The sequence below is a fragment of the Argiope bruennichi genome, chromosome 3 (assembly GCF_947563725.1).
Source record: "Argiope bruennichi chromosome 3, qqArgBrue1.1, whole genome shotgun sequence".
NCBI classification, from domain to species: domain Eukaryota; kingdom Metazoa; phylum Arthropoda; class Arachnida; order Araneae; family Araneidae; genus Argiope; species Argiope bruennichi.
Window position 1 is genome coordinate 17,931,075 of NC_079153.1, and position 1,090,102 is coordinate 19,021,176.

Below are 1,090,102 nucleotides of genomic sequence, written 5' to 3' on the forward strand. Positions count from 1 at the left end.
TCTTTTGTTAGATGGGCTTACATTAGTTTAAAAAGCGTATAATATCCATTTTATGCCTTGTATGTACACTATTAAATGCAATATAGATTATAATACTTAAGAATTTAAACAAAATACGTTTTATTTTATAATTTAACCAATAATTGATTACTGAGAAACAATATGTATTTCGAATTCTGGGAAATCTGTAAAGTAAAAATTCATCAAAATCATAATGTTGAATTTTTTTGACAATTGCAATATTTTCTTTTTTGCACACTTCGTACATAGAAAGATAAAAATGCAAATGTTGTAATCTTCGATACCATATCACCAATATTGGAGGAGTTTATAGTTCGTTTCAATTCATTTTTAAACTACGCCGGAGTGGGTGAGTCATTCCAATAAAATCGATCGAATTTCCGGTCAAAAATGTTACCATTCTTTTGTTAGATGGGCTTACATTAGTTTAAAAAGCGTATAATATACATTTTATGCCTTGTATGTACATTATTAAATGCAATATAGATTATAATGCTTAAGAATTTAAACAAAATACGTTTTATTTTATAATTTAACCAATAATTGATTACTGAGAAACAATATGTATTTCGAATTCTGGGAAATCTGTAAAGTAAAAATTCATCAAAATCATAATGTTGAATTTTTTTGACAATTGCAATATTTTCTTTTTTGCACACTTCGTACATAGAAAGATAAAAATGCAAATGTTGTAATCTTCGATACCATATCACCAATATTGGAGGAGTTTATAGTTCGTTTCAATTCATTTTTAAACTACGCCGGAGTGGGTGAGTCATTCCAATAAAATCGATCGAATTTCCGGTTAAAAATGTTACCATTCTTTTGTTAGATGGGCTTACATTAGTTTAAAAAGCGTATAATATCCATTTTATGCCTTGTATGTACATTATTAAATGCAATATAGATTATAATACTTAAGAATTTAAACAAAATACGTTTTATTTTATAATTTAACCAATAATTGATTACTGAGAAACAATATGTATTTCGAATTCTGGGAAATCTGTAAAGTAAAAATTCATCAAAATCATAATGTTGAATTTTTTTGACAATTGCAATATTTTCTTTTTTGCACACTTCGTACATAGAAAGATAAAAATGCAAATGTTGTAATCTTCGATACCATATCACCAATATTGGAGGAGTTTATAGTTCGTTTCAATTCATTTTTAAACTACGCCGGAGTGGGTGAGTCATTCCAATAAAATCGATCGAATTTCCGGTTAAAAATGTTACCATTCTTTTGTTAGATGGGCTTACATTAGTTTAAAAAGCGTATAATATCCATTTTATGCCTTGTATGTACATTATTAAATGCAATATAGATTATAATACTTAAGAATTTAAACAAAATACGTTTTATTTTATAATTTAACCAATAATTGATTACTGAGAAACAATATGTATTTCGAATTCTGGGAAATCTGTAAAGTAAAAATTCATCAAAATCATAATGTTGAATTTTTTTGACAATTGCAATATTTTCTTTTTTGCACACTTCGTACATAGAAAGATAAAAATGCAAATGTTGTAATCTTCGATACCATATCACCAATATTGGAGGAGTTTATAGTTCGTTTCAATTCATTTTTAAACTACGCCGGAGTGGGTGAGTCATTCCAATAAAATCGATCGAATTTCCGGTTAAAAATGTTACCATTCTTTTGTTAGATGGGCTTACATTAGTTTAAAAAGCGTATAATATCCATTTTATGCCTTGTATGTACATTATTAAATGCAATATAGATTATAATACTTAAGAATTTAAACAAAATACGTTTTATTTTATAATTTAACAAATAATTGATTACTGAGAAACAATATGTATTTCGAATTCTGGGAAATTTGTAAAGTAAAAATTCATCAAAATCATAATGTTGAATTTTTTTGACAATTGCAATATTTTCTTTTTTGCACACTTCGTACATAGAAAGATAAAAAATTTTTTTTTTTATTTCGCTAATAACGAAATTGGTTAAAGTTTTAGAGCATCCTTGGTTTACAAGCTAATTCTAAAGCATTTTGAAATGATTATTTTTTTTATTTAAAATAATATAATTGATTATTATTTGTACATGAATTTCTTTCCCAGTTACATTCTTGTGGTAAACGCTGGTTGATAAACTGGTAATAATTGGGCTAATAATAACCAAATTCTTATGCCGAAAATAATATTTTTTAGTTATTTCCATGCATTAATAATCATGAATGAAATAATCGAAAAATTAAAATCCTATTTCACAGAAACCCTTTGCAGACTTAAATACTTAAAATATAAATTTGTGTAGCTTAAATTTTTTTAAATATATTTTTGCATGAATAAATTTATTAGCATGCCAATCTATCCAATTACTGATCAATCAATAAAATAAAATCAATATATCAATAAAAAAATTGGTCCCCGATTAGTAAGCGTAATCGTAATAACAGTCGTAATATTAGAGTTCAAATTTTTATATACAGTGGTGGCCAAAAGTGTGGACATTTTTTGAAAGTTTCATGTTTTTCAACTTTGCGTGCTTGTAGAATATATTAATTTGCATTTAAATACAAATGTTTATATATAAAATTGAAGGTAATTTAATGTAGAATGTAATAACAAAAACAGTATTACAATATCTGTATTACAAAAAAGTTACTCTCATTTTAGTTATATCTATCTTAGATTTGCATTTTTTTAAAGTGATACTTACACAATCAATACTTATTAGGATAACCCTTATTTTTTTAAGACAGTTTCACAGCGTCTTTTCATCGAGTGAACGAGTGTTTGGAGTTCATCTTTCGTAATCGGATGGTGCCAAGAATCAATTATAGATTCAATAAGTTGTCTTTTATTGGATGGACGTTTTTTTCGTACAAGAATTTTCAAACGTCGCCACAAATTTTCAATTGGGTTGAGATCAGGGCTGTTTCCGGGCCATGGTAATACATCTATGCCTTTATTTTGAAACCATGCTTTGCATACTTTTGCTGTGTGACATGGAGCTGAATCCTGCTGAAAAATAAATGGTGCTTTGTTGGAGAAGAAATCCCTGATGGAAGGTATCAATTTTGGTTCCAGGACAGTTTCGTTGTATTTTTTGGCATTCAGGATGCCATCAATCACTTGAATTTGGTCCACACCATCTGCAGACATACATGCCCAAATCACGGCATTTGATGTTGCTTTTATAGTTGCTTCAATGCAATCAGGATGAAGCGCTTCACCTACTCTACCATCTGCCTATTTTCTTCCATCACTACCAAAGAGCAATATTTTAGTCTCATCGCTCCAGATTACTTGCTTCCATTGATTGTCTGACCATTTAATGTGTTCTTTTGCCCACTTAACTCGTTTTTCGAGTTGCTTTTGATTTAAATATGGTTTTTTCCTTGGAATTCTAGCTTGTAGTCCAAATCCTGATAACCTTCTTCTTATTGTTCTTGAAATTACTGCAATACACGCTGCATTCATTTCACATCTAATGACTTCTGATTAAATTTTTCTATCTTGAAGGTATAGCCGTTTAATTTTTCTATCGGCAGTAGCACTTGTGCATATTTTTCGGCCTGATTTGGTCTTATTTTCCACTGATTTCGTTTTTTCATTACGTAAACAGAACTTTCGTACACCAGAACAAATCACTTAGAAACCAACTTGTCTAGCAATTTCATCATAAGAGAGGCCATTTTCTCTCAATATGACAATTAGGCTTCTTTTTGTCGATGTCCAATCAGTTCTTCTTGTTGGTGACATTGTTTAAAATTAGTTTAATTAAAAAAAGATTTAAAATATTCAAAAATAGCAATATTCTATTTAATTGTACTAGTATGCCTCATTTTGCAAAATATTTCCACAACAATAACTCTTTTACCATGCAAATAACCTAAACTATAGTTAGACACATTTGATGGGTCCTCAGAACAGTGTTTATGATTGGCTAGTACGCTTTTATTACAAAACACGTCATTATTCAAAACGATTTGTGTTTGTTTGTTCTACTAAAAGGAGCGTAAGTTTTTTTATAATACAGATATTGTAATACTGTTTTTGTTATTAAATTCTACATTAAATTACCTTCAATTTAATATATAAACATTTGTATTTAAGTGAAAAGTAATATATTCTACAAGCAAGCAAAGTTGAAAAACATGAAACTTTCAAAAACTTTCCACACTTTTGGCCACCACTGTATGTTTTACCATAACTTCTATCTTATTTTTATCCGACTGAAATAGTTGTTCTGCATAAATGAAGCATACTTTTCTTATATGGACATTCAGATTCTCATTTTTTTGACTTATATAACAAATAAATTTCAAAATTAGATTTCTTTTTGAATTTCGGTTGAATAAAAATAAAAATAAATCTACAAATATCAAATATTTCATATTTAGAGTAGTTATTTGAAATAAGGCATTGTAAAATCTATTTGTTAAGGGAGTACTTGAACTCAAAGTTCCTACATCTCAGTACTTAACAATGCTGGGAAAGAATACAAATACAGTTACATGATTGAACTAGTGCTTTATTATGTAAGGAATGCGTCAACACTTTATTTTATTCCAAAAGGCAATCGTACTTTTAACCAAAAAAACGTAAATTTCATTTCATATGTCACTACTCACTGTTCAATTCTGAAAATTCTGTTGACAAGTAAGCTATTTCTTCAGCCGACAACTTATTTGTAAGCAGGCAGATTTATTTTACAAATCAGCTTAGAAGTAGTTTCTAGGTTTTCAACGGAATCTAAACTGCTTTGCGATACTAGGAATTTATTTCGTAAAAGCATCCTCAAACAGATTGGTGGAATGCTGTGAGTAAAAACCACATGGATATCGGCGATTTGAAAGAGTTTTGAATCTCCTTTCCATTAGTGGAATCCCTATTTATAACTTATTTTTAAAGTTATGAGTTGCAAGTTTCCTTTGAGTTGCCGTAGAGTATGAATGAAGTAGTATGAAATTTAAAAGAGAGACCGGCGATACCTGTCATTCAGGCATTCCTCGATCATCTTCTGTTTCCTGATATTATTAGTATTTCCGTGAGTTTCGTTTTGAGATTAGAGTGCAAAAGTAGAATTCTTTTAATCCATATTTTGTTCTTTCATAAACAGTTAAAGAACTTTTCTCTGTTTCCAGTTATATTTTCTCAAATTTTGAAAATAGTTTTATATATTTAATGCATTTATCAGAATAAATTTTTTTAAATGAGATGTGATTTTCCATTTTTTTTTTTCATTTAAAGATAATTTCAGTTCGTAGAAATCGTTCGTTAGAAACTGTTAAAAGTATTAGTACTAGAAACTGGTGAAAAAACTTTTTAGAATCAAACGAACGGTCACTGAAAATTTATGTTAGTTTGATATGACCATTCGTCATTGCATTGATTCTAAGCACAGAAATATGAAGAACTCCTCCATTATGTTCCATTCCGCAATCGAATTTTTTACTTTGAGATATATTTTATACAATTATAAATTTTTTTTGACAGCAAAACTTTGTCTGATTTTATATTTTGCTATGGAGAAATAGCCTTAGAGAATAAAAAAGGAAGTTTTAATTTTTCCAAATCATCAAGCACATGTCGACCAAAAACGTTGTAATTTTTATAAAACATATTATAAAGAGTAATAATTTTAGAAACAATACCGATGCGAAACAATCTGTATGCATAAAACGCTACCGTACGTGGCACAGAAATCGCCCTTATTTCATTGTGCCGAAAAGCAATAGTTAAGTGCGATCAAGTTATTATATAGACATTACAGACTATTTCACTGAACATTTTTATTAGCTGCACTTAATTCAGATAATTTTTGTAGCTGGAAAATATTAATACAAGTACTAATCATAAGCCGCACTCATTAAATTGGTTTCAAAGGGAAAATTGTATGTTTCTAAACATGCTATATAAATTATTAGATGAGATACGTATTTCATAAATTATCAGCAATAAACAGACTATAAAGCCAGCTATTGGAATAATTTTGTTATTCAATTAAATATCTTAAGAAATAAGTTATTTTGAGAGTTGAAAGTAACACAGTAGACTTATAAACTGACCCCGAATAATATGTGTCACTATTGTTCGTTACTTAAAAAGAGGTCATGTGAATATTTTTTTTCTACTTTATACTATAAATTTATAAATAAACATAGAAAATAATTTCAATAAGAAAGTGAATATGTTTTCAACTTTATGTTATAAATTTATAAATAATCACACAAAATAATTCATATCCGTATAATTGCATTAAAAATACATGCACTACAATTCAAGTAAATTAAGTAATTATATGCTAAAAATGATAAGAAATTATACATTTTCTTAATTATTCTAGAGTAATAAATTTAAAATAAAAAAAATAAAACTTTTTTAATTTTCTATAAATACTAAATGCCAAACATTAACTACAAATACATTGAAAAACATAAACATTCAAAATATTGTCAAGTAATATTTTTAGTTTTGTCCATTAAAGCATACAGACTCAGATAGACGGAAATTGCAAAAATAGATTCTGCCCTGCTCTGAATGCTAAGAACGATTTCTATTTAAAGCGCCTTCGTATTAAAAACTGATGGGATGTTGATAGGGGGAACAAATTGAAAAACTCCTCTTACGCTTAGGTGAATTAAAGATTAACCGCACAACCTTTTGATTTTTTCACGAATATATTTGCTCTTGACTCACCAAGTCTTAGATCATGAGAGCATCTATTAGATTATTAAACGGCATTCCTGTAGAAGTCCGTGCTTCTCAAATCAATGAAAAGGGAACTCGGGTAATAGGATTTTGCATAACCGTTTATGGCCATATTATTTTATATACAAGGAGAACTGTCTATTCTTAAATCTGAATATATAAATTTGATCTTTGACATGATATTACCTATAGCTTATTTATTTTGAAATAATGTTAAGCGTATTATATCCATAATAGCCTCTTTTGGTTACCAGGTTATTCGATTAGAGTATTGATTTTTTAAAACTATTAAATATGTTCGGAATTATTTTTTTTATTTTGAAAAACACTGTAAAATAGTTGTATTTTTTAACATTTGTATAAAATATGTTAAAGGGCATCTTTAAAATCAAAACTTATTAATAAAATAACAAACGGTTTTTTAAAATCGATTGGAGAAAAAAATGGGAGGGATAATAAAAAGGAAATATGATAAAAACTTTCACGTTTAGAATTTCACCAAGTGATTTGTTCAGTGTGTTATAGATAATTTAAGAAATATATTATTTAGTTCTTCCTTTAAAGATTAAGCTGTATTTCTGAGTTTCGACTGATCAATGGCGTGAAAGGTTTTCATTGTGAGTAGTATTAAAACAATTATAGAATACTTTTAAAAGAAAGTATTGCTTATTCTCTTGTTCAGGATTTGTAGGAAAAAAATTGAGAAATTGTTGTACGAAACTTGAATAAATGATATGCATTGAATTTTAAATTATGATATTTATCTTAAGAAAATTCTACCAAAATTTAGAATTTGTGAAAATAGCGTTTGAATTTCCTAATAGCATTAACACGGGCATTACGCAGATATAAAAATCAATCCCAAGTAATAATTATAGAAACCAAATTCAAGCAAATAAATCCGAAGTAAAGTGATTGGTACTAAAAAATAATAACATTCTTAATATTTACTATTATAAAAACCAATTACTTTCGATTATAATTTTAATAATTTATTTCTGAGTAACTTTTAATTGAGAAGAATATTGTTTTCTATTTCACTTCAATTTTTTTTCTGAAACTCGAAATAGTAAAAAGTTGTCTAAAATGATTATTCAAAATTAGATGTGAAGATGTCTCATACTTTGTGTTATAAACTTCTTGATATCAGCAATGTTATTCAATATCTCAATGGCCAATTATTAAACAAAAGGATCTGTATTTGAATCTCAAGGTAAAGTCAAAAAAGTAGTAATTACAGAAACGACAAAACAATCATAAAAGTCTTTCATTTACTTTAAAAATAATCAAGAAATGCTGTATGAAAGTAAAAGAACTATTTAACATTTTCTCGCCTGTAATTTAATTTAATTTTTTTAAATATCAGGAAACTATTTTATGCAATATTGGGAACAGTATTATACAATATTTGAATTTAATATTCATTAATATAACAAATTTTAAATTTTACATTTTATGAATACTGTAAAATAACTTTACACAATATTGTTTTTTTACCATATTTTACAATATCGGTGGGCTAGTAAAGAAAAAAAAAACATTTGAAATCCTACATATTCAATAGAGTCTCATAGTGTATCATCCATGGGCTCAATTCAGGAGCTCTCGACCTTCCTTAATCGAAAATGAGCCAGCCACCACCCCCCGATATATTTTGAAAACTTAGCTATGTTTGAAGTTCATGAATATATCTATATCTGAAGCTTTATTTTAATATTGATGCTTAGAATGCTACATACTATGTTTTGTTTTAATTTACAATAAAATGAAATGGGTGAATGAAGAGTATGTGGAGGTCGAAGATACAAAAGATCTAAATTCCATGTTGCAAAATGATTATAGGAATACGAAATAAACTATGACGCAATAAATTACAATAAAGCAAAACTTAGAAAAAGAATATACATATAGATGAAAGACATGGAGATTCAAAAATATAAAGGGCAGACGATAATTTGAACAACAGAAATACAAATTCCAATTCTTTTATGTTATATAAATTACACCATAACCATACAAATATTTCAAAATCAAAAAAAAAAAAAAAAAATGAAAATTCTATGCAACATTAATATGAAATGTAATTCATGATTATAGACCAAATACATGTAAATAGATTTATTCGTTCTCAAATTTATTTAAAATATTATCCTTGTTTTTTCCAGTTTAATTAACAATTCAGCCTCTGATAGTAAATCATTCAGAAGAATTGGAACAAAACCAAACTACTTAGTTTTCCTTTTTTTCACTTCAGTTTCCGCTGATGGAGACGAAAAATTGAAAAAAAAAATCAGCAAACGATTGAAAAACAAAGAAAAGATTTTCATTGAATTTTTATTCGTTGAAGAAAAACTGTTTTTCATTAGAAAAATGAAATAAACTATTGCAATTAATCTAGCTTCAGAAACTAAAATCTCACTACATTCCTGCATAGGAAACTAAAAAAAAGCTGCTAACGGCAGTTTGTAGGGGGAAAAAACCGTATTCTGTTCTGACGCATAAAAAAACAAACTCGAATTAAATTTCAATACCTAAGATATTTTAAATATTTTTATATAAATATTTTTTTTATCAATCTTATAAATTAAGTAATGAAAGATTGCAAAAATACTTTTAACACGTTACGTATCCGAATTTTAGAATTCCGTGAATTAATTATGAAATTCAAACATAACTAAATTGCTTTAAAAAGGACGAAAGAGATTCATTTTATTATATTGGAGTCGGAATCTTTTGTATGAAATGCAAGATATTGTAAAAGATAAACATAAAATAAATAGAACGGTGATTACTTCCGATATAATTTAGCAGAATGCCTTATCATTAAAATTTACATCCGTATCTATCTGAGAACAAAAATAAATCCAGGGGAATTCAAATTTAATATAAATAATAATAATAGCAATTTATTGACGAACAAAGAGTGAAGAAAAAAATATACGACTGAAATAAGAATACTTTAACGAATAATACAGTTCCAAAGATTTATTTCACGTATGCACGTAAACTGAATTGGAACTGAAATGTTGTCAGCTAAGGAGTCGAAATTCCTTTTAGGATTATAAATAAGGGAAAAAAAAAGAAGGTAAATCGCGACTATAAATAAATGATGTAATTTCTTTGATCCAAAAAATATCGGCCTTGATAAATCAAGAAAATATCTCGAAAAAAAATCAAATGTTTCTACCATTTTGGGTTGAAAATCCAATAAATGATATAATTGATTAAAAAAAATACAAAAATACACAAAATTAAAACATTTTTAATTTTGTGTTTCAAGATTACTATATTAAATGATATTAGATATTATCATTGAATATATTCCCGATATTAGGAAAACTTTGTGATATATTGCACTCAGTTAAATAATCTTGAAAATGGTTTTTGAAATTTTGAAAATTAATTAATACCTTTAATTAGAATTTAATTTAAATTCCTAAAATAAATGGACTTCTGTCATGAAATTCTATATTTCATCGAGACTTCTTTTAAGGCTTAAACGTATTTCTATTATTTTACGACACAAAGGTTTAAATCATGATAATGGAATCTTGGGCAACTTTTTACATACAACTGATAAATAAGAAGTATATATTTAAATTAATAAGAAGCATATGAAATTTGTTTATATTGATTGCACATCCGAGGCTCGTGCTTTTTTCAATAGATACTCCCACCCATATGAGTTTGGGAATCAAGGAGATTTTCTAAGCACTTTCGAAAGTTATATCAGCATACAATTTCTTAATTATCATCCTCTAAGTGTGCTCCTTTTTTGTATATAAATCCGTGACTGATCAAAAGGTATTGGCATTGTGGTTCTTGACAGGGATGGAATTTTTTTTTAATATTTGAAAGAAAGAATCTGGCATTTCTGAATTCAAACTATTTTAGAAATCAGAGAGTTAATCTCAATACTGATGTCATCTAGCCTTATTTCTTTTTGAATAAAATGAAGGAATAAAACTTAGAGCATTACCGAACATTTCAGTACAGAGAATTTTAAATCATTTGACAGGAAATTTTGTACTTGATAAAAGAAATATATTCCGGTTGCATGAAGTGAAAGAAAAAGAGTTTTCTGCTTTGGGAAACATTTTTTGTTGAGAAACGTATAAATGAAAGAAAACCTGTGGTTTCCAAAATGAGTTTATTTCCTGATTTCGAATTTTTAGATTCCAATTGAACAGGAAATTATGAATTACTCCTTTTCACGTCTAATTTTTTGAAACTTTTAAGAAACTATAATTACAATCGTGTGTTAACAGTCGAGTTTTCGAATAAGATATGAGAATTACTATTATTTTCCTGATAAATATTCTGATAACTCACAGTTACAGCACTTAAGTTCAGAAATACATATGTGCAAGAAAAGTAGTTGAAGAAAAATATTATTATTCCAAAGGACATAATAGTAATTATAAAAATTTACATATTGCAGAAATTTATTTTTAAAAATAAAACCATGTGAAGTGTTGGAGTTAAAATATTGGAACTTGCTCCGGTAATAAAACTTGCAACCTCAATTTATTCTTTTCTTTTCATTTTCTTGCATCAAAAGAATATTCGAAAGCATGGATGTATTTTTTCAAAAATATTTCTGTTCATAAATGTGGAGATTAAAGCCTCAACTTCAAATGATTGAACAATTCTATTATCAATTTCTGAAATCATACCTATACTAAGAATCTGAAAAGTCATTTTTCTGAAAATTCGAGACTTTTAAAGATAAGTTATAATATTGTCTTTTAAAACAATCAAATTGTATCAACTTTCTTAGACTATGGTAGATAAAGAGATAATTTTTCAAATAATATCCTTTTACGTCTTTCAGAAAATGAATGAATGGAAAAAAAAATTGCTTCGTTATTAAATTCTGTTTTAACGTAATTCGTTCGACAGGATTTCAAATGTCATTGAAGATAAAAACCATAGCAAATAAATCAATAAATTCACTAGCGGAACTCAGTCATATACTGCTGTTGTCAGATTTGAGTATATTTGTGGATAAAATGAGTACAATTGAAAGTTTGTTCTAAATATGTAACATTGTTTTAGATATCAATGTATAATATAATATTATTTTAATGTAATTCGTTCGGCATGCATGCAAGCTGAACACTGAAGGATAAAAATCTTAGATAATAATAAAACAAAATGAAATTTTAATATCAAATATTGAATTCAGTTAAAATTAGATACCTACATATACACATTTATTTTCATGTTTTGCATTAATTAGTGTTCTATTCAACTGTTACTAATTGTAATTACTGTTGTATTCAACTTAAAGTTCATTGAAATGTTCTTGAATGCACAATGTTTTTGGTTATTCCATTTGAGATATATTCAAACAATTTCTATGGTTTTCTATATGAGAGCACGCTAGTCCGTAATTGTTTGTCAAAAAACATATATTGTCTAAACTTCATCCATAAACTTGCTGTATTTTACCTTGTAATTAACTTCACTTCATAATGTAGCAAGATCATGACAATTAATATAACAAAGCATTCAAAAGAATGAGTATTACGGAACTTACCAAAATTTAACTGTCACTTTAGAAAAGTCAGGATGTAAATGCTCACATGCTTACATCTATGTACGAAAATATTTCTTACTTTTTGAGTCACAATGTGAGAAGCACTGCTTCGTTAAGCCATCGTTGCTACTATTAATAGTATATTTGTTTGCCCCTAACTTTCTTTCTATTGGTCATATCGAGGATTGTAATAGCTTTAAATATATTCAGGACAATATGGACCATTTTTCAAAAATCCACCTATAAATCGGTGCAATTAGTTTTCAATTTATAAATAACTTACACATGAACTTAGGCTATTAAGTATACATTGTAATTGGCAAAGTCGTTTAAATTCAAAACAGCGTCTCGTATTGTCAAGGAAGAAACGTGCATCTATAGTAAAATATAACGCATACCATTGTGAAATTGAAAAATGCACTCACCGATATTATGTTACTTTTTTATGGTTTATGCAGCGGTCGAGTAAAATTATAGTAAAGAAAATTATTAATAAAAACAGCAATTAAAAAAAATCAGGAAAGTGATTTTAGAGGGGAAGTCTGAAGATATATTTTTCCAATTTTGGGATGAACCATTTATTAAGTTGCAGAAAACTCATCATTTAAATCGTAAATATCTCCACCAATTTTGCACATAACTCTAAAATACGTTTTCCCCTGTTTATATTATGGAATAAAGCACAGGACTTTTTGGTCGATCTCATTATTTCTTTTAGTTATATTTTGTAACTTTTTCCTTTCGCCACTAGTAGCTCTACAATTTGTCTTAATAAAATCAACATATTTACTTTACTGTGGGATACACGTTATTTCCTGGATAAAGGAGACGCCATTTCGAATTTATAGCTTTTTAAATGACTTTACCCATTATAAAATGTACATGCAGACATTAGATGACGCCGACACCATTTGACTCGCATCCTATATCTAATCATGTGATCTCTTCGCTGATAAATAATAGAGAAGAGTCATATAATTAGATAAAAGGCAGGAATCACGGGCATGAGTCACAGTGCGAACGCGTTAACATACTAAAGCAAGTCCTTAAACTTGGAATGTACAACTTTTATTCGAAAAACACCAATGTCATTTTGTAACGTCAAAAGATAGTACGTCTTTACTAGCCAGAAATTTATATGAGTGTTTTAATCAGGATACACCAATGGAATCAGGAACTAACAACTATTTTATGGATTCCAGATTTATCATAGCAAGCTTTAACTACCGATCGTTTCAGCAAACAGTTGCCTATCTCTTATGGGCGATTTTACTTCGGCGATAAGCAGTGAGTTAGAAAGATGATTTGCTTTTAGGAATTCTTTGATTGCCAGCGTATTTTTGATTCTTTTTTAATGTTGATTTTCGATCTCTTTCTGCTCTATCGTATTGTAATGTCTTGATCTAGACTGATCAAATAAGAAGCAGAATTCTCAGACAATTCTTTATTTTACAGCCCTATATATACAAAAGAACAACTTGTTCTAATATCGGTTAAATAAATAGTTATTTACATCTGTAGTAGGAGACACAACAGTCGAAGTCGAAGGTTTTCTTGAAACTCAGTTGGTTCTCGGACTCCGAACTCGTGGGCGTAGTCCAACAGTCTGCCTGCAATTCGTTTCTTCTTCCTAAAAAAATCTCCACACTTTATTTCGGCGACTTTATCTCAGCTTCTTAATTTACATTGGTCATTTGAGCTCTCTTTCGGCCAATCCGGGTTCAGCAATATGCTCCATCAGCGGCGCCAGTGGGTCGTGGGAAAGTCCTTTCACAATGAGAAACATCTAGTATCCAGATGTTTGGACGCCCCTTTCTCTTTGACGGTGCTATCAATATCTCTTGGACGAGGAATTCCACCATGTGGTCTTTCACTGTAGTCGCTAATGAACAGATGCGAGACCACCCAGGTGAAAAGATCCACCATCTGGCTATCTCGAGGAGTTTAGTAAGTAACAGCGACGACACAGCTGGCTGTAAATGTCTTATCAGTACTGGGAAACGGGGAATGTTACAGTATATAAAGTATAGAGGAAATATTGTAATCGTCAAAAGATTCGAACTGGAGATTTTGATGAATCTCCATCTTACAAAACTCACTGAGTACGAAAAATACATTTTTGTAATTAAGTCTACATGTCTATCTATCTGTCAACGAATAAAAAACTTTGAGTGAGACGGTTGAAATTTGGTATATGAAATCATCACAAAATTTGTAGATTTCTATCAAATATCCATTCAAAGGAAATCTGTCTGTTTGAGTACAAATGAAATCGACAATTCCAGAACACAAAAATATAAGTGCACCATATATGCCCCAAGTCCGCCAAATGGTTGATCGTCTGTCAATCAGAATTTTCGTTTTAAAGAATAAAATTCACTTTATTATCTTGCAATTATAACTATAGGGCTGTGTCAAATTTCGCTGTCAATAAGCATGCAAAAAAGATGTCCAAAATATACATTCTCGCGAGAGATTCAGTAAAAATGCTAGATTCCCGCCAAATGTTTATGTTTCGTAATTATCGTTTACCAATGCCACGCAAGGCAATCGTGGAATTACCCAGAATTCAATATTTTATGCAGAGGAAGGAGAATAAGAACTTTATTGGAGGTATACGAGAAGGTTTCGAGGACACCATTCCTACGATTTACTCTATATCTTGATGCTTTTTAAACGCTAATTTGTTTTAATTCGAAATTTTAGTAATTTTGTATTATATTATTTAATAAAAAAATAAGCATTTCTTTCAACACTTTTCCTCTTATTTGTGTTTCGGTGTAATCAGTCAATTAGCGCATGCTCAAAAAATGGGAATTTTTTCGATGTGAAAACAGATATTAAGTTCTTGTGTGTACGAAGAATGTGAAATTTCTTTTAAATCGTGAAGGTGGTTGGTTCATGTACTATCAGACAAATATTTGCAAATGACAGCATTTCCCCGCCATATTTGCAAAATATTTGCAATTTTAGAATATATATTTACATTAAAATATATTAGAAATTCCACTAAATTAAGAAATAAATATATCTCTTTACATTTAGAAGATTGAAGTGGGAAACTTAGCGTATGCATTGATGAATGTAAGAGTAATTGTTTAAGCAAAGTAGGTAAATATAAAACGCTTTTTTGTTAAATGACTCTCACGCTATAAAGACACAAAAAAATTTAATTTTTTAACTTTTTATTATCGACCTCCACAATACTCTAAGTGTCTTCATACGATTTTACACTTTATTTAAAGAAACTTTGTAATAATAAATATATATCTAGGTTTAATATTAAGGGAAAAGCTGCTGATCAACTTTTGGAAAAACCGGTATATGCATGATTATTGTCTGAAAATTTTATTATTATATATTTATAGCATAGTAGTAGAAAATGTTGACAGTTCTTATGATTTAAGCAGAGAAATTTTATATAAAAAACAGTTTTATGTATAAAATAGGTTATTTTTTTATTGGCTTATTTATATACGATATCCCTTTTAGACATAATGCAAACTTCTTAGTGATTTTTTTTTCTGTCTTCAACAATTTCAGAGGATAAATTGCTAGAACAAATCTATTTAATAATCTCATAGATCTCATTAGGATTTATACCTTGGCTAAATGGGTGAATATATTCATTAATATAATAAATATATTCACTCTTTATTCAAAACAGAATATAAGAACTGCAGACCAATCATTCATTTCCTGAAGGCTGTAAATGGATTTTCTATTTTGCCTCTAATAAATATCCCATCAGTTTTTGCATGAATATGGTTTAGGAAAAACCATCCTTTGCATTAAATAAATAGATCATGAAATATTTTTAGTCATCCTAATTCTATTTTTTTTACTTATAATTCCATTCAAAGTTAAAAATTTAGACGGTCGCCTGAAAAGATTAAAAATATGCGTTCTTTTTGAAGAATTTCAATTTACTATGTTTAGGCTCCAATAATATTAATAAATCGGGAAGAAATATATTTTCATATCTATCAATTATAATTTCTTTGATAAATCAAACACTATTTTCAATCACTTATTAATATTAATATATATTTTTTAATCCATATTTTAGAATGGGCTCCAAAATTATTTTCGTTTTTTCCTAAATTTTACAAGGAATGGGATAAGAAAACAGTCTTGATAATAAGTGCGGTCTCTATGGCGATATCTTTAGTTGTACCATCTATTGCCAATAATTTTAATGTTTTTATGCCATAAAAGATTTCATATCAAGCACAATATTAATTGTTTATCATATTTTCCTATGATATAATTTTAATTACCTTGCATTTCTCTTCTTCCTGAGTTACTGCTTTCATATATTAGTCGTTCCATATCTCTCTCTCTCTCTCTCTCTCTCTCTATATATATATATATATATATATATATATATATATATATATATATATATACATACATGTGTAAATATATACATTGATTGAAAAAAATCCGAACACTAAAAAAAATTATTGTAGAGTAATGAAATTTGGACAATGCATTTGTCTAGTTAACAAGTTTAATTAATTAAATTTTTAAAATCACAGGTTAATTTAAGCCCAAGAAAATGGGTTTCAAATGTGAAATGCTGTTACATTAATAGCCGGTGTAACCTCCAGAATTTTGAATGCAAGCCTGCAAACGTGCATGCATTGTGTTATATAGGTGACAAATGTCCCTTTGTGGTATGAAGTTCCATGCTTGTTGTAAATGTTCTGTCAATACTGGGACGGTCAGTGCCGACTATGGATGATGCTGGAGTTGTCGTTCAATGATATCTCATATGTGCTCGACTGAAGACAGATCTGGTGATCTCGCAGATGATCAAGCTAACACGTCCACATTCTGTAGAGCACGTTGCGTTACAACAGCGGTGTGAGGGCGAGAGTTATCCTGTTGGAAAACTCTCCATTGAATGCTATTCATGAGTGGCAGCACTACAGGTTGAATTATTAGATTCACGTACAAATTTGCAGTCAGTGTATTTGAGATAATCACGAGAGTGCTCCTGCTGTCATAGGAAATTGCTCCACAGACCGTGACATTAGATGTAGGCTCAGTGTGTCTAGACCGCAGACTGTTTGATTGTAGGCTTTCCTCTGGCCTCATTCTGACCAACACGCGGTCATCGCTGGCACCAAGGCAGAACATGCTTTCATCTGATAACATAACATATCTCCATTTCGTCTTCCATTGAGCCCTGGCTTGATACCACTGGAGTCGCAAATGGCAATGGCTTGGAGTCAGTGGAATGAACGTTACAGGATGCTTGGATCGGAGCGTCCTTGAAGTAATCGATTTCTAACAGTTCTTTGTGTCACTGTGATACCAACTGTAGCTCGAATTTCTGCCTCAGACGCAGCACAATGAGCCACAGCCTTACATTAATAAGGCGGTCTTTCCTCTCAGTAGTGCCCCGTGTCGGTCCGGAACCCGGTCTTCTCGAAACAGTACCATTCTTTGACTACTTCTCCCAACAATCATGCACAGTGGATACATTCCGGCCAAGACTTTCTGCAATATCGCGGAAAGAAAATCCATCTTCTCGTAGCCATATTACATGACCTCGTTCAAACTCGGTGAGCTGTTGATAATGGCTTCTTCGTCTTCTAAAAGGCATTTTTGGCTAACATCAACTAAATACATCAAATTTCAAAGATAAATAACGCTCACGAACTTCACAGCACGCATTTAAAGCAAATCTGATTTGCATGTTCTGAGCGGCGCTAATAGCGCCAGACTTACCTCCAAGTGCGAAATTTGAATCATATATATATATATATATATATATATATGATACGAAAAATCTTCCAGATTTGCGCATTAACCAATTGGTTTTGATTTCATCGTATCAAGGGTGAGATTTAAATAATAAGCACTGTTAATAAGAATTCTGGAGTGAAAGCTCTCCTTCTTGATCACTACATGTTACATTATAGGATAGTGGTATAGTAGAGGATAGCGGTATAGTAGAGGATAGCGGTAGTCTGAATCAGTACGTGATAGGCCATGGAGGAAACAACCTTACAAAGTATGATTTCTTCATCAGAACAATGTCCTAGACTACAATTAAAAATCTGTTAAATCATTTTTAGTCAAGTATGGGTAGTAGACGAATATTAGTAGAATTTTCGTTGCAGTAGACGAATTCTTTTGATCTGATCTAGTACCGTGTGATTCAACTTATTTGTGAAGATATTCTCTAGACAGGTCACACCATGATTTCTGCAGGGCAGTCCACAAAGCCTGGGGGAGTGCGAGGTGGTGGAGATCTCCTAAGGACAGCTCGTTGGAAAACATCCCAGATATGCTCGATTTTTTTCATGCCAGAGGAATTAGATGGCCAAGAGAAGAAACGAAATTCAGAAGAGTGCTCCTCAAGCCACTCGGTAGCTACCGTGGACTTGTGGGGTAGCGCATTATCCTTTTAAAATTGTCCACGTCCATCGGAATGCGCACAGAACATGAATGGATACAGGCGATCAGAAAGGATGTTAACGTACCGCTGATCTGCCATGGTCGAGTCTAGACGTATCAACGGTCCCATTTCATAGCAATTGCATAAGCTTGAACATTTCCTTCTAGGCATGAGAGATACATGGATTCATGGAGTTTTCTCCGCACCCGTACACAGCCATCCACCCGATACAGTTGGAAACGTGACTAATCAGATCATAAAACGTTTTTCCAATCATTTAGTGTCCAATGACAGTGTTGGCGAGCCCAGGCAAGGCGCGGAGCTTCATGCTGTTGAATCAATAATGGTATGAAAATCCAAATTTCATCACTACTTGAAAAATGCTGCACCCATCTCTCGTGCGTTGACGATTAGTCCCCTTTAAAAATCACTTTAACTTGATAATCTGTCATTTTAGTTACAAGAATATATACCTCGGACAAGGATTTCTCTGCCACCATAACTATCGATTTCTTTTACTTAGGAGGGATGATTGCGAGCTTCTCGATCTTTCCAGATGAAGATTCGACGAGTGTCACTCTGTGTGGTAAATCTCGACTCATCACTGAAAAGAACATGCCCCCATTCTTGCTGCGCCCAAGACTGATGTGTTCGGCACCAGAAAAATCGTGCTTTTCTGTTGGATGCAATAAATGGGAAGCACTCAACTGGTCGCCGGGCATAAAGGGCCCTCTCTGCGAGGCGTCTGTATACTGTTTGTCTGTAAATTCTTATTCCAGACGCAACAGAAAGGTCACGATCAAGTTTAGGAGCCTTTGTCAGCCTATACCGTCGTGCGCTTAATGCCAGATAGCGATCCTGTGCAGGCGTCATTGCTCTGTGACAGCCTTGGCAGGCCTTCCTGGTTGCAGTACCACTTGTTTGGAATTGATTCCACAACCTGAATAACACTTTCAGCTCCACTTGTAACCATCGAGCCACCTACGCCTGAGATTGCCCTGCTTGAAACCTGCCAACGGCTCTCCATCTCGAGGAATCGTCTAAACGATTATGAGAATTCATTCTCACTGGAAACAGGTTAAATTTTTTGTTTTAATGAATTATTTACAAAATTGCAGGAAAAAATCCCAGATGCCTAAACGATCTTATTTCAGTAGTTCCTCAAAAACTAATGCTAAACAGCATTTTTTTCCCACAACAAAGATTAATATCGTGTTACCGGTTATTCACAATATACAAAATATAATTTGTTAAAATTTTACTGGTAGCTATTTAGAATTACTTTGAAAAACATGTTTGTTACCTTAATTTTGGACATGAGTGCATATATATATATATATATATATATATATATATATATATATATATGTGTGTGTGTGTGTGTAATTTCTAGTGGAAGAAATATGAAGACAAGAAAACATAATGATAAAATATTTTTTTTTATTTGAAATTTTGCTTTAGTTGACCCTATGTAATAATGTTTTAAGATAAAAGGAAGTAGTTTTGTTTAGTTTGAATAAAAATGACAACAACAAAAAATTAGAAAACTTCATTATGTTAATAATCGTTTTGTTTATCGAAATAGGGTACCGAATAACAATTGCTATTTCAACTCCCTAGTGCTGCAAGGGGATTTAATGTTCATTAAAATTCAGTGTTATTAAATCTTTGAAAGAATAAAAAGAAACTGAAAATTAATAAGATATAATTATGTTGTTAAAGTAAAAAGAACTCCAATGGAAAGAAATGGTTTTGCTAACATAGTAAAAGAAAGCCTTGAATATAGAGAAAAAGAAATAAAATAAAATTGAAATTATTCGATAATGCAGAAAAGTTTAAAAAAAATCGAAACATGTTTGAAAATTTTAAAAATAATTCTATTTCGAATAAAGTATTTCCATCTCTAGGGATCGCCGCTTTAAAAGTCTACAATTGTTGGGTAGCGCACTTTACTATCGTCATTTTATTACCTTCCAAGAAAAAAGTTTGCCATGCCAAAATATCGAAATCGTACATTTTTCAATAAACGGTCCCATTTTGATTTGCCGCTGTTATTTGCTTGTTGCTCTGGCAATGCATCATGAATAAATAAGCGACAATTTTTGTTTTGTTTTATAAAATGTGAAAGGCAACTAACGGACGAGTGAATAAATATCATGAAAGTATAAAAGGGAATACTTTGAAAGAAAAATAGTCCATATTCGCATTCAAAAAGAAAACAAAAATATATATCCCAAAAATCAATTAGTCCGCCAGCTTTGATTTACATTTTATATGGTATCTATAATCCAGATTGTAAAATCATGATTCTAAGATTATGAAGAATTTTGAAGATATGACACCCATTGCTCTGACAGAAAAGTCAAAAAATCATTTTATGCACTTTACTCCGTGTGGTAATTGGTGGCCTAATATTTAAGAACGTTTAAATGATTAAAAATTCTTTTGGATTACACTAGCGATCTGCTGTTCGCCACTCATGTTAATAGTATCAAATAATTTATGCCAACCATCTTGAGATGATTTCAGTTGAGGCGTCGGAATTCACTATGCTTAGGGTGAGTTTTGGACACTCCATCTTTCATGACTGTCCAGATGTTAAAACTAGCGAACTTGAATAATTGGATAGAGATTATTGATTGATTTTTCCAATTATTTTAAATATATAGATTCATTTTAATTTCATATTCAAAAAGTTACTTTACAAAATCCGATGCAAAAATTAAAAAAAAAAAAAAAAAAATTGATTTTCATTTTAGTTAAGGATTCGTTTTCAACGCTTTTACTTGAACTATTAAAATAAATTTAAATTATTAAACTGTATGTTTGATGTTTAAATTTTATTTTAAAAATTCATAAATATACTCTATTTGCATAACCAGCTTTTGATAGTTAAATTTTGCATTATTTACACAATTAGCTCTTGATTGTAGAATTTTGAAAAAAGAAAGAAAAAGGAAATGAAAATAATTTTGTGCATTAATTTTATGAAGATAAATCTATTTGATGAAAATAATGGATGAGCAATAAAAAATTTCGAGGTAGCATTTAATTTATTCAATTGATGAATTTTAAATTTAAAAAACTTTCCAGTTGTATAAATCAGATTGTTATCAATTTTCGTAAGTTATAACAATGGAGTTTAAGTTATAAATTAAAATATAAAGATGTCCATATTTTACTTTATTGTATACTTAATACAGAGAAAGTATAGCAATTGTCAAAAAATTAAAACTAGAGATTTTAACGAATAATCTCGTTTTAGATCTCTCTGAGTTCGAAAACACATTTTTTGGGAAAATGACCGTCAGTCTAGGATAAAGTTACCTCAAAATCTCTTTGAATTAGATGGTAGAAATTGCACATTTCTATCAAATTTATACTAAAATATGTTCAAAGGAAGTCCATCAGTCTAGTATAAATCTGTCTAATATAAGTTAACATGATAGCTATTAAACGAAAAAAACTAGTAAGATGAAATTCTGTACGCAGATTTAACATTATAGCGTAGACACTTATCAAATTTTGAGTTAAAACCAATAGCGAGTTGACCGTCTTTCGGTCTGTACTATTAGAAACATATAAACGGGGCTCATTCAAAAACACAATGACTTAAACATATCAAATTAGGCGTGAGATTTTATGACCACAAGTGCAATTTTGTGACAAATCTTTGCTTCAATCGATCGAGAAAAACGTGTTTAAAGCAGAAATTCACGTTTCGAATAATGTTAGCCACATGTCAGGGATTCATCGCCAAATAACTCGCCAAGGATAACACAACAGATTCAGTAAAAATGCTAAATATATAACAAGATATATAAAATAACTATATATGTTTTGATTAATTTAAGTTTTTTCATTCGTTTTTCATCTCATTTCCTTGTTAATATTAAGTAAAAGTTTAGAGAGGCTGTATCGATTAAATTTTCATTATGCTTCTTTCAAAGTGACTGTCATGTAAGTTTAAAATGTTGTGCTAACCTTTATAAAGCAAAATTTCATATTGTTGCCGAAAAATCCAGAACTGTAGTATCCTGTAGGTTGTATAGTGAAAAAAAGTCAGCCAGTTCAGAAACAAATGATGACGCTTTATTCTACTCAAATATATAACAGCAAAACAAAGCCGAAATGCACATAAGAATAGCATTTTTAGAAAACAGCGGCACAATTTGTAACAGACAATTGCAACGGCATAAAGCTCTCAGAAAGAATTCTCTGAAGAGACTTCGTTCAACTACTCTCTTGAGCTCAACTCAACTAATAACCTCTACTAACTTGACTACTGATCCTGTCTTTCGGGATTCTATAGACTTCATGACAGGGCATCGAATGTTCTATATCAAACGGCGGAGCTCAAATCTTAATGAGGCAGCCGCCAAAATGTTCCAATATTTTGAGTACTTCATTTTTTGTCACCAAATTTGTCCTCAAGTTGCTAAATGGCCGCCCTGGATTATATACATTGATTCTACATCTATTGAGGAGCCAATTTTATATCTACAAAACTATCGCCGACACTAGGACACTTACTTAATAGCGAAGCAATATTACAAATTCATAAAAATATTATTATTTAAGTCTATTATATTATCATTAAGCCGATAATTTCATTCTTGATTACTAAAAGCATTATTTATTCTTTCGAAGATAATTTATATTATCTATAATTTAAGTCTATTATATTATCATTAAGCCGATAATTTCATTTTTGATTACTAAAAGCATTATTTATTCTTTCGAAGATAATTTATATTATCTATAATTTAAGTCTATTATATTATCATTAAGCCGATAATTTCATTTTTGATTACTAAAAGCATTATTTATTCTTTCGAAGATAATTTATATTATCTATAATTTAAGTCTATTATATTATCATTAAGCCGATAATTTCATTCTTGATTACTAAAAGCATTATTTATTCTTTCGAAGATAATTTATATTATCTATAATTTAAGTCTATTATATTATCATTAAGCCGATAATTTCATTTTTGATTACTAAAAGCATTATTTATTCTTTCGAAGATAATTTATAGCACTAAATCTTATCTTTATTCTTATTAATTTACTTTATGATACCTGACAAAAATCCTTTAATCTACCATGTTTTAATATTCCTTTCCTAACTAACGATATGGATATTTAATGACAAATTAGTTGAAGGAGAAAATATTCTTTGCATGCGAAGGAAAAGGTTTCACAGCTTGAAGTTGATGAATAATTTGAAGAATCTTGAGATATATCCATTTTTCTGAAATTAAAACGTAGTTTATAACTTTTAGAAAGAAAATAACTTTTAACTCAGGAGTTTTCAAAATATCGTGTTAGTTCCGTTTAAAAGATTTTATTTTGTTACAAAGTAGAGATCTAAAATTAATTCAGAAATTGAAAGTTATCTGCAAATATGCAAAGGAAGATTAATCATAGGATTAACTTCTAAATAGAGTGTTAAATTTTATTCCTATTAGATATAATGTTTTTTATTTCTAAAAGATTTTCAGATCAATTTAATAGGAAAGATTAGATATATTTTCTCATTATGTGTGCTTCTCAGAGGTGCTTCCGAGTTCCCTACATGAACCTGTATTGTGTTCTCGTCTTTATTATTGCAATGGGACGCGGTGGCCTGGGGGTCTCGGCTTCGGAATCGGAGGGTTTTAGGTTCGAGACCCGATTCCACCGAAGAACCGTCGTGTAAGGGCGTCTGTTGCACGTTAAATACGTCCTGACTAAACGTTCTCCCGCTGGTGTGGTGTGCTGTGGAGAGGGAGGTGCCAGCTCAGGTGTCGTCCTCGTCATCTGACCGCGGATCAAAATGACGAGGTCCGTCCCAAAATAGCCCTAGTGTTGCTTCAAACGAGATATAACTAAACTAAACTAACTTATTATTGTAAGTTTAATGGCTTATTTCACTGCATGTTTGAATAAGCAACTAAAATAAAATCTGATGTAAATGATCAAGAATTAAAAAAAAAATAATCTGAATTTGTATGCTTTGATATATTTGTGTTGAAAATATCTTTAATTTTGAAAAGTACACAGTGGGCAAAGAAATAAAATATTTCTTCTTAGAAAAATACAAAAAAAATCTCCAGTTTCATAACAACGCAAAAATTTGAGAATTAAGCGTCAGAATATGGGTAAACACTTGATGGAATCAAAAATAATTATTAATAAAAATATATCACAAATTTTTCACTGCATGTATAAAGATGTTTGTTTTATTTATAAATTTTTATATGAATCTATAGTTTACGTCTCATCTTGCTGATATTTGGGATAAGTTTTTCAATTCAAGAGAAAGATCAATGTCAATTTTTCCAAAATATAGTCTAAAAATTAATTTAAATATTAGTTAACCTTTTACTTGGTAAATGGTGAAATGCTGTAGAAAAATATTTTTGAGATGCACATACTGTGTAAATGGGTAATTATAGTATATTTAAGTGTTTTTGGAAATTTATTTAAATTAATTAATTCTTAGACATATTTTTTAACTAATTTATACATTTTATATACATTTTTATTTGTACACATTTTATATATTTTTTTTATTTATTTTACTTATTATAATTATAATTTAATGAAACATTAAATAACTTTAAAAGAATAATTTTCAAAAATCCCTAACGAAATTACCGATGTTTTAAATAGAAAAAATTAATTTGCTGTTGAAAAGCTAAGGAAATTCATACACATCATTAAATAAAAAGGAATTTCTAAAATTTTAAGATCAAGCCGGAAAACTTCAAACCAATAGTTTCTTCTTTATGTTAATTCATCGCAACTTTAGATCAAATTTTATTTATAAATATATTCATTTCGACAGACGATTTATTAGCGCAAAAATTTTTCAAATCATTTTGCAGTCAAAATTTCGGATTCTGTATTGAACTTCATCCAGTGACATCATAAATCAACTATCTTGAAAGCTAATAATGCAAACTAAGTAACTATGAAATCTGAAACTAATAATTATCTGAGAAAGTTTTTAGTTTTATGGCGAAACTCCATAATTAGTGTTTACCTAATCCAGGCTTCTTAAATTATGAGTTACCACTCAAAGTGGGATTATGATGAAAAATATTGGCATCGACAAGTTTCTAATAGGGTTTTCTTTTAAGGAAAATAATTAAAAATTTATCGCACCCTAAAGGATTTTATTAAAATTGTTAAATAATTTTCAATAATTGCATTTTTTACCAATAATGCTTAATTTTCTTGTTTATTTCCAAAGAATCTTTTAGGTTTAAAGGAAGTAACATTCTTTTTTTCTGAAAAAGAGCTACAAGTGAAAAACTTAAGATCATATGTAGCAAAATTCATGTAATTAGGATTTTCGGATGACACACTTGTTTAAGTAAGAGGTGGAAATGAAAAAATAAAAAATAGAAAGAGCTAATATTTTTGTAAGTGCTTCTAGCCGGCTTTGGCGAATAGCATGTTCGTCCGTAATATTGGTTGTCCTTTTGTCAAACTATTAAGATGGAGAGTATATTTAGTAAGTATATTTAGAATGTCCCATGTTATATCACGAGACCAAAAAATTTAAATTATATGATACTTTTAATTCTATAGCTTCTATTCTTTTTCAATCAGCAATCAATTAGAAAAATATTAAGGCAATTGAAAACTGTATTATTAAATGTGAATTTCATACGCGTCCCATGAAAATGGGGCGAAATTCAAAACAATTTTTTTCTTTTTCAAAATTTAGGTTTTCGAAATTGTGACAGGTGTTTTCTATTTGGTGAGGAAATATTTTTTTTCTTACTTGAAAGAAAGAAAAACGGCCTGTGATTTTATAGGAAAATAGAAGAAAAACTCTACCGTCCAAAATGTGCTGTTTGCGCATTTGTGAACACGAACCTTTGGTATAACTTGTCTTGTATTCTATGATGATTTAAGAATTGAATTCTTCCTAACCCCATAATTTATTTTTTATGACTATGATTAAGTTTCTCAAATATGATGTGATTAAAGATATCAAAAACTAACTCGTAAAATTTGTAAATAAATAAAACATGTAACTTTTTAAAATGTATCTTTGTGAGACAATTAATTTTATGTATCAGAAATGCGAAATAAAACATATCTGTTGATACATAAATTCTTCTATTTCTGATCTTCGTGAAAAGTATTGAATATTTAGATACGCGATTTTATATTAGTTCTCTAGTAATTGCCTATTTCCGAAAAGATTTCTAGTAAATTTTAAAAACCTGTTTTCCTGTATGTTTATTATTGCATTTTTAGCATGTGGTGGAAGTGAAATAATTTTCATAAAAGTTGTAAATAAAAAAAGTAGTTTCTAAATTATAAGAAAATTTAATAAAAACAATTTCTAAATTCTGATTGAAATTGTTGAGGATTCATGCAAATTCTTATTATGTTTATAAATAGCACATTATATTTTTAAACAATTATAATCGTATTATTTAATAATAAATCTTCTATATATTTTTTTCAGTTTTAGAGATTTACTGTAATAGTTTAGTTTACAGTATAGTTTATTTTAATTTTAGTTTTATAAAATTTTGATTGAATAGCTTCGATATCAGTAAATATATCCATGTTGTGAATTAAAATACGTGAAAACATTTAATATCTAAAAAAGTACTAACATAAAGAATTATTATTTATCCTTTATGTGTAAGGCAAATAAAGGAAGGCGCTCGTCTAAAACAGTTGATACAAAGTCCATTTGAACATTTTAAAAATTATTTTTCTGAAAAATACGTGTATAGATGCAGTCAATAGACAAAAAATTAATTTTCAAATGATTTATAAAATATATTTCGATTATAAAGGATATTGTCATTTTTCAAAACATAACGTTCTATCCAAAGTATTTTTTGCTATCTTTTAAGAGAATTCCAAGAATCACTCTATTTCTATGCTCTCACGGTTCTCTCTCTCTCAAAAAAAAAGGTCAAATTATCCATCGATCCCTATCCAAAGGTGACCAAATTGTCATAATCAATTCAAAGGTGTTCAAATTGTGCAATGGAACTGCTCCCCCCCCCGGAACACATCATTGTTTCGCTCGTACAATATGATATATTTCAATTGATGCTTAAATTCAGCGTTATTATGCGAAGAATAAGTCTTTATATCCATAATGAACTTTTATATCCATAAATGAAATGCACATATCTTTAAATTTAAATTCACTGTATTTTGCTTACACTTCTACAGGTAAGAAATTTGATGTCGGTTTTTATTGAATGGATTACCCCGAGTTCTGTTGAAAACCTGGATACGACTTCTAAGCCGATTAGTTGAATGTATCTACCCATCTCAAAATAATTTACTGACTGAATTGTTACTTAATCTCTAAATCCTGTTTAGGGCAATATTTCAGGGATTTTCGGAGAGCGCAGTAATTTATATCCTTTTGATGGCAATGCGTGGATCCGGAAGTGGATTGGTAATTGCTGGATGAAATGATTTTGTGCGATCGAAACTGCGATTGCTCTTGGAGTAAAACATAGTGCTGCTATGACAGATGATTAATTCTAAATAAATCATTTTCATTAAAATTGTTTAGTATTATTCAACTTATTGATGAATGTAATCGGTTTAATCGATTGAAAACTGGAAAAGAAAATTTGTTTCTGAAATTTATCTGGAATACACTTTAGAAAACTGAGATTCTTTAGACCAGACCGATTAACATAAACAGGATTCATACTGTTGAATAAAAACGTGACACCGAAAATAAACGATCTCCACCCTGCCTTAGCATCCAGAGAAGTTGAATGACGAATTAGGGAGTAATGTTACTTTTCTATTATATTTCAAAATTTTCTTTCATTGCTAATAAATTACCCCTACCTTACCTTAGCATCCGGAGAAGTTATATGGTGACTGAAAGAATAAAGTTATTTTTCCATTAATATTCTTTAATAATTTTCTTTCATTTATAATCCTCCAACGAACATTAAAATTTGTAATATTTAGCTCTACAATGAAATAAAATATTTCATGTCTATAATTTTACAGAAATATAAAAAAAAGAGAAAATTATTACTTTTTTTCAACGAAATTATCTCTTATTCTTACGAAGCAATTCATCGATAGAGAAGTTTCGAGAAATAATCTGATAGAAACCAGATTAACTATGCAGAGAGCAGAGAATGTATTAATTAAATAATTGAATAAATGATACTAATATTCCGATGAATGAAATTGCGAATGTCACTTTATAATTTTTTTTAAAGCATCTTCTATCACGGGCAATAAATAATCAAGCAAAATCAAAGAAAAAAATATAAAATTGTATACTATCGTAAATTTCACGTTATCATGTGAGAACATTGTTATTTTTAAATCATTGATTGTCTTAACTAATTTAAGAGAAATAATCTGACAGAAACCAGATTAACTATGCAGAGAGCAGAGAATGTATTAATTAAATAATTGAATAAATGATACTAATATTCCGATGAATGAAATTGCGAATGTCACTTTATTTCTTTTTAAAGCATCTTCTATCACGGGCAATAAATAATCAAGCAAAATCAAAGAAAAAAAATATAAAATTGTAATCTACTATCGTAAATTTCATGTTATCATGTGAGAACATTGTTATTTTTAAATTATTGATTGTTTTAACTAATTTAAGAGAAATAATCTGACAGAAACCAGATTAACTATGCAGAGAGCAGAGAATGTATTAATTAAATAATTGAATAAATGATACTAATATTCCGATGAATGAAATTGCGAATGTCACTTTATAATTTTTTTTTAAAGCATCTTCTATCACGGGCAATAAATAATCAAGCAAAATCAAAGAAAAAAATATAAAATTGTATACTATCGTAAATTTCACGTTATCATGTGAGAACATTGTTATTTTTAAATCATTGATTGTCTTAACTAATTTAAGTCATTAACCAGTTTAGCCAGTTAGAAACAATCACATGACTATCAGATTACGAATGCGTCGATATTTAGAGAAACGATGGTTTTTTTCATCTCAATATCGATCATGCTCAGTATCGTGAAAATACGGTTTAAACTAGTTGGAATGATCACGTGACTATTATATTGCGCAATCGTTAATTTTTAGTGTTTAGAAAAGAGTTTTTTTTTCTCAAAATATTCAAAGCTGCAAAACGATTTGAAGATGGGCATGTATTTTATTAAACAATTAAAACTTAGTGATATCGTTTCCTGTAATGACATGAGTTGCACTCGTACGGAAAAGCATTATTTTCCTGATACTCTGCACACTTTCCAAAGAAATGAGAAAAATAAGGTATTCGTCAATATACATATGCAAATGGCATAAAAAATTTCTAAAATGTAGCAATCTTTAAAGAGTAGTTGGCAAAAATTTCACTACAAGATGGATTCAAATACTTCAAACGTTTACACAGAGTAAGAATCGAATTAGAACAACTCGAAACTCTTGTTTTTCAGTATTTATTCTGTAAAAATGGCTTATTAGATTGAAGAAAGTGAGAACAACAATCCTTCCGACTGCTGTGTTTATTTTTTATAATCTTCACTTCCAAAACCGATGAAATTTCTCTTTAAAAGAAAAGCTTCATCTTTTTTTCCTTGAAAAGAATAAATAAATAAACAAACAAAGGAAGAAAAAATAACAACAGTGTCTTTCTCACCACTTGTGATGTTGCCTTTTTCTTCGTATGTGTATTGTCTCTTGTTCAATTATTATTCAAAAAAAAATTGTGCTTGCGATGCATTTTTTTTATCAAAAGAAGCCGCTTGCTCAAAATACTTCGTAAAAAATAATGAATTTCTTTGTTTAGCTAAAGTTAGGGTTTTAGTATGAGGGACTGCTTCATCTTTAAAATTGTTTTGTCTTTCGCTGAAAGTGAAGTCTTTTTGACTTCGATCGTTTCTGAAAAAAAATTAAATTTATTTTTAAAGTAGTAATGTTTGAATGATGTTTCTGTTTTTCTCAAAAGATGTTCGTAACAAACAGGACACAGTTTTAGAAAATATTTAAAACTGTTAAAAAAAGTAAAACTATTGAAAGCTCTTTTGATTTTCTGTCAACCAACTGATTTTTGTTTGACGTTTCCTATACTTTCATCAGTTATTTACATATGTATGTAAACATCCGATCAAACAAAGCAACTTTTTTTTTCCTTTTATAAAAAGTGAAATTATAAAGTGTTTTATGTCTAAGCTTTCTTAAAAGAGGTATTTAAAATTCTTTTACTATACAAATAAATATTTAATAACTGCTTGTTTAAACATAAAAATTTTCGCAAAAAAATTAATCTCAAGGTTTTGAATAAAATTTAGGGTTTATTATACCTAATTCCTTTTTGAAATTCACAATTCTAACTCGAAATATTTATGATAATATTATCATATTAAATAAATATCATTATTTATTTTATCATCTATATTTTATAAATAATATTTTGCATCATTTGTATATTCAAATTTATAATTCATTCAGTTACATCAAAATAATTCAAAATGCGATGTGTTAATATCAAATTTGAAACAAAATTCCTCAAGAAAATCTTAAACATTAAATATTTTTGATTCGTACTTTCACTAATTTTTTCAAAAATCAGATATTTACATTGAACAGATAGCTGAATATTTTCAATGTAAATTAATGGTAAAAATCCGCTGCATAAGTCATTGTCCAGTAAATTATAAAAATCATATTAAAATTAAAGGAAAAAAATTGCAAAGAAATACAATTTTTATTAAAAAAATCTTTTTTTTTATTATTAGAATTTTCTATAAATAGTTTTATGAAATAATATGTTCTGAAGTTATTAAGAGAAAAAATGTTAAAATGTGAATTAAGTTTTACTTTATTCAGAAATATGACCAAAATTCTGGAAAGTCCTATCTTAGAAATACTCAATATCTGAAACATAACTTTAAACCGAATTTGGTAGCTTAAACGAAATTTGGTCCAATAGTTTGGCCTGCAAAACATTGTGGATCGTTTTTGTGTTAAATATCGAGCAATTAATGAACAGTGGATCAACTAGAAACATTATCATGTTAAAGACAACTTAAAATAAAATGGAAATAGATGCCAAAATTATTAATTAAAATATACTGATTCGGCGCTTATGATAATCAGTAATATATATTTTTTAATTTTAAGGAATTTTTAGTGCAAAAAAATACGATATTATTAGACTATCTAAACTAAAATTAACTTTCGCATAAAACCCTTCCTTTTGATTTTATATTGAATAATCCTGAATTATTTTAAGAATGAACAACTAAAAAAAAGTTTAATAGTCCTATTAACTTCTTTCTTCTGATATCAAAAGTATATTTGATCGATTGTTAGGGTATTTTATTTACAAACGTCTGATTATTTCTTAGAATTTATTTTTCTTATTTCCCGCTCAGATCCAACTTGTTGGAATATTATAGTGTTATATGAAATGATCCATATAGAAAAGATTGTTACTTATGAAAACATCAGACATTTATTAATTCTTAGTATCTGATATTACTAAGTTGTTCATCTAAATATTAATTTGTGTAAAAAGGTGTTGCTGCTGTTCTAATTAATACTTCCTTTTCATTTTAACATAAAGAGCAATGTTCATATTTATTGCTTTTTTTACTATCTACTTTATTATTTATTTACTTATTTTTTACTATTAATTTTATCTACTATTTTAATTGGAGATTCAAACAGTTTGTACTATAACATTCTATCTGTTATTCTTCAGTTTTTTTATTTCTTTACTTAAATGGCAATTTTTTCGTTGTCTTTAGAGATAAAAAAGCACCTTATTTGATCTCCATGCAATTATAAAGCAGGCATTTTCTCAGCAAAAATAATTACCATCATTTAATTTTTATAAACCGTACAATGAGTAGTTTTGATACAGAAATTTTCATGCAATAGTTTATCTACTCTTTGAATTTGAGGATTAATTAAATCTAAATATTTAATCTAACTACTTAATTATATTTTAATAAATCTACATATTATAGTACAGTTTTCTTGATTTCTTTTCTTAAACGGTTGCACATATCAGAAGGTATACATGAATTCAAAAATAAAATAATATCCAGCAAATCTTCGTTGTCTTTAGAAATTTAAGAAACTCCTTATTTGAGCATGCAATTAAAAAGGTGAAATTTCCTCAGCAAATATAAATACCATCATTAAATTTTTATAACCCGTACAATAAGCGTTTTTGATGCAGAAAGTTTTATGTAATAGTTTATCGATTACTTTAATTTGAAGATTCAAATAATCTGTATTTCAATAAAACCCTCTATTATTCTGCAGTTTTCTTGTTTCTTTTCTTAAACGGTTGCACATATCAGTAGGTACATGAATTCAAAACTGAAATAATATCCAACAAATATCCGTTAACTTTAGAGATATAAAAAACACTTTATTTGACCTCCACGCAATTATAAAGGTGGAATTTTCTCAGCAACAATAATTACCATCATTTAATTTTAATAAACCTTAGAATAAGTGCTTTTGACTTAGAAAATTTCATACAATAATTTTATACATACATATAGAAAAAGGAATTGATTGTAATCATCTTCGAATCAATGACAAATATATTAGATAATTTTCATGCAATAGTTTTAATAAATTTGTTAGATAATTTTCATACAATTGTCTTAATAAATTTATTGATAATTTTCACACAACAATTTTAATAAATTTATTAGATGATTTTAATACAATAGTTTTAATAAAATTATTAGATAATTTTCAAACAATAGTTTTAATAAATTTATTGATAATTTTCATACAAAAGTTTTAATAAATTTTTTAGACAATTTTCATAAAATAGTTTTAATAAATTTACTAGACAATTTTCATACAATAGTTTTAATAAATTTATTAGAAAATTTTCATACAATGGTTTTACACATAGATATAGATAAACGAATTAATTACAACCATATCTTTAAAACGATGATACATTTATTAGACAATTCCACCTATGATACAATTTGGTGTCTGCAGAACTATTCTGCATCTTAACTTCAAATAGATTTATTGATTGGGCCACCAAATTCGGATACAGCTGTGGCAATTTTACGCTCAAACTCACGCCGAAAAGGAAACTTTCTACCACCGCCAGGGAAAAGTCAGCTCCGAACCAACAGAAGCGAGAGTTCTCACAGGTTTTTTTCCCCTTGTCGGTGCATTCTTAATTTTCTCAGCCAAGGTGGTTTTCCGATAAAAAGCAATTTTATTCTACATTCGTTTCCTACACGATGCTAAACTTTGATCGAACGTTCGATGCTATAGGAAGGCATTAAGTGTTATGATAAGAAATTAATTAAAATGTTTCAGATGTTCATATAAAGTGAACAAGCATGGGTCAGTAGTTATTAATTAACTTTGGAATTATAAATGTACCGTTAGATGAGGTATATATAATGTGTTATCTAGTAAAATTAATCTAGAAAATTTGTTTGATTCGATGTTTGACATTGATCACGAGATGCAACCTGATAATATTAAGTCTTGAAATGTGTAAAAGGTATTTTTTTTTTTACTGAAGTTTGATAGTAAACATATCCTTGATATACAGTATGGTTATATTCATATGAAACGAAATTTGTGATACGAAGTTACATACAGTAGTAATGGTACGACCTCGAAATCGAAATTCAGCACACAGAATGGTTTGTTACTCTAATGGATAATCCATATGTCTATAAATCATAAGAGAAAAATAATTCATTTTAGTGAGTGAAAGAATGAAAAATGCAACCCTGTTTTTCATTCTACAGCAGCGAATTTTCAATCAATTAATTTATATTAAAAATATGCTATTACAAATCTGATTTTTATTCGCTGAGCAAACAGTCTCATAGTAAGGAGGAGAGATTTGATAACCGTGTTTTGATGACAAATTTCTCGACCATTTGGTTACTTCCACAACAGAAATAACTTTCAAAAATGGAGGAATTTTAGTGATATTTTTAACAGGATAAGAGATACCGAAACTCTTCTAGAAAATTCCATGCTCTGTTAAAAAACAATATAAACACGAGGAAGTATTTTCTGCTGTATCTTTACTACTTTTAATAATGATTTCCTATTTGCCTGTATATTGTAATGTATGTAGCTTGTTTTGGTGCTGCCTTTGTGTACGCTTTAGTTTTGTTTTGTTGCCTCACGTTTCATGTTTTTTTTTTTTTTTTTTTTTTTTTTTTGTAGAATAAAACATCTTTACCGTCATTGAGTTTATAGGACTTTTTGCACTGTTCACACACCGGAAGTAATTCTATAACAATACCGAGAAGTAAAATATGAAAATATCCAAGTATTCTACTGATGTATTTTTCGAAAATGACAACTGTTTTTCCGAGAAATATCAGAAGCAACATTGTTTCATTCCAATTTCGATGCTGAAGAATTCAAAATGTCGAAATCAAAATTATTAATCCATCCTTTTTTATATTGTATATAAATTTTCATTGGAAGTCATAAAATAGGCGAATGAGAAATTTTCTGTAGCATAAAAAATTATTTTAAAGTTTTTCGAAAACTAATACTCATAGAAGGATATATTCAAATATAATTTTCTCAATTAATTTGTGGAAATTAATCTACAAAATAAATTTGAAATTTAAGAAAAACAATTTTCAAATAGGAGTTTTTCATGAGTTCATATGCGAATGGAGAGATATAAAAAAGCAATTACAACCATTTTTCGATGATCCTACGTTTTCGAATTTGTTTAATTTAAAAAAGATATGCAGATATATATCTGGAAAATTTAACTTGCATAACACGTGATAAAGTGGGTTTCGAAAGTTTCATTCGAATTAAAAATATTTTCTCCTAATTTACACTATTTTAAAATTTAATCCCCAACTGTTTAAATTATTTTGTAACTGAGCAGCTAATTTTATTGGTGTTTTGTAGCATCTACAGTTTTTTAATTTAAAAAAAAATTCTTCTTAGATTTACAACCTTTAATTTAAATGCAAAACATCAATGTTCAAACTTTCCTATTCCCTTTCCACTTTTTCTGACCCTGTTCGGGAGAAAAAATAATGGCCCGATTTACTTAAACCAACAACTTGGAGATAAAAAAAATACTGTTTCATTTTTTTTTCATAGATTACATTACAACTCAGATTATTAGACGAATTTTAGCCTCAGGATTCGCATTAGAATGAAATAATTCTTGTCCGTATTTGAGATGAAATCAAAATTTCCTTTTGCGTAAGTTGGTTAGTATTTTATATATTATTATAATAAAATATATAATTTCCATGCTCATGATATGTCTAAAATTAGAAATATGGTACCTTTTTTGGCATATAATCAGTTCTGAAAATTGTGAGTTTTGACCTTAGTTTTTTTCTAACAATTAAATAATGCATTTAAATTTATATTTAAAAAAAATATTTTTTTTTTTTAAATTTGCTAAACGCAATTAACAAAATTTATCATTCCTAATTGTTTAGAAGTTTGTAACGAATGCTGATAAAAGTAGTAAATATCGATGGCATGCCCTCCCCCCGCCCAAATACCCTCAAGATTTCCTCAGCTTTAACTTTCCCGTTTACGTTGCATAGAGAAAATCTAGCAATTGCCAAAAAATTCGAACACGAGTGTTTGACTAATCTCCACGTTTTAAACCTCGAAAAATACAATTTTGGAAAATATTCGTCCGTATGGGGCAAAGATAACTTAAAACTGCTTTGAGCTAGATAGATGAAATTTGGTATGCAGTCTTTATAAAAAATTTTCAGATTTCTATAAAATTGTGAGTAAAATCTTTTCAGAGGAAGTCTGTCTGCCCGGCTGTTCGAATATAAGTTAATACTATAAATACAAAACGATGAGAGCTAGATAGATAAGATTGGGTTCACGGATTTAATATCTATAATGTAGACACTTGTCAAATTTTTAATTATATGCAACCATGTGTTTACTGTTTATCGGTCTGTACTTTCAGAAACATGTAAAGGCGATTATTCAAAAAAGCGATGACTTAATTATACCAAATTTAGTACGGAGTTTCTTGACTAAAGAGCAGGTTTGTTTTAGACTTTTGTTTCAATTGGTTGAAAAAAAGATGTCTAAAACACAAATTCCTTATTTGGATACTATTAACGCATGCCAGGGATTAATTGACGCCAAATAACTCGCCAAGGATTACACGCTTGATTCAGTAATTCTAAATCCATGTCAAAAGTTAATATTACGTAACTACTGTACGCGAATGCCATGTAAGGCGTTTTCTGGCATGGCAAGCTTATTAAAGAGGTTAAAAAATTTTTGGAGAGACCTCTCCCGCTGATTTACTTCTTGTTTTCATCTCTTAAATGAAAAAAAAAATAATGATTGCTAAATTTTTATTCGTTGCCAAACATTTTAAGTATTTTTTTTTTAAATTTTTAATTTTGAGTTTCAAGGTTAGACTATTGAAAATTTCGAATAAGATTACGATTAAATTTAGCATAAAGATATGAATTAAATTGTATTAAAAATAATAATCTTCTTCAAAATAATATTATTGGAGTAAAAAAAGGATTGGTATGTGAAATTTTTTCCTTCACCAAAATTGTTGTCCATAGCATATATAAAATGTTGCGTATCTTTATTTGAAATTTGACTTAAATATCTAAAAGTTGTCGAATGCGTTCCGTTTCAAATGAGACCTTTCTTATATTTTAATCATGAAATCCCTTTTTCAGTAATAAAAAAGTTTTAAAATGTCTGAATAAATTGAAAAAAAGTAACTCTGAAAATAATAATTTTTCTGAATATAGTATTAGTTTTGTAAAAAAAAAAAAAAAAAAAAAAAAAAAGATGTAATATGAAATATTTTTTATTATTTCTCTTCTCATCATCAAAAAATAAATTTTAAGGAATTTTTTTTTCTTTTGGTGGAAATGAAATCTATACTTTTTAAAAGGGATGAAAAAATAGAATTTCCACTCGATGTATAAGAAAAACGATGGCGCATAAAAATGGAAAAAAAAAAAATAATAAATGCTCTGCACTTTCAAAAAGTTGAGTGATTTTTAAAAGAAAAAGAAACTAAACTTCATTCTTTTCCAAGTTTTTCCATCTTGAGAGTGAAATCACATAGCAGAGGGATATTTAACTCCAAAAAAATTGCAAACTAAAGGAAAAGTGTCTTTGCAAGTCGTGCGATAAAAAGTTTTCTGTGGAAAATGCAGCTAAAAACAACTTCCCATTTCTGTAAGTAAACGAAATGTGGCTTGAGGAAAACTGCGCTTTAAGAAAGTGACTCATGCTTTTTCTTTATAGTTGAGTGTTTATTTTTTAAAGAATATCTTTAACCACTCACTTAAAACTTCATTTCAATGACCCTAATTGAAGGAAGTGTTTTGTGGCGTACTGATTTCTTTCATTTAATAGAAAACTATTTCGAGTACAATTTCAGATTTCACCATGAATAATTTCCGGATGAATTTTTATGATTAGGTTTGTAATATGAAAATGAAAAAAAAAATAAAAAAATACTGCAATATGTCTTAGTTTCTTTTAAAATTGAAAATAAGATATTCTGACTTTAATATACTTATTACAATATTCCAATAATTATTTAAAGGATTGTTCGAATTCATTATTTTTTAAATTTTCCAAAACATGTATTGAAATTGTTGATATGATAGAAACATGACATATCTTTTAACGTCATTTTAAAATCTTGGGAAAAAATTACAAGTTGAATTAGACGAATATCAACACTTAGTTATTTTTTTATTACGAAAATCTATAGTAAATCAGGTTATAAATGAGCGCAGTGTCATGCTACAAGCACTAATTGTTTCCATTCCGATATTCCGGACGAATGTGGCGAATTTTGACCATCAAATACTTCCACACTCATTAATAATTGTTTCTCCAATTGTAACAAAGTGTTTTATGGATAATGCTCTTAATAATGAAAAATGTAATGAGCATTGTTTTGATTTTGAATGCAAATTCTTTGGTTTCTAATGAATTTTTTACTACATATTTTCGGTTTTTTAGCACAGTTTTTGTGATGACATGCATGGATTTAATTTTAGCATAATTCAGAATGGTTCGAATTCCCCATTTGTTGATGTTTAAAGAATCTGTATTCGTTCATTGTAAAGTACAAGGATTTTTTTTGTGATGAAATCGTGCATCCTTCGAACAAATTTATGTTTAAATATATCTTGACTTTGAATGGCAATCCACAAAGTTTCACACTTTTTTGTTGAATGGTTGTGAACTGATGGCAGATGTGAAAAAATGTCTTTAATGATTCATAAAATTAATAATTAATTAAATTTTTTTTTAAATCTCAAAATTGGTCGAGCTTCAAAACTTTTTTAGAAATCTTTTTTTTTTTTTTTTTTTTTTTTTACGAATATTTGGTTTGAATTGGTTTGGAATAATTACGTAACTATTGTAGTGCGCAATCGTTAATAATCGTTGTGTAACCATTTTTGCCAATTAGAAAAACTGAAAAAATTATATATTATTATCTTTATAATATATATATATGGAATGACATTTTAAACTCTTAATTTAAATCAAATTAATTTCCAAAGCTTTACCTTAATTTAGCCAATGGTAAGTTCATTCTCTTATTTCTCGATTCAATTCCACTTTTAATACAATTGAAGCTGTGTAAAAATTACTGCTCAATCAATCTACGTATCAAATGAAAGTGATCCCTTCGGTGTCTTTGCCAAGGTGTCAAAGATCAAAACGTGTTTTCAATTGGCGAGTGGCTGGAAATCCCATGTTATATAAGACTAGTGATCATTTGGTTCGCTCTCTCTTTCATACTTCTGGTTTTGTGCGAGCTGCGCCTTCTTGTAAATAATCATGATTGCCTCCGAGAGAGAATAAAACGAAATTAAAAATCCAAAATGTCTATTCACTGCTTCAAACCTGCATACTGCTTCAACAATAATATATATATATATATATATATATATATATATATATATATATATATATATATATATATATATATATATATATATATATATATATATATACTTTTTGCTACCTCTCCTAGTTTTTTCTGTTGATTCCAGGTTTTCTTCTTTGTGCTTCTTTGGGCGATAACTTCTTACGACTCTGCTCCTTATTGGCCACATAGGAGAATAGGGAACATGTCGGACATTCGCTCCAAGTTGTAACTTTTTGTTGGCAATAAGTCACATTTTCTAATAACCCTAAAAGCGAAAAATTGATGCCTGAAGAGCGATAAATCGTCAATTTTCTGTTTGTGCGTGTTGTGGCCTCAAAAACATCAAACAAAACACCATCATATTTACACATAATAGAAAAAAGCTTAATAAATGAACAACGCACCTAATGCTTGTTAAAAAAATTACTCTTGTCTTTCATGTATTTCTATTGGATTGATTGGTTACAAATAGGTATATACTTGAAGTAGAAATGTCCAATGATGGATTTAGTTTAGTTATATTATTGTCTAGCTTGGAAGTAACACGAGGGCTATTTTAGGTCAAACCTCGTAATTTTGAACAGCGGTCATATAACACGAATGACATCTAAGCTTTCCATTCCTTCCAAGATTTTCGCTCTACATCAACGGCAAGACGTTCAGCCCATGACGTGAGACTTAAGATGGTCCAGGTCGGCATACACGACAGTTTCTTAATGGAATTGGATCTCGGACTTGAAACCCTCCGTACCAGCAGTCTAGATTTTTATACTAGGCCATCGCAACTCAATTCAATGATAAGATAATGCAACATTTATTCCAACTTGGAAAGAGTATCTCTGTCTAAGGGAAGTAGAATCCGAATCATATTAATTTAAATTTAAGGTGCCTATAAATTATCCATCTGATAACGGTTATGAATCATAATAATGGATCAAGAATTTTATTTAGAAATTCAAAGATTTTCATTAATCAATCCATTCAGTATGAACATTATTAGCTGCAACTCTGTTCTCCAATTTCCTCCATACGTTGTTAACTATTCAAGAAGTCATAGTTGCTGTTTCTGTGGCAATGTCTTAATTTTTTGATGTCTATGAAACTCTGTGGCATATACTTAACCTTTAAAGTATCCCCAGGAAAGGAAGTAATTTGATATCGAAAAAAGTGGAAGCCATGAAAAGTCATTTGTCCCAACCTATTCAGCAATCTGGAAATGGTTCATCAAGGAACTTCCACACATGATACTTAGATGCGAAGCAACATGTCCTATATTTCGAAACTCTTTTAGTTATCTTTCATTAATTACTCCATTGACAAAATAGTATTAATTTTTCGTCCGAATCACCTCTGAGCTGTATTCGGAATTTTTGTTTCCGATTACCAGAGAACACACATCGATTTTACAATGCATTTCTCCGTTTTGTTGGTAATAAATAACACAAGTTTATTACTACAATTCGTAGAAAGGGCAATGATGAAATTCATGGAAATAACGATTACATTAATGTAAATAATTACTTCATATGCTATAAAATTGAGATTTAATTTAACTTTGTAATACGGTGAATAATGAAAAGTCTCATTGTATGATAATAGTTCAAGTGGGTATAAATTGACTTATCAATTCTCAAAATAAAATTAAAATGTTATCCAATTGACAGTTTTTTCCGTTAGTTAATTAGCAGCCCTACCTCAGGGAACAAAGCACTGTGAAGAATCGAAGCAAAAAATTCAATTCGCTTTTCTCTTTCTTTTCATTTCAGGTTCCGTCCGTGAAGGCGAAAACTGGGAGAAATCCACGGGCACTTAAAAAACTCGAGGAAAGAATTCTTTTTTTTTTCAATTGGTTGAAAAAAATTCTTCCGACTTTCTTCAAAAAGGTTGGAAAAAATATCAAAGCAGCTAATCTTGACTTGGCAAACTAAATCAATCTACTACAATCCGGGAGCGATAAAATTAGTACAAGTTGTTCATGAAAGAAAAAAAAAAATGATTGTTCTATTCTGTTGAACAGACTGTGGAAGCCAAATTACATTTCGTTGCCAAGAGCCTTTCGGCGATTTTTTTTCTTGCATTATTTTAAATTAAATCTTAAAGGTAAGTCGAACTATTTCAATGAACTTTTCTTTGAATTAATTCAGAAATTTAAATATATTTAAATGGCTGACAAATGATGAAAAATGAATGAAATCACTTAGTATTACAATTTCTAAGGACAAATAATGAATAATCGTGAAAAACAAATATGAACAATGAAAATGATCACGAAAAATAATGACAGAATAGATTGTATAATGTCCTTCCTCTTAATGACCACTTAATATGGAATATGGTCAGTCGAAGAGCATAAAAAATTCCAAAAGTCTCTTAAATGTTAACATGTTACAGATAAAGAAGGAATTTGGAACGTCCCACAATATCTCTTATTTTACAATTTTGCTCGTCTATTTTTAGATAAATATAAAGCATTGGGTACAGAAAAGTTTTGACCATTCAACGGATGACATTTGACTTCAAACATTCGAGAATATTTCCTGCTAAAAATTATTACCATTAATCATCTGAATCCTCTTATCATCACACAAAAATGATTGGATGGGGAATTATTTTAAGAGAATTCACTGTTCCACTTTTAGAACATGGATATCTCAAACAGATTCAGTAAAACGGAAACTTCATTTTAAACTGAACATTCATTATTGATAATTGAGATATTTCCTCTTTCTGAATGGTAATACAGATAAATTTGAAAGATATTGTGATATGCAAGTTCTCCTGGAAGTATATGTAGTACATGCATCTTTACCACTTTTACTGGAAGTATATGAAGTACATTATCATTTTTACTGGATGTAATTTTACCAAGTACATTGTGTAAAAGATACATGCACTTGGCAAATCTTGATTGTTTTATAATTATATAAGATCAATGTTCTTAAGTTTTTTGAAATAAATGCTCTTCAGTTCTCAGAGATTAATTTCTTTAGCGCAGATTATAGTAGTCTGAAATTAGGTCAAAAACAGAAAATATATTTTTTATTTTCTATCACACTCGGATGCAACTTATTGGAAAGAAATTTGATTAAATTCTTAAAAATTTTAAATGAGACATTGAAAATGTTTAATATGTTTAAAACCTTATTTCAAAATTCTATAAGTAATTTTAGAACGTCAAAAAAAATAAATCTTATAGAACCCAAATAATACGAATAATTTGAAAACCATTCTAAGTAAGTGAAGGTGCATCTAGTAAAAGATACATGCACTTAGTAAATCATGCTTGTTTTATAATTATATGAGATAGAATATCTTTGGTTCTGTGAAATAAATGTACTTTAGTTCCATGAGATTAATGTTCTTTGGCGTAGATCAAAGTAGCTTCAAATAAAGTCGGTAAAAGAATATCTATTATTGATTTTCTGTACTACCAGGATACAATTTTTTAGAAAGAAATGAGTTTAAGTTTTTAACAATTTTAAATGAGACATGGAGAACATTTTTATATTGTTATAACTTTATTTATATATGCTATAAGCCTTTTTAGAACATAGAAAAAAATCTTATAGAATAGAAAAATCTGTTATCTGAGTAATTAAAATATTTGCTCAAATAAGAGAATTTTTAAACGCCTTTTGAAAAGGTGTTCACTGCTTGTTTAATCAATAATTAAGTGAATTTTATATTTTTGTTTAAAGGGAAAAGCACATGTCAAATAAAAACGCAATAAATAAAAAGAGCGCAAAAGGTATCGAATAGAATTTATTTTGGCATAAAAAATAGCTGATGCATCATTAATATTTCATTACTTTCCATTCTTTTTAAATAGCTTTTTAGAGACGTCTTTTTTTATAACGAATTATATTTTAGGTTTAAAAAAATTTCTTTGAAGTTAGAAGTTTTCAAAGCTCTTTTACGGTTTTCGGGAACATCATCATAATCAAAAATTTTCATTTTGAACAAAAAGGAGAAACAGTTTAAAAATTTAAACAAACTTCCATTCAGAAATTTTGAACTCAGACTAAACAAAGAAATCCATTATTTTTACGATGTAGCTTGAAGAAGCGGTCGTTTCTCTTAAGAAGCCGCATCTCAATGGCACAATTATTTTCTTTTAGAATAAAACTTTTACAAGGATCCGAAGGATCCAGCGATCTGTTACACATCAGAAGAAAAAAATAAATGTATCGCTGAGAACAATATTACAGGTAAAGAAGAGGGATGTTTTTTTTTTTTTTTTTTTTTTTTTTTTTTTCGCAGAAGGAGGTAGGGATGCGGCTTTTTTTAAGAGATATTTCATTGGGTTTGAAATCAAAGATTATAAAGTTTAGAAAATAAACCATGTTCTCATATTTTTCAATCCGATAAGCCTCTTCCATACAGTGAAAAAATCTGTGTCATAATTTCGAATTCTTTTTATTCAACTGTGGAACTGCAGATATATTTAAGCCTTTTTCTCCCAATTGATAGGATAATTTTATAGAACTTTCTTTTATTAAAACGGTTGACTTTATATATTTGAATTTTTTTTAAAATCATATTTATATTTATCATTTATATTTTTTTCTAGAGAATTTTTTCTTTTCTTTGGCACGCTTTCCGAGCAGATTGAGAGGAATTCCTTCAGTTCGCAAGCTCGTTTACCATTTAAATATGACGATTTAATAGGAAGTAAAATTAATAAAATTCCACTATATGATAAAGTATGATAAATTCTATTTGTTTACATTATGTATGTTTCAAGAAACGTCTATTTTTTTTATAAAGGAATAAAGGCAGAATTGCTATTATTTTACCATATGTTGAAGTGAGACCTGTCACATTCATTTATTATTAAACATTTCTAACAAAGATATTTGTCTTAATGAAATTCATTGTCGGATAATTGAAGTCACCATAAAAATATAAATGTGCATGTCCGGTTTCTAAATTGCCCTATTCTGCCCTCTGTTATTCAGGTATGTATACGGAATTGTAACAAATTCACAATAATAAAGATCTCGATGAGGATAAATAACATCTAAAATATGTTTCAGTTTTAAAACTCTGCAGAACGAAAAGCGGCTTCATCAGTTTAAATTAAATATCTTGTTTAAACCATAAAACGTTTAATGATATATATTTTCTAATGATATTTTAAAATTATATTTACAATACCATTTTCTTTAATTCATTTCGTTTCAGCAAAGGATCGAATCGATATTATTAATCGGAAGTAATATCTAGTTGTGTATATTCATAAATATATTTCAGTTAAACCAAATTCTAAGTAATAATTATATTTTTTATCTTTCCACCTCTGGATTAAGTTAACTTTTAAAATTCTGACTTGCATAGACTTTTGATGCACACGGGCGAAAAATAACTGCTGGCTTCACTAAAATTCAGAAATTCCCTTCTGAAGTTATATAAGCAGAAAAGATACTCTCAATGCCTGCTTTTCTTATTTTCTTTTTATCTTCTTATCCGCTTCACAGAGTTTTCTGGTTATGGCTCTTACAAAAAAGTCTTAATAATGGATAAAAACTGAGCTCTCTCTGTTGTATCGAGAAAAATGAAAAAAAAAAAATAGTATTAAAGAATTCCTGTTCTGCTTCTTAAATCGCAAAAATGTTTTACACACACGCGCACGCACGCACAAGATATGTAGATGTTTCTATTTTATTAATCAAAATTTTATATTTTTACTATTTTTCCGTATAAAGAAAATTTGTTTAACAAAAAGTCGTAAATAACGTTTTAAATCTTAGAAATGAAAACAAATAATGATATTTACCGATTCTCTTTATTAACTTTAACATGCGCTTTAAACTACAAAAAAGTTTGCAATATGATTTTATGCATTTTTAATAAAAGGGACGTACTTTTCTTTATAAATTTTAAACTATTCTGAAAGTTACATTATCAAGAATATTATGAAGACCAAAATATTTGCAATATTGTTTGAAACGATGGGCTTCTTCCTATCGTTTTAAATGCAGCAAGCACAAACTTGGCTATTCCGACCCACCACAAAAGCTAAGTATTTAATCGGTATGACCGGACCGCAACTACAGCATTGAAGGAAATAAAGGTTAAATCTTAAGAGTCATCACCTTTCCCTTGGGAAATACATCCCGTCATCGGTAAGAGGTAACTAACCTCCACCATTCTCGTACTGACTCGGATGGCGACAATGAATCACTATGCCAGAAGCTTCTCATCATGATATTTGAGGTGCCTCCCCGGTGGGAGTTCAAATGCAGAAAGTTTTTCTTTATTTACAGACTTTATAAATTATTCACTATCAATTTTATTACTCTATGCATTGTCTTTTGTAACACATTGTAATATGTCATGCTCCGTCTCTAAGTTAGCAGTCACTATGCTTTCATCAGGATGGAAGAAAGTTAAATATCTCTGTCCCTCTGATAATACAGAAAAGGCACGTATGACCATTGCAAAGGATATAGATTTTTTTTTTTAACTTTCATGAATGAAAAGTAGAGAAACATTGAAAAAAAAAAAGGTTATAAAATTTTTGTTTGTAATATTTTGACCAATGTGTTAATAAACTCCTGTGATATTGCTGCTTATTTTAAATATTTTATATATGTGGGTGTGATGGATTTTAATGTGTCAGTCTACTTGGATTAGCTTAATCGTTTTATTTCTTGATTAACAAAGATGATTATGATGATTTTTACAAATATAACTTGATACGAATTCAGTGACGAGGAAGAAATTTATATTACATGGAGATGGGCAGTTGATGTTCAAATTATCATTCCCACGTACTCGTGGTGCACTAGGCCACGTACTCGTAGCACATGGAGATGAGCAGTTGATGGCCAAATTATCATTTCCACGTACTCGTGGTACAATAGGTCACGTACTCGTGGTACATGGAGATGGGCAGTTGATGTTCAAATTATCATTCCCACGTACTCGTGGTACACTAGGCCACGTATTCGTGGTACATGGAGATGGGTAGTTGATGGCCAAATTATCATTTCCACGTACTCGTGTTATACTAGGCTACGTACTAGTGGTACATGGAGATGGGTAGTTGATTTTCAAATTATCATTCTCACGAACTCGTGGTACACTAGGCACTTGTAGAGGAATTCTTCTACGCAAGAATTCCAGTTGCGGTTTTCCCAGAGGATCATCTGATTCTCGAGCTCCACTTGAACCCTTCTCCGCTGACGTCTCGCTCTGAACTAAATCTGGCTGGTAGCTATCATCGAAAGAATGAAGAACGCTCTCTCGTAGAATTAAATGGCCAAATATATGCTACGGTAAATGTAATAAATGGTGATTATGTATTAATTACCGATAACAATTCATAATCATCGATGAGTTTAGGGGTAATTATAAATAATTACAGATAATTATACATAATCATTGGATTAATCACAATTACTACTTAAAAATATATACTATAAAACATATGAAACAGAATAAAATCTTTGAAACTCTTTCTGAGGATTTATTTGCTTTTGTTATTTTTCCTATTGCTTTTTTTCCTACATTTCTAGTTTTTTAACCATAATTAACCAAATAAACATCACCTTAAAACAAGTGTTTTCTGTTCGGTATATCATATAAGAACGCTCTAAACACCACTTTCTAAGAATAAAATATTTCGGCAGAGATTATCCAAATTTGGAAGATATAATTGATTAACCTTACTATATTAATGTATTTTCATTTTTACTTGACATCCATTTCATGCATACTATTTAATTTCTATTTTCTCTTTACTTTGCATCTCGTTACTGTTTTTAATGAGTAATGTATTTTTTGTTATTGTATTTGAATGAATAATGTAATTTATTTTGTATTTTAAGTGAAAAGGAGTTTGGCACAACTTGCGCTCAACTTGGCCCTTGCGCCATAACAAATCAATCAATCAAAACAAATAAGCCGTAGCACTCTTAATTGTTAAAAACAGACTCAATTATTATTCCTCGAGTCTTTCTCAGGACATGGTTAACTAACTAATCTAATAATTATCTATTAATCTACTTTATATTTTGATTTTTTTCTCATAATGAAGCAAAATATTGACACTCAATAGAAATTTTCATAAAAATATAAAGTAACTTTCGTAATCAAGCATGACAATATTAATGTATCAGAAATAATGTGAAGATCTCGTATTTAAACATATTTTTCATTGCTTAGTTAAATAAAATGGTTTGAATTTATTTTCTAAATATCACTAAAAATAATTGGAAGCAATATAAAAATACACTTTTTAGAATTTTTTAATTACTATCATATTTTTTCTTTAGATTAAATTAATATTTCTCTTCAAATAAATCAACGCTCATTCAAATATGTTAAAAAGAGTCAGTTTTTAAGTGCATATTTTAGATAATCTTCAAAAACATATTTTAAAAAAATTTCCATTGGTAGAATAAGAAAATATATGAACAAATACCGGATAACTCTGATTTAATTTCCTGATTTGGTTAAAATATTAAGAGCTTATAAGCTATTGCTTCATTCCAACAAATATTATTGGTGATTCTATGATCAATGTTCTAAATTCACCAAGTTTAACGAATTTAATATCTAAAAAACTGAGCTTTGCTTGGCAGTTTTTTTTTGTTTGGAAAATCGTGTTCTTTTTAAGAAGATATTTAGATACGAATCATATATTAGTTACATATGAATATTTTTCAATCTTACCTACATGTTAAACATGTTGTTCGAAAGTAACAATCGCGGCTCGAACCGAGGACCAGCAAAACACATGCCATTAATGTTGTATTGACCTCTATATGGCATTGCCCACACTTCGAAACGGAAGCTGAACTTACTTGTTCTAATAGTTAGTTATAAAATTTTGTGTGTGTAAAATCGCATATTTTCTGGAAATACATCTATATGGCTAAATTTAAAAAGCAAAACCTTATCTAAATATAAAATTCGATCCAAATCGTTCGGGACATTTCCGAGTACTCGAAATAAATAAATTTATTTAAATAATTAATTAATTATTAATAATTATTAATTTAATTTAATAATTATGAATTCTTGTAAATTTATTTAAATTAATTTATACGATAAATCTACATATTATTTGCAAAAAAAAAAAAAGTAAATTTTTTCCAAAGTGATGTTAATTGATGCCTTATACAATCATTAAAATATTGCACTAAAAAACACTTAGATATTGCATAACAATCGAATGCGTAAGTTATTTAGCGAAGGGAAGATAATATTCTATTAATCAGCTTATTTCAACATATTGAGGAGAGTTAAAACTGCTTTGCAATGTGTGGAAATTCCAAAAGGACTTCCAGTGATTCGAAAGAGGTTCGCCCCTCCTTTCCATTAGTGGAAACACGATTTAGAAATTCTTCACATAAAAGCATCGAATGCCAGCATCCGTTAAGCGTGCGTCATAGTGTTTGAATGCAATAGTAAAAGGTTTAAAGACAGACGAGCACTTCATTTCTTAAAAACCCTGTGCATCTTGATATTGTTAGAATTTTTTAAAAATTCAGCAGAAGATTACTAAAATTTAATTTTTTAAACTATATTTTGATCACTAATGAATATGTATGTATATTCAAAGAAGTTTTCAGGTTCAAAGAACTGCTTATAAAATTTATTAATCTTATATCACTTATTCGAAAACTTTTATGTCCAATTTATTTATGTTATTTAAAATTGCCTTCTACTCTGTATTTATGAAAATCTTTGCATATTTGTGACTCTTTAAATTTAATTATGTATTTATTATCTTTGAATAAATGCTTGACTTACGGAGTATTGCGGATGTAAAAATAATAGAGGTTGAAGGTAACAAAATTTATTTTTTTTCAGAAGTTATTCTTTTATTTCTAGAAATAAAGCTTCATCGAAAACATGAAAATCTATGGTGGCAGCAAGCTTCAGATTCTGTAGGTTAAAATACATATTCTACATATAGAATAACACATATGTAAACCGATTCAAATATAACACATATAATAATATATCGCATGTAATGATATAACACATGTAGAAACAGATTAAAATAGATATATTCATTTTATTATACTGGTTGCTCACTTTAATCGTGGTCCAATAGCTGATTTCTAAATCGGTAAAAATATATGCTCATTTGGGAAAATATTCGAAATAATGTAATTAAAATTAAACGTTATGTTTGTGAGTCAATAAATATTTATTTGAAAAATTTGATGTCAAAGTTTTTTTTTATCAATTCCCCGATTTTATTCGATGAATTTAGGAAAATATTTTTGACACACTAAAATTTTTTATTCAAAAAGAATTCCTTTCTTCTGCTGCTGAAACTGACCGAGTTATAATGCTTTGAAATTCTTTATTTAGGTAATTTTAACCATTTCTTTTCCAATTTTCAGTTTAGTTCCGAAGTACGTCTTTCTCTTCAAATTAACTTAAAATATTAAGAACCACATTTAACTACTCGGTAAGTTTCGATTTCAAAATAATATATATATTTTGTTGAAAAAGGTAATGTGTCAAGAATCTATACATAGTATAAAATGAAGTCTCCTGAAAGCGTCTGTATGTTTGAAATAGAAAAACTCGAGAAATACCTAATTGATGTTGTAGATATTTATACCATTTTGTAGGACATTTATTGGGATGTGTTTTAGTACAATGAAGTCAAATCAAAATAAAAAAAGGAGTTTTATAATTTCCATATTAATTATATTCCTACTACTATTCGCGCATGTGTAAAACAGCAGTATCTGTGCTTTGCACTTAACTGCGCAAATATCAGCAGATGTGGCATGCATATGCGATACATTTCTTTGTTTACGTCTGATTTTAAACAGCGATTCAAAATTCATTGTGTCCTAAAACAAATTAACTGATATTTGAGATATTTGTACCATTTTGTAAGGCATTTATTGGGGGAAAACCCCAGGACAAACATTTCACATTGCTGGAATTAACTTTCTAGCGAAGAATGTTTTTCTCGTGGACAAAATTATGTGGCACTTTCTAGAGTTACATCCAAACAAAATCTTTTTGTCTTGCAGCAGGAGGAAAAACAGCCAATATAGTTTACAAAGAAATATTATGAAGCAAGCTGAATTTTATTTTCATATAAAATTAAACAGATTTGATAAACAAGTGTGGAACAGTGGGTACAATGAGTTATTTTTATACTTTTAAAACATATTTTCTTTTGCATATTTTTAGCGCATTGTTTTGTCTATGAACATATCATATTTTTGCCTTTTTAAAAGTCAAAATATTTCTCAATGTGTGCTATAAAAATTGTTTTGTAGTTATTTTTGATGGTTTCTAATTATATTTTTATGTTTTTTTTGATGCTGCGTGACATGCCCTTGTCATATCGGGTGGAAGCTAGACATACGTTTAAAGCAGATTTTTCCTCTTGGTGTTATGCCACGTGCAACGCTGTGCAGGCGCTGCTAGTATTTTATAAAATGTGAATAATAGAACTCTGATTAATTTAAACATCTTAATTTTTTGAGAAATAGGTTTATTGACTCGAACAATATAAAATATGGTGCCTTCCGTCCTTCAAAAACTTTTTCCAACTGAGATCATATGCTAATTTATAATGAAGTATAACCATTAGTAATAATAATCACAGAAATAATAAGATTAATCATATTACCTGTTCAACAACATTCATAAGCAGCTGAATCACAATGGAACTCTTACACGTGGCAATTTAATTGATATGTTAGATATTATCAAAGAATTATATTATTAAATAATTGGTGAAAAAGTAACATTAGTTAAAGGCCACGTTAACACAATATTTCGTCATCTAACGTTTTTCTTGGAATATGTGAAAAGTTTCCTATTTTGATCGAATATCGTGTGCTTCATATTTCTGTCACATCTGACTTTATTTTTTTGCCTTAATATAGGATGAGCACACGTTATTAAAGGAGTTCAAACGTTGAAACACGAAGGACAAAAATCAGAGTTATAATGCATTAATATGTTTTATGATCTCCATTGAATGGAATTTCTAAGAATTTCATATGCATTATCCAAAACGCTCGATAATTTATATATGAGCAAAAAAATATAAAATATTTATAAAATACTTATAAAAAAGCAAAAAACAACGACAACGAAAAATGTTTTTACAGATCTATGAATATTTTCTCTGCTCAGATTCCTTGGAGAGAACAGAGATTTACATATATTTTTGATGGATGCCAGATCACTGATAGCGATATTTGCGGTATATTTGATAACAAAAGTGAAGGTTCTAGAAAATAGAAGAGTTATGGTGATACCTCTATTATGAGCCAAGAATCGAGTATCCTTATAGAAAATTCTGTAATCTATTGGTAAACTATAAAAGCTATTCTATTGGGGAGCTATAAACTTTTTCCTTATAACTGCAATCTGATCGTTTATCACTGTTGTTACTGAAAATGGTGTTGTCATTTGCGTGTGTGCTGTTGCACTTTTTTAGTGTTGCTTTTTGAATACGCTTCGACTGTGCTTTCTTGTTGAATGAAGAGTCATTTTCCATTGTCTAATGCGTCGCATTTCATTCCCGGTACACCTACGAATAGTTTCCTCTCAATATTTATTCAGCATTGAATCTCCAGTCAAGTACTGCTAAGCATTTCCTTTGCTATTCTGTAAACTATCTTTGTGATTTATAGTTTTAAGTCATTATTTTGCTAATTTCTTGTTACGCGTGCCCTCATTCTTACAAATTATATATAAAAAAGATTTTTTTAAAGGCTAGATGGGGTATTGCACAATCCAAGGATTTCAATCTCCTCTATAATCCCTTGTTCTACAAATATTTACTGCAATTATTATTAGACAGTTAAGTTCCAATGTGGTTACTAAAATATAAGAACTACACTCACTTTAACCCTTTCTAGGACCCTTTGAAGTATGCTTCCCACCAAATTTATCAATCTTTGTATGAATTTATTTATGTAGGTTGGCATCAGTTCTGACAATTTTTTTTTTTAGAAAGACAGAAACTTAGATGCTTTAATTCTTTATTTTACACAAAATGATGTGCCTTGATTTGATACTTAATTATTAATTAACCAAATTAAAGTTATCTAATAAGCTAAATGAATCCCTTTCCTTATTCTAATTTCAAGCCTAAAAATATTTTAACATAATATGACTAGAAAAAAATGGCACTTCAAAGGGTTAAAGAAAGGCAACAATTTTGTTCTTCAACGTGTTTGTTGGTACACTTTTTTGTTTTCTTGTACTTTCAACACTCTGTTTTCTTGTACTTTCAACACTCTGTTTTCTTGTACTTTCAACACTCTGTTTTCTTGTACTTTCAACTTTGAAATGCGCTCAATAATTTCATATCAACTTATAAATAAGAGTACGCTTTTATTGATTGTCTGTATGCTATTGTTCAATGTGAAGTGAAATAGAAAAATATTTTCAATAAATTATCATTTCTATGAAGTTCCAGTGCTATTAATTTTAAAGAGCACCACAGATTCTCCATTCTTCATGTCATATTGTAAACTATGGGACAGTTATAAAAAATATTTCGCTTTCAGTGAAAAATAAGTTCAAAATTAATATAATATTAATGCAAGATTTAGGCATCTATCTCTAGGGGATCTTGAATATATGTGTGTTGTATCTTATATTTTAGTCATGAAGCCACTTTGCAGTTTCAAAATCTCTTTAAAAATCTAAAAGTAAAGAGCTATTGATTCAGGAAAAAAAAAATTGGATTTCAAGGCAGATTTCTTTTCCAAGCGAATAAATTCTGTATTTTTTAGAAGTGTTACTTTTTGGCGAAAATAGAATCCGCTGCTGTTGAAATTTAAGAAAAAATATGTTTGGTCATAATGTATAAAAGAAAGATGGTGAAGGCATACGCAAATACATACTTGGTACTTTCAAAAAGCTCTTAATTTTTTAAAAAGGACAAATAAAAACTAACGTTTCTTTAATTATTTTGGGAAAGTAGGGATTTTTCGAGAAAAGAAACCGAGGCAAAAAAGAGAAATAAACTATAAAAAAACTGAAGATTTCAAGAAAGCAGAAATATTTTTTTGTTGTAAAAAGGCTGTGGAAACAAGTTTTTATTTGTGTAAATTAACCATTTTCAATGGAAGGTTAACCCGACTAAGAGACTTCGACTTAAGGCATTTTGAACATCTTGTTATAAAAATGAGTACATCTCATTTCTTTGAAAATTGTTATTTAAACAATTGACATTTTATTTAAATAACACTGAATGAAAATAGTTGTTTTGTGGTATAAGCGTTTTGCTACTTCACAGCAAACTTTAGAGAAATTTTTTTTTAAAAATTATTCTAATCTAATGTGTCATGAAGAGTCTTCTGTAAATGTGCTTCAAATGAGCTATTTCTTTGTATTCTTTTTAATTCAAATATTATTTTAAGATGTGAAATATTTTGATAAAGTTTCTAATCTGTACATTTAAAAAAAAAAACTGGAAGTAAAAATAACATTTTAACTTAAATATGCAGAAATACGTTTTCTTAAACACAGAACATGAGATATTTCTAAATTTACTTTTATGCAATGCATTGAAATTGTGATATATATATATCTAATAATATAAGGCAACTAGAAGTAGCTCCAAAAGGAACACGGTGTATTATTTTGCGATATACAGTGAAACAGAAGACGGAAAAAACATATTTTTAAAACGGTCTAGATAATGCAGATAATGAAGACTACATATAGGTAATGAAGAGAACATATAGAAGACGGCGAAACATTTTATTTTAAAAACGGTCTAGATAATGTAGGTAATGAAGAATACATATAGAAGACGGGCAGAACTTTATATTTTCAAAACGATATAGATAATTAATGAGGAGTATATATAGGTAATAAAGAGTTCATATAAAAGACAGTCAAAACGTTATATTTTCAAAAATGGTTTAGATAATATAGGTAATTAAGAGTACATATACATTGTATTATTTGAAAGTTTAAGAAACATCATCACTCATACATAACAACTCAATATTCAAACAGTAAATTGTTACAGAAATTGGAAAACACACATATAAGGCAAAACCGCTTATTAAATCGTGACTAAAAGCGAAATAGCCCACTTTCATTGGATTTTAGTGCTAATCATTTAAATTTCTATCTGCAGCCGAAATACGTCAAACCGTTTCGAATACTAAGATGGCTTGCACGCCAGTCACATCTTGAGAATTCGAAACTTCACATTAAATGATTGCGAACATCCAGATGTTTTCAAAAGACGCTCCCATCTATGCACCGTCACAGTGATACGTGTAACTCTGCAAATGTTCTGAATTTAAACTAGTTGCTGTGAAATGGTGGAGGTTTATATGTTCTCTCAGCTTATTAAGTCACATTTCCTTTTGTAGTTCTGGTTTGTTTTTACACCAGAATTCAATATGTTTCATTGTTTTTTACTATCTATCTGATGTGTTTAAAAGTTTATACGTTTAATTTTCCGTCATCTTTAAAGACAAATTGAATAATAATAAGCACAATTTTGATTTGAAATGATCCCTCTGATAGAGTATTGATATTATGTATGAAATAATTATTGTGAATTATCATTAAAATTAACAAACCAACAGAAAAATGTAGAATTGGCAAGAATTTATTTATTAATGTGTAACAAAATTTCCATTCATGCCGAGAAACTCATTAATAAAAAATATGTAATGTAAGCTCATTAGAAAACGTAGATGACATTCTTTTTCATAGATTTTTAAACGTTTTTTTTTTGTAGTTTAGATATTCAAGTTCATCTAAAGCTCCAAGCTATAACACTATTTTTTACCAAATAGAATTACTGAGATGATTTAATAGAATGCGACAAGAATTAGAAAGAGAAATAAATACCTATGCCGATAGACTATCAATCTTTAAAAAAATAGTAACAAAATTTCCATAAAAAAATAACAATAAAAAAAATTTAAATTTTAAAAAAATAGTAGAATAATTTCCCTAGAAAACTTCTTGGTAATTTAATGAGAGATTCTTAATATGGGGAAAGAATTCCCAATAGTGCCATATTTGGGAAAGGGAAATGTTGAGAAAAAGACTGGGTAGTTAGATACAAAAAATTTGGCGACACTGAGCCAAACATATGATAGATAATATAGACAAAAATGATTAGCTTTACTTTATGTACAAAGATAACTGAATTTTCTATAAGTATGCATTTATTTTCCTTTTGGATTATACAGTAGAGGGACATTTTTTATATAGATGTTTTGGTTCAAATATTCTTAATTTTGATGTTTTGATTATGACTCAGTTGGGAAGTCATGTTTACTATAATTTTAAATGATTTATCTATGCAACTACAGCAATTATGTTAGAGAAACAATTTTACACATTTGATTCAAGTTAGAGGAATGTAATTTTCGAGCGAAAATGTAAGGCAAATGTTAATTTTTATATACATATTATCTAAACATGGATGATTCTCTATGGGTAACAAATTGTTCTACATTTTTTTTTTGCCCTTTCCTTTACCTGTACAAATATAAATTTCATGTTTCTATGTACAAAAGGGATGGTGATTTTTTATTTCTGAATTTAGAATGGTTCATCGTAAATGCAAAAGAAAACATTTACTTTAGAATTCAGTGTAGAAACGCTGGCACATGCGAATATCTGAATATAATTACATAATTCTCTCAACATGGCATGAAATAAATTTGCTAATCAAGCATATTATTGGTTCACCCTTCGACTGATTGAAAGTTGCAGATTTAACATAATAAATCAACGAGAGGGATCCTCAATCCTCATCAATTTTTCTCATTTTCTAATAAAAGAGTTAAGCGCACACTCATTGTGCTTAAAATTATGGACTTTGGGGAAATTGATGAATATTATGATTGATTACATTTTAATTTTTATGGTCCCATGCATAAGAGTTATGTGTCGGTACTTGTGTATTAGTTGCATGGCATTGGCAAATAATAGACAGAAATATAGATCATTGTTGTGAATCTGGTTTACGATTTTTAGCGATTTCTATTGGCGGTTAATTACTGGTACGCATTTAATACACAAGTACCAGAAAATCAAGATGCCATTTGGATTCCCCCAAATCAACTGAAGCCAACTTTTGACGTAGAACTGCAGCTATAGTCATAATATTTACTAAATTTAATTTTTTAAGTCATTGCGTTTTTGAATTATCGCCTCTACAAGCACGCAAAAGCCCTGACCGAAAGAAGGTAATTTCTTGATAGATTTTGTTACAAATTTGATAAACACCAATATTTAAAATGGCAAAATTGTGCACCATATTTTTTCTATCTAGCTCTTTACGTTTCATAAATATCTTGTTCAGGTAACCAGAAGCGTGTTCATGTAACAAACGCCATTCGTCTTGCACAAGGAGGTTTAGAATAATCAGTAATCATAAGAGTCAATGAGGTTTAGAGTAATCAGTAATCCTATGAGTCAATGAGGTTTAGAGTAATCAGTAATCCTAAGAGTCAAAGAGGTTTAGAGTAATCAGTAATCATAAGAGTCAAGGAGGTTTAGAGTGATCATGATTAGTGTGTTCATAAGCAGACAGATATAATTCCCACAATGTGTCTTTCGGACTCAGGGAGATCTGAAAATATGTCCATTTTCGAGTTCGATACTTTATAAGAGAATTAAAAAAATGAAGATAAATTCGAGAAATTGTGAACAATTCCGACATTTTCAAGAAATAGGGCACTTCCCAAAGAAAAAAAAAATAAAATTCACTCGAATCATTATCTTCGAGATTATCAGCACGAAAGATCTATTTCAGATTATGCTGTGACAGCAAGCTTCGTTTTAAATGGAATTAAACAAAGGGAAAAAAATTGAGATTTGTTTTGCTTCTAGCATCTAATGAATGCAGAGAGAGTAACTTAATTTTCTTGACCATACATTTTTTGAAAAAATGATTTCAAAAATCTTGAAAACGCAACTACTTTTAGATAGCAATAAAAAATTATGATTTAGTGATTTAAAATTTAGAAAAGTTAGACGTGTACATCAACAATAAATAAATAATTATGAAAAGAAAAACATTCTTATAACTGCTTAAGAAAATATTAAATGAATAATATGATGTTGAAGCAACATTTTATTTAGCAAGAGAAAAAACAAATCAACTGAACAGAATTTAGATGTAAACTCATTTTCTGTGAACTTTGAAGAAGAATACTTTATAACGAAATGATAAAATAATATAAATGATTATAAAATGTAATACATCAGAAATTAGCAAAATTTAAAAATATAAATTTGTCTATCTTTATTTTAAAGAAAGACAAATATAAAATTGTCTATCTTTATTAAAACACATCATAAATTTAAAACGTGTTTTCCTTAGAATATCTATATTCTTCTTGTGTGGATCCTTTAATATTACTTCCATCAGAAAATAATTTTAAGACATTTATTACCGATGATCAGGATCTACTAACGAAAATTACAACTACTTTTAATTCATTTTCCTGATATTTGTCTTCCTCAATAATTATACACATTGGTTTTAAAAATAGAGATTTTATTGGAAGATACTTGGTACAAAAAGCAAAATTCTTAATTTCCTGTTCAGCTGGAAGTTAAAAACTCACAGATGTGGAGTAAGCTCATTTTAAATTTTTTTTTCACCTAAATCTTTTTCTACAAAAACTTCGAGTTTTTTCTTTCTTTCGAATAATCAGAGAGTATTTTTCTTTGCTAGCAGAAATACTTTTTTAGTTTCAAAATCCTAAATATTGAAAAGTAAGATGATACTCCGATTTTCGTCTTTTTTTTTTCATACTGGACATATAAAGAAATCACATATGATGACTTCAGCTATAGGATTAAATACAACGTGGTAACTTTCTTATTCACTGAATATTGAAAAAAAAAAAAAAAAAAAAAAAAAAAGGATTAACGTAGGTTAGTGTTTTGGCAAGGTTGCCAAATTTGGCGAGTACTCGCTATGCAACAAAGTCTTATGTTTTTACCTGTAAACCATTGAAAAAACCTGACTAGTACTTAGCAAACAACAAATCATTGCTAAAATAAAGGTTAGTGAATTATTTCATTATTTTCGCATGTTTTCTCATTTGGAAAGATGACTCTTTATTGCTGTGATAATAAAATATATTTTTAAAATTCTTTATTGGGTTCCAAATAATAATTATTTATTTAATTTTTTGATCTTGATCTAAACCATTCAGTTTCCCTTATAATAGAATTTCTGTAGTTGGGAACAGTTGGCATTTTAGAAGTGAAGGTTATCAAGAATTTCCGATTCTTTATCGTGTATCTTTCTCTGCTATGCTGATTGTCTGACGTTTAAATTTGATATAATGCTACAGGAATCTATACATATTGAATAATATAATACATAATGACCCTCTCTTAAAAATAAAGACAAGTATTGGTTTGTACACACGTGTTGGCGTACCGTAGGACAGACGGTTTGACTTAAATATATATATGACTTACATCTATCTATATACATAAAGGGTGTTACAAAATTAACGCAAGATTTGAATTTGCCACCGTTCATGCAGTAAAGTGTTGACAAACTTTTTTAAACAGCTGATAGTTTAGGGTTAGTAAAAATAGAGTGTCACATGATAGAACAACGTGTTTTCATTGTTAAACAATATTTCAAAAATACTGAAAGTCTGGAGGCCACAGTTCGAAAATTTGAGAACTTTTCCCCTAGATTGTGTGATTTAGCACTTTTGAATTTCTTTTTATGAGGTTATTTGAAGTCAAAAGTCGATGCCAACAAACCCACAAGAACAGGTACATTGAAGGAGGAAAATCAATGCTGCATCAACGAAATTCAGCCACACTTGTGCAAAACGGTCATGGAAAATTTCGAGTAAAGAGTGCGTATATATACCAGCAAAGCCATGAAGGCCATTTACTTTATGTGTTATTCCATACATAACCCCATCCTGTGTATTTTAAGATTAAATAAAAATATAAAAATTTAAAGAAAAAATGTATGCTTTATTTAATTCAAATCCTGCTTTAACAATTACTGCGTTAATCGTATAACGCACCTTTTTTACTAACCCTAAACTATCAGCTGTCAAAGGTTTTTTAATAGTATTGTCAGCACGAATTTTAATAGTCAACTGCACAGCATGAATGATAGCAAATTCAAATTTTGCGTTAATTTTCGGGCAACCTTTATATGAAATTCGCGTTATTTTCTTTATTGTTGAAAGGAAAAAACGAAATTTTATTTATCATCTCAACATTTTACTTAATAAAAAAGTAAGTGAATATAAGTACCATGAAACTCAACCTGAAGTTTGAATGCAGAATACAAAGACTGTGGCATCTTTAATAGCACTTTGTTACGATGAAATTCGGTACATTTTAAATTTTCATGCAAAGATTAAGTAAAAAATATTCTTTTGAAATCCTGATCCCCAAGATTTTGTTTGATTTTAATTAATTACAATTAAAATGCCGGGTGAAAAATCTGATCATCAAAGTTTGAACTATTTGCTATCAATGCGTCCTGCAAAATTAAAAAAAAATATTTTATTATATCATGTTGAAAGTTGGACAATTTTACTTGTATGAAATATCTGAAAACTCATAATGTTAACCAATATCAGTTTATTAAAAACAATCGCTTGCTCTACATTTAAAATAATTATTTTATCGAATTCTACATTAACATGTTCACAGCCATGATGAATCCCTAGGATTCGGAGCGCTATCTATTGAGATACTTAATTTTTTCATGTTTTAATTATAGAAAAGACTTGAATATCTAATTAGATATTGGTTGGGAATCACAGGTGATTCAGATAGTTGAAAGTGTGTTAAAATAAGGATATATAAACTAAGAATGTGCATGTTTTACTACCATCAAAATTTGCACTTAATGATAATCTTTGCCGTCATCCAAATACAGGAGACATGCCAGTCAATGTGTTAAAAGAGTAATGCAAAATACGTTTACCGAGATTCCATTTGTACGGTTGTAGAAAAATAATTTTTTTGCATATTCAGACTTCAATAATTTTGAGCTCTATGAAAAGAATTGCAATGGATAATTCTATCTGAAAAATTCATTTTAAGATAACAATACGAAATAAGCAAAAAAATGAAATAAAATATTAGAAGAAAAACAAACAAAAAACATGTTATCCTGTGTGGCTTTCAAAGGTATTTTTGATTCTTTCCTCATCTTCAAAGATCGCAAATTCCTAAGTGACCGACAAATCTTTATTTAACTGTAGTGTTTGGAAGTAGAACCTGCAATCCTTGGAATATAATTTTTAGAATTCTTCAGAAATCTGTTCATCGAATCGTGTGTATCAGTGATGTCAAAATAAAATTTGTGATGGAAATTTCAGCTATTTTATTAAGTTAATTTTCTGTACAGCTTCATACTGCAGTTGTTGACGATAAGTGGAACTATAATTTAGGATAAATTGAAATTCCATGGTCAGAATTATTTGTTACAAATTTGGTTACATTTGGTCAAACTATTTCTTAGAAAGCAGTGCCAAAAGTGATGCCTTAAGGATATTTTGAGTTGTTATAAGAGTATCATTAACCTAATTTATGCTCCTGATGTGACTTCCAAGAATGCATTTTACGTCCTGTGCTTTCCTTGTAGCTCATCAAACCAAGTCCCCAGATTTATTAAGTATATTGTAGAAACATATTGTTACGAAATTACCGGGGTTTGTTTGCATAATGGGAGTTATATGGTGTGGAGAACGCTCAATCAGCAGGCGGCAGTAGAAAATGAAACAACGACGTTTATTTACACGAAGACACACAGGACAGCACAAGATGACAACTATATACAGCATAGAAGGCGATTATCTTTAGCCGAGACGTGCAGCATACAACAAGACTCTACTGCTGACAGTAGCGCACAGCTTAGTTCAGCACTAGCTCCGTCGCTGCTCTGCTAATCTCTGGAAGACTCCTTCTTCACAGTCGATTCCGACTACACTTACTCGAGTACTCTAGCAGCTGCGGCTGACTCCTTTTATAGGTCTCAGCAGGCGGGGCTAGAAGCTTCTCAACCAATCAGGAACGTTCGAGGCGTATCTCGGTTCCTACTGGACGGATCGGGAAAATTCTCGATGTTTCGGGTATAATCTATTTTGGCGCCAAAGTCGCCAAATTCGTCGCCAAGTCGCTAAATGGTCGACAAGTTTGTCTCCAAGCTCTGGGACCTCCTATGGAACCAACTATGCTGGGAAGCCGCATCACAGATCAATATATATTTAAATTATGATTTAATATCAATAAATATTTAGAGTTTTTCATTTTTAATTAATAAGACTGTTACTTATTTTTAAACTTTTATCTGTCACTTTATCACCAATTTATTATATAATATTATTATTATTTAAAACAGAATGTACCTACATCTATCACATGACCCAAGGACGTTACATCTCGCTACTTCAAACAGTAATGGAACTTTAACTGAATCGGAAAATTTAATTTGAAGCTATGTAGTATTCACTTTCTTACCTAACTTAATTTTTTATTCACTAATGCGTACCGATATATTGTATAAGCATCAAGCTTTAATTTATTTTCTGATAAAAAGGGCCGCATTTGTTGTTATGAGGGCCGTTATTATATTCCGACTGTTTTCTTTTTAATGTATCGTGTAATTTTATTACAGAGAGCTAAATATTGCAATGAAAAGATGATCACTCCGGAATAATAGAAAAGATAATTTTTTTAAAAATATTCACAATTTTTATCTGCTATTTCTGATGAAATTAGAAGCTAAATTCTCTTTCATTATAAATGCAGTTAATAAGATGACAATACCTTTCAGATTATTAAAATTTAAGATAAAAATTTTTAATTTCATTTTCGTATGTGCATTAAAGATACAGATTTATGAAATTTAAATATGAGTTACTTCATTATAAAGAGAAAAATAAAACCTGCAGTCTCTTTTTTAACTAGTGAATCATTACAATCCAAGAAGACTGCTTTAGAGAAGAAATATTGATTTTGCTTTACACCAATTTCAAATTATTTTTTTATTGCTGTCACATTCTGTGTGAAGAGATTTTTTTCGTTTTTAGAACTGAATAAAAATATAATCTTTTTAGAGCTTTTTATTTTATCTTATTGACAGTTAATCCTCGAGAGATAAATCAGAAAAAAAAAAGAATCAGATGAAAAAAGAAAAGAATTCAACTCATTTTTCTTTCTTTTCTCATGTGATTGATACAGATGAGAAATCAAACTCTAAAAACAATTTTTTTCCCACGAAAAAAAGTTTTTTTTTAACATTTTTTTTTCATAAGATAAAAAACTGCTCTAATCTCACTCCACAGACTGAATCAATCTACTACAATACTGGGTGGAAAACTTTAGAAAAACAAATAATGATTGTTCTTGAAGGTAAAATATCGCAACGCTACTAATCTGAGGCAATGGTTCAAATGATAAAATTAACTTTTAACTCTAGAGATATTACAGTAAATGTTTTCATTCATTCTTTTAAATGCATTTTTGTATAATTTAATTTCGATTTATCAAATGATGGACAAATCAATCGAATTATTTTTTCTATTGCAATTGCTGAACACCTGTGATGAAAACACTAAATAAAAGATTTGTAAGCTTTGGGAAAATAAATTACATGGTTTTTATCTAGAAGCAATGAGAAATTGCGATTTTTGTAACGATAATTTCAAGGATTTTAAAATCCTTTTTAATATTTCATAACAACTAGATGACTGGCAGAAAATCAAGAATCTCATCTGTTTTTCAACTATTTTCGACTAAAAATATTTTGATAATAATTATATTAACTTATACAATAAAACTGCCCTTACATTTCTGACACTTATAACTTCTAGCATTAATTTGTTTTATAATGGGCTTAGTGATCATTTATAGATTGGAATATGATAAAATATACACGATAATGTCCTATGGAATGTGCAGACATTGAGTTTTCTTCATTTTCATAGCCGACACCCCCCCCCCCCCCCGCTGAACGAAGCAGTATCGACAGGATTTGTTGGGCCGACTGCTACCTTTAGCACAGTCCATCCCTAATACTGGCAAATTCTAGAAACTGGCAACGTTTTTGATGCGGTTGACCCTTGCCCACAGATGGTCAATCTCTGACCTTCCTTCGCATCTTCCCCTACACCTATCATCCTGTTTTATCTGCAGCAAGTCAACACTTTGAGAATTCCTTCTCAAAATTCTCTGTATTCCGCCAAATGTGCGTCGCACAACAAAAGAAAGACAAACACTTTTAAATAATTGGCAAAAAGTGTCAATTTTTAACATTTTTTCTTTCAGTATTTTAAGATTTCAGTATTCTGGCACCATTAATACTGAACTTAAATCATTATTTTCAAATTTTAGGTTCTTCCTTAGTTCTAACACTTCTAGATATTCTTTTAAATAATGGTTAACAGTTCCAATTCCTCCACAGATGCACTTATTTTCCTACATTCTTCCAAATCTTGGGAATATATGCAGGAAATCTTCCATGTCCTCCTGCAATTTGGATGATCACAGGATGGTATCTGCTCATTTCTATTTCTGGGTTAGGAATAAAGTCATAAGTTACTCTTCTTTTTTTCAACATATACCATCTGTCAAATCATTGTAGCTTTATTTCTTCTCTTAATTCCTATTTTAAGACACTATTTGATTTGGAGACAATAATTGCATTTTTTGATCTATCAAAAAATATGATCAAAAGTTATTTGAGAAATTAAATTCTAGAACTAGACTCAAATTATTACTCAAGGGACAGATTATTATATAACTAGACATTAAAGGATAAGGAAAGATTGGTACAGGATTTCGGAAATGAGGGTTATGGATTATGTGACGTCATACAAATAAAAATGGACAACCGAAATTACACCATTACAGCTAACATATTTTAAGACTTGATCCTTCAGGAATAGATGAAGCCTATGACATATAAAGTACCTGTGACAAATATGAACTTTGTAATATCAGCTTTATAAATCGATCATATATCAAATTCTATTTCAAAATTTTAAGCCACATTCTAAAATCTAAACTAAGCATCTATAATTAATATAGAATGAATTTTCATTTATCTTTGAATGATAAAATCCTATTAGTGTTGGTGTCCTACAGGACGAACCGCTTGCTCTAGAAAAATTGTGGTCATCAGTACTTGAATATGGTCTTCAGAAGGACTTTTAAAGTTTTTAAATTAATTAAACATAACCTTTATTTTCTCCCATGAGAGTTCTGGAAAATATTTTTGAAAGAAAATCGTCATTACATCTTTTTAGATTTAAAAAAATTGTCTTTTAAAATTGCCTTTGATTACCACTTTAATATCCGGGAAATGTTATCTTGAATATTAAAAATTTATAAACAATTATTCATTTCATAATTTTTAACAAATATTTTTATGATTGCACAAAAATTGAAATCCCTACCATTATTTAATTAAATATTTAATTGCATGATTATCTTTCATTGCTGAAAATTAAAAAAAAGATTATACTAATTATCTCTGCAATTTACTTGCGAAGTCGGAAAATGAATGTACATTGCTGCAAAAGACAACGAACAATTAGAAATACACCATTCAGATACTTAAGTTTTTATTGACAAGTGGTGTCAAATATTTGAGAAGATTCATGTACATAATAAACATAACAGGTGTATAAAAGATTAAGAAGTAATAGAGTTTTCATTATAATTTAATGCTGAAGAAATTTTGTTAGGGAAATCAGAAGTATCAAGTATAAAATTTAATTAAATTAATGTAAACACAACAAACATTTCCAGCGAATCAGCTGATCTAAAAATAAATGTATGTCGAACACTTTTCAGGTTTTTTCGAAAGACCTATTTATGTTCTAGCACCCATTAAAAATCTTTTTCACAGAAAGCAAAATAATTTTTAAACATCTAATTTAAATAATCCCGAGATAGAGATTGTTCCAATATTTACTTATTCTGCTAAATAAGAAGAGGTTTTAAGCTTGTTTAAAGAAAGAAATCTTGTTTACACATTGATTAGTACCAACTCCAAAAAACGTAACAAACATCAAAGGGAAGTCAATTTAGCAAAGAAAATAGAGCTACGAATTCAGTAAATTCCATGGTTTTTAAATGCTTTATAAAACTTTTCCTTTTTCTTTTTTTTTTGTCACGAATTCCATTACAGATAAAAAGAGACAAAGCGTTTTAAAAATAAAGTTTTAGAACACTTTCTTTTTTTTCAGAGACGAACATATTCAAAAGATTTCATTTTATTTTTAAAAAATTGTTTTTTAAAAGAAAGAAGACCACCCTGCAAATGTGTTGAGCTCCAGCTGAACAAAGAAATTCATTACTTTTTACGACGCGTTTTGAGAAAGTGGAATTCTTTTGATAAGAAACGCTACGCCGACTCAGTTTGTTGAATGAAAATTTAACGGGAGACAATACACATCTGAAAATGAAAAATGTAGTACTAAGAATAACATCGCAGGTGGTCAAAAGAGATACTGTTTTTACAAGGATGGGAGGACGAGGCTTTTCTCTTAAGGAGATATTTCATCGGTTTTGGAAAGAAAGATTATAAAGAATAAACACAGAGAACAGAGAGAAATGCTATGCCCTCTCTTTCTTCAATCTGATAAGCATTTTTACAAAATAAAAAAAAATGTGTGTCAAAGTTACGAGTTGTTTTTATTCGATTTCAAAAAAATAAATATATTTGAGGTTTTATGACCAAATACCTGGAAGTATTTTGTTTTGTTTTATTTTCAAACTAGGGGAATTTTTTTGAATTTTCCACTATTTATCTGATTTTTTATCAAACACATATGCGCAAAAACATCCTCGAAACTACTGCATATTGTTACAAATCTAAAATAGATCGTTCTGCCCAGTAAGGAAGATAGTTTCAGTGATATTTAATTCTATCCGCAATTGATATTGATATCATTACAATACTTCATGCTTGGTCACAAAAGTTTATGCGATTTGGGCCATATATCTCTTAGGATCCAAGATACGAGATCTTTCTGGAAGCTTCTATTCTGTGTCTAAATAGAAAGTATATCAACGAATATGAACACGAGAGTGAGTCAAATTAGTGATTTCTTCTTCGTAATGTTGATAGCAGTAAATAGGAGTCATTGCTATTTTTGGTTTGCTTGTGTATTTTTGATTTATATTTAGTGTGTCTTTGCGTACGCTTCTGCTGTGTGTTGTTGTTTGTATTTATGTGGAATTCAGTAAGGTATTCGGTATCGGAATTGGTGAACTTTTCCCCATATACTCATCGGTCGAATTATTATGACAATTTTTTCTCTTAATCAGAAGGGATTAAAGGAAATTCTGTATTCCATATATGTATTTAGTTATTTTCATTTATTTATCTTCATGATAATGAAATATGCAAAAACATATATAAACATATATAAATTAAACCTTAAACATTCATTTTGTTAAACTTTAAATACATTTTTATAAAATTGTTCCTTTGTGCAAAAATATTAAATTTAATAGCATGCTTTGGATTTGCTGGAAATATTTTTCTGTGGAAAATAGCAAGTCAACTATTTGATAGATATTGCGAAAGAATAAATTTACTTAAATATTGAATATTAAATAGATAAAGCTCGAACCTTCGCCGGAAAGAAAAGATGATGATTCAATACATAGTCTTAAATTAGAACCTTTGACCAAAACAACGGTCATTATAATCCTTTAAATTCAACTACTTGCTTAAAGTAGCGTTGGTATGTTGTCTTTGCTGTCTATTCATTTGATCAGATAAAAATATAATAACGTTTGACATAAATTGCAATTTGCTTCGCTGAGATTTTACTTGTACTTATTCATCGGCGCACTAAAAATTTTAGATAGATGAAATGCGGATATCATATAGAAAAGCTTTTATTTAAAAAATTAAGTCATATTTCACTGTTATTTGATAAAACATTTCTCTATTAATTTGGAATTGATTCATAATTATTACATCAATGTATTTCACCTAAGCAAAGAGCATGGATTGAAAATTAAGTTTGAGATGGAATTTAGTGTTATGGTAATATACTTGTAAGATATTCTGTCAAAAATATATAAATGTCAATTCAAGAAAATAGCCTTCAAACTTTTAGCAGAGCTTATGTAGTAATTTGTTGCCGTTGCTTAGCAACCGAACTGTGCAGTTACCAAAATATCCACTTCGCATACGCGAGGTTAAGTTCAATTATCAATTCGCTTTTTTTTAAAAATTTTTATCCAAATTATTTTAATTGAGTTAATGATATACAAACAGCTTTAATTATTATATGATTAATTTTTATTGAACGCCTATTATATAAATATGTATTCTACTAATAAATGAATTGTAATTTAACTTTGAAACAGGAAATAATTATAAATAAGGACACGATTTTTCTTTTTCTTTCAAAATTATTTAAATTATATATTATATCAGTAAATCAAAATTATATAAAGACAACCTTCAAAGTTTTCGTTTGGCGCCCATGATTTCAGAATTTGATGTTGGATTCATTTTAAAAAATTAAAAAAGTTATTTAAATTATCATTTTATAAATATTTGCAATTTCTATTATCCATTTTCTATGCAAAAATCAGTTACGTAATATGTGAATTATAACGATGTTTTAAATTTAGCTCTAAAATAATTATAAAAAAATAATTAAAATTTATATTATATTTCTATCTACTATCTTAAAAGTTTTTAAGTTTGTATTTAACTTTTAAACAGAAAATAATATTAAATAAGAACACGTTTTTTCATTTTCTTTCAAAATTATTTAAATTATATATAATATCAGTGAATCAAAATTATATCAATGACAAAGAAAAACCTTCAAAGTTTTCGCTTGGCGTCCATATTTTCAGGATTTGGATTCATTTTTAAAAATTAAAAAGTTATTTAAATTATCATTTTATAAATATTTGCAATTCCTGTAATCCATTTTCTATGCAAAAAATCTTTTTCATAATACGTGAATTATAACGATAATTTAAATTTCACAGTAAAATAGTTATGAATAAATAGTTAAAATTTCTTTTATCATATTAAAAGTTTTTAATTTTTCACTTCATTGGCGACAATTATTTGTTCTAATTTGCTAACAATATTTGTCTTTGAAATTGTAGACAAGAGTTTGAAATTGTAGACAAAGTTAAAATCAAATCTAAAATAAAATGTGCTAGTTGTATCGCGTAGGAAATCATTTTCTTTATTTTCTTTGGAATTTTTCATACAGCTATAATTTCCATCGTGATTAAATTTTCTTCAGAAGTAATGTGACATTAAATAACATTTTTTTTAAAAAAATTTTTGTCATATCATTTGAAAATTGATCTGAGTAAAAGACAACAACGTCAATAAATAGTAAATGATATAACGAGATATTTGTATGCGGTTATCGAATAGAATAAAAATATATGATATAGCTGTTTGTTTTATGAATCAGAGACTATAACTTAAGAATGATTTCACGCCGCAAAGGGGTGATATGCAGAGCATAAAATGAGTCCATTTCTTAAGTTTATTCCTTTTTCTTGTCTCTCTCTTTTTCTTATCACTTTGATTTCTACAATTTAATTTTAATTCAAAACATTAAAATTATTAAATTATTTAAAAACTTTAAAAATTACTTAGTTACATTTTACTTATTATTCGTGGATGTTACGACATCCAAAATTGTTGTTAATTGGGATTTGCTGTTCTACTTATATAAATTCAAGCATATATTCTTTCTTCTTTTATTCCATCTCTATTTTCATGAAATTCTCCCCTCTCTAGCGCATGCGTAATGACTTCGTGTTTGAGTGCAGACCGTACCTACTTGCTAACATAGTATAGTAGAAGAATTTTTGTTTTGGAATCATCTTATTTATATTGATTGATTTCTTAGTTTATTTACATTTTGAAATTATAAACAAACATTTTTCGCTAAACATTTTTTTTATTTAATTTATTTCATGTTTGAATAAATAAAATTTTCTTGATAGCTCTTTTCTCTCTCTACCAGATTTGTTAGAAATATGAAATTTTATAGAATTAAATATTCACGACGATAGTGCAATAGTTTTTTGAATCAAAATTAAATATTAGTTAATCTTTAATTATAATAAATTTTGACTCCGTTCCATTGGTACGTCCTACATCTTTATATATTTACATCCCTTGATCTTATAAAACACAATTAATATTTCAAACTTCAATTTATTATGGAATAAAGGATCCATTTAATAAATAATTGTGTCAATTAATCTCTTATCCATTAAATATTAACGTAAAGAAAAATTCATTAATGGAAAGTGTTTTCATTTTCATTTTATTTAATTTATTATAATTGAACAGAAATTTTCATCCGTCATAACTCTTATTAATTAACTTTTATTTAGTCTTCATAATTGAAACCCATACCCTTAATTACATCTGAACCCTTAGTTACGTATAGAATTAATTACGTCTGAATGATGGGTTATTTGGCACCTGATTAGTGTCAAATGAAGAATTTTCAATCTAACTCCGAAAACAAGTTTGTTGGCATCTACTTTGTAAATAAAAATTTGGATTTTTTGGATTGGACGTACCAAATTCTTGAAGCAGATCGATTGCCGTGCATTGAAAATTGTAATTAAATTTCTTTTTAAATATCATTAAAGCACGCATCAACTTCAGATGAGGAATTATTTTTAGAATTCTTCAAATAATTTATTAACTTGAAACCTCAAAATACTCTTTTCTGCTGGGAAGCATTCAAATGTCGATGACAATTTAATTTTCTATTAAATATCGATATTCTTCGTCAAATAAGATTTATTGCAAAACGATGAATTAGAGATTTTTGATAGGCGTACTAAAAATTCTTCAAGAATAAAAATGTACTTAGACTTATTATAGAAATTAAATAATTCTATCAATAACCAAAAGAAAAATGCAATTTTTGTCAACTATTTAAAATTAATTCCCTATTAAGATAAAATAAGAGAGGAAAATATAAAATCTAATTTTCTCCCTTGCGGATATATTGATTTTATATTTTAAACAGGATATATTAGTTAGCACTGAGTTTTTAAGATATTTATAACGTTACATTTTGATTATCTCAAATAAAATATATTTCAATAATCAAATATATTCAATAAAATTTATCTCAAATAAAATATATTAAAATATATTTCAAATAAAAAAGTGCATTCTAATAGCAAAACCTACGTTTCTTGTATAAAACACTATAAAAGTTTTGTCATCTCTACTTATAATAAAGATGTGTGTGTGTGTCTGCCTGTCTGTCTGTCTTGGCGCTCTACTTGTCAGAACATTTGATCTAAAACTGCAAACATATCATATATATATGTTTAGATTTTTTAAATTAAAAATTAAAAGAAAATTCGATATTTTAATACAACAGTTTAAGAAATTATTAGTTAATTAATAGTTAAAAATATTAAAGCAAAAAATAATTTTTACTGCAGTTTAAATTCCAATACACACACACACACACATATACATATTCAATAATTCCACTTTTTGGCTGTATATAGTGTTTTCAATTTGTGATCAATTTTTACCAAATATTTTAAACTTATTTTATTACATTACATTTCATTGTCGAAGGGAAACTCACATCTAGGGATTGCAATACCGGTATACCGGGATACCGAATACCGGTATTTCGAGCCATTTGTACAATTTCGTAATACCGGTATTCACAAGTTTAAATACCGGTTTTTCGGTATTTACTAGAAATTTTTAAAATTGTCTCCTCTATATGTTCAGTAATCGCGAAACATAGCAAAATAGTATACGTTTTTGTTTTTATGTCTCCCTAATGGGCGAAATTAATTAGCTAATTAATGGCTTAATTAATTGCTTAAATCTAAATTAGCGAAACATGGATTATCCCTGAAAGAAAATATTGTAAAGGAATTGTCTCTTGAACAAAAATTAGAATTAGCGATAAGTAAAAAAAAATTTAAACGAACCAAAATACAATACAGAAATCAGCTATATCCAAAATCATCCGACGAGAAATCGATTTATTTTATTTGAAGATAAGGTATTTAGAGATAAATACTTGGAAAAAGTATATCGCGCATTGCTAACAGTACCACCAACTAGCGTAGGTGCCGAAACAGCGTTTTCGACAACTGGTAATTTTTACATAAAATTACTTTTCAGGCTTAATGACAGTACAATTAATGCATTATGTTTTTTAAGATCACATTTCAAAACTTTGTAATAGTACCACAGACTGAATAGTGATATTTACACTTTTTTTGTGATTTAAATAAATAAGATGTTTCTTTACTTTTTTGTGATTATATACTGTTATAATTTATAAGTTACAAATTATTTTTTGTGACATTTACACACTATAACAAAACTGGCAAATAAAACAAAGAAACACATGCGTTTTCTTTCTTTTTCTAAAATTTCTAATACCGGTATTAAAACCGGTATCCCGGTATTAAGATTTAAAAAATACCGAATACCGGTATTGATATTTTGGTCCGGTATTGCAATCCCTACTCACATCGTTTTCAACGTTGCTGCTAAAATTTAATTCTGGATTTTCATCCATTGTTGGAGATTGGCTTTATTTTCAGTGTTAAGTAAATTTCAATACAACGTATGCTTTTAACAAAATTGTTGAAATCTTGAAATATTAAAAATTAAGATTTAATTTAAGAATAAAACAATTATGATTTTTTTTAAATGTGTTAACATTTTTAAGCATTACTTCCCTTCCCTGTGATATAATTGGATGTATTAAGGTATAGAGAAATACACAGCAGAATGAACTATAATTTCCGATACTTCTAAAACCTTATAATAAATACTTTAATTAGGAAATCCTGAAAACAAAGACAGAAAATATTTAATCGAAATTTTTTAGTAACCATTTACTCAGCGAAACCACTGCTCACCAAAGGCGTCTAGTTTATAATGAAAATTACATGATATAGATCATACTCTGAATGACGGCCTATTATTTATGACCATTTACTATTAAATAATAATTAATTATTTACTATTATAGAAGTTTAGTTACAATGAGGTAAAATCGATCTTGTGTGTCTAACATAGTTTGACTTATTTTATTTTTTGTGTTTTTCATATTACAAATAAAAATAAATAATTCTAGAATAAAAAATTAAAGGTTGATAAAATAAATAATTCTATATTTGCATCAAGGTATCAGAATATAAAATGTGTTAGTTTTGTATATTTATTTCAATTAATCTCGAAGTCTGTTATGATATTCTTCGACTACAAATGCTTGAATGAGACCTACCTTCAACTATGATCACTTGAAAAATATTTTAAGAAATTTCAGTTTATAATAATTGCATTGTGGATATTATAAAGTTTTCTTATTGCAGAAAAAATTATTAATTTTCAAGTAAAATTCGTTATATGCCAACGGGACTGGTCAGCCTAAAACTGTCCCGCATACTCAGTGTTATCCCAGAGAACGCCTTGCATGGCACTGGCATACAATAGTCACGAAATATTAACATTTGGCGTGAATTTAATATTTTTACTGGATCTATCGTGAGAACCTTGGCGAATTTTTTGACGGTTATTCTCAGGCATGTGGATAATAATTACCGAAAATAGAATTTTCGTTTTAGATGCGTTTTCCCAAGCGAATTGAAACCAAAATGTGACACAGAATTATAATTATAGTCACAACATCACATACTAAATTTGATATATTTAAATCAGGGAGTAATCACATTTGTATGCTTATGGAAGTATTGATGGCGAAACTGTCAGATCATTGATATATTTGGCTCAAGAATATGATGGTAGCTCTACTCCTTAGGTGTTAAATCTGTATAACGAATTTTATGCAACAAACTTTTTTCGATTTGTAGCTATCGTGTTTACTAATATTCGAACAGAAGGACGGAAAGATTTTTTTAAAAATATTTTTCTTAAAATTTGATAGCAATTTACAAATTTTGTGTCAAGACCTTATACAAAATTTTATTCATCTAGGTCAAATTATTTTTGAGTTATCTTTATACCAGACAGATAGATAGATAGACAGACATTGGCCAAAAATGAGATTTTTGAACTTGGAGGGAAATCGAAAATTAAGAGAATCGTCAAAATCTCGATTTCGAAGCTTTTTTGACGATTTTAATATTTCTTGTATAGTTAGTATAAGAGAAAGTAAAAAGATAATTTTATGTACTCGGTAAAATTCTAATATTTCAAGATTCAGTTCATTACAGTTTCAAATATAATGAAATAGAATACAAATACGATTGAGATATCAAGTAAAAACGTTGGGTATTATTTTAGAGAAAATCTATATTAGAAATGATTGGTTGTATTTTATCATTTGTATTTGAAAATGATAATTCTATCCAACCGAAATCAGACGTTGTGAATGTATATCTCAATGCATATCTTAATTTTTGAATCTGCGTTCTAAATGACTTTGATGAAAAGCTTTAGCTTTCTTTCATTTATTTAGAATAGGAGAGTGATCGACAAGATCTAGATATCTGAGTTCAGAAATCTACATCTGGATATCTGAGTATTAGTATTAAAGATAAAGCCACCAGATAAAACAAATACTCCATAAATAGCTATTCAGCTGACAGTAATTCTATTTTCAGCAAACTCGATTTTCACTCACGTCAAAGGCTATTAATTGATTCTAAAGAGCTATAAATCGCTGTTGCATTCGTAAAATCTTAAAATATTGCACTAACAGGATTTATAGATTAGGTAACAATTGTAATTAAAAATTTAGATATTGCACTAAACAGGATTTGTAGATTAAGGAAACCATTCAGTCGGTATTTGGAAATGATCAGATATTATTTTACTAATCGGCTTCCAAATTACGTCCAGGTATTCAACAGAGCCTAAGCTGCTTTGTAACACTGGAGAATTCGTTCCATAAAAGCATCCTCAAATGGTTTGTCTTGAGCACTTTCAGTAAAATTTGAATGCACATTGCGATGAATAGAAAGAATGTTACTTTCTCTTCCATTAATGGGATCACGCTTTAAAACTTATACTTCGAAGAAAATCATCGTATTTCGAGCATCTATTCATTTTCAAAGGACATTGGGTTTCTCGATGTAATTAGAATTTCGAATTAAGGTATATATTTGAAATATATTGAATATTTATGCATTTTTAATCATTTGCTACTTTTTCGTATACGATGTATAGTGAAAGTTTTGCAACTGTCAAAAAATTCGAACTCGAGATTTTGACGAATCTCCAAGACTTTGAGCTCCCTGAGTTCGGAAAATACATTTTTGGAATATGTCCGTCTGTCTGTGACAAAAATAGCTCAAACTCGCTTTGAGCCAGATGAATGGAATTTGGTATATACCAAATTTGTAGATTTCTATCAAGTTTTGAGCAAATTCCATTCAGAGGAAGTCTGTCTGTCTCATTGTTTCATTACATTTAACACGATAACTATACAATAACAAGAGGTAGATAAATAAAACTCGGTGAACAGATTTAACGTCTATAGCATAGACAGGTATCAAAATTTGACCCCATAATTGGTTGACCGTCAGTCGGTATGTATTTTCAGAAATATGTAAACTTGATAACTTAATAAAAGATTGACTTAAATATTTCAACTTTGGCATTGCATTTTGTAGCTACTAGCTTAGTTTTGTGCCAAATTTTTGTTTCAATCGGTTGGGAAAAATGTGTCTAAAACACTAATACTATTAACGGCATGTCGGGGATTAATCGCCAAAGGCTCTTCAAGGATGATAAGATAGATTCAATAAAAATGCTACATTCACGCCAAAGGTTATTTCGTGACTATTTTGCGCCAATATCATGCAAGGCACACTCTGGGATAACACTTTTATTTAAGAATATGTGTGAAAATATTGAGGAGACTACACCGTTGCTTGAATAGGGAATTTCATTTCATACTTAAACTATGAGACATTCTAATTTTTCCAAAACTGAGTTTTATTGTTTGATGAACAGCCGGTTCTAGACAATTTAAATAAATTATTTGCAATTTGTAGTAATAATTTACAACTCCATTAATTAACCAAACGAAAGTTTGAATTAATTGCAACTGTACAAACATTAAATGAAGCATTTCAAAAAATTGATTCTGCTATTTGTTTTTATTTGACAATTGTCATTCGATATTAAGTAATAAGAAAGATTTATTTTGTATAACATCAGCTAAGATTGTGTTACGTTCAATATTTTTTTTTTTACCGATATAGACTTTTGTATCCCTAATTAGAGTTACTAAGATTGCTTGTATCATCGATTAAATTGTCACCATCTGATAATCACACCATCTTACTTCGAAATCTGAATTCCATCAGGAACGATTACAGAATATTTACCATTTGAATATAAATCTTTTGGAAGGTTAATAGTTTTGCATTATTGGGTGGACAATGAACGACCCACTTTCAATTTTGCTCCTTGGGCTGCAATGCAGTTCTTTAAAGAGCTATAATGACTGAAATACTTCTGAAAACTGAAGGAGGAAATTTTTTTGGTATGATTATTGTCTGAGTTTTTGCCAAGTACTGGAAAACGATATTAAACTTTCAAAACTTCGCTATCTTTATTGGTTACAGACAATAGCGACAAAAAACTTTCAGGTTTGCAATAAAAATTTGTTAAAATTTTATTTGGCGTATATAATTATAAATCTTAAATCAATTCCCTTATTATTTTTTTTTCGATTTTACATATTTATTTAATCAGAATTCAAATATAAAAGTATTTTTTTCTGATAATTCATACGAACCAAAATTTGAAGAATCCAGAAAAAGTTTTAAAAAATATCAAGCTCGCATTTGATTTAAATAATCCAAAAAATATATTAAATCTTGGTTCTGAAATTAAAAATAATAAAAAAATCGTGATAAAAAAGAGAAAAAAAAATAACTGAGTTTTATTATTCCTTGTGACAAATTATATTACGAATTCTTATCACTGTATTGCGTTTTAAGTTTAAAATATCATTTAATATCATATGTAAACCGTTACTTTGAATAAACTTGAATACAGATCTATCAGAGATGAAATAAATGCGCAACTTTTTATGCAGCTTTCAAATATATATGGCAATCCTAATGTCAGTTTTTTTTATTTCCTTAAAGAAGAATTATTTAAAATGATCTAATTTTAACTGTATCATTTAAAAAATGTATCATGATTTAAAAAAATTACGCAGTATGGCCACACTGAGACTTGTCCCATTAAATCAAATCAAACCAAATTCATATACGGCAAATGAAATCAAGAGTCAAAGTTAGTATATAATTTTTCATAATGCCAGTACAACACATTTTCGACATCAAATAGGCGTAAATTCGATGATGGTGCCTAAAAAATGCCGAATGGTATTTTAAAACAAAAAATTACATATTAAAAATTTCATGAAACGAGAAATTATCATAATAACCAAATTTAGTTTAAAAAATTGTTTCAAAATTTTTGTTTCATAAGTTTTATTTAGTTGAATATGGATATTCCGTTTTTCATTTTTATTGAAATGAGAGGATTTGACGGAACTGAGAGCAAAACGTGAATTTCTTCAAGGAACAAACATAGGACATGAACAATTACGATTGTTGAATTTCAAACAATAAGAATCAAATAGATAAATATTGTCCACTTCGCAAAACAATACGAAATCAATTATTATTGGGAGATTTCTTATAAAATCCCTTTCATATAAAAATCAATAAATTGTTGATTAGAAAAAAAAATTAAAAATACTTAATCATAAGTTTAACTGAATAATAAGTTTAACTGAATAATAAGTTTAACTGAATAATAAGTTTAACTTAATCATAAGTTTAACTTGCCCTGCCATCTCCTTTCGATTTTTTAAGAATATATTTGAATGAAAATGAGCTGTCAAGTTTTAAATTCTAAGACCTTCTAAGAGATTATTAAAGAGCATTCTTATAAGCACTTCTGTCATTCAAATCGATCAGAAAAAATAGGAAAAGTTCTTAGCCTTTTGCATGAAGTATAATGTTATGCTACAAAAAATTATATATGTTATGCTACAAATAATTAAAGCGGTAATTTAGTTCAAAATTTCAATTATCAATTTTCCTTTGTGATTTCGTCCTTGAAGATCTAATAGTTTAGTTATTTTAATATTTTAAAAATTGTAATATAAAAATTTCTGATTTAAGTATTAAATTCCATAATTCTAGCACATTCAATCATTCCTTTTTTTTTTTTTACTTTCTTGTATGCGAAATATAGAAGAATTATTGTAATCCTCAAAATATTCGAACTCACGATTTTGAGGAGTTTCCACATTTTATACTTCCCTGAGGCTGTAAAGCATATCTTTGGAATTTTAGTTGTCTGTCTGTCTGTGAATTTAATAACTAAAAAGGCTTTGAACTAATCTTTAGAAATTTAGTATATGGAATTATGGCCAACTTTCTAGGTTTTTTGTTTTCAAATTTTAAACAAAATTCCATTTACAGGAAGTCTGGCTGCTCGAATATAAGTGAACTGAATTACTACAAAACGACAGCTAGATAAATAAAACTTGGTTCGCAGGTTTAGAATCTAAAATATACATATCTATCAAATTTTGAACCAAATTCGTCGCATGATTGATCGTCTACTGAAATGTAATTTCCATGGCCACAACACTCATAAACGGAAACGTAATTGGTCTGTAAACGAAATCACTCATAAACGGAGTAATTTCCATCAAAGAAATTCGGTATATTATACTGTGACTACAACTATAGTTTTATATCAAATTTTGATGTCAATCGTCCGCTAGAAAGGCTACTAAAATACATATTCTAGCGATAGATTAAGTAAAAATGCTAGATTCAGGCCAAAGATATATATTTCGTAACTATTTTTCACCAATGTCATGCAAGGTAATCGCGGTTTTACCCAAGATGCACAATTTTATGTGGTGGAAGGGGAAAGAGACTTTAATTGAAGAAGAGCAAGCGAGAAAGTACCGGGAGGGGGCAAATACTTCCGCTGTTTCTTAAAATAAACAGCATAAATAGTGGAAGTTTATCTAATCATATAGATGCTTTATTAGACCATATTTCATATTTAAATATTCTTTATATTTCTTCATTTCATGAATTAACAAAAAATGAAGATGATACTTTTGGTTTATGATTTTATAATGAAAGAGGTGCGCTTGCAGGATATATTGCTCCAAACGATTTTTTGCTTTTCTGGAATATTTAACATGAAAACAGTTTCAAAGCTAGAACGGTTCTTAGAAATCATTTATAAAAGGGTAACAAAATAAAAAAAGCTATAATGAAAACACAGCACTGAGTTTTAATTATCAAAAGTTGGTAAGATTTTGTAGCGTTTTAAAGCGTTAAGCAAGTATGAGGCCACATTAGAGCGTTACTCAGGGCCATTGATGCCCTTGAAAAGAATTACATTGACAGGCGCTTCTGAAAAATATTTAATTAATTTTAAAAGTTTTTTCTTGAATTGAAGATAAATTTTCTTTAATTCTTTATTTCTTTTACGTACTTTTTTTATTTTGTATTATATGAATATCTAATATTAATGTTATAAATTAAAATATTTTGATAAAAGTAACTGGTATCAAAGTACCTTGTCTAATGCAATATAGTAATACAGCAATTAATTCCATCACGTGGTACATTCATTAAGCACCTTAGGTCTTGCCAAAGTAATTAAAATACAGAATAAAATGATATAAAAATTATTTCAATTTAATCCATTTGTTACTTAAATTTCTAAAATGCGGCATATTATAAGATTTATTTCAGATTCGCTTCCAATGTAAAATAAAAGAATGACGTAAATTGAAGTGTACATAAAAGTCTTTTGTTTCTGAAACGAAATAGGTACATTGTAAATACCTAATTTTTACTTTTATTCCGTTTGATTTGGAGAGATAGTTTAACAATGTCGACTTTTAGAACCTAGATAACGCATTTTAGGGAAAAAATACATTTTTATAGAAAATCCATTAGTTCAGAAACTTTAATGTTGATTAAATCGTTTTCTTTTTCCTTTTGAACATGCTATTTATCTTTATATTTAGAGTAGAGTAAGATATTTTGTAATTTTTTAAATTTTTTGAAGCATATTTTCGCGTAGCTCTTTTACTGAGCAGGTGTATATCATTAAAGAACAGAAACAAGTTAAAAAATCTTTTATTCTAATTAAATCTTTTTTTTTCCAAAATGGAATGCAATGCTCTGTCGGCTATGCATTTTTTTTTATGTATGCTTTGATATATTCTATAAATTTAAGCTCCAAATTTAAAATTTCTCTATCTCTAAAGTCCTTGTTGCTTGTTCATACCACTCACCGCTATCTTTTTGCTGAATGAATCTTTTATGCAAGAATACTGGAGATTGTTTATTCTTTGTTCGTCTGATGGAATAACATTCATTTTTCAAAATTTATTTTTATTTTTCAGTCCCTTTCCTAGCTTTTGGTTTTTTTGTGTGTTGTGGATACAGCTGGAATTCTGAGGTTTTCTCCTTCTTATCTATTCGGAAATAATGGCTTTATGAAAAGTAAGTCGAGTATTCTTCTCAAATTATATCAAACTTGTGGCCTATAATAGATAATTTTACAGCTCAACGATTATAATAAAATATAGGATTTTTTTTAAACTTTTTCTGTTTAATGTTTGAATTTATTAATTATATTCAAGAATAAAATTTTAAATGGAAATACATCGGATCAAAAATACACGGAAATATACAAGTCTCTGAACAGAATTTGAGTATTTTAAATCTTTGACGGAAAACCTTCAATTTTCTTTCAAGATGCAGAATCAGTATTTTGTTCAGCTATAATTCTGTAAATTTGGAATGCTTGAATTTTACAAATATTTGCTAGAAAAAGTTTGGCAAAACAGGAAAATTTGCATATAAAATTATTTTGATCTTTAGAATTACTTATTGGTGCGAACAATTATTTGCCTTTTCAGAAGGAAATATATGTCCTGTCATATCTAGAATTAATAATGGTCACATTAGATCTGTATTGCAATGAATATGTACGGAAAGGAAAGATAACAAATGAGAATAGACATCGAATTTCAGAAAAAAAACCCTTTTTACCATTGCATTTGTTTGTGTTTTTTACACTGAATTTTCGAGAACATTTAAGTTTGCATAAACATTGATTTATATAATTTTGTCGGATTACTGAGATTTGATGCTAGTATTTGAGTTTGATATCATAACTGCAGAGAGTGTGATGGATTTTCCAATGGGCAAATGAGTATGTAAAGTTTCTAGGATTGGGAAATTTTTTAACTTTGAATATCCCATCTTTTCACATTAAAATTACATTTCTGAAATTGCCGTAGTTCTTATTTTGGAGGTAGGATAAGGAGCTGTAGGATTTGTGGGTGAACAATTCTCCAAAATCGCTTAGTGTCGATTCTTTGGTCAAAAGAACACGATTCAGTTTTGTTGCGTCCAAGAAGGTAGTATCTGGAAAACAGACTCTTTTCTGAAGTCTTTGAGAGGAAAAGCATATTCCTGGTGACCTTGAAAACTCACATGTCTAATACTCAACACCTCTTTCAGATTAGGGTCCACTTAATATGCATTCTGATGTTCATCTTCACTATTTGAAGACATTATATCTCTGCAGTTGTTGTTGAAAACTTTTGCAAACATAACCGATTTTCAACTTGATACAACATCGTTTTGGCATAAGATAATAATTCATGAAAAAGGAAAGATACTTAATGACGACAAAAAAAAAATCTCACGTGTGCAAAGTGTCTTTTCGATACTGTGCCTTATAATAAAAGCATTTAGAATTATTTTTTGGCATGTTCATCTAAAAAGTCATCCCTAAAGTTTTATATTTATATTATTATGATGAATGGTTGTGGCTGAAGAGAAGAACTTTAATGATTCTAAAAAAGAAAGCTTTAAAAAAAGAAGAATATACATTTAATGCTGATCTGTTAAAAATATAGTTTACGTTTGTCCTTCAAATATTTGTAACAGATTGAAAGATTATAAAGGTAGAGCTATTCTTGAACAATTGAAGTAGAATATTCCAAAGACTAGATAAATATGCCCTGTTATTACATTAAGAGGGCATATTTCAACATAAGAGAAGTAGAATCAGAATCATATTCCTTCATTTGCATTTAACGTACAAGATGTCCATAAATTATTCAACTGATAAAGGTTATAAATCATACAAAAATGAAATAGGGGAATTTATTTCGCATTTCATTTTTTATTAATCAATTCAGCATTTGATGCAGAGATCATATCAAGTCTGTTCTCCCCTTTCCTCCACAAATTGTTGAATATTCGCAGAGTCATAGTTGCTGTTTCTGTGGCAATTGAATTTCTTAATTTTTTGACGCAATAAAAATTCAGCGGCATAAAATTGGTCTTTCAAATATACTCAGGAATGGAAGTCGATTGATTTTTTATCGGAAAATTATGGAAGCCGTGAAACTCATTTGTTTCTGCCTATCCATCGACTTGGGAATTTTTTATCAAGGAACTCACACATAGGTACCTGGATGCAAAACATAGCTTGTATTTGTAAACTCTTTTGACTAGCTTTTAATTGATTGCTTCATCGACAAAATTTTATTAAATTCATATCTAAATCATCTCTCGACTAAGTACTATTTCAATTCATGACATCATTTTTTTTGTAATAAGCAAGTTCATAACTGCCTTTCGTAGAAAGAACAATAAATTAATGCGTAGAAATAAATATCACAAGCGTATAAATAATGACTTCACACTTTGTGTTTTAATTTTATTTTATTTCTGGCTGAATAATGCAAAGTCACATTGTATAATAATATTCAAGTGGGTATAAATTAACTTATTAATTCTCAAAATAGCATTAAAATGTTATCCAATTGACAATTTTTTTTCTTTAGTTAATTAACAGTCCAGCCTCCAGGAACAAATCACTGCGAAGAATCGAAGCAAAAAAATACAATTCACTTTTCTCTTTCTTTTCATTTCAGTTCCCGACGGTGAAGACGAAAACTGAGAGAAATCCATGGGCACTTAAAATCTTAAGAAAAGAATTCTTTTTTCTTCAATTCGTTGAAAAAAATTCCTCCAACTTTCTTCAAAAAAGTAGAAAAAGAATCAAAGCAGCTAATCTTGACTTGGCAAACTAAATCAATGTACTGCAATCCCGAAGCGATAAAATTAGTACAAGTTGTTCATGAAGAAAAGAAAAAATATATTGTTCTATTTTGTTGAACAGACTCAGGAAGCCAAATTACATTTCATTGCCAACAGCAAGCATTTCAGTGATTTTTTCTTGCATTATTTTAATTTAAATCTTAAGGTAAATCGAACTATTGCATTGCAACTTTTCTTTAAATTAATTCTGAAATTCAAATACATCCCAATGGCTTACAATTTATGAAAAATTGGATTAGTATCGCCGTTTTTTTCGTGACTAATAATGAATAATTGCGAAAAGCAATCATGGACAATGAAAATGATCACGAAAAATAATTAAAGAATAGAAGGAACAGTGATCACTTACTTGTTGACTAATTAATATTGAATATAGTCAGTCGAAGAGAATAAACCTCTCAAAATCCTCTTAAATGCTAAAATGTTATAGAAAAAGAAAAAATTTGGAAACGTTTTAAGAATAACTATTATTTTACTATTTTGCTCCTCCATTTTAAGATAAATATAAAACAAAGGGTACAGAATGTTTTTTGACATGGATGACGATTGACTTAAAACAGCTTAGATCATTTTCTGATTGAGATTATTATCATTAATTATCTGTATCCTCTTATCATCATAAAAAAAATATGAGTGTTCTAAGATAATTCCTTGTTCTACTTTTAGAACCTCTATATCTTAAACATGTTTAGAAAAATGGAAATTTATTAGGCATAATTTAGATAATTCACCTTTCTGAATGGTAATACAGAAAAATTTGGTACCATGCTGTTGTTGTTTCTTATAGCACTTGCCACGAAGACAGCGATTTAAGCCGGAAGGGGGGAAGTCTTTTGTTTTTATAGTAGCGCCAACTAGGACCAGCAGTACGCCTTTCCTGCTCATGCATCACTCATTTGCTTACACAACCAATTTTTTACAGGAGGGCACATTCACACGCCTCACAGATAGAACAACCATGCCCAAACCGGGACTCGAACCCGGGACGCCCAGATCACGAGGAAGGGGCGCTACCCCTATGCTAGGATACCAGCTCTACTCGGATGTAAGTTATTGGAAAGCCATGAGATTAAATTCTTAAAAATTTTAAATGAGACATTGAGAACAATTAATATTTTTAGAGCTTTATTTTGATTTCCTATAAGCGTTTTTAGAATATCATAGAAAAAGCTTAAAGAACAGAAAATTCTGTCATTTGAGCAAATAAAATATTTGCTCAGATGACAGAATTTTAAAAATCTTTTTCAAAAGGTGTTCATTGCCTATTCTATTAAAGTTCATATGAACTTTGTATTTTTGTTTGAAGGGAAAAGCTCATGTCTAATAAAAAAATTAATTAAACTCAGAAAGTATCAAAGAGAATTTACTTTTCTGTAAAAAATAAATACATTTAATTAATATTTTGGTTACATTAATATTTTAGTTGCTTTCTATTCTTTTCTAAATGCTTTTTAGAGCTGTCATTTTCTTATAACTAATTTCATTTTAGGTTAAAAAAAGAAGAAAAAAAAAAGGCTTCTTTGAAGTATGAAATTTTTAAAGCTCTTTTGCGTTTTCGGGAACGTAATCGTAATCAAAAGTTTTCATTTTGAACAAAAGGAAAAACGGTTTAAAAATTTAAACAAACTTTCATGCAAAATTAAAACTAAATGCTTAAACTAATTTTAAAAAAATCCATTATTTTTAAGCGTTTCTCTTAAGAAGGCGCATCTCAATGGCACAATTATTTTCTTTTCGAATAAAACTTTTACAAGGGACAATACATATTCGAAAATAAAAAAAATAAAAAAAAAATGCATCGCTCAGAACAGTATTACAGAAAGTGAAGGGGGACGTTGCTTTTTTTTTTCGAGGAAGGGGGTGGGGATGCGGCTTTTCTTTTGAAGAGATATTTCATCGGTTTTGAAATCAAAGATTATAAAGTTTAGAAAATAAACCATGTTCTCACATTTTTCAATCCGGTAAACCTTTTTCAAACAGTAAAAGAAATGTATCAGAGTTTAGAGTTCTTGGTATTAGATTTTGGAATTGCAGAAATATTTAAGCCTTTTTTTTTCTCGATTGATAGTCATGTCTTTATAAATCTTCATATATCGATCAGATCTTCTGAAACAGTTTTCTTATAAAAATGCTTTTTGTATTATCTTAAGACTTAAAAGAAATTACATTTTTAATGATATAAATTTCATGTACGAAATTTTTTTATTTAAATATAATAATATTTTTAATTCAACTGTATATACTATCTGAAATAATGTTTTTAAGTGCTATGATAGAATTCAAACTCTCAATCAAATTATTCAAGCTTTTGCCTATATTTCAATTCGTAGTAGAATTTTCACTTCACTTTTATATCGTAATATTGTAATTTGCAGTAAACTGTTTTAATTGAATTTATGTATTTTAATAGTATCAAATCACAAGGTGAAATGTTTTTTTAAAGAAATGCATCCATATTAATAATTTAACAGTCTGAATCTTGGCTAAATCTAATCTTGGCGAACGAACTGGTTGCCAAAGGCGGCTAGTTATAAATATTTTAATGAATGAAATTCATTCACGAAGAATTGAAGAAAATTTAAAAATATAAATATGCACCTCAAGTCACTAAATTCTCATGTGCTGCCCCATGTTATTCCGTTATGATGTGGAAGGAACACTAAGCAATTCCCAAAAATAAAGTTTTGCTGCGAAACAGTGATATTTGAACCACAATCCTGTTTCAAAGTTCAGCTGAGTGATAAGCGATTTTATCAATTTAAATTAAATTCCCTATTTAAACCATAAAAAGTCGAATTCAGCCCCTAAATACATTTTCCAACGATATTTTTAAATTATATTTACAATATTCTTTTCTCTGATTCCTTTGGTTTCTGAAAATAATTGAATAAATAATCGAAATTAATACCTAGTTGTGTATATTTATAAACATATATTATAGTTTCTACTAATTTTAATTTTGAAATTAATTATTTTTTAATCTTTCCAATTCATGATTATTTTAACTTCTGGTTTACATAGGCTTTCAATTCCCACGGGAGATAAGTAATTGCTAACTTCATTAAAATACAGAAAAAACTTCATTTTGAAGTTATATAAGATGAAAACATATATGTCTATGTATATATAACATATAAATATAGACATATAAACATATATGTCTGTTTTTTTCTTTTAATTCGTTTCTCGGAGTTTTCCCGTTATAGCTCTTACAAAGAAATTTTAGTAATGGATAAGCTTGAGGTTCTTTCCGTTACAGCGAGAAAAATGAAAAATATAGTTAAAGAATTCCACGTCTGCTTCTCTGTAAATAGTAAAACTCTTTTTCATATACGTAATATGTGTAAATATTTTCTTATATGTGTTTACAGTTGAGTCCTTATAATCAAACTCTCCTAAACCTTACTACTACTATTTTTATAAAGAGAATTTGTTTAATGGAAATTGGTAAATTAAGTTTTAAAAATAAGAAATGAAAACAAACAGATAATTTTACCTATTTCTTTGTTAAATTTAACATATATCTTTTGAACAACAAACGAGTCTGTAATATTGCTTTATGTGGCTGTCATAAAATGAAAATATTTTTCTTACTAAAATTTAAAACTTTCGTGAAGATTATATTATGAAGAAGATTATGAAAAACATATTCTTTTAAATATTTTCTTAAAACGATGAGCTCCCTGTATCCTTTCATGTGCTGTAAGCGTTACTTCTTGTACAGACTTCTTTTTGAACCAATCATTATCATTTTTATTATTCTCTGTTCTTGTCTTCCTAACTTTTTGTGGCACATTCCAATGTGTCATTAAAGTGGAGAAAAAAAATCTTCGAAAAGTATCTATAACCTCCAATAATGAAGGGAAATCGTGTTATGTCATTGCAATAGATATGAAAGATTTATTTTTTGAACTCGGATTTTATGAAAAGTCGAGAAATGTTGTAAAAATTAGTTATAAATATTTGGTAAATAAAAATTTTCTTCCGTTGTATGGTTATGTAAAAAAATATGAAAATTTCATCAAAGTGTGCGAGTCAGCAGATAAATTTGTCTAACAGAATTTTATATCTATATACGTATAATAATTTTATATCTATATATTTAATCTTTACATTCATTCCTATTCTTATAAAAGTTTTATTTGTAATATTTTGATCATTGTATTAATAATTTTCTGTTTTATCGTTGATTTTTTAATCATTTTTTATTATATATACGTTATAAAGTATAGGTAACAGACTTTATTTTATTCTTCTGTGAATTGATCCCATTGATAATTTTACATTATGTTTCCTACATTTCTGACTTTTAAATCATAACTTCACTTCAAAAGTAGTAATTCTTAATTGTTAGAAAATATTATATTCCATGAGTCGTTCTCAAGATATTGTAGATTATTTATTCTAATAATTATCTTTTAGTATACCCTGTATTTTGACTTCTTTCTGATGACAAAGCAAATTATTGATACTCAAAAGAAACTCAAAATAAAAATTAAAAAGTGACTTTTATTGGAAAGCAAGGCGATATTCATGTATTAGAAATTATATGAAGTTCACGTATTTAAATATTTTTCATTGCTTAGTTAAATATAATCAGTTCAATTTATTTCCAAATATCAGTAAAAAAATTGTAATTAATAAAGAAAAAAACAAATTAAAAAATATTTGGTAATAATCATATTTTTCTTTAGATTAAAAAATTATTTTCTTCAAATCAATCAATATTCTCATTATATTATCACATATATTAAAAGAATTCAATTTTTAAGTTAACATTTTTGATAATTATCAAAAATATACTTTAAAACATTTCTGTTTCTTGAATAAGAAAATATATTAATACGTACTGGAGAAATCCGTTTTAATCTCCTGATTTGGATAAACTATTAATAACTTATAAGCTATTGCTTCATTTTAACAAACAAAAGAAATAACAATTCTATCACCAATTTTAACTCATTTAATAGCTGAAAAACCCAATGACACTCGGACTTTTTTTGTAAAATCGTGTTTTTTCGGAGAAAATATTTTGGTACGAATCACATACTGATTACATAAGAATATTTTTCAATCTTTTCTACATATAAACTGATAATTTAAATTTAAAAAAAACATGAGTGCACTTAATTTAACATGTTATTCGAAACACTCTACTATATTACAGCATTTATTTTATAGTTTATCTATGATTACGCATATTTTTGAACTTGTGCTCGGTTTTACCATGGTGATATTTGGGTCCGAGATGGCGCTATATGACATTGTCAGCATGAGAGCAGATAGAAAAAGACTCTAATAGTTCGTTATAATTTTTTTTTTTTTTTTGTGTGTGTGTGTGTAAAATTCTGCGTTTTTATCAGAAAGAAACCTATACAGATAGATATAAAAATATGAAATATAAATAAACATATAAAAAATTAAAGCAAAAAGCACGACTTGAACCGAGGAGCCGCAATACAGCATCATGCATGTTTTTCTGCTCCCTATACTGCTCATACTTCGAAGCGGAAGTTGAATATAGTTGTTCTAACAGTTTGTTATATATAAAAAATGTGTGTGTGCGAGTGTGTAAAATCACGTTTTTCCAGGAAAGACACCTATATAGATAAACTTAAAAAGCAAAGTATTATCTAAATAAATAATTTGATCCGAATCGTTAGAACCGATTCCGAGATACACGGAATAAATAAATTTATGTAAATCCCGGAATTGCTTGTTTAAAGCTATAAGATAAATTTACAAATTACTCACTAAAAATGGTATATTTTTCTCCAGTGACATTGTGGTGAAACTTATAAGCCAGATAACAACTTCCGGGCCATGGTGATCCTTTTTGTCTAGTAGTCTTGTTACTCGGCAACAAACCCCAATATTTCGAGTTCATGCCCACCCAATACAACTTCCTCAACATCAATTTCTGCCTTATTCATCAGTCTTTAAAATATTGCACTACACAGCACTTAACTATTGCATAACAATCTAGTCTGAAAGTTATTTGACGTTGTAAAAATATGTTTACAACGTCAAATCGGCTTATTTCCATATATTAAGGAGAGTTAAAACATATTCGCCCCTCCTTTCCATTAGTGGAAACACGATTTAGAAATTCTTCATATAAAAGCATCGAATGCCAGCATCCGTTGAGCGTGCTTGTAATGTTTGAATGAGGATTATAATTTTTAAAGACAAACGAGCACTTCATTCCTTCATTCATTTCTTAAGAACGATAGACTTTCTGATATTTTTAGAATTTTCAAAAAAACAAATAAATGAATAAATATAAAATCAGCAGACGATTACTAAAATTTAATTTTTTAAAACTGTATTTTTTTCCCACTTATGTGCATGTATTTGTGTTCAAAAAAATTTTCTGATTCAAAAAAAATTGCCTATAAAATTTATTAATCTATGTCTCTTACTCGTAAACTTTTTTATATGTCCAATTTATTTATATGATTTAAAATTGTCTTGCACTCTGTATTAGTATGAAAATTCTTGCAAATATTTGAAATATTTAAATCAAATTATAATTTATTATTGAATAAATGTTTGACTAACTTTTAGTTATTGCCAAAGTGAAAATAATGTAGGGCTTATTTTTTAAAAAAAATAACCGAAAAAACGTTTTATTTCAGAAGCTATTCGTTCATTTCTAGAAATAAAAAGTCTCCATCGAAACCATTAAAGTCTATTTTTGCAGCAAATTTGAGTATCTGTCGGATATAATACATATAACACGTATAGAATAATACATGTATAAGCAGATTGAAATATAACACATATAATAGTATCACATGAAATAATATAATACATGTGGAAACAGATTCACTTTCAGATATTCATTTTGCTATACTGGTTGTCCACTTTAATCGTGGCACAATAGCTAATTTCTAAATCGTTAGAAAGAGGTATTTATATCCATTTGCAAAAAATATTTGAAATAACATAATTCTTATTATATTTTATGTTATACGAGTCAATAAATAATTGTTTGATAAATTTGATGTCAAAGTTTTTTAGACGGATTCAGGTAAATAATTCTGATGCAGCAAAATTTCCATCAAAAAGAGTTATTTTTTCTGTGGTGAAACTGACCGAGTTATGATGCTTCGAAAATCTTCCTTTAGGTAATTTTGACCATTTCTATTCTCATCTTTAGTTTAGTTTCGAAGCACGTCTTTCTCTTCATATTAACTGAAAATATTAAGATCCAAATTTCCACAACTTGGTAAGCTTTGAGTACAGAATAATGAATGAGTATTGTTGAAAAAGTTAATGTACCAAAAATATTTTATAAAAATATGAGTAATAGGACTCTGATTAATAATTCTATATACAAATTTAATATATTAATTTCTTGAGAAATAAGTTTATTGCTTCCAAACAATAAAAAATATAATGCCAAATCTCTTCCTATCATATACCAATTTATATTGGATTAAAAATTAAATATTATACCTCGATTAGTAATAAAGCAACCCATTCAACAGCATTCACAGCTGAATCACACTGGAATTCTGAAACGTGGCAATTTAATTAGAAAGATTTAATTCCAAAAAATTTTAATATCAAATAATTGGGTAAATAAAGAAGCATTATTAAATGTGACTTTAAATCACAATATCATGCTATTTACCGTTCTTCTCGAAAGTGTTTTGAAAGGTTTCTTATTTTGATTGAATATCGTATACTTCATATTTTTGTCACCTTTGAATTCATTGTTTTGAATAATATTTAGGATAAGCAAGAATTATTAAGGAGTTCAAACACTGAACATTCGAAGGACAGGGTTATAATATTTTTACACGTTTTATGATTTTTCATGAAAAGGAATTTAAAAGAGTTTCATATTCATTACCTGGAACGTTCGATACTTTATATATGAGAATATAACTTAAAATATTTATAAAATAATTGTCAAAAAAATAAAAAACAATAACAAAGATTTTTTTTAATGATCTGTAAAATTTCTCCCTATTTAAATTCATTACAAGGAACAAAGATTTACGGATACTTTTAATGGATGTTAGATGAATGACATCCATTCATTGTGATAGATTTGGTAACAAAAATAAATGTTCTAGAAAATACAAGAATTATGGTGATACCTCTATTAGAAGCCGAGATTCGAGAATCCTTTTAAAAAATTTAAATATATCTTATTGTGAATATATAGAAAAAGAAGTGATTACTCCAGAAATGAACTTTTTCTTGGAGTATTATTCATAGTTACCCTCAAAACATTTATCATTACGGTTATTGAAAATGGTCTTGACTTTTGGGTGTATGCTGTTGAAATTTCGAAGTGCTATCTTTGTGTAAGCTTCGGCTGTATTTTTACTGCCTGCGCTTTCTAGTCGAACGAAGAGTCATTAACCATTCACAAATCTTTCATACTTCGTTCAACGCATAAAAACCTAATAGTTTTCGTACCAATATTTAGTCGATATTGAGCCTTAAGTCAAGTACTGCTAAGAATTTCAGTTGTTACGCTATAAACTGTTATAGTGATTTATTGTTTTAGGTCATTAACTTCGTAAATTTTTGCAAGATGTGCTCTTGAAACTTAAAAAAAAAAATCATTAAAAAAATCTTAAGGCTAGTTGAGAGATTGAGCAAGCAGAAGAAAGAAGAATTCAATCTCCTCGGCTAATCTATCATTCACCAAATATTTACAGCAATTAATATTAGACAATTATTCTCCAATGTAGTCACTAAAAATAATTGAACTATTCTCTATTTAAAGCAAAGCAACTTTAGTTTGTTCTTCATTGGGTTTTTTTAATTACATTTTTATGTTCTTCGTACATTTAACTTTGATATTTGCCACAGTTCTTTCAAATAAACTTATAAATGAAAAAAGCACGCACTTTTATCGATTGTCTAGTAATACATTGTTTATTACAACATGATTTGACGGACCTTTGGAAATTAACAACAATAATTAGAAAAAGTGAAGTGATGTAGAAACAAATTTTCAGCAAATAATTATAATTTTTATGAAGATTCAGTATTAATTAAAAAAAAAATTCTTTGCACTTTATATCATATTGTAAACTGTGGAATAAATGTAAAATATATTTCGATTTTAGCGCAAAAGAAGAAGATATAAAAATGTGACATTAATGCAAGGTTTAGATGTCTATCTCAAGAAGATCTTGAATATATTTTTAATGCTAGCTACATCTATATTTTAGTCATGAGACTTCTTTGCAGTTTTAAAATCTCTTTAAAAAATCTAAAAGTAAAGAGCTATTTATTCAGAAAAAAAAATCGATGCAGATTTCTTCTCCTCAGCCAACAAGATCTATATTTTTTGAAAGTGTTACTTTTTGGTGAAAATAGAGTACGCCGCTCTTAAAATAGACTAAAAAGTATATATTGTCACCATGTATGAAAGAAAGACGATTAATGCATACGCAAAATACATACTTGGCACTTTTATAAAAACTATTAAGGATTTTTAGTTTTAAAAGAAAAAAATAAAAAATAAAATAAACTACACACACAAAAAATTCGAATTGGGGGGAGGGGTTGCGAGAAGAAATGCAAACAAAAAGTAAAATTAAACCTGTAAAAACTATAGATTTCAATAAGATTTCAAAAGCAACTTTGTAACAGAAGAAATAGTTTTTTTTTCTGTAAAAATATTGTGAAAACAAGTTTTTATTTCTGAAAGTGAGTGATTTTTAATGCAGGCATAACTGGACTAAAAGAATTCGTCTTAAAACAATTTAAAAACTTTTTATCGGATAGAGTATTGATATTATGTATGAAATAATTATTGTGAGCTATCATCAAAATTAACAAACCGACAGAAACATGTAGAATTTTTGGAAGAATTTATTTATTTCTGCGTAATGAAATTTTTATTCGTGCCAAGAAACCCATTAATAAAAAATATGTAATGTAATCTCATTAATAAACGTAGATAGTATTCTTCTATATAGAATTCTTTTTTTTAGTTTCTTTTCAAATATTCATCTAAAGTTTCCACCCATAATCCTATTTTCTACCAAATAGTTTTACTGAAATGATTTAATAGGAGGTTACAAGAATTAGAATACGGAGAAATGAATACTGATGCCGACAGACTATCAAATCTTTTTAAAAAAATAGTGGAATAATTTTACCAGAAAACTTCTTGGTAATTTAATGAGAGATTCTAAATTTAGCACAAGAAAGTTAGACGGGAGAAAAGATAAAATTTCGAACTAAGTTGGAGAAACTTATAATTAGTTCTATACAAATCCCAAATGGCGCCATATTTGAGAAAAAGGTAATATTGAGAGAGGGACTAGATAGTTAGGTTTACTGGTTTTAACAACCAAATTTGGCGACGATACGCCAAATATATGGAGGCTAATATGGATAAATATGGCTAACTTTACCTTACATACAATGATCGCCAAATTTACCTTTATTTATTGTTTAGAATATCTAGAAGAAGGACATTATTTACGAAGTTGTTTCGCCTCAAATTTTTCTAATTTTGCTATTTCGTTTTTGCCCCAAGTCTGAAGTCATGTGTACTATAATTTTAGATACTTTATGTTTGCAACTACAGTATTATAATAGGAACTCAATTTTTGACACTTTGGTATACTTCGTGATTAGAAATATAGACGTAGATAAATTTGCCGCGGAGAAATGTAATATTAGTGGAAAGGTAAGACAACTTTTATTTTGTTTATGCATAATCTTTAAACTTGGATGATTCTTTACTGTTAATAAATTGCGCAACAATTCGTTTCTCTTGCCTTTATTTGTGCAAAAACAAAGTATCTCTCTTTTTTCTACAACATGGACAGATATATTTTTATTTCAGAATTTAGAGAAACTAATTATAAATGCAAATAGGAACATTCTTTAGAAATTCAACTATATTCTATATAGAAATTTTGTCTTATGTAACTCTTTGAATAGGAGTGCATAATTCACTCTTCGTAATTTCAAATCAATTTCCTAATCATACACTTTATTGATCACACACTTTGATTGATTGAAAGTTGGAGTTTCAACTTAATAAACTAGCGACGGTGATCTTCCCTAATCTTTCACACATTTTCTCTGATAAAGGTGTTATCCACTTTCCCATTGCGTGTTAAATTATGAACCTTGGGAAACCGATGAACCATGTGATTCCTCACATTTTAATTTTTACGGCACCACACAGGACAGTCAGTTATGTACCGTTACAAGTGTATTAACTGCATGGCGCTCTCAAACAATAGTTATGAAATATTGAACTTTGTAGTGAGTCTGGGTTACGAGTTTTGACAATTTCTGTTGGCGATAAATTACTGGTCGTTTAATTCCTAAGTACCAGAAAGATAAGATGTACTTTGTGCGCTTTTACCCAATCGACCATCAAAATTTGACACAGAACTGTATTTATAGTCATAAGATCACATACTAAATTTTATTTATTTAAGTCAATGCGTTTTTGAAACATCACCTTTGCAAGCGCGCAAAAACACAGACCGATAAACAGTAATTTCTTGATGGATTTGATTCCAAATTTGATAAAGTCCAATATTTAAAATGACAAACCTATTCACCAGAATTTATCTTTCTAGTTCTTTATGTTTGATAATTATAACGTTCAGTTGTAAACAAACAACCAGATAGACATACTTAATTTACAGGATTATAAATTTAACAGGAGTTTGTTCAAATTTTGATAGAAACTCACAAATTTGATGTAAAGTTCATATATCAAATTCCATTGGCCTTTCTCAAAGAGGATTTTTGTTAACTCTTTCGTAGGCAGACAGATATAATTCCCCAAAAGTGTTTTTCGGAATCAGAGAGACTTGAAAATACTTCAAAATCTCGAGATCTTCGACGATCATAATATTTTCTCTATGTATACTGCATGCGAGAAAGCAAAAATGGAAGAAAGATTTGAAAATACATCAAAATCTCGAGTTCGAATTTTTGTTGATCTTAATTCTTTCTTTTGTATACTTTATACAAGAAAATAAATAAAAGAAAGATAAGTTAGAGGAATTGTGAACCTTCATTGCACCTTCAAGAAGTAGTGCAACTCCGAAGAAGAAAATATAATTCACTCAAATCATTATTTCCGAAATGATCGGCAAGGAATATCGTTTGCAGCATGTGCTGTAAAAAAAAGCATCGTTTTCACTAGAATTAAGCGATAAAAAGAGAAAGAAATTGAGATTTGTTTTGTTTCTTGTATCTAATGAATGAAGAAAGTAACTTAATTTTCATAATTCCGAATTTCTTGGAAAACTTATTTAAAAAATCTTGAACACACAGCAATTTCTAGATAACTATAAAAATAGTATCAGCACTAATTTAATAGAATAATGATTTTTTTAGAATTATGAATCGGCATTTTTAGTGATTTAAAAATTTAGGAAAGTTTGACTAATACATCAGTATTCAATAAATAACTATGAAAAGAAAAAAAAATCTTATAACTGTTTTGATGAATATTAAATGAATAATACGATGGTGAAACAAATCATATTTAGCGCGAAGAAAAATAAACCAACTGAACATGATTTAGATGTAAGCTTATTTTCTGTGAACTTTGCTAAAGAATACAGTGCAATAAAAAGACAATAAATTATAAATACCTATAAAATGCAATACAATAGAAATTCTTAAAATTTAGAAATATTAATTTGTTTATTATTCTTTTAAGATATATTTAGGTTCATAAATTTATAATGTGTTTTTTAATAACTATATTTTTCTTGTGATAATTCTTTAATATTATTTTCATCAGAAAATAAATTTCAATCATCAATTACAAATGACCAGCCTCTGTGAAAGAAAATTACAATAATTTTTAATTCATTTTCCTGATATTTGCATTCCACAATAATTATACACATTGGCTTTAAAAATGGAGATTTTATTGGAAAATATTTTTTACTGAAAGGCAAAAATTCTAATTCCCTGTTCATATAGAAGTTAAAAATTTGCACATCTGAAACAAGTTCATTCTAAAAAGAATTTTTCTTTCAACTAAATCTTTTACCACGAAAATATTGCGTTTTTTTTTTCTTTCTTTCGAATAGTGAGAGAACATTTCCTCTTTCTAGAAGAAACTCATTTTAAGTTTTAAAATCTTAAATATTGAAAAGTAAGATGATGCTATGATTTTCGCCTTTCTTTTCATTCTGGACATATAAAGAAATGACGTATGATGACGTCAGCTATAGGATTAAATCTTATGTGGTAACTTTCTTATTCATTGTATATTTAAAAAAAGGGTTAACATAGGTTAATAGTTTGGTAAGGTTGCCAAATTTGGCTATTGCTCGCTATGGAACAAATTCTTATGTTTCTACTCGTTAGAAAAATAAAAAATACAGACTAGTATAAAGAAAACCACTAATCATTGATAAAATAAAAGTTAGTGAGTAAAAAGTTAGTTATTATTTTAGCATGTTTTCTCATTTAGAAAGGTGACACATTATCACTATCGTTTTAAGGTATAATTTTAATTATTCTTTATTGGGTTCTAACAATTATTATTAATTTTTATATTTTTAATCTTCTTCGAAACCATTCAATATTTCTTATGATAGGGTCCCTGCAGGTTGAGAACAGTTAAAATTCTAGAACGGAAGGGTAATGAAGTGCATTCGATTCTTGGTCACGTTTCTTCTGATTGACGGACGTTTAAATTCGATGCAATGTTACACGAATTTATACATATTGAATAACATAATGTATTATGAATCTCTCCTAAAAATAAAGGCGTGTCTTTGTGCGCTTGTGTTGGTGTTCCATAGGCCCCACGTTCTGTAGTAAAACTATCAAATTTGGCTATGGAAATGAAAATTTTTTTCGAGGAAAGTGTTGTGCATATCGGAACGATTTTGTTTGAAATTTTTATTAATTCAAAATTAAAAAGATTTTGACATTTTCTCTTAATAACTTTTTATGTTATTAATGCACAAAAACGAATTTTATACATTTTAAAATAAACAATTCTTAATATTGTCTTTTAAAACATCTTATTTGAATGAAGTATAAGAAAATTGTGGTTCTAAATACATAAGTTTAATTTTCAGGCAAATTTTCCTTGAATTTCCTATTATATATATACGTAATGATATCTTTATGTCTTTTGATCGAATTTAATTTCCTGATCCAATTCCTACATTTTTATTTAACTAATCCAACACGCTCTCCAGAAAATTGTAAATTCATCAAGTTGTAACACTGTGGATGGAAGGGATGAAAATCTTTAAAGCTTAGCACATTATTTTAAAGATACCTATATTTCCCTTACTTAAATCGACAAGTATCAAAGAAATCCCTATCAAAATCTCAATATAAAATCACTAAGAGAAAAATTTCTGTCTCTTTTGCACTTTAATAGCGATGTAAACGGACGCTAGTTCCATCATTGCTTCTAGTACATAATATGAATGCCGGATGGAATAAACCGAAATTAAAAATTCAAAAGTGACTTCTACGTGGCCCCGCATATGCTACAAAATATGTTTTTCACACACACACACACACACATACACATTGTATAATTTTCAATAACACATTTTATTGTTGAAAGCAAATTAGTATTTATTTCTTCATTGTTGAAAGCAAAAGCAAAATTTTGTTTATTACCTGCACATTTTTTTTTTTTATGTATCGAGTAATTTTATCACAGATAAATTACAACAAAGAAAAGATGAGAACCCTGGAATAATAATAAAGACAGAGATAATAGAAAAGATCGGCTTGTTTTAATATATACATTTTTTAATGATATGTCTGCTTTTTCTGATTAAATTACGAGCTAAATTCTTTTCTATTATAGATGCAATTTAGAGGTAGTCTGCTATTTTAATATCTTTCAGATAATTAAAATTTAATATAAACATTTTAAAATATATTTTCATATGTGTATAAGACATATGGATTTAGAAGATATGAATATAAATTATTTCATGATAAAGAAATAAATAAACCTTGCTGTATCTTTCCAAATTAGTGAAACACTTCAATCCAATGAGATTGATTTAGTTGAGAAACATTAATTCTGCGTTATACAAATTTAAAATGAATTTGTAATTATTGCCACATTCTGTGTAAAATGACTTTTCTGTTTTTAGAGCAGAATAAAAATATAATTCTTTTACAATGTAATTTTATTTTATATTATTGACAGTTAATTCTCGAGAGATAAATCCCCGAAAAAGGATCGGAGGGAAAAGGGGAAAATTTTTGTTTTGTTTCTCTTCTTTAGTGATTGATATAGACGAGAAATCAAGAAATGATCAAACTCTAAAAACTTAAGAAAACAGCTTTTTTCATTTCACGAAAAAAACGTTTTCTTTCGACATTTTTTTTTTTACAAAAGAGAAAAGTTTTCTCTAATCTTACTTCACAAGCTGAGTCAATCTATTGCAATTTTGGATGGAAAACTTTAGAAAATAATGATTGTTATTAAAGGTAAAATATCTCAACTCTACTAATCTGAGGGAATGACTGAAATGATAAAGTTTTATGCAAAAGAGTATAAAAGTAAATGTTTTCATTAATTGTTCTAAATTTAATGTTATAGTATGACGACAATTTTTTAATGTATTTTTATTTATTTTAATCCCAATTTTTCAAATATTGGAAAAATTAATCGAATTATCTTTTTTCTATTACAATTGTTGAACACTTGTAACGAAAATTCTAAATAATAGATTTGTAAGCTTTTAGAGAATAAATTGCATGGTTTGCATCGAGAAACAATGAAAATTTTAATTATTGTCGAGAATGTTTTCAAAGATTTAAAAACCTGTTGAAATATCTCAAAAGAACTAGATGGCTGGCAAAAAATTCAAAAAGCTCATATGTTTTTCAACAAAAACATTTCGATAATAATTATGTTAGCTTATGGAATAACGCTGCACTTATAATCTAATGCCTATAACTGTCAGGGCTATTTTACCAGTTTAGTAGCTTGGAAATCATTTATCTATTGGAATACGATAACATATACGTTATTATCCTATGGAATGACATTGGCTCTAAAAAATTATCGAAATTTATTTAAAAAATTATGCACTAGAACATGATTGCTAGATGAAGAAAGAAATTAGAAAACAGAAGACTATGTAGAGGTGGCAGGATAGATGGATAATGGTTGTTCAAAGGAAGCATGACATATAAATTCATATCGGAACCAAAAATTATTAAAAGAATATTTTCTTCGATAATAGTGCAAATTATATCGGGACGAGGAAGATTTACTGAATACTTCTACAAATTCGGAAAGAGGCAATATTACATAATGTGGGGAAATAGTCTGAGTCCAGCCCTATATAACAGCATGCGTCGAACTCAATGAAATCAGAGGAAGACTCATCATGGATAATAATTTTAACACCATGTGACAATGCCCTTTAAATTAAAAAAAAAGAACATAAAAAGAAATGATGGAAAAGATTTCTAGTTTTTTACCAACAGTTTGAAGATTCTTTGAACTTTTGTTGGCTGTTGCTTTCTTATGCAAAAATTTGGATAGTTAATGAGCATGACAGCCAGTCACAATAATCCCTGTTTATTCGGCTATGGTAACAGGGTGATGGTTTTAATTAAAAAAACCATGATTTTTAACTACAAAAGGCATTGCTGTGAGGTAGATTCTTATATATGTAGATATTAAAAGAGAAGGAAAGATTGGTACAGGATTGCGGAAATGATAGTTATTAATTTTGTGAACCACCAATGAACAGCAATGGACTGCCAGAATTACGCCATTAGAGCGAATAAATTTCCAGCCACTTGACATATATCACATTTCAGGACTTAATCCTTCAGGGATAGACGAAGTATATGACATATGAAGTACCTGTCACCAAGATACATTTTGTAGTATCTATTTTACAAATTATTATCTGAATAATTAAATCATAACTTGTGTCTGAGTGTTGGTGCTCTATAAGTCGAGCTGTTTATTCTAGGACTCCCAAATGTGGCATATATGCCTGTGAGTGTATGAATATGCCTTTAGAGTGACCTTTTTTTAAAATTTCGATTAATTAAAAATGTTTTGGAGTTTTTTCGATGTTTTGGAGTTTTTTAAATGGGAAATCTGGAAAGTATTATTGATATAAAATTGTAATTACATCATTTTGGATTTAAAAAAAATTTCTACGATACCAGTTTAATTGCTGGTAAATATTATTCTGAATATTAATAACTTATAAAAACTTTTAACTTTATTACTTTTTTTCCATAATTTTTAACAATTATTATTATTATTGCACAGAACAAGTCATTGTCATAATTTAGTTAAATATTTAATTGCATGACTCTTTCATTATTGAAAGCTACGAAAGACTCTATTAATTATCTCTGCAATTTATATGAGAAATAAGAAAAATGAATTTACATTGCAACAAAAGACAACGAGCAATTAGAAATACATTATCCAGACACTTAAGTTTTTAAATACATTATCCAGACACTTAAGTTTTTAACGGTACGTGGTTTGAACTATTTGAGGAAGTTTCATGCATATACTAGACAGAACAGGTATTGAAAAAAAGGTTGGGGCTGTAGTGTGCATTTTTAAAAATAATAAACTAATTAGAGTTCATTGTTTAAAGACAGCTTCTTATAATTATGTTTTCAAGGCTGAGATGATGGCAATTAATTTTTCTGATATTTGGCATTCAATTTGCCAGCTGGGCTTTGGTAAACTGTGTCAATATTGACATTTTTACTGATAACTTTTCATCAATAGAAATTTTAAAGAGAAATAAATATAATTCGAAATTTATTAATGATATTAAATGAAACATGATTAAGGAGAAGAGTTGGTAGACTTATCCCGAGTGAAAGCACATGCCGATATCCCGAGTAATGAGTTGGCCGACCATCATGCCAAGCCTGAAACAACCGAAGAAGAAATAATTGCAATTCCAGCCTGTTATTCCTATTTAAAGACCAAATTTTAAAAAATTGTTTTGGATAAATGACAACGATACTGGAATAGCTCAAACAAAACCGTAAGAGTCAGAAAGCTGATTTTAATTTATTAACACATAATAAATATTTATTATTTTTTGTATGGGCATGGTCCTTTTCCTTTTTATTTACATAGATTGTATATAATAAATCGTCCGTGCTGAATCTGCGGGGGTCTGACCACTTCAGTTTTGAATGTACACTCACCAGTTCATATCACCTCACCTGCCCCTCTAAGGAATCCAAACCTCACTGGTTTCTTAGTATATTCAGGAACGAGGCTTCGCTGAGGATAATGGGGAAGACTTATGAAATATCGAGAGATATTTATGAAGAAATTCAGAGGAGCCTGGGATGATGGGGTGGGCCCTGGGTTGTTTGCAGTCTTGTTTCAATTTATACTTTACTTATATAATTATTCTGGCATAACTTCTAGTTGTTTTTTTTATGTAGGATTATAGTTGTGAAATTTTCTTGTACGTTTCTGCTCATATTCATGATTTACCTTTCTAGTGGTGCTTTTTTTAAGTCTTTGTCATTTTAAATCTGAAATGTATTTTCACTTTGTATTTATGTCCTTCATTTATTACTCACTTTATATAATAGGTTCACTTGATATTTTAGGTATTGGTACGTTGTTTGATGTTACTGTACAGTATAATATATCTTCCCTCTTTTTGACATTGTGATATTATTTTTATGTTCATGTGTGTTACTGCTTTCTCTAAGTAATTTTCAGTTTAGTCTCTTAAATCCAGAATGAGTTTGCTTACTATTTCATTTAAATATTTCATTTTTTCAATTGAACTATAATTTATATCTTTAATTAAAACCCATATTTTGGCGATAATTGTAAGCTTCTCAATAAATAAATAATGGTCCTCTCCCCGACGACCTTCAAGGTCCTACACCGTTTCGGATAGGCAGATCGTCGTGGGGCAGACCAAGAACCGTACCACAAAGATATTAAAATAGCACAGTTTTCATTACAATTTGATATTTAAAAATTCTTTATTAGGTACATCAGAAACAACAAATTATGTATGCGAAATTTAAAGGAATTAATGTAGACACAATCAATATCTCTAGAGAACCAGCTGGTACATAAAGAAGACTGAAAATAAATATATATCACATACTTTTCAGGCTTTTTTCAAAAGTTTCACCTATGTTCAAACAATCATTAAGAAATATTTTCACAAAAAGCTAAATAATTTTTAAATATCTAATTTAAGTAATCCCGAGATACAGATTGTTTCAATATTTACTCATTCTGATAAATAAGAAGAGGATTTAAGCTTGTTTAAAGAAAGAAATCTTGTTTACACATCTATTAGTAACAACTCCAAAAAACATAACAGACATCAAAGAGAAGTCAATTTAGCAAGGAAAATATCAGCTACGGTTTGGGTAATTTCCATGGTTTTTAAATGCTTTATAAAACTTTTTTTTTGTCACAAATTCCATTACGGATAAAAAGAGACAAAGAATTAAAAAAATGAAGTTTCCAAACACTTTCTTTTTAAAGAAACGAACATAGTCAAAGGATTTTATTTTTATAAAAAATATTTTTTAAAAGAAAGAAGACCATCATGCAAAAGTGTTGAGCTCCAGCTGAACAAAGCAATTCATTACTTTTTACGACATATTTTGAGAAAGTGGAATTCTTTTGATAAGAAACGCTACGCCGACTCAGTTTGTTGAATGAAAATTTAACGGTAGACAATACACATCTGAAAATGAAAAATGTAGTACTAAGAATAACATCGCAGGTGGTCAAAAGAGATACTGTTTTTACAAGGATGAGAGGACGAGGTTTTTCTCTTAAGGATATATTTCATCGGTTTTGGAAGGTAAGATTATAAAGAATAAACACAGAGAAGAGAAAGAAAAGCTATGTTCTCTTTTTCTTCAATCTGATAAGCCAGTTATACAAAATAAAAAGTGTGTGTCAAAGTTTCCAGTTGTTTTTATTCGATTTTGTAAAAGTAAAAATATTTGAGGTTTCATGATACCAAATATCTAGGAAAATTTTATTTTATATTATTTTGAAATGAGGGGAATTTTTTGAATTTTCCACTTCCCACAACATCCCTTAATCAACTGCATGTTGTTACAAATCTAAAATAAATCGCTCTGGACAGAAAGAACGATAGTTCCAGAGATATTTTAGTGGAACCTGGAATTAATATTGATGTCACATTAATACTTCGCGCTTGGAAACAAACGTGGAGGTCATTTGTGCCATATATCGGTTAGGATCCAAGATACGAAATCTTTTTAGAATCTTCTATATTGTTTATATACAGAAAATATATAGCGGATATACACACGATAGTGAGTCGAATCTTCTTTCTTCGTAGTGTTGATAGCAGTTAATAGGAATGATTGCTATTTTCAATTTTCGTTTGTGTGTTTTATTTCTAATAAGTTCTGCCTTTTTTCGCTTCGGCTCTGTTCAGGATTTGTGTTTCATGTGGAATAAAGTAAAGTATCCGGTATTGGGTTTGTTGAACTTTTCCCTATGTACTCAATGGAAGAATTTTCATGACAATTTTCTCTCTTATCAGTAAGGGCGAAATGCAATTCTGTATTCCATACGTGTGTTTAGTTATTTCCATTTATTTATCCCCATGATAACGAAATCTGCAAAAATATAAACATACAAGAGATTATAGCTTTGGCATTCATTGCATTAAACTTTAAATATATTTTATGAAAATTTGTTCCTTACAGAAAATTATTAAATTCAGTATCATTCGTTCCGTTTGCTGGAATTTCTTTTCTATGGAAAATAGGAAATCAACTTACTGATAAATATTGCAAAAGAATAAACCTAGTTGAATTTCAAATACCAAATACATAAAGCTCGGTTCTTCGCTGGAAAGAAAAGCAGGTGTTTCAACAGAGAGTTTTAAATGGGAACCTCCGACCAAAACATCTTCATTATAATTTTTTGTTGTTTATTTCTCTGTTGTTTATTCATTTCAGAAGATAAAAATGTTATAAAGTGCTACATAAACAACAATTTGATTCGTTGAAAGTTTATCTGTATTTATTCACGGGCGTTATATATAAAAAGTTTATGTAGAAAGAATACGTATTTCACTAAGAAAAGTTTTTTAAAAAATGTGGATGGATTTGGAATCAATATATAATAATAATTACATCAGAAATCTGGACCGCGGTGTCCTGGTGGTAAGGTCTCGTCTTCGAAGCCTTCAGGTTCGAGATCCGATTCCACCGAAGAACCATCGTGTAAGCAGGTCTGATGCACTCTAAATTTGCCGGCGTCAAACGTCCTCCTGTTGGTGCGTTGTGTAATTTTGCAGCGAGGGGTTGCTAACTGAGGTGTTCGTTCTCGTCATCTGCCCGTTGTTCAAAATTGCGAGGTACGTCCCAAAATATCCCTAGGTGTTGCTTTAAAAGGGGGTGTTAATGTAATTAAACTAAAAACTACATCAGTATTGTAGATGATTTCGCTTATCAAACGAAAAGCATGCATAAAAAAAATGAGTTTGGAATGGAATTTAGTATTATTGTAATGTACTATTAGGTTATTAATTCACAAATATATTAAAACATGATCTCCAATCAATTCCAAGAAAATGGATTTCTAACATTTAGCAGAACTTATGTACTTGTAAGTTGTTGCTGTTGCTTAGCAGTTGAACTGCGCAGCAATGACTTCACATCCTCGAGGTTAGGGTTCAATCCTCAATTCGTTTTAATAATTTATTCGGTATTATTTCATTAAATCAATGATTTATAAACAGTATTGACTATTATGTTACTGATTTTTATTGCGGGAATATTATATAAATATTTATTCTACTAATACGTGAAATATAATTTAACTTTTAAACAGAAAAATAGTTATAAGTAAGTATGCGTTTTTCATTTTCGTTCAAATTTACTTAAATTACATATTATATCAATAAATCAAAATTATAAAATTATATCAGTAGCAAAAAAAAAAAAAAAAAAAAAAAATCTTCAAAGTTTTTGTTTGGCGTCTTTGAGTTCACGGTTTGAAAGATTAATTAAAAAAATTAAATAGTTATTTCAAATTATCACTTTATAAATAGTTTTAATTAGTGTTATTCATTTTCTATGCAAAACTTATCAACATAATACATTAATTATACCAATAATTTAATTTTTATCTGTAAAATAATTATAAATAAATAATTTAAATTTCTATTCTCATCTTAAAAGTTTTTAATTTTTGGACTTAAATAGGGATAATTATTTTTCTAATTTACTAACCTGTATTTATCTCGGAAATTATAGACAAAACAGTTGATAATTTATTAAACATATAGACAATCCTTCTCGATATTTATTAATCGAATGAAATTTTTGAAATAAGAAAGAGCTGAGTACTGAATCTTTACCTAGTAGACAAGAGGCATGTTAGCTAACGACAACTCTGAGAGGCTTGCCACCACTTATTTACATTTAAGTTATGACAAAAGTGTGAAGCCTTTTTTCTCGAATTTGATTGGTTATTCAGCTTTAATATTTTAATAAATGCATATCCTAAAGATATATTGCCGCTATAGAAAATTTCATTTCGGAAAATGTCCGTCCTATAAGCTTCCTTTATAGGTATTAAGGAGTTTAAATAGTAAAAGTTAAAATTAAATCTAAAATAATATGCACTGGTTATATTATATAGAAAATTATTTTCTTTGATTTCTCTTGAGTTTTTCACATAGCTCTAATTTCAATCGCGAATAAATTTTTTCAGAAGTAATGAGACATTAATTAACATTATTTACGATAGCTATTTTAATCATAAGGGCCGGGATAGCCTGGTTAGTAGGGCGTTGGATTCGCGTCCCTTTGTTGCGAATTCGTACCCCGCCGGCCGAAGACCCCCCACGTGCGTGGTGGCTCACGCGCGTATAAATCTATAGTGGTCACAAAGTCCTCCATGTCGAGAGTAATACCACTGGAGGTACTGCATCAGGGGTGATCGTTCTCTGATTCAGGTCTAAATTACGATCTGTGGATGAGTGAATGAAATGCGTGAATGAAGTCCGCACCGTAAAAAGGGTGGTGACGTGTGTGTAGCTAGGTCGTTCGCTTGGCCCTAGATGGCGCTACTGAAAAAAACAAGAGACGTATCCTTGGTTTAAACTACAAATGACTTCTTAAAGTCAGTGGGCTTGTCTAGACAAGAGCCATTAGAAACAACAACAACAGCATTTTAATCAAAAATTAATCAGAATAGACAACAACAACGGCAACAAATAGTAAATGATATAAGAAGAAAGTTGTATGCTGTTGTCGAATAGAATATAAATATCTCGGGTGAATGCTTATTTTATAAATACGAGACTATAACTTAAGAAAAATTTTGTGTGCCAAAGGAGTGATACGAGGTGCATAAAATGAGACCATTTCTTGAGTTTTTTACTTTTTCATTTTTTTCCTCCCTCTCTCTTTTTTTTATCACTTTTATTGGTAAAATTTTATTTTAATTCGAAACTAATACGATTATTGTTCGTATAGCTAGTTAAATTTTACACACAACTCGGGATTGTTACGTCTTTCAAAAATGTTATTAATAGGGCTTTTCTGTATTAATAGATAAATTTAAACATCTCTTTTTTCCCCTTTTTCACCCAGGTTTTTGTAAAATTCTACACCCTATGGCGCATGCGCAAATGTATGTAATGATATCGTATCTGAGAGTAGAAAGTACACACTTGCTACAACGGTACTGTAAAAAAAACTAAATTTTTGTTTTGAAATTATTACATTTATATAGATTTACTTCTTATTTTATTTATATTTCTCAATTACAAACCAGCATTTTCAACTATACATTTTTATTTAATTTGAGTTATTTCATTTATAAAGAAAATTTTCTTCATAGACAGATTCTTTCTAGATAGATAGATAGATAGATAGATTTCTTTTCTTGATCATTTTACTCTCTACCGGATTTGTTAGAAATTTGAAATTTTATAGAATTGCATATTCTCGAAGACAATACATTAATAACTTATTCACTAAAATTAAATATCAGTTAATATTTAATTATGATAAATTTTGACTCCGTTCCATTGGTACTTCTTACATCTTCATATACTTACATCTCTACTTCTCATAAAATGCAATTTATATTTCAAACTTCTGAGGCATTATGGTATTAAAACATCCCTTAAATATGTAATTAAGTGTCAATTAACCCCTCATCTACAAAATATTCACTTAAATAAAAATTCATTAATGGAAAGTGTTTCTATTTTCATTTAATTCGATTTAATATAATTGAAATGAAATTTCCATACATCATAACTCGTAGTAACTCTTCCTAATTGAAACTCATGTCCTTAATTACGCCTGAACCCTTAGTTAAGTATGGAATTAATTACGTCTGAATGATGGGTTATTTGGCACCTGATTAGTGTCAACCGAAGAATTTTCAATTTAACTCTGAAAACGAGTTTGCTATCATCTACTTTGTAAATAAAATTTTGATTTTTACTTTGCTTCAAGGCCAAATTCTTGAAGCAGATCGAATACCGTGTATCGATAAATTGTAATTAAACTTCTTTTTAAATGCCTTTAAAGCATGCATCAACTTCAAATGAAGAATTAGTTTTAGAATTCTTCAAATAATTCATTAATTTGAAGCCTCAAAATATTCTTTTCTGGCTGGAAGCATTTATACGTCGAGATCAAATTAATTTGTTATTAAATATCAATATTCTTCGTGAAATAAGATTTATTTGAAAACAATCAATTAAATATTTTGACAGGCATAGTAAAAATTTCGCAAGAGTAAGTATTTTATTTAGAATTATGCTAGTAAGTAAATAATTCTAACAGTAACCGAAAGAAAAATACAAGTTTCGTCAGATGTTTAAAATAATTGATCTGTAAATAAAAAGGAAATAAAATAAAAGATGAAAATATAAATTCGAATTAACTCCCGTCGGATACATTGTTTTTATATTTTAAACAGGATATATTCGTTTTTACTGAATTTTTAACATATTTATAATGAAAATTAACATTTTGATTATGTGCTCCACTGTATATTAAATATAACACTTTTAATAATTCGTAATATATGATTTAAAAAATCTGCTGGATCCCAACTATATAGAGGTTCATATAAAAGCACAAAGAAAACCCATGTTTATTGCAGAAAATATCATGTTATGCAATAATTACTAATAAAAATATGTGTGTGTCTGTGTATGTGTGAGTGCTTGTTTCTTGGGCTTTATACGAGAGACCATTTCATCTAAAGCTACAAACTTGCCACATATATAGATTGATTTCTTAAATTAAAATTTATACAAAAATTGCCTTTTTAAAGCAAATACAGCACAAAAATGAATTCTGCATCATCATAAAGGTCAAAAAATTATATTGTCAATAATACCGATGAAATATTACAACACAAAAATTATATTTTCCATAATACCAATTTTTTGCTATATATATATATATATAGTTTTCTACTTTTAATCAATTTTTAGCAAATACTTTAAACATATTTTACTACAGTACATCTCATTGTTGAAGTGAAACTCAAATAGATTTCAATATTTCTACTAAAACTCCATCCTGGTTTTTCATCCATTGTTGAAAATTTGCTTTATTTTCAATGCTGAATAAGTTTCAACATAAGGTATGCTTTTAATAAAACTTTTGAAATTTTGTTGAATTTCCTATCTAATAATTCCGTAATTACGTCAAGGTATCGGAATATAAGAATGTAATAGTTTTGCATATTTATTTTGATTCTTTTTTGGTGTGTCTTATAAAGTTCTTTGATTGCAAATGGTTAAATGAGCTCTACCTTCAACTATAATCACTTTTCAGATGTTGAAAACAATTCTGCTAATAATGGCAACTTGCTAATATTGTTAATGTTTTTTCTTTCATAATGTAAAGAAAATTATTCATGTCCAAATAAATTTTACAATAAAAGGACAGCATTTATATATTTCTGTAAAGTTTTCACTTTCCAAAAATTTATTTCATTACATTTTCAAATATAATGAAATAGAATACAATTTACTACCGAAATATGAAGTTAAAAAATTAAATATGATTTTGATGGAAATTTATAGTTTCCACTAAACTTTAGATTGCTTTCTACTGGAATGATAATTCTATCCAACTTCAATCAGACGTTGTGAAAGTATATCTCAAAGCTTTGAATTTTTGAATGGGCATAATATATGACATTGGTGAAAAGCTTTTGTTTTCGGTTTATTTATTTGGAATAAGAAGAGTCACCAACAGGATCCGGATACCTGAACTTTAGTTCAAGTAGAAGAATGAAAGATAAAGCCATCAGATAAAGCCGCTATGTCATAAATGATTATTCATTTGATACTAATTCTGTTTTCAGCTTACGCTATTTTCACTAATATCAAAGGTTTGATTCCAAAGAGGTATAAATTGCTATTTCATTCGTAAAACCTTAAAATATTGCTCTAACAGGATTTATAGATTAGGTAACAATTGCGATTAAAAATTTAGATATTGCACTAAACAGGATTTGTAGATTAAGGAAACCATTCAGTCGGTATTTGGAAATGATCAGATATTATTTTACTAATCGGCTTTCAAATTGCGCCCAGGTATTCAACACAGCCTAAGCTGCTTTGTAACACTGGAGAATTCGTTTCATAAAAGCATCCTCAAATGGTTTGTCTTGAGCACTTCCAGTAAAATTTGAATGCACTCTGCGATGAATCGAAAGAATGTTACTTTCCCTTCCATTAATGGAAACCCGATTTATTACTTATATTTCTCAGAAAATCTCCGAATTTTGAACATCTAGTGAGCGTGTGGGACATAATGTATAAATGAAGTAATAAGAGACTTTAAAGGCAGACGAGCGTTTTCTTTGTAGTATTCATTTTTAAAGAACATTAGGCATTTCGATTTCAAAATAAGTTCTATATTTGCAATGCATTGGATTTTTATGCATTTTTAATAATTTTTTACTTTTCGTGCACGATATATGTGAAGAGAGAAAATATTTTAACTGTCCAAAAATTCTAAATCGAGATTTTGACAAATCCAAACGATTTGAAGCTTCCTGAATTTTAAAAACACATTTTTGGAGATTGTCTGTCTGTCTGTGACAAAGATAACGGAAAACGCTTTGAGTTAGGCAGATTAAATTTGGTATATGGTCTTTACGCCGAATTTGTAGATTTTTATCAAATTTTGTGCAAAATCCAATCGGAAGAAATCTATCTTTCTCGTAGTTTGAATGTTAGCTAACACGATAATTACAAAACGAAGAAAACTAAATGGATAAAATTCGGAATAAAGATTTAACATCTATGATTAAACATTTGTCAAATTTTGAGCCAATTTCAATAAGTGATTGACCGACTGTTGATCTGCAATTTTATAAACATATAAACTCGATAACTCAAAACCGCAATGACTTAAAATTATGAAATATGGTATGATTTTTTTGTCATCACAAGTGCAGTTTTGTGTCAAATTTTTGTTTTAGACCAGCGTTTCTCAACCTTTCAGTATTCGTGGTCCAGTTTTCAATCATCATTTTACATCCCCCCCCCGCTTACAATATATTGAGTATTTTGGATTCTGTTTTAAATTATTTTTAACCAACTGCCAAAACAAGAGTAAAAGCGAGTCAACGTTGACGAGAAACCATATCTTGCATTTTCGACAAGCGAGCGGTGAACAGATGAAGCGAATGACAGCGGAGAAAATTTAAATATTATATTTGAAATGAAAACCAAACAGGGAGATAACGTAAAAGAATATGAAAGTTGGAAAATTCGTAAATGAAAGTTAACCTAGACAGGGTGAGCTAAATTTAGAAATCGGGAATACATTTTTTCGAACAATAAAAGAAATAAAACAGAAGCATGACAAAACAAAAGTGAAAAAAATAAGCAATATTTGTGGAAGGGAATCCTCACGACTAATGCCGTCTCGAGCATGCGTGGTGCAAGTGTTTTCTCATAGGAAGAAGGAAAATGTTCGATAACGCAAGTTTCAATTCCAGCCAGTCTCATTCGAGTCGATCCTTTTATCGCTACCGAATCTATCGTGAATGTGTATGTTATATATATTTTCGTGTTAATTGCAATTCACCATATTAAATATTCATGGCAGTAGATTTATGCAGACTCTTGAATAAATTTTTAAGCGGAAGTAAGCAAGCATTAGACGATAGACAAGCATTAGCAAGTACACAGACGAGCGTGGTTCCGAAAATAAAATCAAGGAAATATTCTCAAGAATACTTAAATTTTGGGTTTACCAGTACTGAAGTAAATAAAGAAGAATGGCCCCTCTGTATAATTTGCTCAAAAATGATAGCCGCAGATAGCATGAAACCAAATAAACTTAAACGACATTTGGAAACGCTTCATAGTGAGTACGTCAAAAAGCCAGAGAATTCTTCGAATTAAAATTAAAATCATATAAAAAGCAAAAAATCATTTTTTAAAGAATCTTTGTCTGTGAATAAAAAAGCTTTAATTGCATCTTACAAAGTTTCATATAAAATAGCCATATGCAAAAAAAATCCTCACACCATTGGTGAAGACCTTATTTTGCCAGCAGAAATTAAGATTGTAGAAACTATGTTTGGAGATAATTTTTCAAAACAATTGCAGTCCATACATCTTTCAAATGATACTGTTGCTCGTCGAATTGGTGATATAGCTGAAAATGTACAGTGTCAGCTTTTCTCCAAGTTGCACGACAAATTATTTTCAATACAGCTTGACGAAGCAACATATAGTAATAAAGATGCTCATTTAATTCCTATCTTCGAATTTGTGATAATATGTCAGTAGTAGATCTACTTTTCTGCAAACCAATAGAACTCAAAACATCAGCGCTCGCATTATTTGCTATTTTAAAAGATTTTATGAGCGAGGCAAACAGAATGGAAAAATTACGTCGGAATATGCATCGATGGTGCTCGTTGAATGTCCGAAAGATTCCAAGGTATACAAGCACTTGTAAAACAAAACTCGCCTCAGTGCACACATTGCATGATCCACAGAGAAGCTTTGGCTTCGAAAGAAATGAGTCCTGGTTTGAATATTGTGTTAACTACGGTTGTAACCGTAGTAAATTATATAAAAATGAGACCCCTGAGATCAAGAATCTTTTCCGCACTTTGTAAAGACATGGGTTCAGTACATTCAGCGTTTCTATTTTATTGCGAGGCAAGATGGTCATCACGTGGGAAATTTTTACAACGTGTTTATGAATTTGTTAAAAAAAGAAATTGCCCTTTTCCTAGAAGAAGAAAACAGACAAGAGGCCGAGAATTTTCTCGATGGTTTATTTGTGATGAAATTGAGGTACTTGGTCGAAATATTCGAGAAATTAAATAGCTTGAATCTTCAACTCCAGGGTGCAAATACACATATAATGGATACGAGTGATAAAGTTAATGCTTTTTGTAGAAAATTGAAATTGTGGAGCAGAAATTTAAAGCAAAAAACCTAACAATGTTTGCAAATGTGGATGATTGTACTAAAACTTATAAGGCTGAAGAAGAACATGTAAAAGTTGTTTTTGTAACCATTGAAAATCATTTAGCCACGCTGGCAAAGAATTTTAAAAAGTATTTTCATGCTGATGATAAACTGATAGCAAGTTACGAGTGGATTAGGGATCCATTTCATAAGACTTCGGAAGGACTCTCAATTGATGAGGAAGAAAAATTCATAGACTTCACGACAAGTGGCGAAACTAAAAGACAATTTAATAATAAATCAATATTTGAAATTTGGGCAGCAGTAAGGATGATTTTTCTGCACTAAAAACAAGGACATTTCACATTCTATTACCATTCAACATCCTACCTTTGTGAAACTGGATTTTCTGCTGTGGCTTCTTTGAAAACAAAATATAGAAACAGAACTGAGAGTGGCTATTTCTAATACTAAGCCTTCCTTCGAAAAAATTTGCTCTGCAAGACAGGCCCAAGAAAATCACTAATAATTATTAAATTTGTTTTTAATTTAGTATGTTTTGATTTAGTAAGTTGTTTTACTTTAATAAGTTAGAAAAGAAAATACATTTCGACATATTTAATATGTGCATGTGTGCTTTCCTTTCAGTCAGTTAATCATTTTTTTAAAATAATATTTTCTCCTGTATATTCTCGCGCTCCCTAGGGGGGCGCGCCCCACAGGTTGAGAATCGCCGTTTTATACTGATGGAAAAAAAGTGTCTAAAACACAAATTCGATTTTCAAATACTTTTAACTTTTAACCAGGGAATAATCGAAAAAAAAAAAAAACTCGCCAAGGATGATACGATAGAATTATAAACAGACGGCAAAAGGTTAATATTTTGTAACTATTGCAGGCGAATGTCATGCAAGGCGTTTTCTGAGATAATGCCTTTATTAGAGAGCACTCGAGAATTTTTTGGGTGATCACTTCTGCTGATTTAATTAGAAATTTCATTTCACACTTAAACCAGCATATATTCCAATTTTTCAAAAGCTGTGTTTAAATTTTGATGAAAAGTTAGCCCTATGCAATTTATATCAATTATTTGCAATTTTTAATAATATTTTACAGCTCCATTAATTTTCACTTTCAATAGCGTTCCTCGGGCTACAATTCAGTTCGTTAAACAGCTACAACGATTAAAATGCTACTAAAAACTGAAGGGAGACATTTTATTTATAAGATTTAAGATTAATTTCTGTTTTTCCATCAAGAATGTAAAAAAATCAGGGCGAACTTTCAAAAATTCGCTATCTTAGTTATTACAGGCAGTAGTGACAAACAGTTTTTAAATTTGTAACATAAAGTTGTCAAGATTTTATTCAGCGCCCTTTTAAATCGCCTTAAAAATGTACTGTTGGCGAAAGGACATTAATATTAAATTTATCTTGTTTTTAATTGATTTATCAAAATTTCGAATGCCTTCCTATCGATGGAATTGTATTTTTGATTTTGGGTATTTATTTAATAGGAAGCTATGAGCCAAAAATTTGAAAAATATGGAAAAAGTGACAATTTATAAAGCTAGTATTTGATTTAAATAATCTGAGAAATAAAACAAGACAAAAATAACATTAAATCTTGGATCTGAAATTAGAACTAATGAACAAATCCAGATAAAAAAAAGAGAAAAAAATTAGGAATTACTACATTCTTTATGCGAACATACGATTACTACTATGTTTTTTATGCGGAACTACATTACGAATTTTTATCATGGTATTGTGTCTTAATTTAAAAATATCATTCAATAGGACGAACCCTTACTTTGAATGAACTTGAATATTCGACCTATGATAGATGAAATCAACATGCCTTCTTCTATGCAGCTTTTATAAATGGCAAATGAATTCGATAATCAAAGAGGAATATAATTTTTCAATATGGCCGCACATCATTATCATTTAAACATTAAATTGGCTCAAATTCGTTGATTTCCGCTTGCCAAGAAGATGCCATATGGTATATTTAAAGCAAGAAACTTCAAAATAAAAATTTAACGAAACGAAAAATTATCAGAGCAATCACTTTTAATTTAAAAAAATCGTTTGACGGTTCATGTTTGATATTTTACTTAAAATAAACTTTACTTTAACTTTCACTTTAAATAACGTCTCTCTCTCTCTCTCGCGTTATATAGCCAATTCCTTTCATTCTATTATTAATAAAAGACGTTTTATATATATATATATATATATATATATATAACGTCTTTTATTGAAAATAGAATGAAGTGACGGAATTGACTACATAATGAGAATTATTTCGATGAATAAACAGAAGACATGAAAAATTACCATTGATGGCTTTGAAACAGTAAGAATCAAATAGATAAACACTGCCCACTTATCAAAAGAATACGAAATCAATTAGTGTTGGAAGATTTCTTATAAAATCACTTTCATATAAAAATCAATAAATTATTCATTAGAAAAATTAAAAAGAAAAAATACTTCATAATAAGTTTAGCTGAATTCAGGAATGCCCTGCAAACTCCTTTCAACTTATTTTTACGAATATACTTGAATGAAAACGTGCTGTCAAGCTTAAAATTCTGAGGTTGTCTAAGAGATTATTAAACAGCATTCATTAAACAGGAGCTTCTTCCATTCAAATCGATCAGAACAGAAAGGGAAAAATTCCTAGACTTTTGCATAATGTATTAGAAATGTACGTTACAAACAAATAATTAAGGCAGTAGCTTATTTCAAAACTTTGATTATCAATTTCCCTTTGAGATCTTTTACTTCAATGGCCAATAGTTTAGTTTTGGCTTAATATCTTAGAAAAAGTGTCATAAAATTTTCCAGTAATGCATTCAATTCAACCTTTCCAATTCATTTAATAATTTTTTATTATTTTAATCTTTACTCTGCTTTTCAAACTTTCTAGAGGCTGAAAGGCTCATTTTTGGAATTATAACTGTCCATCTGTCTGCGAACACGATAACTCAAAAAAAAAAAAACTTTGTGCTGGACATTAGAAATTTAATATATGAAATGATGGCAAAATTTATAGATTTAAACAAAAATGTAAACTGTACTCTTTGGCTGTAAACTTAATATGTATTTCTAATAATTATTCTAATTTGGTTGTTCGTATATACCTAAATGCAGTTATCCATGAACGGAATGGCTTCAAGCACAGAAATTCAGTATGTTATATTACGACTACAATTATAGTTTTGTGCCAAATTTTGATGTCAATCGGCTAGTAAAAAATGCATCTTATGTGCATATTCTCGCCATAGATTCAATAAAAATGCTAGATTCATGGCCAAAGATCTATATTGCTAACTATTGTTCATCAATGCTAGGCACGTTAATTGAAGTCTTACCCAATATCCCCAATTTTGTGCGGTAGAGGGGCAATTAACTTTAACAGAAGAATATGCGAGAAAGGTTTGGGGAGATCACTTCCTCTGGTTCTTGAATATAAAGAACATAAAAGAATATAAAGAACATAAGTTTCTCTAATCGTATAGACGCTTTTCAAGCGATTTCATATTTAAGTTTTTCTTTACCATTCTTCATTTCACGAAGCTAATGAAAATGTAGGTGATGTTTTCGGTTCATAATTTTGTAATGAAAGAGGCAAATAACAGGATATATTGCTACAAAAAAATTTTTCCTTTCTGAAATATTTAACATGAAAACAGTTTCAAAGTTCAAACGGTTCGAAGAAAACATTTATAAAAGGGTAGCAAAATAATAATAATAAAAAAGCTATACTATAAACGAAATATTTACTTACAAAATTGTTAATACCAAATATAAAAGCACAAAAATTTGTTAGATTGTTCCTGGTTTAGAGCGATAAGCAAGTATGCGGCAGTATTAGAGCGTTGTTAAGGGTGTGGGGAATTGAATTGAGCGAGGGTAGAACCTGGGACCTTGTGGTGCGCAGCCGAGTAACATGACCACAATACAAAAAGAAGTGCCCGTGTAGCGTAGCTGTTAACTGGCTTATAAGCTATTCACCACCAGGGCCATTTATTACCTTGAAAAGAATTACATTGACAGACGCTTCTGAAAAATATCTAATTAGCTTTAAACATTTTTTTAAAAATTCAAGATAAGTTTTCTTTAAATCTTTATTTCTTTTATTTTCTTTTTCTTATTTTGTATTATGTGAATATCTAACATTAATATTATAAATTGAAATATTTTAATATAACTAGCTTTCGTCAAAGTGCCTTGCTAATTCAATTGTTTGAAAAAAAAAGTAATTAATTCCATCACGTGGTATATTCATTAATCAGTTTCAGGCCTTTCCAAAGTAATTAAAAGGAAGTATAAAATGGCATAAAAATTATTTCTATTTAATCAATTTATTACTTAAATTTCTAAAATGTAATGTATAATAAGATTTATTTCAGAAACACTTCCAATGAAAAATAAGTGAAAAAAGAATGATATAGCTAGAAGTAGCTAGATAAATCTTGTGTTTCTGAACCGAAAAAGTTACAATGCAAATATCTAATTTTTACATTTATTGTATTTGATTTGGGAAGAGAACCTAATGATGTCAGCTTTTAGAACTTAGATGAGGTAGTTTCGGGGGAAAATATATTCTTTATATAAAACCCATTAGTTCAGAAACTTTAATGCTCTTTAAGTTTTTTTTTCTCCTTTTTAACATACTATTTATCTTTAGATTTAGATTAATGTAAAATATTTTGCAATTCTTTAAATTTATTGAAGCGTATTGTTCCGCTTAGCTCTCTTACCGAGCAGAACAGAAAACATTAAAGACAGCATTAAAGAACAGAAACGAATTAAAAAATCTTTTATTCTAATGAAAACGATTTTTTTCTAAAATGGAATGCAGTGCTATGTCACCTATACATTTTTTTATATATGTTTTGATGTTTTCTACAAATTTAAGTTCGAAATTTTAAATTTATTTTTCTTTAAAATCCTTTTTGTTTGTTACTTTTTCGTATACCACTCACTGATATCGTTCCACTGAATGAATCTTTTGTGCAAGAATACTGAACGTTGTTTATTCTTTTGTTCGTATGATGAAGGAGCAGGCATTTTTCAACATTTATTTTTATTTTTCAGCCTCTTTTCTGGTGGAGTCTTTATTGTGTTGTGAATACAGCTGAAATTTCGAACATTTCTTCTCATCAGTTCGCAGCTTATGGTTGTGTATTTTTCTCAAACTACACCAAACATTATTACATTTTACAGATCAACAATTATAACAACTTTTTTTGGCTTTTGTTGTTTAATTTTTGAAATTATTAATAATATTCTAGAAAAAATAGATTTTGAATGGAAATGCAGTGTATCAAAATTGCTCGAACAAATTAAAAGTCTCAAAACTGAATTTGAGGATTCTAAATCTTCAAGGGAAACGCTTCATTTTCATTCAATTTTTTTTCTAGCGATACAAAATCAGTATTTAATTCGGTTGTAATTCTGTAAAGTTGAATATAATTCTGCAACTTCTTCAATTTTTACAAATATTTGTCAAAAAAAGAAGTTTTGCAACACTCGAAAATTTGGATATAAAATTATAACTTTGTTTATAAGTAATCATTAGTTCGAGAAACTGTTTTCATTTTTAGAAGGAAATAAATCATTCCTATCATATCTATAGTTACTAACACTCAGATCAACTTTGCAATTAATATCTATTCATTGGAAAAATGATGGAAGAGGGGAAACGTCAACTTTTAGAAAGAAAATATTTTTACCATTTATATTATTCTCTTTTATACATAATTTTCAAAAACACTTAAATTTGCATAAAAGTTGAATTAAATTTATATAATTTTTTGGCATATAGAGACTTGGTTCTAACATTTATATCTGATATCCTTATTGCAGAGAATGTAAAATTATCCTTTTCAATGAGAAAGAAAAAAAGAAGTTTCTTGGATAGGAAAATTCTTTTGTAGACGGTACTGGGAAACCTTTTAGATGCATACAATTCAAACTTTTGGGGTATACAATTCAACTGATCATTTAATAATATTATTGTTATTGATATATTGTAATACAAATAATACTGAGTGTATCATAAATGTTCAGAAGAATTTTTAAGCAAAAGAAATAAAACAGTTCAAATGAATGCATTTACTATCTTATATGAATATGGAATACCTATTAGCTCATATTATGTCATATTATGTAAAGCATTCATGACAAAAAACAATCAACAGTGATTGGCCGGTGTATTTTCAATTGTGTAGATTCCCTGATTTTTTTCTACAATCAACACTTGAAAAACAACAAGGCCAAACTTTTAGCATTAAATAAATTCTTAATATGTCATACATCTCTTCTTAAGCTTTATGATATACATCTTCCCTTGAAATCAAATATGAAAATAGAACATTTGATGATTGTTGCAAACATATGAGCAAGATATTTTGCTCAAAATGATGAATTGTAAAAAGTATGAAATAATAAATTCTAATTTAAAAATTTGTTATAAATCAGTAGATAAAAATTGCTGAGATTAAAAATATTTGAATGATTTTTGATGGCTTCAAAGTTACTTATAACAGAAAATTATAAAATTTTCACATGTATGGACAAAATATGATATCGAATTTTACAATAAAATTACATTATTAAAAAGGGCCAATTCAAAAATTCAAAATAGTCAATGTTTTTTTATTTTAAAATCCTATATCTGTAATAGATAAAATTGTTCATATCACTATATACAAACCACATATTGAATACTAATAATTTATAGATATACTTGATTTTTTCTTTGACAAAAATTATATTACATTTCTGATCAAAATATGATATAGAATTTTACATTAAAATTATATTTTAAAAACGACTAATCTGAAAATTAAAAATAGTAAATATACTTTATTTTAAATTCGTATGTTTGTAATGGATAAAATTGCTCATATTATTATGCAGGAACCGCATAGTGTATACTGATATATTGATCATAGTGATACTCTTTGATTTTTTTCTATTACAAAAATTATATTTAAATAATAACTTATTTACTGATTTTTTTCTTTAGTGAAACACTGTTAGTAACATTTTGAAGATATGTTTAAAACTTTCGTCTTTTCCTATGATACCCTTAGATATATAATTAATTAGAAACTAAGAATTATTTTAATGACTATCTATATTGTATTAATCTATTCTTTATATAAAAGCTGTTTCCAGCTACTTAATAATATGTTAAATATTTAATTATTTCACCTAAACATTGGCATTAAACATTCTACTTCTAAAAATGCTGCAACAGCAGTCATTTAACAAATAAAATATGGCCGTCATATATTATTCTGACTTCGAATATTTGATATTACTATGGAAGTTCCTTTTCCGTCATTAATAAAGATCCCATTTCCTCTTTTATCTCAAATGTCATATTTCTGCAAATACATCAAAGAAGATTATTTTGAGAGCTTTTGTAACTATTGTAGTTGAACTAATATTTTAACAAATTTTACAGAAACTCTGTTAATGCGCATCTGTTACAGCTATTTATTTGCGTCACTGAGATGTCATGAAAGTTGTTTCGTGCCTTAAAATGACAATCGGTGAATATAATTTTAGAAAATGTTAACCATGCAATAGGAATAGAAGGAAAAACAGAAGTAAAGATTTTGATGAATAGTTGCACGGCATTTGCATTGTCAGAAATGCTTTCTAAACATTCTGACATATGCTTGCTAAACAACTTAATTAACATTTAACTTGTTTTCTCGGTATTTCTGGCAGTTTGAAAAGAAATTACTTTGCTTTGAATTGCATGATGTTTGAAAAAGTATTAATATCTTTTGCCATACTTTTCCTTACACCATATCATGAATAAAAATGGTATTCAGTTTTTTCCCGAATAAAGGTTAATTTATATTAGAACGGCCGAAGTTTACACAAAATTTGATAGAACGAATTTCAACAGTCTAGCTCAATGCGTTTTTGAATTGTCACAGACAGACGGACATTTTCCAAAAATGTGTTTTTCGATTTCAGGGAGGTTGAAACATGAAAATTCATCAAAAACTCGAGCCCGAATTTTTTCAACGATTACTATTCTTTCTCTATACTTTGTATACCAGAAAGTAAAATGTATCAATTAGATATTTAATAAAACACCTAAGCATTACCTGGAGTCGAGCCTAATCACTCTGCTGCTACAACATCCTCTTCAAACTATTTTACCAAATCGAGCATCTTTCTAAAAATTTATGCGTTTCCATATTTTAAACAATCATATAAAAAGCTCTCTTGTAAAAAAAAAACATTTAAATTTGCTCACTTTGCAGTAATACATATTCTTATTCATTTAAATATTTAATGTTCTGTTACAATAATAAAGCTATTTAATATTCGACTAGAATATTAAATATTCTGCTAGAGTATTAAATATTAAATATTCTATTTCGCCTTAGTATCATTGTCATTCTGAGAATAAATATTTTAACACTTATCCTCTTACAATATTCATTTTTTTCCATTTTCTATTAGCGCCGTAAAGACAGAGTGTTTAAAAGCTTTTTATTTTAATTTCATCTGTTTTTATACAGTGTTATTTATTTTTTTAATTTTTAATTTATTTAAAATGAATGATTATATAAGTATTAGGAAATCTTAAAATTACTGTTTTTCTGAATGCCAATATATATGAAATCTATATTTCGTTAAACTGGTTTATTAATTCGTAATTAGACGTTTTAAAGATATCATGTTGCCATCGGGAACGAATAATTCCATGTCATTTCGGAACACTATCAAATGAAGAAGGGAATAAAATATCGATGATAAAATTCACCCTTTAAAAAAACGAAATCAGTTAAAAGTGCTTAATAAAAGACCGTTTATAGTTAAAATCGTTTCAAAACTGTTTTCAAATTGATTTACATGGTATTTCGGAAAAGAGTGTTAGAAAATCTCCGAAAATTGAAAATAAGTTTTCTTTATATTCTTCTTTTGACTTTTTACCATATTATCAATTAAAGATATAACTCATAAAGTGACTCAAGGGTGATTCACTCTGTCCATTATGCAATCAAATACTTTTACTTGCACCAATAAAAAACTGTTTGAGAACCAAAATGAATGACCAATTTTAAAATTATACACCGACATAAGAAATTTGATATTGTTTTGGAGTAGATAGTTATCTATTTAATGATTTTATATTAAATTTTTCCATTTTTGACTATGTTTTAAATCTTTTAATATTTTATAAGTTTAAGACTAACTCATTGTGTCTGTATTTGTATTATGCAATATGCATGATTAAGAAATATGCAAAACGTTTTGTAGCAAGATCGATGGACCTGCAACAACCAAATTTGGCACACTGCTACTCTTGGGTAGTAAATGCCTACTTAGAAAGAGATACTAAAATTATAATTATTTTCATACCCTCGCATACCAAGTATATAGAAAATATTGAAATTGTCAAACAATTGAAACACGAAATTTTGACTAATCCCCAAGTTTGAGATCTACCCGAATTCTAAAAACACATTTTGTCATTCTCTCTGATAGTTAGTTGGCATATCTGTCTGTTTTTGAATGCAATAATTCAAAAATTCTTTGAGCTAGAGATACAAAATTTGATATATGGTCTTCAAGCTAAATTTTTGGATTATTATTAGATTTTGAAAGAAATTCTTTCAGAATAAGTCTGTCTGCATGACTGTCTACAATGACTACAAAACGCAAAAATCTAAATAAATAAAATTTGGTAGGCAGGTTTAACATCTAAAATGAAGATTATTATTATTAAATGTTGAACTAAATCTTACAAAGGGTTGATCGCTTTCGGTATTTTTGTATGCATGCAAACACATTTATTTAAGGTGCACGTACACACTTGACATTTTTTTTTTAAATTTTAACTTTAAAAATCCAGTTTTTTCACAGTAGGTCATTAATATATGTTTAAACTCATTTCAGTGAGAAAAAAAATCATATTACATTAATTATTAATTAATTAAATAATATTTAATGAGCTAATTAGCCTATTTTTTGAAACGTGATATCTTAAATTCTAATTTGTACAGACACATAATTCTACTTGGAAATGATGCCTAATATGAGTCTTCATGTTGTCTGCCTCTATCAAGGTATAAAAAGATATAGTTTTTTTTAAACAATTTTTTCATCAACAATGAATAGAAAAGGCAAGATTTCTTCTGTCATTTTAACATTTAAATAGCTATAAAAAATTTATTTCTATACATATAACTTTGATTGAGGCACAAAACATCCGCTATATCATACAGATTATTTTGATATATAAATAACTCCATTTCGTTCATTTCTTGTTGAGTTATGATTGTTTGAATGAAGCAACATAGTTGAAAAATATCATTCTTCATAAAATGAGTTTTAAAAACACCGTAACTAGAGTTTTTAATGAAAGCACCTCAAGAAAAATAATTATAGCTCGAGAAATATTTCGAATATTGACGACATCTTGGTATCGTTTGAAAGCTAAAGGATCAGACAACATTATTAAGCAATAAAAAAATATTCGATATTTAGAACGATTTTCGAAGTTTCAAATGTGTATATACACCTTAAATAAATAGAATTTGAAATATGTTCTTGTCACTATTATATCAAATTTTGTCATAAATATATAAGAAAAGAACAGACAAAATACTTATTAGATTTTATGATATTTGAGCAGGCGCTGCATGTCAGAGATTAATTGCCAAAAAGTTGCATAAAATCGCTCGATTTATTTATTTAGTAAAAGTGTTAAATTCACCCCAAACATTCTATTTCTTGTCAATGCTATAGAAGAGATTCACGGTCTTATCCGATATCCACAATTTTAATGAGGGGAAGAAGATAACACATTTATAAGAGCATACAAGAAAGGTTTTGGGAAATAACTTCCACTGGTTTGTAATATATAATCAAAATATCATTATAATTTCAATTTTCTCTTAAGAATTTTCGGAATATATGATGCCACATAAATCAATGATTAGACCATTTAAAAAAAATAAAGTTTAAACATTTCAGATGTGACATTTTTTTTACGTGATTTTCTTCCTCTATATTTAATAAATGTTCCTAAAATTTTAAATATATTTCACATTAATATTTTCTATTATTTTAATTGCTCCCCGTATTCGCTGTATTAAACAAATTCTTCCTGTCAATATTATAGTTCCTGAAATTAAAATTAAATTTAAAAAATAATATAAAGATAGATGAATTAATCCTAAGTTAGAATCCTAATCCTAATCCGAACAGAAATAAATCCTCATATTAATTCTTAATTGTTCCAATTTTCTTTCAATTGACAGCAATGAAGCTGAATTTTTAATATTTTCAATAAGCATAAGAGAAAATAACAATCCGCAACCCGGTCAATAACGTAAAACTGACAAACAATTGAGAATGTATGACATCATTTTCTTCATCTTAATGGAAACGAGCCATTCTATGCATGTCATGCGTTTATCAATAGTACTAGTCACCTTTGGCGGCTACCTTTTTCCCCTAAAAGTTATTGATTTTATAGACTGTTAAAAGATTAATATGAATTACCTTTATTTGAAATTTTCTCATTATTATTAATCACTTTTAAATTTTGTTACTTGATATGACTGTAAAACCTTAATTGCACCAATAATTAGCGTGAATTAAGTTCAGCTATAAAAATTCTTCAAGTAACAATTTGTTTACATTTGATCGTTGCCATTTGGCAATAAATAATAAGAATGCGCTTTTAACATGTAGATTAATTTTCTTTCTTATATATATAATTAATTACAGTATACATTTGAATATTTTTTGTATCAGTTATCTCATTTAAACTCAATGACAACATGAACATAAATAAAATTTGGATAAGTATGGCTTTAGTACTCTTACTAGTTTCATAGAATAATAAAGAAACTTTTCAAGAATTTCAGCCAAGAAGTAACAGGGTGCTATTGTAATATATGTTACAAAAAAGTATCTATTTCGATCATCGGATATTTTACAAAATTTGATACAAATTTGCAATATTAGTCATGGGATCGTATGCAAAATTCTATCCATTTCTAGAATTTTGAAGTATTGTATTTATATATATATAGAAATATTTATACATACTATATAGTATAATATTATATATATATATATATATATATACATAGGAAAAAACAGATTGGCAAATATTATTCCTATAATGGCATTGGTGGACTCGAGACATATATTAGATTGCCCATTTTAAATAACATTTCGATGTCCCTTTTTTTACAATGCTTTCTCTGTCTATTGTTAGCTAGTTTGTAGCATTTCAATTTATATGGCATATTCGAAAATATTCAGTTTGTATATAAAACTCGGTTTAAAGAGGTAAGTTTTGGCTCCTGTAGGATTAAATGCAAATGTACAGAATAAATAAAAATCAAATTCAAGAATTATTTTTTACTAATTATATATTTTTAAAATGTATCTCCGTTTTATCTTCTTAATAATTTTGATATTCATAAACAAAATTCAAAAGAGTTTTTTTCCCTCATATATTGTTAATTTTTAAGTCATAGAATTGAATTTACAGCTGTATTAAAGTGATTTCTTTTTCATTGTGTGAACCTGAATTTTCAGAAATAAAGTAAATAAGCTTGCTAAATTAAATTGCGTTAAACATTTCTTTTTATATAAATTTTCATAAAAATTATGGAAAATTTTCTGACGACCTTAACACTTTTAATAAGTGCTTTAAAATTTCAATACCAAGTGTAACAACTTTTTAACTGCTATTTATTTTTTGTTAACTGTAATTCAGTTTTTGGCTATTGCTTAATTTTTGTAGAATGCGTGTTTTTTAAGTAAATTTTTCATAATCTATTCCGTTAAGTGGCGAATGTTTTTTTGTCATTCTAATCTCGCCATGGATAGGTCGCCGTTTGAATATTAAATGATTGCTCAAAAGTTTGAGAGAATTTAAATTTTTGGAATCAAAAAGTCGATAACTTTTGTTAATTCCATCTTATAATATTTTAATTTCAACTATATCCTATTCTTTTTCTCTGAAGCTAGTACTGATGTTATGAAAGTAGGTTTTTTTTTTCTGCACCAAGGTAATCGTGAATTCTATTGCTCCGTGGCTCTTATCTGTTGTGTCTATAATTACCCTGTGAATAGCATTATTCCATTTTAGCATGATTTGTTGTTGGTAGGTTTATCGATATAGATGAAGGACAAGAACAGGTGTTCTTTCAGTTGTTTTTAAAAGGACAGCAGATCTTATCCTTTTAATGACTTGAGAAGGGAGAATCGTTTTGCTGTTCATCCGTTAAATTTCTCACCTTCCATATAAATAATGAATTTCGCTTAAACGTGTTTTAAAAATTATTAAAAAAATATTTAAATTCTGACAAGTATTTTACTAGATCATAATACTTTTGCATGATGTGGTAATTAATTTCATATATTTAGTACTAGCCGTCTTTGGGGACCAGGTAGCTCAAAGTGAATATTGTTTGTGTTATTTCTAATTGTCAAGGAAATTTATGCATAACTTAATATTTTTGATTCTACCTCAAAAATATATTTAAATATTACAGTTATTTTAATTTAAAACCTTGTTCTGTTAACTGTGTATATGAATCATCCTGAAAAAGTCAAATCCCATGACGTCACAATGGCATTAAAAACGTAATTTTCCGGGAAATGTGTCTTCTACCTTTAACAGTATTTCAACTTATTCATCTTGTGTAAACTATGCAGATATTAAGCGTAATTCCTCTTTCCTAACTTATAACAAGGAAGAAATATCATGTGATAGAAGGAAGAAATATCATGTGATTAAGTTTGACGAAATAAGAAAACGAGATAGTGAAAACTGAAATAACGTGGGATTTCAGTTTAACAAGGATACCTGTTGTTATATTTATCCAAAAAAATCACCTTTAAAAATTGCTAATTTCCATAAATAATTTACACGACATTTCGTGCTATTCAAATGTCAATTAAATTTTTTTAAAATAATGTTAAATTTATTTCTGTGAAAATTATATTTTCGGAAGTTATCGCAGAATAACGCGTTTCTCCTACAATTTTTAATTTTTTGGGAATTTCGTACAATTTTTAATTAATTAAAACACCATTCAAAATTTCAAAAATATCGTTCCAACATGTACATTCCCGTCTTCGAAAATATATTTAGATCAAATTCGATAGACTGACAGTTTACCCTGGAGAGCACCAACACATACACGCTTACTTCTTTATTAGTAGAAAAGATGAATTGCGAATGACTCTTTATAGAGTCTATGCTTCCTGACCCGATTCCACCTAGAACCAACTTCGTATAACTGTCGTTGCTGAATCCATTGACACTCAAATACTCTTCTATAGGTGTAGTATAGAAACTTGGAAAGTCTCTTCGATACAAGTGTCTTCCTCGTTTGTCTGACCTTGGTTCAAAGTTACGTGGTCAATCCAAAAACAGCGCTGATGTTGCTTCTTAATAGTGCCCGAAGCAAATTAACTAAAGAAGAAAATGACATACATAACGAAATGCCTCGTCTTTTTGTAAATCATACAACTTTCTAATTCTGTTTCTAATAAATTTTCAGAAATAGAATACTTTTAAGATTCAAAAAAATTATTCCTCACTAGCCGCATTAAAATTATTAGAACATAGCTGGCTTGTTTCTGATTTTTGGCGAAAAGCGTCAAACTTGCTTTAATAATTCACAAGTTACCCATTTTTTTCTTTCATGGCAAGATTCGCTGACTAATAAAAGGCCCCCCTTCCTTCCCATCTTGCGCGTGAAGGTGGGGGTGGACCATGCGTGCGCACGCGAGATGCGCGGGACCATTCACGAGTGGGTTAGGATTCAACAGAGCTTCCGTTCATTCGACTAGCAACGTGTGTTCCAAACGGAAGTCTTCTGCCACCCTCTGGGGTCTTACCTGTCTGCACACCGATGTGAAAGACTTCTGATCTTTTTCGGCGATATTCTCCCATCCCGGTTGCGAGGAAGAAATTATCATTTCTTGGAAATTGGGAGAGATAAGTCGAGTTTTCTCTCATGATTGGATGTCGTAGAAGGGTACTTAAAGTACTTTTTATATTTCTCTTACAAGTTGGAATCGCAACTCTCACAGGTAGGACGATAGTTTCTTCAAAAGTAGTTTCTTTTAGATATATTTATTCAATAATATTATTAGTAAAAAAATATTTGAAAATGAAAAGTCATCCTTATTTTATCAAGAGCATTTTGAAGAGTTTCGCTATTTTTTGATACTTCCGAAAACTTTAGTATAAGAGGCATATAGGATGTCTTATATTTCACTTATTGGTTAATGTAAACTTTTGACTTTTTCTAATTTGAAATTTGAAGTTTAAAACGTTGATAGGGTCCCAGTTCAATCTCCGATTAAAGTTTCAATAAATTTAATTCACTAATGTATTTAATGTGAAATAGTACATAGTTGTACTGCGTCTTATCAGCAGGAACTTTAAAGGATTCATAAAGATCATAGACAAAATATGGAAAAGACAATTCTCTATAAAAATAAATAGTTACAAAATGACTAATCACTTAATTTATATTTAAAAAATGAAGATAGGTAATTAATTTATGATTAATTACAAAAAAAAAATATCTTAAATGAACTACTTTTCCAGGTTTCCGAAAGTCGTATCACAAATAATTGTTCATTATTTTGGAATTCAATTAATTTTACTTTGATACATGGTTTTACTCGTATTAATTTCTAATCGTGAGAACACCACAAAAGGTTTTTTTTCCCAAAGGATGCATAATATAGCCATTCCTTTCTTAAGATTTTGACTGGCATATGAATCACCACAGGTTTACACTTGCTGTCTAATAGCACCAAATCATATACCTAATTAGAAGACTGCTCTTCTACTATAGCTAAGAGATACCAAAGGAGGTGTCATCTAATTAGATAGATGGTTTAAATATCAGGTGTCAGTAGACAGTGAACGCATTGTTCGTAATGTATCTCATACGCAATGTATGTAATGTATCTCATACGCAATGTATGTAATGTATCTCATACGCAATGTATGTAATGTATCTCATACGCAATGTATGTAATGTATCTCATACGCAATGTATGTAATGTATCTCATAGAGAATATGTTCGTAATGTATCTCATAGAGAATATGTTCGTAATGTATCTCATATGCATAAGGATATACGTATCAGATTGATCATCTACGAAGAAAGAGTCCTATAAAAAAGCAACGATCTAACTTATACTACCCGAAGGTCAGTTCACGCTGACTCATTCTTAGTTTCCTAGTTCTGAAAATTTTACTTTTAAATATACGATTCCATTCGCATTAACTTGTAATACACAAATGTGTCCGAAATATATTTATTCAAAACGATTTGATTCGTTTTCTTTAAACGGTACTTATTTGAAATAAAATGAAAAATATGGATTTTGTTAGAGAGAAAATACGATTTTTTCCTCATAAAATTCCATCAAAACTGTATCGCCTCATATTTTCAAATATCGCCACGGCATTTTTATACTCAACTATCGTCTGACCGAATATCACTGCCATCTATTTCAAATGTAAAAGAATATTGTATCTATATAAAGTAACGAATTATTATTTCTCTATATAAGATAGAATATTGCAGTATCTCTAGGCAAAACAGCATTTCTTATTATGTATTTCTTCTTTATCATATCGGAATGGAGACTAGAGTTACAGTAGTTATATTACGGCGACTTATAGAACGGAATAGAGAATGTAGTTGAAAGCGAATACGGGTTTACGTTTTTTCTAACTATGTCGAAAACTTTAGTTGTTGATGTGAAAAACAAAGTAATTTTTATAAATCTACTTAAAAATATTAACTTCATATTTTAAATTAAACAATTTTAATTAAAACAATCATGACTTCATCTTATTTACGAAGTTATAGGTTTCAATTTGAAGCCATGAAGTTTTTGTATATTAATTTAATTAAGGAAAATAATGATTATAGTCTTAGACTAGAGTAATTAATTGTAAATAATTTTGGTTATAAAGAGTCCTTTAGAACTGTAATTTTTAATTTAATTTAATGTAATGTAATTTAATTTAATTGTAAAATTTTAAAGTTACGGAAAATTATTTATTTAATTATTACATAATATTGAATAATCTAAATTTTTTTCTGAAGGAATTACATTCAAAAAGCATATATTTGTCAAAAAATAGAACTAAAATCTAATAGTGAATAAATGAACTGTTTTACAGCATGTTATTTTTATAGTATTTTTTTTCATAAATTAAAATTTAATCTGCCATAAACATTAATCGCTTAACTGTTTTGCCCGAGCGCCATGCTTGCATCGATTTATTGAATTTTGATAGTTGTAAGCAAAATAAACCATTCATAAAATTTATAATTCAATATTAAAATTACTCCGAATACATAGATAAGTCAAATATTCAATGGGTTTCTATTTGAATTAAAATAAGAAAATATTCCCAACATAGGAGATGTCATCCTATTAGATAGTAATGAGAATAAAACTGTTAAGTGGTTAAAATTTTATACATAAATTTCATCAAATTAATGAGGTTCTGAAAAGTTTTATAAATCCTTAGTCGTGGCAACACATTCCAAACCAGAAATTGCCATTTAACTGGATAGTAGAGAAAATTAAGTGACAAAACTTCATTTTGATTTAATTATTCTGTACTAGCTTTGAATCTTCTCGGAGACTATTATGGTAATCTAAAAATAATGGAAAGAGGTAATTTATTTCAAGAATAGGGGAAATAAAGCGTTAAAATTTTATTTCAAGATCCAGATTTGTGAACGAAATTTTATACATTTAATTACTGTTAAACGTTATGATTGGAAAAAAAATTTGAAACGTTTTCTAAAATAGTTCATACGGGTTGATGTTCACAAATGTAAATAGCATTAAAGGTCTCGGAAGATCAAAATCTTGGCTTTTTATAATATTTAGGCAAAACTGGTATTATGAAAAAATATTAATCCGAAACTAATTTGCTAGCTGAAAAAAATATTATAGGATTTATTTTCATTCCGATACAAAATGACACGAATACTATTAAGTTTAATTTCTTCAATTCAATTTAACCAGATAACTTCGGAAACTTCGATCTCTTCGGAAAATGCGCACCGAAATTGTGTAGCAAAACTTTAATGATGTCACTACTTATTACTTCTGACGAATGAATTAGTTATAACACAAAATGTTACGGTATACTTGTCAAAAACAGTTAACTGTTTAAAATCTTGTTTCAAGATACAGATTTGTGATCGAAATCTGATACATTTAATACATATTAAAAGCTATGCATGAAAAGTTTTCTAAAATAGTTCATGCAGGATGATTCCCTCAAATGTAAATAGCATTATTCGTCTTGAAAAATCAAAATCTTGGATTTTAATTATATTTATATGAAATTAGTAATATGAAGAGAAAAAAACAGCCTTTTCAAGAAATATTGTTCCGAAGCTAATTTGTTAGCTGAAAAGAATATTATAGGATTTATTTTCATTGTGATACAAAATGACATGAATGCTTTTATATTTAATTTCTGCAATTCAATTTAACCATTTAACTGTTTCGACCTCTTCTGAAATTGCGTATCTAAATTGTGCCGCAAAAATTTAGCGATGACGAGTACACTCGTCAAACATGTATCAGTAATATGAAATTACGTTGTAATGAAATGACTTTTATTTTTTTATTTCAATAATCACATTTATTTATTTATTTAAAATAACATATATTTTTTGCATATGAACCATAAAAATTGCCCCCACTTTAAAACATATAAAAAGGCTTCAAACGTATCCTCATCCCGATTTTTATTACTAGACATGTCGCTTATTGAATAGTCGCAATGGTTTATATTTATGGTTGCTTCCGGGATGACTAATATACCATGGAGATACATTTAAGATAAAAAATTCATATTATAAACGACTTTTCTTGGTAATAATTATTTATAATCTTGTGTTCTCTATTTGTTCCTTTGATTTCGACTTAACCTCAAAATATTTTAAGCATCTTGAAATTTAGGAATATGTTTGAGATTTTATTAAAATTGTAATTCAAATTGCAAATTGTCACTAATTATTACTCCTGACAGATAAACGAACACAAAATAGTGTAATTTTTCCATGACGTGTATACTCGTCAAAAACGGTAAACTGGTTTAAAATAAATTTTTAATCCAATTTTACAACTCTTAAAATTCTTATTCAGCGCGAAAATGTCAAGGAAAAAACACACCTTGTTTTTGAATTGCAAAACAGAGAGTTAATTATAGAATTTTATGCTTTATCAAATATTTCCCCAAATAAAGTTAAAATAATATTAATACAAAAAGGTTTAGAGTTCGATGTCAGACGATAATAACAGTGCTCTCAGATTTTCTATGAGAAGTAAATCAAATACTCTTCTTAAAAACGAAACGGAAATGAATGCTCCGTTCTTCCTTTTTGTTGAATGTTCTCTCAAAAGAATGTCTTTCGTAATCTAGATTGAAAATAAGAATCAGAGAAAAATATGTTTTATAGTATTTCAAATAATTTTTCAAATATTCGGATCAGAATTCGATACATTTTGTCGTTATTAAATTCTTCAAAACGAATTCATTTTTATTATTAGAAGTATTCATTCTGTTATCGGAAATATGATAAAGTGTGTAAGAAAATATTTTATGATTTCAAGCAATATATATAGAATAGTTGTCTTTTTGTGCGAACTTGATATTTTATACAAAAAGGAATGTACTGAAGTAAGGTGAATTATTTGTTTCTATCTTATATTTTATATAAAAGAAAATGTAATTTATTTAATGGAAATGTTTTTAAAGAATTTTCAAGTATTTTTTTATATAATTATTGATAAAACAATGTCTTGTAAAGATTTCAAGTCTAGTAATTATTTTAATATAATAAACAACATTTTTGTTAAGAGTATACTGATTAAATTTATAAGAGAAAAGTTGTTATTCCATAAGTTTCTATGCGATAAAAAATAATTTTCGCTTTCCTGACTATAATGCGCTATCTTTATTATTTTTGAATAGCACAAAATAATTTTGACAGAAATTAAAACACAAGGAAAAGATTTGGAAAGAGAGTATGATATAAAACCTATTGCGAAATTTTTAGTTGGGTCAGTTAGATATTTCAGATCAAATGGAATAAATTTATGAGCATAAAATTGTATTAAGTGATTTTTATTGTTTGGTAAACCATAGAACTTTACACATTTAAAAATAAAACCTTTACCTATTGAAAATTTATAAAAGTTTCATCCTTTTTGCTCTTTGTTTCATATCAATTGCTAATATTATAAAAAAAAATAATAAAAAAAAAACTTAGCAATAAAGAAAAGAATAAAGTTTGTAAGGGACATAATACCCAATTTAGAACTAATGAAATTGATTCAAATAATTACGTTGAACCCTCTAACAGGCACAATATTTGAATGCCCATTTACTTGACAATTACTTTAGTGATTATAGTGACCAACAGTATGATCAGATAGTAAATTTTCTAAACGAATATGTCTATATGAAGTTGTGAAGAAATTTGAATTCCTATATATTTTTCTCTTTAAAATAGACAGTATTTATTCATATTGTTTTTGAATTTTTCCATTCCTCTATTTAAATATTACAATGCAAAAAGTTATCGTACAAAATATAAAAAAAGCCTTTATGATTGATGTTCAATACAATCGAGTATCTATAACTATTTAGGGTATTTATAATGATATACATTCATTTAGCTTATACATCCGATTCCTAAACGACCGGGTCACCTCGAAAAAAAACCTAGTTATTACGATCATTTACAAATAGCAACATTGGATCTTGAGTTAACACCACAATTAAGGAAGACGTCCCGTCATGGAGATGTGGTCATAAAAACCACGCTGTCCTTATAGCATTTTCTAGGAAGGCAATATCTCACTTAATCGACGACTCCTCGTCTATTACAATATTTTTGGATGCCCTTCTTCCGGAGGAACGGATGTTCTCAGTAATAAGTAAAGAGTTACACCTGCCCTGTCTAGGCAACCGGAGCTTATTTAAAGGGAAATTGATGCGGTAGCTATAAGGGTATAGAAATTTAAAGCCTAATGACCATCACAATGTATGGGCCTGCCACTCCTGCAAAAGATTCGTTTCGTTATCGAAGAGGAGGATATCAACCTTGCATCATCACCACATACCCAAGAGAAGCGAAAACCCGCTTAGCTATCCAACGTCTTCTTATTCATATTTTCATGGTGCCGCCTTTCTTGGGAGAGGGATGTTCTAGATAATCATATATGATTACTCCCACTATTATTCCTTGCCATCAGATGGTGAGTAATTGACCGAAACGCCGCGAATTGCAATATGATGGATTTTATGGTCAATGCATAGTAGCCCATATTATTCACAACATTTGCATTATCACCTCATACAGAATAAGCCATTCTTAATTTATTCATAAGAGTATTATTGATTTCACCAGCATAGGGAGCAGGGCCAATCTTAGGAGATACGGAGCATTCGCATTTCAGACGCTAGGTCATCCCCTTTAGTGAAGTAGAACTAGGATGTTGATACTTCTAAAGCTACCACGAAATCTATAACAGGACGAAATCTCCTTTTTATTTTTAAATATACAAGTGCAATCTTACAGAATTCAGAACATTTGGAAGAACATCGTACACTTTTGAAATTGGATATAAAGAAATTAAAAGGTAGTTAGATCTTCTAGTCCGAAATACATTCTCAAGCTATGTTCGAAAAGAATGCTCGATTCTTTTATCGTGGTTTTATTTTTAAAACTCATTTTTATTACTGTGATAAAGGGGTGCAGAAGAAATGTAATTAATGCTCTGCATGTTGGAGTATGAATTCGGTAACATAAAACAGTGAAAACTATTGTTGCAAAATATAAATTTATTAAAAAACACTGTAAGAAAATAAAATTGGTATTAATGAAAAGCTAAGGATAAATTTTATAACTAAAACAATAAAATATATGTTTATAAAATAAAGTTGAAATATCATCAAAAAATTAAAATTAAAGAAATATTGTACAAAAATAATCTTTATGTCATTACAAAATATTTCTATTTCATTTTAAAATGAAGCAAAATAGTTCCATCCAATAATTATATACTCTGAAGTTATAGAGAAAATCATTACTTTTTTGATCAATTTTTAATCAAATATTTATTAAAAAGTTTGAGCAATATTTTCTTCTTGAATACTTATTACTCTCAGTGTAATTTTTTCAAAATTTGGGAGTTCTAAGTCCAACGGGTTTCCCCTTTGAGCGGATTAAATATTATTTTCATCAAGAACTATTTTATTACTATGATATTATGCCAAAGGTCCTTATTTACAAATAGTATTCTGCTTATGAACCTTATTATATTAAAATAAAAATTATTTTTATTGAAAAATCGTGTATTGTTCCTTTACTTGCATTTAACATTTAATGAAATATTGTATGAAGATGCCGTTTCTGACCTTGCATTAATATTCGGATACCTCCTGCAGTCTCTAGATGGGTGTTAAATCCTTTGGGTCAAATTTCTTCCTGTTGGTGTGGTCCAAAAATTTGGAGAGGGAATACCGGCTCAGGTGTCGTCCTCATTATTTGACTACAGTTCAAAACTACGAGGTCCAACCAAAAATAGCCTTAGTATTGTTCAGAAACTCTTAGCAATGCAGGGAATTAATTTAGTTAAAATACTTTCAACATTCAGTGCAATACGATAAATATTTAATCTGCAATCTACTCTTATCAAAATTAAATGGATTTAATCGTGATTATTTTCATCAAGCTGATAAAGTCACAAAAAATAGAAAAGAAAAAAAATGTTTCAAGGCTGAATGCTTTATTTCTTTTAAGTTAAAAATCCCTCCAAATATAATCTTATTTCTCTGAAACAAATTTCTTTTCTTCTTGGGAAAGTGAGAAAGATATCGATAGATAAACGTTTGGTTTTTAATTTTATATCATGTGCAAATGAAATAATGAGCTTATGAGAAAGAAGAATAACTTCATTGCTTCTGATTCTAAATCATTTAATTTGGTAAGAAAGTCGTGGCTTAATAAATCAATTCATCTATCAGAATAAAAAAGGAACTTAATTGTATCGTATATTACCGAGAAAAATCTAATAAATTAATAAAAATATCATGACACACACATGAAATTGTAAATATTTTTATCTTCTTTAGATAAAATTAAATAATTTTGGAAATAATTGCCACGGATATTCCAATGGAATAAATTTTTCTAGAATTGCGAGAAATGTATGCAGAAACGTGAAAATAATTGTATTTTTGCTAGAATTAAAATGATATGAAATTATGATCATCCGGGACAGTTTGGGTTTTGGTTGGTTGTGGTTTTATTGCATAAGTACTAGATTTGGCTAAGCTGTGCCAAGTAAATAGCAAAAAATGTGTTTAAAAAATTCTAAACATAAGAGTAATTAAAGTTATTTAAGATTGTGCTATGAAAAAACAACAACAAAAACAACAGGCAAGTTAAAATCCAAATCACGATAATAATCTATTGTGGCAATTTCCGAAGTTGAATTAAAAATATCAAACAATTTCTACATTTTGACATTAAGGATGAATAGAAACTTTAACCTGGACCCAGACTTGAAATAGGAACTACTTCAACTTATGGAAAATATATTATCGCTTTATCACTGACGGTAGTTTGTAAACAACAGAAATTATGGTATAAGATCTTGATTTAACTAAGGTACGCCAAATAAATGACAAAATATGTGTTTCAAAATTATCAAACATAAAAGGAATCGAAACGATTTAAAATAGTGTCATGAAAAAGCAGCAGATAAATTAAAATCGAACAATGATAACCTAATAAGGCTATTTACAAAAGTTAAGTTAAAAATTTTAAATACATTCAGCGTTTAGTTGTTGAAACTAGTGATGGATAGAAGGCCAAACTCGGACAAAGCCATAATAAGATCGAAGCTTTTCAAATTTATTCAAAACATATTATCGCTTTACCATAGAGAGTAGTTTTAAAAGACATTTAATAAAATTACAGCGCTGAGCTATTATTATTCATGAAATGCGTTTCGTTAACCATATACTCTAATGGTAATTCGGAAAGTAAATACCATTTCGCGCTAGGGCAAAATATCGGTTATTTTAGTTATGACATTTCTATTGCACTATAACCTGGTTTTCAATCGGCATTGTTGAAAGTAACTAGAAGGCTATGTTGCAGTTTACTCTTTCGCTATATCTATTAAAAACACTAGCCACAATAGAAATCCCAGTCAAATTTTAACAGCTTATAGTTATAAAATTTTGTGCTCTATGTCTTTTTCAGCAGCATTGAATCATGAACTTTGTAATGTTTACGGTATCTAGATGCAGCATCCAAAAACTAGCGCTGGAGTCGTGCTGAATTTTGAGGTCATGGTTTCAAAGTATTTTGAGGTAATTCTATTATAATGTTTTTCATGATACACCTGAACACCAGATTTAGCACCGAGTGCTTATCTCTTTATCTCTTATGAATCCGTTACATGCATCGCAGCACTTCGACGCTGACAAGGCTATCCACGGTTCTTTATAATACAGTGTAATTTCACTGCAGCAATTTTTCTACATTTTCGTTTACGCAGTTTAAAGTATTGTAATCGTCAAAAAATTTGAACTCAAAATAAAGGCGAATCCTCTTTCTTGACCTTCCTGTGTTAAAAACATTTTTAGAAGATGTCTGAACTCAAACGCTTTGAGCTAAGCGGATGAAATTTTGTATACTGTTTTGATTCCAAATTTCTAGATTTATGTCAGATTTAGAATAGATTCCAATTTGAGGAAGTCTGTTTGTCCGACTGTTCGGATATACAGTAGACTCCCGATTATCCGCGCCTGCCGCACTAAGTGTTTGTTTTTGCTTCCAAGCAAAGAGAAAATGCTTCCAAAGCAAGAAGCAAACACAAACGACTGATTTCTTCAAAAAGGTGTAGTTTTACAGTTAGGCTTTTGTAATTACATAATACATTACAGTATTAAAACAGTACATATGTATTAATTTTTCTGTGTATCCTTGACGCCTCTCGTAAGTACAAAGCACTTTTCTTTTTTCATTAACAAAATGCATTTTAGGTTAGTTTTGAGTGATATACTAAATTATTAAGCGTTAGTTAAACATTTCCTGCTGTTTATTTTATGTTTTATTGTACATAACACGATTTTTCAAAAGTTGGAATGACTGTTTTCTCTTTTGCTATACCCGTTTTTAGCTTTTTTCGGATTATCGGCGATTTTTGTCATCCGCGGATAATCGGGAGTGTACTGCAATTTAACATGATAACTCCAAAACAAAGGAAGATAGGCGGATATAATTCGATACACAGATATAATATCTATACTGTAGATACCCAATAAATTGTGAGCAAACTCCAATGAAAGTCGACTGTATGTCAGTACATTTAGAAAAATATAAATGTTATAATAAAAAAAAGAGTTAAATTTTATATAGAATTTTATGACTACATGTGTAGCTTTGTTTCAATCGGCTGGGTAAAACGCATCTAAAACAAAATTTGATTTTCAGATACTTTTAACCCCACTCTAGTGTTTAATCGTTAATAAACTCACCAAAGATCACGCGCTAGATTCAGTAAAAATGTTGAATTTATGCCAAAGGTTTAAATTTCGTAACTATTGTATGCCAATGTTATGCAAAGCATTCTCCGGGAGAATACATTTATTAAAGAGCGTGCGAGAAAGCTTTGAGGAAACTACTACCACTGCGTTTGAAGAAGTTTTAAACTTTGTAAAATTTTATGGTTGGTGCCCCAGTTTGAATACTGATTTAATCGAAACCTTTTATTTATTTTTTTAAATTTTCAAATGTATAAAACGAAAGATCTATAACTTTGAGTGTCTGTTATTGAACACTAAATCATGTATTCTTCCTAAATTTTCCTTATTCTTACGATAAAATCTTGAAGACGAAAATTTTCATTATCAGATTTTTTAATATTAAATTTTCATTCCTTCTTACTCACTGGTGGTTTCTATGAGAAGTTTCAAGTACTTTTAGTGCTTCATAATTGAACGGAATCTACCGGACTTAATGGGCACCTTATATGACCAAGACATTTCAAAGTCTGGTAATGAGTGTGCTAAGCAGAAAAACGCATCAGTCATTTCAAGAAAAATATTATTTCTTTTTATTTCCAATTTTATGCTGACAGCCCTTTTGACTCAAGCCCTGCGATGACGATCTAATAAGAAGGAAAAAGATATCTTTCAAAAAATAATCTGAATAGCATTATGAAGTTGCCTTAATTCGAGGAATGTACTGTACGTGAATACGTTGCAAATGAGAAACAAGGCATCGAGAGCTCTGTAAAAATTTCCATCTTCATTTGAATTTATTATTTCCTCCTGCGAAACATCTGATGTTTCAGAGAAAAGATAATTTCATTCAATTGTTTCATTTCTCACCTGAAAAGGGTGCTTTTCGAAATTTTCTTTTTCATATTTCTGACATTCAGATCATTAATTGTGACAAAGGTGATAAATCATCTGCTGTCTCTACCATTTATTTCAATATGCTTTTGTTTTTCTTTCCTTTGTTTTTTTTTCTCGTTTGCTTATTTTTCTGGAATTTTTTTTCTTTTGATCTTTAAGACGAAATGTTAGAATGGAATGATTTATTATCTTCGGTTTCAAGAATTCAAATTATATTCATTTGATAGATGGAAGACCCTTTATATTTGGATTTGTGTATTGTTTCTAAAAATGTATAAATTTATATAACATTTGCAGATCTTTAAAAAACGCATTGCAGTTCTCAAAAAGTATAAATAAAACAATGTCCTTTCCGAGTAGAAATAACTCACAAAAATTGAATTTCATAAAATGAAAAGAAGTTGCTATCTATTATATATTTGCTATATATTTATGCTATATATTAATATTCAAAAAGGAGTAATCCGTGACACATACTCACAAAACGAATAATACACTTTCATACTCTCTTTATTGGCAATTGCTGACATCAACTTTCTCATATTCTGATATGATAAGGCAAGTTTTATATATCATAATAGGGCGCAGAAAATTAAGTCTGATTCATTTTCTTGTACGATTAGTCCAAATTTTTTCAGACCTACAATGTTCTCTCAACATATACCAAATTTATTCAGGTCTCTATTGTTCGGTGAACATACACTGCATTTTTTCAGGCCTATAATGTTCGGCGAGCATATACCAAATTTTTTCAGGTCTACAATGTTCGGTGAACATGCACTGAATTTTTTCAGGTCTATAATGTTCGGAGAGCATATACCAACTTTTTTCAAGTCTACAATGTTCGGTGAACATGCACTGAATTTTTTCAGGTCTATAATGTTCGGAGAGCATGTACAAACTTTTTTCAAGTCTACAATGTTCGGTGAACATGCACTGAATTTTTTCGGGCTTATAATGTTCGGCGAGCATATACCAACTTTTTTCAAGTCTACAATGTTCGGTGAACATGCACTGAATTTTTTCAGGTCTATAATGTTCGGAGAGCATATACCAACTTTTTTCAAGTCTACAATGTTCGGTGAACATGCACTGAATTTTTTCAGGTCTATAATGTTCGGAGAGCATATACCAACTTTTTTCAAGTCTACAATGTTCGGTGAACATGCACTGAATTTTTTCAGGTCTATAATGTTCGGAGAGCATGTACCAACTTTTTTCAAGTCTACAATGTTCGGTGAACATGCACTGAATTTTTTCAGGTCTATAATGTTCGGAGAGCATATACCAAAATTTTTCAGGTCTACAATGTTCGGTGAACATGCACTGAATTTTTTCAGGTCTATAATGTTCGGAGAGCATATACCAACTTTTTTCAAGTCTACAATGTTCGGTGAACATGCACTGAATTTTTTTAGGTCTATAATGTTCGGAGAGCATATACCAAAATTTTTCAGGTCTACAATGTTCGGCGAACATACACTAAATTTTTTTCAGGTCTACAATCTTCGGTGGACAAATACCAAATTTCATTTTTCTTTTATTTCGACTATTTCTTTAAATTCTTATAATGAAAATGAATATTTAAGATGATTTTGGCTCTCTACAGGCCAGATAATTTGACTTTGAGCTATAAACCTGAACAAATAAATTTCGGAAGTTTTGAATGCGCACTTCAGAACAATTCTTTTTGTAATTTTATTTTAATAAATTATGCAAAATTTTGGCGTATTTCTGCGATAATTTCCAAAACTATTTAGCATAAAATTAATTTTCACATGATTTTACGATTCAAAAAATTATATTTTAAAACTATTAATTTTTAACCACTGTATTTTATCCATATTTTTAATTAATTTTCAAAAATATTTTAAATCTGCTTTTCAGCAATATATTTTATATAATCCAGAATTCATAATTCATCCGAACATATAATAATTCAAACTATATAAAACTATTGTGTCCAAATTTTTTCAACTTTGCAATGTTCGGTCACAAGACCATACACCAAATCTCATTTATCTAAACCTATAATCGAATATGTATTTTGAGTGACCTTTTTTAGAATATTTGAAACCAATAGTTGCAATACAGAATTGCAATTTCAAGATCAAATTTCATTTATTTAAGTTACTTCCCATTTGAGTTCTTTTGTTCATGTACTAACAAATATGCATATCAATAGACGAACTGAGTTCAAAATTTGATGCATATCTAATTTTTTATGATTAATCTATATGCCTTCCTTCATCCATCTAGTTATTAACGTTTATAAATTATAGTATTTACATGGATAATATTACTGAAAAATTCTTCCATTTGATGTATGGTGAAAAATTCAATGGCCTCTGCAACGGAAAAGAATAATTTATTCTGCCTGAAAACACAAAATACAGGTAACAGAAAACTGACTAAGAGTGCACAATTTAACCCTTGGAAAAATCAATAACAAGAAGCAGAAAATTGTTATTAAACAACAGAAATAATGTTCACGGCTGAGATAGAACTAACTTGAAATCAACGCTCCAAAGGCAGACTTTGTTCAACTACTCGCTTACTCTGTTTATCTAAATTTTATAAACTTTCGGAAAGGACAAAGAATCTTTTAGAAGAATATGGTATCTTCTCTTCTAATCAATGCAGTCTTAAAATTTCAATAAAACTTTCATTTTTGTTTCGAAATTCCTTAACAAGTTTGTCGCCAATTCGCGGCATCCACTATAATATCTGTAAAATTCTCTTCTTTATAATGAAGTTTAACTGTGCAGCGAAGCAACATTTGTAACAATATACGTGGACACGATTTTCTACTACATCGTGTCCACGTGTAGTAGAAAATCGTGTTTCTACAACTATATACTACAGACACGATTTTCTGTAGATAAATTTGGTTCCGAATTTAATAGAATTCTTCAAGTTTCGTGAAAAATGCCAGGTTTAGTGAAAACAATTTCAATCACATGTCTCTTTGCATTATTGAGTTATTACTTACACTGACCTATAGTTAAAAAATATACTTTTGAAAATGTATTTTTCGAACTGGTATATCTCTAAAACGCGCAGATTTTTCAAAATTTCAAAATCTAATTCGTTGATATCCACATTATTTTCTCTTGGCATAATATATTTACAACCATTGTATATATCTTTCTTTTTCATACATTCGAAAACGAGAAAAAAATAGCGATACATTATTTAAAGAAGTTCGAAGATCATATCCTTCTGTTTAAGTATTCTTGCCAAAGAAAATGTTCTGATAATAATTTTAGTTTATGTCTGTCTGAATACTAGATAGGTCTTTGAAAAAAGGGTAAAACTGGCGCTGTCTTCGCTACATCTCTACAGAAAAGATCCGCAAGAGCTAAATCTGGTGAAGTAAGTGGACACGGTAATTAAATTAGGACCAGGTAATAAAGTAAAATGCTGTCTTTTAGATAAAATTAATTGGGCATCTCAGACCTACGTCGTTTAGGTGATTCTTCTTTTTTAAGGTATATCACATTAAAATTGGTAAAATAAAAATATAATTTTATTTCGTTTTATCCTTTTATTTTATTGTACTGAATAGACTTTTAACGTTTTAAATTTGTGAAAATATTTAGTTTTATTTATGACAGTGAAGGAAGTATAGATATAAAGGAAAACTCCAAATGTCTTTTTCTTTTTTTGCAGTTTTATGGAATGAGAGTATTTTTATTATTTATACTTAATTATCGTTACGATTTTAATAAAACTGCCTACGCAGTTTCCAAGAAATAAAATAAACAAAAGAGAAATTTAATCATATTATCAAATATTGCAATTTAGAAAAATATTACTGTTATTAGTTTTTTTCTTGAAAAGAATCCATTGAGTCTATTTCAGATATTTTTATTATTATAAATATTACTAAGGTTTCTAAAAAAATTATGAAAGCCAAATTTTTATTAAAAAATAAAAGCTTTTGCTGTAACTGTAAGTTTTAATTAAAAAGCTAATTAATTGCTCTAAAAATGTAAAAGCTCTAAATAAATGGGTTTTTTCATAATCGAAGTATGGGAAATAAATGTATTGTAATTTCGAATAATAGGAACTCGTGATATTTATGAATCTTCACACGAAAAGAAATCTCAAAAATCTCTAAAGAACATAATTTGTGAATACTATAATTTAAAAATGGTTTTACTTAGATAGGTGAAATTCGGTGCTGATATTTGTTTTACGTCAATTCGTGCAAAATGCTTGACAGAAATTTTAGACCCCGGGGGGCACCTCGAAATGAGGATGAGAGGCTTCCAGCATGGTGGTTGGATCTCGCCACCCTGGAGGGTACACTAATAATGTGGGGGATCTGACTCCTCCCATCGATGACGGGACGCACTTCCTACGGGGAGGGTTGCACCGTGGCCGGTGAGGGCCCTTAGAACTCAACCACAGTTCTCGCCAATGTTACTGTTGGGGCGGTTCGGTCATTCAGTTTTATAGTTTAAATCCGTGTGCCTTCGTGGTGGGTCGGAGAGTTAGATGGTTGACTTGACAGAAATTTTTCTATCTGTTTGAATGCAAATAGACACGATATTACATATTGTAAATAAGTATACAAATAAGGTTTGAACAAATGTCTATCCTCACAAATATAGGTCCCAATCAAATTCTGAACACAATTCACTAGTGAATTAACCGTCTATCCATCTGTACATTTGCAGATATGTAAACGCCATAGTTCAAATTTGGTATACAATCATGCTGTCAAAATTACAATTTAGTAACAAAATTTGGGTTTTAAATTTCAAGTTCAGAAAGATTCAAATTCTTAAAGATTTACAAAATTATAATAAACTTTCTTTACCGTATTACGAAGTACAAAAGGCTCATATACGGAATTCTGAAAATATAAATCCGGGTATTCGTGGTATTCACTATTCTGTTCGAAGTCGATCATTTTTATAAATAGGATAGGATAACACTTTTGTCAGAGAGTATATGGAATAATAATTGAGATAAGAAGATTTAAAATTGTAACATACCTTCTTCAAACGATGCGTTAAAAATGCTGTTGTCATTTTGACTCTGGGGAACAAATTTGTGACGTACAATGTGTTAGATTTGTAATTTTCATCCTTTGACGCTTTTTATTGTTTGAACAGATTGCCATTTAAATATTGCGACACTAATATATTCAATGTATATTTACATGTTTGTTAACTGTTTTATACTACGGAAATAATTTCAAAAGAATAATATGTTTTAAAGCATTGCTTCTCACTTGTAAGCTTGAACTTGTCTAGACTTATTAATTTCATGAAAAGGATTGGATTGAGAATTGTGGAATTGTAAATGTTATTTGCACACATTATGTCCTCTTCCGATTTTATAATTTAGTTAATTCAATGATGTCTGTGAAATCAGAGATTCTGGAAATTTTTCTAAAAGTATTCAGTCACTCAAATCAATACAAATTTGCAACCCTTGAAGGAACAATTGCCAGTTCATTGTTATGTATATATGTCTCCATGCCTCTCAAATATATGGACATTAGTTCACTATTCTGATTTGTGCCTTAATTGTCTGAGGTAGTTCCTTGCAAATATTTAATGATCTAAACATGTTTTTCATATCAGAAATTATTACTTTCTCAAATTCGGAATGATTTTCAGAAATTATTATTACTTTTACTAGATTGTTATGATAAATTATTGTTAGCTTATCTTTAATCCAAGAATACAGAAATATTATGACCATTCATGCAGACGATTTAAATATTATTCAATAAATAATTCATTTTGAAAGTTGGCTTATTTTATTAAAGTAGAAATCAAACAGAATAGTTAATATTTATTAAAATACTTTTCATACACGTTTTCGTAAATTTTTATTTTTAAAATGAAAAATGGGTTAATTTTTATTTTTAAAATAAAAAATGTGTTACTAAGTACCCCTTAGCGACTAATATTTTAATCTGATCTCTTAATTGTTTCAAGCAACCTCTACTAATAACAAAACAGAAAGTGTGTATGTACTGTTCCTCTATAAATTAGACAGACTGTTTAGCTTAAATTTATCAAAACTTGCACATATGAGCGAGTTTTTTGAAAATTTTTATTAGAATTTTAATTAAAAATGAAACGACATTTTATTGGTTTTCCTGGAAAAAATAATAACACAAAATTAAGGTTTAAATTATTTTTAAATTTAAAAAATTGTCTTTTTAAATTATACTAATTTAATTACAACAAACAGTTTTCCTCAGTTTTATTTTTTAAAGAGTTTTTTGCATTATTTTCAACAATATATTTTATAATTGTAATAAAAATCAAATCGTTTTCATTGTTTCATATAATATTTGATTCGTGTGATTTTGTTTTTTTAAAGCTACGGAAGAAGGGTTCTATTTTATATCTATGTTGTTTACATGCGAAATAAGAAAGTGAAATTATAGTACTGAGAAAGGTAGAAGATAGATTTTTTTTTACCATTACATTTTTGATAAAACTACAAGGTCATGGGACTCGACTCCATTAAAACGGTTCCTCTATACAATGAACAGAACAGGTGCGATATTACTGAAATAATCCGGCTTTTATGTCTATTATGTATCAAACTTTAAAATGTTTTCATGGTGGAGTTATGAACATTATGGTACGCATAAGAAAACCCCACTGATAATCTAGAAGAACAAACTGGTCACCAAAGGTGGCTAATCTATAATAGAAATAAAGTACACAATCTCTCTCTTTTTTTTAAATTCCTATTATCACAATTCCACAGCAGGATAGTTGTTCTCATCGACACATCAACTTTTCCATGATATAATAGCTAAAAACATTCATAATGCTGAAATATGTAAAAGAAAAGCATAATAAACAAATAAAGAATAAATCTCAAATTTAATAGAATACTGATTCAAAATTGGCGATGACGTGTTTGATGTTATTGTCATCAAAATGTGATCACAATAGCATCAAAAGTCATTATTTTGCAAGGCAAATATAATGACAAATAGGACATTATATGAATAACAGATCTTCCGAACTTTTTAAATTAAATGTTTAAATGATTAATATGAAAGCGATAAGTACTTTAAATATTTGTATGCTTTTTGTATTTTATTTCACTTGTGTTGCATGATTTATACAGTATAATTTCCTTTACTTTGCAATATATCAATAACTCGAAAAGTATTGCTCTTTACTTTTTTACCTGCTTCATCTAAGGCAGAAGTTATTATTATTATTATTATTTTTATGTGTATGATCATTCTAGAAGTTCTTTGAGTTTCGGATCATCCTGTATAGCTAATGAGGTGGATCAGATATATAGGTTCGTTAATGATATAGTTTTGCTAGTAAATGGGTCTCAGCAAAAATTGCTGTACTATTACAGTTGAAGGAATATATTCTTAAAGGGTTTACAGACCGAAATATTTATCCATAAACGTGATGTATGAGGACGAAAATATATGAAGGTTGATATGATTCTAAATTGTGATAGAATAGTTATAGAAGAGGAAAAACAAAGGATATCCCAATGCACTGTATATCGCTTTTTGAAGCTGTATTGTGACTTATGGCACTTTACAGGACAGCTGATAATTATCTATGAGTGATTTAAGCCGAATGAGCGTTCTTGTTTTTTTCAGTAGCACCAACTAGGACCAAGGACAGGAGTTAGTTACTTCATGCGCCACATTCGCTTGCACAACCCCTTTTTTACAGGGGGGCACATTCATACACCTCATAAATAGAACACAGAAGAAGGACAACCATGCCCGAACCGGGACGCCCAAATCACGGGAAAGACGCGCTAACCCTATATTACGACGACGGTCCTTTTTGAATTATTAAAAAAAAAAACGTAAGAGTTTGCATTTATTTTATGTTATAATTCCCAATATGATCCTAAGGAATCGAAGAACTTTACGTCTTAACTTAAATGCAAAATTTTTAATTATATATTCGCACCGTTTTCTGATATTTCACAAAATTAACGCAAATGACAAAATATCTATAACCTACAATCAACATTTAGCATTGCTAATCTAATATATTGTCAAGGTATATTTTTATGTGAATTTAAACTTATGTGAATTTATGTGAATTTAAATAGAACATATTAACAAATGATTAAATAGAATTTAAAACCATATTGGAACTAAGAAATTTATATCTCTAGATTATCTAAAAATACTTTGGCTATAAAAGTGCTTGACTTCTTAAATCACTACTCCGTGGTATTCATCAGTTAGTTTTATTAACCTGACGTTTTGTTGAGTCAGTATTTATTTTAGGTATGAAAAAAAATTCACTCACGCCATAAAATGGAAGTACATTAAACTGAATATTCCCCTCTATTTTGACTCACACTTCAGCAAAGTAGATTATTTACAGCCCAAAAGTAAACTTAATAAAAATCATTGATGTAGTCCGTCCTTGATTTTTAAAAGACCCATTGAAATTATCCGTACGCAAAATTCTCCTTTCATTGTTTCTTATATTGTTGCAAACCATCTGGAATTCTTGAGGAAACTGTTCGCTGTAAATGTAATTCATTGTTCATCTTTGGGAAGTTCCGAGCTGTAAATACGCCCCGTAAATTTTACTGCCTCCAATTGCTCATTCATGCAGAGGTTTTATGAACGTTTCGCAGTCCACCGAGGGATGCAGTTTGTTTGGTCTTAAAGGCGCGAGGACCGGCAACGATTTGATTGGAGCGAAGAAATGCCTCGAATTGTTGCAATCGGTTTCGCCTGCAGCTGGGGATGGATTTCGCTTACTCTATGAATGCAGCTAGTGGCAGATTTGCAATTTTTGCAAATGAAGGTTCCCCTAAAGGAATAAAAAGAATTTAAATTGCATATTTTTACAACCACAAATATAATTTGTAGGGATAGAGTGTTAAATTATTTTTCTTCTGCATAATATTATATAGTTTGCTGAAATATGTTATTATATTTTTGGAAACATGAGATTTATTGAATATTAATTTTACAACCAAAAATATTATTTGTAGGAATAGATTGTTAAATCATTTTTTTTTTTTTTTTTTTTTTTGCATAACATAATATATTTCTCTTTGAGAATTATTGTACATTATTTTTACAACCACAAAAATTATTTGTACGGATAAAATGTAAAATTATTTTGCTTTTAAATAACATTAAATAGCTCGATGAAATATGTTATAGTATTTTTGAAAGCGTCAGAGTTATTGAATATTATTTCGAATATTTTGTAGTAAGGACTTTTGGTCTCTGTTATGGTGTCAATTGTTATTCAAGATTGTTTTAGTTTTATCAATGTAATAATAAATATCAAGCCTAAGAATGAATAATGTTTCGGTTTATTGTAATTAGTGAATGTAACTACTGTAAACGAGTAATTAGTATTTTAGATCAATCATTCCGTAATTCACATATTATAACTTCAAAGTCATAAATATTATTACGGAACTTTCTCCACTAAGTCGACGGGTTCGTTTGTAGTGGGTATAAGGTATAAAACAATCAACAAACAGCAAATGAAGTTTAAGCACGCAAACATAGACAACAAATCACTGCCGAGACGCACGCAAGCACTGCACATCAGTACATTGAGTACAAACAGCAGCCCACGAGTAATAATCGGTAGCTAACAACAATCACAGCACACAAAGCAACCAGACGGAATTCAGCAGAAAGAGAAAATATACATAGTTAGTCTCTACAGTTTCTCCAAACACCTGCAATACTCCATTGTCTCCTCACTTTAGCTGTATCCAAACAACGACTCACTACTACACGACTGACTACTCTACACACGATTCGATGCTGCTTCCATAAGAAATTCCAAGGCTCGGCACAGCTCAATTCACCAATTACTTGGGTTTCACTGAACGCTTGAGCTTCGCTGAACTGATGCAACAAATTCGCCGTTGACTCGCTATGCGACTCCAACCCTCTCGACAACTCTATACATGACTATCTTCAGCTTGGACTGCCAGCCCTTTATAGTATCCGGAACAAGACAGAAAATGCTCTGGAACTATCAAGCATATCTGGGTTCCTATTGGCTGTACCTCCAAAATTCTTGAAGATTCCAGCATCATCCATTTTGTCGCCAAAGTCCCAAATTCGTCGCCAAGTTGCCCGGTTTGTGTCAAGTCTGGTGGTTACTGATCAGACATACGATCAGCCTGCAATAGAGCTGGTCGTAAAACGGTTTTCAATACGATGGAACTATCCGTGCTGGGAAGCAATATTACAGATCCATAACAATATAATGCAACGATATTTTTAATGAAATTTTATAAAACTTTAATCAATATTCATTTTAATTCGTGAATTAAGATGATAGGTTCTTTGTACTGATTTAAAATACTATATTGCACTTCGAATTATAACAGAATTAAAACAACAAATTTTTCTTGAAATTTTTTTTTGCATATATCAAAATTAAATGGAAAAGATTACACCTTTCACTATATCTATTGAGAGGAGTCTTCTTAAAAAGTTTAAAATACAAACATATAAAGGAACTGTAATTTATTTATGTCATATGTATATATAAAAATAAATCTGTAGCTGTTACTAATGTGTTCGAACAATCGAAACAATCAAAGACAAAGTAAGTATCAATTATATTTCTATAATTGATACTTACTGAACCATCGTTGGAAGAAACACCTTCAAGATTTTTTATTCTGAAATTACGTAAAGTATCAGCTGAAATCTTCTTCTCATCTGCATTTCATAGTTATTTTTCAAAAGCTAATTATTTCACTCACTGCTACACCAAAAAAGTAAGATTCGTAAAAAGAAATACATCATAAAATGTTTTTTAATGTACACATTGGTTGCCATTATGTTGTTTAAGAAAATGAAAAAGTTATACCTCTCTTATTTATGAAAATGTTTCAATGGGAATATCACAGGTACTAGATTAAATATGGATTCTAAAAAAGTTTTTGTCTGAATTTAATCCTTTTTTAACTAAAGTATAAGCTATTTAATTTTTTTAAATACCAATAAGTTCTTTTATTGTATAATCTTTTTTTATTTCTTAAATCCATGCAAAAGTTAAGTTACGTTAGAAAATAAATTTCTATATTACTGCTTGTTAAGACATCGCAGATCTTTACTTTCTCGTATATGTAGTAAAGAGAAAGCATAAATAATAGCAATCGTCAAAAAATTCGATCTCGTGATTTTGACGAATCTCTGCATTTTAGAATTCTCTGAGTTCGAAAAACTATTTTTTGGAAAATGTCTATCGGTCTATCTGTCTGTGACAAAGATAACTCAAGAACTGTTTCACTTAGACGGATGATATTTGGTATACGGCTTTGATATCAAATTTATAGATATCTATCAAATTTGGTATACGGCTTTCATAATAAATTTGTAGATATATATGAAATTTGGTATACGGTTTTGATACCAAATTTATAGAAATCTATCAAATTTGGTATACGGTTTTGATAATAAATTTGTAGAAATCTATCAAATTTGGTATACGTTATTGATACCAAATTTGATATATATCTACAAATTTGGTATCAATAACGTATACCAAATTTGATAGACTAAAACGGTTAATAGATAGACGGCTGAAATTTTGTATACGGTTTTGATATCAAATTTGTAGATGTCTATCAAATTTGGTATACGGCTTTGATAATAAATTTGTAGATATATATATATCAAATTTTGTATACGATTTTGATACCAAATTTGTAGAAATCTATCAAATTTGGTATACGGTTTTGATATCAAATTTATAGATGTCTATCAAATTTGGTATATGGCTTTGATAATAAATTTGTAGATATATATCAAATTTGGTATATGGTTTTGATACCAAATTTGTAGATATCTATCAAATTTGGTATACGGCTTTGATAATAAATTTGTAGATATATATCAAATTTGGTATATGGTTTTGATACCAAATTTGTAGAAATCTATCAAATTCGGTATACGGTTTTGATTCAAAGTTTGTAGAAATCTATCAAATTCGGTATACGGTTTTGATATCAAATTTGTAGACTTCTATCAAACTTTCAGCAAAATCTTCTTTGAAGAAGTCTGTCTGTTCGACTATTCGAATACAGTTTAACACGATAATTATAGTTCTTAATAGATAAGATTCAATGCAAATAATTAACATTTATAGTCTAGACACTTATCAAATTTTAAGCGAAATCCAAAAAAAGACTGACTGTCTGTCGGTGTGTACTATTGGAAACATATAAATGCAAAAATGAAATGACTTAAATATAATAAATCTGGTAAGTGATTTTGTGATTACGAATGTAGTTTTGTGTCAAATCCTTGTTTCAACCGTTTTGGTAAAACGCATCCAAAACTAAAATTCAATTCTCGAGCATTACTAAACATATGCCAGGGATTAATTACCAAGAAAACCACCAAGAATGACACGATAGAGTCAATAAAAATTCTAAATTCATTCCAAAGATTGATATTTCTTAATTATTGTACACCAATGTTATGCAAAGCGTTATCTGACATGAAATCTTTAATAGAGTATATGCGAGAAAGCCTTGCGGAGACACACCCTCTTGTTTAATTCAACGACTAAAATTGAAATATTTCTTAATAGCTATATATATTTCTTCTGTTTAACTTATAATCGGTGGGAACAAAAGAGATTTAAGATCCAATTGCCATTTTTATCCATTTAGCCACCAAATTATCAATTTTAATATTCACATTTCTTTCATAACCTGTGTTGTGTACCTTCTGATCAATTACGGTGGTATAAATCCCCGTTCCCGGTTGATTGTTTGCCCTCTCTCCTTTCTGACAGCCTGCACAATGCCTCACTGTCCGCCTGCGTTTCAATCAAAGGTAGGGAACGATTATTAATGAGAACAGGCTTTTGTCTGGCTAGGCTCATATCAGATTGAGATAAATGAACTTTTACTGTGATGGATGATTTTCCTTTCTTTCTGTCGGATCGGATACTTCATTCCATTTGTGGAGGGCCTTTGGTTCGTTCGTGTGAAATGATGAGTTCCGTTGATTGAATCTCTTTAGAGATATGCATCGATGAAGTGATCAACTATCCATTCAGAATCAATTGCAAGAATGATGTCATCATTTGAATGATGAAACAGCTCCACGTGTTTATTGGCAAGGAGATGTCACAGAGGTGGCATAGGAAGAAAGTGGATAGATGTTACGAATCAGCTGGTTTTTTATATCTAAAAAAATATTCCAGATTTTGTGTTTTTTTGTAGTAAATGGTTTTTGATATAATTTTTTTTATTTTCTCGTATATTCAATCTCGTTTTCTTTTGTAGTATAGAAAAAGTATAATAAACATAAAAAAAGTCGAATTCAAAATTTTGACGAATCTTCCATTTTCAAACCTCCCTGACTTCAAAAAACACATTTTTAGGATGTTCCTGTCTGTCTATCTGTCTGTCTGTCTGTGACCAAGATAACTCAAACACTCTTTGAGCTGCACGGACGAAATCTACTATATGGCTTTTAAACATGATTTGTAGACTATCAAATTTCGACCAATATCTCGTCAGAGGAAGTCAACTATCTGTTCGGCTTTTCGAATATAAAATAACACTATGACTACAAAACGAAGAGAAGTAGATATACAAAATTTGGTACATAGATTTAACATCTATATTTCAGACACTTACCAAATTTCGAGCTTAATCCAAGAAGAGGTTGACTGCCTGTCGATTGCACTGCCTGTCGAAGAGCATGTATTAAATAATACATGCTCTTCTTAATTGTCAGTGACATTTTACTAAATGGAATACGATTCATTATTTTGCTTCAGTATACTCTGAATTAAAAAATTATACACGTTTTTTCCGAAAACAAAGCATATTTTAATACTAAAATGTGTGATCCTTTTAAGAAAAATTAATGATCAGTCTGTTTTTTTGTTAAAATTTTTTCAGAAAATGGAAATGTGGAAAAAATTTTCTATTGTAAATTTAAAATATGTTAAATAAAAATATTTTCCAAGTTCTACTGTTTTTACAGCGATAATACATAAAATTCGTTCAAAACTTTAATAATGAACGTTTGTATCTAAGATATTTAATGAGGTATTATTTTAGAAATTTATAATAAATTCTAAGAGATTTGGAAGAAATAATCTCCGTTATTAATATCTCTATATTTAATTAAATAATTCATCGAGAGAAAAGCCTTATTTATCAATAAATAAAACATTGTATTGGATACCTATCAGTTGAATAACTATACATTTTATTTAATTAGAATAATTTTACTTTCTCGTATCGTAGTATAGAGAAAGTGTAGTAATTATCAGAAAATTCGAAGTCTATATTTTGACGAATCTCCACGTTTTAGACCTCCTTGAGTTCGAAAAACACATTTTTAGAAAATGTCCGCCAGTCTTTCTGGACAAAAATAACACGAAAATGCTTTGAGCTAGACGGTTGAAATTTGGTATACAGTCTTTACATTAAATTTTGCCGATTTCTATAAAATTTTGAGTAAAATCTGTTCAGACGAAGCCCGTCTGCCTGGCTGTTCGAATATAAATTAACACGATAACTACAAAACGAAGAGAGCTTGATAGAAATTTTTTTTTATACAGATTTAACATCTTTAATGAAAACACCTGTCAAAATTTGAGTCAAAACCATATAAGGGTTGACAGTCTGCCAGTCTATACTTTCAGAAAAATTTAGACGCGTTCATTCAAAAATGCATAGACCTAAATACATCATATTTGGTATGGGATTTTGTGACTACAAGTGCATTTTTTGTGTCAAATTTTTGTTTCAATCGGCTGAGAAAAATGAGTCTAAAATATAAATTCGATTTTCAGATACTATTAAATGCATGCCAAGGATTAATTGCCAAAAACACTTTCCAGGGATGAAACCATATTGTATGCCAGTGTAATGTAACTATTGTACGTCAGTATAATGAAAGGAAAATTTTGGTATGACAAGTTAATTAGAGAGTATACGAGGAAGATGTTGGGAGACAACTCGTATTGGTCAATATTTCATTTATTGGTAGTCGTTTGAAAGGAGTTATTTTGTTTCTGAAAGTGATTTTAAACAATTTATAATGACTACAATTGATGCATTTTACATGATTTCATTATTAATAAGTTTTATATAAGTTTAACATGATTTCAATACAATACGGTCTGGCCTGTTCAATAGTTTAACATGATAAGTATACATGATTTCATTATTATAAGTTTTATAACTCAAACTATATTTTCTTTATAACTACAGTTTCAAATCATCTATAAAATAAAAAAAATATACATATGAAATGCTATACCAGAATGAATTATTTACCCAAATTCATTGAAAAATGAATTAAAATGCTATAGCAGAATGAATTCTTTGCTCAAAATTATAGAAAAATGAATTAAAAGGCTATGCCAAAATAAATTCTTCTCTCAAATTTATAAGAAAATGAATTAAAATTCTATATCAAAATGAATTATTTACTCAAATTCATTGAAAAATAAAATAAAATGCTATAGCAAAATGAATTTTTTACTCAAATTCATAGAAAAATGAATTAAAATGCTATGCCAAAATAAATTCTTCACTCAAATTTATAAGAAAATGAATTAAAATTCTATATCAAAATGAATTATTTACTCAAATTCATTGAAAAATGAATTAAAATGCTATAGCAAAATGAATTCTTTACTCAAATTCATAGAAAAATGAACTAAAATGCTATGCCAAAATAAATTCTCCCAAATTTATAAGAAAATGAATTAAAATTCTATATCAAAATGAATTATTTACTCAAATTCATTGAAAAATGAATTAAAATGCTATATCAAAATGAATTCTTTACTCAAATTCATAGAAAAATGAATTAAAATGCTATGCCAAAATAAATACTTCACTCAAATTTGTAAGAAAATGAATTAAAATTCTATATCAAAATGAATTATTTACTCAAATTCATTGAAAAAGGAATTAAAATGCTATAGCAAAATAAATTCTTTGCTCAAAATTATAGAAAAATGAATTAAAATTCTATGCCAAAATAAATTCTTTACTCAAATTCATAGAAAAAAGAATTTAACTATCCGTTTATAAAATGACTTCTCTGTTTATTTTACAACTAAATTTGAGAGATAATCAAAAAATAAAGATATGCATGTTATATTGTCAATGTTATAGCCAGTTGGGACAAATAAAAGTAATAATTTTATTTTATTTTTCTAAACCTTATAAAGCACAACGAACGCACTTTTCCAAGAAATAAATATACAAGAAAATATTTTTGAAGAATTTTTCTATTCTTAGCAGAAAAGCTAATCATTCAAATGAGGATAAAAAAGGCTGAGCTCGCTTTCCCATATATTTCGCATTATAAAAAATAATAAGCTATTCTTCGGCGTATGGGCGGTAAAAGGAAGATGGGACAGCTAGGGAAAAGGAAAAAAAGAACTTCTAACTCTCTCGCGCGCTTTTTTTCGCCCATTTTACGCCCGTCATTAAGGTAAAGTGATTCGATTTTCAGCCCCCTCCCTTTTTGCTCCAACCCCCACCCCATCATAGAGAAAAGGAAGAAGCTATTATTAATGATCTCTTCTTTCACTTTCAATTTCTTTTGTCTTCTTCGTCGAAATGTTCTTCATCGTTTCCCGCCGAAAGATAGAGTTACTTCTCTGAACTAAAAAAAGAAAGAAAGAAAGAAAAAGAAATAAAATTCAAAAAGTTTATATGAATCATAAAATAAACACAATAAAAGCATAAAAAAATAAAATGGTGAAATAGATTTTTTTTTTGAGACAATGATTAGGTTTATCAGTAGCTGAATTTTAAAAGCTTCCATCGATATATCTGACTATTTTTGTGAATCGAATATAAAGTTAATCGATTTTGAATTATAGCTTCTCTTGTTATATTCGCTGGCGAAGTCATTACGGTTTCAGTGACAAGAACCGTTGCGCGAAGGTGGATATTCGAAAGTAAGAATCTCGAAATCGCGCTTAAATGAAGTTAATATATTTTTGACCTTTCGAAACGTTGCGATTGTTTCATGTGAAATTTCTTAGTTTCAGAATTTGCAATGGATTTTCCTTTCGTATTCAATCGGTTTTATTTAAAATCGTTTGTTGAGGAGAATTGAAGTCTGTAAAGCATATAGGATTGAAATAATTTCGTTCGCAGAGAAATAATAATCATGAAAATGTTAATGTATATGTATTATCTTTAGAAATAATAATTGGAAATAATTTTTATTTAAAAGCGTTTTTTCATAGGAAGTAAAATCTGTGAAATAAAGGGCTGAAATTATTTAATTATCAGATATGTCGTTATAAAGTCGTTAAATTATATGTCGTTTAAAAAGATAAAGCAATTAATTATTATTGTTATTAATTGGATTCCTATTATCGAATTCTTTCAAACTCTATAATTTACTTATTTTCATAAATAAATAAATAAAAACTAAACGAGCTAATTTCTGGTGTTTTAAACATAATGGCAAACTAAAAGTTGTAGTAGTAATATTATAAGGGCATCCATACATACACAAAATATCAACTTTATGGCCAGTTATGAGACGATATTGGCCTCTTTTCAAATCGATTTCACAACTGTTTTTATTTATCACCGTGCTTGAAATGCAAGACATAAACAAACTTTGAAAGATTTAGAATTTTAGAAACTATGTAGTTAAATTTTCGAGCAATTATTAATGTAATTATAGCATTTTATTAAATAATACTTCTATATCATCGATACAATACTTATTTCTTTCAGTTTCTGAAATTTCATTGCAGAATATGTATGAAAATAAAATGTAATTATTGGTTATTTTATTATATCTTAGGTCAATATTTTACAATAATCAAAATTAAATCAAAATATCCGCCTATTATTTTAGTACTTAATTTTTAGAGAATTATTAAGGCAATTCCTAATTTTAATTTTGCTCCAAAAGAAATTGTCTCTAATTTGAATGTTTCAACGTTTATTTTGGAGTTTTGCCCTTTCACTTTGAACTGGATTTGAGTCCCAGGAAAGATTTTTTCTGCTATGGATTTATTTGGGCTTCTGTTTAACACTTGAAATGCCAAAAGAAGTTTCTGATAATAATGGAGTTAATTGATTTCAAGATCAAATAACATTCTAACAAACGATTCTCGAGAATTATTACCTTTCAATGGCAATAATAAACCTTAAAAAAATTGGTAATTCTGAATTCCAGATTATCATGCGCGACTATGAAAATTTGTATGGTTGCGAAATTCATTACTTTGTAGACAAACTTGATGGAACATCCATATATTTTCTTATTAGTTCATTATAACATGAAATCTATGACTAAATCCTGACCAACACACTGCAAATTGGCATGGCTAGGTATTATTAGTTTAGGAAGTATAAAAATATAATGAAGAGTTACGTCACTGCTATTTCTGCGTTGAAAAATATATCTTCAGTATGCAGGTAAAATTGAATCTTCCCAAAAGAAGATGAAGCATGAATTAATGTTTCTTGATAACCTGATTGCATTTATCGAAAGGATTATTATCTGTAAATTGCGACATGTCTGTCGGGAAAACAAAAGGAAGATAAATAAAACGAATGTAAAAGGAATCCATTGAAAGAATTCCAATTCAAAGATCACTGTGGCAATAAACTTTAGATCAATGGCAAAAGCGGAAATAAAACGCGAAAAAAAACCCCGTGAAATGTGGCGATGGACGCATTAATTGTTTATCAGGGGATGACATTATGAAAGTAGCATCAAAGCTGTTCATCAATTGCCATCATCAGTGTTCATCATCATCAATTGGCGTTAATATTGCCGCATTGAAAAGAGCCAGGCGACTATACATGGCCGAATGGACATAGCACTGATCTCATAATCAAGGGATTGCGAGTTCGAATCTCACGATTCACAGTTTGTGTAAATATTTAATTAAATGATTTTATGTTTTTCTTTATTTCATGTTCCAGCAGATTCTGGATATTTCTTTAGTTTACCAGACAAGTGTTCAGACACTGTCTCCAGAAAAGCATTCTGGAACTTTCCCTGCTAGTATAAAAGCAGAAGATCTGTCAGTCACTGTGTTCTCAGTTCAGAGTTGAGTTAATAAATTGGTTTAGCTCTACTTCTTGTGTGTGTCATTGCGTTCCACACTAAAGTATCTACGTGACAATATTAATTTGATCCCTTATGAGGGATTAAAGCTTCGATAGCTCAGTTTTCTGCTTTGCATTTTTATTTTCAACACCACTATTTATATTTATATCTATTTCAATATCGTTTTCATTTGTTAGAACAGAAACTTGTGCTATCTTAAATAATGAAGTAGAATGCAATATCCGAAACAAATCTAATAAATGTTATCGAGTGAATTTAATTAAACATTTATATTAAACTAATATCTTAGCATAATCCATAAAAACATTTTCGTCTTAATTAGCGAGGGAAAGGAAAAAAGTATGACATTTGGGAAATTCTCAAAGGGTACGGGAGGAAGTAAAAAATAAAAACCGTTATTGTATACAAGGTTGTAAGAGAATATAAATTACAAAATATTTTACACCTGCATTTAATTTTCCTAGATAATTTCTCACAATAGCCCTATCCAAATACTTTAGTATTCAAAATACATATTCGTCTCTTTTGAACATTTGTGAACTCCAGTTCGAAAAAAGAGCCCATCGGGGACTCAGATCTCTGTTCACTTTAATATATTCAGGTTGATCTTTAACTAATTTAATATAATTCTCCTTACATTTCAGCACAGAATTTAATTATCTTTGACCGGTCAAATATCCCAGATCCTCGAAAATAGTCCACGGAGAGCAATACTCTTCTAATTAGTATTCGGAGCAGTCCTCGGGGGTTAACTTAAGGGCAAATCTAGTTAACCTAAGCTGCCCGTCACTTGTTATCAAGTTCTAAGGAAAGGTGAAAATACCTTTACAGGTTTAGGAGGTTAGCTACTGCGTTATAGTTAACAAATCGTTTGTAGTCTTGGAAGTGTGTTCAAAAACTTTTAGAATAAAAATGGGAAGCTTGTTTCTCACGAGAACTATTCATTGTCTGCAAGTATATTGTAATCTTTACTAATAATAAAGATGGATATGTGTGCACTTGTGGTGTGTTGTGGTACTTTATAGACCAGATTGCTTGACCTATAGTTATTAGATTTCGTACATATATATGTAGGAGGGTGGGAATGTATACTTTAAGGTGATTTTTTAATTTTTTTTTATTTATTTTAAAAATTAAGCTGAATTTGGGGATTTTTTCCGCAATAACTTGAGAATATATTTACATGTAATAATCAATTTTACCCTATTTCAAAATGTTATAAATTCTCTTTCAATCTTATTTAATATTAATGCAATTTTTTTAAATAATTTTTGTCAATTACATTTTTTTGCCTGATTTCCGACAATAGATTACATTGTTGCTATGAGTTACGAACCATTTTCATTGTTTCATGAAATATTTAATCGCGGGATATTTTTCCGCTATTGAAAGTTATGGAAAAAGGATTCTATTTAATATTTGTATTTTATGGGACAAATAAAAAATGGAGCTACAATATCGCGAAAGATAGATTAACCATGATGTGGGATGTTACGATGCTGTTTCCATGGGAAAGATTCAATGCACAGAAATTAAGTAAGACAAATGAAATAATACTACTTTAAGATCAGATAACATTTTGGAATCTTGGACATGAAGTTACTTCGAAATGTCTTATCTGAAATCAGATGTAACCAATATTCCCGACGAACTAACTTGTGAAGAATAAAAAAAAGTGATATTATAACATCAGGAAAGCTAGATTACTGTAGACTACATTTTTAATAGTACTATGATGTCATGGGAATTGATTCTGTTAGGATAAACATTGAACTGAACAGTTATCTGGCAATTAAAATTTAACGGCTTTAATTTTTGTCCTGAATTGACACCTAAAAATATTTTCCAGGAGATAGTAGGGGTATAGTACAAATTTACATATGTATAGTAAATAACTGAATCTCGAAACCAGTAATAAAATATTTTTATAAAGTGTTTCCGATTTATGAATTGGAGATTCTTAGCAAATTATATAATTTGTGAAGTTAAAAAAAAAATTTAAAAAAAGAGCAATGACACCTATTTTATCCTATTCAATGAATAGGATAAAACATTCTTATTTTAATAAATAATTTTATGAAGGCTCTCATTTATTATCCGTTGGATAATTATTATACAGATTTCTACTTTAAAACGAAATAAACTCAAATAGAACAAAATCGAGTGTAAACAATGAAAAAAGGTTATTGTACAAATGATTTTTTACTTACTTATTTATACTTTTATCTTTTATTAGAATCTAAAACCTTTTCAATTTTTTAAACTTTTGAATTCTTTTCCAAAAATAAAGAACCCCCGGGGGGCACGTCGAAAAGTGGAAGAGATGCTTCCGGTATGGTGGTTGGATATCGCCACCGTGGAGGGTGGCACACAAAAGAGATGGGGGATCTGGCTCCTTTCCATCGATGACGGGACGTAATTCCTTCAGGAAGGATTGTGATCGGTGATAGCTCTTAGGACTCAACCACAGTTTCCGACAGTGTTGCTGTTGCGGCGGTCTGGTCATTCAGTATTATTTATTCGTATGCCTTCGAGTAGGTCGGAGAGTCAGTGATATTGTCACGTAGATACTTTAGTGTGGAACGCAATGACACACACATAAGAAGTAGAGCTAAACCAATTTATTAACTCAACTCTGAACTGATAACACAGTGTCTGGCAAATATCCTGCTTTCATACTAGCAGGGAAAGTTCCATAATACTTTTCTGGAGGCAGTAAGAAAAGTCCAGAACACTTTGGTAAACTAAAGGAAGGTCCAGTATCTTCTGGAACATGAAATAAAGGGAAACATAAAAACAAGGAATAAACTATTTACACAAACTGTGAATCGCATTGTCTCAAGCGGGATTCGAACTCGCAATCTCTCGATTATGAGATCAGTGCTATGGCCATTCGGCCATGGAGAATCGACTGTCTCTTTTCAATGCGGCAATATGACTTACTGAAAATAAAGACTAATGAATATATGTGTGCGTATGTTGTCGCTCTACACACAACCTGACCTGCAATTGCCAAATTTGGCACAAATAGCATTTGGAAGGGAAGAATGTGCACAATGGATTGTTTTTTTTTTTTTTTTGTAATTTTAAATAGATTTTTATATATTTAAAAATTGAGCTTTATTTTGTCGTTTCTTTCCACAACAAATTAAGAAAATATAAATTTTACATAGATTTCCAAAATTTAAAACATTTTCTATTTAATGACACTATTTTTATAGTCGTATAAATTTCTCGAGATTTTAGCGGGTTTTTTTTCCCTAACTTCTAACAATGGATTACAATTATCGCCTTGAAATTCAGATCGTTTTAATTATTTCAGCAAATGTTGATAGCGGAATTTTATTCCGTTGCTGAAAGCTGAAAAATATATTTTCTTGATTTTTGTTTGATTTATAAGACAAATAAAAAAGTTAAAATACTGCAAAGTTTAAAAGGCACACGCACGCACGTATACACATACATGCACACACACACACGCGCGTGCTTGCACATGCACACACACACACTTATATACATTTATATCAATACCTTAAAATGCAGGTAGAAATAAAATTTTTACATTATTCCACTTCGTTTAAGTAATATTTATTCTTTAGTTTTAACTATCAAAGCATAAATAAATGCCTGAGAAATATTTTACAGTTCGACAAATAGTTAAACCAGTCATCGTCAAATGAAATTGAATAATAACAATATTTATTTTATAAGGCTATGAATCACACAAAGCTTCTCAACCGAATAAAAATGTTCACGAGTTTTAACAATTTAGCAAACCAAGATGATTTAATCATCCGGGAATTCAAATCATATTATCGCCAAAAAGAAAGCGAGAAATTGATAATAAAAAATATAAATATTGACAATGATTTCATTGCAGATGTATAAAAAGAATTGCAGACAAATAAAGTTTTCAGCGTCATTTCTGCATAAAAATTCAAAATTCAATTATAATTTGTCTCTCAGGTTAAAAAAAAATATGGAATGAATTACCATGTGGAATTATGGAGATGAAATAATCACAAACATATATAAACATTAGATGGAATAATGACAGATATTATTTTACTTTAGAAGAAGTAATAAAAATTCATGAATGTCATTTAAAGATATTATTTCAATAATTCGGATTCTACCGTTTCTAATAGCATTGCATTTATATATTACGAGGAATTTTTATCATAGATAGTCACTTTTCGATTCAAGTTTTATAGACAGGATTCAAAGTCAGGTTATGTAAAAAAAAAAAAAAAAAATCTACCTTGCTTCATTATGAAAAGGCAACAGAGTTCATTCACATGATGCCGTGCGATTATATAATTCATTCTCTGATTCGCCTGCGTCCTGGCATAGGGGTAACGGCGTCTTACCCGTCATCTGGGTGTCCCGGTTCGGGCATGGTTGTTCTTCGTCCGTGTGCTATTTGTGAGGTGTGTGAATGTGCCTCCCTGTAAAAAGGGGTTGTGCAAGCGAATGTGTGACGCATGAAGTAGCTAGTCGTACTCTTGGCCCTAGTTGACGCTACTGAAAAAACAAGAGACGCTCACTCGGCTTAAATCACTGACAGATAACTGTCTTACAAAGTGCCATTAATCACAACACACAATAACATTCTCTCATTCTGAAACTCCCCACGCTTTTGCGCATGCACCAGGTGGTGTCAAGAAAGAGCTAAAAAAGAAAGTGATAAAAAAGTGATATTTCAATTTAATAATTGGGTGAACCTAGAGTATTCGCAGAATTTATGTGGTCTAACAGTCGCTCATCTTTTTGGGTGCTACCTTTTACCTAAATACAAATGTCCAAAAATGTTAGGTTCAGGATCCTAAAGCGAACATTCCATAGAATCCAAAAAAATATTTTTGAGATGCTATTATCACGAATAAGATATTTTTTCTATAATTCTCTTTTTCGTGGGATGGGAGTAAAAAAAAGTATAAGGGCAATTTATGAGAAGAAAAATTATGTCCTTGATTCCTCAAGACTTTTGTCATGAATCAAGTTGTCATAGATAATGGAGTCATACGTATATCATGGGCGCGTCATACAAATTGTAACTGCAAATTTCCATGCTTTGAGGAATGGTATCAGTCTTTTTATTCCCTGCGTTGTACGCATGGGCTACAAACTGCAATTGGTTCTATGTATTTTATGCATATCTTGTGAGCATGATTTGCTTTCGTTGTAGATCTTCTTTTCATGCAGTATACTAAATCTTCTTGAAGAAGAAACAAAATACTCTTGTAAAAAAATCATATAAAGTTTTTTCTTGAAATTTAATATTTATATGCAGTTTATTCTCTTAATATTTGATTTATTCATAGATTAACAATCTTACTACCGAGAATATAAGTTGATGCTACTGAAATTAAGGCATGATTTCTTTTATCCAAGTCACATTTTTTGAGATTTCTATATGAATTATACTATATAATTTTACTAATACTATATTAATTATTACTATATAATTTTTCAAATAGTGGAGTATGATGTCATGCATAAAGTAAGCTAGCATTTTTTAAAGAAATCATATAACCCACACACCCACATATGCCCATGAAGAGTGGAACGGTGTCTTTCTTATCGTAGCCCAATAACTATTAGAGATGGACATATAATTCCAGCTGTAAAAAGGCTTTAAAAGACGAAAAGAATTATAATTTATGCTCATTGTATCAATAAATGCAGTTATGAATTCTTATCGATTCCCCTGTACAAAAGTCATATTTCGAGAAAAAAATCTTGATATCCTAAGACATAGCGATAAAAAATCGCATTATTTTATGACTAAAATTGGATGAGTTATTACTATTTAATCTAAATGAATATCGTATATAAATTTATTTTAAGCTAAAATTTGAGCAAAGAAGATAACAATATTAATTTCAATTTGCAAATCTCTCCTTAAAATATTTCCCTGACTAGAAGTTTTGTTGTAATTTTTTTCTAAAATATAGTCATTTTCATTGTTTTATAATTAAATCAGTTTTAGTAGCAGGAAAATTTATTTCTGTGTAACATTTTATAATCTCCAGAATATTTTCTTAGATATGACCGATGAGCTAAGGGAGATGTTTAAAAAGTTAGATATCGAAACTTTTTGAGAAGTATACAAACAACGCAAAATTTGATTACTAATATATTGAAGGCATTTTTCTAATCCATTTCTAACGTTTCAGAAATTAGTTACTCGACTAAGAGCAAACACTCTTCATATGATTCTTCTCAATTATATGAATGGTACATTTCTCATGAAAAATAATAATAAAGGCATTTTTTATAGTCACTGTACATCCACATTTTCTTCAAAAGCAATGCTCATTGGTTAATTGAATTATGGTGAATCTTCAGAAGTCTAGATTCTAATATTAGGTACCAAAATTGTCAGTAAAATGCACATCAAATTGTAACAAAATTTTTTTTAATAAGTCATCCAGAGAATATAGTGATATAATATATTGTCTTCTAGTTTAACTATGAATAAAATATATTTAAAAATAAATAATTTCACTTAAAATTACAATTCTTAAAATTTAAATGAATGTCAAATTAAAGAAAGAAACTATCAAATGAGTGTCATGACAATTTATGGTTTTAAAGCAAGGAATTTATTTGAAGTTCAAAAGTTTTAACAGATCTTACTGGGCACAGGCAACTGGGAAAGACGTTGAAAATTATTACAATGAATTCATTTTAAAATACGTAGTAACACAAAGGACTTTTAATATGCATAAAACTTTAGTAATTTATATAAATCATTCTCCTTAAGTTGCTCCCAAAAATACTTTATTTATAAGATTTGAAAATATTTACTGGCTTGATATTTCACTTCACAGATAAACAAACGACTGACTGTTCATACTTTAGGTTTTCTTTGAGACAATCAAAAGATCTTGAATGAATTTTCATGTAGTATAAGCTACTAAAACATTTTGGCAATTCAGTTTTCTTCAGAGAATTAAATATGGAATTCAAATGCATTGTTAAATAGTCTCAAATTGATGGAAGAGAACGAATTTAATATGCAAATGAATCATTTGAAGAAATCTTTAAAAGACATTCAAGAAGGCAGAGAATTTATTTGTTTCCGATATCTCAATCTACTCGCATATTGTATTTTAGGTGAGGTATTGTGAACATGAATATAACCTTAATGAGATATCTCTGACCGAAGTTTATTTTTTGACTTGTGATTATACTAATTTTTTCATTGTAAATTAAATATTTTAGAAAATTCTTTGACACATTTATGCATTGATTATTTACGTATTTGCGAGTATGTTGCGTATCTTATACTTTTGTTTTCATCGCTCTTTTTTTAAGTTTAGTTAATTTCTTAGTGTATTTTGTTTGTGTATTTGTCTTCATTTTTCATTTATCAACTTTCAAACAAATTACGTTCTGTACTGATGAAATGTAAAATCCTCATAATAAATTTAATTTAGGAACTTAATTAATTTATGAAATTGCCTTTTTTTATGATGATTTTGCTAAGACGTCATATTATAAATTTTTTTATTTACAAATCCAAATGACATTTTTTAGATTTACTTTATATACCTTGAATGTCTTAGCTTGGATTTAAATAATTTTAATTTTTACATTCACTTGATTATTGAATTTCTTTTCTAATTATTTCCAAAGTCAATAAAAATTGGGTTTCAAAGCCAACAAATTCTATTCTGCGATTATGCAAGCTTAGTATGAATATAAATTCATGCTAAAATAATATCCATATATACATAGGTAAGCTATATAGACACCAAAATAGATATTTCACAGTGACAGTTGTATATATTACTGCATTAGCTTTTACGCAGAAGCTACGTTGAAACAGTTATTACTGGTATAAGAGGGATCTGATCAAAGTTGTTTCTAATTTGAAATCAAAGATTTTGCACTCAGTCATTGGAAATCCAAATTAAATCTCTTCGGTATGACAGCAATGTGGAGATGTTTCAAACGCAGCTGCTAGAAGACTAGTTTAGAAAAGTTGTATTCACATAAATCAATTCTATTTAAAATGTGTTAAATTATGGTCCATGATGCTGCTTCCTATAGGATATTTTATCTTAAAATCTTATATAATTTTTTGTGCCTGAAAATAGAATTGTTCCTGTATAAATTAATTTTAATTTAAATTATTCTACTAGTAAAAGCGAATATATGTGCACATATTAGGTGCTCTGTAAAATAAACATCTGAACATGCAATTATCACATTGACTACAAACATAGTTCAAAGAATATCAATAAACTATATTCTTTGTAGAATTTTATTTCGGTATTTCAATAAAATTATTAATTAATTAGAATTATATTTAGTATAATTTCAAAAATTATTAATGAGTTAAAAAATAACGAACGTTTTAAATTTTAGCAATAGCCAAGGAATACATTACAGAAAAATTGTTCTTACAAAGCTAAATGGTAAATTAGCTGGGTAAGAAAATTACCGAAATAATAATTATTAATTGAAAAATTATAATAATAATTAACTTAATTACCAATTTGAAAATGGTAATTTTGCTAGTACCTTTTATTTTAATACTAATAAATATATGTTTGCATATGTTGGGGTTCTATAAAACAAACATTTGAGCAAACATACACCATATTTATTTCAATTATAATTCAAAAAATATCGATGAACTATATTTTTTGTAGAATTTTTATTTCGATATTTTAGTAAAATTATTAATTAATTAAAATTATATTTAATACTATTTCGACAAATATTAATGTGTGTTTAAAAGTAACTAAATTTTTAAATTTTGACAATAGCCAAGGGGTACGCTACTGAAAAATAATTCTTACATATCTAAATGGTAAATTAACTGTGTAAGAATATCAAAATAATAATAATTAATTGCAAAATTATAATAATAGTTAGCAAAATTACCAATTTAAAAATGGTAATGAGTAAAATGTTATTCTAATACTAACAAATACATGTGTGCAAATGTTGGGGTTCGATAAAACAGACATTTGAACAAAGATAACATATTTACTTTAAACATAATTTTAAAAAAAATATCGATGAACTATATTTTTTGTAGAATTTTATTTTGATATTTCAGTAAAAGTATTAATTAATTATAATTATATTTGATATAATATCAACAAATATTAATGTGTTTAAAAGTAAGGAAATGTGTACATTTTGAGAACCAAGGAGTACGCTACTGAAAAATAATTCTTACATATCTAAATGGTTAATTAACTGTGTAAGAAGATCAAAATAATAATAATTAATTGCGAAATTATAATAGTTAGAAAAATTACCTATTTAAAAATGGTAATGAGTAAAATGTTATTCTAATATTAATAAATATATGTGTGCAAATGTTGAGGTTCTATAAAACAGACATTTGAACAAAGATAACATATTTACTTTAAACATAATTTAAAAAAATATCGATGAACTATATCTTTTGTAGAATTTTATTTTGATATTTCAGTAAAAGTATTAATTAATTATAATTGTATTTGATATAATATCAACAAATATTAATGTGTTTAAAAGTAACGAAATGTGTACATTTTGAGAACCAAGGAGTACGCTACTGAAAAATAATTCTTACACATCTAAATGGTAAATTAGCTGTGTAAGAAAAAGATCAAAATAATAATAATTAGTTACAAAATTATAATAATAGTTAGCAAAATTACCAATTTAAAAATGGTAATGAATAAAATGTTATTCTAATACTAATAAATACAAATGTGTACAAATGTTGGGGTTCGATAAAACAGACATTTGAACAAACAGATACCATATTTATTTCAAACATAGTTAAAAAATAATCGATGAAATATATTTTTTGTATAATTTATTTTCGATATTTTAATAAAATTGTTGATTAATATAAACAAATATTAATGAGTTAAAATGTAACGAAATTTTTAAATTTTGATAGTAGCGAAAAAAAAAGTTCCTTCACAGCTTGAAATTTAAAAAAATATTTATTTTACAAATACAATTTTTATTATCGCGCTAATTTCAGTTCTAGTTCCAGGGTCTTTAGTGAAAACAGAAATGTAAATAACATTAAAGTTACAAATAAAATCAATTTAATGAAGGTACTATTTTTAATCCTTTTTTTTTACTTTAGACAGAGAAACTCATATGACATGTTGTTTACCTCAACTGGTTATAATTAGGAATATTTTACGTTCTTCTGTTGTCAAACAATCAATCTCTAATTTCTGGCGGAATATAATCCCTTGCTGCCTGAAACAATGATTAATCCCAAAAAATTCGCCTGTCAAAGCCGATCATAAGCACATTTGGGAAGAAACAACAAAAGCCTCCCCCAATTATGAAGACTGACACTGACAAAAACATGAACCGATGGGAAAAATTGAGAGGCTTCACGATTATAGGACACAGGAAACTATAAGCACATCCCTAGGAGGATTGCATTACTATGTTGCGCTTGGCCTCAAAATTTCTCAAGGGACTTCGGGAGACACTGCAGTACTAGCATCATATTAAAAATAAATATCTTGTTTAGTAGCACTACAATAGGTCTTAGCATCTGCTATGGTGTATTAGTAGCTTCTGGCTTGTTTTTGCTAGCTGGTTTCTTTACTCAGACAGCCAGCTGTCTCGCATAGGAGTTAAGGAGTTAAATATTAACGGCTCTATTACCGATTATCTCCTACGGAATATCTTAATAAATAATTCTTCTGAGGAAGTTTATGTGGATCACTTTCGACCATATAACTCAGTACTTTTTAACAAATCATTGATAATTGAGTTAAAAACAAGCATAAATAGTCTCCCCAAAACTTTCTGTAATAAAGATGAGAACGCCTTGAATGGTATTGGCGTATAATGTTATGAAATATTAAACTTTTGTATGAATTTAGCAATTTTTGCTGAATCTATTGAGTGCGTTGTTTGTTGTTATCCTTGGTGAGTTGTTTGGCGATTAACACCTGGCTTGCTTTTAATAGTATCTGAGAACTGAATTTGTGTTTTTGCTGAATCTATTGAGTAATCCTTGGCGAGTTGTTTGGCGATTAAACCCTGACTTGCTTTTAATAATATCCGAGAATTGAATTTGTGTCCTTGCTAAATATATTGTGTAATCCTTGGCGAGTTGTTTGACGATTTACCTTTGGCTTGTTTTTAATAGTATCCTAGAACTGAATTTAAGTTTTAGACCCGTTTTTTCCAACCAATTGAAACTATAATTTGACACAAAACTGCTCTTGTAGTCACAAAATCACTTACAAAATTTAATATGTTTAAGTCATTACGTTTTTGAGTTATCGCGTTTACATGTTTATATTAGTTACATGTTAGAAAGTATAGACTGACACACTGTCATTCCCTTGTTGGATTTGGCTCAAAATTTGAAATGTGTCTTGACCCCAGATAGCAGTTCTATCTTATTTATCTAGCTAGCTCTCTTGGTTTTGTAGTTATTGTGTTAAATTATATTCGAACAGCCGGACAGACAGACTTCCTCTGAGAAGATTTTGCTCAAAATCTGATAGAAATCTACAAATTTGGTGTAAAAACCTATACCAAATTTTATCCATCTAGATGAAGTCGTTTCTGAGTTATCTTTGTCACAGACAGACAGATAGTTTTTAAAAATGTGTTTTACAAATCTCTGTATGGTCTAAAACATGAATAATCGTCAAAATACCGAGTTCGAATTTCTTGATTGCAAAACTTTCTCTATATTTTGTACACGTGAAAACAAAAAAGTAAGTTTTGATATCCATAAACATACTATGTTGATAAATTTTCTGAAAGTATTATTAAAAAAAAACTCTCTGGAAATTATTGAGTGTTGGTAATCTGACGAAATGAGCTTAATTGTAAAAATATGGGTTGCTTATTCAAAGTTTTTCTTATCTGTCTCATCCAGCCTATTTTTCTTTGTTTTTCAGTATCTAAAAACTGAGTATATGTTTTAATCCTAATTTATATGCAATTCTTAGATAGACCGCAAAATTTCATGAAATACAGAAAATTATCTTGATCTTACGGATTATCTTGAATGCAAAGTTCAAGAGTCATAGCTAGGGATTGCAATACCGGTGTACCGGGATACCGAATACCGGTATTTCGAGCCATTTGTACAATTTTGTAATACCGGTATTCACAAGTTTAAATACCGGTATTTCGGTATTTACTAGAAATTTTTAAATTGTCTCCACCATATGTTCAGGTATCGCGAACATAGCAAAATAGTATACTTTTTTGTTTTTATGTCTCCATAACGGGCGAAATTAATTAGCTAATTAATGACTTAATTAATTGCTTAAATCTAAATTAGCGAAACATGGATTATCCCTGAAAGAAAATATTCAATCCTTAACGACTGATGGAGCAACAATTATGAAAAAAGTTAAAAAGTTGATTGGTGCAAATCAGCAGTTGTGCTATGCACATGGAATTCAAGTAGGAGTAATAGATGTATTATACCAAAAAAATAAAGAACAGAAGAATCCAAATACTGTGGATATAGAAATTTCGGATTCCAACTTTGAAAAGAGTAAGAGTGAGAGTGATATTGACAATGAAGATAATGACAATGTAATTGTTGAAGAAGATATTGCTAATGAGGATGAAATATTAACCTATCAAGAATTGCTGCCTATAATTTATAAAGTTCAAAAAATTGTTATTTAAACGTTCCCCTATAAAAAGGATATTTTACTAAAATATATACTAACTGAAAATAAAACAGAATATATGTTAATATTAGATTCTAAAACACGTTGCAATAGTTTACTCCTAATGATGGAACGATTTATAAAACTGAGAAGTCCAATCCAAAACGCAATAATCGACTTAAACCTGTAAATTAATTTTTCAGATAGTGAATTCGACTTAATATTCAGATCTATATCATCTCTACTTCCAATAAAACTGACTATTGAGGCATTGTGTCGGAGAGATTCTAATTTATTAACAGCTAATGCAACAATAAATTTCATGTTGCAGTCACTGAAAGAACAGCACACATCACTATCTGAAGAATTATATATTACATTGAAAAATCGGACAGAAGAAAGGTATACCGAAATAGAAAATGTCTTACGGTATTTACATAATTACAATGATTTTAAAAATGAAAATGAAAAAGAAGAAAAGAAAATAACCAATTCAAATCTGATTAAGTTTAGAGTAAATTTTCTTAAAATTTTTTACCCACAACCCTATCCACATTCAGAAGAATTCGATTCAATTATCGAAGATTATGATGTCACTACTGTCGATAGTGAAAAGGAATTGTCTCTTGAACAAAAATTAGAATTAGCGATAAATAAAAAAATTTCAACGAACCAAAATACAATACAGAAATCAGCTATATCCAAAACCATCCGACGAGAAGATTTATTTGAAGATGAGGGATTTAGAGGTAAATATTTGGAAAAAGTATATTGCGTATTGCTAACAGTACCATCAACTAGCGGAGATGCCGAAAGAGCGTTTTCGACAGATGGTAATTTTTACACAAAATTACTTTTCAGGCTTAATGACAGTACAATTAATGCATTATATTTTTTAAGATCACATTTCAAAAAGTTGTAATAGTACCCCAGACTGAATAGTGATATTTACACTTTTTTGTGATTTAAATAAATAAGATGTTTCTTTACTTTTTTGTGATTATATACTGTTATAATTTATAAGTTACAAATTATTTTTGTGATATTTACACTCTCTAACAAAACTGGCAAATAAAACAAAGAAACACCTGTGTTTTCTTTCTTTTTCTAAAATTTCTAATACGGGTATTAAGATTTAATACCGGTATTGAACTTTTGGTTCGGTATTGCAATCCCTAGTCATAGCATAAATAAATGGGCTCTTTATTTCGTTATCAGAATAAAACACAGCATTGGGTTGTTTCAGGTGCTAATAGGTCATACGGTTTGATATACACTGCGATTTTTCTGTTTGAGATACGTTGTTTTTTATTAATGATACAAATCCCATTTATACTAGCGTTACAGACTATTTTTTATGTTTGTATATAAAGATTTTCAAATCGTAAAAGCTTTTAGTTGTTCTAATTTAGAGTGCAAACTAATATCACCATAATTCTATATTTCAATTGCTTTGGATATAATTCGTTTAATTTAACCTTTCTTTGTTAAATTGTCTTCTATTTTAAAGATATTTGCCCTTTATGAATAAATGTAAGAAGTATTTACAATTCTAACATAAATATTGGGACACATATTAAAATCTATTCCTTCGTTTAATTTTTCAAAGCTTTTCATTATAACACTACTAGAAACTGTAAATTTCACTGACTGGTTATTTTAAAAGCACATTTGCTTGCATATTTTATGAAACGTAAACTTAAAAAAGTGAATGGCAAATGAAAACCAATTAATAAATTATAAAACAATGGTTATAAGGATTCATACATATAAAGATTCATCAATAATAAATAATAAACTTTTTTATTGTTGCCATTTTCTGTTTATGAATACTACTCCTTTAAGTGAATCTATTTATGATTTTAAATTCTCCTCAGTACTTTCATAAAATGCCAATAACTTAATCACACAATAATGTATCATTCTCAAACCAGATCTTTGGTTAATAACAATAGTAATAAAAAAAGAATTACTTCTTACTGTTTCCATTTCCAGTAGCATTGAAAAAAGAATTCCCATTCCAAGAAATGGGAATTCATTTCAATCTCCATGAAGAAATTCCAAGAAATGGGAATTTCAACATCTCCAAGAAGATGTTCACAAAGCAATTAAATTTCAAATAAAAACCAATTATTAAATTAGAGACTAGAATCAAGGATTCATACAAATACAAACTCACCAATAATAAAAAAAATAATGCATTTTTGTTATTTTTGCCATTCTTTTTTTATAATTACAGTGTCTCGTTCAAGAGTATCCATTTATAACCCTAAATCATCCCAATATTTTCATAAATAAAAAAAATTAAATACTTCAATCATACAAACAATTACACTGAATCGTTCTCAAACTAACGCTTTGAGTAGTAACAATAACAAAAATAAAATACATTTTACTGTCACCATTCCGTAATTGCATTGAAGAAAGGATTCCTATTTCTTGGAGGAGTAATCAAAGAAATTAAATTTCAAATAAAAAAACCAATTAATAAATTATAAAACACTGGAAATAAGGATTCTTACAAATATAGATTCACCAGTAATAAAAAATACATTTTTGCAACTGTTGCCATTTTCTTTTAATAATTACCAATTCTTTTAAAAATTTACATTTACGGCCCTAAATTATACCACTATTTTCATAAATTAACAATTTTAATAATTTTATCACATAAACAATTATAAGAAATTATTCTGAAACAAGATCTTTGAGTAGTAACAATAATAATAATAATAAAAAATATTTCTTACTGTTGCCATTCCATATTATTAATTACACTCTCTTCCAAGGAAATTGTTTTGAAATAAGGATTCCCATTCTTGGAGGAGTTGCCAAAGCACCCGTAAAAGTTTCTCCGGTGTCCTAAAATAGTTTCGGATAACTCTGCTGACGGCAGCTGTTCATTTGAAGAGCCGTTTTCTTTCTTATTTTTGTGTTTCAACTTTCAACATCTTACTTTTCGAGCTCTTTCTTTAATATCGGTTTCCATTAGTCGAGGTCGGCCCACAGAAGGTTTTTATTTTGCTTGAAATAAAGCTCTTTTTATGGCACTGAAAAGGCGCCTCTTTAATAAAAGACACAGTGATGTGAGGTCTGGTTAAGAACAAAAAATAACACACATTAGTTTTTGAGATAGTTTCAAATTTCTGAGAGATGCTTCAGTTTATTATATATAAGAGTAACTTGTGTATTAATTTGAAAGAAATTCAAGATTTTTCCTGTAAAAATTTGACTAAACAGTATAAAATAAAAGGTGATTTCTATTCGTATGTTGTAGAATCCAGATTATTTTACTCTCTAAAAATTCAAGATTTCTGAGCAAGTTAAATACAGAAACCTAGCACTAGCTTTGTTTTAAGAGAAATAAAACGTCATCAACAATTAGCAGTTTAAATAATGTGCTGATTGAACAATGATAATTGTTCTAACTTAACCAAAATTCTTTATAGTCAGTCAAACATTATATTCTTCGATTTCTTTTTCATGTTCCGCATGGTTTAATAGGTGTGCTTTAGTTTTGTTCGCATAATATGTGGGTTAAATGAAAGGTCACTATATAGATAAAAACGTTAGACCTGGTATTTTCAATTTTAAAAAGTTAGCAAAATACACACACACACACACACAGACACACACACACACACACAGACACACACACACACACACACACACACACACACACACACACACACACACACACACACACACACACACACGCACACACACACACACACACACACACACGCACGCACTATTCTTCAGAATAAATTAATATAGAGATTGCCTTGGTAATATTTTTAGAATTAGATGTGTCATGATGTTTAATTGAAAATTATTGTTGAAAAAATTTTACAAATAGTATTTTAAAAATTTGGGGTGAAATATTTATAGTGGTTTGTAAAATAAAAAGGGAATAAATATAAAGATCAGGATTTTCTGAATTAAATAAGATGCGCTCTTCTTAATTGTCGATGACATTTTATTAAATTAAATTCGATTCATTTCTCTACATCATCACAATATCTCTCTTCCTCACACATTTACACACACACACACACACACACACGTATACATGTTAATGATATCTTCATGATATCTATTAATCTAATTTAAATCCAAATTAATTTCCTTTTTTTAATCTTAAATTAGCCTATATTACTTTACTATAAAATCTTCACTTATTTCCTGATCCAAATCCCAATTTTCTGGTTAATTGTTTATAACATCTGCTCTAAAAGAGTTGATGATTTTGTAATTCTCACTCCGTAACTGAAGGGATAAAATATTCATAACGCTCATGGTATTCCTTGTGGTATTACGTGGTATTTGGAAATAAAAATAATTTCATTTTAAAAAAATCGGAGCGAAATTTTCGAAAATAAATATTTCTATTTAATTGCGTGTTACATAGAAGAGAATAATTTGTAAAAATTCCTTGGATATTATATTATTTTTTTAATTCTACATTGGTAAAAAATAAACACTCAGTGTAATCGAAAAATTCCTTTTTACTATTCTATCAATCAGAATTGGTAGACCGAAAAAATATTTATATTCCAAACGTTTTTTTTTTTCTCTTTAAAATAAAATAATATCGTAACCATCGAAATAGAAAAAATACTGTGAAAAATTAAATTACAATAAAAAAAATCTTATTTTTTTTAGTGGATGAATATCGAAAAACTTTAAGTAATAGTATTAGTGAATATAACAATCATTGTTAAATGCGTTCAGGCTTAGTAATTGAAACAACATAATACCTTAAAATTGGTTCCCTTTAATTGTTTTTAAAAATCATCCATTACGATATAATTATAAATAAATAAAAAAAGACTAGGATTATTTTTTTCTTTGAGCGAATTCTGATCGATAAAAAAATGCTTCCAAACATCTTTTGACGACCATACTTTTTTTCAACAAAATCGTTTTTTTTCAGTAATAATGACGATATAAGATATTTTTTACCTGTTATTCACTTTTATGCAACACGTACTTAAGGAAAATTTCAAAAATTTCAAGAATTTTTGAAGATTGACGATAATTTATTATCCTCTATTATTTTGCATTTTTTAAAATTTACTCTTGATTCAGTTAGGTTATCATAATGCTCGACCACTCATTTTAAAGGTGTTTTAAATACCAATAATTTTTTATTTGATTCTTTTAAAGTATTAATAATTTTTTATATAAACACGAAAAACTAATAAATTTAATTCCCCCACTCCTTATCTGATAACATATTCGGGTACAAGCTTAAAAACCTTTTAGATAGTCAACTCAAAAATTTAAACGAATAAAATTTCTGTTTTGTACATTTTTCTAGTCCAATTCGAATGCACTATATAATAATGTGTACAAATAGCTTAAATGTATAATTAGTACACCGGATGGTAAAAGTAAGACTAAACAAAATATTACTACAGAAATCAGCAGCAAGAATTCATGGAACAGCCATTTTTTTAGGTAAGTGTTCGGAACTGACAGTACATGTTCTTCGTGGATATTTATTATAAAGCGTTACCAAAAATAATAAATGGAAGAGTTTTTAATTTTTCTTGGCAAAGACTGAATAAAGGCTGAATAAAAAAAAGAATGATCATTCTCGGCAAAAAAAAAAAAAAATGACCATAACATTTTTTAATATATTCCAAAGTTTGAATCTCACTGGATCTCTGGAATATATAATAGAGTTCCTAATGAGAATGAAAAAAGGAAGAGCAAAAATAATCATCATTTTTCATTTGCGAATATGAAAGCCTCGAAGAATTTTGATAAAAATTTGAATAATTACAAAAAATAAAAAAAATCATTAACTATTCTTAAAGATTTTGAGATGAAAATGCATATGGGATTATTTCATCTTCGAACACTTTTTCAATAGAAATGTTTTCTTTTTGTTAAAAACTTTAAAAATATCAAAAAAAAAAATGTATCTCAAATTTATGTAATACTTACTGATGTACTTACTCATGGTTGATCTAATTTAAAATTTATATATTCAAATTAATGTATTCAATTCAATCAAAATAATTCAATGTCAATATTTTTAATGTAAAAACTACTTTGATATAAAGTATTATACCATACAAATTATTTTATCGTCTGAAAAATGTTTTCAATTAAATTGATTATATTAGTTTAAGCAGACGATTTTTTTAAAAAATGACCTCTTTGGGACAATAAGTAAATTATTTCCTTTTTCATTTATAAAAAAAGATAAGAATAGAACAATTTAGTAGTTGCAACTGATTTTCATTGTTAACTGTCTGTTTTCAAACTTTTATTAACATTCTCCTAAAATTTTGTTAATATATTCTCGCAGTGATTTTTCATTTGCATTATTGCTATTTAACATTAAAAAAATATTTCACTTGTCTACAGCAGTTTTAATAAACTGTTGCATACAAATATTGTTTTGCTTTTCTTGAAACTTGACGGATGTCCATGATGCTTTTTAGGTATTGAAATCCTTATTTCACATTTCTCATCAGTCTAGGGTGGTTACTTTTTCTCAATTACAATATAACTTATTTAAGAAGATGTAAGTAAAGGTAAGGGGACATTTTAATAACTGCAATTTTCTTACAATTAAATAAGATTTAGAATTATTTGGAAACAAGTAAAAAAGCTACCAAAAATATTTAAAAAATAAAACATAAATATCAAGAAATAAAGCTGAAGTAATTTAAAGTCTTTTCCTTGTAGGAATGGAGTACAAAAATTTCCTTACTATAAAATATTCGGAATCTATTTTAATATTAAATTTTGAAAAATTAAAAAATCTGAGAGTTAAACTAAGAAGTGTAATTTATGTGTTCTTAAATTTTTATAGCATATATCTTGTGGGAAATTTTTTAAAAAAAATTATAATGACTGAATTAAAGTTATTTTTAATACTTGAATCCGAATTCCTATAGTTGAGTTCCTTAAACCCTAGTATACTCACCTAAGGACAAATTATCATAAATGCAACATTTTTATTATAGCTAGATAAAGAAATAAATTTGTTACCCATTTTATTATCGTCTTTAGAATCTTTGAAAACTTTTCTTACTGGGAAATATCACAATTTAAATAGCATCCTTTACATAATTTTCTTTCTTTACAAACCGTTTATCTGTTGGAAAAAAAAAAAGAATTCGAGAATTTCGAACAACTTGCCTCATCCTGAAGGAGATAGAGAGAGAGAGAAAGAAAAAAAATTATCAACTGTTGCTTGGGGCTACGTAAGTTAGAAGCCGAGGAAAGGCTGCTCAAAATCAATGACTAAATGAAACTCAGAAGGAGAAAGAAAAGATAAAAGAGAAGGAGTATCCAAGAAGGAGGAAAAAAAAAAAGAAGAAGTAAACAAAAATCTTGGAATTGTTTTGTTATCCAGGGGTAAGCAAGAGCTGCGTGGAACGCGTAAACACTATCTCTTTCTCAGCGTAATGTTTGAGGGTTGTACTACAGTTGTTTTGTTGGAGATTAACCTGTTGTAAAAGTTAAAGCAGGATCATGGTAGTTAAGAGCGTATCATTTTTGAGGAAGAAAAAAAAAATCAGCACGGCGAAGCAAAATTGTTTTGTTTTCTTATTTAGAGGTTGTTACGCAGTTTGGAACCAATTGTCATTATATGGAATTTTGTTTTATAGCTCTTATTAGCCCCAACATGAAAAAAAAAATGAGTGAGCTTTAATTATTTGCGTAACTCTCTGTTTAAACTGCTATATTTAATTTTAAAACAACGTAGTTCTGGGATTTTTTTTTTTTTTTGCTAATACTTTTAAAAGAATCATGAATTGGTTTCCGATTAAGTGATTTTTCAATTTTTCAGTCTTTTTTCTCGTTTTTATTGAAGATTCCGTTTTGTACTACGAGAACATTCCAAGTAATTAGTTTAGGTTAGAATTTTTTTGCGTTCTTTTTTTTCTATTGAATTCTTTTTTAACCACCACTTTCGATGATTAACTTGTACTTTCGGAGTGTTCTAATTGTTTTGTTCAGGGAACTCGTCTTAAGTTTATACTGTATTGTAAAAACTCAAGCATGAAAAAAAAAAAGCAATGATTTGAAATAATGTATTCTTTTCCCTATAGGTAGAAAAAAACATTTACAATTTACTTACATTTACAATTTACTTCCTCATGTCTATTACCTATAACAAAAAAATATAATAAATAAATAACTTTTATCATTATTTATATATACTTGTCATCTCAAGTGACCAGCTTGTTCGAGGTTGACATGGGCTATATTTGACTTCATTAAAGCCGTGTTATTTAAATAGTCTTACTTAAATTTTATTTATTGTGTAAATGAATCGTTTTAATAGTGACAGTCGCATAATATTATAGAGCTATTATAAACCTGCAATGCATCTATCTTCTAAATTTTGCAATATTGTAAAGCTGTAGCATCTCTTTTCCTCCGTGATCAGAGAGCGCCCCCTTGTGGCGTTTTACAGAAGACAAATAGTTGAACGGCAGACCTGCATCCTGAGGTCGACTTTTTCCCTATGCGCAACCCTTGCGCCAACGCCGCATATTTTCGGCTGGAAACTGTGGAATCTCTCCACCATCCTGTTTTCTTTAACCTAATTTTCTATGTGTGTCTGTAATAATAATAAATGTTTGTAAATTATGTATTGTAGCTGTGTTTGTGGAAATTGAAAATAGTGTATTTAAAACCGGGCAGTTCCTTAGAAAATGACAACACACCCACTATAACTCGTTTTTTTTTTATTTGTCTTGTAAATTGTTCGGATAATGAATAGAATCCTTCTTCTATAGTTACAAACAATGTTAAAAAAATATCAGGCGATTGAATATTTGATGAAACAATAAAAACGGTTTGGATTTCAGGGCAACGATTTAATCTAATGTTAGTAATTTATAATAAAATTACAAAACATTTTTCTTTAAAAATTGTCAGTATTCTTAGAAACTATGCATGATTATAACATGGTATCATTAAACAGACAAATTTTTAAATTTTTCAAATGGTGTAAAATTCAATTTTATGTGATAATATTTTTGAAAGTGATCGCCAAAAACAAAACAAAAAATATTTCCATTTAATTTCATTTTCAAAAAAAAGTCCATTTTCATTATTAGCTAAGATAGATATATTGATACATTTATGCATTTTAAAATAATTTATTTGTAACAGTGTTTTTATTCAATAATCCTCAAAATCATGTAGTGTCCAAGGAAATAAAAATTGATTTTTAGATTTTTCTTGCAAAATATTCTCTTTACAAGAAATATAAAACAATAGATTTTTAACAAAATTTTAGAGATTAAAGGCTTACCAGAAGACAATTCATATATTTAAATTTAGTTATTTGTTAAAATGCAAATACAAACATAAATTAATACATTTGAAAGCCATTTCTCTTTTTTTAAATCTCTCTTGTAAAGAAAAATATGGTTTGAAGTTGATTACGGAATTCAATTAGGAACAAAATTAAGTTACTTTGTGATGATTTATGTATCCCGCAAATGCAAATTATGATTACAGAACAATTGCAATGCGACATTGCAAAAACAAAATACTATGATCTGCAACTCATTAACAATTTTAAAAAATACACTAGATTTCAGCAAAAAAGATTTTTGTAATAGTTAAAGTTTAACTATGGCAAATACTAACTATTACTGTTCAAATTAAATTCCAAATTTCATTTGTGACAAGAGAAAAATAATGAAATGCACTGTGTAATGAATAGGACAGTTTAAAACTAAAGTAGTAAGAGTGTGACTTAAAATTTGAAACTTAAAATTACTTTGCTGTGGAAACTATTAAAACCACGTTGAAAAAAAAGTTATTTAATTGAACATTTAACGACTATTAACCCCGCCAATCCAGCTGCTTGTTAAAGGCATTGAGTAGATAATAAAGAAGTATACGTTTATAAAGTATCTTTGATGGGATCAAGAAATACTGCGAATTGTGATGAAAAAGCACATAATTTATAGAATTTGGAGCTTGTTTTTGTTTTGTATCAAGGCTATTTTTTTGTTTTTGTTTTGTTGTTGTCTAATCCCCTCAGACGACACAATGGCTCATCAAGAATAATGTTGCATTTGACTATAGATAAATCTTCCATGATTCCTTCAAATTTACAGATAGCAATGCGACTTTGTTTTATAGTACCTATTTAGCTCTGTTTGTCGTGTAAATGAGCCTTTCTAACGGATACTGGTCCCATGACATCATAGAGCTATTAAAAACATAAACGTGCGGTTCTAAATTTCGCAGTACCATAGTTCAACTTTTTTATTCGTTTTATAAACTACATAGATATTAAAATTCTACTTCTTTAACATCCCTCAATGGAAGAAAATGATATGATTTAATATTTAATTGAAAAATATAAACGATTTGATTTTTAAGGTAACAATGACCAGGGTTTAAGGATATTGTTGGAAACTAGGCAGAAAATATTTTTAAAAAAATTCCGAAATTCTTTAAAAAAATGCACTACTGTTTAACTGGCATCATTAAAATGACATCTTAAAATTTGAAACGGTATAAAATTCATATTTGTGAAGTAATATTTTCGAAAATTACTGCTCAAATTCCCATCTCTGTGGTAATTACATATTAAATGTAATTACCACATATTATTAACAGGTTAAATTATCAGGTTACCACATATAATTAAAAACAGGTAAAATGATCCAATCATTTCACATATGCACATTCATCTTTATTACTAGTAGAGATAACATAAATTTTGATATGTATCACACTAAACTAATGATTTAGTTCCTTTTTAAAAAATCATACAACTGCATTATAAAAATCGCAGAATTTTTAAAATATTTCCCAGACGTAGATGCATTATACTAATTTCCAACTGAATAAACAAAAGGTCTCATCTGACTGAATAATCAGAAATGTGTTTAGAGCTTTCGAATGACTCGTGAATTCAGATATTTGAAATTATCATCGAAATTGGGAGATCCATTCGTGATTGCTCCATTTGGATAATATATCTTCTCATAGCTTGTTCCTCATTACACACTGCCTGTCAAGACATCACATTCCTGTATGTCAACAACCAGCTTATATTACAGATTTCTCCCCATGGTCTGTTTTTCTCAGATGAAGAATTTGTCTGGTATGTAAAGATTCTAAAGTTCACAATAAGAAATGATGAAGTTTCTGGAAGAGGTGTCAGAAGGCGATTGGAAGTTTAGGATTACATCTTTGTATGAATGATGACGAAAATATTAACTTGCTTTCATCAAATAAGTAGTATCTCGCTGTATTTGTCCTTCAGTAATAAAATGAGATCGACAGAAGTATTTTAGAAATTGATTGAAAATAGTAGGGTCTGCTTTTTGATTTCGAGTTTTACTTACAATAAAGTTTTATAGATTATTTTAAACTACTTTTGGTCCGCTCAATTTTTAAATATAACATATGTGATTTTATTGTAATATTGTTATAAACGTAATAAACTGGTGATTATCCATAATCGCTTATAGGTAAGTGTAATAAATTATAGACTATTTATCAGATTTATCAGTTATCTTATGAAATCCACAACTCAAATTCCACAACGTTTAACAAAATTCTTTCATTTTGCGCTGTATTTTTCGATAACCTTTACGATATATATTATATAACTTATGCTATTATTTCTTATAAATATAAGAAGATATCTAATGAAAATAAAATACGAAAAGGCTACTTTAATTTCTTAAATTCAGATATTTAAGTAAGTTGTATTAGTCTTCATGACGTTCTTCTCCTTCTTAACAACGAAACGTGTTCTCGTTATTTGATGAAATAGCGAATAAGTTTTGAATTGCAGACCGACAATGTAATCTGTAGTTAAATACTAGACAAAAAAATAATTTTATAAAGTTTTAAAAATTCAGAAAAATTGGCAATATTTATTAAATTGGTATCATAAAAAAATACATTTTTTTTTGAAATTTTGAAACCGAGTAAAATTTGTTTCTTTGCCGTAATATTTTCGTATGTTATCCGGGGAAAGCGTCAAAATTTCAATTCAGTTATCCAAAAGTCAAAATTCAATTCAATTGAAATTTTCATTACTAAATTCTAATTAAAATTTCAAAAATTGCAACTCTGAACTCTGATGTGCATATTATCACCCTCCAAGATATATATATATGCCGAAATTGGTAGCACAGATCAATCATTCTATTATGTTGAAAACAAACATTCATAAACACATCCATGTATATACAGACACACATAAATATTATCAGATTTATTTGTAGATATGTTCTCAACTTCTACTAATAATAAAGATGAATGTGTGGGTATATTTGGAGTTCTATAGGATATCTTGTCACATCCAGAATTACAAATTTAGAACAAATATACTTTCGAAAATGGGGATTTAAAATTTAGGACTGCTTCTAAAGTTTTAATTAATGAAAAATTAAACGACATTTTGGGGTTTCATATCATAATTTTCAAAAATATTACAGCCCAAAATCGATTCTCCCTCCACTTATAATTCTGAAAAATTATCTTTCAAATAATATCAATTCAACAGTCTTTAAAATTCCTCCGAATTTTGGCAATATTTAAATATAGTTTTTACTTAATTTTCATCATTAAATTTTAGTTTTGCAATGAAATTCAAAATGTCTTAATCGTCCCATCAAATATTTAGTGGTTTCTTTTTTTTCCATTGTTGAAATCTAAGAAAGAAGAATTCTTTTTCTATTTGCCACGTATTTTACATGAAGGATAAGAAATTAAAACTATGGTATAACCGTGTAAGTTAGAAGATAAGAGAATCAAATTATTTATAGCTCTATGATGACGTGGGACTTAACTCTATTAGGATGTTTCATTTACACAATATTTAGAAGAGCGGTTTGTTTTACTAAACTAACAAGACTAATTTCTGTCACAGTTTGACTCTTTAAAGTACTTTTATAAGGGATCTTGAATATTAAGTTATGTAGAGGAATTTTTTAATTGAGATTAAATACATTCGAACTCTAATAGAACTAATTGGTCGCCAAAGGCCGCTAGAGTTTCACATAATTTTTGTTAATTTGAATTTTTTTAGGCACCTTACATCCTTTTCTGTTGTTTCAGCTGATAGCTATTACAGTTTTAACTAATATAATCCTGCATAGTACTAAATATGAACAAACTAATATAATCCTGTATATTTAAAAAGTCACAATAAAAAATGAATCAAATCAAATATCTGTTTCAAATCACATAATGAAATAATCTTGTTGGCATCGTCACATAATTTTATTTAGTAACGTGACAGAATATTCCTCCAAAATATTTGTTTAAAAATAAACATGTCATGAATAACATTACTCTCCAGAAATGCGTCGTCGGAAATTTTCATAACTCTGGAAAATTATCCTGTACGCGGAAACTCCGAATAAATGCTCGTATTGATTTAATTACCGCATTTCTTAAAGTTTATATCTGAGAACGAGTCTACCCCCGCGAATTGATTATGCAAACTATATGCAATATGTAGATACAATTTTCGGAAGGCGAGGGAATAAATTATTTAGTATGTCACAATAATATCTCTCGCTCCGGGTAACTGTTCTGCCTTTAATGTATTTTATTCAAATTTAAATGACTTTGACATTAATAGCTTACATGGGCTAAAATAACATTTTGCGGCTGGACTTAAAATTGCTAGAAGAAGATAATGTCGGATATTAGTATACACAAACTTAGTTTTAGGTGTGTGCATTACGCATTTTGAGTAATTAGAATCACTCATTCACTTTTCGAAGTTGTTTACATGTCAGATTCCGTATTCCTTTCAAGTTTGTTTTACTTTGAACAAAGTTTACTTCGAGTTGGAAAACACAAGTAATATCTCCATGGTTATTGTGATCAAAAAGTTTGATTCCATAAGTTAATTTAACTATTCGGTTTCTGCATTTATATCCATATTTTGAATGCATTAAAACTATTCATATTTGACAACTTTTATTTCAAAATAATGACGCATGTGGTTAAAGTTGAAGAAATAAATGCTTTGATTAAATTTCATATGACTTATATTTAGTTTCTCATATAAAGAGCCTATAAAAAGATGATATTGTAACCGTTAAAAAGTTCGAACTCGAAATTTGGAGACATGTCTACGGTTCAGATCCTCCACTGAAAGAAAAAGATATCATTTCAGAAATTATGTCTGTCTGACTGCAGACACAATGATTCAAAAACACTCTACTTTACAGAGATGAAATTTGTTATGTGGATTTAATACTACATTGTTAGATTTCTTTCAAATTTTGAATGAACTCCATGAGGAAATCTGTCTTTCCGACCGTCCGAGTACATGAATAATATCATGAGTACCGAGTAATATCACGATGACAACAAAACACAAAGATCTAGATGGGTAACATAATTGTATATAAATTGGTATATTGGTATATAAATTTATCATCAAAAGAGATTTGTATTAAATTTGAAACCAAATCCATCAAGGGGTTGGCAGTCCATTAATATGTTCTGTTGCGTGTCTCTAATGATTATTCAAACAAGTAACAGCTTGGATAAATTAAATTTGTTTCCAGTTTTTAGCATCTTATCAAATTTTTAGCCAAAGGAGGTTGACTGTCTGAAGATCTGTAATTTTGCTTTAATTTAATTTAATAATCCAGAAACGCAATGAAATAAATGAAATTTGCTGTATGGTCTTTTGCCTACAATTGTCGTTTCATGCCAAATTTTGGCTACAGTCAGTGGAAAATATTCGACTTTTTGATATTTGTGTTTTAACCGCATGCCATCGATAAATCGCCAAAGTTCGCACAATATAGTTGGTAAAAATGCTAGATTCAAGCCAAAGATCAATATTTCATAACAGTTCCCGGCAATGACATGCATAAGCAACGGTTTTCTTTATTATGCAGCTCTAACTTTCATATGTAGAGCTTAGAAAATAAAAATCTGAGCCCTTATGACACTCACGGCTTGGCCCAAGCTCCACAATTTTAAACTGAGGGAAAAGGGCACACCTTTATCAGAAATAGTATGGGCGATAATTTTGATAAGACCATTTCCGCTGGTTTAGTTTAGTATTTTGTTTAGTCAATTATTTTCGAATTTAGACTAAATATTTCTCCATTTATTATTATTATTAAGTTATACTGTGTGTCTATGTCTATTCCAGTTTTCTGACCTAGTCATTGATTGGTTTTTGATGGCTGAGCGCTTCAAAAGCTGAATTTAATCTAAATTTATCAAGATTCATTTGTCACTCAGATATGTGTCTATCATAAATTCTAGAAACCTACGGAGATATATTAATCCTTAAATTCAAGACTTGATTGGCTTCGTTAATTTGATATATATATTAGTTTATAAGACGGTGAATATTCCCACCTCTATTTTTATTTTTATTTTACTCATGTAAATGAGTTGTAAATGAATCTAGCCTTTACTACTTCTATCGCCTGTGTCCCCGGAATAAATAACTAGTATATATAATAAAGATAGAGAAGGCAAACCATCGAAGGTCAAAGCAGTTACCCCTCCTTCCGATTCTCATGTGTAGTGACGTAGTATGTTACGTTTTGAGCCTTTGAATTTAATGTAGAATGTAATAAGTGCCAGTGATTGGACGTTTTCCAGTGATTGGACGCTTAACTATAATTTTGTTTGCATATCAAATTTCGTAGATTTACTCCAAAAATTAATGCCTCGGTATGAAGAATTATCCGTTGAAACTTGTAACGCTATTTTGACGTCTAATTTGTTTTATGTATGAGAATAAAATTTTACCGAAATAATAATTATTGTGGGATCATAAGCTTTACGTTTTATTCATATTTTTTAACTTGTCCCCATATTTGATGCGCCGAGGGAAGATGTAACATCAACATCATCCAGCAAAGATAAAACGAAAGATTTCTATTAAGTGAAATTAAGAGTTTGATAAAAGACAGATGGAGAAATTTCTAATGACTAAGAATGTTATTAAACTGCGGATCCATATTGCAATTTATTATATTCTCATTTCATATGACAGTTGGAAGTTATATCTATCATTTTTCTTTCATCACTTTTTTTTTAATATTTGGCAATGCGTTTTCTTCTTTTAATTGCTCACTATTTTATCAGGTTTTAATAATTAATTTTAGTTTTCGGAATTATTATGAATAGGAAGATCCCACAGTAAGAAACAAAGATTAGTAGAAGAGGTAATACGATGGAAGACAAGACAAAAATAATGGACGAAAATTATTCATGTAATTATTAATTTAGAGCTTTATTAAAAGTATATTTTCAAAAGTTAGGGAGCGGAAGTCTATAGATTCCTAATATTCTCACTTCAGTTGTAAGTTATTGCTGATATTTTCTTTCAGAATTGTTTTTATTTTGTAGTTGGCATTGTATTTTTGTCGATCTATGAACCACTATTTGTTTTAAACCGATTTTAGTGATTAGTTTTGATTTGAATTTTCATGAACGTTATGGATGGAGAAGATCCCCCGATAAGTATACAAAATTTTTATTGTAACTATATATTTACATCTAAAGTGCACTACACACATATATATTTAATTTCTTAAGCACTCACTATATGTGCATAAGATATTGTACTAAAATTTTCTTTTCTTAATCTGTGACAATGATATACAAAATATTGTTAATAGACATACAGCTGATAATGAGCAACTCTTCTAGTATTTGCAGTATTTATGATAACCCTGCGTATCAAAATTCGTCCGTACAGTTCTGTACATTTTTGAATCATCTATTTTACATGCATACATACATGCATTGATGGATTTCGACTCAATTTTGATAGAAATCGGCAAAATTAATGATTCATGGCAAATTTCATTGTTCTAGTTCAATGCAGATAAGAGTTCATATAAAGCCTTAATTCCAACTAATGGTCACCTCAAATCATTCTCGCGTATTCTTTAAACAAGTTCAATCCTCCAACATAAAATTAAGAGCCTTTGATAAGATCACAGATTCCTTGCATGCCATTACTAAAAAATAGTTACGAAATATAGATTTTTAGCGTAAATCTAACATTTTTACGGAATCTATTGTGCGATTATGTGTTTTGAAGATCAAATAAAATCAAAATTTGACTTAGAACTACAGTTACAATCACAAAATCATACCGAATTTCATTGATTTGAGGCATTTCGTTTATGAATTTATTAAGATTACATGTATACGAAAGCACAGACGGACAGATGGTTCGCAATTGGACAGCTTTGGTTCCAGATTTGATAAGGATCTATAGTTTAGATGTTAAACCTGTGTGCCAAATTTTGTCTATTTAATTCCTGTGTTTTAGAGACATCAAATTCATTTGTAATCAAACAGCTAGACAGATTCCTTGTGATTGAATTTCATTTCAAATTTGACAGAAATTCATACCAAATTTCATTCGTCTAGTTCATAGGGCTTTTGACTTATTGTATTTACAGACGACAGATAAACTAAAAAAAAAATATTTTTTGACCTTAGGGAAAGCTGAAACACAAAGATTCGTCAAAATCCTGAAATTGACTTTTTTGTCAATTACAATAATTTGTATTTAGTAGAAAAAGTAAAAAGCAAATAAACATTAATCCAGAGGGCCGGGATTACCTGGTTAGTAGGGCGTTGGATTCGCATTCCTTGGGTTATAAGTTCGAACCCCGCCGGCAGAAGACTAACCGTGTAGGTGGTGGCTGGAGCTCGTATAAATCTGCTGTGGCTTCAAAGTCCTCCATGTTGAGACAATATCTCTGGGGGTCCTGGTTCAGAGGTGATCGTTCTCTGATGCAGGTCTAAATTACGAGCTGAGGATGAGTGAATGAAATGCATGAATGAACTCCGCCCCATAAATAGCGTTGTGGCGCATGAATAGCTAAATTTTACGCTTGGCCCTAGATGGCACTGCTGAAAATAGAGGCGCTCTTTTGGCTTAAACTCGCTGAGCTCGTCAGCAGGCTTGTCTATTACAAGTACGATACGAAACAATAACAACACATTAATCGATATCTGATGCCTATCATGTGCGCACTTGTCAAATTATCGTATTTTTATTCTTATCTGTTTCATTTACAACTTTAACAAAACTCTTACGTCAGTTAAAATGTTAGTTAAAAGATAAAAACGTGATGCTTGAAACATTAAAATCATTTTAATTATCTTTAATATTTTTACGATATTTTCAAATTTTATAATTACATAACTTTTCCCAAATGACAAACTGTGTCTGATTGTTATTGACTCAAAACCATGACCAAACATTATTAAAAATCTGTATGCATGCTTCACTCGATTAACCTTTTTATACCGACACACCACCCACCGGTCATTCTTTGAACAGAGTCTTTTAAAATAGAAAATCTTTTTTTCAAAATTTGATCTGCCCATTTCTATGAATATTAATGAGATATCTTTTGACAAGGCTCTGCTAAACGGCTGCATCGAGAGGCAGGAAACGCTTTCAATGCCCCACTTTTTGAAAGAAAGGCAGTCTAGATCATTACTTTACTTTTAACTCTGCGTTTGACGCAACCATAAAATAAACATCTCATTTGGGAAATGCTTTGGCGAGTTTTGTTTCTTCACCAAAAAGCGCACAGGGAGCCGGAAAATTGATGAATGGTCCTGCCAGACGCTATTGGCAACTTGCGGCTGCTTTTATTTCACGTGTGCACAGGGTGTAGCCGCGAGACTCGACAGATAATTCAGAATGGCTTTTCAGGTGGCTCGATTTGAAACATTAAATATTCAATTTCAGGGAAGTTAGAAATTTCAGCAAGTGGTCGAAAATGTTGGAGAGGATAAAAGGTTTATTTGTATTTTATGAAGGCATTGAAATACTGAATGATTTTTTATTAATTCAAATATATGCCATTTCGCTCGACTCTTTAATTTTCTGAAGTTAAGTTTGGTTTAGTTTAGTTATACTGATGCCCCATTTTAAAACAGCATTAGGGCTTCTTTGGGACGGACATCGTCATTTTGTACCGCTGTCAGATGACAAAGATGGCAAGTGAGCTGTAGGCCCCTTCTGCAAACTGTCGAACCACGCCAGTGAACGGACGGATTTAGCGTGTGCCAGACCCTATTATACGACTGTTCTTCGGCGGGCCTCGAACTTGAAACCTTCCGTTTCCGAAGCCCAGATTTTACTCCCAGGCCACTGCAATCCGCATTAGATTTTCTATAATTTAAGTATAGAAGAAGAATAGTAATAGTCAAAAGACTCGAACTGGAGTGTTTGGCATATCTCCATGTTTCAAATGCCCGTTATTTCGAAAAACACATTTTCGGTATTATGTCTGTGAACAGGATGACTCAAAAAAGTTTTGAGCTAGACAAATGGAATTACATTTGAACCTGCAGATTTCTGTCAAATTCTGAGCGAAATTCACTCACAGGAAGTTAGCCTGTCTGGTTGTTTGAGTATAAATGAACTTGACAGCTACAAAATGCAAAGAGTTAGGTAGAGAAATTTTGGTGAACTGCTTTATCAACTATAAGGTAGAAGAACATTAGAAAGTAAATTTCGAGACAAAATTTTTTAATATTAATGCTTAGAAAAAGGATTTAAACTTCTTGAAATCTGAATGATTCTGTAATATGAATTCGTTCAAGGTCGGGATTTGAGTTTATTTTAAAAGTAAAATTTACATTTCTGCAACCATAAAGGGGTTAAAGATAATTATTTGTTGAAGATATATACGTTTAGATATTTTTATTTGGTTAAAATATTAAAAAATAGAATATATGAAATAGAAAAATTATTAAAAAGACTTTAATAAATGTATTAAGAAGTAAAAAAAAATATCAAAAAAAAAAAGACGAGAGGCAAACAATAGTCTGAAATAGACATTACGTAATCTAATATGTAAATTTGAATCAGGGTATTTGTCGAAAGAATTCGAATATAATGTCAAGTAAGTAAATTAAAATTGGGCAACTAAATTGTAATTGGAATGTAATATTTTTTCATGTTTTTTATGTTTATATTATGGGTTTTTTTTTTCATTTTTTAATGTAATAAACATGTAAGAATTTTTATAATAACTTTGTTTCTCTAGATATTCTAAAATAACTTTTTTTATGTATCTTGTATTATAACGATTCTTATTTAAATTCTGAAATAGACAGAGATGACTTAATAAGTCAATTAAAGTTGATTTTGCATTTATAATGTTGAACTGATATAATCATTTTCTAAGATTTCATACGATAATGCATTCATAAGAAGGTATAAAAATTGAAACTGGTGATGTCACTATCCGGTTTCTATTTTTTTTATGTTTTTGTATCAGATCTATGATTAAATGAAAATATATTATAAATAACATACCTTAAAAGACTTTACTTTATAAAAAATGCATTTTTTTTATATTGAATCAAATTCTCATAATCATTTCCTGTTATATTTATACCTCGTTTATAAAATAAAAGGTGCAGTAAAAACTCATTAAAAGGTTTGCTTCCAAAAATAACTTATTAGCTTTCCTTGGTTTCTAGATGCAAGACTTAACACTAAAAAGTTTTGAATACCATTAATAGACATTCCAAATACCCTCTTTTTAACACCTTACGGAACTAATTTCCATAACGGCTGTAATAATTTTAAAATTTCCTTTATTGTACATTTTTTTTTACAGAATTTTAGAAGAGAGACATTAAACTAGAAAAGAATTTTAAAAATAAACCAATGCTAATTCAGAAGCGGAAAGAAAGCACAGCTGCGAATTTCTGCCGCTTTATTCAGAAATCCACTCTTTGCCTTCGCGACATTCTGGTTGCCATTAGCCGGAGGAAAAAAAGAAGCGTAACTGTCGTCTGCTGCAAGAATAATAACGAAAAAAAGAAAAAGGAAGAAAAACAAACAAAAAAAAATCTCTGTGTTCTTACAACTCTCTCATCTTCAGAAGAATGGGGGAAAGGAAATCGAGTCTCGCTTTCAACACAAAACGATCTTTTGTTTCAAAAAATTCGATTGGAACACGGTAGACAAAAGAAAACTGATTCCCGGGCTTTTCAGTGTGGGTGTTCGGCGGCGGTTAGATGATTGTTCGAGTTCTTTATTTTCGTTATCTTTCCTTATAACGTTTAAAAGGCATTTCGGAAATAGCTGCTAATTTATCAAGGGTTCCGAAAACTGCAACCGTTTACAGTTGGAGGAAAAGTATAAATAACGGGAAAAAAAATGCGTTTGAGTGTAATAAAAGTAGGGTAATTGAGTTTATTGATTGCCTGTGCATTCATCATCTTTGAGCAACTGGTTCTGCTCATGAATCATTATGACTTTTACTTTCGTTCTGGCAAAACCGTTTTATGCGTCGTTGCTTAATAAGAGGTTGAAACAAAGGAAGAATTTGCGGCACTGATTTGTCATTAACTAAGTAAAATACAATATACACGGTTTCAGTTAATTTTTGAAAACGAATAAAAAGAATTATGCTTCACTGGGTTTCTTTTTTCAATCGAATACTTCAGAACAGTTATTGTTAAAAGATTTCCGATAATTGTATTGTGATTTTAATTTCTTTTTTATTTTATTGAAAGGTTAATCATATCAGAAATCTCATTTAGGAAATGAACTGTCCATTGATTTTTTTTTCTGTTTCCAGATTTTACTAAGACATGCTTTTCTATAATTCCTTTAAATTGTTTTTAGTTACAGCTTAATCAAATTGATGAATGGAACATTTAATTCAGAATACTTGTGTTACAAAAGATTAATTTAATATATTTAAGAGTGAAAGGGAAATAATTTGATTTAAATATTTTATGGATTAAGTATATTTGAATTAAAACTATATTGCTTTCATTTTAATCTATTCCCTAAAGATTGACTATTGCGTGTCTTTATTTAGAAATCAAATAAAATTGCCGAAATACTTTCATAAGATACTTTATTTTCCCTTTCAGTTTTTAGAATGACTATTTTTTAAGCAGGCTCTATTAATAAAAACATCATCTAAATTTTATTAACATTCGTATAAATTATCTGATATTTTGAAAGATGTAAATATATATATATATATATATATATTGTAGTGAAATGAATATCATTATGATCCGTGCAGAGGAAGCAACAGGCGTATATTTTCCGGAACATTTAATTAATGATCACATTTCGCACAAAACAAACACAAACACGAAAAGACAAGACAAGGCATTAACGCGAGCACCTTAACAGAATAGCATATCATATCCTTATCATTAGAATCGCAGTGCACTATGGGATGCTTACCTAATCGGGTATCATCATATATTATCCAAAAGAGAAGATAAAATAATGCAACTGCTACAATATTACTTTATTTCTTAAAATAAACGAATATTCTCATAAGATTTACTGTTAAAGTTTAAAAACGCTTGGAAGATAAATAAGCTATAATTGTTTAATATAGTTTTTAATTCAAAATTATGGTCAATTTAACTGTAAAAATGAATAAGATAAATAAATAATATGCATTACATATTTCTGTATTTATGTGGATGATATAGAAAAACATCTTTCATAGGAGCTTTAAAAGAGATGTCCATTCCGACCGTTTACATGCATTGTTGGATTTATTCGGATATGTATTCCATATCCCGCCATATGAAACTGGATACGGAATATGAATTTTTCTTATCCGATACGGAATATGAAACTGGTTTACAGGTACCTCTGAAGATTGGATACCTTCTCTATATCGAAAATGTCTCCTTGAGCTAATGCCGTGAAGATACATATTGAATGCAATTTGACATTATGTGATTATTTTTTCTCTCTTGTATACGTATACTTTCTTGTATTGAGAAAGTAAAGTAATCGTCAAAAAATTCAAATTCGACATTTTTGCGAATTTTCACATTTTAGACATTTCTGAATTCGAAAAACATATTTTTGTCGAAAAAGTCCGACTGTCTGCCTGCGATAAAGACAGCGCCAAAATACTTTGTGTCAGTTGGTTGAAATTTGATATACTATCTTTACTCTAAATTTGCAGATTTTTATTAAATTTCGTGTGAAACCTGTTCAAAATTAGTCAGACTATTCGAGTATAAGTTGTTGTTGTTTATAATGGCACTTGCCATGGACAAGCTTCGCTGACGAAGTCAGGGATTTTAAGCCAAGGGAGCGTCTCTTGTTTTAGTAGCTCCAATTAGGGCCAAGAGTACGTCTTAGCTACTCACGCATCACATTCGCTTGCACAACCCCTTTTTGCAGGGGGGGGGGCACATTTACACCTCGCACAGATATAACAGGAAGAACAACCATGCCCGGACCGGGACTCGAACCCAGGACGCCCAGGTCACGGGGAAGACGCGCTACCCCTATGCCAGGAAACCGGCTCCAGTATACGTTAACACGATAATTACAGAACGAATAGAGCTAGATAGATAAAATTGGATACAACGATTTAGCATCTATAGTTTAGACGCCCATGAAATTTTGAGCCAAATCTAAATACGGACTGTCTGTCGGTCTGTACTTTCAGAAATATGTAAATGCGATCATTCAAAAACGCAATGGCTTAAACATATCAAATTTGGTATGAGATTTTATGACTATAAGTGCAGTTTTGTATCAAATATTTGTTTCAATTGATTGAGAAAAAATGTCTGAAACATAAATTTAATTTTTGGATACTAATTAAAGCATGCCAGGGATTAATCTTCAAATAACTCGCCAAGGACGACTCGATAATTCAGAAAAAAGTACTAAATTCACTTTAAAAGGTAATATTTCGTAACGACCGTACACCAATGCCATGTAAGGAATCTTTGGCTTGACAAGTATATTAAAGCGTATATGAGAAATTTAGGTGATATCACTCTCGCTTGTTTTGTTATTGATATTTTACGCAGCTTTCTATTTTTTATTAAGAAATGAACATAGCCTGCCCCTATACATAACTTTTCGCATTTTTTTTTCTGTTTAGAATTTAAAGAAAAATAATCACTATCGTTTCTCCCTATCATGCAATGACAAGTGTGACTCGAGCATCGAATTATTAAATTCTTAGTTTCAAATATGCAATTAACTCCAAATAGTAAATAATTTAAAAGGCAGATATCTAATTCTAATTTACTAAATGAATACGCTACAAAATTTCTTCTTATTATTATAAGATATAAAATCATAATAATAAATGCCCAAATTAGGATGTGTCATCTAATTAGGAAGTAAAGCAAATTCTTAGATCAAGAAGATAATGAAAAAAAAAGTAAATGTATTTGCTTTATTTGTAATTGAATGCTTCTGTCAAAACTAAATTTTGCTAATTTTTATATTACAATGAGGCACTTGCAAGGCAATAGAGCAATTTTTTTAACTATACAAAGCCAAGGATGATATAAATATTAGTTCAAAGATATTCTGTAATTAAGTAGTTTAATAAAATAGAAAAGAATTCCATTTTATAAATGCACACAAGCTTATTTCCTCTCAAAACAAATTAGTTTCTTCTCTACGTAATAAATTATAATAAGAAATTGTAAATAAGCAATTACGTAGGCTTCGAAAAAAATCACTGGAAAATAATTAATGTAATTAAAAATCAATTGCTTATTCAAATATTTTAATACATTTTTTTTTCTTTTCTATTGGTGGACAAATAATTAATTATCAAATAGCTAAAGCGACCTTGGGATTCAATGTAGCGAGTTCCAGACTTCCATCAATTAATGAGTATTTACGCAATGCCACCAAAATAATGAAAATTTTTTGATTTTATTACCAACGGAAGAACGAAGAAAAAGGCGGGAAATGATAGATGCCAGATTTAGCTTCTTATCAGGCGAAGTAATTAATTATTTTCACGCAGGGAAATATGAAATTCTTATGCACTTCTATTAAGATGATTAAAATCTAATAAATTTCAGCGACGGCAAGAAGTCCATAAGCATTCAGAACGTGCTGCGTGAAATTTTAAATTATTTTTAGAATCTTATTTTCAACCAATAATGGCTTTTCTTTATGAAATATGTAACAAAATATTCTAATTTACTTAATGGAATATAAGTAACGGATGAATTGATGGCGAAGAATTTGTAACATTAATTTATATTTGCTATTTTCTAGGATGTAGTTTAAGGAATTCAACGGAAATTGTCCTGCTTTAAATTAATGAACGTTGCTTAAAATGAATTTTATGTTGCAATGAAACAAAAGCAATAAATCCTAGATTTAGATTGTGTCTTTTGTAACTTATTATTAACCCAATTGTCTTTGACGATTTGTCTGGTGGGAGTATTGGTTGTATTTATTTTCAGTTAAATCATTTGGATATAACTTCATATCCATGATTCCGTCGAATTCTCAGGATAAAATATATGTTATTTTAATTGTCTTGCATATGTTTTATTTATTGAGTGCATGAATATATATCAATTCCATGACGTCACAATTCTATTAAAAACATATGTGGTTCTTTTATTTTCTAAACAACTCTATAGTACCTTTACTTTTTTTTGTTTGCATTGGAAACTGTGCAGATACAAAACAGGATTCTCCTTTAGCTTTCAAAAATTGAAAAAAAAAAAAAAAAAACTCATACGATTAAATATTTGTTGAATCAATGAAAACGGTTTGAATTTTAGGACATTTGTTTAAAAGTATGCAAGAAAAAAAAATTTTTTAGAAATTTTCTGAATCCAGAAAAAAATATGTACATTTATTAAATTAATATCATTAAAAAGACGATTTTTTAAATTTTGAAACAGTGTAAAATTCCTTTTTGAATTATAATATATTCGGAAATTAGCATGCAATAATTTCGGTATTCAATTTAATATTAATTTAATTAGAATTGTCATTAAAATATAAAAAAAACAAATTTTCATTATTTAAGGAATATATGTGCTAAATTTGGAAGCTGTCAGTTAAACGGTCTAAATTGTAAAACTCCTTTAAATACACATACAACTAGCCGCTTTTGGTAACCAGCTGGTTTGCTAGAAAGGAAGTCATTAAAATTTTCAGTTGAATATTTCATGTAGTTTGCTCTTGATTTCTTCATCGACAGAATATTTTTAATTTCATATTTTGTTGTTCATGTAGTAATACGTATTATTATAAAAAAAATTACACCATCCCTTTTATTGTGACATGTATCTCCCCAAATTTCTGTCATCTCATCTACAATTCGAACTTTAATTCGAAAAACGAATATGTTCAAATTTCAACGAATGCTAAAATTTTCTTGATGAAAATAAAAATTCTTATTTGAAATATGAGAACAAATTGTAAAATAATTCAGGATTTAAATATTTTACATAATACAGAATAATTTTCCTAATTTGGGTAATAATTCAGACGATTATTTAATAAAAATTCTCTGATTCAACAAAATATTCAGTACACTGAAATAGAAAAACAATTTCAATTTATTTTTATGCATCCAATTATAATATGTTAAAATGTGAAATGCTTAAAAATGGATGCACTTAAAATAAATTGTTTACAAAATAAGCAGCCTTATTTCTAAAGCTAATCCTTATTTGCAAGTTCAACAAATTTTAAAAGTAAATTAAAAGCATACTTTAAATAGAAATCTATTTATAATGGGATAGTAAGCAGTGATTTCATTCTTTAATTATTAACAGGAAAAAATGCCAATATTAAACAATATTACCAACAATAAAAACTATTTGGGTTTTTACTTCAACAATAAATTATAATATTAATGTAAAACACGATTAAAATTTATTTAAAATATGATAAAAACTGGGAAAAAATTGGTATTGTGAAGATAATAATTTTTTTTAGATGACATAGTAATTATTTTTAAACTGCAATACTTTCGTAAGTTACTATAGGAAAGTACCATAATATTTAATTAATTCAATTACCATAATAATTAAATCTCGTAATATTTAATTAATTCAGATTCTAACCATAATTTCAAACTTATCTCTAGAAGTGCTCATATTCGCCTTCCAAAATATATGCTTGTCAAATTTAGTAGCTTTAGTTCAAATGATTTGGTCTATGGAGCTTAACAAACATACTCTGCTTTATTTTTAGTTGGGATAGATAAGATAGGATTTAGAGATAGAGATATGTAATAATCAGTTTAACATTGTTGTTTTGAGTATTTAGTTTTATTTATAAATAAAAAGCTTTATATAACTTTTTAATGAAAATAACTGATATTTATGGTTATTAAAATTCATTTAACAATTTATTATTAAAAAATAACAAAAACAATAACAACAATATATGCATTTTTAAGGCAGTATTTGTTGATATCTCTATCAACAATAAAAATGAATATGTGTGATGAAAGTCGAAAGATCGCAACATTTGACTTACAGCTAGCGAATTTAGCACAAATATACTTTGGAGAGGAGAAATATGCCTTTCGTAGACAATTCTTTTTAATAGGTTTTTAATTAATTAAAAACTAGGTTGACTTATAGTGATTTTATACAAAACTTCCGAAACTATAGTCGCATAAAAATAAATCTTGTAAAAATTGTTTTTTTATTTTTTGATGATGCAGATTTAATAGTACTATAAAGTTTTCATGAATTTTGGAAATTTTTTTTAAAAAATATTTTAAGAATTTAATAGCATATATTATAAAGATAAATTTAAAAAAGAATTTCTCTAGTTCCTGGATCATCTGTATTCTAGCCATAAGAATGAAAGCGAATTTAATTCTACTTTATAGCGTTTATATTTTTAAGACAGAGTTGTCATGTCCTAACTTTAAAATTAGGAACTAATCCTCTCAGAATAAATTTTTAAAAGGTATTTTCATGATGTTCATCTGAAAAGATAATATATCGCAAGATTATTTGTTGCCAACAAAGGCATTCTTTGACAGTTTTCTTATTATATTCAAAGATTTTCCCAAATAATTATGATTCTCAAAATTGATGCCCTGTAAAACTAATTCATATGAATAGTTAATTTAATATATTTTTCAAAATCAAAATATGACCTCGTTATTACATGACATTTTGAGAAACAACTAGATGAATAAAATATTCCTTAGAAAACAAATTCAATTTCACAATCAAATTTAAAGATTTATGGAAGCAATTATTGATTTTGTTCTAGAAGAAACTATTTTCTTGTTTTCAAAGGAAATGAGCAAAACCAGTGGCATGGAAAATGAAATTATGAGAGGAAAGATGAAAAGGTTCTTTACTCATTTCCTTCATGAAGTTCAATTTCTAGTTCGTACTTCTATCGAGAAAAGTAATACAAAGTTGACTAAAGGAAAGTTTATTAAAAAGAAAACTATTCCATAAGCAAGCAAATTTCGTTTTAATTTGTTGTTTTCGACTTTTATTAATGTTGTAAAATTGTAATTTAAAGTTCGTATGCTTAGTTTCTTATGCTCAACATTAGATATTCTGCTTTTCATGGAATTATAAGGAATTTAATCATTAATATTCGCTCAAGTTTTGAGAATTAGAATTATATGAATTACTGCATTTGTGTGAAAAGTTTGCTTAACAAAATGGCATCGGCTCCAACCTCCAGTGACAAATATATATATATAAAGTCATTAACATATATGTTACAAAAATCACTGTTAATACTTATTGTTGAACAATAAGTATTAACAGCGCATTAAGTATTATAGCGCATAAGTATTACATTTGGCAACAGTCAAATGCAAATAAACCCTTGTACAATTTTCAGACTAATTCGTTGTGCGTTTTTACATTGAATTTAACATTTATCTTAATTAATTAATTAATTAATATGTAAAATATTATTAGAAATGTTCTGGAGAGGGCTCACCATGTCACCATAAAGTACTTTCAGTTAGAAGAATGAAACTAAAAGAAATTAAGAAGTGAGCTTCAAATAAGAAGTTCTATCAAGTTTAAAATTTAACTGTTACCATATAGGTAATCTCTATGATTTGCCTACTGAAATTTATGTTTATATCTTTCAAAACAAATATCTTACTAAAATAGTCTTTATATTATCTTAATACTCAAATGTTTACATTTTTAATAATGACAATTTCATTTCCTTAGAAATTTTCTCTTAATTTTAGTAATTTGATACACGATTCGTGATGATTTTTAAATACTATGATTTAATTCAAATTCTTTCATCAAAACTTTTAATCATATACTTCTGCATATCTTTTCATATATAATAAAATATTTATTTCCGCTTTTATTTCACAATGCATACATTTTTTATTTGTAGTAAACTGATTAAAGTGGATTCATATTATTTCCGTCATATAAAAGATCAAAGTAAAAATTAAAAAAAAAAAATGCATTCTTTATTAATCATAGTAGCAGCTTAAAAAGTCAATACTCTGGTCGCCAAAGGCGATTAGTTACTTTAATTACACTGAAATGCCCTGCTAGTCTAAGTTTAACAAGTAAACTCATGGTTTAATTAAACACTAGAATGCGTTATTTAAAAATGAGTGATCGTTTTTTGTTTAAAAAAAAGGAAAAATATTGTCTAAAAAATTAAGAATAAGCATTAGTTAAAAATTAATTAACTAATTGTCATTGTTTCTAATTGCCCTTATCATGGACAAGCCGCTGACGAAGTCAGTGATTTTAAGGTGTATGTACACACTTGAAACTTCGAAAATAGTTCAAAATATCAAATATTTTTTATTGCTTAATAATGTTCTCTGATCCTTTAGCTTTCAAACGATACCAAGATGTTGTCAATATTCGAAATATTTCTCGAGTTATAATTATTTTTCTTGAGGTGCTTTCGTTAAAAATTCTAGTTACGGTGTTTTTAAAACTCATTTTATGAAGAATGATATTTTTCCATTATGTTACTTCATTCAAACAATCATAACTCAACAGGAAATTAACCAAATCCAGTTATTTATATATCAAAATAATCTGAATGAATTTGCGGATGTTTTGTGTCTTAATCAAAGTTATATTTATAGAAATAAATTTTTAATAGATGTATAAAAGTTAAAAATACAGAAAAAATCTCGCTTTTTCTATTCATCATTGATGAAAAAATTGTTTAAAAAAAACTATACATTTTTATAACTTGTTTGAGGCAGACAACATGAAGACTAATATTAGGCATCATTTCCAACTAGAATTGTGTGTCTGTACAAATTAGAATTTAGGGTATCATGTTTCAAAAAATAGGCTAATTGACTCATTAAATATTAATTAATTAATTAATAATTAGTGTAATATGGTTTTTTCTCACTGAAATGAGTTTAAACATATATTAATAACCTACTGTAAAAAAACTGATTTTTAAAGTTAAAATTGAAAAAAAAAAAATCTTCCAGTGTGTACGTACACCTTAAGCCGAGACAGCATCTCTTGTTTTTCATTAGCGCCATCTAGGGCCAAGAGTACGTCTTATCTACTCACGCGTCACAACCCTTTTGACGGGGCGGACATCATTCATGCATTTCATTCACTCATCCACAGATCGTAATTTAGACCTGAATCAGAGAACGATCACCCCTGATCCAGTACCCCCAGTGGCATTACTCTCGACATGGAGGACTTTCTGACCACGACAGATTTATACGTGCACCAGTCACCACACCCACAATTAATTAATTGATAAACTCAAGTTTATTTCATATGAAATTTGCAAATTTTTTGGAATAATATTAATTTCCCTGGATCGTCACTCTTTAGTGAAGGAGTAGTGATCAATGGATGATTTACACCCAATCGCACATAATATAATTCCATTTTAATCATGGAATAATGAAGATTTGTGGAGCACAATGAATACATAGCACCATCGTGAATGCATTGCACGCACGACAAGACAACAATCTGGGACACGCACGACAAGACAACAATATGGACAAAAAAGTGTTCAAATTAAGAGTGTATGTAGATTGTATAGTTCTATGGGGGGGAAATCAAGTAAATTTTAGTTAAATATATTTTTATTTTTACTTAATAAGTAAGCACATTTTTACTTAATAAATAATACAGTTGCTAAAAAATTGACTATTTTTTCTTGGTACCATGACTGGCGTATTAAATTAAAAATTTTGCGACAAGGAGCTCAGAGTTTTACCACCCCTTTCATAAAATGTGATTTTGCTCTTCATCTGGGTAAATCTCAGCTGCAAAATCAGCGAATTTTAATTTTTCGCTTACTTTGTGTAAGTTAAAAGCACTTTGTCTTCTTTTAGCTGTTTCTGCTTTTAATATTCGTTGCTATTATAGGATTCAGCTCTTTATTATTTGCATTTTGATAATCATTCTCGATGGATTCTTTGACCTTTATTTATATTTAAAAACCCTTTTCTGCCAATAGCTTTCTTAATGTGTATGTTTCTTCGATTACATTTTCAGTATGGTCATATGGCTGGGATTTTACCAGATTCTTTTGCAATGTGTATTGATTTCTTCCATTTCATTTTTAATATGGCAATGGAACCTAAATTTTCAGTTTCTTCGGTAATGTGTATAATTTCTTCGCTTCATTTTCAATATCGCTCCTTGGCTATCATTCTTTCAATTGTTTTTGTAATGTTAAAAGATTTTTTGACTTCACTTTCATTGCGGTAGCCTTGTCGTTATTCTGCCGGGTCCTGTATCTGAATGAAATTCAAGGTCTGGATATATCAAATGAGAATTAAAAAAAAATGCGACAGTGTGTGTGCGCGTGAAACCGCATTCTGCATATCCTCGCTTATACTTGAGTAATATTTACTATGCATCTAAAAAATCCAAAACATGTCTATTTTGAACAATCCATTATGGTACTGTTTTTTTCTTGGATTCTAAAACTTTAAACGCTTTTGCGCCATTTATCAGGAAGAATTTGTCTTGTCAAAAAAAGGGATGAAAGGAAAGTTAAAAGGAGGAGACATTTACATTTAGAAGAGTGAATTCAGATTATTCACGGAAGAAATCTTACTAACCGTTCGTCTTCTTACGTACCACCCTTAGCGAAGTGCTAGTCTCGGAATCCTGAAACGAACAGTAAGTAACTTTGTAATTGAAGTTCATATTCATTTGAATTCATATTGCTAATTATTGATTGACATTTATATTATATATATATATATATATATATTTAAATCAAGCTCTCATATTTTTATAAGAATATTATTATAATCTTTTAATTTTTATGCACTTGAAACAAAATGCCTCTCAAAATACACTATAGACTTGATATGAAATCATATGTAAAATGAGGTATTATTACATAAAAGTTAGTTAACTTCTTTTATCATTAATTAGGACTCTGTATCGAAGAATATTTTTAAATATCGGATTTAAAATTATCCAGATAAGTTTGTACGTTGGTTTGCATTTACATTATAATGTATCTTCAAAGGTGTTATCAAAATTATCTTATAAGAATATATAAGTTATGAAAATAGGATACAATGGGCAAAATGGAAACACCACTGCTTTGATACAGGTTAAAATATATTATTAGATGTATAATTAGTAAGTTTAAGGATTTATTTTCATATATTTCTAATTTTGCTAACAATAATCGTCTTTGCCAGAACTTACTTGATTTTAATTTGTTAAGGTAAGGTATCTCTGTTAATATCCTCTAGTTTAAACTTCCGGAGCAGTCTCCTCAAAATTTTCTCGCATACTCTCTAATAAAGGCGTTATCTTAAAGAACGTCTTGTTCGTACCAAGTTGGCGTACATTTACAGTACAGTTGGCGTACAGTTATGAAATATTTAACCTTTGGCATGAGTAACAATTTTACTGAATGTATTAAGTGAACCTTGGCGTGTTTTTCCGCGATTAATTCGTGGCATGTGGCTAATTGTATCCGAAACTCGAATTCGTATTTTAGATGCGTTTTCACAAAACGATTGAAACTTAAATTCTACCACCAGAACTACACTTATAGTGACAAAATCATGCAACAAATATGATACACTTAAGTCCATGAGATTTTGAGTAATCGCGTTTACATGTTTCTGAAAGTACAGATAGACAGACAGCTAACCCTTTTGCTGGATTTGACTCAAAATTTAAAAGGAGTTTACATTGTAGCTCTTAAATCTTTGTACCGAATTTTAGTCATCTCGCTCTTTTTGTTTTGTAGTTATCGTGTTGAATTATATTTAAATAGCCAGAAAAACAAGCTTCATTTGAACGGGTATTCTTCAAAATGTGTTAGAAATTTACAACTTTGATGTAAAGACCACATACCTAATTTCATCGGATTAGCACAAAGTGTTTTTGAGTTATTTTTATCATGGACAAACAGATGCAGAAATATTGCCCAAAAATATATATTTTCGAACTCAGGCAGGTCTGAAACGCGGAGATTCGTCAAAATCTCGAATTCGAATTTTTTTGTAAATTTCAATTCTTTCTCTTTAAGACACAGAAGACAAACTAAGAATCTATATAATTTATTTTGAAATACATAGGCAATAGTCACAAAAAGGCGAAGAAAATAAGATAGAAAATTTCCTTCCGAAGTAGATTTAGTTAGTTTCATTATTTCACATAAAAACTGTATGAAATGTGAACATCTGATGATGTTACTACTTCGTCCAAACTGGCAATGCAGATTTCAAGTGGAAAACAAAATCAAAATACTTTAAAATAATTGGCAGTTTCCCACAAAAGTTTTCCAGGACTAGGACTTCTGAAGTTCACTTTCCCGAAGAGTGCACTTCCTCTATTACTTTTATCAATGGAAAACAGTTCCTCAGGACTTGAGAAATTTTGGCTAATGAAAAAGAATGGAGGACAAAGTTTCTGTAATATGTTGCTTCCAAAGAAAGTCTTGAGCAGTCACAAAAAGTGAATAAATCAAGATTTTGTTTCTTCCCCGCACGTTGGAGAAGGCAAACCCCTTTTAAGGAAGATGAACATAAATTCCTTATCTCAAAGAAACAGCTTGCTTTCTGTTTTTCATAAAACTTGGGTCTCCGATCGGACCCTTAAAGAAAAAGCGCCCTTCGCTTTTTGGAGCCATAAAATAATGGACGACACTTCTCTACTCAATAGTTACTTGCAAGAATTTGATTACGTGGCGGTAAGTATCGAGAAATTTGCTGCTGAATCTTTGGTCTGATCAATGAAGTATAAATTATATTTTCATGGGAATTATTTAGGGGGAAATTTGAATATCTTTTTCGAGTCAGTTTTTGAAATAAATAAATAAAGACAGATCTCTAACAAAGTTTAAATTTTATTTGAAAATGCAGGATGTTAATAAATGAGTATCTCAATTTAGCAGGTTTCTTAAAAGAAAACAAATCACTTGTTGCTTATCTGAATTCAAAAATAATAGTTTAAAGTTTAAATTGAATATAAGTTAAATATGAGCTTCTTCAGAAATACGAAGGATATCGAAAGATAGCGATAATTCACCTCCAAATTTTTTCTGTTTGTCTGGTGTGAAGCTTTGAAAAGATGCAGATATACGTGAATGTCGATGCTCGATTTTGTTTCTGGATCTATATCAAACAACAGGACTCATGATCTATATCAAACAATAGGACTCATGATCTATATCAAACAACAAGACTATTTATCTATATCAAACAACAGGACTATGGATCTATATCAAACAGCAGGACTATGGATCTGTATCAAACAACAGGACTATGGATCTACCTCAAATAACAGGACTATGGATCTGTATCAAACAACAAGACTATTTATCTACATCAAACAACAGGACTATGGATCTACCTCAAATAACAGGACTATGGATCTGTATCAAACAACAGGACTATGGATCTGTATCAAACAACAAGGCTATGGATCTGTATCAAACAACAGGACTATGGATCTACCTCAAATAACAGGACTATGGATCTACCTCAAATAACAGGACTATGGATCTGTATCAAACAACAGGACTATGGATCTGTATCAAACAACAGGACTATGGATCTACCTCAAATAACAGGACTATGGATCTGTATCAAACAACAGGACTATGGATCTGTATCAAACAACAAGACTATGGATCTGTATCAAACAACAGGACTATGGATCTACCTCAAATAACAGGACTATGGATCTGTATCAAACAACAAGACTATTTATCTACATCAAACAACAGGACTATGGATCTACCTCAAATAACAGGACTATGGATCTGTATCAAACAACAGGACTATGGATCTGTATCAAACAACAAGGCTATGGATCTGTATCAAACAACAGGACTATGGATTTATGTCAAACAACAGGTGTTTATTCCATAGCTACTAATTGACGTTGAGGAACTTAAGATATGTTCATCTGTTGGTCACTGTATTAGAGATCACACATCAGTGAAAAACTATGGGATAAAATATTGTGTTACTTTGATATTTTTGGCGGTACTTGTAATGAATATTTATAATTGTGTTGATTTTAAATTTTCAACTTTATTTGCAATTTTGAATAAACAATAAAATTATACTGTGTTTTCTTTTTAACGTTTCTGGAAATTTGGTGTATTCATTTACAATACATTCGTACAATACATTCTGTACTGTACGAAAGATTATTATTGTTAAACGTTTCTTCTTGAGTATATTGTACGACGTTTTAAAGTTTATAAAATTTATGATAATATTTTTTGCACCAACATTTCATTGTCATAATTAGCTAAGGACTAGATTAGGCACAGAAACAGTAAAAGTTTAGAACTAAACAAAAAAAAAAGCTGTAGGTAACCTATTCAGGACTAAAACAGTACGCAAATAAATGTATGTGAAAACTCTGCTCATTACGTTGATTATTTTGGGAGTGTTCCAACAGCTAGAACACGGCGCACTAGAGCTGTAAAAGGGGCAGCTAAATGAACATTGTAGTTAGAAAATGTGCAAAATATCTTGCGTATGAAGGTGAAAAATAGATGTAGAGAAAATTTAACTTGATGGAGGATGTTCTACAAGCAGACTTGCTCAGAGTTGCTTAATGCGATTTTAATACTTCGAAAAGACAGTAGATCAATCTGTACCATTTCCGCCGTTGTTCCATTAAAACTAAATACAATAAAAAGAATTGGACACTGTGAAGCAAAGCATTGAAAGACAGATTTTTTAATTTGAAAATGATGTTAAAATCCTTTTTGCGTATTTATAAAGTTATCGAGGAAAACTATAAAATCTCTTTTAATTTTTAATTATTCAAAGTTTTAATTAAAATTTAAAAAAAACATTCCAATGTTTATCTATATCGATTTTTTTAGTTATTGACCAAACGATTCATCCTTCAGAATTGTCCAAAATACGTGTATTCTTTTTTTTCTTCAAAAAATATATAAGTTTATAATGATTATCTCTTTTAATCTCATTTACTTTTTTAATTAGATTGGTCTAAAAATTTGATTTTAATTTTATCATCTTTTGTTTTGACATATACAAAAAAATGTTTTTAACACATTGTATTTTACATTAAAAAAATGACTGATCTAGTAAAAATAATGTTTTTAAAACATTTTGTTTTATTCAAAATGGCTTTCCGAATTTATTTCGAACTAGTCACGTTTTACGAACAATTGGTTCGCCGTTAATATTGAGCATATTACTTTCAGTTCGATCTTTTAAATATAACTTCATGTCCATGATTATATGAAAGTGTCAGACATCCTAACCCTATCATTTTAACTATCTTACACTTGTACTATTCTAAACATGTTCTGGCCTTGAATATTTTCATGAATGCTCTGACATCATAGCGATTTAGAAACTGAAATGTATGACGCAGTCCCTCCAGAATTTTAGGAATATATTAATTTGTCCAGATGCCCTGTTAATTGAATATATGAATCGCTCTAATGGAAAATAGTCTGATGATGCCATTAGTTCTATTAAAAATATAAATGCCCAGTTCATCTCTCTTCTAATTTTTACAGTGTTGAAAAATTACTTTTTTGTTCACTTGGCAAACTATATAGAAAAATATTTTTTCTTTGGCTTTAAACAATGAAAGAAAATCACGTATTGAATTTCAGGGTAATAATGTAATGTATTACTGGAATTAAAGGGAAAAAATTTAAAAAAATGCCAACATTGACGAAACTTTTCACGACTATTGAACTGGTAACATTAACATTCGATTTCTAAGAATTTTGAAGTGTATAAAATGTATATTTATGGTAATATTATATTCCATGCAATAATCGGCAAAAAGCCATTTAGCTTAATTTTTAGTTAATTAAAAGACCAAATTAAAATTTAAAAACTTGAAAGGCATATTACTACTTTGCTAAGTATATATATGCCATGCTTGATAGCTATAGATAAAATGGCGTGTGTGTTGACTTGCAGAGCATCAACACACGAGCAGATGTGCACATTTATATATATGTGCACGCACGCATGCACGCAAACATCCATATTCACAATCACAGATGTGCATGCATGCACACGCACATCTTTACTATCACTAGGAGTAGGGACAGAAATACATATTTACATACTATAAATGTAAAATATTTAAAAGAGAAAAATATTTGTACTTTCGTTTAATCATAAAATAAATTTTAGCCTCAAGGAATTCGTAAGTATTCTTGGACCTGTATCTCGGTTAAGACTGACTGATAGCAGCTCACACTACTCGATGGCACTGTTCATTCTGGTTGTTGGCCTACTGTCTTTGCTATAGCTTGTGGTTCTTCTTGCGTACAGCCGACCACCCCGCCACCACTGAACGTAGCAGTATCGACAGGATTTGTTGTGCCTTGTCTTTGCTATAGCGCGCGCAATTTCATAAGAAATTTGCAATAATTTTTGCTTTCTCTGAGGAGGTAAACATTTCTAGTTATGTTTCAATAAAGTTTTCAAATCGAGCAGATAGCGCAATTGCGTATCTGCCCGATAACACGGTCCGGAATTAAATAGTTATTGAAAAACGCAGAACCACTTTCGATTTAGGGCAAAAAATGTATCCTTAAAACTGTAATTGTGTATCCAGTACTCTTTGATTTAATAAAGTACAGTACTAATAAAATTTCATATTAGTACCATATTAGAGTATTATAAAAAATATTAAAAGTATCGAAATACTTTCAATTTATAGCTAAAAAAATTTCTTTGGAACAGTAATTATGTTATTATAAAAATATTAAAAGTATCGAAATTCTTTCAATTTATAGCTAAAAAAATTTCCTTTGAACAGTAATTATGTTACACTTTGGTGTAATAAAGTAAGACATCAATAAAATTTATTCAACTTATTTGAATATCATATAAATTTACTAAATAAACTGGTCGACTTTTATAAAATTATTTCATTTTTGCATTATGTAAACATTATTCTTGTAAAACTTTCAAAAATCTCAAAATTTTAAATATTAGAAAGAGAAACTACATTGCATTTTATTCCCAACAATTTTTTTTTCTTGAAATACTTTTGAAGTATTCAGTTACTGGAAACAGATTAAAAAAAAAAGAAACGTGGAATTACGTTCTTCGAAGAATTTTAAACACCGCAAAACTCCCAAAGAGGATAAAAAGAACTTGTTTTACCTTCTTCATAAAATTTACTTTTTCACTACGACCGATTGAACTACTTAATATTTCAAAAAAGGAAATAGTTTGAAAACTCTCTTCGAACTAGAGGCGCTTTTATTCGTACAGAAGTTTGTTGCTTCAGCATTTAAAAAAAGATCAGAGCAATGTTTATTGCAGGAAAAGGCCCACCACTGTGAACTGAATGATTCAGGATGGAATTCCTAGTAAAAAGCTTTAAAATGACGACAACTCGTTTATTTTTTGTATTTTTCTTTGGGCTGTATTTTCTTTATTTGCTAGAAATACGAGTGGGGTTTCCATGAGTTCAATCTCTTTCCTGTCGTAGAAGAAAAACGAAAAACATCTAAACCCATCTCCCAGTTTTAAAGCATTCCACAGTTGGAAGTACATGAGAGTCAATATGAAACTATGCTTTGGTTCTTGCTCTCTTTAGTATTGGATAAATTTATAGAGTCGTATTTTAACATTTTGTTTAAAAGTTGAAAATAATATTGGTTCTCTTTGTTTTTAAGTATTATCTGATGAGGTGTGCAAAAATCATTGCTATATTAAAACCAAAAATTAAAAATAATGTTTGTGATTTTTCTATAAGAATTGTGTCATAAGTTATTCGAATATGTTATGCAAAAACATATTGCTATACAAAACGAAAAATTAAAAATATATTGTCTTTTATTTAAATATACAAGCCTTTTTTGAAAATATCTGCAATATTTTGTACATGTATAGAAGTTACTTGGGAGTTGCTCTTATTTAAACTAACATATGTACTTCAAAATTCAGAGTTTTTATTGAAAAAATAATCAAAAATTTAACTTTTTTCTCAAAAATTTCTCATCATATCACTCCATTTTAAATTCAAAATATAATGTTTTATTCATGTTACATTTATTTCCATACTATTGTTTTCTCTAATTTAAATAAATTTTATATTTTAAGTACATTTTATATATAAAAAACATTTTGCACTGTTTTATTTATTGGATTTATTTTCAAGCATATAGTGGTGAGTTGTGCAATGTTTATTGATTCAAGAACCAGGTTCCGTTTAAGCCGAGGACTCCGAGATAAGCACATTCTGACGATTGAATTTCGCTAAGGGTGATACGCAGAAAGATGAGAGGTTAATGCGCTTCCTAATTCTGTGAATACTTTGCATTCACCTTATAGTCTAAATGTAAAGATCTCCTCCTTTCATCTTTCCAACCACCTTTCTTCTTCTTTTATTGATGAAATAAACGTCTCCTGACGCATGCTCAAAAGCGCGCAGGATTTCCAAATCTAAGACTGAATCCTATGTATATATCATTCCAACATGTGTGTTGTGATGACATTAAACACATTTTTCATACAAATGATTTCTGTTATATCAATGGCTAATTTAGGAAACAAAATAAAAACTGATGATTCAATTCGGAAATATTATCATGCTAAAATAGTTTGGATTATAAGTTAGATTCCCTTTTAAATTTTGCTTTTGCTTTTTATGTCAAAGCATAGAAATGCCCTTAAATCGTTTGGTTTTAAGGACATTTCTATACTTTGCCTCACTTCTATGCCAGTATGGCATAGAAGTGAAATTATTACACTTAAGATAAATTTACTTTATCAGTGGAAACCCCCGGGGGAGCACCTCGAAATGAGGATGAGATGCTCCCGGTATGGTGGTTGGATCTCTCCACCTTGGAGGGTACACAAAAAGGTGGAGGATCTGGCTCCTCCTATCAATGACGGGATGTACTTCCTTCGGAAAGGGTTGTACCGTGGCCGGTGAAAGTCAATAGGACTCAACCACAGTTCCCGCCAATGTTGCAGTTGCGGCGGTCCGGTCATTCAGTACTTTTATTCGTGTGCCTTCGGGCGAGTCAGTGAGTCAGTGATATGATTTACTTTATCAGAGGAAGCGCAGTGGATCCCACTGGGGACACCTCAGTTATGAGGATGAGATACTTCCGGTATAGTAATTGATTCTCGCCATCTGTGTGGGTTAAAAAATGGTGTTGGGTATGTCTCGTCATAGATGGCGGCATATACCTCCCCCGGGAGAAAAAGTTCCATGACTTTGGCTCTTAGGACTCAACCACAATTCCTATTAATTTGTCTCGGCTTTCCTGTTATTCAGATTTGTCCGTGCCTCAGGATGAATCGGAGTAGTCACCTTGTGATTGTGTATATATATATATATATATATATATATATATATATATATATATATATATATATATATATATATATATATATATATATATATATATATATAGTTTTATATATATATATATATATATATATATAGTTTTATATATATATATATATATATATATAGTTTTATATATATATATAGAGAGAGTTTTAATATCATATAGGACAAGCAGGAAGTAACGTTAAGCCACATCGCAACACGTAGTTAAATTAAATGGATATTTGCAAAACAGTTTAACTATCTAAGGCATCATTGAAATTCATTCCTACATGTAAAAAGTTTTTAACCAAGAGTTTTGTATTTAAAAAAATTATATATAACTGAGCGAATTTTCTTATACATTTTCTACTGATAATATAGTTCATTCCCTTCATTCATTTACAAAATTCTTCATATTTAAACTAATTATAAAAATTGAAGATCCACTGATCCAACTTCATCAATTCACTGTTTCAAAACACAAGCCACTATTTCGACTTCATCAATTCACTGTTTCAAAACACCAGCCATTGTTTCGACTTCATCAATTCACTGTTTCAAAACATCAGCCATTGTTTCGACTTCATCAATTCACTGTTTCAAAACACCAGCCATTGTTTCGACTTCATCAATTCACTGTTTCAAAACACCAGCCATTGTTTCGACTTCATCAATTCACTGTTTCAAAACTCCAACCGTTGGTCAGATTTTACCAATATATTGGTTCAAAACTCCAACCATTGGATCGAGTTCATCAATTCATTGTTTCAAACACTAACCACTAATTCGACTTCATCAATTCACTGTTTCAAAACACCAGCCATTGTTTCGACTTCATCAATTCACTGTTTCAAAACACCAGCCATTGTTTCGACTTCATCAATTTACTGTTTCAAAACTCCAACAGTTGGTCAGATTTTACCAATATACTGGTTCAAAACACCAGCCATTGTTTCGACTTCATCAATTCACTGTTTCAAAACACCAGCCATTGTTTCGAGTTCATCAATTCATTGTTTCAAACACTAACCACTAATTCGACTTCATCAATTCACTGTTTCAAAATTCCAACCACTGATCCAACTTCATCAATTCATTGTTTCAAAACACCGACCTCTAATTCGAATTCATCAATTCATTCAATGTTTCAAAACTCCAAGCGCTGATAAGATTTCACAAATTCAGTGTTTCAAAACTCCAACCACTGTTCCGATTTCATCGATTTTAATTTCATATGAAAGCCTAGGGCATGTAAATAAATCAAAATTGTCGTCTCTACATTTTTGAGAGAAATTTCGTAAACTCTACTTTCCTGCATATTCTTTATGATAAAAAGTAATGGAATAGTTCCTCAGTACTTATTACTGAATTAATTACACCAGTTTGTATTTACTATGAAAGATCATAGTGACTAAATGGGATATATCTTTCACGGTGCTCTAGTTTCAAGAGCTATTAAAAAATAAAAATTTGAAACACTCCCCAATTTTACCAACTAGAGTGATTTTGCTAATTAATTTCCCTGCTTTGTCATATATCTAGAGGCAGGAACACTGTTGTGAGAGTATAAACTAATTTTTGTTTTGTTATGATAAGATATAGCTAATTAAAGTGGTTGAAATGGCTAAATTCATACTATTAGTGTAATATGCCAACAGTTTGCTGACGAAAATAGCTAAACATTAATTTTAATATATTAAAATCATGTAGTAAATTATTTATGTATTAGAAAAAAAAATATCAATACTTTTGAGAGTACAATTTAAAGCTTCAAAAATCTAAAATAAAGACATGGTTTAAATAACTTAAAGGCTGAAATAGGTTAGTAAATGGTAAAATTGTCTCGGAGATTAAAATGCAGGCAAGGGAAAATGGCCGTTAGAAAGTCAAACTAATAACTAAATCGTGAATACTTTCCAAAAGTAATAAATTAGAGTTTCCTGCAGTCTAACTAATGAGTAATCAGTTAATGGCGAAATGAAAACTATTGCAATTAAAGCACAAATAAATTGTGGTTTGTTTCCATTTAGTTGGATGCTTTAACATAGGATGAAGACTTTGAGCCATTTGCCCTAAACATAACCACTTAACGATTACAACGATCTAACGACCATAATTATGTTCCCTGTGCATTTAACGCAACAATTCGTTTAAATATTTGAACAATCCATAAATTTTCAGTAAAATATGTATAAAGTTATTTCAAAATTAATTAAGAAATGATGCGTAAATTACTTCTTTAATTACATTTAAAATTTGTCCAGGCAATAAGCATTAGGATTATTTATGGTAAAATTATAGCTCTTGTGTTATTATAGCCATTTAATTGTAAGGAGAAAGCTATAATACCATTTGATCTATAAAGTTAATTTATGCTTGTTTGATATATATAAATTGTGTTTAGGGAATTTAAATTTGGATTGAATGCGGGACATCTTGAATTTATAGCCTGAACATCTGCTAAGTTTTTAATACTTATTTCAGACAAAACCGTTTGCTGCTTTAAGTATTCTTTTTCTGTTTTTGTTTTATATATTTTTTTGTATTGTTATATAATTCTTGTATTGGAATATTTAAACCTTCATAACTTTATTGGTTCTTAAATGTTTTTAAATATATTTAATGTCGTTTTTTGTTTCTATTCGTGACATTTGAGTAATAATCATTAGAATAATCTTTAAATCTATATTATAAAATGATTTATTTAAGTATTTTATTAGATTTTAATTTAATTTTTAATGAATATAAGCAATAGTGTTTAGGGAAAAAATTATTAACTCAAAGGGGAACATTTGTGTGTGGTCATGAGAAGCGCTTTTCCTCTTTTTGCCTTATATATATTTGATAGCTTAGAATTATTATATGAAATGTTAGAAAATATTTTCATGATATCATTTTTTTTTCTAGTAATATAATAGCAACAACTGAGGATTAACAAATTTTTGGTATTCAGAAAGTTAATGTAGCATTATAGCTCAATCTAAGAGTCTAAATGATGATTATATATGGAATACAATATTAGGTACATGTTAAAAATGTTAAATGGCATGCGTAGTACTTTTTGACTTGAGAATGTAGGATCACATGAGGAATGTTTCGACAAAATATTTTTCAAAAATATTATATTCATGAATTTTTCCTTTGAAAATGCATTTTTATAATTTTAATATCCGATTGCAAAAAAGTGCAATATCTCTTTGCATATAATTTATTTTTCCTTTTTTAGAGCTTTTTCCCCTATAATATACCTACGAACCTCTAGGTACTCTGTAAGTTGAATGAGTTTAGTATAGTTATATTAATGTCCCCTTTTTAAAGCAACACTAGGGTTATTTTGAGACGGACCTTGTAGTTTTGAACCACGGTCAGATGACGATTACGACACCTGAGTTGGCACCCCCTCTCTAAATTTCAACCCTACACCAGCGGAAGGCCGTTTGGCCCCTATATATTTATTTAACGTGCACTAAGCTCACTTGCAAGACGAATCGGGTCTCGAACCTGAAACACTCCAGATAAGAAGCCGAGACCTTGCCATCTGACCACTATGGAAGGATGAATGAACAAGCTCAGAAAGACTTAGTATGGGAAAGTGTTGACAAAGGTAGCTGCTAAGATACCATTCCCGTCATTTTTAATGGCCATTTGAGGCCATTTAAAAATCACGAAGTCCTTCTAAAAATATATTTATTGTTTGCCCAAAAATAGGGTGTTATTCGAAGTCGAAATAAACATAGTGGTTTTGTTTTCGTCTAGAATTTAAATAACGGTTCTTTGACTCCTATTCAGTTCATTTGCTTTGATCAGAAGTTTAACTATCAAATATTTACTGTCTATTCAAACTTTACGTCGGCGATTTGACTTTCGAGAGATAAATATTTATCCTTTATTCGGATCTTGTTTTTTCACTTGCAAAGTTTAGACAGCTTCTTTACGTTTAAAGAACTCATCGTGGTATCAAAGGATCATTCCTCAGACTTTTGCTGGTAATTTACATAAGTGACTTTCTTCTTTTAACTCCTTATCCATTAATTGACGCTTTTAGTTATTAAGAAAACAGAACTTTTGAAATTTTTTCTTAGTTTACCAACTACTAACATACGAAATTGTTGTATGATAATTTTCCATTGCAAAAACGCAATTAAATTAAATATTTAAAACGGAGTTTGGACTCCTAATTTGATGTTTTGCTATCACTATTATTAAAAAGTTAATTAATTTATATTAGCATTTTATTGTTGACATTTTTTTTAAATATGTAGCATTAAATCACCAATGCCATTTGGTGGTTACAGCTTTATCTTTAATAAAAAAGTTCGACTGCCTTAAAAAAAGATTCAATTACAGCACACCGCATTAATTTACCTATTAAAATGCTATTTTCTATTTTGAACTTGTAAGTTTACTCTTTTCTCATCTAGTTATTGAATTGGAAACATTTAATACACCTTTTAACTTGATAATAATCCTACTGCTGCCCGATAATGTATGAGGAATTTTTATCAAAACTTCTGTGGGAATTACAAGAGATTTCATAACCAAGTTGTGGAAGAAAAAGGCCATTAATATTAGTAATACTTGTATGCTATTATTATATCAAAATTCCAAGAATTTGTTTCTTTAAAGTCCCTTCTATTCCTTTTTTGATTGTGATAGTTTCAAATTTTTGTCAGTAATTTGGAATTAATGATATTTGTGACATTATCCTTTTTTAATTCTAATTCTTTCTAATAGGAATAAACAAATTATCTTCGTATAAATGCTGTAGTTATGCTTTTTTTTTTATTTTTAACAGAATTAAATGGTTTCTAACTGAAATGGATTGAGAAAACTTGAATTAAGTACTGAAATGGATTCTGAGAAAAATAGGAAAATTGCTAAAAAAAATCTTCAGCCACACTGCCTTAAGATAATCCGGTATTCCCCGAAATTTTAAATTTTAAATTGAAAAGTTAAAATAATTTTTTTTGAAAAACTTAAAGAGGATAAATAATATTATCAGTTACTAATTTCCCCACATTTTTAATTTGATTTTTTTTTAAATATTAGCCCCATTACATTCAGGTTCCTTAAATTTTAACATTTAACATATGTTAAAATTTAATAGCGCTTTTTCAAGATTGAAAAAAAAAAATTAAAAGAGATTTCTAAATGAAATATGAGTCACTCCATTGAAATGTAACTCCAATCGCGGCAGTGAGCTTTAATATAACTAGTTGCATATTAAAGATCAGCCCAGTAAGAGCTATATTACATGATGTACTGAGTTTTATAACGCAATGAATCAATTATCAGAATTTAAGTCGAGCATCTATTTGATAGCAGCTTTTGAATAGATTCTAAACTTCACTAACAGAAGAAGAAAAATGAATTTTAATATAACTCAATTTATTTTAATATAAACACTAAGTACCTGCATATAACGCAATTAAAGGTATGCAAAATGTATGTTAATATATGCTTTTATTATCTCTTAATTCAATTATTTCCAATTTCAATCATAATTATTTGTAGTGAAATTCTACAGAAGGGGTTTTTTCTTGTTATCTCTACTAATAGTAAAGATTAAAAAAATGATATGTATATAAAGTGTACGTTAGCACACACGCACACAGGTGGACAAGGTCGCGTAGGCAGGTGGTAAGGCTCGGATTCGATCTCGGGGAACCCAAGTTTGGGACTTCATTCAACTGAAGAACCACCGTGTAAGTGGGTCTTTGTACATTAAATCCGTCGAGACCAAAGGTCCTCCAATTGGTGTAGTACGGAAGTTTGGAGAAGGGAGTGCCAACTCTTGTGTCGTCCTCGTTATCTGATCGCAATTCAAAATTACTAGCCGAGACCCTAAATAGTCATTGTGTTGCTTTTAAACGGGGAGTTAATAAAACCAATTTACTACAAAAAAAATAGCTAAACACGCACGGGGGCTTCATCACGATATGGTGCTAACTCACAAATCCAGACTGGTGTCAATTATCAATCAAAATATCACCGTCCTTTACAACTTATTCCCTAGATCAAATTCCCATGCGAGTTCTTCCTTGAATGAAGAATTTCCTTAAGACGAAACGATTCTAGCTTTCTTAAAAAGCGACTGGTGTACAACGAAGGCTAGTGGTGTTTTGTAGTAGGCATTTACATTTTTTATACGCATTTCGGCAAAAATATGCAATCGCCCATGGATTTACACCAAAACAAATACTAAATAAACGGGCTCTTTTTATTTATCCCTCTAGAATAAAATAAATTCCGATTATATATAATTTTTTTTATTCAAGTTCAATCTTAAACTAACTTTAAGATGAAGTTTCACCGCATTTCTCCCCAATACCCGTTGTACAGACTCGTGCAAATAATGTTGAAAACTACATTTAAGATTCGGCTTTAATTCTTCAAGTCTAAAATAAATTGAGTTATAGCTTTTTTATCACAACTGCATTTTACTCAAGATATATTTCAGTATAATGTGGCATATATATATAATATTATAGACTAGTAGACTCAGGTGACCAATTGGTTCTCCGAGAAAATTGGTTATATTTGATTTTATAATTCCATGTTCATGTCCTTTTTATAATTCCATTGGTTCATTGGTCCTTTTTATAATTCCATGTTCATGTCCTTTTTATAATTCCATTGGTTCATTGGTCCTTTTTATAATTCCATGTTCATGATTCCGCCAAATTTTGTGACATTACTAAATCCGTGTTACTTTAACTGCCTTAGTTAAGTTTTATTTATCATGTGCATGAACCTTTATTCTGATTATAACAACATACCACTATTAGAAATGTGAATATTTGGTTCATCTATCTTCTAAATTTCGCGATGTTGTATTTCACTTTTTTAATTGTTTTGTAGACTACATATATATTAAATAGAATCTTTCGCCTTTTTTATTTCAACAATGGAATAAAATACGTAATTAAATCTTTGAAATAATGGAAACGGTTTGAATTTCAGAGCAAAGATGTAGTCAATTGTGGTAAATCGGGCAATATATATATATATATATATATATATATATATATATATATATATATATATATATATATATATATATATATATAATTGTTAAAATTCAGCAAAATGTTGAAGGATTATTAAATTGGTACGATAAGAAAACAATTTTTAAAATTTTGGAATGGTGTAAAATTTATTTTTGAGTAATATTACAGAAAATTCAGCTTAATTTTTAATGAATTAACATTTCAAATAAATAACTTCGAATTCACATTCTCGTAGCCCAAGGCATTCATTTGTCTTATTGGTTGTTATGTTGCAAACAGTCTGACATTCAGAACACCATTACAAACACACACGCAGTCGCCTTTATTATTAGTATAGATATATAATTTTTAATTGAAGGATGGTTTTGATTCTAAAAATCATGATAAAAACAAATATGCAGAAATTTTACAAAGTTGCTGATTGTTTGGACCGTTGAAATAGGTACATTCCTGTACGGAATCTGCCTGGAAAGGAGATGTGACATAAAATGTAGAAAAACCACCTGTCAGAAAAAAAAGGAGATTTTGCTCCACTATACGCAAAATACTCTGGAAAGGTGAAATAATACTTCTGAAATCTCTGTAGAAAAAGCAATTCCATGCTATAAATCCAGTGCAATTGCACATCGAGGGGAGGGAGGAGACGAATCAAAAATACATTTCTCGATTCTTCTTATCTGTTGCCTTTATTCAGGGAAACTTCCCATTCTCTTTCCCATCCAGGTCTCTCGGCTTCGCGATACGCGCTGTCTCGTTTTTATGAAGCGGGAAAACCTGGACAGTCGCATGAATTTGCTGTTACTGTAATGTGAACCATATAACCATTGTGTTCGATAGTAAAACGGAGTTTTTGATAGTTTTGTCCTTCCATTGGAGAGAGGGGGGATTCCCTGTCCATTATCAGTTTTCGGAGAGTCTCGTTTGAAGGCGTTGTATTTAAAAGTGGTGTAATTCTGTATTTTTTAAACATAATTTAATAACACTTCCATTAACGAATATCTCCATAATACATGTTGTAAATGATATTGTTGACTGTTTTATGTGTAAAAGAAACTTTGGAGCTCTTGCAAGAAACAAATGGTTTAATTTTCAAAAATTTCTAACATTTAAAATTGTTCTGTTTTTTTATCTAATCTGTCTGTTAGAAATCTAATATAACATCATTGAATTTATTTGCTAATTAATACAGAAACATGTTAATTGTTTCCTATAATACTGACGAGAGAAATTAGCAGCGAATTAAACTTGATTAGTAAATATATTGTTGTATATTTATACTCTTATTTTACTTACCGACAAATAAATTTAATTTAGTGTTATGATTTAAAGGATGAGATCAATTTCTTAACAATTAACAATTTAATATTAGATTGTCACATAGATGTACATATTTGGCAATTTTGTATTATGGCATAGGAAATATAGTATGCCTAGGAAATATTGCCTATATAGAAAGCCTAGGAAATGTGTGCAATATGAATCGTTTCATACATTTCCGGCTAGTTTTAGACATTAATACAATGCCTAGGCATTCTATAGAATGTCGAATTTCATACTTTTCCGGTAATACATATATGTATATAAAAACGCTAATGTACGTGGCACAGAAATCGTTTTTATTACTTATTACAGAATAGCAACAGTGAAATAAAAACAAACTATCGTACGAATTTCAGACTGCTTCAGTGAATGATTTTACAGCTGCATTGAATGCATCCCTTCGAACAGAGCTGCAAAATATTATTGGAAATGTTCTCAATTGGCGTAGTCGTGTCACCTCGTCGAAATCATGAAACAGGCTTCAAACAGAAAGTTTAATGGAGTGTAAAAATGGACTAGTTATCTCAAAAAATTGTATTTGAATTATACTCTACAATTTACCTTCTTAACGACATTGATTTCATTTCTATACAGTTCCCCCCTTAGTAATATTTTTATTTCAATTTGATACACTTTCCGTAATAGTGTTTTAAAATATTATGACCGAATTCTAAACAGTCATCCAGTTGTATGTTTTTGCCAATTATTAACTCAGTAATAAAAGTTTCCCTTCCTCTTTTATTTCATAATGTATATACTTTTTTAATTTCCAGTAAATTGATTCAATTGAAGTCATATTTTTCAGTTTTATCAAGTAGTTAGGTGAACTAAAAATACATTCTACATTACTCACTTAACATACTAAAATATAAATAATCTGATCTTAAAAAATGGTCTTTTATTATTTTAAGATTCAAATAGGATTTTCACTTCTACTTTTATTTCTTAATATGTATGCTATTTAATTAGCAGCCGGCGGCCTGGCACAGGGGTAGCGAGTCTTCCTTTGATCTTGGCGTCCCGGTTCGGGTATTGTTCTTCTTCTGTGTTCTATCTGTGAGATGTGTGAATGTCCCCCCCCCCATGTAAAAAGGAATTGTGCAAGCGAATGTGACGCATGAAGTAGCTAACTTGTACTTTTGACCCTAGTCGGCGCTATTTAAAAAACAAGAAATGCTCACTCAGCTTAAATCGCTTACAGATAACTGTCATCGGGCTCGTAAAGTGTCATAAGTCACAGCACAACTATCATTTAGCAGAGAAAATTCATGAATTTCAGTCATATTAAAGAACAAGGAAAAATTGTCTTTAAAAACACATTCCATATAAATCACCTAACAATCTAAAAAATAATTATTTTTGATGAACCAATGGGTCGTCAAAGGTGGCCTAGTTCCTTATAATAATTTTAAATACAGAATAATGGATAAACCCTTATTTCTCATATAATGTTACTGCAATGTTACTTTTCTATTTTATATAAACTTTCATGTTATACCTAATTTTCATGTGACTATTCACCACTATGCTTAAAATACAGAAATATCACCTTAAAGATCCTACGAAACTCATCTTACTTCTCCACGTCACACATTTTCCCACTCCAGCTCTATTCTTAATGTCTTAAATCAGACAGCTTGGGCACTTAAATTACTCCCTCCAGCTGCGTGAACCCAACTTCACAACTTCAACGACCTCCCCTCGTCATTATCAAAGTTTTCGAATCAAGACATTCCCAACACCCTCTCCAACAAGCCAGCACCACAGTAATAAAGTTAATTTAAGCACTCGCGGCTAAATCCACACACACAACTGTCGGATCTTTCAATCCTGTTCACATTCTTTACTGGAAATCCGGCAGAGATCCATTTAAAGGGTGCCTCGTCCGCAGATTGCCGGACACATCGATGCGGTGACAGGCAGTCCGGAATCCGGGGATCATTACAGCAGAGGGTTGACTATCGAAGGAAGGAGTTTGGAGAAAATTCTGTAATAATAACTGATGAGCCATGACGGAAAATCCGCCGCCCGTGAAGCTGTAGTTTCCCTTTTCTATGTGATAAACTCCGAAATCAGTGATCTCTTGACGCGTCTGTCCGTGCTATTCAGAGACACAGTGGTATATTATATTCAACTATCGAAGCTGGTATAAAGTAGTGGGTCGGATTTAAAGTACTGATATTTCATATTTCAAGTTACTATTAGACTCTAAATCTTAATCTTGATTCCTTTGATTGATATTCAATAACAGAAGTTTCTTGAATTAAAAAATCACTTGGGATTCTGGAAAATATAAAGTTTACATTTAAATATATTCTTTTACATGATTTGCAAATTATTATATTTATTTTCTCTTGTAACACAGAAGATTCTTGAATTAAAAAAAATCTTTTGGGATTCTGGAAAATATAAAGCTTACTTTTAAGTATATTATTTTACCCTATTTATAAGTTATTATTTTTATTTTCTCTTGTAACACAGAAGATTCTTGAAATAAAAAAAAATCTTTTGGGATTCTGGAAAATATAAAGCTTACTTTTTAGTATATTCTTTTACCTGATTTGGAAGTTATTATTTTTATTTTCTCTTGTAACACAGAAGATTCTTGAATTAAAATAAAATCTTTTGGAATTCTGAAAAATATAAAGCTTACTTTTAAGTATATTATTTTACCCTATTTATAAGTTATTATTTTTATTTTCTCTTGTAACACAGAAGATTCTTGAATTAAAAAAAATCTTTTGGGATTCTGGAAAATATAAAGCTTACTTTTAAGTATATTATTTTACCCTATTTATAAGTTATTATTTTTATTTTCTCTTGTAACACAGAAGATTCTTGAAATAAAAAAAAATCTTTTGGGATTCTGGAAAATATAAAGCTTACTTTTAAGTATATTATTTTACCCTATTTATAAGTTATTATTTTTATTTTCTCTTGTAACACAGAAGATTCTTGAATTAAAAAAAATCTTTTGGGATTCTGGAAAATATAAAGCTTACTTTTAAGTATATTATTTTACCCTATTTATAAGTTATTATTTTTATTTTCTCTTGTAACACAGAAGATTCTTGAAATAAAAAAAAATCTTTTGGGATTCTGGAAAATATAAAGCTTACTTTTTAGTATATTCTTTTACCTGATTTGGAAGTTATTATTTTTATTTTCTCTTGTAACACAGAAGATTCTTGAATTAAAATAAAATCTTTTGGAATTCTGAAAAATATAAAGCTTACTTTTAAGTATATTATTTTACCCTATTTATAAGTTATTATTTTTATTTTCTCTTGTAACACAGAAGATTCTTGAAATAAAAAAAAATCTTTTGGGATTCTGGAAAATATAAAGCTTAATTTTAAGTATATTCTTTTACCTGATTTGGAAGTTATTATTTTTATTTTCTCTTATATGAATTATAAAAAAAGACAGTTCTTCATGTTTCCTACAGATATCGTTACGTATAAATCTATTGATTACAGTCGTCTGAAACTTTATACAAAAATATTTATAGATATTATTTATCTGTTGAACTTATTTTTATTTTTTTTACGAAATAGTATCAATCTTTAAAGGTTGTTTATCATAAAAAATATCATACACATGTATATTTTAGATTTTCAGGTTACACGACATTCATCATTTTTTGAAATTTTTATTATTAGCATATTTAAATAAAAATAAGATCATTGTAATTATTATACCTGTAAATATTAATACATTATAATAATAATACATTACATTAATTTTGGATTGATTTTACACATAATTATTTATTTTCTGAGCTTACCGATTTGTGATTATGAACTTGAAACCTTTTGTATCATAATACATATTTGACTTGCCATAAAAAACAAATACTTTACGAAAAAATATTTTTTAGTGTTTTATAATTAAAATAAATCATTCGTTCTATATATTCTAAATTTTTTATGAGATATAAAATTTACTGTCGAAAATAGTCCAATTTATTTTTAATTGAAATTTCGGCAGTTTTCCTTGTCGAGAGTGTCTCAAATATCTTTACAGATTTGCAATTACTTTTATTTTCTATTATGCGAAATGTAAAAAATAGACAATATTGTAATTATTAAAGAAACTACAATCTTGACATTTTTTATGAATTTTCAGGTTTTAGTTCGAAAATTATTATTTGAAAATATGTCTCTCTTTTATTTCAATAGCTGAAAAGCAGAATTCATTTGTTGAATCAAATTTGATATCTATGTTGATATCAAATTTATAAATATCTATCCACATCCCAGCTTTTAGTTTGAAAACAAATTATTTGGCATTATTTCGACTTGCATGAAAGATCGCAGAATCACATTTGATTCGCAGCAATTTTTAGAGAAAATTCACGAAATGATTGACTCTTTGTGGATATGTTTATTTGTTTTTGTATCAGTTCAATTACACAAAAATGTAATAAGCAAGAAAAATTCTATTAGATATGTTTAAATCTCTGTATCAGGACTGAGGACTTATGTGACCTGTGTGTTACTGAAAATATTTCTTCTTCAATGATGTTCCCCCTCACCAAGCAATTTACTTTCCTAAACATTCTGGAAGGGTTACAAATTTTAAATTCTGTTAGAATTTTAAATTGTGTTTTGTTGAAATATAAAGAGAATTTAATAAATTTAAAATCTGGAGTAGAGAACAAAACCTCCGATTTTTATTAATTATTCATAAATCATTATTCTTTAAAGTTAATAAACGAAAGTGGAAGAGTAAAGTTTGATAGGAAATCATAAATTAGGCGAATTTTAAAATTCAAGATTAAATTTTTAAATTTTCCTGTTGATTTCATAAGAGCCTTATCTTTAATTCACGTAGGAGACAATTCATTTGAGTTACAGATTTGCGACAAGTAAAATTTCATATACTATCTGAAACATAATTGCATTTTGTCTTAAATTGTGTTCTTTAATCTGTTAAGAGTAGATTACGAATATGACCCGTCATTAGGCAGATTGGAGCTTTGCCTTAAGCCCCGTTCCGACGGCCCGTGTGCGTCTTGAGACAGGCGTCCTCTTTCCCCTCCCTTGTGCTTTCCCGGGGTTCTTTGATACTTGTTAATTTTACCAATAGTTTGCGGGAAGCTCCCGATCGACGTCCACAGGTGGAGGTGGTCCTACAATGGGTTCGATGGCAGATTTACGACTATATGCGTTTAGGAACGGGTTGTTGGAATAGGGCTTTATTTTTACAATACAATCCTTCCTTGAAGGCATTTCAGACATGAAGATTAGAAGCTTTCGATATAATGGTTAGTTCTAGCCACCCTGAAGGATTCAGAAATAATATGAGGTCAACTTTGCCTTACCGATGTCGGAACGTTCCTTCAACCGGAGAGGTTGTATCGTGGTCTGTGAAGGCACTGAACTCAATCGTAGTTCAGAGCCTTCCACATCCAATCATTCAATATTGCCATTAGACGGATCAGAGTAGCTATCTACGATTACTCCAGCAACTCGCCTGATATATATAATAATCAAACTACATCCCCCCCCTCCAATACTTTTTAAGCTATACTATTATTCTCTTTTAACAGCAGTTTTACCATTTTCAGTGTTCTCAAAAATCACATCATTTGATTTCATGCATTAATTACTTATATGACTTTGTGTTTGTCTAGCATCATCCAAATAGCTTATTCCCTATAGAAAAGGTTTTTCTTACTGTTGACCGATTTTGTCAAAAATTTTGACATATATCTGAAATTTCAAATTGTGAAGGTATCATATATCTTTCCTCTATAAACCTGCGGCTTTGAGGTATAGTGTTTAAATAAACACAAACGGGCAGACAAGCATGTATTTGATTGATTTGTTTCAAAATTAGATCTATAATTTGAGAGTTAAGACTATTTTCTAAATTCTGTCCATTTATCTTGCAGCATCTCCGCGTTATGGTGATAATGTACACACAAATAGACAGACGGATAGTTTAGCCATATATAATTTACACAAATCTACGATTTGGCTACAGGCTGAATTTCCTCAACCTAATTAGGTGTCTGAATTACTGTGTTCAGATATATATAGACAATTAGGCTTATAGATTCCGCTGATTGATTTCGGCTAAAATTTGATACAAGTTTAGTACAATTAAACCCCAACCACATTTCAGGTTTCATTTAAGCAACATATCGTATTTTTGACTGTGTTGATTTGGTGGTAAAGTCTCGGCTACGAGACCCGGAAACCGGAATCCATCAAATATCCTTTGTATATATGAATATAGTGCACGTTGTAGCTCAGCCCAAAGAACAAATATATTACCAAAAATGTTGTGCGGAAACTTTGAGAGAGAGAGAATGTTTAAGTGTCAAGCGTGTTACTTGATAGACTTTCAAAAAGTTGATCCAAGAATCTTCGTAACGCTTCAAAATCAAACATTAATAAAATTTATTAATGTTTGTTAAAAAATAATTCTAAAAAACTGGGCACATAAAAATTTGTCCAGATGCTGCATATATTTATATTTATTCATCACTTTAAATGTGGTAAAAATAATAATGCATTCCATTTCCATTAGGAAGATTAATGCATATAATGGATATTAATGCATAATGCATATATTATGCATTAATGCATATATTAAAACTATTACTGTGGTTTTAAAATCAATGGCAAATCGAGGGTTAAAAATAGTTTATTGACGGAATGATGAGAATGAAATTATGTCTGAAATATTTCATTGGAATGACTACAACCAATATCCACGGATAACTAGATGGTGATAGTTACTAATAAGTTGGAAATACGGACAATAATGGCCTAGTTGTGGAATTTGATTTTGAAATCGTGTATTGTGTATTGAAAGCCTGGTGAATAAAGTCTGATGTACAATAAAATCTACGGTTTCAAATTTCTTCATGATTGTGTGGTGTAGAGGTTTGGACAATGTGAGCTGATTCAGATCACTTTTTAATCGCTTTTTAAAATCGCGTCAACTTTAAAATAATCCTTGAATTGTTTTGATTGCTGTAGTCTTCTCAATGAAACTAAACCAATCTTTACAAATTTTGGAATTAGTTTTGTCTTTTTTAAAATTTTACCTCTACATCTATCTTCAAAAGTTAATAAAATTCTAAAAGTTTTGAACTGGAAATATATTAATTTTTATAGAATAGAAAATTTTTTTACAAAATTGTTATTATTATTTTTTAATTAAAAAAAACTTTATTATATTACTATTTTTAATACAATGGACATTACTGTAGGTAAATCCTTATAATATATGCAAATAATTTATTTCCTTTTAAATTTAATTGAACATAAATCACACATTTTCAAAGTTCAGTTAAATTTTAAAAATTTTGAACTGAAAATACATTTTTTTTATTCAATCGAAAAAATACAAAATTGATATTATTATTATTATTTAATTTTAGATTAACTTTATTTTCGCACTGCTTTAAAAACATTGACGATTATTGTAGTTAATAGTACTTAAACGTGTGTTCTTTTTCATTACAATGAGTTCCCATCTCCATAAAATAAAATATCCGCCGAAAAACTCTTTTTATAGCTTCCCAAGCTGTCGCAAAGAAAATGCATGGAAGGCATAAAGGATATTAAATAAAAGTTTGTCTCAAATATTTATGGAGAATTTTATGTTTCAATATTATTCAAAACTAAATTGATACTAAATAAAAAAAAAAAATGTTTGTGTTTTATGAAGTGCATACGATTCTTTGGAACATTTAAATAATTTTGTTAATTATAATAGCTAACAGAAGAAGATAAGAAGAATATTCTTAATAAAATTTAAAAAAAAATTTCGATACTCTTTTTGCAGAAAGTTTTCTGAGTTATGTTCGATACTTTGCCTATGAGGTAAGGGAAAGTTACTGTTCATCTTATAAATAAAGTTAAAAAGTCATTAATGTGTAACTGAGAGGTAACTCCGTCGTAATTTTATGAATAAAATTGTTACTAAATGAAGTGGAAATAATATTCAGAGAAAAAATTATGAAGCTGCTGATTGCATTTTTAAGGAAGAAATTAGGAAGAAATTCTTTTTTATTTTATGTTAATCTTAGTAGAGTTTTTTTTAAAAAAAAAAACAAGGTTAAAAGTTCACATAAATTTTTTTGATTTAATTTTTTTCACATAAATTCGTTTTGATTAGCAGTGTGGATATTATTTGTTAAATTATTACGTAATGTTTTAGAATTTACACAAATTTATGCATAATCTTCTTTATTATAGAAAAAAATATTTTTAATTTATTCAGTGTATTAATATGAAAAGCATTTTACGTACAGAAATGAACTTACTAATAAATACATAAAATTTAAAATGTTTTTAAACACACTTTTATTAGGCCTCATTCTCAGATTTTTTTTTTTTTTCTGATTCTAAATCTGATGATCTCTTGCTTCTTAAAATTATTAATAAAGAAAGCATTCGCATTGAATCAATTTTAGAAGCTTAGAATTTTTGCCATTCGCATAGAAATTTTAGTAGCTTAGAATATAGTAGTTTAGAATGTTATATAAATTTAACACTTATTTATTTTGCCTATTCACGGAATAAGAAAAAGAAATAAGTATATTGTTACGAATCTGTGATGCGGCTTCCCAGCATAGTTGGTTCCATAGGAGGTTCCGGAGCTTGGCAACAAACTTGGAGACTTGGCGACGAATTTGGTGACTTTGGCTCCAAAATAGATTATACCCGAAACATCGAGAATTTTCCCGAACCGTCCAGTAGGAACCGAGATACGCCTCGAACATTCCTGTTTCGTTGAGAGGCTTCTAGACCCGCCTTCTGAGACCTATAAAAGGAGCAGCCTGCTCCTCTACTGCAGCTGCCGGGGTCGTCGTGAATTGAGTAGAAGTGGTAGTCGGAAGCGACAGAGAAGAGTAGTCGGGATCGACGGGGAAGAGTAGTCGGAAGCGACAGGGAAGAGTAGTCAGAATCGATGGTAAAGATATGGCCTTCCAGAGATAAGCGGAGCAGCGACGGAGTGAAGCTAGTGCTGAACTGAGCTGTGCGCTACTGTCTGCAGTAGAGTCTTATTGTGTGCTGCTGTTATATGCTGCACTTCTCGGCTGAAGATAATCGTCTTCTACGCTGTATATAGTTGTCGTCCTTGTGCTGTTCTGTGTGTCTTCGTGTAAATAAACGTCGCTGTTTTATTTTCTACTGCCGCCTGATGATTGAGCGTTCTCCACACCATATAACTCCCACTATCCAAACGAACCCTGGAAATTTCGTAGCAATATTAAAGCAATATAATCGATTGAAAATTGTTTATTACTTGAACCACCCAGTAACAATCATGTTTCTTGATCATATATATATCTATTATATATAGCTTCAGTAGGTAACACCATTATTTCTGTCATTTTTCCTTTCCTTCTTTTCGTTTAAGATGATAGAAAAAGGGTGTAAGTTATCAAAATGATTTGTAAACTTTCCTCGTAAATTAATGTAATTTTTTTTTTAATTTCTCATTAATTTGGATATGCACTCCTTTGAACTGTTATCCAGAATGGATGGGTTATTCTGAATAACAAAACTCCCACACAGAGCATTATTAACTTATGTTAAATTAATAATGACTTATTATTAACTTAATTATAACTCCCATTATTAACTTAATTTATAAATTTCTATATAATGTATTTTCTTTTTAACAAAGTTTTTAAGTGGAATGATGAAGCTCTGTTCAATATATATTCGACTGTAGTTATTAAGACAGTGCAGAATTGGTACAGGAATTGATGTATTTGAGTTGCCTTTCATTATCTTATTTAAATCGTCACATATTCAGAATTGAAGGAATGGAATTTATAAGGAAGAAGAGTCAATGCGCTCAATTTTAATGAAAGGGAAAAGCGCCACGTTATTTGAATTAAGGCCACTGCCATGAATTAAACTTTTGGTACATAAATGTATTTTATTTCCCTTTTGGATGTAATAAGCAATCTTCGACCTTTATTATTATTTTATTTCATACAAAAATATAAAAGGTGCCAGAAAGATGTAAGCGTGTCCAATAAAAGTTTTTTTCTTAATATATTTTATAATTAAAGTATATAAAATTCTTGCGAAATGTAATGTACGAATAAGATTCCCTTTAGTATCGAAAAAGGTAAATTCCATTAAAAAATTGATATAATTTTACATTATTATTTTTTGCAGAATGTTTCTAAACAATTTTATTCAGTATGATTTGTTTCATATTTGTAAAGATGTAACAGTGTGAACGACTTTTCACTCATTTTCTGATGCACAGAATTTTAATTTTATCAATTTCTACTGTATACCCTTCTACTCAAGCCATTTTTTTAAGCGAAAAAGTTTTGTTAATAACTTTAAAAGCTTAGGTGAGCAAATAACTCGAATTAATTTTTAAACATTTTAAAACTATTTTTCATTTTATATTCCACTTTTGATGCGAGTAAAATAGACTCTATTACATGGGAGCTTAATGAACCATGATATGATCGTGAAAACGTTTAGATGAAAACAAGTTTTTAGGACAAATGAGTGAATTCAGTACTATGGTTCAGTAGCCAAAGTTCAAATTTTTTTGGCGATTGCTAGACAAATATAGAAATATTAGAAGTTTGCTATTATTTGAAAAAAAAAAAAAAAACAAGATGGACAACTTTGTTTTAAAATAATTATTTCAAAAAAATGTTAACAAAAAGTGACTAGGAATTTCTTGCTTTTATAGACAATGACAGTAAATCAATCCATACAGTCTTCAGCCCTTTATAAAAAATAAGTAGATGTTAAAATACTGATAAATAAGCTATGCTTTATGGTTTAAATACAGAGCAATGATTCAGCCAGACAGGATATATCGAATGACTATAGCAATGTACCATCGAACAATGTGTTACCAGGGTTATGCAAAATGAACCAATCAGTATTGAGGAAGAGAACATCAGACTGGAGCATAGTTAACCCTTTCTAAGGCCGTGGGAAGTATGATTCCCACCAAATTTATCAATTTTGTATGAAATTATGTAGGTTGGCATAAGTTCTGACAATTTTTTAAGAAAAGACAGAAACTTAGATACTTCAGTTCTTTATCTCACACAAAATGATGTGTCCTGGTTTGTCACTTAATTATTAATTGACCTAATTAATTAATTAATCAAATAAAATTTATCTAATAAGCTAAATGAATCCCTTTTCTTATTCTAATTTCAAGCCTAAAAATATTTAAACATAATATGACTAGAAAAAAATGGCCCTTTAAAGGGTTAAATCACAGTTCAGCACTTAGACAAATTGAAGTTCATCTTGATTATTTAGAACACCAAAAAAAATCATTAATAATGCTAACATAATCCTGAAAAAACTAAACAAAATTATTCATCAGTAGGCTATAGAAAGTCATCAGGCTATTCATTTTTATTTAAGAACGAATAATAACGAATGAAGTAATTACTAATTTTTTTTAATGCTGTAGCTTCTTATTTAATTTCGAACATTACATCACGCAAGAATTTTCTGTGCTTTAATTATAAAATTATTTAAGAAGAAAACTTTTATTAGACACGCTTACGTCTTTCTGGCATATTTTATATTTCTGTATGAAATAAAATAATAATAAAGGTCGAAGATTGCTTATTACATCTAAATGCGAAGTAAAATACATTTGTGTACCAAAAGTTTAATTCATGGCGATGGCCTTAATTCAAAGAGCATGGTGCCTTTCCCTTTCATCAAAATGACGCACATTGATTCTATTTAATTTCAAATTCCATTCCGTTAATTCTGAATATGTAACGATTTATATAACATAATGAAATGTAACTAAAATCGATCAATTCTACATTATATTAATAACTACAGTCGAATTTCTATTGAACATAGCTTCATCTTTCCACGTAAAAACTTTATTAAAAAGAAAAATGTTCGCATAAATATTTGTAAATTAAGTTATAAAAGTGTCAGTGAAATAAAAAAGGATAGATATTAATTGCTAAAATTAAATGTTGATTAGATGTTCGTTCAATCGATATTTTACATTATATCATATACTACAGAGTCCATTCCATATCGTTTCATTGGAAAAATCCCATATGTTGCAATTATCCAATATTTGCTGCAAAGTTTCATTTTTGTAGTCAATATTTTCCCCATACAGATTTATTATTATGAAATTTTATGCAACCAATAATGTCTCAAACAAATCAAGAAACAACTACACCATTTATTTAACAATATGCTTTTTCGCGAATAATTACTTGCATGCAAATTTCTTTCATGGGAATTTTTTTTAAAAAAAATCATCCTCACATTCGCAAATATAAACATTAAACATGAATAAAATTTCACAGATTAATATTTGTTTTTTTATTATAAAGAAATATGCCTATAATTTAAATAAATTTCTTTAATCCATTCTCAGAAACTATCACAGTCTGTCAGAAAAGTTAAATGAGTTTTGGAAAAGTTCGATGTTTTAAAGTAAAAAGTGAAAGAGACATGTATATAATTAAAAGAAATTTTTCCAATTCCTGGTCAGAAACGGGTCTGACCTGTCAAAATAGTCGAAAAATAATTTTGAAAATGATTTAGCTTGTAGTACAAAAAGTAAAGAAGTCTCATGCATATATACTTTTATTATGAACTGATATAATTATAATTAAAATAATTTCTTAAGCCTCATTTTAGAAACGTTTTATGAACAATTTAAAAAATTAAATGAATTCTGGAAAAGAATTGGTATTCTTAAAAGTTTTTCTTCTTTTTTCCCCCATGATTCCCTTGTTATTGCTTGGCATGAATGAGAACTATAGAGGAAATAATTTTAAATTTTGGAAAGAGAATCTTTTAATCAAAACGAAAAACATTGCATGCAAAAAGTTTTAATTTCATGCTTCCAAAAAGGTTTGAAATATTTTTCAATTTACATATATAAATTTGGAAAGAAAATCTTTTAATTAAAATGAAGAACACTGTATGAAAAATGGTTTAACCCGCAATTGGAGACATGTATTTCCTCACGTAACTAGACGCTTGGAAATAAAACGTCTCCATTGTTATTTTCTTTTTTTGTCTTTTGTAAACAACATTGTAATTTATTTTGGAAGCATAATACATTCTGGAAATCATGCAATTACAAAAATATTTAAAATGTTAAATATTAAATGTTGAAAAGATATTATAAGAAAAACCTAAACAATTTTAATGAGTATTTACTTCGTTAAATACAACGGAATTACACTAATGTTAATAACTGTTAGAATTTAAAAAACAAAAATGAAGAATATAATATTTTAAAATATTATTTTAAGAATATTTCGTTATTCTTCTTGCATTATCCAAATTAAAAGGAGTTTTAGAGACGTGGAATCAATGACTCTACAAATAACAATAAAAACTTTGAAAAAGAATAACTCGGTTATACGCACGTGTTCATATTTTAGATTTTTGCCAACATATCGCTGAAAGAACAACTTGAATATACTGAGGAGATGATTGTGTTCAAGGACCAATTACCACGTGATAATCAGAACTGATGAACAACGCAGAATCATTTTGACTCATGTCTCCAGTTGCGGAATAGCTACATGCTTACAAACAAGTTTGCAATATTTTTAAATTTGAAGACTTAAATTTTGAAAGAGAATCTTCTAATTAAAATGAAGAACACTGCATGCAAAATGGTTTAATTTTTAAATAGAATATCAGTCATATTTTTTACTGATTTAAATTTATGATGCACCAACGAATCAAAATTTTGAAACAACCAAAATTTATCGACTCGAATCCTTTATGTAATATCAAGAAGAAATCTTTCACATCCCTTTTTCCATCGTCGTTCGATACGCGTCATCATATACCACTTTAAACCGTCCCGACAACCTTCGAAATATACACAAAAAGACGAAGGGAAATGATGACTGTGATGATGATCATCATCATCAAGAGAGAGTGATGGATTGAGGAGACAGCGACGGGATATGTTTTTGTTATCGTAGAGAATGTGGTTGACGTCCCAATGGCCCTTCCATTTATAATACTCGCGTCTGAATTATCCGCGCACACTCCACTGAATCGCTGTCTTTTTTCCCCACTTTATTTGGGGGCGGAGTGGAGGCAAAATGTGTAAAGCATTGATCGGCAGCATCAGTTGTCGATTCCGGTTGGAAAGATAGATAAAAGAGAGATGCCGGTTTTTTATTTTCTCCTCTTCTGGTCGAGAGTCTTCAGATCTCGAAATAAACTGGTTTGCTGAATTTCCGTGGGAAAAGAAAAAAAAGCATCAATAATGATGATTGGTTGAAAGAATATTTTTGATAAAATGTGTTTTGATTATTGGATGACAATGGAAAAATTGTTCTTTTTTTACCCATTGATTGTGGGAGTTTAAAGAGTGGCTTAGTTTAACTATATTTACGTCCCGTTTTTAAAGCAACATTAGGGCTATTTTGGGATGAACAAGTAATTTTGAACCGTGGTCCGACGACAAGGAAGATACCTGATTATACCCCTCTTCACTCTTCCACGCCATGCGAGCGGGAGGACGTTTGATTCAGACAGATTTAACGTGCACCAGGCGCTCGTATACGACGATTCTTCGGTGGAAGCGGGCCACCACCTTAGCGGGCGAGACCTTACCACCACGGCCATTCTGGAAGAGCGATATTAAATCATATTTTTTCAAGAAAATACAATGTTCGTATGCATCCATGGATATGTATAAAACAACAGAAATTCGATGAATATAGATATTTTAAATTTTAAGCTTAACTATTTCAGGAAATGGAATGATTTTAAAGTAAATTAGAGACAATTTTTACAATAATGATAATAAGAACTCAGAAATAATTGAGGCCAAACATCAATTAGAGTTTAAAAACCTATAACGAATGAATGTGAGAATATCCGTTTTCATAGAAAAGATGGAAATAAAACGGGATTCTTTTGAATATGAAACCATCATTTATTTTTAAAAACCAATAATTGGCAAAAGAATGAATGTAAAAATATCCTTTGCACAGAAAAGATGGATATGAAGCCGGATTTTATTGATTATGAAACTGTAATTTATGTTTACAAGAAACTTACTGAACTCTTTACTGAAACTGTTTACAAGAAAATTCCATAATTGCTTTGCTCTTTTATTATCTAATTAAATATATCGTGTTTTTCGCTTATGGACTTTTACTGACTTAATTAAAAATATGCATGATACATGAGGTGTTTGTGAATTATGTGTACTTTTTATGTTGAATTATAACGTCTCTGAATGATTTAATTTCGGCTAAAAAGTTTGGGAAACGATAATTCGATGCTCCTATAGTCATAGGAGCATCGAATTATCGCTTTCCAAACTTATTAGCTGAAATGGTATGATGACTAAGAAGTTTAATCGCCATCTTTTTCGGCTATTGGCAGACCACTTCATTACATCTGATAAGATATTAATCATATTATACGTTAGCAAATGTTCAATGTGCCGTCTTCCATTCAAAGATATAGCTGTGAGAGCATAATCCTCACCTTCTAATATCAGTAGACAAGTGGAAGAACATGAAGTATATCTTTCCTGCTCATATCTTATCACGTTATTCAATATTACGAAAAATGAGATTCCTCGTTTGACAACTGAACTCTTAAATGGCAAATGACGACACTGAATATTTTTGTCATTATTTTCAGACCAGTGTTTTATCTAATAAATTTTACATTCACTTGCTGGTTATTTGTACATTACACTATCAATAAATTTTGGATTCAGGTAAAATAATTATGGTTTTATTTCCATCCTACCTGAGGAAACGACATCTTACAGTATTCAATCGCTCTCAAATTTATCAAAATTTCTGAATGAACCTGTTTCTTCATAAACTGAATGCTTAGATTAACTTACTGCATTTTGAAATTATTATAGATCAATCAATTATTCACATCAATCAAAATTGCACTTAATGCTTTAATGAAAATATGGTATATCTTCTAAAGAGTTCTGAAAGGCAAGAAACTTATTTCCATTTGTATGCCACTGCTCTCAAGCCAATATTTTATCTGATGTAACTTAGTGCTCTGCCACCTGGTGGTTATTTGTAAATTCTACCATCAATAAATTTCAATTTTAAGAAAATTAATTATGATTTAATTTTCCATCCTCCCTTAGAACCATTTTGAAGCTACTCTAGATATATATTGGAATAAACCTTTCTATTCTGACTCTTACCAAAAGAGAGAAAATATGGACCCATAGTGACTCCATTTTTCAGAATAGCAAGTCATAACCAGACAAAGATATTTAAAAGACTGCGGGAAGTAGAGCGTGTAAAAAGCTCGAATCCTCTGAATATCTTTGTCATTCAGTTTCTCAGTCTTAGACATTTAAGCTGAGTCTACGTCAGAAGATACTTCCACTACCGCTGTCTGAAGATTCGCAAGAAATATTTTGAGGCAGAATATGTTACGGAATAAATATTTTGGAGCAAAGAAATAGTTTGGCCTCCTTAATATGAATCACTACTACTGCGGGTGAAGCTCTCATTCTTCCGTTCTGGGAGCTTTTATTATCCTCTTTGAAATTAAGTGAGGTTACTTTGATTAATAATTAACACGAATTAATTTAATTATAGTAATGACCAGGTTGTAAGCAGCTCTTTGGGTATTCTGAGTCTGATATCATAATTTTGATACACCGTTAAATAACGAAAATGACCTGGTACCCTTCCATACCATCGGAAAGATGTCACGTCCTAGCGTATATTTAATAAACGCTAGGATACATACATTATAGATCAGTAGTGGACGGGTTTCGTACTTGAAATCATTTGACCTTACGCTAAGCATCTATGGTCAAGAATCAAGTGAGACAAATGGTATACGAGCCCCTAGCGAATGGTCCGTACAATAAATAAAATTTGGCAGAAATTTTATTTATTGTACGAATAATCATATTTTATTCTCAAAAAGAAACTTTACCGAAATTTACAGCTTTTCTTATACAATTTTTATGGTTCATTCGTGGTATCAGATTGAGGTGAAAGCTTATAAGCCAGTTAACAACTACGCTATGCGAGCAATTGCTTTTGTATTGTGGCCATGTTACTGGACTGCGAATCACAAGGTCCCATGTTCTATCCTCGCCCATTCCAAACCCCTACATTGGTGACCTCGGACATGTTCCTTCAACCTTCGTACAGCTGTTGTGGCGCCATCTAACCACAGCAAACGAAAGTCGCCAAATTCACTTTATGCAGCAACACGAAGTCGTCAGACTCACTTGACGCAGCAATGCAAAAAGGCCGCAGCAACCGAAAGTCGTCAGACTCCACTTGACGCAGCATCAGCATCCACTCGCCCACAAACGCTCGCCATAACGCTTGGTGCTACTCAAAATGGGTACAAGCGCATTAGAATAAACAGCTAATAATCACCACTCAATAGCCATATCGCTCGTCTCAACTCCGACTCACTGGAAGGAGAGTCCGTGATGAAAGCTTATAAGCCAGTTAACAACTACGCTATGAGAGCACTTGCTTTTGTATTGTGGCCATGTTACCGGACTGTGAACCACAAAGTCCCCGGTTCTATTCTCGCTCATAATAATCTTCTACAAGATGTTCACGGCTCTTCCAGTCGCATTGGTAATTCAAGTAAAATTTTTTTATCTTCTGTCCAATGTTTAAAGAATATATGATATGTATACAGCAAATAATTTTAAAAATAGCAAACGTTTATAAATATTAAGGCAAAAATATAAATTTTAAATAAATATAATATTTGAGAACTGAATTTAGAAGAATCATTGTCAATAAGGGCTGATTATGCTCTGTTTCCAATGAGAAAAACCAGTAAAAACAAATAAATTATTGTAGAGATTTTTTTTCTATGCTTTACCTTATAACTGAAATCGGTAAATACCAACTTTTTTTAAATAATCTGAGCTGATTATTAATTCATCTGCTCACATAAAATCTGCTCAATAATTGCATAATTCAATCCATTATTAATCTATTCAAATAATCGACGAAATAAATAAGGATTAAATAAAAGAGCATTTTATATATTAGTAACTGTATGGGAAAAAAATTGAAGGCTATTGCGATCAACTTCATTTCGTAGATTTGTTACTTACATTTTCAGCGAATCATAATGAAATCTTTAACCGAATTTTCTTGGGATTTCTAAATATATTGCAATGAGAAATTTATAGCTTTGACATGACATGAAAAGCAGAAAAATTTAAATTATGAAAATTAATAGAAATAAACAAACATCACATCTTTCCCCTTATTTTGAAGTGTTTATGAACATAAAGGAAAATATGACAGAAAGCCATTTATTAATATTCTTATTACTTTCTCCGGCAGTAAAGCTCACTTTTGTTCTAGCGTCTGTAATGAGTCTAATGATGAGTTCTTTGAAACAAAATCGATTACTTATAATTTAGAAAACTATTCTCTCACGCTCGTTTAATAGCCCTACATTCAATCTATTCTCAGTTTAAAAACTGGGAAACATCGAGAGTATTTTTCATGCGAAAGTTGAGATAAGACTTTCTAAGGATGATATGAATAATAACACATCCTGAACGCTGAGTGTTTCGATTTCTATTGAGTTTAATGACTGCATTTAACTCCTGAGTTTGAAAGAGCCCAAAAAATGTTAATCAGCATAAAACTGCGCTTAAACTTTGCAGAACATAAAAGAAGAAAAATGTATTATGTTTCGTGGTGGGTGGCGGTTTACTTGGATATTTATTTTGGAACATTCTTGAATCTTAATTATATTTTAGAACAAAGAGGGTTTAAGGCAAAATATTTTTAAATATTTAGACCGTATTCGTTCAGTCTCAGAGAGATCATATAAACCCAGCAAGAATATCTCCTCAAACCTTTTTCGCATATTCTCTCATAAAAGTTTTATATTAGAGAACGCCTTGCTTGGCACTGGCGTATAGTAATTAAAAAACACTAATGTTTTGCAGGAATTTAGCATTTTTGCTGCATCCAATGTATGATCCTTGGCAAATGTTTTGGTGATGAATCCCTGGTATGCTGTTAATGATATCCGAAAATCGAGTTTGTATTTTAGATCTGTTTTCTTCAACCAATCGAAACAAAAGTTTGACACAAAAATACAATTGTAGTTATAAAATCGTACATCAAATTTGTTATAATTAAGTCACTGCATTTTTGAGTTATCGCGTTTGCATGTTTCTGGAAGTAAAGACGGATAGAGGGACAATCCCTCGTTGGATTTGACTCAAAATCTGATAAATGTCTACGCCATAGATTTTAAATCTGTGTACCAAAATTTATCCATCTGTTTAGCAGTTACTGTGTTAACTTATAACTGAACATCAGGACAGACATACTTTCTCTGAACGGAATTTGGTCAAATTTTGATAGAAATCTACACATTTGGTATAAAAACCGGTTACCAAATTGCATCCTTCTAGCTCAAAGCGTGATTTCAGTATTCTTTATTATCGACAATCAGACGTATATTTTACAGAAATGTGTTTTACGACTTAAGCAAGTGTTTGGGGTTTTAACGGGTATTAAACAAAATATATTATTTATTAAACACAAATGAGATAGATGATGATGATGATGTTGTGTCCGCCTTACCACGGAAAGGGGGTGCAGTAGCTTCTGAGGGTAAAGACCCCTGAGCACCCGAGGGCAGAAGTCTGACTTCTAGCTCATATGAAGATGAAACTCACACATTTTCTTGCACAGCCCCTTTTTATAGGGGGCACTTTCACACAACTCACACATAGTACACAGATGAAGAACAACCATGCCCGAACCGGGATTCGAACCTGGGACGCCCAGATCACGGGGAAGATGCTCTACCCATATGCCAGGACGCCGGCTATAAAACTATTTATCAAATTAAAATAAAAACAAAATGAATCAAGAAATATTTTAGCATTTGGTGCACAGTTTATAAGGGGGGGGGCATATTCACGCATCTCACAGACAGAAAACAGATAAGAAACAACCATGCCCGAACCAGGACTCGAACCCAGGACGCCCAGATCACGGGCAAGACGCGCTGACAATATGTCAGGTCACCGGTTAAGAGATTGATGTTATGTAGGAAAGAAATTATTTATAAATTGAATTCGAATATTTAATAGAGAACTTGACCAAATCGGTTACATTAATTTTTTTTTGTTACATACAAATTTATATAATGTAATTTTATGACCTTCAAAAATGGGAGAGACAAGAAGGTTAGTGAGGAAAATATTATCATTCATTGTTAATCCTCGCCAATAGTAGCAGGAAACTAAAACGACCCTTACATCTATGAAAGAATAGTAAAAAATCGTAAGGAATCGTACCACTTGATCAAACATTTTGTTATAATTTGAGAGAAAACTAGATAAAGGGTACAAGAGGGAGCCTTTGGTGCCATCTATCAGACTCATCTTTGACTCAGCCTTATATTTCATTACTTGTTAAAATAAAACTATTGTTACAAATCTGCCATTTTGCTTCTCAGCACAACTAGTGTCATCGTAAGAAAGATCATTGTACGATCTGTCCTGTGCGTGCTGAGCGGGTGCCGCGTCAATGAACTCAGAGCGTGGCGATCATTTGGCGACGAATTTGGCGATTTTGGCGACAAAATGGATAATGCTGGAAAGTTCGAGAACTTTCATGATCCATCCACTAAGAACCGAGATACACCAAGGTACAGCCTGATTGGTCTGAAGATTCTAGTCATGTGTAGGAAGTCGTGTGTGAGAGAGTCGGAGTCGCCGACAAGTAAAAGATTTGAGAGGATTAGCTCAAATCTTTTAGCTCAATCAATTAGCTCAAAACAGCAAGCAAGCTGCTGAACTAGCGATAAATGCGCTGAGTTATTACGATTAATTGACGGTATTTGTAGTAGAAAATTTTTTGTAACAGTATGTATATAAGATTAATGTGGGCTTTCAGCGCTCGTGAAAGGTATTAAATATTGATAGTATTAACACTGAGTTCTTGGTTTATTTTACAATGCTACCAGTAGGCTTTCAGTAATGGATATCATATCAAACACTCATACAACTTTTTTCAAATTCTTGTACTTTTTAAATATGATGTTGATCTTCATTTCAATCCCATATATTTTGTGTTTTCTTACATTAGCAGCGTTACCTTCCTATATCCTTCGTCACGTACCTCCAGCGGTAAACTTATTACTGGTAAAAAAAGGCCCTCTATTCTTAGCCATAAAACTCAAGTTTATGACCATTAAATGTAATTATCTTTTCAAATAAACGATGTAAGTAATTTGATAACAGTCATTTCGGAAAGCGAAGCCCTTCGTCCTCATCTATGAAAGTCACAAAACTTTATTCTTCTCTTCTCCTTTAATGAACTCTAAGGTAATCAATTGCTTAAAAACAACATTTAAGCTATAGATTTTTGATAGTCTATGATTCCATAAGCTCGTTCTTTTGTTCTTGTCATTTCACTAGAAATATTCCATTTTCTCTATAATTTTTCGGTTGTTCATCTACATTGCATTATTTGGATGATTCGAAGTTATATTTGAAGAGAATAGATTTAAAAACAAAGTATATGAGACTGAGTTTGGTTATAAAAGTTTTTTCTTTTAATATTGAAATAAAAGACTAAACTTTGGAACAAATTTCAAAAATCTTTAAAAAACTGAAAATGAATTCACAATTAGTCAAAAATAAAATTTTCATAAAAAATATACCCCCAGATATTCTTGAGAAACATAAAATTAATTTTTTTAAAATAAAATAATGGCGATATTTCTTTTGTGTAGAATTATCCAAGAGTAGTCAATAAAAAAATCATTTAAATTTATTTTTTAGACTGTAAAGGTGATTAACTATAAATTTTAAGGGTACATCAAGTAAACAGAAACGAGTCATTTTTGAATGCACCATTGGGTAGACAACGCAAAAGAATGCCGCAATACCAGGGCCCAAAGCCTTTATCGAATATTCACTAATAAAGATGATATACTGATATAAAATTGTGGATCTTGAACAAGATTGTGAAAGCCTTGAGTGCTGAATTTTTTATTTTTAAACTTGAAAGTTATGTTCTTCGCACTATAGCAAAGAAAAACGAAACTTGTGTATTAACTGCATACCGTTGATGAGCAAAAATGATGAAAGATCAAACTTTGGCGTGAATCCAGTGTTTTTACAAAATGTAACGTCTGATTTTTAGCAATTAATAGTTGACACAGGTGCTAAAAAATGGAATACGTATTTTTGGAAGTTTTTTTTTTCCCTACTAAATGAAACGAAAATTGACGTAGAACTGCAATTATAGTTACAAAATCACATATCAAATTACATTTAAATGTATGAGAAAATAAAGATTGAGAAAAAGTAAACTCCGAGGCGAGTTTCATTTCAAATTCGATACAAATGTACATTTCAAATAAAAACTTTGCGCAAACCAAATTATATACATCTGGCGTTTTCTGTTTTATAATTATAAGCCAGGCACATAAACTATCTCTGAATGGATTAAATTTAAATTTGAATATAAATTTATAGATTTAGTGTAGTTTATTTGATGTTTGTCCTTAGTATATCAATTGGTTTAGCTTAAAGTCGTTTTGTGGTTCGTGATCACAGACACACAAACAAACAGAAGTCCAAAAATGTGTTTTTAAGACTTAGAGATGTCTGAAACAGAAAGATTCTCAAAATCTCGAGCTTCACTTTTTTTTTTTTTTTTGATGATTACAATGCTTTCTCCTTTTCATACTTCATATATGTGAAAGCAAAAATTTACAATAACACAGAATCCCAGTTGCATGTACAAGAATATCATCCACGTCTTCTGACTACTACTTTAAAGGTTTATTATTGAAATTGTATCTTATATATTATTATTAACAATTGTATCCTACTTACCTTTACCAACTTATAATTTTTTTGTTCCTTTAATTAGGTTGCTGTCCCATTAAGAATGTTTATTCTAATTATAATGTGTTAATTGTGTACACATTGTGTGTAGCCATTAAATACGCATTAATTATGATTGCAATTCTTTTCTTACATTTAATTCATTGGCAAAATCCTCTTGTGCAGCTGTAAAGGTATCTTTTTTCTATTTTCGCCTTCTTAATGATATCCTTCCTTGTCTAATTAGTGTTTGTATGCTGTACTCTGTTTGAAATTGCTGGGAGAGCATTTCAAATTCATTTATATATATATATAGAGAGAGAGAGTATTTCGAAAACGGTTCTAACGATTTGGATCAAATTTCATATTTAGACGAGGTTTTGCTTTTTAAGTTTATTTATGTAGGTGTCTTTCATAAAAAATGCCATTTCACACACACAAATTCTTTTTCTAATTAAATATTGACATGTGGCTATGCATGACCTGCATAAGCGTATCAGAGATAGATTAGTGTTAGGATTTCCATACATTTTTCTCATGTTCCCTAGTTTCCAATTCATTTAGATTTCGCTTATGACTTTAAACGTGCCATAAGATAGGATTTACTTATGATTTTGCAAAAAAAAAAAAAAAAATGCCGAGCGAGGCTTGATCTCACAGGTACTTTTTTTTACATTGAAATTAGATAATTATTGCATTGATGGGAAACTCGTGAAATATTAAACAGATATATTTAAATTAATAGACAATTATATTCAAATTAATAGAGAAAATTTAAAAAAATTAGATTAGATAAATAATGGATTAAAAAATGGTTCTTGATAATTTTTTTTTTCAATTTTCCAAATCTATTTTTTTAAAGAATTCACTATACCATCCTTTACTGAGGATTGTTTATATTCAACTTGATTAATTTTTCATCATCATTAAATTCCAATTGTAGATTTGCTTTTTTCTTCATGCAAATCAATATTTATCCGGTTATAAAAATTAATGCCCTTTTTATTTCTCTCCTCTTCATATCTATATATTTTTAGTGATACGAATTTGAGTTCCAGAAAGTTGGATTTCTTCAATTTCTGATAATGTTCGGAGTATGAAAGGGCAAAAATATTTATATGCCCATTACACTGTTTAAATAACCAAAGGGTTATAGTTGTAGGGCATGAAGCGGTGTTGTGTGTGTCCGGCTGTTCGAATATAAGATAGCATGATAATTGCAAAACGAAGAGAACTAGATAGATAGCATTTGGTACTCAGATTAAAAATACATAATGTAAACTCTTGTCAAATTTTGAAGCAAATCCAACGATGAGGATTCACTTCATTGCCTGCCGATGTATACAGTAACATGTAAATGCGATAATTCAAAACAGCAGTGACTTAAATATAGCAAATTTGGCATGGAATTTTTGACTTTACGTCACAAGTACAGTTTTGCGTCAAATTTTTGTTTCAATCGGTTGAGAGAAAAGTGTTAAAAACACAAATTCCAGTTTTGGAACTATTAACGCCTCCCAGGATTTAATCGCCAAATAACTAGCCAAGGATGATATGGTAAATTCAGTAAAGATGCTAAATTCAAGCAAAAAGTTAATATTTCCTAACTATTGTACCTCAAAGTCACGTAAGGCGTTTTTGGCAAGCCAAGTTTATTAGAAAATATTCAAAAATTTTTTGGAAAGGGGGGAGGTCACTTCCGCTGTTTAAAAGAATTTAGAAACATCATTTGAAGTATGTGACATTTTTAAAGTTAATGAATCGATAAGAATTCTCTCAATACTGGAAGCAATCACTATGTTAAAATACACAAATTAATACATTCATTTTTTTCCATAGAAATACGCCTTCGCTAATTTAAATATGTGTTGTTGTTTTTTCATTTTATTAGTTTAAACAAAGTAATCGAAGCAGTAACATGTCCTTGTACATTCGAGTTTTTTCCCCAGTGTAAATAAAACATAACATGTAATAAGCGAAAATCTAGGGAATTTAAGTGAAAAAGATCATACTCATAATTTTAGCTAGTTAAACACTTGTCAGAAAAAATGCTTTATTAGCTACTTGCCCTATCCAAAAAATTATCTGGTTGAGTTATTAGCAAATATGAAGTGTGCAATTACCTGTCAGTTTTGAAACATTTTTTTCGTCGATTTTTTTTTTGTTTGTATTAATAGACCGAGCAAAGACAATTATGTTTTCACCTTTCTTTTACGAACTCATAGCGACTCTATTTGCTAATTACAAACTGTCTCTCAAAATTAACTTTCAGAGAGTACTTAAGTTTTTCATAAAAAATTATACACATTTTTTCTCTTTTTTTTTTTTTTTTTTTTTTCAAAGATGATGAGAGAAAAAGTTTATTAAACCCTTATAAGTGTAAGAGCTTAAGTCAATATCAATAAAGTGTGTTAAGAGCTTCTTGATGTATGAAAGAATATTAGAGATTTGAACATGACAAATTCTATATATAGAGGGATTTTTAGTTATATACCACGAAACTAATTACAATTTAAAAAAATAATTTACTTTGTTTTATAGAAACTCTTAGAAAATTATTTCTGGTGGATTATGTATTAGAAACTAATATAAATTACTGCTTACTCAATAAGAATTTTAAAAATAGAAATTATTTTGGTTTAAGAAAAAAATAATCAATAACTAGTACTTGACGAGAAACTCTATATTTCGTATTTCTTATAGAACTAGAGGAAATATTAAATGGAAGAAAATTCTAACTTTCTATATTTTGCTACTGGGGAGTAACAATAGATTTGAAATGCAAATAATTTCTTTCTTAAGAATTTAAATCTAATTTCAGTTCATATTGCCGCATTGAAGAAAGACAGTCGAATCTCCCTGGCCGAATGGTCATGGCACTGGTCTCATGATCGAGAGATCTGGATTCAAATCCCGTAGAGACAATGCGATTAATAGTATATGTAAATACTTATACCTTGATTTTATGTTTATTTCATGTTCCAGAAGATACTGGACATTTCTTTAGTTTACCAGACAAGTGTTCTGGACTTTTCTACTGTCTCCAGATGAGTATTCTGGAACTTTCTCTGCTAGTACAAAAGCAGAAGATCTGTCAGTTACTGTGTTCAGAGTTCAGTTAATAAATTGTTTTAGCTCTAGCTCTTGTGTGTGTGTGTGTGTGTGTGTGTGTGTGTGTGTGTGTGTGTGTGTGTGTGTCATTGAGTTATATACTATAGTTCTACGTGACAATATCAACCATATATATATATATATATATATATATATTTAAATGAAAAAAGTAAAGTACCTTTTTTAGCAAAAGGTCTTATGAATAAGATGATAATGATCGGAGATTTCACCTTAGAATTTTAGTAACCATGTTTTGACACTTTCTTTTATTTCTCTTGGCTTTTAACCGGAAATATGAAGTATTAAATGCTTAAATAATCTGTTTATATTGTTAAAGAGGAATAACACATAAATATTGATTTGATACTAAGAAACTAATAAAACTGAAAGGTAATTCAGTAATAATAAGATACATTGCGATGGTGTAACAATAAAAAATTCGCATCGCAATATCGAAAATCAAATAAATAATATCAACTTAAAATTTTCAGTATTATTCTAGAGAAACCAATAAAACATAGCAAAAGTACATCTTTTCATTTGCAAATTCTTGTAAATATGCATACAGCGAGTGAATTTGTATTTGGAAAGAATGTCCTTTATCATCACTATCAGATATAAACAACCTCATCTTTATAAACTGATGCGAATCATAACGTACTAAATGGACTGGTCAGTACAACCATCAAGCAACTGACAAATGGATATTACCAAATCTCTAGGGTATCATTTCACGTTGTGAAAAAGACTGTAAAGGCAAAGATTTATATGGTCTTGACCGCTAAATCCCTCGATATGTACTAAAATTGAATTTCTAGCGGTGCAGACAGCAAATAAAATAACCTGGAAAGTTACTTGAAATGAGAATCGTTCATAAAATCTGTCGTTCTGATATTTGTATAAATAAAGTATTGAATTTAGACATATAAATGGGCAAACATAAGGATATTTAAAGGCTGCCTATATCTCCGAAACTCTTTTGAAATTTTTTAGTTCATATTTCTACTGAATAAACGAGCATGTAGTATAAGATAAAACATATAGCATCTATGTAGTGCTGTATGTACATTATTACATTTTTTTCTTCATAATCAATAAAATTGTTGCAGCGTTCATTGGATTTTTAAACCATTTATTAAAATAAATGGTTTAAAGGTCAGATTCATATTGGACTGTTTTTTATTTACTTTTTTTGTTATAATCTTCTAAGACAAAATGACAATAGATAATAAAAATTTTTTACTTTTTTTTGAAAAACTAAACATTTAAGTACAGTTTTTCTTTTAGCCAAGGGTTTACTTTATGATAGAGCCACTTGTGTGTAAGACAAATGTGTATTATTAGTAGCCTTTCGCGACCACCTCGTTCGTCGGAGATATAGATAAGATTTAATTTCACTTAAGTCGTCGAGACATAAATTCCTATCTACGATTCCATTAAACAATCAAACATTAAATTTGTGTCACTTTAATTGTCTTTTATACATTCTGTTCATTATGCATATGTATCATTTTATTGGATATTAGCCCTATGACATCATCAAGCTATAAAAAACATAAATGTCCAATCATCGTTCTTCAATCTTTCATGGTAATTGCGTTTTCATTTGTTATATAAACTGAACAGATACTAAATTGAATCCTTCCGCTTTAACTTCAAACAAAGAAAAAACTGATCAAATATTTGATGAAACAATGAAAATATTTTGAGACTCTATCAGGCCTGATAGAGTACGCACGCACGCACACACACACATGTTATCTTTATTAGTGGTAGTGATAATGTTGCAAATGTATTCTTTAATATCTTGCTTATTTTACTCTATTTATATAATATAGAAAATGGGCACTCCTCTATTTACCGACGAGTGTTCAATTCTTCTCTAAAGAATTATTTTGAATCGGCTGTTTATCTCGGTTGGCTTTACATTCTTGTTAACCAACTGCTGAGCTAAAAATTATTTGTACTATAAGAAAGAAGAAAGAAATGAAATTAATAACTATGACTTTTCAATTTTATTTATAAGTTTGCTACGCTGCTACCTATGTATGTGTGATAATTTTTTCGTCATGTACCAAATTGTAGGTTATAAGATGCAACAGTATTTTGTAAGTTTAACAAAGGTAGATAAGTTATGATGAAAAGAATACAAAACACAAATATATCGAATTTGAAATCATCCCTCAATTTAAAGTGTTTCTTTATAAACATTTTATTTATAAAATGTATATATATAAATTATTATTTATAAATTATTTACAAATACTGAATTCAGAAAATGATTCGTTTAAATCAAATTAATCTGTATGGCAGCTAAATTACATGATATCAAAACAAGCAATAAACTGTTATGAAAAACAAACCTTAATGTCTGAGTAAACCTTTAAAAATAAGAAAACTAACAAAAAAACATATTCAGGAAACTATTCCGCTGATGCATGAATGAGACAGTAATGTCCATGTAAGGTCTCCAGTATCCATGGTAACTCGGAAGAAGTGCTAGAAAAGAAATCGGATATCTGTGTGTTATCGGTCTGTCAAATATTCAGTTGCACGATGCTCAACAGTTGCCATGGAGATCGCAACCACCGGCAAGATTTCTGCCTCTCTCTTCCTTGTTCTTGATTTTTTTTTGTACTGTTTGTTATTTTCTTGGACATCATTTGCTACCGACGCGGTTGTGTCCATTGTTATCTTCCCTTCGCTTATTTTGTTTTGGTGGCAAACAAAAAGATAAAAAAGAGAGAAGTGGTCAAATGATATACGGATTGCATAACAAAAAAGTGCTACGGGCCTTTTGATATCTTTATGAGTATTCTAGTAAGATGATAAAATGAATCAATTAATTGTATAGAAATACTTTTATACTCTGATATAGTTAATGAATAGATGTTAAGAGAATAACTTTTATGCTTTTATTTTTACTAGCTCAATAATGACCAAGGAAATTATGTCATATAATGAAATACCGTCTGCTTTTCTTTAAGAATATATTATATTCAAATAGTTCATAATCTACAATTTTTCAAAATGAGGCTTTTACATAGTTATATTGAAATACATCATATTTTTTACTAGCTTTTGAAAAATATTGGTTTTATTAAACCATTTTTACGTTGATACTATATAAATTGTTAAAAATGAATAGGATGTTTGAATTTGAAAATTATTGTGTATGCATCTTTTTTTTTTTTTTTTTATTTGTGCCTCATAGGCCTACTTTCGCATTTATATTTGGAAACGAAACAGAAAAAAAAACTGTTTATAGTATTGTATAAACAGTTTCTTTATAACCTGTATATCTTTATAACCTGAATCATGAGCTCTGTATCAACTAGTATATAAGTTAACAAGTCGTCTAGTGCAAAACATTTTAAAGAACTGTTTAGTTAAATGTTTAATTAGCAAGTGAAATAAAGGATGTCCCAAAATTAACGCAAGATTTGAATTTGCTAACATTCGTGCAATAAAGTGTTGCCAACCCTATTAAAAAAATTTCACATCTGATAGTTTAGGATTAATAAAAATGGAACGCTACACAATAGAATCATGTTTTCATTTTTGAACAATGCTTCTATAACTAAGACAGTCTCGTGGCCACAGTCGGAAATCGGAGAATTGTCCCCCTAGATCGTATAATTTAACGCCATTGGAATTCTTTTTATGGAGTTATTTGATATCAAAGGTCTATGCCAACAAGCCCACAAGCACGCTTGCATTGAAGGACTAAATTCAGCCGCATTTATGCACAATTGCCATGGGGAATCTCGGCAAAAGAGTGCGTATGTGACAGTCAAGTCGTAGAGGCCATTTGCCTTATGTATTCCATACATAACCTTATCCTGTGTACTTACGATTCAATAAAAATATAACAATTTAAAGAAAAAAATGTGTATATTATTTAATTCAAATCTTGCGCTAACACATTGCTCTATCGTGTAACACTCCATTTTTACTAATCCTAAATTATAAGCTGTCAAATGGTTTTTTTATAGGGTTGCCAACACTTCACTGCACGAATGATGGTAAATTCAAATCTTGCGTTAATTTCGGAACAACCTTTATATGTTCTGGCAATTAAATCCTTCAGAAAAAATTCTTATTATATCAGTTGATGAATTATTCCGTCAAAAAATCAAATATATTATCAATCGGTATTATTTTTATATCAATTAGCAAAGAGTATGTCTTGATTATTTGGAATATTTGTTATAGAAAAATTATAAAAAAATATCATTTGAATTCACTAAATACTAAAATGTGACAAGCTTTAATATAGAATATTTTCATTATCAATCTTGAGTGAATCTTACTGACCTTAAATAATTTTTGCTAAAAATCGACAGAAGTTTTTAAAATGATTTATTATTAATTTTCTAACTTCAAATTATAAATTTTTATTATTATTATGCCAGTTAGTAATGAGGAAAAAGTAGAAAATTATTGAAAAATTTCAATTGGATTAACGAAATACTAAAATTTACTAAATACTAAAGTGTGACATATTTTAGAATAGAAAAATGTTTTAATATAACTGTTGGGGGAATTCTGAATCTATAAAATTCTAACAGCCTTTAAATAATCTTCGCTGAAAACCGAGGAGGATTTTTAAAATGATTTATAATTATTTTTCACACTTCCTGACTTCTTGTTGACATATAATTGAAACATTAGCACCCCATTCAACTCACCTTCACAAAGAAGAATCGACCCTCCCCCATCCAGACGGGGCGGTTTCATCCACCTACCTACTCCAGAAGTCACGTGACTAACGACCTCCCACCTTATCGCACCTGCAGCAGAAGAGAAAATTTTAAACTGTTTCGCTTCTCCAACGTTCACTGTCTGGGACACAAAATTAAAACATCCATAACTCCACCAACCCCTTTAAAGCAAGATTACGAAGTCCATCCATTAGACGCTGCCTCTCCCACCAAAAAGCGACCCAGCACATAATTAATGGTGGCGGATAAACATTTCGCGCAGTCCGAGACGATGTTATGACAAGTTTCACCTTAGCTCATTAAAAGAGTTAATTTGAAGATGTTATAGATTGCTCAATAAGTGATATTCTCGAACCCCTGTGCGTAGGAGGGGGGGGGGGGACGTGAAAAGCAGCAACAAGAAACACACGAAGAAATTAGCTGCTAATGAACGACTGGTAATTGGGTGTAAGATTACACATTTCAGATTTAATTGCACATTAGTCGATAATGCTTTCCTGGGTGAGTGAATAGTAACAGGGGATTATGCACTTTGAATGGTATTAGTTATGTAATGAAAAGATAATTTTTCTTGGTGAAGAAATTATTTCGTATCGCAGAAGGCATAAGTGAATATTTTAATTATGTGAGAATGAATGAAACTATTAATAAGTGTGTGATTTCTGGGACTCATTTTATACCAGTTGATGTACCTAGAATTACTGGCAACTAAATGCTTCCATGTACAATATAATATCATGTAGTCCATGTATCATGTGTACAATATAATTTCATGTACAATATAATATCATGTATCATGTAGTACAATATAATATCATGTATCATGTAGTACAATATAATATCATGTATAATAATTTGAACTTAAAAACACATTTTCCAGAATATATTTTAATAAGCAGAATCTTTTTAATCGTCTGCATTTTATTAAAATTAAAATACTCAATGAAGTAGAGGATTTTTAAAACTACCAATAGCTAATTTTCATCATATATTATTAATAATATATTAATACTTCAATTGTTTTATCTGAATATTAATTCTGAAAATTTTGAAGTACGAAAATGGTTGCCTTCGTTTGCACGATTGCTTTAACTCTTTAAAGGGCCGTTTTTTCTAGTCATATTATGTTAAAATATTTTTAGGCTTGAAATTAGAATAAGAAAAGGGATATTCATTTAGCTTATTAGATAAATTTAATTTGATTAATTAATTAATTTGGTTAATTAATAATTAAGTAACAAATCAAGACACATCATTTTGTCTGCGATAAAGAACTGTAGCATCTAAGTTTCTGACTTACTAAAAAAATGTGTCAGAACTGATGCCAACCTACATAATTTCATACAAAGATTGATAAATTGGGTGCGAAGCATACTTCCCACGGCCTTAGAAAGAGTTAATATTAGTTTTTAACATGATTAAATCACTACTTGAAAACCGATATAAGCATTGCCAAAAGTCGCGTTAAAATAAAAGAGAAATTTAAGCAATTATTAGTAAAATATTTCGGAGCATGAGAAAGACAGTATCATAGTTAATTTCTAATTAATTGAAAATCTCTGGAACGTTGGCGACATTTTTCTTTATCTTGTTTTATATAATAAGAGTACAAAATTTGGTTGAATTTTGTCCAATTATTTAGTTTGATTATTTGGGTAAGATGCAGAACATAGAAAAATGTATACATATATAGTTGCAATGACTCTTACTTATGTTAAGATTAATGTATTATGAAATTGCTGAAATAGCATTTATTTCTCATTTTGTAAAAGTGCACATTGGACTGAAGTGTTTGCTATATTGATCTAAGGGCTATACTTTACTTTAAAAAATAGCAGAAAAAAAATTGAAAATTAGTATTACATTAATGAAATTATTTATACCATGAATAGGTGGTAGCATTTCTCATCTAATTATATGGGTGTAAGGATTTATTTAATTTCATTTCTGCATCAACTTTACAATTACGATTGGATGATTTCGAATTGGATATTATTTATAATATTTAAACGAACAATTGAAGTTAATTAATTTCTTGCTTCTGTTATTAAAAGTATTAAAAAATATTGCATCACTGCAAATTTGAGGACAATATTAAAATTGTTCATTTTTTAAAAATCATAAACTCTTGGTTACTTCAGCTTTTAATGTATCTAAAATTGATGTCTTGTTATGCAAGAGATACTTTAACTGCGCAAACTATTCGGCTGAAGGTGATGAAAATATAAATATGAAAAAATATGAACTAAATTCAGTTATAACATTATTTTTTATCTTGCACCGTGTTTGCAAAAATGACATGTGTAAAAAATGTCATTTATAGAATCAGTACCAAAGATATATCGTATTAATTAAAATCGGTCATTTCAAAATTGGCTAATAATGGTTATTACGACCATCAATCATCAATTTTTTTTTTACTCAGATCTATACAAATTTCATCTCAGTATTTTTATTTTCAATTTTACAATGTAAAATTCTGCTTAGGTATACTTCTGTTAGGCATATTGTGAAAGCATAAATTCACTCTTAAATGTAAAAATAGTGTAGCAATTCGGATACACACAACTACATTCGATTTATAAAATTTATATTGCACTTTATTTACTAAAAATTTCATTAATTTTTAATACTTTCGAGTTATTATATGTTGCTTAGGATTTATATTTAAGTATGTTTGAGTCTTGCTATGCTTGTAAATTCGGCTGATAAACTATTGTCAAAATCTAAAATTGCCCATTCTTCTTCAGATCATAGTTTTCTGAAAACCAATTTAAATCGAGATAATAGATGAGCATTTCCATTAAAGAAAGCGATTCAATCAATGTTTAAGTATTTTTGAATCAATCTTTTCTTAAGTTTTCAGTCTTTCCTACACTCTGGAGAGTATTGGGTACAAACGCGATTTTTAATACGTTTTTAATATATAAGGAAAAACTTTGAACAAACGCTGTTTCAATATTGTTTTGAAATTTCATCTTTGTAACGGCATAATGTGATTTTTAATAATTTAATTGATTGTTCTGTGTTCTAAACAACACGTCAAATCTGAAAATTTCGAAATATTCTATTCCACACCTGTTCTTTCTCTATAAACTGTAGGTTTAAAAAATTGTTAGAAAGTTAAACAGCCATACGATAGGTGGTTGAATGAGTTAAAGAAATTTATGTATGTATCGAGTTCGAAAGTTGGTTCAGTGGCATCCAATTAAACATGTCAAAATGGTGCAAATCAAATACTCGAATTTAGTATAAAATATTTATTTTTCTGGACAAAGACGAAACACATTAATGTTTAACACCAGGCAAACATTAAGACAATTAGATTTTCAATTGCTTTTTCAGCTCAAAATAACAATATTCACAATCGAATATATTTATGTACAAAGCACGCATCAAAATAGATCCCGATCCTATCATTCTTAAGTTCAACTGAACATATTTTTACATTTCTTCTTCACTGGCAATCTCACGAGCGCAGGTGAGGAGAAAGAGGAGTGCCAAACTTGGCGGGTTATCGCCAAGCTGTTATCGTCAAACTTGGCAAATTCACTTTTTTCACACGGTAATGTGGTAAGCTAGGCAATGTGATAGAAATTAAAACTTTAAATTAGCCATTGATGTTCCAAATCGCATGCTCTACAGATGGCAGTCTTAATCATCTGAAGTTACTTTTGATGCATTTCTTTCATTGGATTCAATCTTTTTGAATGTTTTCTTTGCACAGAATTGCGTAAATACATGTAGAAAAGGCTTCAAATGTTAGAGATATAGGAGTGTCATGGGCGTTGCCGTTATTGGTAATGACATTAATGTTGTAGCCCCTTTGACCAAAGGGTGATGTATATTGCAATAACTGGAAATGGAAATGAAAGGTTTCATTTCCTGATGATTGCTTTAAAATTTTCTTCTCATCGCTGTTTATAAGAGGAAGTTGTAGTCATTTACATTCGACTCAATTGTTTTGAATGCTATGCAAATCTTCCGGTAGATAATCGTAATTGAATACGATAAACTGAATAATGTTAAACAAAGTTCTATCCAATAAGAAAACGCAAAGCACAGGTAGAAAAAAAAACAAAAGCAAGGCGTGCACAGATAACAGCACATGTATAAACCCAGAATACAAAAAGGCCGAAAACAGCAATAGTGCTCAAAGTGATGAAAGAGAACGTGCTTCACTATCAACACACTAAAGTGGGAATTGAAACTCGTGTGAGCACCTTCGGTTTTTACAGTGCCCCAAATGGATATCGAATTTTCTAGACCTTTTAATCGAATTTTTCAAGTTTATAATTCCCATGTTTTCTATAATCAACTTGTCGTCGAAGTCACCAAATTCGTTGCCAAGTTTGTCACTAATGCCCTAGGTTATGAATCTAGTGTCCATTCAGCGTTCATTAATGGTATCTATTAATCTTTTTTTTCAGCTATGAGATTAACATTTCAGGAAAGCAATTTTACAATATGTATACGAAGTATTGTATATTGCAATATGTGTACGAAGATTTACTGATTTAAGCCTAATGCGTTTTGTATCCGTAATACAGAGAAAGTATTGTAATCGTCGAAAAAATTCCAACTCGAGATTTTGACACATTTTCACATTTTAAACCTCCCTGAGTTCGATAAACGCATTTTTGGAAAATGCCTGTCCGTCTGACTCTCTGTAACAAAGATAACTCAAAAATGTTTTCATCTAGACTGATGAAATTCGGTATACAGACTACAAATTTGGTTAACCAAATTTGTAGATTTCTATAGAATTTTCAGCCCAATCCTGTCTGTGGAAATCTGTTATAAGTCACAAATATAACTATAAAACGAAGAGAGCTAGATGGGTAAGATTTGGTCCACAGAATTAACATCTACAATCTAGATACTTTTCAAATTTTGAGTCAAATACAACAAGGAATTGACCGTCTGTCTGTCCTTTCAGAGACAAGTAAATATGATAATTCAAAGATGACTTAATGGCATAAATACATATAATTTGGTATGGTATTTTGTGACTACAAATATAGTTTTGTGTCAAATTGTTGTTTGAATCGGTTGCGAAAAATGCCTCTAAAATTCAAATTCTATTAACGAATTGCATTCCCTGCTCATTCCCTGCTAGACTATCTTTGGGATGATACCTTTATTTGAGGGTATGCAAGAAAGTTTTTCGGAGACCCCTCCAACTGCTTTGTTTATAAATTCAGAAGAATTATAATCATTATAAAAAGCAAGAATAAGAGTAAGTAATATTTCATATTCCATTGCATAAAATAAAATATATTTTGCGTATTCATTATATAAATTCTATTTTTTTTTATTCGAGGGATCAAATATATATTTTGTTACATTTACAACTGAAATAGAAAGGAGGTAAGAGGAAATTGGTAAGAGGAAAATATCATAAATAAACAAAAGTTTTCGAGATGCAAAATTATTGTGATTTCTTTTTCTTATATAAATATCAAAATTTCAATTAAAAAAATATATATATCCAGAAATAAATTCATCGCTTTTTCTTTTTCACAATCTGAAATTCAAATTTTCTATCACTTGTCTTATTTGCTTCTATTTTTGAATCTTATTCCTTAACTCAACAAATTCGAAATTAAATTATGTGCATTGTGATTTATCGTGGCCAAAATTTAATCTCAAAAACCATAAATATTCAAAATGAAATTTTGTAAGGAAAGCAATCTACTTAAGTAAATTTGGAAGTATTATGATTAAAAATTTAATTGTATTTTTGATTCGGTTGTGTGATGAATGATTTTACAGCCATTCGCATTATTGGTTTTCAGCTTATTTGATGCTTTTTAGTTACACAATAAATATGAAGGATATTGGGAAAATGAAGGTCAAAGATTCAGAACAACGATTTGATGCGGAATCATTATTTTTAGCCTTCATAATGAAAAATCGTTGCTATCAATTTTACTTTCTACATTTACAACACTTATATATATATTGCTCCGTCCTAGATATTCACGGGCGATACATAAAAGTGTTATAACGATACATTTGATAATATAGATTATGATACCCAAAATCCTGAATATGCATGCTAATATAACTGTTCATTTTTGATATCGAGGTAACTAAAAATTCATTATTTGATTAAATAATGAAATTTTTATGATAAATATTGATTATATAGCAAGATTTGTACGTGTGAAGTGATCAAAAGTATATTTGTGAAGTTAAATAACTGTGTTGAATGTTGTCGTATATCCCCCCCCCCTTCAATTTATATTATTGATACGTATTTAATTACTTATTAAGAAACAATGCAACGTATTCAGATCTGGGAATATTTGATCCATGTTCATTTCCTAATGTATAAAACAGACTCGTCTGATAACGCAGAACTCATATGCCACATCTACCAAGAGGCCGCGGTGGCCTGGTGGTAAGGTCTCGGCTTCGGAACCGGAGGGTTTCAGGTTCGAGACCCGATTCCACCGAAGAACCGTCGTGTAAGGGGGTCAGTTGCACGTTAAATCCGTCCTGACCAAACGTCCTTCCGCTGGTGTGGTGTGGAGAGGAGGTGCCAGCTCAGGTGTCGTCCTCGTCATCTGACCGCGGTTGAAAATTACGAGGTTCGTCCCAAAATAGCCTAAGTGTTGCTTCAAACGGGACTTTAATATAACTAAACCAAACAAAACCAAGCCACATCTACCAACAGGTAAGACCCAATCGTATTTCATGCAGATCATTAGAAATTAGCGATTAAAGTAGCCTCCGATTTGCAAACTAGCGCGAGTAGTCTTTCCAAAATATTCTTACACGCTCTCTAATAAAAATATTATTCAATTCCTTCGCATAAAATTTTGAACCTTGGTTAAGGCCGCAAATACCTTGCATAGCATTAGTGATGGATCATTGCGAAATATAGATCTTTGGGCTTGAATTTAGCATTTTTATTGAATCTCTCGCGAGGATATGTACAGGATGGCCATAAAATAACTTTCTCTGATAGGCGACATCTGCAGCTAAAATTAATGAACAAAATGAAACCATATTTCATATACAGACAGTGGAAGGTATGAAAAGATAAATTCCACAGAAAAAAAATAGTACCAAAGTTGCCGTTATTGGAAATATTGGTGCTGTGAGAGTAAATTTATGAAAGAATTCGTGAAATTCACAGAAAACAATCATCAACATTAGTGTCTACTGGATGCTAAGCAATATTGTCAATACGCTGATCTTCTCTGTGTACAATATATTGCATACGGTGTATGACTTTCTCTACTGCTGCGTGTAAACTGTCAGTTTAGATGTTCGCAACAGCCCGTCTTTTGTTCAGTTTCGAGACATGCAGTCTCGCGACCGGCTAAACTACGGATTTCAGGAATCCTTACAGCCACATGGAGTGATGTCCGGGAAACGAGGCAGTCATTTCGTCCCTTCTACAGTCTGTATTTGAAATCTGGTTTCATTTGGTTCATTCGTTTTAGCTGCACATGTCGCTAAACAAGGAGAGTTATGGTATAGTAACCCTATATTTTGAAAGACTTTTTGACAATCCATTGGCACTTTAGTTTGACACGAAACTGCAGTTGCAGCTAAAAGATAACATACCAATTTTCACTGATTTAAGTCAATGAATTTATGAGTAACTGCTTTTACATGCATACGAAAGTTCAGATAGGAAGAAAGTCAACCGTTTGATGGATTTGATTCAAAAGTTGATACATATCTGTATTTTAGATGCCAAATTTGTATATTAAATTTGTGTTTATATATCAAGCTTTATCTATTTTGCTGTTTGTGTTTTGCAGATATTAAATCCATCTACAGTTTGTCAAAAACGTATTGGAGCACACTACAAATTCACAGATTTTTATCATAATATTTTGCTTAAATGTACAAATGATACCAAAACAAAGATTGGAACAATTATATTGATATATACAAATTATAATAATTCTAATAAAACTCTTATTTTAATGCAGTTGAGATTATAATTCAAAATAAAAAAAAATCAAGCAAAAAAATGTGCTTGAAAAGTATTGGGACACTTACCAATAAATTAAGAAAAATAAAATCCAACTTTATGCAAACTTTAATTTTAATAGTTTGTTGGGCCGTCCCTGCCTTTTATGACCTCTCGTAATCTGGATCAAGTATTTGCAGATTGATCCACCGATTTTGGCCCACTTTTCGACCAAATGTTTTCTTAAATCCTGCTTCTCAGAAATTTGAGGTTCATATAGTTTTTGCTGCAAATAATTATGCACATGCCCAATGGGATTAAGGTCTGCACTTTGTGCATAAGTCTTAATAATACGAGAGTGGTGGAGGACCCACAACTTCCAAATATCAGCCGTATGTTTCGGTTCATTATCCGTATGTTTCGGTTCATTATCTTTATGCAACTTAAAATGTCTTGAGATTCCCAGCTTGCTTGCACTTTGCTTAAAATTTCACTTGAGAATGTCAAGAGAGTTATATTTATTCATTGTACCATCAATAAAATGTAAGTTCCAGACACCAGTTCTTGCCATACAACCCCAGACTAATTGATTGACACCTCCTGATTTGACAGCAGGCTTTAAAGTTTTGACATGCATTGCTGTATTTGGTTTCTGCCAAACTTTTTGTTTGTCATTCGATTCGAAAATGTTTTATTTGCTTTCATTAACAAAAGTTACATTTTCCAAAAATTCTTTGGGCTTTTTTATAGATTTTAGCAAGAACCAGTCTAGTTTGTCGACTTGCTTTGCTGGTGTAGAGCTTTCTTTGAGGAACTCTGCCATGTTATTTATGTTTTCTTAAAACGTTTCTTACAGTTTCTGAATTTACAGATTTTCCGAACTTACTTTTACATTGCAGAGTCAATTTTACTGCATCAGTTTTTTTGGATTAAAGTGAGCTTGTTTGACAATCCACTTCTTTTCACGTTCATTGAATATCCTTGGACGCCCTGATCTTTGCTCATTTTCAACACTAGTTGTTTTTGAACCTGTAAATAATGTTAAAAATAATTGACTTGCCCTATTTCAAAATATGTTCCATACAACTAACAGATTATCCATTTTTCCTATGATATTACATGATTTTGCACATTAACTGATATAACTTTGTTTCTCGCCGTTTTTCAGTAAGCGATTTTATCTGTTGAAACGTTTATGTTTAAAATTATAATCTAAGAAAATCGTAGTAAATTCAGATCTATTGGCGGGCTATATATTTGTTGAATTTTTCATTTCAAAAGTGTCCCAATACGTTTTTGACTCCTGTTTGCCTTTGGATTATCTTTGAAAAGCTAGATCAAATTATGATTCTAAAATACCAATGAAATTTTCCTTATAAACCGTGCATCAAATGCTAAAATATTTCTTGATTCATTTTGTTTTTATTTTAATTTGATAAATAGTTTTATAGCCGGCGTCCTGGCATATGGGTAGCGCATCTTCCCCGTGATCTGGGCGTCCCAGGTTCGAATCCCGGTTCGGGCATGGTTATTCTTCATCTGTGTACTATCTGTGAGTTGTGTGAATGTGCCCCCTGTAAAAAAGGGTTGTGCAAGCGAATGTGTGAGTTTCATCTTCATATGAGCTAGAAGTCAGAATTCTGCCCTCGGGTTCTCAGGGGTATTTACCCTCAGAAGCTACTGCACCCCCTTTCCGTGGACACGGACACGACATCATCATCAATAGTTTTATAAACAGCCTTGTAGTTATTCGTGCCAAGTGTCCCAATACTTTTTCGAGTAACTGTATATTTTCGAACAGCAGACTGATAGGCTTTCTGCCATTGCATCTTAAACAAAATTTAATAGAAATCTACGAATTTGTACAAACACATACACCATATTTCATTCATCAAGCTCAAAGTATTTTTGGGCCATTGTACCAAACAGAGAGACAGAAATCATGAGGCCTAAAATGTGTTTTTCTGTCTCAACTTGCTATGAAATATGGAGATTCGTCAAAATATAGGTTCGAATGTTTCGAAGATTATAATACTATATTTAGTAAAGAAGAAAGTGAAAAAATGAATTAAAAGCAAGCAAGAAGGTTAAAATAAACATTTTATATTTTATATCTGAGCAACATATTTTAAAATGTTTTTTATAAATTTTTTAAAATTATCTTTTATATTATCTTTCTCTTAATAAAACATAAGCTCAAACTCAAGCGCATGATTAAATGAAAGATTTCTTAGAAGCTTCTCACCTGAAAGATTAAATTTTATTCAAACTTTCGGAGAAATCAATATTCCCGTTCTGAATCCCGAGCGTCCCAAATATGGAAACTAGTTCTAGAATTGCAGTTTAAAAAGTTCGTAAGTATAGTTTTCGAAACTTTTTCCACTCAGCAGTTAATAGCTGCTGCAGGGAAGGTGGCGTCAATAACCTGGCGTTGGAATAGCTCTTCCGGTTTCGGCTTTCTTTAAAAAACAAACAAACAGATAATGCTACCTACCTCATGAAATTTCAAAATAAAAAAGAACATGTAACTTAAAAGATTTTTTCAAAAGAAAGAGAATCGGGTATCATGAAGTTTTAGCATAGTTTATATATTTCAATTTATTTTTTATGAAGCATTTTTTTTTTAACATAAGGATTAACTATATGGATTGTGTGAAATTTTTATAAATAAAAAAAAAACTCTATGAAAAAATACTCCGCTTTAATTATTACTGACGTACGTCATACTTTTTGGTTTCTAGTAAACAAAAAGTAAAACAAAGTATATTGTAAGAGAAACGAAGTAAGAGAAAGTATTGTATTCCTCAAAAAATTCTAATTTTAGATTTTGACTAATCTCCACGTTTAGAACCTCTATGAGTTCGAAAAACACATTTTTTTCTGTCCGTCTGTCTGTCCATGGCAATGGTAACTCAAGAAAGATTTGAGATAGGCGAATGAAATTTGGTATACGGTTTTTATTTCAAATATGTAGATTATTATCAAATTCTGAACGAAATTTGTTCACAGAAAATCTGTCTGTCCGACTGGTCGAATGAAATTAACACGATAACTACAAAAAGAAGAGAGTTTGAGAGATAAAATTCAGTACACAGATTTAGCATCTATAGTGTAAGTCAACCATCTAACTCTCCGACCAGCCACGAAGGCAAATCATAAAAACTGAATGACCGGACTGCCGCAACAGCAACATTGGCGAGAACTGTGGTTGAGTCCTAAGGGCCATCACCGGCCACGGTACAATCCTCCACGAAGGAAGTACGTCCCGTCATCGATGGGAGGAATCAGATCCCCCACCTATTAGTGTACCCTCCAGGGTGGCGAGATCCAACCACCATGCCGGAAGCATCTCATCCTCATTTCGAGGTGCCCCCCGGAGGGTAGCATCTATGGTGTAGACATTTGTCAACGTTTCATCCAAATCCAACAAGAAGTTAACCGTCTGTCGATCTGTACTTTCAGAAACATGTAAAGGCGCTAACTCAAAATCACAGTGACTTGAATCTATCGAATTTTGTGACTACAAGGGCCGTTTTGGTTCAAACTTTTGTTTCAATCGGTTGGGAAAAAAGCGTCTCAGACAGAATTTCAAGTGTCTGGTATACAATTAACCTTACGTCTAGGATAAATCGCCAATAACTTTGCCAAGGATGAAATGATAGATTCAGTAAAAATACAAAATCACGCCAAAAGTTTATATTCGGTAAAAATTGTCCACCAATAATATGCAAAGTGTTCTCTGGTATAAGAGAATTTGGATCTTAGAGAGTATGCAAGAAAGTCGTGGAAGACCATTCAAAGCTGATTTTTTTCCTTTCATTTTACTTGTTCGTTGAAAGTCTTATGGAAAAATAAATAAATAAATAGGAATTAAACCGAAGACACAAGACTTTAAAATAATCTGAAAGTGAGGTGAGTTTTGCGAACTCTACGTACTATTAGACTCAAAAAAAGAAGTTCGATTGCCCTGTGATTCGATTTACAAAGACATTTAATTACATGATTTAGATTTAAAAAAATATCACAATTTATGCCCATCTAACCGTTCTATAATATTTTTAACAAGTTATAGCAGCAAATGAAAGGGGAAAACAATTTTATTTCTTATTTTCTCGTATACGAAGTAGAGAGGAAGTATTGCAATCGTTAAGAAATCGGAACTCCAGATTTTGACGAGTCTCCAAGTTTCAAACCTCTCTGGATTTTTTTAAAAAAGCATTATTTTTGCTTTATGCCTCTCTGTTGTCGAACACGATAACTAAAATGCGTCAAACGATAGACGGACAAAATTAGCTATATGAACTTAAGATCCAATTTGTTGATTTCTAACAAATTTTGAACGAAATAAATTCACAAGAAGTCTGTTTACTTGCTTGTTCAAATACAAACGACGCCAAGAACTACAAAAAGTGTAAGACCAGTATAAAGAAAATGAGGTATTCCGGTTTAACATCTAAAATACACATTCTTATCAACCACTTTTAGTTAAATTCTAAAGATTTAAAAAAATTGATTTTCTCTCAATTTAACATTATTAAAAAATTTGTAATAACATTATTTCTTATATTGAATCAACAAAAAAAAAATAACTTAATAAAAACTTAACTTTTGATGATAAATCAAAACTATTGCAATAAAGAAATTTTAATAACAGTGGGTTTATCCATTTTCTAACGAATATTCTTATAATTTCACTGCCTCAGATATGCTTTCCAGTTTATTCTTTTTTTGTTTTTATTGAACTTAATAGATGGCACCGAGATCGTTTAATTTATTTCATTTGATGACGAGATACTTTCAATAAGCATTGTAGGCGTTTTCATCTTTAAGCGTGGGAAAGTTGAATTTAGATTTGTATAATTGTCTGAAGTAATAAGATCAATTTTCTTCATAAACTTCTCAAGTATATTTAGATTCAACTGGTATGTTATTTACTTTTATATCTAATTGATGTTTTTGTTTTTATAGTTTGATAATTGTCATATAGTGGTTTGTGGTTTGGTTTGTTTTGATTCGATTTTGTTATGGGTTTGCTTCGATTCGAAATTTGTTATAATATTTTGTTTATTATTATCTAATTTGAATGTAATTGTTTTATTGCTATTAATTCTTGTTTTTGCTTTAAAAAAAAACTCAATTTCTTACAATTTTCGGGTCACGAGAGGTCAGTATTTGGACGAAAGTCAGACCATTCGCAGAAAAAATTCCTTGGTTTGAATTCCAGCTTGAGAGTGAACCTTGATAAAGTCTTCAGAACTAATTCATCAATCCCTTCGTTTTTATTCAATTTTATTCATTTTTTTTGCAATTTAAATTTAATAATCATTTCTAATTTGGTTAAATTGATTCTTTTTTTAGATGTAGCAGCCATTGGCCAGCTCTAAACACAACATATCTTTCTTTTAATAGTTTTTGACTCGGGAAATACTTATTTTATGTTCGTTTCATAAATATTGTTTTCATTTTATCGTTTGTAATTTTCAAATTTGAACCAAATCCATCAGATGGGGCATGTGTACTTTCGGTCAGTGTACGTGTGTATAAACGGATCGCTGAGTGCTTTCACATACATGCAAACGCAATGGTAGATAACTGAAATGTGGTCTCTTTTCTTGGGACTACAACTGTAGTTCGGTTGATTACAATCAGTCTGTAAAAAAGTTGTCAAAATGCATATTAAACTATTTATTCAAGAAAAATGTTAAATTCAAGCCAAAAATCAATATCTGTAACTGCTTCTCGCCGATACTCCGCAAAGCTTTCTTGGCCTCCTCGACGATTTTTTTTTTTTTTTTTTTTTTTTTGCCGGTGGATGGAGATAATATCTTTATCAGAAAGTAAGTAGAAAGATTTGGGGAGGGGGACGACTCCTGCTGCTTTTATATTGCAATATGTCAATGTGATAATTAAATAAGAAAATCAAACTGAAAACATCTCTAATTTATTCTAGGTTATTACATTAATATTAGCTAGAAGACAGCATTTCAGAAAAATACGTAGGCATGTCTGTTGCTGTGCAAGTTTTTTTAATTATTTTTTTATCTGTGATCATTTGTACTTCAATAAAGTTTTGTTAAGCCATGAGATCTTTAGTCTCTCCAAAGTAATATGATTTATCACCAAAACGGTCATTCCATCAAATTCTGAAAGATTAAATTTTGTTTATTAGTATAGATAATGAATTAGACTGTCACGTTAATATTAGATAGATTCCTTAAAGGAAGACTAGTTACTGCAATAGTTCTCATGACCAGTCTTTAGAAAATTTCTGCAGTTCTTTATCGATCATGGTCCCTAGAATCCAAAACCAACCTTTGTTCAAACGTTATTAATACGTATAAGTGTTTTCCTATGCGATCTTGTGAGTAAAATAACTAGAGTAAATTTGTTTCGATTTTAGCTGGCTTGGGATATGTTGTAAGAAATGTAAAAACCTCTGAGGACTTCATAGATGGGTTATCTATCTCAAAGGGGGGTGGGGGTGGGTGGAAATGTTCAGGGAAATGGAAATGTTCAGGTTCAGGTGGAAATGTCAGGGGGTGAAATGTTCAGGGAAATGGAAATGTTCAGGTTCAGGTGGAAATGTCAGGGGGTGAAATGTTCAGGGAAATGGAAATGTTCAAGTTCAGGTGGAAATGTCAGGGGGTGAAATGTTCAGGGAAATGGAAATGTTCAGGTTCAGGGTGAAATGTTCAGGGGGTGAAATTTTCATTTTGCTATAATTTCCTTAATATTATAGAATGAAAAATAAATCAAATCAACCTCTTAATAAGACAAATAACTTTTTCTGTGTAAAGTTTTTGATAGTTGCAATTGCTTCGAAGTGAAGGGCTAAAAATTGATTTTCAAAACTTCTAATTTTGACTGGTTCTAATGTCAAAAACTTAAATTGCAGTTAAGAAAAAAATGAAATGAAATTTCTGCTTTTAATTCATTTCCATACTTTTAAATTGTTTAAATGCATATGAACTAAAAATTAAAAGCTTGAATAAAAATAATTAAATAAAAATAAAGAGCATATAGATTTAATGGAAATATTATGTAAATCTGATCAACTTACAAATTTTCAAAAGCTACGTGTTATATAGTTCTTTTGAACATATATAAATTTAAAGATATTTCGTTATTATTATTTTTTTTATTTGATGGTCCTTTGGTTTGATGTTTGCCGTGTTAAGAGAGCACATTGTATTATAAATATTGTAATGAAAGAAAACAACCATTATAGTTTTAACAGAAGTATGAGTACATTTATTAGCGACAAAATAGTGATTAATATCCAAAAAAAGATCTCCAAGATGTTATTCTATTGACAACGTTCTTTAATGACAGGTGGTTAAGTCTAACGTTCGCCAACGGCATGTAATCAATTAACAAGTACCAAAGAATATTTTTTTTTAAAGTGAAGATAAATTTCCTTTTACTCCAATTAATAGTTATAACTGAGATATTCAAATGCGCAAAATATGAGATCTTCCAATATTAAGATAAGATGATTTTTTTCTCCAGTATGAATGAAAAATCAAACGATGAGTTATCATTTCCTATCATAAAATGTTATTGTTTGCATTTACTTGAAAGCATAATAGCAAACGATAGTTATTTTCTTCATATAAGTTAAAAATAAAGCGATACACTTTCAATTCTTGCTGACTAATACAAACTTTCGGTATACTTAAACACTTCAAAATTTTTCCATAATATAAACTTCTTAACAAGATCAGATTTGTATTTTGCTTTTATTATATTTGCACTTAGATATTATTTATTTTGAAATAAATACTAAATTGTGTGATAACAATAAAAATATTACTTACGATTGCTTTAATATGGGATTTTTTTTTTTTTTTTTACTTTATTGTATACGAAATATTAAAGTATTGTAATAGTCAAAAAATTGAAACTCGAGATTTTGACGAAATTCTTCGTTTCAGACTTCCCTGAATGAGTATCCGAGAAACATATGGGGCCGCGGTGGTCTGGTAGTAAGGTCTCGGCTTCGGAACTGGAGGGTTTCAGGTTCGTGACCCGATTCCCCCGAAGAACAGTCGTGTAAGGGGGTCAGTTGCACGTTAAATCTGTCATGATAAAACGTCCTCCCGCTGGTGTGGTGTGGAGAGGGGGGTGCCAGCTCAGGTGTCGTCCTCGTCATCTGACCGCGGTTCAAAATGACGAGGTCCGTCCCAAAATAGCCCTAGTGTTGCTTTAAAAAGGGGCGTTAATATAACTAAACCAAACCAAAACCGAGAAACATATTTTTTGGCATTATGTCTGTCCGTCAGCAGACATAATGCCAAATAATGTATATCTGTCTGAGAACACGATGACTTAAAAACGCTTTTAAATAGACTGTACATGGATTTGCAACCAAATTTCTTGATTTCTATCAAATTGAACAAAATCCATTCACAGGAAGTCGGTCTGCCTGGCTCAATACAAATGAATTCGATAAATGCAAAATGCATACAGCTATGTAAATAAAATTTGGTACACAGGTTTAGCTTCCGAAATATAAATTTAACTCAAATTTTGAACCAATCCATCTAGTAGATGACCATCTATTGGTCCGTATTTACTCGTGTAGGTACGCGGTCATTAATAAATTCAATAACTTAAATCAATGAAATTCTGTATGTTGTCGTGTGGCAACAATTGTAGTTCCCTGTCAAATTTTGGTGGGAATGGGTGTGAAGAAACATGACCCGAACACACATTTTGTTGACAGATTCATTAAAAATGCTAGATTGATGCCAAAGATCTGTATTTTGTAACGGTATTTCATTAAAGTCAAACTGTGTATTGGCGGGTTTACCCATGGTCAACAATTGGGGGAGGGGGAGAGATTATTTGATGAGTATCTGAGAATGTTTTCAGGAGACCATTCCCGCTGGTTTTGTATGAAGATTGAAAGGAATTTGAAAAGAGTAACTTAGATAATAAGAATTTGCCTTTGTTTTCAAGTTTACGGTGAGGAATTTTTTTAACTGCTTTTTTAATTTAACTGAGAATTTAATAAATACCATAAGCGTTAAAATTAAAGTTTTATAAAAGTGAAATATCTGCAAATAAATTTAATGAAGTTTTAAAAACACATTTTTATTACTGTATTAAAAATTATAGTTTATTATTTTAATTATTTGCGGTTTTTTAATCTTTAATTTAATAATTCTTTATCAAAATTTTTTTGAATATGATTATCAGATGATGCCACGAGTGGGAATCAAAATTTAGTTATGTAAACCTTTTGATTTATAATAAAATTTTGAAAATTATTTAAAAACTTCAGTGCCTTAAAGGTTTAAAAATGTATAAATATTGCTTGTATACCAGGAAGTGAGAGCATAAACGATTACAAAATTCCCTATTCACAAATATGAAACATGTCAAATGAACTAAAATTGTTTTGGTAAAAAATTAACTATTCTTTTATTCTTTATTTTAAACTAGCCGCCTTTGGCGACCAGCCGGTTCGCCAATCTTAATGCTCGTTAAAATTTTAATAGTTAAAATTTTATTTAACTATTAAAATTTTAATTTATGTGATTCCTACTTTAATAGCTTCTTCATTAAAATATTTCAAAATTTCAAATTTCAATTCATTCATAATATTATAAAGACCTTCAGTCATAACGTAATCTGTATCTCTCTAATTTTCTGTTAGCTCCCGTAGAATTTATGCTTTACATTAAATAAAAGTGTAAATGATTAATCTGCAATTAATATAATAATATTTTTTACTGAAACAAAGCATTTTTTTTAATAATATGATTACTGATAATAGAATCACAGAGCTTTTAAATTTTATGGGCACTAAAGAATATCTTTCTTAATTTATGTATTATCTCAAGAATTTGTCAACAAAATTTTCTCAGATTCATCATGAACAGATCGATTCATTAACAATGTTTAATTTTAAATGCATCAAACACTAAGAAAATAAAATGAATCGTTTAAAATAATCGGTCGAAAACAGGTGTAAAAAAACTATTTAAAAAACGATGTACTTAAAACTATAAGCATATATAAAAAATATATATAACTAACATAAATACAATTTAATTACAAAAGCATGCAACGAACCTAAAAATAATTTAAATCATTGAAAACAGGTTAAAAAAAACTACTTAAAAAACGATGTACTTAAAACTATAAGCATATACAAAAAATATATAACTAACATAAATACAATTTACTTACAAAAGCATGCAACTAACCTAAAAATAATTTAAATCGTCCGTTTATAATGGTTGTCATGGCAACAATCGGAACAGAATGCGCATGCGTGAATTTTCTTCGCCAATTACGGTAACGCAAATGCGTGAATTTTTCTACGCCAGTTGGGGTAACGCTATGCAGATTATACATTTTTAATTTCCTTTATTCTGTGTTATTTTAATTCAGAAGTACTTCAGAATGAATCTGAAACATGGATTAATTAACAATCTTTAATTTTAAATGCATAAAACATTAAGAAAATAAACAGAATCGTTTGAAATAATCCGACGAAAAACGTTAACCCTAGCGTCATTTCTGTTGGGAGAAAAAAAAAACTGAACTCTTACTCATTTGGCGGTGGGAAAAATGAAAGATTTTTTTGGCGGAGAAGTTGGCGGTGGGGAAAATGGAAGATTTTTTTGGTGGGAAAGTTAGTTTTTAATTAATAATTAAAATTCTAATTAAAATTTCAAAAAAAGGGACCCCAGGTGCACATTCCCGACCGCTAAGGTATACATGTACCAAATTTGATAGCTGTATGTCAAATGACCTTGCCTGTAGAGCGCCAACACACACACATTGAGCTTTATTATAAGTATAGATTATGTGTTGTTTTTCATTTTCCGATAGGAATTTACTCCAGTTTTGGTGGCCACAAGGCAAAGACTAGAAGTAAGTTTATTAAAAATGTAGATTAAGAAATATTTTTGTTGAATTCCTAGCCATAGGATTATATTTGCGCCAATTTCTGGTTCGAAGAGATCTTTCAGTCATTTATAAGCTTGATAAATCATTTATCTAATTTGGTTTCTCGTAAGGAATATTAATAACGCAATATGCATCATTTAATTCTTCAGTAATAAAAAGAATAAAATCCCCAAGATTAATTGTTTTCGCTTCAGATGCTTCAAATGACAAGACAAGTCACAAGGATAAGAGTTAATCATATCAGGCCAAATGAAAGAAAGATACATGGATGATCAAATCTATTGAATGCTTAAATATCAACTGTGTATGATTATTTTATCGCCATATCCTTCTTATTGTTGACAATTAAATTATTTTTGGAAATTCTTTGATAAAACGATTTATCTTATGGATAAATTTTGAGTAATGTTTATGCATTTTTTTTTATTTCCGTGTTTATTAGAAAAAAAAATTACACATAAACATCAATTAGTTTTATTATATATAATATGTGTGTGTGTGTCTCGAAAAATTGCTAGCTGATATACTTTGAATAAGTCGGAATTAAATACTTTCATGTATAATATTCATAATATAAAAATTTATTTTGTATAAATTAAAATAAGGCACAAAATAATTTTACCATATCACACCAATTGGTCAACTATTCTCGGGTTTTATCACTTTGCATGACACTGCCGTACAATAGATACGAAATATTAATCACTGGTTTGAATTTAGCATTCATACTGCAATTATTAGGGTTTATACAAAACCCGACTTTTTGAAAAACCGGTTTTCGAATTTAATATTTCTATATAACCTGTTTTATCCGATTTCTGAATTTTTTGTCAAATAAAATAGAAGAAAAACATAGAAGGAGAACAAATACTTTATTTAATTTATATAAAATAATAAAAAACGAAATCAACATCAAATTCAAAATATATATAAAAAATTATTAATACATATACATATACTTACACAAAATAACACATATACATATACTTACACAAAATAACGAAAATTCAAACAAAAATTTCAAATAATATTAATACTATTTTCACAAAATTTAATTTCTCCTAAGAAAATGAGATTTAAAAAAAACATAAAATATCCACTAAGTGGTGGCTAAAACTTGTTCTTATTTTGGACACAATATTGCCTGAAATTGAAAATACTCTTTCACTAGCTACTGAGCTTGGTTTTAGTTTTTGAGGCATCAAATAACAAATCTAAGTTTTTTTGTTCTTTTATTCGTTGCCTCAAATAATGAAAATTGAGCTTTCAGTGTCTTTGGATTTGTAAGTTTTCCTTTAGGTTCTTATAGAAACTTATGAATTTATTTTTCCATGGCTTCTTTTAAAAAAACATTAATGAGTAGTTTCTTTGATTTGTTCTTTATCAGAATCGGTTTCCACATAAGGATTTGGAAACATTCTAGACAATATCTTTCCAGATAATAATTTCAGTTTTTTAAGCTAATAAAAGTACGCTAGATTTCACCGCTGAACTAGAAATATTTTGTGGATATTGCAAATACAGTAAAAGAATTGTTAATTCTACTTGTGTTCTTTCTTGAATTCGTTCTTCTAAAACATATAATAATTTCAAACTTATTTCAGTGTTTACCATTTTTTGTTCATTTAGCAGAAATTCAAATATGCCTTCACATGTTAATAAATTGAACTGTTTCTTGATGTAAAGACCGATAAATGGTCAACCTCTTGTTGGATTTGACTCAAATTTGGTGAGTATTTACACTTGGAATGTTAAATACGTGCACCGAGTTTTATCTATATAGTCTCTTCGTTTTATCGTTATAATTTCAACTTTGTCGGACAGACAGATTTCTCTGACAGGATTTCAGTCAAAATTTGATAGAAATCTGGTTTTAAAATTTTGGTGTAAGGATCGTATACCACTTTTCATCAATCTAGATCAAAGTGTTTTTTTATTTATCTTTGTCACATACGAATAGATTCATCAAATTTTTGACGATTACAATTCTTTCTCTATTCCTTGCGTACGAGAAAATAAATAGTAAGTTAGAAACAATTTGAAATATTAATGAAGTTTGCATTAGCAATGAACTTTTATTAAGGAATAAGATATGATCTTTCTAACAATTTCTTTATTAAAGTATAATTTATTAGTATTTAATAAAACATTAATTTGTGAACGGCATCATTTTATGACCATAGTAAATTGTTCGTGAATGTTGTATTTGAAAATAACACTCTCGACTGTTCTCCTGAAATCGCCAGGACATTTTTACCTTGGTAAATTGATTTTTTTTTGAAAAAAATTCAGTGGTAGGGTTGTTGAATTATGTTCTGTAATAGGTTATCTGCGATTTATACTTTTCATTGGTTTATGATACTAAATTTTTAGTTTCTTGAAATAAAGCAACAGGGGACAATACTGTAGTTATTTTGTTAAGTCGAATATCTAGTTTAGAAATCATTCCATTCTTGACATTTTATTGATAGAATGTTCAATTAATAGAATATATTTTAAAGCAAATAACTCGTCGATGTTTAATTCACTTTTGAGTTAGTACGTATGATTAACGGCAGTAATTAGTGCAATGTGTGAATCTAGGCTACATATTGAAATATTCATTCAACGAAAGATCATAGTGTATGTAGAACTGGTGAGTGTTCCAATTTTGGTTCATTACTCGATTATAATTTGAACGAAACTGATAATGAAATTTGAACGAGATTTCAAAATGCTCAGTGTTATAGATCAATGTTTTCCGTATTAACTGAAACATCTTTCGGATACTCGATATTTAATATGCATTTAAACAGTCAAAATATCCGACATCACAATCAAATGATTATGAAAGACATAGTTTTCGAATAAAATCACCTGAATATCCCGATATTCTATATGATTATCGATGAGTGTATTGCAAAGGTTTTATTCTTTTTTTCCTTTTTTTTTCTTTAATTTTTCATAAATGAAGTACTAAAAGAGAATCTCTGACATTTGAATAGCTGACACCTCCGAGTACGAAAACACATTTTGGAAATATTTGTCTGAATACAATAACTAAAGCTTGATTCAGACAAATAAAAACCTGGTGTCGGGTGTTTACATTATATGAGTAAATTTTTGTCGTAGTTAGGGTTGCATGTATTTTGTTGCGACTCCATTTATTGCAATGTTTTAGAAAAATAATTTTATTTACAATTTAACTGAAGAAATTAAACATTTGATTTTTACTATGTGCTTCATCGAGGCAGAACTGCGAATACGTTCCGAAGAGAAGAAGAGAGAATAGCTTTTTTAGAAGCATGCCCGGATGATGAACGGTGCGTTAAGTACGTCACACACAGCCTTAAAGGAGCCTGTAGTTAGAGATATCTGATGTGATTTATGATGGATACATATGATTTATGATAGGTATATATGATTTATGTGATTGATGATATAGGCATTCTCTACATTTTTAACACATCTTATATAAAAAACCAACAATATGAAATTTGTCGGTTTATTCTAATAAAGTGACGATAACTACAAGATATAAAGCGAAATATGGATAAAACTTGATGCATAACTTTAATATTTAAAATGTAGAATCGTATTAAATTTGAATGGATCTGTAGTGACTGTCTGTCGGTCCGTATTTTTCAGTGTGACGACTTAAAAACGTAACAGCGTAAAAAAATAAATTTTGATATGCAATTCTTTTTGTTAAACTTGTAAATTGAGCAATCGTGATAAGCTTGCTGATGGACCGATTTTAATTAGGAGAATGAAGGGATACCACTTTTATTAAGGAATATTCACAAAAGTTCTAGGAAGATTGCTTCAGTTGGTCAGATGAATTTATCTTCTTAGTAGTAGTATAGTGCCCAATGTTGTTAATAATTGCAGCCAATTTCAGTTCAGTATCGGTGCCTGTATATTCATGTTGTCTTGAAGTAAAGTGAGATCCCAATTTTTGTATTTACTTTTAATATTCAAGATTACAAGAGTCGTTTTTAAGATGTATTTGTATTTTTTAAGTGTTTTGCAACTACTGAAACTATGGTTATATTTTTCATTCAATTTATCTTTTTTATCTTGAATAAAATAGATTATACTTCTTTAATTGAAAAAATCTATAAAGGACATAAAAAAAATTGGTTTGCATGGTAAACCTAAAACTAATGATTATCGCTCCAAGGATTAGCTCAGCAAAGACCCTTCACAAAAATCAGATAAGAAAAGTATCTATTCTTTTCACTCTCCGTATGATGGAGTGTATCAGAACCAATACAAATTGTTCGTAAAAAAGCCGAAAACTGACTTAGGAATCGAAACTGTTGCCATGGTGTACAAACCTTATTTGTTTTATTCGCTTTTTTCTTTGTGTCCTCCAAAACTTCAGTCTTTTATTGTGACAATATTGAACGACTCTTTACGAAGTCGACGGCATTCAAAGAACACTCACTAGGGGGAGCTTTTGTGCTTTTGTTTTCAAGAAGAAAACATCCTTTTTTCTCTCTTTTCAGTATTTGCTTTTCTGTTTTTCTTTCCACTAGATATATCTTCGGAATACTTGCTTTTCCAACGAATCTTTTTATGGTCGTTTGTTTATTTATTTAAAGTGAGCATCACAGAAAAAAAATGAATACTATTCTCCAGTGATGTTGATGATTTTTTTCCTTGCTCTTAACAGCTCGGTTTTCAAGAGTAATAAATATCATTTGGTTTTGTTAACTGAAATACTCTTTTTCGAAAAGTTTCTGATAGAGTATCAGTTAATTTTTGATACTTTATCATAAATGTTACTTTCATATATTAATAGTAAAGCTTCGGTTCATTTTAAATATATATGAAAAAAAAGTATTTACTGAAAAAGTACTTATTGCAAAAGTATTTACTTTGTTTTTTGTTTTGGTTCTGTGAATATCAGTTTTTCAGATTTGAATGATGAAATTTCATTTTCGTTTCATATCGCGATTTAGCACAATATTTCTTGATGACAAATGACATTTTTTGTTTCCTTTGAAGTAAAGAATTTACTTAATATAACGAATTAAAAGATAATGCATATATACTGATTTCCTCTTTTTTAAAAGCGATAACTTGGATTACAAGACTCTATAGTTTGTTAATGATAAAAGGGAAATTTGTTGCTTTTCATGAACTAAAAAAATAAAATAAACAATTTTTAATTATAAATATTTTATAAAATAAACATTTTATTTTACTGATAATAGTTTATAAAGACAATAGCTTTTTAAGTCTTTCAGAAAATATTTTTTGTAATGAAAAGCTATTTAAAATGACGGAAAACTACATTTTAAAAGACTTAAATCAGAAAAAAATAAATTTCATGATGTATAAAAACAACGTTGCTAAAATGTTTAAATAAAGAATAAAATCATCTTAAACGCAAAATAACTATTAGCTTCCGGGCGATTGGACCAATTTCTGTTTTGACTCAACTAATTTCATAGGCATCATACGGTGGAGGAGACAAAAAAACGTACCTCAAAAGACATTCTTATTAGATGAAAATGATGTTTAAGAATTAAAAGAATTGCTTTTTTTCTTTTTCTTGTGCAAGCAATATTTTAAAGGAAACCATTGGAGTGATAGAAACATTCTACCTCGGTATTTAAATGAAGCGCCTCTCTTTAAACATATTTGTTTTGAAATCAAACTTTTTTGTCGTTCTGTGAATATTATAGCTACAAAACTAAAAAAAAAAAAAAAAAAAAAAAAAAAAACTTCTGGTATGAATTTTAATATTTGATAAAAACACCAGAATGGCAGATTTCTGAACTATTTTGGACGAAATACCTCCGTGAAAAAGTATGTCTATCCGTACACTCAAATGTGAGTCTTATAACTCGAAGAAACAAATAACCAGATATATAAAAGTTTATATATGGTGTTATTATCAGGATATTGGATCTGTATTAAAATTCAGGATGAATCCTTCTGCGTGTATAAATCAGTCAATGGAATAACTTATAAACGCAATGACTTATTTGAACGAAGATTAGTACAAGGTCATGTCATCAAAACTGTTGAAGTGCATCAAACTGTGGATCCAATAGAAGAAAAAATAAAATGTCTAAAATAGCATTGCCTTTGTTTTTTTCTATTTCTAAATCCTTTACCTGAGAACTTAAAAAAATAATCAAAACCATTCTAATTCTGTCTCAATTGTTTTTAATTGTCCCGTTTCCTCTTAAGGCCAATTTTGACTATTGATTTACAAGACCATAGTTTTATAACTGATTGGATTATTATATCATAAGATGTACTGAGCATGATATCTAACACTTGCAGATTGGTTGATAATAAATCATCATACCCTTAACCATCTTTCGGTTTCTAAGTCATCAAATGAATTACAAAATTTTTGTATTGCACGCATTGACTCCAAGAAAATCCAAATAATTTCCACCATTATTTCCTCCAATGTCATCCCGACAGATATGAAATTGATACAGCAGGAAATAACACATTTTGTTTTGAATATTTTGTCAAACCAATGGGAATAACTGCCTTCCGACTTCCGTATATTAACTCAACTTCTAGGATAGAGGAAGAAACTGAAAGTGGAATGACGCTCTTACTTTCCACATACGGATCTTTACCCAAAATTTCACGCAGATTTACAATATTGTTGATAGTATGACTTACTGAATTTCATTTGTCAAAAATCATTTTCCTTTTACTTTCTCATACTTGAAATATAGTAGTATTGTAATCATTAAAAAAAATAATTCGAGGTTTTGACGAATCTCCACATTTTAGACCTCCCTGAGACAAACTTTTATGCATGATGTCAGTCTAACTTTGAGCAATATAATTCAGAAATATTTTGGGCTAGACGGATGAAATTTGCTATAAAGACTTACAACCAAATTTGGGGCTATAGGCCGAATTTTAAATAAAATCCATTCGCAGAAAATATATCTGGCTGGCTGTTCGAGTACAAGTGAAATGGAGAGCTACAAAACGTACTATTCTAGTTGAATAAAATTTGGTCTACAATTTTAGCATCTAAAATATAGATATCAAGTTCTGAATCAAATCCGTCACACGGTTGGCTGTCTGTCAATACTTTCTTTTGCATACAAAAGCTACAACTCAAAAGCTCAGAGACTTGCAAGTCTAAATTCGGAAAGCACAATTAACAGGATTGTGTAAATCTTTTAAAATAATGTAAGTTATAAGTCTATCAAAATGGGAAATCTAAAAACAATTTACAAGGATACCATTAGAATTTTAGCAACCATTTATCCCGGCGAACCAACTGATTGCCAAAGATATTAATATAACTAACCTCATCAGAGAGGGGTTTTTTTAATGTTAAAAAGAGGCGGTTCTTATTTTATTATTCAAATGATGATAAGGACTAATTCTTATTGGATCATATTACTTTTATTATATGGTTATTCTAATTTAATTGGTCAACAAACAAGGGGGAGTAGTGTCGCCAAAACTTTCTTTTATATTCCCTAATATATTTTTTATCCCAGAAAACACATTGCATAGCATTAGCGTCAATAGTTACGAAATATTTACTTTGGCGTGAATATAGCACTTTCATTGAATTTATCATATCACTGATGGCGTATTATTTCGTGCTTAGCCCTGATATGCCTTTAATATAATTCCAAAATCGAATTTGTGTTTCAGACGAATTTTTCACAACCCATTGAAACAAACATTTGACCAAAAAAAAAAAAAAACCTATAGTTGCAGTCACAAAATGCTATACCAAATTTGATATAATTATATCATTGCGTCTTTGAATTTTTATGTTTACATGTTTCTGAAAATAAAGACCGACAGACAGTCGATGCCTAGTTGGATTTGGCTCAAAATTTGTAAGATGACTATTATAGATGCTAGTCCTGTGTATCGAATTTTCTCAATCTAGTTGTCTTCCTTTTGTAGTTATCGTGGTAAATTATATTCGAACAGTGAGACATAATGATTTCCACAGAGCGGATTCTGCTCAAAATTTGACAGAAAACTAAAAATTTGGTATAAAGACCGTATACCAAATTTTTTCCGTCTAGACCAAAGCGGTATTGAGTTATCTTTGCCACAGCCAGACAGGCAAATGGACAATTTTCGAAAATAAATAACGGACAATTTTCAACTGACAATTTCAATTTTTTAAATTCAGGGGGGCCTAAAACGAAGATCCGTTAAAATCTCCAGTTCGAATTTTTGACGATTACTATACTTTCTCTATATTACGTTTATGAGAAAATAAAAATGAATATATTCTTCTGAATCTTTAACCAATAGTTTTAGGTACTTTTATAATTGTAATCACGTACATTGATGGAGAAATAAAGTATATATACACTCGCCAGCATTCTTAAAGAGGTTGCAGGCATCTCAAGAAATATCATTCCAGATGACTGTTATTTATTTCTCATTCTAAATATTTCTCTTTAACTATAGCAAAGAATAATACATTTCTTATCTTCCGATGCTTTCAACATTTCGCAACCACGCGCTGTTCTCTCCAGACGGCATCGGAATTCCCAGAAAAGATTGGCAGAACTTTCAAGAAAGGGCACATCCGTTCTGCTCTCTTTGTTCTTTCGTTTAATAACTCTACAGGGATGGGGTGGGCTTCGGTGTCAGGAAGGTCAGGCAGATGAATCCTGACTAATGAGACGTGGGAGGCATTCAACAGGAAATTACCGTCGCTAATAACTGAGCAGTCAGGAAGAAGCCCTGAAGACGCTGCTGCCTTAATCAGCTTTTGCCAAACAGCGCATTCTAATGGAGGCGCGAAGAAAAAAGGAAGGCTTTCTGAGTTGCTTTCGGGCCATGACTTCATCATTAGTCAATTGGGAAAGAATAGTTGATGCATCTGCGCATGCGTTTAGGCTTGTTTGTTGTTCTAAGCCAGTCATTGAATTGCCTTTGTTTTAATTAATGGGAAATTACTTTTAGACATTCAACTAGAACCTTAAGAAAAATAAATATATATTGCTGATAATTTTATAAATTTTCATATAAATTTGATTGTGTGAAAAAGAAAAAAAAAATGGAATTGAGTACATTTTTGGAATCTGTATTTCCTTTTTTATACGAAATTGTAGGTTTTTTTTTTTTTTTTTTTTTTTTTTTTTGTTCTTACTGGGTGACCTTGTAATTGTTGGTCAAATTTCAATTCAATTAACCGTATTTGTATCAAACAATTATCATTGGGGAGAGGATTTCTATAAATTCGATGGACGAAATCTTGTTTTAAAACAAAATTTTTCATTATTGTGAAAAAATTCAAACAAAGAAGAGATATTTAAGAGACAAACTATTTTTATCAATTAAAATATCATACCATCCTATGAAAAAAGTTTCAAATGTTGCATCTAATTCTTTCATAAATTAAAATATTAAACGTGTAAAGTTCGAGAAGAATTGAAATAAGAGGTTATCATTTTGTAAGTTAAAGTAAAAGAAAATTGAAACAATTTTTTTAATTAATCACTCACAAATATTATAATTCAAAGTACAATTTGTTGATAATGCTTTCTTAAATAGTAAAAATATTGTTAAATATTTTAAAATAATTCTGTCATTGAATTTCGTGTATCGAAAAATGCACACGCGTGCGCACACACACACTGAAACTTATTCGCTACTTTTCTTTTTAACTTGGACCAATTTTGATGCTTTTAATGTTGAATATTTATGATTATATCATAAAATCTTCGTTTTTTTAATACAGATTTTAGAATTCTATCGATTATTAATTTTAAAATACTTTTATTAGCCATAAAAAATGTTATGGTCTTGAACATATAGTTATATTGTTGGTTTCTAGCTATTGAAAGCAAATTTCTGGCTGTTATGTAAAATCTGTAATGTTCCATTATTTTAAATAAAGTATTACAATATGATCATTAAAAAAGCTAGCTATTCTTTTAGTAATATAATTTATCTTCATATGCTAAGAAAGTACGCTAATTGAAATTGACTATTCCTACTATTTGTACGAAATATTCCTAAACTGTGTGTTGTAACAAGCTCTTGAATTTATATGCATCTTTCTACAATTAGCAATAAAGTGATGCAGGGTTAAAATCTTCATTAAAATTTACAATGTAATCTTTTTTACAAAATTATATTTAATGATAAATTACTTTTTTTCCCATCATAAAAGTTCTTTTTTTTTTCCTCTTACAAAACATTTTCATCATATCAGGATATCTAAGGTTTGCTAAAGAAATTAAGCAGAATATGGTGAATTTTTTATTGACCTCCCATGTAAAAACTTCTACTTACACTGCTAATTTCTAAAAATTCTATTCATTTAAATTAACTTCCTCAGGTTTATGGATTTGTATGAAAAAGATAGTATAATTTGGTTTTTACATTCCTTTCCGTTGATCCGCTAACAGCTTTGCATCCTTTCTCGTGGATTCGAATTATCTCTCGGAAACAATGAGTACTATTCATTTCTGAAAAATTCATTCCATTGAGAATGATTGCTAGAGATTCATTATCTATAAAGTGAGTCGCAACATTTAAAAGTCTTGGAATTAATAATTTGTGCTAGTAAAATGTAAAATGTTATTTTTTTTATTTCTATAAAGTTATCTATATCAATAATAGTGAATGCGCGCGCGTGTTGGAGCTCTGCAGATCCGACCATTTGACCTATAGCTACCATATTTGACACACGCATATCTTGGAGGATGAAAACCTGCACACTGAACGATTTTTTGCAATCTTAATTAAAAATTAAGCTGAAGCTGACGTTTTCCCTTGAAAACTTTTGGAAATATATTGCACAAAAATTTACACCGAAAAAAATATCTTGTTAATAATATTAATTTAATAGTCATGCGAATTTTTACTGAATGTTGGAAACTTTTTAAAAATATTTTTTTCGCTAATTTTCAACAGCAGATTACATTATTGTTCTAAATTCAAATCGTTTTCATTATTTCATTAAATGTTGTATCACTTGATTTTCTTCCATTTTTGAGAGATAAAGAAGAAATATACTGTTTTATATCTGTGACGTTCAAAAAACGAGAAAAAAAAATGTAGTTACAATATTGCGAAATTTAGGAGATACTTGAATCGTATATTTACCTTTATAATAAATCTATGATATTATGGGACTGTATTCAATAGAATGGTTCATGTACACGATAGACAGAAATAAGAATTAGAATAAAACGACTTTAACGTCAATAAATTTGGCAGAATCTTGAACATGGAGTTATAAGAAAACGATTTATTTGAAATCAAATATAACCAATATTCCAGGTGAACCAGTTGATCACTAAGTCGGTAATATGCTTATTCCATACAGTAGAACAGTTTGTTTATCCAAATGCCTCCATGTAAGCTTACAACACCACTCTTTTATCTTTTGAATTTATTCCATAACTTTCTGAGCATGCCCAAAAAATGACCTTTTCTTCCTTGATTTTCTCCCACGTTGCCTTCTGGCATTTAATTTATTTTTCTAACTTCGAAAAGCTAAGAAGTAATGAAATTGCCATCCTGCGTCGAACAACTTAATTTCTGCTATTATAAGAAGAGCCTTCATCGATGTACCTTGCGGGGGTGTTGACAATCCAGCTCCAGAAGACAATAGGATCTCGGACATAGTTTGGCGATAAAGAAATCCTCTGAGTAAATGCTTCTGGGCAGAAAAAAAAGACAATACAAACAAAGAATCAGAAAGTAAACGACAGAGGCAGACGTCTTAGCACTTTCGGGGCGCTGATGATTTGCGAGGGCTTTTGTCTTTTCGAATGATATTAGAAACGTGTTTTCGATGGGGGTGTGTTGTCAATCTTTTCTTCGGCTGAAAAGCGAGAAAGGGGACTTCAAATTAATCTTCTTGCCATTACGGTCATTTAATTTAGAGAGCTTTGCCTTGATCAAACAAAGTTTGGAGGAACTTATGACCTGATTAATTGCTTTCGGCAGACGATTCCGAAATGCTTCCAACTGCAGTTTCGGTAATTGTTTGTTTGAGCAAAAGACGACGGATATTGATCAAATAGGATTCCGAGATTAGAAGCGTTTGAAAAGAGCTTAAGAAATCGCTTTTGATTGAAACTCATTTGTGCCTCTTAAATTCATTTTGAAAATTATTGAATTTATTCCCTAGTTTTTGTAAAATGTTTTTAAAATGCTTTTCATAGCAATGCATATAAACTTATTGACGGATATAAGGTGATATAATTATAACATCAAAATCAAATAAACAAAAATTGAAATCTGCTATCGCAAATTTCAAGTTATCATGTGAGAACATTATTTTTTTAAGTCACGTGGTATAATTCGACAGAAAAAACATCATGTTCACACTTGACTCATATTTCGAAATTACCCTATTAAGAAAAGCGATGATTTTTGACCATCTCAAAATCAATCGAGTTCAAAATATTTTTTCTCGAGACCAAAATGTTTTCGTAAATAACCGGTTTATACCGCTTTGAAATAATCACGTGATTATCAGATTATCGATATTTAGAAAACGATGTTTTTAATAACAAAATAATTCGAGCTCCAGAAATTTTTGACATCTAGAAAAATTAAAAATTTATTTATGCATATAGCTTTTGATACCTGCCCTCACAGTTTCGCATCCATTCTAATTTTTTTCTCTGTTTCTTCAGGCGATAACTTCTTATTGCTCTGCCCTTCATTAGTCAGATAGGATATTCAGGTACATGACTGACATTCGTGCCAAGTTATAACTTTTTGTAGGTGATAAATTGCCAAATCCGACAACTTTATATATAATCTTCTAATAACCATAAAAGCGAAAAAAATGGTGCCTCAAAAGCGATAAATTGCCATTTTTCTCCCCGTGCATTTTGAGGCTTCAGAAACCCCAAAACAAAACATGTTCTCACTTGATAAAAGTAAGTTTAGGCATTGCTCAAGTAAATACACGAGAAGTAAAAGATGTTTTTGAAAGAAAATGGAAAATTGAATCTTTATTCTTTAAATGAAGAAGTTGTATCAACCACTCAGTAATTTTCAGCTGAGCTTTTATTGAGGAAAGATGTTTTATCCGTCTCATTTAAAAAAAAAATGTTGTGCTTTGAAGTAGAATAGTTTTTTTTTCTGCATTGGATTATTTCATTCTATAATCCTGATAACATGAAGCAATACTATAACTATATGAAGTTCTCTTTTTGTCAAGTAATGTTGGACAACTCTGATTTATCCAGATAGTAGCATACTGATGAAAAAATTCAATTGCTTCAATTCAAACTTCTGTAACGTTCAAGTCATATCTACTTTTTCAATACTATAACGTTCAGTCTATTTCTATAACGTTCAGTCATATCCGACGTATTGATAACTATGACGAAACTGTTTGTATTAAATGAAGATAATTGTGTCATTATATAAATCATTAAGAGAAAATAATAAGGTTCATAACAGCAGCCTTCTGATTGAGGACAATCAGAAATTGTAAAACAGAAACACACATATATAGCATATATATAGATGTTAAAATGAAATATGTACACAAATAGAAATTAGTTCCATGTATATGATCTTCCAAGTTAAGTAATTAAAAAAGGAAACAGATTCAATCTATTCTTCAAAAACTAAGAATAGGCTCCAATTCGTATGTATTATGGAAGTACTTAGTTTAAGAAATCAAACAATTAACAGGTCATTGGTGGCATAATTATAATGTCTCGGTTTAGGTGCCGGAAGCCTTCAGGTTCAAAGATTGATTCCTTTAAATATATTTTGTGTATAGTTCAGCAACGGATTGTAAAACCCTCCGCGTTTTTGTGCATGCGTTAGGATGGGTTTAATTCTTCAAAATAGGGGTGAAAGGAAACATGAAAGGAGGAGATATTTACATTTACTAGTATATAATAGGGAAAATCCAAGGTCAAAAGGAATACCGGAAATGCACTCATCGTTCCGCGTCTCACCCCTTAAGGTGTATGTACACACTTAAAACTTGGAAAATTGTTCAAAATATCGAATATTTTTTTATTGCTTAATAATGTTGTCTCATCCTTTAGCTTTCAAACGATACCAAGATGTTGTCCATATTCGAAATATTTCTCGAGTTATAATTTTTCTTGAGGAGCTTTCATTAAAAACTCTAGTTACGGTGTTTTTAAAACTGATTTTATGAAGAATGGTATTTTCCCACTCTGTTGCTTCATTCAAACAATCATAACTGAACAAGAAATGAACCAAATACAGTTATTTATATATCAAAATAATCTGTATGGAATAGCGGATGTTTTGTGCCTCAATCAAAGTTATATTTATAGAAATAAATTTTTTATAGCTATTTAAATGTTAAAATGACAGAAAAAATCTCGCTTTTTCTATTCATTGTTGATGAAAAAATTGTTTAAAAAAACTATAAATTTTTATAACTTGATTGAGGCAGACAACATGAAGACTAATATTAGGCATCATTTCCAACTAGAATTATGTGTCTGTGCAAATTAGAATTTAAGATATCATGTTTCAAAAAATAGGCTAATTAGCTCATTAAATATTATTTAATTAATTAATAATTAGTATAATATGGCGTTTTCTCACTGAAATGAGTTTAAACATATATTAATGACCTACTATAAAAAAACTGAACTTTTAAAGTTAAAATTAAAAAAAAAAATCTTCAAGTGTGGACGTACACCTTAATGAGATGGAGTCGTCGAAATGTGGTCATCTCAGAATCCGTTGACGAACTATATGTAGGCTTGATGCATGTGAAATCTGACGTTGTCCTACCTGTATCAGGGGTTAAAGAGTAATGGCAATAGGCGCGGGATTGTTTCGAATATACTGCATCCCCAGAGTTGGTGAAAGGGTTTGGGCGTCACTTAAGAGGAAGCCATTTCGGAGAATTGGCTAGGGATTGTGATAATCAAGGCAGCAGTCGACCTCGACAAATTCTGTCGCTGATGCTTTGTTCAGTGGTGAGGTGAGATAGGCTGTACTCAAATGTAAAAGTGATTGGAATTTCATCCAAACCGACAACTAAATTGGTACTGTTTCAAATAGTCTGTCTTCTGCAACACTGGCAACAAGTTGGAGATAACGCCAATATTATCGAATAATTATAAACATTTCAAAGAAGTAACTTGATTTTGTCTGCTATTATACTGTCTTTATTGAATTCCAACTCTTGCATATAGGCCTAATATGTAAAATTTTATAAAATATACATTTTTCTTAAAAATCTAATAAGAGCTGGTTATAATGTTTTATGCATTAAAATACATTTAACAATGAAAACATTTTCTAAGAAATTTTTAGTAGACCTTAAGTTTTTACAATATTTCTAATTTTATATTAAAGGTTGAAGCATCTTGCTTACTCTCAATGCAAGACGCAATTTTAATTCTCGAAATCTTCTGTAGATGACAGGATTCCGTTTTCGAAAAATGAAATCTCATATTAAATTCATGGAAGCAGGAATATAATCTTTTAAACATAGAAATAAACATTGTTATAAAGCTTCCTACTTCAATATCTGCTGATATTTTTCTAATATTTATAAACAGCTACTGAAGCTTAGCTTATAATATTACTTTTTAAATTTTGGTATAATGTTCCTAAATCAAATCGCAATTTCACCGCAACGTTCGTTTAAGTCTTGTAAGATTTCACTCAATTTGGGGAAACTCGCTCTCAAAATCAATTACGTTGCCTCATAATGGGGCAATTTAATCCATTTCCGAAAGAGTAATGTCGTAAGATAAACGTTTATGGTTATGAGTATAATAAGTTTGAAATCGAAAATCAGCGAAACTAGAGTCTTCCCGATAGGAAAAGCGTCCCGTACAGATCTATCTGTCCATTACAGAACCGCGCATTATGGATTGGGTATTAACATAATTGGCTCCAAGACAGCAAAGGGAAGATGGAACGGCGCTTTATATGCAATGCAGACTTAGTGATTTCCTATTAAAGTATATTTCAATTTCACTATTATTTTGGGCTCAGTCTTTAAACAAAAAGATGTTTAGTTCAAGAATGATTCGAATGTAGTCTTTTTAATGATTTTTAAAGTGATTTTAGAATCGCATCGTCGAGTCTTCAGATTTCAAAATGCCTTTCGTTTATAGCATAGCATACCATCATTAGAAACTATTATTCTCTCTTGATAGGAGCTGTAATGAACGTTGAAGTGTTATGCAGTTAGGAGAATAAATTATTCTACAATTCTGCTGATTCTATTGCAGTTTTCAAATTAATGTTATTGATCTAGAAATACTTATCTGCTTATATATGATACTCGAGAATAACCATTAGATAATCTAGTTTATGCTCTGTCCTGAACTGGAATTTAAGATAATGAATTTGTTCAAGTTTGATACCCATTCTTGACAAGGAATGCCGTCTCGTTATGCATAATGATAATGTCTGTACCATTTTTAATCCAATTCTATTTTGTGATGTTGGAATGCTGTGAATTTGGAATAATATTGCGTAGCGTATTAATGTATCGAAAGAATTTCAATAATCCTAAAATTCAGTAATAATAAATTCTAATTACTGCAATAGTCCCTAGAAATGTCCATTGCTATTAATTTTTAAATTTCAAATCTAGATTGAAATATATCAGATTGATTCGATATATCGAAAATACCTCAACTACCACTACATAAAGAAATATGAATCGAACAATTTTCTACCGTAAATAATAATTTCACACTAAGGACCAAATTTTTGAATTCTATTTTTCACTTACTGTTGCACATATATTTTGATGTTATTGGATAATAATTATTTTTAAACTTAGTGTAACTTGACGAAATCAAAAATTTATATTTTTTGTTTATGAATATTCGATTTCAGGATTATATGTTTCATGTGGTAATGGATCATTATTTAGGAAAAGGATTCCCAACCAAGTAAGGATCTATAATTTTACTACGATGGAGGTCAACTCTGCTCTGTTGGTTCGATCTTTATTTAAGAACCTGAGAATTCCTGATTTTCAATTCAATTTCTCTCTAAATATATCATATATTTGCCTTGGCGTCGGTTGGGTTTGAATTTAAGAAATTTGAAATGGAAACTCAGATTCCAATTTAATAATCACATATTAGTAATTTCGCGTTCCATTAAAATTCGAATTCATTAAAACTGCCTTTTCAAAGATGGCGAGTAACGATCTTTCAAAGTCGAGGATAAGTATTTGAATCCGAATTAAAAAAGTATTGATGTCGAACAATTTTTTACATTAGTGATAAAACTTCATGAATTAATCAATTGACGAAACGTGTTTCGTGAAGAAAGAACAAAAAGAGTAACCATTGAATTTTTATGTCAAGGACTTCTCTGTTTATTATTTTGTGTTCTCTTTTATAAAATTTTTTGTATTAAAACTTATTAAGTTGAATCATGAAGACTCATTACTTTTAGAAAAACAGTTTAATCATTATATGTACAATGACATTTACAATACGAACTTCTTTCATGAATCAAATGCGGAAGTTTCTTATTTAGGTTTTCAGGCCTTGTAACCAAATGGTTCTGAACAAACAATTATCTCAAAGAATTATTGATTGTTCTGTCTTTGTCAATTATCTTGAAACTGTTAAATATTATTTAATTTTACCATTTTTGAAAATTAAAGAAGAGGTTTTTAATTATTTTTACATATTTTCTTCATTAAATCAAAGTAAATAGCAAGTTCGTCTTCAGGCACAAATTTTTAAAAAGAAAATTTACTTTTTGTATCAAGATGCATATATAAGACATAAATTTAAGAATAATAAAAATAAAGTTTTAAACTAGTGTGGGAAAAGGCAACGATTAATAAGAAAATATATTTATTATAATTAAAGGACAAAACATTACTATACTAACATAAAACATATAAAGATACATGAGCGTAAGCTGTACGTCTTACAGATTCACAACCCAACTCTCGCCTGCCAATTATGGCGGGAAAGCATCATATGATTAATGTCCAACATGGCGTCATACAAGATACGAGATCTATCAGAACTTCCCACACTAGTTTTGGTTTTCACATATACGTAGTATAAAGAAAGTGTAGCAATCGTCAAAAAATTTGACGAATTTCCACATTTCAGACTTCTCTGCGTTCGAAAAACACATTTTTATATAATATTTGTCTGTCTGTCTGTAACAAGGGTGACATAAAAACGCCTTGAGTTATATAGATGAAATTTGGTATGTAGTCTTTACACCAAATTTGCAGATTTCTGTAAAATATAGAGTAAATTCTGAGAAGAAATCTGTCTGTCCAGCTGTTCGAATATAAGTGAACAGGATAATTATAAAACAAAGAAAGAAAACTAGATAGATAAAATTCATTACACAAATTTAATATTTATAATATAAACACTCATCAAATTTTGATTCAAATCCAACTAGGGGTTCATCGTCTGGCGGTCTGTACTTTCAGAATTCCATGAGCAATAAAATCCATGAATCAAATAAATTAAATGTGGTGTGAGATTTTGGGAATACAAGTGCAGTTTTGTGTCAAATTTTTATTAAACAGTTGAGAAAACATGTCTAAAAGACAAATTATACTTTTTGGTTACTATTAACGCATACCAGGAAATAATCGCCAAATAACCCGCCAAGAGTGACACGGAAGATTAAGTAAAAAGGCTAAACTCACGCCAAAAAATATTTCGTAACTACTGTATGCATTCTCTGGGATGAAGTTTATTAAAATGTATGCGAGAAGGCTTTGGGAGACCCCCCCTCCTCGCTGTTTTATAATCATTTCTTCATAAATATTAGACATTCAACTTAAATGAAAATTATTGAATTCTGTAGTCATTGCTTTCTTTCCCAGAAAATAACGTTCAGAAAATAATTCATTAGCATTTAAATTAGTGCAAAGCTTCCATTATGGTAGGCTTACTGTCATGAGAAGATTAATTTTTGATTTGAAAATTATTATTATTTTTTTTTAATTTCTATATTATTATAGAAACGATGCAAGATTTAATTTTATCACAAATGGGACTAAACTATTCAGCATTGCTAAAAATAATTTAGCTCATACATTATTAAAATAATAAAATAAATCTTCTGAGGTGTTTTAGCACCATCTGGGGATACCATGTAACCATGAAAAAAAGGAGAGATAATGTCTTAAGAAAAAATATACACGAGAAATAGCCATTATATTTGCATATTAAAAGCTAATAATATCGATTGGTTTTTGTTAAACCAGTAAGAAGTGCTTCATCTAGTGAAAAAATAAATGAATGAAAAAAAAAAAATAATTGAAGAACTTTTTAACCAGAATTCTCTTTCTAAAGCGCCGAAAATAGATAGTTCACTCTTTAACATTCACTTGATTGATGGAAACCTTTTATGTTTATTTCTGAATGCCACGGAGAAATTCCCTCTGGAGTTTCCCCCAGATGGATGAAAGGGAGGTTGTTTAGATTGAAACGGGTTTTATTTCATTTCCTTCTTTCTTCCAAAGTTCTCAAATTCATTTTCTTGATTTCACCAATCTCGCCTCTCTTCTTTTAACAATTTTTTAAACAAGAATCTGTACTTAGAAACCGCATTAAGCGTTCGGCCGTTAATGAGTTTGCATTCCATTAATAATGTTTCTAATCCCCGGCGTTAAAATTAATAAAAAAATAAAGAAGAAAGAAAGAAATGAATTCTTTTCCCTTTATGAATTTGTTGGAGATATTCGAAATAAAAAGCTATTGGAACAATTAGCGATCTTTCAAAGTGCTTACATAAATGTTAAGAAGAATTCTTTGGCTTATTCGGCGGAACTTTGCTTAGAAATTAAACGAATTAATTTTCCGTGTTCGATTTTATCGCGGAAATCCCATTAGTTGGTATTTTCCTATTAGTTTAAATCAAAGACTTTTAATTTTATAAAGTAAGTTCAAAATTCAATAAAAATTTAAAGGTAAAAGCCTTCAGTAAATTGCAATTTTAGATGCCGTAATAGTGTCCTTCTATATCGGCATCTAAAATCTTTATATTAAATTATTTTGTTGCCAACGCTTTGCTAACTTTTTTAATATGCGCATTCTATGATGTAGAGTTGATAAATTTTTATCACGTGATAACATATTGTTTTTGTTTGAGGGTTTTGAAGCCTCAAAATGCAAGGGCAGAAAATTGGTGATTTATCACTTTTGAGACATGCATTTTTCGTTCTTAGTGTTAATAGAAAATGATAAAGTCACATTTGGTTACTTATCTTCAACAAAGGGTTACAACATGGCCATGAATATCCGCCATTTACCCGATTCTACAGTTAGGTAGGTAAAGGGCAGGGTCGTAAGAAGTTTTCTTCCGAATAAACACAGAAGAAAATGGCAGCTTGGAGAGGTATCGAAAGTTAAATAATATATATATAATATATATTCAATTCTTCTAGCTGGCAAATAGTTTTGGAGTTCGAATAATTTTGAAATAGAAAATGGCGGTGTTTTTTTTTTTTTCAAGTATCAACGCATGCGTAATCTGATAGTCATGTGATTGTTTCAACCGGTTTTAAGTAGTTTTTCACGAAAAAAAATTCAGACCTCGAGAAAAAAAAAATTAGAACTCGATTCATTTTGAGATGGTCCAAAACCAATGCTCTTTTAAATGGTGGTGATTGCGAAATATGAGAACATATGTTTCTGTCGCCTTGATACCAAGAGACTTAAAAAAAAATAGTCTCGTATGATAACTTGAAATTTTCGATAGTAGATTTCAATTTTATTACATATTTACCTCAAAAATGTATCTTCTATATTTAACGTAATTCAATACAAAATGGCAAAAATTCTGCGAATTATTTCACGTAGCATGTTTATTTATTTGAATTGGAATGGAATTTATACCTCTTGAAGGAGGAGGAAGCCTGAAGCTAGAAAACTTTTTGCTAGTCAAAGTTGAATTGTTTCATATTACTATTGAAAATAACTTCTTAGAATTATTCAGAATTTCATGAAATAGCGTACAAAATAATACTATATCTTAAATTTAATAGTAAATCTTTAAGTATGAAATAAAACTGAACTTCATTATAAGTAAATGTTTATGTGAATAATAACTAAAAAAAAAAAAAAAAAGAATTGCTAGAATTTTTTTTTATCCAGATGCGTAAACAGAATTCTGAATAATGAATTTTCTGAATAAAAAGTAGTAAATAGTTCTTCGCTTCATATTTAATAAATTTAATTTTATAAATTTCAAGATATGATACATGAGATATTGAATAGAAACTTTTTCCAAGTCAGAATTAGCTAAGGCATACCAAAGTTAGTAGCAAAAAGTAAATTTTATTATTATTTTTATATTCACTCTAAGATGATAAAAAGCTTTATACTAAAAATAGTAAAATAAATAGTAAAAAATAAAAATAAATAAAATTTTAATTATCTTTTTTTATGAGGCTTATAATAATTTAATTTTTTCGCACAGAAAAAACGATTAAAGAATATCGTCTGAGAATTTTTTTTCTTATTCTATTGCATGTCTACTAAATTCTATTACTGATACTAAGCCATTCTATTTTAAGATAATATAGCATAATTAGGTTAATTTGATGAATCTGAGAATTTTAAATAACAAACTTGAAATAATTTTATTTGAAGTAACTGCAATCAATGTGAATTACCAAAGATAATATCGTGCGCCTATGTTCGATTTTGGCTCTAATCATTTTAAAAAGTAGTCTGTCATATTTTTGCAGTGCGAAACATTGAATAATGTCCAAACTTCTGTATTGTTTGAAATTTTCTCTAACCACCAAATTAGACAATTGTGTTTCCCTAAAGGACATAATGTAGGTGAGAAAAGGCAAATGGCTAATCATTTTCTTTATAAAAAATGAAAAAATGATACAGAGACAAGCCTGTGTTTATTTAGTTCGCAAAGATGGTGCAGAATCTCATTGAAATATCCCATTTTTTTTTGGGGGGGGGATAAATAAGTCAGCAAGTGTGATTAGTTTGTTGCCAAATGTCAGTGAGATTCTGTGAAATATCCAATTCTTTTTTAATGCCAATAAATCAGTAGCTGGCAATAAATGAGTTGCTAAAATGACCTGCTTTAAAAATTCAATACTAATTTTTATATCTTTATCTTTGAATTTCTGAGGCAAATTTCTCTTGTTGCATTTGCATTAGCCTCTAAATGCTCCAGTTACAATTGTCTCAAAGGCATATATTTGGTGAAGAAAGCAATTTTGTTCTCAATAGAGTCTCAACTGACATTCTGATTCTTCAACTGACAAATGCGTTTATTTGGCTCGCTATGATGGTACAGAATCTTTCTGAAACAATCAATTCTTTTTGGGGGGTAAATAAGTCAGGGAGTATCGATAAATTTGTAGCTAAAATGTCCTTTTGTAAAACTGCTCACTAATTTTTACATATTTATCTTTGAATTTCAGAGGCAAATTTCCGTTGTTGCATTTGCTTTTGAACAGAATTCTTGCACTGAGAGAGAAAATTAGACAATTGCACACATCTGTATGAACAGAAGAATGGTGTGAGACTGCATTCAATAATAGTTCCTGCTGCATGCCAATCAAAATTTGAAACTTAAAAAAGCTTTTCTTAAAAAGCCATTAAAATCAGTTTACATAAAATATCTGATAGAAATTTTAATCACTATCAAACCCAGCAAACGAGCTAAAGGCGATTTGTAATTATAAAACATATTTCTTAAAAATTCCTCAAAATAGCAAAATAATGAGTCAAGAAATTTGTTTTCCATACATTAACAAAGCTGCATTTTTAAATATTGGTTTTAATAAATTTATTTTTATTACTCGATTGTTTTACAATCTGTTAACCGGCGTAAGTGTCAAATTCAGAAAATGGTAGTATAAGAAATTTTGTAGTTCTTTTTCCTTTCATTCTGAAATAATCTTGAAGTAGCCTTAAGGTAATATTGCGGAAGAGGTGTTTGATGTGCACTCACCTTTCACTTTTAACTTAGTGTTTTTTCATCATCACCATGACAGATTTATTAAATGATCTTTTTAAACATGTCATCAAGAAATGAAGATTTTCCATACTAAAAAGAAATCAAGTCATTGACTGACATTTAATAACATATCTAAACATTATTTCTGAATAATAAATTAAAATTGCTTTTTTTTATATGGAATTTGTTTGAGATAGTTAAGAGAAATATTAATTTATAGTTATGGAAAATGGGATGATTCAGGAAGTTGTTTTGTTTAAGAGAGTATATATTCTGAAAAAAGAACTAAAATGAGTTTTCAAATCCCAAAATTTATACTCGAGAGGGAGGATGAATTTTCTTAATTTATTCTTCTTACAATACATAAAACTTTCTGAATCCACACTTAATGCCATTTTTATATAAAATTTTCAGTTTCATTAAAATTAAATTTTTGTAATTTTATAGAAACATATATATATTTATATTATATTATTTTATATATTATATTATTTGAATTTTTATATTATATATTTTATAGCTCCACATTAAGGCAATAACTGTAATTCATAAACTTTGATGTTCAGAAAATGAACATTTTTTTAATGGAATCGTAATCTTGTTAATTTACTGAAAGGATCCGTAATTTAGATATTTTAACTGGACGTTGAATGATTTCAACATGCTTTTTATCATGCGAGGACATGATGTTGTTTTGGTTAGGAGGATTTTGAAGCTCGAAATCGCGTAGGCAATGAATAAAGCATAAATGGCAATTTTCCTCATAATCTTTAATCGCATATATTCTTTTTACTTGCTTTTACCAGTATTGCATTATTATTATGTATGCTTCTTTGAAAGCAGATGTTTTTTTAAAAGGTTGACCTGCCTTTACCAGTATTGCTTTATTGTTATGTATGCTTCTTTGACAGCAGATGCGTTTTTAAAAATTTGCCGTAGAACTATGACATCATAGCTATTATTTCATCTAAAAATCGATCGAGCTCCAAAACTTTGCTTGCCAGCTAGAAAAATTGGAAATGAAAGTTTAAAAAAATTATATATATATATGAGAGAGAGAAAGATACTGATAGAGAAGTCTCGTAATTGTTTCAAACCGGTTTAAACTAGTTAATGACTGACTTAAATTAAAACAAATAATAACTTAAAGTATAATAATGTTCTCACATGATAACTTGAAATTTGCGTCGTAGATTTAATTTTAATTTTTTTTATTAATTTCATTTTAATTTTCCTTTTAATTGAATTTATTTATTTCTATTTTATTAATCATTATTTGCAGTTTTTTGAAAAATTGGTGAGTTATATAACATAAATTCAATAAAACACAAAATGGCAAATCTAAGCAAACCGCAAACAAGATATTCATTTTGATGTCTAAATTTAACAAATAAATGTTGGATTAAAAAAGGTGGATAAAACAGAATTAAATGAAGGATAATTGTTTAATCGCTCCATATATCTATAATATAATTCATTATATAAACTTTAAATAAAGGTTTTTAAATAAATAAAATTTTATTCATTAATTTAATCTGCAATTAAGATTTAAATATTTTCAAATTATATATTCTCATTTTTTTTTAGGTTTTATTTATATAAATTTCTGAGAGTAATTTTTTTTTATGGAAGTTATATTGTTTTTATTTATATTGTCTCTGAAATAAAATATTTTATGAAATAATAATTTATTTATATTATAAATCAATGGTAAGGTTTAATGCTTCAAAATCAAAGTGGTAGTTAGTCAATTTATTATCGATCAAACTATTCTGAAAAAAAAATTATTTTGCATCAAAAATATATTTAACATTACTATGTTTTCAAAAATTTGTAAATGAATGCAGATTTTCGGTTTAAAAAAATTGGAACATTTTTTTTTCCTGCTTCATTTTTCTACGCATTTATCAATTTCATTTTCTGCTGTTTATTATTATTTTTGTAATCTGCGGTAAAGGCACATAAAAAAGTTCTGATGCTGATATTTAAAAGGTTAGTATTCAAGTATTTACCCAGTTTTTTTTCTTTTCGATTTCTCACCATGATCTTTATAAAAAAAATAGACTTCCTGTAAATTGGTAAAAGGATTTTCAGAAAATGCTTTTGGACTTTGTGTTTCTTTAAAATGAGAGTGTATGATTGCTACACAGATAGGAATGAAGAGATGTAACTCCTATTTGCAGCAGCTGATTTAATAATATATGAAATGTTATAAAAACAAAGAATTTAAATGGATACATATGTATTAATTACAGTTCTATGTCCTAATACTCAATCACATTAAATAAATGAAAATACTTGGATACAAGATATTAGATATTTATTTATTTTATATATTTAAAATAATTTAGAAAATTAAAGAATTAACTCCATTAAAAACACTACTACACGATATTCTTTGCATGTAAAAGTACTACTACTCTATATTATAAATATATATATATTCTTTGTGGAGAAAATACACGTTAAAAATCTCCAATCCCAACCATTATATCGATATTCCGCTTTTCATTTCATTTGAAATCCAAAACGTGGTGAGCAATCTAAGTTTTTGCCACCTGTCCTATATTTTCAAGACACATCGCAGAGTAAAGCCTTAATTTAACAGATGAAAGACTTAACAGATCACAATTTCAGGATCTGGCCCGATTTCGCCAATTTGAGGGCATATTTAACTAAGCAGAATGCTGCCAGACTTTTGCAATTGCATAATAAAAAATAAGCTTTCGTTTGGTATGATAATATATACTTCATGGAAGTCGGTCATCAACATTAAATTAACATGCTTGAGTAATCTATGATTCTAACCTACTATATAATTGAAACCGAACCATCTAATTAGAAGATCCCTTCTCAATTATAATTAGAAGATAAAAAAAGTCATCCAATTGGATGGATGGTCCAAAAGCAGAAGCGTGAGATTGAACGTTTTATACAATAGAACAAGGAACAAGTCTTTATAATATCAGACACAACCTAATAAAATATTTTATTATGTAAATATTTTCTTAAGATAAGTGGCCATAGTTTAGAAATAGAATGGTTTTACTTTAAAGTCAATACATTATAATTTGATGCATCTCAAATTTTATACAATCATTTCTAAAGAAGTAAGAATTTTATTAAAAAGAATAAAGAGCTAAAATATTCAAAGTATACAAGAAGAATTTAAAATTAAAGAATACAAAAATTAGCGTTTATTTATTTTTAGGAATGATATAATAAAAGTAAGTCAAAGTTTTAAAAGTTTTCGTAAGTTTTTCTTTCACTGCCATTTTTTTAACTTTAAAAGAAACTGAATGAATGTAAAAAAAAATTATTTACAAATAAAAATTAACTTTTTTGGCTAAATAAGTGTCCGTGGTTCATAAAAAATGTAACAAACGATAAATAAACATATAAAATGTGTTATATCAACAGAATGGATTTACAAATAAAAAACAAACGATTATATCGTTTGCGAAATCTTGAAAACACTGTTTTAACAGTGCATTCAACTTCAGCAACATTCTTCCACTTAAAAGAATTGCTCTGACAATTCTAGAAAAGATCGTTTCAACGAAACACGGATTTAGCATAGCAAACAGCAGAAGATGAAATTTGATTATTCCACAAACCAAATTTCCTTCTAAGTGTTTGTTTTTAAACACTTCTCTAGGTAATAGTTGAAAACAAAACTATAGCATTAAAATACTATTTACATAAAACAGAAAAAAAAATGGCGAAAGTATGTTCCGGATTCAACAGTCTAGAGTAGACAGAGGACACTAATTAGAACTCGAAATAGAAACAGAGGACAAGCATGAGAATGGGAGGAATTATTTTCAACAATAAAAATAAAAGCCTTTTGTAATCAGTAAAGTAAACGGAATGTTTGGAATTCCTGCCATTGTTTTGAGCAGAAGACCGAATGAATTGCAACTTTCTTTGTGTGTCGAGAAATAAGTTCTTTCAGAGTAGTGGGGACAATCCGGAAACGATGTTTAATTAATTTCTCTTGGGAAATATTTGACGAGGAACATTTCGGCACTCGGTGACTTGAGGGAATCCGGCCACTCCCGCCTTTAATATTGCGAGAAATTAATAGATAGCAATTGGGCATCGTTTTTTGATTGCATTTTTTTTATTAACCTTGAGATAACAATTTTTTCTACTCTTAAGACACGAGCATTATCTGATTTTCTTATTAATATCTTTCAATGTTTATTAATATCAGTGCAGTGGATGATTGGAAGCGAAGAATAATTATAATGAAAGCAACTTTCATTTAATTAATCTTATCGTTTGAAATAAGAACATTGTTTGCTCGTATTATTTGATTATGGTACAGTAATTTTATCTTAATTCCTTGCATTCTTAACCTAAAGCCTAAATACAGATTCTCCTGACTTTGAATTCCTAAAAATTCCGTTTATAAATATTTTTGTTAAAATTTTGGAATTAAATTATTCGAATTTCAAAAAAAAATCTTTTTAAATTATATATATGCAATGGGAAAAGGGGAACATTAAATATCAAAATAGATACATAATCATAACTTTTTGTGTACTGTTACCTCCTTTATTTCGACTCTGAAAGTTAACATCTTTCAAGTGGTGATATAATACACTCATGTCCAAAATTAAGGTCACAAACATAAAATCTGCAAAAAATGAAAAACTATTCACTGTGTTTCCACGAAATTTGGCACAGAGGTACACTACAATAGAAGAAAGAACATAGACACATAACAACATTGAAAAGATTTTAATTGGGGACTAAGAAACAGGGTATATCAAAAAGTGTTACATTGTGAATCAGAGATAAAGCATTTATCTTGGGAAAAGCCTGTCTAATATGGAGTGTGACCACCGTCCCTGCTATAAAGGCTTCACAACGAACTTTCATACTGTTTATGAGGGTGTCAATAAATGCTTGGGGCAACAAAGCCCATTCTTCCAAAAGCGCGGCTTTTAACTCTTGGAGGGTATTAGGAGGGGGCTTACGCAGTGCCATGGCTCTTCCGAGACCATCCCAAACATGTTCAATAGGATTGTGATCCGGAGACCTCGAGGGCTAGTCCATACGTCGAATATCCTCTTCCTCAAGAAAATCAACGATCTGGGCTGTATGTGGACGCGCGTTATCGTCAATAAATATGAAGTCTGGGCCAAAAGCACCCAGGAACAACCTCACATAGGCTTCAAAGATCTCATCTCTATACAGGTGTGCATTGACAGTACCCACATCCAAGACGTGCAGTGGTGTACGACTGCCCAAAATTATGCCCCCCCCCCAGGTAAAGATTCCTCTGCCATCAAATCTGTCGATTTCTTTTACGTAGGAGGGATGATAGCGAGCTCCTCGCTCATTCCAGATGAAGATTTGACGAGTGTCACTCTGTGTGGTAAATCTTGACTCATCACTGAAAAAAAACATGCCCCCATTCTTGCTGTGTAAGGCATCACAAGAACCGGGCATAAAGGGTCCTCTCTGCTAGACGTGTGTATACTGTTTGTCTGGAAATTCTTATTCCAGACGCAGCAGCAAGGTCAAGAGCAAGTTGAGGATTCGCTGTCAGCCTATGCCGTCGTGCGCTTAATGCCAAATAGCGATCCTGTGTAGGCGTCTTTGTTTTGTGACGGTCTTGGCCGGCCTTCCTGGTTACAGTACCACTTGTTTGGAATTGATTCCACAACTGGATACCATTTTCGGTGCCACTTGTAACCATCGAGCCACTTCCACTTGAGACTGCCCAGCTTCAAACCTGCCAACGGCTCTCCATCTCAATGAATCGTCTAAACGATTATGAGATTGGGCCGCGGTGGCTTGGTGGTAAGGTCTCGGCTTTGGAACCGGAGGGTTGCAGGTTCGAGACCCGATTCCACCGAAGAACCGTCGTGTAAGGGGGTCTGTTGCACCTTAAATCCGTCATGACCAAACGTCCTCCCGCTGGTGTGGTGTGGTGTGGTGTGGAGAGGGGGGTGCCAGCTCAGGTGTCGTCCTCGTCATCTGACTGCGGTTCAAAATTACGAGGTCCGTCCCAAAATAGCCCTAGTGTTGCTTCAAACGGGACGTTAATATAACCAAACCAAACGATTATGAGAACTCATTCTCACTGGAAATATGTTAATTTTTTTATTTTAATTCAATATTCACAAAATTGCAGACAAAAATCCCAGATTTCTAAAATGTGTAATTTCTGTGGTTCCTCAAAAACTTATGCTAAATAACATTTTTTCCCACACCAATGGGTAATATCGTGTTACCGGTACTTCACAATATATAAAATATAATTTGTTTAAATTTTACTGGTAGCCATTTAGAATTACTTCGAAAAACGTTTTTGTGACCTTAATTTTGGACATGAGTGTATATGCGTATAAAAATTGAAACTTGTTAAAGTATGTGAAGTTTTTGAAAACGCTCTAAATTAAGTATTTTCAAATTTTTGAATAAAAAAGATTGAAAATAAATTCCATTAAACCAAAATTATTAATTAATTGATAAAAGTATTTTAAAAAATTGTAAAAAGGTTTATATTTGGCTAAAGAAATGTATAAAGGAAAAATATTGTAGTTCAAAGATTTACTAAAAGATTTGCTTAAAATTTTAATATAGCTTAAGGCGTACATTATCTAATTCTTGAAATTAAAAGTAATCTATATTTCTATCCAACTTGTAAATTTTAGAGATCAACTCATAAATAACACGAAATTTTCGATTTCTTTTTTCCCATTCTGAAGCTTTAAAATAACTAAAAAATATTTATAAATCAATACATTGCTTATTCCACAATTCAGGAACTACAGAACATATTGAGAAATTTTATACCAAATTTGAACAAAGAAAAATATGCATTAATTTTTAATTGATGAGGTGTTTCGTATGAAAATTCTACCAAAGGTTAGAATTCGATAAAATGCATTTAAAGAATTGCGATTAAGTGAGCTTTGCAATGAAAAAGGTCATAGGTCAGGTGACTCGCTATCATCCAATTACTAGTGAATAAAACGCAATTACATAAAAATTATAATAGAGAGAAAAATCATTTTTCACATCATTTGATATGAGGCATAATTCCTGAAACTTCTGAAATAGCTTTAAGCCTTATTTGAGAAATAGAGAAAACGAAAGAAAAAAATATCAATTTCAGTTAGTTGAAAATTACATTTGCATATATTATGGAAATTATTCCTATCATTTACTTTTGAATTTTCTTCCATTACGGATAACTTTTCTTATCTTTTCAATGCAACAAAAATGCCATCATTTATCTCCGGGCTGATGTTTTTTCTCCATTCGAGATATAAGCAAGAAATGAAATTATTAAATGATGGATCATCGATGTTGCCATTTCCAGAATAGAAATATTCAGATTTTTTTGACAAGTTTCTATTTTATGAATCGTGAATATATCACCCATGATGCATGATGTTATCAAAATATAACCTCTATGATATATCTAGACGTTTATAGACTTTCTTTGAAAAATTAAGATGAAGAAATGGTTTTATAGAGACAAAGCATTAGATGAATCGGGTATTTCGAGGAAATGAACTTTACTGAAGCATTTTATGCAATAAAACGAATGTAACTGTTTAATTTGAATTCTATCTAAAAACAGAATAAATAGATTTAAAAATATTTTTAATTACAGGTAATTTACTTTCGTATGGAATATATTCAAGAATTATATTTAATTATATTCAAGAGATATTATAGAATTAATAACTAATATTTAGGATATGTTTTTTTAATTTAAGGAATCTTATATTCATAAGTCCTTAGAACTGTTTATTATGTTTTGCATCGTTTTAAAGAAACTGTATTTATTTTTATTTATTCCATTTATATCCAGTAACATCAGTGAGATAAATAAAAGACAAAAGACTTTTGAAGTCATATCTATCAAAAACGAAATGAAACAATAGTTTTTTTATTTAAAAATCAATATTGATTTATGTAGGAACTTTATAAACTTGCATCACAGGAAATTGCTCTGAAACAGTAAATCTCTGTTCAACAGATTGAATACTAGAAAAGGAAATTATAGATCCTCGACAATTTCCATAATAAATGAATAAATCAGATATTATATACGCCACTCATGAATAGCAAAATCTAGCATTGCAAGATTTTTGATATTGATATCATCCCTTTCACAATATATCTTATCATTCTAATTGATCCATTGCAATCCAATCCCTCGCTTGATTTAATCTGGCTTATCTCTCATTTGATTCAGTAATTCGAATTAAATATAAAATACAATAAAAACCATATAAAAATATAATAAAGACTAAAAATATAAAATGCAGTTAAAATAATTTTCAGTTAGCGAAATATGAATTTTATAGAAAAATGAAATAAATAATTTTCTTGTTTAAATTTTTGGATAAGAAATTAATTCAATAATTTAAATTCTTTTTACATAAAGTTTATTTTCATGTAAAAATTTCTATTGTCTGTTTACTTGAATTCATTATTATTTCTACTCACTTGAGGTAGATTATATGGGACACCTCAGATATGGGAAGGAGAAATTACTTTTATAAAGTTTGCTTCATTGCATTTTTTGGTTGGTATAATAATAATATAGGATCGAGTGACTCTCACTCTGATGATGAGTCACAACTCTCTGCGAAAGGTTAACACATGAGTCGTGTTGTAATAAGGGACTATAATGCGTTTACCACTCAAACCATTTTAATTTTCGTAGAGATTCGGTCATTCAAGTTTACACAAATGATTTTACCACAAATGATGATGATCCTTTGCAGTTATTTGAATTCAGAAACCGAGAAATAAAATTGCTTTCAGCCATGAAGGCTTAGCAGTGTTCATAAACTGTTAAAATGTAATTTACAAATTAATATTTAAATTGTTTAATAACATGATAAATATGTTGAATAATGATAAGAATTGTAAGATATAACATAACATCCCTTCATGTCCCTGATATTATAGCATTTATGGCAATTTAAATAGTATTGCGGGCATTAAGTGTAAGATCTACTAGAAAACCCTAAATGTGTTTCCGACTACGCGTCTGTCTGCTGACGGTTCCTTTATAGTCAAAGAAGAAATGGGAGAGGGTGAGGGTTTAATATTTTTCATGAGCCTATCAAAAGTAATCTCCGAAAAGCTGGATTATTCAATACAATACTAATTTTAAATGTTAAAATTGAATTGTAACAATATCACTCTGGTATAAAACAATGTATAAAAATATTCATGGGCTAAACTTAACGGTATGTAAAATACATAAAAAGAAGCCTTTTTTGTATAGCAATATGAGTCGAAGATGTAACATTTTGACTGAAAAAGCAAGAAATGTCGAGGAAATGAAAAAGAAAACCCTCTTTATTCACATAATATATTTAGAGCAGACGATGTACAAAGTTAATGATGTATCTTAGATAAAGATCAATTTTTTGGGAAGAAAAAATATTAAATATTTATGGAAATTTATTTAGTTCCCATTATCAAATCATTCGTAAAAAACTCTATTGACTTTGAATGCCATTCCGCGAGCGTTAAGAGAATATTTTTGCGTGATGGAGCGGTTTACGCTCTCTGCAAAAGTAGATATGAATCTTTTGTGCGGGGCTGTACAAAATACAAAGAAAAAAAAAAGATGCTACTGTATATATATGTGTTACCTACCCTTAAAGTTTGGCAATCACGGATACCCTATATAAATATGAATATGCAAAATGACAAAAATAAGGATGAGTTACATTTAAACAGTAAGAAGAAAGAAAAGAAACACAAACACAACACACGCAAAATAGATTAATGATTGAAAAATTCAAGCCTTCAATAGATAGAAAACTGGTTTTAATGGGGGGGAGGAAGGAAAAAAGTAACAACAAAGAAGAACAGTTGAAAAAATGGGAGAGAGAGGAGAGAAATTAACCCATAACCATAAGCTGTGCTGATATTCGGGGTATTTAACCTTACCTGGCAGAATAGAATTCATAGTTCTAGACTTTTGATTCAGCTGAATTTTATAAGTTTTGTGCGGGTCTAGAGAATTTATTTAACCTTAATATAAGAAAACAGTTTGATGAGTAATATATAAATAAGGCTTTGTTTTATAAAGGGTGTCCCTAAATTAACGCAAGATTTGAATTTGCCACCATTCGTGCAATAAAGTGTTGGCAACGCTATTTAAAAAACCATTTGATAGCTGATAGTTTAAGGTTAGTAAAAAGGAGAGTTATACGATAGAAAAACGTTCTTTGATTTTTGAACAATATTTAAAAAATAATGAAAGTATGTCGGCACAGTTCGAAAATTTGAGAATTGGCCCTCTAGATTGCGTGATTTAATACCATTGATTTCATTTTATGCGGTTATTTGAAGCCAACAAACTCGCAAGCACGCGTGCATTGAAGGAAGAATTTCAACTCTTCATCAACAAAATTCAGCCACATTTATGCAAAATGATCATGGATAATTTTGAAAAAAGAGTGCGTATGTGACAGCAAAGTCGTAGAGGCTATTTGCGCTATGTGTTATTCCATGCATAACCCTATCCTGTGTCCTTTACGATTCAATGAAAATATAACAATTTAAAGAAAAAGAAACTGTTTTTTTTTATTATTTAATTCAAATTTTGCGATAACACGTTGTTCTATCGTGTAAGCACTATTTTTACTAATCCAGAACTATCAGCTGCCAATTTTTTTCTTAGGGTTGCCAGCATTTTACGGCACGAATAATAGCCAATTTAAATTTTTACTTGACACCCTTTATATACGATGTATAGATTAAAAATGAAATTAGTTATATTAAAGATAATTTAAGGCCACTCATTAAAACTTACATACAAGTTTTAGGGATTTGAGGAATTCCAAGTTTCAATTTGGGGTAGTTTTAAAAAATAAGATAAATGCTGAAAGCAGCTTTTAATAATATTGTAAATTTTATGTATTTTTTCACAACAAAATCGTACATGTAAGTTACCTAGTCGTGATATTTACTTATCCGTCAAACTGTTCCATGAAGAATAACAAAGGAATGGATACTTTCCACGAGGTAACTCTCTGGAAACTGCTGATGCGGAAGAGAACGTTCGCAAGTTTGACAAACAGCGTCTAGCACGGTATTAATCAATCGCATTCGCAGGCCCCGGCGGCTAAATGCGGGGAAAATGAGGATAAAACTCCTTTTCTCCTTAACAAGTTGATTTCCCATTTCTCATCGGAAGTGGCAAATCTAATCGATAACTTTTCCCGCCTGTCGTCTGTCAGCAGCCTTCTTCTCGCTTGCCAAACACTTTCGAACCCTTTCACGAGAGCGTCAATTCTCTGATTGGGAGAATTTCTCAATCGATGAATATTCAAATAGAAATAGAAATCAGTCCATTAGGGACAAAATGGCGAATAACTTTTTTGTGTGTCGGAATGGGGAGGATTTAAGTGCTATATTGGGCCAGGTGATAAAAACTGCTAAAAAATCGGTGAAGCAATAACTTCTTCAAGAAATGCTTGCTTGCCAAACAGTTTCGAATCCCTTCCAAATAGCGTCAATTCCTCGATTGGAAAGGGTTCGGTTTTATGTGTTTTATTGGGTCGCTTGCCAAACACTTTCGAATCATTGTACGAGAGTGTCAATTCTTTGATTGAGAATGATTGGGAAAATTTTCTAATCGTTGAATATTCAAATAGAAGTAGAAATCGGTACATTAGGGACGAAGTGACGAATAATATTTTTGTGTATTGGGGGAGTTGGGAAGATTTAACTATTTTGGATTGTTGAAACAATAATTTCTTCTGGAGAAGCTAGTTTGCCAAACTTCTTCTAATAGTTCCATGATATCGTTAATTCTTTGATTGGGAAGGTTTGGGATAGTTGATGAATATTGCAATAAAAATAGTAATCAATATATTAGACAAAATTAAGGATAATTTTTTGTAGCGGCGAGTGGGAAGGATTTAAGTGTTTTATCGGGTCAAATTATTAATATTGCTAATAGATTGGTGAAACAATATCTTCAAGAGAGGTTTGCTTCCCAAACATTTTCGAATTCTTTCACAAAAGCTTCAATTCTTTGATTCGAAAGGAATGGATCTTATGCGTTTTATTAGATCACGTTATAAAGATAAATTGTTGAAATAAAGCCGTCTTCAAGAAACGTCGGATTTTCAAACACATTTAAACCTTTTGACGGGAATTTTAATACTTTTATTCGAAAGGATTGGGATAATTTTTCAATCGACGAATATTCCAGTAAATATACAATTTGCTTTTATCTAAAACATTTCATATTAGTAATACAAGAAAGGAGATATTTGCAGGATATAAATTCACGTACAAATATTTTATGATAATACTCAATATTATAAATTTTATTAGATTAAAATGATAGAAAATTAAATCATCCCAATTTGAGATCGAATAAATCTTAATTATCTTAGAATTAGCATAATGTTGCTCATGGAGTGCATGCTAGTATTTTACGAAAGACAGAAATCAAAAGCATCGTGAACATTATGATGAGTACTGAATGAAAAGATGGATTCATCATGTAAAAGATTAAAATTTATTGTTTAAAAATCAGCGAAATTGGCCCCCTGAAATGCCAACTCTTTAATAACTTTAATTATAATGATAACAATTTTAATAACTTTATTTATTTTTATGTATTTTTCTCTCCGCATATAATTGTGGACCTTGGATAAGGCTGCAAACCCTTTGAGTGCTCAAAAATTTAATAGGAGAGTCACCAATATAATAATTTTGAGCTACAGAGCACAGAAAAGAGATCCGAATATATGTTTTAGATTTTTTTTTCTTATCGAATAAAATCAAAATATGACTTAGTAATACTTCTGTAACAAGATAACATACCAAATTTATTTAAGTGAGTGCGCTTTTAAATTATCATTCTTTATTTACATGCGAAAATATAAACGGACAGACAGTCAACCATTTTACAGAACTGACTTCCAATTTGACAAAGATCTATATTTTAGATTCTAAAATTGTATTAAAATTTCCTTTCCCTAATTCATTGTGTTTTTGATTTATGACTTATACATACATGCGATAATATAAACAGAAAGTTGATCAATCCTTGCCGAGATTGGTTCAAAATTTGATTCGTATCTATTCGTTGGTGTTAAACATGTTAGTCGAAATGTATCTATGTAGTTATTTTCGCATCACAGTAATCATGTCCATTTGTATTCGTCATCCGGTCAGACAGAATTCCTGTGAATGCATCTAATTCAGAATTTCGTGGAAATCGCTAAATGAACGGATGATCACTAAATGGACGGATAAAAATCAAATGAACGGATTATCACCAAATGAACAGATAATCATCAAATTAACGGATAATCCCCAAATGAACGAAACGGAAAGATAAAAAAACGACCTAAATTTGAAATAACAATTTCTATCCGTTTAACTAAAAGCCTTTTTCAGTTATCGTATTCTCAACGAGACATACAGTGGCTCCCAAAATTGAGTATACACTATACTCTTTCTTCTTTAATTTTATTCTTTTTGATCTTAACATTCCTATTTATGGCTAATATTTATAAGAACGACAAAATATACATTAACAAAAGTATTAGGCTAAAAAACAAAGCGGAGGAATCAATAATATTTTTATTACAGTAATTTTTATTTCAAACTTACAAATTCCAAAGTCACAAAATTGAGTATACACCTTATAAAATATGCGACTTGACTACCATTATTTATTTCAAATGAATAAGTAAAATATTTTTTGTTACTCTAATTGGCAATCATTGATTTCCAAGCCAAAACAAACGTTTTGGTTATCATAATGAGCTCCAGAAATGAAACAAATGTTGAAATTCAGAAACTTGTTATTCGATTGTCTGAAGATAATAAATCTCTACTAGAAATTGCAAGGGAAATTCAACGCAGTCACAGATGCATTCAAAAAATTATCCAGAAGTATAAAATGTATGGACAAATTGCTAACAAACTTGGAAGAGGAAGAAAAGAAATCCTCAGTGCCACGACCAAGAGAAGAGTTATTCGAGAGTTAGCTTACAATCCTAAGGTGAGTGCTACAAAAATTGCTACATCTACTTCAAGAACAATTGGAAAGTGTGTTTCTGCAGAAAAAAATCGAAGAGTGATTTGAAAAGCAAATTATAATGGTCGCGTAGCCAGAACAAAACCATTCATTTCCAAAGTAAATCGAGAGAAAAGAATTTCATTTGCTAAAAGTCATATTTCAAAGCCTCCTGACTTTTGGAATCAAGTGATATTCAGTGACGAAATTAAGTTCAATGTTTTTGGTAGTGATGGTCGATGTTATGTTTGGAGAAAGCCCAATTCTGAACTTCTTCCTAAAAACACCAATCATTCTGTCAAGCATGGAGGTGGTTCACTTCTTATATGGGGCTGTATGTCTGCAAAAGGAGTGGGAAATTTAGTTTTAATTGATGGAGTCATGGACAAAATTAAATATTTGGATATGATGAAGAACAATTTAAAACAAAGGGCCCAGAATTTGGGTTTAGAGTCAAGTTTTCTGTTTCAACAAAATAATGACCCGAAACATACAGCTAAAATAGTTCAGTTATGGTTATTGTATAATTGTAAAATGCAAATACACACCCCTCCTCAATCTCCAGATCTCAATGTGATTGAAAATTTGTGGGCACAGTTAGGAAAATGAGTTCGAAAACACGATATTAGGGGCAAGGGACACTTAAAAAGAGTATTACAAGAAGAATGGGTGAAAATATCCGGTGAAACAACTCAATCTCTTGCAACTCAATGCCACACCGTTTACAAGCTGTTCTAAATGCAAAAGGATATGCAACAAAATATTAATTTATCTTTTTCTCTTTTTGTTGACAGATTTTGCTAGATGTATACTCAATTTTGCGTCTTTGGAATTTGTAACTTTGACATAAAAATTATTATAATAAAAATATTATTGATTCCTCCGTTTTGTTTTTCAGCCTAATACTTTTGTTAATGTATATTTTGTCATTCTTATAAATATTAGCCATAAATAGGAATGTTAAGATCAAAAAGAATAAAATTAAAGAGGAAAGAGTATAGTGTATACTCAATTTTGGGAGCCACTGTAATTCCAGAAACATGTTTTACTAATCCATGGGGATCTAAAACGTAAAAATTCATCAAAATTTCAATTTCGAATTTTTTTTAATAGATTGCAATACTCGCTCTGAATATACTTTGTATACGAGAAAATAAAAATGGTGATTTTTAAAATTATTTGTTTTCTAATCTTCCATTGTTTTAGTGAAGTAAAAATCTACGAGACTTCAGTCTTGTCTCCTATGAATTAATAAATGATCGAGATAAATGGCTCGAGTTTTTGTTGTAAATCTTAGTGACAACACCGATACATCAAGTAAAGCAAATAAATTTAGCGCCTAATCATTTGTCTTCTTCACTGATTGTTTGAATTGGAGAACAGGCAGAGACACTGAACTCATAGATCTTTGTCTATTCTCGGGAATTAAAATTTTATTTTTTCTCAAACATTTCCCAGTACTGTTGTTTACTGAATCTAGAGATTTTTTCTCTAAGAGAAGGGATTTCAATTCCCTTTTCGCCGTTGTTTGCAAGCCGCTAGGGACAACTGGATATTCCTAATTTGTTTATTTAGAGAATCGTGCGTTTGCTATTAAATAGTTATATTTTAAATGCTCTATGTTTATTTCAAAAAAATTTCGATATGACATTCCAGACAAACTGATTAATGATCATTAAAGATAAAACTCATATGTTGAAACGCGACTTATAACAAAATGTAGAAATTGTATTTCAAATGTAAAAATGTAATTACATGTTTAATATCGGCATAAAAATATTTTTTCTTCTATCTTTATAATCAGCATTTTTTTAATTACTAATTGAATTTAACTGCCCGCTTATTTCCCCGCAATATTGCGTTTTCTTAATATTTAACCATTAATATGGATAGTAATTAGTTAAATATCAACTTATTATTGAATGACTGATAAATAAGAATTTCATGAAATCAGTCTGCTACAAATTAGTTTGTGTTTCCAAAGTAAAAAGTATATATTCTATGAAACATAACCGAAAGTGAAAATTTTATATAAAAGCAAAAGTCAAAAGAAAGGATTTTTTTTGTCTTAATTTTAATATTGATAAAAGTGCGCAATCGAATAATTTAATGGGACTTTGAAAATGGCTTAAGTTCCTTAAGATCAATGAAACAATTGTTCCGATTAAATTCAAGGATCCATCATAATTAGAAAACAAATTGTACACGAATTAAATTATTTTTAAAAAAAGAATTGTTTTATTTATGTTTTCTGATAGTGTAAAAATCATTTTTGAGAGCTAATATTTTGAAAGATATGGATAATAATATCAAAAACTTATGTTTTAATTAATCAATTTTAATTTAAATACTTTGGCTTTGAAAATTTGGCAGTGATCTTGAATGTGTATCGAAGAGCACATGTGGCTAATTACATCAAACTCGGATAAAAGTGAAATTGTATAAAAAAAAAACATAAAAATTTATCTGTAAGCATATAAATAAACTATTTAATAATAATCATTGCATTTTCTTTATCACAATGATTGAAGATATCTTTATAAATAAATTACTTTCTTGTATACATAGTACAGAGTATCTTTAAAAAAAATTCGAAGCTGTCAACTATCGGTCTGTATTTTCAGAAACATGTTAATGCAATAACTCGTGTGACATTTTGTGATTTTTTTGTAGTTTGTCAAATTTGTGTTTCAATTGGTTGTGAAAGACGCGTCTAAGTTACAAATTCAATTGTCGAATACTATCGAATACAACCTGATGCAGAGATTAATCGGCAAAAAATTTGTCAAGGATGACACGGTAGATACAGTAAAAATGCTAAACTCACGCTAAAAGTAGATATTTCGTGACTTTTTTTTTTTTTTTTTGCCTTTATTATAGAGTATGCGAGAAAGTTTTAGTAAGACCTCTCCTGCTGGGTTTTGCTTCTATGTACGATAAATTTGTGTATTCTTGTCCTCTATATCCAACATTATTTCATTTTATTGTGAAATTTTCTTATTTTTTTTCAAGGAAAGTGCACATTGACGTAACACTGAGTGACTCCATTATTTTCTGATATTTCAACACCTTTTTCATGGTAACAATAACATGAAAAAGACCCAGAAAATGCATTTTTTTTATTTAACACCATATCAATAATATAAAACAATTTTTGATGTATAAAAATTCTTTTTTAAAGTTTGGCCCATTAAAAAAATGAATCTTTTGCGAATTGAACTGAAATGAGAAAAACGGATAATAATTTTTGTTTATTTATGATTTTTAAGGTCGGAAACAAAAGGTAGATAATTTTCGAATGGAAATTTTACTAACTGGTTGAAACTGGAAATTTATTCTACATGTTATGAAAATTGCAGACTTCTTCGATCTTCTGCGATTAGTTAAAAATTAAGTAAGAATGTAATCTAAACTTTTTGCATAAAATAAATAAAATCATTTTGACCAAAAAAATCTGGGTCATTTATATTAACCTTGTTTTATTTTCAGAACATTTTTTCTAAAACACATTCCATGTAATAACGTAAAGTCAACGCAACTGCCAACATTTTTTTTTCAAAATTTTTTTATCCCTCCCCCCGTATGCCAGATAAAGATCAGTTTCTTGGTGAAACTTTAAAAGAAGAAAGGTTACTTTCCCAGGAGGGTTCCTTCAAGTCCAGAATGGTTTTAGATGTCACTTCTAGGATATTCTTTTCAGGTTGAATGCTCTTTTTTTACAGTCCTTGTTTCACTTTCCATAAAACTTGGTGGAAAATGTCTTGTCAATGTATAGGTAGACATTTTTTTTTCTTTTGGAATTCTTATTTCTTATAGTGTCACACTTTAGAAGGATTCACCCTTTGTTTGAGTTTTAAAATTCCCTTTTTCTTCAGTTTCTTTCTCATTTTTCAACACTCATCTTTTCTTCCAAGTTATCACTTATTTTATGTGTTTCAATTTCAGGCATTTTGGCATGCTCTAAACGTTTCATACATTTCCATTAACTGTACATGATGAAAAGGTCCTTGTACTGTAAAAATGTAAAATTATTAAAATTCATTTTTATTGTTTCAGTTCTTAAAGTCTGCTTTTTATAAATTCAAAATAGCCAAAACAAATAAAGAAAAAGGAATTATTATACGCACATCGTTTTATGTGCAGTTTTCTTACAACATTGTATATTTTAAGATTATTCCTGCATCTCTAAAGCATTCTTTTCTGCTTTAAAAATTTCTTGGAATTCTTTAAAACGTACTTTCGTTTCCTTTAATTTTAATATAAAGCGTTATTGTAAAACATTCTCCAAATTTACTCTGGTCTAATTTTTGCATTTTCTGAAATTTATAATGAATTTTATGAATAATAGTGGTATACATATTTCCTTTTTTTTTCTGTATTACTTTGGAAAAATGGTCTCTAATTGGGTTTGACCCAATTATTAACTGTTCTGAACCTATTTAATTTTCAAGGGATAATTTTATTACCGCGAAAATATCATATAGCTCTATTTTGAAACAATAAGAATCATTATATCATTTAGCAAGATTAGTTTTGAAACATTAGTTCAACTTATTATCCGAAAATTTCCATCTCATGTTCTATTGAATTAGCTATCTTATCGAACAGATAATTAACTGCAGATTAGGTGACATCAAGACCGATCTCACTAAACCTTGTCTTAAGTAATGTTATAAATGTTTTCTTTTGAAATTTGATATATGGTGCTTTACAGAAGGGGACGTAGTAATTTCTTATACCTACAAAGGACATCCTTCGAATTCGAAATTAACCAGTTCATCAAAAGACGAAAATTCTCCGAGATTTGCTGCTATTTATTCACTCCATTGTTTCGTTTGCGAAGATCAAGGTTTAGTAAGACAGATGAGGAAACATTTCGGGAATGGAAAGCTGAATTTTCATATTTCTATGATGTTTCCTTCAACTCAGAAATTAATTAGTTCATCAAAAGGTGCAGGTTTTTGTTGTCGGCCTTCACTTGTTTGATTTATGTTCATTCCCTCGGATCATCTGAGAAGATAAAGTATTGTCAAAGTAGATGATGCATCATTTTGGAAATGGGACGTCGAATTTTCATATTCTTTCAGTGATTCTCCTTCATTTTAGATATTAATTAATTAATCATAGAAAGTGGATTCTTTGGAACACTATCAACATCTTTGGTTTATGTTCACTCCATCTTTCCGTTTACAGAGATTAAAAAAAAATGTCTGGATAAATAATGGATCCTATTGGAAAAAAGGCGTCAAACTTTCACATTCCTATTAGAGTTATGAATGGAATGAGTGAATTTCGTATAATTTCTAAATAAGTCAACTCATTATAGGATGCAGGTTTATTTTTTATATGTCTCTACATGTTTGGTTTGTTCATTCCAACATTCCGTCTACGCAGATAATATATGGGCAGTTGGATGACAGATCTTTACGGAAATGGTACATCATATTTTCATGTTCTTTCAATGACCCTCTTTTAATTTAAACCTTATTTCATCGTAGAATGTGGATTCTTTGCTACCACTATCCACATGTTTGGTTCATGCCCAGTCCATCGCTCCATTTACGGAAATAAAGTTTTGGCTGTATGGATCCTATCGGAAATGAAATGCCAAACTTTCAAATTCAAACAATGGATTTCTTGTAATTTCTAAACAAATCAGATCATCATAGGATACATGTTTCTCCTTTAACTGTCGCCTTATGTTCGGTTTATGTCCATTTCAACGTTCCGTTTACCAGAAAAAAGAATTGGCAAGGTTGATGATGGATCTTTTCGGAAATGGGACATCGAATTTTCATATTCTTTCAATGCCCTTCTTTCAATTCAGACATTAACTCATCATAGAATGTGGACTATTTGTGGCCACTATCCATGTATTTGGTTTATGTTCATTCCATAGTTCCACTTACAGAGATAAAAAAAAAATGGATGAGTGGATGATGTATCCCATAGGAAATGAGACGCCAAATTTTCAAATTCCTACTTAGTTTTCTTATAACATAGTTTATCTTATTATAAGAATTATATATTTATTTCTTATTACAGTTTTCTTATAACTTCTAAAAGAATCGGTTCATCATAGGATGCAGGTTTTCTTTTTTCACTTCTTCCACATGTTTGGTTTATGTCCATTCCCTCAGATCATCTGCAGAGATAAAGAATTGTAAAGATAAATATTGCATTATCCAAGAATGGGACTTTGAATTTTCATATTCTTTTCATGATCCTCCTTCATTTCAGACGTTAATTAATCATAGAATATAGATTCTTTGTGATCACTATCTATATATTTGGTATACGTTCACTACATCGTTCCCATTACCGAAATAAAAAAAAAGAATAATTGGGTGGATGAGGGATCTTATCGTAAATGAGACGTCGAAATTTCAAATTAATATAATAAATATCGTATAATTTCTAAATAAATTAACTCATTATAGGATGCAGGTTTCTTTCTTACATGTCTCTACATGTCCAGTTTGTTAATTCCAGTGCTCCATTTACGGAGATAATGTTTTGACAGGTAGATGATGGATCTTTTCGGAAATGCTACATTGTATTTTCATATTCTTTCAATGGCCCTTATTTAATTTAAACATTAAATCATCATAGAATGGAGATTTTTGTGACCATTATCCACTTGTTTGGTTTATTTTTACTCCATTGTTACGTTTACGGAGAAAAAATTGGCTGAGTAGATGATGGATCCTATCGGAAATGAGATATCGAATTTTCAAATTAATACAATAAGTTTTATATATTTTTTAAATAAATCAGTTCATCACAGTTTGCAGGATTTGTTTTTACCTGTCTACACACGTTGGTTTATGTTCACTCCAATATTCCGTTTACGGAAATAAAGATTTTGGATATTTTCAAAAATGGGGCGTCGAATTTTTCTGATCCTACAATGAGCTTAAATGAACTTGATCCTTAATGAGTTCATCTTAAGAAATGGGTCCCTCATTTCCTATCTCCACATGTTTGGTTTATGTTCACACTATGGTTGAATTTGCTGCAATCCAAATGCTCCAGATCTCGAATCGATGGACTGCTCAATGGTAAAAGCCTTTCGTTTAACGAAGCTGACGTTAGAAAACATACAGTCTTAGTATGCTTAAAACAAAAGATTCCAGGCACTAATTATAAATATTAGAAAAGTCCTTCATGAAGGGAGGCATGGTATTATCAGTGACCAAGGGAGGTATACTTCAAGTTCCTTCCACAAGCCATTATAGTATTGATCGCAATTTTTTTTTCTTTCCCTTCCATCAGTAGCATTTCTTTAGTCCGAGAGAATCTTGTGCAATCAAAAACTTGATCATACCTGTTGACTCCAGGTAGATTAATAACAATAAATTTGAAGCAAAAAATAAATAAACAGCTCTTTTAGGGATAATTTGCATATTTTATAATAAATTTGTTAAGAAATGGCCCCATATTTTTGATTTATATGAATAATCTTGCTCCGAGCTGTAACGAGAAGATTTGAATCTCTAACTTAAATTAAAGAAAAATAATAATGTTTCAAGTTTATCGTCTATTTTTTTAAAAATTTATCCTTAATTATTGAGCAGTGATAAATTTGGTTTCATGATTTAAATTAAATATCATCGCAAATTCAGTAATTAAGTTTAAAGAAAATATTGCTGTAAAATAAACATACAAATTTTCACTAATTTTATTTATATAAAAAATTGTACAAAAATGAATTTAGTATTACCGGAAAGTTTAATTTTAGGATTTTGAAGTGATGCAAAAAGTGTTTATTCCCAAAATATTCTACACAGTTTTGAAAAAAACCTGTTAACATTTTGATTGATTTTAATTATAAATCTAATAAGATTTTGAAAGTCATTTATTATAGAGAATTCCATGCGAAGACTGTTGATTCTAAATTCAACGATCTTTCCTGCAAATAGATTTGAGCAATTTTTTTTCCTGATACATGTCACAATTTGCAAGCAATATCCTATTCCATAAATATTATTATGATAATGTCAAGTTCACATATTGTTTCGTATTTCAAAATTAATTCCACTTAAAACATTCAAATTCAGGAAACTCTATTCTTCGACATTATTTAAACTTTCAAAATGAAAATCGCACACTCAGACAAAACTGCCATTTAAATATCAAATTTCATTCTTAAACTAGACCACGAAATGAAAGGAAACGACAACCCTCGAACCAGCGTCATTCTTTTTCACTTCTTTCCGCTCTTTTCCAAAGTTGGAACCCCGTGAAAGAGATTAAAAAAGTTTTAACTTCACAAACGACTCCTTGAAGCGTGTTCTGTAAATATCGCCGGGAACAGAATGGAAAAAGGCTCGTGAATGGTTCGATGCGATTGACGTAAGCAGCACGCTAGCGAATCCCTTCAAATCAAACGATCAGAACTTTTCGACTTCTAGGCGGAGTGTTCGACAATGAAAACGGAAGAAAGTCGTTACGGAAAGGGTTTAGTTGTTTCTTTTATTTTTCTTTTTTTTCCCTCGCTGCTAGTAAAGCCATTTCAATGGAATTCTCAAGAATTTCTTTTTTCCTTCTGGCTCATTTCTTATTCTCGATGTCTCGACTCTGATTTGGAATTGATACGTGTTTGTAGTGAAGTAGGCTTCTCTCAGATGGAATTACTCAGGGACTTCCGCTTTAAACAATTTTTTTTTGCAGTAAAGTATTTTTTCTACCTCTTTTATGTTGAAAATCTTGCTTTACTTAGCAAAGGGAATTCTAAAGTTACCTGAAGAGTTTATTCTTATTTATGATACTCAGCAATAGAATCAAAGGGCTTCTCTTAACACCGTTTCGGTTTCGAGATAAAAGCTGAAGATTTTAAATCTGCAAAGAGCAGAAAATAAACAAGAATGTATTATAAATACTGCATGGACCAAGAGATGATTTTTACTGCAGTCGAATCTTAATTGATGGTATTACAGAAATTACTTTATGTATTACTAACAAAAGAATGGTTACATTTTTAAATATACTATTAATAAATTTTTGCTTTTGTTTTACCAGTTATATCCAGATTTTTTTTTTTAATTTTTATGTCTCAGAATTGCATAACGTTTTTAAAATTAAGTCAGTATAAAAAACAAAGGTTGAACGGAAAAAAGCTGACATGTTTTAAACGAATAAAAATGTATTACAACGGATAGAATTATTTTTTATCAGTATTTAATTTTAAATCGGCCATTTTTTTTAAATTTGAATTAAGAATTTTCTAATATAACGAACTGATATTTCGGGTGTACCAATTATTCTTTTCTTCTTCTTTTAAAATACAATTCGTTATGGAAGCATTTTAATTATTCTATAATTAAATGAAGATAAATCGTGGAGTAATTTTGAAGGCTTCTAACTCTTTATTGGGCATAACTTTGGGGCATCGACATAAAAAATGGGGGGGGGGTCATATAATGATAAACTGATCGTGTAAATATTAAAATATCTAAAGTTCTCAGATTTTCCGTTTAATTTATGATATAAAGGGTGGTAAATAAACTTACCAAAGATGGTTCAAGGGAAACTGAAAGTGGTAAGCATACTTACTACTGAGTGTTAAGGGCAAAAATATCATCGAAGGTTCACGGATAAATATATTTACAACTTAATTTTAAATAATTTAAAGGAAATTTGTTCAATAATTTTAGTTAGAAGTTATGGAATTGCTTGGAATTCCATTCATTGTCTTACGTTAAAATTTGAAATTCATTTTTCATTTGATTGGACGGCTAGGCGGATCGTTATGTTGCATTCTAATGCAACTTTATTAATAACGTCATAGTCACGTTTTGACATAAGAAATAAACTAAAATATCATAAACAACAGTTTTCAAATAATCAACACATCAAAAATGAAGTTAAAATATGCATAAAATCATTAACAGGAAGATTTCAAGTTTTAAGAAACTCCAAGTGTGTCAACAATTTTTGTTCATTTTGAAAAATGAATATCGAATTTAAATTAAATTCAATAACAAATACTGATAATTAAATATAAGAATATCTTAAACACAAGAAATGCAACATTTGTCATGCACTTTCACGTAAAATGTAATGTCGATACGAATACTTACCGTTTACTGGCAGTGGTAAATATCGAGTACTTATCAATTTCGGATTTAAATGATATTTAACTACAGACTTAATGCATTTCTGGGTTATAAATGTTACACAATCAAATATTAAGCATCTCACTATCCTATTTGCCATTTTAAAATATTTTTTGATGCCTCATAAAGCATATTTTGCAGATGGTATAAAGGTTTACATTTGAGTGCATAAGTATATACAAATATTCCTAGGTGTTCAAAGAACATATAGACCGAGATGCAGTATTTGTGAATAACAGCCAAGAAGAGAAAGTTTGTAGCAATGAATTTCATTTTAAGCATTCTTTTCTTCCGCAAACTATAATAAAGAAGATATTTTGTTTGACATGTAACAAATGGTGATGTTTGGCTATTCAATGTCATCCATCTTTCATTTTTTTCAAAATATCAATAATCGGAAGATTTATAAAAGATCTGATAATTGTGCTCCTACCGCTAAATCTTTCTTCAATTCACGACCCCCTAATTTTCACATCCTATTAGAATACTTGCCCTTATATGTTTTATATCGATTGCGAAAAGCCATATATTCATGAATCACACAGTCTTTTTTATCTATGTTTATGTGCTTTCAATTCAAAAGAGCAGTACCACGACTGTAACAACTTATTCGACTGTAACAACTTATTTTATAACTGTAACAACTTATTCCAGTCTAAATGTTTAAACGTGCTACTTGTGAAAAACTAACCACCCAATACCCAATCAATGGCTTAGTCCATTAATCTTTGTCTATTAAGTGCTGGACCCTCTCAGGGGCGGCGATTAGGTGGTGAGTGGACTCCGCACCCGCATAATCCCAACCACTAATCGCCCCATTCCTCTTCCGGGCATGTTTTTACCAGAGAACTTCCGCTAATCTTCAACCCTCCATCTTCGTTAATGCGTCGACATCTTTCTATTAAAGAGTGCACGCTCTTCTTCTTTTTATGTATCTCCCTTCTGCGTCTCTTTTCTTTCTTTCTCGTCTTGACTGATGAAAGGAAAAGAAGTGCAAGAGGTGGAAATGATTTTCGGCTTCGAATTTCTTCTTGGAAAAAAAAGGGGGAAGGAGTGAAAAAGTAGCCAAGGAGGAGGAAGTGCAGGAGGAGGGATCTAATCAAAACTCGGTGGCGAGGAGGGAGTAGTTTGTTTCTTGAATGTGGAGGGTGTATTTTTAGAAAAGCGCTTAGTAGATAGTATGAGAAAGTTCGGGACTTTTAGTTGAGTCTGGAAGGAGTGCTTGAATGAAATAACATGCTGTTAGATTATTCGCATCATTGTATTTCCATTCAAGATACAAAAGAAATGATGTTGCGAAAAAAAATTGTATTTTATTGTAGAGATTTTATATTAAAAGTATAATGGTAAATTCAGTTGAGTGAGTCTATAGATAAATATTGTTTTTGAAATAGTGTGCAGTTTTTTCCTCAAGATATTTTTAGTTACCAATTAATAATGGTTACTTTTATCTAGCATTGGATAGGTAATTATCATTATTTCTTATAATATGAGAAGATTCCCTAGAGTATATCTTGAGGGTAACTTATGCTATTCATTTGACTTTGAAGGAAGAACTAAATAATTTATTTTGGTAGAATATAAATATGGGGGTTAACAAATATTCTAAAATAATTTTTTAAAGTATTCTTATTTCTTTCAATATGGTGCCACTGAAAATATCTGCAGTGAAGCCACAAATACAGTTCAAAAAGCAAATATATTAATTTGCCATGACAAGCTCTTATCAAGTAAAAAAAGGGTTTTAATGACTAAACCTGATACAAATTAAAGCATTGAAATTATTTTTATTCAGTGTCTGATGAGTCTAAAATCCTGACATAAAGACGTTTTGGGGGATCCAAACTGTTTTAATTTATATAAATTCTATAATTAAAATCTGCATGTTTCTAAATTTTGATATCTAATTTTAAAAGAAAAAAAATGTTGCCACTTTAGTGAATTATGATAAATTCATGAAAAATTTACCTTCTACTATAATTTTTATAGTTTACCTAAAATATATTTTATAAATTTATTGAAAATTCAATAAACCTTTTACTAATTAAACTGAAAACAGTTTTAATAGCATAGCCCTAATTAAATGTCACATTATATTTTGGATATTTTGATTTTAGTTTCAGTTCATTTGAAAACATAAAAGTTATTTCAGGCGCTCAAGTGGGTTCCAAATGTGTTTTTTTAACATTATTTATTAACTTAAATATCAAACATTGCGCTTTCACTGCAGGAATCTTTCTGTGCGAGTCTTCTAAGGTGATTCGTTTATTTATCATTTAGACTATTTTGTACACTTGTTACTTTCTCATGTAAAAATTATTTAGAAAGACAGTATTGTAATCGTTGAAAAATTCGAACTTCAAATTTCGATAAATATTCATATTTTCTGACCTCCCGGGTTCGTAAAAAAGTTATTGGAACGATGCCAGACTGTTATTCAATGAACGCGATGATTCGGAAAACGCACTGAGTTAAGTGGATTTGATATATAATCTTTCTATTAAATGTGTAGATTTTTACCTCATTTTGTACGAAATTCATTCAAAGGAATTCTGTCTGTCCGTCAATTTTAATATAAAATAATTTAATAACTGCAAAATGAAGAGATCTAGATGAACAAAATTTGATAAATAGGTTTAACATCTAAAATGCAAGTACCCAATTACGTAGTGTGTATATGGAGAAAGAGTAAGTATACATAGTATAGAGAAAGTATAATCATCAAAAAATTCGAATCAGAAAAATTGGATAATACCTAATAATTCGATAATAAAATTGGAAGAATACCTAAATCCGAAAACACTATTTTGGAAAATTCCGTCTAACTACCTGTGACAAAGATATGCCAAAAACGCTTTAAGCTAGATAAATAATATTTGGTATACTATCTACACACCGAATTTATGGTTTCTATCAAATTAAAAAAAAAAGTTGAGAGGAATTCTGCATGAAGAGGAAACGTGTTGTTTGAATATAAGTTAACATGATATTTACTAAAGAAAGAGAGCTAAATAAATAGCACATTTAACATCTATAGTGAATTCTGCATGAAGAGGAAACGTGTTGTTTGAATATAAGTTAACATGATATTTACGAAAGAAAGAGAGCTAAATAAATAGCACATTTAACATCTATAGTGAAGACACGCATCAAATTTTGAGCCAAATATAATGAAAGTTTGACCGTCTGTTAGTAATCTCCTTTAGAAACATATAAAAGGGATAGCTGAAGCATTCATTGACTTAAATTTATTAAATTTGGTATGGAATTTTATGACAACAATACCATATGAAATCGATTGGGGAAAAACGCATCTAATACATAAATTCGATTTACTGATTCTATTAACCACATGCCAGCGATTAATTGCCAAATAAATAGCCAAGGATGATATGATAAATTCAATAAAAGTGCTAAATTCGCAACAAAGGTTAATATTTTGTAACTATTGTATGCTAACGCTATGGAAGGTGTTCTCTGGTATAAACCTTTGTTAGATTGTATACTGGAAAGTTTTGGCGAGACCTCTCCTATTAGTTGTATATGCTATCATTGTTACATCATCATTATTTTAGTATGCTATGGAAGGTGCTCTCTGGTATAAGCCTTTGTTAGATTGTATACTGGAAAGTTTTGGAGAGACCTCTCCTACTAGTTGTATATACTATCATTGTTACACCATCATTATTTTAGTATGCTATGGAAGGTGCTCTCTGGTATAAGCCTTTGTTAGATTGTATACTGGAAAGTTTTGGAGAGACCTCTCCTACTAGTTGTATATGCTATCATTGTTACACCATAATATTTTAGTATGCTATGGAAGGTGCTCTCTGGTATAAGCCTTTGTTAGATTGTATACTGGAAAGTTTTGGAGAGACCTCTCCTACTAGTTGTATATGCTATCATTGTTACACCATCATTATTTTAGTATGCTATGGAAGGTGCTCTCTGGTATAAGCCTTTGTTAGATTGTATACTGGAAAGTTTTGGAGAGACCTCTCCTACTAGTTGTATATACTATCATTGTTACACCATCATTATTTTAGTATGCTATGGAAGGTGCTCTCTGGTATAAACCTTTGTTAGATTGTATACTGGAAAGTTTTGGAGAGACCTCTCCTACTAGTTGTATATGCTATCATTGTTACACCATCATTATTTTAGTATGCTATGGAAGGTGCTCTCTGGTATAAGCCTTTGTTAGATTGTATACTGGAAAGTTTTGGAGAGACCTCTCCTACTAGTTGTATATACTATCATTGTTACACCATCATTATTTTAGTATGCTATGGAAGGTGCTCTCTGGTATAAGCCTTTGTTAGATTGTATACTGGAAAGTTTTGGCGAGACCTCTCCTACTAGTTGTATATGCTATCATTGTTACACCATCATTATTTTAGTATGCGTTATCGTAGCTTTCCCATTAATATTTTGTATACGTTATCGCATCTATAATTGAAAAATTTCTAGTAATAATATGAAGAAAATGAAATAAAATCTAAAACATTATTATGTTGCGAAGTCTCAGATTAGAGGTTCGAATTTCCTGTCGATAATTTTTGCTAAATCTCTAAAAGGTTTTTAATTTTAAAATTTAAAAAAGAAAATGGTCTGTTTAATGTTATAAACATTTTAATTATATATTTTTTCTTCTGAATTATACAATATTTTTAAAACCTATGTGCATGCGAAGTCAACTTTTCTGATACAGTAGATGGCCTACCTAAAGAAGAACATGCAATTTCGATAGGATAATAGCAACAAGTATGTCCCATCAGGACAATTATTTTCCATTGTCTCGGCAACGTTGTCTTAACTATTCACATTAGGACAATACCGGGACAATTTCAAAAAGACAACAACTGCGAGTAATAGTTAACTTCTCATATGAAAGCGCCTTAAAAGTATGGCTTGAGTTTGTACATTCCATTGAAATTTGCTTCAGTTTAAGTGAAGACAGCAAAATTTCGATTTGTATAAGGTAATAAATACAACAGTCATACTCAATGAAAAGATCACTGATCAATTTACATGCTCTTATGTTCAAAAAAATTGAAATAACTAAACTTACATATAAAATTGAAATTCTAGATGGTGAAAATAAAGCTTATAATAAAAAAAATATTTGTTACGTCTGTAGATAACTCCTGTCTGTTTATTATAGTGCACTTTTTGCACTTATCCTTTGGTCATTTACAAGAAATTATTAGTTTCTACATAAATTTCACGGTAGCGTCATCATCAAAGTGTGATCCGATTTTCCCCTATAACGGAAGTAGTAATTTGTCATCTTCTATTCCTTTCAATTACTTTAGAAATGAAGAATAAAATAAATAGGACGCTGTGTGATCAAGATGGCATTAACATATTTCATGCATCAAGCGAATGATTCTTATTAAATTGTTTGATAAATATAAAAGTAAAATATTTTATATAACTCTTTTATATTTAAAATAATAGGTTTAATACCAATAAATGGAATTTATTTGTAACAAGTGTTTAATTCTATTGTCATTCATCGGTCGTCAACCTTTAGTTCCGTTTTTTCTTGCAAAATAAAAATTGTTTCCAGACAGACATAATGCTCTTCTTTTTTCAAAGGCAAAGCATTTTTACTGGCCATTGAAAAAAATAAACATTTTATTTTTATTTTTTAAGAAACTCTGTGATTGCTAATACAAAGAAAACGCACTTCTTTACAATATATCGAATTTGTGTTTTTAATACAGGATTAGAAAATTGAGTATTTATAAATAATAATGGTATTATTACTTTTTATATGGGAAGAGATATTTTTGTTTAATAGCAATCAATGGAAAGTTGATAGGTTTATATTGGAATAAAAGTTGTAATTGATTTCATTAATGTGTAAATAACGTTTTTAAACTAGCATAACTTTTTTATCATGGATGTTTTGTTGGAATATTAATTCTATACATTTTACAATCAGAACTGTAAAATGTATAGTAAGAATAGAAGGCAGAATTAATTGTACAGTAATAAATATTATGTTCTTATTCTTCTGATTGTACAGTAAGAATTAGAAGAATAAAACTAAAAGTAATTTAAAGAAACTATAAATTCTTAACAATAGTTGATTTTCTTTTTTAAACAATTTCCACTTTTCAATATTTAATTAATAATTCATTATTATAAATATTATGGCAACTCGAAACATTTTATCTTACATACATTTTCGTTTCTTCATCTATTAAGACTCAAAATCTGGTGAATATAATCGATTAATTGAATACCGAAAATATTATTATGGTGTTAACAAAAGTACAATAATTTATAATCTGAAGCAATTCAAGAAGTAAGAGAAAAATCAATTAAGAAATTATACCTTAATAAAAGAGAGAAAACCAAGTTATATAAATTGTATTAAAATGTTATTAGTCAAAGTTTTAATTTAAATATTAATTAATATCGTATTGCCCTGCCCCATAAATAATGTATTCAACTAAAGAAATGTTTCCAGTATCTATTTTGCTTCACATTTTGGAGCATTCATTATACTTCATAAAATATTGAGAAATGTTTTTACTTTTTCAGTTCTGGCGAAAAAAAGAAACTCATTATAGGATTCATCGTCTGCTTACTTTTTGCACACTTAGCAGCTCTAAAGAAAAGAGACAGCCCATATTTCCCATCCATCTTATGGTTCAGAATTTTTCAACCTTTTGAAAAAATCGGGGTTTTAATTAAGCTTGACTCTGAATAAGAAAAGTTTTGGAACACAGAAAAAAGGAAAAGGATTTCCAATGTAAAAAAAAAAAAAAAAATTCGTATCAATTAGGGGCCACTGTAGAAAGAACAAGAAATTGAATTATATCTATGGACACAAGAGAAACTGGAAAATATTAAAAAGAAGATGAAGTTGTAAATTAGATTTATAAATCAAAAAATACTCAATAACACCATTGTTGTTTTCTATTTTTAACTTCTGAATTTTTTAAGATTATTTCCCAATCGTATTGTTCTGTGATTGCCATTTTTTTGGCATTGTTTTGTCTATTAAATCCATAATTTTCCAAACAAATCTTTCTATAACGCTTATAATTTGTTTTATGTTCTGTCGAGATTGTAACTTGGGAGGAATATTTGTATTTATTGTTCTGGAGAATATTAACATATTTTTAAACTTTTTAATGAAATTTTTTTTATTTGGATAGCATCAGTCAATATATTGTTTTTAAAATCACAATTTTTAATACCAATATTGAAACAAAAGTTTTTTAAATAGTTAAAACAAGAATTTTAAATATTAAACAGAAGTTTTTTCAGCTATATATGGCACAATAAAATGTTTATAGGATTTAATGAATTTGTAAATAGAAAGAAATAGTATCTTTTCTTACAGAAATATACAGAATGTTTTTCGAAATTCTGCTCATATTTATTTAAAACTCTGTACTGCTGTAATATATTTTAGATGTGTGAAAATATTCATACATATGAAATTAATTTTAAAATATCTATTAGCAAATTTTATTGAAATGAGTAGAAAAATTAATTGGACATTTAATTAAGAAATATAATCAGAAATTTTGTTTTGTCATGTCATGTCACTGTTATGTCATGCAATTCGCGTTTAAAAGCCCTACCTACCTTGAAGTCTTAAGTAGAATAGGGAAAGAACAGTTTATAAAAGAATATTTTTAAAGTTATGACAAATTTTAAAATTTGTGAAATAAGAATGTTTTTTTTTAACTTAAAGATTCAGCTAGGAGTGCAAACTGTAACCAACTCTGTTTGATATTTGTGATAAAAATGATGAATTTTCCATGATTTGAAAAAGGGATCACCTAAAATTGAAAAATGTGTCCTGAAATCCTCCCCTCCCCCCTCCTGCCCCCGAGTGTGGTTTTTTTTTCTCCATATTTTTTATTGTTATTTTTGTTTAGTTTCTTCATTGGTTAAGTTTCACTTCATCATTGCTTCATTCGGAAAAATTATAGGATAATAACTGAGAATATTATTTCAATTTCAGAAGAACCCTTTTTTCAAGTCACGCAAAATCATAATATTAATTACAAATATCTCTGAAAAAATGCTTGCTATCTAGATAACTGCATGAATGCTTTTCCGTGTTTTTATTATGCGTTTATTTCCTGTGATCGTATTACGCTGTATAGCGTAATTTTTCTAATTGTATTTTTTGCTCATCCTTATTTTATGAATTTATAAACGTAATTTTTAATAGAAATTAATTAAAATACTATACATTAATAAAGAATTTGAAGTAATAAAGGAAATAAATTTCTGCGTTTATCTTACAAATTTCTTATCCTGGCTGAAAAAAAAATTCCAAAATACTTGAACTCTGATCTAAAAGAAAATTCAATTCTTGTTTTGTACCAAACTCTCCAAAATAATAAAGGAAATTTCTGCGTTTATCTTACAAATTTCTTATCCTGGCTGAAAAAAAAATTCCAAAATACTTGAACTCTGATCTAAAAGAAAATTCAATTCTTGTTTTGTACCAAACTCTCCAAAATAATAAAGGAAATTTCTGCGTTTATCTTACAAATTTCTTATCCTGGCTGAAAAAAAAATTCCAAAATACTTGAACTCTGATCTAAAAGAAAATTCAATTCTTGTTTTGTACCAAACTCTCCAAAATAATAAAGGAAATTTCTGCGTTTATCTTACAAATTTCTTATCCTGGCTGAAAAAAAAATTCCAAAATACTTGAACTCTGATCTAAAAGAAAATTCAATTCTTGTTTTGTACCAAACTCTCCAAAATAATAAAGGAAATTTCTGCGTTTATCTTACAAATTTCTTATCCTGGCTGAAAAAAAAATTCCAAAATACTTGAACTCTGATCTAAAAAAAAATTCAATTCTTGTTTTGTACCAAACTCTCCAAAATAATAAAGGAAATTTCTCCGTTTATCTTACAAATTTCTTATCCTGGCTGAAAAAAAAAATTCCAAAATACTTGAACTCTGATCTAAAAGAAAATTCAATTCTTGTTTTGTACCAAACTTTCCAAAATAATAAAGGAAATTTCTGCGTTTATCTTACAAATTTCTTATCCTGGCTGAAAAAAAAATTCCAAAATACTTGAACTCTGATCTAAAAGAAAATTCAATTCTTGTTTTGTACCAAACTCTCCAAAATAATAAAGGAAATTTCTGCGTTTATCTTACAAATTTCTTATCCTGGCTGAAAAAAAAATTCCAAAATACTTGAACTCTGATCTAAAAGAAAATTCAATTCTTGTTTTGTACCAAACTCTCCAAAATAATAAAGGAAATTTCTGCGTTTATCTTACAAATTTCTTATCCTGGCTGAAAAAAAAATTCCAAAATACTTGAACTCTGATCTAAAAGAAAATTCAATTCTTGTTTTGTACCAAACTCTCCAAAATAATAAAGGAAATTTCTGCGTTTATCTTACAAATTTCTTATCCTGGCTGAAAAAAAAATTCCAAAATACTTGAACTCTGATCTAAAAAAAAATTCAATTCTTGTTTTGTACCAAACTCTCCAAAATAATAAAGGAAATTTCTGCGTTTATCTTACAAATTTCTTATCCTGGCTGAAAAAAAAATTCCAAAATACTTGAACTCTGATCTAAAAGAAAATTCAATTCTTGTTTTGTACCAAACTCTCCAAAATAATAAAGGAAATTTCTGCGTTTATCTTACAAATTTCTTATCCTGGCTGAAAAAAAAATTCCAAAATACTTGAACTCTGATCTAAAAGAAAATTCAATTCTTGTTATGTACCAAACTCTCCAAAATATATCTTGAATCTTCCTCAAGCTTTTTTTTCTAAAATTCTTCGAGTATGGCATTATACGCAAGACTGAATTTATTTCGTGACTATCTATAGAAAAAAAAAAAAAAAAAACAGGAAACTGATATCATAACCCTACTATATACTATAAACAAAAGGAAAGGATTTTACGTACCCAAACAGCCAACAACAGCCATACCACATCCTATACTTATATCCGGAGGCTGCAGAAAATCCTTCGTCCTTTACAGCCTGCGTGTTCCATTAATTTCTCTCCAAACAATGGGATCCCTTTCGTTGGATCAACGCCTCCCCACAAGTAAACTTTATTGGTGTGTCAAAAGCTCCACCCCTCCCACTACCCTGGTGGAGAATTAATCTCCTAACAATACATTAGCTGGGAATGTGAGAGAAAAGAGTTGGATTTCTTTCCCTTTTCCTTTCGATAAGCAAATATCTGCAGTCCTGGAATTTGCTGGAAGGCTCAGCCGAAATACCGATGGAGACAGCAGTGGCATTGGAAATGGCTGGAGAAGTGCCTGAAGGGATGCAGCCTGCCCTATGCTTACAGATTATGACTGCCTGACTGAGATTGAGAATTGATTATTGTTGTATCTTTGGAATGTTTTCTTTAGGTAGTTTGTTTACTGCTCTAGGAATTGCACTTCTCTCTTTATAGTAGAGCATTGTTGCGTGGGCTGTTATAAAAAATAGAATTCTTATTTTAAAACTGGTTGTAGACAGAGACATGTTTTATGTAGAGTTATAAGGTAGTTTTGAAAGTATGAGAAATGTATCTTTGACTAATAGTGTTTCAAGATGTTGTAACATGTTTATACATTAAAATACTGCCTTTTGTAATGAATATACAGCACTAGCTTTTGTATATCCCTTTCCATAAGATGCAAAATAATATAGTTTGAATTTATGTGTATTTTTGTAAAATCCCGTAAATAACTTATATCGTTTAAACTTCTATAACAGAAAAGTATACTCAAATATTTTTTGCTAATAATAAACGCAAAAGAGGGATTCCCGCCCTATTATAGCGTTTAGGGTAAGCTGAAGGACTCTGTAAGCACTCGTTATAGACTCTGGCATGAGCTATAGTTTCAGACAATCGATAACGCTCGTAATAACGTAGTTTCACGCTCGATAACGGCAATTGCCGTTATCGAGCGCGGTACAATCCCTTTTGTAGGAAGTGTGTTCATCGCGTGAATACACTGAATAGGCTGAGAAATTCCTGGGAATTTTATTAATAATAAAAAATAATGTGTATATTGGCGTTTTATAGGCAGATTTTTAGCCTTAGAGCTACAAAATGCAGAGTTACTATAATTTAGGAAGAGGCATGTTTAAAGTACATATTTTTATTTTATATTTCTATTGTATCTTGGAGTAATCCCTTTGAAATAAATCTCCGGAGCAGTTCTTTTTATAATATCATGGCATTTTATTTGATAAAGAGATATTTTCTTTAAACTTCAATTAATTAAGTACTGAGCAAGATTTTGGTGCTTTTTTAAGCTAATATCCAACAATATTTTTGAAGAAAAATATTCCATCTATTTGAAAGTTATGACATGAATGAATTTTATTTCTATATATTTTTTTTAAAATAATATAACACGTTTTTAAAAATATATGTAGCAATAATATTTTTCATTGTAGCCATGAAATTCATATGGTTTTCAGTGTTTCATCAAATATTAGCTTTCGAACTCCAGAAATCGACATAGACGTAGATTCTACCAGAGATAGACGAGTCATTTTGACTGGTCCTGTAAATTTAGAGTTAAGTCCCATGTTTTTCTTCGATTAAATATATATATATATATAATATGAAATAATCTAAACGTGTTCTTTTGCATTGTGTTAATGGATTTTTTTCTTTCTGACTATAATATATCGTTTATATTTTGCGTGGAATCTATAAACGTAGCCAAATGAGATTCTAACATATTATGAAATACACTGAAGTAACAAGAGTCATGGGATAGCAATCTATAAATATACAGATAGCAGCAGTATAGCATATAAAATATATAAATCAACAGTGCACCGGTAAGGATTGTATTTGTATTCAAATGAATTGTGGGAAAAGGTTTTTGATGCGATTATGGATCTACAACATACTCTGAACGCAGAATAGTAGTTGAGGTAGACGCATAGGAGATTCATTGTGAAAATTAAAAAATTCACCACTTCGAGATACACAATATCAACAGTGTGCCGAGAATACCTAATACCTTATTTCAGGAATAACCTCCTACCATGTACAACGCAATGGCCGACAGCCTGCACTTAATAACCGAGTCCAGAGACGTGTATGTCAGTGCTAATATGCAAGCAACACTGTTTCGATCAGCGGGAACCAATGTGCAGAATATGATAGACGTGTCCATTCGAACAGTGCAACGAAATGTGGATTTAATGGGTTATGGCAGCAAAAGACCGATTCGAGTGTCTTTCTAACAATACCGGCAATACTTTCTAATCACCGGCAGGGCCTCTGATGGATTCATGACCATATCAAATGGACTCTACCAGATAGTAAAACTTTATGGCTTGGTCAGAGAAATCACGCTTTCGTTTGGTAAAAGCTGATGGTAGACATAGACCCAAATTGTCAACAAGGCACTGTGCAAGCTGGTGGTCCAGAATGGTGTGCGTAGATTTTTACTTAGAATGCACTGAGTCCTCTGATCCAATTGAACTAACCACCAACAGGAAATGGATATATATGTTCAGCTATTTGGAGACCATTTGCTGCTCTTCATGTATTTCATGTACCCAAACAGTAATGGAGTTTTTATGGATGGCAGTGCCTCATATCATCGGGTCACATCTATTCGCGATTGGTTTGAAGATCATTTTATGCAATTCCAGCTGCTGATTTGCTCACCTATATCGTCTTACACGAATCCCATCAAACATTTATGGGACCAAATCGAGAGGTTGGTTCTTACACAAAACTTTCACCGGCCACATTTTCGCAATTATGGAAGTCTATAGAAGCAGCATGATTCAGTGTTTCTGAAGGAGACTTCCAACGACTTATTGAGTCCATACCACATCGAGCTGGCGCTCTTCTCCGGGCCAAAAGAGGTTCGATATGTTATTAGAAAGTAGCACGTGATATTTGTCACTTCAGTATAAAATTAGATTGTAAATGACTGCACTGACTTTCTTTAGTCTATTAAACAGCGTTCTTTAATCATTTATTAATCTTTTAAACATGTTCATATAATAAACGTAAATTGTACTACACTTATTTTATGCTGGAATGAACAACAAATGAGGAATAAGAAAGTGAAGTTTCAGGAAATTTTGAATCTATTCATAAGGAAAGTTCATGTAGTCAAAGAGCAGAGCCAAGCGTATGGTAATTAAAATGATATATTTTAAATAACATTTTACCTGCGGAACCATCAAAACCAAGTTATACATAAGAATTAATCCAAGACAAATTCAACCAGTATTTCAAGCTAAGAGACGTTGCCAACAGCGGATAGTAAGTCAAAGCTTATGAATTATTTTTGGAAAGCATTTAAGACATTCAATATAACAGCCTCTTGAGTTAGATTTGAGCTTGAATCTAAACACAAATTGTACAATTTTTGTAATAAGTAGATTAAAAGTAAATATATAATAATTTTAATTTTACGGTTTCCAATCGAATTTATAAGAAACGAGAGATAATAAAACAATAGGGAAAAGAATTTAATTGCTAAACTAACAATAATTAAATCAGCAATTCGATGTGACACATTTTTCTCGGTTCTTACAGTAGAACATATCTGATGTAAAATATCTGGAACAGCTACATGCCGATAAATCCATAAAAAATTTATTCCTGTCTTATAAAATGTATTTAATTTTTCTTTTGTCATAGTTCATGAAAAATTATGAGAATTATGCAAAAGTTATAAGGTATTACCATTAATGATAAAAATGCGTGATCTACAATTTAAAACGGAAACTTTTTCTTTCTTTTTTTTTTTAATTCTAACCTTAAGCACGCAATTCTTTTTCTTATAAAAATATATATTATAAATGAATCAATTGTTAAGCAGGTAATATCCTTCAAGAACACTTGTTATATATCACTAATGGTCCAAGAAAAAGTATAATTCGGTAAAACACCAAACGATAAAAAAAATTAAAAAAAAAATCTTTTTAATTTATAACAAGAAAAAAAAAGAGTCATCTTCATTAAATAAATTACTTATTGAGAAATTTTTGAATCGTGAAAATAATGTCTTCTTTTAGATTTTCCTTCCAATGTTCCCTTTTCTTTTTTTAAATTCTCTTGAGATAACGAAGAAATAGAAATGCTTTTTTTTTCCCTTTTGAAGCAAATCTGGAAAATTTTCAAATGGAGCCAATAAAAATTGTCACGCAAACAATGATAATTTATTCGAATATCCATTCTTCTCGTTTATCATTCGAGTTATTTTATTTCTTCCCGTGTTTCAATTTAATTTCATTGAATTGTTTGAATACATAAAACATAAAATGTGAGATATTTGATTTAAAAAATGACAAGAATAGTTCAGTAACTTTAACCTAAAAATAGTTATTACTTCGAAAAAATTTTAATACCAGGTTTTTTTTAGGAGAGACGTTATTTTTATCATTTTGACATTTCAAAAGTTCCTTACATTCTGTTATACCTTCCCATTTCTAGAATAATTGCTTTAATTGCGAAAATTGTATTGTTTTAATTATTTCAAGAGTCAAATAAGAATGTCCCAAGTCCTTTCCTTTACTAAAAGGTAGATTTTGGCTTTTAGGTAGAAAAAAGGCAAAGGGGAAAAATATGGATTTATTTATTTCGTATTTTCCTAAATGACTCGAAACCCATCCTAAAAATGATTAATCTGTAAGTTGTAGAACCTGAATGTCTGCGCAATATGAATACCATCATTATATACGAAGATCTATCTTTAAGTAAAGCACATAATGTTAAACATAATAATAAAACCAGTGGCACCGGTCTTCCAAAAACTGTCTTTCATACTCTCTAATAAACTTGACTGGTCCGAGAACGCTTAGTCCATGGAACTGACGAGCAATAGCTACGAAGTATTAACTTTGCAGTGAGTTTAGCATTTTTACTGGATCTGTCGTGTGCTCCTTGGCGAATTTTTGGTGATTAATCCATATTATGCGGATAATAGTATCCGAAAAATCGAAATTGCGTTTTAGATACTTTTTTCCCAAAGCGATTGAAACACAACTTAGACTCAAAACTATACTTGTTGTAGTTACAAAACCTGATATTAAGTTTGATTTATTTGGGGCATTGACTTATGTTTACGTGTTTCTGAATGCACAGAGAAACAGATGGTGAACCCTTTGTTGTATTCGGCACAAAATTTTATATATGTCTACAAAGTAGATGTTAAATCTGTGCACTGAATTTTATCTTAGTTCTTTTCGTTTTGCAGTTATCGTATTAAATTACATTTGAACAGTTGAACAGACATACTTACTGTAATGGATTTAGCTCCAAATTTGACAGATATCTACAAATTTGGTGTAAATAACTATATCAAATTTCGTATGTCTAGCTCAAAGCGTTTTTGAGTTAACATGTCATAGACAGACAGATAGGCACACTGTTCCAAAAATGTGTTTTTCCATCTCAAGCGGATCAAAAGCATAGGTATTCGTCAAATTCCCGAGTTCGGATTTTTTGATGATTTATTTTTTTTCCGTACTACGTATACGAGAAAGTAAAAATGCAATGAATAATAAAATGAAAATATCGTTAATTTTTTTTTTTTTATTTTTCGATATATTTTTAAACATTTGCCTTAGAGCTGGATGATAGATAGTAGTTATTTAATTTAATTAATCAGTTTGTCGATTGGAACAGATTCACTCTAATCAGGCCCACTGATTGTTTGCCTCATAATTTTGAGCTTTATTTGCTTCTGACGTCATGCATTCGCAAAATCTCATCAATTCAGAACAAGGAACATCTACGCATATATAGGTCTTAAGATATAGTCATCAAAAAACGAATTGTAAGAAACGATCTGCTTAAAACCGAAATTCATATTCAACGTGTGATGATCCACTTCCTATCGGCAGTCAAACGCGGATAATAAATATCGTATTAGTTATCAAGGAGTCCATCTTGTATGCAGTCCCCTCTAACAACCGTATTAAATCGCACGGAAATAATGAAACTCTGTTGCACGGGAGTGTTTCCGGAAAAAAAAAGGCTATTCTATGCTAATCCCGGCTTGTTTCTTTCACGATAAACATGGCCAAAGAACTAACCCCTGCTAGAAAGAATGAACAGCAAAGCTATTTTGCGGAAGCGTAGGTGTTCTTAATCAAGGATTATAGCTAAGCTGGTCTCGTAAAAGAACAAGAAAAGGACTGCGTCAAACTTCGCTTTAATGGAAGATGTAATCCTGAGGTAAGTTAGAGGGAAAAATAAACCCCGCAGGAGGAAGTGCTCAAAACGATGACGATATGCAGTGTTGCATTTATTTCCTGAATTTTTCCCGAAATAATTTGGGATCAACTGTACATGATTGCGAGCAGCCAGAACCGGGATTTTTTCATGATTTTAATGAGAATTTTCTGAGTAAAGTAAGCTGATCTTTTCTAAAGATTGTTTCTAAAGCTTATAATAAAAATAAAAAGTTGATATTAATACTTATTTTTTTAAAGTTTTTGTCAGTAAAGTATATAGGGAACATACTATTATCGTAAGAGATTGCTGACTTGATTTTTGATGAAAGTTTGTGCTTTAAGCCTCTCATTCCTGGGATCTTTTCGGTTCTAGCACCTCAGAATACTGAAACGGCTGAGTTTATATTTCAAAGATAAGAAATAATCAGCACCCCCACCAAAAACCCCAAAGGGGTTGTTATACAAGAAAGATATCCCTTAGCTATTAAGCAAATGTATGATTCTTCGAGTGTTCTTAGAAAGTTCCCTCTTCCCGAAACCCAACTGGGAGAGCGTCTGTAACGGACAAAGCATGCAAGACGGGTAATTCAATCAATCACACTTAAGGGAGGAGGATGAATTTTATTGTAATATCCGTTTCATTTTCGAATTCTTTTAATCCTTAAACTCCTTCTGTTCACCAAAAGTATTCCCGGTTTTACTGACAAACTTACCTTTTAAGAGATTTTATATTATCTTTGCCAAATGCAGAAAGATTAGGAAATAAGAGGGTTGGTACGATAGCATGATTAGTTAATACTTTCCTATCCATGCAGATATCTCTTACGAATTACAAGAAATATATAATTCATAGTCATATTTCTGATAACACATACAATTGAGATAAACAATTTTGTTATAATAATAACCATAATTAATTTACCATAAAATTTGGTTTAAAATACCTCTCAGAAAATTGGACAGCATTACAAAACGATTGAAAATTGATGAAACCATATTCAGTCACCTGCTGTTAGGATAATATGCACTTTTATGCTCAAATGGCAACTATTTTTTATCCATTTTGCATATTCTTGTAAACTGTTTTTATTTTGCTTTACAGAGATGAATATTTTTTTAGGTATCTTATATGAATCCGGACAATTTTCTTTTCAAAACTTCTGATGCTAAGTGATTCATTTTATCAAAAATGTAGGGTTCTGTAATTAAATTTAAACATCGTAGACATGCTTTCTGCTATGAACATCCTTGCATTATTATTGTCTCGTTTCTCTCATTATAATGGCTTCTTCATTTCAGGTATTTGGATTTGGCCCACATTTCATATTTAGATTTTATCATTAATTGATATAAATATTTTAATACAATGAGCTTGAAGCAGATTAGACAAAAGTAGAGTATCCCTCTCCCCTCCCCCCAAAACGCGAACAAACTCAACTCGACACTCTGTCTGTGGCATTTGAATTCGAGATGCTTTTGGTGAACAAAGAAGAAAAAAATCATAAACCCAGGGAAGAAATAATCCTTTTTTCAAATCTTAACAAATTTGTTTCGTTTTCCTTAATACGATGGTTTCTATATTTTTAGATATTTGGACTTAGTTCATATTTTAGATTTAGATTTTATTATGATTTGATACGTTTTAAAACAGTGAGTATGGTATGGCTCAAATGAAGGTAGATTCGTGTTAATTTGAGTTTTTTTCGAGAGCAAAAAAAAAAATCAACACTCTATTTGTTAAACAGAATTGTTTGTGTTTGAATGTCACAAACAAAGAAAAAAATTATAATAAACCTAAAAAAAGAAATACACCTTTTTTCGAATCATAACAAATTTAGCAAATTTAGTTTTGTTTCTTTCATTATAGTGATTTCTACATTTTCAGGCATTTGAATTTCTTTCCCATTCCATGTTTACATTTTATTTGAAATTGATTCGTTTTAATACGATGAGCTTTCTTGGAAAATGATATATTTGAGCCCCCCCCCAAAAAAAATAAACGCGAACAAACTCAAATTTAACTCTCTGTTCGTCAAAATCATACTTTTTAGTACAAATGCCACAAACAAAGAAGAAAACAAAATTCATAACAAACCCAAAGAAGAAATATCCCTTTTTTCGAACCGTAACAAATCGAGTTCTGAGCGGCCCCAAATCCCGCAAACAGGGAACGCAAACAACGTGACAACACAGAGGCGAGAAATATTACTCGTAATAGCGACATTACGAATTCCAGAACCTGCTTGGAAAAACGACGCGCCGTGATATATAGTTTCCAATAACAGGCCCAAAAGAAACTGAATCTATAAGAACCTATTTCTTGATAACATATCCTTCTCCGATAAAAGAGGAAGGAAAAAATCTCTATGATATGCACCCCTGGATGTCGAGCTCAGTAGGAAACCTCCTACTACAACTTTTCCAAGGGTTTCGAGGTGAGAATAAAAAGTCGAAAAAGATTCGACAAGGTAAAGCCGCAGACCCAATTTCGAAATGTAAAAAGTTATATTTTTGGTCAGATGGGAGCTGGGAATTCCAAGTTTTCATCTTTAACTTGTGTTTTCATCCATCTAGCAGTATTTGTGTGCGCGGTCAGCGGGGATGTTGATTTCAAAGGAAAATGCGATATTTAAAGGGATTCCAGAAACGTTCTTGAAAGAAACATGAAAAGTGGCAGCAAATAGAATCTGGAAGATCAAGAATTCGTCTTTTTTTCAGTTTAAAATCCAAGAAGTACCAAACAATGAGTGTATAACGGCTGTTTATTTGTTTCTGAAAATTATGAGAAACTAATCAAATTTTTGAGATAAACAAAGGAAAATTATTTGCTGAAAAAGTATACAAAACTCTACAAAATCTTTTATTTCAATTTGTTTTTACAACTTAACAAATGTTTAAAAGCGAGTTCGTCATTTAAATCTATATTTACAAACTATTCATTTCCATGTATTATTTCATAGGGATATAAAAAATCTGTAATGACAAATATCCATTGAAAGCTTAATACTAATAGTGTTGAAAAATTGAAACAGAAATACATCAGTTTTACAGCTATTTGGCTTCTCCAACCTCAATTATTATCAGTATTTATCGGGAATAAAATTAAATTTGTAAGAAATAAATAATTCTGATAAATTTTTTAAAGAAGAATTGCACCAAAGTGTACATTTATATTCTTCTAATTACATTAATGCTAAAATTGGTAGCTGAAAGTCAATGGTCTATCGCAAAGATTTCCAACGCACACACGCAAACACACACACACATACACATATATAAGTTCTCAAATCTCAAAAATATCTTATTATTCTAACTTCAACTTATTATTCTATATTCAAGTATAACTAGAAACTTTTTAGAAGGAAAAGCTAGAAACGAATTATTTTGGAAAGTGGATGCATAGGATGTCCTTATCATGTCCCATGGGTTTTTGAAAACTTTGAAGCATTTTTTTTTCGAGTTATTGAAGAATAAAAGAGAAATTTGAAGTACAGGGTAGTTATAATTAAACTTCCCTTATAAACATCATCATACAGCGCAAACGGGTGAATGGATTGCAATGAAATTTAGTATATAGACTATACACAAGATGCGCTCACGAAATTTGGAATTTTTTTTTAGCTCTAGTTTAAAATATCCACCAGAAGGTGCCTTTTCCTCAAAAACATTAAATTTAACACAATAAATGACCAAAACGGAATACAGAACCAATATTAACATTTATTGACTAATTTCTGATCACTTTGTCATCGAACCGCTTTAAGTAAAGGTAAGGAAAAAGTAACAGTACACTGTTTGAAAAAAAAAGTTTAGTTTGCATAAACAAGAACAGATTAGGACGAAATTTCACAAGACGAGCAGTTGTTAATCGTGTCCAGGATGATGTAGGGGAAGGTGCTCTATATAACCACCCTAATGCACCTGCCAAATTTCAATGTCGATGGACAGTGTGTTCAACAGCAGATCGTAACAGATCAGTTGTGATTCTTCGGACATGAAGCGTTATGGTGGTTCTTTAAGTCAATCAACGTCGCAAAATCGTCGCAACAAGATACCATCATCATTACAGCTGGAAACATCGTCATAAAACATGACAACGACTGCAAACATTTCTTACCCTAACTTATTTTGAAAAAAGCTTCCACTTCTTCGCAAGTATACAAATCTCGGCATTTTTTCCTAGAATTGGCGGTTTTTCCCGGTTTTACATTTTATCACTCATAATTCTTGTTCTGGAATGTTAATACTGTTTCTGTATTCCGTTTTGGTCTTTTACTGTGTTAAATGTAATGTTTTTTCCGGACAAGATGCCCTCTGGTGAACATTTTAGAACTGTTTTTTTTTTCTTCGAAATTCCGTGAGAACACCTGGCCTATATACCAAATTTCACTTCAATCCGCTTGAGTTGTAGGATGCTGTTTATAGGGGAATTTTAATTATAACCACCCTGTATTACGTATCAGAAATTAAGGCAGAATTAATGAACATTCACCTATTACGATATTTCGGACATCGAATAATAATACAATATAAAATATCGAATTTTAAGATTTTTTTTGTTAGTAAAATATAAGAGAAAACTTTTAAAGATTTTGCTTATTAGATTAGCTTAAAGTATAAAAATTAGCCCTTCTATTACATTTATTGAAATGTCAACTGTCTTGTCTTGTAGTTCTTGAGAACAAGTACTGCGAAACAAAGCACTTAGGCAAACACGTACGAAGAACAGTGAATAAAAAAAATAACAAAATATTCAAGAGTTAGGAAATTAAAACATTTTTTTGAAGATTTGAAATGAAAGGGAGACTTTATATATCCCTAACGTCAATGAAACACTTTCAAAAGGGTAACAATTCACTTGCTGACTAAGCAACTGGCAATAAACAAAACGCAAGAGGAGTATTTAAAAAAAGTAAAACAAAAGAATTTCTCCTTTTTTTTTTTCTTCCCACGCACTTCTTGTTACATTTTTTTTTGTTTGCATTAAATTTCCTACTTCTTACAAAAACACAAGAAAATGAAATCCTATGATCCTCAGAGCTCCGGACTGAGAAATGCGCGGAATTATATTTGTAACTCGATTTTTTTTTTTGCATTATCCTTTGTTTTCTGTTTATATCTAACTGAGTTTGCTTCTCCTAAATTCTCTTATGTAACGTTATAATAAAGATAAATATATTTCATACTAAAAAAAATTTAAGAATTCCGAGAAATTCTATTTTTTGATGACGTAAGCTGTGAGCCCTTCTAAGAATTTTAATTTCTGACACGGACAAAGCAAAAGAAAAAAAACGCCATGAGAGCAAATACGTTCTTCTTGACTTTTTAATATATTTTCGAGAGATGAGATTAAATAACAGCAAGCTCATATTGTTTTGTCAAAATCTTTTCATATACAAAGAAAGTGCATATCTATAATTTTCTGCATTGCTGTATTTGAGGGGTATTCGGCTAAGAATTATTTATTTATCTCTTTAGAAAAGATAATCACTAACTCTTATCTTGGAACTATTGACAGGACAATTAATCGAGAAGTATTATTTGTAAGAAATCAAATTCTTCTTAAAGTTACTTAAGGAATTCTTTTTAAGAGAAAGAATAAATTTCCTTAGATTTTTCATACTAGGAAAAAGTAAATAGCTGCAAAATGTTCGGTAGGCTCTCATTTTTTATCACAAAATTTCAACATTATGCATCTATTCATTTAAATAATATATTTAATTAAATTTTTATTTATATTTCCCTCAGTTTCTCTATAAAAAGTTTCGACATACTTTCACCGCCTTCATTTTTTTTCTTCGCTCTGGTGCTTTAGTGCATCAATCGACTTTCTGAAAGCATTGTATATTCTAATGTAATTAGAGCAATAGATTTTTTTATAAACAAAAATTAATTTATGGTTAATTTAGAAAATTATTTTACAAAAGTTTCGATTGATTTAAATGCAAAATTATCTTTGCTTTTATGCGTGATAACGTATAATCAGTTTCATATAAATAGATATGGAATAATAATGCATTTAACAATATATTTTTGTGATAAATAGGAATATTAAAAAACAAGTAATATATAAAAAAAATTAAGTAACAGAATTACAGACGATATTTAATAGAATTACAATATTAAGTTGCAAAATAGAGCTTGGCGACAAACTTGGCGACCATTTGGCGACATGGTGATGGATTAGGCGACTTTGGCGACCGAATAGAAATTACATGACAAATTTAATGAATTAATTAATATTTGAAAAAAACTGTATTAACATCAAGTGTCATCTACTACAAGTTTAATAATTGCATTTGAACTTGGGTGGATGAATGAAAAGTATTTTATTAATGATTGAAAATTTGAACAAGATATATGTAGAGTGTGAGCTAATAGTAGGAACTGAATGAATGAATTCAAGATTGCAATATTAAATCAATTTCTCAAATTTTAGAACTAATATTGAATCCTAATTAGTAATTTCATTATTAAAGCCAAGAATAGACTTATAATTCAGCAAATGCTCTTATAAAGTTGCACTTTTTAAAACTACAAGGATATCCCATATATTTTTTACACAAATATACCTAGTTTCCAATATATATATATATATATATATATATATATATATATATATATATATATATATATATATACTTTCTTGCATGTAAAGCAAAGAAAAAGTTTTGTAAGTTTTATATTTTGACAAATTTTCGCGTTTAAGCCTACCTAAGCCCTAAAATTAAGGGAAGCATAAATTCGCAGTTACATTATTAATGTAACTGCGAAAACATTAAGGGAAATGGGTTTTCAACTATACGGATAAAATTTGGCACATGGTATCTAATCAAAATTTGCAGATACCTATAAATTTGAACAAAATCCATGGAGACGAAGAGTTGCTGTATCAATTAAAGTTAATGAATTAACTAAATGGGAAAAAATTGATATACAATTTTAACAACTAAAGTGCAGATATTTTTAAAATTTAGAATTAAATCCCTCAATGAGTTAACCGTCTGTGATTCTATAGATTTGCATTCATGTAAAATCAATAACTCAAAAACGTAGTGATTAAATGTATGAAAGTTTGTATGTCATAATTTCAACTGCAGTTCTGTGTTAAATATTGGTGTCAAATATTTGGAAAATAAATTCGTTCTTTCTTATGCTTGTATTTTATTCAAAATTATTTTTCAAATTGGAATACAATTGAAAATAAATTTACTTGATGAAATAATTTATGAAAAGTATTTGAAATATAAATTTCTTTTTATTATTTAATTTCCATAAAACTAATTATGAGTGAAAACTTTATGAGAATCGGCATTACTTAGAGATAAAAATTTATTGAAAAATATTATTTCAGTAAGTCATTTGTTTTTAAATAAACAAAGACAGCACGAAATTAATATCTTTAAATAAAACTGTTATTTTTGGATTTCTTTATCAATAATTTTGTATTTGACAATTTTATCGAAATACCATTTGAATATAAAAAAAAATATCTTGATACAATTTTTCTTTAAACATATTTTTAATATTCTAATTTATAAATTTATAATTATTAATCTTTAATTTCTTATGGTTCATACTCTTCTTTGCGTCCTTTGTGGGAGATAGACAATAAGCAATATTTTTAATATATATTATGTTAAATGGGCTCATTTTGTCCTACTTTTCTACGAAGAGTTATTAGCCAAATCGGTGTTATGAAGGATAATAATGTTATCAAATATGATAAATTTTAATTCACTTTAAATAATTTATTAAAATAGATTCTTTTGATATTGTACAACTCCCTCAGTGTACTTTCCACTCATCAGAACCAAAGTATAAGTCAAGAGCTATTATTTATATGGCAGTAGATTCATTTTGTACCATTTTTACTTCGTTGATACAGGTGAGAGGATCTAAAATTTGGATCGACTGCGTACAACTTATAAAGGGTATGTTTTGTAGATTACTTTTAGCTTTTATTATTAAGGCAAAAAATATTGGCACAATTTTGATCTTTCATATTATATTGTTTACATGATTTCTTTATTTTTATGTCTTTATTAAAACGCATATATATTTGCGGGGGTTAAACATAAGTTATTTGAATTTACCACAGTAACTCTGTGATTCAAAAGCAAACTATTAGAATTCAAAAATTCAGATTCGAAATTTTGTTGAATCTCCATCACATCACCGATTCTTCATTCCAAGCTCATCGAATAAAAAATAATCTTTTTTGCAATAATATCCTTCCGTTTATTAACACGATAAACTCAAATCCATAATGAAATAAAATCATTACATCAGATATATTGTCCCCGCGCTGAAAAATTGGAATTCTATAGAATATCGAGAATTAATTTATAAATAGGGAATTAGAATATCTATCGTTGTACAGAAGAATACTTAATTCAAAAATATAGCAAGATTATTGAATGATATTTGGTAGATTATCCTAAAGTCCGTATTATATTGTTTAAATGTTTTCTATATTTTTATTTCTTTATTAAAACATTTGCTTAACTGTAAAGATGAAAGAAAATTAAGTTATTTGAAGTTACCACAATAATTCTATGATTCAAAAACAAACTATTAGAATCTCAAAATTTAGATTCGAAATTTTTTTGAATGTTTCTCGTCTCAACAAATTTAGCTCACCGAATTCGAAATAAATCGTTTTGCTGCATTGTCTGTAAACACGATAAACTCAAAACATCAATGAACTAGAATATTTAAATTTGATATATTGTCTCCACACTGAAAAAATAGAGTTGTATAGAATTTCGAGAAGTATTTCTAAATCTGAAATTAGAATATCTTTCCATGTATATAAGAATACCTTATTCAAATGTATAGCAAGATCAATGATGATATCTGGTATATATTATCTTAAAATCAATGTTGAATATCAGCATTAAACTTTCGACAAATCGTCACACTGTATCGTGTACCTTATCGATCTTGTCGAATATGAACACAATAATTGAAATCATATTAAGTTAAAATGAATAAAATTGAATACCAGGTCGCCATTCCGAATTCAAGTTCGATCCAATAGTTAGAACCAAGTACGTGCCAGGAAGTAGACATATTTTACAGTATTCATTTCTCAAAGCTCGTAATATTGCGTATTTAATCCTATCTCTGTTTCTGCTAATAATGAAGAATGTGTGTGTCTGTGTGTCGGTCCTCTACAGGTCCTATATATACACGTTTGTGTGTGTGTAAAATTGAACCCCGAAGTGATTGTTTTGAAGTTTTAATGAATTAAACATTAAACGAATTTTAGCATTTATCCATCATATCATTCGAAAATATTACAGTACAAAAAAAATTTAGATTTACAAATTCAAAATTTTGTCTTTCCGAATGATATGAATTTTGTAGTCCCATGAATTTTGTAGTCCCCCCTTTTTTAATTAGTTAAAAATATTTTAAACGTATTTGATTACAAACTGAAATAAGTGAAACGTTTTTGAAGTGAAATTTAAATATTTTCATTTTTTTTTGTACTTACATTTCTTCCTAACTTTTCTTCCACTCTTTCTGATGATCACATTAATATTCAGCTGATTTTCTTGTGTTGAAAGTAAATTTCAGTAAAAAGTATGTTTATATAAAAAAAATTGAGATTTTGTTATTCTTTCTCTCAAAGTTTTTCAAAATGTAGCAATGGTAAGATTTATTTAAGAGCAATTTCTTTGTTAAATATTGCTTCTTTTTTCTAAGTTATAAATGGGTATATAATAATATAGAATAAAAATTATGAAAATATGAAATTCAGAAATTTATTACCAATGAAGCCATTATAATACAGGTACACAAAATATTCAATTAAATTTTTTAATATATGAATTCCAGTGAACCAACTAGTTCTCAAAGACGGCAATACAGAAATAAGGGTACCAGGCACTCATCGTTTTTAAATAAATTGAGAGAAATTTATAAAGAAAAATATAGCTAAATCATCGCCTTACCTATAAATTGCATCTGTAGATTATATTGTTATTCTGAAATTCTTTTTATTATTTTTCAAAATATTTAATCCAACTTAATATATTCTGATAGAACGCAGTTCTTTCATTGAACAATAAATTTGTCAAACAATAGTTTGAATGTAGAAATGAAAATTAGAATTGCTATGGAAATAAAAGCATCCGTCTGTTCTTCTAATTTACTTCAAGAATTTCAATGGGGTAAAAATCTTCCAAGGAAATTACTGTTAACAATAGCGTAATTTCGAATGTTTGCTAACGGCGCTAAATGAATGTCTTAGAACTTTCCTTGAACAATGGCAATCGGTGCAAGCCAATTTAAACCCCCAATTACTAAGACAGGAAATAACAGCTCTTATATGCAAAACAGTTCAATGTGTTTTTAACAGATTTGTAGTTCATTTGAATAAGATATTTAATTGAGCTGCCATTTAAAAATTGTCTTTATTCAATTTATATACAATATGTGCCATTCAATTTATTTTTATTATTCCATTTAAATATAATTCATTTGTCAGAATTTGCGCAAAAAGATGATTTTTTTTCGTTCAAATTTTTGTCTATTTCGTCATTTTGGTTTGTTTCATTTACAGTAATGAAGGAAAAATGAATGACGACCAAATTATTCATATAATAGATATTTGATCCATATAATTTTTTTCTCAATATATTTCATCAAACTATAAAGTATTAAATGAAGGGTTAATATTATTTCCCAAGTGCTATAAATGGTTGGCAAATGTGATTTGGCTTAAAATAATATAATTAATCGATCAGAGATTTATCATAGATTTTAATTGATTCTGATTCCTTTTTGAATAAATTAAATAAATATACCAGCTTTTTCACATATTTATATATAATAATAATACCTCTCCACTCTAATCATTCCACAACAGTTAATTTTTAATTATTTAAAGATCATATACTCTCAAAAAGAAAGATATATAAATAATGCTGAGAGTTATGTATCATACTGTTTTGTGAATAAATGTATTGCTGAAAATATTAGGTAATCTAAATTTCTTAATAGTTTTATTAACCAGCTTTTAAAACTGATAATATTTGTAGCTTACAAAAAAACTTTCGAATAAAATAAACATCTGATTATCGAGAAAAGGCAAAATGTACAGTAATATATGTATCTTTCTGTGGATCGTTTGCAGAGAGCAACTCAAGATTTTTATACAATTATACTTACAATTTATTTAAAAAAATAATTTAATGATTATATTTCGGTTAATTTTTATTATGATACTGTGGAGATCATGGTAAAAATTCGAACAATATCTTAATGCGCCATGCTTAATCAAAAGTGCTCATATTGAAATCTTTTTAATAAAGCTGGCTAACTTTTCTCTAGCTCTAATAATAACAGAAAAGATTGTGTATTAGATATTGATCTTAAGCTGCCAAATTTGCGCAAATGGACTATATAGGATGGGAGTGTGTACCTAAAAGACATTCTTTTAAAATGTTAATTAATTAAACATATATCAAAATTTTAGCGTCTTTCAGTAATAATTTTGAAAAACAATATTGAACAAAAATTATTTTTATACCAGTTTAAATTTCAAAAAGATTACATTTCTAATAATACCTATTTAAAAACCATGCAATTTTTTTCAGAAATTTTGACAATTAAAAAAACAAAACATTGCAGCATAATTTTCAACAATAATTTTCTTTCTTGGAATGAAAATTAAAACCGTTCTCACTTCGTCATCAAATGTTTAATCATGTTATTTTCTTCCGAGGTTGAAATATAAAGAAGGAAAATTTTGTTTATTACCTGCTAAAATTGCATGGGGAAATTTTATAAGAATGAAGAATGATTCTTCATTCTTATAAAATAATCTTCATAATAAAGAATGAAGAGAAATTGCTTAAATTAGAATGCCAAAAAAGATAACATCTCTACTAACAAAAAAAGATATTATGTGAGCATCTGTGTTTTGGACCTCGAGAACTACATATTTCTCTATTAGAAAATACATTTCTTACAAATTTGTGCTTTTAATGGCACAGTGATGACATGGAATTTGAGCCAATTAGGAAAATTCTTTTAATACAATGAACAGAGCAGGTGTAAGGTTTTTAATAACAATACAGCTTTTTATATCACAATTAGAAATTTAAAAACCATTTGGTGAAGAAACCACAAACATATATGTTGCATATGCATAACAGATTTAGTTAAAACAGGATATTGCTGATAATTTAATGGTATAAGTTGGTTTCCAAAGGCGTCTAGTTTTGTACATTTTTTAGAATGTCCTTTTATTTATTAACTTAATTGAATCTTGAAATCATATAAAGTTTTAATGAACTATTTGTACATCTGCTTGGAAAAGAAGAAAAAATTCTCTTATTCCTAGGCTGCTACTTCCTGTAATAAGCTCTTACAAATATTTTAACCAAAGTATAAAATATATTTTATAATATTAAATTAAACCATAGATATTTGAATTTTATTAATTGTTATTTGCTTGACTGTTATTTATCTTAAATTGCAACAAGTTTTGTAAAGCTGTCAGTTTGGGAGTGACATATAAAACCCAGCTGAAATAATTGAATTTTTTTCAAAAGTCATGCTTGATTTGACGTATTTTTAATAAGGATTTATTGATGCAAGTGATGAAAATAAGTGTATAAAAGCGAAAAAAAACTTTATAAGATTGGTAGAAAAGAAATTATATAATGAAATAAAATAAACGTTAAAAAATAAATCACAAAAGGCAATTTAAAAATATCTAAAAAAATTCTTACCGTAGCTTAATTTTCACTTAAAAGCATTTATTAATAGGTCTTGTCAAAAAGCAAATTCTAAGCTAATTAAAATAATTCAACCGTGTAAATCCACAGGCCGTGAATTTCTATCGAAGCTTATGGGAAAGTGCTTTATTTTGCTCGATATTTTCTTTTCTTTTCAATCTAAGTGTTAAATCTTAATCTAAAAGAAAATATTCTCACAACATTTCCTCTGGATTTTTTTCTTCTTTTCTATCTTTTTTTAAATTCATTTCACGGTTTTGTGCCTTAACTTTTCTAGAAGCTGTTACCCAAACTTCAATCTGTTGCCAGTTTCTTTTTCTATATTTGCTATCGTTTCCAAAAATATTTTCAACTGAATTATCGTTTTCTGAAGTAGAATTTAAAGCGATGTGATTCTTAATAATAAGAATACAAATGATAGAAATCACAGAGTTATAGATTCGAGAATGGCAACCGCCGTAATCAGACGATATGATAAGATTTTTGATATTGGTTAACATTCTTCATTGAAAGATATCAACGATTTTAGAGTCGAAGTTTTTAAATCTGTATGTTCTTAGGTCATGCACTTTCAGGTCACAAATTAATTTTCTGAAAATTTAATTTATTAGACTCTGAAAATAATTATGTACTTAGAGAGAATATTTGATTTCCTATATCAAATTGATTAATGCGAATATTCAGTTTTTAATTTTTGGAAGAAAATATTTTTCTATTTTATATAAGGCGAATTTTTTTTTTTTTTTTTACAATGCTTTATTTGTTTGAAACATATTTTAAGAAATGGTATTTTTTAGGGTTTTTTTTTTTCGATTTTAATATGTATTAAGATGTTTATTTTTATTATTGAATTATGAAATTTTAATACCACCAGCTTAACAACTTACATACACATTATTAATGAAAAATTTAAATAATTGTTAAAACATTCATGTGTTTACAATTTCTGGAATTTTTAGTTTAGTGTTGACTTAAGCTTCAATAAAAAATTAAAGAAATTTTGTAAGTGCTGAAAATATTTTTTTTTTTTCAAAAAATATGCAACTTATTGCTTAAAAAGTTGAAAAAAAAAATATGTAAAAATGATGCGATAGTACTATAGTGATACGAAATAATGATAATTATTTCGTATATTTATTATGTATTGCAGAATAGTACATATTATTGATACTAAAATTTTACTCACATGATGCATAGTATATATGTTTTCCCTTCAAAGTATTTTTAAGACTTTTTTTGAATTTTCGATGCATTTAAAAAGAATTTTATACCTCAACACTGGATTATTTTATTTTTACGGTATATTATACAGGGTGTCTCAAAACACTTGACCGCGGCTTTTATTCCTGAAATATTGAGACATATATTGTTAATAACAAAGTTGCGTAAAAAAGGGTGCAGATTGCTATGAAATCTATAAAAGTTTTCAGGAGATTAAACTTTAAAAAATACAAAATTTAAAATTTTATAGAACCCCGTACAAAAAAAATTCCTAATGAGTAAAATGTGCCACATCCATTAATAAAGTCATGTATGAAATTTTAGCATTTTATCACAAAAAGTCTCAACGATATGAAATTACATGAATGCTGACTTAAACAACTTTTCGATGCCTGGATATGAATTCGGAAAGAAAAAAAATCATGTCGGATGTTCGTGTTTTAGCAGTTGTACACAAATTAACAAAGAAAGTAATTATTGAATAAATAAATAATAATTTTACTATTTGTTTGTTCAAAGGTATTAAAAATTTGTAGAAATAATAACTTAAAGGAAAGATTACATAACGTATAGGAAAGAATTTTTGTATGGGGTCCGTATAAAAATTTAAATTTTGTATTTTTTGAAGTTTAATCCCTTGAAAATTTTAACCGATTTCATAACATTTTGCGCCTTTTTTTACTCAAATTTGTAATTTACAGTATATGTCTACGATCAATATTTAAGGAATAAAAGCCGCGATCAAGGTTTTTGAATCACCCTATATAACAATGCAGAAATATCGACTTTGCATTTTTGCTTTTTTTATTAAGCATGCAAAGAGAAAATATTGTAATCATCGAAATTCTCACCTGAAGATTCTGAGGAATCTCCATATTTCAAACTTCTCTGAGATATAAAATCACATTATTGAAATTATATTTGTCTTTATATCTGTTTTTAAAAAGAATCATTCCAAAGTGCTTTGAATTTTGTTGTCTGCTTTTTTATTTTTACCAAATTCGTAGATTTTGATCCAAGTTTGGACAATGTCCATCAATAAGAAGTTTATTTGTTTTTTCGAGTGCGTTTTGAATGCTATAAGTAAGTGAAAAATAAATAAAGAGCTGAATAAATGAAATTTATTGCGCAGTTTATCATTAAATTGCAGTCTTGAATCAAATTTCGAAGCAAATGTATGCAAATGTGTTAAATTAAAGACACAAAGACTTGGATAAATGAAATATGATGTATGATTTCTCCAATTCTATGTCAAATATTAATTTCATTAGTTGGAAAAAAAAACTGAGAAATGCATATTCAATTTTCTTCCCTATACTTTAAAATGCAAAATAATTTTTTTTGTACTCTATATGGCGAGTGGAACAAGGTTGGAACACTCCGGCTATGTTGTCAACCCTCTGTCTTGTTCTGGTCTCTTTTTTCCAAGTTCATAAACCTTCATTAAGCTTGGCAACTGCTATGTAAGAGTAGTGAGGAAATAACAATTTATTAGGAAATATACGAAAACGTTTTAGGGAGATTACTCGTACTGGTTTTATAATGTATTTAAAAATAAATTAAAAAATACTTAAATCATATATTAGGTATGTTGTATGTAATACTGTATCCTGTTTATATCGATAAAAACTTAATACAAAATTCTCAAGGCATGATTTTTAGTTTTTACTTTACAGAAAGAATCGAATTGGAAATTATTTTGAATACGAAAAAAAAGAATGTTGTTTGAATTAACGAGATTAAAAGATATTCTATCAATGCATTATCTGCAAGATCAAACAGATAATTTGTTGAGTATTTTTAATGCATATTCCTCGAATCTTTATTCTAAACCAATTTCTCAAGAAAATATTTGAACAAAAAAGTTATCGCGTAGAGGAATTTTTATTCTCCGAAATATGTCTGAGAAATGTTTCTGCTCATATTAGATAATATTTTATGAACAGATATGTTTACAAGAATCTGTTCGATATATTATATCTGTTCGATATAAATGTAATCTTTTCATTCTTCGGAATGATATGTAGATTTACTTTCCATTATCTTTTCCAATTTCATTGCCAGCAATCAAATATCCGTTGAGTGGGTGGTGGGTGGTCTCATAACAAAAATATCGTTTGTTCTAAAGGAAAATATATATCAATTTGATTGTTCAATCGTCGTTATAATGAACTTTTAAAATATCCTTTAAAACGATAGTTGTAAATTACAACTATATATAAAACACTCAATAAAATATTTTTTGTGATGAAGTACTTTAAATCTAATTCCAAGCACGATGATTAGAATAATTTTGCTCATATATATTATTGTTTAAATGGTAATTTTTTCTGTTAATTTTTACTCATTTCAAGATTTTTTTAAATGGTAAATTCACACAAAACGAAGCAACTACATATAAGTTTATCGAAATAGGTGCTTTTTTTTGCAGGTACATCATAAAACTTTGTTATAATGACGTTAACATAGATTTTCAAATCACATTCAATAGAATTCATGTTTTGTTCTAAACTATTGGAAAATAATTTCAAATCATTGTAATAAAAGTATTTAATATAATGAAAACTTCAATCAAAGAAAAACATAATTTATAAATTCATAAATGAGATTTAAGATACAATTGTTGCTATTCTTGTAGTACTGAAAACTATTATCTGGTCCAAAATTGATGGTTCTTATTAATTTCTTAACAAACGATACCCTTAGAAACAGTAATTACACCAATAGCCTAATTTGTAACACTTTCGACTATAGTTGTAGGTCTTTTCCAAAATAACATTTTTTTTTTTATCTTCATAGTAAAAACAAAAATTTGTGCTCAAATGATAGTGGGACTGAGATTATTTGGAACTATATTTCTCAACATATAAACATAGAAAAAGGCTTCATTTTCAAATAGATTTTAAGATCTAGAAAGAAAATATACACACACCTTTTGTTTATAACTATCTACACTTGGCATTTACTAATCAAAGTCGTATTATTTTAATAGCCTTACACCTGTTCTCTCTATTGTGCATACAAACTTGCCTAACTGTATCAAGCTTCATGACATGGAAGTGGTATAAAAAGCATAGTCTTGAAGATAATTTATATTTTAACTATGACAGTACTGGTAACTAACTAAAAGACTATAATTAAATTTCTAATTTAATTTAATTTTTTCTAATGAAAAATGCATGTATATTAGATGAAATCTTTCTCATTTAGCTATCAACAATGGAAGAAAAGTGCGCAATTAAATATTTGATGAAGAAATGAAAGCGGTTTGAATTCAAATTTAATTATGAAATATACTGTTAAAAATATATTGCAAAAATATTATTAAAAATTGCAAAATTTTGTAAATATCGCGGGGCATTTAATGGTTAATTGTAAAGATAAATTTTAAAATTTGAAATTGAGTAAACAACATTTTTTGCTTGGTATATTTAGTTTTCCGGTTATCTACAGAAATGGTGAATGTGGTGTCAATTATCTTTTTCACTTCCAGAAAGCTGAACCAATGGAAAAGATTTGACAAATTCCTATATAATATAGAACATATAGATAATATCTTTTGTTTGGGAATGGTGCATTCTTCATGAAGTACCGTACTTTCAATGTAAAGACCTTAATCAATGCAACATGACGGAACTTATTTTAAAATTTAAAAGGATAAGTTCTGTCGCCCATGTAAGCAAGTCAGAATTCCAATTGGTCCATCTTCCTGAAAACGGAGAAGAGATTAGTCTTTATTTTCACAACTTGAGCTCAATATATTACTCAGTATAAAATAAATGATGGATCGCATCAAGTGCCTGATAATGTTTATAGTTAGTCGTTTCTGATATATTAAACACTTTTGAGTTTTTAAATGCATTGAAGGTTTAAAAATTGCATATTTAGGTTTGCAGTTTAAACTTCTGTAGATGGCACCCAATTGTTTTAACTTTTCTTTACTGATCGACGGCACCACCAAAGCCTAAACTCTTATTGGAAGCCAAATTTTTACAATCAATTATTTAGTATATTGTTTATTCAATTGAAACTAAAGCAAGCCAACATTTTTCTTTTTATGAAATCCCTGTGAACCAATGTACCACAAATGGAATGACCATATTGATTTTACTGTTCCTTTCTTCTAAAAACAATATACAAACTGTCAAAATTCTGATTTTCTTTTTAACTATAACTTTTCCCACTTAAAAAATATGACAAACTTCGTTTAAAAAATAACACGTAACAAAGCATTAACATGTGATAGCATTCGTGGCGTTTCTATTACTTTCGACATTTTTATTTGCAGATCCATTAAAATACTTGACCCAAATTAGATGAAATTACCAATAATATATTCTTTGAAATGGTATGGGAGGAAGCAAATACACTTTACTGGCAATCTGTTCCAAGAAAGCAAGGTAATGTGAACAGCAAAGCATGGCGTTTCGAGATCATTAACTGAGGCATCATCCCTGGAACACAAAGCTGGATTCTAAGACGCTGCCATATATATCTTCTCTGCCTTATTTTAACCATTTGATTACATTGGAAAAGAAAGACCAGGTTTCCCCCAAAAGCTGTTGGAGTAAATATTCATTAGCCCTTCCTGATCGTTTTATTCTTCCCAAATGAGAGTGGAAACCACAAAATTCGGCGCCTTTCCCATAAAAGGCGGGAAGTTTTCAGTGGACGAGGGGAAAAAAATGGCGGAAGACTTTGACGTTCTTCTAACTCTTTCCATTAATCTCCATAATTAAGTCCCAAATTACCCCCGCCACTAGATTTGCGCTTTGTTATCGAGGTAACACGGCCTCCACATAATGAAATCTCGCGGTAATTAAGACTTTGAATAAGATTGTTGATCATGCTGCTGCTCGCTGCTGCCAACCAGAAAATCCACTAATCTCGGAACAACATGGAGGTTTCCAGTAATTGGGTTAGATACCTCCTTTTTGTTATTAGTTTTTGCATCCACTTTTCTTTTGCGGAAACCAGTGCCCTGTGTTACTCTGTTTATTACTCCCAAGCTAATTCAATGGTTTGTTCCACAAGTTCTTTTTGTTTGGATGGTTTCACTTCCGTTTCCCGCCTGTTTCTTTTAATAATGCTAGACTCTTTTTTTTAATCTTACTTCCGCTAATCTGTCTTTGAGAATCCTACTAATAAGCCTTACATGAATACTAGTTTTGATTTTGTTAAAAATTAATAAAGTAAAGTCAGGGTTTTCAGGTTAGTGATTTGGACGAAAATGTAAATATTTGGCTGATTTTCTTTAAGAAGTTGTAAAGATTATTTTAATTTTTTAAAACAATATAACTTTTTATTTTATCTTAAATTGAATTTCTTGATTTTATTTCTATCAATATCTAATATAGTAGTCAAAATTAAGTGTTTCGAACTTTTATTCTGAAACATGTTGATTTTCTGTATTTTGCTTTCATGTCACCCTCCATATAAACACAATGGAAAACCATTTTTAATGAATAGTCTTGCTTTTCTACTTTCTAGCAAGAATTTATTTAGGATTCAAATTACATGTGTTGAAACTTGGAAAATTCTTGTTAAAATTTCAGGGCATAAAAATTATAATTCCGATTATTTTTTTTCTTTAAAAATTATTTACTAAAATCTTAATGATGTTATTTAAAAGGCTTTTAATTTCAATTTTTCTTTTGTAAAATATTATGAATGAATAAAATTGGCATAAGTCTTAAATTAGTTAAAATTGCGAATTTAAATTAAAATTTTTTGTTTTATGAAAATTTTTACTTACCAAAATAGAGTTTATATTAAAATAAGATAAGTTAATTTAATATTTTTTAAAAGTAAATTTCTAAGAGTTATTTAATGGCCCGGAAGAATTTCTCAAAATATCAATATAATGTCATAAGTTAAAACGAGAATACTTTGTCAAAATTCTTTTACTCTAACTAGACACTGAGTTTATCATTCGGATATATAGCTAAACATTTTTTAAAAATAAAATGAAAAGATTCAATAATAAAATGCTGTTTCATTTGGATGAAAATTCCAATTGCAAAATACATTTTATTAAAAGATATTGAAATTAAATTACTGTAACTTTGCATTTATCTGTTGAAACTAATAATGTCAATCTATGCCTCTTTTCTTTTGCATTTATCATTATCCTAACTTTTATTCTAAATACAACTGTGATTTCCCTAAACTTTAAAGCAAATGATGGTATTTTCATGAAAAATGTTAACTTAACGATGATTTATTAGTAATATTATCTTCATTTGATAAAAAAAAATGACATACATCATCATGCATATTAATTTGGTGTATTGTAGAAGTAAGATAACAGAAACAAAGAATAAAAAATTAGCATTAAAAATTAAAATTTTAATCGTTTTCTGTTGAATGTTGTGTTTATATTCATAAGACAAAATATTAAACTATTGAAACAGAATACTAGAACGGAGCAGATTATTAAAAGCAAACTATTTAAATATATAGGTCAAACTATTTGAATCTATCTTGAAAATATCTATCCAATTTTTAGGGTTAATTTGTTTATTATTCTTACAGCATGAATTTCGAATAACGAAGTAAAAGATAATTAGCGAGTCCATCAATATTTTAATTTAAAATATCCCACCAGGGTCCAAATAAATATTGTAACAAATAAGATGTTTTTCAATAGGCATTCCTTCTAGAAAACTAGAGGCTATAACAGTATAATGTGCCGACGTGACCTAGATAACATTTATTTGATCCCCAACTTTTGATTACGATTCCACCAGTTTATTTGCTTCAATCTAAAGTCCATCGCCTTTCTTTTATTTTTTTTATCGGAACATCTTTCCAAAATCGCCTCATCTTCAACAGACCACTGGAGGGCGAAATGGAACATACCTTCATCTATCTCACAAAGCAAGACATAATCCATCAGTTTATCCATCGTCGTTCCAGATAGTCCTCATTTCTAAAGCCGCCGGCACAAATTGAAATTTGGCTGGAAAATCTCTGAATCTTCTCTTGCTTCTGCAGCTTCTTTTGAAAACTTCTTATCACCACCCGAGCGGATCGATGCTTTCACAATAACCCCCACCCCCCATCCCATCATTCCAGCACCCCCCAAAGCAATAACATTGATTCCCACTTCCTGAACTTGCATCGTCTTGGCCTTGTTGCCGGTTCTGTCTGATTGAGTATCGATCTTCGCGGCCCTATTTCATAATTGGCCAAACAAACAGGAGAGACCCCCCCGGATTAAAGCCCCTGTTATCCCCATTCCGCTAGTAATTTACTTTCATCAATTCCTTCTTAGAAGATCTGCTTTAATGAAGAAGCGATCCTTCCTGCAGAAGATCGATTTTCATTCCAAGACACGGTTGGGATTAAGATGGATTGTTCAGCAACAAGTCTCTACTAAGGATTGAGTTTCAAATTTGCTTCAGGCGTTGAGTTATGAGAGTGTTGGGAATCGCGAGAAGTGCATTAAGGGATTCGCTCAGGATTTCGTAGTTGCTATTGTGGCAATTTGTAAAAGTGATATTCAAGCAATTAATATTGGATTACTCGTTGGCCAATAAAGGCATTTAAAAGTGTCTCTCAATAATTTTAAAACAAATGCTTCTGAATCAACGTTTACAAATATTTACAAATGTTATGTTTGCAATCCTTTAATAATTATTCTTTGCTTAAACATGTTTTCCCGAAATAAGGAAAAATGCTTATTTATTTAATAGTGATATGGAAAAGTGTCTACAACAATGGTAAAAAATCTTTACAATATTATAGACTATCACAATTTCACGTTATTGTATATTTTTATACAATATTGTATAATATTGTATAATATTATATAGTTCATACCCCTAGTAGCATATAAGTATTGTACAATATTGTATGACATTGATCTATATACGCAATATTGTTTAACATTATAGAATATTGTTTAACATTATAGAATATTGTTTAACATTATAGAATATTGCTTAACCTTATAGAATATTGCTTAACCATTATAGAAAATTGTTTAACATTATAGAATATTGTTTAACATTATAGAATATTGCTTAATCCTATAGAATATTGTTTAACATTATAGAATATTGTTCAACATTATAGAATATTGTTCAACATTATAGAATATTGTTCAACATTATAGAATATTGTTCAACATTATAGAATATGGTTTAACATTATAGAATATGGTTCAACATTATAGAATATTGTTCAACATTATAGAATATGGTTTAACATTATAGAATATGGTTCAACATTATAGAATATTGTTCAACATTATAGAATATGGTTTAACATTATAGAATATTGTTTAATATCATGTAATATCGCACAATGTTGAACAATATTGTACGACAGGCTGTGCTACCTGGGAATGGCGTATAATACGTGGAATGTGAAAATTCATTTAAAAATAGGTTTGCAAATAAAAATTCATCCGTTGAAATAATGTCTTGGGTATCTAAATTCATTTTTTAAAGATACTTTGAAATTATTTTACAATTAGAACAAATAATTTTATTTATAATTTCTGATTATTGAAAGCATATTTATAATATGTGGTAGTTGAAAAGTGTTAACTATTTAAATTTGCTTTAAAGTTTATTTTGAATTTATGTTTATTCTTTCCCCTTTTATATCGAAAACTATATCTAATATAATTTCAATAAATTAAATAAACAACCGAATATCACATAGGAATTTAATAAAGAATAAATACAAATTGAAAAAGTATAGACACATGTTGTCTACTCTTCAGGCATTGCAGAAATATAAGTTTATCGTACTAAGAACAATAATATTTGTTTTAATTATTAAGTCATAAGCTTAGCATACCCAAACGTTTACAGAAAATGTCGGATATGAAATTTTTTTTCTCATAAAGATTAATATATGTCGGTATATATAATACTTTATTTTAAATCATTACAAGCTAAAATAAATTATTTGTATGTTTAAAATGAAATTGTAATTTTTCTGTCTAAACAAAACTTTCTATACTCTTCTAAACACAGTATCATTAAGTATCATTCAAAATAATATCGTTTGCATTCTTATTAATATATTGTTAATCCATTCTATATTTACAGATTATCCAATGTCGGATCAGCCAATTATCAGCATATATTTACATCACATGTTAGAAAAAGATAATTTCTTAACGGAAATGCTCGTGTTTTAATCATATCGCAGATAATTTATGTTTATTATATAAACTATTGTGAAAAATTTAATCGATTTTAGAAATGCTAAAAGAGTACAGTTTTATGTTCTATGATAGATGCTGTTGTTGCTACAATGTTACTAAGTCGGCATAATTTTAGAATTAAGATAAATAGCAGAGATTATTACAAACTGCGTTGCTTCCATAATAATTTGAAAAAATTTGTTTTGATTATTGAATATATTATTATAACGCTTACGCTTTTAAATAAAACACTTTTTTGAATATATTTCTAAATACAAGGTGATTCAATTATATTGAAAAGGATAAAAAGAAAATGTTTTACATCGTCAAAATTTTTAAACATAATTTGAAAGCTTTTTTTAACCTATTAACTGGTTATGAAAAAATATTTCAATGCAAAACGAATTGAATATCCGGTTAACAGGTTATTCATATTTGTTTACAATTACACCCATATTCGTATACCATATTTGTTTACAATCACACCCATATTCGTATACCATATTTGTTTACAATCACACCCATATTCATATACCATGTTTATTTACAACATTACCCATAATTGTGTATCATATTCGTTTGAAATTCTTTCTTATTTATTAGAAGACAAGTTCCCATTCTCACTTTGTAGTAAAGGAATGACATTCAATTCACAAATAAATAAATTGTTTTATATATATATATATATATATATATATATATATATATATATATATATATATATATATATTTGAAACTCAAATATTTCAACGACCTTAGTTAATGGCAAGCAAAGAATGCAATATCAAGAAAATAAGATAGAAGAGGTAATATTCTCCATATCCATTATTTTCTTTAATATATTTGATATCAATATTTTGAAAGATAAGATATTGTAAAATTAATTTAATTTTATCAATATTTAGCTAAACTTTTTATAAATATAATTAATAACTTCATTTTTTAAATCTTTACAAAAAATTAAATTTTAATCAATTTTTGAGATCAACTTTTCTTCATTTCATAATTAAGAATAAGAATATCACTGTCATTGAGGTTAAATAATTATTCAACTCATCGAATATTTATTATTCTTTAAATTTCAGAAGAGAATTTTAGCCACTATCCTAAATATTTAAGAGGGTACACCACTATTCTACGCATTCCTTCCCGTGTTTCTGTAAACAACATGATTAGTCTAGTTTGTCAAATTAGAAGAAGAAACTCTTTACTCAACAAGCCTGAAACACCTTTAAGCGACTGTTAATTACGCTTTTTACGCAAAAAAATTGACTTAAAAACTCATTAGAGTAATTATTCTTTTTTTACCTCCTTTACATTTTCTAGTTTGTCTTTCTAATTTGTGTTATGTGATGAAGTGAATAAATGCCATGTAACTGTCAGCGAATTTTGATCTCGTAAATCTGAAGAAATTTTAGATTTCAATTCTGCGTGTGAGATGAAACAAGGTTTCGTATTCTGTATATAAAAATGATAATTTGAAAATACACATAGCTAGGCGGATAAAATTTAGTGGTTAATTGTGTATTCGATAATCTAACCAGTGATAGCATTTTCTCTGCAATTATCTTATATATGTTCTAATAAAGGTATTATCTCTGTACCGACAATATAATCATAAATTGACTACCCTGAGTCTCATGGATAAAACTAAATGACCACCGTGACAGCAATACTGTTGAGTTCTAAATGTCATTACTGGCCACGGTACAACCCTTCCCATAGGAAGTATGCCCCGTCATTGATAGGAGGTAGCCCCGCCCCCATACTTTTTCCTGTACACACCAGGATAAAGAGAACCAATTTCTATGCTGGAAGGTTTTTATCCTCATATTTGAGATTCCTTCAAATGAGAGTTACCCGACAGCATGAGATTATAAATCTTGACAAGGCCGCGAATCCCTTATTTACATAATTTTACTTTAAGCTTCCGAACATCCGAGTTGTGTGCTTCGCAATATATTAAAGATAATTGGGAATCATTAATCGCTTTCCACTGGCGAACAATAATTGCAAGAAGAATCTATTATCGCTAGAATTTTGGCTAAATTTTGTGATTAATACCTCGCAGTCAAATCAATTAATACCTGAGTATCAGAAAACCGAATAAATAGTTTGGAATTAATTCTCCCCCAGATGAAGTCAAAATTTGATAAAGAACTGTAATTATTGCATGCGAGTCGAGCAGGATTTGTCTAACTAATCTAGAAGGATATTGTATCGTTCCTCTAAGTTATTGGTGAGCAATAGAAAACACTGCGCAGTGCCGTCTGTGCTTAAAATAGTGACGATAATGTTGAAAATTTTTAATTGCCATTTCCTGTTAAAATCGAGGTAATAATGAATCGCATGAAATTATTCAAGAAAGATCGAATAACTGAAGCAGACTCAAATAAATATTGAAAATTGGGCAAGTTTTAAAATATCAACAGGAAACAGTGGTGTTTTCCATGATCAGTAAGCATATCGATGAATATTTTAATTATAACACACATTAATAGAATAATTTGTGTTATAATAAAATAACTATCTATACGAAACAGCTTTATGCAGTCTTTTTGAAATAAAAAAAAATAAAATAAAAAAAAACTGAAAAGGAATAAAATATCTTAGATTAAATTTGTAAGGAAATGCTTTAAAACGTGTTTGAACTAAAGTTCAACACATTATGTCGCATATCTATAGTTACCGGTACCTTATAACATATTTCTGAAAAATACCTTTTAGTCCATTAAATTGAAAAACATAATCCTCTCTTATATATTCCTGCATGATTCACAATAGAATTTTCGAAAAAATAGGATAAAATACGCTCCGCTACTGTGGTCCGAAATATGGTAGATTTATTCTTTTCAAATGCCTTTCATGTTTACTACAATAAATGCTATAGTGAGTAACTCCATTTAAGTCTTTTTCTGCATTCTATTTTAAAATTTCAGTATTTTGTAGAAAATAAGATGACTGAATAAATATTTTAAAATAGTAAAAATATATTTTGCTTTACTTTTAGTTAGAAGCATGCCATATATGTATGTATATAGTTACTGTAAGAGAAATTACGCTTGAGCGAAAAAAAAAATTATTTCTGAAAATATTGTATTAGTATAGAGCTTCTCGACTTTACAGTATACCTCTATACAATGACGAGTCTTGAATTTATATATAAAAAAAACAAATTATCAAGTAAGCATCTTAAAAGTGCCTTCTTTCCTATCAATTGATTCAGTTCTGCCATTTAATATTGATACTATTTATTGCGATGTTTTTACTGTTTTAATATATTTATTCATTTATCATATTTTCAACAAAATAATACTCTATTTTTAACATAATAATAATCTTTACTATTGCTTTCATGCGTTCTCACAATTAAGTAGAGAGTTTACTGGTACCTTATTGGATGCTGATTGAACTCCAAATCAATGATCCTCAGCTTTAGTAACAAATTTGGCGACAAAAGGCTTTCTAATGCACTAAAATTTCAGCATTATCTCTATTAGAAATTAAGATTGCAGGTATTCTACAGAATTTGATACTCTGTTTCGGCAATTATGAAAACGCAAGCGAAACTATAAAATTTCAGAGAGTAAGTCGAGTGAATTTTCTTTTTAATTTTTATTGCGGAATGAATTCTCTACCTGCAATTGTCTATGTTGTATATTTCTGAAAATGTTGTCTTTGTGTACATTTATGTCGTATTTTGTTTCATGTATTTTGTAAAATGAAGCGTTATTGAGTTAGCTAGTAAATATCCATTTTTGAACTAACTGGATTTTTTACCGTCCATTCATCGTTCTTTAAAATTATAGGTATGTAATTATAGTGCAAACATATTACTTTTATTCTTTTATCTTATGGCATCTTTCAGTTATCGTTTCTAAATGTACATGAACAAACTAGGCAACAACCAAGGCATTTTAATTTTGCCTGCAGAAAATCAACTACCTGAGGGATCTTTAGCCTTACATTTTCGGTATATATCTTTAAAACAGTTCTAAATTCTTGCTTCGATAAAAATTTCGCCTATACTAACAGGATGCTGTTATTGAAAGAAGGGTAGGCATAGGTACTCAACATAATTCTAATTTCAGGATCTTGTTGATTCTGGTGTACAGTTTATCTTGGGATCTGTGGGGAAAGAAAATCCAACGTCCGTTAAAGGGGGCAAGAGCGCTTTCCGAAGGCTAAAGTTCCCGTGCAATTGCATAAACAGAGAAATAACTTGCTATACTAACAGATTAATTTTTATTTTCTGAAGTGCTATAGAATTTTTAAGGGAATCGTCCAATAGGTGAATGGTGAAAGATATCTAGCACGATGGAAAATGGAAGATGGTCCTTTATGCCACGAATGTCTACAAAAAAAAAAAGCTTAGGCTATAAATCTATAGGCATAATGCACACAAAAATGAGCATTAAAGACACTAATAAGTTGCTGTTGGGAAACAATAATAGGGAAAACAAAAAACACCGGAGAGCTTGCTCTGTAATCATCACTACAAAGAGAGAAGAGCGTTTCATCTTTTTTAGTTTTCTGATTGAGTTTGAAATGTTAGAGAACCATACTTTGGATCATAATAAAGTTATAACGATAATTCTCGCATTTTTCAAAATCTTCATTTCTTGAGCCATTGTTTCAAAATAGTCGCCAATTTTTTAAAATATCAACTTGGGGGGGGAGGCATTTACTTTTCATTAATTAAGAATATTTCCAAATAATGAGTCTAACATTGCAGGAAAGAAATATTACAGATTAGTTGCAGTGCTTGGTAGCTAACCTGTAGAAAATATGGTTTATACAAAACCCGACTTTTTGAAGAACCGGTTTTCGAATTTAATATTTCCAAAAAACCGGTTTTATCCGGTTTCCAAATTTTTGTCAAAAAATAGAATAGGGAAAAATATTTTATTTAATTTATATAAAATAACAACAAAAAAAACAATCAATATCACACTCAAAATATTAAAATAATAATAATAATAATAAGATTACATATACATATTACTTACACAAAATAACGAAAACTCAAACAAAAATTTCAAATAATATTAATATTATTTTAGCTAATTTTAATTTCTCCTAAGAAAATAGGATTTAAAAAAATTTATAAAATATCCACTGAGCGGTGGCTAAAACCTATTGTTATTTTGGACACAGTACTGACTGAAATTGAAAATACACTTTCACTTGCTACTGAGCTTCATTTAAAGTTTCCAAGGCGTCAAATAACAAATCTAAGTTTTTTCTTTTTTTATTCATTGCCTCAAATAATGACAATTCAGCTTTCAGTGTCTTTGGATTTGTAAGTTTTCCTTTAGGTTCTTATAGAAACTTATGAATTGATTTTTCCATGGCTTCTTTTAAAAAAACATTAATGAGTAGTTTCTTTGATTTTTCTTCATGAGAATCGGTTTTCACATAATGATTTGGAAATATTCTAGACAATATATTTCCAGATAACTTAATGATTTCGGTTTTTTGAAGATAATAAAAGTAGACTAGATTTCTTCGCTGAACTAGAAATGTTTTATGGATTTTGCAAATACAGTAAAAGAGTTGCTAATTCTACTTGTCTTCTTTCTTGAATTCGTTCTTCTAAAGCACATAAAAATTTCAAACTTATTTCAGAGTTTACATTTTTTTAGTTCATTTAACAGAAATTGAAATATACCTTCACATGTTAATAATTTGGCATATCGTCGCTCTAAGCCCTCAGCTGCTGAACGATTCGGTCCAGCCGATAAAATTCATTTTTTTGAAGAAGAAGAGGAGGATGAATATCCAGGCTTTCTTGAAAAACCTGTTTTCTTAGTTAAAAAACCGGTTTTTAAACAAGGGTTTGTAAAACCGTCAAGCCCTAGTAGAAAATTCATTTATTTGAATTAGTTGGGATATTATTAAAAAAGTTTGTACTAAATCTTAAAGTTCAAAAATTTGAAATCATTCATCATTACTGAAGCAACAATTTTATGATCACAACTGATTTTATTTTATCAAAAACGTTAATTAGATGACCGTAAGTTTGAATTTGCTGTTTATAGTTTGACAATTACAATACCTCTTAGAATACTTCGTATCTACAAATGTAAAAAAAAAAAAACAATAAATACTTCAACAGCAGATATTTTTATTCCTATTACGTCTACATTAACAAAAATATGGTTGAAGAGTCATTAAAATTAATACTTAAATCGTAAATTTTACCAATCGGTCTACATTTTGAGTTTCTTGATTGCTCCGGAAATTAATTCTTTTCTTTGAAATTATCTTCCCATTCTCTTGATCTGAACCGTATTTCTGTGAAAATATCTTTACAATTTACATTTTTAATACAATTCAACATAAACACACTGTAATGGCCCAGTTAAGGAAATATTCCTGTGGTCTTTGCAACTCATTTTGTGAAATATCTCGCAGTCCAAAATCAAGAATCTGTTTAAAAACACTAAACCACACTTTGCAGAAATTCCAGCCTTCCAACTCATTAATAAAGAAGCTGTTAACATAATCTTGTTTTTTAAAAAATGCATCATTTTTCAAGTGAAATGGAACCTGAAGGAGACTTATTAAATCTAAAGAGATTAGTAACAGCAAAACTCTCCTGGAAAATGGCATGGAAAATGCAACCTCAATTGAAATCTGTCAAAATAAGTAATATAGATGGGGTGAAATACGAAAAAGAAAAGTAAAGGTGAACCAACACGTTTCAAGGATTCTTTCTAATACGTTCAGGAGACCGTTCCGTTCTCTGCAAAAGCATATTTGCTTAAGCATCGATACATTACAAACTAAACACGAAAACCTGAGGATTTTTTGAAGAAATATTTACATAGAACTCTCATTTGTTCGGGTAACGAAAAGGTTGCTTTTCGAGCATTGCATAGATGAAAAATTTTTCCAGACGTTTTATTTCCTCGAGAGTAGAAATGAAAAATTTTTGACAAATTTTCAAAATGATATTGGGAGTAAATATATTTCTTATGCACTTAATTAATGTTTTCGAAAAGTTAGAAATTATTTTAAGTCGACATTTTTGTGACAGTACCTCAATTAATTTTTCAAAAATGTGCCTCTTTTATTTTAAATTTTTATTTTGTTTTAAATATACCTGAGGGATAAATATTGATTTTTAATCCTATTTAGCTAGATCTAGAACAAATGTAGGTGAGCCTATTTGATAGATCTTTGAACCGAATTTTGGACTTTTGATAAATATTCAAAAAATACTTTTTATAAAACTTTATATAATTAGCATGTGCATATTTTTAGCTGCTTAAGATTTTAAAAAGGACTAAATAATTTATTTTTCTATGAGAATTAGTGAACAGAAAAATCTAATTAATTAACAATAATCAAAAATATATCTGACAAACAATTATGCATGTATTTGTGTTTGATAATTGTTAATTTAATATTGCCTTTTTGCATCAAATTTCGTTAAATTCGTTTATAACTTAGTATAATAATTTGGATCTGTGTAGTCAAAGTATGTGAATTTATACTCTCACGGTCTGTTTTTGTTCCTTAAATATCAGCATTTAATGCAAGAACCATATATTCCTCAGGGGAAAAATATGCGCCCGTGGTCATTATTATTTGACAAAATTCATACGGAAATGTACAGCGAAAACTGCAATACATTTGATATCGGAAAAAGATACTTTATTTCACAATAAAACGGGAAATACATGAAACAAAACACAGCCAACGTGCACACAAAGTCAATTCTTATCGAATGTACAATCAAATATCAAATGGTTACTAAACAACTGCAATAGTACAAATCGCTCAGAGGGTAACTAGAAAACTCTTTCTCCGGTTAACATTCCAAATGGAGAATCCACACCGATTCGCTCTAGCCTACTTTTTATATGTTTTCTAACAGAGAATCAGAAAATCAAGACAGAATTTAAGAATTTGCTTCTTAATAGAGATATCGCCGCAATTCTTGTATTTTCTAGAATCTTCATTTTCGTCGCCATAATGTCACCATTAATTTTTGTCAGCCAATATGATTCAAGTCTATTCCGAGTCAATTTAAATATCGGTATATCTATCTTTCTTACTATGAGATTATGGAAAAAAGCAGTTTCATAGATCCGTAACCACATATGCCAGAGCTACTTCAATAGGGTACAAGCAAATAGAAATACTGGATTGTACTTACAAGTTTACTAATCCATGATGTGCAGAATACCAAAAGAACATTGTTATATTCGCATCAGGAAAATTTTTATTCATCGTTAGGCTTATTTACATTTTGTTCAGATTTACTTCTAGTAAAACCTACTTTAATATGACTGTGTTAATAAGTGATGTCACATATTGCATTGCTGACCAATAGTATTTGAAGCACATTTGAGTCTTTACATTTTTTTTTTTTTTTTGAGATTAACAGAAATATAGTAGGAATATTTTAATGCAGCTACCTAAATTTTATCTAGGAAGAAAATTAGCAATTTTTCATCAGTCTGTATCTTTTAGATTATTGCACATGGTTTGTTTTATATACTATAGGATATGACAAACAACTTAGAATTTTTTAAAAACCGGCTTTAAAAATTGCTGAGTATACCTTCAAACATTGAGCACTTGATAGTTTTTCGCATCATATGATCGGTGCTTCTAGTATTAAGAGGCCGAACAATTGCGAGGGAAGATTATCCACTTTTACGGCCGTATCAAAAGTAGTTTCGGATAATTTAGCAAATCGTTCTTTCGCAAGAGTTCACAGTTATACAGCACGTCAATTACAGTTCATTAATATATACTTTTTTACGTATCATTTTTTTAAAAAAATTAACAAATTAAAGCAAATCTATCATTTTATTGAATCAAATATTCGCCATATCTTTAACAGAAACCTTTGTTTCTGCAATGGACTTTTATTTGACTCAAAACGTGAATGAAATGGGCCGTCAATAAAGCTGTTAGTCAATTAGAATAAAATTATTTCACTATAAACTTTCATTTATGATGATCAGTATAATGATACAGTTATTATTTTTTATTTCATATCCGTGAAATAAATTGACACAGAATTAATAAAAATATTTAGCAGTTACCTTGTGCTGAATAACTGGTATGACCTTCAATGTTTTTTTATTAATTCTTTGACGAACAAGAAAAGAAGCTTTAGATATTCTGTAAATTTTACTGACTCAAATTTGTATCCTTTTATAACAATAATTTTAAACATCATCCTTGCCTGAATTCAGTCTGTAAACTATTCTATTTTTAGATATTTTTATCGTTACATCTTGCCATTTTCGAAAGATATATTTAAACTACTGAAAAATAATGAAGAAAGGTCTTTGTACGATCGTGAGTAATTATTAAACACATGATAAAATTAATCAAATACCGTCAGTCAAGACTGACACACATCAATTATTGCATCTTTAAGAGAAAACCAGTTTCTGCTCGACGAAGTTTCTTGAGAAAACTAACTAACTTTTCCGTAATAGCCGCTTTAACAGAAATCGCAGAGGGCCTTTAAACTTCATAACAGACCATGCTTTCGGCATCGTGGGACGGAGCACCTCTCCCATCTCCCCTTGCCAGACAATCTTTTGGCAGGACCTCCCCCTCGTTGGCACCCTAATGGATGAGCGCCCCGTCGGAAGGCAAGTGCTCTGACAAACACTCCTTCATTAACAGAGGTCCCTAATAATGACAAAGTAGCAGCAGTAATTACTCTTTTGACATGGTGCGTGCTTTCGCCAGCGACTTCCTGGAAAATTAGGAGCCCATATATCTTGCTTTAATAACAACCCCGCAGGACAGGTGTAGAAATGTACTTTCAACTACCCCCTTTAATTGGTAATGGTTGGAGGTGAACTAATACTTGCACCATTAGCGCTTAGGCGATCTTTTGTTACACGATTAAATAGATTGGGGCAGAATTCTGGTGAATTGATATTTGCTTTAACAATAGGAAATGGTATATATCTTCGTGCATTATATATTTTTAATCTCTATGTGATTTGCAATGTGCGCACTATTTTGGTGAATTTTATTTCCCCATATTCCAATTGCACTTAAAGAAAATATTAATATTGTTAAAAAAATTCAATGAAGAGATGATGATGATAGAGAGAGATTTGATGACAGTCATTTCCTTGTTGGATTTTGCTCAAAATGTGACACTGCAAATGTTAAATCTATTTACCGAATTTTATCTATTTAGCTATCTTTGTTTTATTTATCGTATAAACTTATATTCCGACGCATTTACTCTGAAAAAATTTACTCACAATTTGATAGAAATCTGCAAATTTAGTGTAAAGACCGTTTACCAAATTTCACCCATCCAGCTCAAAGCGTTTTTGAATTATCATTGTTATAGACACACAGACAGGCGGACATTCTCCAAAATTGTGTTTTTCGAACTCAGATCTGAAACGTGGAGATTCGTCTAAATCTCAAGTTCGATTTTTTTATGTCTCGAATACTTTCTACTATACTTTCTGCAGACTATGGATACGAGAAAGTAAAAAGTAAAAAAATAACAAAATTCGGTATGTGATCTTGTTAACAAAATTGCAATTATGTGTCAAAGTTTTGATTTAATCAATCGAAAAAAGCTCAATCAACATGCATATATGATTTTTTTATAATACAATGCTGCATAAAAGTGTCATGCTTGGGCCTCTGAAAGTAAAATTCTGAGTATTCGTGGCATTCCCTGCTTCACTCAAGATTAACAATTTTTGGAAGGGGAAAGGGGTGTAAGTGACTTCTTAATCTAGAAAGTTTCGGAATGAGAACTTTTACCGGTAAATTCCTTTAATATAAAATTCACAAAGATGAGAATCATAATGCTCGAAAAAAAAACGAATCCAAGTTTTGATGAATTTCAATGTTTTAATCTTCTCTAATTCGAAAAACTATTTCTGGAATCAATTTAGTTTATCTGACCATCATAATTAAAGAAATGAAGCTGGCCAGAGGAAGGAAAAGAAATATGTAGTCTTCAAAACACCAGACAGATTTTGAATTTTGACCAAAGTTCGATCTTTTTACGTTGATGCTGGTGAATATGCTTCATTACAATCGTTATGATTTATACGAATGAAGTTTTGAACCTTTTTACATCATCTGGAATAAGCATCAAATTTAATCCTTCATTGGATGTTGGTTTATTTATTTGAGTTTAATTGAATTTGGTGATTCAAAGACGTAACACATTATATGAATCTTTGCAAAAAAATTCGTAGTCCTCATCAGATATTGAGTTTAATAATTGAATGAAAGGAATCCAGACATTATGCTCTTCAATATCCCGCAAAATTCAAATGATGCGCTATATGAATGAATCTTTACGTCAAAATTCATAACTTATATCCGATGTTGATTCCACTCAAGGAAAAAAAAATGAACGATGAAGTTCCAAAACATTTAAACCACTATATAGACTGAACTTACGCAGATTAAGATTTGGGGTTATAAATGAACCAATCGGATAAACAGTGATCCAACCAGCAAACCAGACCAATCCCTCTTAGCAGGTGGTGGGATTATCTTCCGATAAAGCGCACGTATGGTCCAGGAAATCCAAGTACAAAATCTTTACGTGATGTTTTTCATATACCACGAAGTTCAGAACAAAACATGCCATACTGTATTATTATCAGAAAAAGACGATGGGGAACCAAACCCATCGACTTCTCTGACCTCCTTAATGAGAAATGCACGTATTCAATATTTTGCTTTTTTAGCGAGAGAATCAGAAAGTACACTGTATAATTTTTTTTCCTGCAGATATTTTAATATCAATCTCTTACTGATGTGATATGCTATGATATTACGTTGATGTTGTAGCCCCTAAATATTTAAGATTTCATTTCCTGCAAGGATAAATTCTATTTTCTTATCTCATTGGCATGCAGGTGTATGAAGATGTTCTATTGTATCATCTCAATTGTGACCGAATTGCAATTTTGTTCCCATTTTTAGCGCTGACCCAACCAAGACTAATGATCTCCTCTGTACACAATTCCCTGTGTTGTATGTCATCTAAAAGTTTGATTTCGAGATTTTGAGGAATTTTTACATTTTAGAACTCTTTGAAAAACACATTTTTGATATTTCTTCTATCTCTCTCTGTCTACCTGCTAAAAAGATAACTGAAAAATGCAATGATTTAGAACGTTGAATTTGAAATATAAAACTAACATAAGATTTGTAGATTGTAAATCAGATATGCAACATTCCGTCGAAGATGTGCATTTCTGTATGTCTGTTCGTAAGCGTGTGAACTCGATAATTCGAAAGCGAACTGTATGGATGAAATTTAATATACAATATTTTAATTAAAAATGCATGAGCACATTAAATATTTTTCTGTTGAAAATCTTCCTATATATTCATTTATTTAAATCTGTCTACAGGATAATGTTTGTCTGTCCATGCAATAGCAGATATAAAATGCTGTAACTCAAATGCAGCTGCTAGGATTACTCATATTTTATATGCAATTTTGTGTCAAACACTGTGGATTTGTGTCAAAATTTGGATCCTATTCAGTTGAACAAAATTCCTCTCGTCAAGCGGGAAGGCCAAGGTAGATTCGGGCACATCTGAGTTACTATCAGGGAACTGAAAATGTTGATATTAGAAACAGTCAATATTAGAGCACAAAAATCATCTTTCGGCCCCTACATTCTAATATATTGCAATTGTCGGAAAATGTTAAAAACAAACGTTCTTTGTCTTAACGAGGCGTTAATTTGGCTAATTGAAATATTAAGAAAGTTATAGCGAAATAAAAATTTCATCCCCTATCATTTCTACCTCCTTTGAGCAAAATGGCCTATGACGAACTTTTTTTTCAAAAGGTATATATATATATATATATATATATATATATATATATATATATATATATATATATATCTTTTGAAACAAAACTTCGTTTTGGGTTCTTGGACCATGACTGGTGAAGAATTGCAGAACATTTCAAAAGACTTGTCATGAGAACCATTGCAATAGTAGTCTTCCTGTAGGAATATACCTAAAAAGGACGTCTGAAGTTCATATTCTGTTTTCTTTATTGTACTACAAAATTTTATACTCTATGTATTACATTATAATATTGGTATTCGGGTGAAGATGAAGATTTTTCACGATCTTGGAAGATTTGCTATCTCTCCCCCATTTCTACCCCTATAATACTTTGGAAGAATGCAGAGTTCTATAAAGGGAATCGAAAAGAAGACGATATGTTATCGATGCTTACATGAAGGTCTAGAGGAACATACTTCCCGTAAATTCTACTCCTATGCGTCATTTCGCTTCTCATTTGGAAAACCACTCCCGCCGGTTCTAAACTTGCTAGCATATTTTCCAATAAACTTTTCGTGCCAGAGAACGCCTTACGAAGCCCTGGCGTACATTAGTTACAAAATGTTAACTTTTGGCTTGAATTGAGCATTTTTACTGAATCTATAGTGTCACCCTTGGCTGGTTTTTGACAATTAATCCTTGGCATGAGTTAATTGTATCCAAAATTTGAATTTGTGTTTTAGATACGTTTTCTGGAACCGAATGAAACAAAAATTTGACACAAATCTATATTTGTAGTCAATAAATTGCATGCATTATTTTATAAATTTAATCATTGCATTTCTTTAATTATTTTCTTTATATGTTTCTGAAAGCACAGAGTCAACTCGTAGTTGGATTTGGCTGAAAATGTGAAAGGTTTCTACTCTATAGATATTAAATCTGTGTACCGAATTTCATCTTTCTAGTTCTCTTAATTATAAATTCGTGTTAACTTATATTCCAACGATCATTCAGACGGACTACCTCTGAACAGTTTAATCAACTGTAATAGAAATCTGCAAATTTTGTGCAAAGGCGGTATATTAAATTTTGTGTAGCTCAAAACATGTTTGTCACAGATAAATAGACAAACATTTTCTAGAAATCTGTATTTTGGACTCAAGGAGTTATCTAAAACATGGAGACTCGACAAAATCTAGAGTTCGAATTTTTAGACGAATACTATACTTAATCTATACTACGTATACAAGAAAGTGAAAATAAATTTGTAAATTACATATTTATAATTGATCATTTCAAGCGATTTAACGATGTTTACATATTACACTAGAACCGATGTTATTGGGTCCAAGAATTACTGACGGAACCTCTGCAATATTACGAAATCCATGAAATGCTTTCAGATAAATAAAAAAAGAGGGTGTTTCAAAATAAAATAAATGGAAAAATTTCCTTTTTTTTCCCAAACAAATTGAAATCTTTTATTCAAGGAAAATCAGTCTTTAAATTAATTTCTTTTATTGCGTGTTCAACTTTTTGTGATTTCCTTACTTTTTTTAATTAAGTTTTTAATGGCAGAGAACATGAGTTATGCGAATCTTTTCTTTTTTTCGTAATTTTTTGTTCTTTAAAAAACATCCAAACAATGCGATTTATTACACAAAAAAACTAATTTATGAATACAAGCGGAAAAAAAATGCATTTCTTTTATTAATTTCTTTCAGTGTTTTTTATTATCTTTTCGATTATTTTCAGAAAAATGAAACTCTTTAAGTTCTCGCTAAGAACGCTTTGAATAGGTATAGAAAATATTTACTTAAATATCCTTTAGCTTAATAATATGCAAAATGACGGGAAAAAATAACAATTTTAATTAATAAGAACTTTTAAATAAAGTTCATTTTAAGTTAGTAATTAAAACGAAAATTTTAATTAATTCGGCGCCTAGAAAAAGTACTTCAGCCAACAACAAAAAAAAGTAACAGCACAAATTCGGATTTTTAAACACGATTTTTTAGAGCTAGAAACTATGCCTTTATGTTTCACAGATGCTTGAATAATCCTCATTAATTTTCTATATGAAGTTAAAAGTAGCAAAGTTAATAAACATGGTTTAGGTTTTAATAATAGTTTGGTAAAAAAAAAAAAAGAACTGATTGATATGACGCTTTCTTATACCACAACAAATTATTAAAAAAAGAAAATGAACACCGATAGTTACAGTAAAAAAAAATCAACGCTGCCATCAATTATCGAATGAAAAATCTTTCGCCTTAGATTTTGGTTTTTTCTTTTTTAAATAATAAAAATTAAATTGGAAGTTTTGAAAAACTTGCTCGTTAAGTCATTTTCAAACTGCTAAATGAAAAGATATATCTTATGAGATGTCTAAAATGAAACGCTTATAATTAAAATTTCCTTGTAACTGATATGCATTTTAACGAAATATAAAAATTTTAAAAATGCGCTGGATGATGTTGTACAAAATTGATTCTAATTAAGTGTAATGAAACATACCAAATAGACGATTTGTAATTTTTTTAATTAAACCTTTTATTTTAACACCATATTCTTATTAGTTACGTTGCATTTTAATGAGATGAAAAATTGGTTGCAGTTTTACACATGATAATCAAATGGAAAGGTGATTTTTGTGATTTGTTACCTAAAAACAAAACAAAACAAAAAATAAATTAATTAGAAATGAGTTTTAAAAACAAATTTCTATTAGTGTATTCGTTTTTACTACAGCAGATTTATTTAATTTTAATTATTTTAAATATTACTTCGCAAACTTGCTACAATGTGACGTCATTAGTACGAAATCAAATTTAGTTTAATTAAAGGTAAAAGTTTAATTAAAAAATACAATATGTACAACAATTTAGCAGATTCGCATCAGAGCACGCCCGGATTAGTAAAAGTGTCGAATAAATAAAAGTTTGTTTAAAAACTTATTTTAGTGACGTAACTTATATTTATTGCGCAAATTATCAGAAATTTATACCTGTAATTTTACTATTTGCAATAAATACTATAAAATATAATTCAAAGTAAATAAAAGCCTACTATTTATCATTTCAAAGTCGTTCTGTTGCAGATTTGTTTACCCTTTAACGCCTTTTACTCATCTTTCTGTTAAAACAGGAAAAAATTATTGATTGGTAGAATAGCGAATTGTTAAGTCTCTTATAATCATCGAGAATATTCAAATATACAAAATTTCATAGATATAATATAACTTACTTAGCTAGTTTAACATGTTTATTGCCATGACTTACAATTGCAATTCTATCATCTAATTGGATACTATATGTGCATCACAGTTGAATTACGCGATATCCAAATATAATGGAATTCCAATCCAGATTTGAAAATTTTCAAAAAGGTAGTTAACTTCCAACCTCAAAACTATATAAATTTGGCTAAATTTTTGATATTAATGTTACGAAACTTTAGCAAGATGCTTTCTCGAAACATATGTACTGAACTAGCAAAGGGGAGAGCTTTCAGTTTTAATTCTTGAAGCCTCTTCCGCCTTCATGAGAACGGAAGTTGAGATGATATAAACTTGCTTATTTCTGAAGATGTTTAAATTTTTATTCATTCAACCTTTTCTTTATTTTTGTCAATCTTTATTTTTTAAACTTGCTTTCCGAATTTTTTTAGCTATATTCTAAATAATTTACTATAATTAAATAAAAAAATTAGTAAAAACAAATTATTTAAAAAAATAATTACTAATTTTATATTTCTAGAATATTAATTATAATATAATGCAGTTAAAATAAAATTAAAGCGTAAGATACATAACTGAGAAATAATTTATAAAGATTAATTAATAGAAAAGTGTTATGTCGTTCCCCATTATTATTATTATTTTGATGATTAGAAAAAGTATCGTCTGCTATTCATGTTGTACGAGTAATAGCAATAAGAATGGCTTAAAGCATTTTTTGGAATTTAATGAATTATATTTATTTAATATTTATGTATTCCCTTTACGTGATCTTTATTTATATATGGCTTTTAGACTACAAAAGATTCAGAGAAAATCTACACATTAGTTGTTTTTTAGCCTTTTGAAACCCGTATGAACGAAAGAAAAGGAAAATGTCTCTCTCAAATAGTTCCTCTTATCTAAACATTGAAAAATAAAATTTCCTACAGTGTGTGGGAGTACTTATTTTTGTTTTCTTATTGACATAAGGAACAAAATTACTACATTTTTTTTAGTAAAATAAGAAAAGAGAATAAATTTTTCAATAGGTTGAATAGTAATAGATGCCTTCTTTGTTGAAAAAGTGAAATTCTAATTTTTTTAGGGGCGCAACATTTGTCCTGTAATGGAAAGCTTAATAGCAGTATAAGTGAAATTCTGATTCTTTAGTGATGCAGTTATTTTACCTGTAATGGAAAGCTGAATACAGAGTAAGCTCAATGTCTTCAAGTTAATAATGAGCACTTGAGATTAAATTACAGTAATCTTAAGCAATATCTGTACCTTAAAATAGCAAATTAAATTAAAGACAATTGTTTGCAAAGCATGTTCAGCGTAACGTCCACCATTTTCTGAAAGCAAGTTAAATCGCTTTACTGCATTCTCAACAGTAGTCTTAGCATATCAGGAGGAATGTTAAGCACATGTCGGTGTATCGCTTCTTTCAGTTCCTCCAAATTGTTCAGATTATCACCATAAACAGTGCTTTTTGAGATAACACACATTAAATAGGCTTTGCAAGCACGTTTCAGAAATGATTAAACACATTTGTCTTCATGTTCTATTTTGTTTAACAATATTGCCTACAGCGCCATTTCTGGCCTGGTTTCAAAAGGTTTTGAACTTTTTTTTGCCGGAAAAGAAATTCCCGTGTTCTCCTTTAAACTATTACCAAGTTTGATAACATTTGGTTCAGTAGTTTTCCTTTTATGACCATTTCAAAGTAGAACTTGAATTATAACCACCCTGTATTTCATTGAAACAATGTGTACTAATGGTTCAATTAAATTGATAAGAAGGCACAGATTAACAAGAGAAGTTTTCTTTTCGTACCATCTGTAACCAGATCTATCTTATAAACTATTTAAATATCAACTTGAAAACTATTCGGGATAGTCTCATCTTTTATTTATTACTAAATATTGAATATTAAATTATTGAAAAGAGAAACGTTAGTGTGACATATAGAATTTCAGAAAAATAATTTCTGAAGAAATCTCTTGCCCAAAAATTTTTGCCATAAAAATTGATAACCTAGTTATAGTAAATAATAGTAGATTAGTATGGCAGTTCCTTATTGAATTCATTTATGTAAATTTGTATTATGTCTAATATAGACATTTGTATTATGTTCATAAGTATTAACGATTTAATGATGGTGACTTTGAGCATCCATAATTTTTATTTAACTTGGAATAACTTCTACTTTTTAGGAATTTTTTGCTACATAGAACAAATCATCACTTTTAGAAATCATGTAAAAATAACTAAGATAAAATAGGTAAATTGTTTATAATTCCACATTTTGTACATATATAGGTTGGTATACTATATATAAATTGTATCATAAGACATGTATAATGGAAACATTCTTTAAAATTTCGGAGGACAGATCCTAGGATCTAGACCTACTAAATTTGGCATTTTGAGAAAGAAGTACTCACTAAGAATGGTTTTGACATTAATTTTTTCTTTAAAAAATTAATGAAATTGGCCTTTTCATTTCGTCAATTGGATGATATTATTTATAGAAAATGTATTACATTATTTTAAAATTTAAAAAAATACCTTTTTAATATTACCAGATTTATTTTGATGCATTTTTTTACTTAAATAATTTTTAAATATACTTTTAGTCTATATATATCATAATATTTTTCATTGTTTTAATTACTGTATGTATACTGAAAAGCGTTTAGCAATCGCTTGGTAATTGGTTATCTATACATATTATAAAAACTCGAAAAATACTTAATTGACATTGGAGATATTTGTACCATTTTGTAGGGCATTTATTGGGGAAGGATTTAGTATATTAAAGTCATATCAAAACAAAAAAAGTGTTTTATACTTTCAATTTTAATTATTTTCTTACTACGATTCGCGCATGCGTAAAACAGCAATACCTGCGCTTGCATTTATCTGCGCATGTGCGAAAATCTCAAATAAATTGCTCATTCGCAAGTTGGAAGAGCTGTGGTATACATATACGATATATTTCTTTGTTTGCGTCTGATTTTAAGCAGCGATTCAAAATTCATTATGCCCCCCCCCTCCAAAAAAAAAAGGGAAATCCAACCTTTTCTGGAGCACATTAAATGCCAAAGCGCTTCATTTGTTGCGTGATAATGAAAAGGTAGAGGAAAGAAACGGTCGGTTAGCGAATATCAGAAAAAGAATATCCATACATAGAGAAGCAGTGTCTTCTGTTGAACGAAGTAACCGTGTCTCTTTAAATGGCACTGTAATTGAATTACAGAGACAGAATGAATCAGACTTCAGTTTAAAGCCAATTTCTCGTATTGGATGGTACGCCTCGGGGAACGCTGTGCAGGTACTTCTAATACGTAATAATTCGAAATTTTAGAAATGAAACAAAGGTAAATGAATAAGCCTAATGCATCATTTCGATTTAATGTTCTGGACTCGAAGTTAAAATTTTCTCTATGTATTTTATGTTGCTAAGAAGTGTTATTTTTAAAAACTAACAATTACTTTGTGTATTACTTATTTCTTTATTTCGTCCCCAGATGTGGACGACGGGCCGGACATTTGCCCCCGCGATCGAGATGAAGCGGCATCCAAAGGACGGCAGTGTCTACGCAAATGCAAAAACGATGCCGATTGCATTAGTACTCGGAAAAGATGCCTGTGCGATGGGTTGTGCGGTTGGAGCTGTGTCAGACCAGGTAAAACTCTTCTCAATATCAAATTTAACTTAATGTTTTTGGGAACAGCATTTGTTTTCAGCATTTTAAGATGAACTGATTACGACAGTCTAAAATAACTGAAGTTTCTATTCTCAGTTACTTCTTTCAGTTACGGAGATTGGATATTTAATTGTGGTCACTATGTAATCGACACCAATACAACACGGATAGCACTATTTTGAGATACTTATAGTTTGTTGACATAATCATTAAAAAATATGTTCAGTACATCTACATATAGAAGTTGTAGAATACTTGAAGCAGTCCCTGTTTCGGGTTCACATGGAGTGGTTTATCGTTAACTAGCCACCTTTGGCGACCAGCCGGTTTGCCAATCCTAATGCTAGTTAAAATTTTCAATTAAATATTTTATGTAACTTGTCTTTCAATAGCTTCGTCATCAAAATATTTTTAAGCTTCAATGTCTGATAGTCTTTTTATTTTAACATTAAATTTCAACTTTAAATTAAAGTGGAGATGATTAAACTGTAATTAAAATAAAACACACTTTTTTGGGGGAACAAAGTATTTTTTTTTTTTAATATGAGTATTGAAAATAGAGTTGTTCAGCATTTAAGTCTTATACGCTTAACAGAATAATATACAAAATTCATGTAATATCTCAAGAATTATTCAACAAAAGTTTCTCAGATTCATCATAAAATTCAGTTTTTAGTTTTATTTCAAAGGGATTTAAATGACGTGAATAATAGTATTTTATTTTGTTTCGGTCTGTAAATATACTTCAAAAAATTGAGATGTCCAAATTTTATGCAGTTTTTTAGTCCTAAGGAAACATGTTCTGCGAAATTTTACATTCTTAATACTTCAACTTTTAAATAAATAAATGAAGGTTTCTATATCTTCTATCAAATCTGATTGAGTTATGAAGTTTTGAATCTTTTGAATCCTTAAATTTTAGTCCCCCTTTCGCAAAATAGAAGAAATCTCGTTATATATATATATATATATATATATATATATATATATATATATATATATATATATATATATATATATATATATATATATATATAACCAATCTTAAGTAAGAAAAAGTTTGAAAACGAAACTAAAATGAAAACAAAACAAAAAAAGTTTCGAAATCGCAACTAAAATTTATAACCTATTTAAACTAAAACCAAAAAATAACTTCATAGTATTTAGAGAGCGCAATTGCAGCTACTTCTAAAACACAGATGAATTGATACAAAAGTATTAGAATCAAGTTAATAGGAAAATCAAAAAAACAAATAAAAATTAAACCAAAAAAATTATAAAAAATATAAAAAAAGAATCCGACCTGAAGATTTTTTCAAGGGTCACCCTCAGGCAGGCATTCAAAGAAAGGGATTTTTTCTGTGAGGAAATACAGACATTATCTAATAATGATTAGTCGGGACCCGAAAATCCCCTGAAATTATGCTCAAGAGATATACCATTTTAACAGAAAGGAAATATAAAACAACAAATTAGAAGAAAGATTTCCTTTCTGTTAAAATGCTATATCTCTTGAGCATTTTCGGGTCACGAGGAATCATTATTAGACAATGTCTGTATTTCCTCACAGAAAAAAATCCCTTTCTTTGAATCCCTGCCTGAGGGTGACCCTTGAAAAAGTCTTCAGGCCGGATTCTTTTTTTATATTTTTTATAATTTTTTTGGTTTAATTTTTATTTGATTTTTTGTTTTTCCTATTAACTTGATTCTAATACTTTTGCATATATATATATATATATATATATATATATATATATATATATATATATATATATATTGACTGAAGAATTAAGCTTTCAATCCGAATTCAAATTTAAAAAAAATAATTTATGTTTCATCATCAAAATCGTATTTAATTTTTTCTGTTTGTTTTTTTAAATAAAAATTAAATTAATGAGTTATCAAAGGAGTAAATTTTCTTGTTTCTGTACTTAAATTTAGTATTTCTTTTAGAACTTAAAATTGCCTATTTACGATTACTTACTTACTGCCTATTTACGATTTATATTATTAAAGAATTATACTTGGGAACAAATAAATTCAGAGAAACTTAATTAGTTAACGCAGAAATGCCATTGAATTTCCTTGAATTTATGTTTTGCTTCAAATTAATTTCTAAGCATCTAAGTATTTTTATATAAAAATTAATTTTAAATATTGAAAACATTTTAAATTTGCCTTGAAGAAAATCCCATGAAAATAATATTAATTCATACCAAGGGATTTTTAAATAAAAAAATTAAAGGCTATGATTTATTTGAATGAAAATGTAAATTAAATTTTTCTAAGCCATCTTTATATTAAAATTCAAACATTAATGGAAGTAAAAGGTTAAAAAATGATCTACCTTTATAAAATAACGCAGCAAAACAAGAAAAATCTTTTTTTTTTACTTTAATTAAGCTTAAAAAACCTATTTCTAACGAATTAAAATTCTCGTATTCATCCGTTTAATTAATTTACTTCCCGAAAAAAAAACTTCTTGAAGTTTCTTCAGACATTCTAATACAATTAACCTTTTCCGAGTAAACTAATTGAATGACATAAAAAAGGTACAAAAAATGTGCTCAAAAGAAAACACAAGAGAAATTTAAAAGTAAACATTTAACCTCAAATACAATTAAACTGTAACCATTTTAAAATTTACATCAAGCGTATTTGTAATTCAAAAAAAAAAACTGTTTTAAATAAAACAGAATGATGTAATCGAATGTTTCGATGATTTTGTGAAAACACGTCTGCAAATTTTTTTTCGTTTTTTTCGGTTTTTTTTATTTATGCAAATCGATAGAATAAATTAAATGCTAGATCAAAGAAAAACATTTCGTTATCTGTTGCATAAACATATTCATACGATAAATTATATAATTATTATATATCCATTACAAAGATATAATAACATTATATATTTATTTACTAAAATATATTTATGATTTTAAGAAATCTTAGAACATTTTAGTTACAGATTAAATCAATTTTTTTTAAAGTTTTTGTAATAAGGAAAAAGAAATGGATATTTCAGTATTTTAAAACTTATTAAAATTTGGAATATGTGACATTGTATATTATCCCTTTATGTATTTATCTAACTTCTTAATAAAAAAAAATATTCTGAATTGAATATTGCTCTATTGGAATATTTTCTATAAGGGTGTAATAACTCTGTAACACTGTAATAATTCAATAAAAACGTAACTATTATGTAGGATCATTATGATTCTATAACAAGGTAATAGCTACGTAAGATTGTAATAATTCTATAAAAATGTCATCATTTTGTAGGACTGTAATGATTCTATAAGTATGTAATCATTTTGTAGGACTATAATAATTCTATATGAACGCAATCATCTTGTAGGAATGCAATAATTCTATAAGACCATAATGACTCTGTAGGGATTGTCTTAATTCTACAAGTTTGTTATCACTCTGTAGGATCATAAAAATTCTATAAGAGCGCACTAACTCTATAGGACTGTAATAATTCTATAACAGCGTAATTATTCCGTAGGACTGAAATAATTTTATAAGAGCGTAATCATTTTGTAAGACTGTAATAATTCTAAAAGAATGAAATCATTTTGTAGGACTGTAATAATTTTATGTGATCATAGTAACTCCGTAGGACTGTAATACTTCTATACGAATTTAATCATTTTGTAGGACTGTAATAATTCTATACGAATGTAATCATTTTGTAGGACTTTAATAATTCTAAAAGAGCGTAATAACTTTATAGGAACGTAAAGAGCGCAAAGCCTCGGTAAGATCGTAATAAATCTATAAGAGCATAATAATTCTTCAAAACTGTAATAATTCTATAAGATTGTATCGGAATAACTCTCTAGTAATGCGAAAGAAACCTAGTATTTTCAAGTGTGCCCATACACGTTTTGCTTCTTAAATTAATAGCTTTTTAGACTTAATTTTAACTTTGAATATTAAAATTTGGCAATTCAATGTATATGTTAATAAGATGCAAAGAGTATTTCGCTACAAGGAGCTAAAAATGATACATTTTGAAAGGATCGGTACTAAAATATGCATGTATGATTTTTTTAAAAATTGTTATTGGTCGTTAGTGAACTTTGATCAATTTCTTAGATTTTTGGGGTTATATATTATTTGAAAATTGTTGCGTGTGGCATTCAAGGTACAGCGTGTTCGATTAAAAATCCCTCTGAAAGCTCTACAAAGCACATTGTGTGACCTAGTGTTACCTAATTAGGTAGGTAAATACTTCTTACACCAAAAGATGTGTTCTGTCCAAACTTTTTTCCATACTCTATAATAAAGATGTTACCCTTTCCATTTGTATAAATTTAGGAATTTTGGCCAAGACCATTAATGCCATGCGTGCTCAGACATAATATTTTCGCACATGTGAGTTGTGTGTGTCATGTTAATAAATAAAAACGATACCTGTATAGTAATTGCAAGTTGCTGGTGAACAAAGATTAAGAAAGATAAATTTTGGCATGAATCTAGTGTGCGATCCCTGGCGTTTAATCGTGATAAACATACGATGAATGAACAATAGCGTATCGCGAAAAACATCTTTATTCCACATTCGAAGCATGAAAACGATAAAAAGTTTTCACTATGGTGACATATCTACCAAACAAATGTAGTCAAATTAAATAATATATGTTTTGGTCTCCCGAATTGTGTCTAAAATTTAATTTTTTTTTTGTCAAAAATGTAAATTTTTAATTTTAAAAAAATAAATAGAAAGCAAATTTTCATTTCCGAATAAAAATATGAGAAAATTTAGAGTAGCAAAAGTTTACTGTGACATTTTTAAGGTCAAGTCTCCCAAACTAGAAGAAAGATTATCAATAAATTGTAAATAACTGATCTTCGTAGAATAAAAAGTCATTTACAATTTCCTTTACTTTATTTTATTTTTTTATAAACAAATAAAAACTATTTTAGAATAGAAATGGGTTTACTATACCAATCTTATTATTATTATTATTATTATTTTGCTATTTTTATGGAATTGAGCCTTTTTATTAGTGTAATAAATAAAAATAATTTTTATTAAAAAGATAACAAATACTATTCAATAGTCATAAATATTATATATTTTATCCTAAAATCTTATTTCATGTTCATTCTGAAGTGCTGTTGCCAGTGTGAAGTAATATTTTCTTTCATACTTGAAATTAATTTTCTGTCCAACAATCTTGATGTAACGGACCTGTATTATTGTTTAATATGTCAAAAAATATTATAGGCTTTTAAAATCTATTCCAGAATTCTTTGTACTGCTTGTTTAGTCTATGGTATATTTCTTGTGTATGGCTATTCCTGTTTGAAACTCTAGCTCTTGTGAGACATGATTTCATTACAAGTATAGCCAAATCTTATGCTGCTAATTAAAGAAGTCCTTTGCCTCAAAGTTAACATAGGGTGGTTTGATGTTCCTTTTTGTTCTTCAGTTTGTTCCCAAAGCTTTTTGTATTTTTTTTTGTTTGTTTGCCAGGCATCTAATAGTTTCTCGAGAATGAAACAACATGCACCAAAGGAATGTTATGGGTGTACCATAAAAGCTTTTCTCTGTACAGTTTGATTGAACAATAGACCTGTATACTAATACTATGTTCGAAGTTCTTGAAGCATCGTATTATCTTAAAAATGATTTGCGATGTATAAATAATTCTAGAATAGCATTTTATAGTAATTAAAGAGGAAGTGAAAAAAACCATGACAAACACCATCTAATTTCTTTTTCTTACTTCCTCGTATACGATATATAGGGAAAGCATTGTAATAGGGAAAATTTTCAACGAGATTTTATCAAATCTTGATTCTTTAAACCTCCCATCATGTTAGTTTAGAGACCGAAAAAGGCATTTTTGGTATTATGCCTATCTGTCTGTGTGTGCATTAGCTCTTCGTACGCATTGAAATAGGCTACTGAATTCGAAGAAATAATTCTGAATAGAAGCAATTTTTGATATTTTAAAACTGATTTATTTCATCCCAGGAGGCATACGTACAAGAAGTGATGATAAAATAAGAATCCATTTTCATCTTGATACAAGTACAAAAGAGGCATAAATTTTTCCCTTCAGTGATTTTACTTAAGATTTCTTTGACACATGAAGATTTAGGATAGGGAAATTTTGGTATCTTTAAAGGAATGAGCTAAACATTAAAGATTTTTATCCCTTCTTTCGAAGCTTGAGAATCTGCTGAAAGTTGCAATTTTATAGAGCGCGTGTTGAATTGATTAAATAAAGAGAGAAACTGGATCAGAGAACATTTTAATTAAAGAGCATTTTAGAATGATGTTAATATGGGTTAAAAATTAGGAAATTAATTAGGATTCAATTTAGATTTTAAAATATCATCACACACACATACACACACACACACACACACACACACACACACACACACACACACACACACACACACACACACACACACACACACACATATATATATATATATATATATATATATATATATATATATATATATATATATATATATATATAACATGATAAACTACGCATAAAATGTTACATATCTAAATGTTGTACTCGCTTATACTCAGAGAGACAGACAAACTTCCTGCTATTAGAATTTCGTTCAAAATTCAACACAAAAATAGAAATTTTTAGTTCAAACCACATACTAAATCTCATCTATTGAGTGTAAAGTATTTTTGAGCTATTGTGTTCAGAGATAGACAGTCAGTGCGACGCATAGAAGGACAGGCAGACAGACAAGTATAATTCAGAACATATACTTTCGATTTCAAATTTTCCAATAAGGAAAGTTTCGGAAGATTTTAAATTCAACCATTTTGACGATCACAATATTTTCACTACACAAATTTCATACAGGTGGAAGTAACTACTCATGAAGGATTGCGATGCATTTCATAACATCAATTGATGTTCCAACATGTTTTGGATATCATGGTAAGAAAGTGATAAAAAGGGTTTTTTTTTTCTCACGCTGTAGAGAATCCATCAATAATTCATGAATATATTCTTCATTAACTGATTCTAAAGTAGGGTTTACACTTAACCAACAATTCATAAAGTAAGACCACACATGGTACCCATGGAGCAACTATACAATAGCAAGCACTTGTCCCGTCTAGACATTGACGTGCTTTTGTCCTCTCTTTCAGCACATACGAAATCTAATTTCTTCTGACTTATTGGAATCTTATAATTGGCTGAGTGTAAACCCACCTTAAATCCTGCACAAGTTGACATCGAAATAAATAAAATTATTCAAATGAAAAAGGAGAATAACGATGCAAGATTGATTGCAGTGAATTCATTTTCTTTCACTGGCAAATTAATTCCTTGATGCTTACAGAACATATAAAGTACAATAGAAAGACAGCTTATCCCAGGTTTTTTTTTATTTATTGAAAAATACTTTACACCAGCGTTTTCGTGATTTTATCAAATCCCACGATTATACTTTTTCTGCGAATATGAGAGTTACTTTGCTTTCGAAAGAACCTTTTCGAAACTCAAGAGGCTCTTGAAACTTATGTATGTTCCTAACTGACCCTTTCATTTTGGCTTTTGAGTTTCATTCCAAGAATATATTTTCGAATCAATTGGAAAAAAACCCTTCAAAAACTTCTCTGCAGTCGGTTTATTTAACTAAAAGCAGACCTGTAAAAGGCAATTCTAAACATCGATTTCCGACTTGGAATTTACGAACCGTTCGCAATTTCCCTTCCGTTTCGATTTTCGATCCCGAGATCAGGTGACGAAATGGAAATAAATGGCTGCCCATTAAAGAAAGTTTCCTTTTCGTAAAAATCCCTCCCCGCTCTCCGAATCTATACCAGAAGAGCCGAACCTCCTTAATACGTTTTTCCATCTGCATATAACTTGCACAAACAAGACGTGCAAACTGAAAGCAGTGGCGATTGTGATTTGCGAAAATTGAAAACTTTTAGAGAAAGTATCATTTGAGGAAACTTAGCATAGAACTGTTCTTTTCAAAAGTGCAAATTGTTTCTACTAATGTATCCTGTCGCATCTGATGGGTCTTTTGCAAAACAAGAAAGAAAGAGACGTCGGAATGTAATTGACCATTTATTGTTGGGGGTATGCAAATAAATCGATGAATTTGATACCTCAATCGATTTATCTGCTTTGCTTTTTACATTCAATACATTCGCTTATTTTTTATGTAAAGTGTGTTCTTCAAGTTATTAAATTATTATTATTACTTTGATTTTTATTATTCCATTATATATTTTAAACGCATAAAATTAATTCCCTTGCCATCAGAAAAAACATAACTTCACATGTCACCTAAGATTTGACTCCTGTTATCAAGCGCTTTGTTGTGACGCCTTGCAGTAGAAATCTTCTGTAATATATTATTTGAGATTGTCACTATTATCGTAACTAAAGTAAGAAATTGAGAAGTTCTTCTGCTTAGCTTACCAACCATCTTAATCTTTGGAAATTTAGCCTCTTTAGCGATCAAATGGCATATTAAAGTGAATTCCAATCTTTAACATTACAAATATCAACGAATACTTTTGGCAGATTTATGTGATGCATTGTTTGGATTGCCAATCATCTTAATCTTTGGTGATTTGACATCCTTTTAACGATCAAATAGCACATTAAATTCCAGTCCGTAATATTACAAGCATCAAACAGTAAATCCGCAAAAATTTAGTTCGATGTACTTGACTTGTGTAAGAACTGATTTCAGTTCTATTTTGCGGTATGTTCTGGATTATTTTATATACAGAATATTTGATATCAGATAAGAGGAACCCTTTTCAATACAGAAATCCTTATTATTCCATTTATTGTCATAGGAATTTATTGATTTGATTTTTATTAGCGCTGTCTGCAGACAGGTGCTTTAATTCCAATTGCGTAATTTGACAGACATCAATAAATTAAAAGAACCAATTTTAAAATTTTGTTCGATTCTTTTACCAAAGTTGTCTGCAGACCGGCGCTTTAATTCCAACTGTTTAATATAACAATAAATGAATTTTAAAAAACTAGTTTTAAAATGTTATTCAGTTTGAAACAGTCTAACATTTAATTAAATGTTCTTTTGCTAAGTTTATAAAAATTCCATTACATAACAATTATATGCATGCATTGCTTAATACCATCAAATAAATTTTCTTTTGTGAGACAAAAATGATTTCGTATTTCGATACTTTTTCAGTTTTAAAAACATTTGAAAATTCAGTCGCTGAAGTAATTTTAAATAATTTTCCAACAAAACAAAAGAGAAATTAATTTTTTTCGTAACTGAAAAATCATTCAATAAAGAACGATTTTAATTTCCAAAGTATAAATAGCAAAAGTTAAAAAAAAAAACTGTGATTAACAAACCCTGTTTCCGCAATTAAATTCAAAGAATATATTTTATTCGCAAATTAGGATTATGTCTAGCTATATTTTAAATATAAAAGATTTTATAGGATTTATTTAATCTTTCTAAACCTGACTATGTTTTAAATATCAAGTTTTATGAGATATTTCCATAATTCTTTACCTTTTTATTAATGGAATTTCAGAAAATTTTATATTTATTATTTTTATTAAATGCATTATTTCTTTCAACACCCATTTAGATTAGAGACTCTATTAAAAATATTCTTTATTTTTTGTCTACATTTCTCTTTTATTCAATATATTGCATTTGAAAGAAAGAGTTTATCTATTTAGATACTGTAAGCAAAACATAAGACGACATTTCTAATAAATTACATAGGTGTATTATAAAAATATTTTAAAATTGATGTCCTAAAATATAAATAATATTTAATTATCTTTTTTTGAATTGTTAATAGTTACTGCTTATACCGGGAAAACAATACAAGATTTTTAAATTACAGCAATTTTATTTCTGTTTTTGTGTATGCAACTGTTTTTCTATAAAACAAATTTCAATTTTTTATAACTACACAAATTTCTTCTGACTAAATAAATAAAGACCCAGATATTAATTTATGTGGGTTTAAACGCAAAATGTTTGTTGAAAATTGCTTTTATTGTTATGATAAATATGCTGCTGCTTTAATTTTAAAGAATATTACCATGCTTAAAATGCTGTGCATAAAAATATTTACCATACTTTTTTGATGTTCACATTATACAAATAATTAAAATCAAAAACCTTTTTACAAATATATGAAGAAATGTAGATGATTGTTTAATAATAAATTAGATTTATTAATTCAAATCTACTAGTAGCTCAAAAGAATAATGAGCTTGTTTTAAAAAGTTATCATTATACATTCAAGGGATATTCGAAAATAATTTATTTAAAAATATCTAAGAATTGTTGGATTAGATCTACAATTTTTGTGATAACCATATCATATTTACATAAGCAGAAAACCAATATTCTCAAACATGGAGACTTCCGCATAAAACATTTTAAAAAGAGATAATTCTAAATATGAAGATTTATCAAAATCACTTGATTTAATTTTTTTTATTATTATAGTATTTCCATAATTTCTATTTTATAGACAAAGTTAAAAGAAATTTCCTAATAGTGTTAATGATCACCTAGAGACAAGTATTTCGAAGAGGTCAGTTTCAGTTAGTGTACTCTTTCAAAGCTATATAAGGTTTTATTTGTTGGTGAACTTTACAATTTCGAATCGTTTTCAAATAACAGCACTTGAGTCTATAACCTTTTTCTACATTACATCAACAAGTGATTACTAGTGTCTATGTTTGTAATTTTTACTGAACTCCGTTTGCATGGCGGTTTTTAGAGGAACTGGGTATCGAACCTCATATTTCCATTACGAAGCTATGATTTTGCTTCCAGATGACTTTTGTCCGTTCTAATCTCATTTCCATACTTTTTATATACACAATCCCACTAAGCATATTATAAAATAGTTATATTTACTTTAAATACATATTGCTTATGCTAAAATATATTAAATCCAAAGAATAATTCTACCAAAATCCATGGGCACTATGTAAAATTTTAGCCAGTTGACTTCACCTACAATTTTATATATTTAATTACTGAAATAATCTATCTACTTTATAATGTATTTATCCATATCTTGATAAATTAATTTTTTTTCTACGAATGGAGCAAAGGAAAAATAATCTCATTGATATTATTTTGATTTGAAACATCAACAATTCAAACATCTAAACGGAAATTTTCTACAATACAAGAAATAGATTATATTAACTAATATTTTAAAATTGTTGCAATTTGTCTGCAGACATTTCATTACCAAAACTATTTTCTTTTCATGTGAATAAAATTTGTGATATATTATTATGATTGATGTTTCAATCAAGTTTAATCCAAAGGAAGAATATATTCATTTATGTTTTATCGCATATTACGTAATATTTTCTCATGTATCTTAAATTACTGTCTTGCATAAGATCATATCTACCAGTGAGATCGTAAAATTTGTCTCTGGGCTGAAACTTTAATTTAATAAATAATTAAAATAAATTATATAGCAGAATTAAAACAGAACAGTGCCTGCGGGTATTAAGTAATAAAATGTGAGAAATATTTTGATATTCTTGTCCATAAATTTGATGATTTTTTCTGAATTGAAAGCTGTTTGTTGAACTGTATCATTTTTAAGTTAAAATCATCATGAAACTTGCAATAATTCTAATGAAGTCATAAATATAATAATAAATATGTCTCTAAATAATCTAATTCTTATCTCCAAATTGCTACAAATATATGGCAGACTAAAAAAAATGAAAAAGAAAATACATATTTGCCCTCTAATGGCAGACGATATTTTAAATCTCATCTCCAGAATTTCTTAAAATTCTTTGTTTATTACAATCCATACAAATATTTACTCGTAGAAAATCAGATTTCCTATGAAATTTTGAGATGGAATGGATATTTTTTGCATATTTTGAGTATTTTATGAATATTTTTTGCATTTTTTTATCTGTGTGAATTTTAAATTGTATTATTTTCTATTTATTTTTTTTAAATTAGATTTTGTTACACGAGACATAATTTAAAGGTGATTCGAATCTCTAGTTCGAAGCTTTGGGATATGGTAATGTTCAAAATCTGATTAATCTATATTTATTTTATTGCATACGTTATTTTAATTTTAATTACATAGCAATAATAACATGCACAGAGAAAGTATATTTAATACCATCGGACCCATGGGAATATAAATCTAATAATTCTGTAATGGATTTAGATTTTAGGGCTCATATCCGCATTTATATACGCGAAAAGTTTGATTGTGTAAAATATCCTTAAAATATTTTCCAATATATATTAAAATTAGAAAATAAAACTGATGTGATTAAAAAACCTTTTTTACATATAATGTGAGGTTATAGAGTTTTTCAGTGGAATTTGAATTACAATTTTGCAGTGGAATTTGAAATAAAATATACTGCGGTTATGGTGAAAAAAAATGTTAAAATTTTTATTTATTTATTTAATATAGATGGTAAACCGATTAAATAATTATTAATTTATCAGACACATTGGTAAATCGATTTTTTGCGAAATATCAAATATTATTTTCATTTAATGTTCTTAATTAATATACTATCATCTTCTTAAAATCGTTTGAAATTTTGTTTATTAGTTCATTCTTTGAGAACTTACACTGATTTTTACATTTGCATTTGAATGCGTTTTAATGCTATTTTACATTTTTAAATGCAATTTCTTCGCAATTTTCGCATATTCCAAAATTTGGTAGAACTTTTTCACGATTATTCCAATAATACGATTTTAACGATTTAAATCTGATGCATAGTTTTTCTTTTGGAAGCATTTTATGGTTGTTTCAATGCTTCACAGTTCGAAAACAATTGAAATTTTTATGTTATCTGTCGGTTGAACACCACCATTTAAATTCTATAATAGAAATACTGCTATATTCGCTATAGAAATACTGCTAATGTTTTAGTTCTAGAACTAGATAATATATTTCTTTTGCTATCTGCAAGTGAATATACTGCATTTATGAATAATTTCAATTTTTCCGCGTTCTAAGAATAAATGATTTCTAATCACTCGAACTCAAACTCCACTTCTGAGTTGCGATTTTTTTTTTCTCTTGACGCTCTCTTTCCACGTGCTAAAACAAAAAATGCCTTCTCTGCAAAATTTGTTCCTAAAACTATAAAACTTAAAAATCTTTCGCTCTGAATCTTTTCACTACTTTCTACCTTCTTGTTTTCGCTGCACTAACGCTTGGTCTTGATTCTAACAGAGAACGTTTCAAGGGCATTTTAAAAATTGAAATTTTTTATTAATTATGAAGAAGAATAAAATGTCAAAATGTGATTTCCAGCAAACCTCGTCCTCTCTTCCCTTTTAAAAAAGGGGAATCATATGTATTTAAAAGCATTGTTTATATAGATACAAGCTTAACTCCTTGACCTGTTTAGATAGCGTATCCTATCTGGGAAATTTTTCGTTATCTTAATTCCTGTAGAATTTAAGATATTAAAATGTTTCTAAATGAATTTTGCACTCTAAATTTTTCTATACTTTCATATAACTGCAGATTTGAAATAAAATATTCTGTAATTCGGTGAAAATATTCAGTCGCTCCAGTCAGACTCATCTTTCTATGAAAGAATTTAAGCATTGTCTCTGAGTCTTCTTTTTATGTCACTGTGGTTACGTTTGCATTGTTATTGTGATATCGCAAAAATGGATTTTATGCTTCAGTTTGAAATGAATCAAGAGGAGTGGTATCCTCCGAACTTTCTCTCAAACTCTACTATGAGTGTCAACTAAGAGGAACACCGTGGAAACCACAAGTGCTCAGATTGTTATTTTCAGAGTCCTGTCTTTTGAGTTTTGTATCCTTTTTTCGTCCATTGAAACCAAAATTTGAAATATAATTCTAATTCTAATTACTAGATCATATGTCAAAATTGTTTTATGTAAGTTATTGTGTTTTTGAGCTGTAGTATTTACATGTATGCTAAGGTACAGACCGATAAGCGGCAAACCCACGTTCTGTATCGGACCAAATTTCAATACAGATTTACACTTTAGATGGTAAGCATGCGAACATTTTCATTTGTCTAGCTCTTGATGTTTTGTGATTATTGTGTTCATTTGTATTCCGGAAGCCGAACAAACAGTTTTCCGTGAATGGATTTTCTTCAAAATTTGATTAAAATCTAGATTGAATCAAAATTTGATTGAAATTTTGATCAAATTTTCATTTGATCAAAATTTGATAGAAAATTGAAATCTAATCCATTTGTATAAGCATCATGTTAACAAATTTCATTTCTCTATTTTAAAAAGGTTTTGAGTGAATTGTGTTCGAAAAAAAAAAAAAAAAAAAAAACGACGTAATTCGAAAAAAAAATTGTTTTTTGAACACACGGATGTCTGAAACTTTCTTGTACGAGAGAGGATAGAGATTCATTGTAGTGTGACGATTTGATATGAGCGAGGATAGAACCTGGGATCTTGTGGTTCGCAGCCCAGTAACGTGACCACAATACAAAAGCAATTGCTCGGGTAGCGTAGCTGTTAACTGACTTATAAGCTTTTACTACAGTAGATTCATCCAAATTTCTGTTTCGAATAAGTTGAAGATTATGATACTTTACCTCTTATACGTAATATCTATACACTTTTTTTTACTGTTTTGTATACTTTAAACGATGCATTTTTAATTTGTTGCCGTAGAAATAATTTGTGATTATTCAGTGAATTTTTAAAATCCATCGAAATGTAAATATTATTGATTTGGAAGATTTTAAAGTGAAAAGATGAGTTTCAATATTCTTTTACAAAACTTTTGATATTATTTCTTGAAAAATGAATCGATGTTTTATTGATAAAATGTAAAATCACAGAAAAAAATGTCATAAAAATCATTAAAAACAAAAAAGAATAAAATACGAGAAATAAACTGATTTTTTTTTATTTTGTTAAATATTTTCAAGTAAATTACTCACATTATATTTAAAAATATCTATAAGTATTTTATTCATTTTTTATTTCAAAATTATACCATTAACTACGAACCATAAATATCATAGAAAACACAAAAAAAGTTTTTTTTATATATTTCTATCTTCCGTATTTATATTTGATATATTTGTAATGTATTTTAAATACTTCTTATTTAAAATAAATCTAAAATCATTTTCTACCAAGCATTTTTTAAAGTATTATTTAAAAAAACACTTACCTTTATATCTCATGATTTAGTACTTCATCTTGAGCCGTAGTTTCATCCTCTTGTCATGTAGGAAACAAGAAATGTGCATTACTAAACATAACACTGAAACAAAACTGTCACATTCTATTTCTACAAAACTTTCACAACTGGGATTTAGCGTCACTGAGCATTCGGTCTCTTGGCAAATACAAAAATATTTCCACAATTTTTTTTTCTTTTGTTTCTTCCAAAGAAAATGTTACATTTTCTCATTCCCTCCACATCAATGGGACATCTTGCCTATGTGTCAGTGAAAAAAAAAAAACTTATTTTTCTTACAGAGCTTAGTATCTCCACCGCAATCTCTGGAACAAAAGGGGCATGCACGAAAGTACAAACATTAACGAAACAAATGCCAAAAAAATGGCCAAACTTAAAGTATATTTTTGACATTACTTAAAAGCAGGGGAAAGTTTACTTTCAGAACGTTTTGACTGACAAAGCTTTAAAAGCTCCGGAGATTTCAAAGAAGCCACTAATGGAACATACGTGATCCACGTCCTTCAATAACTGGAGACTAGTGCACGAAAATTGAATTCCCTTTTCGCATTTTTTCTGAATATTTTAAAAGTTGGAGGGTAAACTGCAACCGTGCTTCCACCAATACCATTTTTTTCTTTTTCTGCAGCGGTAGAATTAGGCAGCATGGGGATAGATGGAAAGGTAATCTAATAGTAGGCCGAAACGAAGTTTGAGATTTCCACGCGGGAAAGCACACGTAGTATCACTGGAATTTGAAAACCATTTTTTTATCGTCCTCTCTCTATCTCTATAAGTTCTCTATCGATTTATCTATCTTTCAGTCTATCTGTCACCAAAATCGGTTTTCAAATTCCACCTTTCCCTTTTCCTTTGCAACATCGTATATTTCCTTGAAAACGTGAAACTTTTTCTAAAAAAAGTTATATTGGCAGCATTGAATCTAAAATTCATAGATGAATAAAGCTCTTTAAATGATTTTTTTTAAACTCCAATGAATCGTATTTGGAAATATTTACTTGGATTTCTGAATGTTCAAAGCATTTAATGGTTAGAGATTTTTTATTTATTCTATACTCTTTTAAGACGAAATTTTATTTGCGAATTGAAAACTAAATCAAATCATAAATGTTGAATTTGATCAGAAAATGGCATTTGATAAGTTTATTACAAGTGAATAAAATATAAGTATTGCACAGTTGGTAGTTTCTTTATAGAGATAGCAATGCAGGTAAAAACGCAACTTTAAGAACACATGATTCATTTAAGAAGTTTCACTGTACCCTTTCGGCAATATATTAATATCATTTCTTTTGAGAAAGAATTCTAAAGTTATTTCTTCAATTACCTTTCTACTTGTTATGATCTTTAGAGAGAAGAGGATACTATTCCTTAAGAACTTATAATATATTTTGTTCTTCGTTTGTAGAAATATCAGATATTCAGCTTACCATTTAGGATTAATCCAATCAAAACATTGAAATAAAATGAATATCGAAGCGAAATTCCATTTAAATTGAAAGGGGAAATGTAAACTTTTATTTATTGTTCACATTAGTATTCCTGAAACATTTTTCAAAGATTTCAGAAAATAATTTCAAAGACTTTCTGAGATTTTTCAAAAATTAAAAAATTACCAGCTTTTTACTTACATAGTTATATAAATAACTGCAAATTAAATGTAAGGTTCTTTCATTGTGAACTAGATTGGGATTCAATATAAAATACAAAACAATCTGCTTGTTATTACTCTTTCCTAAATAAAATAATATGGAGCTCTCCATTAATAACTTCAACGAAATTCTAAAAATGCATGCAGAATAACTGTATCAATAATAATGTACACAATTGTTTTTGTTTTAAAAAGTTTCCTTAAATAAAGTCCTTAAGTCTTTTACATACATAAAATTATAATGCAAATTATCTACATTTTACTAATGATGACGAAAAAAAAGAAATTCAGTAATTCCATTTAGTTAATAAATTTATCGCTGCATTTATATTTGTTTAAAATCATATATATGAAGCAAAATAAGTTAAATAAAAGTAAAAAAAATGCATTTGAAAATGTTATATAACTATAAAATAAATCTGAGTATCTTAAATTGTGCCTGCATATATGTGTATGGAAGGGTGTAGGAGGATCTATCGATGGCAGAGTTTCAGAATCGAAATCGAAGGATTCAGTTGCAAAGTTTGATTTTACGAAGATTGGCTCGTGATCTGACTCATCTTATGTTAGTCCAAGTGAAAAATTCCTTCTGAAAGTGTAGGATGAAAGTTTGAAAATATACATTCTAATTCTGACATTATCTTCCTAATATGATTATTATTCGAAATTGTAAATTGTATGTATCTACAAATAGCTCTCCTGTAATTTCAAAATGTGACGTTAATTTAAAATTTTAAATAAAAATAATAATTTTCGAGCTTTGTATCGTAAAATTTCAAAATAGCTACGATGATTTACCAAAATCATTTCTTGAAACAAAAATTTTTTAAAAAAATATTATTAACAGTTATTACGAAAAATAGCATTTTGAAGTAGTAAATACTTATAAATAATATGAAATTCCCAAACTCCATCGAGTGGAAAAAATCGATGGAGTTCAAAGAAAAATTGGCATAGATAATCAGGATCCAAAATGATGATATTGTATATAATTTTACATAATAATTACAAAATAGATATCAAGTCTCATTTTCACCCCGCGTTTTAAAATATTGTTGAAAGTTACTACTCCAAAATAATTCTCAAGTAACATATTGTTATAGCCAAATTCTTATCGTCATAATTTTTTTACAATAGTAAATAAATGGAAGGGAAATGTTCACTATATCCTTATAAATCATAAAAGTTGTCATTAAGAATAGAATAAATTGAATCTCACATATATTCTAAAAACCGAGTATGTTTAACAATGTTCAGAGAAAATATCTTTATTTTTATTTTCAAGTAAGGAGTTAGTATCTGCGTCTTCTTTTGATTTTCCATTTTCATACATATTCTTGTCTTCTCTCACCTTCGATAGTTGTACAAAACAGTACAAAGAGAATGATCATGGAATCAAGGAAAAATGTATGCTGGTGCAGAATCTGTTCTATTTTGATACAGAAAACAAGTTTATTTGAATATATTCAATGTCATAGTCATGAGAATATACAATTTTATGTATATTGACTGCTAAACTCTGGCAAGTACACATTTTAAGTCATATTACTTTTTTTTTCACTTTCTCATATGAAAAGTACACTGAGAGAAAGCACTTAATAGTCAGAACTCTTATGCTCGAATTTTTTGTGACTGTCCATGTTTCAAACTTCCACATTTTTGAAATTAGTTCGTCTGTCACTCTATCTGTTTGTGAACAAGAAAAACTCAAAAACAATTTGAGATTTATTATAAAATTTCATACATGGACATATTTTTTTTCAAACTGTACCAAATCCAATTCTGTCTTTCTAATTGCCCCAATTATCCGAAAGTTTAGACGAAAACTATAAAAAAAACACAGATTAATAGATAAAATTGAAAACACAAAATAAGCACCTAAAGTTCTTGATCTATATTGTTGTATTCTTGTAAAAGACTAATCAAACATCTAGACTATAACCTTTGTTTTATTTAACATTTTAAAGTTGGCAACAAGAACATTATTATTGCAGAATTTTATCCGACGATAAATACAGCGATGTTTCAGCTCTTAATTGAGTATTAATGTGTATACATAAATCTCAGCTACTAATATTATAAATATTCTTATTAAATTATTTAAAATATTAAGTTAAAATAAACAAGTTTTGTGCAGAGGTGAGATAAAATCTTTATTAGAGAGTGTACGAGAAAGTTCTGGGGAAACCATTCCTGCTAATTTACAATTCAGAACAGAATTATGTAGTACGAGTTAATAAAATGTTTCACATAGTGGCCCAATTTATTTCTGAACTCTGAGTCCACGAATCCCTCTATGTAGCATTACGGTAAACATTATCAAGAATGTAAATGACTTTATATTGTAGCAACTTCTTTTAAAAGCTGTTTATGCAACTCATATAACCGCCAATCAAACTATGATTGATGGCATGATCACGATTTGCAGACAAATATCTAAATGTTATAATTCAATTTAAAATTCCAGAATTATATTCTTAAAATTATTACTGATTTCATGTAATTCAATGTTGAATCTGAGCTTGGTTATATAACTTTCTCATTTGCTACATTTTAATAACTGTATTCAAAACTAGCATTTTTCTAGAATATCTTCTTATTATTTAATTACTCTGAAATACTTGAGCTTTGAAGTTGTTGCTGTGACTTATGGCGTTATTAAAAGACCACTGACAGTTATCTGTCAACTATTTAAGCCGAGTAAGTGTCACTTGTTTTTTCAATAGCGCCAACTAGGGCCAAGAGTACGACTTAGCTACTTCATAATTCCTTTTTACAAGGGGGGGGGCACATTCACACATCTCACAGATAGAACTCAAAAGAAAAACAACCATGCCCGAACCATGTCTCGAACCCGGGACGCCCAGATCACGGGGAAGACACTTGAGCTTTGTTTTCACTACTTTGAAATATGTTGAGAAATTAATAAGCTTTCAAAACTAATGACTAAATTTGAGGAAAACTATTCTTTCTATTAAGATGTTGCTTATGTTCATACTTATGTTAATATACTGACCTCTTAATTAGAAATATATCCTTTTGAGATAGTTCACTAGTATTTCAATACTTTAAAAGAATAAGAGGTTGTTGATTTTTATCTTTTAAGTTATTTGCTACATTCCTTTAATTTAAATTTAAATATTGAAAATTCTTTAATTTGAAGCGTGAATAAGATTGTATGCCGAGGATTTAAAATAGATTTTTTTTATCTCTTAAATGCTATCTTTAGTACAAATATGAAATCGCTGCACTTGACAAGCAATTCGTTTTCTTAAAAATAAGAAAATTTATAGTTAACTGAGAACATATATAACGTCTCGATACGTTGTAAGCTGATATTTGCTGGAACTTACAATTTTCTTTTGACAAAAAAAAAACCGTCGCATGCTCTAGTAAATATCTAACTATTTAGAAATAAACTTAGGAGAACGAAAAGATTTTCTTGCTTTACTGTACAAAATTCAAGAGAAAGATCAAAGATTTTCTAACGGATTACAGTAACTTTTACTCGACAGATTTTGCAGCTTCTTTTCAAACTCAAAGAGATTTTTTTTTCATTTTCAGTTGTTAATCTTCTTATAAAAAAGTATTAATTCTAGTTAGAAAGTCTCATATTTCCTTTGAAACTGAGTTTCCGGTTTTAGCAGAACTGACTTTTCCCTATGAAAAAATCAATGCATATGTTTTATATTTTGAAACTTCTATTTTAATATGCAGAATATTTAGATTTATTTATATTTCAAAAGAGGCTGAAATAAGATCGTTTTTCAACACGTTTGTAGAAAAATCCTTTTCTGCAGCTTTTTTTAATTATAATTTGGTATGCTTATTGATTAATTTCGCATACAACCAAAGTAGTATGTGCAATACACAAATGATTATCTTTATTCGTTTAGCAAATTATAATCTCAAGGTCATTTCATTAATTTGAAAATCAAATTATACAAATAAACGTCAACTTACTGAAAGTTTGGTAAAATAAATTTATGTATTCGTTTGGTTTGGTACGTTGATTCAAACGTCACTTTACAAACCAAACATAATTTAGGAATCATGTGTGCATCAATTCCGTTTTCTAGATACATTTCCAATGCATACATGATGCTTGATCTGAATATTATGTCCAAATACCTATTTGTGGATTCAATAGTGTACCAATTCATATGATTTATTTTCAATAAATACTACATTACACCTCATCTGTTCATCCTGCATTGGACGTAATATTCAGATCAAGTATCATGTAAGGACCAATTTAAGATATTAAGGTTTCAAAAAGAGTCAACTGTAAGGATCAATTTAAAGGTATTAAGGTTTCATATGCTTTTCCTTATCATATTATGGTTATTTTCAATGAATATAGTACATCCGATCTACCATGTTGCGCTAATTTAAAGGTATAAGTGGTTCATATGTACTCCAATATTGTTGTCACGTAGAACTATAGTATAGAACTCAATGACACACACAAGAGGTAGAGCTAAACCAATTTATTGACTGAACTCTGAAGTGAGAATACAGTAACTGACAAATCTTCTGCTTTTATACAAGCAAAGAAAGTTCCAGAATACTCTTCTGGAGACAGTAAGAAAAGTCCAGAACACTTGTCCGGTAAACTAAAGAAATGTCCGGTATCTTCTGGAACATGAAATAAAGGAAAACATAAAATCGAGGTATGAAGTATTTACATATACTATTAATCGCATTGTCTCTAGCGGGATTCGAACTCAGGTCTCTTGATCATGAGACCAGTGCCATGACCATTCGGCCATGGAGATTCAACTGTCTTTCTTCAATGTGGCAACAGGCTTTTCCTTATCATATTATGGTTATTCTCAATGAATATAGTACATCCGATCTACCATGTTGCGCTAATTTAAAGGTATAAGTGGTTCATATGTACTCCAATATTGTACACATGACAAATTTCCAATGGTTATATAAGAGTTGGTCTGCCATACTAGCCATTTAAAAATATTAAATATTCCAATGTGCACCATATAATCGTTTTCATTTTTTTTCCTTTTTAGTTAATCCACTTCATTTTTATTTTGACAGCTTAAAAGAAGATCTTTAAAATTATATATATTGCTCCTAATAGAGTTTTCAGCCAATTTAGACAATTACTGTCAAATTCTTAAATATCAGAAAATGTTGACTGTTTTAAATTGTATTTCTGCTGTAAAATCTTGAATTCACTGTTCATTAAGGGTGCCGGTTTGAATTTAAATAAAATTACCCAATAAAGGAGGAATATTTGCATTAAAGAAAATATTTTTCATGTATTATTTACAAAACATAATAAAGTTAGCTATGAAGTATCATCTTCTATTTGTAGGAATGCCTATTCAATGCGCCAATGAATACAAATATTATGGAACTTCTATTTATAAAAGCAATTACAATGTTACAAGAAAAGAAATCCATTACAATATGCATAAATAAGTCAATATTATATTCCAAATTAGCAACATAAAACCGAAATGGAAACAAAAAGATCAGTAGCACAAGATACAGAGAAGCTAATAAGCTAAAAATAGTGTATTGATATGAAGAAAAGAATAAATATGTAATAAGACGCTTTGAAAGAAGAAATCTTAATTCTGAAAGTTACTTTTATTATTTTATATATTTCATTAGTACTTTCAACAAAACATAAGAAACTGAAATATTATTTTGCTTATTATAAATTAATACTTCTATTGTCACTTCAGTTTCGTGTTTAAATACATCGATTGATACAAAATATTTTTTTTATAAAATTTAGGAATCTTTAGTGTCCAAATAGACATCGAGATTTTAGAATGTTGTCAAAAAAATGTCTTACCCTCATGCATTTGACAACTATTATTCTAAAGATAAAAGAAGAAAACACTTCTTCAAAGGTATTAGTTTTACAATCATAGGAGCTAATATAAAAATTACTGCCAGTTCCATACTAGTTTCGGACCTGTTACTGATATTTTTATTTCTAAAAATGGATTTGAAATCATAGAACAACTCATTTGATGTAAAAATATCTTGATATTTTTTGAACGGCGAACAAATAAATCGTATTTTACTTTTTAATTTGAAAATTAGATTTAAGAAATTAAATATATGAAGAAGATATAGTCCATTAAATTATTTATACTAAGAATTAAACAAGCCCATATGCATATTTACAACATTATGTTCAATATACATTTTTTTTTTTTTAAATAGGAACTTAAGAGAATGTTTAAACTTATAAATTGTAACAATTCATTTCATATTCTCTAAAATAAAAGGTAAAGATAAAAATCCGAAGTATTAACTATTTCTTTTAAATCTAGCTGTGCAATATACTTTTTTTTATTTGTTTGAATTAATGTTGACTGTATGATAAAAAAAAATCTAACTTCTCAGTAGATATAATATGCGTTATAAATTTGTATGCTGTTTATTTTTAAAAAATTCTTTTTTTAAAACTATTTAGCATTCTATTCTAGTAAATTATTAAATAACGATGACATTTTCTAATGTTTAGATTATAAACAACAGAGGCTAAAGATAAGAAGATGGAAAACTCCGAATTCACTCTTATTCACTATATACGACGCGAAATCCTTAAATTCAAAAATAGAAATGATTTAGGCAATTAGAAGAAAATCCGAGTTTATTTGCGATAGCGTAATTGGAGCATATTCACTTTAATGACACAATCTCTCCAAACAACTAGAGTATTTTATTGTATTTCTTTTTGATAAATGCAAAATTAGAGAAAATTCTGGTATTTTATTCTCAAATTATTATACGGAGACATTTAGTCATTAAATTGTGAGAAAAGAATCATTTTTAAATTTCGTTTCTCTGTTTATTTTTATTTAAATAATGAATGTAACATTATTTCACGAACATATTTATTTTATCTTCACTGGCGTGTAATGAGTCAATAATGGTTATTATTTTTTAATCTATTCTGACTGAAATAATATTTGATAAAATTGCTATGCGATTGAAGCGAGTTATCATATTGTATTGACAGAAATTCGGAAGTTAAATATCTGTAAACAAAAAGAGATATTGCGATGGAAATTAAAGACTTGAGATATTGTAATGAAAAGATGGATTTTTTTTCAATGTTAAATAAAACATTTAGTATCGCATATCTCCAGTATTCCATAGCGAATGAAACTGATATTGCAGTTCTTTCTAAAATTCATTCATTCACCTGTGTTTAATGGCAAACAGACTGTGTTTCCTAACCATCATAATCTCCTTCTTTGGAACCAAATATATCATGTTCTGTTCACCTAACAGCTAATATTTAATTTTTCATGTAATCACCATATAGATAGTCTGAATTTTCCTTAATAGCATATGTATATTATATATATTTGATGTCTAAATTAAATGCTAATACATAAAATTATTCGTAATTGATTATGTCTTTAAACATATTATACAATGGCTTGACAAGCGAGAAGGTACTTTCCTGTTTCTTAGCAGAACTTCTCATTTTGAAAGGTTCATTAAAAATTTAACAATTAAGGTTGTAGATTAAATTTTAGGGTTTCTTTTCTATTTCTCCATAGAAGGCTTCTAACATCTTCACATCTTCCAAAACAAGATGAGAAATAAAACAAATGGGCGAATAATCTAGTTTCTTTCTTTTTTCTTTTTGTTGAAGTATGGCATGTAGTGTTTATTTTAGTAGTACAACAAAAAAAATTTATTATGTATTTTTTTTGTCTTAATTAAGTTTAAAATTACAAAATGCAAAAATGTTTAATTTCAGATTTAAAAGTTAGATCTAAGAATGATAAATAACTATTGAGCAATCTATCTGATAGTTTATTCAAAAATTCTATTCATTTCTGCCGGTTTACTATAGTTGACCTATTCGACGAAGGACATTGAAATGCTATTGCTTACTTTCAAAATTAACTATTTTCTGGAATATAGTGCTTTTGCCATTATGTACATCTTTTCAGCTTCAATAATGGTTTAATTGATTTTGTATTGTGCTGGTATAATTGATTGGTTCAATTGATTCAATTCTATTGAATCAATTCAGTATATCATCAAACCATTAATAAGTTTTTATAAAAGTGTTACCAAAACTTACAACTTTAGTTTCAAAGCATTAATTAATGTTTCACCTATATAGATAATTAAGTAAATGTGTTTATATATATATATATATATATATATATATATATATATATGGATAGATAGATCAATATGCAGATAAGAATTTGGTGTTAAATGTGACGCAGATGTATCCTTTGGATATTAAGATAATTTACGAATTTCTTCCGATTAGCTAAATTATATTATTAAATTATTATGTTTGCAGACAGATAAGAAGTCATAGTTCCGATAATGCTGCTTGTGGGCATAAAATGTGTTCAAACATGGAATAGTTTATCTTGAGCTTGTAGAATTACTCGAAAATTCACTGTTACCTGAAGAAAAATAAGGTCATTTTATTCAAATATTTGTTGGTTAAATAACAAACCTCAAAATAAAGATGAAATATAAGACACATCATATGGCTATGGTTAAGTAGTTATTAACATATGCAATTAAAAAAATAGAAAGTACAATACAACGCCAAAATGGGACAAAGTTGTCTATAGTGACTTTCCACAAGAAGGTCTAAAACCTCTTGTTTATAAAATAGCAAGTGCGAATTTTTTGAAGTTCAAAGTTGTTTTACATATACGAGAAAGTATAAGATGCTTAGCTGCCGTTGAAAATTCCGTTTTTATCCTTGGTGAATAAGAGGCAAAATAGATAAATAAATAAAAAGATTGTAATCCAGGGAGAAATAATTCTATAATTCATTTATTTAAATCAGTTATTTTTATTTGGCCGACAATTAGTTACTAAATTTGATTTCGAAAATAGAAAATGCCATATATAGGTGAAATATAGTTCAAAGATTTAAACTCAAACAAAAAGTTTAAATGAAACAATAATAGAAAATTTATCAGAAAATCAGGATTCGATGCAATAGATGTATAGTGGGAAAGTTTAAGAGGTATAGTAGTACACTCCGACCTTTATTCAACACGTGAACATGAACAAACAAATAATAAAACTCAACCAAACCATACACAAGAACTGAAATTGCCAAGAGCAGGAGCACACAAGCAACAAATCGGTAATAAGTAACCGTAACATCGAAAGCGTTAAGACAAAGAATCAGCAGAAGAGAGATTTCACACAACTATTCACTCTTCTCGACTCATCTGCTAGTTATAGGGGAGAGATTCCGCATGGCTAATCACAGCTCTTGATACTCCAATGATTTCCATTGATTACTGGCTTGTGATGAACTCTGCTACCAACTGCTCCTCTACTCAATATAGACTGACTTTCGCCTTCGTCTCTCGGATTTTTATAGCTTCCGTGATAAGACAAAGAAGGTTCTAGAAAGTTTTTCATAACTCGCGCCCTAATGGGTCTATCGCTAAGATTCCTGCTATTTCTGGAATTTTTGATTTTGTCATCAAAGTCGCAAAATTCGTCGCAAAGTAGTCTTCAAGGTAATAGTCACTGCACCCATTCAACAACCGTTATTATTTCTGTAAAACCATCTTTCTTACCAGAAGATTCGTTGAATAAGGTAGCAGGATTATAGATTTAGGATACTTTTTTTAATAAATTAGATAATTTTATAATTCCTATTATTTAACTTTACCGAATTGATGAATATGACATACTATCTATAAAAAACTTTAAAATTTAAGTTATCTGCAAAGAAATACTTATTATTTCCAACCTTATTGTTCATTCTTTATCTAAAATTCAGATATAAAGAATATTGATAAGAAATGGTTTGATGGATTTGGTCTTAGATATACATTGCTTTCTAATTCTAATTTTTGTTTCTTCTTGAAGTAATTATTCATTAATAGCTAATAATTAATTATAATTTTGAATTAATAATTAACTTAGAAATAGGAGTAATCTCCAACAATATATAGTTGGCGTTAAAATAAAAAATAAAATAAAAAAAACACAGCAGGAGTGTCCCCCATAAACTTTCTCGCAACAAAAATGTTATCTAGAGCATGATTTGCATAGCACAATAGTTAGAAAATATTAACTTTTAGCGGGAATTTAGCAATTTTACTGAATCCATCGTGTCAATCTCGGCGAATTTTTTGGCGATTAATCACCGACATACATTTGATAATGTCCGAAAACCATTTTTATGTTTTAAACTCGTCTATTCCACCCAATTGAAACAAAAAGTTTGATCCAAAACTACATTTGTAGTCATAAAATCCTGCGCCAAATTTGATATATTAAAATAATTCCATTACATGTTTCCATGTTTTTACATTCCATCTCGTTTACATGTTACTAAACATACCAACCAATAAGCAATCAAAGTCTTGTTGGATTTGGCTCAAAATTGAACAGGTGTCTACATTATAGATGCTAATTCTTCGTACCAAATTTTATCCCTCTAGTTGTATTCGTTTAGTAGTGTTAATTTATGTTCGAACAGCCAGGGAGACAGATTTCCTCTGAACGGATTTTGCACAAAATCTGACGGAAATTTACAAATTTGATGCAACTTTCATCCGTCGACCTCCAAGTGTTTTATGAATTACCTTTGTTAAAGACAGACAGATTTTCCAAAAATGTGTTTTTCGAACTCGGAGAGATCAAAGTCGTGAATATTCATCAAAATCTTCCATTTGAAGTTTTTGATGATTAATATACTATAAAGTAAGAAGTATAAAAATAGCATTTTGTTTCATTTATTATTTTTCAAAAAATTGCTATCATTACAAGATACTGTATATTTTTGCTTAAAATAACTTTAATTTTTATAAATAACAAAATGTTATTTAACAGGATGTCAGAAACCTCTTTCATGAAAAATAACGCGTTAAAAATTTTATTAATTTATGTGATTTCGCCGTACTTTAAAAATTAAGAAAAAATTCTAAGATCTTCAAGCAGTAAATCCTTTAGGCGTTGGCTGTTTATTCATTCTCTTCTAAATTTAGAGCGAGCTTAAATTAAAATATTCAGCTTTGCTTCAAAATTACCATAATTAAGCATTCTTCGAAGCAAAGGAGGTCTAATTATAACTCTTCAAGTCCTATAATGAATGTGGATTTGAATATTGGATTAAAAACTGCAACTTTGTTTGCAAATTAAAATTTCCTTAAGTGTCAATCATTCCATGAAGTAGCTTAATACATAAATTCAATTATCATTTTTTGTAATAGAAAATTTATAGAGAATGTAATATATAGTTCGAAAAACTCTTTTAATATTGTAAATTACTTTGATATATAAATGTTTCAAATAGAATTTTTTTTTTCTAATTCCTTGTAAAGATCTGGTGGGGGTCACTTAAATATTATTAACCCTAACTAAAAAAATAGAAATTCCTAAAAATAGATTTTAGAAACACATTTTTAAAAGTATAAGCAAACTTAAAACTTCATTTATATTATTTTCCTTTTCAATCTAAAAATTAAAATTCATTACTATGAAAACTATGAAATTCCGAACTTAAATTTTCCTTATATTTTTCATCAGATGGCGCCAATCGTTTGGAATCAATGTTTAAATATATAAATTGATTACCTTATAATTAAGTTGCGAAAATCAAGAATACAAAAGTTTACAAAATTTCAGAGTTGTAAAGCATCAGGTAATGAATGAAAAGCTGATTATCGTCGTGCTTTTAAGAATATAAAGAACAAATAAATAGAGTTTAAGGTGTATAATTACAAAGAAATAACTATGTATTAAAACTTAATAGTCATTATTATCATCTATCTGTAACTAATTTCCTAAACCGAAGAAAACGCCAGTGATTGCTTGTGGTATTTTCAATTATTTATAAAAGAATAATACGGATATCCGGTTTCACAGGAAATCTTTCAGATCTTATAATGTTAAACCCACTATTTGGAATAAAATATTTTCGTATAATGTTATTTGGAAGTTTTATTTGTGGCAAGTTGATAGGAGTCATCCTCGTCACTTGATCAAAGTACAAAATTACCTTTAAGAAATAAATAAAATTCTATTTTCACGGGTTTCCTTTCTGTGTACAATACATACCCCATGTATGGCAAATGCAATGATTAGTATCGCTTGATATGGATTGGTGTCCTGCATGTGGATCTCTTATCTCAAGAAAATGCATTGTATCTGTTCTTTTGTAAGCCACGTACCTTGTACCACGTTGTTCATTTATCACTTCCACAATGAACCAATTATCGAGAATTCTCTTTCTTTGAATAGACTCTGAAATTGTATGGTACTACAAAAGAAGTTCTAAAGAATCTTTTAGAAAATATATAACTAAGCCACAGTAATAAATAGACAAAATAAGCAATTGCCTACTGGGTTCACAAATTTAAGGTGAACAGCTCGTGAAATTTGTTTTATTGTGTGCTTGCATTTAATTATAAAAGTCAAACAATTGAACTTATTTAATTAAAATCAAGTAGAAATTAATATTTGATAATCATTCTCGAACATTAATAATTAATCAATATCTGCGAATTTCATTTTTGCTATTTTATAATTAAAAATGGTAATAGTACTTTATAATTTAAAAAAAGTTCGAAACTATTATGAAATATTAATTATATTATGATAAGGAATGTTTTGACAATTTTTACTATCTTGTTTAAAATTAATTTTAAATTTCAGTTCTAACCGATATATTGATACCAGCAATTTAGAAAGCGATCTGCAACTATATGTTTTACCATCTCAGTTTGCCATCATTTGATGCTTGAAACTTCTTATATAAAGATTAAATTAATATCGATTAAGAAAATATTTATTCAAATTTTGCAGGGGAAATGACTTTTAGAGGGCTTGTCCTGATAATTAGTATGCGATTACTCACTTTTCACACAATGTACAAAAAAATTGAGTAAAATTTAAGTCGATGAATCTTCTTGTTTTAGAACCCCTCAATCGGAAATATCTATTTGTGCAATTATTTATGTTGGGTTTCATTTATATTAGCTCAATAACTATAAAACGCTAAGCATTAGATAAAAACAATGTCGAATATTTCTCCTGTGTATATCAAACATATATTAATATTTGAATACAATCGACGCTTTACTACATCCCGGGAGGCACGAATTATGAACAAGCAGAAGCGACGAGCACAACACGGAACGATGATGAAATGTCGAAATGTGGAAACGCTGATGAAAATTGTATCCCTGTGAATATAAACTGTCAGATTTTAATAGGCATTTATAACACAATCCACAATCACAAGTAAGGAAGTAAGGGAATCACAGGGACTTTTTAAAAAGAATGTGCTTAGATGGACAGTAAGTAGTTTATCCCTTCACTCGGAGTGTGGGAACTGCTGACTAAAGCATTTTCCCAGAGCTTCTGTTGCATTAATTAACTAGAAAAAGCGGAATGGGATCAGGAAATAAAAGAATATTTTGGAATGAAGTTAATATGGGAAAAATTTAAGACAAAACTTTGGAAATTAATTCAGTTTAAATTAGATTTTAAAATATCATCATATATAAAGTTTCTTTAAAGATAGGAAAAAAGGCACAATAATTAAAAAATTATCAATTAAAAGAAAATGTTACTTTGAAATTTGAGAATGTATAAAATACTTTCCTCGGCTAATGATTTTCATAATTATCGTTAGAAAACATAAAACTTTGAGAAAAAAAACCCAGTTATCTACGTTATTCATAATAATAATTTTTGATAATTTTAAATATTTTTATTAATCTAATTTGAGAATATTTTGTTCATAATATTATACTATTTTCTACTCATAATTAGAAATATCATGCTTATGTTGAAGAAAATGGGAAAAAGGGAAGAAAGAACATTTAAATTTTTTCTTTAATGCTAGGTTTTGTGTCTTTAAAAAAAAATCTATCGAACTTGGGAATATGTTTTTCAGTAATCTATAGCAACAAAATCGATTTTTTTTCACTTTGTGCTTATATGTGTCACCCGTTGTACATTTAGTTGGTTGTATGGTTAGTTTTAATTCGAATGCAGCAGAAGCATAAGTGATGATAAATTGTTTATTAAAAGGCGCGAAGTAGAACTGCCTAAGAGTTATCTGTATATTGACCCCATTCCAATTGGCCGTTTACAATGAGCAAAAAATGCATTATAGTTCTCGTAGGCTTCAACCAAATAGTTCCATCAATTTTATTTCCTCATTGATTCAAGAGGTTTAACTCTTTATATACGAAAACACTTCACATGCCCGTTTAATGAAGTTACGGAACCAGCCTGAGTCGCCTGGATATCCCTACTAAATCCCTTTCCTTTTCGTTAAATGGGATAGATTGAATACCTGTGGAGCTTGCTTTGCTCTCTAGAGACACTCGTCTAGATCGATTTAGAAGATAGGAGGTTTCGTAGGAATACTCAAAGGATGTCCGAGCATACATTTGCTTAACAGCTATCACTTAAGTGGGTCATCTTTTGTATATCATCCCCTTAAGAACACAGTCTGACATTGGTGATTTTGAGAAAAGGGAGGAGATTTTTTCTTACCTTTGAAAAACAAACTGTGACGTTCCAATATTCTGAAGTACCTGAACTAAAATTATCTTAGGATTGAAAGAGTTATCTTAAAGTTAACAGCTTCGCAATATTATTAATGAAGGATACTTAATAATGAATCGAAATTCGAATAAAAATCCAAATAGTTACAGAATTCCTCAAATTATACCAAACTACTTTAAATCTGGATGCTTATTACATCTGAACTATAATTTTATATTTAAAATGGGCAGCAGGTGGTTACTGTTTTATAACAAAAAGGATCCAATTACTTAAAGTTGAAACAAAAGGAAAATCTCCATTTTATTTTAGTGCACAATTTTACCTCCAAATTAAAATCAATAACATTCTAAATTGTTATAAACATATTTTTGTAGATCACCCAATAATTTACCAAAATCGCTTTGAGGGCATACAATAATAATAATAAGTTAAGTTAAATTAATGTTCGATTTTAAAGCAAATTAAAAACATTCTGCAACAGTTCACGTAACTATGCAACAGGTAAATTTTGCAACATTTTACGTAATTATGAAGAAGAATCAGATGACATGGGCAAATCCTCCCACTGTCTATTAGCGACAGCTTATTACGTATATGATCCTTGAATCGGGATTTAATGTTACTGGATCCAAATTACTGAGGAATTGTGATGATTTCGATATTTCAAAGTGAAATCCTATGTTTTCAGAACTAAGACATTATCACCAATACTGCAGCCTCAATGATGATTCTAAAAGCCAGAAATAAATTAAAATATTGTAAATATACATCGGCTAAATATATATGGAAATATTCGTAGAATTTAGCGATTTATTATATAATGGCCCATATTAAAGAATTAATTTGTAAGAACAACTTTCTAGTATCTATCATCTTTCCGCCTTGTTTTGGGTTCAGATATCTCAAATAATTTTAAATTCTGACTATTTGTTTTTTAGTATATATTTTCAAACGCATCACCTGCAAAAACTATCTCATCTAACCTGTCTTTAAGGACAAGAAATTTCATGAGCACAGAACAACAGATCAAACCCATTTCAATCTTCTTCAATCCAAAACAGCTCTATGGAATTGACACTTTAATAATAGAGAAACCATGAAGTGGTGTCCCATTTTGGGCATCCACCATCTTCCAGCAACTAAAACACAATTCAAACGTATGGCTCATACGTACAAACAGCGCCGGCACCGTTAGGGGGCTCAAGCAGGGGCGCGCATGCATCTCCTCTAATGTGATAGTTGTTTACGCCGGCCGCCCTGGCTTCGACAGGTGATCCAGATCTGGGCCGACTAATGGTCATCCCCAATCGTGCCGATTGCAATTACCGCTCCAACGGAAGGGGGCACAATTGCGCAATTATGTCGTTTCGTTTCACATCATTTTGCAGTAGCATCGATCGCTGCGCATGTGCAATTCATCTTTGAACCCTGTCATCATTTACTCGGCGGGTTGGATTGAATTGTAAAGTGATAGACTAATTAATGGGGATTGCTTTCAGGTGCTGCATGGGGCGGGTTGTTATTTGTATGATTATTCAGTTCAAAAATAGATCGGAAGGGATATTTCATGCCGTAGTGATTGCAATTTTGTCGGTGTTCTTGTGCATCAGTCGTGCAAAACGAGTTACTGTATTCTCTTTCCAATTTATATACTTTTATTGACTGTTTACAATAGGGTACTATTTGGGATTCTGATGATATGTTTCACTATTTTAAGCATGGAAGGAGTTGCATAACTTACCTGAAGGAAACGAACTTGACATCACAACGCAATGTAATCGAATTTGGTGACAGGTTATTTGCTTGCAACCGAATGACAACTGTGTTACATGAAATTACACATGGCGATTTAGATCCCATTTAGTCTTGTATATTTAAAAAAATCCAAGAGTCAAGGATTCGAGATGGTTAAAATGACTTGGAACTCCTAAATATTGCTTTTTATAGAGGTCTCTCTTAGCTCTTATATGTAGAGGCAGACTATATCTTTGGAAGATTTTTAAAGGAAAATTGAAGCACAACTCTGTTTCTCTTGGAGAAAATCAAAAAAGGCGTACTGCAGCCCGACCGACAACAGAGAGCAATTCGATGTTACAGCCTACAATTCATTAAAAAATGTTCGTTAAGATTATAATCAGAGGCTGAAGCTCATGACCGTATCTTTATAGCCATTTATCCATTAAAAGGATGATGGACATGAAATTGAGTATAAAAGATCGAGTAATTTATGAAGGAAAAATGCTCAGTTTTCTCTTAAGAACATACAGTTCTCTTTGAACTTTTTTTCAAGAGGTAATTATTTTTCGGATCGGCAGATTCCGGAAATATTTTAGATACATGCACTTGGAAAAGAACTCTTTTTTGTATCTTTTTGAGCATTGGCGATGCCTTTTTCTCTTCTACTTTCTCTGATATTTGCAATCGTAATCTCATGCTAATATAGTAATTATTACAAAATAACTAGCCACATTCGTCAACCAGCTATTTCTCCAGTAATTAAGGTTTGATAATATAGTATTTAATAGTAATTCATTAATTATCAAACTATATTATTTATTATTTTAATAATATTAAATATTAATAGCTACAGGTTAATGAACCATCAGGTAAATTAGGTTAGCTATCAGGTTAATAAACTATAGCTCATTATATTAAAGTTCTAAAGTAAATTATTCTTTCACAATATACATAGCATATTATAATTTAGCTATGCTAACATAATTCGCAAAATCCGTCCAGTTGTTGAGGCCCAGGGGACATTCTGTTTTGTTCTCCGCACAGTGCTGCAGCCATTTTGTAAGTTCTCTCGAAAATGGATAGTAGGGGAAGGCAGACGATATTGATGATTGATTTAGGGGCTATGAACGTTCGCCTAAAATAACCAGCGAAAATTCTCTTCCCCAAATTTTCTCTCATGGTTTTTAATAATTTTTTATGCCAAAGAAACGCCTTACATGATACTGTTCGTACAATAGTTACAAAATATTAATTTTTGACGTGAATTTTTACTGAATTTATCGTGTTATCCTTGGAAAGTTATTTGGTGATTATTTCCTGGCATGCGATAATAATATCCAAAAATTGAATTTATGTTTTAAATATATTTTTGTCACCTGTTTGAAACAAAAATTTGACACAAAACTGCACTTGTAGTCACAAACTTTCGTGCCGAATTTAATATATTTGAGTTATTTCGGTTTTTGAATTTACCACGTTTGCATGATTCTGAAGCCGGCGTCCTTGCATAAGGGTAGCGCATCTTCCCCGGGATCTGGGCGTCCCGGGTTCGAATCCCGGTTCGGGCATGGTTGTTCTTCGTCTGTGTTCTATCTGTGAATGTGCCCCCATGTAAAAAGGGGTTGTGCAAGCGAATGTGTGAGTTTCATCTTCATATCAGCTAGAAGTCAGACTTCTGCCCTCGGGTGCTGAGGGGTCTTTACCTTCAGAAGCTACTGCACCCCTTTTTCCGTGGTAACGCGGACATGACATCAATCATCATGATTCTGAAAGTACAGATCGATGGTCAGTAAACCTATAGAGGAATTTGGCTTGCAATTTAACAATTGTCTACACTATGAACGTTAAATCTGTGTACTGAATTTTATCTAACTAGTTCTCTTCGTTTTGTTATTATTGTGTTTACTTATATTCGAATAGCCAAACAGCCGGACTTCCTCTGAACAAATTTTACTCAAAATTTGATAGAAATCAACAAATTTGTTTTAATCGTTTATCTCAAAGCGTTTTTGAGTTATTTTTGTCACAGACAGACCGAAGGACATTTTTCAAAAATGTACTTATCAAACTCAGGAAGGTATAAAACGTGTAGATTCGTCAAAATCTCGAGTTCGAATTTTCTGACGATTACAATACTTTCTCTAAACTTCGTATACAATAAAGTAAAAACAGGTAAATAGGACCAGTGGCTGAAGCTGTTGAATTAGCTCTATGGCGTTTGTTAGTTGTTCGAAATATATCAATATTTGAATCTTCATTATTTTCATTATTGTTTTAATTGCTTGTATAAATTTATTTAAGAATCTTTAAAAATTTCAGAATTAATTGGTGGAAGAGACTGTGTAAAAGTTATATGGATTGCAGGTAATACACTAATGATCTTTGAATAATCAAATTCACTAAACCTCTAAACAACTTTTTCTGGCAACTTGTTTATTGAACAAAGGGCTGTCGGTAAAATGCGATGCTCCAGTAAAAGATAAAAATGAAAGAAATTCAAGTAGACATGTGAAAAAAAGTATTAAACCATCCTCATTACTGAAAACAAATGATATAATCTGCAACAAATATTTAAAACGAAAAAAATGTGCAGTGAAAATATAAAACTTCTAATATGTAGCCATCTAAAGAAAATGATTACAAAAACCTGTTAATGAATTTTCATTATAGTAAACTAAGCCAGAATAACAAAATGAAGCTATTTCTTCAACTGGAAAAATAATACTTAAATTTTTACAACACATTTTCTTTTGTATTTTTCAACGAATAGAATAACTTTATTTTTCTTGCATCATAATATCTTATCAAATTAAACGATTGTCTATTTTTTATTTACATTGAAAAATAAACTGACAGGTTGATTTGAACTATGATAAACCATTTTCTTTTTTATTATAAAAGCAATCTCTCTCTCAGAAAAAAAAAGATACAGGATTTTTCTTTATTTTCTTTAATTGATTAAATGTATATATATATATATATATATATATATATATATATATATATATATATATATATATATATATATATATATATATATATTTAAGTCTTTAGGTTCTAGGATATTTTAATATTTTATATTCTTTGTTCACGTTTGCTCAATATATTAACTATCTATCTTTATTAATTAGCTTTTCAGTTAATTTTGGTCATATTTTTAAATGCGTTGTACCTAATGAGGGCTTTATATTTTTAGTAGCAGCATAACTTGACAGAAATTAATAAAGAAGCTTATTTTTATGCTAAATCATATTTTCCTCAGACATTTAGAGAAAGGGAATAATGTTCCAGAATTCAATAATAAAATCGAATTGTTTCTTGCGAATTTTGATAGCAAGTTCTACACTAAAACTGTCAATTTTCAATTAGCACATAATAAATTTATAACAATGAGTTCTCTATATCTAAAAGCTTGTTTTTCTACCTCAATTTCTTACTTTCTCGCGAAGAATATAAAGAGAAAATACTGTAAAAGTCGAAAAATTCGAATGCAAAATTTTGAGGAATCTTCATGTTTTAAATCTTCGAGTCTGAGAAACACATTTTTGACATTATGCCTGTTTATGAATACAAAACATTTAAAACGCTTTGAGGTATATTGAAGAAATTTGGTGTGGGTTCTTTACGCCACATTTGTATATTTCTATCAAATTTTGAACGAAATTCATTCATAGAAAATCGGACTGTCTAAGAGTAAGTGAAAACGGTCACAACAAAGCATAAAGATTTCGACGGATAAAATTTTATACACTTTTTTAGCATCTAAATAAAAGATCCGTTTAAAATTTTGAACGAAATATATCAAGGAGTTAGTCGCCTGTCTGTTTATATATGCACATGCATGTAAACATTATAACTGAAAAAGGCAATAACTTAAATAGTGGAATTTGGCATGTTATTTTGTGAATACAATTGTATTCGAATATCCATTTCCGGTTTCAGTCTTTTGAATAAAATGATACCAAAATGCTTTTAAAACGCTCTCTGTGCGGAAATCAAAATAAAGATCTAAGCACCCGAAGTATTCACGCTTTGACCATGATCCACAATTTTTAAACGGATGAAGGAAGGTGATAGCAACTTTATTAGGGAGTATTAGAGAAAATTGCCAGAAGATCACTCCAGAGGGTTATTCAACAGCTGTGTTAAAACCTATTGAGTAACTTTTTTTCTCACTCCGATATAACTTTCAGGATCTAAAACTTGACACAAGTAGGTGAGATGATGTACATAAGCAATTCCTTATTGATGATTATTGTTGATTTAGAAGATATGACAAAAGGCAATAAGTACCAAAAATAAACTTATGTATCTAAATTTTGTTAATACCAAGATTTTCAACCTGTGATGAGATGTAATATGTCCAACATATTCTTAGATGTCGAGAGGCACTTTTGTACAATCTATTAACTTTCCATTTGCCTTATTTAAGGATTTCTGCGGATTGGCAATCAATCCATTTTCTATTGCATCCTGCGTTTTTTTTAAAATTTAGTGTTTATTTTTACGATTAAAAAATTGTATTATATATTATTATCGTGTAACATATAATATCAGTTCACTTTGTTTGAAAAATATTTGAACTTATTTGAAAACATCTCATCTAAATAGTGATTTTTAAAAAATTACGCAGTCAGAGGGTTAAGTTATAAGGAATCTGCTGTTCATTAGCAATTTATCAATTATTTAGTACAGATGACCAGGAGCGCCAGTCCTATCAGTTGTATGAATTCAATCCGTTGACCAAATGAATGCCTAAATTTGGCCAAAACATTTTTCACTCTCTTGAAAAATATTATTTGGGCATTTACTATATTTTCTATTCCCTATTATTAGTTAATAAATAATTCTATATAAGCCCTGTTTGTATTTGGTATTTGGTTATACTATTTAGTTTAAACTTACATTATTGTCTAACATATTTGCTATTTATTTAAAATTGCCCCATAATCTTAATCTTTGTAAAATGGATATTATTGATAACATTTTTTTACTCTTACTATAATTAAAGAACCTTAATATCATCAGGTGTTAAAATCTATGAACATTTTAATCTATTAAATATATCACGTAATTTTGGAATAATATCACAATTTATATACTTGCAATATTGGCTTTGATATCATTACGAAATATTGTACGTGTCAATGGAGATCCTCTCTCTTGGCTAACAATCCTAAAGCAAACTGTTAGTATTCAGAATCTGCTCTGCAAGAAGAAGAAAAAAAAAAAAAAAAAAAAAAAAAGAAAAGAAAGAATAGGCAATATCTATCGCATTTCTTCCCTGAGCGAAAACTAATGGCATCGCAAGAGCGCGGATTTTTGCGGAATAATATTCTCGCATTTTATTGGTTGCGAGAACGTCAGACGATATTCACATATTTTTTTTTCAGGAATTCTATCTAGGACGATAGCTAATAGGAGTAGTTTTTCGTCTGCTAAACTGATCTTGGAATCTTTTCTTTTATCAATTAAAGAGAAAGAACAAGACATTCAATTATATGGGCTGATTATTTGCTGATAGAAAGGAGATAAATGTGTCGGAGATTTATTTGTATTACGTTAAAGAAAAAATGTGGAAAATATCAAAGTTAAGGAAATATGTTGCTAAAATGATGAAATAAATATAAAAAAATAAATATTATAATAATTATCTTGCCAAAGTTTTGTAACTCATTTCTTAAATCCGTTGAAAGTTTTCTTTTTTCATTTATCCTGCAATGAATAATTTATCATCATCATGTAGCAGATATTTATATATTCTTTCTTCAATAAAGTTTATTGGTGTATTTCAAACTGAGATAAAATATGAATTCACAAATAATTTAAATGGTTATGTTAAGTTCATATTTGTATTCTTATTTAATTACAATTTAGAATCTCATGGCAATGCATCATCTTTAAAATCGTCCGGTATTTTTTAAAGTTATGTCTTTATAGAAATTTTAGTGTTTATTAGATATTTAATTTACGCTTAGTGAAAAATTTCCTCTTCGAATAAAAGACAATTTAACCCTTAACTAGGGACGTGTGGTCTGTGATACCGCTAGCGATGGATTTTCGGTCACTCCAATTCTGTTTTTAGCTGAATTGAATGGATTTACCCTGTAGCTTCCGGTTTTGTGACCTTCAATACACGTGCACTTTTTCAACCGATTTCAGCGGAGGTTTTTTAAAATAATTCAGTTATTTCTTTGAGCGCGGTGTCTAAGACCGCACCTCCCTGTTAGTGTCCCAGTGATAAACAAGGCTTAGCAGATTGCGCTAAAACGTGGGCTCCGAAATATCATCCAATTAACTTATCTTATTATAAAGCCGTGCTCCAGACACTTTTAAATGAAGGAGAAAGTGAATTTAGTGATAAGGATAATTGCACAGAAGAGTTTTTTGATAATAGTTCGCATTCAACTGATTCTGATATGTATGTTCAAACATAATTAATTTTTCTAGCGATAATGTATTTTGAAAAATTTATAAAATATATTAATATACCAAGAAATATATATACAGAATTTATAGGTTGATTTTTATACTAGTTCTTAACCTGTATGCTTAAAATGCCCTAGGAAACCGTGCTATGAAAGTCACACAAGCCGATAAAAGAAAAGGACCAATTTTACCCATTATTATTTTTTTTTAATTTTTTATATAATTGTTGAATTTTGCATTATATTGTCTTCTATATACCTTCATATACTATAAAAATAAATATATTTAAAAAAATAAAAAGGAATATGTTTTTTCAAAAATATTATTTTTTGTAACATGTAATTTGAGAAGAAAATGTATGTTCCAAAGCATTTACTTTTTTCAATGATAATATATTTTAAAAACTTCTAAAACATATCTATATATCAAGAAAAATATCTACAAAATATATTGGCAGTTTTTCATACTAATACATTTATTAGAAAATTTGAGTGTAAATAAAATGCGGTCTCGTAGACCGCACCTGCCCAGTCAAGTCCTAAAATTTCACTTCCCCAGTTAAGGGTAAATTATCAATGACTAGCGATTTCATAATTTAATTCGTTATTCATCATATCTCCATTAATTTTAAACGTTCAAATGTTATCGTTTAAATTTGGAAGAAAATCAATTATACAAAGAAAAATATTTTATCGAGAAATAATCCACTTGCAACAATTCAAATATTTGGATTCTTAATTGAAAACTTATAATATTAATTTCAATTAGGATTAAACAAAAATTATTAGTTTCTCGGCTTAAAACTAATATTATCAATTGTTGTTATGATCGAATATGCATTGTTAGTACTCAGAGAATATGAGAAGTTTTGGCTATAAATTAAACTGCATTTAGGTCTGGGAAGTTTTGGTGTCATCGAAGTACGCTTATTTCTGGTCACTGGGACTACGGGAATTAATAATTTTTGGACATGATTTTAGGAATAAGATGATACCACTGATTCCAAAGAAGATCATTGCTATATTCAGCTGCAGAAGTATATGTACCAAACAATAGAAGATAATCAGTACTTCTTTGGACAGGGTATAACTTTGCAATATTGATTAACATAGTAAAATCTTTGCGTGATGTCTTTGTACCGCTGGAGCACTCGATCATATATGGAATATGCAAAAATGTTTAAAATTCTAAGGGCTGGCAAGGTTCAACTACTGGTGAATGCATCATCCAAACTGTTTCTGGCACTATTTGAAGGATGACTTAATAAAAAAATTTGGTGGGTTTGGCTTTTCAGATCTTTATAACCATCTTTGCTTTATTATATCATCTCAAGACCTATACAGAAAAAAATTTTATTCTTGTTCAGTTTTTACAGTTTAATTATAATTTTTTTTAGAATATGGTATTAAAATAATTACTCAACCAGCGAGGGTGGTGTCGATACTATCTAATAAAAATATTATCTTAGGGAACGCCTTGCATGGCATTGACATTTAATAGTCACAGTATATTAACCTTTGCGGGAATGAAACATTTTTACTGATTCTATCATACCATCTTTGACGATTTACTGGGCCATTCATTAATCCCTGAGATGTGGTTATTAGTATCTAAAAATATATGTTTTTCAGATGTGTTTTTATCAACTGGTTGAAACAAAAATTTAACGCAAAACTTCATTCGTAGCCGTAAATTCCCAGACTAAATGCAAAATTTGACATTTTTGCATTTTAAAGTTATCGTATTAACATGCTTCAGACGGTGAACCCCTTATTAGAATTAGCTCAAAATTTGTTAAGTGTCTACAATATGAATAATAAATCTGTGCACCGAATTTTATCGGTAAAAATCTGCAAATTTGATGTAAAGACCGCATACCAAATTTCATCAGTATGGCTTTAAGTGTTTCGAGTTTTCTTTGTCACAGACATACGAACATTTTCTAAAAATGCGCTTCAGGAATGTCAAATAAGTGGTGATTTTTGAAATATTGAGTTCGACTTATTTTGAAGATTACAATACTTTCTGTATAAGTATGCTATAAAGCAAAATAATAATAAAAAAATAGAAAAAAATCATTTTATAAAAATTATGGATTATTTTGAATTTCAGTTAAATGACGCTTCCTCATAAAGCATTGGGTTTATAATCTTTTGTAAGATGGTATTAGCTTTTTTTTAATGCAATCATATTTTCTTTTCTAAATAATACCAACACAACATTAAGTGCAGACAACACTAAAGAAACTCTGTCAGCTTCCCCATAAAAGGACAGTTGCTTGGAATTAGCCAGGCCATTCCCGTTTCCGAATACCTCATAACCCCCCCCCCCTTTTGGGAGAACTTGTTGGAACTAGTAAGAAAACAATGGGGCTGAAATGCTTCCTCTGGCCCCGTTCACGTCAGCATAAACATCGAAAAATAGCTTTCGGAATCTTTTCTCCCGGCATTTTTTGCTACATCACTCTGCGAACTCAAACGCTCCCGCCTGTGATCAATGGCCATCTATAAAGGATCAAAGAACTCTCGTAAAAAAGCATAAAAATCTGAAAATTCGCATAAAATATCAATAGGCAGGAGCATGATGAAAAGCTTCCTCTTATCGCTTTTAGAACCCGTTCGGCATTCATATCGGCAAATATGTTGCATAGAGTTTCTTGTTTCTCGGCGCATAAAAACAATTTTTCATTCGTAAAAAGGAAAAACCATAAAAAGGAAAGCCCTCTTTTAAGTAGAAATATTTTCCGCTCGGTATTCTTCAACGTCGACACAGCAGCCCGCAAAAGATTTGTTTGGGCTATCGCAGTCGAAAAGTTATAAAACGCTGTTGCCATGGGCCGTAACATAACTTGGGAACTTAATTCCGCCTCTTAGCGAGCAGACGACACTAGTTGCGCAAAAGAAGACATTAAATGGTGGGCCAAACGACTTTTATTGCGACGGAGTGGGACCGTTCCATAATCCCCGATAGTGTCGTTACCTTACTCCCATAAGTCAACGCTCTGGGAAGCTGAGATTTTACATTTTAGAGCTGTAGCGTACACTACGGAAAGCCAACATGGCGGAAAATGTTCGAAGTCTATAAAGAGAGTGTTAACAAACTTCCGATTCTTTTTGGAGTAAATTTGTTAACGCTACTCTGGTATTTAATTCTTAACTTGTTTTTCTTTTTCTTGAATATTATCTCCAAGCTGAAGTTTAACATATTTCTTTGATGAATATTAACTTAGAAATATCGTGTATTTGCCACAAGATTTAAATCAGTGTTTTAATTCCTGTTCTTATTAATTTCATTTTCAAAAAAGGATTATTATTGCTTTTAATTATTATTTGTTTAATTTCTCCTTTGTAATTTTTCTTGTTGGTTTAATTTCCTGAAAGTATAATATCGTGATATTATATCCATACTAATATAGTGATACTATTTAAAGGAATATATAGCATTAATTAAGCATGGTATTTTATTTAATAAACTCCATCTATATATAAAAGGTGTCCCAAAATTAATTCAAGATTTGAATTTGCCACCATTCGTGCAATAAAGTGTTGGCAGCACTACAAACCTATTTGAGAGCTGATAGTTAAGAGTTAATAAAAATGAAGCGTAACGCGAATGAACAACGTGTTGACGCAAGAATTGAATTAAATAAAAAACACGGGTTTCTTTTCTTTAAATTTTTATCCTTTTTATTGAATCGTAAAGTACACAGGATAGGCTTATGTATGGAATAATATAAGCAAATGACCACCAATGGCCATTTGTTGGCATATACGCAATCTGTTGTAGAAATTTTTCGTTGCCATTTTATATAAATGTGGCTGAATTTCGTTAAATTTGTTTCCTTCAATGCGCGCGTGCTTTTTGGCTTGTTGACATAGACCTCTTTGACTTCAAATAACCCCAATGACATAGACCCCCTTCAAATAACCCCCAAAAAGAAATCCAATGGTGTTAAATCCCGCGATATAGGGGGCCAATTCTCAAATTTTTTAACTATGGACGACCGACTTTCATTATTTTTTTAAATATTGTTCAACAATTTTAGCAGGTTATTCTATCGTGTAACGTTCGATTTTTACTAACACTAAACTATCAGCTGTCAAATGGTTTTTTAATAGATTGCCAACACTTAGCGGCAACCCTTTTAAACGAATGGTGGCAAATTCAAATCTTACGTTTAATTATGGGACACCCTTTGTTAAGTGTTAGCATATGTGGCACAGAAATCACGCTTATTCCTTATTGTTGAAGGACAACAGTGAAATGTAAAAACAATGTTCATCTAATATTTTACAACTACATGGTGTCTAATGTTTCGCTTAGCTAATTAATAGTGGCGTGTCAGTTAATCGATTAATTAATAGACAAGACACCAAAAAGTACATATAGTCAGAGGATAGGAAATATAATATAAATCTAGAAAGACATTTTAAACAGATAATTTAATGAGCAAAAATAGGCTTAACTATCATCAGATAATCATAAATAATCCTTACGACTTGACTGCGAAAATTGATATTTATATATTTAAAAACAATTATGTTATAAAAATAGTTTTTGCATTATCTTATTATGAAAACAATATCATTAAATTAATTGTAAATACTTTTGTTTTAATATTTACCGATATAATTTTTTAATCAATTTGATATACTATCGATAAAAATTTTTATAAATACTATATTGGAATTCAAACTCATTTATGGAAACAATAAATTGCGGGTTTTTATCAATCATTAACTCAGTAGCGAGATTTTCACTTCCGTTTTTATTTCCTAATGTGTTTACTTTTTAATTTGAAATAAACTTATTTAATTGAATTCGTATTTCTCATTGGATTTAAATTGCAATATTAAATGTTTTTTTAAATGCATTCTATAATAATCATTTAATGGCCTATAAAATCAAAAATCTAGGCGAACAAACTAGTAACTGAATATAGCTAGTATATATTTAAGAAATATATTCTACTTAATTTAATTAGAATATATTTCTTAAATATATACTAATTTATTTCATTAATATTTCGATGCATTTATTATTTAAGTAAAGCAACAGGCAACATGTTGAAAATTTCCCTAAAATCAATTCATCTTACATATTCACTTTAATAAAGTAAATCGCTACGTACCTTTGAGCGGATTGTCTGATGCTTTTGGTATTTCAATTACAGTACCCTTTAACATCAAATTCCACTATCAAAATGATTTCAGATTTCTCATTATTAAAATATAATATCATAAATGCACAAGCATCAAGATTTAATTCATTCTGTCTAGATGTCCTTTTCCCATTGGAAATGGCATAGTTTACTTTCCATTAAAAAAAGTACTCTTCTAATATTCAGGCAGTTTAAAATTAAATATCGCATAGCATCTTCGCATGGTTTTTATTGAAATAAACGAGTCATTTTTAACGATACAACGAGAAATATTATTAGCGTCACTTTTATCATTCTAAAATATTTAAATTCCCAAAATGCTCCTCTTTTTTTGCATTCTTCCCTCCAATTTATGCATTCACGTTAAGTCGTGTCTCTATAATTTACATTTCCCTTATTCTGTTCCTTGCATTTACCATTCTAAAAGACTCGTGGAGACCCAAAATGGAAAAGGCGTTATTTTCTGCAGACAAATAGAATTTACTGTAATTCTACCTACCACTTTTAACGTTAAAATGGTTATCTGAAGAATTCCGTTCTCGTTCCCTTAAAAAAAGCTGCCAGCAACCTTATTTTCTGTGTCCCGGTCTCTTTATATTTTATTTATCTTTTGCACCTTTTTTTTTCAGTGGCGTTTATTCCTTTTATTTCGAGAAATATATTTCTTTTGTGCATAATTTATTCGTCGTTTCTTTTGCATTTGGAAGAGAGGTTCGTCTCGGTGCATTCGTTTTCGTTTTAAAGCATAACCAGGGAATATATCAAAGTCTCATGTAGAATTATGTGAAATTTTGATCAGGATTCTTGTCATTCATTCTTTTTAACGATGAATTTTGAAGAATTGCTATCTATAAATTTCTTCGTTTAATATGTACGATAAAAATATTTTTAATTAAAAACGTTTTTTATCAGTTATTTAGTAAATTAGTTTAGTTTAGTTATATTAACGTCCCGTTTTAAAGCGACATTAAGGACAAACATTGTAATTTTGAAGCGCTGTCAGATGACGAGAATGACACCTGAGCTGATACCCCCTCCCTAAACCTCCACACCACACCAGGGGGAGGACATTTGGTCCCGACGGATTTAACGAGCACCAGACTCTATTACACGACGTTCTTCGGTGGAATAGGTTCTCCAACCTAAAACCTTCCGATTCCGAAGAACTTTCCACTAGGCCACCGTAGCTCTAATTAGTAATTACTAGCCGCCTTTGGTGATCAGTTTGTTCGCCCAGATTGACTTTTTAGGCTATTAAATAATTAATAAAGAAAGCATTAAATAATTGTTCATCCTATTATTTAATACGGTTAAAAATAAATTCTAACAAATAGTTTTCTGAAAGTTAAAAAGTATATATTATGAAATAAAAGTGGAAATGAAAATCATTTTTCGAACCTAATGATTGGCAAAAACACATGATTGAATTTTTTGACGAATGAGTTTGAAGTCCACCATAACATTTAACCCATAACTGCAGACGGGAGTCAAAATGACTCCGTGTTGTTCCGTGTCTCTGATTATCACGTGGTATTTTGTCTTGGAATACAATCATCACCTCAATGCCTTCAAGTTGCGCTTTCAGCAGTATGTTGGCAAAAGTCTAACAATGAACACGTGCGTATAAATGAGTATTTTTTTTCAAAGCTCTTGTTCTTATTTATGGAGTCATTGACTCCACATCTGTGAAACTGCTTTTAATTTTAATAATGCAAAAAGAATAAAGAAATATTCTTGAAATAATATTTTTAAAATATTGTATTCTTTTTTCTTGTTAAATTCTAATAGTTATTAACATTAGTTAATTCCCTAATATCTATACGAAGTAAATACTCATTAAAAGATTGTTTAGGTTTTTCTTATGGTATCTTTCCAACGTTTAATAATATAGCATTTAAGATTTTTAATATTAACATTTTTGGTAACTACTTGATTTCCAGAATTTATTGTGTTTCTAAAATAAAATCCGATGCCGTTTAGAAAAGACAAAAATAACAATGAAGTCATTTTGACTCCATGTCTCTGGTTACGGGTTCAAGGCGTTGCAAATAATGTATCAAATTGAGCTGAAAATATTATTAAAATCAAGCGATTATAATTAGAATTGCAATCACAAGGATCATATGCTGAATTTCGTTGATTTAATTATTTCAGTTTATGAATTATTGCATTTACGCGCGAAAATATAGACTGATAGAATGTCAACTGTTCGACGGAATTTGTTCGAAATTTGATACATGACTTTATTTCAGATACTAAACCTCCACGCCAAATTGTGTCTACCTTTGTCTTCCTATGAATGAATTTTATTAAAAAACATTAAAAAACTGAGAGGTATCTACAAATGTGGTCAAAATACCATACACCAAATTTCAATAGTTTTTCTCAAAGCTTTATTGAGCTTCGTGTTCACAGAAAGGCATAATACTAAAAATATGTTTTGTGGACAGTGGTATGAAACGATGTGATTCATCAAAATCTCAAGTTCGAATCTTTTGAGGATTAAAATACTTCCTCTATATTTCGTATATATAAGAAAGTAAAAACCATATCAATACACAGTGCGCACAAAATTAATTGCTTTCTTCCTCCAATTCATATCTTTCATCCTTGCAATGATGTGCCGTAAGCTGCTGAATCATTGCTGAACTTTATGATGAAACTCAGAATGATGAGAAATAAAGGGTGTCCCAAAGCAACAAAGAACAAGGACAGCGTGTTAACGCAAGATTTGAATTTAATGAAAAACACAGTTTATTCTTTAAATTGTTATATTTTTATTGAATCCTAAAATACATAGGATAGGGTTATATATAGTAAAACACATAGTGCAAATAAACTTCACGGCGTTGTTGGCATATTCCCGCTCTTTTGTTGAAATTTTCCATGACCAGTTTGCACAAATGTGGCTTAATTTCGTTGATACAGTATTGAATTTCCATCTTAAACGTACGCGTGCTTGTGAGCATGTTGACATAAACCTTTGAATTCAAATAATCCCATAAAAATAAATCAAATGATGTTAAATCACACGATCTAGGAGGCCAATTCTCAAATTTTCGAAATGTGACTGCCAGACTTTTATTTTGTGAAATATCGTTCAACAATGAAAACATGTTGTTCTATCATGTAATGCTCCATTTTTATTAACCCTAAACTATTAGTGATTAGATGGTTCCTTATTGGTGGAAAATTCAAATCGCGTTAATTTTGGGACACCATTTATAATTATATCAGAGATGGTTTAAAATGTCTTTCAATAATATAGTAAAAACTGTATCTCGATAAACTACTATGCCAATGCTATAATTTTAAATTATAATAAATTAAAACTAATTTAATATTATCAATTTATTTATTTATGTTTCCAATGCTTAAGATACATGCAGCAAATCACTTGTGCAATTATTTCTAGTCGACAGAAAATTTAGTTTACTCAAATGATGAGATCTCTTTACGAACAGATCTTTCTTCATTTCTTCCAACAAAAATAAACATTTTTTTTTATATATAAATCGTTTGTTAGTAGATTAAAAGAAGAAAAAGGTAATCTCAATGAAAAAAAATGTTTTTAAAGAACAAAGATATACATTCGCGTGGATATACATGAATTCTGGAAACTATTTGTAACTTATAATCAAAACTATTAATCTATATTTTGTAAAAGGAAATCCATTTCCAGTGCTTAAAATAATACTTCACCTCTAAGAGATTTAGTTATATCTACACTAAATACACATAAAAAATAAATAAGAATACTATAAAATTTTCACAGTGAATTGCCAATTGGAAAAGTATGAGATCAAACATTTATTTAATCTTTTCGCTTGACATCAAAAGAGAAAAATAAAGAAATAGTGCTTAGTAAAATATTTACGGAAGCAAACATTTTATAAGAGCAGACAAAGTGAAAGTAAAATCCTTTTAAAATTGAAAGGATTTTAAATTTTAAATAGACGTTTTACATTTAATAAGTTAACAAATATTTTCGTAACATAAAAGGGTTAGTTCACTGAAGTGAATGGTTTACTTAAAATTAATTCTGTTCAAGATATCTAGAACTTATTTAAATATCATTGCTTAGTTACTTAGTTTACTTAAAATTAATTCTGTTCAAGATATCTAGAACTTATTTAAATATCATTGCTTAGTTACTTAACAAAATGCAAATAAAAAGTGTCTAAAGCAAAGACTAAAAATAAGTAAAGCGTTTTCCTTTAACATATTTTGTTAGATTATAAGAGTTTATTATCTAGTTCAATAAGTAAGATTTATATCAATCAGAAAATATGTTTTCATTTATACAGTGATATATTGAATCCATAAATTTATTTCATTGTTTTGAAAATAGATTTCGTGTTGAAGATTTCCTCAACTAAATAATGGATATTTCATATAATATTATACTAAAATAATGATTTATATAAATTTCAATGCTATATTTTTAGAGCATTGAAACACTTCTTTTTCCAATTGAGAATTTTATGGATACGCGGCTCCTTTTTTTAAAATTTTTATTAATTTAAGCAGAAGGAAACACATGGGGCTCCAAGGCCCTAAGGATTTAAAAATATACCAGTGGAAATCGTGTTTTTAGAGGGAAAACTCCAGATTTACAATAACTGAATTCCAGATCGTTTGTAAATTAACATCAGCTATTTCGAGAATTTCCCATTAAAAAAATCCCAGAAAACAAATATTTGGTCATAGAACCCAATGCACTTAGAGCATTTCTATATTTGATTGCTTAGGAAACGATTACAACTAAATATTATTTTGAATTCAGTAACCTAATTTTGTTCTTTAACTAACAAATAATGATTTACGCTTATGTCTCTTATATCTTTTGTATTTTTCAGCTTTTAAAGCGCAATATTCCTGAAAGTTCTTTTAAAGACTTCACGCTATAAATATTTTAGAAACGAGAATAATAAATGTGATATTTATGTGACGAGCTGATTTTTCTATTTTATATATTGCGCTTTCGTGAAACGAATGTTTTTTGAATCATAAATATAATTTTCATTAAAATTTGTTAAGAAGAAAATCTCCGGACCAGTAAAGCCCAACGCCCAATCTTAAGAATGTACTAGAAACGCAAGTAACCGTAAGTCTAAGGCCATACATAAATGATATTTATCCCGTCAAGTTCTATCATCAGCAAGTGATGAAGTAAATGGAAGAAGCTTTTGATCCTTTCAGCCCACATCCACTTTAATAATGTATCAATGTTTTGAACCATGATTTTATACCATTTGTTATGATCTAATTGCTTAGAAAGTAAGTGGGAAAGAATTTGATCCTTTCAGAACCAAGCCCTTTTTACTATATCTATGTTTCTCTATTGATGCCCTTTAATTAAGCCAATAGGTTTCATTTGCTTAGAAGTGAATAATAGTGAGCACAATGGTTAGAAGAACCAATAGTGAACACAATGATTAGAAGAACCAATAGTGAACACAATGGTTAGAAGAACCAATAGTGAACACAATGGTTAGAAGAACCAATAGTGAACACAATGGTTAGAAGAACCAGTAGTGAACACAATGGTTAGAAGAACCAATTGTGAACACAATGGTTAGAAGAACCAATAGTGAACACAATGGTTAGAAGAACCAATAGTGAACACAATGATTAGAAGAACCAATAGTGAACACAATGGTTAGAAGAACCAATAGTGAACACAATGGTTAGAAGAACCAATAGTGAACACAATGGTTAGAAGAACCAATAGTGAACATAATGGTTAGTTTGAAATGACCAATAGTGAACATAATAGTTAGTTAGAAATGACCAAAAGTGAACATAATGTTTAGTTAGAAATGACCAACAATGAACATAATAGTTAGAAGTGTCCAATAGTGATCATAATGGTTAGTTAGAAGAGAACACAATGGTGTAGTTTGTTTATTCTAAATTTAAAGGACAATATAGTTTGAATAATGAGTTTACCATTAGGGACGCCTCTTAAATAAGCACTGTAGTATTACAAAATCCCAGGAATTTTCAGTGTTTAAATATAATCACTAATTTATTTAATTTTGTATGAGATACTTATAGTCACTAACAAAAGCAATTCATTTTCAAATTCCAGTCATCAATGAAATGTAGAGAAAAAGCGTAAATAATTAGTTCTTCGTTTAATGAAAATTTCTCAACTTTCAAGCATTATTCAAGACAGTGCATCATTCCTACGTTTCATTTATTTATTTGTTAATTTTGATTGTTAAAATTAACAACAGACAGACAAGAAGATGTAGATTAATTTTTCAGGGAAGTTCCTTTAAAAACAATTAAATTTATATTTATTTTTAGGAACAGTAAACAAACCCTTGCTTTAGGTGAATAATAATGCATCGAATTGATTTACAAATGCGAAAGTTTAACCTAGCCGATATCAACTGCATCCCTATTGCAGTAAACAGCATATTTGATTTACTGCAAGATTCTATAGGTAAATAGGTGCAGATAGAAATATGATTCCAGACATAATAAAAGGAAAATTTTAAGCGTTTTGTCGAGGAGAGTAATTTTTTATGAACTTAAAATTTGATAACAAATATGTTTTTTTTTTTATAAATGTTCATTATATAAAAAACATATTTGTTATATTTTTTTTTCAAAAATAAATAAATAAATAATTTTTTAAAAATTAATAAATAAATTTCGCATTTTTATTTTTTATCAGTTATTTGATTTAACTTTCCACTTACAATATTTGAAATAAAATACGAAAATATGTTTTGAAGTTTAATATATAATTAAAATCAATGTAAAGTTAGAAATTACTTCGCTAAAACTTCTTTATTTCAAAAGTGAACGTCTAATTATTATGTTTCGTTAACTAATAACTAAATTGATTAGAAAACACAAAGTTGATGATATATTGCCTGAGTCATTACTAATTAGATGAAAAAAAAATATATCAGTTAGATAAGGGAAAACAAATAACGGGCGGGAAAAAAAATCCGAAAAAACTTTAAAAATTCATAAAACCCGTAATATGAAGCAAAATAAAAAATGATTTGAAGATTTAGCATCGATAATTCAAGGGTTTCTTTTAGGTAAGAAAATAATAATAATAATAATTCAAAAAACTCTTGCCTCTTAAAGCTTGTTCTTAAAGCATGCCTCTTAAAGCTTGTTCAGCGATTTGAGGAAACTAGATCGCTGGAAGATCGTTTAAGTTTCGGACTACCAAGTCTAATGCAGACACGTTCGGAGCGTGTTGCAGCCGAAATGGAAACATTAGCTTCCGAAACCGCGGCATGGACTAGCAGTGCACGAGAAGATGGCAGATGCTTCGTATTACCACCATCCTCGATTCGCAACATTCTCCATGGAGTTCTTAATCAGTATCAAATCAAATTATAGTCTTGTCATGAGCTTTTAGTATCGGATACTGTAGAAAGAGATGCGCCGGCGTCCTGGCATAGGGGTAGCGCTTCTTCCCCGTGATCTGGGGTTCCTGGGTTCGAGCCCAGGTTCGGGTATGGTTGTTCTTCACCTGTTCTATCTGTGAGATGCGTGAATGTGCCCCCCTTTGAAAAGGGGTTGTGCAAGCGAATGTGATGCGTGAGTAGCTAAGACGTACTCTTGGCCCTAGTTGGCGCTACTAAAAAAACGCAAGAGACGCTCCCTCGGCTTAAAATCGCTGACTTCGTCAGCGAGCTTGTCCATGGCAAGTGCCATTATAAACAACAACAACAACAACAGAAAGAGATGCATTTGAGAGGTGGACACTCTCCAAAATTGAATAAGATCCATCCTGAGTCTTTAATATCTTGTGGACAGATGAATCTCACTTCCACTCCCTGGCGACATTAGTACACATAACTGTCGCCTCTGGGCGGTGTTAATTCCACGAGTGTAGGCTGAAAAACCATTGCATTCCCTCAACCCTTCTTCTTTGAAAAAGTGTCCGGTAAATGGGTGGAAAACAATGCTGTCAATGTTAAGCGTTATTTAACGCTTCTGCAGAAAATGATTGTTCCATGTTTGTTTGAAAAAGATACGCTTCCTGGTATTACGTTAATGCAAGATGAAGCAATGAGTCATACTGCTATTCCAGTCAAGGAATTCCCGATACAGACGTTCGGGGAAGAGAGAATCATTAGTAGATGTTGCAAATTTATATGGCCTTCTAGGTCACCAGCAGACTTTTGACTATGGAGAAATTTAAAATCTATGATATATCGATCCCGTCCATCCAATTTGTCGGAATTGAAAGATTCAATCCGCTGAGAGATGCCATGTATCCAGCCGGAAATGTTGCACTCTGCCGTTGCTGGATTTGTGACACGCCTGTAATGGGTAACCACTTGTGGTGGTGGATATGTTGATAACGTATTGCAATAATAAATGATTTGATAACGTTATTTTTGTTATTTGCGTTTCTATTACTTCACTTATGTGCGAAACAGCACCTATGGGCAGTTTTTTGAATTAATTATTTTTTCTTACCTAAAAAAATCCCGTGACTTATCAATGCTAAATCTACAAAATGTTTTTTATTTTGCTTAATTTTAAGGATTTTAGGAATTTTTAAAGTTCTTACTTGACCTTTTGCCCACCCGGTATATCGTTTCGTTATGTTGAGATAAAAAAAGGGACAAGTTTTGATTGTTTTCACATTGCAATCAGTTAATGAAATCGTTTAATTTTACTTCTTCGTTCTGAAATATAATACATTTTTATGCTTTCCGTACGTTTAGTAGCGAATTGCAATTGGAAGATGAGACTTGATTAGAAATGAATGATACAAATTATTACTTTTTTACGCAATAAAGTAAAGAATACCTTAATTTTATTATTTACATTTTATAATTCTGTGATAAATAGTGTTAAGAAATGATATTTTCACATTTCTAAAACTCTTTACTTATAAAATAATTAGACATACATCTTTCGTTTTCTTCTTTTAGAAAATACCTATGCATTATGAAAGGCACACATTGTTAAATCACTTCACTGAATAATATGATTGACTTTTTTTAATAAAAGAAAACCTTCCATTTCCTTTATTGTTTTTTTATTTTCTAAATACTAAAAAACAAGTTATGTATGAACACTGAATAAATACTTTTTTTTTAATTATTTGAAAAGCAAACTTAATTTCCGGTATGGAAAAATTCCAATTTTACCTTCCTTTTTCTTTTATTCTGACCTTTTTATTAAACCTAATAAAGTTCCGGAAAATCGCATTCATAATTTTTTGAATTAAGACATCTTAAAGTTAAAAGAAAAGTGCCTTCCTTTAGTATTTCTTTTATTCCTCGGATCTGTACCTAGAGGGTTTCTATTTTCAAACCTCCTGAAACAGATCGTTTGTAGAGACGAAAAAAGAAGTGAAGCGAAGAAATAACATTTGTCAAATTCAATCGACCTGAATCAAAAGTTAATCTTTAACTAAAGCAAAAAAAGAGGAAAAATTTGAAGCCAGAGAAATATTTTTCTATTTTATATAACAAAGACGCAATACACTTTCTTTCCCTTTTATTTCGCTCAGAAACCGCGTCTTTTATTTGATTTCTTCTTTTACATCACGAGAATATTTTCTCGTTGAGAAAGATAAAGATACTCAAAAATGACAGTCGAAATTAGTTTTCGAGACAATGTTTTCAAAATGTTGATGGTCTTCGCTTTCCTGGCTTAAAATTATTTTTCGAGTTATAAACAAATAGTTGTATTTTCTTAATGTTTTTTTTAAAATTATTTTCTAAATTTATAGAATAAAATATACATTTTATGATTTTTAAAAGAATTGAATATATTCTAATATTTAATAAAAAAGACATCTGAAGGAAATTTAAATCATGGAAAGCAGCACTTGAAACAGTTTTGAAACAAAGAAGTTTTACTTGCATGTTATAGAAAAACAGAAACGTCCTCTTATAAGGAAAAGTACTAGAAAGCACTTTTTCTTTTTTTACCCTTCAAATAATTGAAAGATACGGTGTGTGGTCTCTTTCAACCATCCATGGAATTATTTTTTTTCACACTTTAGCATTATAATCGTAAAAGAATTAAAAGTAATCTCAAAAAAATTATCCCTACCCTGCTAATGCATCTGGGTTAATTGAATGACCATCGTCACGATAGATTTTCCTCCTATTCCTTTGCAATCTATTTAACCATAACATATCGGGTAACTAATTGAACTAAAGAGTAATAATGAAAAAATTTTCCCTACCCTACAAAAGTATCTAGATTAATTGGACAACCGTCATTGCGACAATTCGGTGGTGAGAATTACAGTTTCGACTTAATTGTCATCAAAAATCATCACGGTAAGTATTAATTGCAAGAGGTATTTCCAATCACTAGAATGGAGCAAAATACACACCTTAAGTTATTATACTCACTAGAGAAGCAAGAACCAACCACTAAGCAACAGCTTCAGCACTTAATGTATACATGATAGGATGAAAGAGTATAATAATCAACTAACTTATTAGAGTAGCGACAAATTTCGTTCAATGAAGGATACCCTGATAATTTGTTTGGAAAAACAGTTGAAACCAACCATAAACTATGATTTTAAAGAATCTACTGTTTGCATAACGTCTCTATTGCTCATATGAAAAAAATAATAAAAATTTTGCAGTAAAAATATGGGAAAACTAAAATGTTTTTACATCAATTTATTCATTTATGTTTCTTAAGCTTTGTTTATGTTTTCCTTTCTTCTTATTCTTCTTAAGGCTTAAGATGCATGCAACGAATCATTTGCGCAATTATTTCTAGTGGACAGAAAAAATGATTCACTCAAGTGATGATCTCCTTTTCCGAATAGATGCTTGTTCATTTCTTCCAGTAAAAGTGAACATTTTCTATGTGGGAAATGTTAGTAGTAATAGAAGGAAGAAAAGACAGATAATATTGAATAGAAAATATTGTCTTCAAGGAAGAGAACAGAAGATATACTTTCGGACGAATATGCATGAATTCTTAAAATTGTTTGAAACTTAGAATTGAAATGTAAGTGATAAATTTTATGTAAGTGATAAGTTTTGTCAGTGAAGACTTGAAACCCTGATCATTTGTCCGGAAAAATGAATGAAACCAACCCATAAACTAAGATTTAAAAAACTACTGTTTGTTTAGTGTCTATATTGCCCATATTAAAAAGAATAATAAGGCTTCAACTTTTCAAAACTTATATTTATCAGTAAAAATAAAATATTTCTTAAATAAAGTGAGAATCCGTGTTAAAAATATGGGAAATTAAGTGTGTGCGTGCGTGCGTGGAGTTCGTGTGCGTGTGCGTGTATGTGTGTGTGTGTGTGTGTGTGTGTGTGCGTGTGCGTGTGCGTGTGCGTGTGCGTGCGTGCGCGCGCGCGCGTGTGTGTGTGTGTGTGTGTGTGTGTGTGTGTAACTTAAAATTAATGGGCACCTAATTTTCTTACATGTAGTACTTTTCTATTAACTTTAAATCAAATAAAAGAAAAGCGAAGTTCTTAATGAAAATTATTATCTGATATATCATTAGAATCAATCGTATTTAGATTTTTAATTTTTATTTGTAAATGATGGTATCGGATTTCTAAGAAATATGTTGCATTTCCTAAGGCGGCTCATCAAGGAATCTTTTGAAGATTCCTTTTTCATCACAAGAATTACGTTTTTCCTGCTTATCCTTGGTACTTTGGTAGGAATCTCGGTTGGTGTCACCGCCAAAATATCTCTAGAAAACAGCAAACGGTTCTCTCCGTTTTTTGAGTGGACACACCAAACCCCTAGCCTTCCAACACAGACGGAGGATATTTGCTGAATGTCCTTGGTGCAAGGCAGATCAAGCCTCCCCCAATCACATTCTTAAATGTTTAAATTTTACAATTTTTGAGATTTTAAGGGATCAGCTATGGTTTTTGTACTTTTTAGAGATCTTTGGTTTCATGGAGGTGGTATAGCGCAGCTATATCACCTGGGATTAGAAACAACAACAACAACAACGTTTTTCTCTCATTCTTCTGTTCAAAGAAATTCTCTAGTAGAAAAGAATAGAACTTTTCTATACATATTCTATCTTAATATTAACCAAGCTTCTTCCAACTGAAAATTCAATCATTTAACAGCAAGTATGAACCTGAGTGATTTATCTCCTGAGATGCAGCTTATGTGTTCATAATTGCTACATTATTTAGAGATCTTGACCACTATACTTCTGCCTATCTTATAGCAAAGCAGCAGACGTGGTTATGTCCAAAACGTTCTCGCATATTTTCTAATAAATGTGTCATCCCAGACAACGCCTTGCATGACCCTAACGTTCAATATTAACTTCTGGCGGGAATTTTGCATTTTTACTGTCATCCTTGGCGAGTTATTTGGCGTCGATTAATCCCTGGCTTGCCGTTAATAGCATCCGAAAATTGAATTTGGGTGTTTTACACGTTTGCCTCAACCGATTGGATAAAAGATTTTACATAAAGACTTACAGTCATAAAATACCATACTAAACTTACATATTTTTAAGTCATTGTGTCTTTGAATTATCACGTGTACATGTTTCTGAAAGTACAGACCGAAAGGATGGTCAACCCTTTGTTGGATTAGTCTGAAACCTAGATATGTGTTTAAAATACAGATGATAAATGTACCAAATCTTACCTATCTAGCTCTCTTTGTTTTGTAGTTATCGTGTTAACTTATATTTGAACAGCCGCAATTCGTTTGAACAGATTTTGCTCAAAATTTGATGGGAATTTGAAAATATAGAGTAAAAACCGTATCCCAAATTTCAATCAGCTAGCTCAAAATCGTTTTGGTGTTATCTTTGTCACAACAGACAGATAGACATTTGCCGAAAAATGCGTTTTTCGAACACAGGGATGTCTGAAACTACGTATACAAGAAAGTAAAAAAATTTATTTCACCAAATGCAGAGGAAAAAAAATTATTTATCTTGTACCAAAATAATAGATTCTTGGCCCGAATAATGAAGAATATGAAGCTTCTGCAAAAATGGAGACTAAGATAATATTGACTTTAAATATCTTCAAGAGCGCTAAAATTTCCATTGTGTACTTTGTCAGTACACGTTGTATACTAGCTTCTTTTTCTTCAGTTCAACTCTTTGGGACAATGTGGGTTAAACACTGGCCTGCCCATTTAGCTTTTTATCCATGATGGGATATTTTAACCCACCTCGAAAAGGAGACATTAGCATAGTCATACAATTCAATACTTTATTTAATCCTTAACTGGGGAGGTGAAATTTTATGACTTAACTGGGGTGGTGCGGTCTACGAGACCGCATTTCATTACACTCAAATTAAATTTTCTAATGAATATGTTAGTATGAAAAACTGCCAATATATTTTGCAAATATTTTTCTTGATATATAGATATGTTTTAGAAATTTTTCAAAATATATTATCATTGAAAAAAGTAAATGCGTTGGAACATACATTTTCTTCTCAAATTACATGTTACAATAAATAATATTCTTGAAAAAACATATTACTTTTTACTTTTTAAATCATATTTATTTTTACAGTATATGAAGGTATATTGAAGACAATATAATGTAAAATTCAACAATTGTATGAAAAATAAAAAATAAAAATTACAATGGGTAAAATTGGCCTTTTTTTAACAGCTTGTGTGACTTTCATGGCATGGTTTTCTAGGGCATTTTAAACATACAAGTTAGGAACTAGTATAAAAATCAAGCTATAAATTCTGTATATATATGTCTTGGTATATTAATATATTTTATAAATTTTTCAAAATACATTATCACTAGAAAAATTAATTATGTTTGAGCATACATATCAGAATCAGTTCAATGCGAACTTCATCGAAAAACTCTTCTGTACAATTATCCTTATTACTAAAATCACTTTCTGCTTCATTTAAAAGTGCCTGGAGAACTGCTTTATAATAGGATTAGTAAATTGGATGATATTACGGGGTCCAAGTTTTAGCGCCATCTGCTAAGCCTTGTTTATCACTGGGACACTATCAGTGAGAGACCGCACTGAAAGAAATAGCTGAATTATTTTTAAAAGCATCCGCTGAAATTGGTTGAAAAAGTGCACGTGTATTGAAGGTCACAAAACAGGAAGCTACAGAGTCAATTCATTCAATTGAGCTAAAAATAGAATAGGGGTGACCGAAAATCCATCGCTACCGGTCTCACAGACCTCACATCCTCAGTTAAGGGTTAAAGTTTTTTCATTCAATTGGCAATGTTGTTGGCAATACCGTTGGCACCAAAATTAGACACATCAAAATGCATTAGTATGTTATTTGTGCTGCTGTAATTAGGGTTGGCGCATTGTGCAATGCAATGTTTTCTTTTTGTCGTTCACAACGGTATATGTTTTTATTATTATTATTATTATTATAGATGAATAATTTGTTTTATAAAATCCTGTTATCTGATGCTTCACTAATTTTGAAGCTGTGAAGTGGTAGGATTATATATGTTTCCACTTATAAAAAAAATAGACTAATTGAAATGTTATTCTTTTTTCTTATTTTGGATTATGCTTTATATTAAATAATGAAAATGAATGACTTTTCTAGTATATTTATAGTAAAAAAATTGGGTAACTAGCTATTTAATTTTCTTTAGAATCGTGTATCTCAAGGAATTAAACATTGATCTTTATATATATATACTTCCTTCTGTTGATGTAATAGTAATAATAATATCCAAAACAAAAGATACTTTTGTAGAAACAGTCAAAAACAGAAAAATCACCGAAATAAAAATCAAAAGGCCATTTTTAATAAGCATCAATCAACACAACTTAAACGTTCATTGTTAATGTCTTACATAATAGACATTATCTCAACAGAATTTTTTAGAGCAAATGTTATTAGACTATCATTTAGCCGAATCTCTTAATAAACAAGTATCAGTCTTTACCTTCAACAAATTACTTCCTAAATAATAGCGCATTTTGAAGCCATATATCACTTTGTTATTGCCTGAAATCCGAAAGACAAAGAAGAAAAAAACGACCATTACATATTTTTCTGCACATAATCGCCCTCCTACGTAACCTCCAAGATCCATTTCTTCCACAAATGACTCTCGGACAGTAGTAAATTATGAAATCTCATTTCCGATAAAACCCTTCCGAACTGCCGAATTATGAACTTTGCCACTTGCACCAATTACTCAAACCCCCATCTATTCCTGGGACGATTGTTTGTTTTCCTTTATCTCGTAAGTCATATAATTTCCTCTTCTCCTTGCCCACTTTATGGACTTAACTGTCACCGTGGACGATGTTTCCTATCAGACGAAGACAGAAATGTCAGGGGTGACCGGCCGGCTCAACGCCCCTTCGGAACAAGATTGATATTTATCGTTGCAGTTGATTTTTATTTCTCCGGATTGTACCAGAGTGCAGTAGACAGCGACATTAAGTTTTCTGGGTAAAAATAAAACAATGGATAACGTCCGAATTGTTTTGTTGTTCTATGCCTGTTTGGGATGTGTTCGAGTTCGTTATCTTTATAGCAACAATTTGTCCACCTGTCTTGTGTTCTGATGTACTAAAACGTAGAAAACAGATTTTTGTACTTGATTTTTCCGGCAGGAATTATAGAACTCTTTTGATGAGTGGTATTGTTTAATGGTATGGTAGATGATTTCTTCTTGCAATATATTTTATGGAACGTTCAATATCAGTTTCAGGCACCTAATCTTTTGTAAATAGAAATGAAAGCAAATCGATGAATGGCACTGCAAGTGAATGCAGGGCCAACATTTAGCCAATAGAATCATTTGCACCTAATAGGACCCCAGTGTATGTGTATTTCATGCTCAGAGTAATTTATCTAGTTCTATCCTTTGAGGACGTTCTCTTTCTCAGGTGAAATGCCAGTATTTCATTTACAAAATCATGATAAATATGTTCAGAAATAATTATTGAAATTAAACTATTAAAGTAATGAAATAAAATCATGCCTTTCTTATTCCGGTAACATTTATTGATTGGATATATGTCTTTGTTGTTGTTGTTTCTTAAGGCACTTGCCATGGACAAGCCCGCTGTTACGAAGACAATGATTTTAAGCCAGTGGGGGAGCGTCTCTTGTTTTTATAATAGCGCCATCTAGGGCCAAGAGAACGACTTAGCGACACACACGCCACAACCCTTTTTAAGGGATGGACTTCATTCATTCATCCACAGATCGTAATTTAGACCCGAATCAGAGAATGCTCACCCCTGATCCAGTACCCCCAGTGGTATTACTCTCGACATGGAGGTCTTTGTGACCACGACAGATTCATACGCGAGTCAGCCACCAAGCACGAGGGGAATCTTCACCCGGCGGGGTTCGAATCCAACATTCTACTAACCAGGCCCTTTGGAAATATGTGATTTAATGATGCCTTCAAATGGCAATATTTGAGAGAATTTTCTAGATTATGCTATGTCAATATCTGTTTAAATTATGTACCATTAAACATCTAGTTTATTTTTATCTCAATCAAACAGTTTCCAGATAATGATCTCTTCCCATTTATTATATTATTGAAATTATTAAGATTCACAATAATGAGTTAATAAGTGGAGAAATGACAAGGTTTTATTTATCAATGGCAATAAGATTACATATACCCACGATAAATTTCTATTATATGTTTTATGGGAGCTTGAACTCACCACTGAAAACAAAAAGTTGTTTGCTAAGAATCATTTGGATAAACAAATTCTATATTATAATTATTCAAATAACAATCATCCTTTAAGGTATCCGACTACGTTGAAAACACTGGTTATCGACCACATTGGCGAATTTTTTTTTTATTATTATTTCTTGTAGTTCAGACTTTCCTCTTTCCAAAATAGTATTTTCTAGAAAAAGGAAGGTCTGACCTATCATCCAGGAGAATTTTAAAGAAAAATTTTAGCTAAAAAATTATTTAACTTCGATTTTCTCAAACTTTAATTTTCATAAAAATTATAAACCGTTAACATGATATCTCAAAAACCAATAGAGGTATTTACATAAAAATTTCAGCGTGTGTTTTAAATAATATGGACAATGAAATGAAGATACTTTTTCATTTATAGGTGTTTTTAGAAAAATTAATTTGTAAATTTATAGAAAAAAATGTATATATACGTATATTTTTACCCATAATTTCTTTGTATCTCAAAATGTTTCTTAGATTTTGTTTCATTTCATTCATCATTATATTCTATAACTTGTGTACAAAGAAAAATAAAATTGCTGCATTACAATTTTGTGTAGAATGTTAACCGTTTTGGTTAAATTTCATTAAAATTTACTACTGATTTTTCTATTTCTCAAAATATATTATATTTCCAAATAGTTTTTTTTTTATTATTTTTTGTATTTATAGTGTTTATAATTGACAATACATCTAAAAACCATAAATAGTTTTAAAAAAATCCAATTGTTCAAAAATGTTCCTTTGAACGTAGTCGGTTACCTTAAAATAGTATTTTATGATCATCAAATACGGAAAAATATCTGATGGATATATATTTGCTGTTAGATTCTTAAAAGATCATTTATATTTCTTACTGATTCCAAAGTGTTCAGCAAAATTCATTATATTATCAGAGATTTATGAGTCCGTGAAAGAATGTAACTGTGCTATATTTCTGTAGCTTTTATCAAAATCTATTATCTGCCCTTCCATATTTCGAAGTTCATGAAGAGTTTTTCATGATTCTTCTTAAATAATGTCTGGGATCTCAATAATGTCTGGGAAGTTCGATTACTCTGCATTATAATTGATTGAAGTTCATGATGATTCTTTCATGTAATGATTCTTATTATATAATGATTGGGATGTTACTTCCTTGGGAAAATTGATTATCCTTCATTATGACTCATTGAAGTTCATGACGATGCTTTCATAATTCATGTTATGTAAGGACTGGGATGTTACTTCCTTGGGAAACGCGTTATGACTGATTTAATCACTGAAAAGGTTTTCAAAATTAAAGTGTCGCAAATCTTCCTGCGCTTCTCAGCGTAGTTTAAAGGAACACGGTTTAAAGTTTATAACTGTGTAAAAAAGTCCACTTTTGTGCAAAAATATGATTTTTTAAATTTAATATTCTTAATGTTTGAATAGTGTTTTTGTGGGAAAGTAAAGACTTTTTATTTGTATTTATATATATTTTAATGCTATTTTACATCTTTAAAAGCTATTTTCTGAAATTCCTATCTTTGACGTAACTTCCTTACGATAAACCTCATAAATAAAAATCTAATGCATATTATTTGTTCAAATTTAGAGTAATAATTTCCCAATATGTTTTTGTATTTTCTGAAGCAGAGAATAAGTAATCTGTTCATTTAGAAATATTCTATAGTTGTTTCAAAGCTTCACAATGTGAAATTGTTTTCTAAATTATTGCTATTTATCAAATTTAACATTAAAAGAATGGATTGAAATACATTTTCTTTTTTAGATCAGGAACTAGGTTACATGTTTCTTAAGCTATCTACAAAATTTTAAGCGAAGTATTTGACAAACATCCAAACTAAAAGGATTTGCTTAATATTTTTTAACTAAAAAAGTTATTCTTTTCTGATTTCCTAAGAAACTTTTTACTACTGAATTGGTATATTTTGGTTTAATACATGTTTTATCGATCTTATTCATGCAAAAATTCAATATTAAAATTATTTTTGGGCGTGTTTTTTTTTTTTCAATCCTCACCGCGTGATAAGTCTGTACGTTAGTAAGTGATGTTTTAAGTACAAATTGACTCTTATGGACGTAGGAAAAAATGCGCTAGATTCCCTTCAGGACTCAAAATTGTATTCTTGTATTACGCTTGAACTTGATTTGAGAGACGATTGACACGCTGAGGCGTCGAGCTTTCGGGATGAAATGTTTTTTGTCAGATAAATTATTAATCTTAGTTTGTTTCAAAAATTTGGTCCGATACATTATATTGTCTCTCTTTCTCTAAGGTCATAATTGGGATGCAAAAGTTTCTGTGAATCTTTTTAGTTTCATTAATATCAACAGAAGTACGTGTTAGCGAATGGAAATCGAATCACGTGCTCCTTTTGAAGTGGATAGTCATAATTATTCTTTTCGTTTGGAATATAATCTTGTGATAAACATTCTAGCAATGGAAATCTAGTGATAATTTCTGTACTTTCAATGATAGAAAAATATACTTTGCATTTTTATTATTTTATATTACATAAAAAGTATTTTAGCTATCTTTTTACTGTTGTTGAAAATAAGATAATTATTAACACATATTTAAAAGATGTTTCATTTTTTATGTAAATGGTACATTTTATGTACTTTTATGTGGCTCTTTTCATATTTTTATGCACAAGCAAGAGAACGATCCACAAGCAGACGTAATTTAGTTAGAGAAAATGTCCCAGCTTGTATGCTTGTATGATCAGTAGGCACAGCTTCCTGTGAAAGCACTTCTTTCAGCTTCTATTCGCCCCAAAGGGAGTCAGAAAAAAGTAATAGAAACTTGCTTTAAATTTCGGTTCCTTTAAGAAACAAAAAGTAATAAAGATTTTAGAATCACACTGGAATCTTATAAAGAAACGTACAGCATAATTTAATAAGAAAATACATTTATTAGCTTGAAGCAATTTTGCATTATAGAAAAATGAGCTACCCCCAAATTTCGGGCCTCGTAATTGATACATTTATTTATACAAAATTGATACATTTATTTATACAAAATTGATACATCTATTTATACAAAATTGATACATCTATTTATACAAAATTGATACATCTATTTATACAAGATTGATACATCTATTTATACAAAATTGATATATTCATTTATACAAAATTGATACATTTATTTATACAAAATTGATACATTTATTTATACAAAATTGATACATTTATTTATACAAAATTGATACATTTATTTATACAAAATTGATATATTCATTTATACAAAATTGATACATTTATTTATACAAAATTGATACATTTATTTATACAAAATTGATGCATTTATTTATAAAAAATTGATACTTTTTATAAAAAATTGATACATCTTTTTATACAAAATTGATACATTTATTTATACAAAATTTATTGAACGTCAAAAAAAAATAACAATTTCAGCTATGCTGGCAACTGTTAGATTAGTTGACGATGACCTTAATTTCAGCAACAGGTAAGCAAATTAACAGTTATGTCTACTGAGCCACTCGAAGGGTGGAAATGTGCACCCCATAGCTGTTTTTTTTCAACTTTAAATACTTAATAATTTTTCGAAACTTTCACATTTTTCCGCATTTATTTTTGTACTTCTTAATTTTTTTAATAATATAAGTTTAATTAGCAGGCATTTATTTCTGAAATTAATAGATTTCATTGTTACAATGAAGTTAAAACTAGTGTCCGTATTTTTCTCATGCTTTTTTTCTATTGTTGAAAGTTAAGGAAGAAATATTTTCTTCATTATTTGAGCGGTTTCCTTAGAATAGAAAATGATTGGAAATTAAACTGAGATTAGGAAATAACATTAAATTTACAACAAAAGACAAAAAAATTTTAATTACTCAGATACTTAAGTTATTATTGCACTCTTTGTATAAGCGTTCGATTTCATCAACATTTAAACTAATGCTTCCAAATTTTATTAATATTTATCCCAGTATTATACTTAAAGAAAGACTATTTAAGGATACATGAACATTAATTTGTACACGAGAATTTTAATTGGAATTAAATACAATCAAAATTCTCAATGAATTATGCTCACTAAAGACGACAAGTCGACAATAAGTATAAATTCATCTATGTAACATTTTCGTTTTCCAATTATTTAATCATTTTTAATAAATAAATTTTCCTCGATTTTTTTTGATAACCATAATATTGCCACATTATATTTGTTTCTTATTACTTTATCGAATCAAATTTTAATTAAATAATTATCTTTATAATTACATTTTATTATTTAGCTCCAAATTCATTTTTGAATTTATTTTTGACGATTCCTTAAACTCATTTGTAAAAAATCGTTTGGTTTTCGATGAAGATTACTCGATATTAATTTTTCTTTTTTTACACACAACCATATTGATGTTTTTATTACAAAAATAAAAACTCGAAATCTTATTATTCGCCGAAATTTATGCGTATATATTGTAAAAAACCCCAAGAATTTTTTGAAAAATGGTACCCCTTTCAATTACATTATTTCGAGATTCAAAATGAAAAGTTTCTCTCGGGATAACATAGGATTCGAATTCTTCACCTGATTTATTTATTCGCAGTCGAAAAGGAATTTTAAATTTACTAGTAATCGAGCTTTCCTCTCCTCCGTGCTAGATTGATATTCAATTTTCTTACTGAGCACCTGACACCGGTGATAAATTTCATTCTTGTTTTCTGTTAGCTCTACAAAAATGCTGCAATGGCTGGAATTGCAATCGAACATGAAACAATCGCAACGTACTATTGAAAACGAAGAACAAATTCCCGGAGTGTTTGGGTTATGAAAGTTCGCACATTGGATAAAATGTTGTTTTGATTTGTAATTTCGTTTATTAACTGCGCTATTTTTTTGCTCTGTCGAACTTCGGAGTAATGCAAAAGCGAATAAAAACAATCAAAGTGAAGCGTTGTTCCAAAAGAAATAGTACATTCTATATATATGAATTCATAATTAACTGTTGATTTATCGTGTCCATTTATGTATTAACCCTTTTGACTACTATGTCTCGTCTGATTGTAATTGTGCAAATGTTCGTTTCCACATTTTTATTGGATAATGATTGTTATAAAAACCGCAAAATAGCAAAAGGTTTCACATTAATTCTTAGGAATTGTAATAAATCTATAAATATTTATGAGATTTGGATGCAATAAAAGGAATAATATTCACTTATGTATAATAATTTATGTCTTTAATTTTCAGAGAGCAAAGGACTAACTAGTAAAATCATTTCTTTAGTGCCAATGAAAAGCGATATCAAATATTATGTTTATTTATACTTAAACATCAAATCTTAACTAATAGATGATTTTATCTATTAACTTATAAACCCTTATAAAAGACCTTCCTTGAACATTTTCGTGTACACCATAATGAAAGTGTTATTTGTTCCTCTACGGAATTAAAATTGGGAAAAGTGGACAAGACCTTGAGGTTTAAGTACTCAGATTTTTATTACTCTCGAAATTGGAGACCAAAATAAGACGTAAAGAATGCGTTTTCTGTTGATTTACAGCAAACTCTAATACGAATGTATAATTTTTAAATGCTTACAATATTTTACATACTTTCATATAAGACAAAATAGAAAGTCCCAATGTTTTTCATTATTTTTATGATTAATAATATAAATCATTTAATTTTTAATTTATAACAATGACGTCATGTTAATTTAGTTTTAAAATTTTATATTATATTAGATAAAGGAACGAAAGAATAAGATAATTAACGGTGAGATAACTCACGTAGTTCTCTTTGTCAACACACCATGATGTCTCGTAAATTAACTCAACTATTTAAAAACAGCTGGAGAAATCTGCTTCAATTTCCAATAAGAAATCTATCAAGATTTTTCAACAGATATTTTGCTGAAAAGATCTATTCTACACGCCTTTGGCTAATACTTTGTTTTCAGACAAGCTTATTTCTTTAATTTAATAAAAATTCGCCAGTGGAAAAAGGCACAGATCCAATTCAGAATAGAAGTTACTGTTTTTCGGACTAAAATATTATATCTTCACTCTAAAATAATTAAGATTGTGTGTTCTACTCATCTGTATATATACGTTTCTTTCCCAAGTTATGTACATTGTGGAAGGTCGAAGTAAGCCGGCTAGGTGGTGGTAGGAGACGGAGGGGGATCTTAGGCAATGCAAGGTTAGAGTACCTTCAATCCATTCTAAATTCTAAAAATCTGAACTTTTTTTAGTAAATTTAATAAATTTATATATAAGCAAATTTTTAGTAATAAAATTACTACAAACTTAAATTAAGGGGAAAAAACTTTTAATTTCTGAATTCATTCAAGAGAACTGAATGTATGTCTCATTATAAAAAAAAATTAAATGCAAATTTAAAAGATATTTTTACTAAAATAGAAAATAAAAATTACAAAAAATTTTAATGCATTCTAATAGACAAATAAAAAATTTGGTTCTGAAATTTAAATTTGAATTCATTTTGATTCATTATATTCGAGTACATGGGCAACAACATCTTAAGAAGATAAAAAATAAAATTATGTTATGAAAGATTAGAAAAAATAATTATAAAATCAGATAACAATGAAAATAACCCAAAAATAATTTCCAGGCCTTGGGACCCCTAATCATTAACATATATCCCGTGCTTGATATTCCCATCCTAGCATCTCGCAGAAATAAGAAATTTCAAAATGAATCAATTTCAATAAAAAAATTTGCTTGATTATTAAGTACAATTACAATATAAATTATAATTCAAAGTCTGATCGATGTTACAGATGTTTTTTTTTTTAATTTTATTTTCTTATATACGAAGTTTAGAGAAAGTATTGAAATCGTCAAAAAATTCGAACTCCAAAATTTGACATATCTCCCGCATTTCAAACCACCCTGTGTTCCAAAAATAAATTTGTGGCATTATACCTATCTCTTTGTGAGAAAAATAAGTTAAAAATATTTTTAAATAAATGGGCGAAATGTGTAAATGATGACACGATTTGTAGATTTCCGTTATATTTTGAATAAAATCTATTTTCAGGATGTATGTGTCTTTGGTTATTCAATTACAAACGGACTCTATATCACAAAATGCATAGAACAAAGTGGATAAAATTTGGTACACAGGTGTAGGATCTAAAGTGTAGATTATTATCAAATTTTGAACCAATCTCTCAAAGAATGAATCGTACTTGTGTATGAATTCACATAAATACAATAACCTACATAAGCAATGACTTAATTCAAAGAAATATGGTATGTTATCTTGTGAAAACAACTGTAATCTTAAATTAAATTTTGGCATCAATCGGCTGGCAAAAAAGTTATTTAAAATATATATTTCAGCGTTAGATTCAGTAAAAATGTTATATTCATGCGATAAATGAAGTAAAAAGGTAGATTCACGCCAGAGATCCATAGTTCCTCAATGTCATGCTAATAATTCGTGATCTTACCCAAGGACCATGATGTTTGGCTGAAAACACGGAATGAATCCTTAATTGGAGAGTTTGCGAGAATGCTTCTGGGAGACCAATCTCGCTTGTTTGGATCTACAAATAGCGAAATATTAGAAGATTGGTTCATTTCGCACTAGCCAAGCTGATTATTATAAGTTCAGATTCCTTAATACGAATGGTGATCCTCTTAGCTCCGATTACTATGTAGCAAAAAACATGGGAGGCTTTGAAATATTTATACATCTATCTATAACATAGTTACAGCAATTCTACAGACTTTCCAGAAAGCAAGAAAGCGAATTTGCGAGGAACGTGCGGAAATGCCTAGCCATAGGCACGTAGGGTGTGCAGATTTATGGAGACTCCTTTTTCAAACCGGGTAGTCCCAAAATATCGACAAGGGGCCAATCCTTTACAAGAACCGAGGAGTCACGTGGCCACTCTTTCGGATTGTTTTCTTTAGAATCTTCCCGTGCTTTATTCTGGGAGAATTCACTCCCCCGAGGGCAATTGCCCCTCTTCGAGATGGGCCCCACTAAAGGCTTGGAAAGAAGTTTACGAAAGCAAAAATGTAAAGATCACGTCTTGAAGTTAAGCCATTAAATGAACTTGGTCGCTTCCTTTTTTTTTTTAGTCTTTTCGTGGTGGCAACATGTTCTCTTTTTGTTCCGCCTAAATTTTTGCAGCTGTAATGTTTTGAATGAATATTTTAGATTGAAAACTGTTTTCCTTTAGATCACGTTCCATTGCCAAATACATGATTAATTAGAATTGTTGCTTGCAGATAGCTTCATGATTCTACGTAATGCATTGCTAATTAGGAAGTGTGTATTCGATTATTGCCTACCATTTTCACTTCCGAATTCCTGAGGGTCGACTTTTAATATTTTAATTAACTTAATTCTAAAATGCAGTATGATAAAATATCATTATTATTGAAATATTGTCGATAATACATTATGAAACACTCAATAAAATAAATAAAAAACCTTGCAACTAAAACAGTGTGAATTCGATTATTGTCTATTTTCATTCCAAAATTCACAGAAAGTCTTCCAATATCTTAGTTAATTTCATTCTAAAATAATCCTTAAATATCATTATTGATATTATCTTACTGAAGCTACATTCTAAACCCATTAATCGAATAAATAAAAACAGCAATTGCAATTAAAATTGATTCATAATGTTTTAGTCCTATTAATCCCAAACTTCTTTATACATTGCGGTCCACTTTTTAGAAACCGAATCTTTGCGATCCATTTATTATTCTGTATGTAAATTCTGGATAGATAGATATATATGCATTCAAAACATAGTAGCAGTATATTTGAAATTTACACGTTACCCACCTGTTGATTACAACCCATAATTCGGAAACATTATTATAATATATATATATATATAGAGAGAGAGAGAGAGAAAGAGAGAGAGAGAGAGATAATATAAATTATTGGTGTTTAATTAAAAAATTTATTTGCTCAACCTCATCATATAGAAGATAAGATAATAAGCAAGAAACATAAAATGAAATCCATAAAATTAAAAACGCATCTTTGCTTTTGTGACAATGAAGAAAAAGAATTTTGGCTCTAGAATATTTATCGAGAGTAAATAATATTTTTTATAAAAATGTCATCAATATTTAAATAATAAAAAAGTACTTGCCTTTTAAGAAATACTATTTAAATACTGCAATTTAATTGATTATAAATGTTAGTTATTCAATTTTTCCTACTAATGTTAACAGCGAAGTAACATGATATAAATGTATACCAAAATTATGAAAATGGTGAAGGACATGTTATATTAACTTTACAATCGTAGATTCTATGTAAACAGTGCATAAAACTGAATTTCATGTATAATTGATTTCTTTTCATGCATAATTCATTTCTTTTCTGTAGTATGGGCATTCAATATTTCCTTGGTATGTTTCTTGTAATTCTTTATAATAGTATATTCCTTTCAATGGTATCTTTGAGAAGTGTTCAAAGCTTTTACTAGTATCGAAGTGTTAGCGCGATTCCTTTTCAGAAAGTTTATACTTCTTATCTTTGCTCTTTTATTGAACTTTAAAAAACTTTTTTTTATTTATTTTAGCTCTCTGATCTACGGCTACTGAAAGTGTTCACCATACGTTTTAGTTTACTTCCTGAACTTTGACCATCATTGCCAAGCTCTTTGAAACGATATATTACATCAGATACAGTTTGCCTAGGCACAATAAGCAAACGAACGACTTTATGCTGTTCGTTTTCCAACTTTAAAATAGCATATATTTTGAGTGGCATTGTAAAAAGGTCAAAAATCAGTACATAAACTAAAAGATGCATTATAAAATATGTTATAATTGAAGTGGCAGACAAAAAGAAATGTGCAAAAATTAAAAAGAAGTTAATTAACTTCTAGTCTATGTTGTAATAACTTTATTCGAGTTTTTGTGCCAAACCCTGTATACCAAATTGCTCCGAAATTCTAAATAATAATTAATTTATCCAATTGCAATTCGATGCGATTTATTTATTTATTTTTGAAAAAAAATACAATATGTATCTCACTGATCCCATTACTCTCCTTTCTTTGCAATGGAAACTACCAATAAACATCACAAAGAAGAAGAAAAAAGGAATTTCCCGAAGTCTGTAAATAACCGACAAAAAGTTCGGGTTCTCGAGGAATCCCATTAAAGGCGAGAGAAACCTTCCGTTCACAGATAAAACGATCCACAAAACAATCCGTCGTTTGCTGGGGACGGCGGCGGAGAGGTTTTCTGTTACACTCAACTTCCCTTCCACTTCCCGTAATTGCTGCAAATACCGACCACCCTGGGAGTCGGCGGACAACAATTGACTCGCTCCCCAGGATCTAAATTCCATTGTTTTACCATCAGACATTCTCCGACGGAAGGAAAACAGTGAATCCGGAGCGCATCCTCTAGAGGGGTGGAGAGAGGGATGTGGAGGGAAGTCCGGCCGGTGACCTGTGGATGATAGGACGGAGAGAGGATGGAACGGTTTTATCTTTCCTGGAATGATGATCGGATATAAATTTTGCCCCAGTCTTACACTTGTTTTTGTTCTGCAAATCTTTCTACGCAGGGGGACTTTAATTCATACGGTGAATCGGGAGAACTTATGAATGCCTTCAAAGAGGTTAATTTTAGTGATGATCTCTTGTTTCTAATTAGTTTTATAAAATGAATTCGGGGACTGATGTCAAAACAGCGGAATTTCTATTAGTTTTATTTCAGGTCGAAATTTTAAGGCAAATTATTGCAACTGTTAAAGTGAGAAATATTGTTTTCTTCTCAATTATTAAGTACCTTATTGTTTGACAACCGATACTAAAACCTTCTGCGCTTTTGCGCAAGCGTTAGGATTAGTTTAATTCGTCAAAATAGGTGTGAGAGAAAACAGGAAAGAAGGGGATGTTTACATTTAACAATAAAATAAACTCGGATTACTCGCGGACTGAATTGAAATAATACGCTCAGAAACGACACGATATTCATATACACGTGGGGGAAAAAATTGAACAAAAAAGTCCTTAATAGGGCGAAAATCAAGGTCAAAGAATGACCAAGAATTCAGGAAATGGGTTCAACCTTCCGTGTCTCTCCCTTTAATGAAATAGAATCGTCCAGTTCGTTTAATCCTTTAAACGAACAATGGACCGATTCTTGTATGTATGTGTATATATATATATAATATATATATATATACACACACACACACACACATATATATATATATATATATATATATATATATATATATATATATATATATATATATATATATATACACACACACACACACACACATATATATATATATATACATACACACACACACACACACACACATATATATATATATATATATATATATATATATATATATATATATATATATACACACATATATATATATATATATATATACACACACATATATATATATATATATATACACACACATATATATATATATATATATATATATATATATATATATATATATACACACACACATATATATATATATACATACACACACACACACACACACACACATATATATATATATATATATATATATATATATATATATATCCTCACTTTTTACATTTCCACGGACACGACAAAAACATCTATATAGGTGTCTTCTCTGAAAAAACATACATACGCACACACACATAAAATTTTACTATTAACTAAGAATAAGTATATTCAACTTCCGCTTCGAAATATAGGTAATGCAGTGTTAATGATCAGAGAAACACGAATGGCGCGTGTGTTGCAGGTCTTCGGTACGAGTCTCGCCTTTTTGTATTATTTTTTTTTTACTTACGAATTAATATTCAATATTTTTGCTTTTTAAGTTTATCGATATAGGTGCCTTTTTTGAAAAAACGCCATTTTTCATAAAAGAATCATTTTTATAACTAACCATTAGGGCCTTTTTCTATCTGCTCTTATGCTGACAAAGTAATCTAACTCCATCTCTGACCCGATTTCAGAATGGGGTAAAATTTTATTTACCGATGGGGTAAACCGAGTGTAAGTTCAAAAATATAAGTAATGATAGATAAACTGCAAAATAAATACTGTGATACAGCAGATTGTTTTAAACAACCTGTTAAACAAAGTAAATTCATGATTTTTTTTTTATTTAAATGACTAGTTTATATGTATTTAAGATTGAAAAATATTCATATGCAATCGGTATGTGATTCGTTTCTAAATATTTTATCCAAAAATAAAATTTTACAAAGAAAAAGAACAAAACTGCAGAGTTAAGCTTGGTCTTAAAGATGTTATACAATAATGTGATACAACTATAAAAATTACTAAGACAATCTATTTTTTATTATAAAACCAAGTTAAATCAAATTAACGGAAGAAATGTCCCAAAACTTAATACCACTAAAAAATAAAATTCCTTATACTTTTGTTTTTGCAAATTGGGTATTATCATCAAATTAAAATGATTTAAAAGATTTTGTAAAACTAAAATAAGTAGATCAGTCAATACATGTTCCACCAGTCAATTCTAACGATTTTTTCTACAAATAAGAGAGGGAAAATATACGCTAGAATATGTGGTGAATGTCTAACATTCAAATGAAATGCTATCGACAAACATTGCCAAAAGGAAAAAGGAATATTACAAGAAAAAGTAAGCGGCACTTTATGTGCATGAATTTCGAAGAGGCTGCTTTCTGTTTTTATTTTCATACCACCAAAACTGTCGAATAAATTCGCAGCTAAGACTGCCGCCTTTATTGAAAGCTCGAGGCCATTTCAGCCCCTTGTAAATATTTGTTTGTTTTACACATCGTTGCAAATCATCACACGAGATTCTTTGTATGTTGATTCGATCACGTTGTTATCATTTCGGAATTGTTAGTCACAGCCTGGAGGGTGACAGTCATGAAGTTTTCTTTGGGATTGTACCTCATCCAGTGTTACTAATGTTACTTTAACGAATTTTATTTGAAAAAAAAAAACCACGACTAATCATTTGTATTTCAATTAGCTTTTTCAGAAAATTTGATTATTTATAATATTAAGACAAGAAACGGTCTAATGATTATTTAATTAGTACTAGTTTCGATAAATGATTTGCAGATCGTTTCGTTTGATTTCGTTTACTGAAGAAAAAGACAATTGTCATTTATATACAAAGTTAAATAAACCCAGATAAATATGTTTATTTTGTAAGTAAAATCTTCATGATTCTTCTAATTCTAATAAAGACGAGATTCTAATAACTCGTCCTTTTTTTTTCAACCAAAATATAGCATTGTGTTAGCTAAACAATTGAATTATCACATTGATAGAACGGAATTATCAAATTTAAATGTTCTGTTGAATTACGAATTTTAAATTTTTATACAGGACCTTTGTTCTCAGAGTCATATTTAATAAAATATTCTAGAAACTCTATAATTTAAATAAAAGTCGTTCCACTCGTTTGTATGTAAAACTGATTGAGTCGTAAAAATTTGAATGTCTCTGATCTATAAAAACTCGCAATTTTAGACCATTCCATCAACCGCCTTGAAGAAAATACTCCAATCAGAGCTGGACGTTTCCCAAGAATGGCTGTCTAAAATAATGAAATTATTTTGTCCAAAAATAATGATATTCAAAGCTTTATAACTCGGTTAGACTTGATCGCAGAAGTCTGAAACATTAGATTGTCAGGATAATTTTCCTAAATATTTTATAAGATCGAGAGTCAGTATAAAATTTAGACTTCATAATCGTTTTCAAAAGAATATTAATTGCTTGAAATGAAATGAAATATTATTTATTGCATTTAAATATTTTGAAAGAAAGGTAAAACTGAATTTTATGATGAATCAGAGGCCATGTTATTGATCAGTTCTTTGAAATGTTGCATAAATTACAGAAAAAAAAATATTGTGTGGTACATATAAGATTATAATGTTGAAGAATTCAGTTTTCTACAGTCTTAATTTTAAAAAATATATTTGATTTCAACAAAATGGTTTTCATATTTATTGAAGTTTTATCCCTTGCATTTCAATATAGAATTTAAATCCTACAGGAACTGACCTCCAATTAGAGATAAAGTATAGGACAATGAACACAATATCATAAGGCTTCTATAATAATACGAGTTATGTGACTATAAAAATTTGTAGCTTATAAATATTTGCTGAAGAAGCCATTAAAAGACCAAGATACATAAACATTTAATTGAAAATTTTTGTTTTATTCTTGACGAATCAACTGGTCTCCAAAGGGGGCTAATTATATATATATATATATATATATATATATATATATATATATATATATTGCTCTTGCGATAGCATGGGTTTAATTCAACAAAATAGGGGTAAGAGGAAGAATGAAATGAGATGTTTAAATTTAGCAATAAAGTTTATTCCAGAAATGCGCCCATCCTTCTGCGTATCACCTCTTAGTTAGATAAAATCGTCGAAATGTGGTCGTCTCAGGATATTGAAATGAACAATATATATTGTTACGAAATTTTTTGGGTTCGTTTGGATAGTGGAAGTTATATGGTGTGGAGAACGCTCAATCACCAGGCGGCAGTAGAAAATAAAACAACGACGTTTATTTACACGAAGACACACAGGACAGCACAAGACGACAACTATATACAGCACAGAATACGATTATCTTCAGCCGAGACGTGCAGCATACACAGCAGCATACAAAACAGCAGCATACAACAGATTCTACTGCTGACAGTAGCACACAGCTTAGTTTAGCACTAGCTTCACTCCGTCGCTGCTCCGCTTATCTGTGAAAGGCCAGTTCTTTACTGTCGGTTCCGACTACGACGACGACTCCGATCTGGTTCACCACGACGACTACTGTTTCGCTTCCGACTACTCTCCGACTCCACTGGTACGCAACTCAATTCACCACTGGTTCACAACTACGGTGACTCCACTGTTCCACAGCTACTCTCTCTGTAAGACTCGTTCTTCCCCGTCGATCCCGACGACTCTCGACTACTACTCAATTCACGACCGGTTCACAAATGCCCGGCAGCTGCGGGTGCTTCCTTTTATAGGTCTCAGGAGGCGGGGCTAGAAGCCTCTCAACCAATCAGGATCGTTCGAGGCGTAACTTAGTTCCTACTGTACGGATCGGGAAAGTTCTCGATGTTTCGGGAGTAATCTATTTTGGCGCCAAAGTCTCCAAATTCGTCGCCAAGTCGCCAAATGGTCGCCAAGCTCTGGGACCTCCTATGGAACCAGCTATGCTGGGAAGCAGCATCACAGATTCTTAACAATATATATATATATATATATATATATATATATATATATATATATATATATATATATATATATATATATATATATATATAACATATTTGGAATCCTGTCAGCTAAATTATATGTAACATTATTTGTTTGAAGCTGAATGCAGGTTTGAAGACATAGACGAGACGTTGTATTTTTACTTTCGTTTTATTCTCGTCCGAGTGGCAAGCATGATTATTTAGAAGAAGGCGCAGCGCGGCACATAAAGCAGAAGTAAGAAAGAAGGCAAAAAAAAAAAAAGAGATGAACAGGTGATCACTAGCCTTATATAACATAGGATTTCCGGCCACACGCCCAGGGAATGACCTTTGACACCTTTTCAAGGGTACCGAAGTATCACTTTCATTTGAAACGTAATTCTGATGGCGCATTATTTTTTACAGGGGAATTAATTAAACCGAAAGTGGAATTGGATCACAAAATAAGAGAATATTTTACTATGGTCTAAATTAAGAGTTTAAAATATCATTACATATATATATATATATATATATATATATATATATATATATATATATATATATATATATGGGGATATGACGATGTGATGGCCAAGCAATAACAAGTTCAGATTATTGATATTATAGAATTTAATGAATGACAAAATTTGTTTAATGATGAACAAATTGCAAATGATTAATTTACAGGATGAAGTGGATAATTAAGTTCAGCGCTAACATGTTCGTCTTTTAACAATACGAAAGTAATTTTGTCTTCGTATTTTTAAACACATCGTAATCACTTCGCGTCGTCTAGGCGTCAACTGCCCGTCGCTTTCGTTTCCTCCACCAGTGGCTTTGCTCAATGGTGAGAAGTAAGATATCTGGCATTACATATATATGCTTTTTGAACTGAAAATGTAAAGGAAATTTTACAGGCAGTCTTTCTAAACTGAAATAATCTTCCGATGTATCTTTTAAAAAAAGTAAAAATTTATATTATTATTAATCTTGGAGCCTTAATTACAACTTGGAGCCACTTTTACATAATATCTAATTTAATATACTATATATGATATTTAAATATTGTTCCAAAAAATATTTTGTATTCTTTTTCATCTTGTTGTATTTGCTTATTTTTCTGTTTTCAGTTCTTCGAAAGAAACTTCCATTTACTAATGACTAAACTTAATATATAAATCATTATGATAAAGCTACACTATCAAAAATTTCATGTGCATCCTGTATCATTAAGTTTTATGACACCTCTCTCTGTCATTAATCTTACTTTCATGATAATAAAAACCAGTTTTTTTAGGCGTTTTTCTTAACGAAATTTTTACATTACCTTATTGGCTGTGAAAAATGACATTTAATTTTTTTTACTGTATTCTTAATTTATTCCGTTATAAAAGTTGTCGGCTTTATTTTTATAGTTGATAAACGGGCAAAAATATTAATGCTTCCGTATAACTAATATTTTATAAAGCATTGCTCAATAATAAACCATATTTGTTGTTGAATATATTACATAATAAATTTTTGTCACTAATAATATTTTATGCGTATAAAATATTCAAAACTCACATATTTTAGTTAGATGATGAAGATTTTACTGTAAAATTTTAAACTAATTCATGTAATAAGAAATACTTTACCTAAGTATTTACCTTGGTTCCTATGGAAATCTTCTTTATCAACGAAATTCAGAAGCGAGATGCTCTTTATGAGTCATTAAAATGGGGTATGGGACAGTTAATGGGTTGTTTACTCATTTATACGAATCGAGAATGAGGCGTAAGAACGAATACTTGTTGTTAAAACTGCAGTTCAAAGAAAGCTTAAAAATTTCCAACTTTGATGATTCTTTATGATAGAAATATTACAACATTATTTTATGAAAAACCATATTTCCTGTTAAGTAAATATTTGATTTCGAAAGAAGACGATTTGCAATATCTGGGATAGTTTATTTTATTGCAGTTTATGCTGTTGCATATTAATAGGATTTTCCAATATTACATCTAATTTAGAATTTTAAAATACAAGGTGTGGGCCCGCGGTGGCCTAGTGGTAAGGTCTCGGCTTCGGAACCGGAGGGTTTCAGGTTCGAGACCCGATTCCATCGAAGAACCGTCGTGTAAGGGGGTCTGTTGCACGTTAAATCCGTCATGCCCAAACGTGCCCCCGCTGGTGTGGTGTGGAGAGGAGTGTGCCAGTTCCGATGTCGTCCTCGTCATCTGACTATGGTTCAAAATGACGAGGTCCGTCCCAAAATAGCCCTAGTGTTGCTTTAAAACGGGACGTTAATATAACTAAAACCTAAAGTACAGGGTGATTTTAATTAAAATCCTCTTGTGAAATAGTCATAAATGGAAAACTATTGAACCAAATGTTATCAAACTTGGTAATAGTTTAAAGGAGGTCATGAGAATTTCTTTTCCACCAAAAGAAAAAACTTCAAAAACTCACCACCAGAGGGGGAAATGGCGGTGTATGCAATATTGTTAAACAAAATAGGACATGAAGACTGTGTTTTATTATTTCTGGAATGTGTTACAAAGTATGTTCAATGTGTGTTATCTCAAAAGCACTGTTTTTTTTTTTTAATCTAGACAATTTGGCAGAGCTAAAAGATGCGATACACCTACATGTGCTTAACATTCCTTCTTATATGCTAAGAATGCAATAATGCGATTCAGTTTGGCTTCAGAAAATGGTGGAGACCACTTTGAACATGCTTCGTAATGCGTTTCAGAAATGATTAAACACACTTTAAACCGATGTCTTCATGTCTTATTTTGTTTAACAATATAGCATAGCATGCAGAGTCCCCCCCCCAGGTTGTGAGTTTTTGAACTTTTTTTAGCAGAAAAAAATGTCCATGACCTTTTTTTAAACAATTACCGTAATAACATTTGGTACAGTAGTTTTCCATTTATGACCATTTCAAACCAGAACTTTAATTATAATCACCCTGTACTTTATTATTATAAAAAATATTGAATCGAATTGTTTTTAATTTCCAATTTTACTATCTCACCCCTCTCCCTTTTGTTAGTGATAATGGCGCGAATTCAATTGACGTCAAGCAAATGTCTCACGTAACAGCATATGCCAACTTATTCTAATTAGGTGTATGTTTCCTTAAGTTCTCCTCCTATGCCGTCACAACAGTAATTTTTTTTAGAAAACATTTCGTATATTTGGAAATAAAGTTGGCGTTTTGCATATAATGTATGTCTTTTGATAAAATATATTAAATTAAATTTTCTTCACTCTAGACTCTTTCAGTGACTAGTTGTTAGTCCATACTCTTTATATTTAAAATATTTAACAAAAATCTAAAGACCAGTACGCCATCAAGAACCACTGTACCAATTTTGTCAATTTTCATTTCAGGTGAATGTTACTGAGGTTTATATACATTATCAATGAACCAAGGTTATCCTAAGTTTTCCTGTTGGAAACACTAAATAAAATAGCCATTATATCGGTTTCGCTCGTTTTTATTTAAATGAAAATTGACATCATATGACATATGACATCATATGTCATCATATGATGTCATATGATGTCATATCATCTTGTATATTTTATGACGCGCTTTCTAAATTATCTTGTGACAAAAAGTGGCTGTTTTCTAGACTATAGAATTGCACCAACACTAAGGCGATTAATCCACGACAGCAGAATGAGTTATGCAATAAAATTTTTAATATTCATGCCAAATGTTCATTATAACCGAGTTTTGAACCCTCATTCCTTCGATCTCATTTTCGATTTTTCATCATTCTCCTCAAAGGATTATTTTAGGACTTATCTCATTACTTTTTTTCGTGATCAAAAAACAGAAATGATGCGTAAAGGTCCATGCTCACTTAAAGCAGTAATTAGCAAAGTGTTTTTTTTTTTTTTTTTTTGCTTGCTACAAATGGTTTGCGAACTCTAAATTAAATTTTCAGTTTTATGAGAATAAAAAGGGATTCGCAACTCAAATATGAACATTCTGGCTTTTATTTTACTGTTATCCGCGATTCATTAATGAATCTGTACCAAGCACTTTCAAATACTTTTCTTCACTTCCCCTCCTTCTTCTATTAATGACTGATAAGAGATGATAAATGGTTCGTATTGTGTTCACATCATTTACTTATAAGAGTTAAGTTTCACATGAAAATTATATAATCCAATGGTCCACGGATCTCAATCAATCAATTAGGATGCTTTATCAGTATTATACAATTATAACATAAAATATTGCAATGATAAGATTTCAAAATTGATTGAACTTACTATAGTAACACAATAAAATCTGGTAACACCACGTTGGTGTCTTAAGAATTTTTATTAATTAATTTCATGCTTTTTTTATTTTAATTTAATTATTTATTATTAATTATTATTTATTTAATGAAAATTATTACTATTTCAATTAATTATTTATTTTATGAAAATAGAAATATGATCTCCCGAAATCCTCGAAAACTACCGGCTACAGGCTAAATGATCTGAACCATTGATATGGTTACAGAAGATGATTAGTATTAATAAGATAATTTAGTCGTATCAATCAATTTTTACGAACTTTATCATAACATGTATAATAAAAATATAAATTCATTGATATAAGGAAAATTAAACTAGCCATTATTTTAATAATGATGGAACTTTCTGATTTGTCAGCTATGTTTCAAAGAGCCAAAATTGTTGAATTGATAAAGAAAATTGGTGAAAAGGATCCGATTGTTGCGATCTCTTTCAAATTATTATTTTGCTCTCGAAACAGTGAAGAAATTAATAATGTATCTAGGTACAAGGCGTTTCATATAAAGCCAAAAAATACCAAATTTAAATCAATGCTTGGAGCAGCGGAATGAAAGGATAAATAGAAAGATAATTTACAATTTTAACGCTGCAAACAATAAATATAATGATTGAGAAGATTTTTTTTAACTAAAATAATTTTTTTTTGCGGGAATAAAATTTTATTTTAAGAGAACGTAATATTGGTAATTACTATAATAAGTCATTATAAAGCAAAATAGAAATATTTGATGATATCCTAATTACAGATTGAGCATTTGTTTGATGCTGTGTAATTTAAAGAATTAGAATTTAAAGTTTTCAATATAGTAGACAATGAGAGTAATAATTTACCTTAGAATCTTTTAGATATGTAAAACATGTATTCAACTGATTATTTTGAATTACAATTAGTTTTTTTTTTGGTGACTATCTGATAATTCACTAAGCAAGTAACATTAATATATTCATGTTAACCAACTTTGATCAACTACATCTTATAAGAGCAACGGTGTGTATTATTTTCAATTACACGTTCTTACTAGAAAATTCCGAGAAAAATAAAGCACTCCGAGCAGTTTGATTTATTCTAAAAGTGGAAAATTGGTGAAATCTATGTGGTTGTTAAGGCAGGAAGCTATAACAAAGCGATATCACCCGAAATTGAGAAAAAAGAATAGCGGGAAAATGACTAATAATGGCGTTTCTAGAATATTCCATACTAAATTTCATAAGAAATCAGAGGGATGGTCTCCCCAAAACTTTCTCGCATACTCTGTCAAAGGAGATGCTATCGCAAAGAATGCCCTGCATGGCATTTATGTACAATACTTACGATATTCTGACCGTTGGCGTGAATGGAACATTTTTACTGAATATATCGTGCCATCTTTGGCGATTGTTTTGGCGATTAATCCCTGATATGCAGTTAATAGTATCCGAAAATAGAATTTGAATTTTAGAGGCGTTTTTCGCAACCGATTGAAACAACAATTTAACACAAACTACACTTGTAATCACAAAACCCCATACCAAATCTGATATATTAAGTCATTAAGTCATCTTTGAATTATCACATTTACTTGTTTCTGAAAGAACAGATAGACAGATGGTCAATTCCTTATTGTATTTGGCTCAAAATTTGAAAAGTATCTAGATTATAGATGTTAATTCTGTGTACCAAATCTTACCCATCTAGCCCTCTTCGCTTTGTAGTTATCGTGTTGACTTATATTCGAACAACCGTACGGACAGATTTCCTCAGACCGGATTGGGCTCATAATTCTGTAGAAATCTAAAAATTTGATGTAACTAAATTTGTAGACTGTATACAGAATTTCATCAGTCTAGATGGAAACGTTTCTGAATTACCTTTGTTACAGAGAGTCAGACGGACGGGCATTTTCCAAAAATATGTTTTTCGAAAGCAGAGGGGTTTAAAATGTGGAGATTCGTCAAAATCTCCTGTACGAGTTCTTTTAAGATTACTGTTATTTCTCTATACTACGTATAAGAGAAAGTAATAAAAAAAATAAAGAATTTGAACAATAGTTTTGACTGACGAAGCATGGCGTGGATTTATACCATAGAGAACATATGCTGAAATAGTAATTTTGGGATTTCACTTGAACTTGGATGGCTGCTAAAAGTTATTGATGATATATCTAAGGTTTATGAGTTTTCATGAAATAAAAATTGTCGAATTTTGATCAGCGTATTGGATTGAAGGATTGCGTCTTTGTTGCCCTAATTATTTTAAAATGTATATTGTTTTTATTTTTCTTTTCTCTTCAGAAATAATTAGTAAAACCAAAAAATTTATAACTAGTTTACCAACTCAAAAAGGCACAGTTAATAAAGTAAATTACAGAATATGATTCAACTTTTTGATGATTAAGAAATTCAAACATTTGTTAAAAAAAGATTTTTCTGTTTGTTACTGAACATCGTATTATAGATATCCATACTTCAGTGGCCTACGGCAAACTCATTCCTTTTCATTTTCCGCCTGAATTTCCATGTAAAGTAAATAAAAAAAAGGATACTGAAGCCTAAGATAAGAAAGCAAACAAACGATTTGGTTTTTTTAGAAATATTCTTGCCAATTAGAAATATTCTTATTATGTTTCTTTATTCTTGAAAATCACAAGCCACTAACACAGAAAATACTCTATCTACGCTTCTCTGTACTTTGCAACGAAATATAACATTTAAATTACAAACGGAATAAAATGTTTTAATGTTTTTTTAACTCGATATTTAATAAAATATAAGGAAAATTCTTTACATAATTTTCAAATCATTCAAAGTGTCATCTTCTATTACCTTTGGTGTTTTCTTTTCTTTTCTTCTTTTGCTAACACAAGGGATATCCTTTCAACAAATAGATTGATATGATATGTGAAACCAACTGTAAAAACGTTATTAATTTTAGTTAGTGAATTCGCAGTGGGCTTACTCTTAAGTAAATCAATGTGGAGGAGAAAAATGCATTAATATATAATTTGTAGTATTATTAAGATAAAGGCTTAGAATTTCTGACAGAGTTTAAAGTAAGAATTATCAATTTTTTAAAAATGTTTAGGAACCAAATCTAGAACTTAGTATTTAGAACATCATCCTCGACATATTGGCTTTTTTAGATGCATATATAATTGCTCACCGTCGTCTGCAAACATTGGTGGATTTAGAAATATTGATTTATTTGGTCCTATTTGATCAGCGTCATTATCAAAGGCATAAATTTCAACTTCTGGTTTGGCATCAAGAGATTCGGCCAAGTTTTTTTAATGCATAAATTAATGGATTCCTCTGTGGTAAATAAAACTAAGCGTGAATAAATATTGGTAATAGGAGCATAAACTTTCCATTCTATTTACATTTTATATCCTGTATTGTAGCAATTAATATCAATGTATTGTGGTTTACAATTTTTATTACTTTATGCTTGCGTTTATTTATTATATTCTCACTTCAAGGTCTCGTAGAAGTTATTGCTAGTGTTTTTGTTGTTGTTGTTGTTTTATATTTGGAAACGTATCCTTTGCTGTTACTGGATTACTATTTTCTCATTTCGATTTCAGTAATTAAATTTGATTTCAGATATCATTAAGCACTGAGAATGTTCTATTGCAAGAAAACAAAATCTGGCGAGGGAAAATAAATTCAACGATGGAGAGTTAGATAAAGTCAAATGACATTTAATTGTGTCAGAAATATTATTAACAGAATAACAGCACTTTCAGACAAGCAAATCTTTTAGTTATTAATATAATTTCACAAAAATATTCTAAACTGTTATCTGATAGGTTTTTAAACCGACATCACATTTTTGCAAATTTTGTTCTTGAAATCCAATTCAGACTTTCTGTCTGACTAACAATTCGGGATTTAGATTTCGTTAAGGCCCATACATGCTTTGAGCTAAAAGGTTGAAATTCGGTATACGAACTTATCAAGTCATAAATTTATAGCAATTTTTGAGCGAAATCCATTTTCAAAAAATGTGTCTGTTTGTTCTATTGCAAGTGAACTCTATAACTTCAAAACGAAAGAGCTAAATAGATAAAATTTGGTATACAAGGTTAGTAAACGTTGCAATAAATAAACAATAGAAATTACACATATTGTGATATAAAAAATGAATAAAAATTACATTTTTACAAATTGTCTAAAGATTTATGGAAATTCCAGATCATTAGAGGTATATATGCATTAAGTTATGAGGGTTCATCTGTTCTATTCGAATTCAGACTATAGTTTAAAAAGGCCCGGCTATCTAGATTTCTAGTGCTATGTTTTAACCAAATGTCTTAGCACAACGTCTTAACCCTTTTCAGGCTCATGGGAAATATGCTTCCACCAAATTCATCAATATTTGTATGAAGTTATGTAGGTTGGCAGAAGTTCCGACAATTTTTTCAATAAGACAAAAACTTAAATGCTTCAGTTCTTTATCTCATAAAAAATAATGTATCTTGATTTATTACTGAATTATTAATTGAGAGAAATAAATTAATTAATTTTTCAAAGTAAATTTATCTAAAAAGCAAAATGAATCACTTTTCTTATGCCAATCTCAATTCTAAAAATATTTTAATATGCCATGATTAGAAAAATTGGCCTTTTAAAGGGTTCATTTGTATTTATTCCATTAATCCATACTTATGGATTAAGGATGGATTAATGGAATGAATGCGGATTGATGGATACGTTTTAAAAATACATTGCAAAGTTTTCAATTTAGATTTTGGTTATAGAAAAAAGCGTTTAACGTGGACTCTATTGGTTTAATTTATTCCCATATAATACAATACAAAACTTTTTTAGCATGCATGTTAAGATATAAAGAACATAAAAAATGATGAAATGACTGGATACATTTACAATCTTTAAGATCAAATTAATTTTCAATCTAACACCTTTAGGAATTTTTCAGGAAATTAAGAAGTTTCAAGCTGTCAAATTTCACTTTTTAAATTAATCCAGATTTTTCACAAAAGCATGGTGGATCGCATTTATAAAGTTGTCGGATTGAGCGAAACTTTCAACTTTGTCCAAAGGCGAAACCACCATTTTATTTATTACCATCATCAATCAATGTGCCGGAACTGAGTCATTAGGATTTCCCGCTGTTTTTGAAGTCATGAATTAAATGCTTCCTTAAAAAATGACGGCCATTAATCATCCGATTTATTGGTTATATTTTCAAAAAAGCTGTCCTCTATCACAACTGTCTCTTTTATCATTCGGAATTGAGTCATTGTTTTAAAAACATTGTTACTTTTTCAGTATCACTTTTTGATGTTTTCAATAATTTTATTGAACAGAATGTAAGATTATATATTTCATAAACATTGAAAAAGAAATAAATTCTGTGAATAATGAGAGAGAGAACATAATGGGATGATGTTCAGAAATAAATGTTATGATGATTAATAGACTGTCTATATAAGAAGATAAGTTAAAAAATGTAACATGTTCTAAAATTCCATGTGCCCGATTTTTTTTTTTTTTTTTTTTTTTTTTTTTTTTTTTGAAATTCAACAAATATATGATTGATGGTAGGCTTCACATAATTTATCCAATTACATGCTCTTGGAATTTCAAAATTATAAAATTAGATTTTCAAAATGTTAAATTTTGCTTTTCATCCATAGTTGATACCATGCAACCTCTAATTGTACCGAAAGATGAATTCGTCTCTCTTCTTTATTACTTTCTCGTATACGTAATATAAAAAAATCGAACTCGAGATTTTAGTGGATCTTTATGTTTTTAATTAACCAGAGTTCAAAAACACGCTTTTAGGAAATGTCTGTCTGTCTGTGACAAAAATAACTCAAAACGTTTTAAGCTAGAAGGATGAAATTTGGTATAAGGTCTTAACATTATATTTGTATATTTCTATCAAATTTTGAGCAAAATCAGTTCATTAGCCTGTCTGTCTGGCTGTTCGAATATAAGTTAAAACTATAATTACAAAATGAAAAGAGCTAAATAGATAAACTTCTGTACACATATTTAATATCTATAGCGTGGATACTTATCAAATTTTGAGCTAAATTGGACGAAAAATTAACTGTCTTCTCTTCATTACTACATTTTACAACTGTATTATCTGAAATAAGTAAACGCAATGACTGATCCAAGTGATTGACAATAAATACATCAAATCTAATACTACAAATGTAGTTTTATGCCAATTTTTTGTTTCAATCGGTTGCGAAAAACACGGTTAAAATATTCAATCGATTTTCGGGTATTATTAACATGGTGCCAGGGATAATATTAATCGGCAAATAATTCGCCATAGTATGATACAATCAATAAAAATGCCAAATTCACGCCAAAAGTTTTCGTAACTATTGTATGCCAAGAGTTTCCTGGAATGACGCTTTTGTTAGAGAGTATGAACGAAAGACCTCTCCCACTGGTTATAGAGATTTTATTAAGTTTTACAGATATTTGACGAGTTGTATAAATGACCGAGATGAGCTATTATGAAGAGGCAGGTACTTGAAGGCGTTGCACCATAGAAGGCAGTAGTGTCCTATTTATGAGTCAGTTGCACAAGGTATAGCTTAGGATTCCTCCCTATTGAAAAATCTCTCAGTCAACAATTGTTATATAAACTAAAAGGGCTACTGCAAGACCTACGAAGGATTCTAGATCTCAAATAGCTTAAAGCTTCAGGAGCTGATTCTAGAGCTGATAGTCAGAGAGTAGGGTTAAGTGTATCTTGCATTCTTTAAATATATTTTAAATTTTCTTACATCAATATTTGTTGTTTTATGATTTATTAATGGATGCTTCGACAATCTTCACCTTAAGAAAGGTTTTTGCTATCCACATTTTTTTTTCTTTAAAAATGTACAGATTCTATAATGAAATAAGATTTTTTTGACTGTAAATTAATATAAATAGATTTGTCACCAAGCTATGAAAGAAAACTGGTTCTCACATGACGAATTTATGATTTATTGTCATAAATTTATACTGATCATTTTGTTTTTGAAAACTGAGAGATAAAGATGAAGGGTTGAAAAATAAACATTTTAAAAAATTTATTTGATATGCTTGCGGATTATAAATACAAGCCGCCATACAGGAATGGTAAACCTTTCTGAAATACCTTATAAAATGTTTGGGAAAACCGATAATAACACATAGAATTTTTAGCATTATCTGTTTTCATTAAATATACACTTGAGTCTTCAGTCAGTCTTTCATATTTCCTGGTGTCCAAAAACCCATCTTTTTTTCATACCGAGTAGTCGCGCGAAGTCCCTTGTAGTGAATAGCTTATAAGTCAGTTAACAGCTACGCTACCCGAGCAATTGCTTTTGTATCGTGGTCATGTTACTGGACTGCGAACCATAAGGTTCCAAGTTCCATCCTTGCTCATATCAATACGCCACACCCTCTTAGAGTGCTAATCTCTTCTGAGTTCTCTCTGAACACGTTGTGCTGTTACAGATAATTATTGCAATTTTTATGCTTACGTACTGATGTTGAGGATACATATCGTTTATGTGTCATTACTTAGGTATCGTATTTTTTTATAGAACAAAGCGCCGCTACTTGTTACGAAGCCTGTTGGACTTCTCACTTTACAACTCACGATTGAATTTTGTATTTTTCCGTAGCAGTATTTATTATTATTTTTTTTTATCATTATAAGATATATTTTACTGGTTTTTCGCTTAAGAAAAATATTTTAAACTCTTCCTATGAGAGAAATTTATTGCCACCTTTGTAAAGCCAGGCAACGAATATTTTCATGTTCTGAACATAAATAATATTTATAATCTTGTTGTTTAAATTTTTATTAATATTGACTGTACTCTTTTTTTACATATTGCTCTCATAAAACTGGATATAAAAATCATTCTCTGGAGATCTACTTGACGTGAAATATTTTCTTCTTAAAAAAGATTGTTTGAATCAAAATTTATTAGTTTATTCATAACATCAAAAATCAAACATAAAATAGAATTTCTAGAATATTGTGGACGGTACATGCTTCTCTTGTTGGGAATGGTTAGAAGTTAGAAAAAATATTACGAGGTTATTATGATAAAAAAAAAAATCCCAAAGCCGCTTTTGAAACATCGATTCCATCCCTTTGGCCCTGAAGTGCTATGGATCTGAACTAAAGTAATTCTATTTTCAATAGTATTCACTTATGAAGTACGTAGGAAAGCAAACTACTCGAAAAGTTTAACTTAATATTTATATAAAAGAATCACAACAAATCAAAACTTTATTCTTGTTATGATTTAAGTGTATTTGATGGATGGATGTTTAAGAGTATGCATAACAGAAATATTGCAGTAATATTTCTCCCTTTTTTTACTTTTATTCAAAGTATTTTTGAAAGAGTATGGCTCACGTATACGATGAAAACTCGCTTTTTGTACAAAAATATAAAATATTTTTATTCAATATTTTTTTAACGCGTTTTACACATAAAATATTTTAAATTTTGCTTTTATGTTGATTTTTAAGAAGATTAAATTCTTTTTTTTTTTACATTCCTTATATAATATATTACGTTTCTTATTCCTTTTTCTTTCCATTTTAATGCTACTTTACATCTTTAGACCCCGTGATCTGGGCGTCCCGGGTTCGAGTCCCGGTTTGGGCATGGTTGTTCTTCTGTTGTTCTATCTGTGAGATGTGTGAATGTGCCCTCCTGTAAAAAGGGGTTGTGCAAGCGAATGAGTGATGCGTGAGTAGCAAAGTCGTACTCTTGGCCCTAGTTGGCGCTGCTATAAAAAATAAGAGACGTCCCCCTCAGGCTTAAATCGCTGTCTTCGTAACAGCGGGCTTGTCGGTGGCAAGTGCCATAAGAAACAAACAAACAACAACATCTTTAGAAAACTTTTTTTTTCACAAATCCTAAATTTGCATAAAGTTTCGAGAGAAGAACCTCTTAAATTAAAATCCAATGCATCTTTTTTTCGTTCAAATTTGGTATAATGATTTTTCGATACATTTCACCGTTCCTAAACTACAAAGTAAACAGTCTTGTCCTTTAAATCATAATTGTTTTAATTCCGCATAGTGTAGAACAAATTAAAACTTTTATGCTCATCAATCAAATACAGTATTTAAAAATTTCAAAGAAATACTTCTTATATCTTAGCTCAAGAGCTATGTAACATAATATAATTGGAATGATATAAATAAAATGTAATAATTTATAATATAAATTATACAATCGTTCGCAATATAATTTTTTATCTTTATCTTTATGTCAATGGCGGATTTAAGCATTTTATGGCCTTTGTCGGTATCCATTTAGAGGCCTGTATTAAAATAGCCATTTTAATTTCATGTTTCAATACATTTTTGATTTCATCAACATTTCTTATTTAAAATTAAAACTAAGACTAATTTTTAATAAAATGTTATTCAAAATTTTGAAAACTCCTCGTTCACTCAGCACCCATTAGCCAAAAATTAAAACAGTTTGCCTATAAGAAATACTAAAAGATGCATCCCTAGTGTTTTAATTTACATATAGTATTTTCCAACTTATAAACATTGAAACGTTAAAATCTAAAATACCATCAAAGAGGTAAAATATGAAATAATTTTAGAAAAATGCAATATTTCTTGAAATGTAAAAACCCATTCATATTTCTTTTTTCTCAAGTTTCATTAATTATGCAAAGCTGACAGCAATTTATATTAGAAAGTACCTTATGTTCTATTAAATCGTTTCAATAGTTTCCACTATTTTAATTCTTCAATTTTAAACTATTGGGAGTGGTCTCTCTGAAACTTTCTCGCATACTTTCTAATAAATGCCCCCCTCCCCATTAAATTATAGATCTAGAGTAAGGCCGAGAATATCGTGCATGATATCGGCGAATAATGGATACGGTATTTGGATTTTTGGCGTGAATCTAGAGTATATTTACTGTCTTTGTCGCAAACATATGTATTTTAGATTCCTTTTTTGCCATCTGATTGACGCCAAAATTTGACAAAAGTCAACACTTGTAGTCTGAAGATATCATATCGAATATGATTGATATAAGTCATTACCTGTATGAATTATTTAATTTACACACATGTGAAAGTACAGACAGATACACAAAAATCTTTGACAGATTTGTTTCAAAATTTCTAAGAATATTAAGAGGCTAAACCTGTTTACCAAATTTTATTTTCCTAGCTACTAGTGTTTTGTAGTTATTTCGTTGTATTGTACTGGAACAAGAAGTAGGACAGATTTCCTGTGAATACATTTCGTTCAAAATTTGATATATATTTGGTCGTAATTCAATATACCAAATTTTCGCCATGAGTTTCAGTGTTGTTTGTGCTCATAAAGATTTGAAACGTGGAGAGTCGTAAAAACTAGAGTTCTGATTTTTTGACGATTACTATAAACCCTTTATACTTCTTATATGAGAGAGCAAAAATAATAGATAAGCTCCAACTTATTGTGTAAGTATATAATTTCTGAAGATTTTCTTTTTATATGTATATAGTATTTTTATAGTATTCAAAATTTCAATATGACCTTTAAAACAATGGTTTTCTAATGCATCAAGTTTAATAACCTGAATTATCTATAATAATAGATCCAGGAATTCCCGATTTTAGAAACTGCTATTTAGTGCAACGTGTTCGGCGACTTTTTGTATAGAAATGTTAAATATAGTCATTGCAAACTGCCATTTGTATAGAACCAATCTGATTTAACTTAGTCTGAGTTGCAGAAATGAAATTAAACAACTGATCTTCTATAAATACTTGCTTTTATTAACATTCACTAGATTGATTATTGTGTTTTGCCTAAATTATAAAAAAGCTCAATTTATAATTAATATATGGTAGCAATTGCACTGGAAATCTGAAACTACAATGTTCTAATATTGCAGCTATGTTTTGCCATCTGTATCAAAATACTTTTATAGGTTTAAATCGAAAATTAGAATATTCTAATATTGCAGCTGTGTTTTGCCATCTGTATCAAAATACTTTTATATGTTTAAATCGAAAATTAGAATATTCTAATATTGCAGCTATGTTTTGCCATCTGTATCAAAATACCTTTATAGGTTTAAATCGAAAATTAGAATATTCTAATATTGCAGCTATGTTTTGCCATCTGTATCAAAATACCTTTATAGGTTTAAATCGAAAATTAGAATATTCTAATATTGCAGCTATGTTTTGCCATCTGTATCAAAATACCTTTATAGGTTTAAATCGAAAATTAGAATATTCTAATATTGCAGCTATGTTTTGCCATCTGTATCAAAATACTTTTATAGGTTTAAATCGAAAATTAGAATATTCTAATATTGCAGCTATGTTTTGCCATCTGTATCAAAATACCTTTATAGGTTTAAATCGAAAATTAGAATATTCTAATATTGCAGCTATGTTTTGCCATCTGTATCAAAATACTTTTATAGGTTTAAATCGAAAATTAGAATATTCTAATATTGCAGCTATGTTTTGCCATCTGTATCAAAATACCTTTATAGGTTTAAATCGAAAATTAGAATATTCTAATATTGCAGCTATGTTTTGCCATCTGTATCAAAATACTTTTATAGGTTTAAATCGAAAATTAGAATATTCTAATATTGCAGCTATGTTTTGCCATCTGTATCAAAATACCTTTATAGGTTTAAATCGAAAATTAGAATATTCTAATATTGCAGCTATGTTTTGCCATCTGTATCAAAATACTTTTATAGGTTTAAATCGAAAATTAGAATATTCTAATATTGCAGCTATGTTTTGCCATCTGTATCAAAATACTTTTATAGGTTTAAATCGAAAATTAGAATATTCTAATATTGCAGCTATGTTTTGCCATCTGTATCAAAATACTTTTATAGGTTTAAATCGAAAATTAGAATATTCTAATATTGCAGCTATGTTTTGCCATCTGTATCAAAATACCTTTATAGGTTTAAATCGAAAATTAGAATATTCTAATATTGCAGCTATGTTTTGCCATCTGTATCAAAATACCTTTATAGGTTTAAATCGAAAATTAGAATATTCTAATATTGCAGCTATGTTTTGCCATCTGTATCAAAATACCTTTATAGGTTTAAATCGAAAATTAGAATATTCTAATATTGCAGCTATGTTTTGCCATCTGTATCAAAATACCTTTATAGGTTTAAATCGAAAATTAGAATATTCTAATATTGCAGCTATGTTTTGCCATCTGTATCAAAATACTTTTATAGGTTTAAATCGAAAATTAGAATATTCTAATATTGCAGCTATGTTTTGCCATCTGTATCAAAATACTTTTATAGGTTTAAATCGAAAATTAGAATATTCTAATATTGCAGCTATGTTTTGCCATCTGTATCAAAATACTTTTATAGGTTTAAATCGAAAATTAGAATATTCTAATATTGCAGCTATGTTTTGCCATCTGTATCAAAATACTTTTATAGGTTTAAATCGAAAATTAGAATATTCTAATATTGCAGCTATGTTTTGCCATCTGTATCAAAATACCTTTATAGGTTTAAATCGAAAATTAGAATATTCTAATATTGCAGCTATGTTTTGCCATCTGTATCAAAATACCTTTATAGGTTTAAATCGAAAATTAGAATATTCTAATATTGCAGCTATGTTTTGCCATCTGTATCAAAATACCTTTATAGGTTTAAATCGAAAATTAGAATATTCTAATATTGCAGCTATGTTTTGCCATCTGTATCAAAATACTTTTATAGGTTTAAATCGAAAATTAGAATATTCTAATATTGCAGCTATGTTTTGCCATCTGTATCAAAATACTTTTATAGGTTTAAATCGAAAATTAGAATATTCTAATATTGCAGCTATGTTTTGCCATCTGTATCAAAATACCTTTATAGGTTTAAATCGAAAATTAGAATATTCTAATATTGCAGCTATGTTTTGCCATCTGTATCAAAATACCTTTATAGGTTTAAATCGAAAATTAGAATATTCTAATATTGCAGCTATGTTTTGCCATCTGTATCAAAATACTTTTATAGGTTTAAATCGAAAATTAGAATATTCTAATATTGCAGCTATGTTTTGCCATCTGTATCAAAATACTTTTATAGGTTTAAATCGAAAATTAGAATATTCTAATATTGCAGCTATGTTTTGCCATCTGTATCAAAATACCTTTATAGGTTTAAATCGAAAATTAGAATATTCTAATATTGCAGCTATGTTTTGCCATCTGTATCAAAATACTTTTATAGGTTTAAATCGAAAATTAGAATATTCTAATATTGCAGCTATGTTTTGCCATCTGTATCAAAATACTTTTATAGGTTTAAATCGAAAATTAGAATATTCTAATATTGCAGCTATGTTTTGCCATCTGTATCAAAATACCTTTATAGGTTTAAATCGAAAATTAGAATATTCTAATATTGCAGCTATGTTTTGCCATCTGTATCAAAATACTTTTATAGGTTTAAATCGAAAATTAGAATATTCTAATATTGCAGCTATGTTTTGCCATCTGTATCAAAATACTTTTATAGGTTTAAATCGAAAATTAGAATATTCTAATATTGCAGCTATGTTTTGCCATCTGTATCAAAATACTTTTATAGGTTTAAATCGAAAATTAGAATATTCTAATATTGCAGCTATGTTTTGCCATCTGTATCAAAATACTTTTATAGGTTTAAATCGAAAATTAGAATATTCTAATATTGCAGCTATGTTTTGCCATCTGTATCAAAATACCTTTATAGGTTTAAATCGAAAATTAGAATATTCTAATATTGCAGCTATGTTTTGCCATCTGTATCAAAATACTTTTATAGGTTTAAATCGAAAATTCGAATTTCTTATGCAGCCGAATATACGCACTTGGAAATTCCCAATATTCAATTTATTCTGCCTTTAAATCTAAGAACGAAATTTAGGAAACCAGATTCCTCATTGATTAAATTCCTATTCAGATAATAACCTGTGAACACGATGCATTTCCCAGAAACTCGATTATTAAAACAAAAAATTAACATCCCATTAGACCAGACTTCCGCTGAGCTACGCTACCCGAGCAGCATTATGACAAGACAATACATCGGCTCGTAATTGTATCGAGTTTAACCCAAAACACGGGCTAGCATCGGTGACATTTGATAAGGACAGAAACAAGACACTCTGAGTATTGATTCGGGGCAATTTGTGTCATCCTTTGTCCAACAGATGCGCCTCGTGTTCCTCCTTTATTAATGATCGCAGCGAAATGCTGCCATTCATATCAATTAGAGGACGATCTGCACCGGAACAGACAGGGAGCCGTCATTAGTTACGGACCGACTCTTTTTCGAGGAGTTGCCCCCGTTGGTACACGGCTGGAAGCCAAATTTCCATAGTAGACAAATAGAATATTAGTTATGCTTAAGGTTTTATACAAAAAAAAAACCTTAAGCATAACCTCTAAATATTGCGAGTAATTCATATTAAATGGAGTGAATAAAACAATTGGTAATCCAAATGCAATATATGAAGAAAACAGTTTTGATAACTGCATGTTACTGCAGAGGATGATGATCATGTGCGTATTACTGAAATGGATTATGATTGAAATCGGTTTGTAGATGTTGTCTAACTTACCTTCTTTTTCAGATCTGCACTGTGAAGAGCTACCCACTCCAGAGAATGGTGCCATCAAGGTGACAGGAGAGATGTTCGGGGATAAGGCTACGTACACTTGCAGGGAGGGATACTGGCTTTCCGGGGCTCGGGAAAGAGTATGCCAAGGTGATGCCACCTGGAGTGGGAAACAGCCGGAATGCAAGCTCAAAATAGGATGTGAGTACGCAAATTTTATTTGTATATGAAAGAAAAATCAACTTCATTGGTTCCATTTAAGAAAATCCCAAATACAGTTTATTTGCATAGAAACAGATACGTCTTCTGTAATATCGCATTAATTCAGCATTTCTTTTGCAAAAGTGTTTCAGATTGTTTAGGAAAATCCCAAATACGGTTTCTTGGTACGAAAACAATTATTAATATAATGTTACTCCATTATTTCTTTTGCAAAAGTATTTAAGTTTGTTATCTAAAACTCATTCATAAATACTTTGTAGGATATATTCTTCAATTTAACATATTTTAAAAAATTGTAATGATTTTTTTTTCTTTTATTCAATTACAAATCGTGAAAAATTTTTAGAAAAAATAATAAATAAATAGAAATTATTAGATTATTGAACCATTTGTGAGTTGAACTATCAAATACAGAAAATTTGTGAAACAACAGAAAATCAAAATACAACATTTATTTTAATTTGGCAAAATCGTTAATCTGAGGGCAATTTTGATTTATAAATGGTTACTTCTGGAATTTTAAATTAACAAACCATTTTGTATTTTACGGATGCAAAATTGTTTGATGACTCAATGCCAAATGTCTCATCAAAAGAGTAAATATTTTCACTAGAGTTATTTTTTAATTTAAATATTTTCTTATTATTAGTTATATTTTATTCTTCTATTTATCTTGTTTACTTATTACAGTTCTACCTTACTTTTTTCTTTGCTCAGAAGTAACGGCTTCCATTGAAATGGAATTAATATATTTTGTAAAAAACTATAGAAATTGCTGATTAGAGATCAATTCTTTTGTGGGAATTTTAATTATCATTTCATGGTTTTATGTTGCATGAACAAAATATTAAAGCTAAAATTACTATTCTATAGGATATTCGTCAACAGGAGATCCATTAAAGTACTTTTTATTCCCCATTAACTTGAGAATAACTGCAACTATTACCACAAACATGGAATCTAATGTCCTTGTACTACAAGGTAAAATCGATTATGTAGTCATCTGGTTGCAAAAAATGAAACTAGCGGCTCCATCTCGAAAAGAATACGAGACATGCGAAAAAAAAACAATTACAAATTTTTAGAGTGTTTTCGATTTAGTGCGAAAAAACACATTGAGCACAATAAAGTTCAGAACAAAATGTAAAAAGCGAACATTTATTTGATCCCGATGTGCCTAACCTGTGACGTAGGGACTCATAACAACAATAGATAAAATGATCTTTTGAACATCATATGTCGACCAGATGAAGTGGAGCATTTAAGACATCGAAAATAAAAATATCTGCTTAATAACTATTGGTCCCTTTTTAATTCCTATGCTTTTTTGGCAAAACAGTGTGCGTTTTGTTTCTAACCTCATTGTACTCAAGTAACTTTTTGTATTAAGACGAAGATATTGTTGCGTAGATGAGGTGAATGTAGTTAAGACCAATGGAAATGAACGCGCTAAATATCAACTCAAGATTTTATTACAAATCTAATTGATCGAGAAACTACTTACATACAGTTAAAGAACATTCCAGACTTTGAAGGCTCGCAAAAAATTGTGAATTTAAATTTACATAGATAACATAGATTTGCATAATTAACATAAATTTGCATAACTTTAACATAAAGCAAATTGAAATTAAAAATGAATTTGCCTCGCTTGTGTTCGAACCCGCAACTTTCCGTTCAGCTATGAGGTGCTTCGTTCAGCCGACTCAACTATGATGACAGCTTGGTCCAAAGGAACAATTTTCGCTACAATATTATACAATCTGTAACTGTATTTTTCTCCTGTATTTTGCACCGTTTCTGATTGGAACACTAACTCCATTCTTTGTTTCCAGCTACAGCTATGATAAATCTCACTTTGTCGGACATAACATCTGTCGTTATCGAGATAGAAGCGCTAACTTTGTTGTTTGCCACCATACTAAAGGCGTACGAACCTTTCGTAAAGCGCTAGGTCATCTTGTACCATTTTCGAGATAGGAATGCTAACTTCGTTGGTGCCACCAGGTAGCCAGGTAACCGTTTTTACTGTGGAGTAAATAATCTCATCCATAATAGAATTTACCCGATTGCCTTGATACAAGTGATGACACTTTTGTTGACAATAAGAGTTTATTATATATTATGGATTAAATGATCGATGACAATTTACCTATATACAATTGAATTCCGATTAAAATTTAAACTCATTTCTTGGAGTTCCTACCATAGCTCTTACAAACGCATACTCTTACCGGTATCAGCCGCCAACACTCCCGCGTGCGGTGTTCTATTTTCACTTCATCTCCTTTCAGCGGTGATGTCAGAACAGCTGCATTTAGGTTAGAGGCATAATATCTTCCAACATGAAAATTTTTTGTCGTTAAATTAGTTGCAATCTATCGTTCATAATACGTTAAGATTTCCTCATCGCCAGACCTATTACTGATTTAACACAAGTGCAATATTATTGGAAGGTTCCCTTTTTTTCTCATCCAAATTATATCTGAGGATTTTTTTTTAAAAAGATGCAACAAAAGTTACTACAAATTTAACCATAGTACAATCTGGCTCGTATATGATTAATTGCATACAAGTTCTTAAGCGTGCAGTTTGCAACATGGCGATTGCAAAAATTACTAAGAATCGATTCAGTTGATCACATTTTATATTTGGCAACTTTTAAATCATTCGCCTTATGATTTTGAAAACGCACCAAATTTATAGTAGATTATAATTACACTGTGTTGATCCCTGTTGCTTCGTGTAATGATTTCCTGGTTTTGGGGGTTATTTTCTTATAATGTATGCTCGTTGTAATAGATTTTCTGTTGTTCTTACTTATTAATTTTTAGTTAAATTTATATTATAATATCAGAGAGTATCAACAGAGTATCAATGCCCTGTGTCATGTTCTTTTTCAGCGATGTGCACGCCCCCTCCGCAAGTGCCGTATGCTCGACATAGTGCACCGCTAGACAAGGACGACTTTCCCACCGACTCCATGGTTCAGTATACCTGTTTTCCCGGATACAATCCCAAGGGCTTTCCAAGAGCAAAGTGCCTGCAGTACAATGGTACAGCACAGTGGTTTGGGCCGGATCTCAGATGCTTACGTATGCTGGAATTTCTTCATTTTTTTTTGTTGTTTTTTTGTTCATAACTCAAAATGTATGACACTGATATTCTTCAAAATTATTTTTATTAATTTCAAATATTTTATTAAATTTTATTCCGAACACATTCAGTACTGCACTGCTTGAAACTTCCGTGTAAGTGAAATAAGGGCTTTGCCCAAATTATTCAGGCGGGAATCCCATCTATTCTATTTTGTTAAATCTTTCATGCTTCATTAGAGAAACTCACTCTAAAGGGTTCGAGATAGAGGAAAATTCTTACAACTGTCGAAGTTCAAAAATGCAATTGTTTTACTTTTGTATGCATTCTCTTAAAAATACGATATGTCATTGAGATTTTCGTGTGTTGAAATACTAGGTAATAGTACTAAGAGATGAAGTAATATGGAGGATTGATAGATTGCTTATTTTTGAAAGAGAAATTCATGCGTTTCAGTATTTAAATGCCCCATAACTTCGATTGCCTTTAAGAAACTGAGTGACATTTAACATTATCTTGTTAAATACTTTAAAAGATGTGGATTATGTGTTAATTTACACTGTTTCTGAAAAACTGTACAAAAATATAATCTATGCAGAATATTACACATGTTACTTTACTTACAACCAAAGATAATAGAAAATCGATTTATGAACTAGATAATTATCATGTATATAGAAAGAAAATTGTTTATAAAAAGGATGTCTGATGATTCGATTTTCGATAAATGCTTTTGCTGAAAAGATAACAAATAATACAAACAGCGAACATTGCTTGATATCTTTTAGGAGTGTTCAGTATAGCATAATCACAATTTTTAAAGGTGATTAAAACAACAAAAAATGAAATTAATACTCTGTGTGTTGCCGGATAAGTGAAAAATAGATGGCGTAGGCTTCAACATATAGCACTACTGTTGTGGTTCTGGTAGCTACTCAAATGCGCGTTGTTTCACTTTCGAATTTAACAAAAATAGGAAACGACACATGGCAAACTTATTACTTTAAAAAAAAATCGTCAACTAAAGCTTGTAAGGAGAAATTCCTTCCATATAGCATATCTAGAAGATGCCTAAAATGTAAAGGAAAAGGGGCAATCGATTTCAAAAGTAAGTGGGCCTAGTGCTCTAGTAATTGATCTAATAGAACTAACTATACAATAACGTAGCTGTGATGATAGTGAAAAAAGGTGGTCAAATCATTTTAGGAGATTTAACAGAGAGACTGTACATTCCATTATATTCAACTCATACGTAGCTCACAGAAAGACCACATATTGGCATACGTTTTTGTATCGTAGATTCTTAGATTTCTCGTCAAAGAAAGTGTCATCTTATTCCCTCGTCCACCTTATAGTCCGTATAAAGCGCTTTGGGATTCTTTTTTATGTATTGGAAGGAATATCTCAGGGTTATCTTCTGTCATCAGAGGAAAAGTAAAGTCTGCGAAGGAAAGTTTGAAGAATCTGCCAATATATGGTTTCTTCCATGTGTTTGAAGATTAAAAATAAGATAGGATGAATACATTGCATGTAAGTAAGTCTACAAAATTTGGAGATTAGGTTTCATTTTTTAAAAATTAATTTAAGGTTATTCTTTAGTTAATACCCTACCTATCTCTCTGTATAAAAATGTGTCTCAATTTTTTTCATTAATAAAATGTTATTAATTTTTTCTCAATATGGAATATATTCAACAACTTTTAACCGATTCCTTCTATTATAATTTCCTATCAATTTAATTTTGAATCTGTCCATCTGTTTTTGAATGTTCATTAAATAATTTCAAACCAACTTTAAATACAAATAATACAATAAATCATTATATTACGAAAATCAGAAGCAATCACCATTTTTGCCCTTGAATGATTTTTTTATGTTAACAAGAAAATATATAATTTTTCTTTCATTTAATTTTAAGAAATTTGAAATTGGTTTAAAAGGTACTAAAAGTTTTAATTTCAAGAACAATATTTGTAAATAATTACATTAACTAATTCTTTTATAGCTATTATTTCATGAAAATATTTTTGACACAATTAATAAAAGACAAAATAATATTATATCAAATTTGAAAATTACGCATTGAAGCTTTAGACCACCTAGTCCGATTCAGCCTCGTATCTCGAACAATAACTGAATAATTCACTCATTTTAAACATTCCGTATTAAATTCTGGATTATTTATTCCCCTTTAATTAAACGTACAACTCGATTCACTTTCACAAACCGGTATACCTAAGCACTTCCATCGGAAATATCGAACCCTGATTTCTGCCGCCATCACTTTCACAACAATGGGACTTCTCAGTGCTGAATATTCTGTAGAAGTATCGAATATGAAACATCGTTACCTCATTCCCATTTCGGAAGCAAGGAAAGCGAGAGAATTAAGGCAAATAACGACGCAAACATCGATATTCCGATGACTAACGAATGTCTTCCTCGTAGAATTGGACATCGATTCTTGCGATGATTTCATTATGCCGGCCGGCGGTCTATTGCGGTTAATTTAAAGGCATTCAACAGGCTCTGGGACGATGGAAATCCGCGATGAGCTCTAATCGAATTTGAGGCGCTTGGATAATCCGACTTCCCAGACTGGGGAATTGGGAGGGTGGCTTTCGGAGGAATGTCGCGTCGTAATTGCTCGCGACACCGAAACGGGTAGATCTGTGGTTGCACTGCTTATCTGGTGGCGCACGTAATTGGACTGTTGGTGACAGATAAGCAGGTGCGAAGGATGGCAATGGAGAAGACCAATCTATATGTAGATGGGCATTCATCAATGTAAAGGCACAATGCCGATTTACAAGAATTGCAAACGTGAGAGATGACATTGAAAACTACACATTATTTCTGTTGGAATTATTAAGAAATTTTAATAATTATTATTAAAATTTCATGCAATAGTAAGATATAGCGTTATAATAATATAATAAAAATCATTTTAATCAATATAATATAATAAAGTACTAGGCTAAATAATACACAATAATTGAGAAACAAATTTTTCATTGCCTTATGCAAGAAAGATAACCAAAAGTGACGACTCTATCCCCATCTTAATGCATTCGAAAACACTGAATGATCGGAATGCTGCGACAGCATAAATCCCCGTTCCGACAACCCTTCCTTTAAGGATATGGTCATAAATTTGCCATTTGACACATTGTCGGACTACCCCCGCCAGTGGGCGTTGATCGGGAGCTTCCCGCAAACTGTCGGTAAAATGAACATACATCAAAGAACACCGAAAAACCACAAGTGAGGGTAAAGAGTGTAAAATGCATCTGTCCCAAGCGACGTTCCTATGACCAGAGAATCTGAATCCAATTTACGGACAAATTGTCGGTAAACTGGACAAACATCAAAGCATCCCAGAAAACCACAAGAGGGGCTCAAGGGGGGGGGGGAACGCGTGCCTCATCTGCCGGGTAGACCGGACGTAGGAACGCCGCTTTAGAACGCGCAAGAGCCGTCTAAACGGGGCTTAAGATGGAACTAGGGTTGAGTCTTAAAGATCGTCACCGGTCACAATATAACCCCTCCTGTAAAAGGTACATCCCACTGCATATCAGTGGTTGAGGTATCCAGCCCTAAACCGCGTCTACACCCATCAAGGTGGAAAGAACCAACCACCATACAGGAAGCTTCTATTTCCCATCTAGTATCCCCATCCATCCCGATGAGACATGCAAGAAGGGTGAATAAAACAAAACCAGTCTTAAACAATGAAAGAAATGAATATTAAATTTCTCATAATGTGCTTTTTTTTCTCCCCCTCAAACTTTTGTTATTAGGTAGAAATTCAATATTTCCTCATAAAACATTTTTCAAACTTTCATTTTTATCTTTTTTTATTTTCTAAATATTTGCACTTTTATTTTAAATCTTTTCTCAAAATTCACAAAGAGTTTCACTAAAATTCTCGTGTGTTTGTAATGCATTCTCTTACAATCTTTAAACATCTTTCTCTTACTGTAAGGCTGAAGGTATGAAGGCCAAGACGCACTAGGTCAGATATCCCAACAAAGGACTAGCATCGGTTATTCTTACAGATTTTAACTCATACTTCAAATGCTTTCGAAAGTTTCTAGAAAAATGCGATGAGTTAATTTAATTGGTTTAACTATCACATTCTAATGTCCAGAATTTTGGGAACTTCCAGATAAGAAGTACCTGGGTAACTCTTTACCTTACCAGGTAATCAGCAAATCTTACCTCACCAGGTAGCAGTCAAAATGTAACTTTATAATTTTCAAGCTACTGAGGAACGGTATTTTTGATCTTTATAGATATTTTAAATATTATCGGGTTGGTGAAGTTAGGAAAATACGTGTGATACGTTAAAATGAAAATGCAGCCTTCTAATCTTAACCTGAGATTTTATATAATATAGAACTCAATTACACATCTCGTTATAAATAGAAGAAGAAACTTCTAGAACTTCCCATAGATACCGATACAATTAACAACAATAATTACAGCTAATAATAATAATCTTAACATATAATTTAGAGGTAAGAAACAAGAGTCAACATTGCAAAACAAACGTTTACGCAATTCATCTGCAGCCTCTCTCTTTCTCTTTTACGTACAGCCGACCACCCCGCCACCACTGAACGTAGCAGTATCGACAGGAATTCATCTGCAGCCGGATTTGAAATGCAGATTTATTGCTTCCGACAGTACTACGAAATGTATTGCGATAAATTTAATTGCGAAAATAATTTTTGGTGCAATATTTAAAGAAGTTCATTACTACCTGTTCAATGTAAACAATTATGAGCATGTAATTAATATTAGATTAAATAATATACTAAGTTAGTTACCAGCCATATCTTTACGAAAACCATTAAAAGAATGATTCTTATTTAGGAATTTGACACTATTTTTTTTCTTTTATCATACTCGTGTCAATTGTTCCAGTAGAGGAATTAAATGAATTTGTCAATTGTTCCAGTAGGTGAATATTCTGTCCTAGAGAATGAATGATATATTACTATTTTAGTATAGTACGGAAAAAATAGGAGGAGGCTCTAAAAAATTAAACAGACAAAACAATATGCAATAATACAAAAGACTGGTGGTAAGAATATTAAATGTTTCAGAGAATCCCGATTAAATGTGGGTGAACATTAAAAATTTATTGAAGTAATTCCTAAGAATACATTTAGAAAATACAATGTATCTCTATTTTAAATCGTTTGAACTAGATGTATGATAATTGTTGCTCTGTTTGAAATATAAGAATATATCTATTAGTAAACATTGAATGTTTTCCTTAAATGGAGGAGTTCAGGAACAAAAACAATACTTTCAAGAAATTATTGAAATATAGACTTTGTTTAAAGTAAAAAAAAATGTGTTAAACAATAAAAATAATTGTTGCACATTGGTTTTATTCTGTAATCATTGTCATAAGGTATACGTAATCTTTTTCCATTTATAATATGTTTTTTATTCCATCCTTTACTTATCAAGTGAGTTGTGCATCTTAAGCCTCTATGTATTTAATATTTCCCTCATTATCATTTTTCATTAACTATTTAGCCACATTTATCCATTAATTTTTTATAAAGCATTATTTCATTTCTTTTAAGATAATAAAATGATTTCTTACTATCAGATCTCAAATACAAATTTCAGAACTTTTTTACCGCACATGAAATTTTCTTGAAATGTGTACGCTTGATGCCAGCTTCCTAACGAAATAATGTAAAGGAACCACTACTTGAAAATTGAATTCAGTAATTTTAGCAATGCCGGAAGAAACTGCTAGTAGATTTTCTATGATTTTGAATAAATCTGCATTCTTGGGATCTAATATTCGTTCTTTTCCAGCCCGCAGCTGTGGTCCTCCCGGAGACATCGAGCATGGCTTAAGGGAAGGAGACACCTTCACCTTCACGAGTCGGGTCACCTATAACTGTTCGGAAGGGTTCGAGATCATCGGACGGCCCTACAGGTACTGCCAGTCCAACGGACAGTGGAGTGGACAGCTTCCCGAATGCAGACGTAAGCACGCTTTATAATTCTCTAGGCTCTATTCTCTATTTTCTTGGATGTATATGGAATTTCGGTAACTAAGGGATGCTCAGGAAGATACTTCTTCTTGTGTACAGCCGACCACCCCTCCACCACTGAACGAAGCAGTATGGACAAGATTTTTTGTGACCAATTTCTGTCTTTATCATAATCCATTCAGATCATAAAGACAATTCACCGAATTGGCATTCTTTACGAGATGGGTGGCCCCCAGACGCAAAGTTGCCAATGTTTATCTTTCCTTCTCATCTTCTCATACACCTATCATCCTATTTAACAAGGAGAAGGTCGTCATTTTGAGAAATATTCCTCCAATATTTCCATGAAAAAAGAAAGGCAGACACTTTTTAATACATGACAAAAGAAAACTGTCCATTTTTAGCAACATGTTTTTCAGTTAAAGAGATTTTCTGGTACTGCTAGTACTGTGTTTAAGTTATAATTTCAACATTTAGATTCTTTCTTAATCTGAGACTTCTATGAATTCATTTAAATAATAATAAACTGTTCCGATTCCTTTCCAAATGTATTTATTTCCACGCATTTTTCCAAATCTTTGGAAGCATGCAGGAAATCTCCCATGTTCTGATATAATGTGGATTATTACTGGATGGTATTTTCTTATTTTTATTTCTGGGTTAGGAATAAAGTCATAAGTTACGGTTCCTTTTTGGACATGTAGCATCTGTCAAATCACTGTAGCTTTTCTTTTCTTAATTCCCATTTTAAGATACAATAATTCAATGAATTTAGAGAGATACTCTCTAATCTTTCGAATAGCTTTCTAAATTCTTTTAAATTTCTTTATTTATGATAAAGCATTTAATCGGGAGTATTTAAACTGATATTAATCTGGGAGCATTTGCACTTTCAAAAGACTCCCTTATCAATTATATTATAGCCTAGTAAAATAGGAAGCAATTCAGTGTATATTTTGTATAGATTTGAAAAATCGAAAGTTTATAAAATATATTTTAACTATGAATCTATGAATAGTTTCTATGATAGAAAGAGTTTTTTTTCTTCTTTCTCGATAATGTTTATTACGAATTTCGGTATACATAGAACAAATTCTATTCATTCCAGTTGTCGTCTTTACGTAACAGCATTTACAAACATTATGCCTCTTCTAAGCCTAATTTTATTTTCTCTTACACAATGGTATTAATCTTTAGAAACGATTAGTCACACAAAATATCGTATATTTTTTTAGAGCTTCAAGAACAATCATTATTTTTAAAATTTGTATTATTAGAATATTGAAATTAAAATAAGTTCCATGTAATTACACAATCTATGATCATATTTTAAGCTGATTTTGGACTGTTTTATAAAAATTATAAAACATTAATTTTAATAAAATATTCCAAAATTATAATAATCATAATTATTTTACTTGGGCGTACTGATTTGTAGTTAGGAACTTGAAAATTGTCACCATTGCATTTTCCATTATAAAATAAATGCTTTAAGAAACAAATATAGCATTTCATAGTTAAAATAAATCATTCTTTCTATATGTCCAAAAAATTTCATCAAATAAAATTTTCTGGCGAATAAATCTACTTTTTAAAGAATTTAAACTTCGACAGTTTGCACTGTTGAGAACATTCCAATTCCCTTAAAAACATAATAAATTATAACATAATAAAACGGAAAATGCTGAACATATTTTTGCAACTGAATATTAAAATTAGCAATCGAGGATACTATTTTCTTATTTTCAATTATAGCAATACATTCAACTATCATATTTTATGCGATAAATAAAACATTAATAATTCAAATTATCAGGAAGGTAATAAGACATGCAGAATAAAACTGTGTTTAAAATACTAACAACTTACTGATATTCTACTTATCCAAGACAAAATGACGATGATTTTACTAATAAGGTATCTGTATTGACTATAAAGAAATGGGAAAGAAATTAATACAACTTTAATTATTAATTATAAGTATAAAATATATTTTAATAAGAACGGCAGATCAATTATACAAAATTAATATTGTATAAAATTATTGTTAAAAAAAACAGAATTCACGTGAAACTACATTTGCGTTATTAAATAAAAAACGGTGAAAGAATAATTATAAAAAAATATATATATTGGTGTGCATATTTCATTTTACGATTAAGTGGGAAAGCAAGTTATACGTGAACAAGACAGCAAACCCCTTTCACTATAGATGCAGCCAAATCGGCAGAGCAAATTCTATACTGCTGGCCGGGTCAGATTTGAAGTAAAAAGGTCAATTCATCAATATCTTTAAATTTCCCCGTAACACTTAAACTAGAGTTTCGTAATGGTATTGAAGCAAAAAAAGTGACTGTCTACATCTACAAACATTTCGATTTAGAAGTCGCATGTCATAACTACTTTAAAGCCGTGTATGCATTTGCGAGTTAAAATATTAGCAGACGGCTCTTAGCAGCTCTTAAGACTGGGCGGGTTCTTTCTTTTCTTAGTTCTCTAAACGCTCGAGAAGAAAAAATTGGTTAAACAAATATGCTTTTGAAAGTTTAACTTGCATAAGTTAACTTAATGTTGTTCGTTGTTTTTCTTGTGAATCTGTAAGGTCTAATCAGCAAACGAGGCAAATCTTGTTTTATACCTGTATATTTCTTTCCAATTTTTTTATTTAATTATGTAAATACAACTTCGTTAATTGCCATCTATATTGCTTGCAAGCAAATATATTTAATTTAGCTTAAATAATCTTCAAGCTAACAGCCCAATGCCTAATGCATGATAAGTTACTTTCAAACATCTTCATGTTGGTACGATTGGTGATTTTTGTCTCCATGTACGCATTGTTATTTTTATTTAATAATTTATACAATTAATTAGTATAAAATAAAGATACATCTTCATTAAATTATCAAAAACCAAAAACTGAATGAAGAAAAATATTATGAATGAAACAATGAAAATTGAAAGAATAAAATCAACAAAGTACTCTAATATAAAGATTGATTATAAATGAATATTGCAGTTTTGCAATTTAAAGTAATATATATATATATATATATATATATATATATATATATATATATATATATATATATATATATAATAAATCGCACAACCTTAGTGTTCATCGGAATTCCAAACAGAGTACCAGCCTTATCGTTCATCGGAAATCAGAACAAAGTACAGCCTTATTGTTCATCGGATATCGAAATCAACGGTTGAAAGCTTAAATACATTTCAGATATAAGTGTTCAATATGAATTTCCTCAGAATACAAAGGACAGCGTAGCATTGCAGTTACTCATTCTATAATTTTTTCTGCATGTTTGGTGTTAAGCTTTGAAAAGATGCAAATGTGCATGTATGCCGATGCTTCCTTTTTTTTCCTGGCCTACATCAAGCTGCAGGTGTCTGGATCACCACTTCTAAATGACGTTGATAAATTTAAGGGGGTCCGGGACACATTTTAAAAAATTTTTTATTAATTAATTTAAAATTTTGAAATTTTTTGTACTGATCAACCATCTTATTAATAAGCAAAATCACAATACAAAAGTTTTCAAAAAAATTTTTTTAACTTAAAATTTAAATTTAAAAAAAAGTGACGTTGTTTTTAAATCGATATAACTCAAAATATTTTTGATCAATTTTCAAAAATTTTTCATTAAATCAAACACAAATATATATTCTTTCATTTTGTTTCGGCAATTTAAAAAATATTAATTTAAAAAAAATTAAAAAAATTTGAATGAAAATTTTGAAAAAATCTTGGGTACTTTTTTTTAAAAAATTCATATCTTGAAAAGTAAATTTTTTTTTTAATTTTCTGACTCAAAATTAAGGCAAACAGTTTGAAAAGTATGTGTTTCAAATTTCAGACCTCTATCTTTATATGATCTGGACTTATATCAATTTGATCACAACAAATAATGAAAAAACGCAACACGGTTAAAAATGTGTTTAAAGTTTAAAAATAAAATTTATAAGAATTAAAACTATTTAAATACATTTAAAAGCTTCCAGATGCATAAGAGACGCCTCCCTTCCTCACAAGTGTTTATTTTAATTTAATTTTACATTTACAATTAAGAAAACAAACTTTAGAGCAGAAAATTAAAAAGCACGTTGTCTCATGAAATGTAAACACAGAGGTTCTAATAAACACTGAATGTCTTCGTTTCACTTCATTATTGAAGGAGTTGAGTTGCATACAAACTAAATCTAGGATTTAAAATAAATTATTTAAAAATTTATTTTAAAAAAACTCAAAAATTAAGCTAAAACAGTGCCGGGAAATGTATGTTTACATTTAAAGAGATGAAGTTGCCATGGCAACGCCTTTTTGACAGTTGGAATTTCAAAGCAGTGGTCAACAAAAATTATGATATCTCTCGTTCTAATTAAGACAGAAACATGATTTAAATGTTATTTTAAGCAGAAAAGCATGCAAAATTTTTTCAGCTAAAAAAAATTCGAAAATTTGACGATTTTTGCGTCCCAGACCCCCTTAAGATATGTATATCTGCGGGTTTTCAAAGCATCACATCAGAGATGCTGAAAAAATATGGAATGAACTATCGCTTCGCCTTGATATCGCTTGTATTTTTGCAGGTGCTTATGAGTAAGTTTATAACTATGTTAATTTAAATTTTCAACTTTTATTTCTTTTAAATATCAAGATTTGCTTTATTTACTTCAAATGGCCCTGCAAAGTTGGGACATGATTATCTTGTATATACGTGTATGTTCTATATCTTTATAAAAACTCTTCCCACCAGTGAAATCTTCTGTAAAATATCAGTCTTGTTAAATATTCGTGTATTTCTTGACAAAAGCATCCAGATGTAAATCACATACAGTAAAATAAATTTTAATGCTCCAAAGTATTTTTCTTTATTTTGAAAATTACTTTGCATGTTTTCTATAGAAAACTGCTTAAGTATTCCCCGAACGAGACAGACTTCATTGCCATGCATTCTGTAGCTCCTCTTTTTGTATTCAAATAAATACTGTCACTCCGAACAACTAAACTGAATAAAGTGGAAATAGGACAACAAAATATATATATATTTTTTAATTTTCTACTTCGAAATAGTTCAATTGGTTTTAAATGACATCTTCTTGTTTATTTCCATTATTTCACTCAGAAAGTTTAGGCTTCGATTTCATTGTGAAGTTTTTCTAAAAAAAAATTAATAGGAAAATAAATATAAGTACGACTTTTGAAAAGAATAAAGAGAAAAAAGATTCTTAATTTAAAATGAGACCAATTGGTAGATTTGATTTATTTAAAAGATGTTCTATTTTCCAATTGCTAGAGAGCAAATGATGATGTTTTTCAATATTAAAACATTCTGAAATTGTAAACTTGAAATTGAAAAATAACATAAATGTACCTAATTTTTAAGAAATAAGTATCGGAGATATATTTATCAGGCAAGATATTAACATTAGTGGATAGATAATTATTTTTAAGTAGAGAAATTTCACTCGCTTCGTATATCATTAATATGGTAATGTTTCTCAGCTGAAATTAAATAATGTAATTTGTAACATTTATAATGTAAATTAAAAAATGTGTGATGAAAATTTGTTGAAAACTCTCTACAAGACAGATATTTGACTGAGTACTATCAATTCCACCAGTAGTTAACTCTTGGGAGCTTGATGCTCACTATGAATGGCCTTCCAAAAAAATTTGAGATTTATGACTAAATCCCAAACAAAATTTTAACCTTTAGCCACAGCTAGACAAAAAAAAAACATATTTATATCATTTTAAATTTCAAAAATAAATTTTTTGAGAGATATCAATCTTATTTCTGTATAACGTTTTTACCTCTACTCTTAATAAATTCTCAAAAATATATTTAGCTATGTTTTCCCATAATTATTTCATTTGTTTAACGACTGCAACTATATTTATTCGTTTCGAGGCGATAAATGCAAACAAATTCTTTTAAAAAGAAGGCCAAACTAGCGCTAACTATTAACTTATGTTTTTTTTTCTCTTTGAGAGGGAAGGTTCGAAACCTAATTTTAAAGCAGTTCTTGAGGAATTGAGTCCAGCTCATAATCTGTCGGATCATAAATAATCTCAATCGTTAAGTTTCTCATGCATGTTTGTGGAATAGGTTGTCCATTAAAGTGTCTCTCTTGTTGTTAATAATGCTTCAGAATTATGATGTGTAACTTCGAAATGGAATAGAATATAATAATTCAGAATAATATAACTTAGTAGCAAGAAGTAAGCTGGCCAAGGATATTTGATAAGTTTACTCTGCTTAGATCCAAAAAGGCAATAATCCATATATTACAGTTAGGCAGGTTCAGTTATCGTTATGATTATGAAAAAGCTGCTACTCGATGATAGGCTAAAACTTTTCTGACTCTTGCGTGCAATTTTAACCAATGTTAAACCAATCGTATTGTATCAGGGATAATGAAAAGAATATGTTAAAAAGCCTTTATTGGGATGAATTCGTTTTCAGAATATATTTATAGTTATAATATTTTCCCTCCACAGAGTGAATGGTCGTCCTACTAAGCCTTCAGTTACAGCAATGTCCAAAATTATTCACAACATGAGGAGAAGCTTATTATTCTTCTAACATTCAATAGATCTACAATCAGATACCCTTATCATATAGACAAAATCATAAGATTTAAACTTCAAATGAAATAACTAGGTCAAAGCAAGCATTGACGCAAAATCTTGAGGAAGAACATTTCTTGTAATAAAAAAGTACTAAGGCAATATGAATTTAGAAGTGAATGCAAGTTATTTTATAACTTAAGTACAGAAAATTCTAACACTATATTTAATTTGACATTGAATTATTTGACGTATACGTATGGAAAATTAGGGCATCTTATTCGCTAAGAAGACTTCATCCCAGATTCCTGAAATTCTTAGACAGTTTGGAATTTGTGAAGGTCATTCCTATTTGCCATTTGGTCAAATTTTATATTGCGAAAGATTCTGTTTTAATCTGAAAGTTTTTTTATTGATATCACTTTATACTAAGCACATGGATAAATCTTTGAATGTCTGGAAGCTCCGTTAGCATAGATGAGAATTATGGCTGAATCATAATGGGCATTACCGGTCACGATACAACCATACCCGTTGGAAGCATGTCCCATCAGTAGTAGGGTATAGCCACCACACATACCACTTTAGAGGTAGGAACTAATAACCAAATGAAAGTTTATCTCATCTCCAAATCTCGGTGCATCCCCGGTTGATTTGTGTAATGATATGTAGATAAATACGTCTTGAGGGTCCTGAAATGAATTTTCTATTTCTGGGCATTAGAACTTAACTGTTGAATCTGTGACAAATCTAAACAATATACTATTTTAATCAAACTTCAAGCTTTAATTTGAAACACAGTGGTACACGATATCTTTGTGTTATGACTAATGGTATTTTACAATCCCGCTGACAGTTATCTGTCAGCGATTTAAGCCGAATGAGCGTCTCTTGTTTTTTCAGTAGGGCCAACTAAGGCCAAGAGTACGACTTAGCTACTCACAAGTCACAACCCTTTATACTGGGTGGACTTCATTCATGCATTTCATTCACTCATCCACTGATCGTAATTTAGACCTGAATCAGAGAACGATCACATCTGAACCAGTACCCCCATGGATATTACTCTCAACAAGGAGGACTTTGTGACCACGACAAATTTATATGTGCGTCAGCCACCACACACACGGAGAGTTTTCGGCCGTCAGGGTTCGAACTCGCAACCGAAGAGATGCGCATCCAACGCCCTACCATCAGGGTATCCCGGCACACTATATTTAATTGAATTTATTATGCAGGTTTTGTAGAAAAAGGGCAAATAAGGATATTTGACGTCTTTACAATAGCTTTAAAAGAATTGATATAGAAACATATTGTTATTAATTCCAAATTAATGCAATGTGAGTGACTGTGGTATAATTTACGGTGCAGTTAATAACGTAGTCCAAAAAATCAAGCTGGATATTTTTGCTTCTTAACACATTTTGAGCTCTTATCTGCTATATAATTAACTCATATCTAATATTTTATTGAATTATCCCCTTGTCTATTACAATTAAGTGATAGACATGAAAGATCGTCTAATTAGATAGATAATTAGAACCACAGACATAAATCATGCTGTCGAGCATATTAGCCTTGATTGTTGCCACAATTTCTAGTATTTTTGATAATTATATTTGTTATTGTTGTTGATGTCATTACTATTGTTTGTTTTTTTAATTTTACACTAGTCTCCTGTGGAAACCAGGATGTTCGTCCAGATTATTGTCTTATGCTGTTAGATGATTAATATGAGAACATTTTATTATGTTATTTGAAACGATTGAAAATATGAATTCAATTGAAACAATTTACGGCAGATTAAAAAGTGTATAGATGACGAAATAAAAACGGAAGTGAAAATTTTCCTTCAAAGATAGTTAATAGAATGCGATTGAATGTTTAAATGGATGAGTTTGAATTCCGTTAAAGCATTTAAGAACATATTATCAAATGAACTGTGTATCAAACTGAATTAAAAAAAAATATTATTAAAATAAAGAGAAAAAAAATGTTAGCAAATGGAAACGATTTTAAAATGCAACTTTTTTGAGTCTTAAAAGAATACAAAGACTCTTTTCGTAAGAAATTTATTTTAGAAAATATGAACATGAATAGACATAGACAAGTTATAGCGATTTCACATTTGGGCTCAGTTAAGCCTAATTTTGAACTCGATTAAATTTCCTGTTTGAAACCTATTTCTTGATTTCTTTGTCATCTTCTTTTCTCTGACTGTATGACGCTTTTAGAAATATGAAGAATGTTTCCAATTTCATTTTGCACATCATTAGTTACTTAAGCGAAGTTTTGGACTCAATGCATCTGCAAAAATTTTCAAGGAAGTAATCTAAACTTTATACGTGGTTTGTTTACATGTGACTGTTGCCATTCGACTATAAGTAATAACAAGGATTTCTGTACCATGTACGTTATATTTTATATAGATAGATTTTATATGAGAAAAAGGATTCCAAAATTGTTTTGAAAAATTACATAGATTATATACTCTATGATTAATTCTCCTGATCCATACTGAGACCGGCTTCTAAAAGATTTTTTCAGAAAAATATTTATTTAATAATCGCTTAAAAATAGTTTTGAAATAATTGTATAAATGATACAATATCGGGTCAAGTTTCGTGATCTTTAGAAAGACTGCTTCTAAACGATTTTTGAAAATACATTTATTTAATTTTTAAATGATAAACAAGTTAGAATGAATTTATATTTCATTATTAAAATTTTTATTGCATTTTTTAAGATATTAATTCACATATTCGAATAATTTCAGAAATTTACAAACTGTGTTCAAGTTTCCGAGGTCTTCTAATCTTTATCATTGGAAACTCCACAAGATTATTAAAGAAATTCATACACTCTTAAGTATAAATTTTATTCTCCTGGAAATAAGAAAAGTTCTCGAAATAGATTTCAGAAATAAAATATAAGATTGCGACAATTCTTTTGTCCCGGGAGGGGAAAAAATTAGATTTTCTTTTTTTTGGTTATAACTAAAAGAAACTTATTTTTCTCAAACTCAAGAAAAAGAGTAAAATTGAACACACACACACACAAAAATAAGTATTGCTTCTCCGTGCAAGCTGGAAATCTCTTCCCCTATTATTTATTGACCTCAGGTTATTGCATTCCAGATATTTTTAGAAATGTGTGTAACTTTTCTGGATTAACCAGGCACAACCTGTCTCATGGCATGGAATTCCAAAAAATACGGAACCATTTGTAATACCTTTGTTAAAGTTCGAGTTCTTGAATTGTTATTTTTCCAACAAAATAAATTTTTTTCATTTTAGTTTTCTAATTTACATAAAAATTCGTGGATACATAAAATTTGAGACACACACACACAAAAAAAAATCATAAATTTAATGATATCTCATCTGCAAATGTAAATACTTTAGTTGCTAATATTTTGTTAGATAAATAATTTGTATTCTTCTAGAAGATGCACCTATCTAGATGGAATGATATTCTGTTAACAATATTACAGATCTTATTACTACTGATTAATTAACGAAAATTGCAGCCGAAAAATCTCCTGCGTATTAACAGTAAGTTTAAGAAATAAAAAATATATATATCGTTTGCTGTATGCTGTAGATGCAAATATATAATGATAGTAAAAGTAAATAATAAATGAACAAAATTTTATTATAAGCAACATTTTTTGCGAACTATCTATTGTCGTTTAATAATACTCCTGTTTGCGTGGAATGTTTCATTTTTATTTAACTTGCCTGGAATTTCGACACCAAATAACGCAACATAAAACTGACCATGTGAAAAAATGGGCTCATCCAGGTTAATTACAACTTGCTTAAATATTTGATACTGTAATTTGTTAATAGTAATCGCATTTTCTGAAATAATGTGAAAGTGGCAATGTTTGAGTATGAATGAAGATGGACATAAAAAGGCAAGAAACCAACATAGGCCATAAAATTAAACCCTATTGAATTCTTCTCTATCCATAATATTCGAGTCACGAATATTTGAGTCAAATGAAATCAGTAAAATAAGCTGACAGTAATATACTAACAGAAAAAATGCAATGGCGTATGCAAAATTTTAAAAAATGAAAGAAAATATTAACAATAATCTTCAATTTAATCCTTGAAGGGGCAATATAATGAATCTACGTAAATAAAAAATAATAAAAATTGAAGATCGCAGATCATGATCTTTACTACAATTTATCATAAAATATTAGAAATAAGCTTAAGACTCGTCCATGAAAGGAGAATATAATGAATTAGCATAAATATAAAATAATAAATCTAAATAAAAATATTAGCAATAAACTTCAGTTTCATCTGTCAAGGAAGATTACAATGAATCAGCATGGATATAAAATAATAAAAATTGCAGATCTTTGCTAGAATTCATCATTAAAAAATGTAAATAAATTATGAAATTTAAGATTCCATCACTAAAGTTTTTTCGGACAGATTTATTTCTACTTCGATAAATAAGTCGATTTTAAAGCAAAATATATCTATCTCAGTTTATTGAAGACAAAAAGTGAAATTTGTACATCCAGTAATGATTTAGACAAAGGAAGCGAGGATTTTTTTAAAACTTCATTTAGTGTTAGAGACGTCGCTTCAATTTTCTATTAAAAAAGTAATTTTATTTTTAATCCAAGAATAACTTTATTCTTTTAAGAATTAGTAAGAAATACTTTTATTGAAATATATTAAATAAAAGAAAAGTAATTTTTGAAATCTAATTTTACATCTTTTTAAACTTTTCTAAATTTTATTTTTTTACATTTGTTAAATATGTTGAGATTGTTGGAAAACGTGCATCAAAACAGGTTTAATCTTTCTTTGTGGTCCCTTCTTTTTTTTTATATAATGTTAAATGTTTTTCATATATCAAGGATTGAGCTAGAAATGCTTTTTTTTTGTTTTACTTTCTAATGTATATGATGGATAGAGGAAATATTATAATAGCCAAAAAAATTCTAACTCGAGATTTTGAGAATCTCCACGTTACAGACCTCCCAAAATTCTCAAAAGAAATTGGTGACATTATGTCTGTCTATCTTTAAAAATGATAAATAAAAATTTCTTTGGGCTCAATGGTTGAAATTTGGTATGTGGTATTACCACCAATTTTGTAGATTTCTTTCTAATTTTGAAGGAAATCAATTCACAGAAAGTTTATCTATTTGTTTGTTCGCATTCAAGTGAATTTTCAAAAATTGTAAAACGGAAAGAGTTAGGTAGAGGAAATTTGGTACGCAAGTTTAGGATCTATATATAGATAGTGATCAAATTTTGAACCAATCTCGTCAATCGCTGACCGTCTGTTCGTCTGTATTTCCGTATGCTTATAAACGCAGTAACTCGAATATGCAATGATTTAAATCAATAAAATCCTTTTGTGACTACAAACAGTAATTTTGCATCTAATTTTGTTATCAATCAGTAAGCAAATGGCTTCCGAAATACTTAAATCTTGAGATAAAAATCAATATAAATTTCAATTCACGTCAATGATGCATATTTTGTAACTATAACTCACCAATGCTTTGCACGGTGTTAACAACTTTGCCCATAGTCCAAAATTTTATATGGAGAAAGGGGATAAGATATTTTTGGTTGGTTAGTTAGTTATATTAACGTCCTGCTTTAAGCAACACTTGGGCTATTTTGGGACGGACTTCATAATTTTGAACCACGGTCAGATGACGTTGGACGACATCTGAGCTGGCACCCCCCCCCCTCTCCACACCACGCCACACCAGTGGGAGGACGTTTGGCCTTGACGGAATTAACGTGCAACAGACTTTTAATGAACCTATCGTGTCATCCTTGACGAGTTATTTGGCTATTAATCCCTGCCGTGACGTTTATTGCATCCAACAATCGAAATACTGTTTTAGAAGCATTTTTATCTACCGAGTGAAACTAAAAGTTGATTCATAACTACGTTTGGGTACTTTTCCGTTAGCCGGGCGCAAGCGAAAAATCGCCAAATAATGTAGAATTACACCAAATTTCTTACGCCAAATTCGCGTTTGGTTCACAATCCGTTAACTAGGCGCAAACGAAAAATCGCCAAATAATGTAGAATTCCGCCAAATTCGCATTTGGTTCACAATTGGCGAAATTTGCGCACGGCTAACGGAAAAGTACCTACGTTTGTAATCCAAACTCCCTTACCAAATTTAATGTATTTAACCCGTTACGGTTTTAAGTTATCGCGTTTAGATGATTCTGAATTTACAGACCGACAGACGGTCAATCTCTCTATGGATTTAGCTCAAAATGTGATGGGTGTCAACACTATGGATGTTAAATATGTGTGCCGAATTTTATCCATCTAGCTGTCTTCGTTTTATAGTTATTATGTTAACTTATATTCGAACAACCAGCCAGATAGACTTTCCCTGAGCTGAATTTGCTCAATAGTTGATAGAAATCTACAAATTCAATGTAAAGTATGTACTGAATTTCATTCATTAAGATCTGAGCATTTTGGCGTTATGTTTGTCCTGGACAGGCAAAAAGACTTTATGCCCAAAATGTGTTTTACGAACTCAGGGGATCTGAAACGTGAAGATTCGTCAAAATCTCGAGTTCGAAATTTTTGACGATTGCAATACCTTCTTTATGCTAAGTATACGGTAAAGTAATTAACATCTTTTTAAATCAAAATTACTTCAAAAGTCAAGAACAGATTGGAATATAGTTTTTCATCCCTTTCTGCTCCTAATTGTAAAGAGCGAATTGAAATAACTTTTTTATTAAAAGCAGTTAATATATATAATTTACGAAATAAAAACCATATTTCTTTATTAAACTTATATTATAAAAACCATATTTTCTTTTTTTAATGCCAAATTAGAGCGATCATATTTCACATCAATAAAAGTTGTATAGAAGAAGTTAATGTAAAAAATTAAATTTATTTTAACTTTCCCTTGAGCAACATTCTAGTAAAACAAACAACATAATCTAGGATTTCATTCCAAATCTAGATCAATGTAAGCCATTTTCTGCCTACTAATTAAGCTAATAAACAAATGAGAACTAGGATTTTCCCCAGCAAATCCGAGGCGTCTGATCATTATATTCGCAATATTGAATATTTAACAATTCTGCCGGTTGTTCATATTGAAGTAAGTTGCTGTATCATTCAATGCTTCCATTGTTAACCGTTTCTAATTATCGCCAAATGAATGTGACAAAATGATTGAATATATTATTTAATACCATGATTTAAAACTTTCGTCGAATCCTTGTATGCATCCAGGGGATTTATTCATTCGTTTCCACGCCAAATGGTTTTATAAATTTAAAAGGAATTAAGCTAATAAATACAATATGTGATGAATTACTTCTAGGATTACTAGTGGCGATGGAACATTTACTGATTGTTAAATATAAGAGAATATATGACTTTCTTTATCAAAAATAAATGGATATCGGCTGGATTTGGATTTTCAGAAACTGTATAAAACTTAGAAATTAAGTAAAATGCTATAAAATAATGTATAAAAATGATTTTAATCTGTGAGATTGAACAATTATAAGCAACAGAAAAACTATAAATACTGTAAGATTTACATAGTAAAATAAACTTACACATTAATTGTGTAGGAAGATTTATCGCGTACAATTCTGCACACATTAAACTTAAGTATGAAAAATATAATATGTATATTTTGAAAGGGTTGATTTATTAAAAATTTAACGTTTTGTTTTAATTACTAAACTTTAACTCTTTTCTCCATGATCTTTGGCTCATGAACACTTATTTTAATGATTTTGAGAACAAACATGTACGAGTTACTTTTCTTTTCCTTTTTCGAATAAAATTTTGTTTACTTTTTTGAAACCGACTGTTGTGATTTCATTTGAAATCAAATAACAACAATTTTGGAATCGAACTACTTTTCTTTCTCTTAATTCTGATGGATAGAAAACCTAGTAAAGTCTGATTGATAAGTACTTTTCGACGACGCTGTTTTTAATTTTTCCGATAAAGTCGAGTTTCTGAAATACTTTGGCTTCCGGTTTGGCATTTAACCGGCTTCCTCAGCTGCCATTAAAATATCTGCAAGACCCTCTTTTTTAAAAAATACTAAGCAAGCAAGCAATAATACCATTAAAGCAATAGATACAAGTTAAATTATTGTAAGTTGCTTGTTAAAGTGATACATAGCTCATTAATTATTTTGTTTATGTTTTTTTTTCCCTTATCATCGTAACCTTTTCGAGGCGTTGCTAACTTCGAAGGGTATGCGATTATCACAAAAAATAAATATTGCTGAAAACCCTTAAGTACTAATTCAGAAATTAATGGCAATGTTTCCACAAAACATTAAATAATAAAATAATTATTTCTAAAGTCTAGAAAGTAAACTCCTTAAAATTTGTGAATTATATTCAAAATATTACGCTGCGATAATATTTTAAGCTAGTTTGCAATTGAAGTTGTACTATGTGAATCAATTTTTTCATATCAAGCAGTTTGTAGAAAAAAATATGCAAGCTTAAAACTTCAACATGCTAATAATATAAACGAAAACAAGTATTCTTTTGGAATTAAAGTCCAAAGAGACCATTTTTTTCATAATATCATAACTTCAACATTGAAAAAAAAACACCAATGAAAGAATCGAACAAAGAATAAAATTGTTTTGAATTTAATTAGAAAGTAGGGAAGACCGGGGCAGTTTGACGCCAATTTTGATTGCGAATTTTTTATATTTTTTTGGTAATGATTAAATAGCTGATATGTATCCCAACATATTATTACATCGTTTGTTTAGAATAAAACGGAATTAATAACAATTTGGTTAAAAAATAAGCGGGCAATATCGAGTTGAAACAGCTAACTCCACGGTGTCAACGTGCTCCTAGGCCGGGGTACGTTGGCATCATACGCGGGGCAGATTGGCATTATATATTTGTACTTTTCTTAATTATGCTGTAGGTGTTTATCTAAAAAGATAAATTTAAAAAAATGTTTTAACTAAGAACTTTTATTGAAGTAATAATGAAATTTAACCAAAAATTGCACTTTTTTCGAATTTAGGAACGTTTAATCAAGATACAACGAACTGAGATCGATTTCAAATTGCAAAAATGTTTTTACATCTTTGTTGCCTCAATGTTTAAAAGCAGTGGCAGAAACAATTTTAAATCAGCCCTTGGGACAACTGCTATTTCAGCGTTACTGGGAGAAATAAATGTATTCGTCATTTTAGAACTTTTCATGAGGAAAATTACCTTCCATTCATGGGGGCTCTTTTGGTTCAAAATTTTAGCCACGAAAATTTTAATTTTTTTTTATCTTCAATTAACAGTTTTATTAATATCAAATCAGTAATCCCTGGATCTTTTTCTAAATTCAAATAATCCGAGGCCTCAATCAAATCACAGTTGTTATCAAAATCGACTTCATCGGGAGAAACACTTCTTCTTCACTTCTTCACCATTCAGATTAAAAGATTTATCTCCTGAATTTCATTTCCCTTCTCTACATTTCATCTTTTGCCACTTTCCTATTTTTTAACTTGCCTTCTTCAATTTTTTTTATTGTGTACGACTTTTGTCTTGATTTTTCACAGTTATTTTTAATCCTTCTACCATAGCTGCATTTTTTTTTTTTTTGGTTGAAGTTAATATTTCACGGGAATTCAGAATAACAGCTTGCCTCTTCCTTTATCCCTTTCTTATTCCTCGTCTTGGTGGTGAAGGGCTTCAGCTTCGAGACCCAATTCTACGTGAAGAAACGTCGTGTAAGTGGGTCTGGTGCTCGTTAAATCCATCAAGGCCAAATGTCCTCCCTCTGGTGTGGAAGTTTGGAGAGGGTGTGCCCGCTCATCTATCTGCGGCTCAAAATTACGAGGTCCTTACCCAAATAGCTCTAGTGTTGCTTTAAAACGAAACGTTAATAAAACTAAACTAACTGACTAAACTTCCATGAATCAGACACTACCCATCTTAATAAAAGAGCAAACTGGTAAGTAAATCTGCTTACTTTTTTCGGACGGAGACCAAAATAAACATCTGACACTCGTTTTACATATTTTGTGAGATGTGTTTCCTCCTGACAGCTGAAACGTTTCTTGTGGCCATTTTTCATTGGTATCTGGTGTGTTGTTATATACTGTTTCCATTGGCAGTTAAGCATTCTTTTTTCACACATTAGGCGCTTGCAGTCTTGATTTCCTCTATTGGCATTTTTTGGTACTATATTTATTTATTTATTTATTTTTTGACAAATCGAAACCACATGGTGGCTAAATTTCATAATATTTCGTCCTGTACATAACACACTACAGGGCTCCGAACACCTATTATTTCTTGATCACCCTGTATATTACGAAAATTTTGTTTGGTTCCAATGGAAAAATAATTATCTGAATTTCAAATTATCATAAAAACTCTCATTTGTTAATATTCTTTGGAGATATTAATATAAAATTTTAATATTTTGATTAATTTATAATGAATTGAGTACCTCATTGAGCATCTACTACCTAAGAAGTGAATATGTGCCTATTTTGGTAGTTCCACTTCCAACGGTTGCTCTGTAGAGACATGCATTCTGCGTATTACGTATCGTGCTACACTCTATATGATTTTTGCATCGTGCAGTTCACAGAATTTGTATCATCCTAAAGAACCATCAAGATAAAATAGGACAATGAAAAATGTATACCGACTTACAAAAAAATAATGAAACTAACAACTAACTAAAATAAAATATAGAAAGGGATACCAAGAGATTTAACTTCAAAAATCATAACCAGCTCTCTATCCTAAACTATTGACTTGGGTATAGAAAATTTTAATTGCGCTTCCTTCATCATGTTTAGCTAAGGGTAGGTTCAGTTCAAACTCGTATTTGCTGTATAAGAAATGGAAAAGATCATTACATCATTAATTGTACTAATTTGTGTCTGATGTTTGCGAAATAGAAATCTAATATTTTCAAATTATTAAAACTCTAACAGCCTCACTATCTCATTAATTATTTTTATTCCTATTTGATTTTGCATTTATTTTTAAATTCTTAGTATAAAGAGCAGTTTTGTTAGGTTGATTGATATCTTTTATCTGTCCTTTTTGATGCTTAATAGACAGAGAGATAAAAATAAATAAATAAAAGTCATAGAATAAAATGTAATTATAAATGAAAAGGAATTTATAATATTGTTACAAAATTTCCAGGGTTCGTTTGGATAGTGGGGGTTATATGATGTGAAGAACGCTCAATCACCAGGCGGCAGTAGAAACTAAAACAACGACGTTTATTTACACGAAGACACTCAGGACAGCACAAAGACGACAACTATATACAGCACAGAAGACGATTATCTTCAGCCGAGACGTGCAGCATACAACAGCATACAAAACTCTACTACAGACAGTAGCACACAGCTTAGTTCAGCACCATCTTCACTCCGTCGCTGCTCCGCTTATATCTGGAAGGCCAGTTCTTTAACGTCGGTTCCGACTACTCTGCCCTAGCAGCTGCGGCCTCTTCCTTTTATAATTCTCAGGAGGCGGGGCTAGACGCCTCTCAACCAATCAGGAACGTTCGAGGCGTATATCGGCTCCTACTGGACGGATCAGGAAAGTTCTCGATGTTTCGGGTATAATCTATTTTGGTGCCAAAGTCGCCAAATTCGTCGCCAAGTCGCCAAATGGTCGCAAAATGGTCGCCAAGTTTGTCGCCAAGCTCTGGAACCTCCGACGCGGCACCGGACTCCATCCAGTACAGATGACTGTAAAACATTCTTTCCGATGGTGGAAGCGGCATTGCAGATTCGTAAAAATATTTAGTATTATTTAAACTTTTGAAAAGAGGCGTTGGTATTATGTTGTGTTTGTAAAGTGGACGATTGTCCATAAAAGGTTGGGATAATTGCTTTCAGTCCAATTATCTATACTCTTTAACACTAAAATGCTCATAAAAATATATTCAAACATTTCTTTTTATAAGTATGAGTAATGAAACTATCAATTTATAATAGGTTCCATTTTATTGGCATTATGAGCAGTTTTATTTAATGCTTGCTTGAATTCGTTCATATTTCACGTATAACGCGATTTTATAATTTCCTTATTTATTTTTAAATTTTAAGTAAATAATATTTTTCCCCTTGTTGATTTCTTTTATTTCTACTGTTGATTGCTTAATTGATAGATAGACAGATAAAATAAGTATTTACAATATTTGGTGTGATTAACTTTTTGGAAAAGGGGCGTCGGATTTTTGTTTTGTTTGTAAAGTGGGCGTTGGTCCTAAAAAGGTTTAAGACCACTGTTATAACCCGTTGGGTACATTTGACGTATCAGAACGTTCCGTATTTGTTTAAATTTATGTTTCCATTTTTTTAAAATTCGAATTAGCTAAATCCTTTAAAGGGGCTTTTTTTTTCTAGACATATTATGTTAAAATATTTTTAGGCTTGAAATTAGAGTAAGAAAAGGGATTCATTTAGCTTATTAGATAAATTTAATTTGGTTAATTAATTAATTTGATTAATTAATTAATTTGATTAATTAATTAATTTGATTAATTAATTAATTTGATTAATTAATTAATTTGATTAATTAATTAATTTGATTAATTAATAATTAAGTAACAAATCAAGACACATCATTTTGTGTGAGATAAAGAACTGAAGCATCTAAGATTCTGACTTACTAAAAATTTGTCAGAACTAATAAGAAATAAACGAATACTTACGTAAAATCTACTGCCTTCAGATATTCAAAAAATTAAATGTGTTTCAATTACAAAAATCGCTTCAAGTATATATGTAGTCATGGGGTTAAGCCTAATAAACAACAATTATGTTAATGCTAAACACTAAAAACATTAAAGTACTCATAAAGTCACATGCAAACCTTTCCTTTTATAAGTGTGAATAATGAAGTTATCAGTTTATAATAGGTAGCATTTCATTAGCAATATGAGCAGTTATAATTTAACGTTTGAAATTGCTTGAATTCATTCACATTTGACTTAGCATAATGCGATTTCTTGGAACATGAAACGTATCTCAACATTCTACAGGAAATCACAGTATATTCCATTTTCAAATTAAGTTATTAATTTGACTTATGAAATTCTGAAGTTTTCATTTCTATTACGACTACATTCACTCCTGTAAAAGAACCACTTCTACAAAATTCGTTCCAAAATATTCTTAGAAGAGAGAAGAATACATCATTTCATTCCGCAATCCATTTTTATTCCAGGCGGTGGATTTCTTGACAGTTTCAAAATCTCGATGGGAATTTTTCTTCTCTTCTGGCGTGTTCCCGACTTCTATTATTGGCATTTGTGTCTATTCCATCTGAGACAATTCCATTTCACCCCAAATGAAATGCAATAAGCATTATTAAAATTTTTATTTATATTGCTGTTGAAAATGTTTCTTGAAATTCTATTATGAGTGGCAAAAGTTGAAACTGTGACTTTTGATATCTGTATTTTAAAGTTTCGCGTTTTCTGCTGCGGTATTCCACAATTACCAAGAAAAAAGATGAGAAACTAATAGTAAATATTGAAATACTCAGAGTAAATTAACCTTAAGCTAGTAATTAGTATTCTCATTTATTAAAAATATTTTTTTATTTTGGAAAGTGACTAAATAAGCAATTAAAAGCACTTAAATATCAAAATACCTGCAGGTTAATTTGCCGATTTGAGGGGTGTGTAAAGAAGTTCTTGAACTCAAGGTTCTTAACCTCCGGACAGAACAAGTGATTAGATTAGTAATGTGGTATTGGGATTACTTAGAATGTGATCTTGCTTATATAAATAAATATATTACATAGGGAAAAAATTGATAAACTATGTTTCAGAAAAAATAAGAAAAGAGATAGTGCTTACATTATCTTGAGTTTAATCTTAACCCTTTAACTGTTTTATTTTCTCTACTATCTAATAAGATGACAACTTCTATTTTGGGAATATTTTCTTATTTTGATTCAAATGGAAATTCATTGAATACTTGACTTATCTATTTATTCGAATTAATTCATTATTGAATTATAATCGTTATGAATAGTTTATTTTCTGCTTACAACAATCAAAATTCGATAAATCGATGCACGTATGGCACTGATACAAAACAGTTAAAAGGTTATAACCCAACTGGCGGGGAATATTTCATTTTGGAACGACACTTAGAAAGAAAAGACCTAAACTCTGCTTCTACTCGAAAATTGCTTTAAAGACAAAAGATAAATTGAAAATCTCCCTTTTTGTATTCCCATTTTCTTCTGTTTTCATTTTACTTTGACCGTTTTCTATGAATATTTTAAGAAACTTTAGATTTTCTTATTTATACTCCCTTTTCGACATTTTCCAATGTAAATTTTAAAACTAAGTTTCTTGACCAAGCAACTTAACTCGAGTCTGACTGCTTAAGCTAATCCCAAACATAAGCAGAACACCTTGTGAAGACTAACAACGATAATTAGCCGCCTTTTCCAGGCAAAATCCATAATCCGTATCAACACACTTATCGAAAGAGCTTTCAAATAAATCTGCTCCATTTGTTAAAAATTGCAACGAATTTTAAATGGTTTTAGTAAGAATATTTTGTGGGATTCATTGTTTAGTTTGTGTAAATATTTTCTTTTACTGCTATTAGCGCGATACCTTCTGGCAGTACGAAAAGTCCCAAGGAAATTATTCATTAGTCGATTCCTTGTCGGAATTCGATATTTCTGTTTGCTTAAGAGGTTCGGAAAATCGTAAAATTTTAATGAGGCTGTGCTGAGAAATGTAAACAAGATGATATTTTGTCAAGTTGTTTAGCTAAGTCCGGCCATTACTCGGAAGGGCATGCACCATAATTTAACGAACCGGATCGCATACTCTCTAATGTGTACAAATTTTATGATGTACGATAATTACTAAATGCTAACTTTTGACTCGAATTTAGTAATTTTTACAAAATCAGTCGTATGATACTTAGCGAGTATTTGTAGATTCATCTTGGTATGTGGTTAATAGGTTTATTCGAGACAATAGTGCCGCATTGAAAAGAGATAGTCGACTCTCCATGGACGAATGGTCATAGCCCTGGTCTCTTAATCAAGAGATCATAAGTTCGAATCCCGCTAGAGACAATGCGATTCACAGTCTGTGTAAATATTTAATTCCTTGATTTTATGTTTTCCTTTATTTCATGTTCCAGAAGATTCTGGACATTTCTTTAGATTACCAGACAAGTGTTCTGGACTTTTCTTACTGTCTCCAGAATTCTGGAACTTTCCCTACTAGTATAAAAGCAGATGTTCTGTCAGTCACTGTGTTCTCAGTTCAGAGTTGAGTTAATAAATTGGTTTAGCTCTACTGCTTGAGTGTGTTATTGGGTTCCATACTAAAGTACCTTCGTGACAATATTTATGGATAAATCATATATTTGAATAATTCATCTTTCAAAAAAAGCAAGTAATTAATCTTTCAATTTATTGTTTCTTTATATAAATTTTTGCATTAAATAAATGTGCTTTTTGGAATCCAACATTCGTATTTAAAATTTTGAAAGAAAATTATTATTATTCTGCAATTTTAAAAAAATAATCAGCTTTGCTTCCCTTAAGATATTATTTAAAGGTTCGAAGATTTTAGTTCGTTCTTCCCGTTATATTTTGATACTTAAATCCAAATTAAGTAAGGAAACAAAATTTTTTTACATTTCAGATATTGTTTTCACACGCTAGAAAATAAAAACTTTGCTATACAATATTCAGTTTTACATTTTCCCCCCATCTTCCAATCACATAGATTCTTATAAAGTATTAGCCAAATAACAAATTCATCTTTATTTACCATCTAAATGCGTGTTATCGTACGTAATTCTATAATGCTTAAACTTCCCTCTTGCATAAGATTTGTAAAAATAAAATTCATAGCGCTTTTGCTTTATATGTCCAGTGAATGTGAATTTATTATTACTCCTGAGGATATTTCAATTGCTTTAAATAATTAAATTATAAAACGGCTTCAGATTTTTTGAATTGATGATATCTGTGTTCCCCTTTTCTGAAAGATTTCACACAACTCTGTTATCACAGTAGTAAATTCGCAGTAAGAAGTTAAAAGAAGAGCACCGCACCCAGTTTTTCTCTTATTTGTAATTTTAAAATTCATTCTAATATATTTGTATGGGATTCGTAATTATTAAATTCTTAATTTAAGAATTACTATTACTGGAATTAAATTAAGAATATTAATTCTATTCTTAAATTTAGTTTAACCCTTTCTATGGCAGTGAGAAGTATGCTTCCCACCAAATTTATCAATCTTTGTATGAAATTATGTAGGTTGGCATCAGCTCTGACAAATTTTTTTAGAAATACAGAAACTTAGATGCTTTAGTTCTTTATCTCACACAAAATGATGTGTCTTGGTTTGTTACTTAATTATAATTAACCAAATTAATTAATTAATCAAATTAAATTTGTCTAATTAGCTGAATGAATCCCTTTTCCTATTCTAATTTCAAGCCTAAAAATATTTTAACATAATATGACTAGAAAAAAATGGCCCTTAAAAGGGTTAAGTGGGAATTTTTATTATCTGGAAATATTCATTAATTTAAATAATAACCAAAAAAAAAAAAAATGCTGAATAAACACATTTGAAATTTGATGTGCTATAATCTTTCCTTTTCTTGTCATTCTATTATGCGAAAATTACAAGGATTGTGAATTTAACTGTGAGATACTTCAAACAGTCTCGTTTCTTCGATGGAGCGATCTATAGATTTAAAAATCCTTATAAAAAAACCCTCTTCATCTTTTAAAGGTAATAATAAATACTATTTTATCTTCACTTGTTTGAGAATACTATGCCATCGTTTTTAATTAAAAAAGCTTCCATTTTATTCTTTTCTTTAACGGTTTATGTTAAACAAAGAACTAAAAAGCTTGTCTTTGGAAATTGCGAATACACTGCTTTTCCCATCCAAGATAAGTCATCCTGTTCTCAGAAAACTTCCAAAAGAAGCATTTGAGAAATAATAAGCTATAAATATAGAATGAAATGTTGAAATCTTTGAATCCTCAATCATATATAAAGCAGAAGAAACACATGTGTTTATTAATAAAGAAACATATCAAATGGGAACCAAAGTATCGAATATAATCTTCAGTTATTTTTGTACAGGCAAAAACGAATGTGTATAAATAGAATGCAGTTTTGAGTTCCTTTTTTTAATCTTTTTTATATTTCTTTTCTTTTCTTTTTTCAGCCGTTCAGTGCGACAAGCCTGCGAATCCACAGAATGGAAGAGCCCATTACACGTCAGTCTCCTACAACTCGGTCGTCAATTACGAATGCAGGTTCGGCTTCAAGCTGGTGGGTCCCGCGACCAGAACGTGCAACGCCAGCAAACAGTGGGATGGAATAGAGCCCTTCTGTGAAGGTATGGCACACAGAATATGCATTTCATACAAACGACGTTTCTTTGAAATAGAGAGACTTGCTTTGTAATTCGGGGCCGAGATATCCTGGTTGGCAGGGCGTTGGATTCGCATCCCTTGGGTTTCGAGTTCGAACCCTGCCGGCCATAGACTCTCCGTGTGTGTGTGTGGTGGCTGGTGCTGTCTGGTAACAAAGTCCTCCATGTCGAAAGTAGTACCACTGGGGGCACTTGTTCAGAGATGAAGTCCACCCTGTCAAAAAGTGTGACCTGTGTGAGTAGCGAGGCCCTAGTTGGCGATATTGAAAAAGCAAGAGCCGCTCATTCGGCTTAAATCGCTGACAGATACTGTCAGCCAGCACCAGTGCCATAAGTCACAGCACAACTCTGTGGTTTGATTGATTGTCTTCTGAGCATCACAAACGAGCTTGTACATAGGAAATTTATTTGCCAACTGGCAACTCTGTAAAGCTCTACATGATTCGAGACAAAAAATAAATGATATCCCGGCAATATAAGCATCAAAGTAACACTGGTTATCCAAAAGTATAATCTTGGTTTCTAATGCTGTTTGTTGGAAGCCAAGAGCATACTTTTTCAGTTTTAAGACAAATCTTTTTGAAAGTCGCAGAAAATTCAGAATTTTAATCGCAAACATCTCCAATAATTTTATAGATAACCCCGTGGAACTTTTGCTTATATTTTTATTATGGTACAAAATACATCTTTCTAACTGGACTTTTAAGCCACTCTCATTTATTTCTTGAATTAATTTTGGTAATTCCCTTATTTCATCGCTAAGGGCGATATAATTTATTTCAATAAATTCAGTACAACTCAGTACAGTTACTTTATTTAGGGACATGCTACTTCCCTTGCTGTGCCAGAAACAGTTTTGAAGTTAAAGGGCTTTAAATGACTTTACCAAACATCATGTTTATATATATATATATATATATATATATATATATATATATATATATATATATATATATATATATTATATATATATATATATATATATATATATATATATATATATATATATATATACACACAAAAGTATTAGAATCAAGTTAATAGGAAAAACAAAAAATCAAAAAAAATTAAACCAAAAAAATTATAAAAAATATAAAAAAAGAATCCGGCCTGAAGACTTTTTCAAGGGTCACCCTCAGGCAGGGATTCAAAGAAAGGGATTTTTTCTGTGAGGAAAAACAGATATTGTCTAAAAATGATTCCTCGTGACCCGAAAATCCCCTGAAATTATGCTCAAGAGATATACCATTTTAACAGAAAGAAATATAAAACAACATATAAGAAGAAATTAACCACAACAAAGTAAAAATACAATAACAAAAATAACAATAAAAACAAACAATAGCACTAAAATTAAAAATTAAAAACGAAAAGGCCAGTACATACCATTAACAGTCAAGAAAACTTTAAACTATTGATTGTGATTCCCTGTTTTTAAAAAACTAGCGGTAAATTATGTAAACAGATGTAGGCTCCCAACGCCATCTATTGAGTAATCCAATATGCAAGGAAAGTTCTATTTTTATTTAAGCCAAAGGATTAATCCCAAACCATACCTTGTTTAATTAAAAAATTGACATTACAGTATTTTCTAGGAAATTCATTTTTAATTAAATTTTTAAGGAGGTTGTTTGATGCTTCAATTTAGGAATTTTTATTATTGCAAACCCTTTTGATCCTGTTAACTTGTGAGAAAATTAGATTTTTGAAAATTTTAGAGTTTAGATTGGAATGGTAGTTACATAGTTTTGTTATTTTAAAGTTGAAATCATCCCTTTTATCGTATATACCAACTATTGTTTTATCATTAGCAATTTCGATTTTTAAATCCAGAAAGGTAGCCTCAAGTTGATTTTTAATTGTATCTTTTAGAATTAAATCTTTTGGATAGCAATTAGTAATAATATTAGTATTGTCGAAGTTAATCAAAAATAGGCCATCTATATATCTCCACCCGTTTATTAAATTATATTTAATTATTTTTTTCTCATAGTAATGCAGGAAAATATTAGCTAAAGCACTTGAGAAAGCTGTTCCCATTGGAATGCCCTTGACTTGTTTATAAAAATTAATGCCATTAAACACGTAATTTTCAGTAATATTAAAATTACATAACTCAAACCAGTTATTTTTAGGAATGATATTTTGATTTAAATATTCGTCATATATAAAAGTGCAGACCTTTATTAATTTTTCATTAGGTAGATTAGTGTATAAATTTTCGAAATCAAAAGTATTAAGTTTATTAATGTTGTTATCTTTAAGAAAATCCAATACTTCTTTGTTACTAGAAATAATATAGTTGTCTTCATTTTTTATTTTCTCCAGGATAATTTTTAAGTATTTAAAGAAATGTTTACCCGTATAGTAATTATAACTGTCAGTGCTACAGCTTACGAATCTGAATTTTAATGGATTTTTATGAAATTTAACTGTTGGGAATAAATAAGGATAGTTAAGAGAGCAAGTCTTAGTTTTGGTTTTTTTTGCGAAAGCTAGCATTTTTTTATCTAATTCCTTTTTCCCAGTGTTCTTTAACATATCAGTTGCATTAGAGTTATATTCATTAATTAAAAGTTCTTTATAATAATATTTACAAATTAAACAGAAATTATTTGCTGATTTATCTATTACTGTAATAACAAATTTTTCTTTTAAATTTTTTATTTCGTTTTTCATTGTTTTACTAAAATAAATCCCACCTTCTTTAGATCTGTCAAAATCAGTATTCATTTTTAGTTTAATTTCCTTTAAAATTCTCACTTTCCATTCCCCGAAACCTTCCGCAGGTCAATGATATTTTCTAGATAATTTGGCAATAAAAACATCCAAATCATTACCAATAGAAATCAAAATTTTGTTATGTTTTATTTTTTCTCTTAATCTAAATTTTGTTCCTCTTCCCATCAAATCTCTTAAGGGGTTGGATTCAATAATTTTTAAATTACCTGTAATAATATGACCTTTCTCAATATCTATAAAATCTTTATATTTTTCTTTTTTACAGTAACAATCTGTTTTATTTATTTTATCTAAATTTTTGCTATAGTAATTATAATTACAAATTTTTTTCTTTAAAGTTGAAGTGTAACTAAACGCTATTGATACAGTTGTTTTATCTGCAAGAGGAAAAAATATATTATTATTATGTATAATTTTGGGTAATTTTAGATATTCGAAGTAAATATCCAAGAATTTAATCACACAGTATTCTTTGAAAACATTATTTTTATTATTAAAAAGTAAATCGTTTTTTCCAATGTTAAGTTTACATTTAATAAGATCTAGAATAATACATTTAGTGTACGAATTTTTAAACTCTAATTCCCCGAATTTATTATTTAAAAACCATTTCATTTTATTATTTCTAAGACCAAAAATGTATTTCCTAATTTTGTGAATGTTTTCACTATTGTGTTCCAGATTACAGTAATTTTGAAATTCCTCAAATATAATTTGAAAATTGCCTCCTTTCCCTTTACCTCTTTTAAATCTTTTAGAAAAGTTATCTTTATTTAGAAAATTTTTAAATATGTTAAATTTGTTATAAATGCAATTATTGTTTAAATCTGCATAACCTTCCCCATTTAATTTACTATTGAGACCATAAGGAAATAAAGTTTTCAGGTTGCAAATATAAATGTTTTCCAGATCTAATCTTTTGTTTAATTCGTTAATATTGTCTTCTAGAATGTAGATATTAATATTGTTAAAGTTATGGTTTTGAAAATGCTCCAGTTCGAAGTCAGTGTTCCTATTTTTTATGAAGTTTTTTATATCGGATCTGTGATTGTTAATTCTCAAATTAAGCTCGGTGCTAGTTTGGCCAATATATTTTAAATTACATTCTAAACAATTAAGGAGATAAATAAAATTTTTGTTTTTACTGAATATTTGTAATTTAGAGTTTTCATTTTTGATCTGTTCCTTATCTGCTAATGGACATGTCTTACACTTTCCGTTTCCACAAATTTTATATTGTTTTGTATTTTTATGATTTTTTAAACAAAACAATTGTGTCAATATATATATATATATATATATGTAATGTACAGGCTGATCAAGAAATAACAGGAGGTGTTCGGTGACCTGTAGCGTGTTATGTACTGGGCGAAATATAACAAAATTTGGCCATCATAAACATTAAAGTATAGGGTTTCGATTTATCAAGAAAAAAATTAGTATCAAAAAACACCAATAGGGGAGATTCTGGAGCTGCGATCGAAAACTTTATTATGTATTTTGCATAGTACTTTGTGACATGACATAGAAGATAAAAGGAAGGGTTTAGGGACTTTAAGTCCTTCTGCGCTGTCAATACGTGGACGCGCCTTATTAATCAAGTTGTTTTATCAGCAAGATGAAAATGCTCTTCGTGAATACCAGTGGTTAAAACAGTTACGTAGAGGACCGATGAACATAACTAACTTGCGAAGAATAGTTGAAAGATTTGAAACAACAGAAAGTCTTGGACGTAAACCTATCAAGCAGAGACAAGTTGAAGAAGTTGCAACTGCTGGTGTGGATCAAGCGATAGCTAATAAGCAGGATACCAGCATTGCACATAATTGCATAAGATTCTGAAATTTTATCCGTATAAGATAACACCCATTAACTGCGGATACTGATCTGAATCTTGGCGGTTTCTGGTTGTGGGGCGTTCTGATTCATTTGAAAGACGTTGTGTATTCCTACTTTAAAAGCTCAAATAACGTTACATGCCAGACGAATAAATGCCGATATGATGCGAGTCACCGTCGAAAACCTCGTGTACCTCATATATTATTGGAACCTCAAGTTGGTGGTCACCTTGAGTCAAATTTGTAAGTTGCTATAATAAACGTTGTTCATTGGTATTTGGTGTATTGCTATTTACTGTTTCAACTCGTAGTTATGTATTCTTTTTCCACACATTATGCGCTTGCAGCACCAGGATTTCCCCTATCGGTGTTTTTTGGTACTATTTTTTTTTTCTTGATAAATCGAAACTACATACTTTAATGTGTATGGTAGATAAATTTTGTTATATTTCGCCAAGTACGTAACACGCTACAAGGCTCCGAACACCTCCTGTTATTTCTTCATCACACTTTACTTACTCTGATATGAAGAAACTTTTTATTTTTCTTGCATAATTTAATTTTAAATTTTAAAATGAAATAAAATTAAGATTGCAGTGACAAATAACTAACCTCACAAAATACTTTATTAATTTTCTTGTAGCATCTGTTTGGCATGTTTTAAAATATCTTATATACTTATGCAACGTGGAACAATATATTTTTGAATGTTTCAAGTACAAATTAATAAAGGAAAATTACTTCAACAATTACTTCACATGTCAAAGAAACTATGAGAAGTTTGGAATTGGTGCAGCATAAAACTGGAAAAATAAAAATTAAGAACATTTTACAAAATGCTTTGAAATCTTTTTTCGGATAATAGAACTTAGAATTAACATGCTTAGGTTTTTTGATACATTGTTAAGTTTTATATATTGCAAATTCTGCTGCATATTAATTATATATATACAGGGTGGTCCCAAAAAAACTTCCCCTATATATGAAACCCTAGCGGCCTATCCGCTCAACCAATCGAACCAAAATTTCAAACATGGTTGTTTGAAGGTATGCGCTGGAGATTGTGATGATTCTAAACAACGCAGAACTCACGGTTACGGTTACAGTGAGAGAATTATGAAATTTTCGAATGGCAACACCCACTTTTTCCTTGCGCAAATTGATCAGCGTATTGAAAAACCACAAATGGCGTTGGAACGATTAGCGTGTGACGAAAATTGCCGCCGTAAAGCATATGCAAAGAAGAGCATTATAAAGGACTAATGGCAACACAGAGAGGAAAGAGAAAAAATGTTTTTATTGGAATGGAAAGTTATGATTACAGGTTTTCAACGTGTTCATCTTCGCAGGCGACAACGCATTGCATTCGGGAGATTGTGGACAACAATGCCGAATGTAACATGAAAGGAGGAATCTGCATAACTTCACGTGTTATCGAATCTTGCAATTCTGACACAGTTGCTGAATTCCGTTATTCCTGAAGTGCAGCAACGAAATGTCATTAGGGACATTGTATGGATGCAAGATGGGGCTCCTCCACACTTCGCCCAATGTGTTCAACCAGTGCTGCAACAACACTTTGCTGATAGAGTCATCTCTAGTAACTTTGCAGTTTCCTGGCCACCGCGATCCCCCGACTCATTCCTATGGATTTCTGGTTCTCAGGTTATCTGAAATCTAAGGTGTACACGCCTGGTCCACGAGATGTGTCAGAATTGCAAGATGCGATAACACGTGAAGTTATGCAGATTCCTCCTTTCATGTTAAGTTCGGCATTGTTGTCCACAATTTCCCGAATGCAATGCGTTGTCGCCTGCGAAGGTGAACACGTTGAAAACCTGTAATCATAACTTTCCATTCCAATAAAAACTTTTTTTCTCTTTCCTCTCTGTGTTGCCATTAGTCCTTTATAATGCTCTTCTTTGCATATGCTTTACGGCGGCAATTTTCGTCACACGCTAATCGTTCCAACGCCATTTGTGGTTTTTCAATACGCTGATCAATTTGCGCAAGGAAAAAGTGGGTGTTGCCATTCGAAAATTTCATAATTCTCTCACTGTAACCGTAACCGTGAGTTCTGCGTTGTTTAGAATCATCACAATCTCCAGCGCATACCTTCAAACAACCATGTTTGAAATTTTGGTTCGATTGGTTGAGCGGATAGGCCGCTAGGGTTTCATATATAGGGGAAGTTTTTTTGGGACCACCCTATATATATATATATATATATATATATATATATATATATAATATTGCTTACTACTATTAATACTAATAAAACTTTTAATTTTTCTTTATATTATGATCGTATTAATTACTACTTTATGATTAAATTTATATTTTTTTGTATTTTTGTTATTTTTTGTCATATTTTTATCATTATTACTTTATTATCTTATACATTGTACATTATTTTATATCTTATGATTGTTATTTTGCATTTTATATTTTTATTTCTATATTTTACGCATTAAATCTTAGAATTAACTCTCATGTAATATTTGTTTTTTTAATGCCGTTATTTATAATCTTGCTATTCGTAACTACGAAACTCTCAATTCGTCCATGTAAATTCCATTTTATTCCTTAGTAATACTGTTATTTAATGCTGCTATTTACAATATGCTATTTGTAACTACGAAATTCTCAATTAGTCTATTTAAATTCCGTTTTATTCCTTAGTGATACTGTTATTTAATGCTGCTATTTACAATATGCTATTTGTAACTACGAAATTCTCAATTAGTCTATTTAAATTCCGTTTTATTCCTTAGTAATACTGTTATTTAATGCTGCTATTTACAATATGCTATTTGTAACTACGAAATTCTCAATTAGTCTATTTAAATTCCGTTTTATTCCTTAGTATTACTGTTATTTAATGCTGCTATTTACAATATGCTATTTGTAACTACGAAATTCTCAATTAGTCTATTTAAATTCCGTTTTATTCCTTAGTAATACTGTTATTTAATGCTGCTATTTACAATATGCTATTTGTAACTACGAAATTCTCAATTAGTCTATTTAAATTCCGTTTTATTCCTTAGTAATACTGTTATTTAATGTTGCTATTTACAATATGCTATTTGTAACTACGAAATTCTCAATTAGTCTATTTAAATTCCGTTTTATTCCTTAGTAATACTGTTATTTAATGCTGCTATTTACAATATGCTATTTGTAACTACGAAATTCTCAATTAGTCTATTTAAATTCCGTTTTATTCCTTAGTAATACTGTTATTTAATGCTGCTATTTACAATATGCTATTTGTAACTACGAAATTCTCAATTAGTCTATTTAAATTCCGTTTTATTCCTTAGTAATACTGTTATTTAATGTTGCTATTTACAATATGCTATTTGTAACTACGAAATTCTCAATTAGTCTATTTAAATTCCGTTTTATTCCTTAGAAATACTATTATTTAATGCTGCTATTTACAATATGCTATTTGTAACTACGAAATTCTCAATTAGTCTATTTAAATTCCGTTTTATTCCTTAGTAATACTGTTATTTAATGCTGCTATTTACAATATGCTATTTGTAACTACGAAATTCTCAATTAGTCTATTTAAATTCCGTTTTATTCCTTAGTAATACTGTTATTTAATGCTGCTATTTACAATATGCTATTTGTAACTACGAAATTCTCAATTAGTCTATTTAAATTCCGTTTTATTCCTTAGTAATACTGTTATTTAATGCTACTATTTACAATATGCTATTTGTAACTACGAAATTCTCAATTAGTCTATTTAAATTCCATTTTATTCCTTAGTAATACTGCGAAAAAATCGTATTTTTGCACTATTTTTTAGAACTTAATAGAAGCAGCGATTATGAAAGCTTGCCGCCTCTACCTAATTTGTTTTTGTAGGTGCGGGGTTTTGCTCAATTGTTCGCGTGTATCCACTATGGATTAAACAAATTTGTTAATCTTAGATATATACAGAAAGGTCGTGTGGCATTTGTAATGTTAGATTCTACTTAAAATATAAAGGAATTTTTTTTTTTTTTTTTTTTTTTGCATCTCTAAATTATTAACAAAAACACTTCCTTTTTCTATACTAAAAATAAAAGGTTTAAGTCTTTTATCTCGATGTCATTATTTATAATTCTGTTTCTTTAGCATCTGTGTAACATTAGTTGCTATAGTTTTAATTGCATTTACAGAAATGACTAACATAGCAGTTTTAAAAGAAACCTCTTCTTTTGAGAAAATTTATTGGAATTCGGGATATTTGCTTTGATTGTTTCTTAATTTGTGATTGCTTCGTAGAGTAACACTTGTTTTCTCATCCCTCCAAGAGATCAAATGCGAAGATCCCGGTCCCTTCTACAACGGCTATTTCGAGGGGAGGAGCTACAGTCTGGGATCCACTGTCTTCTTTCGGTGCTTCGAGGGGATGAAAATGGAGGGTGCAAGATCGGCCACATGCCTTCAGAGCGGTAACTGGTCAAACCCGATTCCCAAATGTTTATGTAAGTCAATTTTAACATTACATTCTCTCATCTTATTATATGTATCGCAGAAACAATAATTTGCTTATTTTTACAATCGAAATAGGAATTAATTTAACGAGATTGTAATGGATTGGCAATAAAAAAAAACTCTTCTTAGCTCATTAACTGTTTTTTATTGTATAATTATTATTTCTTTTTAACTATTTATTATTATTTTATTGTTTTAACTATTAATTATTATTTAACAATGTAAACTGTATTATTGTTATTTCTATTTAAACATTAGCTTAACTGTGACTGCAATACAGAACGTTTATACTTTTTTCCAGTTTTGCTTGTATTTTCATACAAGCTCAGTGTTTTTCAGCAATTAATTTTTTAAAAAAATATTTTGTTATAGTTAAAATGATGAAAATTCATTTTTCTTAAACGAGTTTATGCACTTATGCACATTATGCACTTGAAACTAAGATCTACATTTAATATGGAGATCGCAAATACACAAATTCCATAATATCATTAATCTTTAAAAAAACATTATAAATTCAGATTAATTTATCGGTACAAAAAGCATTCAGAATTAAAAGAAGATGTGTAATTGCCTTACTACATAATAATTAACTCAAATATATTCAGAGTTAGCTTTGTTGCTTCTGATTTAAACGCATCCGTTTGGTGACATTTCTCGAACTGCTGTCCAATTTATTCAAGCATTTAAAATGAAAATTTCAGACCTTAAGTATGTAATATATATATATATATATATATATATATATATATATATATATATATATATATATAATTAACTCTTAATTTGAACCAAATTAATGTCCAAAACTTTATCTTAATTTAGCCCATAGTAATTTCATTCTCTTATTTCCTGATACAATTCCACTTTCTGTTTAATTAATTCAAGTGAAGCTGTGTAAAAATTACTGCGCAATCACTCCTAAGCATCAAGTGAAAGTGATCCCTTCGGTGCCCTTCCCAAGGTGTCAAAGGTCACCTCTTATATTGAATTGGCACGTTCCTTAAGTCCCATGTTATATAAGACTAGTGATCATTTGTTTCGGCCCTTCCCTCTTTACTACTGCTTTTGTACGTTGCGCCTTCTTGTAAATAATCATGCCAGTCTCCCTCAAGAGAATAAAATGAAATTAAAAATACAAAGTCTCTTCACTGCTTGTTAAATATGCTGCAAACAAAATAATGTTATATATAACACTTTTTATGATTTATATCTATTACAATAATATTGTAATATTTAGAATATTAATCTACATTCAACATCCTCATATAAAACACATTTTTTAAAGTTGTCTTTTGAAGGAAAAAAAAACTAATTTGGTTTCAGTGACAAACAAGGTTTTCTTCACTTCGTGTGACTTTGAATTAAACTTATTTTTAAGATCTGAAAATCAATGTAGTTGTGTATCTTATGGGTAACTTCTTAAGAGTCATTGGCTGAATGGTTTTAATATTTTACTTAATGCAAGCGATTTCTTTTTCATTTTATGGGCAGCAGCTCCTCACAGTCTTGCTATGGATTATTTGATGGCCAGCATTAACTAAAAGAAACCCGTAGTTTTGAAAAGAATGTGCCTATTAAAGTTTTTAATCCCCCACAGAGCTATTCAAGAAAATAGTTTCCGTGTCTGTTAATGGAAAGGGCTATTAGCGTTATTATCTGAACCATTTTAGCGGTCCCACACATTAAATTCTTTAAAAAAATATTCTATATTTATGATTATATGAATCAGAAGAATTTTGCAGTGCGTCTCATCAAATAATTTTATATTTTTTTAATGTATTCAATAATAGTATAATGCTAAATGTGCGAATTTTTGTAAAACCATCTTGGACGATTAATGTTAAACCTTAATCGTTATTCATAGCATGATTGTTCTGTTAGGAGGCCATATCTGTCATATCTGTCAAAATTATTTTCAGAATTTTATTGGAAAAAGAAGGTAAATTTGACAGAAATCAATGGGAATACAAATCTGATACTGTTCTTTTTAATAGATGTCATAAGAATATTATTTTCATCCAACCGAATCTGAAATAAGCATTTTAAATTTCCAGACCAAATTACAATTATAAATAGATGCTTATTCAAAATGCACGCAATAATATTTTTAAAAACATTAAGAAAGCATTCTTAGGGAAAAAAGAAATAGCATTTAAAGAATTTTGTGGTTTATTATTATGTCACAAAGAAAATTGTAGTAAGAATTTATTATTTGCTACCCATCGAATGTGTAACGCTCTCTTCCGCCATTTTCTTAATACATGAGATAAAAGTCCATGGAGTATTCACGAAGAAATTGTTTTCATTTATGATGATATGATAATTTAATAAAATGTAATGAAAAGATGACGGTAATTCTCTGGAGATTGAACCCAAGTAAATTATTGATACTGTAGACGTAGAATGTCTATGTGTTTTCTTTATTGATTCCTTTACATAACTTCGAAAAATTCCAGCAAATTGTCATCTAACAATTACAAAAATATATAAAGAATATTAAAATATCTAGGGGCAAATCTGCAGGAAATGAAGTTAAATTGTGGCTTCTTTACAAGCAGTAAATCTAACTCTATGACTTTGTTAAATTTTTATCCCAACTTAGCAAATGCTTCGACAATTGCAAGAAAAAAAAAGCACGTATTAAATAAGTAATATTTTGTAAATATTATGTCATATAAAATCATTTTGACAGAAAATCAGAATTTCTGACTTTATTTTTGAAATGATTCGATAATCTTTCTAGATATTAATATATAGAGAGATAATTATTCGATATTATATCAATCGTAGAATCAGCAAAACCTTTATAGGAGAATATTGTTGAATTCGGGTCACCCATACAAAAATAATTTTTATACAAATGTTATAGAATTCTTTTGTAATTTATTTATATAAAAATTGGCTAATCTAATATATTTTTGAAGAAATACACTTAAATGTTTAAAAAAGGCATAAAAAAATGCATTCGAAACTGTACAGAAATTGATGGACAAATTTGGAAAATCAATTTCTTTAATAGCAATTAAAGAACAAATATTTTTTTTTAATTCTCAAATTCACATCAATACACAATGTATGAACCCAAGAATGACGTGGAATGTCATTTTTTTGGTTTCCCCTCATATGCCAAACGACATATATTTCAACAGTCCAATTTAGATCACTGTTTTTTTGCAACTATAAGACCACAACAACAAAAGAAAACTCTCTAACCTTGTCCTTTAAGCCAAATTTATTATTTTAATAAGTTATTGTAGTAAACGACAGTTAAAAAAAACGTATCGAATCTTAACTCTGTCAAAGGATATAATATAATTTCTTACTTACATCGAAGACGTAAGGAATAATAATATTTTTTGAAACATCTTATTGATTTTTTCTAAATATAATTTGTTGAACTCTTACTGTAGGAAGTAGCGGTTTCTCTAAAACTGGATTCTGTAAATTAAACCTGAATATTTGCAAACAACACTGTCTATCTTACGGTCAGTTTCTTAATAGAGTCGAGGTTACAATAAAGGTACAATCTTGGAAATACGACAATCTGAATATGCCAACTCTGTCATATCATTTAAAGTATTTTAGAAACTGATAAAAAATAATATAAAACGAAAAATTAAAGAAACCCACTATTCATTTATCTTCAAGAAGTTTAATTTGTTTAGGAAATTTAGAACTTGAAAAAGATTATCTCAATATTCAAATGTTAATACAGATAAAAAAAAATTCCAATTCAAAAAATCTAGCAAAATCCAACTATTTATTCGAAACAAAAATTCTGAAAACTCTTCTGCCTAAACCCTTTATTTGAATCCACAAAATAGAAAGCAGGAACTTTAAATGCCCAATAACTTAAAAGATTTGGTACTTTAACGTTAAATAAAAGTAAGAACAATTTGTACTCAGATGAGACCAAACTTTTATCTGTCTGCACAAAAGCATTTTCAATGCTTTAATCTACTTCTCAAGCAGTTGCCATCGCCGATTATCGTCACGTATTTCCTTTTCTCTGAGGAGCTTTGTATAATGCTTTTGTTTCTGCCCGTCAGCAGAATAGCACTTAGCACTGTCAGGTCTCCTGCCATCTGGCAGTCTCAAGAGGTGCTCAAAAGTGTTTTGTCAAAAAGTGAACCTTTTCAAATATTTAGTTATTATCTATAAAAATACCCGTGGATTGTCGTTTGTACCAGATTATTTAAGTGACAAAAGTATTTTCTGAAAAAGGATTTTATCTTCCGTTTATGTGCATTTTGAATAGTGGATGTATTTCCTTCCGTGATAAAAGACATGCAATGATAGAAATGTTTTATTTTAATCATCATTTCTATTAATAGAAAATATAATCTCTTAAAAGTGTTATAAAAGCAATGCTTACATTCATTTTGTCTGAAGATTTATTAATTTCTAATTGCCTCAAGCGACCAGCTAATTCTCCAAGAATATTTATTATATTTAATTTCAGATAAATCATGTAGATATAATTTCATGCCCATAATTCAATCAAATTGACAGACATTAAATTTGAATTGTTTTAATCGTCTTACTTAAATTTTCCCTATTGTGTGCACGAATCTTTCTAATGCAGATTTCCCCATAACATCATAGCGCTATTAAAAACATAAATATCCGGTTCATTGGTCTTTTCATTTTTGAGGTATTGTAACTTCACATTTTAATTTATCTGTAAAGCAAGCAGATATTAAACAGAATCCTTATTTAACTTCCAAAATGGAACAATGGAAGATTAAATATTTGCTGAACTAATGAAAACGATTTGAATCTTGAGGTAGCAATGTTATTTATTGTTGGAAATTAGGCAAAAAATTATTTTTAAAAAATTACCAAAATTCCACAAAATGTTCATGATTATTAAATTAGTATAAATAAAAAGACATTTTTTTTAAATTTTAAATCAGAGTAAAATTTATTTTTGTATGATAATATTTTAGGAAGTTATTGCAAAAAGACGAAAAAAATTCATCTTTATTTTTAATTAATTAAAATTCTATTAAAATTTTCGGAGACATCACTCAGAGGTGCACATTTCCAGTTGCCACGGTACATTTGCTCCCAATTTGGTTGCTTTAGATCAAATGATCTGGACTATAGAGAGTCAACCCTCACACATACTTAAACATATACACACGCATTTATCTTTATTATTATTAAAGATTAAAACTAATCATTATGTAACGCCAAAGAACTGTGTTTCAAATAGTTTTCTAAAGTTTTTAAACAAAGGTAAGGGATTTAAAGATATATTTTAATACAGAATGCTGAATAATTGAAAAAAAAACCTAAATGAAATTCTTTTTGGTGAGGTTGGTAACGAAAAGTTTAGAATTCTATTCTGTTCAAAAATTTATTATATGATTAAAATATTTCAAGTATTCAAAAAGGAGCTGAATCTCTTGCATTGCAAAAATATTTAATGAAACGGAATTTTATTTCAAAATTTATAATTGTAAGTGTTTTAAAATATAAGATTTCTGAAAAGAATAGTAAATTTGTTTTGAAATAGATATAGAACAAAGCTTTCCCTCAAATTGGGAAAATAATACATACAAAAAAAGTAGTAATTTGTTGGTAAATTTGAGCAGTTATTGTTCAATGTTGCATCTAATAATTTTGCAAAATTATTCTGTTTTCATATATTAAATCATTTTAAATTAATTCTTTTTATTTTCTAAAGACCAAACGAATTCGTTGCGATAACATTCCATCTCTAAGCCTTTTTAATTTATTTGATTTAATAGTTAAATAATGCTTGCATATTAATTAGTCTTATAATTTACCATAATTAAAAAGCATTTAAAGACTCCATCTCAGAACAAAAGAATACCATTAGTAATATTAATCCATTAAAAAATAACTTCTCTGGCATTAAACATAAATTCAAAAGCATGGAGATAAATTCATTTAAATAACAATACTTTAAATTCTAATCATATTTTTAAAAGCAAAGAATATTTTATAATTAAATTTCTTCCTTTCTATAACAAAATTAAATTCCAGCACCATAAATATTGTGTATCCGCATAACAATACAGCTACTGTTTGCTTATTTCAGTTTAAATTAACTGCATATTCATTAAATTTCTGTTTTTGATGTCTTTATATTTTCTGTGTTTATTTTCGAATGACCTGCTTCTTGGAATTAATCGTCTAGATGCTACTTCGACACCAATTTTATTTTGGGTTGTTTCCAGAATTTCACGAACAATCAATTCTCTAAATATTGAAGTTTTAAAGAGTCTTTCGGCAATTAGCCTACTTAACATGCGTTTAATCAATAGAACGACTCATTAATCAGCGCGTGCTTAAATTAATGGGCTCAATCCCTTGACTCAGATTTACTCATTGATTAAATTTCGCTTACATGAAAGTATCTATGATTAAACAGGGGCCTCTACAAATAAATCTATGAATAGATAGGCTTGTAACCGTATTCGTAGCTACCAGTTAAAAAAAAAGAAGTTTTCACCTCTCTCGGTAAAGAATAAAGGCTAAATTAATGTTTTTGTTCTTGTTTGTGTTATCGGAATTTCTGCAAGAATTTTTTAAGGGTTGATGATAAAATGTATTTTATAACGAAAATTATCTGTAGAGTAATTAGCATGATTTAGGAAAATTGATTAAAAAGATTGGTTACATTTTATCTTAGTAAAAGTATTAACCTCCTTTGGTGGCCAAAGTATTGGCTTTGTTTGATTTTCCTTAAACCTCTTAGCTTAACTAAAATGTTCTTTTAAAAAATATTTTTAAATATTAAATTGTGATGAAAATTAGAGTCATGTTACTTTATAACCTAAACTTATTCTTTTTTTTATTGACAAATCTTCTTAACATATTCAGTGAAATTACTCACTCCTGCTATTCAGACCATCTAATGGTCACCCCAAAAATTATATGGCCCCTTCTTTTCTATGTCTTAACTATAGTGGAAATGAATTCATCTTATTATATAGATGGCTCGGTCAGTTACAGAATAAGTGTGATCTGCAGGCGTATCATACGGCAACCAACGTGTTAATGGTTAAATGTCCGTGACATTATAGAACCATTAAAATCTCACAGATACAGAACAAAATAATAACGCCTATTTCGAAATGCGTCGTATTCCGAATGTCCATTACAGCTCCTCTACGTATCACAACAGTCAACTACCTTGGGTTTCTTACAAGGCAGATCTTAATAGAGCATTTACTGATTGTGTGGGTTCATTCTGTTTTCATCAAAACTCCCGTTATATATGACCACTGAAATTCATGTTGCTGGAAAGTCCTTGACTGAAACAGCAAATTTTGTGAATATTTTTCATAGACCATTGTATTTAAGGTTATGAAAATCTAAAAAATCTGGAAAAGGTGCCCTCTGTGAAGCAGAATAGCAGTTACACACCAACATCCATCCCAGTTGGTCAGTCTTTTCATACTACATTCCTTGTGAAATAGCTGAATGTTCGCTATACCGAACTCTGAATTCTTTGTTCATAAGGATTCTTTGTTTACAAGGAAAGGAAGAACGGAAGCGCAATTAAAGACATTCGCTGCAAATGCAAGTGAGTTATTTCGTGAAATATAGCTAGAATAAAAATTACCTGGACGATTTCACACGTGGAAGAATGATCGGAAAGCTGGAGAAGGGCGCAATTTGACTAGTGTAGCTGAAGAGTTTGGAATCAACAAAAGTGTCGTTGAGTTGATTGGAAAGCCTTCCAAAGCATAGGTATAGTTGTGAGTAAGGTTAGTGATGGCCGCCTTAGGAAAACAACTGCTGTGGATGACAGATATATCATTTCGCAGGCGAAAAGAGACCAATACCAGTAAGAAGCGCTATTGCTCAACCACTGTGTACAGAAACAGGGAGACAAGTGTCGCTGTTCATTGTGCCTTCACAAGATGGCCTATTCGCCCACAGTCCTGAACGCTGCATCCGTTTGGAAGTTGGTCATTGGTGGCACCGTTTAGAATGATGTAAGGAGAAAGAAAATGGACATCTCATCAATGGAATCGTGTCCTCTTTATGAGAGACGTTTCAGTGTCACAAGTGATTCTCAACTCCATTTGATTTAGAAAAAGGTCAGGACACGGTTTCATCCCACTAACATCATGGAAAGAGACCGCAAGGGTGGTCTTGGTAGGTAGGATCCTTCCTCATGTACGTCTGTACCGAGATGCTATAGGACCGGATTTTGTTTTTATGGAGGGCAATGCCTGGCCACTCCTGATGCTGATGTTGAGCAGCTACTGGAAAGTGAAAATATCACTCTAACGGATTGGCCAGCATTCTCTACTGAATTAAATCCCATAGAACATGTGTGGAATGCTTTGGAGAGACGCCTTGCGGCACGATTACATCCTCCGGGGCACATTACATCCCAACAAACAGAAACAGAGGCTGATTGAGGAATGGGCACTCTTACCTCAAGAACTTTTGGACAATCTGGTGCTGAGTATGAAGAGAATATGCGGTGTATATACAGAATATACGGTGCGAAGCAACCATTGCAGTAAGGGGAAGGCATATTCTATACTGAGGAACATCTGCTTATTGTTGTTCCTCTTGGGCAGACAATCATGTGTGGTGGTTAGGGATTGCAATACCGAACTAAAATTTCAATACCGGTATTCGGTATTTTTTAAATCTTAATACCGGGATACCGGTTTTCATACCGGTATTAGAAATTTTAGAAAAAAAAAAGAAAACACAGGTGTTTCTTTGTTTTATTTGCCAGTTTTATAAGAGAGTTTAAATATCACAAAAAATAATTTGTAACTTATAAATTATAACAGTATATAAAGAATCACAAAAAAGTAAAGGCACAACTTATTTATTTAAATCACAAAAAAAGTGTAAATATCACTATTCAGTCTGTGGTGCTATTACAAATTTTTGAAATGTGATCTTAAAAAGCATAATGCATCCATGGTACTGTCATTAAGCCTGAAAAGTAATTTTGTTTCAAAATTACCAGCTGTCTAAAACGCTCTTTCGGCATCTACGCTAGTGGGTGAAACTGTTAGCAATACGCGATTCACTTTTTCCAAGATGATAGATTTACCTCTAAATCTATCATCTTCAAATAAATCAATTTCTCTTCAGATGGTTTTGCATATAGCTGATTTCTGTATTGTATTTTGATTCGTTGAATTTTTTTTATTTATCGCTAATTCTAATTTTTGTTCAAGAGACAATTCCTTTTCACTATCGACAGTAGTGACATCATAATCTTCGATAACTGAACCGAATTCTTTTGAATGTGGATAGGTTTGTGGATAAAAAATTTTAAGAAAATTTACTATAAACTTAATCAGATTCGAATTGCTTATTTTCTTTTCTTCTTTTTCATTTTCATTTTTAAAATCATTATAATTATGTAAATACCGTAAGACATTTTCTATTTCGGTATGCCTTTCTTCTGTGCGATTTTTCAATGTAATATATAATTCTTCAGATAGTAATGTGTGCTGCAACATGAAATTTATTGTTGCACTAGCTGTTAATAAATTAAAATCTCTCCGACATAATGCCTCTGTAGTCAGTTTTATTGGAAGTAGAGCTGATATAGTTCTGGATACTAAGTCGAATTCACTCTCTGAAAAGTTAATTTACAGGTTTAAGTCGATTATTGCTTTTTGGATTGGATTTCAAAAATCGTTCCATCATTAGGAGTAAACTAATGATGTGTGTAGAATCTATTATTGTCTTAGAATCTATTATTAACATATATTCTGTTTTATTTCAATTAGTATATATTTTTGTAATATGGCATTTTATGTAGGGAAACGTTTAAATATCTTAACAATTTTTCTAACTTTATAAATTATAGGAAGCAATTCTTCATGGGTTAATATTTCATCCTCATTAGCAATATCTTCTTCAACAATTACATTGTCATTATCTTCATTGTGAATATTCTCTCACTCTTACTCTCTTCAAAACTGAAATCCGAAGTTTCTATATCCACAGTATTTGGATTCTTCTGTTCTTTATTTTTTTGGTATAATACATCTATTACTCCTAATTGAATTCCATGAGCATAGCACAATTGCTGATTTGCACCAATCAACTTTCCAACTTTTTTCATAACTGTTGCTCCATTAGTCTTTATGGATACAATATCTTCTTTCAGGAATAATCCATGTTTCGCTAATTTAGATTTAATCAATTAATTAAGCCATTAATTAGCTAATTAATTTCGCCCGTTAGGGAGACATAAAAACAAAAACGTATACTACTTTGCTATGTTGGCGATCCCTGAACACTTTAAACAATTACAAGACAAATTTAAAAATTACTAGTAAATACCGAAAAACCGGTATTTAAACTTGTGAATATTGGTATTACAAAATTGCACAAATGACTCAAAAACCGGTATTCGGTATACCGGTATTGCAATCCCTAGTGGTGGTACTATGAGTTCAATAAAGCCTTTTTTTTTCTTTGATTGCATACTATATGCGCAACTATGCTTTCGCCATCGTTTAAATACAAAATGCTGTCACTCATTTCTGAATTTCATGTCTCTCGGATGATTTCTCGTGGAGTTATGGCAATAAAAGCACCTATTGCTTAAGTTTTGTACACCGGTGTATATTAAAGTACATTAAGATTCATTCTATTTTCATCTTCTTATAAATAATCCCGTTTCATCGCTTTTTCAAAAGGATTGAAATCAATGTTTGTGATGAATATGCGCTCTCATAAAATAAATATAAGCAAGAGCGTAGAATGAGCAAAAAAAAGCTCTGATATAGCGTCCATTGAAAAACATATGGATAACGTCTGCTGCAATTTGATGGCTAAAATATGAACTTAGAAAACGAGTTCAATTGCTGAAAGAAAGAAAAATATGAAATGGAGAGCGAATCACGGAACAATAATAGATTATAGTAAATATGATGGTGTTTCATTCAATGCATTTTTCCTTTAATTTTCTTTATAAGCACGCCTTCAATCGCCGGTTGTGAAAGGGCGATATCCAACCAGACCATGTATTCATAGATGTATTTTTTTCTCCAAATTTATTTATATAGTCTGATATCACATTATTCTACAGTCACAATCTATTTTTCAGAACCTGCCAATGTCGAAGTCCCGAAAGTAAAACTTTTTACACAGCTTAGCTGCATTTTATGTGCTCTATAAATATGTGATATTAATGGAATACATTCATTTAATATAAAAGAGATATTTTGTGTCATATCTGGGGTCATGGCAGTGCCCCCGCCAAGTCGAGCAAAAACAAGCGGCACGGCCGTACTATCCTTTTCTTGAAGCAGTTCAGGCCATTTTCAACCCCCTATAACTTCGTTATGGATAAAACAAGAAGCCTGAATTTTCAGTAACCAAGAAGACATTATATAAACACGGTATATTTCAAATTTCATTAAATTTTAACCAGTAGTTTAAGAATTATAACTAGTCAAAATTTGTGAATTTTGTCACTGACTGACTGACTGACAGATCATCAAAACTCTAAGGCACTTCTAGAAGACATAGAAGCTTCAAATTTAGAATACAATTAGTGTTTAGTGTATAAATCAAGGAAAAACTAAAATATCCATGTAATAATGGACGGATCGATAAATTTTTCGAAGTTTCGAGCATTATCCATTTTGTCGGCAAATTCGTCGCCAAGTCGCCAAATGGTCGCCATGTTTGTCACCAAGTTCTCTTATCACTGGCTCGGCATCCGGCAGCATCCAATACAGATTACTGTAAAACAGTCTTTCATATGATGACACTATTCTCGCTGGGAAAAATTAATTAAATCTCAAAATTACAGGTTTCTAACAATATTTAATTTGAAATAATTCAATTTGAAGCTGTGGAAGCTGTAAACGCAATGGGTGACTTTCAGAAAATCAATCTGGTAGAAAAAAGCAAACTGATCTTCAAAGTATGATCGCAAAACTTAATGTCGATCAAAAAAGAGTCTTCGATATGATCACAAATAAAATGGACACAACCGATAATAACGTTGACGTTTTACGCTGTTTTGTGAGTGGAACTGGTGGCACTAGAAAGAGCTTTTTAATAAAAACTCTGAAAATTTGGGTTAAGACGTATTTAAACAAAAAAAGTGGCAGTTAGTACTCCAACAGGAATAGCTGACTATACATAGAATAGATTGACTATACATAGACTATTGCAACTGCCTGTAGAACACAAGCAAATACCGAAGTACAAACAACTTTCTGATGAAGTGCTCTTTCTGAGATCAGATTTGAAAGAAGTAGTGTTGTTTATAATAGACGAAGTGTCGATGATATCCAATGTTTAACATATATTTACTTACGCTTATCTGAAATATTCGACACAAGAGACGATCAGAGTGGGTAGTTTGGAAAAAAACATCTTGTAGTTTTCGGAGATCTCTTACAGCGTCCGCCGGTAAGAGAAAAGTCACCTTTTGAAAAACTATCAACTGCTGAAACTAACAAGTTATTAGGTTCCCTCAGTGTACCGAATCTGTGGACTGAACTGTTCATATACGATGAACTTACAACTAACATGCGACAGCTCAATTATTTTGACTCTGTTGAAATGCTAAATAGAATAAGATTAGGTGTGACTACACAAAAAGACCGCGACTTACTCTCGACTAGATTAATAACTCTCAAATCCAATTCAAATGAAAACAGATTAATTGAAATAATTGAACACCTCTCGAAACTTCCTGATGATATCGTTTGCTTATTATCTACAAAAAACATGTGTCAACAATTAAATACTGCAATGCTTAAATCTTTTCTACATCCCAAAATAAAACTTACAGCTGTAGATAGCATAAATTTCCCCAGATACCTAACAAAAAGAGCTCGTGAATGCATAAAAAAATATGAAGACGATGCTTCTATGACTGCAGGCCTGGAAGAGAACATAATTATAAAAATAGGAGCAAAAGTCATGTTAAGGCGAAATATTGACGTGAGTCTTGGTTTAGTTAATGATTCTATCGGTATAGTGCAAAGAGTAAAGGTTGATCAGGAAAATACAAAAAATAATTAAGAAAATATACATTGCATTTAATAAAGAACATGTTTACGAGCTTAGTCCGGTCAAAACTAAATTTGAAATTATTAATAGAGCCTATGTTCATCGCGAACCGTTTCCCATATGTATAGCCTATGCTATAACTATACACAAAAGTCACGGTCTAAGTCTAAATAATGCACTGATGGATATTGGTTCTGCAGCGTTCACATCCGGTCAAGCTTACGTGGCACTTCCGAGAGTTACAAGTCTGGACGGCTTACATCTAATAAATGTCGACTTTGCAAGTATTAAAGCACAGGAATCCTCAATTTGTGAATAAAACAGACTAAGAAGCATTTACCGTCCAGACTTGTCAAAAATTGTAACATCAAAGCTTACGAGAAAAACCCATAGAGACAGAGACTGGGCTTTGAGAAAAACTGTGGCTGAATCTCAAGAAGTAGTACCGGAAAAGAAAAAGGGGAAGACTACATACAAAAATAAGAAAAGGACTATCTACAAAAAGAAATGAGATGCCATCAAAAACATAAAAAACATAAGACTTGGTTTTGTAAAAAAAACCAAGTCTCGCAACTCAGTTCTTCTATCGTAAAAAGTTGTGAGATCCATGTAATACCAAGTCGGTCCATTTATTCAGTCCCTACTTAAGGGTCCTTCTGTCTTAAGTTATTACGTAATTAGCTAACCTAACAACATCTTATGGTGACCATATCAATATTAAAAATCTTTTATGGTTTAAATAAATAGATTGACTTGGCAATCGCACTAAACAATCTAATTTAATATAATATGTTGATGTAATCTAATTTAATGTAAAGATACATTGTGTTTTCTTGCGATTGCCAAGTCAATCTATTTATTTAAACCATAAAAGATTTTTAACATTGATATGGTCACCATAAGATGTTGTTAGGTTAGCTAATTACGTAATAACTTAAGACAGAAGGACCCTTAAGTAGGGACTGAATAAATGGACCGACTTGGTATTACATGGATCTCACAACTTTTTACGATAGAAGAACTGAGTTGCGAGACTTGGTTTTTTTTACAAGTTATGTTTTTGATGGCATATTGTTTACTTGATAATATTTCTAAACCGTCCTTCTACTACAAATCCCGTGATGTAAAATTCCTTCAGCACAAAATATAACAATATATATATATATATATATATATATATATATATATATATATATATATATATATATATATATATATATATATATATATATACTATGTAATTACCATTCCAATCTAAACTCTAAAATTTTCAAAAATCTAATTTTCTCACGAGTTAACAGGATCAAAAGTGTTTGCAATAATAAAAATTCCTACATTGAAGCATCAAATAACCTCATTAAAAATTTAATTAAAAATGAATTTTCTAGAAATTACTAGAAATAATTAATTAAACAAGGTATGGTTTGGGATTAAACCTTTGGATTAAATAAAAATAGATCTTTCCTTGCATATTAGATCACTCAATAGATGGCGCTGGGGGCCTACAATTTCTTACCTAATTTACCGTTAATGTTTGTTAAAAATCGGCAATCACAATTTCCTTGATTACTGATGGTAAGTTCTGGCCTTTTCGTTTTCCCGTTAGTGCTATTTTATGATATTTTTGTTTATATTGTTATTTTTGCTATTGTATTTTTACTTTGTAGTGCTTAATTTCTTCTAATTTGTTGTTTTGTATTTTCCTTTCTGTAAAAATGGTATATGTCTTGGGCCTAATTTCAGGGGTTTTTCGGGTCACGAGGAATCATTATCAGGCTTTTGTCTGGATTTCCTCACAGAAAAAAAACCCCTTTCTTTGAATCCCTGCCTGAGGGTGACCCTTGAAAAAGTCTTCAGGCCGGATTCTTTTTTATTTGGTTTTTTTGATTTTCTTATTAACTTGATTTTTATACTTTTGTATATATATATATATATATATATATATATATATATATATATATATATATATATATATATATATATATATATATATATATATATATATATATATATATATATATATATAAAAGCCATACAGAGCAAACCTAAAGTATTATCATGCTATGATATTTCGATATAGAAGTACAAATTCTTTTTTGATGTTGTTGTTGATCATACAGATTCATTCCAACTTTTCCTCCAAATTTTTCATTGAAATTTAATTTTGCAGAAAACTGCTAACTATCTATTATTGCAAATAATGAATAAAGCTAGAAATAGTTTATACGTATAATCTCATTTTAATCTTTTTTTTTTAACTTTCGTTTTATAAAGGTCAAATTGAAACCTATAATCACAGATTTAATAATTTTAAATAAAATGTCAATAGCTTTGAGGCAACATTCTCTAATGATGAAAATCAATCTACCTTGAAATAAGTTTGCGTAACACTAAATTTAACTTTTTATGATGCTAAAAAATCAAATATTTGTCTAATAATTTTTAGAAAATTAAACATTGATCTGGTATTTCTAGGATTCCGCACTGATTAATCATGCAAAAATGTACACTTTTCTTTATAGATTTCTCATATACGTTATATAGACAGTATAGTAATCGTTAATAAACTCGAAATTTTGACGAATCTCCACGTTTTAGACCTCTCTGAGTTCGAAAAACACACTTTTGGAAAATGTCCGCCTGTTTGTCTCTGAAAAGATAACTCAAAAACACAATTGATCTAAAGGGATGAAATTTGATATACGGTCTTCAACCACATTTATAGATTTCTACCAAATTTTGAGTAAACTCCTCTCAAAAAAAAGTCTGTCCGTCCAAATGTTCGAATATGATTTAACACGAAAACTACAAAACGAAGAGCACTAGATAGATAAAATTCAACATCCAGAATCAATATCTATAATCTAGACATGTTTGAAACTTTGAGCCAAATCCAAAAAGCGATTGACCGTCTGTCGGTTTATATTAACAGAAACATGTAAATAGAATAACTCAAAAATGTAATGGCTTAGATATATCAAAATTTGTATGGAATTTTTTGAAAAAAAAAAAGTGCAGTTCTGTGTCAAATTTTACCACTGGAGGATTTTGAAGATACGTCTACAAATATATTTTTTAAGCAGTGATATGCGAAGATATCAAAATATATTTCTGAAATAAAATTCTTGAGTTTGACACTTATTGTTTTCAGTATATATAAAATGTGAATTTCTACGTTAAAATACAGTTTAGGTTGTAGAATTTTAAATAAAGTGTACTGTTTTGGGCAAACACTGCAGTTTAGAATTTCTATGGGCATTGGAAATCCGTACTCAAAAGTAATTTGGTGCGGTTTTATATTTTACTTTACTTTACTAGACTATTCAGTATATACTATCTCATATTTCAAGATTTAATGGCTGTAAACCTGAAATGTTATGATAAATTTTTCACTCATTTCCTGGCATGCTTGAGCTCTAAAATTTTGAATAGTTATATATTCTCATAAACAATAAGAAAAATTTAAAACTTAATTATCAATTAATCATCTAATTTTATTTAATTTTGCCTACAAATGAAAAGGTCTCATTTTAAATTACTCTTTTTCATGATGATTCGAATAAAAAAAAGGGTTGGATATAAGAAAAATTCCTTATAAATAAAGTTGAATTTTTTTCTTGCCAAATACATTTATCCTATTAATTTAATCCTAATTAATTACTTAATTAATTGAAAGTAAAGACAAACTTTTACCATTTCCTGAAGCCATCCAAGATAGATAACTTTTGAGGTGTTGGCTATGCTTGGTACACTTTTCTCATGTTTGGCGAGAGATGGAGTATTAATTTTTAAGTCTTTTCTTAAAAATTAATTTATAAAAAATTTTTTAAATGAATACGTGTATTAAAAAGATGCGTTTCTGAAATACGAAAATACGATATTCGTTATAATTTCAGTTTATTTAGATTATTTATTCTTTGCTTTCAATTTTTATTACATTTGCTTTCGCATCAAATATCTGAATTCAAGAAATTATTTTTATATTATTCAATACAATAACAAATGCAAGGTTCTTTTCCTTGAAAAACTCTAATTCTTTTTAAACTGAAAATAAAAGCTCTCATATTTATCAAAAAAGATGGAAAAATGGTGAATTTACATTTGTTCTTGTCCTAAAAGACAACTGAAATTTCCGTTGAAGTCGCCTATGAAGAAAGAAGAAATATAACGAAGAAATTCCTCATTCCTTTAGCAGTTACAAGCAGCGTAATATATCTTGAACGTTTCTTTGAACAAACTTCTTCACTTTATTTGGTATCCAATGAGAATTGTAGACTCATAAGTTCAGAAACCGATTCCATCAAGAATCCACTTAAGTCACATTGAATTTAAATCAGATGTTATTACAGCTATGGAAATTTGGTGAACAGGATGGCGATTCAAATTTCATATTCCTATGGGATAACATTTTTTTAATTTACATAATTTATTAACAGAAATTACCCTGTACCATTAAAAATGGACAGAAATTTATCATGGAAGGAAACAAGCAATATAAATGGGTACTTTTCCATTTCCGAGGGCCATTGGAGACAGTTAAATTATTTTCGCCAAATATCCAACAAAAAAAATCGCCAACAGTTTGGTGATTCTTTACGGCCCACGAAAACGGAAAAGTGCCATTATATTCCGAGGGCTGTTGCCGACAGTTAAATTATTTTCGCTAAATCGCCAACAAAAAAAATCGTAAAAAAAGTCGCCAACAGGTTGGAGATTTTTTTTTATGGTCCTCGGAAACGGAAAAGTGCCCGTAAATGGGATTTAATTAAGAAAAAAGAAGCAGTCCATATGTATTAACTTCAATTTTGAGACGTAAATAATTTTTAGCAGAATTACTAAGTCATTTATTATAAAACTAACGGGAGTTGTTTGTCCGAAGTTTTCTGGCATATTCTTTAATAAATGTTCTTGTGTATTATTAACCGCATGTCATTGCTGAATAATAATTACAAAAAATCCACTTAGCGCGCAATCTTTGGCGAATTAGTTTGGGGATTTATCGTTGGGATGTAATAAATATACAATCACCAATATATCGAATGTGTATTTACAAAGAATTTTTTCCGACAAATTGAAACCAACATTAGCCTCAATGTTACAATCCTTGTCACAAAAATCACATACTAAATTTCATATATTCGAGTCACTGCGTTTTGGAGTTTCCTGCTTGTAGAAATACAGACTGACAAACGGTCAATCTTTTGGCCGATACCGAGCCAAATTTGATACATATCTACTTTTTAGATACTAAATTTATTTACCGAATTTAATCCATCTAACTTTCTTCCTTTTGTAGATAGCATTTTAAATTAAATTCGAACAACCATTCAGACAGACTTTTTTTGAATGGATTCCGTTCAAAATTTGATAGATACAATACAAATTATAAATATATTGTAACAAATATATCACACATATATTGTAAAACACTACATCAAAGTTCATCTATTTAAAAAGAATTAAAATTAAATTAAATCATGTTATATTTAAATTATATTTATTATAATTAAAAAAAATTAAATTATAATTAAATTATATTTATTCAAAACATCATTATTCTAAAAAAAAATCAATATTAATTTTCCACCAAAAACTATAAAGTTACAAAATGTTTTATGCAAATTTTTTTTGTAGCAATATGTTGATTTAAAGTAGTAATAACCAGTTGATTGGTCGCGATTATTCGCTAGATTTAATTTTATTCAGATATAACTTCATATCCAAAATATTGTGAAATTGCTAGGTGTTAAAAGTGTGTCACTAAAACTGCTGTACAACTTTCCTAGTGAAACCTAATCCCATGAATCATGGCTCTATTAAAAAAGCAAATGTGTGTTTTATCTACCTTATAAGCCTCGAGCTTTGAAAATCGCGCTATTAAAAATTTGATGAAATAATGAAAACGATTTGAAATCGAGGACAACAATGTAACCAATAGCTGAAAATCATTTTATTAAGATCCAAATTAAGTAAAAATTGCAAGACCACTAAATTGCTAAAAAGACATTTTTTTAAAATTTTAAAATGGTGTAAAATTTTTTATAGCGCAATAATATTTTGAAGGTACATAGGAAAAACATCAAAATTCAGCATAATTTTTAATTAATTAAAATTTTTAAATACCATACCGAAGTGCATATTCCCACTCTCCAAAGTAGATATATGCTAACTGTGAAAGCTGTAGATCTAAAAGGTAGCATAAAAAGGACCAACATAGACACGCACATTCATCTTTATTATTATAACAGGTAGAGATGTATTCTGTTTATATATCAAACAAAATCCTTTTTTCTTTAAATTTTCTTATTTCTTAGCAATGGAAAAAATCACGCTATTAAATATTTGATGAAATAATGAAAACGCTCTAAATTTCAAAGAAATAATGTATTTTATTGTCAGATATTAAGCAAAAATATTTTTTAAATAATTGATAAAATTTAGAAAAAACTTGAACGACTATTAAATATATATTACTCTAAATTCTCCAATTAAAAACGTCAACATTATTTAATATTTAATAAATTAAAATTTCAAGAAAGTCAGGGTTTTATTTCCATAAGCTATATATTCACCAAATTTGCTAGCTGTATATCAAACAATGAGGCGTGTACAGTACCATTGATCTTTATTATTCTTGATATAGAGATAAGCCGTATAAAACTGTTCTTCAAATGCGAATTGCTCTTCGAGAAGCAAAGGAAGTTAATATTTAAGAAAGATTTAAACAAAAATTATCTATTTCGTCGATCTTTCAATGAATTCGTCGTTTCTCATTTGCATTATATCGAGTAAAACTGCTCTTATCAATTTCCAAAGGAATTTTTTTTAAAAACGAAGACATTTTGAGAAATATTTCATCAGAGACACAACTCTGAAGCAGCAACAATACAAGAAGGCATCTATAATCACTCGTCAATCTTTAAGTTTTTCCTGATCTCCAATGATTTCTGAATTCAAGATGTCTCAGCGAAATTAACAGAGGAACTGGCATAAGTTGAAACAAGACTAGTAGTTTTTAGTATGGTAGAGCTCCCAAATAAGAACTGGTAAGTAAAGAAGGAAAGCATCGAATCTAAAATATGCAAAATAGCAGGAAGGTGTCAGAACAAAGACAATTGGAATTGCTCGTCATTTAGTGAATTGTTCTTTTCAGGTTCAATGATACCCAGGATACTAAGGTCCAAAGAAAAGATGAATGGTCTCTTGAGTAATAGAGCTCGTCAAGGAAAGAATATAAAGGAGAGTGTCGGTAATTTCCGACGTCATCAGCTCTCAATCAAAAATTGATGAAGATGTTTGCAGAAATTTTTGATATTTTTCTGCCTGAAAAATCTTTAAAATATGCAAATTAGCAGAAAGATGTCAGAACAAAGGCACTTGGAATCGCTCGTCATTCCTTGAATTGTTCTTTTCAGGTTCAAATTAGCAGGAAGGTGTCGAAACAAATATACTTGGAATCGCTCGTCATTCATTGAATTGTTCTTTTCAGGTTCAAATTATCAAGAAGGTGTCAGAACAAAGACTCTTGGAATCACACGTTATTCAGTGAATTCTTCTTTTCAGGTTCGATGATACCCAAGTTACTGGAGTCCAAAGCAAAGGTGAATGGTCTCTTGAGTAATAGAGTTCGTAAAGGAAAGAATATAAAGGAATGCGTCGGTAATTTCCGACGTCATCAGCTCTCAGTCAAAAATGGATGAAGAGGATTGCAGAAATTCTTGATATTTTTCGGCCTGAAAAAAATTTTTAAAATATGCAAATTAGCAGGAAGGTGTCAGAACAACGACACTTGGAATCGCTTGTCATTCATTAAATTGTTCTTTTCAGGTTCAAATTAGCAGGAAGGTGTCAGAACAAAGACTCTTGAATCGCTCGTCATTCAGTGAATTGTTCTTTTCAGGTTCAATGATACCCAAGTTACTGGAGTCCAAAGCAAAGGTGAATGGTCTCTTGAGTAATAGAGTTCGTAAAGGAAAGAATACAAAGGAATGTGTCGGTAATTTCCGATGTCATCAGCTCTCAGTCAAAAATTAATGAAGAGGATTGCAGAAATTCTTGATATTTTTCTGCCTGAAAAATCTTTAAAATATGCAAATTAACAGGAAGGTGTCAGAACAAAGACACTTGGAATCTCTCGTCATTTATTGAATTGTTCTTTACAAGTTCGATGATACCGAAATTACTGGAGTCCAAAGGAAAGGTGAATGATCTCTTGACAGAGTTCGTAAAGAAATGAATGTAAAGTCATATGTCAGAGGGTAATGCATTTATAGTTACACATCAATCAATGAACTGATCAAGATATTTTCGCAGTGACTTGAGATCTGCAATCCTCATCCAATTGACAAATAGTTGACTGGAATCCGAAATTTTTCATTCATGCAACATTTAATCTTGTAACTTAGCTGTGATTTCCAAAGCGGTACACAGCAAATACACGTCTTTCGAGAAGACGGTTGGGATGTCATTTTCTTTTGGCATTACATAATTCGCAGGGAATTGTAGTTTAGCTTTTATGCCCAAACTTTTGCATAAACTCCAAACTTTGGTGGAGCGTACTAAAGGCGCTGGTGTTTGAATAAAACTTCCAATTCCATTATCGAAAGAATTTGCTAGTTTTGCTTTAATTCCAAGAGCTTGGCAAAAGAGCCAAACAGATCGATCATATACAGTTGGGATTACTGGGTTTTCTATAACATTCTCTTCCACTTTGTCATCGGCAATCTCATTTTTGAATACCAACATTGAATGGGCATATTTAAGCATTTCCATCAAAAATGCATATCCCATTATAGGGATCACAAACTCAAATTCTCCGTATACTGCAACCATAATACAGCACATCAAAAGCTGCAGATAAACTGATATCTTAATAAAGACATCCATAGTATATTAGCACAAAATTCACCAGAAAAATATTCACAGCAAATATCTCAAACGCACAAAGTTTTCTCAAAAATTATTAATATTATAAAGTAATAATGTAATACATATGCATTGTTACTTCACTTATCTGATGTTATTGTATATTTTCTCTGTTGCGATTCTTATTGTTAAATGACTACAATTCTTTTAAATAATGCAGTTATTATTTTTAATAGATATAGACAATGAATATTTGTGAGTATTTACAGTCCCCCGGTTTTATCGCCAAGATGGTGGAATTATGCCAAATCGCCAAATAAACCGAGGGCTTTAAGTATCCACAAATACCAAACAATGTGGTATTTTGTTCATTGGCTTGTTTTAATAATATACGAGCACACAAATACAGGCTTATATTCAAACAATACTACATATTTTTTTTCCTACTAAATATTGATTACGTCTGATTGATGTTAATTATATGATGATGTATTGTGACTAAATTGGGATGACACTTAATATTTTCAATAGATATACCGTTTGTAAATGCCCATCGGTAAATATGATACTATAAATAATTAATAACAGAGTTAACAGATGTAGTTAACAGAGTTAGAAATTTTTTAGTATACTAACCGATAAATTAATTTATTAACTACTAGCAATATTGCTTATAAAGTTTTATTCACTGTTAAAAAGGATTTATTAAATATCACTCCTTTTCATAATTTTTAATTCGGAATCACATTTCATTGTCTTCTAGATTCATAAAACTCAAACGAGGGTGTGTGTGTGTGTCTTTTGGAGGGGGGGGGGTCGAACAAAATAATACATTTTTCTGGTAGTGTAGCTCTGGTTACCAAAAGGTTTGCTTATAGTATCCGCTTCCTCATCAGTAATTAATTAAACTAAATAGGATTAAAATTCACTTTAATGTGACATGCGAGTTTGTCGACAATAAGGTTGTAAACTGTGCAATTCATCTATCAACCCTATGAATAGAATTGTTTACAGTGTCAGCCTTTTTGAATTTGTATTTTAGGGGGTTTGGCATTGCTGATATCATTGGGGATGTTAAAAGAAATATTATAGTATATTTAATATTAAAATATTGGCATACTTTAAAAAGATAAGCAGGTGTCGATGAAATTTCTTAGTCACACTTTTATCGGTCATCCAACCTACCTAATAGAACACCAATATTATACAATATTGCATGACCTTGATCAATATTCTTATATAATATTGTGCAATATAATGTTCTTGTATAATATTGTGGAATATTGATTCATATAATATAATATCGCCTAATATTATACAATATTTTTCAACAGGCTATGTTTCCTGGGCTCTTGACTTCTGTTAGTGAAACCAGATGTCCAAAAAATAATTTCTCCTAAACACTTATTTGTCTAAATTTTTGCTTGTTTTGACAATGATACTGAGCTATACCAAACACAACTTTAAGCAAGTCTGTTAACAAATTTTGTAACATTTTGAATACGGTTGTAATCGAATTAATCTCATTAAGAAAGAATAATATTCAATAATATCCAAAAATTTCATTTTCCAAACCATTTTAAGTTGAACTTTTTCAGCTTATTCTCCTCCAATTCTCAACGACTAATAATAATCAAAAAATATTCCAGGCCTTTTTATTTTCTTTTTATCTCTGGAAATGTTCATCAGTGGGAATGAAAGGTCTTCAATTATTCAGCTTCAAGTGGTGCTATGAGCAATTTCTAAAAATTTTCCTTTATAATCAATGTAGCATCATCAATGAAATTCAACATTATAGAAAGATGGTTTTGACTGAATTTTTGTTTCCAAATTATTTTTAAGCCAGAGATTGGAACATGATGATCAAATAACCCGCCAAAAACTACCTTTACGAAGTTTTATTTGCATTAATTTTAAAACGTTATTGGGATGTGTATGTCCCTTTAATTATCAAAGGGTAAAAAAAATGAATAATTTATTAATATTCTATTCCTTTCGAATACCGGTGTTCAGTTATTAGTTTCTCGTATATGTAGAATAGAGAAGGTGTAAAAAATTCGAACTCGAGATTTTGGGGAATTTCCACGCTTTAGACTTCGCTGAGTTTGAAAAATAATTTTTTTTTAAATATCTGCCTCTGACAAGGATAATTTAAAAATGCTTTTATCTAGTTAGAGATGAAATTTGGTATACGATTTTTATACCAAATTTGTAGATTTCTATCAAGTTTTGAGAAAATTCTACTCAGACGAAGTCTATCTGTCCGACTATTATAATATAAATTAACACGATAACTTCAAAGCGAAGAGAGCTAGGTAGATAAAATTTGGTACACATATTTAGCATCTATAGTGTAGACAACTTTCAAATTTTGAGCCAAATACTTCAAGACATTCACTGTCTGTCAGTCTGTATTTTCAGAAACATGTAAACGTGCTAACTCAAAGACGCAATGGCAGAAATATATCATATTTGGTATGCGATTTTGTGACTACAGTTGCAGTTCTGAGTCAAATCTTTTCATCAATTTGTAGGGGAAAATGCGTCTAAAATACAAATTTGATTTACGGATATTATTAACTGTATACCAGAGATTAATCACCAAATAACTCGCCAGGGATGGCGCGATATATTCAGTAATAATGCTATATTCATACCAAAAATTAATATTTCGTAACTATTGCATACCAATATTATGCAAGGCATTCTCTGGAATAACATCTTTATTATAGAAATATGAGGAAGTTTTGAGGAGCTAATTCTATTACTGCGCTAATCAGCGCGTTATTGAAGTTATTAGCTCACTCCAGCTAATTTGATTACTGCGCAGGTATGTTATTGTAAGTGAAATCTCGCTATAATAGTGGCATTCATTGTTTTACAAAATATCTTAATGTGAAAAGGATTTCTGAAATGATATGCACAGGAAAATGTACTTTTAAAATGAAATTCTAACGTCTCTTTAAGTTAATGAATCATATAAAGATGCGACTTTACTGTATATGACATAATATAAAATCTACCCTAAAAGGGAGGGATCAGGCGGGTATTTCTTACAGAGGATCAAATGACACGAGAATTCAGTTCTGATCTCTTATTCTGAAAAGAAAACTGATTTCGTATAAAATTTCCTGCACAGTTTCCTGCGAAAGCTTAATTTTATGAAATTAAAGATTTCAGTCCGAAATATTAAGCACATAAAATAAATAAAAATAAATTTAAACAAACATAAATGATTCTTCATTTTTTATAAAATATGGCGATCGTTATGCATTCATTATATAGAAAACTATTTTAATCGGTATGTTGGTAAAATTAAATTGTTACATTCCTTCAAACTATTTATTACGAAAGAAATTAATCTAGCTTTTTAGTTGTCGTGTTCACAAACTGATAGATAGAGAAAATTCAAAAAAATGGTTCTTAAGATTTACTTAAATCTGAAACGTAGAGATTCGTCAAAATTTCGACTTCATTTTTTTTTCTTTTGACAATTTCTGTACTTGATTTTTAGTACTTTACACTTTCTGTTTCCTTTTATTTACTCTTTTCGGTACTTTGGGTATTGTATTTGGGTATTTTGGTAATACTTTCTCTTTCCTGTTTCATTTAATTCGTATACGAGTTAGTAACGTGAAGTAAGTAATTGAATTTTTACTAGAGTGTAAAGTGAATAAAAAACATCAAAAAAGTATTTTAAACTTCAATATTTTTTTTCTGGAAGCAAATAATACTCTGAATATCAATACATTTTATTCTTGATAGAATACAGCTATCAAAATCTTGCTGTACTTTAAAAATGGAGATCAAATTTTCTTTATCTACATCTTACATTTGTAATTATTGTGCCCACTTACATTTGGCAAATTCCCTGTGAATGGATTTCCGACAAAATTAGATAGAACTCTATAAATTTAAAAAATACCACATAACTTCTTAAAAATTTAATTTGTCTAGCCTTTTTATTATCATATCAAACAAACAAATAGAGAAAATGGAGATTCGTTAAAACGACGTTTTTTGACGATTTTCATTTTGATAATACTTTATTTTTCCTTTCTTGTTTTATTCGTATACGAGTAAGTTAAAAGCAAACTGAAATTTTACAAAATATATAAAGTGAATAAAAACATCAAAAAAGGAGTTTTACACCTAAATAAGTTTAATTTTCTAGAAACAAATAATACTCTAAAAATCGATTATTTTTCTTCTAGACAGAATATAGTTATCAAACTCTTGTTAACACAAAAAAAAGAAAGAAGAAAATTTTAGGTTTAAATAAATACTTTTTTTCCAATGATTAAAATAATAAAATATATTTAAATCAAAATTATAATAGAAAAATTGAGTAACTATATCACAGCTGTATTAAGCAAAGCATTCGATGGTAGATGTTTTAATTAAAATTTTATTAGCAGTTGCAAATTCAGATGGAATTATTGCGAAAATATAATTTATTTCGTCAATCCTTTTAATTAAGGCTTGACCTTTCAATTTCCTTTGAAATTTAAAAATTAAAATTATACTGTAATTCATTTTGTGAATATACATTAGACTGTCGGTAATTAAATATTGTACCAATATGGAACCTCTTACAGATCGCCGTTATGTCTTTAAATATTTATTTTATTATGAATTATGCCTTTAAATATTTATTGTAACACTACGATTTTGAATATTTTTGCAATAAATGTGGCTTTTTGGCTGTTAAAAGCTTTTTCAGAGAGCCTAGTGTGATATGGCACTTCGACATTTTTATGATATAATAATCGCATGGTTACGAGAGGCTGGAGTGTTTCAGGTTTTTTTTCTTAATGCAGTTTTCTTTAACATTAAAATGACATAAAACAATATATTTATGCCATCAAAAACATAACGTGTAAAAAAACCAAGTCTCGCAACTCAGTTCTTCTGTCGTAAAAAGTTATGAGATCCATGTAATACCAAGTCGGTCCATTTATTCAGTCTCTAGTTAAGGGTCCTTCTATCTTAAGTTATTACGTAATTAGCTAACCTAACAACATCTTATAGTGACCATATCAATATTAAAAATCTTTTATGGTTTAAATAAATAGATTGATTTGGCCATCGCATGAAAACACAATACATCTTTACATTAAATTAGATAACATTAACATATTATATAAAATTAGATTGTTTAGTGCGATTGCCAAGTCAATCTATTTATTTAAACAATAAAAGATTTTTAATATTGATATGGTCACTATAAGATGTTGTTAGGTTAGCTAATTACGTAATAACTTAAGATAGAAGGACCCTTAACTAGAGACTGAATAAATGGACCGACTTGGTATTACATGGATCTCATAACTTTTTACCACAAAAGAACTGAGTTGAGAGACTTGGTTTTTTTACACGTTATGTTTTTGATGGCATTTGGCTTTTCCGTAAAGGCAAACACAAATTTTAACCCACGTTTTGATACAAATTAAATTAACAACTGAGAGTTTTGATTTTTATTAAAATATTCCATCAAGAAAATACTCAACTATTATGAATGATGATTAAAAAATATATATAAAATTCGTCTAAAATTTCCGGGCACTTTAGTCATTGTCTCAAATGATGATTGCATCAAACAATACATCTAGCATGAATTCTGGTTGAATTATATTTTCTTTATATGTAATTTAATGCCTTAAACTTTCTTTAGATAAAAGCTTCAAGTCTAGACATTATTGGGTTTTTTTTTCTTCTACATTACTTGAAATGAATATAACTCTCAACTATAATTTCAAAAGAATAATTGATACAAAATTTCAAAAAAAAAATCTTTTGCGGAAGAAGGTTTTATGAAACCTCGAGTTGAAAGATTTCATAGTTTCTTGAAATTTCATATTTTTAATTATTATCAATACCACGTGCATGGTTTTCCCTCTTTAAGGTTAAGAAGAATATTGAACAAACTTATCCTTTCTCAGACGACATTTGAAATAATAATTTACTAATGACGTTTAAAATAACTTCTCTCTAGTTATTAGAGGATAAAGTTAAAATTTAAAAAGCAGTTTTTCTGTAAAATATTCAAACATATATTCCAGTTTAACGTTAATTTGAGCAAATTATTCTTAAATAGGAAAATGTTTTTCTCTTTTCTGATTTTAGTTACTAAAATTAGAATAGTTTGTTGCTTTACTGAAATAAATAAAACGTATATAACACGTTTATGTAGCTTTTAGTACTTCCTGAATTCATATGACAGTTAGCGTTTATAATGCATCTATTATTTATTTTACTGTATTATTTTATTTTACTGAATACACTATTTAGAAATGTCTAAATTCATTTATATTTTCGCTTCTAATTTTGGCATTAGAAAGTGATTGAATAAAGTCTCCCTTTTCACTCTCTGAGCACTTTGTGATATTAATTTTAAAAAGATATTGTTACTGCTATTTATAGCAAATGCTATTCTCGTGTACGCTTCGTCTAAGTTTTGTTGCCGTGTATTCATGGTTTTATGAAGAATAAAGCGTAGAATACTGAGCCCGTTGGACTTTTTCCCCCAACAGAAAGATTTCGACTTTTCCTTAATAATATAAAACCATTATAGTGATTGTTCACCTTCCGGAATTTACAACTTCGAATCTGTTAACTTCGTCTAAAATTATAACTGGAGCAAATAATAATACTTTGTCATTCAAATGAATCCACAATATGTTAGTTTTCCACTAACTTGCCTAAGAATTGATAAAATATGCTGTCATTGAGTAACGAAATCGGCCTCTTTGTTGCTACTCTCTATGCATCCATATGCTCCAATAAGTACAAGTTGATGTTCTGTGTTATCTAGTGTGTGTTTTTTAAGTTACATATTTCATGAAATACGGAATACATCGAAGTCCCATGACTCAATTGGTTCGATGTCGTCTTTGAGGGCCAGCTGGTTCGTTGAGGGTATTGTTTGTATTTAATTTTAAATGAATCATTTAGATCATTTCACGTCTATGAATCCACCAAATTGCCAGGCATTAAAACAGTGTTATTTTAACTGTTTTACATATGTTATGCTCATTGTGTACATGAACCGTTTAAACGAGGATCCGTCCCATGGTAACATAGTACTATTATAGTCTGTGTATTTTCTGTAGGCGGTTCAAGGTCACATTTTTTAACCTCGTAACCGGTTGTTTGTCTCTCAACGTTGAGGCAGATAACAGTGTCATTCTTTTTTATTACATTGTTAAGGTATTCCGAAGGTTAGGTATTCCCAAAAAGTACTGGCGTGGGAAAATCAAACTTTATCGAAATCTTGGCAACGGAGAATGAGAAAGAGTGAAAAGTAGGGAAAACGAGTGCCCTTGAAACGCCTACAGAAATTACACAGATAATAAAAGAATAAGTATCCGATTTATTTATCCTTTATGGTATTATATCATATCTTTTTTATTCGTCTAGTAAACCAAAAAGATATTTTTAAAAAATCTTTTTTTAGTTTCAAACATAAGAAGAAAATCATGCGATTAAATATTTGATAAGAAAATGAAAACGGTTTGAAATTCTGGTTTACAATGTTATGTTAAAGCGGAAATTAAGCAAAACAATTTTTTTAATCCTAAAATTGAGGAAAAAACTTTGCATGACTATTAAATAGGTATAATTAAAAAAAGTTTTAAAAATTTGAAACTATATAAATTTATTTCTGTGCAATAATATTTTTGTCAATCTCGAAATGTTGTTATCACGAAAAATAACATTAATTTAATATAATTATCGCGAAATGCTATTATCACGAAAAATGACATTATTTTAATATAATTATCGCGAAATGCTGTTATCACGAAAAATGACATTAATTTAATATAATTATCGCAAAAAATGATATCAACTTAATATTATTATCGCGGATAAGCTATAAAATTCAACTTAATTTTAAATGCAACTCAGTTAACAATGGGTTTTGCATTCCCATCCTCCAAGCCGTATTTGATAACTAACTCTATGTCAAGTGGTTTGACCTTTTGAGCGCCAATACATCTTTATTACTTGTAGAGATGAATGCCAAACTTGGCAGCTATCGAAAGAGTTCCGATTATTGACCTTCTACGCCCAAGCACTGCTGATAATACCGATCAATGGAGTTAAAAGTACCACGAAGCTCATCAATGGATTTCTAATCATTAATTGTTACAATCCAGATCAATAAATACATGCTCCAGGTGTTACACATAAAAAAAAAATTCTATAAGGAATCAAATGTCTTAAGACTAATTCTCTCAACCATTCACACATTAGAACCTATTATTAATTTGAAATTATTAAATAAAATAATAAATATTTTCAGATATTTGATGTCGTGTTCGATTTTTATATATTTTTATATTAAATATGTGCGAAATATTCTTTTAAAATGTATATACATCTATTGTACATGCTGTGACAGTTCGTGAGCTGTTGTCGTTGGGGTGCTATAATCTTACGTCGGCAAGTAATACTTTTCAATATCATTAAATTTTTTTTTAATTTAAAAATTAATATTTTCAATCTAAAATTAATATTTGAAACATTTAATCAATAAAAAACAATAAGTTTTTGATTTGAAGATGGAAGGTTAAAATGCGTATAAATGTAGGGATGTTACTTTCTTATTTTTTAAAGTAAAATTTCAATCGAATAGGAATTTTAATAGATATTTATTTTCTAATAAATATAATTCATTTCTTATTGATATTCAAATTTCAGGCTAGCAAAAAATATTTTCTTCTGGCACAAAAACATTTATAATTTTATTTGTGTCACTTAAAATGTGTACTATTTTTCTGACTGAATTGTGATTAGAAACAAGAACCCTTTGCTACTGCGCATGCTCAGAGTTAAAATAAACTTCTTCACCCCCCCCCCCCCCCAACGAATAGAGCATAACTTTTCCCGTTGTATTTTGATAGATTAGATGTCGTTTGAATACAGTTTCGATATCTTATTTTTCCACAGATCCATACATAATCCCCTCCCTTAGTATTCATTTTATCTGTTATTTCCAGCTTCTTAAAAATAATAATGCTGGTAATTTCTTATGCTTTCAGCGCCGTGCATCGTGCCGGAGATTGAACAAGGTAATTTCACTGATTACAGTCCAGGGGCAAGAGTCCCCCACGGGGTGGAGATCAACATCACCTGCGAGCCTCGATATGATGTTATCTATAACGCAACTCCCATCAGCTGCAACAATGGAACATGGACCCACGTGCCGACCTGCGTACCGGGTAAGTCGCATTCCAAGTGATTTTGAACTCATCTAGTGGTATACAGATCTGAATACATTACGACAAAACTCCTTAATCAACCTGTTGGATTGTAAAATGAACGAGATGCCACTCTCTATTTAGGATTCATTAAACGCAGAATCTCGCTAAAAACATTTGCGCTAAAACATTTGATACTCCCATAAATCTTTCCCAGCAATTTGTAAATCAGAATGAGTCAATGTACTTGACATATGATACTCCCATAAATGTTTCCCAGCAATTTGTAAATCAGAATGAGTCAATGTACTTGACATATGATACTCCCATAAATGTTTCCCAGCAATTTGTAAATCAGAATGAGTCAATGTACTTGACATATGATACTCCCATAAATGTTTCCCATCAATTTGTACATCAGAATGAATCAATGTACTTGACATATTCAACCAAATGATCCTGATTTCAATATTTATCGACAAGACATCCCTTGAATGATTCATGCTTTTATGAAGAATCTATTTTTTTAAATCTTTCTTTTACCATTTGCGCTAAAAGTATATTACAGTAAAATTTAGCCATTCTGATGACACATTGTAAGCTCTCAACGCTCATTTTGTAAGAAAGAGTCATTGCATCCAACTTAGAAGGAAAGACATGGAGTCACAGAATAAGGTAAAACAAAGAAAAATGAAGTGATAGGCGGGCGAGAATTATGTTTTTCTCGTACTTATTAAGTTGTGTAAATTGATTACAGTATATGTGAATTGATATATTAACTTTGTAAATTACTTAAGCTATCTCAAGTACTTCTAGGACTTCGTATTATAAAGATTGAGTAAATGTTTTTTAATTAAAAGAATTCTTATTTATTTTACCTAGCGATTGATTTTTAAAACTTTTTTTTGCCGAATAGAATTGGAGACCCTTGTTACTCTACAAAGGTGTAACGAATTAGTTTCTTTATGGGCATTATGGAGTCTTTTACATGAATTATTCTTGTCACTCAAAAAAAGAGTATATTTAGCTAAACATGGTTCATCAAAATTAGTATTGTTTATTTATTAAATGTAATATAACTTACATTCAGTTCTGCGTTAGAAGGTGAGTAGTAGGAGTTTTTCCAACAAACCGATGTTTTCCTATCTTCAACGTTAAAAAATAGTAATGGGCACTTAAATTTTGCTGAATAAATAGCAGAATTTTGCAGATAAAGAGATAGGTATCTCTACTAACGTATCTGTAACACCAACGTTTTGCTATGCCAAAAATATAGGATATTTTAATTTATAGAAGAAATCCAGTTAACTATATGATTATCAAGCGTTTTCATTAAGAAAATTAACCAAATTAATTCTTTTGGAAAAAATGTTAAGAGTGCCTATATATATATATTTAACATACTAATGATAAGAAAAGGGATATTTTTCAAATGCGAATGACAAATAAGGTTAAGAACTTCGTTCTTTTTCTTTTAATGCAATAAAATATTATAATAAATATTTTAGCAACACTTATAAGACTGCACAGTCAATGAACCCATTTTCGTCCCTGTCTCTGTAATATAAATTATGATATATAAATAAATACCTAACAGCCTGAAATAATCATTTATTAGTAAAAATGAGAGAGTGTTTTTCGCTTTAAGAAAGTTGTTTATATATGTGTTTCTGACAGTTTTCTTGAAATATTTGAACTGGTACTTTACACTGGCAGTTTCGCTAACACATTATTATTTTAGAATAATCACAAAACTGGGAAGAAACATTTTTGAAATAAATGTTCAATTCTTCCTTTTGTTTGGCCTAATATATTACAAATTAGACATATAAACCTTTATTAAAGCAAAGCAAAAGATATGTTACACAGAATTACGCTTTAATTTAAACTATCTACATCTGCCATTATGATTACTTACAAATTTATTTTCTAAGCGGGCTGTTTAAGAGAGATGATTTATACAATAAAGATTAAATTTGTAAAGGGTAGCACAATATCTGATTTAATTCCTCACTATTATCAAAAATAAATAAATAAATAAAAGCCTGTAAAAGTAATAATAACATAAATCATTGTGGAAACGAACAGCAAAGTAAAATTGTTTTGAAATGCATAGAAAAAATATTTTTTTAAAAAAATTGCATTCAATAAATACATTTTGTGAGTTATTTTAAAATAATAGAAAAATCAGTCCTTTCACTAAATATATTATAAAACTTAGTAAAAAGCTATTTATTAAAGAGCGATTTTAATTTTTCGAAAATAACCAGAATGTACAATTTAAACAATAACGGTTTTTAGTACTATATGCTGTGGTTGTTTTCGAAAAATATTTCTTTCGGCTTTGGAAAAAAGAGGGCATCAGGTTCGAAACCAGATTCCACCGAAGAACCATCGCGTATGTAGGTCTCGTGCATGCTACATCCGTCGGGGACAAACGCCTCGACGGATTTCTGTTGTGGAAATCCGGAGTGGGGTGCTAGTTCAAGCGCCATCCTCGTCATCTGTTTCTGCTTAAAATTACGAGATCCGTCCTAAAATATCCCTAGTGTTGCCTTAAAATGGGAAGCAAATTTAACTAAAGTAAACTGAATCTATACTGATGTGTGCTCACGATTCTTCTAATTCATAAAAATTTTATTCATTTTAAAAACATGCAACATGATCTTTATTCTAAAAAAAAATTGATGACGTTAATCTAAATTAATATATTTTTAACGAGAAATAGTTATCGCATAATTATTATCTGAAAAATCTGCGTGACTTTGAGATAAGTGGATAATTACTCTTTGAAGTTGAGAAATAATTGTTAAGCGTTCTACAAAAACAAATAAATGCTTCCCTATCTTAACGAAGAAAATATCTCTATGGTTACCATAATGAAAGCGGATTTCTCAAGTCTTCTACTTACGCTCTTAAAATAATAATAAGCAATTTCTTAAGAATACCGTAAGGACTATTATATTACACATGGCATTTTTTATTGTTAAGATTTCAAACAAATTAGTAATATTAGACCAAACGGATCTGTATTGTTTTTGTATCCTTATTACGGGAATATAATTTGTATGAATTAATGTACATTAATTAAAAACAATATTTTACATTTTTGGGAATGTATTGGTAACATTTTGCTGCCTTACTTAACCTTTTGGTAGAATGGATTTACATTCACATGACAATACTATGCCTTATCCAAAGCCGTATCAATCTTATATTAAAATGTGAGCACAAATTGTGCACATGTCACAGCACCGTGTAAGAGTCTGTATTATGTACAGATACACTACCTTTATCATGCCATATGGATTTATAAATGTCAAACTTCTGCTTAACCCTTCTTTGCATTATTTTTTTTTGTGAAATAAATTAAGGTGATATAAGTCATAGTCTAGATTAAAGGAAAAATGTTTAAAAAATCCTAATATAAATGTATAATACAAAATAATTAAAAACGGCATGATGGAAATATCCACCAACATGCAAACTTACATGCTAAGCTCAGTACAAAATATTTAGTGTCTCTCTCTTCTAAATTTAACCACTCAATATCGTTTTTATTAGCAAAAAATATCAGATAAGTTATAAAAAATAAATTCAAGATATCACAAATTTCTTCCAACCACAGAAAACCAGCGGATTTCGTTCAAACTCGCTATAGTGATTGTGAGATTTAATTTTTTTGATAGTTACTTTCCTTATTACGCAATATACGGGGGAAAAAGTTCACAGTAACAACCAATTTACAATACACCTGTTTTGAGTACAATTTTTTGTTCTTATGATGGAAATTTCCATCATCATGAAAAGAAAGATTAAATGATATTGTGCACAAACATGTATACTACACATGAATCATAATATTCTCATATATCAATATAAATAAGTAGAAACTTATGCAGTTTCGAGAGGACATGAAAATAAAGAAATAAAAAAATAACTTATGATAAATATTAAAATATTATTAACTTAAAAATTCTTTGAAATGTCAAACTAAATTTACTATTAGTTTTTCATTAAAATTAGTAACAAAGGAATGCATTGCCAGGGGCCACGAAATTATTAATCTACCACTAGAAATATTGCACAAGTTTTGAATTAAACTAAATAGCACACTGCAACAAAAAATGATATCCTATCTTGAAAGAATAACTGAAAAAATTTACCAAACAAAGAACTCTCTAAAACAATTCTTACTTAATGCGTAACATCTCTCTGTGGAGTAAAACTGTTCAATAGTTATTGGCAAATTTTCTGAAAATGACGGTGTGATGAACAATGTATCCTATCTTGAAAGAATAACTGAAAAAATTTACCAAACAAAGAACTCTCTAAAACAATTCTTACTTAATGCGTAACATCTCTCTGTGGAATAAAACTGTTCAAAAGTTATTGGCAATTTTTTATGAAAATAAAGGGGAAAATTGCGCCACACGATATCACTGCTCATAGTTCGCATATGCATTTCTCTCTCACACAGACACAAAAAAATATTTCGAGGAAGATATTTTTTTTTTATGTTAGTTCATTTTCTTACCACATCATTATAAAAATCAAATTAACTCCAGTATTAGAAAATATTTATTCTTGCATTATAATTCCAGCATAGTTCTGAAATTATTTAATTCTTTTAAATCTGTCCGTTGCCTGCAAATTAAGAATTTTTAAATTCCATTGTATTATTTTTCAAGAATGTATATAAATCTGTCAGACTATGACTAACAGTGATATAATTTTGTTTCCCTTCCTCCATAGTTTCGCTTGTTTTAAATTACTTTTAAGTGAATTCCTAGTCTTCATATCGAAACTTCACATTCTAGATTCAGATTTCTTTTTAATAGCATTCTCACCACCACATTGAATCACTTTGTTCAATTGATATTAGACTGATAACACATTTTTCTATTTTATATTTAGAATTCATTCAATTCTTTTGCTAGAATGATATGATAATAAATTGATAATCATATTCTTCTCAGTAAATTTAATAGACTACTGTGTGTTAATTTGGCACTTTTCCTCACTTTACACTCTCTAACAACAAGTGAAGGCTTAATTTTGCTAAGTTAAACAAATTTCATTTAATCGTTATCTTGAAAACTTCTAACCAATGGTTTTCCGATTCAATAAGAACTATTACTACACATTTTCTTAAATATCAGCATTTTTAATTTTTAGAATAAAATATGAATCAGTCTTCAAAAAGAAAAAAAAGCAGTGGATGAAGTTAACAATTTGAAAAGTAAATTCTAAATTTTAGTATAATGCAGAATTGCTGCAAATTGTTTTCGCAGTTCCTTCAGCTAGTACGCAGTCTCAGACTGATTATTTAAGTTTTCGGTTTCCAAACGCTTCTAAAGACTAATCAGAAATTGCTTTATTTGATAGTGTGTAGAAAATTGTGAGCAGCTACATGGCTTGCAAATGGTGGAAATTGATATGAATTTAAAGATGTACGGATGTGGAGGAAATATTTGAATTTTGTCAACGAATTTTATATTATTTAATTCAAAAAGAATTTACATACAAGATACACATTCCATCCAAGCAGAAGTCAGACAAAAAAAGATGAGCAGCAGTAAAGTGATACATTTGGTTGAAAAAAAAGAAAATTAAAGGACATCAAAGACCAAAATTTAGGACGGCAATCGACTTATTTACATTCATATTATTTGAAAAGGAAAACAAAATCATGAATTAATAGCCAATAAAAATATGAAATAAAAACTAAAAACTTAAATAAAAATCGAAGGATGAATGAGAAAAGCAAAATGATGTCCATAATTAATTTTGAGAAAGCATCATCCAATCCTGAGAAATTGGAATTTTACAAAGGTTTTACAGTTCCATTTCCGTCTAGCCAGAAGGACGTTATTCAAGTTGTCTTTGGCAATATATAAAGTCATGCTCTCCTCGTTTCCACAGGAACATTCAGGCAAAAGATATATTTAATTTCAAATACTTCGTATTTGATTTAAAATATTTCAGACATTCATTTAAATCTGTTTTTCACCAAATACATATTTAAGATAACAAATTGAGTCGTTTTAAATATACTATAATTAAAACACAATATATATATATAAATATGTGTATGTATATTTATACATATTTATATGTGAACAAGACAGGAAAAATATGTCAGCAATTAGTTCAAAAAATTTTGAATCTGTGAACAAAAAATTAAAATTTATTTTCTTCAAATTTTTTCTACGAAAGATTTAATCTGAAAATGTGCATCAAATTGTCACATTTTTATTTAATTGTTTTTAGAATTATATTTTAGCTTAGCATGCTTTATTTAAAGTATTTTTTTTTCGTCTAAATGATTAAAAAATTGGATACTCTATATTTCAGATGACACATATTCAATATTAATTAAATAAAAAGAATATATTATAAAAAATAAAAAGAAAGTGAAACAATATTTTATGTTAAATTTGATCTTATAATAATTTCCATACCCCGGATTCACATGACATGAGATCTTGTAGAGAAGAGGAAAAAAAAGAGGCTCCGAAATAACGTTTATTAACTTTTCGACTGGAAAGACTTGTATTAACTAAGGTAGAATAGCTCAAATTACGTTAGTAGGTCAGCATTTTATATAATGTGTTGTTGAAGTTTTCAAATCACAAAGCTTCAACTCGCCTCATTACCATTGTCCAGTAACGAACACAGTTTCAGTCCCGACAGAAGACGTCACTTTTTCAAAAGGCCCAATAAGTTTTTTAAGCTTTTCCAGAACTTCCTATCCTATTTAATTTCTTCAAGATATTTAAATCGACTGCATATAAGCTGTCGGTGTAAGATTAAAAATGCTTTATAAGCATGCTTGCATTTTTTTTTCTCATACAAATCCTCTGTTTGCAAAATTTTTTTAATATCTCGCTACTTAACAAGGAATGAGTGTATATTTTGAAGTATTTATTGTTCAATTTTTATGCCGTTTTATCAGATAGAACGCTCTCTATAGATCATTGAGTGTGGACGATGTTTGTGGATCAAAATTAGAAGTACCCCAATCAGTGAGTATCAAAGAAATAATTTTGGCGTCAATCTCAAAAATGATATTAAGATTAAAAAACTTTCATTAATAAAATAATCATTTTTAAAATCTTGCATTTTTTTGCTCATGAATATCATATATCTAACTCTATTGTTTGATATTCTAATTAATCAAAATCAGTTATCCCTCATTTTAATAATTAAATGCAATAAATATATCTATGATATTTTTTGAAACATCTGGTATAAAACTTTTTGGTTATTTTTATTTTCACCGTGGTATAAAATGTCCTGTTTCACACCTATTTAAGATGGCAAAATATAGCACACCAAATCCATAAAAAAAATTTATATTTAACGTAAAAACATAATAGAAATGCGGATTCTTTCATAAAATTAATGAAATTTTCTTATTTCTGAATTATTTTAAAAAGTAATCAATAATTTTAATATTACATAAAAAACTAGTTATTATTAAAACTTATTAAATTAACTACTTATTAAATATTATTAAAAATTACTAAATAAATATAACATATAATGGATAATCAACTATCAAACACATATTTCGATTCAGTGGGAATTTATTATTATATATCGCGCTTAGAGACTGCTTGAAAAAGTCGTTACCATAACAATCATCCTGTTTATGCTTAATTTATATCGTGAAAAGTAACTCCCTTAGGATTCTTTTAAGGAAAAAAAAAAGAATTTAATGAAAGCGAAAAAAGTTCATTCGTTTGTTTTTCGTGTTTGGGATTCAAAATAAGACTTTTTTAATTACTTAAGCTTGTTCAATTAGTGTTTCACCAAATCCAAGTCTGTTACTACACTCCTTTTTTACAAACAAAAAGCTCAAATAATCTGCAAGAAAGCCATTTTTAAATTAAAAGTAGCAAAAGCTGAACTTGATAGTTTTTCTAAAACATCCCGCCTTTTATTTAATGCGGTTTTATACACTTTTTTATTCCACGTCATTATCCCCATTTTACAGCGACAGAAGCAGTTGCAATGCAGGCCATCATTCGCCTAATTATTGTAATTAACACTAATTAAAGAGAGGAGAAAGTCACTTCAAAGTGTAGACTCCGTAATGATCACTTTAGAAAATCCACATTCATGTCAAAAGCCGAGGTCTTTTATTAGTATTTTGCTTGCATTGTGTCCGGAAACTTAGAATGGCGTAATGTTTGGTAATCAACCTCCTGTTCGTTATTATTACTCTCTGGTCCTGCTGTTCCATTGTGTTTTAATGGATGTTCGTTCGGGAAAGTTCACGTTTTGATTTTTATTAAAAGTCTTTTTCCTAAAAAAAGTAAAGGAAGACATTTAAGTCATTTTCCAAGTTTATCTCTATTTGATAAAGTATTTTCGAGTTACAAGCAGTTGTTGAATCTTTATTACTGTTTCTTTATTTTTAACGATTAATGCATTGGCTGCCATGTTGCTCGCCTGTGATTCGCAACTACTATTTAATTAAGTTATCCTTTATCTATTACTGTTATAAAATAGCAAAGAAGTGGGCTATGTTAGCAGGAAGAAGTTTCATGAGTTATAAAATATTAGGGTAATATTAAAAATATGTCATTTATAATTGGTCAGGTATTCATTTGTTTCATTATATCCCCTTTTTTTATAACTGTATTTATAAACACCCAACCGTCGCTTAAGTATTGGAAAGATAGATGCCACTCATCGAAAAGTCATAATATAGAAATAAATAAATCTTGTATACATTTTCAAAAGATTATTGTTTAAGGTGTACGTACACACTTGAAACTTCGAAAATCGTTCAAAATATTGAATATTTTTTATTGCTTAATAATGTTCTCTGACTTTTTAGCTTTCAAACGATACCAAGATGTTGTCAATATTCGAAATATTCCTCGAGTTATAATTATTTTTCTTGAGGAGCTTTTAATAAAAACCTCTAGTTACGGTTTTTTTAAAACTCATTTTATGAAGAATGATATTTTTCTACTATGCTGCTTCATTCAAACAATCATAACTCAACAAGAAATGAACCAAATACAATTATTTATATATCAAAATAATCTGTATGAAATAGCGGATGCTTTGTGTCTCAATCAAAGTTATATTTATAGAAATAAATTTTTAATAGCTACTTAAAAGTTAAAATTACAGAAAAAATATCGCTTTTTCTATTCACCGTTGATGAAAAAATTGTTGAAAAAAAACTATATATTTTTATAACTTAATTGAGGCAGACAACATGAAGACTAATATTAGGCATAATTTCCAACTAGAATTGTGTCTGAACAAATTAAAATTTAAGATATCATGTTTCAAAAAATACGCTAATTAGCTCATTAAATATTATTTAATTAATTAATAATTAGTGTAGTATGGTTTTTTCTCACTGAAGTGAGTTTAAACATATATTAATGATAGACTGTGAAGAAACTGGATTTTTAAAGTTAAAATTTTAAAAAAATATCTTCCAGTGTGTACGTACACCCTAAAAAAATTAAAATAAAATAAATAATTAAAAGATTGAGGAAAATAAAACAATGTCAAACCTGTCGTAAATTTGAAATCAATTTAGTAAAAGAAGGATAAAAAAAATATGTTGTGCATACGGCCACAAAATATTTAAATTCTACGCTGTTTAAGAATTCAATAAAAGTCAATTATTGATTAAATTAAGTATCATAGAACCTCTAATAATCCATAAAATTGAACTAGCTATAGGAACAATGAATAAAGAAGTTTAAAAATAGAATAATATAGTAAGGTAATAAAGCAAGCAAGAAAAATGTATTATAGCAGAGCAAAGATCAGCACCTCACAAATAACCCCCCCAACTGCGCTCATCTTCATCGCTGCATATTACCACTATGCAGAGTAAAATCACCTAAAAGCGACAGTCTCGAATTCTTGAAACGAATAGAGCCTGAAATGATATTTTCATCCCACATTTTGACCTGAAATTGCATCTCATTTTTTGAATGATAACTTAATACTGATATTTCTATATCTTTAACTCTACAAATCTGTGCAAAAACAATAGAAATGCTGTTATAGAATTTTAAGAGCTTTTGATGCGGGCTTTTGTAGGTGAAGGATAATATAATTGTTCTGATGTCTAATGGGTTTAATCATTTCTTTTAAGTTGACTATTGGGGTTCTTTTTCCAAAGAAATTGTTTAAAAAAATGCAAATCTATATACTGGACCTCTTTTTTTATTGAGATCATGTTTTATACATGCATTCGAATGAAAATGAAAACATCCAACTAAATTCTTTGCCATATATTCTTTTTGATTACCGAGGTTTTCATTTATAAATAAGATATTATAAGTGTATGCGCTTCTTTTTTCCACTACTAAAAAGAAACGTAATGCTATAAATAAATCTATTACTAATGCTATAAATAATATATTTTTATACTATGAATAAATCTACTATTTATTTGTGCATAAAATTGACAAAGAAACATGTCACGTTACAAAAAGTTAATACTCTAATCTCTTTGTTAAAAAGGCATGTATACATGACATATTTCTTGAGAGGGTTTTCAACCAAACTATTTTTATGTTCGTTTAAGGCAAAGATGCATCTGGTTTCTGTATGTATAAAATATCGAATTTTTTATAATTAAGTGACGCACACTCGATTGAAATGATTATCGCACTTCAAAAGTAGCTAATTCTTATGTTAATGTAGTGTGGATAAATTGCTAATGTCGTCATAAAAGGATTAATACTTACAAATAATAAATTAAGTGATTAAAGATTAATGTTTAATATTCGTGATTTGTTATATGAAATAAATTGATTATTTTTAATAATGCAAAAGTATTTTCGATTATGGTTGACAAAAGGAAAGCTTGAATTTTCTGATAGAAGTTGCGACCATTAAATAAAAATAAATATAACTGATACCTTGTAATTATTGTATAATGGAATAATTGTATAATATATATATAAATAATAATTGTTTTAAATAGATATATAAATAATAATTGTATAATTGGAATTAATGTATATCATTGTTATTTGTAAAGAAAGTAAATATGCAATATGTGATATGCCAATTTTATGTGGATTTCATTTTAATGCATTTTTTCTGTTATCAAAATTAAAACTCAAGATTGTAAATTTTATTGTCCTGAAGAATTGTAGTTTATATATAATTATTTCTCTTACATCTGTTTTTTTTTAATCAACACAGAAATTTTGCAGAAGAATTTTGTGAAAAAATTGTCAATAAAAATATTATATTATGATCTTCAAAAGATGCTCACTAAATGTTATATCTTTCGGATTTGAATTCAATAAATTATTTAAATTAATTGGATTAAATGGTGTAGGGATACCTTTAATCAAATACGAAAGCAAATCAAAAATGTTATGTTTTTATGAAATTCTGATATAAAAACCAGTTGTGAAGTCTTTGACATATAAATTCTACAACATTTTGCTCATTTCTGTATTGCATTTACCACAATTCAAATAAAATTAACTTCTACATAATTTGATAGTTGAAAATTCTATTGATTTTAATCAAGTCTTTTGCTTGATTGCAATGACATTTGGCAGAAGGCTATTTTATAATGACTATCTTCGATGCATGTTCTACTTTTTTAGGCTGTGCCAAGCCAGTAAATATAAAGGCTTTCTTCCTTTCTCTCTTTCAGCTTTTTTACAGACACTCTTGTCTGTACCCTTATATTGACATGCTTTTTCTTTTGTTGTGTTCTTTCCGACCGTGCAGCGAGGTGTCGCCAGTTGCCTGAAAAGCCTAAGAACGGCCTAGTCATAGCTCCTAAGACAGACCATGGAATGAAGGCTCTCTTCTTGTGTAGGGATGGCTACCAACTGTCTGGACCCAATGTTACTGAGTGTCACTATGGAGAGTGGACCTTACCATCCCCTGTCTGTAAAGAGAGTAAGTGAAAGGACCCATTTTGCATGAATCCCCTCTTTTCATACATTCTCTTTGCAGCTGGCTTTTTAGTACTAATTGTAGATTCTTTGCCAACTTTGCACTATCTACTGTTGCTGGCTACTTTCTCCTGCTTTTCTTTTCAATTGTGACGTTTTGTAAGCAAGATTTCATTTATGCAAATACGCACAGCTGGTAAATCTAGAATAAGTATTTCACTTACATTTTGCATTTAGATATTTTATACAACTCCCATTAAAAAAAAATTAAAATATCACGGCAGAACAACAGAGAGATTCGCTAAATGGTGTAAAAATCTCAGTACTGGCAAAAAAATGAGTTTCTCTATTAGGTAGAAACTCAAAGGCTCAATTGCCACTAGTTTCCGAAAACTTGAATCGAGATTTGTTGGACATTTTACTCTTATCTCCAAGTGTTTATTGCCTTTGAAGGTTCTTTTATATCTGTCCAAGGCTCTTAATTAAGTTGTCTGCTACTATGCATACAATCACTATCAAACCTCCAAACCAGACAGCTTAACAGCTGATATATACTATAAGTGATATACGACCTACATATCATTTTTCAAGAGAGGTGAGATTTCTGTCTCCAAAGGAATAACAAATCTGTAACCTTAATTTTGAATACTACAAACCACACGTTGCATACGTGTCCCCCACGATTGCTCTAGTCATGTTCTTCAAATTAGTCCATATAATGATTGCTAGCCGGTACTGATGTCCTTCAAAGTAGGCCGCTTAGCAATTGCTATCACAAATACACAAATATGGATTGTTTCTAATTCCACAAATATAGCAGATGCTTTACCTATCGGAGTGCCACTGCTTTTCTTTTGCAATCCATAGATTATGTATACCTATGTCATTAATAGTCTACAGATCATTTTTTCTGGAGATAAAAGTGTACCTCCAAAAGAGTGACATGTCTAGAAACTAATTCTTTATACTATAAAATTCAAGTTCAGCATGTTTCCCAGATGATTGGAAACCAGTGTTCATGTCTTTATGATACACGTTGAACAATTTCATATTTCAAATCAATGATTCATCAGAATAGAGCTTTCATGCCTGTCATGAATTTGGATTTTGTTGTTTTGCTTTGCACTTCCCTGATTTTATTGAACTTAATAAAACTTCACAACTTTCATTTTTAAAATGTATTGTATCCTCAAAAATGTTGGTATGTCTTAAGAGATAGAAAAGTATGCCTAATATGTATTTGTCATATTTTGCTCTCTTTAACTGAATTTTGCGGTAGCAACAGGCTCCAGAGCATTCACAGCATTCCAATAATATATTTAGTAAGGAAAAGGCATTAAAATTGCAGATTATAATCTCCATATAATTGAAATGAATGTTTACAAATATATATTTTTTATATTTCATTACTGAAATATATCAAGAACATTTTCAAATAGGAGTTGAAATGTATGGCGAATGTGATAAATTTTATTTTCAGCCAAGCTTTATAAAATTTCATAATTTTCTCCGAACGTTTCTGTTTTCATTGTTTGTCAGAATCATTATTTCATTAATTATCAATTTATTTGTGAAAGAACTACTTAACAGTTTGCAAAGATATAGTGCTAATCTATAAACACACGTAATAAACATCTGTTATTTCGTTATGCTATTATTTTATTCACTTATGATGAATATTCACTACATACTCTAATTCATAATCAATTTATTAACCTAGATTAAAATCCATAAGATCTAATGAATTAAAAAACAGTTAGTCACCATCATATTATAAACAAAACCTTTCTGATTTAAAAATACACGGCCGAGTAGATGAAGCCACTTCAATGAGAAATGACATTTTGCCCTTGTTCTTGTTTATAACGAACATGCCAATAAGCATCGTTTACACTGATACATTGTGACTAAAATAGTAAGATACAAATTATTTGTATATCATAATAAAAAAATTATTGAATTAAATCTTTTCCAAGTCATTCTTTACCTAATCACAATGTTTAAAATTAGTATTGATATCCAATTTCCAATCCAATGTTGAGTTCGTTAACTTAATTAGTTTTAGGATAGTTTTTTTGGATGAATTTTTACCATTGTAGTATTGATTATATTTTTTTTCTACTTTTGAGCATAGTTTAGTGTTTTTAACCGTTTAATAATTTCGATAATTGTGTTTAATAATCGTTGATCATTGTATTAAATAAAAAACAATATTTTCTCTTAATTCATGAATAAAAAGAATGCATGACAATACGCGATAAACGTATGTATCAATAGCAATTGAATATCTTTTTATAAGTCATAAATAATAATTCCATATAAATAATGTCACCAAATTAAATCCATATCAAAATTATTGCTATATATATATGATACGATTAAGATATAAACAGCGCAAATAATTTTAAATATCAAGTTCGATATTTCATTGTTTTAGTTTAACTTTTTTTGTTTTTTTCATTGAACATTCCTTAAATAATAAGAAAAAAGAAAAATGCTCGTTATTTTAACCAACACAAATTAATCCTGTTTAGCAATTAAACTATGCATTCTCAATAAAAATATGATTTCCAAATTTTGCGTATTATTAGAAATATCATGTAAGAATGGGCGGATTGTAAGTAAAATATATTGACAGTCAAAAAATGCTATTATTAATTTATTTTAGATAATATCTAAACTGTGGAGTTGATAGAATCTATCAAACAACAGAATATTTGGTCGATGGCAATTAATCAATGAACAAAGTAGAATGCGATATATCGAAGCCTAAAAGCTTTCAGAAAGCAGAAAGATAAATAAGAAAAACAGAGAAATGTGAAGAGAAAATCAAACTTCTGCAGATTTGCAATTCGAATTATAAACTGTACAAAGGCTTGTATCAGGTTTTGTATTTGAATCGGTCCTACAACTGAAAAAATGAGGTAATAAGCAAACACATATTTGCATTATTGTCTTCGAAATTAATAATTTGTTGAGTGCTTGATTTAATATTTTTCGAATCCCACACTATGGTCAAAGCAAGTATTGGTGGTAATAGATTTGGGTAATATTTTATAATATTCAGATTTCATTTCATCATACTGCACAAAGTATTATAATTATAAAAATACCTCATCAAAACGGGGATATTTCAATGTTTTTCGTAATTTTAGGAAAATTTTATTTTTATTTTATTTACTTATTTTTTTATGCAACATTTATTTCTGCGACAGTCCAACTTTTCCCGAAGAATCGTTTGCATATTATTGTCTAAGCATATCTAAAATCAGCAGAATACATGGTCCAGCTTTCTGCCTGTTTCCTAATGCGATTGCATAGCTAAAACACTTGTTATTATCTAATGGAAACCGTAATATCTTTTATCTTATCCTAAGCGTAATAGATTTGTGTAATATTTCATTAAATAATTACCAAAAAAATATCATCAGGATTCAACTTTCCATATTTCAAAACGTTTTGCAATTATAAATTGATGAATGAAGTATACCTTTATAATACCTCATAATACTTCATAAATACAATACTTTAAACAATTAACAATACCATCAATTCTCCAATTAGACTCTTTTACTTGTCACCGTCTATGACAATAAATCATTGATTCTGGAGCTTATTCCATGATATACTTTCATCAAAAGTGATACCTACACTATGTCTTTTATCACTTAAATGCGTTGTTTCTATGTTTCCTCTACAATCAAAATAGATAATACTCTTTTTTAAATACATTAATTTATTGACTTAAAAAGATTCAGTGGTACATTTTTATTTTTAGAAAATGCGTGTGGATAATATTGTGTTATAAATTATATGAATGACTTCGGTTATAAGCATAACTCGATGCATAAATAGCATTCCAGCATTTCAATTTAGTAATATAACTTCAAATGAAGAAATATCAAACCATAAGACTTTTAGGTATAAGGAAATATCAAAGAAAGGCTATATTGTCAGAATTATTTCAACCAATCTATTATATCTTAATAATATGTCTTTAGTCTTTTAAGACTGTAGTCTTTTTCTTTAATTCCAAAACATATTTGTATTTGGTGGCTCGCATGATAAAGAAAATGTATAGAAATAAAAATTTGATCATTTGCTTCTTTATTCTTATAATATTGATTAGAATAATCATTATATTAACATTTCCGTAATGTTCTGTATTTTAAATAAATCGCGAAAAGGTACATGTATTTCTAAAAACATTTCGAAATGGAAGAGTTAATTTGAAATCTTAAAGTAAAAGTAACGTAATAGAAACAAAAAAGCACAATACATAAAGAAGTGACTCGTGTCAAAAGAGACAAAATGAAGAAATAAATATGTGTCTATTTAATGTATGAATGACATATAAAAAAGTGTCGCTTTTTTTACATGCAAAAAAAATTCTGTTGTCTCCCTCTGAAAGTTTTTTAAATATTATATTTCCATGCAGTAACTCAGACTCCACCCACTTAGTCAGAAATTCCTTTTCATTATGAATGCTAAATATCAATTTCCGGATACGTTAATTCCGAAGTGATCCTTTATTATTTAATTACAAAAGTTCTTTTGGGCTGGAAGAAGTTTATAAAACTTTTTACGAAACAAACTATACCGTTACCGATAAAAATAATTACATGCAATGATAACGATGTACATTTCTATATTTCCGATATCTAAAAAGATCTAATATCTATCCGATACCTAATATAAAGTTTGTGAATCACTGTTGTTGGATATTTTGTGCTCTTAGGAAGAATTTTAAAAAGTTGTTTCATTTCAAAAACCAATTATTATTTTGTAATTACACAGTATGAATTAAATATTAAAAAAAACATTTAATAGGGTTTCTGGGGTTTTAGCAGAAATCATCAAAATTCTCATTTCGAATTCACTATTTAGGAAATCTTCCACTTTATATAAATCCTCAGTACCTAATGTGAGGCTATTCTGTATGCGGGGAGATAAAAAACGTCACGATGTGGCATTCTTTCACGTGCCTGTAATTAAAGTAGAACTGTTAATTAAATTCAATCAAAAAATGAATCCCATCTAATATGATGTTACCTCTTTTATTCCTAACAACAAAATATTCCATTATAAATAAAATCATTGGTTCTGTTATCTTTATTTCATTTTCGCATCAAAAGAATGTTGCAGTGGAAACTTGTATGTGATATATACTCGAGAGGAATAATTAAATTAAAGAGCCCAAACGATTTCTGCAATTTTGCACATTCTTCGTATCGATAAGAATTTGACGCTATTTCATGTTTCTAATAGCAATTAAAAAAAGCTCTGCTTCTTTAAATACACTGAAACGGCACAGCATTCTTATAATTAAACAACATTATTGAATTTCTATACTTTAAAATAAATTATATTTTCCTGGATATTTCCAAGAAAAGAATTCAAATGATACAGTGTTCCAAACTAGTTTAATTGACGCCATTTGGCGAGATAAGGTTTCTCTTTTTAAAAATACCCATTCTTTAAATTAACACGTAATCTAAACACAAGAAACACTAAGCGTTAAAATTAAGAACGGTATTCAAAAATCTCATTTGAAAATAAATTGCTACAATGAGCATAAAATGACGCATTCTTTCAATTTTCTCAATTCATTTTTAAATATTACTAAAAAAAAGTGACAAGATACTTATCTCACTCTACGCTTATTCTATGATTACTGTTAATTAATCAGTAACTCGAACTTAATTAAGAATAATTATGTGTTCCCTACCATTTTCATTATGCTAAAGAGCGGAAATATTTTCGGAGCAATTACCATTTTTCTTTTACTGGTGTCAGTCTGTAAATAAATACAAAAGATAAGGCTAAGTTCGTATAATTTTTTTTAATAAAGTCATTGATTTTTCTTGGTATATTAATGCCTGACAATATAACTTTTTGTGTTTTTCTGATTCATTAATTTCATAAAATTGTTATTTGTTTGTAAAATCACTAAGCATCGGCAAAAGGGATTCATTGTACTTTTCCATTTTATTCATTTTTTATTATTATTATTCTGAAATGAATTGCATGTCACAAAGTTTTATTGGATATCAGTTGTTTCTCATTTATTGTCATCTTTTTTACATGAATAATTATTTCCGAAATGTTTAAGTATTATTTTTAGTAAACATTGGTATATTTATTTGTTTGTGACAGTTATTAAATAAAAGAATTCAAATTAAAAAAAAATCAGTGTGCCCGATCTTAACACTTAAAATCAATCAAAAATTATTAGTTATTTCATGATGACAATCAATGCTTATTTCTTACTGTAATATTAAAAGAATTCCAGTTCTAAATACTCACAGTTTTTGCATATCTGATAATGAAATACGAGAAAATGTTGTGATGTCTCAGATTTCATTTTGAATAAATGCATTACCTTTTAACGTATGAAATAGAAATATGAAAAATATACGACTTCTTATTCTTATTATCGATAAAATTAGCTTAAGCTCGTGGCTTTCCGTTAGAGCTAAGAAGACCACCATTATAATATGCATCATTTTCATTAATAATATCTTAAATTAAAGTTAAAATAATTAAGGGATTTAAAATACCTTATGATTATTTATTTCATTATTATATAATATTCTGAGATCCTGCTTTTCACATCCTTTTATGAGAATATATTTTAAAATGTTTATAGAATATATTTATATACTTTAATAAATTGCCCTTACCCAGGATTAAAATTTTTTCACTCAAAATATTTTTAACATAAACGTCACCAAAAACAAAAATAAGAACAAAATATTATAATAAACAAAATCCTTTTATCATACATTATGTTTTTTTAAACTAAAATTAGAGTATCTGTTTAGCCAAACGATTTATAAAATTCACTGGTAGCTGATTTCTCTGCATAATTTATGAATATTTATTATGTTAATAATCAAAATTTTGTTCACAAACGTTCAGATTTAATAGAACATTTTGAGACAAATCATTAAATAGTTAATTTTTTATTCATAAATAGCATGAAAATCATCCAAATTAATAGCATTCCTGATATAAATCGCTAATCATCTGTTTTCCTGAATTTTTCCAATGTGTCCTGACAACAGTTCTTTTTGTGTCTTCTTGCTTTTATCAATAAAAAATGTTTCAATTGCTAGTGAAAACGATTTTCTTCTAATCATCGTTTGAATTTAAGCGATGCGCTTATGATATCTTTTAGGAATCGTTAAATCACCATTTTTATACTAATAAAATATTATCTAATGATATGTTTTAAAATAAATTAGAAGTTGAAAAGAAATAAAAGAAGAGAAGTTCGCAAAGTTTTAACGTTATCTTGCCAAGATATAGGAAAGAAAAAATTGTATAGAGATGAAATTAATATCATTGAAAAAGTAAAGTTGTAATTTTAAGATTATGAAATAAATATTTCTTTCTGAGGTTAATTCTTCCATTGAAAAAAATAGGCAATATATTGATTGATTTCTAATTAATTGAATATTTTATTTATTTTTCTACTCAATGTCTGACAATTTTGATCAACATTTTTTCCCTTTTGTCTGACAAAATAATGTACAAAATTCAGTTGAATCCGGCTTTGTTGTTTAGGAGGAAATACGGTACGTACATATTTACAAAACATAGCCACAGTGACTTTTACTTATAAACCAGAATCTATAAAACAATAAGACTCGAAATTTGATTTCACAGAATTATATCTAAAGATCAGTGCTGATTAAATCCTAGGGTAAACATGAGGTGCAGAAATTTAGTATGATAGAGTAGGGTTAGATTGCAGTCTCGGCATCACAGTTCAATATTGTGACACACATTTGACCCTAGAGTAACACACCCATTTAGCCCTAGAGTAGCTTCAGCTTGTGATACTAATCAAATCAATCATTTGACCTGTATAATTCAATAATATATCTCGAATTCGGACCCAGATAATATGGATACCGTATGTTGTCTACAAAATATTGATTGATTTTATGCAATGATGCCAGATTGTGAAATTATAAGAGGGCAGATGTAATTGTCAACCAAAATTTAGTCATGATCATATAACATGTAAATAATCTAATCCATTGCCCTACTGATGTCGTACATATCTAGAGAACTAAGCCCCTACCCAGCCAATATACCAAGGTTCTACGAAGACTTAATCCAGCAACAGATGACTGACAGGGTCAGTAAACGGACATAGTGAAATTACTTCTTTCTAAAAAGATTTCCTGCCTCGGTAATTGCCATGGTGTACCACAAAAGACTTGTTGTAGCCCACACACCTCCTTTGACCCTCTATCCTTTTTTTTTTTTTTTCATTACTGAAACTGAATGCAAGAAAGTACAAAGAAGATAAGTTGATTAAATGGTCTGAAACAATAAATTTTCTATAAGCGTCTGCTATCCCATAAGCTGCATTACTATTAATAATAATACTATAATAATAAGTAAGAGTATAAATAATATTATAAAGAACACCACTTTCATACGCCAGACTTTAAAAACAAAAATCTGTGCACTAGTTGTAACGTTACAATTCAAATAACGCAGTATCAGGCAATATATATATATATATATATATATATATATATATATATATATATATATATATATATATATATATATCATGTTATATAAGACTAGTGATCATTTGTTTCGTTCCTTTTTTCTTTCTTACTTCTCCTTTTGTGCGGCGTTGCGCCTTCTTGTAAATAATCATGCCTGCCACCCGGAAGAAAATAAAATTAAATTAAAATTACAGCGTCTCATCTATGTCTTCCAACATGCATTCTGCTTCAATCAAAATAAATATCACACACACACACACACACACACACACACACACACACACACACACACACACACACACACACACACACACACACACACACACACACACACACACACACACACACACACATATATATATATAACCAATCTTAAGTAAGAAAACAGTTTCGAAATCGCAACTAGAATTTATAACCTATTTAAACTAAAACCAAAAAAGAACTTCATAGCATTTAGAGAGCGCAATTGCAGCTACTTCTAAAACACAGATGAATTGATAAAAAGGTATTAGAATCAAGTTAATAGGAAAAACAAAAAATCAAATAAAAATTAAACCAAAAAAATTATAAAAAATATAAAAAAAGAATCCGTCCTGAAGATGTTTTCAAGGGTCACCCTCAGGCAGGGATTCAAAGAAAGGGATTTTTTCTGTGAGGAAATACAAACATTGTCTAATAATGATTCCTCGTGACCCGAAAATCCCCTGAAATTATGCTCAAGAGATATACCATTTTAACAGAAAGGAAATATAAAACAACAAATTAGAAGAAATTAACCACAACAAAGTAAAAATACAATAACAAAAATAACAATAAAAACAAAAAATAGCACTAAAATTAAAAATTAAAAACGAAAAGGCCAGTACATACCATCAACAGTCAAGGAAACTTTAAACTATCGATTGTGATTCCCTGTTTTTAAAAAACTAACGGTAAATTATGTAAACAGATGTAGGCTCCCAGCGCCATCTATTGAGTGATCCAAAAAGTCTTCAGGCCGGATTCTTTTTTTATATTTTTTATAATTTTTTTGGTTTAATTTTTATTTGATTTTTTGTTTTTCCTATTAACTTGATTCTAATACTTTTGTATATATATATATATATATTCATTATCTGATGATTTCACTGTAAAGGGAGTTGCAATATATTTGATATTTTATCGAAGAAATTAGCTTTCAATATGCATACAGTATGGAATAAAATTGTTTAACCCATCTCTTTTTCTTCCATCAAGTTTCAGTAACAATTTAAATAGCAAACATAATAAAGGATAATCTTTAACCCTTTTGCATGCTGTTATTATTCAGTTTTCTTTTGATACCTTTCAGTATATTATCTTGAAATACAAAAATGACAGAAAAGGCATCAAGAATTGATTTTGGAAGATATTAGTACGAATTTGTAGCATTGTGTTCCTGCAATTTTAGTATCATTACTCACAAGAAAAGTTTAAAATTCTTAAATGAATCTGAATGGGACATAAATTAGCGATCTTTAAACTTGGCGGTCATTTAGCTTCAAAAATAAAGGTTCTCGAAGTAAAAGAATTACGGTGATACCTCTATTAAGAATAGAAATTGGGAGGTCTTTCCAGAAAATTCCATATCCTGTCGAGAATTTTTGAAAAGGAGAACTGTTTACATGAGAAATGTATTCTCTCCTTTTAATATTGATCGTGAACAAGCTTTCTAACTGCAGTTTGAGCACTAATCTATTGTTGTTGCTATTGTTTAATGATGATTTGCTGTTTTCGTGTTGTTCCTGATTTCTGTAAATATAATCTTTGTATTCGCTTCGGCTGTATCTTACTACATGCGAAATAAAATGTTATTTATTATCAAGCTTGTTAGACTTGTCGAGATTGCGACCGTACTCATATCGGCGATTATCATAATAATACGACCTCTGTTTAATAAGCGTTGTGTATAAGTACTTTTACATCAGTTTCTCATTGTCATTAAGAAGAAAAGAAAGAATTTCATTATAAAAAAATGAGAAAAAAAAATTAAAGCCTTTTTTGTAGTATTGATTATAGTCTGAAAATTTATACACAATATTTTACTCATTAATAATAGAACTTGCTTTTCAGATTATTTTTATCATAATTAATTAGAAATAATACTCTCCGGCTTAGAAATCACGGCTTAGAATTACGGCTTAAAAAAGAATTACGGCACAAAAATAAAATTTTAAATAACATTACTTACAAGCTCAGTGACACAAAATATTACTGCGCATTACTTATTGGTTAAAATTTCACGTAATGTTTCCGATTATTTAAATTTATTTCTAACAGACTACGAATTTAGCCTAGAAATCAATAGGCACAGATATCACCTCTCTGATAATAATAATAATTTGGATACCAGACTTAATTAAACTTGTTTAACTGTCGCATTTGCATTTCATTTCGATTACAACGTTACAGATATATCGGAAAGATTGTGCTCTAAATAAAACGTGTTACTGATTTCCTCGAATCAAATCTAGCCAGTTCAAAGGAAAGTTGGAAATTAATTCAAGAGATTAAAATACAGAATGCGTCATTTGGTTTATATTAGTTAAATTTGAGCGCGTTCCCTATCTCGCTGCTAATTACTTTAATATCAAGTTGTCAAGGAGAAGAATTTGCATTCTGTATAGTCGCATGGAAGTACTTAAATTTCGTAGCATTGGAAGGAGAGAAGAGAAATACTGAAGACATTTTCTTGACTTGAGTATTTATTCCTCTTAAAGGTTTGGCGTTGAACCTCCTTTAAAATTTGTTTTTATTTCTAGAAAAAACATATTTTGAATATGGACAATTTAAAAAAAAAAATGGACATATTTCGAATTTTTGGTTTGATTAGATTTGGTTTTGGTAAAATCTATTTAAATACGTATATTCAAAGAGATTCAAGATTTTAATATAAATAATTTTTTTCTCAATAATTTCAAAATGAATCTTAAAATATTTTTAAATTATATAATTATTTTTAAAGTTGTATTTTCTTTTATGACTAACATATAAACTTCTATCCAAATAGTTCCATGCTCTGCACTTACTTTACAGCCAAATTAGTTCCATCCGGACTACCTGCTGTTGTTCTAATCCCTCACTGTCAAAGAAGCCATTAGTGGTAGAGAGTGAAAAAGGCAAAAAACGGTATCTTCGTCGATTAGAATTGTATAAACCAAAATAGGAAATATCCTGTTGAGTCCCTCTTTAAAACAACTGAAGAGGACGAAATAAGACGTTACTGCCCATTCGAAAGCGGATTTGATTCGCAGAAAAACAAATCTGCAACACTTGGAGTATTAACTAATACACAATCTTCCAACCAAATAATCCGATATTCGTCACTTACTTTATTTTCCAACCAAATAGCTTGAGTTTCTGTGTTTACTTTACAGCGCAAATTAGTTCCATCAGAGTCTATCTGCCGATGTTCTAAACCGTCACTATCAAAGAAGTTGTTACAGCTTCACGCCGATAGATGGCGTATCTGTCGAGTACAAAGTTCTGTTAATTCTTTTTTGTATCAGAACGTAGAGTGTATAAGAACGATTCTGTGAACTGGACGTGGCACCAATTGTGAAAGGTGTCCTAATCTGTAATAGTCTACATGAAGTGGCACAAAAAATGTGCCCGAAAATATAATGGTGTTCACCAGAAAGAAATGAATAATTATTTGTAGAGAATTACATTAAGTGGTCCGTCGACTACGCAGTATTGAACCATCGAGAGTTTTGAGAAGTCGGCAAGTGTTTCTGTTTTGCCGCGTGTGTTTATTTGATATTGTTCTCAGTGATTTCTGAATCCTTAGAGTGATCTTCAATGGATATAAAGTGTAAATTCCTGTGATTGGACTATCCGATGATTGGATTATTATGTCCGTTTTGGTTTCAGGGTAACTGTGAGTATACTTTTGTTTTCCAAATTCGTGTATTAGTTTCGTTTTTATGAGTTGCATATATTCAGAGTTCTCTTTTCAAAATGCTTTCAAAACTTAAAAAGAGTGAATTAATTGAAGTTACCGAGGAACTAGAAATTAATATTCCTGCAGGTGCCAAAGTAATTACTATTAGAGATTTAATTGAAAAGAGCGAGATCTATAAAGATAATTATGAATTCGTAAAAACTGTAGTTGAGTCAATAATTGATAGGAAAAAAGATTACGAGAAAAATGAAGCACAGAAACTAGAATTGGAAAAACTTAAACTCTACGAGAAAAATGAAGAACAGAAAGTAGAATTGGAAAAACTTAAACTCGCGCAACTAGAAAAACAACTTGAGCTTGCGAATTTACAAAAAGATGTAACACAAAAGGTTAATGTAACAAATAGCGATTCTGATTCTAATTTTAGCTTAGAAAGTTTGATAAAAAGTGTCAAAACTTTAACTATTCCTGTTTCTACACGAGCAGAGTCGTATAATTTATTTTTCCAATCGCTTGAAAGAGCTTTCAAAACCAAAAATGTCCCAGAACAATTCAAATCAGAGATCCTATTAAATATTTTAGACGAAAAAGTTACCAATTTAATGATATATTTAAATGAAGATGAATTGTGTATGTATGACAAATTAAAAGAATTAGTGTTAAAAGAATTTCAGTCCACCGCACAAGAAGTTTTAAATAATTTCCGTAAAGCGAAAAAACGTCCAAACGAAAGCTATATCCAGTTTGCACCGCGACTTAGTGCAGCTTTTGATTATTATTGTCAATTAAGAAAGGTAAATGATTTTAAGGGAGTTTGTGAACTCATGGTTTCCGAAAAAATATTTGATTCATTAGATCGTTAACTACAAATTCATATTGGCATGAAACAAGGAGAATCTTGGTATGTGCCATCAGATTTGGCCAGGCATTGCGATATTTATGTATCGTCAAAATTCAAAAATGATAGTAATGTGTTTTCACGACCGCAAGTTGTAAAACATTCTCAAAAATATCGTGAAGAATACAGTCCACAAAAAGCATTTGTATCGGAAGTTAAAACTCCGAAATGTGTAATTTGTAAATCTAATGAAAATCATTCCCTGAATGTATGTCCTGTGTTCAAAAATATGCTTGTTAATGAGAGAATAGAAGTCGTTAAAAATAAGCAATTATGTTTTAATTGTTTAAATCACCATAAAATTGCTAACTGTTATTCAAAATCCAGTTGCTCCATTTGCAAAAAACGACATAACACTCTTTTGCACTTGGGAAATACTCAAAGCGAAACTGAAACTCGCTCGCAAAATGCTAACGCGGGATTAAATCCAAGGTCAAATGTATTCGTTCCGTGAATTGAAAATCCCAGTCATAACTCTTCGCAACTGATGAATGAGTCACCTTCGAACACTACGCATTCATTCACTGCTACCAACTTAAATCTAAACAAAATGGTTTTATTAAGTACTGCAAATGTAATGATTCAAAATAATGTAGGAATGTTTATGAGTGCACGTGCGTTACTGGATGTTGGTAGTATGAGTCATTTCATTTCAAAACGTTTAGCCGATAAACTGAATTTGAAAAAAGAAAGACGAAACATTGTGGTTTCTGGACTAAATCAATCTTCTTCTGTTATTAACTGGATCGTAAAAACAAAAATTTCGAACGTTAGCGGAAGCTTTGAAAAGGGAATTGAGTTATTGGTAGTGCCGCATATAACAGATTGTATCCCCTCGAAACAATTTGACATTGATACGCTAGAATTAGATAGTTTTAATTTAGCGGATGTGAGTTTCAATGAACCTGGAGAGGTGGATATTTTATTAGGTGCCCAAATATTCTATGAACTTTTAAGATCGGGTCAAATTAGGTTTCCGGGAACAGACATTGTTTTTCAAAATACTGTGTTTGGGTTTGTTGCTACCGGAAGTGTTCCAATAGAAAACGAAACTACTGTTCATTGTGGGTTGGTAATAGAAGATTTGGATGCAAATTTAAGGAAATTTTGGGAAATTGAAGATGTTGAGGGGGATAAATTACAAAATGATGAGAGTTTAATATGTGAAGATCATTTCATGAAAACACATTTCAGAAATGACGATGGAAGCTATGTTGTTAAAATGCCGTTTAAAATAGACCCCCCATGTTTAGGCGAATCAAAACACATTGCTACTAAAAGATTTAATTCACTTTGGCAACGTTTGAAGAGAGAACCAGAGTATAGGCAACTATACAGCGAATTTTTAACTGAGTATGAGAATTTGGGGCATATGCAGGCAACTTGCGAAACTCCAAGGTACATTATGCCTCATCATGGCGTTTTTAGGCCAGAAAGTAGTACTACAAAATTACGCGTTGTTTTTAACGCATCAGAGGCAACGTCATCTGGACAATCACTTAATGATAATTTGTATTCAGGATCCGTTGTCCAAGATGATTTGTTCGCTATTTTGTTGAGATTTCGAAAACATTCTATAGTTTTCACCGCTGATATAAAAAAGATGTATCGTCAAATTTGGATACATCCAGATCAGTGTGATTTACAATGTATTTTATGGAAGGATTTAGAGGATGAGAAATTACGTGTATTTAAGTTGCTCACTGTTACCTACGGAACCAAATGCGCCCCTTATTTGGCGACCAGAGTACTAAAACAAATATGCTGTGATGAGCGGAACAACTATCCTTTAGCCACTGCTGCTGGCAAAGATTTTTACGTCGACGATATACTCAGTGGTACCGAGGATTTATCTTCTGCCATTGAACTACAAGACCAGTTAATACATTTGTTAAAATCAGCTGGTATGGAGCTTCACAAATGGAGCTCAAATAATCCTGTTTTGTTACAAAATGTACCAACGTCGGACCGAGAATACAATTTCGATAACCCCAACTCAGCAACTTTAAAAACTTTGGGATTACAATTCAATCCTGAAAAGGATACATTTAGTTTTAGTGTTCAAAAAATTGTGTGACCTGCAACAAAAAGAACAATGCTATCGGACATATCCAGATTGTTTGATCCTTTAGGCCTCTTAGGACCTTTGATAATCACAGCGAAGATGTTCTTGCAGAAGTTGTGGATTTTGAGAATTGATTGGGACGATGAAGTTCCCATACACTTAAATAGAGAGTGGGGAAAATTTAGTTCTGAACTGAGTCAATTGAAAAATTTAACCATAGATCGTCCTGTGTTATGTTCTGAAAGTAGACCTGATAGGCTTCGGAGATGCTTCGAAAAATGCGTACGGTTGTGCCGTCTACACCAGGTCTTTTTCAAGGTCTGGTGAGATAAAGGTGTCACTCTTATGCAGCAAATCTCGAGTGGCTCCCATCAAAGAAATTAGTATCCCACGTTTGGAGCTGTGTGCAGCGGATCTGCTTTCCAAGCTTACTGTTAAGGTTCTGCAATCCTTGCAACTAGACATTCATGGACAACATTTGTACTCGACTCCACTGTGGTGCTTGCTTGGATCAAAACTCCACCTACATCGTTGAAAACTTTTGTTGCTAATCAAGTCACTAGGATTCAAGAGTATACTAAGAGCTTCCAATGGCATTATGTAAATACTGCTGAGAATCCTCCGGACTTGATATCACGAGGAGTTTTCCCTTCAAAGATCCAACAGTTGGACATTTGGTGGAATGGACCGCCTTTTCTTTCATCTAGTAGCTGGCCAAACTTCAATGACGACCCTGGTGTCGCAGATGGTGAATACCTTCTTGAGGTGAAAAGAACTCTGAACTGAATAATGATTCTGTTTGTCAAGAACCTAAAAGAAGCAGTGAAGACAACAGGTCCACTGAATGCTGAGGAATTGAACTATACAGAGACATTTTTAATTAAAAATGTCCAAATACAAGAGTTTTCTAAAGACGTCAGTAGTCTCCAAAAACACCACTGTGTGCCCCCTGGTAGTAAATTAAAAACTTTGAATCCTTTCTTGGATTCTAAAGGATTGTTAAGAGTAGGAGGACGGTTGGGTAATAGTAATTTTAATAACAAGCATCAAATAATTTTGCCAAAAGGCCATAGATTAACTCTAATTATAATAGAACATTTTCATAATAATTATTTACATGTTGGTGCTTCTTCCTTGCTATATCTTGTTAGAGAAAAATTTTGGCCTCTAAATGGACGTAATAGCTCCAGAAAAATCGTACATCAATGCATCATTTGTTTCAAAGCCCAACCAATTGCACCTTCTCAAATCATGGGCAATTTGCCCAAGGAAAGAGTGTCTCCAGATTTTGCTTTTAATTGTGCTGGTGCCGATTTCTGTGGGCCGTTTCATATTAAGAATAAGGCTCAGCGTAAAGGTGCTTTACAAAAAATTTATATTTATAATTTTGTATGGTTTTGTTTTAAAGCTGTTTATATAGTAACTGTTTCTGATTTGACAATTTTAAAAGAAAGTCATCTCAAGAAATGGCAAAAGGTAACTAGACTTGTGCAATATATGTGGGAAAATTTGGCATCGTAATTATTTAAGTCAATTACAACAGAGATTTAAATGGATGTTTGACAAAAATAATGTAAAATTAGGAGATTTAGTGTTATTAATTGAAGATAATTTGCCTTGTTATAAATGGGCTATGGGTAGGATAATTAAAATTTATTATGGTGATAAGAAAATTCGTGTTGTTAAGATTAAAACACAGTCTAGTACTTGTAAAAGAGCCATTTCTAAAATTTGTGTATTGCCTATGGAACATAATTAATTTGTAATATTTGATGTTGAAATTTGTAAGTTTTGATTTGTTATTTCTTAAAGATATTGATTATTATGTTTCTTGTGTGTTTTTTATTAGATTTGTGTAAAAGTTGTAATATTGTGTATGTTATTGAGCATTGTAATCTCTTGAAACCTTGGGGTTTCAAGGTGGGGAGTATGTTACAGCTTCACGCCGATAGATGGCGTATCTGTCGAGTACAAAGTTCTGTTAATTCTTTTTTGTATCAGAACGTAGAGTGTATAAGAACGATTCTGTGAACTGGACGTGGCACCAATTGTGAAAGGTGTCCTAATCTGTAATAGTCTACATGAAGTGGCACAAAAAATGTGCCCGAAAATATAATGGTGTTCACCAGAAAGAAATGAATAATTATTTGTAGAGAATTACAGAAGTCATTATTAGTGTGGGATGGTAAAGGTGAAAAAAAGACGTCTTCGGCAATTTGAATGGTATAAACCAAAGTAGGAAATAATCAGTTGAACCCATCTTGAAAAAAAGCGAAGAAAAAGAGATAAGGCGTTCCTGCCATTCGGAAGCGAATTTGATCTGCAGAAAAACACGTCTCAGACGCTTGGAGTGTTAACTAATATATAATCTTCCAACTAAATAGTTTGATGTTCTGCACTTACTTTATATAGTGAGACTCCTATGATTTATGAAAACTGAGAAAGAAACAATAAAGACTTGAAGAAAGACTGATAATAAATCAACAAATAAGATAAACGTGTGCTGTGGAAAGTCGTTCAACAGCTCAAAGAAAACTTTGTACACACGCTGCGATGATTAACTTATTTGAAATCTAAAGCTAATCTTTTCTAAATTAGAATTTAGAGATATCAGAGCAGCAATTCCATCAAACGCATCGTAAAGTTATTTACGTTCTCTCATAATTTTTCTTCTTTTCTTTTCTTTCTTTCTTTCTTTTTTTTTTTCTTTCTCCTCTTCCACTTTCTTTAAATCGCCGTTTATGAATTTCAGTTTAGTTTTTGTTATCTCGACATTCACACATTTAATTCATTGAATATTCATTTTTTTTTTAATTAGAAGTCACTCCTTGAAAAGGGTGCACGCGGAAAATGTTCTAAAATTTTATTAAGATGGAATTTCCTATAAAAACGAATCAATTACTATTGACTATTACATGTAGAAAACAATACGCTTTGCAGATATTCTAAAAATCGTATTTTCAGGATTTTCATTGGGAGGAAAAATTGATTTAAAAATTAAGGATGTTTTATGCCGATAAGAACATTGTTCAAAGGGTTCTTCAAACAGGAAAACCTAGTACCAAGACAAATTTTAAAGCCAATTTATTTCTAATGGCATATTGTATAGCTGTAATATAAAAATTGCATTATTTTGTTTCTCGTGCTTATTTTATGGTGATGTTGATGCGCAGACAGTTAATGGTGTAAATAATTTAAAGACCTTTTTCTAAAAGATATAAAAAATATGAAAATTCTGAAAAAAATCTAAGAAGTGCTCTAAATATAGTAATGACTTAATAATAAATTTCCTATCTGGCTTTGAAATTTAAAATTATACTTATTATACTTATGGATAAAGTAATATATTTATTAAATTGAAAGTTCGTAATAAATATTTAATCAGAACTACTAATTTTTGAGATAAAAAACCATATCCGGATTGCCTGATAAGGGCTAACCTCACCTTTCACCAGAATCTATATTTCTTTGGCTCATTGAAATTTTAAACGACAATCACAAATCTAATAAGCCTGTATTTTATTTATTTTTATGTATCGACAGTTGTGGTGGAAGTAAAGTTAAACGAAAATTTAGATGAATTTGAGCTCTATGATTCTTAATTCTTTTATGATTCTTAAATAAATACAATATCTTAAGACTTGAATTTGCTCTGCAAACAACATACTTTACACGTAGAAGTAAAAAAAAAAAAAAAAATTGTACCTTTATGTGAGTTGTCCGTCATATCTTTAAAAAAACTTTAGTTTGTGTGAGTTGTCCGTCATAGCTTTAAAAAAAGCTTTAGTTTGTGTGAGTTGTCCGTCATAGCTTTAAAAAGACTTTAGGTTGTGTGAGTTGTCCGTCATAGCTTTAAAAAAAACTTTAGTTTGTGTGAATTGTCTGTCATAGCATTAAAAAAACTTTAGTTTTATCGCTTTTGTTATTTGACAATTTTGACTATTTAAACAATTTAGCAATAATATTTTAACAAGTACATTTTCTTTGAAATATTTTGTATTTATTTATGCATTGACGACAATGATATTCATTTTCGCGACTACGTAGCAGATAAAAGGAGGGGGGAAAGAAATGCAGAATAAATAAATATAATATTTGATAAATTTATTGGCAGCAAATTTTTAATTTCAAATCTACTGATTTAGAAAGTGACTGTAACATTATGTTACATTATAGAATGAAAAGCAGAATTGAACTGCAGAATGAAAAGGTAACAATGGCTTTGTCTCAGGAACCGGAAACGGCCAAGGAGGTATCGGTCCTTCAAGAACAGATAGCTCCTCTGTCCTCCTACAGATACTTCAAGCAACTACCTACTACTAATTCGTGGCAATTGGTTCGATAATAGATATTAATTCAATCTATGCAATAAAGAGAAAACTTGGAAGTAATTGTCACGATATTTGTGTTATTTAAACTTAATATTGATATACTAAAATCATTATTAAGTTTGATAAGTTTAAATCACAGCAAATCTCGTTTCGAATTCACGCCAATTGTAATTCATTATTTCCACTTTGAAAACAAAATAACGATAGAATTAATCATTAAAGTGAAACATAGGAAAATTGAATAGCAAATTATCACTTGCATCGTGTTGTAGTATATGAATAGGGAACATAAAACAATCGTAAATGAGAATTTCTGTAACATAAATTTTATTAATAATTTTAAAGCATAATAAAAGTTAAAAATTTTAAAAGCATAACGTTAAAAGAAAAAAAAACTTTATCAAAACAGTGATGCTAAGTACATATGAGCAGGATTTAAAATGAGCCAGTGATGAAATATTTCATGAAAAATAATTTATTTTTTGATGTACAAAAAAAAATTAATGAAGTAGATTTAATATTGAATTTTGATGTTTGAAGAAAGTAAATATTTTTCAGCAATTTCTTCAAATAAACACATTAAATTAAAATTTGTAATTCCTTGAAATACTTAAATTGATGCTTCAAAAGCCATAAACAGGCAATTTTCTGCCCGTGCATTTTGTGGCTTCAAAAGTATCAAACCAAAATACCATATTCTCACATGATAATATCAAAAATAATTTGGCAATTATTTCTTTATTTAAAATTAGGACTGACATGGAAGTATTTTGAATTATAATCTTCAAATAAACATGTTAAATTAAAATTTGTAATTTCTTGAAATACTTAAATTTAAAATTCTTTAAATTTTCTAATTATGTTTGAAAAAAAAACAGAGTAATATTAATTTTTATCCGTAGTTTAAATACTAAATAAAAATAAATACTTATAAAAGAAAATAAACTGAAAATGTTTTCTTATTAAAACTCTAAAAAAAGATGTTTCTTTTTTCTAAATTTTCATTTTCAGTCTTATAACAATGACAACTTTAAATATGAAATTTCAAATTTCAAAAGAATTTTCTTAATCTAAGCTGTATATAATTTTGTCCCTGTAATAATGTCACTTGCGCATTCTTTTCATTGCATTTTAATGCAAAAGATGCAGTCGGTATTCAGTAAAATATTTAATTAGTTCATTTCATAAAACACAAATAATTTTTACAGCACATTCCGATAGTGTCAGTTGTCATGGCAACGTAACTTGCAATTAAATTCCAAGATTTGATATACGGACAGCTGAAATTGCTTCGGGCTTTCTATTGTTAGCGTTTCACACAAAACATTTTCCTTCTACAAGTTACTTTACTTTCTTTTATTAAAATGTCTTAGACTTATTGGCACGCCATTTTCTAGTTTGTATTTTTCTTAAAATCATGGCAATGCATTTCTTCCTAATTTAAAAATATTCATTAAAAATAATTTTTTTATATATTTGATCTCAAATTTTCTGTTCTTCTAAATTTTAACTTGACGGAATATTTAATCGTTTGCAGTAATGACAGAAAACAAAACGGCGAAATACGTTTTTATACTAAGAGAAAATTTATTAAAATAGAATTTGGAATGCATCATTTTAAAAACATTTCTGATATAAAGTTATAAATAATTTTTTTAATATCCAGAATAAATGAAATTCTTTTTTCAGCTTATATCATGAAACAGATCAAATGTTTTATTAAAAAAAATCAAAGTAAAATAAAAAAATTGAAATCTGCTATCGGAAATTTCAATTTATCATGTGAGAACATAATTTTTTTTAAATCACGTGAAATCAGTCTGATAGAAAAAAACATCATGTTCTCATTTGAGTCATATTTCGCAAACACCATCATTTAAAAAAGCGAGGATTTTTACGAGTCAAAATCAATCGAGTTCTAAACTTTTTCTCTCCAGGTCAGAATTTTTTTCGTAAAAAACTTGTTTAAACCGGTTTTAAACAATCACGTGATTATCAGATATGATAATTTAGAAAACAATATTCACTATCTCAAAACCATCTCAAAATCGTTTGAGCTACAAAACTTTATATCGAAGCCAAAAATTTCTTTTTTGGAAAATCCGATTTAAACTCGCTGTTTCGCTTTCATTTCCATGTTTTTCTCTGCGCTTCTCTGGGCGATGACTTCTTACGATCCTGCCATTTATTGGTCAGTCAGGAGAATCGTGTCCATGTTGGACATTCACGCCAAGTTGTAACTTTTTGATAGAGATAAGTATTTCGTCACCATTTTCTAATAACGCTAAAATTGATGCCTTAAAAGCCATAAATCGCCAATTTTCTGCCCGTGCATTTTGTGGCTTCAAAAATCCCAAACCAAAACACAATCATGTTCTCACATGATAATAACAAAAATAATTTGGCAATCATTTCTTTATTTAAATTAGGACTGACATGGAAATTTTTTGAATTACTGTACTCTTGGTTTGCGAAATTTTTTAAAATCTGAAAACGGTTAGAGAATGGTATACTGTCTGTAAATTGCATCATATATGATTGTAATAAATTCGTTCTAAATGCTGTATAGAGCAAGTTATTGACTATTGAATGACAAAAGTTGGCATGTTATTAATTCCTGGAGTAAGTGCTCACTAAAAAAAATTTTTTTGTAAATAAAATTTATTTGAATTATTTATTTTATAAAAAATTATATTTTAAATAATTTTCATGAACAGTTACGGAGCATATTATTTGGAACTTATAATAATGCCTTTGTCTTTATATAATTGAATATAACAAAGTGGCAAGATAGTGACATTTTAACAGTTCTCGTGTGATTAAACAAAAAGTAAATATCAGTATTTTTTTAAGCTTATTGCTCACGATTGCTTTAACGTTTTTCGAAACAGCAAATTTTTTCAACATAATAATGGTGAATATCTGAAACCTGCTTGATACACGTGACGAAAATTCGTTCAAAACACTCTACAGAGCAGATCTTTAGAGCTACTATATTTAGTACGTTGTTACTTCTTGAAAAGTGCTCAGTAAGAGATTATTTTCTGAAAGATTAATTATTTTTCAATTAAAAATTAATTAAAAGTTTAAAAAATTACCTCAATAGCTTCGCAGCATATTATTACGCCAAATCTATTTTTAAAAAATTTTAAAAAATGAGCTAATTAATCACACAATTTTTTTTCTAATTTTAATAAATTTCAACTATATTTTACAGCAATACTTTTCATTATTTTTATAACTGCCTTTATACATGTGCGATGGGCGATATTCAATATATTTTTAGGTGCTGCTAGACAATCAAGGAAAAAAAATTTGAAAAAAAAAAAAAAAAAAAACAAGAACTGGGGAATTCAAACGTAAAATATTCTCCTGCTCAATCCATTTTCAAATTATTCGGTAATCGTTTGCGAAATACTATAGAGTTGATTCTTCCATTGCATCTCATTAATGATTTACAACATTTTGTGAAAAATTATTTTATTCAATTTTTTAAAATTGTACAGTATTAAAAACAGAGAAAAATTATATATATAGAGAGAGAGGTATTTTTGTAAGTATTAAATAAATATTTTTATAAATATTAAATCTTTGATAAAGATTTCAGATAACCACTTCTGTATGAGAACTATACCTTAAAATAAAATTTTATGCAACGGTTACATTACATAATCATTTATGTTCGTTCTGTTTGTTTTTTTAAATAAACCCACACTATTATTTAACAAAGTACATATTTAGATGAAAAAAACACCAACAATAATAACTATCAAAATCTTCAATTCCTCCAGTGTAAAGCTGCAAAAATGGCATATAAAATTCACACACCATAAGAAAAATGCATTTGGTGGCTTGAAAGACATAACAATGGCTAAATGACAAATTAAGGCAACAAAAATATAAAACCATTTTAAGAGTTTTGAAATAAAATAAGAAAGGTTAGAACTATCTTTCACCGCATTTCATTAAAAATAAACAGGAATTTTATGAAAGGAATACCATCACTGCAACCATCTCCCGCTCCAATTAAATATTTCCTTTCTATTGTATTCTTCTTTTCAAAGAACTGACTTCATTGTGTTGCATATAGTTTACAAAAAGTAATTCAAAAACTATTTCCGTTTTGGTTGTAAACATGCTCGGCATTTTATTCAGGCTATTTTTTATAATTACATAGAGGTTAAACTGTAAGAATAAACAATTTTTTTGACAGTTAGCGACTCACTTTTGTTGTGTTTTTTCACAAATTTTACATTCGAGTGAAATATATTCTCTAAATGCGTCTAAAATGAATCTTCTTGCTTATTTGTGCATTTCAAAAAGATCATCATCAAAAGTTTTGTCGATTTTTTTTTAATGGCAGTAGTTTGTAAAGCCATTTGTGTTACAACTTGTCGGTTTTGAAAAGGGTAATGCTACAAAAAATAGTTTAGAAGAAAATACAAACATTTAAAAACTCCAAATAGCTCTAAATTTAATTTGAAATTAGTTGATATAGACAATATTGCTAGGAATTTAATTACTTTTACTTTAATACTTTTAATATAAAAAATAATCTTTTATAAATAATTATAATACAAACATTTCTTCTGCAATATAATCCAATCATCTCTTCCTTCTTCCGCATCAAATAATTGACAGTTTTTCTATTCCGGTCATTCATAAGATAAAGAATGTATCAGATCTTTCTTTTAGTTCTTTTATGCACTGACAGCCTTTCATCCCTTCAGTGGGGTGATAAACTGAGAACCAATCATGCTTGGGAACTAAACACTGGGGGTTCCATGTTAGGCTGACCACCTAACCAGGACATATGCCTTATACCCCAGGGCTCTCGGTTAAGAAAGCAAATATGGGCCCTGTAGGCTTTGGCCGACTTTGGCTGTCGTGCCACCGAGTTTATTTTTAGTTTAGGCACTGTAAAAAACTACTTTAAACAAAAAAAAGAAAGAAAGACTTTAAACCAAGACATGAAACATAAATTAAAAAAAAATAATATTAAAGTAAATCGGGTTCTTTCTCTTATTGAATTTCAAAATCGTCTGCGTTTAATGTCAACATAACTGTAATATTTTAAGATATATATATTAATTAATATTTTAAGATATATTTTTTATTTCAATTTCTTTTTTATATCTTATTTGTTTAATTTCCCAACACATCTGTAATATCATCTCAATTCGCAGTTAGTTTAACAGTAAGAAAGAGAGATATACAGGTAGTTTTTGCTGAATGGTTACTAGGTTTATGATCTATGATATTGGCGACCGACTTGGAATAAAAACAAAGATTCTTAAAAAATCATGAATTTTGGCATTATTGTTTTATCAGGACTGAAGTTACGAGATTCTTCTTGAAAATTCTATGCCTTATCAGAATATATATGTAAAGAGAGAGAGCTACAGCATGTCGGTTTAGTTATTTCTCTTTTCAGCGTATTGATCACGGAGCGAGTTCTTTTGCTGTGTGCTCTGAGCAATATTACTGTTTTTTAATTAGTTCTTCTTTACCTGTTTGTGCTATTGATTTCCTCAATACCAGTTTATGTGTACGCTTTTGCTATGTTTCGTGTTTTTCTGTGGTATAAAGCGTTATTATAAGTTATCAAATTTGTTGGATCTCACCTCGAATGCCCAATAACATCTGCTATGCTCATTAAATTAATATTTAAAAAGACAAATTGTTATCAAAGTAATTAATTAATTTCCTAAATTACCTAACTTAAATAATTACCTAAATCGCATTAATTAATATCAGAAACCATACAATGTAAAAGTATCATTATTTTCAATTACGAGAAAAATACACTAATTAACATACTTGTCAAACTTCGATTCTAATTTGTCTTCAGTCAATTTGTCATGAGCATTCTGAAGCATGAGAGAAAGTTTTAAAACAATATGTGACAAAGTAATCATATTGAAAAACTAAATTTTCAAAAAAATGTTGTTTTAACAAAGAACAAACCAAACCTAGGATTTACATTAAACTCTTTAAAATACTCAAGAGACAATTTGAAAGAAACATTTGAATTTCATTAGAGATGCGAGCACTTGATTGCTGCAGAGAACGTCTGGGGAGATTCCCTGCATGTGACATGCGTCCGTTTTTCTGGCGTTTTAGAAGTTAATTTACCTCACGTTTACACTCAATAAAAAAAAAATAAGACAGAGAATGATTATACGTCTTAAAAGAAAATAGAAGGATTAAAAATAAGTCTAACGAACCGTATTTCAGGTCCTTTTTGTGAAGTCGTACTCATTAAAGTCACTTTCTTTTGCGAGACTTCCAAAAGACTTTCTATTTCAGTACCGATCTTTGAAAAGAAATCGGATCAGTCATTTTTTTCTCTTTTGTGCCTTCCCAGATTGCATTGCGAGTGAGATTAATTGCCTCTGTTAAGGAAAGCGCCACTCTTTGGCAGTGGTTTATAATTAAATACCGTTTTATTATTTTAACTTTTCCTGACAGTTTGATCCACAAAGGAACTCATTTTAGTCAGAAAAAAGTTCAAGTATTAATAAGATTTTAATTTCTTCTCTTAATCAAATTGTCATTTGTTGTGTCTTTAGTTGCAGTTAAGAAGAGAGAAGAGTTGAATGGTATTAAGTAAATTAATATTCTTTTCGTTGGAACATTCTCAAATTAAGTTAGAGTTTGAAACAAAGATATAAAGCAATTCTGCATATGCTAGGAGATACAAATAACTATATCTTTTCGTTAAGATATATAAGTTAAAATCTTTAGAATATATAATTTTGTTCGGAATGACTTTTAAATTGCTTATATTTTTAAATTCGTGTATGAAATAGATTTAAAAGATTTTGATGAAATAAAAATATGTATAAAATTCACAATCATAAATATATATTATATATGTATGGTAAATATATAAGATAAATGTCATAAGTGTTTTGATTTTATAAAAAAGGGAGAAATATAAAGCTTAAATGTTTCATACTTTCTGGTTTGGTTTAGAACTTTGTCAAATGATTTATATAAAATTTAATATATCAACGCTCCCGAAAATATATCTTGCAAAGTTTCAGAACAAAGTAAGGTATATTTCTATCCATTCTTTAAATGACATATACAGATAAATAACATAAAATTTAATTTTTTTTCTTTCTATTATGAAGCTTATTAAAATACTTATAAACAATATTGAATTAAGAGATTGCTTATCTTGTAGTTCAAGAATTGTAGAACTTATTGAGAAATTATTACACCAAATTTGGACAAAACAATATATTTTAGATTTTAACTTATTAAAGTTTATCGCAAGTAAAATTTATCAAAAGCTAAAAGTTGAAAAAATATCTTTTGAAGAATGAGAGAATTAGAATTAATTTTGTAAACGATGCAATTTTAAAAATAAATAATATTTTTTAAAAAAAAATGAAAATTGAAACAAAATTATCGAGTTTATGAAAAAAAATTGCTGAAAAAATTAAGAATATTATATAAAAATAACACGCGATCTTTTCGCATAAATTCTATTTTCCAACTCAGACTATCTTACTCGAATGATGAAATAAATAAAAAAATTCAGAAAAAAAGAAGCAAAAATGTACAGTTGTGAAGGTTATTTTTCAAGAGAAGAAATGCGCAAGCGAATGTATTAAAGGAGGGGTGAGAGAAACAGGACTATTCTCCCCCCACACACTTTTCGTATGCTTGAACAATGCCTTCGTTTCGATTCTGCTTATAAAAGTTTGAATCTCCTGAACTTAGTAATAAGCCAGAGACAGCAAACTCGCTAAGGTTGCGATAAGTCCGCAACACCGATTCCGCTTTTCTAAGCTGACTACCGTTCAATTTATTACACTGCGTTTCATTATGTAAGAAAGACGCCAAGTATGAATTTTGAACATTCTTTCTCTAAAACCAACTGGTTGCAAATTTTAAAACGGATTTATATTTTTAACCACAAATCGGCATACTAAGTTTTATTCATCTAATTTTTGCGCTCTAATTTAAAACATTTACATTCATAAAATAAGCGAGTAGATAGATATTCATCCCAGATATTGGTCAAAAATTTCAGTAACAACTACATTTTTGAAGATAAAATTATGTACCAATTTTCATCCATCTAACTCTTTTTTAATTTTCGTGTTGGCAAGCAGAAGAAGAGATGGACAGACAGATCCTTCGCCGCATTCCATCGAAAATTTGACAGGAATTTTCAGAATTATTATTAAGAGAGCAAGAACTAATTTGTATCCCTCCTAGCTCAATGATTTTTTATGTTATTGTGTTCAAAGACAGACAACACGACAGATGGATAAACAAACATAATGCTAAAACTATTTTCTTAAACATTGCGGGGGTGGGGCAATTGAAAAGTGAAGATTCGAATCTGGAATTCGATGTTTTTGGTGATTACAATATATATATATATATATATATATTGTATAATTTGTATAACAGGAAGTTAAAAGCAGTTTTAATTTTTATTATTCAGAAATTCTTATTTCCAAAACAGGTGCTAAAATACGACTTCTAATATCCTTTCTGTACTGGAGAAACTAATAAATAAGGAAAAATTATGACTCATAAATTGGTCACTCCTTGGGGACATGCAAATTTCAGCCAATAGTAATAAAAGAAAGCTTATTTGATATTCGAAATACAACTGTCCTGTTTAAATTAAACCAGTTCAAATTTCTTCAAGAATTTGATGAGAAGGTGACCAAAATTAGATCGATACACTGAACTGGCATTTCAAAGTAGATACTTTTAAATGACAGGATTCAGTTTTATGGGTTCAATTCTGTTATACAGAATAAAATAGCAATTTCTAACTCAATGTATGCTATTTCGAAAATTGTATGCGAAAATTAATAAATTTCGGTTATTGTACTAAATTGTACTAAAGTACTCAAATACTTATTTGTAATTTAGTACTACAAATAAGTAATAAATTGCTATTTAGTATTCATTCTCCTATGGCTCAGTTTCTTCAGCATACGGATCAATAGTAAAGTTCCGAAAGTTCCTTAAAAGATATTCACGAGTTTGTGATATACACAATGGAGATATTTAGTCTTGCGTAAAGGAACAGTTGGGCGTCATTTAACAGAAATGTGCTCTTTGAATTCAGTGTTGGTACCCGATCGATGCTTCTTTCTGAAGTAACTTTGAGTTCCTTGAAAAAAGGTTCCGTATCATTGAGTATAAAATGAAAATTGAAAATGCTTAACATGAATAAAATTAGTTTGAACAATTATTTCTAATTTTGAAATCACTTGGAGTGCATGTTGTTTTAAATTTCAAAGAATTTGTAGAAAAAAAAATCAGTTTACTTTCACTATTAAAATGTTTTCTTTTAAATTTAGTGAGCTTTCATTTCAGCTTCATTTTATACTGCTATATATATATATATATATATATATATATATATATATATATATATATATATATATATATATATATATATATTTATATATATATATAGCTGTTTTTGAGAAGATAGGATTTTCTACAGTCCATTAAAAAGTATCCGAATTTTGCTGCTTTAGTCTGCTGCAAGTCTGCTGCTTTAGAAATATGTAATATTTTTAATACGAATACCCGCTTCCAAATGCATATCTGAATTCTACAGAATAAAATAGCTTAAATAGATATAACGTTTTGTGATTTTGATTAAAGGGTTGATGAATTACAAAAAAAAATGACTATTTCAATTCCTAATGTTAAATTTGATTTCCATTTTTTCAATGTATTTCAAGATATAAGAAATCTTTGGCAAAAATTTCTAATTTACCAAAAAAGTATTCAGTAAGCACGATTTAAGTTATTCATTTTCAAAAATATGAAATATATTTAATATTTTTATTGTTTTTTTAAATACACAAATTGAAACTTTTTGAATAGAAACTGAAAAGATTTGAATAGAAATGTATAAAATTTCTCGAAAGTGCAAGATCTAAATCATCTCTTTTGAAAATTTTATTAATTTCTGTCTAACAGTCTTTAAAATATATACAGATAACTAAAAGATTTCAGAAAGCATGTTTTTCGCATTTTTGGGTAGCATATCAGTTTTATAAATACATTCTTTGGCAAGCTTAAAAAATGGTTAAAGTGGAGTGGGAAACAAAACGCATCTTTTAATGATGGTTTAGATAAAGATATATTTTATTTATGTTATAAATGATTAGATGAGGATGAAATCATATAAGTAACCAAGAAACTACTCAGATTACAAATACCGGGATAGCCTGGTGCTGAGGTCTCGGCTCCGAGACAGGAGGGAAAACCGATTCACAAAAGAACTACCTTATAAGAGGATCTGGAGGCACATTGAATTCTTTGGGTTCAAGTGCCATTTGATGAAGTGGTGTGGACGCTTGATGAAGAAGACAACAGTTCAAGTGTTATCCTCGACATCTGACCGCTGTTCAAAATTACGAAGACCATCCCAAAACTTCTTTAGTGTGATATTTTAGGATGTTTTTCCTTAAACGGGAAGTTAATATGACTAAACTAAATCACTTTGCTTACATTTCCAGCTAAGTTTTCTTTGGATTAAATGAGAGGGGATTATATTTATAAAAATAAATTTTGAGATATTTAACTAATAAAAAGAAGTCGAAAGCAAAATTTTGTACGAAATTCATGTAGCATAAATGTATGAATAAATAAAATATTACTAAATAAAATAGAAAAATAAATTGTAGTGCATGGATTATGTAGTGTCATTAAATTTTCGTAAAATACATTAAAAAAATTAAACAAATGTTTCTACACGTTTCAATAACTATTTATTATTTCTTACGCTTTCTGGTAAAAAGAAATTAATAAAAATCTCTTAAAAATGATTTAAAGATTCGTTTAATGTAAACTTTAATATGCAAATCAAAAGCATAATGTTATTTATGTCTTAATTATAAAGGAATGTTTCAGAAAATAATTTTATATTTCAGCTGCTGAGAGAAATTTTAATTCAGGCTTTTTTGTTAGTGGTTAAGCTTATCCAGAATTATTGATTATTTTAAACAATATGTCTCGAAAATAATATTTATCTTTTATTTCTTTTCGATTAAATATGCAAATAAAGGCATGGATTTCGAATTCTTGTTTACTCTTATTTTATTGTTAATAGTGGCAAACAATAAAAAAAACATTAAGTTTTCTTAGAGCAAATTTACCATAGTAAAAGCTGAAATGAAGAATTAAACAAAGAAAACTATTAATAGAAAGACCTAATTGCTACCTTTATATATATACTGAAAATAATCTTAATTCTCTCCGATTATTTTGAGCCGATTTATCTAAATTTATAATATGACGATTCCTCATTATGCAAAATCAGATATAAGACGAAACAATTAAGGGCTGCAATTGGAAAATTGAGTATTTCCATATGCACATGCAATTTACATATTTTTAAACAGCAATTCCTTCCAAATAGAGTGGTATTTTCTTCATTGAATTTAATTTTTATTGTTTAAAAGTGATGGCAATTGTAAGGATATATTTTTGATGGGCTAGTTTAATCTTAATTTATTTCATCATAAACCTAAAATTTTATGCAGTTTTGTATTTGCATTCTTTACAGATTACTTTTCAGTTCATCAATGCCCAATGATATTTTCATTTTATACGAGAGGCAGCATATGAGAACAAAATTGAGAAAATTTTATTAGATAAAAATGTGAGTAGATAATTCAAATAATATTTATGATAATGAATTTGGAAATTTATCATAGAATAAAAAAAAGTGTTTCCCAAATCTGCTTTTATCAATGTATTAAGAAACAGAGAACATATAGAGAAAAATAAAATCTTTAGATTCTTCAGGTGCAGAAAACAATATTACATACATAAAAAAAAACAAGCCACAATGAATATTCGAAGAAACTATTACATATTCTTTAAGAATTAAATATATTACAAATACTGTTATCATTCCAATTAACTTTAAATTTGTCTATCTATCAATGTCTAATGCTTTTACGATTTTATTTTAACATCCATAATTATGCGGGGGGGATAATACTTAATATTTTCTAATACGCTCTATGTAAATATGCTTTTATTGTTGCTATTTCTTTTTTCAATATTTTCTTTTAGAGGCTTTTTCTGACATATTAAAAATAAATTAATGACATTTATTTTTTATTTAGTAAGTTCTGAAATGGTGAGATGCATGTAAATATGAATTTTCTGTAGAATAAACTAACTTCTATTTATATACTATATTTCATCACAAAGTAAAAATTAAATGAAAATTTGAGACCATTCATAATTTTCACCGCTTTATCTATTTCAAATCGTCTGCAATCCATGAAAAAAAGAATACTCTGGTCTATTCAAAGAAACTATGATAAAACTTTTCGGAAAAGAAATAGCTAGACGAATTTAAGTATGTTTGACTCAAAATTGCCTTGTTTGCGGTTTATTGCATTCTCTTTTTCGTATCTTCTCGCATGCCATCCCGTAGCCCCAGGACTCTTTCATTGCTTTTCTTGTCTTTCCAGAGGATACATATTCCTATTCAGAATCTATTTTGAATCCACTGCCATCGTATTTCTCTTTCTCTTGGATTTTCTGAAAATCTGTCATTTCATTTTAAATGTCTATCATATGGACGAAATACTGGATTTTTACAACATTATATTCTATGCATACTTCTTTTATATATAAAAAATGTTGTTGTTGTTGTTACTTATGGCACTTTACAAGCCCGCTGACAGATAAAAAAAATGCGACAGTCTACTTGAAGCATGGTATTATTATGAATCTATAATATTTCTTACCTGCATAATTAGTCTCAAGATAAAGAATATAGATTTATAGGTGATACCTATAAATCTCTGCGGATTAGGTTCCAATGTTCCGAATTATTAATCTTAATAATGCCAGATTAATAATTCCGAACCTTGGCGACAAATTTGGCGATTTTAACAAAATAAAAGGAATGGTACGAATAATGGAAGAACAACGATGATTTCACTGTGAGGAGACAAATTCCAGAGATCTGCCTAGAAAATTCTGTACAATTTTGCGAAGACTATATAAACTGAGGCGGTTACACTATTTAACGAATTTCTGTGTTAGTATTCACAAGTGCTATATTCTGCGTACGCTTCTATTGTGTCCTTTGCTCTCTTGTTTCGTGTTTTGTGTATAGAATAAAGCTGTAGCGGATTGATGTGAGTGAGGATAGAGCCTGGGACCTTGTGGTTTGCAGCCCAGTAACATGACCACAATACAAAAGCAATTGCTCATGTAGCGTAGCTGTTAACTGGCTTATAAGCTATTCACTACAAAGCGTTGTCATTCGTTATCGTGACTGTTGCACTTTCTAGCGCCCTACAATCTTTTAACGAGCTTTGTAAAAGGATTCTGATAGCGTCGATTCCCCATAATATATTATAAGTATAACGATAATTTTCGCAAAATGTAACAATCTAATAATACGGTTTTCATGAAACTTAATGCAGAAGTGGCGACAGCTCTACCCGCAACATAACATTCTAATTACAGCAAAATTTAATTGATTTCGGAAAATTCGTGCCTTCTGTCACTGCACACGAATTTTAATTAGGAGTCTGTATAATTTCAATTAAGTGTTTAAATTTCGGTTAGTTCGGAAATATTGCGTGCGCATCAAAGGATAGAAAGAATTTATGTTCAAGTTAAGTATGAAAAAAAAAACACTTACGGCAAACAATGTACCTTTGATGTCAAGCTTCTTTGATGGACCATTCTTCTAATGCAAAATGTAATTCTAATGCCAAGAAGTTCACTTGCTTTAACTAAATGAAGCATTCATGAATTCACTCCATTAATTGAACCAGAGTGTCTTTCATCAATAACTTTTCTTTGAAACACATCTTTCATTTTGCCTAAATCGTAGGGTTTTTTTAAAAAAATGGTAGAATTTTACTACTTTATATGTGTAGTTTCTAGCATTCAAATAATATAAAGAGTAAGTAATTTTATTTTCAAAAAAGTTGATCATGCGATTAAGACGAATATCCACGTTTCAAACTTTTCTGAGTTCGAAAAAACCTTGCACTTTTGGAATTTTAGTATGGTATGTGTGAAGAAGGTAAACCGGATAACAGGTTACCAGTTCACCGGAATGTTTGTGTGAAAAGTACATACATACTTACTCAGGTGTACGTATATCCGCACATACGTATATATACGCACTCCGGTGTACGTGACTTGTTACTCCGGTTTACCTTCTATTTTCACTTTATCAGTTATTTTTGTTGTTATATTTTTATTTGCACTTTTTATATTTTACTGTATATATGCCGGCGTCCTGGCATAAGGGTAGCGCATTTTCCCTGTGATCTGGGCGTCCCGGGTTCGAGTCCCGGTTTGGACATGGTTGTTTTTCCTGTTCTATCTGTGAGATGTGTGAATATGCCCTCTTGTAAAATGGGGTTGTGCGAGCGAATGAGTGATGCGTGAGTAGTCAAGTCGTACTATTGGCCCAAGTAGGCTCTACGATAAAAACAAGAGGCGCTCCCCCTTAGGCTTAAATTCGGCTGTATTTGAACAGCGGGCTTGTCCGTGGCAAGTGCGATAAGAAACAACAACAACTGTGTATATTATTTTATCCATATTTATGTTCGAAACATAAAGCTTCTTAGAAATTATACTAAAAAAACATGAAATTATGTATTATTAAATTTTTATAGTCAAAATTTGCCCCCCAAAACCACATTCTAGTGACACTCGGACTTAGAACTCAAATGTTAATACTTTTACTCTATTATTTTTTTTTATAATCTGGATATTTTTATATTAACAATTATATTTGCAACGTTATCCATTTTTCCCTTGTGAAATGAAGCGCAAACGATAAGATTCATTGTATTAAAATTCATTTAATTTGCAATAACAAATAATAAATACTCACATATAAAGAAATATGTTTATAACCTCGGAATCTTAATCATAATACTTGAACTATCATTATACAATTGCACGAATCACAGAACTCAATAATTTTTTACTTTACATTTGAAACTTTGAATTCTAGAGCAGGTGTCCGCATTTTATATATTGGTAAGGTGAAAGGCTGAATTTTCCAAGTTCTGTGAATTAGCATTTCCAAACACGCATTCGGCACTAAATTTTTCTAGCTAAATGCAAAATGCCGCAACATTTGTTTTTGTGCATCCGCGTATTAATATTATTAAACAGTGCATTAAAGGATACAAATATCTACCGGGTGGGCAAAAATTCGTTAAAACTTTGAAAATTTATAAAAGCCGCAAAATTACACAAAATAAAAATCAGTTTGCAGATTTTGCAGCGATAAGTCGCGGGATTTCTTTTAGGTAAAAAAAAAAAGAATTAAAAAAAACAGTCGATAGGTGGTGTTTCGTACATAAGTGAAAGAATAGACACACAAATAACAAAAATAATACTATCAAATCCTTTATTATTGCAATATGTGTTCAGCATGTCCACCACCACAAGTAATTAACCACTTCAGGCGTGTCACGAATCCAGCAGCGGTAGAGTGCAGCATGTTAGGCTGAATACATGACATCTCTCGGTGGATTGATTCTATCAATTCCGACAGATTGGATGGACAGGATCGATACACCGGGGATTTTAAATTTCCCCATAGTCAAAAGTCTGCTGGTGTCATATTTGATGATCGAGAAGGCCATGAAAACTTGCAACATCTACTAATGATTCTCTCTTCCCCGAACGTCTGTATCAGGAATTCCTTGACTGGAATAGCAGTGTGACTTGTTGCTTCATCTTGCATAAAGTAACAGGAGGAAGCTTGTCTTTTTCACGCAAACACGGAACAACATTTTCGCGTTAAAGCGTTAAATAACGTTGAGCATTTTCTATCACCGTTTTCCGCCCATTTACCGGATACTCTGATTCATAGAGGAAGTGTTCTATGATGACGGAACCTGTGAAACCCCGCCACACTGTGACTTTGGGGGAATGCAGTACTTTCTCAGAGTACACTCGGGGATTTAAAGTCGCCCAGATGTGACAGTTATGTGAACTAACGTCGCCATGGAGCGAAAAATGAGCTTCATCTTACCACAAGATGTAAAAGACCCAGGAGGGATCTTGCCAATTTTGGAGAGAGCCCACCTCGCAAAGGCTTCTCTCTCTACAATATCCGATGCTAAACGTTTATGGCAAGACTGTAATTTGTATGGATACTGACTTAGAACTCCAGGAAGAAAGTTGCGTATCGAAGATTTTGGTAATCCCAAGCGTCCACCATCTTCTCGTGCGCTGCTAGTCCCTGCCGCGGTTTCAAAAGCTAATGTTTCCATTTCGGCTGCAACGTGCGCCGAACGTGTCTGCCTTAGACTTGGTCGTCCAAACCTTACACGATCTTCCAGCGATCCAGTTTCCTCAAATAGCTGAACAAGCTTTATGGGGCCTGCCACTGTTGAAGGTCCTTTTCTTCTTCCCAATCTTCACCTTTCACCTTGAAGGTCCTTTCCCAATCTTCACATTTTTCTGAAATCGGAATTTACACAGTGCAACAGTCGCTGATTCCTGGTTCAGGTAAAACAGTTTCACCAACAAAATGTTTTATTTTCAGCATAGCATCCTTGTTTATTTACATATAATGCAATGAAGAACTAATTCTGGATCAAGAGCGTAAGTATTTATAATCGCCTGTCTCATTTGCATATTTCGTACGAAGTCGTTCATACCAGCACCACCTATCGGTTGTTTTTTGAATTATTTTTTTTCTTACCTAAAAAAATTCCGTGACTTATCGATGCTAAATCTGCAAACCGTTTTTTATTTTGCTTAATTTTACGGATTTTATGAATTTTTAAAATTTTTACGGACGTAACCCGGTATATTATTCATGGTGACAATATAGGGTGTTCATTAATTATTGTCGGAGTTTCCGTACCTCATAACTTTCGAATAAAAAATATTACTCAAAAACCGATTACGTATTCGTAAATTACAACTCAAAGAATTTCGTTAATGATATTAAAGTGTAAAGCTTGCACAATTTACACTTTGTAGGCATTAAGCTGAAGGCGATTATGTATTCGTAAATTACAACTGAAAGAATTTTATTAATGATATCAAAAATATTAATGAATTTGCACATGGCTGCCCTTCGTGGCTCGTAACACATCGAGACGAAATTCGATTTCCCTCCAAGTGTTCTCCAGCATTTGTGGGGTAACATTTTGGATCGCAGTAACAATTCTGATCTTCAGTTCATCATGGGAGGGCACAGGGGTCTTATACATAATGTTCTTGACAAACCCCCATAGAAAGAAGTCCAGCGGTGTTATATCTGGTGATCTCGGAGGCCCTGGGTTTGGTCCACCTCTTCGCATTGTTGCCACGTAAAATTCTTTGAGTTGTAATTTACGAATACATAATTGCCTTCAGCTGAATGCCTACAAAGTGCAAATTGTGCAAGCTTTATACTTTAATATCATTAATAAAATTCTTTGAGTTGTAATTTACAAATACGTAATAAGTTTTTGCGTAATATTTTTTATTCGAAAGTTATGAGGTACGGAAACCCCGACAATAATTAATGAACACCCTGTATATGTGATTTTATAGACTGGCATGGTGAAAGGCCGAATTTTCTGGAAAACTCCTCATATCTCAAGAACTTAGAGACATTATATTCCCAAATAAGCATTTTGCACTAAATTTGCTAGCCAAATGAAAAAAATGATGAAACACAAGTTTTTGTGCATCAGCGAATTAATTTTATAAAATACTGCATTCAGGGATATAAACATCTATATTATTCATGGTGACAAAATTTGTGGTTTTGACAAGTACAAAAGATACGCCAGGTTTTTTTTTTTTCTTACATAATCTTTTTGTCGTGCGATTACATAATATATTTACTTCTGTTTTGCGTCTCGAAGCTTTGTTCAAAACAGGATCTGTTTACTAAGCCGCTACTAAAAATTTCAATTTTCCTGTTTATATGATGTAAGAAAACAATTCCATTGCATACATAATGTATTATGTTCATCTCACCAAGATCATGAAACAGTGTTTTTACACCGTTTCTGTGAATGATCGATTTGCCTTAAAAAAATATTAGATATAAAAAACATGAAACGAGCGAATGGAAGTTTCTTAATACTTTGGACATCTGGGAAGGAGTGTGTCGCGGTAGCATAATGGAGCACTTGAATGATTAATAATTCGTTTTATTAAGGAAAATGTATAAGAAAGAATTTTTTTCTTAAATTATTCTTTTTAAAAAAACTGATCATATTGTAAGCATGGCGTGTGAATATTTTTCTCAAAACTAAAATAAACCCATCTTTTTTATATACAAAATGAATATTTGTTTACATGTCTTTTATAAGAATCTACGTTTATTGCCCGATCTTGATGTAATTTCTCACAAGCACACTTCATGTCAAAACTAAAATGATTATTAACTTTTCAAGGTACAAAAAAGTTAATTAAAATATAAGTTAGTTTTTAAAAAATTATAATATCACATGTGTTACAAATATTTCAGCTTGTATTTTTTTTCCATTATTTATAATCAAATAATGCTGCTTAGTCTTACATATTGGGCAAGTTTCTCGTTAAAGCATGCCTTTAATAAAACTGTTTGAAATGTCAGAGGAAAAAAAATTGATGAAAATCAAATCCTACCGTTTGGTATTACTTGCCGCATGAATTTCAAAACATTAACATTTTTAATGCTACCAATTTTATTTCCCCACATTTTATTCCAAATTTAATTAATTTTTTGAAATTTAATTTAATATAAAATCTGTAACATTATTTTTGTTCGAAACAAATTAGCTTTATTTTTTTCATCAAATCATTCAATGATTTGTTTTATCTTCCAAATTTTATTATTTACTAGGAAAATAAGGTCATATGCCATCTTTATTTCCCCATTAGAATGCTATTTATCACATAAGAGATAAAGTGTTATTTCTATCACAATGATATAGACTATATTTTCTAGGAAATAAACCCGAATTTCATGTGGAAATTTGCTTCAAAAAGGATTTTCGGAATTGTTTTACTATATACAGGGTGTCTCAAAAACCTTGACCTCGGCTTTTATTTCTTAAATATTGATCGTAGACATATACTGTAAATTACAAAGTTGCGTAAAAAAAGGTGCAAAATGTTATGAAATCGATTAAAATTTTCAAGAGATTAAACTTTAAAAAATACAAAAGTTAAATTTTTATACGGACCCCGTACAAAAAAATTATAAATGTTGAAACAAAGTTGGAGAAGGATCAATCACAAATTAAAATGCAAATGTTTACAGCTTCAGTTCAGATCACGCGACGCAGGAATGCAACATTAGAAAATTAAATATTCTTCATATCTTTAATTTTAAAATACAAATTTTAAAATCTATGCTTCCTGAAAATACTTTAAAATTTTGTATCATAAATTACAGAATATAACTTAAAAATAACACAGTCAGTCAACTTGTAAAAACTCTTATGTGATCTTTCATTAAAGCAATCTTTTCTTATGTAATCTTTCCTTTAAGTTATTATTTCTACACATTTTTAAGACTTTTGAACCAATAAATAGTCAAATTATTATTTATTTATTCTATCATTACTTTCTATCTTAATTTGTGTACGACCCCTAAAACATGAACATCCGACATGATTTTTTTATGTTTGCAAATTCATATCCAGGCATCGAAAAGTGCCTAAGTAATATGAAACTACATAACTCAGCATTTATGTAATTTCATATCTAGAGACTTTTTGTAATAAAATTCTGAAATTTTGTACATGACCTTATTAGAGGATGCGGCACATTTTACTATTTGGGAATTTTTTTGCGCGGGGTCAGTATAAAAATTTAATTTTTATATTTTTTAAAGTTTATTCTCCTGAAAATTTTAATTGATTTCATAACATTTTGCACCTTTTTTTACGAAACTTTGTAATTTACAATATATATCTACGATCAATATTTCAGGAATAAAAGCCGCGGTCAAGGTTTTTGAGACACCTGTATATCGCCTAGTATAATAGTCTATCTTTGTAAATCATTAAGTGCATTGAAACAGTTATTTATAGAATGATTTCATAAACCTGGAAACATAAAATTTCTTGAGAATGCCAATTTCAACTGAACAAAGTCCATTAATAGAACCCTCATTAGTATTCAAGTCGTTTTTCGAAAAAATTAACCAAATCATTTATCTCTATATTTATATAATATTATATGTTTTTATATATTTGATTTACATCCAAACTTTATGAGAAAGTTAGCGTAATACTTTTAAAGATAAAGATTTAAATCAGTGGAAACATTTATAAGCCTAAAATTTAATCCAAGTATAATTCATTAATAACTAAAGCAGTGCTTCATGATTTTAAGCAAAATATTTTGAAAATATTATCACAAAAATAATTTCTGCACAATTTAAATACTCAAAATATTAAATTAAGTATTATTAAGTTTAATATAACTTTAAGCATGTATTAACATTTTTTAATAATACCAATTTCACTTCCCTATGTTTTAAAAATTTATTTTACTATTTTTTTTAACATTTTATTCAATATAGTTCCCTTTATAATGTTTTCATTGTTATGATGATTATAATAATTACGTTGAAATTAATTTCATAGTAACATTAAATTATTCAGTCACCTGTTTTTGTCACAGTCAAAATTAAGACATATGAAGTCCTTTTTTTAGGTTTTAATCTTAAAGCGTAGTTTTCACTTTTTATTTTGGAGTATATACACCTTTTAATTTGCATGAGAAGTAATTTGTAGTAAACTTTTTCCTTTAAATTCATATTTTTTTAAGTCTTATTAAGTAACAAAGGAAAATTTTAAATAAATGCAATTCATATCTATAAATTAACAAACAAGAAATAAAATACTTAGAGCTAAAAAGTTGGGCACCAAAGGTGGCTAGTTGGAAATAAACGTAGTAAGCAAAGAGGCCATTCAATATCAACAAATATTTGTTTTCCATTGAGTTTTTTTTTTTTCTTTATTTGTTCCCAAAAATGCTTGTTCTTATGATAATTCCTTTTTTTATTATATTTTTAAATATTTTTAAACCGCTCTCTGATTTAAAAGTACATAAATAAGATTTTTAAAAATTTAATTTTAATTTATTCAATACATAAAATTACTACTCTGGTTAGAATGTCCAGAAGCTTAGTAGATAATATTTATCAAATATGAAATCACTGGCACACAGTTCTCTGACTTAAAAGAAGGTTAAAAAGATTTTAAACTATCCTCCTTTCCGCTTTAATTATTCAATAAATAAAATCATATTTTGATTATATGAACCCGAAATTTTGAAGACAATAATTATCAGCGCGATAATATTGGCACATTTAACAGGGAAATGTTCAAATATTATCTCACTACATTAAACAAGGAAATGGGCGTATTAATAGCATGGATTATGAGCATTTGGAGCTTTTAATATTTTAAGCCCATGATTTCAATACATACTTGTCTGCTGTTTTTTGAAAATAATATTACTTTCCTACATCCTAATAGGATTTAATTAAGATTTGAGTTTGTCTGTATACCATTGAAGTTCTCCAAATATTTACTCTGTGATTTTATTAAACTAATGTATTTGTCTTATAATATAGCATTTTGAATCATATTATTACAGGGTAGCATATAAATAAAAATTCGTTTCATCACAAAAATATTTGAACTTGTTTGAAAGTGTAGCATCTAAATATATGATTTAAAAATTAGATGAACAACTGTTACATTCCCTCTGCTATCTAATTTGATATAACTTTCTATTTTATAAATTTTTTTATCATTTTGACTCGTGGGCCGCGGTGGTCTGTCGGTAAGGCCTCAGCTTCGGAACCGAAGGGTTTTAGGTTTGAGACCCGATTCCACCAATGAACCGCTGTCTAAATGGGTCTGGTGGATATTAAATCCGTCGGGGCCAAACGCCCTCCCACTGATGTGGTGTGAAAGTTTGTAGAGGAGAGTGCCAGCTCAGGTGTCGTTCTCGTTATCTTACCGCAGTTCAAAATTGCAAGTTTCGTCTCAAAATAGCCTAGTGTTGCTTTAAAACAAGACGTTAATATAAGTAAACTTGTCATTTTGACTCAACTGGGAGTCCATGAAATATTTCAGATGTTATAGTATTCTCGTAATTTTTATATCAAATTTATAGCATTAATAAATAATTTAAATTTTATTTAAAAGCTATAAAGTGCTACAATTCGGTGCAGTTAAGGTATGTGGACCATTTAAATAATGCATTAAGTATTTAATTGTTAATTGGTAAATGTATAACAGCATCGAAACTTTAGCACGGTAAAACAGATGCAAAGATTAAAAAATGAAATACGTTTTTGAACAAATTACAAATAGCTGCGTGGGGTGGAGAGGGTCCTTACATATAGTTTATTAACAACTAAACTTATTACATTATTAAAGAATATCTTTTAAAATATGATACAGAGAAATACAGGGACAAAACTACTGCAATTATTGATGTATCGTCAAAATTGGGAACATAAAAAATGAATATTATGTATCTGAAGATTAATCATCAGATATAATTTAATGTTAAATATTAACATCAAATTTCCTCCATCACATACCTGATTACTCAGTAGAAGAGAAAAGTAGGAGTAGAGAAAAGTCTCAGGAGTAGAGAAAAGAGGAGAAATCTAATATGCTCGTTACTAAGAAAAAAAAAATTCCAATAGCTTTTTTCCCGATTAATGCGTAAGGGTCTCGTTGTTTAAAGAATAGGTTATGAAAGAATTAATAGAAATAATGAATTTAATCACGGACAAATGGTATTAATGGAAATTTTATGCAGAGTTTTAACATATGCTTTTATAACGAGATAAATTTATTTTTAAATAAACGCCTCTTCCTAAGTAAAATACCTTTAATGTTATAAAGAAGGAGGAGAAAGATTTGTTACTTAAAGTACCCGCCTTTGGAGACTAATTGGTTTGCCGGAAATATTGATAATAACACTTACTCTTCATAAATGCCGGAAATTCTGAAGATCACCAAAAATGTACGATTTCACTTTAAATATCTTAAACTCTTCGTATCTTATAATTCCGACAACAAAATAATTTTAAGCATCAGATTGTAATAGATATGAAGCCATGTTAATATAATAGCATTACAAACATAAAGTCTTGTTAATATAAGAGCATCACACTGTTTAGTTTCTTGTACACATGAAAGTTACAAAAACGTTTGATCTTATGATATCATTATGTTATAAAATGTATAACTCTGTAGGTGATTTATTTTCTAATTCTGCATGCTGTCATTTGAGGTACTCTAACTTCACACTCATATATATCAAGAAAACTGAGTATATAATTAATAGATTCGTTCTTTTTTGCTTTTCAGCAATTGAAGAAAATGAAGTGTTTAAATATTTGATAAATTACTGTAGAAAACTATGCAAAAACTATGTTTAAAAAATTGACAAATTCAGCAATAGATTGCAAGATAATTATATTGCTATTATAATAAAAATAATGTTTTGAATTTTTAAACGGAGAAAAAAAAATTTCTATTATAATGCTTTCGGAATTTATGTAAAAAAAAACACAAATATGTCATTAAATTTCTAATTCATCGAAATCCCAAAAATAAATTATGTTCGAAGTGCATTTTTCATCCTGTAATATATTTTTGAGCCAAATCTTAGTGGTACTAAGTTAGACAGTCAGGCCTGTAATGTGGTAAAATATATAGAGACGCAAAGACATATTTTCTTTATCTAAAAAGTTTCAAATTCGGGAAAAGATTTCAAGGAAATTAAGTTGCTATTATAAAAAAGATAATATTTTAAATGTTTAAAAGGTGAAAAAATGATTTTTCTGTAATAATGTTTTTATAACTTATTATAAAAAAAATAATTAACTGGATTTTTAATTAATCGGAATTTCAAAAATAAATTTTTTCGCAGTTGATATTTTCATTCTCCCAAATCTAATGGCTCTAAATCAAACTTATCAGGCCTGTAGAGTGGAGATATACATAGAGACGCAAAGTCATATTTTTTTTATTATTATTATTAGGGATAGAGATTTTTTTTGGGGGGGGACAGAAAAACTCTCTATATTGCATTTGAATAAATATAAGAAAGGGTTTCAGATCTAAAAATGGGAGATTACTGTTACATATAGTATCTGGAAATATTTTTTATGAAAATATGGGTATAAAAGCTGCAATTTTAACGAGTTAATAATGAAAATAATTTAATTGCCGTTACATGATAAACATCTTATTGCCTAAAACCGTCCATACTGTCATTATAGTTAAAAACATCAATGAAATTTGATCATTACGATCTTTTTGTAATCGTCTGGTCATGTCAGCATTTCAAGAAGAACCAGACATTTAATGAAACTGTCAGAAATAGTGAATTAATACTAGAAATTTAATTATAAATTAAATCTGGGTGATTAAATTTCTATATTTTTCTAATTTACTTTTTAAATTTTTTTAAACCAAACTGCAGCTATTCTTGCTGTATTTTTAAATACTGATTTACCATCGCTAATAGGCAGTTGTTTTATATCCATTTATATGCATTTGCGAAACTGTGAAAAAGATCACTAGATCTGATCTTTCTCAGAAACGCTCTGCAAAAGATCCCCAGATAAGATCATGATAGTTATTGTTTGTAGAATTGCTCAGTATACTCCTACAAAAAAAAATATGATAGGAATTTATTTTTTATTCCTGCTAAAATTTTAAAACCAGCAAAATATTTCAGAGTTTAGAGAAGTTGTATCAACCTATTGTAGCCTACATATGTTCGTTTCAATTCTGAATTATAACAAAAGTTAATTTTCGTATTAACAAAATTACTAAAGGCTTATAAAAACGGGGAAATATATAGATTTATATTGGAATTTTTTTAATGAAACAAACATTTATTGGAAATCATTTTAATAGAATAAACGAATCATTTCTATTTTAATGTGAAACAGAAAATGTGTATTCAGCCTTACAGCAAATAGGTTTAAATATGTATCTCACATCAGAGGGAGTAATTTCGCCAAATTTTCTTGTATACACCCTCTTAAAGATGGGATCACCTTCACTGTATATAAATTATGTATCTTGAGTGGGCACGTAAATGTCATGGGTACTCAAATTTTTATTTTCAGAGCCTCGCACATGAGGGGTTTTTTTTCGTGCTTCGTAGTTCAATGAATAAATCTTGTTATGCATTTTGACGCCTAATTTTCAAATGATTGAAATTAAAATTTGACTCAAAATTACAATTTTAGTAATACAATTATATACCAAATTTCATGTATTGTGTTGCAATTTTGAGAAAATGTATTTATATGCTTAAGAACATACAGGCAGGTAGATAGACGATCTGCAGATTTTATTCTAAACTGGATAAATTCCTACATTAGATTCTAAAACTGTATATAAAATTGCATTTATCTAAGTCATTCAGTTTTTGAATAATCATGTCATTCCTTCAATGGATTTGGTTTATAATTTGACATAAATTTACACTTTGTGTGCTAAATCAATTTACCAAATTATATTCACTTAACTCTAAGTTTTGTAGATATAGCATTCACTTGCATTTAGACAGCTAGACGGTCAAAAGTTCGGAATTCCAATTTTTGACGATTACAGCACTTTTCTTTTGTATATTTCGAATACGAAAAAGATGAAATATAATGTTTCATAATGTCAAATACAGTTTATGATACAAAATCCACCTCCGTATCAAAAAATAAATTGAGTTATGTTAATATATAGTATACCTAATTTATTCTCTTTTATATTTCTCTTTATTAAAAAAAATCAAAATAGGCTCAATATCTTTCATCTTTACAAAAACAAACAATAAAAATTCCTTAAACAATGTAATTATTTTTTTTGTACACCATTTCCATAAAAATCTGAGTACATTTTGAATTTTGTTCCTCACGGTGACACATTTTCATAGCAGCTGACAAAAAATAGATACAAAACCTATATTCGATATATCGATATTTATTTCATCGATTTGTCATGATAGTCGAGCATTTACGATGGCAATCTGGAGCTTTTCTGAAAGAGACTCGACCGATTCTGTCTTGTTTCCAGGAGGAAGACATTTCACAAAAAAAGAACGCATAAATTGCCGCTAACACCTGGAAGTCAGAGCTATGACGACCACAATGGAAAATGCCACCAGAACAAAAAAAAGAAGAGTTCACATAAAATAAAAATAGGTCCAAAGGCAGAATCATGAAGGCTGCAATGGAAAATGCCACTTGCAATAAACTTCGCGCGAAAGGCTTTGGAGACTGTCGGTTTATTTTGGGATTCTATTTTTTTCCGACGGGAAATTTGACTGGAAGCATCAAAACGTCTCGTGAATTTTCTATTTCCTTTCTTTCTTGGTGAAAGGGGCGAAATTTTTTGTTGAGTTGAGAAATCAAATTTTTTTAATGAAATATCAGATTTTGGTATTGTTTTGCTGTTAACTTTATTTAGTTTATCAAGACAAAAGAATTAAAATTGTTATCAATTCTTGAAAATATCGATTCATTTTAGATTATTGATTATAGATTATTAGGGAGCAATTCGTTTGGATTATAAGAAAAAAATCCACAACGAAAAGTAAATGTTTTGCTTAAAAAACGAATTAAGCACTTTTATTGTAGCATTTACGAAAAATGTTCAGCCTCGAACTGAAATTCAATAATTTGAAACAGATGCAGATATTGGCAACTCATTTAATGTTGCAGATTGATCTGTATATGCATTTTTTTTAATCTGCAGATGCAAACGGATGCCATTTAACTTGTTAACATTTAGATTAGCATTTAAGTTTCATTACAATAAAATGCCAATTATCTTAATCTTGACTACTTGGTCTTCATCTTTCAGTCTAATCGTTATCTGTTTTTGTTTTTTTTTTTACTCTGTTTATGTTTACCATGTGCGTTTGTGTATTCTTGCCTTTTCAACGCTCTTGTCACCAACATATTTATGTCAAATTTTTGTCTTCGAAATCTCACGACGAACCGCCAATCCGAAAAGATGTAAAACCTTGATGGTCTCCGGGGACAGAACCATTATTTATTTATTTAAAGGCTTGCAATCATCAAATTTTGTAACAAAGAAGATTTATCCAACCTCATGATCAATATTTTTTTTAAAATTTTTATTTTAAACAATTAAACTTTGACAGTGATAGACTAGCGAGAACTAAGAATAATTATTACACTCAGGAGTTATGATTTCACTTCTTCTTCATGTTCATGGCACTTCTTAAAAAGCTTTAAGATTATAGTTGTTGTAGAGGGGAAGTGTAGTGTTATATTATGTTGTACTATCCTACCTAACAAAGATGAAAATCAGTCGTAATAAGGAACAATTTTCTTATGACTATAAGGAAATAATTATCCATTCAGGACTTTTCTAAAAACAAAAAAAATTAAAGTTTTGACTGTTTAATCCTAACTTATAGCAGTACAAAGATTATTTTGACAGCATGTTAAAATTCAAAAGATTATCTTTTCAATAATACTAAATTTTTAGCCATACAAATTTTTTCTAATTTTATTGAATTTTAATAAAATATTTTGTGTATTTTAAAACAAAAAATTTCGGTGTTTAAATAAAACTCAAATCGTTTGATATATTTCTATTAATATCTGTCCTACCTTTTTTTTTCTTTTACTGTGATCCAAATATGAAGAACCGAGCTTATTTTTATATGCTGAGTAGGTTTTAGCATAAGACATACTTTTAATAATATTCCATGTACTTAAAATTGAGATTTAAGTTTAGAATCAGACAACAGCAGAAAGATTTTCAAGTACCTCCAGATTAAAATACTGCTGCTTTTTCTCTGTGATATAATTGGAGGCATAAAGTTGTTTATAGAAAATGAGTAAATGGAAAATAAAATAAATAGAGATGTGTAAGGTTTTTTCAAAGTCATCTGTAAAATTATAAATCTATCAAAATTTAAAGCTTAAAAATATCTTGCTGTGAAATCGAATGAAATTTTTGAGAACCCTTCATCCAGACGAACCAACTGGTCACCAAAGGCAGCTAGTAATATATAGGAGCATATACAATATTTGCAGATAAACAGTTATTTGCAGTATTTTATACTCTAATCAATTTTGGTTTACTTCCACTACAGCAATTTAAAAACGCTAGTAATGAATATTTATTTAACTTCATTTGGTATTTATTTCTAAAATGGAATATTTTAATCCATTTTTTTATTCACTCCCAGATGTGTGACTCTTTTGATGCTTTTGTGCATTATTGAAGTCAGTATACTACTTCAGTATAACCAGGATTAAATTCCCAGCTGAGAGATTGTTTTAATTGAATTAATTCCATGATTAGACTCTTCATTAGTTAATTCGAGAAAAAATTAATTAGAATATTCCATTATATTATTATAATAAATTAAAATAAAATATTAACAAAGAAATAATCATTATAAAAAACATTCTTTATTTTAATATATAAAACATATTAAATGTACAAATTTCTATTAAAGAAGCATTAATATAATTATTCGATAAATAATTGATTATTTGTCGAAATATTTATTTTTGCAAACCTATCTAAAAAGTGGAAAGTTGAAATTAAATAGTGAAAATAACAATAATAATAATAATAAATTAATTTTAATAGATGTTTTCTTATTTGAACAAAAATCTGTTCAAGGAAATCCCAATTTCAGAATTGGTATTCTACAGAATCAAAGCAGACTAATGAGTTTTTATATTTCCTATTACGACTTTATTTGCATCTTATTACAACTTTATCGTAAATAGAGAAAAATACATTTAATTGGTTAAAACATTTAAATACAATCTTAAAAAAGATTAATTTAAAATTCTGTTATGCAAGGACGCATATTTATCTCATATATATAGCACTTTATCATATTCTACCTTAATGAAATAATTCGAATTGACTTAATAATTAATGAATTAATTAGTCTTCCCTTTTATGTTTAAGTAGGAAAATTCTGAATCTAGAAACTTTAACTAAACAAAAAATTTAATTACAGTAAAATACCATTTATACGTCTTTTACAGAAAATGATGCATTATGGAAAGACGTGCTATCTAAATTTTAATAAAAATCTTTGATTATTGCAAATCTAATACTATTAAAGAAAATTTATTTGAAATTCATAATTTTTAAGAATTAAAGTAAAATATTTGAAAGTTTCTTAAGATAATATTACTACATAGCATTGAAAATAATAATTAAATTTTACCACATAATTGTGAAAAATCATACCTTTTAATGCATGTTTTCTAATGCAAATTAAACATTTATTATTTTAAAGGATTTATAAGGGTGCATTAAGTATATAATTAAATTGTTTAATTAAAAAATTCGACCTACATTCGAATACTTACAATTATAAATCGAATAAAATTCTACTGAATATTTTTCACTAGCGTTTTGATAAACGCATTCTAAATGTTTCCATGTTTGACCTTTCTTCATTCAGTATTTGAGAAATTAAAACGAAGGAACTCTATTTATTCTCTTGCAGTTAAAGGAAAATTTCCACTTTAATACGAAGGCAGAGAGAAATAATGTCTAAATATACATTTAATATACATACATCTATATACATCTACATACATCTAATAGTAGTAATAGACATCTAATAGTATGTAGTATACATCTACATACATCTAATAATATGTAGACATCTAATAGTAGTAATAGACATCTAATAGTATGTAGTATACATCTACATACATCTAATAATATGTAGACATCTAATAGTAGTAATAGACATCTAATAGTAGTAATAGACATCTAATAGTATGTAGTATACATCTACATACATCTAATAATATGTAGACATCTAATAGTATGTAGTATACATTTACATACATCTAATAATATGTAGACATCTAATAGTAGTAATAAACATCTAATAGTATGTAGTATACATCTACATACATCTAATAATATGTAGACATCTAATAGTAGTAATAGACATCTAATAGTATGTAGTATACATCTACATACATCTAAATAGACATTTTCTCTTAAGCGTATACCCAAAGCTTTGTGTCATATAAACATACTAATTTATTATTTCAATATTTAAGAATGAATCAAAGCTGTGATGAAGCAACAAATAAATGTAAATAAGGTATGAAATTGCTTTAACCCTTTAAGGGGCCATTTTTTTCTAGTCTTATTATGTTAAAATATTTTTAGGCTTGAAATTAGAATAAGAAGAGGGATTCATTTAGCTTATTAGATAAATTTAATTTGATTCATTAATTAATTTGGTTAATTGATAATTAACAAATCAAGACACATCATTTTGTGTGAGATAAAGAACTGAAGCATTTAAGTTTCTGAATTACTAGAAAAATTTGTCAGAACTTATACCAACCTACATAATTTCATACAAAGATTGATAAATTTGGGGGGAAGCATACTTCCCACAGCCATAGAAAGGGTTAACTTATGTCTTTGTCACAAACTCCTCCCATCTTGGACTTTGGAATCCGACAGCAGCACCGCAGTATTCGAATCAGTTGATACCGAGACCTACTGAAAGCACCAACACATGGTCTTCGGGTTGGATTGTAAACTGAAATTTAAGATGCCTTTAATTCTAGCAGTTATTTGTGTTTATTTATGTGCTTGAAGTGTGAATAAATGTTTCGTCTCAAAGAATGTGGATTATTTGTGCGAAAGTGATATTATTATTCATCTATAATGGCGGTCCTGGAATATAAGGTAAGCCTAATTACCTTATTTGAATTAGATTTTTTCTCCATTTTTTGCTGATAAAAGGATAGTCTTAAATGATCATGATAATATTCAGTTATATTTCTTTTATCTCAACTAACTGATATAGATTTACTCGTCTTTCAGTGAAAAAAAAAAACAGCTAGAGTGGTTACCCCATTTTTTTCCATATTCTCCAAGAAAGATATTATCCCATCGCTTAAAACTGTGGATCTTGAGTAGGGTTATGAACTTTTTCCATGGCATTAGCGAACAATAGTTATAAAATACAGATCTTTGGAGTGAATCTATCATCTAACCATCAGCCATTTTTTTTGACGATTAATACCTAGCATGTGGTTAATACACAAATACTGAAATCGAATTTGTATTTTGTTTGCAACCGATTGAAAGGATGAAAGCTTCGCATAGAAATACAATTGTAGTCACAAGATCATATACCAAATTTCATTTATTTATTTGAATCCTTGCTCTTATATGTTATTGTATTTACATGCACGCGAACGTACCGACTGACAGACAGTCACCTCTTTGATTGATTTGGTTAAAATTTTGATGATAATTTACATTTTAAATGTTAAATCTTCGTATATTATCTATCTGGCTCTTCACATTTTGTAATTATTATATTCATTTGTATTTGAACAGCCGAAAAGGTAGATTTCCACCCAATGTATTTTGTTTAAAATTTGATAGAAATCAACAAATGTGGTATTAAGTCTATGCATCTAATTTGATTCGTCTGACTTAATGCATTTTTAACCGCTTAACTGTTTTGCCCGAGGGCCATATGTGCATCGGTTTATCGAATTTTGATAGTTGTAGGCAAAAAATAAACCATTCATTACGATTATAATTCAATATTAAAATTACTTCGAATACATAGATAAGTCAAGTATTCAATGGATTTCCATTTGAATCAACATCAGAAAATATTCCCAAAATAGAAGGTGTCATCTTATTAGATAGTAAAGAAAATAAATCAGTTAAGAGGTTAAATTCAGAAATAGATTCCCAAAATATGTTCTTCGAACTCTGGAAGGTCTGGAATGAAAATAGTTCGAAATCTCGAATTTTATTTATTTATTATTTAAAGATTTTGCATATTTCTTATACGACAAAATAAAAAACGAACAATGTTGAACTTTTTTTAAAAAATGTTTTATCGGCCTTTATCTCATTCAGATCAAATCGGGTATTTTATCAGCCTTTATCTCATTCAATGCAAAATGTTTGAATGAAAACGCTGTGCATTTGTTATATTTTTCTTTAGTCCAAACTATTGACATCAAGGCTATAGTGCATTTCATGAAAATGATCTCAGGGATGCTATTTCGGATGTGAATAGAAAATTCTATGAATAGAAAACGGATACAATTTACAAACAAAGAAAATAATAATAGAAATAAACCGTTTTTCACAGTTGCTTATTTAAGTTGTTTATTAAGCATGATCATATTTACTAATCCTATTAGATGTAATTCTTATCATAAGCTTATTGCACGCAATTAAAAAAAGTATCTCTTAGAGACTTTAAGAACTCTTTAAAAATATTCCATGTAAAACATTTTCACACCTACATAAACTTTATTTCCTAAACCGCTTTAGCACAAAACATTTTTGCTGGATCGTTTTATTGATTTAAAAAAACTGTTTCTACACACGAATTTTGAACAGATCTCTTTTCTTCATAAAAACAAGATAGCAAAACTAAATAAACGACAGAAAAAGAAGTGTAATTCAATAAAACATGAGACAGAGCACCCTCCTCTTCTCCACTGTCAACCATTTACAAAGAGAGAAATCCTAGACAGGCACTCCATTTCAGTTATCTCGATGAAAAAAGTTACAGTAAAAAAGAAAAGCTGTTCAGATTTTGCTCGGCTGCTCTGATTCCTGTTCCAAAATCTTCAATGAGAATTTGGTTCGAATCGAAGAATTCCGAATACCTTCTGATGAATTCTGTGGAGTTTTTGAAGTAGAATTTAACATCAATTTAAATCTTATAAGATGCTCAACTGGTTCTAAGATAAGGATTTTTGAAAATTCTGAATATTATTAGAAGTATAATAATAGATCTCAGTTTGCTTCAATTTCGGAATCATTATTTCAGATACGCGGAAGTGGTTTCCCCAAAACATTCTCGCGTATTCTTCAATAAACGTAAACCCAGAGAGTGCCTTGCGTAGCATTGGCGTACAGTAGCTACAAAATATCACCCTTTGTAGTGAATTTAGCTGAATCTATGATCATTGTAGAGTCTTGAATCCCTGGCATGAGATTAATAGTATCCGAAAATCGAATTTGTGTTTTAGATGCGTGTTTTTGCAACTGACTAAAACCAAAATTTGTCACAAAACTACACTTGTAGTCACAAGTGTAGTTTACCATATGTGTGCCTTACCATATTTCATGTATTTAAGTCCTTGTGTTTTTGAGATCACGTTTACATGTGACTGAAGGGCCGCGTTCGTGACCCGATTCCACCAAAGAACCATCGTGTAAGGGGGTCTGTTGCACGTTAAATCCGTTCTGACCAAACGTCCTCCCGATGGTGTGGTGTGGAGAGGGGGGTGCCAGCTCAGGTGTCGTCCTCGTCATCTGACCGTGGTTCAAAATTGCGCGGTCCGTCCCAAAATAGCCCTAGCGTTGCTTCAAACGGGACGTTAATATAACTAAACTAAACTAAACTAAATACATGTGACTGAAATCAGAGGCCGACAGATCAACTAACTCCTTGTTCGATTAGGCACAAAATATAATAAGTATCTAAACTATAGACGTGAAATCTGTGTGCAGCATTTTTTCTATCTAGCTCTTTTCGTTTTTGTAGTTATATTGTTAAATTATATCAGAACAGCTGGACAAACTTCACTGAACGGATATTGCTCAACATTTGATAGAAACATTCAAATTTGGTAAGAAAACCATGTATCAAATTCCATCCGTATACCTCAAAAACAGACAGACAGACATTTAAAAAAAATAAGTTTTTCAAACTCAGGGTGGTCCAAAGAGTGGATATTCGTCAAAGTCTCGAGTTCTAATTTTTTGACAATTAAATTACTTTATATATGAGAAAGTGAATTTAAGAATGCATGTTATTTCCTGATTATAAACAATATCCTTTTTTTCTGCTTCCCATTATAAAATATTATTTTTTTCAAAAAATTAGGAATTATTTTATAAACATTGCAATTTTTATATCATTAATGCTTTGGTCCTGGTTAGAATAATTCATTTCTTTCGAAATAGGTCTTGTTATCTAGCATTTAGAATTTTTCCACGACTTTTCATTTCAACGTCTGAATTATTTCTTACAGTCAAGTGCACAGAACTTTTATAATGATGTAAGCAAATAGTACTTCGCTAAATTGTTAAAGTATTCAGACATACATGAGGGCATTGCATAAAAATAAAATTATTAATAACAGATTTCTACAAGGACTCAAACAGAAATCGGGAATTAAAGATAGTTATAAAACTATTCACAAACGGAAACTGGAAATATTTTGGTTCTTCTCTAAAACATTAGATGATTACAAAATGTTTGGTAAAGCATTACTAAAAATACTTTCATATTATAATCTTTATAAGATAAAATTGTAATTTAATTCTCTAATTTACTTTATATAATTAATAATGTAGCAAATAACGTTTAATATAGCATGCGCAGCCAGTATAACGCATGTTTATCGCTTTTATTCATAAAATAATATTTGGTTGAAAACATTAGATTTTTTTTTATAAATGAATTCTGAAAAATACAGAACTTTCAATTTATATATATATATAATATATACTCTTTGACAAAATATTACATCATAATCTAATAGACATATATCTTAAAATACCAGGTTTCATATGTGTCATTTTTTACAAAAATAATCTGAAAATTGTAATTTTCTGCATTAAATTTGTAGTAATAATTAAATTAATTGTTTGATTGTGGCTTTTGTCAATATGATGCTAACCAGTTGATGAAATCTAATTTTCTCACTCAACGTGCTCGCGCAAATTAAATTTTATTTTTACTTTATATAAAATATATTGTTGGAAAATAGGCTTAATTTTTTAAAAAGTTGATTAAAAATATAAAATAATTTATTAAGTACAGTCATAAGTAACAATGAAAAGATTTCTTTAAATTTTGAAATGATGTAAAAAAAATTTTTTGTTATATTATTCTCTGATTTTATCATAGAAAGGCGAAGTTAATTTAATACAATACAAATTAAAATTTTTAAAAATGTGTTCCAAGGTGGACATTTTAGTTTTATTTATAAATGCTACAATAATAAAGAGAATGCAATGAAATATTTTCGAACTTTAGTCAATTATACTGAATAAAATATTAATAATTATCCTTATATTTTATAATTCATTCGTTTGTTATCGTTAGACATTATCTGTTTAGTAAGAAAGAAATTTCCTTGTTTTCCTGCGGCCCTTCCCACTGTAACAGTCCTAGGTAGAAGTATATACTGCCTAGACGAAAATCCACCATTCATAATTTCTTAAAAACGATCGCAGCGTATTCACTATGACGCACAAAGAAGCAAAGAATAAGTAGTACCTATTTAATGATTCAAAAAATATCAATAATTGGCAATACTCATCATTTATTGTAATTAAAATATTTAAAATTAATTTAATGTTATTAATTGCTTATGTTAACACAACTTGTTGCTCAACATTTTACAATATCTTGAAACACTATTACTCAACATTCACTAATATTTCACAATATTGTATAATATCGTACAATGCTGTTTAATAAATGTGTACTAATAGGATAATTGTTTAAAGAAAGTGCTCAATTTCTTTAATATCGTTGTTGTGTAGTACTGGGATAATTGTTTAAAGAAGGTACGCAACTTCTTTAATATCGTTGCTGTGTAGTACTGGGATAATTGTTTAAAGAAAGTACGCAACTTCTTTAATAGCGTTGTTGTGTAGTACTGGGATAATTGTTTCAAGAAAGTACGCAATTTCTTTAATATCGTTGCTGTGTAGTACTGGGATAATTGTTTCAAGAAAGTACGCAACTTCTTTAATATCGTTGTTGTGTAGTACTGGGATAATTGTTTCAAGAAGGTACGCAACTTCTTTAATATCGTTGCTGTGTAGTACTGGGATAATTGTTTAAAGAAAGTACGCACCTTCTTGAATAGCGTTGTTGTGTATTACTGGGATAATTGTTTCAAGAAAGTACGCAATTTCTTTAATATCGTTGTTGTGTAGTACTGGGATAATTGTTTCAAGAAAGTACGCAACTTCTTTAATATCGTTGCTGTGTAGTATTGGGATAATTGTTTAAAGAAAGTTCGCAAATTCTTTCATATTGTTTGGTGTATTGTAGTGAGATCAGAATGATTGATTCGAATGATTATAGCCAAATTTTTAAAATATTATTTTTTGAAGTCTGTTGGATCAAAAAAACTTCCTAAGAAATATGTTGAAAAGAAAACAATATTTTAATTAAAAAAGGATTTGCATATATTCAAATAAATTCAACGTGCATCTAACTTCAAAAACATTTTCGTAAAGTTTCACGCAGAAGGTTCTTTCCGAAAACTTTAAAGTTATCGTTTTCTGAATAAATAAATTACGATAATTTAAGTCCCCCGGCTCTTTAAATATGGCTCTTAAAAATAATTAACTCTTACTTAAATTTTCTAATTAGGCACCTAGAAATATAGAGAGCTAAAAAGGATATTTTTTGATAATCGTGTGTGGGCTGCCTCAAGTTTGCTCTCTAAATTTTGAAAGTTGCGACGTAATGCCTTTTCGACAAAGTCATTTAAAACTCCGTCATTTTCCTCATAAAGATTACTATTTTTTACCCCTCTTCATCCAGCTTTAATGACTCGATAGTGCAAAATAAAACCTCGAGAGCTAACTCCAAAACGATTTAATGCTTTTAAATGCTGATTGAATTTCAGACAAGCTATTTCATTAACGCGCCCTCATTCGGAAATATTTATTACGGAAAAAAAGTGCAAAATGGGTGACGCACTTTAAAGCCTTTATTGATATTAGTTCTTTTTATCACTGAATTCATTACACGACCCAAAATATCCTTTCCAATTTCTCTCAAAGATGGGGTACTGCATTCATTCTAACATCTAAATGATAAAATGGACACCATCTATTAAATGAATATAGTTCTTCACATTAATAAAAAATATTATCCGTTTTATCAATAAATGCTATAGAATAAATTCTTAACATTTATTGGTATAATAAATATAATGGTAATAATAAATATATAACTTTCTTCAAACCAAATTTATAATATTTCTGAAGACAATATAAATCAATCTATTAACATTTGATATCGAGTTTTGCATTTAAATCGTTTGAAACAGGAAATTCGACTCTTGAAGATATAGAATTAAATGCGATAAAATAAAAGCACTTGTTTATGTGCCTACGGTAACATGCAAGTAAGTATATAAAAAAAAATCAATCGACATTTTTTTTAAACTGAAAGTCGGATTTTGAACATTAATATTCATTTGGGTTTCTATGATTTCCTAAAATTTCTATGCTTCTTAAAAATCAATCTTTGAAATAATTAGGCATGCATTAAATTTTTTTTATTTATTTTGAAATATAATTTGTTTTCTGAGTACAGTTGAGTGTCTGTCGAAAACTAAATAAAATATCAATAGCTTCATAAAATAAACTTCTGCGTATCAAAGAATCAACAATTAAATCAATCATTTGGAACAGGAAATTCGAACTCTTGAAAAATAGAAGTGAATGCGATAAAATAGAAGTACTAGTTTATGTGCATACGGTTATTAGAAATCCATCGACATTTTTTACAATTGAAAGTGGGATTCTGAGAACTGATATTCATTTGGGTTTCCATGATTTCCTATAATTTATATAATTCTTCAAAGCCTATCTTTGAAATAATTGGTCATGCATCAATATTTTATGATTACTTTTAAAATACAATTTGTTTTCTGAGTACGGTTGAGTGTCTGTTGCAAACTAAATAAGATCTAAATAACGTTCATAAAAAATATTTCTGTTTATATCAAAGATTTAACAATTCAGTGATAACCAAGCGCTAGGTATGCAGACAATTTTTCGGAGATAGTATTGTATTTCGTCTGATGCTGCATATGAGAAAATGTATTGTTCCTGGAAAATGTCATTGCCTTTGACCTAAGCATTCACAAATAACAAAGCTCCAATCTTGCAAAATTTATGACTATATACACCATGCCTCACTTTGGCTCTTTCTTTATGTTTGCCGAAAATATATTCATTGCATTCCACCGAATGGTAACTCATCTGTCAATGCTGTGAAGATACAAATTCCTTCCTTCTCAAATTTATTATTTTCACACATTTTTGATTATTTTTCTACATTAAAAATGAAGAAAAAGAAAAGAGGAAAATTTGAAAACAAAAAATAATTCATTAGATGTTCATAAATTGGAGCTGTCTCCTGATAAAATCCAGAATCCAATAAGATGAGTATACAGCACTATAAAAGTACAATAGCTGAAATCAGGAACCAAAATGTCTTTCAATGCATCTGGAGTTGGCTGAGCTGCTGCATTTGCAGACCACACTTGGCACGAGTCCAACTGTGAGATTTTCTTTCCACTTCCTACACGCAAGGTTCTCTCTTTATTTTCAATTGGGGCCGCGGTGGCCTGGTGGTAAGGTCTCGGCTCGTGAGCCGTTGGGTTTCAGTTTCGAGACCCGATTCCACCGAAGAACCGTCGTGTAAGGGAGTTTATTGCACGTTAAATCCGTCAGGCCAAACATCCTCCCGCTGGTGTGGTGTGGTGTGGTGTGGTGTGGTGTGGTGTAGTGTAGTGGGGAGAGGGGGATGCCAGCTCAGGTGTCGTCCTCGTCATCTGACCGCGGTTCAAATTTACGATGCCCATCCCTAAATTGCCCTAGTGTTGCTTTACAACGGGACGTTAATATAACTAAACTAAACAAACTTTTATTTTCAATTACCTAGATTCTATTTTAAATTTGTCCAAGTTCTTCTAAAATCTAATCTTCTTTTTTTAGTGATTAAAAAACTTTTTCTATACTATGTATACGAGAAAATAAAAACTGATAAAACCAATTGCATTACAAATTAATATAAAGAAATATTTTTAAATCTTGTTTCGTTGGGTATCCGAAAGCTAAGTTCCGCTAATTTTTTTAAATTATTATTAATAGAAAAATGTTTCTATTGCATATTGAACTACAATACTTAGGTATTTTTGAATATAGATGGTACCATTTTTGATTTATTACTGTACCACTGACTTTATTTTAACGATTTTATTAACCATAAGTTTTTGTATGCAATTGTCGTATAAAATTGCCGTCTCAGATGATGAAAAAATGAATGGAAGATTTTAAAAAAAATCATTGTTTGTGTTGTAATGACAAATGTTCGGTTCTCCTTAATTTTTTCTGAAATTGTATAACCAAATCATCATCAAACAAAGACGGCCGCTCACTTCTTTCTTCATCCGGAAAACGTCCATGCCCATCACTGGAAATTCGCACTCTCTCCTTAATATCGAATCATTCATCGCGTTTTATCCATGAACATCGCCAATTTGTTTGTTAATTGTTAGTTTTGATTTCGTGTCCCTACCATTAACAAAAGGTTGTATCCCCTACCTTTAACATATACCTATTTCTACGAAAGGGGTCAAAACGACCCCTTTCAGTGTTTAATTAGGAAAAATATAAATTGACCTATCTATTATGAAAAAGTAGAAAAAAATTTTATATTTTCAATATATTTGTTGAGGTGTGATGAGATAAAAATGCAGTTCCTCTGTGTTTATTTACTAAAAACAGAATTTATTTTCTAATCTAATATTCAGAACCATCTATTCTTCTACCAAAACATTGACTCACACGTCTTCTTATTATCAACCTCTAACAGCTTCTATCTGGCTGACTTTCGGCTTTGCCTTCTTGCTTCTTATATACACACATTTTACTAACATACTTATTTCTATATTTATACCTATATCTATGTGAGTCCTTATCAAGCCGTTACATATTTAAATATAAATTTATGTACTCTCAATATTTATTCGAATGGTCAAAATGACCCTCTCTGTAAAAGTAGGTACACTCTATCCATTCCTCCGAAACTAAAAAAAAGAAAGATAAGATTTGCGATTATATGTCTAAAAGTGACTTCGACTATTTGCCAATGAGTGAGCAAAGTAACTTGCACATATTCACAAACGTAAGAAGGTTAAAAGTGAAAACAAAACTTCTGGATACCATTCTTATAATTAGGAGTAAAAGATTAATGCTATATTGAACAAACTTTAATTATATCTATATCTATGCGAGTCCTTATCAAGCCGTTACATATTTAAATATAAATGTATGTAGTCTCAATATTTATTCGAATGGTCAAAATGACCATCTTTGTAAAAATAGGTATACTCTATACATTCCTCCAAAACTAAGAAAAGAAAAAGATAAGATTTGTGATTATATGTCTTTTAAATGTAAGTAAAATTAATTATAATATTTTCATAATATACGGAAATCATTTTCTTGAACGAAAAGTTTTCTCAGAGGGGTCAATATGACCCCTCGGTAAACCTAATGTTAAGAAAGTGGATGACAGAATGTTACTCACAAGCAGCTGGATATTTAATTTAAAAAAAAAAACATTTTAAAGGATCGATATGCAGCTGACTAAATGCTCAGCGATCCAAAAGTGACTTCTAGTATTTTCCAATGAATCAGCAAAGTAACTTGCGCATATTAGAGAAATCAGAAACGTAAGATGGCTAAAAGTGAAAACAAAACTTAGTTTCTGGATACTATTCTTATAATTAGGAGCAAAAAATTAATGCTATATTGAACAAACTTTAATTCCAGAAATGCTGAATTCAGAATTATTTAAAATGAATCTGGAGTTAATAAAGATTTTAGATTAATTTGGAAAAAATGAAAGAAATTTAAAACATCCCACATAATAATTTAAATGCAAGAAAGGACGATAAAAAATCATATCATATGTTACGTAAAAAAATCGTTTATTTTTAGAATACTCTTTATTATCTTCTAAGATCTAATGGCATCGATATAAAAAAATGAATCCAAGCAATAAATTTATTTATTAAGTAAAGACGGTAATGGAAAGTATTTGCTTTTACGATGAGAGGAGTACTTTTTTAAGGAAATATATCTTGAAAAAAATGTACATTGTGTTATTTATAGATACATAAGAAGAGGCTTTTATCTGAAGAAAAATAAAATAATGACTGCATGAAAAATAAATAAAAAGTTTTCTATATCGAAGAAATCTACCCCAGCATAACAGTAACTCACTTAGATTTAAAGTAGTAGATAGAATATTTTATTTAAAAAAAATCAAATGATTGCAGTTCTTTTCAATTTTAACATAATCAAAATTAAAGCCTTCAGCGACTAACTGTTCACTCGCGATATTATCTGCTTTAATTTAGTAATGCCAACTAATTGTGATAAACTACATCACATAGCACCAAATGAAAGCCTTACTCAAAATATATATGCACAATAAACGTAGAATATAGGGAATAGGTTAGCTATGCGGACAAAGTACCGAACTTAATTGGCAAAATCGGTCAAGTCTTTCAGTTTGGAATACCTTTTTTTTTCTCTTATAGAGAATGCACAGCAATGTTATTTTTTGAGATTTTTTTACCGAAAATGCAGGGGGGGATAGGCAATCTACAATAATTTATATAGGGTTAAGGAGCTTTCATTCGAATGGGCGAAGCCAGTGCAGTGATTGAGACTGGGGAAGTTTGTCATATCCACTCATAGAGAATATATAGCGAAGTAGCATTTTCGAGATTTGTATCGGGAACAGGGATGGATAGAGACAGGTGATCGATAATGACATATGTAGAGACTATGAATAAAAATGTGAGAAATCGGTTTTGTGGTCTGGGCTGGCGAACTGAGTCATGAATTCCCTCTCATGCAGAATGTGCAATGAAATAATAATTTCACTTGAAAATGGCAGAGAGAATGTGTCATTGAGGTAACTGTTGATAGCATCTAGGGGTCTTGAGTTTTCAGTTGAAGTAAAAATTGGCAAAATCAGGCTGTGTTTGGATCAATAATAGTTCAATGGGTGTTTTTTTTTTTTTTTTAATTTTAAGTATATGTAAATGTTGAAAAATTTATAATGGAAATATTGTAAAAAAGCTAATATATAAAATTTGGAGAAAGAAAGCATCTGAAAAACTAGATCACTCAGAATTCAATAACGAAATAAAAACGTTATTATTGGAAAGGATGTTCAATCATCATTATTACCTTATTCATCGTTTCAAGAATTATATTTGTATTCGTATTTCCCTGAATACTTGCAATATTAGCCAAATAAAAATGCCCTTCCTCTCATTTTCTCCTATACTCATAAAAAATAATGTATCTTATGAAATATTGTATTTCGCAATCGAATGTAAGAAAATAACTCTCTTGATTATTAAAGTAATTGCATTACTCTAATAAAGAAAAACGAACAAAAAATAACGAACCTAAATGACACATAATAATGTTATTTTGGCCTTTTGTATTGAAAGATAAAAAAATGTTTGTTGTTAGCTTATTATAAGTATAGAGAAAATGAAATAAAAGGAAAAAAATATTTTCAGAAAGGAAACGTAAATAACTATATATAGCCACGTTAAAGGCAGTAATAACTTGAAACCTGTAAGTAAATGAATTTTATCTAGATATCACGACACAGTAATTATATTTATATTTTTACTCAATGACTAGTCTTTATTTCTTTTAATCTCAGTTACTAATAATAAAAGTGTGTGTGTGTGTGTGTGTGTGTGTGTGTGTCATTTTCTTTCTTTATTGTAAGCTAATAAGAAGGATAATGTTGAATACCTCTGTAATTTATAAGATGAAGCTGCGATAACACGGAATTTAGAAGATAGATGAAACGGCCATTTTCGTGTTTAACAGTACGAAGGTGTTATGGAACTCGTCTCCATCAGAAAAGGTTATGCACATAATAAACATACTTTAAATAAGACAATTAAAATAATACGTCCTTAATGACTGACTATTCGATATATTCATGGACATGATGTAATATATGAGTGATTTGCAAGACAATAAATATAACCAACAATCGATGCGAACCAGCTGGTCTCCAAGGACGACTAGGTTTGAATAATTGAACTTAATTATCTAATTTAGGAAAAAAAATATTTATCGATATTTGTGGAAAAATACTTACATTTCTTTGCTATTGAAACTTCATCAATGATGGAAATATAATGGCTAGTTACTTTATGTCAGTTAATTAAAAGACATGTAATGAGATAACTTTTTAATTATTAGAAGTTATATCAAATATCTTTTATCTATTTCTTTTCATATTAAAATTTTATTAAAATGCATGTCAATCTTTAAGACTTACAATATGTTGCAAGCAAAAATAACTTAATGCTAACTTCAGAATAAATTTTAGCAAATTTGCGAGAGTCGCGATGGCCTGGTGGTAAGGTCTCGGCTTTGGAAACGGAGGGTTTCTTGTTCGAGACCCAATTATACCGAAGAAGCGGCTCTGGTGCACGTTAAATCCGTCGGGGACAAATGTCTTCTTATTGGTGTGGTGTGGAATTTTGGAGAAGGGGTGGAAGCTCAGTTGCCGTCCTCATCATGACCATGGTTTAAAATTACGAGGTAAACCCCAGAATAGCTCATGGACGTGTAGCTCTTTAAAAACGGGGCTCTAATATAACTAAACTAAATTTAGCAAATTTACGACAAGCGTATATAACTTTAAACTGACAATATTAATAATATAATTTTAATTAAAATATTAATAGTTTTTTCCATAAATTTAAAACACCTATAAAGTTCGTACAAAATTCCCGACAACATTGTAATGTTATTTTCACAATATTAGCCGATATTCAGATATCAAGCAATATCTTGTCTAATGCGGTAAAATTAAATTTTATCTTATAAATGGTAAAAATGAATTGTGTGTTTTTATAAAAGAATTCTACGAAATCAATTATTTTTAATATCCCAACTGTATCAAAAGAGACATTAAATAATGTAATTATTTTTAACATCCCAATTACATTATAAATCTTTTTCAACTCGAAGATCAATCCTGCTTAGGAAGAGCCAATTTTCATGTTCCAGAAACACGGCAATTAAAAAAATCCTTTACTTGATTGTTATGTTTTTACGATGCCAATCTAGGGCTTTTCTGTAAGTTCTTCAGTCTATTTTATTTTGTCACTAAAAGAAAGAAGGAAAAAAAAGACACATCTATTGTCGCAAACACCTGGAAATCAGAGCAATAGCGGCCACAATGGAAAATGCCCCCCCCCAAAAAAAAAGTGAGAGAAAGAAGGAAAAAAAAAAGAAAAAGACTTCACATAAAATAAAAATAGATCTGAAGGTGGAATTATGAACGCAGCAATGGAAAATGCCACTTGTAATAAACTTCGCGAGAAAGGATTTGGAACCTGTCGGTTTATTTTGGGATTCAACTTTCTAGATTGAAAACTTAACTGGAATCTACAACGAACCACTAGAAAACCATTTATTTTTCTTTCTTTCTACATTTTTTGTCTGTATGTGTAAAGAAACAAATTTCTCAGTGAATGAAAATGTCAGTTCCCAAAAATGGAATGTCTGCTAGGGGGATTATGTTACTGGAAGTCTGCACCTTGTCTAGCACTTATTGTGACCGATGAATCAGAGCTAGAAATTTAAATTTAATACTGGATTCAGCAAACATTTTGTTATTAGCTTTCGAATACTTTTTAAAAGCATCCATTTTCTGTCTGCTGATTAATAGTGAATGAAATAGTGAATAACTATTAAATTTATCTTCCGAAGCGAAGGAGTCGTATTATTTATCGGTATAAAAATCTTTTCTTGTAATATTCAGTTTTGAAATAAAATTATTATTAATTAATGTACTGAATTTTAGAAATTGAATATCGAATTTCACTAAAAATAAAGCATTAATAAAAAATATACCCGGTACTAAACGAAATCTGACGTCTTTAATTTGCATCTATCAGCTAATCTTTTACGTTAAATTATCATTTTTACTTCTAAACTCCGCATCATCAAAAAAAAAAAAAAATCATCACTTTGAAAAACAAACACCAACTTCTCCAAGATAAATTTCCTTTGTTATCAAAGCTCTCACAAACATATATAAAGATATGTAATGATATTTTAAAAATCTAATTTAAATATTAGCTAATTTCGTAATTTTCATTTAAAATTAGCCCATATAATCTTCATTCTAAAATTTTTTCTTATTTCTTGATCCAATTCCCACTTTTTATTTAATTAATTCTATAGGCCCTCTATGAAACAGACGATCTCAGCATTTTCTCATGCTCCGAGAGAAGGAATAAAAATCCTTAATGCTTACAACATTCTCTTAATGATGCCTAAAATTCCCTTTTTTAAATCGAAGTCGTAAAGAAATCCCTATCAAAATCTCTTAGTAAAACTATTGAAGGGAAACATTTCATTCTCTTCTGGTCTCGTGTTGCGATGTAGACTGACATATTTCTTAACATTTATTCTTTGTACTTAAATCAGGCCTCCCGTGGTGAAATAAATCGAAGTTTTTGAAGTTTCTTCTATTCAGCCACGCAACTGCTGAAATATGTTATATACACACACATATAAAATTACCTTGAAAACTTTTTAGCTAAGTATTCATTCGTCTAAATGAACTTTTGAGAAATATAAACTATAAAATGCTGTTTACTGTTTTTAATTTTACAAATATTCAGGCAATACTAATATACAAATCTTTCGCCGGTAATTGCCGGTAATTCTTTGTGTGCTGTAACTTATCGATAAATATATAATCTTCGCAAAAAATAAAACTGTTGAAAATAAAGCAGGAAAAAAAATCCGTTATAAATAATGAATCTATCATATAATCCTCGTTATATTATATATATATGTAAGAATATAATTTTCTAATCAGAAGGCAGTTTTGAAGACAATGAAGAGGCTTTCGATTTTTTGACGTCGTTTTATTTCATCCGAGAGAAGCACGCATTATTTACAAGCAGGAGCGACGAATACACACACAAAACAGGAAAACTCAAAGAGAAAAGAGAAAAATGAAGGTCAACTGAGCATTTTATCCCTGATCTTATATAACATGAGATTTCTGTCACGTATCGATTATGTTTGGAATTTCTCACACGTGGCAACCTTGACAAGAAAAACAGAGGGATCCCTTCACCCGGCACGAGGAACAGCTGACGCAATCGTTTTTACAAAGCTTCAGTTGAATTAATAAGAAAGAAAAAGTGGAATAGGATCAGGAAATAAGAGAATAATTTAGAATGAATATGACATGCATTGAATTAGACTAAAAAATTAGGAAATTAATTAGGATTAAATTAAACATTAAAATATCATATATATACTCTTTATGTGTTTTTGAAACAATTAAAATTTTAAAAGACGATAAAATAATTATCTAATTTGATTTTAGTCAACATAGATAGTCTTTCCGCATATATTTTTTTATAATTAGATGTATTTCAGAATATAAAAAAACTATAAAAGTTCATAAATTCAACAATCAAATTTTGTCAATAATAAATGAAAATCACTCATTGAATATTCATACGATCAGTAAATAAAGTAAAACATTCATTAAGAAAATTTCGAAAAAGTGCAACCCAGCTTCTTCTAAAACTAGAACCAATTTAAAAATAATATGGCGGAAGGTTTTTAAAAATCCTTTGGAACAACTCCTTATAACATACTTGTTATTTAAAATTTTATTAAAATTATTCTCTTCGAATATCAAATTGCTCTAAAAGGTTTCTAAACAGGAAATCTGTAATATCTTCCGTAACTTGTCTCGTTTCGAGAATTTCCGGCCACATCGTTTTATTGATTCAACAAAACTGTTGCTACACACGTATTTTGAAAAGCTCTTTTCTTCCATAAAAATGAGGTAAAAAACAAAATAAACGACAAAAAAGAAGTGTAATTCAATAAAACATGATCCCCTACCCCCTTCCTCGTCTTCCTTCCAGATATCTACTATTTTCAAAGAAAGAGACCCAAGACTGACTCTATTCCAGTTATCTCGATAAAGAAAAAAAAAAGTCTCACTAGAAAAAGAACTGTTCTGATTCTGGTCGGCTGCTCTAACTCCTAGTTCAGAAGTCCTCAATGAGAATTTGTTACGAACTAAAGAATTCCGAATAGCTTCTAATAAATTCTGTAGATAGTGTTTTATAAGAAAGAATTTAGCGTCGATTTATATGTTCCGGAAAGCTGCACTGGTATGAAGATTTAAAAATTATTAAAATATGATGATTTTTTTAAATGTTAGGCTTATTTTACTATTTTTCAATTCAGAAGTCTTCAATGAAAATTTGTTACGAACTAAATAATTTCGAATAACTCGTAATAAATTCTATAGTGAATACTTTATAAAAAAAAGTTTAGCATCGGCTTATATCTTACAGAAAGCTGCACTGGTATTAAAATTTAATAATTACTAAAATATTTGAAAAAATTTTAAGAAAATTTTAGGTTTATTTTACTTTTTCTTAGTTGAGAAGTCATCAATGAGAATTTGTTACGAAATGAAGAATTCCAAATAACTAGTAATATATTTTATTAATAGTGTTTTATAAAAAAAGTGTTAAGCGTCGGTATATATCTTACTGAAGATATCTTCTTCAGATAAAAGAATAAGTAAAATATGAATTCTTGAAGTAATTATTGTGCCGTAATCCTTATATAAATATAAAATTTTATCCAAACCGTTACAGCCGTTTCTGAGATACACAAATATATAATATATACAGGGTGTCCCAAAAAAATGTATACACACTTTAAATAATTGTAAATTTGGAGTTTATTATAATTCGAATAATTTTCAACATGTAAAAGATTCTACAAATATCATTCTATTGTCTTGTTATCGCATGTTCTCAAACTGATGTCCATTCTGCTCCAGACACTGCTGACAACGCGAAGCGATGGAATAGCACACATGATGGAACAATTCCCTTGGGATATTTGTACATTCATGTTCAATGGTTGCCCTCAATTGAACAACTGTTGCAGGTTTATGGACGTCCTGAACAGTTCCGTCAGCTTCAAACTTATCTCTAATTCGAGTGATGGTAACTCGTGTAGGGGGCTCTTTGTTAAACTCCCTCTTAAATTGTCTTTGCACTTCTACTGCATTTTCACACTTCCAGTAGCATTTTAGAATAAATTTCCTTTCTTCAAATTCAAGTCTGTCTGCCATCATTCGGTTCAATGGGTTTAGTATGTGAAGAAAGAAGAAATAACTTAGTTATCAGCTGCTAAAATGTGTATACATTTTTTTGGGACACCCTGTATATATACAAAAAGTTCCCGTTTAAAATTATAAAATATCCACACGAGCACATAAATAAATCACAAAAAAGAATGCAGATGAAGGCACATACAACTTACAGTAGAGCACATGACCTTTTATTAAGCGTCGATGCCTTAGCATTTACTTTAATTTTTAAAAAAATTTCCAATGAAAATACAGTCTTTAAGTTATAAGTCTTCTCATTTTATGAAAAAAAATTGATTTATCGAAGTGAATTCAAATATATTTTCTTAATTCTAATAACAATATAATAATTTTAATGCAACTTTGAACAGAAAAAATTGTAGGTCAATTTTTAAAAAGAATATCTTTAGGTCCCAACTTCAAATACATTTTTTTAAAGTTGCACATAGAAATTTGTTTCCAGAAACTCTTTAAAGTTTCCGTTTACTGAATAAATAAATAGCGATCATTTAAGTCCGCCGGGTCTTTAAATACGACTTTTCAAAATAATTAACTCTTATTTAAATTTTCTAATTAAGCAGCTGAAAAATTAAAGTGTAAAAAAAGAATATTTTTTGATAATCGCGTGTAAGCTGCCTCAAGTTTTCTCCTAACTTTTGGAATTTGTGCTTTAATGCCTTTTGGACGAAGTCATTTAAACCACCGTCATTTTCCTCATATAGATTCAAATTTTTTTATTACCAACGTTAATGACTCATTGGTGTAAAATAAAACCTCGTGAGCTAACTCCAAAACGATTGAATGTTTTTAAATGCTGATTGAATTTTAGACAAGCAGTTTCATTAATTTGCGCTTATCCGGAAATATTTGTTATAGGAAAAGTATAAAAATTTGCGTCATAATTTAGTCTTTATTTAGTTTTGGTGATAAAAGATCGCCTAACTAATTCTACAACCTTCAATATCCCTTCCAATTTCTTTCAAAGTTCAGTTAATTCATCTATTATAAACTCCATATAAGTAGTATTGACACCATCCATTAAATTAATATAATTATTCATATTAACACTTAATGCTAATTTTTTAAGTTAACCAGTTAACACTAATTACTAATAATTAGGACTTAACTGGGGAGGTGCGGTTTACGAGACCACATTTCATTTACACTCAAATTAAATTTTCTAATGAATGTATTTGTATGAAAAACTGCCACTATATTTTGCAGATATTTTTCTTGATATGTAGATATGTTTTAGAAATTTTTCAAAATATATTGTCATTGAAAAAAGTAAACGAGTTGGAACATACATTTTCTTCTCAAATGACATGTGACAATAAATCAAATGACATGTGACAATAAATAATATTCTTGAAAAAGCATATTACTTTTTAAATCATATTTATTTTTACAGTATATGAAGGTATATAGAAGACAATATAATGTAAAATTCAACAATTATATGAAAAATAAAATGACAATGGGTAATATTGATCCTTTTTTTATAGGCTTGTATGACTTTCATAGCACGGTTTTCTTGAGCATTTTAAACACACAGGTTAAGAACTAGTATAAAACTCAACCTATAAATTCTGTATATATATCTCTTGGTATATTAATATATTTTATAAATTTTTCAAAATACATTATCAGTAGAAAAATTGATTATGTTTGAACATACATATCAAAATCAGTTCAATGCGAACTTTCATCGAAAAACTCTTCTGTACAATTATCCTTATCACTAAAATCACTTTCTGCTTCATTTAAAAGTGTCTGGAGCACTGCTTCCTAATAGGATCAGTAAACTAGATGATAATTCGGGCCCCAAAATTTAGCGCCGTCTGCTAAGCCTTCTTTATCACTGGGACAGTAAAGGGGAGATGCGGTCTTACAGACCGCGATCGAAGAAATAACTGAATTATTTTAAAAAGCATCTGCTGAAATCGGTTGAAAAAGTACACGTGTATTGAAGGTCACAAAACAGGAAGCTACAGGGCCAATCCATTCAATTGAGCTAAAAATAAAATAGGGGTGATAGAAAATCCATAGCTAGCGGTCTCACAGACCGCATGTCCCCAGTTAAGGGTTAAAGGAAAAAAATCATCCAAGAATGTCATAGAACATATTCGTAGCAACAAAATGATGATAAATCAATACTTCTCTTTAAGTCAAACCTACATGTCTTTTGAAGAAAGATTGGCCGTTGTAATAGAGCTTTGACTTTAATACCATTTGAAACATAAGATAAATCAAATTTGGGGTCTCCACAAAACTTTCTCGCATATTCTCTTATAAAGGTGTTATCCAAAAGAATGCCTTGCGGGGCATTGGCGTAAAATAGTTACAAAATATTAAACTTTGCCATGAATTTAGTGATTTTACTGAATCTATCGTGTCATCCTTGGCGAGTAATTTGGCGATTATTCCCTGGTATGCGGTTAATGATATTCTAAAATCGAATTGGTGTTTTAAACGCTAACTCACTGAGCCAACTAATTGAAACGGAACTACATTTGTAGTCACAAAATCCCAAACTAATTTGATTTATTTATGTCTTTGCATTTTTGAATTATCGTATTTGCATATTTCTGAAAGTGCAGACGATGATTAGTCAACCCCTTGTTGAATTTAGCTCGAAATTTTATAGGTGTCTACATTATAAATATATTAATTATGTGTATCGAATTTTATATATTTAGTTCTTATCATTTTGTAATTATCGTGTGAATTTATATTCGAATAGCCGGACAGACAGACTCTCTCCGAACGGATTTTCCTTAAAATTTGATCTACAAATTTTGTACGAAGACCAATACTAAATTTCATCCATCTAGCTCAAAGCGTTTTTGAGTTATTTTTGTCATAGACGAACAGGCGACGGATAGACAGTTTCCAAAAATGTGTTTCTGCAACTCAGGGTGGTCTAAAATTTGGAGATTTGCGAAAATATCGAGTTCGAATCTTTCTATGAATACAATATTTTCTGTATATCACGTATGCAAGAAAGTAAAAAACGACAAATACAAAGAAATAAGATCAGTTATTTATTATGACAAAATAATTTCTTGGAATTCTGAAGTTCTAATGGTCGATCCAACATTCCTTAAAAACCTTAATGAAACAAATTCCGATGCAAAAAAAAAAAAATCACGACATCATTAGTACTAGTAAAAATGAAAAATTACAACCACAATAAAAAATAAACTAATTCCGCTTCCTCAAAAATAGAAAAATCAATGAACTTTAATATTAATCAAGTACAACCAATTAATATGTAACAAGTACAAAAAATAGTTTAGATAGCTTATTATGAAGAAAAATAAACTATGTCTGCATTTATTATTTTTATTTAAGATCTAAAGGCATCAATATTTTAAAAAAAAATGCAAAAGAATTCATTCTAAACAGTGAATTTAATCATGAGCTAATGATGCTAATGGAAAATTCCTATTTCATTTATGATGAGATAAGTAGTATTATAAATAAATGCATCTTAATAGAATATCCTTTACGTTATTAATAGAAAAAGAAAAGGCTTTTATTTGATGCAGAATAATAGGATTTATTTATCAGGAAGAAATGGGAACGTTTCTATCTCCGAAAAAATTTACGTCAGAATAAAAAAAAGTAACAAGTTATAAATAGAATAAAAGAAACTCAACGATTAAAATTTTATTTTTTATTTACGATTAGAAATAAACGCGAAAATAGTTTTTATGAAATTGTTATTAAATGTAAAGAATGAAATTAAAAGAAAATATTTCGTAACAATTACAAAGATTTAAATAATAAAATAGAATTCTGAAATTAAAAATAATAGTAATCTATATTCATTTTTGGAATATAATAACTCATCTTGTTTCTGTTAACAAAATCGTGGCATAGCACACAGACTCTTTCTTTTTCTTTTTCCCCCTTTCAGAATAGCGTGTTAATTTTGAGAGTGCAATATTTAGAACAATCTAAGATAATAAATAAAAGATCTGAGCTAATTTGATATATAAAATATTAAATGTTCAATATCTGCCACTCTTGTATAATCCATAAAAACTTTAAAAAATGAAAATTTTAAAATTTCTATTTATTTATTATATAATTAAATTTTAAATACTCAATTACTTCATAGTAATACAGTTTTATTTTATCAAAACTAGTTTATAATTTCCAATCGGGCATTTCTTCCAAATTTTCAAAAAAAAATATGTGATTACGCAGTTTCTTTTCTAATTATAAACATTATCTTCCCGAATCATCTTGTTAATGAATTACAACAATTCTCTGAAACGCATAACAAAAAACTATTTAAATTTATGAAATATTAATTTACTTTATTTATTTTCATTGCTTTTTGCAGAATTTTGCAAACTCAAATTCCAAAACAGAAGAATGTTTGTACCTGAAGAACGCAAAAAATATTAAAAATAGAAATTTTTTAAAAAATCATTTCTGTCTTTAAATAACTTTATTTTTCCTAATTTTTTACCTGATATTTTATCCTGTCTTCTCAACAGAATATTTCGAAGGATTATTTATCGAAAATTTCAATCGTTATAGATAATACAGTGGTGACCAAAAGTGTGGACATTTTTTGAAAGTTTCATGTTTTTCAACTTTGCGTGCTTATAGAATATATTAATTTTCACTTAAATACAAATGTTTATATATAAAATTGAAGGTAATTTAATGTAGAATTTAATAACAAAGACAGTATTACAATATATGTATTACAAAAAAAGTTACTCATTTTAGTAAGATCTATCTTAGATTTGCATTTTTTTTTAAAGTGATACTTACACAATCAATACTTAGTAGGAAAACCCTTATTTTTTAAGACAGCTTCACAGCGTCTTTTCATCGAGTGAACGAGTGTTTGGAGTTCATCTTTCGTAATCACATGGTGCCAAGAATCAATTATAGATTCAATAAGTTGTCTTTTATTGGATGGATGTTTTTTTCGTACAAGAATTTTCAAACGTCGCCACACATTTTCAATTGGATTGAGATCAGGGCTGTTTCCTGACCATTGTAATACATCTATGCCTTTATTTTGAAACCATGCTTTGCATACTTTTGCTGTGTGGCATGGAGCTGAATTCTGCTGAAAAATAAATGGTGCTTTGTTGGAGAAGAAATCCCTGATGGAAGGTATCAATTTTGGTTCCAGGACAGTTTCGATGTATTTTTTGGCCTTCAGGATGCAATTAATCACTTGAATTCGGCCCACACCATCTGCAGACATACATGCCCAAATCATGGCATTTGTTGTTGTTTTTATAGTTGTTACAATGCAATCAGGATCAAGCGCTTCACCTACTCTACGTCTCACGTATTTTCTACCATCACTACCGAAGAGCGATATTTTAGTCTCGTCTCTCCAGATTACTTGCTTCCATTGATTTTCTGACTATTTGATGTGTTCTTTTGCCCACTTAACTCGGTTTTCGCGTTGCTTTTGATTTAAATATGGTTTTTTCATTCGAATTCTAGCTTGTAGTCCAAATCCTGATAACATTCTTATTGTTGTTCTTGAACTTATTGCAATACCCGCTGCATTCATTCCACATCTAATGGCATCTGATGAAATTTTTCTATCTTGAAGGCATAGCCGTTTAATTTTTCTATCGGCAGTAGCACTTGTGCATTTTTTTCGGTCTGATTTGGCCTTATTTTCCACTGATTTTGTTTTTTAATAACGTAAACAGAACTTTCTTACACCAGAACAAGTCACTGAACCACCAACTTGTCTTGCAATTTCAGCATGAGAAGCCATTTTCTCACAATATGACAATTCGGCTTCTTTTTGTAGATGTCCATTCTGTTCTTCTTGTTGGTGACATTGTTTAAAATTAGTTTAATAAAAAAAGGACTTAAAATATTCAAAAACAGCAATACTCTATTTAATTGTATTAGTATGCATCATTCCGCAAAATATTTCCACAACAATAACTCTTTTACCATCCAAATAACCTAAACTATAGTTACAGACATTTGATGGGTCCTCAGAATAGTGTTTGTGATTGGCTAGTACGCTTTTATTACAAAACACGTCATTATTCAAAACGATTTGTTTTTGTTTGTTCTACTAAAATGAGCGTAACTTTTTTTGTAATACAGATATTGTAATACTGTTATTGTTATTAAATTCTACATTAAATGACCTTCAATTTGATATATAAACATTTGTATTTAAGGGAAAATTAATATATTCTACAAGCACGCAAAGTTGAAAAACATGAAACTTTCAAAAAATGTCCACACTTTTGGCCACCACTGTACAGTCATTTGAACTCAAATCCTCCAATTAATGCTTTAACCTTTCGTCCCAATTTTTGCATGATTAAAGTTTTAACTACCATATAAAAATGGTCCTTTCTACTGCACACCATGTTTATTTACCAAATACAGGATGAAGTTCGATCTCCTCTACAGTATGTCCGTTAAGATGGAAAGGATTCAATCCAATGTACTCAGCTAACATTATTGGGTATTGAATGAATGATTGAACTCAATACTTCAAACCTTACATGATGCCTCTGATAAGAGTGGTTGTTTGAACTTTTTGGTTCTGCGTTCAAACATAGTAGAAGATCACACCAAAAAAAAATAATGAGTTTTTTTTATATTTTGTAAAGTGTGATTTCTCGATGATGAACAAAAATCAAAATATCACATAAAAATAACCACTTATTAAAAGAATATCAGAAGGAATAAATTTGCTACATATCATTTCCTATGCTAGTGTATGTTATTACATTGACTTGTTATTTATGTTTAATACAGATAATCATAATTTCTATTAATACTTTATCTTATTTATGTGTATATTTAAGAATGCAGGAAATAAATTTGGCTAGATTTTATAATGCTATAACAGTTTCTGATCCATATGCACTGCAGTTCGACTAGAGGGTTGGTAGCCTCCGGGCAGGTAAGGCGGTTGACCAATTTTAGGGATATTCTGCTTCTGATATGAGTTTGACACATCACTCAACTGATTATGTATTTTTAGTTTTATTTATATTAATGTTCAGTTTGAAACAACATAGGGTTAATTTGGGATGTGTTTCGTAATTTGGAACCCCTATCAGACGACGAGGACAGCACCCTCTTTTCCAAACTTCGGCCTTACATTAATGGGAGTACGTTTGGCCTTGGCGGATCTACCGTGAACCAGGACACTTATACGGCGGTTATTCGGTGGGATCGGATCTTAAACCTGAAGCCCTCTTGTCACAAGCCGACACTTTACTACTTGCCCGTCGTGGACCACAATTGATTGTGTGTGAGATGGAAATATTTTCAACTCCCCTTCAAATACCATTCCAGATTGAACAAGTAAATTTATTTCATCTTAAATATGAAGTCTTGCAACAGCGGAAAAGGAATTAAATCGTAAGCATTCATTTTAATAATTTTCATTTACTTCATAGCTTAAAATTTGAACCTTATCTTCTAATTTTTTATATTTTTTATGAGTGCATTTTGAATTTGAATATAAACAATGTGGCATATAACGGCAAATGCTTTTATACACTATGAATGCTCCACCTTTAACATGTGCCTGAGGCCCAGTTGTTCGATATAGTTGCTTTCATTAGCTGTTGTGACTATATCATATTTTCAGGTGGGGTAAAAGATTTATTGCATATCTTCACAGAGTAAATAGTTACAACTACGAAAGATAACGATATTGCTTTAAACACGTGATTTAGTATTTAAAAACGCTGGCACGGGAGTTTCAAAGTAGTTTCCTTTACTCAAGTACTGTCTCATGTTTTATTGAATTGCACTTCTTTCTGACGTTTATTTAGTTGTTCTGTCTTGTTTTTATGAAGATAAAGAGAGCGTCCGAAATTCATGTGTAGAATCAGTTTTTTGTTGAATCAATAAAACATTCCGACCCAAATTTTTTGTGTTAGAGCAGTTTAGAAAATAAAGTTTATGCAGGTGTAAAAATATTTTTCATGGAATATTCTATAAAAAAATACTTGAAGTCTGCAAGAAATATTTAGTTTGATTGTATGTAATATGCTTATGATCAGAATTTTCTGTAATTAAAATAAGAATTACGGACATATAATAGGCGATTTAAATAAACCATTGTAAAAAATGGGTTGTTTCAATTAATATTTCTTTTTTCTTGGAATTTGCTATTCTTTGGTTATTAGCTGCTGTCATCCGAAAAATCTCAACCATGGGATCATTTTCATGGAAAGCTTTTAATTCCTATTACCTATGTGTAGCAGTTTGGACTAAAGAAAAATATAACAAATGGAGTGCTTAACTATTGTACGCCAATGACATACGATGAGTTTTCTGGTATAATATTTTTATTAGAATGCATGAGAGTAAAGTTTAGGCAGACCCCTCAAGCTACTTAATCTCCGAATATTTTCCCCTTTTTCTATTCAGGTAAAATTCATATTTTCTTCTTAACGTTTTCTTGAATATCATTTGGTACAATTATTTTGAGCGTGATGTATGCAGTTGTTTTTAGCATGTAATTAGTTTAGTGTGCTGCTATTTTTTATTATTATTCAGTTTGTTTCTTACTATAATTCTGGATATTTTAACTACACATTTGGCGCAATTTGGCACGGTCAGAATCAAGCAACCATGGATTGATAAGTCACCATTTTGTTTGGCCGATCTTATGACAAATGAATTATAGAGATATAATTATAAGATTTCCTTTGCCGTTTTTTGCTCACTATCGTTGTTTGGCTCATAATAGCTGAATTATCGCTTTAATCTGTATTCTAAATGTCATCTAATAAGAAAGAATAAAATGTCATGAAATATATTTTACGATTTAAAAGTGTTTTAACAGTTTTTTAATATACTCTCATAGAACTCACATTATTTTATATTTTTATTAATTTTTTATCATGTGAGAACATGTTTTTTTGGTTAGTGGGTTTTGAAGCTCGAAATCTTGTAGGCAATGAATATTGAAGCTCGAAATCGCGTAAGCAATGAATAAAGCCTCAATGGCAATTTTCATCATCATCTTTTAATCGCATATACATTTTTTACATGCTTTTACCAGTATTGTATTATTATTACGTATGCTTATTTAACAGCAGATGCGTTTTTGAAAGGTTGACGTAGAACTATGACATCATAGCTGTTATTTCATCTCAAAATCGGTTGAGCTCTAAAACTCTTTTTGCCAGCTAAAAAAAATTGAAAATGAACATCCAAAAAATTATCAATATATATATATATATATATATATATATATATATATATATAGTGGGATAGAGACAGAAAGAGACGTCTCGTGATTATTTCAAACCGGTTTAAACTGGTTAATGACTTAATTAAGACAAATAATAACTTAAAATAATAATGTTCTTATAGCTTGAAATTTGCAATCGCAGATTTCTTTTTTTATTTATTATTATTATTATTTTATTTATTTATTTATTTTTGCTAACAAAGATATAAGCATTCTTGTTTTTTCCAGTTTTACTTCATTTTCTTAAGTGTCCTCAGAAACGGTGTAAATCAAGGATTATACCAAATCAATAATTATTTAGGGCTTGATAATATTTACATTACATTTATTATTCGTCGAATGAGTCTAATTTTCTCTACAAGATAATACTTAAAAAATAATTTTATTGACTAAGAAATAAAAACTGCATATTGAAGTATTTTCATAATTTTTATTTCCAATTAATCAAGTTATTGATCAATTTTGATTCTAAAAAATTATTTATATCAAAGAGTCCAGTACTTGGCAGCTAATTCTGCAGTGAAAAAATTAAAGCGAAATTTTAAGGCTTTTAAAATCTGCAGTCATCACGAAATTTCGCATTTTTTTTTAATTTTTAAATCCCATGTGGGAACAAAATAGATCAATTTTCCTTTTTTTTTTCCCTCATACATTTATTTATTCTGACAATGTCCGGTACATGAGGGGGAAAAACTTGTTTTCGATTCATTCTATACAAAGTTATTTCTTTCTAAAGAAACGATAATATTTTTTATTTACTCTACTTTTAAAAATCCGTACTTTATTAATTAATGCAAAAACAATAAGAGATTTTTCGGTCATTTTAAGAATAGTCGGCAAATTAGACAACATACTTTTGCTGTAGACCTCGTAAGAATAATTCTAAACTATAAAGATATTTAAATTTTTATATGTCAATTAATAGCTACACATAAAACTAGTCGTATTATTGAGAAATTGCAGAAAATTCTCAATAATACTTGTTCCTTTTCTTCTTAACTCTTTATTAACAGATAATTTAAAAAGTTTAAATCTAAAAGTTTTAATTACAAAAAAATTATTTAAAACTTTATTACTAGTCAACATGATAGTTATATATGCAATATACTATTTGCGAGTTTTTTAAGACATAAAATAACTAATATTAAATTCAAAATATCTCTATTAAATAAAATCAGCATGAAACATTTAATTTATACATTTTCAACATAAATGTATTAATTAAAACAAGACTTCCTTGGTAATATATAATTTATAATGTGCCTATGTCATAAAAGATCTGGTTACAATGTAAATCCCATCTCTTTCAAGAGCGCATCTTTTCAGAACTTGACAACAAACAGTTCCTATATTCCAAAAAATCGATGCAAAATCCTTTTCCTGATTGTTATGTATTTACGATGCCAATCTAGGGCTTTAATGGATGAATCTCGGCCGTTTCTGTCTTGTTGCCAAAAGAAGGGATGAGGAAAAAAGACACATAAATTGACGTTAACATCTGGAAGTCAGAGCTATGACTTCACAATGGAAAATGCCATCAGAATAAAGAAGAATTCACATAAAATAAAAATAGGACCGAAAGCAGAATCATGAAGGCTGCAATGGGAAATGCCACTTGCAATAAACTTCACGCGAAAAAGCTTTGAGAACTGCCTCTGTATTTTGGGAATCTGTTTCTTTTTATTATTTCTTTCTTTTTTACGGGAAATTTAACGAATTCCACTTTCTTTTTTCCAAAGAAGGAACTGAATTTTTTTGTGATGAATGAAGGAATCATTTTTTAATAATGAAACGTCAGGTAACAGAATTATGTTGTTTAATTTTTGAATCTATGGTCTTAACTGACAGACGTATGATGTTTCCTCACATGTTTATTTTATACTTTAACCAGTAAGAGTAAACAAAAAAAACAATTGAAATTAAATAAATTAAATCACCGATAATAGATAAACTTTCAAACGCAGTCTATGACAAATTAGGAAAGTATGCTTTATATGAATTCCGATGGTTCAGTTTTTCATTTTTAGTTTTCCGATTGAAAAGACAATAATTAATGAGCCTCAAATTTCTGTTTCAAGAAAATAATCGAAGTTTTTAAATTTATGGAAATACTTCTTCCTTTTTCACAAATATTTTCTGAATAAAATTGAAAAATAAATGCTGTACGAATATAAATTTCATCTTAATCATGTTTATTGTATTATTTTAATTATTTTATTTTAAAAAATGGTACTTCATTTGTTTTATGACCTAATCTTCACATAAGACTATTTTTAATCTAGCTCTATATACAGCAATGCTTTCCAACAGATCCCGGAACTTTTACAACGAATTTCTACATAATATTATGCATTGGATAGGGAATTGCTATACATTGGATAGCTAAGTATATTACTATATATATAATTCACCAGAATCGATCTATAATTATAATTCCTGCAAAATTATATGGAATGACAAGGACGTGATTTCCATGGTACTCAAAGCAATAGGCTCCAAATCAGTCTAACCACTTCAATCCAATCTGTAGACGTAGATAAGTAAACATCATCTGCATAGCATCTCATGTTCAGTCACTTATGCTTGTGGCAAGTTGGGTTCTGTGGATTTTAAAAGGTAGTAAGAACTTTTGTAATTAATATTGTGGCATATCAACGAATAACACAAAAAATAATTCTTATTAATCAGAAAATTGGTTTTTTTTAAAGAAATAAAAATATGCAAATTTGTTTAAAAATTATATCCAAAAATGTCACTAAAGAGGCGCTGTGCAGCTTTAATTTATTTTAATTAACATTAGAATCGATATCTTAACTCTGTATCATGCTATTTCATAAACTAAACTGCATTCTTATTAAGAAGAAAGGTGAGTATCTGAAAGTAGCTATAAGACAAAATTCAGTGATAAGAAACATAAATGGTATCTATTAGGACACAACTGTTTTTAAGTTTTATTAAAAATTATTATATAAGACCCCGTATTTTAATGGGGTTTTTTTTCAAAATAATATGCTTAAAAAATGTGTTATTTGTTTAAAATATACTCTTACTTTTATATCCCGGCTAACCAAGTTCGATTTAATAATCTATTCGCCCGTCATATTAATAACCACTTGCTCTGGAATAATTTTGTCCCAAAATCGCCCAATAATTTGGGATAGCCAATAGGGAAGCGATGGCCTGGTGGTTTCGACTTCGGAACTGGAGGGTTTCAGTTTCAAGACCCGATTCCACCAAAGAACAGTCATGTAAGCGGGTGTGGTACATGTAAAATCCGTCGAAGCCAAGCGTCCTCCAAACGGAGATTTTGAGAGGGGGGGGGGCAGCTCAGCGGTTCGCGACCTATCAGCTAAGATTTCTTGCTAGATCTTAGTCTTAGGTCGAAAATGAATTCATTTAGATGATATAAGATTTATTCTAATTTCTGCAAGGTAAGGGCTGATTTTCGTGGTCTCGCTGTGACTTTCAGTAGAAAGTTTTGGCACACGTATCTGTGAATTTTTTTTTGCCATTATAAATGGTTAATTTATTATGTGAACCAGTTTTAATTAATATATCTTATCACAATAAAAGAAAGTACCATAATGCATTGACCTATTACGAATAAAAATGCTATATATTCAATAATTGACTTATGAGACTTCAATATTTCCTTTCGTAAATTCATCGTCGTATTGAGTTTGAGTTTCCACCATTTTCCGATATACTGTCATAAATACTGTAGGGACAATAATAAATTTTAAAATTATGTATTTTCTAAAATGCGCCGCTTACACCAAGAATTGTTGTTATTCATAATGAACATTGGTTTAATTGTATATGTTTCAAGGCAGTACAAATTCAAGAGAAACGTATTTCGGCATCTGATTTTCAATCGGTAATAAGTAAGTTTCAATAAAAGCCATTTTTAATATATAATAAACATAACACTTTTAGATGCATTCTAAATACTCAAATACACTGATTAACTTATATGTTTACTTGAAAATCAATCAAGTAAATGCAAAAAAAAAAAATGACTGACCTGATTTATTTGAAAATGTAAAAAAAGGAAAGCATTAAGAAGAATGTTCTGAAATGTTAATGGTATTTGATTTTTAATTAGCTATTTTTTAGACTCTCACTCTATAAAGCAAATGAAAGAACAAAATTGTATAATTTTAAATAGAACGAAAAAATATTTAGAGACCTGAAGGCCTCTTCATGGTTGCCTACTTGCTAATTCGAATTTGAATTGAATTCTGATTTTATCATGTGAGAACATGATGTTGTTTGAGGTTTTTGAAGCCTCAAATTGCGTCGGCAACAAATTATTGACACCTCAAAATGAGCAGGCAACAAATTGGCAATTTATCCCGTTTGAAGCATCAATTGTTCACTTTTAGGGTTATTAGAAAATAATGCAGAAGGTTGTCATATTTGGCGATTTATCGCCAACTTAAGTTATAATTTGATTTCCAAATTATTCATTCACTGAATTCTTACGAATTGTCTTAATTTAAGTCCTTAACCAGTTTAAACCAGTTTGAAACAATCACGAGACTATCATATTACGCAAGCATCGATAAATAGAAAACCGATGATTTCTTTTTTTTTTTCATCTCAAAATTCGTCGAGCGCCAAAACTTTGTTTTGTCAGCTAGAAAAATTGAAAACGAAAGTTAAAAAAAAAATTATCATTATAGAGAGGGGGGATAGAGACCGATAGAGAAGTCTCGTGATTGTTTCAAACCATTTTAAACTGGTTAATGACTTAAATTAATTAAGACAAATAATGATTTAAAAAATAATGTTCTCACATGATAACTTAAAATTTGCGATTGAGATTTCCTTTTTAATTTTTTTTTAATATTGTAGAAATTTAATGAAATCATTCCGCAAATAGGAAAATTGTTATTAATCAATAATAACATCTAATATAAAATAATGAAATAATTATTTCTTAGTAAAATGTGAGCCTTGTTTTTAATAAAGTTTTTAACAAAATTCTAATTTCCATATTCCATTTCAGAAACAGCTTTCAAAAAAAAGAATTTTAGTAGCCAGCATATTCTTTTTATTTGCACCGAAATTTAAAAAAAAAATCAAAATACTCAAATTTCGACATTTTAAAATTTTCTATTCCGCTTAACACAGAATGTGTTAACACAGTTGTGCGTATTTTTATTACTCTCATTTCTAATACTTTGTCAGCATTCCCAAATAACAACAGTTTGTTGATAAACTTACACTCGGGGTAAAAAGAAAAAGTCAATTAAATTAATGTTAATTCTTTAAATTCGAATTTAATTATCTGTAATATCCTTAATAATGAACTCTAATATATGATCCTTAATATATATATATCTAATATATATCATTAATATGAACTCTAATATTAAAAATTTCATTTGGAATTTTTTTTTTCATTTATTCAGTAAAATGAAAAAATCTAACAGCGTAAGGTTAATAAATTTTTCAATAAAATCTTCTCTAGTGCTAACATCGAATTATCTTCCTAAAATCGAATAATTTTCCTGAAATCAAGTAATGAGAAAAAAACGGATAAAAGCATTTTACAGTTTCTTGATAATTAAATATTCATATTACTAATAAACTAATTAGTAATATGATTTCTTAATCATCAAGAAACTTTAACTTATCATTTTGAAACAGACATATATAAATTATAACGGAATAATTGCTCAATGAATATATTTTTGAAATATATTTTAAAATATCTCTTAAAATATATTTCAGAGCATCATCAAAATCTAAATGATACTTCTGTAACGTCGTTTCAAAACCGCTTTAGTGAAAAACATCTTGACCTGAACTTTTTATTGATTCAAGTAAACTGTTTCTGCACATTTTGAACAGCTCCTTTCTTCCATAAAAAATGAGGTAAAAAACAAAAAAAAAATACAAAAAAATGAGGGTAATTCAATAAAATACGATGTCTCTCTTCAAACTTGTTTACCATTTATATAAAAAAAAAAAGAATCGGCGAAATGACTCCATTTCAGTTATCTCAGCTGGAAAAAGACTCATATAAAATGTACTTTTTTTGGTTTTGCTCCGTTGCTTTAACTCCTAGTTCAGAAGTCCTCAATGAGAATTTGTTTCGAGCCGAAGAATTTCGAATAACTCCTGATAAATTCTGTAGGTCATCTTTTCTCAAGAAGAATTTAACATCGATTTATATCTCGCGGGATAGTCAACTGGTTTCGTAGTTTAAGAATTCTGCAACTACATTGGGAATTCTAAGCAATTTATAACAAGATATCGGTCTTTTAACTTCCTGAATCGTTAATTTCAGGAAGTTATTAATTTATCGGTCATAGTATATTATATAATTTCCCCTAGTAGCCCACATATATATTATACAATATTGTATAATATTGTTACAAAGTTTTTCTTCTACAACAAATACCGCTAATCAATTGTAATAGCGCAGCACATTTAATTGCTATAGTTCATTAGTTCAGCAGCTTTCTTGCTGTCTCATCCTCTAATTTCTCTTATTTGTTGGCGACTCCGACTCCTCTCACACACACACAACTTCTGACGATACACACACAACTTCCCCTTCAGATTCAGATTGCCTGTCTTTTATAGCTCCGGGAGGCGGGGCTAGAATCTTCAGACCAATCAGGGCGTAGCTGGCTGTACCTCGTGTCTTAGTGGATGGATCGTGAAAGTTCTCGAACTTTCTGGTATTATCCATTTAGTCGCCAAACTCGCCAAATTTATCGCCAAGCCGCCAAATGCTCGCCAAGTCTGTCGCCAAGCTCTAAGTTCATTGATCTCAGCACGTACAGGACCGATCGTACAACGGTCTTTCTTACGATGACTCTATTCGTGCCGGGTAGCAATATTATAGGTTTGTAACAATATATATATGTGTCTTGTAATAGAAGCCTTATGATATTTTGTTCATTATACTATATATATCTCTAATTTGCTGCCATGTTGCCATAAGATTTAAATTTTAATTTGAAATAAAAGAGATAAAACTTCAATAAATATGAAAACTTTTGTTGAAACCAAACATATTTTTAAAAAATATGACTACAGAAAATCGAATCCTTCAGTATTCTAATCTTGTATAAACCACAGAATATTTTTTTTGATAATCTGTGCGCTATTTCACAGAATTATTCAATAAAAATTTCTGATTCATTATAAAATTCAGTTTTACCTTCAAAAAGAACTAAATGCGATAAATAATATTTTATTTTATTTTAACCAGTAAATGTACTTCTGAAAATAATTATGATGTCAAAATTTTATAGTCTTTCCATTCTATAAATCATATTCATTAAAATTATCTAGACAATCTAACGTTTCAATCTTCTGTTATAAAGCTTTGAATCTAACAATAAATCAAGTTATAAAGCTTTTAATATCATTATTTTAGGACAATCCAAAATTTCATTACCTTACGCAATCTGTTTTGGAGAAAATCGAAGTGCTGATTGGCGTGTTTTCTTCTAATGGTCGATAGGGAGATCTAAACTCGCAAGTTTTTATAGTTCAGAAACATTCAAATATTCATAACTCTATTAGTTTTAACAGCAAAAAGTGGAGAGTTTTTTATTTAAAATATGAGTCTCTAAAGAATATTTTATTAAATATGATTCATGTAACAAAGCATCTGTATAAAAATTTAAAATTCGTAGCACATCAAAACATTCATTGATTCAATTATACAAAATATAATTAATAAAACAATCGAAAAATAAATATACGTTAATTAATAAAGTTTAAAAATTAGCAATTGGACACTCATTAGAATGGATATACTGTATATTTTAAACTATGTATGTCTTGAGTAAAACTGAATTATTGAATTAAGCATTGAAAAGCCATAGGATTAATGAGATCATGCAAAAAAGTACATAAAAGCAATTGATCCCTCTAGATCCACAACTTTTTTTTATCATGTCGAGAAGTTGGAAACTCTAGTTTGGAATCGATTAAAATAATCAGAGATATATTTAAATGCGATATTTGGGAATTGAAAATTGATTAGATTACAATGTCAATAATAATATTAGCGTTTATAGAAAAGGATCCTTGTGTATATTAATTTGTATCATAGATAGTATAACAATTTATATAATATATATTATTATAGCGTTACGAATCTGTAATATTACATTCCTGCAATAAATGTATCATCGCTCAAAAGAAAGATTTCAGATATTTTTGATGGACGTTACAAACCTCGGAGATAAAAACGAAGGCTCTGGTAAATACATGAATTATGGTGATATCTCTATTAGGATGCGAGATCCTGACATCCTTCCAGAAAATTTTATAACTTACTGGGAGACTATAAAAGGCGAAGCGCTTACAGGACATGTCGAATTCTTTCTTTGGATTATTTATCGCTCATCAAGCTCTCTAGCTTTATTCTTGCACTGCTTGCTGTCTATTTCTGTTATGAATTTCTACAAGTATTACACTCTGTTTACGCATTGGCAGGATTTTACTATCTGTCTCTGCATTTTCTTAGGATATAAAGATGTATTTTCTATTGTCCATTGAATGGGATTTCTTTTACCGTACACCCCCAGACGATTTCCGTCGCTGAATCTGTTATGAATCATATCTTAATAATAAATGCATATGACTTATTTGGATAAAATTAATAGAAATTAGATTCTTCTTGATAGCATAAATTTAATTTCTAAGAAATTCTGTACTAGATCATTTCCCTTTCGGTTTTCAGTTCGCTTTTATGAGGCCGATTTTTTCCATTTCCGCGTCATTAACTTACGGAACAAGAATTCGCTTATTTCTCAAGATAACGTACCGCAAATCCCTCACACCGCAAGATTTCAGAATTCGGCAAGATGACGTAGTACGGTAACCCATATTTTTTTCCTACTTTAACTTGTAACATGCATTTTTTGGCTCATTGAAATGGAAAATACGTTTCTGGTTGGAGTGAATTTCATTTTAGCAGTGACGAAAACACGTCATCTCCAAATCCAGTGTGTTTCTTTTTTTGCCAACTCGAAGCCTTCGAAAATGTATTGGCTCTTTGACTTTATTTCAGAAACAAATTCGTAAAGTGAAAACGGTGCCATTGACAGAATTGAACACTGTTATTGAAAGTTATAATTTCAGTTTGTAAAAAGGAATTGTATTTCAAAAATAGAAAGTACTATTTATTTAAATCAAAGATCACGATTGAAACAAATGGAGATTAATGTCTTTTTTTACATTACTTTATCAGTAAACAAGCACATAGAAAAAGAAAATGATTTGGAACCCAAGCACTCTGACCCTCGAAAACGATTGGTTTAACTCGATCAACATACTTTTTTGAAATGTGGCATATTGATTTCGCTTTCACATTCTTATGAATAGAGAGGTCGACTGATGATGCTTTTGACGGTAGAAAAACTGATCTGCAACAACGATGATTGAATTTTGAACAGTGGTCAGGTAACACGGACAAATGCTCAAGTAATAATATTAGCTCCAAACCTTGACCAAAATCATAATCTCCCTCCAGAAATAGCCCACAATGTTAATTTAATTAAACTAAATGTATCAAATAGACATTTTATAAAAAAAAAATATTTGATCCTGAAAAATTTAATAGACATCAAGATTGTGCAAATGGAGGACCTGATATAGAATGAAACATCAGATGAGTTACTTTCTTTCAGAAGCTAAAAGTCGATCACTAAACAATGGTAGTCCGTAAACAAGAAAAATAGAAGTAATCTCTAAAACATCCGAGTCCGAAATTTCGATTAATCTCTGAGTTTCAGACTACCCTGAAAGCTTGAAAAAAATACAATTTTTGGAATTTTGTTTTTCTGTGAACATATTAAAAAAGAACGAACGAAAATTATATGAATGTAAATTTGTAGATGATTTTCAGTTAAAACTGTGATTTTTGAGCACAATCATTCAAAAGTTATTTTGATAAAATCTTGTAATATTTGTGGAATAATTCAAATACTCTTCAAGTTAGACTAATAAAATTTTTCATGTAGTCTTAGCTTCCAGATTGTAGACATATGTCCGGTTTGGGATTTAATTAGTCAATAAATTGACCATTGGTCCGTCTGCCTATTCATGTGCATATGAAAATGATAATTCAACCACGCAAAAAAGCTATAGAAATGAATTCCAATATATGATCTTGTTCAATATACCAAATGAGATGAGTTCAATGTAACAAACGAGGTTTTGTTCAATATCCCATCTTGCTAACAAATGAGATCTTGTTAAATAGGCACTCTTGATGCCAATATGCCATCTTGCTAACAAATGAGATCTTGTTCAATAGGCAATCTTGATGCCAATATGCCATCTTGCTAACAAATGAGATCTTGTTCAACAGGCAATCTTGATGCCAATATGCCATCTTGCTAACAAATGAGATCTTGTTCAATAAGTAATCTTGATACCAATATGACATCTTGCTAACAAATGAGATCTTGTTAAATAGGCAATCTTGATGCCAATATGCCATCTTGCTAACAAATGAGATCTTGTTAAATAGGCAATCTTGATGCCAATATGCCATCATGCTAATAAATGAGATCCTGTTCAATAGGTAATCTTGATACCAATCATTTGGGATTGCGTATACGAAGAATATTACCAAATGATTTTAGCGACATGCAAATATATGCGGATGGTATATCGAATCCTGCTCCATGGATAGAAAACAAATTACATTATGAAGATCCTTTTAAACAATTTAGAAAATCAGACACTGATAGCTCTGTTTTTATTTCACTTTTTAATCATTCGTGAATTTTATTGTTCCTATGAACCCATTTTTACGGATGGTGCCAAGTCAACTTATCATCTGGTTTGCGCATTTGCTCATGGTCATCGCATTACAAGTTATAAACTTCATCCTTTTACTTCTGTTTTTACCTCGGAATTAAGTGCTATTTATTTAGCCCTCAAATATATTGATGAACATCAGATCCATAAGTCTGTTATTTACATGGATTCTCTGAGTATTCTGCAGGCTCTAAACTCTTTCTCTTGGTCATCCACTTTTTACAGGAAGTGAAGAAGATATATCATCTTCAATTTTTGAAAAATATTAGAGGGTATTTTTTCCCTGGATCTTCTCGTACGTGGGTATTGCTGGGAATGAAATGGCATTTATAGCAGCCAGTGTAATTCTGCCTCAACGTCTTTCTTATGAAGATATGCGTATAGCTATTATTTGTTGGTGCTATCGCCAAGGGTAAAATCAATGGGACATGGTGACTAACAACAAGCTTCATTTTATTAAGCCACACTTAGCCAACTGGTCTTCTAAACTAAACAGGCGCGATGATGTAGTTTTATTCCGACTACGCATTGGTCACACTCGCTTGACACATATTTTTACTTTTTGCCTAGGATCCTCCAGTTTGTGGTAATTGTGGAGATATTTTAACAGTCCGTCTTATTTTAATAGAATGCGCAAGTTTCACTGATCTTCGTTGTAAGCACTTTAATTCCAACAATTTTACTTTAGGTTTTTTATTAGGTAAGACACAACATATTAGGTGACATATTTGGTCCATATTAACATATTAGGTCCAAACATATTCTTATATATTAAAGATGTGGGAACCATCCATGAAATTTAACTTCCAGTGTTAATATTCCCCTTCATTTTCAACTTTCGACTAGTTTGAACACTTTCAGTTACACATTTTGCAACTTCAAACTACTTTTAATCTTACTGAGAAAGTTTTAAGCTGTTTCGGCGCAGAATATTCTGTGTCAGGATCTTGCGCCAGAAATCCAAATCTTGATACCAAATGAGATCATGTTCAATGTATGATCTTGATACTATAATCCATTTAGAATGTGATCTTATTATTATGCGATCTTTTAAATCAAATGTAATCTTGTACAATATGCAATCTTGATGTGTATCTGGATCAAATTTGGAATCCAATAAAGTAAGAAACATTAAAACTAAACTGAAAACGTTCAATAAGAAATTATACTCTAAAGTCGAGAAGAAAATATCCCAATGGATAATAGATTATGTATGAATTCTTCAAATTATTTATTTAATAAGGAAAATCTGCAAACTTTCACTTATTTGAAATAATGTATCCTTTTCAGGTAACTAAATAATAAATAAATGTAAATTCAAGTAACTAATATTCAGGAAATATATGATACATTTCCAAATTCATAAAAATGAAACTTTTAATCCACTCTTATAGTATAAAAAGAAAGCGATGGCGTCATATTATATACATGTAAAATCCTAACACATGTCACAAAGATATTTCTTGTGTTCCTTTTTCAAACTGGACAGGGCAGTATTTCGATATAACCTGTCACTATCTCGCGCTTCTTTGAAACAAAACGCCCGCACTCTTTGCTTCTATTTTTTTTTCGATCGAATGTTTTCATATATACAGTGCCGCGGCTATTTTTATCATCCTTTATACATGAGAAACATTTCAAATTCTTTGACAGGCTTGAGGTGATGCATTTCAAATCCATCAAATTTCGTTTCTTGGGGACGTCTTTGGAAATTCTTTTCGTATTATTCATACATTCGCGTGCTCGTATTTTTAGCATTTCCAGAGACTGTCACCAAGACTCTGGCATTTTGAAATCCTGAAAAATTGCATTGGGAATTCATGCTCGCTGAAATTTAAAAATATATGTACATGTATATGGAAATTCAATGGAAATGCCAGATTGAAATTAAATTTTCCGATCAATTAAAGCTTAACTTTTCCTTGAGACTCATATGGTTAATGACTCATAAAGGTTCCATCATACAGTTTGTAAAATTATTATATAGTGTATTCCCAATTATCCACGGTTGGTATTCCTAAAATGTTGGTGAAAAAAATTCAAATAATATTTAAAAAGATGTTTTAATACCAGGAGAACCAAAACTAAATTGGATCACATCAGTAGGGGAAGGGTTAAATTGTTATTAACCCTCTCAGTACGGATCTGACCCAACCAGCCGTGTAAATTGTATATTAGTAGACAGATTTTTGTTTCAAATGAGGGTTGCAGGATGTGATGAAAAATGAGATATCACCAACGTCGTTCTCCTTTTTAACCTGTGCCCACTGTTTGAAAGAGTAGTTGGCAAACCAATATAGAATTGGCACGGCCGGTTGGGCCGGGTTATTATTAAAAGAGTGAATGAAATTAAATCGTTCGTTGCACTCACCGACCATATGCTTGCTCTTTATATTAATAACATCCATTTAGTTATGTTAATAAAATTTTGTGAGCTACGTCTTATCACACTCTATAAAGTACTATTTTAAATGCTATTTGCACACTAAACATGTAGCATTCTGATTAGTTAGGATTGCACATGACTTGATGAAGTTAATTTTCGAAATCTGTTTACATGTTGAGATGGTGGTTTGATGGTGCTGGTGCTAGTGGCGGCTTTGTCAACGTTTCATTTTACGATACGACTCGAAAATTGAAGGGAGGAGGGCAGCCATCCATTAGTGGCGTCATGAAGTTACATATGAAATGTAAATATGAGAAATTAATTCATTGGTTGAGGGTAGGAGATTCTGAGGTAATATTTTCCCGTAATATAAATACATTAAGGGAGTGTTTTTGAAATAAGTCTTGAAAATAGACAGAACAATGGTCGACTATTAATGACATATCTAATGGTCTTATGTTTTAATATGAAATAAAAATTATAGAAATCAGAATAATTTGCTGCGGGGGGATGGTTCTATGCTTTCCCTAATTATTTTAGATATATAAATTTATGTATGTATTACTGTTAATAAAAACTTACAAAATCCTTATCTTATTGGTATTTGATAATTTTGTTGATTTTTTTGTATTAGCCTATCCCCCTCAATTCCATTGATAACCGAAATTTTACTACATTTGTACAGATATATAAATATAAAAATCTATTACATTCCCTTTTACCAAATATAATTACTTTAATTTTCTGTCCTTAATTATGTGTTTCCATAGAGCTTTGCTATGCTCTTTAAAACACTATACCTTCTATTTAATTATTATACTTAAACCTTTAAACTCGGAAAAGTAATTTAAGGCATAATTATTCAATTAATACAAAAACGTGTATTAGGTTAATTAATTTAATTGTTACATCTTTACTGTAATTAAAAAATTGTTTAACTGTTTGCACTATTTTGGATGATTTTGATGTACGTGTTCACACGTATTAACGTTTTTGATAATTAAAGAAAAAGTTTAGTACTTCATCCTAAAGAATAAATGAAGTTTATTTCAATATTTAATAAAGCTTATTATAAAAGTATAGTAAAATTTATTATATTTTGATCATTTAATGAACTCACTTTCACCGTAAAATGCTAAGGACTAAAAATAAAACGACTGTACTAAATATTCTAATTTGGTTATCCTTTTCAAATTTTTCAAGAAAATAATTCTAAAATTGTTCCTCCATTTAAAAATAGGAACAGTTTTAATATCTTATTTTGTTGATTATAAATTATTTTCCGGATAAAATTAAATATTTCCTTCTCAGACACGCGGAGGCGTGGAATTTTAGTTCTTTGCTCCATGATCTCCATTAATTTTAAATCTAGTTTTCTTGGAATCAGCCAAACAATAATTAAAGTTCTAAGAACCATAAAAATTATTTTTATGCGATTTCAATTTTAATAATATTGTTTTTTCATTTCTTTGTCTTTTTCTCTCTTTTAATGTGACTTCCTTTTTAGATAATTATTTCGATTTTTATCACTTATAATTTAATACGCGATATCATTAACGTGAAGAAAATAAACACAGAGAATCAGTATTATGTTTTTATTTTAATTTTGTTTTCACATATAATTTTATTCTCTCTCTCTCTCTATCTCTCTATCTCTCTCTATCTCTATGTGTATTCTTAGACATTTATTTCATCACAGATAGCATTATGTGAGTTTTTTCTAGTTTTAAACATAATATTTTATGTCTACAATAAATAATTCCTAACCTTTTTATGTGATTTTTTTCAGTAAATAAAAGAGGTGAAAGTAGCAGCTGTGTAAACTGCTTCTTACAAAAGAGATGAATTCTTAACATTCTACAAAATTAATTCTATTCAATCCTTATGTTAGATTTGGGTCAAGATGTCATTCTAAAATGTTTGCAATGCAATATTTTTGTTCTAGAATTTATTAAAGAACTTTCATATTTAAATTAATTATTAGAATTGTGACAATCATCAATGCATTTTTAACCCAAACAAATGCCATAGGACTATTTCAAAATTTGACAAGTAATTTTATACTTCGAATTATAAACAATTATTTTTATCCTTTTATGAACAAAATAAAAAATCTAATACGCTAAAAATATATTTGTAATGTGTTGCACATTTTAATTTTATTACAACAAGATTCACAGAAGAAAAATATCGATTGCCATTGGAAATATCTGATTTACATTTTCACGTCCTCCAAATTAGATTCCCGTTGATGAATTCCGGGGGGGGGGGGAATATATTTGCTTATTTTATTGCTTATAAAATCAATTCAAATGATTTTTACTTTGGTTTTCTAATGTTTTAAAAGTACTTTTAGTTGCTTTCGATAATATTGTTTTATTCTATTACATAATATCCGAAATTCAGCAAGCACTAAAATATATTACCATATCATTTTCTCACAGAAGTATTTTTCATAATCCATCGTTTAACATTGGAAACGTGTAATATTGGAAGTATTTTATGCGATGTTCATATTCATGTTCGATTTTCTGTAGAAAGCAACAAATCGGACATGTATTTACAATATATATAATATTCGACCAAAGCGAGCATCAACAATTTTTTATGACAACAAACTTCTGGTTGAAATATTTTCAGATAGAGTACCAAAATTTGCATTACGGTGGTGGGGGAATGTATTCACATTTTTTTCCCTAAAAGGTCAACATTTTTTACAGAAATACGAAGTTTATTCTCAGAGAAATTTTTAACTCGCGGTTACAAAAGTTTACATTTAAGAGAGGTGCTTCTGCTTCAAATATGATATTAATGTAAAACTAAAAAATAAAAAAAAAATACTGCTTTCTAAAAAGGAGAAAGAGATATTCCACTATTAAGAAAAATACATAGAATGTAACAATTTTTTTTTCATTAATATTGAGCAGTTTTACTTTCTCGTATATGTAGGATAGGAAGAATATAGTAAGCGCCAAAAAAATTCGAACTCGAAATTTTGAAGAATCTAGACGTTTTAGAGCTACCTGAGCTCGAAAAACACATTTTTTTTAAAGTGTCCGTCAGTTCATCTGTTTCCGATACAGATAACTCAAAACTGCTGTGATCTAGGCTGATGAAACTTGGTATATGGCCTTTACACCTAATTTATATATTTTTATCAAATTTTGAGCAAATTTAGTTAAAGGGAAATTTGTCTGCCTGTCCGGCTGTTCGAATATAAGTTAACTACGAAACGAAGAAAAGCGGATGGATAAAGTTAGTCTGTAGTCTATACGCCTATCGAATTTTGAGTCAAATCTAACAAGATGTTGATTCTCCATCAGTCTATACTTTTATAAACATGTAAATGCGATAACTCAAAAACGGAATTATTTAAATACACCAAATTTGGTATGGGATTTTGTGACTACAAATGAAGTTTCGAGTCGCATTTTTATTGCACAACGAATCTAAAACAAAAATTTGGTTTTCGGATACTATTAACAGCCTTCCAGAAATTAATCGCCAAAACGCTCGCCAATAATGACACGATAGATTTAGTAAAAATTCTAAATTCACGTTAAATGTTAACATTTCGTAACTACTGAAAGACAAAGCTTTCTCGGAATAACTTCCTTATTGCTAGAAAGTTTCGGGAGGTAACTCCCGCTGATTATAATTATGAAACAGTCGTCAATTTAAAGAAGTAAGTGTGTGTGGAAAGGGAGTGTTTCAAAATAAAAAATTCGACTAAAAGGAATTATTTTTATTGTCAAGTATAATAATGCTCGTCTTAGTGATATACTTCGTAATGTATTCGGTAGATGGCATAATCTAAATCTGTTCATAGACATTTAGCAGACGATTTCTTTTCAGATATTTTATAACTGCTACTATTTTTATTTAGTTAAAATATTGTTAAAAGGTCAAAGCAAACGATTTTTTCTTTGATAAGTATGTTTTATTAATATTATTTCGTTTATTTTTTTATAATATCTGATGATCAATTGTAAACCTTTTGGAATCTGGTAATGGTTTGTAATATATACTGTTAAGTTGAAAGAATAAACAAACCAATGAAATTCTAAACTGTTTGGAGTATTATTTTCGTTTTTTTAAAGAATTTAAGATGCTCTGCAAGCTATAGTTTGAAGCTTAAGAAAACCGGTAGTTTTCTAGAAAATATGCAAAATAATGAATAAGAAAATTTAATATTTTCAAAAAGAAATTATATTTTGAACCAGCTTCGAATTTTTTCTTAGTAAAAAAGGAAAGAAAGGGGAAATGGATTTGTAAATTAGCCAATGGGACTGATCTCTACAGGAACTTTTTCCCACACTATTTAATAAAGGTATTATTTCCCTCTTCACCTAACATGAATGAAATCGTGAGCACACTCAGTGCTCAGATTTTTATTGTCCGAGTGCAGCATGTGAGCGTTTGGGCTTCTAGGTATAATCACAACAATTTAGTGTACAATTTAGATGCCGTTCGACACTAAAATTTGGCAAAGTTACAATTTACAGTAACAAAACAGTTACTACAGTAAAAAACCACGTATTAAATTTCATATATTTTAATCTTTGATGTTTTGAAATATCGCATTTACATATAAGCGAATGTACAATATAACAGAGGGTTACTCCGTTGTCACTTTTTTTTCAGACAACAGATATTATCCCAAAAGTGTGATTTTCGAATTCAGTGAAATCTGAAATATGGAGATTCAGTAAAATTTGCTTATTCCTATATTATCTCATCGGCATCTAATAATAGTTTAATATCGGTATATAAGAATAAATCAAAGAAAACACATTGAGTAGAGATCTAATAATAATAATTAAATTTCACTATATGCAACAAGAAAAAGAAACTAAGCCCTTGACGTATGAACTTCCTAATTACATCCTATCTGAGACATTTATCGTTATTTTAATTCCTATAATTGCATAAGGAGTATTTGAAATATTGAAGCATTTCACATTTTAAATTCTTAATACTTTCAGTTAATTGCAGATTTAAAATTAAAAATTCATTAATTCAATGTGCAAATCCGATTCGTCACTATATGCAAAAGATTTAACTGAATGTAGATTCGACATCGTTCAGTACATCTGATTGCATTCATTTCATTCCTTTACAAAGTAAAGGCTTTTTGAATGAACCATATTGTTGACTTAAATTAAATGATCGTCGAATTCCTTTACCATTGAAAATTTACAAAATTAGAAGAATTTCCAAGACGCAAAACAATTTAATCTGTAAATTATTAAGCAGTCTAATAACTTAATAGTGGTTTTATAACAACAAAGAATGTTTGAGTAACGCACATTCAAGCTTAAATCAACGTAAATAATATTCTTTTCCGAATTCTATTTATTCTAATCATTAGTGCATAATTATGATTACCTTTGTGGAGCAAAGTATTCAAAACATTTCTAAATTTAAAATTTAGGAAATAGTTGGTATGAATTTTATGTTTCAATTTGTAACTAATTGAAGGGAATTACTTGAATTGTTTAAGCTTGTTTATCACTTTCTTCAAGGTGTAAATCCTATTTTGCCTCTCATTCTCAAAATTCTTGCCTCCCGCGGAGCTTTGTAAGAATGGAATAATTCTGGGAATCGTTTGCTCATAAAGATCACAAACGAACCGGAAAATGAATCATTTTGGAACTTATTAGCGGGATTAAGAGCTGAGCTACCCTCAGGAAAACACAATTTATTTTTAAGGAACAAAGTTTATTAAGAGATTTAAACTTGAATTTGCTGGAAAATAATAAATAACTTATGTTGCTTTCCCTTGGAGAGATTTAAATGCGCCTTCCATCGAAGAGATGTTTGAAATTCCTGTTTGAAAGAATTTAACTTTGCAGTACCTTCGAGAAAGTTTAGATTAAAAAGTATCTTAAATTTTATAAAAAGCGCGTCATCCTTTACCATTTACTCATGAAATAGCTGCACTGGTTTATTCAAATTATGCGGATAAATTTTAAAAAATCAGACATGAAACATGTGATTTTTAGAACAAACTAAGTCACAACTGCAAAGAAAGGTGGCTGTTTGTCAATAAATTAAGAAAAAGAAATGTAAACACTTGATAAAGTGTATACGGCGAATTTCACAATTGCTCAGCTATGTACCCACTTCAAGTAGAACATTCAGTCTTCTATTCAAGTCATTTTTACTTCCTTATATACAATGTATAGAAGTATTTAAACCTAGACCTAGATAGAAACCTAGATTTTTTGGCATCATGTCTATTTATCTGTGAAGAATATAAACCAAAAACGTTTTGATTTAAATGGCTGAAATTCGGTATATGGATTTACGATCAAATTTCTAGATTTTTATCAAATCTTGAGCGAAATCCATTCGCAAGAAATTTGTATACCTGGCTGTCTGACCACAAGTGAATCTAATAACTATAAAACACAAAGAGCAATGAAAATAAAATTTAATACATAGATTTAGAGTATAAAATGTATATTCGTATTGAATTTTGAAACAAATCCGTAGAACGGTTGACTGTCCATCGGTTTGCATGTCGCAGGTATGTTTAGTTACCATGTTTGTAGGCAGGCTGGTTTTTTGGCAATAACTCATAAACGCTAATTCGGCATATCCGGTCAATAGAAGAATGTCCAAAATACATATTCTTGTGGTAAGTATATTATAAATGCTAGATTTCCGCCAAAGATTACGCCAAAGAACTAGTTTCCGCCAATATTTCATAACTATCGTTCATCATTGTAATGCAAAATATAAGTGGATTTTCAACAATTTTATGAAGATAAAGGGGAATAGGACCCTTTATTGAAGAGAAATCAAGAAAGTTTTGGGGAAACAACTCTCGCTGTTTTTTTTTTTTTTTTTTTCTGTTGTTGTTGTTTTTTTTTTGAAATTTACGCCATCTATTTGCATAAAAAAAAGTTAAACCGCGCTTGCAGTGGCATAGAAATCGCGGCAACTTCTGTGAAACTATGACTTTACCGGATCGGATCTGAAATATCAATCTACTTATTAGGTATTTATATTATTAATGAATATTTATTCAGTCATGCGAAGTTGAAGTGATTAAAATACCAATATAAGCACAATGTTAAACAAAAACTAACCTTTCCAATTAAAGCAAGTAATAAAATACGACATTAATTTTTTGTTAGACGGTGAGTTTGAATTTCTGTGTTAATTTTACGAATTTTATAGCTATTAGTTTTGATTCTTTGCACTATATTGTATTTTGCTTGCGTTATCGTTAAATCCTCTTATTAGTGGATATTCTGTGACGTCATCGTTAAATTCACTTACTAGTAGGCAACAAAGTTCATCATTAAATCCACTTATTAGTAGATATTCTGCTACTTCATAGTTAATTCACTTATTAGTAGATATTCTGCTACTTCATAGTTAAATCCACTTATTAGTAGATAATAAAGGTCATCATTAAATCCACTTTTTAGAATTTATTATCTTTAAATCTATTTATTAGTAAATATTCTATCATAAGCAAAACATTCGCTAAAGCAACTTCACAAAGTTATACAGCATACTCTCAAACTTATAAGCAAATACCTTTCAATCTTGCTTATAAAATTCTAAAAAAGATATATTCTAAGCTTATAGTCTTCTCCGTATTATCCAGTATTTCAAAATGTGGAAATGCATATTTTTATAGAAATGCAAACCAACAGAAACCGATAAATGCCTGAATAAAAAAAAATGCTCGAAGTCGAAATATGTCAGAATAAACACGTTCGATATTTTTTTTTCTGTCGACCCGTATTCCTGTTGCTCAGCAGGTATTTCAAACATGTCAAACATCGCAACTCGAAGAATTTTCTATCGACAGGAATTCCACGCACGACCTACTACGCTTCAAAAGTATTGAACCAATAGGGATATGCAGAAATTGAAGCATAAACAATTTTTCTCAAGCTCAAAAAAAATTTCTTCATTTTTTTAGCAACTACGGCATTTGGAACGGAAATCACTTTGAATATCGTCAGATTTATATACAAATCGTTTGCTAGAGCTAGCAAACGATTCTGTGCAATTTATTCATAAGATTAATACTTTCTCAATATTTATTTTTAAAAAAAAATGCTTTTAAAACATCTTTTGTTTGAAAGGAATGAAGCACAGAGTAATTTAAAATAATTGCTCTGATTACAAATAGAATGTATTCTTTGTAAATGCAATAACTACAAGAGAAAGAATTGTGGATATGATATAAAAGAAAATCTAAAGTTTTATTTGCTTTGCAATTCACACGTTCAAAGAAATTCATAACAAAATAATTCCAAATAATTACCGTGATTATAAATGGCTAAAAATTCCTCTTAAATAAAAATAGGAAGACAAATTTTCGACAAAATGCACAAGAAAACCAAAAATCTTGTTGACTTTAAATCATACTCATTTTGTAAGAAATGAAGCATTGTGCTATTCAAAATAATTGCTCTAAATATAAATGGCAATAAATTCCTTGCAAACAATGATAAGGAGAAAAACTGTAAGATAATACAAAAGCAAACTTTTTTCTTACTTTGTCATTCTTGTTTTGAAAGGAATGTAAAACAAGGTAATTTAAAATAATTACTATGATTACAAATGTCTATATATAAATCTTTTTTAAATAAAGATAGGGAGATAAATTTTAGACATAATGCAGGTGGAAAGAAAAAAGCACAGAGTCGTTTAAAATAATTATTTTGAATAAAAATAGCAATAAATACCTGTTAAACAACGAAAAAAGAAAAAGAAATCAAAAGGAGGCTAAAACTTCTTTTACTTTGCCATTCTTATTTTAGAAGAAATGTAGGGCGAAGTAATTATAAATGGCTATAAATTCTTTGTAAGCGGAGAAGGGAAGATCAATTTTGGGCATAATACAGAAGTTAGTTCAAAATTTTGAACTTTTTTCATTCCTACTTTGGGAAAAACGAAGAGCAAATTATAAATTCTTTGAAATCAGAGATAGGATGTATGGTTTTGTGCATAATACAGAACTATCGAAATTGGTTTGCTTATATAATAATTACGCAATAAAACTGTCTTTGGCCACACTGGTAATACCTGTGTTGTAGTCCATTCCACGCCAAACACTGTGAAATATGTTGCCAACTGTTGTCTCATCTTTGGAAGCCATACACATGTTCTGTATGTGATTATCTTCTGAAATTATTTCTTGTCTCTTTATTAAACTTGAATTTTTCATAATATCTGCCTCGGCACCTTTGAATACAGTTTAAACATCTCATAGAGAATAATTCACATGACAGCAAATGCAGTTTAGCTTGCTCCCATCAAGCACAAGGGAAGTCACATTAATATAAGCAGACAAAATTTGTAGCTGCCTTCAGTATTTTATTCAAATTTCTAATTTGCATCGTTGTTTTATTACAAAAGATTAAGGAAAAGCATATATAATTTCTTAATCTTATTTCAATCCTAATCCATTTACTATTTTTTAACTTCAATTAGCCCATATTTCTTTGTTCATGTTTTTATAAATACCCTGTATATAATATATATATATATATATATATATATATATATATATATATATATATATATATATATATTATATATATATATATATATATATTATATATATATATAAGGTAGTCATAAAAACCCGATAAAAATGTTTAGAGGCTTATCTACTTATTCGTTTAATCAGTCAAAAGAAATTTCAAATATTATTGTTTGAAGGTGTATTCATTGTGTTGTTTAAAAATGCTAATATATAATATAACAAATCTTTGCGCCTGATCTCGATAGCAAACGTGGCAAACAGTTAACGGTAAATGTTGAAATAAAAATACTGTTTCTGGAAAATACAAGAATTACGGCACTAATATGTCACAAAAATTTATAAAGAATTCTATGTTACCCCTCTACACACACACACACACACACACACACACACACACACACACACACACACACACACACACACACACACACACACACACACACACACACACACACACAATGTTTATAACATTGTAGAAACACTATAAAAAGACAGAAGCTCACACGAAGAATGATTCTCTTATTGGATTGTTGATAGCAGGACACGTTGTAATGTTACTGGCACTAAATCTTATTATTATTTGCCTTTTATCAATTTTTCCTTTTCTTGTGTTGATAACATCTATCAGTGCTATTTTGTATGTACCTTTTGTGGTTTTGTTATCTTCGCTTCGTGTTTTTTGAAATAAATGGCTATATCGATATCCTCCCACCGTATATCCATCGAACGATTCTTCTTAAAATAATATACAATGCAGAGGATATCGCTTCTAACTTCAAGTTCTTTGAACGTATATTTTATTTTATTCCAGAAAATATACTGTTAAGAATCATTACTTATCTTTAGATCTGTAATGTTGTGTTCTACTTTTAATTTTGGCATTATCTGTATCTAAGTTTTACATTTTATCTGTTGTCTGTACTTAAATTGTAAGCCTTTTTTTCTCGTGATTCATTTACAGAATGTTTTCATGGATAAACAGGAAAACTGCTAAGATAGACCTAATAAGTGAGAATGCCTACACAAAATTTCACAAGTTATAAAAATACTTCTTCTGATCTCATATATTTGTTGAGAATTTATTCGCAAAAATGTAACTATTTACTTTGAGCTCAAATTGTAACAAGAATTTTTCTGATACAGCGAAGAATTTGATTTTATTATATACTATCAAGTTGCTACATCTAATAAAAGTAGCTGACGGTATTTTGAAGTTTTGTTAAGAAAAAGTAAGAAAAATAAACTGAACTCATCACATTCCTGTATCCATGTGAAAAATATAACATAAAAATCCTTCAGCAATATGCGTAGTATAATATGGATCAAATTTTAAAATTTTCCAATATCTTTCAATATTGGCTCTAAACATTTTATTACAAAAAATTCAGATAGAGTTTATTTCCATCAACAAACGTTGATATTATAGATATAAATAATAAAATAATATATAGAATATATATAGAAATAATAAAACAGCCAAAAACTTTTTTCGGATATCTGTCAAGGAAATAATAAGTTTAAAATGACTTACACACGTGTTTATATCTTATGGGGAAAAGGCAAAAAAAAAAAAAAAAAGTCTCTAATAAGAATTCTCTCTTTTTCTTGTCTACCTCATTTCCAGAAAAGAGTCGAATAAATCACAAATTCTATTTCACAAATAAAACAAAAAGAAAAAAAGGTGAAAAGTACTATTTTCACGAAATTGGGCTTCGTAGTTACCAAGTCTTTTCTTTGGGTATAGCAGCCATCTTTCTCTCTCGGGCTCTTCTTTTTTTAACACGATCTTCTGCCGTCCGAATGGCAACACGCCACATTATAAATGGGTTGGCGAAAAACGTTACAATCGGAGGAGGATCCTCAGGTTTTTGTTACTGCAGGAAGGCCGAGGGGGATTGGCTGTGGCAGGGAAGAAATATCCACAGGGGCCGACCGAAATAGAAGGAAATTGAATCACGGCGCACAACGGAAGCCGGGGTTCTCATATTGGAAACTTCCGGATGATGTCCAGTAACAATGGCCTGACTTAGCGACTTATTTGGAGAAGAGAAGAAATTGGTTGATTCTATTTCCTCTGGTCAAGTGACTCGAGTTTCAATTTCAACTTACTTTCGTGACGTTTTTAAGTTTCTGATCACACTATGTCCAAAGTTGTATTAAATGATTCTTTTCAACTTTGGTGATCAATAATCGAGTTATATAAGCTGAAGTCGCGTTTTATCGATCTATTGACTGAAGGTTAATAATATTTCTGAATCAATCAGCTAAGGTATAAAATTAGAAGCAACTTATAAATAACTGATCGCCTCAGGTGACCAGCTGGTTTGTCAGAAATGTTATGTAGACTTAAATTCAGATAAATAGTTTGGTTAATAACTTCTTGTTCATGATTCCGAAAAATTGTCAGGCAATAAAGCCATATTATTTTAATTATCTTAGAAAAGTTCAGTTTATTCTGCAAATGAATCTTTCCAAAGAACACTAAACCCAGAATATTATAGTTCTATTAAAAACGTAAATGTACTGTTCAAATATCTTCTAAATTTCATGATATTATAACTTCACTTTTTAATTTGTCAGGTTTTATTTGCTTTACTAAACATAATCCTTCTTCTTTATCTTTCAGAATGAGAACAAATTAACGGGATTAAATATTTGATGAAACAATGAAAAAGGTTAGAATTTCAGGACAGGTAACTTATTATTAAAAATTAAGCAAAAAAAATATTTTTTTAAAAAAATTACCAAAATTTAGAAAAAAACTCCTAGCATTATTAAATTAAAATCGTTAAAAATATACTTTTTAATACTTTTAATCAATATAAAACTAATTTTTGTACTGTATCTCTTTTGGAAGTTATCACGGAAATTCAGGTAAATTTTTAATTAAGATTTTTAAAAATTCTTAATTAAGAAATTTTGTATATTTGTAATATAAAATGTATATTCTCGAAATGTATATTACCGAAATGTATATTCTCGGCCTCCATGATATATATATATGCTAAATTTGGTATCCTTTGATCAAAGGTCTGATTTGTATAGCGCCATCTACAGGTCAGAGCTAAAGCAACTCATTCTAGTGAAATTCTCTCTTTGGAGTGCAGACCATTGAATGAATTTTTCTGTTTCATAGTGAGTGCTATTCTTAACTCCTGTCCTTCTACATTATAAGTATACGGCTCTTGTCCATGCCGTGGATATGTTTTTACTACCCATGCTACGTGTGTTTTATGGAATAATCCATTATAGACTCTCAGCACCGTATACCCTCTGAGCGGGTATGCGGCTCTTGTCCATTCCGTGGGTATGTTTTTACTACCCATGCTACGTGTGTTTTATGGAATAATCCATTATAGACTCTCAGCACCGTATACCCTCTGAGCCGGTATGCGGCTCTTGTCCATTCCGTGGGTATGTTTTTACTACCCATGCTACGTGTGTTTTATGGAATAATCCATTATAGACTCTCAGCACCGTATACCCTCTGAGCGGGTATGCGGCTCTTGTCCATTCCGTGGGTATGTTTTTACTACCCATGCTACGTGTGTTTTATGGAATAATCCATTATAGACTCTCAGCACCGTATACCCTCTGAGCGGGTATGGTATATTGGGACATATTTGATGAAAAAATTATTAAAAATATTAAATAAAAAATTGTTAATAAATGAGTACACCGCTGCATTGCCAAATAATGGCAAGTTAGTTCATCTCGGATATCAAATGGTCAATAGTAAATGGATATTTTTCAAATTAATCAGTGACGCCAATTTTATTTCTCTTTTATCATATCTTATTATATATAACATCTTTATTTTATTTCTCAATAGTTTTTTTTTCTCTTTTTAATATGATTAATAAAACTTTAAAAAAAATATTTTAAATGTGCACTTTTTAATATTTGCATTGCTTTAGCTACACAAATTTTACTTGCGAGCATTATGACGAGAGTAAAAGCATTTTTATGTGCTCATGTAGCTAAAATTAAGAGCAAATTTTAAAAATAAAATAAAGATAGATGGATCAAGCCTAAAAAATTGTCATGATAGAATGAATTTGACTGCAGATTCGAATATCCTTTTAAACTGTTTCTCTTTTATGTAACCCAAACATTCTTTCAAATTACAGTCTGAAAGAGTTTTAATCATATATGAACTTGCAGTTGATAAAACATTCATGATAATTTAGAATACTATTTAGGATAACTTTTTTATAAATACAAAAATTAGCTAGATTAAATTTGATACTAACACGCACTTACATGAATTTTAATTGACAATGATTTTGAATTAAACAATTTAAACCCCATTTCACGCTTCAGTTTGATAATTCATAAAGGCAGCTTGATGCAGAAATTTAATTCACGTGCTGAGCAATCAAGCGCAGGAATGAAATTCGTATCTGCATGTTGTGGAGAAAGGGGTGCCAGCTCAGGAGTTGCCCCGTCGTCTGCCCGTGGTTCAAAATTACGAGGTCTGTCCCAAAATAGCCCTAGTGTTGCTTTACAACGGGACTTTAATATTACTAAACTAAACAAACTGATCTTCATGTTATATTTAATAACACTAAAGCATCAAGAAGCCTATTTAAATGCATTAATTCTAATGTTCCAATGTTTTCTGTGTTAAAAAAAATACATAAAACATAAACACACAAAACAGCTTAATAAAGTATATATCTAAATCAAAAATCTCTCGTATTTTAAAATTCTCTATATATAATTGTAATTAGAATGGTGATTAAAAGAAGCAGGTTTTAGGTGATTTAATTAGAATAATAAACAATCTGTATATTTTTATTTGAAGAAAGCATGAATGAATCGAAATGAAGAGTATCCTTATTCTTACCTCAATAGGCATTCCAATTTAGCATTAGATTAAAAATGTTAGGGTTTATTTTCTTTTGTTTTTTATGTGTTCTATAAGCGCTGTAGATTCGATTCCATAAAACATCATATTCGCCATGAAAATATATACTTCCAAAAATTATTTAATTGAATAAAAGTCAAAAATTCTTCCTAATAAAAATATGGAACTATAATTTTACATGTTTTATAAGCGCTCAAGATTCAATTACATAAAACAACATCATATTGTCCAGGATAATATATGCCTAAGAAAATTATTTAAGTAAATAAAATACAAAAATTATTTCAAATATTTTCAAATATAATATAAAGATGTAACTATATTCTTATTAATATGTTAGCATTTAAACACTAAAAATAAACGATGAAAACTGAAAATATTATAATTATTCTGCTACTAAATATTTTTAAAATTAATTTGATAGAGAGTGATCTTTAAATATCTTACACTTTCAAATCAAGAATATGTTCAAATGTTTTTTTCCACAAAAGAAAAGAAAATTGACTTCTTCTAAATCTTTTTACCTTACGAAACGGATGCGATTTCAATTAACATATTGCTTTCGCGAAGTTTTCTTCTTATTCTCTTTCCTTTTTTAAGTTCTCAAAACTTCAAAAAGGAAATGCTTTAGGAATCGCTGATTTAACCTAAGGAATTCTATTTTGCTTTTTTTCCTAAAGAATTCAAAAAAGATTAATGCTTTGAGCAAAAGATACGACTCGTTTTTTAAATAGTTTTTTTTGTAATTTGTTTCAATAATGTTGACAAAAAATCCTTTAACATTTTATAAATATTTTTATATAATACGTATTATTTAAATTTAGTTTACGCGATCTTTTTTATTATTATTTTTCTTTTTTTTTTCAAACTTCAGTTACAACACATTATAACGGCGTTATAAAAAAAGTTCCACCTAATCTCTTAAATTTTCATTAAGAGATTAGTTTTTGTTTTGAAAACTCCTCAGAAATAGGTGATATTGAAAAAATATATATGTCAAACTTTTCGCCTATGGCTACCAGCTTTTTATTAATATTGATTGTTTTTTATTGCATGCATTCGTTTTATTAGAAGGAAATGGATTTTTTTTTAATTGAAAAATGTGCAAAATGTTCTATTAAGTAAATCACTGGAATTACCAAATTCAGCAAGTTGTTTCTTCTGTGGTAATGTAGAACTTCTAAGAAAACGTTTTTAAAAATTTAAGTTTTTAATAAAAAAAAATCAAATTTCATATTTTCTCCTTAATGACAACAGAGCATATTATTGCACAAAAATCATTCTTACGGCTCTTTAATATTTAAAAAAAAACATTTCGGTGTTACTAATTTTATTTCTCTACTGCATTTTCTTTAAGTTTAATAAATTATTCAAAATATTTTTTTAAAATTTCACAACAAATTCTTTTACTGTTTTAACATACGCATTATCATTACAAGAGTGTAAAATAGATCTTCCATGTGTTTATTAAATTTGCTATGATTAACTTTAAATACTTATATTTAGTATAAAAAGGGAAAGGACAAATACTAAAATATTAATAAACAATATTTCAGAAAAGTGGTTCAATTTTTAATTCCTACTATTAGTTCACACTCACCCTATATATATTTATATATCTTGTTCAAATTTTCAATCGTTAATAAAATACTTTTGATTCATCCACTCACGTTCAAATACATTTTTTTAAACTTGTAGTGGATGACACTCGATGTTAATACAGTTTTTTTCAAATATTAATTCATTCATTATTAAATTTAATTCCTTTTTAATACTTTAAATAGAGTTTTAGCAGTTTGTAATGCAAAATGAAATCAACAGGCCGTAGCTCAATCGGTAAAATGCAAGGATTTCAGTATTTTTTATGTGAAGGTGAAGAATGCGAGTTCAATTTTTGCGAAAGTAGGAATTAACTTTAAAAAAAACAATTTGTATTACTTGTTTTAAATTCTTTTCATACATGCCACCGGACGAAGTTTACCATTTAAAAATATCATGTTTTACAGAAATAATGTATCGGAGTATGTATTAGCACAGATTTGTTATCATTTATATATGCTTAAATTTTTTTATAATAATAAATCGGTATTTTTTTTTTCAGTCTACTGCCCATTTCCGGGATTTCTACCTAATGGTCGAGTTCTACTGGTGGGCTACATGGGTATGTACGACTACCGACCGTACGTCAGAAAGGTGACCAACAACCGACAGATCATGTACGAATGCCATCGCCACTACACCCTCATGGATGGACCTCCAGGGGCCACCTGTGTCGATGGACAGTGGAGCCCGAAACAGATGCCCAGGTCAGACTTAATTTCAAAATGTGCGCATTTAAGTGAGGGATGTGATTTCATCATGTTAATGAGTGATGAATGTCGGCATTTTACGGCCTAGGCAAAGCATGCTACGAATTCTCTAGTTAATTATTTCTTATATTTTATTATTTATTTATATTATTTATCTATAATTTATTATATTATAATATTTATATTATCTTATTATTTATTTATTATTACTTGACTATTTTAGTTTCATATATTAACCCTTTAAAGGGCCATTTTTTTCTAGTCATATTATGTTAAAATATTTTTAAGCTTGAAATTAGAATAAGAAAAGGGATTCATTTAGCTTATTAGATCAATTTAATTTGATTGATTAATTAATTTGGTTAATTAATAATTAAGTAACAAATCAAGACATATCATTTTGTCTGAGATAAAGAACTGAAGCATCTAAGTTTCTGACTTACTAAAAAAATGTGTCAGAACTTATGCCAACCTACATAATTTCATATAAAGATTGATAAATTTTGTGGGAAGCATACTTCCCACGGCCTTGAGAGGGTTAAACTTAATTTGTTATTTTTTTTGTATTTTTTTTTCTATTTTAGTAATTTTATGAGAATTGCGTGTTTTTATTTATTATTATTAGAATATTTTAGTTTCATATGTTGAACATGGTATGATAATTATTTATTTATAGTATTTTTTTCTATTTTAGAAATTTTACGAGAACATGTTTTTTTATTTATTTATTTCTAGCCGCCTTTGACAACTTATTGATTCCCCTTATTGATTAATTGAAAAATTTCAATTAAACATTTTATGTTAAAACTTAATTTTTCTAGATTCCTCTGTAAAATATTTTTTAACTTAAAATTTTGTTAGATGTATAACTTATACTATTTTAGAAGTTCTCCTCATTATTAAGCCTTAATTTTCTATCTACACTTTTATATATCCAAATAACTTCCGACGGGGGGTGGGGTAGGGGAGGACATTCAGTTATGGAAAAGAGAAGTTCAGTTATTTCGACACACTGATTGGTATAGTAACTGTGTGGGGTTGGTTATCCCCTGCCGATGACGGGACGTGCCACTTATGAGAAAGTTTGTAATGTGGCCGGTGATGACCCTTAAGACTAAACTATAGTTCCTTCTTATTATTGCCGTGGCGACCAGATCATTTAAAAGAATTCTGCGGGCCTTGAAAGGGGCGAGTGTGCTGCTGTAGTTTTATTGTGATTTTATATCCAATTATATCACCGGAAAAAAAGAAGCAGTGTTTAAAAATATGCACACTTTAAAACATTCTTATCACTGATTAATTCTAAAATTAAATTTAGTTTTAAGTACCAAACAATTTCAAAAATTTCATTAAAAATATACCTTGCACCACAAACTACTCAATAAAGAAATATAAATTGAATCTTTATATTTTCATCAAAGCAATATAAAAAAAACAGGATCAAATAATAATGAAATAAATTGTTGTAAAATGCACTTAAAACATTTTAACAAACTGATTAAAAATTTTAAAAACTATACGATTTAAAACTGTATTTTTGAAAGGATAAGTTTCAAATATCAAGACAATGTAAGAATCCTTTTCTCTGCTTTAAAATTTTTGAAAGTTATCTCAGAAAAACTGCAAAATTTTGATTGATTCTTAATTAGTTAGAAGTACAAAAGATCGCTCAGAGCTGTATCTTTATATCCTCCAAAGTATGGTAAGACTGCTTTGACCTCTAGGGCAAACGGTCAGACTTATAAAGCTCCAATTCAAACTTATTTATCTTTATTATTCGTAGTGATGACTAACAACTAATTGTTTTGTTTGATTGTTTGTTATTAGAATTTTTTTTATTATAAGAAAAACATCACTGATTTCAATTCAGTAAACATGTAAGCCTCTTAAAAATTTTCTAAGCTTTTACAAAAATAATATACTGTTAAATATATACTGTTTGTGAATAATTTAAAATTTTCATTTCGGAAATCTTTAAGAAACTTAACTATCCATATTTAATTCAGAGTAATAAAAAAACTCAATAAATTACTGAATTGTTCTTCAGTTTAAAATGTGGGAAAAGAATATTCATGCAATTTTATTTAATGTTCTTGTTATTTTTACAATCAAAAGAGAAAATTGAATTTAAAAATGCTGGAGAGTCATTATGTTCTTGAATATTAATTATAAAATTCAAAAATATTCTCTTTAATCCATGAAATTCTACCGCAAACGATTCCTAAAATTAATTCCATTCTTTTTATACTTCTGACACCATTTTATCAATGAGAAAAGAATGGATGATTTCTCCCAAGTTCTTTGAAAGGATTTCTTTTCAAAAAGGGAGGTGTAGGCCATAAATCCTTAACCGGCTTAAAACAAGATCATTAAAACTGTACTCTCCGCAAATATATTCCCTTGGATTAAGACAATATTTCAAAACAAGCACCGTTAGGATAATGTCAACATTTTGGCTCCCCAAATCGCGGTAAAAGTTTTCTTAAGTGTTTAATTTAATAATGTTTACACAGAACCTAAACCTAGATTAAGCAACTAAAGATCATCAAGAACTAGGTCTCATTATTATTCAGTTTTCCCTTTTGCACTAAATTATATCGAACAAAGTTTCAAAACGATGAATCTTTCGATCTGAATTCCATAACCGCTGAAAATGATGCTAGGATTCTGCTATAAAAGTCAACAGCTCTTAACTTTACATCTCAATACATTCCGAATGCGTCTGACATTTAAGAGCTGGCGTAAAATTTATACTCCTAACCGAAAGCATAAGTTCCAAACTTTTGAAGGACCTTGTCTGTGGATGGCGGTTGCAGTGAATTTTCGTACGACCGAGAGAAAGGAAATTAAAAATTTTAAAGAGGAATCATGTTCTTCAGATTTCTAGATATGGTACTTGAAAATCTAAATTTCTCTGAAGTTTAGTAATTATTTTGGGTTGTATTAAACTTTTGAAGAGATTCGATTAAATAACGGTTAAAAATTTAAATTCTGGGAAAAACGGTCAAAAGTGGAAAAATATAAAAACCAATCACTTTGAATTTGTTTTTAAATGAGCCATTTTTTTTATGAAATTCAGTTAGAAATCTTAAATGTATTCTTTATGATTCTTTGTGACTGATTGCAAAAAATAACTTTTCGCGTATTGTTTGTTAGTTTATTGGGTGTTTTTTTAAACATTGCCTTTAAAAAGAATCTTAAGAGGCACTATATTCTCGTTCTTTTCATGATTGACATTTTGACATAAAAAAAATTAAATTGCACTAATAATATACAGCATTCTGATTTAACTATATTTTCTAAACGGCGAAATTAAATGTCAGTTATATTTTTAATTAAATGTTATCAAAAATAGCACGTTTTTCTATAATAACTTCGGTCATATAAATTAATGTATTTAAATCCTTAATTAGCCGGCGTCCTGGCATAGGGGTAGCTCGTCTTCCCCGTGATTTGGGCGTCCTGGGTTCGAGTCCCGGTTCGGGCATGGTTGTTCTTCATCTGTTCTATCTGTGACACGTGTGAATGTGCACCCCTGTAAAAAGGAGTTGTGCAAGCGAATGTGATGCGGGAGTAGCTAAGACGTACTCTTGGCCCTAGTTGGCGCTACTAAATCAAGAGACGCTCCCTTGGCTAAAAATCGCTGACTTCGGTAACGAGCTTGCATGGCAAGTGCCATTATAAACAACAACAAATCATTTTTACAACACTTGAAAATTCAAGATTTCAATTTTATTTTTATATTTTTATACATTTCCAGTATTTCCGATGAAATTTCAATCCATCTTTAAGGAAGTTCCATTATAAATTTGGGTTGAAATTTCTTCTCGCGATATTATGGACCTTAAAAAATAATTAAAGTTATTTAACGCAGAAATCGGCTAAAAGGTGTGCATTATTATTGTTGCCAAATATAGAGGGATGTAATAAATAAATGACTAGATTTTATAAATATGTATTTTTAGAATTTTTACAGATAATATACATAATGGCACAAGAAAATAAAGAAAAATATGATTGAAATTTGTTTTTAACATCGCTCAACATGTAGCAATTATCTGAATATGTTGAAAATACGGTTATAATGGCTGAAAAGTTGTTTGCTAAAAAGTTGGTTTTACAAATATGGGTTACACGATTACATGAGGATAATAAGCTTATTTTTCAACAAGATGGGGGGGGCAGGCATATAAATAGAGTTCGGATGCTCATAGCCTACCTAAACAAGGAGTTTTCACTACGATGAATTGAACACACGGTTAACAGTGTCACATGACCAAAAGATTTCAGGAACTTATCTTCTATCATGTTCTTTGATGTAGATAAACCAAAAACATTGTTTATAAAAACCCCATTTCCAAAAATAGTCAATGAACTTATGAAACTGCAACAACGACAATGTAAAATATATAGAAGGAACCTGAATGCAGATTAATTGTTTATGCTACAAAAATATTGTACATTTGTAAATAAAAAAAATTGGTGTTTTTTTTTGTATCACTGATTACATTAAGTCTAATAGTTTATAAAATATGAATATTTTATATTAGTCATTCATTTATATTTTCGCTACGTATTATATGTGGGCATTCATTGTGACGAATGTTCGATATTCATCTTCTGCAGAAAATAGTGTTAATTGCTACTTAAACAAGCAGTTTGTGGAGATTGAATTGCCAAGAAACGAAACCGCGATGTTAGGGCCCGTAGCTGCGTAACATAACCACTAGACAAAAGTGATCACCCCGGTCCGGAGGCTGTTAACTGGCTTATGAAGTTATCACCACAATACTCCCCCATCAGTGAGTCAGTGGACGAAGGATATTATCGCGCCAAGCGTTATGGTGAGCGTGTGTGAGTTGTTGCTATTAAGTGGTAATGTTGGCTGTTACGTCAAGTGAGTCTAACAGCTTTTTGGTTGCTGCGTTAAGTGTGTTTGACAACTTTTTGTTGCGAGTAGATGGCGCCACGACAGCTTCACGAAGGTTGCGTGGTCAAGGTCACCAATGTGGAGTACTGATGTTATGTAATGCGTATGAGAGAATTAAGAAGTTAAATAATTTGGTATAACATCGACTCTTAATATGACATTGCATTCCCGAGTACAGAACCCACTACATTAGGGTCTGTAGTCACGTAACATAACCACTAGACAAAAGTGATCACCCTTGTGAGGTGGCTGTTATCTGGCTTATGAAGTTACCACCACAAGTTCATTCTCAAGAGGCAAAGAGTTGAGATATTCTTTTATTTCTTTTTGTTCATGAAAACTATTCATTTAAGAATCATTTAGGTATCTTGATTTGAAAATAATGTTTTAATTCAATACTATGATTCACGACGGGGATATAAGAATTAATTAATTTATTCATATTTTACATTCTCAAACTTATCAATAAATTCTCATAGCATTTAATATTAGCTCAATAATTGTCTTTGGAACAATGTGTTTCAAAGGATTAAGTAACCATGTTACGTTACTTCAACATTCACTACATCGCATTACTTTCTTAGATGAATTTGAAGATTTGATGATGAATTTTGCTTTTTGCAATTATTTTACAGTATCTCAGTTAGCGGATAAGTTTTTGAAGTAAACACCTGATGATAAATGAAATAGTGTGAATGAAAACTGCAAACATAATCCTTATTTTGAAATATATATAATTAATAAATTACTATGCTTCCAAAATTTGTTTCGTAGAACAATTTATCTTCCAATAATTCATGAACAGAAATTACTTCTTTAAAGAAAGTAGTGAAAGTAAATGTTCATCCTTTTGGGCCATATTTTCTCTCATTTCCCATTTGCTTTCTTTTCAGTGAGTCTTCAAATAGTTAAAAGAATTTATTATTCTTTAATTTTATTTCTGTATTATTCATTTTAATTCCAGTTTTCTTGTTTGAAATATTAATGCAATGTCCGTCTACGCTTTTAAATTTTGCTTTATTTTGTTTTTTCTCAAATAAAATTACCTTTATATTGCAAATTAAAGTACTGGGACAATTGAAAATCACATATAGTCTTTTCTTATTAAATCTTATTTAAAGGGATTAAATTAAATTTCATATATGAAATTCATCAAATGATTTATTGAAAGTGCAATTTGTATTATCTTTCACGGAATATTAATTTATTCCTCATTGTATGTTAATCAGAATTCTACCATAAATTAAATAAAATAAAAAAAAATCAGTAAAAATAATTCATAGCGAAGCTGCATTCATAATGTTTCAGTTTTCAAAGAGCCATTAGAATTTAATTCATTGGATAAAAGCATTTCGCAAAATACCACTCATAAGATTCTCATTCAATTTTAAATTCATATAAATGACGATAAAATTTTGATTTCTAAATTTAAAAATTGTAACTTCGGTAATTTAAATATTATTTTAGCTTCATGAGCATAAAACCGTCTTAAAATATAATGATATATATTGCAATCTGTGTAAAAAAAAATGGAAAACAAGCAAAAAAATCTTTATACCTATATCCGCCATTACACTCTTTTCCTTTTATTTTTATGATTTCTTTAGAAATATCCAATTTGATTATTACATTTCTTAGGGAAAAGAAAAAATAGTTTTTTTTTCGGTATTTCTAAATACCGAAAAAAAAGCATTTCCAAGCAAAAAGTAATTTATAATATTTGCAATGATTACAAAAAAAATAATAATAATAATAAAAAAACAGGAAAAAAATTATGAAACAAAATACAAAATGAGACTAAGTATAGTTAAGTCATAATTGTTTTATATGTCTTCCTTTGGTCTCCTACATAAAATCTTTGCAACAATCTACATCGAGCCAAAAACTGTGAAATATAATTAACGAATATGCAATGTTTCTTACCCGCATAGTTTATCTCATAATAAGGAAGAGTGATACATTTTTATTGTATGATGACTGATTACCAGGCCTAAGATCTCGATCTTGGCGACAAATTTGGTTACAATAATGAAAATTCTAGAAAATACAAAAATTAAAGCAATATCTCTGCTAGGAGCCGAGATCTGTAGATCCTTCTAAAACAATCAATAATCTGTCATGGCGATAATACAGTCACGAGAGAAATGAAATGAGTCAGTGGAGTGAATTTTCTGTTTGGACAATCGATAGTAGCAAAAGCTATCTATTTGCACTCTTGTTCTTGCTTAATAAAGATTTATAGTTTGCCTGTGTGTTGCTGTTTTTTGCAAGTTGATATTATTGCGTATGGTTCGACTATGTTTCTTATGTCTGTGTTTCGCATTTTTTTTTTCTTGTTTAATAGAGTACCATTATCTGTTATCGAGTTTACTGGATTTCCCTTCATATACTTATTGGAGTATTTCCGTAATAATGCTTATGGGGAATGGCAATCCAGGTGTCATCTACTTCACCTAACCACGGTTAAAAATGACGAGGTTCGACGAAAAATAGTTGCTAGTTCTAAACGAGACGTTAATATGACTGAACTAAACTAATTATGTAGCATATAATGTAAGTTCAACTGAAATGTCTGGAAGAATGTACCGATTTTGCATAGATTATGAGTAGCAAAGTATTATCTAGTTTATTAATTATAGTATCCGAAGAAAGATAGAATATTGCTTTCAAATGGGAAATGTATCACAATGTTTAATGTCTTTGATTTTGCGAATAGCAATAATTTCTCATTGATTTTTATATGGTAAGAGTAAAAGAGGCACATAGAGAACAGTAATTTCTATCGAATAACACATGTCTGAAACATATTACTAATATTCCATTTCTGACAGAAATTTTAACAGGTTCCGGATAAAATCCATACAATTGTTCTAAAACATATTACTAATATTCCTTTTCTGACTGAAATTTTAACAGGTTCAGGAGAAAATACCATGCCAATTGTTCTTTTCTTCATGGAGAGATCCTCTTTTCGAAAATAATAACGTCAAAAATTAACTAGATTTATGATATAAATCTGACTATTTACCTCATCATGCACAAGCAACTCAATAATTTTAATATAAACTGTTTAGAGGACAGCATTTTATGGTCCGTCTTACGCTTATTTAGAATTTTTCTTCTCGCTCCTTCAGGTGTGTTCGAGGCTCCCATCCTGTTCTGACTACTCAGCGAAGGCGGAGAGAGCTCCTGAGGGATCGACTCAGGAGAGGTGGAAAGAGAAGGAGACGAGGTAAAACAACTCGGAGTAAAGACAGGATGCCCAAAGGTAAATTATTGTTGTTTTACCAAAGAAATTTTATGATTTATTTAAACAAGCAAAACAAAAACAATTTATTTTATTTAAACAAGCAAAAACACAAGATGACATTGTGTAGAAAGTCATGAGCTACAGAAATCAGATGACGTTGTTTTCACATGATATATATAACTATCGAATATCGCATGATATTTAATTCCACGCTTCTTTAACAACTTTGTTTCTGTAAACGAAAACATTTGTCATCCTCGTCATCTGACCGCGTTTCAAATTTAAGAAATCGTCCTAAAATATAATATTGCTACAAAATAAGACATTAATGTTACTTAACAATATCAAACTCTATCAAAAACGTCTCATCGTCAAGAGCTCAAGAAAACCATAAACGGCACAGAGGCCAGATAGGACATTATAGAAACACTTCATGTCTAATTTCCGTATAACGTGTAACATCAAAATATATACTGGTATAGACAGTATTCTGATTAATCGATTAAATTCTCATGATTAGAATAGTTATTCATTATGAATTCAGTCTCCAGATCTTAAACTGTATTTTTTTTTATTTCTTTTCCACTAATGAGACGTTATCAAAAAAAAAAAAAAGATAAATTTTCCTGTATAAAAAGATCATTTAAACATTCATCATTAATGATTAAGAATAATCTTTCAACGAAAATTTCTACCGCTCTTGGACAATACTTTCCAACTTTTCGTACTTTTCGAGCTTTCCGCCGACTCATTTAGAGGTGTTTTCAACATTTAAAATGAAATTGAGGAAACAACATTGGTCGAATTCTGAAGGGGGATTCAAAATATGGAGAGACATCTGAAAGACATTTTAGACAGTTTTAAGGGAAACTGTCAACTACTGTATTATTTTGGAAAGTTAAGAAGGGCATATTTAAAAAATAATTTCAATAAATATAGTATTCGATAATTTTATCGCTGAGTTCTTAGACTCTGAATTAAAAAATATTTTGTATTTAATGGCATTCAAGATAAAAAAATTTCGCATTACATTTCATTTCACAAAAAGAATAACATTATTTTGGTTCCTTTATCCTTCATTTGTTATCTAAATGTAATGCGTGGCCTTCTTATAGTAAACCGCAAATTTGACATGGTTTTATTATCTTTGTTCCCTGTACAGGAAATTTTGAATCATCTATGTATAATACATTTACGAAGTATCCTTAGTCTTTTGTGATAACTATATAAAGTTTATATACATTTAATTAATTACTGTTTACATTACTAGTCACATTATATAATAAGTGCATTTAATTATCGCTTGTCTGGTTTAACTGACCATTTCTAGATTAACAGTAATATTTCATTACAACATATATTTAGAGTAGTGTAAAAGCTACGCCTGCTTTCCTATGAATCGAATTACCGAGTTAAAGTAGCAATGCATATATATGTACATAGTTCTCAGATTCTCATTTGGCTAATAGTTTGAGCAATTTGTGGCATCTAAATTGATATTTGGTTGGGAGAATACAAGCGAATTACTTGGTACACCACGTATTTGATTTTACAATAATCTAATGCTTGCACGTGGTATTCGTATTTTGCTGACACATTGTTCGGTCAGACATGCCAGACTGTCTTTTGATCAAATACTGACTTGATGTAGGTGAAGAGAATTGTTTGGTGCATTTCGAGAGTAAAGATTTGTACTGAGTGGAGTGAATTTGTATTTGTAACTCATTGTCTTGAATTTTGTAAGTAGCTTAAATTCGTCATTCAAAATATCTGTTAACCAATTAACTGTTTCGACCTCTTCGGAAATTGCGTATCTAAATTGTGTCGCAAAAATTTAGCGATGACGAGTACACTCGTCAAACACAGAGTATGTGTAATAAGAAATTATGTTGTAATGAAATGATTTTTATATTTTATTTCAGTAACTCCATTCAGTTATTTACTTAAACTAGCATACATTTTTTTGCATATGAACGAAAAGAAACATTAAAAAAATTAATTTATTATTTTAATTTGCTGCTAGAGAATGGTACTGAACAAAGCATCATATATCGCATATAATCTTTTATTTGCTGCTTTGATTTCGATCTGGCCTCAAAATATTTTAAACATCTTGAAATTTATGAATATGTTTAAGATTTCACTAAAATTGTAATTCAAATTGCAAATTGTCACTACTTATTACTCTTGACGAATAAACTCGTCATAACGCATAATGTACTTTTAACATGACGAGTATACTCGTCAAAAACGGTTAACTGGTTAAACGCAAAACTAATTATATATTTCTAGAAAAAAACAATCTACTTTAAATTTTAAAAATAATCTCAATTAGCATTAGAATTTTTATTATAAAGGATTTTTTTGCGAGTGAGAAATGAGATTAATGCAGCAATAAGAAAGAAAAATTAACGATCTTTGAAAATATTTTGACCATAATAATAGTATTCAGTCATAAAATTTACAAATGCATCTCGTAGCTACTAACATAAGAAATAACCGATAAGTAGAAATCTGATAGTATTCCAAAATTTCAAAGAAGCATGCTTATTTTATATATCACCATACCTACCACCAGTGACGGTGATATACAACAGCATATCACCATAGCACATACTTTCTCCAGACATCTATTGTGCCATGTCGCTGAATTCCATTAGGACATTGTTTACAGGCACTAATATTTTTGAATTGCTGTATAGAAAAAAGCTCATATATATCATCTTACATGAAGAAGAAAGATTTGCAATATGAAGGAAGATGTGAATTTGCAAAACCGCTTTTCAACTTGCAACAAAACGATTAGCCTGTAGGTAGAGAAGACACTTTAATTTTGTTTATCATCTTGCTATATCATCAAAGCCGTCAACCGGTTGAGACGTTTAAATGCCGTTTTACTGAAATGCATCAAGCGTTGTTTACAGGTCTAAATAGATATGAAGCACAACATGTATAGAAAACAAATCATGCTAATGACTTTATGTATGAAATACTGATTGGTAATCTGCTGAAAGATTGAAGTGAAACAAATGTAATGACGGAATTTAGTACCATCATTACATTCGTTTACTTGAGCAGCTATTGAGTTTAGTACCATCCATGCCATGTTTACCATGAATTACTCGAGCATGGTGAGCCTTCCAAAGTACTTCAATTTTAGTTTGTTCGTCAAGGATAGATAATCCAATCAGATGATTCTTATATGATTTCTTGCAAACGAAAAGAGATCGCTAATACGCTAAAGAAAATATTGTTCAATAAGTGAGGGAGAAAATCGAAATTTGGTACTTAAACTGTACTGATAAGTATAATCTCTTTAAATCTGAGTGCTTTGGAACAACAGAAATTTACATAAAACCACACTAATTAATGTTTGAAAATTAAACTAGTAGAAGATTCATAAATCAAGGAGCCATTTGTTTTGAGATGTTCTTTTGTCTCTAAAGAGTAATTTTATTCAGAAAGTATCATCCACACTTTAGAAGTGTATCTTTTAGAAGCATGCTACAAATGATGACCTGATTTTCATTTTTTTATTGTTTCATGCCATCACAAATCGCATATTTGTAGCCATCTGTAAATAATAAATATTCAATATCATAATCAATATCGTTTAGTTTAGTTATATTAACTTTCCGTTATTAAATCAACACTAGAGCTATTTTGGGACTGACCTTGTAACTTCGAACCAGGTGACGAGGTCAGGTGACGAGGACGACACCTGAGCTGTCAAATAAATCCAAACTTCCACACCTCATCAAGGGATGACGTTTCACCCCGACTGATTTAATATGAACCAGATCCATTTACACGACGGTTCTGCGTTAGGACAGAGACTGAAACCCTCCTATTTCGAAGCCGAGACTTTATCATAGGCCACCGTGGCCCACTCAATATCCTAAGAGCGATAAAATGGTTCTAGGCTTGTTTTACTATATCAACGTGAATAATAAACATCTGAAGTGGTCTGGACAGAGCAACACATTCATAGATTGTTCTCTTAAGACGCAAATCATAATAATGTAATATGCAACCGCATATTACTACTAAATTGCTTGTAAATAATTATGTGTTCTAGTGAAAATTAACGGAATGCATTTTGCTTTTCAGAAGCCTGCGCTTTAAGAGAGACAGATTGGATGGAGGTGGAAATCGTGCGCATGGGCAGAGGGAACGAGTCCCTGCCCCACGGGACGGTCATCAACGTCACGTGCACGGCAGGATACCAGCTGAACATAGGCAACCGGACGGCTAAATGCGTCCGGGGCAGGTGGAAGCCCAAGGAGCCCGAGTGCCAGACCTGTACGTACGTAGTGTTTGGTATTCTCCTTTTCTTCTCTCTTTCGCTGCTTTTGACTTTCAAAACAATGTATTCTCTCAATGCAATTCCGGTATTTGTATTTTCTTGTATGTTCACCGTAAAAGAAATACCATAAATGGATGCATGCCATCAAATTGCGAATCAATTAGAAAGATTTGATTGTAATGGTTGATATAATTATCATCATATTTGCAGATGAGTGATCAAAGGGAAGATAAATCTGTAATTAAATTTATTTTTCCAAAGGAGGATATATTTTGTACACACGAAGGTTCGATGAAACGTGTCTGTTTACATAGGGACACTAGAAAAAAGTCTGGGAAATTTGCCCCTTAATGCTTTTACTAAAACATTCTGATAAGGAATTCTTCGACACGTGTCGATTTGGTAAAGGTAATCATAGCTATGGAAATTATGCCTTGGGCATTAGGGATTTTTATTCATTTGTATACAAGCAGATACGCGAAACGTGTTTGTTTATATCAGGATACAAGAGATAAGTCTGAGAAGTTTATCCCTTAGTGCTTTTACTAAGACATTCTGATAGCGAATTCTTTGACACGCGTCGATTTGGTAAAGGAAATCATAGCTATCTTTGGAAACTATGCCGTGGGCATTAGGGATTTTTATTCATTTGGATACAAGCAGATACGCGAAACATGTTTGTTTATATCAGGATACAAGAAATAAGTCTGAGAAGTTTATCCCTTATTGCTTTTACTAAGACATTCTGATAGGGAATTCTTTGACACGCGTCGATTTGGTAAAGGGAATCATAGCTATCTTTGGAAACTATGCCGTGGGCATTAGGGATTTTTATTCATTTGTATACAAGCAGATACGCGAAACGTGTTTGTTTATATCAGGATACAAGAGATAAGTCTGAGAAGTTTATCCCTTAGTGCTTTTACTAAGACATTCTGATAGCGAATTCTTTGACACGCGTCGATATGGTAAAGGGAATCATAGCTATCTTTGGAAACTATGCCGTGGGCATTAGGGATTTTTATTCATTTGGATACAAGCAGATACGCGAAACGGGTTTGTTTATATCAAGATACAAGAGATAAGTCTGAGAAGTTTATCCCTTAGTGCTTTTACTAAGACATTCTGATAGGGAATTCTTTGACACGCGTCGATTTGGTAAAGGGAATCATAGCTATCTTTGCAAACTATGCCGTGGGCATTAGGGATTTTTATTCATTTGGATACAAGCAGATACGTGAAACGTGTTTGTTTATATCAGGATACAAGAGATAAGTTTGAGAAGTTTATCCCTTAGTGCTTTTACTAAGACATTCTGATAGGGAATTCTTCGACACGTGTAGATTCAGGAAACGGAATCTTAGGAAATTATGCCTCAGGCCTTAGGAATTTTTATCCCTCCGCTTGTAGCATGAGAATTATAGACGTAGCAATTTCATAGAGCTCGTGTTGGAAATAATTAAATTAAAAAACTGGAATTTGGATCAGGAAATAAGAAAGAAACTTAAGAATAAAGTAATATGTACTAATTTAAGATAAAAAATAGGAAATGAATTCGGATTTAAATTAGATTAAGATATATTACATATGTTTATCTCAAAATAGCAATTTAAGTACAATCTCGGAAGAATACTATGCTACAAAAATTTAAAGATATAAGTTTAAAGAAATTAAAAAGCCAACCTCAATGAATACAATAATAGAAAAAGGATGAAAAATTCTAAACAGTTTATACTAGAAATCGTGAATTTTTTTAGTTATTGGATAGAAAACACTTCAAATATACCCCTCTTTAACACCTTTTAAAAGACCATGAAAGCAATACAAATGGTGAAAAATCACTCGACTGAATGAAGATAAAAAGTTCCACAAATTCAAATACTAATATCTATTTCAAATAGAACTCAATGCAAATCAATTGCGGATATTACTCGGCATTTGTCGTTCTACTTACTCATTGTCTAGAAAAAAAGGCTGTTAAAATATATTCTAATATATGCAATATATTCTTTGAGTTTGGTTGTCCTTCATAGTATAGGTATGGAAAAGGAAACGAAGTTTTTATTCCATGAAATTAGTTTTAGTTAAATTTTTAACTAAGATTACATTTATAATATAAACAAACATTGCTTAGTATTTACAAATAAAAAACATAGTATTGTATGTATGCATGTATATTACATAACTCCTCCTAAAAATTGGGTCTAATTCAACTAAATTTTAAATATTTATTCTGTGGGTCTATAGGAAGAATGCTGTCGACTTTTCTAACTCAAAAATTACTTAAAAATATTCAATTAATTACAAATTACTAAATTTTTCTCGTAGTATATCAACTACTCCGGAATGAAAAAAAAATCAATTATAACTATCTCCTAAAAAAATTTAAAATTTAAAAAGAATTTTTATTTGCTTCTTTTATGATTTAAGTCATCTATTTGTATGTCAAATTCATATCGATTTTCGAAATTATTTTAACCACAAATCTCTCGATTGACATGGCCGAATCATATCAGATAGGGTGCAAAGGCAATTTTCTTCTCCTCTCGCATTGAATAGCAGGACATAATCATGCATTGACTACTCTAACCCTGAGTCATAATTGGCAAATTTGAATGGCCAGACCACCAAAACAGCATTGACGGGAAATAAAGTTGAATCCTAATGGCTATCGCTGCCCACGATGAAACCATGTTATATGCGAAACAAGTTCAGTTATGGGTAGGGCGTAGTCGATCCCACAACCTTTGTACCTACTCGGATAATGAGAATCAACCACCATGCCTGAAATTTCTCAGTGTCGTATCTGAGATGCCTCCGGAGAGAAAACAGCATGACATAAAACATATAATGACATATAATGCCACAAACGTCAAGATTTTAATGCATTGTTAATGAAAACTGTTACAAATGATAAGAAAACGTTAAAAAAAGGAGTATAAAATTTGATAAAATAGTAATTAATGACAAAATACAATTTAATGCATATATTCCATTTTGTCAACATTGACCTTTTTAATTGCCTGCACAAAATTTAAAGAAACTGGACGCAAACATCTAATTTTCCAAAGAAGCAAGTATATACACTATTATTAACTGAGAACAGTTTTGTAAAACAACGGTAATCCAAAAAAGTATTTTGAAGTTTTGTTATTTTCTTGAAATATGACTGAAAATACTGAATGATTGTATTACTGCATCTTAAAAAATTTCGTTACATTATTTCATTATATCATTATATCGTTATATTATTTCATTAAATAATCATTGCTAAATTTTAAACAATATGTTAAAATGTTTTGGGGTTTTAACAATCTGGTATATTTGTCAATAAAAAATCGGAAATAAACAGAAAGATAATTGATTCCCTATTACCATTTTGCAATCGGGAATCAATTACCGATTACCCAATTGCATACTTAAATGTGTTGGTAAAAATAGCATATATATATATATATATATACTAGCCGCCTTTGGCGACCAGCCGGTTCGCCAATCTTAATGTTCGTTTAAATTTTAATAATTAAATATTTTATGCAATTCCTACTTTAATAGCTTCTTCATCAAAATATTTTAAAACTTCAAATTTTGATATATAATTCACTCATAATATTATAAACGCCTTCAGTCATACCGTAATATGTATCTCTCTAATTTTCTGTTAGTTCCCGTAGAATTTATACTTCAAATTAAAGTGGAAAGGATTAATCTGCAATTAATATAATAATATTTTTTACTGAAACAAAGTATTTTTTTGGAATATGATTACTGAAAACAGTCACTGAGCGTTTAAACTTTATGGGAACTAAAGAATATCTTTCCTAATTTATGTAATATTTCAAGAATTTGTCAACAAAATATTCTCAGATTCATCATGACCAGAACGATTAATTAACAATGTTTAATTTTAAAGGTATCAAACACTAAGGAAATAAAACGAATCGTTTAAAATAATCGGTTGAAAACAGGTTAAAAAAACTACTTAAAAAACGATGTACTTAAAACTATAAGCGTATACAAAAAATATATAACTAACATAAATACAATTTAATTACAAAAACATGCAACTAACCTAAATATAATTTAAATCATCCGTTGATAATTGTTGTCATGTCAACAATCAGAACACATTGCGGATGCGTGAATTTTCAACGCCAGTTACGAACGCAAATGCGTGAGTTTTTCTACGCCAGTTGAGGTAACGCTATGCAGATTAGACATTTTTAATTTCCTTTATTCTGTTTTATTTTAATTCAAAAGTACTTAAGAATGAATCCGAAAGATCGATTAATTAACAATGTTTAATTTTAAATGCATCAAACATTAAGAAAATAAATAGAATCGTTTCAAATAATCAGCCGAAAAATCTTAAGCCTAGCCTCATGACTGTTGGGAAAAAAAACTGGGAAAAAACCGCCAAATGAGTTAGTTGGAAACTAACTCATTTGGCGGTGGGGAAAATAAAAAGATCTTTTTGGCGGGAAAGTTAGTTTTTAATTAATAATTAAAATTTTAATTAAAAATTCAAAAAAAGGACTATCCTATCTTTTAAGTTAGATCAAACTGCACACGGTGTGCAAATTTGATTAAAATCGGTTAAGTAATTTAGGAGTCCATCGCGGACAAACAACGTGGCACGTAATTTATATATATTAAGATATAATGCGTTCTTAGCTAATCAAAAAAATAATATTGTTATCAAACAACTTTCAAATTGTATAATATTTCTTTCTCCTTTTTTCTTTTTTGAAAAATTAAATTATAAAAACGAATAACAAAAATAAAAACATTTATTTCAAGTAACTAAATTAATAGATCTATACTGTTATCGCCAGAAACAAAAAAAAAAGTCAGCAAAAATCCTTCACTAAAGAAACATTGTCTATAAAACAAAATGAACCCACTACACATTTAGACCCACTGCTTAAACTTTTATTTTCTTTTCTGCAGAAGAGCTCAGCAAACAATTCCTCCTCTACAATATTGTCCTTAAATCAAATTTATTTAATGAAATGGCTTGATTATATTTATAAAAGTCCTTATTTTTCAAAACCTCCGAAACAAAATGTGATCTCGACTTATGAGCGAAAAATGCTGCAATCGGTTTTAACCATCCACTGCTGATAATGTTGTTATTCCTATGAGAGCGAATATAAAATTGAGTTTCTCTCTTTCCGTGCTGCTGGCTTATGTGAGGTGGGTGAAGTGAAGCTTTCAACTTTTGAAGTTTGTAATGGATTTTTGAAGTACAAGCTCTCAGCGAAAGAGTAAATAATACGAGGATTAAATTTAGAACTGAATTTCCGTTGCAGTGGATAGTTCTGCAGGGAATTGGGCAGAAGTAACATTATAGTGCTCGTATTAAATTTCTATAATATAAAACTGATTTTTGTTACAAATTTTTCTGATTTATAAAAAAAAGACTATACTATTCAAAACAACGAATCGATATCCTTTGTTTTTTTTTTTTCATAAATAAAACAATTCATTGATAATAAAAAATAAAGTATAATGATAAGCAATACAATTGTACGAAATTGCAGAAAATATCTGGCTTGGTACGCAAAATAAGTTTTTTGACATGCTACTCCAAGTAAAATCGATATATTTTTAAAATATCGAAGCAAGCATCATAAAAGCCTGAGATAGTGATATATTTTTTAATTAAATTAATTAGTTTTGGAACAAATTATCATCGAATTGATATAAGCTATCTGATTGGTTGTAATTTAGCATTTTAATTCCGCACCACTTTCCGTTTCTAAAGCAGATATGGTTCCTATCCAATTTTATTAAAAGCAATTAACATTCACAATGTATATCAAGTTTTAATGAATTTCTAGGAATCTCTTTTGATATCAAATTGTGTTTTAATTTTTTATCGATATATTTTCACAGCCACAGTTTTTTACGATTTTTATTTTGGATTTCCTTATCGATGCTTTTTCAAAACCATAAGTTTTTACGATTTTTGCTTTGATTTTCTTATCGACGTATTTTCACAGTCACAGTTTTTTATTATTTTTGTTTTGATTTCTAGATTTTTTTTTATACAAAAATATTTTATATATATTGGTACATTTATAATAATATACATTTTTTTTTAAATCGAAAATCTTGAAAAGACTGATTGTATAGTTTTCCATTGTATAATTTAATCCAAATAAGAAAAAGTCATCGTCATTCAAATAAAAGTTACCAAATCCAAAATGTCCGATTTTGAGATATAAACGCCATTTTCGGCGCATTTTAATTGTCTGTGATCTAATATAACTCCTTGCTAACTCTTTTAACTCTCCATTGCTGATTATCAGATATCCTTATTTCACTAAGACATTTTTTTTCTTCGTAAGAATCAAAAACTCGAAGCGGCCATATCTCAAAACTTCAATTCGGGACTTTGGCATTTACTCAAATGGCAATGATAAAATAAACTTTCTCACATATAAAATATACAAAGAGGAAGTATTGTTATCGTTAAAAACTCAAAATTCAGATTTTGACAAATCTTCACATCTAAGATCTCTAATACAAAAAGAAACACATTTTTAAATTATGTCTATCTGTGTTTCGAACATAACTCAGAAAAACGTTCAGTTCAAAGAATAATGTTTGTTATACAGAACTTTTCACTGCATTTGGACATAGCCTTCAAATTTTGAATGAAATCTTGTCTATTCGATTACAGAGTACAGTGAACACGAAAATGTGAAGATATTTTCGATCATGGAATTTTCGGAACAGATTATAATCGGATTGATATAAGCTATAAGATTGGCTGCAATTTAGCATTTTAATGCCACACCATTTCTCCGTTTCTAAAGCTCATGTGACTCCTATCCAATTTTATATAAATGTAAGTGGATTTTATTAAAAGCAAAAATATTACACTGCAATCAATGGCAAGAAAATATAGAAACGACAAATAAGATTGTATTTATAAAAATGTCAACAATGATGAAAAAAATAGATACAATAACAATTTTAATATGAGTATTTGGCTCCACCATAATGCGCAACACATTGCAGCCATTCCACATTAGATTCCTAGGGAGAAAACATACGACGGAGTTTCTGGGAGTGAATTGGTTTCTAAATAAGTTTAATTAGCATATCTCTAATGTAATCACTCTTTATAGCGTCATCTATTGTCAGAAGCATCCAAACATAAAACAGCTTGTTGAAATCTACAGAGTTATCCATAAACTATGTAATACAATATGGCAATTACTTCAGGCTTTTAGTAGTAGTAATGGTTAGGTAACATTTTTGAGTGATTTAAATTCAAGAAATAATTATTAAAGATCTATTATGCTTAATTTTAATATTTATGCGATGATATCAATAGGTTGGAAAATTGAGAGTGAAATTTAGTATAATGATTGTATTGCTTTAGAATGTTCATTCATTAACCCTAGAATGCATGACTTCCTATTTTTTTACGAGAAAAAATACATGTGTTTTTGAATAGCTGAATATAATTTAGGAAAATTATTTAATAAATTTTAGTTTATTTTTCTGGTGAAATTTTAGCAAAACAATTGAAATGTGCTAAATGACTACTACATTGTAAATAAACAATATCTCGGGGACATACATCACGTGACATCAGTTCTACTATAAAAAAAAAATCTTTTTTTACCAATATATTTTTTACAATGTAAATAAAATATTTTGATAGTATTTTTAATGGTAGATCTATTTATACAACAGCCATTTTGCCACTTTTCCAAGTTTCCAGTTTAAATCCAATTTGAGTACCGCTCTTGCCATATATAGGGGGTTTTTCTTTGTTTTTTTAAGAACGTTTATCAAAAAGCATTTTAAAAAATGGATTTCCAAACTCTCATCATCAAAGTCATGTGAAATTTATAAATAGAAACAAATACGTGCAGTTAAATGGCTACACGATGCACTAGAAGGTTAAATATTAAAGCGCAATACCCAGTGGATTTCAAGAAAATGGCGCTCAAGCTTCCAGCAAGCTTACATACTACTAATTTATCAACGTCGCTGTCTGGCCAAGTGATGCATTCGGTAAGGAATACGCTTTACATCCGCGACTCTAAGGCAACAACTAACTAACAAGTAACAAGTTTTGCTTCTTGTTTAAAATAATTAAATTAACAATTTTTAAATATTTAATATATTAATTTTATTTAAGAATAAACGTTCATTCACTTAATACTTAAATTACAATTAAACTTTATTAATTATTTTAAAGTTATAATTATTAATAAAAATTATTAATTTATTTTTAAATAAAAACATATAGCTTTCATTTTGATGAATATTACCTATAACTCGCATCAAAAAATTATTCTATATATCTAGATTCTATATTGATTATCTAGATTCTAGATTCGTATTCTATATTGATATATTTCCTCACAAAACAATAATGCTTAATGAAAAATTGAACCGGGAGATTCCCATGAAATCTAATTACTATCAACTAGCTAACCTTGATTCAGGTAGCAAATCCCAATTTTGGTATTCTATGTATTGATCCTAATCCAATTTCGTCTTCAACCTCTAATACACTGGAGTTACCCACATTTAAAACAATTTCAGAAATTTTTAACTATTTATATGATATTAAATTAATCAAAGAACCATATAAAACTCTACAATTTTAACAAAATCCGAAAAGAATACTCACGTTCTTTCTGCCTTTAGTAAAACAGAAATTGTAGAAAGCAGTTATACTGAAGAATTTCGAAGTGTACTGTAATTTATAAAACTTTCATTCCATTAGCCGTTTTTTGTTATTTCATAAAATCCTTTTAGTGCTCTTAAAAAGCATTGTTTTTTGTAAAAGCCTATTACTTTTACTCTTATTTGTATCGCTTTATAGTGTCATTATAATTTTGAACAATCTGTCTATGCATTTGGTAACTTAACATCTGTTTTCTATTCTTTATTTATCCGTTTAATAAATTATCATCCATCTCTTTAATTTCCAAGATAAAAACGTTTTTCATAGAGTTAAAATCCAAACCTTTATTACACAATCCAAACCTTTATTTATTAAAAATCCAACCCTTTATTTATTAAAGGTTAAACAAATTAAACTCTTTAGATGGTTTTAAGATGAGTTACTAAAATTCTTACAGGTGAAAGGATTTTAAATCTGGGTTTTAATAATTACAATTGCCGGCGTCCTGGCATAGGGATAGCGCGTCTTTCCCTTGAACTGGGTTTCCCGAGTTCGAGTCCCGATTCGGACATCGTTGTTCTTCTGTGTTCTATCTGTGAAGTGTGTGAATGTGCCGCCCCCCCCACCCTCCCTGTAAAAAGGGTGTTGTGTAAGCGAATGTGACGCATGAAGTAGCAAAGTCGTACTCTTGGCCCGAATTGGCGCTATTGAAAGAACAAGAGTCACAACAACAGTTATTGCAGTTGAGTTTCGAATATCACTGATGGGAACAAATTTCAAGATTTCATTGTTTTCTTTGTCTTTATACTTTCTTGTATACATAGATTAGAGAGAATACAGGAATCGTCAAAAACATTCGAGCTCAAGCTTTTGACGTATCTCCACGTTTCAGAACACCCTAAGTTCGAAAAACATATTTTTGGAAAATATCTGTCTGTGACAAATATAACTCTAAAACGTTTTGAGCTAGACGGTTGAAATTTGGTATACGTTCTGTACGCTAAATCTGCATATTTCTGTCAAATTTTGTATAAAATCTGTTCAGAAGAAATTTGTCTGTCTAGCTGTTCGAATATAAATTAACACGACAACTAAAAACTATGAGAGCTAGATTGATAAAATTTGGTACACGAATTTAACATTTTATTATAGATATCTAATTTTGAGCCAAATCCAATTGCGGGTAGACTGTCTGTCGGTCTGTAATTTCAGAAATAAGTAAACCCATTAATTCAAATACGTAGTGACTTAATATATGAAATTAGGTATTAAATTTGCGACTACAAGTGCTGTTTTGTGTCATTTTTTTTGTTTCAATCGTTTGTGTAAAACATGTATAAAACACAAATTTAATTTTTGGATGCTATTAACATTAATTGCCAAAATATTCGCCACGGATGACATTATAAATTCAACAAAAATGCTAAATTAACGCCAAAGATTAATATTTCATAACTATTATACGCTAGTGCTATGCAAGACGTTCTCAGCATGGTATATTTATTAGAGAGTAAGCAAGAAAGGTTTGGAGAGTTCACTCTCGCTGGTTAACATTTTTTAACCCTTGGCACTCGGATGGTGCTTCTCATTCACTATCGCAGATGGTTGCATTTTGACATTTCATTTATTTAACCCTTAACTGGGGACGTGCGGTCTGTGAGACCGGTAGCGATGGATTTTCTGTCACCCCTATTCTATTTTTAGCTCAATTGAATGGATTGACCCTGTAGCTTCCTGTTTTGTGACCTTAAATACACGTGCACTTTTTCAACCGAATTCAGCAGATGCTTTTTAAAATAACTCAGTTATTTCTTCGAGTGTGGTCTCTAAGACCGCATCTCCCTGTTAGTGTCCCAGTGATAAACAAGGCTTAGCAGAAGGCGCTAATACTTGGGCCCCGAAATATCATCCAGTTTACTGATCCTTTTATGAAGCAGTGCTCCAGACACTTTTAAATGAAGCATAAAGTGATTTAGTGATAAGAATAATTGTACAGAAGAGTTTTTCGATGAAAGTTCGCATTCAACTGATTTCGATATGTATATTCAAACATAATTAATTTTTCTAGTCATAATGTATTTTGAAAAATTTATAAAATATATTCATATGCCAATAGATATATATACAGAATTTATAGGTTGATTTTTATACTAGTTCTTTACCTGTATGTTTAAAATGCCCTAGAAAATCGTGCTATGAAAGTCACACAAGCTGACAAAAAAAAAGGGTCAAATTTACCCACTGTCATTTTTTAATTTTTCATATAAATGTTGAATTTTACATTATATTGCCTTCTATACACCTTCATGTACTGTAAAAATAAATATGATTTAAAAAGTAAAAAGTAATATGTTTTTTAAAGAATATTATTTATTGTAACATGTAATTTGAGAAGAAAATGTATGTTCCAAAGCATTTACTTTTTTCAATGACAATATATTTTGGAAAATTTTCTAAAACATATCTATATATGAAGAAAAATATCTGCGCAATATATTGGCAGTTTTTCATACTAATTCTTTCATTAGAAAATTTAATTAAGTGCGGTCTCGTAGACCACACCTCCCCAGTTAAGTCCTAAAATTTCACCTCCCCAGTTAAGGGTTAGTTTTAATTTAAATTGTTAAAAATACCTACAGAATGGTAAAAAGATGTGGATTCCTTTTTTTCAGGGAAATTCAACTTAAAACAATTGTATGTATTTATTTTTTGGTGTAATAAACAAGTCCTTGTTTTACCTTACCGCATCGAATTACCTTTTCGAGTGCAAAAGGTTAACATATTGGTAAACATGTTCTTTTTTTGGTTATTTATTTCTCTTATTATCTATCTATAGTTTACCAAGCAATACTATTAACACGAGAGAAATAAATATGAAAATTTAAAGTATTTTTACTTAATTCTGATAGTTTTATTTTACTCTTTTCTACTTATTTTGCTTATATTTATTAAATCACAACAGTCATAGATGTGCTGGATCTACTAGCATTTATAAATGAATATTGATTCATTTTATATTCTTCCGTTACCTAACTAAACAAATAATAACAATCTTTCTGTTTACCTGAATGTAAGATTAAACGGAAGTTTAATTTCAGCTTACCTAAAATTCTGATGTTTAGTTGGAGTCAAAGCATAGCAAAAATGTAAAGCTTAGAATTTTAATTAACAACCTTTCAAAAGTTAAAGGGCGCGCATACTTAACCTAATTCTCTTCTAATTTCCCTCTACAAAGAATATTAATTAACTGTCCATTCTTTCCAGTGTGTAAGCGTAACACTTAAGTGAATTGGAATGGCTCGGATCAAATTAAGATGGTCAAGCTTAGTGAAAAGATTTAATAATGTAAGTAGTCTGAAGTGCCTTTGAGAGTAGAGAAAATGTGAATTACGGTATAAAATAAATACCTGTTAAAATAGTAATAAGCTGAAATGCAGGAGTTTAAAGACAGCTACCTAAGACTGCTGGATAAAACGGGGGGAGGATCACAGGCAGATATATTTAAAAGTTTCTTAATTTGATTGTCAATAAATTTATTAGAAATAGATTTATTAGAAATAGGATATTGAATCATAAAATGTTAGGATTACAGTATATTCATGTAGCGAATTGTAACAAATTATTGATTAAAATATTAATACTTACTTTTTATAATACTTTGTAATATTAATTATTCATTAGTTAGTTATATTAAATTCCACTTGACAGATCATCCAAAATAATGATTTTTAATTTTGTATTTGTTTGAAATTTAATATTTTTATAATAAATTTCAAATTAATTAAGTAATTATAAGTCAGTAAAATAATTGATAATTAATAATTATATTTCACTAGCCGCCTTTGGCGACCAGCCGGTTCGCCAATCTTAATGCTCGTTAAAATTTTAATAATTAAATATTTTATGCAATTCCTACTTTAATAGCTTCTTCATCAAAATATTTTAAAACTTCAAATTTTGATATTCATATAATTCTCTCATAATATTATAAAGGCCTTCAGTCATAACGTAATATGTATCACTGAAACAGCCACAGAGCGTATAAACTTTATGGGCACTAAAGAATATCTTTCCTAATTTATGTAATATTTCAAGAATTTGTCAACAAAATATTCTCAGATTCATTATGACCAGAACGATTCATTAACAATGTTTAATTTTAAATACATCAAACACTAAGAAAATAAAACGAATCGTTTAAAATAATTGGTTGAAAACAGGTTAAAAAAAACTAAAAAAACGATGTACTTAAAACTATAAGCGTATACAAAAAAATATATAACTAACATAAGTACAATTTAATTACAAAAACATGCAACTAACCTAAAAATAATTTAAATCATCCGTTGATAATGGTTGTCATGTCAACAATCAGAACACAATGCGCATGCGTGAATTTTCAACGCCAGTTACGGTAACGCAAATGCGTGAGTTTTTCTAAATTAGTTGGGGTAACGCTATGCAGATGAGAAATTTTTCAATTTCCTTTATTCTGTTTTATTTTAATTCAAAAGTACTTAAGAATGAATCTGAAAGATCGATTAATTAACAATGTTTAATTTTAAATGCATCAAACATTAAGAAAATAAATAGAATCGTTTCAAATAATCAGCCGAAAAATCTTAAGCCTAGCCTCATGACATGTTGGGGAAAAAAACTGAAGCCGTACTTATTTGGCGGTGGGGAAAATGAAAAGATTTTTTTGGCGGAAAAGTTAGTTTTTAATTAATAATTAAAATTCTAATTAAAAATTAAAAAAAGGGCTATCCTATCTTTTAAGTTAGATCAAACTGCACACGGTGTGCAAATTTGATTAAAATCGGTTAAGTAGTTTAGGAGTCCATCGCAGACAAACAACGTGACACGTAATATATTAAGATTTTTCAAAAATAATCTTATTTTCGTTACTTTTTCTATTATAATACATATAAAAATAAACAAATAAGAATAGTTTTTCACAAAGTTATTGGGATTAAAACATAGCTGAAATAGGTCATTAACATAGTGTTATTAAATTAAAAATGTGTTGAAATGATTGACCAGATATTATAATAGGGCCCTTATCATGTTCTTAGAACTACAAAATACTTAAATTCGCCCCTGTACGTAATTATATATATAATATGTTAGAATATGAATTTTTTTCAAGTGCTTTTAATGGAGTGTTTTTAAGTATTTAGAGCTCCAGGAGAAGGATTTGTCATCAAAAGTTAAATCACAGATTCGAGACTCAATTCTATCAAAAATATCCACTAGGCATGTCTATATCCATGGCGCGCAAAATCCTGCTACTGGTGTGATGCGAAAGTTTTGAAAATCGGGTATCATACTTGCCACCTGACAATGCTATAGGGAGACGAACTACCCCCTAAAATACCTCTCCCCCAATTAGCTTCAAGATAGCACGTTAGTTTAGTCAAATAAAATTAATTTAATATAGGCAGAACACCAACATGAGACACAAAACGAGTGATAATTTACAACACCGAGATATGGAAGTTATAAAATGTTTCCTAAAATATTTTAAAAGAATCATCGAATACAATACTGCAAAGTTTTTAATATGAGATGATCTGGTCCTCAGTTGTGTTTTTTTAAATCCAACATATATTGCACACTAATGTAAAAATAGTGATTGTAATTCGGTTGATATCAAAATGGCGTTAGCAAAAGAATGTGTTTTTTAGCAACATTCGTTCAGATCGTCCATTAATGTGTCAATGTCCATTTTGTAGTTACATAAAGAACAAAATGTTTGGAACTCCAGTAGAGATTGCAATACCGGTATACCGGGATACCGAATACCGGTATTTTGAGCCATTTGTACAATTTCGTAATATCGGTATTCACAAGTTTAAATACCGTTTTTTCGGTATTTACTAGAAAAAATTTTTAAATTGTCTGCACTATATGTTCAGGGATCGCCAACATAGCAAAACAGTATACGTTTTTATTTGTATGTCTCACTAACGGGTGAAGTTAATTAGAATGTGAATACAAAGTTGTTATTTTACAATCAAACGAAGTGGTCAAATACTATTAGAGAACGAATTGTAAAACCCTAGGCGCTTAAGAGCATGCGTTAGGATGGGTTTAATTCGGCGAAATAGGGGTGAGAGGAAAGATGAAAGGAGGAGATGTTTACATTTAACAGTGAAGACTCGAGGTTTTATGAGATGTAAATATTACACATAATTAGTAATACAGAATGTCTTACGGTATTTACATAATTATAATGATTTTAAAAATGAAAATGAAAAAAAAGAAAAGAGACTAACCAATTTAAATCTGGTCAAGTTTATAGTAAATTTTCTTAAAGTTTTTTTACCCACAAACCTATACACATTCAGAAGAATTCGGTACAGTTATGGAAGATTATGATGACACTAATGCCGATAGTGAAAAGGAATTGTCTCTTCAACAAAAATTAGAATTAGCGATAAATAAAAAAAAAAAAAATTCAACAAACCAAAATACAATACAGAAATCAGCTATATCCAAAACCATGCGACGAGAAATCGATTTATTTAAAGATGATGGATTTAGAGGTAAATACTTGGAAAAAGTATATCGTGCATTGCAAACAGTACCACCAACTAGCATAGATGCCGAAAGAGCGTTTCCAACAGCTGGTAATTTTTGCACAAAATTACGTTCTAGGCTTAATGACAGTACAATGGATGCATTATGATTTTTAAGATCACATTTCAAAATTTGTAATAGTACCACAGACTGAATAGTGATATTTGCACTTTTTTGTGATTTGAATAAATAAGATGTCCCTTTACTTTTTTGGGATTCTTTATATGCTGTTTTAATTTATAAGTTACAAATTATTTTTTGTGATATTTACACTCTCTAACAAAACTGGCAAATAAAACAAAGAAACACCTGTGTTTTCTTTCTTTTTCTAAAATTTCTAATACCGGTATTAAAACCGGTATCCCGGTATTAAGATCTAAAAAATACCGAATACCGGCATTGAACTTTTGGTCCGATATTGCAATCCCTAAACACCAGTTAAAGATATTGATATAGTCAGAGTTATGACCAGAGATGCTGTGTCTAGAGTGACAGTCGAAATTTTGGGCAGTACAAGGAGAGAATTAAAATATCGCCTCGACATTCTTCTAGATATTAAGGGTGCTCATATTGAAATATATTGATGTAAATGGTTTTACTAAAAGCTTCATAAACGTTCTCACAGTTTATCGAAGCAACCATATGCCAAATTATAATAGTTTTTTTTTACAATAATATTACAAAGACTCCTGACCACTTTGAATGTATATCTGAATTTAAACACTTTCGCAATTGTAGTTTAAGTCTGTGATTACTACTGTCTGTCTAATAAGATGATATTTCCTTTATTATAAACTAACTGTTATAGAGAAAGATAATCTAATTAAGGAGCAGATATATATTCATTCGATAGTGAATATGGATCAAGAGTGAAACATGAAGTAACCAACGTGTTTAGTGATTGGAAAATAAAAATATATATAATAATAATTATTTTCAGACTTGAAGGCCTTAAAATAGTTTTCGCTATTTTGTTTAATTTTATTTATTGAGACTGATTTATCGGAGTGAGAATTTTTGCTTCTAGTATCTGTTATAAAATTCCCAGGTTTTATTGCTTTTGTAGCTTCCTGTATAGATCCAGCTCGGTGGTCTATGGTAAGGCCTCCCTGATAGAAATGAAAGGATCTATGTTTGAAATTAAACTTCTTCAAAGTTCTACCATTTACGTCATCTTAATATCCATTAATTTCCTTCCAGAGTCAAATATTATCTCTCGGGGGGGGGGGGCTAAAAGTTTCAGGAGAGACTGTTAATTCAGAAAATTGGCCAAGATTGAAATCTATGAAATCCGTTCCGATGCAATCCCTCGTAGTATGAAGAAAGTGATGTTAACCATTGTGTAGTGTTAAAAATTTAATGATATGGATACCAAAACAGTCCTAGGTAACTCACAGAGAAGCCGTACAAAGTATCCAATACCTTACAAAAATCGAAAAAAAAAAGGTTTATATATATAATATATTTTAATGAACTAATTTTCGATCTACATGGCTCGACTAAGCTCTTGCAAACTGGGCCTTCGAAAATAATCTCAGTCTGCTGGTTGTTAACATCATTTTTACTTCTGATATACCTAGAGATGTGTACGTCGTTGGCGATTTTGTGACAATAATATATCGAGGTTCGTGGCTCATATTTTTAGCACAAATGGTTACTGAAACTAAACAAAATCCTATGATAATATACTTCAGAACCTTAAATGGTACATATATTTTTCAAATTGAAAACATATTGCCGCGTGCCTTGACACTTTCCTTGGAACACGAGTTTATTATGGATGAATTATTATGATTATACCTTATGAATTAAATGATTAATGGCCATTTGCATATGTGCAATTAAATTTTGATTTAAATCAAAAATCATTTCTCTGAATTACCACCGGAGCTCTTACAAACGCACACGCTTACGTTCTCCGCCACCAACACCCACACAACTCTTCCCTCTTCACTTCATCTCCTTTCAGCCTTGAGGCTGGTAGAGCTACGTGGAGGTTAGAGACATGACACATATTTTCGATAGTAGAATTTCTTATAGCTAAATTACATTTTTTGTTGGTGAAAGTTACATGAATACTTTCATTGTATAGCCATTTTTAGAAAATTCTGCTTTATATAATGCTACACATCAATTTTAAAAAACAATTTTAAAAATTATGAATCACGTACAGCCTCCTAAATGAAAGAGACAAAATCTTATCTAGTCGATATTTTCTTAATCTTTCAAGTAATATAACCAAAATCAAACACGGCGCTTTATTTTAAATATCATATATAATATCGCAAATATTCCGGCATTTTCGATCTGAGAGAAAATTCGGAAGGGAATTTTGCACTCCAGTTATTCCACTATCCAATCATGTTCGGCGTCTCATTTTCCAGCTTAACACCCATCGAAGGAAAATTTTCATGTTCGTTAGCCTTGCATTGTGGTGCTTCCGTAAGACAATGCCGATTCATTAAGGAGCCAGAGCTGACGGAGAACAAAATGACGCCGAACCTCACACAAGCATCTCTTCTGGCCATTATTCAAATTAGATACATTGATGGAAAAGCTACTTCATTACTTTGTCGTCCGAAGATTAACGTCAACATTTTGCGTATCGATGGGAAACTCTTAGATAACCAATAAAAGTAATGACGCTGAAGCGACGCAGCCGTGTTTATCATAGATAGGAAACTAAAAATAGATATCTTGCCTCTTTTATGGCGAGAGGATTATTGAAGTTCCCGAATAAGTGGAAATATTGTTTAGAGGGGGGGATTTCAATTAAATGGTATGGTATCTGCATTTTGATCAGATCTTTTCCAATAAGAATGGTGTATGTTAATTAGAAAATGAATGTTAATATGTATTATAGAGGTTATCTAGAGTCTGTGGTATATATCGATTTCTATCAAATTTTGGATGAAATGCGTAAAGGGAGTTTCTAAATGTCTATCCGAATGCATTTAAAAGACTAAAAATATAAAAAGTTAGATAAATAAACTTTCGCTTACAATTTTAACTTTTAAAGTATAGATCTATATCAAACTTCGAATTAAATCAGCCTCTAGGGTGATCATTTGTCAGTCTGTTGATTTAGGTGCATTTAGCTGGCCTTCTGGCATAGAGGTAGCGCGTCTTCCCAGTGATCTGGGCGTCCCGGTTCGGACATGGTTGTTCTTCTGTGTTTTATCTTATGTGAATGCGCCCCCCTGTACAAAGGGTTGTGCGTGCGAATGTGACGCATGAAGTAGCTAAGTTGTACTCTTGGCCCTAGTTGGCGCTATTGAAATAACAAGAGACGCTCATTCAGCTTAAATCACTGACAAATAACTGTCAGCAGGCTTGTACACAACAATAAAAATGTGCATTTAACCGCACTAACTTAAAGGCATAATTTGATAAGTAGTCTTGTATCTAAAATTGTATTTTCTATCAAATTTTGATTCCAATAAGACGAAAAATAGCAACCATAATACATAATCGTTGGATAGATAAGTTTATGCACTAAAAATACAATGCATAGAGGATAACTGAATTAAAATAAATTAACATATGATGTGAATATTAACTGTTTGCACTTGAGAGGTAACTCGTGGTCACCATTCAAGACAGTGCATCATTTTGCCATTTTATTTATTTATTTTTCAATTTTGATTGTTAAAAATGCCTACAGAACAGTAAAAAAAAATGTAAATTAACTTTTTGGGAAGAAACTTTGAACTTTAATCAATTATATACATTTATTTTTTGGAACAATAAACAAGTCCTTGTAATATAATCTTGCATCGAATTACTTTTTCAAGTGAAAAGGGTTAAAACAAACCATTATGAGAAAATGTTACTGAAATTGTACAACTTACCCTTAAACGTAATAATTTACCCTTAACCCCATAGCCTAGCCTAGCCTAACCTAACCTAACCTAACCTAACCTAAAAGCAGATATCTAAGTAGACACAAAAAATAAATTGTTACAAGAAAGAGAAGACATAACTTTTTTTTTCTAGTTCATTTTGGCTTACAGACTCATCTAGGAGTCTTACTTTTTTTGTTATTATTATTACGTGTCCAATCAAATTCTTTAATATCTTCGTCAGACCCTCTTTCTTATTTTTTTTTAATGCATTTGGATGTAAAATCCCTCTGTGTTATTTCTTTTTATACTAAAATACTGAACCTACGTTTGTCAGCAGCAACCGATTTTGGATCAAAAATTTCTACAGCATATATTCTTTTATACTGAAATGATAAACAACTATATATTCTGAAAATAAGTAACTATTGGATTAAAATTCTAAAAATAAAATTTCTTGAAGAACTTCAAGTTTTCTTGTAGCTTTCCATTACGAATTCCTTCTATCACCTAAATCCGTGAGGCAATAGATACTTTAAATTGATCATAAAGTTTAATATGTATAAGATAAATAGCAGTAAAAAAAGTTTATAACTAAAAATGATTGTAGCAAGGCAAAATCTGATCTCTTCTATTTACCAATATTTCAAATAAATTTAAAAAATATGTTGCTAGAATAAAATGCTTCATTTTATTTTAAGTATCAGTTATAAGTAAACAATGAATACGCTACCAATTTTGGTCTAAAGGTCAATTTTGATGAAATTTCCAGCCGAGATATTCCATTATCCAATCATTTTTATCTCATTTTAATACCCATTGGAGGAAAAATCTTCATGTTCGTGATACTCACTCTGTGATATTTCCATATATTGATTCATTAAGGATCAACAGCTGGCAGGGAACAAAAATACAGTGACTTTCATTAAATAACTTTTCTGGCTATTATTCAAATTAGATGAATTGTTAGAAACGCTACTCTAATATTTTGGCGTCCTATGATCAAAGCCAACATTGATACTTATCGATGAGAATTTCGTTGTTAACTAATAAAAGAAATGGCACTGAAAGGACACAAAACATGTTTGCCATAGATAGGAACTACAAATAGATATCTTGCTGCTCTTATGGCAATGGAATATTAAAGATTCCTGATAAATGGGAATATTGTTTCGAGGAAATTTAGCTTCAGTTGAATGATATTTGATTCCATTTCTGTTCCAGTGAGAATGATAAATAGTGATGAGGCGACTGATGCTTATATTAGATTAGATATGGCGAGAATGGGGAATGTTTGGAAGCACAGTTCTTATGAATAAAAGATTTATCATATATAGAATGTTCATAATTAACCCTATAAGTAAATTAAAGTATATCACTACGTTAAAAAGTCATTTTTTGTGAAATTATGAATTTTTTTATTTAATATTCTTAATACTTGAACAGGTTTTATTATAAAACCCTTAGAATTTTGTTCTTAAGTTTTTTTTTTGTTTTTTTTTGGTTTGTTTTTTGGAAGGAGAGGGGAGAGAGAAAACAATGAAATCAGGAAGTTTGTCGCCATCAGTACTATTCGAAGTTAAATTGTATTAGTTGATGATCGGATTTAAAATCCATTCATATCCTTAAAATATCTAGATGTGAGTATATCCTTCATATCCTTAAATCCCTTCATACATAATCCTTAAAATATTTTTAATAACTATTATCATCTTAAGGTAGGTGTGACCACGTTGAAAAGTCGATTTTTGTGGATTTATGAATATTTATTTATTTTTATTTATTTAATAACTTAATGTTTGAACAAGTTTCTTTATAAAACCGTTAGAATTTTGTTTCTAAGTCATTTTTTTGGGAAGTTATACCTATACCTATTACACCTATACCTAATACCTATTTTTATATTTATATTTACATACGTACGTTTTCAATTCTATTTTATATCTTTATAAGCTATTTTCTAAAATTCTAAACTTTAAGTGAATTTTCTTACGAAAAACCTTATAAATTAAACTAATTCATATATTTTGATGAAATTAGTATAATACTTTCTTAGTATATTCTTCAGTTCATGAACTAAAAAATAAGTAATATATTAGTTTAGAAATATTTTATAATTGTTTTAATGCTCTACAATGTGAAAAAATTGAAAAATTTTTGTTATTTATCAGTCAAACCCCAATATTTAAAAAATGGATAGAAATACAGCTTAGTTTTTGTTTCAGGAACTGGATAATATATTTCTTAGGCTATCTGCAAAATTTTAGGAAAATCATTTAGTAAATCTCTGTGCTAAAACACTTCTGCTTTATACATCTTTTTAGCCAAAATAGGGACCTTTATCCCACTTTTTAAAAAAAACTGGTATATTTTGATTTTATAGTTTTTTTTCAATCTTTCTATGCAAATATTGAAAAATATTTTCAACATTTTTCAAAAAATTCATTCCAGACGTAGTCACGTATTCCCTGGACTGAATTATTCCTTTCTCACATATTTATTGAATCGAATTATTCCTTCCTCACGTATTCTTTGAATCGAATTATTTATTCCTCGCGTATTCATTGAATCGAATTATTCCTTCCTCACGTATTCTTTGAATCGAATTATTTATTCCTCGCTTATTCATTGAATCGAATTATTCCTTCCATACATATTCCTTGAATTGAATCATTTCCTCCTCACGTATTCCTTGAATTAATTCCTTCCTCACGTATTCATTGAATTAAGTTATTCCTTTTGCACGTATTCTTTGAATTGCATCATTTCTTCCTCAAGCATTGATTGGATTGAATTATTCCTTCGTCACATATTCCTTGCATTGAATCATTCCCTCCCCATGTATTCCTTAAACTGAAACGTAATATCATAATTTTGCAAAGTATGACTTTACAAAGTTTGATTAAGTATTTAATTCCAGGAATTTCATTTGTCTTCACTTTTACGAATTGCAGCAGGGAAACCTGTTTGCTTACTGACAAAACAGTACAATGCAGTGAACAGACATGGTTGATTCTCTTATTATGGGAAACAGTCAAGATGCGATTCAGATGTGAATTCATTAAATCCTCCGCCAAAAGAACAATCCATTAAAAAATGGCTAAAACAGTTTCATGAGATTGTAGTTTTGGATCAGGAAGCATGTGCGTGATTCCCTGGATGAAACATTCCGAAATCAGTTTATCAGAACACTTCCACCACATTTTTCCGATATCACACAATTCGAATTTATCACGGAATACTTGAAGAATCGAGTTTAGGTAACAAAGTTTCGAGAACTGAAAAATTTAGTTACCAAATGATTACAGGAACAATCATTATAACACCGCATATACTTAAACAAAGTTCTGAGGAAAATCAAGAACAGACTTATTCTCTTAACGGATAATGGCATTCATGATAAAATGCATTAATATATATATATATATATATATATATATATATATATATATATATATATATATATATATAATATGAATTGATAAGTTAAAGTATAATAGTCTTTTTCCTCTTTCATTCTTTGTTATTTGTAATAAATATTTATCGGGTAAATAATGTATTAATATACAAGAATACTGAAACGGAGTAATTATTTTTATAGGTCTTTCATAAAACTTTATTGTAATTATGATAAGATAATGAATAAAATATTATCAATGGTGATTTTAATTTAATGAGGAAAATAATGTTATTAACCAAAAAAAAAAATTTTTGCAGAATTATGCAAGAGAAGGCAAATTGCATTGTTTAGTTAGTTAAATCAAAATATGTCTCTGTTATATATAAATGTACGGAAACAAATATTTCGATTCAAGTAAAAAAAGAATCACGACATAGAAATTTCATATTAAAGGGCTCAAAAAAAAATATTCCCACCAAACAACATAGTTTACTTTCTCATCTAGTAAAATCAAAGCTTGACATTTTTCGGGGAAAACTGAGGGATTTTTTTTTTTGTAATTAAATTATTGAATTGTATAAATTCAAATTGCTGTATAAATCAAATAAACCTAAGTTACCTGCATCAACTTAGAGTTGATGCAGAAAATGTTCTGATGCTTTTTACGAATTCCTTCAGTGACATATATTCTGAAAATTACTTTAATTTTAAAATGCGCTTGAAACTTAGGGACTTTCTATATAAGCAATATGTTTTTTTACATGCTTTTTTTTGTTTATATATATATATATATATATATATATATATATATATATATATGTGTGTGTGTGTGTGTGTAATGATATTTTAATTCTAATTTGAATTTAATTAATTTCCAAGATTTTATCTTAATTTAGCCCATAATAACTACTTTCTAAAAATATTTTCTTATTTCGTGATCCAATTTCACATTCGATTTAATTTATTCATCTGCAAAACTAATGCGTCATCAGTACTACGTATCAAATGAAAGTGATACTTCCGTTGCCCTTGTCAAAGGTTGACATATTATTCCATCGGCGCGTGGCTTGTAAATAAATTGCTTTCCCGAGATGGATATTAAAGAGAGAAAAAAACGAAATTAAAAATGCAACGTCTCGTCTATGTCTTCAAACCTGCATTATGCTTGAACCAAAAATAATGTTACAGATATATCGAAAGAACTTTCTGCATATATTATTTAACGGATAGTGAAAACAGACATTGAAATTCTATTATTCTAAATCTAATTATTCTAATCTATTCGTCAGGAATAATAAGTAATAAATATAGCTAAATTTTTATGGGACAATTTAGATATGCATTTTCCAAAGAGGTTTAAATAGTTAACTTGTTAATGTTTTGTTTAGTTTAATTTAAAAATTTGTTGCGATGTTAAATTAAATTAATCCGTTGTCAAAAGATAAACCTTATTAAATGCACTTTTTTTTATCCGCAATATTGCTAAACCAGCCACTGTCAGAGAAGTTTTTTTTACACAAGTATTATTTCTGCGAATGAAATTAATGCTCTTTATTGTAGAATTTCTGCTGGGAAAAAAGCAACAATGAGACTGACTAACTTTTTTTAATAAAACAAAGATTGTTTTCGCGCATTGCTTACTGAAATACAAAATTACTGAACCGCGGAATACTAACTCGCAACGTGCATCATTTCGGTAACCAGAGCTAAAAATGCGGACACCAACATTTTGCATCGTTGGCTGGAGCGGCCATTTGCAAAATTTATAGTGCTATTAAATTCAAGAAGTAGGAAACAGGGAAGGACCGCCATAAATTACTTTTATGAATGCTGCTTCCCTACTTTAGCTCCCATTTTTATAAAATCAAGATCCACTTAGATCCGGATCCATCATAAACTAACGTACGACGCAGCCTAATCTTCTTTCCTGTTTTAATAAATCTTTCTGAAATACATAAGTTTTAGTGCTCTAATCAGTATAAATCATATATAGTTACAAAGAAAGCTGGTATTTATTCTATTTTAGATCTGAGAAAACATGAATTGATTTATCTTTTAACAAATGGGATATTTCGAAGAAGATTATTCAGCTTTTGTTCATTAATTTTCAGAATTTAGAAAAATGTATGATTTACGATATTAATGCAGATTGCAATAATTAGAAAGATCAATAATTGTTTTGCAATTTTTACTTTCTCGTATATGTAGAATAGAGAAAGCATCAATAAACCTTGGCATGATGCCTTTTTTGTAGAAGTTTTACCTGCTACTGGTATGTACTTTCCGTTTTGTTTTAATAATTTTTGGTTGTGAGTGTTCTTATATAATGTTATCGTAATTTTCGATAACACTTTCGATTTTCCCTTGAAAGCTGGTTTATCTCTAAGGTCTCAATTTCAGGGGATTTTTGGATTACTAGGGGTCAATATTATTGGACGAAAGTCAGACCCCTCACAGAAAAAAAAATCCTTGTTTGAATCCCTGCTTGAGGGTGCCCCTTGAGAAAGTCTTCAGGCCGGATTCATAATTCTTTTTTGATTCTATTTTTATTCTTTTTGCTTATATTGACTTAATATTCTTACTAATTTGGTAAGTATAGAAAAAGTATAGGAATTGCCAAAAAATTCGAACTCGAGATTTTGGCGAATGCTCCGGATTCAGACCTCTCCGAGTTCAAAAATTAAATTTTTGGAAAGTGTTCGTCTGTCTGTCTGTGCCAAAGATAACGCAAAAACGCTTTAAGATAGATGGATGAATTTGTTATATAATTTTTACTCCAAATTTGTGGATTCCTATCGAATTTTTATCAACATCTGCTCAGAGAAAGTGTGTCTGTTCTGTTGTTCGAATCTAAGTGAACATGATAACTACAAAACAAAGAAAGCTAGATAGATAAGATTCGGTACTTTCGGTCTTAGGCAAATTTTGAGTCAAATCAAACAACGATTTTATTGTCTGTTGTTCTGTAATTTCAGAAACATGTAAGCACGTTTATTCAAAACCACAATGATTTACATATATCAAATTTGATATGGAATTTTACGATTACAATTATAGTTCTGTCTCAAAATTTTTGTTTCAATCGGTTGAGAAAAACATGTCTAAAACACAAATTCAATTTTCAGATACTATTAACGGCATGCCAGGGTTTAATCGCCAAAAAACTCTCCACGCATGATAGATGCATTAAAAATGCTAAATTCACTCCAAAAGTTAATGTTTTATAACTATTGTACTACAATGTCCTAAAAAGCTTTCTCTGGCATGAAACTTTATTAGAGAGTATGCGAGAAAGTTTTTGGGAGAAAGTTTTTCGCTGGTTTTTATTATCAACTGCCGACTTGGTGGTGTTTTGTCATAGAACATTAATGATAAAAGTAATAAATTAAAATCAGTTCAAACCAGGGATACATCGAATTGAAATAGATTTAGAATAAAATTCAAAACTTGCATATCTTTTAATTGTTTGAGAATTTTGTTTCATAATAATTACACTTTGAAATATAAATTTGAAACTTTGCAAATTCTTTTCAATTAAATCGCTTAATTTCCTGAAAACAACTTTCAAAAATAGGATTTCTCTTTTATAAAAGCAAGTCATTTCATAAGACTTCTCCAACTAATTAATATTATTGACATCAGCATTATTAACCGACGGGAGGAGTCATCCTGAAATTTTTTCTAATACTCCTTAAAAAAGTTATTATTGCCTCTCCCTATCAAAAATTGCGGATGTAAAAAAAATAAATCACCAACTCCACCAGTGCTTAGATTTTCCCAGATATGAATGTATTTTACTTTGCAGCATATTTAAGAAATCCAAATATGCATTTTAGATGCTTTATTTTTCCCCGAAAAGAATTAAAATTTAAACTGACTACAATACAAGAAAGGACATTATATTCTAACTTCTATTCATTATTGTCTTCTGGTTATCGTATTTACACGCTTAAGAATGTATAAAGAAACTAACGGTTACAAGAAAGGACATTATATTCTAACTTCTATTCATTATTGTCTTCTGGTTATCGTATTTACACGCTTAAGAATGTATAAAGAAACTAACGATTACAAGAAAGGACATTATATTCTAACTTCTATTCATTATTGTCTTCTGGTTATCGTATTTACACGCTTAAGAATGTATAAAGAAACTAACGGTTACAAGAAAGGACATTATATTCTAACTTCTATTCATTATTGTCTTCTGGTTATCGTATTTACACGCTTAAGAATGTATAAAGAAACTAACGATTACAAGAAAGGACATTATATTCTAACTTCTATTCATTATTGTCTTCTGGTTATCGTATTTACACGCTTAAGAATGTATAAAGAAACTAACGGTTACAAGAAAGGACATTATATTCTAACTTCTATTCATTATTGTCTTCTGGTTATCGTATTTACACGCTTAAGAATGTATAAAGAAACTAACGGTTACAAGAAAGGACATTATATTCTAACTTCTATTCATTATTGTCTTCTGGTTATCGTATTTACACGCTTAAGAATGTATAAAGAAACTAACGGTTACAAGAAAGGACATTATATTCTAACTTCTATTCATTATTGTCTTCTGGTTATCGTATTTACATGCTTAAGAATGTATAAAGAAACTAACGGTCAATTCTTTGAAGGAGTTTCCACAAAATGTGCTCAACATCCTTGCTTCGGTTGCCAAATCTGTGTTCTAAATTTCATTTATCTAATTCATTTGTGCTTCCGCATGTGAAATACAAATGCATACACTGTCAACTTGTCTTAATAGCTTTAATTCGAAGTTAGATAAAAATGTGCACTTTAGATATTTAAACTGTGAATTGAATTTCATACATTTAAGTCACTGCGTTTTTGAGTTATGTTTATATACATGGGAATGTACAAGCGAACAGACAATCAGATCTTTGAGACGTTTGTTTTTTATAGATATCCCGAGAGTTTTTTATAGATATCATGTTCACTTATATTTAGATATACAGATGGATCTCCTGGAAATGGATTTCATTCAGAATTTGATAAAATTCTAAAATATTGGTGGATATACCGAATTTCAACTCCCTAATTCAAAACGTTTTTGAATTATCTTGTTCAGAGACAGCATGAACAGTTCCAAAAATGTGCTTTCGAACCTCAAGAGATCTGAAACGTGAAGATTAATCGAAATCTCGTCTTAAAAGGGCCGCGGTGGCCTGGTGGTAAGGTCTCGGCTTTGGAACCGGAGGGTTGCAGTTTCGAGACCGGATTCCACCGAAGAACCGTCGTGTAAGTGGGTCTGTTGCACGTTAAATCCGTCATGACCAAACGTCCTCCCGCTGGTGTGGTGTGGTGTGGAGAGGGGGGTGCCAGCTCAGGTGTCGTCCTCGTCATCTGACCGCGGTTCAAAATTACGAGGTCCGTCCCAAAATAGCCCTAGTGTTGCTTCAAACGGGACGTTAATATAACCAAACCAAACCAAACCAAACCAAACTCGTCTTAAAAAATTGTCAGTATTCTTTTGATGGCTTCATACATTCATACTTTCACTCTGTTTATATAAAATACTATCATATGTGGCACAAATATCTCTCTTATTACAAATTGTAGAAGGACAACAACAAAATGTAAAGAAATAATTATAAGAAGGTTAGACTGCCTTATTAAATTGTTTTACAGCTGCACTTACATCGTGATTTTGCCAATGGCATTTTGGGATCCCCCTCCCGATTTTACAGACATGAAAAAGATTCTTCACTTTGAATATTAAAATTGTAGGCGTATAAAAGACATTCTTTTAATCTACGATAACCTGACAGCAAGGCATTCAAAATTAAGATTTTAAAAAAAAGCATTATTTCTACATTAATTGATTGATTAATTGAAGTATGATTTTCAATTTTACTTTTTTTTCGTAATATAAATACATTTCAGTTTGCACGCGTTATAATTTAGTTTGATCTATTTATTTAAATTCTTGTTTATTGGTCTTTACAAATAACGAAGTGAATTTTTAAAAAATATATATGCATTCCAAACTAAAATTTATTAGCCTAAAAAGTCAATACTCTGGGCTAACAAGCTGGTTGCTAAAGGCGGCTGGTTAAAATGAAATTTATGATCAATGATGAAAGTTTAATGACAGCATAACTGATTTAGTGGTTTTCAAGTCAGCACATCTAAATAAATATAATGATAAAGAGTATCATTTTGGGATCCCCCTCCCGATTTTACAGATATGAAAAAGATTCTTAACTTTGAATATTAAAATTTTCGGCGTATAAAAGACAAATGCACGTCATAGAACAGAGATGTCGGATTCAAAGGGCCAGGTAATGAAAACTGAAAACAATTTCCACTACCAAAACTTTAAAAAAAATTGTTTCGAGTAATGCAATTGTAATAGGTAATAATTATGAAGATAAATTATTATATTTTGTATAACATTTCAATTCGCTATTAGTTTATTCTTAGTTCGAGGTGATTAATTTTAATATCGTCCTTTTTTTTCTATTCTCTAATTTTAAATCTTATTTTGATTCGTGGGACATTCTTTTAATCTACGATAACCTGATAGCAAGGCATTCAAAACGACACCGAAGAACACCAGATTCGGAGTCTGATTTTATCAAAATATACGACTATGTAAATGGATTTGGCCTAAATCAAATCTAATATGGAATATCAGATGTTTATTCCTTCTTGGGTCATCCTTGCAATCTATTCTGGGAGCAAGGTATCGAAATCTGTTCCTGGGAATGTGAATAACCAAATCAAATTCCACCACAGGATGGGTTTGCTGCAAATTAAATCTGTTGTCGAAAACCAGATGTTATTAGATGGTGTGGTGAAAACATTGGATATCTTATTTATTCCACTACAGCCAACTTCCTTTTAGAAGCGAACAATCTTGCGTTGTTACGAGTGTTACATTCAGATAATGATCATTAAATTTGGCATCAACCATAAAAACATTTCGAGCATAGACGAAATCCTTCCCAATAGTTTCTTTTTAAAATGCTTCTATTATTTCAAATTGACATGTCCACAATATAAATTTCTCTAATCTATTCCATTGTTCTTACCAGTGCCCTGTCCTGTACCAACAACCCCTAACGGAGTGTACCACCATTTCCAGAGGGCAGTTGATTCAAGAGAAGACATCTCCCATGGTGAAGTCATCATGCTGACTTGTCTGCCGGGCTTCCAGCAAATGGGACCGGATTCACTTCGGTGCTGGTACGGAGAGTGGGCAGTCGACAATTTGCCAGAATGTGTCCCAAGTAAGATGCTCATTGCTCGTTTTGTTATTTTAAAAACAAATGGGTGAACTTCTTGGCTCAAATTAAAATCTGTACGAAAAAATTTAAAGATTTTCTAATCACTAATTGCTATCTGTCGGAACTTTACAATAATACAAATACTTATTGTGTATTCAGGACTCTAAATCCATAACATCAAGGACGAGAATTTGTGTAACTACACAGAAGAAATCGTCAATTAATTTGATTCATATTATATTAATACATTGAAATTTTTACCAATTCTGTATCACTAAAGAGAAAAATTCGTTTTGAAACGAAACACTTATTCGGTTTTACATCCTCTCACCTCTTACATCCCATCCCCTACCTCATCTTTCACCCTCACCACCGTCTGGGAATTCTTTTCTTTCATTTCAATCTCCAGACTTTATATACATGGTAACCATAGGATCGACTGCCGATATGTGTCGGTTCAGAAAAGGTACTCAAATATGATTTGCATATCTAAACAGAAAATAAGTTATTCCAACTTTCGCCATCAACAGCAATTGAACGCTATGTACTAAATTCCAAGAGGAAGCCGTAAGAATTACAGAAATATTAAGTTCCACTACTAATTTCAGTTTAACATCATCAATGCATCTATTTAATAAGTTTATTCATATAACGTATATACATATGAACGTATGTCTTTAGTACTTGCAATTTATCATATCCATGCAAGATGAGCACCTTTTTCGTGCGTTCAGCAAATTTCTATTTCAACGTTCTACATGAAAACTAATTAGCGTAGTATTTTCTTACAAGTGACCTCAGTGTCCCATGGATCCCGTGTCATTTTTGGTTGCTAGCTCTCTTCGTTTTGTAACTATCGTGTTAACTTATATTCGAACGGCCGGACAGATGGACTTCTTCTGAACAGATTTTTCTCAAAATTTGCTTGAAATTTTCAAATTTGATTTCAGAACATATATCAAATTTCAACCACCTAGCTCAAAGCGCTTTTAAGTTAGGTGCAACGGGCAAACAGATAGGCGGACATTTTCCAAAAATGTGATTTTCAAACTCAAGAAGGTCTAAAACGTGGAGATTCGTCTAAATCTCGAGTTCGAATTTTTTGGCGATTCTCTATACTACGTATACGAGAAAGTAATAATATAAATTATAATCTATTATTATATACAAATTTGTCATAATTATGATTTTTATGTCTCAACTTTCTGTTACCAGATATTTTAATTCTTTTTTAAATTATATTTATAATCGTATAGAAAAATATTAAAAGGAGAAAGGGAGGTGGAGAAAATTATCTCTTCACCTTCATATCAACTGTATTCAACATTTTTGGCCATTGTTTCAATTGTACATTCATCTCGCAAACATTATTTTAATAATTTTTATTGAAATTGATTTTTTTTAACTACACTTAAAAAATCTCTCGTACAATCTTGAATTGAAATTCTTTTTGCTGTCTCTTTACCAAACGAATATGTTTTGGATTCTCAAAATACTAAAATGTTCCATAAAGTAATAAAACAAACGCGGAAAGATATCATTACGATCCGAAAACTCCGCGCAAATATTCGATGTACATATGACAAAGTAGTGATAACCTTTCACATTCAGAAATCTATTATTAAACATTAAACTGTCAGATTCAAATTGAGACTTATTTAAAATCACCAGACAATGAAAGGACGAGTGAGTGGTTCTAGTATCTGTGTATTATCCGCAGGATTAAACCAGCATTCTATTGTCTCTATTTTCATTTTGTGTCTAGAATTAGTTTACCCGCTCGCCTAAACATTTCAATTTTAGTCGCCATACAATCTATCGTATCCAACAACCGTCTCGGACCCACACAGAATGTGCCTCGAACCATATAATCACGCCTTCCTTTTGTCCTGGAACGAGGTTATCCATCGTCCTGTTGCGTGTAAGAGCTGAGCTGTTCAATCAATCTCGTTGGCTGATGCTTCAACACACTTACAAAGAAGTTGCTCGGATAACTTATGATTGGCTTGAGGATTAGGGCTGCTGCTGACGTCATCGAAATCTATTTACCCGTATGATGGTAATCTGCCGGTTCTTTGTATTAGTGCAGTTACCGAGTTAATGCCGCTACAGTTGCGAGAGAGAGTAACTAATATAAAGCGTAATAGGATTTTCAGCGAGGCGTTGTTAGAATGCCTGTAAACTATTAATGAGCGCTTTGTGCAAAGGTTTTTAAAGATAATTTCAGAAAAAGTTTTGTGTGTATCTAAATAAAAATGTTTATCTCGCAAGGCTACGGTCCAAATCGTACTTTGTTAACGATTTGATTCTGTATTAAGATGCGAGAAAATTGTCCTTTGTCTTTTCGATTCATTAGATAAATAGAATTAAAACTCTTCTCAACGGTTTGCTTTGTTGAAAATAATCCCTGTAAATAAAGTAGTCTGCAATCAGATTTCTAAAATTTATTACATAAAATATTATTATTAAATTCAGAAGACGAATAATATGATTAATATAGAAATGAGTGATTAAAATGTAAAATAAAATGCAATTTATAATTTGAATATTTTTGCAATTTGTATGCAAAGCAGTATCTCTTTCGCAAGCATATTTGATCGTAAAAACAATATTTAACAAATACTCAAATATTTTATTCTGTATGCAGTTTTTTTCACAATTTTTCTAATGGGTGAAAATCTGCATCTCTATCCATTTACTCTGATAAAAACTCTTGCAAATGGTTAATTTTCTGAGTTTGGTACCGGTAATTTTGCAACCTTTTCAAATATTTTCTAAATAAAAAGTCATGTAATGGGGAGAGAAAAAAATAGATATTAAAAATCATATTAATAACATTGTCTAGGCGATATTTATAGATATTTTGGGAGTCCAAATTTGGAATTACTAGCGTATTATATCATCAAAGACCATCTGAATAAATACATCAATAAATAAATTATAAAACGATGATAGAACTATAGACTCACTGGAAATCAAATAAAAGTATAATATGAGCTGAATCCTACGTATTAAGCCTTGTGACTATTTATGAATAAGAAATACAAAGATTACTATCTTTTTATACATTTCAAGTTAAATTTCCCTTTTTTATAAAAATTTTAAATTGCAACTATACAGTGTTGTAAAATTTCTTTAAATGGCAGTACATACCTGTGGCGGATCTGGCTCCTCCCATCGATGAAGGGACGTACTTCCTTCGGGAAGGGTTGTACCGTGGCCGGGCCCTTAGGACTCAACCACATTTCGGCCAGTGTTGCTGTTGCGACGGTTCGGTCATTCAGTTTTCTTCATCCGTGTGCCGTCGGGTGGGTCGGAGAATCAGTGACATGACTAACCAGTGAGAGTGGTTTCCTCAAAACTTTCTTGCATATACTCTTGTAAAGATGTTATCCCAGAGAACTTCGTGGAAGGCATTGATGTTTGTTTGGCGTAAATGTTCAGAGCTGGGTTTTGCACAATAAAAATCCAATCAAGCTGTTAGGCAGAGCATTGGTGTACCATAGTCCCAAAATATCAATCTTTGACGTAAATACAGAATTTTTACTGCATCTTGTGTGAACCTTGGCGAGGTTTTTTTGATTAATCCCTGATATACAGTTAATAGCATCCGAAAATTGAATTTGGATTCTATACATGTTTTTCAACAGACTGAAACATAAATTTAAAACAGAACTGCATTTGAAGTCACAAAATTAGATACATTTAAGTCATTCTTTTTCTGTGCGTGTTATCACATTTGTATGTTTTTTCTGAAAGTACAGACTAACAGACCCCTTTTAGGATTTGGCTCAAAATTTGAGAGGATTCTACAATATGGATATTAAATTCATGTATCGAATTTCATTCATACAGCTCTCTTCTTTTTGTAGTTATCATATTAATTCGAACAGACGGACAGATAAACTTCCTCTGAGTGGATTTTGCTCAAAAATTGATAGAAATCTACATTGTTGGTACATAGATCTATATGAAATTTCATCTATTAGCTCAAACTGTTTCTTATGTTATCTTTGTCACAAACAGACAGATTTACAGACAGACGGACATTTTCTAAAAAAATGTTTTTCGAACTCAGGGGTGTCTAACACATGGAAATACGTTCAAAATCTCAAATTCGAATTTTTGGGTGATTACAATATTTTCTCTATACTACGTATACGAGGAAGTAAGAATAAGTCCAGATAAATATTTTTCGTAGAAACATAAATGGCTTATTTCGGTGCTTATTTATTTTTGCGGTCATCAGGCTTACTTGGCGATTTTTAGATTACGCCAAAAATGCCAAGATAATGTGTCTACTCCAAGTTGTTGACAGTTGGCATTTTTTGACTATTTATCGCGGGGAATTAAAAATAATCAAGTATTCTTATTTCTTTATATATAGTAATTTAATGGCAAATAATTAAATTTAATGGTAAATGCCACTTTTAAATTCGAAAGTGGCCTTTTATTTCAAACTATTATTGTTAGAATACTTTTGCTAATAAATAGAGGAAGATTAGTGGAGACTCAGATTTTTATTTCTATTGTGAGAAAAAAACTCACAATATTTTAGTTGCAGGTGTCTTATTTTATGTGATATCTATTCAACTTTTTTTAATTATCTTTAAAGATATGTAAGGCTGGTTTTACAAAAAGAAGAATTACAATTACAATTGCAAGTAAAGAATTCATGGTACCAGACAGTCTTGTATTTTGGATTAGAATGTTTCAGTATTGGTATGGTTTCAATGGTTTCAATTTGTATGGTTATTCTCTTGATATAGTTGTCTTTCAAACAAAGGATCCTTTAGTTTAAAAGCATATCCTATCATAAATAGCCTCATTCCCTTGACAAATCGATTCATATTATTGACTACAGCAAACGTATAAAGCAGACTCCAAGGCTTTCTTTAAATTTTGTAGTATGTTCACTTGTGCTCGGATAACAGGACCGAGATACTTTTTTTTGCTTGCTTTCTTTCAAGCTTTGAAAAAATTAACAAATTTGATGTAATACTATAAAAACAAATTTCAGCCATTTAGTTTAAATTGTTTTTAAATGTTCCCATGAAAAGAGCAGCAGACATGCAAATATACAAGCAGATATAAATACAAAAAAAAATGTTTTTTTGAATTTGGAGAAGTCTAAAACATGGATATTGGTAATAATCTCAATTTCGAATTTTTTTGACATATACTATATTTTGTTCTTTGTATGCCTCATATAGTGAAAGTAAAAATACTTAAATGTGATAGAAACGAACTTTCACATTTACACACTTTCCGTAAGATATTGATAAATATTTGAAAAATTTGGGACTGTATCAGAGAACAAAGCATTCTAAATAGATGAATATGATTACAAGGCTTCTTATCCAATTACATGACCAATTTTTTTCCCCATTCTTCAAATAGTTATTAATTTCAAATTCGGTGCATGTAACGTTAACATTAAATTGCAAATGAAGGGTCTGCTTTCTATATATCATAATTATTTAAATTTTGTTAATACATAGTGAATTTGCCTTTCTGTTACGGATAGAAGAAATTCTAAAACTCTTCTTAAGGTGGAATTTTAAAGAAGAAATAAGAGAGTATTTCTCTGCTGGGATTGGAAGATCCATACAAGCTATTGAAAGATTTATACGTTTCAATTCAATTTTATCTATCAAGCAAATAGTGATGCAACAGAACAGATTTCTAAACTATGTTTATAGATTCTGAAGTTTACCAGAACTGAAAGAATAAAACTGTAAAGATTCAGTGAACATAATTGAATCCTCAAATGCAGAAAAATAAAAGGATCTGCAGATTATGGAAGACAAATTTCTCTCTATATAGCTACTAAAGAAAAATATTAATAGTTCAATAATAAGTTTGCCAGTGCCAAATTTATATTTGCAATTCTTCAATTCGTTTTAATAATTTGTAATCACTAATTCCGAATGAAGATTTTTGATGATTCTATTCTGAAATGATGCCAGATCTTCATTACTCAGATAGATATTCACGACGCCAGATCTTCAAACTATTGTTGTTGTTTTTTTTTTGGGGGGGGGGGAGAAGGTAATAATTTGCCAATTTTTTTCGTTTTTGAAAATTAAAGAAAAAGAAATCTGATCAATGACTCATCAAGCAAAAGGAAGAATTATTTTATTCTAAACAAATCTATCAATAAAAAAAAGAAACCTACCCGGTTACTCACTAAGCGATAGACGGTGTTATTTTAATCGAACCAAATCTTTCAATTAAAAAAACTCTAGCTCTTTGCTCACCGAACGAAAGGAAGAATTATTTTTTCAATTAATTAACAAAATTAAAGAATTGAAAAACAAAATTCTAGCCGATTACTCACCAGTCGAAAGAAAGAATTATTTTATACTAAAAAAAGTCAACAAAAAAAAGAAATCAGTTAATTAAAGCTAAGATAAAGAAAAAAAATATTTTATTCCAACAAGTTTATCCATTTCGGACAATACAATCGAATGAGTGATTCTAGATCTACGAGTCCATCAATTGAAAAATAAAAATCTAGCCAGTTACTCCCCCATTGAAAGGAAGAATTATTTTATTCTAAACAAATCTACCAATTTGGCTCAATGTAATTAAATGAATGGTTTTAGATCCGTAAACCCCAAAACCAAATCAACTATCCTCAACAAGAAGCCCAATCTAATGCTTCCTTTTCGTTCATTACAGAGCCCTGTGAGCTTCCCGTGATCCCCCAAGGCCACTACTTGAGTGGCTACAGACCGGGCTTGACCATCTCCCATGGTTCTTCCGTCGACTATGACTGTAAGCCGGATTACGTGAAGATCACTGACGAAATCATTCAGTGCCTGGAAGGGTCTCTAAGGCCATTTGCGCCGACCTGCCAGCACCACACTCTCAAAGTGGACTCTGTCATATCACCAGGTGGGTCAAAATCTCCCAAAGGGTTTTCTGAGAGCTTTAATGAGTGAACCTCTTATCACGCGATAAAGTTGATACTGTTGTTGTTGACAACTAGAGGATACTAAAACTTAGCTGCTTTTAAGAATCTATTCTTTGAGAAATTAGGATTATTTCTTAACTTCGTTTTATGATTGTGCCAATGGGACGTCGGTATACAATAGAGAGCTTTCTATCATTTTATGGATTTCAGATGTTTTTATTGAAAATTTAGTGTGGCACTTTGAATAAGCATTATTTGCATTGATACCTAAGTGCATGGAGTTCTTTATCGAAAATTAAACCATCTAAACTTTCCATTACCTACTTATGATGCAACAATTAATTTTGGTAGAATGATCCATTAGAATTTTTCTGCAATGTTTGAGGAATCAATTATAACTCAAATTGTGTAATTGGAAATGATTCGCGAATGCATTAGTAGTGTAATACTGAAGATTCAAATATTAGTTTTCCAATGATTATTTTTGTTTTTAAATAGATACCAGCTTATTTTAAGATTACTAGTCTTTCATTAGATCTATTGTGTTTAACTTTAGATTATGGGAAAAGGAAATTTTAAAATACCCTCAAAAAAAAAAAAAGAAGAGTATCCGAATTAATTGAAATGATTATTTCTACATTTTCTTCAATTACAAAATGGGGCTTTTCTTCAGCTTGCAGGATTACGTTTTCTTATCTCTCTGGATTAGTCAATTAATCAACCAGATAATAAATTACAGAACAGAACCAGAAAGTAAAATTCTTAGAGTGCTTGTTTACTAATCAATAAGCAAGTGAGTTATACTTGAGGAGTGAAAATCTAACCTTATATTGATAAACATTTGTGACAATATCTACAAGAAGTACTTCATAAATAAAGCGGCTATCTCATTCATTTAATTTGAATTCTAAGGAGCACTTTTGGAATATCTCGACAAAGAAACTACAGCTTGAAATTGTTCTCGTAGAGCTTTAATTGAACTGCAACAAAATTAGCATCGAGCTTTAATACGGAAGTTCTCCCTACGCTTATTGAAAAATCAAATAAATTAGTTTGCAGTTTAGAGAAACGAAGTCTAAAGTTAACGTTATCAAAGATAGGATACATATCTAATTAAATTTCAGTCTTTCAACAAAATTATTGAAGAATTCGAGATTATTTTTGCAAACAAAGCGCCGTTTTTAAAATAAAAAGGATTTGGTTTATCGTTTCCTAAAATAACATAATAAGGAAAGAATAAGTTAATAAAGAAACATATGGCTCGAAATCAATGAATTTATACAAATATTTTCAGACAATACCTACGGGAAATATATTACACTTTTGAAGATCTATATATGAAACACTACAAGGTCTAAAACGTGGGATCACAAGTAAAATTAATAAACCGCTATAAATAGTTGCATCTTTTCATTTCAAAGCCTTATCAGAATATTCGGAAGTAATTTTAAACTTCCGAAGAGAGTATCAAATATTTCAATCACCATCAACTCTTGCAATTTGTTTACATTACCTTCAATGACATACAAGGTATATTATACGAATTCGAAATTCGAAACTAGCCGTCAGACTTCGTGCTCCGAAAACATCCGATTGGTTTCCCCGAGAAAATCTAAATTTGTCCGTCTGTACAAACAATCCTTTTCGGGAGCGTGACTTCGCATTTTATCAAAAGACTGAATTCACTTCCAATGCCGTATTGCTGTAATTAAATCTAGAGTTGCACCCGTCTAATTGCGAGATCCGTTTCTCGGTAACCATTTGGGGTAACAGTGTCATTTGACGCTTAATAGCAGAGCCGTGTTTTCCCGAGTGTTTCCGCGACATTTCTGCTTGGTAAATGTGTACCAAGAACCGCAGGGGCGACAAAAGAGGCAGATTAAGTTGACCGCACTTTCCGTGAAAGGGATGTTTTGTCAAAAATAATTTCTCCCTCTTTCATCAAATTTTTGAATCGCTGTTACAGAATTCAGGAAATAGTTTGAAGTGTATATGTTATATTCATATTCTTTGGCCTTTTTAAAATAAAAGATATTTAAATATAAAATAATTTAATTGCAATCTAGAGAACAAAATAACTATGGATTTTGCAGCTGGAATTTAATTAAATTTTTGTTAACTCCATAAACTTATCTTCAGAATTAGATGGAATGAATCTCCAATAAGAGAGTTCTGCGGATAATCTCAAAACGGGCGAAAAAAAGAAGCAAATCGATATGAAAACGCTTTCATTTTTTTTATTTACATATAGGGAGGATGCAGATATAATTATAATTTAAATAATACAACAATTGTAGAATATATATTTAAGAATATCTTGAGATAAACAATCGAGGAAAATCTATTGACACTTTGACACTTACCATCTCGAATTTCCTCCCTAAAAACTGACCATCAATACGTAATACAAAGAGATATTTTGCTCTCATACGTAATTTCTGAAGTATTTGAGTAGAATATTCAAAGAACAGTATTTTCATAATGACAATGCACCCATTCAATATGAGTTTGTAGTTCGCGAATTTTGTTTTAATTGCAATATGGTATCATTTCTATCTCTGAGGACTTTTCCTTTTCCCAAAAAATAAAAATGCAATTGAAATATAGCCTTAATCACACCGTTGCATAGATTTAGCGTAGATTTCTGAAGATTAAAAATACGCTTCCAGAATTGTTTCAAACCTCATTCTCAGAGTGGTAGGAGCTTTGAAACCAATGTATTTATAGGAAAATTCAAAATGTCGAGAGATACGTTGCTCAGACTTAAAGAACTGGCGTTGATTTAGTTCTAGATCTTTTGATTAACTTGCACACTAATATGAATTTAAATTCTCTCTTTGCCTTTCTCTTTCTTTTTACTTTTTTCTACACCTATTATAGAGAAAGAAAGTAAAAATTCGAACGCCCGATTTTTACGAATCTCCACGTTTTAGACCTCTTTCAGTTTGAAAAACACATTTGTCTCTCTATGTATCTGGGACGATGATAACTCAAAAACGCCTTGATCTAGCCGAATGAAAATTAGTATATGGTCTTTACACCAAATTTGCAGATTTTTGAAAACCTTTGAGGAACATCTGTTCAGTAGAAGTCCTTCTGTCCGAATGTAAATCAACACAATGATTACAAAATGTAGTGAGCTAGATACATACAATTCGGTACAAAAATTTAATGTCTATAGTGTAGATATCTTTTAAATTTCGAACCAAATCCAAAGACTGTATAGACCGAAAGTATAGACCGACAGTTGACTGTCTTTACTTTCAGAAACATGTAAATGCGATAATTCAAAAACGCAATGTCTATAGTGTAGATATCTTTTAAATTTCGAACCAAATGCTAAGACAGTATAGACCGACAGTTGACTGTCTGTCGGTCTATACTTTCAGAAACATGTAAACGCGATAATTGAAAAACGCAATGTCTATAGTGTAGATATCTTTTAAATTTCGAACCAAATCCTAAGACAGTATAGACCGACAGTTGACTGTCTGTCGGTCTATACTTTCAGAAACATGTAAACGCGATAATTGAAAAACGCAATGTCTATAGTGTAGATATCTTTTAAATTTCGAACCAAATCCTAAGACAGTATAGACCGACAGTTGACTGTCTGTCGGTATATACTTTCAGAAACATGTAAACGCGATAATTGAAAAACGCAATGTCTATAGTGTAGATATCTTTTAAATTTCGAGCCAAATCCTAAGACAGTATAGACCGACAGTTGACTGTCTGTCGGTATATACTTTCAGAAACATGTAAACGCGATAATTGAAAAACGCAATGTCTATAGTGTAGATATCTTTTAAATTTCGAACCAAATCCTAAGACAGTATAGACCGACAGTTGACTGTCTGTCGGTATATACTTTCAGAAACATGTAAACGCGATAATTGAAAAACGCAATGTCTATAGTGTAGATATCTTTTAAATTTCGAGCCAAATCCTAAGACAGTATAGACCGACAGTTGACTGTCTGTCGGTATATACTTTCAGAAACATGTAAACGCGATAATTGAAAAACGCAATGTCTATAGTGTAGATATCTTTTAAATTTCGAACCAAATCCTAAGACAGTATAGACCGACAGTTGACTGTCTGTCGGTCTATACTTTCAGAAACATGTAAACGCGATAATTGAAAAACGCAATGTCTATAGTGTAGATATCTTTTAAATTTCGAACCAAATCCTAAGACAGTATAGACCGACAGTTGACTGTCTGTCGGTCTATACTTTCACAAACATGTAAACGCGATAATTCAAAAACGCAATGGCTTAAATGTATCAAATTCGGTATGGGATTTTGTGATTACAAGTGCAATTTTGTGACAAGTTTTGTTTCGATAGGTTGAAAAAAAAAGCTGTCTAAAACACAAATACAATTTTCGGATACTATTAACCACATATCAGGGCTTAATCGCCAAATAACTCGCCAAGGATGATACGATGTATTCAATAAAAATGTTAAATTGACGCTAAAAGTTAATATTTCGTAACTATTGTACGCCAATGCCATGTAAGGCGTTCTCTAGCATGATAAATTTATTAGAGAATATACGATAAAGTATCTTTTTGTCTGTTCTCGATATCCTTATTAACAGAAATTTTAAAATAATCTAAAAAAGGATGAATTTAATCATAATCTAAATAATAATAAAATCTAATCTAAAAATCTAAATAAGGATAATCTAAAAAAGGCTAATTTAAAATAAAGAATAATCTTAAAGAAGAATGAAAAATTTCAACAAAAAAATGTGCAGTAACTTTATTTAAGTTACAAAATTTCAAATTTTCTTGCTGTTTCAATATCATTTAAGTGGGGCCGCGGTGGCCTGGTGGTAAGGTCTCGGCTTCGGAACCGGAGGGTTTCAGGTTCGTGACCCGATTCCACCGAAGAACCGTCGTGTAAGGGGGTCTGTTGCACGTAAAATCCGTCATGACCAAACGTCCTTCCACTGGTGTGGTGTGGAGAGGAGGGTGCCAGCTCAGATGTCATCCTCGTCATCTGACCGCGGTTCAAAATGACGAGGTCCGTCCCAAAATAGCCATAGTGTTGCTTCAAAACGGAACGTTAATATAACCAAACCAAACCAAAATATCATTTAAGCAAGATGGTTAACAATATTAATAATTTTTTTTAAGTTTTGCCCTCAAATATGGGCTTTAAAATATTATCTTTATTCTTTTTAGAATTAAAACTATTTAATCATTTGAGAACACAGCTAAATGAAATACAATAAAATACGTAAAACTATTTTATATAAATGGTATCTAAAATGTTTTGTTTAAACTCGGTTATAAGCAAAATTAAATAACTTAGGTGCATGTAATATTTAAAAAATAAAGATCGAGGATTTCTGGGAACTATATTCTTTAATAACTATCTCGTCATCGTAGCAACATTTTTTTTAAATAAAATAATTTTCGTTTTTCTTTTTGCTATGCCTTGGAATTATAACCCAAAAACACTTAACATTCTATGACGCTTATCGCATTTCTTGCTGTAACTCCTGTTCGTTTAATAAAGCAGATTTAAAAATCTGAAGCTTTAATTTTGTTACTTAAGCACTTAAGTCATTCACTTCTTACGATCTTTTCTTCACTTCATGTCTCATTAAAACAATGATAAGCACTGAAAATTATCCATTTTCAAAAGTTCGATGATCTCCAGACAAGTAAATTACATTTCAACCCCCCCCCCCCCCCCATTACAGTAACTATTCAATTATCTATTTTCTTTCGAGCTACATGAAATTACCTCTCTGCTTTTTATTTTTTATTTTAAATTCTATGTTCGTTTTCTGAGCGGACAATTACTTCTTCCATTTGAAATCGACATGAACATACTACATTTTTCTTTAATAAAAAAAAAGAAAAAAAAAAGTTTTTCTGATGTACATCATCTTTCTGTCCTTAATTCAGAATAGTTTAAACTTATTTTCAAATGAGAGAGATTGGGTCTTTTTTTTTTCTGCCATTTTTAAACTAAAAAATCAATATTATGCTGAAATGAGTTTCATTTTCGCACAACATTATATTTGATAATTAAAAACAACAAAAGTATAAGTTTATAAAAATTTAAAAATCAGTCAATATTTTAAATTTTTAGCGAGTGATCCATATAACGAACAAAATAAAATTTTAAAAAGTGACTCATTTTTAAGAGCAATGTTTCGCAAAATAAGTAATGAGGAGACACGGTGATGTCACATGCTAACTTAGGTTATATCAGTGCATACTGAGCCCTTGTTTGAAGAGAATCCTCATTTTTACATGGAAGAAGTTTAGTCCAGATAGTATTGTCGAAAACGACTCCAAGAAAACTGAGCAAATATCTTTGAAGTTTTTATCAATAGGATTTTGTCACTGTTCAAGATGGCCAGGATAGAGGTAGCTAACAAAAATTTCGATGAGTTGATAGAAGAATTTAAACAGAACTGTTGAAAAACTTAGGGATCTGCATTCTATGTCACAGAAAAAGGCAGCGTCAGAATAGGAAGAAATAATAACGAAACAGAACAACCTTCTAGTGAAATAAAAGTGTTGCTGCAAGAGAGGGGATTATTGCATAATGTGTTGAAAAACATCATATTGATAAGGCAATAGATAGGCGCGCTTAAAATTTATTTAAATATAAATGCCTGGGAAACCAAGTTTCGCTCACCAGGGATTTTTTTAGTAAAATCGTAAATAAACCATATTCTATGGCTCGTTTAACCCTTTAAAGGACCATTTTTTTCTAGTCATATTATGCTAAAATATTTTTAGGCTTCAAATTAGAATAAGAAAAGGGATTCATTTAGCTTATTAAATAAATTTAATTTGATTCATTAATTAATTTGGTTAATTAATAATTAAGTAACAAATCAAGACACATTATTTTGTGTAAGATAAACAACGGAAACATCTAAGTTTCTGTCTTTCTAAAAAAATTTGTCAGAACTGATGCCAACCTACATAAATTCATGCAAAGATTTATAAATTTGGTAGGAAGCATACTTCCCACGGCCCTAGAAAGTGTTAAAGTTAAAAGCGAAATTTAATTGAATTGTAAATGTGGAAACTGAAAAAAACCTGAATTACCCACGCTTTTAAAATATACAACAGTTTAAATGTGCCTGCAATCAAATACTCTTTAGGATTAAGATCAGGCGAACTAAAATTTATATAATTCGTAAACACATGGCTGTTGTTACACTACTCACCTATGGCGACTAGTTAGTTCGTCTTGATTACTGATATTTTTAAAGTCATGAATACGAACTGCATTTTTATCTTCTCGTATACGAAGTAAAGAGTTAATCAAGAGTATCGTAATCGTCATAAAACTCGAGATTTTGACAAATCTCCTCGTTTTAGATCTTCCTGAGTTAAAAAAGTCTCTCTGTCTGTCTCTCTGTCACAAAGACAACTCAAAATTGCTTTGAGCTAGACGAGTGAAATTAGGTATACGGTCTTTACACTAAATTTATAGATTTTTATCAAATTTTCAGCAAAAAACAGTTCGGTAGAATCATTACTAGATTTGGCTCAAAATGTGTTGGATATCTATATTATAGGTGTTAAATCTGTGTGCCCAAATTTATCTCGCTAGCTGTCTTTGTTTTGTAGTTATCACGCTAATTTAAATTTGAATAGTCTTACTGACAGCTTTCCTCAAAACAGAATTTGCTCAAAATTTGATAGGAATCAAAACATTTAGTGTAATGACAGTATACCAAATTTCACCCGTCTAGCCCAAAGTTTTTTTTATTTATCTTTGTTCCAAACATATAAACGGACTTTTATCAAAAATGTGTTTTTCGAACTCAGGTAGATCGAAAACGTGGAGATTCGTGAAAAGTGTCAAAAGCTAAAATTTTTTGACACTTACAATACATTCTCTATACTACGTAAACGAGAGAGTACAAGATTTCAGTGCATTCATTATTACTTAGTTATGAGGAAACAGACTTTATAAAAATGCTCTTGGAGTAAAAACGCATAAAGAGCTAAATGAAAAACGAAAAAAAGGACGATCCAGATAAGAGAATTAAAAAAAAATGAAAAATAAATTTATGATTTTGAGTTTTAATGTCTAAAATATCCACTACTTTTTTTCATTATTTTTCATTAAGATAAAGAGTAGAAACATACTTACAGTCGAAGGATAAATGGATTGAGAAAGCTATTTTTTTCGTAAATTAACTTTTAAACCGATGCGCAAACTTCAAAAATTTATTTTGCAAAAAACATTAAAAACGCATCAAAAATCACTTTTTAAATAAAGAGAAACAGAATTTCGCAATATGAACGGTGATGGTATTAAGAATGAACTTCCAACAATCCTATTAAAGATTATCTCATTTGATTCATTTTTTTTTTTCGAATACGAAATATATAAAAAGAAAATATTGTTATCATCAAAGAAGTCGAATCTTGATTCAAAAGAATATCCATGTTTCAAATCTTTGCATCCGAAAAACACACTTTTGAAATAATATTTTTCAGTTTTTGAAAATAATTTCTTAAAAGCAATTTCAGCTAGAGGAAAGAGATTTGGTATTTGGTTTTAAAACAAAATTTTTAGATTTATATGAAAGTCTAAAGAATGTCAGTTCGCATAAAGTCATTCGTCTGTCTAGCTGTCCGTGTACTGTGAGGACAATAGCATAAAACCCAACAACTTTGGAAAGTGAAATCTGGTACACTGTTTTAGCATCAAAAATTTAGATCTTAACATCAAAGAAACATTTATTCATTGTTCTATCTTTAATTCACATTCTAAAAACTCAGACGCATTCTAAAAATGATAAAAACTTAGTTTAATCAATTTTCTATCTCTAATTCTTGATAATAAAAACTCAGAAGTAATCTCCTGCCGAATATTTCCGCTATTTCAGATTTATTCTTGCTTTTCGTTATTTCTGGTATATTTTTCAATTAAAGTCTCCAAGGTATTAATAATTTTGTGATATTTATTTCGGAAACACCTCTAATGCCTTGCGTGACATGGCTTAGCAATCCTAAAATCATCATTTCAAATTTAATCAATGTGTCTTTAATTCTTTCGATATTTAAAATTTCAAATAATATAGCAGATTGTAATGTAAAAATGAATCCGATCATAAGATTTCCGTTTTCGAAACAAAAATTGAATATCTCTTAAAAATGTAATTTTGGTTCATATTCACGTGATGGACATAAAACAAACTATGCTAACTGTCAAAATGATAATAAATTTGCTACTCATTCTGCGTTTCAGGCGTCATTGTCTATCATCAGTGATGGATATTTAGAAGGAGTGCACGGACTCAATGGAATAAAATCTCCGAAGCAAAGAAATTAATTTAAATCTCAAATGTGGAAAATGTCTAAAAGCAAAACTTTTTAACTTGAAAAGGAATATTTGATTAATCAAATCAGATGAGATATCTCATTCAGACATCCATTCATACCTCAATTCTTTCTTGATTTTTACCGAAATAGTATATAAATAATTAGATAAACCAGATGTACTCTCCTCAACTTTCTTTCATATTTTCTATTAACTCCGTATGAAGTTATAATTCCTTCTCCCATTGCATGAAATTCTGAAACTCGCGCAAGGCAATTGTAGACCTTGCATTTTGTGTTTCGTAGTGCAGTGTGTATACTTTGTGTTGTATTATCTCAAAGTAATACTGTATTGCGCTACCAGCGCATCTATGACTGTGCTTACTGAGCAGAGAATAGCTCTAAAAAGAACCGAAGACTCTAAAATACAGCGGAAAGTTCAAGAGGAAATAAGGCGTTTTCTTGCATTCATTACGTTTATTTTCAGAACACATAATTTTTAAACTGAATTCAAAACGCGTTCAAACAACAGTTATTAGGTTACAGTTAATAAAACTAATACTAAATAAAAGTTAGGTAGACATGATATCTCGGGCTCTTTTTGTCAAACAATAGAAATCAAAATTTGACACAAAACTAAAATTTTTATTATAAGATAAATATACAAATTTCATTTATCTAAATACCAGCGTTTTTGAGTTACTCCATTTATATGCTTGCGAAAATATAGACAAGTGGAAAGTCAACCCATTGATAGTTGACTTCAAAATTTGATAATAATCTACCTTTAGAAACAAAAAAAGTGAACCAAATGTCTTATCCCCACCCCTTCCCTTCCCTGCGATAATGTTCTAGACCCTGAGTAAGACCTCTACATGACAAAACATATGTTCGACTCAAATCCAGCATTTTTATTGAATCAGTTGTATTAATCTCTAATTTAGACGGGGGGGGGGTGTCCGATCAATTTAAACCAAAATTTTTCACTGAACTACAGTTGATAACATAAAGAAATTCATTCGTTCAAGTCTAAGTGTTTTGACTTATCACGGTTCATGCATGTAACAATACAAGCAATTACACGCATGTACACAAACAAGCAATCAGTTCAAAATTAAGTATCTACTTTTATTGATATTAAATTTGCACCAAATTCTATTTACTTTACTTGCTAAGTTCTGTAATTATTTTAATAACTACTCGGACAATCTCAGACAGATTTTCAGTGCTTGAATTTCGTTTAAAATTTGACAAAAATATATAAACTTCGTGTTAAGATCACATGTCAAAATTCAGCTCTAAATGTTTTTTTTATTTATCGTTTTCATGAACAGACAGACCAATATTATTCTAAAAATGTGTTTTTGAAATTCAGGAAGGTCTAAAAAATGGGGATGCGTAAAAATTTAATGTTCGAATTTTTTAACGATTGCAAACTTTCTCTTTGTATACGTCGTATATGAATAATATAAAAAGGTTTCATTATTAATGAAATATTCATGTTCAGATATAACATTAGTCGTTTTTAATAATATATGAAGGTATCTTAATGTCAACTAGAAGTTAGATTTTACGAGGGCTTATCAGATTTTTTCACTAGAAATAAAAAAAGATTAAAGACTTTATTTCGTTATTTTAATATTTCTGGTCTATGCTTCCATTATTTTGCGTTCTCATTTGCGTCAGCTAGTTATAAGACGGCGAGTAGGCAACTCATCCGCCGAAAGAGACTGATTTATATTTGCCACAATTTCATAAGATAGATTCAAGCATTTTATTCTCGGCTATAAATTGTCGTTTCGGTGTCTCTGAATTTTTCTTTTTCACTGCGTATAGTTATTAATCTCGGAATCATCTAGCAGGGCTAGACAATCCCCATGAATCCGAAAAAGTCTAAAAACAGTTGAGGGTACCGAAAGACTTCGTCTTTGTTAAAACTCAAACAAACCAAAATATGAGCAAGGGAGGCCATGTCTGCTGAACACCATCTTGGACCAGGAGATCACGAGCTATAAACCTATTGAAGGCCAGGTGGCCAAGACTGTGTATAGTATTAAAATTATGGAAATTCACACAAAGAAACATGACAAAATAAAAAAAAAAGGTCAACATACCGAAATTTGGAAAACTATAGAAAAGAAATGACAAATAAAATGAAAAAAAAAACACAACCTTGCATTAGAAAGAATAAAGAGTAAAAAATGTCGGAGTTAATCTATGATAAGTGATCCATTTCATGCAATCCAAAAAAAAAAAAAAAAAAAAAAAAACCCACCAAATTCTACAAACGCATGCTCAGTAAGAAAAAAAAATACAATACAGCAGCATGTTGTTGTCTGTCCCTTTGGGAAAATTACTTACCATTGACCGAACAGCATTTTTCAGCCTTTCTACGCATGCCCTGCCTACTGGCCGTTTTATAACTGGCCGAATGTAAACCAGGGATTACTGTAAATAAGAAATTAGATTTTGCGATATCTTGCCATATTTATCACTTTAAAAGAATATGAAAGACTTTATTTTTACATTTCCTGTCTGTCCATCATTGTTTTGAGTTATCATTATATTACTTATGTAAGGACTAACAGCAATTTCCCTTGGTAAATGATATAAACCCTTAATGGGCCGCGGTGGCCTGGTGGTAAGGTCTCGGCTTCGGAACCGGAGGGTTTCAGGTTCGAGACCCGATTCCACCGAAGAACCGTCTTGTAAGGGGGTATGTTGCACGTTAAATCAGTCCTGACCAAACGTCCTCCTGCTGGTGTGGCGTGGTGTGGTGTGGAGAGGGGGTGCCAGCTCAGGTGTCGTCCTCGTCACCCGACCGCGGTTCAAAATTACGAGGTCCGTCCTAGAATAGCCCTAGTGTTGCTTCAAACGGGACGTTAATATAACTAAACTAAACTAAATTAAAATAAACCCTTAATATTTCAAAATATTTAATCACTAAGTCGAAGACTGTTCATTTAAAACTAAGTTTTATCATTCCGATCCTTATTAACATGCTCATTTGTCTTTGAACTTAATATACTTTACATCAGCTCTTCACAAACTCTTATTAAAACAGGAACAATGTCAAATGTGGCATGAACAGAAACCATCAACCCGTGCAGTAAAATTTGCCCATGACAGCTTGTTAAATCTCCATTTCATTTCCAAACTTAATTTTGTAGAATCGAATTTGCATAAGCAAGACTAAAATTATTCACCCCCAGCCACGCTACGTGAGAGGCAGATAAATTTCTGATTAACGTTCCATGGTCATTCATTCGTGGTTTTCCCTCAGATTTCAAAAGTGGTGGAATCGCCATGTAAAAATGTTATCCTTTTCTGCTCATTTAAAATTGATTCTTACTGAGAAAATTCCACCCGATTATTCGCTGAAGCTTTCGATAATGCGTATTCTTACAATGGCAGAAGTTTTGGAATTTTCTGTTGCGGAAAAAGTGTGGGGCTAGCATCGAGGGCCAGAAATTTTGAAGCGTGCCATCTTGCGTGTGAGGCGAGATCTCGAATATCCAATTACTCCGCAGAATTGAAAGCCAGTTGGAGTATTAAAATTATTTAAGGAAAATCTCTCGACTTATGCTCATTGTGCCAAATTTTCCGGCCGGTTGGATTCAGTTGCTGGTATCCCATCAACCAATGCGGTTGTTGCCATGGTGACCGGTTTTCGCCTTACATTTCCAGATGTAACAAAGCAATATATATACATTTATTCCCGTTGCCGAAACGCATTCCGAAACTTCGAAAAACGAGATCATTTGTCTAAAGTTAAAAGAGGTCTTAAAAGCTTTTCTGGAATATGAAGTCATTAACCTGATGGTTTTGGAATTTTTTTGAAGAAAAGTTGGGTATTAGATATATATCGTGGGCGGACTTTTTTTTTTCTTTAAATAAAGGTCGTCTATCGAAATCGTTTCTTTATCAAACAAAACGGAAATCGTTAAACTTCGTTTACGTTCGAAGCAATTTTGATAATGATCTTAGAGAAGGTAGCATTTCCTCATTTTCGCGCTGGGCCGAAACGCGATATAATCATTTCGATCAAAAATTTCTTCAAAGACGTTAACGAGAAGAGAAAATGAAAACTTTAAGTTTCTAATTTACTGTCTCGAATAGGAAATACTGTAAGATAATGGGATAAAAAAATAATGAAAATATTACAATAAACTAACATATTTACTTCATTTATTTATTTATTTTTTTGTCTCTCTCAGTAAAGTAATCTGAAGAAGAAAATAAAAAAAAAATTGCTTTATTTTCTTAAAAATATTTAATTCATCCTAACTTCTAAAATCATTTTCACAAGAAAATACCACAATAATGGAGTCCATTTGTATTAAAAGAAATATGCAAGAAAAGTATAGTATAAATTTTATTTTGAAATTCTTTGTGATTAAAAGGCTTTTGTTCCTGACCTGTTTGTATTACTGTATTATATTATTGTATTGTATTGTTAATGTATTACTGACTTCTTTTAGATTTTAAAGATTATGCATTTTTAACATGTTGAGGGCAGTATCATCCATATTTGGATGATAGCAAAAAGGATCATTCCGTGTAAAATTTGATACGAGTAAAACACTAATATGTTTGGTTTATATCTCCTAGATTTATTCCGTTGTTCACCGTATGATTCACCTGAGATTCACACCTAATATCTAATTAGATATTCTCTTCTCTATTACTATTAAGAAATAGTGAATAATTAAGCATCTTATTAGAAAATGGTCCAAATCACAGACCTTATTCATAGCAACGAACTATTAAAGATATTCTAAAATTCACTTCAGACGTTCAGTACAATCTTTACTCTTCTTTACATTCATTAATTAAATTACACAAAAATTTTATTCGAATAGTTTTATCAGATCTCAGAAAGACGGCTAATGGCTTGATTGTATGAGATTGGTGCAACAAACTGTTTGAAGATTCGAAAATCATTTATTGACCGCCACTTCATACCACCCTACTGGAGTGGCAACACTCTGCGACATTTAATTTTTTTATGTATTTATTATGGTCATTCCACATCCAGTCCCATCGGTGATTGCTTTACAAGAGAGTACCTCAAGCCCCTCCCCTTCTCTTTAACGAATTGAATACCATGAGGTCACCGGTGATAGGCACTGAGTTTGTTCGTAGAGCCACTGGGATCGCCGATGTGCGGGGAGACTAAATTGCTAGAAACATATAATTTGAGTACATTTCCAATGTTTTTAAATTTTTCAATATTATCATCGTTACTGAAATAGTGTTCAGAAATTAATTCTACAGAGAATATAGAAACATAACAAACGACTGCATTTTAGCTACATCATATAATTATTTAATATATAGTATAAAGTATAGTAATATAAATTCAGGATGACCAAAAAGTCCGTAAAAACTTTAAAAATTTATAAAACCCAGAAAATTAAGAAGAATGAAAAATCTTTTACAGATTTAGCATCGATAATTCACGGGATTTTTTTGAAAATAAGAAGGGAAAAAAATCCAAAAAAATAGCTGATAGGTGACGTTTTGTACATAAGTGAAAGAAAAGACAGTCAAATAATAAAAATAATGTTACAAATCATTTATTATAGCAATGTCTGTTCCACATTTAGACGACATTTCTACATTTAGATTCTGACGCAAATGTTTCCATTTCGACTGCAATGCGCGCTGAACGTGCCTGCCTTATACTTGGTCCTCCGGATTTTACACGAACCGCCAGCGATCCAGTTTCCTCAAATCGCTGAGCAAGCTTTTTGAGGCCTGTCACTGTTAACCACTTAACTGTTTTATTTTCTTTACTATCTAATAAGATGACGCCTTCTATTTTGGGAATATTTTCTTATTTTGATTCAAATGGAAATCCATTGAATACTTGACTTATCTATGTATTAGAAATAATTTTAATATTGAATTATAATTGTTATGAATGGTTTATTTTTTGCTTACAACTATTAAAATTCGATAAATCGATGCACGTATGGCATTCGGGCAAAACAGTTAAGCGGTTAAAGGTCCTTTCCCAATTTTCACATTTTTCTGAAGTTGGAAGTTATTCAGTGCAACAGCCGCTGATTCCTGGTTCAGGTAAAACGGCTTCACCAACAAAGCTTTATCTTTCCCACATAGCATCCTAGTTTACTTACATAGCATGCAACGGAGAACTGATTTTGGATCAAAAGAGTACGTATTTATAATCGCCTGTCTCATTTGCATATATCCAACTAAGTCTTTCGTACCATCGCTATCTATTCAATTTTTTTTTCCTATCTTAAAAAAATCACATGACCCATTAATGCTAAACCTGCAAACGTTTTTTTTTATTATTATTTTGGTTATTTGTTCGGATTTTAAGAATTTTTAGAGTTTTTATGAACTTTTTGACCACCCTCTATCTAATTACTCTTATCATTCACAACCTTCAATACTTTTCTCAGGAAGTATGTGAGAATGCTTCTAGGAGACCAGTACAGTTGATTTGCATTGATGATTGACATTGTTGGAGTGTCACCACTCCATTGGCTTGGTGTGGAGTGATCTTGAATGTCCTGCTTAATTGTTTTATATAATACCTACGCTTGTAGCAGTTGCATTACTCTTATCTTCTCTTTTGTATATTAGATGGCGATACCTGATTAGGCCATCCCATATGTCATTCCATAGTGCATTGCGATTGTAATTAGAATGAGATGTGACGCTGAACTGTTAAGCTGCGCGCGTGAATGTCTTGTCTTTGTGTTTGTTCAGTGTGTGAATGTGATTATTAAAAGAAATGTTCCTAAAAACATTCCTCATGTTGCTTCCTGCACGGATCATAATAATCTACATACCACCACGCCCTTTTATAGACAGGTAGATTACTAGTAACTTAAAACTCAGTTCATAATTTTGAAAGGGTGTGTGATAGAATAATCCCCAATAGAATTATGAATAAAGAATTGAATACAAATTTTAAAAGTACAAGGTTTGTGGTTGGAAATATAATTTCAGAATCTTATTGGAAATTAGCAAACAATAGCTATATTACAAGTTATCGACACAAGGTCATGACGACTGGATATTAGAAAAACGTGTGTTAATCTATTTTAACTCCTTTAGCGCGTTACTTCGTATAATAGTTTAGAAATCAAAAGTCTAACTTTAATTGTAGATTAATAATAGTTTAAAATAGTTACATACCTCCAAAAGAAAAAAATTTGTTTTATACATAGCTTTTCATTATACTATTCGCTTTTTAATTTATTATATGCATGTACATGTATGCATAAAAAATAGTTTAAGAATAGTTTAGTAATCTTGCCGTCAGAAAAGAAAAGAAATATTCCAAGCTTTCTCGCTCTAATATGTATTTGAGTAGATCACTCATCCGCGCACAAGTCGAACTTCAAAAGAATACTTTGTTGGAGATTTAAACAAAGATCTATGGCCGTAAAATTCTTTGTTCTGGAACATTCAACCTATCCATGACAAACTTCCCAAAACCTAAAATGTTCCGTCAACTTTCCAGTTCAAACAAGAAGTTTCTATTCTGGAATAAAAATGGAATATTTTATCAGACTTAGTGATATTTCTATGCGAGCAGAATTTTAAAATTCAATCTTCTCTAAACTGCTTTTAGGATTTTCATGATTTGCATACGGATCCCTCGAGGAGTGGGTAGCTTCGACAACAATTCTGGAGAAACCGAAAGTTAACTTTTAACTTATTTAACTTCAAAAGCGATTTTAACTCCTTCCTCAACTGCTTGGTCTTGAATGAAGAAACGAAAATGTAAATTAATTTTATTGGCAAATATTAATTTAATTTTATCAGAATAATTTACTGGAGAAATGCTTGTGATATGATAATGAAAAAAATAAATTCTTTCAAATGGTATATTTTTCAGAAATCGATTTTCTTCTTCATTTTGATAAGTTTGCATCGAAAAATAAAAAAAAGATCCATTTATTCTTTTCCCTCTTAGATATTCTCTTAAATGTCAGTGCCTATTGATTTTTTTTAAATCTGAAAATTAAATTAGTGGGTGTGATCTCTCCGAAACTTTCACACATACCATCTAATAAAGGTGTTATCCCCCCACCCCTACAAAAAATTGTGGAACTTCGTTAAGGCAGAGAATACTTGGTACCTAACTGGTGTACAATAGTTAAAAATTATTAAACTTTGCAATGAATTTAGCATTTTTACTGAATCTGTCATGTCATCCTTGAAGAATTACTTGGCAAATAATTCTTTGCGAGCGTTTAAAAGTGTCCAAAAATCGAATTGGTGGTAAGGTCTCGGCTTCGGAACCGGAAGGTTTCAGGTTCGTGATAAGATTCCACCGAAGAACCGTCGTGTAAGGAGGTTTGTTGCACGTTAAATCAGTCATAACCAAACGTCCTCCAGCTGGTGTGGTATGGTGGGGAGAAGGGGGGTGCCAACTCAGGTGTCGTCCTCGTCATCTGACCGTGGTTCAAAATTACAAGGGCCGTCCCAAAATAGCCCTAGTGTTGCTTCAAACGGGACGTTAATATAACCAAACCTAACCAAAAATCGAATTTGTGTTTTAGAAGCGTTTTTCTCAACCGAATATAATGGAACGGAAATGAAGTATTGGTTTTCCACGTTTAAATAAAGGAATCCGAGAAGAAAAATTATTTATTTAAATAAATTCTATAAAATAACGTTTATCGATTTAACGTTACCAAAATTAATAACCGAATGCTAAGATAAGTTATTAGATGTGCCGTTATTTAAACAAACAGGAGTAGTTTTCCCAAAACATTCTCGTACTTACTCTAGTAAAAAGATTTACCCAGGGAACGCGTTGCTTACCATTGGCATACATTAGTTAAAAAATATTAAATTTTAAAGTGAATTTAGATTTTTAATAAATATATCTTATCATCCTGGACTCGTGTTTTTCAATCCACTGAAAACTAAATTTTACACAATTGTAGTCATGAAATCGCATAGCATATTTGATAGCTTTAAGTTCTTACACTTTCGAATGATCGCAAATTCCTCTTATTATTATAAACTCTTCTTTCCACAGAAAGATGAGACAAAAAAAAATCGTTAATTTCTTTATAGAATTTTTTATGAAGTAACGGTATTATAACCCTTTATAACCTAAAAAAGCCAAAATGCAACATTCGTTTTTCATTTCTCTCTCTGTGGTAGATCTGACACGACAACAGAATAGAAAATCAGAAAATTTTCCGACCATTATGTTGTCAAAACGCTAAAAAAGTGAGGTAGTTTTTTTTCCCTTGTTGAAATCTATTGCTCTGACTTTCTATCAAAAGAAAAAAAACTCGGGTATTTTTTTGAAAACTGAAACATTCGGAAGAATCATTTTCCAATTTGTTTCACAAGCTGTCACTCCGTATCTAAAGAAATGAAACATTCGTTTCTCTTTGAAATCTGATTTCTTTATGTTTTTACCTCATGTGGTGGCCAAGGAATGTAGAGGGATTAGATACGTGTGGGGCAGGTCCGAGTGTTATAGTGTTTCTTGGTAGACATTAGGATTTAACATGATTTTTTTCATTGAGGACATTTCTCTTTCATCTTCTTGCTTAAGTTTCTCTGTTCATTAATGCAAGCTTTTTCTTTAACCTTTCTCAGAATATTAAAAAAGAAAATGGAATGACATAGCAAATAAACTAAACAAATATTTTCTGAATCATAATTTATAAGTATAATAAGACTAATAATATAATACAAAAACTATATATATCTGATAAAAATTATACAATGAAGCATATACAGTGGAGTTAAAAATTGGGGTGTATTTTGGAAATTAAAGTAAAACAAAAGAGAGGTTTCAGTGGCGTAGCTATTGTAACTGGTGCCCGGAGCGTGACATTATTTGGGACTTTTCCATTTCGCCAGCCTAGGAATTGAAGTTTTGAAGAATGATACAACCAACGCCAAATGCTTTAGGCCTGCAAAAAAAAGAATTAAAATTAACATTTATTAAATTTATTTTATGTATATTTCATGTGTTGTTGGGTATGTGTTGTTATGCATATTTCATGTGAAATGGGAAAGTACCCATTCTTTTTTCATGTGAGAACATGATGTTATTTTTGTTTGAAGTTTTTAAAGCCACTAAATGCAAGGGCAAAAAATTGTCTGATTATCATTTATGAGGAATCAATTTAAGGTTATTAGAAAGTGGTAAAGAATCGTCAACACCTTGGCCCGAATGTCCGCCATGTATCCGATTTTCCTGTCTGGCCAGTAGGGCAAGGTCGTAAGAAGATATCGCCCGAGGAAGCACAGACAAGAAAATGGGAATGAATACGAAACAGCTAGAGAAAGTGTCAAAAGTATTTATTGATAACTTTCGACAAAAGTTTGAAAAAAAATTTGGAGCTCGAGCGATTTTGAGATGGGAAAAAAACATCGTTTTTCTAAAAGTCGGTGATTGCTCAATACAACAATCACGTAATCATTCCAAACCAGTTTAAACCGAATTTTCTCAAAAAAAAAAAAAAAAAAAAAAAAAAAAAAAAAAAAAAACTTTGTTTTCTAAATATCGACATATGCGTAATCTGATAGTCACATGATTGTTTAAACAGGCTGGAACTGTTTCTCCATGAAAAAAAATTCTGGCCTAGAGAAAAAAATTTTTTTAACTCTAATGATTTTGAGACCATAGGGTTTTGAGGGTTTTTTCAAAAACCATAGCTTTTCTAAATGTTGATAATTGCGAAATATGAGTCATGTGAGAACACGCACGATGATTTTCTGTCGGATTGACACCACGTGACTTAAATGATGTTCTCACGTGATAACTTGAAATTTGCAATAGAAGTTTTCAATTTTTCTAGCTTTTTTTCACTTGTATTTTATATCCCGCCCCCCAGCCTCCTGATACTTCTATTTTAAAAAGTGACATAAAACCACCAATGATTTGTCCTCATGGCGTTTCCGAGACTATCGACGATAGCATTGAACATTCTTATCATTTCTTATCATAAAATAAGTACACAATGTTTGTCAACGAAACACAAGCTGTCAGGCAAATGAAAATTTTCCTTGATGTTGTAAGTCTTGACGAATTGGGCCGTGATTCGTGACTGAGAAATTCTCAATGAATTTAGACACAAAATTTTGCCTTTATGAATATTTATTTATAGCTAATCATATTTAAATAAAAAAAATAGTAGAAATAATTTAAATCTTGAACAGTAGATTATTTACAAAATAGTATATAGTTAAAGGAATATCTCCAAAGAAGACTGCAGGTTTGAAAATTTCGAAAATATCTCCGCCACAGAACCGGATGACGATTTTCAAAGCTTTGACAACATTCCATTTATCTACGAATGTCGATGATTATTTTCCAAAGTTCAATAACCTCTGATTGCTCTTCTTTCTCAGGTGAGATTTTCACAAATCTCAAAGAGAGAAATGCAGTCTTCAAAGATTATTGGTTAATCTTACTTTTCTGACGACAATTCAAACTTAAGAACCGTTGCAATTCATACTCGGAAGAATTTATTTCAAAACCTTTGGTGGATTTTTCCTTCTCTGAAGAGAATCAATGGCACATAATCATCAAATCAACTCCTTTGGTGCAGAAATGAAGACTGAGTGTTTTAAAACACATGAACTTCTTCTAGTGCAATTTTTTTAAAAAAACACTTTTCATTCGTTCGACCAAACCGACGTCCACTCACATTTTTTATCCAAAATTCATCAAATTCAGCCTTGCTGCCAAAACTTGGAACAGAAATCAAAGTTTTTCCAACGACGTGAACAAGTCTCTAGATCGGGACAGCGAACGGTGAGAAAGTGTCGCCTAATTATATTTCTTTTGAGGAAAAATGAAAACAGGCCCTTCCGTCTAAAATTGGGAAGCCATTAATTCTTGTACAAGAGTTGCAGTATGATTATTATTTTATTTTTACTTTCCCATAAGCATAGATTATGGAAAAGTAGTAGTAGTATGGAAAAATTATAGTAATCGTCCAAAATTTCGCACTCGAGATTTTCACGAGTGTCCATGTTTTAGACCTTCCACATTTAGAGCTTGAAAAACACATTTTTGGAAAATGTCCATCTGTCTGTGACAAAGATAGCTCAAAAACGCTTTGAGCTAGATGGATGAAACTATGTATATAGTCTTTATACTAACTTCTTATATTTCTATCAAATTTTGTACAAAGTTCGTTCAGAGGAAGTCTGTCTGTCCGAATAATGCTAGCATAATAATTATAAAATGAATAGGGTAAATAAATAAAATTCGGTTCACGGATTTAACATCTTTATTGTGGAACCTGTCAAAGTTTGAACCAAATTCAACAAAGTGTTGTTCGTCTGTCGGCTTGTATTTTCAGAAACATGTGAAGGCAATAATTCAAAAGCGCAATGACTTAAATATATCAAATTAAGTATGGAAATTTGTGACTGTAAGTGCCGTTTAGAGTCAAATCTTTATTTCAATCGATTGAGAGAAAAACGCGTCTAAAATGCAAATTCGATTTTCGGATACTATTAACCACATGTCAGGGATTAGTTGTCAAAAAATTATCCGAGGATGACACCATCGATTCACTAAAAATGTTAAATTTACACCAAAATTTAATATTTCGTAACTACTTTATGCCAATTGCTTGTAAAGCGTTCTCTGGCATGACAAGTTTATTAGATAGTTTGCAAGAAAGTTTTGGGAAGACCATTCCAGCTGGTTTTATATTTCTTATATCTTACTATCGAAGCAATGGTTTCATCACAATATCCATCTCTAGTAGCAGGATATAAGTAATATTCACTTCACTACCTTAGAATAACTGAGCTAACTATTATTAACTATTAACTACTATTATTAACTAACAATTTATCAATGAAATCTCCAGGATTACACTTTTTTCGTTTCTTTTATGCCTTTAAAAGTCTCTAGTATTCTTTGCTTAGCCTATACAAATCGTATTATTTCCTTTTCCAGATGACATCCAAGAAACGGATATCCGGTACCGACAACCTGTTAGAGGTGCCGATGGCACACCAGTGGATGGCACTGACGGCTTTCGACCCTGCGGGCCTCCCGAAAGACAACAAAATACCCTGCTCTACCCCACCACCAGTAAGTCTCGCAAAAATACAGGCATGTTGGCTGACGAAGGGGAGGAGATCGTGACTGAGAGTCAACCCCGATGGTACGCCCACAATACTGAGGTCCGATTCAACTGCATACGTGGTATCTACGGAGAGAAGACCACCTGGAAAATTGTTTGTGAAGATGGCAATTGGGTAGGCGGAGCGTATAAATGTGGTAAGTGGCAACTGCTTGCAATCTTTTTTCGAAGTTCTCACAGAAATGAACTACAAATCTCAGATTTTTCATACTGAAATATGTATTAAATATGCCATTAAATAATAAATTTTTCATTCGACGGCGTAGCAGGAGGAAGTTGTTAGATGGAACTAATATTTTCTCCCCTATTGGTCTCTATATGAAATAAATTTTTTGTCTTCATTTTTTGTCTCATATTTTGCCTTTAGTTATATGCTTGAGACTGAAACCATGACATATATAATCCTGATTCTAAACCCCATGTCTAAAATATTATTGCATTACCTTAAGGAATAAAGTAAAAGCTTTTGGAACAACGACATTTAATTAATTTATTTAGTTATTAGTTCTCATAAAGATAGGTTTACACTGGGCCAATTATAAGAAGGCCAGTAACACATGAGCAGAAAGGCAGATTTATGGTTGCCACAATTTCATAAGACAGATTTAGGCCTTCCGTGCTTGGCTATAAATTTCCGTTTTGGCATCTTGAATTTCTCTTTTTCATTGCGTATCGTATTAAAATGCTGGATATTTACACAAAAAAGTATGGTAAAATAAAAAGAAGATAAAAAAAAACGGTCAACATACCAAAGTTTGAAAAACTATAGAAAAAAAATGGTAAATGAAATGGATAAAAAAAAAACATAGCCTCGCATCAGAAAGAACAAAGAGCAAAAAAATGTCGGAATTGATTAATAAATTATCAATTTTTTCACGCCAAAGAAAACGCCAAATTTTACAAGCGCATGCGCAGTAAGGAAAAAATATACAATACAGTGGCATGTTATTGTCCCATCGAGACAAGTACTTGCCATGGACCGAATAGCACTTTTTAGCCTTTCTACGCATGCGCTGCCTACTGGCCGTCTTATAACTAGCCAAGAGTACACCCACCTTAAAAATAAATGAAATCGGAAATAAGCATATAGAAATAATAACAGATGTGATTTAATGGACGGCATGAAGAAATTATATTTGAATGGAATTGGTTAAATAACCAGATAACTTAACCATTTTGAAATGAATATAAGAGTTCTTTTATTTCTTTCCCTCAGACATTTCACGAAAGTGCTCTGGGGAGGTTTTTAAATCTTTAAATTGTTTGCCCTAGGATTAATTTTAAAGTAGCATTTCTCAGAGTCTAACCCTTATTTAACATATTTGGTCACTGGGGCAGCAAAAGTTGAGTTTTCTATCACTAGAAGCATATAAACAAGAACACTAATTAACTGTGAATTTTGCATCGCTTGCGTTCCACTTAAAATGGTTAACTAGTTGAATGTTGATTTTACAAATCCTGCATTTCGAAGGTGTGTTTCCCTTCAAATTCTTTTGTAAAGACACTTTATTACATAAGTAATTTTTTGTCTTGGATTTAAAATTAGTTAATTGGTTAAAAGAAAAGCAGATTTTATTTTGCTTGAATGCTCTATGTGAAACTAAGTATTCTGATCGTAGTTAGCATTTATCTCATACAAATGAAATACAAGGAATGAATATTTTCTTTATGAATAAGTTCTCTCCCACCGAGGATGGGCACCTCAGAAATGAGGATGAGAAGCTTCTGGTATTTTGGTAGGTTCTCGCCACCCTGGTGGGTACAGAAATGATGGAGATCGGATACCTCCTATCAATGGCGGGACATACTTCCCACGGAAAAGGTTGTACCGTAACCGGTGTGGATCCTTAGGACTCAGCCATAGTTCCCGCCAGTGTCGCTGTTGCAGCAGACCAATCATTCAGATTTTTCCGTAAGCCGGTTATGGTTATTGGTAAATTCTTTTCCAGATGCATTGCTAGATTAATCCAGAGCTTTTTCGAATAGATAATTATATTGCAGTTTTAACAGCAAATAACATGGGAACTTTCAATCTATAGAAATAGAACCTTTATCCATCAGATTTCAACTCGAATCCAAATCTTTAGATTAATAGCAAATATACTACGAGGGCCGCGGTGGCCTGGTGGTAAGGTCTCGGCTCGTGAGCCGTAGGGTTTCGGGTTCGAGACCCGATTCCACCGAAGGACTGTCGTGTAAGGGGGTCTGTTGCACGTTAAATCAGTCAGTGTCAAACTTCCACCCGCTGGTTTGGTGTGGTGTGGAGAGAGAGGTCGTCCTCGTCATCTGACCGTGGTTCAAAATTACAATGTCCGTCCCAGAATAGTCCTAGTGTTTCTTTACAATGAGACGTTAATATAACTAAACCAAACCAAATATACTACTAAGGAGATCAGAGAACTGGGAAATCTGATTACTAATGAATGTGGAATGATGAGATCAAGTGCACGAACTGAAGCTTTGTTTAATCATTAAATTTTAAAAGTGTAAGTATGACAACTTGTTAACAAATTAGAATATGTTCAAGATTCGAAAAAGTAAAGCTTATTTTAAAATAGCTTTGTGATGTTTTTTGAAATGGTGAAACCGGATTTTAAAAATATACATATGTTCTATGTCCGCGTGCACAAAATGGACATAAATTCATATTAGATTTTAGTGCAATACATTGCACCGAAATAATAAAAACTTTCAAAATAACTGAATCGTTGACTCAGTTTATCTAACATAAAGCATAATGCAGCTCTTATTCGATTAAGGATAGACTACACTCGACTCATGCATAGGTATTTGTTGTTGTTTGAACCCCCACCATCAATGTACAGTACGCTACTGCCCAATGTCAGTTCAGCAGATTCTATTGCCCACAGTTTATTTCACAACACATCCGTTTATTTCAGTAATCCTCTCTCATTTTAAAAGACATTCTTCATAAAGTTCATCAGTTATTTTACTTTCTTAACCATGATTGGTTTTTACTACTTGATTTAATTAAAAATAATTCTATTTTAAAGTTTTCTTACCGCTTTTTGTTCTATACCATAAAAGTTGACATGACAACTGACAAGATTTTATAAAAAAGTTTATAAAACAAAATTTAAATTCATATTATACATTTGGCATAGTAAAATCAATAATGGTGTTTGAACCCATTGAATTCCACAAAATCAATGTGTCAAAGTAACAGCATCCAAAATAAAACAGCCAGACGAATTACATTCTCCCTCCAAAGGTCAATATTCAGCCATCTCCATATTTACTAAATGCAATCACTAGCAGCTGGAAGATTGCGCCAAGAGTCTTCTGAATCATTGCCCATTGTCGCCAAAGATCAGAGATTTGATGTAAATATATGTAAATACTATACTTATTTTAACAGATTTTCGGTCTTTCAACCTCGTTGGCTCCAAGCAATATCATTATTGTCAAAGATATTATGCCTATATTCAAATTCTACAAAAGCAAACAAATTTCTTAAAATCTGAAATGTTTACAAAGAACCTAATTTTTTTGGTAACTTCCAACAACTATATCATAAATTGAATTTGGTTTATATTTGTTAAAAAGAAACCAAGCATATAATTTCTAGTTAAATCGGCGAAATTTGTTGATATAACATTTATGTATTCAAGACACAAATCCTTCTTATAATAAGAATACCATCGTTAAATTCTGAAGTTGAGACAAAACAAATCTTAAGCTCCCCAAGTTATCGTGGAGAAAAAAAATCATTTTATTTAATAAAGATTTCTATGAAAGTATCTCCCAGGAATATTTTCGTCTAGACAACGTAAAATGAAGGAATTTGAGATTTTTCTGTGGGAAAATGCCTATTTGATACATTTCATCATTTCTTAAATGAATTCTTTCGTGCAACTGATGAGTTTTTTTAAACCTATATAACCAGAGAAAAACCGCTGCTTTTCTTAAAAGTTTCAAGCTTTTGTGATGTTCTATAAAAGCGATACTTTATGATGATACTTATAACTTATTTTAAATTAAAAATTTATATAATGCTGAAACTTCGTACAAAAGTTTACTTTTTAAATTATTCTAATCTTATCATGTGCTTTCCATTTAGAAAATTTGAAAAAAAAAAAAGACTTTTACCACCTTGGCGAAGATATACAGTAGTTTACAGCTGGAAGCAAATTTTGTACCTGGAAGAAAATATTTTTCACCCTATATTGAATCTAGGTCAGGGTTTTCCAAACTAGGTGTCGTTAATCAATTTTAATGTGTCGCGACAAGATCTTGAATGCATAAATAACTTCCCTACTATTTTCGATAATTCGAAGTTCGCTGGAAATTTTCATCAACCCAATACTATAAAAACAATTGCTCAATACGCAAGTAAGCGACTCGTGCCGAAAGGCAAGAAATGAAGAAACAAAATGAGTGTTTTTCAACTTATAACAGACATAAAAACAACAGGCCTTTTCCATGTTGTGTCTGTGCTTCAAACCTCATATATCTAAGTCGTTGCGTTTTAGAGTTATCGCGCTTATATGTATATAAATATTCAAACCGACAGATGATTAACCCGTTGATGGATTTGATTCAAATTTTGTTATTAATCCAGACTTTAAAATGATAAATACGACTAAAAAAATTTATTGGCCTAGCTCTTAACGTTCTGAGGGTTATGTTCACAAGCACTTGGGGAGACAAAAAGGTAAACTTCCTGAGTATGTATTTCGTTCGAAATTTGAAAGAAATCTATAAATTTAGAGTTAATTGCATACAAATTTTCATTTTTCTCAATCAAATCATTTTTGTGTTATCGTGTTCATAAATATAACACCGCTTCATGCTCCTGCATAGGTTATTATTATAGGTTATAGTTATTTAACCTTTTCTAAGGCCGTGGGAAGTATGCTTCCCACCATATTTATCAATCTTTGTATGAAATTATGTAGGTTGGCATAAGTTCTGACAAATTTTTTTAGAAAGACAGAAACTTAGATGCTTCAGTTCTTTATCTTACACAAAATGATGTGTCTTGGTTTGTCACTTAATTATTAATTAACCAAATTAATTAATTAATTAATTAATCAAATTAAATTTATCTAATAAGCTAAATGAATCCCTTTTCTTGTTCTAATTTCAAGCCTCAAAATATTTTAACATAATATGACTAGAAAAAAAATGGCCTTTTAAAGGGTTAAACAGTATAGGGGGCATAAAGTGGGAGAAATATCGAAAACACGCCTAAACTATCCATCCTTATAACTATCGCCCAAATCGCCCGACGTCTGACAATTATTGACAAAAATTTGGAAATTGGATTTTAGTATTAGTTAAACAATATTGAGAGAAATGAGCTGGCTGAGATTCAATTGCGAAATGGCAGTGTTTCTGTAAGCAAATTATCAATGGGAAACTGAAAACCTATGCTATTCTACAGAAACAGACATGCAGTCTATTTGTGGTACATGTTTACAAAAATGTATTTATCGGATGCAGGAAGATTTGAAATGTAGATGCCTGTTAAAATTAAAAGTCCCAAGTTACAATACTTTTTCATACACGAGAAAGAAAAAAAATGAGATGCTATATCGCAGTGCCAGAAAAAAATTCAGACTTTTCATGACATATTCTCTGACATTTGTAGAGCGATTAGACGAGAATTGACTCATTTCAGCAGATTTTAGTTAAAATAATCATTGAATAAATATTTCCTGCTCTAAATGCTATTAGAGCATTGGAACTATCTTTTTTTCCGTCGAGAATCTTACATAGTAATAAGTCAATACTTTTTGCATGGAAATTATTATCCAAAGTAAATTAGTGAAAAGTAGTAAATCTCATTTTTCATTGATATTATTATCTAGTTTCAGTTTACTTTCCGCCTTTTTTTCAAGATCAGGTGTAAATCAGTTTCGGAAATCAATTGTAAAAAATTAAAATAATTTTTTTTCACTGAAAGATTGAGAGGAAAAGTATTATGTAGAATAAAGTTTTTATTTCTTGTGAGTTTTTTTTCTGCATTTAAACTAACTCTGAATAATGATAATATGGCAGAATGGCAGTTTTTAGAATGTCTATAATTTTTACTAAGCAATTTTTTTTAATTCAAATTAACAATTAAACAAAATGCATTCTATTTTTAGTTTCCTCTGTATTTATTACATTGTTTCCTGATGTTTTTTTATATGAATAATTGGATAAACATTTTTGAATGAAATAGAATAACAGATACGTATTTTAAGGCTATTTATATCATAATTGCATTTCATTAATTTTCTTAAATTATTGTTCACTGTATAGTAAGAAAAAAATAATTGCAATAAAGTAGAATTATTATTATAACTATATATTCCTTTCGCATTTTAAAAAAGATGCGACAGAAAGATTCATTTAAGTACCCGTATTTAGTAAAATATTTTTGTGTATCTTTTGATACGAAATAGAAAAAGAAAGTATTCATTTTTATAACATTACATAATGTTCTTCTAAATTAAAAATTCAACTCCATAAAAAAACTGAACCTCACAACAGAGTATTTAAAATTTCATTTTATTAAATACACTTGCTTCCAAAGATATTATTTCTAAGGATTACTCGCGTAAAAATTATAATTACAAGATATTAGTTTAATAGATTTGGTTTTTATTTTGAAAAAACATTCGATGAATGCAGCTTCTTTTGTGTTCTAATTAATAATTAAACAAAATGCATTTTATTTCTAGGTTACTCTATATTTATTACATTGTTTCATGGTGTTCTTTGATGCGGATAATTGCTTTCCCCTTTAAGAGCAACAAAATCTTCTTTCATGATCTTTGATTAAAGTAATAACATTAATGAAATATCTAAGCCATCGTTAAAAGAACGGGACTCATTTTCCCGATTCTTTAATCCTTTATAAGCATTAATAATTAGTAAAGTGATTAAAATTTTATCGTCTTAAAGCTTGCAGCTTTGCATCTTCTTTAGTACTCTATGAGCCCTGTGAAAAATAAATTAATTAAATCTAATAAACTTTGAACATCTTAAAAATAATTCTTTGTTATTTGCAGAAAAGTCCCAAAGATTTAAAGTATACTTATTTTTGCCTGAGGGATTCTCTGAGATTTTCAAAATTCAGATTAATGTTTAGTCTCTACTAGTTAATTACTCACTTTTTTTTAATCCGAAAGTATTATTAATGGATGTTTTAATAGCTAAAAGCTTTCCGGGATAATAACTAGCTCTCCACACGATTGCGTTTCGATAAGAAAGTGATTATCATTTTAAAGCATTCAGAGAATATTTATTTCAATTTATATTATCAGTCGAAATTGTTACAAAGTAAATTAAAAATGTTAATGCCTATAAGAAACAAAAAGGGTTCCGGAAAGTTTTAGACATAAAATATGAAAGATGAGAGAAAAGGTTATTGTTTTATAATTATAAAAGTAATTGAAAACCTTCTTGATAGTGAACTTTCTAAAGAATTATTTTTTTGCATTCATTGATTTTTTTTAAATTTTATATCAATGAAATTGAATTATTTTTCTTACAAAGTATAGCTCTCTAATTTCTTGTTTCATTTTTACAATGATAAAAAACAAATAAAAAATATTAATAATCTGGTTAGAATTGTTTCAGATGGTAAAAGAATTAATACAAGAGAAAAAGCATGTAAAAAAATTATCGGTTCAATTTATTCTGCCAGTAAAAGTATCTTTATATGAATTTGAGGTGTTGTAACAATTATCCATAAAAGATGTAATTTTTTAATTCCAATTCTTCATTCTTGCTGTAATAAGAACAAATATACAACATGTGGGTGAATTATACTTGTAGATAATTAATATCAAAATTTCATTTATTTAGTGCTTCTTCTCTTATAAGAAACCGTTGCAGTAATCTCAGCTTCCTGTCAGAAACTCTCGTGTTTGAATCCTTATTCCATAAAATTTCCTTTACGATATTCTGGTGGCAGAAATGGGAACTTGAGTATCGTCTTGAAAACTTTTGAAAACTAAAATCCTACAACGCATGCGTGTATGTTGCGCATTTCATCTTCCGTCGTGACTCATGTGACATCTTATTAATATGGTATTAAAATTGGAAGAAAGAAAAGAGGACTCAATGTCAATCACATAATAGTATATTAATAGACAAAATTCATAAAATTCATTCTTAAATAAAATTAAATGTATTATTTGGACATAATATCTTTGAAAGTAAATTAATTCATTGAATGTTTTCAAGCCTATCCCACTTAATTTGAAACTTAAAGTTTATTATAGATTATTTATTTTAATAGTTCTTTTTCTGAATAACCACATGATTAATGAAATACAATGCTGTTTTTCTGCTACCAAATTAGAATAAACAAGTCAAGTATACTTGTATAAGAAGAGTAATCATTGAATAATTATTTACAAACCAAGCAAATGTTTTCAATGTCTTTTTATTATTATTATTAATTTCTGCGATGTAAAAGTTTGAAAAGTTGTAAACTTCTTAGTTTATCTAGAATACACCACCCATTTATTCAGTCGTTCTTGTCAATTAATTATAATTCAAAATAATATTGTCTTATGCAGACTATCATGTCAATTCAAAACGAAATTAATTCCAATAACAAACTTATTTAAATATCGTAGATTTTCAACCCAGCGATAAGGATCTATGACCAGATTACGTTTAGATATTGAGTCAGAGGAGTTGGGGAGGAATTAGAGATCAAGGATTTTAAAAAATGTTCATATATTAAATACTCAAAATATTGTTACGAATCTGTGATGCGGCTTCCCAGCATAGTTGGTTCCATCATCAGAAAGACAGTTTTACAGTCATCTGTATTAGATGGAGTCCGGGTGCCGCGTCGGAGGTCCATGAGCTTGGCGACAAACTTGGCTACCATTTGGCGACTTGGCGACAAATTTGGTGACTTTGGCGCCAAAATAGATTATACCCGAATTATCGAGAATCTTTCCTAACCGTCCATTAGGAACCGAAATACGCCTTGAACGTTCCTGATTGGTTGAGAGGCTTCTAGCTCCGCCTCTTGAGACCTATAAAAGGAGACAGCCGCAGCTGCCAGAGTAGAGTAGTCGTAATCGACGGTGAACAGTAGTCGTAATCGACGGTGAACAGTAGTCGGAATCGACGGTGAAGAACAAGTCTTCCAGAGATTGACGGAGCAACGACGGAGTCAAGCTAGTGCTGAACTAAGCTGAGCGCTACCGTCTGCAGTAGAGTCTTATTGTGTGCTGTTTGCACGTCTCGCGGCTGAAGATAACTGTCTTCTCTGTTCTGTATATAGTTGTCGTCTTTGTGCTGTCCTGTGTCTTCGTGTAAATAAACGTCGTTGTTTTATTTTCTACGGTCGCCTGGTGATTGAGCGTTCTCCACATCATATAACTCCCACTATCTAAACGAACCCGGAAATTTCGTAACAATACACACAGAATACACAAAGGTATTAAATGTGCATCAGCACCTTATTCGTAGTTTAACCCTAGAAATTTGAAAAGATTAGATATGCAACCATTTTTACCATATGTACTTGAAAGAATCATATAATAATATGATATGAGCAAGAACTGCGTCATGGTTTTGAAACCTACTGATTAGCAGTTAATACTTCCTGATAATGTCTAGAAGATATTGTTTGCAATTAGATTTGCTAAAGAGGTCCCATTTCAAAATTATATTTTAGGTTTCAAATAATAATGGAAATCTCATCTGAGCGGCACTCAAAATATCACCACTTCTCCAATTCCTTTTATCACAACTACGTACAGTCGTCAACAAAAAAAAAAATGGGAGGCCTCTGTAACTTTTTTTTTGTTTACTGTCGCATCCTCACAAAATTGGAGTACATGGAGTCTTGAAAGGATAAATGTTTGTTCCAACCGACAAACTGATTAACCGAGTTAGTTAACTACTATCTCGGAATTTTTTCCATTATGGAAATTGAGATTTTTATCTGAATTGATTTATCAGCTTGTAATTAACTTATGAAATTCTAATGGTTGTCTCTTTTTTGGACGAAATTTTCAGAAAGCAAAATTATATCTCAAAAACTGCAACGAATTTTAGAACGACATTTGATACACATACATAAAATGGTCTGCTGAATCGAATTATTAAAAATCTCGATTCTTATAATGGAAAAATGTTAATTAACTCGGTTAATCAGTTTGTCTTTCACAACAAACCACCTGTCCTTTTAATCCATTTCCATCGACATTAATTTTAAGAAGATGCGACAATATATAAAAAAGTTACAGAAGTATCTCATTTTTTGTTGTTGTTGTTGGCAACTGTACATGTGATTGTATCATGACTAAGAATCGTTTTTCTCTCAGTTCATATAAATATGGGATTTTTAATAGATTTAGAAGTCAGTCTTTTGTTCTCCAAACCCGATATTTTTGTAACCCAAAAAGGGAACCAAGAGCTGTAATGCAACAAATGCGGACATAACTAACATTTTGATGCTATCCATCTCAAACTGTTTTGCAATATATTTTTCGTATTTTATATGTTCATATTTCTGGCTTCACTTTATATCAATAAAAAACTAATCCAGTGAAAATGAATTTATCTGAATGTTTCCCTTTACTATAATTTATTTTAATAATTACAGAAAATGAACCAGAACCACCACCCGATGAGGACAGACGGAACAAATCATGCGTGTTCCTGAACACCGAACCGAACCTAGTAGCATTCATGGGCGACGAGTTGATCGTTGACGAAGAGACCGAGCACCCTCCGCACACTGAGCTTGTCTTCAGATGCAAGGACATTGGAAAGTACAGCCTCATCGGAAGCGTCAGGCGGAGGTGCATCCACGGAGACTGGGATGGGGTCAAGCCATCCTGTTACGGCCTCTCTCAAGAGAACGACTACGCCCGTAAGTGATGTAACTTCTGAATCATTTCACTGAAGCTGAAATCTCATACTAAAATCTCATTTGTAATCTCACATTTTATATTAAATTCTCATTTGTATTCTAACATTTTTTATTAAATTCTCACTTGTAATCTAACATTTTATATTAAATTCTCATTTGTAATCTAACATTTTATATTAAATTCTCATTTGTAATCTAACATTTTATATTAAATTCTCATTTGTAATCTAACATTTTATATTAAATTCTCATTTGTAATCTAATATCTCATGCTAAAATCTCATTTTCAAAGCCATAAAGTTAAGCCATTACTGTTAGAAAACATAGTACATAAACTGATGTATAATGAATTATAACTGTAACACGCAATCCTTATATCAAACTGTTTCACGCATAATTCACCTCCTACTGGTCCTATCACCAAGATTCTAATATTATCCATTTTGTCGCCAAATGATCGCCAATTTTGTCACCAAGCCCGAGTGTCTTAATACGGCATCCGATCAGCATCCAATAGACCTGCCCGTAAAACTGTCTTTCCTATGATGGAACTAACTGTGCTGGGATGCAACGTTAAAGATTCGTAACATTCTAAAATATTATATGATACCTCAACGATGCTGCTCCTCTTTTTGAATGCCAGATGATATCGTGATGATATTTTGACAATTTTTTGGGGGCATTTTGTGCTGGAAGAAGGTTTGCCGGTACTCCTATTACGGAACTACTTTTGTATTACATTTCAGTTTCGTATTATTTGTTCCTTTTTTGTCACATTTTCATTGGTAAAATTAAAAAAACGTCTATTGTCAACACTGAAATTCTATTGAATCAATTTGTATACCTAAAAAGGCATTTAAAGAAAAATAATATCTATCAAAACTGAGAAATCATATTGAAATTAGGAATGGATAAAAAATGAATGTAGATCATCCGAGTGATGAAGAGATACTGCGGTACATTGCCGGCTGGCTTGAACCTTCAACCGCACTTCTTAGAATTAGTGCTCTTTTGGTTGGTATGGGGAAAGAGTAATGTACAAAAGGTGAAAATAAACTAAGAAACAGAATGAAAGGCGTATAAGAGAAATTCGCTAAAAGAACGAATAACTTTGGGCACCCAACTGTCTCTTTCACTCAATCCCTAAGGCTTAAACTAAAAAATACCCAAGAAAGAGATCAACTAATCCAAGATCCTTCTAACCTACACATAATCTACCAAATTATCGCGTGGGTTAACGACTTCATTCCTAGGCTCTAATTAGCCGCCGCTGTTTGCTCTGCCAAACGGGTGGGTTGGGAGTGTCCCTTGGTGAAGACCTATGTGGTAGCTTCCTGTAGATAATTTTTCGGGTTCCACCATTCACACCAACGATGTGCTTCGCGCACGGTGTTGGGGTGGTAACTCCGTACCTCAATGTCTCTTTCACTGTTATTAGTAAGATAAAAATGTGTCACTATCTCCTTTCACACCAAATGGCTTTCAGAGTCTTTTTTTTTTACATAAAATGACTCTAGCCGTTAAAGAGAACAGGATTTCATATTTCATTAACGAAATGTCCGTATTTTGTTTTCATTACATCTTTATAAATAGTGGCGTCAATTGCATACTGGAAATTATATACAAAGTTCCAGACACCGGGTGAAAACTTCCATGTTTGCAGTAAACTGCGACCTCTAATTTCTGATTGCCAAATGCAGGAACTGAGCAATGTTGCTCATTGTCTGGTTTGGTCTCTTTTCACCAGCATAGTGATATATCTGTCATTTCTTGCAGTTTTTTTTTCAACAGTCCATCACAATCTTTCATCCAGCTGCTTCTATGCTTTGAAATACTCTCCATACAGTGAAACAATACTTTTGCCAGTTCCAAACTCTTCGACAACATTCATCAAATCACGTCCCTTCTTCAGTTTTCTTATCATTTCATTCTATTCCATGTAAATGGATCTTGAGCCTTTTTGAAAGTATAATATCAATTTCACTTGAAGCGAATATCTATAAATGAAACTTTCCATCATTTTTAGTTTCTTTTATTACATGTGCTGAACATACACATTTTGTGTGCCCTCGCATCATCATCAACATCATGATCTTAATATTTTCATATGTACTATTGTGATAAAAAATACCAGGAATGCTACATTTGAAAAAACATCTAGAATAATGTCTACAAGCTTCTAACAAACATTTTTAGGACTTTCGTAAACATCTGGAAACTTTTATCAATGAATTTATTTTTAATGAGGCACGAATTTTAACTTCATCTATTTTCCAAAATTGCGAATGAAATTGAGTAAAATGTGCATTAAAATTTGTTGCGCAAATGAGTTCTTTCTAAAAAATATTTAAAATGTTGCAAAAAGTCTTTAGAGACAAATAATCAAGCAACAAAGTGTTTATGTGGAATAAAGTACGTAAAGAAGGTAGAGAATCTGCCATAGATGAATCACACTCTGAAAGACCATCCACTTCGTCTAATCATATATCAATCACGTCAAAGCACTACTGATCATTGTTTAACAATTAAAGGCATTATTGAACCAGTTCATCCATGAAAAACGTCAAAAACAACAAAAACTGTGGAGGAATAACTCACAAACTTTTCATCACGATAATAACAGTGCCATTATTATCTCTGAAATTTTGATTCAAAAAATCATCAAATGTGGCTCCAGAGGTTCCTGATATGGAGTCCACACGAGCCCTGATATGGAGTCGTGTGGTCCTTTCTTATTTCCACGATTATACCGATTCTTCTTGGTCACCATTTTTGAACCCATTCTCACTACATTCGCAACAAACTTTGAAAGCGCTTCACACACAAAAAAAATTAAGATATGTCTTAATTATTGAAAAAAATGTTAGAAGAAATAAATTACAGTAGGACGAGATTACTTCAAAGGAGAAGCATTAAATTTTGATCAATAAATTGATACCAGTTTTTTTAGAACCACTCCTGGTAATTTTTAATCATGATAACATCTCATCTCCCCGCTCAGTTAGTTTTTCACTGAAATTGTCGCAAACAGCTTTTTTCAACAGTTTCAGTGTTGTTTCTAATGGCACTTGCCATGGACAAGTTCGCTGACAAAATCAGCGATTTTAAGCCGAGGGTGCATGACTTGTTTTTTAGTAGCACCAACTAGGGCCAAGAGTACGTCTTAGCTACTCTCGCATCACATTAGCTTGCACAGCCTCATTTTACAGGGGGGGGGGGCATATTCACACATCTCACAGATAGAATAGATGAAGAACAACCGTGCCCGAACCGGGAATCAAACCCAGGACGCTCAGATCACGGGGAAGACGCGCTATCCCTATGCCAGGACATCGGCATAGTTTCCGTGTTGTATGATGAAATATGACTTCATTGTTTAAGTCTTTTACGCTAGTGTATAATGTATCTTTTATTTCCACAAGCATTTAATAATAGTATCATTATTTGATATTTTTGAGTTTCTTGATGCCATTTACAATTTTAATTATATTATTTGTTGTAGGTTACTTTTGTGTTTGTAGTAGTTAACTTTCTCATGCTTGAATCACGTAGACAAACGGTATGATAAACTGCCCAAATGTGTTGAATAACATTTTTATTAATTAAATGAAATAATTTCTGTAACTATAAAGCTATTACAATTAAAGAAACTCATATATTCAAAATATCCTTAAGGAAAATATGATTTTCCAGTCTAGGAACTCCATTAATGATGTTAATTGAAGTTGCATGAATGGCATCGTTGCATGAAATTTTCAGATTATAAGATTACTTACCAGCGTTTAAGAACATTCATTCCGATTTAAGTAAAGACTTAGCGACTTTCTCTCTGGGACACCATGTAGTAATCATGAAATCATTATGGTGTCTGGTAAATTCATATTAAAAACACATTAACTAACCTAACTATTGGAAGTGTTTGGCAAATTTGACAAGGATGTACATTTTAATCAAACATTAGTTTCTAAAATTGCTAGCATGAAGAACTCCGACGCTTAACCTCGGCGCACCTCTGCATTATGTAGATGTTATGGTCCGCAGCTAATTAATATAAATGAAATTCTTTAATATATATTTTAATGATCAAAGCAAAATATATGGTTAAATTAACTATTTTGCTAAGTTTTAAAAATATGTGTAAAGAAGCTGACAAAGGAAAATGGCAAATATTGAAAATCTAATTCGTGGGTGATTTTAAAAGAAATTAAAATAAAATCAATGAAGAATATGGGTGATATTTTGAAACTCTGATTTATATGCTCCGATTTGAATAAATATCGAAACATCATAAATAAGAGTCTTACCTTCGTAAGATTTCCTGTATGCAACAAGGATTGGAAAGTCAAACTCTCCAGCCTCCTTATCACAACGTTGTAACATTGAAAATAAGATATTAGTTTATGCATTGTTTCTTTAATCAATTTATTTTCAGAATTCTTTAACGTAAGCAGTGACGGATTTAAAAGATTTGTGTCTTAGGTACTCTACATTATGATGCCCATTTTTTAATAAATAGTCAATTTATCTTTACATTTCATAGTATTTTTAATTTATGTTAATTATTATTCAGATTAATATATTAATAGCATCACAGCACTATTAAAAATGAAAATATCCAGTTCGTCTATCTTTTGAATTTCACGATATTGTAACTTCGCTGTTTTATTTTTCTTGTGAATTACACCTGATATTGAATACAATCCTTATTTAGCTTTGAACAGTGGAAAAAAATCATGAGATTAAACATTTGATGAAATTATGAAATTGATTTGAATTCCAAGGTAACAATGTATTCAATTGTGGGAAATTAGAAAAAATGTATTTTTTTAAATTACCAAAATACAGGAAAAATTTACACGATCGTTAAATTTTGTATAATTAATTAAAAAAACAGTTTTTATTTTTAAATTTTGAAATGATATAAACTTACTTTTTAGTGCTATAATATTTTCAAAAGTTATCACTATAGAATACAAAAATGCCCACTGATTTTTAATTAATTAATATTCTAATTAAAATTTAAGTAAATATCGCTTTGAGGTGCACATTCCCACCTCCAAAGTTATGCCAAGTTATCCTAAGTTTGGTAGCTCTAAGGAAAACGATTTGAGTACCCGCACACGCACATCTTTATTATTAGTAAAGATCTTATGATTGCGCTGAATCTACGTTTGTACACAATCTTATTTACAAACAGACGCACGTCCAATGTTATAAATAATATAAGAATTAATTAATTATTATAATTAATTGTTATATTATTTATTAATTCATTAAATTAATTATTTTAAGGAATACAATAAAACAAATAAGAACCTGAACAATTAAACTTGATAAAATATTATTATCTGGACATTTTAAAATTCATAGCATTTATATTTTTCAAATTTTTTTATTTGACTGATAACAATTTTTAAGTAAGCTACTTGAGGACCTTTCTCAGTTCATGGGCATTAGGCGTCTGCTTTATCGGAAACCCGCTGCTGAACATAAATAAGAACCATAATAACAGTTTAGGTATTATGACTATAACACTCACGACTTTAAGAGTACTGCATTAACTATTTAAATATCAAATGAAGCGACCTGATATTCTGGTTAATCCTTGAAAGTTAGAATTTGATAGATTTCTGCCTATTCTGTAGATGCTTATTAAAGAAAAAATGCAAGGCCATTGCTAATAAGTAGAGTAACAATATGATTTTACTACTTCGTGCTTTTAGACCAAGATACTGATGAGTTTGGATGAACGTTTGGTAATTTTTAAAGAAATTTTATTTATTTTTCATAAATCTGCTTATATTATATGGTTAAGATTTTTAATAGCATCTTTTTCTATGTTTTAATATTTACATACATAGTAATAAATATTTTATCTTGATTCTTTTTCTTCCAGTTGAGAAACCACCCACCATCCTGTTCCGCCACCAACTAGGTCCCATCGCCCAAAGCAACGAAGGCAAACTGATCGTCTATCCCGGCACAATCCTCCACTTGGAATGCTTGTGGATCAGAAAGTACGGCATACCACATTGGCAGGTCAGCCATTCCTATAGAAAGTACCCTGAAGGTAAGTAATGGGTATTATGTAACAATGTTACCATAATGAGTATTATGACAAAATGCAGTAACGATATGAGTATGGTCGCTCTTTAGTACGTATATGTTTATATTTGAAGAAACATCTGTTTCCCAGTTCATTATCGGTGATTAGTTAAAAACTTTTACATAAAAAACCACGATAAAAACGGTACCTAACTATCAGATGGAAAAAATAGGCTAAAGTCAACAATAAATAGAGTTAAAATCTCAAGAAAAGTTAGACGGGTGTCTTTATCCCTAATTTCACTGATACTTTCTCTATAAGTTCTAAAATAAAAAGAAACGTGGCCTGTATCCTCGATTAATGAATAAATTTTTACTTAATACAAGTCTATGAGTTAACTAAATTAGCGGAAGTAGTTCTCCGGAAACTTTTTCACAAACACTGCAATAATTTTTATCCTCTTTTTCCCACACAAAATTGTGGATTTTGAATGAGATCGCAAATATCTTGCATGATATTGATAAAAAAAGTTGCAAAATATAGATCTTTGTCAACAATCTATCATTTTTACTAAATCGTTTGCGAGAATATGTATTTTTGATGCCTTGTTTTCGAACAATTGGCACCAAAATTAGATATGGAACTACAATTGTATTCACAAGACAACATACCAAATTTTATTTAGTCATTGCGCTTATGAATTGTTGCGTTTTATTTGCGGCCATTTATTTGACTTATTCATTTGCTTAAGTGAGTAAGTCAACAGAAAAAAAGAGGATGAGAAATTTTGAAAAATTGTTAGCTTTTTCTCAGCATGGCCAAATAGTAAATGTTGATGAATCAGACGGGAAAGTACGTATGAAAGAAAATCTTCCATCGAAAGCCGAATTGAGTCATGCTTTGGTCTTTCGAAACTCGGCACACAATTGTTCAACAAATGTTAGAAAACAGTACAAATATAAGCAATATATCAGTGAGAATCATCTCCCCAAAATTTTCTCTCATGCACTCTAATGAATGTGTTATACCAGAAAATGCCTTGCTTGGCATTGGCTTATAATAATTACGAAATATTAACTTTTGGCGTGAATTTAGCATTTTGGCTGAATTTATCGTGTCATCCTTGGCTAGGTTTTTGGCGATTAATCCTTGGCATGCAATTATTAGTATTTGAAAATATGATTTGTGTTAGACACGTTTTTCCCAACCGATTAAAACGAAAATTTATAGTCACAAAATCACGTACCAAATTTCATATATTTAAGTCCTTCCGTTTTTTTAGTTACCTCATTTACATGTTTCTGAAAATAAAGACCTACTGATAGTCAATTTCTCGTCAAATTTGACTCCAACTTTGATTCGTGTCTACGCTTTAGGCGTTAAATCTAAACACCAAAATTTTATCTGTCTAGTTCAATTATTTTTTAATCACAAAATCAACTATTTTCTATCGTATTTTATCTATTATTATTCTATTTTCTATCGTATTTTATCTATTATTATTCTATTTTCTATTTATTTTGTTTATAGTTATTATCTTTTTTCTATTCTATTTCGTTCGGTAGTTATCGTGTTAAATTATATTCTAGCAATCGGACCTAGACTTCCTCTGAATGGAGTTTACTCAAAATTTGATAAAAATCTACAAATTTATTACAATATTTTACCATCTACCATGTTTCATTCTAGCTCACAGCCTTTTTAATATTATTTATTATAGACAGATAGATGACAATCAAAAAAAATTCTTTTAATATGTTTTTCCAACTTAGGAAGGTCTAAAACATGGGGATTTGTTAAAAACTCAAGTTAAAATTTTTGGACCATTACAATCCTTTTTCTATACTTCGCATACAAGAAAGTAATAAGTGAGCTGCTAAGAAATAATTGTCGACAACTAAAAAATCAATGAATTTTTTTTATCGTTGTTTTTCAATAAATTATAAAATCCTGATATGATACTGTTTTCAAATGTTCCCTTAATTTAATAAAAGTATAATTGATTTATCCAATTCGGCAATTGTTACCAATCGATTAGTATTATCAAAATTCTTAAGTTCATAAGTGAACATAGGTGGCAGATACAGTAATTTCAACATTCTGTTTTTCAAGTAGTTTGTGCAGTGATATAGTAAATATTTATTCCGTTTCAGTTAAGTTAGTACTGATTTTAACCAGTAGATATTCCACTATAATAAACTGATATAAAATCATTGTAATGAAGTGTTTCATACTCATGATGATATTCTGTCGCAGGTTGGACAAATGAAGCAGGCAGAGATCCTCAACTGGAATACAGATTGTCGATTTATCATGCCCAAAAGGATGATTCTGGACGCTTTACTTGTATAACCCCCATGGGGCATAGGCATTCGGTTGACATCGTGGTGGCAGGTGAGTGCCTCTCAAGCAATGTTACGGTTTAAACCATATTGGAAATACTGGATGCCACTAAATTTAGTGGAATCTGTAATGAAAAATATCGTCTGCTCTTTTTGATGCAATTATGACTAAGAGGAATGTTGTTTTTATTTCCAACTATTTTTAAGTGATTAGATAATTCATATCACTGACTCCCCGACCCACCCGAAGGCACAGGGAAAAATAATACTGAATGACCGGCAATATTGACGGGAACTGTGGTTGAGTCCTAAGGGCCATCACCGGCCACGGTGCAACCCTTCACGAAGGAAGTATACCCCGTCATCGATGGGAGGAGTCAGATCCCCCACCTTTTTGTGTACCTTCCAGGGTGGCGAGACCCAACCACCATACCTGAGGCATTTTCCTCATTTCGAGGTGCCCCCAAGGGTTTAAGTAATATGATAAAATAAATTATTAAAAAAACAATGCTTTAATTTCGTTAAAGTTTGTTTTAATTATTTTAATTTTTTAAGTTGCTAATTTTTTTCAATTTTTTTTAAAAAGTAATTAATTTAATGATATTCTACTCATACTTTTTTTTTCGTATATCGTGTTTGACAGAAATTTCCTTGATGGAGTGATGCAACTCAAAATGTACAGTGTATCTGCATCTCTATTAAAGCGTATATAAACTTTAATATCAATACAAAATCCAAAGCCTTTATTTAACTCCATTCCTTTTCATTGTACAAGTTGTTATATAAATTTTCAAAAAACACAACTAACGTTACCATCAATAATATGTTAATATTACATTATAAGCGGTGATGATAATGATGATGATGTCGTGTCCGCGTTACCACGGAAAGGGGTTGCAATAGCTTCTGAGAATAAAGACCCCTGAGCACCCGAGGGCAGAAGTCTGACTTCCAGCTCATGAAACTCACAGACATTCGCTTGCACAACCCCTTTTTATAGGGGGGGGGGCACATTCACACACCTCACAGATAGAACACAGATGAAGAACAACCATGAACAAACAGGGATTCGAACCCGGGACGCCCAGATCACGGGGAAGACACACTACCCCTATGCCAGGACGCCGGCACTATAAGCGGTAATATGTTTTTTTACGTGGCAATAATTAAAAATATAATAATTTGGATCAATACTGAAAAAAAATATTCAGCGTTTTCAAGAGTTTCTTTTACGATATTTGAATTACGAATTACGAATTTCGTTACGAATCGAAGAAAAGATGCGATTAAAAGTTTTTATTTTCTATAATTGCAAATCTTTTTTATTATTATTATTTTCACTACGATCAGTTACTATCCAGAATAATTTACTTAAATGGCTTTACTTTATCCATTTTCTTTTAGCAATTTATTTTCTCTTGCATTGTGTTATTTCTATAAATGCATTACATATGCTTAAAAGAATGAAATACAGAAAGTTGTATTTAGTTTTTAGATGATTTTTCAGCTTCCTGCTTGATCCAAGAATCATATTCCAATTTAAAATGTAGATTTAAAAAAAAGGTGCTGGCATGATTATACAAACTTTCAGACGCTAGAATAAAGTACAGAATTGAAATTTGATCAAAAATTCAGGATTAGTGTATTATAACTGGCTTTATTACATTTCTTATATAAGTTCAATTAACTTTAGTCAACCTTTCTATCATTAATTATACTGAATTTGTATACATTATGCGCTAAAACATATTTTAAGCTTGTTTCATTAACAAATATTTTTTTTACATATCTTTTCTTTAATAAAATAATTGAAATGGAGAAAAAAAGAAAATGCAAATTCATATTTAGCCTTTTTTATGAATCTGTTTAGTAAAAGTAATTTAAATATTGGATGTAAGAGTAATACGATATCAGCTTCTTTTTCTTAGTTCCAAGCATATTTTAAATTTGAAATAGAAGAATAGTACCTACCCAAATTTATTAAATCTTAATTCTTTCGAATTGAGGATTTGGAACTAATATTGTTCTTTTCACCGATGGGAATTATGACTTGATAGGCGTATTATTTGACCATTTATTTTACTGATTATTAATATTTTCTAACGAGTAAATATCTATATTTCTAGTATAAAAGCGAGTTTACACTCAACCAGTTATAAAAGTCCAGTAAGTGACGCATGCGCAGGAAAAAGATCACGCACTTATTGAGAAAGTGAACAGTTCTTGTTTCGATGGACAAGTACTTGCTACTGTACAGTTTTTGCGCATGCGTAATCTTACTGAATGGATTTTAGCTGGCTGAAAGTAAACCCATTTAATACTTCTTTATCAAACTAAGAAGAAGTGAAAAGTTTACGAAATTTGAATACAATATTTCAATTAATATGTTTATTTAAAGATACATTACCAGAAAAATATCTATTATTTAACTCCGAATAAGGGGATAGTCTAAGAAAGTAATGTGGCGGATTGGGATGCGCAAGGATAGAATCTGAGACCTTGTGGTTTGCAGCCCTGTAACATGACCATGATACAAAAGCAATTGCTCGAGTAGCGTAGTTGTTAACTGGATTATAAGCTTTCACCACAGACTTTCCCTCCAGTGAGTCGGAGGTAAGACGAACGATATGGCTGTTAAGCGGTGATGTATTAGCTGTTCATTCTAATGCGCCTGTACCCCTTTGAGTATTTGAGTAGCGCCAAGCGTTATGGCGAGCGTGTGTGGGTGAATGGTTACTGATGCTACGTCAAGTGAGTCTGACGACTTTGAGTTGCTGCGGGTAGATGGCGTCACAACCGCTGTACGAAGGTTGAAGGTTCATCGTCCGAGGTCACCAATGTGGCGAATTGTTATGAGCGAGGATAGAACCTGGGACCTTGGGGTTTGCAGCCCAGTAACATGACCATGATACAAAAGCAATTGCCCAGGTAGCGTAGCTGTTAACTGGATTATAAGCTTTCACCACAGTAGTATCTAGAACTGTATTTAGTAAATATAATAATTATAATCATTATTATTATCATGGCTTTAGAACTTACATAAATTATATTCTATGCCTGAAATAATAAATTATCTTAGAACTGTATCCTTTTGGTTTTTTCTGAAGAAAAAACAGTTACTCCCATTTTTTTTTTTTTTTCCAAAAAGAATTATTTTTAATAAATGAGCCATTTTACTTATCTGTCTAGAAAATGACATATATTACAAGCAATCAAATGGCCATTAGCGATAAATATATAAAAATAGCTATCAAAAAATAATAAGAAAGAAAGCTCAATATAATGTTTAAATTTATCAAATTAACTTTTAAAGTATCTAATTAAAAATTAAAGAATGGAAGATTGCTTCCGTCAAAAATTTCATTGTTTTATCACATTGTCTTTCTACTGATTATCCTGTATCTCACATTCCTGTTAAAAAAATTGCAATTTTTCAAAGCTTGGACCATTTTTTTTTAGTGAAGTCTTTGTTTTTCTGTCAATAAACGCGTTAAATATAGTTGTCTCGATGCGAATTGACAGGAGGAAAGATTCTTTCTAACCTGGTGTCTTCATTGTTTACTAACAAATTCGTGAACCGTCCAGATGGATAAGAGGGTAGGATGTTGCATAATGCATAAGATTTCCGACGTTGTTAGAACAACTTGGTCCGAAACGGGAAAGGGAAAATTACAGTATCGGTTTGTTTTCCGAACAAAACTAACTTCAAGGAAGAAACCTCAAAAAGAAGAAACCGAAGAGGGTTGTGCCTTAGATAAACCAACATATTTTGTCCCCCCTGAATGCAGAAGCAATTGTTGATGCATTTGCCTATTCGAACAAGATTGGTTACAATTTGTTCATGAATTAATGTATGTTTCTCTCCTACCTTACCAGAGGTAAAGCTCTATGTAGACAACTGCTGTTTCCTATTGTGCCTTGCATGTTCCATTCAGAAATTTTGTCTTGGAAAAGACCTAGCTTGCTCCGGTTTCTTCTGTTTAAGGTTTCTACAATGAAGTTTGGTTTTATTTGGGAAGCAAAAATTGTTCAGTATTTCTTCTATCTGTCGTCTTGGGGACGTTTTTGTTTGCTTTTGTTCTTAAACAGTATCATGAAAAAAAAAGGACATATAAATATTAAAAACTTTGAAACAACCATAATTATTATTTAAAAAAAAAAAAAAGAATAATACGAATTGTACCACCAAAAGAATGACAAATAAAGTAAACTAGCCGGAGTGGTTACTCAAAACTTTCTCCCATGCTCTCTAATAAATTTGGCATGCCAGAGAACGCCTTGCATAGCTCTGGCCTGCAATAGTTACGAAATATTAACTTTTGACGTGAATTTAGCATTTTTTCTGAATCTATCGTGTCATCCTTGGCGAGTTATTTGGCGATGATTCCCTGGTATGCCGTTAATAATGTCCAAAAATCGAATTTGTGTTTTAGACATGTTTTTAACAATTGATTGAAACAAAAATTTGATACAAAACTACACTTGTAGTCACAAATTTTTATACCAAATTTTATAATTGTAAGTCTTTGTGTTTTTGAATTATAGTGTTTACTTATTTCTGAAAGTACAGACAGACAGATAGTTAATCCGTCGTTGGATTTGGCTGAAAATTTGGCAGTTGTACACACTATAGATGTTAAATATGTGCACCCAATTTTATCTATCTAGCTCTCTTTGTTTTATAATTATCGTGTTAACGCTTATTCGAAGAGCCGGAAAGACGGACTTCCTCTGAACGTATTTTACTCAGAATTTGATAGAAATCTGCAAATTTGATGTAAATACTGTACACCAAATTTCAACCGTCTAGCACTTTGAGTTCTTTTTGTCACAGACAGACAGACGGAAATTTTCCAAAAATAAAGGTTTTTTTTTTTTTTTTTTTTTTAACTTGAGGAGATTTAAAACATGGAGATACGTCGAAATCTCGTTCGAATTTTTTGACAATTATTATACTTTTCTATACTAAGTATACTCGAAATTAAAAATATAAAATTATTCAAAAAGAAGGAGGCGATTTAAAATATTTATTCTTTATGAACGACAATAAATAGAGACTCGCATATTCATCACTGAACAAAGGAAAATTCAGTTTTATTGTTTGCATTTGAATAATTTTCTGCATGTTTTCAATGACAAAAAGATGATTTCCAAGGGGGAAAAAATAGTTCTATGTTCTTTAAGTAAGCCGCGAGTAAATCCATAGATTCACCACAGAGTGCGTCACGTTTAAAACCAGCAAAGATAACTTCCGTCTAAATAGATTTACAGTTGGTACAAGAAAATAGAAGTTACATATGCGAAGAGTTGCATTAAGTGAAAAAATTATTGGGAGCGGTCTCTTAAAACTTTTTCGCATACTCTCTGTTAAAGGTGTTATCCCAAAAAATGCCTTGCATGACATTGGTATACAATAGTTACGAAGTATTAACCTTTGGTGTGAATTTAACATTTTTATTGATTCCACCGTATAGTCATTGGCGAGAGTTTTGGCGATTTGTCCCTGGAATACGGTTAATAGTATCCGAAAAATCGAATTGGTGTTTCCCAACTGATGGGAAACAAAGTTTGATACAAAACTACACTTGACGTCACAAAATCTATATCAAGTTTGATATATTTAACTCGATGCGTTTTTGAGTTATCACATTTATATGATTCTGAAATTACAAAACCCTTAGTTGGATTTGGCTCGATATTTAATAGAAGTCTAAAATTTCTGTGCAAACTCTGTGCATAGAAATTTGTTTATCTAGCTCTTATCATTATGTAGTTGCCATGTTAGCGTATAATCGGATAGCGGGCAAATTTCCTCTGAACGAAATTATAGAAATATGCGAATTAGAGGTAAAGAATTTCATCCATATAGCGCAAAACGTTTTTGAGTTATTTTTGTCACAGACAGACAGACATTTCTCCAAAATGCGTTTTCGAACTCAGGGAGATTTAAAACGTGAAGAATCTTCAAAATATCGAATTTGAATTTTTTGGCGATTATAACATTTTCTCTATATTACCTATATGAGAAAGTAAAAAAAAAAAAGGAGCGAGTGAAGAACGCAACACTGATCATTCAAATCAGATGAAAATTCTCAGCCTATCCGATCTAGTTTTTAAAATCCAGAAGCAGCTTCGAGAGCTCGAAATTTCGTAACTCTAGGTATTTGCTTAAAATCTCTCTTTGCTTCTCTTCAAAATCTGCAAAATAGAGTTGTTGCAATAGTAAATTCAATAACCAATAATCAGTTATTTCATACATCGGAAGAAATGGAATTCTAACTCAAAGTTTATCCCGTAACAAATGAAGATTATATTCAATTCATAGAATAAAACTTTGAACTTTTCTCTATCCAATGATGTATTGTAAGTCTCTATTTATATATTGTGATACATTAGAAATAAATATTTTAAATCTTCTCATCCTTTTTTCAATAGCCATGTGCATAATTATTTTTTATCCATCATCCCGCTACGTTTCTTAATTATGGTATTCATAGTTAAATAGAAATCCGTCTCCTAAATTCTCAATACCAAATATTTTAATAAGTATGATATAATAATTTCTCTTTATTGACAATGACATTTTTTTTTAATCTGTCATGCACAAAGTATACGAGACGATAACAAAAGATAATCTTATTTTTAAAAGTGAGACCTTTATTGATTGATTAATCTCGAGCAATCATGATAAAAAAGAAACATATTAAAATCAAATCATTTCTTATAATGATATTAATTTTTTAATCACTGGTAAATAAATCTGTTAATATAAGACTTATTTTTGATTACGTAATGTATCTTATGTTCCAGCCGTACACTGCCCAGAATTCCGTATAACTCCCGGTCTTCATGTTAGCAATCCAAGTACGAAACTGGACACCAAAGTGGTGTTCTCCTGCAAAGACGGACAGACTTTGATTGGTGAGGAAGAAGCCACATGTCTCCCGTCGGGCAATTGGTCAGCGGAGGCTCCGATCTGTAGAGGTAACTTTTTTGTAACCTTCAATGCTTCTTGAGTAATCTCCATGATATCCCATTAAATAATCTCCATAATTCGCTTATCCAATGTTAAATGTTCTGTTCAATTTTGAATTTTATATGAGTATTTAATCTATGTTGATTATATTCAAGCTAACACAGAATAGCTTTAAAATGTACCTGCTTTCTTTTCTGAATAACTTTTATATTTATCGAAGTAGTTGATATTAAGAATATTAAAGAAACACTATAATAAGGCGAAGTAAATATTAAGGGTTTCCTTTGCGGAATTATTAAATGTTGCGAGTAAATCTGTCTGGTAGTTAAACAATAAACCGGGTATGTATTTTGTATTTTGAGCGCCACTTATTTTTTCGACTTATTGATACCAAAATTTGACACATCTTCAAACACATCTACATCACAAATACCATCTACAATTTTAGTAAAAATGTCGCGAATCTGGCAACATCTTACCTATGTTATTGTGTTTTTGAGTTGTCTCTTTACATGAATGCGAATGCTCAGACCAATTGACGGTCAACACGTTTGCAAAATTTGACTCAAAATTTGAAGCGGCTATGCAATTTAGAACTGAGTAACAAAATTTTATCTATTTAGATTCTAATCTTTGTTTTCGAGCAAATAGATATATAAAATTCTTGCAAATGGATTTCTTTCAAAATTCGACAAAAAAAATCTGCAAATCTCCTGTTAAAACTACAAACCAGATTTTATAGCTCTAAACTTTTTGAGCTATCATTTTCACAGAAATAGAGCGTCAAGAAAATATAATTCCAAAAATTTGGATTCAATGAGGTCTGAAATTTGTCAAAATTTCGAGTACAATAATACATCATTCTGGTTAGTTATTATGCTGTCAAATTGGCGAAATTGATTTTGTTTGTTTGTTTGTTTGTTTGTTTGTTTGTGTGTGTGTGTGTGTGTGTGTGTGTGTGTGTGTGTGTGTGTGTGTGTGTAAAAAGCATATTTCGATTGAAGTAGGTTGAAAGGCATTGAAGAAACAAGCGAATTTTTAATTTCGTTTTATCCTCCCTCTGGAGAGAGGCATGGCTCATTTACAAGAAGACGCAGTGCTGCACTAAAGCAGAAGTAAAAAGGAAAGAAGGGGTCAAACAAATGATCACTAGTCTTATATAACATAGGATTTCCGGCCATGCGCCAATTCAATACATATGTTGACCTTTGACACCTTTTCAAGGGCACCGAAGATATCACTTTCTCTTGATACGTAGTACTGATGGCGCATTTGGAGCAATTAATTAAAACTAAAGTAGAATTGGATCACGAAATAAGAGAATTTTTTAGGATGAAGTTACTATGGGCTAAATTAAGATAAAATCTTGGAAGTTAATTAAATTGAAATTAGAATTAAATATCATTATATATATATATATATATATATATATATATATATATATATATATATATATATATATATATATATATATATATTGTGATTGAAGAACGCTTTTTCCTACAGAGAATAGAAAATAAAGTAGGGTTTCTTGAGTTCTTTCCCAAAATTAGACAGAGGTTGAGAGGAGGGAAACATTAAGGATGCATTTATATGTTCATATCAGATGCGAATCGGCTTCATCGGTATATTAGCTCTGGGTGGGGAAAAGACCATTTAGTTTTGTAAATTATTTCAAATATAAATGTCAAGAGCAACAGATGGTTAATGATTTCTTAATTTTGATATTACCCAATACATTTTTTCTAAGAAAAATTAATTTTCCGGAACGCGATTTCACCGTGTGTGCAATGTATTGATGATATAGCTGCGGCGTACTGCAAAAGTTTACTCTATTCCTGATGCGCCAAAAGGAATTTTGAAATAACGCCTCTACAATTTATACTCCATTTATTCTAAGGATAAATTTGAGCTTCTACAATCTTCAAATATTGCTATGAATAAAAATTTTACAGAATGGCAATAAATTATTAAAATCAAATTGAAGCTATGATATATGATCCATCATACCCAGTTAAAGACACTAACCACTTGTTCATCAAAATTTTATCCAGATAAAGTCAAATTAAATAAATTTTTGAAACAGCTGTAGAAAAAGTTGCTAATATCATTACCAAATCATTACTAATCTTGTTATATCATACTTTTTTATATTTGGCAGAACATGACCTTTTTGGTATTTTTCGATTAATGAAATTCCAAATAAAAACCAGAGAAAATTTAATGGAAAACTAAATATTTGATATAAAACCTTATACTAAATTTTTCTGTTGCTGAAAATGTTTTTAAGTTATTATATTCACAGACAGATAAGAAATCGAACTCCGATTTAACAAAATCGGACTTGTGGTAAGGGCCAGTCGGCACCTGGTAGACATGATCTTTGTTTTTCCTCGTTATTTTAAATAAAATCAACACAACTATATAATGTATTTTTCAGACTTTGGAAAAATCTGAAACGTAAATATTCGTCAGAAATTCAAGCTCAGACCTTTTGATTACTCCTATACTTTTCTCCTCATAGGCAAAAATGTAAAAATAGTCATCCCCAAAATAATGTCTATATCTATACAAAACGAAATATATCTATTGAAAAAGATCTATGAATGTTCTGGGTGTAGAAAAATCTGAAGCGTAAATATTCGTCAGAAACTCGAGCTCAGACCTTTTGATTACTCCGATACTTTTCTCCTCATAAACGAAAATGTAAAAATAGTCACTTGCAAAATAAGATCTATATCTGTATAAAATGAAAAAGATCTATGAAGTTATACAGACAGCATGAGTTTCTTGGGAACACATTCTAATTTTTATAATTTAATGCATCTTATGGCTATGGGGATTCTAGGTCTCTTACAAGAACTCCAAAACAAAGATTTTAATATTTTATTCTGTTTGGTTCCAGGTCATATTGGTATCAAGGGGAATGAACTAGCTGATATTGCCGCTAAAATAGCATTTTTTGTTCTACAGATGGACCTTTCATATTGTGACGTAAAAGCATATTTCGCACAACATATACGTTCAGTATTGCAGAAGTCTTGGAATTAACTAAAACTTAATAAACTGCATTCTATTAGGCCATCAATTCCAGTTTGGCCTTGTATTCCAGTGAATAGTCTCAGCGTAAAGTTGATAAGGTTCTGTATTGGTTATACACGTTTCACACATAGACACCTTTTATTTGAAGAACGTGGTTTCACTTGTTCCACATGCATGTTAATTTAAGTATTTCTCATGTTACGCATATTTTTCTTTTAATTCGTCAGTTTTAAATATGTCAGACCCAGTAGAAGAACAAATATTCAAATATTTTTTAGATTCTTACAAGCAACAGATTTTTTTCCATTTAGTTTGATTTTTCGTATTACTAACCCTTTTTTCTTACTTGTTCTGTTTTTTACTTCTCCAAAGACTAGTGGTTTAAGACTGCATTCTTGTTTTCTATTTTAACCATATGAATGGCGCAGTATGATATAGCTTTTGCGTCAATAAACACCACCAGACTATAAAAAAAAAAAACGACTTTAAAAAGATAAATTACAGAATTCTATACACTGCAGCTTATTTAGAATATGATACGAAACATTAAAATTGTGACGTTATAGTTCTCCTCTGATGTGCAGAATTATTATGATAACCTATTAAAATATTTTCTTGTATTTCAGTGACAGAGTGTCCGGACATTTCGAATGTGACAAACGAGTTCTTGCAAGCCAAGATTTCCGGACTAACGGTAGGATCACGGGCGAATTTCTCTTGTCCTTCCGGATATGGACTCAGAGGGGAGATGGTCCTGGAGTGCCTAGATACAGGACAGTGGTCAGCATCTGTACCTTATTGTGAAGGTCAGTTTGAGAGAAAATCAACTTTCGTTTATAAATTCATTTAAAGTGACCTACTACTTTTGGAACAAGATTTTCGAAAATCTGAATTCTTAATTACTTTTTATTATTTTTAGAAGCATTAACAATCAATCACAAACACGAAATTTATGAAAACGTTTTTATAAATGTAATACTTTTTTAGAAACAGAAGAATTTGTTGTAAATTTCAATTAAATTTCACCAAAACGGTTGACACTACGCCAAATTGTAATGCCGCAATCGCAATTTTCTTTGCGCACAAATTGCAGGGAAAGTAGTCCAAAAATCAAGAAAAAGTACCTGTAAATATCCATTTTTGCATTAATATACAACTGAATTTTTGTATAACCACCCATAAATAAAAAAGTATTTTACCAATTGCAAAACTTTTGCCTCGTTTCATTGTCCACATTATTTGAAATCTGTAATGTAACTTACAGGCAATTGTCTCTATTAGGCTTGAATTATCATGCTAATGATGAAGGAATTTTTTGAAAAACAAAGCTTTGAGAAATTAAAGTTAAAGATTTCCTTTAATTGAAAAACATGGTTCCTATTATCACAGCAGTTTAAAATATCCCACAACGATACATCTAACCTTCCTTTTTCTTATTTTGTAAGCCATTTCTTTATTTCATTGGACTAAAATTTTATTTCGTAGTGTTTTTGTTTTTGGAAAAGTATGTCTTTTGGATTCATTAATTTGACCATTTTCAATTAATTAATTTTAACCCTGAAGAATGTTGTTTTGGAATCCCATTGAATGTCATTAAAACATTGAATGCAGCGCTGAATTTTTTCAAAGTAATTTATATGAGCCTGCAGGTCACCGGTAACCGCACGGCAATCAAGGTATTAAAATATTAATTTGCATTTTGCGTTTTCTATACAGGCACTTATACAGTAATCATTAATTGGACAATTTCTTTAAAGAAAGGCCTTATTATGTCTGTATGTTATGGGTATGTTGTCGGGGTCTTGCCACTTTATACTTGTAAGTCTTTGCTTGTTTGATACTTGCACCAATCATCCTGTGGATATTTGACAATGTAACAAGCAAGTAACATTGTCGAGTATAATTAAGTAACATTGCAAAAGCATTTTGCTTATTTTGAAATTTGTCTTTGCAGTTTTGAACTATAACTCCGTAGGTCAGGTTTTTTTTTTTTTTTTTTTTTTTTTTTTCATTTAACACTTTAGTACATTTTAAAGTTTTTGAAGAACGCAACTCTTTGCTATATATACCCAATGAATTCCTTTTTTTTTCCAAAATAGCCGCCATAAATATCTTTTACTGCATTATAAGTAAAAATGCCGAAAATAACAAAATATTACAATTTTAAGGCTAATTTCTCTTTCGGAATGATATTTCCGATTTGGTTTTGTCTCAAATAAAATTGTTATAATCGTTGTAACGTTTTTATCTAGTATACTTTGGTAAAAATGATAAGCGGTTTTGAAAAGAGAAAAGTGTAATCTAAGAAAAAAAATTTTCTCCAAAGTGACCGGAAAACGGTGTTTGCAGTGTAGTCGGATACCTTAATTGAAATCCGATTTTAAAATATAAATATATTAAGGATTTATTTAAGAATATTTGAAAACTGGTTTAAGTTGTTTCTAGCAATACAGTTCATATTTTTTATCTCCTTTTATTACTAAATTTTTACTTTTATTCCTAATTTAATTCCATTTGAAAAACCAATAATTATAATATATGATGTATTACAATATGATATTTCAATACGTATTTTTATCTTCAGTAATACACACATGATACCATTTGCTTTCACCAATAAATAACCACTGCAAGTTACATAGCTTTAAAATCTAAGAATTCATATATGTACAAATACTCCATAAAAATTTTTAAGGGCATTGTTAACAAACTCTCGATAACAAGTATCAAATTTGGATCGTAAAAATAACAATTTTTCGATTGATTGAAGATAACAATTTTCTTGCATTTGCAGAAGTCATATGCGAATCTCCAGAAGTGCCCAAGAATGGATATCTTCAAAGCAGCAACAAAGAAAAGTATAGCGGCGGGGATGTCGTGCAATTCGACTGTGATGCCAACCACATGATGGACGGGAAGAATATTATCGTCTGTCAAGAGAACGGGAGATGGTCGGCACCTGTACCCAAATGTAAGAGTTCATTTCGTTAAGATATTCCCATTAAACGGCAACGAAAAACGCATTATGTAGTCACAATAAACACAGCAATCTTTGTGAAACGTCTAATACATGAAACAAATGTGGATGTGTTAATGAAGTTGTGTATTTGGAATTATGCTGGCAATAAATGACATACACTAAGCGGCTTGCTGAAATAAATTCCAACTATAATCAACCCAAAATCAGGGCTACGTATCTACGGGTTCAATGCATAAAGGCTATCATAAAGGACTTCTTTTGTACAGCCAACAAATCCGCCACCACTGAACGATGCAATATCAGCAGGATTTGTTATGGCCGACTGCCGTCTTTATCATAACACATCCATATCATTGGCCAAGTCTCGGAACTGGCACATTCTTCGAGGCGATTGAGCCCTCACCACGAAGTGGTCAATCTTTAATCTTCCTCCTCATCTTCTCCTTATCTACCTGTTTAACAAGAAGGCCACCATTTTGAGAAAAATCTCTTCAAAATTCTTTATATTCCTCCAAATGTGCATTCCATTAAAAAAATAGCAAACACTTTTAAATTATTGACAAAAAATAACTGTCCATTTTAAGCATCGTGTCTTTCATTGTTTTAAGATTCGACCATCAAGGATTAAACGCTCACTAATTTTTTAAATTTTGTTTAAAATATTGTATAACATGGGTTTATCCACTCGTGGAGATGTTTTGATGAGTTTATAATATGCATTCTTATAAAATAAAGGAGCTTAAAATAATATTATTGCAAGAGGATACGACAAACGCATCGTGATAAAGCCTCCAACAATCATCGCATTTGATCAATCTTACTGATCTTGTGATAACTGAGAACCTTCCACAACACTTTTCAGTCACACTTAGGAATGATTTTGACGTAGTATTTCCTTATCATGGATGTGAGGAAAATTTTTGAGAACACACAGTAGAAAGGGAAAAAAATAGAGATATGTCTGAAGACAGGTCTGTATGCATTGAGGCCTCATGTTCGACAACTTTTAACTGCAATAAATTATTAAATATTTATAATTACGATGCTACACTCCACTAGTACTGTAAAAGTTATACGCTCTGCTCTAAAAAGGGCATCAAGCATATAATAAGCATATTTAAATAAATATATTTTTTATAAGATTTGTTTTGGCAAGTGCCATCAGAAACAATAACAACAAACATAAGATTTGTTTAAAGTTTAATTTGAATACTTTTATTCCTATCATTTGGGATACAATTTAAACCAAAAGATTTGTTTGCAGCCTGGTTTTTTAAGAAGATGGCTGATTCTGGGAAGAATAAGACACGTAATGCTATAATTATATGCAATATGACCCATAAAGGCAAATGCTGAGTAAAAGCAGCGGCACAGAATATGTATATATGTATTATTTAACTGAATATAATCTTTTTTTTTCCCTTCAGGTGAATTAGCTTGCCCGTTCCCTGGACCTTCAGACGCAATCATATCGAAAGCCGACTACTTCTATCGTATCAATGAGACGGTCACTTTTGAGTGCAAAGATGGTTTCGAGCTGAGAGGGCCCAAAATGCTGCGTTGCCTTGACGACGGACGGTGGTCGAGTACCACACCCACCTGTCATTCGACGAGGAAGGGCTAAAAGGGTTACAAACAGCACAGGGAGGGAATCTCGTCTTCCACGACATTAATCCTTTTGAGACAGAACAAAACACGGTGCTTCTCACACACGCTGTTCTGCAAAATGGCAAGTTTCTACATCAGACTTAGCAACTAAAAACTATTTTGATCTAATTCTACATTTTAGAACTCTTTTTCCAATGGAATATCATCGCCGAAGAGCATGCTATTTGTAATATATATCTTTTTCCCCTGACGACAGATTAACCTATGCTTTTACAATAGAAGTTTAGCTTTGACCGAAACTTAGAACCACAACATGAAACGCTTCGACGGAATTATTCGTGACTAGAGTGGAGAGATGAAGTTCAAGGAAAAGGGAAAAAAAACCGATATATATATATATTTTCTTTCTTTGTCTTCCTTTGAAAAAGTAGGGATCAAAAACTTGACGAAATAACTGAAAATATGAGTCTGTGACAAAACAGAAATATAAGAGCTTGTCACTTTTAATTGATCACTTAGGTATTATCAACTAAAAGACAATAACTAATGCTTAAAAGAAAGAAAATTTATTTATCAAAAAAAAATGACAAAAATGTGATGTTTTGGTTGCTTTTAGCATATGGAATTCAGTGAAAAAAAGCATATCTAATGGTCGATTTATTAAAATGAAAAACTCTTTTATATTAAATTCTAGAATAAGCCTTAATTTATGAGCCATATTTATTTTCTATAGATTGGTACTGAAAATTGGACATATTCTTTATTACGTTTTCGAAGCCCAATGTAAGGAGTTATCACCTATAGTATTCAAGCTACGCCAAAGAATATGCACCGAAGGAGCTAATCAACCCAATTCTTGAAATCGTGATAGAGAATCTATTTCTGAGATTCCACGCAAAGAATCGAGCTGTCTGCAGACGGTCGGCAACTATTCAAACAAAACAAGTGTGTGGTGTTTTCACCACAAATCTGAGCAACTACTTTGTGCCTAAAACTGTTTCAAAAGAGGAATTCAGTATTTCCAGTAAAAATTTACAACTTAAGTCTCTGCAGTGTTAGTTTTCTTCAATGTTCAGGAAGTAGAGCAATGCATTTGACTTACGTGTTTTAAGCGTGATTTTATCTGCATTTATGTCTAGCAACAAGGTAATTTTATTAGGATGAGAAGAATGTATTTTCTTGTACATTGTTATGTACTTCATTAGTGAGAAAAAGAAATAGATACTGTTTAAGTAAAACCTGGTGTCTGAGCTTTATTTTTGCTGTTCTGCTTATTACACTCAATACACTTGTGATGTCGGTGTGCCGTTGCTATTGAAATTTTTAATTTATGGAAGACACAGTTACAAGGAGGAAGTCAGCAGCCCGTAGAAACTTAAAATATCAATGGTTCGTAAAATTAGAAAGGTTGAAGTTTACACAAAAATGATAGAATAAAACTGGGTTCTTTTGTTTTATAATTATTATTTAGGCTCTATGTAAAAATTTCTCTTGTGCCAACATATACAACATAAGACTTATAAGCATAAGTCAGAACTCAATTGACAGTTGAAGGAAGTTTCAAATAGAACAAACACAAATTCAAAGGGCAAAAAAGAAGGGAAAAAAAATAAAAATAAAAGAATATAGAGAAAAAAAAATCAAAATCGGATTGCTTTTATGATTAAATAAAAATTTACAATTTTATTCACCATATAGTTCTTAAAATAATGGAGTGATGCGTTAGATATAGTAACAGCTTGTAATTTTTCAGTGTTTAGAGTGTCGTTCTCTATTCAGAAATACAGTTGCACGATGAGGAATCATACCTTCTTTCATAGCAGTGGGCAACTTTTCTGTTGCTAGAAGAGAGAATTTCAGTTCTTAGAAGAGGATTGACAATTTTTATAGTACTAATTACTCAGTAATTTTATTGTGATGGACATCACAATAAAAATAGAAAAATTGATGATTATTATAAAAAAAAAAGTATATTGCCTCATGAGGCATGTGTGTTTCTTAATAGAGAATGGCACATTGAAAAATTGCTGTTATGTTGTGCCATTAGAAATAGTGATTAATGCTGAAAAAATTGCAAATCCTTTTGTAAAAACTAAATTTCTGAATTAAGAAGACACATTGAAAAAAAATGTCAATTTCTTACCACTAAACATCGTTTCTGAAGGGAAAAGAATAATAAAAATATTACTCACTGCTATAAAGAATGTATGATTCCTCTTCGTACAGCTGTGTTTCTGAAAAGAGAATGACACATTGAAAAATTACAAACTGTTATTTTGCCAAATATGTACCGCACTTCTCCATCAATTGCAAAACCATCAATTTGTTTAGGTATTAATGATATTTAAAGTGGCTCCGGACTTCAGAATCATAATATTACGATTTCAAAATATATAATAATAATTAGATATCTGAATTGCCTATAACTCAAATCTAGATTAGAAATCTAGGCTTAAATACAGTCTTAGATTTTAATAATTTGCAAGAAATCATATTTAACTAAATTAATTTAACCGAGCACTAAAACTTGAGAATTTCACAGAACCAAACAGGGAAAATTAACCTTAATCTAACAACATAGTCCTAATACGACCTATGTTCACATCAAAGGCCCCTTCGGCGTCTGCCCTCGCTTCGAGGGAGTCAATAAAGCCTCAGAGAGTCTATCTACTGTATTTATATATAACAGAGCCAAGGTTTAACACTCGAGAGAAGCACTTCTCCTCTAGTTGCAAAACACATACAAGTTGCTATAAACTAACCCATTCATTTTCCATCTAGTCAGCATAGCTCGGTATAGATAGGCCTTTTCTGTAGCATAACACTTGATAAGGGAATTTATCACTTTAGGTCCAGTGCATCAGTCCTAAAGTGATAAATTTCCTTTTAAAGTGTTATGCGATGTTATATTGTATATTTAATATTCTTAACACATCACTTATAGTAAAAACTCGAAAGTTGGTGAAAAATTTATTTGATAATTATCTCTACTATGAAAATAGTTTAAAATAATAAAAGTGTAGAAATAACAATTAATATATAGAGCGTTTGATTAATAATGCGACGTTTTATAACTTCAAAGTAGGTATTGACTTCTGAGCTTTATCACAACAAAATAAAGCACTATCTTGAATCAAACTTGAATAATAAACATAAAACATTCCGATTGGTTAGCAATGACTAAAAATTGGCAAAATCGGTTCAAATGTAAATATCTATTGAAACACTGGGACTGTAGGAGATAGAAAAACATTGATGAGCATGTAAGGGTAAAGAGTTTTCAAATGAAATAAAAATAATTTCGGAAACAGTTGCGCGATCTTGATCGAGGAACTCTGTTAAGATTTTTCACCTTAAAAACTGTCCAGTGAAGTATTGTCTCTGAATTTTCTCTTCAAAATGAAGAGCAATAGGGGGTGAAGGAGCAGACAATCATTAATAGCTTATGATAATTGGCGAAATCGGACTTCTGGTAGAGATCTAGAGGGCAGAGTCTTCAGTTTTTCTGATTATTTTAAATAATATTTATTATAAAGTTATATAATTTTTTGTTCTGATTTTCAACAAAGGACACAGATTAAAAACTATTCAATCTTTCTATTTTTTAAGACATTCAAAAATTTAGATTAATTGGCAATTAACTTCATCTATATCTTGGCTAAGAAGATCAATGCAATTTTAAAATGCTTGGAATAAGTTGGCAAGGATTGATTATATTCATGTTCCTGATCAAAGGCAATGTATCATAATTTAATAATTTCATCTATATAATTTCATTTTAAATGCATTTATTGTAAAACTTTTGATGTCATCATCTGTTATATAGGAGCGAATTCCCTTAAATTGCATTTACAATAATTCTCAAATAAATGAACTAAAATTAAAAAAAAAAAAAAAAAAAAAAAAAAAAACGTTTTCAAATCTCAAATTTAAAATATGAATATACTAATGATAAAGTGTGTGGGGGGAGGGGGACAGCTACCAAATTTGGCACACATAACTTCTAGGTGAGAAATGTGTATTGCAGAGCGATTGTTTTGAAATTTTAACTAAGTAAAAAGTAAGCTGAATTTTGGTTCTTTTTTTTTTTCCCTGCGATAACTACGAAAATATTATTACGGAAAAATAAATTCTACATCGCTTAAAAATTCAAAAAATTATTTATTCATTCAAAAAAGTCAACAGACAAATCTAATACTTGTGAAAAGTTCTCTTGATTTTTGAAAACAAAATTTATAAAATAACTTTTTACGTCCCAATTTTTAACAATTGACAGCATTATTATCATTTATCCTTTCCTATTATTATTCTGTTTTATATCAATGTAGTTTATAGATTAATGAAAAAAAAATGTAGCACCGTGAAGGCCAGAAGATAGATAAACAGGATATTTACGTTTTTAATAGCACTCTAATGTCATGGGATTGTTCTTCGGACTTTTTTTCTGTGATACCAAGGGACTGAGAATAGTTCATGTACACAATGAGCAGAACACGTGTAAGACAATTAAAATAGCATGACTTTAGAATCTTACAATTCTGCAAACGAAATTAAATTTGAATGATTTAACTGAAATTAAATATAACCAATATCCCCAACTAAAAAATAGATGAACCAGCTGGTCGCCAAAAACGATTAGTTTGAAATTAATTAACCTGACACTTAAAAGTTAAAACCTTTTTATAAGGTCATGAGAGTCGACCAAATAAGATTGTATACAAGAGACAGAACTAATGTACAATCGTCAAAATAAAATGGTTTTAGAACTTATCACTATTCAACGGTTAAAAGTACTTTTGTTAAAGGAATAGTGAGCATCAAGTTATGCATAAGGAATTTAATCTAATAAATAAACACAACTAATATTCTCGAAGTGCCAGTTAGTGCCAAAAGTGACTTGTGTAATAAGAATGTAAAATTTCATTCCGACATTGCAGAAGGATAAAACAAAATCAGTGACATTTTTATTCTTTAACTTTTAACAATGGAAGACAAACACAACTTCAAACATTTAGACTGAGAAATAACAATTCATATATTAATAGAAACACTGAAAACGGTTCGGTTTCATTGCAATAATAAAAAGTATTGTTGTTAATTAGACAAAAATAGTTTTTTTTTTTTTTTTTTTCCTTACCCAAGGCATGGAGAATCTGCTTCTACTCGATCGTTTGGCATTTCATCTGCTTGAATGCAAATGTGACGTATTTGCTATGGATGACTCTGACTCTTGAAATCATAAAAAATACATACATATAAAGATTTTTTTCTTTTCTTCCGTTTCAAGAAGGCGATGAATTTAATAATTTCAATTTTTGGTGAGTCAATGGTAAGTTTGGCGTCATTAAAACAATCATTTTGGTAATCAAGAGACAGTCAATTGTTGTACATAATATATATGCAATATTACACACCGACTGTAAATAAATGGAAATTAGGATATGACACCCCAGCTAATTTCCAATAAATTCAGCTAGATGGTCAAAGACGCACGTGGTTTAGTGTTATTTGGGGAAAAGACTACTATTAGCCAATTCTGGGCATTTCTGATCACTAGTTGCTGCAAGTTGTACAGCTAGCTACAATGAATTGTTTGATGAAACTCAGAACAGACAATACTCTCCCAGTACAAATAGCACAACATAATGGAAATGTATTTTTTGGGGGGTTTGGGGAGGGGGGGTAATTGATAATAGTCCATTTGAATAACTCCACGAGAGTTCTCGCCAACATTACTGTTGACGACCCATTTGTCACTGCCTATTACAAAAGTGAACCCTTTATGGTCTTTCAGGTTAGAGGGACCAAGAAGCAAAACGTTCCAATAAATGGTCAACACATGGCCTTTTTGACCAATATATAAACATTTCCGTAGTATTTGAGCAATAAATCGCTTATGGAAACAGGACACATTTAAAGTTCTCTTAATTTCTGGAATACATAACGTTGGAGAAATTACCGAAACTAAAGCATCAAATGATTATAAATGGTCAAATTTGGCACTCTAAATATTTCAACTATTTCATGAGTAGAAATTGAAAATCGTATTCAGCGCTTTCACTTTGGTCGTCATCAGTCACAGATGGCCTACAAGGGTGTTGCCAGTCTTCAGGGCATAATTCTCGTTTGGATTTCAAAAACCATTATGCAATGTCCTTTTACTTATAACATAGTTTTCGTAAACATTTATGACTTGAAAAGGATTCTTCTCTTTGAGAGAGTTAAAAAACAATAAATGGCGGAATTAAAACTTTTTAAGTACTTATTGATAGTTACGGTATATACAACCAAAAAATTAAAATCATCACCTAATTAAAATCATAAATCTGTTATTTTGGAAAGTTTATGTAAAATGGCGTTTGGCATAATCTGAAAATCACCAAGTAAACCGCGGGCCGTAAATATCAACAAAACGCCTTTTTTGTTCATGTACACTAAATAAACAAAATTAGACCAATGTCAACAGACAAAAATATTAGTCAAAGCATTATCTTTAAAAAATATTTAATTTCAAAGTTAAATAAATAGCAACATATTAGCATTTCTGTGGTGATCAAATCAAGCTCTTGATAACAGGCGAAAACTTTCCGAACAATACAATAACGCATCATAAAAGTCCTTTCTGCATACCTTTTGTTAAATTCCAACCACATGATTTTTAATTATTTTTAAACATTCATTCAAGTGTAATACATTAGCTGAAAATGCACTTTAAGCAGAAGGCGATTCTATTTTAAATGAAATAACAAATATACACAAAGCGCAGCAAACTTCAAAAAAGATTTATGCAGCAACAGATTTCATATATCCACGCAAAAAATCTAGAAATGTCCGAGTTAGGTGTTGTTACGAATTTGTAATGTTGTTTCCCAGTGCAGTTAGTTCCATCGCAAGGAAGCCTGTTTTACAGATAGCTAGCTATGATAACTTCTAAACAGGTGACAAATCAATGGCCCGCGGTCTTGGCGACTTTAGTGGCAAAATAGAAGATTCCAGAATCCCCCGATAAGTCCCTTAAGAAATTATTCAGGATGATCGTTTTAGAAGCAATAAAACGGCTGGAAACAGAGCTGTAGTCAGTCGGTCAGTCAATCGAGTAGAGCTTAAGCGATTAAGAGTTGAATATCGAGTCGTAGAAGTCAAGAATTGAGGCAGCATCGAGTCAGGCAATGAGGAACATATGTCGGTAGTCAAATTCAGCTTGAGTGGGTAGACACTGGATGTTAGCAGACATTTGAAAGACATGAATAATAATGTGAAGTATCTGTCTGAGTTAGCTATCTGCCATGTCTGTCCGAGTTAGCTATTTGCCATGTGCTATTCTACCAGTTAGCTCCTTGCAAGCTGCTGCTTATTATAGGTGCTATTCTTGTGTACGTCTTGGGGGAGTTTTTGCCTTTTAAGTGTCCGTGTTGAATAAGTGTTATTCTTTGCCACTGAGCCTGTTACTCTGTTTCTCCGTACACCCACTACACTGAATCCATTAATTATCGTTCATTTTAAGGATTTTGTGAATTTTTGGAGAACCTTCCGTAACAATATATCCATGCCCAATTTTAAGCCACGAGGAGTCTCACCAAATCACAATTTTGAATTACAGTCAGATGATTGTAAGAAGACACTTCAGCAAATCTCTCTCTCTCTCTCCAAGCTTACCATTCTACATCAGCGGGAGTATGTTTGATCTTTGGCAGAGTTAATGTGCAACAACCCATGTACACAAGAGATCTGTGTGCATGAACGGATCTTTAATGGAATTAAAATCCTCCAATTAAAAGGCTGAGATTCTGCCACAATGACATAACGGCTTCATCTTAGGTGGTGAGATAGCATATAAATTCCTGTATTTAACATCAACAACTGAGTCACTGACAGAAAGGAGGAGGTATACATACCCCAGACCCCAGTCTTAGAAAACACCATAGAGAAAAATCAATGCACTTACATCTTTTTTCAAGTCAAATATAATAATAATACCTTACCCCTGGTACCATTTACATTTCTTAAGTCCCTCATGCCAACAGAGAGGAGACAATTAAATCATGTTAAACCCAAGCGCCATTTATCTCTGCTACATCATTGTTCAACACTCAAGGAATTGAGTCTTATCTCTTGAAAAATGGTGTCTGCTATAATTAAATGTTACCTTTTGGATTAAACATTGCAAAAAGAAAAAATTATTAGAATTTTTTTTTAATTCAGATGCATCAATAATGATCTAATTTAAATAATTCTATGATAAAAGAAGACACAATAAAGGCAAAATTAATGATACAAAATTTTGTTATTCTACGATATCAAAAAAATTTAATTGTAATAATAATATAAGATTTCTTTTATTACAGAGGTAACTACATTTGCAATCAAGACAACCTCACAATTTTGCAATTAAAAGTTTTATTTCACTGATTCTAAAAATAGAAGAGGCAACTAGCAACTTTTTATATACCTTGACAACACAAGTTTTCCTATAAGAGAAATTATTCATAATAATAAAAAAACCAAGTTTACACTTAGGACAATACATTTAAAATAAATTTAAAAGAAGTGTACCTATACTATATAAACACACTAATTGTGCATACAAATAAAGTGATGTATTAACAAAAGCAATGAATACAAAATATAGCCATTAAAAAAAAATGTGTTTTTCAATTCATTACCCAAAATAAAGTTTAGAATTTCTACTACAAATAATAAAAACCCTGAAAAATCCATAATTCTGAGAAAAAAAAATCCATGCTAAAAAGGACAAAATAAAATTTCAAAAAAAAACATATAGGGAGCTTTGGTTCACAAGCAACATAAAAATCTCAGATTAATATAATTCAAAAATTAATACAAAATATTTCCATTTTTACATTTGAGAAATTAATAATAACTATACTGCACTGTAAAATTAATTTTGCACTCAAACAAATGTATTCATTTTAAAACTGTGAGAACTGGCAGTGAGATTTTGCAGGTACAGTCAATAAAGAAGCTCCGTTCTAAATTCCCTAACTGTTTAAAGACACAATACACTTTTTTATACTATGGCAACTTTTTAAAAAACACAGTATGAGCCTTAATAGGCTGATGAATTATGATTAAATCATTAAAATCATGATCAAGATTTTAAAAAGTTCAAAGTAATTTTTTTCAATAATTTACTATATTATTATCTACATCTTTGAAAATTTCAAAATTTAATTCATCTGAAATTCGGATTACTTGAATTTAAAATATTTACTCATATAACAAGTAGGATTCCTCCATGTTTTCTTACAGATACACATTATTGTATATATATTTTTTATGAAATGTAAGGCTTAACAAGAGAAAAATGTGGCCTATAATAATAAACAGTGTTTGCCAGGTCCAATCCTGGGAAGCACTTCTTTCTTTATAAGGGCATTAATCATGAAGGAATTAAAAAATAAACTATTTCATCTGAAACAAAAACAGGACTGATATTGCTTTAAAATGTTATTGGAAATAATTAATGTATAACACTGCGACATCATTGAAGGACTATAAACATTTACCAATTAGCTAGTACCAATGTATTCTGTTCTAACTGTATGTCAGCCCCTATATTAATCCTTACATTTAGAACACATTAATAAATCTTATACTTTTGCAAATGAGATTCCCCAAAACAAAAAAAAATTAAATTGCACATGATATAAAGAATAAAATATCTACACATAAATAAATATGTTAAAAGAAGTACATACAAAATAAGTACAAACAAAACTAACAAGAATAATAAATGCAAAATCATTAAACTTATTTCTAATATTTAAAATTTTATCAAAATCTGAAAATTAAGAAAAAAAAATTTTTTTTAATTTATTACATTTTTAAACCATTACGTAATTTTCAAGGTACTCTTACTTGATGCAGGAACCCTACTTATTACACAAATGCTCAATTTCACTAATACATAAGATAATTTTTTTTATCCAACTATCATAAAACCTTCCAAGATATAAATCAGTTACATTTTGGAAATTAAGAATATCTAATGCCTACCTTACATTACAAATTGCAAATCATCACAATGATGATCACACATTTTTTCGTAACAAGAGTTTATACTTTTATAAGCTGCTAGATCAATTGCAGCTTATCACGGAATACATCACATTTAATTCGCTTTAATGCAGCTGCTCAAAGAAATACAAATAAATATAAAACATTTAACCCATTCTGCAACTGGCATAAGCAAATATACAACATTAAAAAGTTATCAAACTTCTCAAGGAATTTATTATGTCAGTAATTGCTTATAAAAGTATATCATAAATTGTTACATATAAAACAATTTATAAATGATTCAAAATAGTATGCCACACATTGCAGTAAAATAACAGTTGAAATGTTATTTTCTGACAGTAACAGTTTTTATAAAAAGATTGATTCAGATATGAAAAAAATGCTTAATTGCTGATGTTAATAAATATTTTTAAATGTTACTATCTAAGCTACACTTTTATGATTAATACCTTTAAATGATTCAATGTTACTTAAATTATGTCAAATAAGTCATATTTTAAATCTTGTACAGAATAAAAAAGAATAGGATGAAAAAATGACTTTTTTTCCCCTTATTCTTAATTGTAAATATGTGCCAACATTTCAACTAAAGGGTTTTTAAAAAATAAGAGACCTTTCCCATCAAAAATTAAATATAAATGCAAAAAACAGAAAGTTGTGAAGTTCCAAGATAAGTACACTTAACAAGTACATTGCACATTAATATCATAATGACCTAACAATCAGTAGCTTGTATACGGTTCATTTTGCTATAGTGAAAGTTAAAATCGAATAGAATAAAACAAAATTAAAACAGAAATAATAAAGCAAATAAAAATATTTGAATAGTTAATAAATGCCACCATAGCAATTATTAATATGCAATATAGATCAACCAACTTCACTATTTTTTCTAAATGCTATAAATTGATTTTGTCAATATTTTTATTTATGATTATTATGGTTGCTTAAAATTGAATAATTGAATTCAGTGTTTTTTTTTTTTTTTTTTATTATTCTATATAAAAAAATTCTTAAGACTATGCCCATTTACAAAAGTTCTTAATTCTTATCCTAGGAGAATATTTGATATTTTCAATTTAAAATCATTGCTTTCTCAAACTTATTCTTCCACTAATTGCAGAATGGGTCGATTCCAACAAGAAACATTTTTAATTAAGTAGATAAAAAATTCTTACAGGTGGAGGAATAAAGTGATGGAATAATCTCCTACAAAGAAGCACTACAAATGATAGATAGAGACCAAAATATAAAACTTCCAACTAAAAAACTTCAATTCAGTTTTGCCAAAATATTTGTCTGGTGAATCGTCCTCATGATACGCAAAAATATTAACTTTCTCCACTTTCTTCAGGATAAAAGAGCTGCATGCGCAAGAAATATCCACACCTTGTTTATGTTTATAAAAGGAGAAGAAAGCATCTGCTCAGCGTTTCAGGAAAGTATTTTGTCTTAAAGGCCGCTTTCGGTTAAAACACAGCACACGAGAAATCTTGGATTATCTGTAGCAGTTTGGTGTTGAAACCAACAATGTTTAGGAAAGAAGGATCTTCATGAGGGAAAGATGATGTCTGGTCACAAAGAGTAGACAATATGTATCTAGAAATTAGAAAAGTAAAAAACTATGCAATCAAAGAAAGCACCATACAAGAAAAATTAGCAAAAACAACATGTGATGTATTATAATTTATGGGTAGCATAACATACAACCCATTTCTAAAATAATTTTTATTTGTTCTCTCGGATTTTTACCAATACAAATGATCTCTCACAATTTACAAATCTTCACAGCTTATACCACAACTATATAGCCACAATTTGAAAAGTATAAAAGAAAAGAATTAACTTATATAGTAATAAACATTTAAAAATAAATAATGCAATCAAATTTTGTTAATCCTTAGGACAAAATTATTGGGAGAATTGCTTAGTATGATGTTTTCTGACCAAAAAATTAAAATTACCTAAAAAAGGTAGTTCTTTATTAACATAGACAAATTCATTTTATATTAATATTCTATTTTAAATCAGCTTTCAGACTAACTTTAAAATGTTAAACTCTGGACAAATATATATATATATATATATATATTAGATAATACCATTGATTTCAAACTTCTATATCATATCATAGAAAGATCAATAAATATATATAACATATCATCCAAATATATTTTTTTTATGCTGTTAGCTTGATTTAGTTTTTATTCTTTGTATACAGATGCTTGGGCAGAATATGGAATATAACTTTTATCATTATTTTCGAAATGCAATTATAATACAATATTAAACATCCTAGTTTGAAATTCTTTTTCAAATCTTTTTTCTTAATTTCTAAAGTAATAACAGTGTAGATTTATAAGCAGTTTATTTTATTTAATTATTTTTGTGTATTTCTAATAATTATTTTTTTTTTTTTTTTTTTGCTTTAAACAGTGTTATAAAAACGTTTCAAAAACTTTGATTGATAACATAATTGTATCAACATTTCCTAATTAATTTAATAAAATTACCGCCGAACTGGAGAACTGACACTGTTTATATCAGCATATAATATAAGCAGAATTTCATTTCATTGAATTCTAATACTCCAATTACTTTATGTAGTATCTTTGAAATTGAGAGATAATATCTACCTTACATAAAACAGTTGCCAGAAAACTAATAACTAACACATTTGGCAACAGCTAAGACAAGCTAAGAGCTAATTTAACATTAGCATCAATTTTATCGGAATTAAAGCGATGCAACAGTAAATGCATAATAGATTTTTATTTCAAATTACTTGAAAGCAATAAGCTAATATAGCATTCCATAAATAATGCTACACATCTTAGTTTCTTCCCCTTAACTTTTCTAGAATAAACTTGAAAATAATATTTGGTCAATAGACAAAACAAAGATTGAAAATGTTGATAGTTTTTATTGTGTAAATGGTAAATTGAAATCCTCCTAATCAGGAGTTATATATAAAAAATAATTTGTTGAAGCTTACTTTTTCTTGCATGTGAATATTATACAAAGTACTAAACTAGCATCAGCAAAAGAAAAAAAAGTTCAGTTCATTTTCCTTTTATTTATTCACTTGTTATTTTGCAGCAGTTTTGGGGACCAAACCTTTGATGAAATCATATTAAATTAAATTCATTGCATTAATAATGAAATAAGTAAACATTTATTTTATAGAGGATATAAGTGGATAAAATTAGAATAGAATACTGAAATAGAGGATAAAACTCACCTTGCATTAGGCAAATGCATTGTCTCCTTGTACTCTTTGAAGACGTTTGCTAAGTCATCATCTTGTGTGCTGGATAAACGATCGGTAAAAAGCACAAAAGTATCAAAACGCATCTTCTTTGTAAGAGCCCAGTTTAGAGGGGCAGATAAAAACACAGGACCAGCTGTTATCTAAAATAAAATCATTATAAAAAAGGAAAGGAAATTTCAAGGAAAATAATTTTTTTACAAGAATAAGCAGCAGGTTACATAATTTTTGATGATTAATTTTGAGATTTTTGTAAAAATATTTTAAATTAATTCTTGTAATATTCATTAACTAATATTTTAAGCTTTAATAATTCATTAACAAATTTAAATACATTTGCAGTTATATTCAAATGAATACTAATTCCAAACTTTATTTGGAATATTATTATAATGTATTCCAATATTTATAATAAAAAGTGGAGTTCCAAAGAACAAATAATAAATTTATTGATAGACAAATTCCTCATTGTCAACACTTTGATGGACAGTACAACCTTGATGGCAGTGCCTGCTGAGACACTACTAAATTTCATACGTTGCCAATAGGCGTATAGTTACAATGCATAGTTATAAAACTATGTGATATGACAGAAAGGATTAAGCCGTTTATGTCGTAAGGCGTTCTGTCATATCATTTTCATGAGCTTGACATTTGAGGGCATACTGTCCATCAATGTGCTAAACCAACCCACAGCAATTACAAAAAATTGCATATTGATACAACTACCTCCAGAAACTTATCTTATTACTTTTTTATCAGATAAATATTAAAACATGCAATACAAAATAAGTGTAAAGTTATAAAATAAATGTTAAATACACGCAATAATATGAAAACGAAAAAAACATTAATAAAATAGGCATACAGATGTGCTTGCTTACTCTAAATAATTTTCTATAAAAAATATTTTTTGAATATTCTAACCTAACAAAACTGATTATTTCAAGTTTGTGCAAAAGCCTCTTAAAACACCATATTAACTATTACTTATCAACCCCATTTAAAATAAAGGTACTCTCAGTTTTGAAGTTATAAAAGGACCAGCCAATAATTTTGCATTTCCTTTCTATTATCTAACGATTATCAGTAAACACACAAATATGCATTTCTAAAACTGTAATATGCTAAAACTATTTAAACTATTAATTAAAATTATTAATCTTGTAGTTTATCATTTTAATAACATTTCATCAATTTCATGTTAAACTGAACATTGTAATAAAAAGATCTATATGTTTAAAATAATTTTTTGCTGTCTTCCTCAACGTCTGTACCTAAAGTATATCCCATCCAGATAAATGATATAATACCACGTATCTTTCCATGTATAATGCATAAAATATTTATGATAGCTTAAACAATAAATTGTTTTTGAATTATTGATATAAATATATGTATATGAAAATATCAATCATGTACTAAATTATTTTCTAATTTTTAAAGACCTTTTCTCTGCTGAATTTTTCACATTTTCTTATTAATCCAATTTATAATTCATAATATTCAGACTGTAAATTAATTTTGAGAAATTTACAAAAGATATCATAATTTACGCTATATTTCATTAGACACTTCTGTTGACTATATTCATGTTAAAGCTCTGCCATGGACTTCACTTTTTAATATGTGTCATTTTGCTTAAGTGAAAACAATATATTTTTTCAAAACTCCGAACATGTCGAATTATGAAAAAATAAAACATCATCTGATGGAAGTTTTACTTTTCCTGATCAATTCAAACAAAAATGCTGTTAAAAGTCACTGAGTGGCATTGGAAACTTATGATGAGCATACTCTATTAATAAAAATACATTACAATTGATTTGGTATTTTAGAAGTGGTGATTTCAATATAATTGACAAAAAAAAATGTCCTGATTAACTGACAACATTCAATGATGAGGAATTGGAAGTATTAATTCACCCAGCTTAATGCCAAATGCAAGAGGAACTCACTGAATTATTAAGCATTGATTGCACAATAGTTTCCAAACATTTAAATACATTCGGTAAGATTCATAAGGAAGGAAATAGGCTGCCATAAGAACTAATGCTGAGAAATGTTGAATGGTGACTTATGAACAATTATGTCAAAAAAAAAAAAGAGAGAGAGAGAGAGATATATATATATAGGTTTTTTTGCATCATATTGTCACAGGTGATGAAGAATGGATATGCTATGACAATCCTAAGTATAGAAAATTGTGATATTTCCCTAATCATCAACATAGTTAAGCAAAGCCAAATATTTATAGTTTGAAACCCCTACTCTTCATTTGGTGTGATCTGCTTAGTGTAGAATACTATACCATGCATTAAAGGGAAAATTGCTGTAACTCAAGCAAGGCATAAAAAAAAAATTTTAAACATATCACATGTTATTATTGACAATACTAACCCAAATATTTCTTATGTAGTTAAAAAAAATACTTAGAAATTGGATATTTTTCTCCATCCACTATATTTACCAAATATTGCTCCATTGGATTAATATTTGTTTCAAACGCCACTTCCAAACATAAAAAATTGGATTGATTAGCGGATAGCATCAAAAAAGGAATTATTCTTTTAACATGAAATCTGTATGTTGATGGAAAAATAAGAAAAAGTAGTAGTAGCAATACAATAATTTGACAAGCAACCAAAAACACAATTTTTCAAAACAAAGCCTAAAATTTACAAAATAAGGAAGAAAAAAAAACTCTAAATTAATTCACAGTTCTACTAAAGAATTCAATACAAATCACATCAGCCTATAATATTTCCATAAAAACTATAAACCTAATATTTAAAAAAAAAAAAAAAAAAAAAAAAAAGATAATTCTTACTGATTTACTATAAGTATGATTTTGATTGAAATTTTATTTAACCCTTAATCCTATTTTGACATGTTCATGATAACAATTTTATACCAAACATGAATATCATGAGTCCCACTCATAGAAACAATTGTAGGCAAAATGTGATTGTCACATAACACTTGGGTTAAGATGATCAGGGCAAACATGAACATCATGAATCAGTCCCATGAAATAAAGATTGTGCCATAGACGCTATTCAAGTTTGATTAACATCTTTGCAGTTTTTAGTGTTCTTTAATTATGCATGGGTCAGTTGTTCATATAATTGTATTCATAAGTGTTATCCTAAAGATACAGAAACTAAAAAAAAAAAAAATCATTGTCAGTTAAATTTTGTTTTTATAAATTTCTTGTTAACATGATGGCATTTATTTTTAAATGCAGTATTCCTATATAATTCCCACTTGATGACTCTCAGATGATTGTCATTTCATGATTTATTTATATGTTCTCTTTATTATATTGTATCCAAATATATATATATAAAAGAATTAAATTAATTTTAATAATTATTTTATGTGAAATACTCATATACACATTTGTGTTCATATTACAACTGCATGACCTGTTTAGCGCATGCCAATTCCTATTGCCTGGACCAAGACAACATTAAGATGATACAATAAGGGGTTAAACTTCTTTTGAAAACTAACATTTATAACTTACAATTTAAACAGCAACACTTACTTCATTTAAATGTTCAATAACATCCCCAAGATTCATCTTATGATTAATTTCAACTGGAAGAACTTCACCACCAGAGAAAACAATAGTAGTAACATTTGAAATTTCAGCTTTGAGAAGAGCCAGGAGAGCAATATCACTAACATGGGAAGGAGTCAGAGCGCTACCACTGGCACACTTGCTGTGATTCATGGTCAAATTAATATCTAAAGCTACTAAATATCGTTTCTCTGTAGCTTTCACATTCTGGAACAAAATAATAGATAAAAAATTATAACTTGGAAAAAAATTTCATGTGGTTACTCAATATTTTTCATGTTTTAACACACTGAGTATAGGTCACGAGATATCTCATTTTCATGTTTTTTTTCGGCTGAATCTATGCATAACCAATCAAGGGCAAATATTTTTGCTATGTTACCAATACAACAAAGCCTCATGCATTCTTATGACAAATGATTAGTAAAACAACTGAATGTCAACATTCTAAGCTTGTGGAAACAATCAGTCAGTAGAGCCAGTATGTCGATAGATCTGTGCCAGTCATTTACCATACCTTATAAAGTGTTTTATTATTGCATATTTTGTTATTTCAAAGTTTGTGTTTTAATCCATAAGGAAACAACTTTTTAAAATGTAAAAAATTTTATATATAAATAGATGTATAAAATATATAGTAATATTTAAGAATAGTTTATGTAAATATAATACCAAATGCAAATAAAAAAATGTGCATATATGCATTCTATTACTTGCCAAGCATGCTTCTAGAACATTCAAAAATGTGCAGGGCCTGAAATCTCATTAAGTGCACAGAGCGACGTGTGCAATATCTTAAAAAAAAATTTCTTAATCTTTGTTCTGATTTCATATAAGAATTTTAAAAGGAAAAATACTGCGTTCTTGCTCAAACACTTCAAAAGGCTTTTCTTACAGCACATTTCATTTAGGGCATGAATAGAAGAACAAAGATAGAAAATACATAATGATGAAATTTTAATGTTTCTAAAACAAAAGAAAATTATTAATAATGCATATTTTAAAATGTATTATGGCAATATTTTACAACATTCCTTTTTTATTTAATAAATAAATAGTTTAATACAAATTCTGAATTTTTTATTAAATATAGTAAATACTTTAATAATTAAAATTTTCATTTTATTGTATTTATTTATCATACTTTCATTCAATAAGCAAATAATTTTACAGCAAAAATTTTGATTTTTTTTATTTAATTATATTAATGTCATTTATTAATCTTAATTTTACATAAAAAATATAGAAATAGAAAGCACTTATTTTAATCAAATGACCTTGCATCTATAAATCGTTTTCTGTGTTATGATTAATCACTTAAAAAGCTTACCTATTTCAATTGTAAAATTTTTGATCAAATCCTTTTAACAATTATTAAATATTTCATGTTAATTAACAAAAGCATAAATGATGTGCATATATGCATTACTGCAAAGTTTAAGTTTGAATATTATAAAAACATCTATCACTGCAAAAAAAAAAAAATCAGAATTGCACTTCAAATTTCACATCCAATCCCTAGCTAAATAAAGAATCTATAGACACTTTTTTTTTTTTTTGCTAGAAAATACTACCTACATAGGCAATTAGCATACAAGTTTTTTAATTCAAATTCATTATCATACACTTCTTAATTTAAAATATCAACAACTTTACTCTTTTTAAGAGACCAAAGGAAAAGTGGGATAAATTAGGAAGAATGTGAATAGAAGGAAACAACTTAAATCAATTATCATTTAAACTTAACCCTAGGATCCCAATTAAAAGTGTTGCAAATGAAAGGAAAACATTAAAGAATGGAAAATAAAAGGGGAGTGATAATGTATTTTGCAGAGACTTAAAGAAATTTAAAATATGCATTTCAAATATGAGACATTTGACTTACTAAATTAAAATATAAACATAATCTTTTAACTAAGATTAAGTAATATGTTAAAAAAATTATTAACATTTAAAATTACTTTTATTACATTCAGGTTAATCAATATAAGCAAACATTTTGATGGTATTAGAATATCAGAATATTTTAAAACTTGTGTTTTAAATTTTCTTAACACAGAAATAAATTTTTTATAACTTGCAATCAGTTTTTCTTGATTAAAATCAAAACATTCTCAAAGGTATTTACCTTAAAAGAAGCTAGATGCAAATTCTGAAGAGCATCATCCAAAGCTGGAGTACTCTGCCTCACCATGGGTTTTCCTGGCAGGATTTTGTTCGATATCTGCCACTTCCTGATTGCTAAGAAAGACTCCAACGGACCAATCATAGTATTCTCTAAAGCTTCTTCAGAGCCAAGTCTTTCAAGAACAGCTTTGTAATGAGGACTATTTGGCTTTAATAAGCCAGCTTTGTTGAATTGAGGTAGGAGTTCTAGGAGATTCTGAATAGGTATTCGAGGAATGATACATAGTGACACCTAGATCCAATGACAAAAATGAACAATTTCAGAAAGTAGAAATTAATTAAATCAGATCTCAATCATAATAAACTATATTTCTCTCAATTAATTGCATTTTGCATTTTTTAATTACATTAATTGCATTTGCTGAATTTTTTCTGAATGAAACATTAGACATAATTAAATTTATAAAAAGGAAAAATATAACAATATTGCATAATTTTAACTAATATATTTTTAAAGAAAATTAATATAAACATGTAAAAAAAAATTACACAAACTTCCACAGTTTTTTGTCTAAAACAAACAAAAAAAAAAAGGCTAAGTATAATTACATACATACACACACACAGTCTTATTTTTATGAGTAAACATAAAACATACTTTCATCAGAAATAAACTGTATTCAAGCTCTTAACAGCCCAAGTATCTTCTCATAGTTCAATTACAACTAATTGTTCCTTTTTCACTAATTATTTTCATTTATAAAGTTATGGCAATTTTTAAAGATTGCAGCATATTCGATTCAAAATATTGTCAATTCTTTAACTTTAAATCAAACATTCTAATTTCCATTTTTGTTCAAGATGTTTACCTTTTATCATTATATCATTTTTTTTTAATAAAAGACAGTTTTAATATGTGATCATAAGTAAATAATTATTTATGCCTTGATGAGAATCTATAAAATGTTTAAAATGAAACATATATCATGCCTGCTTAATACTTAATAATATCAAATTCAAGTAATCAAAATCAATAGTGATAAACTTCAAGTTATAATTAATTCATTTTCCATATAGTTAATGTGTTTAAAAATTAGAATTCTTTATTTTTAAAATAAATTGAAAATTCTGTTAATTATAATTAATAAAATCCTATTGCTGAAAATGAAAACCATATATATTACAATCACAATTATCAAAAATAAAGATTAAAAACTTTATATGTCATGACTAACTGATTTTAATACTTTCTGAAACATGGAAAACTATAATATGAAGAGAAATGTACATGATTTTAAGAAAAACTCAAAAAGCTTATTTTGAAAATTTCTAAAATTAAAAAATACAGTAATGTCGAATAACAATGCATTTCAAAGAATAATTGATTAAAGGATTACACTCACATTAACAATTTTCTGAATTCAAATGTTTTCAAACAAATCTGTTATTCTATTTTACAGCAAATATTTATAACAGATGTCAGCATATTGTCATACAACAAATATTTGTAACAAATATCCACTGCAATTCAAATTCACTTAGATTTTAGCATAACAATTATTATGATGGAGAAATAAAAATAATCAGAACAGTTATTTTTAATTTGAAGTCCTTTAAGCACAATAGAAAGCAAAATAATCTGTAACAAATTTAAGAATTTGATAAAGTACCAGAAATACATAAAATATAACAAACAGTGATGTAATATTTGAAATTGAAACTATTTACAAACCTCTTTGGTTTTTAAGAGCTTTGATGGTATATGTTGAAGGCACAAATCATGAGCTTCGATGAGTCTAGCAACAGTTTCTGGGTCAGAGCTATGGGAGACTTCATACACACCTTTCAAATAATTTAAAATGGGAACAGCATCAGATTCAGAGCCATGATCTTTCTCTGCCACTTCTAAGCCCTTCACAAGGTATTTTAAAATTGCAGCAGTACCTATAAAATTCACAATATAAAAAAATCTTGGCAAACAGAAAATTAAGACATAGCTGTGATGTAAAGTACCAGCTTCACCATAAGTATCCTGAGGTACAGTCATGTTCAACAAAATATTAACCCTTTTAGGACAGGCGGCCTCTATCCTAGATGCACTCATGAGACAGAGCATACAAGAAAGAAATCTCCCACAGGATGGGGGGTTTGTGTCACTAAGCTCAACTTTGAAAAAAAAATACAAAAAATAAAGTAATAATGCTGTTATGTTTGCTATCTTTTTAGATTATTACTTCATTCATATCCACTGACAAATGGCATTTTCTTGCCACAAGAAACTGAACCCAAAGCTTCTCATAATAAGAAGAAAAGTATATACAAAAGCTACACAAAATACAATATAACAGGTGGTAAAAACCAAAAAGACTAGTTACAGTTACACAGTAATAACAAAAAAGAATTTGGAGGAAGACTTGAAATGTGAATGATTCTATCAAGTGGAAAATTACACAACCAAGCTCTGTTTATTTATATTACTCTTACTCTCCCCAATGCAACAACAGCTGATAAGTAAAATATCAAGTCAGGCAGAATATGACCAAACTGAAGTTCAGGATAAAAAACTATACTTATTTCAAAAGTAATGGACACAGAGTGTCATCTAGTGACGTTTAAAAAACATTCCAGTTTAAAATGCACATAACCATCCCATGAGTTCGATAATCAGAAATGCACAGTGGTACACCTGGCTGTGAGAGATGTTCGTAGATGATGCATATATGACACACTCACCCTAAAAGAGTTAAAAAAAATGTCTAATAATGTGTTTTTGCATCATTAGTAGTTTAGCATGTTCTTAAATTTTAGATCTCTCAGATCTATATGTCGCTACCTAACCTACACTGGAACCAAGACTGGAAAACTATTCTGAAACACCGATTCATGCATCGATTCTTAGCTGGAACTTATGATAACCCAATAATATTTAGACTGGTACTTAAATCAAATTCCCATAGAGTGAATTTTATAGATTGCAGCAAATACAATTTTTGAAATCAAACCCAACTTATAAGCATCATTTATATTGCTCAGTTTGAAATCTAAAGAAATGATATTGGGTACATAATTCCATAAGTGTGTCCATATATATAACAAACAAATAAAATAAATACTTAATTTCAAAAAACAATCATAAATACAATAATATTCCATTTTAAATAGTAAAAAATATATATATATCATATTGTTTCAAAGCAATAATATTTGTTTAAGTTCTTAAAGAATCTTTGCTATAAATGAAAGAATATATTTTAAATATCCTCAATGGGGAAAATTTTTCTAGTCCTCCAAGCAGTAAATTATTTTGGATTAAATTTAGAGAAATTAGCTTTCAACAGCATAAACTATTCTTTTTGACATGTACACAATTAGCAACATTTTTTTACCATAGCAATTTTATGAAATATACAAATAAATATCAGTTTATGCCTTTGGAACTAAACAAAAAGAATAGAAAAATTTGGTTAATCTGCCTGAAGTTTTAAAAAAAGAGAGCAGTCTCAAATATATATACAATAAATTTAGCTTATTGATATGAAAGAAAAAATTAATCTTAAGAATAGCATTTCTTAAATAAAAACTTCATATTTTTCAGATAACTAAGAACTCTACATTATTTAGCATAATTTCTAAAAATTGTATTTAATAAATAAAACTAAAAAATATCAAAATTTTATTTAAAAAAAATATTTCAGGATACTGATTCATCTTTTACTTAACTAAATGACATAAATGAAAATAACCATATAGTCACAATTACATTGAAATAAAGAAATTGCAAATCATTAGTTAGAATTAAGATTATTTTTTCAGATATTTTCAAATTTAATGATGTTTAATTGCTTTATTAAGATTAAGAATCAGTTAATTGGTTTGTTAATTTAAGCAAAATCTTCAATACTTAAAACATGGTCATTGGAATCTTATCAAATGTTTCTATTATCTTCAATGAGAGGCAATCAGTTCTATATAGATAACAGTATGAAGGAAAATAACATGGACATCTTTCTGCAGATATACTTTAATATCAAAATGGAAAAAAAAATTCTATTATGGTGACTAGTACAATAAAATAGAGGTGGCTTAATAAATTTTCATTACAAGCAAATATAAAACAGATTTCTTTATTAAAAGATACCATGCATGAAAAAATTCTGTCACATCAAAAATAGAAGCCAGACAATGATAAAAAGAAAAAAAATCTTCATTTCACTTTAAAACATTAAGTTCAAAAGAATGATATAATAAATATTGCATAATAATAAACATATATTATAATAATAATTAATTACATCATAAACATGAAAACTTACCTGCTTGTTCAGCCTTTACATGAGCCATGCAAAGAACATCTTTATGTGTCCATTTATGACACGATTTAACTTTTGTTACTTCTGCTGCCAAATCTTTAGCATCTTTCCCATTGTACCATCTGATTAAAAACTTTCTGTGTGCTCTACCCCAACCTTTATTGGGCTTTGATATATCTTTATAAATGTGAGCAAATGTAAGCATCATAGAGGCAGAAGTACAGATTTTAGAGGCTGATCTCAAAGCTTCAGACTTTGTTATCTCCTTTTGTGAATGCCCCAATGCTGCGAGAGCATAAATTAATGTTTCAATTCCTAAATAATGCCCATTTTTGAAGGCCTCAGTAATTTCCTTCAAAGCTTCAGAAACCAATTCAGCATTTTCCAGTTCCTTGATTAGTTGCGATCTTTCTGGGCTAAATGGATAGCTAACAGATCGTGGAAAACAATGACATTCATCTCCTAAATAAAGAAATCGTCGTAACTGTGCTAAATTCAAATCATTCGCAACGTCGTTTAGTTCATCAGGAGTAGCCATATCGAACCTTCAAAAAAATTAACAAGATCAACCAAAATAATAAATATTGCCTTATTAATTGATTAATGACAATTAAAAGCAAATGTGAAAAGAAAGATATGTACTTGACATTTGGTCCCCATACACAGTAATTTTAAAACATGAAATTCAATGCATATTTCAGTATTACATTAATATTTTTTTCAATAATTTTTTTAATCATTAAGAAAAGAAAAAATTATAATCATCAAACGCCTACAATCACACAATGCCAAAAAGCAAATTTTGAATTATAATTCTAAATAATAGATGCATGCAAAATATTAACAAATGTTTATTATATATATAAGCATTCAAATATGAAACTAGATAAATAAATATAAGAAAAATATGACACATTACCATAAAATTTCGCATTCATATAAATAAACAAAAGCTTTTATCGAAATTAAAGTTGCCAGATAAAACATATGATCTAACATTGGTGAGATTTTTTACATAATATTTTTTTATTCGACATGATTTTATAATAAACAAAATAAATCGTCAGTAATTTTAGAATATTCTTTCAAGATATTACATAACTGTTCTAAAAAAATCTTTAATGGAGAAAAAAATTATTTTGGAAAATATTGCAAAAGGAAATAATAGCTATAACCGTAGCTGATTGTGAAAAACGGCGTGAAGTTTTGTATACGAATCTTTGGAAATTTTAAGAGTACTTTTCTCTATAATTTAAAAAGATTTTTATAAAAAAAGTCATGGATATGGAAAAATGCGAAACCGAAGAACTGATTGAAGATATTGTCAAGGAAAATGAATACTTGCTTAACTTACTGGACACCATTCCTGCTCAAATATATTTTGATCATGATGTTCAAGAAAAAATTAAATATGAAAAGCATTTAACGATGGATAAAAAAGCTGAAAGTAAGAAAGAAGTTTTAGTTACTCTCTAATAAAGCTCTCTATCTTATTATTATTCTTATAACTGAATATGCCGCTTTTCATCTCTAATTTTTAAGTCAAATTAATCTCGATTTTTTTCATTTTAATTTACTGCATAAAGAAAGTTTAATTTTCTTTTTTATTTATGGTTTATTTTTCATTTAAATTTCTTAGACAAATTCATTTTTCTCCAAATGAATTTGTTCATACGGAGAAGAATGAATTTGTCTCAGTATGATCTTTTTTTTAAAAAAAATTAGATTTTATTTAACTGGGGAATAAAGTTTTTTTGTTTTTTTTTCCCTCACATGAAACTTGAATTTCAAAATTATATTCTTAAAACGTCAATGCTCGAATAGAATTAATGTTACTTAATATTTAAAGAATATCCAGCTGTTAAATTTATTTGAATGTTGGGTTTTTCTTTTTTTTTTATGTTATACTAAATTTTAGCCTTTTAAATTTGATTTCCATGTAGATTCTATTCCTATAATGGCATAGATCAGTTCTAATCACCAGCTAATATTAATGATTTTTAAATTATATTTCTGTATTTATTTACTAACAGTTTCTTATTTAATCTTTCTTGACAAATATTTCATTTGTACAAGGAAACTTGTAAGGCAAGATTAATTTTGTATATGAATTTTACCACTTTTATGTAATCTAAAACTCCTGATTTTTCAACATATTTTTCTGGCCATAATTCCAGTGAAGTCTTTCCTTTAGGTGTGAAAATTTCATGCATTATTAGCAATTTTTCTTTCCTTGTTAATTTACTTAAAAGCTTCATGTTTTGTAATCATTATTTTCTAGTCGATTTTTTTTTTTTAAATTTATAACATCAATATTGATGTATTTTAATTCATTGTTTGGCCATTAATATTTTATTTTGCATATCATTTATTATGTTTGTAAGGTTCAAACTGTTTGTGAATCAAGTGAAATTTAATTAGGTTTTTAAAGGCACAAACAGAAAATTATTTAGAAATATTTATACTCAATTAGACCAAAAACAATTATTCTTGCAATGTTCAAACTAGCTCATTTGCAGAGCATGGATAAAACTTATGGTGCTACATGATGAATTCAGCTGAGGTTGCCAGCCATCCTTACTCATTACAAGTATAGTGACAACATCTTGTTTGTGATTGAATCAGGCTTTTATATACTCTTGGCAGACTACTAGGTGTTCAGTTAAAAAAATATAAACATCATAAATTTCACCGTGCTGTGGTTAAACTTGGTGTAAAATTTATATAAATATATAAAAAATTTCACCAAGAAACAAAAATACTTTTAATTTACAAACTTCTTAACAATATTTTACTTTACAGACCATCTATGTAGCCATAATATTGTCAATTTTATATCTTCTGTTTCCAAATTCATATCTTTTATTATTTTCTGACTATTAATACAAAAATTATGGATTTTTTTTTCTTTCCTTTTTTTAAATATGGGAAATTGAAGGCAGATAATTGCACGTAGATCTAGAAAAAAATTTTGCTTACTATTTACTTTTATTAATATATATGTTTTCTTGCAACCTGACTCGTAAACAGAAATTATATCAATTTTATATTTTTTGAATTGTAAATTTTTTTCATCGAATCTTTTTACAGAAAAAATATCTTCAGATTAGATAATTTTCTTTTTGTTTGATTTTGAAAACTTGTAGGAATTCCTGATTCTGCCAAATATTTTTTTTTTACTTTTCTTTATCGTTTTTAGATATTTACATGTGAGAAAAAAAATTTAGCAAATATAAGAAAGAAAGATATTAAAATGCATTTAATTGCTAAGTCCAGTGTCTTTATACCCCCCCCCCCCCAATTAAAAATAGTTCTTTTTTTTGTAATTTATCACTGTTTGTAATTTTTTTTTTTCTGAATGTATTATGATCATAGAAATATAATGAAAAATAATGTTAAGACTTTGAACTTGAAAATTTAAAATTTTTACGATTTTTGAATTGTCATGTCTGCTCTAGTAAGAAAGGGGAAATATGATTTTCTTTTATCTTTTAATTTATTCCAATTGCAAATACTGTCCAAAGTGGCAATAACAGATTCTAGCAGTTAATACATCATTTAGAACATTTCTAAAAGTTAATTATTCTTCAGAAATGAAGGTGCAGTGAATTAATTCTGTCTGTAATTGCATATTTATTTTTCTGAAATCATACAGAAATATTCTGTAAGAAATAAAAAATCAAAAGGATAAAGATTTCACTTTCTCTATCAAATCAGGGTGAATATGTTGAATGAATGTGAGGAAAGGTTTATAGCCGAGTAACAAGACCACTAGACAAAAGTGACCACTTGTGTTCTGAGGTTGTTTCTGCTTATAAGCTTCAACACAAATGCAATAATTTGGGAAGTTTCTTTAAAATGTGATTTTCATTAGAAATATGCTTGATATATTTTACTATAAAATTGTTTGGTTTTAAATAAAGTTTGGAATATTAAACTGAATTCTGGAAGTATTTTATCACTTTCCTTTATTTGAGTGAATTGATATATCAGTGGCAATAACTTAACAGAATGTTTACTTCACAATTGTAGAATTGGAAAGAAAGTCTCTAAATTTAAAATAAAATTAAATGGGAAGTATTAAACTGAATAAAACAGAAAAGAAAAGAAGAAACTAAATTTTCAATCAAAATCATTCTTCCATATTGTTGAAGGAATGATGATTGTGCAAGAATGTCTAAATAGGCTTTTTTTATATTGTATTATATTCATGTTATGTTACAAAGGAATACCATGCAGATATTGGAAATAAGTTCAAGATTATTCTTTAAATTTAATTAAAATTTTATTTCTTAAGTTTATTCTAGAAATAATCAACCAAAATATTATCATTACTTTAGTATTCTTATCTATTAATAATAAAAATGGTAAAAAATGAAATTAAAATTTATCTGAACTAACAAAATACATTAGTGCCAAATCTGATTTAGAAAATATATGATAAAGAAACTCATGGTTAGACAGTTTTAGTTCAGCAATAGTAACATGATTGAGGCATTAAAATTACTACAACTTTCACTACAGGAATATAGTAGTGTCTAGGGATTGTAATATCGGACCAAAAGTTTGATACCGGTATTCAGTATTTTTTTAGATCTTAATACCAGGATATCGGTTTTAATACCGATCGTAGAAATTTAAGAAAAAGAAAGAAAACACTGGTGTTTCTTTGTTTTATTTGCCAGTTTTATTAGAGAGTGTAAATATCACAAAAAATAATTTGTAATTTATAAGTTATGGAAGTATATAAAGAATCACAAAAAAGTAAAGGTATTTCCTATTTATTTAAATCGCAAAAAAGTCTTAACATCACTATTCAGTCTGTGGTACTATTACAAATTTTTGGAATTTTGATCTTAAAAAACATAATGCATCAATTGTACTGTCATTAAGCCTGGAACGTAATTTTGTGCAAAAATTACCAGCTGTCGAAAATGCTCTTTCGGCATCTACTCTAGTTGGTGGTACTGTTAGCAATGTATGATATACTTTTTCCAAGTATTTACTTCTAAATCCCTCATCTTTACATAAATCGATTTCTCGTCAGATGGTTTTGGATATAGCTGATTTCTATATTGTATTTTGGTTTGTTGAATTTTTTTTTATTTATCACTAATTCTAATTTTTGTTCAAGAGACAATTTCTTTTTACTAACGACATTAGCGTCATTATAATCTTCGATAGCTATATCGAATTTTTCTGGATGTGAATAGGTTTGTAGGTAAAAAAAATTTTAAAAAATGGACTATTTACTTGATCAGATTTGAATTGGTTAGTCTCTTTTCTTCTTTTTCATTTTTCAAATCATTATAATTATGTAAATACCGTAAGACATTTTCTATTTCGGTATGCCATTCTTCTCTGCGATTTTTCAATGTAATATATAATTCTTCAGATAGTGATGTGTGCTTTTCTTTCAGTGACTGCAACATGAAATTTATTGTTGCAGTAGCTGTTAATAAATTAGAATATCTCTGAAATAATGCCTCAATAGTCAGTTTTATTGGAAGTAGAGCTGATACAGTTATGGATATTAAGTCGAATTCACTATCTGAAAAATTAATTTGCAGGTTTAAGTCGATTATTACTTTTTAGATTGGATTTCTCAGTTTCAAAAATTGTTCTATCATTAGAAGTGAACTGTTCCAACGTGTTTTAGAATCTAATATTAACATATATTCTGTTTTATTTTCAGTTAGTATAATTTTTTGTAATATGGCATTTTTTGTTGGGGAACGTTTAAATATCTTTTTTAAACTTTATAAATTATAGGAGGCAATTCTTGAGGGGTTAATATTTCATCCTCATTAAACCCATCCTAACACATGCGCAAAAACGCGGAGGTTTTTACAATCCGTTGTCAAATAGTATTTTATCACTTCTCTTGATTGTACGATGCAACTTTGTATTCACAGTCTAATTAATTTTGCAGGTTAAGGGAGACATAAAAACAAAAATGTGTACTATTTTGCTATGTTGGCAATCTCTTAACATATTTTAAAAATTTCTAAAAATACTGAAAAAAAGGTATTTAAACTTGTGAATACTGGTATTACAAAATTGCTCAAATGGCTCAAAATACCGATATTGCAATCCCTAGTAGTGTCTCTTTGTTATTAAGAATTCATACATTTATATTTTACAAATGTATTCTTGCAACTTTCTCTTGTATTGTCATTGTTTATAATTTTCTTGAGAATTAAAAGCTCTTTACTTTTAATAAAGATCAGAGTCCATGTATGTTGCACTTCACAGATTAGACTATTTCACCTAGATATATCAAAATTAGAGCTCTAGGTTAGTGAGGTAAGAAATGAAAGGTATTTCCTTTTTTAGGATGAAAATATGCACTTCAGGGCTTGTTTTTTAAATTAGAATTTTAATAAATTACAAATTAAATAAAATTTTGTCTTTTATTTTATTTATTTTTGCGATAACTTCCAAAATAGTACGGCACAAAAATGATTTTTATATCTTAATATTCAAAAATATTATTCGTTCATATAATTTTTGAAAAATTTAATTGCTTTCTAAAATTATTTTAGGGATATTTTTCTACAATATAATTCATATAAAATATAAACAAAATTTAAGTTGCACAAGCATTTTTACAAATCGTGGATTACAAAATTGTGTGTTTACAAAATCTTAAATTACATGATTCATTTAGTTCTCATTACAGATGGTTTCAGGAAAATGATCTGATTGAAACTAAGAATTATATTTTTATGCAGTTTGAGTCAATAGATGTTCTGATGGTTTTTTAAATTTTTATAAAGACCCTCGGTTCTTAGAGTCATATTTAATAAAATATTCTTCAGCATTTTAAATATTCTTCATAATTCAGATTTAGTTGTTCAAAACTGAAATAATATTTTATTTAAAATATCAAGAATATTTTGCTGAATTTCATATATAGGACTGGATGATTGCATAAAATTCTTAATTTTTTCAGAAGCTCATTTATTGATTGAAACAAAATTAAATCTTGTAATTTATGTCATTTAAATCCTTTTAAAAGTAAAATTGAATTTAATGATGAATCAATGAAATTTTTATAGAATAATTCATTGAGATATTACATAAATTAGTTTAAGAATACACTGCAGAATTCATAAGTTTCCAGTACTCAAAATTTCCATTTTCTGAGCTCATATCTTTAAAAAAAACATGTTTGGTTCCAGAAAATTTTATTTATTTTTTTATTTATTCATAGAAATTAAATATTTGCATGGATTTCATTGTAATGTATGATAAATATGAAAATGAATTTCTATTGAGTTGAATTACAGATGCATTTAATTTTTAGAGAAAATGGAATATAATAATTATTTGAATTGCAGATCTGAAAAGGAAATTTTCTGACCAAGCAGAACTGTCTGTCAAGAACAAGCACAAAAGAGCCCGAGTTGATCCTCTCTGCCATAAAAGTGTATCACAGGTACATGAAGAATTAAATAATGAAAAGAAAAAAAGGAAGAGGAAAAAGAAAAATGGTAAAAGATAAAGAAATTTAATTTGTACAGTTTTAGAAATATTACTATCTATTCAAGTAATTAAATTTTAGTCTAAATTTGCTTACAATATTTACCATCATTTTGTGTTAATTGATTTCTAATTTTTAGTGAGATTTCATATAATTACATTGTTTCAAAGTATTATTTGAGATTTAGACTTTGAAAAGAATTTCATTATTTATATTCATCATATTTCCTCCAGTGGTTGAAATTACAATGTAGCTTTTTAAAATAAAAGCAAGAAACCATTTTCTCATTTAAAGCTGTATAAAGATAGTTAAGGTATTTGACATCCTACAAGTCTGTTTTCTTATTAGTTCTAAATTTGACTACCAGATGTAATTTAAAACAAAAAAGCTTAAGAATGAAACTATTGATTGGTTAATTAGAAGATTATCAGGTTACTTCAGTGAGGGAAGTATGGCCTGAATTTTTAATGATAAAACCCTGCACTGCCCATAAGGGAAAAATTAATATGAATACTATAATAGAATAATTCAGTTTGATATTTATAATTAATAATTAGCAGTTTGAAAACATTAGTAATAAAGACTTTTTTTTAAAATGTCGATAAATCAGAATAAGGAAACTTATATCCTATCTGGAATTTTTATGAAATTTTATCAAACTTATTATTGTTAGGATGGTACTCATAACAATTCAGATGTACTTGATATTCTGAAGATATCATTACTTATTTGTTTAAAAAATAAAAGCATTATGGAATGGAGGAACCTGTGTGTCCTATGTCATGTCCATAAAAATATTTGAAAGGAATAAATTCTTTTTTTTTATGACAATAGTTTAAAAATGCCCTAAACTTAACATTACCTCCTTATTAACATGGCACTAAAGCATGTTTATAATATCAGTAATGAAATTTTTTTGTAAAAATGAAGTGCCTGATTAAATTTTGTTATAACAAAATGCTATGTATTAATGTTAAATTTATTTATCTATATATAAAGTTTACAATTGAATTACTTTATAGGTAAATAAGAATAACAAAATATTACAGTTTAAAATTTTTCTGTTTAGTTTTAATTTTACAATTTTCTGCTTATATTCTTTTATAATGTTCAATATATACAGCCTTTTTACAAATATGTGTATTTATTTATTTTTTCAAACTAAAAGTTATTTTCTATACATAATTCATATACATGTAAAATAATCTTTAAAGAAGGATGGCTAATATTTATACTAACTTCTCTCATCTCTGCATTGATATTAATGGATATAATTGAATTTAAAATAATAGATTTCATCCTGTATTTTACCATATCAACCTCTTATAATCAAAATCAAGCAAGATAAATTATTATGGCATTTATTTTATAGAGAAATGAGAAATTTATGGTTTTCCAAAATGTATAGATATTAAATTATTAACTTTATTTTTTCAGAAAGGATTCAAAATGTCAATTTTATGAATGCATCAAATATATAAATTCAACTATCGCATTCACTTTCATATATATTATTTTGCTTAATTGAGTTATAAATATGATAAATGCTTCATTATTTAAAAATGATAAATTTCTTATTATAGGAATTCTGCTTCCTTCAGCGTCTCTTACAAGAGCAGCAAATATAGAAGAACTTCAAAAGCGTTTACAAGCAAAAATTAATGAATTACAAGGTAAAAATTTCTTTCCTTAATTTCTTTTATATACGGTTTAATTTGCAATTATTTTCTTTTAAATTCTTTGTAATAGGTTTTAAGTACATTTATTATATATATATATATATATATATATATATATATATATATATAATATTATTCTTTTATGTTGCTATTTGAAACACCTTGAACTGCAAATCATTTTCATTTATCACTGTTTCAGGAAGATTAATTAATTTTCTTAATTCTAAAATTTTAAGAGGAGAAATCAGTATAGAAACTTGTTTTTTCTTTAAAAAAAACTTGTAAACTTTAGCATGTTTGTTTGTTTTTTTAAACTTTAAAACTTTTTTGTGAATAAAATTTTTTATATGATGCATCAGCTTTCAATAATTTTTAGCAACTGCAGCTTGTCATTATGTTTGATCTTGAAAGTTCATGATGAGTTGGACTCATCATTTCAGTTCAAGGGATTAATAGTTTATAATGATTCATTTCTTTTACATGCTCTTAACATTATTTCATTTTGAAACGTATATAATTTTTTTATGTATTCACAACAATGATAATTGACAATTTGATATCTTATTTTAAAACATTGATTGATTCTGCAAAATATATTATAAATATATAAAAAATAACAGAATACAAAAAAAGGATATTTTATTATATTGTAATCAACTCAAGGAATTTCCGGACGGCATTTTTCTTTACTGCCAAATTGTGTGGAAAGCAAGACATTTTGTTGCATGGTTCTTTTCTCGTTTTTTTTTTTTTTTTTTTTTTTTTTGTTGTTGTTGTTTTTTTCTCATGTTAATGTTTTTAATGTCATATGTGAAACATCTGCTTTCTCTTTACAAATTTGATATGCTCTTATAATAATACATCATTTATTATAGCTAACTTTAATTTCTGTTTTTTCATCTAATAATGGCTTGCATTTTATTTTAATCAGTTATAAAGTTACATATATTTAATAGCAAAAAAACCCTTCTATTTTATTATAAAAAACGTATTATTTAATTACTGTATAGCTTCATTATTTTATTGGTAAAATGTTTGTAGAAAACTTCATATGTCTGAAGTTTATTTTCTTTAAATAATTCTAAATAAATTTTAATCTGAAATGGAAATTATTAATTCATGTTTAAAAGATCATTCGAACTTACATACTTTGTTGCATTAATGTAGTGCAAAGATATTTATAGAAGTATCAAAAAATTAGCTTGTATACACTTTTATTTAACTTAACTGGTTTCATGTTTCTAAAGATGGAATGTTATAATCTGTTTGTCACTCAGTTAATGTGCTAGATTTCTGATATTTTATACACTTGACTTCTTAATGCACTATTTTAGTAATTTTTCATGTTGTTATTTTATTTTTTATCAATAAATCAATTAATTTAGATTTTTTGTCTATGAAAGTAATATCCCCTAATACTAAACTTCAAGAAAATTTATATTTTGCATACTAATTATAATAATGAATTAGAAATTCTATACTAAAATGTAGGTCATACTTAAAATAAGAATATTTTACTCTTTAGTAGACTAATAAAAATTTGTTTTAATTAAATTTATTAATTACTTTTTTATATCTATTAATTTGTAAATTTTGTATAAAATGAAAAGCATATATTATAAGAAAAGAATCGGCTATGCTATATCTCAAACAATAAAATTTAATTTGAAATGAAATATTTTACAAAAATATATGTTTTTATTTATTTATTTTTTCCAGCAAAGCGTAAAGGTTGTAGTAATAAAGATCCAACATTGAAGAAAAAATTGAAAACAAAGGAGAAAAAACTGAAGCATAAGAAGGTTGTATTAACTCAAGCTAATGAAGCAGAGATGCAGACCAAGAAATTGACAGAAAAGAAGGAAAAGCCTGAAGAAAAACCAGTGTACAATAAAGATGGGAAGATTATTTATAGTAAACTGGATTTTTCAGAGAATGGTTTGGAAGAAAAGAAAAAGAGTGAATTCAGTGGGAAGAAATATAAAAAGTTGTTGAAAAAAGCTGAAGAGAAGAAAGAGAAAATTGAAAAACTGAAGGAGATCAATCCTGAAAAGGCCACCACAGTTGAGCAGAAGGAGAAGTGGAAAAAGGCCCTCTTGAAGTCAGAGAATGTCAAAATAAAAGATAATCCAGAACTATTGAAAAAGTCCCTCAAAAGACAGGAGAAAATAAAGAAAAAGAAAGCTAAAGTCTGGAAGGATAGAGTGGAACATACAGAAACTAGAAAGCAAGCTAAACAAGAGAAAAGATCGAAGAATATTCAAAAGAGAAAGAAGGACAAGCTAGATCATAAAATTAAACGCGCTAAGAAAAAAGGTCGTGTGATTCCTGGATTTTAAAGTTACTTTATTTCACAACTGTATAATATGCATTTGCAAATGCCAAAATATTGTACATTTGTAAAAAGAATAAATGTGATATTTAATGTTATTTTAAATAAAAGTTTTTATTATTTGCTTTTAATATCATTTTTTAAAACTGTTACTTAGGAGGGGTGGAGATTAGAAACTGCATATTTTTCCTTCAAATTTTAATTCTTTACATATTTGAAAATATATCATTCATTCTAAAATTAATATTCATTCTGAATTCATGTAAAAATACTTGAAAGCTTTTTCCTATATCAGGTACTCAGCTTTCAATCTGTTTTTCTAATTTTGTTTTATATCTATAAAGGACAGCTATTTGCTTTGCATTGGATGCAGTGAAAAATTATTTAATATGGCATCTTTGAATAATAGTAATCTATGCTTCATGCATTTTCGTCAGAATATTTTTATATTTGGCAGTTAACTGTTTAGTTATGGTTAGTAATTTGGTTCATATTTACTGGCAAAGAAGCATGCGTTGTATTTGCTGTATTATTTCTAAACTCCCTTTTATTCCAATATTAAGAAAGTAATACATTTTGGAATTTTTATCCTTCAAAAAATTATTAGAAAAGTTTAATGCTTCTATTTCTATTGTTATAAAAACTTATTTATTTATTTTAGTAATTTATAAGGAATACATGTCACTTTTAATTCTATTTGTATAGGATATGCTGCTTTGACTTTTAAATCAAGTAGTGAATAGTGCTTGGTTTTAAGATGGGTGATTTTTTATGAAATTGAATAATTACATTATCATAATAATTTCAGAGGGGGTCTTTTTCCCTAAATTTGTAGATTTTTATACACTTTTCTTTTATATGAATGCACATGAACATAATTATTTAGTTTTATACTTAAAAATACATTGATTTAAAATTTATGAAATGCTTACAGTAATGTATTAATGAGCATTGAAGAAATGTGGCTTTTTAACATTTGATAAGAATGCCCCTCCTCTTCTAGAAATCGCAAATAGCTTTTTCATGCTTTTGCTAAAGCAAAATTATCGGATTCTCAAAATGTGTGTTGCATCCAATTTAAAGTTTCAAAAAAGCTGTTTTCTCTCTGGCCTAATAATTTTAAATTAGTTTGATATTCAGGAATGTGAACCAATAAAAAGACTTCTTTCTTTCTGTTACCTTTGTAACCAAGTCTTTTAAATTTCTTTCAATGATAAAGTGAGGTTAAATTTTTGTTTAATTACAAAAAAAATGCAATTCACCTAGTTTTCATTGTTTTTTACTCAGTCTTAAAGTAAGTGATTTTTGTTGGGAGAATGAGTTGTTACATTAACATCGCAGTACTTTTGATTCCCCCATCATTGTTTTAAACTTGTTTTAGGATATTTTTTTATATGAATATTAGCATAGAGTTTCGAAGAAAGATTATTGCAAGATAATGGCAAATACCAACATATTTTAGAGATAGAATTAAAAAACATATTCTTATGTATTAGAGGATTTTGTGAGAAAGTGTAAGAAAAAAAATATTTATGTGGAACATTAAGTATAATATCTTTATCTGATATATTTCATGGGAGATTTCTCCTACTTTAATTCATATCTTAAAGTTAATTTTAAATTTCATTGGTGATTTTCAAAATGAAAATGTTTATGTGGAGTACAGGATTTTCGAATATAATTTTTTTTTTCTATTGGAGTATTTATAAAAGTTTAAAAATTATTTTTACAGTAATTATTATGAAGGAAACTCACAATTTAATACAAAAGAATTAATATTTTTATTTCATTTTAATGCAAGGATCACCTAAAAATTAATTACTAGGTATCTTTTCTTACTATAAAGAGTCAAAATATCTGTCATCAACAGAATTATCACTATGTATATATAATATAGTAAGTGCACTCCCATCAGTCTTACTCTTTCTGTTTCTCAAGTAAGGCTTTAGAAATCGTACAGAGAAAGAAAAAAATTCTTTGAAGAAAAGTGAATAATATAGGAAGAGTTAATAAGACTTTTTGTAGTTTTCTTACTGATAGGAATTGTTCAGCGTTACACACATGCAGAACTTTCACAAGAGATTTTGGCGATTTTTTCCAAATTCATTGACAATATTCACATATTTTTTTTAGCTTTTTTTTTTTTTTTTTTCCCCCAATTGCATATTGTTTTTAAAACTTCGAATGTTTATGAAAGCACATCCATGCAGTGCAAAAGTGAAGATGTACTTCATTTAAATAAGAATTGTATTTGTTGCAACAGTCTATTATCTGTTTAAAATTTCGATACATAGCAAACTTTAATGAGGGTTACAAACTTAAAATCTCTTCCATATTCACTCACTTGCCCATTTAGGAAAGAACAATTAGGCGTACCAGAAATTTCTCATATTTATATCAGGAATGCTTCCTGTAATTGAAAATTTAATTGGAAAACGATAAACCTCAAATATGAATAGAAGTCTTCGAATTTTGATATACAGCTCCCATGAACTATTTAATTAAAGTAAATGAACATCCAAAATGCTAAACAATAAAATTATTTCAATAATAATGCATTCTTGGATTTCTCTAGTTCCATCAAACTCGAATAATTACTTTTAATATCATATCAGACAATTGTGACTAATAATATATATATAAAGACATTAAAATTCTGGAAATTAATTAATTTTTGTGTATTCATTAAATTTTTTTCCGTTTATAAAGCTTTAAATTCGTATGCTTACGAAATGAAAATAGGAATATTTATTCATTTTCAATAGACATTATTTTTTTTAGTATTTTATAGTTCGGTTGTATGAGTCTGGAAAATAAATATACTTAATAGTTGCTTCATGAAAGCTTTGATGAAACTTCCGAATTTAAAAATTTTATCTCTTAAATATTTTTAAAGTATGATTTTAGAAAAGAGGGGGGAGCATTATGTTTGATTGATTTTTTTTAAAAATATTTTTAACAAATTCAAAACCTTAAAAAGCAAACAAACGGAAAAAAATTAATTTCAATTTCAAGTTTAGCTATAAGTAGCAGGCATATACTGTAAGCATACCATTATGAAAAGAGAATTATTCAAATGAATATTGATTTGCCTTGCAATAATAGTAAAAAAAAAAAAAAAAAAAAAAAAAAACTCTTAAGATCATCAAAATCATCATTTGCTCCTGAAATCATATTGCTGATAATTATTAATCACAGCAGAAATGTATTGTTGACAATACATTTTTAGTAATAAAATTGCAATTAATTTTAATTATTTTCAGCATATTTATGATATTGCAAACACTAATTGCATTCTTTTTTTTTAGTTCGAATATATTTTAAAATTATATTTATTATATTATATTTTATATATATTTTAAAATTCTTATAAATTCCTTTTTTATCTTTGTCTACAAGTTAAGTTAAAATTGATATTCCACTGCGGATTAAATCTGAATACTTAAAATTATGCATTACGTGTATAATATTGCAGAATACTACTGTAGATATGTGTGCGCAATCCTTTACGGAATGTTTATGTAAGAACTTATCACCGCCGTCTTTTCTTAGAAGCAAAATTCGAAGACGTCGATGCGCGCGAATATGACCCGTTCTTATTCCATTATTGATTTAAACATAGCTTGTTGCTCACAATGGTTATGGCAGCAATTTCCGATCGTTTGGTGCCCACGCATCCGAAAACCGACCGCGAACGACCAATTTGCAGGCTCATTTAGAAATTAATAAGCTTATCTTTTACTCTCTTTGTGATCCAAAGAATATTTTTGTTCCTAACTCAGTTCGTTTTAATGAAAACGATAGCAAGCTGTATTATCCGCTCAAATAAACGATGCATGGGAAAACAAATAGTATTTATTAGGAGCAAATTCATCAGTTATTTTTATTTATTTATTTTTTGTGCTTTTTATATTTTTAGGAATTTGTACTCCGTTCTGTTTTTTTTTATTATTATTATTATTTATTTATTTTTACAGTAGAGTAATATTCTTTTTTTTTTGCAGTTGTTTAATAAATATATTTTTTAGAATATTGCGCCATTTTTTTTTTTTTTTTTTACTTTTTCAGTATATTTCCTTAATATTCATACACTTATCTTAGAAAAATGGATTAATTATGTACTGATATCGTAACAGTAATTCTTGAATGTAGGATTTCTGAGTATTTTAGTGAATTCTTTCCTATTCTAGAAAGAGGATCCTTCAATAATTTTTTTTTTTAATTCAACTGTCTTCCTAGCGTTTTTTTTTCCGCTAAAATTTACACAAAAATCTATTTTATTGATGAGCATAATAAATACTCTATTTCTATATCTATACTATGCTATCAATAAGATAGCGTAAGACTTATGATTTTTGATTTCTACTTTTCCTCACCAAAATTTAAGTAGAAATGAAAATGTGTATGTTTTCATCTTAACTTTGAAATATTACTATATTCATTTGTTCGATAAAATATTAACTAGAAAAGTGAGTGGTCTAATTTATCACTATGATTTAAAACGTATCGCAAGTTCTACAAAATAGATTAGATCTTTTTAAAGAAATCGCTCTGGATATGAAGCTGTTTTATAAGAAAGAAACTAGGGGGGGGGGGGAGAGCAGTAAGATAGCATCTTAATTTTATTTTTATGAATATTATTTCAAATTCACGTAGAAGACAATTACTTAATCACAGTATACATCAAATAACAAAACAAGATGTGTGTTCCATTGTATTAATTGTTGAAATTGTGTTAACTTCTGGTAAGGTCATAACTTAAAACAAGTTTTGACTTTGCATGTCAACTGATAAAACAAAGTTTTAAAAAAAATATTTAACATCAAAATATCAACATTAAATGTTAAATATCAAAAAATATTTAATCATTAAGTTTAAAAAAATATATATAACAGTATTGTGAAAATACATTTGAATTCATTCCTGCGTGGTTGATACATAACAGAATTCTGATAATAATTGCTAAAGTTTTGGGGACAATTTTGCATGATATAAATGAAGCACAAAGCTTTTGCATCGTAAGTTTATTGAAAAAAATGAGTCAAAAAATTTTTGAGTCAATGAAACATAATAATTTTGAGTCAAGCTTTTACCTACTTTTAATTTTTGCATTTATTTATTCATTACTCTTCTTTGGCAATCAGCTGATTCGCCGGGATAAATACTTGTTGAAAATTCTAATTAAATATTCTATGTAACTTGATCTCTTAATAGCTTCTTCAGCAAATTATTTTTAACCATCAAATTTTGATAGTCATATAACCCATGCCATTGTAGAAGCGTTATGCCACATTGATTATTGTACTATGTATCTCTTGCAAAACTTGAACTTTGTATTGAAGCGGAAGTGATTAAATTTCAATTAACACAAACATTTTTTTTCTTTTGCTGAAAAGAAACGTATTTTTTAAAAATATGAGTACAAAAAACATAATCGTTCGGCACTTAAATCTACTGTGCAAAATAGAATATTCATAAATTTGTAAAAAAAAAAAAAAAAAAAAAAATGTTAACAGTTGTATGGGTACATTTAAAAACTTCTTTTCTTTTTTAATGTATTTCGCACAATTGCTTTAATTATACTATAACAGAAATTTGAAACAATACAGGTAGAGAAAGTTAAAGTTCAATAAAGGTTTTAAGATTAAATAAAGGTTTTAAAGTTCAATAAAGACTTTTAAATTGGAATTTGGACTTCTGTGATTTTTAATTAAATTATAATGAAGTTAAATTAAGTAATTATTAATATTAAATTAATATTTTATTAGATTTTAGTAAACTCACCGTAAACTGAATATTTTCAGTTCAATAAGCTCAATTAAATTACAGTAAGGTAATTAGTATTCATTTTATTGAGAAACTAGCCGTTTTTGGCGACCAGCCGGTTCGCCAATCTTAATGCTCGTTAAAACTTTAATAATTAAATATTTGATGTAATTCCTACTTTAATAGCTTCTTCATCAAAATATTTTTAAACTTAAAATTTTGATAGTCATATAATTTACCTTTAAAATAAAGGCCTTTAGTCATAACGTAACATGTATCTCTCTAATTTTCTGTTAGCTCCCGTAGAATTTATGCTTTAAATTAAAGTGAAAATTATTAATTTGCAATTAATATAATAATATTTTTTACTGAAACAACGCATTTTTTTATAACATGATTAGTGAAAACAGAGTCACTGAGCATTTAAACCTTATGGGCACTAAAGAATATCTTTCTTAATTTATGTAATTTCTCAAGAATTTGTCAACAAAATTTTCTCAGATTCATCATAAGCAGATCGATTAATTAACAATGTTTAATTTCAAATGCATCAAACAATAAGAAAATAAACAGAATCGTTTAAAATAATCTGGCGCAAACAGGTTAAAAAACTACTTAAAAACGATGCACTTAAGACTATAAGCATATAAAAAAATATATAACTGACATAAATACAATTTAATTACAAAAGCATACAACTAACCTAAAAATAATTTAAATCAAGTCCGCATCCGTTGAAAATAGTTGTCTTCAATCAGAACACAATGTGCATGTGTGAATTTTCAACGCCAGTTATGGTAACGCAAATGCGGAATTTTTCTACGCCAGTTGGGGTAACGGTATGCAGATTAGAAATTTTTAATTTTCTTTCTTCTGTTATATTTTAATTCAAAAGTACTTCAGAATGAATCTGAAAGATCGATTAATTAACAATGTTTAATTTTAAATGCTTCAAACATTAAGAAAATAAACAAAATCGTTTGAAATAGTCGGTCGAAAAATGTTAAGCCTAACCTCATTAGCGTGGGGGAAGAAACTGAAGCCTTACTTATTTGGCGGTGGGGAAAATGAAGATTTTTTTTGGCTGGAAAGTTAGTTTTTAAATAATAATAATTAAAATTCTAATTGAAAATTCAAAAAAAGTGACCCCAGGTGCACATTCCCGACCTCCAAGGTATACATGTACCAAATTTGGTAGTTGTAGGTCAAACGGTCTGGCAAGGAGAGCGCCAACACACACACACATTGAGCTTTAATATAAGTATAGATATAGATTATTCTCTTTACTTCACACAAAATATCCTATGGCCATGTATGTTATATAGAAATAATTATTATAACGATTATAACGGGGGGGGATATATTAATTCTTATATATATTTCTTTTTAACTGTGAATTGCATTATCTTTTCAATATTCCATTTAGAACGTTTACAATATCAGGATTTTCGATGTTCGATAAGGGAAGCCTTTCGAACAGTAGTTCTAATATTCTTTGCTTAGCTGTCATTAAAAAGCGAGAGAGAGAAAGAGAAAAACGATTCTCCGTCATTTTCCTTCGATTGTTCGAATGATGAATTTCTTTAGCTCCAGAACCCCCACCTCACCAGTCGAGCATCAAAGGATTCTAGACGAAGTGCTTCGTCGCCAGTTTGACACGGAATGGCCGAGGCATTCTCTGGAATAAATAGAATAAGGATTCAACTCTGACCTGGCAGATCGTTTAGGTGAAGTTAAGGACAACCCAGATCGATAAGAACATGGATAGAAGGAGGGCTGCATCGAACCAGAAGCCCAGAAAGTGAAAGGAATTGCTTCTGGGCGATTATGGAAATGAAAACCTTTCGCACTGTCGGCAGGAAAATCGCCTGTTGATTCTGAAAGAATTCTTTTGTTAGTGCGAGGATGGAAAAAAAATGATAACGGTTATTCGAACAGGATTATATTTGCTTTGATCAGCAGGATGCTGCTTTGTATGCTTTGTATGCTTTTATACATTTTTTTTTTGGGGGGGGGGTGACATTCACATATTGTATTACTGTAAAAATGGGAAAATCTATGCACATTCAATATCCCCAGCTCTAGGAAGAGACCTAGTGCTGCGATCGTCAACTTTTACATAAATTTCCCTTCCTTAAAAAGACAGAGAATTCACTAACTCTATTACCAATCTGGTGATTAAAATCTCTCAAATTTATTCCTGTTTCGGCCTCAGATAGCTACAATGAGCTAGACGCATGAAATTTCTGGAATTTTTCGAAAATAACTAATCAAAATAGTTAAATCAGTCCCCCATAGTTAAGTGAACGTGCAACGTATCTCATTAAAGTTCTAGTTCCCCCATAAGAAATCAAAATGTTATTTTATATTAATAATTATACCATAAAGGTTTTAATCCAAAAACTCTGCCAAATTTCATGACGTTAGAGCATCATGCTCTCGTCTAAACTAGTTTTAATTCATTTTAATCTTTCCGTAAGCTTACAAATTATAATAACTATTCCAAATTATGATATGGAGGAGCTCGTGACCACTTTGTCACACCGCGGAACTCCAAAACATCACGACTTTACCCGTTTCCACATTCAAAATCAGGCTCATGTCACTGAAGCCTGAATATTTTATGTTTGACTTTAACCGGTACAGTTGTGAGTAAAAACAAATAATACTAATTTTTATCTTTACTTATAATAAAAATAAATGTTGTGCGTTGCCACTTTACAGACCGGGTTAAAGTTAAACAATTCAGTCTAGGCAATCAAACAGTCAGTTCTAGACAATTTGACTTAGAGCATCAAACTTGGGACATATACATTTTGGTGGGTAGAAATGTGCATTTCGGAACGATTTTTTTAATATTTAAATTCATTAAATATTAAGCAAAATTTTGACGTTTTCCGCAATAACATGCGAAAATAGTACAGTTTTAAATAATTCAATTCATTTAAAAATTCAAAAAATTACCTTTTCAATAATATTAATTTTTAACATATAAATTAAGTTTCCTTTTTTTTAATCAATTAAAAAATATTTTAAGGATATTTTCCATATATTATTTAATTAACATATTTCATATAGTATTTAAAATATGTTTCGTTAATTCACACAAAAAAATGTAAAATACATTGAATAAGAAAAGTAATCTAAATAATGTAAAGACTATTATTTCATGCAGGTTAATGTTTTGATGAATTATAAATTTTATATTTTATACATACCCTTAGTCCTATGAGTCATTTAGCAAAATCTTCTTGAGACATTAACAATTTAAATAAACAGGAAACTCCACTCAATTGCACTTAAAACTGGGTGAGTTATGAAAATTTGAATATTACTAATTATAAAAAGGCGCGATTTTAGACCTTTCTATTGATCGTCTTTAAGAACAATGCACTAATCAACGTCCGGAGTTTTCACAAAGCTGATTGGCTTAAAGTTCTGAAATTGTTATTCATCCTAAAATAATGATATTCAAAACTTCACAACTCGGTTAGGTTTAGTAACAGAAAGAAACTTGTTTTTCTTTAATTTATTTATTTTTAAATCTTAATGTTGGAATGTCAAGAACATTTCACTAAATATGATTGCTTAGGATCAAAAAACTACATTAAATTTAGACTTAACATTTTTTTTTTTTGCAGTACATTTATTGACTGAAACAAAATAAAATATCATTTATGTCATTTAGAGAATCAGAGACCTTGAATTCGTCATCATTTCTCAAGAAATCTAAAATAATCAATTTTATTTGAAAGCTAATTATAAACTCAACGATCAATTGAAACTAATGAACTCCTTTTAGACATTGAAGATTTTCGAAACTTGATAAGAAAATGCCTGGTTTCTAGTTTTTAACGATGAATTAATCAGGTGATATACTTGTTAATTATTCTAATTAACTGAAAGATGTGTCGTCCAGACAGGTTGTTATCCTGTTAATGATATTTCAGATCTAATTATCACAAATTCACTGACAAAAATTGTAGTAGAAAATATCATGCACATTGGCAGAGTGTTTAAGAAATTTAAAAAAAAAATGTATTATATTATTTGCGGTACACATATGGTGTAAATATATAATGAAATTTAAAGTTTTATTTCGTTGCAATGGGATCTTCTTTATCCATTATGAAATAAAAATGAATCACTAAAATCGGATTGAAACAAACAATGATTTTCTAACCGATAAAAATATGCAAACCCCAAATAAAAATAAAAACCAGCGATTGTGGTCTTCCCAAAACTTTCTCACGTACTCTCTATTAAATTCTCTAATTCCAGAGAATGTCTGGTATAAAATTGGCATACAATAATTACGAAATATTGACTTTTGGCATGATTTATTAATTTTACTGAATCTATCGTGTAATCCTTGGCGAGTTATTTGGCGACTAATCCCTGGCGTTCGGTTCATAGTATCCGAAAATCGAATTTATGTTTTAGACGAGTTTTTCCCTACAGATTGAAACAAAAACTTGACTCAGAACTACGTTTATAGCCACAAAATCTCATACCAAATTTCATGTGTTTAAGTGACTGCGCTTTTGAGTTATCGCATTTGCAAACTTCTGAAAATATAGACCATTAGATGGTGAAGCCCTAATTGTATTCGAAATTTAATAGATGTCTAAACTATATATGTTCAATGCATGTACGAATTTTATCCATGTAACTCTCTTCATTTTGTAGTTTTGGTTTTAACATATATTCGATCAGCTGAACAAACATATTTCCACAGAACGAATTCGTTCAAAATTTCTTAGAAATTTACAAATTTGGTGTAAATTCCGTATATCAATTTTTATAACTATCTAGCTCAAAGTGTTTTTGAATTGTCTTTGTCACAGACAGACGGACATTTTTTAAAAGTGTGTTTTTCGAACTCGGGGAGAAAATACGCCAAAATGTAGTTTGAATTTTTTTGGCGATTATAATCCTTTCTCTGTATTTTGTACACGAGTGTATAAAGATTTCCTTTCCAGCTGCAAGAGAAGACGATAATTATAAAGCTAATTCTATAAAATTTGATGCTGAATTTTAGCATTTAAGGTTCAGAATAATATCATAATTTGAACCCAATCCGTCGAGGGATAGATTGTTTGCCGGTCTGTACATTTGCATATGTGCACGGAAATACAACCAATTAGAATGCGTGAATACGTTCGAGATGAAGTTTTGGAGAAACATTTGAAACCAGTTAATTTTTTGAATAGTTGCATAAAAATATTGAAAAAAACATCTATGAAACCAAAATATACCAGTTAAGTGCCAAAAGTTATTTTAAAAAAAAAAGTGCGTTTTTTGGCTAAAAAGAGGAATATAACAAAAGTCTTCTTGTTTAGAGGTTTATCAAATGATTTGCTTAAAATGTTGCAAACAGCTTAGAAATATATTATCTTGTACCTAAACTAAAGTAAGCTGAATTTCTATCCATTCTTTAAATCCTGGGGTTCGACTGATAAATAACACAAAGTTTTCAATTTTTTTTCTCATTGTGAAGCCTTAAAACAACTATAAAACATTCTAAAATGAATCAAGTACTTATCCTGTACTTCAAGAACTTAAGAACATAATGAGAAATTATTATACCAAATTTGAACATAAAATTGGCATTAGATTTTAATTTATGAATTTTTTTGTAAGAAAATTCAATCAAAGATTAGAATTTATGAAAATAGCATCTGAAAATTCAAAATAGCATTAAAACGTATGTAAATGAAAATATAAAAATTAGTGCAATTTCCCAAAAAATAGACTTAGAAACAAAATTCTAATGGCTTTATGATGAAATTTGTTAAAACATTAAAAATATTAAACTAAAAAATTCATAATTTCGCAGAAAATCGACTTTTTAACGTAGTCACTTACCTTAAATGAAATTTAGCATATTTTATTCCTAAAATTTCAAACTTGTGTCAAATTTTTACTTTAATCGGTAAAAAAAACCCATCCAAAATGTATTTTAAATTTTCTGTGCTATATTACAAAGCACGAAACTGTAGTATGCGGAATTCTGAGCATTCCTGACTTTCATAATCTTGTCCAATTTTGCTTCTTCAGTTTTACTTTTCACAGACAAAACCCATAAAAGGGGGTGGAAGATAATACCAGTGCGGGGAAGTACGCAAAGAAATTTTGGGAAAAACCAATTCCGTCAATGTTTATATATACATATATATATATATATATATATCATGTGAGAATATGATGTTATTTTGATTTGGAGTTTTGTAGTCTCAAAATATATGCGCATGGGTCAGAAGAAGTTATCGCTCGAAGAAGCACCAAGAAGAAAACTGGAATCAACGCGAAACATCGAGCAGAAGTATATATATATATATATATATATATATATATATATATATATATATATATATATATATATATATATATATATATATATATATATATATATATATATATATATATATATATATATATATATATATATATATATATATATATATATATATATATATTATGATGATAACATAATTTTTTAACTTTCATTTTTAATTTTTCTAGCTGGCAAAAAAAAATGTGTTGAAGCTCGAAAAATTTTGATATTAAAAAAAAAAAAAAAAAAAAAAAAACATTGTTTTTTTAAAAATTAACGATTGTGCAATACAATAGTCACTTGATCATTCCAAACCAGTTTAAGCCATATTTTCGCCAAAAGCATTTTTTCTGATCTCGAGAAAAAGTTTTTGAGCTCGACCGATTTTGAAATTTAAACAAAAAAAAAAAATCCATCGATTTTTTAAATATTAAAGCATGCGTAATATGATAATCACGTAATTGTTTCAAACCGGTTTAAATGGTTAATGACTTAAATTAATTAAGATAAATAATAACTTTAAAAAATAATTATCTTCTCACATGATAACTTGAAATTGCATAGCAGACTTCAATTTGTATAGAAATAGCAAATTTCAATTTTGTGTATTTTTTTTTTCTTTTGAAATTTTAATATATCAACTACAGAAAAGATTTATTGTTGTTATTTTTTATCAAAACAGGACTTTAACGAAGCCAGAATCAATGCATTTCAGATTTTTAAAAATATGATCTAATCACATGACTCAGTAAATGTAGAGAAAGAAGTCAAAGCTGGAAAGAGCAGAATTTGAATGGCAAAGTTCATGGAAAATGTTAAATGTGCAAATTCAGGTAGTGCACTATTTACAGAACTGAGATAGATTATCTAGGTGATGGGAAATTTGCAAAGTTCTGATTATTCTAATAAATACGCAAGTTTAAAATATGATTTGCTTTTTTCTGGGTGATAAGAAAATCTCAAAACTTTACTTATTCTATTAAAACACGGGCAATGTTATGAAAGTATGAATATTATGTAATGCAAATTGAAGTTTTTAAAGTAAAGAAAATATGAAAGTTCTTATACTTCTGTCATACATTTGAATCGAACACTTAGCAAGTATATTTTGAAGAAAGTGCTACTTGTGGGTGCACATATAATGATCTTTAAGCTATCGAACAAATTTTCTGGTAGTAAACAATTATCGGATCATAATTAACGGATCATAATGAAATTTGATTCGCAGTTCTAGCATTTAAAGTGTAAATCCTTATGAAATGCTGAATCATATCTCACAAAAAATTTACCATCTAGTAGTCTGTAGTTTCACATGCATGCAAATACAATGACTTAAACAAATTAAATTTAATATGTAATTTTGCGATTATAATTATAGTTATATGTGAAATTTTAGTTTCAATCGGAGAAAAGGCCTCCAAAAGGCATATTCAATTTTCTAGTATTAATGCATGATTTGAATGCCCAAGAATCACTTCTAAAAAAAAAAAGCCGCTAAGACTGCACACTAAATTCAGTAAAGTTCTAAAGACCAGTATTTTGTATCCATTGTTTGCCAGTGACATGATCACCTATGTTCGAAACCATTTTTTTTAAACGAATCTATTTTTTTTAAGTTATGTTTCGTGCTTTCTACTGAAATAGTATACAAAACTAATACAAATTTTAAAAACATATTTCTGTAATTTCTGTTTTTCTTAAATTGATAATTTGAAGTAAATTTCAAAAAATTTAGCCAAAATTGTTAATACTTTACACAAACTTATGCGATATTCATAGTTTTCTTTGCACAACTAGATGCATAACATCGTTATCTTCTAAATGAAATAAAATCTAAGGGATTAATTAAAGTGCAAAAATATTATAAAGGTTTATGTGCTTAAATATAGACATTATTCTACTTTTCTCAAGAATTTTCTATTAAAAAAGTTATAAATAAGAAAAAAAAAAAAGTATTTTGTGCAAAAGTATTTATCAATAAGAGTACACAAAAAGTTTCCTGAAAGTATCATTAAAAAGTCTGATTAGTTTTGTTGCGGAACTTCCACCTGTAAGTCCGTAAAGTTAACGGGTTCGTGAAGTGGATGTATGGAGACGCACAGTCAACAGGCCTCGGTGACAAACGACGACTTTATTTAACACGAAGTCGTTGATAGGAAGACAAATTCACAGCCGGAGACGCACACAAGCAACACACAGCAGTACGCAATAGCACAACAACGATGAGCTGGACGAAGTACTCAGGGAGAGAGAGCTCGTTCAATTATAACCAGAGTTGAACTCAAAACACTACCCTCAGCTTGAGAACTGCCAGCCTTTTATATTTCTCAGGAGGCGGGCTGAGAACCTTCTGGGCCAATCAGGCGTATCTCAAATGGGTGGATCGTTAAAATTCTCGAAGTTTCCAACATTCTCTGTTTTGTCGCCAAGCTCTGAGAATACTGGCTCAGTACCCGAGCAGCCTCCAATACAGATGATTGTAAATCGGTCTTTCCGGTGATAGAACTAACCATGTTGGAAGCAGCATTACAGGTTTGTAACAGTATTAAAGGTATTAAGTTAATGAATGATGATGCATTTCGAAAAATACGCGTTTAAAGTTCTTAGTTATAGTAATAAAGTACTTCCTACATAGAAAATAGCTCAAAATTTTCTGCCTTTATAAGTTAAACTTTCTTTTTCTTTTTCTTTGAGCTAGCATTTATTTTTTTTTATATTTCTGTGAAAATTTGCAAGTGCGAATGACCATATTTCAACAGCAAATATATTCATAATCAAAAAGTTCTGGATCGTCTCGAGTATAATTGCAAATATTCACTTTCAATTCATTTAAAACAATTAATATACTAATCCCACCTTCTTTGAAGTAAGAAACTATCAATCCATAAATAAACAATGTGCAAAAACATCTATATAATTTTTCTGAATCTATATAATAAAATATCAAATATACATTGTATTTAGAGAGCGCTAATGCTGCTACAACTAAAACACAAATGAACTTAACCAAAATTAGAAATAAATGTTAAATTAACTGCCAAAGAATCAAAAAGAAAGATTAAATGAATCCGGCCCGAAGACTTTCTCGAGGGTCACCCTCAGGCAAGGATTCAAACCAGGGATTTTTTCTGTGAGGGGTCTGACTTTCGTCCAACAAACTACCATTCTAATTTAAACTCTAAAATTTTCAAAAATTTGATATTTTCACAATTTAACAGGATTAAAAAAATTTGCAATAATAAAAGCTCTTATATTTTAGCAACAAACAATCTCATTAAAAATTTAACTATTAACGAATTTCCCAAAAACTTTTGCAATATAGAAGTTTTGATAAGAGAGGGTTTGTTTAATTTCTGATTTCCTCCGGTTTGTTAGCTTTGAGTTTTAATTCAATAGATGGCGCTTCAAGTTTGATGACATTGCATTATGACGAAACGTGGTAGGCGGATATAGCTTTAAACGTGGAAAAATTAAATTTTAGTTTAGTTTAACGAAATGCCTCCACAATAGTACGTTTTAACTTCACGTAGTTTTCTTCAGAATTGTACTTTCAATTTGTAAGTATTTTGCCTTGTGTTTATATTACCGTTTGGTTCTATTTTCATGTATTTTGTGGTTTGATTTGCTGTGGTCTTTTTTAGATTGTTTTTTTGCTAGTGTTTTTACTTGTTTTAATCTTGTGATACTAATTTATCTCCAAAACCTCAATTTTCTGGGATTTTCGGGTCACGAGGGGTCAGTTTGTTGGACGAAAGTCAGACCCCTCACAGAAAAAATCCCTGGTTTGAATCCTTGCCTGAGGGTGACCCTTGAGAAAGTCTTCAGGCCGGATTCATTTAATCTTTCTTTTTGATTCTTTGGCAGTTAATTTAACATTTATTTCTAATTTTGGTCTTCATTGAAGTAAATGATAGCTACATAAGACTCGAACGACATTGCTTGGAGCTCAACGAAATGTTATTTCAGAATTATATTCCAAAGCAAAGCATTAAAGCTTACATTGTTTGTTTATTTATTTTTGAGTCCTTTCATGTAGGTACTTCTTTAACAACTTTTGACCACAATGTCACAAGTTAATAATGTTTATATGTTGAGGAAGCCCAATAATTGTCCCAAGAAATGTTTCCCAAGTTTTTGCTTGTTGATAGTTTGAATCCCTCTGAACTTTGCCCGTACATAAAACAACCATATTATTTGAACAAATGCTCAGATATTGAGCTCTTGGATTTAAAAAAAAATGGGATATTATTCATACATAAAATAAACATTTTATTTGCTTGAACAGCAGTGACAAAAAGTTGCTGTGACACTAGATTGCAAGTTTTTTTAAGGTCATCGAAATTGCTACAAACTGAAATCCCATGATTAGGTTGCAATTTGAGGATGAATTTTATTTGTTAATTTGTCTTTCCCTAACAATCGCTTTGTTCTTTTTTTTTTTTTTTTTTTTTTTTTTTTTTTCAATTTTCGAAACGAAATTTACTCGAAATCGAGATGAAAACATCATTACGAACAAATGCGCCAGAGAACGAGGATGTTGCCAATTAATATCAAGAAAATAAGAAAATAGATATAAAAAAAGTTAAGATGGTGCATTGCGACATCATACAAATATTATTTGTAATTAAAATTTTAAAAAAATAGTAAATAAAAAGTTAAATAGCGATCTCCAGCTACAAACTGAGACATTCAGTTAACCTTGCGACACTTTTTAATTAGCCATATGTCGGTTCTAGGTAATATAAAATGAAAAAAAGTTTTATATAAAAATGTATTTGAATTGATTTACACAAAAAATTTTAATCTAAAAAGTTGAAAAAAAATGCAATTTTTTTAAAATGTAGGCAGTCAGTTTAATGTGCAAACAACTATTTTCTTAAATTCTACGAAACACATTTTTCTTATACCTAAAACTGTGAAAATGAAAATTTGAACATTCGTAGCCATTACGGTCGAGCTTATTATCCCAGTTTAATCTCAGGAACCATTCTTATTGGTTATTGAAAACAAAGTAAGGTTTTCTTTCTTTTAATATTTATGACGGGTTAATTTGTTTCTAATACTTTTTTCGCTCATTTACATTTTGATTAAAGTGTTCAAAAATATTTAAACTGCGTTATAAAAACTATTTTCAATACACTTATAAAAGCCTTTAATTTTTTTGCTTATTTTCTACCTTTTAGTCTTTAATACTTTCATAAATCAGTATAAATGGTACATAGATTTCAGTTTAAAGATTCAGTAGCCTTTAATTTTTTTGCTTATTTTCTACTTTTTAGTCTTTAATACTTTCATAAATCAGTATAAATGGTACATAGATTTCAGTTTTTATCGCAAATTTAATGCCAGATGGCGTCACATATGTGTTATCCAAATATCATTTAATTAATGGACTGATGTTAAAGTTCTGAAAATAATTTATTCTCACATTATAGTAAATTTGCATATTTCTGATGAAAATACAATATTTTAATTCTATTGCCATTGGAAACATACAACTGTGCAAAATTTCATTACTGTATCAAAAAGTAAGCGAAAATTTTAATTCAGAATTCCACCTTTACAAACATGAAGCAAATGCAATAAAATAAACAAGCGCTTAAGAATAACTTGTATCTCTTAAATAAAACATTTTCTGAAAATGCAGAGTGATTCATTTCCATATTTGCACAAATAAGCTTAATGATACATACTGCCAGAAATATTCTTTCTATCCTCATTTTGAAATAGTGAATAGTTGGGAAAAGAATAAGGCACTGAGTTAATGTGGATTTGTTTGAGGACATTCTTTAAAATAATCGAGTTCACAGTTTTGGTGAGAAATGAGTGGAAAACATCCGATTGAGCAATTATCGCATTTCCGCAGGAGATACTTTTTCCCTTCCTCGCATTATACGTCGCCAAGTTAGGTTATATCATTTCCAGGAAAGAAATGTGGCAATTAAGGCAGGTCTGCTTTTAATTACATCTGTGACATTAAATGTTACTGCAAAATGGGGATAAAGGAGGTATAAAATTTGTGACTGTAAAGAAATCCAAAAGCTGAATGCCACAAATTCTTATTTAACAGGAAAATGCTAACTTTCTCCATCTAAATTTTAACATATTCGCTGCCATTGTTTAAACCATGTGATGCTTATCATTTGTCTAATTAAATTAACTCCTTCTTTTGCTATTTCTTAATTGGAATAGAGATGGAGGCCTTCTAATTAGATAGCAGATGTGAACTAATTAGATGACAGGTAGGAATCACTAGAAAGACAGACGGCAGGCCGATGCATTAGTCAAACAGCAATAATTCTTATCATTTATTTTTGTTTAATTAACTTGATTTGCTTCATAATAATAAGAATGAAATTTTGCTATCAAATTTTCATTAGTGCAATTAAAGACTGAAACTTTGTACACTTGTGTTTTCACGATGACAATAAACTTTTCTTTTACAGTTTCAAAATTTAATTATCGGTTAATTACTAATTACAATTTGAGCCTTTATTAGCGTCACTACCTGATAATGATACTGGTGAGCTTCAGAAATAATAAATCTCAAAATAAAATGTTTCAAATAATTCATATAAAAACAGACTTTTGTTAGGAATACAAATAAAAGGGTGTTTGGTTTTAAAATTTTTCTTAAGTTTACATTTGATAAATTTTAACATGATAAAATATGTATGCATATCATCTGTAAACTATGGCATGCGGGATAAAAAATTATTCAAAACACTCTTCATGGCAGACTAATGGGCTAGATCTATCAAATTCAACAGGTAGTTACTTCTCCGGTCGTAAGTGCTCATTAAGAAAGATGTTTCAAATATTTTAATTAATTTTTTAAATTAAAAATTAACCAAAATTGTATCCTTTATTCTCAATAAGTTAAGAGCACACAAAAAGCATTTTTACAACATTTTAAACCACAAAAATTGATTTTTTTCATTGATTTTTCCATTTTACTTTTGATATTAGTGTTTTGTTGAAGTGTAGCTTTGTATCTAATTTTTGTTTAAAGCGGTTGCAAAAAACGTGTCTAAAACCCAAATTCGATTTTTTGATGAGATTAAGTGGTCAGGAATCAATTGCCAAAAAAACTCGCCAAAGATGAGACGGTAGATTCAGTAGAAATACTAAATTCAAGCCAAAAGTTGATATTTCGTAGCTATTGCATGCCAATGCCATGCAAGGTGTTCTCTGGAATAACACTTTTATTGGAGAGTATACGAGAAAGCTTTGGTTATTAAAGATTACTCCTTTTAGTATAATTTACACATCGCTTACATTTACAAATGATTTCATCACAATAATCTTAAGGACTGCGGTGGCCTGGTGGTAAGGTCTATACTCGTAAGATGTAGGGTTTCGGGTTCCAGACCGGATTCCACCGAAGAACCGTCGTGTAAGGGGGTCTGTTGCACGTTAAATCCGTTAGTGCCAAACGTCCTCTCGCTGGTGTGATGAGGTGTGGAGAAAAGGTCCCAGCTCAGATGTCGTCCTCGTCATCTGAAGGCGATTCAAAATTACGAGGTTCGTCGCAAAACAGCCCTAGTGTTGCTTTGCAGCGGGACGTTAATATAACTAAACTAAACATTAATAATCTTCGTTACGATAAAGTAGTACGTTTTTACGGTGCAAAATTTCGATTTTACGTTGTTTTTTTATTTAAACATGGCTGCAATTTTCTATGATCTCTTTCGTGAAGTAAGTGAGTAGTGAATTCGATATCTAGACTCCAAAATCATTAACAATTGCTGAACTAATGATAAGAAAAATTGTTTGGAACTGATTTAAGCGATGACAAAGAAGAATCTGAAGAAGTTATTCAATCTTCCTTTAAAAATACATTAGATAGTTAAAAATTTCTATCTTGTTTTGTTTCCCAAAAGACTAATGGATACCATCAACAATGACTACCCTAAATTTTCTCACATATTACCAATACAAGTGTTATTCTCTCCCATAAAAGTGTGATCTTTGGATAAGGCTATGTACTTTACGACTACTCAGACTTTTATTTTCCAAATCCTGTTCATGAGCACATTGTGCTACGTGGTATAATGATGAAAATAAAGTTTGCATTTTGAATCTTTTTTTTTTTTGATTAATGGAAATTAAAAGTTGACATAATTACAATTATAGTAACAAGATCTCATATCAAATTTCATTTATTTGAGTCATATGTTTTTGAGTTAATTACTGTTACATGCATGTGAAAGTACAGACCAAAAGATGGTAAATCTCTTGGCGTATTTAGTTAAAAATTTAATAAAATTTAAAAATTTAATAAAATAATAATAATTTTTTACAAATCTAAATTTTAGTTACCAAATCTTTGGGTTTATTCATCTAGCGTTTATGTTTTATTTTACTCGGACCAGACAGATAGGCAGATTTTCTAAGAATATATTTAGTTCAAAACGTTATAGATTTCTATAAATCCATACACTAAAGACTGTATACCAAATTTCATCTGTCCAGCTTACAACGTTGTTGAATTATCGTGTTAGAATAGTCAATAAAAAAGTCAATAAACATATATAATCTTAAAAATATGTTTCTCGGACTCAGGAATATGTTAAATGTAAAGATTTGTCAAAATCAAGGGATCTTATTTTTTACGATAACAGTACTTCCTCTTTACATATTTCACATATGAGAAAGTAAAAATATTTTATGAATTCAAATTAATTCGTAATCTATACTGCTATTATAAATGTGAAAGTTTGGATGGATAGATGGATGGATGGATGGATGTTTGTTAGTCAATTACGTCAGAACGGCTGAACGGAATTAGATAAAATTTAGCACAGAGGTAGATTATAGTCTGGAACAGGACATAGGTTCCAGCCTATAATCTAACTTTCCAGCCAAAAATATGAGGCCAAATCCCGCCAAAAATGAATAAGGCTTCAGTTTTTTTCCCACGCTAATCAGGTTAGGCTTAACGTGTTTTCGACCGAATATTTCAAACGATTCTATTTATTTTCTTAGCGTTTGATGCATTTAAAATTAAACATTGTTAATGAATCCATCTTTCGGATTCATTCTGAATAATTTGAATTAAAACTTTGAATTAAAATAAAACAGAATAAAGGAAATTAAAAATTTATAATTTATATTGCGTTATCCCAACTGGCGTAAAAAATTCATACATTTGTGTTTCCCCAATTGGCGTTGAAAATTCACGCATGCGCAGGAGTAATAAAAGATAAAGCCGTTGATGCTATAAATTCCAATCTATTTCCACGCGTACGAAGTCGCGAGTAAAAGATAGTGCTATATATAAGATTCACAGATAACAACCATGCCAGCTTTCGACTAATTTTTTTTTTAAGTAAACGCCGGCTTACATTCACATAAATCGTATAAAATAAGAAATATTTACTTAATATGTAAGAATGCATTAACGGTATTATCTTTCTCACTTTTGTGATAAATGTTTAATTTTAAAATTACTTTTTAATGCTATATAATAGTATATTATTACTTTCTTAAAAAGCTTTAAAATTGTTACTTTAAAACATATTTACATTACTAGAGTTAAATACATAATAGTAAAAACTGTTGTTTTTTTGTTTTTTATAACTTCGATTACTTCTTTTCATTTGTATATCGTTTCAAAACAGTCACTAGAAAGATGCACAAACGGTGCTTTATGTTACACTTAAAAGCTTAAAAATGATATCCATTTTATTTATGCAACTAAAATAATATGTGACTAAATATGTTATCTTTTGTCTTCAAATGCGAAGTGTTACCTTTAACCATTAGAGAAAGACCCAATTTTGCTTTCTAAAACATTATGAAAAAAAAATCATTCTCTAATGCTTGTGGTTGTCAATAATATACACACAAAAAATATTATTAAATCAATTTACAAATGCACCTAGGAGCACGAGTGATGATGAGTTTATAGTTTAGTTTAGTTATATTAACGTCCCATTTTAACCCTCTAAAGGGCCATTTTTTCCTAGTCATATTATGTTAAAATATTTTTAGGCTTGAAATTAGAATAAGAAAAGGGATTCATTTAGCTTATTAGATAAATTTAATTTGATTGATTTATTAATTTGATTCATTAATAATTAAGTAACAAATCAAGACACATCATTTTGTCTGAGATAAAGAACTGAAGCATCTAAGTTTATGACTTACTAAAAAAATGTGTCAGAACTTATGCCAACCTACATAATTTCATACAAAGATTGAAAAATTTGGTGGGAAGCATACTTCCCACGGCCCTAGAAAGGGTTAAAGCAACATTAGGGCTATTTTGTAACGGACCTCGAAATTTTGAACCGCGGTCAGAGGACGACACATGTCGAGTGCTGATGAAATAAATAAATAGAAATAATCGATGCTTGTTTCTCGTAACTACAAATCCATTTTGTTTTGTCTGTACGGTTAATCATGAATAGAGAATTCCGACCGCGCCCTAAGGGACAAGGAAACAAACCGAATGACCGGACCACCGCGATAACTACACTAGCGGGAACTGTGGTTGAATCCGAAAGGCTATCACCGGCTACGGTACAACCTCTCGTGGGAAGTATATCCCATCGATGGGAGGTAGCTAATCCCCAACTTTTCTGTACCCAGCATGGTGTATGTACGGTTAAGAATACCATATTTTATTCGGCAGTATTGAATTAACCCTTCAGTTGTGAATCCCCCGATTTCCGCGGTTTGGCAATCGGTCCATTTTCTATCGCATCCCACGTTTTTCGCAGTTTAGAGTGTTTATTTTACGATTACAGATTTTTATTATATCATATTAATATAGTATAGTATATAGTTTCAGTTCACTTTGTTTGAAAAATAGTTGAACTTACTTTCAAACATCGCATGTAAATAGTGATTTTAAAAAATGACTCATTCAGAGGGTTAAAAGTTGCTATGTGAAAAGTAACGTATGTAAGTCTACATTTACCACTGTTTGCAATTTTTTTAACCCAATAAAAGTCAATTGACAACATGCTGTTTCTTAATCTATACTTATAATAAAGCTCAATGTGTGTGTGTGTGTGTGTGTGTGTGTGTGTGTGTGTGTGTGTGTGTGTGTGTGTGTGTGTGTGTGTGTGTGTGTGTGTTGGCGCTCTACAGGCTAGGTCATGTGACATACAGCTATCAAATTTGGTACATGTATACCTTAGAGGTCGGGAATGTGCACCTGGGGTCCCTTTTTTTGAAATTTTAATTATTAATTAAAAACTAACTTTCCCGCCAAAAAAATCTTTCATTTTCCCCACCGCCAAATGAGTAATGCTTTATTTTTTTTTCTCCCAACAGTAATAAGGCTAGGGTTAATATTTTTCGGCGGATTATTTCAAACGATTCTGTTTATTTTCTTAATGTTTTATGCATTTAAAATTAAACATTGTTAATTAAGCCATGTTTCAGATTCATTCTGAATTACTTTTGAATTAAAATAACACAGAATAAAGGAAATTAAAAATGTATAATCTGCATAGCGTTACCCCAACTGGCGTAGAAAAATTCACAGCATTTGCGTTAACGTAACTGGCGAAGAAAATTAACGCATGCGCACTCTGTTCTGATTGTTGACAATATTATCAATGGATGATTCTTGATTTAAATTATTTTTAGGTTAGTTGCATGCTTTTGTAAGTAATATATTTATGTTAGTTATATATTTCTTGTATATGCTTATAGTTTTAAGTACATCGTTTTTTAAGTAGTTTTTTTAACCTGTTTTCAATGATTTAAATTATTTTTAGGCTAATTGCATGCTTTTGTAATTAAATTGTATTTATGTTAGTTATATATTTTTTTGTATATGCTTATAGTTTTAAGTACATCGCTTTTTAAGTAATTTTTTTTAACCTGTTTTCAACCGATTATTTTAAACGATTCATTTTATTTTCTTAGGGTTTGATGCATTTAAAATTAAACATTGTTAATGAATCGATCTGTTCATGATGAATCTGAGAAAATTTTATTGACAAATTCTTGAGATATTACATAAATTAAGAAAGATATTCTTTAGTGCCCATAAAGTTTAAACGCTCAGTGACTCTATTATCAGTAATCATATTATTAAAAAAATGCTTTGTTTCAGTAAAAAATATTATTATATTAATTGCAGATTAATCATTTACACTTTAATTTAAACCATAAATTCGACGAGGGGTAACAGAAAATTAGAGAGATACATATCACGTTATGACTGAAGGCCTTTATAATATTATGAGTGAATTATATGACTATCAAAATTTGAAGTTTTAAAATATTTTGCTGAAGAATCTATTAAAGTTGGAATTGCGTAAAATATTTAATGGTACGACCGGAGTTTAACCCCCTGCTTTGCGAAATTTTTAAAAATCGCCAACAACGGCCTTGCGAAATGTTCAAAAGCAAAGGAGCAGATGTTCAATTATAGTGCATAATAAAGATTGCTAGCTTTGGCGCGTTATCGCAACTTGGCGAAGAAGGGGGTAAAACTCCGGCTCAACCTATTTAATTATTAAAATTTAAGCGAACATTAAGATTGGCGAACCGGCTGGTCGCCAAAGGCGGCTAGTCATAAATAATACTCAGAACAACATTTGATTCTTTAAAGTATTTTTCCTCTGATTTATACAAAAAGTGAAAGTCAAAAATCATTTTAAAACTTTTTTTTAAAGAAACAGACATTTAAAGATTAAAAGTAATCGTAATTTTTTAAAAAAAATCAACAAGTATTTAAAAAAAAATCAACAAGTATTTAAAAAAATTCATCAGGTTGATGCACTATTATTACTAAGACATTTTCAATCAAATTATTTTTTTTATCTAGAATACACATGCAAACTCTTTCACACTCACTGCAATTGCGTGAGAGTAAATTTAACTTTTCTTATATTGCGTCCCTTTCACAAAGAAAATTGAGCCTCAGTTATATGATGTCAAAGCAAGATAAATATTTATACGTCAAATACTTTCGAGCGAATGAATCAGCCCGCATAGTTCATTCTTTTTTTTCTTTTTCCGAGAACCTATATGCATTTCAGACAAGAGTTAAATATAATAAGAGGTCATGCCATTTTCTCACGCGACACCTGTTATTTCAGTATGCAAGTAAGTGCGGTATTAATCGCTTATTCTAGAGAGAGAAACCATGGAAACAGAAGGATTCTTTTTTCCCCTTTGCTTATTAAGAAAATCTTATTATGGGCCATAAAATATTACAATAGCTCTTTTTTTTTTAGTTCTGTTTTTCATTAAGCTTGATGTGTGTTATGATGTTTCTCTAATATGGTATACAACTACGTTTCGAAGTTAAAAATGGGAAGCTTGGGGGCGAAGATGCTAAGATTTTTTCTAGATTTTTAGCAATATTTTATTTTTCAATCGTTTTTTAACTGATGTTTTACTACCAGTAGATTTTTTTTCTGATACACAATATATAAACGTGTATAAGAAATTCGTCAAAAAATTTGATGTCGCAAATTTACAGTAGCTCCACGTTTCCATTTTTGATTTGAAGGATTGTTTTTAGCTAATTAATTTCAATTAAAATTTGTTTAAAATTAATTATTTTAAGAATTTTCCCGCATTCTTTATTTACATTAAAACATTTTTATAATTCCAGTTGTACAAAGATAAAATCATGAAATATAAATTTAAAATAAATACCTTATGTGAAGAAATTATTTCTGTGCTAATTGAGTACACAATTTTCTTAGAAAGATATGTTCATGTTTTTTTGTTAATAAAATATCAATGTTTTAATTTATTGTTACAAAACCTTCATTAACATTTCCTTATATTTCAGTATTTTTGAGATAAAATTTAAATATGTGTCGGATGTTAAAAAACAAAGAAATATTTAATAATCGCGTTCGACAGAATTTCAAAGCGCCATTAACAAACAATTTTTAAGCAACTTATTTTTAATACAAAAGTTAATTTTATATAAACTATTATATAAAATTACTTTTTAAGGCAATTTTTCAATTCTAATTAAAAAAAAATCATCTAAAAATCTTTCTGTAGACGACGACTTTATTTTTTAATTAAATGATAATATCTGTTGCGTTAAAAAAAATTTTTATATTGTTTTAGATTTTTGAAAACTCACGGACTGTCACAGACGAATTTTAAAAACCACAGAAAACTAATTTTTTTACCCATAAATTGTTAATGATTTTTCAAGAATAAAATCATTAACAATTTAGAATTTGTTAATCAAAATCAATTTAGAATTTGTGAGTGACAATTAGATGCGTTTGAAACATGAAATATAAAGGCATTATTGTATAGTATATATTGTAACCATTTGAAAACATGAAATATCAAGGCAGTATTGTATATATTGTAACCATTTGCATTATTGTATTTCAATAGGCATCGACCGTTAAAAGAAAATAATCCAGCTTTAAATCAGTTTTTAGGCAATAGATAACTTCCAAGTAATTTTCAAGAGAAATATCTTTTAATATAACCTTCTAAATCTTGTTTAAATATCTTTTTCCATGTTTTTGCTGTTTTAAATTCTGTGTTATAAATGAATCTTGGACTCCGGTATATTTTTTGTTTATGCAGTGCTGCTCATGAGCTAAGGAAAATAGTTTTTGTCACCCTAAAATTTTCTCGCAGTCTCTAATAAAGATGATGTCCCAGAAAATGGTGAACTAAGATAAGCGAGGATAAAACCTGAGACCTTGTGGTTCGCAGTCAAGTAACATGACCACAATACAAAAGCAATTGTTCGTGTAGCGTAGCTTTTAACTGGCTTATAAGCTTTCACCACAGACTCTCCCTCCAGTGAGTCGAAGGTAAGACGAACGATATAGCTGTTGAGTGGTGAAGTATTATTTATTAGTTGTTGATTCTAATGCGCCTGTACCCATTTGAGTAGCGCCAAGCGTTATGGCGAGCGTGTGTGGGTGGTTGATGTTGCTGCTGCGCCATGTGAGTCTGACTCCTTCGTGTTGCTGCGTCGAGTCTGACGGCTTTGGTTTGCTGTGGGTAGATGGCGTCACAACAGCTGTACGAAGGTTGAAGGTTCATCGTCCAAGGTCACCACTGTAGAAGATTTTGATGAGCGAAGATAGAACCTCAGATCTTGTGGTTCGCAGCCGAGTAACATGACCACAATACAAAAGCAATTGCTCGTGTAGCATAGCTTTTCACTAGCTTATAAGCTTTCACCACAAATGTATGACATTGACGCATTATAGTTACGATATTTTAACCTTTTCCGTAAATTTAGTATTTTTACTGAATTTATCATGTGATTTTCGATGAAGGTTTTTCTTTTAAAAATTTTATGTTTAATACTTAGCAGTGTTCGAGAAATGAATTTGTGTTTTAAATGATTTTTTCCCACCCGATTGAAGCAAAATTTTGACAAATTTTGAAATATACCAAATTTGATATATTTCACTCATTGTGTTTTTGAGTTATCATTTTACATATTTCTGAAAGCACAGATAGACAGACGGTCCACTTTTATCCGATTTGGCTTGAATTTTGATAGGTGTCTAGGTTCTGTTTATCGAATTTTATTTATCTAGCTCTTTTTGTTCTGCAGTTCCCTTGTTAACTTATATTCGGACAGCCGGACAGACAGATTTTCCCAGAACGGGTTTTTCTCAAATTTTGATAGAAATCTGCAAATTTGGTGTAAAGACCGTATACCAAATTTCATCCATCTAGCTCAACGCGTTTTTTAATTGTCTTTTTAATAGACAAACATAATGCCAAAAATATATTTTTAGAAATCGAGGAGGTCTAAAACGTGTAGATTCGTCGAAATCCCGAGTTCGAATTTTTTGACGATTACAATACTTTCTCTATACTTTGTATACGAGAAAATAAAAATATAGATCTATATAAAATTATATCAGAGACATACAAAAAACACCTCACTGATGATAAACTTTCAGAGTTAAAAATAAAATTCTATTTATATGTTTCCCATTATTATAGTATTTTCGTAAACTCCAACTGAATGGTATTCAATTTATAACTTCCTAAATCCCCTTCTTTAAATTAAAAATATAGAAATAAATATATAAAAAAATATTTGTTTTAATTAAAGGATGTTACACAAATAGTTTAATAGTTTATTCAATGGATTTAAATGATAAATCTCAAAAGTTACAACTTTGGTGTACAATGCATCAATATGATGAATTCTTAAATAAAACATGATTCTTAAAAAATCAATAAAAGGTTTAATACCATAAAAAAGAAATGTATCTGAAAGAGGAAAAAAAGTAATAATAAATTGTGACCTTATTATTATCATTATTATGGTAATCCTTTTGTATGTCATTTACTGCGTTCATCTGAAAAACGTGACTGAAATACTGCCATGCTGCTATCGTTAAGTGATGTTGAAACTGACGCATATTCAGAATTTTCCCATCCAATCAATAAAAAAAGATAACTGTGTGTCCTTTCCGTCACTGAATTTCCGATAATCAGTACATTGCATTATCTTTTAGCACCTACACTTAAATAGCGTGGCTAGCTCCTCAACAATCGATAGAAACGTATATACGACAGGAATTCAACTGATAATAAAAGGGATTACAAACATTCATTTTATGAAATATCTGAAAGGTTTGGTTTGATTTTTTTTTCGTGTACAAAACAATGGATTATTCAATTTTTGTAACACTCATTGTGACACAAGGCTCTGGCCATTTGGGGGCTGATCTATGACATCAGACAGATGAGTCCATTTACTACGAGGGAGGGAAGTATAAAACTGAGTACAATTTGAGGCAAAATAATAGGGTTGTAATAAAAAGGGGAAACAGTAGCTAGTTGTAATTAGGGGTAAGTAAAAGCATACATGCTATCAGGGATTTAAAAAAAATTTAAACGTGATTCTTATGATGAATTTTATTATGTCAGTAATGAGTGAGTAAGTGAAACAGACAGTGAGATATTGTGAACAAGTCCTCCGATTTAAGCAAATTATTTAATGGAGAAAATATTTCGTTAATTATTATTTAAGATTAGTTAGTTATTTTTTAAACGTTCTAATTTATTTATTTTGTCTATGTTTAAGTTGTAAAAAATTGCTTCACCTTCTTTTACTAATCTTAATATATTTTAAAAAATCAATAAGTTTGAAACTGTGCGATAGAGCAAGTCGCTTTTGCAAAATGTGAATACAAGATACGTGCGATATGAAGCAGTCAATCGCTTATTTGTTTGCGCTAATTGCAATTCTGGTTCATATTGTTTTCTTTATGTTGATTGATCAAATAATTTCATTTTTATTTTACTGTGACTCTTGAAATAATTTATTATTACTTTGTCAAGTGATAAATTTATTATCACTCTGTCAGGTGATAGTAATAATAATAACAAATGTTTTTTGAGATTTAATTAATAAAAGATGGGTAAAGAGAAAATAATTTTAAATGCTTTTGTTGTTACAGCTTTACCCCCGTCTGTCACAATTTGACCAAATTTGACAAATTGTAACATAACATAACGCCATCCGGTGCTCCGGCGCCTACAACACTGAGTTAACTAACCAGTTGGATGAACACAAGGTGGAAGGGGAAAAAAGAGGAGAAAATGAAGCCAAACCATTCAGGATCTCCACAGAGAATCCCATCTGTGTCAAATCCTGCATGGTCTGTTTAATGTGTTGGCGAAGCGATAACTAATTGAAGAGAGTATAGCAAATTGTCAGCAAGTTTTGAAAAAAAAACATTGATAGCGTTAAAATTTACATCATTCATGAATATTTAGGTTAAGCTTACAGTCTGATTCACGTAAGAACGCCAGGTATCTGTTACTACCAGAACATCACTGAACGACATCGTTAGGTGGCGAAGGCTTACTCGTTTGGGGTGGACTTATACTGGGTTTCATTACAGATCTGCATGTTCAATTCAGAACATGATAGGCTAAATCTATCGAGATATTATTCTGGAACAATATTTTATTTAGGGATGCCATGGATACAGAATTTTTATTTGTGGATGACAACGCTCTCCCTTACCATGCAAACATCGGAAACGAATGTCTTGAACCTGAGGGTATCAACAGTATGGAATGGCCAGCATTCTCACCTGACTTGAATCCGACAGAGCATGTGTGGAACATGTTTGGCCAACGAAGCGCAGTCCTTCAATCACTTTCTACATGTATATAGGAACATCAGAGAGCATTGCTTGCTGAGTGGAGTAATCTTCCCCAAGATCAGCTAGATAATTTGATAGTCAGCATGCCTAGGCTTAGTACAGACTTATTTCCTCGTCTGGGAGACATACATTGTATTAACCATCCTACCAATCATGTAAAGTTAAGTTTTTGTAAGGGAGATATTATTGGTAATTGTTCCAAGGAGCAAAAATAATAGTTTTTATTAATAGTATCATATATACGTCATTTTTTTTGTTCTTTATATTTTGTTTTAAAAAAATGGGTTTATGAATGTCAGGTTTGTTTTGTTTCTAAACCTTTATTTGCCGAAGCTGACATTATCCCTAATAATAGAATTCATCTAGTAATTCTATACAAAAAAGATGATAAATATATTAGAGCTGTGAGAAGGATACTCTTTTATGTGACAACTAATACGAATGTTGTTATATGTTCTTTCATTTAATAAACTTATAAAACATAATAAGAATAATGAAATGGTACAAAAAAATTGACTATTTTCTAGAGAGCACTTCATCAATTTAAAATTTTAAGTCCACTGTCATGAAGAGAATAAAAGAAAACTTAATAAAAACTTTATAAGAGTGCAATTTTAAAATTTCTCAAAAAAATTCCTCTCACCATAAAATAGTACTGCTGAAGTCTGTAAACTATGCAGAACAGCAAATAATTCATATAAACAGATGTGAAGCTCATAAATTATTTTAGAATCTAAAAATTCAAACTACTCAACAGAATTTTTCAGGTTTTTATTTTTTCCTTTTTTTTTTTCCTATTATCATGAAATATATATAAAAAAAATATATGTCCTAAGATTTCGGGGCAATTGATTTAAAAATTAATTTTTTATTAATTACAAACTAAATTTTCATGCATAAAAATTTTGCGTTTAGTGTTGCCATTCCAAATGAATGAAAATTTTATAGATATTTTTAATTATTTTATTATTTGTCTCCGAGTTATTACTTACAATGTTTAGTTAAATTTTGTATCGTTCTTTAAGAATTATAAATAAATTTATGAAAAAAAAATTAGCTTTTGTTGTTTAAAAAATCGTTTGATACAGTCTGTATTTTATCAGAAAATTTTGAACTAATATAAAACATATGATGGTTTTATAACAGATCAATATAAAGGTGATATTTGGAGTGGATCAAGATGGCATAGAGTGCACAAGAACCAAAAAAGATTTGCAATGTAGCAGCATTTCATCTACAAAAACTTTTTTCAATAAGTGCTTTTTTCCAGAAAAAAAATATCGATATATTATATTTATTGCCCACTTAAAAGACACATTAAAAGATATTTTCAGACGATTTTTTTATTTTTAAGCACAATTAAATATAGAATAATGTCTATATTCTCCATTTTCATGAACAAAAATTGGTAAGACTTAAGCTTAAGATACAATTTCGCATCAAGCATATCAAAATCTATCGAATCGACTAAAAATTATACAAAAGTCCGACATCTTGAATGGTTACCATAAATCATAACAAACTGATTTTAGAGTTGTAATAAAAATTATTATGATAACATTTGGCAAGAAATCGCATTAAAATAATTCAACTTTGATAATAATGCAATCATCTTAAGTCTAGATAAAACAGTTAAATACCTTACATATAGCTTGCTGAGACATTAAAATCGTCTTATTTCAGATGCAAATTTCTAATGACTTCCTGAAACTTTCCATGGCATCATATTGCCATTAATAATCTAAGTGATTAGGTAATCTATTTTAAATTGCATATGTCTTTTGAGGTAATTTAATTTCACTTTCTTATTCATCATGTAAGCTACTCTTATAACAAACACTTCGTTCTTTCTTATTTTCCAATGCTGGAATAAAATCTAGCGCACAAATATTTGATGAATAACAATGGAAGCCATTGTAGAAAATTATGTAAAAAAATATTTTTTTAAATTTTCAAAATCATAGGAAAAAATTGCACGCAATGTTACATTGTTCAATAATTACTTAAAATACCCCTGTGCCCTAAAACTCGTTCATGGGTGCAATTCTCCAACCTTCAAAAAACGCCTTTGTCCACTTTGATAGCTCTAGTTCAAATAGTCTGTTCTATAGAACGTCAATACACATAAGCTCGTTTTTTTATAATTACAGATTTTGTTGTCACCAAAAAACCTTTCTGGCCGAAAAATAGTCTTAACCACAGAAAGTTTTCATAAAACAGTGTACGGAAGGAAACAGCTTCTGAAACAACATTGCAAATATTTTCTCTGAAGATTAAAATTCTCACTCAACGGAATTCAAACCTTCAGATCTCCTTCTCCATTTTTTAAGGCTCTAAACATTAAATGTCTTGCAAATTCATTTCTTATAAGATCCTAATCACTCATGCCAAGCTTTTGAACAAAGGCAGGTACTTAAATATCAGCAAATACCCAAAGAAGCTTTGGTCTTTTGTCTGTAATCCATTCACAGATTTTTGTCTTTGGAAATAATAGCTCTGACTTCTTTCGATTTTAGCTTCCAAAGATATATTTTTATCTTGCTAAACGAAGTCATTTGTTCTCAGATTAATAATTCGGCTTTTCAGATTATTTCCCATTGCAAATCTAAGTTTCATTTTTTGAAGAAATACTTGTTAAAGATAAATTCAAACAATATCATAGATAGGAGTAATAGAGTAAGCAGATTTTCATTTGATTTAAAATTCCAATTTGGAATTAATGAATCATTAAAAAGTTAATGATATATTCTTTTTCTCGCCATCGTTTTTCTGTAATTGGAATCAATGGAACATTTCCGTTCTTTGATAAAAACAAAGTCATTTTTTTTCGATGTATTATCTTTTTTATGTTTGCTTTTAAGTGATTGTAAGTTGATTAAATTGATTGCATTATTTTGAAATTGATAAGCTTTTGGAATGATAAATGATAAATATGCGCAGCCTGTTCGTTCAACAATAGCAACAACAAACATTATAGATATTCAAATTACAAATAAGTTTAAGAATTATGTTATCTCTATATTTTCTCTTAGAGGGTAATAATATATTTGCATAATTTCCATTTCGAATTTCTATATTTCTTGATTACAAAGAAAAGAATTGGTATGAACAAATTTTTAATAACTTAAAATTTTGATAGACATGCAATGATGCTCTATTGGTTTCCTTCTGCTTGTGGTAAATGTGGTCTACATCCTATATGTAAACTCTTCTTTCAATCAAAATTAACATCTTTCAGAATTAAATTTACATATAAAGAATCACTCTTCAAAGTGATATTTTAACTAAGTGTATAAGATTTCTTTTTTGTGTAAGATATCTCTCTCATTTACTTAGTGGCAGAGTCTTGGTTTTGATACAAAAGGGGAACAGATTTCAGATGTTAATCAACCAAATATCAACAATGTATGCTGGACTTATAAGATATTATTACTATCAATAATATTTGCAATCATTCAACTATTTGTAAATAAGTTCCAAAGTATCTTGAACATGGACTGTAGGCGTCGAGCCCACGTTCAAGAAATGGCCCTGGATTATCTATCTCCATCCTTCCCCCCACCCCACCCACTCTTTAGAAATTTGAAATATAACTGCTCTGGCTTAGGTACAAACTCCGTCACATGACAACTATTTGTAATGAAGAGGTCTTTCTCAAAACAGCTCTGGTGTACCAAATCGTGACTTTAATTAACTTACCACTTTTGAAGGACAACTAACCTTCCATCATATTAACAGTATTAATTTAGTCATATCAATCAACTTTGATAAACTCTTTGTTATTACATTAAAAGAAAATTTTATTTAAAATTATACTTGTACAGTGAACAGAGAGCATATTCATTGGTTAGGTATTGCCCCGAAATTACCCCTGCAGAGTTGTGCAGGACGGATAGTACGTAAGGGCCTTTGTGTACCGACCTGGACGCGAATATAACAGTCTTTGGGAGTATTTCTCTTGTCGCAATAGATGAAAGCCAGATACTTTCCGTAAGAGAATCGGGGATTTTTGAGATGTGAAACAACACGTTTTGATGCTAGAAATTGAGCTTGGATTGGGATTTTGAGAGAGAAAGAAGGTTAATAACTGGTCTCAATCTTCCCGGTACAGCCTTGGGATTTTAATAGAAATGGGTAAGCAAAACTCGTTGTCATGCAAATAATTCATTACCATGAACCCTCTATTGGGAATTGTACAAAAGTTTCATGCATATAGTGGAAATAAATTATTTTGCTCTAGAAATAAGCTGCGCATACTTGTGGAGCTCGGAACTTCATTTTAACATCCTACAGCGTGCTTGTGAAGTGGTTTTCTTTGTCAAAATTTTATCTTGCATTTTCTCTAGAAAATAGAGGGCGGTAACTGATAGGAGGATAGACAATTTTATGTAAATTAAAAGTTGGAGAAATTAGTACAATAGTTGAGCAAACAATATGCCTACAAATGGGTTAGGCAAACTCTGTCGCAATATCTTGTATTAATAGTGCAGTATTGACTTGTGATGCTTAGATTTTTCTCAAAATGTGCATGTTGGGGATTGATGGTTATTGAGACACATTTAGATTCCATATGTTTACCAATCAAATAAAAATTGACGAAATCAGAGCAGTAATTGAACAAGAGGGAATGGTTCTTTGGTTTACCAAATCATTCTAAATAAATAAATAAAATCATACTAATTTTAATTATAAAAGATTCTAAATTAATGTCGTCTTCCTCAATTTGTCACGGAGACGAATCAGCCAGATGTATCATTCGTCTGTTGGTCTGTATTTGCATGTAAACGAGCTTACTTAACGACTTGGATGAATAAAACTTAAAACACATTTATTTATTTATTGCATCTAAGTGTAAATGCTTGTTGAATTTTACATCACAGCCTTCAAAGGATAAACCGTCTGTCAGTCTATAAGTTTGCATGCAGAAAAATGCTATCACGAAATTCAAAGACTAAGAAAAATAGAAGATGTAATATTATTTGGTAACTAAGATTGCAGTTCTATATCAAATTATGGTTTGAAACGGTATATATAATCCAAAATGCATTTAGTATGCGAGGAAGCACAAAATTCTCATATACGGAACTCTGAATATAATGATAATCTGAGTATTCGTGGCCTTCATAGTCTTGCCGAAGTTTCATATGAGAGAAGAATAACACGTGTATTCATAGGAAAGTCAGTCACAGAGCTTACTTTGAATAAGTATATCAACTGGGGGAGAAAGGATTTATAAATGTCGAGAGCACTAGTCTTTAAGGGGCACCATAAAGATAAATTTTAGCACATTTATGCCATCTTTTAAAAAACAAATACAAAGAAAGGATGAAAAAAAAATAGCACCATTATATTTTCTCCCTGGCGAAAGCTAGTGTACTGACTAGCGCCCTCTATGAACGAACTCTAAAAAAGACCAGAACGAAAGACGGCATGATGGAGTGATGCTGTGTGGTAAACGCTGTCTGTGAAGTGTTTCAAGGAATATGGCCTCCAGTTAACAAATTTAAATGCTGAAACCACTTTATATCTTTATATATGTGATGTGTGCAAGTAATTACCTATTAAAAAATATTGCACTAAAAGGTTGTTGACCATTATTGCTCTTAAGAGACGTCACACTAGTCTCACTACTCCACTGCTTTGGATCGAATTTACATATATCACTATGTCCAAAGTGATATAGGTAAATATTTGGAACGAGTTAGTTATTGAAAATGCGCAGCTTTTTTTTTAAATTCTTAATGAATTTTAATTGTAAATTATCAAAGGGTAGGTATGCTTTCAGCTAAGAGCAACAGCACTCGTGCCATAACTATTAATTATCAGTCGAAACTAAGAAAGGAATCTGAGAGCATATAAACCAGATAACTAATTTTAGTAACGGATTAATATGTGAAATTAAAATGAAAAAGAATTAAGATAAAATAGAATGAAAAAAATTAATACAGATAGAGATTAATTTGATGCCTGTGTTTTAAAACATTACTTCTCAGTGAAAACTGAAAAAGGAATCTGGGAGCATACTCCAGAGTTAATTTCAGAAAGGGATTAAAGTAAATTTTAAATTATTTCTTTCTTATTTGTTTTATGTTTGTGTTATGAATGCCTTAACTTAATTGTAAAGAAATTAATTATTAAAAACTTATATATGATCAACCTTATGTCATAGTTGAATAAACATAAAAACATGTCAAGATTTAATGGTAAAGAACCAATTTCTCAACAGTCACAACGTTCACCATAAGTGCATGAAATTATCACTTTTTAAACTTTCAAGCTCAAATTAAATCATTCATGCACAAATTTTTCAAGTATTCTTTGGATTCCTTGTTCAATCAGTAGAATAGCACATAACCGGAACGGAAAATATCATCTAATTAGATATTAGAGTAAACAGAATGGTTAAAGTATTAATCAGGACAAAATATTTTTTTAATATACGTTACAATAGTTTTTACGTTAAAATAATAAACGTAGAATGCAATAGCCTAAAATAATTAAATATTTAATTTATATTTATATAAAGCATGTTACGATAAAGTACAAACATCTATATTGCGATAAAAAGAAACAGATAAAAAAGAAAGGAAAAATCTCTCTAGCTTGACATTCTCCATTAAGTGTCTGTTTTATAACGACATCAAACAGAAGCACCACGAAAAAAAAGCGAGGAAATAAAAAAGTTGCCGCTTACTCTATTTAAGCAGAAAGTTTTCCTTGGCACTTCAGCTTGGCCGGGATGAGGCGAGTCGAGACAACCAATTTCGTAAGAATGTTTCAGGGTCGTTTGAATTTCGGTAATTAGTGCTCTTTTTCGCAGTGTGATGTCTATCGCTTCTTATCACCAGAGGTTTTACTTGAGGCATTTTAATATTTTTTTTATGCACAGATGTCTGAAACTAAGAGTGTTGGTAGAGTATTTCCTGCTGACGATGTAAATGATAACACAATCAAAAGGTTGTAACGCATAGCATTATATCATTCTTTTTCTATAAGAATTCCAATACCAGGAGAGAGGAGGTTCCAGCGTTTGCTAAGAGGAGGATTTTTTAAAACTTTTATACAGACTGTAGTTAAAAAATCTGTATGTGGAAGGGTTTTATTTTTTTTAATAGTATTTCCTGGCATACGAAGTATTGAGCAAAAGAAATTATTATTGCTCTAAGAAATGAACATTTTCATGAATTTCCACATTCTAAATCTCCATATATTCGAAAACATCATTTGCTATATCCGTCCGATAGGGAATACGGTAATCAGAGAAAGATTTTTTGACTAGGTAGCTGCCTAGGTCCGCTGGTCTGAAGATGACAACGTAGGTAGGTCGATTTAAAAATGTTATTAGGAACAGTTGTCAAATACATATAATTATAAGAAATACTATATATTCTCTTTTAATTATGAAATATTAGGACTATAGTGTGTATTTTCATTAAATTATAAAAATCCTTAATAAAAGTTTATATCATTAATTTTATAAAATATGGAAATATTAATTGTTTGTTAACTGATTGTGTTAGAATGTTTTTTTAAAGTTATAGTTATTTGAAATTTATTAAACACTTATTTTGCAAATTAAGAAATTAATAGCTAATAATTAACAATTAAAATTAATGACTAATAACTAAGGTTATTTTTTCAAGAATATTATTATTTTTTTCCATGATATGGAATAAAAAAAACAAGTAAATAAACTTGCATTTCCATCAAGTTATTAAAATAAAACGTTAGTCTGCTTATTAAATTAAAAAAGGTATTGAAATACAAAACGAAACTGAACAATAATTATACGAGCAACCTCATTGTTTGTATTTCTTGGGGTCACAAAAAAATGCCTAAATCCACCATGTATGTAAAATATAATGTGTAGAAGAAATAGATGGTTATATTTTATCAGGCAATATATAGAAACATTATATAGTTTCAAATTAAAATAAAATAGAACAATTTCAAACCAAAGTGAAAACAAATAATGGAAAAGAAAAGAAAGAAAAAACTTGCTAAACAAAAAACTCCGAAAACAAAAACTCTTTCTCTCTGACTCTTTTCTTTCACTTCTTTTCACCCCTTCGAGAAGTAAAATCACATAAAAATAATAAGCACAGAATTTTGAAACGCAGATCAATTGTTGAAATTTCAATCCATTTGAAAGTGCTTCTCGGAAATTTCCACTATTCCCCCACTATTTGTAAATGCCAAGAAGCATTATGTTACCGCAGAAATGTCAAAATAAGTGCATGCATAGAATCTTGATAGTCATAGAATGCTTTGTGCTTGCTGATATTTAATTCAGAGTTATTGAAATAGCGAACCTCAAAATAGCCTTTTGCAATGCCTCACACACACACAAAAATTAGTTCAAATTCTTCTCTCCCTTTGATTAAACTTTTTAGATAATTCGACCCATACTCGTGTAATTACTATAATGTCACAACCTGTCATGTAACCTGTAACTTGTCATTTTTGTAATGTCTGAACTCATGCCTGATATTCGAACCACCTTTCTAATTAGATGATCCTTTCTTTGCTATCTCTGAAATATAGAAGAGAAAGGATCGTCTAATTAAATAGTACAGTACAATTCGATACTGTATGTAAACTACAAGTAAGTTCACTGCTGTCAATTTTTTAGAAATTTTTCGTGGTGTCCTTATTTTTTTTAAATCGAATTAACATATCGTTTCAAAATAATGAAAAAGTATTTTGGGAAGGCGGACCTGGTGATTTTAAATTTTGCCAGATGCCAAGAAGAACACCTGTTAATGTTCTCTTGCCCAAACTTCCGCACAATATCAAAGAACAAATCTATTTCTCGATTTTAGAAGCAATGTATATCATTTCACATACAGGATGAGTCTTAAGTGAAATCGAGTCCTTACATGGAATCCTCCAGTCTACTATCGAATTTTTATTTTTCATTGGGCATACGCATTCCAATTATTTTTTTAAAGAAAATAAAAGAGATAGATTATATTTTTGAAATTTCTAGTGAAGAATTTATTCATCATAATAGGATGGAACAGAAAAATACATATATATTTTTTTAACTTTAGTGCAAAATTGTAATTTGGAGTAGATAGATTCCAATCGATCGGTGTATTAAAATATACATTTCTCATTATTTTAATAAATCTAATGATAAAATTATTTGATACATATATATATCTGATACCTAATACATATCATACTTAGTAGCTCTTACTATTGTTATCGACATAAGTTCAATTTTTTTTTTTTTACTGATACATGGATTACTGTGTAATGAGCTTCTCAGTTGCTATCAGTAAACAGTTAGCTTCCTAGGGATGAAATTACACGTTACTTGAGATTATATATTGATTCACTAAAATTATTCATTCTGTAAGATGTTGCTTAAATAATAATAATAAATGAACAATAAGAGACTGGTGGAAAATATTTATGCCTTTTTAATAGAGGCTTCGATTTATAGATCCTAGGGTTTATATATATATATATATGTAATGATATTTTAACTCTAATTTCAATTTAATTAATTTTCAAAGTAACTTCATCTTAATTTAGCCCATAGTAATTTCATTCTAAAATATTCTCTTATTTCGTGATCCAATTCCACTGTCTCTACTTAATTAATTCAAGAGAAGCTTTGTTAAATTGTTGAATCAGCTAAAATCTAACTTTCCCACACTACGCGTGAAGAGATAACATACCGCTGATCAAGCAAATTCTTTTTTAAAATCTCCCTGTGTTTCCCCTGCCTTGTCCACCCGTGTAATGAAAATCCCTATCGAAATCTCATAATACATTAGCACTGTAAAGAAATATTTTCCCTATCAAAATCATAGGTTATATAAGACCAGGGATAAAATGTCCAAGGGCTCTTCCCTCATTCCGTTTCTGTGTCGCTCTGTGTGCGCATCGCTTGTACATATGCTTGCTTCTTCATAATGAAATAAAATGACGTCACAAAATTAAAAGTATCTTCATTGTCTTCCAACTGCATCATGCTTCACAATAAATAATATTACATATATATATATATATATATATATATATATATATATATATATATATATATATATATATATATATATATATATATATATAGCATTGTTACGATATCTACATGATATTCGCTACATATATTCGCTGACATTCAGAATATTAAACAACATTGTAATGACATTGAATTTAAACTTTTAATTATTTTTTGCAATTTCCGATGAACAACACTTTAATTTGTTTTAATAATCCGGAAAAGTTGAATATTCATTTATAAACATTCTGAACTTTAAAGAAGAAACATATTTTAATTTTTAAAAAATGGCAACCGTTTGCAAATAATTTCGTAGGAACATGCTGCCATTACAATATCGAATTCAAAATAAAACGATTTATTCATATTTTTCATTGCGCAAGGGAAAGAAATGGAGCTTATTTCTAACTATTATTTTGTTTAAATGGGATTGCGCTAGAACTCTGTAAAATGTCATACACGCTGCATATCCTTAAAATGAAAAGAATTGCAGGTGATTGGCATTAACATATGGCACTCGAATAGATTGTCACTCAGAATGCTGAGACTGATAAATATGATCCACATCTTTCTTTGGAAACGATACACGCAAAAATAAAAAGAAAAAGAAAATCAAAGCAATAAAAGGTTACTTTATCTAATAAAAGATAGAGAATAAAAAAGATTAGTGGAATATTATGATTAAAAAAGTTTTTTAATCATCTTTTATCATAGATGATTCATCAATCCAAACGCAAAATACCTTATATGTGAAAATTCTCCCTTTCTCTTGTCATTATCTCGTTATCAATTGTCTTTGTTTTGGCCGGTTGAGAGTTTGCAGAAATGTTTTCATATTTCAGTTATCAAGGGTGGAAAAAAGGATTTATCAAATTAATCGAAAAAAGAAACAAACGTCATTCGAATTCATTGGTTTTCATCTTTCACACAATTGTTGCCTTTCGCTTACTCCTTCCAATTGCAACAGTAACCTGCGTAACACTTGAACACTCATAAGTTTTTTGGATAAAATATTGGAGGAATATGCCTCATAAACTATCATAAGATAAAATTTAACTTTTCAAGTAGTCGAACTGTCCCCTTTTGTTTTTCCTGTTCAGCTGAAAAGTCAATTATACTGATGTATCCTAAGGTATTTTTTAATCCCATGACATGTCGAGAATTCAAAGTCTGTGTAATTTAGGTAAATGTGCATTTTTTCTAAAAGAAGTTATTAACGATATTCAAACAAAATAATATCCATATTAGACAAAATATTGTACTGTATTCCCACGATATTGATCGACATTCTGAAGGCCGACCTGTTTGAAAAGATACCGTAACAATTTTGTTGGGTTTATAGGGATGAATTGGACGATTTAATTTTTCTTATGTAATTCAATGTTGAAGGATATCATTAACATATTTTAGAAGCAACGTATTTACTTATTGCTTTCCCTGTTTCATTCATAAGTATTCTACAAAAAAACTCAATATCTTTTTGATTTTAGGAAGATAATACTGCAAGAAAATTGTGAAACGCTGAATTGAAATTGTAATAAAAAGGAATCTTATTTTTTGTGACAAATTTGTCTCTAAATATATTTTGCTCATCGTGAAATGCTTTTTCACACCCTACTTCAAAGAGGAACAATTTTGGATATACATTGATTTAAGTAGGGAAAGTTTATTTGCATTTATAGAGGATCATATCAGTATCTCCTGGTCAAGAACAGCTGGAGGACGGGCAACTGTCGGGTGTTTTTCTACTGCCTCAAGTTTTTCGAAACTAAAAGTTTTCAAAACATATCTGATATCCCCGAGATCTTCTATATCAGAAGATTGGTGTTGACTCAGCAACCATGTTTTGCATAATGTTGAAATGGAGAGTGTGAAGAAAGATTCTTCTGAAATAAATACGAAACGTGAATTTTTGAAAAGAATGTTGACAATTTTGTCTCTTTATTCTCTTCTTTCAACTGCGTTTTAATCTAATAACGCATAAAAATATTTCAAAACCATCTTAAACTATCAGTCTCGATCTTTAAAATTATCTTCTATAGAAGAATGTCAATTTGAGTAGTCATTTATATATTTAAAAAATAAATAAACGAGTTGAGAAAGTTAACTTGGAAAAGCGGCACCTTTGCTGACTCTTTGTCGAAAAAATTCGCCTCAAAATATAAGAAATATTTTTAAACTGTGAATAAATTTTACACATTAGTATTAACTCTTTCTTGTACAGAAAGATATGTAAAAATACTCAAAATATAAAAATTGGAATGTTTAAAATTCACAAACCTTAAAGTCAAAAAAAAAAAAAAAAAAAAACCTTACAAATTTATCATAGGAAGTAAATTTCCCACTGTATTCGTTGCAAAGAAGATAAATTATGTTTATGATATATTGTGCATTCATTAAGCCTTCGTCATATGCGTTTCTGATAAGAAGAGAAAATACACAAGTTGACTCATCTCTTCTCTTACCATTTATGAACTCTCCACCTCCAATTTGATTAGCTGTAGAAGTATTTAGAAAGAATTGGTCTTTCCAAGGGCCGGCCATCTGGGACGTGCGGCGGATGCTATGCACCGGGGCCCCGGGATTGAAGGGGGGCTAAACATGATCAAGAACTAAAATGACGATGTGAAAGCAGCCATGTATCATAGTATCCAAATGGAAAGTACTCCTGGTATTCCCATTAAGGGACAAAATTCAGTCATTATTAGGTATGCAAATTTTTAAGAGAAAAGTTTAACCATAAATGAGTTTTTTACAGGGTTTATTGAAGTAACTGAGGAAAGGCTTGCAAAAATACCATTGAAAAAATTATTTGAGTAAGATTTAGATATTGTAAAAGAATCATTTTTAGAGATCAGGCATACTGCAATGGTAGCAACATGAAGGGGAAATATAATTGCTCCAAACATTCATGCAATTTTTGTGCCTTGCCTATCACATTCTTTTAATTTATTAATTTGTGATGCCGCTTTTAGTGGAATATACTGTATTTTTTATATTGCAACTTTTATTTTGCTTATTTTCTCTATCTACAAAAATATGAGAAATTTTACAAAGACATTTCAATATTACTCTTAAAATATTATACTACATTCTTTGGGAAGCCAAACTTGTAATATCCTAGAAAAATTTATTGATACAAATAACGATATTACAGCGGTATCCGAAACAAAAGGTCTATTATTCAATACAAGAAATTTCAGTTATGTTTAATAGTATGATTTGCAATATTGTCCAAAATTAACACTATCAATAAACTATTTCAAGCAAAAAAAGTTGTACTTGATTGATTTAATTTAATTTGGTCGATAAAATCAAAACTGAAATCCAAAATTTAACACAATTTTTGACGAAACAAAAGCCATAGCATGCAATTTGAATATTTCAGAACATTTTCCTTCAAAACGAATTCGGGAAAGAAAACTCTATATTCCGAAATAGTAGTAGATAAAGTTATATAAAACCCGGAAGAGGATAAATGTTATTTTTAGCACTGTAATTGATACTGCTATTGTACAGATAGAAAACAGATTAAAAAGTATTTCAAATAAATCACTGATAAAAAAAACTATTGAAAAACAGGAATTAGAAAATTGTTAAAAAAACTTTGTAAAATTTTATAACAGCAATGTAATTGTAAACCTAATCCAAGAAAATGGTTTGCTTTAGGATTTGATTTCGAATAAAAGGGATGTATCTAATGCACAAGACATATTTTCTTTCTTTCGCCACAGAATATCCCTGAACTTGGAATCTCTGGGATTCCCTGTCGGTTGAAAGGATATACGTGGAAGTATTTAGTAAGATAAAAAAGTACACATAAAATATCAATATACACATAAAAGACATAAAATATCAATATATACATAAAAAGACATAAAATATCATCAATACACATAAAAAGTAACTATATACAATATTATAAAGATAAAGGAGGTGTTCGGTGGGGAGTATGAGTAGATGAAATCTATTGAAGTTAATATATTTTGGAGAAGAGCTTGGTTGAAAAATGAAACGAAAATTTACACTAGGTTTGGGTCTGGAGAAATCAATTCTTCGTTCTTTTGTAGGAACCGCACAAGATTTCTAATTTTAACCTTGGACATCTTGTTTCTCATAACGTTGGTCCACCAGATATTTTCTAGGTCGTGGGTGGATTTTTTGAGATGAAAAGATGTGGTGAGAGGGCAGCTAGTGGCATAATGAAGGGTATCGCCTACTTCGCCGCAACCACATTGATCCGATCCTTTAATACTGAATCTCTTGAAATATGAAGGGAAAGGGCCATGGCCAGTTGCAAAAATAATGTCAAGCCTATTACAAAATGATGGGTTAAAGGACACTTTCGAGATGATTTGATGGATGTTTCTGCCAGTTGAGCCATTGTCCCATTCTTCTTGCCATCGCTGTAGGCTAAATTCATTTAGACTACTTTTCAGATGCCTTTTAGGAATTGGGTATTGAACGGGCGTACCTGCAGAAATAGCCTGTTTGGCTAGAGAATCTGCAATCTCGTTTCCGTTGTGGCCCACATGTGCTTTAACCCATCCTAACTTAATAGAAGGTTGAGGGAGCAGAATGGCTTGAATTTCCTGAACGATTGGGCTTGAGGTGGAAAATGAGCTGATCGCTTTTAAGCTGGACTCGCTATTCAAGCATGAGTGAGAAAATATAGAATGCATTATTTATTCGTCTGAGTGTGGTATAATTTACTATGTTAAGTGGCAGAAAAACCATTCAAAAATATTTAACATAAAACAATTTTTTGCACGTTAAGCAATACTAATTAATTTCCTTTTAATTCAAACAATTCTTTTTCTTTAAAAATTCAGAAAATATATTTCTATTTATAGACTGATAATTTTTTATTATAAATTAAAAATTTATTGGTTGAATAACGAATAATGATTTTTATTTAAATATTAAACAAAATTTAAAGTTATAAATACAAAATTTGAGTATTAGAAACATATTTTTTTTATTAGACTAACGATTCCCAGTAACGATTCTCTCAATGTTTGTCTCTGGTATTTCTATGATTGTCTATAAAATCTAAAAATACCACCTCAATCCTCAAATACAACGTAATGGAGCATATTTAGAGATAACTGGAAGTTATTAAACTTTGAAAATACCAAAAGTGATATTTTTTAATCAATTAATCAATTTTTAATAATTACGAAATTATAAACATAATTTAATATGTTACCCTTGCCTTCAGTCACAGAAGAGAATCACTTCTAAAATTCAAAATCTAAAATTTTTAAAACAAAAATTATTTTCTCTCTAAATTTGGATACATTTAAGAAATCATACCCCATAATAAAAGTTACATACACCCTCCTTTCAGATATGGGATGGCTTTATATAATTTCAATACTGTCAACGTCTCTAAACATAACTTATTCAGTATTCAAAAATAGTAGTTCTATATTTACTAAAAAAATATAGACATTCTAAACAACAAGAAATAAGAAAATGTTTTTAAAATAGTAAAGAAAAATTCTCATAACATTTTGATACTGACAAAAACCATTCCATTCTCCCTTTCAATTCAAACCGAAAATTTACCACATTACAAGCTATCATTGGTTCATCTTAAAGTAGAACTCGCTTGACGTCATACATGTGTTGAGTGTTTGAAAAATTTCGCAGTATGGATACAAATTCATTTTTCTTTATATTTTTTTCCTTATTTTTATTGCTTTATGTATATAATCGTGTAAAAATGAATGGATTAATGATCCGTATTATCCATTGCTTACTTCGCCGAAAATGCTAGCAGAAATGCGCATATGTCAGATAAGATTCGTTTCTTTCTTTACAGTCTTTAATTTTTAAACAATTCTGAACTTTAAATTAAAAATTTAAATTACTTTACGACTGAAATGTGCAATTATTTTTTTTCTATTGCAATAATTTTTCACAAAAATAAAAAAAAAAATGAGCCAATATCAAATTAAAAAAAAAAATTAGATAAGAAAGCATAGATTTTATCTGCAAAAATTTGGAATTTTATTTCTATTAATTTTTACATGATTCATTTTTCTTTATCTTATGACTTCTATTTAATTCTTTTATGAGACGTAGTGAATGTGTAATCCCAGTTCTGGTTGCATTTTCATTGTTTTCATTTTAGAGCATTCTGCTAGCGCATGCGGCTTAAGCATCAAGTACCAACCACCAAGTGACCATTGATCTATCTCCGCCTCCTTTTAACGGCAACGATGCGTCTAGGGGTCCGCTAGTAGCAAATGTTTGGTAGTGAATCGTCGAAGGGATCCTACCAAACTCTTTCAAAATGAGTGGAAATATTGGTATGGAGAGTTTAATTCCTATTGTAAATAGGCTCCAAGATGCTTTTACAAAACTTGGGGTGAATCTTTCACTAGATTTGCCTCAGATAGCAGTCATCGGTGGACAGAGCGCAGGAAAGAGTAGTGTCTTGGAAAATTTTGTCGGAAAGTAAGGATAAATTATTCTATTTTCAAAATCTATTTGTTTAAATGTCTGTGTGTGTGTTTTACTTAATTATACTATTCATTAAGTTCCAATAACTAAAACCGATCTGCGAATGATGAGATGATTAATTTTTTTTTATCGATTGGTTGCTTTTATGTTCACGATCAGCAGAATCAGGTGTTTCTAATTACTGCTGCAAGTTTTTATTTTTTTAAATACATTAGCTGATGATTTAATTTTTATTATGCTCGTACGTTTAAACAATCATTATATTTTGTTGAGAATGACCAAATGATTGTTGTTAAATTGATTCATAATTTTTTTAATTGCAAGCGATTTTTATCTAGAGGTATTTTATTAAATATTCACTTTCTTATTCTTTCTGTTTATAAATAAATGAATTCGTTGTACACCTTTAAAATTGGAATTTCTTTGTGATTATTTGCGTTATGACTTTGTATTCCAAAATATGCATATACTGAGTTTGAAATTTAAAGTTCTGTTATGATTGTAGCTGTGTGTTTGAAAAATATTTCACTTCAATTCTTGAATTCTGATTTTACTGAAAATTATCTGTTAATTTCTGTCTTAATTTAATATATTAATCAAGCTTAATTGAGTTCTAACTGTAATAGTATCTTACATTTATAACTGTAATTCTAAAAAAATAGTTCTTTTAAAGCAACTACATTGAAAAAATCTGTTTAGTTAAAATTTATTGCAGCTATTATGACATATCCCTATACAAACCAATTTACAAAGATTTTTCCACTTTTGACTCATATTTTATGTATTATTTTTATATTGAATTTTGATTATATTGTTTGCTTAAAATTAATTCTCTAAAGGTCATTACTATTTTAAACAAATGTATGCATTTTTTTTTCTAAAGAGTCACATTCTGGCATTATTCTTATTTATTTCTTGGCATTAAATTAGTATTTAAAATGAAGGCATAATATAAATATTTATAGTTTTAATTTTATTAGCTTTTATTATATAATTTTTTTATTTCCTATATTAAAGCATAAAAAATGATTCCTGTGTATTATTGTTTTAATAGAAAGTCTTCATGTACATTTAAATATTTTATTTATGTTGATCATATTAAATATCGTCGTTACAAAATTTGCCATTTTCCTAAGTTTTTTACCTTCTTTTTTGAATTTCAGTAGTTGTATTTTTTCCTTATGTAACCTTAAGACTTAATTTAGCATTTAAGTATTTTTAAAACTGAACTTTAATCATATGAATTAATTGTTTGTTATTTTATAAAAGACCAAAATTTATAATTAAGGTATATTACTTTTTTATTATTTTATTAAGTTATATCATTGTACCTTTTTATGTTCTAGTATCTGATCTGAAACTGTTTTATTTGTTAACAGGGATTTCTTACCCAGAGGCTCTGGCATTGTTACTAGACGTCCTCTGGTACTTCAATTAATAAACTCTAATCAAGGTAATTACTGTGTATTCTTTTATTTGTGTATAATTTAAAGTTTATGGACAACAGTTGTATTCACTCTTTAAGAATAAAATAAAATTGATTTTTATTTTTTAAATGTATATACTTTATATATATATATATTTTAAATGTATATACTTTATATATATATATTTGCTTAGATATATTTTAATTTTTGGTTAAGAGAAAATTCTTTCCTTTTTCTTAGCTTGATCTTAAATCTTTATTTAAATACATTTTTCTTAATCATCTTGCTATGTTAGCATTTATGCTGTAATAAAACAAGTTAAATAAATTTTTATTACAAATAATATTATTTCTCTAATTTTATCAAAATATTACACTTTTATTGCTTTAAAAATATGTAATATTTCTGCAATAAAAATAATAAATATTGTTCTGCATTCTAATCAATTCTTCTTTTACATTAAACCATAAATTTTAGGATCACTCGTGTCTAATGTGGTGTACCAATAATAATTGCGTGAGTGTAACATCTGTTATAAAGTGAAATTGCACATATATATATTAATTGGCTATAACATAACTTTAACTATAGTTTTATTTTTAAAACATTTCCAATAATTTTCCTATTGTTTTTATTGTTGAAAAGGATTTTTTTTTAAATCTTAAACACAGTTATCTAATTTTTATTGGTTATAAACATTATTATTTATTTTTTTATTTATTGTAATTTATTAGAAGATATTTTTAATTTTGTTTGTAACTTTATATTAATGTTGTGGTTTATATTAATTCTATTATAGAATATGGAGAGTTTCTGCATTGCAGAGGTAAAAAATTTACCGATTTCGATGCCATCCGAAAGGAGATTGAAGATGAAACAGACCGGATGACAGGATCCAACAAAGGAATATCCAATGCTCCTATTAATTTAAGAGTTTACTCGCCTAATGGTAAACAATTTTTTTTCTTCATTTAATCATCTTTTGGAATTATTTTTTTCTATTTAAATCTAATAGTTTTAATAATATTATATAACAAATTCGTATTTAAATGTTAAAATGTTTTTGTTTTGCAGGTTTGAGAGTAAGTATAATAGATATTTTTAATCTACAATCAAGTATCCTATCATGAAATAATGATTATTAATTTAATGATGACTTATTTATTATAGTTATAAAATTGTATGGTTGTAGTCCTGTAATATTTAAAAAATTTTTAAGAGAATATGAAATTTTTACTCATTAGTTATTCAAGAAATAGAAATTCCAAATAAAGTTATTTAAAATTTGGAACAGTATTGGTTTTATATATATTATTTATTTTGTTTATATTTCTTTTAAAATATGTTGATATATATTCTATTAAAATGTTTTAGCTTCATAGAAAAATTTCATAAATGAATTTTTTTATATATCTTAGATATGTATTATTAATTACAGAACAACTTAGGAACTCTAATATGTAAATTTTAATCTGCTTCATATATTTAACTATTTTAAACATTGAAAATACAGAATTTATCTGGTAAAAGTTTTTTCTTACCAAAAGTAATTGATAACTTATTTCAGAAATTGCAGTCATGCAATATTACAATGATTATAACAATTGATTTGGAGAAACATGAACAAACAAAAAGTAGTTTGATTCCTAGATTTGTTAATTTTTATACATTTTTTTAATTCTTGAAAATTGTGTTCATTTTACATAATTCTTAATGTTTTATTATAGCTATAAATTTTTAATCTGGAAAATAAATATAATTTTAAATATGACAATATTGTAATTTATGAATCATTACATTATGAAATCACTTTGGTTTTTAAGATTTTACGAAACAGTAAATTAAGTTTTATTAACATGGAAATATTATGTATCCTATATTTTTATTTTTAGTTCTGAATCTGACTCTCATTGATTTACCTGGAATGACAAGAGTTCCAGTTGGAGATCAGCCTGTTGATATTGAACAACAGATACGGGATATGCTTCTAACTTATATTAAAAGAGAAACTTGCTTGATTTTGGCTGTAACTGCAGCTAATCAGGACTTGGCCACTTCAGACGCTTTGAAGCTTGCTAAGGAGGTGGATCCAGAGGGTAAAATATTAATCTATTTTTCATATGTTTTTTTCTAGTTAATTTTGTTTTTCAAGAGAAGTTATTGTTATTTTCTTGAAATCTTATTTTATATAAATATCAAATACATTTTTTTAATAAAATTTTGCTCAAAGAAGTTTAATTAAAACTTTGAAATTTATTACATACTTTTGTTTTTCAGGTTTGCGCACAATTGGTGTGATAACAAAACTGGATTTAATGGATGAAGGTACAGATGCAAGAGATATTTTAGAAAATAAGCTTCTGCCTTTAAGGAGAGGTAATTAAGAACCTGAAAATCTTTATTAAGTCTTATTATTCCTTTTAATCCCCATAAGCGTATATATGCACATCCCTAGAAAACTTTATAAAGTTCCTTTATTTATAATTTGTTCTAGTTGTATAGCTATATTTGTTGGAAGTTAAGATTAAATTCTACGAAGATCGTCATTCAATGAAAGTATAACAATCGAAACATAAGAAACTAAATTTGAAAATTTTGTTATTTACTTATTGTAAGAATGCCAAACATTTATTATATTTTTTATCACGTTGAAATGTAATCCTGGAAATATTTTTATTATTTATTTAAATTTTATTAATTTAAGCATAAATATTGAATAATTCATAAAATTTGCTAATTTTATTCACTTTTTAATACTCTAATATAAGCTTAAAAATAAATGTGAATAATTATTTCCAAACTATTATTTGTGTTGCATTTTTTTAAAAGTAGTAATAATGTAAGGTGCTTGAAGAAGGATGCAAGATTGTGTTGTCCTGAATATTCAGAAATTATCTTTTTAGTGATTGCTACAATTTTGGAACATCATTGCTTATATTAAAGTATTTTCAAGAGTTGCGTTTTTAAATCTTTTCAAACCCCTATAGCTTTTTATGTATTTATGACCCAAATTCATATATATTATGGGATTTGATTTATAATATATTGTGGTTTAAATAAAAACAATGTCTTGGATTTTATAAAGCAAAAAAAAAAAAAAAATCATAAAGAAATGTTAATATTTATTTGAAAATGTGTAGATTTTCTTTCATAAGTATCTGATGAAAAAATCAAAGAATTTGAAAAAAAAAAAAAAAAAAAATAGGGGGAAGGGTAAAAGTGTTTGTTATGTAAAACAAAATATGGAAAATGTGTAATCATCTCTTGGCTTGTTTTGATTATCTAGAATTATTTGGAATACTGGTTAATGAATATTGTAAATTTTCATCTGAAAAGATGTTCAGTATTGTCATTCAAAATCACATCTCTAAATAAAACTGGAAAGTTGTAAATATATTTGTATAGCTTAAAAAATATTTTGCTGCAACTCATATTATTTTACTTTTTTCAAATTACTTTTTATCAAAAGTATTTGTTGCCTTTTACTTGTTTCATTTTCTCTTATTAAATTCATTTATGAAACTGCTTTTATTTTTAAAACAAGAATTTCATTTTAGGGTATATTGGTGTGGTAAACAGAAGTCAAAGAGATATCGAAGGCAGAAAAGATATTAAAATGGCCATTGAGGCTGAAAGAAAATTCTTTCTCAGTCATCCTGCTTATAGGTAATAATACAGTTTTTATAAAAAGAGAATATAGCAACGAACTAAATTTTAAGAAATCCAAATTTCCTTATATTTATCCCTATTTATTATTCTGTGACCAATTTTGCTATCAAAATAGTTTTTTCGAAGAAAAAAAAATTAGCTATGTATGCATTTTTTACATCATTTAAAAAAATATGAGTTTAGATGAAGAATCAGTATTTTGTTCTAGATTTGATTTTTCATTAAAATTTCTTCATGAAGTTATTAAAGTATTTTGCTGGAAATAATTACTATTGTGTTGGAAATAAGCACTTTTATAAATTATTGAATGATTTCTTTAATGACTGATCCAGTTAGTTTTTCCTAGATGCTATTTTAGTTACCTTACTGGTTTTTCATATAAATAAAAATTTGATAATTTGTTATTCTTTATTATAGAAATCTAATAAAAAGATTCTGTATTTAATTTTTTTAAGTGGTTCAAGAAACTTTATCCAAAATATTTGCATAAACAATTGCATGCTATTATACTATATATATCATAAATGCATTAATCCTTTAATACCAAGTACCCAATTTATAAGACAGTTATATTTTACTTCTTTGAATGCATTGCATTTAATTTTTACTTTTTCTAAGAAAGTGTATTTTTTCATACTTCTAAACCCTTTAAACTGGCAAATACTAAGATTATGAAATCAATGACCTTATTTTAGTCTGTTTTGCTTTGATTTTTTTTCAAGATAATATAAGCCTTTAGGCCAATCTTTATTTATTTATTTTTGTATTTTATCATAATTTTAAATATCCATAAAAAGTTTTTAAAATAATACTTTACTATCATTTTTTTGTTATTTTTTTTAAAAAAATATTCTATTATCTCTTAAAAAAAGTTTTTTTTTTTTTTAATTAAATTTTATTTTGCTAGTTGTTAGAATTTTTTAAAGGAAATTTACAGAAATCTTTTTTAAAATTAAATTAGGCAATAATAAGTTAATATGAAAATACATGCTTTCTATTGATGGCTCCAGCTTTAACTGAAAAAACTGTTTATTTCTGAAGATCAATATTTTACAATGTATTTATACTATAGTATTTGCTATTATTTTAAATGAAATTTAAAAAAAACCAATTTATTAATTGAAATCTTACATTAAAGTAAGATTTTTTTTTGTTTAATAAGAAATTAATAATATATATATTTTTTTCTTTTAATATAGGCATATGGCTGATCGAATGGGAACACCTCATTTGCAACGTGTACTAAATCAACAACTGACCAATCATATAAGAGATACTTTACCTGCTCTTCGTGATAAACTACAGCGACAGATGCTTTCTATGGAGAAAGATGTTGAAGAATATAAGCATTTCCATCCTGATGATCCGTCTCGCAAAACAAAAGCTATGCTGCAGTATGTATTTTCATTTATTTTTACTAATCTTTAAAATAATTTTTTTTTAAAATTCCAATGAACCTTACGTTTTAATTTGATAATAATACTGGGTTAGTTTTTTAAATAAGGGAACATATCTTCACTTGGATATTACTTTCCTTCTTTTATTTTAAGTGGAAAACTGCCAAATAGCAGAAAAATCTTACTGGTTAAAATCTCTCGGCATTATTTGTAAAATGCCTGCATTTACAGAAACTTGATTCAACTTTCTTATAAATAATATAAAAAATTACTGACAGTTCATTGCAGTGATGAGCAAACCATAGTCCATGAGGCAGGTGTTTCTAGTTAGAGATTCTGTCAACTTATCAGAAATTCTTAATTCTATGATTATTTAAAATAATATAATTAATGCATTCTAATTTTCAAACCAAATTATGAGAAAGTTTTAAAAATGTCTTCACAGCTTCATTTATCACATTAGTGTCAAATAATTTTTAAATTATATTTTATTGAATTGTATTGTAAAATTTAGTGGGTTATCAAAATGTTCTCCCCCTCTCTCTCTCTCTCACGCACACACACACTTTTTTAACCCGCTCCTAAAATATTCATACTTTCTTGATGAAGTGTATTTCTTTTTGTGATAACAAAATATACATCTCAGTCAAAACATCCATCAAAGATGGCATTGTGTGCTGTCTTGAATGTTTAAATTGAAAATAAGTTATGCCATTCATTTGTTGTTTGTAAAGAATTCCACATATCAATTGATTTTATTAACATCTGAATGAGTAACTGGAAAACAAAGAAGAATCCTTACTGGATGTTAAGACAGAAAAACTTGCAAATTGGGGCAGATCAAGCATATACAAACAAATGGTAAAACTACAGAACTTCTTTTTTTCAGTGCAAAAATATATCACTAATTTGTTTAATGTTACTTGAAATGCCTAGATGAACCTTCAACAATCTTATAGCATTGATTTTAGAAACTTTCTATATTCTGGGGGGGGGATGGAAAAACTTTTAGCCTTTTTGTACCTTTTTTTTTAATAAGTAAAATTATTTTGTGACTTATTGCGCTACATGATCACACATATAGTTAGTTGTATTTGCATGAAAGAATGAAAAAAGAAACTTTAACTGTTTTGATGTTTGTGTTTTTGCTTGCAGGTGTTTATTGAGGCTAGAGCTAGAATAGTCTAAACATAAGGTAGCATTTAAAAACCATGTGGACATTTCTAAAAAAGTGTTAATAAAAAAGAAGAAATAATTAAAAAGCTAAAATATTTAAGAGTGTATAGTTAATATAATATAGAAATAGTTTTCAGTTTATAAAACACTTAGTGTGATTAATATTTTAAAGGCTGGAAACTTTTAATATTATTTCAATACTTTTAAAAGAATCTAAAAGATTTGGATATAGATTTTTTCATGCTAATTCCATAATGTATTAGATGTTTTAAAGTTTAATTGCACTGGCTAATCAATTAAAATATGTTGCATAGAGCAAGGCATATTGCAGATATTCAATATATATGTAGACAAATTATCTATATATTTATCATATCATGACACAAGTGTAGGGTTGGTGGTTATAAACAATTGTACATTATGGTACTTAATTTCTTCTACTTTAAAAGTGATCTTATACATTTTTAGTCATCCTCTATAACAATGCAATCTAAAGAGAGGGAAAAAAATGTTTTCAGATTGAATCTTTATGTGTAAATGAAAAGCATTTCCCTTCTTCCTTTGCAGAATGATTCAGCAATTGCAGACAGAATTCGAACGTAACATTGAAGGATCAAGTTCTGCTGCTATAAACACCAGTGAACTTTCAGGCGGTGCCAGAATCAACAGATTATTTCATGAAAGATTTCCATTCGAACTTGTGAAGGTTTGTATTGAATGGTTTTGATTATTTCTTTGCAAGTTATTTAGCGCTGATGTGTTTTCAATGACACTTTGATTATATTGTTCTTTAGATGGAATTTGATGAAAAAGAACTCCGAAGAGAAATTGCTTTTGCTATTCGAAATATTCATGGTATTCGGTAAGTCTTAATCTGGTAGTGCCTTTGCTTTTGAACAAATTTCTTTTTGTATTTGAAGTCCAAATATTTTCAGTCCCTTAGAATTCCTGGGTTTTTATTGTTGCCAAACATCAAATATTGATTTGTTTTCTATGTTAAATTTATTATCAAATCTAAAATTTCATAATTATATTTTGTGTTCAAGTACGCCAATCTTACAAAAATACATGCCAAAGCTGTTTATCGATAGCTGTGTGAATTATTAGGATAAAATATAAATTGCAAATTTCCTAACCCTATTAATGTAAAAATTTATTTCTTTGTTATGAATGTTTATTAGGTTAAGGATAACTTACATTATAAATTTAAATTCTTTAAAAAATATTCAAAAAATTATGCTAAATAATTTATATTTATTTGATTTTAATTGTTTATCAGATATCATAAAGAATTTTTATATATTCTAAATATCTTTCAAAGAAATAGACTATTAGTTTTTTCTTAATTTAGAATTTGATGCTGATTTAATGCTTTTTTGAGTTTTAAAGTTTCATTCTATTCTTTTTTCAGAGTTGGGTTGTTTACACCTGATATGGCATTTGAAGCAATTGTTAAAAAACAGATAGCCAAGTTGAAAGAACCTGCTTTAAAATGTGTAGATCTTGTTGTTGCTGAATTAGGAAATGTTGTTAGAAAATGTACTGATAAGGTAAAGTATACATCATCTTCATTTATTTTGATTGAATATTGATAAATACATATCTTTTTGTTATTCATTTTATGACTATATAATTTTTCCATATTTTAATCATATTATAAGATGCGATATACTATGGTTAATAATTTGTAATAAGAAATTAAAGTAATTTTTGTTCAAAAGTGTTTTTGCCACTTAAACAGAAATAATATATTGCAAAAAGATTTTAGAATATGAATATTGGTAAGATTGAATTTGTTTAAATAATTTTGATCCTATAAAGGTTTTTGAAATTTTCTCCATCTTCTCAGCTATATATAAAAACTTGATTTTGTCTTAAGAGTTGTGATCTTTTAAAGCATAATAAAGATTATATTTCTTAAAAAAGATATGCATTAAAATTGAAATTTTTGTTAACAGATGAGTCGGTATCCACACTTAAGAGAAGAGACTGAGAGAATAATTACCTGCTTTATTAGAGAGCGAGAACAGAAAACTAAAGAACAGCTCATTCTGTTGGTTGAAGTCGAATTAGCTTATATGAATACAAATCATGAGGATTTTATTGGATTTACTAAGTAAATACTACTTTTCATTTCAATTTATATATATATTGATTTTTCTTTCGCTTTTAATTATCCAATTTAAATTTCTATTAGAAAAATTAAATATTTTACATTTCCATTTTTTTTTTTTTTTTTTTTTCTTTTAATGTTATAGTGCTCAGCAAACAGCTGAAGTGAAGACTTCGAAAGGAAAACTTGGAAACCAAGTAAGTAAGATATTTGCATTATAGAATTTGATAAAAAATTTTTTAAATATAACATTTTATTTTGAATTATTTTTAATATGGAAAATGTTTTACAGGTTATCCGTAAAGGTTGGATGTGCATTCATAATTTAGGAATTATGAAAGGTGGATCAAGGGATTATTGGTTTGTTCTCACATCTGAGACTTTGTCCTGGTACAAAGATGAAGAGGTAAGATTTATTGTATTTTAGCAAAAAAATATTTGTTAAATTTTATTGCAAAGAAATTTTAATGTGGTTCTATTATTTTTAGTTTTATGTATTAATTATTTTTTTAGATTTTCAATATATAGTCTCTCAAATAATTTAATCCTTTGACTTTCAATTTACTTGACTTTCTAATTAGATAACACATCCTATTTGGAATATTTTTTTGTTATTTTATTTAATGATATAAGGAGTATTTTAGATATTAATTTTTTTCATAGGGGTTTTTGCTTTTTAAATTACTTAATATTTTCTCTTAATTATAGATTTAAAGTTAAAGATTCAGTAATTCATAGTTCATTCAAAATTCAATAGTTCATATCAGATATGCTATTACATGTGAAGGAAGCTTTTACATGGAAGTTCAAGCTTTTGCTAAATGGAATTTTATTGAATACTTTTATAGAGACACATTCATGAAATCATGTTGATTTTCTATCTAATCTATTTTATCATCCAATTTGAATATTTTAATGAAGATACCACAATATCAAATCTGTTTGTAAAGATTATCAAAATTAGAAGCTATGAATTGTTGCAGTAAGCATTCCCAACCCCCCTTTCACTTTTTTTAAAATAAGATAATGCTCACTGTCTGAAATACTTTAATATAAAACAATTGTTTATTTTATTAAGATTAATTTTGGATTTCTTGAAATTCTCTTAAGCTTGGATATGTTTTTTATTCTTTTATTTTTAGGAAAAAGATAAGAAATATATGCTGCAGTTAGATGGCTTACAGGTTAAGGATATTGAATCGGGATTCATGTCAAAACGTCATACATTTGCTTTGTTTAATCCTGAAAACAGGTAACATTTTTACAGTATAATAATTTCATAATGTTTATAGACTATATAGCAAAATTATGAATACATTTTTTTTGCAATTTCATTATTCAAATATATGCATAAGTACTTTAATGTAAATATGCAGTTGATTTTCTATTTGTAAACGTTGATGATTCTTATAGTTTTAATGGCTGCTCTTTTTTTTCTTTTTTTTTTCATATGTTTCTTGTATTTTTGGTTAGTTCAAGTAATCTTCTAGTAGTAGTTTAGTAGTTAGCACACCATGAATATGCAGAGAATTTTATATTTAATCATCTTGATGCTGTCTTTTTACTTATTAAATGTTATTATTTGGCTCTTTCACACCTTTCCCACGTTGAAATTTCATACAAAATATTTTTTTATGTTTAGTTATCTTTCTATTATTTCTTGCATTTAACATATCCTAAAGCCCTCATCTTTTTTATGTCAAATATTTCAGTTATAGAATTGTTGCTTTGTATTTTACAAACTTCGTTTTTCTTTATAATTTATATTATCTTCTAATTCAAGCTTTTATAATTGTTTGAATTGGGCAAATCTTATAGCTGTAGACACTGCATCATAAATACTTTTCCCCACTGTGTTTCTTTGAAAATTCATCTGAATAGAAATTGCACTTGCTTTAAAAATGATCATTATATATAGATGAGTGCTCAAGTGCTTGTTATATAACAGGGAAAGAAAATGTATCAAAAGTTAAAATATTATTATTTTTTGTCTTTGTTTTGTAATTTCCATGAAAACAATTCTCTCGTGAAAAACTACTGTATAATTTTAGTGGAAGAATTTTGAGAAATTGCATATAATGGTGGTTTAAAGCCATTTAATGAAGAAGAAAAAATTTCTTGTGTGCTTTCTTTTAAATTATTGTGTCCTTCATTTATTACATATACTAAAATCTTGCTTCCATTTGGTTGTAGAAATGTGTATAAAGATTACAAACAATTGGAACTCTCATGTGAAAGTCTGGAAGAAGTGGATAGTTGGAAGGCTTCTTTCCTTCGAGCTGGGGTTTATCCTGAGAGAACTTCTTCTGAAACTGTTAATGGTGAAGAAAGTGCCTCTGAAGGCTCAACCTCTATGGATCCCCAACTGGAACGACAAGTTGAAACCATACGCAATCTTGTAGATTCTTACATGAAGATCATTACGAAGACGTTTAGAGACCTGGTCCCTAAGATTTTGATGCATTTGACAATTAATAGTGTAAGTACCTGCTCCTATTTTCTTTTTTCTTAAAAATGCCACCGTAGTCTGGTAGTAAGGTCTCGACTTTGAAACCAGAGAATTTAAGTTTTGAGACTTGATTCCACCGAACCATCGCGTAAGCAGGTTTGGTGTGCATTAAATCCATGGGGACCAAACGTCCTCCTGCTGGTGGGGTGCAGAAGTTCGGAAATGGGGTTACCAGCTCCGGCGTTGTCCTTGTCATCAGACCGTGGCTCAAAATTATGAGGTCTGTTCCAAAATATCTTTAGTGTTGCTTTAAAAACAGGGTGTTAATATTACTAAAGTAAGCCTTTTTCTGAAATTTTTTTTTCACTTAAAATGAAAAAGTGTCATTAATTTAGCATATTTACTAAAATTGATTTGTGAAATAATGATTTTTTTTAATCAAAATTGGATTTTCTAGTCATTTTATGTAATGGAGCCAATAAAATCTAATTAATGAATAATTATTAATATCAATAAATGCTCATCCATTAGGAAAAAATTATATTTACTTTAATGAGAAGCATCTAATTAATTTATATAATATGAATTTAATTGTCCTTTTTCAATCCTTAATACTAAAGGAATATATATATAGTGTAATACTCTTAAATCTAATTTAAAATCTAATTAATTTCCTGATTTTTATTTTAATTAACTTCATTCTAAAATGTTCCCTTCATTTTTTTTACCCAGTTCCCACTTTTTATTTATTTAATTCTACATGCACTTTTATTTACGTATCCTATATGCACTTAATTTTTAATTAATTTCAAAGAAGTCACTTCAGTGTGCATATTCCTATTCATAAAGATATATAATATAATGAATTTGGTGGTTGTAGATCAAAAATACTACTTGTAGCTGTAGATCATCAATATGCATAGATATACATGTTCATCTTTTTTATAAGAATAATTTATGGGGCATCTCAAAAGGGTTGAAACATGGTTTAATTCCTTAAAATTAGACACAAGTGAACAATGTAAATTATAAAATGGTTCAAAATAAGGTACAGAGTAAGACTACGTTATCAAAAAATTTTTGCTGTTAATTTTCCAAAAGTTTCACTTTTTCAAATTTTATGCGCCCCTCTAGACGAATTTGGCTAATTAAAAAGTTTTTGCACTCAGCCTGATCCTTAGAAAAAAACAAAAACAATGCGTAATTGTATCTTTAAAATTAAATGAATTATGATACAGAAAAAAAATTGTTCAAGCCATTTTTGGTATCACTTAAAATGTTTCTTTGGTAAAAATAGGAACCATATACAAATTGATAGTGAGAATTTTTTGATAAAATATGCTACAGAGCTTGTTAAAACAATCCCAAATGCCCTTCAATAAATAGAGGGATAAATAGTGATGTGCCTATATGAGCGTGAGGCTCTCAATTTCATTTTATGTGGTCTCGCAATTGATACTTTTAAAAAGTAAAAAAAAAAAAAAAATAGATAGTATAAAAATGCATAAAAATATAGACATTTTTAAAGATATTTTAGAAAGATATTGTGATAAAAAAAATTGTCTGCATTTTGCTAAGCAGTATATTTTAACATGTATATAATACGGGTAAATTACGGTTAAATGAAAGAGAATAAATCATCTGTGAATTAATTTGTTAGAATGTCGTTTTGAAAAATTATGAAAAATTTGACAGTAATTTTACAATAATACAGTATTTATTTTGTATTTTAATTTTTACAAATAAAAATGACAGTCTGAACATAAAACTAACCATAAAAGTACGTGACTGGACCTAAAAATGCTTAAAGAGTTTTTATGTAAATATTATACATTTTATGTTTTTATAATATGCAACAAATTTTATTTCTATTTTGCATTTGAACTATATGCAGCATGTTCAATTTTCATTTAAGTATAATTCCCTTAATTTTAAAGAAACGAGTATGCGGTGATTTGTAATAATGTTGTTGCATAAAAAATTGAAGTCTTTTAATTAATTAAATTTATCTAGAGAATTTGCATAAAAATTTAAAAAAGTGTAACTTTTGGGAAATTAATGGAGGAGTTTTTTTAATAACATGCCCTTATTAATATCTTATTTTGAACTACTTTGCACTTTACATTGCCCACTTAGCTCGAACAGGTAAAAAATTAAAATACATTTCAACCTTATAGGGACAACCTGTATATTAAGCAAAAATTTGAGGAATTCTTGTGACACTTGTAGGATTATTAAAAAATTTTTAAGAATAACTCATATTTTGATATATTTATATTGCTGCTCAGATAATATTGCTTCACAATCTCTATTATAACATTTTATAATAATTATAAATAATTTTATAAAAATTTAAATGTTATATTTACTTGAAATTTATTATCTCTTATCTTCAAATCTGTTATATCTGTGTATCTTTGAATACAAAACGATAAAAAATATTTTTGATTTATTAAAAAAAATATAACTTGGTTCATTTAGTCTACAAATTTTTTTCTTAAAAATGCTTGAGTGCTTTTGAGGTTAATTAATCTTTTTTTTAGAACATTTGTTTGTGAAATGTCAAAAGCCTTTATTACTATTTATTGAACTTATATTTATCTATACTCTTAACATAATGAATAATGGCAGGAAGGCATTTTTCAAAGCACAAAAGTTGATATTCATTGCTGAATTTAATTGAATTTTCTGGTGTTATTTAAATATATAAAGATTGAATATTACTGTACTATAGTATAGATTTAGACTATAAGGGAAATTTTTTTATTTAACCCAAAAATGGAACCACCTCTATTATTTATTGAAATTATGCCTGTGTATAATCTAACATAAAATGACAATGATAGTAAGGCACTTTTCAAAAGTTTGTGAAGTACAAAAGATTAATATTCATTGGCCCATTAAATTACATTTTTTGGTGCTATTTAAATGTATAATGATTAAATATAGCTATAGGAGGAGAATTGATTTAGACTGTAGTAAAATTTTATTTATTTAACCCAAAAATGGAACCACCATTGTAATGATTCTTGAATGAAAACATGTATTCAACTTATTTCCTGCATGTAGATTAATCAAAATTTAATCATTTCAAACTGTAGAAAGTAAGCAGGAACAATTTTTAATTTTTGAAATACTATTCAGTTTATACAATCATATTTTCACATAAACTTAAATTTTGACACCAGTTAATCCATCATTTTGCAGTCTTCTGCTTGAAAAAAAGATGTTAAACCGTTTAACGTTTCCTTTTTTTTTTTTTTCCCCCCTTCTAATTTTTCAAAAAGAAAGTTCTGTTGGTGAACTTTGAGATGCTAGACATTTTCTTGTTCAATTTTACTGATATGTTAAATTGATTTGATTCAGTGGTAAAATTACCATCTGAATGAGAATGACAGACTCTAATTGGTGAATGACAGACTAATAATCTAATTTCAATTACTTCAAGATCAATAGATTCTATAGTTAGGAGAATATGACTTTTATTTTCCCCTGCAGTGGGAGATATAACTGTTATGATTGCATTCTAGGCTTAATGAATTTGAATGAATTTATTATTTAGTTAAATGAATTTAAATCTTTTAGCTGTAGCCAAACCTAAAATAGAATGTGCCATTCTTGCAGTTTTTTAACAATAATTTAAAAATAATTTACTCAAATGTCTTTAACAATTATTGTATTATTTTGCTAGCAACAAAAGTGTATCTAACATCTAATAAGAGTTTTTTATATAACATTCAGTGATTTGAAAATTTATCTTATCTCTGGGGATTTGAATCTTAGTTATCTCTTCTTTAATTAATTCTTATCCAGATTAATTATCCCTTTGATTAGCAGAAATAGCTTTTTACATTTATCATTTTCATTTCAAAAGCAGATCATTCCAATTTATATGTTATATTTTCTTAAATCTATATGAATAAAGTTTTCTTAAAATTTTATTGATATGATTAGGTACAAAAAATTTCACTTTAAAAGCTATTATAACCTTATCTTACTTTTTTAATTAATCTTTTTTTCCCCCTGCAAGCTATAAAATCATAATAATTGGGTATTTAAGCAAGAAATTAGTTTTATTTTAATGTATGTATATATAGATATATATAAATTTTTTTATTTATATTTGGTTATGATAATCAGCTTATTTTTTTGAAACTGATATGATTATTTATCATTTTAAAATGCATAAAAGATATTTTATTATACAGTTTTCTATTCTTCCTAAATTTTATGTCATATTGATGAACTTCTATGATTTTTAAAAAAATTATGATTTCCTTGTTTTTATAAATTTGCTGTATATGATATTTATTCTATGTGAATACCTTTCTCTCAACTTTATGAAAATTGAATAATTGTATCCTCTCTTCAAGATAGATGATATTTTCAATAATAATAATCTTTGAAAATATGAATGTATTGTATACTAGGGCATCTATTGTTATTATACTTGAAGGCAAATTTTATTTTGTTCATTTATTTTTTTAATCATTTTTCAGTTTTTACTTAATTTAAAAGAAACTGGTAAATCTTATTAACAATTTAATTCATATTTACTGTTTAATACTGCTAATTTCTTTCTGTTATTTTCTCATTTATAAATTTTAAATGCAAAAATTGTGTTATAATTATAGAAATATATTAAATATATCATTGTATTATTTTAAAATTATTTTACTTTTCATCTCACAGTTAAAAAATTTACATCTGAATTTTTTTATTGATATGTTATAGAACAAAAAACATACTATGTCATGAAATACTTTTATGATATATTGATTAAATGTGATGATGCATTTACAATTCCAAATTATTGATGTTTTATTCTATTAAATATTAAAATTGCTAAAATAGCAAATGCAATACATTTGTATTTGATTTTCTTTTCAGACAAAGGATTTTATTTATTCAGAACTGTTAGCAAACCTGTACTCTGCTGGAGATCAGGTAACTAATATATTTTATGATATTTCTTCAATTAAAAAAAAAAATCTGGATGCTTTTTTAATAAATTTCAAAATTACATAAAAAATCATTTTTAATTTATAATTTTGCATAGTTTAATTCAAAAATGTTCCAAAACAGATCAAAGTTTCTTCAAAATTAGGACTGCATGTTAAAGAGCTTAGTCAATTTTTCCCATTCATGATGTCCCCCTTCTCTTCTTTGGGGTGGTGGGAGGGAGATCTTTTTGATAATTAAATTTTATTTCAAAGAAGTTTTATTGGTACAATCACTGGAATAAATATGATTATAAAACTTTAATTAATGATGAATTAAAAATGTTATTATCCTATTATTATTTCATTCCCATGACAAAGCTCCAATTCTCAAATGATTTTTTAAATTATTTATTTTAAATACTTTTAAATAATTGTTCTTCATTATTGAATAGATTTCCATATTTGAATAGATTTGTTTTGATTTTGAAGTATAGTTAACTGAACTTTATTTTCTGAAGAATTAGGCTGGGGAGTGGATGCAAAATCTGCTTTATCGTTTATATTATTACCATGCCCCTAATTAATATTTTGGTTAAATTTTGTCTATCTCAGCTTATAAATTTGATAACAATAAATGAAAACATTGAAATATCTATTTGAATTAATATATCCTTCATAATTTTCTTTTTAATGTATGCAAAAAGTTAATTTAGAAGGAGTAAAGACTAAAGAATAAACAACAAAACTATTCAAATTTTATGAGGTCATGTCTTTAATGAAATTTAATCTCTATTTTTATGAATCTCAAGTATGGAAGAGAAAAGAAATGATAAAATAAATATTATTTTCTATCTGCCTATTTTTCTCTAACTTTCTATAGATGATATTTTGGTTGTAAAATTTTTCAAAATTTTCATGATATGTGGTATATTTTCATTAAATTTTCTTTCACATGATGTTCAGTAGACAAATAAAGCACTCATTAAGGCATAGATAAGCAAATGTTAAGATAAACTATCAATTTAATAATTTATCAGTAAGTTAAGTATGATAATGTACAAAAGATATAGTTAATTATATAATTGTGTACAAAAAAAAACAATAGAAATGAAATGGTGATATCTTTTAAATTAAATTCAATGGATCAATAAATTTAGTTTTCGATTCATTATTTATTTTAAACAGTATTAATATTACTGTATAATATATTATTTCAATTAATTGCTTTTCAGCTTTGATTTTGACTTCTTTATGCATTTCAAAACTGTAATAACTTATTTCCAAGTTTTTGCAAAAGTTTTTCCTGATTTGGTGATTAGATGGCATTGTATTGCAAAACAGAAATGTTATGTAATATGTCAATAATATGTAAAGTTTGGATATTGTCATTCAGTATGGAAAAAAAGTATACCAATAAGCCTTTGGAAAAATTTTGTTTTTAAAATTTCACGAGGCATTACAAATGGTAGAAAGTAAGAAGCTACTTTGACACTTTTTCCTTGTTTCTGAAGAGAGAATGCTTTTTTAAGTTAAAAGATGAGTAGAAAATAGGATGCTGAATACTTCATGTGCTATATACGATTTAAAGAGTTTGTTTGTTTGAGTCAACTGTTTCTGGAACAGTTTCAATCTTCGTGATTGTACCATGTTCCAATTTAGTAAATGAAAGAGAGCAATTACTTCAGAGACAACTTGTTAGCCGTAGAAAGCAGCGTCATACTCTTTGAATGCATTACTAAGTCACTTTTGGCCATCTGAAACTAACTTGGCTGTGAGATTTTGTTGCTCCAACTTTTAGTCAGATGGTAATCATAGAATGGTAATAAATGGTAATCAGAGGATTACCATTAATTTTGATCTGTTCAATATATTTTAGACAATAAACATGATGGACCAGTTTTTAGTCAGAACTTCCCCGGATTTGGTTTACACAGTTATTGGAGAAGCATAACTAAACACAGTATAATTCCAATTTGAATGAATGTTATTTTGAGTTAAATTTTTTTTTTCAGTTTTTGAAACAAAACAAAACAAAAAAAAAATGTAGAAATATTTGCATATAGCTATTTCCTGGTTTTCAGCTAAAAATTAATTTTTTTTTTAGTCGTCTCTTATGGAAGAATCGCCTGAGGAAGCCCACAAAAGAGAAGAATTGTTGCGAATGTATCATGCATGCAAAGAAGCTCTGAGTATCATAGGAGATGTTTCCATGCATACCTCATATTCACCATTGCCACCTCCAGTCAAAGATGATTGGCTGAAGGTGTCAACACCAGATTCTCCCAGGTTAGTTGATTTATTCTTTTCTGAGATGGTTATTAGAGCCATCATACTTTTTTTGCTTTATTTTTTAATTGGAATAAATGAACATTGATAAGCAGGACATGAGATTAAGTTCATTTTAACATGTTCACTGTCAAGGCTCAAGCATGGTATTTGGACCACCTGTCTAATTAGATTACTCCTTTTTTGCCATCTCTTAACGATAGTATAGAAAGCGTCATCTGATTCGATGGTTCAGCACAAATAGGAAGTGGGTATGAACCATAGGTAAAACAAGAACACTGAACATGCTAAATGTCCTACTGTTTAGTAAATAAAAATTTATATATGAAAGGGGCTGTTTTCACTAAAAAGTATTAAAAAAACTCTCTTTCATTAAAACTATTGAAATACACTGTATGATTGAACTACACTGACCTTATATAATATGTTATTTTAAAAAGTTAAAACAAACATGTTTTATTATAGATATATTTTTATGGAATATTTTGGAATAAGTAATAATAATCTTTCAGAAATGCTTTAATTTGTCTACAGCTTATTTGGGAAGGTTATCAGGGTATTATTAGATATATAAAATTATAAAGCATCAGTTGAGATGTACTCTGTAAATGTAATTTTTTTCTTTAGATATTTGAATGTTAAAATATATGTGTACAATTTTTTTCTCCCACTTTTTTCTGCATGAATCAAGCAGTACTGTTTTTGTATGTGTGTGTAATGCCCATATGAGCAAATTTTTAGCCGTAATAACTAGAGAAGTTAACATGTGAAACTATTCAGATCAAACTTCTGATTAATATTCTTTCCCAGGCCTTCTTCGCCCTCACCTGGGGGCAGCCGGAGAAATCCTGGTACAGGTTCGAGGGCCCCACCTCCCCCACCGTTGACTAATAGACAGCCGCCTGGGCCACCTGCTGGCTCTAATCGTGTTCCACCTCCTGCTGCACCCCCACGACCTGTCAGTGGATCAGGCCTGCCTCCACCTCTCCTACCATCGTTAGTATTAAATCTGTCTTGTTTCATAAATCTTTTTCATACATTCAAAATTCTTTATATTAATTAATCAAGCCAGATTAGAGGAAATCCATTTCCTCTTAATTTAGAACCTTTAAGCAGATCTTCTGCATTATTTTTATGTTGAATTCAGTCATAGCAATTATATTCATAAGAAGAATATTTATAAATATTAACACTTTTATGTTCAGATGTATATTATATATTTTATTTAGTAATAAAATCAATAGAAGTTAGAAGAAAAATTCCTTTAATCAACTTAATTTTTATTTAATGGTATAAATTTGGTTAAATATGTTTTAAATTTAATCATAATGGTATTCAATTTTACTCTAAGTTTAAAAAAATGCATGAAGTATATAAATAAGTAACTTTTATAGTGATGCATGATGGAAAAAGTGTATTGCATACCATTTGAAAGCTTTCATTTCTTCCCCCTTCTAAAATCTAACTCATAGTAGTGGTGCAGTTTCATTTTACAGAAAAAAAAAAATTATGGCTATTCATGACTATATATAATATTACACAAAAATGTCATGTTTCCTATTGAGTGGGAATGTTGATGTAAAAGTCAGTGAGGAATAAGGAAAGAGTAGATTCTCGAAAAAATTTAAATCTTGAACCAAAGATTTAATAAAACCATTACAAATCATATTGCTATTCTTGTAAATTAAATAAAGTTAATTAAATAATTTGTTAAAAAATTTTTATAGAATGGTGGTTGCTCTAAATACTTAATTTTATGTTTTTCCACAGATGTTTTTGTCGGAAAGTGAAACTAAAGAAAGTATTTTCTCAACTTAGATATAAGATAAATTGTCACGGATAAAAAATTTGAGGAAAAGAATCAATCTATTTAAGGGAAAAAAACAAAAATTCAAGTCATAGTCTTAAAGCCATTATTCAGAAATTTTTAGTAGGTTACAAGGATTCTAATCTGACAAAAATAGTAGGGGGGGGGGGAAAAAAGGTCTACAAAACTTAAAAGAACTGATTGTAACATAAGATGCATTTTTGAGTCTTGAATATTTTCTAAAAATCTTGTGGTGAGTAAGGAACCACCAGGTCAGATTTTGTAAAAATATTAAATGTTTTAAAAAATGAAATAAATTAAACTATATTTAAAATCTATAGGATACAAATATCACAGTAAAAAAAAAAAGTAATATTTTTTAGCCTTGAAATTTTAGAATGCTAGAAATTGAAACTGTGGACTTATATGCATTGGTGTTAAATAACAAATGAGGAATTCTATGTTTTTAAATTGAATTTTTGGTATTTAAATAAATATATAATGCATTCAAATACTTTTATTTTAATATTGAAAATAAGACAAAAAGAATGAAGTAATATAATGAAACTTGAAGGATGGGATTATTTTCTGATTTCTGTAACATTTTAAAGAGTATTTTTTATGGTTTTTCATGACAATGTTGACTGTAAAGATATCTGCTTGATATTTGTGGGTAGTGTATTACTGCAGCAACAAAATTAACTTGTTTAAGGAGTTTTTTCCTCCAAAAGCTTTCAATTTAAATTGATACTTGTAGCAATGAAAGAGATAATATTGATTTGTTATTTGTATCAACAGGGCTTGCATTTTCTAGCGAATGAAAGCCAAAGTGAATTTGAATTTTATCAGATAGTTCTTCCCAATTATCAGTGAAAAAATGCTAATTACAATCGATTTTAATTATCTGAGATGTCTATTAAACTATAAATCTCTAATGTATATAACCTTGTGAAATTTTTTCTATAATCACAGCAACAGACATATCTAATGTAACAAGTATATTTGCAATAAATCACAAGAAACTTTTTTTCACTATAGAAAGATATACATTTACATTTATATATATTAAAGTTTTTGCTTTGTGTATAAGCATTCACATGAATTTCTTCAACAGTATTATAGTATGTGTATTTTCTGTAGGTGGTTCATGGTCATATTTTCTACCTTGTTATTGGTTGTCTGGTACCAGTAATGCATTAAAAAAATGTGACCGTGAACCGCCTGTAGAGAATACACAGACTATAAATTTGTCCTATTCATTCTTCATCAATTCTTTGGTGATGGGAAATATTATTATGAGCTTATTCTATTTACAAGTATTTTGCTTTTGGTATTATAATTATTTTAAATAACTAATTCATTTGCACAGTTTTTTACTTTATGAGGAAAGTAAAAAAAATTTAACTTCTTAATGCTGTCTGATAAATACAATAATGAAAGCATATGAGTTTACATACTTGTCAGTCGTACCAGTAATATTACTTTATTTCAAACAAGATGTTGTTTATTTGATAATATTCACATGATATTTTTTCTTTGTCAATTAGTTTGTTATAATTATTTTCTGCTTTTGTGTAAAAGGCACTGTAACTGATCACTACAAATTCTATAGTACAATCAGTGACTTATGTACAAATGATATTTATTACATTTTGTTATGCTCTGCCATTACATCCTTCAATGTCCATAAAAGATAGTAGTCTCTTGTAACGAAATCATTGATTACAAATTATTAAAAAAACAGTTTCCTTGCAAAAGAAAAAAAAATTGCTTACTAAAAAGTTTAAATTTATTAAATTATCTTAGTGATTTCATTCTAGTAACTTCATTTATAAATAAATTCTTTTTATTTTGTGTAATTTGAAAAAAAAAAAAATGCTTTATTACATTTAAACAGTGCAATGGATGATCTCCTCATTTATATAAAAGTATATAAAGTTCCTTCTCAATATATGAAAAAATAAAAATTAACTAGTTTTTGTACCCATAGCTTTATTTGCATTTGTTTTTCCTATATGTGAATAAGAAATGGGAAAAGCTACTTACATGCACTTATAAGTAATACAGTTTATTATTATACAAAAGAATGGTACTTAATTTTGAAAAATGGATTAAAAATCAGAAAAAAAATAGTGTTAGTGATGTCACAAAAAGATTTTTTATTTTTATTTAATAAAAATAATGTTTTTTTGGTAAGTGGCCTAAAATCTTTTATCTCTCCTTAGTGGATGTAAAAATTTTTTGTAATAATTTGATGAATCTTTTTAGGTGCTAATTAACATGTGTGCTAAATTTTTTTTTTAAAATCTGTCTTAGGGTTGGGATTGCATAAGGGCCAAATGAACAACTTGATATTCAAATTATATAGATTAAATTGTATGTTGAAATAGTAATCTACTTTTTTATTTAAAAAAATTTGCAGAAATTTTATAAATATTATAATTAAAAATCATAAATTTTACAACTAAGCAATGATGATATTAAGTTTTTTAAAAATAATTAATTGTCATTTGTGTGTGCTGTTTCTATTTTTTAAGTGTAGACTATCTTTGTTTAAAAAATAATCTTCTTTACTATTTTCTATAACTTTCTTTTCTCTCTTCCTTTTTCCCTTCTCAAGCAGTCGTAGCCCAAGTGGAAACGCACCTTCCATTCCACCACGAACCTAAGTCAAAGACTTATGGGTAGGATCTCACCTGCCACTGCCACCTACACCAGCACTTCCAGTAGCTTCTCTCTCTCTCTCTATGTTGCTTTCTCCAAATAGGCTGGGGTTCTTCTTGTTCTGAAACGATCTCTGTTAAAAGAGTGCATAAAAGCATTGTGTAAACTCCTCTGTTCTTTGCAGAAAGAATGTAAAGTTTTTCTATTCTTATTATCCTCTTCTTCTCCTTTTTTCATCATATTCTTTTAACTGTTCTATGTGCAAAATTGTAATAAAAAAATGAAGTTTGATTTGGAGGAGATGCCCCTTCCCTACTTTAAAGAGAAAATAAGTTTTTTTTAAAAAAAAGTTGGTAAATCTTAAAAATACCTAAAAAAAAAATTGTAATAATGATTGCTTATGTTTTTATTTGAGTTAAATAAATATGCAACCAGCCATTATTTCATTATCGAGGTATCTTTAAGAGCTTTTATTAATATTGTCTTTTTTATGTTCATTAAATTCTTTTACTTTTTGAGCAAGTTTGCCATATATTGCCATGGCAGGCTTATTTTACTGGGTAAGGAATTGGAAAAATGTCCTTTTCAATGTTTACATAAGGACTAATTATTATACATTTTTTTCTTTGTAAAGTTTATTTATTCAGTTTTCATCAAGATTTTTATAGGGGGAAAAGTTTATTTATTAATTGTTTCATTTACTGTAAAAGTTTTTTCACAAAGGTAATTCAAATAGTTATAAATTTTTCTAAAAAGGGGCTTGGGATTGTTTTTTTCATTGATAATTGTGACTACTGTTTTTTTCCCTTAATTATTACCAAAGTTTTTATTTAATATTCTTTAAAAGTATATGTGATACCTATTTTTCTTTGTGCAATAGGAATAGAAATACTTTACATGTAACTGTATTAAATTATAGATATATTTTTTTGCTGTATTTGTATTTTGCATCTCTTGTGAACAGAATCAAATCAGTCATGCGATGCCCTATATATAAGTGGATGTATATCTACCTAACTTATTTCAAGTACTGTTCAGATTCTTGGCATAGCTTGTAGCTGTCAAAAGGATGGCAAAATATTTCTGATGAATTAGGCTTGTCATCAGTTTCTAACTTAGTATTTACTTTTTAATTTGAGAATTTGAATGTGTATTTCGTCTTCATATATATATTCTTTACTTCTTATTACTATTTGAGAATTTAATGGTTAATTTTAAAATTGTTGTAATTAATGAAAGTAAAAGCTTATCATCCATTTTATAAACACAATATTAAATATTTCATTTTTTTTTTGTTTCCTAATAATGAAATTAAATATTGAAAATTTCTTAGCAATTCTTTTCTAGGTATTGAGGACCAAGTTATGTATGACAATCTGTTGATAAATGTATACATTTATTTTATTTCCGAGTGTAACATTTTAAATTTTATTAAAAAGTTATACAATTTTAACTCTTTTCATTCTTTTGGGACCTTTGTTTTGTTCTAAAAATATGTAATTATGCTCTGTTTACTTCTATTTCATGAAATATTGCATTTTTTAGAACAGAATTTTAATTCCTTTTTGTATTTAAATAAATATTCATATATATTTTAAAGATAATATTAAGCTTCAAAGTAATGAACTTAGGAATTGAGACAGACAGGCAGAATACTGTTTCAAAAAATTGTTTTATATTTTTAAAAAAACATGTAAATTTAACTGTTTAGGGCACTTTTTATTAAAGGTGCATGTTTATATTTTAGATGGTAAAGCTTTTACTTTATTTTTGTACTTATTGATATTTAAGAATATTTTGGTAAAAAAAAAATCCCAAGTTAAATGTGTGGAAGATTTTAGCTTTTCATACCTAAAGTTAGAATCTTTATTCTGTCAAAAGCATTACTTTAAGCTTTAAAAAAACATTTTGATGTATTTGCACTCACTTCTCATTTGGAATGTGTGATAAGAGAAGTTGTTAAATCTAGTCCTTGATATAGATAAGTGTGCAATATCATGTACCAAACAGTCAGAACTTTACCCATCATACCAGGGGATGTAGAAATATATTTCCTGTATAGAGTTTATGATTATGAATATATGCATATATGAAATAGATAATATAGATGTGAAAAAATTTATGAAGATATATGTGTATTTGTGAAATGCATGTTAGTGTACATATTCTTCATGCATGCATGCATGAAATTGTTATGATGCCTGGAGAATATATAAAATGATGAAGATTTACAGTTATATAGTTTTTATTTTTTCCAAACTTTGGCCACTATGATAAAAATATTCCTTTTTGGAATCTGGATTTAAATTTTCTTAAAAGAAAGTTTATTGTGTTTCCATGTGTTAGTTAGATCATAATAATAATACAAACGAGATAAATTTCAAAACATTTTTGTGCTATAGAGATCTGTACCAGTACTTATTAGTACTATATTTTACTTCATATGTTGATTCAAAGTAAAGATTGCAAGTAAATATATTTAAACGTGAATCAACTATTTGAATATATTTTGATTGTTAGATTATCCTATATTTATTTTTAGTGACTGCCTTCCATATTGTACTATTTTAAAATGTAAATATTAATTAATTCCCATATTCAGATCAATTGTATACCGTTAAAAATAGAAATAGAAAGTGGAATTTATATGTGGCAATATGAACTTCAATAATAGAAAAATATCTTGAAGAAAAAGGTGCTTTTTGATGTTGCTATTCATAGCATAGATCTACTTTTATTGCTGCAATAGAATAATAAGATTTTTATTTTTAAAAAATTATTAGTTATCAATGAATGATTAGTAATGCAGAATTGGGTTCAGCTATAATTGTGATAGTTTGACAAATAATTACTGAAATATTTTTTTTTCTAAAGTAAAAAAAAAAAAAAAGAATTTGAATTACAATGAGATATAGATTTTTTTTCTCATATCAATCACTATAGATGATGTTTCTCTTTTAATTCATACTTTGGGACCTAAAATTTAAATTTTTCAATCTTTTAAATGATCTGATGTGTTGTGTCTTCTTTTGAATAGGCGGCCTGTACCTCTCATACCTCCTCGTATTCCCGATCGACCACAGGGACAAGTCAAGCATAACTAAATCCATTTGCCAAAGTAGTAACTCAAAACTTTTTTTTTCAAGTATATTATTCATCAAAATAAAAAAAAAGCCTTCAGTGGACATTTTATACATGATAAATATTTTTTTAGGTAAATACTCATAAATTCAAAGTAAGACTACTGGTTTATTTTCCTCTGAAATCACTGTTAAAAATAATGCTGAATGTGCTGTGGTATGCCGTTCCTCAAGCAGTTGTAAATGCACTCCATTAATCTGTGATTATTCATTTATATTAACGTAATTTATTCCATGCATGATGTGTGGTTGTATGTGATTGATTTTATAAGTTTTTCCTTTTTTTTTCTTTTTATGTGTTCTATTATCAAAAACTTTTTGTTTCGTCAGATTTTTTTTTTTTGCTTAATTTTAAGTGCCAAAAGGAATGTTTTCATACTTCACTCAAGTAAGTACATTTTATTTAAATTATGTTAGTAATGTAAACTTGAATTTCTGTTTATATTATTCACATTCCTACTGATTGTTATTTTGAAAATCAAAAACTTCCATTTTCAATCAAAAACAATATTTTTAAAATCTTACATTTTCTAATAAAAACTTTTTTTTTATAATAGGGATTAACTTAAGCCATCATAATTCAGTCATTTACAAATATGTATTTAAAAAAGAAAAAACAGATTACTTTGAACCATTGTCATTTAATCATTTTCAGCTGTAAAAAAAGCATAATTCGAATTTTAGAAAGTTTAGGTTCATATTTTAAATATTTTTAAAATCATGTAAAAAGAATCCTTATAGATATTTCATATTACTTACTCATAAGTTCTCAGTTTTTGTATTATATTATGAATTTGAAATAATTCTCTTTCACTTAAATAGTAACGTTAAATTGATGCTGACACCTAAATAGTAACAATGTATTGATTTTTTGTTAGTAAAAGATTCAGAACTTTAAAAATTTCTTTGCTTCATCAAAAAAGAGATTATTAAAAGTATTGTTTAAGAACTATTATGGATAAATATCTTGAACTTAAATGAACATTCCAGTTGGTGATTTTTGACATTTTTTAAGTATTCAAATGTTCAACATATAATAATTCCTGTTACTGTGTATTAGAATATTGCATGACTTTTATGCTTATTTATTTTTTGATATTGTTATGGTTTATTTATATTGCCTGCTGTTAATCGCGTTTTGAAATAAAATTGTTGATTGTTTACCATTTTTATATTGTGCTGTTTGATTGTTGAGACATTTTTGTTAATTTCAATGCTATGTTACATGAAAGCTGCAACCTGGCTTGAACTGCAGAGTGGTTTCTTGTAAAATGTTTGTCCCTGCATACTTAAATGTGTTAATCTATAGATGTATTGAATTTATATGTTTACACTTGCTTATGTATATAGATATTTTTTGTTACATTCTCAGCAAATATTTGTGTAAATTAATTTTATTGCTCTTCTAAACTTAGAAAGCAGTTTAAGACTAGTCGACCATTTGTTGGGGTTGTTAACATTTATTTATACTGCATAAGTTTTGTCCTTTTTTATGAAAAATATTTGTAAATTTTTGTGTTAAATGCCATTTTAATACATTGAAATCTAATTCGAAATCTTTATTATTTGTATATATTTTATGATACTTTCCTGCATTTTAAATTCTTTAATATCAGCTTTTAAATGTCTGAAGTTGTTTATCATTAATTTGAGATTTTACTTTGAATTGAATATGTATTATTATTTCAGGAAAATTGTACAAAATTGTTACATTATATAAAAATTACAAAGGTTGTATCACTTAATACAGAAAAATAAGAAAGCAGTCAATACATGCATTTGTATCTACCTTTTAGTCTTGTCTCTTGACTGAACATATCACTTTGAACTGAATTCCCATTTAGTTACCATAGAGTTATAACTTTTGGAGTTTTTCAATATTTTTAATAGAATGCAGCTTTTACGTAACAGTGCAATTAAAATAAGATTAAAAAGATGATGCAAAATATCTTTAGGTGGATTTGGTTTGTTTTGAAAAATCTTTTATTTATTGTAAAGTTATTCATTCCACCAACAATTTTTGAAATTAAGGTTGCTGGCAAACCTTTTTATATTTTGATATCATTTTCCCCCCTTCTCTTCACTGTAGACTTTTGTTCTGTTTAATTATTCTTTTATTCTCTTGCATCCTAAAAATATGCTAATGGTATGATCTATATCTATAAAATTATTTTTTTTTAATTCCATAATTTTTTCCCATATCCTTTTCAGGCCAGCTGTTAAATGTTGTTCTGTACAGAAATTTGTAAAATGATGCAGGTTTAAATATTATATATATGTATACATAAATATAATCAACTTGTTAGTATTATTTTGAATGTGTGTGCAATAAATTGTTTTCCTTATTTGTTGGAAGAAAAATATGTATTCTAAATTGATTAAATTAAAATGTAAATATTGTTGTTTTGAGTCATTTATTTGCAAGATTACATACAGGTAAATGTTTTTGTTTATCTCCAAGAATATTGTAAATATTAAAATAAACACATATAATTGTTAGTTGTTTTTGTATCAATTATTTTGCGAGTTTTTCATTTTTATAATTTGTTCTCATATAAGATTAGCAGGGCATCGACTTTGCTTGTTCTTTTTAGTGCCAAAACATTTTGCAAAACTGGAAAAGGAATATGAAAGCATGGTGATATTTTATTTCCTTAATTTGATCCTCCTTATCTTTCACCGGCGAGTACGGGTGTCCCAGTCCCGAGGTTCTCGGAAATCTTTACCGTCTTTTAAATTTACCCTCTCCTAACGCTTTTTGTAGTCTATTTACATCCTTGTCTTTTCGGTTGCAAGCGAAGGATTGTTTCGTACGATGTTGTTGCTGCTTTGTTTGCTTCTTGTAGTTACTGTCGTGTTGACTTTTGTTTGCCCCTCTATTAGATGGGTAGTGCACTTTGGTTTTCTGTGTATCAGTTTGGCGTTAGGTAGCCACCTGACTGACGAGATTGCTAGGGATCAAGCGATGAGTTATTTGTGTTTGGTCTTAAAGAAGTAACTTTGTGTGGGTAGGCACCGGCTAGCGCTAAGCTACATGCCAACTCTAGGAATGCCCAAAGCAGGTGAATATCCGTCAGGCCTGAAAATCGTTCGATATCATATGAGCCAAAAAATACTTACTGCCTTCTGTGAGCAACAGAGGTGACGGCAGTTGCCCTTCTGTCGAATTCTGCTTGCCCCCTGAGTGGCGAGAAATCCCAAAAGTTTCTACCTCTTCGGAACGTTAGTGTGGGAGCTGGATATTAAATGTGATAATTTAAATCCCATGTTAAATACATGCAAACAATTTGAATAATTGAGTATTGTTTTTGGAAATGTCAAAAACATGAAAATGTGATAGGTAGTTTATTTTAGTTAAACTAAAAGAGCTTATCCATGTGTACACTAAACTTGTACCTCTTTTTTTCATTTTCTGTAGTCAGTTTTATAACTATTTAACTGGAAGAGTTTTTCTCGTTTGCTACCAAAGACTTCACCACAAAGATTATGAAATTCCAAATGCTTCTAAATTTTCAATGTTCATAAACATCACGTTTAGTGAAACCAATGTATTTAATTGATGGAAGGGGGGAATTTCAGAATATTCAAGTTTCCAATTGACTTCAATATTTAACTTGAATTGTTACAGAATATTCAAGTTGCGGAAGAGAAGTGCTTAAGGATGAGAGGGCATGTCTAAAAATAAAGATAAGAGAGTTCAAGTCTAAGATCTGACATTTTGAATAATATGTATTCATTTTTTAATCTAAATTTACATATATTTCTTCGGCACTACAGCCTAGATCAGACCGTAATCGTTCCAGTCAGTTTATGCCATCGCTGTCTATCTAACACCACAAATTTTCAGTTATTAACACACAGCAGGTTGAGGAGTTTTTAAGTCGTTCAACATTTACAGCTAATCAGCTTTAGAGATATTTACTCGTTTGAGCATATCAGGTATTAAAGTTTTCCTACGGGGCGTGACGTTTGGAAGTCTCCTAATGAAACTTCAAATTTTATTTTTATGAGAGATTAAGACCATTTTTGCTCTTTCCAAAATCTTCATTTTTCCGCCAAAACGCCAATGGTCGCCAGATTTACCGTTTAGTTTTTGGATATTTATTCATTTAATATCGCCGTAATTCTCTCTTAAGAATTATACAGTGGATTACATTTTGCAGGAATGCATTCCAAATAATAGGAAATCTCATAAAAGATATACACGATTTACACACTTCCAGAAGTTCAAATATACTTTTAACTGTACATAATACTAGCAAAATATGAGTAAATTTGAAACATTTTTTTTTTTTTGATAACAGAATGTTAGATTTATTTAATTTATTTTACCTATATATCGTCAGTATAGTGTTAATGGTGAAGTCAAACGGAAAAAAGTGTTGTGTTCTTGTAGCTTTAAAATGTTATCTCTAGAGAAAAGAAAGAAAAAAAAAAAAACTATTCATTGATGTGCATGAATTTTAAGAAAATATTTTAAAACCACAACAGCCGTTTTATATTAGGAATTTTTATATCATAAAACCCATTTTACTTTTTTCCACTTGGTTGCTTTTATTATACCGAACTGTTCGGACATGCGCTCTCAGCTCTGAATAAGATGCGCACGCATCTTGTTTTTAAAAATTGGCAGTTCAAAGAGAACAGAATGTGAGTAGAGAAATGTGGTAGGCATCCTCAAGTGAGACAGGGTTGCAAATAAAAACAAATCTTTCGTGCACGGCCCAAATTTCTCTTTTTTTCATTAATATTACCCTTTTTTTATATGATCATACTAATAATGTGTGCATATTATTAGTATGATCCCTAATACTTTTGGGCCCTTTATATATCAAGAGAATCGAGAAAAACCAAAAATTCTAGCCATCGAACGCCGATAATATGAAACTATTTTTAATTATAAGTCAAATAAAAATGGTTTCTTTTTTACGCTTTTTAAATCTGCTTTATATATATATATATATATATATATATATATATATATATATATATATATATATATATAAACTCATTTGTTTAAACAGTCGCCTTCCCAGTTCGCAAATTATAAATAACCATATATATGTATGTGATCTTGGTATGCATTGGTACTTGTTTTTCTAAACAAAAATAAATAACTAGTTATGCAAAAAAGATTATCTTAAACTTAATACGAGATTATATAGAAATAATAGTATTTTTTTAGGCATGTTATACGCATCTACGATATGCAGGAATTCACTGTACTATGTGTGTGTGTGTGACTTATGGTCCATTGACAGTTTTCTGTTAGCGATTTAAGTCGAGTGAGCGTCTCTTGTTTTTTCAGTAGCTCCAACTAGGGCCAAGAGTGCGACTTAATTACTTCATGCGTGCACAACCCCTTTTTACAGGGGGGCACATTCACACACCTCACAGATAAAAGACAGAAGAACAACCATGTTCGAACCGGGACGCCCAGATTACGGGGAAGACGCTCTACTCCTATGCCAGGACGCCGGCCTCTGTACTATCTACTCATTGAATATTTTTAAATATTGATCTGGTTACAGAAATGGAAGAAATAAAAAATCTTTAGATATATTCAAAGTTTTTATTTTTCAGATTAAATAACATACATAGAACATATGCATATTCAATTGAATAACTTACATACTAAGGGTCGCAATAATTTTTTCAAGAAAATATTTCATAATATATACTTATTTCATAATGAATCCCAAGTATTATCACTTTTATAACTAAAATATTTAAGAAATGTATCTGAAGATTTATTTCTGAATTTAAAAGATATTCCGCTCACATTGAATATCTCATATATATATTGCCTATAAAGCCTAAAAAGCAATTTTTTTTTGAAAAAAAATCTCGTGGTTGTAACTTAATGGAATTTAAAAAAATAAGGTAATTCCTTTTTCCTTCCGCAAATTCTAGTGATGAAAAGTACTTTTGGTGGCATTTCTTTATATTTCGTTGTTGATACTGCGAATGGATATGAAAGGAAGTGGAAAAGTCTTGCCATTTTTATTTATTTTGTTATTAATATCTATGTTAAGGACAAATATTTAAATTATTGAAAACAATTTAAAAAAGTAGAACCTTTCTTAAACATATAATTTTCAAAAAGTTGTTGCTCCATTTTATTTCTCTGTTTATTATCGCTTCAAAGGCGAAAAAAAAAAAAAAAAAGAATTAGATAAAAAAAATAATTCTACATAGCAGAACAGAGGAACATAAAAACATCAGCTGGAGCAATATTACATATAATATCCATCCATTAATTGAATTTATTAAAAGAGAATAAAAATTCAAATATGCATACATGTATGAAAAAAATGATACATTGATTAAATATATTTTTCAGAATAACTTGACATGGAAAAAATGGGAGTTCAAACTTCAGCAATTAATTAAATAAAAAGAAATAAAAGCTACTAGAATACATAGCTCTTTTTAATGCAAGCTAACGAGATTCAAGTAATATCGATTCATAAAAAAGAGGAATGTTTTCAAGGTGTTCTGTTGAAATTCAAAATAAAACTTAAGTGCCGTTTAGAAGTGAAAAACTAAATCGGAGTATACATAAAAAACTCAACTGAAGATTAGAACTCTTTGAAAATTTTAATCAGTATAAATAGGGGGGGGGAAATAAAGAAAAGGCGCTATTGAAGTGAACTATATCCAATAAAGTGCATTAAAGTTTCCTAAATAAAGTATTATGAAGTAATCGTAAGAAAATTCAGCAACATTTAAAGTTCTTTTTCTGTTTGCATTTATTTTTATTTATTTTTTTATTTTTGTCCCTTCTAAATGATTTAATATTTGGGTTTATGTTTCAATAGATTCGCTTTAATGCCAGTATGATTCACCTCACTCTAACTAACAAGGAGAAGGTACAAGTTAGAAAATTGAGTTAAGTATGAGATTCAGTTTACTGGTATTTTATTCATTAAATATCTAAGAGCTATCGATAGTCAGCCAATTCCGAGAAAATGACCATCAAACTTTTGGCATAGCTTTTACACAAATAATGTGACTCTACATTCAACAGACCAATGGTGTAGTTGTTAAGGTAATCTCTTTGTTATCAACAAATCAGGGTTTTATCATGAATACATCGTTTAATTTTTCCTTTATTTTTTAAAAAAATTATTCAAATTAAATTAACATTTTACAAATAATTTTAAGTAATATTTTTTCATTTTTTATACAAAAATGAATATTTCTTCTCCTAATACTTGAATTATAATTTAATTTTTAAAGTAAAAATAATTATAAAGGTTAATTTAATTACGTTGCTATTATCATATCATAAACTATTGTTTGAAATGAGTAATGTCGTCTGCTATTTTTAAATTTATTCTTCTTCTGAACTATCACATACAAGGCAAGATGTGGATTAAAATATACATTTTTATGTCAAAAATAAATTTTTTTTCCGCCTAATACTTAAATAATAATTTAATTTTTAAATTAACAACTATTACATATGTAACTATAATGATTAATTTAATTATATTACTATTATCATTGAAATTATTTTTTGAAATGAGAATTATTGTCTGCTTCATTTAAATTTTTTTTTGAACTATAGCATGAAAGGCAAGCTATGGATTGAAAGGATAAATTTTTGTCCCTTCCAAAGAGAAATATTTTTATTCCATAATTAAAAACATTAGGAAATGCATGTTTTAAAAATTTATCAATGTAAAATAAGCAGTGTTATGAATCAGAAATGGAAAAACGTCGTTAATTACTTCTACATAGAAAAAAAAATTTCAAAAGAAAACCCGCAACAGGTAATAGTGTTTCAAATATTTCTATATTGAAGTCATTGGTAACATAGAAAAAACCTATCGGCGTAGAAATTAATGGTAAATTTTTTAAATATATCTGTTGTAATAATAATAATAAAAAAATGATAAATCAAGATTTATGACTTAAAAAAAGAAAAGATCGTGTTTATAAGTTTTGCAATGGCATATGACCAACGCAAAATAGTTTCAAGAATCCCTTATAAATCCATTTAACAAGAGAAAACTGGAAATACATTGCAACCTTTGTAAATCTTGGGCTTAGATAAATGATGACAACAAAAATTGGTCTATGTATTATCAAAAACGACGAGAAAAAAATTTACAAATCTATTTCTATCAAATTAAATAAAGTTTTTGTGAGGAAATTAATTTTAAAATTACACGTTTTTCTACAATGGAAAATTGAAAACCAGAAGAATAGAATTTTTTTTTAATCAACTTGATATACTATCAACAGAAATTTTTTCATCCGATGTTTTACGGGAGAAATTCTATTGCTTTATTCCAATGACTTTCAATGAATAATACTTCATCAAGACAAAGTTACAAATCATATTTCGAAAAGTACCACTGTATTCATTGAAAAAATACATGAATAACGCGAGTATTACGCGTATACTTTTTCAAATAGGCTTGCTAAGTTCTCTGATGTTTCACTTATGAAGTAATGTGCCTTTGTTTTGTTGAAATGTGTTCTTTCTAACTGCCAGCCCGTCACATTTGATGGATTCTGGAAAATAATACAAGATCATTGGAAATCAATACCCTTGGAAATTTTATTCGAAAAGCCATTCTAACACTGAAATCACGACCCTGACCCATAGTACAGAAAAAACGCTATCAGGTTGAATACTTTAAAAAAAAATGTCTTTACATCGTAAACATTAATTAAACGGCCTCAAAACCATTCTAAAAATGTGCTAACATTCTATAAAGAACTATTTCCATTAAATACATTTTATTGCAATAAATTTACTGTGTTCCTTTTTATTTTTTGAAAGCAGGGAAGATCAATGATATTATATTTGTTTTAAAAACATACTTTGTAAGTTATCCGATTTGCATTTTGCCTTCGGATTAATTAGAACTAAATAAAATAAAATAAAAAATTTCCTATACATTTAATACATATGGACAATTAGATAATTGGCCATATGTATTAAATGCAAATATATAAAACTGATGTGTTTCCTAATTGAAAATAGTAAATTAATGTATACATTTGGGTGTATTATTTTCTCTTTTCTTGAACAAATTTATTTCAAGATATGGAAACGTTTTTGAGAGATATATTTAAAATATTGAAAAATCTATGACTATATGAAAAAGTAAGCATTAATGGAAATAATCATTATCATTTGCCTCATAAAGCAAAAGACAGTTTTAAAAAAATAGTTAATTTCCTTTGAATATGTTTAGTCGTTTGAATTTGGAATCAAACGCATAATGTACCACTGATGTATTTAACTTTTAAACTTGATATACTGTAAAAGACGAGTTCGTTTAGTTTAATATATTTCCATTTATTTTAAAATCATTCTTTAATGGATTTCTTTTAAATGGAACTTTCAATTCGAGAAAAAGGCAAATTAAACATCTCAAATTGGTCCAATCGAGAATAAACTTTTCCATATTTATAATTAGAGTATATTCATTTGGAAACTGAACTTTTAATTTGAGTAAAAAAAGTAACAAATTAGACACCTTAATTGGACGGTAAAAATACAGATTTTTTGTATATTTTCTATATGAATATATTCTTTTTAATTCTAATATTAAATACAAAATTTTTAATAAAAGTTACTCTTTTTTTTAAATTTTTTTTTCGTAATACTGTTTTTTTAAAAATCGACAAATCGCCATTGTTTACATTGAATTATTTTAACGACCATAACTCCAGAAATCATAAATCGAACGAATGTTTGAAAAGTCTGTCTCAAAATCGTAGTTTGGAAATTCGTAGCTAGATGGACATTGAAATGTTTGCTTGATGATATCAGCAGCTTTCTCGGCGATCATGATGGTCGGGATATTAGTATTTCCTGATGGAAGGGTAGGCATGACAGATGCATCGACAACTCGTAGACCTTGAATGCCTTTCACTCTGAAAATAGGAAACAAATCGTTTTCATCAACCATTAAAAGCGATAAAAATTATGCTTAACTATTTTAAATATATTAGTATGTATAATTGTGAAGTAAAATGCTAGTTAAGTGTTTCCGTTATTTCGCCAAGGATGCCAACAGCAAAAAGTCGCCAATCAAGATGGCTAACCATATAAACAATACTGTGAAACAATTACAGTAAATTTTCATTTTTATTACACTTATGGGACTTATCGATCACGATTGTTTTATCTACAATTATTACAACAAGTTTTTTTTTTTTTTTAAATCTTTCCACTTATTTTTGGACTTTTATTCCCGAATCTTCTTTGAATTCTGAAATAACGAATTTTTGCAAACTGACTGCTCTGGTCTATACTTCAGAGAATAAAATTTGAATAACGATGCCTTCGGCATCTGAAGAAGGCGCTGATTAGATATTTTTAACTTAAAAGAAGAAAAAAAGCATTCTATGGTTTCGCTAGCAGCGGGAGCAGGAACCTAGTAGTTTCGCTAGCATATCGTACGTAATGATTTTTTTTTCTTTTGAATAATTCAAAAGAAATGGAATAAATTAGTCACTCAATGCCTGATTTATGAAATGAAAAAGTGTGAAATAAAGACAAACGATTCAAAAAACGGGAGCAGATGTTTTTAGTTTCTGTCCTGCTAAAATTCGCAGGCAGATTTAATTAATCTGTCATTACTCAGTTATAATTGCAAAAGGATACATTTTTTTTCTGTTAATAATTCACTTCAAAAACAACACTGAATGTTTTATTAGCAGTAATTATACTTTCAATAATAAAATAAAATAAATTTTTTAATAGATGTTTATTAGTCGATTATTTTTAATTTTCATTTTATACAAAACTGTTGTAGTAGATATATAACACAACAAACGAAAAAAAAAAATGTAAACAAATCAGTAATAGCGTCATTAGGAAAATTATACGGCTTCCTTTTTTTTGGGTTGCCATATTGGCGACAAACTCGGGGACACACTAAAGTAGGGTTAAACCTAATTATGGTTACAAATATGACAGGAATTTCTATTTTTTTTTCTTTCAGCTTAATCCAAAATTTTTGGATGTGTGAAATTTATAATTTAATACTCAAAGAATGTATTGAAAAACTGAATTTTGAATTTTTAGCTAAGAAAAATATAAACTCGACGATTGTCGGAACTTAACTTTCGCCAAAAGATCACAACTTTAATATATTTTAAATAAGATATCTTAAGAAAATCAAACGGTATGTATTTTTTGAAGTAATATAGGAAACCTCAAATTAAAATTTTAATAAATTAAAAACATATTATGTGTTTTGTTAATTAAATTTTTTGAAAACATTAATTGGAATTTTTTTTTTAAAAATTTGTTTCAGTTTATTTTATTTGCCTAAAGAGTATATACCAAAGGTGTGGGAAACTGACGGTCTTTATTCATTTTGTATTTGGATGTGACATTTTTACATATTGTTACTTGTCTTATGTTTCTTTAGAAAGATTTTTATAATCAATTATCCAAACTTCTAGATGTGTTAGAGTTTTGAAACTATCTATAGTTGTATATCATTAAGGAAAACGGACGAAATATCAATAATTTTTAAAACTTAATTATCTATCAATAACTAAGGTTTAATTTCATAACTGCTTCATATGTAAAGAATTTGTTACAATTTTTATGAAAATTATAAGATTCCATAAAACTTTATAATAATGCCAAAATATAAAATAATATAAAATGCCTTTATAATATAAAATACCAAATTTATTATTAATTATATTATGTAAATAAGAAAGTTTTTTTTAAAATATGCTTTTATTGGTGCATTAAAAAGTAAGGAAGATTTTCATAGATATTCTGAGGGTAAAAAAGAAATTGCAAAGTCATGAGACAGTGAAAGCAAATGATATAGAAATTAAGCTACAATAAATATTATAAGAAAAAAAAATATCCTGAGAATCTATTAAAATTAAAATATATTATAAATGCGATTAAAATCTGATTATCTAATGATATTAGGTATTTTATAGGTGATTTCCTAGCTTTCAGATAAAAAGTAATTGACGTCTACTTTAATAGGCAAAGAAAAGTATATTGAAAAAATATTTAAACACCATAGTTAATAAATAATGATATTTCATTACGAATTTATATGAACATTCTACCATAATAATCGAGTGAACAGTTACCTTAAAAGAGGATCGACAACAGTTGTAGGATCTCTTGGATCTCCCATTTTAGCTGTTCCCACTGGGTGACTGAGAGTCACCACTGCACCCCTCGCTATGCAAGTGAAGTAGCTGTCATCATTGCCGTAAAACTGCTCGCATCCTGGGAAAAGGGTTTCGAAAGGCTTCGCTCCCACTTTTTGCATCGATTCACTCGTTGCTATTTTCTGACAAGTCTTCATGCCTACATATGGAATAAAAGAAGCTTGAAAAACACAAGAAAAATGGTTTATTCGATATATGTATATCTTTTCATGATGAAGTTCAAGTTCATCTCTTCATATTCTATTTTGAACTATTATTAAGAAGTTTTGGTTCAAACCAAAACCAGGCAATTCTACAAACCGAATAGGAAGATAGAAAAAAAAAAAAAAAAAAAAAAAAAAAAAGGAAAGTTCGGAACTTATATAATTTTAGAAAGGGATTTTAAGGACAGAAGGTTTATGACTTTAGAGTGTGTTAGATTTAGCGTGAGAAAATAAAGAGTCAGTGCAACTCAGAAGTTAAAATGAAATTCTCTCTCTCTCTCTCTCTATATATATATATATATGCAGGAATATATATATATATATATATGCAGGAAAATGCGTGACAAGAAGAGAAAATTTTTGAAATTTTAGAACTTTGATTTATTTTAGCACATGAGACATAATTTAATTACAAAGAATAAGAGGTAAGAAATACATCTGTCTACACCATGACACAAGAGCAGAAGAGACCAAAATTTTTCCCTTCACTGATTTTACTATGAGATTTGATAGGGATTTCTTTGACATGTATAGTTTTAGGAAAGGGAAATTTAGGCATTTTTAAAAGAATTTTGCAAACAATAAGAAATTTTTTCCCTTCACTTGGAGCGTAGGAAAATGCGGAAGTGAGCAGTTTTATAGAGATCATGTTTAATTAATTATTATTAAAAAATGGGAATTGGATCAGAAAATAAGATTATGATGAAAATTTGGAAATTAATTAATTTAAATTAGATTAAAAGATACATTACATATATTATATATATAATAAGTTCAGTTTATCCAAATTTTTTAAAAATTTATTCTTTTTTTTTTCTTTGCAATTTTTTTTTCCAATTTCTGAATTATGTCCGTTTTTGCTGTACACGCGTCTATATGCATCAATATCAAAATGAATGCACCATAACATTACATTTCGGGTAATCCCTGTTTGAAGATATATAAGTTCCGTATACGTTCTCAAGGTCTCTTTTCCCTGCTTTCTGCTTTATTGTTTGTGTTTGCCGCTCTAAATCGGTCATATATTTTGTTTGAAAAATAATTTTTTTTAAAGTATCAAAGAATTTATTCAATTCGTAGAACATTATTCCACTTCTATTCTTCTTCAAAATGAAGAAGAATAGAAGTGGTATTAGGTGAGATCATTGCTTTCTCACTTTTCACAACATTCCATGTATGTACTTTATTTCATGATTTTTTTTATTTTCTCTTTAATCTTTATTTTCTGCAATTTTATATTTCTTCACTGCCCTTTTATCTTAAAATTTTGTATTGCATCTATTATTTTTAATAAAGACCCAGGAAAATAAAATCTCAGTAAATGCAAATTGATATTTCATAATGATTAAATATAATGATACAAATTTCTAACTTATTTTTTATATTAAAAATATTTACCATTAATAATTTTTCTAATATTAATTTAAATTTCGGAATTTAAAAAAAAACTACTTTTTATGATTCTTAAAAGTTTCTTTTTAAATTATTTTGAAGCAATTTAAATAATCGGAATCCATCGGAACAGTTTGCCAACCACTAATTTAAAGCATTCAATTAAACATCCCTTGGACTAAGGAAATGTGACCGATAATGAAAAATTTAAACTTTCATAATATGAAGTAAAGTAAAAGAATATATAATAATCTGCAAAAATTCGATATCGGAACTTTGACGAACTTCAATGTTTCGAATTTCCTTGAGACCGAAAATCATATCTTTGGAATTATGCATGTTTGTTTGTAAACATGATAACTTAAAAATACATTGAGCTTACGGGATGAAATTTGTAACATAAATTTCTATTTTAACTCCAAATATATGAATTTCAACCAAATTTTGAGTGAAAAAACCTGTAAAGTGGAATTTAACTCATCTGCATCGTCAGATCGTGTAAATGAACATGATAACTCAAAATATGTATTACATTTAGAACATAATTCCATCCTCAGAAATGTGTGTTAAATTTTGGAGCATGCACTATTGTATGATAATATTAAACTTCAGATTATGCTCACATTTCAGACAAAAATATTTTTTTTCTTTTGTAATGCTGCTTTCCAGTCGAATTAGTTCCACCATAAGGAAGACAGTTTTAGAGACAATGACTGAATGGTCTCCTGGCCTTGGCGACCAACTTGGTGACCCTTTTGCGATTTGGCGACTAATATGGCAATTTGGCGGAAAAATAGGTGATTCCCGAGTTTATAGGAATTTTAGTGAAAGATTCATTAGGATGCAAGTTATGGGGATCTTTCTAGAATCTTCTTTGTCCTGTTCATGGAAACTATAAAAAGCAGGGAGACAAAGCTATAGTCCCTCGAGTATTCAGGAAGCCTTTAGTCGTGTGTTGACCAATCAGCTTATATTGAGTCAGTAATAAGTCGGCAGTCGAGTTCAGCTCAAGCGGAGAAAAGCAGCAGATCGACATCGTGCATGTTTTCTTCTGTGGAGTTCTTTCTGAGTGCTTTGAACGTTAGGGTTATTTACTTATGTGTAATGCTGCTTCCCAGCTGAATTAGTTCCATAATAAGGAAGACAGTTTTACAGATATCTCTGATGAATGGTCTCCTGGCCTTGGCGATAAACTTGGTGGGCATTTTACGATTTGGCGACCAATGATGTGCTGCTGTTTACAAGTACTGTTTTCTTGTATGTGTGTCCATGCCTTCACACAGAAAAAAGATTATTCTTTGTTAATGAGCCTGTTAGATTGCACTCACTACACCGAACTGGTTGATTGCCGAACTTGCAGATTATGAATTTTGTATTTTTCGGTAACTATATTAAGGAAAAACCCAAAATCTGATTGATTCATTTTCTTTTCTTTTATGAATCTTTTACCAAGGAAAGAAAAATAAATGAAATCAGTAAATGCTACCATAATTAAAGGAGAATACCTTATATATAAAATTATTTCAAGTTTAAGGTTTCAAAAGTAAACAGAGAATATTTGTTTCAGTGCTATTCTTTACCTTCAACAATTGGTCTAATGTCATCAGGATCCGCAAAATAATTGGGATCAATAATTGGAGGATCGTAGGGATTGGTGGTATTCAATAGGACAATCCCCCGACTCCTCGGATGTAAATGCTGGCTCAGGCATATGAACATTGAATTGTTTTCGTATGGACCGTAAATTGCTTCGTAAACCTGAAACAAAGGAGTGTTTCGTAAATGAAAATAAAATACAAACAACTCTAGCATCTAGAACAATAAAGAAAGTATACATTTTTACAGTGAAAAAACAGATGAGTTCGAAAGCAATATTAACATACTTATTAGAATATTCAAAATAAAACTAACTGGATCGCGTTCTTTAAAGCATAGGCTGCTTTTGAATTAATTTGTTTATTAGTTTCGACATTTTCATATACGAAGTATGCAAAAAAAAAACAAAAAAACTTATGTTTGAGATTTGGGCGAATTTTTATGTTTCAGATCTTTTTAAATCAGAAAACCACGTTTGCATAAGTGACAGCCATAACTAGAAAACGTAAATAGCTAGATGGAGAAAATATGAAACACAGCTTTTACATCTTAATGTAGATTTACATCAAATTGTGAACGTTTTCATGAAAGAGTTGCTTGTCTTTTGGTCTGTACTTTCATCTGCATGCAAATGTGATAATTCAAAAGCATAGTGATTTATAAATGAGAACTGAAATTTGGTGTTGTTGCGAAACTAAAGGCCGTGTAATGTTAATACCTCCATCCAATATATATATATATAGGTTTGAAACCATAGACGAGATGTTGTATTTTTACTTTCACTTTATTCTCTCTTAATATCCATCTCGTGAAAGCATAATTATTTACAAGCAGACGCAGCTCGGCACAAAAGCAGAAGTAAGAAAGAAGCGAAAACGGGACCGAAACAAATGACCACTAGCCTTATATAACATAGGATTTCCGGCCACACGCCAATTCAATACATATGTTGACCTTTGACGCCTTTTCAAGGGCACTGAAGATATCACTTTCATTTGACACGTAGTACTGATGGCGCATTATTTTTACAAAGGGATTAATTAAATTGGATGACGAAATAAGAGAATATTTTTAGAATGGAGTTACTATGGGCTAAATTAAGATAAAATCTTGGAAATTAATTAAATTGAAATTAGAATTAAAATATCATTACATATATATAAAGTGTGTTCTTGTATTCATGGGCCAAATTTTAAGGATATGTAAAATACAGATAAAGAAGCACTTTTTGTTTAGTAATGTGTAAGTAATGTGGGATCGAAAATTAAAAGTTTCGGTGGTAAAACAAAAGAAATGCTGATGAAATGAAGGAAAAGTTCTTTACTTACATAATATTTCAGTAAGAGCACACATGTGCCACCACCAGTATCGATAAAGGCCTAGTAGCATCTAGAAAGTAATTAGTGTGTACTCTTTTGAAGATGCCAGGTTTTCCACAAATAATTACAGCGATGACTGAAATTTTTGCAATGAAATTTTTTTATCAAAGTCATTGGAAGTCTGGTAGACACTACATTTTTCCGCCTTGCTTATACTTACTTGTTCCATCTACACTTTTCATTTCCGACAACATGCTGCTATACAAAAATTGCTTTTTTATATGTATTTTACCTACCCTTAAAGCTTGGCACATGATTACAGGGACACCCTGTATATAAATTCTTATTGATGAGATAGGATATTGAAGGTGACAATGATGAAAGCAGATGAAAGTTCCTCTTCCTTACATCTCTGGACAAAAGGAATTTCAAATTGCCAATTTTTTTAAAAAAATAGAATTTTTATGAGAAGATTGACATTTTATCGGATACCAGATGATTTGGCAAACATTAACGATGAAGCGAAAGAATCAGAAATAGTAACTACTTTGCAATAGCAGATAGTCAATATGACGAATGCTCTTTCTGCCTTTTACGTGTAAATTTTACTTAGCTATATAATGTTGTTATAAATGTATTATCTAGTTCCCCTGTATAATTAGTTTCACAGTAAGAATAAGATATAATTTCATAATTTTACAGATATTTTTAATGGATGCTAAATGTCCATAATCCAAGTCAATGATCTCCTATCCTGACATTTTGTGATAAAAATAAAGGATCTAAAAATTTGATGGATTTTTGCATTATTTCTTTTAGATCTAAGATTCTTATAGAAATCTCTATATCCTGTTGCTAGACTATTAAATGAAAAGAGATCAGATGACTGTTTAATTCTCTCTTTGGAGTGTTGATCTCGATTCGAGCTCTTTAGTTGTACATTCTGAGAGCTACAACTTTTGAATTGGCTATTTATTGTTTGCTTGTGTTCTATAAATGCAGTTATTTGAATACGGTTGTGTCTTTCTGTTGAGTTTAGCGTGTTTTTTTGTGTGCTTGTGGCATAAAGCTACCAATTTTGTTGAATTTCTTATACCGCACACCGAGGGCGGATTTTCGAACAAAATTTTCCTAGTTATATTAATTTTCAATTTCCTTCGTTCTTTCTTCTACAGTGACAAACTATATTATGGCATACTAGGCCGACAAAAAGCAACTAAGGACTTGCATCTCAATGGGTTGCATTTCAACTCACTTCTGGTTTGAATCCGACTTGCTGTTCAGGAAATTCCTTCGGGACCTCTATAAAGTAGATCTGATGATCAGGATAATCCACATTGGGAGAGACGAGCATAGAGTTCAGGAAAGCTATTATTGAGACAAACTCTGATGCTGCCAAGGGTCCTGCAAGGACAGTTTTGCTGTGAAGATAATTTTGTTACAAGTTTTATTTGCTCATAAAAAATTTCATTAAAATACAATCAACGTTTAGAATTTCTTTAATTACTTCATTATCAGACTTTGATAATACCTTATTTTTATATAGGCATGATTTGTAAAGTATACAATAGAATTTTTGTTTCTCGAAATTAACTGGGTTTTTATTTGCAATTATGATTTTACCTCTAGATTATCTATCAGATAAATTGTAATTAGTTTAGTTATCAATAAGCAAACATTAATATTTGTCGAATAAGTAGAAAATATAAATATAAAGAAATTGTTTCTATGGATATTATGACCTGACTATTTTGCTACAACCATTAGATGCACTTTATTCTGAAGACAGTTAATTTGATTCTTTTGGTAGAAAGTAGCATTTTTTTTTAAAATTTAAAGCTTGTAAGTGGCTGTAAAATTCAAAGGGAAATTTACAAACCTGTTTCGTGAATACTTCTCATTTGTCCAACTCTCTTAAATTAAACACCGTGGATCCATGTTTACCTTTGTATTTTAATATATACATACAGAGTGGTAAAAAAAACTTCCCCTATATATGTAACCCCAGCGACCTGTCCGCTCAACCAATCGAACCAAAATTTGTATAACTTCACGTGTTATCGCATCTTGCAATTCTGACACAGTTGCAGAATTCCGTTATTCCTGAATTGCAGCAACGAAATGCCATTAGGGACATTGTATGGATGCAAGATGGCGCTCCTCCACACGTCGCCCAATGTGTTCGACCAGTGCTGCAACAACACTTTGGTGACAGAGTCATCTCTAGTAACTTTGTAGTTTCGTGGCCACCACGATCCCCCGACTCACTCCTATGGATTTCTGGTTCTGGAATTATCTTAAATCTAAGGTGTACACGCCTGGTCCATGAGATGTGTCAAGATTGCAAGATGCCATAACGCGTGAAGTTATGCAGATTCCTCCTTTCGTATTACGTTCGGCATTGTTGTCCACAATCTTCCGAATGCAATGCGTTGTCGCCTGCGAAGATGAACACGGTGAAAACCTATAATTATAACTTTCAATTCCAATAAAAACTTTTTTTCTCTTTCGTCTCTGTGTTGTCATTAGTCCTTTATAATGCTCTTCTTTGAAAATGCTTTACGGCGGCAATTTTCGTCACACGCTAATCGTTCCAACGTCATTTGTGGTTTTTCAATACGTTGATCAATTTGTGGAAGGAAAAAGTGGGTGTTGACATTCGAAAATTTCAAAATTCTCTCACTGTAACCGTAACCGTGAGTTCTGCGTTGTTTAGAATCATCACAATCTCCAGCGCATACCTTCAAACAACCATGTCTGAAATTTTGGTTCGATTGGTTGAGCGGATAGGCCTCTAGGGTTTCATATATAGGGGAAGTTTTTTTTTGACCACCCTGTATATATATGATGGTTCAGGATTTCTTACTTTCTCTTATACGAAGTAAATATGGATAAATTACTGCAAGAATAAAAAAAAAATCATTTAAGGACTTTGTAAATTTAAACTTTGTCTCTCATTGAGAATTATAAAAATATTTTTAGAAACGTATTTCTATGTCTATTCGTTTCTGCATAATTGATAAGATTACTTAGATATACCTCGAATTAGGTGAATGACATTTGGTATATATACAAGATCCAAAGCTGCCCTGATGGAGCTAAATGGAAAAAGAGAGATCACTATGAAGCAGCTCATTCAGACGAAAGCACCAATGGAAATCATAAACTATCAAAGGGCATAATTGAGTATTACAACAGACTCAAGATTCTAGACTAGATTATCAGACTCAGGATACTAGATATAAATAGGCTATAAAGATGCCAGAATTCCTGTTAGTTTGGAATTTCAATATAATATTGTTACGAATCTGTAATGCTGCTTCCCAGCATAGTTGGTTCAACCATCGGAAAGAATGTTTTACAGTCATCGGTATTGGACGGAGTCCGGTGTCGCGTCGGAGGGTCCCGGAGCTTGGCGACAAACTTGGCGACTTTGGCGCCAAAATAGATTATACCCGAAACATCGAGAATTCCCCGATCCGTCCAGTAGGAACGGAGATACGCCTCTAACGTTCCTGATAGGTTGAGAGGCGTCTAGCCCTGCCTCCTGAGACCTATAAAAGGAAGCGGCCGCAGCTGCTAGGGCAGAGTAGTCGGAATCGACAGAAAGAACTGGCCTTCCAGAGATTAGCGGAGTAGCGACGGAGTCAAATGAGTGCTGAATTAAGTTGTGCGCTACGGTCTGCATTAGAGTCTGTTGTGTGCTGTTGTCTGCACGTCTCGGCTGAAGATAATTGTGTGCTGTATATAGTTGTCGTCTTTGTGTTGTCTTGTGTGTCTTCGTGTAAATAAACGCTGTTGTTTCATTTTCTACTGCCGCCTGCTGATTGAGTGTTCTCCACACCATATAACTCCCACTATCCAAACGAACCCCGGAAATTTCGTAACAATATTTTCAATGAGATTCAACTTGTAGTTCAGTACGAAATTTGATAAGCTGCTTTTGTATCAAAATATCAGAACTTTATCAGATTTTGATTAAACTATTCAGGGAAAAGAGCCAAATTAAAAGAAAAATGAGTGAATAAATAATATTGTGTTTACAAAGATGTTTTAAACACTTATTAAACCGATGTCATTCAAAAATAAATTTTAAGTTATTTCCTTTATATCTGCGATTTATAATATAAAACCAAGGAAAACATATACATTCAGTTCTAGTACTTATGTTACTTACAGTATGTTACTGATTCATTCGTATATGAAATTACTAAACACATTTATTTGCATACGACTTTAGGTCGCTGTAAATGAAAATTTAGTTTTGAAAATTATAGATGTCAGAAGGGAAAAATACCAGATTATCAAAATATCAATAATGGAATATCAAAAATATCGATATGCAGAGAAAAATATCGAAATCATGAAACTAGAAGTTTATAAGAACAAACCTCAGCGGGAAAGACAATTTTAGATTACTTTTAAATAAGATGTATTGATGGTGATCGAGATTTTTGTAGTAGAGGAAATTTATAAGAAGTTTATTGTACAACGGTTAGAAATATATTTAATGCATTTTGAATGACATTCTTATGCAAAAGTACAAAAAAAAAAAAAAAAAAGTCGAAAGGGAAATTTTTAAACTTTTATCAAACAGGTACCCAAGCCGGACTTACCCTGCTCTGATTAAACAATTTTTAATAACCATAACTGTTTTTCGCAACAGCTTGACGGCGATAACTAATGTCGAAACCTGATGGTTATTATTGACAAAAGTATACCCACTCTCATCAAAGGTCCGCTCCTCTACAGAACTGTAAGTGACTCGAATCCATGACCTTATCCGCCCAGGTAGTAAGAGCCAACTATTATATCAGAAGCTTCACATTTTCTACCTCATGTTATCCCTGCTGATATTATCAAAACAAGCAAATGAGCGTTTAGAAACAAAAATTGTAAATGATTGACAAAATAAAGCATTACAATATTCAATATGATTCATTTTAATCCCAAACTTTCCAATGAGGAAATGTTTCCACTACTATGGACTTTATTTTTAAGTTATAGTAGCTACACTGAATTTATATAAATTTTATACCTGATCGGTTGTCGATGTATTCTTGGATATTTTGTGGATTCTGAACTTTCTGTGTAGTCGTTGCAATGCTAGGGTCAAGAAGATACGGTGTAATTGTACCACAATGGTCTTGAAAGTTTTCACCTACTGGCAAATCCGCAACGACTGGGATCTATAAAAATAAATTATAAAATAGAATAATAAGTTAATCATCATTACAGTTCAAAATTCAATGTCATATTTTACCTAATTGTCTTCACCGTATGACTAGCGACTACTATTTCAATTTTTTAAGTTTGGTAGTCTTTTCTTTCTTTCTTCATTTTGTTAATGCAATTTGCTTAGTGGTATAATTTAAGTACAATCATTATCGTAGAATTGCTCCGTATCTTATGTTTCTAAGTAAAGGACAGAAGATCAGCCATTAAACAGCATAATTCATTTTTTTTTAGTAAAAACAGTAATAGAAGGAGGTCCTTTCAAATTCTACATGTTCTAGAGTTTCAAACTGACACAGATGGTAATTTCATTCTGGGAATTATCAAGCTACTGATTTTTATCTTCAAAAATTATACCGATTTTCCATTTATTCTAATACAATTAAACAAGATTTCAACGCTCTCAATGAAATTGTCTAAAATAATTTTAAATATTGATATTTAAAGTTTTATAATTCGATCAATTTCTATCCTAGAAGATTTTTTTTTGCTTAAATGTTAGTCACTAATGTCAGTTTTGCTTAATGTTATGTCACTAAATTTGGCCTAACGAGTGAGGGATTGCATAAGAATTTTCCATATTTTCTTCAGAAGTTTATTTATTGGCGTAAACTATAAGACTTTTAGTCATTAATAGTATATTTTTTCGTCTAGAAGTAAAATCTTTGCTGCTTAAAAATTAGTTATTGGGCCATGATTTGAATGGGCGAACTGTTATTCACATTTTTATTTGACAGATATATAAAAGCTAACTAAAAATTAAAAACTAACTGTTTCATTTGATCACTCAATAGAGTCACTAATGGTTATAACACAAAATTTTAACTACAGTTTGTATCTGTTTCGGCTATATTTAAATAAAAAAATCACCTTTTATTATAATGATTATTGATATCCATTATTGAAACACGATTAGAGTGGGCATTCTGCGCATGTATCTTATTTATGATATATAGAGATACAAAAGTTTACTAAAAGTTGAAAATTAACAGTTTCTTTAGAACCATTCAATAGAGTCACCGACAATCACAATACAAAATTTTAACTGCAGCTTGTATTTGTTGCCTGAATTTTCGATTGTATTTGAATCCAAAATTAACATCAACGACTTTATTATAACGTCTAATTTATAATTTGATAATAATATTTGAAAAAATTTAGGAAGGGGACTAAAGCGTTATCTTATAATTTAAGGAGTTGAGTAAAACATTAAAATTGATATGCATATAATTTGCAAATTTATCTCTTACTCCTAGATTTTGGAGGTGTTCCTTGGGTCCGATTCCAGAAAGCATGAGAATTTGAGGAGTGTTGGTACCTCCAGCTGACATGATCACTTCACGCCTGGCTTTTACTTCGTAGGTACGGTTCTGGATATCGAACTGAACGCCAGTAGCTCGGCGTCCGTTCAAAAGTACCTAGAAGTTAAAAAAGGAATTATAATATTATCACGGAGTGCTGGAATTTCTTTTCTATAAATTTAAATAGTTCAATCTGAGTGAACTGAAACTCAAAAATCTCTCATAAAATACTTGATGATTTTCATAAATTCTATTAATTTGTAAACTGTAAGAAAAAAAAGATACCCATTGCCAGTCGAGTTGCGCTTTTTCATTGAAAAAATATATAAAAGCAATTACATCGGTTTACGTTGGTGAGTTGACTATCGAAATCAGACTTCTAAAAAATTTGTACCGGATAAAGAAGCCTGTAGAATATTTAACACTAATTTTTGTGTTCCAATAAAAATATATTCATCTTAAAGGAAAAGTTTAAATTAAGAAGGTCTAGGTAATAAAAGTCCTATACAATGAATTATTAAATGTAAAAATAGCTTAATAACATCAAGACGGAATTTTAAAAATTGTTAATTTGGATATGTATTTAAAAAAATGTAAGTAAAATTTCCGTAATTGCTTTTAAGTACGTGATATATTATAGAAAGGAAAAACTGATAAATATTTCAAATCGATATTTGTATTATTTCTTGAAAAATTCGATTATGTTTAAAATAACAGGGCTGTCGGAAAATGTAAGAACTTTTTAATTAGTCAGAATTCAAAAAGAGAAAAAAAGTCTATTCTAAAAATAGTGTTCTAGATATCAAATGGCATCATAATGATCTAGTATATTTTTTAATTTTCATATCTTTAAAAAAAATAAATTTGAATTTAGCATTTTGTTTTAATTTTCAAGTCTGAATTCATTTTTCGAAGACAAGCCCATTCCCGTGTCTTACTTTTTAATGTTTTTAAAGAATTAGTCGCCTTACATAGTAATTTTTTTTCCTTTTCCAAATTTAATTTTCAGAACATTTTTTCGAAAATCAATCATGAAAATTTGATTCTGGAATCCTGATAAAGGAAAAAGTACTTACAGGAAATTTTAGACGATCTTGTCTCTATACAAAGTCTAATTTTTTTTAAAAAAATAGTGTAGATATTAACTTGAAATTTGAATCAGTTTTTATCTTCTGTATGCCCCACACTTGTATCGAATTACAAAAATTCCATTCCAATAAATTAAAAAAAATTTCCAAATTAACGCTTTTTTTAATATTTATTTTTAATCTAATTAAGCTTTTGTCATGTTTTATAAATCACCGTATAAATATTTTAAACACTTACCATTTTTTACTCCAAACTTTTCCTTTGAGATTAATATATTTTTTTAAACGCGAAGAACTCCATGTTAAAACTTCTACTCCCTTTTTGTCCGGTAAAATATCCGGGTGCATATTTAAAGATCTGTATTGATAAGCAAGCTCAACAATTTAAGTCAACAAAAGTGCTATGTATTTTTATCAAACTTTGCTATTTTAAATAACAATCCTGCTGGATTATCATGGACAGTTACAAGAATAGAAAATGTCAATTATTGGATTAATAACATTTATATTTATGGAATATACATATGATTTTAATAGCGTGTATTTATCACAAACTTGATATTTTAAATGTTATTACTAGGAAATAGTGGATAGAAATAAAATGATTACAAGAAATTGAAAAAAAATTATTTCCTGTAATTTCTAATAAATTACAAAAAAAAAAAAAAAAATACGAATTACCACCTTAATTTGCTAGTCCTTGGAATCATAATTATTATTTATGAATTGAAGTTTTTAGTGCAAAGTTTGCTTGAGTTTTTAAGAGAAATAAAGATTTAAATAATAATGGGTGCATCATGAAAAGAAATTTTATAGTAAAATCATTTAAAATATATCTAAAAATTTTATCAAAAGTATATAAATTTCCATATTCTAAATAAAAAAAGACTAGAAATAGACTGCATTGCCTTCAACGTTATTTTCAGTCTAAATGTCAAACATAACGGAATACTTGTATAAAAAATTATCTCAATGCATTATAAATTTTATTTCATCTTTTTGCAATTAAATATATACCTTATGAATTTCAGATCAGGAAAAATGTTCTTAATAGGAAAAATTTTAATATTTTTTAATCGTAAAAGTATCGAAAAATAAAATTTTCCAGCATTTTCAGATGTATTTAAAGAAATCTCAGAAGAACATCTCATTTTTTTAATTATTTAAGTTCCTTTTAATTATACCAATGTTTCAACTAAGAATTAAAAGAGTGCTATTTTGCAAGGGAAATTGCACTTTTAAAACACTAATATTTATTTTTGACGAGGATTCCATTGAGTTGGCCACTCTGGCTTGAGCATTATCCAACCTTCAAGTTTACACAATGCCGATGTTATATGAATCACGAAGACAAATTTAGCTTTTACTAACACTATATATACATTGGATATCGTATTTCGAGCCTGCAAACATATAGATCTGTTGTCTCTCCGACTTATTCAGAGACATTAAATAAAACATGATGTGTGCTTTTTTTTATTATTCAGTGATGTTCAAATTCCAGGTTGAACAATCCTGATGTTATATGAACCAAGATGACAAATTTATTTTTTACTAAGACTATATATATATATAATGGATCTCATATTTCGAGACCGCGAACTAGTAAGCTTGTTGCCTTTCCTATTTATTCAGAGTTAATAAAAATAAAATAATGAGAGCCTTTTTTTGAATAAATCAGAGTTATTCAAAATTTTTATATATATTATTTTATATCCAAATTTTTATATTTGTATACATGATATTGTATTTAATTGCGTTGCACATTTATTCGCAACTTATGAGAAGAATATTCGTAATAAATCACCTTTCTGACGTGAGCTCCGGCGACGATATCGAGATTTGTGCGATTTTCTGCCGGCACGAGGTAAGCTTTAGCTGTGCTACAGCGCTGCCTTCGTCTCATAGTTCCCTGTAGTATATTAAAACCTAAAGCAAAGAGTAACAAAAAAATGAACATATTTTGAATCACCTTCTTCACCTGATCCCAATTTTTAAAATCTTTCCGGTACATTCTACAACAAGAACTTATTACTCCATCGACAATTTTCCATTTATGTATTGTTCATTTTTGATAATAAAAAACAAAGCCAAAGAAAACAATATAACGCTAGGAATTTTGACCATTTTCTGGCTCAAATTTATCAGAATATACGGTTATTGACGGTATCGATGGATTAATATGCCCAAATATATCAAATTTCTTATCAAAACTCTTATCACTACATTTCATTCTTTCAAAATCTTTTCTTATAAACTTTATTTTGATATAATTCAATACGTCATTTTATAATTTCATATTAAAAAACAATACACGATTATCATAAGCATTAGGAAGCATATCTTCTTGAATGAATGATTAAAATGTTCCTAAATCTCAATGACTTCAATTAAGTTTTTACGCAATATTATATAAAAGATCAAAGGTATCCAGGGAATAATATTATTTTTTTTCAATTTGTGATATTTAGTTTTATAAAAAAAATACCAAATAAGTATTAATACTCTCTTATAGTGGCACTTCGTGAAGCTGCATGAAGGGGCATAAATATTCTTCTCATTCTTTTCCTATTTCCATGTCGCTGTTTTGAATGTTAATTGATAATGTTAAATTAAAAATCATTTGATTGATTGAGATGTCACTTCTGATGCCATTTTCGACTATTTATTCCAGAGAGCTATGCATGAAAGATACACACATTTCTGTTTATTTCTAATAGTAAAATGTACTTGGGCATTTTCATAGTATTCTGTTGTGGTTTGATCCTTAATAGCTCTCAAATGTCTAAGTCGTTCAATGTGTCATACAACTCTTTATTTGCAAAATTCTTAATCTTCAATTTATCGAATTCATCATATTCTGGTTAAAAATTCCCTTCATTTTAAAATTTGACACAATACATTTCTTACCAGTTTCACGAGCGGCATTCGAGTCCAAAATGTTATAACCCATTTTCTGCGCTGCTTCGTAAAGGGGACTTCTCATTTCTGCTTCATATCTCGGCTTCTCAACTGTCATAGGACCTCCTATAGCATGGTAACCTAATAAAATAGAGCCCATTATAGTTTCTTTTCTAAAACAAGACATATATCGACAGCATTATAGTTTGTCAGATTAGTGAATCACTTGAACCTATAGTATTAGTAAATTTAGTGTTTTTAACTTTCTAATATACGAAATATAAAGAAAGCATTGTAAGCGTCATAAGATTCGAATGAGAGATTTTGACGAATCTCCACGTTTAAAATGCCTTAATAATGTCTTAAATATGCCTCCCTGAGTTTTGGAAAACACAATTTTGGCATTTTTTTACTGTCTGTTTCTGAATATGACAACTCCAAAAATACTTAGAACTAGATGGATGAAATTTGGTAAATTGATTTACGATCAAATTTGTAGATTTCTGTCAAATTCTGAACGAAATCCATTCCCAGCAAATACGTCTGTCAGGCTATTCGAGAACGAGTAAGCTCGATAAGTATAATATAATATGCTTCTCAGGTGTAAGATTTAAAATATAGATTTTTATTAAATTTTGAATCAAATATATCAAACGATTGACCGTCTGTCGGTCTGCACATTTTCATGTATGTAAACGCAATGACTTAAGTCAATGAAATATGGTATATTACCTTGTGATTATAATTATAGTTTCGTATTAAATTTGATGTCCATCGGGTAATAAAAAGTTATCCAAAATATATATTCTCATGATAAATTCAGTAAAAATGTTCGGTTCACAACAAAGATCTATATTCTGTAACTAATATTCCCCAAAACCATGCAGGGTATTTGCGGCTTTACCCAAGGTCCACAATTTTATTCGGAAGGAAGGGAATAAAAAAAATTATTGGAATTTATTCAAGAAAGTGTTGGGAAAACCACTCCTAATGATTTATATAAATATAATTGCATGTTTCATTGAGAATCAAGAATTTCTTTCAATTCATTCTATTCTCTAAATGAAACGTAAGTCAATAAAATTAAATTAATTTGCTGAATCAGATTCTACACAAGGGTAATCATACATTGACTTCTCCACCTCGCCCTGAAGTGCACGAATAAATCTGAATGAAAGGACCGCTTCGACAGCATTGCGGGAATCGAAGTTAATTCCTAAATGTCATTATTGGCCACGATACAACCCTTTACGTGGATACGTCTCATCATTAGTAGGGGTAGACGACCCCACACCGTTTCTGTATCACATGGGTGGCGAGAACCAACCACCATGTCGGAAGTGCTCCTCCCCAGATTCAGGGCATTTGTCGACAATATTGTTTTCTGATATCTTAATTATGAAAGTCGTCTAAGAAGATACACAAGCAAAGTCATATTTTTCTTTCTTGTTATGGATTAATATTGCCCAAGAAAGAGAAATGCCCTTACTCACATAATTGATCAATATTTATTTAGAGAAAGATTTACATTTTAACAGTATATAAACAACATGAATTATTTGTATACTTTTAAACAAATCAACAGAAACAGGTTCTTTGAAAAAAGGAGAAAAGAAAATAGTTATAATTATCGAAAATTCATGCGTACGTAAAAAGTTATAAAGTTCTGTAGCAAAGGATAATAGTACAGTATTTGTTACGACAATACTGTACATATTCATATACAAGTGTACGTATATGAATATGCACACGCGTATTCATATATATGTTTTACGTGTTACCATATATATGAAACACATATATTAGTATATACGTGTTTTAAAGACATATTCATATATACTTTAGAAATTAAAAAAAGCATAGAGAAACTAAGTAATTAAAAAAACATATGAAAGAAAAAAATTCTGGGAGAATTTACCATTTGCAAGGAATTCTGGATTTCTGTTGTCTTCTAGTTTCAGAAAGTAAGGCCATACATCTCTGAAACTCCACCCCTTAGCACCCTGAGCATCCCAATTGTCGTAGTCTTTATGGTTGCCTCTGACGTAGAGCATTCCATTCAGTAGACTAGATCCTCCAAGACCTTTGCCGGCCGGCCATATTATTTGCTACAGTAAAAAAAAATGTTTGCAAAAATATTTAAATGATTTACAAAATATTGAAAAAAATCTTCTGTAAGTCACTTGCATATTGGTGTGACCAAATATTCCTGAATGATCTAAGGAACTTTGTAGATTGTGAGATCATATTTATTAATTATAGTCTCGTAAACAATCATATGTAATTTATTCACTTATTAATCGCACTTATTATCTAAATTAGATTAGGTTAATGTCCTTTGGAAAAAAAATATATATATATACCAGTTTGTAACAAAAAAAAAACAAAACAAAAAAAAAACAAACAGCAAACCTTTAAATCTTAAGCTCATAAAATAGGAGATATTTCATCGATTGTAGAAATAATATGTAAAAAGAAAAGACGAAAACTCATATATTATATATTATATCTCTGTATTAAAGAACAGGTGTCGCTATGTTAAAAAAATAACAGTCTTTCATACTTATCTCATACCGCACACATGCACGCATTACACGCACATACACTGCACATACAAACATACAAATTTAAGTTAACGTACTCATAGTTATAACGCTTTTCATATTATGGACAAACAATTTTATAATATAGTATTTATAAATAATATTCATCCATTTAACTTAGGAGTTACTAAACTTTTAAAAATTGCAACCTACTTTTTTGGAATTGAATTTGTAATGTATGAACAGAACTTGTTTTGTTTCAGAAAAAGATTTTTTGGTTTAAAAAAGGGAAAAAACATTTATTGCTAAACATTATTTTACAAAAAAATATTTTTATTGTGTGGCATGATAAAGATTTTAAGCCCATATTATTTTTCAAATTTGGGAAGATGCATATACATTCAAATTCATACTGTGGTCCACTGAAATTTGACTCATTTCCCACAATATGGGAATTCTTGGTTTAACCAGTTTTTATTTTTGAGCTGTAACGTTTTTTAAAATGCTGTTTTTAATGAAAAACATATGTATTTTTTCGATTTTTTTAAAAAGTTACATGGTATTCAATAATTAAAATTTTTGTAATGGCTTGCCAAAACAGCTTTGTCATAATCATTGAACCTTTACTGACATATGCTAATCTATTTTTAATGATAAACATATGTATTTTTTCAATTTTTTTTAAAGGTTACATGGTATTTAATAGTTAAAATTTTTGTAATAACTTGTCAAAACAGCTTTGTCATAATCCTTGAACCTTTACTGACATATGCTAATTTTGGAGGGATTTTATGTGGATTTTTTTTTATGGATAAAAATTTGTGGTTTAGTACGAATTAGAATAATCTCTGAGAAATGTGGGAAGGTAGTGAGAACTTTCAAAGCCCAGGTAATTTCATTTGAAAGCATGCATATTGGAGAGGTTCGATAATGATGACGGACCTTTTTTTAGTTTTTTAAAGATTTTATTTTTCTCCGCTTTCGGGAGTTGGATTGAGCCTTGCCTTTCGGCGTTGCTGCTACGTCTATAATGTTACAAAGACTCATAGTTTTTTACATATACCGCTAGAGGGCGTTACAAGTGAGAGGCGGGGCAACATTCTTACGTAACACATATTACTCATTAACATGTACTAGTAAAAAACTTTAAAGAACAACAACAACAAAAAAAAGCGCACAGTTTAAAGCGAGAGCATTAAAAATGCTTAGCAATAGATAATAAAGTTTATATGGTTTCCTCAATTAACAGCAAATGATTAAAATAACACATTTTAGCAAAATTATTCGCCAGAAAGAATAGAAACAAAGGCAATTACGAAGAAAGAGCCGGGAATAAAGATATCTGGTTAGAAAAAAAAGCAAATTTTTTCAAGCATTTTCAGTTTTTCATAACAAACATCAGATTAATCTATTAGCATTAAAAAAATGACAAATTACGTATAACTTTGGAACCTACATTAAAAAAGTAAATATAGAAAAAAAACTACAATACATATTCAAAGGCGATCATAGAAGCGGATAAAAAAAAGCACTATTTAAAATTTACATCACGTTTATTGAAACAGTTTCATAAAATACAAATGTCATTTTCTCATGCTCCAATTACCATAAAAAGAGATGTAGAGATCAAAATAAATTTATTGCGGGCAGTTACGTATAATCATGGTTACTTTTCAACATAATTGACGTGAATATTCAGACCATTTGTGTCCATTAATATCCATTCCTCATTAAAAAAATATTGCCACTAGGGATGTGAGATGATATTAACGTTCCTTTGAAATTTCACGTTAATCTGAAATTATTATTATAGCATACTAGCCAGTTCTTTAATTCAGGGAAGCGATAAAAACTACTTGATTCTTAGCTACATTCTCCGTGACAAAAGCAAAAGAATGCATGACTATCTCTAAATCGTGTTAAACGAGTTGTTCAACTCGTTCAAAAGATGCAGGAAAACTGGTATCCGAGATAATGAGTTGGTGGACCAAATAATGACAAATCTGGAAAATTGATCTTGGTAATTTCCATAAAGCTATTTCGAAAAAAAAAAAAAAATCCCAAAATTTTTTTGACTGATGAATAACTTTAAAAGGGCGTTAGGATCCATCTCACATGACTGACGGCAATGCTCTTCAAAGAGAGAATAGGAAATCATATCCCTTGATATGACAAATGCCTGAATCTGATATGACAAATGCCAACGATCAAGCCAAAAAATAAGCATGATTATACTTAAATTTAGGCAATAAATTCTTTTTGTTCTCCATTCTTGTATTTTTTATAGTTCATAGGTGATTGAAAAATTACACCAATCCTCGTAATATTAACTAAATAAAGCAAATTTTTTATTGATTATAGAGTATACTCCAAATGACCGTTATAGGAAAATTCAATTTTCTGGTTAAACAATGTGGAATATTTATTCTATTAAAAATATGCTTAGGTGTATTTAGGAAAGCCAACCACAAAAATGAATGTTAACTTGGTTTCAGAACTGCGGCGAAATTTCATGTTTAGCTTAATTGTATTAAAGTCCCATCTTTAAGCAACGCTATGGCTATTTTGGGAATGAACTTCGTAATTTCGAACCACAATCAGTTGAAGAGGACAATACCTGAGCTGGCACTTCCTTCTCCAAATTTCTGCACTACACCACCGGAAGGACAACTCGGACAGATTTAGCGTGTACCAGACGGGCTTACATGACGGTACTTCAGTGAAAGAAGTTCTCAAAGTCTGTAACCCACCGGGTCCGTAGATGTGACCTTACCATCTGGCCACTACGACAGCGGTTTTCTGTGTAAAATACATGATAACAACTATTCTTACCAAAATTTTTCCAAAAAATATATAACATAACGAAACGAAAAACTCACCCTGTTGATCAATGCATTCCCCGTGTGTCTCTGGGGTACTGTCATAAACTGCCAATCGATATTCGTGAACCAAAAGTTTCTACCAAGACTTGGAACATCATTTAGCAGGGGTGGCTTGCCCGTACCGGCTTCCAGAAGCAGGACACTGACACACGGTTCTTCTGATAGGCGAGCGGCCAAAGTGGATCCAGCTGAACCTGCGCCAACTGTCCACGAAAAAAAAGACATCAATATCAGCTTCAGCAATTTTTTACTTTGATTCCTTAATCGCCAAAACACTCGCCAAGAATCACATGATAGATTCAGTAAAAATGCTAAATTCACGCCAATAGCTAATATTTTCTTAACTATTGTTCGCCAATATCATGCAAGATGTTCTCTGACATCATAAGTGTATTAAAGAGTATGCGAGAAAGTTTCGGGGAGATCACCCACCCTAGTTTCTTATTATTGATCACAAATAAGTTATAGCTAGTTATAATTAATGATCGTAAATTCCTTTGTACACATTTGCTTTCCATTTCGAAGTTATAAGAAACAATATTTTTGAAGTGCTTGACTTAAGAAAGTATGTTTGATCACATTACAAATACTTTGAATTATTTGTGAGATTGAGTCTCGAACTTTCGTTCCTCTAATTCTGAAGTTGAGACCCTATTAAAGATGATCATATCGATGAGTTGGTATTTTGCGATAAATAAATAAAAAAATAAAGAAAAGTTTTTTCTTAACGGTGGGTTTTATTAAAAAACAAAAGATGTTTTTAGTTTATCATAATGGAGTTTAAGAAATATTATTTAAATTTAAAAATGATATTATAATTTTCACTTTTTTGTATATGAAGTATGGAAAGAGAAGCTATTGTAATCACCGAAAATTCAAACTCGAGATTTCGGCGATTATCCACCGTCTATGAGAGAAAAAAGCACATCTTTGCAGCTATGCCTTTCTATCTATGAACATGATCAGTTAAAAAAAATTTGATGCATACTGATGAAATTTGATTCGAAGTCTTTGCCTCTAATTTGTCGATTTTTGAACGAAATCCACTGATTGGAAATCTGTCTGTCCGAAAGCAATGAAGATGATAATGGGTGAACCGGAGTTTAACCCCCTTCTTCGCCAAGTTGCGATAACGCGCTAAAGCTGGCGACCTCCAGACTGGCAAACATATAATCTTTCGCCTTTATTATGCGCTATGATTGGACATTTACTCCCTCGCTTTTGAACATTTCGCAAAACACGGCGCAAGACCGTTGTTGGCGATTTGGCGATTTCTGAAAATTGTGCCAAGCAAGGGGTTAAACTCCGATCGTACCCATGATAATTACAAAACGCAAAGAGCGAGACAAATTAAGTTTCATTCTCAGTTTTCACATCTAAAATGCAGTTCCACATGAAATTTTGAACAAAATCTGTCAGAGAGACTGTATCTTCACACACATATATAAGCAAATTTAAATCAGAAACACAACGACTTAAAATAAATGAACTTTGCAGGTAATCTTGTAACTAATAGTATAGTTGTGCGCTAGTTTTAACTTCATTCGATAGATAAAAACGAGCTCAAAATGCATTATGGCCTTTCTTCATTATAATACTAAGCACAGAGGCTTATGTCTATGACGGTGAAAATAAAAATCTGAGTACGCGTTGCATTGAAGACTTTGCTCCAGTTCAGAATTATATGTATTATGATTATATATATATTAGAAGAAAATATTATATCAGGCAATTTCGAAGAAACCACTCTCACTGTATTAAGAAAGATATAATAACGAGCAGAACTAAAGATGCATTTACATTTTTTTAAAGTAGTAAAATGCTAAAAAGAATATAGTTTCTTCTATTGTTAAAGTTTTGCAAATCAAAAAAATACTACGCTACGATGAATTTAAAGGTACAATTTTTAAAGTACCAAGCACAATGCGAAAATTTTTGCCGGATTATTATGCTAGAAAATAATTATGTTAATATAAAATAATTACCTTTAATAGTAAAAGTGTTGAAATATGGACATAAGGTAATAAAATATAGCAATAATGTGTGTATATCATTCATTTATTTTTACTTTCTCGTATACGTAGTATAAAGAAAGTATTACAATCGCTAAAAAATTCGAATTCGAAACTTTGACGAATCCACGTTTTAGATTTCCTTGAGTTCGAAAAACACATTTTTTGAAACTATCCATCTGTCTGTCTGTCATAAATACCAAGACCTCTTCAAAACTACACAATAGCTGAGACCAAAATGCCAATTATCAAAATCAGCCGAAATTATAACTTCAAAAGTGCAGTTCTGACAAAGGAAATCAAAACCACAGGACTCAGAAGGACGTTACAGATTTCTGACTTTTCAGTGATTATTTATATGCTTATACATATCATACAGATGTTCTCAATGTAATTTATCAATTTTTTCAGTTAGTAATCTCGTTTCCCTGTAAGTTGAATCTATAGTGACCATTTGTTTAAGTATCCTTGTCCCCTCTATTCAGTTATTACGTCACCAAAAAATTAAATACAGTCGTGTAGGATTTGACACTGTTGGGATTCTCTCTGGAGAACCCTGGATTGTCTGTCGTCTCTTTCTTTCTACCAACATTTTCTTTCTTTCTTTCTTTCTTTCTTTTTTTTCCTTCCATCTTGTGCTCATCCAACTGGTTAGATAACTTAGTGTTATAGGCGCCGGGGCACAGGATGGCGTTATGTTATGTCTGTCTGTGACAAAGACAGCTCAAAACAAATTTTGAACCATACAGATGAAATTTGGTATAAGGCTTCTTAAAAACCAAATTTGTATATTTCTAGCAATTCTGATCTGATTTACAGTGGCGTTTTATTCTAGTTTTTATTTCTATCATTCCTAAATTAAAACTGATAAAACAGCCCAGAATTACCAAAATAATATATATATTGTTTTGAAATCCATACCAAAGTTATTAATTCATAAGAAGCGAGTTAGTGAAATATTTTAAATACATATTCGTTTGATTTAGTTGTTATTTTAAGCCAACACTATGGCTATTTTAGGATGAACCTTGTATTTTCGAGCAGCGGTCAAATGACGAGTATGACACCTCAGCTAGCACCTCCTCTCTGAACTTCCGCACCAAATCACACCAGCAACATATTCTTTTGAAAATCGACATAATAATATCTACCTTTCTTGTAGTATTTTCTTCACGAAGGAAATTGATACTCTGAAATGAATTTAATTTTTATATAAATATTCGGGCTTCCCTTAACTATAACTTTTCTTTAAAAAAAGATTATTAGATTCTTATATGATTATCCAAAACATTGGTCAACTACAAGCATTATCAAGATAATAAAAGTTCAGTGATTAAAAAAAAGTATTTACTTGGTGTTAATAATATAAATACACGATCAAATAAATAGTTTTACTTAAGAGACGCATATTATAGAAAACTCTTATTCTGAATAAAGTTTTCCAATAACATTTTTTTCCCATTATTTTCCAATAAAGTTTTCCAAATTATTTTCGTTTATTTTACAATATCCATTTTAAATGTAAGTTAAAATATATCTAAATACATATGCAATATTTTTTATTGCTGGTAAAAAATAAGTAACATAAATTTTTAAACTATTGTTATAATAGAAAAATTAACATTTTGAAATAAAAGCTATTTAAACTATTTACCTTGTCAAAATCATAATTGTAATACGATAATCACGTAGTTGAAAAGTACTTTGGTCCCAAATAATTTCTAAGCTGTTAATCAACATTTCGATTGACAATTATCTGTTTGAAGAGATTGAATTTTAAAACCTTTTTTGATATTACCGTTTCTTTCATAGTTTGGTTTTGTAAAAACGAAAACATAAACATACCTATTACGTAGTCATATTCCTCTTTGAAATTAGTCGTAGATTTCGGAGCATTCCGTTGAGTAGCCAGAGACAACAAGAGCAGAGGCAACAAGGGAGAATTCGCCAAAGGCGTTGGATAGGCCCTCTCGGCAGCTATGTCCATGCCGATCCGATAAAAAAAGAACACCTCTTTTCACGCCAAGCTTTAAAAAACAAAACACGCTCTACATCAATGAACTGTTTAACAAGCGAAACAATAATTAATGTATGAAGAAACAATATGTCTCAATTGAGAATGATTTCCATTTTTGTTCGCATTCTAAGATGAACCTGATTGATTTAAACGCACAGTCAGTCAAGCGAAAGTGCTTATTCTTGCTGAATTTTGCTTGATGATGAAGCAACAATAAGTTTACTGGGCGAAACAGTAACTCTGCATATTATCTCAGCAGGAATTGTCATGTCATATTTCAGAATGAATTTTAGATGTGACATTTTGCTACTTTTATTACAGAGATTTGGTTTGTTCTTAAAAATTTTGAAATGTTATGTCATTCGCTAATTTACTCTCCTCTTGTTAGATGCGTAGTTGATTTCGTGTTTTTGAAATTATTCCTTCAAATTGAAATTCTGTCTACATTCTTTTGGTAATCTAGTAACGAATGAATAAGGAATAATTTGTTAACTAAAACTTCTTAATGTATTTTAATTTATAAAGCCTAATTTAATCATGGTAGAATTTCGATCTATTTGTAAAGCTGTTTAACCAACAATATTTAAAAATTCTAAAACATGTTTTTTATGACTAAAATAGCTACACTTTCATTTGCTGAAATGAAAACAGTGCTAATGATTTTGTATAGATAAATTTCAGAAAAAGAAACGGCACAGAACAATCTGCAGTTTTTGTAATTTTAATTAGGGTTAAAAAATTAAAAATTTAAAGATTCTATTTAATAATATATTTTTAAAAATAAATTTGCAAAATAAGTATATTAGGGAAAAATTCCCAGAATTTAGAAAATAGACGAAAGTAATAAAGAAAATAAAATGAAGTAAGATTTTAAATCTTCTGAAAAACTATGGCACTAAAAAAATGTTAATGCTTGAATGCCACATGAATTAACAATAGGTTATTTCTCTAGGAAAAATGAGCTGAAATAGATGCATTTTTGAAATGTTTCATAGCAAGTAATGAAGAAATTATTATATAGGACGAAAATGTTCGAAAAAAAACCTTGTTCAATTAAAGAAAAGCGTTATAAACTGTGACCAAATTCAAACAGTGAGGAAAATAATGGTTTGAATTAGATGATGATTCTGATTGGAATCAAGAATTGGAATCAAGAATTCGCAAACACACCATTTCTTGAAAACAACAATTAAAATCGGTGCTTCAAGAAGAATGGGGTAAAATCACTCCAGAAATCACAAGAAAATTAGTCGAATCCATTCCAAGAAGATTAAATCATGTTTTAAAAGTAAAAGGAAATCCACCAAATATTAAAACCTTTTAAAAAGTAAAATTTTTAGATAAATATTTGATGGAAAAGTAAGTATCCCATCATTTATGTGAGCTATTTTTTGCTCCGTTCTAAACAATTGCATTTTTATTAAATTAATATTTTAATATTTTGATAAAATGTATGTTATGTAATAATTGTTACTAAATTTAAGTATGAAACACACCCAGAAAAAATTTGTACATGTTTTTTAAATTTATTTTATTACAGTTTCCTTCTGTAAAGCACAAGTGTCCCATCACTTTTGTGAGACACTGTATATATATATATACATAAAGAGAGAGGAAATTTTTCGAATGTTTATTTTTTTTTATTTTTACGGATATAAAAAAGTCCAGATTTATTTCAATCACTTAGCCACTTTTAGCATATAATGACTCTTTTGATTCGCCCACCCATTTGCAGAATTTATATATATATATATATATATACACATAAAGAGAGAGATAATTTTTCAAATGTTTATTGTTTTTATTTTTACTGATATAGAAAGGTCCAGATTTATTTTAATTACTTAGCATATAATGGCGTTTTTGATTTGTTCACCCATTTGCAGAATTTTTTTCTATTTTAATTGTACCTGATCGAAAGTAACAATCAATTAAGAGACATTATGTCATCTGGGCACACATATTTCAATGTACTTTACACTCTTTTACTACGGATTGAAATAACATTAAAAATCTAAAGCAATATTTGTTCCGTAATTGTGAGATAAATTAAATGGTAATTAAAGGGATTACCTGAGAATAAGTTTTTGGCGTATTACTGTTTTTACGACTAACTTGTTACCTGAGTGATGCAAAAAAAGCATGAAAAATACTTTACAGGAGAGACCGTTGCTCCTAGTTCTACCAAATTTGGAACATATTTACTTTTTGGGTAGTAGGCATTTTCTACTAAAAGGTTTTCAAAATAATTTTGTATATTTTCAATTAATTGAAATGAATCGAGATTTCTAAGTTTTTTGTCAAACAGTTTGGAGCGTATTACTGAGAAATCATTATAAAAAAGACCTTTTGAGAATTAGCAATTTTTTTCTCTCATTTCAATATAAATTCATTTAAAAAAAATTTCAATAATACTTTTTATTGTTTTAATGTAATTCAAAATAGTTTTATCTTTCCATTAAATTTTTCAATCGCGTGCTTTTGTCTATATTAACGTTCTAATAAGAAATTCTTTCTTTTTTTGGGTACTGATTCTAGAGTAGAATAGTCGCCTTTATTTACTAACTAGCCGCCTTTGGCGACCAGCCGGTTCACCAATCTTAATGTTCGTTAAAATTTTAATAATTAAATATTTTATGCAATTTCTACTTTAATAGCTTCTTCATCAAAATATTTTAAAACTTCAAATTTTGATTATCATATAATTCATTCATAATATTATAAAGGCCTTGGGTCATAACGTAATATGTATCTCTCTCATTTTCTGTTAGCAAACGTAGAATTTATGCTTTAAATTAAAGTGGAAAGAATTTATCTTCAATTAATATAATAATATTTTTTACTGAAACAAAGCATTTTTTTATAATCTGATTACTGAAAATAGAGTCACTCAGCGTTTAAAATTTATGGACACTAAAGAATATCTTTTTAAATTTATGTAATATCTCAAGAGTTGGTCAACAAAATTTTCTTAGATTCATTATGAGCAGATCGATTAATTAACAATGTTTAAATTTAAATGCATCAAACACTAAGAAAATAAAACGAATCGTTTAAAATAAACGGTTGAAAACGGTAGAATTTATGCTTTAAATTAAAGTGGAAAGAATTTATCTTCAATTAATATAATAATATTTCTTACTGAAACAAAGCATTTTTTTATAATCTGATTACTGAAAATAGAGTCACTCAGCGTTTAAACTTTATGGGCACTAAAGAATATCTTTTTTAATTTATGTAATATCTCAAGAGTTGGTCAACAAAATTTTCTTAGATTCATTATGAGCAGATCGATTAATTAACAATGTTTAAATTTAAATGCATCAAACACTAAGAAAATAAAACGAATCGTTTAAAATAAACGGTTGAAAACAGGTTTTAAAAAAACTACTTAAAAAACGATGTACTTAAAACTATAAGCATATACAAAAAATATATAACTAACATAAATACAATTTACTTACAAAAGCATGCAACTAACCCAAAAATTATTTAAATCATCCATTGATAACGTTGCCATGGCAACAATCAGAACAGAATGCGCATGCGTGAATTTTCTTCGCCGGTTACGTAACGCAAATACGTGATTTTTTTCTACGCCAGTTGGGGTAACGCTATGCGGATTAGAAATTTTTAATTTCCTTTATTCTGTTTTATTTTAATTCAAAAGTACTTCAGAATGAATCTGAAAGATTGATTCATTAACAATGTTTAATTTTAAATGCATCAAACATTAAGAAAATAAACAGAACCGATTGAAATAATCCGCCGAAAAATTTTAACCCTAGCCTCATTACTGTTGGGAGAAAAAAAACTGAAGCCTTTCTCGTTTGGCGCTGTGGATAATGGAAGATTTTTTTGGCGAAAAAGTTGGTGGTGGGGAAAATGGAAGATTTTTTTGGCGGGAAAATTAGTTTTTAATTAATAATTAAAATTCTAATTAAAAATTCGAAAAAAGAAACCCCAGGTGCACATTTCCAACCTCCAAGGTATGCATGTACCAAATTTGATAGCTGTATGTCAAACGGTCTGGCCTGTAGAGCGCCAACACACACACACACATTGAGCTTTATTATAAGTATAGATATAATAATTCCTGGCATTCTTTCGTGATGTAAAATGGTTAGTGAATCAGCTCATGCAATCAAGCCAAACATACATAAAACGGGCGAATCAAGCTACAATTTTCATCTTCAAACTACAATATTTTGAAGAATATATTCAAATCTTTCCTATTTCTTTTAAATTTCTGTTTCCGCAAATAAAATCAGCGAATATATTCGGGTTAAAAATAATTCAAGGAAAAAATTATAAATAATCTCAAATACCCATAAAAAGTACGAAAGGAAATATTTCAAAAGATTAACAAGACTTACCAATACCGACATTTAAGATAACCAAAGGAAATAAAGAACAGTTTAATATTCGTAAATGCTAGAGTGCGAAAGCATTTTATAGTTCTGTCACTTTTTATAGTTCTCAAACTTAAAAAAATGATAACAATGTTTGAACAGTCTGTACTTCGGATACAGAAATGCATATTTCATATTTGATAATCTTGGGATGTGTACTTGTTTAAACAGCAATTCAGAGTTTAGTTCCCTTTTTTACAACTTCTTTCATTTAGGTTCCTTATATTTGACTAGTTCTTCACTTTCCAGTTTATGAGCTTGCCATTGTTTGTTCGTCATCTTTTGAATGAACATCTTGTCTTAATCTGAACATAAAATTTAAATACGAACTGACGCCCTTAAGATTTATAGAGAGAATGACATATTTAAGTCACGAAATCTTTTTTTTCTTCTTCAAATGAAATATGATTATAGCGACAGAACTGTCAAATGTCAGAGGGTATTTCATTTTTTTAAATGTTGAAAATGGAAAAGTCTTGGGAAATGAGTAAAGTTAACTTTGGTTTAGTTTATCTTTAATTTGAAATTACGTGGGGTCTATTTTTTGACGAACCTCGTTCAATTTATGCTTAGTTAGAGGACAAGGACAACACCTGAGTCATCATAATCCTTTTCAGATTTTCACACCATATCTGAAATTCAGAAGGGTTGTCATAAGGGATTGGGGTGTACTTCCTCTATCTATAGATTATTGTCCTGGCGGTTATTCGCATGCTGATCAGACGAGTCTCTTTCCATCAGCCGTTTACCTACCTTGCAGTTTTGGATCGATATTGGTTTATCATACAAGGATAGCTGCTATAAATAGATTTTGTTTGTGTTCTGTAGCGTTGCATTTCTTTATCACAATACATTGTTTATTTTAATACTTTAATTGCACCATATGGCAATTCATTCTCTCTATCGAAATCCACCTATTCCTTGCAGAGATTATTATTGTTGTAAACCATTTCTTATATAATGTGTTATCATATCTGTTGTTATATTTATTATTAGTCGGTTCGCCAATCTTAAAATTCGTTTAAATTTTATTAATTAAATAGGTTGAACCTTAGTTTAACCCCCTTCTTCGCCAAGTTGCGATAACGCGCCAAAGCTGGCAATCTTTATTATGCACTATAATTGAACATCTGCTCCTTTGCTTTTGAACATTTCGCAAGGCCGTTGTTGGCGATTTTTAAAAATTGCGCAAAGCAGGGGGTTAAACTCCGGTCGTACCATTAAATATTTTACGCAATTCCAACTTTAATAGATTCTTCAGCAAAATATTTTAAAACTTCAAATTTTGATAGTCATATAATTCACTCATAATATTATAAAGGCCTTCATATGTATATGTATGTATGTATGTATCTCTCTAATTTTCTGTTACCCCTCATAGAATTTATGCTTTAAATTAAAGTGTAAATGATTAATCTGCAATTAATATAATAATGTTTTTTACTGAAACAAAGCATTTTTTTTTAATAATATGATTACTGATAATAGAGTCACTGAGCGTTTAAACTTTATGGGCACTAAAGAATATCTTTTTTAATTTATGTAATATCTCAAGAATTTGTCAACAAAATTTTCTCAGATTCATCATGAACAGATCGATTCATTAACAATGCTTAATTTTAAATGCATCAAACACTAAGAAAATAAAATGAATCGTTTAAAATAATTGGTCGAAAACAGGTTTAAAAAAACTACTTAAAAAACGATGTACTTAAAACTATAAGCATATACAAAATATATATATAATTAACATAAATACAATTTAATTACAAAAGCATGCAATTAACCTAAAAATAATTTAAGTCATTGAAAACAGGTTAAAAAAAACTACTTAAAAACGATGTACTTAAAACTATAAGCATATACAAAAAATATGTAACTAACATAAATACGGTAACGCAAATGCATGAATTTTTCTACGCCAGTTGGGGTAACGCTATGCAGATTATACATTTTTAATTTCCTTTATTCTGTGTTATTTTAATTCAAAAGTACTTCAGAATGAATCTGAAACATGGATTAATTAACAATGTTTAATTTTAAATGCATCAAACATTAAGAAAATAAACAGAATCGTTTGAAATAATCCGCCGAAAAATGTTGACCCTAGCCTCTTTACTGTTGGGAGAAAAAAAAAAACTGAAGCCTTACTCATTTGGCGGTGGGGAAAATGGAAGATTTTTTTTGGCGGGAAAGTTAGTTTTTAACTAATAATTAAAATTCTAATTAAAATTTCAAAAAAGGGACCCCAGGTGCACATTCCCGGCCTCTAAGGTATACATGTACCAAATTTGGTAGCTGTATGTCAAATGACAAGGCCTGCAGAGCGCCAACACACACACACACACACACACACACACACACACATTGAGCTTTATTATAAGTATAGATTAGTTATTTTGTTCATATTTTAATCCTTAAAAATATAAACAACATTTTTTTTCTTGTCATTGTATTTCAAAATATATTTTAAGACTAAGATTGGTTTAATAAAAGTGATTCATTTAGCTCATTACAGAAATTAAATTCGATTAATTGATTAATTTCGTTAATTAGTAACTAAGAAACAAATGAAGACATAACCATCTTGTGGAAGATAAAGACCTGAAACATCTTTCTTTCCTTTCGAAAAGTTTGTCAGAACTTATGCCAATCCACTTAATTTCATGCAAAGATTGATGAATTTGTTAGGAAGTGTACTTCCGATGACCCTAGAAAGAGTTAAAATAAATTCAACTCTGTTAAATATCAAGCATTCCAAACTTTTACATATCGGGATTTCTTTGAAGAATTGTTATATTGCAGTACATTTTCCTCATTATTCACCAATTTCCCCACTTCTATATGCCTTTTAATTTTCTTACTAGAAAGTACTCCTCCTGAACGGCTAATTAATGCTCTAACGCCAAAATGTTAAACTCATGGGTGCAAAATGGTCTAGAATGAATGGATATTGGGTGTAGAATGAATGAATCCTGAGAGTAAAATGATATAGAATGAAAGAATTCTGCATTTAGAATGTAATCTCCCAGGTGTAGAATGAATGAATCCTGAGAGTAAAATGATATAGAATGAAAGAATTCTGCATTTAGAATGTAATCTCCCAGGTGTAGAATGAATGAATCCTGAGAGTAAAATTATATAGAATGAAAGAATTCTGCATTTAGAATGTAATCTCCCAGGTGTAAAATGAATGAATCCTGAGAGTAAAATTATATAGAATGAAAGAATCCTACATTTAGAATGTAATCTCCCAGGTGTAGAATGAATGAATCCTGAGAGTAAAATGATATAGAATGAAAGAATCCTACATTTAGAATGTAATCTCCCAGGTGTAGAATGAATGAATCCTGAGAGTAAAATGATATAGAATGAAAGAATCCTACATTTAGAATGTAATCTCCCAGGTGTAGAATGAATGAATCCTGAGAGTAAAATGATATAGAATGAAAGAATCCTACATTTAGAATGTAATCTCCCAGGTGTAGAATGAATGAATCCTGAGAGTAAAATGATATAGAATGAAAGAATCCTACATTTAGAATGTAATCTCCCAGGTGTAGAATGAATGAATCCTGAGAGTAAAATGATATAGAATGAAAGAATCCTACATTTAGAATGTAATCTCCCAGGTGTAGAATGAATGAATCCTGAGAGTAAAATGATATAGAATGAAAGAATCCTACATTTAGAATGTAATCTCCCAGGTGTAGAATGAATGAATCCTGAGAGTAAAATGATATAGAATGAAAGAATCCTACATTTAGAATGTAATCTCCCATATGTAGAATGAATGAATCCTGAGAGTAAAATGATATAGAATGAAAGAATCCTACATTTAGAATGTAATCTCCCAGGTGTAGAATGAATGAATCCTGAGAGTAAAATGATATAGAATGAAAGAATCCTACATTTAGAATGTAATCTCCCATATGTAGAATGAATGAATCCTGAGAGTAAAATGATATAGAATGAAAGAATTCTGCATTTAGAATGTAATCTCCCAGGTGTAGAATGAATGAATCCTGAGAGTAAAATTATATAGAATGAAAGAATCCTACATTTAGAATGTAATCTCCCAGGTGTAGAATGAATGAATCCTGAGAGTAAAATGATATAGAATGAAAGAATCCTACATTTAGAATGTAATCTCCCAGGTGTAGAATGAATGAATCCTGAGAGTAAAATGATATAGAATGAAAGAATCCTACATTTAGAATGTAATCTCCCATATGTAGAATGAATGAATCCTGAGAGTAAAATGATATAGAATGAAAGAATTCTGCATTTAGAATGTAATCTCCCAGGTGTAGAATGAATGAATCCTGAGAGTAAAATTATATAGAATGAAAGAATCCTACATTTAGAATGTAATCTCCCAGGTGTAGAATGAATGAATCCTGAGAGTAAAATGATATAGAATGAAAGAATCCTACATTTAGAATGTAATCTCCCAGGTGTAGAATGAATGAATCCTGAGAGTAAAATGATATAGAATGAAAGAATCCTACATTTAGAATGTAATCTCCCATATGTAGAATGAATGAATCCTGAGAGTAAAATGATATAGAATGAAAGAATCCTACATTTAGAATGTAATCTCCCAGGTGTAGAATGAATGAATCCTGAGAGTAAAATGATCTAAAATGAAAGAATCCTACATTTAGAATGTAATCTCCCAGGTGTAGAATGAATGAATGAAATAACAGTAAAACTGACCCACTATGAATTTAAATTACAGAAAACATTGAATATTCAATGGAATCGATTTTCGATAACGTGAAGCTTCTTCTGAATCGACAACAAAGTCAAGATTCTGCCACTATACCGCCACTGCTTAACTGGAACGTTTGTTGAAAATGAGATGCTTTAAATGAAATAATAACTGCTGTGAATAAGGACCAGAATATCTCTGTTAATTGGCCAACTCTGTTTTTAGTTTCGAAAACGCAAACGAGAATTTTTAAAAAAATTGATACAAATTATTTCCCCACTCATTATTTAAAATATATTCAAAATGGTACTTGTTTTAATGACGATTTTTTTTTCTTTTATTGACTTTATTTTTGCTTGTTCCTTTCTTCTATAAAGAGCGAATATATTTTCATAGTAGAACGAAAAATACCGAATAAAAATAAATAAATAAAGGCAATGGAAAAACAAAAGAAAATGAAGATCAGATCAAATAATTCAGAAATATTCTTGAAAATAGCTATAGAAAAAATTATTTCAGAGAAACAGAATATTTAAATTATACATTAAGTAGGATTTAAAACTTCTTTGATATTTCTCAAATCATAATTTTTACATCTTTTTTAAAAAATTTAAATATAATAATGTTGATATAGAAATATAGTTTTAGTAAATTATGTGATTTAAATTTTTTTCTAAATGCTAAAAAGCAGGGTGGCGAACTTAGAACTGCTAAACTTGGTATTTCTTGTCATTAGATTTTGAATGACTCAAAAGTCAAACGATAATTGATAATGATATTGTTACAAACAAAAGTCAAACGATTTTAATGATAATGTTACAAACAAAAGTCAAACGATTTTAATGATATTGTTACAAACAGACAGCTATACTTGGCGACTTGTGAACTGTATAATGCGAAAAGTGTTAAGAAGGAAAAGAAGAGAATAAGTTCTCTAAAAAACTGCTACAAAACAATATAAAAACCAGTGTGCGGGGTCTCTCCAAAACGTTCTAGCATAAACATTGATAAAGGTGTTATTCCAGTAAATACCTTGCGTGGCATTGGCGTACAATAGTAACAAAATAGTAACCTTTGGCATGAATTTAGCATTTTTCTGAATCTATCGTGTGATCCTTGGTGAGAATGGTGGCATTTAATTTCCGACATGCGGTTAATAGCACCCGAAAAACGAATTCGTGTTTCTCCCAATCGATTAGAAGAGAAATATGACACAGAACTACACTTGTAGTCACAAAATGGCATACCACACTTGATATATTTAAGTCATTGCATTTTTAATTTAATATGCTTATATATTTCTGAAAGTAGAGACTGATAGACGTTTTACCGCTTTTTGTGTATGACCGGAGTTTAACCCACTGCTTGGCGCAATTTTCAAAAATCGCCAACTCGCCAACAATGGTCTTGCGCCGTGTTTTGTGAAATGTTCAAAAGCGAGGGAGCAATGTCCAATCATAGCGCATAATAAAGGCGAAAGATAATATGTTTGCCAGTCTGGAGGTTGCCAGCTTTGGCGCGTTATTGTAATTTGGCGAAGCAGGGGGTTCAACTACGGTTTAACCGCTTTTTGTTTCGGATTCAAAATTTGATAGGTTTCTATACTATTAGATGTTAAATATATGTATCGAATTTTATTCATCTAGTTCTCTTAGTCTTGTAATTATTGTGTTAATTTATATTAGAACAGCTGGACAGACCGACTTCCTCTGAACAGATTTTACTCAAAATTTGATAGAAATCTGCAGATTTGTGAAGTGTAAGAACTATATACTAAATTTCATCCATTTAGCTCAGAGCGGTTTTGAGTTATCTTTGTCACAGACAGACAGAGCAGATTTTTGAAAAATGTGATTTTGAACTCAAGGAACTCTAAAACGTGGAAATTTGTGAAAATCGTTCCAAAGTTTTGACAATCACAATACTTCCTCTATACTCCTCTGAAATAAAAACAGATGATCAAATAGACAAAGTGACATTTTTTGATTTCCTGCAATGAAAATCATTACACACAGAATACAAAGATGGATGCATTCAATCCGTGTGGTAACAAGATAGGAGTTTTAAGTCTAAATCACTATCATGATAGAGTATTTGGGATTAGAAATTTAGAAATAATTAATTTTTTGCTCCTGTTATCTTAGGAATACAAAGAAGCGATATCGATGTCGATAATACAACACTTCATTACATTATATATTACGTTATATACTTCATTATATATAAATGAAATAAGGGTTACTTTGAATGATTATTTTGAGATTCATACTTTCTTTTCCGTCGCTTAATCTCAACTCTTCTATTTTTATTCTTTCTCGCTTAGGAAACATACATTGTAAAAATATTGCATCATCAAAATAAAATTGACCTTCGGATTTTGATGAATCTTCACATTTTAGATCTTTCAGTCTGAAAAATACATTTTTCGCATTGCGCTGTCTTTCGGCGATTCTATGAATCGATCGGTTTTTTCTTGAACATGATAACTAAAAAATGCTTCTGTTCCGCATTTCTATAAAGTGTCGTCACCTTCAGATGGCGTTGCTAATTTATCGTTTGATTTCTTACTCTTTAAATTAAATAATCTCGCTCCAGAAAGAATTGCGAGAGTATCGTTTGGTGTTTTCGAATTTTTTTTAATGTTTTAATTATCAAATTTTTGTAATAAATAACTTATATTTATTTTTAATGACTCTTTGTATCCTTTATAACTGCATTTTTACGACTTTAACAAATTAACACTCTTACAAATTGTAAGTGTTTCACAAAGAATCTGTAAATATGGTGTAAATATCATAATAAAATTTTAAAATCAATTTCATTATATTCATTGTATTTTATCACACATATAATGGCTTACAGAATATTCCAGTAATAGTAAATTTATCATCAAATTACTTTCTACTACTTATCTGTTGCTTTGTATAGTTGCTGGGTTGTCTTCCAAAAACTTTCTCGCTTACTTCTTTACCAAAGGCGTTATACCAGAGAACGTCTTGCTTACAACAGTTACGAAATATTAATCTTTAGTGTGAATTTAGCATTTTTAATGAATCTGTTGTGTCATCCTTGGTGAGTTATTTAGCGATTATTCACTGACATGCGGTTAATAGTATCTGCGGTTAATAGTATCTCAATTGATTGAAACAAAAGTTTGACACCAACCTGCACTTGTAGTCACAAAATCCCATACCAAATTTGATGTATCTAAGCTATTGCATTTTTGAATTATCGCGTTTATTTGTTTCTGAAAGTACTAACCGACAGACGATCAATCCCTCTTTTTAATTGGTTTAAAATTTGATAGGTGTTTATACTACAGATGTTAAATTCGTGTAACGAATCTTATCCAGCTAGCTCTATCGTGTTAAGTTATATTGGAACAGCCGGACTGACAAGCTTCCGATGGAAGGGTTTTGTTCAGACTTTGATAGACTACAAATTTGGCGTAAAGGAGCTCAAAGCGTTTTTGTGTTATCTTTGTATCAGTCAGACGGACATTTTTCAAAAATGTGCTTTTCGAACTCAGGGAAAGCTAAAACTTAGGAATTCGTTAAAATTTCGAGTTTGAATGTTTTGATGATCACTATACTTTTTCTACACTACGTGTACGAGAAAGTTAAAACGGCATATATGAACTCAACAGCTGCATTCCTTGCTTAACGATTTTCTTATAACGCAATTTTTAGAAAAAATGTCACCTGTTTGTTAATTCAACCTGCTTATTTTTTGGAGGGCTATATCAGTGGTTTCCAACAGCTGTCCGTAGGAGGCTCTAACAAAACATAAAAAAGCATATAACAGGTAAATAAACCATGAAATGCACAATAAAAGTGTCGTAAAAATATACCTTTTCAGCATCCTAATTTTCAAAACTTTTTTCTGAGGGCTCCTTGAGTTCCTCCTTGTCCGAGGTTTTAGCTCCTCCCCTCCAGTAGGGGATGGGGACATTTTAGCTTAATGGTTCATAGACTTCTATTGTTTTGGAACCATTTGTCTATTTGACTTATAGCAGCTCTTTATAATATTAATTCCTGAAAGATGAAATTTGAAGTCAGATATTGTAACCAAATAGTGTATAATATATCATTGGATGAAATCCATTGACAGGATATCTTTCTGACCGTTCAAGAAAATGTGAAGGCAATCATTCAAAAAATGGAGCGAAATAGATCAATAAAATGTGGTAACGATTTCACCTTCAAAATAGTTGATCTGCATAAAATTTTATATAAATCTATCATTTGATATCTTGTTCTCCGTATATTTATGAGCATTTGTATGATATTTTGCAAAAATGTATGAATTTGGTCTTGACACATCAATTGCAAAACTTTACAAAAATTTTGGCATCATCAATTAAACGGAAAATCTCAAACCGCGTTCTTGATTCTGTATACTATAGATAAAACTAAACACAAAACTCGTGATTGTGTGGAAAATAAAGAGAAATAAGAAGGTAGAACCTCTTCCACCGATTTTATTTAAGTCGATTCACTGTTTTTAATTGCTTGTTTAGCCCTTCTTTATGACCTTTATCACAAATAAAAATGGTTTACTATCTGTAAAGTATATTATTGATAGGATAATTGCGGAAAATACTCAGAAAGATATCTTTTCAATTTACGTAATTAGTTTACATCACTTTGTTTTTCATCAAAAATTGTTATAATTTGTAACGACATTTGTTCAGTCATACTTCTCATGACGAATGATTCGCAGACTGAGAGAATCAAAATATAAAAATATGCCTCCCTTAACGAGCGATGCTTTGCAAAATAAGTGCCAAGCAAACATCATCAGACAGATCTTGTCAGTATTTCGATTATCAGTCTATATTTAACACTTGTTTGTTGATGCTTTTCTTAAAAATAGAAGCGGAATCGTAAAATATATAGTTCAGCGTTTCAGTTATTTGAGAGCACATTCACTTAGATTTGTGAATTTATATTTATTCATCAGTCCTGAAATTACGTCACTGCCATTTCAACAGACAAAAAGCACGACAAAGTCTAATGGGTTGTCAGAGAGGTATTCAAGCGTTGGTGTCAACAGCCTTTGTTCAGCTGCCATTTCACTGTCGTTCGTGAAATTTGTATTTAGATACATAATTTTACATTTTTTTAATACAAAATTTAAGCATGTTAAACATTTCCCCCCAAAATAAATGACGGTAACAAAAAAAAAATCGACATAAAAATTGTTGTATTCCTTGACTTAAATGACGACACATTTCTTTCCAATGCAAGTTTATTATATTTTATGGATTAAATGATTGATCACTATTTACATATATATATAATTATTATATTATATATATAATTATTACTACATATATATGCATATTAAATTTAATAAGCCAAATTAAATTTAAGCTTATTTTTCGAAGTTCTCACCGGAGCTCCTACCAACATACGCTCTTACCGGCATCAGCCACATACTTCCGTGTAACTGTTCCTCTCTCTCTTCATTTCATTTCCTTTTTGTTATCAGCAGGAATAGGAAGCATGACGAGTTGTGAGCATGACTGACTTAGCATGCATATATATGAACAATTTACATTGTCTACCTGAATAATTTACATTGTCCTGGAAAATAATAATAAGATCAAGGAAATCCATACTTCAAAAGGTTCCACCAGAGTTTCTACGAACGAATTTGCATATATTCTCGGTGATGCTGATAGATTGCTCTCATATGGATAGAAAAAGAAGCAGATAGGAAACATAATTTGACTAAGCTAATTTTTGCAGATCTGATTCAAACGAAGCCAGATCATAAACGAACGAATAAGGAGTATTTAAGACAAGCTTTGGGTGATTTTAAAATTTACATTGTCTACCTGAATAATTTACATTGTCCTGGAAAATAAGGATAAGATCAAGGAGATCCATACTTCAAAAGATTCCACCAAAGTTTCTACGAACGAATTTGCATATATTCTCGGTGATGCTGATAGATTGCTCTCATATGGATAGAAAAAGAAGCAGATAGGAAACATAATTTGACTAAACTAATTTTTGCAGATGTGATTCAAACGAAGCCAGATCATAAACGAACGAATAAGGAGTATTTAAGACAAGCTTTGGGTGATTTTAAAATTTACATTGTCTACCTGAATAATTTACATTGTCCTGGAAAATAAGGATAAGATCAAGGAGATCCATACTTCAAAAGATTCCACCAAAGTTTCTACGAACGAATTTGCATATATTCTCGGAATAGAATTATTGTCATTTGTCATAGCAAATTCCTATTATTTTCAAGAGTTTTTAAGATGATTAAATTGTGTTCATTGTCTAATTTAAGAAACTTCTCAAATGGATAATTGTAAATAAGGTGGTTTATATTTTTGCTTAAGAAAATAGTACTGCAAAAATTCAATAAATTTTTGTCGTTTCCATTTTTGAAGTATCGTGCATTCACACACAGGTGCACCAGAAGGAAAATATAATTCCAAAATAGTTCTTTTTTTCGATCTTAAGATTAAAATATTAACATGAATTAAAATCTGGAAGTAAATGTTTTTGAAAATTACAGATTACAAAACTTTTTCTTCATATAATTATTGAATAGGAAAAAAACAAAAAAGGCGTGCCATAAAATTTGCTGGAATTAACTAGAAATGGCTTGGAGTTGCATTTTATAATATTAATAAACTGGTTAATAATAGTAAGAGGAACTGAAATAGCATAAAAAAGTACATAAAATAGCAATATATAATTTATTTCTTTTAGATGTAAGTAGCTTTTAAATATATTTTTACAATTCTATTTAGATGTACTTGTCAAACCGAAAATAAAAACTCACAAAAAAAGAAATGATCAGGACTCTTCTTTTATAACAGATAATTCTCGATAATTAACTTAGATTAAATTATATTTTATATAGTTTCACTTATGAATATTAAACTTTTAATCTTTATTGCTTTTTTTAATATTATAAGTTGATATTCAATTTTAAAACTTAATTATTTTGTCTTTAAAATTCATAAATGCACATAATGACCTGATTTGGTTCGTTTCATTTTTCTAATTTCTTTAATTTAAAAATCATAAGTGCTACAAATTAAAAGTCTGTCTCACAACTGACGTTTGAAAAATCATTAGATTGGTATCGTTTTGTTTATTTGATGATAGGAGCTGCTTTTTCAGCGATCATGATGGTCAAGATTTTGGTATTTTCTGACGAAATTATAGGCATAATGGACGCATTCATAAAAAGCAGGCATTCGATGCTTTTCCTCTAAATATGAAATTAAAACTAATTAAACTGCATCAAAATAATCAAATAAAGTTAACTCTTAATTTATGTAAAAGATTCTTCAGTGAATTTATGAATTCAAGACGAAGAATCATGCTGTTAGAAAAAGAGAAACAAAATAGCAATAATTTCGGGTAAATATATCAAAACATTTATAACTATCCGAGGGCCGTTTTTTTTTTAGCATTTTGAGAACAAAATGAATTTAATTTCAAATTTATGTACAATCATAGGTACTTTTCGACGCAGTCACAGTAAAGATTCAGACATTTGTTATAATAGCAGACATTAGTATTTTTTTCTTTCCGAAAAATTGATTTGCGATTCCTTAATATTCTATAAGTAAGTGTATATTTTAAACTATAAAAATCGATACAATTTAAAATTATCTTTGATACAGCCAGCAGGAACATCTGGGGTGTAAAAGGTTTAAGAAAATGGCGGTGACGCATTGTTTCAGTTGTGAATAGAATCATTTCCGTAAATGACAATCAAGAATTGTACATCAATACTAAGAGATTGAAAAACTTAGTACACAATCGAATCTTCCTAGTGTGAGTTAGAGTCAGAGTAGTTACTCTTCGTCCTTTGTGATTCAAGTGTGTAAGCTAGAAGACATTAATACTGACTTATCACAGAGCGAAATTGGAACGTGTTTTCAAAATACAGATCCAGGCTCATTATGGTATTATTATGAAATTTTATCTTTGCTTATGGCTGATATGTATATTATGCTAGTAAGATTTGCAGTCTCTTCATAACTCTAATCTGTTGAGCGTCATCTGGCAACAGTCCAGAATTACAGGATCGTTCCAAAACAGCTGTTTTTATTTCCAAACGGAACATAAATATAATTAACCTACTAATAAACTGAATTATATGTTGAAACCTTACTTATTACTATTCCATTGCCCAGTTATATGAAGAAATATATGACGTTTTTTTTTGTTTAGTTATATTAACATCCCGTTGTAAAGAAACTCTAAACTCTAGGGCTATTTTGGGATGGTCCTCGTAATTTTGTACCCGAACAGATGACGAGGACGGCATATGAGCTGGCACTCCATACCACACAGGCGGGAGGACGTTTGGATCCGACGTATTTAACGTCAACAGACCCCCTTACAGAATGTTTTTCGGTGGAATCGGGTATCGAACCTGAAACCCTACGATTGAGTAGCCGAGACCTGAAGTCTATGAAGGACAGTTAATTGTCAATGTAAGAATAGGTAAAATCTATGGACTCTTAAAAGCCCTCGTTGCTTCCAAATGAGACACAAATATAGCTAAGCAAACAAACTAATAAACTAACAACTAACTAACTAACTAAACCAACAACTAACTAACAACTAAACTAACTAATGTTTTCTAGCCCTCATTATTAGGCGCCATTGTTCCATTTCCTATTTGTATGACGAAGTATATGAAAGACCGGTTAATTGCCAATGTAAAAAGACTATAATAGGAAAATTCTAGGGTCTTAACTAGGTAATAAACTAGCAAATGTGTTGAAATCTTAACTATTATGCATCAATGTTGTACTGCCGACTTGTATGAAAAAATATGTAAAGGACCGGTTTACTTTCAATATACAAAAATAAGAAAGGGTAATATCTAAGGACTCTTAATTAAATAAAGAATTTTACATCCTAAAGACTTTCAAAACGGAAAAATTAAGTTTCTATGTCTCCACTAAAATTCCATTCTTAAGGTGAGACGTTTACTTTTTCTTAAACCGCAATATAAAATAGTTAAGTTATAAATAAATCTTTTTCATTTAGGTTAGTTTTTCTTAATTTGTATTTCTTAATGTCCTTAGAGATTTGTTTCTCAATTTCATAGGTAATTCATATTTATATCATTTTAAACACTATCCATTTGTAGTGAAAACTAGGTAATTTATAGAATACCGAGTTCAAAACAAATTTCATACAAAAACATTTTGCACTTGTTTAATATTTCATGTAATTGGTATTTTTAAGATAAAAGTAAGTCGGTTCAATAACATAAAAAGATATTTTGCAAGTTTTTCTTCCGTAAAAGTAGCAATCTTGATATTTAATCCTGAATAACGATTACCTTTCTTGTCGAAAAGAATTGTTGAATGTCATTCTTTGCGCATATTTTTACATTTAAATGAATAAAATGGCATGTATGATTTTTAGTTTTAAAGCAAACTTAATAACATCTTGTTCGATGTATTTCATTTCATTTCCAAAGTTGTTGGTACAGAAAGTAATTTATTTGTGTATATAAAATGCTAACGTACGTTCTTATCTTATTGTCGTTCTTATTACTTATTGCCGAATGGCAACAGTCAAATGTAAACAAACCATTGCACGAATTCGAGAATGCTTCATTGAACGTTTTTACAGCTGCATTTAATTCGTCATTTCATTTAGTCAATTAATGGAGATGCAAAATATTGTTAAAAATGCTCTGGAGATGGTTTACTATGACACTAGAAATTACATTCAGGCAAAGAAAAGAAGGTACTAAAGATATTAAGAAATAGATTTATAAAAGAAAGTTTAATTGAGCGCAAAATTATGCTTAATAGTCGGCAGACTTGTCTATGAAAATTGATGCTCATATCTTTCAAAACAATTGTTACAAAAATCTTTGCATTATGTGATAATTACTTTTTAACTATTATCAATTACATTTCTGTATAAATTTTTTTTAAATTTTTAGTAATGTTTATTTTAAATTTAATTTGATACATAATCAGTTTTGAAATGCTACGAATAAATTCAAATTCATCCATCGAAACACAGAGCCGCATGCGTTTGACAATCGTTAACTCCGTAGTAGGATTTTCACTTCCACTTTTATTTCACAAATATGCACTTTTAATTTGCAGTAACTGATTCAATTTAATAAATGCATTTCAGTTATATCAAGTAACAAGGTGAAATTAGAGAATGTATTCGGTATCAATCATTTAACTGTCTAAAATTCAATAATCTAGGTTAACAATCTGATCACCCAATACTGCTGATTATAATAGATCCTATTTACTTATTATAATTTTGAAACATTACGGCTTAACATTAGTCTAGTTTTAATTTTCATAGCTGTTCTGCAATACATGCATTCACAGACATTTTCTGAATTCATAAGTTTTTTTTATCAACCTTTGCAATATTAAGAACATGTTGATATGGTATAAATGTATCACAATTATCTTGAAAAAATGTTTCTCACTGGCAAATTTGCAACTACCGGAATCTATAAAAAATGCAATTATAAAAGTTTTGCGTTAAAAAAATTTAGGCCCTATTTAATTAAGAATATTTTATCAATTTAGTAAGGTAAACCTCGGAAATCAACGAATCCTAACCCCACCAACATCATCAAATAAGAAGAAATTGTGTTGAAACAGACAATAGAATTGTTTAACTTCCTCTACTTCCTATTTACATTAAAATGGAAGCTGCCCAAATTGTGTAAATGAGGATTATTTCGGAGGGTTTTTTTTTTCTCTACCCTTTTGAAATAAATCGCGAAGAAGTGCTCATTTGTAATGTGATTTGGAACTGTTTTGTGTTTAACCCTTTCTAGGACCGTGGTATGTATGCTTCCCACCAAATTTATCAATCTTTGTATGAAATTTTGTAGGTTGGCATAAGTTCTGACAAATTATTATAGAAATTAATTTGTTACTTAATTATTAACTAACCAAATTGATTAATTAATTAAATTAAATTTATCTAATAAGCTAAATAAATTCCTTTTCTTATTATAATTTCAAGCCTAAAAATATTTTAACATAATATGACTAGAAAAAATGGCCCTTTAAAGGGTTAAAGCGAAATAAAACTTTTACCATTTCGTTATCAAGTTGCATTAATCTAAACGAATTTCTTTAAATTAATCATTATTATCGCTATATTTCTGTGAAATTGGATGTAGAAATGAAAGGTCTAATTTCGATGATCCTTTGATTCGGTATATGATCAAAATAATATTATTGTTTCTTTTATTTGCTACTAAATAATGTATGATTTAATTACCACTTTTCTGATTGTTCTATTAGTTACATAATTATTATTTCATTAGCAGTTAGCTTTTGACTTGCATATAAATTCCCATATAATCAAAATGCTAAGTTTAAAGATTAAGGTTCCACATGGAATTGAAATGCATTACTACATTTATAGATAATTCCTTGCATACTTTTAACTTCTGAAGTTGAAAAAGCATTCTAAGTTAAATGAAGAAATGTTTTGAGAAATTTGTATTATATAACTGTAAAAATGACTAGAAGAATTTGATACTAGAAGAATACGTGAAGAATTTCAATGTTTCAGACGTTCTTGAGTTTCAAAAATATTGTTTTATGATTGCATCTAACTTTTTGTTAGATTTGTTTTTGTTAGTATAGTAATGCTAAAATTATTCGAACTCAGATTTTGACGAATCGCAACATTTCAGACCACCGTTAATTCAAAAATCACATTTTCGGAAAATGTCCGAATATCTGTCTGTGACAAAGACAACTCGAAAAGCTTTCAGTGGACAGATGAAATTCGATGTACAGGTTTAAAACCAAGTTTGTAAATTTCTATCACATTTTGAGCAAAATCAGCGAATTCACAATCAGAAAATTCAGAGAAAGTCTATCTGTCCGGCGGCTTGAATATAAATTTGTACGATAACTACATAACGAAGACAGTTAGACAGATAAAATTCAATACACAGATTTGACATTTTCAGTATAGACCGATCCTTGTCAAATCTTGAGAGAAATCGAACCAGTGGTTGACTGTCTGTCGGTCCACACTTTCAAAAACATACAAACGTTATAACTCAAAAACGTAAGGACTTTGTACGTGATATTGCGATTTTATGTGTAATTTTGTGTCAAAGTTTTGTTTTAATCGGCTGGGAAGAACACCCCTGAAACTCAAATTCCATTTTTGGACACTTTTTGACTGCATGCCATGGATTAATCGCCAAAACATTCGCCAAAGATCCCACTGCAGGTAAAGTAAAAGAGCTAAATTCACGTCAAAGTTTCTTATATCGTAGCTATTGTACGCCAATTCCCTGGAAAACGTTTCCTGGGATTACACATTTATTAGAATCTATGCTAGAAAGTTTTGGGGGACCAATCACGCATGTTAAATAATAAATAACAAAGAATATGTAAATTTGGAGCTCAGAATTCAAGTGTTTCGTCATGAACAAATAAAAATGCTAATGCTGAAGAATTACTAGATTCAAGAAACGATAAGATATGCGACACCTTCTACATGATATTCCTTTCCAATTAATGAAAATTTTATATTTGGCATGAAGACCTAAAATTGTCACTTTTTATCAGTATAACGTGCTTTAGGAAGTATTATAATTATATCATTGTTAATAAAATGTGATTTTGAAATGAAAAAAATTAATTGAAACTAATTTATTTCAAATCGTAATTAACTCAAATACTGAAAATTTATCGTGAAATTCATACAAATTTATTAATCCAACAGGTCTGGATTTAATTTTAATTCACTGCTAAATTTATTTTATGTACAAATCATGTAATGAGACACCTAAAAGTTGATGCAGTGAATTAAACTTCGATTTATATGCAACTATAATAATATTGGACATCATATTATACAAAAAAAATTAGACATGATCTCAAAGTTGCATGTTCGAGAGAGTAAATAAAGGAATAAATACCAATAAATAGGAAGGAACAACCTAAAGAATAAATGCTAATATTTTTAGAAACAGAATACGTTAGCAACTTATGAATGTTCTTAACGTTTTATCTTTGAAAAATGTTCATCAAAGATAAAAGAAATGTTCTTCAAAGAAAGAACTTTTCTTCGTTCTTTATTAATTCTATCTTCTTTGTACGCAAATTAATTTTCAAGATCATTTTTTATTTCCTTTTTGCAATGACTCTGTGAATATCCTGACTTGCAATCATTCGATTTGGAATTATTTAAAATGTTATCCACTTATTTATAAGAATTTTTAATGAACTCTTTTCTCAAATGGATGCAAGAAACATGTACTTTAATTTGTTTATTCTTTATTCATAAAACAGATTTAATGACAAATATTTTAAAAATAGATCCCTCATAGGTAAATTTATATATATCTCATATTATATTCTCTCTTAATATATTCTTTCATTTATATATCAATACAAGTATTCGTAATATGGACATTGTATAGTCTTCTTGATGATATCTGCAGCTTTCTCGGCAACCATAATAGTTGGTACGTTGGTGTTTCCTGATGGCACGATGGGCATGATGGAGGCGTCCACAACCCTCAGGCCTTTGATGCCTTTTACTCTGAAAGCATGTGAAAATATTTCATTTGAGAATATCAAAAGGAAAAAGTTAAGTTAATTTATATCCTATAGAGTAAACGTCTACAATGTTTTTATATTAGGAGACGCGGACGATTAATATCTTTTATTCAGATAACATGATTCATTCCTTTTGCTCTTAAATCAAGATTACTTCCGTTTACTCTGAAAACAAGGTTAATTCCTTGTACTGTAAAAATGTGCGCAGACATTTCAGTTGAGAACATCAAAAGGAAAATAACTGCATTAAGTTAATTTATAGCCTGTAGAGTAAACGTATGTAATGGCTTTACTTTAGGAGACTTGCAAAATGTCTTTTACTCTGAAAACAAGATTCTTTCCTTTTACTCTGAAAATATGTGCCAACATTTCAGTTGAGAACATCAAAAATAAAGAAAATACATTAAGTTAAATTATGTAGAATAACGGCATTTACATTACAAGGCACGCATCATTAAAATTAGGAATATGCAATGCGAGCAATTTGGTAAAATATATCATCATCGTTCAAACATAAAGCAAAAACTTTATCAAAGTGTTCTCCATGGAAAATTATGTAATATCTGAAATAACTCTTCTGTATTCACATTATCAGTATTCAGATGAATCTGTTGAGGTTAAAATACGATTCTTCATACCACCTGATTAGGCTGTTTAATTTAGTTATCTGAACTTCCCGTTTGAAAATAAATCTTATGCTATTTTATGAAAGATCCCTCTCTCACCTGAGCTGGCACCTCCTCTCCAAATTTCTGTACCACAGGAGTGGTAAGATGTTTGGGCAACATCAGATCAAGCGTGCACCAGGCTTGTATACAAGGTGAATCTTTGTTTTTCCACCCAGTGCCCGAAACCTAACTACTAGGCCACCGCAACCAACGGTTATATGGAAATATCTCGTTGGAGGCAAGATGAATGTTTCACTCGAATTTCTGCCTCTATTAAGATTAAGAATTGATTATAGGAAATGAATGCATGAGAACATTAGCTAAAACCACATGGTGCAACCGAACGCTTTAGAGAGGGCGTATTTCATAACTTAACAATTAACTTTGAAGAATTTATGCCTATGTCATTTCAGATAATTTCAATATATGATAAAATATTCAACATATGTTATCGGATTGTTTTAATAAGCGCAGTATTCAGAAGTCGAAACATCAATTCGCACTTTAAACACTATACTTCAAGCAGTTTCACAATGTGAACTTTTTCACTCTTTCAAACTTTAGTTCGATACTTGACTACTTCACAAGAACTTTAGCGGTCATAATGACTGACTGTGAGAGATTTAATGCACAGAACGTATAGTAATATGATGAAATTTATCAGAGGAATCATGCTGAATTTCAAGCATTTAATCGTTTTCAAGACTAAGAATTGAAAATTGGAACCTAGAATTTATTTTTTTATTTTTCTTTGCATATATATATATATATATAAACAATTCCTGGTGTATACATAGAACAATTTCCTCATTTTAGAACAGGCATTGAATATAAATATTTTGAAATAATACGTTTGATTACCTTAACAGTGGATCGACAACAGTTGTGGGATCTCTGCGATTTCCCATTTTTGCTGTCCCCACTTGGTGACTAAGTGTTAAAACCGCACCTTTAGTTAAGCAAGTGAAATATAGATCTAGATCTCCGACAAATGGCTCACATCCGGGAGCAACAGTTTCGAAAGGCTTGGCTCCAACTTTCTTCAAGGGCTCACTCATTATTAATTTCTGACAGGTCTTCATCCCTGTAAAAGAAACAGAAGATAATTCAGAAGTGAGTTGCATTGAGTCCAGAATTGATATGAATAGGCCATATAACGATATAACATCACAGATTTAATAAATTCATCAAAATTTGCCAGTTTTTAAAATATTATCTGCGGCAACCAAAGAAGATGGCTTAAATAATTAACAAAATTAAGCTTTAAATTAACTTCATGATTATTATTATTTTTTAATTCCGATGTTATCTTAAGAAATAATAATCTAAATCAGAAAAAAAATGTTTAATTTAGTATTTAAAAATTTTTTTTTTTAGATTCTATCTTCAGTTATATTCTCCTTCCGAAAATACGAATGAAAGTTTTCTTAAAATTTCATGTCATTTCGTCATTTTCTTTCATTCGTCATTCTTGGATATGTAAATATTAACTTTAAAATTTTAATTAGGTCATAGTCTTATTCTAATTTTGTAATAATTTTTCATGGTTTATTTAATGTTGACATTATACTGGGTTAAAAATTATGTTATGAGAGGCTTATAGAAAGAATAACATCTCTTATGTCTATTGCAAGATCAATGTGGTTCAAAAAATTAAGGATATCGGTCAAAAAGCCCAACTATAAAAATGCACGTTGTATAATAAAACCATTCCGATGGCTTGTTGCCTTTACGGATATGGTCGTAAATCTGCTAACTGACCCATTGTAAGACCATCCCCGCCTGTGGACGTCTCGGTTGGGAACTTCCCACAAATTGTTGGCAAAATGAACAGACATCAAAGAACCTCGGAAAACCTTAAAAGAGGGGAAAAATTGGAAAATGTGCTAGTCTCAAGCCGTGCACAGATAGTTGAAACGGGTCTAACTGAGGACACAGGAAAAATTTTATGTAGTTATTTCTAAAACTACGGTAAATAGTTGCGATTAATATTATGAATTTTTTTGCGATTTTAAAAAAGGCCCTATCTTAAAATTGAAAATTGTATTAGTCCATATCCCCCCAAAGCATATGTTTTTTAATTTTGTTATGATTATTTTGGTTTACTTTCTTCGTTGCTTAAATTTCACTTCGCCATTGCTTAACTCGGTGAACTGTATGCATTTTTAATTTAGGATAATATAGACTTAATTATTTTTAAAAGCATTTTTCAATATTCAGTTCAGTTCAGTTATATTAATGTAGCGTTTCAAAGCAACACTAAGGCTATTTGGGGACGTACCTCCTTCTTTTGAACCGCGATCAAATGACGAGGACGGCACCTGAGCTGGCACCAATTTCCCAAACTTCTGCGCCACTCTAGCGGGATGACGTTTAATTTCGCCGGATTTAAAGTGAACCAGAGCCGTTGCGATGATTTTTCAGTGGAATCGGGTTTTGAACCTGAAACCTTACTACCAGGCCACTGCGGCCCTAAAGCAATTTTTACGTCACGGAAAACTCATAACTTATATCACCAATATCTTCTCCAATTTTATAGATAGCTCCATGAAACTTTGCCCTGTGTTTTTATTATGGCGCAGCATGCGTTTTTTAATTGTACTTTTTGGCCAATCTCCTTTATTTTTTTTAGTTCTTTTTTGTAACTTTATAGAGCTAGAGAGCGCTATAAATGCCTCAATCAATTCAGCAATTATTTTTCGACGAAAGAATTTGAAGTAAATTATAGCCGATGATTTTAAAGGGATCTAAGTTTACTTCTAATGTTCATAAGGAATACTTACCTTCAACAATGGTTTGAAGATCTTCAGGATTTTCGAAGTAATTGGGATCGATAGCTGGAGAGTCGTAAGGATTCGTGGATTTCAAGCGTACAGTTCCTCGACTTTTCGGCTGTAAAATCTGGCTCAGGCACACAGCCACTGTGCTGTTTTCGTATGGGCCAAAAATTGCTTTGTAGACCTGAAAGAAGATAATATTATTCCAAAGACGTTTTTTCCATAATGTAATAAAAGCAAACATCATCGATTAAGACAACAGTTAACATAAATAACTCATTTCAGACAATGATTAAAAGAAAGTTGATTAAGTAAAAAAATAATAATGAAGAAAATATGATAGCAAATATGACAATTGTAAATAATTACATAGTCAGAATAATTTTCATTTTATATATGTCTTAGTAACATGATCTGTCATTAGGAAGTCATTATACTCTTTCGTAAATTGGGCGGGGGAGTCATTCTTGTAAGATAGGTCAGCTCTTATATTAAAGCAATAGTAACATGCAGGAAATTAAAACCAGACTTTTAATAAAATTCGAAACTTACTTCGGGCTTTAAACCAATTTGCGTTTCTGCCACTTCCTTCGGAATCTCCGCAAAGTAGAGTTGATAATCGGGGAAATCCACGTCGGGGGTGACTGGACGAGCATTCATAAATAAAATGGAATTAAGAAACTCTGCCGATGCCAACGGACCTGGAATGAAAGATTCAGTTATTAACATTTCGGTGAGCATGGCTCATCCCTCAGATCGATTGGGTATCTTTTAAGAATTTTGATTAATACACTGTATTTCATAATATTGTGCAATGTTGGACAACAATATTTTACTAAATTGAAACAACGTGAAATAACGTTTGAATCGTGAATCAGAAGTCAAAATCACTTCTGAAATCACTTTTGGAAATAAGAATATATTATTACAGATTTTTTTTATTGAAAAGGTATTGGAGAAACAATTTAATGGAAAATATTTTCAAATCGACATCCTTCCAAATTTCACCTAGTCAGAAAACGTGTTGAGCACAGATTCAAATGTTGCTTTTTATGCATGAATATGAATCAATTATAACATTATTTTTTATTTAATAATGTTTTCTATTTTCTACTTGTTCTCTTTATAAATAAAATTCTCCATGTTCCCACTCCCCTCCCTAAAGAAATCAGATGGATTAATTTGTGGTGAATGAGGTGAATGCAATGCGTCAAAATAATAATCCGAGTATTGAAGGATTGGTTGTTGAGTGTTGAAGACCATTTCCGTATAAAAGAAGATGTAAAAGGAAATATATATATAGAAATACTTTAGAAAAGAAAATATTTATAGAAATAGTTTAGAAAAGAAAATATTTATAGAAATAGTTTAGAAAAGAAAATATTTATAGAAGTAAGTGTCATACAAAAATTTTAAATGAACTCGAAAATACACTAAGCCGCTTGACTTTTCGGTATAGTTCACATCTAATATCTAAATAGAATACCCTTTTATCTATCTCTTCCGCAACGGGCTTGTCATGCATATATCACTTGTATGAAATTCTCTCACAGCCGGCTTACCTCCCGTGCATTTCTGGAAATCGAACTCATGGGATGGTAATGTATATACGGATTTTGAACTGAACCAATTTTGAAACACCACTAGAGGGCACCCTGTGTCCATTAATTTTGAGATAAATATAGTTTTAGTATCCTGATCTTCATTTTGATCATATTCAGCCTGAATTGGGTATTTTAATCATCAGTTGTTGCGGAGCAGGTGGCTAAGAGTAATGTAAATAAACAGAATTGGGTTGTGTCACTTTCCACTTAATAGAATCATTCACGTTTCTGGTCCCCTCCGAATTATTTTCTTCTTTTTCTTATTACTGTATAACTGTAATAGTCTTTTGGGGTTTAATCGTCAGTTCTGTTGTCTTTCGCGTAACTTCCGGATACATTTTGCGCACTCTTCTTTTCACTACGGAATGCCTTGGTTTCGGTTTATTTTGGTAAGAAAATGTTATTTGTCAGAGGAAGAATGTGCTCGAATTATGAATTAATTAATAATCTAAAAAGATATTAAAAATGACGACGTTAGGACTTGCATTTTATTTTTTGTGATTTTTTTTTCGAAGTTAGGCTTAGCGACGTAAAACTCCCTTCTTGTGGGATGTATCTTCTATCCTTTGGAGTAAGCTCCGTCCCGTGAGTGCGTCTTGGATAGAGGTCTCCCATCCCGAAAGGGATATTTTAGTTGATAGCAAAGAAGGAATCATCTTATTATACAAATGGTCTGGATATTAGGCATGAGTGGTGGCAGTAAACATGTTAACCATTGACAGGTAAGCTTTCATATGGCTTGCGTAAGGGAAATATTGGATTATAATTATAGTGAATGCCTTACATGCCCGCACAATACAGTGATATATTTCTCAGTAAGTTTTATTCCTAAATCATTCAGTTTATAAACTCAAAAATTTTTACACAGAAGTTAATTATTAAAGCAAATTACGAATTTTTTAATCACAAATTATCTGTTACTGGATCAGTCATTTATACCTGATCTGTTTGCGATGTACTCTTTTACATTTTCAGGATTCTCAAGTCTTTGCTTAACAGGTGGTATTTGAGGATCAATTATGAAAGGTACAAGTGAGCCGCAGTGATCTTGGAAGTTGTTTCCAACGGGTAAATCCGCAATAACTGGAATCTGAAAAGAAAGAGGGGAAAAAGAAAGAAATGATAAATCAATTGCTATTCTTTAGAAAGTGCATCTTAAAAATATTGGAAATGGAGGCTTTCCGTCTCAGTTGCATGTATTGTTTAAACAGAAATAAAAAAAAAGATTTAATAGAGCACACAAAAGCAAGTTGCCTTTTTTAAGGCTACGATATGATGAAGTAACTATTTCTCAATCTCTACTAATAATAAATGAAAACGTGTCTGTATTTATGTGAGTGTAGAAAAAATGAAATTGGTTTGGATACACTTTGGTGGATAGAATTTGTATTTCGGTGGAATTTTTTTTTTTTTTTGAAAATTTAACTAGAGTTTTAATGAAATAGAAATTAAGCGAAATCCTGTCGTTTCCCGCAATAATTTCGGTAAATGTAGTTTTTACCTTAAAAATTTGCCTTTTTAATAATACTCAATTTTTTTTACCACACACATTTTTTCTGAATTTATTATTTTTAAAAATACTTCTTAAATATTTTTATAAAAAAGAGGGGATATTTACTTCTCCTCAGTTATTAATTCTTAATATATTACTTTATTAGGAATATAATATATTGCTTCTCCCTACTCCTTCTTACTTCTTAAATATTTTTTATAAAAAGAGAAGATGTTTAAATATCAAGTGAAATATTATTAGCAGAATTAAGAGGGGTAATAACTGCGAATGCTCCACAGAAATGCCTAAAAAAAACAAATTTATAGTTAAAACATTTTGAATATTGTTTATTTACAATAGTGAGCATAAACATAGAACTATGACTTAATAAACAGTAGATTTATGTTGTAATAAAAAATAATAATTTTTATGTTAAAACATCGTTTATTTATCAATATTACTATTCGTCCGAGGCATTCAGCTGGTTCGCCAGGTATAATGGTAAATTTCACAAAAGTCGTTATGATAAAAACTCACATCCATGATTCTGCCAAATTGTTTGAAATTAAAGATATATTTCTTTTAATTATTTTACTTCTGTTTACTTTGTACATGAACCTTTCTAATGGAGAGAACCCATCATATCATACTCTATTAAAAAAGTAAGTATCCGTTTAATCTATCTTACAAATTTCCCTCTCTTATTGTAACTTCACTTTTTTATGTATTGTAAATTATGCAGACAGAATAGATTAAGCAGAATCTTTCTTCCTTAGCTTTTAACAAAGGTAAAGAAACGCGAGGTTAAATATTTATGAAACAATTACAACGGCTAGAATTTCAAGGCAACAATGTATTGGAAAATTCAATCCTTCCAGTATTATCCATTTTGTCGCCAGTCACCAAATTAGTCGCCAAATGGTCGCCAAGCTCTAAGATCATTGACGCGGCACTCACTCAGCAAGCACAGGACAGATCGTACAACGGTCTTTCTTACGATGACACTATTCATGCAAGAAGCAAAGTTATAAGTTTGTAACATTATGCATTTGTCTTTAATAGTAGTAGATATTAGTTTTTTTAAAAACTTATTATGATATTATTTCAAATATCTTCGGTATAACTCTTGAAAGTTTTACTTCAACTAATCATATGAAAAATCGATACACAGGTTTCAAAGCACAATCCAAAAGGACAAGAAGTGGGGGGGGGGATGATGGAAAATACCTTTAGAGAAGTGGAATCATTTGAATCCAGGCTTAGCAACTACTACGAAAATGCGCTTATCTTACTGCTCTTTACCATTAGGCGAAGTAAATTCGTCGAAGGTCCCTTACCCATTGCACATGTGCGCCTTGCGTTGCCCTATTTCCCCTATTGCCCTGGTCACTTTGATGTCTGTTCATTTTACCGACAGTCTGCGGGAAGTTCCCGACCGTGGTCCACAGGCGAGAGTGGTCCCACAATGAGTCAGATAACAGATTTATGATCATAACTGGAAATGCATCGAACACTGGGAAAGGCGCTTAACAGTGTTAATTTCAGGATCCTGAAAAAAAACAGTACCTTGAATTTCTCGAGATGTTCCCTGGGTCCGATCCCACTAAGCATGAGGAGTTGAGCTGTGTTGGTGGTGCCCGCTGACATGATCACTTCTCGTCTGGCTCTCACTACATACCTGGTGTTTTGGAAATCGAATTGGACGCCCACGGCTCGGCGATTACGCAATATTACCTGATCATAAGAAAATAAAAGGAAAATGTAAAACGTAATACAAATGATTAAGATTTAAAATTTATGGCTGAATTTCAAAACCTACGTCATATTTCAAAGAGTGACTTAAAACAAATTCTGGCTTAATGTTTTAATATTTGAAACAGTAAAAGTTATTCAAAATATTGATTTTTTAGTAATTTTGGTACATGTATTTTCATAAAAGTGTAGATTTAATGAAATATTAGAATAAGAATTTATTATTTTTAGTATTTTTATAAGTTAAAAAACGATGAGAAAATAATTGGTCTTAAAAGAAATGAAAAGTTAGAAAACATTAGACTTTAGATAAAATTTGAATGATTGAAAATTAACTTTTAATTTTCAATCATATCTTCTCCTTTCATTATATTTATTGTTTATAATATACTTCATTTAACTTATAATTTGTTTACATTAGAAGAAAATGAAATGCTTTGAAAAATTCCCTCGCCCTTCCCCCAAAACAATTGTCTGTAATTAGTATGTCGAAAGTTCGAAAGAATGTTTCGAAAATTATTTTGTGAGATTCTTCTAAAGAACAGAAAGTGGTCCGTCATACTACTTTTTTTTATAGCAAATTATATTTCGATGAGCATTGTTCTTGGTTTATCGATTCGCAAGCGTAATATTATGTTCTTATTCATTTTTAAAAATTTACTAGTTTTGAAAAGCGGATAATGCATGATTAAATGTTATGTCATTGCAGATGGGCTTTTGTTCTCATAGGAACACCTTTAATTGAAGAATACAGCTAGAGAACATTTTTTTTTCATTTTAAAATTATTTCTTCGAATTTTAATTCAATGTTCTGCAAAGTAAATAAAAGTTTTCTGCGCTTTACCATACAGGGAAGAGGAAATCAGAAGATTATATCTTTATTGTTAATATATATTAATAACTTTATTGTTTTAGAAGGAAAACAATAAAGATACTTAATAATTTAAATCTATTTATCTGGAAAACTTGTTTTATAAAATTACCTTTGTGACATGCGCTTCAGCTAAGATATCTAAATTTGTCCGATTTTCTGCTGGGACGAGATATGCTTTAGCCGTACTGCACCGCTGTCCATTTCTATATGTAGTCTGAAAATCATAATATCCTAAAGAAAAATAATGGAAAATTAAATTTCTCTTTGGATCATCTTATTATTTCATCATATTCTTCTTTTTTATTTTTCATTCTAGCGTGGCTATTCAAAACCCAAGCCGATATCAATGCTCCATTAACTTTCACGAGACCATTCTTATATAAAGGCATATGCTTACAATAGGATTCCTAATGGCAATTAGCAAATTCTCGGTGCTAGTTGACAATCTGATGTCAGATCAGAAATCAGGGCTGTAGATCGTTGTTCCGTCTCAGCAACCACTTGATTTGCCCTTAAGTAAAGACCTCGCTATTGTTTTTATTCTACATATTAGCCAACTTTGGCTACCAGTTCCCCAGATTATTGATTTTTTTAAAAGGCGTAATTATTAATATGGAATACATTAAAAAGTAGTTCATTTTGTTAAAGGCAAATTAAAAAGTGTACTTATTACGGAATAAAAGCGGAGTTGAAAATACTACTAGAGAGTTGATGATTACTGAAAATGAAGCGAGAGAATGTTTTGATGGATGAGTTTGGATCCATCATGGTATTTGAAAACTTCGTTGTTGATGGTGTATCAAAATGAATTAAAAATATTACTAAAATTAAAGGAGAAATGTACGGAAATGGAACTTATACTATTAGAATGATAATTTTTTTGAGTCTTAAGATAGTAGAAAAAATATTTTTTCAGACATTTGTTGTGAATGATTTGAACATGAGATTCAGAATTCAAATCATAATGATTATCTGGTGACGTCTAAGCCTATTTCTGTGCTCCTGCAAGCTAGAAACTTGACCAATCCGCGACTGGCTTCAAACCTCCTTTTTTGTAACATCATGTACTTTAAGAAAGTTGCTACGTAGACCTTATCTATATTTATTTATATTTAATTCTCCCTGAGAAGTTCGTATGTTGTTTTAGATTAAATATTATGAGAAAATCAGATTTGGTATACTTGATATAATATTCATTTTTTTTTTTGCATCATCCTGCAATAGCATATCTGAGGTCAGTCTATTGCATCTGTTACTAGGTAACTGATGTCAAATGGAAATCTGCGCCTATCTGCTTTGAGCATAGATAAAAAACAAACAAACTGTAATATGATCATGTAATCTAGCCATTTTTCTTTATGTAGTTCTAAATTCATGCATACAAAAAATATTTTGACAGAAAAAAAATGGTAATAATACTTAATGTATTAAAACAGATGCTAAATTGTCTAAACTAAATACATACTTCTTATATAAACATACTTCTACTTCTACTTCTAATATAAACATACTTCTAATTCTACTTCTAATATAAACATACTTCTCTTCTAAACATACGAACTAAATACATACTTCTAATCACGTATTTAATAAATTAGAATATGATGATTGTGAATAATTCAATGGAACCCGTTTATTTTTTTGTTCTACAAATTTTTGAAAAAATGAATAAGTTATTGATATTCTAAATTTTCTTCTTGAATAAAAAATAATTCTTATTAAACGATAAAAATAATGCAAAATATTTTTTCGAACACATTAAATACTCAAAACATTTGAAACCAGAAATAAAAGCAATTAACTTTCTTAACATTTCTTAACTTTCACTAAATTGTACTGATTTCTTACTTCATGCCATCTAACAAATCTTACTTTGCCCCCCCCCCCCTATTGTTACATCCTCCTCTCCTACTTTAAAGCATCAGCATACATCGGACCTGCTAAAGGTCACTATTACGTCATTTCAAAACAATGGGTGTAGTTACTGCTCGTTTCAGAATCCCATGCCTACCAGTTTTAGAATATTTCATTTCACAGAGGAGGAATATGCAGCAAGAAAGAATAGAACTTCCATAGAATTCTTTATTAAACACGTTTTTCATTTTGGTTTTCCTTTGATGTGGCTTTTTATCTTGTTTTAGAATGATAACATTTTCAAAATTATGTAACTTTCTTTATATTGCTTGGTAGAAAAATAAATAAATAAAATTAAATAAAAATTTCCTCCTTCATTATTTTTTACCGATCCCTATTTTATTTGTTACCCATCTGTAATTTTGCTACCCGGCATAAATAGTGTCATCGTGAGAAAGACCGTTGTAAGACCTGTGCTGAACAGCTGCCACGTCAATGACCTGAGAGCTTGGCGACCATTTGGCGACTTGGCGACGAATTTGGCAAGTTTGGCGACTAAATGGATAATACTGGAAAGTTCGAGAACTTTCACGATCCATCCAGTAATAACCGAGATACACCCAGGTACGCAGTGATTGGTCAGAAGATTCTAGCCCCGCCTACCGGAATTATAAAAGACGAGCACTCTGAAGCTGCGGAGAAGTCGTGTGTATCGTCAAAAGTTGTGTGTGTGAGAGTGGTCGGAGTTGCCGACGAGTAAAAAGACTAGAGGATTAGACAGCAAGTAAACTGCTGAACTATTAGAGATTAAATGTGCTGCGCTATTACAATTGATTAGCGGTATTTGTTGTAGAAGAAAAATTTCGTAACAGTATGTAAACATAGTTTTTATCAGTTGCGTAACCGAAGAGAAAACGCTTTTGAACTTTTAAACTATATTTATTCCATCCCCGGAGGCATAATTTATATACAAGAATAAGTGATAAAAAATACGCCAGTCTCTATCGTGACACAGGAGTAAAAGAGAGCGAAAAGAGACCGAAATTTTTCTCTTAGTGACTTTAATGAAATTTTGATAGGGATTTCTTTTACAAGTGTCAATTTAGGATAGGGAAATTTAAGTATCTTTAAAAGAATGTGGTAAACATTAAAGATTTTTATCCCTTCACTCAGAGCATGAGAACCCGATGGCGTGAGCAGTTTTACAGAGCTCGTGTATGAATAATTAAATAAGAAGGGTGGAATTGGATCAGAAAATAAGAGGCCATATTATATACGTTCGAGGTTATTAAAAGGTTAATATCCACAATGGCAAAAAAGGGACTTCAATCTATTGCTGCTTTCCAAAGAAAACAAATTGTACAAAAACGTATTTAAGTGAAATAATAATAATAAAAAAAATCGTTAAACTTTAAGCAAAGTAAAGCAAGTTATGTCAAGTATTATTATTTAGGTAAAAAAGCTGAGAGCTGTATTAACTTTTCTAGATTTCAAATTCAAAGTTTTATTTTTATATCCTTACTTTTATTCGATAGGAGTTCGTATTCCTTATTTATTTTCTGGGCCTCAAACTCCAAACGGAAGCTTTGTCTCTAAGTGTCTGGGATTTTGAATGTGCTTTGTCATAAATACTCACTAAATTTATTGGTCTATAATAAAAAATCCTTTTTTTTCTTTGGTTAAAAGTTCTGTTTTGTGCTCGAATGCGATGCAGAAAGCTTCTCACCTGTCTGACGGCCATCATTCGAGTCGACAACTCTGAGACCCAGTTGCTGAGCCGCTTCTCGCACAGGGGGCTTTACTTCTGCTTCATATCTGGGTGTCTCAACTGTCAAAGGGCCACCAACACCGTGGTAACCTAAAAGAGTGAAAAAAAATCTTTAAAAAAAAAACATCTGGTACCATGGTAAGTGAGGCCATTTCTTTTTCAATAAAGGCGTAATGAAATGTTTTGGGATTGCGTTTGATAAGGGAATCGTTTAGTTTATTAAATTAAAAATAATTTCAGTTATTAATTACTTTTATTAATTTACTCATTTATCCACAAAAAGTTGTATAATGACAGTATAATTATGTTCAAATTATATTTTATTTTGAAAATGTTTGATATTTGAAAATTAGTAAAATAAAAATATAAAAGTAAGAACAAAGAACTGAGTAAGAAGCAAATCGTTATTATAAATTCTAGATTACATATTTATGTACAGAATTTCATTATAATATTAAAACCAAATCAAAAATATAATGCTTCAAATATGACAATTCTGTTCCTTTTAACTTTCTGAGGAGTTTAAAATTGCTCCCTTGTAGTAAAGAAATGAAGCACCAAATACATACTTTCTGCTATGCACATTATGTATATATATATATATATATATATATATATATATATATATATATATATATATATAAGTATGATGGAAATATCCATCATCATGCAGATTTATATGTTAAGCTCAGTACAAAGTCTTCAATGCCCCTCTCTTTTAAATTTCTCCACTCATTATCAATTTCATTAGCAAAAAAAATAAATAAATAAAATAAATAAAAATAATCTCAGATAAGTTTTAAAAAAAATATTCAAGAAATCGCACGTTTCTTCCAACCACAACAAACAGCAAAAGACAAATTCAAACCCGTTTTAATGATTGTGGCATTTGGTCTTTTATGACATCTACGTTCCTTATCACTCAATAATCGTGAAAAAAAGTTGCCAGCAACAACAAATTCACAGTACACCTATTTTAAGTACAATTGTTTGTTCATTAAATATTATGATGGAAATTTCCATCGTCATGCGAAGAAAGGTGAAGTCAATGAACTTATGTGTTATTGCGTTCACATGCCTATGAAAGCATAGAAAGGCAGAAAGTCCACCCTTTTTTGTATCTGATTCAAAATTTGACAAAAATCTATATTTTAGATGATAAATGTGTGTACCAAATCTCCCAATCGGATTTCATTAAAAAAATTCATATATGAGAAATCTATAAATTTGATCTTAAGTCCATATACTAAATTTCATCTGTTTAGCTCAAAGCTTTTTTGAGTTATCGCATCTTAGACAGACAAAAAAAAATTTGAAAAAAAAATGTTTTATGGACTCATGGGGGTCAGAAAAATGGAAATTCGTCAAATTCTCGAGTTCGAATTTTACGAAGGTGACAGTACTTTCTCGAAACTTCATATTTGAGAAAGTAAATTTTTCAACATTCAAGGAACAGATTAAATTTCCTACTCAAATAAGAAAGTAAAAAATTTGTTTTACAAATTGATAGAATATTGCTGAATGCTTTAACGATGATCGTTATAGAAAGATCGATTCGCAAATGGCTATGAAAATTGATCTGCCTACCTCATCCTCATAACGGGTCTGCAATGCAAAAACCTGATACTTATTTTTACAAATAAACATTCTTCCACCCTATTTGAAAGAAAAAGACGCTTCTACGAGTCTATTTGCTATTGCCTACTTATCAGCGGAGTCAGCAACGTTCTTCGATACCATGTACCTCGTTGCAGCAAGAGACAGAAGACAAATGGCAGTTACCTTTCTTATTGATTCTTATGGCACTTAGACAAGCCCGTTATTACGAAGATAACGATTTAAGCCGACGGGAGGGGAGGGGGCGTCTCTTGTTTTAGTAGCTCCAACGAGGGCCAAGAGCACGACTTTGCCACTCACGTATTACTCATTCGCTTGCACAGCCCCTTTTTACAGTAGGGCACATTCACACAACTCAAATAGAACAGAGGAAGAACAACCATGCCCGAACCGTGACCCGAAAGCAAGACGCCCTGCTCACGGGGAAGACGCGCTACCCCTATGCCAGGACGCCGGCTCAGTTGCCTTTCTATATAAACGACCCATATGTCTCAATCAACAATAGAGAGTTTAGATCTGATGCATTTTGTGTTCTTTTAATAGAACGATGGAACGTACTTCCTAGATATCCTTAATACTATAAAATTCAACCATTATTTTTTAGGATTAGAATTAGAATGTCGAAGTATTCTTTTATTAGAGCGATGGAACTTATATTCTAGATATGCTAAATGTTATAAAATTCACCTATCATTTTTCATGATTACAATTAGAAGAAGAATGGCAAAGTTTTCTTTTAATAGAACAGTGAAACTTACTTTCTGGATGTCCTAAATATTATAAAATTCAACCATGATTTTTTAGGATTAGAATTATAACGAAGAATGACGAAGTATTCTTTTATTAGAGCGATGGAACTTATTTTCTAGATATGCTAAATGTTATAAAATTCAACTATCATTTTTCATGATTACAATTAGAAGAAGAATGGCAAAGTTTTCTTTTAATAGAACAGTGAAACTTACTTTCTGGATGTACTAAATATTATAAAATTCAACCATGATTTTTTAGGATTAGAATTATAATGAAGAATGACGAAGTAATCTTTTATTAGAGCGATGGAACTTATATTCTAGATATGCTAAATGTTATAAAATTCAACTATCATTTTTCGTGATTACAATTAGAAGAAGAATGGCAAAGTTTTCTTTTAATAGAACAGTGAAACTTACTTTCTGGATGTCCTAAATATTATAAAATTCAACCATGATTTTTTAGGATTAGAATTATAACGAAGAATGACGAAGTATTCTTTTATTAGAGCGATGGAACTTATTTTCTAGATATGCTAAATGTTATAAAATTCAACTATCATTTTTCGTGATTACAATTAGAAGAAGAATGGCAAAGTTGTCTTTTAATAGAACAGTGAAACTTACTTTCTGGATGTCCTAAATGTTATCAAATCCAACTACCTTTTTTCAGGATAAGAATTAGAATGAAGAGTAGCCAAACAATCGCCACAATTTCACTTCTCTAAAATTAACCCTTTTGAGATTTAAAAAACAAATGTCTGCATTTTAGACACAATCGATTGAAATCAATAAATATTTCTGAAGAGAAAAAAAAATGGCCTTTTATGCATTTGAAGACGATTTATTGGTTTTTATGTACTTTGAAGAAGGAATTAAGCTTAAATTTTCCAAGGTGATTGGTCTTTCTACAAATGAGTTTACAGAATTAACAATTGAAAGTATAATAGTACAAGTGCAATGCATTTTTGTTATCGGCTAATGATATTGCGCTCATTTTGTTTAATATACATTAACCATATATATGAAGAAAATCCCTCATCCCTCCATAATTGATCTAAAAATTTTTAGCCCTTACTTCATAAGATTGGATGCGCCTTAAATATTGGAAGCTTAAATATTTACATATAAAACTGATTTTTAATCCTTTTTTTTCATACCATTCACGTAATATCCTGGATCCCTGTTGTCCTCCATCTTTATAAAATAAGGGAAGACATCCCTGTAGCTCCATCCCGTGGCTCCTTGCGCTGCCCAATTATCGTAGTTCTTCCTATTGCCTCTGACGTAGAGCATAGCATTCAGAATGCTTGACCCTCCTAAAGCTTTGCCACTGGGCCATATCACTTGCTATTGAGACAAAAGGATGAAAAATAATCAGGTATAAAATATTCAATAAAAATAAATTTCTTGATTGAGATAAGATAGAAGTTGAGGAATTCCTATATTTTAGAGAAATAAGGGAATCAATTCGGTTGTTTCATTTATTTGGACAAGTTTCACCTTATTTTTTACGAAATACTTGATTTAATCTTTTTCTATATTGTTTATTCCACATCACTACTACTGACATTTTATAAATTTCAATCTTTCTGTTATTTTTATATTATACCTTGGATAAAAATCTTAATACAATCTATAATCATTCATTTACCCATTAACTCCCCTAAGGAGTATCGTACTTTCTATGTACTTCATATCAAGATAACACCACTGCTTAAGTAGATAAAAGCTTAACTAAGAGACGTTGGCATCATGTTGATATAAATATAAATATTTCAAATAATGAGGTAAATCAATGGATCAGTCGCCCAGTTTGAATCACAGTTCAATTTTGACAATTTTTTGTTTCATATGAAATTTTGAAGCGTCTAAATATGTCGTCTAGGATTGGAAGCCTCTGCTCCTCTCCATTTTCTGGAGAAATCGGTAACACCCAACATCTTAATGCATTCTCTATGGGGAAATCCCGCGATGGAATCGGTTGTTTTAATCGCCGAAACGGGTTTCGGAAATTTTAATTTGTATATCGTGATTTTACATGAGGAATTAGTGGCAGTATGCCTTCCTCTAGTCTCGATTTTGGGGAAAAATCAAAGAAAGCCTGCTTCACTATATTTTCTAAGTGACAGAGAAGAACTTGACAGTTCCCCAGTTACAATTATGTTTCCGATTTCGAAATTTTTTGTTTCGTATGAATGCTTATGATTCTTATTTACGTCGTTAGGATTCTTGTATCCCCCACCTCTCCATTTCTAGATATTAAAAATGAAATTTTCCTGGAGTCCAAACATCAATAACTAGACCAATTTTAAAATTTTTCTTCGTCAACGTGGCAATTTTACCACTGAAAGAATAACTCACTGATCATAATGATCCATCGTCATTGTGCAAGTATAATTTAAAATAAAACTTTTGTTTTACTTATATTATTGTAATTATACTTTTATTGTATTTTTATTGTGATAAAAGGTATTTCATAAAATAAATTATGGCTTTTATAGCCGTCATTACTTTCATATGAAATAAAAAATGGTGAAAGCGGTAAGAGTTTTTTAGTTAGATTCCTTAGAATTTTGAATTTTGATTTTGACAATTATTTTAATTATAATGATTTTAGGTAAAGAGGCCTGCTAGCAAATAAATAATAATACATAATTTTTGAGAACAAAAAAAATAACAATTAAAATATTTACGAAAGATAGAAGACTAAACTGTAGACAGCAATAATTCATCATACGATGATTAACTATCAACGATGCAATTAGTCGACATTAGATCATATCGTAGTTCAATATGGAAACTTATCTTAGGTATAATAGATTTGCAACGTTGTACTTTTATATTTATTGGAACTGAGATAATATAAACTGTGTTGCCGAAATGGAAAAATCATGTTAGAGACATTTCGACATTACTTAGGGCTTGGAGAGTAGCTTCAATCTACATCTACATTAAAAATCTACATTTACCAGTCTAAACAATCCAACCCACATTATTTTATCAAACAATATTAACAAAACAATTAAATTTACATAATCTAAAACATCATGTTCGAGTTTTTGAAATGCTGAAAATATTAATTTTGTATTATTATATTTTAGGAGGCTATTGCGGAAAACAAAAAAGTGGACTTTTAATTTTTAGTTAATTATAATGTTTAAAAAGAAAGTGCTCCAAGGTGCATATTTTTATTTCCCAAAGTATATTTGTACGGAATTTGGTATTCAAACAGTCTTTCCTATAGAGCACCATTACACACTCATATTCTACTTTTCTAAGATATAAAATATTACCTATGCAGGCTGTTATCCTGTTAACAATATCTCAAATATGAATTAACCCAAAAAAAAATCTTGAACACGTAAAAAAGTATCATGCATGTTGGCAGAGAGCTTAAAAAAATGTGCGTGTATTATTGCAGTACATTTTAGATGCAAATAACATCTAAATTTAGATGCTACATTAAATATATAATAACATTAGTTCTGTAAGCTTGCAATGGAATCTTCTCTATACAAAATGCACACGAATATTCAAATCAAAACTAATAACCGAATTCGGGTTGAAACAACTGAAGATTCATTGGCAGAATAAATGCGAGATGAAAAATAAAAATAAAATGTTAAATGAAAATATTAACAATAATTGATCAAATCGATCCATGAAGTGAAAATATAATGAATGAATACAAATATAAAATAATAAAAAAATTATGTACTTCAGCTCCTTCACCATTGATATACATGTTCGCACATCGATAAATCAGTCAATTTTACCAAACAAAACACACAAAAAAATCTATCTCAACTGTCAGACGCCAAAACAAAGTTTCTCCTCTGATAATTATGCAAATAAAAGGAAATAGAATATTTTTAACTCCACCCAGCGTTACAGACGGCGCTGGACGATTATATTATATATTATTAGTTGACAGAAATAGCAAATGATTTACCCTGTTGACGAGGGCTTCCCCTGTGTGTTTCTGGGGTACCGTCTTGAATTGCCAGTCCAGGTCTGTGAACCAGAAGTTTCTAGCTATACTCGGAATATCATTCAGCAGTGGCGGTTTGGCCGTACCAGCTTCCAGCAGCAGCACACTTACGCAAGGCTCTTCTGACAAGCGAGAGGCCAGAGTTGACCCAGCCGAGCCAGCACCCACTACACATGAAAGCATGCTTTCATTATATTCCAAAGTTATTGAATGAAAGTTTTTTTTAAGAAAAGTTTTTTAATTGCTTGAAGGGTTTTCTAATTTTCAGCCCCTAACTTTAGATAAATATCTGTCTTAGGGAAGTAGAAGTGAATAAATTTAGATTAGATCAAGAAAATTGATAAATAATTTTAATAAAAATAAGCAATTTAATTTCTTTGTAATTTTCTTACTCTCAAAGTATGTAGTGAATTTCTTAGAAATATAATAGAAACGTATAGAATTTCTTAGAATTTTTTTAAAAAAATTGCATCATCAGTCCAAATAAATTTTAATTTAATTGTTAATTTTTTATTAATTAATATTTGCTATTAATTAATTTTATATAATAAAAATAACAATGCATTTGAATTAATTTTAAAAAATTCCAAAATAATTTAAAGTCCAATTAAAGAAACTAGTTTTACATTCGACTGCTCTTTTTTTTTTCTTGGATAATTAAATAAAATAACGTGTTTGTAATCCATAAACTAATTCTAATCATATTGAAAGTATCATTTGGTTATTTGATGGTGATTTCTATCGAAGTGCAAAAAATGAATGAAATTATTTGAAGATATTATCTTTACCTTTTATCTAAGAATTTCGCATAAGCCATTATTAGTTAATAGTTTCTTTTAAGTTCCGAAGAGAAATTAAGTTAAAATCTGATATTTAAAAAAAAAAATTAATTCGAAATATTATTTACGTGATGCAACACGTTCATAAAAACTAATTGTTTTAACGTGCTGTTGCAAGTTAAATTTTATTTTTATTTTATTTGATATATATTTGAAAAGAAAGTTAAAAATATTGTTTAAAAATTGATTAAAAACAAAAATAATGCTGCAAAAAATGCTGCAAAATAATAGATATCATTAAAACGACATGTACACAATTTTGAACTTTAAGATAATACAAAAAAATCATTTTTGTGCTGCATTTTTTTAAAAATTTATCTCCCCAAAAGGCAAAAACTTCACTTAGTTTTTAATGAATTAAAATTTCAAAAAACAAATGTGGTTCACATTTTTTTTTCAAAGTAAATATGTAAGTTGGTAGTTTTAGGTACACACTCTAACGTATAAGGTGTTAACACACTCATACACGTAGACATAACTTATTTATCTTATTATAATCTTGTATAATAATAAAATTAACTTAATATAAAAAAATTTAAATTTTATTTCCTTTTTAATCAGGCTATTTACATTTTTTATTCAATCTTTTGTGATCCTTCCATTCAGTCAAGCTGACCTTCGCAGATGCTTATTCGGCAAGTACAGTAAAAATTATTTCTTATCTATAAACCAAAATCCGCAAGATTCCGATTTTTTCTTAATTTGTGCAAATTCCAAACAGTCGAAGTTAGATGCAGGGTGTATTAAATACCTTCCAATACCATAAAATTTTCATTTTACTTAATACTCTGATTATTCGCCATTTTGATTGGAATTCATTTGATTTCAGAAATTCACATGGACTCTGATTCTGCAACAGTAATACTTACCAATGATGTAGTCATACTCGTCACTGAAAGTAGTCGCAGGTATTGGCGCATTCCTTTGTGTGGCCAAAGAGATCAGAAGCAGGGGCAGCAGAGGAGAATTGGCGAAAGGCGTGGGGTACGCCCTCTCGGCAGCAATGTCTATCATTCCGTATCGCCAACTGGTTGGAAGAAAAATAATCCTTTCAACTTATTGTATTCTAACATAAGATGATTATTGGAGATTGCGTTTCAGTGAAGTATTCATCGAAGTCACTAACAGCATGCGACGAAATATAAGGATGGATAAAATGAAAATGGAGCAGTGGCGCGTTTTTATGCAAGCATGACGGAAACGGAGGGAAAGATTAACGATGCAGATAAGAGAGATAATCTCTGTTGCGTGAAGTAGAATTTGTTTAATGGAATCGTACGATAACATTATTTGCATTGGTGGGTGGTAGACAGCGTCGTTCAGTAGGCAATGAGTTAGCATTTCAAACACGTTTGCATTATGCTTTAGGCTATGGAATAGCAATGTCATGTTATTGACGGTTTTTTAGTAACAGAAAGTACTGTGTCTTGAGAATTGCATAGGGGAATAAAAAAATATTAGAAGCACACTCACTGTCGTTAACTCCTGTCCAGGATTGCCACAAGCGTTTTTTACTTCTCTCAAGAGGTTTTGGTCCATGATAGTGCAAGGATAAGCCCAAATTAAACAAGTTGAAGAAATTTTGGTAGACAGTATTGGCGCACCCACCATATATTCCCTATTTTCCATTGTGGTACTTGAATATATTTGTTACTCAGAAAAAGGTTTGAAATGCCACCACAGCAAATTCATGGGAACTGTTCGAGAGTGGTTTGAATCTCAATCAAATAACTTCTATGTTCTAAATATCCACAGTTCTATGAATCAATGGGACAAGCGATTGCGTAATTTTGGGGATAATTTAAAGAAAATACCTTTTCACTCTATGACTCTTGTTCTATTTTCATTTAATACGCACTTACGATTTCAATTTGCGAAATGATTTTTCACTTTTATTTATATTTTCTTTATGACAATGCAGGGACACGCACACACTAAAAAAGTGGATTTAATTTTGAAGCATCAACCATATATTCCATTATGATATTTTGGCAAGTTAGAGCAAATAATCAAAAAAAGTTAAATCTTAATTTATGTAAAACATTCTTGAGAGAATTCATGAATTCTAGACGAAGAATCATGCTGTTTCAAAAAAATTTCAGAGAAACTAAGTTAGCAATAATTTCGGGTAAATATGTGAAAAAAGTGATAACTATCCAAAGGTCGTTTTTCTTAGTGTGTAGAGAAGAAAATGAATTTAGTTCCATATGTTATGTACAATCATAAGTACTTTTCGACGTAATCGTAGTAAAGATTCAGACATTTGTTATAACAGCTGACAGTAAATGTGTAATCAATTAATCTGCCACCGCTGAAATGTGCAGTATCGGCAGGAAAATTGTGGCTGATTTTAACAACATTAATCTATAATTACTTATTTTGACACAGAGTAGCTCCATTAAATCGGAAATAAGCAAACTATTAATAAAAATGGCTAAGAAATATTTGAATATGAACGTTAGCTTTTACTTTTAATTTCATTTTTCATTAATCATGTAAAGCATGATTTGACAAATTAACAAAGTTTTGAAATTATCAGCAAAAGAACACATACATAGCTTTGAATCATAATTTTATATATTTCTAAAATTATTATTAGCAGAAGTTCTTTTTTCAATCCTCTTGTGAAGAAAAGATATTTCACACTTAACATCTTTTGAAGAAATTCTGTGAAATTTGTCATAAATATCCGTTATATATCTATTTTATCTGTTTCATTCTCTCATTTCCGAAATTAATTTGACGATAGTTATTCACTGAATATAACGGATGAATTCGCTGAATATAATATACATTTTAATTTTTCAGGTGTGAAAAAATCTAATTTCATTATAGAGAAAAATATAATTTCATTAGTATTTTTTTCTTTCCGAAAAATTGATTTGCCATTCTTTAATATTCTATAAGTAAGTGTATATTTTAAACTATAAAAATCGATACAATTTAAAATTATCTTTGATACAGCCAGCAGGAACATCTCGGATGTAAAAGGTTTAAAAAAATAGCGTTGAGGCATTATTTCAGTTGTGAAAGAATCATAGCCGCAAAGGCCAATCAAGAATTGTTCATCAATACTAAGAGATTGAAAAACTTAGCACACAAACGAATCTTCCTAGTGTGAGTTAGAGTCAGAGTAGGTACTCTTCGTCCTTTGTGACTCAAGTGTGTAAGCTAGAAGACATTAATACTGCCTTCTCACACAGGGAACCTGGAACGTATTTTCAAAATGCAGATTCAGGCTTATTATGGCATTATTTCATTATTAAGAAATTTTATCTTTGCTTATGGCTAATATGTATATTATACTAGTAAGATTTGCAATCTCTTCATAACTTGATCCTCATCGACCACAGTTCAGATTTACGAGGATCGTTCCAAAACAGCCCTCTTTATTTCCAAACGGAGCATAAATATAACTAAACCTACTAAAAAACTAAATAATGTGTTTAAATCTTACTTATTACTATTTCATTACCCAGTTATATGAAGAAATATATGAAGATTTTTTTAAGTTTAATTACATTAACGTCCCGCTGTAAAGCAACACTAGCGGTATTTTGGGACGGACCTCGGAATTTTGTACCGCTGTCAGATGACAAGGATGGCATCTGAGCTGGCACCCCCTCTCCATACTACACCACACCAGCGGGAGGACGTTTGGCCCTGACGGATTTAACGTACAACAGACATCCTTACACGACGGTTCTCGTACCTGAGACCCTACGACTGACAAACCGAGACCATACCACGAGGCCACCGCGGCCCTCAAGTATCTGAAGGACTGGTTAATTTTCAATGTAAGAAAACAAGAATAGGTAAAATCTATGGACTCTTAAAAGCCATCGTTGCTTCCAAATAATACATAAATATAACTAAGCAAACAAACTCACTAATAAACTAACAACTAACTAACTAAACTAACAATTATCTAAATAACTAAACTAACAACTAACTAACTAGCTAAACTAACTAATGCTTTGTAGTCCTAATTATTAGGCATCATTATTCCATTACCTATTTGTATGAAGAAGTATATGAAGGATCGGTTAATTGCCAATGTAAAAAAACAAGAAAAGGTAAAATCTATGGATTCTTAAAAGCCCTCGTTGCTTCCAATAAATATAAATAACTAAACAAACAAATAAACTGGCAGATGTGTTGAAATATTAACTATTAGGCACGAATGTTGCAATACCGACTTGTATGAAAAAGTATGTAATGGACCGGATTACTTTCAATCTACAAAAATAAGAAAGATAAAATGTAAGGACTCTTAATTAAATAAAGATTTTTACACCCTAAAGACTTTCAAAACGGAAAAATTAAGTTTCTATGTCTCCACTAAAATTCCATTCTTAAGATGAGACGTTTACTTTTTCTCAAACCACAATATAAAATAGTTAAGTTATAAATATTTCTTATTCATTTAGGTTTGTTTTTTCTTAATTTGTATTTATCTATATCTTTTGTGATTTTATTCCCAATTTTTAAGTAATTCATATTTATATCATTTTAAAAGCTATCCATTTATAGTAAAAATTAGATAATTTATAGAATCAAAATAACCGAGTTCAAAACAAATTTCATACAAAAACATTTTGCACTTTTTTAAAATTTATTTCATGTAATTGGTATTTTTAAGATAAAAGTAAGAGGGTTCAATAACATAAAAAGATATTTTGCAAGTTTTTGTTCCGTAAAAGTAGCAATCTTGATATTTAATCCTGAATAAAGATTACCTTTCTTGTCGAAAAGAATTGTTGAATGTCATTCTTTGCGCATATTTTTACATTTAAATGAATAAAATGGCATGTATGATTTTTAGTTTTAAAGCAAGCTTAATAACATCTTGTTTGATGTATTTCATTTCATTTCCAAAGTTGTTGGTACAGAAAGTAATTTATTTGTGTATATAAAACGCTAACGTACGTTCTTATCTTATTGTCGTTCTTATTACTTACTGCCGAATGGCAACAGTCAAATGTAAACAAACCATTGCACGAATTCGAGAATGCTTCATTGAACGTTTTTGCAGCTGCATTTAATTCGTCATTTTACTTAGCCAATTAATGAAGATGCAAAATATTGTTAAAAATGCTTTGGAGATGGTTTACTGAGACACCAAAAATAACATTCAGACAGAGAAAAGAAAGAAATCTATTAAGAAATATATTTTTAAAAGAAAGTTTAATTGAGCGCAAAATTAGGCTTAATAATCGACAGACTTGCTTATGTAAATTGATGCTCATATCTTTCAAAACAATTGTTACAAAAATGATGTTTGCGTTATGAGATAATTACATTTGAACTCATACTTTCTGTATAATTTTTTTTTTTATCTTTAGTAATGTTTCCTTTAAATTTAATTTGGAAGAGAAAAGAAGATACTAAAGATATTAAGAAATAGATTTATAATAGAAAGTTTAATTGAGCGCAAAATTAGGCTTAATAATCGGCAGATGAATAATCGCTATGACTTGCCTAGGAAAATTGATGCTCCTATCTTTGAAAACAATTGTTACAAAAATGCTCTTGGTTAATTACTTTTAATAACATAATTACTTTTTAACTGATAGCAATTACATTTCTGTATAAATTTTTCTTTATTTTTAGTGATGTTTCTTTTAAATTTAATTTGATACATAATCAGTTTTGCAATGCTACAAAGAAATTCAAATTAATCCATCTAAACATACAACCGCATGCGTTAGACAATCGTTAACTCAGTAGTAGGATTTTCACTTCCACTTTTATTTCACAAATATGCACTTTTAATTTGCAGTAACTGATTCAATTTAATAAATGCACCTTCAGTTATAACAAATGGCAAGGTGAAATTAAAAGAATGTATTCCTTTTCAATCATTTAACTGTCTAAAATTAAATAATCTAGGTGATCAATCTGATCACCCGATATTGCTGCTTACAACAGATCCAATTTACATAATATAATTTTAAAATATTACGGTTTAACAGTAGTTCAGTTTTAATTTTCAAAGCTGTTCTTAAGAAGATGCATTCACTGACATTTTCTGCATTCAAAAGTTTTTGAACAACCGTTGCAATATTAGGAACAAGCTGACATGGTATAAATGTACCACAATGTTCTTGAAAAAATTTTTCTCACTGGCAAATTTGCAACTACCGGAATCTATAGAAAAATGCAATTAAAAAAGTTTTACTTAAAAAAAAATATACGCCCTACTTACTTAAGAATATTTTATCAATTTAGTAAGGCAAACCTCCGAAATCATTGAATCCTAACCCCACCAACATCATCAAATGAGATGAAATTGTGTTGAAACAGACAATACAATTGTTTAACTTCCTCTACTTTCTATTTACATTAAAATGGAAGCTACCCAAATTGTGTAAATTAGGATTATTTCGGAAGTTATTTTTCACTACCCTTTTGAAATAAATTGCAAGGAAGAATTCATTCGAAATGTGGTTTGGAACTGTATTGTGTTTATAGCAAAACTTTTTCCATTTCGTTATCAAGTTGAATTAACATAAATGAATTTCTTTAACTTACTCATTGTTATCGCTATATTTCCGTGAAATTGGATGTAGAAATGAAAGATCTAATTTCGATGATCCTTTGATTCGGTATATGATCAAAATAATATTATTGTTTATTGCATTTGCTACTAAATAATGTATGATTTAATTAAAACTTTTCTGACTGTTCTATTAGTTACATAGTCATCATTTCATTAGGAGTTAGTTTTATACTTGCATATAAATTCCCATATAATCAAAATGCTAAGTTTAAAACTTAAGGTTCCACGTGAAATCGAAATGCATTTCTACAGTTATAAAGAATTCCTTGCATACTTTTAACTTATGAAGTTGAAAAAGCATTATATCTAAATTAAATGAAGAAATGTTTTGAGAAATTTGTATTCTATAACTGTTAAAATGATTAGAAGAATCTGATACTAGAAGAATACGGGAAGAATTTCAATGTTTTAGACCTTCTTGAGTTCAAAAATATTGTTTTATACTTGTATCTATCTTTTTGTTTATGGGTAAGTGAGTATAATTACTCAGAAATTCATAGAGAAACGAAAAATTAAAAAAAAAAAATCTGATAAATTCTAATATGTTTTTCAAATAGCCATTTGTCGAGACTTATGTTAAAGACTATTAATTAAGAAATCTTTCATAATTTTTTATAGTTTTTATTTAACTACCTAAGTTCAATTTCTATAGTTGGATATTTGAAAGTTTTGCAAATGAATGATTCAAAAATAAAATTTTGGAATTCAGATAGTATTAACTATATTTTCAGAACCATTAAAATCAGAGTTTATATGAAATCACAAATACAATTTTTGCCAGTGACCCTGTGCAGCTGTATTATTTTCGTCACAGAATCTGGTCGCACAGCCCTTATTCTGAAATTCATAAACCAGTCCAATGCCAAAAAATATCCTAGAAATCATAGAAGATTTAATAGTCAGTTCTCTTTTTCAATGTAGTTGACAAATGCAGCAGATACACTGTGCTTTAAAATAACCACCAAAGAGGAAATTACCGCCCATAAGTTCTGGATATTCTTACAAATTTGTAAACTATCTACATATCATAAAATATATTAATTACAAATCATATTAATTAGTAAGTTTTATTTTAATTACTTGTAATTGTCAACTCTTAAACAGTATTTTCCCTAACTTTTACTTTATTTCATACCTAGAGTAGAGTAGAAAATTAATTTTGAAAATCCTGATAATTGACATTTTGTTTTAGAATTTGTCTTTCTTTTAATATAAATAAAAGTCATCGTGGATATGTGTACATTGTTACAAGCCTGTAAAGTTGCTTTCCAGCAAGGTTAGTTCCATCACTGGAAAGACTGATTTACAATAATCTATATTGGATGCTGCTTGGGTGCCGAGCCAGTTATCTCAGAGCTTGGCGACAATTTGAGACTTTGGTGGCAAAATAGATAATGCTGGAAACTTCGAGAATTTTAATGATCTGTCCAATAGGAACTGAGATACGTCTGATTGGCCCAAAAGGTTCTAGGTCTGCCTCCTGGGAGCTGTAAAAGGACGGTAGTCTCAAGCTGCAATGAATCGTGACAGGTAACGAATCTTCGAGAGGATAGCGAAGCAACGGCGGAGTGCCAGTATAGTGTGGAGCCTCAGCTATTGCTGATCTGAGCTGTGTGCCGAGTCCTGTTGTCTATTGTGGATACTACTGCTGTCTGCTGTAGTGTGCTGTCCTGTGTCTACGTCTCGGCCGTAGTATATAGTTGCCGACTTTGTATTCGTCGTCTGTGTATTTGTATTTAATAAACGTCGTTGTTGTTTTCTACTGAGGCTTGCTGATTGTTTTCACTATAGGAGAACCCTATGATCCGTAACAATATTTTCCGAACCTCCTCCGAAACAACTGGATCAAATTCAATCAAATATTTCACATTTATTATTTAAGCCAAAAAATAAAGCCCCAACTATTTTTTCAAATTCAAAAATTAATTAAATGTAATTAATAAAATTATAATTATATATAATAAATCCATAATCCAATTAAAAATTCAATTAATTAGATATTAATCAAGTTTTTGCCTTTTTTCTCTCAGCAGTTTCTGAGAAAATTATTCTATCTAAATATTTCCAAATCATTTTAAAAGTTAAGATTTTACCATCTCAACGATATCCATTTCATTTCTGCAAAATGTTTCTTCAAGTGGATATTAATTTTTTAAAACCTTTAAGAGCATTAAAATTAACTTTTCGTTACTCTAAAATTATATATTTTAATTTTTGTACTATTTTAATGCATATATTTATTCAAGATTTTTATTTTCTTTGGAAAAAATGATTTTATATTTATTTTTATTTATTCTTTAATAAATTCATTTTATTATCTTCATTTAATAAATTTTATATTCAATTGGACCTCCTAGGTCCTACGTGTAATAGTTAGCAAAATATTTTTGAGACACTAACATTTTAAATAGAAAGAAGTCCATTCTATTGCGACTAAAACTGAACGAGTTATTAAAATTTGAATATTGTTATCTTATAAAAACGCACGATTTTAGACCAGTCCATTGACCTTTTCAAAGAAGATATGCTAAACAGTGGTTGGAGTTTACCCAAAGCTGATTTACTTTGATTTATGAAGATGTTGATTGTTCTAAAATGGTGATATTCAAAACTTCTTATCTCGTTCAGATTAGGTCGCAGAACATAGAAACGCTTCCGCTTCAATTTAAAGTTCATATTCTACCGAAGCTGACAGAAAGAGAGAGATATATAGTACATAGTACGTAGTATAGAACGACATAAGACTTCTATAATTAAGTAAATATTACGAGTTATATGACTATCGAAATGTGAAGTTTAAAAATTTTGCCGAATTTTTTTTGAGTAACTTTTGCAAATGGCATAAAATATTGAATGGAAAATTTTAATCCCTGATAATAAGCTGCTCTCCAAAGACGGCTAGTGTTTGATAAAACATTTTTGGCTGGTAGGTCATCATCAAAACGATCTTTGAAATAATCTTAAATATGAAAAAAAGTAATAATCAAACGTCATAAATATGTCAGCTTTGGATGCCGCACAAGAATGAAACTTTTCTTATATATATATATATATATATATATATATATATATATATATATATATATATATATATATATATATATACATTGATATATTGCGAAAAATCTTTTTTGCGTAACATTTCAGAAAATTGAAAACGAAGAAAAATGTTGTAAAATTGATTGATATCTTCCGCTCTTGTGTGAAAGTAAAGAGTAAAAAATTAAAGTAAATTAAAGTATTAAAATTTAAAAAATAGCAAAAATCGATTGTTTTTCATTTATTAAGTTATTAAAATTTCGGTGTTTCTATATTTTATATCATTAGTTGTTAGCAACTCAAATGCTTCGCTTCTAAAAATTAATACAATCTTTTAAAAATCAGAAATGGTCGATAATATTTGGCTGTACAAATCTTCCAAAATGGAAAAAAAAGTTAAGATATTTAATTATTTTTCATAATAATTTTTGTATACATTATCTTTTAATGAATTTCAATAAATCAGCTTATTTGAATAGCAACAGTGAAAAGAAAAGTAATCATCAGAAATTTATCAATTGTTTAGGACATCCAACTCACTGCAGATTTTATGACTACTAAAATATTGAGAAAATACTATTCATCCCTACTGAGATAGTTGTGATCAATATTGGAGGAGAATTTAATTGAAGTGACCTAAAGACGTTTCAATAGCTGAAGTGTTTTCTTATAGAGATGCATAATCCACGATTTTTTGAATAACAAATAACTTTGCTATTGTTATTTTTAAATATTTGTTCCAAATATCTGTTATCAATTGTTTAGGATATCGGACATCCAACTCACTGCAGATTTCATGACTACTAAAATATTGAGAAAATACTATTCATCCCTACTGAGATAGTTGTGATCAATATTGGAGGAGAAATTTAATTTAAGTGACATAAAGACGTTTCAATAGCTGAAGTGTTTTCTTATAGAGATGCATAATCCACGATTTTTTGAATAACAAATAACTTTGCTATTGTTATTTTTAAATATTTGTTCCAAATATCTGTTATCAATTGTTTAGGATATCGGACATCCAACTCACTGCAGATTTTATGACTACTAAAATATTGAGAAAATACTATTCATCCCTACTGAGATAGTTGTGATCAATATTGGAGGAGAATTTAATTTAAGTGACATAAAGACGTTTCAATAGCTGAAGTGTTTTCTTATACAGATGCATAATCCACGATTTTTTGAATAACAAATAACTTTGCTATTGTTATTTTTAAATATTTGTTCCAAATATCTGTTATCAATTGTTTAGGATATCGGACATCCAACTCACTGCAGATTTTATGACTACTAAAATATTGAGAAAATACTATTCATCCCTACTGAGATAGTTGTGATCAATATTGGAGGAGAATTTAATTTAAGTGACATAAAGACGTTTCAATAGCTGAAGTGTTTTCTTATACAGATGCATAATCCACGATTTTTTGAATAACAAATAACTTTGCTATTGTTATTTTTAAATATTTGTTCCAAATATCTGTTATCAATTGTTTAGGATATCGGACATCCAACTCACTGCAGATTTTATGACTACTAAAATATTGAGAAAATACTATTCATCCCTACTGAGATAGTTGTGATCAATATTGGAGGAGAAATTTAATTTAAGAGACATAAAGACGTTTCAATAGCTGAAGTGTTTTCTTATAGAGATGCATAATCCACAATTTTTTGAATAACAAATAATTTTGCTATTGTTATTTTTAAATATTTGTTCCAAATATCTGTTATTTCAATAATATTATAAATTAAAAATTATTACTTAATATTAAATATAAAATGTATTAATTGTAATTAATACTTAATTTACTTTAATTACTTTTACTATAATATATTGCTTAATAATTTACTTTAATATTTAATTTACTTAATTTAATACTTAAGTAACGAGTGATTGAATTAACTTATCTGTTTCAGCTTACTTCTTAAATTTGATTTTTTTTCAAAACTATTTATTTAATTTCTTTATTGGAGTAAACCATTTTCTGAAAAATTTGAATTAAATATATATGTCATTTCTTTAAATTGTTTACTTTAGTTCTATATTCTACCAATAGATGGCACCAGCAGTAAACGGAATGTATGCAAAATCAAGTTACAAAAAATTAAAAAGGATTTGTATGGAATAGTGCATCATCAAATGCGAATATCTGAAGGTCAAGATCACTCTCATGAAGTGGAGCGGCGACTTCACACTTTCCAGTAAAGTCACCGCTCCAATAAATTTCAGTGATATGCAATTCAATGATACGATAATTCCAAGAATAACCGGTCAGTTCACTTTTTAATCCATTCACAGATTTCTCCTTTTCTGTTTCATTCCAGGGCTTCCATTGGTCAGATCGTATCGATTGTTACTTTCCAGTGAAGTCACCGCTCCGGTGAATTTTAATGATATCGTATCGATTGTTACTTCCTAGTGAAGTTACTTCTCCGGTAAATTTCAGTGATATCGTATCGATTGTTACTTCCCAGTGAAGTCACCGCTGCGGTAAATTTCAGTGATATCGTATCGATTGTTACTTTCTATCATGATCCAAAACCTGTAATCGAAATATCACCAGTAAGATCGTATCAAGGATTTGAATCACACCCCTGTTTGAAAAGTATTGATCACTGGTATTTGTGACTTTTTGATATTGGTTACGTAATAACCGCTCGTAAAAATTCGTCATCGCTATTTTCTTAACCTTTTGTAAATGCTCGTTAATTCCTTTATTCTTGCTGTCGGAAACAAGGGCTTAACTGGAACCAGTTTTAACTGTAAAGAACTTTCCCTTCTCACCACCAGGGGCTTGTTGACTTCTCCTCTCGATTTGGCGGCAACCAACGAACGCGTTTTATTCTCTTCTAATTTGTAAATATATTCTTAATCATGTATAATCAAGTAGCTATTAAATAATCTTCTTCTTAAAGATAAGTTCTCCTTATTAATGAAGTCATAATCACTGAACCTGCCACTAATTAGAAATTTGAGATTTTCAGCTGTAACCAGAGGGAGACAACAACATCAGTATGTAAGCAAAGAGATTCCAACAAAGCAATAAATGTAAGCGATTTTACTTGCCTATAATTTTGAGATTGTTCGTGTTAGAATACTTGCCATTCATTTATTTTTTTCAGTATACTTAGAATAGAGAAAGTATATTAATCGTCAAGAAGCTAGTGATTTTGACGAATTGCAACATTTCAGACATCCGTGAATTCAAAAATTACATTTTCGGAAAATGTACGTATGTCTGTCTGTGACTCGAAAAGCTTCCAGTGGACAGTAATTTTAATTTATTGTTAAATTTATTTTATGTACAAATAGTGTAATGTGACACCCAAAAGTTGATGCAATGAATTAAACTGCCATTTATATGCAATTATAATAACATTGCTCATCATATTATAACAAAAATTAGACATGATTTCAAAGTTGCATGTTTGAAAGAGTAAATAAAGGAATAAATACCAATAGATAGGAAGGAACAACCAAAAGAATAAATGCTAATATTTTTAGAAACAGTAAAACGTTAGCAACGTATGAATGTTCTTCACGTTTTTCTTTTGAAAAATTATCATCAAAGATAAAAGAAATGTTTTTGAAAAAAAGAACTTTTCTTCGTTCTTTTTTAATTCTATCTTCTTTGTACACACATTAATTTTCATTTTTTATTTCATTTTTGCAATGTCTTTATGCATATCCTGACTTGACTCATTCGATCTGCAACTGTTTAAAATTTTATCCACTTATTTATAAGAAATTTTATTGGACTTTTTTTTTCAAATTGATGCGAGAAACATGTTCTTTAATTCTTTTATTCTTAATTCATAAAACAGATTTCATTACAAATATTTTAAAAATTGATCCCTCAGAGGTCAGTTCATATATATCTCATATTATATTCTCTCTTCATATATTCTTTCATTTTTATATCAATACAAGTATTCGTAATATGGGCATTGTATAGTCTCCTTGATGATATCTGCTGCTTTCTCGGCAACCATAATAGTTGGTACGTTGGTGTTTCCTGATGGCACGATGGGCATGATGGAGGCGTCCACAACTCGCAGGCCTTTGATGCCTTTTACTCTGAAAGAATGTGTAAATATTTCATTGCAGAACATCAAAAGGAAAGAAAAGACATAAAGTTAATTTATATCCTATAGAGTAAACGTCTATAATGTTTTTATATTAGGAGACGCGGACGATTAATATCTTTTATTCAGATAACACGATTCATTCCTTTTGCTCTGAAATCAAGATTACTTCCGTTTACTCTGAAAATAAGATTCTTTCCTTTTACTCTGAAAATATGTGCCAACAGTTCAGTTGAGAACATCAAAAGGGAAGATAATATATTAAGTTAAATTATGTAGAATAACAGCATTTACATTACAAGACACGCATCATTAAAATTAGGGATATGCAATGCGAGCAATTTGGTAAAATATATCATTATCGCTCAAGTATAAAACAAAAATTTTATGAAAGCGTTCTCCATGGAAAATTATGTAATATCTGAAAAAAACTTTTATTTTCAAATTATCAGTATTTAGATGAATGTGTTGTGGTCAAAATAAGATTCTTCACGCCACATGACGGTTAAGCTGTTTAATTTACTTAGTTACTTGAACTTCCCGTTTGAAAATAAATCTTATGCTATTTTCTGAAAGATCTCGTAATTTTAACCTTCGTTCAGAAGACGAAGATGACACTTGAGCTGGCATCTCCTCAATTTCTGCACCACACTAGTGGGAGGATGTTTGGACAACATCAGATCAAGCGTGCACCAGGTTTGTGTACACGGCGAATCTTTGTTTTTCCACCCAGTGCCCGAAACCGTACTACTAGGCCACCGCAGCCGGCGGTTTTGTGAACTTTTTCACACGTTGAAACTCTAGTTCGATACTTGACTACTCCACAAGAACTTTGGCGGTCATAATGATTGAATGCCAGATATATATATATATATATATATTTGTATATATATATATATATATTTGTATATATATATATATATATTTGTATATATATATATATATATTTGTATATATATATATATATATTTGTATATATATATATATATATATATATATATATATATATATATATATATATATATATATATATATATATATATATATATATATATATATATATATATATATATTGTATATATATATATATATATTTGTATATATATATATATATATTTGTATATATATATATATATTTGTATATATATATATATATATATATATATATATATATATATATATATATATATATATATATATATATATATATATATATATATATATATATATATATATATATATATATATATATATATATATATATATATATATATATATTGGGTTGGCAACTAAGTTATTGCGGATTTTTTTTAGAAAATCAAAGGCAATTTTTTCATGGAACTAAATAACTTTATTCTGTAATGTATTGCCCATTTTGATCAATGACCTTGTGCCATCTTTCAGGCAGCATAATAATCCCACGTTCATAAAACTTCTGGTTTTTATTAGCAAAAAACTGAATCAGGTACGATTTGACATCATCATCATTATTGAAATTTTTACCATTCAAGGAGTTTTGTAAAGAATGAAACAAAAAGTAATCAGATGGTGAAAGGTCAGGACTATATGGTGGATTTGGCAAAACATCCTTACCAAGTTCCAATAATTTTTGCCGAGTGACCAAAGATGTGTGTGGCATTGCATTGTCATGATGGAATACAACACCTTTTCGATTTGTCAATTCGGGCCGCTTTTCTTCAACTGCATTGTTTAATTTCGTTAGTTGTTCAATGTAGATATCAGAATTGATCTTTCGGTTGGGTGGTAAGAGTTCAAAGTAGACAATTCCTTTGTAATCCTACCAAGCTGATAACAAACCTTCTTTTGATGAGTATCAGCTTTTGATGTTGTTTGAGTTGGTTCACCTGGCCTGTTCCACGATCTTTTCAGCTTGACATTGTTGCAAACAAACCATTTTTCATCGCCAGTTATCTGTCGTTTTAAAAATGGATTATTTTCATTACGTTTCATTAGCAAATCGCAGCTGTTAATACGTTGCGTTAAATGGGTTTCTTTCAGTTCGTGAGGAACCCATGTATCGAGTTTTTGAACATAGCCAAGTTGTTTTAAGTGATTTTCAATGCATGTATGTGATACATGAAGCTTCTCTGCAATCTCACGTGTTGTACTGTGACGATCCGAATCGATTATTGCTTTGATTAGGTCGTCATCAACTTCAACTAGACGACCAGAGCGTTTTTCATCTTTGAGTGAAAAATCACCAGAACGAAATTTGGCAAACCAATTTTGACACTGCCGCTCTTTTATGGCTTCGTCACCATAAACAGCGCATAACTTTTTATGAGCTTGCGATGCGTTTTTCCCTTTGCGGAAATAAAAAAGCAAAATATGACGAAAATGTTTCTTTTGATTTTCCATTTTTCAACGAACGCCAAACGAAAACTACGCACCCGATCAAAAAACTTTTTTTACTGATTGACAGCTGAATTACCAACTATCAAATAAGAAAATGTGTTTTACAATTTTTACTACGTCTGCAAACCTAAAAATTTAACTGAAGCCATCTATGAGTGAAATCCGCAATTGCGTAGTTGCCAACACAATATATATATATATATATATATATATATATATATATATATATATATATATATATATATATATATATATATATATATATATATATATATATATATATATATATATATATTATTTCGCCTCCGTTTTAGTGAAATCAACAATTCCTGAGGTATGCATAAAACTATTTCCTCATTTGAGAACAGGCATTGAATATAAATACGTTGAAATAATACATTTGATTACCTTAACAGTGGATCGACAACAGTTGTGGGATCTCTGGGATCTCCCATTTTTGCTGTCCCCACTTGGTGATTAATTGTTAAAACCGCACCTTTAGTTATGCAAGTGAAATATTTATCTGGATCTCGGACAAATGGCTCACACCCGGGAGCAACAGTTTCGAAAGGCTTGGCTCCAATTTTCTTCATGGGCTCACTCATTATTATTTTCTGACAGGTCTTCATCCCTGTAAAAGAAACAGACGTTAATTCAGAACTGAGTTGCATTGAGTCCAGAAATGATATGAATAGGCCATATAACTATATAACATCACAGATTTAATAAATTCATCAAAATTTGGCAGTTTTTAAAATATTATCTGTGGCAACCAAAGAAGGTGGCTTAAATAATTAAGTTTAAATTTCACTTCATAGTTCCTAGTATCCTTCAATATCGATATTATAATCTAAATCAGAAGAGAAATGATTTTTTTATAAAGTTCGATTCTATTTTCAGTTATATTCTCCTTCCAAAAATACGACTGAAAGTTTCTTTAAAAATTGCACGTCGTTTCCTTTCATTCGTCATTCTTTGATATGTAAATATTAACTTCAAATTTTTAATTAGGTCATAATCTTTTGCAATTATTCTTCATGGTCTTGAGGAAGTTGTATTGGTTATGATCGAACTCGCAACGTTAGGGTTTGTAACTGAGTAAGAAGATCACAAGACAAAAGTAATCACCTGCCTTCCGTTGGTTGTTATCTGGCTTATAAGTTACACCAGTCTATTCAGTTGACTTTATTCTAGGTTAAAAAATTATATGTTATGAGAGGCTTATAGAAAGAATAATATACATATGTCTATTGCAAGATCAATGTGGTTCAAAGAATAAAGGATATCGGTCAAAAAGCCCAACTATAAAAATGCACTCTGTATAATAAAGCCATTCCGATGGCTTGTTGCCTTTACGGATATGGTCGTAAATCTTCAAACTGACCCATTGTAAGACCACTCCCGCCTGTGGACGTCAGTATGGGACTTCCCACAAATTGTCGGTAAAATGAACAGACATCAAACAACCCCCGAAAACCTTAAGAGAGGGGAAAGAGTGGAAGATGTGCTAGTCTCAAGAAGTGCACAGGTAGACGAAACGGTGCTCAATAAGGAAGTAGGAAAAATTTCATGGAAATATTTGTGAAACTACAATAAATAGTTGCGATTAATATTGTAAACTTTTTGCGATTTTAAAAAGGCCCTATCTGAAAATTGTATTAGTCCATATCCCCCCAAAGCGTATGTCTTTTAAATTTTTATTATTATTTATTTATTTAATTTTTATTTTCTTCGTTGCTTAAATTTCACAATTACTTAACTCTGAAAACTGTCTGCTGATTTAGAAAGATAGATTTTAATTTCGGATAATATCGACTTAATTATTTTTTAAAGCATTTTTCACTATTCAGTTCAGTTCAGTTATTTGAATGTAGAGTTTCACAGCAACACTAAGGCTATTTTGGGATGGACCTCGTACTTTTGAATGGTGATCAAATGACGAGGACGTACCTGAGCTGGCACCGCTTCTCCAAACGTCTGCGCCACTCTAGTGAGATGACTTTCGGTTTCGACGGATTTAAAGCGAACCAGACCCATTACGACGATTCTTCAGTGGAATTGGCTCTTGTATCTGAAACCTTCCCACCAGGTCACTGCGGCGCTAAAACATTTTTTACGTCACGGAAAGCTTATAATTTTAATCGCCAATATCTCCTCCAATTTTATAGATAGCTCCATGAAACTCTGCCCTTTGTTTTTATTATGGTACAGCATACGTTTTTTTATTGTACATTTTGGCTAATCTCCTTTATTTTTTTAGTTCTTTTTTGTAACTTTATAGAGCTAGGGAGCGCTATAAATGCCTCAATAAATTCAGCAATTATTTTTCGAGGAAAGAACTTGAAGTAAATTATAGCCGGTGATTTTAAAGGGATATAATTTTACTTCTTATGTTTATAAGGAATACTTACCTTCAACGATGATTTTACGATCTTGGGGATTTTCGAAGTAATTAGGATCGATAGCTGGAGAGTCGTAGGGATTCGTGGATTTCAAACGTACAGTTCCTCGACTTTTCGGCTGTAAAATCTGGCTCATGCACAGAACCATTGTGCTGTTTTCGTACGGGCCGAAAATTGCTTTGTAGATCTGAAAGAAGATAATGTGATTTCAAAGATATTTTTTATAAAAGCAAACATCATCGATTAAGACAACAGTTTACATAAAAGAATCATTTCAGACAACGATTAAAAGAAAGTTGATTAAGTGAAAAAATAATAATGAATAAAATATGATAGCAATTTTTAAATGGTTTTAAATTACAGTATTTCATTTCATTTTAATATAACATTTTTTTTTATCATGTGAGAAATTAATATTGTTTTGGTTTGAGGTTTTTGAAGCCTCAAAATGCGCGAGCAGCAAAAGGGTTATGTATCACTTTTGAGGCATCAATTTTTCCGCTTTTAGGTTTGTTAGAAAATGATGAAGAAGATTGTCACATTTCGTGACTTATCAGCAGCAAAAAGTTACAACTTGGCGCGAATATTCGCCATGTACCCGATTTTCCTGTCTGGTAAATAAAGGTCAAGTTCGTAAGAAATTATCCCCCGAAAAAGTAGAGAGAGAAGAAAATGGGATAGTAATTATTTAAGCGCACCTGCAGCTTAATTCCAACCAAATGCAAGAACAAGTAACCAATCTAAAGTAAGAAATAGTTTGAAAACGAAACTAAAATGGAAACGAAACAAAACGGTTTCGAAATCGCAACTAAAATTTATTACCTATTTAAACTAAAACCAAAAAAGCACTACTATAGCAAAAATTTAGATAAAATAAATAAAACAGATTGTTACTGTAACAAAGAAAAATATAAAGATTTTATAGATATTGATAAAGGTCATATTATTACAGGTAATTTAAAAATTATTGAATCCAACTCTTTAAGAGATTTGATGGGAAGAGGAACAAAATTTAGATTAAGAAAAAAAATAAAACATAACAAAATTTTGATTTCTATTGGTAATGATTTGGATGTTTTTATTGCCAAATTATCTAGAAAATACCATTGGCCTGCGGAAGGTTTTGGGGAATGGAAAGTGAGAATTTTAAAGGAAATTAAAATAAAAATGAATACTGATTTTGACAGATCTAAAGAACGTGGGATTTATTTTAGTAAAACATTAAAAAACGAAATAAAAAATTTAAAAGAAAAATTTGTTATTATAGTAATAGATAAATCAGCAAATAATTTCTATTTAACTTGTAAATATTATTATAAAGAACTTTTAATTAATGAATATAACTCTAACGCAACTTATATGTTAAATAACACCGGGAAATTAGGAAAAAGGAATTAGATAAAAGAGTGCTAGCTTTCGCAAAAAAAACCAAAATTAAGACTTGCTCTCTAAACTATCTTTATTTATTCCCAACAGTTAAATTTCATAAAAATCCATTAAAATTCAGATTCGTGACCTGTAGCACTGGCAGTTCTAATTATTATGCGGGTAAACATTTCTTTAAATACTTAAAAATTATCCTGGACATAATAATAGACAACTTTCTAGTAACAAAGAAGTACTGGATTTTCTTAAAGATAACAACATTAATAAACTTAATACTTTTGATTTCGAAAATTTATACACTAATCTACCTTATGAAAAATTAATAAAGGTCTGCACTTTTATATATGACGAATATTTAAATGAAAATATCATTCCTAAAAATAACAGGCTTGAGTTATGTAATTTTAATATTACTGAAAATTACGTTTTTAATGGTATTAATTTTTATAAACAAGTCAAGGGCATTCCAATGGGAACAGCTTTCTCAAGTGCTTTAGCTAATATTTTCCTGCATTACTATGAGAAAAAAATAATTAAATATAATTTAATAAACGGGTGGAGATATATTGATGACCTACTTTTGATTAACTTTGAGAATAATAATATTATTACTAATTGCTATCCAAAAGATTTAATTCTAAAAGATACAAATAAAAATCAACTTGAGGCTACCTTTCTGGATTTAAAAATCGAAATTGCTAGTGATAAAACAATAGTTGGTATATACGATAAAAGGGATGATTTCAACTTTAAAATAACAAAACTATGTAACTACCATTCCAATCTAAACTCTAAAATTTTCAAAAATCTAATTTTCTCACAAGTTAACAGGATCAAAAGGGTTTGCAATAATAAAAATTCCTATATTGAGGCATCAAACAACCTCCTTAAAAATTTAATTAAAAATGAATTTCCTAGAAATTACTGTAATGTCAATTTTTTAATTAAACAAGGTATGGTTTGGGATTAATACTTTGGCTTAAATTAAAATAGAACTTTCCTTGCATATTGGATCAATCAATAGATGGCGCTGGGAGCCTACATCTGTTTACTTAATTTACCGTTAGTTTTTAAAAAGAGGGAATCACAATCGATAGTTTAAAGTTTCCTTGACTGTTGATGGTATGTTATGGCCTTTTCGTTTTTAATATTTAATTTTAGTGCTATTTTTGTTTTTATTGTTATTTTTGTTATTGTATTTCTACTATGTAGTGGTTATTTTCTTCTAATTTGTTGTTTTATATTTCCTTTCTGTTAAAATGGTATATCTCTTGAGCATAATTTCAGGGGATTTTCGGGTCACGAGGAATCATTATTAGACAATGTCTGTATTTCCTCACAGAAAAAATCCCTTTCTTTGAATCCCTGCCTGAGGGTGACCCTTGAAAAAGTCTTCAGGCCGGATTCTTTTTTTATATTTTTTATAATTTTTTTGGTTTAATTTTTATTTGATTTTTTTTCCTATTAACTTGATTCTAATACTTTTGTGTATATATATATATTTATAACCATTATTTTATGTGAAGCAGGATGTAGTTTTGAGAACAGTGAAAAGACTTCCGATTTCGTGACGTTGTTTTATTTCATTTTGGAGAAGCAGGCATATGTACAAGCGATGAGCACAGACACAACACAGAACGACAGAATATGCTTACATGACATTTTTCTATCCCTTTTCGCAGAGCGTGGTAATGTGAAGTTTCTAGCCAATTCAGCAATTTTACAAAGCTACTCTTGAATTAATTAAGTAGAGAAAGTGGAATTGGATCACGAAATAAGAACATATTTTTAGAATGAAGTTTCTATGGGCTAAATTAAGATAAAATCTTTGAAATTAATTAAATTGAAATTAGAATTAAAATATTATTACAATTTTCCCCCACTGTAGCCGTGGAAGTGCGTCGGGGTCCTCGACACACAGCCATACCTTACAATGGTGTTCAAGTAAGAAAAATTAAAATTTAAAGTCATATTAAAAGTGATACCCAAGTTTCCCTTACCTTTACATTAATATAAACATCATTTTGAACAAGATTATATAAAGCATAAAAAAGATAAAGTGATATCTGTGAAAATATTAAATAAAATTAAATATTCAACAACGCCAAAAATAATAATATTAAAATGAGCAATACGCAAATGATTTTCTGCAGAAACGCAGTCTATTGTCTCTCAATCTGTAAGATTGTCTCTATTTGGTGAGGAATGTCTCTAAAGAATATTTGCACACAGTACCATTTAAATCGTAGTAGGCTCACAAAAATTTCCAAATTGAATGTAAAATAATGGAATAACAAATTGAACTTATATAATAGTAATATATCAACATAGTTCTGATTTTTGTATGTAGCACTTGAATCTGAAAGTAATAATATGCCATCAAAAACATAACTTGTAAAAAAAAACCCAAGTCTCGCAACTCAGTTCTTCTATCGTAAAATGTTGTGAAATCCATGTAATACCGATTCGGTCAATTTATTCAGTCCCTACTTAAGGGTCCTTCTGTCTTATTACGTAATTAGCTAACCTAACAACATCTTATAGTGACCATATCAATATTGAAAATCTTTTATTGTTTAAATGAATAGATTGACTTGGCAATCGCACTAAACAATCTAATTTAACATAATATGTTAATGCAATCTAATTTAATGTAAAGATGTATTGTGTTTTCATGCGATGGCCAAGTCAATCTATTTATTTAAACCGTAATAACTTAAGATAGAATGACCCTTAAGTAGGCACTGAATAAATTGACCGAATTGGTATTGCACATATCTCGAAACTTTTTACGATAGAAGAACTGAGTTGCGAGACTTGGTTTTTTTTACAAGTTATGTTTTTGATGGCATCTCATTTCTTTTTGTAGTTTGTCCTTTTCTTATTTTTGTATGTAGTCTTCCTCTTTTCCTTTCCGGTACTACTTCTTGAGCTTCAGCTACAGTTTTTTCAAAGCCCACTCCCTGTCTCTATGGGTTTTTCTGGTAAGCTTTGATATTACAATTTTTGACAAGTCTGGACGGTAAATGCTTCTTAGTCTGCTGTACCCATAAATTGAGGATTCCTGCGCTTTAATACTTCCAAAGTCCATATTTATTCGATTAAGGCCGTCCAGATTTTATATTTATATTCTTCTACCATATATATTATAAATTTTATAGATATTTATATTACATATTTTGTAATATATATTTATATTACAAGTTATATTTATATTCTTCTGCCAGATTGATTCTCTGAAAGTCACCCATTGCGTTTGCAGCTTCCACAGCTGCAAATTGAATGATTTCAAATTAGATATTATTACAAACCTGCAATTTTGCTTCCCAGCGCGAATAGTGTCATCATAAGAAAGACTGTTTTACAGTAATCTGCATTGGATGCTGTCGGATGTCGAGCCAGTGATCCCAGAGCTTGGTGAGAAACTTGGCGCCGTATTTGCCAACAAAATAGATAATGCTCGAAACTTCGAGAAATTTATCTATCCGTCCATTATTACACGCATATTTTAGTTTTTCCTTGATTTCTACACTAAACACTAATTGTATTCTAAATTTGAAGCTTCTATGTCTGCTAGAAGTGCTTTAGAGTTTTGATGATCAGTCAGTCAGAGACAAAATTCACAAACTTTGACTAGTTATAATTCTTAAACTCTTGGTTCAAATTTAATGAAATTTAAAATATACCGTGTTTATATAATGCCTGCTTGGTTACTGAAAATTCGGGCTTCTAGTTTTATCCACAACGAAGTTATAGAAGGTCGAAAATGGCCTGAACTGCTTCGAGAAAAGGATGGTACGGCCGTGCCGCTTGTTTTTGCTCGACTTGGCGGGGGCACTGCCGTGCACCCAGATGAGATTCAAGATACTCTTATTATGACATAAATATTCAAATAAATGATAATAAAAATGTATAATTGTAAAAAAAAAAAAACTTTAACCCACGAGTTAGCTAATTAGTGGTGAATATTTCAACCTTGCCGACCAATTTCTGGTAGTGGGTGAAACTTAATGACCCAAAGTTAGGACATCAAGAAGGGGGACGTAATTCTTATTCTCTCTCTAGTCTCATCCAGAAATATTTATTTCGAAAGTGGAGAACAACATATCCAGGATAAAAATAGAAAGAGATAGAAATTAATTGTGAGGCTGACCCTTTACTCGCATCTCAACAAGAATTTATGTTCTCATGGCGCCTATCATATCATCATCATGAAGAAAGAAAAACTAACTCTTAGGAGTGGAGACAACGGGCCAACCTAAGTTGGGGATTATGTGGAAGAAACATGGGAAATAAAATGATTTTTTTTAAATTTAAATTATTTTTCATGACAATTTTAATTTTTCTGGTGTGTAATATGTTCTTAATTTTGATACATGGACAATATCAGTAGCTTTGTTTGTTAATGCGTTTGGTTTAGTTATTTCATAATTTACATCTGAAATTTTAGTTACTATTTCATATGGACCGGAAAATACTGGAAATAATTTTCTACGATTTGGGTAATCAAATTCCTCATTCAGTAAAATGTCACCAGGTTTGAATGGAGAATCTATAAATCTATCATCTTATCTTATTTCATTTTTATCATGATATTTTATTGTATTATCTTTAGCCAATATTCTGGCTTCTTCTACTGGAGGATAGAATTGATTTTGAGTTAAGTGAGGAGGATAAGGTAAAGTGCCAAATAACAAATATGCAGGAAGAAATTTTGTAACTGAATGGGGGGGGGTTAAATTATATTCATTGATTACTTGTTCTTAAAGTCTAGTCAAAGGAATTTCAGTAGAAGAAGAATTGACTTTGTACTTTAATTTAGTTACTATTGACTGGTTAACTCTTTCACATTTCCCATTAGTTTATGGATGACGTGAAGATGTTAACAGATGCTTGACACTGTCATTTCTGAAGAAATGTTTGAATTTAGATGAGGTAAAAGCACCATTTCTGTCAGTTAATAATTTGGAAGGAACCTGAATTTGGAATTCTTGCTTTAATATATTAATATAAGTTTCAGAATTTTCATTTTTGGAATTAAAAGCCCAAACATATCTAGTCGTATGATCAATCACTATATAAAGAAATTTTTTAGTTGAATTGTAATAGTTAAATCCACCAACAGTATCGACAGAAAGACATTCAAAAGAACGATCTGCGGGGGGAGGGGGCACAGCCTGTAAAAGGCCAAATCTTTTTTTGTATTTCTTTTTATTTAATTGACAAATATCACAATGTTTTACAAAAAGTGCAATATCTTGAGTAATATGGGGCCAATAATACTGAGGTGTAATTAAATTTATCATTTTTTGAGTGCTTGGATGCCCAAATTGTTGATGAGCCGTTTGCGAATCTTTTCTCCTAAGAGAAAAAGGTACAACTATTTTAAACAAATTTTTCTTTTTAACTACAAGTACATCATTAATATTTTTATATTTTGTCTTATTTAAATTGTCTAAATTTTGATAGTGTTGTATCTCATATAATTCAATAAATTAACAGAATGTTGGAGATATTGAGCAGTAGGAGGCCCTGATAACATATCAGCTTCAACATTATCTGTTCCCTTTCAATATTTAACTTCATAATCAAACATGCTTAGTTTTAAAGACCAACGAAATTATCTTCTCATTAAATTTTTAACATTTTAAAGCCAAACAAGAGTACCATGATCAGTATGAATTATGGATTTTTTCCAATGTAAATAGTAATAAAATTTATCAAAATCATTTACTTTTGCTAAACATTCCAACTCAGTTATACAGCAATTTTTTTCATAAGAGCGTAAAGTTCTTCAATGATAAGATACAAGATGTAATTTACCAGAACAGTTAGGCTGTTTTAGAACAGCTACAATGGCTACCTGAAATGCATCACAAAAACCATGAAGAGGTAAATTAGGTTCATATATTTGTAACACTGGTTATCAATTTATTGTTTAACATTTCAAAAGCTTTTTTACAGGCTCTTGTCCATTGCCATGGTGTATCTTTTTTAAGAAGATTATTTAAGGGTTTTCTTATTTTAGCATAAGAATCAATAAACTTATAAACATTTATAGATCCAAGAAAATCTTGAAGTTGTTTAACATTTTTTCGAGGTTGTAATTTTTTAATACTTTTAATATTATGATTATCAGGAGAAATACATCCTTCTTTGACTTCATGCCCTAAGAAATTAATTTTATCTTGAGCAAATACAGATTTAGAAAATTTATAATGTTTTCTTTTTCACACATTTGAAAAATCGGTTTTAAATTATCATAGTGTTCCTCTAATGAATTAGAGAAAACTACTATGTCATCAAAATAGTGACATGCAAAATTTGAAAATTTATGTTTATTTAAAATTCTACGAATAGTTCTATTGAATATTGCAGGTGCATTTTTAAAGTCAAAAGGTAAGACTTGAAATTCACATAAACCTTCAGTAGTTACAAATGCGAATTTATGTTTATCTTGTTCATGTAAGGGTATGTGCCAATATCCAGATGCAAGATCCAAAGTTGAAAAATCTTTAGCAGTACTTAGTTTATATAATAAGTTATCTATTCTAGGGAGTGGCTCGGCGTCAGCTTTGTAAAGGAAATTAATTTTACGATAATCAATACAAAGACTACTTTTTCTATTTTCGTCTCTTTTATATGCTAATGTTACAGGGGAGGAATAAATACTAGTATATTCTTTTATTAAACCTGCATCTAACAAATTTTTAATTTGCTTATTTATTTCAATTTCATCAGTAGCAGAGGTTCTATAAGCCCTTTGTGAAACTGGTAAATCAGATGTTAAATTTATTCTAGGGGGTTTCATTCTTATTTTACCAACATCATATTCATTTTTTGCAAGCACATCAGAATATTCTGACACCGGGGATAACACAGGTTCAGATAGTTTGTTTACAGTCAGAGGTGGGAAAATTTCTTCTGAGGTATTAACTACCTTGACCTTATTATCACTAGTGTTGTTATTTTCAACAATATGTAAAGACATATAATTATTATTGGTATGCAAGTTGGTAATAATTTTTCCATTTTGAAATATTTGATTTTTGTCACAATCTATAATTAACTTATATAAACTACAATCTGGAAGTCCTAAAGTGATATATGGTAAAGGATTGTCTATAATATATAATACGATTTTCTTATTTATTTGGCCAGTTTTTAAATATATGTCACAAATTTGAGTTAATTGGAACGTTCCATGTGCTTGTTTGACTTTAATAGGGTTTACATCTTTTCTTGTCAAGTTAAATTTTTTTGCAATATCTGTAGATATAATTAAAAGAATGGATTCTGTGTCAATAACAATACCATGAGGGTTATAAACATTGTCCAAGTTAGCTAGACTTGGTAAAGTTGAGATGTGTCCGGACAATAATAATTGTCATTGTGCTGGGCCAGGGGCCTCATCAGGAGAATTTTGTCTCGTTCCAGGATTTTGAGAACCGCCGAAGGAACTTCTGTGCACGGGGAAGTCAAATTGGCTCTTATTGGAACATTTGTCATAATTTGGGGTTGATGAAAAGGACATATTTGGGTCTAGTGATAAGCATTTGGAATACCTGTTTGAGTACAAATTCTACATGGAGAAGATGCTAATCTTTGTTGGTATTGCAAATTATGACCATAGTTATTGAAATTATTGGTACGTGGACTTATTGAATTCTGATAATTTTGTCTAAAATTATTGGGAGCTCGAGGAGTAAAAGGAGTAAAGGAGGAGTCGAGGAGTAAAGGAGTCGAGGAGTAAAATCTATAATTAAAATTATGTTCTAGGTGGAAAAGGTGCTAGTTGCCAAATTCTGATTCTAGTTTCATTACACCTGGGTTTGGTTCTGAACATTCTTCCATTTTTAATAGTTTAGTTATTATTGTAAGCCATTCTGTAGGGGTACCAGGAGCTTTTATGCTTACTGACTGTAGGCGGCTGGCCATAATGAATCACCGCCACGGAGACACAAGAGACGGTTGGTCGCAAAGAAGAGCGCCGGCGAAGAGCTATTGCATGATTCATTTTCCTTTCCCGCGGATTTAATTTTAATATCTCTAGTTCATTTCATAATTTTTCACAGGAAACTATCCTTGTCGATTCTTTAATATGTAAGCATTATTTTATGGAAAGCAAGATGCAGTTTTGAAGACAGTGAAAAGACTTTCAAATTCGTGACGTCGTTTCATTTCATTTTTGTGAAGCAGGCATATGCGCAAGCGATGAGCACACACACAAAACAGAACAACCAAGAGAGGAATGAGGAAAAGGCTCTTGGACATTTTTTCCATGGCCTTATAAAATCTGAGAAATTGATAGGGAATATATTTCTTCATAGTGCTAATATATAATGAGATTTCGATAGGGATTTTCGCTACACGTTTCGACGAGGTAAGGGAAAACACAGGGATGTTTTAAAAAGAATGTGCTTACTAGACATTTTTCTATCCCTTCTCGCGGAGCATGGGAATGTTAGATTTTTAGCCGATTCAGCAATTTTACAAAGCTACTCTTGAACTAATTAAGTAGAGAAAGTGGAATTGGATCACGAAATAAGAGCATACTTTTAGAATGAAGTTACTATGTGCTATATTCAGTTAAAATCTTGGAAATTAATTAAATTGAAATTAGAATTAAAATATCATTACATATATATATATATATACATTTTTTTAATTAAGTTTTTTTTTTTTTTTTTTTTTTTTTTTACAGACAAAAAAGTTTTAGATGTCGAATGATTTTAAGATGGGAAAAAAAACATCGTTTATCTCTGTACTGGCACATGCGTTATTTGATAGTCACGAGATTGTTTAAAACCATTTAAAACTGGTTTTTCATGGAAAAAAAATTCTGACCTTCAGAAAAACAAATTTAGAACTGGATTGATTTTGAGATGGCCAAAAGATATTGCTTTTCTAAATGTTGGTGATTGCAAAATATGAGTCATGTGAGAACATGATGTTTTTCTGTCGGATTGATACCAAAAACAATGCTAATTAAAAAAACAAAGTTCTTATAAGACAATTTAAAATTTGCGATAACATACTTCACTTTCTAAAGAATTATCACGCCATTTTTATCTATTCATAAACTGCTCTCTGCCAGGGAAATCTATAGTGGATAGCAAGATAATCTATCGTGTGAATAAAATTGATATGTAGAAAAGTCATAAAGTAATTGTTTGAAGTTCAGTTTTAAAGAGTTTTTTTTCAGCTAAATGTTTCGAATTTTGTCTGTATACTTTTCTGCCTATAAAGTTTTAATTTTACAAACAAAACAAACAATTAGATACGAACAAAATTTTAGAAACAAATCTTAGCTGATTACCAAATTATTAGGTTGAAAATATTAAATCGGTTGAAGCTATTGGCCGATAAAAATTTACGATGGAAATTATTATTTTTGTCATTTTTTTATAATACTGTATTGCCAAGCTACGATGAAGAGCCTTATAGCAATTAATAGTGAAAATTGAAAAACTTTCTCCAAAAATCATAATTTCATAGTTAGAATAATTTGCTTTTTAAATATGTCCTTGTAGGACTGTATGCAATGTGTCACACAGCAAACAATTCCGTCACCTCGATTATAATAAAACGATATCTATTTCTAAATTTATCTTTATAGCGTAAACGTTTTATATATATATATATATATATATATATATATATATATATATATATATATATATATATATATATACACCCCTACAAGACTACAAGAATTGTGTGATAAGACAAGCAATTCAAATATCCAGATTGTAGCAATATAATATCCATTTCTAATATTATCTTTACACCGTAAATATGTATTCCCTTATAAGACTGCAAGGATCGTAAAGGAAGTCCCAAAATTAACGCAAGAGTTGAGCCACCATTCGTGCAATGATGTTTTAGTAATCCTCTAAGAGCTGATAGTTTAGAGTTAGTAAAAAGGGAGCGTTACAAGATAGAACAACATGTTAACGCAAGATTTGTAATAATTAAATAAAAACCTTTTACCTTTAAACGTTTTTTTTTTAAATTGTTATGTTTTTATAGAATTATAAAGTACACATGATAGGATTATGTATGGAATGACAAATAGGGCAAATGGCTTCCACGGCTTTGCTGGCACATACGCACTCTTTTGTCGAAATTTGCCATGACCATTTCTCATAAATGTGTTTGAATTTCCTCCTCCAATGTACGCGTGCTTGTTGGCATAGACCTTTGACTTCCAATAACCCCATAAACAGAAATCCAGTGCTGTAAATGGCATGTTCTAGGGGGCGAATCTTGATATTTTCGAATTAGGGACGCTGGAGTTTAATTATTTTTTAAATAATGTTCAACAATGAAAACACGTTGTTCTATCGCGTAACTCTCTATTTTTACAAATCCTAAACTTTTTTAGTTTAAACTATTTAGTAAACTTTTAAACTATTTACTTTTATTTAAACTATTAGTTAACTTTTTATACTATTAGTTAACTTTTTAAACTATTTAGTAAACTATTTTAGTTTTTGTTAGAGTTTATAAACAATGTTTTAATTAATACCATACGTTTGGCGCAGCATAATCAAGAATGGTTTTTGCACCACAAAACTCCACTAAATCAAACCTAAACTATTAGTTGTCAACTGATTTTTAATAGGACTGAAAAACTTTACTGCACAAATGGTGACAAATTCAAATCTTGTGCTAATTTTAGGACACCCTTTATGATACAGCAAACAGTTCAATAGAATAGATTGTAACAACTAGGGATTGCAATACAGGTGTACCGGGATACCGAATACCGGTATTTTGAGCCATTTGTATAATTTCGTAATACCGGTATTCACAAGTTTAAATACCGGTTTTTCGGTATTTACTAGACATTTTTAAAATTTCTCCACTATATGTTCAGGTATCGCGAACAAGCAAAATAGTATACGTTTTTGTTTTTATGTCTCCCTAAAGGACGAAATTAATTAGCTAATTAATGGCTTAAATCTAAATTAGCGAAACATGGATTATCCCTGAAAGAAAATATTATATCCATAACGACTGATGGCGCAACAGTTATGAAAAAAGTTGGAAACTTGATGGGTGCAAATCAGCAGTTGTGCTATGCACATGGAATTCAATTAGGAGTAATAGATGTGTTATACCGAAAAAATAAAGAACAGAAGAATCCAAATACTGTGGATATAGAAACTTCGGATTCCAACTTTGAAGAGAGTGAGAGTGATATTGTTAATGAAGATAATGACAATGTAATTGTTGAAGAAGATATTGCTAATGAGGATGAAATATTAAACCATCAAGAATTGCTTCCTATAATTTATAAAGTTCGAAAAATTATTAAGATATTTAAACGTTCACCTATAAAAAGGATATATTACTAAAATATATACTAACTGAAAATAAAACAAAATATATGTTAATATTAGATTCTAAAACACGTTGGAACAGTTTACTCCTAATGATGGAACGATTTTTGAAACAGAGAAATCCAATCCAAAAAACAATAATCGACTTAAACCTGTAAATTAATTTTTCAGATAGTGAATTCGACTTAAAATCCAGAACTGTATCAGCTCTACTTCCAATAAAACTGACTATTGAGACATGATGTCGAAGAGATTCTAATTTATTAACAGCTAATGCAACAATAAATTTCATGTTGTAGTCACTGAAAGAACAGTACACATCACTATCTGAAAAATTATATATTACATTGAAAAATCACACAGAAGATAGGCATACCGAAATAGAAAATGTCTTATGGTATTTACATAATTATAATGATTTTAAAAATGAAAAAGAAGAAAAGAAAATAACCAATTCAAATCTGATGAAGTTTAGAGTAAATTTTCTTAAAATCTTTTACCCACAAACCTATCTACATTCAGAAGAATTCGGTTCAATTATCGAAGATTATGATGTCACTACTGTCGATAGTGAAATGGAATTGTCTCTTGAACAAAAATTACAATTAGCGATTAATAAAAAAAAATTTCAACGAACCAAAATACAATACAGAAATCAGCTATATCCAAAACCATCCGACGAGAAATCGATTTGTTTGAAGATGAGGGATTTAGAGGTAAATACTTGGAAAAAGTATAACGCGCATTGCTAACAGTACCACCAACTAGCGTAGATGTCGAAAGAGCGTTTTCGACAGCTGGTCATTTTTACACAAAATTACTTTTGAGGCTTAATGACAGTACAATTGATGATTATGTTTTTTAAGATCGCATTTCAAAAATTTGTAATAGTATCACAGACTGAATAGTGATATTTACTCTTTCTTTGTGATTTAAATAAATAAAATATTTCTTTACTTTTTTGTGATTATATACTGTTATAATTAATAAGTTACAAATTATTTTTTGTGATATTTACACTTTCTAACAAAACTGGCAAATAAAACAAAGAAACAAATGTGTTTCCTTTCTTTTTCTAAAATTTCTAATACCGGTATTAAAACCGGTATCCCGGTATTAAGATTTAAAAAATACCGAATACCGGTATTGAAATTTTGGTCCGGTATTGCAATCCCTAGTAACAACCCGATGTCCATCTCTATAATTATCTTATAATTATCTGTTTGAATTACCTTCATTTTAATAACAGAAAGTACGTCACAGGAAGTATTAGTACCATGATCTGTCATTAGGAGTCATTATATTCTTTCGTAAATTAGGGGAGGGGGGAGTTATTCTCATATGATAGGCTAGCTCTTATATTAAAGCAATAGTAACATGCAGGAAATTAAAACGAAACTTTTATGAAATTCCAAACTTACTTCTGGCTTTAAACCAGCTTGCTTTTCTGGAACTTCCTTCGGAACCTCAAAAAAGTAGAGCAGATAATCGGGGAAATCCACGTTAGGGGCGACTGGACGAGCATTCATAAATAACAAGGAATTAACAAACTCTGCGGATGCTAACGGACCTGGAATGAAAGATTCAGTTATGAATATTTCGGTAAGCATAGTTCATTTCTCAGATCGATTGGGTATCCGGTAAGAATTTCGATTAATGCACTTTATTTCATAATATTGTACAATATTGATAATCAATATTTTACTATTATTACTAAACAATATATGGAATATATTTTCAAATCGAAATCCTTCAAACTTTTACCTAGTCAGAAATCTTGAGTACAGATTCAAATGTTGCTTTTTATGATAGAATATGAATCAATTATAGCATTTTTTAAAATTTAATTATGCTTTCCATTCTCTAAAAGTTTTGTATTTCACGTAGCTCTTGGATATATTTCCCGTACTTTTCTTTTCACTACGGAATGCCTTGGTTTCGGTTTATTTTGGTAAGAAAATGTTATTTGTCAGAGGAAGAATATGCTCGAATTATGAATTAATTAATAATCTAAAAAGATAGCAAAAAGGAGGACGTTAGGACTTGCATTTTATTTTTTGTGATTTTTTTCGAAGCTAGGCTTAGCGACTTAAAACTCGCTTCTTGTGGGATGTATCCTCTATCCTTCGGAGTAAGCTCCGTCCCGCGAGTGCGTCTCGGAAGGAGCCCTCATGTCCCGAAAGAGTTGTTTTAGTTGATAGCAAAAAAGATCATCTAATTATGCAAAAGGGCTGAATATTAGGCATGAGTGGCAGTGAACATGTCAACCATTGACAGGTAAGCAATCATATGGCTTGCGTAAGGGATATATTGGATTATAATTATAGTGAACGCCTTACATGCCCGCACAATGCAGTGAAATATTTCTCAGTAAGTTTTATTCCTAAATAATTCAGTTTACTAACTCAAAACGTTTTACAGAGAAATTAATTATTAAAGCAAATTATTAATTTTATAATCGCAAATTATCTGTTACTGGAACAGTCATTCTTACCTGATCGGTTTATGATGTACTCTTTTATATTTGCAGGATTCTCGAGTCTTTGCTTAACAGTTGGGATTTGAGGATCAATTGTGAAAGGTACAAATGAGGCACAGTGATCTTGAAAGTTGTTGCCAACAGGCAAATCCACAATAACTGGAATCTGAAAAGAAAGAAGAAGGAAAAAAAAAAAGAAATGATGATAAATTAAGAAAGTACACTTAAAAATATTGGAAATGGAGGCTTTCCTTCTGAGTTGCAAGTATTGTTTAAACAGAAATAAAAAAATGATTTAATAGAGCACACAGAAGCAAATTGCCTTTTTTTAAGGCTATGATATGATAAAATAACTAATTCTCAATCTCTTCTAATAATAAATTAAAACGTGTGTGTATTTATGTGAGTATAGATCTACTGAAACTGGTTTGGATACACTTTGGTAGATAGAATTTTATTTCGGAGTTTTTTTTTTTTTTTTTTTGGAAATTTAACTAGAATCTTAATGAAATAGAAACTAAGGAAGATCCTGTCGTTTTTCGCAATAATTCCGGTAAATATAGATTTTTCCCATATAAAAAATTAAAATTTTGTCTTTTTCATAATACTCATTTTTTTACCACACACATTTTTTCTGAATTTAGTATTTTTAAAAATATTTCTTAAATATTTTTCTAAAAACAGGGAATATTTTATTCTTCTTAGTTCTTACTTCTTAATATCTTACTTTACTAAGAACTTATATATTACTTTTCCTTACTCCTCCTTACTTCTTAGATATTTTTATAAAGAGAGAAGATATTTAAATATCAGGTGAGATATTATTAACAGAATTAAGAGGGGTAATAATTGCGAATGCTCCACAGAAATGCCTGAAACAAAAACAAATTTATAGTTAAAAAATTTAGAATATAGTTTATTTACAATAGTGAGCATAAACATTGAACTATGACTTAATAAACAGTAGATTTATGTCATAATAAAAATAATAATTTTTATGTTAAAACATCGTTTATTTATCAATATTACTATTCGTCCGAGGCATTCAGCTGGTTCGCCAGGTATAATGGTAAATTTCACAAAAGTCGTTATGATAAAAACTCACATCCATGATTCTGCCAAATTGTTTGAAATTAAGAATATATTTTTTTTAATCATTTTACTTCTGTTTACTTTGTACATGAACCTTTCTAATGGAGATAGCCCATCAGATCACACTCTAATAAAAAAAATTAAGTATCCGTTTAATCTGTTCTATAAATTTCCCACTCCTATTGTAACTTCACTTTTTTTATGTATTGTAAATTATACAGACAGAATAGATTAAACAGAATCTTTCTTCCTTAGCTTTTAACAAAGGTAAAGAATCGCGCGGTTAAATGTTTATAAAATAATTAAAAGGTCTAGAATTTCAAGGCAACGATGCATTGGAAGTTAGGTATATATATATATATATATATATATATATATATAATGATATTTTAAAATCTAATTTCAATTCTAATTAATTTCCAAAGATTCGTCTTAATTTAGCCTATCTTCACTTCATTTTAAAATATCCTCTTATTTTCTGATCTCATTCCACTTTTTCTATTTAATTTATGCAATAGAGAACTTTGTTAAAATGGTTTAGTCAGCAGTTTCCACGCTTCGAGTGAAGGGATAAAAAAACTGTCAGCCAAGCGAATTCTTTTTTAAAAAATCCCTATGGTTCCCTTGCTTGGATCGACACGTGTAGAGAAATCCCTATCGAATCTCATGGTATATAAGACCGGGCCGAATATTTTTGCCCTTTTTGAAGCTTTACCTCATTTGACTTTTTTGTCGTTCTGTGTTGATGTGCTCTTCGCTTATGTTTGTATATAAATCATGCCTAAATAAATAAAAATCATGCCTAGAATAAAGCGAACTAAAAATTCATAGTATCTACTCTTTCTTCAGATCCCATTAAAAAATTGTATGTAATATATATATATATATATATATATATATATATATATATATATATATATACACACACATAATGCCAAAATTTAACAAATATTTGCGTGATAATAAATTAGTATAATTAGCAAGACAATTTTTAATATCATGATATTTTTTTATTATAATTCACTTTTGAGCAATAATATTTTCGGACATTAACGCGTAAAAACGATAAAATTAAGCTTAATTTTTTATTAATTCCCACCCACCAAATTATAAATGTGCCAAATTTGGTAGCTACAAGTTAAATAATCGCGCTTGTAATGAGCCAACATATGCATTCGTCTTTATTAGTAGTAGATATTAGGTTATTGAAACCTTTTTATATTATTTTAAATATCTTCGGTGGTTGTTTGGCATTTGCGCTCAATAAATTTCCCCCTTTCCGCTCAAACCTTAAGAAAGGCTACCACATTATAAACTTTATCATTGCATGTAAGATTTGGCGATTTTACAATGTACGCCAAATGATAATCAACTCACTATGAGAGAGAATGATACTCCTTGTCTCTGATAACGAAACGAAATTTCCGTGAGAAAAATGCTGATGACCCTTACCACGTTTTAGACGAGTGTTGAAAATAATAAATATAAAGTGTGAGAATTTTGATTTAAAACTGTATTTATTAAAAGGAATAAGTTTATAATTTTCCCACACGGAAGACATTTATAAGAATTATAATTTTGATGTGCATAATACGAATTTAATCTAATAAAATGAATTATAATTTTTAGTTTTATGAGGATTTAATCTTTATATTTCTTACGGTTGAACTTTATTCAACAAAATGAAAAAAAAATGCATAGAAAGGGCTTTAAATTCAAATTTAAATGGATATCAATAATTTTTAGTTCTTTCTATATGTATGTATGCTTTTATATATATTGTTACGAATCTGTAATGCTGCTTCCCAGCATAGTTGGTTCCATCATCAGAAAGACCGTTTTACAGTCATCTGTATTGGACGGAATCCGGGTGTCGCGTCGGAGGTCTCAGAGCTTTGCGACAAACTTGGCGACCATTTGGTGACTTGCCAAGGAATTTGGCGACTTTGGCGCCAAAATAGATTATACCCGAAACATCGAGAATTTTCCCGATCCGTCCATTGGGAACCGAGATACGCCTTGAAAGTTCCTGATTGGTTGAGAGGCATCTAGTCCCGCCTCCCGAGACCAATAAAAGGAAGCAGTCTGCAGCTGCCAGACGAGAGTCGGAATCGACGATAAGCAGCTGGTCTTCCAGAGATTGGCAGAGCTGCGACGGAGTCAAGCTACTGCTGAACTAAGCTGTGCGCTACTGTCTGCAGTAGAGTCTTGTTGTGAGCACGTCTCGGCTGAAAACAATTGTCTTCCCTATGCTGTTTATAGTTGTCTTCGTGTAAATAAACGTCGTTGTTTGTTTTTTTCTACTGCAGCCTGCTGATTGAGCGTTCTCCACACCATATAACTTCCCCTATCCAGATGAACCCGGAAATTTCGTAACATTTGGTGTCAGAAGTGGGATACTGGTCAACAGTATATGGTGCTGACGAGATCCCAAGCAAAAATGGCTGATAACGGTAATGGTGAGTTACTGGCTCTGTTGGCTGAGATGAAGAAATCTATGGAAGCTGGACAAGAGGAGATGAAGAAATCTACGGAAACTGCACAAAAGAAAACGCTGGAAAGAATTGAAGAAGAAATGAAATCCGGACAGAAGGAGCTTAAGAAAGACATCGCAAGTGTTAAAGAGGAATTCTCAAATATCATTCAGGAGAAGATGAATGCAAATGAAGATTAGGTGGCTTCATTTGAGAAAAAGGTAATTTCAGTGGAAACTAAAGTTTTGAAGATGGAAGAAAGTATTGACAAGGTTCGAGAAGACATCGGAAAAGAATTTGAACAGAAATTTGGGAAGGAGATTGAAAACCTGGTTTCCCATGAACATGTGGAATCCAAAATGATATTTACACCTTCCCTAGCGACGATTAAACTCTCGACATTCGACGGAAAAACATCCTTGCAAGTATACAAAACACAGTTTACAATGGTAGCGGAAGCTAATGGATGGAATCCTCAAGTCAAAGCATTTCACTTGGCAGCTTCGTTAAGAGGAGACGCTGCTGACATTCTTGAGACTCTTACGGAGGAGCAAAGACATGATTTCCAAGCTCTATCGAGTGCACTTGAGCTGCGGTTTTGAGAGAAGTGCACTAAAGAATACAGTCTATTGCAGTTAAAGTACCGCTATCAAAAAGCGGGTGAAAGTCTGCAGGAATTAGCTGCCGATATTCAGCGGCTTTCCCATTTAGCATTTTCTGATTGCCCGGTTGAGACACGTCAAGATCTGGCTCTCCAGCACTTCCTCGATAGTATGTGGGATCCGGAAACACAGAAGGCTCTTAGACTAGCAGATGTCAAAGATATAGGATCTTCTTTAGTCTTTGCACACAAAATAGAGGCTGCCCATTAGGCCACATGTAAGGACCGACACCCAATCAGAGCTGTCTCTGCTAAGGATTCGGACTCTGATTTCGTAAAACAGATTGACGATCTGCGAAGAGAAATTCGGGGGTTAAAAGATCGCAAAGATGGAGGAAATACGGAAATTCAGTGTTGGACTTTTGGTAAAGCCGGTCACGTCCGTAGGAACTGCCGCGTTTCTAGAAGTGGTGGAAATAGTCAACAGCCCAATTTCAAAGTATTTCATATTTCATCCACAAGTGGCGGTGACAATGGACTTTACGTGATAGGACAAATTGGTAACATCTCATGCCGTATGGTTGTCGACACTGGAGACAATGTGACCATAATAAGAGAAGATCTGGCACAACAATTAAAATTTAAAATAATCTGGATGTCGCCCTGCATTACTTTACAGACAGTGACGGGAGATAAGATTTATGTTCATGGGAATGTCAACCTCGCTATACGATTTGGAAATATTAACTACCACCATACGGCATTTGTAGCAGAAATTACCGATCCTTGCATTCTCAGACTAGATTTTCTGCGGAAATACGACTTTAAACTGGATTCCGGAAATAGTAGAATGAATTCAAAATTTGAAGACATCACTCTTTTTGGACTACACGCTGAACTGGAATAGAGCCAGAAAATAATAGCCAAAACTGACATCTCCTTATCGCCTAGGTCTGAATGTGTAATACCCGGTTTGGTAGCAGATAACCGAAAATTCCGATTTGGTGTAATGGATTATCCTGACATAGGACGTGCCAGAGCAAGAGTGTTGGTAGTTTCGTCGGTAGTGAAGGTTTCCTCTCAACATCAGTCATCCCAGTGAGAGTGGCTAACATCAGTGATAAGAAAAAGATTATTCAGAAAGGAGAGGTGCTAGCAACTTGCACTCCTGTCACTTGTATAGACCGGAAGTGCAAAAGTCAGGACGTTTCTTCAGACGATCTAGTCCAAAATTTGCTGCAGGATACATATTTAGATGAAAAACAGAGGTGTGCTGCCAGAGAGTTGATAAAAGAATTCCAGGACTTATTTTCTGGAACATCTGAGGACTTTGGAAGGACTCAACTAGTAAAACACCGAATTGATGCAGGAGAGCATCCTCCTATTAGGAAGCACCCCAGACGACTACCATTCGCTAAACAAGATGATGTCCAAACACTAATTAAAGAAATGCAAGATAATGACGTAATTGAGCCGTCATCAAGTCCTTGGGCATTCCCCATCGTCTTAGTAAGGAAGAAAAACGGCTCTAATAGATTTTGTGTGGATTATCGCCGGTTGAATGATGTCACCAAGAAGGACAGCTACCCTTTGCCAAGGATAGATGACACGCTTGATACACTTGCCAGCAATACCTGGTTTTCCACCCTGGACCTCAAGAGTGGGTATTGGCAAGTAGAAATCCATCCTGAAGATAAGGAGAAGACGGCTTTCACCACAGGATAGGGGCTGTGGCAGTTTAAGGTTATGCCTTTCGGCTTGTGTAATGCGCCAGCAACATTTGAACGCCTTATGGAAACAGTTCTCGGAGGGCGTTCTTATGAAGCCTGTCTGGTTTACCTCGATGACATCATCATCATGGGGCGTTCCTTTGAAGAACATCTTCAAAATATTAGACGTGTACTGTAAAAGCTGAAGGAAGCTAACCTGAAATTAAACCCTTCCAAGTGCCATCTATTCAGGCGTGAAGGCACCTGTCTTGGGCATATCATTTCTGCAGAAGGTGTTCGAACAGACCCGGATAAGATATCGGCTGTAAGACACTGGACCTGCCCGACGGATGTTCACCAGCTCCGGAGTTTCTTAGGCTCATGCACGTATTACCGGAAATTCGTGAAAAACTTCTCAACAATCGCCAGACCACTCCATAAGCTGACCGAAGCGAAACAGAAATTCATCTGGACTGACTAATGTGACAACGCCTTCAACAAGCTCAAAGACGCCCTAACATCTACTCCCGTCCTGGCATATCCTGAAATTGGAAAGCAATTTATTCTGGATGTGGATGCAAGCCATGAATGCATCGGAGCTGTGTTGTCCCAAGAAGTAGATGGACAGGAGCGTGTCATCGCCTATTTCAGTAAGTGTCTGTCCAAACAGGAAAGAAATTATTGTGTGACCAGGAAGGAACTTCTGGCTATCGTAAAGGCCGTAGAAGTAAAGGCCTTACCTCTACCTCTGGCTATCGTAAAGGCCTTACCTCTACGGTCGAAGGTTCCTGCTTCGTACAGATCATGCTTCATTAACCTGGCTATTGAATTTTAAAAATCCAGAAGGTCAAATAGCCAGATGTATACAGAGACTTCAGGAATATGACAGGGAAATTCGCTACCGGAAAGGACCAGCGCATGGAAACGCAGATGCTCTTTCGAGAATACCATGTTCGGAGAACTGCAAATACTTCTCTAGTGTTGAAAAGAAATTAGACATGGTAGATCCTGTAGTTTGCCAAGTTACAACACCATCAACATCAGAATCAGATCCATGGAGTGACGAGAGCGTCCGGAAAGACCAACTAGCTGTTCCTGAAATAAAACCAATAATTGAATTTAAAGAGTCAACAGGCGGAAAGCCTAGCTGGCAAGACATCGCCCCTTTCCATCCTACAACGAAGCGTTACTGGGCTCTCTTTGGGATTCTCTCCATCTAAGAAATGATGTGCTGTATCGAAAATGGGAGTCTGACGATGGAAAAGCATTCAGATGGCAATTAATACTCCCAAAGACAAGAGTATCAACAGTCCTTAAAGAACTCCATGGCATTCCGACTGGGGGTCATTTTGGTGTTACGAAGACTTTACAAAAAGTTCAGAACGTTTCTACTGGAATAATGTTCGAAATGATGTGGAGAAGTGGTGTCGCACATGTGATCCCTGTGTTGCACGTAAAGGTCCTGGGAAACGCATTAAAGGGAGACTGCAGCTGTATAATGTGGGGGCACCTTTCGAACGAATAGCTTTTGATATCCTAGGCCCTCTTTCTAGGTCATCAGATGGCAGCAACAACATCCTGGTTGTCATGGACTACTTCACTAAATGGCCTGAAGCTTATCCCATTCCCGATCAAGAATCCCGACTGTTGCAGAGATTCTAGTTCAAAACTGGATTTCAAGATATGGAGTTCCTCTACAACTGCACTCTGATCAAGGAAGAAACTTCGATTCGGCTGTTTTCAGGAGACTGTGTGAGATACACGGCATCGACAAAACTCGAACTACGGCTTTGCATCCTCAGTTAGATGGCATGGTAGAGAGATTCAATCGGACCATTCTGAACAGTCTCTCTCTCCTGGTGCTCAGAAATCAACCGGACTGGGACAAGAAACTGCCCCTTTTCCTACTTGCCTATAGAAGTGCCGTTCACGAGACTACTGGCTATTCCCCATCCCAAATGCTCTTCGAACGTGACCTTCGTCTGCCTGCAGATCTACTGTTCACCCGGCCTCCAGATGCTCCCTTAGCGCTTGAGGAATATGTCGAGACCCTCCGGACACGGATGGAGGAGGTGCAGCATCTGGCCAGAGATAGGATCGGCATGGCTTCAGAGAAGATGAAAATCCGATATGACACTGGAGCAACGGGACACAATTTCCACGAAGGAGACCAAGTGTGTTTATGGAATCCTAAACGTCGCAAAGGACTTTCCCCGAAGTTGCAGACTAACTGGGAGGGTCCTTATACAGTCCTTAAAAGACTGAATGACGTTGTGGTACGGATACAAAATCACCACACTCAAAACTGAAGGTGATACATTGTAACAGGCTAGCCCCTTACCTTGGCCAAGGTGATTAAGATCTTTTCAGTTCCGACCATGGTCACCCATTATATGATAAATAATGTAAATCATTTATCTTCTTAATTTTGTTATTTTAGTATTGTAATTTATTTTTGTATTGCTCATGTATTTTGAAAATATTTACGTTGCATGTCATTTTGAGTATTTGTTATTTTATACTTGCTTATTGTGTGAATATGGTAATCCTGTAAGTAGATGCCTCTTACTCAGATATTGTACTGCCCTGGACGTTCAGTCCTTAGGAGGGGGACAATGTTACGAATCTAGAATGCTGCTTCCCAGCATAGTTGGTTCCATCATCAGAAAGACCGTTTTACAGTCATCTGCATTGGACGGAATCCGGGTGTCGCGTCGGAATCCCACCGCTTAGCGACAAACTTGGCGACCATTTGGTGACTTGGCTAGGAATTTGGCGACTTTGGCACCAAAATAGATAATACCCGAAACATCGAGAATTTTACCTATCCGTCCATTGGGAACCGAGATACGCCTTGAAAGTTCCTGAATGGTAGAGATGCATCTAGCCCCGCCTCCTGAGGCCTATAAAAGGAGGCAGTCTGCAGCTGTCAGACGAGAGTAGTCGGAATCGACAATAAACAACTAGTCTTCCAGAGATTAGCAGAGCAGCGACGGAGTCAAGCTAGTGCTGAACTAAGCTGTGCGCTACTGTCTGCAGTAGAGTCTTGTTGTGAGCACGTCTCGGCTGAAAATAATTGTCTTCCCTATGCTATTTATAGTTGTCGTCTTTGTGCTGTCCTGTGTGTCATCGTGTAAATAAACGTCGTTTTTTTTTCTACTGCTGCCTGCTGATTGACCGTTCTCCACATCATATAACCCCCACTATCCAAATGAGCCCGGAAATTTCGAAACAATATATATTCCACAAGCTGATACTTGAAATGAGCTAATGTATTTTTTACGTAAAAGCTATTCAAAAAAGTTTTTTTTTTTTTGTTAAATAATAAGCGCTTTTGCTGGTTAAAATAAATGATAGGAATCATATTAATAATTTTAAAAACAGCTGCTGGTAAATTCTCAGAAGAAAACAAAAGCATATTTTTAATAAGAAAATATTAATAATTACTGAAATTCCTTCAAATTTGAAATATATTACTTCATTTTCTAGCTTATTTACTGTCAGATTTAACTATACATAATCCAATGTACCACAATCGACATTTAAATGCAACATTTAAACTTGCTACATAAAAAAAATACTATGAAAATAATGAAAAAGCCTTAGAAATTTTTTAAAAAATGAATATAATTTCTAAATAATTCTCTTTCTATATTTCACAATATGCATAACATAGTCACTTATATTTAACAAAAAAAAAAAAAAAAAAACCTAACTTCAAATATTTCTTTATCTGAGATTCAGCATAGTCAAGACTGTTCCACGTTTCTGAAAGTTTATCAGCAATTTTTGTTCATTTGTATGTAACTAAAATTAAAAAAAAAAAGGTTTTGAGAGATTTAATTAAATAACTTGGTAGGAATGTTGCTTTTTTCAAAATAGAAATTGTGACTCAATTAATATAACCATGAATTGAAGAAAAATAGTTGTAAAATATATTGTTACACCAATGCTAATAAACATTAAAAAGCATTGTTTAAAAGTTTTTATGAAAGCAGTGACCTACTTAATTTTATAACTCAGATTTATGGTTGCTAAAATTTACTTAGCTTGTTCTTGATCGCTTACTCACAAGAGCATATTGAACTTCAAATTCTATTAGATGTAACATTTACTACTGTACTAAAAACCTTATACTATTCCGCTTTTTGTGCAATGCATCTCTTTTAATTCTCAGTAATCTAAAAAAAAAAAAAATGGAAACTTGAAAAATGAAAGTGTTTAAATTTCAATTTATACAAAACCTTTCTCATTCAGCCTTGTTTATGCGCATTACAGATAACATTCTTATCTAATATTAATTAATTTCACTAACATTGATCCTTATATATACAATAATTTATTACATTAAGGAGTAACAGGATTTAAAAATGGATACACTTTCTAAAAATTACAACGCTGTAACTTCCTAAAAAATTACAGCACAAAATTGATTTTTGCATTAAGATAAAACTCAAAAAATTATCTTTTTAATGATATCAATGCTTTATTCTACAAATTAAGTTTCGATGTTTAACGAGTTTTTAAAGAAATATTTTAACTACATTTTTCAACAATGTATTTCGCACAAAATAAAAATAAAATTTAATCTGCACGAGAACGTCAATGGGAAAAAATTAACTTTTATCAACCTGTTGCCATCACATTGACAGAAGTTCAAATTAAAAAAAACTATTATTGTAAATTAAATATATAAAAGTGTAAATTTCAGCAAATGTCTGTATGAAGCCAAAAAATTTGAAATATATTTTCTAAAAAGTAAATGGAAGAAAAGGTTTCTATGATCTTTTACAATATCTATATTATTAATTAAATCAAACTATTAAATTTAGGGCAAACATGGTTTAATATATCTATTGGATAATCACTGTAATTAGCGCCCATCAGTTAATTTTAATCAGGAGCACGCATCTACTAACAAAATGGTCTAAATGAACTAAACAATTCTATTTTATGCTATTTGAGTCAATAAATGCTCCGATGAATTAAGAATGAATTAATAAATTTTTACATAGGTCCTTTACATTACCCTTTGTAATCCTTTTACATGTTTACACTTTTACATTAACCTTTAAATCATATTTAACAAATTTTTTTGAGACATCAATATTTTTACCCTTATTACTCCGATCTTTCCTCTAAGGAACCATTCAAGGCAGTGCATCATTTTGGCGTTTTATTTAATTATTTTTATTAAATTTTGACTGGTAAAAATACTTAAGAGTGGTAAAAATATGTAGATTATTTTTCTGGGAAAATTCAACTTAAAAAAATTTATATATATTAATTTTTCTGAGCAATGAACGAGTTCTCTTATTCGGTAAATATTTATGCATCTAATTACTTTTCGGAGTGCTAAAGGTTAAATAAAAATCTTTGAACTTCACTCAACTAAATCATTCACTAAAACTAAATAATTTATGAAATTTAAATATCACTCTTGTCGATTTTAGAACACTTCATAGTCCATTTCAAAGAAGATACGCCAATTTTTTACCAGGATTTCTCAACAGTGATTGGCCTAGGATTATGAAAATATTGATTGTTTTAATATTGATATGTAAAAACTGACAGATTTGATCGCAGAAGATAGAAAGTTTATTGATTGAACTTGAGTTAAGAGTTGAAGTTTCAAGAGTATTTCACATAACATGACTCCTTAGGACAAAAGGACTGTGTAAAATTTAAACTTCATAACTTTTTCATAAGAACATTTATTCATTGAAGACAAATAAAATATTTTCATTTGCATCGTTTAAATGCTTTATAATTGAATAATATAATTGAAAATATTAGAGATCTTTTATAATGGCGAACTGCTGGTCACCAAAGGCGAGTAGTTGCTTAATAAAGATATTGCTTAGTGAACTAATGAAATATGTATACACACACACATACATTTTTTTAATCTTTTATGAGTATAGATAAAAGCGATTTTGAAGAAAATTCATTCAGAAATATGAGATTGTTCAAATATTAGTAAATAAAACAGCTATAAGTTCTCTTATATCTTACTTCTTTTTCAGTGAATTTAATTCCGCTATTTATTTTGCTGATAAAAATAGTCTTACTTTTCTATTAATAATACAATTAAATATCATTTATTGCAAGATATATAAATAAGATAAACGTATGTACAAGATCTCATAAATGCAACATCAAATAATTTTTTTACAAAAAAAAAAAAAAAATACAGACAAAATAACATTGATTTCTGAATCATATTAATATTTTAAAAAATACAGTTATAAAAATATCCAGAGGGAAAAAGCTACGAAAACATTCTTATAGTGTTTTTTTCTTCTTTTTTTTTCTGGCCATGCACTTGAAAATAATATTTGTGATTTTTTTTTATTTGTCATTTACGAATAAACCGTCACCCCTCTAGATGCGCGCCAAGTTTTCTTGCCAAAGGCCCAAATCCCAGTAAACCTACAATGCAACAGGGGTAGGGAATAATTTATTGAGCTCAAAGTCCCCATTCCCACAATAGCATCATTAAAAGTACAGGAGGTGGGTGGGTGGGGGGGGGGGGTCGATGATGGAAAATGCCTTTTGAGAAGCGGAATAATTTCAATCCAGGCTTAGCAACTACTACGAAATTGCGCTTATCTTACTGCTCTTTACCATTAGGCGAAGTAAATCCGTCGAAGATCCCTTACCCATTGCCCATCCGTGCCTTGCGTTGCCCTATTTCCCCTGGTGCCCTGGTCACTTTGTTCATTTTACCGACAGTTTGCGGGAAGTTCCCGACCGTGGTCCACAGGCGAGAGTGGTCCCACAATGAGTCAGATAACAGATTTATGATCATAACTGGAAATGCAACGAACCATGAGAAAGGCGCTTAACACTATTGATTTCAGGATCCTGAAACAAACAGTACCTTGAATTTCTCGAGATGTTCCCTGGGTCCGATCCCACTAAGCATGAGGAGTTGAGCTGTGTTGGTGGTGCCCGCTGACATGATCACTTCTCGTCTGGCTCTCACTACGCATCTGGTGTTTTGGAAATCGAATTGGACGCCCACGGCTCGGCGATTACGCAATATTACCTGATCATAAGAAAATAAAAGGAAAATGTAAAACGTAATACAAATGATTAAGATTTCCATTTCATGACAGAATTTCAAAATCTATGTTATATTTCAAAGAGTGACTTAAAACAAATTCTGGCTTAATTTTTTAGTAATTTTGGTACATGTATTTTCATAAAATTGTAGTTTTATTGAAATATTAGAATAAGAATCATTTTTTCAGTATTTTTATACGTTAAACGATGTAAAATATAGTATTAAAAAATAAAAAGTTAGACTTTAGATAAAATTTCAAATTATTAAAAATTAATTTTAATTTTCAATCATATTGTCTACACTGATTATGTTATAGTTTTTAATACATTTCATTTATTATTATTTTTTTTACATTAGAAGAGACTGAAATGCTTTGAAAAATCCCCCCGCCCTTCCTCCCAAAAATAATTCTCTGTAATTAGTACGTAGAAAATTCAAAAGTATATTTCGTAAATTATTTTGAAAGATTCTTCTAAAGAACCGAGAGCTGCGTCATCCTACTTTTTTCATAACGAATTATATTTCGATGAGCATTGTTCTTGGTTTATCGATTCGCAAGTGTAATATTATGTTCTTATTCATTTTTAAAAAATTTATTAGTTTTGAAAAGCGGATAATGCATGATTAAATGTAATGTTAGTGCAGATAGGCTATTGTTCTCATCGGAATACCTTTAAATGAAGAATACAGCTAGGGCTCATTTTTTGCATTTTAAAATTATTCCTCCGAATTCAAATTCAAATTTTATGTTCTGTTAAGTAAATAAACGTTTTCTGCACTTTACCATAGCGGGAAGAGGAATTTATAAGTTAATTTGAAAATTCTAGGCATGACTCAAAATACAAAATAATTGCCTTAGAAATAAATGGCCTTAGAAAATAATTGTTTTAGAAAGAAAACAATAAAGATACTTAATAATTTAAAGCTATTAATCTGGAAAACTGGTTTTATAAAATTACCTTTCTGACGTGCGCTTCAGCTAAGATATCTAAATTAGTCCGATTTTCTGCTGGGACGAGATATGCTTTAGCTGTGTTGCACCGCTGTCCATTTCTGTATGTAGTCTGCAACTCATAATACCCTAAAGAAAAGTAATGGAAAAGTAAATTTCTCTTCGAATCATCTTATAATTCCATAATATTATACTTTTTATTTTTCATTGTAGCTGGCTATACAAACCCCGAGCCGATATCAACGCTCCATTAACTTTCACGAGACCATTCTTATATAAAGGCATATGCTTACAATAGGATTCCGAATGGCAATTAGCAAATTCTCGGTGCTAGTTGACCATCTGATGTCAGATCAGAAATCAGAGCTGTAGATCGTTGTTACGTCTCAGCAGCCACTTGATTTGCCCTTAAGAAAAGACCTCGTCATTGTTTTTATTCTATAAACTAGCCAACTTTGGTTATCAGTTCTCCCAGATTATTGATTTTTTTTAAAAAGATAAATTCTTAATATGACATGCATTAAAAATAGTCCATTTTGTTAAATGCAAAATGCAAATTAAAAAATGTACATATTACGGAATAAAAGCGGAGTTGAAAATCCTACTCGAGAGGTGATGATTACTGAAAATCACGTGAGGGAATGTTTTGATGGATGAGTTTGGATCCATCATGGTATTTGAAAACTTCGTTGCGGATGGTGTATCAAAATGAATTAAAAATGATACTAAAATTAAAGGAGAAATGTACGGAAAGGGAACTTGTACCATTAGAATGATAATTTTTTTTTAGTCTTATGATAGTAGAAAAAATATTTTTTAAGATAATTGTTGTGAATGATTTGAACATGAGATTCAGAATTCAAATCATAATGATTATCTGGTGACGTCTAAGCCTATTTCTGTGCTCCTGCAAGCTAGTAACTTGACCATTCCGCGACTGGCTTCAAACCGCCTTTTTTGTAACATCATGTACTTTAAAAATAATTAAATAAAATTAAATAACAATTTCCTCCTCCATTATTTGTCACCCATCCGTATTCTGATTAAAATAAAAGTATTTTGTGCATGCGTAAAAACAGGGAAAGTTCGTTTCTGAAGACGGCTTATGACTAAAGACTTGTTATAGAAGTATTATATTTTGTGCATAAAAATATGCAAGAATTATATACAAGAATTAGTGATAAAAAATAAGCCAGTCTCTAACGTGACACAGAAGTAAAAGAGAGCAAAGAGAGATGGAAATTTTCTCTTAGTGACTTTAATGAAATCTTGATAGGGATTTCTTTGAAAAAGTGAGACTCAGGAAAAGGAAATTTTGGGATTGAATTTATACACAGAGAGCGAGAGAATATTTTAACTGGAGCAGTTTTACAGAGCTCGTGTATGAATAATTAAATAAGAAAGGTCGAATTATATCAGGAAATAAGAGGCCATATTAGAATGAAGTTAATATGGGTTAAATTAAAATAAAATATTTGGAAATTAGAATTCAAATTAGATTAAGAGATATCATCATATATATATAAGTTTGAGGTAATTAAAGAGTTAATATCCACAACGACAAAAAAAAGGGACTTTAATCTATTGCTGCTTTCCAAAAATAACAAATTCTACAAAAACATATTTAAGTGAAATAATAATAAAAAAATCGTTAAACTTTAAGCAAAATAAAACAAATTATATCAAGCATTATTATTTAGGTAAAAAAATTGTGAGCTATATTAACTTTTCTAGATTTCAAATTCTAAATTTTATTTTTATATCCTAATTTTTATTCGATAGGAGTTCGTATTCCTTATTTGTATTCCGGCCCTCAAAGTCCAAACGGAAGCGTTGTCTTTAAGTGTCTGGGCTTTTGAATGTGCTTCGCCATAAATACTCACTAAATTTATTGGTTAATATTTTTTTTTTCTTTGTTAAAAGTTCTGTTTTGTGCTAGAATGCGATGAAGAAAACTTCTCACCTGTCTGATGGCCATCATTCGAGTCGACAACTCTGAGACCCAGTTGCTGAGCCGCTTCTCGTATAGGGGGTTTTACATCTGGTTCATATCTGGGTTTCTCAACTGTCAAAGGGCCACCTACACCGTGGTAACCTAAAAGAATAAAAAAAAAAAATCTTTTTTTAAAAAACATTTGGTACCATGGTATGTCAGGGCCATTTCTTTTTCAATAAAGGCGTAATAAAATGTTTTGGGATTCGTTTGGTACTGGGATCGTTTAGTTTATTAAATTAAAAATAACTTCATTTGTCATTTACTTTTATTAATTAACCCATTAACTGCCATTTTATTTTGTTGGCCGGATAAATTATATTTATGCACAAAAAGTTGTATAATGACAGTACAATTATGTTCAAATTATATTTTATTTTGAAAATGTTTGATATTTTTTAATAAATGTATCGTTAAAATAATCAGTAAAATAAAAATATAAAAATAAGAACAAAAAACTGAGTAAAAAGCAAAACGTTATTATAAATTCTAGATTACATATTTATGTACAGTATTTCATTATAATATTAAAACCAAATAAAAATTCAATGCTCAAATACATCATTTTTGTTCCTTTTAACTTACAGACCAATTTCAAATTTGTTCGCCTGTAGTAAAGAAATAAAGCACAAAATACACACTTTCTGCTATGCTATATATATTGTTACGAAATTTCCGGGGTTCGTTTGGATAGTGGAAGTTATATGGTGTGGAGAACGCTCAATCAGCAGGCGGCAGTAGAAAAAGAAACAACGACGTTTATTTACACGAAGACACACAGGACAGCACAAAGACGACAACTATATACAGCATAGAAGACGATTATCTTCAGCCGAGACGCACAGCATACAACAGCAACATACAACAAGACTTTACTGCAGGAAGTAGCGCACAGCTTAGTTCAGCACTAGCTTGACTCCGTAGCTGCTCCGCTTCACTCTGGAAGGCCAGTTCTTTACCGTCGATTCCGACTACTCTTCACCGTCCATTCCGACTACTCTTCACCGTCGATTCCGACTACTCTTCTCTGTCGTTTCCGACTACTCTCCACCTTCGATTCCGACTATTCTTCACCGACGATTCCGACTACTCTTCACCGTCGATTCCAACTACTCGTCGACTACTCTCGACTGCTGTCTCCGACTACTCTTCACCGTCGATTCCAACTACTCGTCGACTACTCTCGACTGCTGTCTCCGACTACTCTACTCTGGCAGCACAGACTGCCTCCTTTTATAAGTCTCAGGAGGCGGGGCTAGAAGCCTCTCAATCAATCAGGAACGTTCGAGGCGTATCTCGGTTCGTACTGGACGGTTGGGAAAATTCTCGATGTTTCGGGTATAATCTATTTTGTCGCCAAAGTCGCCGCCAAGTCGCCAAATGGTCGCCCAGTTTGTCACCAAGCTCATGGACCTCCGATGCGACACCCGGACTCCATCTAATACTGTAAATGACTGTAAAACTGTCTTTCTGATGATGGAACCAACTATGCTGGGAAGCCGAATCACAGATTCGTAACATTATATATAAGCATATAATTCTTTGAAGCAGAAGACAGGTTCGAAGACATAGAAGAGACACTTTGCGTTTTTAAATTCATTTTAATCCATCCCGGGAAGGCAATTTATTTACAAGCAGAACACGTACACAACAGCGCGGCACGAAAGCAGAAATAGGGAAGGGGGCGAAACAAATGATCACTAGTCTTATATAATATATGATTTCGGCCACGTATCAATTCAATACTCGTATTGACTTTAGATAAGGGCACCGAAGGGATCCTTTTCACTTGACACGTGAAACTGATGGCGCATCATTTTTACAAAGCTTCGAAAGTGGAATGGGATCAGGAAACAAGAGACACTTTAGAATGATCCAGACATGTGCCGAATTAGGCAAAAATTTAGGAAATTAATTTGGATTAAATTAGAAATTAAATATCAATACAATTCCCCCCCCCCCACACACACACCACAATACATGGAAGTATGTCGGACCTATCGACACACTGCCATACTTTACACTGGTATTCAAGCAAGAAATTTAAATTTAAACTCATATTACAAGTGATACCCAAGTTTCCCTTACGTTATATTAATACAGAGATGATTTTCAACAAGATTATTTAGAACATAAAAAAGATAGAGTGATATCTGTGAAAATATTAGATAAAATATTAGATGCTTGCACACAGTGTCCTTTAATAGTAGAAGGCTCACCAAAATCATCAAATGGGTTATAAAATAATGGAATAATAAATTGAAATTATATAATAATAAAATATCAGCATAGTTCTGATTTTTGTATGTAACACTTAATCTGAAATTAATAAATATGAGATACAAATACTCATTATAAAATTAATACTCCTAATAAATGACATAAAAATATATAAAATTCAAAAGAAAAATTTAACCCACTAGTTAGCTAATTAGTCTTGAATAGTTAAATCTTGTCCATTAAGTTCTAGTAGTGGGTGAAACGTAATGACCTAAAATTAGCACATCAAGAAAGAGCACGTAATTCTTATTCTCTTTCTACTCTCATCCAGGAATATTTGTTTCCAAAGTGGAGAACAACATATCTAGGGTAAAAAATAGAAAGAGATAGAAATTAATTGTGAGGTTGACCCTATGCTCACTTCTCAATAAAACTGCTGTTTTTGAATTTATGTTGTGATAGCGTCTATTGCAACATCATCATCATCATGAAGGGATTAAAAATAGAACTAACTTTTAAGTGTGGAGACAATAATCCCCAACTGAAGTTGGGGATTATAGGGAAGAATAATGGGAAATAAAAGAATTTTTTTTTAAATTTAAATTATTATTCATGGCAATTTTAATTTTTCTGGTGGGTAATATGTTCTTAATTTTGATACATGGACAATATCAGTAGCTATTTTTGTTAATGCGTTTGGTTTAGTTATTTCATAATTTGCATCTGAAATTTTAGTTACTATTTCATATGGACCCGAAAATACTGGGGATAATTTTCTACGATTTGGGTAATTAAATTCCTCATACATTACAATGTCACCAAGTTTGAATGGAGAATCTATAAATCCAGCATCATATCTTATTTCATTTTTATTATGATATTTTATTGTATTATCTTTAACTAATTTTCTGGCTTCTTCTACTGGAGGATAGAATTGATTTTGAGTGAACGGAGGAGAATAAGCTAAAGTGCCAAATAACAAATATGCAGGAGGAAATTTTGAAACTGAATGGGGTGGGGGTGTTAAATTATATTCATTGATTACTTGTTCTAAACGTTTGCTCCAAGGAATTTTAGTAGAAGAAGAATTGACTTTGCACTTTAATTTTGTTACTATTGCCTGGATAACTCTTTCACATTTCCCATTAGTTTGCGGATGTTGTGAAGATGTTAACAGATGCTTTATACTGTAATTGCTGACGAAATGTTTGAATTTAGATGAGGTTAAAGCACCGTTTCTATCAGATAATAATTTGAAAGGGACTTGAATTCGAAAAACTTGTTTTAATATAATATAAATTTCAGAATTTTCAATTTAGAAGAAAAAGCCCTAGTTGACTAAATAATATGTAAGCATATAATTCTTTGAAGCAGAAGTCAGGTTCAAAGACGTAGAAGAGATAGTTTGCGTTTTTAAATTCATTTTAATCCAACCCGGGAAGACAATTAATTAACAAGCAGGCGTGGGCAGAACACGTCCACAACAGTGCGGAACAAAAGCAGTAGTAAGGAAGGGGCAAAACAAATGATCACTAGTCTTATATAACATGGAATTTCCGGACACGTGTCAATTCAATACTCGTATTCACCTTGCATAATGGTACCAAAGGGATTATTTTCACTTGGCAAGTGGAACTGATGGCGCATCATTTTTAAAAAACTTCAAAAGTGTATTAGGATCAGGAAACAAGAGAACACTTTAGAATGACCCCGACATGGGCCGAATTAGGCAAAAATTTACAATTAATTCTCACACACACACACACATATATATATATACAATGAAACTAAATGTATCAAATATGCATTTTGAGTCTAATGGTGTACGTAAAATTCCAAACTCTCCAACTAGGGATCGTGACAGTTTAAAGATTAATAATTGATAATTGAAGCAAGAAATTTCGTTATGGCCTAAGATAAGCAATTTAAAGATCCAGCCGGTGTAGCCTGGCTGATAGGGCGTTGCATTCGAGTACCTTGGCTTGCGCGGGGAGTCTTCCCTCCGGCCGAAGACTCTCCACATGTGAGGTGGCTGGCACGCGTATAAATCGGTCACAGTTTCAAAGTCCACCATGTCGAGAGTAATACAACTGGGGGTACTGGAGCAGGGATGATCGTTCTCTGATTCAGGTTTCAATTACAAGCTGTGGATGAGTGAATGAAATGCATGAATAAAGTCCGCCCCGTAAAAAGGGTTGTGACGTGTGTGTAGCTAAGTTGTACTCTTGGCACAAGATAGCGTATTGAAAAACAAAGAGATGACCCTTGGCTTAAAATCCCTGACTTTGAAAGTCAGTGGGCTTTTCTATGACAAGTGCCATTAGAAACAACAACAAAGATCGAAACAGTGGCGGCTAATCTATTAGAACGCTTTTTTTAGTTGCTTTAAGGTTTTTTTTTTTAAATTGTTGATCTATTCAGTGGTAAAGTTGCTTTTAGAGCCACATTGAAATTGTATTCCTTGTGAAATATTTTTTGCAACACTGCTCTTTTCTGAATTAACGTGCCATCGAACTGGAATTAATGAACCAGAGGCCACTTCTGCTCCTAGATTTTGGTTCATCCAAGCATCAGCAAAGGTCTCTTCGAAACTTACGCCAACAAATTTTTTACTTCTTCCCTCCAAGTTTGGGTCTTTTACAAGACCGAAAATGCATGGCAGTGACAAGCAACAGTTACCAAATATAGATTTCCGTTGTGATTCCAGCATTTTTGCTGAATCAAGGATGTATTGAATGTATATATGTATTGAATGTATATATGCATTGAATATGTATTGAATGTATATATGTATTGAATATGTATTGAATGTATATATGTATTGAATATGTATTGAATGTATATATGTATTGAATATGTATTGAATGTATATATGTATTGAATGTATATATGTATTGAATATGTATTGAATGTATATATGCAATCAGGACATACTATATGTTCGCATACGAATCAGGAGAACATGTACTGAATGTACATATACGTCAGGAGATACTATATGCACTTATACGAATCAGGAGAATATGTATTTTGGACGTATTTTTTCCAACCTGTTTAAACAATCATTTGGCACAGCAGTCAGTATAATTGTAATATGACCACATACCGAATTTCATTGATTTAACCTCTTTTTGCATGATTCCTTTTTTTAGTGCGTGAGATAAATCAGGTGATATAATTCATACTCTAGTTTAAAGGAAAAACGTTTTAAAAATTCCTAGTATAAATATATAATATAAAATAATTAAAAAACAGTATGATGGAAATATCCATCATCATGCAGATTTATATGTTAAGCTCAGTAAAAAACTCTTCAATGCCCCTCTCTTCTAAATTTCTCCACTCATTATCAATTTTAGTAGCAAAAAAAATCAGATTAGTTTTAATAAATATTCAAGAAAAAGCATGTTTCTTCCAATCACAACAAAAAGCGGAAAGACAAGTTCAAACCCACCATAATGATTGTGACATTTGATCTTTTTAGACATCCATGTTCCTTATCACCCAATAATTGTGAAAAAAAGTTGAAAGCAACAACAAATTCACAGTACACCTGATTTGAGTACAATTGTTTGTTCACTAAATGTTATGATGGAAATTTTCATCATCATGCGAAAAAAGGTGATTCACTGCATTTATTTATTATTGCTTTCATATACATATGAAAGCACAGAAATTCAGAAAGTCCACCCTTTCATGTATCTGATTCAACATTTGACAAAAATATATATTTTAGATGATAAATGTGTGTACCAAATCTCTCAATCGATTTCATTCAAAAAATTCATATATGAGAAATCTATAAATTTGATCTTATGATCATATACTAAATTTCATCCCTTTAGGTCAACGCTATTTTGAGTTATCGCATCTTAGACAGACACACAAAATTTGGAAAAATTCTTTTGTGGACTCAGGGAGATCAGAAAAAGGGAAATTCGCAAATTCTCGTGTTCGAATTTTTCGAAGATGACAATACTTTCTCGATACTTCATATTTGAGAAAATAAATGTTTCTAAATTCAAGGCATAGATTAAGTTTTCCTACTCAGATAAGAAAGAAAAAAAGCTTTTTTTTTCAAATTGATAGAAAGTTAGAAATATCATTTGACAAAGATGCTGGATATTTTAACGATGATCATTATAGAAAGATCGATTCACGCGGGTTTATGAAAATGGATCTGCCTACCTCATCCTCATAACGGGTCTGAAATGCAAAAACGTGATACATATGTTGACTAATGAGTATTCTTTCATCCTATTTGAAGGCAAGAGGTGTCAGCATAACGATTCTGCGAGTCTAGTTGCTGTTGCCTACTTATCATCTGAGTCAGCAATGTTCTTCAATACCAGATACCTCGTTATAAGGAGTCTGAACACAGATGGCAGTTACGTTCAGATATAAACGAACTACATGTCTCAATTAACAATAGTGCATTTAGATCTGATACATTTTATGTTCTTTTAATAGAACGATGGAACTTACTTTCTAGATATTTCAAATATTGTAAAAATCCAGTATGAATTTTTAGGAGTGGATAATTAGAACGAAGACTCACCAACTAATCGCCACTCTGTTTCGTCTCTAAGCTAATTTTAGCTTAGTTATATTAACGTCCCCTTTTAAAACAACAAAAGGATTCATTTGGGATTGACTTTGTGATTTTGAACCGCGGTCAGACGACGAGGACTACCCCTGAAATGGCGCTACCCCTCTGAAAATTCCACACCACATCAGCGGGAGTATGTTTGACCCCGAAGGATTTGGCGTACAATAGGCCCGCTTACACGACAGTTCTATGGAATCGGGTCTTCAGCCTGAAACTTACTGGTTCCGAACTCGAAACCTTACAACCAGGCCACCGTACCCCATGCCCGTACGCAAAAACGGAACACTTAATTAAAGGCACAAATAATCAATATCGATAAATACTTCAGAACAGAAAAAAAATCGACTTTTATGTATTTGAAGTTGAATATTTATTGATATTTATGTACTTTGAAGATGAAATAGAGTTTAAATTTTGAGGTGATCTGTCTTATTACAAATTAGGTTACAGAATTTCCAATTCAAAGTATTGTAGTAAAAGGCACAATGCATTTTAGTAATAAGCTAAAGATATTGTGCTCAATCTGTTTAACACACTTTAATCATAGACATGGAGAAAATCCCTCATCCCTCTCGAATTTATCTAATTATTTTTAGCCCTTATTTCATAAGATTGAATGCGCCTTAAACATTGGAAGCTTAAATATTTGCATATAAAACTGATTTTTAATCCTTTTTTTTCATACCATTCAGGTAATATCCTGGATCCCTGTTGTCCTCCATCTTTATAAAATAAGGAAAGACATCCCTGTAGCTCCATCCCGTCGCTCCTTGCGCTGCCCAATCATCGTAGTTCTTCCTATTGCCTCTGACGTAGAGCATCGCATTCAGAATGCTTGACCCTCCTAAAGCTTTGCCACTGGTCCATATCACTTGCTATTGAGACAAGATGAAGAATAATCAGATATAAAATAATCAATAAAAATAAATTTCTTGATTGAGATAAGATAGAATTATAAGAAGTAATTCTTATATTTTAGGGAAATAAGGGAATCAATTCGGTTGTTTCACATATTTGGACAAGTTTCACCTTATTTGTTACGAAACACTTGATTTAATCTTTTTCTATATTGTTTATTCCACATCACTTCTACTGACATTTCGTAAATTTCAATCTTTCTGTTATTTTTATATTATAACATTGATATAAATCTTGATACAATCTATCATCATTCATTAACTCCCCTAAGGAGTATCGTACTTTCGATGCACTTCATATCAAGATAACACCACTGCTTAAGTAGATGCAAGCCTAACTAAGCGACTTTGGCATCAAATTGATCTAAATCTAAATATTTAAAATAATGAGGGAATTGAAAGGATCAGTCACCCAGCTCCTATCATCCATTCGATTCTGTCAATTTTGGTTTTACATGAAATTTTATAGCGTCTAGATGTGTCATCTAGGATTGGAAGCCTCTTCTTCTGCATTTTCTATGAGAAAATTCCGCAATAGAATCGGTTGTTCAAACCACCGAATCCGTTTCTATAATTTCAATTAGTGGCTGTCTGCCTTCCTCTAATCATCATTTTGGAGATAAATAGAAGAAATCCTGCGGCACTGTATATTTTCTAGGAGACAGAGAAAACTCGACAGTTCTCCAGCTACAATTATGCTTCCGATTTCGAAATTTTTTATTTCGTATGAATGCTCAGGATTTATATATACCTCGCTAAGATTCATGTATCCCCCACCTCTCCATTTCTAGATATTAAAAATGAAATTTTCCTGGAGTCCGAACATCAATAACTAGACCAATTTCAACATTTTTCTTCGTCAACGTGGCAATTTTACCATGGAAAGTATAACTCACTGATCATAATGATTCATTGACATTGTGCAAGTATAATTTAAAATAAAACCTTTGTTTGACTTATACTATTGTACTTATATACTTTCATTGTATTTTTATTGTGATAAAAGATATTTCATAAAATAAATTGTGGCTTTTATGAGCGTCATTACTTTCATATGAAATAAAAAAAATGGTGAAATCGGTATGATTTTTTTGGTTGGAGGCGTTAGAATTTTGAATTCTGATTTTGACAATTATTTTAATTTTAATGATTTTAGGTAAAGAGACCTGCTAGCAAATAAATAATAGTACATAATTTTTGAGAACAAAAAAACCAACTCAAAAATTTACGTAAGATAGAAGACTAAACTGTAGACAGTGATAATTCATCATATAATGATTAACTGTCAACGATGCAGTTAGTCAACATTAGATCATATTGTAGTTCAACGTGCAAACTTATTCTATGTACAATAGATTTGCAACATTGCAGTTTTATATTTATTGGAACTGAGATAATATAAACTGTGTTGCCGAAATGGAAAAATCCTATTAGAGACATTTCCAAGTCATCCTCAATTTGAAACGCTAACAATAACAAATCATCCATTCTTGAAACAGCCGGCGTCCTGGTTTAAGGGCAGCGCGTCTTCCCCATTCCGAGTTCGAGTCCTGGTTCGGGCATGGTTGTTCTATCTGTGAGGTGTGTGAAAGAGCTCCACTTAAAAAAGGGTTGTGCAAGCGAATGTGTACGTCATTTTCATATGAGCTAGAAGTCAGACTTCTGAATTCGGATGCTCAGGGGATTTTACCCTCAGAAGCTACTGCTCCTCCTTCCCGTAGTAACGCAGACACGACATCATAATCATCAATATTTGAAACAAAATCATTTACGGCGTACAGCGTAGTTTCTATTCAAATAAAAATCTTTATCTGAGAAAAACATTAAAAAATATCTTTCAATTTTTAAAAAGAAACTGTTACAAGGTGCATATTTTCACCTTTCAAAGTATATTTGTGCGAATTATGTTAACTTAATTAAATAGGCTTCTCAATAGAGCGCCAATACACACATATACACATATTTTACTTGACTAGACACATATTCTACTTGACAAGTGTCTACCTGTACAGGCTATTATCCTGTTAACAGTATCTCAAATAGGAACTAATTAAAGTTGTAATAAAAAGTATCATAAATATTGGCAGAGTGTTTAAGATATTATATATATATATATATATATATATATATATATATATTAGTTGCCGTACATTTTAGATGTAACTAGCATCTAAATTTAGATGTATAATTGATGTAACTTTAGATGTATAATAACATTAAAAATTTTGTTAGTTCGCAATGGAATCTTCTCTTCCGTAATTCTCACCAATATTAAAATCAAAACTAATAACTAAATTCGGATTGAAACCAACAGAGATTCATTTGCGGAAAATTGCATCATCAAATGCAAAATAAAAAGAAGATTTCGAATGAAAATATTAGCAATCACCTTCAATTTGATTCGTGAAGTGAGAATATAATGAATGAACATAAATATAAAATAATGAAGAAATCGTGGACTTCAGCTTATTGACCTTTGTTATACATTCTTAGATTTATTCGCACACCGATAAGTTAATCAATTTAAACATTTAAAAAAAACTGTCTCAACTGTTAGACGCCAAAATATAATTTCTCATTCAACACTTATGTAAACCAAAAAATCTAGAATATTTTTAACTCCACCCACCGTTACATACGGCGTTGGACAATTATAATATAGATAATTAGTTGAGACAGAAATAATAAATGCCTTACCCTGTTAATGAGGGCTTCTCCTGTGTGTTTCTGGGGCACTGTTTTGTATTGCCAGTCCAGGTGTGTGAAATAGAAGTTTCTAGCTATACTCGGAATATCATTCAGCAGTGGCGTTTTGGCCGTACCAGCTTCCAGAAGCAGCACACTTACGCAAGGCTCTTCTGACAACCGAGAGGCCAGAGTTGATCCAGCCGAGCCAGCACCCACTACACATGAAAGCATGCTTTCATTCAATTCCAAAATTACTAAATAAAAGTTTTTTTAAGAAAAGTTTTTTTAATTATTTGAGGTTTTTTTTAATTTTTAGCCCCTCACTTTTGAAAAATATCCGTCTTAACAGGAAGTGTGACTAAATTTAGATAAGGTCAAGAAAATGGATGAAAAAAAGATTAATAAAAATAAAAAGTTTAACTTTTTTGTAGTTTTCTTATTCTTAAAGTCTATAGTGAATTTCTTAGAAATAAAATAGAAATGTATAGAATTTTTTAGAAAATTTCTTTTAGTCAGAGTAAATTTCTTTAGTCTTTAGTTTCTATAGTCAGAGTAGGTATCATCAATAAAATTAAATTTTAATTTAATTTAATACAAATACTAATTTTTATTAATTAATATTTACTATAAATGAATTTTAACAATTAATTTAATATAATAAAAATAATAATTCAATTTAAAATCCAAAAAATGTTTTAAGTCCAACTAAAAAATTGACTTTTCAAATAGGACTGCCATTTGTTTCATAAATATTTTTTAAAAAAGTAATGTATTTGCAGTCGAAAAACTAATTTTAATCATATTGGTTATATTATTGGTCTATTTGATGAAGATCTCAAAGCATGAAAAAAAATGAATGGAATTATTTGAAGATATAATCTTTATCTTTTATCTAAGCATTTTACGTAAGCTATTATTTGTAAAAGATCTGTGTGTTGGCAACATTAGATAAAAACTGATTGTTCTTAACTGCAAGTAACATGTTATTGTAAGTACAATTTCATTATTATTATTTTATTTGATATAATTTTGGAAAACAGGCTGAAAATAGGAAAAAAAATATTCTACAAAATAATAGATATCATTGAAAAGATATGTGATAGATATTGATCTAGATTTGATTTCAGAAATTCACATGGACTCTGATTCTACAACTATATACTTACCAATGATGTAGTCATACTCGTCATTGAAAGTAGTCGCAGGTATTGGCGCATTCCTTTGTGTGGCCAAAGAGACCAGAAGCAGGGGCAGCAGAGGAGAATTGGCGAAAGGCGTGGGGTACGCCCTCTCAGCAGCAATGTCTATCATTCCGTATAGGCAACTAGCTCGAAGAAAAATAATCCTTGCAACTTATTGAATTTTAACATAAAATGATGATTGGAGACTGCGTTTCAGTAAAATATTCATCGAAGTGACTAACAGCATGCGACGAAATATAAGGATGGATAAAATGAAAAATGACGCAGTGGCACGTTTTTATGCAAGTATGACGGAAACGGAGGGTAGGGATAACGATGCAGAAAAGAACGATAATCTCTGTTGCTTGAAGTAGAATTTGCTTAAGGGAATCGTACGAATTTACGTTATTTGCATTGGTGGGTGGTCAACAGTGTCGTTCAGTAGGCAATGGGTTAGCATTTCAAACACGTTTGCATTATGCTTTAGGCTATGGAATAGCAATGTCATGTTATTGACGGTTTTTTAGTAACAGAAAGTACTGTGTCTTGAGAATTGCATAGGGGAATAAAAGAAGTATTAGAATGAAAATAGATCTAATAACTAAACTAATAGAATGAAAATAGATCTAATAATGTCGTTAACTCCAGTCCAGGTTTGTCACAAGCGTTTTTTCCTTCTCTCAAGAGGTTTTGGTCCATGATGGTGCAAGGATAAGCCCACATTAAACAAGCTGACGAAATTTTGGTGTACAGTGTTGGAGCACCCACCATATATTGACCGTTTTTCCATTGTGGTACTTTAACCTATTTGTTCCTCAGAAAAAAGCATTGAAATGCCATCACAGCAAAGTCATGGGAACTGTTCGAGAGTGGTTTCAATCTCAATGAAATAACTTCTATGTATTAAATATCCATATATATATGAATCAATGGGACAAGAGTTAAAGCAATTTTTCTAATTATTAAAAAAAAATACGCTATTTCATTTTGGGACTCTAGATCTATTTTCATCTACCCCTGCCATCTAGAATTTCAATATTAAAAAAAATTATTATCACTTTTATTTACATTTGCTTCATGACAATGCAAAGGACATGCACAACTAAATTAAGGCGGACAGTGTTAGCATTATTTCTCATTTATGAAGTGACAGGAACAAGAGATTTATCTATTATGTCAACCATGGAGGAAACGATGTACGTTCAGAATATGTATGACTCATTAGCTGCGGTATTTCCAAAAGCGAAAACTACCATTTTATTAAAATGTAGTATTACTACACTTGTATTTTCTTTCTTTGTATCAAACACTTTCGATAGGTCATCTGAAATTTCCATGTTAACACTGTTTTAAAATTTATCAGTTGAAATTTATGAATTTTATTTTCCCTTATCTTACCTTTGCACTACATCAAGAAGTCAACCATGTGAAAAAAAAAATGAAAGTAAAATGGAGTCAGAACTAATTCGAAACTTTTGAAAAAGTTATCTGTAGAGTAAGGTGAAAAATTTTTTTATTGTTTTTGTGAATTTGAAAGACAAATATAAAGAAAAAATATGCTAAGAGAAATCCAGTTGTGGCAGCGTATTTCATTAAGAAGCGATACTTTTATTTTGCATCTGGAATAAATGCTTCTAATATTACAAATATGATACAAATTAATAAGATATTTAATGTTTTATGTATAAAAAGTGTGTTTATTGAATTTTTGGTAATTCCAAACTCACAATATGAAAATTAACTAAATTATAAATTAATATATTATCTATAAATATTAAATCTTAAAATATTAATAACGAGCATAAATAATTATTAAAATATCAATAAACCGCATTAATAATTATTAAAATATCAATAAAGGGCATAAATAATTATTAAAATATCAATAAAGAGCATAAATAATTATTAAAATATTAATAAGAGAGCAAAGAAGTTAACAAAACGTTAACATCTTTTTTCCAGAAAACTTTCAGTAGTGTAACTCAATTTTCAAAGATTCACGGTTTATCGCTATTTGCACTATAATTTCTCTTTAACGCGCAGTAACAAGGTCATATTATAATAACCAAATGATCCTAAAAATAGCAAAGGCTTAGCGAGCAATTAAATACGGGAAATTATTTCCATTCTTTCATTTTCCTAAGAATATCTTATGTATAAATTATTCCTAAGATTTTTTTTTTAATTGCTTCAAGATATCTTATGTTCATTTTTGAATATATCTAGAATGCAATCTTTTAAATAAATTACTAAGAGAACAAGTCTAACAGAAATAGAATTTAGAAAAAAAAAATAGTTATATTAGTTTCAATTCTGAAATTCGTCATCATCGAAAACTCATTTCATCATCAAATCGTCATCATCATCATAAAAATAATCGAAGTCTGGATAAAAATTTGCAGAAATTTTGTATTGATAAAACTTGGTACAAAATAAGTCAAATTTTTGAAATAGAGGACATATTGATTAATCTTTAATCATAATATTTGATTGAATGAGCTCGTGTTGCGGGAATTCTTAGTTCGTAAATGAAATAAAATTCTTCATATCATGAGAAATACGTTGTAATATGTAAAAAGTAATTTCGTAACAACCCTCTCTAAAACCTTTTTTAGAGTGACTTCTGTAATCAGATTTGAAATGCTAATCGTTATCTTAAATTTACGAGGTTTCACAAAGTATTTTTTTAGACTAAGGATGAGGAAAAGTCAGCCAGCAACGATTCTCATAAGAATGTCGAAGTTAAAGCAAAGTTTTCACTTACCTGTAGTCTGATGCTTTTAAAATTTGCTGTTCGATTCAAGCTCAATGAATAAATTGATTTTTATTTTATCTCATAAGTTTTGAGCAGAGAAATATTTTTTCGCTACAGATATAAATTGATAACTGAAATTTCTTTTTCATCTTTTTACAGATTTTTAGTTTCATTTTAATTTCGCAATTATTATAATATTTTTACATATTTCAGTAAGATAAATGAAAACAGATTCTGATTCTTCTCAAAATTTATTATTTGGGGAATCATGACAGTTACTTTTTATAAATGAGGCTTTCTTTAGACAACAAAAAAGCATGGCTGGCAAACTTAAATTTCTTCAGGCAATAATTACCGAATTCGGCATTATATTTAACACTGTTAAGATCTGAAAATTATTTCAAAAGCAGATATGAAATAAGACAATACATTTACACCTTTAAATTAATATTTTTTGGTCTTATTTAACAGCAAAGATACAATTTTAGATAATTATTCATTTTGTATTAATAATTTAACAATAGAAAAGCGATATTTCTAGACAACAAGCTCATTATCAAAGGTCTGTAGATTTCATTTAATAAACAATTTTGTCCTGTTCGATTCTTGAAATTATGTTTTGGATTAAGAAAATATTATTCTAACACTTTTGCGGTACAGTGAATAATTCGTAGACATTGATAATTCATTTATTCAAAACGATAGTTAAAAAAGAATGCATTTTTTCTCAAATGAAAAGTAATAAATTAATTTTAAAAATTTATTTCTTTCAGTTTCTCTAACTAGAGAGACATATAAACACCATTTTATATTAACTACTTAGAAAATAGTCAACGATATTATTGAATATCCTTTAAATAAGAAATCAGAAATTTATCCAAAATTTATTGTTGATTTTAAATCTAATTATAAATGGAGATAAATGCAATTCAAATCCTAAACTTTATAACTTCTACCAGCATAAAATACCTAAGAATGAACTAGTCGTTAACTATAATATATCTTATTTAGGAGTTTCTATCTCCTGAATGCCATGTTTTAATTCGAACATTATGTTTTATTTTGTTTCAATCAGTTGCTTTTTGGATGCTTAACACTAATAAATAGAATACAAAAAGTTTTTAACATGTGCAAAATTGGTACTTACTGAAACGTGTTTCAGCGGATCTTTCTTGACTGTTTCATATGACCTTGAATAAAACTATACTTTAAAAATCCCAAAAAGGATTAATATATAGGGACGTCTGCATATTAAAATCAGTTGTTGCGCTTTTGTGTAATTTTTCATAGAAGGCCACTATGTCTATTAAAACAAGTGATTTCACTGTTATAAGCATACAAAAAAAAGAAAAGAAAAGGAATACTCAGACGCGCTTTCATTATGTTTTTGTCCCAAAGCGAAAACTGCTAACGCAATTCAATGGAATGCGTGCTTGTCTCATAATTTAAATACAGCTGACGTTTAGCCGGCGGTGGTTGTATTTGGACTGGCGGTGGTTGCTTATTTTCAAAAACATTTTATCGTGCCTTCTCAGTAATCGGTTGTTCTTTAGTTTGCGACGAAAAACATCTAATCATTTTATAATTCTCGTAAGCAAAATCTACAAAAAAAAAAAAAAATGTCTTAGAGATATATGAGTATTGAAAATCAGTGTTTCCGATGAACACATTTTTTGAATTATGTCTTTCCATACATTTGATAATTTAAAAGCGAATTGAGCTAGACAGACGAAATTTGTTGTGTGGTTGATTCTTTAACTGGTATTCTTTAGTTTACTACTAAAAACTGCTTACTTAGTATGCTGTGAAATAATGCATTTTATTCTCTTCTATACGAAGTGTACAAAAAGAAAGTATTGTAACCATAAAAAAAAACAGTTTACCTCGAGACGATTTTGGCTGAAAGAATCGAGTCCTTGTTGGAATATTGTGTTAATTACGGTTGTAACCGTAGTACATTATATAAAAATGAGACCCCTGAAATCGCGAATCTTTTTCGCACTTTGTAAAGAAATGGTTTCAGTACATTCAGTGTCACTATTTTATTGCGAGGCAAGATGATCATCACGTTGGGAATTTTTGTAACGTGTTTATGAATTAAGAGAAGAAATCCCCATTTCCTAGAAGAAGAAAACAAACAGGAGGCCGATAATTTTCGCAATAGTTCATTTGTGATGAAATTGTGGTACTTGGTCGGCGTATTCGAAAATTATATAACTTGAATCTTCAACTCCAAGGAGCAAATACACATATGTTGGATAATCGTGTTAATGCTTTTTGTAGAATATTGGAATCGTGGAGCAGAAATTTAACGCAAAAAACCTAACAACGTTTGTAATTGTGGATGATTGTACTAAAACTTATAAGGCTGAAGAAGAACATGAAAAAGTTGTTTTTGTAACCACTGAAAATCATTTAGCCATGCTGGCAAAGAATTTCAAAAAGTATTTTCATGCTGACGACAAACTGATAGCGGGTGGATTAGAGAACCATTTCATAAGGACTCTCAATTGATGAGGAAGAAAAATTCATAGACTTGACGACAAGTGGCGAAACTAAAAGACAATTTAAACATAAATCACTATTTGAATTTTGGGCAGGAGTAAAGTTGATTTTTTTTAACTAAAAACAAAGACATTTCACATTCTATTACCATTCAGCACCCTACCTTTGTGAAACTGGATTTTCTGCTGTTGCTTCTTTGAAGACAAAATATAGAAACAGAACTGAGAGTGGCTATTTCTAATACTAAGCCTTCCTTCTAAAAACTTTGCTCTGAAAGACAGGCCCACGGAAGTCACTGATAATTATTAAATTTGTTTTTAATTTAGTATGTTTTGATTAAATAAGTTTTGATTTAGTAAGTTGTTTTACTTCAATAAGTTATTAAATATGTCGAGATGTATTTTGTTTCCAATGTGTATGTGTGCTTTCCTTTCAGTCAGTTAATCATTTTTTTTAAATTATATTTTCTCTTTGATATTCTCGACCTCCCCCTCTAGTGGGCTCGCGCCCCCCGAGGTTGGCGCGCCTCATGTGTTGAGAATCGCTGCTTTAGTTTACTACTAAATACTGCTTACTTAGTATATTGTGAAATAATGCATTTTATTCTCTTATATACGAAGTATACGAAAAGAAAGTAATGTAACCATAAAAAAACACTTAACCTGGAGATGATTTTGGCTGATATTCACATTTCAAAATTTCCTGTATCGGGGAAGACATTTTTGGAATTATGTCTGTCCATACATTTGATAATTTAAAAGCGAATTCAGCTAAATAGACGAAATTTGTTGTGTAGTTTATTCATAAACTGTTATTCTTTAGCTTACCGCTAAAAACTGCTTACTTAGTATGCTGTGAAATAACACATTGTATTCTCTTATATACGAAGTATTAAAAAGAAAGTATTTTAACCATAAAAAAAAATTGACCTCGAGATGATTTTGGCTGATCTTCACATTTTAAAATTTCTGTATTCATGAAGACGTTTTTGGAATTATGTCTGTCCATAAATTTGATAACTTAAAAGCGAATTGAACTAGATAGACGAAATTTGTTTCTGGTTGATTCATTAACTGCTATATTTTAGTTTACTACTAAAAACTGCTTATGCTGAGAAATAATACATTGTATTCTCTTATATACGAAATATACAAAACGAAAGTATTGTAACCATTAAAAAAACACTTTTCCTCGCGATGATTTTGGCTGATCTTTACATTTCAAAATTTCCTGTATCCGAGAAGACATTTTTGGAATTACGTCTGTACATAAATTTGATAATTTGAAAGCGAATTGAGCTAGATAGACGAAATGTGTTGTGTGGTTGATTCATTAACTGATATTCTTTAGTTTACTACTATATACTGCTTACTTAGTATGCTGTGAAATAATATATTGTATTCTCTTATATACGAAATATATGAAAAGAATGTATTACAAAAAAGTATCTTATTCGGAAGAGGTATATAGTAAATTTCTTCGGAGCATTCGAGTAGTATTTCTTAGGAGAATTCAAAGGAGCATTCATTAGGAATATTCAAAACAATTTTTTGGGAAGCCCTTGCCAATTTGCTTTCAAATTTACTCCATCATTTGTACTTTCAAATATTCAAGTAAGAATTTATAATTGATAAGTGCTTTTCTGATTTTCTAATAAATGTTTTTGCTTTTAAAATTATATCCTTTGTCATTCGAAATATTTTTGTTATTTTTTTTCTTTACGTTGTTTGAAAGAAGTCCAAAAAAATTTTTTTTATTTAACTTACTTAGTAATTAAGTAGATTTTTTTTGTTTTATTTGGATTTATTTTGATTTCATTCTCCATATTTTAGTTCATATCCTTATACATCCAATGAGTTCCCCCGAGGGACACCTCAAAAATAAGGATGAAAAGCTTAGGGCATGATGATTTAATATCCCCAGTGATGATGGGATCTGCCTCCTACTGGAGTTATTGAAATGTGACCGTTGATGCCTCTCACCACAGTTCCCACCTACGTTGTTGTAGCGTTCCGGTCATTCAGATTTTTCCTTCTGATTCAGGGTGGATCAGATATTCGAATGTTAATATATATCTAATTACATCGTGAAAAAGAGCAACAGTATTAAAAATGAGTTTATTTGAAAAATGTTTTTGGACGTTTCTTAGTTTCGAAGTTAAATCTTACAGTTCCTTTTTAATACAAAACATTTCAAAAAATTATCAAAAGCATTCCTTATACGGAAATCTATCCATTGAGGAACAGTAAGCAGAATCTTCATATCTTAATCATCAACAATGGAAAAAAAATTAGGGCAAAATATCTGTTGCAGCATAGAAAGCGATTTGAATTTCACTTCAACAATCAAATATATTGTTTTAAAATATACTTAAAAATATTTTTTTTTAAATTCATTAAAATCAAGAAAAAATGTTATACGGCAGCAGGATAGTACCATTAAAAAGATCGTTTTGAATTTTTAAATGATGTAATAATTTCGGAGGTTATTAGGAGGCCAAAATCTATTAATTAGTTTAACTAATGAGAATTCTAATTAAAAATTTAAAAAAATTCGTTCCAAAATGCACAAATTCATCCTATTTTGTGTATATGTGCCAAATTTTGTGCCTTTAGATTAAACGGCCTGATCAGTATAGAGCCGACATATGCACACACTTTCAACTTTATTATTAATTGAAATTATAAATATTTTTCCTAAAGTAAATATAAGAGAACACGAAAAAGATTTCAAAATGAGTATTTAAAATTAATATAAGATGTCTATCGTTCCTATATTTACTTTTCATCTTTTAAATCTGTTATAGAATCGTGCAAATCTTGCTCATCAAGAGAAATTAACTGAATAGTAAAAAAGTAAATCTTGAGTACTCATTCGTTGTTTTATATCTTTCAGACAAGAATAGACAGAGTATTTCTCCTTTTTCAACCTCCAACTGCCTTTCAGCTGGAACTGTTCCGCCTCATGGTTCATTGTTTGCATTGTCTAAGCTGTACTAGATTTATGATCTAGTAAAACTGACGTTTATAGACGGATTTTATGACAGAAATAAATCGAGATGAGCAAAGACATCAACACGAATGTGTCGAATGATGCAAATAAATAAACTTTTATGCTAAAAAAAAATATAAATGTTCATCGCTTTTTGATTCCTCGTACAAGAAGGAAAAAAAAGAAAGAATGTTATAACTGTCAAAAAAAATATGAGTTGACCTCGTGTCTAAGATATCATAAATATGGAAAAAAATTATTTTTAGAATTTTATTGGCCGATTTGTATGCCAACATGACGATTCAACCAGCGGAAGTGGACACTCCGAAACTTTCTCGCAAACTTTCCAATAAAGTTGTTATCTCTCTCAATCCGTATAAAATTTTGAATCGTGGATGTATACCTGCCAATACCTTATATTGTGTTAGCGAATAATTGTTATGAAATATTGATCTTTGGCGAGCGAGCCTTTTTACTCCATTTATGGCGTAATTGTCGATTCATTTCTGGCATGGCCAATAATACCCGAAAATTGAATGTATGTTTTAGACACGTTTCTTCCAACCGATTGAAGCAAAACTTGTCAGAGAAATCTATTGCTGTCATAAAAACGTCACTTCAAAAATTTAATATATTTAAATTCTCTATACTTTTTAGTTATAACATTTACATGTTTCTGAGCCTACAAACCGACAGACGGTCGACTCCTCTTTGAATTTGGCTCAAAATTTGATAAGTGTATACAATATTGATGTTAGATTTGTGTTCCGAATTTTATATATCTAGATATACTCGTTTTGTAGTTCACTCACATTCGAGAAACCGGACAGACCGACTTCCTTTGAATGTATTTTGCCCATATTTTGATAGAAATCCACAAATGTGGTGTAAAGGATTTATACCAAATTTAATTCTTCTACCTGAAAACGTTTTTGCGTTCCTATGTTCCTATAGGAAGGAACAAACAAAGGAAAAAATTTCAATATTTTTAGAAACAATAAAACGTTAGCAACGTATGAATGTTCTTCACGTTTTGTCTTTGAAAAATAATCTTCAAAGATAAAAGAAATGTTTTTCAAAGAAAGAACTTTTCTTCTTCCTTTATTAATTCTATCTTATTTGTACACAAACAAATTTTCATTTTTGAAATGACTCTGTGCATATCCTGACTTGACTTTCAATTTGGAAATGTTTAAAATGTTATCCACATATTTATAAGAATTTTTATTGGACTCTCTTATCAAATGGATGCGAGAAACATGTTCTTTAATTCTTTTATTCTTAATTCATAAAACAGATTTCGTTACAAATATTTTAAAAATTGATCCCTCAGAGGTCAATTCATATATATTTCATATTATATTCTCTCTTCATATATAATATCTCAATACAAGTATTCGTAATATGGGCATTGTATAGTCTCCTTGATGATATCTGCTGCTTTCTCGGCAACCATAATAGTTGGTACATTGGTGTTTCCTGATGGCACGATGGGCATGATGGAGGCGTCCACAACTCGCAGGCCTTTGATGCCTTTTACTCTGAAAGAATGTGTAAATATTTCATTGGAGAACATCAAAAGGAAAAGAATAAAGTTAATTTATATCCTATAGAGTAAACGTCTATAATGTTTTTATATTAGGAGACGCAGCTGATTAATATCTTTTAAAATGAAAACATGATTCATTCTCTTTGCTCTAAAATCAAGTTTACTTCCTTGTACTCTGAAAACAAGATTTATTTCTTTTACTCTAAAAATTTGTTCAAACATTTCAGTTGAGAACATCAAAAGGAAAATAACTGCATTAAGTTAATTTATAGCCTGTAGAGTAAACGTCTGTAATGGCTTTACTTTAGGAGATTTGCAAAATGTCTGTTACGCTGAAAACAGATTCTTTCCTTTTACTCTGAAAATATGTGCGAACATTTCAGTTGAGAACATCAAAAATAAAGAAACTACATTAAGTTAAATTATGTATAATAACGTAGTTCACATTACAAGACACGGATGATTAAAAATAGGGATATCTTATCGAGCAATTTGGTAAACTATATCATTATTGTTCAAGTAGAAAGCAAAAACTTTATAAAAGTGTTCTCCACGGATAATTATGTAATATCTGAAATAACTCTTCTTTATTCAAAATAACAGTATTCAGATGACTCTGTTGAGGTCAAAATACGCTTCTTCATACCAACTGACAGTTAGGCTGTTTAATTTAGTTATTTCAACTTCCCGTTTGAAAATAAATCTTATGCTATTATATGAAAGATCTAGTAATTTTAAAATTAGTTCAGAAGACGAGGATGACACTTGAGCTGGCACCTCCTCTCTAAATTTCTGCACCATACTAGTGGGAGATGTTTGGGCAACATCAGATCAAGCGTGCACCAGGCTTGTATACACGGTGAATCTTTGTTTTTCCACCCAGTGTCCGAAACCGTACTACTAGGGCACCGCAGTCGGCGGTATTGTGAACTTTTTCACATGCTGAAACTCTAGTTCGAAACTTGACTACTTTACAAGAACCTTAGTGGTCATAATGATTGACTGTCAGAGATTTAATGCTCAGAATATATAGTAAAATGATAAAATTTATCAAAGGAGTCATGCTGAATTTCAAGCATTGAATCGTTTTAAAGACTAAGAATTGAAATTTGGAACCTTAAATTTATTTTTGATTTTTCTTTGCATATATACAGGGTGTCCCAAAAAAATGTATACACATTTTAGAAGCTGATAACTAAGTTGTTTCTTCTTTCTTTACATACTGAACCCATTGAACCGAGTGATGGCAGACAGACTTAAATTTGAAGAAAGGAAATTTATTCTAAAATGCTACAGGAAGTATGAAAATGCAGTAGAAGTGCAAAGACAATTTAAGAGGGAGTTTAACATAGAACCACCTACACGAGTTACCATCACTAGAATTAGAGATAAGTTTGAAGCTGATGGAACTGTTCAGGACGTCTATAAACCTGCAACAGTTGTTCAATTGAGGGCAACCATTGAACATGAATGTACGAATATCCCAAGGGAATTGTTCCATCATGTGTGCTATTCCATAGCTTCGAGTTGTCAGCAGTGTCTGGAGCAAAAAGGACATCAGTTTCAGAACATGCGATAACAAGACAATAGAATGATATTTGTAGAATATTTTACATGTTGAAAATTATTCGAATTACAATAAACCCCAAATTTACAATTATTTAAAGTGTGTATACATTTTTTTTGGACACCCTGTATATATATATATAAATATTCCTCTTTTATCTTTCATTTTGCCTTTGTTTTGATGAAATCAACAATTCCTGGCGTATGCATAAAAATATTTCCTCATTTGAGAATAGGCATTGAATATAAATACGTAGGTTTAATACGAAATAATACGTTTGATTACCTTAACAGTGGATCGACAACAGTTGTTGGATCTCTGGGATTTCCCATTTTTGCTATCCCCACTTGGTGACTAAGTGTTAAAACCACACCTTTAGCTAAGCAAGTGAAATATTTATCTAGATCTCCGACAAATGGCTCACATCCAGGAGCAACAGTTTCAAAAGGTTTGGCTCCAACTTTCTTCATGGGCTCACTCGTTATTATTTTCTGACAGGTCTTCATCCCTGTAAAAGAAACAGACGATAAATCAGAAGTGAGTTGCATTGAGTCCAGAGATGATATGAATAGGCCATATAACAATATAACATCACAAATTTAATAAATTCATCACAATTTGCCAGTTTTTAGAATATTATCTGTGGCGACCAAAGAAGATGGCTTAAATAATTAAGTTTAAAATTCACTTCTTAGTTACTAGTATCCTGCAATACCGATATTTTCTTAAGGACTCATAATCTACATCAGAAAAGAAATGATTTTTTTTTATAAAGTTCGATTCTATTTTCAGTTATATTCTCCTTACCAAAATGACTACTGAAAGTTTTTTTAAAATTGCGTGTCATTTCCTTTCATTTGTCAATCTTGGATATGTAAATACTAACTTGAAATTTTTAATTAGGTGATGGTCTTTTATAATTACTCTTCATGGTCTTGAGGAAGTTGTTTTAAGTAAGATCGAACTCGCAACGTTAGGGATAGTTGCTTATAGAAAGAATAATATACATATGTCTATTGCAAGATCAGTGTAGTTCAAAAAATAAAGGACATAGGTCAAAAAGCCCAACTATAAAATTGCACGCTGTATAATAAAGCCCCATTCCGAGGCTTGTTGCCTCTACGGATATGGTCGTAAATCTGCCAACTGACCTATAATAAGACCACCCCCGCCTGTGGACGGCGGTTGGGAACTTCCCACAAATTGTCGGTAAAATGAACAGACATAACCCCCCCCCGGAAAACCTTAAGAGAGGGGAAAGAGGGGAAATGTGCTTGTCTCAAGACGTAGTCGAAACGGGGCTTCATAAGGAAACAGGAAAAATTTCATGAATTTATTTGTGAAATTACAATAAATAGTTGCGATTAATATTATGACCTTTTTACGATTTTAAAAAGGGCCCTATGTGAAAATTCAAAATTGTATTAGTCCATATCAACCCCAAAGCGTATGTTTTTTTTTTTTAAATTTGTATTATTTTATATAATGTATTTGTATTATTTATTATAATATATTTTTGTTTTCTTTCTTCGTTGCTTAAATTTCGGCATTGCTTAACTCGGAAAATTGTGTGATGATATTGAAAAATACATTTTTAATATAGGATAATATAGACTTAATTATTTTTAAAAGCATTTTTCACTATTCAGTTCAGTTCAGATATATTAATGTAGCGTTTCACAGCAACACTAAGACTATTTTGGGATGGACCTCGTACTTTTGAACCGCGATCAAATGACGAGGACCGCACCTGAGCTGGCACCCCTTTTCCAAACATCTGCGCCACTCTATCGAGATGACGTTTGGTTTCGACGGATTTAAAGTGAACTAGACCCGATTCTTCAGCGGAATTGGGTCTTGAACCTGAAACCTTACCACTAGGCCACTGTGGCGCTAAAACATTTTTTACGTCATGGAAAACTCATAATTTTAATCGCCAATATGTCCTCCAGTTTTATACATAGCTCCATGAAACTTTGTAATGTGTTTTTATTATGGTACAGCTTATGTTTTTTTTAATTGTATATTTTCGCTAATCTAATTTATTTTTTTAGTTCTTTTTTGTAACTTTATAGAGTTAGGGAGCGCTATAAATGCCTCTATAAATTCAGCAATTATTTTTCGACGAAAGAATTTGAAGTAAATTATAGCCGGTGATTTTAAAGGGATCTAATTTTACTTCTAATGTTTATAAGGAATACTTACCTTCAACGATGATTTTAAGATCTTCAGGATTTTCGAAGTAATTAGGATCGATAGCTGGAGAGTCGTAAGGATTCTTGGATTTCAAACGTACAGTTCCTCGACTTTTCGGCTGTAAAATCTGGCTCAGGCATAGAACCATTGTACAGTTTTCGTACGGGCCGAAAATTGCTTTGTAGATCTGGAAAAAGATAATATTATTTCAAAGACATTTTTTACATAATGTAATAAAAGCAAACATCATCGATTAAGACAACAGTTAACATAAAACAATCATTTCAGACAACGATTAAAAGAAAGTTGATTAAGTGAAAAAATAATAATGAATAAAATATGATAGCAATTTTTAAATGGTTTTAAATTACAGTATTTCATTTAATTTTAATATAACATTTTTTTTATCATGTGAGAAATTAATATTGTTTTGGTTTGGGTTTTTGAAGCCTCAAAAAGCGCGAGCAGCAAAAGGATTATGTTTCACTTTTGAGGCATCAATTTTTCCGCTTTTAGGTTTGTTAGAAAATGATGAAGAAGATTGTCACATTTCGTGACTTATCAGCAGCAAAAAGTTACAACTTGGCGCGAATATTCGCCATGTACCCGATTTTCCTGTCTGGTAAATAAAGGGCAAGTTCGTAAGACGTTTTCGCCCGAAAAAGTAGAGAGAGAAGAAAATGGGAATGAGCTCAAAACCGCTATATATATATATATATATATATATATATATATATATATATATATATATATATATATATATATATATATAATGTTATTTTAATATTTAATTTAATCCCAATTAATTTCCAGAGTTTCATCTTAATTTTGTCCATAGTAAATTTATAATCTTATTTCTTGATCCAATTCCTGTTCCTGTTTAATTAATTCAACTGAAATTTGCATTTTTAGATTAATTTTACTATCCATTCCGGGAAAGCAATTTATTTACAAGCAGGAGCGTACTAGGCACGTCCACAACAGCGCGGAACAAATGCAGAAGTCAAGAAGGGAGGGCGCGAAACAAATCATTAGTCTTATATAACATGGGATTTCCGGCAATGAGTCTATTCAATACACATGTTGACGACCAACTGATGGCGCAGTAATTTTTAAACAACTTTAGTTGAATTAATTAAACAGAAAGTGGAATTGGATGAAAAAATAAGAGAATGAAATGGACTTAAGTAAGATAATGAACTTATGATGGTAAGATATGTATGGACTAAATGAAGATAAAGCTTTGGAAATTAATTAGGATTGAAGAAATATATATATATATATATAAGCATTATTTTATGTGAAGCAGGACGCAGTTTTGAAGACAGAGAAAAGACTTTCGATTTCATGACATAGTTTTATTTCATTTGGAGAAGCAGGCATATGTACAAGCGATAAGCACACACACACAACACAAAACATCACAGAGAGGAATGAGGAAAAAGCACTTCGACACTTTATTCTCTGGTCTTATATAACCTGAGAAATTGATAGGAAAAATATTTTTTCATACTGCTAATATGTAATGAGATAGTGTTGCTACACACCTCGACGAGGTAAGAGAAAACGAAATAAGAGCATATTTTTAGAATAAAGTTACTATGGGCTAAATTAAGATAAAATCTTTTTAATTAATTAAATTGAAATTCGAATTAAAATAACATTACAATTTTTCCCCCACTGCAGCCGTGGAAGTGCGTCGGGGCCCTCGACACACAGCCATACCTTACAATGGTGTTCAAGCAAGAAAAATTAAAATTTAAAGTCATATTAAAAGTGATACCCAAGTTTCCCTTACCTTTACATTAATATAAACATCATTTTGAACAAGATTATGTAAAGCATAAAAAAGATAAAGTGATATCTGTGAAAATATTAAATAAACTTAAATATTCAACAACACCAAATATAATAATATTAAAATGTGCAATACACAAATGATTTTCTGCAGAAACTCAGTCTATTGTCTCTCAATCTGTAAGATTGTCTCTATTTGGTGAGGAATGTCTCTAAAGAATACTTGCACACAGCGCCCTTTAAATAGTAGAAGGTTCATAAAAATTTCCAAATTGAATGTAAAATAAATGGAATAAAAAATTGAACTTATATAATTGTAATATATCAACACAGTTCAGATTTTTGTATGTAACACTTGAAGCTGAAAATAATGACTCTTATTACTCTCCAAAATACTCTTATTATAACTTAAATATTCAAAATAAATGATAATAAAAATGTGTAATTGTAAAAGAAAAACTTTAACCCACGAGTTAGCTAATTAGTGGTGAATATTTCAACTTTGCCCACCAATTTCTAGTAGTGGGTGAAACTTAATGACCCAAAATAAGGACATCAAGAAAGGGGACGTAATTCTTATTCTCTCTCTAGTCTCATCCAGGAATATTTATTTCGAAAGTGGAGAACAACATATCCAGGACAAAAATAGAAAGAGATAAAAATTAATTGTGAAGTTGACCCTTTACTCGCATCTCAACAAGAATTTATGTTGTGATGGCGCCTATCATATCATCATCATGAAGAAAGAAAAACTAAGTCTTACGAGTGGAGACAACGGGCCAACCTAAGTTGGGGATTATGTGGAAGAAACATGGGAAATAAAAGGATTTTTTTAAATTTAAATTATTATTCATGGCAATTTTAATTTTTCTGGTGGGTAATATGTTCTTAATTTTGATACATGGACAATATCAGTAGCTTAGTTTGTTAATGCATTTGGTTTAGTTATTTCATAATTTAGATCTGAAATTTTAGTCACTATTTCATATGAACCTGAAAATACCGGAGATAATTTTTTACGATTGGAGTAATTAAATTCCTCATATATTACAGTGTCACCAGGTTTGAATGGAGAATCTATAAATCTAGCATCGTATCTTATTTTATTTTTATCATGATATTTTATTGTATTATCTTTAGCTAATTTTCTGGCCTCTTCTACTGGAGGATGGAATTGATTTTGAGTTTAGGGAAGTGGATAAGGTAAAGTGCCAAATAACAAATATGCAGGAAGAAATTTTGTAACTGAATGGGGGGGAGGGTTAAATTATATTCATTGATTACTTGTTCTAAACGTTTAGTCCAAGGAATTTTAGTAGGAGAAGAATTGACTTTGCATTTTAATTTAGTTACTATTGATTGGTTAACTGTTTCACATTTCCCATTGGTTTGTGAATGATATGAAGATGTTAACAAATGCTTGACACTGTAATGTCTGAGGAAATGTTTTATTTTAGATGAGGTAAAAGCACCATTTTTATAAGTTAATAATTTGGAAAACTTGCTTTAGTATATTAATATAAGTTTCAGAATTTTCATTTTTGGAAGGAAAAGCCCAAACATATCTAGTCGCATAATCAATTACTATAAGAAGAAATTTTTTAGTTGAATTGTAATAGTTAAATCCTCCAACAGTATCGACAGAAAGACATTCAAAAGGACGATCTTTGGGGAGCACAGCCTGTAAAAGGCCATATCTTTTTTGCTTTTTCTTTTTATTTAATTGACAAATATCACAATGTTTTACAAAAAGTGCAATATCTTGAGTAATATGGGGCCAATAATACTGAGGTGTAATTAAATTTATCATTTTTTGAGTGCTTGGATGCCCGAATTGTTCATGAGCCGTTTGCGAAGCGTTTCTCCTAAGAGAAAAAGGTACAACTATTTTAAACAAATTTTTCTTTTTAGCTACAAGTACATCATTAATATTTTTATATTTAGTATTATCTAAATTGTCTAAATTTTGATAGTGTTTTATCTCATCCAATTCAATAAATTAACAGAATGTTGGAGATAATGAGCAGTAGGATGCCTTGATAACATATCAGCTTTAATATTAGCCGTTCCCTTTAAATATTTAACTTCATAATCAAACATGCTTAGTTTTAAAGACCAACGAAATAATCTTCCCCTTAAATTTTTAATATTTTTAAACCAAACAAAAGCAGCATGATCAGTATGAATTGTGAATTTTTCCCATGTAAATAGTAATAAAATTTATCAAGAGCATCTACTGTTGCTAAACATTCCGACTCAGTTATACAATAATTTTTTTCATTAGATTATAAAGTTCTTGAATGATAAGATACAGGGTGTAATGTACCAGAACAATCAGGTTGTTTTAGAACAGCTCCAAAGGCTACCTGAGATGCATCACAAAAAACATGAAGAGGTAAATTAGGGTTATATAGTTGTAACACTGGTCAAGTTATCAATTTATTGTTTAACATTATAAACGTTTTTTTTACAGTCTCTTGTTTATTGCCATGGAGTATCTTTTTTAAGAAGATTATTTAAGGGTTTTCTTATTTTAGCATAAGAATCAATAAACTTATAAACATTAATAGATTCAAGAAAATCTTGAAGTTGTTTAACATTTTTTCGAGGTTGTAATTTTTTAATACTTTTAATATTGTGATTATCAGGAGAAATGCATCCTTCTTTGACTTCATGCCCTAAGAAATTAATTTTATCTTGAGCAAATACAGATTTAGAAAATTTATAATGTTTTCTTTTTCACACATTTGAAAAATCGGTTTTAAATTATCATAGTGTTCCTCTAATGAATTAGAGAAAACTACTATGTCATCAAAATAGTGACATACAAAATTTGAAAATTTATGTTTATTTAAAATTCTACGAATAGTTCTATTGAATATTGCAGGTGCATTTTTAAAGTCAAAAGGTAAGACTTGAAATTCACAAAAACCTTCAGTAGTTACAAATGCGAATTTATGTTTATCTTGTTCATGTAAGGGTATGTGCCAATATCCAGATGCAAGATCCAAAGTTGAAAAATCTTTAGCAGAACTTAGTTTATATAATAAGTTATCTATTCTAGGGAGTGGCTCGGCCTCAGATTTGTAAAGGAAATTAATTTTACGATAATCAATACAAAGACTACTTTTTCTATTTTCGTCTCTTTTATATGCTACTGTTACAGGGGAGGAATAAATACTAGTATATTCTTTTATTAAACCGGCATCTAACAAATTTTTAATTTGCTTATTTATTTCAATTTCATCAGTAGCAGAGGTTCTATAAGCCCTTTGTGAAACTGGTAAATCAGATGTTAAATTTATTCTAGGGGGTTTCATTCTTATTTTACCAACATCATATTCATTTTTTAATGTTTTTTTTTCACACATTTGAAAAATCGGTTTTAAATTATCATAGTGTTCCTCTAATGAATTAGAGAAAACTACTATGTCATCAAAATAGTGACATGCAAAATTTGAAAATTTATGTTTATTTAAAATTCTACGAAGTTCTATTGAATATTGCAGGTGCAATTTTAAAGCCAAAAGGTAGGACTTGAAATTCATATAAACCTTCAGTAGTTACAAATGCGAATTTATGTTTATCTTGTTCATGTAAGGGTATGTGCCAATATCCAGATGCAAGATCCAAAGTTGAAAAATCTTTAGCAGTACTTAGTTTATATAATAAGTTATCTATTCTAGGGAGTGGCTCGGCGTCAGCTTTGTAAAGGAAATTAATTTTACGATAATCAATACAAAGACGACTTTTTCTATTTTCATTTCTTTTATATGCTAATGTTACAGGGGAGGAATAATTACTAGTAGATTCTTTTATTAAACCTGCATCTAACAAATTTTTATTTACTTATTTATTTCTCTTTCCTCAGTAGCAGAGGTTCTATAAGCCCTTTGTGAAACTGGTAAATCAGATGTTAAATTTATTCTAGGGGGTTTCATTCTTATTTTACCAACATCATATTCATTTTTTGCAAACACATGAGAATATTCTGACACCAGGGATAACACAGGTTCAGATAATTTGTTTACAGTCAGAGGTGGGAAAATTTCCTCTGAGGTATTAACTACCTTGACCTTATTATCACTAGTGTTGTTATTTTCAACAATATGTAAAGACATATAATTATTATTGGTATGTAAGTTGGTAATAATTTTTCCATTTTGAAATATTTGATTTTTGTCACAATCTATAATTAACTTATATAAACTACAATCTGGAAGTCCTAAAATGATATATGGTAAAGGATTGTCCATAATATATAATATGATTTTATTATTCATTTGGCCAATTTTTAAATATATGTCACAGATGTGAGTTAATTGGAACGTTCCATGTGCTTGTTTGACTCTAATAGGGTTTACATCTTTTCTTGTCGAGTTAAGGTTTTTTTACAATATCTGCAGATATAATTGAAATAATGGATACTGTGTCAATAACAATATTTACATTACTATGAGGGTTATAAACATTGTCCAAGTTAGCTAGACTTGGTAAAGTTGAGATATGTCAGGACACTAATAATTGCACTTGTGCTCGGCCAGGGGCTTCATTAGAAGAATTTTGTCTCTTTCCAGGATTTTGAGAACAGCCAAGAGGCACTTCTGTGCCACGAGGAAATGAAAGTGGCTGTAATTGGAACAATTGTCATAATTTGGGGTTGATGGAAATGACATATTTGGGTCCAATGATAAGCATTTGGAATACCTATTTGAGTACAAATTCTACATGGAGAAGATCGTAATCTCTGTTACTAATGCAAATTAAGACCATAGTTATTGAAATTATTGACACTTGGCCTTATTGAATTCTGATAATTTTGTCTAAAATTATTGGGAGCTAAGGAGTAAAAGAATTTTGAAATCTTTAATTAAAATTATGCCTAGGTGTAAAAGGTGCTGGTTGCCATATTTTGATTCTAGTTTCATTACACCTGCCTGGGTTTGGTTTCTGAAGATTCTTCCATTTTTAATAGTTTAGTTATTATTGTAAGCCATTCTGTAGGGGTACCAGGAGCTTATATGCTTACCAATTGTTTTAGGTGATTTGGCAGTCCATCAGTAAGGCCTTCTAAAATCAGTTGTGGATTAAGGCCTAACTGTCTGCCATAATTTAATTTTTGATGAAAATAATCAATAACTTGGCATTTTCGAATCAAATTTCAACTGTGAAAAGTCAGAAAAATTAGCAATATTGGGTTGAATAAAGTGTTCAGTTAATACACAAGTCATCAAAATTATCAATATTTAAATAACTATTTATATAATGAGTTAAAGCTGATCCTTTTAGAAATTTGGCAATATTTTTAATTTTCCATAAATCAGTTTTGTTATTTTCTTAAAAATTTTATTGAAATATCCTAACCATAAATCCATTTTCATCCAATTTTCCGGATCAAAAGGGATTATGGAGGATTCTTGGGCTATTTAATTATTTTCTTCTTTTTCAATTTTATTTTCTGAACTTTGAGAATTAGGCACATTTGTTTTATCTTAGTCAGTCATTTTTCCAGATCTTAACAACATTGAAGTATATATCAAATAAAAAAACATTATAAATTTATGCATAAAGTTTTAAAAAATAGATTTGATAAAAGACTAAAAATTAAGTATTTTAAATAATAATTTAAAAATATAACTTGCAATAATTCAAAAATGAAAATGAAAAGAAAAGAAAAACACACAATATAAATCTTGATTTTCACCATTGAGTCGGGAAACACTAAACACTTTTTTGATGAATCATCACTTTTTAAATTAATCACAAAAATGAGATTTTGAGCACTGGCACTGAAGACTACGGCAGGTGACTATTGTTTTGGTGCTGATAATAAAACAAGGAAATGATGTCGAGATCGCGATTTTTCAGCACAGGTAAGGAGCCAGAAATTTTTTATGATGACAAGGAGCCACTACTTCTTGAAGATATAAGGAGCACGCACATGACGATATGGAGCACAAACACAAGGGTATCTATTGAACAACAAAGACAGAATGTCGGATGAGGTCACAAATTACGGAACACACGGTACATCAGGGGATATTGCATCGGTTGGTAAGGAAAGACGCAGCGAAGCTATGCCACGGGAGAATGTAGATGGCTGGCCATAATGAACCACGGCCACGGAGACACAAGAGACGGTTGGCCGCAAAGAAGAGCGCCGGCAAAGAGCTATTGCATGATTCATTTTCCTTTCCCACGGATTTAATTTTAATATCTTTAGTTCATTTCATAATTTTTTACAGGAAACTATCCTTGTCGAATCTTTAATATGTAAGCATTATTTTATGTAAAGCAAGATGCAGTTTTGAAGACAGTGAAAGGACTTTCGAATTCGTGACGTCGTTTTATTTCATTTTGGAGAAGCAGGCATATAAGCAGGCAGAGAGGAATGAGGAAAAAGCTCTTGGACATTTCATCCCTGGTCTTATAAAACCTGAGAAATTGATAGGGAAAATATTTCTTCATAGTGCTAATATATAATGAGATTTCTATAGGGATTTTCGCTACAAGCGTCGACGAGGTAAGGGAAAACACAGGGATGTTTTAAAAAGAGTTTGCTTACTGCACATTTTTCTATCCCTTCTCGCGGAGCGTGGGAATGTGAGGTTTTTGCCGATTCAGCAATTTTACAAAGCTACTCTTGAACTAATTAAGTAGAGAAAGTGGAATTGAATCACGAAATAAGAGAATATTTTTAGAATGAAGTTACTATTAATATTCTCTAATAATGTTCTCTAATAATCTAACTAATAATAAATTAAGTTAAAATCTTGGTAATTAATTAAATTGAAATTAGAATTAAATTATTGTTACATATATATACATTTTTTAATTAATTTTTTTAACCGACAAAAAAGTTTTAGATCTCGAACAATTTTGAGATGGAAAAAAAAGAAAAAAGAACCATCGCTTTTCTAAGTACCGGCGCTGATCTGATAGTCACGGGATTGTTTAAAACCATTTAAAACTGGTTTTTCATGGGAAAAAAATTCTGGCCTCGAGAAAAAAAATTTAGAACTGGATTGATTATGAGATGGCCAAAAGACATTGCTTTTCTAAATGTTGGTGATTGCAAAATATGAGTCATGTGAGAACATGAAGTTTTTCTGTCGGATTGATACCAAAAACAATGCTAATTAAAAAATAACGTTCTTATATGACAATTTAAAATTTGCGATAGCATACTTCACTTTTTAAAAAATTATCAAGCCATTTTTATCTATTCATAAACGGCTGTCTGCCAGGGAAATCTATAGTGGAGAGCAAGAGAATCTATCGTGTGAACGAAATTGATATGTAGAAAAGTCATAAAGTAATAGTTTAAAGTTCAATTATAAAAAAAAGAGATTTTTTTTCCAGCTAAATGTTACGAATTTTGTCTGTATACGTTTCTGCCTATAGAGTTTTAATTTTACAAACAAAACAAACAATTAGATACGAACAAAATTTTAGAAACGAATCTTAGCTGATTCCCAAATTATAAGGTTGAAATTATTAAATCGGTTGAAATTATTGACCGAAAAAAATTTACGATGGAAATTATTATTTTTGTAATTTTTTTTTATAATATTGTATTGCCAAGCTACGGATGAAGAGCCTTATAGCAATTAATAGTGAAAACTGGAAAACTTTCTCCAAAAATTATAATTTCATAGTCAGAATAATTTGCATTTCATATATGTCCTTGTAGGACTGTATGTAATGTGTCACACAGCAAACAGTTCCGTCATCTAGATTATAATAAAATGACATTCATTTCTAAATTTATCTTTACAGCGTAAAACTTTTACATATATATATATATATATATATATATATATATATATATATATATACCCCTACAAAACAACAAGAATTATGTGATAAAACAAGCAGTTCACCTATCCAGATTGTAGCAATACAATATCCATTTGTAATATTATCTTTACAACGTAAATATGTATTACCTTACTGCAAGGATCGTAAAGGAAGTCCCAAAATTAATGCAAGATTTGAACCACCATTCCGGCAATAAAGTGTTGCCAATCCTCTAAATGGAGCGTTACACGACAGAACAACATGTTAACGCAAGATTCGAATTAAATTTAAAAAAAAACTTTTACCTTTAAACCTTTTTTTTCTTTAAATTGTTATATTTTTATAGAATTATAAATTTCACAGGGTAGGATTAGGTATGGAAGGACAAATAGGGCAAATGGCTTCAACGGCTTTGCTGGCACATACGCCCTCTTTTGTCGAAATTTTTCACGACCAATTTGCATAAATGTGGTTCAATTTCCTCTTCCTTTTTAATAGTGTTGCAAAAATTTACTGCACAAATGGTGACAAATTCAAATCTTGTGATAATTTTAGGACACCCTTTATGATACAGCAAGCAATTCAATAGACTAGACCAGCAATTCTCAACCTGTGGGGCGCGTGAATATCCAAGAGAAAATATTGTTTAAAAAAATTGATTAACTGACTGAGAGGAAAGCACATATATACATAGAAAGCAAAATACATTTTGACATATTTAATAACTTATTTAAGTAAATCAACTTACTAAATCAAAGCTTACTTAATCAAAACATACTAAATTAAGAAAAAATTTAATAATCATTAGTAACTTCCGTGGGCCTGTCTTGCAGAGCAAAGTTTTTCGAAGGAGGGTTTAATATTAGAAATAGCCACTCTCAGTTCTGTTTCTATATCTTGTTTTCAAAGAAGCCACAGCAGAAAATCCAGTTTCACAAAGGTAGGATGTTGAATGGTAATAGAATGTGAAATGTCCTTGCTTTTAGTGCAGAAAAATCATCCTTACTCCTGCGCAAAATCCAAATAGGGATTTATTACTAAATTATCTTTTAGTTTCTCCACTTGTCGTGAAGTCTATGAATTGTTCTTCCTCATCAATTGAGAGTCCTTCGGGAGTCTAAGAAATGAATTCCTAATCTACTCACTATCAGTTTGTCGTCAGCCTGAAAATTCTTTGCCAGCATGGCTAAATGATTTTCAGTGGTTACAAAATCAACTTTTCCATGTTCTTTTTCAACCTTCTAAGTATTAGTACAATCATTCACATTTACAAACATTGTCAGGGTTTTTTGCGTTAAATTTCTGCTCCACAGTTCCAATTTTCAACAAAAAGCATTAACTTTATCACTCGTATCCAACATATGTGTATTTGCTCCTTGGAGTTGAAGATTCAAGTTATTTAATTTCTCGAATATGCCGACCAAATACCTCAATTTCATCACAATATAAACTATTGCGAAAATTATCGGCCTCCTGTTTGTTTTCTTCTTCTAGGAAATGGGGACTTCTTCTCTTAATTCCTAAACACGTTGCAAAAATTCCCCACGTGATGATCATCTTGCCTCCCAATAAAATAGTAACGCTGAATGTACTGAACCCATGTCTTCACAAAGTGCGGAAAAGATTCTTGATTTCAGGGGTCACATTTTTATATAATTTACTAAGTTTACAACCTTAGTTAACACAATATTCAAACCAGGACTCATTTCTTTCGAAGCCAAAGCTTATCTGTGGATCATGCAATGTGTGCACTGAGGCTATTTTTGTTTTAAAAGTGCTTGTATATCTTGGAATCTTTCGGACATTCAACGAGCACCATCGGTGCATATTCCGACGCAATTTTTGCATTCTATGTTTGCCTCGCTCTTCAAATAATTTAAAATAGCAAATAATGCGAGCGCTGATGTTTTAATTTCTATTGGTTTGCAGAAAAGTAGTTCTTCTACTACTAACATATTATCACAAATTCGAAAATATTCAATTAAATGAGCATCTGTATTACTATCAGTTGCTTCGTCAAGCTGAAAACAATTTGTCACGCAACTTCGAGAAAAGCTGACACTGTAAATCTTCAGCTATATCGCCAATTCAACGGGCAACACTATCATTAGAAAGAGGTATGGACTGCAATTGTTTTGAAAAATTATCTCCAAACATCTCCAAACAACATCTACATTATCTCCAAACACGTCCTATCAAAATATGGTCTTTACCAATGATGTGAGGTTTTTTACATCTGGCTATTTTATATGAACTTTGAAAGATACAATTAAAGCTTTTTTTATTCACAGACAAAGTTTCTTTAAAAAATTATTTTTGCTTGTTATATGATTTTAATTTTAATTGGAAGAATTCTCTGGGTTTGTTGACGCACTCACTATGAAGCGTTTCCGAATGTCGTTTAAGTTTATTAGGTTTCATGCTGTCTGCGGCCAACATTTTTGAGCAAATGATACACAGGTGCCTTTCTTCTTCATTTTCTTCAGTACTGGTAACCCCGAAATTTAAGTATTCTTGAGAATATTTCCTTGATTTTATTTTTGGAACCACGCTCGTCTGTGTACTTGTTGATGCTTGAGTATCGTCTAATGCTTTCTTACTTCCGCATAAAAATTTATTCATGAATCTGCATAAATCTGCTGCCGTAAATATTTTATATGGTGAATTGCAATTAACACGAAAACATATTTAACATAAAAATTCAAGATAGATTCGATAGCGCAAAAAGGATTGACTCGAATGAGACTGGCTGGAATAGAAACTTGCGTTATCGAATATTTTCCTTCTTCTTATGAGAAAAGATTTACTCCGCGTATGTTCGAGACGGCATCGGTCGTGTGTATTCCCTTCCACAAACATTACTATTTTTTTTCACTTTTGTTTTGTCATGCTTCTGTTTTATTTCTTTTATTATTCGAAAAAATGTATTCCCAGTTTCTAAATTTAGCTCACCCCGTCAAGTTCATTTTCATTGACGAATTTTTCTACTTTCATATTCTTTTAACGTTATCTCCCTGTTTGGCTTTCATTTCAAATATAATATTTAAATTTTCTCCGCTTTCATTCGCTTCGTCTGTTCACCACCCGCTTGTCCAAAATGCAAGATGTGGTTTCTCGCCATCGTTGGCTCGCTTTTACTCTTGTTTTGGCAGTTAGTTAAAATTAATTTAAAAACAGAATCCAAAATACTCAATATACATTATTGTTTCATACATTTTATTGTAAGCAGGGGGCGCGATGAAAATTATGATTGAAAACTGGGCCACGAATACTGAAAGGTTGAGAAACACTGGACTAGACTGTAATAACACTATGTCTATCTCTAAAATTATCTTTCAGGCATAATCAGTTTATTTATGCTTTTGTAAGACTGCATGAATGGTGCGAAATTGAATAAAATAGAAAACTCAATAATTTATGTTTCGACAAGGTAATATGTATTTCTATAATTATTATTTCAGGATAAAGTTACCGTATAGACCATTATCACACAACGTAGACTGTGCGATACAAGAAACAAGTCATTCGACTACATTGAGTTAATATGATATACATTTCTATAATTATCTTTACAATGTAGTTACTAACTTTTAATCCTACTTGGAGGTACCTCAGATATGTGGATTCAGAATGGAGGTTGAGTTTCGCTTCCCGAGTGGATACATTAAGGCTGTTCGAATTACCTTCATTTTAATAACAGAAAGTACGTCACAGGAAGTATTAGTACCATGATCTGTCATTAGGAGTCATTATATTCTTTCGTAAATTAGGGGAGGGGGGAGTTATTCTCATATGATAGGCTAGCTCCTATATTAAAGCAATAGTAACATGTAGGAAATTAAAACCATACTTTTATAAAATTCGAAACTTACTTCGGGTTTTAAACCAACTTGCTTTTCTGGAACTAGCTTCGGAACCTCAAAAAGGTAGAGTTGATAATCGGGGAAATCCACGTTAGGGGCGACTGGACGAGCATTCATAAATAACATGGAATTAATAAACTCTGTTGCTGCCAACGGACCTGGGATGAAAGATTCAGTTATTAACATTTCGGTAAGCATGGGTCATCCCTCAGATCGAATGGATATCTGGTAAGAATTTTGATTAATGCACTCTAGTTCATAATATTGTACAATATTGATAAACAATATTTTACTATTATTACTAAACAATTTATGGAATATGTTTTTAAATCGAGATCCTTCAAAGTTTCACCTTATGAGAAAACTTGAGTACAGATTCAAATGTTGCTTTTTATGCTTGAATATGAATCAATTATAGCAATTTTTAAATTTAATAATGCTTTCCATTCTCTACTAGTTCTCCTTGTAAAATAAATTCTCAATATTCCCACTCCCCTCCCTAAAAAATCAGATGGATTAATATGTGATGAATGAGGTCAATGTAATGCATCAAAATAATAATCTGAGTATTGAAGGATTGGTTGTTGAGTGTTGAAGACTATTTCCGTATAAAAGAAGATATAAAAGGAAATATATATAGAAATGCTTTAGAAAAGAAAATATTTATAGAAATAAGTGTCAAGTAAAAGGCTTAAATGAACTCGAAAATACGCTAAGCCCCTTGACTTCTCTGTATAGTTCACACTTAATATCTAATTAGATTACCCTTTTCTCTATCTCTTCCGCAAAGGCCTTGTTATATATACATCACTTATGAAAGACTCTCTCAGCTGGCGTACCACCGTGGATTTCTGGAAATCGAACTCATGGGATGGAGATGTATATGCGCTTTTTAAACTGAACCAATTTTGAACCACCACTAGAGGGCATTCTGTGTCCATTTCTTTTGAGATAAATATAGTTTTACTATACTGACCTTCAGTTTGCTCATTTTCAGCCTGACTTTGGTATTTTAATCATCAGTTGTTGCGGGGCAGGTGGCTAAAAGTAATGTAAATAAAGAGAATTGGGTTGTGATACTTTCCACTTGATAGAATCATTCACTTTTGTGGTCCCCCTCCGAATTATTTTCTTCTTACTTTCTTATTACTGTGTAACTGTAACTAGTCATTTTAGGTTTTATCGTCAGTTCTGTTGTATTTCACGTAGCTTTCGGATGCATTTCGCGTACTTTTCTTTTAACTACGGAATGCCTTGATTTCGGTTTATTTTGGCAAGTAAATGTCATTTGTCAGAGGAAAAATGTGTTAGAATTATGAATTAATTAATAATATAAAAAAGTAGCAAAAATGAGGATGTTAGGACTTGCAATTTTTTTTTTTAAGTTAGGCCTAATGACCTAAAATTCCCTTTCTGTGGGATGAATCCTCTATCCTTCCGAGTACGCTCCGTCCCGTGAGTGCGTCTCCTCCCATCCCGAGTATAGGTCTCCCATCCCGAAAGGGCTACTTTAGTTGATAGCAAAAAAGGAATCATCTAATTATACAAATGTTCTGAATATTAGGCATGAGTGGTAGCAGTAATCATGTTAACCATTAACAGGTAAGCAATCATAAGGCTTGTGTATGGAAAATATTGGATTATGATTATAGTGAATGCCTTAGATACTAGCACAATACAGAGAAACATTTCTCGGTGAGTTTTATTCCTAAATAATTCAGTTTACTAACTCAAAACTTTTTACAGAGAAGTTAATTATTAAAGCAAATTATTAATTTTATAATCGCAAATTAATAATTTTATAATCGCAGATTATTAATTTCATAATCGCAAATTATCTGTTTCTGGATCTGTCATTAATACCTGATCTGTTTGCGATGTACTCTTTTATATTTGCAGGATTCTGGAGTCTTTGCTTAACAGTTGGGATTTGAGGATAAATTATGAAAGGTACAACTGAGGCCCAGTGATCTTGAAAGTTGTTGCCAACGGGCAAATCCGCAATAACTGGAATCTGAAAAGAAAGAGAGGAAAAACAAAGAAATGATTAATCAATTGCTATTCTTTAGAAAGTGCATCTTAAAAATATTGGAAATGGAGGCTTTCCGTCTGAGTTGCAAGTATTGTTTAAACAGAAATAAAAAAAGATTTAATAGAGCACACAAAAGCAAATTGCCTTTTATTTAAGGCTATGATATGATGAAATATCTAATTCTCAATCTCTGCCGATAATAAAGGAAAACGTGTGTGTATTTATGTGAGTGTAGATAAACTGAAATTGGTTTGGATATACAGGGTAGTTATAATTAAAGTTACCCTGTTTAGACCTACGTAATATCCGCTCCAGTGGAAGGATGTCGAAGCAACTTGATATTTAGATTGTATGGATCACGGGGGAAAGAAATCTGCAATAAAAAAAATAGTTCATATTTCAACCGCCAGGTGAAAAGCCGGCGCATGAAAAAAAAACACAATTTGGAACTTAAAAACTTTATTTAATTACAATATATGTTCAATGCCCATTCCATTTATGTAAAGCACATGTTCAAAGCGTGTTATGGCGTGTTCAACAGTGGCACGAAGGGTTTCTCGACCAATTGCAGCAACAAGACGTGTTATGCTTGCTTTGAATTCATGCAGTCTATAGACATGATCTTTCAGGAATCCCCATAACCAGAAATCACAGGGATTGAAATCCGGAGAACGTGGAGGCTAGGCAGTTGGAAAATTTCTTGAAATTACCCTTTGATCTTCAAAGCGGGCACGAAGCAATGCCGTCACTGGTCGAGCAATGTGAAGTGGTGCACCATCTTGCATGAAGACAGTAGTCCCTAAACATTCTCGTTCTTCTAACGCAGGAGTGACTTGCTGCTGAAGAAGGTCGCGGTAACGGGCACCCGTAACGGAACACCTTTGAGGGCCATGAGGCGTGTTTTTCTCAAATAAAAGGGACCAAGAATGAAATCAGTAGTAAAGCCACACCATACAGTAATGTAATCAGGATGTAAATACTGTTCATGCACATCATTAGGACTTGCAGTACCCCATATACGACAGTTCTGAGTATTTACTGCTCCGCCTAGGGTAAAATGAGCCTTGTCCAACCACAAAATGTTCCAAGGCCATGAATTGTCAAAGGCTATTCTGGCTAAAAAAATTCTAGCAAATTGATTTCGTTTCTTCGGGCCTGTAGGATTCAGCGCTTGCCCTTGATGGATCTTGTATGGATACCACTTTACAATGGATTGAAGGACCTTTCGTACTGTAGACCAAGGAAGGGACAAATCACGTGCCACTGCTCGAGCACTTGATGAAGAATATTGCGAATCGGACGTACTTTCGATCAAAGCAAGAGCGACTTCATCCGCAATTTCATTTTAAATCCTTTTCCGTCCTCTTCCTTGTACCACACCCAACTCTCCAATCACTTCAAATTTAATAATCATCTTTTTCAAAGCCTGCCTGGACATAGGCCCTTTCCGTAAGTCTTTCAAGCGCCGATATTCTCGCACTGCAGCTGACAAATTACTGCTGTTCTCATAAAACAATTTTATCAGTAAATCTCTTCTTTTCTTCTCTAACGGCATGGCGAAGAATAATTTTGCGGCAGTGAATACTGGCTTTTTAAACTATACTAAATTTGCATAACGGCCTTTATCGTACATGAAAACCGCCATCTGTCGGCCGAAATTTAAACTATTTTTTATTGCAGATTTCTTTTTCCCATGATCCATAAAACCTAAATATCAAGTTTCTTCGATATCCTTCCACTAGAGAGGACACTACGTAGGTCTAAACAGGGTAACTTTAATTATAACCACCCTGTACTTTGGTGGATAGAATTTATATTTCGGTGGGATTTTTTTTTTTGAAATTTAACTAGAATTTTAATGAAAAAGAAACTAAGCGAGTTTCTGTTGGTTTCCGCAATAATTCCCGTAAATATAGTTTTTACCCCATATTAATAATTAAAAATTTGTCTTTTTAATAATATTCATTTTTTTACCACACACATTTTTTTTGAATTTAGTATTTTTAAAAATATTTTTTCAATATTTTTCTAAAAAGAGGGGATATTTACTTCTTCTTAGTTCTTACTTCTTAATATCTTACTTTATAAAGAATGTAATATATTACTTCTCCTTACTCCTCCTTACTTCTTAAATATTTTTATAAAGAGAGAAGATATTTAAATATCAGGTGAGATATTATTAACAGAATTCAGAGGGCTAATAACTGTGAATGCTCCACTGAAATGCCTAAAACAAAAATAAATTTATAGTTCAAAAATTTAGAATATTGTTTATTTACAATAGTGAGCATAAACATTGAACTATGACTTAATAAACAGTATTAGATTTATGTAATAATAAAAATAATAATTTTTATGTTAAAACATCGTTTATTTCTCAATATTACTATTCGTCCGAGGCATTCAGCTGGTTCGCCAGGTATAATGGTAAATTTCACAAAAGTCGTTATGATAAAAACTCACATCCATGATTCTGCCAAATTGTTTGAAATTAAATATATATTTCTTTTAATTATTTTACTTCTGTTTACTGTGTACATGAACCTTTCTAATGGAGACAGCCCATCATATTAAATTCTATTAGAACAGTAAGTATCCGTTTAATCTGTCTTAGAAATTTCCCTCTCCTATTGTAAATACACTTTTTTTATGTATTGTAAACTATAAAGAATAGATTAAGCAGAATCTTTCTTCCTTAGCTTTTAACAGCGGTAAAGAATCGCGCGGGTAAATGTTTATAAAATAATTAAAAGGCCTAGCATTTCAAGGCAACGATGTATAGGAAGTTAGGTATATATATATATATATATATATATATATATATATATATATATATATATATATATATATATTCTAGGTATATATATCTCTCTATATATAGATATATATACCTATATATATATTTTAAATATATATATGCCTATATATATATTTATTAGATATTTTAAAATCTAATTTCAATTCTAATTAATTTCCAAATTTTCTTCTTTATTTAGCCTATATTAACTTCATTCTAAAATATTCTCTTATTTTCTGATCCCAATCCACTTTTTCTATTCAATTAATGCAATAGAAAACTAAAAATATTTTAGTTAAAATGCTTTAGTCAGCTGTTCCCACGCTTCAAGTAAAGGGATAAAAAAACTGTCAGCCAAGCGAATTCTTTATAAATATCCCTTGCCTCGATCGACACGTGAAGAGAAATCCCTATCGAATCTCATGGTATATAAGACCGGGGATAAATACTATTGCTCTCTTTTAAACTTTTCCTCATTTCATTTTTGTGTCGTTCTGTGTTGATGCGCTCGTCGCTTATGCTTGTACATAAATCACGCCTCCCGGGATAGTATAAAGCGGGACTAAAAATTCAAAGTATCTTCTCTTTCTTCGGATACAATTCAAAAATTGTATGTAATGTTATATATATATATATATATATATATATATATATATATATATATATATATATATATATAGATAGATAGATAGATAGATAGACAGATAGAGAGAGAGAGAGAGAGAGAGAGAGAATGCCAAAATTTAATAAATATTTGCGTGATATTACATTAGTATAATTAGCAAGACAATTTTGAATATTATGATATATTTCATAATTGAGCACTGTAGAGCACTCACTTTTGAGCAATAATATTTTCGAATATTAACACGTAAAAACGACAAAATTTAACTAAATTTTTTTTTGAAACTAAATTTTTTTTAAATGAAAATTCAAATCAATATTCCATAACATTCCCACCTACCAAATTATAAATGTGCCAAATTTGGTAGCTACAATTTAAATAGTCAGGCTTGTAAAGTGCCAACATATGCATTCGTCTTTAATAGTATAGATATAAGGTTTTTTTAAAACCTTATGATATTATTTCAAAAATTCTCAGTATAACTCTTAAAAGTTTTAATTAAACTAATCATATGAACAATTGATACACATGTTTCAAAGCGCAATCCAAAAGGACAAGAGGTGGGGGTGGATGATGGAAAATGTCTTTTAAGAAGCTGAATCATTTGAATCCAGGCTTAGCAACAATTACGAAAATGCGCTTATCTTACTGCTTGCTCTTCACCATTAGGCGAAGTAAATCCGTCGAAGGTCCCTTACCCATTGCCCATACTCGCCTTGCGTTTCCCTCTTTAGCCTGGTGCCCTTTGCTCTTTGATGTCTGTTCATTTTACCGACAGTTTGCGGGAAGTTCCCAACCGTGGTCCATAGGCGAGAGTGGTCCCATAATGAGTCAGATAACAGATTTATGATCATAACTGGAAATGCAACGAACCATGGGAAAGGCGCTTAACACTATTGATTTCAGGATCCTGAAACAAACAGTACCTTGAATTTCTCGAGATGTTCCCTGGGTCCGATCCCACTAAGCATGAGGAGTTGAGCTGTGTTGGTGGTGCCCGCTGACATGATCACTTCTCGTCTGGCTCTCACTACGTACCTGGTATTTTGGAAATCGAATTGGACGCCCACGGCTCGGCGATTACGCAATATTACCTGATCATAAGAAAATAAAAGGAAAATGTAAAACGTAATACAATTTATTAAGATTTCAAATTCATGGATGAATTTCAGAATCTACGTTATATTTCAAAGAGTGGCATAAAACAAATTCTGGCTTCAGGTTTTAATATTTGAAATAGTAAAAATTATTCAAAATATTAATTTTTTAATAATTTTGGTACATGTATTTTCATAAAATTGTAGATTTAATGAAATATTAGAATAAGAATTATTTTTTCAGTATTTTTATACGTTAAAGAATGAGAAAATATTGTGTTAAAAATTAAAAATTAAACATTAGATTTTAGATAAAATTTTAAATTATGTCTAAAGAACAGAAAGAGGTCCGTCGTCCTACTTTTTTTTATAACGAATTATATTTCGATGAATATTGTTCTTGATTTATCGACTCGCAAGTGTAATATTTTGATCTAATTCATTTTTTAAAAATATACTAGTTTTGAAAAGCGGATAATGCATGATTAAATGTAATGTCATTGCAGATGGGCTTTTGTTCTATTCGGAATACCTGTACTTTACCATAGAGGGAAGAGGAATTTAATTTGAAAATTCTGGGCATGACACAAAATACGAAAAAATTGGCTTAGTAATAAATGGCCTTAGAAAATAATTGTTTTAGAAAGAAAACAATAAAGATACTTATTAATTCTATTAATTTGGAAAACTAGTTTTATAAAATTACCTTTCTGACATGCGCTTCAGCTAAGATATCCAAATTTGTCCGATTTTCTGCTGGGACGAGATATGCTTTAGCCGCGCTGCACCGCTGTCCGTTTCTATATGTAGTCTGCAACTCATAATAGCCTAAAGAAAAGTAATGGAAAAGTAAATTTCTCTCCGGATCATCTTATAATTCCATCATATTATTCTTTTTATTTTTCATTGTTGCGTGGCTATACAAACCCCAAGCCGATATCAACGCTCCATTAACTTTCACGAGACCATTCTTATATAAAGGCATATGCTTACAATGGGATTCCTAATGGCAATTAGCAAATTCTCGGTACTAGTTGACAATCTGATGTCAAAATACAACCATAACAGAAATCAGGGCTGTAGATCGTTGTTCCGTCTCAGCAACCACTTGATTTGCCCTTAAGAAAAGACCTCGCCATTGTTTTTATTCTATATACTAGCCATCTTTGGCTACCAGTTCTCACAGATTATTGATTTTTTTATTGATTACTGATTTTGATGAAAGTAAAACTATTTGGTGCATGCGTAACAACAGGGAAAATTTCGTTTCTGAAGACGGCATATGGCTAAAGTCTTGTTATAGAAGGATGATATTTTGTGCATATATATATATATATATATATATGGCAACTAAGTAATTGTGGATTTTTTTTAGAAAATCAAAGACAATTTTTTCATGGAACTAAATAACTTTATTCTGTAATGTATTGCCCATTTTGATCAATGACCTTTTGCCATCCTTCAGGCAGCATCATAATCCCACGTTCATAAAATTTCTGGTTTTTATTAGCAAAAAACTGAATCAGGTACGATTTGACATCATCATCATTATTGAAATCTTTACCATTCAAGGAGTTTTGTAAAGAATGAAACAAAAAGTAATCAGATGGTGCAAGGTCAGGAATATGTGGTGGATGTGGCAAAACATCCCAACCAAGCTTAAATAATTTTTGCCGAGTGACCAAAGATGTGCGTGGCCTTGCATTGTCATGATGGAATACAACACCTTTTCGATTTGTCGATTTGGGCCGCTTTTCTTCAACTGCATTGTTTAATTTCGTTAGTTGTTCAATGTAGACATCTGAATTGATCGTTCGGTTGGGTGGTAAAAGTTCAAAGTAGACAATTCCTTTGTAATCCCATCAACTGATAACAAAACCGTCTTTTGATGAATATCAGCTTTTGATGTTGTTTGATTTGGTTCACCTGGCCTGCTCCACGATCTTTTCCGATTGATATTGTTGTAAACGACCCATTTTTCATCGCCAGTTATAAAAATGGATCCTATTCATTACGTTTCTTTAGCAAATCGCAGCTATTAATGCGTTGCGTTAAATGCGTTTCTTTCAGTTCGTGAGGAACCCATGTATCGAGTTTTTGAACATAGCCAAGTTGTTTTAAGTGATTTTCAATGCATGTATGTGATACATGAAGCTTCTCTGCAATCTCACGTGTTGTACTGTGAAGATCCGAATCGATTATTGCTTTGATTAGGTCGTCATCAACTTCAACTGGACGCCCAGAGCGTTTTTCATTTTTGAGTGAAAAATCACCAGAACGAAATTCGGCAAACCAATTTTGACACTGCCTTTCTTTTAAGGCTTTGTCACCATAAACAGCACATAACTTTTTATGAGCTTGCGATGCGTTTTTCCCTTTGCGGAAATAAAAAAGCAAAATATGACGAAAATGTTCTTTTTGATTTTCTATTTTTCAACGAACGCCAAACGAAAACTACGCAACCGATCAAAAAACTTTTTTTACTGATTGACAGCTGAATTGTTAACTATCAAATAACAAAATGTTTTTTATTTTAAACTACGTCTGCAAACCTAAAAATTCAACTGAAGCCATCTATGAGTGAAATCCGCAATTACTTAGTTGCCAACCCAATAGTTTTTTTGTGTTGCGTAACCGAAGAGAAAACACTTTTGAACTTTTCAACTAGATTTATTCCATCCCAGGAGGCATAATTTCTATACAAGAATAAGTGATAAAAAATACGCCAGTCTAACGTGACACAGGAGTAAAAGAGAACGAAAGTTTCTCTTAGTGACTTTAATGAAATTTTGATAGGGATTTCTTTGACACGTGAGACTGAGGAAAAGAAAATTTAGGTATCTTTAAAAGAATGTAGTAAACATTAAGGATTTTTATCCCTTCACAGAGAGCGAGAAAATCTGTTGACTTGAGCAGTTTTACAGAGCTCGTGTATGAATAATTAAATAAGAAAGGTGGAATTGGATCAGGAAATAAGAGGCCATTTTAGAATGAAGTTAATATGGGTTAAATTAAAATAAAAAATTCGGAAATTAGTATTTAAATTAGATTAAGAGATATCATCACATATATATAAGTTCGAGGATAAGTTTTTATATCCACAATGACAAAAAAGGGACTTCAATTTATTGCTGCTTTTCAAAGAAAACAAATTGTACAAAATCATATTTAAGTGAAATAATAATTAAAAAAAATCGTTAAACTTTAAGCAAATTAAAACAAATTGTACAAAATCATTTTTAAGTGAAATAATAATAAAAAAATCGTTACACTTTAAGCAAAGTAAAACAAATTATATCAAGTATTATTATTTAGGTAAAAAAATTCAGAGCTATATTAACTTTTCTAGATTTCAAATTCAAAATTTTATTTTTATATCCTCACTTTTATTCGATAGGAGTTAGTATTCCTTACTTGTATTCTGTCTCTAAGTGTCTGGGCTTTTGAATGTGCGTTGTCATAAACACTCACTAAATTTATTGGTTTATATATATATATATATATATATATATATATATATATATATATATATATATATATATATATATATATATATATATATATATATATATAATGCGATGAAGAAAACTTCTAACCTGTCTGACGACCATCATTCGGATCGACAACTCTGAGACCCAGTTGCTGAGCCGCTTCTCGTATAGGGGGTCTTACATCTGCTTCATATCTGGGTGTTTCAACTGTCAAAGGGCCACCTACACCGTGGTAACCTAAAAGAATGAAAAAAATCTTTTTAAAAAAAATAAATTTGGTACCATGGTAAGTACGGGCCATTTCTTTTTCAATAAAGGCGTAATGAAATATTTTGGGGTTGTGTTTGATAAGGGAATCGTTAAGTTTATGAAATTAAAAATAACTTCATTTGTCAATTACTTTTATTAATTTACCCATTCACTGCCAATTTATTTTGTTGGCGGGATAAATTATATTTATGCACAAAAAGTTGCATAATGACAGTACAATTATGTTCAAATTATATTTTATTTTGGAAATGTTTGTTATTTTTGAATAAATGTATCGTTTAAATAATCAGTAAAATAAAAATATAAAAATAGGAACAAGGAACTGAGTAAGTAGCAAATCGTTATTATAAATTCTAGATTACATATTTATGTACAGTATTTCATTATAATATTAAAACCAAATCAAAAATATAATGCTTCAAATACGTCATTTCTGTTCCTTTTAGCTTACAGGCTAATTTCAAATTTGCTCGCTTGCAGTAAAGAAATGAAGCACACACTTTCGGCTATGCTATGAAGATATATATATATATATATATATATATATATATATATATATATACAGTGGTGGCCATTATGGACACTTGAAAAGCTTCATGTTTTCAACTTAGTATGCTTATACAAAACGTAGAGTTTCACAAAATTCAAACTCTTATATGCCATTTTAAAGCGAATTTAATGCCAACTTCAATACAATAAGCAAAATTCAAATATTTACAATACAAAAAAAGTTAAGCGGCAATAATTATCAAGATACATTAAATGCTGATGACTGCAGTGAGTTATCAGTACTTAGTAGGGTAGCCTTTCTTTTTTATTTCAGCTTCAGTCTAATGTTTTATGGAGCTGACGAGAGTTTTAAGCTCTTCTTTCGTTATTGCATGATGCAGGAAATTATTAATTGTCTTTTGGTTGATGATTGCTTCATATGTACAAAAGTTTTCAAACAGGCCCATAAGTTCTCAATAATTTTAAGGTTCGTACCGTTTCCGAGCCATCATAACAATTCAATGATCTTTGTACTAAACCAGAGGTTCCCAAACTTTTTTTCTCGTGGACCACTTTCAAAGTTTTACTATTTTCGGTAGACCCCCTGCTGCTACATTTCTACTGTATTCGCAAAACTCCTAAAAAATATCACCCTCAATTGGGGGTGGTAAGAAGAAAAAAAAAGTAGCACATTTTCTTGTGTCCTATTTATTAAAATAATACTTGTGGTTATACAAAATTATAAACATTTATTATTACAAACGATCAACAATTGAAAAAAAAATCAATTATGAATATCCTCATCAAGACATTCTATCTGTGACAAGTGCGGAAACTGGGAGAATTCGCGCCGACTAATATTTTTCTTCATTAATTTTAATTTACCAAGAAAAGCAGAAATGGCACCCTTTGTTTTTATTAAATTAAGGCTGTCCCTTTGTAACTGCAAGTTAACGTCATTGAATTTTATGAACAAATCTGTTAAGTACGCAATGTCCGCTTTATATTTGATCAGATTTTCTTTTAAATCTGGTGCTTTAGTTTCCAGACACTCTATCACTGATTCGAAAAGTGAGTAAAATCTCGATAAGCATTTACCTTTCGACAACCAGCGTACTTCAGTATGTAAGAGCAGTCGTTGGAAATCTTCCATCATTTTCATCGCACAATAGTGCAAATAAACCGGTATTCAAAGCATTGTTTCTTATTTTATTAACTGCATTAATCACAAATTGAAGCGATTGGTGCAATCTATAACTCAAATTTTTCGCTACAAGGTGTTGTCGGTGGATGACACAGTGAATTGCAATTAGTCCTGGTATTATTCTTTTAAGATGGCTTATAAACCCACGATATCGCCCGAACATGGCAGGAGCTCCATCTGCTGCCACCAAAATAATGTTTGTAAATGGAATAGATTTTTCTGTAAAATAATCACTCAGGACATTCAATATCGATTCGCCTTTAGTGTCCAACTTCAAAGTTTTTGCGAATAGCAGCTCTTCATGGATTTCTTCGTCCATAACAAATCGAACATATGTCAATAATAATGCTTCATTACCAGGCAAAGTAGACTCGTTTTAATTAAATAGAAAATTTAGTGGTTTGCAGATAATTACACAAGAAGCTTCCTATATCAGAGATCATTTCATCAATACGTCTTTGTACAGTGTTGTTACTTAAAGGAATTCTTTTGAGTACGTCAAATGGAGGTTTGTAAAGAACAGTTTTTAAAACCTCTTCAATAGCGGGTAAAATTAACTCTATATTATCTATTGTTCTATTCAATTCTGTGTTTGAACTGAGTCTCGAATATTTTTAAGTACCCTACCTAGTGAATAATGCTACCTGCCAACGTTGATAGGTAAATCCGAGCCAAAAGTTTTGTTCTGTATTATGAAAACCAGAAAATTTTTCGTGGATCCCCACTTACAACTTGTGAACCCCTGTTTTCTTTTCACGTCTACATGGACCCCCGTGTGGTCTCCTATGGACCCCTGGGGGTCCACCTGGACCACTTTGGGAACCTATGTACTAAACCATGCTTTCAATATTTTTGCTGTGTGGCGAGGGGCTGAATCCTGCTGAAAAATAAATGATGTATTGTTGGGAAAGAGATCCTTGATGGAAGGTGTAAGTTTTGGTTTTTGAATAATGTCAATGTATTTTCTTGCATTTAATGTCCCAATTTGAATGCATTTGAAGTTGAATATTTATTGATATTTATGTATTTTGAAGATGAAATAGAGTTTAAATTTTGAGGTGATCTGTCTTACTACAAATTAATTTACAGAATTAACAATTCAAAGTATAATAGTATAGGCACAATGCATTTTTGTAATAAGCTAAAGAAATTATGCTCAATTTGTTTAACACACTTTAATCATATTCATGGAGAAAATCCCTCATCCCTCCATAATTTATCTAAAATTTATAGCCCTTATTTCATAAGAGTGAATGCTCCTTAAACATCGAAAGCTTAAATATTTGCATATAAAAATGATTTTTAATCCTTTTTTTTCATACCATTCAGGTAATATCCTGAATCCCTGTTGTCCTCCATCTTTATAAAATAAGGAAAGACATCCCTGTAGCTCCATCCCGTGGCTCCTTGAGCTGCCCAATCATCGTAGTTCTTCCTATTGCCTCTGACGTAGAGCATAGCATTCAGAATGCTTGACCCTCCTAAAGCTTTGCCACTGGGCCATATCACTTGCTATTGAGACAAAAGGATGAAAAATAATCAGATATAAAATATATTCAATAAAAATAAATTTCTTGATTGAGATAAGATAAAAGTGTAGGAATTCCTATAATTTTAGAGAAATAAGGGAATCAATTCGGTTGTTTCATTTATTTGGACAAGTTTCATCTTATTTGTTACGAAATACTTGATTTAATCTTTTTCTATATTGTTTATTCCAAATCACTGCTTCCGACATTTCCATAATTTCAATCTTTCTGTTATTTTTATATTATACCTTGGATAAAAATCTTAATACAATCTATAATCATTCATTTACCCATTAACTCCCCTAAGGAGTATCGTACTTTCTATGTACTTAATATCAAGATAACACCACTGCGTAAGTAGATAAAAGCTTAAATAAGAGACGTTGGCATCATGTTGATATAAATATAAATATTTCAAATAATGAGGTAAATCAATGGATCAGTCGCCCAGTTTCAATCCCCAATTCGATTCTGTCAATTTTTGTTTCACATGAATTTTTATGACGTCTAGATATATCATCTAGGATTGAAAGCCTCTTCTTCTGCATTCTCTATGGAAAAATTCCGCAATGGAATTGGTTATTCTAACCATCGAATCGGTTTCGATAATTTTAATTTCATATCGAAGTGATTTCTAGATGTGAAATTAGTAGTTTTTCTGCCTTCCTCTAATCGACATTTTAATGATAAATAGAAGAAATCCTGCTTTACTGTATATTTTCTTGGAGACAGAAAAAACTCGACCGTTCTCCATCTACAATTATGCTTCAATTTCACCATAGAAAGTACAACTCACTAACCGTAATGCTCCGCGCAGTAACAAGGTGATATTATTATATCCAAATGATCATAAAAACAGCATAGGCTTAGCGAGCAATTAAATGCATTGTGCAAGTATAATTTAAAATAAAACCTCTGTTTGACTTATACTATTCTACTTATATACTTTCATTGTATTTTTATTATGATAAATGATATTTCATAAAATAAATTATGTCGTTTATAGGCTTCATTACTTTCATATGAAATAAAAAATGGTAAAATCGGTATGATTTTTTTGGTTGGAGGTATTAGAATTTTGTATTTTGATTTAGACAATTATTTTAATAATAATGATTTTAGGTCAACAAGTGAACCGAGGCCTGCCAGCAAATAAATAATAATACATAATTTTTCATTACAAAAAAAACCAAATCAAATGTTTACGAAAGATAGAAGACTAAACTGTAGACAGTGATAATTCATCATATAATGATTAACTGTCAACGATGCAGTTAGTCGACATTAGATCATATCGTAGTTCAATATGGAAACTTATCTTACGTATAATAGATTTGCAACGTTGCACTTTTATATTTATTGGAACTGAGATAATATAAACTGTGTTGCTGAAATGGAAAAATCCTATTAGAGATATTTCTAAGTTATCTTCAATTTGAAACGCTAACAATAACAAATCATCAATTCTTGAACAGCCGGCGTTCTGGTTTAAGGGTAGAGCGTCTTCCCCATTCCGAGTTCGAGTCCTGGTTCGGGCATGGTTATTCTTCCCTTGTGTTCTATCTGTGAGGTGTGTGAAAGAGCCCAACTTAAAAAAGGGTTGTACAATCGAATGTGTGCGTCAGATTCATATGAGCTAGAAGTCGGACTTCTGCCTTCGGATGCTCAGAGGTTTTTTCCTTAGAAGCTACTGCACCTCTTTCACGTGCTGACGCGGACACGACATCATAATCATCAATATTTGATTTTTTAGTTACAATTCACATAAAAATATCATCCGAGAAAAAAATTAAAAAATATTGTTCAATTTTTAAAAAGAAACTGTTACAAGGTGCATATTTTCATTTCTCAAAGTATATTTGTGCGAATTTTGTTAACTAAGTTAAACAGGCTTCTCAATAGAGCGCCAATACACACATATTCTACTTGACTTACACATATTCTACTTATTCTACTATTACATAATACATACACATATTCTACTTGACTAGACACATATTCTACTTGACAAGTGTCTACCTGTACAGGCTATTATCCTGTTAACAGTATTTCAAATAGGAACTAATTAAAGTTGTGATAAAAAGTATCATAAGTATTGGCAAAGTGTTTAAGATATACATATATATATATATATTAGTTGCCGTACATTTTAGATGTAACTAACATCTAAATTTAAATGTAAAATTGACGTAACTTTAAATATATAATAACATTAAAAATTTCGTTAGTTCGCAATGGAATCTTCTCTTTCGTAATTCTCACAAATATGAAAATCAAAACTAATAACTAAATTAGGATTGAAACAAACAGAGATTCATTTGCAGAAAAAATACATCATCAAATGCAAAATAAAAAGAAGATTTCGAATGAAAATATTAGCAATAACCTTCAATTTGATCCGTGAAGTGAGAATATAATGAATGAGCATAAATATAAAATAATGAAGAAATCGTGGACTTATTGACCTTTGTTATGCATGCTTAGATTTATTCGCACAAGGATAAGTTAGTCAATTTAAACATTAAAAAAAACTGTCTGAACTATTAGACTCCAAAACGGAATTTTTCATTCGATACTTATGCAAACCCAAAAAACTAGAATATTTTTAGCTCCACCCACCGTTACAGACGGCGCTGGACAATTATATTATAGATTATTAATTGAGACAGAAATAACAAATGACATACCCTGTTAATGAGGGCTTCCCCTGTGTGTTTCTGGGGCACTGTTTTGTATTGCCAGTCCAGGTCTGTGAGCCAGAAGTATCTAGCTATACCCGGAATATCATTCAGCAGTGGCGGTTTGGCCGTACCAGCTTCCAGCAGCAGCACACTTACGCAAGGCTCTTCTGACAAGCGAGAGGCCAGAGTTGACCCAGCCGAGCCAGCACCCACTACACATGAAAGCATGCTTTCATTATATTCCAAAGTTATTGAATAAAAGTTTTTTTTTAAGAAAAGTTTTTTAATTGCTTGAGGGGTTTTCTAATTTTCAGCACCTCACTTTAGAAAAATATCCATCTTAACAGGTAGTGTGACTAAATTTAGATTAGGTCAAGAAAATTGATGAAAAAAAGTTTAATAAAAATAAAAAGTTTAACTTTTTTGTAGTTTTCTTATTCTTAAAGTCTATAGAGAATTTCTTAGAAATAAAATAGAAACGTATAGAATTTTTTATAATTTTCTTTTAAAATTGCATCCATCTTTAGTCCAATTAAATTAAATTAAATTAAAAATAATTATTAACTGTTTAATTAATATTTATTATAAATTAATTTTAATAATTAATTTAATACAATAAAAATAATAATTAAATTTAAATCAAAATTAAAATCCAAAAAATCTTTTAAGTTCAATTAACGAAACTTTTCAAATTGGACTGCCATTTTTTCATAAATATTAAAAAAAAAGTATTGTATTTGCAGTCAAAAAACTAATTTTTATCATATTGTTTATATTATTGGTCTATTTGATGAAGATCTCAAAGTATAAAAAAATGAATGGAATTATTTGAGGATATTATATTTATCTTTTATCTAAGCATTTTACATAAGCTATTATTTGTTAAAAAGATTGTTTTTTAGATTCAAAGAGAAAATAACGTTATGTCTGGGATAACGTTCTCGGGGCAAAACTTAGTTTAAATCTGATTCTCTTAAAATAATTTCCTTCGAGCTTTTATCTGAGTGATGGCAACATTACATAAAAACTGATTATTTTTAAGTACAAGTAACATCATATTGCAAGTGCAATTTCATTATTATTTTATTTGATATAATTTTGGAAAACATGGTCAAAATATTATTTAAAAATTAATTAAAAATAGGAACAAAATTATTCTACAAAATAATAGATATCGTTGAAAAGATATGTATATAATTTTAAATTTTAAGATAACGTAAAAATCATTTTTGTGCTGTAATATTTTTTGAAGTTATAGCGGAAAAATGCAAAAATTTTTATTAATTCTTAATGAATTAAAATTTCAAAAAGCAAACGGCAATCATATACACTTTTTCCAAAGTAAATATGCACCAAGTTGGTAGTTCTATGTGTAAGGTCTAGCGTATAGGTCCCCTGGAATCGATAACCAGCCTTTGGATTTATTCTTTGCTTAATTTCACAAATAGTAAACAGTTGAAGTTAGATGTAGGAAGTATTAGACACTTTCCAATATCATAAAATTTTCATTTTGTTTAATACTCAGATTATTCGCAATTTTTGATTGGAGTTCATTTGATTTCAGAAATTCACATGGACTCTGATTTTGCAACAGTACACTTACCAATGATGTAGTCATACTCGTCATTGAAAGTAGTCGCAGGTATTGGCGCATTCCTTTGTGTGGCCAAAGAGACCAGAAGCAGGGGCAGCAGAGGAGAATTGGCGAAAGGCGTGGGGTACGCCCTCTCGGCAGCGATGTCTATCATTCCGTATCGCCAACTAGTTGGAAGAAAAAAAACCCTTGCAACTTATTGAATTTTAACATAAGATGACGATTGGAGACTGCCTTTCAGTGAACTATTCATCGAAGTCACTAACAGCATGCGACGAAATATAAGGATGGATGAAATGAAAATGGAGCAGTGGCACGTTTTTATGCAAGTATGACGAAAACGGACGGTAGGGATAACGATGCAGAAAAGAGAGCTAATCTCTGTTGCGTGAAGTATAATTTGTTTAAGGGAATCCTACGATTACATAATTTGCATTGGTGGGTGGTCAACAGTGTCGTTCAGTAGGCAATGGGTTAGCATTTCAAACACGTTTTCATTATTCTTTACGCTATGGAATAGCAATGTCATGTTATTGTCGGTTTTTTAGTAACAGAAAGTACTGTCTTGAGAATTGCTTAGGAGAATAAAAAAGTATTAGAAGCACACTCACGGTCGTTAACTCCCCTCCAGGTTTGTCACAAGCGTTTTTTACTTCTCTCAAGAGGTTTTGGTCCATGATGGTGCAAGGGTAAGCCCACATTAAACAAGCTGACAAAATTTTGGTGGACATTGTTGGAGCACCCACCATATATTGACCTATTTTCCATTGTGGTACTTTAACCTATATGTTCCTCAGAAAAAGGCATTGATATGCCACCACAGCAAATTCATGGGAACTGTTCGAGAGTGGTTTCAATCTCAATAAAATAACTTCTATGTACTAAATATCCACAGCTTTATGAATCAATTGGACAACAGTTTAAGTAATTTCGGTGATTATTAAAATAAACCTACGCTATTTCATTTTGTGACTCTTTTTCTATTTTGATTTACCCCTACCCCCCTAGAGTTTCAATATTTAAAAACTATTTTCACTTTTATTTACATTTGCTTCATGACAATACAAGGACATGCACAAACTAAAAGAGATGACGAAATTATGGCGGACAGTGTTAGAGCAAACACCATATATTCCCATTATGGTATTTTGGTATATTACTTCCTCTGAAAAAAAAGCATTGAAATGTCGCCACAGCAAAATCGCGGGCACTGTTCAAACTGATTTCAATCTCAGCCAAATAATTTTTACGTAATAAGTATCCATGCGCCAATAAGTACCCATGCATATTGATGCGCCAATGGAACGAGTGTTTGGGTAATTTTAGCGATTATGCTTTTAAAAAATTATACCATTTCTCTCTGTGACCCTTGTTCCATTTTCATTTAATCCACCTTTATAATCTCAATGTTTCGAAATGATTTTCCATTTATAGTTACATTTGCTTCATGACAATTCAAGGACACGCACACAATAAAAAAAGTTGACGAAATGATGGTGGATAATGTTAGAACACGTACCATATAGTTCATCTCTTTCAATGTGGTACTTTCACATATTTGCTCGTTTGAAAAAGGCATTGAAAAGTCACCTTTTTAAATTGAAAAGTGAAATCATGGACATTGTTCGAAACTGATTTCAGTTCTACGAACTAAGCATCCACCGTTTGGTGAATCAACAAAAATGTGTTTCGGTAATTTTGATGATTATTAAAATACACTACTCTATTTTAATTTGTGACTCCTGTTTTGTTTTCATTTAATTACAGTCACAAAATTTCGGAATGATTTCAAAATTTTCCTTACAAATTCCAAATTTCGGAATGATTTCGGAATTTCCCTTACAATTTCAAAATTTAAGAATGATTTTCATTTTATTTTCATTTTGGCAGGTATCGGCGAAATACTTTGATGCTATTAATCAACTTATTAGACCAAACGTTATTTCTCGTTTAAGAAGAGACAGCAATAAGAGATTTGTCTACTATGCCAACCATGGAGAAAACGATGTACGTTCAGAATATGTATGACTCACTAGCTGCGATATTTCCAAAAGCGAAAACTATATATTTTTTAAAATGCAGTATTACTACACTTTTATTTTCTTTCTTTGTATCAAACAATTTCTATAGGTCATCTGAAATTTCCATGTTAACACTGTTTTAAAATCTAGCAGTTTAAATTTATAAATTTTATTTTCCCTTATCTTATCTTTGCACTACGTCAAGAAGTCAACCATGTGAAAAAAAAATGAAAGTAAAATGGAGTCAGAACTAATTCGAAATTTTGAAAGAGTTATCTGTAGAGTAAGGTTAAAAAAATTTTTGATTCTTTTTGTGAATTTGAAAGACAAATCTAAAGAAAAAATATGCTGACAGAAATCCATTTTTGGTAGCATATTTAAGAAGCAGTAATTATATTCTGCATCTATAATAAATGTTTCTAATATTACAAATGTGATGCAAATTAATAAAACATTTATTGTTTTATGTATTTTTATACATTTTGTGTTTATTGAATTTTAGGTAATTCCAAACTCAGAAAATAAAAATAAATTAATTATAAATTAATATAATTTCTATAAATATTAAACCTTAAAATACTAATAATGAGCAAAAATAATTATTAAAATATCAATAAAGAGCATAAATAATTATTAAAATATTACTAAGAGTGCAAAGATGTTAACAAAAAGTTAAATTTTTTTTTCCAGAAAACTTAAAGTAGTGTAACCCAATTTTCAAAGATTCACGGTTTCTCGCCATTTGCATCATAATAACTCTTTAACGCGCAGTAACAAAGTGATATTATTATATCCAAATGATCATAAAAACAGCATAGACTTAGCGAGCAATTAAATATGGGAAATTATTTCCATTCTTTCATTTTCCTAACAATAGCTTATGTACAAATTACTCTTCAAAAAAATTTTTGATAAAACTGCTTCTAAATATTTTCTGTTCATTTGTGAATATATCTAGAATGCAATCTTTTAAATAAATTACTAAGAGAACAAGTTTAATAGAAATAGAGTTTAGAAAAAAATTGTTATATTAGTTTCAATTCTCAAAATCGTCATCATCGAAAACTCATTTCATCATCATCATAAAAAAATCGAAGTCTGGATAAAAATTTGCAGAAATTTCGTATTGATAAAATTTAATGCAAAATAGGCCAAATCTTCGAAATAGAGGACATTTTGATTAATCTTTAATCATAATATTTGATTAAATGGGTTCGCGTTTCTAGAATTCTTATTTCTTAAATGAAATAAAATTTTTCATATTAGGAGAAATACTTTGTAATATGTGAAAAGTAATTCCTTAACAACTCTCTTTAAAATCTTTTTTAGAGTGACTTCTTTATCTTCTTTAATAAGATTAAATTTACGACGTTTTCACAAAGTATTTTTTTAGACTAAGGATGAGGAAAAGTCAGCCATCAATGATTCTCATACGAATATCGAAGTTAAAGCAAAGTTTTCACTTACCTGTAGTCTGATGCTTTTAAAATTTGCTGTTCGATTCAAGCTTAATGAATAAATAGATTTTTATTTTATCTCATAAGTTTTGAGCAGAGAAATATTTTTTCGGTACAGATATGAATTAATAACAGAAATTTCATTTTCATCTTTTTACAGATTTTTAGTTTCATTTTAATTTTGCAATTATTATAATTTTTTTTTTTTTTTTTTTTTGCATATTTTAGTAAGATAAATAAAAACAGATTCTGATTCTTCTCAAAATTTATTATTTGGGAAATCATGACAGTTACTTTTTATAAATGAGGCTTTCTTTAGATTTGATGAAAAAAAGCATGCCAGGCAAACTTAATTTCTTCAGGCAATAATTGCCGAATTCGGCATTACATTTAACACTGTTAAGATCTAAAAATTATTTCCAAAGCAGATATAAAATAAGACAATACATTTACTCATAAATTTCCATTAAAGTAATATTTTTCGGTCTTTTTTAACAGTAAAAATACAATTTTGGATAATTATTCATTTTGTATTAATAATTTAAAATTAGAAAAGCGATATTTCTAGACAACAAGCTCATTATCAAAGGTCTGTAGATTTCATTTAAATTATCAATTTTGTCATGTTGGATTTTTGAAATTATGCTTTGGATTAAGAAAATATTATTCTAACACTTTTGAGGTGCAGAGAATAATTCGTACACATTGATAATTCATTCATTCAAAACGATACTTAAAAAAGAATGTATTTTTTCTCAAATGGAAAATAATAGATTAATTAAATAATTTTAATTCTAAAATAAATCAAATTTATCAAAATTCAAATTAAATTTTAGAAAATATGTAAATTAAAATACGTCAAATTAAATTTTAGAAAATATGTAAAATTTTCTACGTTGATTAGCCGTTTTTATAATATCATTAAATTTCATCATGCCATTTTGGTTTTCAGAATAATTACATAAAAATTATTTATTTATGTTAGTATTAAATGAAACATTTTAAGATTGATTTTTACTTTCTTTTGCGTCAAGATTTATTTAATTTATTTTGCAGTTTTCTTATTCCGAAAAATGCGATTATTTTCAGTTCGATATTATTTTGAGCAAACCGATAAACATTTCCTCTTCTTTTAAATTTAAAAAGAGCCAATAAAAATATCTTGAGATTAATTAATTCTTCTTAAAGTTAATCAATTTATTTCATGCTGCGAGTCAGAAATTGGTGAAAAATTCAATAGGCATTGTAGCGGTTGAGAAATTTTATTTTATTAAAGAAAGAAATTCAAAATTTCTTACCTAAACAAATAGTTTTCTCGAATTGCAATTGAACTTATAGCATAAAAAATCAAGGAATTAAATATAAACGTATAATAAAAATGTTTAACATATTAGAATAGCATTTCAAATAAACTAATGAAGCATCTGTATCGTAGACCAGACAGTACAAAAATAGGAATGTAATTGTTTTATGTCAGAAACGAAGTCCAAAAAATGCATAACATCCAAACACCAAATGCTGAAATTCCTAGACGAATAATGTAACGACCAATTTATCCCAAACAATGGAATAAAACTCCTCTGTAACAAATTTCAATCAGTGTTCATTTATAAAAGTAGGTTACTTTATAGCAATATGAAACATTGCATTTACAATATCATTGTTTAAAAATGAGTCTGAATGCACATGTTTTTTAAAAAAACGTTTTTAATAGAATACATAAGCAATTGCTTTTATTTAACCATTTGGTTTCATTTCTTTTTCTGTTGTTACCTAATCAGACTTTAAACTGCTATCAGATTTTATAAACTTTTCCTTAATTACAAAGCAATCTGAAAATAAAAGATGGATGGAAGACAAAATTCTTAATTATTCTGTAGTTGAAAATTGCTTATTCCATATTCAAAAATGCTGTGGAGGCTATGGTTCTCAGTATACTTAAGAAAATTATAAATATAATTGTTAATGAGGATCATTTTCTAGGTTAGGCAGACTAGGAAGCTGCCTAGAGCCGCTAAGCAAAGGGGGAAATTGTAGGCGCATGGATTAAAATGTTATTAGATTATTTGTAAATATATTTGTAACAAATATTGTTTCTATGAATTATAAAATATGAAAATATCAGTATTTGGTGAAATGCAATTGGCCAGTACTGCTTTGTTTCCTTATATTCACTTGCTAACAATATTTTTAAATACCATACGTCTGCTTAAATACTAGTGTGTAAGATTACGGTTACAAGCAATCATGACTCATCTTTTCTCTATCTCTAATAATAATAAAGATGAATATGCATAAGTGTTTTGATGCTCTATCAAAATTAATGGCTAAAGTATCTAATTTGGTAGATATATTTTGGTATACCTTGGTAGGTAGATATGTGCATCTCGGAGAAATATAAACTTTTTTAATTAACTAAAAAATTAAGCGAAATTTTGACGTTTAATTCCGCAATAATTTCCGTACACAAAAACAATTTTTTTCTCTTTCTTAAAATTAAAAAAAAAATTCTATGATATTATTTTACCAGTTTTTTCCGTATTTTAAATTATTTTTAAAAATATTTTTCAGCTATTATTTTGCAGCATTTTACTGTTACAAAGAAACATAAATCTTTTTTATTGTTGCTACAAATATTTAACCCCAAATTTCTCTATTAATGGTGATGATGAAGATAGGAAATTACGGCTTATTTTTCTATAATGTTTAATGTTCTATAATGTTTAATGTTCTATAATGTTCTTTAAGTTTCTATTTAAAATATGCTTTTAATACACTTTTTGAAGGTTGTTACAATTAAAGTTCAACTTCGTTCCGAAGAAAGGTTTAGTACATTTTTTAAGTGCTTTCTTTTTAAAACACTGCCACTCTTTCCCATTTTTTTTTTCACACTTCAGCTTTATTGCGTTGTAATTGAGAGTACAAAAATATATCAACATTCTTACTGCTTGAAAATTGCTTTCTTTTTTCTAAAAAAATGAAATTTTTGTTGAATCAAATAATTTTGTATTCAATAATCTTCTGAATTATTGCAGAAAAAATGAAAAATATTCTGTAATACACATAAGATTACAAGAGATAAGATAAGAAAAATTTAAACTGAATGTTTTTATATTTGTTGAAGTTTAAGCACTTTTATGTTTCAAATGAAAGTGAATATTTTGGATGAAATGTATTGAATAAAGCAATTTTTAAACAGAGCAATATAAGATTGGTGAAAGAGAGGCTGTTCATAGCTATACGTCTATCAAAATTAAAAATTTAAAAACAGTTCGTTGAAGAATCATTTAAGATCAAACAACATTATTAATTGAAATTTTAAAAATGATTGATCTTGGCATATCAGATGGTCATCACCAAAGATGTCTAGAAATAAACAAATAAAACAGATGCAATTTTACGATATTATTAAAATAATAAATTAGCTAAAATAAATCTTTAAAATATTTCTAAGTTGAAATGTGTCTAAATAAGAAACTATACTGACTAATATATCAAAAGAGAGGCTCCATATTGTGCCTTGCCTAGGGCTGCAAAATGCCGAGATACACTATTTTTTATAATAAAAGAAAACACATTGCTAGAACATTTATTGGAAAAGGTTTTATTATATTGAAATCATATAAAAAAAAGGAGTTATAAAATAGCGATTTTAATTATTTCAAGGACAAATGTTTCATACTGCTGGAATCCACTTAAGCGAAGAATGTTTGGATAAAGTGAAGAATATTGTGCTCCCGAGTTTGTCGCCAATATTGCAACCCATCCGATCGCTCTTCCAGCAATCCTAATGCTGTTTTGTTTACTACTTTTTACAATGGTTGAGTTGTACATAAACTACAACCATATTATGAAAAATGTTAAATTAAAAATATTAAAAAAATATCTAAAGATATTTTTATCTATTAAAGATATTTTTCTCTATATCTATTAAAGATCTGTTTTAATTTTGTTCTTTATTATAATTAAAAGTTTATTAAATAAGGAAAGTTAAGCTTATAATTAAAAGTTATTTTCTTCTTTCTTTTTTTAATGTGAATACGAACAGTAAGTATTTATTCTTTTGCAATTTTTAATTCTTAGTATGCGCTTTAAAAAATCGTCTGCATTCTCACTTTAAAAGACAGCTGCAATGGAATTCTTCGCAGTTCTCGTAATTCTTTTGGTGTTCTAATGGTTGGTTCTCTTCATAATTTGTTATGTCGGGAGTATTTCGAGGCTATAGAATGGATGAAGGGTAAGTTATATATATATATATATATATATATATATATATATATATATATATATATATATATATATATATATATATATATATATATATATATATATATATATATATATATATATATATATATATATATTTGTTTACGAGTTGATAAAGTTAGGAGAGGATGCTTGTTTGAAATTTTGTATTGATAATAATTTGATATCGAACCGACAGAATGGATGAAGGATGAGTGGAATATATTTTTTTACGAGTTGATGAAGTTGGGAAAAGGATGTTTGTTTGAAATTTTGTATGGAGAATGTTCCTCCTTTCACCGTTCTTTCTTTTCTTTTGGTTATGCACTGTTTCTGTTATCCACAGAGTCCGTATTTTCAATGTGTTTGCGAAGCTACTAGGTTCCCGCTGTGAGTGAAGCCGTAGGATGTTTTTTTAAGCTAAAAAAAATCTGGCCGGTGCCTTATACAGACGCCGAAGGCATCTGTACAAGGCACCGGGTAATAGCAGTAAAAAGTCCTAATTATATGGCAGAAAATGGTAATCGTAACTGTTCCGCGGAAATATTTGTTTATTTTCTCCGCCATCTTTATTGGCGACTTGGCATTGTTGGAGCAGCAGAGTGCACACTATAATTCACTTTTACCGAATGTTTTTCTCATGGGCAATTTTATATGGAACTTTCTAGAGTTGCATCCAAACAAAGTCTTTTTGTCTTGGCAGTAGGAGGAAAAACAGACAATATAGTTTACAAAGAAATATTACGAAGAAAGCTGAATTTTATTTTCATATCAAATTGTACAGAGTTGATAAACAAGTGTGGAACAATGGGTACAATGAGTTATTTGTATACTTTAAAATTTGAAAACAACTTTTCTATTGTATATATCTTTTTCTCTATGAACATATCATATTTTTACCTTTTTAACAGTCTAAATATTTCGGAACAGCTTTGATATATAGTCATTTTTACCAAAAAATAATTCATCGCCAAATTTTAGACAAATGGCAGAATGTGGCTCGAATGACAGCAGTAGCGTCATCGAAAAATTGCCAACCTCGCAAGCCGTAAAATGACTGCATATCAAAGCATAGCCCTAAATAATTGTGAATGAGCGCAATAAATAATGGTTTTGTAGTTATTTTTGATTATTTCTAAATATATTTCTATGTTTGTTTTATGTTGCGTGACATGCAGATGTCATATCGAGTGTAGGTAGACAAGTTTAAAATTAATTTTTTCACTTGTGCGTTATGCCAGGGGCAACGCTGTGGGGATATTGCTAGTTTTTAATAATTCTATGATGTTATGTGATTTCTCCATTAGAGAGGTTCGTGTACATCATAAACAAAACAATTAAGAGAAATTATAATAATAAGGCTTTAATTTCAAATATCTCAGCATGAATAATGGGTTGAAAGTGCAGGTAAATGACTTAACTAAAATTAAATATAACTAACATCATCGAACAATTGATTGATTACCAAAGGCAACTAGATAAAAAAAAAGAGGCGATATGAAAAAAAAGACTATGTAATTCAAATTCTTAAATTATCAAAATAATGTTTTATTACCAAATTTAAAGGAATAAATGCAATTTTTTTACTTATTCGCCGATCAGAAAATATAGTTCCAGCAATATAGAACAAAAAAGCAATTTAAATCCTCTCTACAACTCTAGGAATATACAATAAGTAACTATTTAATTCCTCTCAACAACTCTAACATTATCCAATAAGTAAATATTTAATTCATCTCTACAACTCTAGCAATATACAATAAGTAACTATTTAATTCCTCTCTACAACTCTAGCATTATCTAATAAGTAAATATTTAATTCCTCACTACAACTCTAGCATTATACAATAAGTAACTATTTAATTCATCTCTACAGTTTTAGCAACATAGAACAAGAAACGATCTAAATCCCCTCTACCGTTTTTGCAATATACAGCAAGAAATGATCTAAATGCCCTCTATAGTTTTTGCAATATACAACAAGAAATAATTTAAATCCTCTCTACATTTTTAACAATAAAGAAACAATTTAAATCCCTCTCTACAATTCTAGTAATGTAGAACAAGAAACAATTTAAATCCTCTCTCCTTTTTCAGCAATGTTGAACAGGAAACAATGTTAATCCCCTCTACAGTTCTAGCAATATAGAGCAAAGAAATAATTTAAATCACATCTAAGTTTTACAGAAACTCAGCAAGACAGGTCTTTGCAAAAACTCTTTGGAATGCTTACAAATAAAGCTGTTCTCCTTTAATTAAATCCGAGAATCCTTTAGCTGGCACTGGAAAACAATAGTTAAGAGATATAGATCCCGAATCGAGTGTTATTACTCACCTTTTGCATGATTTTTTAGATTACCTTTAACATGCGGCTAATAGCAACCGAAAATCGAATTTGTGTTTTAGACACATTTTTCCAACTCGAATGAAACCAAAATTTGACACAAAACTACAATTGTAGTCATAAAATTCTATGCCAAATTTGATATATTTAAGTTATCGCAGTTTTGAATTACCACGTTTTACATGTTTCTGAAAGTACAGATCGACAAGTGATCAAGCACTTGTTGGATTTGGTTCAAAATCTGAGAGGTGTCTACGCTATAGATGTTAAATCTTTGCTCTGAAATTTATCTGTCTCAGCTAGGGATTGCAATACCAGACCAAAATTTCAATACCGGTATTCGGTATTTTTTAAATCCTAATACCGGTATTAGAAATTTTAGAAAAAGAAAGAAAACACAGGTGTTTCTTTGTTTTATTTGCCAGTTTTATTAGAGAGTGTAAATATCACAAAAAAAAATTGTAACTTATAAATTATAACAGTATATAATCACAAAAAAGTAAAGAAACATCTTATTTATTTAAATCCCGAAAAAAGTGTAAATATCACTATTCAGTCTGTAGTATTATTACAAATTTTTGAAATGTGATCTTAAAAAACATAATGCATCAATTGTACTGTCCTTAAGCCTGAAAAGTAATTTTGTGTAAAAATGACCAGCTGTCGAAAACGCTCTTTCGGCATCTACGCTAGTTGGTGGTACTATTTGCAATGCGCGATATACTTTTTACAAGCATTTACCTCTAAATCCTTCATTTTCAAATAAATATATTTCTCGAAGGATAGTTTTGGATATAGCTGATTTCTGTATTGTATTTTGGTTCGTTAAATTTTTTTTTATTTATCGCTCATTCTAATTTTTGTTCAAGAGACAATTCCTTTTCACCATCGACAGTAGTGACATCATAATCTTCGATAACTGAACCGAATTCTTTTGAATGTGGATAAGTTTGTGGGTAAACAATTTTAAGAAAATTTACTCTAAACTTAATCAGATTTGAATTTATTATTTTCTTTCCTTTTTCATTTTCATTTTTAAAGTCTTTATAATTACGTAAATACAATAAGACATTTTCTATTTCGGTATGCCTTTTTTTTTGTGCGATTTTTCAATGTAATATATAATTCTTCAGATAGTGATGTGTGTTGTTCTTTCAGTGACTGCGACATGAAATGTATTGTTGCATTAGCTGTTAATAAATTAGAATCTCTCCGACATAATGCCTTAATAGTCAGTTTTATTGGAAGTAGAGCTGATATAGTTCTGGATATTAAGTCGAATTCACTATCTGAAAAATTAATTTACAGGTTTAAGTCGATTATTGCTTTTTGGATTGGATTTCTCAGTTTCAAAAATCGTTCCATCATTACGAGTAAACTGTTCCAACGTGATTTAGAATCTAATATTAACATATATTCTGTTTCATTTTCAGTTAGTATATATTTTAGTAATATATCCTTTTTATAGGGGAACGTTTAAATATCTTAATAATTTTTTGAACTTTATAAATTATAGGAAGCAATTCTTAATAGGTTAATATATCATCCTCATTAGCAATATCTTCTTGAACAATTATATTGTCATTATCTTCATTGTCAATATCACTCTCAATCTTACTATTTTCAAAGTTGGAATCCAAAATTTCTATATCCACAGTATTTGGATTCTTTATTTTTTTCGTATAATACATCTATTACTTCTAATTGAATTCCATGTGCATAGCGCAACTGCTGCTTTGCACCAATCAACTTTTTTCATAATTGTTGCTCCATCAGTCGTTATGGATACAATATTTTCTTTCAGGGATAATCCATGTTTCGCTGATTTAGATTTAAGCAATTAATTAAGCCATTAATTAGCAAATTAATTTCTCCCGTTATGGAGACATAAATAACAAAAACGTATACTATTTTGCTATGTTCGCGATCCCTGCACATATAGTGGAGACAATTTAAAAAATTTCTAGTAAATACCGAAAAACCGGTATTTAAACTTGTGAATACCGGTATTACAAAATTGTACAAATGGCTCAAAATACCGGTATTCGGTATCCCGGTATACCGGTATTGCAATCCCTAGTCTCAGCTCTCTTCATTTTGTAATTATCGAATTCGCTTGCGCTCGATTAGCCGGACGCGCTGAATTCTTGAGAATGGATTTCGCACAAAATTTGAAAGAATTCTACAAATTTGGTTTCATGAATCAAAGCTCATCTATCTAACTCAAAACATTTTCTAGTCATCGTAATCTCAAATCTCAAGTATGAAACATTTAGCAATGACGATACTCCCTATACACTCGGTATATGAAGAACCGAAAATGGAGCGAGACATTTCCTTAATCAAATACACAATCAAGTTTGTTTATAATTGATTTCAAATATCTTTGGCCAAAGCATAAGTAAACCAGTTGCTTTACATTTCTGGTTGTTATTAGAAAACAATTTTTATTATTAGAGAAACATATAAATACCATTTTATATTAACTACTTAGAAAATAGACAACGGTATTGTTGAATATCCAGTAAACAAGAAAGCTACATTTCTCCGACATTTATTGTTGTTTTTAAATCCAATTATAAATGGAGATGAATGCAATTCAAATCCTAAAATTTAAAACTTCTACCAGTATAAAATACTTAAGAATGAACTAATCGTTAACTATAATATATCTTATTTAGGAGTTCCTATCTTCTGAATGCCATGTTTTAATTCGGAATTTATGTTTTATTTTGTTCCAATCAGTTGCTTTTTGGATGCTTAACACTAACAAATAGAATACAAAAGCTTTTAACAAGCGCAAAAATGGTACTTACTGAAACGTTTTTCAGAAGATCCTTCTTGACTGCTTCATATGGCTTTCAATAAAACTATACTTTTAAAATCTCAAAATGAAGTAATATATAGGGACGTCTGCATATTAAAATATGTTGTTGCACTTTTGCGTAATTTTTCATAGAACGCCACTATGTCTATTAAAACAACTGAGTTCACTGTTTATTGCATTTAGACACGTATAAAATGCATTCTTTATTACGACATACTTTTTAAAGTGAGTCGTGAATTAAATATTGTTTGATCAGATTTTTAATCGTTGAGAAAAGAAAAGTGCTGAAAATTGGGAAATCAAGTTCTTACTGTTGAAAAGAAATCCAAAATATTTTCCTCACTGATTATTTTCTTTCCTCTAACAATAGTTTTAGTTCATATCAGCAGTTATTTCATTTCAGCATGCTCAGGCAATTGAGTCATACATTTCCTCAAATAAAAACTGCTTTATTTTATGCATTATGAAATTAAATATAGAGCGTGCGGCAAACAATAAATAATAAAAAATAACACGGACAAACAATTTTTAATATAACTCTATTAAAAATAAATAAACTAAAAAATAATAATAATAGTAAAGTTTTACTAATAAATGAACTTAATTCGTTTCAAATTGGCGGTCTTTGGCCAGTGATGTAGAGGTGCAAACGCTTATTGAAATTTTCAGCAATGTTCCGCAAGTCTTCTGCCGCCACATTCCCGCCGAACACACTCGCTTTAGAGTCCAAACGTTTGTGTGGTTTAGTGCAGGCCCTAGACTCTAAAACGGAACATACAATGTAATCCAAGAGATTTGACCATACACTGTAATCCAAGGGATTTGACCATACACTGTAATCCAAGGGATAGGGTGGCATTCCCCAGATGATATCACGTCCTGAAAATGCGTCTTGCGCCAATTCTTATGTCTTTTTGGCTTTGTGAGCTGGTACGGAGTTTTGTTGAAACGTCCAGTTTATATTGCCAAAGTGCCTTTGGCCTACGGAAGTACAGCACCTTCTAGAATATACCGCTGATACACTTTTTGATTTATTTTGATGCCCTTATCTCCCCAAACCAAGAGTGTTTTGCCGCTAGCACAATTTCTGCCCAGACCATGAATGACTTCGGATTTGGCGATGATTAAAAATTGCCGAGGTGCTAGGAGTGTCCACAGACCAGATCCTATCTTTCTGGGAGCTGTGAGCTTGTTGGACGGTAAAGGGATTCTCTACCACTTTCCGACGATTCTACCTCGCTAAGAGATACGATGCGGAAAAATGAGCGCATTTCAGGAATTCTTCATTACTCTTTGACCTTGATTTTTGCCTCGTTAGATACTTTTTCGTTCAATTTTTTTTTCATGTTTATGTGAGTGTCGTGTTGTTTCTGATTGTACTATTTTATTTCAATTCAAAATTGCGTATTGATTGCTAATACAGTTAGTTCAAGAGGTACAAAAAGGTTCCAGGAGGGACAAGACGAATATTTTATATAATATCATTAAATGCGAATAACATTATCTACCGTGGTTAATTTCCAAGTGTTTTTAAAAAAATTAATAACAAATAAAAAATTATTTTTTTTATATAAAAGAATTAAATGCATGAAGAGTTTTAGCCTCCGAGAATGAAAAATACATCTCAACAAGGCAAAACAGTAATAATCAGCTATAAAATTACACAAATAGCTTGTTTGAGTTATCACATTAGCGATAAATTCAACAGTCACACTAAAGTAGATTTGAACGAAATATATAAGATACTTCCTCCAAAATAGCTCTGGTAGAGTCTCAAAACAAGGCTTTAATTCAACCCATTGATCGTTTTAGATTATAAAAAAAAAGTTAAGACTATTACGTTTTTAAATAATATTTCCTCAATATCAATGGTATTTTTTTATCATTTGTATTAAAAGCTATTATAAAATAAATGTTCTCAAAGTAAAAATAGTATTCCAAAAACGTGCAATTCTGAAATTGACACCTGTGTGCAATGATTTGAATGAAATTCCTGGTTCAATGATATTTGATTCGAACAAATTCTTGACGAAGAAAGCGCTTTCATATATAAGATTTAATGAGAAATTTTTTTTTTAATGTTGCAGTTTCCATTACATACTATTTTTCATAGAAATCCACTCGGGCGTTCCTTTTGATTTTTTTTTTTTTTTTGCAAGAATATCATCATTCAATAATTCTTCAATGTCGATTATTATAATTAATATAGCAAAATTGAGAACATATCCGATTAAAATTATCTTATTTTTAAATCTTGTATCTTTAAACGAGCAATTCTTGTGTGTGTATATATATCTATATCTATATCTATCTATCTATCTATATATATATATATATATATATATATATAATGATAAATACTATGATGTTTATAATAAATACTATAGATAATACTAATACTAACAAATGCTATCACGTTTTTCCTGTTCCTTTTTTGGTTTTAGTTTGAATATTAATTGCGATTCCGAAACTATTTCGTTTCGTTTTCATTTCATTTTCAAAATATTTCTTAATTTAGACTGGTTATATATATATATATATATTGTTACGAAATTTCTGGGTTCGTTTGGATAGTGGAAGTTATATGGTGCGGAGAACGTTCAATTAGCAGGCGGCAGTAGAAAAAAAACAACGACGTTTATTTACACGAAGACAGAACAGGACAGCACAAAGACGGCAACTATATACAGCATAGAGAAGACAATTATCTTCAGCCGAGACGTGCACACAGCAGCATACAACAGGACTCTACTACAGACAGTAGCGCACAGCTTAGTTCAGCACTAGCTTGACTCCGTCGCTGATCTGCTAATCTCTGGAAGACTCGTTCTTTATTATCGATTCCGACTATTCCTCCGGCAGCTGCAGACTACCGCCTTTTATAGGTCTCAGGAGGATGGGCTAGAAGCCTCTCAACCAATCAGGAACTTTCAAGGCGTATCTCGGTTCCTAATGGACGGATCAGGAAAATTCTCGATGTTTCGGGTATAATCTATTTTGGCGCCAAAGTCACCAAATTCGTCACCAAGTCGCCAAATGGTCGCCAAGTTTGGGACCTCCGACGCGACACCCGGACTCCGTCTGATACAGATGACTGTAAAACGGTCTTTCCGATGATGGAACCAACTATGCTGGGAAGCAGGATCACAGATTCGTAACAATATATATATATATATATATATATATATATATATATATATATATATATATACAAAAGTATTAGAATCAAGTTAATAGGAAAAACAAAAATCAAATAAAAATTAAACCAAAAAAATTATTAAAAAAATATTAAAAAAAGAATCCGGCCTGAAGACTTTTTCAAGGGTCACCCTCAGGCAGGGATTCAAATAAAGGGATTTTTTCTGTGAGGACATACAGACTTTGTCTAATAATGATTCCTCCTGACCCGAAAATCCCCTGAAATTATGCTCAAGAGATATACCATTTTAACAGAAAGGAAATACAAAATAACAAATTAGAAAAAAAGAACCACAACAAAGTAAAAATACAATAAAAACAAAAACAGCATTAAAATTAAAATTAAAATTAAAAACGAAAAAGCCAGGACATACCATCCAACAGTCAAGGAAACTTTAAACAATCGATTGTGATTTCCTGTTTTTAAAAAAGTTAACGGTAAATTATGTAAACAGAGGTAGGCACCCAGCGCCATCTATTGAGTGATCCAATATGCAAGTAAAGTTCTATTTTTATTTAAGCCAAAGGATTAATCCCAAACCATTTTTATTATTAAAAAGTAAATCGTTTTTTCCAATGTTAAGTTTACATTTAATAAGATCTAGAATAATACATTTAGTGTACGAATTTTTAAACTCTAATTTAGCTAATATTTTCCTGCATTACTATGAGAAAAAAATAATTAAATATAATTTAATAAACGGGTGGAGATATATTGATGACCTACTTTTGATTAACTTAGACAATACTAATATTATTACTAATTGCTATCCAAAAGATTTAATTCTAAAAGATACAAATAAAAATCAATTTGAGGCTACCTTTCTGGATTTAAAAATCGAAATTGCTAATGATAAAACAATAGTTGGTATATACGATAAAAGGGATGATTTCAACTTTAAAATAACAAAACTATGTACTACCATTCCAATCTAAACTCTAAAATTTTCAAAAATCTAATTTTTTCACAAGTTAACAGGATCAAAAGGGTTTGCAATAATAAAAATTCTTATATTGAAGCATCAAATATCCTCCTTAAAAATTTAATTAAAAATGATTTTCCTAGAAATTACTGTAATGTCAATTTTTTAATTAAACAAGGTATGGTTTGGGATTAATCCTTTGGCTTAAATAAAAATAGAACTTTACTTGCATATTGGATCACTCAATAGATGGCGCTGGGTGCCTACCTCTGTTTACATAATTTACCGTTAACTTTTTTAAAAACAGGAAATCACAATCGATTGTTTAAAGTTTCCTTGACTGTTGGATGGTATGTCCTGGCTTTTTCGTTTTTAATTTTAATTTTAATTTTAATGCTGTTTTTGTTTTTATTGTTATTGTTTTTATTGTATTTTTACTTTGTTGTGGTTCTTTTTTTCTAATTTGTTATTTTGTATTTCCTTTCTGTTAAAATGGTATATCTCTTGAGCATAATTTCAGGGGATTTTCGGGTCACGAGGAATCATTATTAGACAAAGTCTGTATGTCCTCACAGAAAAAATCCCTTTATTTGAATCCCTGCCTGAGGGTGACCCTTGAAAAAGTCTTCAGGCCGGATTCTTTTTTTAATATTTTTTTAATAATTTTTTTGGTTTAATTTTTATTTGATTTTTGTTTTTCCTATTAACTTGATTCTAATACTTTTGTATATATATATATATATATATATATATATATATATATATATATATATATATATATATATATATATATATATATATATATATATATATATATATATATATATATATATTGTTACGAATCTGTGATCCTGCTTCCCAGCATAGTTGGTTCCATCATCAGAAAGACCGTTTTACAGTCATCTGTATCAGACGGAGTCCGGGTGTCGCGTCGGAGGTCCCAAACTTGGCGACCATTTGGCGACTTGGTGACGAATTTGGTGACTTTGGCGCCAAAATAGATTATACCCGAAACATCGAGAATTTTTCTGATCCGTCCATTAGGAACCGAGATACGCCTTGAAAGTTCCTGATTGGTTGAGAGGCTTCTAGCCCATCCTCCTGAGACCTATAAAAGGCGGTAGTCTGCAGCTGCCGGAGGAATAGTCGGAATCGATAATAAAGAAAGAGTCTTCCAGAGATTAGCAGAGCAGCGACGGAGTCAAGCTAGTGCTGAACTAAGCTGATCTAAAGTGATTTTAAAGAAATACGTAGCCAGAGAGCTAAAAGAATAGTTAAAAATAATATTAGTTTTTGACACCTTTTTCTCAACTTTTTTAGAATCAAGAATTCATCAAGAGCTTCAATTGTAGAAACAAGATTACATACTAAATTACTTTTATTTAAATAGTGCTGTTTTTTGAGATATCGTCTTTACATGCATGCCGAAGCAGTGGAAAGTTAACACTTTGAATTACGTGATTCAAAGTTAAAAAAGATCTATAAATGCTAAATTGCATACTAAATTTCATTTAACTATGTCGTTGCATAGGTTTGAACTATCGCGTTTACAGGCAAGTGAAACAACAAACCGACAGGCAATCATTCCCTTTATGGTAGTTGAAAACGCGATGATTTTTAATTTTAGGTGTTACAACTATGTACAAATTTCGATTATCGTTGCGAAAGTAAAAAAATGTAAAGAAATGAAAATGTAAAGATCGACAGATGGTCTTTTGACATATTTGGATCAAAATGTGGCATGGATCTACACTGTAGATGCTAAAACTGTACTTTTTAAGTTTTGCTCTTATTATGCTTATTTGTTTGTGCTTAGACAGCCTGACAGATAGGCGACTTGCGAATAAGCTTCACTCATTATTTCATATGCATCTGCAAATTTGGTGGAGGGGGGACCTCATACCTAGTTTCCTCTGTGTAACATGTAGAAATTTTGAATCATTATGATCGTAGAAGGATATAATTCCAAAATTCTGCTTTTCAAATTCAGGAACTTTGAAAAGGATCAAGAGATTAGTAAAAATCTTTACATAGATTTTTTTAATGATTACAGTATTTTTCCCTGTGCATTTCGTATACAAGAAAATAAAAATATTGCATATTTTTCTTCAAAACATTCGTAATAATCATACTAAAATACCGTACCATGTAGTTAAAAATTATATTGACATATCGAGATATTGTAATTATATCGCAATCGATAGTGATAATTCAATTAATCCTTTTTTAATAGAAATCCTTTCATTAGTTTTTTCTCCTGACTACAAGTCTATTATTTTTTTTAAATAAAATTCCTTATTCTGAAATGAGTCCCAAAACTTTTATCATATTGAATTATTTTATTCACGCATTTTGTGTCATTTAATAATTAAGAAGGCGCTTTTATCTTGTTGAAAATCCTCCACTTAAAGTTTTAAATAATTATATTCAGTGTAATCATGTAATGAGGTAATTCATATGTAATAAAAAATGTAATTCAAATGTAATAAATAGCAAAGGTGAAATAATAATTGCCTTCTATCAAAATAATTATTAGTTATAGCATTTCATTTCCAACCTAAATAAAAGTTTTATGTATACAAAAATAAGAAATACTCAGATTTACAATCATTTTATTATGTTTTTCTAACAAAGCGAAAAACTGCTAACGCAATTCAGTGGAATGCATGCTTGTTTAATAATTAAATACCGCTGACGTTCGATTTAGTCGGCGGAATTTAGAGTGGAGGTGGTTGCGTACTTTCAAAAACATTTTGTTCGGCCTTCTCAGTAATCGGGTGTTCTTTAGTTTGCGAACGAAAAACATCTAATCATTTTTAAATTCTTGCAAGCAAAATCTAGAGAAAAAAATGACCTAGAGATTTTCGAGTATCGAAACTCTGTGTATCCGAAAAACCCATTTTTGGAATTATGTCTGTCCATACATTCGGTAATTTAAAAACGCTTTGAACTAGATGAACGAAATTTGTTGTGTGGTTGATTCATTAACTGGAATTCTTTAGTTTACTACTAAAAACTGCTTACTTAGTATGCTGTGAAATAATACAATGTATTCTCTTATATGTGAAGTATACGAAAAGAAAGTAGCGTTGCCATGAAAAAAAACACTTGCCCTCGAGATGATTTTGGCTGATCTTCACATTTCAAAATTTCCTGTATCCGATAAGACATTTTTGGAATTATGTCTGTCTATAAATTTGACAATTTAAAAACGAATTGAACTAGATGGACGAAATGTGTTGTGTGGTTGATTCATTAACTGTTAGTCCTTTAGTTAATTACTAAATGCTGATTACTTAGTATACTGCGAAAGAATATTTTTTTTACTTTCTTTTATGTTAAGTATACAAAAAAGAGAGTATTGTAATCGTCAAACAAATTTGAACTCGCTATGATTTTGGCGAATCTTCAAGTTTCAAATCTTTCCGTGTCTGAAAAACACATTTTTGGAAAATGTCTGTCCATAAATTTGACAATTCAAAAACCCATTGAACTAGAAGGCGGAATGTGTTTTATATATATTTCATTAATTTGTAGCTATTTTAGTTGCTGTGAAAAACCTTTGTTATCCTTTGTGTTTGTTTGTTTTTTCCGTATGCGAGGTATACAAAAAAAGGAAATATTGTAATCGTCACACACATTTGACTTCGAGATGATCTTGGCAAATCTTTACATTTCAAAACTTCCTGTATCCGATAAACACATTTTTGGAATTATGTCTATCTATAAATCAGGTAATACAAAAAAGCGTTTAGTTAGATGGATTAAATTTGTCATGTGGACTTTTACCAAGATTATAGATTTCTTCCAAATTTTGAATGAAGTCCATTCGCAGGAAATTTTCTGACTGTCAGAGTACAAATGGGCACAATAAATATAAAATGCAAAAAGTTATGTTGATAAAATTTGATATACATATTTAACATTTAAAGTGTTCATTCATATCGAATTTCAAATCCAAACCCATTGTGGGGTTGACCATCTATCGGTTTGTATCGCAAACTGAAACCAGAAAAGGTACCGACTTACGTTAGTTAAAGGAAATTTGATACATGATTTTTTTCCCTTCTTCTTTGCGGCAAATTTTGCCTTTAGTCGAAGAAAAATATAGTATACTCGACAAGTACAAGTAAAAAGTGTACAAAATGCACACTCTGTTTTCTTCCATTTACTACGAAGCCCAAAACATTCTTTTGTGGGACTTTGGATCTACAGGTCTGAGAACACTCGGTATTCGTGGCTGCATCCAAAGTCGTCAATTCTTATTCGGAAGAAGTATATAGTAAATTTCTTAGGAGTATTCGAGTAGTATTACTTAAGAGTATTCAAAGGAGCATTCATTAGGAATATTCCAAGCAATTTTTGGGGAAGCTCTTGCCAATTAGCTTTCAAATTTACTCCATAATTTGTACTTTCAAATATTCAAGTAAGAATTTATAATAAATAAGTGCTTTTCTGATGTTCTAATAAATGTTTTTACTTTTAAAATTAGATCCTTTGTCATTTGAAATATTTTTGTTATTTTTTTATTTCTTTCCGTTGTTTGAAAGAAGTCAAAATTTTTTTTTATTTAACTTACTTAGTAATCAAGTAGATTTTTTTGTTTGATTTGGATTTATTTTGATTCCATTCTCCATATTTTAGTTCATATCCTTATACATCTAATGAGTTGCCCCGAGGGACACCTCAAAAAAAAAGGATGAAAAGCTTTAGGGCATGGTGGTTGACAATACGCAGCGATGATGGGATCTGCCTCCTACTGGAGGTATTGTAAAGTGGGTGTTGATGCTATTCCAACACGAACAATCTCTAAATTATAGCTTTATTGCTTTGTTGGAAATTCTTTGCTTACATACTGATGTTGTTGTCTCCATCTGGTTACAGCTGCAAATCTTGAATTTCTAATTAGTGGCAGGTTCAGTGATTATGACTTCATTAATAGGGGAACGTTTTTTTAAGAAGATTATTTAATAGCTACCTGATTATATGTTACATGATTAAGAATATATTTACAAATTAGAAGAGAATACAGAAACGCGTTCTTTAGTTGCCGCCAAAACGAGAGGAGGTCAACAAGCCCCTGGTGGCGAGAAGGGAAAGTTCTTTACTATTAAAACTGGTTCCAGTGATGTCCTTGTTTCCGACACTCTCCCACCTTTGAGTTTCGTATAGGAATTCAGAAACTCATACAAATGAGTCCAGGAGAACCTGAGCTTCAAAATCCGGCCATAACGGGATCTTCTTGCTTGGTTCACATCTGGAACAGCATGAGAGTCACTAGATGTAGGTGTACCATCAGGAATCATCATTGTGGATGGAGAATCACTCTTTAGGAAACATGGGATAACAGAGTTTTCACTTTGGCTGACCTCAAGAGGAAAATGTCTCTGGATTGGACGTAGGAAAGACCCAGATTTGGTCTGGACTTCCACGAGACGAACTTTCTTGTCTTTTCCAATATATAATTTGATGACTCTTCCCAAAGGCCAATTTATTCGCTTGACGTTACAATCACCGATGAGAACAATATCTCATTCTATAATTTTAGATTCATTACGAATTTTTGAAAATTCTGTAAGAAGTCTAAGATATTCAAATCTGAAATGTTTTCTGAGATCTTGACACAATTTTTGCCTGTAGAAGAATCTTTTATTCGTTCTCTTAGCATGTATTTGATCTATATCTTAAGAACTCCTATTTCTTTTACATCTTGCAAAAACATAGCAGGTGTTAATGCTACAAGGTCTTCATTGTCTTCACTTAAATATGTCAAAGGTCTTACATTTATAATGCCATCAGCATCACATAGTACAGTGTACAATTCTTCAAACTGTAAGGAGGCCTTTCCAAGAATTTTTCTTAAGATAGATTTCAACATCCCTATAAGCCTTTCCCAAAATCCGCTCCACCATGAGGCTTATAGGGGGTTGAATTTCCATAGCTGGTCTTCCTCTTCTAGAAATAAACCTTCGTAAAGCTAGAATAAAACTATCTGTTGATAAACTAGTTACCAGCTCGATATGGACTGCACGATAAACTGCGCATGTAAAAAGTACAGCCCAACATTTGGTTTTGTTTTTCAAATATAGTGGTCCGCACAAGTCAACTCCTACTACTTCAAAAACATAAGCATCTCTGACGCGATCTTCAGGTAGTAGAGCACTTTCTACTTCTAATGGCCGAGATGAAAAACGTTGGCATATTACACAAGTCGTTATTACTTGACGTATTGTCTTCCTGCTTTTTAAGATCCAATAATTCTCTCTTAACCTCGACATCAAAATCTGTATCCCAGCATGACTAAGTTCAACATGCTTTTCAAAAATAAGTTTTCCGATAACATCATGCTTTGAAGGCAGCAAAATTGGAAATCTAAATGTCGGTAGATCACTTCTTTGAGAAATTTTGGTCTTTACTCTTAACAAACCATCTGAATCCAGGAATGTCTGTAAGTTCAGTTTTTCGTTCCCCAAAAAACATTGACTTTGAACTTTTTTTAAGATGATCTTTTCTGAAGCCTCTACTTCCTCAAAATCTTGAGTGCCGCAATTTCTTTCTTTTTTCTGGGTTTTAGCATTTTTATAAAAACGTCGTGATTCTGGTCATTTTTCGGAAAGAAGATACCTTAGAAAAATACTCTAATTGCTTTGTCGTGGTGTTAGTGACAGACACAAAAGATTTTCCTTTTTCGGAGTTTACAACGTCGAAATCTGGCATAGTTTCCGAAACAATCCAATCTTCTATAGGCATTCGCAGCCAATTTGGACCCTTCCACCAAAGAAATTTCACAAGTTCCTCTGCATTGGAACCTCGTAATAGAAGGTCAGATGGGTTTAATGTTCCACTTATGTGCCTCCAGTCTTCAGGATTAGTGAGTTTACGGATTTCCAGTACCCTGTTGTAAACGAACGTGGCCCAGTTCTCATTTCTTTTGATCCAATATAAAGCATTCATGGCGTCAGACCAGTAGAAGATTGGTATGTTTTCAAGTCCAAGTTCGGAAATAGCTGCTTTTGCCAATCTAGCTCCAATAGTGCAGGACAAAAGTTCTAGGCGTGGAATAGAGATCTTTTTCAAAGGAGCAACTCTATTTCTAGCTTGTATAACTGGCACGATGTGCTATCAGCAGATTCAGCTCTCAAGAGAATACATGTAGCGTAGGAACTCTGACTTGCGTCACAGAAAACATGGATGGAAAATTTGGAATCTTCTAAAAAGTCCTCACATACACATCTTGGTATTTCAAGAGCATTCAATTTCGGTAACTTCATCTTCCAGCGTTCGAATCTTTCAGTTATCAGCAGAAGGAGTTCAGCATCCCAAGACAGCCCCAATTTCCAGCATTCCTGCAACAAAGATTTGGGCTCTAGAGTCACTGGACAAGTAAATCCTATCGGATCAAAGATTCGATGAACGGTTGACAGGATTTTTCTTTTTGTAATAGGTCCTTTATCTTCTTTCATCAAACTTTTCAAATCTAGAGATATAGTCTCCTTTGGCAAATTCCACAGAAGTCCAAGAACTGGAACCTTTCGGTTTTCTTGGCTTTCTTCAGTTTTGTCTTCAGTAGGAGAATGCTCCCACTCTCGAAGTTCAAACTTGGCAGTAGATAATAGTGCTTGCGATTCCGAAATAAATCTAGCGAGCTCTTCTTTTCTGTTGATGCTGAAAACACAATTATCAACGTAGAAGGACCTCATAAGTTGCTGAGCTGTTTCCTTGAGATGATCTGGAGCTGTTTTTAAATGAAGTTCTAATGTAGCTCCCAGAAGGAAAAGACTGGAGGAGATTCCGAACGCAACTCTTTTATGCTGCAGGATCTTGACATTTCATTCTTTTCCTCTATCCTTCCGTAAAAATCTGAGATATGGTCTATCTCGTTCTTGTAATCCAATTTGCAGAAAGGCCTTCTTGATGTCAGATATCATCCATATTTTCTAACACGAAAGCGATTTATGAGAGATGGAATGAGTTCTACAAGATTTGGTCCCTTTTCGAGGCAGTCATTAATAGAATGTGTATTCTTTTCTTTAGCTGAACCATCAAAAACGGATCGAACTTTGGTCGTCGAATTCTCCTTGAAGACAGGATGGTGAGGTAAGAAATGCTGTCCTTCTTTGATTTCTTGCATAGGATCAACTTCTTCAATAATACCCTCACTCTGCCAATACTGAAAAACATCATCATAATCGACCAGCCTTTTGGCACGTTCTAAGGCTTTAATACAACTGTTAAGTCTTCGTTCAGCTATCTTTCTGCCATCAGGAAGAGACGGATGATCATGTATCCACGGTAGACTGACAATGTAGCGCCCCTCGTTATCTCGTGTTACACTGCTTTCAAAATGTTCCTTAGTCGCTTCTTCTAGTTCTTTTCTACTTTGAGTTTCCGCAGGGTCATTGATATTCAAAGTATCAAGCCTCCAAAGATCGGATATATTTACGTTGTTGACAAGTAGCGACATTAGCGTGATGGAACTATCGTTTTTTTAAAATTCCGGATCGTCCAATAACTCTCCACCCTAACTTGGTGTTCATCGCAATTAGATCAGGCGAAAGGTTTTTAATTTCCCCTGTAAACAAGCTGCTGTATCTGCCCCTAATAATATGTGAATCTCCTTGGGATCGTTTTCATACAAACAAAGATTTTCATCTAAGCAAATATTACTAATAAATATACCCAATTGTTTTACTTCTTCGATATTTTTAGGATCTTATTTGGGAAGAGAAGTGCAAATTTTATTCTGGTCCATTACTTCTACAATACAAGAGAAATTATTTTCTGTATTACGCAGTTTAATGGAATACTTCTTGTGCTTTTCCCGCCTTTTCAGCCCTCCGAAATGTTCATGACTCACCGTTTGTTCCCCAAGACACTTCAATTTCATAACATACACTATGTATTTGCTGACATACGACCTCTGGCTCCCGAGGTCAATGATTGATCTAACATAGTGTTTTAAATCATTATTTTCGACGCTAACTATTAAAGTCTGCAGATAAACCTCCCTGGAACATAAATTACTCGCCAATGCGGAGTTTTCATTTAAAAGATTATTCTCATCCTTACTTTCATTCAAATGAGTATTATTTTTCGGAGCAGAATTATCTTGATTGCATAATATGGATAAATGTTTTTTACCACAGAGAGTACAAACTATTTTTGACCTACAAAATTTAGCAACATGAAATTGCCTTGCACAAATAAAACACGCAGCTTTTTTAGACAGTATACGTTTCCGTTCTTTCAAACTTAAAGTACGTACGTATTCACAATCAACAACATCATGAAATTTATTGCAGAATAAGCATTCCGGTGTTTTTATTTTTACTTCAGAACTGATCAAATCTGAACTGCTAAATCTCTTTGCAGTGGAACAACTAAGATTATTTATTTTTCCGCTCGATGAGTCATAACGCAACGGGGGAAATGAATACTTTTCTTTTTTCGAACTCACGGGAGAAGCATACATTAACGATGAAGAGACAGGAAGTCGAGCAATTCATCTATTTCATATTTATCCGATTTCATGCTTTTATTATATTCTAAAACGAGATCGGGAGAAGGCATTTTAACAGGATTGGGTAAAGTAGGTTTTCGTAGGTTTCTTTCAAAACATGAAGAGATTCTAGAGATCGGATTTCTGTCTGTATGTTATCAAACATTTTTCGGAATGATACAATATCATCTGAATTCTTTAATGGGCAGATACGCAGTAAATTATTCAAATGGGTATTAATGAGAACATCTGATCTTCCAAAGCGTTCTTTAAGTAATTTTATGGCGATTTCGTAATTTTCTGGTGTTAACGCAAATCCTTCTATGGTACTAAGGGCAGAACCACCTAGGTGTGCTTTTAAGTAACTGAATTTACTGACTTCACTTAATGAATCATTTTCATGTATGGCTGATTCAAAAGAGTTCCAAAATGAAAGCCATAAACTTGATTGACTGTAGAATTTAGATATCGTAAGTTTTGGCAATTTAATGTTCGATGATTCTTTATAACAGGAACTTGGAACATTCAAAGAATCAACATTTTTGTTCGTTCGCGTATTTTTTGGTCGCTCTAAATTTCCAAGTTATAATTTTTTGGGTGTATTCCGCTACTTCTTTTACTTCTTTTTCTAATTTGTTCTCGGAAACGAATTCTTCAATTTGTGAATCTAGATTCTTTAATTCGCTTGACTCAACAGCAAGCTGCTCTAACATTTCTTCTAACATATCGACATTTACATCTGTTTTCGTTAGTTCTGTTTCAATAGTTTTACAAATTTTGGTAAGATGTTTTCGATACTCCCCTTTTCTTTCTTAACCTGCCACTTTTATCATCCATTTTTAGAATTGAACAATTCAGAATTTATATTCAGTAAGATTCAATAATATATAAATTCTATAATAAACCATTTCAAAATTCTAATAAATATCTTTCGGCTCTAAATTGGAATAAATAATATTCCAACACGAACAATCTCTAAATTATAGCAAACTCGCTTAATTGCTTTGTTGGAATCTCTAAGCTTACATACTGATGTTGTTGTCTCCATCTGGTTACAGCTAAAAATCTCAAATTTCTAATTAGTGGCAGGTACAGTGATTATGACTTCATTAATACGGGGAACTTGTCTTTAAGAAGAAGATTATTCAATAGCTACTTGATTATATGTTACATAACTAAGAATATATTTACAAATTAGAAGAGAATACAGAAACGCGTTCGTTGGTTGCCGCCAAAACAAGAGGAAGTCAACAAGCCCC

The 1,090,102-nt window shown here is 29.8% G+C and overlaps 9 protein-coding genes across 13 annotated transcripts; 3 read left to right on the plus strand and 6 right to left on the minus strand.

Moving 5' to 3' along the window:
• Positions 1-127,035: 127,035 nt before the first annotated feature.
• LOC129963679 (sushi, von Willebrand factor type A, EGF and pentraxin domain-containing protein 1-like) lies at positions 127,036-768,698 on the plus strand. Of its 3 annotated transcripts, XM_056078177.1 has the most exons (22): positions 127,036-127,271; positions 374,746-374,904; positions 470,478-470,663; positions 473,588-473,779; positions 479,625-479,798; positions 503,650-503,823; positions 512,756-512,929; positions 543,857-544,036; positions 555,761-555,934; positions 662,671-662,875; positions 670,943-671,076; positions 675,169-675,360; positions 704,912-705,106; positions 711,788-712,003; positions 734,282-734,608; positions 745,063-745,332; positions 751,229-751,402; positions 753,635-753,772; positions 760,531-760,704; positions 764,365-764,544; positions 766,533-766,709; positions 768,146-768,698. In XM_056078177.1, exons 1-22 carry the CDS (start codon positions 127,196-127,198, stop codon positions 768,340-768,342), a joined length of 4,068 nt encoding a protein of 1,355 aa, XP_055934152.1. In that variant the 5' UTR covers positions 127,036-127,195; the 3' UTR covers positions 768,343-768,698. The 3 variants fall into 3 exon arrangements, with proteins under 3 accessions (XP_055934152.1, XP_055934154.1, XP_055934153.1); XM_056078179.1 differs by lacking the exon at positions 711,788-712,003; XM_056078178.1 differs by lacking the exon at positions 555,761-555,934.
• A 7,971-nt stretch (positions 768,699-776,669) lies between these two features.
• On the minus strand, positions 776,670-812,173 carry LOC129963129 (RNA-binding protein RO60-like). The gene is made up of 8 exons (XM_056077222.1): positions 812,140-812,173; positions 810,633-810,798; positions 791,662-792,203; positions 789,081-789,292; positions 787,350-787,640; positions 785,186-785,428; positions 781,609-781,778; positions 776,670-779,966 (listed from the first exon to the last, which is right to left on the minus strand). Exons 1-8 carry the CDS (start codon positions 812,156-812,158, stop codon positions 779,837-779,839), a joined length of 1,773 nt encoding a protein of 590 aa, XP_055933197.1. The 5' UTR covers positions 812,159-812,173; the 3' UTR covers positions 776,670-779,836.
• LOC129963130 (surfeit locus protein 6 homolog) lies at positions 792,853-803,279 on the plus strand. The gene is made up of 4 exons (XM_056077223.1): positions 792,853-793,105; positions 799,002-799,154; positions 800,728-800,817; positions 802,543-803,279. Exons 1-4 carry the CDS (start codon positions 792,937-792,939, stop codon positions 803,160-803,162), a joined length of 1,032 nt encoding a protein of 343 aa, XP_055933198.1. The 5' UTR covers positions 792,853-792,936; the 3' UTR covers positions 803,163-803,279.
• Positions 812,174-849,526: 37,353 nt separating the features above from the next.
• On the plus strand, positions 849,527-879,427 carry LOC129963904 (dynamin-like). Of its 2 annotated transcripts, none has more exons than XM_056078493.1 (19): positions 849,527-849,851; positions 851,237-851,310; positions 852,084-852,233; positions 853,177-853,380; positions 853,562-853,660; positions 854,842-854,950; positions 856,153-856,347; positions 858,094-858,232; positions 858,321-858,388; positions 858,938-859,076; positions 859,485-859,642; positions 859,785-859,836; positions 859,932-860,045; positions 860,782-860,891; positions 861,833-862,118; positions 866,979-867,035; positions 869,136-869,317; positions 870,128-870,313; positions 873,745-879,427. In XM_056078493.1, exons 1-19 carry the CDS (start codon positions 849,688-849,690, stop codon positions 873,791-873,793), a joined length of 2,535 nt encoding a protein of 844 aa, XP_055934468.1. In that variant the 5' UTR covers positions 849,527-849,687; the 3' UTR covers positions 873,794-879,427. The 2 variants fall into 2 exon arrangements, with proteins under 2 accessions (XP_055934468.1, XP_055934467.1); XM_056078492.1 differs by having other exon boundaries at positions 849,528-849,851; positions 876,826-879,427.
• Positions 879,428-886,565: 7,138 nt separating this feature from the next.
• Positions 886,566-913,594, minus strand: LOC129963303 (glucose dehydrogenase [FAD, quinone]-like). Its single transcript, XM_056077590.1, has 11 exons — positions 913,429-913,594; positions 909,569-909,774; positions 906,065-906,254; positions 904,156-904,287; positions 903,053-903,174; positions 900,107-900,274; positions 898,660-898,810; positions 894,877-895,025; positions 892,287-892,464; positions 889,028-889,250; positions 886,566-886,828 (listed from the first exon to the last, which is right to left on the minus strand). Exons 1-11 carry the CDS (start codon positions 913,568-913,570, stop codon positions 886,606-886,608), a joined length of 1,884 nt encoding a protein of 627 aa, XP_055933565.1. The 5' UTR covers positions 913,571-913,594; the 3' UTR covers positions 886,566-886,605.
• Positions 913,595-936,023: 22,429 nt separating this feature from the next.
• Positions 936,024-957,442, minus strand: LOC129963304 (glucose dehydrogenase [FAD, quinone]-like). Its single transcript, XM_056077591.1, has 11 exons — positions 957,175-957,442; positions 955,428-955,633; positions 952,633-952,822; positions 949,062-949,193; positions 945,591-945,712; positions 944,422-944,589; positions 942,303-942,453; positions 940,312-940,460; positions 939,766-939,943; positions 937,844-938,066; positions 936,024-936,297 (listed from the first exon to the last, which is right to left on the minus strand). Exons 1-11 carry the CDS (start codon positions 957,317-957,319, stop codon positions 936,141-936,143), a joined length of 1,821 nt encoding a protein of 606 aa, XP_055933566.1. The 5' UTR covers positions 957,320-957,442; the 3' UTR covers positions 936,024-936,140.
• Positions 957,443-969,779: 12,337 nt separating this feature from the next.
• LOC129963714 (glucose dehydrogenase [FAD, quinone]-like) lies at positions 969,780-1,021,646 on the minus strand. Of its 2 annotated transcripts, XM_056078236.1 has the most exons (12): positions 1,021,400-1,021,646; positions 1,017,483-1,017,640; positions 1,016,326-1,016,531; positions 1,013,397-1,013,586; positions 1,005,853-1,005,984; positions 1,003,897-1,004,018; positions 1,002,752-1,002,919; positions 990,008-990,158; positions 988,935-989,083; positions 974,789-974,966; positions 972,786-973,008; positions 969,780-969,993 (listed from the first exon to the last, which is right to left on the minus strand). In XM_056078236.1, the coding sequence occupies exons 2-12, from the start codon at positions 1,017,625-1,017,627 to the stop codon at positions 969,837-969,839; spliced, it is 1,821 nt and encodes a 606-aa protein (XP_055934211.1). In that variant the 5' UTR covers positions 1,017,628-1,017,640; positions 1,021,400-1,021,646; the 3' UTR covers positions 969,780-969,836. The 2 variants fall into 2 exon arrangements, with proteins under 2 accessions (XP_055934211.1, XP_055934210.1); XM_056078235.1 differs by lacking the exon at positions 1,021,400-1,021,646 and having other exon boundaries at positions 1,017,483-1,017,699.
• A 5,486-nt stretch (positions 1,021,647-1,027,132) lies between these two features.
• On the minus strand, positions 1,027,133-1,062,483 carry LOC129962765 (glucose dehydrogenase [FAD, quinone]-like). The gene is made up of 11 exons (XM_056076761.1): positions 1,062,339-1,062,483; positions 1,060,742-1,060,947; positions 1,057,848-1,058,037; positions 1,054,668-1,054,799; positions 1,051,778-1,051,899; positions 1,050,901-1,051,068; positions 1,046,384-1,046,534; positions 1,044,530-1,044,678; positions 1,031,070-1,031,247; positions 1,029,150-1,029,372; positions 1,027,133-1,027,289 (listed from the first exon to the last, which is right to left on the minus strand). The coding sequence occupies exons 1-11, from the start codon at positions 1,062,481-1,062,483 to the stop codon at positions 1,027,133-1,027,135; spliced, it is 1,821 nt and encodes a 606-aa protein (XP_055932736.1).
• Positions 1,062,484-1,087,268: 24,785 nt separating this feature from the next.
• On the minus strand, positions 1,087,269-1,087,808 carry LOC129962766 (uncharacterized). The gene has a single exon (XM_056076762.1). The coding sequence runs from the start codon at positions 1,087,806-1,087,808 to the stop codon at positions 1,087,269-1,087,271; it is 540 nt and encodes a 179-aa protein (XP_055932737.1).
• Positions 1,087,809-1,090,102: the final 2,294 nt, after the last annotated feature.

Coding starts and splice junctions, on each gene's coding strand:
- LOC129962765 (XM_056076761.1), bottom strand. CDS start 1,062,483: ATGATAGACATCGCTGCCGAGAGGGCGTACCCCACGCCTTTCGCCAAT. Junction 1,044,679..1,046,383: donor GTACATCGCAAACAGATCAG/GTATTAATGACA, acceptor CTTTCATCCCAG/GTCCGTTGGCAGCAACAGAG. Junction 1,027,290..1,029,149: donor GTTGTCGATCCACTGTTAAG/GTAATCAAACGT, acceptor ACATTCTTTCAG/AGTAAAAGGCATCAAAGGCC.
- LOC129963679 (XM_056078177.1), top strand. CDS start 127,196: ATGATTGGATGTCGTAGAAGGGTACTTAAAGTACTTTTTATATTTCTC. Junction 127,272..374,745: donor TGGAATCGCAACTCTCACAG/GTAGGACGATAG, acceptor TTTCGTCCCCAG/ATGTGGACGACGGGCCGGAC. Junction 675,361..704,911: donor GGAGCCCGAGTGCCAGACCT/GTACGTACGTAG, acceptor TGTTCTTACCAG/TGCCCTGTCCTGTACCAACA.
- LOC129963904 (XM_056078492.1), top strand. CDS start 849,688: ATGAGTGGAAATATTGGTATGGAGAGTTTAATTCCTATTGTAAATAGG. Junction 858,233..858,320: donor TTCCATTCGAACTTGTGAAG/GTTTGTATTGAA, acceptor ATTGTTCTTTAG/ATGGAATTTGATGAAAAAGA. Junction 860,046..860,781: donor CCTGGTACAAAGATGAAGAG/GTAAGATTTATT, acceptor TTTTATTTTTAG/GAAAAAGATAAGAAATATAT.
- LOC129963714 (XM_056078236.1), bottom strand. CDS start 1,017,627: ATGATAGACATTGCTGCTGAGAGGGCGTACCCCACGCCTTTCGCCAAT. Junction 1,005,985..1,013,396: donor TCCAGGATATTACCTGAATG/GTATGAAAAAAA, acceptor TTATTCTTTTAG/GTTACCACGGTGTAGGTGGC. Junction 969,994..972,785: donor GTTGTCGATCCACTGTTAAG/GTAATCAAATGT, acceptor ACATTCTTTCAG/AGTAAAAGGCATCAAAGGCC.
- LOC129962766 (XM_056076762.1), bottom strand. CDS start 1,087,808: ATGTCGCTACTTGTCAACAACGTAAATATATCCGATCTTTGGAGGCTT.
- LOC129963130 (XM_056077223.1), top strand. CDS start 792,937: ATGGATATGGAAAAATGCGAAACCGAAGAACTGATTGAAGATATTGTC. Junction 793,106..799,001: donor GATGGATAAAAAAGCTGAAA/GTAAGAAAGAAG, acceptor TTTGAATTGCAG/ATCTGAAAAGGAAATTTTCT. Junction 799,155..800,727: donor GAAGAGGAAAAAGAAAAATG/GTAAAAGATAAA, acceptor TTCTTATTATAG/GAATTCTGCTTCCTTCAGCG.
- LOC129963129 (XM_056077222.1), bottom strand. Junction 792,204..810,632: donor TCACCTAAACGATCTGCCAG/GTCAGAGTTGAA, acceptor ATTTTTTTGAAG/GTTCGATATGGCTACTCCTG. Junction 785,429..787,349: donor TGCATCTAGCTTCTTTTAAG/GTAAATACCTTT, acceptor ATTTTGTTCCAG/AATGTGAAAGCTACAGAGAA.
- LOC129963303 (XM_056077590.1), bottom strand. CDS start 913,570: ATGGACATAGCTGCCGAGAGGGCCTATCCAACGCCTTTGGCGAATTCT. Junction 909,775..913,428: donor GGAATATGACTACGTAATAG/GTATGTTTATGT, acceptor TTTCGTGGACAG/TTGGCGCAGGTTCAGCTGGA. Junction 904,288..906,064: donor TCCAGAATTCCTTGCAAATG/GTAAATTCTCCC, acceptor CTATTTTATTAG/GTTACCATGCTATAGGAGGT.
- LOC129963304 (XM_056077591.1), bottom strand. CDS start 957,319: ATGATAGACATTGCTGCCGAGAGGGCGTACCCCACGCCTTTCGCCAAT. Junction 944,590..945,590: donor CTGAAGCGCATGTCACAAAG/GTAATTTTATAA, acceptor TCTTATGATCAG/GTAATATTGCGTAATCGCCG. Junction 939,944..940,311: donor AAATTGGTTTAAAGCCCGAA/GTAAGTTTCGAA, acceptor ATCTTCTTTCAG/GTCTACAAAGCAATTTTTGG.